This window comes from Tiliqua scincoides, chromosome 1 (assembly GCF_035046505.1).
Source record: "Tiliqua scincoides isolate rTilSci1 chromosome 1, rTilSci1.hap2, whole genome shotgun sequence".
Lineage (NCBI taxonomy): Eukaryota > Metazoa > Chordata > Lepidosauria > Squamata > Scincidae > Tiliqua > Tiliqua scincoides.
Genome location: NC_089821.1, coordinates 33,337,794 through 34,491,226, shown reverse-complemented (window position 1 = coordinate 34,491,226; position 1,153,433 = coordinate 33,337,794). Strand labels below are relative to the sequence as shown.

General features: G+C 42.8%; 9 protein-coding genes and 1 pseudogene across 23 annotated transcripts in view; 5 read left to right on the top strand and 5 right to left on the bottom strand.

Moving 5' to 3' along the window:
• Positions 1-7,940: 7,940 nt before the first annotated feature.
• On the bottom strand, positions 7,941-19,798 carry FGF3 (fibroblast growth factor 3). The gene is made up of 3 exons (XM_066619104.1): positions 19,522-19,798; positions 13,736-13,839; positions 7,941-8,273 (listed from the first exon to the last, which is right to left on the bottom strand). Exons 1-3 carry the CDS (start codon positions 19,796-19,798, stop codon positions 7,941-7,943), a joined length of 714 nt encoding a protein of 237 aa, XP_066475201.1.
• Positions 19,799-200,752: 180,954 nt separating this feature from the next.
• On the top strand, positions 200,753-285,832 carry ANO1 (anoctamin 1). Of its 6 annotated transcripts, XM_066625188.1 has the most exons (27): positions 200,753-200,875; positions 207,735-208,061; positions 218,296-218,394; positions 223,567-223,718; positions 225,962-226,016; positions 232,767-232,818; positions 237,938-238,006; positions 238,492-238,547; positions 240,639-240,680; positions 242,956-243,020; positions 244,151-244,285; positions 248,518-248,678; positions 253,463-253,545; positions 256,347-256,358; positions 257,680-257,751; positions 261,650-261,727; positions 264,090-264,164; positions 265,949-266,150; positions 267,703-267,814; positions 268,674-268,731; positions 268,835-268,935; positions 270,263-270,408; positions 272,466-272,618; positions 274,504-274,556; positions 278,130-278,314; positions 283,793-283,898; positions 285,572-285,832. In XM_066625188.1, exons 1-27 carry the CDS (start codon positions 200,768-200,770, stop codon positions 285,830-285,832), a joined length of 3,018 nt encoding a protein of 1,005 aa, XP_066481285.1. In that variant the 5' UTR covers positions 200,753-200,767. The 6 variants fall into 6 exon arrangements, with proteins under 6 accessions (XP_066481285.1, XP_066481251.1, XP_066481260.1 ...); XM_066625154.1 differs by lacking the exon at positions 237,938-238,006 and having other exon boundaries at positions 200,768-200,875; XM_066625163.1 differs by lacking the exon at positions 261,650-261,727 and having other exon boundaries at positions 200,768-200,875.
• A 24,795-nt stretch (positions 285,833-310,627) lies between these two features.
• FADD (Fas associated via death domain) lies at positions 310,628-316,666 on the top strand. 4 transcript variants are annotated; one of them, XM_066638540.1, is made up of 4 exons: positions 310,628-310,646; positions 311,040-311,348; positions 314,171-314,604; positions 316,385-316,666. In XM_066638540.1, exons 2-3 carry the CDS (start codon positions 311,051-311,053, stop codon positions 314,452-314,454), a joined length of 582 nt encoding a protein of 193 aa, XP_066494637.1. In that variant the 5' UTR covers positions 310,628-310,646; positions 311,040-311,050; the 3' UTR covers positions 314,455-314,604; positions 316,385-316,666. The 4 variants fall into 4 exon arrangements, with proteins under 4 accessions (XP_066494637.1, XP_066494647.1, XP_066494615.1 ...); XM_066638550.1 differs by lacking the exon at positions 310,628-310,646 and adding an exon at positions 310,746-310,860 and having other exon boundaries at positions 314,171-314,478; XM_066638518.1 differs by lacking the exon at positions 310,628-310,646 and adding an exon at positions 310,746-310,860.
• A 34,972-nt stretch (positions 316,667-351,638) lies between these two features.
• On the top strand, positions 351,639-423,774 carry PPFIA1 (PTPRF interacting protein alpha 1). Of its 5 annotated transcripts, XM_066636580.1 has the most exons (29): positions 351,639-353,107; positions 354,722-354,985; positions 372,790-372,891; positions 375,602-375,766; positions 378,589-378,663; positions 380,258-380,359; positions 380,798-381,019; positions 382,520-382,666; positions 384,531-384,665; positions 385,818-385,901; positions 388,071-388,202; positions 388,573-388,635; positions 391,265-391,344; positions 391,475-391,622; positions 392,479-392,702; positions 395,321-395,555; positions 398,024-398,175; positions 399,001-399,173; positions 400,357-400,450; positions 408,660-408,741; positions 408,862-409,062; positions 410,388-410,450; positions 411,956-412,131; positions 412,308-412,405; positions 414,879-415,054; positions 415,938-416,006; positions 417,799-417,964; positions 421,195-421,265; positions 422,473-423,774. In XM_066636580.1, the coding sequence occupies exons 2-28, from the start codon at positions 354,722-354,724 to the stop codon at positions 421,251-421,253; spliced, it is 3,687 nt and encodes a 1,228-aa protein (XP_066492677.1). In that variant the 5' UTR covers positions 351,639-353,107; the 3' UTR covers positions 421,254-421,265; positions 422,473-423,774. The 5 variants fall into 5 exon arrangements, with proteins under 5 accessions (XP_066492677.1, XP_066492693.1, XP_066492684.1 ...); XM_066636596.1 differs by lacking the exon at positions 410,388-410,450; XM_066636587.1 differs by lacking the exon at positions 421,195-421,265.
• A 7,454-nt stretch (positions 423,775-431,228) lies between these two features.
• CTTN (cortactin) lies at positions 431,229-466,629 on the top strand. The gene is made up of 16 exons (XM_066636567.1): positions 431,229-431,546; positions 435,654-435,737; positions 436,773-436,846; positions 439,629-439,758; positions 445,162-445,272; positions 445,862-445,916; positions 448,757-448,867; positions 449,810-449,920; positions 453,871-453,981; positions 457,418-457,473; positions 458,322-458,391; positions 458,878-459,023; positions 460,961-461,050; positions 462,421-462,598; positions 463,504-463,572; positions 464,834-466,629. Exons 2-16 carry the CDS (start codon positions 435,654-435,656, stop codon positions 464,968-464,970), a joined length of 1,533 nt encoding a protein of 510 aa, XP_066492664.1. The 5' UTR covers positions 431,229-431,546; the 3' UTR covers positions 464,971-466,629.
• Positions 466,630-477,323: 10,694 nt separating this feature from the next.
• Positions 477,324-911,652, bottom strand: SHANK2 (SH3 and multiple ankyrin repeat domains 2). Of its 2 annotated transcripts, XM_066632040.1 has the most exons (23): positions 911,449-911,652; positions 902,578-902,781; positions 897,565-897,636; positions 894,174-894,282; positions 893,823-893,974; positions 892,471-892,638; positions 875,428-875,544; positions 863,629-863,706; positions 842,925-842,991; positions 789,160-789,469; positions 781,788-781,957; positions 771,149-771,262; positions 709,828-709,903; positions 680,352-680,434; positions 678,653-678,777; positions 552,605-552,740; positions 548,832-548,912; positions 548,479-548,487; positions 544,044-544,064; positions 520,531-520,661; positions 510,633-510,768; positions 506,347-508,765; positions 477,324-477,897 (listed from the first exon to the last, which is right to left on the bottom strand). In XM_066632040.1, the coding sequence occupies exons 1-23, from the start codon at positions 911,650-911,652 to the stop codon at positions 477,324-477,326; spliced, it is 5,556 nt and encodes a 1,851-aa protein (XP_066488137.1). The 2 variants fall into 2 exon arrangements, with proteins under 2 accessions (XP_066488137.1, XP_066488146.1); XM_066632049.1 differs by lacking the exons at positions 842,925-842,991; positions 863,629-863,706; positions 875,428-875,544; ... (4 more) ...; positions 902,578-902,781; positions 911,449-911,652 and adding an exon at positions 795,518-795,554.
• Positions 911,653-1,000,561: 88,909 nt separating this feature from the next.
• Positions 1,000,562-1,000,681, top strand: LOC136637156 (5S ribosomal RNA; annotated as a pseudogene).
• Positions 1,000,682-1,037,917: 37,236 nt separating this feature from the next.
• LOC136659295 (actin, alpha skeletal muscle B) lies at positions 1,037,918-1,070,209 on the bottom strand. The gene is made up of 9 exons (XM_066636433.1): positions 1,070,101-1,070,209; positions 1,062,946-1,063,093; positions 1,060,183-1,060,311; positions 1,054,191-1,054,301; positions 1,050,432-1,050,516; positions 1,046,854-1,047,015; positions 1,044,330-1,044,521; positions 1,043,385-1,043,566; positions 1,037,918-1,040,034 (listed from the first exon to the last, which is right to left on the bottom strand). The coding sequence occupies exons 2-9, from the start codon at positions 1,063,072-1,063,074 to the stop codon at positions 1,039,891-1,039,893; spliced, it is 1,134 nt and encodes a 377-aa protein (XP_066492530.1). The 5' UTR covers positions 1,063,075-1,063,093; positions 1,070,101-1,070,209; the 3' UTR covers positions 1,037,918-1,039,890.
• A 7,231-nt stretch (positions 1,070,210-1,077,440) lies between these two features.
• Positions 1,077,441-1,146,830, bottom strand: GOLGB1 (golgin B1). Of its 2 annotated transcripts, none has more exons than XM_066636394.1 (29): positions 1,146,649-1,146,830; positions 1,140,784-1,140,841; positions 1,139,576-1,139,719; positions 1,138,955-1,139,101; positions 1,136,116-1,136,235; positions 1,134,690-1,134,857; positions 1,134,237-1,134,422; positions 1,133,533-1,133,655; positions 1,130,934-1,131,047; positions 1,128,395-1,128,716; positions 1,126,282-1,126,391; positions 1,125,984-1,126,101; positions 1,124,603-1,124,694; positions 1,123,305-1,123,455; positions 1,118,164-1,118,273; positions 1,117,762-1,117,885; positions 1,116,056-1,116,186; positions 1,112,639-1,112,748; positions 1,112,145-1,112,313; positions 1,109,835-1,109,939; positions 1,098,542-1,109,446; positions 1,098,180-1,098,331; positions 1,090,924-1,091,074; positions 1,089,646-1,089,798; positions 1,085,267-1,085,431; positions 1,082,256-1,082,353; positions 1,081,898-1,082,032; positions 1,080,062-1,080,176; positions 1,077,441-1,079,153 (listed from the first exon to the last, which is right to left on the bottom strand). In XM_066636394.1, the coding sequence occupies exons 2-29, from the start codon at positions 1,140,826-1,140,828 to the stop codon at positions 1,078,995-1,078,997; spliced, it is 14,622 nt and encodes a 4,873-aa protein (XP_066492491.1). In that variant the 5' UTR covers positions 1,140,829-1,140,841; positions 1,146,649-1,146,830; the 3' UTR covers positions 1,077,441-1,078,994. The 2 variants fall into 2 exon arrangements, with proteins under 2 accessions (XP_066492491.1, XP_066492485.1); XM_066636388.1 differs by lacking the exon at positions 1,146,649-1,146,830 and adding an exon at positions 1,146,399-1,146,481.
• Positions 1,146,831-1,150,753: 3,923 nt separating this feature from the next.
• LOC136643771 (guanylyl cyclase-activating protein 2-like) overlaps positions 1,150,754-1,153,433 on the bottom strand; it is an 8,390-nt gene continuing 5,710 nt past the window's right edge. The window contains exon 5 of the mRNA XM_066619090.1: positions 1,150,754-1,150,929. Within this exon, the coding sequence (XP_066475187.1) occupies positions 1,150,754-1,150,929 (176 nt within the window). The remainder of the gene's footprint in view (positions 1,150,930-1,153,433) is intronic.

Below are 1,153,433 nucleotides of genomic sequence, written 5' to 3'. Positions count from 1 at the left end.
ATAACCTGAATACAAATAACCTGGTGTGTCACTCTACAAGAGCGTATTAGGGGGACAGGACAAAACATCCCATCTGCCTCACTGCATAATTTAAACACTTAGTAGTATTTAAATCCTACCATGAGAGGCTGTTTACATGCTTACTGCCGCCAATTTATGCAGTGGCAGTGTGCATGGGTGGATGCATACACATGCTCCTTACTAAACAATTTGGCAGGTCATTTGATATTATATCTGAATTAGCCCATAGTCAGAATAAAGTTTGTGAGGATGTGGCCATAGAATTCCTGCAGCCTGGCATTCCACAGTATGCATGACTTAACCTGTTCTATGTAAGAATTACGGTCTCTGTTTTTGGTTACGTTTCCTGTTTGGACCATTAAAAAAATTTGGTGGACCATTTGGACCAATTTGGACCATTAAAAAAAAACTTTCAGACTTCAAATTGCTTTGCTAAATGACCTGGAAATACCATACCATGTGGAAGTGCCCCCTATTTCTAGGGGTTTGCAAGCATCACTATGAATTTTCAACCTTTGAGATAGAAACCCTAATTCTCATTTATCATCTTCAGGGAATTAAACTGGGAGTTAGGATGCTCTTTTATGTTTCATTTTAGTTGTACTGCAACAGACATGAGAGTCTGTAGGGTAAATGATTTCCCAAGATGCCCGGGCATTTCCCAATATCTACGTGAGTAAAATATTCTGGTAAAGAAGTGTAATAATGAAATCTAACTACTTGCAATCAAGCACTTATGAACCTAATGGACCTTGTAAAGCCAATTAACTTGCCTCCTTGCTTCATTGGTGTTAAATATATTATACATATTGTATAATACATTATACATATTATACAAATATATTATATTATACATACATATACATAAATATATTATACATATTGAAAGACTTCTGTACTGAGCTATAATCCAGAAAGCTTAGCCTCCACAAGGAATCAAATTTAGGGCCCAATCTTGAACTGAGCCAGTGCTGGCGCTGAGCTCCTGCACCAGCTCTGGGTGGTCACAAACATGCCGTAAGGCACACCCATGACACCCTGCACTGAGCCCAGCACCAGCTGGACGCTGCCTGGTCACCGCTTGGAGCTAGGTAAGGGCTCTGGGCAGTGGGGAGGGCTTTGGGATGGGGTGAGGCATTTCAGGGCAGGAGGAGGGCAGGGCAGGTGGAAGAACCAGTGCAGGAGGGGGTGGGCTCAGCAGAGCCCTACTCTGCCAGATCCTGAACTCCGTATCGTTCCAGAAGGTTCAACACAGAGTCTCTAAAGTCTGCGCAGACAAAATAGCTGGTGCAGATTTGAGAAGTTGCAAGCCCCCAGGCTTGAGGCTTTCTTCAAGGGAAGGGGATGAAAGTCCCCTTCCCCAGAGGAGACCTTCAACCGTCTCAGTGGTGCTGCTGGATGCAGCAGTAGCCATTTTGGCACCACTGCACCCAGCGGAGCACCACCTTCAGGACTGGGCTGTTAGCTGCTTATGAAATTTGATGAGTGATAAGCAAATTTTGATGATAGTGGCAGTTGAATTTCTGGTTTCAATGGATATTTAACCAGTGGTATCCTCCTGTGCCTTTGCTCAATATTTCAAGATACTGGTACATGCATTATGACAAGAAAAGTAGAGGTGGAGTTCAGTATGGAGAACATGGTGCATCAACATGTGCATTCTTAGATATGTAGAGTGGTCTATGCTTCAGGAGAAGTTAGTGATCTCTGAGTATTCAGTCCCTCATGTACAATAAACCATATATGCATGTTCCAGGTCTTTCATGTTGTACATGAGCATCACACCAGTCACACCATTGTACTAATGAACGCCTGCCCCTTTGCAGCATGTGCCCCACTGTAAACAATGAAGGGTACAAATAAATCCCTCTTTTTTTTCCTGCTTTGTCCTGCTAGAGAATTTCAGCATATTTACTAAAGTGCATGTGTTCATTAAATGTTCCCAGTCATTGCCTGAGTCCCAGCTCATCTGCATGTGTTAGAAGGGCACCCAGTTTCAATACCATCATGTCTTGGGGGGGGGGGGGTCCTTTCCAGTTGGTAAGTCCTATAGATGTGACCTGAGTTTTCTACTGAAGGGCAACTCATTATTCTACCCAGCGGCCAATTCTATGAAAGCCTCAGCATTTCTTCAAATTTATCCTGGAGGGTTGGCAACACTGATTTTGCTCAGCTTTTCACATTTAAATGGACAGTGACATATCAGTCCCAGTGACTTAGGGGCATGATTCATTGGGGGGGGGGGGGTGCCCTGTGCAAGCCCCATTGAAAATAATGGAACCAATACAAGACAATGCTATACTTTTGTGCAGTTCCCATTCATTGTAATGCGCAGGAAACTTTCCCAGTAGACTGTGTGTTTTATCTATTTGGCATTATTGGTATAGGTGGGTTTTCTTTTTTGGCCTAAACTCTGAAGAGAAACCTTTCACGGAGCACCTCTCTGGGAGTTTTTTCCATAGCCACTTTCAGTTTGTTTTCACATCAAGTAGATGTTCAGGATGAGCCCCCTGATGAAGGTTGGAGCATGGATATGTGCACAGTATTGTTGTCTACACTTTGGCTTGCTCAGCAGTCTAGTATTTAGTTCCATCTGCTATATACTGTATTGATGGGGATGGGACCATGGGAGAAGAATTGTGATCAGAGTCTAAATAGCCACATCCCACCCCTGAAGAAAGTCTTTGACTTGTTGACATGCCCTCAACATTTCAGGAAGGCTTCTTTGTTTCTACTTGGCAGTCATTGAGGCATCTGAACTATTGCAAGCCTAAAATGGGATGAAGTTTTCTTTTGCCGTCTATATTTGGAGGTGGCTTGAGAATGCTAACCAGGAGGGGATGGTTACCATCAACTGTTCTTTAATTATAGCTTCACCTTCCCAAATCCTTCAGATCTCCCAAAAGGAAACAGGAGACATTTGAACTTGAGCTTTGCAGAAATCTTCAAAGGCCTATTTAAAATAGCTTTTCTTTCTTTCAAAGGGGAAAAAGTCTTAAGCATCCAATAAGTATTTCTATATAGAAAGGATTTTACAAGTAGGAAATGCAAAGAAAAGAGAAGAAAGGAAGAGGAAATAGATGGGTAGAATTGAAAACATAAAATTGCATTCTATTTGAAGCCAATTCCGTTTTGTTGTGGTCACATTTCTTGGAAAAGCACTTTATAGGGTTGCTTGTCTCTCAAAACCAGCCATCAAAGAATTCAGGTAGCTATCAGGTTCTTTTATTTACCCATCTACTGACAAGCTATGACAATATGACTGATGAGATGTATAAAAATATATATGTGACAAAGGAACAAAATCAGTATTGATTTTTAGTCCTGTGTTTCCTCCGCTTTCTGATATGGTTGTCAGGACACTACAGTGGCCCGAATAGTGCAAAACCTGACTATTTTGCTTCCTGCTTATGACAATCATGTGGCATACACACCCTGCTACAGCAGAGTTCCATGATAATGCTCCTCTGATAACATCTGGGCACGGCTTAAGGTAATGGCAGCCAGTCCTAATTTTGGTCCCAGTCCTATCCACTTTTCCCGTGCCGGTGCTGCTGTGCCAGTGGGTTAAACACTGCTTCCTGCTAATTACCCCTGTTAATTGGGTAAGAGGCACTTTTTCAAGTGAGTGCTCCTTTTTTTAGCAGGGGGAGAGTAACTGGCCCTCCTCACCCCAGCAGTGTCTGTTCTAGTGGCTGTCTGCTGGTATTCATTTGCATCTTTTTAGATTGTGAGCCCTTTTGGGACAGGGAGCCATTTAGTTATTTGATTTTTCTCTGTAAACCGCTTTGTGAACTTTGAGTTGAAAAGCAGTATATCAATACTGTTGTTGTTGTTGTTGTTGTTGTTGCTGTTGTTGTTGTTGTTGTTGTTAATAATAATAATAATAATAATAATAATAATAATAATAATAATAATAATAATAATAATAATAATAATAATAATTCCTGTGTTGGGGAGGCAGTCACAGAGGCCTCCTCAAGGTATGGGAACATTCTCGGGGCTGCATTGCAACTGCACCAGTGCTGGAAAGTTGGATAGGATTGGGCTCTTAGATATTGAGAGCTCTGGTTGCCAAAGCTGGGGAACTTGAGCAAGACCCAAGTACAACATGCTGAAGAAATGGCTGATTTGACCAGGCAAGGACAGGAACCTGCAATCCTAGCATTGATGAGAGCCCCAGCCAATCCAGAGGCTTCAAACTGTCTCCCAGCTATAGGCTAATGCTGCAAACCCCATTTATCATCCTCACCTGAAGGGACTCTGAGTCCTGAGCACATTCAGACTCATGCAGTTCAGTAGGCTACGTACCAGCCGAGGACCAGGGGTTCCTGGCTCAAGTCTTAGAGACCTTAACAGGTGAAAAAAAGGAATTTCTACTAGGAATATCTTCCTTCTAAAAGGAAGCTTCTCACCTCAAAGCATCCCTGTTGTTGTCCACAAACTTACGAGTACATATAGCCACATATTTTATTACAATGGTTTATATAATAGAATAATTATAGATGAACACTTAACATATACGTACATTGTCTGACTTCCTGGGTTAATGATTAAGGATCAAATCACATGTTACACTAAATATATAATGAGGCCCGGTGGATTGTATAAAAAAGTGGCAGGGGGCTGCCCAATCAGAGCTAGCCTTAGGACCTGCGGGGCCCAATTGGAAACACTTTTGCAGGCCCCCCCCCCTAATAATTTTTTTAGCTCTTAGATTGAATAGAGCCAGACCAAGAAACAAAAATCTCTTACTTCTATGGATAGGACTCCTGTACCTTTAACAGTTGTGCAGAATAAGCACCTGGGAGGTCAACCAAAGGGAGGAGGGAGCACACGCTTAGCCAGCAGCACTGCCTGACTCTCCTCCATTGCTGACCCTGCTCCAGAGCGAAACAGGGGAAGAGGATGGTGCCAGGATCTGCGAGGGTGGGGAAAGAGAAAGGCACCTATGCTGCCTGCATGGCACCAATTTTGGGCCAACTGGAAGCAGCAGTGAGCAGGGTTGCTTTCAAGGTGATCCAATTTTAGGCTGATTGGAAGCAGCAGTGGGTAGAAGAACATTGCGGGGGGGGGGCAGTTGTGCAAAATCTCACCAATTGCCTAAAAGCCGGACTTGTGCCCAATGCAGTGCAATGGGGAGGAGGGCTTCAAGACATCTCCCCACTCATTTGCTTCCAATCACACCCCAAACACCAATATTGTACAGAGAAAGAAAGCATGCACTGAAAACCAATGGAAACGTCTTTTTTCTTTTGAAAATAGTGCATGGGGAAGGGCATGATTGTAAGTGGAAATGAAGTGGGAGGTTAAGATCCTACAGTATCCCATTCCCCCCACCCCACCCCAGCCATTATTTCTTTGAAAACGTCACCAGGTCATGTCACTTGTTTAGTACAATGTGTGATTTGACCATAAGAGATCTTTTATTAGAAGGACTTATTTTTCTTTTCAAAATAATAGACCATAGGCTGAGTCTATCCACCGGAAAGGCTATAAATATATTAAAGAGAATGACTTATACTAAAGTAGCCTCAACTTCTAACTCTACCAAAATTCCTGCTGCTGCAATTGTACAGTCAGAATTCTTATAAGAATCAATAGGATAATTGGTTAAGCCCATTCAGTGGGATGGGGCATTTGTCCTGAGCTAGTTCATGAAACTCCTGTATAGCCACCAGTGTAGTCCATAAATATAGAGAAACACAGAGCTGATTTTCTGACTCCCAGATCCTCTCTACAATATTAGTGAGACTTTCAAGAACTAAATACATGGGAGGGTGAGGATAAGCTGCAAGTGGAAAGGAATGATTGTGAGCAGAGAGATAGCAGCCAAGGGACAAATAGAGCATTCCCTCGTGCTTCTCCAATCCTCCCAAATTTGTCCTTAAAACTTTGTGTTGGATCTCTGTTGCATGCTTTTATTTGTAATGTGAAATAAGCTCCTCAGTCTCAAACCTGTTTATTCCAATAGTTGTTTTTCCCCCTTTTTCCCCAGACATGATGTCCTCGAGGAGATCAGTAGTCTCGTCAGTCATTAGCTGGGAGAGGTTTGCATATACCAGGGATGGCCAAACCGTGGCCCACGAGCCAAATGCAGCTATTTGACATATTATGTATGGGTCTTGGAAATTAAAATAAAAGTAAATAAGAAATTTTTAAGTTTTATAGTAATTTTCCAGGTATAAACTGAAAGTCCACTGTTTAAAAGATAAGTTTAATGTAAACGGAGAGTAAATATATATTTTCTTCTTAAATACAGTATTGTGGCTCTCACACATTTCTCTTGCCGATCTCAAACCTCTGAAGTTTACCGTTACATGGCTGTTAAGGATGTTTGGCTACCCTTGACATGTACAATCAACTTTAAGCATTTTTCTTTCAGTAGATGCACTGTTATGAGAAGTCACAATGGTTCTAAGCTTCATTACAGTCTCATCCCCATAATGAACTGAATGAACAAATGGGGTAATTTAACTCCAAGTATTTTAGATAGAATCCATTCAAAAGTAGAACACTCAAGTTTCGGTTGATCTATGTTCCCAACTAATCACTGCGCTTCCAAGAAATTGATTTATATTAACTCTGGTGGCTGCTGTTGCTGAATCCTCAGTCTGGGATTTCCTGGTCTGACAGAGGAGTTGTCTCAATCAATTTATCTAAGCAGCTCCATTTGAAAGGTACTTTAAACTGAGCAAACAGATAGCCGCCCAAACAGCAAGTTTCAACACACTGCGATTTCATCAATATCAATTCCCCCACATAGTTATGTAAACCCTGGAAAAACTCCCTGTCCCCTCATGAGTAGCAAGGCAACACTAAAGATAGCAGAATGCTGAACAGTTTGTTGGCCATACCAAACTGTCAGTAGCCTCATCACCACATATGTATCAGCTCTATTCATTCATCAGCAACCCCATCATGGGACCCATAACAACACATTGCAATACAACAAAGTCTAGCATGCCATTTGTTTGGAAAGCTGAGGCCAAAGTTCTCCAGGGATGAGGGTAGGGTGCCCTATAGCTCAACATTCAGCATTAATTGCCTGGGGGCTAAACCATAAGATTTCAGTCTACCACTGACTTATCACTAGAACATTCCTGATATACCCAATTCCCAGTACATTTACAAATGTTACACTGTGTGTGAGCCCCTGAGCCTGCATGCACACAAACAAGAATGCACACAAACAAAAACCTTATTATGAAGAGTGTTCTCTGTGCTTCATTAACCTTTGTAGGAATTCATGAAATGAGAAAAAAAATATATTGTCAAGTGTAGATCAAGCAGAACGAATTTTAAAAAAGAATAATCCTAGCAGCATACATCTCTCCTGCAACAAATAAATTGTGCATGTACGTTAACATTTCATGTTCATACATTGAAGAATAGTAGTATACGATAACCGATTCACACGAGTCATTAAAATAAAAGGAAAAATAATTTAAATGTATGTTGACAAAACAAATAGGTTCTTAAATGTCTCCAATTGGTTTTAACTTGGAAGAAGGGAGTTAAAAAAGATGATGGAGACATAATGATTAATGTCTGAAAGCTGGGGGTAACTAATGCTTAAAATACTCTTAGAATATTGAACGAGAAACACAGATTGAAGACACTGATAAAGAACAAACCAAGCCAAACAAAGTACTGCCTCAATCTAATTTACATGTGAACATGCCTCAATTTATTTTTCCATAGGTTCTTAACAATTGGTTATATTTCTAAAACATCTATTAGCAAGTATGTTTGGTGGGATACCCAGTAAAATCCACAGTCACACTCTCATACACACAGACAGCATATTATTCATTTCGGAGTCCATATGGATCACATGACCATATTTGTCAATAGCACTCTGAATACGGATTCATCTTCAGCACTTCATCCTATCTGCCTCACTCACAAAGCAGCCACTAGTGTCCTCTCCTCCTCCTCTGGTTCTTAGTTGCGGGCTTTAGCAGGCTTTCTCGGAACTTAGCATTTGTATGGAACAGTCGGACCATATCATGATCTTTGTTATCCAGCACCCTAGGTAAAAAGAGAGAGGATTTCTGGGTCCTGCGGGTTTTAAAGCTCCTTCTGGGTCGGCCTTTCCCGTTGATGGAGACGTACCAGAGTCTCTCAACACTCGCTTTGCGTTTACTGCTAGCCCCACTGGGCACAGTTCGATACAAGCGGGAAGCATAAGTGTTGTAGCCCAGCTCATGGATCCTTTCCACAAACTCACACTCTGCATTGTAGGTTTCCTGTAAAGTAATAGCAGTAACAATCAATTCTGGGGTCCAGTAGAAAAACAAGCAATTGTTAGAGAGGTCTGATACGGAGGGACTTTCAGCAACAAAACTTCATTTACAGTGTTAAAATGCAGCCTGCTGCCTCCCAGGATGAGCATCTTGTTAAGGGGAAGACCCCCCTTGCCCCCCACCACTGATCAGAAAATGGAGGAGTTGTCAAGAGCTCACTTCACCTGCCTGAAAAAGTTCTCCTCCAATTGCCAATTATCCAGGGACTGGAGAACTGGAAAGCTACTCTAGAGCAGGGGTGTCAAATATAAGACCCGTGGGCTGGATAAGGTCTGTGGAAACTCTTTATTTGGCCCATGTGATAATTGGGCTCTCCCAGCACTGCCATCAGCTACTCTTAGCTGCTGAGCTGTGAAATGATGGCTTGGCAGAAGCGGCCTGCTAGAGCAGGCCAAAGGCCCATCTAGTCCAGTTTCCTATATCTCACATGCCCCAGGAAGCACACAAGACAACAGACACAACCTGCATCCTGGTGTCCTCCCCTGCATCTGGCAATCAGAGGCAGCCTGCCTCTAAAATCAGTCTAAAATTGCACATACCTACTATGGGCACAGTCCTAACCCCTTATGTCAGTGCTTTCCAGTACTGGCATAGCAGTGCCAATGGGACGTGTGCTGCATCCTACAGTTGGGTGTCACTCATGGAGGCCTCCTCAGAGTAAGGGAATGTTTGTTCCCTTACCTCAGAGCTGCTTTGCCCTTAAGTCAGTGCTGGAAAGCACTGACATAAGAGGTTAGGGTTGCGCCCTATGACTTGTAACCTGTAATGAACTTTTGCTCCAGAAATTTGTCCAATCCCCTCTCAAATGCATCCAGGCAAGATGCCATCACTGCTTCCTGTGGTAAAGAGTTCCACAAACTAATTACAAGATGGGTAAAGAAACATTTTCTTCCTAAGTCTGTCCTAAGTCTCCCAACACTCAACTTCTGTGGATGTCCCCTGGTTCTGGTGTTTTATTTGAGAGGGAAAAGAGCATCTCTCTATCCACTCTGTCCATTCCCTGCATGATTTTGTATGTCTCAATTATGTCCCCCATCAGGCGCCTCTTTTCTAGACTGAAGAAGCCCAAAGTGGCACTACTGGCAAGCGTTGTGAGAAGCAAGATGTGGCAAGGGGGATTTTTAGCAATCAACCACTGGTCTGACTGACAATCACCTTCCATTAAAAATTGTGATTTTCTTTTCGGAGAAATTTTTTTTTGATGCCACCTTTGGGCATCTGCTGCTGATGGGGAACTAGGTCCTTCAACTCAGTTTTGTCTGAACCTCTGTTTCAGAAATACATAGCCAAGAAAACTAGGAAATTCCTTTGCTAAAATAACAAATATTTCAATTGAGTGTCACAGCTGCAAATTCTGTGCCAGACACACACCGTGCCCTTGTGCAATATCCTTACATGCGTTGCTTTGAACATGGAACCAAACCAACAGCCACCATTGATCCAAGCAAGGTCAGCGTTTATCTTCTCTGCGCTGTTCTCTGACAGCATTCTAAAGAAGTGTGAAATCATTGAATGAGGCAAATCTGAGTAAATCTGGGCCAAGAACATGCAGACAGTTTGTCTGAATATGAGACCTTTGGTCTCTGAGGGCACAAATTATCCTCTGTTCCAGATTGTCAATAATAATACTATTGATTTATATAATATCACACCTAGCAAAAGCAAAAAGCACACCTGTCACAAAGCAGATAATTTAGTAATTTGTGCACTGATCTCTTACATTCTGGGGTTCAAGTGTGGAGTTAATGAGTACTGTGTGCCTGTTTCAAAGAATCTGGGAGCCATTCATGAAAGTAAAATGAAGGCAAAGAACCTTTGACTATAAGGGAGTGTTTAATTCTATGAAGAAGACAAGTTTTAGAAATCAGCATTGGATTTGCCTCATATGATCACACTATGTAACCACTACATTATTGCTTAAATGTTTAATGTTTATACATTGACTTCAGAGGTCACGTAGGTGCTGCTGTGTCTCAACTGACAGCCCAATCCTATCCAATTTTCCAGTGCCAGTGCAGCTGTGCCAATGGGGCTTGCACTACATCCTGTGGTGAGGAGGTAGTCACAGAGGCCTCCTCAAGGTATGGGCACATTTGTTCCCTTACTTCGGGGCTGCATTGCGGCTGCACCAGTGCTGGAGAGTTGGATAGGATTGGGCCCCCAGTTATTTTGCATAGATTCATCATCGTCGGTGGCGTCACAACCTCCAGATGCTTGGACTGGGATTTTGGATACTCACTAGTTCAAACTCTACCCAAGAGTTTCAGAACTTGTGAGATGTCACTGTATAATGTTTGGTTATTATTCTATAATTAATATTTTATTAAGCAGTAATAATAATATCATTGCATCATCTGTTCTGCAGCTCTTCACACTTTTTCTCCTGATGCTCACAAATCTGATTTTTCAACAACTGGGAATAGGACGGCTTCTTTCTTATCATGGCATGATTTAAAAAGGCTATAGGGAACTCTTCACCAGCCCAGCAGAGGGAGTAAATAGGCCTTTCCCCCCACTTTGATGATTATGGCCCCAGTTGGGGCTCGGTTTTGCATATTTATGTGTTTATGAAAATGATATATATATCCCATCTTTCTTATGAACAATGAATACATTTTTATGATGGAATTGAAATAATAGTAGTAGTTTCACTCAAGCAAACAAGTGGCTATGATAAATGAGCATACCGCCTTATGTAAAGATAAACATGTGCCTCTTAAACTTAGAATGAAGACTACATGTAAGGAATGGTGGGCGTTATGATCATCATAAGAACATAAGAACAGCCCCACTGGATCAGGCCATAGGCCCATCTAGTCCAGCTTCCTGTATCTCACAGCGGCCCACCAAATGCCCCAGGGAGCACACCAGATAACAAGAGACCTCATCCTGGTGCCCTCCCCTGCATCTGGCATTCTGACATAACCCATTTCTAAAATCAGGAGGTTGCGCATACACATCATGGCTTGTACCTCGTAATGGATTTTTCCATCGAAGGCACCTGGCACCTTTCTCCCTCCCCCTCCCCGTTTACTTTTTTGCCAGGTTAAAACATTAGTAATTATCTGCTACCACCAAGGCCTGCCCTCTCCCAGCCTTCCACCTCCCCATCATGCCTGCTTTACAAGCAACAAGGTCTTTGCTGAGACAACCAGACCAGGCAAGTTAAAGATCAAATAAGAGGGAAGTTTTATTGAAACCAGCATAGTAGGCAAAAGAGAAGGAGGTAATTACAAACAGGTATATCTGAAAAGACCTGGTCAATGGAGAACCTGGCCACAGTTTTTACAATATAATGGCAATTAGGTAAACATAAAATAAAATACAAGGTGGCCCTTTTGGGAGTGCTGTTGCACAAGAGGCAGCATCACTCCCAGTTCATCATTAGAGCTGCCTATACCTGATGAAGCAGGCAAGCCAGTGACAGAGGTGGGGAGGGAGGGGATGAAACTGGGCAGGGAGTCGGGCATAATGGGGTGGGGAGGCTGCAGGAGGGAGTGGATCCAGCAGCAATGGTGTGCGCCAAATCATATCCCCTTTTCTGCAGCCTCCCCACTCCCTTTCTCTCCTTGGACCTGCACCACTGATTTCACTCGTGCTATTATTTTGCAAAGCTCAGAATTCAACATAAGAACATAAGAACAGCCCCACTGGATCAGGCCATAGGCCCATCTAGTCCAGCTTTCTGTATCTCACAGCGGCCCACCAAATGCCCCAGGGAGCACACCAGATAACAAGAGACCTCATCCTGGTGCCCTCCCTTGCATCTGGCATTCTGACTTAACCCATTTCTAAAATCAGCAGGTTGCGCATACACATCATGGCTTGTACCCCATAATGGATTTTTCCTCCAGAAACTTGTCCAATCCCCTTTTAAAGGCATCTAGGCTAGACGCCAGCACCACATCCTGTGGCAAGGAGTTCCACAGACCGACCACACGCTGAGTAAAGAAATATTTTCCTTTGTCTGTCCTAACCCTCCCAACACTCAATTTTAGTGGATGTCCCCTGGTTCTGGTATTATGTGAGAGTGTAAAGAGCATCTCCCTATCCACTCTGTCCATTCCCTGCATAATTTTGTATGTCTCAATCATGTCCCCCCTCAGGCGTCTCTTTTCTAGACTGAAGAGGCCCAAACGCCGTAGCCTTTCCTCATAAGGAAGGTGCCCCAGCCCCGTAATCATCTTCCCACTCGGAAGTCAAAGCAGAATGCAGACTTGGATCCTTCTCCAACCACATAGCCCTCCCCCCTTTCTAGTGTCCCATCTTCCTTCCTATTCGGGGCAAAGTAACAAACCTCTCTCCCACCGGCCCTGCCCAGCAGCTCTGTATCCTGTGTTTTCAGCTCTATATTTTCAATGGTGGCTGAACTAGGTGCTACATAACCCACCTGAAATTGGCTCGTGACCCACCTAGTGGGTCCCAACCCACAGTTTGTGAAATGCTGAATTAAATAATATGTCCTGTGGTATTCCAGGTACGAGGTATATTAAAGTTCCCTTTTCAAACTTCTTTTTTCCCCTGTGCAATACCTGCCTTGTATCCTCAGAACTGTACAGAAGGGGATATGGGATGGATTATAGTATCATACATAACATGAAGCCAGATCAAAGTATTAAAAGTATAATCTCTGAATGGTGGAAAGAAGTTTGGTTTGATTTACACATTCTTTCAGTCTGTTAGCAGCTTTTGCTGCTGCACTTCAAGTGTTAGATCCCAGCTTAAATTACTTTACACCCGCTGAGAGCCCATTCATTACCTTGTGTCCTATTGCCATTCCATTTCCCCCAAGAGTTTTTTTTTCCTTTTGAAAAAGCTTTGTGATTATACTGTGAATTGTAGACCTCCTTCCCACTTTAAACTTACTCACCTGAATAATAGCCCAATCCAATGCATGTTTAATCAGAAGTAAGTTCCATTAGAGTCAATGGGGCTTGCTCCCAAAAAGTGTGTATAGGATTGGACTGAAAGTAAGAATGTACTGCACACTTCCTTGGGAGTAAGCCCCATTGGACACAATAGGACTGAGTAGACAAGCATAGGCTTGTGCTGTACAACTTATATCTCAGCATGTTCAAATGTCTGAAATGAAAATGCTAATCAGTCTAATCTCTTTGTTTTTCAGTGTGCAAACTGAGTTGACAAACTGCACAGGTGAAAGGAAAACAAGTTTTCCACACACTTACCACCCTGTTTAATTTACAGGCCTGCAAGTATAGGCTGCTTAAACCCCCAAATGAAACCAAAGGCCACATTTTTGTTCTCAATCAGTGTTTGTACATGACTACCAGTATTTGTGCCCTTTGACTACAATGCTATCTAAATCCCCATTGAAAATGACTGGCACTCAAGTGGAGGATCCTTGCCATTGTTAAGATGCTTCTGCTACCTTAAATGGTACTTACCGAAGCATAAAGTCTGCCTCTTTTGTTCATGGCTAGGTATCTGCCTGAGAAGCAGCCTTTGATAGCAACAATCCCAACGTCCACTGCAGTTATCTCTAGAATACCTAAAACAGAACAGAAGGGTTTTCTTAGGTGAGAAATTATTTGTATACGATTCACAAATTTTTATCATCATCATCCACAAATTCCATAGCACTTTTGACATCTTGATTGAGACTGAACTGCTACAAGAAAGAAAAATCTGACATTGAACTAGAGGTGCACCTAATCCTATATGTCTATAAAAAGTTCAAATCCCCTTTAATGCCTTTCATAGGAACACAAGAGTGCTTGACTTATTGAAACAAACAACAAAGCTGCCCATTTTGGGACAATGCTCTTGCTAAGGTCTCCGGAGGGCCAAATGGAGTTAGATGAGGGGCTGCATTTTAGAGCTGTGTATGGAACCATGAAAAGAGTCTCTCATTTAGAACGTCAGAAGACTGTGGGGGGTGGGGAGACAGAAGACAATATGACGATCTAGCCAAAATTCAAAGAGATAAAATATTTCAGCCCATCAAAGGAAGTATCTCATAGCCCAGACAAGTGAAATACGAATCACAAGTACAGTACACATATATTCTAACTAAAGGGCATTTCATACATTACACAGTCACAAACCAAGGTGACTGGGTTTGCACATATATACCCAGAAGAGAGTTGTGGGCAATCCTCACTCTCTGTTTAGTACAGTTATCGGAAACAGATAAGACACATCCTTGTTTGTAAGGTTTATACAGTATTTCTTTTTTTAAAAAATCCTGCCTTTCTCCAAAAACAGATTCAAGGATGATAATGGCAATGATTGCAACAACACTAAAATAATAAAATGCCGCTGCATGTACACTTACAAAAGCCATGACCAAAGGGAAACCTATAGCACAACAAACCAATTTTTTAACAGAAAGAAACCAAAAAACCAGGAAGAAAATGTGATCAAAAGTGCCCAGGAAAATGTGGCTTATAGCATTTGCTGAAACACAGGTAGGAAGGGCAGCAATCTTCTCTCCCAAGGTAGGGAGCTGAGCTGCCATGGAAAAGAACTCCTTATGCATTACAACTAGTTGAGCTTCTGATGTCAGGGAAACATGCAAGACAGCCTTCCCAGATGATCTCAGGGGACTAGGAGATTCATATGGAGGAAGGAAGACTCATATGGAGGAGGTGGTCATCACATGATGCTTTCCTGCACAAAGTGGTGTACAGCAAATAAATAAATAAATAAATAAATAAATAAATAAATAAATAAATAAATCACAAAATTGAAAGTAGGTATATGTTTCCAAGCATCTGTTTGTCAAATTACAATGTTACAATTTTAGGTATTCCCTCTTTATAAATTTCTGAGATGTACACCTGAAAACATACGAAGAGGTCCAACTTATAAGATTAAACATGTGGAAGATGCCATCAGAAGAGATAATACAACACATGTATAGAGTGACCGTAAGCTTCCAGTTTTGACTCCAGCAGTTTAATATCTCATAATGATCTATACTGGGTTTTGTTTCCCACTTATTAAGAAATCCTTCGTGCATAAGGATAACTCATTTAGAGTTACCCTAAAAAGTACAGCAAGTATGATGGAGCAATTTTATGTCATCCATCCCTTTGAAATTTACTGATGGATGTTTTCATCATTTATGTACATCAGTTCCGTGTGCCATGGCACAATGGCGTCACCTGATGTGTTTAAGATGATAGAAAAGCTCCAACTGTGATATCTGATCAGCGATAGCAATTTCACACATGCAAGTAGCCACTAGATGTCACAGCCATTGAGTGACGTGAAGAACACTCATCTGTGAATCACGGAACATTTGAAGAAAGATGTGGACCTAACTCTTGAGGCTTTTACTCCCTACACCTCTATTGCAATTGGCAGCAAATGGCAAGATAAAAATAAAGTAAATGTGAAGATAAAATACATAGTCATGTGGCAAGATGGACTGCTTTAGATGCAGGCTACTCTGTGCCTTGAAACAGAAGATTCCCTTACAGTATGATTCTACAACTTCCCCGGTAGGTGCAGAAACTATACAGAATTATGGTACAGAGAAAGGGTTATACTATACAAACGATACAAAACTTGCACCGCTGGATTGGAAGGATACTTTAATTTATTAGAGATCTCCTTTATTTAGACCTACCCTGTGTCATTGCGACAGTAGACACTTCTGGAAAGATGCTTTCTCTTAAAACATCTTTAGAAACACGGCAGCCCAATCCTATCCAGGGCTTACCAGTGTACTGTAAGCCACAGACTACAGTGTGTCACGGGCATGCGCTTTAAGGCTGACCATGCAAATGGCTAGAAGCCCCTTGCACTTGACCAGACTCCCCCACTGGAGCTGATAGATCGATGGCAGGGGTTGTTCAGGGGAAGATCATGGGCAGTCTGGGGCAGGGAACAGACCAGGAAGGGCTAGGAGGGGGAGGATCTCAGCAGTGGAAGCAGCACACAGTGAGATTCTATTCCCCCTTTCCCCACCCTGAGCCACCCTGAATCTTCTTGCATGTATGCCAGCAAAATAGCTGATGTAGGTTCAAGGACCCCCACTGAAGGCCAGGTGGCCTATGGGAAGATAAGTAAGAAAGTTTTACGTTCCTCTCCTGGGCTGTCTATGTGCTATGAGCTGGTGGGGGATAGGATTGGACACTCAGCTACACCTTCATACAGTGACTATAAGTAGTTCAAATATGCATGTATGTCAATTGATCTCTCATGGTTTAGGCCACAGTTAAGCACTTCTGTTGATTTCATAGGAGACAGAAGAGTCCTAACTATAGCTCAGAGCATATTCTCATGGATTTCCCTCACTCATTGCTGTGCAGTTGTCTGTTTGAACAGCTTACACTGAAAAGTGTTGTGTTTGTGGTGAGGTTGCATAATACAGAGGTCTGACTAGGATAGGTGTGATACACAGTGATGTCACCCCCCCCCCAGGCTTCCGGATAGGTGTGACACACAGCGATGTCACACCCCCCCCCCCAGACTTCATGGTCATCAACTGAGGACTGTGCATGTGTGAAGTCAACCTAACTCCTGACATGCTCCAGAGAATAGTCTTCCTCTGATATGCAAACAGACCCAGGCTGCCAACAAGCCCTCTTTCCTTAAAGATTTACTCCTGTTTTCCCAGTCCATTCAGAAAAGGACAGGTGTCATTTCCCCTACCCTAAATACTCCCCAATCCCCAAACACAAATCAAACAAAGCTGATAGAGGGAGGAGAGGAAATGGAAAACCAAACAAACAGACTGAGATCAACAGACTGAAGTGTGAAAGTCATCTTGAAACGGTATTTACCAACCCTCTGAGTGGTTACAATCCTCTTTTTTCCCCATCCAGACTTAGTGCTGGAATCCAGTCTGGTGTATTCAGGCAGGGAAGAGGGACTTGAGTCCTAGGAAGCAAAAACTGTCACACCTACTGAGATTGATAAAGCAAGTGACAGTCACTTGTTTATCCTTCTCTTTTTGTGTAGGGCTGGTTCTTTTCCTGATGCTCCAATCCTAGGGATAAATAAGGCAGGACTAAGGGCCTTCAAAACTAAGGGATGTGGTTCTCCATTTCGGTCCAGAAATGATTTCTTGGAGCCTGGACAAAGGAGACAGGCTTACCACTGAGAGGAAGTCCGTTCCTTTGGGCTTAGTACTCCCCTTCTTTGGGGGGAGAGGCAAACCTGAAAAGACCCTTTGCTTTGAATTCTTGGCAGACTTCTTCTTTTGTCCCTTTTGCTTTCTGCTCAGACCCATGGAAGAATAGGCTGGAGTGATGGGGGGTAATTTTAGAAGCTGATTTCAAATCAGTCACTCATATCTCTGCTCAAATGGTCCAGAGGGAAATGAAAGAGAACCAGATCTCAGCCTCATTGATCTCTGATGCCACAGAGCCAGAGATTTTATAAGACTGACATCCTCCCCTCCCTGGGGGTTCTTTCCCACCATGTCCTCCTCAGTTTGTGCCCACAGAGTATTTAATGTGTAAAGAGAAAAGGAGAAAATAGGAAGTGGTCACCTGGGACCAGTAAAAGGCTACTGAGGCAAAACTGCCACAATTCTCAGACTACTTGGCCAGGTAGCCAGGTAGCCACCCTGGATAAACCAGAATTTCTCCTGCTCAGGCACATTTGGAGGATTAAACAGCATTGACCACAAGGTTATTTAGGAAGCAGGAAGGGTTATGCTTCTTCTAAAGTTCATTGGCTAAGTCTGCCTCCCTTGAAGCATGAGGTAGGGAGGGGCACTCGATTACTAAAAGTAGGAGCTCTGGAGGTCAAACTGCAAGCTCTCCACCAGCAAAACCTTCTAGTCACTCTGCATGATAATTATGATTATCTATTGGTTAGAAGAAGAACTATGCACACAATCAAAAGCACTATTACTATATTATACTACTAGTAGTAGCATAGCAGCAAAAATAATTACTGTATCTCAACTGCAGCAATATCCTTCTCAGTATCCCACTGCTTACAAACTTGGGGATCCCAAGTGTCCTTCTCTATGGATTGTCACTTGCCTTTCAAGGAGTTCCTGGTTTTTCCGCAAGCCTGAAGAATGACACTCTTTTTGCCTCGGATTGCATAAGACCAATGATGACACACCTGTTCTTCAGGGGAACTGGAGCATCTTCCGCACTGATATTCAGAAGGGGGTCACGGACATGAAATCAGGGACCTGTGGTAGGTGGGGAGGCAGATGAGGCAGAACCTCCCCACCAGAGTCCTTCCACATCTTGTGCAGGGTGGTGCGGGTGGGGAGGTAGGTGAGGCAGAGCCTCCCCACCGAGCCGCCACTGGTATGCAAACACTCAGAACCCACACGCTGTGTCACACACTTGGGGAGGCTCTGCCTCACCTGCCTCCACATGCACCACAGGTCCCTGCACAAGATGTCTCCAGCTTCCATGCTGTTTTTCCACAACTAGGTTTGGATATTTTTTCCCCCCCAGTATTGGTTCTTCCCATGTTAGAGCCCAATCCTCTACTTATCTACTCAGAAGTAAGTCCCATTATAGTCAATGGAGCTTACTCTGGAAAGTGTGGATAGGATTACAGCCTCAGGCCCCAATCCCATGCGCCTCTACTCAGAAGTAGCTCCTATTGTAGTTAACGGGGCTTACTCCCAGGACAGTGTGGCTAGGATTGCAGCCTCAGAGAGCTGAAATGGGTTCTGGGGTTCAGCTCTCAGGCACTCTGCATGGGCTGGAATCAGGGATGCCTGAGATCTTGCTGGGTGGGAGAAAGGGACCTGGCCGACCTTCCCACACTTGGGGGGGGGCCTGCGTGGTTTGGGCAGCAATGCTATCCACACTTACCTGGGAATAAGCGTCATTGTCTCTAATGGGACTTACTACTGAGTAGACATGCATAGGATTGGGCTCTAAGGCTGCCAACCTATCCACACTTACCTGGGAGTAAGCGCCACTGTCTCTAATGGGACTTACTACTGAGTAGACATGCATAGGATTGGGCTCAACTCTATCCACACTAACCTGGAAGTAAGCATCATTTACTCTGATGGGACTTACTTCTGAGTAGACATGCACAGGATTGGGCTCTAAGGCTGCCACCCTATCCACACTTACCTGGGAGTAAGCGCCACTGTCTCTAATGGGACTTACATCCGAGTAGACAAGCCTGGGCTTGGGCTCCCGCCTATGCACACCTACCTGGGAGTAAGCTCCACTGAGCGCAATGGGACTTACTTCCGAGTAGACAGGGGCTCTGGGCCAGCGGTACTCACTGAAGAGGCTGTTCTTGTCCAGGGTGCCGTTGACGCGGCCGCAGGCGTGGAGCTGCAGGTGGTACTTGGTGGCGCAGTAGAGCTTCCTGCGGCGGGGCGCGCCGCCCAGGTGCTCGTACAGCCCGCCGCGCCCGCCCGCGTCCCGCCGCCCGCGCGCCTCGCACACCTCCCCCGGCCGGGCGCAGGCGGAGGGTCCCCGGGGGGCGGCGGCGGGGGCCGGCAGGGCGCCCAGCAGCAGCAGCAGCAGCGGCAGGAGGAGCCCGGGCGCCGCCACCATCCTGCACGCCGCGCGCCGCGCTCAGCTCCGGGCGGGACCCATCGGCGCCTCCGCGCCCGGGGACGGCTGGTGGCTGCGGCGCTCGGGGGCTGCCCGGCCGGGCCCCCGCCTCCCTCGCCCTCCTCCGCCCTCCCTTTAATCTGCTGGCCGCGATCTCGAGCGGGGCTGCCGCCGCCAGCGGCTCTTCCTCGGCTCTCCGGCTGCAGGACGGGCTGCTGAGCGCATGGCGGGGCGAGAGGGAGGAGAAGGGAGGGAGGGGAGGGGGCGCGGGGGCCAGCAGCGCTCCCCCGGGGATCCGTCGGGGGGGGGCTCCCTGCAATCAGAAGCGGGTCTGCAACCCACCCAGTCAGAGACCACTCTTTGGTGGGACCTGCCCAGAGTACAGCCCGGCGGAAGATGCGCGGGCGAGAAGCGCATCGCCGCACCCCCCTCTCTCTCACACGCACACAGACACTCTCTGCCACACACACACACACATACTCTCTCACAGGCACTCTCTCGCTCTCTCTCTCTCACACACACACTGTCACACACAAACACTCTCTCATACACATACATTATTATTATTATGAACAGTATTTATATACCGCTTTTCAACTAAAAGTTCACAAAGCGGTTTATAGAGAAAAATCAAATAACTAAATGGCTCATAGACACACACACTGTCACACACAGAGACACACACTGTGTCACACACACACACACACACACACACACACACTGCCCTACACACAGACGCACTCGCTGTCTCTCATACAGAGCTCGCCTGGACAGTTCCCCGCCGCAGCCCGATCAGCGGCGCCTCTGAGCAGGAGATGCTCGCAGAGGTTCCGCCGCGGGCTGCCCTTCCCGTCCCCGCATCCCTGTGCGGGACCAGTTCGGTCGGCCGAGGCCGAGGAGAGCTTCTCCAGAGGCGCGGAAGGAAACCTCAGGACGGGGACTGGGCGCTCGTCTGGCTGCGGAGGAGGAAAACCTCCATCGCCACCCAAGCCCCGAGATCTCCCGGGCGGGCAGCCCTCGGGGGTCTCCACTCCTCCTGCGCCTCCAGTGCTGAAAGAACAGCACGGAGGGCGAGCTCCACTCAGCCTGCGTCCCTGTCCGCACTTACCTGCAAGTAAGCTCCATTGACTAGAATGGGACTTACTCCTGAGTAGGCGTGCATAGCATTGGGCGCTCAGTCGCCGTGGCAGCAAAAGCATCGCTGGCACCAACGCGATCGGCTTCAGCTGAGCTGCTCTTCTCAGTGACCGCCAGACGCAGCCAGCAGGTGCGCGATGCTGTCAGGACCAGACCGGCACACCCGCCCGCGCATCGCAGAACTGAGGCAGCAATCCTACCCGCACTTACGTGGCAGCAAGCTCCATTGACTCTAATGGGGCTTACTTCTGGGTAGGCAGGCATATTATTGGGCTCTAGGGCTACAAGCCCACCCACACTTTCCTGGGAGGAAGCTCCACTGACTCTAATGGGGCTTACTTCTGAGTAGACAGGCATAGGTTTGGGCTCTGACTCTTTTGCTAACGTGGCGTCTTTTTTAAGCATCTTGCGAGGACTTGGAGAGCTGGAGAAGGAAAGCCCGGCAGGGGTTCGGCGGTGGAATAAGGCTACAATCCTGGCCACACTTTCCCAGGAGTAAGCCCCATTGACTCTAATGAGACTTACTTCTGAGTAGACATGCCGAGGCCGGGACTGTCCATTCCCAAGCCCCCCTGCGCGTGAGATGTTCCGCAGTCCCAACAGTGGGAGGAACGGAAATGTCGATCCCTTCTGAATGCGTGTGGCTTCCTCCAGAGTAAGAAGGCAGAGGGCGGGCTGCAGGAATAGATAGACCCAGATGATGAGCGAGGGGGGGGGCAGAGGTGTTTCCAATGAAGCCCGAAGGAGCTGAAATGTTTTCATCCCCAGGGGACCTTTCAAGAGTTAGAAGGGAAGTTGGGAAGCCCCAAAAGACCCCCGGGAAATCTCCGTCCTGATGGGACCGGGGCGAGGGAACCATCTAGCTGCCTGCGAGTCAGACTCCGGGAGTCCAGTGGGGGAGTGCCCCTCCAGGCCGTGCGCGTCGGGGGCGGCCGCCCAGGAACTGGCTGTTCCCTCCAGCAGGGGACTGAGAACCCAAGCCTATCCACGCTCTCCCGGGAGTAAAGCCCAACTGACTCTAACGGGACTCACTTCTGAGTAGACATGCTTAGGATGGGGCTCTGAGAGCCCAAGCCTAGGAATGTCTACTCAGAAGTAAGACCCATTAGAATCAAAGGAGCTTACTCCCAGGTAAGTGTGGATCGAACTGTAGCCTCCGCAGCCCTCGGAGGCCTCCAGTCACCTAATCGCCCGGAATGTAAAAGGTAATATTCCGAGCTCCGCCCACCTCGCAGCCCAGGCCTGCCTCCTTTTCCCACGCCTCAGGCGGGCAGCTTATCTATCTATCTATCTATCTATCTATCTACAGCATGTATATACCGCTTTTCAACAAAAAGTTCAGAAAGCGGTTGGTTTATTTATTACTATTTCTACTACATCTTCTATTATTATTGTTGTTGTTGTTACTATTATTACAGCTTGTGAGCCCTTTTGATTATTTTATTTTCTCTGTAAACCGCTTTGTGAACTTTCGCTGAAGAACGGTATATAAATACTGTTAATAATAATTAATAAAATTATTATTATTATTATTATTATTATTATTATTATTATTATTATTATTATTATGGGAACGCCTTTTATTTATTGGGTGAGTGATCTTGCCCGCGTTTTAGCCGCTTATTCTCTTTGTTTGTTTGTTTGTTTGTTTGTTTGTCAGGTTCCCCTTGATTTTCAACGGGCCAAGGAAGCCCTGAGGTCGGCGGGGCTTCCCTCCGGGTGGAAGGTGACATCCCAGCTCAAGGGACTCGGCCCTCCCGCCCCTTCTGCCTGTCCCCCTGCCTTTCCTCGAGGGGTTGGACACTGAGCATAAATGAAAGAGACCTGGCAGCGGAGCGCAACGGCGTGGGGGAGGCAGTTGGCAAGAGAGTGCTTGGAAAGAGGCCCCCAAAATGCGCTCCAAGTGCGCGTCAGCATCAGCCACCCTTCCTTCCTCCACCCGCATCTGAACGTCTGAAACTTGGGTGCCTGGGGGTGGCTGCCAGGGACATGCGTGTCATCAGCAGCGTGCGCTCGACAAGGAGGGCTGATCACTTCCCTGCATAACCCCTCATCAACCTACCTCAGGCTACAGTCCCATCCACACTTTCCTGGGAGTAAGCCCCATTGACTATAATGGGACTTATTTCCGAGTAGACTCGCATAGGATTAGGATTCAGTTCTGAGTCCGGCCTTCAGCGCCTTACAAGGCAACCCACCACCAGCTCAGTGGGTGGAGGAGGGACACGTGGGGGGCTCGGACTGCCTCCGCTGGCTTCCATCCTGTTGGTATTGTGCTCATCAAGGTGCTTCATTCTCAGCAACATCGCCCGCACCAGTCCCTCCGTCCAGCGGTACGAAAGCCCCGTGGTGGAGCGAGGCATGGAGAAGACTCTCTCTCTCTCTCTCTCTCTCTCTCTCTCTCTCTCTCTGGCCCCCACGCAACATCCAAGCGGTGCGAACTGGTTTTGCGTGGCCCGCTACGGATTTGCCTGAAGGCGCCCTGGCCCCCCCTCAGACAGGAGAGCTCTGCAAGCCACCGCAAGCAAGCCCACTCTTGGACATTGGTGGCCACCTTTGAAACACCCACACAGGCTAGACCCCTTTGAAGTGGTCGAATTCGAACCCAGGCTGGGGCGTCAGATGTGGTCGGGCGATGCTTGCTGGAGATCTTTTTCAGGATGCCCCCCAGCTCTCTCTGTGCCCCCCCCCAAGTACTAATCAGAGAGCAATTGGGAGTCTGTGACTTCAGGAGGAGGAGGAAGAGGCTGTAGGCAGGCGGAAGGAGAAGGACCCACTATGATCTTTCCATTGCGCACAAACGTGTCAGTTTCAGGAACAGCCTTGGGGAGAGATTTCCTGCAGCCACCAGGGCGGTTTTTGACCTGGAGAGCCCTTCCCGCTTCTTTTGGGAAAATCTGGTACCCTGAGCCTAAAGATGTTGCAAAGTTCCCCCCCCCCTTCCAGTGGGTTTCCACGGAAATCCGTGCACAGGATTCAGGCTCTCCAGCTCCAAAGCTTTTCACTCGGGAAATTGATTCGAGCCCAACTGATGCTAACAGGGCATACAGCCCAAGGAAGCTCCCGGTCCCCCAGATCCCCCAAGGCTGCAGTACTGCTATGCCAAGATCCACAAGTGAGAAAGCCCCCCGTGACATTCAGGGGCATTGATAGTGCAAACCTATGCATGTCCTCTCAGAAATAAGTCCCATTGAATTCAGTGGAACTTGCTTTCTCCCAGGAGAGTGTGTGCAGGATAGGATTGCAGCCTGACTTCTGAGAGCCCAATCCTAGGCATGTCTACTCAGAAGTAGGTCCCATTATAGTCACTGGGACTTTCCCCCAGGAAAGCGTGGATAGGATTGTAGCCTGAGTCAGGATCGCGCCGCACAACTTCCACATAGCTGCGCAGCGTGTGCGACCAGTTCACGCCAACCGTGAACAGCTGAGGTTCCACTGACGTACAGTCTACACACAGTATGATCTTATGGGCAACGGGCAGCCCGCCCCGTTTTCGAGCTCAAGGGTGGGGTGGGAGGAAAGTGTTTCTGCTCCAGTGGCGTAGCTACAGGGGAGGCAAAGCACTAAGTTTGCAGGGAGCCTCACCGCAGCGCGCAAAGGGCCTATGCGTTTGCCCCCCCCCCCGGCCTGGAATGGACCCGGGGGCACGCTGCGGTGAGGCTCCCTGCAAAACTTAGTGCTTCCCCCCCCAGCTACGCCACTGCTCTGCCCATCGCGTGTTCACTTTCTTCCACACACACACACAACCCGGATTCAACCCGGGTCCGCCCTTCCCCGCCCGCGGTTCCCTCTCTCCGTCCCTCCGGGCGCGGCGCTCCCCACTTTTGAGCCGCACCGTCAGTGCTTTCCTAGGAGCGCGGGGAAGAAGCCTAAAGCCAGGAGGAGGAAGTAGCAATTTGTCCAGCCATAAATAGCAAAGCGGGGGGAGGGGGCGGAGCTGCTGGGCGAGAGGACAGGACCCTCCTCCATCCCTCCCTCCCTCCGGCAATTAAACCCCCATCACTGGTTGCAACATGGACCGTGGGAAGGCAGGCAAACAAGCAAGCAAGCAAGCAAGAGGGGCGAGGCGCGCTCCCCAGACAGCGCCCCCCGCCTGCGAGCGAGGGGTCATCTGCTGGCGCTGGAATTCGGGGAGGGGGGCCTGATTCCGCCCATCCCCCTCCTTTGTGGCTTCCCCCAGTGGGGCAGGTGGGCACCCCGGGAACCAGCTAATCTGGTGGAAATGGCTTTGCAGACCACACAGCCTGGCCCCGCTGGGCCTTCTTTGATGCACTTGTTAAGAAGGTTCATTCCAGTCCCTGGAAAGCCTCCTGCTTCCCCTTTCTCTTTGTCCTGCAGCAGGACCCTCCCCCGAAATGGAGTGGGGGGGGAGTACCCTAATAGTGCTCTCCTGGGCTGGCTTGCTCACAAGGAAGTCCCTGTGGGGCTTTCCTGTAGGTAGCTGTGCAACACAATCCTTAGCACCACACTCAGGCTGTCATTGAAGCCCACAGGTGATCCCTGTTGCGTATCTGCAACGTTGGCCAGAAATGGCTTAAATTCAGAGAAGGTTGCATAGGATTTTGGTTACAGTGCAATCTGATTTGTCTCTAGTCAGAGGTAAGCCTTACTGAGGTGAATGGGACTGACTTCCAGGTGAGTGTGTATAGCAGCCATTTTCAACTACTGTGCCATGGCACATTGGTGTGCTGCCAGTGGTACACAGGTGTGCCACAGGAACATAAGAAGAGCCCCACTGGATCAGGCCATAGGCCCATCTAGTCCAGCTTCCTGTATCTCACAGTGGCCCACCAAATGCCCCAGGGAGCACATAAGACAACAGACACAACCTGCAACCTGGTGCTCTCCCCTGCATTTGGTAATCAGAGGCAGCCTGCCTCTAAATCCAAGAACTTACCCACTATACTTACCCACTAATCTGTAATGAACTTTTCCTCCAGAAATTTGTCCAATCCCCTCTTAAAGGCATCCAGGCAAGATGCCATTACTACTTCTTGTGGCAAAGAGTTCCACAAACTAATTACACGCTGGGTAAAGGAATTTGGGCCTTACCAGTAATATGCATTTTATAGGACTGATGGCATCAGATCTACAGAACAGGAAGCGCATGTTACAGGTGTTTTAAAAGACACTGCTTCTAACACAACCCTCCATGCAGCAGTGATCTATGTAGCTGTTGATCTATGTAGCTCTCATAGCCTCCACCCACATCTTGCTGATCTAAAGCGAATGTTCTCAGTGCTTCTGTAATTTGACCCAGTTGATGAGGCTTTTATTTATTTTTACAGGAAAGGAAGGCACACATCATCCCAAGGAAGTGTACTGCAGGGTGCAAACTCCTTCCCATTAAAGTCTAGGAAAAATTTCAATCACATATCATAAACACACAAGGGTGCTGTTGTGCTAATATATAATACCATCAATTAAAAGAAAATGTACAGCTGGAACCTCTTAGACTTCCTGTGGAATGGAAACCTGCTAATTGTTACTGTTGCATTTGACCCTTCCACTGAGGTGCTGAGGTTGCATTGCTACATTATCCTCTCAAAAATCAGGGGAGACTAAAAACCAAGACCCACACAGATCACTGGAGGTCACACAGGGAGCTTCATGACCAAACAGGGTGTTGCATTCATGTCTTCTCAGTCCTGGCTCCCACCATTCCATTGCACCACACACTGGCTCTGTAAATGCTTAGGCAGCAACATCACCAAATCACAGCTTGTTATAACTGACTGTTTGTCACCAGATACAGACTGTATCCTGTCTGAATACTTATGGAATATGACAAAAAATTTTCTTCATTTCTTTTTAAACAACTTTTCTTTTTAAACAGTTATGTACTGTACGTACGGTATAGATCAGTGGTTGCCAAACAGTTTAGCAATGGGACCCACTTTTTAAGATGACACTCTATCAGGACCCACCTAGCTTCTCCCCCTCCAGAAATAATTTTTTTAAAAACATGCCGCTTCGTCCCCCACTCTGAGCTAGGGATAGCTCAGTGACAGACCCCCTGAGGCAGCTCAATGGCTGCCTCCTCTGGTGCTTTAGAGAGCTGATCTCCCTGCACAGGCTCCCTGCTTTTTTTCCTGGCTTTCTCTGAACAGAACTGAGGCAATTGTGCCTGCTGCCTCCCTAGCAATTGCTAATGCAATTGTTTTTCATTGGAAACCAATCATGATTGCAGTGAATCAGCTGCTAGCTGCCTTCCTGTGTATTGTTATATGTGGGTATGAGCTGCTTAACTCACTGGCTGTGCTGGAGTAGCATGAAAAGGCAAGGTCACCCCCCTTTTTTTAACTTGTTGGGTAAAGTGAGGCACTGCCTCCCCTAACTGCACGTCCCCAAGCTTGTAAGTTTTGCTATCCACCAAAAATCAGGTTGCGACCCACTGGTGGATACTGACCCATACTTTGGGAATCACTGGAATAGATATGTACAGTATATAGGTGAGCAATACTAAGGCATTTCTTATATGAATATACAAATGCTATTAGAATGAAAGAATTAAAGGAATTTGGGGGCGTGTAATGGAAGATCAGAAGATCATCAGGTGGCTGATGTGGTGTTGACAGTGATTCCATGTTTTGACAGCTGTTTGACAGCTCTGGGAAGGGCAGGGCTGGCTCCACAGGTGTAATCAATCAAGGCCAATGGAGACCTGGATGGACACCTGAGCTTCATTTGACCTTGATGGGACTTTGAATGGACATGAACTGAAGGGATGAGTCACCTGAGCCTATTTTGGACTTAACAAGGGGCTAACAAGCTAACAGCTGAGCTGCATTTTGGATAATGGGACATCCAAGGATAAAAGGCAGCTTCAGAAGGGACAGAGCTGCCTGACCCAGACCTTCGGTACTGAGACCTATGGGACACCCTGGAACTATGGGACAGACACACTGGGAGAAGGGGACTGCCAGGACCCTGCTGAAGGACTCTGACACAGAGGAAGGGACTCTACTGCAGTGGATTGCTATGGGAAGGATTGGACTGCGGAAGACTGGACTGTGCTTTGGAGCCTGGATTGGACTTGGACTGGAGGCTTCAGACCTTTACCCACTGAGTTAAGTGGAGTTTTGGGGAGGGAAAGCCTCTGGACAAGAAGGATTGCAGGGAATTGTAGCAATAAATCTGGTTAATTGCTATAGATAAGGAGTTCTGTGTTCATTCCTTTGTACACCACAGCTGTTGTTTCTAGAGATAAGGACATGTTGATTAGACAAAAAAGTGGGCATTGGGAGACGGAACATTTTTGGGACAGGACAAATTGGCAGGTTTGCAAGACAAGGCAGTATGAATTTTATATAATGATTAGAAGACACCATTGTATAACTGCTTAATACTGCTTGCGACTGTGTTGGATACTAAGCTTTAGCTTTTTGGTTGTATATTTCTATCTTTATGCTAAAACATTTTTTTAAAACAACCTAATGCCAGTAGCATCAACATGATAATACTAAGCATTTGTACAGCACATCGTATGCTTTATGTTGATGCTGTTCTTACACCTATGAAAAACAATGTTAATTTCTGATAAAAATACTTAACTACATAAACTCATGTAAGAAACTAGATCAGAAATTTTCAGTCTTTTTCATCTCGCAGCAGGCTGACAGGGTACTAAAATAGTCAAAGCACACCATCGGTTTTTGGACAATTGACAAGACACACCACGCTTACATCCCCCAATGGCCCTACTAATAAATGACCCTCCTCCAAACTCCCACAGTACACCTGCAGACCATTTGCAGCATACCAGTGTGCCACGGCACAGTGGTTGAAAATGGCTGAACTAGATATATGCACTGTAGTTATTCTGAAAATTTACACAGGGTTCAATTCAGTGCCCCAAAGATCCTAAGGAAGTTGCACTCCATTGTAACACCTCTTCCTCAAATGGAAACAACTCCCATTCATTGAGCACAAGATTAGGGTCCAATCCATGAGGCCTCATATCCATGTGGACTCATATCTATGCACTTTTAGATCATGTACTCAAATGCAGTCTTCGTGGGGTGTAGAAATACTGCCTTGGCTCCCATCTTGGAACCTCACTCCTGTCATTTGATTCTCAAGTCTCATGGATTTGAACGGGAGAGATGCAAACATACATTTAACTCATCTATTGAAATCAGTAAGGCTGAAAACTGCTTGACCCTGACTGGAGCAAGCCCAATGCATTTATTTAATGCATTTCAAGTATTTAGTACTTCATAAAACCATGCTAATTCTTATAATAACCTCTAAAGTGAACCATTTCCTCCCATATCACAGATGTCTGAAACAATATGGATTTTCAGTTAAATTTCTTTCTATCTCTTGGATCAGTTTCAGCCTCTGAGGATGCTTATAGGATCCTTGGAGCTCTACATTCCACCACCTGTTCACTTGATCCTTGCCCTTCCAGACCAGTTCCAGCCAGTATAGATGAAAGGAAAGCTCCACTGACTCTGCTCATTACTCTTGGGAATGCCTCCTTCCATTTAGCACTGGTAGGTCCATTCCTGAAGAAGCCATCTCTAAAGTCACCAGACTTGAATAACTGCCAGCTTATCTTCCATCTTCCATTTCTGATGGTAGAGTAACTCCAGGATCTTGGGAATAACACTGATTTTCTAGGTCAATTTCCATTTAGTTTGGGGTGTGGTACTGACACTGCTTTAGTTGCTCTGGTGGACAATTGACAGAGGAATAACCTTATTGATCCTTCTTGACCTTGCAATGGCTTTTGATTCCATTGATCACCACATCTGCCTGGACCATCTGGGGCACATGGCCATGGATAGTGTTGCAATACAATGGTCTGATTTTAACTGTCTTGTTGCTTTAAGGGGCATACTGGATGACTATTGTTCTACCCTATGGGAGTTAGCCTGGGGTACCGGAAGGTTCCATCTTGTTCCTAATGCTTTTAGACATCAATAGGCAACCACTGTGGGTGATGGTTTCTTCATTCTTCATTCTATTCATCATTATCAGTGGTTCTCACCCTCTTAGCACTGGGACCCACTTTTTAGAATGAGAATCTGTCTCATTCTCATCACTGGAAATGATTTCATGACCAGAAGTGACATTATGAAGCAGGAAAATTTTTTACCAATCCTAGACTGCATTCCTACCCATGCTTTCCCAGGAGTAAGTCCCATTTACTATCATCATTAAAAACCTATACAGCCTAGCCTATTAAAAGTACAGATCTGTAGCATTTCCCCAGTGCAGTCACATGCCATGGTAGCATCAAGTCTAACAGATTAAAAATAAATTATTGAAATGAATGGGGACCTACCTGAAATTAGCTCATGACCCACCTAGTGGGTCCTGACCCACAGTTTGAGAAACTCTGTGTTATATCATCAACAGGGGTGGGGTGTTAGATATTAGAAAAGGAGGATAGAACAAAACAGGCAGGTTTGAGAAATAGCTTAGGCACTGGTAGCACCCAGGATCTAAGCAAAAATACAAGCAGGCAATTACTTAAGAGCAAACTTAAAAGCAGAACAATTCCCTAATGCTTCTTAACTCACTGGTTTCTTGCTGTACTTATTCAAGGCAGCTTTTGACAGGCCATTGCACCACTCTTATCCCCAGGTAGGTGGGTGAAAACTGGGCAAAGCAGAAGTGCTTTCTCTGCAGAAGCCTAGTCAAAACACACTGAAACATCCTTGGTCATGACCTTATGAAACCTACAGTGCAATCCTATGCAGTTTTACTCAGAGGTAAGTCCCACTGTGTTCAGTAGGGTTTGCTTCCAGATAAGTGTGCATAGGACCGCACTGCTAGATCTGTCTGCTTGGCCACATGATCTTTCACAACAGAGTCTCAGAGAAGCCTCTTTCCTATTGAATATGCTGAAACTTTCCTTAAGAGGAATAGCTGGGGTAGAAAGGAACCAAAGGAAGTTCAGTCATTTTCCCATACTTAAACATGTATTGATGGAGGAAATCTGACATTTTGGAAAACAGTAACACAGCTGTGTCATCTATGTGGGCTGTTGTGAAAGCTGCTGTTCTGTCTTTTCTTTTCTTTTCTTTTTTTAAAAAGAGGTACATACCAGGATCTAACAGACCACAACAGAAACAGGAGGATGAAAGGGGAGGGTCAGTCTACTGTGCTCCCAAAACATGCTGGGCCCACAGCAGTGTGGAAATGTGAGGATTGTTGCAGGTCTGCACATGATGGCAAGTGGACAAGCAATGAGTAGCTGGCAGTCCAAAGAGCTCACCTGGAAGTGCCCCAGAAGTCCCTGTACCTCTGCTGTCATGACCCTGGCATTAGGGTTCCTCCTCCTTTGTTATCAATCAGCAACCTCTTATGACCCAGAGCACTATATCATCATCATCATCATCATCATTTTAAAGATACAACAACAATATACCACTTTTCAACAAAAGCTGTAATGCAGTTTGAGGAGGCGGAACTCCACCCATCCATATATGCCATTCCCTGCTCCTTAAGTCAGAGCTAAAGCAAAAGTTCCACTTTTGAAATGTGAACAGCAGGGAAGATATTCTGCCTCCAGGTATAACCAGAGAACTGGAGAAAACAATGTAGCAGGTGTTGACTGAAAATTTTCAGAACTTACCTTCAAAGAATTTTCAGAACTTATCTGTCAAAATTCACAACAAACACACTCAATGATCACAACTGTGCAAATATAGTGAAGAGTCAAAATTCTAGGTGAGTATAGCAACTCTTTATCATCCGTTCTTTGCGTCCAAGAGGCATTAGAAGTCTCAGGGCACAATACTATCCAATTTTTCAACACAGATGCAGCCATGCCAATGGGGCACATGCAGCATTCTGTGATGGAGGTGCAATCACAGAGGCATCTTCAAGGTAAGGGAATGCTTGTTCCTTTACATCAGGGCTCCATTACGGCTGCATCGGTGCTGGAAAACTGGATAGGATTGAGCCCTCAGTTTATCAGTGAGCTATATGAAAAAGTGATTTGTTCAAAATTATTCAGAGACAAAAGACTGATCTTGGATGGTTTCTCTTCCAGGTCTGGCATTCTATTAACCTGATCATCTCCTTTTGCGTGATGAGTGTTACAGCCATATAACACTAATACCAGGTGACATTTAGTCTGATCGACCAAATGTCTTCAAGTGAAATGATTTCCCAATTATTTGCTCGCACTTGATTCAAATCCAGTGCATTTCACAGCAATGATCTCTCAGAAGTTACAAGCAAGCTTGTGCAGAGGAGAGCTATACTTTTCCTCAACAATGACAACAAACCACACCCTGACGAAGAAGAATGAACCAAGCATGGAAAACACAGGCAGGCACACACATGCACAGAACCAAGCAGAACACCCAAGCTCACAGTCCTGTAGCCATGAATCTAACCCTGACTGGCATAAGCAACCCCACTGAAGAATGGGGCTATACTTGTGGTGAAGAATTACTTAAGGTCGCAAAGACTTGGAGAAGCAAACTTTTGCCGGAACAATAGCATTTTAATTACAGACAATCTCTGAACAGTGTGTACAAAGGAGGGTTTTTTTCCCCCCTTGGGGACAATAACAACTGTTATTAGCCTGTTCTTTTCCCCCCTTGGTCTGTGGTTTAAAAGGAGGCACCAACAATCCAAACCAAATAAAACTGACCTTTGAACCTTTTCTGCTGTACTTTTTCTCATGCCATGATTTCTTTAGTGTGTTAGTGATCTGAAGGCTCGTTCTGGGCTACAGCCACTTTCCCAGACATGACTGCCTTTCGTCCCCTGACAAATCACTGCTGAGCCCCTTTTGTCCTGCACCCCTTTGATCTCACCTGCCTGTCAGGAGAAAAAGAACTCCCGTACAGTCAGAATGCATTACAAACAAATTGGCAACCATTTCATTCCCATACACCATTTCAACAAAGATCAAGATAGAGATAGAGAATTTTTAACCCTTTCGTTGATCCCGAGCTCCAGGAAGCAATGCACATGTATGATAAGGCAGAAATATCTTATGGTGCAAAAAAGGAAAAAAAGAGGAGGGAAAATTAATTATTAATAAAAAATGCAGTCCAATAGGAAGTATGAAAAATATTTGGGGCTCATTGTGGAGGTGCTAGCTTAGTGGAAAATAAAGTCCTGCTAATTAGGTGACTGCTTGGGCATAAACCATGGAAACATAATAGGTATTCTCCAATGTGAATGAAATTAATCCCATTGTAAATAATCATTGGTGTATTTCATGTCCCAGTTGAAATCTTTCCAAGACCCAGCCTTGGTCATTGACACACTGTTTTCCCAGTTTCTCTGTCTTTTGGAGTGGGAAGGGGGCAACAAAAGAAAATGCCAGTAATTCTATTTACTGGGGGGACGACGACAAAAAACAATAATAGACTGAGATTTCTTTTCTAGTTGTAAATGGCTGCAAGTTTATTTGCAATGATGAAATGTATCCATTTCTAAACACTGGACAAGTTCTCAGCTGTGATCTTCAGCACATGCGTGGAAGACCTAGACTAAGTAAATGTGTTTAGGATCAGGGCATTAATCCTTTAATAGGTCTACTTTTTACACAACTAGTGAAACTAATGCTACTTATATGGTACCATAACACACCACTGAGCACTGAAATCAATCATAAAGCCATTAGTACAGGTGAGCTCTAATTGTTTACTATTTCCAGTTGTGAAGATCACCATCCAGTCTCTGAGAATGATTGAGACTGTGTCGACCTTATTTATGGCATGCCAGTGTGGTAGAGTTGCCAGAGTAGTGTTAGGTTTACATGCTCAGATCTTGAAGTCATGAAGCTCACAAGCTGATCTTGGGCTCAAGCTCTTTCTGTGCTATTAACCTACCTCACAGAGCTGTTGTGAAGGTAAAACAAACCCCATATATGCCACTTTAAATTATTTGAAGATGAGCATAAGATTCTGAGATCCTAGAGAAGGGTTTTCATTAGTAGTTTCTGCTAAGCAACATTGCTCTCCCAAAAACATGTTCACAGGCATTGAAGGATCTAGTTTACAAATGGCATTATAAATGGGAAAAATTATGGACCTGGATTGACTCTGCTCATGGTATCTTCTTCAATGAATGAACAGAGACTTCTGCGTGAGCAGAATGGGTCCTTGTGCAAGCACAGCTCTCCTTCCAATCACAAGAGGAGCTATCATGAGACAGCTGAAAATCTGGATCCAAGCCATGGCGTAGTAGCTGATTTGGAGATGTAAGTCTTTGTTTACAGACAGATCAGGTAATCCATAAAGCATTATTGTGCCAGATCTACAGGGGCAGTTGTATGCTGTCATGAGTACATTTGATTGATATATAAGCTTAGGTTTGACGTGGCATTATACTAGGGGTGATTTTACTGCTCTGTGAAAAACTAAATCCCACCTTAGGCATTAACACTTCCTAGTTCAAAACCGTTTTGTCAGTACATACCATATTTCGGTACATCACCCATGCAGTGCAATCTTAAGCATGTTTTCCTCAGAAGCCATTCCCACAGAGTTCCATGGGTCACCTTTCCTAGTAATTTCCCAGGACTGAACAGTTCCCATTATACCTCTGAATTGTAATTTCAGAAAACACTGGATTCAGAGAGGAAACTGGCAGAAATGTTCAGATTCATCACTTAACCTGGAATAATATCTGTCTACATTTTGATTTAATGCTTTGGGGACATGATGAAATATTTTTTTAATTAGATCTCTTATAAACTATTTTTTTAAATATTTATATTCTACTTATTCTGGTCATAGCAAGCCCTCAAGATAGCCCCCCATAAAACCTATAGGAACAAAACAAGAAACAAAAACAGAAGAAAAAAGCAAGATTTTAAACCACGCCTACAAAAGCCATTAAATGAAAATACATTGCAGTGCAATATTTTCTGTGCTATCCCACCTAATAATAATAATAATAATAATAATAATAATAATAATAATAATAATAGTACAGGTATTTATATACCACCTTTCATGGTCTTCAGATTTCTCCTCAGACTTTATTTCAAGGTGGTTTACACAGGCAGGCTTTACTAAATCCCTATAGGGATTTTTACAATTGACAAAGGTTCTGTCTTTCAAGAACTACAACATTTCAGATGGATCCTTTTATGATCTGGTATCGCATTCTGGCCTCCAGTTTCCTCCCACGCAAGCTGACAATCCTTCATATCTCACTTGAGGGGCGACCAAAGAGCAGATGGAAAAACTCAGCTCGGCTTGTCAGCTGCTTCAACGTCTCGCTGTTCACGGTGCCGGTGGCCTTGAACTGGCAACCTTCAACTGTTATCTTCAGGCAAACGGAGGCTCTACCCTCTAGACCAGACCTCCTGCCTGTTCAACACCCTGGCCCTTGAGATGTGGGGTGCCACAGGGTTCTGTTCTGTCCCCCATGCTATTTAACATCTACATGACCAGACCTACAAATGCATTGGATTAAACTGCACGTGATGCAAAATGTGTAACATGGAATGGTGGTTTTTGTTTGTTTTTTTAAATAGCAGAATCATGGAAGGGACAAGGGGATTTTGGACTTGTTTTGAATACGATTATGCTCCCCTCATGTGCTGCTTTATATAGAAAAATGTTTTCATTGGCTTTCAGTGGAAGTTTTGTTTTCATATGAAAAGTCATGTCTGTTGGCACAATCAAGATCAAAACTACAAGAGGGTCAAAGACTGAAAGCCCACTGCCTCTCCCTCCCATGGTTCTGCCACATTTAGGATGCAATCCTAACCCCTTATGTCAGTGCTTTCCAGCACTGGCATAGCGGTGCCAATGGGACGTGTGCTGCATCCTGCAGTTGGGTGTCACTCACAGAGGCCTCCTCAAAGTCAGGGAATGTTTGTTCCCTTCCCTCAGAGCTGCACTGCCCTTATGTCAGTGCTGGAAAGTACTGACATAAGGGATTAGGAATGCGCCCTTAGTGCTCGCCCAGTTGCCATATAAAGGAGTGAAAACAGAGCCCACATTTCATTTGGTCTAGTCTGATTCTTAGCAGAAGTCCTCCATTGTCTGATTATTTTGCCATCTACATGAATTACCTCAGTTGAGTGAGACCAATTATGAACAACCTGAGTGAAAGAATTTATTTCATTCCCATCCATATGAATTGTGACAGTCCAGCATCATTTTTTACTATTCTGAAACTTGTTGGAAAGTAGTATAAAAATGAAATAAATTCATAAAATCGAAAATATAAATAGCTGCATACCCTGATTTCAGGGGAGGGGCTTTAGCAGAGTGCTACAGAGCCTGCTTTGCATTCTGAAAGCCCCAGGTTCAATTTCTATCATCCCCAAACATGTATGGAAAAAATACCCTACTTGAATCTCTGAAGAGCCTGCCTCTGTTTTTGACTTTCCAGTATAAGTATGTATAGAGATTTATGAAGCTGTAAGAACATCAGATCATCCTGGGTTATTTTTACAGTAAAAGCAGGATATAAATCATCAAAATAAATGAATAAGCATTACATTTATTTACATCATAATTGTTCCTGAGAGCAGTAGTACAACCAGAAGGTTGAAACTACAGGAAAGTAGATTTAGGCTAGACATGAAGAAGATTTCTTAACTGTAAGAGGATTTTGGCATTAAAACAATCTGCCTCACAAAGCAGTGCCCTCTCATTCAGTCGCATAGCTGAGGTGGGACCAGGGGGTTACAGAGCCCCAGGTACCATGCCTGAGGGGGTGTCAAGCTGAGGGGCTCTCAAGAGTGCTTGGAGAGGTTGTGTGATGCTCTGAGTGGCCAACAGTTGTTGGTTTTTTTGCATTTTTTTTAAGAGAAAACAATTATGCACAGGAAATATATAAATAGTACTAGGCCAAACACAATACGTAAGAAGGATAGCACTCTTAAGGTCTCAACAGACACGTTGGGATGCGGCAGAAAGGGGAGATAGAACTGAGTGTCATCAGCATACTGGTGGTACCCCACTCCAAATCCCCAGATGACCTCTCCCAGTGGTTTCATGTAGATGTTAAATAGCATGGGGGACAGAACCGAACCCTGTGACACCCCACATCTCAAGGGCCAGGGTGTTGAACAGGTGTCCCCCAGCACCACCATCTGGGACCTATCTGCCAATTAGGAGCACAACACAGTGCCTCCAACCCTCAACTTGGCCAGTCACACCAGAAGGACACCATGGTTGATGCCGTCAAAAGCTGCTGAAAGGTCCAGCAGGACCAACAGGGACACACTGCTCCTGACCAGTGCCCAGCGTAGGTCATCCAGCAAGGCGACCAAGACTGTTTCTGTGCCAAAGCCCGGTCTGAAACCAGATTGAAAGGGATCCAAATAATCTGTTTCATTCAAGACCCTCTGAAGTTGAGATGCCACCACCTGCTCAATTAATTACCCCAATTAATTACCTTTCCCAGAAATGGGAGGTTAGAGACTGGCCAGTAATTATCTAGCACAGTGGGGTCTAACTAAAATTAACATTCTCTGGTTTCAAACAATGGTTAGGAAGATACATCATGTCCAAAACTTGTGATCTGTGACCACATTGGCTCTGCTCATTGAGATTGAACAGGGATCCATTTGTGCCCACAGAAAATAGTGATTGACATGTAGGATAAACTAATAAAACCCCACGGAAACTATTCACAATCGTGGAAGCCTACTGAGAATGTGTTCCCGTTCTTCTTAATGATCTAATAATTCTTCATAGCTTCAGTAAGTCAATGACCCTTTCCATAATGAGTTCCTCTGAATTACATCTCAAAACCTATCTAGATAAGGCAAGGCACTCAATGTACTGTTCCTATTCATTGTGGATGTTTGTGGAAGCATCTGTAGTTCTAAATTAACCCCTGCTAATTGGGTAAGAGGCACTTTTTCAAGTGGGTGCTCCTTTTTTTTTAGCAGGGGGAGAGTAACTGGCCCACCTCACCCCAGCGCTGTCTGTTCTAGTGGCTGTCTGCTGGTATTCATTTGCATTTTTTAAGATTGTGAGCCCTTTTGGGACAGGGAGCCATTTAGTTATTTGATTTTTCTCTGTAAACCGCTTTGTGAACTTTTAGTTGAAAAGCGGTATATAAATAATAATAATAATAATAAATTTTTCTTCCTATAATTTCAATTGCATTAACAATTAGCAGATATAGTTCTTCTAAAAATGAAGGGTATATTCAGATATTCAATGGAGCCCCCCCTTTTGGTACCCCACCCCAGCTGCCCTTGGTTTTACAGTGCACCCATTCTAGCCATTACTTACTACTTTGAATAAGCCATCACTTTCAACCATCATAGGAGCCAAATCTTCTCAATGTGTCTCATATTTGCATTTAACCACTCCTTTTCACCCTGGGTTCCAGCTTGCTAATTTGAGTTCCAGAGCAAAATGTATATATGGGAGGTGTGCATAATGGGTCTCCTATTGAAAGTGATGGCTTGTCACTGTGGTGCATGCACAGCCAAGGATGGGCTGGAAAGGGGAGAGAGAAAAGAGGACCCTATGAAGAGGACCCATAGAAATCCCCTGTCAATCACCTCCCACATGCACAGCTGCACCTGTGGTGGAGGCTGGGGGAAGGATTGTTCCTGAACTCTTTAATTTAGGCACATGAGTTGCGTGTTATGCTTCAGTGAATGAGACCCAAGAATCAGGATGGTAATGAAATTATTGACTGCAAATGAATGGTAATAAGAAGGAAGGAAATTTTTAGATTAGTAGTTTTCGTATCATTAGTATTTTGACATTTTGATGAAATATGATGTGATTTAGAAAATAATACACATACATTTTTCTAAATGCTAAAGTAAAGTGCAATTTAATGAAATAATATGCTTTCTTAAGAGTCCTGTTTCTCTTGAACAATATGAGACACAAATATGAACGGTTTGAATGCTTGCAGAAATTCTCATACCAAGCAGAAATAAAAAATGGGGATGTAGGTACTCCATATCAAAGAGTTAATTTGGACTGTTTTATCCAATAAGTTATTTTCACAATAAGATGTTTCAGTCGGGTGGTCCTTAAAATGCCTGTTGAAGGCTCTAATTAGTGATCATTTAAAGTACTTAACTAATGTTAACTCCACTACGAGAAGGATGCTCTTGAGACTGGCCCCTGTTCATTCCTTTTCATTTTGGAGCTTTGAAGATAATTGATTTTTGAAGACTGCAGCATTCCCTCACAAACCAGAGACTAATATGGCAGGGAACTAATCCTGAGTCAGCCATTTATGCAACTAATGGAGAAAAAACTAACTTTGTCTTTTCCCCTTTGATATAAACTAATGGAGTTTGAAGTCAATTAGTTACCCCAAATGCATATGAGTTTTAACGTCTACTTATGCTGATCATTTTAAGTATAAAAACATTAGGATTAAAAATGTAAAAAATAAAGATCCAACAAAAAGGATGTTAACAATAATGTTTCAGTGATGTTTCTGAATCAATAAAGTTACAGCCTCTGTTGAAACCCTAGTTTCCTCATTTGGTCCCATTAATATTGGTTTCCATAGTATTTTTGGTACACAGTGATTTTAAACTCATGCCTAATTTGCCTTCACAACAATCATTTGTTGTGATAGATTAGGCTGCGAGACAAGGATTTGTGCTCAAGTTACCACCTTGAGAGGTGAGCCAGATTACACAGGCCAACACACATTTTGCTTCCTTAAACGTTACACCAATTCCTGGGTATATTTGGGATGCTGATTCCAAAAATGGCGCCCGTTTTGCCCTATCACGTCTAGTTTTGGAGACACGGCATAGCCTCGTTAGTGAATGGTTCAAGCAGCTTCCTCATGAGGAAGCCTACACCATGGCTTCCTCATGAGGAAGCTGCTTGAACCATTCACTAATGAGGCTATACTATATCTCCAAAACTAGACAGGGCAAAACGGATGCCATTTTTGGAATCAGCAACCCAAATTCATATCAAACCACCACAAAGTTTGGGAAAAACTTTTCTGACCCTCAATTTTGTAGGCCTGTGTTATCACATACCCAAACACAGTATAACACACTGCACCACACTAAATGTTTTCAGTGTAGAAGATATAGATCAAGTATACAGTAAAAGCTATTAGGACACAACATATTTTGTGAAATAGTGCCGATGCAGTGGATCTAAAGCACATTCTAACAATGAAATCCTGTGCATGTATACTCAGAAGTAAGTCCAATTGTGTTCAATGAAACTTACTCCCCCATAAGTGTGCATAGGATTGCAGCCTAAGGACCCAATCCCCTTCCATTAACAATGATGCAGGTGCGCTGACATGCTGCATCCAATGGTGGGTGAGTGATCAGAAGGACAATCAGAAATAAGTAAAACATTTTCTAATTATCCCTATGCAGACTTCTTGGTGACTCTTCAGACCTATATAGCTGGTGTAGGTCCAAGGAGGGAAAAAGGACTGGGAGGTATCAAAAAGAGGGGACAGGATCCTGGCACATGCTAATGCCGCTGGGATTCACTCCTCCCCCTTCCCCACCCCCTGCTCTCTCTCTCCCTGCCCATAACACATCCTGTACCTAGAGTGGCAGAACTTCCAGGAGCCACTACTACACATGCTATTTCTCTGCTCATTGGCAGCAGTGGCGCAGAAGTGCATTATGATGGTCCAATGTTCACATCACTACTAAGAGCCTTTCACTGATAGAAAATGCGTTCCAGAAGCGCAAAGTCCAGATAGTATTGGGCAATAAGTGAACTAAAGGATAGGGCTATTCGGGGACAAACTTAGTGGTAAGGTATTGTCTAGGAGCAGCTTTGTCAAATGCATTTCTTCAGGTTATCATTTATTCCTTATTGCACTTTTTGTTCCTTAATTTTTCCTTTTTCCTGTTACCACTAATGTGCTGAGACATTCCCAGAAACTATTAACATATCTGCAGTGACTTTCAAAAACCCAAAATATATGCAAGAGCGAATCTGAAATACTTGGATGACTTTTAAAAGGATTGGATGAATTGATGGAGTCTATCAATATCTACAAGTCATGATGGCTATAGGTTAACTAACACCAGTTGCGGGGAAGCAATGGTGAGAGAGGGGTCTGCTTTCATTTCCAACTTGTGGATTTCTCAGGACATCTCGTTGGCTACAGTAGGAAATAGGATGCTGGACTAGATGGGCCGTTCGCCTGATCCGGCGAGACACTTTCTCACTTCTTCACAGTTCTGAATATTTCCCATTCTGTCACATTTAGGTGGGTGACCATTTGAACTTATGCAAATGAGGGTGAAAAAAGGTACAGGTTGAGTATCCCTTATCCAGAATCCTTGGGACTGGGAAGTGTTCCAGATTTGGGATTTTTCTGGATTTTGGAATATTTGCATAAATATGATGGGATATCTTAGGGTTGGGACACCACAGAGCAAAGAACAGAACTAGAGATATGTGGAATTAATACAAATATCTTATGAAGGCAAAGAAGCAAACTGCCACTGTCACTTGCAGTCCACAATGTGCTGTCCACCCCTGATGTGGGCATGACCCCCAGCTCACTGGCTTGCCCCTTCCTCTCACTGTCCAGAAGCCCCCAACCACATCAAGCCACCCACTCAGCTCCATGCTGCCTTCTGCACCACCTGATACCAGGGGTCACAGTACAGCCAGCTTCCTCAGCTGGGTAACACCCCAGCATGCCTTGTGCTATGCCAGCCAAAGTCCTGCTGGCACGCAAAATTGCGTAGGCGTGCAAAAAATTTCAGTGTTTCAGAGCATTTTGGAGGGGTAATCAACCTGTAATTTGAAGGGACTTTGTGGAAATGTACCTGTAAATGGCAGAAATAATGGAATTGTAAGATTTGTTTTCAATATTCATCCTGGACCATGAAAAATGTTATCATTACTTGGAAATGATGGAGATGAGAATGAAATTAGATCATTCACCAAGGACATTTGATTGGTCATGATATTTATTGGTAAATTCCAATGTTTGTCTCACATTCTATGAGGATGTTTCCCATAATGCACTTTCAAAAGAGAGTGTTTTTGTGAAGGAAAAGAATGATTTCCTACCAACATGCATGTACTATTCCTTTAGTTTTGTGATACTATCTCATAAATAACTTGAGCTATGCAAAATTGTGCATTTCACTGTTTAACCAAATCTGAACCCTGTATTGAAGTTAGCGTATCAGGCCCCTGGTGTTTTGCATGGTAAATTCAAAGATGAACGATGACATGATTCTTTGTCAGTCACAAACTGGACAGGTGTTTTGGAAATGGGGATCTCCTAGTATTAAGCTAGTGTCTCAAATTGCTCAGATCTTTACATGACTGACGTCTTGAGTTACAAACGGAAATGGCCTATTACAAAGTCATTTTCTACAGAGTGACCACAAAGTTAAAGAAAAGGTTAGCAGTAACTGAACAAAGTCAGTATTAAATAAAGAAGCTTGGGAGATTCATAAGGATTCACTTTGGGGTTTGCTGACTGCAGATAATTCCGTGCACAATTTCGGAAGACCCATTGTGACATTTCACAATCCAGTAATCAGGCTGAATGGGTTACCCCTAACTGCCTAGTGCAGACTATCCTATCTCTGTTCTCCAGTCAGCTAAAAAATGCTATTCTGTGCCAGCTCCCTTATATGACTGTGACCAACCCGTCCATACCTTGGAGCAAATCTTGTTTCCATTTCCTCATAGTGACACGCTTGAAACAAATGCTAAAGAGGCTAAAGACAGTTGAAGGTTTTCTTCAATTCATACAACTGTCAGCCAACTTATGTGTGGACTAAAAAGAGGGATACAAATTTAATAAGGTAAATAAGTATATTATTCTTTGACTCCATGATTGTATGAATTTCACAGCGTAATCCTATCCATGTCTATTTGAAAGTAAGTCCCACTGTATTCAATGAGACTTACTCCCAGAAAAGTATGGATAGGACTGCAGCCTTAGTCAATGGCCCTGGAATTTAAAATGCAAAATATTACATAATTACCAATTCCAGGATTTGAAGTGTCTTCAAGTATAGAACTCTCAGTGGACATCCTTTTCATGGAAGAGTTGGGGAACACAAACCAAGAAATCAGTCATGTCTCCCATTACCCATTCTTGGATGAGACTGGTGCCACAGGGGGTGCAAGTAGAACCTTGGTTGATTATGGGTTTCAGGGTATAGTCAAGGGCACATGACGCATCCGCTTTGCTGAAACAAAGCAGTCTGCTCAGGCTGCCTTGGAACCCCATGTATACCACTTGGCATAGTTGGTGCCAGGTTGCTGGGGGGTCTTGGGGCAAAAACCTGCACTGGGGGTTGGACACTGATGGCACCCCTGCTTGCCTGCCTGCCACTGGTACAGTGAATGCTCCTATTGTCACTGCCACTGAGGATTCAGAGGCTAGCCTGACCAGAAGGGCCCTCTTATGAGTGTGGGCCCTCCATCTGCCATGATTTAAGAATGGCAGGATATGAATGCAATGAATGAATGAATGAAATAATACATGACCTGGGTGACCAAGAAAATATCTGCCATCCTCTGGAACGGGCCCTGGATGTGGTATAATTTCCACGTTGCAATTAGGAAATTAGCCATTTTAAATGCTTAGAATGTTTAGGATATGGTTCCCAAAGAGACAAATTAGAGCATATCATTACAATCAGGGAACAGAAGCTGTGCAATACAATATGTCATTCTCCCTTGGCCTTAATTTAATGTGCCGTGATACAAGAGGGGGTGGTACGGGACAGAGATACAGAGGGAGGATATTATTTAAAAAAAAAATGCTCCATTCAGTATTCTGTTAACAGTGCAGATGGCCGGGATCTCAAAAAACCTCTCAAACCAGTCTGGGATTCACTTTGCAGATGAAGTTGTACTAAATGAAACAAAGGAACTTGAGCAAGAATGAGAGGTAAAACAGGAGGGAAGACAGCAGGTTAAACTCACCAGGGAAACCCTCACACCGAAATTAAATAGCACTCATGGGAAGGGATCCCTTCTTTCACCAGCTTTGCCTGAGACATTCGGAGCCATTAACAGACCTAATATACTGCATTACCTTTCCAGTCATTTGTTTTCTCTTTATTGTCATGCCTACTTAAAATATCAAAGCTGTGAGAGGCTCAATGAGATATTGAAAGCTGAGTAATGCAGGTTTTATGTGACAACCCCAAATCCCTCCCTCTGTCTTTTTAAGAGTCCTCTGCCAGTATCACGAGATGAAAAAGAAATCAAAAGTCCTTGGGTGGGACATCAATGACTGACAGGGTATGGCCAGATCAAAAAGAGGCCTATGTTAATAAATCAAAGAGTCCGAACAAAAGGCAGAACAGAAAAAGTATTTTGAATCATGTAACCTAGACATAACCTGTCACAACTTGGTGTTATTTAAGGCCCTCAGAATAATTTCTCATCCATTGTTTTGCTAGCACTGCAAAGCTGGTTTAGTTTTGTTTTTCAAATCTAAAATTCTTTTCTTGTCTTTTCTAAATTGGGAAATTTATATATTTTTCACTACTACAAGGATTAGCAAATTTATTTTATTTATTTGTGAATGTATATACTGTCCAGGTAACAATTCCAGCTGCCCGAGGCAGCTGGAAGACATAGGGGGTGCAATCCTATCCTGCTCTGGAACAGGCAAGTCAGGAGGCTTGCACTGTATCCAGCACAGGATAGTGGCCAGAAGCAGCTCAGCCAGAGGTAAGGGCAAACATTTCCCCTTACCTCTGGGTAAGGGCTGCTGGTCCCTACTGGTCTCGTAGCGCCACCTCTTGAGGTGGCACAAGTCAGAGGAGAGTGCAGCAGCTTGAAGCCGCTCAGTTCTCCCTGGGAATGGGGGGGGGGGGTTTGAGATCCGGTATAACTGCCAGATCTCAGCCCCACCTCCCTCTCCCAGCCCGCCCACCCCGGGGCCGCCCACCGCCTGCCCAGAAACGCCTCCCCCACCTACCTTTTGTGTTTTCATCAGCCCAGTCCAGCCAACACAAGCATCCAAGAGGAAGCTGGCATTTAGGCTTATGTTAGCCTCCACAGGCCAGCACTTCTCTGAGCACCAGCCTGGCTTTCTTTCGAAGAGGCTTACGCTGGCCCAAATATGGGTCAGAATTGCACCCATACATACATAATCCACAGCCCAAACCTATCTTTGGTCAGCCTATAGGGTACATGCTATGAGTCAGCCAGGGACCATGATGTGATGGAGAGATAAGTAAAATCATTTCACTTTAAATTTTTTTTAAAAGAATACTTACTTTACTTACTTTACCATGCCATGGTCGCCAACGGGCCCACTCAGATGGGCCTACAATTGGGTCCAAGGGGCTGTGTTGAGGCCAGGAAGGATAGGACATCAACAGCACTGCTGGCATTGATATCCTCCCTGTCCCTGCCCATGGCCCACCCCCCGCCACCAACTTGCAAGCACTGGTGAAATTGGGGTGCTCCAGTGGCACATGCAGTTGCCAGCTATTTGTGCGGGCAGTCTATTCCACATACCATCTCTGCAGCTGCCATGCCAATGGCCTGGGCCTTCAGTCATCAGAATGTGAATTCCATTAGCAGAAGGCTTGGATAAGACTGGCCCAGAAGTACAAACATACATAATAAAATCACATATGAAAAGCACAGCAGTAAAACAAATCTTTAAAAAAGCAGATAGGGTTGCAATCCTATGCGTATTTTCTTGAGAGTAAGCCCCATTGAAAACAGTGGGACTTACTTTTGAGTAGGCATGAATAGGCATGTGCTATAAAAACACAAGCAACAAATCGTAAAAGTTTAACAGCAGAAACAAGCAAAATCAGTAAAACCAAGGACTCTCTTGGTAATGAGTAAGTCTGAACCTGGAGAGTATGCATATTCCATGCAGCAGAAGATAAGGCAGCTGTACTTTCTCCCAGCCACTCTACCTTCTGAGAATGTTAGGAACACAAAAGCGTTGCTGGGTCAAATCAAAGTGTTAGTTCAGTGCCCTGTATTTCATGGTAGACATTACAACCAGATGCTCTGAGAACACCAGAAGCAGGAAATGTAGGCAAATCATCCCCTCCTGCTGGTGTAGCAGCAGCAAATAACCATCATAACTAGTAACAATTGATAGACTTCTCTCCCATTATTTTATCTAGTTCCCTTCTTTTACACCATCTAGGCCAGTGGTTCCCAAGTTTGTCCTTTGCAGGGATGGAGAGAAGGCAGCAGCACAATCCTCAGGATTGTTGAACAGTAAGTACGTAGTTTCCGATCACTATTTTTTAAAACTTTTCTAAGGCTTGGGGAGTGTCTGCGTGGTTCCCCATACTCCCCAGAGACTGGCATTCCCCAGGAGCAAGTGCTTCCCAGGCTGGTGGGTTGTGACCCACCAGTTTGGGAACCACTGATCTAGGTTGGTGGTCATCGCCACAGCTTGTAGCAATGAATTCTATACATTAATTGTGCACTGGCTGCCTCCTCTCTGCTATCAATCGCATTGTTATGTAATAGGGGTGAAAACTTGAATTGATAGATTAGGCAGTGAAAAACTTTAGGTGACAGATCAGTGGGAAGTCAGTAGCAGAGTGGTAAGCACATGCGATGCCTGCAGAGAGCGGAGGTCTTCATTCATTGTGACTCCAGTTTAAATAATCTCATGTAGTGATGCAAGAAAAGACCTCTGGAGATTCACTGCCAATCAGAGTAGACAATACTGGGCTAGATGGATGGGTTCTGTACAAGACAGCTGGATATGTTCATTTTTAATTGATGGGGTTGTGAGTTAAAGGCATTTATTATGGCAATTCATTTTTTAAGGTTATTTTGGCTCTGTATTTGGGGGTGAGAAAGCAAATGTTAAAATTTAATGTTTTTTTGATCTGCAAGTGGTAGCTTTTGTTTATTAAATTTTTATTTCATTAAATTATATTTTATGTTATTTGACATTTCCTTTGGTATCTCAAAACACCTACATGGAGATTTTGGCAATATGAAAATCTGTTTGATTTTAAATGGGTATCTCTGTACATTAAAAAAGAACAAACCATGTCCTCAAGCTTAAAATCAAAAGATTAATCAGAAGATTAAGCAACTAAAAATTATGTGATTGTTTGACAGTCTCAGTTAGCACAATATGCCTCTCCTTAACTGATATTGGCATGTTGTAATTTTTTTAATTTCTTCATGTGACTCTTCGCTGGGTGGTAGATGAAGTCCTTACAGTTATCACTATATTGGAAGAGATACACTTAACATTTGTTTAAATCACTAGTTCCCAACCTGTGGTCCATCCAGGGACTACAGGTGGTTCGCAAGACCCTGAGAAGTGGTCCATGAGGTCTCAGAAAAAAGAATCACCTTTGATCACTTCCAGTGTCTCACAGAGCAAGCAATGAGAGCAGAGAACAGACTGCCCACAGCCATAACCACTGAAGTGTCAGCTGTGGCTGTGGGCAGTCCATTCTCCATCTTCTCTGAAAATCTATGGGGGAGCACTTGGGGGATAGACCACCAGAGTGGGCAGAGACCATACCCCCCACAGCCACATGTGGTCCGCAACAATTCCAATTTTTGCTCCAGTGGTCTGCAGGTTTCTAAAGGTTGGGAACCACTGGTTGAAATGCTATCACCGCAGTTCAGCAAGGGTGATCCACATGTAACTTCAATGCATAAACTTGATGCAGATGAAGACCTAGAGCAGGGGTGCTCAAACTTTCAACTTTAGGGATGCTGGACCTTTAACAAGTGTATAGAAGAGAGAATTTCAGCAGGTATAGCTTGTCATCTGTGGGATGACAAGTTGCACCTGCTGCAATTCTCTCTTCTATACACTTGTTAAAGGTCCAGCATCCCTAAAGTTGAAAGTTTGAGCACCCCTGACCTAGAGCTTGTAACAATGATAACAGTCCAATCCTACTGAAATATTCCATCACCAGCGAGCCACAGGGCTCCTAGGAACACACTTTGAGAAACGCTGCTCTAAAGTGAGGTCCAATAATAACAGTTTCCTTTCCTTCCTCTTTCCTTGCCCGGTAAACATGTCAAGAACTGATTGTTGTTTTCTATCATTTTGCAGATGGCTGCAAGTGGAACAAGATCACATGTAGCATATAACATACATTTGGATTGCAGGGACAAGCAGAGCTGTAACGCACTGGGACAACCAGGGTAATGATGTCCCAATGCCACATGATGTCATCATGTCACTTCCAGGTTCTCCCCAGAGGACAGAGCACTCACTGAGGTGGCTTCATTTCCCTGTTCCTTCTACTGAGGAGGCTCCACAGAAGAAGGAAGGGTTTCCGTAAAGGAAATGTGCAAGGTCCCTTGAGGAGATAGGGTGTGGTGTCAACAGTGCCCCCTTGCTCTGGCAGGCAAGCATGGGGTTAACACAAGGGCCTTAGATTGCAATGAGTGTGCAGCACAGCTGCAGCCACTTGGAGGCAAAATGGCCCTCAGGGTTAAAAGCAGCACCTGCAGGAAGGAAAAGGATGTGGGTAGTAGAAGGAGGAAAGCTTGGAGGAAGGAAGGAATTAAACTGATGGATTAATGCACTGAGGAACTAAAGGACAGGCTGAAGGACTACTGGACCTGCTGACTGACCAATGGACTAACTGACTAGTGGACAAGAAGGGCAATGGACGTGTGAAGATTGCTGGAATGGAGACTGCTAGAACAGAGACTGCTGGAGACACTGGAGATTAGTGAGTGACTGCCACATCCAAGACCTGCTGAGGACCAAGGTGTTGCTGTAGTGGCTGGAGAAACTGCTGCCAGGAGAGGGGAGGAAGCAGGATCTCTGCAGATTGAACAGGTGAGCAACCCTGGTGGTGGGGTCCAGCAGTGCTGCAGTGCAGAACTAGGGCCACTGTTGTGGAATAATGGGAGGTCAATTAGCTTAAAGTGGGCATACATTCTCTTTGTGAAACTTGGATTAGGAATCTGGCAAAACAGTTGTAAAGCCACCTTTGCCTCCTCCATAACTAGGGTGGAGCTTGAGGGGCAGTCATGTACCCCCCTTGACAGGTGCCCTCTACACCTCTGGGAACAAGTCTGGCAAATCAGATTTTGGGGGCGTAATTATGCAGTTATGCAAATTTGCACTAAATGTGGACCAAAGCCTCCCTTATGTACCTAACCACTTACACCAGCTGACATCCTGCTCTGGATCTGCAATGGGGTAGGCAAACACACAAGATAGGACCTTTTCAGTGGTTTTTAGAGGCTATGGAATTCTCTGCCTCCAGAGATTTTATTGAGAAATTATCTACACATGCATTTGAGATGAGTGACTCCTGAAAACCATGATTCTTTGTCATTTGTACCCCCTTTGTAACTGATAAGTGCTATTGTTGCTTTATTCTTCTGCTGTTGTATTGCTGTATTGTATTTTGTTCTACTGGTCTATTAAATTTTTGTTAGGTTGATTTGGGAGTTTTGTATGCATATTATGTTAATTGATGTTCAGTTGCTTTGAATTTCCCATTTTGAGGATGGAATGACAGGATAGAAATACAGGTCCAGCCTTGTTATACACGGATATTTTATACACTGGTTTGACTCAGCACGAATGGCCCCTGCAAATTAGAAGGGATGTGCTGATCCCTGGAGAAGGGGAGAAAGGCATCCCTTTAAAATCAGTTTTAAAAAACCGAACCGTCCTTTAACAATAGCTTCCTTAATGAGAGAGAGAGAGGGCAGCTGGCTGACAATCCATCAATCCTTCCCTCTCTCCAGGCAACGCCTCCTTTCCCCCTGAGCATGTGAAAGAAAGGTGATTACTTTGCATTGGTGAAGGGAGGGGCTGAATGAAGTGCCTTTCTTTCTAAGTGCTTGGAGAACGACTGATTGATGGATTGTCTTCTTAATGACTCTTATCAAAAAAGGTCAGCAAGGCTGTTTTTCAATCACCAAAGCAAAGAAACTTTGTTTTTTAAATTGTTTTGCTGTAGTGCATTTTTTGAGTGCTTAGAACAGAACCCACACAGATAATGAGGCTCAACCAGTATGTTATTAATGAAGAAACCTGTATGCAGCTTAGTTCTATGAACTTGATGAGATGAAGGGGGGAAAAGTTTGTTGGCACATCTTCATCTCTGAGTACTTCATAGCCCAATCCTAGCCTTCCTCCCTCCCCCCGCCCCACTGATACTGCTGCGCTGAAAAAGGGAGGGTGGAGCAAGAGGCTTTAGAGGGGAAAGGGGATTTAAATCTCCTTTCCACTCCTTATGACTCCAGCCCCACAATGGGTCTCCTTGGACTTGCGCCAGCGAAATTGCTGGTGCAAGTCCAAGGAAAGGAGACTGGGAGGCTGCTGCCAGGGGGGGATTGGATTCGATGCATGACATCACCATCCCCTCCCCCTAGCCTCCTTGCTTTCATTGCCACCCTCCTCCACCCCTCCCACATCCCACTGTCTTACCTGCTTCAGTGGGTGGCTAGTGATTCCCTGACACATGCAGGAAGGCTCTGGCCCTGTCACCAGCACTCTGGTAGTGCTCACTGCTGGAGCATGCTTTACAACTGCTTTTCAGCACCAGCGGAATGCGCATTCCACCAGCGGGGCAGCAGAATAGGAGTGGGCAGTACCATTTGTTCTTTGACAAGGAACTTATACCTGTCGCCTTTATGCACAGAATACAGGTGAAGTCAATGTACAGGTGGGCAGATATATTTGGCTTCAAGCAATCTGTAGTTTCAGCTTGCTACTAAAAATAAGAATAACTTTGTTTACACCTCATAATCTGTATCAAGCGAACATCCAATGAACCCCTTCAACTTTTAGCTGTTAAATCAACTTTCATCTTGAGATATGAGGCCCAGCAGCCTAGTCTTCAAATAGCTGGTAATTTTTGTTTTGCCAGTTGCTTTAAAGAATGCAGTCTTTTGATGTGGGTATGTCTCTTGTTTACCAAAGGTTCTGAAAACCTTTACTAAATGAGCAGCATCAATAGGACTACATGGTACAATTACTCATACTTTGAAGCATATCCCTTGATGAAGTTCCTTTCATTGCTCCTGCCTAAGAAGAGCAATACATCTGTTGAATGGGCAGCCCAATCCTAATCTGCACTGTCAGGTGGCCTGCGCTGTATCCTCCACAGGTTAGGAGGTGGCTGGATGGCAACTCGGGGTAAGGGGATATTTACCCCTTACCCCAAGTAACACCCCAGCCAACCCTATGGGGCTACTCAGATCTGTGCCAGCAAGCCTCCATGTTGCTCTTGCAACCCAGAATGACTCCGACGGCAAGGGGGAGGGGCAGCTTACACAGCATGCTGAGGTATCCTACAAAACGTAGTGCTGTGCCCACCCCCCGGAACACTCCTAGCTGGTTGGCAACCTTCAGTCTCGAAAGACTATGGTATAAGCCTACAGCACCCAGTATTTTCAAGCAGTCTCCCATCCAAGTACTAACCAGGCCTGACCCTGCTTAGCTTCCAAGATCAGATGAGATTGGGCATGTGCAGGGTAACTCCTAGCTGGCCCTTGCACTTTCCAAGCCTCTTGCAGGCACCTGCAACCATGCTTCAGACCAATTTCACAAAGATATTATTATCCTCTTTTGCCAGCTGACTCCTTCACACTCCTTCATATAGGTAGGCCAGCAGCCTTCCACCCAGACAGCCGATCCTGCTTAGCGTTTTTCAGGCAGGGCACAACCTCCAGTCCTCACCTCCTGCCCATCACTCCATTGGACTGATTGTGGCCACATGTAGGTCTTCCATTTCCTTCCATGTAGACTTGTACCTTTTTTCAGCATGGTCTGACCTTCTACCATGACTGTTATAAAGATGTGGATCAGCTGCAGTAAATTATCAGCCTACATTGTAAAACTGGGGGATGACTGAGCAATGAGGTGATCATCTAAAACTTTACTGCATATTCAAATTCACTCCACCTTCATTCAGTGATATGAATATATTATATTCAGTGATATTCACCTTCATTCAGTGATATCCTCAGTTGAGATGGAAAGAGGCAAAGTGCAGTACACTGAATGAATTTCTGTTGCCACAGGAGCGCCATCTGGTGGTCACATTGTATCTCCACAGTAGCTGCACTTAATTGCTATAAGACTTAAAAGTTTGAGAACCACTACGTAAGGCACAAATTGCAGAGAATGTCCATGATGCGTTGATTCCCTTGCAGAAATGGAAAGTTGAAGCTTCCTTTTTTGTTTTTTTTAAAACAGAGTGATATGACTCTAAGGTATCTCTGCATCACCAAGGAAAACACTTTTGTGCCCAGAGTAACCTTGCAAACAAATCATTCTGGGTCTGAATTGCCACAGATGTGCTGACAGCACCAACCCAGGTTTCCATATTGGAAGGGTAAGTCAATAGCTCAGTGAAAGGCCACAGGATTTGCACATGGAGGGTCCCAGTTTCAGTCCTCAGCCAGGAAAGACTGCTAGACAGCTGCTGCAAGTGTAGACTAAGCTAGTGGTCTGGGAGCTTCATAGGAAGGACTGTATTGTGAAAAGGGTAATGTCTTCATTCTCTTTGCAGTAAGTAGTTGATTCCACAAAGCAGGAACAACCCACCCATGACATGGGGTGAAGAGCTTCAAGCAATGGGAGATGGCAAACTGATGAGAGGTGCATCACAGCTTCCCACTGTCATCCAGCCAGCTGCTTAATTCTGCAGTCTGATCCTCACTTTGCTTGCTGATAGAGTTGGGGCAGTGGCAACCCACCTTTTCCTTCTGTAAGCAATCACAACAGCAGTGCTGCAGAAAGAAGCAGGAGGGGACCTGCAGAATCAGTGATTCTGATCAGCTGGGCAGGAAAGGAGGAGGCGGCAGCAGAGGAAGAAGGATCAGGGGCATGAGCACTGATGTACATGTAAGAAAAGAAGTAGGGTAGAAAATCAAGGCAGCACTTCAGCTTGAGCCAAGCCTGCCACAAGGCATGGTGGTCCCTGAGACTCTGGTCTTACTAAACCTATAGTCACTAAAGTGACTTCAGTGTCATCCTTCAGATGCTTCAGATTACATCCATGTAGTGTCTGCTGCTTAGTTTGCTGCTGATTTTTGACTGATCAGGCAAACACAGAGAACCACCTCCTAGCCTACTAAAGCATAAACAGCTGAACCCTGCTGGCTGAACCCTGCAGAATCAACACTAATAATAATAAACTTACAACCCAATCCTGAAGGCACATTATGCCACCAGAACGAGTGTTTGGTGATGTAATGTGCTTTCTGGCTGTCATGGACTTGTGAGAGCAATATTGCTAGCCAAGGTTCAAGTTGACCCACCAGGGGTACATCTTGGAGGAAAGGAACAAATATTCCCTTCCCTTGAGGAGGACTCTGGAGGCCAATATTCCCCTGTGGGATGCAGCAAAAGTCAGACTGGCACCAATTCATTGTCTTGTGGGGAGCTAGGTAGGATTGGGTTGCCCATGTGGTAGAAGGCTGGTTTGATTCCAGGCAGCTGTTCCCCTGAGTTTTGAAACTTAGGGCACAGTTATATCAACAATATAGTGTAACTCCAAGGAAGCTCATAAGATGGGGTGTGTTTTGAATCATCAAATAGCATCACTTGTTCTAAAGAGTTTCAGTATGGATGATGTCAAATGGAATCTAATGAAGGGGGATCACTCAAGCTACCCTACTCTATTGGCATTAGCAAAGAGGCAACACTCCCTATACAAAACATCTCTGGAGAGTAGAGGCTGGAGAACTGGGAAGTCTACCAACTGGTTAATTGCATTACTCAAATCAATCATTTGTGCACCTCGAATCGAATTTGTGGCATGATTTAAAGGCATCATTGCTGTACACGGTGTTGTCATTCCTCGTTAGTTGTTAGTTCCTTGTTATTAATTCTAATTTGTATTGCTGCTCAACTGTCCAAGTTCAGAGAGAGAAGTGCAGGGCCCTTCTCTATTTTGTTGCTATGTAATGTGATATTAAACAACTTTGGAATATCTCCCGGTGTGCATACCTCCAGAAGGAGGGTAAAAATCCTTTCTGCTGCAGCTGCTGCCCATTAAATCATGAACCTGCTGCAGAAGGCTTCTACCAAACTGTGTCAGGATCCATAAGAATGCATCCATGTGATAACTAGAAAACCATCTTCCCAGGGAATGTGATCACTGCATAAGTGACTTCTGCTTCGCACCCCCAAAAGACATTAACTAAAAAGAGAAGAAGGAAAGTGAGCAAAGCAAAGAGATTTTCTTTCAGCTATTCATGATGCTTAGTTGTCTCATAAAGAGAAAGCTTAGCATAGATCTGAAATGTGCATTTAAAAAAATGACTGAAAACATCACAGCTTTAGCCATATTAATGCTACTTGATTAGAAGAATATAAATCAGTACTATAACTAGTGGGAGAAAGTTGGTAGGAACTTTGTTTTTACAAAAAGCAAGGAAATGTCCATCTGAATATTTTATTGTATAATCCCCTGTCCTTTATTTGGATTCACACACATATCAAAGCTGATCTTTGCTGAATGGAACTTCTCACTAAATGGAATATCTCACTAAACATTATAGAAGGATCTTAGACACAGGAAAAAACATTTCAGGAAAACGTAATGCTTATGTTAAGTACTATATGGAACCTCAGAAAATAGTGTGAATGTCTCAGTGACACTAAAGGGCTCTAATCTGGACACAAGTTAGGTGATTTCAAAAGCATCTCAGTGCTATGATATCTGAAACTTGTACTCTACCTCCAGAACATGTGGTTGAGAATTAGACAGTATGAATTTGTAATACAGAAAGAATATATTGACTACAGAGTTTATTGTCTTGGACTTTTTTGCCAAAGACAATATGCAACTGCTGTTTGATCCTTTCACGCAAGTGCTAAATCATTTGTGGTTAGGCTATTCTAATATAAAAATAATGCTAAAAAATAGTTGCTTTAACCACTAGGCACGTCAACCTGTTGAAGTGTTCTGTGCCACTCAAAAACTTCCACATTCTTTCATCAAACTAAACTGATCAAGATTAGCACATGCTTGTTACCTTACCTTGGGGGCTGCATTGTGACTAAGTGAGTGCTGGAAAGTTGGTTAGGATTGCGCCCTAAGTGTGCTGTGTATATTATGATCTACCTAGGCTGTTCCAATCTACCTGTTCAAATCTACCCAGGCTGTTAAAAGCCAACAAACCGTTCTTGAAAACTATGCTTAGAAAGCAACAGTACATAGAATTTTCATAGTAGGTGATGAAATTTTCATTCCTGCTGACCTTGAAACCAAATGAGAAATACAGCTCCTAACATTTAAGGAAAGTAAGGATTGAACCCAGCATTCATTGAAACATCTGCACAGTAGTCATGTCAATCACCTTGTTGGCTCTTTCATGATGCAAACAAAATGTTATCAACAAGGACTGTTTTCATGTAGATGAAAGAGACAGAACAAAGAAAGATCTTCCCTTCCCCAAAAAGCAGTTCACTGGAGAAGCCATGTCTTCTGTTTTCCTAACTGATCAGCAGATTCCATCCTTTTGTATTGACAGACCCTAAGCATTGCTCAGTCAGCCTATGCCTTGTCATCAGTCTTGTCTAACAAGATGCTTTACTCATTCAAACTGCATGGGAGAATGACAGTGTGACTCTGGCATAGCCAACAAACAAAAGAAGATCCCCCTTTTTCCAGACCCCCACTATCAGCCCTTTGGAGAAGGGGCATCAATTATGAAGTGGCAGATTCCTCATGTATCCTTGTTTGCTGTGACAATTGCCAACAATGAACAATGTAAGAGTCAATGGGATCTTTTATAGTGGTTTAGTTTCCTGCACTCATATAATGCTATACCATGTTGTCCCTTGTATTCCTTAGGACAGGTTCACATTGAACACTCTTCCTACACAGAGATATTCAAGCAAGTGTGCTTCTGTTTTGGCACATAATGTTGATATTTTTCTTTAAAATCTAATATTGTTTACAGTAAATTTAATACAGTAAACATTAATACAAACATCATATGGTAATTAAAGCAAGCTGGAGGGGTAAGAACCCAATCCTGTCCCCTGCCAGCCTGCAGTACACTTACCTTTACCTTCCCATAGGCTGCCTAGTCTCCAATGGGTTTCCTTAGGGCCCATGGAGGGGGGAGGGTACAAGGGGTATTTTACCCAGATCATCCATGTCTGTGTCTGCAATCTTATCCACACTTACCTGGGAGTAAGCCCCACTGACTATAATAAAACTTACTTCTGAGTAGAGATACATGAGATTGGGCTCTAAGGTTGCAATCCTGTGCACACTTTCCTGGAAGTAAGCCTCACTGGGCACAATGGGACTTACTTCTGAGAAGACATGCACAGGATCGTGCTGTATGTCCAGCTCCAGAACCACTACATCATCCTGGCTCCCAAACTGTACTTTTTAAATTGGTTTTTTTTTTCATTTTAAATTGCTTTGGGAGCCAATCTGAGCTCCAAAGCAAGGCATCAATATAAGAAATTAAAAAAAATACCCCATATCTCTCTTCTTTGAAGCTCCTGACAACCAAAAATAAAAACATGCTCAATCATCAACACTTGAAGCAATAATTGAGAGTTCAATCCTATGTACTCAGAAGTACATCCCATTATAGTGAATGGATCTTACTCCCAGGAAAGTATTGATAGAATTGCAGCCTAAAACAGTTCATTAAATGCAAGATGTGATCTGTCACTTCCATACATAGATTTCAAGTATGAGAATCAGTTACAGAGTTGAGAATATACTCCATAGAATGGCTTTCTAAGCCCCACTTTCTGCTTTGGACAGGTGGACATGGAGCAAAGACTGTCCAACACAGCTGAACCAGCACCAGAATAGGGTGAGGGAAGTTTGAGGCTACTAGAGGCATACCTGATCTCAAATCAGTATGCATTGTATTGTCTTTAGGGCAAGCAGACATGAGAGGAAAAGTGTTCTTTCTTTATGTCACTATTTCCAAAGACATCTATAAACTGCCAGGGTACAGATACAGTTTATTTATTTTGAAACCTGATTTAAATCAGGATGGGTTGCTACTGTGAATTGTTTCATCCCATTATTAAATCACATCAATAAACCTCAGATCAGTCTTTATAAGGACACCCTGGGGAGCAATTTCATGCAAAGTACAATAATGAAAGATGGGCCAGTTGGTGATAATATGTAGATATATTGGTTGGAAGTGCAGCCGATTTTTCCAAACCAAATATACTGAGCTTTCCTAATCAAGGAATGGGCATGTTCTACTCCTTTTACATGACATGAAATCAGTGTGCTAACATGTTAAACCCACTTTGGTCAGTCTCATGTACAAGTATTCAAAGAACTTAAATAAATTTAGGGTGAAGATCGACATCATATTCTTTAACATGTAACCACAACAGGTTCTTCACCCACACTTTGAACCTGGATTCTCAACTTGAGTACACGTATCCACTAAATGCTGTATCAACTATCTGTCCTTCCATTGTGCTTTAGGCAGATTGAAGTATATTTAATTAAATTGGCATGTATTTAGAGTATATTTAATAAATTGGCATGCACATGTTCATATGAATGTATATATATTCATCACCATATTCTTCCCTCTGCAAATATTTGCACATTTTTAAAAGTTACAGTGCTATTCCAGATAATAGGAAGGGAGGGGTATTGGAACTTTTATGGGTTCCATGGTTATGGCCAGTAGGAGCCAATCACAGCAGAGGTTTCCCTGAAAATGCTTACAGATGGTGGGCACAAATCCACATTAACCAGGGAAGGCGGATCAGAATTGGGTTTGAGATTCAATGTGCGTTGCTGCCACAAGGCCCGACACGGAGCTCAGGATCTGGTGGAACTAGGCTCCATCGGTCCTGCCCTCCTCTCATCCCACTCCCTCTCCCAGCACGCCTCCTCCCCACACTCCCCCCACCCTGTAACGCCTCCCCCATGCCTCCACCTGCCTCTCCGCCACCCGGCAGTTTGGGCGACCACGGAGCGGCAGAGCACTGACTTTCCACTGGTGCTAGCCCAGTGGCTGGTACTGGGCTGGTGCTAAGGGCTTGCAAATATGCTTTATGGCAAATTTGTGCCAGCACTGAGCTGGCACGCACTGTTTAGAATTCTCTGACAAGTGTCTCTCAGAGGTCTCTGACAAGACTATCCTTAAAGAATTGTTCAGGAATGCTAATCAGTGAGTTGACTGGTAAAAATATCCAAAATATTACCCAAGTCTGTAGCCCTGGTGTATGTGGAGTTTACTGTATGGAGCTCTGGCATTTTTAAAGAAGGGTTCTGATGCTATGTAGCTATCACTGTGTTCCAAATCTCTCACAATGATATCTAGCAACATTCACTGCTGAGTATAATGTCCTGTTTTATATAGCACCTGTCATCCTTTGGCACATGAAGTTCTTGACACCATTTCAATACATTGGATTTGACGACTCAAATGCAGCCTCCTCTGAGTGCCATTGCAAGTCAATGGTGCATGGAGTGATGCGTCTTAAATCCAAGCTGGGGAAAACAGAAAGGGCCCCCAAGGATCTCAATGGCTTTTGCCGAAACTGTACTTTTCTTTCAGAGAGCCTGTCACTGACATCATGGCAAAGAAAACATTTTGTCATGCACATCAGAGTTTCTTTTTGAAGGGGACCTGGAATCAGCCAAGAGGTCACAATCATTATGTCCACAGAAACATTATGTTGACAGAAATTTTAAGACAGTGCTCTCATCAATCAACCTGATAATGAGGTGGCAAGCTGCCACCTTACAGGAAAGCGACAAAGGCAATTACTTCAGGGGTTGTCAGTGAAAATGTCACAGAGCGTCCCCCAGGGGCATTTGGAAAAGGGTTTGTTTACAACAACACCTACCTTTTTGTGAAACATGAATACAAACCCTTTTATTGATCACCCAAGAAGTTGCATGGGCTTGCCATTTCCCTAAGACCATCCATTTCCTCACGTTTCTCACCGGCACTCTTTGAAGCATCCTAAACAGTAGATTCAGCATCATTCTCATTCTTTTATTGCCTATACAATGAGGCACAATAGAAATCCTTGCTTTATCCAATAAGCATCTCTCACACATACATAAAAAGAAGGAAACAACCAGAACATGATAATTTATGTTAGTTCAAATTCAACAGTTTTGAGCGTAACAGGCAAGATTGCATGGATGCCCACCTTGTGTTTTTGCTTCATTCTGGAAGGCACCACCGTGGAGGTGTCTCAAACCAGTACCAGCACCTTATTTTCAGCAGCCAGTCAGCTTAAGAAGAATCAGGTGACCTGGGGGAGCCAGCAAGGGACCTGCTGGTCTTATATAAGAGCTCTCCTAGGCTTGGCAAATTGAGCAAATTTGTTGTACAGTGTAGCCATACAGACTCACTCACTACTCCCTGCTCTTGTGACTAGTCTAGTACCTGACCACCAGTCTATCTTCAGCCACATTCTCTGCCTCTGGTCTTTTTTGGTCCTTGTTTGTCTGACCCAGAATCTTGCCTTTGTCCCATCTTGACCTTATCACACACACACACCCTGACCATTTTTTATCCTCACCTGCCTACACCAGAACCAGACCCCCAACCACAGCCAGTCTGGTTGGCAACCTTCAGTCTCGAAAGACTATGGTATAAGCCTACAGAACCCAGTATTCCCAGGCGGTCTCCCATCCAAGTACTAACCAGGCCTGAACCTGCTTAGCTTCCAAGATCAGACAAGATCAGGCACCTGCAGGGTAACAGTCTGGGAGTATGGCAAAGTCCTGATACAGGATGCAGACAGATTGCATCTTTTGTATTCATTACACAAGGTTATTCAGCCATTTTGGAGTAATATATGGGGAAAAAATGCTGATTTCAAATGCACTTGAGCAAAGGGTTGTACCAATCAAAAGACAGACACAATGGCAGAAAGGGGGTGGAGTCTAAAAGGTACTACGATAAAGTTTATTATTTATTGTGCCTCATGGACTCTTCTTTAGAGAATTTCCTGCTGCATTATAGGATCTTGTCTTTGAATCTTATAATGCACAGTTAAATGTTTTTAATCATGAGCCTCAAAATCATATTCAATGAAATAAAAAAAAATTAAGCTAGCACCTTTTGGACATTTTCTCCTCTCTAACATTTGAGAATTTTCAAATTCATCCCAGCAAAGCACCCTAAAACAAAGCTGTATCCACCACACACACACACACACACACACACACACACACACAAATAAACAAGAAGGCAAATTGCCACAAGGCCCTTGAACACCCACTCTCCACAGGACCATTAGCAAGACTGCCTCATGTTGATAAAAAGCTGGTCTCCCGCAGGCAACCACTTGTTTTCTAAACAAATTCCCTCCTATAATCTTCACTTTAGTTACACTTTTTTAAACTTCTCCATGACAAGCTGAACCTGCCAAAATTCTATCTACTACATAACTATCCTAAAAAGAAAAAGTCTGAGTAATCTGATTTACAGGCTGCTGATAGAGCCATAGTGTAGCCCAGGGCTTTTCAAACTGGGGGGTCGCGATGTCCCAGCCTGTGGGCCCTGGCCACTTTCACCTTAAGGGGCCAGGGCAGCCTGGAGGCAGGGAGGAGGCAGCGGGATCCCCAGGATTGCGCCGCTCAGGAGGCTGCAGGGGTTGGCTGCATGCACCTGAGCCTCCAGCAGCCTCCTCAGGGTGTGGGGAGCCCTGTGTGACCTTCTGCAGGGCTCCCTGCAGCTTTGAAAGTGAAGCAATTGCGCCCCACCTCTGCTAAAGCAATTCTTGCAGGGTGGGGGGAGGCAGCGGGGGTGGAGGGAAGGCAGCGGCACAATGCCCAGGATCAAGCCCAGGATCAAGCCGCTCAGGGGGGCTGCACAGGCTTGGATACATTTACCTGAGCCTCCTGCAGCCTCCCAGGGTGTGGGGAGCCCTGCATAGTTGTCCTCAGAGCTCCCTGATGCTTCAAAAGTGAAAGTGGAGTGATTGCGCTCCACTTCCAGTTTAGCGGAAGCAGAGTGCGATGGCTCCACTTTCACTTGTGAAGCTTTGGGGAGCCCTGCAGACAGCCACACAGGGCTCCCCACACCCCCGGGAGGCTGCAGGAGGCTCAGGTAAGTGTATCCTCCCTGCCTCCTGGCTGCCCCCGCCCCTTAAGGGGAAACAGGCAAGGGCCAACTGGCTGGGCAACGTGACGCCCCAGTCTGAAAAAACCCTGCTCTATGGGTCTCTTCAAGATAGATGTCAGCCACTTTGCTGGGAGGGGTGGATCTCAGTGGCAGCAGTGCACACTGAATCCTATCCCCAGTTCCCCATGCAGACATTCCCCCACCTCTCCTTGGGCTTACATCATGAGCTGCTGTAGGTCCAAGGAGACTCACTGATGGCCAAGTGGCCTAAGGAGACGCAGGGGTATGTGTGTGTGTTGGGATGAGAAAGCAGAGATAGGATCTGGCATGCATTGCTGCCTCTGAGATCCACCACTGAACTTCCCCCCTGCCTTCCTTACTCCCCACCTGATCATCCCCTGAACCATCTATAATCCACCCTCCTTGGCACCTTACCTGTTCCAGTGCAGGTTGGTTCCATCTCTGGCAAGCACATGGAGACTCCAGTCATTTGTGCCAGCAGCTCTAATGAGCTCAACAGTGGCACAATATTTACAGCAGCGCAGTGGCATTTAAGGCAACAGATTGTGAAATCCACTGACCAGAATGGGAGTGGTTCTGAGATTGGACTTAGACCCAGAAGATGCAGGTTCAAGTCCTTGCTCAGCCATGAAGATTCTTGGGTGACCACTAGCTCTCAGCCTAAACTACTTCACAGGGTTGTTGTGAGGACAAAAGGAAGGAAGGAACCATATACACCACCCTGCATTCCTTGGAGGAAGGGTGGTATAAAAATGTGATTGAGATTGATATTACATGAGTTTTAAAAGCATGTCTGGTGGCATCCCCTGCCCAAAAGACATCTCAAACAAATGTGCAATGAGTACCCTTAGAGGAACATAGTACAGAATCAGAAATTTTGCACCCAGTTCTTATGCTATTATTGGCAGAAGGTTTGAATACTAGGATTGGGTTCAGTGCTGCTGTCTTGCTAGAAATCAGTTTGTTGATGATGAACTGGCTAGTGGAGCAGATAGTATTCAGTACTCTAATCAACAGTTTCATAATTGTGCAAGGTTCCATTTAACAGAAACATCCAGACATTTTAAATGTCATTATGCTGAATGGTACCACCATTCATGGGGATTTGTATGGTGAATTTTCATTTATCTCTTATTTCTGCACAACCATTGTATTAAAAGGGAGAGGAGCCCATTTCTTCATTCTGACTGCTCATCCAATTATGTACTTTTCTCCTCCAGAAGGTCCACTGAAATTCATTTCAAAAGGACTTGCTGCACCAATGTTTCAGCCAGTGTACTTTGCCCATTACTGGAAAATTAGTGGAAATGAAGATTACTAGTCAAATCAGGGAATTAAGATCCAGATGTGAGTATCCTATATTCTGTACATCATTTCAGTTTTATTGCTCCTCAGGAAGAAGTCCACATTTGTGGCCACCAGCATTCATCTAAAGACTGTTGGTTATTTGCTTAAAAAACAACCAGATGTGCCTAAATGGTTAGTCACCACACAATCATATTGTTTCCTGTACTTTTGTGAACAATCTTCTATATTCAGTACATGCTAATATTTAGCTTCCATCCTCCCCCAGTCTTGGTTTCCCACTGCTTCTCTTTTACTCTCTTATACACAAATACTAACTATCAAGCACATGAAATTAGCACTGTTCCTGGCTTATGCTATAATACATTTCTATAGTTATTCAGTTCTTTCTACAAATTTGTCACTGCTGGTTCAAGATCCTTTTCTCTCTGTATTCCCCAAACATTCTAGCTCACCCTTCTGTAAGAGTTGCAAGAAATAACAAAAATATGTGTTGCATTTTGCTTTTTGTTTTTTTCTCTAAGTCAGAAAAAGACAGGTCAAGAAAGCGGTAGCTCTGTTGCTTGGAGAAGTTGGTGAAGTGGTAACAGATGATGAAAAGAAGGCAGAGCTGCTCATTTTTATTTCAAATCTGAATTCTCCCACAACAGAAAAGTGGCCCAATCTGACAACATATGCCCTAATAAAGAGGGTGGGCATCATGGCTCAAGATAGGTAAAAGGAACAGCAAGTTACTTGAAATGAATTGACATCTCCAGGATCAGGTGAGCTACATGTGGATGGAACTGAAGAAGCTTGCAGATGTGATCTCAGAACCCTAGAGATGAAGTGTCAAGAGGACCGGAGACAAGCAAGTGTTATTCCTGCCTTTAAAAATGGGGAAAGGAGGATCCAGGAAAGGAAACAGACCAGCTTGACTTCAATACCTGGAAAGATCTTGGAACAGATTACAGTTAGTTGTGTGCACTTGGAAAAAAATGGGATAGTGTCTAGAAGCTAGCATAGGTTTGTTAAAAGCAAGTTGTACCAGACTACTCTCCTGTTTGAGAGAGTGACTAGCAAACCATGGAAATGCCTTGGACATACCTGGATTTCAGCAAAGCACTTCACAAAGTCTCCCATGATTTCCTTGTTGTTAGAATGGAAAAATGAGGGCTAGACGGCTATTATTGATAGGTCAGTTCGAAACTGATTGAACAGCCATTCCCAGCAAGTGCAGTTGCACAAGTACAGGGTGCGGTATTTTTACTATAAATTTCTTAAGTAGTTCCGTTTTTCAGAACTACATAAGACCACATTTATTTTTCTGTGAAATAAAATAATTTTTAAAAGACACCCGAAGGCGGGGGTCGGCACTCTGCGATCTACTCATTTTGCCTCGCGATCTACTGGTAGATCGCGATCCACCTATTGAGCACCCCTGCCTTAGCAGCTCAGTTTTCCAATGAACAAATTTCCTGTGAACTTGATCATTATGTTCCATTGCTATTCTTCTAATAGTTGGAAACCTTCTAAGGGCCTTTGAAGTTTTCTGGAAGCCCTGTGTTTTGAATTGTCATGTGATGTATCGTTGCCATTTTTATCATGCGGATTGCTAATCCTCAATTACATATCATTGACTTCAGATACAGGTGCTGTTCTTGCAGTGTAGTTCCAATGGCAGTGTTACTGATGTGTTCGTCTTCACTTTGACATCAGGACAAGGGCAATCGTCTCTGATGGCTTGGGCCTTGTCACCAGCAGAACATGCATGTTCTGCTGGCAGCAACTGCTGGAAAAATGCTGTAAAGTGCTTTCTGGTAGTGTGCTGAGTAGCGCGCTGCCAGGACCCCAGTGAGAAGGCCAGAGTCTTTGTATGCATGTTGTCAGCTCTCCCACCATACACTGGAGCAGATAAACCAGCAGGAGAGGTGGGCAGCTACCTTATGAGGAAAGGCTACAACATTTGGGACTTTTCAGTCTAGAAAAGAGGTGCCTGAGGGGGGACATGATTGAGAAATACAAAATTATGCACAGGAAGGTTAGAGTGGATAGACAGATGCTCTTTTTCCTTTCACACAATACCAGAAGCAGGGGACATCCACTAAAATTTAGTGTTGGGAAAGTTAGGACAGACAAAAGAAAATATTTCTTTATTCAGTGTGTGGTTGGTCTGTGGAACTCATTGCCACAGGATGTGGTGATTACATCCTAGACATTGGGCCTTGGGGATTGGACAAATTTCTGGAGGAAAAATCCATCAGGAATTACAAGCCATGATGTGTATGTACAACCTTCTGATTTTAGAAATGGGTTATGTCAGAATGTCAGATGCAAGGGAAGGCACCAGGATGCAGGTCTCTTGCTATCTGGTGTGCTCCCTGGGGCATTTGGTGGGCCACTGTGAGATACAGGAAGCTGGACTAGATGGGCCTATGGCCTGATCCAGCGGGGCTGTTCTTATGGGAGTGGTGGGGATGACAGAAAAAGGGCAGGGAAGGGAAAAATCTGGGCAAGAAGAGGGCACAGGGAGGCTGCAGGAGAGGAGATCCAGTGGCAATGGCATGCTGTGTCCTATCCCCTAAGGCAGTTGCTTCCTGCCCCCTTTCCCTCCTTGGACTTGCACTAGTGAAATTGCCAGCACAGGACAGAAGAGACCCACTGCAGAGTAGAAGGTTTATGCAGGAGTAGGGGATTTTAAATCCCTTCCCCTGCTGAAGTTTCCCAATCCACCCCTCCCCTACTGGATACAGCATGGCCATTTTTGGCATGGCTGCACCAGCAGGGGGTGGAGAATGACAGGATTGGGCTGTTAATCTTTCTTATAGTTGTTAACATTTCATTGTTAGTTTTAGAAGAAAGTTGCCTATAAGATCACATATATAGAAGGACAGGATAAAAATTCACATAAAAAGATGAAATCAAAGAAAGTTGAAACGAATATGATTTAGGCCCAAATCCTAACCAACTTTCCAGCATTGGCACAGCTGTGCCAATGGGGTGTGCGCTGCACCCTGAAGTGGAGGGGCGGTTACCAAAACCTCCTCAAGGTATGGGAACATTGTGTTCCCTTACCTCAGAGCTGCTTTGTGGCTGCACCAGTGCTGGAAAGTTGGATAGGATTGGGCCCTTATTCTCTTAGTTCAGGGGTGGGCAAACCCTGGTCTGGGGGCCATTTGCAGCCCTCAGGGACCCCCCCATTCAGCTCTCAGGGAGCTCTCGGACTCCAATGAGCTTCTGGCCTGTTTGAGACTGTTGGAGTCTCAAACATTATTTTACCCCCCCCCCCCAATTGCCTCTGAACAACTTATGTCTCCATGTGTTTCTTGCTTGGCCTGTATATTTTCACTATGCAAGAGGCGTGTGGCAAACAGTTCATAGTTTTCATGTGGCTCCACATGCCTGTATTATAGTTCTCATGTGTACTATAAATAAGCTCAGTAAAATTCATTCATTCATATAAGTTCCATCTCTAATCTATTCATTTATCTAAATTTATATAAATTTGTTCAAGTTTGAAATGTAAATTAATTCTTTTTTCCACCGGCCCCCCACAGTGTCAGAGAAATGATGTGGTCCTCCTGCCAAAATGTTTGCCCACCCCTGTCCTGAAGGCTGAAATTGAACTCTGTTAAAATCAACTGGACTTCTATTTGTTGATTTCAGTGAGTGGTGCATTGCACCTTTCATTTTCTCATGGGAAAAGTCACACTTTGCTTGCTTTAAACATAATAAAGGACAACCAACACAAGAGATTTGATGTTTGTGAGTCTCACTTTGTTTTTGTTCAAGGCATACACATAATTTTTGAAACAGGCTGTCTTGTCGCCCAGAACACAAAAGTGGTCTTGCTAATTGCCACATCAAATGATCACTAAGGTCCCAGTGGAAACCTTCAAATGGCTGTGAAAAAATTCAGGCCATCAATAAATCCTGGGTAACTTATGGAGGGAAATTTCCCATCTCAGCTTAGGTTACTTGGGTGAGGGCTTATCACACAGGAAGGGTCTGGATGCAGATTAGTTCTGCCTCATTGCAGTTTTGTAATGCCAGCTTCATCCAAGGGCCCCAGCGACACCTTTATTGTGCATTTTTTTCCACGATAACCAAGAACATTGGACTGTCTAGGAAACAAAGGGAAAAGCAAAAGGGCTAGTGTGTTCCTAAAGTGTAACTTTTTTCCTTTCGGTCATGCACCAGTGACATGAGTGCCAGGTCTCAGCCTCTGAACTCACAGAGAGCCAGAAAAAAAAGCTATCAGCTTCGGCTGGTTCAAAGACCACTCCTTTGTGAGGGGAATACTAAAGTGGCATGGCCTATATACCTACCAAAGCATGCCAGGAGTCAAAAAGTCTTCATGACCTCCTTTGTAGTTATAGCTTTCACGTTTTCTTCCACATTTGCTGCCCAATTGCTACGGCCATGAATTTGTCTTTTGTCAGGAAGCCATATAAGTGCAGCTACCGTACATCCAATTTGGGTCACGACCTGCTGCATTCAGACTTTTCAGATACAAGGAGCAGATCTCTTATCAGTGCCATTTTGTGCTCCTGGCCACTTAGAAGCCAGAAAGATAGATATATTTGGCAGGCATTGCTAAGCTTTCGTTGTTCAGCGATGACCCATGGAACTGAGATCTGCCATTTGTAGGTAAGTGAGGCTGTTGTCATCTATTACTACAGCTTTCCGGGAAACTCAAACTGCTCATTTTAAGGGGGCCCTACTGTGACATCATTGTTCACAACTGTGGGACAGGCTTTTTGGGTTATTCCCATGGATGCATACCTACACTGTTATATCAGGATGTGTCATTCACACATCATGAGAGCCCGTGTGGTGTAGTGGTCAGAACTGTAGAGACCCAGTTTCCAGTCCCCACTCCACCATGAAACAAGAGTGACCTTGGACAATTCAATATCTCTCATCCTAACCTACCTTAGAGGTTTGTTGTGAGTATAAAATGAAGAGGAACAACCTTTGCTGCCCTGACCTCCTTTGAGGAAGGATGCGACAAAAACTTAACACTGCAAGTTGGATTCTTGCTAAATACGAGTCCTATTCTCACAACATGCATATTTGTTATCACACAGATGGAAGAGGAGGAGCCCACTAGCAAGTCCCACCCCCTGGTCTATACACATTGACTACCTGCATGGAGTCAGTACAACTTTATATGCATAGATGGGTTCCTTCTACAGATGGGTTCCCAATTGCAGGGAGAGTGCCTTACATGCAGCAGTTGGGCATGCATTGACTCCAAGCAGACATGCAAGTGAATGAACATAGATGGGCCCTGCTATGTATGTTCAGTTAAGCCTAGATATAAAACAAGTAACAGAATTACCCCAGTACAACTTGTGCAGATAACACAAAGTAGAGGTGTCTACTTGTTACATTTTTACCACATTCCAAGACAGAAGAGTTATTACACTTATGAATTTTTGAGGACAATGACTAATAGCCATCAAGAACATTACATTTCATGATTCATCCTGTCTATGACCCGAGTAGTCATCATGGATTGCACAAGTATGTTTGTCTACTCAAGAGTACTGGAACCCGGTTGGCTCCACAATGATTCAAATAGGTCAGGCCCAACAGACAAAAGAGTACATGAAACATTTTTTAAGGTGCAGTCCTACCCTGCACTGGAACAGGCAAGCCAAGAGGCTTGCACTGTATCCAGTGCAGGATAGGGGCCCAAGGTGGCTCAGCCAGAGGCAAGGGGAAACTTTTCACCTTACCTCCAGGTAAGGCGCCTTTGCCCCAATGGGTCTCCTCAAACATGCGCCATCTCCTGAGGTGGCACAAGTTAGAGGAGAGCGGAGTAGCTTCACACAGCTCCAAACTCCCTCGGAACGAGGGTTGGGATCCAGCATAAGTGTTGGATCCCAGCCCCGCCTCCTGCTCTGCCCACCCCTCCCCCCAGGCTACCCATCACCCAACCTCCCCACCCCACCCAGGAGCACCTCCTCTCTGCCTCCTCCCTGCCCATCCTGGAGCCTTGTGTCTGCCCAGCCAGGCCAACGCAAGGCTCGCTTGTGTCATTCTCCACAGGCCAGCACACCTCTGAGTGCCAGCCCTGAGGCGGCGTTATGGGGACATTTGCAACCCTCCTGGGCCACCACATGGTTGTCTCAGAACACTCAGAAGGTTAAACTCTAACACCTATGTCTTTACATTGCAAACCAACTAGTCACCATAGTCCCGTGCAGAGTACCATATCCAAAGAGCACCTTTCCCCTTATGCTGAGTCATTATTATTTGAGATTAAGGCATCTAATCTTCCTGATTAAAGCAATGGATTATGGAAGCTACCTCTGCACAGCTTTTGCAGCAGAATCATGAGGATACTCACTGAATGCTTGAAAAGATTTGGAAACAAAACTGTCTTGGGCACAACCTGATCCCCACCCAGATCTGTCCCCACTGCCACTTTACCTGCTCCAATGGCCAGTCTGCTGCCTGCTGCTGCCAGTGCAGGGCTTACCAGTACTACATCATTGGCAATGAGCCACACACCATTGCAGTGGCTACAAGAATGGTGGTGGCAGGTCTGTGGCAGGTGGCGGCAGGCTACACACTCTGTGCTGGCAGGTCGTGAGATCCACCTTCATACCACACAGAAAGAATTGGCAATCATCTGGCCTTGTGGATGTGCCAGTCCTAGTTCTTTGTAAATTAGTTGTGGGTTCATTAACAGCAGCTAAAATATTAGCCAAAAATGAGAACAGCTATTTATATCCTAGACATGCAGGCTGGTACTCTTCAGAATGGAATTCTCCTGTGTTGGTCAAAGATGCATATATGACTGGGTCCCTATTTAATTTAATGCAGAACCTGAACTTAATGCAGAACCTGCATTAAGTGAACCTGAACTTCTGCATTAAGTGTATGGGAGGGCACCAGGGTGCAGGTCTCTTGTTGTCTTGTGTGCTTCCTGAGGAATTTGGTGGGCCAGTGCAAGACACAGGAAGCTGGACCAGATGGGCCTATGGCCTAATCCAGTGGGGCTCTTCTTAGGGTCTTATGTAACTTCTCATGCGGGAGAGCCAGGGCTTGTGAATTAGAATAAGAGCTTCCTGAAGAGGTACCTGGAAACCTGAGCAATGAAATGTACTGTACACCAACAGAAATATATGAAGAAACTTTCTTTTGTAGACTTAATGGTGCAATTATTAATAACCAAAATGACATCAGGTATCCAGAACTAATTGTATTAAAGCAACATTGGCAACCAAGATCAGTCTTTGAGCTAACCGTGGAAATGGTGCATTCCAAGATGCCATTTAACCTCACAAGCTGTTCTTAGTTATTCTGAATAACTGTGGGCAATTTACACACGACCACTACAAACATTTTCTGTCAGAATATCCCCCTTGTGTAAATTATAATATACAGTACTTTAATCCTTCAAAGTGCTTTAATGCTAGCTAAGTAATAGAGGAAATAAGATGACCTATTTTAGGAAGACAAGAGGGCAACCTAGTACTTAGAGGAAATTCTTTGCTGATCAAAATGCTTTATTTAGCCATTTATTAGCTTTGTACAACCCGAATTAATGACTGAGCAGCAGAACCAGTCTGCACATATATGCAATCTGGTGGCAACAGCAGCAATTCAGAGTGATTAAAGGCAGGCAGTAACTCCCTGCTTAAATATACATGAGTATAAACAACAAGGCAGATGGGAATCATTTTGAGATCTGAAAGACAAGGTGCAATCTTGTGCCTTTTTCTCAGCCAGTCTCACAATGGACTGAAAGATGATCAGGGTGGTGGATGACCAGGTGTGGCAACACCCAATACACCACCTAGTGCCTCCTCTGGTCTGCCACCTCTACGCAATTTTAAAAAGCTGCTGTTTTCCATGCTCCTTGCACATCTAAGTTTCATCACTTACACATCACATCTGAGCAGGACTTCTGCTTTGATTTAAAGGGATCACACAAATAAAGGAGCTCCTTCATTTGCACAGTTCCCCGTAAAGCAAACTCAAAATCTTGTACTTCGGCATTTGAAGAAACTGCACCAGGAGCAAAGTAAGGAGGCAGGTGCTCCACTTTCTGCTTGCTTTAAGCAGCCAGAAAGCAGATCAGGGTGGGCTGCACCTACAGTAGGCTGGGGGGAGGTAATGGAGGCAGCAGGCTTGGGAAGAAGGATACGCTCTACAGTCTGCCACTGATACAACCCGCATCACTTTGCCTAATGGATGGGCCACCCCTTAATTTGACTGTGACTTCATAATAGCGAACAAAGCTGGTGAGGAAATCTCACATGGTGCAATTAGATCTAGAAACATCAGATGCTTGCAAAATGGACTTGCATTTAGACTTTCAGAAATTGCAACAACAAGCTTAGCTAATTAATTCGCCCCTGTCTAAATCTCACATCTGTTCTGAACCCAGCAGGTAGCCATAAGCAAGCAGCTCCCTCTCAGCTTTAGCTCCCCATTTGAAATAGGAGGATAGTGAGATTTAGGGCTCAGTCCTATCCAACCTTCCAGCGCTAATGAAACCATACTAATGGGGTGTGCACTGCCTACTGTGGTGGGTGAGCCAGTCATGGAGGAAACATTTGATCCCTTACCTTTGGGCTGCATTGGCACTGGAAAATTAGATGGGAATGGACCCTCATTTTCCTTACAGTGTTGTGGTGAGAAGTACATCAAGGGGGTCATGTTGTAGCTTGGGTGCTAGTTTGCCACTTCTCCCAGCCTGCCACTTCAAGTGACCCATGAACAGGGTTATCTGGCTGTCCACTGTTGGAAACAGAATGCTGGTTTAGGTTACCCTTGATCCAACAATGCAATTCTTGTCCTTACATTCTAGTCATTTTATCAAAGATTGCAGTATGCAAAGTGCTCAGTAATTCTTATCACCACTTGTTCTTGCAAGCACCTTTAGTGAGACTCAACAGTAGGATGTGGTGTTGTGCCAAAGATGTGGTAGTGGTAAAGGTGGGTTTTAAGAGGGGATTTAAAGGAAGTGAGTGAGGAAAAAATCCTGCAGGTGTTCTGTGGCATAGATCTAAGTATAAGGGGCAGTGAGGGAGAAGAGGTAGAAACATTTGAGGGGGTATAACCTGATGCAAACAAAAATAAAAATATTTTTATGATATTTCACAACTATGAATTCAGTGCATAAGCCTGTTTTCTGATAAATATTTTGCACTATTATTTTGAACCACCAAGCTCCACATTTTGCCTATTGATTGTTACATCAAGGCTGTCTTTATATAGGTGATCAACTTAATTAACACACTCCCATAGTTTTAACCACTTGACATATTCTCTTTTGGATGCCTCTGTTAGTGTTGTCCAATGCCTGATGGAAGTTTATCCAGCAGCATCCAATAAATTCAGCATTATCATTTAAAGCAGATCTTCTGGCACTTCAGATTTGATGCAGCTCAGAAAGCACACACAGTACCTACCCATTAGCAAACAACTCAATGTGTTAGGATGTAAGCAGATCAGGAGCAAATCTCTTGTAAGTCTGAGAACAGATATTAAGAAGAGTATGTCAAATGAGAATCAAAATGCAAAGGACTACAAAGAGCAGAGGCATTTTCTTTTGGGACAATGTGTCAATACAGGAATTGCCTGAACATTTAGGAAGGTAATGTCAGGGTGGGGCAGCTGTATACATTTAAATGGCAGTGAAATTCAGCTCCTTTTCATCTTCCACCTTATATGACTCCCTGAGAAATTATTCCACAGGACGCATGAGCACATACCTGCAAACAAATAGCAAGCATGTTGCATTTAATGGCAATAAAAGCAGAGTGGTCTTACCTGTGTGTGAACCAACCCACCCACTGTAGCAATGGAGCCAGTGAGAGAACACATGGGGCCATAAACCAATTTAAGTTACATGAGGTGATTCTTAGCTAATTATTTTATAGTTCACTGACATTCACCAAATGTGAGAACTGGAAACCTTATAGCCACAAGGTGCGACAAGAGAGCTGTAAACAACAAGTCTTTGATCAAGCAAATGGTGTCACAAGGCAATTCCACAGCAGCATCAAAATGACAAAGCATCACCAAGAGGCCACTGAAAAATATAAAATCAATTAACCTCACAAGCACTCATTCAAGTCAGTGTTCACTGAAAAGATATGTGAAAGAGTAGTTAGCCTCTTCCCAGGCACTATTCTTGTCTTCCTTTATCACATTTTTTTCTCCACCATATAGACACTGGTGGATGACAAATGTAAATCAAGAGCTGATCTAGTTCAATATTCTCTGCACAGTGACCTGGGGAGTTGCTTGTGGCTCAATGGCAGAACATGTGCTTTGTATGCAGAAGGTCCTCTCAGGTTCCGTCTCTGGCATCTCCAGGTAAGACTGGGAAAGTCGGAAACCTTGGAAAGCCAGTGCCTGTCTAGACTTAACCAAGCTAGATGGACCAAGTATAAGGCAGCTTTCTAGATAACTTCTGACTTGGTTTTATGACTTCAGTTTGTGTCCAAGTTCCAGCTGAGGCAACAAGACAAAATGTGGCTGCACATGTAAAACTGGAATCTGGGTGGATGCTGAAAACACTGTAACTGGTTCACCTCATCTGGATGAGGTATACTGTATACATAATCTTTTCACCACTGGACTCCATCTCTTTAGTGCTGGACTACATCTCAGTACCCATTTTTTCCCTATTGTTCAAGTGTTTGCAGCTTCGTGATATAATCAAGCCTTGCCCCAGTCATCTCCGATTTTTGGATATATATCCAACCACACAACTCTACTACCACCCACACACCTGGATCTCAATATTGAGTCTTCTTTCCAATATCTTTCTGGAAATATCTTCTTTCCATTGGGTTATTTTGATGGGCATCTCAGGGCTCAGTCTGAACCAACTTTCCATCACTGATGCAGCTACAATGTAGCCCCAAGATTAGGGGAAAAAAGTGTTCCCTTACCTTCAGGAAGCCTCTGTGACTGCCTCCTCACCCAAAGCAGGATGCCAGCACGCACCTCATTGGCACAGTTGTATCAGTTATGGAATTTGATAGGATTGAGCCCTCAGCTGTTTATAACATACTATTTAACAACCTATATATCCTGTAACCACAGGGGTATGCCCAATATGACATGCTTGAAGAGATTTATTAATGCCCTATTCAATATTTAGATGTTTGACACAAAGTTCTGTGTCCTCCCAAATATCCTTCCTTACTTGCTGCTTTCTTTCACTTGTATAGTGGTGCTAGAGACAGTCCAAGGCCTCCTGAAGCTTCAGACAGTGTTCCAAAAGCTGTCCCTCTTACTTGGTGCTATGCCAACCTTTGCTTCTTCCAGTCCCTGGATTGGAGAAGGAAGAGAGGGATGGAGTGGAATAGGAAGTGTGGAAAGGAGAATGGTGAGCTGAAATGTCTTCCACACCAGCCCACTTCTTTGCTGTTCTCCAAATTTCCTCTTCATTCTCTTCCTTTTCCAATCCAGGTGGAGGGAGGAGAAGCAGGAGCAGTGGACGCAAGTGGGCAGACAGAGGTAAGCAACTCCCTTCCAGCCTGCTGCCTGAAACAAGCACCCCAGTCAACATTATAGATGGTCCAGTCGTAGGTAACACTGATATAAGCTGATATCACTCTGTTTACTTTAGTGGCAGTGGCATAGCTAATGAGGGTGCAGGGGGAAAATACTCTGGGCAACAAGTTTTAGGGGGCAACAAGCTGAGCTTGACACTAGTGGCCAAAATTGTGGAAACCTTGGTATGTATGAATAATGCCATCTTGTTATATGTCATTGGAAAGATAATTTAATACAGAATGCAATGATAAAAAACTGCATTGGAATACCTGTATTGTGGTTCAAAAGTTGTGGTTAATTAACCAGAAAATAAAAACACAACTGACCTATGATTATTCTGAGAGTCAATGGGATGTTATTATGATAAAGCATGGAACTAACAAGGTGTTAATATGAGTCCGCTCTAGAAGTGATGTCCCAACCAGAAGTGATGTCATGCCCAGGCTCTTTTCATTTCATTTCATTAACCTTTATTAGACAAACAAATACAAATAAACAAACAAGAATGGCCTGCCCCTAATGAGGGGGTTCCCACTGACTCAGTCGGTAGAGCTGCCGCCTTGTGTGCCTGAAGATCTGAGGCTGCCAGTTCAAAACAACCGGAAGTACTCGAAAACTGATGACACGCTGATATACTGATGAGCTGACCCTTGGTGGCAGAGAGGAGTTGCCGTCAAGTGGAGCGTGGGAGGCGAAGGGCCAGAGAGAGGCCAGACCAGGAAGGAATCCAGCTGGAATGAGGAGTTCTATGAAAGACTAGAACTATTCAATTATAAAAATCCCTATGGGGGTTTAGAACAGCCTACCTATGTAAACCGCCTTGGATTAAAGTCTGAGGAGAAATCTGAGGACCAAAGAAAGGCGGTATATAAATACCTGTATAAATAAATAAATAAATAAATATAAATGATCTACAGCTATGCCACTGTTTAGTGGAGCTTCATTAATATATACCAGCAGAGACTGCGCTGTTCATTAGGACTGTTCAATAACCTGCATTCAGTTAAGCAATCCATTCATTGTTTGCATTTGCATATGAGTAATAATGTACAGGATATTGTATTTTTGTCAAAGAGTTGCAGGGAATGGTAGTGGCTGAAGAAATGATCATGGATTATTACATCAGTCTGTGAAGAACGGCATTGTCAGGCCATCTAAGCCTATCTATAACTTCCGGCTGCTGGACAATATATTGTATTCATTTCTCCCCCCCCCCCCCGCCCACATGCAGAACATTTTGTAATTACCCTGCAAGCTATTGGGAAAAATAGAAAACATTTACATTAATCACACACTTTCTGATATTGAGGTGCAGGCACTTATTTCTGCATCAGCAGAGGCTTTAGACCTACAGCTTATCTTTCTTTGATAGTATCTTTGGGCTGAGATTTCAGAAGTGATTGGGAAAACAGTTGGAAGACCAGATAGTCAGAAATCTGTAAAGGAAAATACACAGTGCCACCTTGTGCTGAAGATTGTATTTGAATGGGAAAACTCTTGGGCATTAATACAATACTGTACCTTCCTTAGCACCATGGACTTTTTACTGATGTTATATAGACATTGTTCTAATTGCAAAGGCACAGACAACTGCACAGTTGGAGCACAGAGAATGAAACTGCTAACTCAGCATCTGTTCAGGCACTGTACAGTATTGTGCATGTAGTAGGCTTAATTTACCACTGCTATTGCCTGAGACATCATTCCCCCACCCCCAACACCACACCTCGTGTTTCATCCGTACTTTTCTGCTTGCTACATACTGGCTTGGAGCCAGTAGCCCTGCAATCTCCAACATTGTTCTAGCTGACATTTTTCCCCTCAAGCTGGAATGCTCTACATTTTGTCCAAGTGGGCATGCTCAGAATTTGCATGTGCTCATACAGTGAACTGAAGCTGGTCCTATGCCAATTATTTAGCCTTAGTTGCCAATTGTCCAGGAGTCTCCAAGAACCAGTGTCAGTATACAGGAGACTACTGAAAGTAGCCTAGGAGAGTTTAGCAGGAGCTCCTTGGCTTAATGCCAGTACATTTGTTGGAGGGGTGGGGAGCTATCCAGGAATGGCTTAAATCAGTGTTGGCATCCCTACCTTCAAGCAGAGCCTTTGGCCTTGTTTAGATCACATGGGCGTGTTTTGCCCACCATGCATGGCATCAGGAGTCAGTCAGGTCAAGCACTGACTGAGGGGGCCCACTTCCATCAATGAACACACCTGACTGGGTTGACCTCTGAGCTTTCAGGTTTGGTGGCAGTGGTAGCACCCAATGCAGTGGCATAGCTAATGATTGTGTAGCCCAGTGCCAAGCTCAAAATGTTGCCCCGGAAGTGATGTCACAACCGGAAGTGATGTCATGCCCGGACTTTTTAAAAAGTGAAAATGGGGAAGAACCCACTTCCTCCCCCCAGCAGCTTGCCACCAACTTGCTCTGCTGCCTCCTCCCAGTCAGTGGCATAGCTAAGGCATCTATCTGCAACCTGGGGACAAAGAAGATTTGTAGCCCCCCCCCCAGACAAAATCAAATTAAGTAAATAAATAAAAATCTGCCCCTGATTGGTTTGAGACACTGTGCTGCTAAATATAAGAGGGGCACCACTTGAAAAAGTGCCTTTTTCCCCAGTTAGCAAGGGTAACTGTGTTATGATACATGGAAATGAGAGTCGACTCGTATTAAAACCTTATTGGTTTCTTACTGTAACATGATAACACGTCATTGCAAACTGTCGGTAATATTTCTGGTTACACTATTAATTGGAGCAAATCTGAAGTATTGCCTCTTGGAGACAGTATTTTGCAAGATATATTTAGTGTGTGGAATTTTAGGTGGTGTCCTGAGTTTATTAGGTATTTGGGAATTCTTATTCCCAGAGATATCAAGCAGATGATTAAACTGAATTTTGATACGCTGATACTTGATATCTCATTGGATCTTGATAAATGGGCATTCCTAAATCTGTCTCTATGGGGAAAAGGGAATACTTTAAAAATGAATATTATTCCTTGTATTATATATGTACTGTGTGCAATTTTCTTATATATACCACAAAGTTATTTTAATAAGTACTATACTTTGTTTAGGAAGTTTTTATGGGGTTCACCAAGGATTTCATTAAAACGGATGCAATTGTCTCATAAGGAGGGAAGGTTTGGCCTTCCCGACCTTAATCTGTACCATTTTGCATACTTGCTAACTTTCTGTAATAGATGGAATAATCAGCAGAGTGAGATACCATCATGGGTGGTGTTAGAAATGTCTGTATTAGCTCCATTGTGTAAATGGGTAGCATTGAGGTCTAATGCTAATTATCAACAAGTACCTGTGACAGTAATCTCAGCTAGGTATATTTGGAATATGATGCCACGGAAGTTTGAATTTGATCCCTGTTCCCACTGTAGATTAACATTAAGGATGAATCCAACTTTAGAGATTAATAGGGAATCTTTTTTATGGAGGTGCTGGACTGATAGGGCAATTTTTACATTAGATCAACTTATTGATCAGGATCAAGATTTTTTTTCATTTGATAGACTTTGTGAACAGTATCACCTTCCAAAGTCTGCTAGCTGGCAATATTTACAGTTGCAACATTTATTAGTTTCTAAATTTGGTCCCTCTGCATTATCTGCTCTACAAACCTCCCCATTTCTAGACGTACTTATGCAGTCTGTTGATATGAAGAAGCCAGTAATATTTGTTTATAAATATCTAATGTTGTGTACTAAGTCTGAAACACATTTACTTTGAATTAAATGGAACTCTGAATTGGAATGTCCAATCCTGGGTGAGCAATGGGCTGTGGCACTTAAGAATATACAGGCAATATCTAGAGATCTTAAATTACGCCTAATACAGCAAAAAATACTCTTTAGAATATATTGGCCACCACAGAGGCAACTTCTTAAAGGACTTAGTAAGGAACCTAGATGTTGGAGAAGTTTGAATTTGAATGCTACACTTACACATATGTTGTGGTCATGTCCTGTTATTGTAAGCTTTCAGGATGAATTATAAAGATAGTGCTACAGCAACCTTTAATTTTTACAGATATGTATGTAATTAATTATCTGGAGACTCACACCTGGACAACTGAAGTGCTCTCACGGTGCTCTGTGCTCTCACGGTAGCAAAAAGACTTATATTACTTCATTGGAAGGAGAGATGCCCACTTACATATGCCCAATGGACGAACGATATTTTACATTTATCAGTATTTGAGCAAATGGCCTATCGGCGTCAACTGCGTATGGATTTATTTGATGATATCTGGAGGCCATTCCTTGACATAATAACATAAGCCACATGAAGTGTTGATATGTAGATACTCTGGTCATGTATACGTATAAACATTTTTTCCCTTTTTTTTAAGCAATTCATAAGCACATATCAATGTTATATTCTCTTTTTTGTTCATTTTTGTTCTGTTTATGTAAAACAATAAAATTTAAGGAAAAAAAATGTCATTGCAACCTGTCAATAACATAATAATATGTCATTGGCTCTCAGAACAATCAGTCTCATAGGTCAGTTTTGAGTTAAAGAAATCCACTTTTTGTTCCATAAGGCAGTGGTGTTTTCATTTTCTGGTTAATTGGTCATAACCTTTGATAGAATACAGATATTCCACTGCAGTTTGTTTCATTGCATTCTACATTAAATTACCTTTCCAATGATATATGATGGTATTATTCATAAATACCAAGATTTTCACAATTTTGGTCACTAGTGTCAAGCTCAGCTTGTTGCCCCCCTAAAGCTTGATGCCTGGTGCAATTGCTACCCCTGCACCCCCTTAGCTACACCACTGAGCCAATGTGCTAACAGAGGGCAGGCAGAGGTGCTGTAGAGGGCCTAGTGCAGGGCTTTGCCCCAAGACCCCCAATGACCTAGTGCCAGATCTGTCCCAAGTTCTGTGCCTTTATAGAGTCTACACTTTTCTTTAAGACCTAAACCAAGTTGTTGTCTTGACATTGCATCCCTGTATAAACCTGGCATGTTTCTTCTTACTATACACAAGTTGCAGACTCTGCTATACTCATAATACAGATCTGACTAATCAGAATGCCATTCCTTTTACAGGAAATATACAGTAAACAAAACCAAGTTGCCCCAAGGAGTGGCTTCAGAACATATTTGCAAATCTTGGTGAGTACGTATTGCTACCATCATGGAACGTACCCCTATTGTACCTTTTGAGAGTGAGATCATCTGTTTGTCAGATCTTCTAGTAGTAATAACATCATAAAATGTTGATGAATACTTCTGCGAACCATGAACTGTCTGGTACAGTATCTAACAAGAAGCAATAAATAATCTGAGAACTACTCCATTAAATTGCTACATAACTGCTTCTGGATAAGAGAAAACTGAGGTGGAAAGAACGGGAAAGGGCTTGCCGTTAGGGCATTCAACAATTGGTCTGCCATACTGGTGTATTATTTATTTAAAATATTGATACCCAATTTCTGATGTGTGAGGTGGCTAAACCAAAACACCACAATAAAACAATCATGTGAGAGCAATTAAAAACAATGGCAATATTTCAAACAGACTACAAACAATGACAGACTGAAGAACAGCAGCAGTATTAAATTACACTCAGGAAGAAGAGTAACACTGAATGGGGTCACTGCAGATGCTCTTACTGGTTGGGCAGGTTTGTGTGGTAGCACACAGTCCTTCATGTATCTATCCAGTACTCCAGCAGTTCCCAAACTCTCAGGGAATTTGTAATTCCTTGCAGGGGAAGGGGGCAGCAATGCAATTGCCATGATTACGCCACTACCCGGGACAAAAGGGGGTTTGTAGACTCACTGGGGGGGGTTGCTGTGGTTCTCCAGAGGGTCCAGAGAGCCTGCAGCCCTCTCTGCTGAGGAGCCCCCTCACTCCTTCAAACTCTTCTAAACTGTGCTCCCAACCCACTTCTGGTTTTGTCGCGAAAATAACCTGCTGGTGAGGGCAAAACCTGGTGAAATCTGTGCTCTTAAGGGCCCAATCCTATTCAACTTTCCAGCGCTGATCCAGCTATGGCAACAGGGTGCATGCTGCATCATGTGGTGGGAGTATGGTCATCAAAGCCTCCTCAAGGTAAGCAAACGTTTGTTCCCTTACCTCAGGGCTACATTGAGCCTGCATCGGTGTTGCATAGTTGGATAGGACTGGGCCTCGAACACCACTTGATTGGCACTGTAAGAAGTTTCTGGCATCCAGTCTACATCAGCCTGTACATGGCAAACATAAACACCACCTGGTGCTCTCATGACTCTCTGGACCAGGGGCATAGAATATAAAGGGATAGAAATGCACATCACATGAGGAAGAGGATTTACTTACTGCAGGGGTGCCTCTCAATGCGACCCTCAGGGAGTCCCCAGTCTCCAATGAGCCTCTGGCCCTCTGGAGCTTCATTGGAGCCCACACTGGCCCGACACAACTGCTCTCAGAGTGAGGGCGACTGTTTGACCTCTCACGTTAGCTGTGGGATGAGGGCTCCCTCCACTGCTTGTTGTTTCACATCTGTGATGCAGTAGCAGCAGCAGCAGCAAAGGAAAGGTCAGCCTTGCTTTGTGCAAGGCCTTTTATAGACCCTGAGTTATTGCAAGACCATCATTCATTCATATAAGCATCTTTAACATATTCATTTATGTAAACTTACATAAATTTATTCAAATTTTAAATGTAAATTAATTCTTCCCCCCCCCGGCCCCCGACACAGTGTCAGAGAGACAATGTGGCCCTCCTGCCAAAAACTTTGGACACCCCTGATTTATTGCTTACAAAGCATAGCTGGGTACATGGATTTGGCAGGGCTTCATAATACTGGTTTGTGAGTCAGAGTCCTGGTTTCTATCTAACCAGTGTATATTCTCCCTCCACCCTCAACGTGTCAGGGTTTGTGTGAGTCAGGACCTACATGCAGTTGCATAACAAAGTCATCTCACGCCAAGGGCACAAAATTTCTAATACTCCCTGGACCTCAGAAGACCTTAAAAAGGCACTTCTGGTTTTCACTGGAAACTTTCTAAGCCTTTCTAAGACTTCAGGGAGGCCTTCTGAAGCCTTCTGAGGCTTGGGAAGTCCATGCAAGTCTTCCCGAGCCTCAAAAGGCCACTTTTTCTGCCTCAGGTCTGCCTTCGGGGGTGTGGGTTGGCACCCCCTCAAGTTGTGGTACCCAGTGCAATGTACCCCCCTACTCCTCATAGCTATGCCGCTGCTTCCATGCAAATACACAGAGACCCTCTTGGCACAATTTCATACACCTTTTCTTGAGGGGAAGAAATTGAGAAATGGCGCCTCCCCACAATCTATCACAGGGCCATAGAGGCCTTGGCTTGCTTATTCTCTGAATTGCATCCCTTACCTATTAGAAGAAGAAATAAAAGTCAAAGTAAAGAGCCACCATTTCCACGGGCACATGAAACCTCTTTAAGCTTGGACAACGCCTCCCCCTTGTCACAGTGGCCATTGACATACCAATGGCCGTATGGGATAGAGGAGAAAAGAAGAAAAAGTCAGTTAGGCATAAACCATAACAACAGTAACTCAGCTGGACATTGAATTATTGAATGAAATTTGGTACACACATCCATGGCGTAATTCCGCATTTCAGGTTTGAATATCAGCTCAAAGGATCCCTGCTTCCTTCCCATCCCTGCTTCCAAATGCAAGAAGAAAATGTAAAATGCACTGCAACATTCTCCCCAGAAAACTATGCAAGTTGGTCCAATTCTGAATTTCAAGGACAAATCCCAGTGTATCCACCACATCCGTTTTTGAGTGAGAAAGGAAAAGTCAACTTTTTCAGGTGGACAAAGAGTGAGCGGAGCCTCTCAAACACTGTTATTAGAGTTACACCATCAATCAAGACTCAAGTAGCTGCATTTCTGGTAAATACGTAAAGTTACTCATTAGACAGCATTTATAACGTTATTGGAAAGATAGCATGCTTTAAATCTTCAAAGCTTATAATGAGGAGCTAAATGGATTTCTAATGAGTAATAAATTCCAGTTTTACAATTCTATCAAAGTTAAGGTAAGAGTTATGAATACACAGAGGTTATGAAAGATCGGCCTAGGGTACTCCAGGTGAGGGGACCTAAAAAGATAGAAGCTGGTAAATGCAGAAGACTTGTTTGAAAATGAAAGTCAAGCTGTCACAGTCAGCTATAACAGAGAATCTCATACTGCCCATTCCCACATTTCCTGTACACTAAGAATAATCATATTCTTTCAGTCAAGCCGGAACCATTAGGGAGACACAAAAAGAAAACCACTAAGTGAAATGAACATAGGGAACAGTCTCTTTTATACACTCTGGGCAATCTTGTGACTACAGTGGTGTTGCTTCAATATACTTCTGTGCCTGAATGAACTATGACTATGAAACCAAGAATTCACTACCAGGGCATCACATATCCCACAATACATGTTGCTTCAGAGGCATCTGCCTGGCCATGCTGCAAACAGGATGCTGGACTAGATAACTCCTGCTAGTCAGTGGCATAGCTAATGATCGTGTAGCCTGGTGCCAAGCTCAGAATGATGTCCTAGAAATGACATCATGAAATGATGAAATGAATGAATGAAATGTCCCGGGCTTTTAAAAAAGTGAAAATGGGGGGAAATTCATTTCTTCCCCCTAGCAGCTTGCCATCCACTCTGCTGTCTCCTCCATGCCCCTCCCCCCCATATTAACACCTTTTTGGTTCCCTGCTGTATCGTAATACTACCTAATTGGCTTTTGGAACAATCGGTCTCATTGGTCAGTTCTGAGTCAAGGAAATCCAATTTTTATTACATAATGCAGGTGTGCTTTTATTTTCTGGTTACTTGGCTTTAACCTTTGATAGAATAGAGATATTCTGACACAGTTTCACTGCATTCTGCATTAAAGCTCACATCAAATGGTATATAACATGATGGCATTATTCAAAAAATACCAAGGTTTTCACAATCTTGGCCACTAGTGTCAAGCCCAGGTTATTGCTCCCCTAAAGCCTGTTGCCAGGTCCAATTGCTACGCCTGCACCCCCTTAGCTATGCCACCGCTGCTAGTTTGATCCAGCAAAGGTGTTCCTACATTCAGATTCCACAGAAGGAATAGAACTGTAGCCCAACAGCCAAATCCTATCCAGGATTGGATGCAGGGTGGAGTGAGTTTTGACAAAGAAGTGCCTCCTTCCACTGTCATAAAATGACTGCTGATGGCACTTGCAATGCTCCATCAGCTGGCATTTGGCACACACTTCTGCATGAGTGGCAGTGCTGCAGGCTCCGCCACCAGGCCCTGCTGGACCCACTGGACCACGTCAGGGGAGAGGTAGGAATGGGTGGGGACGGGAAGGGACTGGGTGGGGAGTGACAGATCTGGCTGCAATGGTGCTCAACAGATCCCATCTCCTCCTTTTCAAAGCTCTCTGTCCCTTCTCTATAGACTTGCCTCCCCGTTTTCTTTTGTCCCCACCATGGATGTTTCTGGCCAGTCAAAATAATGAAAGCCAGTCGGCATAGCACTGCCTGAATAGGCTTACAGTAGATATAAAGGATGTCATGTCTGCATCAGTGTCCCAACAGTGTAGCATCTGAATAGGATTGGGCAATTAGAGAAATACTTCCATTTCAAGTTTAAGTAACACTCAACCAGTTATATTTCTAGGACTAATATTTATTGATTTCAGTCTATTACTGGAAGTTTGGGATAATATTTTTCAAAAGCTTTCCTACATTTTGACTCAAAACAAGGTGTGCCTAAACAGAAAGTATCAAAAGCATTAAAACCAGAAGTTCCGTATTTAGTACTGACTTTCAACATAATCTAGGAGACTGTTGGTAGTCTTACCGTGCATTTTTGTATTACCTGTCTGTTTATAGTTTGCCCTTCCCAGAGGCCAAAACATTGAAAACATACTGGATGACCAATTCAGCAAAAGCATTGTGCATTTTGGTAAGGCTGCTTAAATTTTCAATTCATGTATTCTTGGGGGGGGGGGGAGGAACATTATTAATAACTAGTATGTGCACCCTATGGTCCAACTTTAATATATCCCTATCAAAATAATAAAAATCAGATGGGTAAAGGTAGCCATAGGCTGAATCACATATCGTGTTCTGCTTCAGAAGAAAATTAGTGCAGACTCCAGTTGAATCAGACAAAGGTTAAGAGATTCCACAGTTCAGTGAGCATCAGTATCTTTCATTTTAAAATACCAAAAGTGATTCATTATTTCATTATTCCTAACCTTTGCTCTAAAAATATACCTTCGGCCTAAAGGTTGAGAAGCAAAGAGATGCTAAATCCTCTTGCCTATTGACGCATTGATGCTACAAGGTAACTGACTTCAGCAAGACAAGTTGCCATAGGCTGAATATTAGATTTTGAATGTTGCGGCTGCATAAATGGATGTGTTACTTTTCCACACAGGTCAATGCTCAAGAAGTGTAATGTAGCTTACATTTAGTCATTGCTGAGGTCATAGCTTATATTCTGACCAGTAGGTGGTGTTTTGAGTCTGAAGTGGAATATACTTGTACAGTTGTACAAGTAAAGTTATATCAATGTAAAATAATATTGGTGTTACTAAGAAGGGGAAAATAAGTAAACTTCAGGGTGGGACAAGATAATGTATTTGATCTAATGCAGGAGCAAGATGCTGCATCTGAACAATTATATCTGAGGTCTTAAGTCCAATAAATCAATTTGAATACAAATTGGATATGTGTCACCTGTTAGCTACTCAAGCTGACATATGACCTACTCCTTTGGGCCATTGATGTCAGCGGTCTTTCATCTGCTGCTGTAAGTAGCCCATCCATGGTGCAGACATTGTGCTGTCATAATGCATGATGGAGTCACTGGCTGAATTGGCCAGAGGCCCCATGGACATGCCAGAACCGCCTGGACACCCTGCTAGTCACTTACAAATCATGCTCTGAGCAGGGACGTGCGGTGGGCGGGAAAGCAGGTGAGGCAGAGCTCTCCACTGGAGTCCTTTGAAAAGCGCCATTGCTGTGTGAAGCACCCAAGCACCCACAACCCATACACTCTGCATGTGGGTTATGGGTGCTTGGGTGCCTCACGCAGTGGTGGCGCTTTTCAAAGGACTCCGGTGGGGAAACTCTGCCTCACCTACCTCCCCACCCATCACACATCCTTGCTCAGTATCAGTCATGCACACTGGATTCTATCCCCCTTTCCCAGCCTGGACCTGCCCCCTTCATCTTCTTAAATTTACACCAGTGAAATGGCTCGTGTGGGTCCAAGGAGACCCACTGGCAATCAGGAAGCCTAGTGGGAAGTAAAGTATATTTTTTACTTACCTCTTGCTGGCCATCTGATTGCCGCCCCACTACTCTGTGTGCATTCTGTTGGCACAGCTGCTTGCTGTGAACTGGAGGGGGATTGCAGTGGGCTCTGAAATGTTCAAAATAGCTTCCATAGAGGTCAGCAATTAAAGTGTAGACAACAGAGCCTGAGTTTTCAAAGTATAAACTCAACCCCACTAAGGGCATGGTGACATGTCCCAAGCAATATATTTGCAGAAGCAGGAAATAAATGCCAAAAGTAGGGAAGAGGGTAAAGTGAGCACTTTGTGCAAACAAAATCTTGTCCCTCACAACAAGTATTACCAAATATTTTTCTTCTCAGAATTCTTATTGCAAGGACTCTACCCATGAACACTCCACACTCGAACACCCAACCGGAATCTCTATGTCACCACCCCTACAGAGGAAGTAAGCACAATGCACTTCATATAGGTAATTCCATGTTGCAATGCATTGATGCTGCATCTGTCTCATATCTCTTATAACCTTCAGGATTATCACATGTGTCTCTGTCAACTGTGTTGCCCTGTACCTGCCCTCACCCCCTGCTTGGTTCACCTGGTGGTAATTTTCTGGCCATGAGTGTTGGGGCTGAATGGATACCGTGATTGGCTCCTCGGACATAACACCAACGAAGAAATGACATGACAATGTGTTGATGTAACTCAGATGATGCATAGAAGTCACACCAATGACACATGGACATAAAACTAATGATGCACAGAAGTCACAGGATTACATGCTGATGTCAGGGTGCCTATCCATGAGTGATGGGCTGTGTCAGCATTTCCATGAATGCTGGAGATGTTACTGGGAAGGGCTGAGCTGGTGTAGCATTGCTTCGATGGGCTTAGGATATGACTGACATTGCACCAGCATCTATGCACATCAGCACGGTGTTTGAATAGGATTGTGCTGTTAATGACCCTTCCATATATGGTTGAACTAAAAAAATACATTAAGCATGCCACTGCCTCCTCCATGCTCATTTTTCTTTAGAAATGAAGCCATAGGGACAGGAAGCCAGATATAATAGAGGACAGAGTGCCTATACCTTTAACCATTGTATAGAAGAAGGAATTTTGCCAGGTGTGGCTTTTTAAACTCTTCCCTGTTGAGCTGCAACTGCAAAAATTCCCTCTTCTATACCATGGTTAAAGGTATAGTCACTCTCTCCTCCATTGTATCTGGTCATCCTGGATAGGGATCAGAAGCCATAGGGACTTCCAATCTAGACTGGGACTATTGTTCATGGGGGGGGAACCCTCCCCTCCATGCCATTTTCTGAAGATGGCTCCTCTGCCCCTGCTGTGCACATTTCTTTCTTTCTTTCCTTCCTTCCTTCTTATTTGCTCGGTAAGAAACGTCGGGCACAATCCTAACCAGGTCTACTCAGAAGCAAGTCCTATTTTTTCAATGGAGTTTACTCTTAGGAAAGTGTAGTTAGGATTGCAACCTTAGAAATGCAAATTTATTGTTCCTTAATGAGTAGGGTTGAAATATGGGTTATCCAGTCACAGTGTTATTGTTCAGTCCTGCCCACCTTCTGAACTTTGATGGAAGGTAGAAAAGTCACACTGCTAGCCTCCTACGCCTTTAATATGAATTTCAGATAGATAAATTGGTAGCAGCAAAAACAAAACCGAACAGAAGCTCGTCGGTTCTATAGGTATCAGTTCATCAGTTATAAATACCTAATCGCTGGGCTTTATCTATAATTTGCCTTTCACTACCAGTTACCATTTTAAAGCTTTACAAGAGCAATCATATGTATTACTGATAGTACAAGTGAATAACAAGCAGGTGCTGATTTACCAGGAATTCCATAAAGCTCTGCCATATTGACGTAGCTGTTTATTGGGATTATTAAGATCAATGAAACTGACGTACTCTTAAATGTTAAAACTGACCTCAGGGCAAATGTGATTTAAATATTATGACCCTCAATGCAGTCCATTACAGCATAACATCTGCACATGGATGGATAATCTCTATGGGACATAACAGAGCCCTGTTTCCAACCTCTTCCTGTGGTGTATGTACACAGGCATGCACAGGGCAGTTACCCTACTATGCCATTTAGAAGTATGTAAGGCCTATGCATGCTTCCCCATACACTCATCAAACTCTGATGAGTTTCCCCCCCTCTGCTTGGTCAAAGAAAACTAGCTCCAATCAAGTACCTCAACAGCTCAATTCAATAGGTCATTTACAACAGTGGAGCCAGCATTCCACTATGCATTTCCAGCGAACCATGTGCATTTCCAAAACTTGTTCTCCAAAAGAAATGTGTGATCCTAACTGCATTAATAATGATTACCAAAGATTCTTTTCTTTGCATTCTGTTACAAGCTGCAACCTAGTCAGAGTATAAGAAGTCCTGCATCTTACATGATAACGGCTGTTTCAACAACTGGTTGAGTGCAACGTCAATTGTTGTCGACAGCAGCAGTTGGGGGTCTTGCTAGCTATCTGGCCACAAGGGGATTCTACTATAATCTGTCATCACTCATTTAATGAACTTGAAACAAGAACAAAGCTCCTTCTTGATCATTGTTTGCTATCTTTGGAAGGAGAGACGTGAACCACAACTGTTCTAGAGCTGAGCACTATGTGCTGACAACAGAGTGTCGGCTCAGTTTGCGCACTCGCTGCCAGAGTCAAGTGGGACTTGCTATGCAAATGGGTAAGTGTGTTTCTCTTGCTCAGGCAAGGCAATGCCTTAAAAGCACACTAAAGCCTTTGAAAATCTTCAGTCACACATGCAATGAACATATAAAATAGCCTGTGCTCAGATATTCATTTGCCCACATGACCCCTCAATAAGACACTAGATAAGGCTTGGTTTAAAACTGGGACACATTTATTGAAACCAGTGCCAATCAAAGATCTTTGTACATCCTGAATTCAGTCCTATCTCCAAGCATCCCTTTCTGCTTGATGGTGGGCACCTACCTTGGAGGAAACAGGGGACTACCATCTAGCCACCCTTTTAGTGTTCCCACCCTGACTCAAAGCTGCAGGTTACTGCTGAGGTGAGGGAATAGGGAAGATATTTTCAGTTGTCTGTGAGGCCTCCCTGTGGGGGGAGGGGGGAGGGCCCACCCGGCCTTTCTGAGGGGGACCCCCTTGTGGAGGCCTCAGAACAGTTCACCAGAAGAAGGGGGGTTGTGTCACCTGGTACCCCCTCTTTGGGTTGGCAGCATTTGCCAGTCAGGAGCAGGGGCTGCTAGCAGCAGATCCTCCTGCCTGCTCTTCTGACTCCCAACTGCCTTGTCATCCCTGGCCTCCAGGTTTATGTAGGGCAGACCTCTCCCCTTTGGTCCCTCCCCTTCTTTCACAGGGATGGTACAAAAAGGGCCTGTCTCTGGGACTGCCCTCCCCTGGGATTACCACAACTCCTCCCCTTCCTCTCCGTTTCCGTCCCATCTCCTCTCACCTGGAGCTGCCAGGGTTGTTCCTGAGAGGGCTGGAAAGGCTGCTGCCTCTGCTCTGGTCTCTGCCTTTGGGGGTTGGGTTGGCCCTGCCCACCTGGGTCCTGTAGCTTGGCAGATGACATTGAGAGGTCCAGTTATGGGCCGATGTCATAGCCAGGTGCCCTGCCCGGCAAGGCAGGTTCTGGCTGGCTGGGCGAGGGAGTGCTCCCCTTTCCCCCCCCCCCCCCCGAGGCTGGGAGGGGTGGCTGCCCAGCTGCCGAATGGCCTGCATTCTGTCTCCCCCCTCTCTCCTCCAAGGCAGAGGGAGAAGCGGGGGGGGGGGGATTCAGTGTGCCATGTTCCTCTGCTGCGCTTTGCCACCTACAGGACTGCCCAGGCAGCCTATGGGGAGGTGGCCCCATGTTCCACTGGCATCCTCCCTGATCCTCTGGCCCAGAAGCCTTCCCCCTGGGTAAGTTGGGGGCTTGTGGGAGGAGGGGAACCCTGACACTGTCCATGCCTGAAAAACCTCCTCTGTGTTAGGTTGGCAGTCTTAGTAGCTGTGCTAGAACTCTGCCCTTTTCCCCAAATGCCCAGTGGCAGATATAACACCCAAGCCAGCCCATGAGAGTCCCCTAATGTGTGGAATTTCTCCACTCAGTCAGCACTCTGCCAGTTGGTCCAGATTGGGTGTGAGAAAGTCACACACTTATGGGTAGGAAGTGTGGTCTGGTGGTTGAACTGAAGGCTGCCCAAAGAATGCTAAGCAGGAGTGGTCCTGGTTGGATGGGAGACCAGGAAAAAAGGTGACAAAGCTGTCATGAGAGGACAGAGCCAGGAGGAGTCACTGTTGTGACCTGTGACTATGAGAGGGTGACAGACTTGCAAGTGATGCCATGGGAATGTTGAGAAGGCTAGAGAGTCAGCTTCAAAGAGAGAAAGAATTACTTACAGCTTGGCTGACCTGAAGCTGCTTCTTGATGACTAAAAATGTGTTTAGTATAGCCTTGAGTCTGTAAGACTCTCACAATGTGAGAGTCACAATTATAACAATTGTATAACAATTGTATAACAATAATAATAATAATAATAATAATAATAATAGTCTCTCACTGACTCTCACAACACATTGTGTTGTGAGAGTCAGTGAGAAAGATTATTATTATTATTATTATTATTATTATTATTATTATTATTATTTAAGTCCTGTACACTTGCTGCAATATGCACATATACCTCACAGCTATGCTGGATAGCACTATAGAAAAGCAGCAACCTTGTAGCTTTGTTTGCATTTATCTGTGACAGGGCGGGGGAGAGCTTTAGAGCAGACTGCCATTGCAACTCCATATCCTTCCTCCATTCTGGCATAGTGAAGATTTTCCTGCAGGAGCAACTAGATGGGCAATGAGTAAAGAATCTAAAATTCCATCTAGCAATGCACCGTTGTGCCTTCACACTCTTGTTTTGGGAACATACTGCCCAGTAGTGCAGCTCAGCAAGTACAAAGCAGAACTGCCACTGTAATTTTGGCAACAAAAATGGAAATCAAAAGATGTGCAACGTAATTGGGATAATCTCCATTCATGCCCACCCCACAGGTGTACGCATTTGATCCCTGTTGTGTTTATTCAGCATTGGGCAGAAACGGCTTAATAGAAGAGTAAATGTCATTTTTCTCAGTTGCAGATAAACCTTAAGAAGAAAGCTATCAGTTGTCCACAAAAGCCAAAGACTAAAAAGTGATCAGTGACAAAGGGCACAATCCTAACCAGGTCTACTCAGAAGTAAGTCCTATTTTGTTCAATGAGGCATACACTCAGGAAAGTGCAGTTAGGATTGCCACCAAATACATTTTTTGAAAACAGTGTAACATTACTTACTCTGTGTGTGTGTGTGTGTGTGTGTGTGTGTGTGTGTGTGTGTGTGTGTGTGTGTGTGTGTGTGTGTGTGTGTGTGTGTGTGTGTGAGAGAGAGAGAGAGAGAGAAACTTTACAGCTTTAAAGCATACAATCAAGATCTGCACTTTACAGAAAACATGAAACTGCTAGATGTGATTTTGATGAAATAAAAGATTTCAGTAATAACCACAATTTTTCATCTACATGTGTTAAAGCTGCCACCTTGTGTCAGAACAAAGGAAGTGGATGCTCTTAGTCTCTTGCTGTGTTCCTTTAAGAGTAACCTAACAAACAGATATTCTTTCTCTACCAAACCCTCCTGACCCTTCCCAAATCTATTTCAGGAGGGGACACTTGTCATTCTCACAGTAATCTCAAAATTAATATTTCCAAAAAACCCAAATTTTCAGCTGCAAACTCCAATTTAAGAAATCCAAGATCCCTTAAACTTCCTCAGGTGAGTTTATGCCCAGCATATTCAAATATGATATTTGTATTTTCCACATTTTGTTAAATGAACTTAGCCCAAAGAGCTAAATTCCAAAATGTTGACCCTGAAATTAACTGATAGCTTCCAACTTACAATTTTAACTGAGGATATTTCTTCTGCCCTTTCTTAATCATATCATGGTTTTTGCATTCATTAGTTAGTGCGGCATAGTGGTTAGAGTGTTTGACTAGGACCAAGAATGCCCGGGTTCAAATAGGTATTCATGACCCAATCCTTTTTGGTGCTTGCACCAACGTTGCACTGATGCTGCTTTGATGTCCACCATATCCTTTGCCTGCCCTGGCAAACATCACACTAATGGTGCACTGACACCAGCATCATAAGGGCCAACTGCAAAGCCTGCCTTGCAAAGCAACAGTGACACAGCCCTTTCCAGCATCCATGGAAATACTAATACAGCCTACCATCCATGGAGCAGTATCCTGATGGCAACACATCATCACCTAGACATCAGCACACCATCCATGTGACATCTGTGAGTCATCATTCTGATGTCCAAAGAGCCAATCACTGCATCCAATTAGCCCCAATTCTGACAGCCAGAGAAGAGACACCAAAGTGAACTGAGCAGGAGGTGGGGTAGGTGCAGGGCTGATGAGCAGCCCCTGCTCAGGGACATCCCCCCTGCCAGCCACTGGGAATGAATAATACAGCCACAGGCACCACTTCAACCATGGGAAATGGCCCCAAGTACAGCACATACACACACAACACAACACAAGGATGCCACTTCACCCCCACCTCCTACAGGTGGGTGTATGTCACCCAGGCCTGGCCCCAGAGATGTTGGTCTCCTCAGGAGCAAGGGTCTCCTTGGGAGTAAGCTGCAAATACTGCCCAGACCCAGTCCCCAGGCTCAGGGTCTCCCCTGGGGTATGGCCCAAGATCTTGCCAGATTTCAGGCTGGTCACGTGGCCAGAAGGGATGGGGCTAGCTGGGCCTGCTGCGGAGCTCATAAGGCTCAGGCAGCCAGAGGAAGAGGTAGCTCCTCCTTGCTGGGGAGAGATGGCCTGGCAAAGCAATTGTGACCCCATAGCCTTACGTCTGCCTGTCTCCAGCCCTGTGAGGGCCAAAAGGGCCCCCAGCTGTTGGCAACCTCCCACTTCCTCCAGGGGAAGTGCTACCAGGGGAAGACGGGCTTACAGACTTCAGGAGGCTGCTGGGACCCACCTGGTCCTCTCTAACTGGGGCTCCTCGGTGGGCCACCAGTCCCTCTTTCTGGATGGGACCCAGGGATCCTGAGTGCTGACCAGTCTCCTTGGCCCTCCAGCGGCAGCTGGCGAGCCCACCCAGGGGAACTCTGGCCCACCACACCAGCAGGTTGCATCAGGTGACACTGCCGGGGCCCACTGGAGGAGGGCACCTATGAGCTACCCACCTGAGCCAACAGGAAATGGATCCCACACTGGCTGCTGCTCCTGCCTTGTCAGCCTTGCACCCCCTGGCACAATTCATCCTAAGGACTGTGACAGATGGCCAAAGACTGGGCCTGTGGGCCTGTGGAGCAACAGGGCCCCAATGAATGAAAAGCACCCAACACAATTAAAACAACTCTTTAAACTACTTTTCCGCTCACCCTTCCATGCAGGGGTAATTCAACTGGCCATTCCGCCTATGCCGAGAGGGTCCCGCCCCCCTGCCACCCCATGGGATGGACATCATAGGGTGACATAAAGAGTGACATAAGCAGCAAAGGGGCAGAAGCAAAATGCTGCTACCCAGGGCTCAAGTCCCCTCATCCCGCCCATATAAACACATTCAAAGAATACCTTCTGATCAGAGCAGAGAAAGAGTACAGCAATAGCTTCCTGGGAAGAGGGCCACCATGTGGCACAAACACACAAACCTCTCCATGGCAAGGGTTCAAGTCCCCATGTAGTCATCTGCCATCTGGAAGGAACCTTTTTGCCAGGGGAAAGACAGGAATAAGGCACAAAAGGCACCCCAACAGCACTCAGGCAGAGCAGGGTGATGGCTCACTGCACAAAGGCACAGGCAAGGAGCAGGGTGAGATGGTTTTGAGCCCAGCCAAAGAATTGGCCCTCACCAGCAAGGCACTCACCATTTGCACAACTGGCCAGAAACACACATGGCAGAGATGAGAGAGGGACGTAGTCAGCAAAGCAGCTCGCTAACCATCCAGGCATAGCAGGAAAGAGGCAAAAAGCCCTCCATCTGGTTTTTAATCCCTTGCATCAGTGCAAACAGGCACACCTGGCTGTGAGGCTGTAGCACTTTGACCTATCAGAAGAAGCATAGCAGAGGCCAATCATTGGGCTGGCATGTGACACAGCACACCTACTGCAGCTGCTGTCCAGCTAGTTCCACCCACACACTCCCCATGCCCTTTGCTCAGTATGCCACCTGCTTGGCCCTTTGCCGTTGTCCACCATATACCATGGCAAGCAGAGAACAGGGGGCTCATGAACACTGAGTAGTGTCTCCCTCTTAGACCCCAAGAAGTCTTGGAGACAGGGTACTTCAGACTCTGAGTACACAGAAGCCTCTCCCCCCTGCAGAGTCCTACCCTGGGCCCAGATGAGGAAAGGAACAAACTAGGGTGGGTAGAAGGGATCTACTTTTCCTGTATGATCTGCATGATGTTTTCACTGGTGGGACAGTTGTCTATGGGTGTCACGGTGGAAGACAGAGAGAGCAACTGGAACTTGATAACAGCAGATAACTCCTCCCTTTGTGCACCAAGTGTCCTTTGACCATGGTTCAAAAAAACCATCACCAAAAAATTCCCCTTTGAGAGACCAGAGAGGTACAGTCCTATGCCACATGTCTTCTCAACTGAGCTGTAGACTCCCTGGCAGGGGCTTTAGTACTGGGTTGGGTGTGATGTGATTGGCTGTGCCAAATGTAATTTGTATCCTATTCTCTTTCCTAAGTGAAGGGGGTGTGTGTGGCAAGAGTAGCAATTTTCTGCTGTTTCCGCCTTACCCATTGCTCCTTATGGGGTTACTTGCACTAATGATCATTAACCAATGGCCAATACTCTCTTTGTCAAAACTAAGCTACCCGTTCCCCTCTTCCCACTTTAAGGATGAAAGTGAAGGCAATTTCCTGAAAGCTACAAATTCAGGCAGAGAGACAAGATCTTGTTTCGCTTATGAGTTAAATCTGCAGGACTGATCGACGACTCCCTTTCTAAAGGATGTCGGAAAGCAAATAGTGCTATAGTACGGAATTATTTCACATATTAAAGATTAATCACATTTCAATGCATTTACAATCGGTTTGTGAAATGAATGTGTTGGCAGAGGATCTCAGCGAGGGGATGCACACTCATGCGAACTGTGCACTATTAGGCCATTTCCAGTCAAGATGCCATTTCTGCCCTCACAAATGGATTCAAAATTGCATGCATTGCCTCGTGACAAACACCAGCAAAGCATTCAATGTATGTAATATACCCTACACAGCTATTTCAGTGCCAGTACTGGGGGAGGGAGGAAATAAGAATTCACTTTTTTACATTCCCTATCAGTTCTCGCTTCTGAGTGAAATGAAGTCATATTTCTGATGCAGTAATGTGCATTGTTAAATTATGGGCTCATCTTTTAATCCACTCTCACTACCATAAAAAATAAAGTACAGATCCACCAATATCTTATGCCTGAATCTAAATGTATTGATTGCAAGAGCAAATTAAAGTGTGTGTAGAGTCAAAAGTACATAAAACCTCAAAAACTAATAGTTTATTTGAGAGCTTTCTGGAAACGGTCACAACCTGGAGTTCTGTATTATTTAATGTTTCATTGAACAAATGTATAACATGACTGGGGTTCATTTCCTCTCCTTAAAGAAATACTTTAAGTGCCAGATGCCTCTGAGAGATGATAAATTACTTCCTAGATATCATCATAAAGGACATTGTTCTTCTGAGCTGTACTAGACTCTGCCACTAACCACACTTCCTACATACCGCTACAGTTCCACAAGATTTTCCACACTGGGTTTCATAAATTTGCAACGTATTTTACAATGCTCTTTTTGGTCTTCAGCACAATTTGCACAACCCAATCCTATGCTAGGTGCCAGGATAGCATGCATAGGGCCAGCAGAGGCTGCTTTATAGCAGTCACAAAGCAACTTCTGCCAGCACATGCTGCCAGGCCGCTGGCAGGTAGGGCTAAAGCGGCCTTCTGCATGCTGGTAGACAAAGATCCATGACAGCAGGTAAGGCCATGCTGGGGTGTAATGGGGAGGGGTGCATAGAACGAGGCAGTGATAGAGGTGGGGAGGAGGGTAGATCAGGCTTGGGAATGGGCAGGTTTGACATGCCAAATCCTGAACACTTTCTTGAGCCTGATCTGCCTTCCCAGGTCAACGCAGACTTGTGCCTGCTATAGAGCACACGCACACACAACTTCTGATAGTCTCTGGCATTCAATGAATGCCAAAGCACCCCATGGCATGCCACATGATTAAACTACCAAATAAGCAGGAGTCGTGGTTTGGAGGTTGAGCTGCGTGAAGTCTGTCCAAAGCTAAACAGGAGCACTGGAAGGGAGACCGGAAGTCAATGAGAAGCTGTCATGACCCTCGGTGAGAGAGAGGAGTCGCTGTTGTGTGCCATGGTGAGAGGGCAGAATGGAATGTTGGAAAGCTGAGAATATCACTGGCAAGAGTGATAAAAAGTGGAAGATCCCCTGCTGGCCTGATTTGTGTGGCTATCTGCAGAAGCTTGAGGCAGCTAAGAAACATGATTATACCTGAAGGGTGTCATCTTAATCTGGACACTGAAGGGTTCTATATATAGAACAATATTGTAAAGACCCTTATCGGGACTAGGGCAGCCTACTATGTAAACTACTTTGAGTAATATTTGAAGAGAAATCTGAGAATGGGTAAGATGGTATATAAATACAAAAATAAATTAATTAATAAACAATTAGACCAGCGGTTTTCAAACTCACCGGGAGTTTGGAAAACACTCTAAGTTCTTGCAGGGGTGGAAGGGAGGCAGCTCAGGGGGCTGCATGGGCTTGGCTGCACTTACCAGAGCCTCCTGCAGCCTCTTGGGGGTGCGGGAAACCCTGCACAACCTTCTGCAGGGCTCCCCAAAGCTTCAAAAATGAAAGTGGATCGATTGGGCTCCACTTCCAGTTTAGCGGAAGCGGGGTGCAATCGCTCCACTTTCACTTCTTCGGGGAGCCCTGCAGACAGTTGTGCAGGGCTCCCCTTACTCCTGGGAGATTGCAGGAGATCTGGTAAGTGCAGCCAAGCCCCTGCAGCCCCCTGAGCCTCAGTGCCTCTTTCCTGCCTCCTCGCTGTCCCCACCCCTTAAGGGGAAAGAGGCCAGGGCCCACAAACTGGGGCATCGCGACGCCCCAGTTTGAAAAGCCCTGAGTTAGACCAATGGTTCTCAAACTTTTTAGCAACAGGACACTTTTTAGAATGACAATCCGTCAGGACCCATTGTAAGTGATGTCATTAACCTGGAAGTGATGTCATGATCAGATCACATCATGAAGCAGAAAATTTTTAATACATACGACAAAATAAAATTAATTAAGAGCCCAATCCTATGCATGTCTACTCAGACATATGTCCCATTATAGTCAATGGGGCTTACTCTCATTGAAATGGATGAGGTCTCACCTGAAATTGGCTCGCAACCCATCTAGTGAGCTCTGACCCACAGTTTGAGAAGCACTGAAATAGGATCGAACTAGCTGCCAGTACTGGCTTGATTTTGCAGAGATATGGAGGGCTGCAGCAGCTGAATTTGTCAGTTTTTTAAAATGTCCTCTTTACCTAAGGACGCCTGAAGCATAACAGATCGTTACTGTTTTTTAAACCTGCTTGGTCATATGTATAATTTAGCCAGTGCAAGAGTCAGGCAGCAGACCTGCTTTCATTCAGTTCCATCTGCAGTTTCTGTAACTTTCAGCTTCATCCATGTCAGCAACATATATTCACTCAGAAGTAAGTCCCACGAAGCTCAGTGTGACTTATTCTAAATTAGCATGCACAGGATTGCGCTGTAGGTCATGATTTTCCCGCAGATTGCTAGGAGAAGCCATTTGTACATTCCTTTTTTTTTTAGAAAATAAGGAGTAAAAGTTTATTCCAACTTCTTCCACTAAGGGGCGTGTTTTAGTTTCCATAGATCTTTATCTCTAATGTTTGGGGCTGGGGAAGTTCCAGGCATTAAACCTGTCAACCTAATTGCTTTCCAAGACACTAAAACTATGCACAGGTAATAAAATCCATCTTTTAAAATAGATGGATTCTATATTGAACTTCATGTCTTAGATGGAATATACTTTGAATTAATAATTTTACACAATGCTGTAATAAGCGGTTTATTTTTAAATGCAACCCTGAGAATAAGCAGAGAACATCTCTGAAAAATGGGAGGCATGGACCAATGCTTCTCAGAAACACAAGCTGGGACAAATTTTCTAGCAGATTTTTTCCCCACAAAAATAAATAACCCAAAGTTGCTGGTTGTGATCTAGTTTTGTTCATTAAGGAACTTTAATCCCACTATGTCATCTGCACAATTTATCTTTTCTTTCCCATGATTATGGCTGCAATCCTATCCACACTTACCAGAGAGTAAGCTCCATTGGGTATAGTGGGGCTTACTTCGGAGTAGACATGCATAGGATTGGGCTCTATGTCATCTCAGACTTTGGTCAGCAGCAACACCAGAATAAGGGTCCAATCCTATACACTCACAGTACGGCACTGAGCTCCAGCGCAGGTGCTGGGTGTTGCAAATGTGCCATAAGGCATTCTGTGGCACCCAGAGAAGAGGGGCAACTGGCACTGAGCCTCGGTGCTGCCTGGAGAGCCAGCTGCTGCTCGCGTAGCATCAGGCGGTGGTAAGTTGTATTGAGGTGGGGGGGTTGGGAGTGGGCAAAACAGGGCAGGGGGAGGGTGGAGCGGGGGAAATAACTGGGGTGGGACAGGGGTGGAACCAGCGGAGCTTTGCTCCACCAGATGGAGCAGAGCTACGTCAGGCTGGAAGGCCCAACATGGATTTCCTGGCACCTGCTAGATACATCGATAGCTGCTTTGGGAAGCTCAGCATTGGGTTGTCTGTCATTTTAGGTAATGAGAGTAGCAAGGTAGCTCTACTGCAAGGCCAAATGAAGTGGTAGATTTGGGCTCCAGGAAGTGGTTTAATTTATTGTTATATTCCCACTGCCATTTGGATTTTGTTTTCATCTCAGTCACCAAAATGTCTTGGGTTAGCGTTGCATGGAAGGTAACGTGAAAATGACCAGTGATAGGATTTTGCTATACAGATGAGGAAAGTAACTGAGTTTATTTGTCCCATAGCATTTAAAAAGTCTGTATCCCACTCCTTTGCATCTCTTAAACCAAATATCAATATAAATATATCAACAAATACATTTTTTATCTTTCTATAACACCAGCCTTCAAAAGAAACCCCTTTATTTTAATTGCCAAGGACGTCTGAATGAATTTAAGATATTTTTGGGGTGCTGAATCCAGGAAGCTGCTTGAATCAGCATATAAAGTGGGTATGCGGTACCCCCAAAACTAGATCTAATTGAGCAAAACCAATGTCATTTTTGGATTCAGCACATCAAATAAACCCAAGATTAGGTCTAACTTTTAAGACCGCAAATGTATATAGGCTTGTGTAATTTATTGCAATACAGCAATAAAATAAATAATAACAAGCAATGCAATGTGCAGCACAATCCTAGCTTGTGCTGGAACAGGCAGACCAAGAGGCCTGAACTTTATCCAGTGCAAAATTGGGGCCAGAAGTGGCTCAGCTAGAGGTAAGGGGAAACTCTTCCCCTTACCCCAGGGTAAACCACCACAGCCCCCAATGGGTCTCCTCAGACTTGCGCCACCTCAGGAGGTGGTGTAAGTCCAAGGAGAGCAGAGCGGCTTCAAGCCGTTCCACACTGTTCGGGGAACAGGTTTGGGATGCAGCATAACAGCTGAGTGCCAGCATGCGTCCCTGCACCAGCCCAGTCAACTGCCAAGGAGGCGCAAACATGCTTTATGGCCTAACCCAAGGTTAGGATTGCTCCCATAATTTATTAATGTGTAGCTCATTTCCAGTTATACAATGCTGTAGTTTATTGGGTGTACCAATGCAGCCTTGAGGTAACAAGCCCCACTGGTATGGCTGCATCAGACTGGAACGTTGGATAGGATTGAGCCCTGTCACATTTTTAGCAGTGTTACGAGGGCTGAGGTGGTCTTGTGGTTTTATTGTTATTTCGGATACACAGGGTCTAAATCTCAACCACTTAGATCAGGGGTGTCCAATCTTTTTGGCTGGAGGGCCACATCATCTCTCTGACACTGTGTCAGGGGCCAGGAAAAAATGGAATAAATTTACATTTCAAATTTGAATAAAATTACATAAATGAATATATTAGAGATGGAACTTATATGGATGAATGAAGGCCTTGCAATAGCTCAAGGCCTATAAAAGACCTTGCACAAAGCAAGGCCAGCCTTTTCTTTGCTGCTGCTGTTGCATCAGATGTGAAACAGCAAGTAGTGGAGGGAACCCTTGTCTCACAGCTCACACAAGAAGTCAAACAGTTGGCCATCACGCTGAGAGTGGTTGCATCAGGCCAGCACAGGCTCCAGCAAGTCTCCGGTGGGCCAGAGGCTCACTGGAGACTGGGGGCTCCCTGAGAGCCAGATTGGGAGTCCTTGAGGGCCGCAAGTGGCCCCAGGGCCAGGGTTTGGGCACCCCTGACTTAGATAAAAATACTGTCCATGCAGACTGCTCTTAAAAGAAAAAGAAAAAAAGTATCATCTCATCCAAGTAAAAGTGAATATTTCTGAAAAAATAAAATCAGCCTATTTTTATTTGCATGCAAGTACATTTAAGTTCTGTTGATGATAGCAGAGATTTTTTCAACAGTCCAGCAAAAGTATTTATTAAATGAAAACAATGACATTTTGCCTGCTACTCTAGCCAAAAACTACAAGACACTGGTAACATTCCATAACCCTCAAGAAATCTGGGTGTTCTGCTTAATATGTTTCATTACTTTACTCCAGAAATATGATACAGTATTTAACAATATTTAGCATTCTAACTCAATGGTTTGTTGCTCTTCAAATAAAGACGTTATTTCTCCAAGCAAAAGTAGACATAAGCATACTTTAGCGGCTAGAGAATTCTGCATAGTGGCCTAGGCCACCCACAAAGAAATGAAGGATTTCATCTTTCATTCCTCTTCCTCTATAAAATTCAAGACAGGGCACAAAAATTTTAGAGTGAAATACTTGCAGGGACTACTCAGTGAGGTAGTAAACTTGTATCTGGTACCACAGATGGGGGAAGCTCACATATCTGAATGCTTCTTTCCCCTTCCACCCCAAAATTCCTTCATACACACAAAAAAAGCCGTCAGGAGAAAGTGTTGCTTCTCCCTAACATGCTAGTTTTCTGTGTGGAGGGATTTTGTTTTGTGTGGAAGATCATTCAGTTAAGTAAGCCCTGAACAGTAGTTCAAAGTGGTATAGTTTTACACAGATTTACAACTCAGTGAGAACAAGGCCACTAAATGAAACTTACTTCTGAGTAGACATAATACGTAAGATTGCACTGATATTATTTTTTTCCCACTAGTTAAAACCACAACAGTGGTGTTACACACTATGCTAGTGTATGAGGGGGGAAAAAAAACACTTTCAGTGCAACCCTATGCACCAGAAATAATAATCAGAAATAAGCCTCTCTGAGCACAATGGGAATTATTCCCATGCAAGTGTGTATATGATTGCAGCCTGAATTTGAAAAGCTACTCAAGTTTTAATCATTAAGCAACAGAGGCTGTTTCAGTGAAACAGTATTTTCACTCTCACTCTGTAGTCAGATATTACTTAGTAATGATCATCTATATTTACTCTGCAGGGTTCCTTCGATGGTAATACCTCCCTGTTCCCTTCAGGTGCCAAGATACAGAGATCTGTTACCAGTACAGCTTGTAAACTGCAGCACATATAAGGCAAATTGATTGTTGTGTGGCTACAATACATGACTAGGTGAGTGATGGCACATGGGCCCTTAATATCAAGCAGATCAATAATTTCATTTCACAACACCTTTTTCTTAATGCACTTCATTTAGTATCTCTTAAGCACATCATGTGGGTGGTCAGAACAGTTTGTTACCATAAAGCAACAGGGAAGGCAGCAATGGAACATCAATACAAAAGCAGAAATAGAATGGAATAAATAGATACTAAACCAAACTCATAGACAAACTGGGGAGGGGGGAAAAGGAGGCACAACAGCACTTTTTAAACTCTTGGAAGAAAAACACAGAACATATTTGCTAAACATATTTGCTAAAGTTGGCTGTCCCCAGTGGTGTTGCTAGGAGGATGTGGGGAGGGGTGCAGACCCCCACCAGTGATGCACTCAGGGGGTGGCGGTTACACCACCACAGGCTGAAACTGTGAAAATCTTGGTATTTTTCAATAATACCATCCTGTAACAAAAAGTGGAATTCTTTAACTCAGAACTGACCAATGAGATTTATTGTTCTGAGAGCCAATTAGGTGTTATTATGACACAGCAAGAAACCAATAAAATGATATTGTGATGCCCTAGTGATGCCACTTCATTTAGGGTGTGTCTATGATATTGTAATTTATTCTGTATGGTCTGGTACAGGAGGTGGTCATTCATGGAGGTAATGCAATGAGCTCTACCGGGTGACACAACCCCAGTGACACTTCTGGCTATCTCCATTTATTAACATGGTAGGATCACTGAATTATTACAATTATTATATTTTCACATAACGAGAATCGTGGCCTCAACTGAAAACTGGGCTTTGGTTAGAAAAATATCTTATCTACATCCCACAACAATAAAAAAGTTAGAATCTTTCTTGGCTTTGTAGAATAGGTTACGCCCCATCCCTAAACTGAAAGCTTGAGATCATAGAAAGATATGCGAAGACAACTTCATTGTTGAAAAACATTCGTTCTGGTGCCAAATACGTGCTAGTTTCTTATGCCAGTCAGTTTTTCCATGTCTATTTTAATGTCCCTATCTGTGGGACAAAAACTGTGAGTGAAGACTTTCCTTTGCCTACTGTTTATCCACTAGCCTGCAGCATTTGGTATCCTGCTGACCCAGCCTGGGGCATAGTCCATCTGACATGCCAGTGACAATGCAAGGATTGTCCTGCAAACAGCTGAAGAAATGCCATGAGAGCTATAGCAGGAACCAAGGAACAATCCTGGCCTATGCACAAGGAATGAGGCAGGCCTACATGTGAGGAGCAATAAGGGATTACTCATGGGACAGAAGATTCTTGTTCCCATCTCTTCTTGGTTTCTGGAGCAACTAGAAAGCAGGAAGGACAATCAGCAACACAGGAAGGGAGGTGATCGGAACATAGCTATATGTTGGGCGTATACAGGGCCATTAACATACTGATGAAATGGAAGGGGAAAGGCTAAGTGGAAGTGTCCTGATGTGGCTATGAAGGCTGGAGGAAGCTGCCTTGGAGAAACAGAGAGGAGGAGGAAGATCATTCAATCAATCCCTTTTCTACCTGAAGGCACTGAGAGAGGGGGAGGCCTCTCCAGGGGCTGCGACTGAGTGGTGCACGAAGTCCAGCACTTCATTGTTCGGGTCTTTTGGCTTAAGGGTCCCTGCCATTCTCGGTTGGCCAGTGAATAACAGCCCAGTCCTGAGCTTCTCAGCACCCACTGGAGCAGCGGGGCCAAAGCAGCTACCGCTATATCCAGTGGGCACCTGAAAGCAGTCGGAGGTCTCCTCAAGGGGTGGGGACTTTTGCCCCTTTTGCCAAGGGAAAGCCCCAAGCTCCACAATGGGACTTAGAATCATAGAGTTGGAAGGGACCTCAAAGGTCATCTAGTCCAACCCCCTGCCTGTAGCAGGAAATCCTCCTAGAGCACCTCTAGCAGGTGCTTGTCAAGCCTCTGCTTGAAGATTTCCAGTGAGGGAGAATCCACCACCTTCCTTGGCAATCTGTTCCACTGCTGAACCACCCTTCCCATCAGGAATTTTTTCCTGGTATCCAGTTGGAATCTCTTCTCTTGCAGCTGTTGGATCTAGTTCTACTTTCAGAAGCAGTTGAGAACAAATTTGTCCCATTTTCCATACGGCACCCCTTCAGGTATCTGAAGAGCGCTATCATATCCCCTCTCAGCTTTCTCTTCTCCAGGCTGAACATAGCAAGTTCCGTCAACCTTTCCTGGTAGGGCTTGTTCTCCAATCCTCTGAACATCCTCATTGCTCAGCTCTGAACCTGCTCCAGTATGGCTGCATCTTTCTTAAAGTGAGGTGCCCAGAATGGAACACAGTATTCCAGGTGAAGTCTAACCAATGCAGAGTAAAGCAGAACCATAACTTCTTGCAACTTGGAAGCTACCATTCTACTAATGCAGGCTAAAATTGCATTTGCCTTCTTTGCAGCCATATCACACTGCTGGCTCATGTTCATTTTGTGATCCACTGCAAGTCCAAGATCCCTCCCACATGTTGTGCCGCCAAGTCAGGTATCTCCCATTTTATACTGAATTATTTTGCCAGCCCAAACGTGAGACACTTGAGAGTTTAGGATATGAGGAAGCAGAGCTCTGCCATTCCCACCCTGCTCCCGCCCCTTCCAATCCTGGCCTCCAGAGGCCTTACCGCCACCTGGAAGTTGCACTTACCCCCAGCAGCAGCATGTCCTCTTCCTGCCAGCACATGGGCCCAGGGCCTGCATTCCTTTCTGACTGGGTGCCATAAACATGCTTTACGGCACACTTGCTGCACCCAGTACTGGTGCTAGTGTTCAGCACCAGGTGACTTTAGGATTGGGCCCTAAGAGAGCCACGGTAAACAAGGCAAGACTTCCTGCCACACCTTGTCTTGAATGGACTATACTGACAAAATGACTTATTGAGTCTTCTGTTTGGTCAACATGAACTATGTACAGGTGCCCTATAGCTTTGCAGAATCAGTTGTGCTAAATGCATTTATCAGAGACACAGCCCATCCAATGGTGGCAAATAAGGCCTTAGGAACACAAATAATTTGATAAGAAATGCAACTGAACCTAGAATAATAGATTTTCTTTGCAATATAACTACTTGGTATATGTTCAAAGGGTTGCACCTTTTTCTCAGGGCTGCGCTCTGGCCAGGAATCTATTTTGAGAGAGTTGAATAGCAAGCTTGGAGATTGCATAGTGTCATAACATTTTCTGAAGCTGGTCTTTATTACTTTCATTACACTAATGGCAAATTGGTAAGGTACCAAGATCAAGATCTGTGGTAAGGTACCACTTCAAGATCTGCAGTCAAAACTATTTTCCCAACGCATCAATTAAATTTGCACTTAAGTGAATTCCAACATGGCACTGAGCAAGATTCGCGTAATGGAGCCCTTGGTAATGCTCAACACTAATGAGGTATTTAGTTCTAGGTTACAAGCCATTATTATTTTGCTTTGAATTATCTGGTTAGGACAGTGACTTTGTACTGTGACCTGTTCTAGGATAGAAAAGTAGGCAATGCTCGTTATTAATAAGGAAAATGCTTGCTCATCGGTCAGTTTGGGTCCAATGTGGGCCCATCATCTAATTCCTGTCTGCTAATAATGTTGAAAAATACAAGCTACCATGTAAAGGATTTTTTTTTTCCTCTACAGAGAACAGGCAAAAGTTTGTCAAGACGTTTGCCCACATATTGCCAATAAAGACAAGTGGGTTGGAAGTGAGCCACAGTTTATTAATTAATTCACAAATCCTGTTGTGGAACCAAACTCCTGACACTTTTAGTACAGGTTCCTTAATCTGGGGAAGACGGCCAGCTGCTATTTCTCCTCATAAACATTTCTATCCTGGCTCCAAGCTGTACATCATCCTTAACAATCCTTAATTATCATCATGAACCCTGGTAGAAGATCAAGGAAGATCTGAATTTCACCACCACCCCAAGCCAAGCAGCCTATGAAGTTGACTTTACAATCCATGGACAAGGGATTTCCAGCTAGCTCCTCTGAGCCGAACAGACTCTGGAGATGAGTTCTGGACACTCATTTACAATCCCTCAGGATGCACCCCAATCCCCCACTGTTATTCCCAGCCAGTTTTGATGGACCTAGCTAAACGCCACACCCTCTCAGACAATCTGAAGTAGACAAAAAAAAAAAAATCCCACACCAACTGCTAATCTGGTGAAGAGCAAAACATTCTTACTTAGCCTCATAAAATAACCTGCTAATCTCAGACTGCCTTCCATATGGCCTTGTGCAAGGGGGAAAGGGCTAAAATGCCCACCTCTGCAAAGCCCTGGAAAATGGGCACAATATTTAGGATCTGGGTTTATGGCTGTGGCCTGTGGAAGTCTCTGGGCTTGGGCTCTGGTGATTGGCAGTACCTATGAGACGACTAAGAAAGCAGGGAGAGTTTATGGCAGCTTAGTCATGCTCCTGAAAATAGGAACCACTGTGGATTTCCCTTCTCTTACTCTTCCAGCCGATTAAATCTTGTGGTTTCTCTTATGCTTATTTTACCTCAGCGGTGGCAGAAGTTCAGAATAAAAATAGGATAAAGGTTTTAATCCAACTGGATTTCGCTCAGCGGACTGATGGCAACAATGTCCGACGATGGTACTACTTGCTTACGTGTTTGCTTGCATATGAAGATTATTCGTCAAACCTTCATAGAAATTCTTGTAGGAGAACAATTTATTTTGCACTTTCAGCACAATGCCCTCTTCACTTTTGTTTGGTCCCTATAAGAACATCTTTTTTCAGTCTGAAATTCTTTATTTGTAATGAAAGGGTGACTGAGGACTGACCATATTATTTGTGCTCCTGTACTGTTTATAGCAACGTAAGAATGACAGCTGATTTAGGAAGTAATCGCTGGCCGGTTCAACAAAGGACAGAACTGTGACATCAGCGGATATATGCGCATGGCTAAGAGAAAGTTGCTTACAGACTAGCTGAGGTACACCAAAAATCTGAAGGGGAACATTAAATGGCTTCTTTTTATGATGCATGATTCTATAATTAATGAAACTGAAAATTCATTTTATTACTTTGTGGGTTTACAGGTTGTTGCATTATGGTTCCTTATTCTTCTACAGATAATACATTGAGGACTAACAGTGCAATCCTATGCATGCCTACTCAGAAGAAAGTCCCATGTTCAATGGGGTTTACTCCCAGGAAAGTACTGAAGCCTTCTTGCCTCTACTAATGTGTTAGTTATAATTCAAACAGCAATTTTTTTTTGCTTGATATTTTAACAAGATGCAGAATTAATTCTGCCATTTACCTTAATGATTCCACTTTTAAGACAGAGAGACCTGCATGACTGTTTCCATTGGTATGGCTGCCAGTTGTTTAGGATTGGGCTGTCAGTTCCCACTCCCTCACAGGGGTTCTAGGGGCATATTTGTATGGGGAAACACTCCTCTGAGATGTCGTTGGGGGAAGTAGCTTGGGTGTGATTTTGAGTAGAAAAATAGCCAATGGTGACAGTGTTTAGGAGCCCTACCTGTTGCTGTTCTACTTAGCGCTGCAGGCTTCTGAGACTGCTTCTTCTATAAGAAACATGGTATTGGGGCTTTATTGCATGTCTTGGCATGTAACGTCTAGTTTGTCCCTAACTGGCAGGTCCCTGTGCAATCTTCCCAAAACATCAGTATATCTTCTTCAGCCCACAGTCCAGACACCTGCCTTTAGAAAACGGAACAATTGTTTCATCCTTCTTCAAGAGTTCTAAAGTGCTGTAAAAAACAGTGCAAATAACTCTGTTGCTATAATGCTTCAGTTAAAACAGAGAGTTGCTAGGATATTATCTTGGTCAGGAAGTAAAGCTTGCTACCACGAAGGAAAATTGACAGCCATTATGATACTTGTATACAAATAACACCCAGTTTCTGCAAAGAATTCCATCATGCTCCCATCCCACATGCTGCAGCTCTATAAACAGACTTCTCATTTTACTGAATTTATTGGAACTGAGTGCCAGTATGTTCAAGGTAAACAAAAGTACTATGTCACACATGGCATAACAAATTTGAGAAAGCGATTGCCATAAGATCTGGCAGTAGATATTAGCTGAACCTTTTTTAAAAGATTATTTAAATCTTTAGAGGATAAATCTCTCAGAAAAAAATCCAAAGTGCAACCTAGGCCTCCAGGTGTCACAAAAGTGCTGTAAGGCATTTCTGCACAATCGCAAGAGGAGGTAGGCTGGCTCACAGATGTGAGCCAAATTTGGTCTATGGAGGCCAAATCCAGCCCCACTGCACCAGCAGGCAGGTAAGAATGAGCCAGCCTGCTTTGGCTGGCACAGGGGTCTGGAAAGGGCGGGGGGAAGGGTGGATTGGGGGTGTTCTGGGGTGAGGAGAGGGGGGGCAGCGGGCAGGCCCATGGGCAGACCAAACCCAGGAGAGGTTGGAGCCAGGATCCAGCACTTTGGCTGGATCCTAATCCCCTTCTCAGGTGGCCAGGAGCCACCGCTTTAGGTGGTCCAAATCTGAGTAGCCCTATTAGGGCTGCTGCCATGTTACCCAGGGGTAGGGACATAGATTCCCCTTGCCCCAGGTTGCGCCACAGCGAATCCCAACCCTGTGCTGGATACAGCGCAGACCAGCCAGCCAGCCTGTTCCAGCACAGAATAGTATTGAGCTGCCTGTGGATGGACCACATCTCACCATGCAGAAGGTCCTAGGTTCAGTTTCCAAAGTCTTCCTTTAAAGAACAATGAGCAACAGATGCTGCAAAACTTCTCTATCTGGAGATGCCAGGGCTGGTCCAAGGCCTTCCAGTGCAGCAAATACTGCCTGCCTTGCCTGGAGATGTGCCAGCTTGTGCCTTCCCCTACTGGAAAATGAAGGGGGGAGGGGATGCTGTCCTTTCCTCCACACTTCCCCTTCATCTATGTCCTTCTCTTTTCCAATCCAGGGAGTGGGAAGAGGAGGAGGAGGAGGAGGAGGAGCAGTAGTGGTGGTAAGTGGGCAGGTGGAAGAGGGCATCCCTCCCCAACAATTGCCTCCCTGAGGCAACTGCCTCAGTCAGCTCCATGGGGGGGGGCAGCCCTGGTTGCTGCACTAGACTGGATGAATCACTGGTTTGCATAAGGCAGCAGTTTCATCTGGTTGTTAGTCATGATAGAAACAAAACTGTGGTGTGCAGAACACTACACCTCTGGTTACCACATGTTGGGGACAGATAATAGGGGACAACCATCTCTTTCATGGCTTGCGTGCTTGCTTCCCTAAATGATCTGACTGAGGGCCAAACTAAATGTGATGTCATTTGGCCCTGTGTACATTCTGTTCAGTAACAGCTATGGGTGGAGAGGATCCAAACATGGCACTGGGGGAAGAGATTTAAGTTTTCAGCCCTGGATAGGGCTCCCCCATGGCTAATTTGCCATGGGAAGGAAGTAGCCATAATAGGAGCCATTCCCCTGGGTTGAACGGCAGCCATCTGCATTAGGGTTATATTGGGGCCAAAGAGTTAAATCCCACCTCAGGTCATAGTCCCAATCTACACTGGGGCCCCTGTGGCTGCTACTTGACAATCTCAACCCCACAGGACCAAACAACTTGTTTAAAGTCACAACTAGTTTGATACCCCACCCCCACCCCCAGTTTTCAGACAGAGTATCTGGGCTAAGATGGAACTTTGGTCTAATTCCACATGGCAGTTCTTCTGTTCCTAGTTCAAACTTCTCCTGTCAACATCTTTTTGCTGGAAGTCTTCCCATAAGCCATTTGTCCTTTCTTTTCAGGAGGGATTGCAACCATAATTTCATCTATACTTAATATAATATATTGCCAGGGGAACCATGTGGCAAACAGCCAGCCAGCCAAAAGCAATGCAGTTGCTTCTGCCAACCCACCCAGGCGTGGAACATCAACCCATTCTGCTAATGCAAGCCACACTCACTTATTAAAATTCAATCTGTTTGTATTGAAGAGGGTACTTCTACATTTTTTAAATCATCATCAACTAATCCTGATACTTTTCTGCTTAAAGAGCAGACAGTGTGGAAAATGTTGTGTTTGTATTCACAGAGTAGGTCTCTCTTTACCATTAGCAAGAAGTGCGGTAAGGATGCATATGACCTGTTATTTGCCTTAGATAAAAAGTGGAATAGAATGATAATCTGATAAGACCACCATGTGAGAATACTTTACCTATGATTCTCAAGCAAAATTATTCTGCAACTAATGTACAACCAACAAGGACCAAGCTATTTGAGGCTGGCCAAATGCAGCTTCTTGCCATGGCAACTTCATGTAAATAAATAAAATAAGGTCTAGAAAAAGGAGGTTGAGTAATTTAAAATGGTTTTAACTTGGGACGTTCATTGAAACATTGAAAAAATGTTTCCTACATTGAAAAAATCTTCCTGGTCATCCATCACCGCTCCCTTGCATAAACTAGCACATCAGGAAGAAGATTAGCCTAAGATGTGTCTTTCTAATAAGCTGGTTTTCTAACCTCCCCCACCCCCCACCCCTCAAAATACAGGAATTTATTTAAACATGGTCCCAACAGAGATATAGAATTATAGTTCCAATAGACCTGGGTGATTATTTCAATGTCTACATGGGCTTTAACTTTTTGTACATATCATATAAGCCATAATTGCAAGTCAAGGGTTGAATCTGGTTTGTAAGGCAAGCACAAACCATGGTTTGCCAGTTTGGATGAAACAGCCAAATATGATTTGCCTAAAAACAGGAAAAGAGGGTGACCATCCCACAACACAAAGAAAAGAGAGATAAAGGAAGTGTTAAGAGGTGAAGGAAGCCCAAGGGGAATGTTCTGCAGTCTCTCTGGGAATCTCACATCAGACCTTGGGACCTGCTTACAAGGCTGGCAAGATCACCCCTCTCTGATTTGCAGTGTTGCCAGCTTCAAGTTGATGGTTTGCTGGGAGTGGGCCAAGACTCACATTGAGCATTCAAGGACACTGGTGGGGAGGTCAGTTGCTTTATTTCAGTCTTCCCAAAGCCATACTAAGCTCAGAGACAGTTGTCAACATCCCTCCTGAGTGATGCTTGTCCACATCTCTCAGAGCACCAGCCTTAGGAATGAAGATGGGGATTCTACTTGCCACTCCACAGCTGAACATTGGTTCCTGAGAGGCTAATGGAATTGTTTTTAATATATATACATACAGATACCAACAAGTTACACAGGACTGCATTTTGAAAAAGAGAGGCACTGGGGTCTCCAATCTGTCTGGTAGTCGTACACCTGGAGTGGTTAGAAGCTTGGCCCTTCCCAGATGTTTTGCTAGTGCCTTCCAGATCTGGTGTATCTTTCCTTGTGTCTAGCACATGTGTGTCTAGCACATCTGTCCAGCACATTTCTTCTCATTGTTATTTATCCAGTTCCAGGGCAGAACTATTGATTCAAGCCTGAGTGCATTCTGGAAGCAGGGCCAACAAGGGGGGGGGGGTACAAATTACCAGGCCCTGGGGGTCCAGATGAAGGTCTGGGCCCAACAATGTTGCATATATTTTTTGTCCTGTGTAAAGATTTTTAGCCAGTCTGCCCTTGCTGGGGAGCCTAAAAATTTTTTTCACCAGGACTCAAACCCACTCTCAGGGGCCCTGTCAGGAAGTGCTGTCCTTTAGCACCTGCTAACTGATCGAAGAGGCACCTCTTAAAGCAACTTCTCTTATATTTACCCAGGGAGAGTAACTCTCTCTGTTCTCCCCAGCACAATGTCTTTTCCACGGCTGTCTGCTGGTGTTTCTTCTGCATCTTTTTAGATTGTAAACCTTTTTGGGATAGGGGACCAATTGATCAAGGGCCCAATCCTATCCAACTTTCCAGCACCTGTGCCACCACAGTGCAGCCTGGAGGTAAGAGAACAAATGTTCCCTTAACTTGAGGAGACCTCTATGACTGCCTCCCCACCAACGGATGCAGTGTACATCCCACTGACACTGCTGCACCAATCCTAGAAAATTGGATAGGATTGGGCCCTTGGGGCACTTTGCAATGCAGTCTTGAGGGAAGGGAACAAATATTTCCATACCTTGAGGAGGCCTCTGTGATTGCCCCACCACCACAGGATGCAGCACACACCCCACTGGCACAGCTGCTCTGGCATTTGAAAATTGGATAGGATTGGGCCCTCAGTCTGCTATGTAAACAATTTTTTGAACTTCTTGATGAAAAGTGGGATGTATACATTTTTAAGAATAAGAATAAATAATGAGTAGGGTAACCAGGATTGGGGCAATTTTACTCAGCTTTTATATGTTTCATCTGGTATTCTGTGCACATAATATCTTTTCAATCAGTTTTCAAACTGATGTTACTCCTAGTGGTGTAGCATGCTAGAAACTGGTGAAATAAGCAAATATGAACCTGTTTCATAATATGAAATTGTGATCTATTATTAAACAGGTTCATATTATCCTTGGTGAGATTTGTCCAAATTTGGCATCCAAATACCATGACTATTTGATATATATCTCCTTAGTAACAATAGACATGGAAAAATGAAGTGGGTAGAATGAAACAGGTTTCCAAATGAATGGAATTGTTTGCCCCATAAAGAGTTTATGGGTAAGTCAATAGTTCTAATAGTTATTCATTGATATAGTGCTATCAACGTACATGGCACTTTATAACAAATTAGAGAAGGGTCTTGGGGCTTCAAATCTAGATGGCACAAGGGAAATAATGTCATGGGGAAGTCATACTGCAGGTTAGATATGAAGTTATATGAGGTTAAAGACCAGTTTTCTTCTTAGAAGACCTGGTTTTCTTCTAAGCCAGGGGTGCCCAAACCCCGGCCCTAGGGCCACTTGCAGCCCTTGAGGCCTCTCAATGCGGCCCTCAGGGAGCCCCCAGTCTCCAATGAGACTCTGGCCCTCTGGAGCTTTGTTGGAGCCCACACTGGCCCAATGCAACTGCTCTCAGAGTGAGGGCGACTGTTTGACCTCTCACGTTAGCTGTGGGATGAGGGCTCCCTCCACTGCTTGTTGTTTCACGTCTATGATGCAGTAGCAGCAGCAAAGGAAAGACCAGCCTTGTTTTGTGCAAGGCCTTTTATAGGCCTTGAGCTATTGCAATACCTTCATTCATTCATATAAGTTCATCTTTAATATATTCATTTATGTAAACTTATGCAAATTTATTCAAATTTTAAATGTAAATTAATTCTTTTTTCCCCCCCAGCCTCCGACACAGTGTCAGAGAGACAATGTGGCCCTCCTGCCAAAAACTTTGGACACCCCTGATATAAGCGATATCATTATGCTACTTTCAATGGGACAGTTGTTCTAAATTACATAGGTTTTTCCAGCTCTGAGAGTCTGGTCCAACAGGAAGCTGACGGAACATACCAAGATCCAGGTCTACAGAGCTTGCATCCTGAGTACACTTCTGTACTGCAGCGAGTCATGGACTCTTCGCTCACAACAGGAGAGGAAACTGAACGCTTTCCACATACGCTGCCTCCGATGCATCCTCGGCATCACCTGGCAGGACAAAGTTCCAAACAACACAGTCCTGGAATGAGCTGGAATCCCTAGCATGTATGCACTGCTGAAACAGAGATGCCTGCGTTGGCTCGGTCATGTTGTGAGAATGGATGAAGGCCGGATCCCAAAGGATCTCCTCTATGGAGAACTCGTGCAAGGAAAGTGCCCTACAGGTAGACCACAGCTGCGATACAAGGATATCTTCAAGAGGGATCTGAAGGCCTTAGGAGTGGACCTCAACAGTTGGGAAACCCTGGCCTCTGAGTGGCCCGCTTGGAGGCAGGCTGTGCAGCATGGCCTTTCCCAGTTTGAAGAGACACTTGGCCAACAGTCTGAGGCAAAGAGGCAAAGAAGGAAGGCCCATAGCCAGGGAGACAGTCCAGGGACAGACTGCACTTGCTCCTAGTGTGGAAGGGATTGTCACTCCCGAATTGGCCTTTTCAGCCACACTAGATGCTGTTCCAGAACCACCATTCAGAGCGCGATACCATAGTCTTTCGAGACTGAAGGTTGCCAACACAGTGTGAAATAACTCAAATTAAAAGAGTCCCTGTAAACCATTCATAATGACATGGATATGATTATTTATTTATTTATTCGATTTTTATTCTGCTTTTCTCCCCGCCCAAAGCGGCTAACAATCAGGTTAAAAATACAAAACAGCAGATAAAGATTAAAAATACAAAACAGTTAAAACAATTATCTTTTCCATTATTCTCTAAGGGAGCCAATATTTCACAAAGTATGACAAAGAAAGAAAGAAAGAAAGAAAGAAAGAAAGAAAGAAAGAAAGAAAGAAAGAAAGAAAGAAAGAAAGAAAGAAAGAAAGAAAGAAAGAATCTAAAATAGAATGCTCATTGATTCCAGCTAATTCACCAAAATAATAAGTTAAAGATGTGATTGCATCCTGCCCACCATTAGCATGATGTAGAGAGGGAGCAGAGAGAAGTTTCTCTCCCTCTCTCACAAAATTAAAACCAGGGATCATCTAATGAAACTGGTGGGCAGTTTAGAACAGACAAAAGGAGGTATTTCACCCTGAACATAGTTTGTGAAACTCTTTGCCACAAGATGTAGTGATGGCCACAGGCTTGGATGGCTTTAAAAAGGGATTGGACCATTTCATGGTGGACAGGCCTAATCATAATGCTTATGTACTGCCTCCAAGTTCAATGGCAGTATGCCTCTAAATACCAATTGCAGGAGAGTAATGGCTTCCTAGAAGCAGCTGGTGGACCATTATGGGGAAAAGGATGCTGAACTCCATGGATCTTTGGCTTCATCCAGTAAGGCTCTTCTTAGTAAGCATTCTGCAAGCAGATTGTCATGGAAGGAGGGGCTGGACTTCTAGCAAACACCCAAAGATCCAGGGCAGTGATGTCTAGTGCCAAGCACTCACTCCCTTCCTATCCCCCACTCTCCCAATCAGTTTGGATGTGCAGCTTGGCGGACAAGACCTGGTAGATATAGTCCATTGCCACCAGCCCAAGAAATTCAATTCCCAGAGGGTTTCCCTGGGCAAAACCCCTTCCCAATGATGCTATTTAGGGTTGTTAAAATGCCCTCACTCTGCCATTAATACCTGCAGAGCAGGGAGGCTGACAAACCCACTGATCCCAGAACATGGCAGAGGTTTTAAGCAAAAAGGTTTTATTAACAGATGAGCAAAAAACAGTGTAGGTAGAGATGGTCACTCCTTTCCCCCACCAATCTGCTGCCTGAGGTGACTGCTTCATTTGGCCGCATGGATGGGCCAGCCTTGCATACCATAGATTTGTAAAACTAGACTCACAGACATTTCCCAGATTCTTTGGAAGCCCTCCCCCCAGCAATATAGAAACAAAGGTGTTCCTGCTCATGAAGTTTGGTTTTTTACCTTGCCTGGGGCAGAAGTGAGATCTGCTCATAGAATATAATTGAGAACTTATTTGTCAGTAATTAGTATACATGTGACTGAGTAGCAGTTTCTTGCCTCACCCATCCCACCCCAAAGACAGGAGCTCAGGTCTGATTTAACAGTTTTAAAATTTGGCTCATTTTTTTCTTCATTTTTTAGCTTTTAGCCATTTGAAAATTGCCACTGCAATGCTAGTGTTGATGCAGTCCGTTATGTCTGTCTTGCAAGTTGGAGAGCCCGTGGGCTGAGTTTCTGAGAGGAAGTTTCTTTGGGATCCATTGCCTTCTCCACTGGATCATAAATTCATAGGATCATAATTTCTGTGAATTGTGTCATATAAAACCATGTAGCTTAAACAAAATGCCAGTCTTCAAAGTATGCAAACATTTTCTGAGACCCCAGGAAATTTCTAGCTCCCCTCCTTTTGTTTTCAGGTCCCCCTTTTTAACCCTGTGCCTTGGTACAATGTACTCCCTGCAACCCCCTCTTATGGGCCCTGGGAGATCAGGAAATGCACAATCCCAGGAAATTTTTGGGCTCCCTCTTTGGCTCCTGGTTCCCCTTTTTGATCCTGGGCCCAGGTACAATTTACCCACTTCACCGCCTTCTCATGGGCTCTGCCTGTGGCCAGGAGCAGCCAACCAGATCCCAACCAATTTTGCATCTTTGGAATGCGCATGTCCACTAGCTCACCTACCTGCCCACTTGTGGATACAGAGGGAGCAGGCAGGCAAGTGCAAGTGGGCATGCCACATCAATAAGGACAGCTATGTGACCCCCCTTGTGAATAAGGAGAAATTGATTGAGCCCTAACAGTACTCAAAATGCAGGTATGACTTTATTAGCACTTCACTCAATGTATTCCGCATGGAGGACTATGGCAATGTGCTTCTTAAGCATTCTTGCACAGCCACTTCACACATAAATACCAAATGGAATAGACTAAAACCAGCTTAACTTGCTTCTTGTTCATGAGTATAGCCCAGAGCTATTGCCATTCTTAGCACCCTTTTCAATAATGGTTGCGCTTTGTTTTTTTCTGCCGTGGGAATTAATTTCAACAAGCTATTGTACTTGAGCAGAACAAACATTCCCTTAAAATGATATCATGCATTATCCTGCAATGCCCATTAAGTTCTAGCTGAGATGCTGAAGGTGAGGGCAGAAGCACTGTGTACGTTATGTGTAGTTCTGTGACTAGAGACTTAACACAATCCAGCAATCAGAGCTGCAGTTCAAAGTGAAAGACCACCCGGGGTACCCATTCAGTGCCTGTTAGGAGCAGAGAGCTCAGGTTGATTCTGCTGTTTCTGACTGAAATGTGTTTTCATTTCCTGTGAAGACTTCATAGCTTCAGAGACCATTATTCGTTCCCTGAGAGGGAGAAGCAGGGCCACATTTGTTCTTCTCTTTCCTGTGGTGGCAATGGCTGTCAAGCTGCTCATCTTGCTTCCTTGAGAGGGAAAGTGTGGTGAACTTGAGCTGCAATCCTATACATACTTACCTGGGAATAAGACCCACTGAACCCAGTGCAGCTCACTTCTGAGTTGACGTGCATAGGATTGCGCTTGTAGAGAACCAGATGTCATCACTGAAGTAGCTCGGGGAGCCCACTTCTGGGCTTCAGGTAGGCAGCACCTGATGGTCCAGTTTCCTGAGAGAGAAAGGAAGGACGGCAAAGTTTTACTCTTCCTTTCCCTATAGTGGTCACAACTGTCAGACAACTGCCTTAACTTTCCAGGAGCGAAGAGAGTCGTGAATTCATGACCCAATCCAATGATGGCCTAATGCTGCTGGAACTAGCATTCTGATCTCTCCTGAGAGAGGTGTTCCCCTCCCATACAGCCCCTTTCTGCTGGGTTTCTGTAGCCTGGGATGGTGGAAGTGGATAAAAACTACCAATCCCCTTCCCCAATTCAGCTGCTCACCAAGTAAAGGGAACATGGAGGGCAGGAAAGGGTGTATGAGCACTAACCGCTAGACACTACTCCCCTCAGTCAGTCTGCCTTCTCCCAGATATGATCCCTGGCTTGATTCTTTAACATTCTCCCTATTTAGGGTTTGGCACTTAAAGAAGCAGAACTGCAATGAGCTCAGCAGTCATTGGTGGAGAGCAAGGGTGGTGTAGTGGTTTGGGAGGTGGACTCAAACCTGGAAGATCCAGGCTCAAATCCCCCCTCAGCCATGAAGCTTCCTGGGTGACCTTGGGCCAGTCACTTTCTCTCAGTCTCACCTACCTCACAGGGTTGTTGTAAGGACAAAGGGAGGGGAGCAGCTGTGTACACCACCCTGAGCTCTTTGGAGGAAGGACAGTATAAAAATGTGTAAAATAAAATAAAATAAGTAAATAAAATGGATTTTGAGTCTAGTCTCCCCTGCTACTTGAATTGATTGTTTTGTGTATTGAACCCTTTTTGCACATGAATCCTTTATTCCATCTGGACATCTGGTTGTGGTAATCATTAGAAAACACCATTTGAAAAGGAGGGTGCAATAATAATAATAATAATAATAATAATAATAATAATAATAACTTTATTTTTATCCCGCCTTTCTCCCCAAAGGGACTCAAGGCGGCTAACAACATATAAAAACATAATTTAAAAACAAATAAAAACATATTAACACATCATAAAAAACAGCAGTCAGAGTAAAAAATAGGTAAAAAGAGCATAGAGCAGCAGCAAGTCATAAAAGAATCAGGCCTGTAAAAAATATTAAAAGATGTTAAAAAGATGTTAAAAGGCCGAAAACTCAGAAGGCCTGTTTAAACAGAAGGGTCTTCAGGCCTCGCCGAAAGGTCTCAAGAGAGGGAGCCATTCTTAAGTCAGGGGGAAGGGAGTTCCATAGCGTTGGTGCCACTACTGAGAAGGCCCTATTTCTTGCAGCCACCCCACGTACCTCCCTAGGCGGCGGCACTTGTAAAAAGGCCTTCTCTGATGACCTAAGAGGACGAGTGCAAGTCTCTCTTTCTGATTTGGCTCCTTGGAGGAAGAGTGATATAAAAATGTGAAAAATAAAAAAAATATTTTATTTATATCCAGTTTTTAAATCTCAATACAGGATGCCCAATATGGCTAAAAATCACAATATCACACACAATAAGAAATATATAATACTCCTATTTGCACACTCAGCCAGAAGATAGGGATTATCTAGTCCAGAGAGACATGAGCACCTGCAAGACAAGATTCCATCTTTATTGTTCTTTATTGTTCATTTTAGCACAAAGAATGAGGTTGAACTGCACAGAAAATAAGAATAGTAAAAATGCAGTGACGCACCCATTTAAATGACATACCAGCTAATTGGAAAGACATGTTTATTTGTTCTTGACTTATTCTTCAGTCCACAAGCATACTGAACAGTTAGCAGAATTACTGATGCACAAGCATTTCATGCTAAATGCAGGGCTAGGCAAATAGAAAATTAATGTTTGGACTGGACTGAGAAAAATATGTTCAGATAGGCTCCTGTAAGCCAAAAAAAGAACTTGGCAATCATAAATAAAATGAATAAAATATATGGCGAAACAATATGAATTGTTCCATTTATCATCTCAGCCCTGAATCTAATCACCATTTAAAGACTTAATGTAATTATATGGAGCCCATAAGCAGTAAGACTAAACCAAGAAATCAGTTTAATAAACCAATTAAATTAAGAAACTGACATCTACAATTTCCCTTTCTCTTGAGTAAGAAGTCTTATGGGCAGCCCAATCCTAAATGTCACAGCAGCGGCGCATACAGTGGCACCAAAAGGGCTACCACTGCATCCAGCATCCTCATGGAGGCTAAGGTCTCCTTGGGGAAAGGGGATGTTCGTCCCCTTCCCAGGTCGCAGGACCTACAATGGGTTTCATTGAATCTGTGCCAGCTGTTTTGCCCAGTAAGGATAGGATTCGGCAGAGGCATCAGCCACCCTCCTCCTAGTCACTTTCCTCCTCCCGTCCTGCCCTCCTCTACCCTGAAAGCCTGTACAACTGCCTGGCAGTCTTATTCACCTCCAGGCAGCATCCGATGCTGGGCCCAGTGCCAAATGGAGCTAGCATGGTGCCGGCGCTCCCTCCTCCTGCAGTGCTGTAAGCGTGTTTTATGGCACATTTACAACACTTAGCACCAGTGCTGAAGGATATCACCTAATGTAAATAAAATGAAATTTGTAATTTAGATCTGAAAAATGGAAAAAAAAAAAAAATTACAATGGCAGCCATTTTGCATGTACTGCCACAACCAGGGAAAGGTGAGCAAAAATGGCAGAACAGGGTGTGGAAGGGGAGGAATGAGCATGTTCCTGGGCAAGTTGGAGGTGAGCCAATATGCTAACCGTTCTATCTCCCTTTCCACCACTGTTATACACCCTGGACGTATGCCTATTAAATAGCAAGTATAGATCTGAGGAGTCCCATGGTGGTGGTAGAAGTTTTTCCCAGGGTAAGTGAATAATAGTTCACTTGCCTTGAGAAGACCTTTCTAGCTTTCCCCTACCTGCAGATACAGCGCTTGCTCTATTGGTGTGGCTGCATCAGCGGAGAGGGGGATTTAGGTAGAACTGGGCTGTTAGATTCCCTTCTTTTTCTAGTGTTTGCAACTCCTTGCAACTCCTTGCAACATCACCAGCAATACCGATGGATTTATTTGTAAAAGGAACAGGCACATGAGTGAGGGCTCTATCATGTCTAGTTTGGTCCTCGTATTTCTCCTCTAAAACAAGTAGCCAAAGGGGAACATTATGTATATTATGGGGCACATTCTCAGTTCAAAATGTACAATGTAAAGGCCCAGCAATGCTCTCTCCCCATTAATTGAGCGTACAGCCATGAACATTCCCCAGAAATCTCTATAATATACAAGTGTTCCTCAGCAGAGAAAATCCCAACAGAGATTTTCTTTTCAAAAGAAAGAAAGAAGGGCCTGGGAGAAAAACGGAAATAGTAATTGTTCCCACGGGGCATCCAACTTATCCTAGAGTAACCCAACTTGGGAGAACAAATTATGCAATTTCAAGATGATCGGATGAATGTAATGCACGCAACAGATCACATTTGGTGAACTCATGCTGCATCAAACATAAGCAAGATCAGTTGTTGGGGAGACAACTTTTTGATATACAAATTTGGGGGTTACACAATTTGTTGGTATCGTTGGTACCACTGCTGGTAAGTTTGCCCAGGGACCTCCAATTTTACTTCAAAACAATATTGTTTTCAACCCTGTTCTAAATTTTGATACCCCTTTTACACAGGCAAAGTTGTGAAGAGCAATTTGGTTTCTGTAGCCTGAATCTGTGAAGGGATATATTCTCCCAAGGAGGTGGAAAAATAATCTCCCTGCAGTAGAAACATAAGCTCATGACTGCTAAAGGCATCAGCTGTGAGAGGAGATGGGGCCGAAACACTTTCTTTGTGAGTTTCCAGAGTAGCTGGTTTCTCATAAGCTACTTCCTGCCAGCCAAATAAAGCAACTCTGTAATGGCCCACTAGGAGAGGGGACTCCCCTTCAAACAGAAATCTATTTTGTAGGAATCGTTTCCTCCACAAATGCTGTCTAACTCTGTGGGAAAATGTTACCCTATGATGAATCCTTCTAAACTAGTTTAGCGTGATGTTTATCCTTAAATTATTTTTATTCCTGGAAACTCGACCAAGTGACATTATGTGCCAAGAACAAAACCCTGTAGGGGATTCTCAGAAACCACAGGCCCAGTAGCACTATTTATTATTACATTTATTCAAGTCTCTGTCTTACCTAAACACCTACCTGCCCTACTCTCCGCCCCCAGAACCTTTGCTATCATTAGATCTATTGAAAAACAATCTTTTTGGTATGGTTCTGGCTGAGAGGAGTGTTCCTTTAGCAACATCTAAACTTTGCATTGCTTCAAATAGCAATTGTGTGAATTTGATGGGTAGTATAATTATTACTGAAGAGGCCCTGCAATTATGATGATTTTGCAATTATGGTATGGTGATCTTGCTACTGTCATATGGCAAAATTTACAACATACGTTCAGTCACAAAGCCAGGTCAGGACTAGCGCTTGGTTGCAGATTCAGGCCCTTCACTGACCTGACGCAATGGGCAAAAAGCACAGAAGCCCTGCTCTACATACCCCTAATTCCACTATTGGCCCTCTAATGCTCTCCTTGTTTGCCCCAATTAACCACTGAAAGGTGGTCCACTCCTAATTGACCACATTAAAAGACTGCAACCCTCAGCTAAGGTTGGTACCCTGAATAATTATTATTATTAATTATTAACAGTATTTATATACCGCTTTTCAACTAAAAGTTCACAAAGCGGTTTACAGAGAAAAATCAAATAACTAAATGGTTCCCTGTCCCAAAAGGGCTCACAATCTAAAAAGATGCAAAAGAATACCAGCAGACAGCCACTAGAACAGACACTACTGGAGTGAGATGGGCCAGTTACTCTCCCCCTGCTAAAAAAAGGAGCACCCACTTGAAAAAGTGCCTCTTACCCAATTACTGACAGCTTTCACCACCTATTTATGGGTGAGTTTCCCAATAGCAAATGAGCAAATTGAAGCAGATTATGTTGATCAGCAGTTTAGAGGAGAGATTTTTAGTTTTCTGTGCAGTTGTAAGCATGTCATCTACTGCAGTATGCAAAATTCTGTGGATTGAGTTCTATATGTTAGCATGCAAAAGGCTGATTGTCCAATACAATTAATTCACTGTCCAACAGGAATTTAGTAATAGACTATAGCAGTAAAATCACTCCAGAACTTTGCAGGAGAGTTACTCAGACATTTTTTCCCTTCTTTTTTTGTGAATAAAAATAACAACAGAACAATGGCAGCAAAACAAAAGCAGAAATAAAAGGGGAAAGGGAGGGAAATACATACATAATGTGCATGATATACATACAGATTACAATATTTATCAATCAGCGATCTACAAAAAAAAGATTTTATTTAATTGTTTAATTTAATTTTAAGAATTTCTACGACAAATTTCTTCCACACATTCGGGGCACGCAAGGCAGCTTACAACATAAAAACACAAGTAGATAATTCAGAAGAATATAAATAACTACAAAGGTTGTTGTAGTACAAAATTAATAGAGCAAGTAACCTCTTCCCAAAAGGACTGTATCAAGAACGTGAGTTTAATGATGCTTCAGGTTCACCACGTAACCCATCACTAGGGGTATGCTACCTCAAAATTACACTTTTGCTAACATGGCTTCTGTTCTGCCCTATGCATCTGCTAGCATGACACGGAATGGAAGCATGGAAGCACAAATTTAACCCTTTGGTGGCTCAAAGTCAAGCTGTTCTGGGCCAACTATGAGCTCAGACATTTTGTTGTCATCAGGATACTTTTCAAAGAAAGAGACTTTCAAGTCTCCTGTTATGTGAATGTGTAGCATAATTGCTTCTAATGTGAGCTGGAGACACTTGCAATTGGAATGTGCATTGTGGTTGTTGGAGGCTTTAGAGTTGCATTCCAAACTGATCTGCCTTAAGCCTCAAGTGTGAAAAAAAGCTCTTGTGAATCATTTTGTTTTGTGTCTTGCCTTTTATTTAGAAAGACTTTCTATACCAGAAAAAAAAACCACTTCAAAGCAGTTCCCTGAAACTGCTTACAAAATACACTAACTCTACAATCCTACCTGCACAGCAAGTCCTCACTGGGCTGGGTCTCATGAGTGGCTCCTTTTATTTCATTAACACAGAGGTTTAAGCTTCTGTTTAAGTTGACTTTCTGGCATTTAACTCGAGACCGAGTTCAGTCCAGCCATCCCACACCCTGAGCAGGAACAAACAGTCCATTCTGTGTAGCACAGTGGCCTTCTGCTTGTCAACAACTGGGACCCACCTCAGCTTCCAACCTGCAACATGAGACCAACCTTGAAGAGCCTATGCACCCATTACCCTCCCCTCCTTTTTCACGTGTGCTATTTGGTAACTGCTCATACTGCACTGCTTCTGCTTTTCCCTGTCAAACAGAAGGCCCAGCCCACACTAAAGTCTTGGCTTCCTCATTGTCCCCTTTTCCTCCCCTGGCCATTTCTCAAAAATGGGTTGGGCTCCAAGCATGCTCAGCAAGCCTATTAACAGGGATGAACAACATAGTTCGTAAGACTTGGACTCAAGTTGTCAAACACACTTTTCCCAAACTCGTGCAGACTTGATGTACACGTGTTTTGAAACCAGGAGTGACTCGGGACTTGGGAGATTTCTTGGGAACAAGCGGAGACATGGAAACTCCCACACGCCTGCCACTTTTGTCCCCTCACTCATGCTTCCTGTTCCCTCCTGCCTTGCTGAGGAGGGATGCTCCTTTCTTCCTTGTATGTCTGTCTGTGCTCAGCGCTCCTTCTGAGGACAGAATCAGGAGTCATGATGTGAACGGGTGGGTGGGTTCTTCACTGGGGTTCATAAGGAACCAATCAGCACTTTCTGCACTCATTTGAAGAACAGCAGAGCTTTTGTTTACAGATGGAATAGGGACATCAGGGGAGTGTTAAATGAGAACTCACACACACATACACACACTGCCAGCAGCTCCGTTTTTTCTGTGGAGCCGCACCTGACTCATTTATCGAAAAGACTTTGACTCACGCCAGTCATCCCAGCTTGCTCTCTTACTTTTACCACTGTCTGCTTGCTCTTCCCTGATCATTTCCTAAAAGAAACAGGTTGGGTGGAATGTGCACCACCCAGCCTGTTTGAAGAAGTGGTTGGATGGGAATAAGCAAGCAATTGAGATAGAGGTAAGGGGGTGGGAGGATCACCCCAACTCTACCTTTGAGTCCTCCAGGCCTCAGCCTGGCAGCCAGGCAAGAGGAGTGAGAAAAATCACATAAGCAGAACTACTTTTATTTCTTGGCCTGATCTTCACTTGGGTTCCTAATGTATCCTTGAGATGTAAAGACGGAACAGAGAATACAGGCAGACACTGCCGAGACCCCACACTACATATTATTAACTGATCTTCCTGAACATGGAAAGCAACATAAAAACTTCTTTGCATCGCCAGACTTCTGACGATTTAGAATTTTTATCAAACAGTCATTGCCTTTACAAAGAACTGTAAACCTTCCTGACTCAGGACTACACACACATTTCAGTGTTTAGGTGTATACCCAAATGTCGTATGACCAAATCCTATCCCTGAATTTAAGATAGCGGGACTCTGTCCCACTGTTTTAAATTGGCTGCCCACAATACACCACCCATGACACATGCTGCTGATGGCCATTTCTGATCCACTATTGCAAAGCAACAGCCATGTCAGAGGCCTGTGGCCAGTGCAAGTCACCTTACTTGCAATGTCAGTGCAAGAAAGCCAGATTGAGTCTACATATGTGTAGATTTTATGCTCATAGGCTGTTTCAGACATCATGTTAAACTTGTAGCTGGTCAGTCAGCAATCATGAGAGAGTAGGATTCCACCTCCCCGTCTACATGCAGTCACATGAATATCTGAACAGCGCATGTACATTTGTTGGCTGCCACTTCTGCCCAGTGGACAGTGATTCACTGTTGTGGACTTGCCTCTGTATAATGCATGAATTGAGTCTTAGGGATGTTTCTTTAATGCACAAAACAATGGCTGAATATCCATTTACCCCTTATAAAATCTATCCTAAAATCTCTCTTAAATTTTCATTTAAGAAAAAGTTCAATTAAAAGAAAGTTGATAAATTCCGTGTGTGCATTGGCTGTTCTGCCATCCACTTTGAAATGCCTTTGGAGACATGCATCACATGTAAACATCACTTTTATTAACTACTTGAAGCTTCAGAGTTTTACAGGGTAAGAATCACACAAACTCTGTGTTTCTTTTTAATCTAAATAGAGGTTATGAACTTTTTCTCTAAACTGATTCTTTCAATATTTGGTTTCAAAAATCAGTAGCATCAGTCTGGTGTGAAAACCAGTGTGCAAATGTCTTATAATGTAATTAATAAATATTGCAAGAATAACAAAAGAAAGACTGGTTTTTCTCTGCTGTTTAGCTCGTAGTGTTTTTTTGACCAAATAAGGTAATCCAGTTTTACTCTGCTTATAATACAGCCATGAAATATGATGTTTCAAAGGGTGAGAGAAAACACATTTCATCTTTTCTTGCCCATTTCCAAGGTTCTCCCCCTTACATTTAAAAATCTGCTTATGGATTCTTCGGCAGATTTATAGAGATCCCCATATTTTTTCACTTTACAAAACACTTTAATAAAGATCCAAGTGAAAGAACAAAATATCAACAGAACAAGCATTTGTTCTCATTACTGAAAAGAAAGGCGAACTCTTTAAAAAGTTCAAAGTTCAAGGATACTTAAGGGAAACAAATTTGTGTCAGTGTGTCTTAACTTGTGCCAGAACCTAGGTTGCTGGGGGAGGGAAAAGAGAAGTGGCGGCTTTGTTGGGCCTTTGGTATGAGGTATTAGGTTTGTATGGCCCAAAGTCTCATGCAAGTCATTGTTGAGCCTGGGGACTGAAGGCTGACAGTAGGGAGTGCATTTAGACGTTTGCAGGACTTTGGAGAGGAGAATTCAGAGCTGTCCAGCAGGGGTGGCACTGATTGAGATTCCAACAAACCACCAAATTCCAGGTCCCAGCAGAACAATGGCTATAGTGCCATTGGTGCTGTCTGCTGTAAACCAAGATATAGAGGCAGGAGGGCAGTTGGAGCCATTCTTTCATCAGAAACCTTGGTCAGCTGAACTGGGGACTGAGGGGTTGAATGGGGTGTACATTCACAGGCATGTATTCACACAGAATATTCAGCAGCCAGACTGGGCAGTTTAGTACATTTTGCCTTTCTGGAGGGAATGGCCAATTTTCTTAAATGCAAACCCTATGACATAGTTTCAGCTTCAGTGGGAGACCATTAGTTTTTGGCAACTAACAGGAGGATTTCGCAGAAGGAACATTTTGATAAATGTTTCCCTGTTCATTGGGGAGCCAAAGCTGACTGTCTGAGTATAGCATATGTATCAGAATAGTGCTGTTGAACGTGCTGTTATGAAGAGCTCCTGCACTAGTGGGGTATCTGGATATTACCTAATGAGTTTGCCACTCATTTCTTGAACCTGCTTGATTCACGCATGATGAAATATTGTGGATGAGAGCCTCACTGGAGTCTTTATAACCATGGGAGACAAAGGAGCTGAAATTATTGTCTCAGGACAGTCTTGTTGAAGGGCAAAGGACTGATGGCAGTTCCCCATCCCCTGCTCTTAATTAGGCGAACAAGCATAAAGCAGCTCATTCAATTGGTGTTGTGAAGGGAAGCCCCTACTAATTGGGCTCCTGCACTTCTAATGTCTATGATATGATTTGACTGGGTTGCAGCCTACTTCTCAGTAGACCTTCTCAGTAGACCTGCTTAGTTCCTTCCCAATGAAATGTTCCAGAATTCAGTTTATTACCTAATCCATGGCCAAGAGGAAGGAGCTCTGGGGCAGCTACGGGACACTGAAGTCCTTTGCCCTAAATTTGGGTGCAGGATGCAGTGAAAATGAGGATGCAGGATGCAGTAAAAAGATTGTCAGAAGTGTCTTTGAGCAGATAGGGAAGAGTGCCAGCTCTGGCCAAGCTAGTAGTTCTGTAAGACTTACTTTTTATTCCACTAGGGATGATGCAGAAAATTTTACACAACTTTTACCCCCTGAAATGCATGGAGCATTGTTACATGATTCATTGTGCAAGATGTAGTTTGCTCCTTCGTGTGTAGCACCACAGAAAGGCTAGAGGGCAGGTGCTGATGTGCTACCAGCAGACCAAGACTATGACTGTAGTGCTATGACCCTAATTTTGAATTCTATGGGCTTTTCAGTCATGGGACTCAACTGCAAAGCGTTTAAACAGCTTGTTGGAACAAAGAAAAGCAAACATATAAAGACAGAATTTAAACAGTGTGTATCACAGAAGTGACAGGATGTGTCCACATTTATTGTCTTGGATTTAATAAGCTCAACAAAATGATATCTTTAGAAAGCAAGTTAGCTAACTCATGATCAAAAAGACCAACCCTTTGGAGATATATCACCAAACCTTTATGACAGTAAATACTCTTGGATTAGAGTCTTAAAGAATCTGAGCATTTTCAAGTGCCTGGCATACTCATGGGTCTGTCCATAGGATTATGTCAGGCATTGAGAATCACTACAATTAGGGTAACCAGAGTTAGAATGTGAGAAACCCACATTCAGAGACCCCATTAGCATACAACAACATCAGGGCAAGTTGTTTCCAGTGAGGACAACATAAGGACCCAGGCCTATCCATGCTGCATGCTGGTAGATCCTGAGGTCTGTGGTGGCATGAAGACCAGTCATAGTCTTGGTGTGGTCATGGTGGCAGTGGGGACAGATTGGGGGCAGATCAGAGCAGGGATTGGGCTGGGCCAGGGGTTGATCAAGGGCAGGACAAGGTGGCTATCAGCAGCAAAGATGTTTCTTGGATCTGGAACCCCTGTCCCAGACCTGACATGCCCCCTTTGCCCTGACAAGTCAATGCCAGCAAAGGAGCTGGCATAGATCTCAGCAGGGAGCCACAGAATGATCAGAGAAGTAAGTAAAATGTATCTTTACTTACTTCTTCCAACTGGCCTGGTCCCCAACCAGTCTGTGGGATGCAGCAGAGACTGTGGCAGTTACCCTGCACCCTGCAGGCCAGCCAAGAATAGGCTTGGGCCATTAGTTTGTGAATACTGGAACTTCACAGACAGGGCCAACTGCATGAGTTTTCACCATCCCAATCATAAGTGATAGTGAGTTAGTTATGAATTTCATTGACTGATCTTGGGCGTGCCACTTTTCTCTTAAAGGGTTATTGTGAGGATAAAATGAGACAATCCCATATATACTACTCTGAGCTCCTTCTAAGAAAGAAGAAGGGAAAAGTGCTGGGTAAGCAAACATTTGTTTACATTTTCCTACATTCATTATTTTTTTTCTGCTTCAAAGGGTATATAAATTCATCTGCAGCTCAGTGGAAGAATGAGAGTGGCTGAATGAAGGCAACACAGTATTAAACATATGAAAACCCATAATTGGGGAAAAAAAATCTCAAAACTTGCATAGTACAGTTCATTTTTGTCATGTTGTTGAGTCTTGATTTATTGTGAGCCACCCTGAATGTCTCACATTGAGACAGAAGGGTGGGATGCAAAATGATTTTGATAAATAAACCAACAAACAAACAAATAAAAATAACAGTGTATTTTCACACCCTGAAGCAAACAGTATCTTAAACCATGACTTGACAGCTTGTGCAAGTTATTTTAAAGGTGAAGTTACAAATGTCAGGAGGTGTCACTGATCATTTATGATTTAAGCTTCCTCAACAGCTACAAATACATGATCCTTTTAAAACTCTGAGCCACTCCTTAATTATCTTTGTCAACTCTTTTTTTTCATTTCTGGCATATTCTGGCATCAGAGAGGAGTACTTGGAGAGAGCAGAAAATTTCTGGAAAATGTACTATTCTCACTTGTTAACAGGTAAGCAAAGTGCTCCATTGTAGCCTCTTGTATGAATATATGTTTCTGAGTGGGGTTTTATAAAATTCCTATTTGATGGATGTATCCTGCATTCAAGAGTTTTCATTTAATATCCCTGTACAGTAGTATGCTGCTGCTCCAAAGTCAACTTTGGCAGCAATCCTAACCAACTTTCCAACACTGACATAAGGGCAATGCAACTCCAAGGTAAGGGATTAAACATTGCCTTACCTTGAGGAGGCCTCTATGACTGCCCCCCTACTGCAGGATGCAGCACATTCCCCACTGGAACAGCTATGCCAGTGCTGGAAAGTTGGTTAGGAATGCACCCTTCATTCCCTAAAATCACAGTTCATTTCCTAGTAAACCTATGTGTATGGTTTGGAGAACAATTTCTCCTTGAAGATGAAAGCTCCAGTTGATATCAATGGACTTTCCAGATGGAAACTGAATGAAGGATGTACATCTTAATGGTACCATAAAGATAAAAACTAAACTCCATGGACTGGAGAGTTCTTGGAGAGGGCTGGAGAGTTCTCATCTTTCAGATGAGAGTTAGGGCCCAATTCTAGCCAACTTTTCAATGCCAATGCAGCCATGCCAATGAGGCATGAGCTGTATCCTGAGGTGGGGGGGACAGTCACTGAGACCTCCTCAAGGTAAGGAAATGGTTGTTCCCTTACATCAGGGCTGCATTGCAGCTGCATCGGTGCTGGAACATAGGGTATGATTGGGCCCTTACTGGGTTGTAAACAGTTTATACAAACTTTCCTAATGCCTTGGTCAAAAGATGATTCTACTGTCTTATTTTCTTTTAATCCTGAAATTAAAACATGAAAATTAGTAGCAAAATGAATACGAAAATTATACAAATAGTAAATTCTCCAGCACTGCATCTTCAAAGCCAACATAGTGAGTTTCTCCTGTTAAGCACAAGGCCACTTACTTTTATAGGAACATTTGGATGAAACCCAGATTATTTTAGTAGAATTAATGAACACAATGTCAAAAATAGATTTAATGACCATGAGGCATTTTATTAAAGATTGGGGTTTTTCTAAGGTCTTCAGACTGTCATCTGGCTATCTTCCGGCTAAACAGGGGTGTGTGACAGGCACTCTTCTAATATTGGTTTAAATATAACTCTGAAATCAGGGTGACCATATTTCAAAAAGGGAAGACCTTCTGCTCCATTAAGAACCTGGAAGCAAGACAACATTCAGCAGCTGTAATTGTTTCTACCTTTGCAACACTATGTTAGAAGAAGCCGCATCTGGGGAACTTCTGTTTTCATCAGAGCTTTCAAGGGGTGGTGCTGATCCTTTGACTATAAGAAGCGCTGATGCCAGTCTTTGCTTTCAGAAGGCAATGCTAAAATGTGTTGGGGTGGGGACAGAGAGGAAATGAGCCTTCAACAGTGAAACCTACATTGTGAGCCCTCATTAGATGCTCTGTTTCACAAATGGAATATGTAATCCTACAAGATAAATAATTCCTTGATATACATTGCAATGCAGCTGGGAAGCCCAATCCTAACCTGCACCGATGCAGTGGAGACAGCACAGTCACACTGCATCCTATGCACAGATCAAGCTGGCTGGAGGTCTCCTTGAGGTAAGGGGATCTTTGTCTCTGTAAAGCCTGTTCAATGGGGCAATTTGGATCTGCACCCTGCTAAATAGCCAGCACTGGGTTTTCAGGCCCAGGACAGGGAATAGAATTCAGGGTGTGACAGTGCTGCCAATCCTGTTCCGTCCTGGTACAATCTGCCTTGACTCTTCCCTTCCCCACCCTTTAACACCCTTCCCCATCGTCACTCCCCCCCGCCCCTGTATTGCTCAGAGCAGCTCTTATCTGCTCCAGCACACATTTCCTCTAGACCTGGCACTAGTGGGATAGGACAGACCTTCCTTCTGGTGTTTCTAGGTACTAGGCTGTTGCAATGTGCTTACAGCAGCAACTGCTAGGCGCAACATGTTATGCGCAGCGGTCACTGCACCAGTACAATGCCGGAATAGGATTGTGCCAAAGCCAAAGCACAACGCCACTAAATTAGTAAGCCAAAGCAGCCACTAAATTAGCCACTTAGCAACTAAGAGCTAAGCTGTTGCAATGTGGTTTACAGCACATTTGTGACAGCCTAGGCCAACGCAGCAATCAATGCACTGGCACAACGCCAGAGTAGGATTGTGTCATAAATAAAGGAAAGCATTCTATGATGAGACAATCAGCAGCATAGCTTCATTTTTTTAGAGAAACAATAGGTAAACAAATAGGAATAAAAACTCAACTTCGTTTAAGGGAGCTGCAGAAAGGAAACCTATATCCCCATGAAAAAACCCGAAATAGTTTGGCGTGTTTGGGGGGGGGGGTGATGGTTAAGATTAATCAATTTTCTATAGTGCTGTTGAATATCATGCTTTGAATTGCTATAGCACCCTTGAATGTAATTCTTCTTGTCTTTGGCACTGTACATAAACATTTTAAATGCTAGTGATCTTTGGATATGACAACCTTCATATTGGAAGTTCTAATCCCCCTTCTAAATTTATGGTGTACTTAATTTCTGACAAAGCAAGAGTAAAAAGGACCTTTTAGTCTGTGGTACAATGGATTTAAGATGCAATCCTATACATATTTCCCCGGGAGTCAGCCCCACTGACTACAATGGGACTTGCTTCAGAGTAGACAGGCATAGGATCGCACTGTTAGACATTCTTTGACATAATATGGAGCTCCTGAGATGTACAAATTAACCCCCATTGTGTCCCATAGTTTATTACAAATATCCATTTAAAAAATTTGGCTGAAAACTTACTTGGTTAGAACTTTTTTAAAAAAATATAATTTATTCTTCTAGAGGAGAAAAGTCAGTCTTTGTTTTTTTATTTCTGGAAAACCAAGCAGTGGAAATGGACAACTATCTTGAGAATTTAATATGGAATCCTGTAGGAGAAACAGCTATGATAGCAGGATACAGCTGCAGAACAATGTGGCGAGTCCCATATGCAAAAACAGTTCCGAAACAAGCAACCGCAATCCGAATGCTGGTTATTTTCATTCATTAAAATACTGCACTTTTCAGAGAATCAACATCTATTATTGGCAACACTGGAAATAAAAAATGGATATCACAATCACTTATTTCTCAGGATGAAGCGAGAAGATTGCTATAGTTAGGGATATTGTTAGGAAAGCAGTGGCCTAAAGGCAGTTTCTTTCCTGGATAAAATAACAACCATGGGGGTACCCGGTGCAGATCAGGCCTGTGGTAGGGACTAAAGGTTAAAGCCCCCTCCCAACATACCATGGTGCCCATTTGGATTGTGCAATGTAGGGGAAGAAAAATCAAGCATGCCAGGACTAATCACATTATCAATGGAACATTGTTTGGCCTGAGAAAGAGATCTCACATGCATAACCACTTGAGTTGCATTTGAGTTTTGCTGTTGATGTGAATGTGTGAAAGACAAAAATACAGAGTGCTTGTCACTGGTTTTTAAATTGATTATTGGCCATACAAGAAGGTACAAAACAAGAATTATGTTTTATCCTTCCTCAATTTTGTGCGTCACCTTTGAACAGATGCATTCCATCTGACATGCATTCATTGTCCTCCAGTTTGTCATTTTTTCTATACAGCTATACATAAGGGAATCACATTTTTTACATGTTTCTGTTTTTATGTTTTCACACTCTGCAGTCTCCTATAGGGAAGTAATGTGTGTGCAAACTTTGTTACTGTTACTGTGGGTATTTCACAATCCCCTTTCTCCGGGCTCTGATGCAACTAGAAAGGCCTTCTCTAAATTCACCAGTTTCCTCTATTGTCTCACCAATGCTGCAAAATCTTCTTCCATCTTTATCTTTTCCCTACCTCCATTTTTGCTCCAAAAAGTAGAGAGGAAGTCTTTTTTTCCCTATACATCACTGCACATGGTAATTTCAGAAAAACTTATTCTAAAAAAGGAATGTAAGTGGCATCACTTCCTCATTGCTTTGTCAGTTTCCCTGCATGAGGGATGGATGAAGGGAATGAGAGTGGAGTGCACTAAGAAGATGTCTGTGAAACTTGCTCCCAGTCTAATTGCACAGTAGAATGGGCCAGCCTCCATGGTAGGCAGGTGGGGTAGTATCGCTCTCACACTGTCTAGAGGGGTGTGGCAAGATGTTGTTTAAACGTGGAAAAGTATGATTTGTGAATAGTGGTAGTGAAAATCAACTAAAGGAGGTGGAAGGCTTCTGCATGATATCTGAAGTGCTTTAAAATGCACTTCATGTGCCTGATTATTCAGCTGCAGCTATAGATTTAAGCCGTACTGCCTACCACCAGTAGCTTAGCTATGGGGGGGGCACACCACTAAGTTTTGCAGGGCACCTCAACTTGCCCTGTAAGCTGCCCCTTCCCCTCACCATTGGAGCCATTCACGGCAGCGAGAGCAAAACAGAGGTGCTTCCTGTAAAACTTCGTGCTGTGTCTGCCCCCCGCCCCCACACTACTGCCTACCGCTGACTGAGCTTAGTAAAGTCTGTGGATGAGCTGGCAATACTCACTTAAAAACACATAATTAATGAAAATAAATGCTTATGTGGGGTGTTGCCACTAATTGACTTTCACTTATGCAATATACCAGTGGTGATATATCACCACTTCAGTGATATCTCAGATTTTGTACTTAATTTGTGAATTGCAGTACAGTTGACAAACAGGTTGACCACCACTGGTATATATGCACACAGGAGTAAACACACACCCAGAGCAGGGTAGCACTGGAGAGGCTGGCCTTACTCTGTACTATTTATTTACTGTATTTTTATCCTGCCTAAGGGGATAACCACCTAACCACTGCTGCTGCCCAGGAGTAATACAAGCTGGTCTTGCCTGTGTCACATCTGCTGCAGGTGGGTCACCTGCACAATATATAATAAGTACAACCTAGCAAAAGCTGAATCATCCCTGTCCACATGAAGTTAATAGGAATTAAGTAGGCCTGTGACTCAGTCCCATCCCTTGCTTTCAAAGGGAGTCATAATGACTAACTCTTGCTGGACCACACCCAGGATGTGGTGAATTTGCTAAGGACAACTCATTCCATACATAGTCACTGCATTGCTTGCCATGAACTGATTCATGTATAACTGTGAATTCAGTGGCTCCGGTTTGTTCTACAGTTATGGCATTTGGTCCCATAGTTATCTATGTGGCTTAAACAACGGCAACCAAAACTGGATTATGGCCAGTATGTCTTGTCATACGTGCTTTTAAGGGTACACTTTTAAGTTTTACCACCCTTTCCCAGAGAAAAAGAACTATGGAGATAATCCTTCATAACAAGAAGGAACAGTTCGTCTTTAGGTTTATGGTGGCCAATTGACGATTACAGGGAAAACATTTAAAATAGCTGTAACTGAACAAACAAACGGCACACAAAGAACTGCATAATATATGGGTTTTCTATCTGTTCATACCAAATGAAAGGGTTGGTATTACACTGCCACTTTTGATGTTACTCTCACAATTACATTCAAAGATGTTTGAGGATCTCCAAAAGCTTTTCCTAATCTAAGGATTGGCTTTCTAGTGCCCCCTTGTGTCTAAAATCCTGCAATATAGTTAGCCTGTTGCTGTTCAATAATGCCCTAAGAACAGGCAATAAGCACAGAGCTTACAGTGCAACAGTATCTCTCTCTCTCTCTCTCACTCTCTCACACACACACACACACACACACACACACACACACACACACACTAAAGCTGAGATTTTAATGTTTTATTTTAATTGGTTTTCGATTGACATGTTAATGTTTTAATCTATATGTCAAACTTTCACATTTATTTGATAATTGATAATTGACAAAAAAAATAAGTTAAAAAAAAAGTCAAAATCCAGATTTTGGTGAAAATACCAATAGAAAAATGGAAGTCAATGTTTTGGAACAGGGAAGAGATGGGGTGGGAAGGAGGGCGGATCATGCCTGGGAAGGGAGTAGGTGTGGCGGTGGCAGCACCCACCAAATCCCCTTCCTGGGCGTGACTTGCCTTCACCAGTCAGCACAGACTTATATCAGCAATATCACTGGGAAGGTCTGAGTTGACCTATGGTGGCAGCAGAGGCTTACCCTAGGGAAAGGGAATGAATGTTCCTTTCCCCTGAGGAGGCCTCAGCATGCCAAAACTCCACAGAATACAGTGGATGATGCCATATCCTGCACCACCATGTGGGGCATGCTGCATCACTATGCGGGAAATTGCAGTGGATTAGGCTGTCTGGCTGCAGTCCTATACGCATTTACCTGGGAGCAATCCCATTCAACTCCATGGGAGTAACCCATTCAACTCCAGGCATGCAAATGATTTCACTATAAATAATCTCTGTCCAAGCCCTGCAGTGGTTGCAGGTACTTTTCCTCCTACTGTTGAGCTAGCAGTAACTTGGGAAACTTCAAGTTGGGAAAACAGCATGGAATGGGTCAAACACTCCCTCTCCCAGTTCAACCTCTCCAATCACATTTGTGGCTCCCTACACTCAGGCACAATTAACATAAAAACAAAAACCTCAGAAGAGTCCATCACGGACCTTCCACGGGTTGTGTAGTTTGAGCCTTGAATAAGGAAATGTGAAGATAAAGGGAAGCAGAGAGACTGGCTAGAAACGAAGACGCTCTAGGGCGCCCATCTCCTATCCTCCAGAGGAGACGGGATGGCGCCCTAGAGAGGCATCATGGTAGGAGTTGCAATGCTGCGTCTCTAGGGCACCCTCTCTCCTCCGGAGGAGGAGTGAAAATGGGCACTCTAGAGTGTCTGCGTGCCAGGAGTTGCAACTCCCGGTACGCTGCATCTCTAGTGCGCCGCTTTCCTCTCCTCCAGTAAAGGAGGAGTGCAGAGGCGGCAGCCCAGTCCTACACTGAGTCGCTGCTGGAGAGGCAGCTTCTTGCTGCCTCACCAGAGCACTCCTGGACACCCCTCCTCCAACTGGAGGAGGTTTTTTTTTTTTTTAAAGGCACAGAAGCCAGTGGAGCTGCCGGCTTCTTTCCGTTTAAAGAAAAAAGGCAAACGGGTGGGAGGGGGGCGAGGCTCGGGGAGGTGCCCCCAGAGGGTTGGTGCCCAGGGCATTTGCTCCGCTTGCCCCCCTCCACGTATGCCACTGCTGTAAACCAAGTTCTGGACCTACAGGTATCACTGTAATGTAGTACAATGTATTTTGGTCCTTCCTGCTCTTTATGAAACACCATAGTAGGCAACAATAAATAGCAGGCTTCTATCATATGTCACATCTGTTAAGAACAGTTGCAAAGTGCTAGATCAAGGTACTGTTTCCAATTCCATAATGTAAAAAAATGCAAGTGGAATATCCCAGGAATAATTTTGCAATACCTTGGTGCATCTTCTGTAATGTTTTGAAGGGCCAAACTGAGAAACGTATCCTCATTCTTAGTGCACAAAGAACCCCTTTGAGCTACTTGGACTGTGTGCATAGTTCTATGCAAGGAGAGAGGACAGCAAAATCCAGGCATAAAATATTTATCATGCCAGCCAGTAAATCAATGAAACACTAATAGCTATTCCAATATCCTTTCCTGAAATGCATATCGTGTATCAATTTCCTGCCAAGTGGCACTTCTTCAAGAATTATTTCTTGGGGGGCAGGGGTGTTAAATGCGCTTCCCATTTTTGTGGTCCATGATGCACTAGGTCACACTACCCCTTCATCCACCCTATAACTGGAGTAGGGGAGAAGAAGTATAAGGTCAGCATGGTGGCTACATGACAAGAAGAACAATGTTTGTGTGGGAGTGTTCTCATGCATCACACTGCCTCTTTATAAAAAATGGGGATTCTTATTTTTTTTGAAGAGATTGACTTGGAACTAAGGTGGCCTTCCTCTCACAGAAAGGCTATTTCGGACTTAATAGAAGAGAAGGCTGGAAATGGAATAGGTTTACCAACTATCAAAGAACTTGCAGAAGCGACCCTCTTCACTTATATCAAGCCATGGTGGAGTTAACACAACTGGCCAGGAAAGATGGGCAGCCCATCTCCAAACATTGGTTTTTAACTGCTGTGATGCAAACAGTAGTTTGCACCATAGCAACTAAAATGGCATCCTGTTTATGGCAAGTGGGACAGAGACATCTTTCATTGACTGCATATTCTTCTTGCTATAAGAAAATTGAGGCACATATTCGCTCCACAGGTCTTAACTTAGAACACAAAGCACTCCATGTGATCAATGTTGCCATGAATGACCCATTGCCTCTTCCTTCCTATCCTTAGAAATGCTGGCAGAGTAGTGTTAATGGATGCTGCTATGTTAATGGTTAGACAAATACTTAGGTGAATCCTATAGAATTGGTTTAGTGCAGTGGTGAAGACACCAAACTGCAACTCAAGACTTCCCCAGGTGAAAGATCACCACTGCCAATGAACTCACTAGATAGTCTTGAACAAACCATATCTTTTCAGTGTCAGCATCTCTGCTGCAATGTAGGGATAATACCTTACATTAGTGTCTCTCAAACCATTGGTGGGGACCCACTAGGTGGGTCGTGAGCCAGTTTCAGGTGGGTCACATTGCATCTAGCTCAGCTGCCATTGAAAAAACAGAACTGAAAATACAGAGTACAGAGCTGCTGGATAGGGCAGGCTCTTGGTGGGAGAGAAGCATAATGCTTTGCCCTGAATAGGTGGGAAGAGGGGATGCTGGAAAGAGGGGATGCTGTATGGTTGGAGAGGGATCCAGGCCTGCTTTCTGCTTTGACTTCTAAGCTGGAATGTTTAAATTCCAAGCTATGCAAAATAATAGCATGAGTGCACTGTGTAATGGGACCTTCAGCAGATCGCAGTTTAGGTTTGAAGCCTAAATTGATGATGTCACTTCTGGCCATGACATCACTTCCAGTTTAATGACGTTACTTCCAGTGGGTCATTCAGATTGTCATTCTAAAAAGTGGGTCTTGGTGCTAAAAAGTTTGAGAACCACTGCCTTACATAACTGTTGTGAGGTCGACAACAAATTAATAAGTGTTAAGCACTTGGCTCACTGGAGGTTGTATCCTAAGTTGTCCTTCCACTTGCATAAGGGAGCTTGCCCATGCAGAAGTGATAGCTCAAGAGTCTATGGAATGGAATTCTGACTTGTCTATTCCATTCCAAGAGTCTAGTCCAATGGAATTCTGACTTGTCCTTGCTCTTGTGTACACATTAAAGAGGCTGTCATGCATAAAACTGCTATGAAATGTTTTCTTCCTGCACAAAATAATGCAAAATGCATTGCTCCTCAGGATGCAACTTCCAGAAAGTGCTGTATAAATGCAAAGAGTTATTAGGATACCAGGCCTCCAGAGTTTAATCCTAAGAGCAGCTCATTCAACACTGTGATTTGGAGGATGAGGCTTTACAAGGAAGAGCCTGATTAGTCCAGAAGGATTGAAATAGATACATTGATAGTAAACTCTTTGGAGACAGACATGGATGACATTTCTGTGGGTCACCCTTAACTCACAGTATAGTATAGAACAAATTAACAAATTAAGGTTGCAGTATGAATCTTTGGAGAAGTAAGTTAGAAATACTGCAAATAAAAGTATTGCTTTTAGTGGTGCCAGCAAGTAATTCTCCATTGCTTTGTATATAGACTACTTGATTTCTGATGGTGGAAATATTACACTCTTTAGTAAACGGCACCATAAGAAAACTATGTTCAACAAAGATGTTATGAGGGCTTTCAGGATATGTCTGTCATAGGCAAACCTACTGTTAGGACTTCAGGCATTGGAGTTAAATTACAGCGCACGCACACACTCCTTATGTTTTATAGGAACTAAGCAACAATGTGGGGGACAGACATGTTGTAATAAGCAGGTGAAGGTGGGTGGAATGGAATGTAGGAGAGTGTCTCCACCTACCTGGGTATTAGCTGGTGCAGCTGGCTAATAGGATTTTCCCTGTAAAAGTTTTTTCCCCTGTAATTGAGAAGGGATCCTGGGAACATATGACTCAGTGGAGTCTTGAATCACTGTGTTTCCCATGTCTATTTCTGTTCTAGATTACTTTACCTTAGGCATGTCTCTGCACTGCCCCAAGTCATAATCTTCTTTTGGAGCTGTATCTAAACCACAAATGGTTGAGACTGATTATTACCTGTGCCTCACCCACAGGGAAAAAAGAAAATACTGCCTTTTATGATGTGCTAAATCCGTTCCCATTGCAATACACAAGAACATAAGAACAGCCCCACTGGATCAGGCCATAGGCCCATCTAGTCCAGCTTCCTGTATCTCACAGCAGCCCCACCAAATGCCCCAGGGAGCACACCAGATAACAAGAGGCCTGCTTGCTGGTGCCTTCCCTTGCATCTGACATAACCCATTTCTAAAATCAGGATGTTGCACATACACAACATGGCTTGTAACCCGTAATGGATTTTTCCTCCAGAAACTTGTCCAATCCCCTTTTAAAGGCATCCAGGCTAGATGCCGTCACCACATCCTGTGGCAAGGAGTTCCACAGACCAACCACACGCTGAGTAAAGAAATATTTTCTTTTGTCTGTTCTAACCCTCCCAACACTCAATTTTAGTGGATGTCCCCTGGTTCTGGTGTTATGTGAGAGTGTAAAGAGCATCTCTCTATCCACTTTATTGCATAATTTTGTATGCATTGCATAATTTCCCATGCATAATTTTGTATGTCTCAATCATGTCCTCCCCTCAGGCATCTCTTTTCTAGGCAATAGCCTTTCCTCATAAGGAAGGTGCCCCAGCCCAGCAATCAACTTAGTTGCCCTCTTTTGCACCTTTTCCATTTCCACTATAGCCTTTTTGAGATGCGGTGACCAGAACTGGACACAATACTCCAGGTGTGGCCTTACCATAAATTTGTACAATGGCATTATAATATTAGCCGTTTTGTTCTCAATACCTTTTCTAATGATCCCCAGCATAGAATTGGCCTTCTTTACTGTCGCCGCACATTGGGTCGACACTTTTATCGACTTGTCCACCACCACCCCAAGATCTCTCTCCTGATCTGTCACAGACAGCTCAGAACCCATTAGCCAAATGTGAAGTTTTGATTTTTTGCCCCAATGTGCATGACTTTACACTTACTGACATTGAAGCGCATCTGCCATTTTGCTGCCCATTCTGCCAGTTTGGAGAGATCCTTCTGGAGCTCCTCACAATCACTTCTGGTCTTCACCACTCAGAAAATCACATACTGTGATTAATTTCTCAGGACCCTTTCATGGATAATAATCAATGTCGCGTAACCAATGCATGCAGCAATTGCTGAAACTAGTTCATAGTTTCATAGTATGCGGGGGGGGGGGGGAAATTGTGCTGCACTTTGTGTTGTAGTGTACATGCTTACAAATCACACTTATAACTGACAAACTATAGCTATGGCTGTCATTTCGCCCCCAGTAGTTGCTATACCATAGAAATGAGCATATGGAAACCCAAAGACCGCAATCAGATCTAAATCTTGGTTTGTCTGTACCTTTGGAAACTCAAATCAAGGTTTGGGTTTCAACTATGGTTGGCACAAACTATAGACATCCAGAATTAAGCAAATGTGCAAAACCAGCTTAATGCATTGTGGGGGTTCCCCTCCTCCCACAAGTCCCCAACTTACCCAGGGAGAAGGCTTCTGGGCCAGAGGATCAGGGAGGAAGCCAGTGGAACATGGGGCCACCTCCTCATAGGCTGCCTGGGCACTCCTGTAGGTGGCAAAGCGCAGCAGAGGAACACGGCACACTGAACCCACCACTTCTCCCTCTGCCTTGGAGGAGGGAGTGGGGAGACAGGAGGCAGGCCATTCGGCTGCTGGGCAGTCGTCCCTCCCCCACCTCGGGGGGAAAAGGGAGCACTCCCTCGCCCAGCCAGCCAGGACCTGCCTTGCCGGGCAGGGCACCTGGCTATGATGTCGGGGGCCCACAAATGGACCTCCCGGCGTCATCTGCCGAGCTACAGGACCCAGGTGGGCAGGGCCAGCCCAACCCCCAAAGGCAGAGACCAGAGCAGAGGCAGCAGCCTTTCCAGCCCTCTCAGGAACAACCCTGGCAGCTCCAGGTGAGAGAAGGTGGGAGGGGAACAGAGAGAGTAAGGGGAGGAGTTGTGGTAATCCCAGGGGAGGGCAGTCCCAGAGACAGGCCCTTTTTGTACCATCCCTGTGAGGGAAGAGGAGGGACCAAAGAGGAGAGGTCTGCCCTACATAAACCTGGAGGCCAGGGATGACAAGGCAGTTGGGAGTCAGAAGAGCAGGCAGTAGGATCTGCTGCTATCAGCCCCTGCTCCTGACTGGCAAATGCTGCCAACCCAAAGAGGGGGAACCGGGTGACCCAACCCCCCTTCTTCTGTTGAAGTGTTCTGAGGCCTCCACAAGGGGGTCCCCCTCGGAAAGGCTGCGCGGGCCCTCCCCTTCCCCCACAGGGAGGCCTCACAGTATAATAGAGACAGCCACAATAATTGTCCTGAATGATTCCTTTTGACTTCATGTCATTGTCCATGAAGTGTCTGCTTCAAGAACAATGAATTTAGACCACAGTATTATGTGTTACTATATTCCAGAACTTCTAACAGATTGTTATAAGTGTTTCCTATTCTATCTAGCTGTTTGCCACTCATTTTAGTGGGGATGAATTGGTTAAGTTTTTTGACATATAAAACATATCTTTGAAATCCTAACTGCAGATGAAATGTTTCAAAGGCAGTTACAACACAATATTTTCATAAAGTCTATGTCAGAAAAGCAGAAAACAGGAAGTCAACTAGAATGAAATAACATCTGAAATAGACAAATGTTGAACATAAGAACATAAGAACAGCCCCACTGGATCAGGCCATAGGCCCATCTAGTCCAGCTTCCTGTATCTCACAGCGGCCCACCAAATGCCCCAGGGAGCACACCAGATAACAAGAGACCTCATCCTGGTGCCCTCCCCTGCATCTGGCATTCTGACATAACCCATTTCTAAAATCAGGAGGTTGCGCATACACATCATGGCTTGTACCCCATAATGGATTTTTCCTCCAGAAACTTGTCCAATCCCCTTTTAAAGGCATCTAGGCTAGATGCCAGCACCACATCCTGTGGCAAGGAGTTCCACAGACCGACCACACGCTGAGTAAAGAAATATTTTCTTTTGGCTGTCCTAACCCGCCCAACACTCAATTTTAGTGGATGTCCCCTGGTTCTGGTATTATGTGAGAGTGTAAAGAGCATCTCCCTATCCACTCTGTCCATCTCCTGCATAATTTTGTATGTCTCAATCATGTCCCCCCTCAAGCGTCTCTTTTCTAGGCTGAAGAGGCCCAAACACCGTAGCCTTTCCTCATAAGGAAGGTGCCCCAGCCCCGTAATCATCTTAGTCGCTCTCTTTTGCATCTTTTCCATTTCCACTATGTCTTTTTTGAGATGCGGCGACCAGAACTGGACACAATACTCCAGGTGTGGCCTTACCATAGATTTGTACAACGGCATTATAATACTAGCCGTTTTGTTCTCAATACCCTTCCTAATGATCCCCAGCATAGAATTGGCCTTCTTCACTGCCGCTGCACATTGGGTCGACACTTTCATCGACCTGTCCACCACCACCCCAAGATCTCTCTCCTGATCTGTCACAGACAGCTCAGAACCCATCAGCCTATATCTAAAGTTTTGATTTTTTGCCCCAATCTGCATGACTTTACACTTACTGACATTGAAGCGCATCTGCCATTTTGCTGCCCATTCTGCCAGTCTGGAGAGATCCTTCTGGAGCTCCTCACAATCACTTCTGGTCTTTACCACTCGGAAAAGTTTGGTGTCGTCTGCAAACTTAGCCACTTCACTGCTCAACCCTGTCTCCAGGTCGTTTATGAAGAGGTTGAAAAGCACCGGTCCCAGGACAGATCCTTGGGGCACACCACTTTTCACCTCTCTCCATTGTGAAAATTGCCCATTGACACCCACTCTCTGCTTCCTGGCCTCCAACCAGTTCTCAATCCACGAGAGGACCTGTCCTCTAATTCCCTGACTGTGGAGTTTTTTCAGTAACCTTTGGTGAGGGACCGTGTCAAACGCCTTCTGAAAGTCCAGATATATAATGTCCACGGGTTCTCCCGTATCCACATGCCTGTTGACCTGTTCAAAGAATTCTATAAGGTTGGTGAGGCAAGACTTACCCTTACAGAAGCCATGCTGACTCTCCCTCAGCAAGGCCTGTTCGTCTATGTGTTTTGAGAGCCTATCTTTGATGAGGCATTCCACCATCTTACCCGGTATGGATGTTAGGCTGACCGGCCTATAGTTTCCCGGGTCCCCCCTCTTTCCCTTTTTAAAAATAGGCGTGACATTTGCTATCCTCCAATCTTCTGGCACCATGGCCGTTTTGAGGGACAAGTTGCATACCTTAGTCAAGAGATCTGCAACTTCATTCTTCAATTCCTTAATAACCCTTGGGTGGATGCCATCAGGGCCCGGTGACTTATTGATCTTTAATTTATCAATGAGGTCTGAAACATCTTCTCTTTTAACCTCTATCTGACTTAACTCCTTGGTCAGGAGGGGCCGTTCGGGCAGCAGTATCTGCCCGAGGTCTTCTGCCGTGAAGACAGATGCAAAGAACTAATTTAATTTCTCTGCCATCTCTAAGTCTCCTTTTATCTCCCCTTTCCCTCCCTCACCATCCAGAGGGCCAACCGCTTCTCTGGCGGGTTTCCTGCTTCTAACATATTTGAAGAAGCTTTTATTATTCCCCTTAATGTTGCCGGCCATGTTGAAGATAATCACCATCATGATTGCTCTTCTATACTGCAATGCAGCACTCTTGTCTGTTTGAAGAGATTCTTTCTTCCCAAATACTCTGCAGATATTGTGTGTCAGTCCAGATCAGGATATACCTTTAACTTGCTTTTAGCCTTGTTTGTAGGTCTGGTATACATGGGACCTCCTTTGCTTCCATGTCTGTGAGCATAAAATGAAGTTAACTGTACCAAACGTAACATTCATAGACAATTAGCCCAATCCTATCCTGGGCTGGTCCAGAGCATGAAGCAATGCGGGCGCAGCCTCCACTACATGCTATGGGCCAGCCAAAGACTAGGCAGTGATTGAGAGGTAAGTAAAACAATGTTACTTTTTACATGCTTTACAGGTCGCATGGGCAGGAGCTCTGGTCTAGAGGGTAGAGCCTCCATTTGCCTGAAGATAACATGCACAAGGTCACCAGTTCGAGGCCTCCAGCACCATGCGACCTTGAAGCAACTAACAAGCTGAACTGAGTTATTCCATCTGCTCTGAGCATGGGAGGATGGAAGCCAGAATGTGAAACCAGATCAGAAAGAATCATCTTTCTGTGGTTGTGGTTCTTGAAAGATAGAACCTTCTTTCAATTGTAAAAATCCCTACGGGGATTTAAATAGCTTGCCTATGTAAACCGCTTTAAATAAAGTCTTGAATAAAGACCAAGAAAGGCGATATATAAATACCTGTATTATTATTATTATTATTATTATTATTATTATTATTGCATGCTGGTAGAACATGCATTCCACCATTGCAGGCCCCCATTAGAATTTGGCTGTCAGCTGTCAACCTATTGGGCTTACTTTACAGAAGGGTCAATGTCAGTTGAACATTAGGAGAAACTTCCTAATACTAAGGACATTTTGACAATGGAACCAACGACTGTGGATGGGCTGTCCTTCTCTGAAGGTCTTCAAGCAGAGGCTGGATAGTCATCTGTTGGGAATGGCTGGAATTCCTGCTACTAGAAGGGGTTGGACACCACAGACCCACTAGAACAGCCATTTTCAACCGCTGTGCCATGGCACATTGGTGTGCCACAAGTGGTCCACAGGTGTGCCACAGGAATTTGGGGAAGGTCATTTATTAGTAGGGCCAATGGGGATTGTAGGCCCCCACTGGCAGCACAGTGTGCCTTGTCAATTGTCAAAAACCTGATGGTGTGCCTTGACAATTTTAGTGCCTTGTCAGTGTGCCATGAGATGAAAAAGATTGAAAATCACTACCCTAGAAGGTGGTCTTGCTTAAAATACCCCCTCAAATGCTATGATTCAGTGATTCAGAACTCAGTGACATAGTGATTCTAGACTCTAGTTATAGTTGTAGTGAAGTTGTATTATCCTAAATAAAACAAGAACCATCCTCTAGAAATTGGATCCAGCCCGATATGACTACACACAGAGGTTGTTTCTTACTGTGCTAGAAAGTCTTCCATGATGTTTGCTTTACAGTTTTTCAGCACAAAAGAGTTTTTAGAGGCAACGTTTAGTCTTTTAAGATCATGTGAAAAGCCCTTCCTTCAGGATTATCATCTACTTCCATGGCTGTCCATCTGGCATGGATTTGGGCCAGAGAAAAGATCATTGTCTTTGGAACTAAGGTCACAACTTTGCATCAGCTCATATAAGAAAGAGTAAAAAGCAGCAAGGTTACGCTTTCATTTATCACAAATCTAGAACATCACATCCTGTACTGTGACTCGAATAAAGTAAATAATGGGTATTTTTCAAAGTTATCTAAATCCATATTTGCACAGTGAACCATAAAACTTACAATGACTTGAATAATGGGTATTAAAAATAAACCTACGCACATTTATTTTGCTGCTGGGTCTTTGAGGATTATATTTTGTTAAAAAGAATCCATATTTTGAAATGTGCTTGATTTATATATTTATATGAACTGTCTTTTATATGCCGGCATGTCAGCTATCAAATTCCTGTTGAAAAAGATTGTTTTAATACCGTGTTGAGCAAGACAGCTTAGCGAATCAAACCATTTAGATCAAGTGTAGTTAAAACCACTCAAGTTTTTTCTTTCAAAAGATAAAGAAAACAATGACATCAGGTACACTGACAGCAACTAGAAATTTATGCCATATCTTCCTAATGTGAATTCTAATAGTCTCAGCTCCATCACTCTAAGAAGGTCTCTATCTTTGGTCTGGTTTTCACTGACAGCCCAATCCTGAGCTGCCTGGAGCAGGGGCTGCCGCAATACCAAAATGGTTACTGCGGCATCCAATGCGCAACCAGGCAGCCCTCGGTGGCTCCTCAGGAGGACTTTCCTCCCCTTCCCCCAAGTAAGGAAAGTAGCCCCACAACTGGGCTTCTTGATTCTGTGGCAGCTCTTGAGCCAATGCAGAATCAATGAGTCCCATATCGGACCACCTGACCCAAAATCCAGTGGAGCCAATGGAGCTCAGAATCCAGTGGAGTCAAACTTCACTGGTCCTGCCCTCCTCCTGCACTGCTCCCTCCCCCTGCCACATCTCCCTCCCCCACCACACCTCCCTCCCCCCATCTTCCCCAGCCCTGGAACACCTCCTCCCCACCTCCCCCCCATACTCTCACTCACCTCTCCACCACCCAGTGGTCCGGGCTCCCAGCAGTGGAACTCAGGCCCAGCCCTGGAGCTGCCCAGTATAGGCTTGCGCTGGGCAAGCTCTGATGCTGGACTCGGTGGTAAGGGTTCACAAACATGCCTTACGGCATTTTAGCAACAGTGCGTGCCGATGGTAAGCTGGCGCATACTGTTCAGGATCAGACCCTAAAATGGTAAACTGGTGTATGTTTAGCACCACTTCAAAGTAAATGGTGAGGAGAACTAATGTGACTGAATGTTCCAAACAAGCAAAAAATAAGTAAATTCTGTACATAGAAACGAACATGTAAGGAGGAAGCTGGAGGAACCCTTTCTCATGACAGTTTTCTATTTGGAGGATGTGTGGGTGCATGTGTAACTATGACAACTACATAGGTGGGGCAAAGCACATGGGTCCTCCCTATCTAATAGACTGGGATGGGAACTTGGCACTGCAGTGATACTCAGGTCGATTCCCAAGTCTCTGCCTCCCGCAACTTGATTCATGCACAAATCTTAATTAGTGCCCTTTGCTGACTTGCCCCCTGAAATTCCCAAGTCATTTTGATTCAAGTCAGAGTCTTTTGGGTCAAGCACCCCAGGGTCAGGCATGCCAGGGCACAGATCAAAAGGGACTGGAAGGTGTCTGAGCTTGGCAAGGCAGGCGGGGGCGGGATGAACATCGGGTGGGAGCAGAACCCTCACATGAGAAGGGTCTTGTGGCAGCAGCTGGGAAGCTTACATTCTGAATACGATCCAGTCCTTTGCAGCTCTACTCAGAAGTAGTTCCATTGCCTGTCATTCAATGAGGCAACTTCTTTCTCCCGCATAACATTGGCTGGAGCCATGAGGAACTGCTTCCTGGCTTCCCCACCTCCCTTTTCCCCCTCCAATTAATCCTAAGAAAGGCAAGAATCCTCTTCTGCCCTCCCTCATCCAGAGGAAAGGAAAAAAAAAGACCACCTTTCCTTTGTCCAGTGATCATAGTTCCTTCAGAGATGGACAAGAGAGCCTGCTCCCACCTCCCTCCCCCCTCGCCCCGTTCAATGTAAAACATTAATCCTTCCCTGCCTCCTGGCTAGAACTTTCCTGCTGCTGCTCGCCTGGTCTGAATTATGGCCCCATGAGGTGTTTCACATGCCAAAAAAAAGTAAGCAAGCACTCGAGTCTTCACACGTGGGGACGTATTTCCGTGTCAGCGGCCTCAGGTTCAAGTCAGTGCCAGAGTCATCAACACAGTGTACACAAGTCAGCAAAAAGCATGTTGCTGTGACTTGGATTCAAGTCACCTGACTCAGAGCCCAATTCTGAGCTTCTGTGGCATGTGGCTGTGGTGGCACCAAAAATGGCTGCCGCCGCATCCTGCACTCGCACAGAAGACTTTCATCTTACCCTTCCCCGGGTAAAGGGAGTAGTCCCCTAATGGGGCTACTCAATACACCGCTGATGAAAAGGTCAGAGGTGAGGTAAGGGCCTTTGTGTCAGGCACCAAGCCTGACGTAAAGGCTCTGGATCCAGTGGAGTGTCGCTCCATCAGTCCCGCCTCCCTCCCTCCCCAATCTCTCCACCCGACATGCCTCCCCATACCCTCCCCCCACCTGGAATGCCTCCTCTCAGTCTCCTCCCAGCCTTCCCCCACCCCTGCTTTCCTCTCCGTGGTTCAGTGGTCCGTGTGACTGCTGAGCAGCAGAGGCCGGGTGCGCGGCAGTAAGCCGGCGTGTTGAGCCCAGGATTATTCCTCCTAACAGATAGTTCACCAGTGAAACAATTCCAGTTGGATAGAAAAGAAACCTGTGCTGGCCTCAGTCACAGGGTTGCAATATTTGCACACCCTCTCCAGCCACATACCTCTAGTTCCCATAGCCAATGGTTTCCATACCACTATATGTGTGATGGTAGCTTAAAGTTAAGCAAAATCCAGTTTAGGTAGACTGGCAATACCAGTTCAGTGCATACACCATGAAAGAACTAGGTTGCATACATACAATATACATATCAATTTCATTATATTTGACTTCAGTCCATATTAATATGCACACTTGATTAAAAAAAACACATTAAATTATGTCTGTTGAAAGACAATATTTAAAATATGCATAAAAATAATGTCCACAATAAATACACATTGAAAAAATAAATATAACAACTTATAGCGCTAAGAGCTAGGTTGGAGTCATTCATATCTCAGTGTGACCACTGAGTTTATTCCTCCTAGCACTTGAGTTTATTCCTCCTGGCATGTCATGTACATAATCACATGTCATGATTATGAAATGTACATAATCACAGTAAAGCTAACCATTATTCTGTAAATGGAGCCAGTATCATTGTCCCCATATTACTAATGATGGCAAAATGAGAGAAGAGGACTTTGCCTGAGGACAACTAATAATAAATGGCTTAGGGCCCAACCCTAACCAATATTCCAGTGCTGATGCAACCACAATGCAGACCCAAGGTAAGGGAATAGATGTTCCTTTTCCTTGAGGAGATCTCTGAGACTGCCCATCTACCACTGGATGCAGCGCATGCCCTACTGGCACAGATGTATTGGTGCTGGACAGTTGGAAAGGATTGGATCCTTCATTAACATTTGAAGTCAGAATTTTCCAGCTCATAGTTTTGATTCTTATTCATTGTACAGGGGGACTCCCTGTATCCATGGATCCTATATCCACAGTTTAGCTTATCTGCAGATCCGTGGATGTGGGGCCCCCGCGTCCTCCCACACATCCTCTGAAGGCAAGGGGAGCTTCAGTTACCTTTGGAGGCTCTTCTGAGCCCCACAGTGGCTGTGCACATCTATGCAGCGCACACCCCACCCCACCCAGCACTACTGTTTAGGCAAAAAAAATAAAAAAGCTACTTCCAGTTTTTTCTTAAAACCGGAAGTGATGTTTTTATGCCTTTAAAAGACATTATGAGGGCTGGGAAGCCATCAGTGGATACCAGGGCACACCTGTACTGCACTATCCCCCTTACCTATAGGAATCTATGCAGTCTATACAACTACAGAGTGTTGAAAGTAGTTACATCTGAATAAATGTTTCCATTCTAAATAGGAAGAGGGAAAAGAAGCCCAGTGACATAGCTTCCTATCTGACCTTGTCCAATAGTCCTGGGTTTCTCTTCTCAGTTCTGATAGGAAATGTCCACATATCTCACTTTTCTCAAATCTGCTGTTCAGAATTGCAATTACTTTTATTTTTTATACAGTGCCTAAAATGTCTCAACTGCAGTGCTGAACACACCAAGGAATAAGCTCCATTACTCCTGTGTAATCATGCATAGGATTGCTCTGCAAGTTGTGCACGGTGATTAAATAAAACATGGTCTGCCCATAGACTCACCATCTGATTATAGATCAGGCACATCAGGAAGTGATGTGAAGAAAACTGAAGAGGGAACAATGTGAGCTATGCTAGAGGCAAACGCAGTAATGGGAAAACTTCCTTATTCCAAGGAAGGATGAAGCAACTGATAAGTCCCCCCATATTTCTCACATAGCACCACCAGTTTTAATGGTACCTGATAGCCCTTTGTCGTCCTGTGATATAATCAGCTGATGCATTACCTAAAGAGACCTTGGGGTTCTCAAAGTTGGCAAACTAAAGCAGCAGCTTTAGGGGAAGCTCCATACCGAACATGGGTGGTGACTGCAAGTGTAGCCTCAGCAGTCAGATCTCACCCAAGACAGTGGAACAAATTGAGATCTTGGTGGTAACATCAAATGCTCTGGGGGACACTTTCAGGAAGACATTAAACAGAGAATCTTGGGATACCAGCAGCACTACCGACAACCTACTACCATGAAGAGAGATGTCTAAAAAGAAGGTGAGACTCTTGCTGCCAGAGCAATGTCAGGAATATCTGAACATGCGTTGAGTGACATTTTTCAGCTTTAGAATTTCTAGGAGTGGAAGGTGCCTGTGTGAACATGCACATAGCTGAAGAAGCAGGTTATAAGGTGGAAAATACTTCCAAAGGCCAACTTTATTCAGTGACATCCAAAAGAATCCAGGAACATCCTGGAAAATGTTGAGATTTGTAGATATTCTGTTGTGAAATGAAGGCGAGAGTAAAAACAACCAGACTTTAAAAAAAAAATACTGATGTGGTTAACTAGTGAAACTTACACATACATGCACGAATACCACACATTAAACAATATTAATATGCCAACTGGCATCTGTTTGCAGGATGTTTTGCAATGCCTCACAGTCATGTTCTTTCACTTCACTGTTCCATATTGTTCCAGTTTTTATTTCCCCTTTGTCTGCTTATGGATGATTATATCAAAAGCAATTTAGAAATTCTACATTTCTAAATTAAAATAATTAAAATAATGGGTTTTTTTAAAAAAATTGAAACATGCACTTCTAGTAGTTGAAAACATGGGATTAGATCAACAGATACATTAGAAGCAGGGACAACCAAACCAGTGCCATTGCCTGATGCCAAACACACACACACACACACACACACACACCCCATTCAAGAAAAGAAAAGCAGCTACTCACTTCAGCTCCTTTTCTCACAATCCTCTTGATAAAACAGGAAGTGCAAACTGAGAACTCCCAGTTTGCACCACACTTTCTGTTTTATTGACAGGGACAGCAAGGCAGGAGTCAGGTAAGGGCCCAATTCTATCCAGTTTTCCAGTGCTGGTGTAGTTGTGCCAGTGGGGTGTGCGCTGCATCCTGTGGTGGAGAGACAGTCACTGGGGGCCTCCTGAAGGTAAGGCAACACATGTTCCCATACCATGGGGCTGCATTGTGGCTACACCGTAGCTCAAAAGTTGGATAGGATTGAGCCCTTAGTTGTTGCTTCTCCTTCCTTGCATAGTTGCTTTAACTTTAAATGGACCACACAAGAAAGGAATGGGAGTAGGAGGTAGCAAACTAGCTCACAGCAGCCTGTGGTTTTTTGGCATGGGCACTGACAAACTAGTTCACTCTACTTGCTTCTTCCTCATGCAGCCCAATCACACATGGAAAGGGAGAGAATAGTGAAGTAGATTGTTTCTCTATTACTTTTAGTGAGAGCGAAAAGGATCACTGCAACTCTATGGCAGGCTGGAGGGAAGTGGTGGCAGACTCAGGGTAAAGGGAACCCTAAATCTGGCACTTCCTTGGCCACCTTCCCATTCACTACTGATGCAAACTGCATCAGGTCACCTCATGGTTAGACCAGTAACGAAAGACAATAATCTTTAGAGAAACTGGCTACAAAGCAGACTCCTGACAATATGACCACTGAAGGTTGAGATATTAACCATCTCTGCCTTGCTCCCTGGCATGGTACTGTGTTAACAAATCCTGTGTGTAAACACGTCTGACGTTCTGATTAGATCTTGAGTGAGAGCTTGAGACATAACAATAAGGCCTCCTGCAAAGTGGCTTAGGCTGCAATCCTAACCACACTTCCTGGGAGCAAGCCCCATTGAACTCAATAGGACTTACTTCTGAGTAGACCTGCATAGGATTGTGCCCTTAGTTGTTTCTGAAAACTGGGAAGGTTCACAGAATAGTCAGACTGGATAAATAATGATAGAGAAAGAGAGAGGGAAGACTTCAGTGAAAAGTGCAGAGGTCAGATTTAAAAACAATCAATAGCAATAAATAATCTATTTCTAAATGGCATTTCACTTTAGAGATACCAAGATGAACCTTGAAAACTTTCATCTCTAGAGCTTCTTAACAGCATCTCTTAATTATCTTCCACTCTAACAGTCCTCAGTGGCAGTACAGAAGCCTGATGTTGGCTCCTTTAGCACAGAGGATGTGGTTCAAAACCCCACCTCTTCTCTCTCCTGGGCTAGCAGCCTGTGGTTTCCAGTAGCTGCCTATTCTCCTGCAGCCTGCTGGCAACAGTATGTCAGTGACCTTTAAAGAGGAATTCTCCCTACACATGTCAGCTGCTGCTATCATTCAGGGGCATGCTGCTGAAATGCCCAAGGTCAGCCCCCCCCCCCCCTGCAAACTGCTTTGTTTAAGGTAGACTTGGGCTGAATTTATTATATTTATCTGTGGATGTCATTAGCCAAGTTTTATGAATACACAAGAAGGCGCCATCACTGAGTTTTTCCCCCCTCTTCTTTTAATGTTGCTGCAGCCAAGCTAGGATAGGGAGGGAGTCTCTGGCATCTTCAACAGAGCCTTGAATATTACATAGCCAGAAACCAGCACATTGCCATGGTGAGTAACAAAGCATTAAGAAAACCCTGTCTGACTTAGGATACATCTTTGAGATAGGTACCGATTCAGATGCCAAAGTGGTACAGTCAGTAGCTGGACTCATACCAAGTAGACCTGAATTCAAATCCCTGCTGTGCTCTCTAGACTGCTGGGCAATCTTGGCAATTCATTCTCAGTCTGATCCACATCACAGAGACATTCATGGCATAACAGACAGCAACAAGAAACAACTATGCAGGAAAAATATTATTTATTCCCAGTTGAAAGCATGCAGTCTGTTGGTGTGATTAGTTTGAAGTGGGTTTAAGCAGGACTAAGCATTAGGTTACTGGCCTACCAGCCATCAGTAATGAGGTGAGCCATCTAGCTACCTTTAAAAAAAAACAACTGGAAAGACTACACCCCCTGACAAAAATTATATTTCAAAAACACATCTGGAATAAAGGATCCTGCCCTTATTTGTACAGCCATGTCATTTAGTAGATGGGTTTTTCCCATCTATTTTGTATAGTTTTGTTTCATCTCGTTCATTGCACTGATTAAGTGCCATCCTGAACTTCTTGGAGGAAAGGTGGAATATAACTGTGATATATACCAATTTTCAGTGGCATATTGCTCACCTCAGGGTGACAAGAACACAGCTTTTGCAATAAGCCCCCAGTCTTCAATGAACCTCTGGCCCATCGGAAACTGTTGGAGCCTGTGCTGGCCCACAACTGCCAGTTGCAATCACCAGACGCAAGCTGCGGGCTGAGTTAGAGCAAGGCCTTTTATCATCTCCATGTGTTTTCTGCTTTTTCCTGGACATTATTTTAACACACACACACACACACACACACACACACACACACACCTTGCCTCTGAACAACTTATGTCTCCATCTGTGTCTGGCTTGATCTGTATGTTTTCACTGTGCAAGAGGTGTGTGGCAAACAGTTCATAATTCTCATGCAGTTCTACATGCCTGTATTATAGTTGTCATGTGTCTTATAAATAAGTTCAGTACAATTCATTCATTCATATGCTCTGTCTCTATTCATGTAAATTTATGCAAATTTATTCAAATTTGAAGTGTAAATTAATTCTTTTTTTAACCAGCCTCTGACAGTGTCAGAGGGATGATATAGCCCTTCTGCCAAAATGTTTGCCCATCCTTGCAGTAGCTGAATAATTGTGTCATCTTGTGCACACTCTCTAACAGCTACCTGTCTTCTCTTCCTGTTATTTTTCAGCTAAGTAAGCTATTCCTTAAAGGACCAAGTGCTAATCAATAAGACTGTACATGCATCTCATTGTATTATCTCTCAATTCTCTACACAAGACAATGATTTGAAGCAGAGGAGGTCTTCTTGCTCTTTAACAAGGTCTCCAGTTCAACAGGATTCCAAACTAGGTCTAGGAGGAGCAAAACAAGCCATGTGATTAGTAGTAGGGATTGTCAGGTTCTGGCTGTGAAAGGATAAGTCACAATTTGAAGTAATTGCATTGTATTATTTCAGATAACAGATACTGTATCTGCAAAGTATATACTAGCTATCCAGTGACAACTGGCAACATTGAAAAAACATGAGTTGTCATCCATGGGGATTTCATTTGCTATTTTCTATAGGACGCATGGTTGTGAGACAAAGACACATCTCCCTTGTTCTGTGGGGTTGTGATAACAGAATAAAAGACATAAGTCAAGGGAAGCACCATATCTATGCAAAAGCCTACAGAACACTCATCACATTTTTCAGCATCGTTATTAACCCCCCTGCAAAATGCTCCCCTGTTCATCACACATCCACCTCTATAAAAGTAAGATCTATGATAGCGCGCCAAAGCTTATCCAGCTTGCTCACTGAAACTTCACAAATCTGTCCAACCCCTCTGATACCAAAAGGATTGAATCTCCTCCAAATTGACAAGGTCCTTCCATAATTCCTAAACCAGATGCTTGACCATAGAACTTCTGGAAGTCTTTGAAAAATTATCATCTATGGCAGTGGTCACCAAACTTTTTGGCCAGAGGGCCACATCAAATATCTGGTGCTTTGTTGAGGAAAAAAAATTAAAATATATAATTTAAATAAATAAGAGATGAAACTTAGATGAGTGAATAAATGAATAAATGGGCTCATTCATTCAACTTGTCTGGCCCTCAGAACACCCTCCAGATGCAACCAGAGTACAGCTCTAGTCATGTTCAGTTGAATGGGCCAGAGGCTTCAGGGGATAAGAGGCTGGCCGCGGGTCAGATAGAGGCTTGGTATGGGCCACATCTGGCCCCCGGGCCAGAGTCTGGAGACCCCTGATCTATGGGGTTATACCAATGTTATCTGTGATAGTGAAGGAAGATATGAGAATATCTTCACATGGATTTTCTAAATCTGTGTCCCAGTTAAACCAAGAGGGATGCCAATTCACTACATTAAACTCACCTGAAAACACCCCCAGAAGCAGGCATACTTGGACACGTATGGAGCCTACAAAAACTACCTTGATCCCCATTTCCAAGTCCCTTGTAACAGCTAAAAATACAGATACATGGGCATGCATACCCACACTTCCCAAAAAGATAATATTTTAAGTTACATTACTGTCACATCAGAACAGCCTACAGGGTAGCTTAACATTCAAATGAAAGTCAGCATTTGCTCAGAAATCCTCTCCACTTCAACATATGGGTGCAGTAAAAAACAGTTACAGGTGCTACCTGACATGGGAGATGCAGGATACAGCATGGAAATTCTGAAGGGGATAAGGTGCATGTCCAATAGATATTGGCATTCACACCTCTACATGCATCATAGATCTTCAGCCCACACTTGAACCCAAACTGTTCAGTGTACCCACAACAAACACCGATGACTACAAGACCAATATAGTTTGTATAATATAGTTCAGTGTGATGCAATTGGAGGGGAAAAAACTGTTCCTGCAGTCCTGTACTCACTTTCCTGGGAGTGACACAATGGGACACAATGGGCATATTTAGGAGCACACAGTTTCCCAGCTTCTAGGTCATGCTGAAACAACCTCTGAAGATACTCCACTGTGTTCCGAGGCTCACCTAGCTTTGGCTCAGACAGTTGGGCCAGGGTCTGAGCCAAAGCCTCTGTCTTGAGTCGTGGAAGTGACTGGATCACATCAACACAACAGGAAAAATTTTATGCTATTTCTCTGTCCCCACAGGACTAGGAATAGAAGAGTCCTGGGAAAAGGCTCTCACAAGAGTTGGGAAATTCTCCAACATCTATTTGGACAGCAATTTTCAACCAGTGTGCTATTGGTCCACAGTATGAATGGTCCACAGTATGAATGGTCCACAGGCGTGCCACAGGTGTTTGGGAGAATATCATTAGGACATCAGAGCGCCTCTGGGCTGGTGCTGGGAGTGCCTGTCTCTTGTCACTGAATGAACATAAGATGAACATAAGAATATAAGAAGAGCCCCGCTGGATCAGGCCAAAGGCCCATCTAGTCCAGCTTCCTGTATCTCACAGTGGCCCACCAAATGCCCCAGGGAGCACACAAGACAACAGACACAACCTGCATCCTGTGCCCTCCCCTGCATCAGAGGCAGCCTACTTCTAAAATCAGGAGCTTGCACATACCTATCAGGACTTGTAAACCATGATACACTTTTCCTCCAGAAATTTGTTTGATCCCTTCTTAAAGGCACCTAGGCGAGATGGCGGCACCACTTCCTGTGGCAGGCAGTTCCACAGACTAATTCCACGCTGGGTAAAGAAATAGTTTCTTTTGTCTGCCCTAACTCTCCCAACACTCAGTTTTAGCAGATGTGCCCTGGTTCTGGTGGTACATGAGAGGGAAAAGAGCATCTGCCTACTCGCTGTATCCATCCCCTGCATCATACAGCCAGCTCCCAGACATTGGGAATGGGGGAGTTTCCAGGTTGGCCTGTCCTTGGCCCCACCATCTCCTTGCCAGCCCGGGATGGAAAGGCCACCTCGCCCTGCACTGATGGGCAGCCCCAGCCAGTTTGGTGTCACCACCCACATGCCAATGCCATAGCCTGAGTAACAACCAGCTGCCTAAGAGCCCAAGCCTGTGCCTGTCTACTCAGAAGTAAGTCCCAGGAGAGCCAATGGGGCTTACTCCCGGGAAAGTGTGGATAGGATCGGGCTGCTAGCCTGCAGTGCAAGAGGGCAAGACACAGCGGCGCACGCCCAGGCCAGTGTAGCGAACGAGAGGCGTAGTGACTGCGGTCGCTGGATGCTGGCTTGTGCACGCCCGGGATCTCCCTCCCTCCAGGCTTGAGCAAACACTCAGCAACGCTTTGCCAGAGCCAAGCCTGGCCACCACGTGGAGCAGGAGGAAGGGAGGCGACCCGGGGGCCGCTGCCACCTCCAGCTCCACTCCTGCAGCCAAAGCCAACTCTGCTCGCCGGGTGTCACGTGGAGAGCTGGCTGCTTCCCACCGCCTTTGGACTCCGCTGCAATAACCAGGGAGAGCCCGGCTGGAGATCAGAAGCGTTGCTATTTAAAGGTAGTTGGTTCCTCTCTCCGCCTCGCCCCTTGCCAGGGAGTTCCTCAAGCCCCGGGATCAGCGGCATCAGTTTCACATCTCCGGAGTGGTGGCACCCTGGACTGCCTGGCTCTGGGCACCAGCTGCGGGGCTCTCCTTCTCTTCCATGCAGCGGCTTCTGCTTCCAAGGTGGGGCGCTTCCTGACTTCCCCCACCACCACACCCACCCACCCACACTTCTTTTGCATGTTGAAGTCGGAATCCCTGGCATGATCTCCTGTGTGTGGAGCTGCCCTGACGTAGTAGCTGCTTGCTGCCCCACAGACGTGGCCGCAGCAGGAGTTGAATGAAACTTCCTTGGAGGAGAGAGAGGAAGGACACGATCCCTGCAAAACTTCTGCAGAGCATTGCTCTTTGAGTGCCACAGCTCAGCCTCCCAGATCTGGCGACGAGATGGATAAGGAGGGCATTGATCTTCACAGGATTCCCCGCGAGTCATGTAAGTGTTCTGTAGGAATGGGAAGGATGCATGGAGCTTGGGCTTTAAGGATGTCACTGGGGGAAAGCGACAGCCTGCTGGGTAATTAGTTCTTTCTGGGAAGACAGAGAGGCCACAATCCTGTCCAGACGTACCTGGGAGTAAGTCCCATTGACTATAATGGGACTTACTTCTGAGTAGACATGCATAGGATTGGGCTCAGATGCAGTTAATAAAGCCCCCCTCTCCTTCCACCAAACAGAAAGGATCCTCAGAATGACCACTATATAATAAGAAATGATTGCTCTGTTTTAATTACTATCTCTTAGCACAGCAAATCTTTAGCTCCCCCCCCTTTAAAATAAATGTAGGAATCTTACAGCATGAGCGTATGCATGTCTACTCTGAAGCAAGTCCCATTGTATTCAGTGGGCTTACTCCCAGGAAATTGTGTATAGGATTGCAGCCTTAATACAGCTATTTGTTTTTCACTTACCCAAGAATGATTTTGCAAAGCAGTCTTGTTTCAATTGCACTTTTGAACTTGGAAGAAACAAAATTTCCATAGGAAAGTGTATCTGTGCATGCATGGGCTTTTATGCATGTGGATAGGAGAACTACACAGAGATTAATGTTGAAATATGTATTGCACAAGTTGCAAACAGAAATTACAGCCAATGTTATGCACATAAGCAAAATAATCTATATTAGTGTTGTTGCAGTGTGCCCTTATCTCACAAATGATTACGGAGTTGCATTTTTGATGTTCAGGACATTTCTTAATGTTTAAGAGTTACATTCCAAGTTTCTCTGCAACTGTGCTCTTTTCATGTGTGTGCAACTTCATGGAGAACTGTAGAATACAGTAGATTGATATTGTGGTTCCATAATCTAGACAGGCAATTTGTGAAAGTAAATAGCACAACAATTCTGTTTTTTAAAAATAAGAATGGACATTACTTACATTTTAGTGAATTGGGCCAGTTCTTTGGCTAAGAAGTTGCTAGATAAAAGCAAAAGTCTTTAGGTAGCACAGAGTTTGGAAGTCACTCCAATTTCCCTAATGTGCCACTTTCTTTGTGCATTTACTGTACAAATTCTCATGAGTAGGGGACGTGACCAGGGTCCATTGAGTTGATTCCATTTACCTTCTGCTGTTATAGAACTAAGCTGTTAAACTTGAACATGCTGAAACGCATGATTGTCCAGCTGAACTGTATACAAATGAAGTAAATTTAGAATGGCACAGTTTATAAATTCCATGCTTTATAAGCAAGATGCCAAATGTGTCTGTTTACTTCTAAGAATAGCACGGGGAGCCCTTTTCTTGGACTCCCTTTTTTGCTTTGCCATGAAAAACTGCTATCATTAAGTTGCCCATTAAAACAACCAGATATTGAATTGGAGTTCAGCCCATATCTAAAAGTAACACTGTATGCTCATCAAATCTCTCACCAGCCAGAATGTCTCAGGCTGTAAAAAATAAATAATAATAATAAAGCAAGAGACACTTAGGAAAATTAGTCTGACATAAATCAGCTGGGCTTTGGACCAAAATTCTGCTGCTCTGCTGGATATTAAGTATTCTCTGCTATTTTACTGTGATCAATGTGACATGAGGGGTGCCAGTCAACCTCATTGCAAAATTGAACATGAAAGAGTGCTTTTAAATCAAGAGGGGAAAAAAATCCAGTGAAACACAGGAAGCTAAGGTGTCGTCCAAGGGCATTAATCAATATGAGGGCTCAGTGCATAAATGCACTAAGGATGGATCATTACTCATGAGGCATGATGAGAGCTATTTGTCAGTAGACAGATCTCGGCAACGAATAACTGAAAAACTATCTGGAAGAAAATACTTAAAAGAGCAGGCACTAGAATTAACATGCACCTGATGAATTTAGGGACTAGCGTCAATATACAGCTGCACATGTAGTTTTCATTTTTCCTCCTCCTGTAGTAAATGATATTTCTGCTTAGACATTCATGGATCCACAAGGAACCAGATTAATGAGGTCTGTGTCTGAAGGAGTGTGTTGTGGATGTCCTTCATGCTGATTTCAGTATCAGAATGGCTCAAATGTTCATTCCCTTTTGCTGCATTTCAACAATTTAGAGCTAGAACCACTCAAAGTACATTGTTGCTCTGCGGAACTCACTGCCATTGATTGTTATCTATGTTACATAATTGATAGTATACATATTAAAAGAACTAAAATCAGTCCTGCAGGATAGTTATATAGCACTGGCTATTATCGAAGTAGCAGTACATGTTTCCTCATTACTGGAATGTTTTTGAATCTGCTAGAGGTTCATGGTAAACTATAGAAAACAATCAGAATGTTGATTTATTTTATTTCTGGGCTACGGTTCTCTGAGTAGTCAGTGTTGAAGATTAGATGGACCTTTGCTCCAATTCTCTTTGTTCTTCCATTTTTAGGATTTGCTATTCATTACAGAGTAATTCTAAAGAATATTTTGTAGTTACCTTCCATTTTCCATCCAATTCCACTGATTCCAAGAGACTTACCTTCTGCTCCCCTTTAAGAGCCTTGATCAGGCTAACACCCAGGAGCTCCTTATGGAAGTTCTTTTGTGGAAGAAATTGGATCTAATTGAACAAGTAAGATTTTCAGTTCTTTTAAGGGGACAAAATCTTGCTTGTGAAATGCAGTCACTGTGTGCCCCTGAGGCACTGGAATTCTCTTTCATGAGTTTGTGGTTTCATTAAGAGAAAGGATAAACAAGATGACTGCTTGCCTGCTTGGTCATAATCCTTCAAACTCAAAGGCATGTTACCCTGCAAGGAAAGCATGACTGATATTTCCAGCACTAGTTTCTGTTGATTCCCCTTCTGATTACTAGCGTGGCTTCTGCACATGTTGGAGGGAGGGCAGAGTCAGCTTTGAGAAGAAAAGTAGCCTGAATCAACATGATACTGTCTCTCTAAGGCAGGGGTGTACAAACATTTTGGCAAGAGGGCCATATTATCTCTCTGACACTGTGTCAGGGGCCAGGAAAAAAGAATTAATTTACATTTTAAATTTGAATACATTTACATAAATGAATATATGAGAGACAGAATGAATGAATTTTACTGAGCTTATTTATAATACACCTGAGAACTATATTATATGTAAAACCACATGAGAACTACAAACTGTTTGCTACGTAAGAACATAAGAACAGCTCTGCTGGATCAGGCCATAGGCCCATCTAGTCCGGCTTCCTGTATCTCACAGCGGCCCACCAAATGCCCCAGGGAGCACACCAGATAACAAGAGACCTGTATCCTGGTGCCCTCCCTTGCATCTGACATAGCCCATTTCTAAAATCAGGAGGTTTCACACACCTCTTGCACAGTAAAAACATACAGACCAAGCCAGAAACATGGAGACATAAGTTGGTCAGAGGCGATGGGGGGGAGGTTAAAATAATGCCCATGGAAACACAGAAAACACATGGAGACATGAATTGATGTACTTGGGACAATTATGGATGTGCTTTCATCAGACATGCAGACCAAGCCAGAAAAGTGAAGGGGGGTATAAATAACCCCTGAACACACACCTCCAACATAGTCGTAGGCCAGTGCAGGCTCCAACAGTCTTCCATGGGCCAGAGGCTTAATGGAGACTGGGGGCTACCTATGGGCCGAATTGGAGGTCTCAGAGGGCCGCAAATGGCCCGTAGGCTGGGGTTTGCTCACTTCTTCCCTAAGAGAACTGCATTGTCAGATGATTGGTTTTCCCAACCAGCATTCATAAATTGTTGTGCCTAGGATTATGTATCCATTCTAAGTCTGGTTAAAAGACCTGCCAAGTTGAATGGGCCAGGGAGATGAGAGGCATAGCAAATTCCAGTCTTGATCACCACCTCTACAGGGACACACTGCTGAAGTAGAGATGCTGGCTTATAACAATGTCTGCAACCCTGTTAATAAACTGAGCTAAACTACCATCATGACGATGGGCAAGGTGTATGCAGAGGGACAGGATATTGATTGTACTTCCATGGGGTGCATCTTGGTGGATTCTAGGACATGTCAGGGCTGATAAGAAGGTGTTGCTTTCACCATAAAATCCCCAGGTGCAGTATTTTATTTTACTTTACTTTTTTACTTTTCTTTATATACAGTAAATCCTCATTATCTGGTAACTCCGATCCTGCATATTCATTTATCTGCTTTTATAAAAGTGTAGCCCATTTCACCACACATGTGGTCTCTTTGTGCCCATTCACAACCAGACTTTATTTACATCCTTTCAAGTGATGACAACCTAATAGAAATCTTTGCTAGGAACAGGGGCCTGACCTCGTGATTCAAATAAAATACAGTATCTGGGAGGAGGCATGCCATTTTAGGGCACCAACAACCCATCACTTTGGCAACCAGGAAGGGGCAGGAGTTCAGAGTGGTCAATGGAAGCCCAGCCCCTGAAGTTTGAAGTCTTCATCACCTAGCCTATAGAATGGCAAGAACCTCTCCCTTGATTATTTTGGGGGCAGCCAACATTGAGAGGTTCACAATATTACAGCGCCCCCCAGCACCATCACAGACAATTCAAGGTAAGATTCAAGTTCATAAGGTTCATTTATAGTGTAATCCTAGGTCTGTCTACTCAGAAGTGATTTCTATTTTATTCATTTGTGCTTATGCCCAGGAAAGTGTGCATAGGATTGCAGCCTTCATCTATAGTGAAGAGGGCCCACGGGAACCTAATGCCATTTTTCCCATAGGATCAATGATTCTGCAACCACCATCTCCATTATCATGGGGTTCTTTAGAAACGTAACCCCTATTGTTAATGAGGTTTGACTGTATATGTGCGTATATACGCGCAAACACACTTAGAAACACACACACACACACACACACACACACACACACACACACACACGGCTACATCGATGGGGGGAAGATAGGATTAGGCTTTCAGTAACGTTCACCTGCTAGATAAAAGGTTATCGGAAGGATAGAAGGATAGTAGTACTCTCACATTTTTTGTCTACGTTTACTTGAGGCCCAAACTTATTCAGCACTGGTGCAGCCACAATACTGTCCCAATTTAAGGGAACAAACATTCATAAGAACATAAGAAGAGCCCCGCTGGATCAGGCCATAGGCCCATCTAGTCCAGCTTCCTGTATCTTACAGTGGCCCACCAAATGCCCCAGGGAGCACACAAGACAACAGACACAACCTGCGTCCTGGTGCCCTCCCCTGCATCTGGCAATCAGAGGCAGCCTTTGTCTAAAACCAAGAGCTTGCACATACCTACTATGACTTGTAATTCCTTTACCTTGAGAGGGCCTCTGTGACTGTCCCCCCCCCCCCCATTGCAGGATACAGTGCATGCCCCATTGCTATGGCTGCATCTGCACTGGAAAGTTGGATAGGATTGGGACCTCTCTGACTCTCTCTTTCACACACACACGCACACACACTTCATTTTCATACTTCCATCTTTTGATAAGCGGGCTAAAGTTTGGGATGGGGAAAAATAGGTTTGATACATTTGGGAGTACAATATTGTTCACAGTTGTGAGTGGAAGGTTCCTTCAGGTCATGGTGAAATATGAATTTAAGGTCATGCAGTCCCTGAAGACTTCACATTCATTTCTTTCAGTTCTCTGTTTAATGGGTTCTTTCCTGAGTAAAAAATGATCCAGTTCTGAATTACAACTTCTAGGGTAAGCCCATAACTTTATCTTCTTTTTTTCCATTTCTGCACTTGGAAGCACAGTAGCTATTTCCATTGCAAATTAAGATGATGAAGGATCTCATGCTAATAATTAATCAATAGTGACAGGAGACTAATAACCACTTTGATTTAATTAGGCTTCCTCTCCTATCCCTGAAGCTGACAGTCACTCATTCACATCATTAACTTTATATATTAATTTGAAGAAAATCATCAATGCATTTATGGAGATGCATCATTTAACATTGTTCCTGTGAAGATCTGTCAGTACAGTAGTTTATTCTGCAGGATGTATTTTCCAAGCAAACTTTTCATGAGGTTGCTTGCAAGCAAGTTGGACCATCAGTAGAGCTGGGAAGCTGCTAGATGTTTGATTGCTTAGGGTTAAGGTAAAAAAAAAAAGTTATGCTAGGGTGTCAGAATTGGAAGCACTTTAGGAGTTTGGTGCAGATGAGGCACCTCAAAGGAAAGATGCTCAGGCACTCAGAAATTTTTAAAAAAAAAATGTCAACCCCTATCCTGCAAAAAGTTATGATCTGGATTCCAGTGTATGGAACTGGATGTGTTTGCCCAGTAGAAAGCTCTAATAAGTAGGAGAATTCACTTCCAAAAAGGGAGGGGAAAAATATACTTTCTGTTTTCAAATTCCTCTCTAGATCTTGGATATTTTGAGAAAAATAAGTGCTTTGGGACTTTGCTTGGACTGGGGGAAAATATGATTCATCCCCCCCCCCCCAAACTATACTATTCCCTTTTATTGGCCCTCAGAAAATGATCTTCAGGAAATAAACAAAAACAAAAACCGTGACCAAAGATTATGTTGGACTCTGTGGTTCAGTCCTCAGGACTTTGTATAACTGCTTGTTTCACAAAGAGCACTGGGGATTTTAAAGTACTGTACCAGTTCTCTAACTAGTGTGGTTCAAAAGATGAGAAACATCTAGCATTACTACAACCATGGTAATCTAGAGAGCCTTCCTTTTTGTGAATTGGTTTTATGAACAGTTTAATGCAGTGTACCTTCATATATTCCATGGGACTCATGGTGGACAGATCCCTACCCACACATCTGGGATCAGTGCTAAGAGCTCCTTGCCAGTGGTAGGGAAAATGAACCTTTCAGTGACTGGACATTGACTTTATGCCATCATGTCTCCTATTTGATCCCTGATTCGCTGGGATAACACAGGGTACATGACTTTACAATTAATAGACTAGTAGTCACTAGATTAGAATATAAAAAATACCTGACAATACATTTTCAGATTCATGATGATGGGTATTGGCTCTTTTTGATGGCCTCCATGTTGAGGTTGCAGTACTTCAATAATTCCTTTTTCCCTTTTCTTGATTACTCTCTGAATCAGAGAGTAATAACTGTCAGTAAATATGCTGCAGGATGATGTAGTAGATTATTCTGCAGTCCTTTTTGCTTTATGATTCTATTTGTCTTAATTTCCTAGGCAGTTCTTCTTATGTTGGCACCTTCAAACTGTACTCCAAAGAAGACCTCCTGCGTTAACAGGTCTGAGAAATTGTTGATGCCACTAGTGCTTGGGGGAAAAAAAGGAGTGATTAGGGTGGCTCTCTCATAACGAATGATAAACATGGCTCTTTTTGCTTGTGCTATAACAAGTGCCTTGTTCCCTAGCCTTTAATCACAAGAAGAGTGTCTTGAGTACCACTATGCAAATATTGCTGTACACATTAGTAATCATAAATGGGTAACCAAATGCGCAGTTCTTTTTTCTTTCTTCAGTAGTGCATCCTTTAGAGCCAGAGCTCTTCAGTAGTCAGGTTCAGGTTCAAAGAGAGATACAAGTTCTGCCTTGTCAGTGACCTTCTCCAAAGGAACTTTGCAATTATGACTGGGATGTGCTAAAAAAATCTTTCCTTCTGCCCAACAAGCGCAGGTTACCTCTAAATCACTTATGAGGGGAAGGAAGGTGTCTCTTACCTTCAGAACAAGAAGCAATGAGGAGCAGAGGGGAAATATTTGTGTCTCCCTACTCTGGTGACTTCCATATACTGTTGACTGGCTTCTGCACTAACCTAGAGCCTGGCAAAGCGAGTACATTTCTGTGCAGGTTCATCATACAAGTTCTACAATGTAGATGGCATGACCCAGCCTGGTTTCGGTTTACTGCCACCTGCAGCACAGATGGATGGAAACAATTAGGGAGTCAATTTGAGGTGGAATCTGTGGTGAATATGCATCATAATGGAGGCATATCTATCCTTCTTCAGAATCATAGTTTTGGTATGCTATTACCTATGAGGAGGCTCAGGCAAGTTTTGTGTTTTTTTCCCCCTGGGACTAAAAACCTCTCTTAACATTGCTTCCATCTGGGTAATCTCCTGCATGAAGTTCTGCACTGGTTTACTCAGGCTTCCTCTCTGATTGTATTCATGAAACATGGCAGCTCAGCTCTCACTGCTGCCTTCTTTCAGGAGTAGCTCTGTCTCATTTGTCACATCTCTTGGAAACAGTATGCTAGATAACTTGACTCTACACACAACTCTTCTTGCACACACATTAACTCATCCTTCTGCTGCTGGCATCCACACTAAACACGCTTATGATTTCCAAATAACGATTCTCTTTAAAAAAAAAAAAAAAGCATTATTTACTCGTATAACATGATATAAAATGTATGTAACTTGAAGTGATTGTTTCTGTTTATCACTTGTCCTGAGTCCAAAGAAAATTAAGGGCAAGCTAGACATGTGCACAAATACGTGCCCCAGATGTGCGCGTTCAACTAGAAGTGCCTCTTTTTCCTCAAAACAAAACAAAAGAGTTTGGGGGAGTGAATTGGGTCAGAATCAGGATACACAGAGAAAAAGATTCATTTTCTTCCCACATGTTTTCATGCTGAAAATCACCCCCCTGAAGTCTCTTAAGTCATGCTTAAATCTAGTTGAAATTGGCAGTCATTGAGTCCCTTTGAAAATTCAAAAAGTTATGGTGGATATCATACTAAGCAACCTTTAATGTTACGTAGTAGCAAAATGTCTGTACTGTGAGAAATGTGTGAAAAAGAAAGACTTTTAAAACTTCAAAGATCATGATTAGTGCACTTTCCTTCTCCCTGCAATCCATGGAATTCCAGTCATTGAAAGCTGGACCCCCCAGAGTCTAAGGCTGGGGGATAGTTTTTTCTTTCATGACAACACTGTCCCTGAATATGGTGTTTTGGTTTTCTCTGATAGGATGAATATGGGCAATTCAGCTTGATGGAAAAAATACAGGAGTGTTTTCAAGGACACCACTGGAGTGGAGGGTTAAGCCTGCTCTTCGCTTCAGTGGCCTCAGCCTTTAAAAATCAAGACTGCTCCTAATGGTACAATCCCACCATCCTCATCAGGATGGATAAGACCCATCCTGGATCCAGTTTCTTAGGCATACTAGAGTGTGATGAAATGTTCAGAGCTGGCTATTAGGTAGATAAATACTGAGAGGATCGCAGCCTTATTCATTAGTGAAAATTACTTTATTGCTTAATATAGCTGTTGGCACAGACTTTTGGGTCTGGCCAAAGTAGGCAAATGGTTCTCTGTACTTCAATGTGAGGCCAAAATTGTGTTGATTGATGACAAGCAAATAGTTCTATAAAGTCACATTTTCTCCCTGCTTCACGTTTGGGATGTTTAAGGCGTTTTTCATTCATGTAGCTCAGTTCACATGTGCCAAAAAGGAAGAAGTCACAGGAAGAAGTTACTACTACCATTGACAAGCATTTTTATATAAATATTTGGAGTTCATTCAAAAGGATTCAGTCACAGTGTTCTAAATAGGGAGGGTAGAAACATGCTCTTCCTGATTTATGAAAAATCGCCCTTGATTAGAGACGCAACTGCCAAATGTCTCTCAGTTAATTAGACAATCAAGAAGCATGGCAAACACAGCCAAGGCATGTTATCATCTGATCTTATCCATAGCTTACAGTAGTGGATCTCATGAATCACCACTATAAGCCCAGACCAATGACCCAAAAGCTGCACCATCACCATGTGCTTCAGGGCCATTGGTGCAAATGGCTAGAGGCCTCATATGCATGTCAGCGGTTCCCAGGCATCCAGCCAGAGCAGGCGGGGGGGCGGTAGTTCAGGGGAGTATCATGGGTGGTTTGGGCTGGGCTGTGCAGGAGGCAGGAAGGTGAGGATCTTGGTAGCAATGGTGCACGCTGAGATACTATCCCCCTTTCCTTACCTCAAACTGCCCCTTGAGTTCCCTTGGACTTATGCCAGAAAAATAGCTGGCATAGATCCAAGGAGACTCCTTGGTTGACTCCTTGGCCAGGTTGACTACAGGAAAGAAGTAAGAAAAAGTTTTACTTGCCTCTCCTGGGCTGGTAACTTCGCCCCTCCCATAGCTTGTAGCTCACGCTCCATCAGTGGCACAGCATGCTATGGGCAGGCAGGGGTATAGGCTCAAATCTCGGGCTTGTACTCTAGGCCCCTCCAATCAGATAAACTGTAATGAGAATAGATACATAAGTGTGTAGGCCCTGGTTCCCATTACAGGTTATACATGCAGTGGGCAAGGACCTTACCTGAATTCCATAGTACATGGATAAACTTCACTCAAAGGCCATGTCTGAACCAGTTTTGAACTCCAGGAGCACCTGAGTTTTCAAGGTCATTCTCTTGCTAAAATACATAAAGTGAAGTCATTTTTTTATTAATAGATTTGCCAATTGACTGAAATAATAGGCTACAATAATGGTATTGATTACAAAGCCAAGTCAATAAAAATGTCCATAAAATTGAAAAAAAAATAAAACAGATAAAAATATGTATAAAGTAAATCTCCTTAACCTCAAAATGGACCATAACAGAGACATTAAGTGCAGGGAGTTCTTTCTGAAAGATCGCCTGTAATAGTGCCACTGCTGGAGTCCAAAGCAGTTACTCCATTTTCATCCAATTACACATAACAATTTAACAGTGGGTACTCCTAAGATTGTAATGTCAATGCAGTGTGGCTAATAACCTTTAGCAAACATATCACACTATTGATGCAGAATAAAGGTATTTTATCTATGCTAAAAGCTATTTGTGCATCGGATTGAACACTAGGGATGGTGGGACATTTATATACCCATTGAATATGATAGTGTTTTTCAGAATGACCCACTGATGCTATTGGATTGTCTGGAGACATGATTTCTTGGCTGTTTTTGAAAGTTCTCCTTGTTGTGATAGACAGCTGAGGGATATTTTGTGTACAGACAAGGGATTATAGAAATGTAGACTATTTCTCCTAGAAGTATATACAGCATTGCTGTGTATCCTCTGACCTTGTGTGTCTTGCAAGATAAATAAGAATTATTTCTTTCCATCCACACATTCCTTCTGTGGGCTCTCCACAATGCAGACTCCTCAGGTTATCTGGTACGAATGGTATGTACTGTGTCTGTGCATTTTAATCTGTTAGGATCTCCTGTTCAGGAATCTGTTTCTTATGAAAGATTCATGATGTTGTTGTTGTTGTTGTTGTTTCTTTACAACCATAACATTGGCCATGGCCTTATAACTGGATTGCCATGTTTTCTAGTGATGCCTTTTGCAGGAGCATGAGTTATTTTCCTGAGCAGAGCACACTCTGTTAAAGATTAACTTGAAAAGTTGATCCATCCAAAAATTTTAAAAGGGCAGAAACAAGCTTTGTCTGTTCAGATATTTTTAGTGTACAACTAGCTCTATGTAGTAATGGATGTTTGCACATGATACATGCATAACCCAGCCCTTCTCCTTCCTTTTGGGAGAGTTCAGGGTCCTTTCTATGATGAGGAAAGCCAACAAGGAAGAATCCGCCATGGCCTTCTCCACTGGCTGTGCTTTTAAAGCTGAATATTGTGAATTGTTTTAACCAGTTGTGAGCTGCACTGAAAGCTTCTTCAAAGGTGCAAAGGCAACATACAAATGCTCTGGTAAATAAAATAAATAGTTGGAGGCAGTTTTAGGACATGAGTTTCTTCTCCACGTGCTTAAAAAAGTGCCCCAATTCCTTCAGAAACGAGGGAAGGGTTTGGGATGTGCACACATCCTCTGTTGCATGGGAATAGTTGGATGATAAGAACATTGTCTGAACCTACATGCTGTTTGGCTACTTGCTGTAGTGATATTTTTGTTTTCTGTATCCTAAATGTGTGCACTCCCCCACTTCCTTGAGCACTGAAAACTCCTAGGAGCAGTGGTACCCAGCTAAGGTTGTCCTTTGCATTGGAGAGCAATGAGGGCTTTTGTGGTAGCTGGGGGTATAAATGTTTGCTTTATTTACAAATTGAGCATAAGTAGAGAAAAAGAGGCACTCCTGCAAGGCAGTTGAGCTGCTACCCCCTATCGTACCATCGTACAAGAGAGGCTGTAAGTTCCTGTTAATAATAATAAATGCACCATCTGTGTAGTAGAAGATAACAGGTCTCCATCCTGAGGAGTTTACAATCTACAAATGTATGCAATGGGGGAGGTGCAAGGGTAAATGGAAGAAGAATATGTTATTATTTTACATACATGTATTTAGGATTAGTTGCCAAAGGTACCAGCCAGTCATTGTCCTCTTTTTACACCTGTTTCTTCCACTTGTCTCTTTAAAGTTAAACAGACACACACAGAGACACCCTGCTTGCCCTAGCTGCTTCCATGGGAGTGTCACTTGCTCAAGGCTTTGATGGATATCTTATGCAAATACACAGAGAGATTCCCAGCTATCTCATCCTGTCCATTAGCTCTCACCATCTGACCATTCTGGTCTATTGGCCAATATTCCTCCTACCAGAGGTGTGGTCAGCCAATACTGACAATACAGCCTATACAGGTGTAATACTGACTTGCTGGGGACTCAAAAATCGAAAGCATTTCCATTACCCGGAAATGATCCTGAAGCCAACCCATAAAAATGAAGAAATGCTTTGTAGAAACTTCCAAACTACCACAAACTAAATAATACTGTATATATCAACATTAAAGGTATGAATGAACCCTTCAAAGCCCGTTTGTGGAATACAGGTGCAGCCTATTTATCCTATTAAAAATTTATCCTGTTTTTAATCTTCGGATTTGTCCCATTTGTCCCTGAATGGGGTGGGGGTACTGAAAGTCACACACATATTTGCTTCCTTTGCCCTACACTGGCTTCTCGCTCAGTTTCCAGGCAGCCCAAAACACTGCAAAAAGACTCCGCCTTGTCCAGGCAGGGAATAGCCCTGGAAGAGGTTCCCCTTGCAAAGAAACAGTAACACTCCTGGAGCCCCTGAGCCAGCCAACGCTGAAGAGGGGAAGGGGGGCTGGAAAAACCTCTGTAACCAGAACACAAGGTGCAGCAAGGTGGAGTGCACTTGCTCGCGCACGCTCTCTCTCACTCACACACACACAAACACAGGGGCAGGTGTGGTAGCAACAGAGGGGATTGCTTTAAAAAAACCCAGGGAGTGTTTGCCGAAGTCCCCACCACCCACTGAGATGGTGCAGGCAATCACCAGACACAAGCAAGCCTTCCCAGCAAACAAAGCATGAGATTTAGGCTACAATCCTCTCCACAGTTTCCTGGGAGTAAGCCCCATTGACTATAATGGGCTTACTTCTGAGTAGAAATGCACAGGACTGGACTCTTAAAAGCTCAGCATCCCACCTGTGAAAGGGGAAGGAGGGGGAGGGGAGGGGATTGATAGCAGCTGCCTTAGTTTCCTTCCAGCCCAAGTGTTAGGCTGCAGTGTATTTGCGTAACTCTATGGAATTTAGCGTTTTTTGTTCATCACACCAAGTCATGGAACAGAACTAACACGGATAAATAGGCTCCACCTGTGTGTCTTGCAATTTGAATTCAGTGACAGACAGTTATAAAGCAAAAGAATAAATGTTCGACCATAATATTTAATCAAGTAGCATGTTAGGTAAATGTGAAATGCAAAAAAAAAAATAAAAAAAATGACTTCAGATTTCATATTAGCAGGCAAGCTGAACATCTAAGCAGTTTTCAAGGATTTTCTGCTGATGTTAGCACAGATGAAGATTTGCTACCATTATGGGTAATGATATTTGGCAAGTAGCCGGGCCTGTGCTTAAATGCATTTCACTATGAACATTGAGTCAAAGGCACTTCATTCAGAGATGACAGAAGCCAAAGGGTGTTTTTTTGTTGTTTTTTTAAATGGCTACACGATTGTATTGGATTTTTATTCTATGCTGTTCTGGCAAAATATCCTATTCCAAAATATATCATGCAGAAGAAGTTAGGATAGCATCATGGCTAGTGGAAGAATTTATGCATGTTGAAGCATGTGTGCGTAGAGCAACCAAAGCTTATACACAGATGAGTGTCCTTACTTCATGCTTACCCATTTTGCCTATTCTTCTGTTCTTCATATGATATGCAATACAAAGGAAGTTGGCAATCTCTGGGCACTTTCTTTTAACTTAAGGGGCACTTAACTCCTCCCACATGGAGGAGGTAAAAGGTAAAACAGACCTCTGTCTTCCATTTGTCTTCTATCAAACAAACCAGACTCCATTGCTTAAAGCTTACATTCCCCATTCTTCTGCCACTGCTTTATGCTGTTGCCAAATTGTTCTGGAACAGTGGCATAGACTACTGAAGGTACCTTTGGCAATCCTATTCAGACACCATGTTAATAGCACCCCAACTCTGTGTTCAGGAGGGTCATGGATGCATTCCTGAGTCCAGTGTGTCTGGCTTGCAGCAGCAGTTAACACTGCATGCTTGTAGTTGTGCCCGAGTATCATGCACAGGCAGCAAGTTCAGGTGAGATAGGAAAATATCAAATCCCAGGAACTTTCTGGGCCCTCTCCTTTGGCTCCTGGGCCCCCTTTCTGACCCTGGGCCCGGGTACCCCCTTTTACCCCCCTCTTCTAGGACCTGAGCTTAAGCCTGTTCACACAATGCCACACTGGCATAACCTTCCCAATAGGACTGACACAGCCATCCCCAGTAATGTTGTCAGGTTCCATGGAAATCCCAACGCATCAACCATAGACTGGTGTCCTGAATTGGTGTATCATCAGTGCAATAGTGGGGCACCATCTGTGTGACATTCAAGGAGCCAATAATTGCATCTACCCAGCCCCAGCTGATGATGATCAGAGTAGCACCACCAGGGTGAACCAGGGAGGAGAGAGTAGGCCAGTCGGCAGTCATTGCTGGGGGAATATCCCCCACCAGCCCCGAAGAATAAGCATCACAGCAACAGATACTACTCGTAACCATGAGGTGATGCTCCAGGAACACCACTCTCTCTCACATATTATGCAACATGATTTCACATGACCCCAGGAACTACTATGGCTTTAGAAGAGAAGGGGCAAAAGAATGGGGTTGCTAGGAAAGCTTGTACCCAAGGTTTGCTCCCACAAATACACCCACCCACCCTTGGAGCCCAAGGAGTCATGGCGAGAGGATGCTGCAGGCCCTGAATGCAAATAGGCCTCTCCCCTCACAGCTGCCCTCAGGACTGCTGAGGCAAGAAACAACTAGGGTGGGCAGAAGGGATTACTATCTGCTAACAAGGATACAACAAGTATTATCCAGTCAAGGATTATTAACTCTTTCACTGAAAGAGCAGCATCTGAAAAAGAAACACACAGGTAGGGTTGCCAACCATTTCCGCCCAGCAGGGCTGTTGTGTCAGTGCAAGTTATCCAACAGACAGCCAAGTAATGTGCCAGTGGAGCTTGGCTGCATGAATTGGTTCACTGTCTGCCAAGCAAAATCATCTAACTTGAGCAAGTGGCCTAGCAACCTTGCCTAGCAGCAGTTGCACTCAAACCAGTCGCTTCAGGCAGGCAGGCTGTAGGCTTCCCTTGGTACCTTTATACTTTACAATATCTTTGCCTGTGGAACAGCTGCCTTTGGGGAGAAAGGAGAAGCATAGGACTTGACAACAGCATCAGTCACACCTCTAAATTTAGATGCACGCTCTGTGTTTGTAAAGGCAGTGGCGGCCATCAGAGTGTACATGCAGTTGTGCCCTGTAGGGGGTGAGTTCCTGGTGTTTTGGAACATTACCTTTCCCAGGGGTGGGGGTGCAGTGGAAATCTGAGTGCGTCATTGTTCAGCCCCCTGTGGCAATTGTACTACAATGGTGAAAAAAGGGCAGTGGTGAAAAAGGGGGTTCAGATGAGTGATTGGTCAGCCACAGCAATGGTCAAATTCTTAGCGTTCACCGAAAGGGAGCAAACACTCTCTACTCTTTTAACAGTTGCAAAAGGAAGAATTTTAAAGTTTATAACAAAGACACAGTTGTTAATCATGATGGGTCAGAAAGTTGGAATAAACGATGACAGATATGCAACACTGTGTAGTGGGATGGTACTTCCTCCCCTTTTGCTTACCTGTATGGGGTTTACTTGCTCCTCTTTTGGGGTGGTGAGATAGAGATTCCAGTTGACATTTGTGTGTGGGTCAAAAGAGCTGCGATAGGAGTTCTATGGAATGGCTTACAAAGGTGGCTTACAAAATTACAAGAATAAAATTTACAATATAGAAAAACAATAAATAATTAATTAAAATTATTAAAGTCATGCACCCCCAAAGCTATTTGCTCCATTAGGGAAAACATACAGATGCCTGTGAGACAAATAGCAATTTGCTTCGAAGAGATTATTTAAATCTGAAAAATGCCATGAAGGTAAAACCTAACCTCCCTGCTCCCCTGAACCATGGTCCCAATCTAAATCAACCATCCCACCTGCTGTGGTTACTTTGATCTAAAAAAAAAACCCACCCTGCAGGAGATCTTGTTTCCCATGCCATGTCTAATTTAGCCCTTAGGTGATGTGAAGTAATACGAGAGTTCTATGATGTTTTGTCTGTAATGGATCATGCTAGTTGCCACTTGCTGCTACTGGGGCTAAGTAATATGTGTACATGTGTGAACAAACTATTTGGGTGTATCCGCACAGAAATGTCTTCTATACTTGTTTATATACTTTAGAGTCTGTGTTTCAAAAGATGTTTCCTGGAAAAGTGGGCACAATTTCATTTTAACAAAATTAATAACTTCATAGGCTATTTCTGTCTTTTGGGGGCAGGGAGAGGTCTATGGTCAAGGAGGCTGAAAGGAGACAATATACGAGTATTAACAGTTTGCACAATATTTGATTCTGATGTTTCTGGACTCGTATCAATTTGGTCCCAGTCTTACCAAGCAAATCAATATGTTACAGAAGCAGTTGGCCCTCTTGATGGTGAGGGAGAGAAAGGGGAGATAAAAGGAGACTTGGAGATGGCAGAGAAATTAAATGAGTTCTTTGCATCTGTCTTCACGGCAGAAGACCTCGGGCAGATACCGTTGCCCGAACGGCCCCTCCTGACCAAGGAGTCAGATAGAGGTTGAAAGAGAAGATGTTTCATACCTCATTGATATTGATAAAGATCAATAAGTCACCGGGACCTGATGGCATTAAGAAATTGAAGAATGAAGTTGCTGATTTCTTGACTAAAATATGCAACTTGTCCTTCAAAACGGCCATGGTGCCTGAAGATTGGAAGATAGCAAATGTCACACCGATCTTTAAAAAAGGAAAGAGGGGGGACCCGGGAAACTATAGGCTGGTCAGCCTAACATCTATACCGGGTAAGATGGTGGAATGCCTCATCAAAGATAGAATCTCAGAACACATAGACGAACAAGCTTTGCTGAGGGAGAATCAGCATGGCTTCTGTAAGGGTAAGTCTTGTCTCACAAACTTTATAGAATTCTTTGAAAAGGTCAACAGGCATGTGGATGAGGGAGAACCTGTAGACATTATATATCTGGACTTTCAGAAGGCGTTCAACACGGTCCCTCACCAAAGGCTACTAAAAAAACTCCACAGTCAGGGAATTAGAGGACAGGTCCTCTCATGGATTGAGAACTGGTTGTAGACCAGGAAACAGAGAGTGGGTGTCAATGGGCAATTTTCACAATGGAGAGAAGTGAAAAGCGGTGTACCCCAAGAATCTGTTCTGGGACCGGAGCTTTTCAACCTCTTCATAAATGACCTGGAGACAGGGTTGAGCAGTGAGGTTGCTAAGTTTGCAGACGACACCAAACTTTTCCAAGTGGTGAAGACCAGAAGAGATTGTGAGAAGCTCCAGAAGGATCTCTCCAGACTGGCAGAATGGGCAGCAAAATGGCAGATGCGCTTCAATGTCAGTAAGTGTAAAGTCATGCACATTGGGGCAAAAAATCAAAACTTTAGATTTAGGCTGATGGGTTCTGAGCTGTCTGACAGATCAGGAGAGAGATCTTCAGGTGGTGGTGGTGGACAGGTCGATGAAAGTGTCGACCCAATGTGCGGCGGCAGTGAAGAAGGCCAATTCTATGCTTGGGATCATTAGAAAAGGTATTGAGAACAAAACAGCTAATATTATAATGCCGTTGTACAAATCGATGGTAAGGCGACACCTGGAGTATTGTGTCCAGTTCTGGTCGCCACATCTCAAAAAGGACATAGTGGAAATGGAAAAGGTGCAAAAGAGAGCGACTAAGATGATTTCGGGGCTGGGGCACCTTCCTTATGAGGAAAGGCTACGGCGTTTGGGCCTCTTCAGCCTAGAAAAGAGACGCCTGAGGGGGGACATGATTGAGACATACAAAATTATGCAGGGGATGGACAGAGTGGATGCTCTTTACACTCTCACATAATACCAGAACCAGGGGACATCCACTAAAATTGAGTGTTGGGCGGGTTAGGACAGACAAAAGAAAATATTTCTTTACTCAGCATGTGGTCGGTCTGTGGAACTCCTTGCCACAGGATGTGGTGCTGGCGTCTAGCCTAGACGCCTTTAAAAGGGGATTGGACAAGTTTCTGGAAGAAAACATGGGTCAAAAGCAATGAGCGTATGTGCAACCTCCTGATTTTAGAAATGGGCTATGTCAGAATGCCAGATGCAAGGGAGGGCACCAGAATGAGGTCTCTGGTGTGCTCCCTGGGGCATTTGGTGGGAGCGCTGTGAGATACAGGAAGCTGGACTAGATGGGTCTATGGCCTGATCCAGTGGGGCTGTTCTTATGTTCTTATATGTGCTTTGCACATAGATGTCTGTGATATCACATAGATTTAAAACATTTACATCCTGCCTCTCACCTGCCTGAGGTGGTTTACAACAAAGATTTACAGCCCAACTCTGTGTAACTCCTTGGTGCCAACACGGCTTCTGCTGTATCCTGTGTGGAAGTTTTGGCATGTTAAGGTCTCTTCAGAGCAAGGAAAAATTTGTTCCCTTGCCTAGAGGTAAGCCCCAGCAGTTGCCGTGGTCAGCACAGACCTGTGCCAGCTCTATAGCTGTCACAAGTCCATGTTGATCCTTGAAGGTGGAATGGTCCTGAGAAGGAGGTTAGGATTTGATGGGTGCTGCTGCTGCCAAACCCGCCCTAGACCCAATCTATCCTCCTTCCCATGTCGTCACCTCCCTATTCCTTCCACCTTGCCTGCACACCGCCTTTTTCCCTTCTTCCCATCCACCTTGATCCACATTATCCCAAGTTCAGCAGCCCTACTTAGGTGCCTTTTCAGCCATTGCGCAGACTTGTTCAATCATGACAGGGAGGCGTTGTGGGTGAATAGGCTCCTGTGGAGATAAGCTGAAAATCCATTGCCGTCCAGTTTGTTAATTTCATGGGCAGAAGGGGGCTTCTTGGGTAAAGATTTAGGGGTTCCAAAGCTTCATCAGCTGTGTTGGGCCTGGGGAAGGAGGAATAGCCCCCCAGAATGCCTTGAGGCACCATAGCCAGTGCACAGCCCACTTGGTCTGCTGACTGCCTTGGCCTCATTTTACTAGGTATATGCTTTTAACAATAATAGTCAATGGGGCTAACTCCCAGGTAAGCATGGATAGGATTGCAGCCTTCGGGATGTTTGGGGAATTAAAAAAAAAAACAGATCAGCAACTGCTTGGGAAGGTTCTTTTTATTTTAAATAAATTTTTAAACATATACTTATTTTAATGTACTTTCTTAATCAATTAAATCTAATTAATTAATTAGATTTTGTCATATGGAATCTGTTAAAATTTTTCCTGCTTGATGATTTCCAGCCGCGACATCACTTCCAGTGGGTTCCAACGTTCTATAAACCGGGTCCCAGTGCTAAAAAGTTTGAGAACCACTGCTTTAAAGAGCTCAGGATGGCATACATTGATATACACTTGTTTTTTTATTTATCCTTTTAGTTTGAAAAAGTGTATCCTACCCTTCTCTGCAAAGATTCAGGATAGCTTACAATTTTAAAAAAACTAATTAAAATTTTTTTAAAAAACTAATGGTGCAATCCTATTGGGTATTTACAATGGCAGAAACAGGCAGTGAATGTAGCTGGAATAACAAGGTTAGTATGGTCCTCACAACAACCCTGTGAGGTGGGTTAGGTTGAGAAGATGACTGACCTAAGGTACCTAGTTAAGCTTGTGACTGAATGGGGATTTGAATCCTGGTCTAGCAAGCCTGAATCCATCATTCAAAGCACTACAGCATTCTGACCCTTAGGTTTGTAATTATTTTCTCCCTTGTATCTTCTTCAGGTGGTGTTGCTTGTTTTTACCCTTGCCGTCACCCCACAGTTGTCTCTAGTTTTGCTGACTTTTTCTTAGAAATGGTTTTTAAGACGTAACACTTTATTATAAAAGAAACAGAGCTGAAACACTGAGACAAGTGCAAGAAGAATATGCATGGTAATGTAAACAGGGGAGTGGAAGTTTGCAGTCTATCCGGAACATGAATAAAAGCTGGATCAGTTTCATATTTTTCAACACATCTGTTTCCCAACTTGGCTGTAATTAGTTCCTTTGAAAGGAAATTTGGGAAACTGGACTTTTAATAAAATGACAGTGATGAAAATAATATATTCCTTAATTTTATGTGTGTATGAGATATATATTATCTTGTGTATATGAGAAACATATTGTGATGAATATACAGGGATGATTTTAAATATTTCATTTTAAATCTGTGAAAATATCCAGACAAAACCTACAGATATGCACTCTGGGCATCTCTTGAGCCAGGAACTGGCAATAATATATTACTGGGTGGATCTGGAACTAGTTGTGGTCTGTCTGACTCACAGTGACTCTACCCTGTTGTAGAATTTCCCAGTCAAATCCTAAAATTATAATTCCACATACTGTATATGAAGCAGTTCCTCCTTGTTTGCCAGGATTTCAGATAGAGCTTTAATTTGTTCAGGCATGTTAAGGCTCTTGAGGTTTAGGATGTGTTTGTAACATGCATACCTCAGAGGACTGGGTGTGTGCATGTGCCGTGTGCATATTTACATATATGTACACATGTACCATATCTGGCAGTGGCCTAGTTAATGATTATGTAGCCTGGTGCCAAGCTCAAAATGATGCCCCGGAAATGATGTCACAACCAGAAGTGACATCAAACCCAGGCTTTTTAAAAAGTGAAAATTGGGGGGAACCCCCTCCTCCCCCCAGCAGCATACCACCCACTTGCTCCGCCACCTCCCCCTAGCCAGTGGCATAGCTAAGGCATCTATCTGCTACCTGGGGTCAAAAAAGATTTTTCAGTCCCCCCATGACAAAATCAAATTTAATTAAGTAAATAAATAAATAAATAAATAATGTGCCCCTTATTGGTTAGAGACAATGAGCAGGGGTGAAGAGGGGCTTTTATTCTCCCCCTGCTTAAATATGAGAGAAGCATCACTTGAAAAGTGCCTCTTTGTCCAGTTTGCAGAGGTAACTGTATTATGATGCATGGAAATGAGAGCTGACTCATATTAACACCTTATTGGTTCCATGTTGTATCATAATAACGTCTCATTGGCTCTCAGAACAAACAGTCTCATAGGACAGTTCTGAGATAAAGAAATCCACTTTTTGTTCCATAAGGCAGTTGTGTTTTCTTTTTCTGGTTAATTTGACATCATGTTTGATAGAATACAGATATTCAAATGCAGTTTGTTTCATTGCATTCTGCATTAAAATGCATTTTTAATTATATGTAACATGATGGTATTATTCGTACATACCAAGGTTTTCACAATTTTGGCCACTAGTGTCAAGCTCAGCTTGTTGCCGCCCTAAAGCTTGCTACCCCACTGCACCCACCTGCACCCCGCTAGCTATGCCACTGGTGGATAGCAGATGAAGATTGTGGAAAACCGAGTATTAGATAGTTTGACAATGTTTTAAACTAGTTGAAAGGAATGTTAGGATTATGCAAAATATTAATAGAAGGTGATAGTGAAAGCCTTGTTTTGTGATTAATTCCTGGATTTCTCAGAAGGTTCTTTCCACATTTGTAGATATACTGTAATTCAGTGGTACCACACCTTGCATGCAGAGCAGAGCAGAGGCATAATTTGGGCGGAACCTGAGGGGCATGGTCCCTGGGCGCTATGCCAGAGGAGGTGCATGACTACCCCAGGCTCTGCCCAATCACCTCTGGGCTCTCCCCAAAGGACAGGGTGCTGTTGGTTTCACTGGCTTCATGCATCCTGTTCTGTCTTCTGTGAAGGCTCCCAGACTTCACAGAAAAACGAAAGGGGCACACGAATGAGCCTGGAAGTGACATTATGACGTCACTGGCCTGGGCACTTGGGTAGTCTGTTATGGCCCTGATGCAGGAGGTTCTAGATTCAGTCCCTGAAGGGCTGGGAAGGACCTCTTTCTGAAACAGCCTGTAGATAATACAAAGTAAGATGGACCAATGGCCTGATTCAGCATTGGGCAACTTCCTCTGTTCCCAGGTGCAGGTGTATATGTTAATCAAAGTCTGGAGGTTCAGATCACATGTACAAACACTCCAATTAAAGAAAAAACTTCCCTTGCCTCTTCTACTTTCCATAGGGACCAACTGATTTCCTCACCCATCCTTCCCCAAAGATGACAGTTAGGGCTGCTACATGAGAAAGAAGGAATAAAAGAGATGACCAAATGCTTTAATAGGTTGCTTCCACCTTTTTCTTTTCTGCCCTTGATGCAGCGGCTAGCAATAGGGAAGTATTTTTAAAACCATTTCTGTATTGGTTCTCACGAATCCCTTTTGAACTGAAACAGATGTGGGTATACAGAGCTATCCACTCACCACAACTATTCCATTTATAACAACATTTTTTTCTTTATTTTAATGTAAGATTTTTTTTTAAAATCAATGTATGTTTTGGTACCCTGTTGCAGGAACTTTGTAACAGAATGCTCCCATGTGGAATTTCAAAGGTTCCCCTCCCAACTTCTTTCTCATTTGGCACAACTTCTGTTTAATTATAGTACTGAACAGCCTCATTTGCATAGTCTTCCCATGCCTGTTTATCCGACATGCTTTACTGATAGACTTGGGAGGGAAATTATTCTTCTTTCAGAGCATTAGATCACAGGGGCACTCCATATATTTCATTGGAAGGTTCAGAACAAACAATATTCATATACAGAATCAGGCTCCTTTTGAGAGGCCTGGGAGCTGATTGTTCATTTGAGGCCTTTCTTTCTTCTCATTGACCCCTGTTGCAATGCCAGATTTTTCTTCTCATTTGGGAAAAAAAACCCTAGATATGTATGTAATCTTCCCCCCCCCCCCAAAAAAAATCTGAATTTGATAACTGCATATAATATAGCAGTATGTTAACATTTCATATTTCCAACATTGACAAAAGAATACTGTAGGAGCCGCTTGCAAAGCAGAGCATTCCTTCTGCATTTTGAATCCTCTTTTCACTTTTAATCATCCTGCAAGCATCAACTACAAAGTTAAAGTCTGTAGCTGAGCCAGCCATACCTTGTACTAATCCTCTGGTGAGATCAAAAGGCAGTCTAGAAATATTTGCAATAATTAAATTCTATGCACTTGAATGATGACTCTCTTGGTCCACTCTCCAACCAGGTTATCAGCAAGCTGTTGATCTACTTGGGGGAAGGGGCAGATGCAGGGCTGGCATCAGCTGTTGGCCAAGTCAGGCACTGTTTGAGTGCTCATGCCCATCAGGGAACCCTCCTAACCAAGCAAACCCCTGAATCCTAGTAACAGTGGCAGTGCGCAGTGCTCTGTCAAGGAGCGGGCAGGGCTTGGGGGGAATAGCGGAAGGCTATTTTCCCCAGCGCCCTCAGCAACCTGGCACCAGGCCTGGGAGGTCGAAAGTTAGTGAACTGTAATGATGATTAAATTTGCAGGTCAAACAGCAGGACTTACCAGAGCAGTTCCTTTCATTGGTCAGTGTCCCAATAAATACGTAGAGCACAGGGCAGACCCATGGGTTTGAGGTTACATTTTCCCTGACCAGAGTTACTGCTTTGAGAGGAAATGAGCTGATCATTTCAGACACTGACACATAGTACTAGTACTCTTTATCATTCTTGATGTGATTCTCTCCATATATAAGTGCATAATTCATTGCAAAATAAGATGTGGGTAGGATCATTCCATTCCAGAGGCAATATACCTCTATTACAAGATATTAGGATATCAAACAGGTATAACTGTTGTTAGTGAGGTCCCCAGGGGTATCTGGCTGACAACTGTTGGAGACAGAATACTGGAAAAAGATGCACCTTTAGTCTGAGCCAGCATTCAGTCTGGCATGCAAGAATCGCTTCAAAAGATTAAGAACTTTGAAGATTCTTTCCTTGCACTATAAGACTTTAAATATGGATCCTGTACAAAGTTTTGGTTTATCCAGAGCAAAAAAACAATGTCTGTATTGGAAGTCTCTTTGATTTCTTAAGGAATTTTCTCTGTCTACATGTAAAACTGACTGATCTACAGTGTTACCTGTGGACTTTTTAAGAATAACTACTTTAGGCAAGTCAATCAAAATATAATATTTGGATGAAACAATCCATTTTTATTTGCAACTGCCATCCTCTGTTAACTTTGTTCATTGTGCAAAAGGAAGAAAAAAATGAGAGACCCAGTTTTAGTCTAAGACTTTCCTCTTTTATAATCCAGGTCAACAAAAGACTAATCTGGAGGAGCTCAAAATGAGGTGGTAAACCAATGTTCCTTCCTTCTGCAAATAAATCAATTCCCTGCACCAGTGCATGGGTTATAGACAAATATGAAAGGATGTATATGTTAAGGATAAGCAGACCTATCAACAGAGGGAAATCACTGACAGGTCTTAAGTATGTCCTATGTTCAAGTGATGTCTCTTTGCAGACAATTCTGTCATATTTGTTCCCTAATAACTTTTGACAAGAGGCAGGCCTTACTGCAGCCTTCTTGGTAGTTTATCTTAAAGGAGACTGTTTAAAGTTTTTTTAAATTCTTTTATGGTTACTTTATCATTTTTTTAAACAAAGAAAATCTTGAGTTTGGGAGGAGAGTTGCAGTTGGATAGCTCTGAAGAGAGTAGCTGGTTAGATCAGAGAAGTAAGCAAAAGACAAAGAGGACAGCTGGAATGTATCCATAGTGTTCAGTCTGACCTTAGAGAAAGTTACTGAAACTTCGCAGCTTATGTGGACATGCCTCCCACTGAAGCAAATAGGAGCACTGTGTACTCCATAATAGCAGGTTCTGAATCTACAATATACTCTGGAATGTGCATGATTCCCTTATACAGAGTACTCTTCCATGGAAGAAAATGAGTCATATGCTACTTAGAAAGGAAAAAGTAACACTTTTTCTTTGATCTTTCTACTAAACTTTCTTTCTCGACCACTGAGTTTATAGAACCAGAAGTCTCTTCAGCCTCCTTCCAAGACAAGCCTTTGCACTGCCCCCCAAGTTTACAGGCAATGGCAGCAGACGGTGGTCCCTCTGATCCTCTCCATCTGGAAATGGGGGGAATCTGAGATAGCCAACCAGAATCGTAGGCTTGAAGGGTTGGCCTGGTTAAGTGGACCCTCTGATGGGCATGGACTATCAGCCAGCACCCACTCTACCAACCTCTGATGCCAACCCTAGCTGTGTCCTGCAGTCTCACAGTGCAATCCTAGGACATTTTATTCAGAATTAAGAGCCTAATCCAGAGGTGTCAAACATAAGGCCCGGGGGCCGGATGCAGCCTACGGAAGCTTTTAATCCGGCCCTCAGGCTCTCAGCTGCTGAGCAGTGCTGAGGTGTTACTACTAAAAGGGTAGCCCCCTCGAAAATTGGGCTCTCTCATATCTTGAATTTGATAAAGATTTGCATGTTTTCTGTCGTTTGTAGTTAATGAATTCCTAAGTGAGAAAAAGTGCTTATTTTTGGTTATGAGTTGTTTAATGACATCACTTCCTGCCTAACAACATAACTTTCGGCCCTCAGCAGGCATCATGAATGCCATTCGGCCCTCGATATGAAACGAGTTTGACACCCCTATCCTCCAAAACCGGTGCAACTGCAATGCAGCCCCAAGACAAGGGAACAAATGTTCCCATACCTTGAGGAGGCCTCTGTGACTGCCTCCACATTATAGGATGCAGTGCATACTCCATTGGCATAACTGCATTGACACTGGAAAATTGGATATGTTTGGACCCTAAAGTCCCATTGATTTCAGCAGGAGTTACTTCCAAGCGTTTATAGGATTGCAATTTCTGTTTAGTAAAAACTGAAAATTATTAAGGCTGCAATTCTAAATGAATTAATTAGAACAATTAATGACAGAATTATTTAGTTGCAGTTTAAAATGGACCTAAATTAATCACTAGTTAAAATCTTTATTAGAAAAAAGGATTTGAAGAACCTGCACCTATGCAACAAAATCAAAAGAAGAGTTATTGTAAGTGTTAAAATAAAATCACCTTGGGAAGTGAAGAAGAAAGAAGATCTTAAGCATGAAGAATCAGTATTTGACAGAAAATTTTTAAAAAGGCCAAGGGAGATGGTAAATAATATCAAGACAAAAAGTAGGAGAAGATGAATTGCTTGACCTGTAAAAGAAAGAATGACAAGAAATAAAGGCAAGATGATGAGAAAAATGAACTCTATAAGTGGAACCTGGTATTAAAAAAAAGACAGGTCACCACAAGAATGAGCAGTGACCACAATCCTATCAAAAGATCATAATTGTTATACATTATTATTTTTAAAAAAAATAATCATGTTCCCTTTAAAGGAATGTTTTTGGAAAGAAAAAGATCAGGAACAATGGCAAGTCCATTAGACATAATGACATTCACAAAAAGTAGCTTCAGACTGAATAGAACAGACAAGTAGTTAAAATTAAACCGAAACACAAATTAAAAGCGCGGCAGAGAGTAACAGAACTGTCACCAGATAATAAAGGAAGCAGCCCAAGAATCAGACTAGGAAAGAAAAGCTATTCTCTCTGAACAGACTGAATGCTCCATCATCCTGAACGTTTGGAAGAAGTGGGTAAAATTATTGTCTTCTTAACACCAAGACATTCTCTCTCAGATGTAGGTCTGACCCAGAACCTCTTATTACTTGAGGCAGTGCACCAAATCCATCAGCCCCCTTCCTGGCAGCACACCAGATGCCATCACTGTTTCTTGTCCTCCCACTCTCTGAATTCAAAACAAAAGGTGGGAACAGAGTGGAATTTTGGAAGAGAGAGTAGTAGGCTAGAGTGTCTGTTGCAGTGAGCAAGCAGCTGAGATCGCACTGTATCTGTGGCCAAGGCCAGGCAACACACTCCCGGGAATGAAGACGACATACGGCAGATGTCCACCACCAGATGTCCTTTACTATGTACAATATATTTACAGATCCAAGCAGACTTGAAAGCAAACAGTTCTGATAATACACAAATCACGATCCTCACCGACGTAGCCTTCTGCACAAAATCCACTCTGCATCTCCCACAACGCAGCTTGCTTAGGCTGCAATATATACTGGTGTTAACCAATCAGGGCAAGCTACTGTCTGGTGATACGCTGAGTCACCATCGGGTGATACATGGGGTGATACACCAGGTGACAGTATCTGGTGACCTGGTCTTGCATCAGCCACTCCCATGATACTGTGCTTTGCTGTCAGGCCAAGACATCAGGGCCTTGTTCTATCCAGCCTGCAAATTCCCAGCAGGCCTGGGGCTGATACCACAACAGTGTCAGAGAACCACTTCCATTTTATTCTCCTTTTAAGGCCGCAAAGATCTTTTCATAGGCAAAGTAGGGGAAACAAGTGTTGCCTGAAAGGAGTAGCAAGGTTTCTGGCTCTGACAGAGTCCCTCTGGAAATAGTGGAAATGGAAAAGGTGCAAAAGAGAGCGACCAAGGGTGCAATTCTAACTCCTTATGTCAGTGCTTTCCAGCAATGCAGCTCCGAGGTAAGGGAACAAACATTCCCTTACTTTGAGGAGGCCTTCGTGAGTGACACCCAACTGCAGGATGCAGCACATGAGCCTTTGGCACCACTATTCCAGTGCTGGAAAGCACTGACATAAGGGGTTAGGATTGTGCCCTAAGATGATTACTGGGCTGGGCCACCTTCCTTATAAGGAAAGGCTATGGCGTTGGGCCTCTTCAGTCTAGAAAAGAGGCACCTGAGAGGGGACATGATTAAGACATACAAAATTATGCACGGGAAGGATAGAGTGGATAGAGAGATGCTCTTTACACTCTCATATAACACCAGATCCAGGGGACATCCACTAAAATTGAGTGTTGGGAGAGTTAGAACAGACAAAAGAAAATATTTCTTTACTCAGCGTGTGGTTGGTCTGTGGAACTCCTTGCCAAAGGATGCGGTGATGGCATCTGGCCTAAATGCCTTTAAAAGGGGATGGACAAATTTCTGGAGAAAAAATTCATTACGGGTTACAAGCCATGATGTGTATGTGCAACCTCCTGATTGTAGAAATGGGCTATGTCAGAATGCCAGTGCAAGAGAAGGCACCAGGATGCAGCTCTCTTGTTATCTGGTGTGCTCCCTGGGGCATTTGGTGGGCTGCTGTGAGATACAGGAAGCTAGACTAGATGAGCCTGTGGCCTGATCCAGTGGGGCTCTTCTTATGTTCTCTGGCAGCCTACAAAAACAGCCCCCCTCTCCAGAAGACAATATTGGGAGAGGGTTGTTCCACTTGACTTGGGGCCCAATCCTATCCAACTTTCTAGTGTTCATGCAGCCATGCCAACATGTGCTGCTTCTTGTTGTGGAGGGGCAGTAACAGAAGCCTCCTCAAGGGGAATATTTGTTTCCTTACCTAGAGGCTGCATCGCAGCTGCATCAGCACTGGAAAATTAGACAGGATTGGGCCCTTGGTTCTTTCAGATATTCAGGCTCAAGGAATACTCATGGTGTTCGGGAGATGGGGAAATGATGGATTCTGCCTAAGTAGCTTCAGGAAACATTGGTTCAACTCTTGGACCTGTCACAGATTTCCTGTATATTCTAGAGAGTCACTTAATTTTACTAAGCTTTGGTTTACAGTATGTGAACCAAAGGTTTAGAAGGATACTTCCTTACTTGCACTTTTTGTATGATTTATCTGTTTAAGAATATAATCCCTTAAGAGCAGGGTGTGCCACATGCTTAAGCTGTATAGTTAATCTTGCATATCTGTAGGCACTTCTAGACAAAGACGTGGACAAAAATTGCAAGCCTATGCTTGTCTATAAAAAGTCATCGTCACTGAGTTCTATGGAACTGATTTCCATATAACTGATGTTCTCAATGTGGGGCATCACGACGCCCCTGCCCAAGAGCTTCAGTCCCTGGCCCCTTAAGGGGCAGGGGAAGGCAGCAACGCGATCCCCAGGATTGTGTCACTAACAGGGGTGGAGGAGGTTATTTCTTACTCACAGGGGCCTGTTGCAAGGTTCAGGAGTTGTGGGGAGCCCTGCGCAGCCCTCCGCAGCCCTCCGCAGCACTCCCTGAGTCTTAGAATACTGAGAAAAAACTATTGCAAACCACTTCCAGTTTTGCAGTCGCAAACCAGAAGTGGTTTATGATAGGTTTTTCTCAGTATTCGAAGACTTGGGGAGCCCTGCAGAGGTATGTGGAGTGCTCCCCATAACTCCTGGACCTTGCAGCAGCCCTCTGTGAGTAAGAAAACCACCCTTCACCCTCATTAGCAACATGATCCTGGGCCTTAGAAGTTTTTAATCTAGATTGCACCACAATGGCCCAGCTCAATTGTTACATTCTGATCTTATCCTCTCTCGCTCTCTCTTTATCTCATCCTCTCTCCTTCATTCTCCTCTCTCACTTTCACTCTTCTCCCCTTGCACATCCAGCTTCAGAGAAGACATCCTTCTTCTTTTTTAACCCACCTTTTCCCATGAACTGGGAAACTGAGGTTTTAAGCACTCCCTACAAACCAAGTTTGCAAACTACAAACTTGGCTTCTGTAAGGGTAAGTCTTGCCTCACAAACCTTATAGAATTCTTTGAAAAGGTCAACAGGCATGTGGATGCGGGAGAACCCGTGGACATTATATATCTGGACTTTCAGAAGGCGTTTGACACGGTCCCTCACCAAAGGCTACTGAAAAAACTCCACAGTCAGGGAATTAGAGGACAGGTCCTCTCCTGGATTGAGAACTGGTTGGAGGCCAGGAAGCAGAGAGTGGGTGTCAATGGGCAATTTTCACAATGGAGAGAGGTGAAAAGCGGTGTGCCCCAAGGATCTGTCCTGGGACCGGTGCTTTTCAACCTCTTCATAAATGACCTGGAGACAGGATTGAGCAGTGAAGTGGCTAAGTTTGCAGATGACACCAAACTTTTCCGAGTGGTAAAGACCAGAAGTGCTTGTGAGGAGCTCCAGAAGGATCTCTCCAGACTGGCAGAATGGGCAGCAAAATGGCAGATGCGCTTCAATGTCAGTAAGTGTAAAGTCATGCACATTGGGGCAAAAAATCAAAACTTTAGATATAGGCTGATGGGTTCTGAGCTGTCTGTGACAGATCAGGAGAGAGATCTTGGGGTGGTGGTGGACAGGTCGATGAAAGTGTCGACCCAATGTGCGGCGGCAGTGAAGAAGGCCAATTCTATGCTTGGGATCATTAGGAAGGGTATTGAGAACAAAACGGTTAGTATTATAATGCCGTTGTACAAATCTATGGTAAGGCCACACCTGGAGTATTGTGTCCAGTTCTGGTCGCCGCATCTCAAAAAAGACATAGTGGAAATGGAAAAGGTGCAAAAGAGAGCAACTAAGATGATTACGGGGCTGGGGCACCTTCCTTATGAGGAAAGGCTACGGCGTTTGGGCCTCTTCAGCCTAGAAAAGAGACGCTTGAGGGGGGACATGATTGAGACATACAAAATTATGCAGGGGATGGACAGAGTGGATAGGGAGATGCTCTTTACACTCTCACATAATACCAGAACCAGGGGACATCCACTAAAATTGAGTGTTGGGCGGGTTAGGACAGACAAAAGAAAATATTTCTTTACTCAGCGCGTGGTCGGTCTGTGGAACTCCTTGCCACAGGATGTGGTGCTGGCGTCTAGCCTAGACGCCTTTAAAAGGGGATTGGATGAGTTTCTGGAGGAAAAATCCATTATGGGGTACAAGCCATGATGTGTATGCGCAACCTCCTGATTTTAGGAATGGGTTAAGTCAGAATGCCAGATGTAGGGGAGAGCACCAGGATGAGGTCTCTTGTTATCTGGTGTGCTCCCTGGGGCATTTGGTGGGCCGCTGTGAGATACAGGAAGCTGGACTAGATGGGCCTATGGCCTGATCCAGTGGGGCTGTTCTTATGTTCTTATGTTCTTATGTTCTTATGTTTTTGGTTCAGAAGTCTGGGAAATGGAGTGCACAAGTGACTGTTTCCTGGCCGTCATGGCAAACATTGGTTTATGAAACCAGACAATCTTCTACAAAGCTTAGGAGTGTGAGAGGAGGAGAGAACAGGAATGGGGAGGAGGAAACACTTGTTGCTTTTTCCCAATCCAAAAAAATCATGCTTTGTTAGACATTATGTAACATCTGAATCAAGGCACTGTTTCCTATTGCAATTGAAAAGTCTTCACACTCTGAATATGAATTGTTTTAATTAGATATGGGAATCATCTGGTCATCAATTTTGCTAGTGTGGTAAGAAAGCAGATATGAGTGCCTCTTTTTACTATGCACACAAAATGTATGACATAAGAGTACTCTCTCTCTCTCTCTCTCTCTCTCTCACACACACACACACACACACACACACACACACACACACACACACACACACCTCTTTCACACAAAACCTACTCATCACACATTACCTTTGGTGCATGACTTATTTTTGCACCCACTTTCCCGCCATCCAAATAGATTCAGTAAGTGGGTGAGTGTATGGACCATCCCTTAAATCCAATGCCCTTGAATTCAGTACAGGCAATTGATGTCCATAGAATAATGATGTAAAACTGCAAATGGAACCCATTAACAGGACATTAAGGATATCTGAAACAGAATACCATCAAACAGAGAAGGGGACTGTCATGTACCATGGTGTACTGCCATTGACTCATCTACAGACATTTCAATCATGATACTTTCAGAACAGCTGTTGCCCACCAGCACTGCTTACATTTTCAGAAGGAAGGGAGAGATGTAGGCCCCCTGATTGCACTGTATACCCAGTAATAGTGCTAATATCACACTAGCGAAAGCTAGGAGGCAAGTGTGCATAGGAAAAATAATTTCTTTAATTATGAATCCCCTCTAGCAAGTGTCAGTTTTCACTGTTAGTTCTACGGCAGCTCATTTCCAAAACCTCTGCAACTGAATCCTTTTTCTGGTCTGGTGTCAGCAAGGTTGTCAGAAAAATATATAACATCTATTGCCAGAAAAACATACCTATATACAGTCCATACTGTAATAATAAAGTCCAAATAGTAGAGGTGTAAGAAGAAATCACCTGTTATAGACCACCTTCAATGCCAGAACATAAACTATGGTATCATAGACAAAAAAAGGGTCAGGTCTGGTTAGTACTTGGATGGGAGACCACCTGGGAATACCAGGTGCTGTAGGCTTATACCATAGTCTTTCAAGACTGAAGACTGCCAACCAGCCACAGTATATGGTTTTCAGACTAACTCAGATTTTGAAACTTATCCATTCAAACATCAGATGAAAAAAGATGTTTAGGCATTAGTTTACCATAAAATGATGTTTAAATATTAAAAGTTTTCAAAATCTGTCATAAGAAAAATGGGTACTAAAAAAGCTATGATCCATATAGTAGTTGGGTAGTATCCTAAGGTTCCTTTCTATGAGGAAAGACTCCTTGTTCCGGAGGAGAACATGTCTTACTCAGGAGCAAAGAGTCCTTTCCTCATAGAAAGGAACCCTTAAGCTATAACCCATTGTCTGCACCAACCAGTACAAGGAGTGTAGAGACCCTCATTGTTCTAATGATACATCTTATATGTACATATGCTTAAATCTGTAAACAGAAAGAGGCATCATCGACAGTCAGTGAAAACATTTCCAAGGATTTTAGCAGACCCCGGGATACTTTGAATAACATGCTAAGCATTTGCCTTGAAGTGGTTAGTCTTATGAAATTGACATAAGTGGCAAGTCTTGATTTCATCTTAAACCATGTTCTATTCTAATGCCTGATTCTAGCCACACTTTCCTGGGAGTAAGCCCCACTGACTTTAATGAGACTTACTTCTGAGTAGACATGCATAGGATTGGACTGCAAGACATTCTTGAGGAGACTCTCTCTTTTTGTCCTGCAGGACAGATCTGTTTGCCAGAAAACTTCTACACACAAGTGCACGCCTCAGTGCATATTCACACCTACAAAGCAGCACTCATTGAATTGGTTGGAATTTAGATGCATCTTTTAATAAAAAGGGGGTGTGCAACTACATCCATTCATTGTAACTACCGGTAGTTAGCCATGACTACAGCGGATTTAGGTCCTGTTGACCACACGCTATCAAATTCAGCATAAATGTGAACTGGTAGGTAGTCCAACAATAATCGTATTCTGTTTCAAATAGCAAAATATGTCATCAACAATTAAAGCATTAGTTGAAGAAAGTTGAAACAAATTGATGCTCTTTAAGGAACCAGTAAATATTCCGCTAATAAAATAATCAGTCTGGATCTTTTTAACATGACCTGCTTTTAATGGTTATGACAGCAAATAAACAAAACTAGAAGTTGTGTTTTAGTGTAAAAGGGAATTCAAACATCCAAAAAAAATTACACGATTATGGAAGTTCTCAAACGAATTTTCTTGTGAACTTCATAAATCCCTGAAAACAACCACAGTATGAGCACACATTTCTATTCTGTAAATATAATGTTGCCTTTTCTTTTTTAAAAATATTGTGTATTTCCAGAGTGCTGGGAACAACTGAGTTTTCAGATCTGAACATAATCTGAACATTTAAATAATATTTTGTCCCGCAAAGTTTTTGAACAGAACGCTTATATTGAAAACAAATTCTGATTAGATAGGAAAAGCCAGCTCCAGCTATGCCCAAAGTGTGAGAAAAGTTTTCCTTAGTGGTCTGTCTTACATGCAGCAGACAGATTACATCATGTTTGTTTTATCTGTTAGAGAATACAAGGGCCTGTGTATTCGATCAGTCTGCCTCCCTTCTTTTGAATTCAGCATAAATGTCATGTGCATTCAAGATCTATTAAAATGAAGACTGCCTGCTGTTGCAGTATATTCGGACACATACTCTGCATGTGTAAGGTCCCAGGTTTAATCCTTGGCTTCTCACATTACAGCATCTCAGGTAGCAAAGCTGAGAAGGGGCCAGAGATTTGCTGCCAGAGTGCACCATACTGAACTAAATAAACCAATGGCCTGTCAGTATTCAGCAGCTCCTGAAATATTATATAAGTGTCAGGCCATCAAGGTGTGCCTTGAGACTCGGAGTCACATCAGGCATTTCGCTCTTGCAACTCATTCTGGGACAAGGTAGGCTTGAATGGAGTTAGGAAAACAGAACTTGGGTGGAGCCGGTCAGGAGAGCAGCCTGGTGCATTTGCCGGAGGGAGGATGTTTCTCTGTGGATCAAATGGAAGAATGGGAGGAAAGGAGTAGCAGTCTGGCTGGAGACTTGAGAATGGGAAAAGCAGCAGGATTGAAGACAGAGTAAGAAGGAGGAGTGGGAGCAGTTGGGCAGGCACTGGGAGAAACTGGGAAATGCACTGGGAAAGGCACCGGGAGTTGGAGAAACTGGGAAATGCAGGAAAATCAACAGTTGACAGCTTGTACTCAGCCATATGGAGAATTTCATATGCAGTTTCTAGGCTTAAGAACTGTTCTACCCCTGCTGTATAGTAATAAAACCAAGCAGTTGTTACACAGAAATTTGCTTCAATTGGTTTCAGTATTTTGGTATGAGTATTATGCTCCATTTTTTATTCAGTTTTTCTTGCTTGCTTAAAAGACACTAGCAGCATTGAAGTCCTGATAGTGTATCTCTGCTGTATTTGCTAACATAACAACCGACTCCTTTCCCGGAGGATCTGTGGCCTGGCTAAGCTTATATGCATAGCACTCCCCCCCCCCCAACTTAATATGCAAGATATATTTGCCTATGGTCAGTCTCTGGCTCTTTTGTTATTGTCAGATTTAGATGATAATTAAGGAGATAACATTTAAAACTTATCCTACAGCAACAGACGAAAGAGTTAGGTTCTGTACTGTGGGTCTGGAAAGAAATCTGTATGTTTCAGTCACCACTATGTACTTTTTGGTCCATTTGTTAAAGCAGCATGAGCTGATATCTGCATCAGCATGCATTTGTAATTAACCACCCAATTAAAATAAGTGAAGGCACAATCACCTGATATTTGGTGCTTATGTGTGCGTGCACCAGTAATGGTATAGGCATCTGCCAAGCCAGGCAAAATGTTGATAATTTTTTCTGACACATCAGACTTGAGGAATCTGATGCTGCAGTCCTAGTTCACATAGGACAGCCTTGCAAGGAAGCCTACAAAACTTACTAGACCTCAACAGTGTTTACTATCTTGCCTACCTGTGGCAAATCAACAGCCTAAAGCCGAATGGAGTCATCTCTTCTTCTCTGTCCCAACCTGGTCATTTGAACTTGGTTTGTACTCCCCACAGGTCACCAGGCAAATGGATCAAAGAAACCATTTTATGTTGACTTTCATGGATTCAATTCATATTAGCAACTTTAGGTGTTTCATATTCAAAAGAGCATCCCACTATAGGCATTACAAATTGACCTACTGTAGTAGTCATGCAGTTCCCAAGAATAAAATCTTGCTGTTGTATTCTCAGACCTTCCTCATATCTTCCACACAATAACGAATGGAACTCAAATACACTGAATCCCAAAAGAAGTGTCATAGTGTCAGTAGCGGTTTGACATAACCACAAGGGAGACAATTAATTATGCAGGATGACCTCTGATACCTTGCCAGCCTGTCTCAATTTAGCTCTTTTTTCTCAGAACCCATCTACTGATGACTTGTTGACTTTCACTGGGAATTGTATGTATGCCTACTTTGAACCACCACTACTAGTCTCATGCAACAGGGGGATTATAATAAAGAGAGGCTGCTTCAAAAAGCAGATGAAACTGCAACTGGTTGAGGTTGCAGGAACATGGGTGTGCAGGAACATGGGTGTGCAGTCCTTGAATAAATAGATTACAAGATAGGTAGATTAAAAGGTAGGTTAAAAGTATATAAGTAGATTATGAACTCCCATTATGACACCACTTTCTCAGCCTGAACGTGACTACCAATGCTGACTTTGTGCTACTCTTTAACTTACCCTTCATGGATAAAATTCAGAAGATATGATGTGTCAGGGAGGCATAGAGTTTCTGTACATTTTCATAATTTTCATTTCCCCCTCCTCTCACTGCTTTACTAACATGAAAGACAGTTTTTTGGAAGGCAAATATATTAATTGTGATCATTTCTTCCCTGGAATTGGAACCCTTAATGGTTGTTCTTGCTAAACACTCAAGAACCCGGAAATGCCCCTTCTTGTTTAATCATCGTGATACTAAGTTAATGTTATTGAATAACTGGATTTGTTTGGCAGTCATCCATTACTTGTGTTTTCATGGGAAAAAAAGGCATTTGAGAAGCAAGCTATGCATGCCTAATCTGAACTAGATCTTTTGAAACACCTCACTCATAAGAAATTTTATTCAGGGTTACTACCGCCTTCTCATTCTTCTCATAACAGTCAGGGCTGGACCATCAATGAAGCAACTTCTTGACTTTGGTAGTTTGCGGAAAAGTTTGGTAGATTTTCTGCCTAATCCTTTCTAAATGGCTTACTGGTGGAACATGCATTCCACTGACATGTCCTGTCGCAAAAGCACCGTAAAGAGCTTTGCGACAGCACAAAGAGCCTGAATGCTCGTGGGAAGGTCAGAGCCTTCCCATGCATGCTGGTGGCTGTTGGGCCACCCATCACAGCAAGTAAGTCCAATGAGGAACAGGAGAGGGTGGGGTTGGAATGGGGAGGAGATGGGGCAGGGTGGATAGAGCAGGCCCAGGAGGTGGGCGGGATCAGCACCACCAGCGCACGTTGTAGCCTAACTCCCTTCCCACGCCTGAGCCACCTGCACAGAACAACACAGACCTATGCCAGCAGTATTGTTTGAGTGGTCTGAGTTGACTCGTTGCAGCTGTGTGGCTTACCCCAGGGCAAGGGGACAAATGTCCACATACTTTGAGGAGACATCCAGCAGCCAAAAATCCGCTGTGGAAGTTGCACCAGAGCCGCTGCATCGCTGCTCACAGATTTAGTTAGGGTTGGCTATTTGATTCACAGATTCACATTCAATCTGCGTATGAAGTACAGGGCCCTCCTAGTCAGCCTTCTTCAGTGTGGGAGGCTGCCACATTTCTAGGCCTCAAACACGCCCACCTCTCTTTGGACATAAGCCAGCAAAATAGCTGGCGTAGGTTTGAGGAGATCCATTGATGGCCAAACTGCCTACGGAGAGGTAAGTATGATTTTTACTTACCTCTCCTAGGCTATCTGGTTATGCCTCCTCTCCCACCATAGCATGTAGTGTGCGCTCATGTCAGCACTGCTGCATGCTGTGAACAGACGGGATATGATTGGACCCTAAATACTGCAAATACACCATAAACCTCAAACAAATGGATTGTGCTACCCCCCCCCCCATTCTCATTGTTTAGGGAAGTGCTGCTGAACACCCCACCATACTCATAAGCATTGTAAGTAATAGAAGATTTTTTTTGTTCCAGGATCACCTGAACATATTAAAAGGTGACTTTGGAAAATCCACCCTGAGACAGATGGAATCTTGTATGGGCAATGCAGGGCCAGTCAGATGGACCACTGGTGTAGCTAGAGGGGGGGCGGTGCACTAAGTTTTGCAGGGAGCCTCCCTGCAGCTGCAAGCGGCTCCTCCCCCTCCCCTTGGGAGCCATTCCCCTCCCCCCACCCCCCTGCCCACATGGCTCCCAAGGGGAAAGGGGAGGAACCGCTAACCCTCTAGCTACGCCAGTGAGATGGACTACTGCTTTATGGGACATCAACTACCACTTATAATCTTTTTACCCAGAAATTGTCCTACTCTAATAACAAACTCAATACACAGGCCAACACACATTTTGCTTCCTTAAATGTTACACCATTTTCTGGGTATATTTGGGGTGCTGATTCCAAAAATGACATCCGTTTTGCCCTATCACGTCTAGTTTTGGAGACACGGCATAGCCTCTTTACTGAATGGTTCAAGCAGCTTCCTCATGAGGAAGCCGCTTGAACCATTCACTAATGAGGCTATACTGTATCTCCAAAACTAGACGTGATAGGGCAAAACGGATGCTGTTTTTGGAATCGTTACCCCAAATTCATATCAAACCACCATAAAGTTTGGGAAAAACTTTTCTGACCCTCAAATTTGTAGGCCTGTGTTATTGTAAAGGAGGCTGTTGTTTCACAAATGTGAATGCCTTGTTTTTTGTTTTTCTAAAATCTGAAATTGGGTTGAATACAGTGATCCAGATGGAGCACCAGTGGTTCTGTTCCCACCCTAGTTGTACCTCTGACATAATAGAAAGCAAAGAGAAGAAAAAGTGCAAAGGATAAGAAACTTTGCTGCAATGCTTTTCATACAATAGAATGCAAAACTCCCAGAGCTACCAATGTGGGTTCCAGCATCCTGTTGGTTGATAGAATGTTGATGAGAGGACTGTCGTGCTGTTCACCTAACTTTCTTGTGCAAAATTATCCATGTGGTCAACAAGTATAGGTTTATCATTATAAATATTCTCCATCTGAGGTACTATGAAACTCTGACATGTTTGCTGAAGACATCATCCCCCAAACACTATTAACGTACATGTGGTGGTCAACATTGTGAAAATGTTAATATGTTAAATATACTGGTTTTCCCAATGTAGCCAAAAATCAGTGTAATTCCAGACTGGTTCTTGTTTAACATATTTATGTTCAAATGGTGTTGAAAACTAGCTGGACTGATGCCATGCGCTTTTCCTCCTCCCATGCACTTTTCCCCCCTCCAAGGGGGGGGATACATTTCCAGTAGCAGCCACGTGAAAAATGAAATTAAAAATACCAGAATACATGACAAAGAGTGGAGATTAAAAGTAACATCTGACAGCTATGGATGAGGGAAGCTGCCTTCTGTGGTCCATATTGCTCTCTATAGTGTCTTCACTGACTGGTGGCAGTCAGGGTATCAGATGGGGTTTTTCCCAGCACTTCCTGGAGCTGCCAGAGATCAAAACTTGGACACTTTGCTATCTGAGGATGCGTCTTGTCATTGAGCGATGACTCAGAGAAGAAATTCTTAAAACAAATGTGTTTTCTAAGGATCAGTAGAAATAACTGCTCTAATTTTTGTAAGACTGTTTACAGCCTTCCATAAGCAATTATATAATCCACTAATTATACATAGTTTGGAATTTGGATTACATTAGCCCCAGTAAGTAGAGCCTAATATTAGATTCATTTGAAGTTGAGTGATCACTTCATATGTTACAAGCATGCATTGCTGACGTATTGTATTTACATTTAGCATCTTTTGTACTACAAAAAATAATGAGTGTTATGGTTCCCAGCTAATGATGTTTGTCCTGCCTAATGCCATACATTGCCAAGGCTACTGTGGGCTCAGGTGCACTGGCAGATGGGCAATTGTTTGAAGTCACACATTAAAATTGACTCAGCTAAACAGAGGTCCAGTCCTCCTCGTAATAACTTAACATAAATTTGGACTTCATAAATGTAATTAGTCAGAAATCTTTTAACAATTTTTTCTTTATTTTTATGACATAAAGTTTTCTTTTGTCTGAGTAATATTTTTGGCTTATAACTCTATAAAGCAGTGGTTCCCAAATGTTTTAGCATCAGGACCCACTTTTTAAAACAATACTCTATCAGGACCTATCTAGGTTTATCAGACTTTTTTTAAAAAGAAGATCTAGAAAGAAATAAAATTTCATTTATTTATTTGTTTGTATTGTTTATGATAATTAGAGAAAAGACCCTCAAACATTTCTCTCCCTAATTTTACACATGCTTGCAAACTTCAGAAGTTCAGCTCTTTGCAGAGCAATTAGCAGTTATCTTGCAAACTGCAGGAGCCGAATTCTTTGCAGGGTAATTAGCAGCTACAGTTTCCAATTCTGAATAGCCTCAGGGATTGAGGCATAAGAACATAAGAACATAAGAACAGCCCCACTGGATCAGGCCATAGGCCCATCTAGTCCAGCTTCCTGTATCTCACAGCGGCCCACCAAATGCCCCAGGGAGCACAACAGATAACAAGAGACCTCATTCTGGTGCCCTCCCTTGCATCTGGCATTCTGACATAACCCATTTCTAAAATCAGGAGGTTGCGCATACACATCATGGCTTGTACCCCATAATGGATTTTTCCTCCAGAAACTTGTCCAATCCCCTTTTAAAGGCGTCTAAGCTAGACGCCAGCACCACATCCTGTGGCAAGGAGTTCCACAGACCGACCACACGCTGAGTAAAGAAATATTTTCTTTTGTCTGTCCTAACCCTCCCAACACTCAATTTTAGTGGATGTCCCTTGGTTCTGGTATTATGTGAGAGCGTAAAGAGCATCTCCCTATTCACTCTGTCCATTCCCTGCATAATTTTGTATGTCTCAATCATGTTCCCCCTCAAGCGTCTCTTTTCTAGGCTGAAGAGGCCCAAACGCCGTAGCCTTTCCTCATAAGGAAGGTGCCCCAGCCCCGTAATCATCTTAGTCGCTCTCTTTTGCACCTTTTCCATTTCCACTATGTCTTTTTTGAGAAGCGGCGACCAGAACTGGACACAATACTCCAGGTGTGGTCTTACAATAGATTTGTACAATGGCATTATAATACTAGCCGTTTTGTTCTCAATACCCTTCCTAATGATCCCAAGCATAGAATTGGCCTTCTTCACTGCCGCCGCACATTGGGTCGACACTTTCATCAACCTGTCCACCACCACCCCAAGATCTCTCTCCTGATCTGTCACAGACAGCTCAGAACCCATCAGTCTATATCTAAAGTTTTGATTTTTTGCCCCAATGTGCATGACTTTACACTTACTGACATTGAAGCGCATCTGCCATTTTGCTGCCCATTCTGCCAGTCTGGAGAGATCCTTCTGGAGCTCCTCACAATCACTTCTGGTCTTTACCACTCGGAAAAGTTTGGTGTCGTCTGCAAACTTAGCCACTTCACTGCTCAACCCTGTCTCCAGGTCATTTATGAAGAGGTTGAAAATCACCGGTCCCAGCACAGATCCTTGGGGCACACCGCTTTTCACCTCTCTCCATTGTGAAAATTGCCCATTGACACCCACTCTCTGCTTCCTGGCCTCCAACCAGTTCTCAATCCACGAGAGGACCTGTCCTCTAATTCCCTGACTGTGGAGTTTTTTCAGTAGCCTTTGGTGAGGGACTGTGTCAAACGCCTTCTGAAAGTCCAGATATATAATGTCCACGGGTTCTCCCGCATCCACATGCCTGTTGACCTTTTCAAAGAATTCTATAAGGTTGGTGAGGCAAGACTTACCCTTACAGAAGCCATGCTGACTCTCCCTCAGCAAGGCCTGTTCATCTATGTGTTTTGAGATCCTATCTTTGATGAGGCATTCCACCATCTTACCCGATATGGATGTTAGGCTGACCGGCTTATAGTTTCCCGGGTCCCCCCTCTTTCCCTTTTTAAAAATAGGCGTGACATTTGCTATCCTCCAATCTTCTGGCACCATGGCTGTTTTGAGGGACAAGTTGCATACCTTAGTCAAGAGATCTGCAACTTCATTCTTCAATTCCTTAATAACCCTTGGGTGGATGCCATCAGGGCCCGGTGACTTATTGATCTTTAATTTATCAATGAGGTCTGAAACATCTTCTCTTTTAACCTCTATCTGACTTAACTCTTTGGTCAGGAGGGGCCGTTCGGGCAACGGTATCTGCCCGAGGTCTTCTGCCGTGAAGACAGATGCAAAGAACTCATTTAATTTCTCTGCCATCTCTAAGTCTCCTTTTATCTCCCCTTTCTCTCCCTCACCATCCAGAGGGCCAACCGCAATTAGTTATCTGATCTTTCTACCACCCATGGGAGACCCACCAAAAATCAGGTTGCATCCCCACCAGTAGGTCTCAACCCATAGTTTGGGAACTACTGTTATAAAACATTTTGCAGAAGTGCTGAGAGATGTAGATGTTTCCGTTTAACACGGATGGATGTTGGCAACCTTCAGTCTCAAAAGACTATGGTATCGCTCTCTGAATGGTGGTTCTAGAACAGTGTCTAGTGTGGCTGAAAAGGCCGATTCGGGAGTGACAGTCCCTTCCACACTGGGAGCAAGTACAGTCTGTCCCTGGTCTGTCTCCCTGGCTACGGGCCTTCCTTCTTTGCCTCTTTGCCTCAGTCTGTTGGCCAGTCTGTGTCTCTTCAAACTGGGAAAGGCCATGCTGCACAGCCTGCCTCAAAGCAGACCGCTCAGAGGCCAGGGTTTCCCACCTGTTGAGGTCCACTCCTAAGGCCTTCAGATCCCTCTTGCAGATGTCCTTGTATTGTAGCTGTGGTCTACCTGTAGAGCGCTTTCCCTGCACGAGTTCTCCATAGAGGAGATCCTTTGGGATCCGGCCATTAACATGAATATCAAATATATCCACATGTGATCACAGTGGTTTCTGCACCAAATCCACTGGTGTGACTTCTAAGCTGGAGTTAATATGGGGCTTCCAGGCAGCTTCACATACAGGTCCTAAGCAGAATGAAACATGATTAGCTTTACCAGTATAACTGTTACTGTGTACAATCATATCTTCCATAGTGCTGATTCTTCTAGTGCCGATTTTTTACACTACTCTTTGTCCAGGTGTGATTGGTAGCCATTCTAACAAATGAAAGCAGTCCAGTCTGGGTCAGTCATAATCCATTTCCTACCAATTAGATTGACAATGTCTCAAATAGCACTGTTTCACCAGTGGAGGACCTTCCCAGCCCTGCGCCCAAGGAAAAAGGTCCCAGCCCTGCACCAGCAATGGCGCCCTGCGGGCTGTCGTCGCCTCCCCCATGCTCAAATCCACACACCCCCACTCACCTGAGGCTCACGGAGCCTCATGCAACCTGAGCCCACATCAGGGAAGCCTCTCTGAGTTTCCGGGACGCTATAAACTGTGCTTCCGGAAAACTGGAAGCACAGTTTCCGACTCTGTCGGGAGCCTCAGAGAGGCTTCCGGGGGTCCTAGAGGCTCGTGCCTGAGACATTGGCCCCATAGACTTCAATGGTAGATTCGCAACTGTGTTTCACATACTTAAGTTAGAATAGGTGTGTCAAACATAAGGCCCATGGGCCAGATGCGGCCCCCAGAAGCAATTTCTCCAGCCCCCATTATAACTGGGCTCTCTCAGTGTGATAATTGGTCTCTCTCATATCTTGAAATTATGAACAAGATTTGCACATTTTATCTTCTGTCATTTGCAGCTAATGAGTTTAAATGTGAGAACAAAGTGCTTATTTCTGGCCATCATCTGCTTAATGATGTCGATGTCACTTCCGGCCCTCAGCAGGCACCATGAATGCTATTCGGCCCAGTATATGAAACAAATATGACATCCCTGAGCTAGTCTGTATCCCACATTCTAATCAAGGTACTGCTGTACTGTTACTGATTATAATGGAACACACTTCTGAGCAGGCAAGTCTAGGATTGGGCTCTTAGACTAGTCTTTTGGCAGAGTCAAGGCCACCTTGAGCTATCCTTTGAATGGGTACATATGTTTCTGTAACTCAACCAAGTGATCTCAACATGCCAAAGAATGTAATACAATTTAAAAACAAAACAAAATTAAAAAATAGGACTGTGTTACTTAGGACTGTGTAAGCAGTGATCCTTCTTGGTGTCTATGCTAATCCAACAGATTGTTGGATTTGCTTTGTCAGGTTTGGGAGAAAGAGAACTGCCCCTTCTTCACCAATAGATGGTCAGTGTTGACAGACTGTGAAAGATTGTCTCCTTTATGAAATGGTTATGTACTGTTTGTTTTTTTAAAGGTCTGAATGCTTTGTAGATGGATAGACAAGCATGCTATGTACTTTGTATGTCAGGTGTTTTTTTCTGTTCAGCGGTGTTTTTTAATGTTTTTGCCACAACTGTTTATTTCTGATATGGCCTATTTCTAAAGCAATTAATTAAACATTGCATTAACTCATGATGGAAATTCCCAGTGAAATTTGGAAGACTCCACCACCAGTGTGCATATCCTGAAATGTAATATCATTTGTGCAGTGTCAATTATCTAAAGCCAATGTCAGGAAGGAACATGGAAAAACCTCACATGTGCTCAGGGCAGAGCCAGGGCAGCAGAAGGCAAAACTACCACTGGATATACTTACAAAAGGGTGGGAAGAAAGACAAAAGGCTGGGGTAGATGCAGGATGGAACTGGATAGTGTCATGAGAAGATGTGATGAAGGTTTTAAAGCAACCTGTTCCTCTTTCCTTTAGACTCTGACGGTTTATTTCATGGGGTGGAGTTTCTGCCAGAAGATTTGAGAGACACTCCTAATGAAGCAACAATGAGATTGGATGAGAAGTACTCTTCGCTCCCTGCTGAAGAGAAGGGGATCCATATTATCAACATCAGAGCTATAGAAGACATTGGATATGTCCGCACAGAAAGCACAGTGAGTAGTCTTCTTTCCCTGTTGGTCGGCTATCTAGAACGTGTCTGTCCACAGTCCCTTTATTCGTTGTAGTCCAGCAGCTAAGGTTGTGCATCCCTTTGCGTGCTATACCTTCCCAAGACAGGGCTGTTTCTAATGTCACTCACTACAGCTTTGCACTAATGTCACCCACTACAGCTGTGCACTGTCTTTGGGGGACAAGGATGAGAAAGTTCCATTTTGATTAAGGGCATTTTGAAAGTGGTTATGTCCCCATCAGTCTGGATAGCAGACTTTTGACAGCTCTTTACAGTTCTGTGGGGAAGAATCTATGGATAATATGTTTTGCATTCATCTGCTTTAGAGAGAATGTCTAACTTCTGAACAACCTATGCTGCTTTTAGCAGATGTTCTGTGGAATTTTCAAGACAGTATTTAGTTGGATTAATTTATTAAAGCATTTATATCCTACCTTCTAACTAATGATACTCAAGGCACCTTTTCCCAAATATCATTTGAGAATAAAGTATTAATGATCTTTATTAATGATCATTAATAAAGTATTAATGACAGTCCTGGAACGTGCTGGAATCCCTAGCATGTATGCACTGCTGAAACAGAGACGCCTGCGTTGGCTTGGTCATGTCGTGAGAATGGATGATGGGCGGATCCCAAAGGAGTTCCTCTATGGAGAACTTGTGCAAGGACAGCGCCCTACAGGTAGACCACAGCTGCGATACAAGGTATCTGCAAGAGGGATCTGAAGGCCTTAGGGATGGACCTCAACAAGTGGGAAACCCTGGCCTCTGAGTGGCCCGCTTGGAGGCAGGCTGTGCAGCATGGCCTTTCCCAGTTTGAAGAGACACTTGCCCAACAGTCTGAGGCAAAGAGGCAAAGAAGGAAGTCTGAGGCAAAGAGGCAAAGAAGGAAGGCCCATAGCCAGGGAGACAGACCAGGGACAGACTGCACTTGCTCCCAGTGTGGAAGGGATTGTCACTCCCGGATTGGCCTTTTCAGCCACACTAGACGCTGTGCCAGAACCACCTTTCAGAGTGCAATACCATAGTCTTTCGAGACTGAAGGTTGCCAATACAATTAATGATATTATAACCAAAGTTAGACCATAAATATGTAGTTTAGGGTTCCATCTTCTTATGAGCAAAGGTTCTAGTCCAGTGTCTCTCAAACTGTGAATCAGGACCCACTAGGTGTCTCCCCATTCATTTCAATGTTTTATATTTAATATATTAGACTTGATGCTACCATGGTATGTGACTACATTTGAGGAAATGTTACAGATCTGAACTTTTCATTGGCTACTATGTATATGCTTTAAAAAATGATAATAAATGGGACTTACTCCTGGGTAAGTGTGGGTAGGATTGCAGCCTATGATTATTAAAAATTTTCCTGCTTGATGATGTCACTTTTGGTCATGACATCATTTCTGGTGGGTCCTGACAAGATTATCATTCTAAAAAGTGAGTGCCAGTGTTAAAAGTTTGAGAACCTCTGCTCTAGTCTATACCATTGACATCACATTCTGTGCCTTTAACAACAAGCAAAAGTAGAGGATTTCATTAGCACAGAGATGCTGTGATGGGAAAAAAAAGTTTTACCATTGATTTCTGCCTATTATTATTCACAAGATACCAGAAACCCCTATGTATAGGGTCCCAAATGTATGTTCAGTGCATATTATGTTAGCTAAGCACCCTGAGTTAGAAAGTTGGGAAAATAGGAATTCAGTCTTTGTTGTTGGAAAACCTAATCCAGCAGTTCTTTATTTGTTTAGTGATAATTTTCAATAGATGTTAAGGAGAATATGAGTTGTCTCTCAGGTGCAGGTTTTAAACTCAGGAGTTTAAATGAGAGATACTGTGTTCCCTTTCCATTCAAAATCACTTTCTTGCTTCTGATCTCCTGCATATACTCATTTATAAGTCAATCTCATGGATAAGTTGAGGGCAAGTTTTAAGCCAAAAATCATGGAATTTGCTATGACCCATGGATACGCAGGAATGGGTATGGGAATTTGCTATGACTTATGGATAAGTTGAGGTAAAACTTAGGGGTGCATGAAAGTCTTTGAATTGGTAAATAATTTTGGCTGCGATTCTAACCACACTTTCCTGAGAGTAAGCTCCATTGAACAGAATAGGACTTAGTTCCGAGTAGGTTAGGATTGTGCCCTTAGTCTGATTTTACTCGAGGCCAGATCCGGAAAAGCAATTTACCAGTGATTGTTCTGAAGCAGCAAAACATGGAGCTAGTCACCCAACAGAAAGCAAAGTGAAGGAGCTTGTGGGACATGTAGGCTTTGTGAGGGCAGCTGAACTTCTCACAAAGCTTACAACTTCCATAAGCACCATCACCTTGCTTCCTATTTGGAAAATAGCTCCACCAAACTCTTTTCCTGCTTCAGAACAAGGTGAAATAGCTCCACTTTTTCCTGTTTAGTCCATTCCTGCGCATCCCACTTGAAAACCCAGTCTCCACCCCGTCTCACCCAGCAGCTGTTCTTAGAAGCCAAGGAGGCCTTATCACATTGACCCGCGTTTAAGTCGACCCAGGTTTTCAGGCTCAAGGCATAATTTTTTTTTTTACTTATACACAATGTTAAAGTGTACAAGTAGGCTTATGTGGAAGGAGAAGGGTCTTTAAGGTATCCTGATCCTTTTAAAGCTTTAAAGTTATAACCAGCACTTTGAATTGTGCTGGGAAACAGACCAGATGCACTGTGTAGATAAGGAGAGACATGCTTTAGAAAACCAGCTCTGGTCAAAATTTTAGCCACAGTATTTTGAACCAGCTTGAAATTTCTGAATGAGTTTCGAAGGTAGCCACCCATAGAGCACATTGCAATAATCCAGTTTCAATCTGTGACCACAACCGGATCTGCTTTCTCCAGAAATAGGGCAGCTGATGCACCAGTCTAAGCTGGGCAAAAACACTCCTGGCACCAGCACTCCCATGAGTGAAGGTTGTAGATTGTAGTTCTTTGAAAGTGTGTCAGAGGGACATGTCAAAGAAGCTGAGCACAGACACAAAGCCTTTCCTTCACCTCATTAATTCAGACTGGATAATCTGTCCAAATCTTTGTCGGATCTGGACAATGGCACATTTGTTATCTATCCAAATTGCAGGTGTTGCTACTGAAGAGAGCAGCACGGAGCGAGCGTTGTGAAAGTGCACCATTTGAAAATATATCGATGAGTTGGGCCATATTACTAGTTGGAGCTTTGCTCTATTTATAGGCTGTGGAGTAATTGAATATGTAAAGAATGAATGCAGGGATGTTGGGAGCAGGGATCTGACTCAAACCAGTAGTCCTGTATTGCCTTCTCTGACTGGCAGTAACTCCCCAGGGTCTCAAGCAGGCTTGAGACATGCTCATATACACATTCTACCCAAGATGCAAGGACTGAATCTGGGACTTCATACATGCAAAACCTTTGCTCTTCCCAAAGGTGCAGCACCCTTGCCTCATTAGCAAAGGTTGCTGAAGGATTTTAATGAGAATTATACATTTCCCTGCACTCTGTCAGCCAATGAAGTGAGGCAAAGGCAGTGAGATACACTGAGTGATGACACCACATGATACATTGTTTGTATCAGATGTTGTATCAGATGTTGTGAGGGGAAAAGACACAGAACATTGACAGCTACATGTCTCTTATTAAGGCTAGTTTGGCCTTTAGTGTCGTTCTCATGCTTCTTTAGAAACTTGGCACCGTTTGCAAAGCTCAGCTAATTACGGCTCTCCAGATTATGAAAGCATTTAGTCACTTCAACTGAGGCTTGTACACTAGAATTTATTAAAAGCTCTTGAACAAAACACTTTGCAGATCAAGAGGCCATGACATATTTGAGAAATGGCACAAGAAGCATAAGATGTGTTTTTCTTCCCTAAGAAGAAAGCATCTGTTTTTGTACTACAGTCAAATTTATATAAAAGTGGTCTCTGGAGAGAGACCACACATGCAAACTTGGAAGCATTTATAACTTTCTTTCTTCTTACAGCCTAATAAAGGAATAATTCTGAGTACTTTGTTTAATTAAGAAAAAGTGGGTTTATATAGGAAGATTCTAGTTTGGAACATCAATAATTCTCTTAAACACCCAAACCGACCAAATCCTTCATGCATTTTTGTGCCTTGGTGCTGCTCTGGTGGTCTTAAGGTGTCAGGTACACATTGTATCTCTCTGGAAAACTCCTATGCTAGATGTGCTCATTTGGTTGAGCAAGGGGCATAACTCAGTGGTAGAGCACATGTTTATGCATGCAGAAGGTCCTGAGTTCAATTTCCAATGTCTCCAGGCAGAACTGGGAAAGATCCCAGTCCAAAACCATGAAGAATTGCTGCCAGTCAGCATAGACAAAACTGAGCTATTGGTATGTTCCCAGTGACCTGCTTTCTGATAGTTGCTGCAGAGGTTTAAATAACAGGCATCAATATTGTTGAACTAGAAATGTAAGTATATTCAGGGATGTTGAAAAGGGAAATTAATTTTGGGAGAATGAATTTGTGAAAGGAGGAATATGGTAGAAAATCAATATTTTTGGAAAAACATTTTGTGAAGGGGAAATTATTCGGAGGTATTGGGGAGAGAATTAATGTGTTACAGGGATAAAGAGTTGGGAAACAATTAAGTAGTAAGTTGGGAGAAATTAATAAATTAATCTGTAAAGAGAACATGCTTTCAGTAAGTGTTGGATAGACAGAAGTGATTGGCCATCATACTGATCAGGGTATTGAATGTATCTGGAACTCCTTTTCTCAGGTTTCCTAAGGGTGTGTTATAATTTGGGGAGCTGAGAATCAGGCAGAAGTTACTCTTGCTGTTTGCCTCTCTCTCCCCCCCACCCCCCGCCCCCACCAGAGAAGCTCTTTTTCCAAGGGAATCCTTGCAGGCGCAGAGCCTTCTGCGGAAATCTTTGGGGAAGCCTCTTCAGTGAAAGTATCTCCCCACGCAAGGCTCTATGTACCTGGCCCATCAGCAGTTGCTGTGAGCCTTAACAGCAAAACTTCCCCATCATGTGCTGCGGGTAGGATCAAATCCTCTGGAGGGCTGTGTGTGGCCCCCAGGCTGGGGTTTGGAGACCCCTGCCATAGATTGGACAAGGAACAAGGGAACAGAGAGGAAAACAAGGACTTACCTTCTTTTTCCAGCCCGGACAGTAGGAGGAGCAGAGGTTGGCATATCACCAGGTATGGAGAGGGCAGCATTTGACATTCCATCTTGTGTGCCAGGAGGTATTGAACCAATCCTGAATGTATTTGCACTGGTACCTTACCCCTGAGACTGCCTCAGTAGCGCAACTACTTCTGTCCTACTTGGCAGACATAAGGCCTTACCTTTAGTGGCATGAAAGCTGCTGCCTATTTGGTCCTTACACTTTCAAGGTACTAGAAGTTCAAGTCATATAGGAAGTCTTCGTTCTGTAAGTCCTTACTTTGGGATCATTGCTTCTCCCAAGAACTGGAGCAAAAGTGGCATAGCAAAGAGTTGTGCAGTGGACTCCTCTCCTGACCTCACTTTTCTATATTGCCAAATGGACAGGAAGGAGCTATGCTGCAGCATCTCCTGCTCCGCTAGTGGTACGAGCGGCCTACGTAATATGTGGTACGCTCCTGCTGGTACGCTCCTAGTTGTACGCTCCTACATAATATGTGGTACGCTCCTAGTGGTACGAGCAGCCTCGTAATATGGCCTACGGTTGGACACAGCAGCCTTTTCAAAAGTATTTCTCACACTCTTACACTATGCAAAGGGGATTTGGGTTAGGGATAGCCTCTATGTTTCACCTCAGCCATGGACAGAGCAGATTTGAACAGCAAGCAGACATCGCGTGAGCACATATTCCTGGTTCTTGGGGGGGGGGCTGAAATGGGAGGAATTCTTCTTCCCTTCCAATCTCAGTTTCTCCCTCTGCCCTAAATTACTTGAAACTGCAAGAGGGGGCAGCAGCTTCACAGTTTAAAGGACCAGAAGAAAATCATACCTCTGTCCAAATACAAATTTAGTCTATCCACGCAGCATTGATTTCAATGGACGTGCATCCAAATGAACCCTTGTATTTTAGAAATGTAGCATTCAAGTTATGTTTCTTTTTCACAACAGTGTTTTAATTGCAATATCCATATTTTTGCTACCACTAAGTTGCAAGGGAGAGGGGGGGCATTTGCAGAGCTGCACTTTCTTTTTAATCTTCCATGAGAAAAAGTCATGAACGAAGCAAAAACTGAACCTTGGTCCCTCCCTGGCTGCACTCCACTGGCCTTTTTGGCTGAGCTACATGACCAGCTGGCTCCTATCAGTCTCTGTTAAAAACTGATCTCTTTCTCAGATGATACAGAGACGTACAAATGTTTGAACATACTATTAATCTATTTGTCAGTCGTAAAACACAGATTCCTTTGGCAGAGCAGGTGATCTAGTCAAGTTTAAACCACAGAGAGCAGCAGAACCCACGCACTGATAAAATGGAACCCTGGAGATAAAATGTAGATCTGATCTACCCAAGCGTTTCTGAGGTTGAAATGTCAGGGTGTGGGTAACTTGAGATCTGGCAACATTGGACTGATTTCACAAAACCAGATCACTGTGCAAAAACTGAACTGATTTGTGCTGATCTCAAAATTATCTTTGCCATTGTCTTCCAGATGGTTGTTTTGGTTACTCCTGGACATTTTGGCTGATCAGAACTCCAAAGATTGACTTGCAGTGTTTTATTGCATAAATTCACACTCTTGTAAGATTGGCTATGGGATATTTCTGCTGGGTTTAAAAAGCAATATTGATTGCTAAACCATTTCCGTTTCTAACCTTCAAGTGAATGATACCTTCAAATGCTCTTTTTCTCTTTTCATTATAGTTATTAAATTCATTCTCGCAAGATCCAGATGCCAGCTGCAAGTATGGACTTTATTTTCGAGATGGGAAAAGGAAAGTGGATTATATCCTGGTTTACCACTACAAGAAGACCTCTTTCAGCCGAACACTCACCCGACGAATCCATTTCAATGACTTGGCGCCTCGAAGCATCAAACAAGATCAGCAGCTTCCTGGAAAAGGAGGACAAGTTAACATGGAAGATGGCGAACATCACATGGATTACCATGAAGATGACAAGAGATTCCGCAGAGAGGAGTATGAAAGCAATCTTATGCAAGCAGGCCTTGAGTTGGAAAGAGATGAGGATGTAATTACTCACTTCATTTTTTTTTTAATTACCTCTGCTAAAATGTGTTAGGAATAACTGGTAAGGTTCTGAAAGATTCCTATGAACTGTTCATAGGTTTCAGAGTGAATTGAACATATTGCTGAAGTCATACAACTGTGCTTAGATTAGTCAGTGGCGGACCTCTCATAGACTCCCATAGACTCGGTGGAGCAAATGTCCCATGCACAGAGCTTCAGGACCACACAGAAGCCTCTCCGAGGCTCCTGACGGGGTTGGAAACTGTGCTTCCGATTTACCGGAAGCACAGTTTAAAGCGTCGGGGAACCTCAGAGAGGTTTCCCTGACACGTTCTGGAGTCACGTGAGCTACCATACTCTCCAGATAAGTGAGGGGGGATGGATTTGCACGTAGGGGGGTGGCAGCATCCTGTGAAGGGAGTGCCATCTTGGACCTTTGCACCAGGGCATGGGGCTGAGGAGATCTGCCACTGAAATCAGTGTCACTCCCTATAGTCAGGAACCTTGCAAAAGTGGAACTTTGTCTGTGGACAACCCTGTGCTCATTTAGTTGTATGCATAAATGAGGGTTCAGCTGCATGGGAGTTGAACAGGTTGCATGTGTAACCCACAGGTTGATACAGCTTAAGCTAGAGCCACGTCACTGCTACCCTTACGTTTAGGTCAGTGTTGTATTAACAGTGTTGGATTAACAGTCACTTGTTCCCACTTCTTTTGCATAGTTATCCACAAACTGGGCACCAGAAGTCAGGCACCTGGAAGAGCTGAATGGAGCACACTGTTGATAAAGAGCCTTTCAGGGGGAGAATTCATAGATTCAAGAAACACAGAAAAAAAAACTCTGGAAGTTGCTAGTCAAAAGCAACAGCCCAGGGTTTTTAACTTAAGCGTGTTCTAGAACAGGGGTGTCCAAAGTTTTTGGCAGGAGGGCCACATCATCTCTCTGACACTGTGTTGGGGGCTGGGGAAAAAATTAATTTACATTTAAAATTTGAATAAATTTACATAAATGAATATATTAAAGATGAACTTATATGAATGAATGAAGGTCTTGCAATAGATCAAGATCAATAGGTCTTGCTTGTACAAAGCAAGGCTGGCCTTTCCTTCACTGCCACTGCTGCATCACAGATGTAAAACAGCAAGCAGTGGAGGGAGCCCTCATCCCACAGCTCACACAAACAGTCGCCCTCATGCTGAGATCAGTTGCGTTGGGCCAGTGTGGGCTCCAACAAATCTCCGGAGGGCCAATTGGAGACTGGGGCTCCCTGAGGGCTACATTGAGAGGCCTTGAGGGCCACAAGTGGCCCCAGGGCTGGGGTTTGGGCACCCCTGTTCTAGAAAGAAGGGCCATGGAATTGGGAAGTAGAAGCAGCTGATAAGTAGTGCACTGCTGTACTGTATGTATGCTGTAGTTCCAGAAAGTCACATATCTCTTGCCCACAGCCCTGTGGGATCTGGTGATGGGTCTGGGCGTGACAGCAGGGCAAAGGCATTATACTGGTAGTTATACATAGGGATATAAGGACCAAATCCTATTCAACTTTCCAACACTTGTGTAGCTGTGCCAATGGGGTTGCAGAGGCTTCCATAACTATCCTCCCATCACATGATGTGCTGGATCGTGTGGTGGGAGGATAGTCATGGAAGCCTCTGCAAGGCTGCACTGCAGCTGCACCAGTGCTGGTAAGTTGGATAGGACTGGGCCCTAAGTGAAGCAAGAAAGTTAGATGAAAGCTGTCCTGTTCAGAAAAATGCAGATTCCCTTTAAGTATTTTTTTGTAATTATGTAGATTTTTAAATATATTAAGGAGCTGTCTGAGAAATAAAAATATGAATGTTTTCAGGGCTTTAAGCAGGTAGGCTACAATATTTGGAACTCAATCAATATAAAATGTACGAAAGAAAGAACCATAATTTCAGGCTCTTCTTTAGGCTGCACAGAGTATCTTTATCTTTACAGGTGTCAGCCCTGCCACAGCAGTTGTTCTTCCCTAAGTTCCTCCCACGGCATGGCTATAACATTGACAGGTCCACAAACCTGTCTTTCTCATGAAATAGGTATCCTACCCAAGTAATGTTGCCAATTTCAGAGAGAAGTCTCATACAAGCAGTCCTGCTCACATGGTTGTGGGTTTTTAAACACTGCGGCAGTGTAAAAGGAGCCATTGAATCATTTCTATTGACAGGAATCTGTGTGACAGAGTAGTCAGATAGGTGGAGGATACGGTTTCGTTTACAGGGCACAGTTCCAAGACAAACGAGTGTAGAGATTCCCACGGAAGTGTCTCTTTTGACCTTGTCAGTGCTGTCTCCCAGGGGGATGTGTCCCTTTCTGCCAGTAGCCTCCTTACAAGGGTAATGATACAAGGGTGAAGTTGAGAAACAGAAAAGCAATAATCATATAGGAAAGCAAGGCCTGGGGTTTCACACAGAGATCCCTGTACTCTGCAATTGCACTAGAGTTCTTCATTGGGACCCACACATTTGCAAGCCTCTTCTGGAGAGCTGCAGATGTTAATGCATAATCTTGCCACATCTACTTCCTTTCCTCAGCTATAGGATAATAGGATATAGAAGGGACTTTTATGCCACCTAGTCCACTACCCCCCCCCTCCACTAGATGCAACATTTAGGGAGCCACAGGGCCTGCCCTCTACTAGGATCTTCTGACTTTCCTCTTGGTTTTTCATGTCTTCTTGCATATGTCTTCTGAAGTTAAATCAGCACTCAGGACCATTCACGGGGCCAAAATCAGCAGCATCATAACTCAGAATGCTTCCCAGTGCTGCCTCAGGTCCACCACCTCTGCACATTTTTTTAAAAGAACAGTTGCTTACTGTTCTCCTTATGCAGTCTTTGTTGCAAAAGTGCAAGACTTCCATGTACAATTTAAAGCAACCACGCTGATGAAGGGGCTCCTTGTTCAGGCAGCCCCTGTAAGTTGCACTTCCAAGTTTGAAGAAACCACATGAGAAGCAAGGTAGGGAAATGGGTGGTCTAATTTCCGCTTGCTTTTAGTGGGCGGAGAGCAGATCAATGTGGGCTGAATCCCTGGTAGGATGTAGGAAGGTGGTGGCAGCAGCAGACTTGAGGTGAAGGGCATCTCCAGTCCTCTGCTCTCTTGGCCCCCTGCAATCTACCACTGATGCAACCTGAATCACTTTGCCTAAGAAACTGATGATCATAGCAAATCGAACTCCTGTCTAGAATGTGACAAAAAAATCCCTGAGAGATTTAGAATCAAGTCCCCAATTCTACCAAGTTCAAAATAAGACTTATAAAAAATGAACACACCCCATGTACAGTTCCTTACAAACAATACGCATCAAACAGGTGGTGTTGATGGGCTGATGGGAAGAAAAAGGTTTTGCATCAACAGAAGTATAGTATCGAACTGATGTTCTGATCCCTGCATTTCCTATCCCTGGAGCAGGTCCAGAGGAAACAACTAGGATGGTAAAGGGGTTGGAGACCATACCCTATGAGAAAGGAGTGAAGGAGCTGGGCATGTTTAGTTTGGAGAAGAGATGGTTAATAGATGACATGATAGCCATCTACAAATCTTAGGAGCTATCATGTAGAAAATGGGGCAGATTTGTTCTCAATAGCTCCAGGATCTTGACAAATTGGTTTCAATTTCATTAAGGGAGATTTTGATTAAGCGTTTGGAAGAATTTCCTATCGCTAGGTTCTGTTCAGCAGTGGAAAACTCTGCATCGGAGGGTATCAGACACTCCATCATTGCAAGAGGTAAACAGAGGTTGGTTAGCCATCTGTTGGGGATTTTGTAGTAGTAAACTGCCTGTGGGCCCAATCCTATCCAACTTTTCAACACTGGTGCAACCGCAATGCAGCCCTGAGTTAAGAGAACAAATGTTCCCATACCTTGAGGAGGCTTCTGTGAACATCTCTCCACCATAAGATGCAGTTCACACCCCATCGGCATAGCTGCACTGGCACTGTAAAATTGGATAGGATTGGACCCTGAGTTGACAGGGGGTTTGAACTCAATGATCTTGTAGGCCCAACTCTTCCAATTCTATGATTCTGTAAATCCCTGCCTGTCCTACCCAGTAGAACAATCCCAATAATCTGTCCAGTAAATATTACCCTTTATACAGCCAATAGCCTGAATCTGAGAGGTAATACACTTCCCATTCCGCACATTTTTACATGCATAGATTTCACCTGAGCAGGCAATTTGTGCATAGAAGCAGGGCAATAAATTCAAAACAGAAACCTAAATATGGATTTTTGTTTTTAGAATTCACATTAAGGCTTTCCTCCACCTACACTCTGAAACAATATTCAAAAGTTCCATACACTTCTCATGCCACTGTTTTCAAGTACAAAAGGAATTTGAACTCTGTGTCAGAAAAGAAGTATTGATTTTAGCCTGTTTGTTGCTGGGAACCTTTTAGCAAGTGTTCCCAATTAAATGCTTGAATCCAAAATGTAATTATACTGTGATTAATGAGCAGTGGTACAGTATAGCTCTTTTCACCTGCCTAGCCAAAGCAAAGTTGTTCTATTAAAAGAGTGCCTGTGTCAAATAATAATAGGGATGTGTGTGAACTAATGCCAGCATGGTTAACAGAGGATGCCTCCTCACTCATACTAATTTTAAAAGGAGAAACTCGGTTTCAATTGACTGCTGCAGTCTATATGCACATTTTCCAGTAGAAGGGGAAAGGTTGACAATATGGAATCAGAGACAGAATATTGCTGGGGAAATTATGAAATCCGAGTTTCTGTTTCTTTAATAGTTTATAGAAAGAACCTTTAAGTATTTCAGTTTCTCTTACCTTAATCCTATATTAAAGGCACAAAAGTCTTATCCTGTGTTGAATCTGGCATGCCCGCTGTCATAGTGGATGGAGTACATTTATATGTGTCTTTAAAGGACTGGGAACTTGTATTCTAACTTTGCTGCCTAGGTGTAAAAACCATAGATTGTGGAAACAGGAAATAATCAACTTGCACTCTTCAGTATATTCTTACTGCTTGCATCCTGTAGAACAATTGTTCTCACACGTTTAGCACCGGGACCCATTTTTTAAAATGAAAATCTGTCAGGACCCACCGAAGTGATGTCATGACCAGAAGTGACATCATCAAGCAGGAAAATTTTTAACAATCCTGGGCTACAATCCTACCCACACTTAACCAGGAGGAAGTCCCATTGACTAACATTGTTAAAAGAATATACATAGTAGCTTGAAAAAAGTACAGGTCTGTAACATTTCCCCAAATGTAGTCACAAACCATGGTAGCATCAAGTGTAATAGGTGCAGCCTATTTTTCCACAGATTTTTTTATCTTTGAATTTGTCTCCATGCAAATGGAGTGGCGGAACTGAAAGTCACACACACCTTTGCCCTTGGCATCTCCCTCCTTTTCTAGGCAGCCCATAACATTGCAAAAAGGCTCAGGCAGGGAAATAGCCCTGGAGCCATGGAAGAGGCTCCCCTTTCTAAGGAACAGTAAGACTCCTGGAGCACCTGAGCCAACAAAGAGGCTGAAGAGGGGAAGGGGGGGGCAGCCAGAGCATATGCAGCAAGGTGGAGCTCGCCTGCTCTCACTCGCTCTCACTCGCTCTTGTGCTCTCGCTCTTACTCGTGCTCGCGTGCGTGCACGCACACACACACACACACAAAGGGGCAGCTGCAGTAGCAACAGAGGGGATCGCTACTGGGATCGCTACAGGGAGTATTTGCCCAATTCTCCCCCCAAGGTGCAGGCTCTTCTGCACAAACACAAGGATCCACAAAATTTCCTGGGAGCAAACAAAACAACACAAACAAAATGATCCACACTTTCCTGGGAGTAAGCCCCATTGACTACAGTGGGGCTTACTTCTGAGTAGGCAGGCATAGGACTGGACTCTTAAAAGGTCAGTACCCCACCTGTGAAAGAAGCTGGACAGAAGCGGGAGGGCTGAGTACAGAGGGGAGGGGATTGATAACACCTGCCTTAGTTTCCTTCCATCCAGAAGTGTCAGGCTGCAGCCTATTTGCGTAACTCTATGGGATTTAGCGCAACATGTTTTTTGTTAATCACACCGAGTCATGGAACTAATGTGGATAAATAGGCTCCACCTGTATATTAAAACAAAAAAATATTGATATGAATGGGAACCCACCTGAAATTGGCTTGCAACCCACAGTTCCCAACCCACAGTTTGAGAAACACTGCTGTAGAACTTTAGTTCAAGAGCTTCAAGGAACAGTAAAGATATCCTGCCATATTTGTCTTGAGACCAGATTGAGGTATACTTTTTGTCATTTGTTTTTCCATTAATTTTTAAAATAAATTTATGCATCTGCAATACAAAAATATCTTCAAACAGTTTAAAATAAATAAATTAAACAGCCCCTTGTGCATTTGCTTTAGCATAGGAAAAGTTGGATATAAATCTTTTAAATAAATAATAAAAAATAGTGAAAAGCAGTCATGTACATTGATATCAACATTGTGTTTTTGTTTCCACAAATTAATAAATGGAGAATAGCCCTGTAAAAATGTCTTAGAGCCCAATCCTATGCATGTCCACGCAGGAGTACATCCCATTATAGTCAATGGAGCTTACTCCTAGGTAAGCCCCATTGTGGACAGGATTGGGCTATTATAGGTCAGTGTTCCATCCCTAAATTTACTTTTTCACTTAGGGTCAAATCAGATGGTAAGTTGAAATGCATAAACATGGTCTGGTGTTTTGAGTTAACAACAACAACAGTAGCCTGGGCAGGTCTGGAAAAAGAAGCACAACCTTGCTGGGGGTATCCCTGATGTGGTGGTTCTCCCAATTACATACCCATGCTATTTAAAAAAGGGAAAATGCTTGGCCATGCTATTCATCTCATATACTATCTGCTTTGGACTTTAGTTTAGAGATTTGAACTGCATACCAAATGTTAGAAATCAATTCTTCATAGAGTTATTCTAATTCTTTGCAATAATCATTTTAGCCTGCAATGAACAGATTTGTAATTAATGGCTGGCTTACATTCTGCATAATAACACCAGACAGAAGACCAAACCAAATAACTTTTGAATCTATCTGAAGGGCACCTGTAATTTGTCATCCCTTTGATCTCTTTTATTATTTGCTACCACCATGTTTGAACTTGTGTGTAGCAAACCACCCATAGGTGCATATCTCCAACATTTACATTTATTTTTCCTATAAATATCATCTTTTGTTATGATAATCAATTACAATTATATCAATTGTACAAGGCAACTTTCTATGTTCCTATGCTATACAGGTATGTTTCCCGCACCACTTTTTAGCCAGGAACAGCTTCCTGATGGGGCAGTCCAAGTTGGGACTTTAGCACACCAGGATGGGCAGGTTCACTCTTGCATAGTATTCCTACCAGAAACCACCCCATTGAAGTGGTGATCTGCCCCTAAAGCAACAATTTCCTCCAATAATACAAAAATATAATTCTCAGAGTTTGACAATAATAAGTGTGCAAGGGTATTTCACCGTTCTCTTCATACAGGAAGTAGACTGCAGAACACAAACGTCTGTGCTGAAATAAATTGGTTACCCTGTTAGGGCTTCCAGACAAAAGCTTCCAAAGTTGTTTTCACAGCTAGTCTATAAGAGACACAGTACTGTGTTTCAGAATGGGCTTTTATTTATCGTTTTCAGAGAAAATCTATGTTCCCTTACCCTGGGGCTGCATTGCCACTGCACTGGTGCTGGCAAGTTAGATAGAATTGGGTCCTGAGTCTTACTGATCACAATGGGCTTACTTCCAAGTAAAATAAATAACACCAATTTTTAACACCTATTCGTATTGAAGATTGGCAGCTCTTTGTGTCCCTTGAATAATGTATTCTGAGTTAACAGGTGCACAGGACAGTGGGTTGAAAACAGACTTTTATGTTTGTGTAAACTGGTGGAGCAGTTACAGCAATAAAACAAAGGACTGAGAAGAGTCTTTCAACCTTAAGAGGTGGCGTTCTGGAAATCGTTGACTCATAAATACTTTGATAAAGTGTTCCTCAAAATGATTTTCAAATCACAGTAGAGCACCTGAATTAGACACTTGAATTAATTGATCAAATATTAAATCTAGCCTCCTGCAGGCCAAGACTGGGGATTCAATGAGAACTGAAGACCCTTGCTACTCTGTCTTGAGTTAAATAAACAGGATGCGTTTTACAAGCAGTACAAATGCAATAAAGAAGGGACAGTTGCAAAGTAAATGAATTATGAATTTGTAGCCAAATAATCTCTACCTGGTAAAAGTTGCTAAGGTTATCATTTTTTTTATGGTGGGACTCCTGTGTTTCAGCCACCAGAGGTGTAACTAGGGTGGGGTCTGATGGGCACCTGCCCCGGGCGCTATGTCAAGGGGGAGCATATGACTGCCCCTCTGGCTCCACCCTAGTTACGGAGGAGGTGCTGGTGGCTTCACACCCTTGTTCCTTCTTTGAAAGGGAGCCTCCACAGGAGAAGGAATGGGGGTGTGAAGCTGACATTGGGGGGTGCACCATCCTCTGGGGAGATACTGGAAGTGATGTCACAATATCACGAGATGTCACTGCTCGGGGTGCCAGCACAGTGCATTATATCTCTCTCAGCAACTGTTGAAAAGACAAAAAATTAGCAGAAAATGTTTTTTAAACAGATAGTGTTAGAAAAAGCTTCCACTGATAAAAGTTTTTTTGCCTGGTACTGGTGGATGTAACAGATCATCCGTTTTACAGAAGGAAAAGGGCATAGTTTTGTCTCATGATCACCTAAACATGAAAGATATCGGCTAATGCTTTAACCTGTGGCTCAATTATTTTGGACATGGATCCAAAGAGCGCCTTAGGCATCCCCAAGGGTTTGGGCATAGCCTGATAGAATTTTTGGACTTCTGCCTTTTCCGTGAGATATCTTCAAATAAATATTTATATGTATGAAGGAGAAGACCTTATAGCTGTGGTTCCCAAGCTGTGTACCATGGCATCCAGGGGTGCTATGACCCCTTCCTCCTGGCTGGCTAGGCTAAGGTTGCACAAAACCTTGCACAATCATGTGAGAATCTTGCAAGATCTTGCAAGACTGAAAAGCAGTTTGTGACATGACATGAAGATATCTTTCAAATACAGTTTTGGACAAATCACCAATATTAAATGGTTCCGTTTTAAAATTAAATAATACAGATTGTTTGGCAAACTGCTTTTCAGTCTTTCCTCAAGTTTGAAAAAGTTTGCAAAGAAGTTAGTGATATGGCCTGAGGATCAACCAGTCAACCAAAGATTCTACTGGATATACCCAAGCAGCTCTTTGGATCCAAGCTTAGGTCAGTAGGTCATGCTTAGGTCATGTGTGCTGCTCTTTCACTTTCATTGCTTTCTCTACATATCAAATAAATATTTATATTTATGGACAAGACCATAGGGCAGTAGTTTCCAATCTGTGCTCTATGGCACGCTCACAGGGGTGATGTGTGGCTTCTTCTTCCTGGCTCCTGGGTCAGAATCGCATTAAATCTCACACTATCATGCAAAGGATCTCCTCTATGGAGAACTCGTGCAAGGAAAGCGCCCTACGGGTAGACCACAGCTGCGATACAAGGACATCTGCAAGAGGGATCTGAAGGCCTTAGGAGTGGACCTCAACAAGTGGGAAACCCTGGCCTCTGAGCGGTCCGCTTGGAGGCAGGCTGTGCAGCATGGCCTTTCCCAATTTGAAGAGACACTTGGCCAACAGCCTGAGGCAAAGAGGCAAAGAAGGAAGGCCCATAGCCAGGGAGAATGACCAGGGTCGGACTGCACTTGTTCCCGTTGTGGAAGGGATTGTCACTCCCGAATTGGCCTTTTCAGCCACACTAGACGATGTTCCAAAACCACCTTTCAGAGCGCGATACCATAGTCTTTTGAGACTGAAGGTTGCCAACATGCAAGAACCATGCAAGATCTTGCACTGCTCTCACAAGAGCTTGTACTATTCTTGCAAGATCTTGCACAATGGCACAAAATTTTGTGTGATGACCCCGCCACAATAGGGTGCCATGGACAAAGGGCACCTCAGCAGTGGTAAGTTTAGAAACCACTGCCTTAGGATGCAATACTATACTCACTTTCCTGGGAGTAAGCCCCATTGAGCACAATGGAACTTACTTCTGAGTAGACATGCCTAGGGTTGGGCTGTTAAAATAGAACACATTTGTGATTTATGTCAGTTGATTGAACAGTTTCTTTTCCTTTTTCCTCTAATTTTTTAGACTAAAATCCATGGGCTTGGATTTGTCAAAATACATGCACCTTGGAATGTTTTGTGCCGTGAAGCAGAATTTATGAAACTGAAGATGCCCACAAAAAAGGTTAGTTCAACGTTGGTTTTAGATCTGTTTTTGCTTGTTTTATATGGTTGTTTCCAAGGATGCCCATGCATGAGTCAAAGGGCACTTCTTCTTGGACACGTTACCTCTCCACTATCTGTCATTTCTCCCTTCCACTGCAGCCTTTTCCCCATATGCTGCTTTGGAAAGTCTCCTGACCATCAATAGTGGATTTTCAGGAGGTGCACGCAGGGCTTCAGTTAGTAGAAGGTACTGGAAAACTCCACCACACTATTAGAGTTCAATTCACACTACTTTGGATACAACCCATTGTTATAGAAAGGTTTATGCTTTTAAAAGACATTAGGCATGCAACTTGATTCTCACAATCTCTTTGCTTTGCCCTTGTATAAAAGGAGCGGCATAATTAACTTAGTTGATACTTAGTTGATGCTTAGTTGATACTATTTGTAGTGTAATATATATGCAAAAGCTATGAATTGTATAAGCTGTTAATATGAATGCATGGCCTTGCACTGCCATGTGGAAAGAAGCAAACAGAAGTGGTGGTGTCATTTTGCAGTGGCCTTTATGTTCTGGTGGGAATGTGTGAATATGACTAGGGTGGTCGCTATGTTCTTCAGTCCCGTACTGCCTGTCACCACCTTTCCATCATGGCACTATTATAATTTCATATACACACTATTATAATTCCGTATACACAAGTGTTCTTTTTAAATGTATGTAGCTAGTCCCATATCCATGTGCAGCAGGAAAGGATTTGCAGGATCCAGTCCTAAATTCCCAGCACTTATTTGAGTTATCATTACAAAAGTGACAGTGTGTGCTCACCAGAGACCAAGATTTTATGATGAATTGGAAGCTTCTGAGAGCTGAATTCATACCTGTTCAGGGTAGAAAGCTGAGAAATGGATAAATATTTAATGGCATGCTAAGTGCAGGACCCAAACTCAGAAGGGAAATGGCTCTAATGGAACAAGAGACAGCCTGGGAGTGCAAAGCAATTTATTCCAAGTCAAACTAAAATTAAACTTTGGGTTTGAATTTTGTATTAGTGGATCCAGTCCCATTTATCATGTTCCTTATTTTAATTACATTTCCAACTTTTAAAATAACCCGCCCATTATGTTTAAGAATTATGAATTATGGGCATATAGATTATGAAAGAGATCTGATTTTGCACAGCATACTGAACTGAATTTGGACATTCCAGGTCCAAAAATAACCCGGATACATTAGTCTTTTTAACTAATTAAAGAGACTAACCAGGTAGTATGATACAAAGCAGAAAGTCCCAGGAGGCTGTAAACATGCTCGCTCTCTCTCTCTCTCTCTCTCTCTCTCTCTCCTCCTACCCCCATCTATCTCTATGGCATATGGCCTAGTTCCCCCAGTGTAAACGGCCAATAGGATTGGATCACTAGGTTCTTAGGAAAAAACTCTATGAGATTAGACTACGGGTGAGTTCAAATGACCAGATGAGCCATGGCTTGTTTGATTGTGATGTGGCCTGAGCCCATGTACCCCCCCCCTTCTTACCTTCTATGCTCCATTCTTCGCTTCTCTGTTCTGAGCTGTGACATCAACATATTTATTGTATTAAATGACATTTCTGCAGTTCATCTGAAGCTAGAGCTGTTCCTTAACAGTGGCTTGCAAACTATGATTATAACAGCGTTTGAAACCAGAGTTTGAAACTCTGGTTTCAAATGCTTGTTTAATCATGCTTGGTAACCGTAGTTAAAATATAATAGTCAGTTTGAACAGGCCACTGAGCTGTGCTTTGAGCAAACCACAACTGCAACAGCTGTGAGTGGAGAAGGTAAAGGGGACAAGGGAGTGCATAAGCTCATATTGCTTTTATAACCCACTGAATTGTGTTTTCTTTAGTCATCTGAACCCACCCTAATGGTCTCTGCAGGCCTGTGTTGCACATTATAAATCAAAGGTGTACATAGTGTGCACTTTTGATACAGTTTTAGCACTGAGTACACATGCAGCAAGGAGCTTTAACTGAGGCATCCGAGCATGTATACAGTACATAACCGTTATGTGATAACAGTGAAATGGATACATGTACCTGCTTCAAACAGGATGAAATAGCCTAATATTTGAACTATCTAAGGTGTTTTCTCAAAATATTACCTAATAGTTATTATTACCTATAGTCTCTCTTATAGTTCAGGCTTATGGTCTTTCTATGGCAGGAGAGATTCTGGTCTACAGTTGTAAAAAGCCCAACGACCATGTTAACATTATGCCACTCCAGTAGCATAGCTATGGAAGTGCACAGCACTAAGTTTTTCAGGGCACCTCAATGCGCCCATTCACCTCTCCTCCATCCTGTGGTCTGGGTGAGCGTCAGGCAGCATAATGCGAGCCCAGCACTGGAGTTGGCCCAGTGTGGGCTTGTGCTGGGCTAGCTCTGGTGCTGGGCCCACGGTATGCTCGCAAACGTGCCTTACAGCATGTTTGCAACACTGGTGGTAAGCTCATGCACGAAGCACAGGATAGAGTCCTTAGATGCAGGAACTGGTTATTTTTCTTCTTCTTTTCTACGCTGTTCTCTATTCTATTTTTTTCTTCTTCTTTTGTGGTGGGTCAGCCAATACAATATACAATACTCCATGTATGAATTCAGTACCATGCAATCTTTCTATCCCTTTCCTAATGACAATTCACAACCTTTGTTGGTTTCCTTTTCTTGATTGTTCAGGGAGTCTTCCACAGCATCTGCCCACTAGTTCACCACGCTTCAGAAATGTTGAGAACTACTAGAGTAATTTTCCTATATAACGTGCATTAGTTGTCCAAGATCTATGCTCCAGATGTAACTTTTTGAAGCAGCCCAGACTCATAGCATGCTGATATCTGCTGGCGGCTCCCACACAAGCACTTTGAGAGCATGTAGAATTATTGCCAATTTTGCAGCCATGGAACACAAAAAAGGGGAAGAGAAAGAGTTATCCTGTTCTAGCAGAAAAAACAATTCACCCCCAGGCATAATAAAATAAGGAATGACCAGGGAATGGCATGTAAGGGTAATTAAACAAAAACAGAAGAAGAGGTGATGCATATGGTGGATTCTGTTGTCAACAGAACCTTACCCATTTCTGTAATACCAATATTTCTAATCACATTCTGCTGTCGTTTGTGGGTCTGTTTCAGTATGATTGTTCTTGACAGTCAGAATGAAGAGAGGAACCTTCAGAAGTGTACTGAGGACGGTTTATTGGCCCAGTGTGTTTCACGTCTGTTATTCTGAGGTGATGTGGAAGCAGTAGCATAGCCAAGGAGGGGTGGCATGGTAATTACAACAGGTGCAGCAACACACTGTGTAAGTGGTCCTCCCACTCGCTGTCAGCCATTCGCCATCAGGGCAGGCGCCTGTACATTGCAGTCGCTGGCCGCAATGGCTCCGATGGTGAATGGGAGTGTTGCGACGACTGCTGTAGTTGCTGCCCCACCTCCCCAGCTATGCTACTGTATGGAAGATGGTTCTCTTTAGAGAGTCACAACAGTTGTCCTTGAGGAAGAGAAAACAGATTTAGCAATGAATTCAGTCAATGAAAAATTCTTTGGGCACCTTTGAGGCCTCTCCTTTCATTCGTGTGTTAGGTGAACTATCTTTCCCTTTTCCAGTGGGTCTGATAGTCGTGTTTTGCTTACAAACAGGGGTTGCTGCAGCTTTGTGCACTCTTGAGGTGCTCTCATGGAGGCTGCCAATAAGTGTGAAACAACTCTAAGTGTATGAACTTGCATTGGGGCCTCAACTCTATAAATTGTTGTAGTTGTTGTGGTCCAGCCACAAAGCTGGTTGAACCCCTCACCTTGGGCAGGCTGCAGGAGATGCCAAACTGACACAGTATGTCCTTCTGAGCAGGGCCCATGAGAGGGGGATAAAGGGGAAAATTTGTACCTGGGCCCAGAGTCAAAAGGGGGGCCCAGGAACCAAAGGAAGAAACCCAGAAATTTCCAGGTATCTTATATTTTCCAATCTCACCCAAACTTGCTGCCCACATGGGATGCTGGGGTTGTGGGCATACAGTGGTGGATGCTGCCGCAAGCCACATGCGCTGGGCCAAGGAATGCATACATGACAACACAGTGTCAAATCTGGGAGGAAACTACAGTGTCAAATCTGGGAAGCCTGCTACAGTAGCTCTTTGACTTGTGGATTCTCTTACCATGAAGTAGTGTCTCTACAGGACTACAGCTGCTGCAGAAGTAAGTTTTGGTGCACACAGGACACTTTCCGTTCTAGTGTGAGCCTAAATAAAATGATGCTAATTTCCTGCAATGGTTTTCCATATTTAAAAGATTTTAGAGAGAAACTTAAAAGTGTGTTTGGTTTTCTGTATTACTGTATCTAGCTACCGACACAGTGCAGGTGTGTAAACTCGGTAACCTAGGCTCCAAAGACTTTTCCAGCTGTCACTTCCCTCCACTGCTCGCAGCAGTGGGCTGAGGGCTCGTCTTTTGGCAGGAGCCCAAAAGAACTTTGTAACCCCTGATAAAATTCCTCTCAGAGGCCCTGCTTCTGAGCACACAAGAGGAGAATCAGGGGAGGGGGGTCCTCCTGCACCAGCTCTGTCTCTGGTGTCTGTAAAGTATGGACAAAATGCTAGGAACACATATGTTCTTCTCCCAGGATTCTCCCACTTAACAAGAAACAACGTCAGAGAGTGAACAGATGGTAAAGTGCATGCTGGTGGGGAAGGGTGTGTGTACGCACACCAAGAGTACTACTGCAGCACTAATTTGGAGGGGTACTGGAATTTGGGGTGGGTTCAAGCAGCAGCTGAGCTTGAGCCACCCTTGTCAACCAGCTCCATCAGTTTTTCACAACAGAATTCTAGAAACCTGCTTATGAATATATGAAGCTGGCTTACACAGACCAATTGGCCCACCTCATTCAATAGCAGCTATTGTGACTGGCAGGAGTTCTTCAAGGTTTCAGGCAAGGGTCTGCCCTACTACCTGAGAGTCTGGGTGTACTAGTGATTGGATCTGGAACATTCAGCATACAGTATACGTGTTCTACCACTGAGCGACAATCTCTCCCTAAGTTTCATTGTCTCCAAACAGTTGTTTAAAAGATTCCTTTGTAGTTTGTTTTGTTCTTGAAGCCTCAGTGTGTTTTGTAAGCGACTTGGAAGAAAATAAATATTTCTTGTGTTTTTTGATCCTCAGGTATACCAAATTCATCAACCACATGGCCTTTTGAAAAAAATTAATTCCGTAGTTCAAAAAATCACTGAGCCCATCCAACCCAAAGTGGCGGAACATAAACATCAGACAGTGAAACGCCTCTCTTACCCCTTCTCCAGGGAGAAACAACACTTGTAAGTCAGAGTTCATCATCTATATTTTAATGTCTTTTTCAGCAGAATTGGCCTCTGCGAATACCACTTGAGTTAAATCATGAGAATATTAATAGAAATATGTAGGCCAGTGTTTTGATGCAACAGGCACTTAAATTACCATTTTCCCAAACAAACAGGATCTTGTCTGGCTTGATGTAGAGGTTTGTCCAGTGAGCTTCCCGAAATGAATTAAACAAAGAGATATTTAAACCTCCCCAAAGTTAACAAAAACAAAATATAGATAGTTCACATCACAGCCGCTCGTCTCAGATCTAACAACCATTGACTTGCATGTCAGTTCACAAGGAAAAAGAGTCCCTAGCAAGTTAAAGAACAAGCCCCAGTGACCTGCACTTATCAACACACTCTGTGGGGGCTGTCTGATTTACTACGTGACTATGTACTACGTGATTGCAACTTAAAAATGTGTCACAGTTATTCTGACCACAGAGAGAGTCAGTTCATCTGCGGTCATCAGCAATAGGAGGAACCAAGAGGTCATACATTCCTACAGCTTTTCAGAACTCTTCACCAAGTAACTGGAAGCTGCAGATGGCGTATTTATCATATGATAAATAGTCATGCAGAATTACCCCCAAATGGTGCTAAAAAGGACGTATTGAAAAAAAGCTTTCCAGCACTGGTGCAACAGCAATGCAGCCCGAGGTAACAACTATTCACTTGCATGTCAGTTCACAAGGAAAAAGAGTCCCATACTTTGAGGAGGCCTCTGTGACTGCCTGCCCAACACAGGAAGCAGTGCATACCCCATAGGCACAGTAGCACCAGCACTAGAAGATTGGATAATAATAATAATAACAACAGTGTTTATATACCGCTTTTCAACTAAATGTTCACAAAGCGGTTTACAGAGAAAAATCAAATAACTAAATGGCTCCCTGTCCCAAAAGGGCTCACAATCTAAAAGATGCAAAAAGAATACCAGCAGAACTGGTACCCGTGTCTTCTTGGAGCAGCCATTTTCAACCACTGTGCTGTGGCACATTGGTGTGCCGCAAATGGTCCCCAGGTGTGCCCTGGGAATTTGGGAGAGGGTTATTTATTAGTAGGGCCATTGGGGGATGTGAGCTCCCCATTGGCAGCACAGTGTGCCTTGTCAGTTTTCAACAAAACTGGTGTTGTGCCTTGACCATTGCCAGTGTGCTATGAGATGAAAAAGGTTGAAAATCTCAGCCTTAGAGTCTCTTTGTGACTGTTTGCCTTCATTCTAACTCTCATTAGTGGGTGCACTGGTTTTAATTATTATGTAGAAAGATTAATATTGCTTTTTAATTTTTTTTTTAAAAAAGTTATCAAAGCAGTTTCTAAAGCAGAAAGAGTAAAAAAAACAAGTCCATGTCCCACAAGGGCTAATGATCTTTAAAAAGATGCAAATAGGGCAACAGCAAACAACCACTAGCAAGAGAGTTCTGCTGCGGTGAACAAAACTAGTCACTGTCCCCAGTAGCGTAGCTAGAGGAGGTGCAAAGCGGTATGTTTTGCAGGGAGCCTCACCGCAGAATGCAAGTGGCCCTTTGGAGCCATTCGGGGTGGGAGAATGCCCCCGTTTTGCTCTGCCCACCCGGAATGGTTCTGAAGGGGGGGAGGGGCCGCTTGCATGCTGCGGTGAGGCTTCTTGCAAACTTTAGTGCTTTGCACCCCCTCTAGCGACACCACTGACTGTCTTGTCTCATTCCCTTGCTGAATATAGAACTGTAGAATCTGAACTACAACTTTAAAAGATGCTCCTTTGCTGAGTTAGCAGGGGATGACTGTTGCAATTCACACTTATAACAGAGTAGAAATTATGCCTTTTATTTTATAGAGATACATGTGTACCGTACCAATTTTCTATTATGAAAAAGCTTCCTCTTAGTACATTTTCTAGAAAGGAGTACATGAAGTCAACAGACAGTCACTCTTATATTGCAAGTGTGATCAACAATGAAGGATAGAATGAAAGCGCTTAATTCTCTCTCCCCCCCCCCCCCCTGAAACTCCTGAGAGATTGGATATTGATATTGGCTACAGAAACTGTTTTCAGACATCTAAAGAGAAATGACTACACCATTGTTAAGATTCAAGTGGGAGAGGAGACATAGACTTAGCACTCATTCTTAGCTCAGGGACATTCTGTAGAGTCCAGAAAATATGGCTACCTTGTCTGAAATACATGCTACTATCCATTGATTCATTGTTTTCATTTCTAATGTTTTCAACAGATTTGACTTGTCTGACAGAGAGTCATTTTTTGACAGCAAAACTAGAAGCACTATTGTGAGTATTACAAAATATATTAGGGGAATCATATAATAATAAATTATGATGAAGTTATTGCCCCCTAGTAACCTGGTATGCCTTTATAGTATTTTTCTCAGGACTAGACTATGTCAATAGATTTAAAGCCTTTTATTCATTATCATGTTAATACTATTCCAAGTAAAATGAGCCCTGTTCTGACATTTGCCTTCCATGGAGAACTAATATAGGAAGGACTCAGTGGGATCCTGCCAGCTAACTGTGCTTCCTTACCAACACAACAGCTATTCGTGCTCCCTTTTTCCATGTTCAGTGTTGCCTCAGCAGACAAATGCTTAACACAAGGATATGGGACTTGCTTAGCTGACGCTGTATTTGTGGGACTCAAGGGTAGATGGTGAAATTCATGCATTTACTCTCAACAGAGAGCAAAAATTTTAAACTAGGAACTGAATGTAAGAAATTTTAATCATGGACTTTCTCTCTCACACACACACACACACACGCGCGCACACATACTAAGTGCATGGGCCTGCACACACCCCCAGAGCACTGTGGGTGCCACTTTACTGTTATGTAATCCCACACCACTGAAGAATTTATGTGAATGGAGGGAAAGAAAGTGCTATTAGGGTGAGAAAGACACCACGTGATTGATTTTTCATATGGTTTCTTCAGTTTCACACACACTCCTCTCATTGATAAGACTTCTCCAAATCCTATGAGGGCTTACATCTGTTCCCTTGCACTTTACTAGGTGTGCCATCTGCATGTCAGAGACATGTCAGTGGCACACCAGTTAAGTAATCCTAAACCAAATTTCTGTCTTATGTTTAAACAGAGTATTTTGGTACATGACTTGTGGGAAAGAGATCTCCTTCCTCTAAGAAGCTCAGGGTGGTGAGCATGGTTCCTCCTCTTCTTTTTCCCCCTCACAGTAATCTTGTGAGGTAGATTAGGCTGAGAGAGTGGGGTAGCACATGGTCAACCAGTAAGCTTTATGTCTGAGCAAATACTTAAACCTGGGTCCTCCTGGTCTGAGGCCAATACTTTAGCCACTACACCACATTGTTTCTCCCTATATATTAAAGAGTGTTTTAGTATGTGACTTGTGAGAAAGAGGTGACATTTTCAGTGCTTCCTTCCCCCCCCACATGAATATCACGAATAAGCATATTTGCTCAAGAAACAAAAACAGCTATAGCAATTAGCCTGCCTCGCTGTTTAATTTACTCATTTTTCTCTAAAGTGATCGTGCAGTGTTCATTTTTAATCCCATTACAAACACTGACTTGTTCAACCTGTTTAGTCACTCCCTAATATTGTTTGTGGTCAGGAACATTCTTTTCTTTTTCTTCATGTGGCTTGATAAGAAGGGACAATTTCTACCAAGCAGACTGACAGTGAGAAAACACCTTACAAATTGCCAACATGACTTGGATTCCTTCATTTAAGTACTATGCTGTACTTAAGGACCTAAGGACTAAGGTCCTTAAGGTCAGAACTAAGGACCATGAACTAAGTCCTCCTACTTCTTATACCCTACTTCTTTTTTTCCTACTTCTTATACCCCATGATTGTGAAGTGGATGACATTTTATAGCAAACCCAGGTGTATAAGAAATGGTCTTTGCTTCCTTTTCTCAGCTGCATGAGCCATCCTGTTTTTCAGCTGCTTCACTGCAGCCTACTCTTGAGTAGGCGGTCAGAGTGGTCAAGAAGCTCTAGGCCACAAGGCTAGCTATCAGTCATGGCTGATTTGCACCCAGCCACAGTTTCTTCTTGTGTCAGCTGTTATAGAGCAAGGTAGCCTTGATAAAGGCTATCACACAACTTCTGCCTGTCTTCCAACCCTAATCTTCCCCAAATAATCATATACCCAAATATTATCACACAGCCTACTCATTCTTCCCACTTTTCTGCATTCTCACCATCTCACCTTCTATTTCCCTGAGTTTTAACAGTTTATATTCGTTTTTCACAATTGTATTGGCAACCTTCAGTCTCGAAAGACTATGGTATCGCGCTCTGAAAGGTGGTTCTGGCACAGCGTCTAGTGTGGCTGAAAAGGCCAATCCGGGAGTGACAATCCCTTCCACACCGGGAGCAAGTGCAGTCTGTCCCTGGTCTGTCTCCCTGGCTATGGGCCTTCCTTCTTTGCCTCTTAGCCTCAGACTGTTGGCAAAGTGTCTCTTCAAACTGGGAAAGGCCATGCTGCACAGCCTGCCTCCAAGCGGGCCGCTCAGAGGCCAGGGTTTCCCACTTGTTGAGGTCCATCCCTAAGGCCTTCAGATCCCTCTTGCAGATGTCCTTGTATCGCAGCTGTGGTCTACCTGTAGGGCGCTTTCCTTGCACGAGTTCTCCATAGAGGAGATCCTTTGGGATCCGGCCATCATCCATTCTCACGACATGACCAAGCCAACGCAGGCGTCTCTGTTTCAGCAGTGAATACATGCTAGGGATTCCAGCACGTTCCAGGACTGTGTTGTTTGGAACTTTGTCCTGCCAGGTGATGCCGAGGATGCGTCGGAGGCAGCGCATGTGGAAAGCGCTCAGTTTCCTCTCCTGTTGTGAGCGAAGAGTCCATGACTCGCTGCAGTACAGAAGTGTACTCAGGACGCACGCTCTGTAGACCTGGATCTTGGTATGTTCCGTCAGCTTCTTGTTGGACCAGACTCTCTTTGTGAGTCTGGAAAACGTGGTAGCTGCTTTACCGATGCGCTTGTTTAGCTCGGTATCGAGAGAAAGAGTGTCGGAGATCGTTGAGCCAAGGACTTCACAAAAGTATAATTTTCTTATACCGCCTTTCCCTTTTGGTGCCGCAAAGTGTTAAAATGAAAGCTGTTAGCACTCTTCAGATCCACTCTCTCCTGGCCTGCCCCCGTCTCCACCCAGAAACAAATGTTCTCTCCCCCCAAGGAGGCCTCCAGATGCTGGAACTCCCCCCACAGGATACAGGATATGTATGAACCACTTTGTACACTCAGAAAGTGTTCTATAATTTTTATTTTATTTTATGGAATTTATACCCCACCTTTTCCATGTCAAAGGCTTACAAAACTTTATTGTCAAGTACAGAGTATCACAAATAAAAACATCAGACAAGGCAGTAGAACACTAAATTTTTAACATTACATGGTGAAAAACAAATATCAAACAGAGCAAAGTTTACAGGGAAAAAGAAAAAAAGAACCCATTGAGCCAATGGGGAACAGATAAGTCCAGGGAGGTCATCAAGTCACAAAGTATGACAGAGGAGCAGAGGAAAATATCCAAATGCCAGACAAAACAGGTATGTTTTGAGCCCTCACTGCAAACCCGTGAGTAAGGGAGCAGTTTTCAGTTCCTTCGGGAGGGAATTCCACGGTTGTGGTGCCACCTCAGAGAAGTCTTGCCTCCAAGCTGCCACCCCTCTCACTTAGAATAAAAGCGGCACTTGTAGAAGAGCGCCTTCAGCAGACATGAGAGGGTGAGCTGGAATGTATGGAAAGAGTCGGTCTTTCAAGTAGCCTGGACCCAGGTTGTGGACAGCCTTAAAGGTTAAAACTAGCACCTTGAATGGGAACCAGAAGCAGTTGGGTAGTCAGTGTAGCTGCTGGAGCAGTGGTCTAGGCCAGTCATAATGTCTAGGCCCCATAATGGCTCTGGCCTCTGCATACTGCACTAATTGCAGTTTCCAAACTATTTTAGCAGGTAGCTCCACATAGAGCTCTTTGCAGTAGTGCAGTCTTGAAGTTACTAAAGCATGGGTTACTTTAGCTAGGTTCAAACAGCTCAAGCATGGTTTCAGTTGGCGCACCAGCTTAAGCTGGGTGAAAACACTTCTAGCACTTGCTAGAAGTTGTTGTTGTTGTTGTTGCTGCTGCTGCTATTATTATTATTATTATTATTATTATTATTATTATTATTATTATTATTATTATTATTATTATAGAGGACAGAAAATCATGAGAACCAAAGGAAGTACTACATGAACTCTGTAGCAAAATGTCTTGCCAATTTTTTAGACATGGTTCCAGTAATGCAAAAAAGGAAGCCACTTCCAAAACAAATTGTCAGTTGTTCATATCAAATTCTGTATAAAGTGCAATTTTTTCCCTCTGTAGAAACAGCTTCTCATGAAAAAATAAGCAATTCTCTCTAATTCCTGTCTTTACATAAAATTCAGATAAATATAAAGTATTTTCTAAAATTCAAATAGCTCACAAATAAATATCATGAAAATATTTATTCTTTACTCCACATATGGAATAAAAAAATTTAATATCCATAAAATATTTCTTACAGCATTCTTTTTCCAAATTTCAATATAAGACAATATTCTGTAGTACTTATTCAGCCAAAGCCTTTTTTTCCCATTGAAGGTTTATTTTTTGCAAGATAATGAAGTAAGAGAAGATAGCAAGTATCACTCTTTGTATTTCTTTCCATGACCTGAGAAAACAGCTGCAGTCTACTAATTATATGACTTCTATTTTTGACAACCCAAAATCCATCTAGAGACAAACAGAGCCACAATGCTAAAATTATACACGTTTACGTAAACCAAAAATGTTCAGCAAACCAAGAAAAAGGCATCAGACCCATTCAAAGTATATACCTAGCCTTGAAGATAATGTATATGCCACGTCGGGGCTCATTAGAGTTGAAAGAAAGCATACAGCTTTGGAATTTTTTAATTGGCTTGAACCTTCACTTCAGAAGGCAAAGAACCAAAAACATACGGAAGAATCGTGCATCTCAAAAGGTGATATGAAGGGCACTGTTGTTTCAAGTGATCTCTTATTATTCCTGACACTCCATTTATAAAGCAGGTACTTATACAGGGAAATGTTTATACTGGGTGCATTTGGCAACTAACTGCAGTTCCTACTTGCCTGATCCACTTCTTATGTTGAGCAAAAAGGGTTTGGAGGATTTGGAGGAAAGACTTCAATTTCACCTTTCCACTGCACAGAAATGTCAATGTAAAGAATTCATTTCCACTATACCATCATGAACTTTCCAGTGTCATTCCACTCTTCTTCTTGAATGTTAATGTGAAGATCATTAGCTTACAGTATTCAACTGGATGTATCTACACTTGCAAATTACGAGTGCGTGAATAATGATAATCGATCATAATAAGAGGGTGATAGCCCTATATTATTTTATAGTAACTTATTTATCTATTTAAATTTCCAGACTGCTCCTCTTCACGTTGCAGCAATTTAAAGATGAAAATCAATCAATTTAAAAGATTAAAACATTTTTAAAAAACCACAGTAAATTCTCCTCCTGAAGTCTAATCAAATAAGAAACAGGAAATTCTATAAAAGACTGACATCTGGCTGTCAACTCTGGTCTTTAAAAGCTTGACCAAAGAAAAATTATTTCACTTGATCTTCTAAAGATGTTACTAGAGAAGACTTGGCAAACTTCTTCTTCATATTATATTTTATTATATTATATTAATAATAATAGTTTTATAATAATAGTTTTATATTCCGCTTTTAAACAAAAAAGTTCACAAAGTGGTTTACAGAGAAAATCAATAACAAATGGCTCCTTGTCCCAAAAGGGCTCACAATCTAAAAAGATGCAAAAGAGCACCAGCAGACTGCCACTAGAAAAGACACTGCTGGGGTGAGGAGGGCCAGTTACGAGAGCCAGGGTGGTGTAGTGGTTTGGGAGGTGGACTTGGACCTGGATGATCCAGGTTCAAATCTCCCCTCAGCCACAAAGCTTCCTGGGTGACCTTGGGCCAGTCACTTTCTCTCAGCCTCACCTACCTCACAGGGTTGTTGTAAGGAGGGGAGGAGCAGCTGTGTAAACCGCCCTGAGCTCTATGGAGGAAGGGCGGTATAAAAATGTGAAAAATAAATAAAATAAATAAATTCTCCCTTTGCTAAATAAAAGAGGAGCACCCACTTGAAAAAGTGCCTCTCACCCAGTTAGCAAATCTCTTGCAGGATGAAATTATACAGTTCAGTTACCTCTTCCTGGTTCCAGTCAATACCATTTTGGATTATTGTGGCACCGAAGTAAATGACAGGCAACCCAATCCTAACCTGCACTTGATCAGGCAGGCTAGCTGGCCTACCCCATATCCAACACGGGCTTTGGGCTGGCTGCTGTGCAGCTTGGAGTAAGGGGAAATTCCTGTGTTGTGAAACAGCTGCCCCTATGGGGCTTCTCAGATCTACACCACTTAAAGAGTGTAAAGTATGTTCACCAGGGAGGGGGTTTAGGATTCATCCTCCTGGGCCTGGCCTACCTGCCACTCGCCCTCCCCCTCCCCAGAACACCTTTGTACCACCCTCCCCAACCCCCTGCGCTGGCCGCCTTCAAATGGTGCAACTTACTGACCAAAGTTCAAGAAATGGCATGGGGAGGTTGGTACGCATCCTTGCACTGGCCTTCTGACTCTTATGGAGGTGTCACTCCCAGGCTGGCTCAAGGACGACCCAGGATTGCGCCCCATTCAGATATCTTAACTCATGGAGTGTCATCTACACATTGGAGGGGGTATTCCTGGTATGTCATCGGCCTTAGTAAAATGGAGTAACAGAGTCAGTATTGGCATTCTAGATGTATTGTACAAAACTACTAATTTCTATGTCCTGAACATATTGAAAGTTCCTAATCTTCCACACTGGCTTTCAGTAGAGGATGATAGTAACTCTATAGTCGTGCTCAATAATTTAAATGCACCAGTGCTTTTATTTGGCATGTATATAGTGAACATCTTATTGCTCATTTCAATTATCTTAGGATCCTTTTTTTATAGGTTTATGAAGTGTTGAAAAGAACTACTTGTACCAAAGCTAAATACAGCATGGGTAAGAATGTTTTTTTGGGTTTAAGAATTGCATATTTTCCAAATTTCAAAAGGTTTTAGGGGGTTTTGCACCCTTCCCTACTGTAACTCACTAAGGGCCCAATCCTGTCCAATTTTCCAGTGCTGGTGCAGTTGTGCCAGTGGGATATGTGCTGCATCTTGTGGTGGAGGGGCAGTAACTGGGGCCTTCTTAAGACATGGGAACATGTGTTCCCTTATCATAGGGCTGCATTGAACTGGAAAGTTAGATAGGATTGGGCCCTTGATTCAGTGTGTTTTATGTGATATTTTAGCTTGGAGTGACTATGAGCTGTTGTAATGTGATTGTGTGGTCGGAGGATGAGTACTTGGAGACAGTCCTTATTTATTTCTCAGTTTGCAAAGGGATCAAATGATCAAATGGTATGACCAACAGTTTCATTAAAACTGTTGATCATCAGAGTTACTTGATCATCAGAGTATTCTATGTATGGATATATGCATGGGGCAGAGTCAGACTCCATTTCTAAGCAATTTCTGATGTCAATTGAATGTTGCTAACTATGATGCCATTGGACTGTTCGGTTTTTGGTATATATTTGTTCTGGGGCTCTATAAATGACTACCATCATACGCAAACTTCACCATAATTTAACATTCACACTTCATCCCTAGAGACAAATTGCAACCCTTATGCTTTAATTTCTCTAGTTATTTGGCAGGTTTGTAACACACATTGTACTGGCGGGATATAGTGTACATCTACAGATATATAGCTATCATTTTATTATAAACAGATGTCATATTACCCGAGATATCTGCATATGATTCTGCCATGTCTCAGAACAAGACACTCATTGTATAGCTGTCATTATGTTATTCTAATCAAAGCTGATTGTTGGTTTAGTTTTGTTTAAATGCTAACAAATCACTCATCAACAAGGGGTTAAATGCAAGCATGGGAAACTGGATCCTTGCTATGCATGCACAAATATTGGCACAAACAAAGACTGATTAACCATCCTTCAAATAACAGAAGATGGATTAAACTATGATTATGTATCAATCCCTAGCTTAAAGAGAGCCACATGATCAACATTTCCCATAGCACTGATATACATGGGGTGCTTGTGCCTACCTCTGTATTCCATTTACTTCCATAATTATATGGTCCCATTAATACAACATTAAGATATGCAATGGTGTGTAGCACTGTCTGCATTTTTAGTTGAAGGTGGCATCTCCTGTGCCTTTTAGGAAACAGAGGTCTTTCTGTAGGCAAATATTGTTCCTTAGTGGCCTGTTATTGAGTAGTTTATTATAGGAGATACACAGGTGCGTGTATTTTGATATACATATGTATGCATGGTGCTCAATACTATGCACACAGGAAACTAGATGTTTGCAATCTAGTTTGCAATGTTTGCAATGATTGACATGTTAATGACATGTGTCCAGTGATTGACATGTTAATGACATGTGCCAAGGTGACCTTGTTCACATGCCTGACCTTGATCTTCGTTTGTGGGCTTTGTATAAAAAGCTATGATGTTGTGTTTGATCCTATAACGCAGTGGTTCTCACACATTTAGCTCTGGGACCCACTTTTTAGAATGGGAATCTGTCAGGACCCACCGGAAGTGATGTCATTACCAGCAGTGACATAATTTAACGATCCTAGGCTGCAATCCAACCCACACTTATCCAGGTCCCATTTAGTATCATTGTTAAAAAAATATACATAGTAGCTTGTTAAAAGTACCGGTCTGGAATATTTCCCCAAATGCGGTCACAGGCCATGGTAGCATCAAGTATAATATATTAAAAATAAGATATTGAAATGAATGGGAACCCACCTGAATTGACTTGTGACCTACCTAGTGGGTCCGAACCCATACTTTGAGAAACACTGCTATAAATCTACCAGATTTTTTTTTTTTGCCATTGGATTTTGTTGAATTTACTATGTTAAGTACTGCATACAGCCTGGAGAATAGTTTGGAAAATCATGTTTTCCACTATCTTGAGAAAGCAAGAGTTGGGGTCCTCTATCATTGTCAACCATACTGTACTGTACTTCATAGCCTTTATTGTGCCATTATGGTCACAAGCTGATGTAACAGTCATGACTACATTATAACAGATGACCTGATTCCTTTCATTACTTCCACCAAATGTGGATTTGGGGGGGGGGATGGGTAGAGCTAGCTTAATAAAAAAAAATAGTGGTTGGGCATTGACTCCAATTGGTGTAACTTCCTAAATGCCATGAAGCACTTTGAAGTTTGAGGTCAATTAGGATAAATGGTAATAGAAATGACAGTAATTTTCAAAGGGTTGGTTTTGTTAATACTTACTGAACCAAACCGTCTTCACACATTTGTGCTGAGAGCATCCTCACTCCTTGGCACACTGGGATTTTTGTGCTTAAATCACATGGGGGTGATTCATCCAAACCATCTCTCTACATGCACTGTTAATTCCACATTTACAGCCCAATCCTGTGAATGTCTATTCAAATCAATGAGACCTTCACTCAGATACAAGAACATAGGATTTTGTGGTAGTATTAAAGTAGTATTAAGCACACACACACACAAACACACACACTGCAATTAAGCAAAAATGACCAGTGCTCTGGAATTACACAGGCTGTGCTTACAGCACAGTTGCCCTGCAAACATGTAGAGAGAGACTGGTGTTGTTTGATCTGGCCAAAGGAATCAGGTGCTTCTAAGATGCAGCTGTGCTTTGAACACTCCAGTATTCTAATAAAATACTTAGCTGTGAAATAGACTTCCAAGGTTTAAATTTTTGGCACTTGGAGTAGCTTTCATCTCTTATGAGGTTGAAGAAACCAAGACAAACCAAGAAACCTCATTACTAGGACACCTTCTGTTTAGGGGTGAGAACTTTTTCCGATGCCACCTGGAAGTCGGGGTAGTCTCTGGTCCATCCATTGTTGAGTTGATAAAAATGTCACCAGGTGAAGAAATCTGAATCACCCATTGATATTTGGCCAATCCTTTCTCATGGTATAAGTTTTCTGGTTTAGGCTGTAATTCTATGCACACTTTCCTGAGAGTAATCCCTATTGAAGACAATGGAATTCACTTCTGAGTAGACAACTGTTGGCTTGTACTCTCAGAGCATAATCCTAAATTGCACTTAAGGCGGTGCAAGTTCCTTGCGCCAGCTTCCGGGTTTTGTGAATATGGGAGTCAGGGAGGCTGGCGCAAGGACGTGCTCTACTCTCCATACTCCAGATCAAGGCCTGGTGGAGGTAAGTTCACACTAGTGGAGGGCTGCCAGCACAGGAGTTTGGGGAGGGCGTTTCCTGGGCATTCCAAGGCAGGGGGAGGACTAGCTGTGGGTGGGCTGGTGGGTGGGCTGGGACCAAGAGGGGGGTAGGACCAGTACTTAGGTTGGATCCTAACCTCTCTCCTGAGCAGCCTGGTCTAACACCCGGCTGCTCGGATCTGTGCCAGCGATTTAGTTGGCACAGATCCAAGTAGCCCCATTGTGGTGGCTGGGGCAATACTTGGAGTAAGGGGAAAAATATCCCCTTGCCTCCAGTTGTGTCACAGTCACCTCCAACCTTGCACTGGATACAGCGAAGGCCTGCCTGCCTGCCTGTTCCAGCACAGGTTAGGATTGGGATGCCCATCTCTGAATGGTTAACAGAATGTTTAGTGATGTGATTGCTTTCTGTAGGCAATGTGAGGGGAAAAGCCATGGTGCAAATAAGTAATGATGGGCACAATCCTAATGAGGTCTACTCAGAAGTCAGTCCCATTTTGTTCAATGGGGCTTACTCTCAGGAAAGTGTGGTTAGGGTTGCAGCCGATGTTTAACAATTAAACAGTGTTAGCATTTCCCCCCATTATTTCATGATCCAAACATGAATTAAACACTTTAATTAAGAATTAAACACTTTTAGTAACTATTGAGATGGTTTTTAACATTTTATACACTCAGGCCTTTATTGGCTGTCTAGGACCATAAATATAGCAATGTAGAGCCAGCAGTGCTGTGGCAATAAAACTGATTATAGGATTTTTTTTTTCTTTTGACCAGGTAGTACCTACACTTTATCTATTTTCAGGCTTCAGCAAGCACTATAAACAAATATTGACAGAAAACATTCTTGGCCAAAGAAATTAACTAAGGTTACTTTTTCACTGTTGATAATAAAGGAGCTCTAGAGTGTGTGTATTTTTGTGATCTCTTTTTGTGATCATAGCTGCACAACCACTAATATTCACATTTTCATGACAATTACAATCATCATGCTTTGAATCTTTCAAGTAAATATGTTTATTTCAGAGGGCTAATCTGCCAGTTTCCTGAGAGGTTACTTTTAGATATAAGCTTTTCTGTTGAGAATGAATGCTCAGAATGTCTTACAGAAGATTCAGTAGCAATGGGATGGCATCATAGCATGCAACGAAATAGCAGCTATTGCCAGAGCAACATGCAGCAAATAACTATCATAGACTGTGGCTATAGATATTCTAGCTCTCAAAAAAATATCAGGAAAAATTGGATTATGAGTGCATTTTTAATGAAGTTGGGGGGAAATTAAAAAGATTTATCCCACCAAAGAATACGCTGTTCCATCGCTTATAGTTTATGTTTTGGTATACCTATCCAGTACTTTATCATCATATAGATATCAGCATTAGGTTTTTCAAATTGCTTTTTCAATATTGGTTTTTCTGACTGGATCCAAACCAACCTTAAAGATAGGGTATCAGAATCATCAAGTGTGCTTTCTTAGGTAACACAACCCTTTCAAAATCTGTCAGGTATCCCTATATTTGGAAGTAGCTATATTAATGCCAGCAGCTGTAATGAAAAGTACATCAAGAAATTAAATACTGCACAGCCTCCTTGCAAGAGCCTGTCACTAAGCAGTCACTGGAATTCTGTGGCAAGCTAAGATTTCTAAGTGCATTCTTCACCCATTGCAAAATCTCATCTATACTTACGACACCTCCCATTATGTACTGTCATTCTAACTCCAAAATTAAAGATAACTCACCAGGAGAAATAGCACAAGTTCACAGTTCCCACCATCACACAAGCATTGTAACGGCTTCAGGCTCAATCATATAACTAATAGACACATGTGTAAACAGGGAAAGGAGAGGGAAGAAAGAAGGAAACTACCCTTTTAAATAAAAGACGAAAATGTGATGATAAATATGGTAAGTATGATGCCAAGGTTTTTTCCAAAGGCTTTCCAAACAGCTTCTCTAATCAAGCTTAAATCTGATTTTAAAACTCTGGGTCTGCACGCGCATATTCCCCCAAATTGCAAGTCCCAGCTGAACTCTCTTTTTCTTACAACCCCACCTATTGCTCCTTTTCCAAATCTGCAGGCTTGCTTTTCAACTCCAACTTTGAAGCTTCCGAGAATGTAACATATTGTAATGCCTAATTTATAATCTCCAGCTCTTGTCTCTGAAATATATGACTTCCTCTGATTCTCCAGAACTTTCTGTTTCTTAAAACGAATCACATTTAATAACCTCTGTTGTCAAAGATGTGGTGGCAAATGAGATGAGACAAGATTCTTTATCTAACAAAATTACTGGTGATTCGAGAGGGAAATTCCAAAACTGGAAAGTGGGTTTGCTTGAGAGAATTCAAGCTTGGAAGCATAAAAAGATCTTCTCTGTTGTTCTTCCAGGGATCACCAGTCTGCTTGCCAATGGCGTTTACAGTGCTGCATATCCCTTGCATGATGTAAGTGGTCTTGGAATATTATGTTTCTACAAGCAGATACCAAGAATCCTTAACGTGTTAGATATTAATGACACTATCCTAAACATCTTCTGTAGAGCCCAGTTTCCTGCTCTACTTTTATATTACATTTTAGAACTTTCTTGGGGAATGCGTCTGCCAACTTTTTACTAGTGCTGTAACACAGAAAATAACTTCCTTTAGTTTGAAATAAAATTGAGTTGTAAAAGTGACTCAGCAAATGAACAACACAGCAAATAACCATGCTTTTTGACCTTCTGCTACCAAGGACACTGAGAAGTTGTGATACATATTTATATTTGGGCACCCAGTAACTAGTTTCCTGATCTAAATCTCTTTGACATCCTCCTGACAAATGCAGTGCATGCCCATGATTGTGTGGTCAGTTTCTGTTGGAGAGATGAATTATGTATGTATTCTAACTGTTTATAGCCCGAAACATATATTAAACATACATTAAATCATAAGAACATAAGAACAACCCCACTGGATCAGGACATAGGCCCATCTAGTCCAGCTTCCTGTATCTCACAGCGGCCCACCAAATGCCCAGGGAGCACACCAGATAACAAGAGACCTGTGTGCTGGTGTCCTCCCTTGTATTGGCGTTCTGACATAGCCCATTTCTAAAATCAGGAGGTTGCACATACACATCACGGCTTGTAACCCATAATGGATTTTTCCTCCAGAAATTTGTCCAATCCCCTTTTAAAGGCATCCAGGCCAGATGCCATCACCACATCCTGTGGCAAGGAGTTCCACAGACTGACCACACGCTGAGTAAAGAAATATTTTCTTTTGTCTGTCCTAACCCTCCCAACACTCAATTTTAGTGGATGTCCCCTGGTTCTGGTGTTATGTGAGAGTGTAAAGAACATCTCTATCCACTTTATCCTTCCCATGCATAATTTTGTATGTCTCAATCATGTCCCCCCTCGGGCGTCTCTTTTCTAGGCTGAAGAGGCCCAAATGCTGTAGCCTTTCCTCATAAGGAAGGTGCCCCAGCCCAGTAATCATCTTGGTCACTCTCTTTTGCACCTTTTCCATTTCCACTATGTCCTTTTTGAGATGTAGCAACCAGAACTGGACACAATACTCCAGGTGTGGCCTTACCACCATCTGACTTGCACAGCACTTATTACGTATAGTCAATTACTCAAAAACTTAGAATATAATTCTTTTGTCATCTCTGGGTGCTTAATAATGACAGGCATATCTTTCACATCAATGTGATCTGTTTACTCAGTGATATGCTTAATCAGTCATTTACACCTGTGGTTTTCAAACTTTGTTTGAAACCCGCAGTAAGTCCTTGTGGGGTGGGGAGGCAGCGGGGGCAGGGGGAAGGCAGTGACACGATCCCCAGGATTGCACCGCTCTGAAGGGCTACAGGGACTGGGATGCACTCACCAATCCCTGCAGCAGCCTGTCAGGGGTGCGCAGAGCTCTGTGCGAGCGCCTGCAGGGCTCCCCAGCTGGATAGAAATGAAAGTGGAGCGATCGCATTCCACTTCTGTTTTTGCAAAAGTGGAGCGCAATTGCTCCACTTTCACTTTTTGCAGGCTGGGGAGCCCTGAAGGCTGTTGCAGGAACTGGTGAGTGCATCCCAGTCCCTGCAACCCTCCTGAGCGTCACTTCCTCCTCCCTGCCTCCCCCCTGCCCCTTAAGGGGAAAGAGGCCAGGGACTCCCCAGTCTGAAAACCACTGATTTACACTAAGATTCAATACATTCCAAGATGCTCTTATCTCATGCCTCAGCAGAAATATTAGGATTGCTGTAAAACATTTCGGGGTGAACTGGATCTCTGTTCTTCAAGTAGTTCCCTTAGTTATCTAAGTTAGTTAGTTATCTAAGTTATCTTAGTTATCTGTGCACTCTACAGAACCAGATTTATCCCATCTCACTATAATCTGAGATATTGGTTGCTGTTTTGGAATTAGAGAATTACTTTATCTAGACTGTTTTTCTGACTTTGTTGCATTGCTATGTATGGAAGAAATGCATCCTATGCAGAATGCATGGCAGTTTTAGATAGGACATCTTGGATAACACCAGTTTTCCTTTGTTTAAAGGGTGACTATGATGGTGAACACGTTGAGCCCAATGATAGAAAAGTAAGTAGATTTACTCCCATACTTTACTCCCAAATACGTACTCCCAAATTTCCCAAAGGAAAATTAAAGTCTGGAATTGTTCTGCTGTACAAGTATTGCTTCCAAGTACTGCTTCCAAAGAGTAAGCCCACATTAGGTTTACTATGCTTGATGCAACATATACAATTTCAGTTACAATTACTATTGTATTCACAATACAAGTCATATTTTAAGAACAAAAGTAATGTTTCTTGCATTCTCAGTTCACCTGCATAGACTAGTAGTACTAATTTTTCAGAAGAAACCATTATAACAAGGAATAAACAGTGAGGGGGAGAAAGCTTGTGCAATTTGTTTTCTAAATAATCCTTTTGAAAAGGGCAGCATTTCCTAGTTTACTGCTGGGTCTCTGCTGCCTAAGGCTCCAGTCCTACATACACTTTCCTCAGAGTAAGTCTCACTGAGCACAATGGGATTTACTTCTGAGTTGATATGCATAGGATTGGGCTGTGAGTATGCTGGGCCCAATCCAGATTTCTGAGGCCATTTAGTTTATACCGGAAACTCTGACCACACAGCCTCCCCAATTCACTTCAGTGAATCCCTGAGAGTCAAATGATGCATTACTTTTAAGAATGTGCTTACTTCTGAGTTGGCATTCACAGAGTGGTGTTATAAGAACACCACAAAATCTGGATCATATTGCTTGGGGACTCCACAGCATGTTTAATCCATGTTGTGTTTCCACAGTAAATAATGAGAGCTTAATTATTTGTAGCATTGAGTGTTAGAAGCAGTTGCACCTGCTTTTTAACAAACACTCTTTGTTGTTGTCGCCTTTGTGATATTTTGCCCATATCCCAAGGCTAAAGAGTTAAATCTGATTTTAGCCACAGTGGTGTAAATCCAGAAGAACTCTGTGACCTTAAACAGCCACTTTGGAGTTCATGTTCAGTGTACTTTGACTTAAGAACCAAGGGCTAAAACATGCCGTTACTCCATGTTCTAAATTAAAGTCTGGAATTGTTCTGCTGTACAAGCATTGCATCCAAGTACTGCATCCAAGGAGTAAGCTCACATTAAGTTTATTATGCTTGATGCAACTTATATACAATTTCAGTTACAATTACTATTGTATTCACAATACATTTTAAGAACAAAAGTAATGTTTCTTGCATTCTCAGTTCACCTGCATAGATACAGAGGACAGTCACTAAGCAAATGTAGGGGAGGAATATCTCTCCCATTCAGCAAGATTTCCACAATCTGATTTGGGGCTCTATTTTTGTTGACACCTCATTGAAGCAGCTGTTTGTCATTCTGCATTGCAAAATAAATCCTTAAATTATAAACCCTAAAGCAGATAGGACTTTAGGAGCAACTGGATTTTTATCTGTCCTTGGAAATGTGAAGAATTTGGTTACTTCAGAAGTTGAATTTCAGTACTGTGATTATTATACTTGGCAAGTAATGTTGGATTTCATAACAGTGAGAACAGTCAGGAGTCTTACCTCCTCTTGCAACTTGAAAGTTTGTGCCTGCACCTTCCATTGTCATAGCATTGATGCAGAATGTGCAACACACATTCATCTGCAAGTTTGCACCCATGGAGATCGGTTTTGCACTAGCTGCATGTCATGTTCAAACTGTGACAGTGGAAAGTGCGGGCACAGGCACAAACAGATCTGTTCTCTCCCATTATTACACTGGACAAAAAGAAACACATCTTAAAAGGGGGGGAAAAAGTTGTCTTGTTTTGCCAACTGAATTTTATTTGGTTTAATTTTATGAGTTTATCCTAATGGTGGTCTGTATTTTATCTGGCTCCCATCCTGATTTAAAAAAAAAAATCAAGAAAGATCATTTTGTTCTTTCTGCTTCGAAGTTCAGTGTGCATCTTGATATAAAGGCATAATATTAGTTCAGTGACTGGAAACCACTTCCTACTGGCTCACCCGCACTAATAACTCAATGAATGCTCACCCTCCAAATCTATTAAGAGCCTTTCTAGTATATGCCTTGCTACAAATCATAGCATCAAGGCCTCACTTGCTTCCCAGCCCCATCCTTTTATGTCTATGTATTAGTCCTCCTGTAGAATTAATAACAAGAAGCTGTCAGTGAGCCAAACCTACAGGCCTGTTCAATACTTAATGCAAATTATATGTATTGGTGGTGGATTAAGGAACATAAAACCACAAGATGGTGACACCAGAGGACAGCGTGAACTCTGCAGTTGAGTAGCAGGAACTGCTTACTTGCATTTCTTCCTGTCCTTTTAAACCTCTCTTTGCAGCTCCTGTGTGACGAGTGGGCAAGCTATGGAGTCTTTTATAAGTACCAGCCAATTGACCTAGTGAGGTAAGCTTCTTGTCTTTCAGCTTAAAAACATAAGAGCCCTGCTGTATCCAGCCAAAAGCCCATCTACTCCATCTTCATATATATGACAGTGGTCCACCAGATGCCTCAGGAAGCACGTAAGACAACAAGATACTTGCATCCTGTTGCCACTCCCTTGTACCTGGGCTTCTGAGGTAGCCTATTTCTTAAACCAGGAGGTTGCACATGCCCATCAGGGACTATAAACTCTGATGGACTTTTCTTCTAGAAATCTGCCCGATCCCTCTTAAAGGCATCTAGGCCGGATGCTATCACAACATCCTGTGGCAAGGGGTTCCACAGACTAATTACTTGCTTTTGTCTGTTCTAACTCTCCCAACACTCAGTTTTAGTAGATGTCCCCTGGTTTTGGTGTTGTGTGAGAGGGAGAAGAACATTCCTCTATGTCAGAGCTTGTAAGTCTTGAAGCTCCATTCAATCCATTTTTAGTGATTTTTGTGACACTGCAGTGTTGAGAAACCTTGAATGTGCCTTTCTCTTGCTGGCCTCTGTTCCCTGCACCCCACCTATTTAAGCAGCACTACATTATTTCCAAAAATCAGTAATTGCAGCTGGATGAATGACAGTATCCCATTAGCACTTCCCTTTGACTTATTGAAAGCTTCACTGCAGAAAATCAGCACGAAATGGTATATTTCTCTCTCAACTCCCACATCATTCTTTCAGTTTTTGGCCAGACACTCTCAGCATACCACACTGTTCCATTTATTGCCTGCTTTGAAACAAAATGTGGTAAGATGCTGACCCCTAGCTTATCTGAGCTTCTTTTATTGCTCTTGCCATACAGTAAGAGAAAGGCAAGGAACAGGCATATGAGTAGATCTCCACTTGACCATCCTACAGCTATCAAGATAGCTATGGAAACAGAAAGACAACCTACTTGGAAAACCAGAATAGGGGACTTACTGGGCGCCTCCAGTCCTGGATGAGTTCCAAGCAGCCTGCAGAAAAGATTCTTCCAAGGGGGAAATGCCTTCCAGCCTAATTTTCCCCTTTGAAGTCAAACCCTTTGCAATTCATAAATTTAGATGTGATGCATTTTGTGAGACAGGAAACATTACATCATGTTTTCCCCCTTCAATGTGTTTCAGAAAGTATTTTGGAGAGAAGATTGGTCTGTATTTTGCCTGGCTGGGAGTTTATACACAAATGCTTATTCCAGCTTCTGTTGTGGGGATTATCGTGTTCCTGTATGGTTGTGCAACAGTGAATGAGAATATTCCAAGGTAATCATACATATTGCCCAGGACCAGCATTGCTGCCCCCTTCCATGTGTCCACCAAGTTCTCAAGAGAGACTGCCAGCTTCATGTATGGCTAGTGACCCCCATTACGGGATCATCTAGACCAGGGGTGTCCAAAGTTTTTGGCAGGAGGGCCACATTGTCTCTCTGACACTGTGTCGGGGGCCGGAAGAATTAATTTACATTTAAGATTTGAACAAACTTACATAAGTTTACATAAATGAATATATTGAAGAGGAACTTCAATATATATATTAGAGATGAACTTATATGAATGAATGAAGGTCTTGCAATAGCTCAAGGCCTATAAAAGACCTTGCACAAAGCAAGGCCATCCTTTCCTTCAGTGCTGCTGCTGTATCACAGATGTGAAACAGCAAGCAACAACAGCAAGAAACAGAAGTGCATGTGGCCTCTGGGACACCAAGTGCCTCTGGGAACAAAGTGCCAGGTAAGGCACCGCGAGGTTGAGGGCTCTGTCTCCACAGCCAGGGAAGGAGACAGTAGGGAGAGGAGGAAAATGGGAGCAAGAAGAGGTGGATAGAGGCCAGGGAGGGGCAGAATTGTGACAGTGCCGGTGCCAATATCCTATCCTCTTTCCTGACCTGAATCCGCCTTCCCAGGTCCACTGGGATTTGTGCCAGTCCTTTAGCTAATACAAGTCCAAGTAAACCCAGCAGGTCAGCTGGGGCTTATCCCAGGACAAGGGAACACATGTTTGCTTACCTCAAGGAGGCCTTCATAGCTCAAAATTCCTCTGTGGGATGCAGCAGATGCCCTGTTGATGCAGCTGCAACTCCCTAACACGGGGAGTTAAATAGGATTGGGCTGTAAGTCAGGGTGATGCTCATTTCTGATTCAATATAGTTCAATATACGAGTAGATACAGTTCCTGCTTTGCCATTCTCCAAGAATAAGAGATGAAAAGTTGGTAAGGTGATACCATTTATTGACTCTACTTAATGATGGATCTGTGTGATTTGAAGTCTATCAATCATAATTTTGGATATTCTAACACCAATGGGTGTTCCAGAAAAACATATCAACTTACTTGTTTTATATCTTTCAAGAGTCATAGTTCACTGTCGCAGCTTTTTAAAGCTTTCAGTTGTCTAATTGAAAATAAATCAATACAGGCTATAGGAAGTAGTAGGATGTTAGTAATATATATATTAGTTAAATTGCAGTCATAGTTTATAGGGGGTATCTGCTTTTACTCACATATTTGTTTTCTTTTGGTATTTGACTGAAGGAATTTCTGGAGAACATCAACATGAACTCCTAAATATATTTTGAAAAGGTGATGCCTGTGAATTTGCATGGCATCTTGGAGGAAGAGGAGGAGGAGGAGAAGCCTTTTATTAGTCTAACAGCCCTATTCTTCCCCTCCTTGCAGATTTAGGCGCTCCAAAAAAGCTTCTGTATCTTGCGGGAGGGGGGGTGGCGGACCAAATCAGACTGCTAGAGAGAGGTGAGGGAAAATATTTTCCCTTACCTCTGGGCAAGCCTCCTGCTCACCAATGCATCTTCTTGGACCTGCACCAGTTCAAGACCTGGCAGAAGTCTGAGGAGAGAAGGATCATGTTAGGAGGTAAGGAGGGGGATAGCATACTGGCATAGGTCACATGTGCCAGCACACACCTACCTCCATCACATTCTTCCCTCCCCCATTATGCCCTCCCCCATAGCTACCTTACCTGGTACAATGGGGTCTTTTGGTGGAATTGTGGCACTGCTGCCTTGCAAATTGACCACTTGCTGCTCTCTCCATCAGCAGCCATTTTACGACAGCATAAGTGTCTTTTGCACTCATAAGAGGCTTCATGTGACAGCTCAATCCAACATAAGTTTGGGATGCAAATGTACTACCACACTGAGCTAGTTTTCCGTTAGCATCAGCCCCAAATGTCATTTCTGAGCAATTCTTTACCAGATTGACCAGAATGAGGAATTGAACTGAGGTGGTAGAATTCTGTTATTTACCATTTCATGCTACATGTGAGGGGTTTGTATATTTAAATGCTCCCCCACGTAAAAGGTTACCTGCATGTATAACACAAGATTAAACCTCCCTGACTATATCTTTTAATTGAATGGTGCTTTTTATGTTGGGGATCATTCATAAATACGACTTGGTACCTAGAGACAGAAGTGATGCAGTCCAAAATTCTGCCTGCCCCTCATTTTGTATAATGTATAGATCAGCTATCAGTTTATCATCCAGAACTACCTGACATTTGGCATGTATCTGACTGTATTATATTCTTAATATGTTTGTATTTGTTTATAAAATGTACACAGTAATCCTTCCCATAATACTGCTTCCATGTGCAGCTATCCCAATTTTTATTTATTCCCAATAAACCTTTCTCCTTTGTTTTGATTAAAGTATATCTGCCTAGTTCTTATCCTAAAGCAGGGGTGCTCAATAGGTGGATCGCGATCTACCGGTAGATCGCGAGGCAAAATGAGTAGATCGCGGAGTGCCAACCCCCCCTTCAGGTGCCTCTGGGAGGAAACGCCGGGAGTAAGGCCCATTGTACTCAATGGGGCTTACTCCCAGGTAAGTGTGGCTAGGATTGCAGCCTCACAGCCTAATCCTAGGCATGTCTACTCAGGAGTAAGTCCTGTTATACTCAATGGGGCTCAAGGTACACCAACATACATTGTACACATAAATGTTATATGTTATGATGGCGCGAACATTGTAAAAAAAACTCTGGTAGATCTCCGGGCCTTGCTGGGTTTCAAAGTAGCTCTCGAGCCAAAAAAGTGTGAGCACCCCTGTCCTAAAGTGTAATCAGCCTCCCATTTCCATAGCCTCATTCAGTCATTGCACTACCCAGAGATTACTTGAGTGTGTTGTGGGATTGTATGAGAATGTGTGGTGAGAGAGGGAGAGAAGCAAAGCAAGGACATCCACCAAACCATTCCCCCCTCATCTCCCTCTAGGGCAGGGGTCAGGGAACTTTTTTACCTCTTACCCCCCCAAAAAATTTATAAACGCAGACGTTACCCCCTTGATTTGCATACAACAGAATCCCCCATACAGAGGTGTAGCTGCCCCAGTATAGGTAGCCAGTAGCCAAGTGATGCCTCAGTATAGGTAGTCAGTAGCCAGATGACCCCCCAGTATAGGTAGTCAGTAGCCAGATGACCCCCCAGTATAGGTAGTTAGTAGCCCGGTGATCCCCCAGTATAGGTAGTCAGTAGCCAGATGACCCCCCAGTATAGGTAGTTAGTAGCCCGGTGATCCCCCCAGTATAGGTAGCCCAACGATGCCCCCAATAAAAATAAATAAACAATACTCACCTTACCTCGATCCCACGTCGGTCGGCGCGGCTTTTCTTCTTCCTCCCGCTCTGTCCGCTCGGCGGGAGACACTGACGGCCCGGCGCTGTGTGATGACATCATCACTACAGCGCCGGGCAGCTCCAGTCTCCCGCACAGAGCGGAGAGAGCGGGCGGCTGCGATACACGCAGGCTGTGGATACAGCCTGAGTGTATCGCCTGCTCCCTTCCGCTCACCGCATCTGAAGGTGAGCGGAAGGGAGCAGGGCAGCGGGCGGTGTGCACACAGCGCACCAGCCCGCTGCCGGCCCCCTGGAGCGGGTGGAGAGCGGGTGCGCTGACTCCCTCCGCTACCTCCTCATTACCCCCAGATTTTCACTTTTACCCCATTTGGGGTAATTTACCCCTGTTCCCCGACCACTGCTCTAGGGGAAGCTCGGCAAAAAGGCTTTCCAACAGACTCTGATAGCTGGTTGGATAACTTGCACCATGGCTCATTTGCTGGTGGCAGCGAAAGTATGCTGGACACATATATGACAGAGCATGTTGTATGTGTGCTGACATGATCTTTGGATGGGGAGAAGCACAGATTCATGGAGGTGAATGTGGCCCTTCTCAGTGCTATCCTGGAGATTCCCATAGCCCCTTTCCCCTATATATCTCCTCTGTATATCTGTTCATCATGTCTCATGGGGCATGAGGGTAACGGTATGACAGTCCAATCAACTGAGTATGAATTACATGTAAGTTAACAGGTTGGTTAACAGGCAAAACTGTTAACCGGTTTTGTTAACAGTAAGTTAACCAGTTGCCTGTTAACAGTAAGTTAACAGTAAGTTGACAAGCAACACAAGGCAAAACCAGTCTTGACCAAAGGAGTGGACTTACCTTCCTTTTTTTTCATTTACTACTGCTTTCCCTCAGCATGGAGATGTGCAACCAGAGAAACAATATCACCATGTGCCCCTTATGTGACAAAACATGCAGCTATTGGAAACTAAGTTCTGCTTGTGCAACAGCTCGGGCAAGCCATCTGTTTGATAACCCAGCAACGGTCTTCTTCTCTGTCTTCATGGCTCTGTGGGGTAAGAAAATCCTTATGACTTTGCCATCGGTTTTGGTTGGCTTAGGAATTTAAATTTGCTTACATACAGAAGGAAACAAGCAGAAGTATCAATCAGTGTTCTTACAATTCAACAGTTAATTATCTGTAGTCCTTTCCCCCTCCCCTTTCCCATAAAACTGTCATACTCATATTTATGTTCTGAACTGAAGGTTAAAATACAGAAAGCTGCTTGGGTGAATTTAAAATGAAGCATTTGTCATAAAACTGCTGCATGGCATGTATAGATAGCATTAAGGGGACTGCATAGCTTGCCAACAAAATCTATTTGCAGACTTGGCTCTCAAATTAGACCATTGGAGAAGAGATTTATTGGTGGTATTTTTTTTTTCTTTTTTAGAAAATGGTCTAACTTCTGAGAACAAAGCAAGGTTGAATAATGTCTGAGTTTAAGTGCATTAGCATTATCAGTATGCTGCTGTTTATACCTCTGAAGGTGTCCTTTTATTTTTGAGGGGCATTCCATGTTTGCAAAGCCCCTTCTGAGACGCAGATAATGAGATGCTGCAGTAGTTGGCAGTCATATTGAAAGTAAACCGCTTTGTGAACTTTTCGCTAATCCAAGAACTTTACTTATTTCTGGAAAAAAAATCCCATGAACACCACAGATTCTTCCTAGAATCTGGCTTACAATCACACATTTGATTCTGAAATGGCAAAGAATGCATGTCTGAACATAAGGAAGTAAAAAAGCCAGTTGGAATCAGGCCAAGTGCCATCTAGTCCAACATTTATCCAGAGTGACCCACCAGGTGCTTCTGCAAAGTTTATAAGCTAGAGAGAAAGGCATACCTCCCTTCCACCATTGCTTCCTTGCAATGGTATTCAGATGCATACTGCCAAGCTTGAAGCATCATGACCAGTAGCCATGGCTAGATTTTGCCCTCCGTGGTTTTGTCCAATCCCATTTTAAAGCCATTCATGTGGTCATCACCTTTTTTTGCAACAAATTCCACAAATTATACAGTGTGTGAAGAAGTACCTCCTTTTGTCTATTTAAATCTCTCACTAATCGGTTTCATTCCATGGTGCCCTAGCTCCAGTATTGTTAAAGAGGGAGAAAAATTTATCTTTCCCCACACAATGCATAATTCTATAAGACTCAGTCCAATACACATTTTCCTACAAGTAAGCTCTATTGAATCCAGTGGGATTTACATCTGAGTTGATATGCATAGAATTGACTGTAAGTCTTGCTTCACATTACATTTTTTCCAAGCTAAGAATCCCAAACGCTATAGCCTTTCTTCATAAGAATGTTCCCTAATCATGTTGGTTGCCCCCTTTGATACTTTTTTCAACTCTGAAGTTGGTTCAATATCTAATGGATCAATTGGATCAGAGGCCCATTTTATATGACATTTTTTTTCAACACATGTGGATGAAGGTGTAAGTGAAAGCTATGTAAGCCTCTCTTTACACAGATATGTACGTACATTTGGAAAGAACGACTCCCTACAATTTTCCTTTCCTCGGGAATGATGTCAGGCCAAAGCAGTGAACTATAATTTCAGAAAAGGAACTGCAGTCCATTCCAAGGAAAGTGACTCATGCCTGCATGCCTCCTGGGCAGGAAACCATGTGTTGGGACTAGTATTTGGCTGTCTGTGAGGCTCAGAGATGGAGACTGAGGCTTTTCATGAGTGAGTCTTCCAAGGAGTCTGTCCCAAGCACAGCAGATTAGAATTTTTTAAAACCTGCAAACAGTACTGTACTTTTCTAAGGGGTACTGTTGTATTCAAATGTGTGTACACCACAAAATAATTGATTTTCACATAAAATGATGTACATGGGCACATCTCGTATTTCCCTACAGGATTGTGCTTTTAATGCCAAGTCACACCACATATGCTGTGACTTGGCATTAATATAAATCGGCAAGACTTACACTCCTTCCTTTTCCTCCTCATCTCAGTGACAGTGGAGAATAATATCTCAATATATTCCATTGTCCTGGAGTTCTGTTTTTTGTTCTACTTTTAGGAGCTTTGTGTTAAGTTGATGCTTGTCAAGCTCCATGCTTCCCTGCCTTTTCAAAATATATCTTTGTGCTCATACGTATATATGCACTGCAGTACTTTATTTATTATTATTATTATTATTATTATTATTATTATTATTATTATTATTATTATTTTCTAATAATAGAAAATACCCTTGTTTCTAGCCTAAAAAGGGAGCTAAATACCTGTGTGTGTAACTTCATTTCCCAGTATTTTAGCCACGTCCTTCAGGCACACAGCAGACATTGTAAGCTTGTACAATGGGAAGTAGGATTTCAGGTAATGTACAAGAATAAACTATCAAGCCCAGCAGCCGACAGACAAGCTGTCATTTAGCCTCGTAGGCATGAACTCACCCTCCCTGTCATCATACGCTTCCTCTCTGATATCCGAGACAAAAATGTCAGAGCTCAGGAAGTAGACTTTATCGTGGTCAATTCAGATCCCCAGAGCCAAACACACCACTTCATACACATGTTATTCTACACCTCCTTTTCTCCAGTCACTCCTGGCAGGCTGAGATTTCTTTCCTGTGTTTTGCTCACTGCTGCCAGGGGTCTATACCCTTGGCATGCTTCTGCAGCCTTTGGTCCACAGTGGTTTTTTGCATTTCTCAGAGATCCTCCACTCAGGGTTGGCCAAGACACCTGCACACCTCAGGTGGTATGACCAATGCTGCTCCCCCCCTTACCTGGCAATGCACCAGCTCCTCCCCTTCCCTGGGTTGGAAAAGGAAGGGGGGACAGAGCGGAAGACAAAGTATGGAGAAGAGTTGTGGACTATAGTGTTGAAAATGCTTTTCCATTGGGGGAGGAGGAGCAGTGGAGGCAAGTGGATGGATGGAGTGGGTTCCTCCCAGCAATCTACTGCCTAAGGTAACTGCTTCAGTTAGCCCCATGGATGGACTTGCCCTGGTTCTATTAGCTGCAAGGATCCACCTGGGCCCTCATCTTAGATGTATTTTGGTACATGGCATGTCTGCACTTGGGATAGTGATATACAGTATGTCCTTTATACTTTTATGAACTGATAGTATACATTGGATTTCTAGTTGCAGTAAATAATGTTTCCTTCTTCCTTATATAGGCACACTCCATTCAGTAACCTATACTACTATTTCAAGGATTATTTTATATAATTATGATTTCAGTTTTCAAGCAGTATTCAAAATGTACACACAGGAGATATAGATCATGTTCAACAGGACAGAATGAAACATGTATAGAAGTGATTAATGCTAAAAACAGTTGGCAAATTCCCATTGTTGCTCCATAATTACATGGAGACCTTGTCTAGTTCCTCCCATTTTGTCTCCAAGGGTTTACCAAAAGCAGCTTGTTGATCACATCTGTTAGCAGTCCCTACTGATGAATTCTCATGGGGATCAGGCTTTCTCAGTGTGCTTGCTTCTTTTACAATTATTTATTTACTGTGTAGTGCTGGGCCATTCCCAGAATTTAGCTGTACTGTAGATCACCAAAATCTCTCACAACCTCCATGGCAGACAGACCAATGTTGCACAAGCTGTGTCTGTTGCAGCTTGAGAGTTGTCACTGTGGTCTTCCTTTTATAGCTATTTCCTACTGAAAATGAAATCATAACTGTTTGGGGGGTTTCAGTCCAATTACCAGGGTCACAGTACAATCCTATACAGGACTGGGCTGTGGGAGGTGGGGGGGGGGGAAGAAGAAATTTATGACAATGGAAGAGGCTCCACTGTCATTAAATGTAAGTGCTTAGGCAGTAGACTCCCTTGCTCTTTCTTCTCCTAAAGACTTGTGCCATCCCACCAGTATTCTGGCAGCACACAATTTGGCACACTGCCAGAATGTGTTTTATGATTGCTGTAACTCTTGTTCTGCCAGTGTAAAAACCCAATAGGATTGGGTTGTCAGTGGCCTGAGAGGTCACTGAGTGGGGGAGTTTCAAAATTACAGGGATCTGAATCTGGGTTTCCCATATTCAAGTCCAGCACACAGTGGGTATAGATGGTGGCTAAAGAGTTTGAATCTGGGTCTCTCACATCCAAGCCCATTGTTCTTTATTGGCTCCCTGGCTCATTGATTGAGTTTCCTGGCAACATCTTCTTGTCCCAGGCTAAACTTTGCAGATATGGAAAGTGTGAGTGGTACCCATATGTCGATGAAGACCCAGGTACACCCAGTTACACTCAGTAGAGAATTGCAGGTGAATCAGGGTTCCTAGGCACATGTATGTGAGTATTTAATCAGAAAACTTTTATTGAAAGCATTAAAACTATTGTTTGAAGATGCAAGTAATCTATAACAACTTTAAAAAGTTAAATATTTCCCTTTTCTAATTAGCTGGGAAGTGTTTTTTAAATGAACTTTTAAGGTGTGCAAGGGTCCTGATGCCTGTCTTGTATTTGAACTGGCCTGCAATACAATTGTTTAATATTTCTTTAGCGCCAACAGTATTGTAGGTATTGTGGGCTGTTCCACACTGGAACACAGGACATTGTCTGATATTATCTGTGTGGACTACCCAGAGGCTGTTAACATTTAAGACACAGCTGTTTTGCAGCCCATTCTGGAGGTGTCATCATCAGGTTTTCTGCACACAGTGCCATAGTCCTCCCTGAATCGTTTGGGTTTGCCTGGCAAGGTAGAAAACAGTGTGGCATATAACCTAGGTCCATTTGAAAACCATAGCAAAATATGAGGTGGGATTGCCTTGATCTTCTAAGTTTTTGGTAAGTTGTAGTTTTATCTTTATGACCCAGCTGCCACATTCATGGAACATTGGAAGAGAAAACAGATGCGCCTGAACTACAGATGGGACCTGACTGGGTTTGAAGAGGAGGAAGTAAGTCCATTTTGTCATATGAGATTGCAATAGTCGTTACATCTGTTGAATAACCTTTTATTTCCGATTGTTGACCCACTGGAAAGGAAAATAGTGCTATGTCTAAGTTTGGGAAGGGTGTGTTAGTAGCACGTCTTGTTACCATGGAAGCATAATGTCAGCACTGCAAAACAAAGGCCATGCCTAGTAGCGTGGGCATTAAAACATATATAGCTCATAGATGATTCCCTTGATACTGAAAACACATCAAGTGAGCCACACTCATGAACAGGGGTGGGGAAACATGCAAGTAAGAACAGTGCCATTTGTTCTGTTTGAGGGCAATACTACCATGGATGCAAAGTTGGCAAGAATATGAAATATACTTGCTGTGTGAGACAAGAATGAAAAATAAATATGTCACCAAAATAGGTACAAAATACTAGAGAGTGTTCATACAGTAATGAAATATAAAAAGGAACAAGATTATCATTTTGAAAGAATAATATTTTTCCTTTTATACATTTCAATTTTTTCCATTCTTTTTGAGAGCTAAAATTCCCATGAGAAATTGTGAATCAAATCCTTTGAGTGTGTGTCTTTTTTTTTTTTACAATCAACATTAGAATTTCAAAAGAATTACAAAAAAATTAGAATTTATTTAAAAAGGCTCAGCCCCAATACTGCTTCAAAATTTGAATGAGGAGAATGTCAGGCCACCATTTAATTTGCATGGTGAACTCTGGTGTACATACATACATAAGACCTTTATTGGCATAGAAACTCTGGTGTATAAAATCACTCATGGACTAGAAATTAGAATTGCCTTGAGGGAGTTCAAGTCTTACTCAGAAAATTAAAACTGCCCTAAGGGAAACAATTAAGCAACCCAAACAACCATCCAGCCTTCTTCTGGGCCTGACTGCAATCTCCAGCAGATGCTTTTCTTTAAAAAACATATATTGAAGGACGTATGTAACTTATATTATGCTTGTGCTTATTAACTTATGCTTTTCTTTCAAAAACATATATTGAAGGACGTATGTAAGGTAGTATTTTCCTAGACATGATTAGTCTGTGTACAGCATACTGAGATAGAGAACATTTCCCCTTTAAAAAAAATGCAAATACCTGCAACTCTATCTCCTCTACAAAAATTGCTCCCTGTTATTCTCCTGACCTTAATTTCATTTAGGCTGTGCATCTACCTCTTCAGCATTAGAATACATACCCACCCTCTTATTTTAGCAATGTTGGGGAAGAGACAATCCCCCTGCAGCATGGATGTCTTTCCAACCATTATGAAGGGTTGTACCATATACTTCTGGTATGTTACAGCTAATGTTTAGGACCAAAGAATCCGTTACATTGAATGTGCATGTGGGCTTTTTTGTTTTGATTCTTTTCTTACAAATACTGCTGGTGGGGGCACCTGAAATGGGACAAAACTGCAGCTGAGGGTAGAAGGATTTTAAAAGTTTGCCCCACCCTGGCTCCAATCTTCCTCACACCCCCACATGCTGTTTCAGTAAGAACGAAAGCTTCCTTTGACTTTTTCGTCCAATGCCGTAGAGTAGACCAATGAACAGTATTGTAGTCAAGTAATCATGTGACTTTCAGTTGCTTGAGAGCCCAATCCTATGCCTGTCTACTCAGAAGTAAGTGCCATTATAGTTAATGGAGCTTACTCCTAGGTAAGTGAGGATAGGATTGCTGCCTAATTGTTTCAACTTGCGTATGAACAAAACAATAGCTCTGCAATGGAAGATCAACTTTGTGTTTAGATGATGTCCTTGTGTGTTATCTGAAAAGATGAAGAATGCCACTTTTGAGAATGTATTTGCCATCTGCAGGTTTATGGGTTTTCTTTTTAATTGCTGCCATATGAATATGGATACTTTACTATTCAATCAAGCTTTCTTAAATTGATTCACCTAACTGATTCATTGATTAAACATTGCAGCCCTCATATTTCCTTCTTCACTCACTCACTACCCCATTACCTGCAAAGGCTTGAGTGGCATTAATGACTAAGATCCTGATCCTGCTTGCTCACACACTTGCCCCTGTGCTAATATAAGGCACATACCTAGGACTGAGGCTTCCTCTATTGGATAACATTAGGAGGATGTTTTTATGCATGCCATAAAACAACTGTTCTTTTATTTTTGGTACCTTGTCATTGACTTACATGAAAGTGAAAAGGATTAACTGTATCCTTCTGGTGGCAAATACCTTTCAGGGTTACGTTCAGTGTTCTCTGTAATGATAACAGCCTGTGACCTGAGATAACTGCTGTTAATAGAGTGCATTTTATTTTTCACTTAACACGCTCCACTCCAGTTAAATCAGCCCAGTGAGCAAAACACTTGAGCACACGCTTAAATCCTACTGAAGACTGGAAGCAGGTAAATAGCGAGGGGCAAAATTCCCAGGAATTTATCTGGTGCAAGTCCCATTAATATGATTGACTGAAGCACAACCGTACAACTGGTTTGTTTTTTTTAATTTGAGTGAAGGTTGTACTAGAGAGAATCACACTCAACATGCTTAATTACGCCTTCAGGACTGTGGAATCAAACATTTAAACACCTGTGTTACTCTGGATGTTGATATAATAAGATGTCTCCTACCATGTTATCAGGACATTTCAATATCAATTCAAAGGAAAACAATTTTCACAAAGATACAATATGCATTTTCTAGTTCTTTCATCTGCATCCGCATAAATAAAATCAATTGTATCCATTGTGCAATTTTGCAACAGTGAAGTAATTTTAATTTTTATGTTTTTTTGTGTTTTTTTTTATGGTATCCTGAAGGAGGCAGTCAAGGTTTGGTATTTTTTTTTGTAATTTATCTACCTTTTTATCTGTCTGTTGGTGAAAGATGCTTTTTTATCTCACCTCATTCTTTTTTCCTAGCATCTGATTCCCTTTAGAGCTTCCACTGCAATGATTGTTTCTTCCTTTATATATCCCTGTGATGGGACTTTTTCATATCCATTCCCATCTCCATCCAATGCATTTTTGAAGGTACTTTCTGAATCTTTTGACTGTCTCATTCCTTCAGTTTCTGAGTATTTTCCACCTATTTTTCTAGTGTGATTTGCTCCTCTGAAACACACCCCTTTAGCAAAACTGTTCTGGTTATATTATAACAGGAGTCTCTTAGGAATTAGATATTTAAACTCAGCACAGTGTATTATTTTATACAGGATATAATAATTATATCCTGTCCCTAAGCCACAGGTTCCCAAGATTGTGTTCCACTTTCCAAATTGTGTGCATTCCATTTTAACTTCAGCATATATCAGAGGTGGCCAGTCTTTCAACTTTAGAGCTCCTGAACTTTTAACAATTGTGTAGAGGAGGGAATTTCAGCACATGCAGCTTGTCATGTGACAAACTGCACCTGCTGAAATTCCCTCTTCTACACAATCGTTAAAGGTCCAGGAGTCCTGAAGTTGAAAGGTTGGCCGCTCCTGGCATAAATGGATAGCCTCTGCAATGATAGCCAACATTTCAGCTTAAGTTGACTGCAGATCAGCACATTCTGGAACCGGAAACTATTAGGATACAATCCTATACGCATTTTCCTGGGAATAAGCCCCATGTAATTTAATGGACCTTACTTCTCAGTAGACATGCATATGATTCAACTGCTAGTTCCTAGAAAAAACTGTTGCAGGGTTGTCACTGTGGTCTCGTTTCCTTCTCGCCCCCATTAGAATGATGCAACTGCTTTGCCACGCTAAAGACAGGAGCAGCCTCCAGCATGGCTGTGCCAACAGCAGCTACTGTATTGGCAACCACCCTAGGATAAGATCTTAGAACCAATGTAAAATTATTATTTGCACCAATATGCCAGATTGACTTTAGGCCTTTTGCTACTGTGGAATGAATACCAGTAGAAAAGCCATGGCATTTTTGCAACAATGAAAGAATTTTAAATTAATTCAGAGCATAAAATTGATTCTTGTACATGTACATTTTCAGTCCTGTGCATATTTACTAGTGAGTAAGCACATCATCTGCAAGTAAGCACCATTGAAGACAATGGGACTTATTTCTGCATGCAGATGCATAGGATTGCAGTGTTAAACCTGTGGACGATAGGTTTCAAGCCTCACTTGTATATATGACTTATTTACAGGATCACCCAAGGGCTGAATATGAAGCTAAAGTATTAAAAAAATCTCTGCGGAAAGAATACAAAAATAAAGAGGTAAGCTGAAAATGAATTTTAAAGACTTACATAATTAACATTTTCCCATCCCATTTATAACAATTGCTATATAATAACTAGTTCCTGCCTACTCCCGTTCCTTAATCTCATGCACAATGAAATAATAAGTAAAAGGGGAAAGGGACACACCCAGAAATAAAAGAGAGGAAGGATAAGAGAGGAAAGCAGGATTGGAAGGGAGAAGGAAGGGGAAGAATCTCAGTACAACATTCTCTACCAGAGGAGCAAATTGGTGACGTACTGGGAGGTGGGGTCAGCAGGTGCAAGTGCTCCCGGGCAGCATGGCTGGGGCAGTGCTACCGCCCCCCAGCAGTGCTGCTCTGAGTGCTGCCAGCACCCATTGTCTCCCCTTCTGGAGACATTCTGAGGGCTGTAGAGGCCGCACGCAACTTCCCCGACCTTCAGAAGGGAAAAACCGAAAGTGCTGTTTTAAGGCCTTCCGGAGACTTTAGAAGGCCTTCTGAGGGCCTTAAAACATCACTCCCAGTTTTTCAGAAGTGTTAGAAGGTCAGGGTCCTTCCAGCTTTGCCCCAGGGTAGCACAGTAGCCAGGACCACCACTGGAGCAAACAGATTCCTTTATGATAATGTAGTTGCGAGCTTATCACAAATGTGCTAATAGTGCAAGCTTATATAGGTATACTCAGAAGCTTATATAGGTCTAATCAGAAGTAAGTCCCATTGAGTTCAACGGAATTTATTCCCTGGCAAGTTCGATAAGATTGATGCCTAAGTGAATTATTTTGAATTTCAAGTTATTCATTAGAATACATACACCCCTATAATCTGCCTGTGTTTATACATGATCAAGTCACACAGCAATAGAGTCTAAATCAGGCTTTCCCAAACTTTTGACAGAATCATAGAAAGCAAAGTTGGAAGCAACCTTCAAAATCATCAAATCCAACCCTCTACCAGAGCAGGCTGTCTATCAGGAATTACAACATTCCTGATAGGTGGCCACTCAGTCTCTGCCTAAAGACCCCCAACAATGGAAAGTCTACCACCTTCTGAAACCAGCTATCTCATAACCAGACAGTTTGTACCATCGTGAAATTCTTCCTAATATTTAATTGAAATCTCCTTTAATTTAATTCAAACCCATTTATCCTGCTTCTACCCTCCAGAGCAACTGAAAACAAATTTGCTCCATCTTCCATATGACAGCACCAGATATTTAGTTATCATGTTTTCTTCTCATGAAGAAAACATCTTCTTCAGACAAAACATACCCATTTCCTTCAGCCTGTCTTCATATGCCATGGTCTCCAACCCTGTCACCATCTTAGTTTTCCTTTTCTGGGCCCGTTCCTGTTTGTCAGTATCCCTCTTAAACTGTGATGGCCAGAACTGGATACAGTATTTCAAAGGGGTCTGACTAAGGCAGAATATAGCGGTACCATTAGTTCTCTCACAGCCCAATCCTGAACTGCCTGGCCTGTGGGGTTGCCACAGTGCCAAAATGGCTGCCGCGGCAACCTAAACATGCCGAGCAGCTGCCAGCAGCTTCTCGGGGGAAGGGGACATTCTGGGTAAGGGAAGTCGCCCCACAATGGGGCTATTTGATTCTGTGGCAGCTCTTAAGCTGACACAGAATCAAGGAGTCCTGTGTCAATCCAACTAACTGATTGGATCCAATTCTGGTTGCATCATGAATACTAGTGAGTTATCTACTTGAGAGGTCAATTAGCTGAGCAGAGAACATCATACTTTTATGTTGCTTTCACAAGTTAGAGACTGCATTAATTTTTTTTAACTACTTCTTCCTACTTGGAATTAATGTGAAACCCATGCATAGATCATTGCTTAGTTACATTTACAGGCATATTGACCTGTCAAGCATGCTCTGCACATGACTTTCATGTGCTTTTACAAAATTGCCTTCCATGTAGGAATGTTGTAGTTTGTACTTGTTCAAAGCAATTGTGTTTCCTGAATGAAGTGTATGGCTGTTTGTGCAACAGATAGCTAGTAGAGAATGGTAACATTAAGGCAGATGCTGCCAAGTCATAGATGTGAAGAACATTCAGGGTATGTACACATCTTGGATACGCTATGCTTGGGATGTCCTTGTGGCTGTGAAATCAGCTGCAATTGAACAGGTAAGTAGGTCTGTTAATAGATTATCTTTCCTGGAACATTTGTGAGTTTTTACAAGATGCATACTCTAGCTGCTAGGGCATCATGAGCTATATAGATCTTGCACATTTCATGGTCTTGTTTTTCATGATTTTCTACATTCCTGAGAGACTAAAGCGTAGTAGAACTTAGGAGTACATCAACAGGCAAATTCAAGAACACCAGACCATTGTAAATTATGTCTATGTCAATAAATAGTTCAGCTCTTACTCAGTAAATATGCAGGCTGAAGCAGAAAAAAGTCAAAACAAAAATACAAACAAAATTAAACAAAAAGTGCATATTTCTAGCAAGGTTGAGTCTTGGTATACAGGTGGAACTTGGTGGAAGGGATTCTGAACCAGAGCGGCATATTGCAGTGATGCTGTGTGACATCAATTTTTTTAAGTACTGGATCCCAAAAGAAAATAATTCCTGACATTGTACATGTTCATTATTGTTGAATATCTTAAAACATATGATAATGGTTTTAAATGTCTGTTGCTGTACACTGACATATTTTAAATAAGTAGACCTGTAGATAAACCAAAGAGGTAAGCATATTGAAAGAAGGACTCACAAAACTGTGCTAAACCTACTGTCCAGTCCTGTCCCTCCCCTACCAGCATAACAAGTATTGTGCTGGTGGAAACTGCTTTATATTAGTTGCAAAACAACCTCCACCACACATGCTATAGGTAAAGGAACAATCATTCCATTACCCAGGGTAAGCCTCTATGGTGCAGAAGGGTCTACTTGGATCTGTGCTAGCAAAATCATTGGTGCAGGTCTGTATGGAGCCACACTGTGGGATCGGGTCCAGAACAGGGCTTAATATTCAGCAGCTGCCAGTGCCATCAAACCCACTCCCTTCCTGGACCCAATCTGCCCATCCCCTGCCCCTGTTCTGCCCTCCCCCAACCCATCCCATCTACTTCACCACCTTTCTTCTGTCAGCAGCTTTTTCTGGCTGTTCTGAAGTGCACAGGAAGACTTTCCTGCTGGCACTCCAGCAGCGTGCAAATTTGTACACTGCCAGAGCATCTTTTACTGCTGGTACTGGCTGCTTCATGGCAGTCAGCACCAGCAGAAGGCATGTTACACTACTGCCGCCCTATTAGGATTGTGCCATTGGTTTGCCTTTTTCACAGCTGATACAATGCATCCCAAACTGGTGTTTCCACTGTACTGTCCATCATGACTTGCCTCCCACACATGCAGTGTGTCTCTCCTAAGTAGTCATATATCTAATTTGCCATTTCCTTGCCAGTTCTTCCCAACAGATGGTTCTGGATTTCCTCACTGTCTTTTTTGAATTTCATGATCCTGAATTATTTACTACCGCACTGCTCATCCCTGGCACTACATCATTTCTGATTTAATTTAAATAACTCCAATCCCAACACTGACCTTGTGGACTTTACTGCTTATTTCCCTCTCATAGGAGGAAGATCAGACTTGTTTACATATTGACAAAAATTAGAATAGCACAATCCCCAGTTTTTTATAACCCTTTGTACTGTTGTTGTTGTTTTTGCTGATAATTTTCCTGTGATTTTATTTTATATTTTCTTCCTTGTAGTAATAACTTCATATCAGAAGACATAGCCCATAAGAAGTAACAGACAGGTTTTCTTTATTTTTGAGCTGTAGTGTATCCATATTTTGCTGAGGGTGTTGATTTTATTTGCCTATATGAGTCGATGCTTTGTAACCACCATATTGCATGATCATTTTCTGTTTCCTTCAAATGCCATCAGAAGGGCCACCAATTGCCAGAAGAGGCAGCCAACAAATGGCGACAGAGAGTTAAGAGAGTCATGGCTGGGGTGAAATTGGTACATTTCATTCAAATTTGTGGAAACTTTCTCAACTATGAATAACTATAGAAAACACATGTTTTTTTTCCAGTCTTTGTTTATTGTCTTCACATATACGTCTTCCCCATCCCCCCCCCAGCTTTTCTTCAGCACTCTTACCAAGACTGGTTTTTGACTGTGTTTGGAATGGCACTGCATGGTTAATCCTTATCTGTTGATTGCGTGGCACTTATGCAATGGTGCATGTGCCATATGCTTGATGGAGATGCCTGCCAGTTTTTTTTCAGACAACATGCATGAGATATGCATGTAAAATTGAGTGCTCCTTGTCCTTACACTGGGTGGCCTCCTGTAACTCTATGTAATATTAACATGTACATTACTCTATTAATAAATCATTTTCCATCTTTGGGCCCTAGATGTAAAATCTCAGTGGCATTGCATTGAAATAAGACTGTTGTCACTCAAAGAACTGTGAAAATAAATATTTGATCATATTTTAGTTGCTCGCTGCCTTAACCTGGAGATGCTGCCTTTAAAGGTTCTATGTCACCAGGAGATGTAGCAGCTCTTATACACCCTCTTCTCCTTCTCCACCAATCCAAAAGAACATAAGAACATAAGAACAGCCCCACTGGATCAGGCCATAGGCCCATCTAGTCCAGCTTCCTGTATCTCACAGCGGCCCACCAAATGCCCCAGGGAGCACACCAGATAACAAGAGACCTCATCCCGGTGCTCTCCCCTGCATCTGGCATTCTGACATAACCCATTTCTAAAATCAGGAGGTTGCACATACACATCATGGCTTGTACCCCATAATGGATTTTTCGTCCAGAAACTTGTCCAATCCCCTTTTACAGGCATCTAGGCTAGACGCCAGCACCACATCCTGTGGCAAGGAGTTCATCTTCTCATCTTCTTCTCAATCCATCTTCTCATCCCCTTTCCTTGCCTGATGTAGGGGACAACTAAACTCCTGCTCACTACAGAGAAAGAGGATGAATGAAGAGAAGCAGTAGAGGAATAGGGTGGGATGCAGTGCTTGTATCTTGTCCTTTTGCACTGAAACTTTTAAAGAAACAAGATACGTAGCATCTCCAGGCTGAGACCTGTCAACTGTAACAGGAATTTGGCAGGGCTGGATTGAAAGGCATGGGAGACCAGTAGCGTAGCTAGAGGGGGACAAAACAGTAAGTACGGCAGGTGCCACAATGCACCATGTAAGCAGCCCCTCCCACTCACTGTCGGAGCCATCCCGGGCAGTGACGGTAATGCGCAGACATTTGCTCAACCAAACAGTGTCCCTGGCATTGCCACTGCTACCCAGAATACCTCTGACCGTGAATGGGAAGGGCCGCTTTCATGGCGAGTTGTGGCACCTGCACTACTTAGCATTTTGCCCCCTCTACACTACTGCGGGGGGGGGCACCATGTGCAAGTACAACCTGAAGTTCCACATCATTAGCCATGTTTTCTTCTGTACTGTCATCCAAAAATGCAGACCCATCCACACATACGCAACATCTATCATGTCTGTCCAGTCCATGTTGTCCTGCCCTTGAAAGCTTCTGCAGTAAAGAGAGAATACTGCTCCTCATGGACTACCAGATTCCATGATTTTCCTAAACCCGGGAAAGCAACTGCTGTTCCTCTGCCTTGAAATGAACGAGAAGATAGTGCAAAGAGCATTGTGGGCACACTCTACATTAGGAGTGTAAATACATTAGTGACTATTTATTCTCACTGACATGCGTTTGTTCCCACAAGTGAAAAGCATATGCAAATCAACCAGCGCAGATGTGCACTGGTAACCCTGACCGGTCCCACTGAAAGCCAGACTACATGTTACCTTAATGGTGTGGTCCCTTCCAACCCACATCACCTCTCCATGAATCCTGGTAAGGCTTTGTTAAAGCAACAGGCCACTGTGTTGCAGGAACAACTTAATACTTTTTTAAAAGTGCAATTGCATTTTTAATGGAATTTAAACTGTATTTTTAAAAACCCTACAGTATTTTAAACTAGATAGAAATAAAATATGCCCACATAATACCTGTAATTTTTTAAAAAGATGCTTGGTATCTATGACTGATAGAAAACTAGCTAAATTGGGAAATGAATCTAGTGATTTACTGCCCCCTTTCTATAACTGCAGTTCCACTGATGTCACAGAACTGACCTCACGTGTTTTTTTTTAATATTGACCTCTTTTCAAAAAATGTCCTTCTGTTCCTGTATCTTTGCACTACTATCAGATTATGTGTTTGGTTGTTTTTCCACGCATAAGACTTTGGATGACAAACGCAATGTAAAAGAATGCATAGCTGCTGAGTGCACCTTAATTAAACTGTGGGACGGTTGTGTTTTCTTTCATTAGACTGAAAAAGAAAAACTGACATGGAAAGATCGCTTTCCTGCATACTTCACCAATTTAGTGAGCATTATTTTCATGGTAAGCCTGATATACAAAATATTTCAGATTCACTGTAATGCCAGATTTTTCATGTGGTGAGGAAACTTCCACAAGGTGCTAATCTGGTTACTTGTGCTATTATCAAATTCATATTGCTTGTGATGTTAATTAAAAATAAAAAACTGGGGTACAAACTCTGGACAACTTAAGGTATACAGTATATAAAAAGGTCAGAGAAAGCTTGGATCTTTCCCATTAACTTGTATCCCTGCAATAGTCCTCCCTGACGGATGTTAAAAGATTGTAGCCAGATTAGACATCTGATAATAAGATAAGATCTCAGATAAGAGCCAGATTAGACATGATGTTAGTGACATGATGTCATTTTGCCCTTTTTTCAGGTAATGCAAATAGCAGCAGAGGGTGGGGGACAATCTGACTACAGCAGGCACAGCGTATCTCCTCCATGCCATGGCCCTGATCTAGATCTCAGCTCCAGATCCAGCTGCTATTTATTTACATGTTAAAAGCAAACTTTTAGGACCAGACAACTGAATTAATTTCACATCTAGAGTCTAGATATCTTTTCCTAGACTTCCCCTCTTTGTTTTGCCAAAGTCACATCTGGGGGGAGTTGAAGCAAAGTTTTCCGACACTGCTATGAAATATCATCAGCTTTATCTACTTCTTAATCATACTCAGTGGAACAGCATATGCTTGTAATCTTTATTCATAGCTGACCATGTGACCAGGCTATGGGCATAGTCCATCGCCATCAGGTCCCTGGCAATCCAAAATTCCTCAATAGTTATACTGCCTCTTATTTCTGTGTTGATTTAATCTCCTTACACCAATGATTCAACTGCATTCAGAAGAGGCCTAGACGATGGTATCCGTTAAAAGCAAAAAGCGTTTTTAATCTAGTTCTAGTTCATCCTAGCTGGTGGTCTTCATGCTTTGGGAGTATGTGGAGCCACCAATGGGCTTGCAGCTGGACAGTTCAGGCACAGGTACATGAACTGGTGCCTCCTTGTCCAGTGGTAATAGCTTTTTTTAAAAAGACTGCTGCGATTATACAATCTTTAGCAGCAACATAAACCAGCTCCCACACGCACAGCACATGAATTAGACTGGTTCTGCTGCTAGGATAGTGTTTCTCAATATTTGTCCCCTGCTGTACTACTTTGCATGGTCCATCTATTGGAAGTAGCACCAAAAGTAACTGGCGATGATATCATCACCAGTTACTTCCAGATTGGGAGGCCAGACACAACACCACAAGCACTGGTAAGAGGTTCATGACAGGCGGAAAGCTTTTTGGAGTATTCGAAAAACACGTGCCAGAGCTTTGCCCACTGAGCCAAACTTCCTATTGTGCTTGTCATATTGCATTGCTGGTCTCACTACCAGGTGGTGGAGGTCTGGGGGTCCCATGAATACCACCAGGCACCGGCTCAAGTACTGCCAGATACCAGCTCAAGTTCCACCAGTGGTACATGTACCTCTGGTTGAGAAACACTATGCTAAGGTAATTTGTTCTGATGCACATTCTTACAGACTAAGGGTCCAATCCTATCCAATTTTCCAGTGCTGGCGTAGTTGTGCCAGTGGCATGTGCACTGCATCCTGTGGTGGAGGGGCAGTCACTGGGACCTTCTCAAGGTATGGGAACATGTGTTCCCTTAGCATGAGGTTGCATTGTGGCTGCACCGGAGTTGGAAAGTTGGATAGGATTGAGCCCTAAATCTGGCCATCTTTAAAATTATTATCCAATTATTGCTAATTTTATAGCAAGTAAATACTCTTTTCTTTTTGATTTCCAGATTGGGCTGACATTTGCTATTGTTTTTGGGGTCATCATTTACCGAATCTCCACTGCAGCAGCTTTAGCCATTAGTTCATCTCCAGCTGGCCGGTCTAATATTAGAGTAACTGTCACTGCAACTGCAGTGATTATTAATCTGGTGGTGATAATAATCTTGGATGAAGTGTATGGCTGCATAGCCAGGTGGCTGACCGAAATTGGTAGGTACAAATCCTTAAGTTATTTGAGTTAAAGCTGTGGTTTCATTAAGCTAGCTGTCCAAAGAGCTTAATTGTCTATGCCAGGGGTGTCCAAAGTTTTTGGCAGGAGGGCCACATTGTCTCTCAGACACTGTGTCAGGGGCCGGGGGAAAAAAGAATTAATTTAAATTTAAAATTTGAATAAATTTACATAAGTTTACATAAATGACTATATTAGAGATGAACTTATATGAATGAATGAAGGTCTTGCAATAGCTCAAGGCCTATAAAAGGCCTTGCACAAAGCAAGGCTGGCCTGTCCTTTGCTGCCGCTACTGCATCACAGACGTGAAACAACAAGCAGTGGAGGGAGCCCTCACTCACAGCTCATGCAGGAGGTCAAACAGTCTCCCTCAAGCTGAGAGCAGTTGCATCGGGCCAGTGTGGGCTCCAACAAATCTCCGGAGGGCCAGAGGCTCATTGGAGTCTGGGGGCTCCCTGAGGGCCGCATTGAGAGGCCTCGAGGGCCGCAAGTGGCCCCAGGGCCGGGGTTTGGGCACCCCTGGTCTATGCTATGCATAGAAATCTGTGGCTAGCCAATAATATAAAGAAATATTAAAAGAACATTTGGCATTACTGCATGAACATGCTTAACAACTAACATTGGTTTAATTACAAATGAAGAAATAGGATTAGATTAATCAAATGCCTCATCCGTTATTTTGAAGGACCCAAACATTTTTAAAAGTTGAACAACATAATTCATCTTTGTTTTCAGTCGTCGCTTATTTCATAAGCAAAATAAATTAAGAACTGAAAAATAGAGGTGGCCAGATATTGCTGAGCATGATCTTCTTTTGGCATCATCTGACTAGTTTATCTGAAATGCTGTTCTTGTGATCTGCCTGGAATGCAGTCTTTGGACTAAACAGCATGTTATGTTAAGCACATAATTGGCTTTGTGTGCCTGGTTTTTGTTTCCTAAATCGAAGCTGGAGGAGGGAGTCGAATCATGACCTGCATTGCTGCATGGGGGAGAGAGACGATGGCATGGGAGAGAGGTCCTGATCTGGCATGCTCCCCTCCCCCCCCCCACCTTTGTGGCTGCTGTTTGTCCTAGGATGGAAATTGCCAAAGACCTTCGCTAACACTAGTGGAGCATGGAAGGCATCAGGATTTGACTTGCAAATGTAAATAGAACAGACACTGAAAATAAATAGGGGAAAAAATAGGAAAAGGAAACAGGAGCAGAAATAAGCACATCAGTATGCTACATATTTAATGTGTGTCATGATTTTATATAGAGAGAGTATCTGATTTTTCAGTGTTATATCTACAGTATATTAATTTTTTTATGAGTGCGTTGGAACTTGTTGCTCCTTGTTCATATTTTCCTCTGAGATTTTGTGAGGACATCTTTTTTATCTTGGAAATAAATATACCCATTTTCAAAGACATAACTAAATTTATCTTGGAGGAAGTCTTCCAAAATTTTAAGCCACACAAGACAAAAATATACAGTTATTTGAATGCTTCTTTCAAGTACCACTTACATTAATCTTATTTACACCAGAGGTTCCAAAAACAGACAAGAGTTTTGAAGAACGTCTGATCTTCAAAGCCTTCCTTCTGAAATTTGTCAACGCCTACACCCCCATTTTCTATGTTGCCTTCTTCAAGGGCCGGTGAGTTGCACAAAACATTAACTAAGAGCTTAGTGATTTATTCATGCTTACCCTGCACCTTTTTCACATACAGTAGCTTTCCAAGAGTAATTATCACATGGCTGTTTCTGTTAGCAGGGTATGCACAGTATATTGTTAACTTTGTTTCCATGAGAAGTTCATATGCTGAAAACACTCTTTGATAGTTTACCTCATATATTTGTGTGGCTATAAAATTTGATTGATTGATTGATTATAGAGGAATAAGGATGAATAGTTGCTTCCTCATTTCCAAACCTTTAGTATTTGTCTCTAACTCTTTGAAATATACCATTGTTTAAAGGTCTAGAAACCCTTTAAAGGGGGGGAGGGTGAGAATTTCAAGGTTCAGCTAAAAACCAGTGGCCTACAAATGCAGCACTTCTCTGACCTTGTATTCACAAATTATATTTCCCTCAGCTACTTTATGTTATTTATTATCATTATTTTTATTTCTGTTTTATGTTATTTGTGTCAAACTAGATGTTATTTTAAGCATGCACTTTTTTAAAAATGTTATAGCTACCAGATTACATTAACTCTATCCTTCCACTAAAGTCCCTATCCAGTCGCTTCTCCTCATGGCTGCTTTTTTCCAGGGAAAAAGAAGCTCTCACTGGAACAAATGGGAGCTTTGTTTCCTTTGCAAAGAGCAGCTGCAAGAGTCCTTCAATCCAGATGTGTATCCGGGTAGACATTCTATCTAGCCAGATGTGTATCTAGGTAGTTTTTGAGTGCATGGGAACGATCACAGGAACAGTATGAATGCTTGCAACATTCTTTACATGTACTACAGAATGTGCAGGATACAACTCTAATCATTGTTTCCAAATTGTCCTAGATTTGTTGGACGCCCTGGAGATTATGTCTATATTTTTCATTCTTTACGGATGGAAGAGGTAACCACCGTTTGGTTTATTCCTTATTTAGAGGGCAACTCTAAAAATTCAGGCAAATAATTTGGAAGAAATACTGAGCTAATTTTTGCCCCCTCTCTTTTAGTGTGCTCCTGGTGGCTGCCTAATGGAACTGTGTATACAGCTCAGCATTATTATGTTGGGCAAACAGCTGATTCAGAACAATCTTTTTGAGATTGGGATCCCGTAAGTAGCAGAAGAATTAGAATATATTGAATATCTTCTCTAAAATGCTCACCTATTCTATCTATCTCTAACTTGTCCATTTTCAATTAAGCATTCAAGATGGCTAACGGCATATAAAAACACGATTAAATATTTAAAAGTAGAATTGAAATGATTAACAGTAAAACAGTAAAAAATTACTGGCAGCACGTTAAAGAACATATAACCCGCAACACTAAAATCACAATAGCAGTCATTATATATAAGTCATAACTCAAGCAGCATGAAAATCACAGTGGCAGTCAAATATCATCAAGTTGTTGATAATAAAGGCCAGCCTGTCCATGAAGCTGATGGAGACGGTTGCCTCAAGTAGTGGATTAAAAGGGTGCCCACTGCTCTCATTCACCCACCTTTGTCACTCTTTGTTCCACATCCTGGATTTGAAAAGGAAGAAGGAAACACAGTGGAAGAGGAAGTGTGGAGAGAAGAAAAGAGTGATAGGTAAGCATAAGAAATATTGGAGTCCACTACTCCCCATTCTTCCACACTTCCCAAGCACTGGTGGGAAGGGCAGAGACATTCTGTGTGCATTACCAGACTGCTGGCCACCCATTGGAGCAGGGGAGAGTGGAATGGGAAGGCAGCAGGGCATGGGATGGGCGGATCAAGACTGGGAAGTAGGCAGGTTTGGCGGCAGTGGTACACGCCAAATCCTGACTCCCTCCTTGAGCCAAATCCACCTGCATAAATCAACTCGGACTTGTTCCAGCTATTGAACTGGAACAGGTTCAAATTGACCTATAGCAGCTGCTGGGGTTTTCCCCAGGGCAAGGAAACAAATGGTTCCTTACACTGAGGCCTCCAGAGGCCAAACTCCCTCACAGGATTCAGCAGTAGCTGTGTTGGTGCTACTGCCTTGCCATGCAGGAAGTTAGGATTGGGCCCTAAGACTGCACTCCTGTACACACTGACCTGAGAAAAAGCCCCATTGAACACAGTGTAATTTACCATAGGTTAAACATGTGTAGGATTACGCTGTGAGGCTGCAATCCTAAACACACTTACTTGGAAGTAAATTTCATGGAGTGCAGTGGGTCTTACTTCTGAGTAGGCATGCCTAGGACTCTTCTGTCAGGGACATTTTGGATTCTGATTATGGTACCAGTGCACCAGATCTTAAAATCAGTGAATGCTTGCATACACTTTCAAGTGTTTTGTCTTTACACACGTGGTCTCTTACAAATCTTTGTGAAATATAATAGCAGATAGTGGATGTTTTCTAACCCTTAAATTCTTTTGTGAGGCTAGTAACAGATTGAAAAGTGATTTTCCATGTTCCTCCTAGAAAAATGAAAAAGTTAATAAGATACCTGAGACTGAAACGACAACGCCCTGTGGACCACGAGGAGCACATGAAGAAAAAGCAACGCTATGAGGTAGACTATAATCTGGAGCCTTTTGCTGGCCTTACTCCAGAATACATGGAAATGAGTGAGTATTTCAAGCATTCAAACTAGGGCTCTAAGCTTAAAATGATTTACAAGCAATCCTGCACATTTTCTCAGACACAAGTCCTACTATGTACAGTGGAGCTTCTTCCTAGGTAAGTGTTTATAGGATTACAATCTTAATAACTAATTATGCAGTGAGGACTAATATCAATTGTTGAAGAAAAATGTCAAACAATCCTATTCTCCCCCCCCCCCCCCAACACGCTGATGCAGCCACACTGAAAAGGTATGTGCTGTATCCAGCGGCGGGGGAAAGATCAGGAGGCTTTGGAGGGGAAAAGGGAATGATATCCCTCCATAAGCCTTCAGTGGATCTCCTCAGATCTGTCAGCTCTTAAGCCTCCAAATGGAGGGGATAGGATCCAGCACATGTCATTGCTGCCAGATCCATCCCCTTCCGCCACCTTCCCACCACCATTCCTTCTCCTCCTGTCCAGTTTCACCCCCTCCCTGCTCACCCACCTCCTTTGTTGCCTTACCTGGTCTGGCAGGCACAGCAAGATCCAGTAGTTAAGTTGCAGAGCTGCTACCTCTTGCAGCAGTATGCGGACAATGGCCAATAAGCATTTCACGATAGCAGAACTCACTTCCGCTGTTGTAACGGGCTCTGCAGAACAGCCCAATCCTGGATAGGAGACATCCTGGAAAGGATTGGGCTGTGAGAGTTGAAGCCATGCTTATTTATTTTTTAAACCGGTTTTGGCTATGTTGTGTTACTGAAGGAAAAATTAAAGCACAGGCTCTTCCTTCTAACAATGAACCGAAGTTCTTTTTTTTTTTTATTAAATAACAGGTTATCTCACAGACCTTTCAGCATTTCTAAATGGCACCTTTACTGAGATTTTGGTAATATGCAAACATTTTAAAATTAGATTTATTAATAGATTGATTGGTTTAAAAGCAGCTGATGACAAGGTGACTAAAAATATTTACTTACGTCTACTTTAAATAATAAAAATGTATTTGGGAACGTAGTGTGCTGTGGATCATCTGAAACTATGTTTATTTTTCTTTGTGTATGTAGCATTTCACTGGATGGCTGACTTAATTTTGGAATGGGTTTGCAGGTGCTCCTTACAGATTTGCCTAGTCATGGCAGGTGCTGTGCAGAACCATCCCTCACGCTGTATATTTGTGATTACAGCAGGAAATAATGCTGCAGTGTACTTCAAGACAGTACTAAATTGCTGGTTAATAAGTTACCCCAGTAACCATGCTTTCATATACCTAGAACTCAAATGCAGCTGTTGTTGCTTAAATAAGGAGCTTGTCATGTGTCTTAGTGCTATTACAAGGAAAGTCCCCATGTCCACACCATACTAGCTGGTTTCTATTGTCCTTGCTGTGAAGATTTTTCCAAACATGGCAATTCCTGTGGATCATAAGAACTGTCTGCACTGGTTTGGAGAAAGTGACCATCTCATCCAGCACTCTGCCTCCAACTATAGCCAGCCAGATGCTTGTTGGGAAGGTCCCAAGCAGAACATGATGGAATTAGCTGTACCCATCATTGGGAGACGTTTCACTTGCATATTATGCAAAAATTATTTTCATGCTGTCAATATGGCATGTGACCTTGACAGAGAGGAAGGATGGAGAGTAGCTGAACACAAACAAGCATCTTGGGAGATATAAAGGTAAATCAGAAGATCATTCTCAAGCAAGGATTAACTAGACCTTTCCCTAATTATACTGATCATCCTATAAAAAATCTTTAAAGTAAAAGTAAAGAAGTAAAAAAAGCTTTGTCGCTTGCTCTGATACTCTTTCTTCATGCATGATACACTCTTGATTTACATGGGAAGAATATATGTTGTACTGCCCTACTCCCATACAGTCTTCTAATGTATAAAGCAGTTGGCACATTTAGATGTTACAGCCAATGCATCAATGATAATGCTTTTAGTACTTAGTTTTGGTTGTTCATGGTAGCGGGTGTTCCATACACCAAAAGAATAAAAAAATAAAAATAAAAAAGTTCTATGGAAAGCAGCGTAATATGCAAAGCAACTGTTTCTGTTTTTGTTTTATTTTCAGTCATCCAATTTGGGTTTGTAACCCTCTTTGTTGCATCCTTTCCACTGGCTCCCTTGTTTGCGCTGCTGAACAACATCATTGAAATTCGTCTGGATGCAAAGAAGTTTGTTACTGAACTTAGGAGGCCGGTTGCCGTTAGAGCAAAAGATATAGGTCAGAAAAATAAACACATTACTGTAAAAAGACAAAACGAAGATATTATTGAGCTGTGATGTTTTTATAATGTACCACAGCATTTATTTTTCAGTTATACGGAGCACTGCTACAGGCTGAAATTAGTAGTTGTTAGGAAAACATCTCTGATTTGTGAAATCTAAAAATGCATAGAAACTAATGAAATAGTAAAATATCCTGCAGAAAGCCCCTAGATTGTCTAAGAAAGAATTATTTCCTTAATGTATTTCAGTCCCATTCACATTCAGTGTTAATTGCTTTCTTTATAGCCCAATCCTACCCAAATTAGTTGCTGGTCATCTAAAAAATTAGTTCATTTTTTAGAGTGAAAAAAATGGAGATGGAACCTAGTTGACTGATTATGCAGCCAGTGTGTGGACAAAGTTGGTGCAATGCAGTGGTGAGAATGCTGGGCTTGAATAAGGGAATCCAATATTTCAGGTTCTACTCAGTGAACTGCATGGCCTTCAGCAAGCCACTGTCTCTCAGTCTAAGAGAACCAACACAATGGTGCACTGGGTTCTGGGGCAAGGACAGGCCTATCTCCCATAGCATGCAGGCACCTTCTATAGCTTATTGGGCAGGAGATGGTAGCAGCTCCCATCGTGCAGGCTAGAACCAAAGAGGAGTTTGTACCACGGCTGTTAAGGCCTTGAGTGGCTTTGGCAGCTGCTTCAGCAGTGACATCCTCTCATTCCAGCCCATGGAGATGAGAGGATGAAGAGGAGCTACAACGGCCACTGCTACTGAGGCATTCGGCAGCTTTGGCAGCAATTCCTCCCCTTCCCACCAGCCATTGGGCTTTTCCCTGGAGGTTCCTGAGACTAATGCAGCAGCTCCTCCTTCTCCTGCCCTCCTCATTAGCCTCTGGGAGCATCTCCTGTTGGCCCCACATTGATTTAGGGTCTCTAGGGAATGCTCCCATTTGTAGATGGTGGGTATCTAGCAGTGGGTGGTGGGTATCTAGCAGTGGGTGGTGGATATCATAGATGGTGGGTATCTAGCAGTGAAGATTAAGGCACTGTGAAGCAGTGAAGATTAAGGCACTGTGGGTCTGTTGGCCAACTCAATTCACTGCAGCCATCACAAAGTGGTCAGCTAGGTCCTGGTATGCCAGTTTAGCTTTTAAACCAGAGGTTCCCAAACTTTACCTGTAAGTAAGTGTGCAAGGGGGAGGGACAGCAGCACTTCGGCAATTATGCCACCACCAAGAAGGCAAGGGATTTTTACAAATACCAAGAGGTCACTATGACTCTCCAGAGGGTGCAGGAAGTCTGCAGCCCTCTCTGTGTGCCTCTCCATGCTTCAGAGCAGCTCCCTGCATCAATCATGATGCACTTCCAGTTTTAATTGCAAAATCGGAAGTGGGTCATGATCACTGCAGGAAGTCATTTTGAGGCCTGGAGAGGCCTGCAGAGGCCTGCAGAGAGGGCCACGGACCCCCTGCGCCCTCCAGAGGGCCACAGCGATCTCCAGGTATGTATAAAAACCCCTTGTTTTCTCAGCAGTGGTACAATCCTGGAGGTGCCATTGCCATGGCATTGCCACACCCCTTATGAGGGCAGCAATTTGGGAACCTCTGTTTTAGACTCATGCCTATCCTGGTCGACTCATGACTCCAGCCCTTCAGCCCAATGTTCCCAGGTTCGCTGGGTGACTAAAATGCCTTTCTGAGCACCAAGAGGAAAGTCTGGAAACAAATATCCCTATGTTTCACAGATAAAGACCTCCAACCCAAACTAGTCTATCTTAATTTAAGCCTCTGGAAACATGGTTAAGAGAGGCTTTTGGCTCTACTGTGTAGAGCTTATAGGTTATCAGTGGTTACGACTGCAATCTAAAGTCTTTATTGTCTTTCACACAGGAATATGGTATAATATCCTCAGAGGTGTGGGAAAACTTGCCGTGATAATAAATGTAAGTAATCCTTTGCAAATACTAATTGACCATAATGGTTTCCAGACGTTGTCTATTCTGTTTCTCAAAATGTTATATTGGAGGCAGCTAGAGTGGTACAGTGGCTGGGGTAATGTGTTCTATAAAACCTTCCAACAAAAGTGGTAAAAATATCTTAGGCATGTAATGTTTATAGAAAGCCACATGGACCAGTGAATCAGACCCTTTGATCTTGATGCATTTTATTGCCTTGTTAAAAGGTATGGCTTTATGTGACACAGCTATTGTTTGTTGAAAGAGTTAGTTTGTCTTCAGTTATTTGTAGCATTTTAGAAGTACATTCAAACAATCTGTCAGGACTTCAGAGAATTCAGCTGAGATTTATCGCTGAAGTAAAGACCCATAAAGGTTTTGCTAGTTCTTTGCTCCCAGTGGCACACTAGTAATGTTTTCATTTGCATCTTTTTAGATTGTGAACCCTTTTGGGACAGGGAGCCATTTAGTTATTTGATTTTTCTCTGTAAACCGCTTTGTGAACTTTTAGTTGAAAAGCGGTATATAAATACTGTTGATTGATTGTTGATTTTGGTAAGTGCAGAGATATTATAAATAGGATAGTACCATCTAAATTGAAGGGGTCACCAAGGAACAATTTCATAACTTGTTAGTGAAATTGTCCATCAGGATGGTGGGATTGTGTTCAGAAATGTAGCCATAAAGATGGACTGAAGTTGAAGTGAGTGCCACCTTCAGCTTGCCTTCTCAGGTGGCTTAGCACCATCTTTGGTTCCTCTTCCTTACACCTTGGTTCCTTGGAACCTTTGCTCTGTCCACTGGATAATTTGCACCCTTGCCACCTTTCCCTTTTCCTTCAGTTTATTCAGGAGTAGTCCATCCCAACATAGATTAGATATGGTTGAGTCCTTGTATGCCCCAAACACTGCTTTGCAATGTCCCGCAAAGTTACTCAGTTTGTGCTTCCAGGCATTACCTATGCTGTTTGTTTGCTGTACACCCACATTCATTTCTGATTTTCTGCTTTCAGGTGTGTTAAGCATGGCATTCTTTCTCTTTCCTCAATGTAGTGTGTGTTCATTGTTAGGCATGCAGATAGGTCTCAAAATAGGAGTGGGAACTGGTATAGTAGTGCTGATGTCACAAAGAAACTAATTCACCTAATTCACAAAAGGAACTAATTCACCAAAGCATGGAAAAACAGTAATACACATCATGCCTTGTTGTCCATGGGGGTTCCATTCCTGGAACTCCCACAGATAATGAAGTCCACCTGTCAGGCATGCCAGACCTTCCAAATGTGACCAGAGCTGGTCAGGTCCAGAGGGTGTCCTGAGGACCAGGAAGGCTGCATGCAACCTCCCCAACCCTCAGAATGCCTTCTAAAGGCATTTTAATGCTACTTCTGGTTTTGAGGGGAACCAGAAGTGACATTTTATGCCTTTAAAAGGCATTCTGAGGGCCAGGGAGTCCACAAAGGGCTTCCCTGACCCTCAGAATGCCTTTTAAAGGCATAAAAATGTCACTTCCTGTTTTCCCTCGAATACCAGTAGCAGTGTTAAAATGCCATTAGAAGGTATTCTGAGGGCTGGCCTGCCATGGCTTCTCTGGCCTTCAGAACACCCTCCAGATGCAACCAGAGCATAGCTCTGGTTGTGTTCAGAGGGCAACAGGTCTGGCTAATCTGTGGGTTTGGACCCTGCAGTTAGATAAAACCATGGGTTCCAAATCCTCAGATAAACAGTCTAGACTATACTCCTCTATAGTCGGGGTCTCCAAACTATGGTACAAGAGCCACTTCTGGCCCACCATATCAACATGTCCACCATGGGGCTGGATTTTGCTTTGCTGCCTTGCCTTTCATCCCAGCTGAGCAGGCACCGCCTTGCACCTTCCAAGCTCCAAATTACCAGACTTGGGCTGATTGCATTAAAAGGGAGGTGGGCGGAACTTGCATAACCATAGGAACAATGGAAACGGAGAAAAGATTAGCAGCTCTCAGATCCACTGTGTGGTTTCTCAGTAAGCACTACATAATCAATGGGAGAAGACAGGCACTAAGAGGCTGGCAAAGGGAATCTCAGAAAGATTGTGCCCATAGAGATAAAAAGCAAGAGTTTCTACCTGTTCTGATATTCTAATCCTTCATCTGAATCTGGCCTTCATATGGCCAAGAGTGATGGAAGTGCATAGGACTCTATGTAAGAACTGAAAGCACAGACAAGGTTCAAAGCTATCTTTCATGCCATGCGTGGAAATAGCCATTTCCGCAGATTGAGGAAATTGAGGTGGTGGTTTCTGCCACCCATTTCTGCCCAGCCCACAGGTGTACATATTTGATCTCTGTTGCATATGTGCAGCATTGGGCAGAAATAGCTTAAGTAAAATTCATTCATTTAAATTTTATTCATTCTTTTATAAAAATAGATTTGTTTCGGCCTGCAAAAATGTGAAAAATATACAGTGTGGCCCTTGTAATGAAAAGTTTGGAAACACCTGCTCTATAAGTCTTAAGGAGAAGGGTCATTTGATGGGATGTCTCCGAGGTAGGCAGTCATAGCTTTCCCAAACATATAATATTAAGCTGCCCTTCTTCACAGTTAGAGAACTGTGAGAGGAGCACTTCAGTTCACATCAGGAAGTCTTTTTTATAGAAAATGTACTTCCTTTCCAAAGCATAAAACATATTGGCAAAATGTGGAACCTTTGAGTCTTCATGAAATAAGTTTCTTTCTTGCCAGCAGAATCAAACAGTAACTCAGTAACTCAAATCAATCAGCAACTTTTGCTACATGAAGTATCTCATATCTTTTGCCATATAATCAAGCATGGCTTACAAAATGCTGTGTCAGTTTGAGGTGTCACAAAGTAGTCTGATTGGGGCTGTCTAAGGGCCCAATCCCATCCAAATTTCCAGCACCGGTGCAGCCACAATGCAGCCCCAAGATAAGGGAACAAATGTTCCTATCCTTTGAGCAGGCCTCTGTGACTGTCTCCCCACCACAGGATGCAGTGCACACCCATGGGCATGGTTGCATCGGCACTGGAAAAGTGGATAGGATTGGGCCCTAAGACTGTGTTCTGAATTGTTGCTGTTTCCAAGCAACAATAAGTGCACAAGCAACAATAAGTGCAAAGTGGTTCCAATGACTCAGTTGACCTGACGGCAAAAGTGCAGGAGGGGATCCTTGACAGCCAATCATCCTGAATGCATCCTGGGTGGCAAAATATAGATGTGGACTAAACCCCAGAGCCAGATAAAGAGCAACATAGCAAATTCTGCACTTTTCTTGAAAGCAGTACTGTGATTAGGAAAGGAACATCAGGGTTTCCTGAAGGGCCTCTTTGTCTGTCTGCACCTTGTCATCTAACCTGCTCATTCCCAATTTCCTGCACTTCTAGAAGCTGAATTTCAATGGTGTGAGGAGTGTCACTGGCCCGCTAATCCAACAATATGGCCTGAACCAACCCTATGCATATTAATAAGCACTACTGGGGGAGGGGGATACCTAGTTGAGCCTGGTTATGTAACCAAGCAGTGCCTGAATATTGCGCTCATTCTTTACTCTTATGGCTTAGGCATTTGTGATCTCATTCACATCTGACTTCATTCCACGCCTCGTGTACCTGTATATGTACAGTGAGAGTGGCACCATGCATGGCTTCGTGAACCATACACTATCCTATTTTAATGTCAGCGATTTTCAAGAAGGAACAGCTCCAAATGAAGCTATGGAGCTTGGCTACCCAGTTCAAATATGCAGGTACATAATGTTATTTCTTTCAAATAGTTTTTCCTGAGGCCATTCAGTGGGATCTTGAGTCATTCATGTTCATGTGTCTAGGTTGTATGTACTCCAACAGGTCTTTACTGTAACCACCCTCCATTCATATATGATATATTCCTTCTCCCATCTGCACCTCCAGCATCCATTTTCTCTTCTCCTAATTGGCAGAACCTGTGCCACAGCAAGAGCATGAAACCTCAGCTCTGTTTTTGGAAAGGGAACCTCCTTCCCCTGCCGTTAATCTCAAAACTTGAAAGTGCTTAGCTTCAAATCATCTCTAGCTCCCAAAAAAGCTCCTCATCCTAAAATCCCATCTGAGATATCCAAAAGGAATCTCAGTATTAATTAACTTACTCCCAATGTGCACCCCCTCAAGGAACAATAATAATATATCCCTGCAATGCCTCACTTCACTGTCAAGTACATAGAGCTGATGGCACCCGTGGTCAAGCCAAGCATTATAGCAGACCAAGGCAATACAGGTCCCATAGACGTTCCTGTAATATCCTCCTAACCTGGAAAGCCTCACAAGGATGAACAAATACACTCACCCCCCAACTTTTGCTTAAAACGTTATTGCTGCCACTTTCCTTATTGTTCATCTACAGCCTTGGGCAGCCCAATCCTCCCTGGCGCCTGGAGAAACAGCAGCGCTAAAATGGCAACCACTGTATCCCACAGGTGCTGGGAAGCTGCTGGAGGTCTCCTCAGGGGAAGGGGACTTTCATCATTTTCTCTTGAAGAAAGCCCCAGGCCCTGAAATGGGGCTTTTCATACCTGTGCCAACTGTTTTGGTGGTGCAGATTTGAGCTCTTCCGTGTCAAACTTTTCAGCCTGACATGAAGGATAGGATCCAGCAAAGCAAGACTCCACTGGTCTCAGCCCCTTCCCAGACAAATTCCTCCCTCCACCCCACCCTTCCTTGCCCTGGAATGCTTTGCCCACCCCAAAAACCCAGAGCTCTTACCTTGCTCCAGGCACCATCCCTCTAATGGTAGCCCAGCGCTGATTGGCACTGGCCTGGCAGCGGTGCTCCTTCCTCCGAGAGTGCCTTAAACATGCTTTATGGCACATTTATGACACCCAAGTGCTGGAGTTGGAGTTAAGCACTGGTGCTGTGGCCCATTAGGATTGGGCCCTAAGACCTATAATTCAGAGCTAACAGCTCTGAATTCCACTGTACAATCCAGCATCAACCCCTATAATAAAAACACCTAGAAAGTCTTCTAGTATGTGGTATGAGTGGTCATGGTCAGTTGTTCAAAAGTACTGAGCAGACCAGTCAATATCAGCATTCCAAGTTTCCCCAAGACCTGAAGTATTTATAGATTGCTGTTGGGGCCCCTCCCAGATGCCCTGACCCCCAACTTACCCTGAAGCAGGCACCCCATGCCCAGGGTGGGGAGGCTTCCCTGCCCTTGAAGGGGACAAAGAAGGTTGGCTCACCCCAACCAGCCAGAGGGGGCTGGCAGGGCAAACAAGGAACACGGAAGGAAACAAGCCAGGAACAGGAAAGGCCTTTTCTGCCCCACCTGGAGGAAGGGGAGGGGGTGGGCTTGCTCCATAAAACAGGGAGGCCAGGGATGAGAGGCAGTCAGTGTGAAGCAGGGAGTTGTGAGGTAAACAGAGCCTGCTCCTAGGCCAGGTTTGGCAGCTCTGCTAGGGAGGAGGACAAGGGTGCTGGAACCCCTTCCTCCTTCAGCCAATCTGAGGCCTCCCTGGGGGTGGAACAAGTCTACTCCAGGCCCCTCCAGGGCAGGGACCCTACAATCTCCTTTCACGGTCTGATAAAAAGAAAGGAACTTGATGATCTAAACCCATGACAAAACTGTGCTACCTCATTAGTGCCCCAGCCAGGATTATATCTAGTCATAAATATAACAATTAGCTTCACATATACCAGAACAAACTCGTTAACTAACCTCATAACCTTGTTTATTTAGGGGTTTCCTTGCTTGCCACCAGTTAGACTGCCCTTCATATGCCTCCCTATTAAGAGAGAGCAGCTATTAGCTTTCTGCCCAAAGGCAAGTCTGTCCTAAAACATTATGACCAGCCACAGTACTGGCTTCTCCTGGCAAGGAAAGATCCAGAGAGGCTCGCATCCATAATATCTCCTCATGTTTGTCAAGCAGGTCTGAGAAATTAGATATAAGCTCCATGAATAATATTCAGTGACTTCTCTGTGCAGGAGCTCTCCATAAATGTACCTGAAACCATATCCTCAGGCAGACATATTACAGGTAGCCCGATAATCCAGCTGCACTTTACTGTTAGCCTTTGAACCATTCCAGGTATTTAGACTCAACCCCAACCATACCTTTAGGCCTAGGTTCAGTAAAAAAAGCAGGAACTACTCCTCCTAATGCCTGATGTTTTAGTATCTGAAACAGTGAGTATCTCAGCAGAGTCAACATCTCTGTATACATGTTACATTATTGAAACTGGTAACCATCCCAACTCAGAAAGTGAAGTATACCAGCTTGCCTGGCTAGCTGCTACATATCCTGCTATTTTCATTTTAGCACCCCTTCTTCCCTGCTTTTCTTGGCACCACACAGCTGACCAAGGCTGCTTCAGAAAAAAAGGAGCTAGACTGCAACCCACCAAGTGTCATCTGCAACTCCAGCTTTTCAATACTTTGGCTTTCAGCAGACAGCACTGATGGCTCTGCAACCAAAGTTGCTCCACATTTTTGATAGAATTCCAGGCACTGCAATCCAAGCTGCTAGAATCATGTGCTCTAAAGCCTCCAGTTTGCCCTTCAATGCCTACACAGGCTAAACAAAGGCTTTCATCCTGCCAGCCTCTATATTCCTCAGTAAAATCAACACCACAGGCAAAAGTGGATCAACAAGGACATAAAAATACATTGTCTTATTGGAAGTGACCATGGTATGCATAGGCTACCATTCCAGTTCCAACAGTATGTGACCAGATGCTTTGGAAAAGGCAGGAGACCTCGGCCCATATTTAGTTCTCAGAAACTGACTGCCAAAGGAACACGACCCCTTAACCTGGGGTTTCCAGGAAGCAATCCAAGTAGCCATTTACTGACTCACCCTGCATCTAACTCATCTCAGAAGCCATCTAAGTTGGTGGCATCATCACATCCCATAACAGTAATAAATTTCATAAGGTTGCAATATGCTATGTGAAAAAGTTATTCCTTGTCTCTTCTGCACCTACTTTCCATCCATTTCATTGGATGAACCTGAGTTTTATGAAAGGGAGAACAATATTTTTCTATCCATTGTCTCTACTGCCATCATAACATAAAAACCTCTATAATGCCCCCTCTCTGTCATCTTTTGTCTAAACCAGGGATGGCTAACCTTTCAACCTTATAGCTCCTGGACCTTTAACAACTGTGTATGTGAGGAAATTTCAGAAGGTACAGCCTAGTTGTCCTCAATTTGCTGAAATTCTCTTTTCTATACAATTGTTAAAGGTCCAGGAGCCCTAAAGTTGAATGGTTAGCCACCTCTGGTCTAAACTCAGCAGTCCCAAATGCAATCTGGACATCTCTCACTAGGCTGTTTAAGAGACAATTGCTATTTTAAAACAATCTGTGGCAACTGGTGCTCTCTCCAAAAGTGCAGTAATACTTCAGCATCATCACCTAATCTGCACAGCTCTGCTCACTCACGATTTCCCCTGGCTAAGGGTGGATTTTTAAATTATCTTAAATCACGCTTATACTTATTTAAATGATCCTGAAAAACATCCCTCCTGTGCCAGCCATTATGATCGTGGGTCAAGCAGTGTAAGAGATAGTTTATGAAGTTAGAACAGGGTATTTAAAGGAGGGGTTTGAGTAACTTAGGCTGCAATCCTAAACACACTTTCCTGAGAGTAAGCCCGATTGAACAAAATAGGACTTACTTCTGAGTAGACCTGGCCAGGATTGTGCCCTTAGGTAGGTAAAAGGATAAATGCATACATGTGGGGATAGCCCCAAAAGACAGGCACAACTCCGTAGGTACATCCTCTTCACATAAAAGTATATACAGGAGTAGCTGAAGGTCTTTGGATGTGATGCATCAAATTCTGCCCCCACACCCCCTGCTGGGATATTCTTCCCCTTTGCCTTCCTCCACTCAAGCACACCATCTCTTTTCCTGCCCACAGGATACTCTTACCCAGCTGGTCACAGCCTAGGTCATTTAGGCCAAGTGCAGTCCTAAGGTCAAAAGGCCACAGAGAGGTTAGGACTACCCCAGCAAAACCACCATTCCTGCTTTCAAAGGGTCCAGCTCATGCAGCCAGTCCCACCTTTCATGCAGCACTGCTCCTCCTGCATTGTCTTCCTGGCTCCACTAGTATTAAGGAATGGAACCTATATAGGCTCCATGCCTGCCTTTTGTTTCAAAGCTTACAAAACCACAGAGCCCAGCCTTAGGTGGCATGAGACTTCAGAAAATGGAGGCCCAGAGTCTTGCAAGGCCCAAAACATCCACCTAAGCTTTTCTGTCCCTCTCAGAAACTTCCCCCATTCCCCACAGTTCTAGCTGTAGCTAAAGCCCAGTTATTATCTGTTACTACCACTTCATGTCCAGCCTACATTTAGAGTGGATGCAGATCCAAATACAGTGGAGATCCATACACACATTCAACTTGTGCAATTTCAGCTATATATGCTTGGCAAACAGTGTGGGCAATTCCACCTGCCATTCCAACTCAGTAAGCATATACCCCAGAGTGAGCATGAATTGAGAGACATGAGTATGCTGAACCCTCTGTCAGCTGCATACCTTTCATAGCATGATCCTAGCTTTTAAAGATGCAGTATATATTGGTTGTACAGCATGGCCCCTGAGCCAATTTGAAGGGATTTTCAGGGATAATTTTGACTATACGTGCTGACTTTAGAACTTAACTGCCATGTAAGCTGCAACCACTATATCTGAACAGATATACTTTCTTCTGAAAGTTTAGCCCTCACACATATCCAATTTTAAAGATGATGCTTTGTATTTTGTGGCATGAGTCCGTTGCTGTTTTGAATTAGGAGACTCTTCATGGACAATGCCTTTTTATTCAAGACTGCTCACATAAACACACACATACTCTCTCTCTCTCTCTCTCTCTCTCTCTCTCTCTCTCTCTCTCTCTTACAAGGTTTACAGAGAGACCACCAGGTGAGTGGAGCAAGGACCCAATCAAATAGCAAGACAATATGGTTAACATATTGACAATGATTACAACAAACCAGCTGCCTAGCTATTGTCAGACTCTGTTTTCTCAGAAAGAAAACCATTCAAAACTATTTTTTTTTTCAAATTACATCTAACCATAGACCACAGAAGGCTTTCAGTTGTGCAAAACTGTCTGTTCCATGTTTACAGAGCTGTATAATAAAAGGATATGTTTTTACAATGTTGATATAGTGCTTGATGTATATGACATCATAAACTGCAACTGGAATCTCAATAACATTTTGGTTTTTTGTAGATACAAAGATTACCGAGAGCCTCCATGGTCTGAAAATAAATATGAAATTGCAAAGGATTTCTGGGCTGTGCTAGCAGCAAGATTAGCATTTGTAATAGTGTTCCAGGTAAAGTATGACCTGGATTCATTAATTCAGCCATCTATAACATAGGATAATCACAAACTTGGATTCACAAAAACTGAGTGGCTTATCAAGGGCTAGTGTAAAATAGTAGCTAACAGCCAGAGCTGTGAAAAGCAAAATTCCCATTCCAATCTTGTCTCTGCCATGAGCCCAATAAGTGGCCATAGTAGGAACAAGTAGACTTTGCAAGAGACAGTGTGTTGGTACTACTATGTCAGCCCAAACCTACGCATGCTGCCCAGTGGTGGCACACCTCCTGCACAAGCACTGACTGTTATAAAGCAGTCAGCACAAATCACAAAACACGCTGTGACAGCTTACGAGTTGGTGCACTTCTGGCAGTGCCATGGGAAGGCCTGTACCTTCCCACCCACTCCAGCACTTCTCCCACCGCTCACCAACGAAGCTAAGCCAGTGGGAGAGATGGATGGGAGGGTTGACAGGAGGGTGGAACAGGGGCAGGGATGGGGAAAACAGGAAAGGGAGGGGGAGAAATGGAGCAGGGAGGGCAGGGGTAGGAGATGGACAGATCAGACTCAATGACACTGATGCCACCAATATCCTATCCCCCCTTCCAGGACCTTTTCCCTTGGCACGGGTCCATGCAGACCAGTGCCAACTATTTAGCTAGTGCAAGTCCTGGTAGACCCCACACACCCCCACACATACCATGGAGGCTTACTCTCAGGCAAGGGAACAAATGTTCCTCTACCCAGAGGAGACCTCCTGGATTGCCCCACCACCACCATAGGAATCAGCAGTTGCCATTTTGGCACCACTGCATTGGCGGGGGGATGGATAGGATTGGGCAGTGAGTCATTCATCTTTCACCCCAGTGATAACATCTGGCACAGAACACATATGCTGTGCATCTCCTTGGCCCACCACCAACAGCTGATTATGTGAGATTGGGGCAGGGATATGCAAGTGCAAAGATGTCACATCATATCTTGTCTTTTTTAATGTCTTATACTAGTTGTTATTAGGAAGAAGAGACAAAAAGATATGGAGTAGCATCAGCTACATGTTATACACCTAGGCAGCTTACCATCTTTCATCAAACGCATCAAGCATTTGTCTAAAACATGCTGCAGTGGGCATCAGTACAAGCACCGTCACCAGTGGGAAGGCTCTGGCCTTCCTGCTGGCACAGGTAGGACTTGCACTTTCACAAAGCACTCTATGGTGCTTTTGTGATGGCATACACCAGCAGAAACTAGAACACCTGCACAAGCAGCAGTTAGGACTGGGGCAGAAATCAGTGTTGCAGTTGTGCGCAGGCATTAGTGAATTTCATCCAAGAGTAGCTGGTTTTGCAAGAAGCTCTTGAAAATCCATATGCATATTTTGCAGAGATGCAACTGGAACACAAATTGCATATAACTGTGATAGAAAACTTTCAAAAAGCTTCTTACATATCAGTCCAAATCTTGGAAGCAATTCCCACTTATTTTAATATTTTTAGGGGCAGAAATATAGGATACAATCTAGTCAAGATTAAGGACTTTTCAATCTTACTAATTTAGATGCTTAGCACACAAGCACACGCTTGACCTCAGTTGAAATCAACAGAATTTAAAATGCTTAACTTTTGTGGGATCGTGACCTTAATTTTGATTTTGCTAATATTTTTCCAAACATTCTTATTTTTTCAGAACTTGGTCATGTTTATGAGTGACTTTGTGGACTGGATTATCCCAGACATTCCCAAGGACATTAGTCAGCAAATTCATAAGGAGAAGGTTCTGATGGTAGAGGTCTTCATGAAAGAAGAGCAGGGAAAGCTACAGCTGCTTGAAACCTGGAGGGACAAAGACAAAAAGAAAGGTGAAAATTGTAACAACCACAGCCCAAGGTCATCAATGAGCCATAGAGGGAGTGTGTCCTCCTGTCACTCATGCCATGTGGAAGTGTAGAAGAGAAAGCTGGTTTACACTGGGGCATTCCATTCATTCACAAGCCATTACTTAAATGATAGGACTTGATTCTTTAATAACCTGGTGCATGTTTAAGCATACGCAACCGTTTTGCTTATGAGAGATAATGTTCTTACAAAAACGGAGGACCATATTCTGTTTCTGACAAGATTTTTTTTTGCACAAGAAAGTAATGCAGGGATTTTTATTTTTTACATATATACACTTCATGATTAGCTTATAACAATCACTGTTTTTATTTTTAAAAAGCAGGTAGAGTTCTGTAGACTGTTCTCTGGTAATTTTATATTAGCTTATTTATTGAGAAATGACAGAAAGTGCACATCAAGTTACAAGTATTTTAATAATTCGGCTCCCTTTTCCTGAGAAGCTGTATGGGAGCCTGACATATGCAAAACCAAATAAACAGTGTACTCTAAAGTGCTTCCTTGCAAGGTTGCAGCAGAAAAACCCTAGGCTTAAATCTGCTGACTTTTTGCAGGCAGAAATCCTGCTACATTTCCTTACCTATATATGCAGAATTATCTGTTTTCTCTTAAGTAAAAACAGTGGCAACACTGGTATTCTCTCTCACTTGGGGCTCTCACCTTGACAGAATTGGTTACTTCAGCTGCACTTTACTCACTCTACGAGCAAAATAATCAGAGAACAGAATCTGTTACCTGTGTCATACTCCGTTACCCAGCACTTGAGCTATTCACTTGAATAACTTTCATTTCTTCTAACATAAAGAGATGAAGGATTTGTGGAAGGGCATTGTTTTAGCCATGTAGAGTCCCCAGTGCACATTCCAGAGGGGGTCCAGAGGACAAGGAAGAGCTATTAGTAACAGCACAATTTCCCCAAGCATTGAGGGACCTTCTGAAAAGTGCCCTGAATAGAAGAGCACACATAGAGCTACTTGCAACTTTGCACTGCCCACCACAAACCTAGAAACCTTACTGCTGAAGGAATACACTGAATAAATTCATTCCTTTGGCAGATATGCTCACCTGTCATTCCGGTCAATAGAGCCAGAGATTCCATGGTTTAGAATATCTCGTGCTTCCAAATTCCACTGAATTCATTAACCCAAATATCATAGCTCATGACATTCTTCAGTCTGGCCATTATGGCCCAGCAGCGTTTATCACAGTGTTGTTTGCCACTCTACAATAGGAAGGGGTTGAGAGCACTCTCTTGTACTTTTCCCCATCAAAAATGATCAAAGGATTAGAGCACCTTCCCTAGAAGCATTTGGGACTTTTACCTTTAGGAAAAAGACAAGTTAATGGGGGAACATGACAAAGGTGTTTCCCATGTTGTATGATATGGAAACAGTGGGTAGGTAGCAAGAGACTCTTCTCCCTCTATTGTCACACGAGAATTCAGGGGTCACCAAATGAAATTAATAAGCAGTGGGTACAGAAAGACAAAAGGAAGTACTGTTTGAAATAACGTACAATGAACTTAGGGAACACTACCACAAGACATAGTGATGGCTACTAGCTTGGATGGAAGATTAAAAGGGTCTGATAGCAAAATGGAGGGAACACCTGTTGATAGCTACTAGCCATGAGAATTATTAAGTGGACCCTCCAGATTCAGAAGCAGTAAACCTCTGAATACCAAGTGGTGGGGACATGAAAAAGAAAAAGGCCCTTGCCTTCCCAATGGAATTTGGCTGACCACTGCTGAAATTGGGGTGTTGGACTAGATGGGCTCTTGATCCAGCAATCTATGTTCGAAATAATCAGTTCCCCGTTCATCTTTTGAGGGCAACTTGAAGAATCTTTGCAAAGAAGAAAAGTAAGAGTTAGCTTCTGACAGCTGGGATCCCTGGTCTTTTAAAACTTTATTTTGTTAAATCTTTGTTTCTAATTCAGTGTTTATCAAACTAAAAATGATAACTTGAAGTGATTCAGTGCAATTAAAAACTATAGCAATTGCCTTCAAAAGAAGTTATCACCCATAGGTGCCTAGAGGGCTTCTGAATCAAAAAGGGGCCTGTTGTGGTTTCAAATTGATACTGGCTTTGCATTTATTTTTCTCTTCAAATTAGCTTGAACTCAAAGCCTTACATTGGCATTCAGCCACACTAGACGCTGTGCCAGAACTACCTTTCAGAGCGCGATACCATAGTCTTTCGAGACTGAAGGTTGCCAATACATTGGCATTAAGCCTGCTTTGGAGATTTAGACAACGCACTGAGAAAAATAGAGTGTCTTCGGTACTCCCTGTTAGCTCAAAAGGCAAGAGGAGGAGAGAAGGGAAGGGTATGGAGAAGGAGTTGTGATGAATGGGAAAAAGGAGGGGGTGGGATGATGCAGGAAGGAGAGGGCATGGCAGGCTGAGGTGGAGGGAGGGAGACATTTACTAGATGTGGTTGGCAGTAGTACCCCACTGTGAATGCATTAGAAATTCTGGTATTGGGGTTTCCCTGAAAAGGGTTGGATCTTTGAGGATTTTTTACCAGGCATAAAATCAAGATCAACCTCAGGGTTTTGGTGGGAAGAAGGGCTAGTTTAGTCCCTAGTACTGAACTACTCATTGAACCAGGTATTTCCACCGATTCTATGGAAAAGTTTGTCCTGCTGAAATGTTCAAGTTTCTGGTCTAGTCTAATAAATTGTAGTTTATTAGATTCTATACCTTTTTGACATATAGGCTACATTACCCTCAATAACCCCTCCCCCAGTCCTTTCTACAGATTTCATATTCAAGAATAATTGAATCCCACATTTTTCTCCATTCCAGCAGGTTTCTGCTATGCTCATGATATCTATGTTCTATTTTAGCACCACCCACTCCAATGCCTTAGTGGCATGAAGTACTTCTAGCATTCACAAATATTGCATCCTTCTCCAAATGTTCTTTTTATGTGTATTTCTCCTATGACCCTTGAAAGTACCATGCAGAAAGTAGGAAGTTCAGTTTGTACATGTAAGGCTACCCTAAGGTGCACTGTGGTGGCACATCGGCCACCCTACCCAAACTTTCCTGAGAGTAAGCCCCTTTGAACAAAATAGGACGTACTTCTGAGTAGACCTGGTTAGGATCATGCCCGTAATTGCTGACATTTGGCAGCATCAATGTCCAGGACAACCAGAGATCAATCCCTGGCTCAGAAAACTTACATAAAGCCAATTTTCACTTTATACTGTACTTGGTCTTTGGTATGGATGTCCAAGTACAAAATGGGCATGCCTTTCATCAAATCTGAAGGTCGAACAACATAAGGCATGCCTGTTTAGAATACAGTACCTGGAAACAGCAATTGGAAAAGGACCAGGTCAAGATTTAGACATGCTTGTCCTTCAGACTTAATGACAATAATACCTAGCATCTAAATAGCACTTTCAAGTGTCCTGAGTGCTTTGCTTTCATTAGTTTGTAAAATCTGATGAGAAATGAGTATCATTTGTAATCAGGTATTTGTGCCCAAGTACAAAATGTCAAGGGACAATTGACCCTCAGGAGTGTCTGGCAATAGCAACCATGTACCACGTGCTTCATAGCAGGCTAAAGAGCTAACAGCAGTACAGTACATTTCTAGTTCCTGGATTGTGGAAGGAAAGAACTGAGAAAATCAACTTAGGATTTGCTAAATGACTGCCATGAGCTGTCCCTTGCTATTTCTAAACACTTGGCTGCCAATAGCACTGGTGACATAGACTTGGGCCCAAATCCTAACCAACTTTTAGCACTGGCATAGCTGTTGTAGTGGGGCATGTGCTGCATCCTGCAGTTGGGTGGTACTCACAGAGGCCTCCTCAAAAAAAGGCAATGTTTGTTTCCTTACCTCAGAGCTGCATAGCCCTTATGTTGGTGCTGGAAAGTGGGTTAGGATTGTGCCCATGGGCAGCGAAAGCATATGGCAGTTATTACTTCCACTGCCCAGGATGTGGATTTCAGTTGAAAAGTTCTAGACCTAGCACTCCTAGTCTACTGTCAGCCCTGATGCTTAAGGCAGGAACAGCTAAGTGCTGCACAGAAGTGGTGTGGCAGTCAGAAAACGTTGTGATGCAGGTGGATATATAGGTGCAAATAGAATCAAGACAGCAAGCCCGAGAAAATATTCTTCTTTGCACATGTACGGAAACGTCTAGTCTTTATAAAATGGTGTTTGGAATGTATTCAAATCCAGTCCATCAGAGGCCAAGCTAGTAATATTAGTCCTCTGAGAAGACTCTGAGTTTTGAGACATGCACAGCAACAAGTCTTTTTTTAAAAGTGTGTGCTTGCCCTTTTGTGTGTTCCTGACAGTGTACCAGACCCAACTTACCTACACAATCTATGCAGCGGTAGCCTGGACGAGAGCCTGTTACTGTAGTCAATGCAAATCTCATATATGGTATACTTTTTAGTTTAAAGTCTGCCTGCTTATGGACTGCAGCACATAATATCATACACTGAATTTTTTATATGCTGTATAGGTTACAGATAAAATGTAACACAGAATGAAGAGAAATGTCATTTCATTCACAACCTGCCACGTCTGCAAGATTTTGCAAGCTAACCTACTGTATGGTTTGTTACAAAACCAAAAATGTCCAAGACTGTTAGATTTAAATAAAAATCACTGGTTGCAAAATCATTAAATGGAAAAACAAACTCACCACGTACTTTGCTAATATTTATTGGTTTTAATATGACATATGCAATGAATTCAATTTTCTTAACTTAATTTTTGTCCCAAAAACTCTTATGTAGAAGAGGCTTTGTTACCCAAAAATTATCCAAATGTATTTAAAATACCAATCTAACCAAAGATTGTCCTTAATAAAGAGCTTGGGATTTTTTTTTATATTTTTATAACTGCTTCCTATATTTTGAATTGCAGGAATGTCACTTTAAATAATCACAACTATTTTATTGTAATTTTAGTCAGCCTTGACTGGTTTTCCTGACATGGAATTCACAGAAGCCAATAAGGATATTCCTATTTGACCGGATTCAGCAATTAGATTGAGCCTTAGACAGTGGTAGGAGCCTTCTGCATCTGGTACATAGCTTCTGAGCATGTAGGTTGGCTATGGACCCAGCTCCAATCTACATGCAAGAACTTGGACGCAAATATGCAGCACAGGATGGGGCCCTTTCACAGGCACAGTATAGTGTGGATAAAGGTCCACATTCTCATCTCTCGGTATTGATAGGGCTGTATGTTCATGCCATATTTATTATTGTTGTTAAGAATACTTATATACCACTTTTCAGCAAAAAGTAGTTAACAAAGCGGTTTACATAGCAAAAGAAATCAATAAATGGTTCCCTGTCCCCAATGGGTTTACAGCCTAAAATGAGATGCAGCATAGACACTAGCAACAGCCACTGGGAAAGACAGCATGCTGGGGTAAAAAGGGGCAGTTGCTCTCCCCTAATATAAGAGGGCACCACTTTAAAAGGTATTTCTTTCCTCAGCAGGAATACTACTAGCCATTTTTCAAAGCATTTTAGTAGCTTCACACACAACGCCTGAACAGGGGCCAAAGTGTTTTGGGTTAGACTAGAAAGCCTACTGCAGAGATCACCAGAACTAACCTGTCCTTCTCAGCCTTTAAGCTGCAATAAGTTTTTAATGTAAATAAGTTACCACCTAAATTGTCACTTAGATTTTAGATTCTGCTAGTACTGGCCAAATACGTCTTTGAACCTGAGATCTTGATATATAGCAGCATGCATGAAACTTCTCACCAAAAAGATTGCTGGAGCCATCATCTTTGGTAGTGGTTGACCCTGATGGGTTTGGAGGGGGTGGTTGGGAATCAGTTATATAAGTCTTTAACAAGTGGTCAGTGCTTTTATGGTGTGTAAAGAAGTCAATAATTTTAGCACTAGGCTCACTTTGGAATTCACATGCCTTTCCCCTTAACTCTAGTTCAGGTTGATCCTGCTCTTCTCGTTTTCAGTAGAAGCCAAATTTCCACAGCATTGATTGGCTGGCCTTTGTGTCAGTCATCAAGCCCTTCCTTGAGCATAACTGTGCACAGAGCTGATTTATTGGTCCATATATGAAACATGCAGCTGGCTCCCCCACTTTCTCAGGCTAATTTTTAAAGTATAATAAATGATTAAAAAAATTAAGTGCTGAACAAGCAATAAAGTGCTTGAACAAGTTCAAGATCATAAACATGCAGGGCACTTGAAACAAATACAAAGCCCACAGCCTTCCTATTACTTGTTGTTCAGGGGTGACAAGAATGGCACTGAAGGTCATATTGGACCATACATGAATAAATGCTGGAAATAGCTTTGGTGGGCAAGCTTCATTGTAAAAATGGTACAGGGAGAAATGGTTCTCTCTTCCCTTCCCCATGTCAAGGTGCCGATCTAGATTTCTCCTTTCTGAAATAAAATGTGGTGTTTTGTTTTTTTAAAAAAAAAGCAGGGCTCCTATCACACACCTTCATTGTAAAGTGTAGTTTGTCACTCAGTCTAGAAGTTTTACATGTGCCTTCTATGGAACAAAGGCAGGGGGAAGTAGAAGTCCGTCCATCCCGTCCCCCCCCCCCCCCCACAGCAGAATCATCTGTATCCGGGGCTGTTTGCAGGTATGTGTGCATGCAACCATACTGTTGATCACACTATCTGTTCAAAGTGCAAGAGCTGGGTGCATTTTCCACCACCCACAACAAAAGCAGGACCACATTCAGAAGGGTGGCCCATACAAAGAAGCTTTCCATGTACAGATTATGCTTGTTGAATTGGGGTGACTTTGACAGAGACAGGGAGATAGTAATAGAGAAGGAAGAGAGTAATGGCATCACGTATTCATAAGCAGATCGTCATTCCTTTGTGACTCACATCTTACTTTTATTTTTTAATCTCTAGCTAGTTAACATTAGTAGAAAATGCATCCCAAGCTCTTATACCCCAGTTATTTTAACTACAACACAGGACTGAATGTACACATCCATAGAAAATGTATAGTACATTTCATGCTTTTTCAACTTGCGATTATAAAGTGGGTTGATGGCCCAAGGGAAATAAAGAAATTGTAAGGACATCTTGAAATGTTGTTGGCCGAATACTGACATTCCTGTAAATATTTAGACAATATAGTTACAAATGCTCGTTATTTTCTGAGATCATTAAATAATAACAAATGCTTATGCTTGTTTTATAGTTTCTTTTGTACCACACTTTTTAAAAACATGGGTTTTGTATATAATACTGTATTCCTACCTAGAAAATGGTATAATGCTCCTTTTCATTGAATCTTTCTTTTAAAAAAAAAACAAGAAAAGTAAATGCATATAAATCTGTGTTAGTTTTTTGTTGAATATTTATTTGTATAACTAATTCCCTACTATTCACCCTTTTGGACATATCCCACCCTACATCATTTATGGATGTTCCAGAAAAAGAACAGTGTATAAGCCAATCAGTGTCAATACATATTGGTCAGTGAAAAGTGACATTTTTATATTTCAGTTTGGGTTTGCTTTGGAAATAATGCTGCATGAAGGTATTCCAACATGGGGCAGTTTCTCTCTTGCCCACTGAAAAAGCATTGGTTATCAGCAGAAAGGAGAAGGAGAATTTCTGCAATTGTGTGTTCAAAGATCTGCATGTATGCTAAAGTCTGGGAGGACAGACTTCAGACTTGTGGGAACTAGAATGCAATCCTTACCTGCAGATGGGCCAGTACAAGTCCTTTGTGCATGCCCAGGAGTGTCATAAATGTGGCAGAAAGCATGCTTGTGCCTCCTTATGAGATTGTGCGCCAGCCTCCCTGCACTGGATTTCACCTGGGCAGGGGTAAGTTCATGCTGGCCTAGGGAGGCTGGCATGGGGAGGTGGGTGGAGAGGGAGGTGGGAGGATGGAACAAGGGCATTTTGGGGTGAGAGGAGGGTGGGTCAGTGGGAGGACCGAGTCTGGGAGGAGATGGGACCAGCCTTGGCAACTTAGGCCGGATCCTAACCCCCTTCCCAGCCATCCAGGTGTTACACCAGGCTACTCAGATTTGTGCCAGCAATTTCACTGGCACAGATCCAAGTAGCCCCATAGGGGTGGCTGGCATGCGACATGAAGTAACAAGAAAAATAACCCCTTGCTCCAAATTACGCTCCAGCCAGCCCCCTGTGATGGATACAGTGTAGGCCACTCAGCCTGCCTCTTTCAGCACAAGTTAGGATTGGGCTACTATGTTGTTTTCCACTAGGATGCTGAGGTTTACTAACTGGATCCAGTTGCAAAATGGTAGCCAGAGGTGAAGCCAGATGCTAAATGACGATTTAGAGGGTGGAACCCATTATCACTTGCATGTCATAGGCCACACACTGGGATGACCTGCTGCAGTGTTTGGCAGAGGCGGCCCTTGTGCTAATGCTTCCCTCTTCCCCCCAGATCTGCCTCTACCTCAGGGTCAAAACCAGTACTTTATGATGTCACCATAAAGGCAAAAGACAGGCAGAGAAAGAGAGACCATCTTTGAAAGCCTCTCTTACAGTTGCTTAGGGAACACCTAGAAGCTGATGCTGTAGTATGTTGATCAGGAGGCTCAGGGCAAGACTTTGAACAAATTCAAGCAACTGTTACCCTGCACATGCCCGATCTCATCTGATCTCGGAAGCTAAGCAAAGTCAGGCCTGGTTAGTACTTGGATGGGAGACCGCATGGGAATACCAGGGTGCTGTAGGCTTATACCATAGTCTTTCGAGACTGAAGGTTGCCAACCATTCATTCAACCAACAACAGGCAAATGAAACAAACTATTTTTATAAAGGGAAGACAATAATACATGGAGGATTTTTTTTTTTTTTACTAAAGCTTGCAAAATGGCTTGGACTCCGAAAGTGCCCAAATACAGTTCTTAGCAATTATATAGCAGTATAAGAGGTGATTATAGGCAACCATTTAAAATGCAATGATTCCTTTATGCATCTGGCTCACCAAGTCCCAGCTGTACTTCCTCTGGGCATCAGTTTTCTGGATTCCACTACACTCCCCTGAAAGCAAGTGGCTCTCACCACATTCAGATAGTTTCAGAGAATCAGATGAGAACACACACAAGCATCCTTGGACTTGACATTAAGTAATTAATCTTGGTCAAGTGAGATCATGGCTCTGTTCAATTGGATGTCTCACAATGACACGGGCATCCCTGGCTGCCTTCTGACTGCCTCAGGTGTGCCAAGTGGACCGACTTATGCAGGAGGTGAGCTGGATAGGATCCATAGTTTTGCTGTTGCCAGCTGAAGAAGATGAGCAATCCACTACATAACCTTTCTATGTGATCATGGAGCTTTTTTCTATGAGATGAGCATAGAATTCACGCTATAGGAGCAGTATAATTGATTTTATTAAACTATGTAGCTAGGTATAATTTATTAAAGAGAAACAGTTAAGGGCACAATCCTGTGCTGGAACAGGCAGGCCGACTGGTTTGCACTGTATCCAGTGCAGGTATGGTGTGACCCGGGGCACAACTCAGAGTAAGGGGATTTTAGTGCGCTTACCCTGAGCAACGCCACAGGAAGCCCTATGGGGCTACTTGGATCTGCACCAGCGATTTCACGGGCACAAATCCAAGCAGCCTGAGTAATGTCACTTGGGCCGGGGACGGGAGTTGGATCTGGCCTGAGCCACTGCAACTGAGCCACTGGCCCGATCCTCCTCCTGGGCTGCCCTCCCCCAGGTGAGATGCCCCCTCCCCCTTCTGTTCCTCCCTTCCTCTGCCTCCCTCCACCTTGCCCCAGGTGGCACAAACTCACCCAGTTCCAGCACCGCTCTGGCTCCACTGGGCCAGCACATATCCAGGTGCTGGCGTAAGCGTTTGTGGGATTAGCATCACTAAGGGGTGCAGACAGGTGACATGCATGGGGGAGTGAAACCACTACTGGCCAAATTTTTTTAAAATCTTGGTATTCTTGAATAATACCATCCTGTTATATATCATTCGATGTGTGATTTCACGCAAAATGCAATGGAATAAACCTCATTGAAATACAGGTCCAACCTTGTTATATACTGACTTTTTATACAAAGATTTGACTCAACACGAATGGCTACTGCAAATGAAAAGGAATGTGCTGATCCCTGGAGAAGAGGGTAAATGCATCCCTTTAAAATCACAGTTTGAAAAAAAAAATGCTTTTCTTACTGTTGTAGAGAAACAGTCATGCAAGCGATTACAGGTATAAACTAATTATCCATGGATTTTTCTATCTCAATGCATTGAGAAGGTCCCTTTAAATTAAAGGAAAACAGTTGTTTAACAGTAGTCTCATTAATGCAGAGGGCAGCTGGCTGACAATCCATCAATCATTCTCCTCCCTGAGCACATGAAAGAAAGATAATCACTTTGCATTGATGAAGGGAAGGTTGCTGGCTCTGAGTGAAGCCTTTCTAAGTGCCTAGAGAGAGATTGACTGATGGATTGTCTGTCTAATGACTCTGTCTTACATCACAAGGGCAAGCATGACTGTTTTAAATCGCCTAGCAAAGGGACATTGTTTTCATGTGATTTTTGCCATCCACTTTCTGGGAACTTAACCCTCATGAATAATGAGACTCAACCTATATCTCTATTCTATCAAAAGTTATAGTAAAAAAACCAGCAGGGGTGGAAAAATGGTGCATCACCACATCCACCACCTGGGACATTGCCCCACCCACTGCATAAGAGGAGGGTCATCATGGGGGTGACCCTCTGGCCTCCTGCACTGGTTGATGCAAGCCCTAGTGCCACCACTGGTTTGTGGATCCCAGTGCACTTCATCAGACGCATCAAGTGAAATCCTCACATGGACAAATGCATTAGGATGAAGATAACTAGTCTGCCCTTTTATCTGCACCACTTTTCCATTATGAACATGTTTGCATATGTGACACTCTGTTCATGTGGCAGTGAACCAACATTATCTCTTTTGATTGGCAGAGGATTCCTTCATATCTCACACACAGTAGAATCTGTGTGGAAACCCATGAGTGGAAGGCAGAACAGGATATCTCTTATCTGTGCACAACAAATTCCACAGTGGGTTGCACATACAGAATTTTGTTCTGCCTCAGTGCGATAACCATGTGCAGAAAAAGGAGCATTAGATCAGGCCAGTCTGATCATTAACCTTTACTGGTCTTATTAGTAAAGACTTCAATTGCTATAGCATTCAAAGCTCCTTTGTACAGAATACAGGTGATGAATAACACAACAAACCACACCAACACCTTTGCACCATTTCATGATATAGCCAAGACAAACAGCCCACTGTGGGTGAGTTTCCAAAGAATCAAATAAAGCACAGATTAGCTGCCGGCTGTGCTGTTAGAAGACCGATGACAAAGTGGTAGAAAGTGTTGGTCTGATAGGAGGTTTCAGTTCATATTTCCTTTGCAAGTGGAGGCATGTTTTATGTTTTACTGTTGTGCCTTCCAGAAACATGTTTTGAAGGAGGATTCAGGTCATAAAGGATTACTCAAGAAAGTCAATTGAAATCAATTCCACCTGAAAAGAATGTGTTAAAAAATGAGATCTGCAACACTTGCAGCTGTGGTGTTTGGAGTAGAACAGTTAGCCAGAGGCATCACTAGGGTTTACGTCACTTGGTGCGAGAGTTCATCGTGTCACCCCCATGATGGAACTCCCCCCATACAGAATCACAATATCATATGCACAACCTAAATGCAGTGGCATCCCTAGGATTGGTGTCACCACCATTAACTTTATTCATTTATTTATTTAAATATATAATAGTACAGGTCACCCAACAAATCAGTAACCCACAAAAAATCAGCAGCCAACTTGATGACACACAAGAGAATGAGAGTTCTCATATTAGTTCTGATACATGGAAATGAGAGAAGACTCATACTAATATCTTATTGGCTCCCTGCTGTGTCATAATAACACCTCATTGTTTTTCAGAACAATGAGTTTTGACTTTTGAGTCATTGATCAGTTTTGAGTTATAGAAATCTACTTTTTGTTACGTAAGGCAGTTGTGTTTTCCTTTTCCAGTTATTTGGCCTTAACTTTTGATAGAATACACATATATCTATGCAGCTGGTTTCATTGTATTCTGCATTAAATTACTCACTGAATGATATATAACATGATGGCATTATTCAAAAATACCAAGATTTCACAATTTTGGCCAATAGTGGTGTCGTCACCCAGTGCACCCCCCACACCTGCTAATTATGTCACTGCAATTAGCAACAGCAAGCTTGTTTTCATCTTCTTCGTAGGGACGTCCACAGTGCAAGCCACAGTTAAAGGGTACTTCCTGCAGGGCTATTAAACTCTGTGCAAGAACTGTAATGTGAAAACCAGACAATCTGAGTGCAAACTCAAAACGGATCTTGCGAAATGAAAAGGATGAGGTCTGCTGGTTTCTGTGTAACAACCATCATGCCAAGGGGTGGACCTGAATGTGGGAGAAGGTTCAGGCTGGAAACATCTAGCCGGAATATTTGACTTGTCATATATTGTTGCATCATGGGCCAAGCCACATTGTGGGAAAGGCGCTGACTCCTGTTTGTGGATTTGACACAGAAGTCACTCACACCCTTCTCTGTTGGTCCTGTCTGACTAACCCTATTTGATTTCCATAGCACTGTGTTTCTAAGATACGGTACTGCAAATAGCTGGCAGTCTTAAATTGCTGAAAGATTGGGGGGGGGGGAAATCTCAACACACAGCAATGCCTCAATCTTTAACCCTTCAGTGTGGCATGATATACTAGCATGTTCCTTTTAACATTTATGCCCCACAATTATTCAGCCCAAGGAGCTCCCTCAGCAGCTCATAGCCCTGAAAAGGGAAACCACAATATCAAACCACTGCAGACAGTTGAAAGTTGCCACAATCTTGCTGGCTGTTGCATGATACGTGTCCCAGCTCCACTGCAATAAATGGCAAAACTCATGTGTCCTTTAAGTGTCAGGAACTTGTCCCATAAACACAGATTGGAATCCTCCAGTTGAAGGAAGTGGGGGAGCACTGGACTATTTTTAGATGCACTTCCTTCAAATATGCGTCTTTGCCATGAAGTTTCCAAAGAAAACCTCTCCTTGCCCTTTGTGCTTGAAAACAATTTATATTATTTTATGTCTGCTTACAAATTCACATGCAGCCTTGTCATTCTTGTTCAATTATTTCCGCATAAAATCATCTTGATTGACTGCCAATGTGAGCAAAAACTCTGCAAGTATGAATAATTCTTTTTTAATTAATTTTGTTGAAACAACACTGGGAGAAGAATTTTGTGGGAACTTTTTCAAACGCCTAAAGACTGCTGCTGGAATATTCTAATCTTTCTGCTGGGCGGTTTGATTCACAGAGTGTAGCTTAGCAGGGCTGGCTATGCTGGGGGAGGCAGTCCGCCCCTGGTAACAGGTATAACAGGACCCTCCCCTTCCCCCACCAGCTGTCCCCTCAAGAAGAGAGGGGACAGGTCGCACCATGAGCAGGTTCTGCCAGGGAGAGGAGAAGAAGGTGGAGGCACCCACTAGGAAATGAACAGGGAGAGAAAGACAAGACATGTGGCAAGAGAGAGGTGAGGTAACCACAGGGTACAGAAATCCTGGCCAGCAAGCCCAATCGGTCTCCAACTATATGTGGACACAACCCCCCTTCTGACCAGCAGCTGTAGAAGGTGAGGAAGGTGGAGGGAGGGCAATGCAGCAAGGCACAGGCAACAGATGGGTGCCTCACAAGGCCAAAGCACTGAAAACCAGACCCCGGGGGGGGGGGGTTGGCACTGGATGAATGGGAATGTGATCACCCCAGCCTTCCATGGGTGCCACTTTCTAGATTGGCTTCACTCACAACCAAACCGCAGCTGAAAGGGGGGGGGAATGCAACTGAATGAGTCAGCAGCCATGTGGGGAGGAGGCCACCAGCCTCAGGATCCCTGGGGCCTTGCCAAGCCCGCAGCTACCCCCCAACAACCCAGTCCCAATGGCCTGCTCTTAGTCCTGGGCTCCACATGCAGCTCCTTTTCATCCAAGTCTGCTAGGCTTCAGGTCCACCGCAACTTGTCCTTTGCACCCAGAAACATACATCTTAGCAACTGGGATGCTGAGAGAGAGAGAGAGAGAGAGAGAGAGACTGTGTCAACATTTTTGTCATTTAGAGGAGGGGGATAACACCTACCCCAGTTGTCAAATGCACTAGCTATGCCACTGTTCACAGATGCTCTGATATGTCTGTTTGCTTGAAAAGAGGGTTCTGAAATTAAAGAATATAGGTTAAGTGAGTAAGTGGGCCTGCCAGGCTGAGAGGGGAAGATTAGGCATGGGAAATGCTTGCACCTTTTCCCATGCCTAATCTTGCACCTTTTCCCTTGTAGATGCAGAGCTAGAATATAGCACTAGGTGTTTTCTTTGGGGTGGGGGTCCTTTCCAATTCATGATCTCAAATAAATGGAGTGCTAGCCTGTGCATGCTTATTCAGAAGTCAGGCACTACTGGGACTTACTCCCAGGTAAATTTGCATAGGTGTGTAGTGTTAACATGAATGACATAATGTCCCTCAGGTAGCATTTGGGAAAGACATTGGCCTTGATATTAACATATGACTCTAGGCAATTTTCTCAATTGCTTCCTGCTGAGCCAGATGCAAATGGCTAAGGTCCATTGAAAAAAGTTTGAAAGGCAGCACCTGAGCATGTCTGCTGATGACATCATTGCTCCCATTGTAGAAGAAGTCCTGAAGTTCCACACCTTCTCAGAGACACCCATGCTGATGCACGTCATAGCTGCTCAAAGCAGTGCTCAGAACACAGACTGCATGCTGCTTACTTGTGGATCTGACTATGTTGTTTGGGACTGCTTGAAAAACATAAAATCATTTCCACTTTTTAAAAAGGATAAGATTCAGTGCGAAAAAGGATTGGCACTCTAATTCATAATTTCTGAAGCAGCATGAGTAACTAGCCTAGTCACTTCCTGCTGCTTGTTGACAGCATAAAAGACAATACATTCCTTATGAATCAGCAGAGCAACTCCCTGCCCAACAGAACTCCAACAAAGCACAGTCTTTCCCCTTTCCTGTCAAGGAGAGGTGTTGACTCAAGATAAAGGAGATAAGGCTCTTCAGGTACTTACCTGTATTAGGATTTCATCTGTATAATTTTTGAAACCACATGCAGATGATTCACATAAAGACCGATTGTAAACATCTCTTGAAAGATGCAGGGTGCAGTCCTAACCAACTTTCCAGCACCGAGGTAAGCGCAATGCAACTGCGAGATAAAGGAAAAAAATTGCCTTACCTTAAGGAGGCCTCCATGACTGCCCCCCAACTGCAGGAACCAGCATATGCCCCACTGGCACAGCTATGCCAGTGCTAGAAAGTTAGTTAGGATTGTACCTGCAATTGCTGTTGTTGCTTAGTGCAATGGTTCCCAAACATTTTAGCACCAGGACCCACTTTAAAAAATGATACTGTATCAGGACCCACCTTAGCTGTATGAGCCTAAAAAATAATTCACTTTACCAGCTGCTCAAAGCTTCTGTTTTAGCCTTCTTCTTTTTTTTTTATGATGGGGGGGTACCTTGGAGTGTTTTTTGAGCTCCACGTTCATTAGATTGGGACCATTGACGTGGCTTTTTGTTCTCCTTCACCTCCCTTGGATAAGAGCTGAGGCATATTTGCCTACTTGAGAGTAAACGCAAATGTGTGGCTCTGTCTTACTTTCCATAGGGCTTAATACATTTTCTTTGTCTGCTATCAGCTTGTCAGTTTCAGGACCCACCAATAAGCAGGTCGCGACCCACTGGTGGGTCCTGACCCACAGTTTGGGAAACACTGGCTTAGTGGGATAGACAAGGCAAGAAGCAAACAACATTCTCAGGCATCATCAAATGAACTCACAAACCAATTCTATCCTCCCCCCCACCAATGCAGTGGCACCAAAATGGCTACCACTGCAGCCTATGCGGGAGGGCATGTTGTGGATGTCTTCTCTGGGTAAAGGAATGATTGTTCTCCTACCTGGGGGTAAGCCTTTTTGATGTGGGGGGGATCTACTCTGACCTGCATTAGCTAAATAGCTGGCACAGGTCTGCATACACCCGTGCTGCAGGATCAGGTCCAGGGAGGGGGTTAAGATTGGGCAACCACCATTGCTACCTAACTGCCCCCTTCCTGGACCCAATCCACCCATCCTCTGCTCCCTCCCCACCCAGTCTTGCTCACTCCCTGTCCCTGTTCTGCCCCCACACCCTCCTGCCTCTCCTACTGAAGTACCTGCTCCAGTGAGTAGCGAGAGGTATAACAACATGGGCAGGAATTCTCGGGCCTTCCTGCCAGCACTCCCAACAGCGCACTGAGTAGCATACTATTAGAGTGCCTTTTACACCTGGCACTGAATGTTTTATGGAAGTCAGCACCAGTGGAAGAGGAGTCATCGGAAGGTGAGTGTAGGATTGGGCTTGAGTGTAGAATTGCAATATGCATACTTAGTACTTCATGCATACTAAGTACTAAATTAATTACCACATTAAATCAGGAATTGCTTGTGTCTATATTTTGGGGGGTATATTCTTGGTTGGTGGTCTTGGGTAGGATCAGAACTGTATTTTCTTGCATTACCTGTCTCTGAGATGGGTGGTCAGGCTCTTTGCTAAAAATTTCTGGTCAAGAAAAAATAATCAAATGAGAAATATAACACTGATGTGTGAATCTCTCCCTTTTTCACACTTTGGCCCTAATGGGAAGTCCCTGTTCATGTGTATCATGCTGCAAGTTGGGATTAGTCAACATCTACAGCCATGCCAACATGACCTCTGTAATCTTCTCATCCACTGGAAAGCTTTAACCTAATACAGGGGTGCCCAAACCCCGGCCCTGTGGCCACATGCGGCCCTCGAGGCTTCCCAATGTGGCCCTCAGGGAGCCCCCAGTCTCCAATGAGCCTCTGGCCCTCCAGAAATTTGTTGGAGCCCGCACTGGCACGACGCAACTGCTCTCCACGTGAGGGCGACTGTTTGACCTCTCACCTGAGCTGTGGGACGAGGGCTCCCTCCACTGCTTGCTGTTTCATGTCTGTGATGCAGCAGAGGCAGCAAAGGAAAGGCCAGCCTTGCTTTGTGCAAGGCCTTTTATAGGCCTTGAGCTATTGCAAGACCTTCATTCATTCATATAAGTTCATCTTTAATACAGTCATTTATGTAAACTTACGCAAATTTATTCAAATTTTAAATGTAAATTAATTCCTTTTTTTCCCCGGCCCCCGACACAATGTCAGAGAGATGATGTGGCCTTCCAGCCAAAAACTTTGGACACCCCTGACCTAATATGTGCACTAATAGCAACAACATTGATGATAGCAACAACTTTCCCTTCGTAGAACAATGGGCCAGGAAAAAAAAACCACTGAGTTTTGGTTGCATTTATCCATTGGTGAAGTCCACCCACCTGACCATGGCTGGGAGTCTGAGCTAGAGTTTCCTATCATTGGATTACCCAATGGGAATATAGAATCTTGATCCCCCAAAACTCCATTAAAAAGGACAGTTGGATTGAGAGAGCATGCATTTTGTTCCAATTTTGTTCCTGCTGGTAGCAACATATCTTATGTCAGTGTGCCATGCCTGTCAAAGTGACCCTCTGAAGTACCATAGGGTCAGGTGGATGAATTGTAAACCTTGCTCCTTCCTCCATGTTACTGCATGGTGGGCCATAACAACCTCACCAGATAACCACAATCACAAAAATTCAGTGTCAGGGAAAAAAGATATGTTCCAAACAAGTGGAACAAATACTGTACTGTACAGGTGAATGTTAATTGTATGTTGATTAAAATGTATCAAAAGAAATAGCAAGACAGAAGCAAGGCTACATAGTCCCTCTTTTCCACCACCCTTTTGCTCTTGATTTCATTGTGTTTCTTTCTTCTTCTTTTTTTAATCTGTAAGGAAGGAAAGTTACAGAACCATTCATAAAATGTAATTTCACCCATAGGCCACCTCCATTGGTGCCAACGGGAGCTGCCTTCCTTGGGCAAATAGCATACGTGGGAGGGAGGGTTGAATCCGATCAGGGCTGCAGTGTGACCAAAATGTTGAAGCCCCACTACCCCATGCCACCATTCTGATAAAGATCCCACCCTCCTCCGCTGTTATTGACTAAAGAGAACTTAAGGCCATCAGGTCCAACAATGCATTGTCCCATGTAGTTTGGCCCGCAAAGCCATTTCATAATATTAGGCTGCAATCCTGTACAGTGGTGATCCGTTTACAATGTTCCGTTTACAATCCGTTTACACTTTACTTTACAGTGGTGATCCGTTCCAGAGACACCATTGTATTGTGAAATTATTGTAATGTGAACTCAATAGGGCATTGTTTTAGGGCAATTTGTTCCAAAACCTTGCAAGTTGGAGTTTCCACCACAGAACTAAGCTATTTTCCTCTCTAAAAGGTTATTTTAAAAAATGCCTACTGAGCACTTTAGGTGTCATGGTTATCAGTTCACACAATGTTGTAATTATAAAACATGAATTATAAGGCTGTATCCTTTTCGCAATACACACAGCCATGATACTTAAAACACCAGCTGAGACACAACCTAGAAGGGTTGCATTTGCATACCTTTTACATACAGTCACTATGTTAAAAACACTGCTGTTGACTGAGCTGCTACCAAATGCTTGCATTCAAATAGCTGATTGGCTTACCTATCTCCAACAAGGTCCTGTTGATGGCAGTCATAAGCTCATTGTAAAGGGAATAATTGATTGCAGTGGTTCTCAAATATTTTAGCACTGTGACCCACTTTTTAGAATGGCAATCTGTTGGGACCCACTAAAAGTGATGTATTTGACCTGGAAGTGACATCATGACTGGAAATGACATCATCAAGTAAGAAAATTTTTAACACCCCCATGTGATTGTAAAGTGAACCCATTGTAAACTGAGGGTCTACTGTATACTCTTACCTGGGCATAAGCGGGCACAGTGGGACTTACCTCTGAGTAGACTCGTCTAGGAGTTCACTGTAACTTTGTTTTAAGACTGATTATCCACATACAATTCTTATACATCTCATCTTGTGTGGAAGTGTTTCCCACTTTACTGTGTAAAGTGTCCCTCAGAAGCAAGGAGACAAGAGTTTGCTAGGTTTCTTGCTATTACTATTCTGGAGACAGACATATACTATATTTTCTGTAGTTTCTAACTCTTTGAGTGCCCTCTGTTGGCTTTCAGTAGATATTGTTTTATGGACATCAGGCATTATTTTATTACGAAACAGGATCACTTACGATATCCTTCCTTAAATTCAGTCTGTTTTCTAAAGAGATGCTAAGAATGTTTAAAAAAAAAAAACCCACACTCATCCAGTGAGGGTGATAAGGGAGCAGAGGCAGCCTTGAATAGCTTCACGCCCTGTTGCTTTAGGAAGCCAAAGGGTGCTGTATATGAAGCACAGCCATTTTCATTTTAACCATAATAATCCTGATAAATATTTGTTTTATTCATTTGACAGATTTTTTACCCCGCCTTTGCACCGTGTAGGTCTTCAAGACAGCCTACAAACCTACTGAAATCAAACAAATAGGAGCAGGCACAGACTTCCATGATTGGTTTTCCAACCTACAGCAAACTGGCAGATCCCCTCCGTTCACTTGCTAGACTAGAGGAGCATGCTGGCTTGATGGCAATTGAGGGGGGTGGCCTCCTCCCTCTCTGACAGAGGTCCATGGCAATTCTGACTGTCTCTCCAGATTCTGAAGAGCAACAGAGTGCAACTGCCCACACCTGCAACTGCCCACACCTCCCCCAGTCACTCTCCCCAATCACCTGCCACTGGAGAGCAATCTAGAAGGGGCATGGCAGTGACCGAAGTGGCCACCACTAGCATCCCTTGGCCTCTTCAACGGCCTGGAGAGTTCTCAAGACAGGGAAGGCACAGCTGAAGACCCTGCCAGCTCTCAAACATCATGCGCTTCAACCATGCCTGCTGCCATCATCCCTCCTCCTTCCAGATTGTTAGGAAGCTTTTTAAACCCTTCCATGTTGAGCTACAGCAGTCAAAATTCCCTCTTCTATCCAGGTACAGGCACTTTGTATCTGGTAACCCTCTCTCTAGGGCCTGAAGGAAGCATAGTGGTTACCCCATCCTGAGACCTTATAAATGGCCAGGCAGGTGACCAGAGGAGGCACCCTCCATCACCTCCCCCAACCTGCTGCCTGAGGCTTCTACCCTGCCTCCTGGGCAGGCTGCGTGCCAATCAGCTGTTGCTCAGTGGCAAAGGGAGGAGCAAGGGACTCCATCTGAGCCCCAGGTTCCACCTCCCTGCTGAACACCAGCTGCTAACTTGCTGACCAGGGTTTGAGGCATAAGAGCTGTGGATTGGGGGAGGAGCCTTGTGTGCTGCATCAGTTTGTGCATGCAGGTCCTCATCCAAACAAGGACATGCACATCAATACCTTCACCCACACTTGTGCGGTTCCTAGCCAGATTGTGGTGCCCACATCCCGTTTTCTGTAGAATAAACCAGAACAGCAGCTACTTTGTGACAAAAGATAGTAAGACTGTTTATAAAAATGTATATAAACAAACAATACAGGAATATCTGAATCCATTCTGGCAACATAACACTGGGCATGATCCAGCCGGATGAAGCACTTTCGTGTTCCATTGATTTCATGCTTAAATATCACCCTTTGAAATCAACGGGTCTTAAAGGTGTTGAACTATAGCCGGATTGTGCCCAGTCTTGTCATTTGTAATAATTTTGAAGTGTCACATGTATGCTATGTATAGCATTCACCTAGTGTTTTTCCACAGCCACAGACAAAACCAATTTGAAGAGCCAGTAAAAAAAATTTTTAAGTCTCAATGTGAAATGTGTATTAACCCATTTTTGCCCAAGTGTGTACACATTTGGTCCCTGTTGTGTATATGCAACAATAGGCAGAAATGGCTTAAGTTGATCTTTCCCATGAAAGGATTTTAGCCATATTTACATTGAAAAGCAAGGGAAGAACCAATGTGATGTAATGGTTGGACTGGGACTGAGGAGACTTGAGTTCTAATCCTTGCTTGAGGCTCATTGAACCTATGTTCTTACGTACACATCCATAGGAGTAAGCAGTGGAGTAGCTAGGTCATTTGACACCTGGGGCCCATAAATTTTTGTCACCCCATGTGACATGTTTAATTATTTAATTATTAATTAATTAATTATAAATTAATTATTTTGATTATTCATTCATTCACATTTTTATACCATCCTTCCTCTAAGCAGCTCAGGGTGGTGTACATGGTTCCTCCCCTTATTTTGTCCTCACAACAACCCTGTGAGGTAAGTGAGACTGAGAGACAGTAATAGTCATGACATGAAATTAATCATAATAATGGCCAGAAAATAAATGCAGTGAATATTTCCCCACAAGCAATGGATGAAATTCTGCATCAAATGGTATATAAGATGATGGTATTATTCCTAAAAACCAGGATTTCCAGAATTTTGGTCACTAGGGTGTCATTCTTCACCCCACCCCCATCCCCAGATGTCTCATTGGCCTGTTTTGAGTTAAGGCAGTGGTTCTCAAACTTTTAACACTGGGACCCACTTTTTAAAATGACAATCTGTCTGGGACCCACCGGAAGTGATGTCATGGCTGGAAGTGACATCATCAAGCAAATTAAAATAAATAATTATAAATAATTAAATTAAAGAAAAACAAATAATTAAATAAGGGAAAGCCAGCCCTGTTCCACCAAGTGAATTTTCTCTGTGGCCTGCCTGCAAGAACATCTCCCCCCCCCCCCCAAAAAAAAAAAAATATCAGTGAGATTTTCAGCCCTCCCCAGTGCCCAGTTCAGTGTGAATTCTTATACTTCAAACATATCACTATCAGGACCCACCTGGCCTTGCAAGTCTAGAAACATATAAAATGGACCTTACCAGCTGAAGCCTGTTTTATTCTTGGGGGGGGGGGCTGCCTTCTGGAGCATTCGCTGAGCTCCACTTTCATCATATTGGGACCATGAAGCCAGCCTTGCATTCCCCTTTGCCTGACTTGACCAGGAGCTGAGGCACGTTTATGTACTCATGAGTAAATGTTGCCATGTGGCTTACTTTTGCTTTCCATAGCGCTCAATACATTTGTCTGCTTGGGGGGGAGGGACTTTGTTCTTTGGTGTTTTGGGGAGGCTGCTTTCATTGGATAGGAATCATTCTGGTGTCGTTGAATTCCTATCAGCCTACTCTTTCCGATGGACTAAAGCAGAGGTTTTCAGACTGGGGCACCCCAGCCTGAAGGCCCTGGTCTCTTTTCCCTTAAGGGGCGGGGGCAGCGAGGAGTCATAAGAACATAAGAACAGCCCCACTGGATCAGGCCATAGGCCCATCCAGTCCAGCTTCCTGTATCTCACAGCGGCCCACCAAATGCCCCAGGGAGCACACCAGATAACAAGAAGACCTGCAAGGCATTCTGGGAATTGTAGTTAAGAACATAAGAACAGCCCCACTGGATCAGGCCATAGGCCCATCCAGTCCAGCTTCCTGTATCTCACAGCCGCCCACCAAATGCCCCAGGGAGCACACCAGATAACAAAAGACCTCATCCTGGTGCCCTCCCTTGCATCTGGCATTCTGACATAACCCATTTCTAAAATCAGGAAGTTGCACACGCACATCATGGCTTGTACCCCATAATGGATTTTTCCTCCAGAAACTTGTCCAATCCCCTTTTAAAGGCGTCTAGGCTAGACGCCAGCACCACATCCTGTGGCAAGGAATTCCACAGACCAACCACATGCTGAGTAAAGAAATATTTTCTTTTGTCTGTTCTAACCCGCCCAACACTCAATTTTAGTGGATGTCCCCTGGTTCTGGTGTTATGTGAGAGTGTAAAGAGCATCTCCCTATTCACTCTGTCCATTCCCTGCATAATTTTGTATGTCTCAATCATGTCCCCCCTGAGGCTTCTCTTTTCTAGGCTGAAGAGGCCCAAACGCCATAGCCCTTCCTCATAAGGAAGGTGCCCCAGCCCCGTAATCATCTTAGTCGCTCTCTTTTGCACCTTTTCCATTTCCACTATGTCTTTTTTGAGACACAACTGGACAGAACTGGACACAATACTCCAGGTGTGGCCTTACCATAGATTTGTACAACGGTATTATAATATTAGCTGCTTTGTTCTCAATACCTTTCCTAATGATCCCAAGCATAGAATTGGCCTTCTTCACTGCAGCCGCACATTGGGTCAACACTTTCATCGACCTGTCCACCACCACCCCAAGATCTCTCTCCTGATCTGTCACAGACGGCTCAGAACCCATCAGCCTATATCTAAAGTTTTGATTTTTTGCCCCAATGTGTATGACCTTACACTTACTGACATTGAAGCGCATCTGCCATTTTGCTGCCCGTTCTGCCAGTCTGGAGAGATCCTTCTGGAGCTCCTCACAATCACTTCTGGTCTTCACCACTCGGAAAAGTTTGGTGTCGTCTGCAAACTTTACCACCTCACTGCTCAGGGAGTCAGGGAGGAGGCAGTGTCACAATCCCCAGGATCACACCACTCAGGGGACTGCAGGGGCTTGGCTGCACTTTCCAGAGCCTCCTTCAGCCTCCTGGTGGTGTGGGGAGCCTTGCACGACCTTCTGCAGGGCTCCCCAAGCTTTAGAAGTGAAAGTGGGACGATCACACCCCACCTCCGCAAAATCAGAAGTGGAGTGTGATCGTTCTACCTTCACTTCTAACGGGGCTGCAGGGACTGGGGTGCACTCACCAGTCCCTGCAACAGCCTTCCCTGGGTGCGGGGAGCCCTGCACGAAGGTCTGCAGGGCTCCCCAGGTCAGCAGAAGTGAAAGTGGAGCGATCCGGTTTTGCGAAATTGGAGCACAATTGCTCCACTTTCACTTCTGCTGACTTGGGGAGCCCTGCAGAGGCTCTCGTAGGCTCCCCACACCCAGGGAAGACTGCTGCAGGGACTGATGAGTGCACCACAGCCCCTGCAGTCCCCCTGAGTGGCACAATCCTGGGGGTTGCATTGCTGCCTTCCCCCCACCCCACTGCCTCCCCCCACCCCCGCAAGGACTTACTGAGGGTTTCAAACTCCAGGACAGTTTGAAAACTGCAGGACTAAGGCAAGTTCAGCTACTCGCGAGTAAATGTGTGATATGGCTCGGTTTCATTTTCCAAAGGGCTCCATGAATTTTGTTTTGTTTCCGGTTTTTTAGCCATAACTTTTGATGGAAAGGAGATATTTCACTCCGGTTTTTTCATTGCATTTTGCTGGAAATTCCACATCCATATGTGGAAATATATAGCATGATGCGGTTATTCATAACCTCCACAATGTTAGTGATGCAGGCGCATTTGTGGTGTCAGCCCCCACCCAAGGCTGGTACCTGGGGCGGACCGCCCTCCTCCACCCCTCTCTAGCTATGCCACTGGGAGTAAGTCCCATTGAACTCAGTGGGTTTACTTGTGATTAGTGTTGTGTACAGGGTACGATTGAGCGGTAACATTGGATCAGTCACCCTTCTCAGCCTTGCAATTTTGTTTCAAAGATAAAAAGATGAGGATCCCTTTAAGAATTCCTTAATGGAAGTGCATTATGTACACAAGCAGAATTATTATTTCCATTGGCCTTTCTATGCAGTTTAAGAATTACTGTCCGTCTTTGTCAATATGGATTGACAATGCTGGGTATTGCTGGGAAACGCTGTGTAATACCGCCATCTGGTGGCCACAGAGCGCTCTGCACCTCTCTCTCTCTTCCCCCCTACCTTTCATGTGATTTCCTGCAAGAGACGACTCAAGCGAATGGGAGGGGCGGCTTGACGTTCCTGTTTCTCTGCGCACACCCCCCGGGAAAAAGTCAACTTTAAAGCAGGAAGTAAGTACAGAGGTTTTTTAACAGAACATCTTTCCTACAGCCAGACTTTCTAATCAACTTTTAGCCTCATGCAAAAAGTTACTTGGAGTTTGTCTGAAATAGTTTAGAAAGTTTTGTTTTTAAAAGTTTGGAACTTTTGTTTGCAACAAACGTACTCTGAAGATACTCTGACACTAAGAAGATACTCTGTGACAAAGGAAGTGAAGTCTTTAGTGTAAGGATCAGTGGTCCCACCCAAAGAGGATCATCTTGGAGTTTAATACAGTTTTGCCAGAAGTTTGTTTTTTTTTTTAATTTGGCAAAATTTGCATGTTTTAGAGTTGTTTTTTCTTTAAGGATCACTGTAAAAAAGTTCCTCCCACCTTGTAATCCCTCCCGCCTTCTTCTTTCTAGGTTTGTCAACAATGAACCCATTTTTGGAGCTGCTGCATTCATTTTCCAGAAGCCTCTCTGAAGAAGAGCTTGGTGATCTCAAATTTCTGTGCCAGGACAAAATTGGGAAGAAAAAGCTCCAGGCTGTGAAGAGCGGCAATGATCTCTTCTCCCTTCTGCTGGAACAGGAAGAGATTGCACTGGACAATGTGGAGTTCTTAAGGTACATGTTCAAGACCCTGAAAAGAGAAGATCTGCTAACTCATCTGGCACAGTTTGCCGAGGGTGCAGAAGTTGATCCAGTCCATGGTCTGGATGTCCAAGAAAAACGTAGGTTGAGCAGTCTTGTTTTTGTCTGGAGTTCTGTCCTGTGCAGCAGAGGAATGTTTATTGCTGCAGTAGTTGCCCTTAGTTTAAAGTAACGTAATTCTTGGGAATTTAGGGAATGGTAGGACGTTCATAAGATCTGTTAAATCCACAAATTTGTACTGGAAGTGGGCTCTGCATCCCACTCACTGATTGAACTTGACGTAGATTAGAGGTCTTTTCTGTGCCATGACTCATAATGAGACTGGGACCCACCGTCAATCCTTCCCCTTCCCAGGACCCAAGCCACCCACCCCTTACCCCATTTTCCCTTACGTCTTCTATCTTCACAACAACCCTGTAATATAGCACCCGAAGCAGGGCTGGTCTTAGGAGCTGCGAGGCAAGACAGAGAGAAGAGGCTGTGTAGGATTATATCAAGAATTCAGTATTGATGAAGCAGTCCCGTTATTGGATTGGATCCCAGCCCTCTCTTGCACAGGCTTTGAAAGGTTGCTGCAGCCAACCTCATGAGACTGAGACAACTCAAAGATCCCATTGGGGAATCAACATCAACCTCCCACAGGTTGAAGAACACTGATATAGATCAAGCAACTGTTAAAGACATAGGAGGAAGAGCTGGTTAAAAGTTGGCAGTCCTAGCAGCTTAACCAAGAAGATGAATAACTTTTTACTGGCTTGGGTTATGTCTATGAATGGGGTCTATGTGGTCTTTTTATCACAACTTACTCACTTTTCCTCTAAAGCAGGGATGTCCAAACATTTTGGCAGGAGGGCCACATCATCTCTCTGACACTGTGTTGGAGGCTAGGAAAATAATTAATTTACATTTACAATTTGAATATATTAGAGATGGAACTTATATGAATGAATGAAGGTCTTGCAATAGCTCAAGGCCTATAAAAGGCCTTACACAAAGCAAGGCCAGCCTTTCCTTCACTGCCAGTGCTGCATCACAGCATGAAACAGCAAGTAGTGGAGCGAGCCCTCGTCCCACAGCTCAGGTGAGAGGTTGAACAGTCATCCTCACACTGAGAGCAGTTGCGTCAGGCCAGCATGGGCTTCAGCAAGTCACCAGAGGGCCAGAGGCTCATTGGAGACAGGGGCTTCCCGCAGGCCAGATTGGGAGCTTCTGAGGGCCACAAGTGGCCCCCGGGCCAGGGTTTGGGCACCCCTGCTCTAAAGGTACACCTGTATCTGTTGAAAGGTCTAAGAATCTTGCCAAGATGAAGGGAGCAACTGTCAGCCCAATCCTGAGCTACCCGGGGCACAGGAATGCAGCAGGGCCAAAAATAGCTGCCACCACATCCTGTGCGCTCTGGGTAGCTGCCAGCAGCTCCTCAGGAGAAGAGGAGTTCGTCCCCTTCCTCTGGGTAAAGTGAGTAGCCCCATAGTGGGGCTACTTGATTCTCCACCGACCCAAAGGTCTGCGGAGAATCAAGAGCCTCCATGTCAGGCGGTGAGCCCGACATGGAGGCTCTGGATCTGGTGGAGTTTTGCTCCACCGGTCCTCCCTCCCTCCCTCCCTGCCCTCTCCCCAAACTCTGCCCATCTCCCTCCTCCCTGGAACGCCTCCTCCCTGCCTCCCCCCACACTCCCAGTTACCTCTCCGCTGCTCGGCAATCTGTGTGACTGCTGAGTGGTTGAGCTCCGGTGGCCACCTGGCGCTAGCCAATGCTGGGCTAGCACCAGTGCTTGCCCAGCAGTGGAGTCCACAAACATGCCGCTGGCACACCTTCTCTCCAACAAGCTACTCAAGGCAGTGGTTAGCACTGGGACCCATTTTTAGAATGACAATCTTTTGGGACCCACTGGAAGTGATGTCATAGCTGAAAGTGACATCATCAAGCAGCAAAATGTTAACACAAAATCAAATTAAGTAAATTAAAAATTTACCCTAAGTATAAATCTTCTTAAAATAAAGAAGAAGCCTCCTTACCCGCCCAAGCTGTGGATGATCTGTTTTTAAAAATTCTTCAAACATGCCAAAGGCCGCAATCCTATCCACACTTACCTGGAAGTAATCCCCATTGGCTATCATTGTGAAAAGCATATACATGGTAGCCTGCTAAAAATACAGATCTGTAACATTCCGCCAGATGCAGTCTTGTACCGTGGTAGCATCAAGTCTGATGTATTAAAACTAGAATACACATTGAAATGAATGGGGATCCAACTGAAATTGGCTTGTGGCCCACCAAGTGGGTTCTAACCCACAGTTTGAGAAATGCTAACCTACAGAATTGCTAGAAAGAGAGATCAAGACAGAAGGAATCCATTCAGTCTGTCCCACCCCTCTTACCCAGCTTACTTCTGTCGCTTCCTCCTTTTGAACTATTTAAATAGGAGGGAAGGATAGCAGTTGATAGGGGATGAAGATAGTCTACTGACGGCAGGTTGCCATCTCATAAGATTGGTTAACTTCTGATTTTGTAGACCCAGGGATTCCTTCTCACTTCAGTATTAAGAACGGGGGTTTTGTGGTGGAGGGCATCAGACAAAGTGAGAGTAACCACTAACAGCCCAATTCTATCCAACTTTCTAGCAGAGATGCAGCTGTGCCAATAGGGCATGGACTGTTTTCTACAGTGGGGGGGGGGGCTGTCACAGAGGCCTCCTCAAGGTAAGGGAATGTTTGTACCTTTACCTTGGGGCTGCATTGTGGCTGCACCAGCACTGGAAAATTGGTTAGCATTGGGCTGTAAGTAATTTGGAGAATGACAAGCGGGTGGGGTGGGCACCCAGAGCATCCTCTGGAATAGGGCAGTAAGTTAATGGCCTGCTGTGAAAAAGTGATTTGACACAGACTATGATTTCCTTTTCAGGGAAGCTGGACGTTGCTTTTGAAATCATATGTGAACACGTTGGGAAAAACTGGAAAACGCTGATTCGAAAACTTGGAATTTCAGATACCAAAATAGATAGAATTGTAGCCGCCAATCCAAACAACTTGGAAGAACAATTGAGGAAATCGCTTCTAGAGTGGCAGAAATCAAAAGCGAAGGAAGCTAAAGCTGATGACTTAATAAAAGCCCTTCGGGCCTGTAAAATGAACCTGGTGGCAGACTATGTTGAAGATGGTTTGATGTTGGAATCTAAAGCTCAATAAAGTTATTGAAGAGAAACAAGTAAGGTAATATTGAATCTAAAATGTGCATAAATGAAAGATTCAGCCTGATGCAGGCAACACTGGGACTTTCAGCAGTGACAGACACTCAATTCGCTTAAAACACTTAGTTTTACATCACCATCTGTGAAGGTAACTTTTTTATGTGCACTTGTGTATAAATTTGCTTACATAATTTGGATTCAGTGGAATTAAAGCTGCTTGAGTGATTTGTAGGTCTGTGCTTTGCTCTGTAACCAACAAACAGCCCAATCCCGAAATGCCTGTGGCGTGCGGCTGCAGCGGCGCTAAGAACGGCTGCCGCTGCATCCTGCGCGCCTCAGCCTGCCACGGGCAGCGCCTCAGAAGAAGGGGACTTTTGTCCCTTTCTCCTGAGTAAGGAAAGCAGCCCCACAATGGGGCTACTCATGACCAAAAGGTTGGTGGTAAGGTATAGCTGTTCGTGTAGGGCGCTGAGCCCTACAAGAACAGACAGGATCCAGTGAAGTGGAGCTCCAACAGACCCGCCTCTTGGCCTCTCTGCTCCCTCCCCCCAGCATGCCTCCCATCCGCCCTCTCTCTGCCGCCCACCTCCCCGTCATGCCTTTTCCCCACCCTCTCTCCACCCTCTGCCAGCCTCCCCCCTCCCCCTCCCTGGAACACCTCCTCCTCACCCCCCCTCCCCGCCCTCACTTACCATGCCCTCACTTACCAGTCTTTAGACCGCCAAGCCGTGGAGGTTGTGTGCTGCCTGGCACTAGCTCACCACCGGCCAGTGCCAGCCAGCGCTGGATTAGCACGGGCGGTAGGACTTGCAGACGTGCCTTATGGCACGTTTGCGACAGTGCGCAGCAGCGTAAAGCCACTGTGCCAAGCTCAGGATTGGGCTCAAAAGCTGGAAGCTGAGGTATGTAGTGCAGTGGCAAATTGGCTATGCCCTTAAGGGAAAAATACAACTTCATTGTTCATAGTTCTGTTAAAAGTAAATCTGAATGCAAATCATCTATGCTATGAAGGACAAGTGTAATGAGAATGAGCTTGGTACTTCAGAAATCCCAACTAAAACAGGTGAAAAAGACTATGTTTTACAAAAAGTAGTAAGTAAAATATGAAAGGTATCTCTAATTGAGGAAACCCTGATCACTCACTAACATTTTGCCCACATCCAGTGTTACGTACTAGTTTGGGAATTTTGATACCACCTTCTGTGAAGGTTAATGTCAGTGATTATGGAACCTGAACATTTTGATGTTCATAAAACTGTGAATGACTAAACAAGCAACTGTCCAAAACAGTATCAGTGATAAGTACAAAAATATCAGTTAATTTAAAAAGAAAAAATTCTCTTAGCTGCATTCTGTCATATGATTTAAACATTTTTGTCTTGAAATATATCTCAGGGGTACTTTTGAAAATCATCATTTTTGTAAGGATTTTTATAACTTTGGTATTTTTTAAAGTGTTTAGCTGGTCACAAGTTTGCTAGTAGTTTCAGATCTAAGAAGTAGAGAAAGCCCCAAACTGTCATGATCACAATTTTAGGCTTGAAATTAATGTGAACAATACAGACCTAATGATCACTTCATGCATAAATATCTGAGGGCGCAATCCTAATCCACTTTCCAGCACAAACATAAGGGCAATGCAGCTACGAGGTAAGGAAGTAAACATTCCCTTACTTTGAGGAAGACTCCATGAGTGCCACCCAACTGCAGTATGCAGCATATGCCCCATTGCCATTGCTATGCCAGTGCTGGAATGTTGGTTAGGATTTGGGCCTGAAAGACTTTATATCGGATTCTTTGCCATTATCAAATATCTCTATTGGGTTGGCTCCAGATGTGCCTAGTGCAAGCCAAAAGGCTTTTCTATTTCCATGATTGTGTGTGTCACATTCTGACAATTTCTGCTGATTTCCCTTCTTCCACTGCAGCCTTCTGCATTCCCAACTCTTGAGAACAGATTTTTCAGGGTCTTCAGTGTGGAGTATGGAAAAGGGAAGCTCCATTCTACAAGTGGAATTCCAATTGGATCTATCCCATAGTCTATAAAAAAAAAAAAACACCCACATTTTGGAAACAGTTTGTACTGTACATATTTCTGCAATATGGGGTAATAATATGGAAATACATTACCATACACATGAAGTACATTTAACACTTTTATGCACACTTTTAACACTTTTCACGCTAAATCTAACTTTGCTGGTGAAACTGGTACATCTAATTAAAACAACTAAACTTTGTTCTGGAAAATGTGGTTGTGCTTTGTTCCTGCTTGTTGCTTTCTACAAGTTTTATTTTGTGTTTATTTGCTATATTTAGATACTGCCTTTTGTCAGTTCACTCTAGGGCTGCAATCCTATACTTTCTTGCCTGGGAGTAAGCCCCACTGAACTCAGTGAATGGACACATCTAGGATTGTGCTGTAGGTAATTTATGGTCCTAAATAATGGTTTTCAATTTAACAGACACAATACAGAAATGAAAAGGGAAAGAGGGAAATGCAGGTACTAACCCTGAGATAATATTTCATAAATCTTACAAAATGACTCGGTGCACAAATGGCAGCCTAAGCCAATGGAGAGCTCACTCTCACACCAGTCTAATTGAAATGGTTGCTGATATCTATCAGGGTTCTATCAGGGGAGTTGCATGCCATGTGTAGTCCATGGAGCTGTGTTCATACTGGGGAAACCTCAGCCAAATCACCCTTTAAGCAACATTTGCTCAGGCATAGTTGAGAAGAGCTACATGTCACATCAGTGATGGCAAGTAAAATTTTACAGTTGCACTGCCTGAGTCAAAATGAGATGTCTACACCAGTGGTTCTCAAACTGGTGGGTCACGACCCACCAGTTCATGTAATGTAACATTTGCGAACTTCACTGCCGGGCTCCCGCCCGTGCTAGCCCAGCTCTGTGCCCTACACGAGTGCCTTTACCTTACTCAGCAGTAAAGTGAGTAGCCCCATTGCGGGGCTGCTTACCTTACTCAGGGGAAGGGATGAAAGTCTCTTTCTCCGACACGTCTCCCGCGGTAGCCCAGGAGGCACAGGATCTGTCGGCAGCCCTTCTCAGCGCTGCTGAGCCTGGACGCTCTGAGCAGCTCAGGATCGGGCTGTCAGTGGTTGCTCCCTCTCTGGCAAACTCCTTCTTATGCTAGATTCACTGTGCTTCCATCCTCTTCTTCCCTTAGGAAGCACTGAAGGACCAATTTGTTGATTTGAAGCCTTCCCTGATCTTGTTGCATTATGTTAATTTTCTGCATTGCTCTATAGTGTTTACATCTTTTAATGTTTTATCTAGGTCTTTGTATCTTTCAGTTATGCTGTTAGCCACCTCAGGTCCTACAGGACAAAGACAGGATACAAATCTTTTAAAATAAGTAGATAATATATACAGTTGGCCCACATCTTACATGAGTGTTGCGTTTCAACACGTTTCAACACACTAATTTGAGTACTTAGGAAGATTCTAAAACATAAACTCCTTGTACTATGAATGAAACTACTTTAAATATGAAACTACAATGGAAGCACTTGCTCTGGGCCATCAGTTCTACCCGACAAACTGCCAGAGGGAGAGTGAAAGTTTAATATAGGTGGCAGAAGAGAGACTATCCCCCTTCCCCCAAGAGGATGAGCCCCTTGAACTAGAGGCACTTGGTGTGTGTCCAGGCTCTCCATGTGCCTGGGCTATAGAATAAATTCTCTAAGGGCCCAATCCTATCCCACTATCCAGCACTGATGTCTACATCAGTGCTGGATGTCTGGTGTGAGACTGGTGTGAGAGTGATGCCTATGGGACATGTGCTGTGTTCTGTGGTGGAGGAGAGTCAAGGAGGCCTCCTCAAGATAAGGGAATGTTTGTTTCATTACCTTAGGGCTGCACTGCAGCTGCATTGACACTGGAAATGGGCCCTAAATGTATTTATTATATCTCACCATTCCACACATTTAAGGAGTTTAACAGTAGATAACAAAAAAATAAAATTTCAGCAATCAAACAGTTTAAAACGCTACTACAGTATGATTACTTAAAAGCCAATAATAAGTCTTCACTGCCTGTATAAATGAGAGAGGCAACAGATCTAAGCATACTTTTCTTGGGAGGCTACTTCACAATTTGGGTGCCACAACTGAGAAGGCCCAGACTCCCGTGCCTGCCTGTCACTTCTGATCATAGGAGAACATGGAGAAACATTTAAGTAGAATAATGGAGTTCTTGGGCAAGCTCACAGAGATGAGTATATATGTCTGTCATTCCCAGGAAGATGTTTTGCCCACTTTTTTCTCTCAGGACTTCTGTGCCCTTAATAGTAAAATGACAGGAGGAAATTCAGCAGATGAAACTTCTCCCTTTCTTATGCTGGAAAAAAAGTTTAACTGAATGCCTGCTTGTCATGTAGGTGGTGAAGACAAAGGAGTCCTGGCAGACAAAAATTAGCAATCTTAATAGTAGGGAGGGAAAGGACTTTGAAAACAAATCAAGGCCAACTCTTTGATCTCCAACAAAAAAGGAATGACTCATCCAGTATCTCTCACAGATGCTTATCTAGCTTGTTTTAGAAACTCTCTATAAAAGGCGTTGCACAGCACACAGCACCTTGAAATTGTTTGTTGCCACTGTTTCTATAGCTCACGCATTCAGATTGTGCTTTATGTTATATACTGTAGCAGGGCTTGGAGAACAGCATTGCTTCACTCAGCCTGCCGCCTTCCTTTCGATGCTTTGGGTTTTTGTAAACTGGTCTCAAAACACTGTTTTTATTATTCGGAAGGGTGTCCTTCCATGGCTTATTTTAATCAAAAATAGAATTTTTTGAAATAGTATAGATCAGAGTTTTGCATACATCGTGTCCTGTCCCAGGAAAAAGCTATACTGAATTATTATTATTATTATTATTATTATACACAGTTGTTGTAGTCATAGTAGTAGTATTAAAATAGAGCTTCTGATTTTTAAGTTCCCTTGCTGTAGCATCAGTGGTACAATTTTAAACACCATATCACACAACTGGAAAATTGATATTTCTGTACCATACATAATTCAATTTCTAATGCTCAGTAATGTCATGATCCTGAGAATATAACCCCTGAATATAACTCCTGAAAAAACTCCACAGTCAGGGAATTAGAGGACAGGTCCTCTCATGGATTGAGAACTTATTGAAGACCAGGAAACAGAGAGTGGGTGTCAATGGGCAAGTTTCACAATGGAGAGAAGTGAAAAGCGGTGTGCCCCAAGGATCTGTGCTGGGACCGGTGCTTTTCAACCTCTTCATAAATGACCTGGAGACAGGGGTGAGCTGTGAGGTGGCTAAGTTTGCAGACAACACCAAACTTTTCCGAGTGGTGAAAACCAGAAGTGATTGTGAGGAGCTCCAGAAGGATCTCTCCAGACTGGCAGAATGGGCAGCAAAATGGCAGATGCGCTTCAATGTCAGTAAGTGTAAGGTCATGCACAGTGGGGCAAAAAATCAAAACTTTAGATATAGGCTGATGGGTTCTGAGCTGTCTGTGACAGATCAGGAGAGAGATCTTGGGGTGGTGGTGGACAGGTCGATGAAAGTGTCGACCCAATGTGCGGCGGCAGTGAAGAAGGCCAATTCTATGCTTGGGATCATTAGGAAAGGTATTGAGAACAAAACGGCTAATATTATAATGCCGTTGTACAAATCTATGGTGAGGCCACACCTGGAATATTGTGTCCAGTTCTGTCCAGTTGTGTCTCAAAAAAGACATAGTGGAAATGGACAAGGTGCAAAAGAGAGCGACTAAGATGATTACGGGCTGGGGCACCTTCCTTATGAGGAAAGGCTACGGCATTTGGGTCTCTTCAGCCTAGAAAAGAGAAGCCTCAGGGGGGACATGATTGAGACATACAAAATTATGCAGGGGATGGACAGAGTGGATAGGGAGATGCTCTTTACACTCTCACATAACACCAGAACCAGGGGACATCCACTAAAATTGAGTGTTGGGAGAGTTAGAACAGACAAAAGATAACATTTCTTTACTCAGCGTGTGGTTGGTCTGTGGGACTCCTTGCCACAGGATGTGGTGATGGTGTCTAGCCTGGATGCCTTTAAAAGGGGATTGGACAAGTTTCTGGAGGAAAAATCCATTATGGGGTACAAGCCATGATGTGTATGCACAACCTCCTGATTGTAGAAATGGGCTATGTCAGAATGCCAGATGCAAGGGAGAGCACCAGGATCAGGTCTCTCGTTATCTGGTGTGCTCCCTGGGGCATTTGGTGGGCTGCTGTGAGATACAGGAAGCTGGACTAGATGGGCCTATGGCCTGATCCAGTGGGCTGTTCTTATGATACCCTTGGGAGAGGGTGTGACAGCACTAGTGACCAAAAACACTAAAATCATAATTTGGAAGAATAATGCTATCATGTTATATATCAATCAATGTGTAATTTCATGCAGAATGTGTTCTATCTTTGTTCTATCAAAAGGTACAGCCAAAAAACCAGTGGGGGCGGAGTGATGGCACATCACCACGCCCACCACCTGGAGTATTGCCCCGCCCACTGCATGGGGGTGACGCGCTGCCATCCCACACCGGGTGACACAAACCCTAGTGACGCCACTGATGTGAATGCTAACGGAGATGCATCCCTGCAAAGCATGGGGCTAAACAACATGTGTTGTATGCCATACAACAGTGTTTCTCAAACTGTGGGTCAGGACCCACTAGGTGGGTCACAAGCCGATTTCAGGTGAGTTCCCATTCATTTCAATATTTTATTTTTAGTGTCTCAGACTTTATGCTCCCATGGTATGTAAATACATTTGGGAAAATATTATAGATCTGTACTTTTAATAGGCTACTATGTATATGCTTTTAACAATGACAGTAAATGAGACTTACTCCTGGGAAAGTGTGGGTAGGACTGCAGCCTAGGATTGTTAAAAATGTTCCTGGTTGATGATGTCACTTCCCGTCATGACATCACTTCCGGTGGGTCCCGACAGATTCTCATTCTAAAAAGTAGGTCCCGGTGCTAAATGTGTGAGAACCACTGTGTATACCTTCAGGCTGTTTGCAAAGCTGTTGCAAACATTGTTAATTACACAGGATTACACAGGATCATTCTTGGCTGCGATAACACATCTTCATATAAACACTTTAATCAGCAACAGGGAGTCTGGATCAGAGTTGCAGGCATCATCTGTTCAAAGACAAAATCAAATTCCACGTAATTTACACATTATTAATTTTTTTTTTTTAAATAACTAAAGTTGAGGCCCAGATTGCAGTCTGATTATTTTCTGCACTCTTTCCTGCCAAAACACAGGCAGACAAGCAGGAACATTTAGGGGAAGTTTGGAAAACATCCAGTGTTATGAAAACTTTTTTTTACATAGAAACATTGGATAGCGCCTTATACTGAGTCAGGCCCAGTGGCATAGCTAGAGGGTGTGCAAAGCACTAAGTTTTCAGGGAGCCTCACCACAACATGCAAGTGCCCCCCTTCGGAGCCAGGTGAATGCCTCCATTTTGCTCCCACTGCCTGGAATGGCTCTAAGGTGCGAGGGAGGGGCCGCTTGCATGCTGCAGTGAGGCTCCTGAAAAACTTAGTGCTTTGCACCCCACCAAGCTATGCCACAAATCAGGCCACTGGTTCACTACAGACAGTACTGCCTTGGTTGCATGTCTCCCTGCCCTGTCTGGAGGCGCTTGGCATGGAACATGGAACATGCTGCATGCGCACCATGTGCTCTCAACTGAACTATGGCTTCTCCCCAATCACTGGTGTGATGCACTTGAACTTGAGGGCCAAATTAAATTTTATACTAATCATGGAATATACCCTTATGGTTATATAAATAGCAAATGGATTTTTTGTTTCTGCACTGTCCAATGAACACTCGAGACAACAGATATGGGAGAAAGGGCCACTTTATTGCACATAAACAAGAGGAGCAAAGGCTGAGACCTGCAGCATCCGAGGCAGCGAAAGCACCTGTGGTGCGGGAGGGACCTCTGGGCGGTACCAGAAACCTCTGCCCCCAGGCGGGCATGCACCCGACTCCGAGCCACGCCACGCTGCTGGGACAGCGCATCTCATCCACGTCTATCCCTTAAGGGGAAGGCAGCCAGACCGCAGACTGCACCACCTCGAGCCGCTGAGCCTCTGAGGTGTGCCCCGCGGTCCCGGCCAGGGCCCCGTCTACGTCCTCGTGCCGCCAAGCCCCTGAGGACTGAAATAGGGTTCTGCCCTGCCTATGCCGCCTGAAGGTGCATGCCAAAGTCCCATTCACGCCTCCTAACCCGCACCACCTGCCACAAGGAGGGGTCAGCCTAGCGCTTGACCCCCCCGCTCCCAAACAGGGGCAGAAGCGACTTAAGGCCGTCCTGCAGGTCCTTAAGAAAGATGTCTGCGCCTCCCTCCGACAAATGAACACCATCGCCCCTATACATGCCAGGTAGCGAGAACACAATCGCAGGATGCATGACCACCCTGCCACCAGCGCGAGACACCAAGTTGCCAATGCTCCTGGTAACTTTGCTGCGCATCCTCTCAACCTTAGCGCAGCAGAAAGCCCCCCACCACACACAACGCTGCAAGAAATCCGACCAAACCAAGGTGGTCTCCGGCAGCCAACTCATAAGGGTGTTGATGTCCTTGCGAGCTCTGCTCATCAGAGCCAGACCAGACATCCTGCACAGGTCATTTTCGCCCAGGTGGAGCACCAAAATGTCCAGTGGGGGGTTCACATTCAGGAACTCCATCAACGCGGGCAGCAGCTGGCCCCATCTCATGCCCCTCTTGGCTAGCCAAGCCACCTGCACTGCCGGGCTGAGGCCCAGATTCGATCCAAGGGGAGTAGCAGCCGCCCTCTTGCGGGCCCAAAAGATAATGGAGTGGCCGGAGATTAACATGTGTATCGGGCTACCATTGCGTCCTGCAAGATGAAAAACAGAGATGTTATTGCAAGGCATCCCCTGTTACGCTGCTCCCCCCACAGATGGGGTATTCCCAGCCTCTATACGCATCATTTGCGCACGTAGCGCCTGTAGGTTGACGAACGCCAACGACCTATCCTTTGTATGTCCTCCCCTGACAGCCCTAACGCAGCCGCTGCAGAGGCTGCCCCAATGCGGAGGGAGTGCAAGCCAAACTCCCTAGGCTGCAGTCCCAAAACCCCCAATGCTCGTGAGAAAATTGCCCAAAACTGGAACAGTGTGAGAGGAGAGCCATTCCCATGCTGGAACAGCGCCCCTGAGTGCTCCCCCAAGAGTGCAAAATACTCCCTCATCGCCACAACTGGGCACAATGGCATTCCTACCACCTCCTTCAGAGTCACCGAGCAACCAATGCCCCTGTGGTCTGTCTTAGACTGTCTGAGGACAATTGAGACTCCTCCGGGCACCCAGGTAAGGTCCGCCCTCCATAGGGCCTGCGCCGATTGATCAGTCTTGTTTTTTGCCAGGAACTCGCTGAGGCGAAAAGCGCCAAAGAAGGCTGTCAGCAACGCAGCCCTGAAAAGTAGAACTTCGCCTAGTGACGCACAGAGGGTCGCGAAGGTCCCCACTATACCCTTGAGCAACTCTGGTGTGATAGGGCACCTGTGGTCCCGGACAGGGGGTGCTTTCCTGGCAAAGCCTTCTAACATCCTCTGCACTCTGAAGTCTTGAGTGAAATCGGGGTAGCCCCCCGCTTTTGAAACGAAGTCTATGGCGGACATGAAGCCCGGGAGGGAGCTAACCGCCCTCCCAGACCGCTGCAGGTGGAGAAGGAAGAGTAGCAGGTGCTCAACCGGTGCCGGCCGGGCAAGCCAGATGCCAGTCTAAACTCAGCGAACTCCGTTACCTTCCTTGAGTAGCCCCTCTGCGTGCTGGGCGCCAGTGAGGCGCATATGCCCTCGTTTACCTCTGTAAGCCAAGGTCCCAGAGCCAAGAAGGCATGTGGTCGGGGATGGTGCTGCCCCAGGGGCGAGTTCCCGAAAACGGTCCTCCTGAAATCGAGACAAAGCATCCACGATGCAATTCTCAACCCCTGGAACGTGCTGAGCTACGAAAAGAGCATTGATGCGTAGGCATTGCAAGACGAAATGCCGCACAAGCCTCATGACCCTAGGGGATTTGGATGACATCAAGTTCACTACTGCCACCACTGCCTGGTTGTCACACCAGAAACGCACCATGGTGTTCTGGAACTCACCAGCCCAAATGTGCACCGCTACCACTATCGGGAAAAGCTCCAGGAAAGTAAGGTCAGCCGTGAGGCCGGCCTGCACCCAGCCCTGCGGCCACGGTGCAGTACACCATCGACCATGGAAAAAGATGCTGAAACCCAAACCTCCCGTTGCGTCTGAATACACCTGCAAGTCGGCTTTGAGCAGCTGCTCAGAACGCCAAAAGGAAACCCCGCTGAATTCCTCCAGGAAACGAAGCCAGACCACCATGTCTTCCTGCATGGCCGCTGTGACCCACACCCTGTGGTGTGGCGAGCGCAACCCCGCCATGGCCTCGCACAATCTACGCAGGAAAGCCCTCCCTGGCGCGACCACCCTGCAAGCAAAATTCAGGTGCCCTACCAGTGCCTGCAATTCCCGCAGCGTAATCTTCTTTGCCTGTATCACAGCCTGCAATCGGGACACTAGCGCTGTCAGCTTGTCGCTCGGTAGCCTGCTTGCCACCGCCACCGAGTCAAGCTCAATGCCCAAAAAGGTCATGCGGGAAGAGGGGCCCTCTGTCTAGTCCTGAGCCAGCGGGACCCCTAAATCGCGTGCCAGTGCCTCAAAAGTGGTGAGCAATCTCTGGCACTGACCTGTGCCAGCTGGACCCATAAAAATAAAGTCATCGAGATAATGTGCGGTAGTTCGCGCTCCGCACCGCTTCCGTAGGGCCCACTCCAGCATTGTACTAAAGCGCTCGAAAGTGGCACAACTCAGCGAACACCCCATTGGGAGTGACCGATCCAGATAGAATTGGCCCTGGAAGGCAAAGCCCAGCAAGCAAAAATCTGCAAAATTCCCACGGTGCCCACGTGCACAAAGAGGAAGAGGGCTGGGTCCCGTCCCCTTTTAAGGGTCCAATGTGGCCTGCCAACCCAACCCCCTTTCACCTCCCCCATTGGGGAGGGACTGGACCCTCGTGTCCTGGCCAGGCAAAACAAACTCCAACCACCTCCTTAAAGAGGGGCGATCGGGATTTTCCTTTTTAAAAACAAGGGTTGCAACTGGGAGCAAAACAGCAGCAGGGGTAAAGTTCTAAAGCCCCCCAACCACCCTGCAGTGATTTTACTCTGCTTTCTGCGCCCCCTCCACTATTTCATTTTTTATTAAAACAGCACACTGGGCTCCATATGGTAAGGTTTTAAGTTTTGTGAAACTGGTTATCAATAATGGGCAAGTTAGAGCCTCTTGCATGAACAGCAACACCATTTGAAGAGTCTACTAAGTCAAGAACAGGAGCTGAAGCAGCTGCTTACACACAGTAATGCTATTTTTTCAGCTTCAGAAGAAATAACTTCAGAGACCCCAGCACAATACGGAGCAGCAGCAAAACAGGGTGATTTAGCAGCTGTACTTTGACACTAGCTGACACAGGACCATAAAATAGATATCCACAATCATGTAATGCAGGTGACTTTTTAAATTACATTGTTTTTCTTTGTGGCATGGAATAATGAAGCATGTTTTCAAAGTAGCAGACAAAGCCCAATATCAACCTGTTCAGAGGCTTAGTGAGGGCAGTATGCTAGGCAGTAGGCCACCATCTTGTCATGGGTCTCTTGCCTGCAGCAAGAGCCATTCAGTTATTGAATACTTATGCTGGAATTATGTATAGTAGTGTTTCTCAAACTGTGGGTCGGGGCCCACAGCCAATCTCAAACTGTGGGTCACGAGCCAATTTCAGGTGGGTCCCCATTCATTACAATATTTTATTTTTAATATATTAGACTCAATGCTACCATGGTATGAGACTTCCGTTTGGGGAAATGTTACAGACCTGTACTTTTAACAAGCTACCTATGTATACTCTTTTAACAATGATAATAAATGGGACTTACTCTTGGGGAAGGGTGGGTAGGATTGCAGCCTAGGATTGTAAAAATTTTTCCTGCTTGAAGATGTCACTTCTGGTCATGACATCACTTCCACTGGGTCCTGACAGATTCTCATTCTAAAAGGTAGCTCCTGATGCTAAATGTGTGGGAACCACTGATGTATAGAGTTTGGGGCTTTATTTTGTTCTTTTGCAAAGTTGCTCTTGAGGACAGGCAGCCTATTTAAGAACTTGAATTTGCTGCAGCAACAGCCTTGAAGGACCAGAACCATTTTTAGTTCATCTTTAGATTGGTTTGGGAAGGCATTGGATTAGGACCCTGTCCTGGGCTGTGAAATATGGTACTGGCTACTGAGCAGGAAGGAGAGAAAGGCCAAATCCTATGCTCCCCCTAGGAAGAATACAAGAAACGGACTTATATGGAGTCAGTCTGCTGATCTATCCAGTTCAAATGTCTGACTGAGCAATCCTCCAGAGTTCTGGACAGAAGTCTTTTCCATCCCTACCTGGAACTGGCCAGGGATTCAACCTGGGACCTTCTGTATGCCGCTCCACCACAGAACCACACTCCCATGCAAGCTGCCCAGTATGCAAGAACAAACAAAAGCGCCAGAGAGCTCTTTTCTTCACTTTTAACTTGCCCCACACTGAAATACAGGTTGAGTCTTATTTGTGAGGGTTCCATTCCCAGAACTCATATGGACGGCAAAAATTATGTTAAAGCAAATCCATTAAAAAAAACAATTTCCTTTTGCTCAGTGATTTAAAAAAAATCTTCTTTGTAATGCATCAAGCAATCAGTCTCTCTCTAGGCACTTAGAAAGGCTTCACTCCAAGGTAGCAATCCCACCCTTCAACAGGAGCCACAGAGATGGGGAGGAGAAGAATGGATAATCACTGCCATTTAGCATTCTTTCAGGTGGTCAGGGAGAAGGGAGGGGTTGCGTGCCTTGGAGTGAAGCTGTTCTAATGGATTGTCAGCTGGCTGCCCTCTTGCCTTAGCAAGGCTTTGTTAAAGGATTTTTTTCTCATCACACTGAGATAAAACTGCAGGTGAAAAATCCATGAATAATTAGGTTATACCTGTGTATCAAAAGGAGTAGATATATTCTGATAAGAAAAGCACAGAATGCAAATGTTTTGGATCATCAAGATTTTATCGGACAACTTTCATAATGTATCTCCCCATGTTGAAGTCATGGCTGGCTTTTTTTGGCACAATTCCCTAGTACTCATAGTTCAGCAAACTGACAGACCAAGACAGAAACCAGGTCTAGGACAATATTTTCAAATACTCTGGAAAAATAAGTGGTCGATCCACATCCTTTCCTCAAGAACTGGCAGCCAACAGGATGGGGAAAGGGATACCATAGTCTTCTGGATTGCTCTGAATGGAGGAGGGGTGGTGGAACTCTGCCCACTAATTCAAGCAAAGTGCATACTGATGGTTTCAGGTAGGAGTTTGCATTTCTCTAAGGTGGTCTTTTCTCACCATTTGAGAGTCAAATATGTAAATAGACCTATATAGGCATATTGAAGAGTGTACTGTACATAACATAAGAACATAAGAACAGCCCCACTGGATCAGGCCATAGGCCCATCTAGTCCAGCTTCCTGTATCTCACAGCGGCCCACCAAATGCCCCAGGGAGCACACCAGATAACAAGAGACCTCATCCTGGTGCCCTCCCCTACATCTGGCATTCTGACTTAACCCATTCCTAAAATCAGGAGGTTGCGCATACACATCATGGCTTGTACCCCATAATGGATTTTTCCTCCAGAAACTTGTCCAATCCCCTTTTAAAGGCGTCTAGGCTAGACGCCAGCACCACATCCTGTGGCAAGTAGTTCCACAGACCGACCACACGCTGAGTAAAGAAATATTTTCTTTTGTCTGTCCTAACCCGCCCAACACTCAATTTTAGTGGATGTCCCCTGGTTCTGGTATTATGTGAGAGTGTAAAGAGCATCTCCCTATCCACTCTGTCCATTCCCTGCATAATTTTTTATGTCTCAATCATGTCCCCCCTCAAGCGTCTCTTTTCTAGGCTGAAGAGGCCCAAACGCCGTAGCCTTTCCTCATAAGGAAGGTGCCCCAGCCCCGTAATCATCTTAGTCGCTCTCTTTTGCACCTTTTCCATTTCCACTATGTCTTTTTTGAGATGCGGTGACCAGAACTGGACACAATACTCCAGGTGTGGCCTTACCATCGATTTGTACAACGGCATTATAATACTAGCCGTTTTGTTCTCAATACCCTTCCTAATGATCCCAAGCATAGAATTGGCCTTCTTCACTGCCGCCGCACATTGGGTCGACACTTTCATCGACCTGTCCACCACCACCCCAAGATCTCTCTCCTGATCTGTCACAGACAGCTCAGAACCCACCAGCCTATATCTAAAGTTTTGATTTTTTGCCCCAATGTGCATGACTTCACACTTACTGACATTGAAGCGCATCTGCCATTTTGCTGCCCATTCTGCCAGTCTGGAGAGATCCTTCTGGAGCAACTCACAATCACTTCTGGTCTTTACCACTCGGAAAAGTTTAGTGTCATCTGCAAACTTAGCCACTTCACTGCTCAACCCTGTCTCCAGGTCATTTATGAAGAGGTTGAAAAGCACCGGTCCCAGGACAGATCCTTGGGGCACACCGCTTTTCACCTCTCTCCATTGTGAAAATTGCCCATTGACACCCACTCTCTGCTTCCTGGCCTCCAACCAGTTCTCAATCCATGAGAGGACCTGTCCTCTAATTCCCTGACTGTGGAGTTTTTTCAGTAGCCTTTGGTGAGGGACCGTGTCAAACGCCTTCTGAAAGTCCAGATATATAATGTCCACGGGTTCTTCCGCATCCACATGCCTGTTGACCTTTTCAAAGAATTCTATAAGGTTGGTGAGGCAAGACTTACCCTTACAGAAGCCATGCTGACTCTCCCTCAGCAAGGCCTGTTCGTCTATGTGTTTTGAGATCCTATCTTTGATGAGGCATTCTACCATCTTACCCGGTATGGATGTTAGGCTGACCGGCCTATAGTTTCCCGGGTCCCCCCTCTTTCCCTTTTTAAAAATAGGCATGACATTTGCTATCCTCCAATCTTCTGGCACCGTGGCCGTTTTGAGGGACAAGTTGCATACCTTAGTCAAGAGATCTGCAACTTCATTCTTCAATTCCTTAATAACCCTTGGGTGGATGCCATCAGGGCCTGGTGACTTATTGATCTTTAATTTATCAATGAGGTCTGAAACATCTTCTCTTTTAACCTCTATCTGACTTAACTCCTCGGTTAGGAGGGGCCGTTCGGGCAGCGTTATCTGCCCGAGGTCTTCTGCCGTGAAGACAGATGCAAAGAACTCATTTAATTTCTCTGCCATCTCTAAGTCTCCTTTTATCTCCCCTTTCCCTCCCTCACCATCCAGAGGGCCAACCGCTTCTCTGGCGGGTTTCCTGCTTCTAACATATTTGAAGAAGCTTTTATTATTCCCCTTAATGTTGCTGGCCATGCGTTCCTCATAGTCTCTCTTGGCCTCCCGTATCACCTTCTTACATTTCTTTTGCCACAGTTTATGTTCCTTTTTATTCTCCTCATTAGGGCAAGACTTCCATTTATGGAAGGAAGCTTCCTTGCCCTTCACAGCCTCTCTAACTTGGCTGGTTAGCCATGCGGGCACCCTCCTGGATTTAGTGGAACCCTTCTTTCTTTGCGGTATACACCTCTGCTGGGCCTCTATTACTGTTGTTTTAAGCAGCCTCCATGCACTCTGGAGAGATTGGACTCTTTTTACCCTCCCTTTCAACCTCCTTCTAACCAGCCTCCTCATAAGGTAGGTTCCTTATAAAGTCTACTGGGAGAACAGCACCTGAATATTCACTGTTACTAATTTAATTGGGAACAGTCCATTCCCAATGGTTCAATGGACAAGAGGCCAGTGATTCTCAATGTTTGTCCTCCGCCATACCACATTACATAGTCCACCTATTCAAAGTACCACCGGAAGTAACCGGTGATAACATAATTGCCAGTTACTTCTGGATTGAAAAGCCAGATGTGATGCAACAAACACCAGTAAGAGGCTCAGGGTGAACGGAAGGGATTTACTGAGTGCAGAAAATAATGTTTTGGAGCCTCCTACCACACTTTCATTGGGTCATGTTCCTTATCTCAGTGCTGGGCGGCAAGTGTCCAGGGGTTCCATGAGTACCACCAGACACTACCTCAAGTACTACTGGTGGTACCCATACCACTGGTTGAGAAACACTGCAATGAGTCATAAAGTTGTTCTCATTTGCTTCGCCTACTGCTGGAATTAAAAAAGCCTTCGGTAGAATGCAGGGCAGGGCACACCTAGCAATCAGGCTGGTGGCTCTGACACCTGGCTGAGGATCAGAGTCACAAGTACAATACAGCTACTTGCTTTATTTGCTGTTCATAACTATGAGTCCAACTACGCTGGTCAAAACACCTGTTTTCAGAACAAGGATATCTTGTCTCTAGGGAAATATTAACCAAAACAATAGCAATCAAAACAATAGCAGTTGAAACAAGCTCCTCCTTTTTTCCTCTCCTTCCCAGGAAATTAGATTGGAAAATCAGACTGGCAGGGGTGAACACAACCATATTCTGTGTATCATATTATTGGTGCCTGAGAAATTCACATTTTCAGTTTAAAATGAATTAATAGTAAAGTGACTCTAGTGAACAACCCACCTGCAGTATTTTGAATGCTATTTTCTTACTTTCCAAAGCCTTGTGATACAGTAGCTACGGTAGCAAGTCATATTTTGATTCAGGAATTAAAATACTCAATTCTAAAATCACATTCTAACACCAAAATCTGAATTTCAAATACTAAAATTCACCAGGATATCACCTTTTGTTTCACATCTATTTGGACATAAATGTTACATAAATGGAAAGCTAATGGCTTCATAACCACTTATGTCTGTCAATTACAAGGCATCATAAAATTATAAGCTATAGTTATACAATAGTTTTATTGCAAGTTACCAATAACCACCTGTATTGGAAGAAGAAAGTGATTCTTTTAGGATTCAGAAGCAATAAGCACATCAAAGGATAAAGCAAAAGCTTTTTATTGATAACACATTAGGAGTATTAAAGATCTCAAGAAAGCGAACAGGACAGAAAAGGTTGAAAGGAGCATGTGGATACAACTAACTCCTCATCATACTATAGTCGTCCATGATATGCCACTACATCAGGGATATCCAAACTTTTCAGTACAAGGGCCACATTGTATGTTTTACACATTTTCATGGGTTGATAAAAAAATCAGATTTATAAAATAATGAATGAAATTTAAGAGAATGAATGTTCTATTTGGATCTTTTTTGTAATCAGCATGATATGATTCAGAACAAAAAGATAAATGTGACAATTAGAAAGAAACAAGGGCCGTGCTTAAACTGAAAAATATATAATGAGTAAAAATGTCAAACATTAGTAAATACTCTGACAAAAAAAACCAAGTTGCTGCGGGCCAGATAAAATCACGTGAAGGGCCAGATGCGGCCCCTGGGCTGTAGCTTGGAGACTTCTGCACTACATCTTCTCCCTGCCCTGAAAGCATAGGCTTACACGTCCTCTTTAGTGGAGTATCAATATTTCTTTTTTACTCCGATTGTTTCCTTCCTGGCCATATGCAAGAGTGCTGTTGTCCATCTGCTCTTATCTGCAAAATGACATTATTTTGTGGCAGAATAAATGTGATTAAGTTCAGAGAGGACCTTGATCCGGAGTACAGTGATATTAGTAATACAACAGCAGTTTGGTCTCCACGGGAGTTTCTCAGATCTCATGCCTCTCCTTAAGGATACTGAAATACTACTTGTAGAATACAAGTTTCTACTCTCTCTCTTATTATCTCCAGACCATGCATTCTCTGACAACAGTTGGATTTTATGTACCTATTATATAAGAAAACATATAGAAAGTTAGAAGCATATGTTTTCAATAAGAAAACAAAGATATAAGATGAACTATCATCCCGCCTTTAAAATTTGAAAATACGATTGCCCTTTGCTTTTCAAGTGGTTATATAAACTAAGCAACATAGAAGTTCTACAAGTGGATACATTTTAAAATTATTTTTAGGGACTAGGTAAATGCCGGATGCTGTTGTATGGAAACAGGCCAAGTTTCCAGTGGCACTAAAAATGCAAATTTCCATTCAAACCATTAAAAAAAATAAACTCACATCCTGCAGAGTTAAATGAAATGTTGCATCCCACATGGGGTCTGCCCAAAGCCCCTCCTTGTGACAGCATTCCATACAGGGGACAAACTAAAGCACTTTACCCTGTGTTTCACTCCAATCACATGCAGATTTCCATGCCTGTATCATCACTGATGGAGATATATGTAATGCAAACGCTGCACACAATTGGGAAAACGAATACTGTAAAAACTTTTGAGGTTATGTCTGTTGAATGACAGTAAACCTGAGAAAGGGCTGTTAACAGTTAAAAAAATAAATAAATTTAAGGGATTTTTATACCACCTTTCTCAAGACTCAGGCGGTTGACTTTGGCAGGCTGCTCACAAATCCATTTTTTAAATTTTTACAATTATTGTTCTATATTCAATCCCTAAAACCCTCAATTTCTCCAGATGCCTCCCTTTCAATGTGTGGTCATCATCTAGCTGTACTCTTACACTTTCCAAGCCTTCACAGGCAGCCGCAGTTCACATCTTGGCCAGTTCTCAAGTCAGATTTTATCTGTCTCTTTTCAGTTGACTTTACCACATTCCACACACTTCACATTCCTCAGTGAGCTCCACCAGCAACTACCGGTCTCCCATCCAAGACTGATCCCATTTAGCAACTTCAGGCAGGGCAACAGCTCAACCTCCAGACCACACCTAGGCAATACAGCCAGTGCAGATTCGAGTAGTGGGCCTGTGCCTTTACTTGGATGAAGGTGACAAATGTCCCCTTCCCTCACGGATATCTCTGGCAGCCTCCATGGTTCACCTGGATGCAGCGGTAGCCCTTTTGACACTGCTGCACTGGGCGCACCAGAGCAATTAGGATTGAGCTGCCCATCCTTGTGGCTCCCCACCCTTGCCTGACACTCCTAGTTTAGGACTGTAGCCTTAGGGCACAACCCTAACCCACTTTCTAGCACTGCTGTAGGCTTATACCATAGTCTTTCGAGACTGAAAGTTGCCAACCAACCAACCAGCAGAGCTGTGCTAGTGGGATGTGTGCCGCATCCTGCAGTTGGGTGTCATTCATGGAGGCCTCCTCAAAGGAAGGGAATGTTTGTTCCCTTACCTCAGAGCTGCATTGCCCTTATGTCAGTACTGGAAGTGGGTTAGGATTGCAGCCTTAGGCATATAGATTTATGTCCCAAATCACTTCCTTATTTATAACATTTTATAATCTCATCCTGCAGTTCCAAAGCTCCCAGAGTATTTATGCTTTTAAAAAATATCTTAAAAGCACAAAGTGCACAAAGAATGTGTTCTGCCTAACCACCTCTGCTGCTCACTGGAAAAACATTGTGTAAACATTCCTTTGTATACACAGAGCTGCTTCTGCATGTGAAAGACCATGTGCATCTGACTCAACCAGTTACCAGAAAAAATCAAGGGAGTATGCATGTGTGAATCACCCCTAGGCAGTATGTAGCAGTTGTGGTAAGAATGTTGGAATCTTTTGCTTTCTGCCAGCTCCCAGTCTATGGCCAGCAGGCTGTGTACTTGCTCTGCCATGTGCAGGGTTTGGTTTTTGGCACACCACTACTTATGCTTGAAAAGCAGTATTTGCAATGGCATTCCAAAAAAATGTAAGCCTCTGTACAGTGATTTATGCACATGGTCAAGTGCTGGGATCAAGTACACACAGGAACTTCCTCTGGCAACCTCCTGTGAGTAGGCTTGCTGCATTTCTGCTTTGCAGAAGTCGTATTTCCTTTGTCTCTTTTATCCTTTTTTCAGAGTCCCTATATAGAGCTCTCATTCTCTTCCCCTGCTGACTGAATTGTTTTGGTAATTTCAGTTGCTGCCTTTGCAGGTTCTAACCTGGCTGTAACTTTTTAAACAACACAGATTTCTGCTTGGGGCAACTCTGAAAGAAATCAAACTGTTCCTTTCACACAGATGTCATTCATATTCATCCTTCAAGTCAGATTCAGACATACTGCCATCCTTTTTTGACACAATCCCTAAGGGAAAGTACAGATTTAAAGGCACTGACTGCCAACAACTTAGCTCATCCAAAAAAGAATTGCTATTGATAAGTGCAAAACAATAAAATACAAAGAAGGAATGAACAATGTAATGAGACAAATCATTCTGGGCACGTAATTTCGTTTCAAACCATAGAGACCTGAGTCATAGATCACTTACAAGCAAGTCATTATTACTTTGGCAAATCAGATCATTTTCACTGGGATACTTTCACTCTTACTATGTCACAGAGATCACAGGAAAGTTGCTTAGCGGTTGTGCACTCTGAGAATGACAGGTCAACAGCTCACAAAAAGGAGCTTTTGTATCCTTCATTTTATGTGAAATTGATTCTGATTGGTTTATTTTCTTAGATATTTAGCCAATGGACCTTGCTATGCTAATGATTACTGCCTACTGACATGGTGTGTGGTTGCACGTGACTGCTTTGTAGCTAAAAATATATCTTATAAACCGCACATAAAGTACAACCTGTATACAAGTGCAATCTCTTAATGAACTTACATAGCAGAAATGAGAACTAATACAAAGCACCAGAAAAATCATTTATAAAGCCAGAAGATAGTACTGATACCCTTCTTTATTCTTTGTAATACCAAAAAAGCCCATGTTTTTCTTATCTTTCCCCAAAACGGAGGACATAACTAATATTTGCTGCAGATGTTATGAGCACTACAAAGCCCGAAGTACGCATTATTATTTATTAATTTATACCCCGCCTTTTTGCCTGTGCCCCTATGATGATCTGAGTATCTCCATAAAACTTCTTCTATTTTCATGGATACTGTCCTTACACACATTTCTAAGACAGGCAACAATTCCACAGTCGGCATTTATAATCCTCTGCTGCTTGAAAACTGGCATCCCAGTCCAGTTGAGCTGTTATAGTTATGGCATTTTCTGCCTCGCAAAGTGGATAAGCCAGGCACCAATTTCTGCCCATTCATCCAACCATCCCAGTAACTTACTCAGTAAGCATGAAAGTGGTGCCAATATAGTCAGATTGTAGCACTGCCACAGTTTGATAACTTGACCCCATGGCATCTTGCCTAAGCAACTGACTTCTGTTTTCTTACAGAAAGTGGGGTGGGGAGGGGAGCTATTGTTGCTTTTTAGTCCCAAGAGCCTTTGATGAAACATAAAATCTGTTTTGCCCCTACACAATCTACTCTGAACTGCAAAGCACTTCCTGCACTTAGTTTTAAAACTGTTATGAACTACAGACCTTGTTTTGCTTCACATTCAGACTGAAGAAGAATCCTGGAGAACTTGCTAAATGTTGTCTGACATTTTACAGCCAAATACAGTATATTATTTTAAATATGTCATTTGGCCCTGCATTGTGTGTTTTTTTTACAATGCAGGGGCAATCAGGACCATGGTGTGTGTGGTGGGAGGCTATAACACGTTCCCTCCCCACTGAGGTCCTAATCTAGGTTTTTGTTCTGACCCACTCCAGTACCTGCCTTTTCCCATTAGTGCCAATGAGAGCTTTCTTTTGGGAGGAAATAGACGTGGGGCAAGGGAAGAATTTGAATAGAGGCTGTGGTGGAAAAAAGGATTAAATGTTCTCCCCTTCCTGTATATTGCTGTTCCAGTCCTGATAGCACACAACTGCAATTGATATTTAAATGGAAAAATGCAGGGCCAGACTACACACAGAGTGTCATAATATACACCCAAACTATTTATACCACGTTTTCTAACTGAAACAAGATCAATAAAATACACAAAAGCACATATGTGAAGTGAAGTATCGTTAGCATGCCATCACAACATTAATATATTAAAAATATGCAGGTAGACTTATGAACTGGACCCCTGCACAGCCTCTCTGAAACATTGATTGGCTTCAGCTCAGCACAAATACAATGTTAGTTAGTTCACGTTGGAGTGGGCAGGAAAGACTATACTGCACAGATTTATCAAAAGTGTGGAGACAAAAGATTATACTGGTCTGTGAGAGTGCAAGATACAGCCTAATCCTAACCAACATTCCGGAGACAAGGCAGCTGTGCCAGTAGGGTGCGGGCTGTGTTCTGTGGTATTGGGGCAGTCACAGAGGACTCCTCAAGGTAAGGGAAAGTTTGTTCCCTTAGGGATGCATCAGTGTTGAAATTTGGTTAGGATTGGGCTATGAGTCAAGTGCAAGATGATAATGATGCAGGATCATAAAACTGTCTCACATATTAGACAAGAACTATTTTTACCATGTCATGGCCAAATTTAGACATTCTTAAATACAAAGAATGCTTTGCACTTCACAAATGCTGTACCTTGGGGCGGGGAGTGGCAACAGAAAGCCAACTGGCAAGAACAAGATGCAATCACCGATCTACCACCTGAAAACAAAATATTGCAGTAATTTTGGTCATTCCTATTCCAGCTCAGCACATCACAGCAATCCATTAGTTACATAAAATATTTACGCCAAATCTTTCCCTTCCCCTAAAAGAAGCATCCAAGATGACTTTTGGAAGAAAAGAAATTTAAGAGCAATATTTTTAAAACAAGGTAGCAAAAAAAAACGAAGAAAAAAACAGTACAACCAAGGGAACATAATGGGTGCAATCCTAACGAACTTTCCAGCACTGACTTAGCCGCACTGCAGCCCCCAAGGTAAGGTAAGGTAACAAACATGTCCTTAACTTGAGGAGGCCCCCATGACTATCTCCCCACTGTAGGATGCAATGCACACCACACTGGTACAGTTATGCCAGTGCTGGAAAGTTGGTTAGAATTTTGCCCAATATGGCACCCAAAAAACAAATAGAAACAAAAATGATACTTTAAAAATTAATGCTAGAAGACAAGGTTTCAACTGCTGCTGGAATGCAGCCAAAGAGGGAGTCCAGATGATTTGGAGTCGTGGGTGGTTCCACTGTCACGTCCTGCCATTTTCTTCCTACCAGCCATTTTCCTGGAGGCTCGTTACACCAGGCCTGCATCAGAAGACAGCAGCCACCAGAACTGAGATGGGGCGAGGACTGTTACCATCTCATCCTTGCTGCTGATTAGAGCTGCTGTGCAAGAAAGAAGAGGCAGCAACTAGGGGCCGCTTTGCCATCTGTGGCCATAAAGGGGAGGGGAAAAATGGGTGGTTCTTTTGTTTTAATTTCACAAAAACTGCTTTGGGTGGCTTCATCTTGATGGTGTACAAATAAACCAAATCAAAAAATATAGGGTGCAACTAGGGAAAATCCAGAAATTCTCTCAGCTGCATTAAAGGCTAGCTGCACACTTCCTTTTGGCATTGGTACATATTCTTCCTCATTAGATAATATGCATTCACTTAAAATTTTTCTTTGCTAAATTTCATTCTAGTTTTCAGTTCATTTTTCAGTTATCAAAATGTTTTAACCTCTTCCCTCTATAACATTTGCAGTTTCTCTTTGTTTTGTTCCATTGTCTTCTCCATATCTTTATTCAAAGCATTAGTAAAAATGTTGAATAGCATGGAACCAGGACAAGAATGCTAATTGATGCTTCCCTAGATTTTCACAGATGTCTAGTCATTTACAGGTAATGCACCCCAATCCAAAAGCCCCACACATGTGCAGAAGTTCTGATCCACACACATATTTTCCATATAGTCAAAGACGTTCCCAGTTACTTCAATAGTGGGCCAGTACCATGTGCAGATTCCCAATGCACATGCAAAGCGACCATTGATACAAGGTTAACTAATATAAGCCATCTGTGAAAGAACTTTGTGTGAGCAATGCAGTATACACAGGACTCAGTCGTTCCAGAACACTGTAGGTTTCCAATCAGCTGGTCACACTTTAAACCGGCAATGCCTACCATTGTAAGAATCACGTGGAACGGTGACAAAAATCACTTCTTTATATACTTTGGTAATCATGTGCCCTGCTATTTCTTCTGGTTTTCAGGATATCCGACAGCTCCTTCTTCATCCATCTGGTTTTCTTATGAGCCCTAGTTATCTTTCCTTTGCATCAACACCCTGAAGTTGTGGGTCTGATAAAATCTCTTTTTAGAACAACTGTTGGTTTAGACACGTTTTCCCTTCTTAGATTTTTTTTTTTATCCATAACAATCCCTCCAAATCCCTAGCTGAAATCTGCTGTTGAAAACAACAAAATCCTGTTTTTGTTCTGCTGCCTTTAACCCTTTTAAAACTTTGGTAGTGCAGTCATATTGCACACCAATTCTTCCTGATTCATAGCCTCAAAACCAAAACAACTGAGCCCCTTTTTTTCCTCCAAGTTTCTGATGCAAAACATTGTCTTTTTATGGACATTAACAGCTTAATTTCTAGGCATTCTGACCCCAATTCAGCAAGGCTATTTACACATATTTTTAAAAAATGCACGCATAGATTTACCTGTTCAGGACTCTGGCACACGTCTACTACTACTTCTATTAAAATAGCACCATCACTACGTGCTCTGTGTTTTACAAGGTGCAATAGGACTGGTTGCTGCCTCAAGGTGCTTACAATCCATATTTCAATACAGAGAAGACAACAGTTGAAGGGGAAGGTGGGTTAGATGGTGGAATAATTTCTGTTTACATAGTTACATGCACTTAAGTACAATTGCAGTAGGGTTACAGCAGGGTCTAAGGCAGCCATTTTCAACCACTGTGCCGTGGCACATTGGTGTGCCATGAATGGTCCCTAGGTGTGCCACGGGAGTTTGGTAGAAGGTTATTTATTAATAGGACCATTGGGGATATGAGTCCCCCACCAATAGCAAGGTATGCCTTATCAATTGTCCAAAAACTGATGGTGTGCCTTGACAATTTTAGTAGCTTGTCAGTGTGCCATGAGACAAAAAAGGTTGCAAATCACTGGTCTAAGGACTAGGAAGCTTTGCCAAATACAGTACTTAATAAAAAGGTGGATTTTGAAGAGAGATTTGACATGAGTAAGAAAACTGGTAACACAAGTATTTTAGGAAATGGTCCCAGGCACTTCGTAAGTAATGACCTTAATTTTACTGTTTTGTGAGACTAGTGGGCACTCTTCTACCTCACTGTCAGATGCTCCTGCATAATGTTATCTACTCTCTTGCCCTTCAAAGAGTGGTGGATGTCTGAACACATAGATGGCAATGATGTTGCTCTGTGTCCCATTGTCACCTCTTTCAGAAGAGACTGGGTAAACAAGCATAGATTTCAACACTGTCCAGTGCGATCCAAGGGCATGACACATCCAACACTCCCCTGCAGCTATGCATTACCAGGAACATCAGCAGAGTTGGCAAACTGTTCTCCTGGCAAGCTCATCCTCTGTTACTGATCTGCAGCCTGAGAAAACTCCTGGGTTCCTGGGAACACCTTTTGAAAAATCACTGATTGATCCATTTCTCCTGAAAGAGCAACTATTAAACATGTCTCATCATCACCATGAGCTTTTTATCTCCCTAATGTTAACATGGATACCTACCACAAATGTGTCACTCAGAATATTGCTTGCTGTTCTTTTTCAAACCAGCTCTCTACTCAACATACGTGGGAGTATTTTAGGTCATGGCAGCTATTGCACTATTACTTCAGTCTAACAATTTTCCCCCCATGTCTTAGGCTTTCCAAATAGTTTTACTTGCTTCCCACTGCCTGTTCTTTGTAAAGGTATTTAAAGATTATTGGCAATGCTCTTCACCCAGGTGCTGAGGATTTGGCCAGAGCTGTTCTGTTTTTAAATACTGCAATTTTCCTTTGACTTTTAAAGGTGCAAGAAAATGCAGAGAATGAATGCATGTGGAAGACTTGCTAAACTAATCTTTCTTTCCTGTTGCTATGACCACATCATCCTTCCCCACAAATGGAAAAATACCTGATGGTATAAAGTAAGTGCCAGACTGCTGCACATAAACACAGAGCTATTGGACAATCCAAACTTATGCAGAGTTTGTGTTCCTATGGAGGCATAATTATGAACTACAGTCTGTAATGGCCTTTACAGTGAGTGTTTCAGAACATTGGCTCTCAAACTTTTTAGAGGCCCAAGCAGTGGTCTCCAAACTGGAGACTGCTGTGCAGAGAAAAAGCTTTCCCTATTCTGAGCAGTGTTTATTGTTCCACCGTACTGCCACTTCTTTTTTCACCCAATCTGGGCATAGGAATGCCTGGTTGCGTTAGTTGCATAGGAATGCAATAGTTGTGTCTATTGCCCATCATTCCAGCAGGCTTTGTGCCAGGATTTTGGGGCAGATGCACCTGCCCAGAGCGTCCCTATGTCCAGATCAGGTGAAACAAGAAGTGGCAGTGTGGCAGAATGGTAAGCACTGTTCATGGAGTGGAGAGCTTTTGCTAAACACCAGATCTGGCCTGTGGGCCATGGTTTGTCAAGCCCTGCCATAGAGGCTGCTGCCAATTTATAAGTAAGTAAGTAAATAAATGCCAAGGGGTGTGGCTATAATGGTGATTGGGCAGCAGTGCTCCCCCCCCAGTAGCAGTGGCATATTGCCTAATCTGCCCTGTTAGTTTAACGATCCAACAAAAACTAGGGCATGACCCACTGGTGGGTCTTGGACTTCAGGGGCAGATTCAGTGTTGGGGGGGCATGAGTATTACCTTAACTGAAATGACTTGTAATTATCTTGTAAAACAAGATAAAATATTAATCATGAGTTTAAATTTGGAATTGGAACTTACATGATATAAATATAATCCTAAGCAATAATTATATTAAACAATTTATATAATCCTTATGAGACCCACCCTTTGCAGCTACATGGCCTGGGCTGTGTGGGCCTAGAAAGACTCTAGAGCCCAGGTCAACCAGGCAGATTGAACTGGGCTCCAGGTGGAAGTACGCTGCAGGGCCAGGACTCTAGAGCTCAGATCTACCTGCTGGGTGCACCTGAGCTCCCACCTGGTCTTTGAGCATCAATTAGACATGATCGCACTGTCGACGCCCCACCCAGTGGGTGTTCCCCTGGTACCCGACTTCACTCCTCATCCCAGTGGACAACCTTCCTTGCTAGTGTAACAGTTGGGGGGCATACATCCATGACCCCACCTTGGGTCCATCCCTGCTGGACCCACAGTTTGAGAACCACTGTTTTAGATACTTTGGCTTCCAGTTTCCTCTCTTGTCTCACACTCCTTGTTCCCTCACCTCAGAAGTTCACCTATTGTATGCCCCTTTGTCTTCTCTCTCCTTCTGCTATGCTGCTTCTTATGCACAGGACAATCCTACTCTATTTATTGACCCATTTCCCATCCTTCAAGTCACTCCTTAAAACCCAATTCCTTAACAAAGCCAACCACCCTAGCCTCTGCCTAGCTGCTTTCTCCCTATTTTCTTACTGGCCAACCCACTGCCATTACGCATTGCTAGTCTATAGTTTCTGTACGTCATTCTGGGATTCTTGCTCCAGTTTCAACATATAAATATCCTCTGATTCTGAAATCAAAGAAGATCCAACAATGTTTCTGGAGGAAAAATGTAAAATTTTAAGGCAAATAAGTTAGAAGGCATTAAACCCCAAAGCAACAAACCGCTTAAGTTGGAGTACTTACACTTACATAAGAACATAAGAACAGCCCCACTGGATCAGGCCATAGGCCCATCTAGTCCAGCTTCCTGTATCTCACAGCAGCCCACCAAATGCCCCAGGGAGCACACCAGATAACAAGAGACCTCATCCTGGTGCTCTCCCTTGCATCTGGCATTCTGACATAACCCATTTCTAAAATCAGGAGGTTGCGCATACACATCATGGCTTATACCCCATAATGGATTTTTCCTCCAGAAACTTTTCCAATCCCCTTTTAAAGGAGTCTAGGCTAGACACCATCACCACATCCTGTGGCAAGGAGTTCCACAGACCGACCACACACTGAGTAAAGAACCACACGCTGAGTAAAGCTGCAACCACACTTGCAGCCCAATCCTATGTATAGTTACTCAGAAGTACCGCAGCTACTCACCTATAAGGGGTATCTGCTAATTGGGTAAGAGGCACTTTTTCAAGTGGGTGCTCCTTTTTTTTTTTAGCAGGGGGAGAGTAACTAGCCCACCTCACCCCAGCACTGTCTGTTCTAGTGGCTGTCTGCTGGTATTCCTTGGCATCTTTTTAGATTGTGAGCCCTTTTGGGACAGGGAGTCATTTAGTTATTTGATTTTTCTCTGTAAACCGCTTTGTGAACTTTTAGTTGAAAAGCGGTATATAAATACTGTTAACAACAACAAGTCAATCTCACAGATAAGACGAGGGCAGGTTCTGAGCCCAAAACCATGGAATTTGCTATGACCCTCAAATAAGTCAGAGGTTTAACTTAGGGAGGTGTCTGACTATAATTTTGTCTGATTTTACCTGAGGCCAGATCCTGAAAAATGTCCAGTAATTGTTATCTAAGAACTGTACCATCTAATTAAAAAGTAAAAGATCATAAAATACATTTGTATTCAGTAGCTTTTTAAATTCTGGTCTCCACAACCTTTTTGTAAACACTATCAGAGTATTAAGTGCACTGTAAACCACTGAACTGTACACTGAGTGCAGAGGTAGAACCATTAAGGTAACCAAATCTTTCTTTAAAGTGCCTGATATTTTTAGAGTCTCTGACTTAACATAACATAACATTTAACACAACACTTTAAGAGCTGTTTGATGTGCTGGCTTCTTCACATTCTTCAAAGTCTGACTCGTTCTCTTCAGAATGTCCACATAACTGCTGGAACTGTTCTTCAGTGACATTATCCGCATAAATGTCCTCTATGTCACCATCAATTGAATCAGTATCAGATGCTGATTCATCTGTGCCTTCATAGATGGCATCATCTTCTGTGCCATCCATAGCATTACTGATTCCACATTTCAGGAATGCCTTCTTTACCATTTCTGGTGGAACTGCAGCCCATGCATCCTCTACCCATTTAACAACCAGATCAATGTCTGGTTTCAACAAGTTCCCTCCTTTGGTTAACTTGGCTTGACCAGAGCATAACCATTCCCTCCACATAGTGCGCATTCGGTCCTTAAATGGCTTGTTCAGACAGACATCCAGTGGCTTTAGAACTGATGTGAGGCCGCCTGGAATAACTGCTAATGTAGTGGCCATTCTTTTTGCTTCTTTCTTTATGTCCTCTGTTTTATGTGCACAGAACTGATCCCACACCAGTAGTGACGGGCATTTTCTTAGACCCGCACCTGGTCACCTACCCCGCACATCACGCAGCCACCATTTAGTCCCCTCTTCATCCATCCAGCCTTTAGGGTGGACACGTACAATTACTCCAGCTGGAATTTTTAAGTTCTTTGGCATAGTTTCCTTTTGAAAATTATCACTGGACGCAGCTTTGTGCCATCTGCCAGACAAGACAGGACAACAGTGAAGTGGGTTTTTTCATGACTGGTCATTTTCACAAGTACAGTCTTCTCACCAACACTTGTAACAGTTCTGTTACCAGGCAGATCAAAAGTCATTGGGGTTTCATCCATATTGCCAATGTTAGCTGCATCAAAGGCATTCTTTTGTCTCTGATTTATAATGAATTGGTGGAATGATGTCACCTTGTCATCCAGTTCTTTAGGCAGCTTCTGTGAGATCTTTGTCCGCTGGTGAAGGCAAAGTCCATATCGGTTCATGAACCGGGTGCATCAGCCAACAGATGCTACAAATTGTGCAATGCCTTTGGTCCCCGAATGTTTTTCGTCTTTGGCCAACTGAAGTGCCCATATCCAAATGCTGGAGCAAGTCACTATATAGCCATTTTGCCTGCATTTCATGACCCAGTCATTCAGATCCTTCTCCATGGCAGGAAAAAGTGAAGATGCAAAATGCATAGCTTTCTTAGACTGTGGCATTGCTTGCAGTTCAGTCTCTTTTTTTCTCTAGTCTTGAACAAGTTTTTCAGTTACGCCAAACTGCCTTGCAGCCACAGAATTATTGCTTTCCTTGGCATGTTTAATAACTTTTAGTTTGAAAGATGCCCTGTAAGAATCTCTCCTTTGGATACTAGAATTCATTTTTAGGACTGGAGTGGACAAAGTTGAACTGGTCTGGAGATGTCTAGTCACTAGGGACCTGGTTGCTCTGCTGGTCAGAACAGCTCCCAACTGGCCTCCTGTATCCTCTCTGCACAAGTTGCCAGAAAAATTCATTTCTCCCACGATGATGTTAGGAGTAAATCACTACAGTGAGAGGAGAGTGAGAGAAATGCTACTTGTGAGGAAGAGATGCAGCTTGCCCTTTCACACTAAGAACAAACACATGGAAGTGGGGGGGGGGAACAGATCTCTATACATACCAGAACAAAAACAGGGAGAAGGTGTGGGGAAGGGAAGATCTCTATATAGACATCACAGCAAGACCAGTGCAAAAGCCCTTGGAGCCTAATCCTATGTATGTCTACTCAGAAGTAAGTCCCATTATAGTCAATGGGGCTTACGCCCAGGAAAGTGTGGATAGGACTGTGGCCCAATGCCCCTCCTCTGAAAGGCAAAGGCTAAGCAGGGAGGGTCAATTTGGGGAGCTGCAGGCAACTGTGGCAAGGAAAAGGGACTTCAGCCAGCCCATTCTTAGGCTGGTAGCCTCAGCAGACTCGCTGGCTTCGTACCTGCTTGCCTGCCCCTGGCTCCCTCTCACTCCACCCAGACCTCCTCCAGGCTTTTCTGGTTGTCCAGTCAGCAGGCAGGGTAGACAAGGGACTTGATACCCAATCCTAGGTGTGTCTACTCAGAAGTAAGCCCCATAGTAGTCAACAGGGCTTACTCCTAGGTAAAGGAAGATTGGGTTGCAGCCTTCCTCTTGCTCACAGCAGGAGATGCAAAGCTGCTGCTCCTTTTTTTCCAACCCATGCCTCGAGAGCCAGACCCCTTTAACATCTGAAGCGTGAAGCAGGGCTGTGTTCTTGCACCAACCTCTTTTGGGATTTTCTTTGCTGTTCTGCTGAAGCATGCCTTTGGAACTACAACAGAAGGCATCTATCTCCAGACCAGATCAGATGGAAAGCTCTTCAACATCTCCAGACTGAGAGCAAAGTCCAGCTGAAATGTCTACATGACTTCCTCTTTGCCGACAATGCAGCTGTCACTACCCACTCTGCCAAAGATCTCCAGCAGCTCATGGATCGTTTTAGCAAGAGCTGCCAAGATTTTGGACTGACAATCAGCCTGAAAAAAAACACAGGTCATGGTTCAGGATGTGGACTCACCTCCCTGCATTACAATCTCTGCACACGAACTGGAGGTTGTCCATGACTTTGTGTACCTTGGCTCAACGATCTCCGACACTCTTTCTCTCGATACCGAGCTAAACAAACGCATCGGTAAAGCAGCTACCACATTTTCCAGACTCACAAAGAGAGTCTGGTCCAATAAGAAGCTGACGGAACATACCAAGATCCAGGTCTACAGAGCTTGCGTCTTGAGTACACTTCTGTAATGCAGCGAGTCATGGACTCTTTGCTCACAACAGGAGAGGAAACTGAACGCTTTCCACATGCGCTGCCTCCGACGCATTCTCGGCATCACCTGGCAGGACAAAGTTCCAAACAACACAGTCCTGGAACGAGCTGGAATCCCTAGCATGTATTCACTGCTGAAACAGAGACGCCTGCGTTGGCTCAGTCATGTCGTGAGAATGGATGATGGCTGGATCCCAAAGGATCTCCTCTATGGAGAACTCGTGCAAGGAAAGCGCCCTACAGGTAGACCACAGCTGCGATACAAGGACATCTGCAAGAGGGATCTGAAGGCCTTAGGAGTGGACCTCAACAGGTGGGAAACCCTGGCCTCTGAGCGGCCCACTTGGAGGCAGGCTGTGCAGCATGGCCTTTCCCAGTTTGAAGAGACACTTGGCCAACAGTCTGAGGTTAAGAGGCAAAGAAGGAAGGCCCATAGCCAGGGAGACAGACCAGGGACAGACTGCACTTGCTCCCGGTGTGGAAGGGATTGTCACTCCCAAATTGGCCTTTTCAGCCACACTAGACGCTGTTCCAGAACCACCTTTCAGAGCGTGATACCATAGTCTTTTGAGATTGAAGGTTGCCAACAACCAACAGTACACTGGCGTACAACTCCACCTCATGCCAACCCACATATGGCAAGAGGTGAAGGATCATGCCCAGCAGTACATCACCACACCCCCTCAGCTATGCCACTGTTGGCAAGGCAGTAGTGCACTGGAGTCTGACTCCACCTCATGCCGCCACCACATCCCCGGCAGCGCATCACTATGGTCACCACACCAGAAAACCGGTTTGGTGCCAGCTTTGTGGCTTCATCTTCTTTGCCCCCTCAGGAGGGCTGGGGGAACAGTCCCAAACACCCCCCCCCGAGCCCCCTCTGTGAGCCCCGGAGGGGAGCAGGCCCAGAAGGGACAGCTGTTCTGCTTTCAAGCGCGCTCTCGTAACAACTGACCAGGCGGCGCTGGGGCAGGGGCGTGCACACAGGTACCCGCCCAGTCTTGAACCTGCGGCTCCTGGGAGGAGCGGAGACTGGCTCAGGTTGTCCCTGCCGCGGTGCATTATGGGCCGCGCACAGTGGTGGGCTGGAGCTGCGGTGGATGCCGGGAAGGCACGGGAGGCGGCGACAGGATTCGGAGCCTACCATAGTCTTTTGAGACTGAAGGTTGCCAACAACAGCCTCAAAGCAGCTAGCAGCTGCTTCTCCCACGCCATGGGGCTACTCCCTGCCTCCTCTGGCCCCAAGCCTCAGCATAGCAGTTGAAAACTGCTCCTATAGAAACAAATGAGCCTGCTTTAGCAAGAAGGAAATTCTTCAGAGTTGAAAGGCTCTGCCCTCTGATTGACCCGGAGATAAGGCGAAGTGAGAATTGGAGCTTGATTGCTTGGCAAAAATTTCAGGGTAGGTCCCATTGGGGGTTTACTGCCAAGTAAGGGCCCAATCCTATGCATATATAACATACTCTAAGTAGACATGCAGAGGATTGGGCCCTTACTTGGCAGTAAACCCCCAATGGGACTTCTGAGTAACCAACTATGCATAAGTAAGTCCTATTTTGCATAAGTAAGTCTTCTTACTCCCATAAGAATATAGGCTCCACTGGATCAGACCAAAGGGCCATCTAGTTTGCCTTCCTGTATCTCACAGTGGCCCACCAGATGCCTCAGGGAATACATGAGACCTGCATCCTGGTGCCCTCCCTTGCATCTGGCATTCTGAGGTAGTCTGCTTCTAAAACCAGAAGGTTGCACATACCCATCACAGCTTGTATCCTGTGATGGACCTTTCCTCCCAGAAATCTGCCCAATCCCCTTTTAAAGGCATTTAGGCCAGATACCATCACCACATCCTGTGGCAAGAAGTTCCACAGACCCAGAAAAGTGCGTATAGGATTGCAGCCTAAGTGTAGCGTAATACTCATAACAATCCACCTTCCTTTTTCTTTAAAATAACTGCTTCTTCCAAGTCACAGGAGAAGGGCTGGAATAATTGTCAGGATGTGTTCCTGAACGCCTTTCAGAGATGGGGGGAACACAGTGGGAGTTATTTCTGAGCATAGAGTCACACTAGTAAACAAAACTTTAAAAACAATGACTGCTAAACAAAACCATGGAATTGCTTTAAGTAACTTGGAAAGAAAGGAGCTGGGACAACTGAAGGTTGCTCATTTAGTAACTGATTAACCCTCCCACCCCCATCCTGCTCTGTACCCTTCACAGAAATGTTAATCCCCTAGGACTCAGTGCTCAGAAGAAACTGCAGCCAGGGAGGGCTGGAGACTCGCAGGAGGCCTAGTATTGTTGGCAGCAGTGGTGCAGCTAATGAAAGTGTAGCCTTGTGCTGAGTGTGAATTAACGATGCCCTGGAAGTGATTGTTCTGCCAAATCCCAATTCAAGCTCTGCCTGGAGAATTATGCCCACATTTAGCTTATTATTATAATATTATTATTATTAACAGTATTTATATACCACTTTTCAACTAAAAGTTCACGAAGCGGCTTACAGAGAAAAATCAAATAATTAAATGGCTCGTCCCAAAAGGGCTCACAATCTAAAAAGATGCAAATGCCCCAGCAGACAGCCACTAAAACAGACAGTGCTGGGGTGAGATGGACCAGTTACTCTCCCCCTGCTAAAAAAAGGAGCACCCACTTGAAAAAGTGCCTCTTACCCAATTAGCAGGGGTTAATTAGCACCCCTTTTTTTACCCAAGAATGACCCTGGTTCTGCCCTGCACTCCTTCTGGATCCCACCTCCAGGGTAGCTTGCCTGTTCAACCTGCAGAGGTCCTCCTTCCTACCAGTAGCCTCCCACCACTACAGCAGCCCCTTGGTCCTCAGCAGGTCTTGGGCACAGCAGCCGCACACCAAACTCCAGTGTTTCCAGCAGTTTCCAAAGTCCATTCACCCATCAATTCCTCAGTCCACATCTCCCCTTCCTCAAGCTTTCCTCCTTCTGCTGCCCACAAACCCTTCCTGCCTCTGGTGCTCCTTATATCCCTGAGGACCCTATTGCCTTCAAGTGGCTGCAGCTGTGCAGCACACTCTGCTGGATGCCCAGGCCTTACCCTTAAAGGGGCCACTGCTGACACCACACCCTACCTCCTTGCCAGATCTACCGAGATTCCAATACAGTGATGTCACACCCAGACTTTTTTAAAAGTGAAAAATGGGGCAAGGTCATAGCTATGGCGCCTATCTGCTACCTGGGATCAAAGAAGATGTAGTCCCTCCCCCTCCACAACAAAATCAAATTAAGTAAATAAAAAGTTTTCTGATTAATTGGTCATAAATTCTGATACAATGCAGATATTCTAATGCGGTTTGTTTCAGTGCATTCAGAATTAAATTACCTTTCCAAGAAAATATCACATGATGGTACTAGGCATACATACCAAAGTTTTCACAATGAAAATGTTTTCTGGTAATTGGCCATAACTTTTGATAGAATAAACATATTCTATATTCGTACAGTTTGTTTCATTGCATTCGGCAGCAGCATATCTAGCTATTTGTGATTGGGGCAAATACCCCAGGCACTGAGTCTGTGTGCCAAGCCTCATTGAGGCTCCCAATGTAGTCAGAAACTGTGCTTTCGATCTTCTGGGAGTATAGTTGAAGTCCGCAGGGAAGCCTGAGAACACTTCCCTGGTCAGTCCTGGAGTTGCACAAGGCTCCATTTCACTGCGGTGAGTGGAGGGGCAGCTTCATGCACAGGTGGAGTGGCATCTCGCGGAGGGGCAGCATTGCAGACCTTTGCCCCGGACATGAGGCTGGGTGAGTCTGCCACTGGCATTCTGCATTAAATTACCTTTCCAATGAAATATAACACAATGGTATTATTCGTACATACCAGAGTTTTCACGATTTTGGCCACTAGTGTCAAGCTCAGTTGGTTGCCCCCCCAAAGCTTGTTGTCTGGTGCAGTTGCACCCCCTTAGCTATGCCACTATTGGCAGGGAGTAGTACAATGGAAATCCCAAACAAGGTTGGTGCAAGAACATAGCCCTGCTTCACGCCGCTTCGGATGTCAAAGGGGTCTGATGTGGAGCCATCGAAGACAACAGTGCCCTTCAGCAGCTCATGGATCGTTTTAGCAAGGCCTGCCAAGATTTTGGACTGACAATCAGCCTGAAGAAAACACAGGTCATGGTTCAGGATGTGGACTTCCCTCCCTGCATTACAATCTCTGCACATGAACTGGAGGTTGTCCATGACTTTGTGTACCTTGGCTCAACGATCTCCGACACTCTTTCTCTCGATACCGAGCTAAACAAACGCATCGGTAAAGCAGCTACCACATTTTCCAGACTCACAAAGAGAGTCTGGTCCAATAAGAAGCTGACGGAACATACCAAGATCCAGGTCTACAGAGCTTGCGTCTTGAGTACACTTCTGTACTGCAGCGAGTCATGGACTCTTTGCTCACAACAGGAGAGGAAACTGAACGCTTTCCACATACGCTGCCTCCGACGCATTCTCAGCATCACCTGGCAGGACAAAGTTCCAAACAACACAGTCCTGGAACGTGCTGGAATCCCTAGCATGTATGCACTGCTGAAACAGAGACGCCTATGTTGGCTCAGTCATGTCGTGAGAATGGATGATGGCTGGATCCCAAAGGATCTCCTCTATGGAGAATTCGTGCAAGGAAAGCGCCCTACAGGTAGACCACAGCTGCGATACAAGGACATCTGCAAGAGGGATCTGAAGGCCTTAGGAGTGGACCTCAACAGGTGGGAAACCCTGGCCTCTGAGCGGCCCACTTGGAGGCAGGCTGTGCAGCATGGCCTTTCCCAGTTTGAAGAGACACTTGGCCAACAGTCTGAGGCAAAGAGGCAAAGAAGGAAGGCCCATAGCCAGGGAGACAGACCAGGGACAGACTGCACTTGCTCCCGGTGTGGAAGGGATTGTCACTCCCAAATTGGCCTTTTCAGCCACACTAGACGCTGTTCCAGAACCACCTTTCAGAGCGTGATACCATAGTCTTTCGAGACTGAAGGTTGCCAACAACCAACAGTACACTGGCGTACAACTCCACCTCATGCCAACCCACATATGGCAAGAGGTGACGGATCATGCCCAGCAGTACATCACCACACCCCCTCAGCTATGCCACTGTTGGCAAGGCAGTAGTGCGCTGGAGTCTGACTCCACCTCATGCCGCCACCACATCCCCGGCAGCGCATCACTATGGTCACCACACCAGAAAACCGGTTTGGTGCCAGCTTTGTGGCTTCATCTTCTTTGCCCCCTCAGGAGGGCTGGGGGAACAGTCCCAAACACCCCCCCCCCCCCGAGCCCCCTCTGTGAGCCCCGGAGGGGAGCAGGCCCAGAAGGGACAGCTGTTCTGCTTTCAAGCGCGCTCTCCTGCCAACTGACCAGGCGGCGCTGGGGCAGGGGCGCGCACGCAGGTACCCGCCCAGTCTCGAACCTGCGGCTCCTGGGAGGAGCGGAGACTGGCTCAGGTTGTCCCTGCCGCGGTGCATTATGGGCCGCGCACAGTGGTGGGCTGGAGCTGCGGTGGATGCCGGGAAGGCACGGGAGGCGGCGACGGGATTCGGAGCGGCGTCGGAGGCTGCGCGCCGGGCTGACGCGACGGCTAGACTCGCTCCGCGTCCCCCCAGCACCACGACCGGGCCCGGCCGCTGCCGCCAGAGGGGGAGTGCCCGCCGACCCGAGGAGGCGGAGCGAACGGGGCTGAACCGGGCAGGCTGAGCCTGCGGGAGAAGCGGGCAGTGGAGCTCGCCCTCGCCGAGGCCTCCGCTGAGGGAGCTCCGCGTCTTCTTCCGAGAAGAGGAAGCTCCAGGCGCCCACCTGCGGCTCCCACCCCGCAGGCTGCTCGGCCCTTCCCCTCCTGCGCCCTCAGCACCAGGGAGGCGGCTGGGGGTGCGGCGTCGTTGGACCCCTTCGGTGTGTGGAGGAGGGAGAGGGGACGGCGGGCACCGCCTCTGTCGCCCCCTGAAGCCTCCCCCCCTCAGCCTCCCCTCCCCGCCTTAGCAGGGGTTGTCAATGCGCCAGAGGAGACCCAGGAAGCTGAAGGAAGGGGACTCGGCGCTGCCCACCAGGAAGAGGAAAAAGAGCAGTGTCCCCCTCAAAGAAGGTCCATAGCCTCAGCTTCTCCCCCAGCAGGAAGAAACAGCAGTGCCCCCTTCTCTGCTGGAAGCGCTGCCTCAACCTGTAGCCAGGAGGAGGTGAAAGAGCAGTGCCCCCCTTCTGGAAGAAGATCCACAGCCACAACTTCTCCCCAGGAGGGGGAAAGAAGAGCAGCGCCCCCCTTCTGAAAGAAGGTCCATTACCTCAGCATCTCTCCAGGAGGGGGTCAAAGAGCTGCCCCCCTTCTCTTCTGGAAGGAGATCCACAGCCTCAACTTTAACGCAGACTGAGACAAAAGAGCAGTGCCCCTCTTCTCTTCTGGAAGAACATCCATAACCTCAACTTTCCCCCAGGAGCAGGTAAAAGAGCAGTGCCCCCCTTCTGGAAGAAGATCCACGTCCTCAACTTTTACCCAGGTGGAGGAAAAACAGCAGTGCATCCCAGTTCTTCTGAAAGAAGATCCACAACCTTTTCCCCATCTTTGCTTTTTCTAAAAGAAATGTAATAGTGCTGTTGTTGTTGACTGGCCTAGAAGCAGTAAACATGGTTGATCTTCCTTTTGTTTGTTTGTTTTGCACATGCTTATCCCAATCTGGCTATTAAAAGAACTGTGGACCAGGCGAGAAAGAGAGCTGAAGTCTGGTTGGTTGGTTTGTTTATCCATTTTTCTACGCTGGAGACTAGTTGCTTCTCCTCTTGGACCATCTCCATTTCTCAGCAAGCTTATTTATCTCCTCCTGTGTGTGTCTCACTCAATTCGGGGGATTATTTAATGAATGGATACAGTAGTCCACATGGATGGCTGCCTCTGTGCTGTTTGAAAAGTGTTTGGAAATTATCATGCAGCGTTTCTGAAAAGAGCTGATATCTCTGGGAAAACTTTTAGCCTGTGGCAAAAGTCATTTTGTTTAATCAAACAAGGTAAATGAAAACTGGTGGATTATAAAAAGATTTTGGTTTGTAGCTACAAAATACAAAAGTTTAATGGGGAAAAAGTAACTTCCATTCTGAGTCTGTTGGGTAAATCCTGATGCTGCCTCTATGTTTAAAATTAAGTATTAAGTTCATTTTCATTATAATCATAAACATATGAATAGAGGAATTGATCCCATTATACAACCCTTGAAAAAATTGCTTACTTATGTTTAACTTGAATCATTATGAACTTCTAAAGACAAGTAACGACTAGAATTATTTAATTGGGCTGGTTTTTAATAGAAAATTTTATAGTTTGTTTAGGGGAACTGTCCATTTTTTCAGGGTATTAAATGTGTTTGTAATGCTGTACTAAAACTTACAAATCCATATTCACCTTACTTCAGTTTAGTGAATGAGCTTTTGTCATAACCTGTAAGTAAAAGTAGTTTGTCCTAGGATCTAAGGTTTCAGTGGCTTTTTCTCACCACTTTCTGGAGTATTAACAGTATTTAAATACTGCTTTTCAACAAAAAGTTCACAAAGCAGCTTATAGAAAAAAATCAAATGACTAATCCCTGCCCCTTATGGGCTCACAATCTAAAAAGATGCAAAAGAACACCAGCAGACAGCCACTAGAAAAGGCAACTGCTGGGGTGAAGAGGGCCAGTTACTCTCCCTCTGCTAAATAAAAGAGGAGCACCCACTTGAAAAAGTGCCTCTTACGCAGTGAGCAGAATGGGGTGGCATCCTGGGATGTGTTGCAGTACTGTGATGCTTTTGATATCCTGCTCTTTTATGAGTACAGTATTTTTTTTTTACCCTGTACTTCCAGAATCCTCTTGTAATAATTGGCTGCATCTAGTGGCAAAAATGCCCTAGTGTTAATTTTGTTGTAGAAGGCTTGTGTGGCTAACTGGATGTAGGGTATAATAACTAATTTGCTTCCATGCTGATAGAGTACAGTTTTAAGAGTGTGAGGATGCCTTTTTCTTCCAAATATAGTAACAAACCCTGCTGCTGCTGTTATGTTATTAGCTTATATGCTTCCTGTTAACAGGACTCTGTTTTTAGTACTTTTGAGTCTAGCACCACATGTAGCATCACATCTGTGTACTTTGAGTTAACAAATTTCATTGTCTGCCCTGTGGTTCTATACTCACAATTACTAATGCAGATTTCAGTTCCTTGTCTGACTCATAAACAAGTGGAAAGGATAGAAAAAAGGCATCCTACTCTCTTAATAACTTTCATTGTAACCATGGCAGTTTAGTTAAAGTGTGTTAAAAAGTAACGAATCCATGTTAAGTGATCTTGAGTAGAAGATCCTAGAGGCAATTGGCTTTTTGAGTGTTAAAGAAGAAAATCTCTCGCTATGCTACAAGTGTGCAGTTTTGAAAGAAACTAAAATCTTAAGTAGGTGAGAGGTGCCACAAACTCTTCTTTGGTTTAAAGTTAGATTTAAGTTGTAAAGGCACTGATTACCCTCTAATACTAAAGGTGCACATTCAGATAAACTGCTGAAGATTTGGGGAACTGCTTTGCAATTTTCCTTTGCTTGTATTTGTATTCTTTGTCTTTTTAATGATATAAGTAAAAAGTCTTAAACTTCATTTCAAGATGATGTGTGAGGTGATGCCAACCATAAGTGAGGCAGAGATTCCCTCAGGGGGAAGTGGAAGCCATGGTTCTGGCTCCCCCCTACAGTCGGATGCTGATTCCCATTTTGAGCAACTAATGGTATCCATGCTGGAAGAACGAGATCGACTCCTGGACACACTACGAGAGACTCAAGAGACACTAGCATTAACCCAGGGAAAACTGCATGAAGTTGGCCATGAAAGGGATTCTCTACAACGACAGCTAAATACTGCACTTCCTCAGGTATGCTTTATTTAAACAGGCATTACAGTATTTTCTCACAATGATCTTTTGTTCATTTTCTTCAGAAATGTAGAGGAAATTAAATAATTGAGAGAACTTGTATGATATTTAATCTACACTGACTTCTTTTTTGCTTGGTGAAATCTTCTAGGGAATATGAAGCAAAATGTTTATAATTAGTGACAAAATATAGAAGGTTACTTCATGTAATGCTGTTATTACACCCTAAACCAATGGTTCACAAACTTTTAGCACTGGGACCCACTTGTTAGAATGAGAATCTGTCAGGACCCACCAGAAGTGGTGTCATGACCAGAAGTGACATCATCAAGCAGGAAAATTTTTAATAATTCTAGGCTGCAATCCTACCCACATGTACCCAGGAGTAAGCCCCATTGACTATCATTGTTGAAAGCGTAAACAGAGTAGCCTGTTAAAAGTGGAGATCTGCGGCATTTCCCCAAATGCAGTCACATAGCATAGTAGCATCAAGTTTAATATATTAAAAATAAAATATTGAAATGAATGGGGATCAACCTGAAATTGGTTTCCAACCCACAGTTTGAGAAACACTGCCCTAAACCAAGACATCTCAGACCTTTACACAATTAGCTTTTTAGCACAGTTAGCAATAGCATTAGGTAGATGTTTAATCTTTCTCTTGAAGTGATAACTAACTGTAGTGGATAACATGATTTAAAGCCTGTAGAAACATTCATATACGTTCATCCTTTTAGTTACAATGAAGTACTGTACAGGTCCAACCTTGTTATGCATGGATTTTTTATACACAGATTTGACTCAACACAAATGGCCACTGCAAATGAGAAGGAATGTGCTGATTGTTGCTGAAGGGAAAAAATGCCTCTCTTTAAAATCACTGTTTAAAAAAAACAAACTGCTTTTCTTAGTGTTGTAGAGAGACAGTCATGCAAGCGATCATTCCATTCTTCAGCTGAGCCAGGCATAGGCAGGGGGTCCTTTGCATTTCTGTTTGCTTACTGCCTCTTTACAAAAGTAGGATAAGCTATTTTTAAACCACAATTGTAAAGGGATGCACTTTTAATTTTTTTAAACTGCTTCATTTAACACTTTATGATATTAGCAGGGAGTCCCAGAATCAAACCCCTACGGATGTCAAGGCACGACCTTATTCCATTAGGAGCAATGAAGGGGCAAGAAACCTGGAAGTAGCTCTTTGAATCTATTTTTCCACCTTTTTTTAAATAATAATCCACTGATTTTTTTTTTATTAATTATCCACTGATTTTTTTTAATCCACTAGGGGTTTTGGAATGGAACCCCAGCAGATAATGAGGGAAGTACTGTATTGTAAAAATGGACAAAATGGATGTGCCATTAAAGATGGAAGAAGTTTATTCACACAATTTAATAATTTCAAAAATTGAGTTAAGTATGTAAAGAATCTGATCATCAAAGCCATATCAGTAGGAACTGCAGTTTAAGAAAACCTTTCAATAAAAGAGTAAGGTTACAGTCCTATACTGTACACACTTCTCTGGGAGTGAGTTCCTTTGAATTCAGTGATATTTCTTAGTACATGAGCATAGGATAGCACTAGGAATGTAACTCCACTGTTGGCAGGATGGGGAGGGCATAGGAAACTGACATAATTAGACCAGGATTCTCCAAACCCCAGCCCACAGGTTGGATCCAAGGTTTGGAAAAAGCCCTCACCCCCATGAGCGGCACTTATCATTCCACCATGTCGTTGCTTCTTTCCCCCTTGATCGCTGCACGGGGATGTTCCAGGCAGTCATGTCTGCCTGGACATCCCGCTGGGACGCTGGGCAATATATGTGACTGACCAAAGTGTCCCTGTGCAGCAACTGAGGGGGAAAAGAGCAGCGCCATGGTGGAATGGTAAGCGCAAGTTGGGTTGGAGAGGGCTTTTCCTGGATGTAGCAGTCTCCAGTTTGGAGACCGCTGAATTAGACTGAAAGCTTGACCAAAATCTTTTGGTCAAATTAAGTCAGTATTGTCTATACTGGTCGGCAGTCTCCGTGATTTCAGACAGGATTCTTTCCCAACTCTGCCTGGGAATGCTGGGATTCAGTCTTAGACCTTCTGCATGCAAAGCATGTGCATTACCACTGAGCTACAGACCTTTCTAGCAGGACAGAAACGGCAGAGGTAGCAGTTATAGTGATTGGAATGATGGCATATACATTTTTATAAATAAATAAAATACTGCTCCTCTGTTTCCTTATGAACCTAGTAATGTACAAAGAGCCCTGACAATCAAACCAAAGGTCTCCAGCAAGTCCAGTATCCTACTTCCCACCGTGGCCAATCAGATGTCTTTGGAAACCCATAAACAAGACATGAGGGCGGCAATAGCACTACTGTCCTGGTGTTGCTCTCCAGCATTTAATATTAAAGACGTATTGCCTCAGGACCTGAAGGTAGTATATAGCCATAGAGAAGCATTCACAGTTTCCCTTCCTCCAGACAAAGAACTTTTTCTGGAGCAGGGGTGTCCAAAGTTTTTGGCAGGAGGGCCACATCGTCTCTCTGTGACTGTGTCAGGGGCTGGGGGAAAAAAGAATTAATTTACATTTAAAATTTGAATAAATTTGCATAAGTTTACATAAATGAATATATTAAAGATGAACTGGTATGAATGAATGAAGTTCTTGCAATGGCTCAAGGCCTATAAAAGGCCTTGCACAAAGCAAGGCTGGCCTCTCCTTTGCTGCTGCTACTGCATCACAGACATGAAACAACAAGCAGCCATACCCCTAATTCATTGGTTCCCAAACTCTGCCTTGCTGTCTGAGGGCATTGCAGCAAACTCACAGCTTCCATCCTTTGGCTTTGCATACCCTTCCTCCTCACTTCCTGATTTTAATGACAGTTTCCCTTATTTTGAGTAAAGCCCAAGTCTACTCATTGGGGCTTCTCGAGTCTGCGCCAGCTATTTCACCAGCTTCTGAGGTGACACAGTTGATAGGGTTACCACCTGTTTGCAACATCCAGCGCCGAGAGCAGCACAGGATTGGGCTATTAGTTGTTTTTCAGCAAAATAGTATGTCCAACTAATGCTAGATTATAGATCTATAATGTGTTCTATCTTAATTGCTTCGTTATCAATTGCTTTTGAAATGCGGTGCTATGGTTAACTGTTTCGATCTCCTGTGCTGCCTCATCGTTGGGTCTCTTCAGAATAGTTGCTTTTGCTTAAGTACAGGATGTCTCAATAAAACATACACACACTTTACTGTCAAACTTATGCTACAATTAATACTGTATACTGTACTACTATATCACGCATATTGCATATCGTGTACACAGAAGCAGTTGCTTAATCCAGTTAATTAATTAATTAGTTAATGAGTTAGAACAAGTACTTGAAATGTTCCTCATTAGTGTGTATATACCACTGACATTTGCAGACATCCACCAATGTGTGTGCTGGGATGGTCCACACATCTCTTCAAATGTTTCCCTTAGATCAGGGTTTCTCAACCTGTGAGTTGCGACCCACTTGGTGGATCACGACCTGATTGTTAGTGGGTTGTGAAACTTTGCCTGATAAGCTGATAGCTGAGAAGGCAAACGCATGGAGCCCTATGGAAAGTGAAACTCAGCCATATCGCATGTTTACCTGTGAGTAAGTGAACTTGCCTTAGTCCATTGGAAAGAGTAGGAGGAAAGGAATCTAGCGACATCAGAATGGTCCTGTTTTGATGAATGCAGCTCCCAAAAACACGTGAGAAGGAAGTCCCTCCTCCTGAGCTGACGAATGTATTGAGCCCTATGGAAAGTGAAACTAAGCTACACATTCACGTTTACTCACAAGTAAGCAAACATGCCTTGGCTTGTGATCAGGTCAGGCAAAGACAAGTGCAAGACCACTGGAATGGTCCTGATGAAAGTGGAGCTCATCAAATGCTCCAGAAGGCAGCCCCTCCACCATAAAAAGAATAAAACAGAAGCTTGAGCCTGATAAGGTGAATTTTTTTTTTAGACCTGTAAAGCTAGGTGGGTCCTTATAGTGATACGGTTTAAATATAAGAACTTAAATTGACTGTGCACTGGGTAGGGCTGAAAATCTTACTGAATTTTTTGCGGGGGATGGGTGGGTGGTGGTGGTGTTGCAGGCAGGCTACAGAGAAAATTCACTTGGTGGAACAGGGCTGGCTTCCCCTTATTTACTAGTTTTAGTTTAATTATTTTAATTTGTTTGATGTCACCTCCGGCCATGACTTCACTTCCGGTGGGTCCCAGACAGATTGTCATTCAAAGTGGGTCCTGGTGCTAAAAGGTTGAGAACCACTGCCTTAGATGTTCAATTGTTGCTAGTTTTCTACAGTGAACTCCTTAAAATGTCTTTATGTTTTTTGACACCCTGTAGTGACATGTGTCATGAACTTTAGTAGAATACAGAGTCTGTGGAGAAAAGCTTCTAATATATTTGGTAGTGGGCTTAAAGGAGAATACCGCGTTCATTAGCTTTGTTTTGAATTGTTTTAGAAGTGGAGCTTAAGGTTATCTTTAGTAACATTTTCATTTTTAAAAAGGAGAGCCTCTCAAAAAGGGACATTTTCAGTTTAACCTCACCTTGAGCTGTGTTTCGATGTAAAGCTGAGAGAGTGAATTTTAATGACACAAGCAAGCCATAAAAGCCATGCTGCTGTCATGTACTTCAGGGCCCTGGGCACAAACTGCCAGAGGTCCTGTGTGTGTGCCTCTGGCTCACTTAGGCTGCAATGGAGCAGGTAAGGTGGTGGTGATGGAGGATCAGGGCAGGGAGCAGTCCAGACCAGAGAAGGTTTGGAGATGGGAGTATATCCGAGGCAGCAGCGCACACCAAGATCCTGACCCAACTTGCCAACTCAGTAGCTGGTGTAGGTCCAAGGAAACCCAGTGGTTGTCTAGCAGCTTATGGGAAGGCAAGTAAAAATGAGTTATTTGCCCCTCTCAGGTGGTCTGGTTCTCCCCCCCCCCCAATATCATGCAGCATGTGCTCTGTCACAATTGTGCGTCCCACAGGCTGGTGGGAGATTGGATTGGGTTATCTGTTAATTCTGTGTGAGAAAAATGTTAAGAAAAATCCAAAAAAGGAAAGAACACTGAAGAGAAACTCAACAACTTTTGTACACTCTGAATTACATGCATCAAAGCAAATACAAGTTGTGGCGGACAATACATTCTCATTTCATTTTTCATTTTCGGTTTCACTGATATCTTGTCTTGGAAATTATACCTTGCTACAATGGATTTTGAAAAGATGAGAAATTAATTTGAGAAAAGTTGGAGACTGCAATACTGCAGGGCTGCTCATAATTACGTGCACTTAAGTTGTCCTCAAGATGAGTCCAACTTGCAGTTAATGAAATGCACAAATAGCTTTTCTAGATTGTAGACTTGCATCTTAAACCCTGGCTGATGGGTTTTGAGTTTGTAGTACTTGACTGAAGCATGAGGGCCTGAATTATCTGGTTGTGGCTTGTGATACTTCTGCCTGCACTTCCTGCACTGTGCTTCTGCTTATTGGATTGAAGAGGAGGCAAAATACGGAAGTGGGGAGCTTATACTGTATATGCACTCTAGTGCATGCTTGCGTAGCACTGTTCTGAAGTATTACATCTATAACTATATTCAATACTCAAAGAGTAGTATATTCAATTAACATCAATGGGATTTAATTAATGTAGAGCAGGGGTGTCCAAATTTTTTGGCAGGAGGGCCACATCATCACTCTGACACTGTGTTGGGGGCCGGGGAAAGAAAAAAATTAATAGCTCAAGGCCTATAAAAGGCCTTGCACAAAGGCCTTTGCTGCTGCATCACAGATGTGAAACAGCAAGCAGTGGAGGGAGTCCTCGTCCCATAGCTCACATGAGAGGTTGAACACTTGCCCTCACACTGAGAGCAATTGTGTTGCGCCAGTGTGGACTCTAGCAAGTCTCTGGGGGCCAGAGGCTCATTGGAGACTAGGGGGCTCCCTGTGGGCTGGATTGGGAGTCCCCGAGGGCCACAAGTGGCCCCTGGGCCAGGGTTTGGGCACCCCTGATGTACAGCACTGAAGAGTAATGTGTTAATCTTGAGTGATACAGCAAAGTGAGTCCAAGCCCCAGGTGACCCAGAAGGGTGACAAATCTTAGGGGTTTCTAATATAACCTTTTATATAACTGGAGACTTTTGGGGAAATGCATTTGTGTTAGTTTTACTTTTTGTATGTTGGCCTTTGCGATAACATTTGGTGCATGTGGAATTGTCACATGTTCTGATTAGACAAACTTTCTCTTGCCTTCTGACTATAGCTAAAGTTCAGGTCAGTTCTTATTGTTTAGTAGGTAGTATAGAAACTTCATTTGTGTTCTGCATGACCTCAGCATTTTTACTGTGAATGTAGTCAAAATGTTGACAAAATGATCTGGTTTTTGGCTTGATCCAGATCCTAAATGTACTTCAGAGACCAGGCTATAAGAAGAACATTAAGATCTGTCAGGACTCTGCTACTGAAAAGGCTACATCTCCAGTTGCCACTTTCTTAACTCCCAAAACTGGAGGCATTTGGAACAGGGCCTCTAAAGATGATCTTAACTGTTGTTTTTTTTAATGCTTGAAGGAAGACAAGAGTTCAAATACTTTTTGTGAATATTTATTGCCCATTTCTTACTGACTTTTCTTATATTGAAAGCAACCTGAATAAAAACGTTGACTGGTGAATCAACGTCACCTGTATTTAATTTTAATTTGGAGCATGGCCACACTCAGTATGCTGCCTAATTATAATAGTTGCTGTTAATCAGGTGTTGGTTTGTTTAATACCTGGGGGGGGGGGGAAGTGACACTTGAAGGATACCTGAGGCAACTTATTTAATTTTGGTGCTCAGCTGAGCTATATAATCGAGCTTTTACCTACTTTCATGATCACAAATATAAACTAATGTCTGTGTGCAGTATGAAAAAGCTTGAACAAGAAAAGAGAATTTTTGCTGGTAACTGAAACACTTAAAACTATCCATGTGCTATTGAAATTAAATAGTACAAATCTAATGAGTATTTTGGGAAAAAAATGTTAGAGAAATAGATTAGACATTTTGGGTGTTTCTATTGATTTTTGGTCACTACATGAAATCTGTAGCCTAAAATAGCTAAGGGAGTGGTTCCACAGCTTTATCTTCCAACACTAAATAGATTTTATTAATCTATAACACATGTACAAGCTGACTGTGCTTACAAATGAGTAACAGCTAAATAATTATGTGTGACCTCCTAGATGTACAATGACTAAAATATCTTTTGGAATTGGTGTTGGTTTAATTTGAAGAGGCACATAAAGAGTTCCACACATTTTATAGTCTTGCAGTTGGAGAATCACAGGATGAGTAAAGACGAAGATTAAGTTGTTATAGAACAAGTTGAAATAACTGTTATGTGGCTAATTATAGTGGTTTAGTTTGTGACAAATAGTGTGAACTCTGTCGAGAAGAATGCTACAGTTTTTAAAGGGTTTCATGCTGGTCTAATGACATAAAATGGCATTGCTGCATTTCTATCCAAAAGCAAATAATCTTTATTATGCCATAAAGCCAAACAGTGTAAACTGTCAGACCTAAAATAGTCAATATTTTTGTCAAGCGATTTTTCAGACTGGATTTTGAATTTCTCATTTTACATTTTGCCTTAGTATAGTATATTAGTAACCTGAGTAAAGAAGGAATAATTAAACTATTGGAATAAGCTAAATTTAGGCATTTGTTCTGGCTTAACTTCTGTGGCATGAGCCCATTAAATGTTTGTGTCTCCTCCTCACCCACAAGCTCTTCTGTGGGGGAAACACACCTCATACCCTCCAGACATGAACAAGGGAGTGTCCAGAAATATCTTCAGTGGAGCCTGTAGCTTACCTTACAAGCTATAGGCATGTTAAAGGTGTCCTGTGATATTTTGCTGCACAAAATAAGGTAGCTATACCCATTTTAAAAATCAATCTTTAACTTTGTTGTGCATGAAAACATAAGAACAGCCCCACTGGATCAGGCCATAGGCCTATCCAGTCCAGCTTCCTGTATCTCACAGCAGCCCACCAAATGCCCCAGGGAGCACCCCAGATAACAAGAGACCTCATCCTGGTGCCCTCCCTTGCATCTGGCATTCTGACATAGCCCATTTCTAAAATCAGGAGGTTGCACATACGCATTATGGCTTGTAACCCGTAATGGATTTTTCCTCCGGAGTTTGTCTAATCCACTTTTAAAGGCATTCAGGCCAGATGCCATCATCACATCCTGTGGCAATGAGTTCCACAGACCAACCACATGCTGAGTAAAGTAATATTTTCTCTTGTCTGTCCTAACTCTCCCAACACTCAATTTTAGTGGATGTCCCCGGTTCTGGTGTTCTATGAGAGTGTAAAGAGCATCTCTCTATCCACTCTATCTTTCCCATGCATAATGTTGTATGTCTCAATGTTGCATGTCCTGAAATGTCTCAGGACATTTTCTCTTTTCTAGGCTTTTCTTCCCCCCCCCCTTTTCTAGGCTGAAGAGGCCCGAACGCCATAGCCTTTCCTCATAAGGAAGGTGCCCCAGCCCAGTTGCTCTCTTTTGCACCTTTTCCATTTCCACTATGTCTTTTTTGAGATGTGGCGACCAGAACTGGACACAATACTCCAGTTGTGGCCTTACCGTTGATTTGTACAACGGCATTATAATATTAGCTTTTTTGTTCTCAATACCTTTTCTAATGATCCCAAGCATAGAATTGGCCTTCTTCACTGCTGCCGCACATTGGGTCGACACTTTCATCAAGCTGTTCACCACCACCCCAAGATCTCCTGATCTGTCACAGACAACTCAGAACCCATTAGTCTATAGATCTACCGTATTTATCGGCGTATAACACGCACAGGCGTATAACACGCATCTTCATTTTAAGAGGGAAATTTCAGGAAAAAAATAAGGGTAGCTCAGAACTTTTTTTTATTAATATTATTACCACATATAAGGTAAATAATGTAAAAGGACAGTAAAAGCAACTGTTTTAACAAAAGAAACTTGGATATTTTGTTTTTACAAAAGTTTACTCAGAAATCACTATCTGGGAAACCAAGAAACTCTTCATCTTCACTGCTATCTTCAAAATCGCAATGAACACTGCTGCTTTCACTGCTACTATCTTCATAAATCAGCTCATCTTCTTCACCATCCAAAGCATTACTTATGCCACCTCACCTCAATCCCTCCCCCTCCCCTCCCCAAAGAAAGGGTCTCCACTTACCATATTCATCAGCTGCCAGCGGCTGTGATAATATGCGGCGGGCGCAGCGCTGACATCACGTCACGACGCTGTGCCGCCGCTAGGCACTATTGGGAACGGGATCCCTTAAAGAGACATCGCCGTATAACACGCATACATCATTTGCCCCCTATTTTCAGGGGGAAAAAGTGCGTGTTATACGCCGATAAATACGGTAATTATAATTAGTCTATAGGTTGATCACATATTAGCCTATATGTGAGGCTATATAGCCTCACATATGTGGTAAGTTTTGATTTTTTGCCCCAATGTGTATGACTTTACATTTACTTACATTGAAATGCATCTGCCATATTGCTGCCCATTCTGCCAGTTTGGAGAGATCCTTCTGGAGCTGCTCACAATCACTTCTGGTCTTCACCACTTGGAAAAGTTTGGTGTTGTCTGCAAACTTAGCTGCCTCACTGCTCAACCCTGTCTCCAGGTCATTTATGAAGAGGTTGAAGAGCACTGGTCCCAGGACAGATCCTTGGGGCACACCGCTTTACTGAAGGCAGCATGGGTGAAGCTCTTTTCTACATGTCTCTGATTTCTCTAATTATGTGCAGTTATTGAGGTGTGTTTTCAAAGTTTCTGTGATGTCATTTTCAACCAGCTTCAAAGAACTGGATAACATGTCTTCCTTTGCTCAAAGTAAGAGCATTTTTAGAGAAGCTTGAGTTCCTCTCATGGTTTGTGAGTACATGCAAATATTTTTGAGAATAGAACAGTAATTCCTTCTTTGCTTGGGATTCCAGCATGCCATGAAAGGCCAGTTTGTGTACTGTAAGATCCTAAGCCTTAAGTACCCAACCACAGAGAGGGTCTTCTGGTGCATCTCTTCATGATTAACTGCTCCAGTCATTCTTTGCTGCTATCAGCCTTTACTAGAATCAGGCAATCCTGCCAGTTTCTGAGCATCAGGTGTGTTTGAATTATTCAGTCACTCCTAAGGTATTGATGGAGCATAATTGCTTGCGCTTGGAGGAGGCTGACCATTGAGTTTCCAAATTAATTGCTGCTCTGGGCATTGGGAGTTTCCAGAATAGTGACCCATGGCAGAAATAGATGTTAGCTGAGTTCCACTGACTGTAATTCTTTTTTTTACATACTTTAAAAGTAACATCTTGGTGATGCAAAAAGGAAGTATCTCCCCAATTTTAATTGTGAAAAAAATTGAACCTTGATATTAACAGTTTGAGAAACCCTGGAGTAGATAATGGGAATGGGGGAGTGTTTAAATATTAAACTTCAAATGAATAGGGCATTCCGAAAGCTGCTTCTCATCGAGAGTTGTGTTTTGCTGACAAGTAGGTTGGATGTAGGGCAGGTTCTGAACCAAATAGACCAGTGTTTCTCAAACTGTGGGTCGGGACCCACTAGCTGGGTCGCAAGCCAATTTGAGGTGGGTCCCCATTCATTTTAATGTTTTATTTTTAATATATTAGACTTGATGCTCCCATGGGATGTTACTGCATTTGGGGACCTGTACTTTTAACAAGCTACTATGTACATATATTCTTTTAACAGGTAGTAAATAGGATATACTCCTGGGTAGGTGTGGGTAGGATTGCAGCCTAGGATTGTTAAAAACTTTCCTGCTTGATGATGTCACTTCTGGTCATGACGTCACTTCCAGTGGGTCCTGACAGATTCTAATTCTAAAAAGTAGGTCCCAGTGCTAAATGTGTGAAAACCACTGAAATAGACATTAAACCAGCATGAAAGATTAGTAAAATGTTGTTGTTTATGGAACTGGATACTGACTCTGTGTGTGTGTGTGTGCGTGCGTGCGTGCGCGTGCACACACACACGTGAGACCTTCTGATTTAAAAGCATGCACAAAACCTCGAGCTGTTGCCCTTCCCCCAAAGGATTACAATGAATTCATTTGTGTGCCAGGTAGTAATATAACTTTGCCACCTTGTTAGTTCAAACCTTCAGCCTATATCTACAGTTTGCAAACTTGTTGTTTGCAATTACTGTTGTTGCAGTAATTTTAATACCAGTCTGTGGACCAGATTGGGGGTATATGAGGGCCACAAATGACCCACAGGCCAGGGTTTGCCCACCCCTGTTCTAGACATACAAGATAACTTAGGGGTGGTGGGAGAGGGATTTTTTTGTGAGGACAAATAGAGGTTTGGCTAGTAAGTCAAGCCAGTATTTGTCGACGCCTGGTTAAACTGCACCCAATCTTAACACTGCATGACTCCTACTTTTTCCTAGATCCTGACACAGCAACAGGGAGAAGTCATTTTTAATTCAGCTTCCCCAAATATTGATAATTTGTATAAAATTGATAGCTGTTCCCTTGACTAGAAATATTTTGAAATTGCATAATTCAAACTGTATGACTTCAGTTCCTTGTAGTAACATTGTAGATCTGGTTCTGTTCAACTGAAGCAATGACAACTTCTGTTCATTGCATCATTCATTCATTCATTGTAAATTAATAAAATATTAGAATTGTTTCTGCACTCTACTTATGCCCTTAGTTTATGGAAAGCAGACTTCATTTAGCATGGTTTACTGTTTTAATTTAGTGTTAGTACCAGGACCCTTGTTTAGGTCTGTGCCTCTCTTAAACAGATGCTTCATTTCCTCCTCTTGACTTCTGCAGTTTGGCATCGCTTATAGTAGGTATTGCTTAAAATACATAGAAGAAAAAGGGTTGGAGAGACCTAGAGTAGAAGCATTAAGCATTTAAATATCACAAGGTGGTAACCTTGTAGTTAGCAAGTCCTAGCTTTGCAGAATGCTCAAAACTTTAATTCCAGAAGTACTGGTTATTATTATTTAATTGAACTGTGTTTACTTGACATGCTGCAGAAAGCAAGATCTTGGTTCTTGCCCAGAGAAGTTTATAGTTTAGCAGTATTTGTTTCAAAAGAACACAGTCTTTGATATGCATAGACTTACTGTGCCTCCAGTGTGATGTGTCTATGAAATGCAGAATGGTAATTAAATCTGAATAAATTGTTTCTTAAGCAATTGGCACAAGGGGATGGGAGAGGAAACGAAGAGCTAGTGGTACATGCCAACTCAGACCATTTGATTCCGAAGCTGCTAGCTAGAAGTGAGTTGAAGTTAACATTCTTAACTACTTCAAAGTTTTCATTAAAAACTAGGTTGTTGGTGTGTGTGTCTGTGGTTTTTTTAAACTGAAAACTTGTTGAACGAGAAGTACTGAATTTTTCCTTTAATTAAAAAAGTATCTTCTGCTTTGCAGTGTTGCATTAAGAAGAGAGGTGACTTAGTGAAAGACTCCCCCCTTCCTCTTCCCACCAGACACAAAGCTAGTACAGACTTACGAATTCTGTTGCCAACCAAAACACTATAGGAGAGTGAATATTCCTATTGTGAAATCCTGCCAATTTTTTTCCCACTGTCCCTGGGACTACTGGACTTCACTTACTGAAGCTATTAAGGAAAAATCTTAATGAGAAATTCAGAACTGTTGGTGCTGAAAAGTCAAACTTAGTCCACTACAGTATGCAAGTAATACTTGCTTCTAGTATATATCTATATGGAAAAATGCAGTTGTCAGGCAGTTTGTGCTCTTTCTTATATATACAACAACTGGAGGATTTGTGAAGACACTAGTAGATATCAAAGAGATCAAGAGGTCTTTTGCATTCTCTTTCCCTACCCCATAACAGTAGCTTTAGAAGTACTTGTGTAACACCCTAATGAATGGGGCAAGCCCTGCATGTTGTAATTCAGCAGTTCTCAGACATTTTGGTCTCAGAAGCCTTAACATTTCTGGCAGTGAGCACTGCCAGCGCATGCATGGAGGGCAGAGTGCTGAGCCCAATGCCAAATACTGTCAAAGAGCCAGAACTAGAGGGGAATAAGGAGGAAGAGCTACGTACAGCAGAGGTGGGAGGCATGAACAAGCAAACCGAGCAGGGGTGGATAGCAATCTCTTATGGTGTGCTTGTGGAGCCTCTGAAAGGGTCTTGGAGAGCCCCAGGGCTCCTAGGAATGCACGCTTTGAGAAATGCTGTCGTAAGTCGCTTAGAGACATTTACATATACACCAATGTACATAAATGTCTCTAATTTAGGACAGCATTTCTCAACGTATATTCCTAGGAGTCCTGGGGCTCCCTGAGACCCCTTCAGATCTTATAACTGCCATAAACCAACTGAATCTGTTCTATTTACAGAGCAGTCATAGGTACTTCCTCAGTATCCCACTTCCTGTTTACCTTTAATAAGCATCTGTATACTTGTTCTCTCAGTGCTTATTACAGTACAGTGTTGGGTTTGTCTTAATTTATATTTGCCTATTCTTCCCCTGGTACTTCCCTGTCTTTAATAGGGTTTATTACTTTTGTATAGATGCAGTCTGGTAGAGAATACATTGCTTGGGCTGGGCCTTTGGGATAGTGTGTTGGCCAGGGACTGTTTGCTTGGGGCATTTAGATATGAGATATACAAGATCAGCATGCAAGTTAGTTGGCTGGAAATATTGACTGCCTATTATTTGATTTTAACCAAATATGCCATGAAGTCAATATTACTACTATGTTGGTAGCATGTTACCTTTTATTTCATTATACTGTCATTTGCCCCCAGCACTGGAGCAATGGATGAAAGCCTTCCCCACTCAGACCAGCTCCTTGTACTGTCCATTAATTAGTTGCTTTAGGTCTCTGTGGTTATATTTTGTTTTAGTTGTTTAATTGTACTATTCTTGATGTTTATAGTTATTCCACTTTATATGTTGTTCCTATTTTGGCATTTTATTACTGTTTTCTTTCTGTATACCAGGGGTCCCACAGGTCATGCAAGAGGTCAAACAGTTGCCCTCATGCTGAAAGCAGTTGCGTCGGGCCAACACAGGCTCCAGCAAGTCTCCAGAGGGCCAGAGGCTCATTGGAGACTGGAGGCTCCCTGTGGGCCGGATTGGGAGTCCCAGAGGGCTGCAAGTGGCCCCCGGGCCAGGGTTTGGGCACTCCTGTTGTACACCAACTTGAGTGCTCTGTTTATTTGGAGGGAAAGTCAGGATAGTAATTTTTTAATTATTTAATTAGACTGTGGGTTTCACTTAGAGCTGCTGTCCCCATTCTGTATATCATAAACATCTTTGAAACTCCACTATCCTTGTCAAAGCAGTTTATCCAGGATGGTGGGGGGTTGAAACTGCTTTCACAGTTTTTTTGGAAAAGACATAATAATTTTGGTATAAGTAGGAAAGTTGAAAACAAGCAGTCTTGAGTCATACATTGAATTTGAACTTATTGGAATTTGATCATGTGTAACACTTCCATTTTTCTCAACCAGCGTTAAGCAATTGACATAGATCAGGGAACTGCTGACAGTTTTCTTATGGAATATAAATCAGTCTCTCTCTCTCTCTTTTGCTTCTAAAAGTTGTTAAGCATTGCATTGGCATTGATAATCATGGTTAATGTTAATAAGATTCCCTCTTAACCAGAATATAAAACTCTTAACCAGACTATAATTCAAATTCTGGTTCTGAGGACTTTCTGCTTAGCATTGATACAGTTAAGTGCTAATGTAACTGTTAACTGTGCTGAAGGTCTGGAGTAATTCATGTATCAAAAGGGAGAAGGTAAGGGTAAGTGAGCTTGTGTTCTGCTCATAGTTGCTTAACCATAGCTATACTCTGACTTATAAAACTTATTTGTATTTGAATTAGTTCAAGAATATTTAAAAGTATGTTACTTGTAAGGGTAAGTTTTAATTTTGAAGAGTGTGATGAAAATCTTTATCCTATTGAGTATGCCAGAAAGAATTTCTGGGTGTACTGTTTCAGTCATCAGCTTTGGATTTTCCTTGTTAAGGGTTGTATACTTTTCAATACTGTATTGTTGCCTTTCAAACACTATAGAAGTGAAGAATTTGGAGCATAAATAATGTGGTAATGTGAAGTATGTTCACATGAACAGTACTGTAGAAATTAATAGGCATGCTGCATAGGATTCATTTATACAGAAGTGCTTTTTTATTCAAGCAAGTAACCCATATCCCTGTGTTCTCAGGATAGATCGGAGATGTCAGCATTTTTGTCATTAAAGATAGACAGATGTTTGTTTAAAGAACAATACATGAAGCATCTGTAAATAGTAGACTGACACATGGTTCTGCTCTTTGCATCTGGTGTGAATCCAAGAAGTGCTCTTAGACAGATGACTGTCTCCAGTATAGCGTCAGAAGGCGATGGGAAGCTCGCATAAACTCATTAATCTAGTAGTGCTATAATTTTTCAGTAACATATACCAAATTTTGTATTAGAAAAACATTGTGTCCCAGAGCTTTTAGTTGGTTAGCACCATTGAAGCTTTAGTAATTTTAAAATTATTTTTCTACAGTAATAAGAATGATACATGTTAAAACTGATTTGATTGATCAATTTCTGTATCTGTGTAATATCTTTGTGTGAATTTATCACAGATCATACTATCTCGTTTTAATTTTTTTCTTTTATGCTTGACTTCTTGGAGTTAGGTATCATTCTTTCTTGTATTGACTTTTGGTCCCTCATCAAAATTAATTACTTAATGAACTTTTAAAACATGGCAAGTTTTGAAGTTTTAAATAAATCTTAAAATTTTTAAAATCTTAAGATATTGTATTTTGCCTTAGGAAATAAATACCGAGCATCAGACAAACCTCAATAGATAAAAGATTAGAGCAGGTTGGTTTCTCTCACTGTATGCAATTGTACAATTATGCAATTAGCCCCTAGAGATTAATATTTCATATCTTTCTGAGAACCAAATAAAGCAGCCATTTTCAACCACTGTGCCGTGGCACATTGGTGTGCTGTGAGTGGTTCACAGGTGTGCCACAGGAATTTGGGGGAAGGTCATTTATTAGTAGGGCCAATGGGGAATGTGAGCACCCCACTGACAGCATGGGGTGCCTTGTCAATTGTCAAAAACCTGATGGTGTGCCTTGACAATTTTAGTGCCTTGTCAGTGTGCCACGAGATTAAAAAGGTTGAAAATCGCTGAAATAAAGCTTTAAATTTCACATCTATACTCATAGTTCATGGGTTTAGTTATATTGACTTAGTATTTTAATCCTATTGTTACACTTCTGTATACTTCTGATTACTATTCCTCAGTATTAAGGGGTTTCTCAAAAAATTGGTCTTAGAAACTAACATTCTGTATTAAAATAGTGCCACTTAAATTTTAGTATTCTGCTGTTATATTCTTTCTTATTTATATTAACACTTCTAAATGCTTCTAAGAAAATAAAAGAAATGTGGATATATATTCCGTTGTTTTCTGCTTATAACATGTATTTAATTTGGTAATGATAAACACGTGCATCTGACTCTTCTTTAGAAACTATTTCCAATCTTTGGCAGTATTCTTACATTTCTTTTTAGCCTCAGTGCTGTGCTGGTTGTACTGAACATTCTGATGTAGTTCCATCAATGGGAAAGTTGAAATAAAGGAATGAACAGTCTGTGCAGCCCAAGCTCAGTTTGTTTTGGTGGCTTGTGCCTTCAGCAGTGACAACTGCTTTGAAAAAAAGCATTATCAGTAAAAATCTCCAATTCATATGTACAGTTGGCCCACATCTTATGCGATAGTTGTGTTATAAGGTCAGCGCATAAAACTAAAATCGTATCCTTGAAGCTCCTTTAAAACCAGCAAGTGTGTACTGTACTGGCTTTTTAAGAACTAAAAGCACAGTACAAGAATGTAGGAAATGAGGGAACAGCGGTTCATTCTCTTTTTTTTCCCCAGGATCACCCCAGGGCATAAGCAGATTAAATGGGCGGGTGAAATTGCGTACACTGTTACTTTTCTCTTTTTTGTTTTTGTTTTTGAGAGAGACCAAGCACATATACTAGAATTTGCACAAGTCTGTTGCACATAGGATGCAGGGTGACTCTATAAACATGCAGTTTTGTAGGTGCAGCAGTATCCTGAATATTTGGGACGGGAGAGAAAGAATAGGAACTGATTCTTTGGCATAAACCAGGGCATGATTTTCAGTGGAAAAGCAGCTCTTAAAGATTTTTTACCTTTCACTTTCTTCTTCCCCAGCAGGGGTTACAGTCCTGTCTTTCTGTCTGGAATCTGAATGGGGGGGGGGGGACAAACTACCTTCTTCCTACCTGCAATGTCTCTACTAGAAATTGTGCCTGCTTTACAGCAGAGAGTCTGCAACTGTACTTTGCAGACAGGTAGTGGAAGTAGATGTTATACATCTCCCCCAAGATGTAATGGTATTGCGATGTGTATTTGGGAGGGCTATTACTTAGACCAGTATGAGTAGCCTCAAAGTGTGAAAAGTCAGCTTGCTGAATGTTGTGGGACAGTAGGGCAAAGGTGTTAGCTATCATAGTCATTGCTATTTCCAGTATTTATGCTCTTTTTATATAACTAACCATCATGGAGATTGCAAGGGTGATGAGAGGACTGCCTGACATCATATAGTTTCCCTTTCTTAAACTTAAGATTAATCTGTGACCTGATGTGCAATACATATGTTTGGATGAATTTACAATGAATGTTTTCTTGTTGTTTTGAATTCTAGGAGTTTGCAGCACTTACTAAAGAGCTTAATGTATGCAGAGAACAACTCCTTGAAAGGGAAGAAGAAATCGCTGAACTGAAAGCCGAAAGAAACAATACAAGGGTTAGTTAAATTATCTGGTATAATGTATGTAAGGAACAGATTTAAGAACAAATGGAGTCTTGCATGTAGTTCTTGCAATATGGGGAAAATGTACTGAACAGGACCCTTAGTTTTATTTTAATATCTGAATAGATTGCTTCTTTGTGATGTGTACTATGAATGTTCAAGGTTTGAATGAATGATTACATGTTAACAATGTACTACTTAAAAAACACAGCACCAAAATCAAATAAATTACTAGATCAAACTAATAATGCAGCAGGAATAATATGTCACTATGTGTAAACTTTGATTAAAATAAAAATTGATGACAATCACCAGCGTAATAGGTAGCATCCTGACTACTGCTTCTGGTGCTGCCAGGACTGCTTCAGCTATCAGACACTTCCAGTGGCAGATGTGCTAGTTGAGATGCAAGACTGGTAGGTCTTCACCTGGATCGAGCAGTTAACTCATTTGCTTATTTATTACAGTATTTATATATTGCCTTTCTCATAGACACAAGGCAGTTTGCAGAAGCAGGCTGACCATAAACTTCCTTTTTTCGGCATTGGGTTTTTACAAATGTTCCATGAAAATAACTCATAATATACAAGCCTCTCCCTGCATATGTGAGTGATTTCACTTATCAGTGGTTTTCAAATATCCCTCCAATCTGGCTCATACCTCTCCATTTGCAAAAGTTTTGTAAACAGAATTTTTTTGGAAAAGGAAGTAGACAGCTAAATGCTAGACGTAGCTGCTAGAGGAGTAAACAGTGCAAACACAAACATGGAGCAGAACCTAGCATTCTTGCTGTCTGTGTGCTTCCTCTGCTATCCTAGTGATGCAACAATAGCCGAAATGCTCAGAGACACTATGTCGGTTCAATTAGAATACCAAATGATGACTTGGCCGATTTCAGGCTTGTATGCACCATCCTCATAGTTTTGAATATGATTTTTCCATTCTGGTTTAGAGACAGACTATCAACCAAGAAGTCAAGGAAACAATTGGAATGCACATGTAAGTCCATAGATAGCCAAACCAGTGTTTGGCATTACATGTTACTAGACCCACTGTGGCTATATACTCAGGAGTTGCAACGGATTGTTGCTTCTAAGTATATGCATGCTGCATGTTTGGGATGCATGTCTTCCCTTGAAACCTATGTTTTCTTCACTGAGAACATGAATGTATATGCAACAGTGTCACAAATTTGATCCCTACAGTTCAAAGTTGTGTTTTTTTTCTTAATGTTGAACTTGGCTCTTGCGCAACACCTCAGTGATAAATTGTCTCCAGGTATGACTGTTTGCCAGCATTTCCCATTCTAAGCTTGATTTGAGATATAATTGGATAAATGAGCTCTCTTGCTGAATTCTGGGGATTCCCAAAACCAGAAACAAGTAGGCCTTGGGTATCTATTTGGCTTACTTATTCCTAAAGATATAATTTTAGGAATCTGCTTCACTTTATACTTGATAGTTTGTGTTTGTAATTGAGTACTTGCCTTTGGGCTTTGCTAGTTAGACAGGACTGCCCAGTTCTTTTTCAGTAGGATAATCAGAAAATTTTTAGAGCATTGTATTTTTTCAATCCAATTTCAACTCCTTAAATATCTGGGAAGTATATTTTTTTAAACAACACTTCATAAAACCAAGTAAAATATTTTACTATTTCTGAAAATCTTAGAAGTTTTCTACTTTGGTCTTGTCATCATCCCACCCTGTCCTGAATGTGGATGGGCATATGCCTGTTGTTTCGGAAATAGGGCAACTCCAATATCAGGTGGTGGTTTCAGCATACCCAGGCAACTCCTTAGGCATGTCGAAGTTTATTGACTTGTAAATTTAAAATGTTTTTAAAATGCCTAAAACCAGCACATCAAGGATCCACCCTATATTAAAGTGTTAGCTGGAGGTGGGGAAAGGACAGGAAAATTATGGGAGAGGAATTGGCTTGCTTCAGCATTTTGAGGGTAAAAATCTCACCTACACTATGAAGGAATGTTCAGGGGAGAGGGAAGAAAAGGAACTCCTTTGCATTTTCCAGACTCCCCACTGTAGCCCTTGTTCTGCGTAGGTCCTCACTTGTTAGTTTTTAAATAAAACAAACAAAGCCTATTGAGGACTGAATATGCCCAGTGGCCTCTAGGAGCCAAGGAATATTGACTATTAGTTGGGTGAGCAAAGAAGAAAAACTTGGTGGGAGGGAATTGACCTGCTTGAGACCACAATAGTAAAGCAGACTGCTACTCGCTCCCTTCTGAAGCATCCAATCTCCTCTGTAATGGTTTGCTTTGTCATTTTTGAAAAAAGTAAATCTACACTAAAACTGTCTTTGTATTTTCTTTGCTTAACAAAAATGTCTGAGAAAACCAAGGTTGCAATCCTATACACCCTTTCCTGAGAGTAAGACCCATGGAATACAATGGAATTTAATTCTGAGCAGGCTTGTACAGTCTAGAATTTTGTCATGTTGGCATGACTTATAAGTTGAATGTGCAACATTCAGTGTGTCTCACCTTTTAAGGCCAGCAGTACTTCAACAGACCAGTTTTAAGATCAGCAAAATTATATAAGGAATCTGTAAGATAAATGTTCATACTTAGTTCATCATTGCTGCTGTGCTTTGGATACATTGTTACTAGAAAAAAAAAATTTCTATCCAGATGTTCAAAATGGGTTTCAGCATCTTGTTCTTCACTTACATTTCATTTGTTTTTCAGCTGCTGTTAGAACATTTGGAATGTCTGGTCTCCCGACATGAGAGATCTCTTAGAATGACTGTAGTAAAGAGACAAGCTCAGTCTCCAGCAGGAGTTTCTAGTGAAGTTGAAGTTCTCAAAGCACTAAAGTCCCTATTTGAACATCATAAAGCCCTTGATGAGAAGGTAATGGAAGGTGGCTGCCCAAGTACTGAATGCACAACATATTTGTGAAATGTTTATTAAATGGTTATGAGGAGACTTTTAAAGAGCTTTCATGTAAAAATCAGTTATCCCTAATGACCCTCACTTGAATCATTCACGCAAGTGGGGAAATAGCTGGAGAGCACAGGTTACTCCTGTGCCTGTGATTGATTTCCAGTTTTCTCTTCCACATTCCAGTCTATTGCTGAGGGTAGCTTGAACCTCAAACATTTTTTTCCCCATGGGACTCAAGTGACTGCACTGGGGAGGCAGTTAGAGGAAACATCCCTTGTGCGATTTTTGTCCTACCTGCACAAGTTTGGGTTTAACCCATCCAGTTACAGGCGTTTTCTTTATATGCAAATTTGCTTGTCTGCAAGGGGCAGAATTGCCATCTACCTCTCCTTATTCATGGCTCTGTTTTTGTTATCCATGAATACTGTGCCGGTGCTCGGGGGGGGGGGGGCGGCGGCGGCTTGGCCCAGCTATGAGCAGGCAGGTGGGGGTCAGAGAGGTTGTGGGAGGAGGAGGATAAGAGACAGTGGCCTCCTCATGAGCAGAAGGCAACGCCAACGCGGTGCAGCGGGCGAGGAAGAGATGCTTTTGCAGTATATGGCCAACAGGAGAGGGGGTTGCAGTAGTCACACCCAGCCAACTGTACTTGTTTTTTAGAAAGTTGTCTGGATCTGGTCAATTTTCCACATAAAATAGGCATTGGTATTGGCTTATGGAGAATCGAACATATTTGTGTCCACTTCCAGTTTTGCCCCACCGTCTTGGGCACCTACTTGGTGATTCCAGCTGAACTTCAGAACCCTGGCAATGATGAGAGGCCAATAAGAGGTCTTTGGAAGGCTGCCTGTAGGCTGCTCTGGGCTGGGGCAAATCCAGGGAATGTGCCAAGAATCAGGTGGGGGAGGAGGATAGTGAAGCAACACCCTCCCCACTGCTGAAGGCCTTATTGTTTGGCCTTGTTGTTTGACCAGCATCTTTCAATGCATCGAGGGATATCCATCACAGAGGAAGCATTAGATTTTGGAGATGTTGATGAGCACTCGTTGTCACCCAGTCCCATAGACTTCAAGTTAAGATTCAGGTTCATAATATTCATAGAGTATATGGTGAAGAGGATTCCCTGGAACCTAACCTCATGTTTCCCATAGGCTCAGTGATTCAGTATCCACTAATTCAGTATCCACTAGATTTTTCAGGAACCTAACCCTCGTGGATAACAAGAACTGACTGTTTAACCCAATTTTCTGTCAGAAAGAGACCAATATAGCAGGGGTGCAAAATCTGACTTGAGTTCAAGCATTTCTTGAGGATCTAAATGAAGGAGAACAAGCTCAAACTTAATCTAGAGAGGATGGAGGTGCTGTTGGTTGGAACTCTACCAACCTGGGAATGTGTACTCTGCCTGAAAGAGCTCAGTTTTGCAGTCTGGGGATGATTTTTTGATCCGAAACTCCTGTTGGAAGCCCAAATAACAACAACTTGAAGTGCCTTTTACCAACTTATCTGGTTTGTCAATTGTGACAATTCCTAGATATTCTGTCCAAGCCACAGTTATTCATATTCTGATAATCTCCAGTTTGTGTCACAGTTTTACATATTATGTGAATTGCTTTTGAAAAGTGTTGAGAAGCTTTAACTGATATGGTTTGACTGATAACCCCTGCTAATTGGGTAAGAGGCACTTTTTCAAGTGGGTGCTCCTTTTTTTAGCAAGGGGAGAGTAACGGGTCCATCTCACCCCAGCAGTGTCTGTTCTAGTGGCTGTCTGCTGGTATTCATTTGCATCTTTTTAGATTGTGGACAGGGACAGGGAGCCATGTCCTTTTTGGGACAGGGAGCCATTTAGTTATTTGATTTTTCTCTGTAAACCACTTTGTGAACTTTTAGTTGAAAAGCGGTATATAAATACTGTTAATAATAATAATAATAATAATAATAATAATAATAATAATAATAATAATAATAAGGTAACTTGGTTTTTAGCCAGGGTTACTTGTTGGGGGCACATCACCCCAACATCATGTGAGCTGCATTAGGTATCTTTGTGCTTCTAGGCCCAAGATACTATTTCTTCCTCTAAAGCTCTAAATGGCTTGGAACCTGGGTACCTTAAGGACTGCCTTTCTCTGTGTATACCCCCTTGCACACTCTGTTCTTCATCTGAGTGCCATTGCCTGATGAAGCAAGGTCAGTGTCTTCTAGGAGCAGAGTTTTCTCTGTGGTGGCCCTGACACCTGGAACTCTTTGCTTGGATGCTCTTCAGGGAGATAAATCAGGGTAGAGATTTAGTAAATAAAATAAACTCTTTTCCAATGGAAAACTAGTTAATTCCACCCTGATCTCCTTTTGAAGACCTAGCTTTCTCACAGGGTTTTTGGGTCAGAGTAACACTGCTGCTGAATGTTTGAGTCTATTTTTGAAATTACTATTTTATTGTGATGTGGTGCATGTGGCATGGTATTCAATGGTCAGTAGATTCTATTTCATTGTAAATCAATTGTTGTCAATCCAAGTTTTTGTGGTGACAGTTTTTGCTATGGTATTGTATTTGTCTGTTTAGTGCAGGCAAATGCTATAGAAACTTAAAATGTGTATTCATTTCTTATTGTAACTTGGTCTTGCATTAAGTCACTTGTTTGATTAGTTCTTACATTATGGGGAAAATGTATTGCTGCTTTTAGGAATGAATAGGTAACTTTTTCCTCTGTCAGTCAAAGCCTCTGTATGCTTTAGCTTCACTACTACTAGCAGAATTGCTTAATGTTTATCCTTTGGCTCTGTCTTTTTAGGTAAGGGAACGATTACGAGTAGCACTTGAAAGATGTAGCCTGTTAGAAGAAGAACTAGGTACTACTCACAAGGAGGTAAGTCATGGTTTTTCAATTAGAAAGCCAAACTTACTAAGTCTATAAGGCTTGCCTTTCAAGATTAGCTTTGTAAGAGGTACAAGGGTGGGGCAGGACAAGCTTTGGGAACCTGGCACATCCATGGAATCTCCTGTGTCTCTCTTGATTCAGCCCCATAACTCTATGTTCTGACTCAAATGTTTCTGTAGCAACAGGATTGCTGCTAAAAAGTACTTCAGCAGGTTTAAGAGCCCAATCCTGAACTCTTAGTTGCTGGTCCACCACTGGCACTGAGTGTCACAAACATGCCATAAGGCCCACTTGCAGCCCTCAGCGCTGGTCCAGCACCAATGCTATCTCCGCATCCCTTTCTCCTGAGAAGGTACCAGCGGCTGCCATGTTGCGCGTAGGATGCTGCAGCAGCCATTTTGGCACCATGGTAGTCCCGGTGCAACAAGCAGCTCAGGACTGTGCTGTAAGGCTTGCCCAGCAGTTGCCTTTTCTGTGGCTGTCTGCTGGTGCTCTTTTGCAACTTTTTAGATTGTGAGCCCTCTTGGGACAGGGAGCCATTAGATATTTGATTTTTCTCTGTAAACCGCTTTGTGAACTTTCTGTTGAAAAGCGGTATATAAATACTGTTAATAATAATATTAATAATAATAAAGCTCCTTGCAGTTGTGGTGATAATGGAAATCAAATTCCCATGGTGGTGCATATGGCTGCCCTTTCTAAATGGAAGTGCTTTTTAGTAGTAAATATGGTTTTGTGAAAATCTTTCATTTGGCTCCAATAACCAATTGACTCAGCCATGTTCAGTTTTTAAGTAGATGGCAATTACAGATCTCAAGTGTCATTTCTTCTTAAAAGAAGAATTTTCTTGTCCCATGGTGCAATATGCCTCAGGATTGTTTCTTGATAATTATCCCCTGCAGCAGTGGTTCTCAAACTGGCGGCTCATGACCCACCAGTTTGTGTAAAGGTTCCCATGTCCCTTTAAGGGTCGGGGGAAGTGGAGAGGCAGGGAAGCAATGACCAGGATTGCGTCCTTATGAGGGAGTGGAAGGGGGGTGCTTTCACTTACTTTATGTAGGTAGGGCTGCAGAAGGTGTGGGGAACCTTGCACAGCCCTCCGCGGCACTCCCTGAGGCTTGGAATTGTCAGTAACAGTGGACACAAAGCACTTCCATTTTGCAGGATAAACGTTGCACCCACTTTTAGTGAACATTCCAAGCCTCGGAGCCCTGCGGAGGGCTGCGCAGGGCTCCCCGCACTTCCTGCAGCCTGCTGCAGCCCTACCTACATAAAGTGAAAGCGCCCCCCTTCACCCCCCTTAGCGATGCGATCCTGGGTATCGCAAAGACTTACTGAGGGAGCAAAGTTCCCTCAAAGTTTGAGAAACACTGCCCTACAGATTATGGGAATTAGAACTAATTCTTCTTTAAAAATGGAGGGCAATAGGATTTCAGACAGACTGCTTTTGCCTAATCATGCATGCAGTTGTCTCAGCTTTGGAAATACTGCTGCTGTAAATCATTGAAATGTTGTGAAAGACTCAAAGAGCCTATTTCAAAGTGAATATCAGTTGATTCAATATGTTAATTTCATATTTCAGTTAATGATTTTGAAAGAACAGAACAATCAGAAAAGAACTCAAGCTGATGGGATGCCTGATATTAATCATGATCAGGAGAACACACCTAGCACTAATGGGAAGGTAAGTAAATATTCATTCAGCTTCTCCCCTCTCACTGCAGTGAGAAAGTAATGACTGAAAGAAACTATATTCCACACTTATTTGGTTATACAGTATACCTGATCATTTGGTCAACACCCCTGTTCTTTTCAGCTGCTGGTCAGGTTTTAGGGGAGACACAATTTTCAAATAAAATTAGTACAGCCTGATTTATTGGTTATTGTCTCCTGATTGGGAGTGGGGGGGGGGGAGGACACATTTGTAGGTGAAAGACAAACTCTGCATTGAAACTTCTCTTCCTGGAAATTAGTACATCAACAGGCTTGTTCATTGTGACCTTTGTCCTATATTTTAATTATGCTACTTTGACAAATTATGACAATATATAATCAAATATCTTATTATATTGACATGCTAAAGGATAAAACAAAAATTGACTTTCTTCCTTCCTCTAAACAGAGATCTTCCAATGGCTCTCTAAGTCATGATGAAGACCTTGCTAAAGTAATAGAACTTCAAGATATCATAGAGAAGCAAACTAAGGAGCAGTCCCAAATGAAAGAACGTATCACTACCCTTTCTAATAGAGTAGCAGAACTAGAAGAAGATCTTGACACTGCTAGAAAAGATTTAATAAAATCTGAAGAAATGAATACAAAGTTGCAAAGAGATGTACGAGAGGTGAGAAACACAGTTTTTCATAATCTTGAATTCTGCATTTTTGTTGCTATGATACTTTGATAAGCTCCCCAAGTTGCAAAATTTATATAGCTGACTTTGCTCCATATGATTAAAATTAGTAATACTTGGGGAAGGCTTTGAAGACTGGGAATATTAGTATGCTTGGAACATATATCACTAGTTTTTAAAGAAGCAGAAAACGTCTGATGTTTCCAAAGTCTTGTTAAATCTAGATCCATTAAATCAAGGATTCACTGTAAGATGATTACTAATGAATTCTGAAATATAGAAGTTCTGTTACTCTTCCTGTTGAGTGCTGAGAGATGTATATAAAATCTCCACAGTTCAAGTATGTGCTGGGAAAACTGAATGATTGAATATGTAACTTAATATTGGTAAAAAGATTAACAGAACTATGGTACTTGGGTCTCCACAAGGGATTTCACTAACCCAGTGAAATACAGGGGGCCCTCCATATCTGTGGTTTTACTTATCTGTAGATTGCGTCTGCGGGCCCCCCATGCATGCCCCCTCCCCTCGCCTGTGGAGGGTCTTCTTAGTCTAGCAGAGGCTGCACATGTCCAACTTCAGCCTCTGCCAGCTTCTGAATGACGATTACAGGCTGAAGAACACTGCTTCCTGTTTTCGGCTGAAAATTGAAAGGCATTAGGAGGCTTCCTCAGCCCTCCTAATGCCTTTTTAAAGGCATAAAAACGTCACTTATGGTTTCCAGCTGAAAACGGGAAGTAGCGTTTTCGCTACTCCGCTGTTCTACCACTCGCTATTCTGAATCTGACAGAGGTTACAGGTGGATGCGTGTGGCCTCTGCTGGGCACAGAAAAACCTCCAGAGGCGAGGGTATGGGACACGCACGGGCGGCCCTGCAGATCCAATACCCGCGAACCTGATTGACTGAAAATGAGAAGTAGCATTTTTGGGCCTGTAATCATAATTGTGAGCCTGGTAGAAGACGCCAGCAGATGTTTGCAGCCTCTGCCAAACTCAGAAGACCCTTCAGAGGCTAGGAGAGCTGAACTTCCCTCTCCTCCGGTGGGTGGGGAGACATTCCTTCATATCTGTGGTTTCACTTAACCATGGGGGGAGGGGATTCCGAATGGAACCTCCACTGATATGGGGCACACCTGCATTGTGTGTGTGTGTGTGTGTGTGTTTTTCAAATAGGCAACCACCATGTCATTTTTGAAACTCCTCTCAATATCAGAAACAGTTTTCCCCATATATGAAATTTATGCAGGTCTTAATGTTGAATTCACTGAGATCAGTAAAAAATTGTTGTATAATGGACAATGTGCATCCTACCAAGATGCACAAAACAAAAGGTTCACAAATAGATCCAGTGATTTTTCTGATTACAGTTTTCATGCCCTATTCTCAAGACTGCTTATGCAGTCTTTTATGCGTGTAATTGGAGAGAGAATTTTTAAAATTTAGGAACAATGTATTCCCTTTATCTCCTGACAAGTAATTTTCTTAACGTAGGCCATGGCTCAAAAGGAAGATATGGAAGAGCGAATCACAACCCTTGAAAAACGCTACCTCGCTGCACAGCGTGAAGCTACATCTGTGCATGACCTCAATGATAAACTTGAAAATGAAATTGCTAATAAAGATTCTCTGCACCGACAGGTAGTAACTATTTAACAAAGACAAGATTTTTCTCAACTTACAGTAGCCTCTCATAATTTAAGTGAATTTGACATAGAGAAATAACTTTGCAGTGTTGTGTGTAGCATGTTAATCTGTCTTTCAGAAATTTAAATTGTTCCTGTCCTAGCAGTATGCATTATGATTAACATTAACATAAAAGGAATATTTTTTATGGAAATTGTCTTCTGGTTTTTATCATAATTAAATGGGTTTGGCAACAATTTTATTATTATTGTAGATTTACAGTTCAAATTCAAATGTTCTATTATTCTCTTACAAATGTAATGTGAATTAACATTAGCTGACCCATATATTTGAGTAAGGATTTTTTTTGGTCCAGTGGGCAATCTGATCTTCCGCCAGGCCTGTATGCTGCCCATGCAACAACCATCAGAAATGTACCATAAGGCACATTGCGATGGCTTGGCAGTGAGCAGCACCAGCGGAGAGGCCAGCACCAGTTGATGCTGGGCCTCTTCACTGGCTAGGCGAGAAGGAGGAAAACTGGGTGGTAAGTATCCCACTGAGCAGTGGGAAGGCATTTTGGGATAGGAGGAGGGTGGGCCAGAGAGCAGCTTAGGCCTGGGAGGGGGATGGTGGCAGAGACTGCCACCAAATCCTATGCCCGCTCCCCAGCCTTGGAGCCAACACAGGTCTCCTTGGTTCTGCGCCAGCTAAATAGCTGGCACAGCTCCAAGTAGACTCATTCTGGCTGCCCAGTCTCTGTACTGGGTAAGGGAACCGATGTTCACTTACTCCAAGGAGATGTCTGGCTAATGCTCTGGCACAGCAGGATGCAATGGTAACTCTTTCAGTGTCGCTGTACCATGCAGTGCCAGGGAAACATAGACTTGAGCCCTTCGTTTCTCTAGAATGGGGTAAAGGCTAGAGAAAGGGCATTGCATCTGATAGGATTAATGCAGTTAGGATGCTCAAGTTTACTTCCTGAAGTGATAATAAAGGTATCTTCTATGGTTTACAGAATATGCTAGAAGTTCAAGTTGCTGCTGAACAGTTTTAGTTCAGAGGCTGTGGTTAATTCAGAGACTATGGTTGAATCACTGAAATTGCATATGATGAGTTATATGCTGTAACTCAATAGGACCCTTGGTCTAGTCCTCTAGAACATAAACTTTAAAGATATTGCTTTAATTTTAAAATTATTACCTAATCTGGGATAGTATTATATTTGGATACTTTTGGGCAAGTTATTGATTCCTGGAAGGATAGTCTTCTGCATTTCAAATAGACCTATACTCTTGGAGCATGTTTGTAAGTTACTCATTGAAGTAGTCAAATAATGTGAGGCAACTACTGTGATCTTTTTGAAGCTCAGACGTGTACGCCCTATAATTTTAGTTATTTCATTGCATACGTACACATTTTACTATATAAAGAAGATGGATCCCTTCCTGCAAGGGATCACAGTCTAGAAAAATACACAGGGGAAACAACAGAAAGAGAAGAGGGAACCTGAGGAGGGATAAACAAATATGCAATTACTTCTTGTACATGTATTTAGGCTTAGTTGCTGCTATAGTTGATGCAATACACACAGTCATTATTGTGGTCACACAGTGTCTCCCTGCACAAGGGAAGGGAAAAAATCTGTTGAAATTATCATCCCGAATATATACCAGTATTTAGCTTGTGAGATAAAGGAAGCTGGACTAGATGGGCCTGTGGCCTGATCTAGTGGGGCTCTTCTTACGTTATTTTGCTCACTGGCTATAAGCAAGTTTGTTTACCACACACTTCGGAAAATGATCAAAGCTGCTTACATCATTCAAAATGTATAATACTAACACAACAATAAACAAATGTACTGTCTTCTGGCCTCTAGAGTGAAGATAAGAACAGGCAGTTGCAAGAACGACTGGAACTAGCTGAACAAAAATTGCAGCAGACTCTGAGAAAAGCTGAGACTCTGCCAGAAGTGGAGGCTGAACTGGCTCAGAGAGTTGCTGCACTTACGAAGGTAGGACTAAGATGTGTAGTGATGAAAAAAAATATTCTTCTCTTCAGCAGAAACCGTTGACTCTTTTGACTTCAGTTGCAATCCATTCACCACTTACCTGAGAATAAGCCCCATTAAATACAGTGAGGCTAACTTTTGAATAAGCATGCATGGGATTAAACTGCATGTCATTTAGTTCTTTTCTGTACCTTCAATTTATCATGATTAACAACTCTTCTGACAGTAACACATTCAGTTTTTTGTTTTGTTTTGTTTTGTCAGTTGCTTGAACTGCTCATGTGTAAACTTCATGCTATATTATGAAGTCATCCTCCTGTTCTAGAGGAGTAAACCACATCCTGAAATAATTTTTCTCTGGTGGGCTCTCCATGGTGAGTTCAGTCAGTCTTCCTAGGATGGGTAGCTCCTCTTCCCAGGCAGGCAGGTCAAAGAAAAGTTTCCTGTGAAGTGGAGCTCCCCCTAGCTTCTCCAGATTGACCTCACCTGGCAACTGAGCAGATTATTTTGCTTGGTGCTCTGGGCAGCCTTTCTGCCCAGTGCCTATTTTTTTTTTACCCTATGGGGTCCTTCCTTTCTGGGCTCTTTGCCCCTTTTAGGAAGCACCTGTCTCCCCTCTTGTGTGCTTTGCAGCACTGCCTCCCTGCGACCTCTTGGGTTCCCTGGTGTCTTCGCCCCGCTGGATCAGGTCACAGCGGAGTCTAACATTTGGCCTTCTGGAAAAAACTGTGGCTAAAGATGCTAAAGTGTTGCAACATACTACCAAGTTAGGAAGGCAGAATTTACACAAAGGACACTTTTCCTTATTTCTGCTTGCTGATACTGTCTTTTATAAAGTAGTAGAATGGAGGACAGTATGGAAAAATATACCAAACAACGTGAATTGATGTGACGTGAATTTTGCCATAAGAAGAGTGTTCAAAGTCTTTTTGCAATGTTCAGTTGCTATCAGTCACCAATGCAAATTATCATAAGATTAGGTGATTAATTGCTCATTTGATACATGAGTCCATTCAGTTCAGTTTTGGCAATAAATGCAGTCTGTGAAAGAAAATACCAGGCTGCAGAAAAGCATAGTATATTTGTGTGCTAAACATTTTTCATGGTACATTCTCAGATTTCTTTAAAATTATCAGTATGTTTTTAAAATGGCAGGCTGAAGAAAGACATGGTAACATTGAGGAACGATTGAGGCAAATGGAAGCACAGCTAGAGGAGAAAAATCAGGAATTGCTACGGGTATGTAAATTATTGATGACCTATATATAACTTTTCTCCTCTCCTCAAATTTTGTAATGCAATTTGGGGTTGGCAGTGGAAACTATAGCTCTGTTTTTTCATATGAATTTAGTGGCTAACTTTTATTGAAAAACTTACACAAAACACTTTTATGTTACTGTCTGTAAAAAGAGAGATGTTGGTTGAGGAAGTTTAGAACAAAAGCAGTAGATTGGACCTAAAACATGAAAAATATAATCCAGAGCACGCTCTGAGCTGGTGCAGGACTCCAGTGTTGGCTTCTTGGTGTCACAAACACACCATAAGGCATGTTTGCACTGACTAGGGAAGATGAATCCAGCCCCTGTGCCATCCAAACAGGGTAAGTTTGCGTCAGCCAGGGCAGGCTGCTCAAAGGGTGAGAGTATGGCAGGAAGGCGGAACCGAGGTGAGGAGGGGGCGTTTTTGGGTGGGAGGTAGGAAAAACGGGAGGGATCAGGCCCGGGAGGAAGGTAGGATTAGCAGCAGCAGGGCATGCAGAAACCTAAGCCTCACTCCTGGGCCCGGCATCCTTACATGGGCTGCTTTGATTTGTGCCAGCAAAATTGCTGGCACACATCCGAGTAGCCCCATAGAGGTGGTTGGAGCTCAACATGGCATAAGTACCTGCTCCTAACCTGCGCTGAATATAGTGCAGGCCACTTGGCCTGCTTATTCTACTGCAGGTTAGGCTTTGCCTGTAAATACCTAATTGGAATGTGATGTTGCATTTGCTTTCTACTTTTATATACTGTCCTTCCTGTAGGGAGCTCAGGGCAGGACAGAGAATCTGTCTTCAAAAGAATCCTGTGTATTGGTTAGGTTAAGCCAGAGGTTTTCAGACCGCGGCGTTGCGATGCCCCAACCTGAAGTCCCTAGCCTCTACCCCTTTAAGGGACAGGAGCAGCGAGGAGGCAGGGGGGAGGCAGTGATGTGATCCCCAGGATCATGTTGCTCAGGGGGCTGGAGCAACTGGGGTGCACTCACCATTCCCTGCAACAGCCTTCCCTGGGTATGGGGAGCCCTATGAGAGCGTCTGCAGGGCTCCCCAGCCTGCAGAAAGTGAAAGTAGAGCGATTGTACTCCACCTCCGCAAAACCGGAAGTGGAGCGTGATCACTCCACTTTCACTTCTAACAGGGCTGCAGGGACTGGGATGCAGTCACCAGTCCCTGCAGCAGCTGTCCTGGGGTGCGGGGAGCCCTGCGCAAACGTCTGCAGGGCTGCCCAGGTCATCAGAAGTTAAAGTGGAGCGCTTGTGTACCACTTCTGGTTTTGCGGAGGTGGAACGTGATCACTTTCACTTCTGCTGACCTGGGAAGCCCTGCAGATGCTCGTGCAGGGCTCCGCGCACCCCAGGACGGCTGCTGCAGGGACTGGTGAGTGCACCCCAGTTCCTGCAGCCCCCCTGAGTGAAGCGATCCTGGGCCCCACCCCCACAAGGACTTAATGCATGTTTCAAACTCCCGGAGAGTTCGAAAACCGCAGGGTTAGGTTGAGAGATAGAGATTGGTCCAGTGAGTCATCCAGTGAGCTTAATGAGTGAGTAACAACTTGAACCTGGATAGTCTTGCTCCAAAACTATCACTATACCTCACTGGCTCTCAGTGAAATAACCTGTGGAATCTGTTGAAATGACCAGTTGTTAAAACTCCCAGAGGTGGTGGCAGTGGAATGCACAAAATGGAGGAGAACAGTACAGTACTGAGATGTTAAATTATGTTTTAATCTTTTTTTTTAATATGTTGTAAGCCGCCCTGGGTCCCTTTGGGGAGAAGGGCAGGATAAAAATAGTTTATCATCATCATCATCTACTGTACTGTTGTACCAAGCGTGATGGGGGGGGGGGTCCCTTGCCACAGCAGAATGTTATGCTGTTCTCTTTTATCCTCAATTTCAGGTATCTGTAGTGGGTTCTGGAATGAAACCCACTGCGGATTAGGGGCATGCCCTAACTGCACAGTAGCCTTAGAAACTTTACTGTTTCTGTAAGTGAGAGAAAAAGTTCATGGCTTTGTGTTTCCCTGGCAGAGGAAGGGCATTCCATACTATCTGGGTATTCCCTCATGCCAGCACGAGGTAGGGTGTGTGTGTGTGTGTATGGTAAAATTGTTAATTTAATTCTGTTGTTTCTTGCAATGCTCCCATGTAGGCTCGGCAAAGAGAGAAAATGAATGAAGAGCATAATAGACGCTTATCTGATACTGTCGACAAACTTTTGTCTGAGTCCAACGAGAGGCTTCAGCTTCATCTTAAAGAAAGAATGGCTGCCCTGGAAGATAAAGTAATTGTGAAAGTTAAGATTGTTGCTTGAAGTGCACTAGCTGATTTAGCAATATGCCCTTTATTAGTGGTGGTGTTTGTTTTTAATGGACATTTATCCATCCATTTATGGTGCAACAGAAGGGCAACATAAATAACAAGAGATATGTGTGCTCTAGAAATGCTAAAATCTCTTTATGGTTGGCAACGAAACTTGTTCAGGGAATATTTTTGAAACTTTAATAGAAATGTGAGGGGGTGAGCAAAGAGTTTGTGTATCTTAACTAGAACAAATACATAAACAGAGCAAACAATGTGGTGATGTTTCTGAATTTTTAAAATGTTACAATTTGAAAATCTGCAATCTTAATTGAGCTTGTATTTTATTCCAGAATGCTCTGGTTCGTGAAGTTGAAAAAGCTAAGAAACAAGTTGATGAACTTCAAAATGAAAAGGTATTGAAAGGAAAAAAGTATCATTTTAAAAGCATACATACCGTATTTGCCGGCGTATAAGACGAATGGGCGTATAAGACGACACCCCAACATTTCCACTCAAAATATAGAGTTTGTTATATACTCGCCGTATAAGACTACCCCCTCTTCCGCACACCTTCCACACACCAAATAAAAGGTAAAACAGCACATCAGCAGATAAACCTCTATCGAGACCAGAAAGTGCTGCACCTGAACGCCAGTCAAACAGCGGACCAGGCACATCACCGCCTTCACGAGCCATGAGCATCCGCCTGCCGAACGTGGGAATAGAGATGGTGCCACTTCGGGGGAAGGTCTTACGAGCCCCGCCCTGCCCCGAGCGAGCAGAGAGGAAGAGACTCACGCGCCGCGCAGGGTCCCCTTCTTGCAGGCGGTGCCAGGCGGCTGTCCAGCCTCGGCGGTAGGCAGCGGCTCCTTGCGCTCCTGGCTCCGCCGGGCGCCAGGGCTGTTGCGGTGCCTGCGCGGGTACTCGGCCTTCCGCCGGCGGGAGGCGGTGACCGCGGCAGTGCGTTCTAAATCTTTCCATGCTCACTCCTTCTATACTCTAAATCATGCGGCCCAGCTGCTTCTTCCCAATCCCCTGGTCCCAAATACGTGCTTGCAACTTGCAAGGGCAAATGGGTTTGGAATATCTCGGAAGGGAAATCTTCAGGGGAGGGGGAAGTGATTTGGATTAGTGAAGAAGAGGTAGGTATAGAGTTGATCACCTTCTTCCTTGTCACTGTTCTTCACATTACCCCTCCCAAACTTTAACAGGTTGGGGGGAGAGGGGAGGCCATTGGGGTGAGTTACACCCATTTGCCGGTAATGTCTGGTTTATAGCTTTCCGTTTATAAAATCATTTACCACAGTGATGCTATACAAGGGTTTAGATCTTAGAAAAAATCAATGCATGATAAATTCCTCATAACATTCTTCCACTGATATTCTTCCAGCATCTTTAAAGAGGAACTTTCCTTCTCTAGAATAGAAATCATTGAGATGTCAGTTCTGCTGTCTGGGAAGACTCCTGTTTGCTGCTTAATATTTCTCCCCAGCCCACAGGTGTATACATTTGATCCCTGTTGCGTATGTACAACGAAGGGCAAAAAATGGCTTGAGACTGAGCCTTTTCCAGTTGACAGGATTCTGTTTCAAGAAAGTGTTTTTAGAAAGTGATTTTAAAAATGGGCTATGTCAGAAGGCCAGATGCAAGGGAGGGCACCAGGATGCCCTCGGAGAACTCGGCTGCCGCCAGACTCCTCCCCTTACTCGGCAGCGGCTGCGAAAGGAGGCAGGGGACGCTGGCGGCCGCTGGGAGGCGGAGTCCGCTCCACCTCCCTGGCCTGCTGCTCCGGCGGTGGCGGCGGCTCTTCCTCCTGGGTCTCCGGCTGCTCAGACGCCCCCGGCATCAGAGCAGCAGGCGGGGGAGACCCAGCAGCGGCTCTCCTCCAGCGCCTGACAGCAGCGCTGCGCTCACCCCGCCTCTGCGCAGCAGATTCCCTCCTCCCGTCGCGTGGGTCCAGCGCCAATGAGGTGGGCAGGCGGGCATCGGGAAGCTACTATGGGCACCGGGCGAGCATCGGATGGCCACTATGGGCAGCTATGTCTATCCCAACTGAAGTGCACTCGGCGTATAAGACAGCCCCCCCACTTGGAGGCATGTTTTTCAGGGCAAAAAAGTCATCTTATACGCCAGCAAATACAGTAGCTAAAATTTAAAAGCAATAATAAATACATGTTTAATGTATTGCTTTTTACATTAAACATTTACAAAATGTTTAAATGTTTGAATGTTTTTACATTAAACATTTACAAAATGTAAAAATATTTTACATTTTTAAAAACATTGCTTTTTAAATAATTGTTTACCTCTGAAAATTAATACAACCAAAACGAACAGCAGATCATGAGATCCAGTATAGCTTACAAATTAAAAAAATTAAGATTAATTTGATTACAGTAACATCAAAGTATGCAGTTAAGTGTGCAGCTTATCACAGCATCTTTTAAAGACCTTTTTATTTAAGGAGTCTTTTATGCTGACACCTCCTTATTTAAGGAGTCTTTTATGCTGATACCAGAGGGCATGGCGTTTTGTGAATGTATTTTAATTTGGGATCCAGGCCTTTATTGTGTTTTATTGTTTTTAATGTCTTTTCATTGGATAGACAGGTGGGATATAAATCTTTAAAATAAAATAAAATAAATCTGTTAAGTGAGCCTTATAGCCTCCTTATTGACAGGGCTCCTTCTGTGGTGACACTCTGCCCGTTTTCCTTCTCAGAAGGACCTAGTTAGAATAGAGATATTCTTCTTCCTTCCACATCAAACACTCCTGAGGAAGGAGGCAGAATGTATCTATTCTTGGAGAGCCCTCTAAAGAAGGAAGGGCAGGGCAGCACCACAGAAGGAGCCCTGGCAGGTCACTGAGGAAGCAGAGAGTGCCCTGTTGAAGGGCAGCTTACCTTGTGAAAGTTTTGAGTACCTAACAACTTCACACTCATCATGCATGCTGGATAACAAAACTGTATAAGCAAATATGTGAACTTGCTTTTGAAAAGGGTTTTAATGCTAAAATGAATTATTTGTGTTTTTTTCTTTGTAGGATCAGCTAGTATTAAACATTGAAACAATGAGATCTGAGAATGAACAGATGAGAATGAGGGGCCCATCTCTTCATCATAGGTATGAGTATACTTCTGTGCTAAGTTATTGAAGTCCTGCTCGATGAATGATTCTTTGCCTGAATCTGGATTATGTATATGTTTGAGACCATGTCTCTTAATACTAAAAACAGCATCTGCTTTTGTTTCAGTCGATCACACTTGGGTAATGTACCAGATTTTAGATATCCCCTGGCACCCTCAGCCATAGCAGATAGTCAGATGGATTCTTATAGCACCTCTGTGTTACGGCGCCCACAAAAGGGACGTTTGGCAGCTCTGCGGGATGAACCTTCAAAGGTAGGAGGGCATTAAACATTTTTACTCCTAGCATGGCATGCCTTGAAACTTTTTGTTTTGTTGTAAAGCTACAAAAAGGTTATGCTTCTATATTATACCAACCCCGGGGGGAGGAAGACCTACAGATGGGTCCCTGTATCTGTGGGGGTTCTGTTCCAGAACTCCCTCACTCTGCTGTTATTTGAAATTGTGGGTACAGGTAAATGCCTCTCCCACCCTGCAGAGCGAGGAGAACTCTGCTCCCCTCACCTCCAGAGGGTCCTCTGAGCCCAGCAGAGGACACTGGGCTCAGAGTGAGCCCTACAGTTAAAAAGCACAACTTCTGGTTTCTCTGTGAAGATGTCCGTGGCCTCTGCTGAGCTCAGAGGACCTTCCGGAGGTGAGGGGAGCAGAGCTCCCCTTGACTCTGGGGGAGGCTCATGCGGGAGGCCCTGAAAACCAGACCTGTGGATAAGTGAATCCACGGATACAGGATCTGCAATACAAGAGACTCCCTGTATAGGTGCTGAAGCTGCATGGAATTCTCTGGGTGTGAATATATGCAATCAACCTGTGGTTTTTATATAGGAGCAGAAATCTAGATATTTATTGAATAAATGGTAGATATGTATGCAATGGTGTAAAATTTGTTCTGATTTTATTGCATGTATTGATGGATACCCAATAGCATGTAAATGAGGTCTCTCTCTCTTACTCTGTGTGTGTGTGTGTGTGTGTGTGTGTGTGTGTGTGTGTGTAAAATTTTTCCATGTGTATATGTGTGTATACAAATATCCATATGTGTATATATATGTGTGTATATAGCTAAAGCTTGTGAAAAGAAACTGACAAAAGTGGAATTATTTATGTTAAACAGGTTCAGACCCTTAATGAACAAGACTGGGAGCGTGCACAGCAAGCAAGTGTGTTGGCAAATGTTGCACAAGCCTTTGAGAGTGATGTTGATATCTCTGATGGTGAAGATGACAGAGAAACTATATTCAGTTCAGTTGATCTGTTGTCACCTAGTGGTCAGGCAGATGCTCAGACCTTAGCAATGATGCTTCAGGAGCAGTTAGATGCCATCAACAAAGAAATTAGGTATAACTTTTATTTTTATACTAAAAATTATTATATTGTTGAGCTTCATTTCTTAGTTCATAGAAATTATGGCATGCCTTTCTTTACTTTAGACAGCAGGTTTATTGTGTGTATGTGAGAATTGTACTTTGTTTGCCAGAGTTCCTGAAAACATATTCAGTTCCAATAGATTCTGTTTGTCTTAGGGCGCAATCCTAACCCCTTATGTCAGTGCTTTCCAGCACTGACATAAGGGCAATGCAGCCCTGAGGTAAGGGAACAAACATTCCCTTACTTTGAGGAGACCTCCATGAGTGACACCCAACTGCAGAATGCAGCACATGTCCCATTGGCACTGCTATGCCAGTGCTGGAAAGCACTAACATAAGGGGTTAGGATTGCGCCCTTAATTATATGGCTGCTTCTGTGTATGCCAGTATTCAGTTATTCAGTATTAAATCATTAGGTTTTTTAAGGGCCGCACACTTAGCCCAGTGGATGTTCAACTGCTTTTTCTTCAAAAAGTATGTCAGTTCCAGACATATGTAATAGAATGTGAAACACTTAGAGCAGGGGTGTCAAACATAAGGCCCTGGGGCTGGATGTGGCCCACGGAAGCTTTTTATCTGGCCCTCAGGCTCTCAGCTGCTGAGCAGTGCTGAGGTGTTACTGCTTAAAGGGCAGCCCCCATGAAAATTGGGCTCTCCCATATCTTGAAATATGATAAAGATTTGCGTGTTTTCTCTTCTGCCAATTGTAATGAATTCCTAAGTGAGAAAAAGTGCTTATTTTTTGTTATGTTTAATGACATTACTTCCTGCCTGATGACATCATGAGCCTATCGAGGGACTTCTGGCCCTCAGCAGGCATCATGAATGCCATTCAGCCCTCAGTATGAAATGAGTTGGACACCCCTGACTTAGAGCAATGTGCAAAAACCCTCATCACTTAAAAAGAAATTCCTGTGTATCAAAAACAACAGCTACAGATGTGATATGCATATTGCTGGAGCTTCTCTTGGAGTACAGTGCCTTCAGAGGCTTCACACAAAGTCAGGCCTCACTTGGCTACGGGGATGCCAGTCCGCATCCCTGTCACTAAGTGATGCACGACTGTATTACAATGGGTTGCAATTTGCCATAGCTTTCTTTTTAAGATCCGAGAAGGCGCATACTTGAAAACACTTTAACAGTAATGTCATTGTAGTTGATGATGATGATGTAACCTTTATTGGCATATACATATTGGCACATACATATACATCAAAACAATATGCAAATAAAATTCAAAATTTATATAAGATCAGGAGATGGTTCCATAATCCATAAATGCATGGCGCACACACGAAAAATCCAATAGTCAATAGTGCCCCCATTAGCTGATCTCATACAGGGCTAAGCTTCCAGTCTCATTTCTCTCGTACTTATGACTGTGGCGACAAAGCAAGAGATGTTGATAAGTTTTTCCCTCCTCTACTGACAGACGTGCTTGTAGCACATCTGCCTCTGCCCATCCCTGGAAGCGCGCTAGGATGGGCATAAAATGTTTCTGATGCTGGGTCTTATGCAAGGGACAGAACAAAAGGCTGTTCAACTGACTCCACATGGTTCAGATCACAAGGACAGAGCCTTGTGGAAAGAAGTATCCCTTTAAACCAGCCCCATAGAAGGGCTGAAGGAAGGGCATAACATCTTGCCAACATGAAGGCTCTTAACTGCGGATTATACAGCTGGGATAAATAAAATGGCATCCTGCCTAACTGAATGGGTACATGAAAGTGCAATGGGGAGCAGGAGGTGTTAGCCAAACTCTTTAGCTCTTGACATTCAGTGTCCATGATTCTCTCCTTGACAGCTCTAAATGCTGCGTCATTGTCCTTAATGAATAGTAATTGATTGTTTGTTGGGTGTTTGCTGGAATGTCCATGTAACTTTGATATTGATACCTAAAACACCTAGACCCATTTTAATTTGGGCAAATATAGGGCTTTCACATACAGCAAGGATCAATTTCTTTGAAACTAAATTGCTATTTTCCGCTCTTGTCTAAATCTAGTGACATTTTGCAAGGCATGGAATAATTTTACAATCAATTATCCTCTCCTAAAATTCTTACCTCTCTATTCTTTTTCATTCCTCTTGCACTGCCAAACAGCCCTACAGAGGATCCTTAAATTAATCTAGCAATCCCAACTGTAAATCCAGGATCATTCACAAACTGGTTAGAACAAGTGGATAACTTTTAGGGTTTAGTCCTCACAAAAGGTCTTGGTTTGTTCTAAACCAGTAAAAAAGTAGAATACAAAGGGAGGACAGTTGCAAAGTGGTGGGTGGGATCAGTTATAAGCCCAGGGTCTGGGACTGTGATGTTAAATCATGGTTTAGCATGGTGTCCAAAACAGGCTGATGTGTTTGCAAAATATATATTTCAGCTACTTTTCTCAATGGATTTCTGTTCTGTCTGTTTTTTTATTGTTTTCTTTTAACTTGCTGCATACTCCAGGCTGCTATACAGTTGGCTACATAGATCCTAATAGATGAATTAAAACATTGCATACAATTGTTTATCAACTTTATTCCTGACTTTGGTCACTTTTTGGTGGCTGATATGCTTAAATTGATTGCATCTTAATTCTTTAGACTGATACAAGAAGAAAAAGAAAACACTGAGCAGCGAGCCGAGGAAATTGAAAACCGTGTTGGTAGTGGGAGTTTAGACAACCTTGGGCACTTTCGGTCAGTGAACACTCTTCCTCCTCCCTTTCCTGGTGGCTCCCTTTCTGGCTCTTCTCCACCTGGTAGTGGCCGCTCCACACCACGACGAATCCCGCATAGTCCTGCTCGGGAGGTGGACAGGCTAGGCATCATGACACTAGTAAGTATCTCTGTTTTTATTCACCCTTACTTCATCATGGAAGAAACCTCCCCTTGCTTCCGGAGGGGGAGCTCCCCTTGCCTCCGGAGGAAGCATGCACAGGGGACTGCGGATAAGTGGATCCATGGATATGGGGCCTCCCCATAATCCACTTCTTTTCACATTCTATCAGTAACCCATTTACAGTATACTTCAATTGATTTTGCATACTGTTGCATAATCACTCATATCTAGTTTTTCAAATTTAAAGGCCATGTTCTGTAGAAAGCCAATCAGATTATTGTTTGATTATGCACAGTGTATCCAATGTTATTACTTACCTCAGATTTAAAAAATCAAGCAACTTCTTCTGTTTAGTCATACATCCACAGAAGAACCAAAAATAATCATTACTTCTTACAATTTCAGACATAATTTAAATACCACAGTATTTTATGTAGCTGTTGCATAACAAAGGAAGCTTCAAACAATCCTTTGTTACTAAGAGGCAGCATGTCCAGCTATATTAGAAAAACTATTTGATAAATTATTTACATAAAAAAGCATTTTTGTGTCAAAAATCTCAGTGTTTTGCATCTGCCCCAGTGCCATGAGGCGCTCAACAAAATTAGACTTTTAGTGTTATAAATAATTTTCTAAATGTAAAAAATATATAAAGAGAGATTGAATTCACATCAGAAATCCAAATATATGATGATGATGATCTTAAGGCATCAAACATGCATAAAGAGAATCAACACTCTAGAGCAGGGGTGCCAAAACTCCTGCGACTTGCGGCCCTTGAGGACTCCCAGTCTGTCCCTCAGGGAGCCCTCCAATGAGCCTCTAGCCCTCTGGAAATTTGCTAGAGCCCACACTGGCCTGGTGCAACCACTCTCAGTGTGACAGCCAACTGTTCAACCTCTTGTGTGAGCTGTGGGACGAGGCTCCCTCCACTGCTTGCTGTTTCACATCTGTGATGCGGCAGCAAAGGAAAGGCTGGCCTTGCTTTGTACAAGGCCTTTTATAGGCCTTCAGACATTGCAAGACCTTCATTCATTCATATAAGTTTCATCTCTAATATATTCGTTTATGTAAATTTATTCAAATTTGAAATGTAAATTATTTTTTCCCAGCCCCCAACACAGTGTCAGAGAGATGATGTGGCCCTCCTGCCAAAAAGTTTGGATACCCCTGCTCTAGATCATTGTTTCTCAAAGTGTGCTCCTAGGTACCCCAAGGCTTCCTGAGAACCCCTTCAGGGACTCCACGAGCACACCATAAGTTGCTGCTATCTGTCTCTTGCCCAGTTTGTGCCAGAGCTCCTGGGCAAACCCAAGATTCTGCATGCACTGGTAGGGTTCTCCAAGATTCGTTGTAGGAATAAAAAGAGTTCCAGATACTGAAAGTTTGAGAGCTGCTGTTCTAGAGTAATTTCTTAACTTATGGTTAAGGAATTTCTTACATTTCTGCCTCTGTTCTCATTTCTGGCCTCCAAAGTTGGTTACCATTTAAGTAGTGATACAAAGCAGAAAGTTGCCAGTGAAGCATTTGGTCTTGCCCACGTTTTGAGGATGGAAATATGTTCCATTATTAAACAATGGTTTCATTGGCAGGTTGACTGGAACGCTTTTATTGATTTCTTTCAAAGAAAAGAGTATGACTTCCATAATCTCCTCCTTGTGTTAATGCTTTCTAGCCATCAATAGATCTGCTTTATCTTAATTTCTCTTCTTTGCATGCATCTGTCAGCCTAGTGATTTAAGGAAACATCGTAGAAAGGTAAATCTTTGCATTGGGTCTTGTACAGTAAAACTGCATCTTTAATTTATAATCTATATATGACTTTTTGGTCAGCATGACAAAAAGGATTGGTGTACTGGTATGCAGAACTGTTTTTGTCCAGATCGGGCCTCAGTACCCACAAGGTCCATTCTTTGGTCCATTCTTGGACCCCCCACAGATACCAAAAACTGCTGATACTGAAATCCACTCTTTTGACCCTTTAAAGCCTACGAAGGTGACAGTCACCTCCAGAGGGCTTTCTGAAGCCTGCAGAGGCCACACGTGTCTGCCTGTGAGATTCAAAATGACCTAAAAGGCCGAAAAACACAACTTTCAGTTTCCACAGGGGAAATTGGAAGAGATGTTTTTAATGCCTAATAAGGCATTGCAAACTGCTTCTTAAACCAGTTTATCTTTATGAAGCTGATTAAAAAGTATATTCCTGCTTTTGTGTACAGGTGATGTTGGAGAAATCCCTGAAGTTGTCACTAATGTATCTTCAGCTAATTAGTGATATATTCAACATTGGAGTGCCTATACATTTATTATATTTGAGTGTAAAAAGAGAAAAAAATCATCTAAGAATGGTGAATGTCAGTGAATGCTGTAAAGCTAAATAATTTATATTGAAGTTCCTGCATGCTTGATGGTATACCTCATGCGTTTGTCAAATTCTAAAGTTTACAGCCTTTTTCAATTCTTAGTCTCCAGTTTCTCGAGAAGATGTTAAAGATGACAAGACAACAATAAAATGTGAGACTTCACCACCCTCTTCACCTCGGACTTTGCACTTGGACAGAGCCTATAAAGGAGCCTTACATACAGTGAGCCATGAAGATATACGGGATCTCAGAAAGTAAACAAACTTTTATAAAAATTGTTAAGCTAAAGACCTTCATTGAAAGTTTGTCTTGTTTAAAATTAATATGTGAAATTGCATCCAAAGAGGTAGATTCCCTATTTCCAGTGGTTCCTTGTCATTTTTCTTACTTATGAATAGCATTGAGCCTCTCCTGTCCTGTGACTCTGTGTGTTATCCAACATGCTTGTCTAATAGGTTCTCCTTTCCTTTACCCATTACATCCTCATACCTTTTGCTTCCCTCCAGTTCTTTTTCAATCTTGTTCCCACTTTCGTCAGCCATCTTGCCCCATTCATCTTAATTGAACTGTCTCCTGAGTAAACATGCTTAGGATTTTGCTATCTTTCAAATTTCTAAACCACCTGATAGTTCAAAAATATTTTAAGGAGGCTTGCAGTGGTTAAAACAGTACAACAAATCAACAAAATATCAAATGCAATCATTATTATAAGCAATAGCCAATAACACAGTTTAATCCATAACTGCATTTATACCAGCTTAAAAGGTTTTTGTGCAGCTGATTGTAGTCAGTAAGCATAAAACACAGTTTGCTAAAGGAAACAAGTGTAATTCAATACCTTGAATGGGGTGGTAGTGATTTAGTACCTTTTAAAAGTTGTATGTTCTTTGTCTAAAAAACTTATGTGTTTAATATTATATATTAATATTATATATAATATTGTCAGTATTCAACTGACAGTCTGTTCAGCTTTCCTTTGAACCACATCTCCCAAAAATGTACTGTAGCCTGCAAATGAAGTGTGTAACTTAAATGATGCATGTTTTGTGAAGATTTAAAAAGTCTCTTCTATTCTATAGTTCCACAGGTTCACAAGATGGGCAAGTAAGCAATCCCAGCAGCAGTAATAGTAGCCAAGATTCCCTTCACAAAGCCCCTAAAAAGAAAGGAATCAAGTCCTCAATTGGGCGCCTGTTTGGTAAAAAAGAAAAGGGTCGACCTGGACAAATCAGCAAAGAGAGCTTGGGACAAGGTCAGTGAATAATTGTCTGCCAGAGCAGAAGATTTAATAATTGTTAAGTAGTAGCAAGGAGTGGCAAAGTAGCAAAGCAAAGAGAGATGGTTAGCTCCAATTTTTGTGGTTTGCAGATTACACCTGCTTCAACCTGCCTCACTGCCCCAAGTATTTAGGTAACATGGACATGACAAAAAAATAGGCTCCTGGAGGCATGCCTACAGGTTTTCTGTTCTGCTTCTAACAAATTGACCAAAGCCATGAATCACAAGCTACTACTAACCTAATAGTCAATCATGTGTTTGTCAAATTGATGGTTAATTCTGACCATCTATAAATATGGGTTTGGTATAACTGGTTATATGTCCATTCTGTCAACACAGTTGGACTTTCCCTCTGCATCATTCTTGCTCCTTGAACCCTTGTATTGAGGAGATCCTCTAGAATAGGATTGCATGGGAGATTGTAGCAAGAAGGAGGAATCAGTGAAATTCCCCACTACCTCTTTGTGTGAATAGTAGCTCCTTATGTTTGTGAAAGAGCAAATTACTAAAATCTATGACTTGAATCCCAATAAGTTGGGGGTATGTTCTTTTTCCCTCACTTCAAATATTTATTTTTTTTTATTTACTGTATCTTTACCCCACCCTTCTCTCCAAGGGTAACTTCAAATGTGAAAAGCTGTGTGTTTTGCTATGAAATCAACTTTATATTTTTCATTACTTCAAGCTCCTTTCCCATTTTCATTTCAGCCATGCACTTTCTAAAAAAAGTAGAGAGTGTTTTGTAACAATTTTTTAGTCTCTGGAGATTTCAAGACTTTTGACATGTGTATATCTAGATAGATGTGTATGTCTAAAGTTTGTTATTGTTGTTTGGCTGTACGTAGCTTTGAGGTCCCCAAGCAATTTAGGGCATCTGCACACTATGACAACTGCAAGGAATGACGGTTATGCCAGTATTTCCTAAATTGTAATGTGAAGAGGTGCCCTGTCTACTGAAATGCCTGTTTAGTTACTTTTGGCAAATGAGAGTTTACAGAAGTGAGTATAATGTATGTATGAAATCTTACTATTGTACATCAAATGAAACAAATATGCCCAAACTGTTGGAGATAAACAGAAATGGCCTAAAATATTATTTACTGTCACTTTGTTACATTTCAACAAGTAACATATAACAACTTTTTGAATCCTGGCAGTTAATGTAATGGAAGCAGACACATCAACTCAGGATGGCTTAGGACTTGGAAAACTGGGAGGACAAGCAGAAAAAAATAGAAAACTACAAAAAAAGTAAGCCTTAAAGTTTTTTCTCAACTCTGATCTTTAAACATTGTCTTTTAAGACAATTATAAATTATCTTAAAAGTAAATTGAAATGCAGTATTACTACCAATAAAATGTGTACGCATGCCACCATTTTTATAGGTCACATTACTTTAGAGAAGTTAGCATTCTTTGATTCAATTTAGTATCCTTATTACTGAACCTTTGGGAATAGATGGTAGTGTGAATGGCTTTCCAGTTCTAAGTGCCTTTGCTGGAGCCCCACCTGTAATTCCAATGTAACTGTTGTTGCAATTCTTCCATAATTTGATTTTTGTCTTGAACGAAATAGTAGTTAGTATTCCATTCCTAAATTTTTATATGCAAGGGTCGTCTTGTAGAAACCTCAGCTCATGCAGAATGTAGTTTTCCATGGCCCCAGGGAGAGAGCAAATTGTACTCCTTCTGCAAGGGTTCCTGTGTGAAATTCAAGGAGCTACTTTTAACCTTTAAACTAAGGCCTAAATGGCCCAATTCTAGAATATTTGAACACCTTCATCCATATGAACGTTCTTCCAAAAAATTATGCTGGAGTGATGAGACTCCTGCAAATTCTATTAACAAGAGATCTGAATGCATTATTCATTGTGAATTGCTGTCTTAGTAGCCCATCTTCATAAAATTTGTTCCAAGGAAACTCAACGCATTCTTTAAAAGACCAGTAAAAATATTTTTTTGTTCTGCCAAGCCTTTTAAACTTTCATTAACTTTTAACATTTTATTTATGTATTTTTGGAGGTCTGTACCTTCTTTTCCTTCAAACATAAACTCAAAGCAGCTAACAATAAAATAAACTTACTCTTAAAAAAATTAACCAACAATTCTGTAAAGTGATAAATAGCACAAAACTCTACTGTACAGCAAGTCCTCATTTAAAGTTGTTTTTTTATGCAGTTGGTGAGGAAAACAAAGATTGATTCCTTGCTGCAAACATTATCTGTGTGGAATATGCACATTCTCCCCGTGTCTGCATAGGCTTTCTCCAGCCCAGAAAGCACACATTTATTTCAATATTGTATTTTGGGATTTTTTTAGGTGCTTGGTGATGGTTTTTGTAACCAGAAGTATGCTGTACGAATGTAGCTCTTATTTATATATCAATTAGCTTTCAGTAAAATTGGTTTTGTTAAGTCATTTCACTTAAAGTTGCCATTTCCAAGAACCTATCAACAACTTTAAGTGAAGACTTGCTGTACTTGTTTTATTTTGTCTCATGTTTGTTTTCTTGGTTTTATTTATTGATATTGTTTTGTTTTACTTTTATGCTGCTTTGGAAACTGCAAACTTGGCAAGCAGCCTTTAAATTGAAGTAAAAATTTTTTTGCTGGTTCAGCAAATTCTTAAATCTAAATGAGTAACTAGCTAAGAAAAAAAACTTCAGTAGCCAAATAAGATCAAGTATTCAGTGGATCAGTCACCTTGTGACCTCAAGATTTATCTAGGTTTTCACCAACCGGTTTTTTATTGACTGTGTAGTGTCTGTGAAAAATGATGATGTAATGGTTTGAAAGCTAAACCTAAACACACAAACTTCTGTTTAAAGGCTAGAGTATTTGCTACATTCAGCCTAGTTGAATGAACAGAAATGAGATGTGATCTGTTGTAAATATAACTATCTGTAATGATCTGCAAATGCTGGTTGTGGGTCTGGTTTGAAGAACATCTCCTTTTGAAGTTTTCCATTCTTTAGTAAATAAAACTGCTAATTTACTAGTGTGCATGCTAGTAAATGTCAGTCTGACATCTTGAATGGCATAAGCCAGTGCTTCCCAAGCTTATCTGGCTTGTGACACTCTCAGAACCCAGAGGGAAGTGGTAATGATGCAAAATGCTTCATTTGGTAATGTCACCATCACTTCTGGGTTTGGAGGGCATCACATGCCTCAATAGCAGTAAGAGGGTTAGGGCGACCAGGCTGGCTTTTCCCAGTGTGTGGTTTTAGCATGCTGCAGGTCTGCCCACTATGCTGAGCCTCTTGCCATTGTTTGGAGGCTCATGCTACAGCCTCCCTGCTGGGTAGCAGGATGGCCCACAATGCACACTTTGGGAACCACTGGCATAAGCTGGGGGCTATGATTGAATTTTATTGGTTTTTTTGTACTGCTTTAAAAAATACTTGCTGAAAATAGTTTTTGGTGTAATAGTTCTCAACTGCTAGCACAAGAGTTAAAACTTTAAACTTTATACTGTGTCTATGAAATACTAGCATTTGCTTTGGATACTAAGAAATGGGAATGGTGTTCTCCTCATGGAATGGACTTCCCTGTTCTCTTCCCAACTGTAGCCCCAAACATTTCCTGAAAACCAGTCCTGATGTGTGGATAATCTTTTGGAATCCGTGTTTTCATGAAATCTCAACACCTTAACTTCTGTACTTGCCCGTTGTTAATGTAACTTTTTGGAATTTTGGATTGCAATTTGTGAAAAGCTTCCTGGCATTTGATATTTTTGCATATGTTGTGTGCTGGTGTTAAGGCACTCGTTTGCACTTATATATGGTTATATGCTCTGTGCTTCTAAAGAAGCCTTGTTTGTGTGAGTGGATAGAGAAGCTTCTTGTCAAACTTCCCTTCAGCAACAGATATTCAGAAGGCTGAAGTAGGAAGAGGAGATCAGGAAAAATTTGCTGCTTCTCCCCTGGTGCACACAGGGGTTCTTGCACAAATAGAAGGGCCACATTAGGATACAACTGAATGTGAAGTCATAATACTAAGGCTTTCTTGGCTGGTATTCCTGACATTGAAATTAACCAAGTTCAAGTGTGATAATGAGTGACAGTGGGCAATAGTTATTGCACTTAGATTCATAGAGAAGCCATAGAGATTTATAAATTTTGGAAGAACATGTTTATTCAACTTGTTATTTAGAGAGGAGACCTTGAGTGTAAATTACTTTTAAGAACATAAGAACAGCCCCACTGGATCAGGCCATAGGCCCATCTAGTCCAACTTCCTGTATCTCACAGCAGCCCACCAAATGCCCCAGGGACTCTTGGTTACCAGCACTCAAAAATACAAGTATCTGGGACTTCAAGAACTGGGGTAGAACAATAGGTACTTGGAATTTTAAGCTCAGATTACTGGAATAGTTTGAAGAGCTACTTGCTGTAACTTTGTTCTTTGAGAATGCCTACCAAGTAGTAGGCGGAACATTAGGTGGGAACAGCTTTATTCAGCCATGATCTATCAGCCCAAACATTGTTAATTTCAATGTCACAAATAAAGTCAGTTACAGCAAGGATCTGTTCTAGGCATGGGTAGTCCATAGAAAACTCTGAACCTGGAATGAGGCTTGTATGTGCTGCCCTTCCTTCCTCTTACCATGAAGTGGTAGGAGCAGATGAATTGGGTTAAAGAGTGGTTATTTGACTGCAGTATCTTTCTGACAACCCAATTGATCTTTCAAACAATATGCCATGTTGTTGAGAGACCACAAAGCCACTATGTTCAAATAAATATGGTGCAGCTCAGTACATTATTTCTGTACCTTTTAATAGAGGTAAATTCAAGCCCAAGACTTCTGCTGGACTGAGATTTTACTCTTAGAACATGGGTGTCAAATTCATTTCACACAGTAGGCAGAATAGTGTTCATCATACCTGTTGAGGGCTGGAAGTGAAATCAATAAGTAGGAAGTGACTTCATTAAGAAGGTGATGCACAAACATAAACACTTTGCTCTCATCTAGAAACTAATTAGCTGTAAGTGATAGAAGAAAAAATACAAATTTTGATCAGTTGATAAGTCAGCAACTTGATGATGCCTCAAAGAAGGCAAATGCTACTTTGTGGTTCATTACATCCAAAAACTTCCAGTAAGGCTAGTGAAATATATTGGAAGTGCTCTTACTAATGCATGTGTCTGAAGATGATCCTTTAACTTTTTAAATTCAGCCCTTTAATCTGTACTTTTAAATGGAGGTATGGCCACACCTTTTTTTATTTATTTTTTAAAAGTTGTAATGGTAAGAGTGGCTATTAGTTATGTTTGACACCCCTATTGTAGCATATGGCTGACGTGCCCAGTGAACTGGAAGACAGTAGGGAAAGGAACTTAGAAAGGAGGAAAGGGGTGGATCATCTCCTCCACCTGTCCTTCCTCCTCCAATAGGGGTAAGTCAGTGTTGAAAAAGTTCAGAAGGCCATCCCTAGGACTGCAATCAATAAAGAGCCATACTCATGATTGCACTGCAAGTGGTGGTGATATTCCATCACACATCACCACACATAGTCCATCCCACACCTCTCCCTTTAACTGCTGCATGGTTCCTTACACTGATGCCTCTGTCTATGAGAAAGTCTTCCCAGCTGCCAAGTTCCTTTAAATCTCAAGTCACCTTCTTGCAGCTCTGACTGGTTGTCTGAACCACTGTCTGCATTTCTCCTTCTTTCTACTGCTCATTTGTCTGCTGCTTCTGTTCCTGCGGCGCTCCAATTCCCTCACAGCCTCCCACTAACCTCAGCAGTCTTGTTTCTTGTGCTTATTCTACCTGTCACTCTCACTCCTCCTTCCACCTCCTCGGGTGATTCTGCCTCTCCCTTCGGCTCTGCTTAGCCTTCAGTTCTCTGCTACAGAAGGCTGATGAAACCTAACCCCAGTGCTCCCTTGTGCTTGCCTCATAGGCTGTTTTGGTGAGGGGGAAGGTGTCCACTCCCCTTTTTTCATGATAGGGCTTGTCCCCTGAGATGTGTTCATGCCTGCCAGTTAGAGAGCTTCTGTGGGTCCACAGGCCTTATGAGGTGTCTTAGAACATGCCACCAGAACAGACTGAAAGCTTTGTTTAAAAAAATAAAAATCTAATGCAGGCTTACTAAATGTCCCCTGTCTTATAGAATCTGTCTCAATCGCTTATCATAGCCTTTTCGTTGAACTTGCCTGAAAGTTTTCAGTGCCTCTTCCTATCTTGCATATGCTCAGTTTTAGTTATCCAACTGCACTTTGCTTGTTTAGGTTTTCCTGGTGCTAATAACCCATTTATTCCTCAAACCTTTGCCTCCATTTTAAATATTTCCTTTTTAAAAAAAGGCTAGAATTGAAGAAATAAAATGAAAATCAATATTGATGATCTAGCAAAGGTTTTACTAAGGACAAAACCATTTTTGAATTTCTATAGTTAAAATGCCTGCCTGCCTCACTCCTATATCCTTACTTCCAACACTCCATTTTTTCAGTTTGGGGATGATCAATTTCATTTTGTGCTACATGTAGAGAACTAGATGCATTCTTCATCTTACTGGCCTGTTTAAAAGTCCCGTCTGTATTTTCTTTATCAGTTGTGCTGTGTCTTAGGTGTGTTTTGTTCTTTTTCTTATTCTAAATGCTAATTTTTTTAAATATTGGTTTTACATTTTATTTCCTTTTCATATGCGTTTTTCCCTTTTTTAAATTTTCCATTTGGTGTGTGATAGTGCAAAATCAGGGTAAGTTGATTTTAATTTATTTAGACTGTGGATGTATGATGTGTTGGTAAAGTACCTTTTTGTTTAAAAGTAGACTTGAATTAAGCATCAGTTACTAAATTGATCAAATACTTTTTCTTGTTAGTAAGTTTGGTTTGTAAAGAACACTCTGCCGAAACACTTTCAATAAAAGCATGTTAGCATCTTCACAGATTAGTTTTTTTTAAGTGTGTCAATGTCTTGTCAAGCATCACGTTTTAAATTTTTCATAACATGCACCTTCTACATGTCCCAGGTTGCAGTCCTCTACATACATAATTGTGATTAAGTTTCATCAGAGAGGCTGGCTACTGAGGACACATGCATAGGATTTGAGCTGACAATTCAGCTTTCCAACATTTTATTTGAACTGCTTCAAGTTGGTTTTTGAAGCTATATTGCAGCACTACATTTTTGTTGAGGTAGTCTTGCCAACTTGCAAAAGAGGAATAAACAAGCCTTTGTCAGCATTTATATTTATTTGTACTTTATAGTAAATTACTATTTGTTTTGTGTTAGTTTATACTTCAAAGTGATAATAGCTGTGTTCCTCAGTTGTTCTGCTTCCTAGCACTCTGAAAATTACATTTTCTTCTTCACAATCTCTATACAGGAGGGCCTCAATATCCGTGGGGACCCGTTCTTGAACCACCTGCAGATACAGAAAACTGTGGATAAGCAAATTTGCTGTTTTCAGCCCTTTATGCCTTCTGAAGGGGACCAGAGCAGTCCTGTCTGGAGGGCTTTCTGGAGCCCAGAGAGATAGCGCACATCTGCCCGCTGCCTCTGCAGGCTTCAGAATGGCCCGTAGAAGCGAAAAGATGCCACTTCCGGTTTCTTTGGGGAAACCAGAAATGACTTTTTATGCTTTTTAAGGCATTCTGATGCTCAGGGAAGCTCCAATCCCTTTGGAGGGTCCGGGGGGCCCCACATTGAACCAGATCTGCAGATACAGGATCTATGAATACGGAGACCCCATCTGGACTTAGTTTGTGATTTGTTATAATGTATTTTCGGTTGTATGTTCTGACTGCCCTCCAAAATACAGTAGAAAATATCAGTGGTTCCTCTTAGTGGTTCCTCTGAAGCCACCTTAGGGTTTATAACTACTTAAACGCTAAACCTCAACTGCTTTTTTTAAAAGCTTTAGCATAGATTACCTTTTTTTCCCTACTGCTCTAATCCTTTTTGGATGGAATTCATACGTACATGAATACTTTAGAGCAGTGCTTTTCAAACTGTGTTCTAGTGCTTTTTCAAGTTGTTATCAGGAGTTCTCAGTCAGAAGATCAGTAACGGTGAACAAATTTATCCTAAAAGACAGCTTTCCCACCACTACTCTGTCCTGTAATGTTCAGTCCCTGGAAAGTGATACAAGTGCTCTGGGGCATTGGTCTTCAACTGGATTGCAGGCCAACCTGGTGGACCTTTCCAAGGGCATAACCCCTGCTTTCTTTGGATGACTTTGACTATTCTTTTTAGACAGAAGAAAAAAGAGAGTAAAGTAGAAAGATTGGGGGAGTGGAGCATGAAGAGAAATAAGGAGAGTTTGAGAAAGATGCAGAAACATAAGGGCAAACATAACATCAAAACGATAAGCAATTCCATTGTATCAGGTTGAAGATAAAGATGGGTCCTGAGTCTGAAAACATTGAAGAATGCTGTCAAATCATGAAGAAGTATCCTAGAGACCATTTCCCGAATTCTCTTGAATGACAAGAGTAGCATGGAAGAGGAGCAGGGACTCCTAAGTATAGAAATTAGTGTGAAGAGAGTTCCCTTTAACATTTGAAATTGCTATAGAGGGCAGAGCAAGTCACTTGAATTGTACTGGTTCTAGTCTTTTCTTAGCTGCCTGCACAGAAAATAAAATCTGAACACCGTAATGAAGCCTTACAAAAACTGCACAATTGACCCATGAAGGAATTTATATGCCAATATGACTTGGTGGTGTGGTAATGGTGTGTTAATACTGTAGAATAGCAATGTGGAAATTATTGGGCAAAAAATAGTAAGCCACTTTGCCTAGTAATCTTTGCCTAGTAATACACTACTTTGAGTAGTGTATTAATGAAAAATGAACAATGTAGGGAATCGCCTGGAAAAGTTTGGTTAAAAAGGTGCACCTTGTTGGGATTCCATATATGATTATGTTTTTCCTTTTGATTTTTTTGATATCACTGTATGGGTTGGATAAAGTGTAGCTAAGCTTTTAATTAGTTGATGTAGTTAAAGTGTTTAACTGACGCTTGTCCTTAATTTGATCCTTTACCAGCAACTAAGTTCATTGACCAAAATTAATATGTCAAAATAGTTGGACAGTACAGGAAATTATTATGAACCTATCAAATCATTCGTACATAAATGTTTCTTGTATTTTATTCTGACCTACTAATGTTTCTCAGTAGTTAGCAAGCACAGGTTCTCAAACTCCCTTTATCCATCCAAACCTTTTCGTCTTGGAAGTATGCGTTTCTACCATACCTGTACAGAATAAATATTTTAGGCTGAGACCATGCACAGTGTGGTGGATTCTGCTTCCAAGAAGAGTGCTAATCATTATACCAACATTGGTTCTCATACTACTGACCTCATGCAGTGTGTGTGTGTGGTGACTTTGGTCTGTGTTGTGCTGTGATTGTGAGAAATAGTTAAACGAAGGAAAAACTGCTGGAGTCCAGCAGTGATGCAAATATGTGGAAGTAATTGCCTCATTGTAGTATGTTTTGTTGTATTTTAGGCATGAACTACTTGAAGAAGCCCGGAGGCAAGGCCTACCTTTTGCTCAGTGGGATGGGCCCACTGTGGTTGTCTGGTTAGAGGTAAGAAGTCTTCCACTGTGTATGTGTTTAGGATAGTATTTTTTGTTACAGTGTTTAACCTGATGCAAAATTCCTTCCCACCGGATAGTCTGCAGATAATGCTGTTTTTCTTCTTGTCAGTTATGGGTTGGAATGCCAGCCTGGTACGTAGCTGCTTGCCGTGCCAATGTGAAAAGTGGTGCTATTATGTCAGCCTTATCTGATACTGAAATCCAGCGTGAAATTGGAATTAGTAATCCTCTACATAGATTAAAGCTGAGACTTGCCATTCAGGAGATCATGTCATTGACAAGTCCGTCTGCTCCTCCTACATCAAGAACGGTAAGTAAAATTGGAAAATACCATTGTCTTTTGATTGAAGAAATTTCTACCTTGATGTGCAGGTCTTCATCGAAGACCAAATATTCAAAGAGAAAAAAAAAAACCAGAATACCTGAGTTGCATTTTATTGACTTCACTGTGTAGTACATTTATACAAAAATTATATTCCAGCTGTAGCCATGTGCAGCTGACAGTGGCCCCAAATGGGAATGTATCCCCACCTGTGCAAAGAGTCAAATCCATCCAGTTCAGTCAGGCCCAAGTGAATACCAAAGTGCAGACGTGTATCCATCAGCTATGTAGGTTTAGTTTAGCAAAGGTTTAGTTTAGCATTAGTTTAGCAAAGGAGGATTATCATGATTGCTTCATGTGATTATTTCAGTGTATTTGTAAACTGGTTTGAAAAGATATTGGTGACATTTGCTCTTTTAGGATCCAGGATGCTTGCTTGCACAGAACCACAATGGCAATTTGTGCTCTCAGGGTATAGTCAGATATTTATGCATGAACTTAAATTTGATTATAGTTTGATAAATAATTCCTCAAAAGCCCCCCCCCCCACTGACTCATAGAGTTGGTGGTTTGATGTTGCATATGCAAACCTTGGGCTTGCCCCTTCATTGTTCTTCTCATGTGTTCTGTTTAGTTCTTACCTGGTTGGCAGCAAATCATAGTTCAGCATTATGTTGCAGTTGGCAAACCATGATCTGTGCCCTCCATACCAGGATTGCAAATCCTCATTTAAAGCTGGCTTGCAATTCTGGCACATTTAACTATACGTTGCTTGGTTAAGATGTAATGGCAAACTGAGGCTTGGTGCCACCTTGGAAGTAATTAATCTGAGATATTGGGAGTTGTGGTGGAAGAACATGACTCATTTCTGTAGCACTTAACAGTGGTTTGACATTACATGTGAACTAACCACGGTTGAAAACTGAAATGTAAACCAGCATCTTTCTGATCCGAATAATATATGCATTGTGAAAAACTTAAAAGCGAGTTAAGTACCCCCCCCCCCATCTTATTTGAATTTGTGCAGGATAAATAGTTCATTGATGGTCTTGCTTTAAGCAATATACTTTTTAAAAATATTGTTTAAACGTTGTATGGTTTGGTACAAATTCAAATTATTTTTGGAAGACATATATGTTTTCCAGTGGGTATGCAATTTACCACAATCTTGTACTTAACAGTCTCGAAACCATTGCTTTTGCCCATGCCTGCTCCTTATATGTACCTGTTGCTTATATATTCTGCAACCTTTCCTCTTTGTTACTGCTTTCCTTTCATTGGATGTGATTGGTTCACTTATGGGGTCATAATAGACCACAGGAAATATCTGGGTAACACATGAAGAAATGGAAAATCTTGCATCTACGCCTCAAACGGTTAGTTGTAGCACTGAAGCTTCTGTTTTTACAGTGCTTTTCCCACTTCTTGAGTGCTTGAATCATGTATCTTTTAAGTTTCTGAAATGAGTAGAAGTATTAGTGGTAACCTAATCTCTTGTGGTTATGACTGACTTTAATTACTAATCCTCTAAAATTTATAAATTATGCTGTGAATTGTTTTTCCACTAAAGTGAAAGTGGCAGGGGAAGGGGACAGAGATTTGGTGCATAGCATAGATTTCTGAACTGTATGGAAAAATAGCACTTAATTTTTGGCATCTGCTTTCAGTGGAGGAAAGGCAGGGTAGAAATCTTTTAAATAAATAAATAAATTTTTTCAGCCAAAAGCTTCTGCTTATGTGGAAAAATGAAACAATGTATGGTGGTTCAATTTCCATAAAGGTATTAAAAATAGAAAGTGATTATATGCATAACTTTGAGTGCATGATGCTTGCATTTTTAAATTATTAGCATATTGCTGTTTTGTCTTTGCCGTGTGGCCACAATACTGAGCAGTCATTTTATGCACAGAAAGGTCTGCATTCAGTGTACAGCTGTGAGGGATGTGCAGAAGATTTACACAATTTATGCAGCTCTAAAAGATTTTTTCCCCCAAATTCAGCGCTTACACATTTGCACAGTTCTTCTATTCAGTTATATACTTTTGTGCACTGGATTGTGGCCATAACCTTGAGTTTGCTTGCATTACTAAACTTATAAATACTAATACGTTTGTGTTCTTTTGCTTTTCTAATTACGTAACATCAGGAAGATGAGGAAGGAAGCTGGGCTCAGGTTGGAGACTTTTCTTTTAAATCTCTGCATAAAATACCCAAGTTCTTAGTAAGCCATACCACCTAACTTTTTATATAAATATTTGAGGGAAATTAATGAGTAAAATGTTACTCACAAATATCTCCTCACCCTAGATAAAATTTTAAAATATTTGGCATAAAAGTTGACTTTATACTTTATGAAGAAGTTGGCGACTTTCTGTCAAACTGGTGTGCTGAAAAGATGTGAATTTCGTGGAAAAACCAAGAAACTCATAACTAAAAAGTAAACTATGTGCTATTAATTCTGATTTTTTTTCTCCTAATTTCAATTTCTGGCTAACACATTTAGGTTCAGATATTCAACTAAAATCTTTCTAACAGCAGCCACTTCCCATTTTTATGTGACAGCTATTGTACAAAAGTGTTCTACTGTTGAATGCTATGGTAAATGCATGATGTGTGAAAGGAAATGAATTTTCACTGGGGAATCATTGTCAGTCACAACTCCCTAGCATGGTGTCTGACTGCTTGAATATATTCATCTCCCTTTCATGTGTCTCATGTTTACATGTCAACATGTATGCCAGCTCCTGTAAAGTGCAAAGTAGCTTTAAGATTTTAAAACTTGCTTTTTTTAGTTGTTAGTCCCTCATACCCAATAAGACATAGATATGTTTAAAAGTTCTTCCTTTTAAAATGCACTTTATTTCCCCCTCCTTTTAAATAGACATTGGCCTATGGTGATATGAACCATGAGTGGATTGGCAATGAGTGGCTTCCCAGTTTGGGGCTCCCACAGTATCGTAGTTATTTTATGGAATGTCTTGTTGATGCTAGAATGCTGGACCACTTAACTAAAAAAGATCTTCGTGGGCAACTTAAAATGGTTGACAGTTTTCACAGGTAAGTAAACTTAGAGCACAATCCTATGTTTGTCTACTCGGAAGTAAGTCCCATTGCCTTCAATGGGACTATTCCCAAAAAGTGTGCATAGGATTGCAGCCTTAAAGACAGACATTATTTACAAGTTTTTCAGTTGTATTTTCTAATGGTTCTTTTTTTTTTTAAACTGGTAACAGAAATAGCTTCCAGTGTGGCATTATGTGTCTGCGGAGATTGAATTATGACCGAAAAGAACTGGAAAGAAAAAGAGAAGAAAGTCAGAATGAGGTTAAAGGTAGCCATTTACTTTCCTGGTTTGGGCTGTATTATTAGCAGTATATGAAATCATAACGTGTAAGACTGTAATATGGCCACATATTAAGTATTTTCTTCTGTCTGCAATATCTACAAAATTGTGTGTTAAGGTAAAGGTGTATATCAGTGTGACATTTTTACAGTGCCCAGTTTTTTTTTCTTCAAAACACCTAGTACAACTTTGGGATTAGGTTCTGCATTTAATAAGCCTGTGACTGCAACTTAGGGTCATGAATTCTCTACTTTACTGTCTAAGAAACCCACATTAAACAAGTCTTCAGTTTTTTTTCTAGGAAGCCCCTGAACTGTGAACAAAACAAACTGTTGCTTGTGTTTGTCTTCCTGCATGTACCATTGTATGACTGGCCATATTTGATATCAGTGAAAAATATCAACCTTAATTCAATAAAGAACTAGGAGGAACCAATCAGATCTTGTTGACCTTCATAAAAATAGAGAGCTGTGAGTGTTCTAAATGTTAATATTTTTAATGAGGTAAGAACATCACAGTACTAAATACAGTCTTAGGATCCAGTGAGCTTAATGCAGTATTTCACATGAGCACCAAGGTATGCGCTCCCCTACCTTTGAAACGTTTCAGAAGCTGTTCCTAATGGCCAGAGAACCTTTGGCAGTGTTCCCAGTAAGCTGTGTGGTCACACAGCGGAACTCCATGCAGCCTGAAGCTGAGCTGAACCAAAAGTTGGAATGACCTACAATGTCATTGTCGAATGCTGGATGCTGTTGCGCAGCAACTGAAGGGGTCCGTGTCAATATGGGAGTGTAGCCCTCTAGAGTAATTCATTACAGTGTAAATGGCTACAGCCAGGAAGGGAAAACTTTGTTGAGGAATAGAGCAGTTTTCACCTGTGCTTAGAAATCTATGACTTCCAAGTCTTGCCTTTTGAATACCAACTTCTTATACTTAGTATGGTAAGTTTCCATGTGTGCTATATGGGCCCCAGTTCACATGCATCACAAAAGGTATACCCGTATGTGCAGATTCACTTATCTGCAGTTCAGGTTCATGGCCCCCTCCAAGCGCCCCCTTCATTCCCCTCGCCTCCAGAGATCCTCTGAGCCAGCCTTACAGGCAAAAAAAGATAACTTACAGTTTCCTCAGGAAACGAAGTAATGCTTTTAATGCCTTATAAGGCATTAGGAAGCCTGGGGAAACCTTTCGTGGAAACTCAAAAAAAACCAGAAGTTGCATTTTTGCTTGTAAGGCCCAGTCTGCACCTGGCAGAGGCCATGGACAGATGTGGCCTCTGCTGGACTCAGAGGACCCTCCGGAGGCGGGTCTGGATGAGGGGGAAGCATTTGCCTGTATTTGTGGTTTCACAAAACCAGAGAGGGGGATTCCACAACGGAACACCTACAGATATGGGTGCATACCTGTATATTATAAATGTTCTTGCCTCATGACATAGTACATGTTAGCAAATTTTAGCAATGTTTGCAAAAATATAATATTAAATTTGTTACCAATACTGGAAAAACATTTTAATATGTTTTTTTAAATGTGCCAGTACCAAATGTATACTTGACCTCATCTCTAGGATTTTTCAGTCACTTGGTGCAGTGCAAGATTATGCTCAGTTCTTTATTTGATGTTAAAGTGCAAGTTCAGTGACTCTATACATACAGGTCCAGCCTATTTATACACAGATTTTTTATACACGGATCTGACCCAACACGAAAGGCCCCCTACAAATGAGAAGGAATGTGCTGATCCCTGGAGAGGGGAGAAAATGCACCCCTTTAAAATCAGTTTAAAAAACTGAACAGTCCTTTAACAACAGCCTCCTTAATGAGAGAGAGAGAGAGAGAGAAAGAGAGAGAGGGGGCAGCTGGCTGACAATCCATCAATTCTTCTCTCCCCAGTGGACCCCTCCCTTCCCCCTAAGCACAAAGAAAGGTGATCCCTTTGCATTGGTGAAGGGAGGGGCTGGGTGTAAGCTCTCAGCTCTTTGTAAGCTCTTGGAGGAGGACTGATTGATGAATTGTCCTGTTAATGACTCTTATCTTGCATCACAAAGGTCAGCAAGGCTGTTTTTAAATCAAAGGAGCAAAGAAACTTTGTTTTTTAAATTGATTTGCTATAGTCCATTTTTTGCCATCCACATGAGTACTTGGAATGGAACCCACTCAAATAATTAGTCTCAACCTGTAGTACTCTAATTCTTAACTTTGATATTTTAATACAGTTCAGTTATGTGATTACACCAAAAGAAACTGTTCGGTTCTAGTGCATCTAGGTTTGGATCCTACCTTGACACTCCATGGACAGAGCTCCTACAGAAGAATTAGCTCACAGAAGGGATCTTTACATGAGCACAACGTTCTTTCTGTGAACAGAAGGAGCTTTGTTCACAAAGCTGTAAGTTAGGATCCAACCTTTTGTCAATTACGTTGTGACTTTTTTGTAAATATTTTTTTTTCTTTCTGTGTAGATGTTCTCGTCTGGAGCAATGACAGAATGATTCACTGGGTGGTATCAATTGGTCTTAAAGAATATGCAAATAACCTTATAGAGAGTGGAGTTCATGGTGCACTTGTGGCCTTAGATGAAACTTTTGATCACAATGCATTAGCCCTTTCCTTGCAAATACCCACTCAGAATACACAGGTAATTTCCCAGAGCAATTGATTTGATTTTTTTTTCTTAGTCACAGGAATAATCAAATTTGGTATCAAATTTGAAGGCAGTGAATAAGATTTTACAATTGACTTTTAATATTGAAAAATCATTTTGGTGTTGGACTTCCCACACCTCAGAAAAACTCATTTTCTAAAGGCCCAATCCTGTCTGGATGCTGTGCCAACAGCACATGGATGCCGGCACAACATCTGTCCTAAACTCAGCAGCAAAGGGCAGGGAGGAGGGGGAACAGTGGAGTCGCTGGCCTCCAGTGCAGCCTGTCCACCAGCGACCATGACACCACTTGAATGCCATCACCAACTGCTGTGTCTGTGCCACATTGGACAAGTGACCAAGCAACACTGCACAGACATAGCTACAGTTGAACGGTACATGGGCAATGGTTGTCCCAGCAACCAAGTGGTGAAGCAAAGCTGCCCACCCGTTGGTAGAGGGACTTTTGTGTCAGTAGGGCTCTTGTTGCACAGGTGTACATGGTGCTATCCTTGAGATTGGATAGGGCCTTAAGGCATCTTATGATTTGAAACAACCTATTTAGACTGATTTTCCCTTATTAAAACTTGATTTTTTAAAAATACATTAGAACTGCATTTAATCTGAAAGTATCCAGTCACACACAAAAAATTCTGAAACTATGCTGTTTCTAGCTTGGTACAGTTTTGTGCCAGATTACAAAAATGGTAGTGTGGAGTCTTTAAATAATGTTCAGAACACAAAGCAGGTACAATAATGCCTATTGTGTCACATACATGTTTGACCATGGTTAAACGTATATTTTATACACTGAATTTTCAAACTGTAGTCCAAATGTTTTAAAAATTTTGAGTGCTGACAGTTCTGTTTAATTTAGGCTCGTGCTGTATTGGAGAGGGAATTCAACAATCTTCTTGTTATGGGCACAGACAGGAGGTTTGATGAAGTGAGTATTGGTTTGTTTTTAATTTTATAGGGCAGACCCCATTTCTTGCCAGGGTATTAAACAATATTTGTATGGGCAGCCAATATAAATGGTATCCTGCAGTGTGTCTTGAACTATGGTGGGTTTAACATACCTCCACACACATACTAGGAAATAATGGGCTTCCTAGACAACTGAGCAGCCAGTCTTTCATCACTCTACTGTCTCAGCACCTCAGATTAATAGCTGTCCCTAGCTGACACACTGAAATCAAAGATATTTTTACTGTTTGTTTAATATTCCTTTATCTTGAGCTTTAAGAAAAGAAGTATGTACTCTTTTTTTTCATAATTACAGTGGGTCTTCCGTATCTGTGCGGATTTGAGCATCCGCAAATTCTGAGTCCATGGCTTGGAGGGGCCTCCCAGATACAACCAGAAGCCACTTCTGGTTTGCTCCAGTGGCTTCCAGTCACGTCCAGGAGATGTTCTGAGGCCCTCCCAGATGTGGAAATCACCGATGAGAACCAGAAGTGGTTTCTGGTCATGTCTGGGAGACCTTTAGGAAACTGGGAGGCTGGCCGACCTTTGGAGGGCCAGTCACGGCCTTTAAGTGAGTTATCGCAGTGCCGTACTGCCACCACTACCCCCTGGATTCCAGTATTTGCATATTTCAGTATATGCAGGCGGTCCCGGAATGAATACCCTGCGAATACTAGAGGGGGTCACTGTACTTTATCAACACTTAGATATCTCCAATAATCTTTCATTACTCCTAATATGATTCGGTATGACATAGGATTTTTGAACTGCTCCTTATTCTTGGAACTTGTCAGTTTTTCAGTATCAGTTGGTATTTGCCATGCCATGCTGGCCAACGATTTTAACAAATTTTATAAATGGAGCTAATTTTCTCTCATGTGTTGGATGAGCGTAAAAAATGTTGCAGCGATAATAATAAATAATTTACTAGATTGCTATTTCCCTTTTAGGCCTACATCCAGATACTGGTGGGCATTGTATGCAGTAACATTTATTTTCCCTATGAACCTAAAACTATGAACTTTGCTCTTTTGGAACTTCTTTGTGCACACATAGTATTCAGTGCTGAATATTTTTGTATAGCAGTTGTGTGGCTGCTGAAAGCTTATTTTATTGCATGATGGGCTAGCATAAGCTCTGAAACCAACTTCCAGAGAGCCCAATATTTCATCTGTTTAAAGTTAGGAAGCTTATTCTCTTTAGAGACTGTGAAATCCCTCAGTATCCACAGGGGTTCTGTTCCCGGGAACCACCATGGATACCAAAATCTGCAGATGTTGGAATCAGCCCTTTTGAGGGCCAAAAAGCACAGTTTTAGGCCAAAAATCAGAAGTTATGCTTTTCAGCCCTTTGAAGACTTTATAGAGGGCCTCCAGACCCAACCAGGGCACAGTTCCAGTCAGGTTTGAAGTGCTACAGGTGGCCCACCCCACAGGTTCAGAACACCTGGATATTCAGATCCATGGGTACCAAACCTGCTGATACCGAAGTCCACCTTTAGATTTATTTTAGAAGGAGGTAACATGATATCAGACCTTCAAAAAATCTTGAGATGCATAGATAGGTATAGATGTGGGTGCAGGTTTTCATCAATAAAAGAACCAGCAGCCTGCATAGTTGCAAGAGTATCTGAAAATCTGTATCAGACTGTGGTGTTCCTAGTCATCTTCAACGTTCTGGTCATTTTTTATTTTTATATTTTAAAGTACATTGTTGCTGGGGGGGGATAAGCTTAGCATGCTGAATCTTTCTTATACTTAATCAATTGATAGGATGATGACAAAAGCTTTAGACGAGCACCTTCATGGAGAAAGAAGTTTAGACCAAAGGACATAAGAGGTTTAGCTGCTGGATCAGCAGAGACTCTTCCTGCAAATTTCAGAGTTACCACCTCAATGTCTTCACCTTCTATGCAGCCAAAGAAGATGCAAATTGATGGTAAAATATGAATTGGTTATTAAAGCATGATGGTCAGTTATGCCTGAGGTTGTAAGTGAATTGAGTAGCCAAAGGTGATGCTTTATTTGTGAAAAAGCATGCCTTGTGCATGACATGGTAATATCTTGGTTTTCTCAATGAATGATGGCAGTGTTCTGCAACATTAAAAACTGCCATTCTTTGGACTCAGATAAATTAGGCCATACAGGGTTGTCTTCAAATATGTTAGAAGCAGGAAACCCGCCAGAGAAGCGGTTGGCCCTCTGGATGGTGAGGGAGGGAAAGGGGAGATAAAAGGAGACTTAGAGATGGCAGAGAAATTAAATGAGTTCTTTGCATCTGTCTTCAAGGCAGAAGACCTCGGGCAGATACCGCTGCCCGAACGGCCCCTCCTGACCGAGGAGTTAAGTCAGATAGAGGTTAAAAGAGAAGATGTTTCAGACCTCATTGATAAATTAAAGATCAATAAGTCACCGGGCCCTGATGGCATACACCCAAGGGTTATTAAGGAATTGAAGAATGAAGTTGCAGATCTCTTGACTAAGGTATGCAACTTGTCCCTCAAAACGGCCACAGTGCCAGAAGATTGGAGGATAGCAAATGTCACGCCTATTTTTAAAAAGGGAAAGAGGGGGGACCCGGGAAACTATAGGCCGGTCAGCCTAACATCCATACCGGGTAAGATGGTGGAATGCCTCATCAAAGATAGGATCTCAAAACACATAGACGAACAGGCCTTGCTGAGGGAGAGTCAGCATGGCTTCTGTAAGGGTAAGTCTTGCCTCACAAACCTTATAGAATTCTTTGAAAAGGTCAACAGGCATGTGGATGCGGGAGAACCCGTGGACATTATATATCTGGACTTTCAGAAGGCGTTTGACACAGTCCCTCACCAAAGGCTACTGAAAAAACTCCACAGTCAGGGAATTAGAGGACAGGTCCTCTCGTGGATTGAGAACTGGTTGGAGGCCAGGAAGCAGAGAGTGGGTGTCAATGGGCAATTTTCACAATGGAGAGAGGTGAAAAGCGGTGTGCCCCAAGGATCTGTCCTGGGACCGGTGCTTTTCAACCTCTTCATAAATGACCTGGAGACAGGGTTGAGCAGTGAAGTGGCTAAGTTTGCAGACGACACCAAACTTTTCCGAGTGGTAAAGACCAGAAGTGATTGTGAGGAGCTCCAGAAGGATCTCTCCAGACTGGCAGAATGGGCAGCAAAATGGCAGATGCGCTTCAATGTCAGTAAGTGTAAAGTCATGCACATTGGGGCAAAAAATCAAAACTTTAGATATAGGCTGATGGGTTCTGAGCTGTCTGTGACAGATCAGGAGAGAGATCTTGGGGTGGTGGTGGACAGGTCGATGAAAGTGTCGACCCAATGTGCGGCAGCAGTGAAGAAGGCCAATTCTATGCTTGGGATCATTAGGAAGGGTATTGAGAACAAAACGGTTAGTATTATAATGCCGTTGTACAAATCGATGGTAAGGCCACACCTGGAGTATTGTGTCCAGTTCTGGTCGCCGCATCTCAAAAAAGACATAGTGGAAATGGAAAAGGTGCAAAAGAGAGCGACTAAGATGATTACGGGGCTGGGGCACCTTCCTTATGAGGAAAGGCTACGGCGTTTGGGCCTCTTCAGCCTAGAAAAGAGACGCTTGAGGGGGGACATGATTGAGACATACAAAATTATGCAGGGGATGGACAGAGTGGATAGGGAGATGCTCTTTACACTCTCACATAATACCAGAACCAGGGGACATCCACTAAAATTGAGTGTTGGGCGGGTTAGGACAGACAAAAGAAAATATTTCTTTACTCAGCGCGTGGTCGGTCTGTGGAACTCCTTGCCACAGGATGTGGTGCTGGCGTCTAGCCTAGACGCCTTTAAAAGGGGATTGGACGAGTTTCTGGAGGAAAAATCCATTATGGGGTACAAGCCATGATGTGTATGCGCAACCTCCTGATTTTAGGAATGGGTTAAGTCAGAATGCCAGATGTAGGGGAGAGCACCAGGATGAGGTCTCTTGTTATCTGGTGTGCTCCCTGGGGCATTTGGTGGGCCGCTGTGAGATACAGGAAGCTGGACTAGATGGGCCTATGGCCTGATCCAGTGGGGCTGTTCTTATGTTCTTATGTTCTTATGTTCTTCAGATGATCGTTTTAAAATGCTTACAATTGTAGCACAGTTGTACATAATCCATACAGTATAGTTGTACATAACTTTGTAAGCTTGTATACAAAGCTCCTCCAACGTCCTTTGAAATGGACAGATTATTCAACAGGAGTAATTGGGTAGATTCGGCCGTCTTTGTTGTGCAGATCTAAATTACTTCATCCAACTATCTCGTTAATGCTTTTTCTATTGTCCCCCTCCACCCTTCCTTGGTTCCTTTTCTTTGAAGCACACTCATATTTTAAACTTCATCTTTTAAAAATTCTGATCTTAATTTTTGATCTCCTTTTATCTCCTTAACTAAATTTGTTAAATGCTTGTTTTAAATCTGTTGACTTCTTGTCCTCCAGCTCTCTTCATGATAATCTGCATTTGTGTTTTGTGAATTCCAGCTATCTATGAAACTGTTCTTACCATAGCTGCTTGGTATCTCCTGATCAACCAAGGAGAGGCTTAAGGCTTCTTTTATTATCAGTTGATCTATAAAATGAGGAATTGCCACTTTTCCTCGCACCTTGTAACTCCTCTTAATTCTCCCTTCATTTTGGTTCGGTCTTGGCTGTACATGGGCCATGTCAGCTAGGGATATGGACAGGAACTAGTACAGCGTTGTCTTGTCCAGGATCATAGTGATAAGAAGCACATGATTGCAAATCTCAGAGTAGGAAACCTGCCATGTGCACACTTGCTTTGAGAACCCTATTGCTAGTACAGAGCTCATGGATTCAGGGTCTCAGGCACCTCACTGAGTGCTGTTCTGGAACTACAGCTAATGGATGAAATTTTGTTTTATTTTGGAAGATTGCAAACTATGTGCTGCTATAAGTAATAGGGGGATCCAGTCCACTAAATTGAATGTTGCCTCCAATATGTTCAAGGTCACATTACCTTGATATAAAGTAATTCCTAAAGTGTTCTGAAATTGGAAGTAGTTTGTAACTTTATATTCGGTACAGCTAACCTTTTGTAACATTATTGTGTGTACTGTAACTGCACTGATATGTGATTCTAATACTAACTGCATGCTGTATTCTGCATGTCTTCCTGACTGTTAAAATAGGCAATGTATCAGCAACACAAAGATTGGATTCTGCTACAGTAAGGACTTATTCATGTTAAAGCCTTTCATTGGTAAGTAAGAGTGATGCCCTCATGAGATACACTGATTTCAAGTTATTGCGTGGAAGAGAGATGCAGCATGTGTGTTGGAACCTGGCCAACTTAAAAATTATCAAGATAGCCCAATAAGAGATGAGACCTAGAAGCACTGAAGACCATGTGGAAATTGGGATTTAGGTGTAAAGAAGGGGGAAACGTACAACTTGTTCCACTCTGAAGGTGTGCCTGAGTTAAGACAAACAAGTTATCTGGAGAAACAGATAAGTGAAGAGGGATGATTTATTGACCACTCTTCAGTTACTGAGGCTTGAGGAAAGTATTGAATGGAATTAAGAAAGACAGATATGTCCGTTTCCAAGCTTTTATGGAGTTGCTACACATTTCATTCTCTGGTAGTGATGTTTGTATTATCAAGTCTGAACCAAGTTTTCAACACCATTTAGTTCTGCATGTATATGCAAGACAAAAGAGGGAAACAATCTTCTTATTGTTACTATATACAAGTTACATATAACTTGCCCAGTATCTATACATATATGTACACCTGTATGTTTGTTCTTCTAGTTAAGGGAAGGAACAAAAAGCTATACAGGACTTTGCACCATATCCTTTGAAATTCTTTTCCGTCCTTAAGGGTTGAAAACTTGGTTTTCTTGAAGAAAAAGGGATTGTGTTAATTGAATCAATCTCTATTCATAGTATGAGTTTTCAGATGGGTCTGTATTAAGTATATCCCACACGTGCATGCAATGTATACCATGGTGCTAATTCACACAGTTCAAATCACTTTGATAGAACATGTTCCAGAGGATGCATTTGTATGCAGATGTAACATTTGATAATCCTCTTGTGCACCAGATTTGTGATTATGCAGAAGGTCTGCTGAAGGAAGAAACTCTGCAGCTAGTTGTGTGCACCTATCTGTGCAGGGCCAGGACTGGGGGAAATGCTGAGCTTATCAATGCTGTAAGACTTCTGAGTAAAGTCCTTCACACCATAGATTAGCTGCTGAGAGGAGTGAAAGAGTCTGAATTGTCTGGTGCCCCTCTCCCCTCCCTTTGTTTGTTGGCTTTGAGAAGCGTTCACTGACCAGTCTTGATTGAAGCTGTAAAAATGAGCACTGCATCTGTCCTGCTTGCTGTTCCCTGGATCAGGGCCCTAATGTGTTGCTTCTTAGATTTTGCTTCTGACACTAATACAATTTTATTTTGCTTTCCAGTTTATCCCCACTATTTCTACAGATGATATGAAACATTTTGAACTCAGACCATATTTTGGAATCAAGTGAAATCTTTGATCTGTTAATACTTGTTAAATCTACGCTTTGAAATATTTTATTACAGAGTTTTTAACTAGATGAATTTGTGAGTACTATAGAGAAAGTATTTTAGAATTGTTTCTTATATTTATGTAAGCATATGTGAGTCTCATTACTTAACATTCTGTTAGTATTCAGTCTATAAATTGAATTATTGCAGATTTGTTAACTTTAGTCTTTTCAACTGAATGTACTGTAATGCTTGTATGTATATGCCCCTATAAGCAATATAGGGTTTTTGTAAATTATGCAGTTATTGTAATTATCAACAATGGTTTTTAATAATAAAAGTGAAGGTGAGAAGGATTTTACTATCTTTGTAAAGATATCATGACACCAAGCAGTATATATATTTTGCCATTTGGAAAATGCTAGCTAGCTCTAAAAATTTAAATTCAGTTTTTGTCGGAGAAGCAAATGTTTATTAATAAAGCAGGCATGGTACCTGAATTTATTTCCGTTCATACCTGTTCCTTTTCCACATAGCTTATTGTTTTGGTGTGGATTATTTAATTTTTTTTGTTCAGTCTAACTTGCTTTACATGAAACTCTAAATGTGGGAATCATAAGGACACTATAAAAAGTGTATGAGACCCGGTGAGCTCATTTGTAACTACTTCTCTTGGCTGTATTTGTACAGTTTGTGTTCATTGACTGAGCATAAAAGCCATAAGTGGAAATATTTTCTTAAGCAGTAGCTCCTAATAGTATGCAACAGACAACAAGAAATTTTCTCCTGTTTGTGCGTCTGTCTGCAGAACGTTGTTGATGCAATTCTTATAAGCGGACCAATCATGCACTGCAGTCTCGTGACAAAGATGCCGATGGCAAAATATGCTGAAGCATGTAGTAGTGCAACTGTTAAAAAGGCCTTACTTTTCTTACGTCATCTTTTTGCATATATTTATGAACTTAAATTCTGGACAAACTTTTATTTGTTAATAGTTTTAGCTATTGCAGACGGTTAAGTTGAAAATGCATCATTTGTTTTTAAAACAGCAAATTAAGAAGCCAGCAAGGAATTAAGTTCAGATCATGGTGCATTATTTATTATGCAATAATATATACAGCATGTCTTTCTGTTTTGGTTTTTGACTCTTTTTAATTGTACAATTGAAATTCATTGTTACTGTTCTGTTTTTTCTATTAACCTGTTGTGTGTTCTTCTGATTATGTAACAAATTATGTACAGTCTAAGTACTTTTTGAACTATTTTTATCACAGTATTATTTATTGCTTTCTTTCAATAAAGTACTGAAGCATTTTTCCACTGCCAGTAAAATACTGTTATCTTGTGAGGGTTTGTGACGAGTTTTAAAGAGATTTCAGTAATTAAGGCTGCAGTCCTATACACACTTCCTTGACAGTATGTCCTATTAAACTCAGTGAGTAGACATGCATAGGATTGCAGTGTAAAACGAATCACTGATTGCTCATGAAGCATCCATTCATGCTTTTCTTTTTCTAAACTACTGTGATAAACCAGGTGCCATGCAACCTTCAGGATGTTTAGGTGTAGCACAAAATTGGCTAGCTGCATCCTTACAACTTGAGTTTACATTGGTTTAGAAATGTAGCCCATGCAGTTGCACAGAATTTACTTTGTACTATGCATTGAAGATTACAGCTTGTGCCTTTGAAATTTCAAGTCCATTTGAAAATCAGGTTCATATCTTTTGTTAACAATTCCAAGAGTATTGGAAAACTAGCAAGCTACTCAGCTGGGCAGTATCCTTCTAAATAAGGAGTGTTAAGCATAAGGCCTATGGACTGGATGTGGCCCATGGAAGCTCTTTATCTGGCCCTTGGGCTCTTCTAGTACCACCATCAGCTTCTCTCAGCTGCTGAGCTATGCTGAGGTGTAGCTGCTGAAAGCACAGCCTGCATGATAATTGGGCTCTCCCATACATTGAAAATACCAGTATGATCAAGATTTGTGTATTTTCTTTCATTTGCAGCTGAGTACCTAAGTGAGAAAAAAGTGTATATTTCTAGTCATGATGTGCTTTAAAGACATCACTTCTGGAACTCAGCAGGCATCATGAATGCTATTCAGCCTACTATCTGAAATAGGTTTGACAGCTCTAATCTAAATGGTGGAAGTAGCAGACTAACTGCAACCAGTTTATTTCACTCTTGTGACTGCTAGTCCTGAACGTAAGTGCTAGTGATCCTAGCTACCAGTTCTTTTCTTTTCCTCAGATTTAAGGCTCTTCTTCATCCCTTGAAAATGTAAATAAGAGAGGTGAAAGAGAGAAACTGCTACAGTTTAAAATATATTGAAGATATTTTTATTGAGAGGTAGATTAACCTAGCAAAGAACCTGATAATGTGATATGCAAAAAGGGGCAGAGTCTCCCTGGGCCTCCTAATGCCTTATAAGGCATAAAAAATATCACTTCTTCCAGTTTCTCTGTGAAACTGGAAGTCACATTTTTTTTTAACCTACAGAGCTTAGTCTGAGCTCAGCAGAGGGACTTAGCCACTGCTGAGCTCAGAGACCCCTCCAGAGGTGAGGCGAGTGGAGCAGAGCTCACCTCAGGGGGCAGTTGCCCCCTAGAACCACAGGGATGGGCATTTGCCTATATGCACAGTTTCAGCTATCCCATGGGGGATCCAGAACAGAACGCCCCTTAGATAAGGGCATGCCTATGTTTAACACCTGTTTAAAGTCTTCATAAGAAGAGCCTTGCTGGATCAGGCCAATGACCATCTAGTCCAGCTTCCTGTATCCCACAGTGGCCTACCAGATGCCTCTGGGATCACCTGAGACAATAAGGTACCTGTATCCTGTTGTCCCTCCCTTGCATTTTGCATTCAGAGTTAGGCTACCTCTAAAACCTTGCATCATTGTGGCTTGTGATGGACTTTTCCTCCATAAATCTGTCCAGTCCCCTTTTAAAGGCATCTAGGCTAAATGCCATCATGACATTCTGTGGCAAGGAGTTCCACAGATTAATTACACTCTGGATAAAGAAATGTTTCATTGGTTCTGACTCTCCCACTAGTCATAAGAACATAAGAACAGCCTCACTGGATCAGGCCGTAGGCCCATCTAGTCCAGCTTCCTGTATCTCACAGCAGCCCACCGAATGCCCTACGGAGCACGCCAGATAACGAGACCTGCAGCCTAGTGCCCTCCCAGGGCTGTCAATTTTAGGGCTGTCCCCTGGTTCTGGTGTTGTGCAAGAGAAAAAAAAACTTCATCTGTTCATCCCATGTATAATTTATATGTCTTAGTCATCCCCCCTTTCTGGACTGAAAGAGCCCCAAACATTGTAGTCAGCTGGCATTCAAAAATGTTCCAGAAATAACAGTCTTGTACAATTTGTAGAATGTGACCATATCCAGATATGATTTTGTACAGGCATCCATAAAGTGGCTTCTTGGGTTTTAGAATAGCTACTACTGCACTCAGCTCATGCCATAATAAAACAGTCTGAATTCTTAAGTGAGTGCTTTCTATTCGTCAGAGTGGCATTTCAAACCTCAACTCACTCAGCAATCCAACCTTGTCCATTGATGGTCACTGGACTTAAAGCAGGTGTAGCTTAGCTGTGTCTGACTGCCATTGGTAGTAAGAACAATTGAACTCTGATTCAGTGAATTGAACATGCATGGCAGACTGTACAACTGAAATCTTACATCTAAAGTGCAAAATGCAAATTGATTTAAATGGAATTTAAGCATGGTACTGGGCTTTAGGATTGCAACTTAACTGTCACTCTCTCAAGAAGAAATTAGCTCATGTAGGAGACATGAAATGGCCACCAATTGCATCTGATCAAGACTCAAAACATGGCAAGTGAAACCAGAGCACATCAGTAAATAGGTTTCTCAGCACCCTTTCAGAATCACCTCGCTTTCTTGTTTGACATGTCTATCTGCCTTCCATTTCTTTTATTCCTAGGGTTACTGACTACTGCATTTTGTAGAAAGATCTTTTCCCACCCCAGCATCACTTTGGTGCACATTATTCCACGATTCAAATACAAAAGAGGCTATTTGAAAGACAGATGGTTTAATGAAGGAAACAAGTGCTGGTCAACAGGATTTCAAGTGCAATGGGCAAATGATATGGAGGAAGCGTAGATACATGCTTGTAATATTTATAGAAAACTCTATATTTCTTTGACCTAAGTAGTCCCCATCAGTACAGCACTTCCTAAAAAAATCACCTAGGTTTAGCTCCTGCATACATAACTGTAGTGGAAATAAAAATTCAGGACTCTTCATTGCCTATTGTTGGGTCATTCCTTTGATCAGCCTATCTCATCCTGTCAGGCAGGTGAGCAATCAGTGTCTGGGTTACCAAAGCCAAGTTGTATTAATAGGATTTCATTCTATACATTTCCTGACACCTGGATGGGGACCAGGTTTGCATGTTAATTAACTTTTGGGGAGGTGGTTTTAGAGGAAGCCACATGGGTTTGTGATATCAAAGGCCTGTAACTATTTGCAGCTTGTTAGCATGAAAGGTAAAGGTGAGATCACAACTCCATTCACTAGAACGAGCCACAATTTGGCTCCTCCCCTCCCAGAAGTGCTTGCAGTCATCTTTTCACTTTGTAATTATGCAACTTCATTATGCAACAACACGAAAGAATTAGTGCTTGCATTTGCTTATTTTACTCTTCCCACCCCATTTCTTTTTACCTTTTCCATCATACCTCTTAAATCGTAAACCATTCTTTTAAATTATTTAAACTGTAAATTGTTCTGAGTACTTTGAAAGAGAATCTGATGAAACTCCTTAAGTTGAGCATTCCACAATTTTGGTGCCACCCTGAGAAGACCATCTCCTGTACTTGCCCATTTGTTCAGGTATAATTGTGCAATGGAGAGCAGGACCTCTGAGGCTAACTTTGAGACTTTTGACAGGTTTCTATGGAACGAAACAATTCTTGGGGGTAATCTGGTTTAGGTCTTGAAAGCAACATTTAAAATTAGCATAGAAATAAACAGTAACCTACGTAGATGACAAAAGGTCAGAATTATGTATTCTGACAACACTTCAGGCCCCAGAAACACACTGAGCCAGTTCAGACAAAATTTGCCCTGTTTGATCAGCTACACACCTTTAATAACATGCACATTCGCAGTGTACTCACCTTCTGGCCCTTGCTTTCCTCAGTTTCCTTAGAAATCTCCCTAATTGCAGGAGGAAGGTTAATCTAAACTGTCTCCCTATACATGCAGTTGTTGTTTTTTTTAAACTAATGGGAGGGCTCAGGCCATATGAATATCACAAGTGCACAGGTTGCTAAATGCGTGGGGTTGGTTGGATGGAGTACATGTCATCTGAACAGGCAACTGTATTTTGGACCAATGATATTTCTGAACCAGTTTTAAAGGCAGCCCACAGAGAACATAGTAGCAACTTTGCCTGGAAGTGACTAGGTCATGGAGGACTGAAGCCAGATCCCTTTTCTCTACAAACTTGCAGACCTCTTGAAGTTGGTAAATGGTCTCATTCCTGGCTACCACTGTTACCTGCACATCCATACGTAAAGCAAATAAAGACAGGCCCTTTGGAACAAATATTTCTTCTCCTAACTGAAAAATTGGCATTTGGTGGATTCCTGCCTTACTGTAAACAGGCATTTGGTCTTGCTCTCTGATGGATTGTGCATTCTGTTATTCTGAAATTGATCAGCCAACTGTTGTAACCTATCAGTTGTTAGTATAGTATCTTAGCTTTCTGTTATTGTCTTAAAATCCTGACATGTTTTGTTCTGTTTCTCCAATAAAGTTGTTTCCTTCTTTGTTAAGTACAGTATTTGTGAATTTGCACTAGTATTATTTTAGATTATTAGATTATTTTAGATTAATAGCAGCAACTGTTACCCTGCAGATGCCTGATCTTGTCGATCTCAGAAGCTAAGCAGGGTCAGGCCTGGTTAGTACTTGGATGGGAGACCACCTGGGAATACCGGGTGCTGTAGGCTTATACCATAGTCTTTCGAAACTGAAGGTTGCCAACCAATCAATATTTTAGATTGCTGGTTTGCCTTAAACTGCTTGTTAGTTAAGATATTTACTGTACTTCTCATAGAAGTAGGTCAAGAAACCAGACAACTAGATGCTGAATGAGCAAGGCTCCAATCCGATATATGCTTCCCTGGCAAAAAATCCAATTGGATTTAATGGGTCTTCTGCTTTGACATGTAGAGCTGTAAATGCTTGAAAAAATTTCATCAGGTCCAAGTTCTCTAGTCTACTTGCCCAGATGTTATTACTCGCCTGGTAACCAATTCATACTTGGCCACTTCACATCTCCCTTTAAGGGTTAACCCATTTCTGCCCAGCCCACAGGTGTACACATTTGATCCCTGTTGCATATTTGCAGTGTTGGGCAGAAATGGCTTAAACATGACCCCAGGAAGTGACCTTGAATGGCAGAAGAATAGCTGCTTCCTTAGTACAGTTCCTGGTGAAGTGACAGGTAGTAAATGATCGCTGGGGGTCTAGGTCAGATGTGAAACATATGATGTGCAAGAGTAACTGCACCATGCCAGAACAAGCAGGTAGAGACTCCCTGAAGTCTACCTGTTGCTAGGGCTCAGTGATGCTGATTTAGCTGACATGGACCTCATTCCGAGCTACATGAAGAGTGTCTCAGTTTCCAAGGGGTATCTTGGGGCCAATGTGTAAGATACATGGGGGGATACTTCCTTTTTTTTGCAATTACAACTTTCCACTGGTTTCATGGTACACATCAAGGCTGCCACATGGGCAAGTGCAACAGCAAGTGGGAAGCTCGAGAAGGTCCTAAATGGGTGTGTGCACAACCGGTGTGCCTAGTTTCACTTAATCATATACATAGGGATGCACAATTTCAGAATAAGCTTGCTAAATTTTACTTAAAATTATTACCTAACCTTACAGAGTAATTGTTAACAATGCAATGACATTCCTGGAGGGGAGGCAAAAAGCCACGTTTTTCAGGTGCTTGAATGCCAGTGCATCCCTTCCTTTCAGAGTCCCAGAGGGGAAAGGGCTGCTTTACACCAGCATTCAGAAGACTGAAAAATTAGCATTTTGCTCCCCCTCCAGGAATGCCAGTGTAACAATGTAATATGGAAAACACACACAAAATACTACATATTAGAGAAGACAAGAAATGTCAGGGGCTGTGTAATGGACAAATGTTATATTATTCCCATGTTGATTTTTAAAAAACCCATTTATTTGCAAATATATTTCCACACTTTTAAGCTTAAAGGAAGTTAATAGCTTTTGTTTTGTTTTTATCATATAGCCCAAGGATGCCAAACTTGTTTCACACAGAGGGCCAAAGTTAGCATTCCTGGCGCTTGCTGAGGGCCAGAAGTGATGTCATTAAGCAGGTGATGGTCAAAAATAAGCATCTTGTTCTCACACATAAATTCACTAGCTGCAAATGACAGAAGAGAAAATGTGCAAATCTTGTTCATAATTTTAAGATATGGGAGAGACCGATTATCATACTGGAAGACCCCAATTATAACAGAAGCCAGATAAATTGCTTCTGGGGGCCACATCCAGCCCATGCGCCTTATGTTTGACACTCCTGACACAGCCATTATATCATATGCATTGCAAATTGTATTCAATGTTTTCACAGACACCAACGCAATCCAGTTCTTTAAAAGATTTCTCTAGGAGGTTTACACACAGGCTTGCGGTGCTAGTGAAGAATTAATTTATTCTCTTTTATTCTTTATGAAGGGTATTAATTGAAACTGAAGGCTGGCACTTTTTAATGATTTTTCATTTTTGTGATCCTGGGGGTGTTTTAATTGTATAGATTTTATTTTCTGCCTTCAGTCCCCTTTGATGTGGAAGAAAGGTGGGATAAAAATAGGATAGACAGTATTTTTAAAGACCCAATCCTATCCAACTTTCCAGGGCCAATGCATCCACAATGCAGCCCCCAGGTAAGGAAGCAAATGTTTCTTACCTGGAAGAGGCCTCCGTGACTGCCCCACCACCACTGCAGGATGCAGCGCATGCCCCATTGGCAGTGCTGCATCAGCACTGGAAAGTTGGATAGGAGTGGGCCCTTCGTGAGTATTTTTAAGGGCCCAATCCTATCCAACTTTCCAGTGCTGATGCAACCCTGAAGAAAGGGACCAAACATTCCTTTACCCTGAGAAGGCCTCTTGTGTCCCACATGCAGCACCTGCCCCACTGGCACAGCTGCATCAGTGGTGGAAAGCTGGAGAGGTCTGGGCCCTCAGTGCGCCATCCTAGGCCTGTCTACTCAGAAGTAAGTCCCATTACAGTCAATGGAGCTTCTTCCCAGGAAAGTGTAGCTAGGATTGGGCGCTGCCTGAGCCCCAGAGCCTGCCCCTGGCAGGTTGGGAAGAGGAAGCAGCACCCCGAGGAGCCTTTCACCCCGGGGTTCCCTGCGCAGCCCAAGCCCTGGCTCCCTGTGGCGCGTTTGTGCGCACGCCTGGACAGCGCGATGCACCGCGGGCCAGCCCCAACCGAGGCGCAGGCGAACGCCCCCACCCCCGGGGAAGCGGGGGGTTCCCTTTGCGAGGGGCCGGGGAGGGGAGGAGGGCGAGCGCGGCTGCCGCGGGCAGGGCAGTGCAGGGGGCGCGCCGAGTGCCCAGTGCCAGCCAGCCAGCCAGCCTCTCCCAGCCCGTGACGCGCCGTGATGCAAGGCAGGAAACGGGATCTTGGGAGAGGCGGAAATTGCAGCAGCGACGGAGCGAGGAAGCCCCGCAGCCGGAGAAGGAGCAGCGCTGCGGCTGCAGAAGGGACGCGGCAGGAAACAAAGTCCCCCCGGGCGGCTGGTCCCTTGGCAGGAGGGCGCGCAGGCTCCTGGCTGCCCCTGCGAGCGGAGCGGAGCAGAGCCACCAGGCAGGGCAGGGCAGGTCGCCCCGGGGTCCCCCTGGTCCCAGGGAGGCAGGACTGGGGTCTCATCCAGGAAGGGCTGCCTGCCCCCCCTGGGAATCTAGCCTCACTCCAGGCTTCAGCAACCCAAGGTAGGGCCGCATCCTGAGCGTGTTGGGGGGGGGGTGGTCACCCTTCTTGATCCTGAGCAAGTCAATGGGGTGGAAGGAAGCGGAGTGGCTGCCACATCGCGCCCGCTGGCTGCCTGCCTCCCTCCCCTGGCTCGATTGCCTTTTGTTCTCTAGCCGCGAGGCAGCTGATCAAAGGGGGTTGAGCCCTTGGCTCTTGTTTGCCTGGGACACGCGACCAGGAAGGCTGGCTGGGTGCGCACGCCTAGGCTCCCTCCTTGCTCACCCTGCGTGCTTGTTTTGCCCCCCCCGCCCGCCGTTCTCTCCGCGTGGGTCGGGTTGCCCCCTCCACAGAGCCTGGGGGTTGAAAGACTGGTGGAAGCCCTGACCTGCACACACTCACGCCTTTCTTCCTTGTCCTGCCAGTTCCTGGGTGGAGTGGAGAGGCTGATGTTCACTAGTGATTGTGAATGCAGGCAGCGGGGGAAGGGCTGCTGTTTAATCCGAGAGTGGAATAGTTTCTTCATGTGCCTGCTCAGCTTTGGCCTCTAGCAAAGAGTGGCTCACAAAATCCATCAGGAGGGGAATTGGACAGCCTAATGGTTTAAAAACTGGTCCCCAGAGGTGATGAGGACTGTTGTCTCCTACACCTTAAAAGCTAAAAAGATTCTTGTTCAAGTTGCTGTCAGAAGAATCCTCAAGTCTTTTTGTGATGTGACCAACTCCTGTTTCTTAACCATCAATTGAATATACATTATGAGTGAATAGATGAGGATTTTACTATAAGTTGAGGAGATGCCTTGTTACTGCAGAACACACCTTGCTGGCATCTCTAAGTCTGCATGCTAAGTAAAATCACAACGTGCAGGCCAACATTTTATGGATAGCAGTCATTCAAATGTTTGTGAAACTGAATATTTTTTTAAAAAAGCATTGCTGATCATGGACATTGTCAGAGTTGGTGTCAGCATATGACTAGCTAATATATTGCTTGCATGAATGCAGATTCAGGTGGGACCTCAATATCCACTGATTTGATTTACCACGGATACTAAGGTTGCCTTGTAATGCCTTGTATTTAAATGCCTTGTAACAAGGGAAAAAAGCACCAAAATTCCATTTCCTACCTTCGCGCTGTTAAATAATTATAATTTCATACCATTGGATTCCATTATTCACCCCATTTAGTGGCTGAATGTGGTATAGTGTGTGTCCAACATTTTCTGGGGCAACAATGGAGAGCAAGAAACCTGGAAGTAGGAAGTGATTTTTCCACTGATTTGTAATCCACTGATTTTTTAATCCACTGGGGAGTACCAGAATGGAACAATTCATTGTTCGGAAATGAATTGTAATGCTGCGGTATTTCATTGCCTGTGATTCAGTCGGGCACATCAAATCTTACTCATGGGTTACTGCTATGGACAGAAGTTTGATTCATCCAGATTGAAATCTCCATAGCATGGGACTCTCCAATGCTTCCAATTCTATACAAGATAAGAGATTGCTCATAGTTGAAATAAAACTAGTGAAGGAAAGTGTTTATTTCTGATGGGGTTATTGTTGCATATAGTACAATATATACTGGGTGTGCCAAATGATTTCACTGCTGGGTATGGACGCATCCAAAATGTATTTGAACATACTCTTCCATGCCCCATATGACCATGTAGGATTCACTTCCCTCGTAGCATCTTTTTGTGTATATTCATAATTGCTCACCACTACCATTCTCCACTTTCCAGGTTTCCTTTCAGCTGCTTCTCTTTGTTTGCTTATGGACCATTCATTGTCACTGACCTTCACATGGTTTCTTATTAACATGTATAGTTGATTCCTAGCCTGATGCAAGTATAAATGCTGATTGCCAAACAATGGTTCAGTGATCAGGGGGACTCTCTAGAAACTCCACACTCTTGCTGGTATTTCCACCCCACCCTCTTGTCACTTTTAGAGGCAAGATGTTCAGTATTATGTCTGCACTTTTTCTAAGTGTGTTTGGTGCCAAACCTCAGCTCAAAACTATGGTCAGAAATAAATTGCAATTCAAGCCAATCATACTTGCCAACAGCATAACACCAGCTATGGTTATCTCCAAAACTGAAAGGGATGTGAAGCAGAGGAAGGAAGAGGCAGAGCACACAAGTCATGGTTTGACATATGGTCACCATTACATAATTACTCAGGAGTAGCATGTTCATTCTCTCCTAATTGCCATCAACCAGAGTCCTGTTCAGTTGTTTTGCAATTGTCAATGGGGTATCCAGGTACAGAGTCAATGAGAGAGTGCTCCTGACTTCCTACCCTTGTACTGACATGCTCTGAAGTGAAAAATGCTGTCCCTGAAGAGAGATCCCCCTCATGATAAAGAATGCTGGGGATCTCTGGTTGCTTGTACCCGGACTCCTCATACTTGGGTACTGTGTTCACTGTTGTTGAACACCTGAACAGGGACTTAGATTTCTTAATAGCCCCTGTCCTCAACTTTATTCACAGAAATTCAGTAGAAGAAGCATTTTCTGGTTTGGAGAGAAAGTTATAGGAAGAGCTTTATCTGCTTTATTTTTTTACACGTGAGGCCATTTGTCAAAGCATAGGATCAGAGGTGGTGGTTATAACAATAAAAAATTATTATTATTAGGTTCGTAGCCATGAAATTCCTGTACATTATGGGGTGTTCCAACCCCAAATATGTTAGGGACAGCATAGTTGGCAACCTTCAGTCTCGAAAGACTATGGTATCGCGCTCTGAAAGGTGGTTCTGGAACAGCGTCTAGTGTGGCTGAAAAGGGACAGCAATATTGCAGGAATGTGCATGTGCCAACCCTAAATATCCCTGGAGATGCCATTCTGGTGGAAGAGATGGATTTAGTCTCTCTGTCTTCCGTTCATGGGATCAGTCCTTTGTTTCATTGGAGAGCAGGATTTTTGCACAAAGACAGTAACTTTTCCTCCTGTCGTACAAACATGTAGGTCTGAGTGCATATGTGGTGCATGGCTAATGTGAAACATATGGTCTGGGTTGACATCCTGTACCACTTTTCCAATTCTCGCTGTGTAAAATACACTCTGCACACCACATACGGTCCTCTTTTTCTTGAGGGGAGTCTAGATGAAATTGAAAACACTCTGTTGCTGAATCAGGAGGATAAAGTAGCCAGAATCTCGGGTTGTTCTCTCTTTTTTTCCAGAAATTGCTGTTTGAGTGAATGACTCATGGATTCGGCATGGATAATGTTCCTCTCCAGCCTAGTTGAAAGAAATCAGCCAGAACAGCACACTGAATAGGAAATGTAAAGCTGCTGTGCAACTAACTGTGCCCAGTGGAAAATAAGAGAGGTTATAGTCTGGAATGGAAAAACCAGGATCTCTTCAGAGCTAGACTGGAGTATAGAAAGAAAGAATGAGAAGCTGAAATGTGGTGTGTTTGGGGTGGTGAAGGGAATGTGGGCATCCTGTTAAAGCTTTATGGAGCTGGGTGGCTTTCAGATTGTTGGGAGGCAAAGAATTGTACCAGATGGTCCACATGTCTTTAATTAATGTTGTGATAGCTTATATCTCCAGCAAAAGCCCATCTAGATAAATGAAGGGAAAATATATGCAATCCCTTTTTAATGCCCAGTTTCTACCATAATCATTGTTTCTACTAATATTAATCTTGTTTTCTGTAAATGTGTGATGGTAAGTTTGCTAAGCAGTCCAGCCTAGGAAGTATCCTTTCTGAACAGACCTCTCTTTCTGTGGCTCACAATGTGTTTTGAATGAATGAATGAAGCAAACGTATGTTGACTCTTGCCAGAAAGAGCTTCCTCCTTTTCTTTGAAATGATTCCAGTGACTATTTCTAGCTGTTGAATAAGAGCAAGAGAATAAAAAAGCCATGGAGATGACAAATTAGCTGAGAATTCAACTTGCAGACATTTGAAATAGGTTAAAACCCAGAAGTGCTGCTATTCTTAACAGAACTGAAAACTGGTGAAACCAATGACAATGCTGTCTTTGGGTGGGAAGACACAGGACTGAATTTAATTTTTTCCCCCTAGCATACTAATACATTTCTTGTAGATCTTGGTTCTGGGGTGGTGGTGATGCTCAGTTGAGATTCTGTCTAATGCAATGTTTAATATTTCAGATGTGGAAAGCAACTGCAGGCCATGCCATCACTGTTGACCAGGATGATGGTGCAGATGACTGGGAGACGGATCCAGACTTTGTGGTATGATTCACAATCTGTGTTTAAGTATTAACATTGGCACAAATAAGTATTTTTGAATTTATTCTTCTATATTTCCCCCACCTTTGACAAAGCTGCTAGGCTTTTAAAAAACAAAATACAGAAACACAATCAAAAAGTTCAATAAAACTACACAAGAATTAGCTAGTAAAACAGACAGTAAAAGCCCCCAAGGGCAGCAGCAATCAGAACAGCATCAGTTTAAAGAGGCCTTCTCCACTTGCCCATTGCCCACTGGCAGAATAAATGCAAACTTCCTTAAAGGCTGCGGGGTGGGTAGGTTGTGGGTAGGTTGGTTAAAGGCTGTGGCAGGAGGCTTTGAGATCTGGGAACCACCACAGCAGAAGCTCTCTCCCGCATGCTCACCAAATGAGCTTAAACAGATAATGGCATATGGCGTGGAGTATATTAATTAATTAATTAACAGTATTTATATACCGCTTTTCAACTAAAAGTTCACAAAGCGGTTTACAGAGAAAAATCAAATAACGAATGGCTCCCTGTCCCAAAAGGGCTCACAATCTAAAAGATGCAAAAAGAACACCAGCAGACAGCCACTAGAAAAGACAGTGCTGGGGTGAGGCGGGCCAATTACTCTCCCCCTGCTAAAAAGAGGAGCACCCACTTGAAAAAGTGCCTCTTACCCAATTAGCAGGGGTTAATATGAAAAATGGTTTTGACCTGAAGAGTTAAAATTGGAGCAAGAAATTTAGGGCATGCCTAGCCAATGTTTGTGGGGCGATGCGTGTGCATGCACATGTCAGTAATTCCTCTTTGGATTTTGTAAAAGAGAGAATTTTTTTTTAATGGAAAGACTTGCCTGAAGGGTGATATGTGAATATGAAATTTCCTAAGCTCAATGGTGACAAGAGGAAAGGGGTTGATGTGTGCAAAGGTAATGGAAACAAGAGACTCCTCTATTTGAGTGAGGACCTTTAAAACCTCTTTCATTTCTGAGGTGTTTGGTTCACTTGTTACTGCTGTTTCATGTTTCATATTTCTCCATTCCCTTTACAGAATGATGTGAGTGAAAAAGAACAGCGCTGGGGTGCTAAAACGGTTCAAGGATCTGGTCATCAAGAACATATCAAGTAAACTACTTCTTTTGGATTGTGTTGAAACTGTGATTCCATTGGTCCATAGTGGTAGATCTTAGCACATTATCAATTCTCTAGATTAACAATTTACATTAGAAGAGCCCTGCTGGATCAGGCCAAAGGCCCATCTAGTCCAGCTTTCTGTATCTCATGGTGGCCCACCAGATGCCTGAGAGCACACAAGACAACAAGAGACTTGCATCCTGGTGTCCTCCCTTGCATCCGGCATTCTGAGGTAGCCCACTTCTAAAACTAGAAGGTTGCATATACCCATCATGGTTTGTAACCTCCAGTGAATTTTAGAAATCTGTCCAGTCACTTTTTAAAGGCATCTCAGCCAGACACTATCATCACATCCTGTGGCAAGCAGTTCCACAGACCCTGGGGAAAGAAATATTTTCTTTTGTTTGTTCTAACTCTCCCAACATTTGATTTTAGTGCATGCCCCCTGGTTCTGGTGTTGTGTGAGAGGGAAAAGAACACTGCTCTGTCCATCCTCTGCAAAATTTTATACGTCTCAATCATGTGTGTCCCCCAGGCGCCTTTTTTCTAGAGAGTTTAGAAAAATTGTCCATATGGAACGGGCCTAATCTCTTAGCTCAGGTTTGACTGTTAGAATCCTTGATTGTGTGGGGAATCTAATTAGTCTTAACTGCAGGTGCTTCGTATTGACACATCCATTCACTCTGGATAAAGTAGTAGAGGGGAAGAGCATGATCCTGTAGCTCCCCCCAGATTTGTTAGTCACAGTTAACAGAATAGCTTCACTGCATGTGTGCCAGCCAACTCAGTGTCATCCCTAATTGATAGTGATAGGAAGGTAAAGCTATTACCATCTTCATATCCTCGGTCCTTTCATCTTGGTACTGTAAGTGTTAGCTATTCATAGTTCTGTAATAGGAGTTTACCAGGTCTGAGATTGGGCCTAGACTGCTCAGCAAGATAGCAGGCCCAAAGTGTGTTCATGTATTTAATTTAGCTAAATTTTGATCACACAGATGTGTGGGACTCTCTCATACTGAGCCAGATCATTTGTTCATCTTGTCTGTTTTATAGGCTGCCCATTGATAAGTATATCCTGAGCTGTTTGTTCCCATTAAAGAAGCAAATAATATAAATCAGGAAAAGGCACAAGAAAGCAACCACAATCAGTAAAACAGCAGAGTAATAGTATGTCCAGAATAATCTCCTCAGACTGGAGATAGTTCTATTACTGGTTGATGGCCCGAATCCAACCAAAAAGGTTGTTGTCTTCAAGAGGAGCTCTATGTAGAGAGCATTGCTAGAATGAAATATCAGGGCTAGGAAGACATTCCAAATAATTGCTAGGAGAGAATACTGAAAACATGTTGTTTTGCAGAATGTGTTTAACAGTTGAGAAACTGGTTCTCCTGCTGCACTCTGTTTAGTTGCAGTCATGCTTCAAAACATTGTTTGAAAACTTTTGTGACAGTTAACCTACTGTGAACAGCATCGTAAAGCACTTTTAGAAAAATGTACCGCTTCTAGTCTTTCACAACCATTCCAGAAAAAGAACCCTCCATAGAATAGTGCAATGTCGAATACTGGGAGAAAAACAAAGCAAGCATTATTGTTTGCTGAAAGCAGAGTAGGAGGAATGAAATCATGGGCTTGTTGTGATAATTTAGCTTCCTGTGGACCAATGTGAGGTGGCTGTAAAGAGGACCAATTCAGTCCTTGGATTTACTAGGGCTGGGGTCCTTGGAAGAGGAAAGTGGTAACCTTTGGCCTATAGAAGTCACTAGTCTGGCCACATCAGGAATACCGTGCCTCATTTTAGTAACCCCTGCTCAAGAAGGATGAATTAAAGATGGGAACAAAGGCAAAAAGGAGCAGCTGAGAAGGGTGCAACAAAACAGGGGCAGGTAATCTCAAGTGGGCTCAGGATAGAATGAGTTACATTTTATGAATGAAAGCATATGATCTCATTTCAGTTGGATTCAACGAAAAGACTCCTCTCTCTGTTCCACTGCCTAATGTTCCCTCTCCCATTTCCCACTACATCTGGGTGATCGCAAACTGTTCTAATCATCCAACATCCTGTTCGTGGTTAAGAAAAGAACCCAGTTAAACTTCCCTTGTGGTTACAACCTTTCCTTAACCCTACCAGAGCTGCTAATACACTTTTATGAGGCACAGATGTTTCACATGGGGAGGGCAGAAGATGTAGTGTGTAGCAGTGCCAGTAGTGGCTGCTCCCCTAGAGTCTGGTTCCATTGCTACCACAATGATGCCCTTCCACAATAGGTCTTGTGGTTGAGTTGTTCGTGCTGTATGAATATTACTCTTCTTTACTGGAGGCAAATTATATGTAAGCAGCAAAAAAAAAAATGTGCAAATGAAGCATATCACATATTTCCCTGCAAAAGGTGGCATCCAGACTGCTGGTGGAAAAATCTCCTTCTGTGAGTGGAAGGAAAGTTTCATGCTCCCACCCAATGAGTCTGTGCAGGAGTGGAAAGCTCTTCTGTTCACAGAAGATTCTCCTGTGGATGACATTTTGTTGTGCCAAAGGTCTGAATGCCACTCATATAGTCTGTTAGAATCTGGAATTGTTGGTTGCCCATTTCCGTTCTTTCCTTTCCAGCACCAAAGGGAAAATAATTGCGAAAAATTTTAGTAGTTCTGATCTCCTTTTTCTAATCATAATTAAAAAAAACCGTAAGGATAAAAACGGCACAATCAGCAAGAGCTAGATTAGTTGTACGATGTTGTTAATACATTTTGCCCACTCCTTTTGGTTTGTCTTCAAAAGCATTCACCAACTGAGAGAAAATGTATCCCAAGAGCATAAGTCACTGAAGGAGAAAGAACTTCAGACTGGACCAAAAGCTTCCCATGGCTATGGTGGGAAGTTTGGTGTGGAACAAGACCGCATGGACAAAGTAAGTGCAGAAGAGTCTGAATGATTGAAACTGAATGCCTGATTGATGTGGGCTTGATTTGTTAAGTACTTAGGATTTCTATCAGTCTTTCTTAGATCTTGCCACCTGTACAAATTAGCTGTCTCTGTTGTTGTCACCAGTTGTCCTTTGCTTTCTTTTTATGGAGCCATTGAGGTAGTGGGTCAGCTTGTTCAACTTAACTCAGCTTTCTGTCCAGCTCTCATTTTTGTCCTGTAGTGTTAGAGCAGTGATGGTAGCTTGTCTTGTGTTGTTTGTTCTTTCTTATCCAGGGAAATTTTAAGAACACTTGCTCAATCAAGAAAACCCCTTACTGGAAACTTTGTGTTGTACTTGTGCTTCATGTGTGCTGGACTTCCTGAGATATGTTAGTGTTGTAGTTCTATGGAAATATGCAGCAACTTTCTTGTTCCCTTGTTAAAGGAACAAAGGAACAATGAGTTTTGAAAAAGAATTTCTCCCTCCATAACAATCTCTTAGATAGGCTCTTATTATATATACTGTGTTTCAGATAATTGTGTTCATCAGTATAATGACAGTCATGCAGTTTTCTTTGTTAATCTCTTGGATTCATCATGGATATAATGAATCTATAGTTCACCATGTTTAAGGCTCATTAAGATCAGAGAAGGAGAATTTAAGCATGTTCTTTAGTCTCTCATTGGGATCAATGGAACATAAACATACTTAACTTTGCCTGGATCCTGTGCCACATTTATTTCTAGTTGTTTTTATACACAAAGATCAGCAACTAAATAAAGCCAACAAAGTCCGCGCCCTAATGTTACATTTGATGAAAGGTAAGAGCACTAGAATGTGTACCTGTAGGATATGTTAGTATGTTACTAGATACTGTAAGTAAATGAGTGTTCTATAGTATGTCTTCCTACTATTAGCAAAACTGAGAAATTCTACAAATTTTATTGCATTTTAAAACTTTAAAGTGCTTGTAAATTTGAGAAGCATTTTAAGATGGCTTTTGGGCAGGCTAAGCTTCTGGTTAGGATTCTGACACAATGTGGATATGCATTAGTAGTGCTACAGGATTCCATGTCAGTGGATCTTGATTCAGAACTGGGATTTCTCATAGGACTGGGGATCCTCCTGAGTTTTGCCCTTTGGGGCTGCATGGCTCCCCTCCTTAAGCGTGGCTAGCATCTGTCTTCAGGGTTGGACTTTTGAACTGTATAGCTTTCTTGTGGATTTTCTTAAATCCTACAAGATTCCTTGAATTTCTGGGCAAGTGCACTAGCAATGTTTGTGGTCAGTGCAGTCATTCCATGCAACTCAGAGCTCTGGTTGTGTATGTATGTAAGGGCTGAATTAGACACAGCTCCCCACCCCACAAAATATCTCTAGTTTTAACTCCCTCTCTCCACTCTGTCGCATCTAGTAGAAATGTCCATGTTGTGATGTCGTCATGTTCTATGTTTCTTTGCTTTTGCTATACATAATTAACTGCTACTAGTGCAGGCAGGGAACCTGCAGGAAAATATAGAATGCTACAAAATTAGTGAATTCTTCTAGATCAGGGGTATCAAATTCATTTCATATAGTGGGCCGTACAGCATTAGTGGTGCCTGTTGAGAGCCAGATGTGACATCATTAAGAAAGTCATTGCCTTACACTCCACAGTTGAGATTATGACCCCAAGATGTCTCATTAAAGACATGCTTGTCTTTTCTTTGAGAAATGATTAGTGAAGTGGTACCTCTGTAGAAGCAGCACTGCTAAAAGGGAGGCCTGCATTCTAATTGGACTCTTTCAGCAGCAACTCCCTCTCTCACCCCTCCTGGACTGTCCCTTCCCCTGTATTGTTCAGGCGAACATTCAGCCTGTGAACCTTACGTTTGATACCCCTGTACTAGATGGTTGTGGCTGGGCAACAAGGAGCCAAATACACTGTTGCTTGTTTGTATTGGTCACACATTTGAAATAGTGATAGTTTGACCCCTTCCTTAATCCAATTTCATATCTACATAATAAGTCTGCATAGGGGGCTGTTTCATGGGCATTGTCAGTTCCTAGGAACTGTTGTCTTTGCTCTTTGCCATAACTTGTGGAAAACAGAAGACTTAAGGATTAGAAGAGCCCTAGGTGATGGGGCGGGGGAGAGAGAGAACCCTACTTAAAAAAACAAGTCTGAGTTTAGATTCAGTTGAGGGGAATCTTGTAGGTTTTCTAGTCCAGTGCATTGTTTGATACAGGAAATTCAAAACTGCATCATCCCCCTAAAGCAGGGCATTTCAAACTGGGGCGTTGCAATACCCCAGCCTGTGGGCTCTGGCCTCTGCCCCCTTAAGGGGTGGGGGCAGCCTGGAGGCAGGGAGGAGGCAGCGGTGCGATCCCCAGGATCGTGCCGCTTAGGGGGCTGCAGGGGCTTGGGTGCACTTACCCAAGCCTCCTGCAGCCTCCACAGGGTGCGGGGAGCCTGGTGCGAACCTTTGGCAGGGCTCCCCACAGCAGTGAAAGTGAAAGCGGAGCGATCGTGCTCCATTTCCGCTTTAGTGGAGGCGGGGCACAATCACCTTTCACCAGCCCCTGCTGCCCCCCCCCCACAAGCACTTACAGCGGCTCAAACTCTCCTTGAGAATTTGAAAACCACTGCCCTAAAGTCATAGTTCCCTTGATCCAATTCTACTTTCCACTTCATCCAATGGGGCTGAGCTAGACAGCTTGGCTTTTTTGAGATTTAAGTTCAAAAATGAAGGCATGACAAAGATAAACCCTTAGTCCTTAGTTAGTCACTCTGTTGGTAATGAGGAAGGTTAGGTTTTTAGCATTAAGTGGGGATGAGGAGATGAGGACAGGAAATAATAATGGCAGGAAACCAGTTCCCAGTTTCGCCAGGGGACATGTTGCTTTCCTGTCTTTTTGTATGTTCACTTCTACTCTGTTGTGATTGTGGTTGAAAATGAAATTTGTGCAGGCTACAAAACACAGCTTTAGTTTTACATTGACATGCTGCAGTTGTCCTCTGATTCTGGTTCAACCTTGCCATGGAGCAAGCTGAAATGGTTGCATGGTTGCATTCACTTAGAGGAGCAGCGAACAGACAAGCTCCCATCCGCCCTCTCCAACCTGCCACTCTGCTGAGGTCTCCGTCTTCTTTCAAATTGGTGCCAGTAAGCCAGAAGAGTGCAGCTGTGGCAGCTTCCTTCACCATCCAGCACTGCTGGAAGAAATCTTGGTGGTGGTGGGGAAAAAAGCTGCCACAGCTTCATGTTGCTTTTCCCTGCCTATGTGGTGGTTTATGAAACATCAGGTAGGCAGTCAGAGGTGTCATGGGATCTGCTCCCTTTCCTTTTTCCCTGCTTCCCTGCGGTGTGGAGCTTCTGTACTCTGCGCCACTTCTGTTTAATGACTAGGAGCTATGGGTGTCAATTCCCAGCATTCACTGCTCCCATTCACTTCAAACAGAAGCAATGCAGAGCAGGGAGGCTCCACACAGCGTTCTTCATAATTAAAGGCAAAGGGTGTGCCCACTTGTTTGCCCACCCATTCTCCCCCTCGTCTGTTAGGGTGCATACACACATGTCAGTGCACGCCAGGGGCAGCATTTGGGGAGGTTCAGGCTGTGTGGGGCATGCACCACCCCTTCTCTGATTCTTAACAATTCATGGTGGACATCTGTGTTAGCAGATTTGAGTTGCTGAGGCAACTATGCAGGATTTGCAGTTGGTGAAGAATTCCCCGAATACATACAGCAAACATAAGATTTGAGGAAGTAGCTAGTTTGGACATTGAGACCATCTCAGCTGATAAAAATAGGAGGTGATTTTCCTAGTATATTACTTTCTTTTTCATCTGATCTAAAGAATGACTTAAATGGGTCAGAGACAAAGTAATATCATTCCAAGTTTAGCGCAAAAAGCAGAAATCGTTAAAAATGTTTTGCTTCTATTTCAGTCTCCTACTCTTCCTCCCTGTTTTCATACTAGAAAGCATACTAGGAAAATCACATGACAGAAAAAGTTAAACCCGGAAATTGTAAAACCAGGCATTAGAAAAGCTTGTCGCTGATAAGGGTTGGTATGTGTTTATATGGTGTCTTTAGCCATACTTAAACAAAAGAGTGCATGCCAAATGTGGGGAAGTTGTTAAAGCTTGATAGAGGCTTTGGGAAAGGAAGAGCAGCTGGTGGTTTCCTGCAGGCTGAACACAACACACACTGAAGGCACAATTGTTACTTGTATGCATTTACAACTGAAAGATGCTTGTCAGTAAGATAAACGACCCACAGTTAGGGTAGCTAACTTTACTATTTTGAAATAGTGTACATTTTGACCTCTGAGTTTACTGTGAGTTAAGGGATAGTTAAGGGATAATCTTTTCTCTTTGACCTTCCTGAATCTCTAGACTATGTGCAGTGTTGTAATGAATAGCTTGACTTACTTTGCATCAGAAGGAGTGAGCTAGTTTGGATCTCAGAATGAAGAGCCCTAAAAGCTGAAGGGCAGTTATTCAAAGAAATTGGTACCTTCCAGTCAGGGCCTTCCTTGTGTTCATGCTGCTGGTTACACCTTTAAGCTTTGACTTGAACAATACATTTATTACTGAATGAATGAAAAAGTCTGGAAGTTTGCAATGCTTACATGACATCCCCAAGTGGAAGAGTTCAGCAGTTCATGTACAAGGAAGCAAATTTTAAGCTGGTCTTTGGCTCATGTAGCTGAACTACAAAAAGGTAGCTGAGGTTGAACCTTCAGTATAGATCAGCAGTAGTTTTGGTGGTTCTAAAGACTCCTAAGAGTAGTTTGGTTCTGCTCTCAGCCAGCTTATTTTGAGGTGGTTCTGTTGTTTCTTTGGGTACCGCAGAAAACTTGTAGATTTCACAGGGAGGGCCCAGGTGCTGTGTTTGTTCACCTTTATACATATTGAGGAATAGGTTGAGTTCAACAGTACTTCTATTTTTTCCCCTCTAGTTAGTAACCAACACATTTTTATTAATATGTCCAGTCACGCATTCTTATGTTAGTCATTTAAGGCACATTAATAACTTAAAAGATAAAAAAGAACCTGCTGTTTTCCATTCTACAAAGGCAATGCTGCTTGGTTGCCTGGAGGCAGTTGTCCATGGCCCCGGGTGAATGGTGATCTGCCAGCTTGGCTCTTTCCTGATTCTTGCTCTTTCCAGCTCTTTCCTGATTCTTGCAACAATCTTCTACAGTTAGCATAGAGATTCTGCTTGTTTTCTACTCCTCTTTCCTTTTTATTTATATTCATTTATAGGTAGGGCTTTCTCCTGATTTAAAGCAATCTTAGTTGATTATGAGTTTGATTTTAAATCTGCATATATTTTAGTTTGTTGGTTTAATCTCACTGTATCCTCAATATAATCCAAATCAGAATATGTATAATGTCTTTTTGTGTTGTATCTTTCAGTCGGCGGTTGGACATGAGTATCAGTCTAAACTTTCTAAGCACTGTTCCCAAGTGGACTCGGTTAAAGGTTTTGGGGGAAAGTTTGGTGTGCAGGTGGATCGGGTTGACCAGGTAAGCCTCCTTGCACTTCTAGAGTTGTTTTCAGTAGTTTTCTCTTGTATTTATTTCAAACAGTCGACAGGATGATTGCTGAAAATCTGATTACTGTGCTTAAATATATTTTTTCCAATCAGTCTCTTTACTTCTATTTCTTGTATTTATACTCTTTTGCAAATAAAGATAAGTATATGCAGGCCTGATGTGAAAGAGAGGCTTTGAAAAGCCCCACAGACTGTATATAGTTTGATTAAAGAAAAGCATAGAAATGTGAACGTCATTCAGAGGTTTGGAATAGTTGTGGCATATTGCAAAACTGAGCCAAGATGTTGAGCCTAGCTGAGTAGACATTCTTGAAACCTGGGGGAGGGGATGGACTTCAATGCAAAGTGACTGGCTGCGAGTTTCTCATGCACTATATGTTCGGACAACAATTGAGAGATAATGACTGACAGAGACATCTTAGGTGAAGTCTGTAACATAGTGTGATGCGGCAAATCAGTAGCTCCCATTTCAACCAGTTGGGATTCTTGTTTTATTTAGAAATACTCTCCTTTAATCATATTAGCTTCACTCAAACCAGCTGTATTTTTTTCCCTTGCAGTCTGCTGTGGGATTTGAATACCAAGGAAAAACAGAGAAACATGCTTCTCAGAAAGGTAAAATAGTTGGTGGAATGTGTGTTGGTTTCCATCCCACCCTTGCACAAGAAATGCTACACTCCAATGTTCCTTACCATGAAGATTTATGAGGTAGGACTGTTCGATTTGTCATTCTGTACAGCGGCTAGCAACTGATATAGTTTACCTTTCTACTAATAAACCCTAGCTAGTTTATTTCAGGGTGGTAAATACACAACCCTCATCTTGGGAGTGTTTTGTTCAGAGGACCTCCCCCCATAATTTTTAGAGGACCCAGCTCTAAATTTAACAAACGACCCAGCTATTGCACTCCCCATTAGACTTGTTGCCCCTTAAACTACTGTGTTGCATTCCATGCCAATTCCTTTCCATCCTCTGCTGTCTTTTGTGAGTAAACTGGCTTCCACCCACCTGCAACTTGAGTAGTCAATCGTAGGCAGTGATCCTTATCAGCTGTATGACTGTGCAACTCAAAACTAAGCTCTGCACAGCTTGGAGTTTGATTTTCATAGGAGTCTGGTGAGTATGTATGACGTCATCACCAAACACCCAGAGGCACCACTGTGTAGACACAGAAGGGGTCTGTGCGGTGGCACGATCCCCTTACAGGGAACACTGGTCTTGGGCGTTCAGCCCTAAGTTGCTCTAAGGGTGAGCTCCCACATGAAATATATAGTATCAGATTTACTAGTTTAAGGATGGAGGCAGGCAGACAAAGACTTCAGTGGTGGCTCAAGATTCCTCAAGGCCCAGAACTCAGTTCTTGGGTTCAAGATTAAATTGCATGCATAGGCACACACAGACCCATAAACAGAGCAAGAGAATTCACGAATGGGGCATTTTCTTTTTTGAATGCTTCAGAACAACTGCATCGATGGTATCAATACAGGATAAACAGTTACCTTTTTTGTGTTTTTTGTCCTTAATCAAAATGTTTTGGTATGTGTGCCTAATCCATGGTTCCATACAACCACGTTTGTTGCAATAAGCTGTAAAACTAGTGAGTTGCCTGGAGACAAAGATGCTCCTACAGAATAATCACTTGTGGTCTGGAAGGGAGGAGAAGAATTATTTGCTTCCCCAGTACCCCTGCAGTAACTGATGATCAAAATTCATAAGACTACTAGCTTTGGATATGTGCTTAGTTAGAGCTCGATCCTGAGCTCGGGACTCCGGCTTTGTGCCGGAGCACACTGTTGCAAACGTACTATAAGGCACGCCTGCGAGGCTTACCACTGGGCCAGCACCTGTGCTAGCCCAGCGCTAGCTGAGCCGTGGACCGCCAAGCCGTGGCACAGTAAACAGGGGTGGGGAGGAGGCATGCCAGGGAAGGGAGCGAGGAGGCAGTAAGCGGGTCCAGTGGAGCTCCGCTTCCCCAGATTCGCCCTACACGAATGCCTTTACTTTACGGTAAAGTGAGTAGCCCCATTGCAGGGCTACTTCCCTTACCTGGGAGAAAGGGATGAAAGTCCCCTTCTCCTGAGTTGCTGCCCACGGCAGGCTGAGGTGCACAGGATGCGGCGGGAGCAGTTCTTGGCGCCGCTGCAGCCGTGTGCCCTGGACAGCTCAGGATTGGGCTGTCGGGCAACACAGATTGCTGTGCCATCTTGGGAAGATCCTTCCAAATGGAGCCAAGGTGGGGAGTATATGGCAAGGATAAGATGCCATAGTTTGTGTGTACTAATTGTGCAATAATATAATGCTAGTAGCTTTGGTCCACGCTCCAGAGAGCTTTGGTAAATCCCAGGGCTTTATGTGCCCGGCAGAACTTCTGGCTGTATCGTATACCACATTTGAGAGTTCTCCCAGTTTCAAGAGTGGCTTGTTGTGTGACTGCTATTTACATGTCAGAAGTCCTGCTGGATATTTAGAATTGGCTGAACTTCTCAACACCAAATTGGGAAGGAATAGCCATTTGTGCCTTGCATAGAGTGGTAGTCGGGCTCTTTGCAACATAATGCTCAGAGCTCTCTGCTTTAACATGTAGTCACGTGAGCACTTTCACAAGGCAATGTCACATGGTAGTTAATTAATGCACAGACATTTTGGAGATGCATCTGTGAATAAGGCCCACAAAACAGGGAGGTGCAGCAGCTCAGTGACACAGCACATGTTTCCATTGTAGAAGGTCCCAGGTATCTCCCAGTAAGGCTGGGAAAGACCCCTGTCTTAACTGTGAAGAAGTGCTGCCCAGTCAGTGCAGATCATACCAAAGCAGATGGACCTAAAGTCTAACTCTGTGTATGGCAAGCTTACATATTTGTTTAAATTCAGGATTTTAATAATATAATATTATTTTCACAAGCATATTGAGGAAATGTACTCTCTATGTAACATTTCCAACCAGCCCCATAGGCCTTTTAAAGCAATGTATAGGTTCCAAATGTTGCATCAGAAATGACCTAAGAAAAGACCTTTTGGCTTGTGCTTGTGTGCATGGAAATGACTGTTGAGGCCCATGGTAGCCATGAGCAAAAACTGTGTGAGAGGATCTTGAGCTACATTGATCACTGAATGAAGCTTGCTAGAAGAACTTGGTTCCAGGCACAGCTTCTTTCTCTCCTGCAAGAATGTTCCTGTAGCCATATAATGCCATATAATGCCAACTATCTATCCTGTAACCACTCTTTCGTATATAATATTATAAGAAAGGATGGCAAAGAGCATCTTTCCATTTCATGTTTGTTTAATGCAGAGATCATAATTGAAGGTAGTGATGGAGTATAAAATCATGGAATGGTACGTATGGCTTGAGCCTGAATACAGAAGTATAATCATGTGGGCCGTACATTGAAGGAAAAGCTATGTATCAAGACAGTCTGACCCAAATTTAATCTTGCTTCGCTTTCTGTTCCCAGACTATTCAAGTGGATTTGGTGGTAAATATGGAGTTCAGGCTGACAGAGTAGACAAGAGTGCAGTTGGATTTGATTACCAAGGGAAAACAGAGAAGCATGAATCACAGAAAGGTTAGTTGCAATCATTGCCTTGTGTCTGTTTTGATTTGGTACCTTGTGCTACAGAAGTACATTTGTAAACATTCTCTTTTTTTTTTTTCTTGCCAAATTTTTGCAGAGGCTTGTCTCTTCATATGCCTCAAACTCATTGACTGGTTTGCCTCATTGTAGAAGTGATGTTCATTGTGTAACTAGGCCAGAGAGCTAGGATCTTTGCATTTAGTCTTGCTCTACTGTACAGGTGAAATGTGCCACTTGGTGGGTGTTTCAAGAGGTATGGCCTTCTGCTTAACCATAATGGGACACACTAGAAAGTTGCCTGAGCCACATGACAAGTTGCACACCTCTGTCCTAGATATGTCCTAGTCACCATGAATACTTTCTTGTCTCCAGTGTAGGACTGAGTACATCACAGTTAAGCAGCATGAAGTGGGTTGTAGGGTCATGTGCTCCCTTCCCTCTAGAATTCCTCATGCCCTTCCTCCACTGTCCTTATCCACAGTTTAGTATTACACTGGCGGCAGAGTTAAGGCCAACCTGAGTTCCCATTTAAGTAGGATTTGAAACCAGCTTGAAGCCAAATTGTAAAAGAACGTGCTTTAACGTGCTTTAAGTAGGCAGTGGGAGATTGCACTCTAGAAGAGCACGAGTGGGCAGAGAGAGTCTGGGAACCGTCAGCCTGCTCCTAAGAACTTATTGATGGTCCTGTGTTATCATTTGATGACTCACAGCTGAAATGTGCAAATACTTCTGTTGCATTTGAGAGGATACTGCATGATATGAAAGATCAGTCTGGAGTGGTTGACCTGTGAAGGCTCTTTCACACAGTATCACTTGAAGTTTTGGTTAGTGAAGAATATGCATGACTTCTAGTCCAGGAACTAAAGACAAAACTAGTCTAGTGTCTAACTTTGTACTAGTATGAATTATTTGTTTTTATGCTTCCATCCTCAGATTATTCCAAAGGTTTTGGTGGTAAATATGGTGTTGACAAGGACAAAGTGGACAAGAGTGCTGTTGGCTTTGAGTATCAAGGCAAAACTGAAAAACATGAATCACAGAAAGGTTCTTATTTTTATTTTAATTCAGTGGCATTCTGTGTGAGTGACCTTCTTTAAACAGTTCCTGTTAGAGTACTCCGATATTCTTGCATAAATTGAGGCCTTTGACTTTTAGAAACATAATTGTTTTTTGAAAAATTTCCTTTCCTTTCAAAATGTCTGCTCTGTCTTTTCTCCTCAAAGCATGTGCATAAGGTCACCAATGAATTTGCTTACTGAGGGTGTTTTGAAGTATAGGTTTTGACTCTGCACACCATACAGGGTCCTTCATTCTCTGCACATACTTCAGGCTGACATTTTATTTCTTGGGTCCAGTAGAATATATTTACTCTACTGGATGATGCAACTGCTAACTGCCGCTGTTGCAAAGGCTAGTAGCCTTTCAGAACAATCCCATGCATGTCTGCACAGAAATAAGTTCCGTTATGTTCAGTGGAGCTTACTCCTGGGAAGGGGGGAAAAGACTTTTAGCCATTGTCTTCTAGTATGAACACCTGTCTGTGACATACTTGCAATGCATTGAAGAAATTTCATTTAAGACACTGAATCTAGATTCTGGTGGCTGCTTCTAGTATTGCCATACGGGGAACCGATGATGCAGCTTTGCATGTGGGTCGACTGAATTCAACCACAGCATTGCAAAAACACACTCAAAAATCTTCCCCCAGTCCAGGAAAGGATTTGCAATGGTATAGTTGGAATTGGCCAAACCACATGGGGAGCTGAATTGTGTGCGATGCAGCACCTGTGTGCCTGGCATTGGGCCCTTGTGTGGATTTGGCCTCGGAAACACTGCTACGATCTTTGCAGCCTGCTCCTGAGGGCTCTGTGAAGTTGAGCGTTCGGGTCGAGCTCGCAAAATTAAAAATCAATCTTAAGCATGTTAAGTCAAATAAACCTTATTGAGTTCATTGAGAGTTACTCCTTAATAAACATGTTTAGGACTGTAGCCTTAATGCACTAATATTTTCCTGCCTTTCTTCTACTAACCTACCCAGTGAGTAGTTATTAATATTTATACAGTGAATCCTTGTTTTAATGAACTGATGGGGGGAGGGGTCTCCATTAATGCTGAAAGTCTGTTAAATCTGAATGCCGATCTGATTGTTTTATAATATATATTGTATCAATAGAAACACGACAGTAAACAGTAAATACCATCTGATAACAAATCAAACGTTGTAAAACAGTACATACAGGTATAACCTAATCATCCACGGATTTTTCACCTGTGGTTTTATCGCAACGTGATGAGAAGAGCCCTTTAAATTAAAGGAAAAAAGTCGTTTTAACAATAGCCTCGTTAATGCAAGAGAGGGCAGCCGGCTGACAGTCCATCAATCATTCTCTCTCCAGGCACTTAGAACAGCTTCACTCCAAGGCAAATGATCCCTCCCTTCCCGCTGAGCATGTGAAAGAAGGTTAAATGGCAGTGATTATCACTTCCTCCATTCTTTCCCCCCACACTGTGGCTCCTGGTGAAGGGAGGAATTGCTGCTTTGGAGTGAAGCCTTTCTAAGTGCCTGGAGAGAGACTGATTATCTGCTTGATGCATTTTTTTAAAATGGATTTGCTTTAGCGCTATTTTTGCTGTCCACGTGAGTTCTGGGAATGGAACCCTTGCAAATAATGAGACTCAACCTGTATTTTAAAGTAATATCACCTACCTGTTATAGCAGAGTTAATTATGCTCTGATTGGGATGACATAGAACAGTTTTTATTATGAGTCTAAAGAATATCCCCACTTGCATCTTTCTGTCCAGCTTTTGGAATAGTCAGAATCGCTGACCTCAAAGCCCTCAGCATCAAAATCAGGATCAGCCTCATACAAAAGTTTCTTCCAGTCATTAGTCAAAGTTTATATTTTTTCCTGTTTTTTAGCAAAGTGGAAGATCATGGGCCTCAAGTAGTAATTTCTAAGGTTCTGTGAGTTCACTGTTATCAGTCTCTTTATCTCCTACATCCTCCAACTATCACCTCCATCACAACTATCTCTGAATTTCTTTTGATAGAATCTCTTCGAAGTGAGAATGATCCCCTGATCATAGACTGGATAAGGAAATAATTCTGCTGTCAGCACTGCACAACTTACCTATTCCTGGATGTGCAGAAACATTATCTAAAACTAGGATAGCTGTAATATTATCTGCAGCCTCTTTGGGACCTTTATTTGGTGCCTGTGTATTTCAGTGCCTGTTGCTAAATATTTTCTTCTGTGAAATCACACTTTCTTAGTGGTATAATAAATCCCTGGAAGCTCTCATGCTTTCCTATGAGGTTTGTGATTGGCATGATTTACCAAGCGCGACAGGTTTCAGTCGATGTCCCCCATCTGCTTTGGCACAGGACAATGACATGATTTTTTCCTTACTTACCTTGCAGTCTTCATGTTTGTAGGCCTGCATGTTTTCAGGGAGCAGCTGCCAAAATAAGCCTCTCTCATCAGTACTGTAAATCTGAGATGAAATCATTCTTTCTTGTGAGTTCATTTTAAGTTTTTTTTTTTTTTTATGGCTCTGTTGCCTATTTTGGGGCACTGAAAGCTTCACCAAATGTTGTCCTTTTCACTGTGCCACACCCATTACAGAAATGCCAAAGCCACCTATTGCCAGCTTTAACGTTGATTTTTATGTGCTTCTCTAGCGTATCCTCAGTGGAGCAAGTTCAACCCCGTGCATGTTTACACAGCATGAGTGTTGCCACAAAACCACTTACACAAAGCATGTTCAAAGTTTTAACTGTGTACTACTTCCATATACTTCCTACTACAAAGGGGCCCCTATGTCTGCAGATTCACTTATCAACAGATGCAGGGTCCCCCTGCACCCTCCAGAGCTCCCCTCACCTCTGGAGGCTCTTCTGAGCCCCACAGAGACTGTGCACATTCACCTGCAGCCTCTGCGGGTCTCAGAATGGCTGTTTCAGCCCAAAAAGTCACTTCGGTATTTTCACGCCCCAGAAAAATTGGAAGTGACATTTTTATGCCTTTAAATGCCTCCTAATGCCTTTTTAAAGGCATAAAATGGCACTTCTGGTTTTCCCTGGGCATGCCTGTACTAACCTATGAAGCACTTGCACTGATGTAAACTGGTTAAGCTTTTCCCTGCTGCTATGAATGTCAGGCACAGTTTGTTTCATAATCCCACATTCTTCTTGCATGTAGGCAACTGAAACACCAGTTTTCAACTTCCTAATTAACTCAAGCTTTTGTTTAATGCTCAAATTTATTATTTACTTTTTTCACCATCATTTTTAGAGGTTGCTACATGAACATAGCCTCTCAGTTACACATCACAGCTTATCAGTGCTTGCACAAAACACCATGTAGAACCAGACATAAAGCAATAACATTTTCAATGACTGGACAGCCATCTGCATCGGTGGACAGTGTCCAGTATTGTCAGCAACAGAGTGGATGTTTGGCCCTGGTGGAAATCCTCAAATTGTTCCAAAGTCTGTTAAATTGAGGTTCATTAAATAGACGGTTCACTGTATACTACTTTCCAAGAAAAGTTCTTAGGGCAGTTTGCATAGCAAAGTAATGAGAAAATGGCTCTCTATCCCAAACAGCCTTACAATGTTTCAAAATGTAATTCCAGCTCTTCGTCCTTTTGATAATGGTCTGATAACCTCTGCGACAATAACACAGACCTATACACATTTTATTGTCTTACAAGGTAGTCCTATTCCTGGGTATATTTGGGGTGCTGCTTCCAAAAATGACATCGGTTTTGCCCCATCATGTCTAGTTTTGGATATACGGCATAGCCTCATTAATGAATGGTTGAAGCAGCTTCCTCATTAGGAAGCCTATGTCATGGCTTCCTCACAAGGAAGCTGCTTGGACCATTCACTAATGAGGCTATGCTACATCTCCAAAACTAGCAAAAAAAATTTATCCCTCAATTTTGCTGGCTTATGTGCTGTAACGGTTTACAATTCTGTGTACACAGATTACACAAAAGGCTTTGGTGGAAAGTTTGGTGTACAGACGGACAGGCAGGACAAGTGTGCGCTTGGCTGGGATCACCAGGAAAAAATACAGCTGCATGAATCTCAAAAAGGTATTTGAAGCACTTATCCAACACCAAGGATGGATGAGTAAAGCACACTGAGGTGCAATGGGTGGTGGTGGTTGTGTCCCATGCTGTGGGTTGTTTCAGTTTTAGAAGCAAGGCATTTACACCCCATGTTTATCTGCATTTTGGAGGGATTAGTCAAAATTACAGCATCCATAAAAGAATGACTGTGGTGAAATAAAATGTTAGCAGAGAATTGTTTAGATTTAAAGTACTTCTGCTTGTGCATAGGGTGTACAAGTGGTATGCTGTTTGCCCCAGCTGCACCTGCCTTGCCTTGCCTTATGGATGATCTCTCAACATTCTGGAGTGGTTTTTAGCAGCATTGCAGTTCAGGGGGACAGACTGGGTAACTTGGGAAGATCTCTTCTTGACCAGCCCTACAGAAACAAATATGAGAATGATGGCTAATCCAAATTTCCTCGCCACATGCATGTTTTAAAAATACAAGACTGTACAGGCCTTCTGAGAATTAGAGTGGGTGGGATGAAATTAGTGGAAGTGCTCTTTAGAACATCTGCAGCTATTCTTAGTAGCCTTCAACAGGGTGCCTATGTCTGTTGCTCAGTTCTTTTCCCTGTCTGTTGCATAAATAATAGCCATTGGTAACTGGTCAAAGAATGAGATCACTCTCCAGTCCTTTTTTGCCTGGAGATACCTACTCACAACCATTCTAGCACAATGCTTCCCAAAGTGAATTGATGACACATTTAGTGCATGATAGGTTGCGGAGAATCGGTTGTCGCAACCATTTTGTCGTGACCTGAGCTGCAGCGAGGAACAAGCCAATTCATATATGGAAAAAATATTTGTGAATGAGCAGCTTTTGCAATGCTGCAATTTGCAGCAGACACATTTAATGTGTGCTGCAAATCATCATTGAATCATGGTAATATAAACAGAAACTGAATGGACGCTGGAACTCCCAACACGTTCGTTATGTCTGTTCTTCGTAGTTACTTGATCTAATGTCAATATGTGTATAATGTGTGCTCTGAGACATAGTCTTTATGTGGAGACCTCTGAGAGGGAATTGGCTTTGACTTCTGTGAGTATGAAAGTAGTTTCTGAGCCATACTACCTATTCCAAAATAAACATTACATAGAATTGTATTGATTCAGGCCACTGAGTGATGAGACAAGAGAATTTGCATATCTGAGTCTAATGACCTAGGACTCTTTAGATCTGCTGCTAAAGAGCTTGTCTTTTGGTTCCTGTGTGCTGAATCTAAATATGTTCCTCTGTTTTTGTTTTTTTCTCCCTTGTCTCCTCTTGGTTTCTCTTCCTTATTACATACCATGGATTTCTCAGACTATAAAAGTGGTTTCGGAGGGAAATTCGGTGTTCAAACAGAGAGGCAGGACCCATCTGCGGTGGGGTTTGACTACAAGGAGAAACTAGCGAAGCACGAGTCACAACAAGGCAGAGTTTCCCATTGTAACTCTCATCCAGTGCAGCCACTTCTAACACAGGCTGAAGTTGCTCACTTTGAGAGGCTTGCATGTGTCACAGGAAAGCCAAGGCCAAATTTTTCCCACTGAAATCCAGGCCATGCAGATTTCTAGCTGTCGCCTTCTAATTGAGCTTGAATGAGTTAAGCAAGTTGCAGCCACCCTTTCTGGCAAGTGCACCGTAAACCAGCAGTAAGGTAGTGTCAGTAGGGTGCGCTATACAGTGTGTCTAGAACACGCCCATTCCTTGGTATGGTGTTGCCTGTAGCCCACTTAACTTGACTTTTTGCCATAGACAGGCCAATGCGTTCCCCTGCCACGCTCAGGAATGCCACTTGAGGCATCTATGAACATAGCGATTGTGGTGTCAGATTCTTCAGTTTTTAACAAGGAACTACAATTCTAGGTGTATTTGGATTTGTATTCCACTTTTTTTGGTTGTAGCAACTTTTACAATGTTATTCTTTCAATGTGCTTTTGATTTTGTTAGCTGTCTTGGGCTTGTTTTAACAAAACAAAAAAAAGGTGGAATACAAATCCAAACACACCTAGAATTGTAGTTCCTTGTTAAAAACTGAAGAATCTGACACCTTAACCGCTATGTTCATCTTTCTGCCTGATCTTCCTCAAGAGTGAGGCCTGTTCTTTGCTGAACTTGATGGTTTCTCTTTTGGCACTGGCTACAGCAACAGGAGAATTGGGGGAGATCAGTCTTTTCTGCTTGCCCTCTCAGGTGACCCTGCTGCACTACTCTGCTTCTCTGCACAGGCTGTAATGACCTGGTAAATGTTGCCTCTGCCTTCCAGATGGCTGATGTCTTTGATGCATGGTACTAGCAGTCCTTAATTCTATGACTGATGGGCCAGGCTGGTCTTTTTGTGGCAATGTTCTTCCTGGAAGGAACTTCCCAATAACCTGAATTCCTTTTATTGTCAACACACATTGATTGACTGTGCTTTGAAATGGAATTATGAGAGTCTCTTTTAAATGCAGTTGTTGAACCAGCATAAGAGCAACATTATGAGATGCTTGCTCACCAGCTTCTGCCTCTGACCTTACACAAGTCTCCAGTCAGGCTGCTTTAAAAAAAAATAATCATGTGTTGTCTTCCACGATGTATAAAAAAAAATCAGGTTAGAACTGCAACATAAAATTAGCATAGTCATATGCATTTTCTGATGGAAAGTATATTCTGATCTGGCATCTTGAAAGCATTACAAAAAAGACAAAGAACGGTTTCATGCAATTAGTTTGTCAAAATCAAAACATTTGAAATGTAGCTTAGAAGATGGTGCAGTTTTTTTTCTGGCACAAATAGATGAGCTGTCTCCCCCCCACCCCCAAGAATCTCCTTCTTGCAAGTAACCATGAAACAAAACAAATAAAACATGCAAAAACATTTAGATTTATTTTAACCCCATGAATTCTGCTATAGTCTGTGTCTTTGTAGCAATTTGTCTGTCCAGTGTTCAGTTGTAGTTAGTAATCACTACAAATGAAAAATATAGTCAGTGTTTCTGTGTCTTTATGGCATTTAATGTACTTATTATTAAAATGTTAAATTCTCAAAGTGGCACTTGGTAACCTGAAATTTTAAGCCTCTTGAGAGTATAAAATGTCCTCCTTTGCAAACCTCACGTAGAGTAATTCAAGGCTGTGCTATAGAAGTGGTGTGTCCTAGGTCTGGTGGGAATGGGTGATCACCTTTTCTTTTGCTTGGTTCCTACCAACAGCCATCTATTTAATTTCAGCCAATGAATGTGGAAGCATGACTCTGATCCACTCTATCTTGCACATATCTGCTGATATTTCTTCTGAAGCATTCAGTTATTTGCATCCAGTTATTTTGCCCTTTTCTTTTGGCTGCAGTCACTGGGGAGACAGTGCATGTAGTACCCTTTTGTCTATATTAAAAGCTCAAAGGAGAACACACAAAAAATCAACAATGAACATTTTATCCTATTTTTAGACTACTCGAAAGGATTTGGTGGAAAATACGGTGTACAGAAAGATCGGATGGATAAGGTATGATTGCCTGCTTCTGGGTTAATAACAGTGCAACCCTATGTATGTTTAATTGGAACTAAGCCCCACAGTGTTCAGTAGGACTTACTAGAACAGGGGTGCCCAAACCCTGGCCCGGGGGCCACTTGTGGCCCTCAGGGGCTCCCAATCTGGCCCTTGGGGAGCCCCCAGTCTCCAATGAGCCTCTGGCCCTATGGAGACTTGCTGGAGCCCATGCTGGCCCAACTCAACTGCTCTCAGCATGAGGACGACTGTTCAACCTCTCACCTGAGCTGTGGGATGAGGGCCTCCTCCACTACTTGCTGTTTCACGTCTGTGATGCTTCAGTGGCAGCGAAGGAAAGGCTAGCCTTGCTTTATGCAATGTTTGGACACCTCTGTACTAGAAGGAGAGAACAAATAATAGCCATGTGATTCATGGATATGTGAAAGAAGTTACACGAGATAAAATTCAGCAGTGGTGGATATAGGAACAAAATGATTCATGGTCTGTAGCCATGGGATGGCATTTTGTCCTTTGTGAGTGTGTGTGGTGAAGACCCCTCTTCCTTTTGCAGAATTAAAGCTACTGTACTCTCTCTTGGGAGGAGAACTTAATCACTTTTGCGTTGTCTTGTGTGTGTTTTGATGTGTGAAAGCACAGGGTGAGAACAATTTGAACTGTTGGCTTGGTGGAAATTTGCCCTTGAGTTTCATTATACATATATCATATAAATTGGCATTTGTGAACATCCATCCTATGCATGGAAAACGTACATAAGGAAGAAAATGGTTGTGCTTCTTGTCCAATTAAACACTAGTTTTTAGCTCTTTATGCTAACCTGATCTTCATTTGTCTCTTATTGATAGAATGCATCAAGTTTTGAAGATATTGAGAAATTGTCCTCAACGTACCAGAAGACCAAGCCAGTGGAAGCTGGTGAGATTGCATTTTGAATTTAAGAATCTTTCTCTTCTAGTGCTTCTTGACGGTTCACCTTTCCTTGGGACCTTGAAGGTCACCAGGCACTCATGATGCCTACATAAACATCCTGAGAACATATAAAGCAGGTTATTCTTGCAGTAATGAAGCCAAAGCAAGGCAGATAATCTAGTTTAAGTGATTTGTGACTTGTGCTCACAGAGGTAGATGGCCTTTACTACATTTGAATGTATCTGTTTACCCTTAACCACATTTCTGGAACTGTTCTTATATTCCTAATTTTAAGTCTAATTAAATTTGAACTTTCAGTCAGTTGTAGTAATGGTAGCATCTGTTCTGAGTTGTAAAGTGAGTTGTGCTCTTTAGTGCATTATGTTACTAGGACCTTATAAGTGTAAAAAGTTATGTGTATTAGTTTCAGTCGGGTATCATAGAGACTTGTTTGTAAGAAAATTCCCTGAAATGAATGCCTCAATTTTATAGCAAACACCAAAACAAGCAACATCAGAGCTAACTTTGAAAACCTAGCTAAAGAAAAGGAACAAGAAGATAGAAAGAGGGCAGAAGCTGAAAAAGCCCAAAGGCTGGCCCAGGAGAGACGAGAACAAGAAGAAGCCAGGCAGAAAGAAGTAAGTAAAATGCACTTTCTTTTGTCCCCCACCCCTCCCCACCAGCCCCTTTGGTTCAACTTGGTTCTTGTGGGTAGGCAGCTGAGCTTGAATGAAATGTTTAGAATTTGTCTCTTATTTAGGTGGTAAATCTCTAAGACTGAAAATTTAGGGGGGAGAGCTATCTCTCCATGTGTGTGGGTGTATATTAAGTATGACATGACATAGGAGTGCGATTGGAACTCGGTATCTCTCTTGCCCCCACCCCAGCTGCTTTTTGGAAAAGGTAGTGTGGATCAAAGCCTGGTGGTGGTGGGATAACCTTTATCCTCTCATCATAGCCCCAGTCCAAATCATATTACATACTCCCCCCCCCCCCCATAAAATTGCTGTGGCTGTAGAGCGAAAACCTTCCAATGAGCAGAAGAATTGTATCTATACATTTGTTTTTTCATCTTCACAGCTAATAGCAATTTCGGGATGGTTGGGTCATTTAAGTCAGAGAACTGGCACATGGCAAAGGGCTAAATGTCCTTCCCCCTTGCACTGTCTCGAATCCTAAGGGGGAGGGGCTTTGAAAAAAGAACCATGCTGTGAGTCCCAATTACAGTACTTTCATGTAGTATCTAATTTGGTGGTGAGATAGCAATATTTCTTGCAATTGCAGCAATACACACAGTTGACACTGCTCATAATAATGCTTAGCACCAGTGGCATAGCTGGGGGGAGTACATTGCTCCAGGTACCACACCTTGAGGGGGGTCTCTTAGAGGCTGGGAAAGGTAAGCCTGCAGAAGAGGCAGGGAGGAAGCAAAACTGGGTGGGGAGAGGGTGTAACAGGAGATGGGGAGGCTGCGGGAGGGGGTGGATCCAGTGGTGATGGCTTACACTGCATTTCCCCCACCCCGTTCCTCTCCTCAGATTTGCGCTAGTGAAATTGCTTAGGGCAGGTCCGAGGAGAACCACTGTGGAGCAGGAGTTCTTCAGAGGGGTAGGGGGATATAAATTCCCTTTTCCTCCTGATCTACTTCCCTCCCCTGCTTGATACAGCACACCCATTTCTGGTACTGCTGCACCAGCCAGGGCAGAGGGGAAAAGGGTAGAACTGGACTGTTAGCATTGCAGACCTCAGCCCTGGAACTCTAGTTCTATAGCATGTCTTGGCTTGTTTGTGAGTTAAGAAGATAGAGGAAAATGTTGAGGCTTGTTTCCCGCTAGTGCCTACTATATTTTAACACCCTGCCCCCTGCTGCAGGAAAGCAATGCCTTATTTTAGGACTTGTCAGGACTTCTGTGTATTGTGACTTGCAATCAAAATAATGCACCATTCAGAAATGATTGTGTGGAAAAATGCATAAATCACCACTGACCTAGTGCTATTGAAAGAGAAAGGAGGGTGGAGGATGACTTGCATTCCATGAGCATGTACTAAAACAGAATCTTTTGGCCTGGCTAGAATTAAACAGAATTCCAAGAAACCGCTGAAGACATCCTTGAGTTTTGTAGACACCAATAAATCCAAGAGATTCCAAGGAAGAAGTAACACACAAGGCAGCACAACAGCTCTGGGAGGTGCTGTTCCACTGGGCGGGGCATTGGGATTGACCGCTGTGGGGCAGCTGGAAGAACATGCTGCTGCGTTAACACAAGTTGCCCCTGGGAAGTCAGTGTGGCTCTGCAGGCCCTTGCATAGGTTGTTTGATACAGTGGCTGTTGCTGGACAAACTCCGCAGGGAGGATTGAAGAGCTCCATTAACCAGCCCTCCGCTTTGGTTGTCTTCGATTTCCATTTGGTTAGTTTACAAGCACCCGATTAGGCAGCAGAAAGCTATTTTTTCCTCACTTCTTCGATAAAGGTGTTGTGTATTGGTGCCTGTGGCAAACTGCCTCTTGTTTGTGTCACTGCTCCTTTTCTCACTGTAATGCACGTTGCTGCTGCTTTTGTGTTTTTGCTAAAGGAGCAAGCGAAAGCCAAGAGACAGACTCCTCCTCCATCTCCCACTCCACAGCCAGTGGAAGAGAAGCTGCCTTCAAGTCCTCTCTATGTGGTTAGTTTTAACAAAAGAACTGCTCTCCTCTGTGTCGTAAGCAATTGGTCCTAATATAACTATGTATAATGGAAGTGTTTCTTTGTGGCTTGATAGCTCCTAAATCAATGCTTCCAAGTTTTTCTCTCATTCACATACTGAGATACCATAAGTGCATAACAGATTTATTGTTTAATCAGGCACATGATGTATAAGATTGAACTAAGAGGTCACCACAGTAATATAATAGGCACCATCAAATTGGTACATAACGTGGGGAGATTATAGTAAGCAACTCCTCTGTCTGCACAGACCTTTTCCTTTATGCAAGGAGCCCTTGCATGAGCAGAGCACTTCTGTTCAGGGTGGAGGCTTTTGTTTGCAGTGGCAGCTTCAGGTGACATGATTGAGGGGGGACATGATTGAGACATACAAAATTATGCAGGGGATGGACAGAGTGGATAGGGAGATGCTCTTTACACTCTCACATAACACCAGAACCAGGGGACATCCACTAAAATTGAGTGTTGGGAGGGTTAGGACAGACAAAAGAAAATATTTCTTTACTCAGCATGTGGTAGGTCTGTGGAACTCCTTACCACAAGATGTGGTGGTGGCATCTGGCCTGGACGCCTTTAAATGGGCATTGGACAAGTTTCTGGAGGAAAAATCCATTATGGGTTACAAGCCTGATTTTAGAAATGGACTATGTCAGAATGCCAGATGCAAGGGAGGGCACCAGGATGCAGGTCTCTTGTTATCTGGTGTGCTCCCTGGGGCATTTGGTGGGCTGCTGTGAGATACAGGAAGCTGGACTAGATGGGCCTATGGCTTGATCCAGTGGGGCTGTTCTTATGTTCTTATGACAGCAGAAGCGCTAGTAGTACATTCTGGGTATGGGTGGCACCACTGTCCTCATAAATCCCACTTCTGCAGAGGCAGCTGTTGCAGGGTTTAGGATTTCTCACAAAAATCAAAGGAATTTATTTGGAGGAATTTGCCTGTATCTCGGGGCCAAAGTTGATGTAATCACATTGACGGGCCTTATATGTTGGTGGTTTGGGTGTGTGTTTGTGCATGCCTGTGTTTGACTTTTTAGTTAAATAGGTTCAGGCATACCAGTTCATTCACTTGCCTTTCATTGCTTTGCTCTTTCAACCATTTCCAATTACACTCTGAACATTCAACAAGTTTTAATTGTTTTATAATTAAATTTTATAAAATTTATATAAAATTTTATAATCATTGGGATGTGAACTGTATCTTAAAGATGAGATGAATTCTCCACTTCAGGAACAGCAGTATCCAATTACAGACGGCTTAAGTTTTCACACTCTCTCTGAGATCCCAGCTCTGTGTGTTCCTGTTATGACTGCCTTTTCTTCCTTTAGGATGCTGTTTCCTTTGAGCCTGACTACAAGAGTTCAAATAATTATTCAACTGTACATGAGCCAGAAACCAACAAAGTTGAAGAATCTGACTACCAAGAAGCTATCAGTCAGAGGGAGCCAGAATATGAATCTGAGACTGTTTATGAAGTGGCCGGGGCAGGAAACCAGTATCAAGCAGGTTTGGCAGGCTTGGTTCTGACTAGGAGTCTTTCTGTTTCTAGCTTTGGACAATGGTATATCCTTGTGCAGCAGTTCCCAAACTGTGGGTTGTGACCCACAAGTGGGTCACAACCTGATTTCTGGTGGGTCACAGGTCTGCCAAGGCCAGGACGCTGAATAGTAAAATGCTGGATAACCTGGAAGTTGTTTCTTGGTCATACATGTCCCCCCTCCATCATTGCCCATGTTGCACAATTTGGTAAACGCAGTGTGACACAGCCAATGACACAGGAGTGTTTGTGTGTGTGTGTGATCCAGAAGTGACTTCCAAGCCAGCCAATACCTTACTCTGTGGCACCCTAGGCCTTGGCAGGCGCAGATCTGCCACGCAGAACAAAGTGGGTCACCAAGGTAAGGAGTTTGGGAACCCCTGTCCTAGTGGTTTAAGGTACTTAGGCTAGAAACACTGAGCAAATGTCAGGGAGCTGATATTGTGAATGGAGGGCTCTATTTTTCTTTGAAAGCTAAGCAAGTCTGTGATGGTTCAGTAGTGGATTGGAGCCTTGCCTGGTATAGCTCCGTCTGCTGCCTTCTAAGTTCCTTTTTGAGCTAGGGCAGGATACATAAGGAACAAATATTCTGGGGCAGTGCTGTCTGCAAAAGGGAATTTCCTACTTGCTTGACTAATGAAACTGATGTGTTAGTGGTTGTCTCTATGGTAAATGGCCTCTTCAGATATTTCAGGCTACCTCTTTATGCAGTGAAGATGGAACAGCTGTAATTGGCAATTATAAACTGTGTTGCTGAACCATCAGTGATGCAGCTGATTATGGAGGGGACTTTATTTTATGTGTTAAGGAATTCATGTATCCATCTCTTGTGGCATGTGCACTAGTAGTGCATTCTTTTTTCTTTCTCTTTTAGATGAAAATACTTATGATTATGAAAATGACCTTGGTATTACAGCTATAGCCCTCTACGATTATCAAGCTGGTAGGTGGTACATTTCCTGACTCCTGCAGTTCTGCTTGCTTGTTTGCATAAACTGCAGTCTGTTGAACTGCCACAATCCTGAATGTGCATAACTGCACAAAGCAGAGCATATCCAAAGCTTTCTTTCTGCAGTTCTCACACTTTGGAAGCACTTTGGTACTGATGTTGAACTGAGTATCAATTGTTATTTTTTTCTTCAGTCTAGTCCTTAAGGCTGCCTTAAAAGTGCATAGACAATGCTTGGTAAAATCTCAGAGTGGCTTCTGTGCCACTGGTGCTTGAGGCTACTTAGAGCCCAGCCCTGAGCTCCGGCACTCTGTAAGGCACGTCTGCTATGTTTATCACCGAGCCAGCACCCCAGCTAGCCTAGTGCTGACCAGCGCCAGGCGGGTGCCTGCCCTCTGCTGCTCGGTGGTCTCATGGACCACCGAGCAGTGGCATGGTAAGTGGGGCAGGGGGTGGGTGGGGAAGAGGCGTTCTGGGTAGGGGGAGGCCTGGAGAGGGCAGAGAGAGGATGGGCGGGAGGTGTGACGGGGGAGGGAGCAGGGAGGCAGGGGGTGGGTCCGGTGGAGCTCAGCACCACCAGATCCTGACCGTTTGTGTAGGGCTCGGCGCCCTGCATGAACGCCTTTACTACCAACATTTTGGTCAGCGGTAAAGTGAGTAGCCCCATTGCGGCGCTGCTTTCCTTACCCAGGGAAAGGGGACGAAAGTCGCCTTCTCCGAGGCACCACCTGCAACAGGATGTGGCAGCACCTGTTCTCGTCGTTGCTGCAGCCCCGTGCCCCAGGCAGCTCAGGATTGGGCTGCCCGAATCCAATACAGCATTGGGGATTGGCAGTTCCCATGTGAGTGTCAGGTATGCCCATTCAGTATGCCTGGCACTTTACCCGAAAACACTCTTTGGTGATGCTCAGATCTGGCACACACATGCTAGCAAGTCTTCTTGCCAATAAATCTTGCATATCTCCCAGACTCTTTGTGCACCATCTTGGTACACAAACAACATTTCTTATAGAATATCTATTGTTGCATGTAGGAGATTCAGAAGTATAATCTCTTTGGTTCAATTGAGCTTGGGTTGGACTCCCATTCCTTGGGTATAATTCATTTCTTCCCTTTTCTGCAGCTATTAATAGGGATGTTCTGGTTGAGTGCATGTCATTGGCTCACTGGATTACATAATCATGTAATATTCATTCACTGAACACTTGATTGATGATAGACACTAACCTGGGAATTCCATCTGCTCCCTCCACAGCTGGTGATGACGAAATTTCCTTTGATCCTGATGACATCATCACAAACATTGAGATGATCGATGATGGCTGGTGGAGGGGTGTGTGCAAAGGCAGATACGGGCTGTTCCCAGCTAATTATGTTGAGCTGAGGCAATAGAAAATAACATCTACCGCTGATGCCTTAATACCATGATTGTTCTTCTGATTGAATTACACTACAAATCATGTTCCCTCATTTCTTTTTTTTGGGAGGGTGGAAGGGACTATACATATTCCTTTTATATTTAAAATACTTTGCTGATGCTTTTACAAAAGTTTATCGCTCAGAAATCGCTAATATATTGTAGCTCATGTTTCCCCGTGACAGCCTGTTTTCCTAGGTTTTTAATGCATTTTTGAAAGGGGGCATTTCCATTTTCTTTGCCAAATTGGTAATGATCAAGAAAATGGTCAAGGAGGTTTAGCTCTTTCTGACAATAATGCATGTTTCATTTATATCTGTTCATGCACCAGATTACCAAATAATTAGATCCAGCTGTTTCTGAACTGAACATTTGTCAGTTTTCCAGATCTCCACTGTGCAAGTTGTATCCCCATGTACATATAAGAACCACCACCAGTGTGGGAATGATGAAAGGAAGACCTGAGAGTTGCAGTCAAAGGCAGTTACTCAATAGGAAACTTTTACCCTGATAATAGGAAAGATCCAGTGTTGATAAGCTTTTTCAGTTTCTGGAGAACCAGTGGGAAGCTCTCTTCTGCAGTTTCCATGCACTGCAGTGGGGTTGTACTGGTGAACTACCCACAGGATTTTACCATAAGAGTTTACTACTTCTAAAGGAGGCCTCCAATATTTTCAAATAGGCTCAGCTTGTGTCACTTTCTCACTTGTACCAAGAACATTGCATGGTTTTGGCCTTGGAGACCTGCTTGGACACTCCACTGGTTGATGCCCTGGGTTGGGACCGATGGTCTTCTTAAGTAGCCGTATTCTGGCATTCAGACCTGTATTGTTGCTTACAGATCATAGTACTTTTGTCTTGAAGATTGATGGGCAATAGAGGGTGTGTTTACATATCTCATGTTCTCTACAGATATTGGTTTGAATGATATGGGTCGGGGGAAGAAGGCCTACTCTCCAGTAAATCTGTTATGCAACCATATAACAGTCCATGAGTAGTTTAAACCCTTGGAGATAATCTCTACTGCTAAACTATGGGCAGAAACTCTTTTCTATATTCAGCTGAAACTGCCAGTAACACTTTGACTAAATAGTAGAAGTGTGCCTGCCTTTTGCCAAATGTTAAGCTGAGGTTCTTGCCACTATTTAAATGGAATAAGTAAAAAAAATGGTTAATTATTACTTTTACTCATATAAGCATCCCCACCAATGACAGTCCATACAAGTGATGAGTGTGCGTCCTGTCCATTTCTATTTGAAATTTCAGGGAAGAGTGACCAAGCTAAAAAAGGACTCTAACAACTAGACCCAGTGGAATATAAAAAATATTTGCATAAAGTGGCAGTGTACAGTGTATCTATAGGAAGATGGTCTCTGGGAAACGGCGCGGGGGAGTATCAAGAGGGGGATGGAAGTGACTGGTTGGGACAATCACTAAGAACAATGCTTTTACCGTGTGTTCTCTCTCCCACAGGTCCTATCTGTCTCTCACTTTAATAGTATTACATTGGGTTGGGCTGAATTTTATATGCAGTTTATCTTATTCAGTTTTGCATAGGACACCTCATAGGATACATGATTCCTTTTTTTGTAAATTAAATATTCAAATAAACTTTTGGAACCATTTGCAGAGGATATTCATGTGTGGTTTTTTGTGTGTGTTTTTTTAAACTACACAGAGGTATAAAGCAAGGCCCTGGACAAAAATTTCCTTGTGCACTCGTCTGAACCCCTCTGTGGGAAATACATAAGAAATTTTCAACCAGTGTGCCATGAATTTTCTACAGGAGTGCCATGGGAGTATGGGGGAGGGTCATCTATTAGTAGAACCATTGGTGGTATGTAACCCCCCCCCCCATCAGCAGCATAGTAAAGCAGACCTGTGATTAAATTTGTGTTGTGGGAGTGCACTGATCAGTTGATACATGACAGGTGTTTGTCCTGTATTTTGAAAACATGATGGTACACTTCTGATATGGTTGGTGGCGGCGGTGACAGAGCATAAACCTGCACTTAGTGTTTTTCTCCTTCTCTTTGCCACAGTTTCAGTGAGATAGTAAGTTCTGTTTTTTCTAAGGCTGGAGCTACACCTTCTAAATTAACAGTCGTCCTTCTAGGCCTTGGCTGCTGTTGTATCTCTGCCCCACTGCAGCATTGGATGGGGCAGAGAGAAGACATAGAAGGAAGCAGAGCAAGTTCTTAATGCTTCCTGGTCTGCTGCATTTTTCTCTATTTATTAATTTACTAAATTTCTACCCCGTTTTATCTCCCTGAAGGGCATTCAAAGTGTCTTACAATATAAAATCACAGTACAAAACAATAATTAGGGTTCAAGTTGTATGTCTGTTACAGTAACAGACATTCCCCGTCTTTGGGGCCACAGTGTTCTTGGGGCCAAAGAAGTCGGTTGCAGCACAAATAAGAGAGTCTTTGGGCACTTCTTGAAAAGCACGCAATAGATTTGTTAGGTTTTAAAAACACAATTGTTGAGTGTGTTTTGGAAGATAAGCGACCTTATTATAGGATTCTCATGTATTGCATACATATTCAGAAGAATTGCACAAGAATGAAAAATGGAGGGAGAGTGTGTGCACCCCCTCACTTCAGCATTGATAGCAATCAAAATGAAAATTTCCTGAGCAATTCATTACTTTCTGTGTAATTGTAAAATCTTCCCTTTTACTACTTCAGTTCTTCTGACACATCTGCTAACTTAGTCTTTCTGCTACTTGAAAGGGTTTAACCCTTTGTGTTTCAACCACCTATGCTGTAATACTCTGCATTGGGGTTGCCTATTCAAATTTTTTTTCTCCCAGGACTTCAGCCAATCTTAAACCATTTCTATGTTGCATTTTACAAAGCTCTTCTTTAATCTGCTACTTTTATTTTTAGCTTGCACAGATGGCAAGCTTAAAGAGGATGGTGAAGAATGTTCTTGTATCCAATTTATTTTATATAAAGCTGGAGGCTAAGCAAGACTGCTACATTTTTCATTTGAGGGGGGCTGTTTCCTACTATGTTTAATGGACTATTCAAGAATGGAAATAAATTTGACTCCATTTGAAAATAAGAACACATTCATAACAATGAATGCTTGGGAGAGGGCCCATAGTTCACCTGTAGTTCTGAGATCACCCAACTTACAGGCTGTATCACATCTGTCAATACGTTCTTTCCTCCTCACTGTATCTTCCGTCTACCCCCAACAACAGAAATGTTTGGGTTTTGCAGTGAAACCCCAGAAGGGACTAATCAGGCCAGGTGGCTTATACATGTTTCCATGGCAAACTGTTTCATCAATTGCTGTCTCAGTGAAAAGTAATAATTACATCTTGCTGCAGCACATTTCTTTCAAAGCCATTTTGTTAGTTCTTTTCTCCTTTTAGACAAATGTAATAAACACATTAAATAAAGGGGATTGTTCATCTAAAAGCTGTTAAATGAGAAATGTAAGCTGGACTCTGGGAAGGCAACAGAAGCCTACAGCTGGTACATCTGAAATGCCTGTGCCTGTATTATCAACCAGAAATGTTGGGCAACCTGATCCTGCACCAGGGCAGTGCCAGTGACCTGTGCACAATGCTGGCAACAAGCCATGAGGCAGTGGCCAGGAGAAGAGCGACGCAGGTGGAGTGGCCAGCGCCAGTTGATGCTGGGCCTCTGCACTGGTGAGAGGACCAGAAGGAACATGTACCATTAAGTTCACCGTGGGTGGCAGGGAAGCAGTTGGGGGCAGGAGGAAGAGGGGGCAAAACTGGGTGGGCAAGGGCATCCTGGAGCCAGTTCAGACTGGGGGGGTAGGGATGACTACAGAGGCTACCGCAGAATCCTATCCTCCCCTCCCAGGTCTTGAAGCCTGACATGGGTCTCCTTGGCTCTGTGCCAGCTAAATAGCTGGCACAGCTCTAAGCAAACTCATCAGGGCTGCTGGGGCTCTACACAGGGTAGGGGAACCAAAGTTCTACCTGCGGAGAGCTCCAACCGCTTCCCCAGCCCTGCAGGCTACAGCATTGGCTGTTTCAGTTTCACTGTACTGCAGCCCAGGATAGGTTTGGGCTCTCACTTTCCTGCTGTGATCTAGACTTATTCAAAAAACAGTGCTAGCAAGTGATTAGTAGTTTTTAGTGAGCTTTCTAACTAGGTGGGCAAATAAGTATATACGACAGCATTGCTGAATTGTTTTTTCCCCTCAAATTAAGCCATTGCAATTTACCTTAGAAATGGAGATATTCATAGCCTACTAGAAAAGTGGCTTCTCAATGGGCTGTTTCAAGTTAAGATATATATTAATATGACAGATTCCTGATATTGAAACTGAGTTAAGTTTTCAGGTCAGATATTAATGCATTTAGGAACAGGATGATTGAAGGGAAATGCTGGCAGTGTATGTTTGCTACAGTGGATTTCTGTCCATTTGGTAAATGAGAGCAAGATAAAAAATAGTCCATAAGGCATCTAGACATATTGAAATGCTTGGCTTAGAAGTTCCTGGAAAGTACCCGATGCTGCCGCTGCCTAGTTTTCTCTCATTTCTGAAGACTGCAGCATAACCAATTCTAAACTGCAGTTGCCAAGCATTTTGTCCAAAGTTTCACTGGTGGGTTGCTACTTGGATGGGCTCTACTAGGGCTCGGTTTTCTGTGTTGACATATTAAAAAAGGTAAGATCATGGCACCAGACCACTTTTGCAGATTGTAGCCCTAGCACTTGCCTTAATTTCAGTATTGCCACAGGTATCATTATATGGGGATAGTTTCACCCTGACATCAGCAGTGTTGCATATATAAGTGCATTCCTGATATAATGTGCATTCCTAAGTGCTGCACTGAAATTTAATAGGACTTAAATTTTTGGATGGACTAGGGTCTGGGTTTTTGTCTCAAATTATACACTGCATTGTTGCATCAATATTTTAAAGTTCCTCTATTCAAGGAGAAAATACTCTTTCCTAGTCTATAGCATTCACTGCCTAATACATAGGAATGTGTTTTCTAGTAATGTGTTTCAGTATAGCAAATCTCTTCATGGGTAATCAACCAGGTGATGTTTGAATTCTCAAGTTGAAGAACATAAGAACAGCCCCACTGGCTCAGGCCATAGGCCCATCTAGTCCAGCTTCCTGTATCTCACAGCGGCCCCAGGGAGCACACCTGATAACAAGAGACCTGCATCCTGGTGCCCTCCCTTGCATCTGACATAGCCCATTTCTAAAATCAGGAGGTTGCACATACACATCATGGCTTGTAACCCGTAATGGATTTTTCCTCATCCTGTGGCAAGGAGTTCCACAGACCGACCACACACTGAGTAAAGAAATATTTTCTTTTGTCTGTCCTAACCCTCCCAACACTCAATTTTAGTGGATGTCCCCTGGTTCTGGTGTTATGTGAGAGTGTAAAGAGCATGTCTCTATCCACTTTATCCTTCCCATACATAATTTTGTATGTCTCAATCATGTCCCCCCTCAGGCGTCTTTTCTAGGCTGGAGAGGCCCAAACACCGTAGCCTTTCCTTATAAGAAAGGTGCCCAAGCCCAGCAATCAGTTGCTCTCTTTTGCACCTTTTCCATTTCCACTATATCCTTTTTGAGATGTGGCGACCGGAACTGGACGCAATACTCCAGGTGTGGCCTTACCATAGATTTGTACAATGGCATTATAATATTAGCTGTTTTTTTCTCAATACCTTTTCTAATGATCCCAAGCATAGAATTGTCCTTCTTTACTGCCACCGCACATTGGGTCGACACTTTTGTCCACCACCACCACCCCAAGATCTCTCTCCTGATCTGTCACAGACAGCTCAGAACCCATTAGCCTGTATATGAAGTTTTGATTTTTTGCCCCAAATGTGCATGACTTTACACTTACTTACATTGAAACACACCTGCCACTTTGCTGCCCATTCTGATAGTTTGGAGAGATCTTTCTAGACCGTTCCTTCAGGCTTAGAAGGGAGAACAATCTTGTCAAACCATAAACACAACACTCCAAAAACAGGTTGAATCCCTGACACTGACTGAGTAGTCAATGGGACTTAGGTTGCAATCCTAACCTCACTTTCCTGGGCGTAAGTCCCATTGAACTCAATAGAACTTACTTCTAAGTAGACCTGGTTAGGATTGTGCCCAAAGTCACTTAACTTGTCAATGCAAACATCTCTTTAGACTTAATACTCTATTTAAAACAAATTTATTACTGAATGATGCTTTAATACAAATTAAACTGAGTTCTCCAGCACATGCCACTAGGAGTCAGCATAACTATCTGCTAATGTTCTGTAATTTGACACGTAATAGTATACATTGTTGCATTATGGCAGTCATCTTAAATTATACCATTATACTCTGAACAGCATATGTATAACACATGAGTTATTGGGAAACAACTGAAACACACTTTTATTTGAATTTCTTTTATTTCACTTCAGTGACTCATCAAGTCACAGTACTGAAAAAGGACTGCAAAATAATATTTTGATCTTTCCAATACTGAGCAATCTTGATCTCCTGTTTTAACTGTGCACTGATGGACTTCTTCATTCAGAAAACAAGGCACTGTAACTACAATACATTGATGTTGAATGGTCCTTTTCATTAATAAGTACATCATTTTGTTACAACAAGATTTTGATAGGTCAGATTCAAAGCATCCAAGGAACACTTTCTTCATCTTGTATTTACTGTGCTCCATTTAGACATTTCAGTATACAACTTACTGGTCTATGCCAGCACTGTTCTTGAATGCTCTCACTCTTGACGCAGTCTTTGAGATTTCCCATTAGAGTAACAAAGGTCACCCACCAATACAGTGCATTTAAACATATCTTTGTTAAAGCTTCTTCATTCAGGAAACTGAGTAGGTTACTACTACAAATCCTACCAAGTACTAGCAGTTCAATTTGGTGGGAGTCCACCTTAAAAAATAAAATATCCTTTTACTGTATGCCGGTATGGCTAACTATATATAGAAAGAAATGTATGTCGCTTGGTGGTTATAAAACCCAAATAAACATTTGGAAAACAAAGCTACTGGATCTCTTTAATATTAAATTGTAGAAAGTATCACAAAACTGCACATGGAAGAAAAAGAAACCTCCAAACAAATCAAAACCTGTCCAATATGAAACACAAATCTGAAAGCTGCTGTTAAGGCATTTTCTTCCAAAATTATTTCGTATGGGAACCATTAAAGAGGGGAAAAACAAGAATCTGAAGAAACAAAATGAAAATAAATATTTTTTCCTTGAAAAAGAAACCCTTCCATGAGCATTCATGAACCTTAGTTGCAGAAGCTTAGTAATCAGAAGTGTAGCTCTGATAAAGGCATTGCCTTTACACTACATCTAGAAAGGTTTCTTTCTCCTCAAACCCCTGCTGGATATAGTCCCATATGTGTAAAAGATTACTGCACAAGGGGAGGGAGACAGCCCATCATCCAGCTCCATGAGGGTGTATTGTGCTCCTGTTCTGTCAAGCAGACAGTAAACATGGTCCGCTTGAGCAGCTTTCATCCAAAGGGGTAAGCATACCCTTTCTACAAAAATGATCAGTACTGTAATCCAGCTGTGTTCGAGGAGGGAATCCTGAATGGCAGCCTGCTGATGTGCCCAAAGAGCTCTCAGTCACAGCCCTTGTTTCTCCTCTGCAGTGTGCATTCATCTACAGCAGCATCTTAGCAGTTCACCAGACTAATAATGGCTGGAAATGCCAACACTCATTCAGGAAACTCCAAATAGGGAAGCCCTCATGGTCAGAAAAATGCTGAGGCAGCCTTCAAAGCATGAAAACAAATCAACCCAACAAAGTAAATGTTTTATCTTGTGTTTTTACAACACACCTCGAATTTCACTTGCAATATGAATATGAAATTCAGTACAAGGCCCAAATTTCAATATACTGTACTGTACTTTAACCCTGAATCCAGTAGTCAGATGTTACCTGATAGGAACTAAACTATCCAGGCAAGTGCAGTTACACTGCTACATCAACATTAAACAGCAAGTTTGGCAACTCTTTTCAAAAACAAACGATGCAGACTGATTTTACTGTTTGCAATCAGAACCACAACCTTAGTGCAATATTATATTTATTTCTTACAGTAATTTTGGTTGCCATACAAGAGTAGTAAGGATTAGGGAAAGTGCAAGTTACAGGAGCTTGATTTTTTTTTAATCAATTTGAAATAAGAGGAATTAAAGCACAAAAATTACAGCAACATAGATAACGTGAACACAAGTTTGTTACACAAACCATAGCGAGAAACATTACTATCTAGAAAAGAAAAGAAAAATGTAATGGGAAAATTATCAGTATTAGAGGCTCATACACAGAGTCATTGCCAGATCAACTGGGTAATGCTTGTTCGTAGAGGAACTCAGAAAATCACTTTTATTAACTTAAGTACCACAAATAGTCAGCTTTTGTGATATGTAAATTCTGTAAATCAACAGTCACATATAGTCATTTTATAATATATGAATTAAAACTTAAATGCTCCCAGACATCCGGGAAAGGAGTCTGTGCAGTTATACACAATTTACATTTTGTGTGATTTTGGTATTGTATACACAAATATTACAGAAACTAGGCATGTAAATGCAGTTTATTTAAATTACAGTATATAAACAAAAGTTGTTCCTAAAACCTGGAATATCACAGCAAGATTATCTCTAACACCTTATTTTGCACCATCATAGTAGCAGGAGTTTAAAAGGGCCATTCCAGCCCCCAACATTTTCAAAAATGTGGGGAGGCAACGCTGTAACTGTTACTATTGCTTTCTGTGATAAAACCATCAACAGCGCTAACACTAGTTCATCTTGGCAATGGTGTATTTTATTGATAAAAGCAGTTCCTTGCAGGTCCCGTTACTCTTTAGCTCATAAGACACAATGTAAAAATAAACTATTTCATTAGCTCTTTGATGTTTAAATCTCTGTTCTACTAATTATACTGTACCTATTATTTAAGTGCCTGAAAAAGATACATATGCAAGAGAGACCCCTTTCAAGAAAGGGATTACCATCACCTGTAACTTGTGTACATCATCATCATTTATTAAACAGTTAAAAGTTATGATTAACAGCAGCTTAAAAGTAATTCTCCATATTTTCTTTTCCTGCCATTTTTCCTAATGTATTTCCTGGCACATATCTGAGGCAACACAAACTGCATTCAAAGAAACAAAAAGGAGCATGGCGTTCGTGGTTTATTTACTGAATTCTGCAAAATCACCAAATGGAAGACAAGGATGGCTGAATTTTTTTTTTTTTTACAAAATATTTGATGGCTTTTTGTAGCCACTGAATATTTGAATGTCGTCCTCTACATAAAAATCCATGTAATAATGGAAATTTCAGTTCTTTCGCATTTAAACTAGATTTTAATTACAAGGTTACTTGAAACTTTCAAATGCAAATAGAAACCTGTGAAGGGTACATAACAGATGTTAAGTCAAAAGACCAGTTTTTGCAGAAAGGCCAGGGGGAGGGGTAGAGAAGAGAGAGACATGAATATTAGTTTTTCATAATTAACCACTGCATTGTTAATTGTAACCATGTTTGAAGAAACACTCGTCTTCTGAAGAATTCTAGCAAAGATAGAAAATATAACACAGCTCTGCTGGTTCAGATGCATCCAAATGAGGTTGATTTAAAAAGGTCAAGACTTAATAATTATTCCACAGAAATAGTAGTAAACCACAAAAGTTTTATTTTTTTTCTTAAATTTCTAGCATTGAAGTGGCACAAAGGCTGCCCAGTAGACCAGCCACTTATTTCTTAAAATATTGTGCTTATAAACTATCTGTACAACTATTTAAACTTGCAGTAAAGAAAGATACTGAAATTGCTAAACTTCAGGTACTAATTTCTAGGGCTGTTGCAGACCTAATTAGACACTTGGTTGTGAGAAAATAAAATTATAATTAGAGATAGGCTGGAACACATTAAGGAAAGAATTCAGATGTCTTCCAAAAGCGTGAGGCCTCTTGAAATTTAAGGGCTTGAGCAACCACACAAGTTAATGTCTAGAATGGACTAAATTCTTCAGAAAGCTGGGACTATAAAACTCCTATTGTGAATTCATTATGGTAGAAGAGAGGGTAAGCTGAGATAATATTGTTAATCTTCATGAATGTCACCCAATCAACAAATGAATGTATGGTTGACACAAGACTACCATTCCATGGATATACTCCATTTTGCACATAAGCTCATTTTAACTCTACCATTTTTGAGCCTACACAGGTCTTGAGGAAGAGTGGATTCTGCTGAAATGCTACCCTAATCCATGTCTGCAATTAAGAAATCATTCAAAGACAGTTTATATTAAAAGAATAATAATCTTCAAACTCAAATTGAAGCTTCTCACTTCCGTTTTTGGAACCGACTTCTCAGAACACATACTATATCCTCTTTTACATTGCCATTTTATATTTCTTTGAAACTGCAAGCAAACATTTTTAAACAATTCTCTTCCTTGTACATGTACATTCAAAGACCAAGGCCAAGATTCAAAGATACGGTTCAAAGATACGGCTTTGCTATGTTTAGCAGCTAGTTTTTTCATGAAGGTAAAAACAGACTACATCCAAAGATCCACTTTCACATGGAGAAGCCCCCAGCGCATGGTTAAAGGTGCACACTTCAATCAATGAATGAAAATACATTTCTCTAAATGGACACTTCTGAACGGGGACAGATGGCCTTTTGCATAATTAGTGGGCCTACAGCTCACTCCTGTATGTGAGGATGCCTGAATGGGGGCAATATTAAAAACTTTCACCATTTCAAAATCTGAAATTTTTCAAGGCAGCTCTCTGCTTCATCTGTCCATTGCCCTAGTTTTCAGAGCCATTAAAGACAGAAAAATAGAAGGAAACAGATTGGATAGGGTTTCACTAATTTGAAAAATCTGACAATAATAATCACATTAAACAATTCATCCAAGATCCAAACCCAGTACAAAAACTGGTCTTCAGGTGCAATTCTCTCCAGGTTTGTTAAGTGCAGGGAGAGGGAAAACAGGAGCACATCATCTAGCCATGCCCTTCATGCTGAAACTCCCATTATAATGCCCCCCATCCCTACCAAGGCACCCCCACTTTCAGCATTTGACTGTAAAAGGCAATGCTGAATGCAAGGATGATTCTTCCCCCATTTTTTGGCAAAGCCTTTACAGACAAGTAAGTGCCAAATGTGCAGAGGTATCTTGGTGCAGAAGGTGTGGGTAGGTGGCACATTTCCAGGTGCCCCGCTCATGCCTTCAGGCATAATGCGCACATAGAGCTAAAGAAATTTTGAGGAAGAGATGTGGACTATGGGAGTCGACTCACCAATTAATTGTGAACCAGATGTCTCAACACTGAAATCTTTCAAAAATATTTAAAAATATCAATTCCTTGTCTTATGCAGATGGTATAGGTAAAATTGACAATGTTTCTAAATGTTCTACTGCATCACATATGAAAGAAAACATGCATGAAAGCTGACAGCTTGGAAAGGCACTGAACGTAAATGGAGAAAATGAAGAACTCAGAATGAACATAGTTACACTGTGTGCAGAAAATGGGTTTCATTATTGACAAGCCAAGAAATATAATAACCAGATTAAAAAGAGGCTCCCTAATGAGTGTTTGGAATCTTTGCTCTGAGAACTCTACGACTGTGAAGATGTTTAATTAAAAGCAAAAAAAAATGACATTAAAAATGTGAACATTTGTATGAAACACTGATTTACATGACAGGAAATCAGAGTAGAAAACTTAGAGAGTTTATCTAGCAGGAGCAGTGGCAGTGAGTGCCATGGGTATGTGTGGTGATGTGTTGGAGGAAGGAGGGATTACAAAAGGAGTCGGGCATAGTGTGAAAAGAGAAACACCCATGGTTTTTAAACCAAACAAAAACTGCACATTGTTTCAGCATAAGGGCATTTCTGAAAGGCAGAAAACCAATTCAGGGATACAAAGGTATGACCATTGTCTCTCCCTGCCCTTCCCCCACCCTGAAAATAGTAAATAGGGATTTTATAAGCAATTTCAGTTTGACCAGGACTTATTTTGAAGTTAGCAATTTTTTCCTCTTCCCTTATTCTCTCCCCCACTTCCTTCTTTCCTTCTGAAATCTGCGTTTCCACTAATGGAATTTACTTGGGGTTGCTCTTGGGGGCTGGACTTGCCGCCTATAGTGCTGAGTATGTGGAACTACAGGGACTACTAACAGATGCTTTAATTTGGCGGTACCCTTGGGGAGCCAAGGCATTTGGGGTGTTTCAGTACCAGCCCATCTCTATTTATAAACAAAGGTTTGTGAGGCAAGAGCAGCCATTCTTATCTGTCCAATAGCTGTTTCAAGGCTCTTTCTATGTTCATTCTGTGACCAACTCTTGTCACTCCAAGGTCTATCAAGTCTTCCTTCTGAAGGTTTGGTAAGTGAGTGCCATCTATTTCATTATCCATAAAGGTCTCTTTATGTTCACCTAAGTTTAAACTTTCCAACCAATCTGCAACATCTGGTTTAGTCCATAGGTGGACAGGCTTAGAAGCAAAAGGCTTATTTGAGATTGGCTGTTGCAGTATTGAGGGAGAAGGAGACCTGCTGCGCCCTGTGTTCAAAGCAAAGAGGTCCCCAGAAGGAGGCTGGCTGGGTAGGCTAAAAACATCGGAAAGGGTTGGAGAAGGAGATGCAGCTAGAGCAGCAGCAGTCAGAGGAGTAGGCATGATGTCTTTACTTATCTCTGTTGGTGAAACTACCGGGCTTGGAGCATGCCTTGCTCCTGATGTCCTACTATCATAGTCTGGGGATCTGCTTTGCAGTGTGATTGGTTGGCTAGTTCCAGGTCGGACAGTAAAAGTGATGGTTGAACTTCGAGTACCTGAGACAGTGCTCATGACTTCTGTGCTCCTGAAAACAAAAAGGAACAGAAAATATTCAGACTGAGCAGGTATTAATAATCTTATTGCCAATTCATGGTGCAGAAATATGACACACTTATGAAAACCAAACTAGTAGGAAAATGATAAGCAACAATTTAAAATATTTTAATAATCAGAGGCAATCTACCACACACGATTATAATTTTCCTTACTAGCATCTGGTCACTAGATGATGCTTGCTTAAATAAAAAAGTCTTACAATGCCTACAGAAGATGCTCTAGCTTGGTGAGACTCAGAAAGAAGAGAGTTCCAAAAGTGGATGCTTACCACCGTGGATGCTTTACCTCGGTCCTTCCATCAGTGTGTTCACGTTCAGCCCAACTATGGCCAGTCAAGAAGATATGCTTGGCTCCACCCACCCCTTTTGATGAAAATGTGAGGTGTGCCATTTTGGTGCTTTGGAAAAATCAGTGTTGTGTTATAAAAATCTAGACTGAGGTGCAAGAGCTACAAAGTGAGGTATTTGATGTGTAGACGCTCCTCCCAATACTACTATATCACAAATTACTTTTGAAAGTCCTTTCAATCCTTGCCAAACAGTTTGACACGAAACCCAAGCCCAACACATTTGAATGCACAGATTTAGTAATGCAGTTCTTTGGATTCTGGTCATGGGCTATATATTTAAATGCATATTGCAAGAATGGTTACTCCAGAACAGCTTTAAACAGTGGTATACTTGGATACTGCCCTGCCCGGGGCACATACCCAGGAGTGCCACCCCCTCACCTGGAGGTGCCATGCCCCATGCCCACTGCCTCTCCCCAGACATTCTGAGAACCACGGAGGCCGCACTTGGAGGCTGAAAAGGCCTCCGGTAGATTGAAAATTGTCACTTCTGGTTTTCAACCAAAAATTGTAAATGATGATTTTTGGCTCCGAGAAGGCTTTCTGAGGGTCAGGAAGTCTCCGCACAGCTTTTCTGGACCTCAGAACACCTCTGGTGGTGGTACTCAGATTGACGCACTGACAAGTGTCATAGGAGGGAGCTGCCTGGGGGAAGTGGATGGCAGCGCAGCACCAACCCCCTAGGCCTGGCACCTAGGATATTTGCACCCCTTTCCCTCTCAGGTATACCACTGAGATTAAGGCTATGCCAACCTGTACCACCCAAAAATAAACATGCGAAAAGGAAGAATTCTTTCAGGTGGAATTGTTGACTATACATTACTGTTTTAAGGAGGAAACCAGACATCATAATTGCACCAATAACATATTAGGATAAGGGTCACGCCAGGTAGAGTGATTTAAAGTGCAGCATGGGTGGGTAAAGAGTGTTCTGAATCTTTGACCCCAAACCACTTCTCCCTAACTGTTACCTCTAAGCCTTGGTGTCAGCATAGTCTTTCTGCATTTGCCCTATACCTCTCCCAAGACCCATTATTCCCCTGGCAATTTTTCTCATTCATAAAATGACAATTTAAGCATTTTTATGCAGAACAAGCAGTACAAGCATTCACAAAAATATGCACTCTAAGCATGTTCTGAAGAGTCATTAGTGGAATACTAAGCTTCTTAGTTCCCTGTTCCTAGAGAAAAATCGGGATCTTTCAGAACACACTCTGAAGCAACACACTACTGTAGTCAGAATGAGCTGCTGAATGCCCCTGAGTAAGTACAGAAACATGTGAATATGTGCATGGGGCTAGTGGGACCCTTGACACTGACTGCAATTGAAATGGAAAAACCCACTACTTAAAATCAAATATTTTAAGCAGCTGTACTTTTTAGTTATCTCCCTTACTGGAGTGCATTATTAGGTTTTAAACTGTCCATTAGACATTGCTTCTACTTGAACAAAGAGAACAGCTTTGAGCAAGGAAATGACCAAAACTAAAGCCACCGATAATAAAAATTCACATCAATACAAACTCATGCTATTTTCTATAGAAAGTAATTTCTCATGGAAGCACATGATGATGTAGAATGGCTTTATTCCATCAACTGTGACAGCACGCCTTGGATGGCATGCCACTGAAAAGACCATGGAGACTAGTTTTCTAGTAACGCATTATTGTTACTGACATAATGTCATATGTAACAATATATTGCACATCCAAATCCACAGTAATACTACTTGTTGTATTAGAAGCTGTGTAGCTGTGTAGCTGCATGGGCAAGAGAAAGGCTCAGAGTTTTGAAGCTTCCACTGCAGTGGTTCCAAACACGGAAACAGATGCAAAATTTAAAGAGTAGCCTGCCTTTTCTGCTGTAAAAATTTCTGCAGGAAAAATATCCTACCACCAGCAGCATTTGAGGTTCCCACCACATGTCTAAAAAGTTGCTTTTGGATTTTAGCTGTGATTGTTCTATTACAATCACTGGACAAAGGTTACTGATGTGCGATTGTAAAGGATGTGGAAATTTATCCATGAACATTATCTAGCAAAATAATAGCATTAAATGACATCCAGACAGCAGCTGCGCATTATGTTTAAATGAGAGGCAATTACAGATTTAAAAAATTCTTCAGAAATAATAAAATACAAAAATGACGTGCTTAAAAAATCGATTGCAAGCAGTGGGGAGTATAAGATTCTCGTCTAGGCTGAGAGGGAGGAGCCAACAGTGAACGAACAGACATGTCTCCAGGGGCTCCTGTGAGACAGTTTGTTTCCCCCCAAAAACTGCAGATCTGAAAAGGATCTGAATGATCTTGTCAGGAGAGACAAGATTAGCTATGGTGCAAGATACCTGGGAGATTGAAAGCCCAACCCACGGGGGGGGGGCTTTCTTCTCAGGAGAAATCTAACCATTAGAGGCAGCAATGGGGGAGGTGCAGTGATCTGCAATTAAGCTGCTGGCTCTGTGCTGAGATACCATATGAAAGAGAAAAGCGTGAAGCGTGAAGTTCAAGCTGGAAATTTAGATAAGTAAGTGTTAATATTGTCCCCGGTTCTGATTGACTGATTTGACTAAAAGCCCTGGATATATTGGAGGTGTTAATGAGAGACTTTTTAAGGATTTTAGAAGTGCTCTTTCTATTTGTAGTGGAATAAATCGGTGGTGGACTATAAATACAATAACAATTTGGTTGTGGATTAAAATTCAGAATTATCTTTGGACATAATTCTTATTACATCTGGGAAAGTTTTGTCTTCTCTGTACCAGAATATTAGAAACTGTAAAATTGTGGTTTTTTTTCCATCCTATTTCTCTCTTCACTAACCACAATGGAATGTGAGATACAAGAGGAATTTGTGGAATGTGAGGTTAGCAGAACCATATTGAAATGGTGGAAGTAAGGAGAATAATACACTGTGGACACGTAGTGGATTAGAGGGTAATTGCAAGATGGAAGCAGTTTCAGAAATTTGGATACAAAAAGTGTTGATAAACAGGGAGAGATTGCTTGCAATGGGATGACAGCGGCTGAGTTGGTATTTGCAGATTCAAGTTGGTTTGGAGACTCTCTCCCAACAGATAGATGTGCGCAAGGATCAATTGGGAGATGTGAAGAAACAAGCAGAAGATGGACAAGGGTGTAAGAAAGTGGAAAGGGTGATGGTGAGGGACAGAACCACCATCAGAAGAGCGGACATGGCAAGAAATTTACAGGATGAAGAGGAGGTGCTGATGGAGATCAAGATAGATAAGATGGACAGAGCAACATGGACGCACAAAATACAAAATTTGTTGGTACAAAAAGGAGAAAATACATCCCAGTTAACTGGAAGAATGAACACGTTTTATACAAGAAAGTGTGGATCTATTAGACTCTGTTATAGAAATAAACTACTAAAGATATTACAGGAGAAAAAATGGAAAGTAAGAAAGAAAAAGAAACCTGAGGGTTAACCTGAGGGTTAAAGAAAACTAGAGGATTTACTTAGTTAATAACAGTGGCTCAAACTTATCTAAAAAAAGGAAATTAAAAAAAATGAAATTGATAAATATGAATTAGAATGTATTAAAAAAAATAATACTTGGAAATAAATGTGTGGAAGAACTGTTTTATATGTGGCTATTGAACCAAAGGGGAAAAAATGTAATCAGATTGGAGAATGGTAAAGAAAATATTATATGAGATAGTTGGTTTCATCACAGTTTGGAAATCAGATTATTTTTATTTAATTTGTATTATTGGCAACCTTCAGTCTCGAAAGACTATGGTATCAGCTCTGAAAGGTGGTTCTGGCACAGCGTCTAGTGTGGCTGAAAAGGCCAATCCGGGAGTGACAATCCCTTCCACACCGGGACCAAGTGCAGTCTGTCCCTGGTCTGTCTCCTGGCTATGGGCCTTCCTTCTTTGCCTCTTTGCCTCAGACTGTTGGCAAAGTGTCTCTTCAAACTGGGAAAGGCCATGCTGCACAGCCTGCCTCCAAGTGGGCCGCTCAGAGGCCAGGGTTTCCCAACTGTTGAGGTCCACTCCTAAGGCCTTCAGATCCCTCTTGCAGATGTCCTTGTATCGCAGCTGTGGTCTACCTGTAGGGCGCTTTCCTTGCACAAGTTCTCCATAGAGGAGATCCTTTGGGATCCGGCCATCATCCATTCTCACGACGTGACCGAGCCAACGCAGGCGTCTCTGTTTCAGCAGTGAATACATGCTAGGGATTCCAGCACGTTCCAGGACTGTGTTGTTTGGAACTTCGTCCTGCCAGGTGATGCCGAGGATGTGTCGGAGGCAGCGCATGTGGAAAGCGCTCAGTTTCCTCTCCTGTTGTGAGCGAAGAGTCCATGACTCGCTGCAGTACAGAAGTGTACTCAGGACGCAAGCTCTGTAGACCTGAATCTTGGTATATCCTGTCAGCTTCTTGTTGGACCAGACTCTCTTTGTGAGTCTGGAAAACATGGTAGCTGCTTTACCGATGCGCTTGTTTAGCTCGGTATTGAGAGAAAGAGTGTCGGAGATCGTTGGGCCAAGGTACACAAAGTCATGGACAACCTCCAGTTCATGCGCAGAGATTGTAATGCAGGGAGGTGAGTCCACATCCTGAACCATGACCTGTGTTTTCTTCAGGCTGATTGTCAGTCCAAAATCTTGGCAGGCCTTGCTAAAACGATCCATGAGCTGCTGGAGATCTTTGGCAGAGTGGGTAGTGACAGCTGCATCGTCGGCAAAGAGGAAGTCACGCAGACATTTCAGCTGGACTTTGGACTTTGCTCTCAGTCTGGAGAGGTTGAAGAGCTTTCCGTCTGATCTGGTCCGGAGATAGATGCCTTTTGTTGCAGTTCCAAAGGCCTGCTTCAGCAGGACAGCGAAGAAAATCCCAAACAAGGTTGGCGCAAGAACACAGCCCTGCTTCACTCCGCTTCGGATGTCAAAAGGGTCTGATGTGGAGCCATCGAAGACAACAGTGCCCTTCATGTCCTTGTGGAAAGACCTGATGATGCTGAGGAGCCTGGGTGGACATCCAATCTTGGGAAGAATCTTGAAGAGGCCATCTCTGCTGACCAGGTCGAAAGCCTTTGTGAGATCTATGAAAGCTATAAAGAGTGGCTGTCGTTGTTCCCTGCATTTCTCCTGCAGTTGTCTAAGGGAGAATACCATATCAGTGGTGGACCTGTTGGCTCAGAATCCACACTGCGATTCTGGATAGACGCTCTCTGCAAGTACCTGGAGCCTCTTTAGTGCAACTCGGGCAAACAGCTTTCCTACAACGCTAAGGAGAGAGATGCCGCGGTAGTTGTTGCAGTCACCCCTGTCACCTTTGTTCTTGTACAGAGTGATGATGTTTGCATCCCTCATGTCTTGAGGTACTCCACCTTCTCTCCAGCAGAGACAGAGGATTTCATGCAGCTCAGTGACGATGATCTCTTTGCAGCATTTTAGGACTTCAGCAGGGATGCTGTCTTTTCCAGGTGCCTTGCCAAAGGCAAGGGAGTCCAGGGCCATGTGAAGTTCTTCTAGGGTTGGTTCACTGTCAAGCTCTTCCAGCACAGGCAGGCACTCAATGTTGTTCAGTGTTTCTTCGGTGACTACATTTTCTCTGGAATATAGCTCAGAGTAGTGCTGCACCCAGCGTTCCATCTGCTGCGCCCGATCCTGGATGACCTCGCCTGTGGCAGACTTCAGAGGGGCAATTTTCCTCTGTGTGGGACCTAGGGCCTGCTTGATACCGTCATACATCCCCTTGATGTTGCCCGTGTCAGCTGCTATCTGTATCTCGGAACAGAGCTGGAGCCAGTAGTCATTAGCACATCTCCTGGCAGTCTGTTGGACTTTGCTGTGAGCAGTTTGGGGGACCTGCAGGTTGCGCTCACTGGGACTGGCCTTGTATGCTGCTTGAGCTCTCCTCTTTTCCTCAATGACTGGTGTCAACTCCTCAGAGTGGGCTTCAAACCAGTCTGCCGCCTTGTTGGTCTTCTTGCCGAATATGGACAAGGCGGTGTTGTAAACGGTATTCTTGAAATGTTCCCATCTGTTGGATGCGTTTGCGTTGGCTGGGCCTGGAAGAGATTCCTCAAGCGCTTGTAAAAATTCCTCCACTTTTCTCTGATCCCGGATCTTGCTGGTATCAATGCGAGGTCTTCCTTCCTTTTTTGTGTGATACAGTCGCTTTGTTCGCAGTTTCACTCTGCTGCACACCAGGGAGTGGTCAGTGTCACAGGCCACTGCGTGATATCTTGATAACATGATATGTTATCTATCATAACATGATAGATAGTTATCAACATGATAACTGCGTGTGATCTTGATGCTGGGAAGGCTGGAGCGTCTGGTGAGGATCAGGTCGAGCTGGTGCCAGTGCTTTGATCTTGGATGTCTCCAAGAGACTCTATGTTGGGGCTTTGTGTTGAAGAACGTGTTGCTGACACAGAGACCGTGATGACAGCAAAACTCTAGCAGGCGTTGGCCATTTTCGTTCATCCTCCCAGTGCCAAACTGACCTAAGCAAGTGGGCCGTGAACTGTTATCAGCACCAACTCTAGCATTGAAATCACCGAGGATGAACAATGGCTCTTTTACAGGGATTTTCTTGACAGTGGTGGCCAGGTCATCATAGAATTTGTCTTTGGCTTCTGCTGGAGACGACAGAGTCGGTGCATAAGCACTGATGAGAGTGACAGGTCCTGCTGATGACTGGAGCTGCAGGGACAAAATTCTTTCACTTCCCACAGTAGGTGGGATGATGGATTTCAGCAGGGTATTTCTGACTGCAAAGCTAACGCCATGTTCCCTGGTTTCGTTTGGTGGTTTTCCCTGCCAGAAAAATGAGAAATTTCTCTCCTTGACAGATCCGGAATCTGGCAGCCTAGTCTCTTGAAGGGCGAAGATGTCCATCTGCAGTCTGCTCAGCTCCATGTCGATGACAGCTGTTTTGCGTGCGTCGTCTATTTCTTGCAGGTCATCAGAGAAGCCAGGTGTCATTGTCCTAACGTTCCAGGTGCCCAGCTTTAGGGCAGAAGTTTTCTGTTTTCTGTTGCATGGTGCAGAGTTGTCGATCCGCTTGTCGGTTTTCACCCTAAACCCCACGCACCGCATGAGGTTAACGGACCGTGGCGAGGCAACACCTTACTGGCTGGGCACTGCCCAGCTTAAGGCGGGCGGTAGCTGCCCAATGAGATGCAATGATCTCTCCCACCATCGGAAGCAGCCCCTGGCGTCATGCTCTACGCCAATCAAGCAAAGACTTATAACCGGTAAACTGCTGCTTCCCGTGTTGTGCCGAAGCTGTATGGCGAAGTTGGAGTGTCCTCTCCAGTGCGCGAAGCCTAGGTAAAGAAGGTATGGAGGATAGGCTGTTACCCATGCAGCAAATCCCCCCTCTCCACGTCGCTGGAATGGTCCAATGGAAAGGCAGAAGCCAATACGGTTGGTTCCAGCGGCGTCGCAGGAGTTGCCAGAACGTGACTGTGTTCAGCCATGAACTGCTTCAGGGACTCCGGCTCCTGATTTTGCCTTGAGGTTGACTCCTGAAGCCTTTTCCACAACTGGATGTAGCCACAAGGCAGTGGAGGTTTGAGGTCAGAGTTTCCTTCTCTTAGATGAGCTGCTTTCCTAGGCTGACGAGTCTATATATATACCCGATATATATATATACCCGGTATATATATATATATAATCAATCACAAGAGATTGTTGATTTTGTTATATTCTGATAGATTATTTTGTTTTAATATTAATGAGTAATTGAAGTTAGTTTATGTCTGTTAGTGAATATTTAGAAAATACAGTATAGGGTATTAGGAAGAACTTATCGTATATGATATAAATAAAAGGATAACTCAATAAGAGGTAGAAGTAAATGAATAAACAGATTAGGAGGTTTAGTATGATTAATTAGTAATGGTATATGGTATTTAGCACTCTTAAATGTATGTTATATGTTTGTATGTCTGTGTATGTTCTATTAAAAAAAATTTAATAAATATTTAATTAAAAAAAAGATTCTCTTCTAGGTTGATCAAATTAATCTATGTTCAGAACTGTGAGCATAAAGAAACCATTACAATAATGAATGTTAACAAGTTCTGACTGTAGCCCTTTGAGTAAATTGTCAATAAGAGGTTATTAAGTTTGATAAAATGCTTTTCACCCATATTTTCTTTTCTACTAGGGCAGTTTACATTGCCAGGAGCTAATTCACCTGCGATTTCACAGCACAGAAACAGGTCTGACTTGTTCTCAGTAAAGTTTGTTCTATTAAGAATCAGTATCCAGCAGTATTTTGTTGCAAGTATTCACTTTTTGTAACTACTCTGACTGCAATACACGTTATGCTGTCTTATTTCACAATATATAATCAATGTGGCACATCACTGAATTTTGTCAGTAAAAAGCAGTGTGTGTGGCTTGTGAAGGTGGATTCTGACTAAGTTATACTGAACCATTTTAATAGGATTTAAATACATGGCTACATTCTCTGCCACCTTGGCACCAGCAAGTAACCAACCAGCGGAGGTTTCTCAAGTGGTTCATGACCTGCTCCATTCAGCCCCTTCCGCAAATGAGTTGGAGTGCTCGACTGCCCACTGAGACAAGTTTGCAAGGCACTTTGCAGTTAAAATCACTCACATCCACTGCGACTTGGACCCTGGTTTAACAGTTCCAGAAGTTGTCCCTACGGTATCTGTTAAGTCCACCATTATGGATTCTTTTCACTGTATGCAACTTCAGGATGTGAATGGGGCTGGGATCTTCTTGGGCTGGCTGATCGAGGGTGCAATCCTAACCAACTTTCCAGCACTAGCATAGCTGTACCAGTGGGGCATATGCTGCATCCTGCAGTTGGGGGGCAGTCACAGAGGCCTCCTCATGGTAAGGCAATGTTTGGTCCCTAACCTCAGCGATGGAAAATTGGTTAGGATTGTGCCCTGAATTCATCTTTGCAGGAGGGAGTGATGTCTAGCATCCTGAAGACTGCAATTGTGTGCCCTTCCTGAAAAAACATCCCTGGATTCCACAAATCTAAACAATTATCAACCAGTCTCTAACCTTCCTTTCTTGGGTAAAGTGATACTAAAGGAAACATATTATTTGGATCCCTTTCAGTTTGATTTCAGGTGGGGCTTTCGGATAAAGGCAGCCCTGTTGGATGGTTGCCCTGTTGGATGATCTTCACTGGGGACTAGATGGGGGAGTGCATCCCTGCTGATCCTGTTGGACCACTCAGAGGCTTTCAATATAATTGATCAAGGTATCTTTCTGGGTCAGGTGGCTGAGCTGGGGTTTGGGAATGCCGATCTGTCTAGGACCCACCAGAAGTGACGACATGAACCTGAAAGTGATGGCATCGCTGGAAGTGACATCATCAAGCAGGAAGTACCATCATTGTGACCCACAGTTTGAGAAACACTGCAATAGACTATTGCAGTGGTTTTCAAACTCTTGTGGAGAGTTTGAGCCACTGTAAGTGCTTGCGGGGACAGGGGGGAAGCAGCAGGGTGGGGGGGGAAGGATCGCACCGCTCGGGGGCTGCAAGGGCTTGGGTGCACTTACCCAAGCCTCCTGTAGCCTCCCCAGGGTGTGGGGAACCTGGCACTACCTTCTGCAGGGCTCCCAGCAGCTGTGAAAGTAAAAGCGGAGTGATTGCGCCCTGCCTCTGCTAAAGTGGAAGTGGAGCACGATCACTCCGCTTTCGCTTTCACAGATGTGGGGAGCACTGCAGAATGTTGTGCTTGGCTCCCTGCACCCCAGGGAGGCTGCAGGAGGCTTGGGTAAGTGCACACAAGCCCCTGAGCGGCGCGATCCTGAGGATTGCACCGCTGCCTCTTCTCTGCCACCAGGCTGCCCCCGCCCCTTAAGGGGGCAGAGGCCAGGGCCCACAGGCTGGGGTGTCGTGACGCCCCAGTCTGAAGAGCCCTGGACTATTGTGAAGCCTTCTGAAAACACCTTCTGCATGTGGAAGGCCATTTTGAATCCAATTCATTGAATACAGTTCGGCTTACGGTAAACATGGAAAGGATTCAACTGTTAGGCTAACAGAGTAAAACTGCATACCTGTTAAGCTGAAAAAAAAAACACCTAACATTTCCTGCTCAGAAAGATTTTAGTCTAAGGGTGAAACCTACTGAAAGATTCTCCTGCATAAGCTCCATTGAAATAAATGGGAAAGAGCATGGCAGTTTGTACTCTAAAAGTCAAACTGGTAGGTCTGCAGAGGGGTTTGCCTGACAAGCAGAGTGAGAGCAAGGAAGGAGTCACTGAGAACAGAAAGCATTGAAAGGAAAAAGCTGTGGTGGCTCACACAGTTCTGCTTTAATAAATTGATTTGGCAAGGTGGTAGCATACTGGATAGAGAGGCAGAGTGTTTTCAGGCATAGAGCATAATTTAAGGCAAGCTAGGGTAGGCCTCTATTTTGTCATGGCTGAAAAGTTCTGTAATCCTTCACGGTGAATTAATGCATTCATCGACCTTGACAGAGTGAAGTACAAGTACAAGCTTGTATCTGAGACACTGAAATGTTTCAGTGCTTGGAGTTTGCGCATATATCACATTTATACAATTTTTTAGCATCAAGTTCTGTGAATAATGGAACTGCTATCTCATCCCAAGCCTCATCAACCAGCGTAAGCCTTCTTCTATGTAAGACAGTGGCGTCACTAGGATTCAAGTCACCTGGTGTGGGAGGCCTGCACGTCACCCCATGTAGTGGGCGGGGCAACGCCTCAGGTGGGCGTGGTGATGTACTATTGCCCCACCCCCACCAGTTTTTTGGCTGTACCTTTTGTTATAACACAGATATTTCAATGTGGTTTGTTTCATTGCATTCTGCATGAAATTACGCATTGATTGATATATAACATGATGGTCTTATTCCTGCAAACTCTGATTTTAGTGATTTTGAAAACTTGTAGAGTCTCTCACTCACACACCCAGTGTCAACTTACAAACACCTTATTGCAGCAGTTCTCAAACTTTTAGCACTGGGACCCACTTTTTAGAATGACAATCTGTCCAGGACCCATTGGAAGTGATATCATGGCCAGAAGTGATATCATCAAGCAAATTAAATAATTATAAATAATTAAATTAAAATAAAATAATTAAATAAGGGGGAGCCACTCCTGTTCCACCAAGTGAATCTACTTTGAAGTAAGTCCTATTGCAGTCAATGGGGCTTAAGATCAGGAAAGTGTGGGTAGGATTGCAGCCTGTGAGCCCAATCCTATGCATGTCTACACTGAAGTAAGTCCCACAGTGGTCAATGGAGCTTACTCTGTAGTCTGCCTACAATAACAACTCCCCCCCAAAAGAATCAGTGAGACTTCCAGCCTCCCCAGTGCCCAGTTTAAAGTTCTTCTATTTCAAGCACATCAAGATAAAGACCCACCTGGCTTTGCAAGTGCAAAATAGAAAACATTCCCCTTACCAGCTCAAGCATCTTTGTTTGTCCTTTTTAGTGGGGGGGAAGGCTGCACTCCAGCTCCATCGGAACCATTCTGGTGTCCTCACATTCTTCTTTGCCTGGCCTGGCCACCAGCCAAGGCACGCCTGCCTACTCCCGAGTAAACACGATACGAGGCTACTTCACTTTCCATAGGGCTCCATAGACTCGCAGCTGGGACGGGGGACCTCCTTCTCTGTGTTTTTGGGGGCTGCATCCATTGGATCAGGACCATTCTGACCTCTTTGGAGTACTCTCAGCCTGCCTTGACTAAGACAAGTCTGCCTACTTGCGAGTAAACGTGACCATGTGGCTTCGTTACCGGCTCAGACTCGCAGCTGGGAGGGGGGAGCTTCTTGGGTGTTTTTGGGGGGCCTCATTCATTGGATCGGGACCATTCTGGTGTTGGATATCTCTCAGCCTGCCCATTCCGACAGACTATGGCAAGTATGCCTACTCATGAGTAAACGCTCACTTTCACTTTCCATAGGGCTCCATTTTTTCCTTCCGGTTTTTTGGCCATAACTTTTTAACGAAAGGAGCAATTTCAATTCTGTTTTTTTCACTGCACTCTGCTGGCAATTCCACATTCAACGCTCTATGGTATTACACGGTAGCTCCTAATGTCGCGAAGTTAGCATGTCCTCCCCCAGGGCATGTCACCCCCCGCACGTCACCCGGTGTGGCTCACGCACCCCGCACCCCTTAGCAATGCCAGTGATGTAAGACATAAGCCTAGGGTGTATCAACAAGCACAACAACATATTATGTGGATACTGCAACAACATTATACTGGTGCCTAATTACAGGTGTGTAGGTCCTAGTAATTATTTACAGATGTGTAGGCTCAGGAAAAAAGAAAAAAAATGAAAATCCCAATTTTTTCCCAAAGAATTGGAGAGAAAAAATGGAAGGAAACAATGCAGAAAAATGTTAGATGACAATTTTGCCATTGTTTCTTTCCCGAGTTTTAAATTTCTAGGCCTAGTGAATGGCTGTTTAGATTTAGGGCATGGATTCCCAAACTCTGGCCTGCGGGTCAGATTTGGTGTACTATGATAATAATCTTGGGCACAGCATGGCAGTGGCAAAGCCTTACTGCTCTGCTCCACATTCTCCTATCTTAGTGCCTGATCTCTACAGCAACTCGTGTCAGATAGCATTTTTGCTCTACACCACCTCAGAAGGCTCTGTGCCACAATTTCTGGGGGAGCAGCTGCCTGATACAAGAAATTGGGCACAGAAGAAGGAGGATGGAGTGTAGGATGGTAAGGTTTTACCACCGCTATGCCCAAGTTTATTATTGTGACATACCGTGGGATAGAGTTTGGAGACTCCTGATACCAAACCAGTTAAATTTATTTACTCAACTTATATCCCGCCTTTCTCCTTGAAGGGCACCCAACGTGGCTCACAACACATTAAAAATACATAAATACAACATATTAAAAGCAAGCCAAGTAGCAAGCAGTAGCAATAAAAATCATCAGTCATAAAACATTAAATCATTACTGTAGACACTCTCCTATAAGTTGATTTCACAGATAAGTCAAGGGCAGGTTTTGAGCCCCAAATCATGGAATTTTCTATGACCCTCGGATAAGTTGGGGGTTAAACTTAGGGGGCTCTGACTATAATTTTGTCTGATGTTACCCGAGGCCAGATCCTGAAAAATAACCTTCCAGTAATTGTTACCTAAAAAGTGTATGGTTTCTAATTTATTAAAAATACAATAAAAGATCATAAGATGCATTTTTGTTCATTAACTTTTAAAATTCTGATCTTCACAACATTTGTGTAAACACTGTCAGAATAAGTGTTGTGCCTGTAAACAACATACTAGTAGAACCATTAGTCAAATCCTTCTTTAAGGTGCCTGGTGTGTTAAGCCAGAAGCTCTGCATATAACATGCAACATAAAACATGCAGTTGGGAATGTGCAGTTCAGTTCACAGCAGGGAGACAAGCAACAAGGACTGAGCTGTGCATAGTTGCAACCCTCTTTACTCAAAAGCAGACCCATTGCTTTCCATGGGTGATACTCTTAAGTACTGGTGCACTGCAGTCTGGGACCTTGTTTCAGATGGAAAGGAGGATCCCATCCTGGGGTTTTAAAACCAGACCCCTAAACTTGTACGTGTGTGTGTGTGTGTGTGTGTGTTTGTGTGTGTGTGTGTGTGTGTGTGTGAGAAATTCTTTGCAAATGACTTGCCAGGAATGTTCAGAGGCAGCAGCAAAAGAAGAAAAGGAGGCATTTCCCTTCTTCTCCAAACTGGAAGGGAGAGAAAGGGGCTTCTGGGAATTGTGGGTAAGCTTTGTGGGAGTATGTGCTGCATTCCACAGCAGCAGCTCATACAGACTACAGTTCCCAGAAGCGCCTTCACTTCTCTTCCTGTCTGGAGAAGAGGCTGCCTCTGAATACCGTAATTACTCGTAAAAATTCTCCTTTTTCTCCACCTGCTTCCTGCCTCTCAGCCCATTTCCAGGCCCCCTGCCACTTCACCAGACAGCTGCTGAGCCTCCATAAGCTTCCCAGAAGACTCTGCTCCACCCACTGCATTGACCCGAGTATAAGTCGACACATTATCTCAGGCTCCATTTTTAGGCATAATTTTTTTGACCTATAGGCGAGTATAAGCGGTGATAAAGAATTAGCAAGCATCAGCCTGCAACCAGAGAACATACCCTAAACATCTGGTTCTGAAGGCTTTTTGAAATAAGAAGGTCTTCAGGCCTCACCGGAAATCTTCCAACAAAGGAGAAAGTGGAAGGAATTCCACAGAACAGGCACTGCTACCAAGAAGGCCCTATTTCTGGCCACCAGCCCCCTAACCTCTCTCAATTGCAGCACATCCAAAAGGGCCCTCTCAGATGACCAAAGAGAGTGCTGATCTCAGAGACCAAAGAGAACTGCTGATTTACAGCTACCACATGTGCTGTCACATTCTACACTAGCTGCAACTTCCGGACCATCTTCAAGAGCAGCCCCATGTGGAGTATGTTACAGTAGCCTAATCTTGATGTCACCATGGCATGGACCACAATGGTCAGATCTGACTGAGGCAATTATGGCTGCAGCTGGCCCATCAGCTGAAGATGGACAAATGCACCCCTGGCCATAGCCAACACCTTGGCAACCAAGAGCAGCTATGAATCCAGGAGAACCTCAAGTTGCAGTTCTATTCTTTCAGGGGCAGTGCAACCCCATTCAGAGCAGGGAGTTACTCCAGTACCCGCATTGTAGATTTCTGAACCAGGAGGACCTCTGTCTAAAACTGGTTTTAGTTTCAGTTTATTAGCCCTCATCCAGATCCCAGCCACCTCTGGTCAGCACTCCAGGACCATGACCACTACCCTGGTATCTGGAGGAAAAGAGAGACAAGAGTTGATCATCATCAGCATACTGATGGTACCAAATCCCCAGATTACCTCTCCAAGTGGCTTCAAGTAGATGTTAAATAACATGCGGACAGTATTGAAACTGTGCAGCACCCCATACCCCAAGGGCCAAGGTGCTGAGGAGGCCCTGAAATTAGCTCTAGCCTGTGTCTGGTTAGACCTGTCACAAGGCTTCCACAACAGTCACTCAAGATGTCTATCCTTCTGCTTCATCATTGACAGCTCCCCAGCAAACCAAGAAACTTCTTTGAGTCAGCAAGATGGCAGATGTTGCTCAAGAGCAATCTCATCCACAGACCTGGGCATCTCCCTATTCCAGAGATCAACCAAGGCCTCAGATGATCTGCTGGCCTTGGCAGCAGGAAAATCGCCCAGAGCATTCGGGAAATCATTATGAACTTTGGGGACAGACCATATAATATGGCAGTGCTTCCCAAACTCCTACAAGGGAGTTGGGAGCACTGTAAGTGTGTGCAGGGCAGGGGCTATGGCAGCAACGTGATCCCCAGGATTGCACTGCTGCCGTAGATGGGAGGGTTTTTTTGTTTAAACTTACTAGCAACCAGCGCCAGAGTCCTGGGGGGTCTGGGAAGCCCCAGGGTTCCCCACACATCCAAACACATAAAAATAAGGGCAATTCTGGTTTCAAGACAAAAACAGGAAGTGCCCATTTTTTTCTTTTTTTAGATGTTTGGAAGCATGGAGAGTCCTGCTGAAGATTCCCTGGACCCCTTGGACTCTGGTGCTGGCTGTTGTTAAATACAAATCTCCCCTCCCATCTCCGGCAGCAGTACAATCCTAGGGATCATGTTGCTGCCTTCCCCTTCCCCTTCCCTTCCCTTAAGGGGCAGGGACAAGTGCTTTTCTGGCTGGTGGGTTGCAACCCACCAGTTTAGGAACCACTGCAATATGGCTTTCCATCTCTGCAAGTAAAGAGTCCACAACAAGCCTAAACCTTACCAGGAAGTGATCTGTCCATGACAATAGAGTGATCTTAATCTCCTCCATATCCAGATCACCTTCCATTTGTCTGGCCAAAAACACCAGGCAGCATGTGTCCTGCCTCATGAGTTGAGGCTGAGATCTTCTGAGACAGGCCCATGGTTGTCATGGCAGCCATGAAGTCCTGAACTGCACCTACCTCTGGGACCTCAACATTACTGGGGCCTCAGTCCCCCAGTACCAACAGGCTATGGGACTCCAATGCAACATCCAAAATCAACCCAGTCAGCTCAGGTAGAGAGACTATGGGGTAGCAAGGTCGACAGTATACCAACAGAATCCCAATCCTGTCCTGACCTTCCTAGCATACAGACACTCAAACCCAGTGGATTGCTGGACAGGGCTCCTGATAAGGGAGAGGGATACCTGATAGATCATTGCAACTCCCTCTCTTGCTCCCTGAAGTTTTGGCTGCTACAATACCTGGATCCTTGGTAGGCAAAGCTGGGACACTCCTCCCACCTCATCCAACAAGGCTTCCTTAATACATGCCAGATCAGCATCCTCATCCAGGATTAGTTTTATTATTCACTGATCTGGCATTCATGAGCAGCAGTTTCAGACCCAGGGAACTACTACTTCTGACGGGCGGACTTCCCTCAAATGAGGAGGCTGGTTAGAAGGAGGTTGAAAGGGAGGGTAAAAAGAGTCCAGTCTCTCCAGAGTGCATGGAGGCTGCTTAAAACAACAGTAATAGAGGCCCAGCAGAGGTGTATACCGCAAAGAAAGAAGGGTTCCACTAAATCCAGGAGAGTGCCCGCATGGCTAACCAGCCAAGTTAGAGAGGCTGTGAAGGGCAAGGAAGCTTCCTTCCGTAAATGGAAGTCTTGCCCTAATGAAGAGAATAAAAAGGAACATAAACTGTGGCAAAAGAAATGTAAGAAGGTGATAGGGGAGGCCAAGCGAGACTATGAGGAACGCATGGCCAGCAACATTAAGGGGAATAATAAAAGCTTCTTCAAATATGTTAGAAGCAGGAAACCCGCCAGAGAAGCGGTTGGCCCTCTGGATGGTGAGGGAGGGAAAGGGGAGATAAAAGGAGACTTAGAGATGGCAGAGAAATTAAATGAGTTCTTTGCATCTGTCTTCACGGCAGAAGACCTCGGGCAGATACCGCTGCCCGAACGGCCCCTCCTAACCAAGGAGTTAAGTCAGATAGAGGTTAAAAGAGAAGATGTTTCAGACCTCATTGATAAATTAAAGATCAATAAGTCACCGGGCCCTGATGGCATACACCCAAGGGTTATTAAGGAATTGAAGAATGAAGTTGCAGATCTCTTGACTAAGGTATGCAACTTGTCCCTCAAAACGGCCACGGTGCCAGAAGATTGGAGGATAGCAAATGTCACGCCTATTTTTAAAAAGGGAAAGAGGGGGGACCCGGGAAACTATAGGCCGGTCAGCCTAACATCCATACCGGGTAAGATGGTGGAATGCCTCATCAAAGATAGGATCTCAAAACACATAGACGAACAGGCCTTGCTGAGGGAGAGTCAGCATGGCTTCTGTAAGGGTAAGTCTTGCCTCACAAACCTTATAGAATTCTTTGAAAAGGTCAACAGGCATGTGGATGCGGGAGAACCCGTGGACATTATATATCTGGACTTTCAGAAGGCGTTTGACACGGTCCCTCACCAAAGGCTACTGAAAAAACTCCAGTCAGGGAATTAGAGGACAGGTCCTCTCGTGGATTGAGAACTGGTTGGAGGCCAGGAAGCAGAGAGTGGGTGTCAATGGGCAATTTTCACAATGGAGAGAGGTGAAAAGCGGTGTGCCCCAAGGATCTGTTCTGGGACCGGTGCTTTTCAACCTCTTCATAAATGACCTGGAGACAGGGTTGAGCAGTGAAGTGGCTAAGTTTGCAGACGACACCAAACTTTTCCGAGTGGTAAAGACCAGAAGTGATTGTGAGGAGCTCCAGAAGGATCTCTCCAGACTGGCAGAATGGGCAGCAAAATGGCAGATGCGCTTCAATGTCAGTAAGTGCAAAGTCATGCACATTGGGGCAAAAAATCAAAACTTTAGATATAGGCTGATGGGTTCTGAGCTGTCTGTGACAGATCAGGAGAGAGATCTTGGGGTGGTGGTGGACAGGTCGATGAAAGTGTCGACCCAATGTGCGGTGGCAGTGAAGAAGGCCAATTCTATGCTTGGGATCATTAGGAAGGGTATTGAGAACAAAACGGTTAGTATTATAATGCCGTTGTACAAATCGATGGTAAGGCCACACCTGGAGTATTGTGTCCAGTTCTGGTCGCCGCATCTCAAAAAAGACATAGTGGAAATGGAAAAGGTGCAAAAGAGAGCGACTAAGATGATTACGGGGCTGGGGCACCTTCCTTATGAGGAAAGGCTACGGCGTTTGGGCCTCTTCAGCCTAGAAAAGAGACGCTTGAGGGGGGACATGATTGAGACATACAAAATTATGCAGGGGATGGACAGAGTGGATAGGGAGATGCTCTTTACACTCTCACATAATACCAGAACCAGGGGACATCCACTAAAATTGAGTGTTGGGCGGGTTAGGACAGACAAAAGAAAATATTTCTTTACTCAGCGTGTGGTCGGTCTGTGGAACTCCTTGCCACAGGATGTGGTGCTGGCGTCTAGCCTAGACGCCTTTAAAAGGGGATTGGACGGGTTTCTGGAGGAAAAATCCATTATGGGGTACAAGCCATGATGTGTATGTGCAACCTCCTGATTTTAGGAATGGATTAAGTCAGAATGCCAGATGTAGGGGAGAGCACCAGGATGAGGTCTCTTGTTATCTGCTGTGTTCCCTGGGGCATTTGGTGGGCCGCTGTGAGATACAGGAAGCTGGACTAGATGGGCCTATGGCCTGATCCAGTGGGGCTGTTCTTATGTTCTTATGTTCTTATGAGCAGCAGTTTCAGACCCAGGGAACTACTACCAAGGCCACCCACCAGTCATCAGAGAGCTGGTGGAAAGGCTGGAAAGAGAGACCGTCTATGATGGACAATCCTTTCCGTGGAACGGCCTGCCACCCATACTGCCATATCTTCCACGGCCTGTTGCTCTATTGATAGTGGCATCCTTCCCTTTCCCTGAGCTCCTCAATGAAGATAAACATATCTGTTACATGCAAGGCCCATCATCTGCAGAATTTATACTTTTAATAATTGATCTGAAGATGTGATTTGTGACAAACTAAATAGAGATCTAAGACTGAACAAAAGTTGGTAATTTCCAGATAGAGGTTTTTTTTAATGGCAAACAGAAATCATTGCATCTCACCATTCCTCCAAGGAGCTCACAGTGTCATTGAGACCCAAATCCTAATCAACTTTCCTGTACTGGCATAGCTGTTGCAGTGGGGCAAGTGCTGCAACCTGCAGTTGGATGGCAGTCACAGAGGCCTCTTCAAGATAACGGAATGTTTGTTCCCTTACCTCAGAACTGCATTGCCTTTATCCCAGTGCTGGAAAGTTGGTTAGGATTGTGACCTGAGATTCACACCCATGAATCCAACTACTTAACTGAACAGGTTTGAACCTGATTACCTTAATCAAGTGTGATGCTCTAGTCACTACACCTCCTTTTCTAGAAATTATTGATCTAGGTGGATATCAAAGGCACAAATTAGTAGAAGAAATTCTGCTAGTAAAAATGCCCCTTTTAGGTGCACCTAAGTCTGTCAGTAGATATAAAAGATAAGGAGTTGTTCCCATTGTGTGACTTTGGTTTTTTTTTCTCATGATGCCTACCGCTATGCATTACATGACATGCTGCCATCACACTGTTCATCTTTTTGCTTGCACCTCTTATCACTGACTGTTGGATATTTAGAAGCATACAGTGTGATGATGGTATGCCATGGTTCAGAGAGAAACAGAGCAGCAGGCAGCTCCAAGTCTCTTATAAAGTCTGGCCCCTACCTAAAGTCCCATTAAAATCAACAGAAATGAAAACACAGGAAGCCAAACAACTGCCTGATTAGTTCAATCAGTATATGAAATTTAGCTCCCATATTCCCCTGCTTCTTGGTTCTTATAGATCGACTTCAGTTTATAGGGTCACATTACTGTATGCAGTGAGAGCATACAGAATGTTTCCTCTATGAACATTTTGATAGACTGTTTCCTCTATGAAACAGTTAAAAAATAGTTGCAGACCTGTCAGAGCCTAGACTGCACACCAAGCAACCAATGACACCCCTAGTTCTCAGCCCTCTAACCTTCCTTGACAGACCCACCCCCTTCCAGCTGATAGCACACAGGATCTGCTGTTCTGAAACCTCATTTAAGTCTTAAATTCTACTTGATTCTTCAATTCCTTCTACCCTTCTCCACTCATAAGGCCCAATTCTAACCAACATTCCAGTGCCAATACAGCCCTGAGGTAAAGGAACAAATGATCCTTACTTTGAGGAGTTATCCTTGAGCACTCCCCCACTACAGGATGCAGCACATGCCCCATTGACAAGGCTGCAGCAGCGCTGGAAAGTTGCATAGGATTGGGCCCATTGTTGTCTCCAATTGTGTAACTCTGTATTTCTTTTGTCAATCTGCCTTTTGACTAGACTCCCCAAAAGTCCTTCCACAGCCCCCTCCCCCAGTCCTTAAGTATAGGTGGAGCCTCCATATATGCTGATTATTCATCTGCAGATCTGGCTCAACGCGGGTCCACCATGGACCCATGTGGAGCCAGACCTGGCCCCACCTGAGCCGTCTGGAGGCGACCATTGCCTCTGGGGGCTTCAAAATGGTCTTTTTGGCCAAAAAAAGTTACTTCTCATTTCCTGAGGGAAACCAGAAGTGACATTTTTATGCCATATAAGGCATTCTGAGGCCCAGAGAAGCCCTCTAGGGCAGCTCCAGTCATCTCCAGAGGGCTCAAGGTAGAGATGAAATTCAGCATCCATGAGGGGTTGGAGAACAGATTCCCCTGTGGATACTGAGGCCCCACCTCTACTATGTGATTTTTTCACAACCCCTTCTTTTCTCAGTGTCTTGTCTCCTCTGTGAATAGCATGGATTCTGACAGCACAGTTTCCTGGACAGTTTGAAAAGTTGATGAGTTGCAGCATGTTCACATCCCCTCAAATCAATGCTGGGCTTCATCACCACAAGCGTAATAAACTATAGCCTGAAAGCCTGCAGCAAAAACACTGTTTGGTTAGTTCTTGGCCTTGTATCTTACATTATTATCAGATTATGGAGTTACAGTTGAGAGAATTCCCTCTGGCAAGGTGTAGACTCCAGATCTAGCCATCTCTTTCTTTAGCCATTCTGTATCTTGCTTAGCCTCCGGGGCACTCCTGTCCTTCCAGAACATACAGTCCCTTCTGGTCTTAGACTCTATTAAGTTTCTTCACAGTCTCTGGTTTCATTAACTCCCCCTTCCCAAAATTTCCAGTCTGCCCTTTTGTTAAAGCTTCAGTTTCCACTCTTCAAGTTCCTCTTTCTCAGTTATTTGCTTGTTTTGTAACCTTCATTCAGCCTTCTTCTTCTGGCATCTTTATATCTCAGAATTTCTCCATAACACATAACTTAATTCATTGCATTTCAACGTAACCCTCTTCTATTACAGAGGTGCCTCGCAAGACGAAATTAATTTGTTCCATGAGTCGTTTCGTATTGCAAAATTTTCGTCTTGCAAATCACGATTTAAAACAAAACAAAACAAAAAAAAGCAAAAAATTTGTCTTGCGAAGCACGGCCATAGAAAAATTTGTCTTGCGAGTCACCAAAAAAATCACAAAACGCTTTCGTCTTGCGAGTTTTTCGTTGCGCGAGGCATTCGTCTTGCGAGGCATCACTGTATTTGCCTCACTGTAATGCAAATAAATTGACAAAACAGAATGAGTGACAGCCAAATCCTAACCTACCCTGGAGCAGGCAGGCCGGCAGATTTGTGCCACGTCCAAGGCAGGATTGAGGCTGAAAGCAGCTCAGCCAGGACAAGGGGAAACACTTCCCCTTACCTCAGGTAAAGCGGCAGCAACCCCAATGGTGTTACTCGAATCTGCGCTAACTCAAGAGGTAGAGCAAATTCGAGCAGCCTGGGATTGTTCCGGGCTACCTGGGAATGGGGTTAGGATCTGACATAACTGCTGGATCCTGACCCCGTCTCCCACTCCCTGCCTGCCTGCCCACCTGTCCCCAGTAATGCCCACCACCCACCTTCTCCCACCCCAGAACACCTTCCTCTCACCTCCCCCCCGCCCTCCCGATGGTCCCCCAGAACCTTGCGCTGGCCAAGCTTGGCCAGTGCATTTTTACCCGGGCCAGAGCTCACGTTGGCACAGACTTGCCCCGGAGTGCTGCACCTAAATTCCCCCAGAGTGGCACGTAAGTGCTTGACGGCACTTTTGCAACACTCCTGGACCGGTACAAGTGACTTGCGTCAGCCCAAGGGTACTTTAGAGTTGGACCTTGAGACACTTTCAAATTACAGTGCTAGAGCTTCTGAAAGATTGTGTGAGGATCTAACACCAGAGAGATTGCATGAAGAGTTTAATACCCTTCCCTCATAGAATCTGGACTGCAAACTTCTTAGGTTATTGAACCATTATATGACATCATGCTAGGTCAGCCAATCTATTTCAGAGGCTTTATTACCAGAAGCACAATATGATGTAGATTAAGCACTTAATTGTGTCACTAATTTCAACAGAGTTTAAGCATGCCTAACTTTTATTGAATTTCAGTTTCCCAATATTGGAATGTAAATGCTTCTAAAATACATTTCTATTAATACCTACAGGGAATAAGACTACAAGAGTGTTATTGAAATTCATTAAATAAAGCATCTATCTAAAGTTGAAGCTAGATTCACCTTTTAAAATTAGCTTTTTAAAAACAGCTACCAGTTCTGGATTAGGAGAATTCCAAATGAAAAAAAAAGAAATGGGATACAATGAGTGGGTTAAAAAAAGGAACAACATGGAATATTCTTTGTCTTATTGTCACTTACTTCATAGTACTTCAGCATGACCCTCTTCTGTTAACAGCAGTCATGAGAGCAAATAAAATGACAAAATGGAATGACTAAGACACTTTAAAATTACAAAGCAAAAGCATCTGCTAAATTGGCTGACAAACAGTTAACAAGATGAAGTGACAGTTATGGACACAATAGAAAGTTCAACTTAAAAACACCCCTATAGTTTTTGGATTGTTTATGAAATTCTACACCAATGAAGTTCAAAACCAGAATATTCAAAATATTCCAATGCATACTATCTTCTGGATTTACCTTTCACTTACCTGACTGTGGCAAAGCTGCAGTGACACCAAGGCATTTATAATTCCATACATTGGTGAAAGATAATGAAACATGTTACATAACATACACAACCCCTTCGTGTAATTGAGAATGTATAAATATAGGAAGGAATCCCTAGAACATGCTTAAGGGAGCCAGAACAGAATCTACCCTGAATGAGAGACTGACTGAGCAACATTTCGTGTTGCAACACTGTAAGCATTGTCACTGTTAAGCCTCATTAGCTCCATTGTTAGCTTAGTAACAGCATTCTGGATCAGAATGAAGAAATAAACCCTCAAGACAAATTGGTTCTGGTTCTTTCCTAAACAGTTTAGTGGTCTTTTTCTCTCTCTTCTCATTGTCACTTCCTTTATTCTATTGATACTGTCATTTCCGTATTAACTGGATCCTAGATCATTATGTTGCCAGGCAACTGTTTCAACAGCAGATTTAACACTAATCTATTTACCTGTTTATCTGTGAGTGGGATAGGATTTGGGGGGGGGGGCAGGGGGCTGCTCAGAGAACTGCTTCCTACTAATCAGTGGCAAGCTTTTTTCCCCTAATTCTCAGAATTTGCCTAGAAAGTCAACAAAAAATTATGTGGTGATGAGGATACTAGACTTCTTTAAGGGGTTTGTTCAAAAGAGATACAGGCTGGAACTTTATAAAACAAAAGAACAGGACAGAACACTTGCTCAGTAACTGTTTTTATGTTTCCCATTTATGGATTATATTCATCAATGGAATGAATGTACTGTACAGTACAGTACTCTCCTGGCAGTAAATCCATTTCACTAATCATTTTGGCTCTGGTGGACATGAAGCATAATCTGAACAAACATGAAAAAATTAACATCACTCATTACTTCCACTGTCATCATACTGGATTAGACTGGAGCAATAAACCTTTGAAACAAATGGATGGTGGTTTTCAATGAGCTCTATATCAAAGTGATACTAATTGTATTTTTTAGCCAGGATATTCTTGACAATTACGCAGATGGTGGAGAGTGGAACACGTTTTCAAAATAAACCCTTAATCCTTTCTCTTTTAATTTGTATGTTTTAGCAATGTCACATTTCATATGCACCTTTTAATTAAGGTAGATAACAAATGGATGTGATGGCATTGTGTATTGGCACTCTAGAACAAATTCACAGCAATAGAACTACTATAAAATACCTTAGCAATTAAATTCAGTTTATAGTTGTTGCTTCCACTGCTAGATGAACAGAGACGTTTAAAAATCTGATGAACACGAATAAATGACCTGAATTTTGTATAAAATTTCAATATTAAAAATTGTGAATCTACAGAAACACACAGTATACATTAGGTTACAGACAACAAATAGGAACCATGAGAAGTACTCTGCAAAAGGATAATGTATATACAATAAACCTCACTCTAAAGCACAGTTAGGACTGTTTTATCTAAAGCCACAAATATCAGGACAAGTGCAGTGCCAACTCTATATGGGATTATTGCAAACAACAGACACTATTCTCAAATGATGCTAACACATACACGCAAACACAAAGCAGTCTACTCTCATCTTTAGCATAAGCAGAAAGATAGTCAATGCTTTACTCCTTAAGCACCCACCAAGCACTTTGTTGTGGATATGGTTTTCTGATGATCACATGGATTTTCCCCTACCTTGTGCCCTAAAACCAGGTTAGACACAGCAATTCAATTGTGCACTTATTTGGATGTGCAGAATGGCTTACTCTATTGAAATGAATGGGACCCACCAAGATGAGGAATTCCACATTTAGGCATCTGTATACATAGATGTCTGGAATAATAGGGGAATATCTAACACAGACTGACAAGGGTGCTTGCTGCTTTCTAGATTAACAGAAAAGGCAGTTCAATACTTTGGATATCACAATTCAACATCAGACAAAAAGAAAGAAAAAAATGACAGAAACAGAACACTTGTAGACAAATACAGCATTGGTTAAAGAGTGATTTTAAGAAAATGTAGGGAGGAAATAAGTAAAATATAGAAAGAAGGAATGTTTGTTCTGTCAACATAAGTATTCTTTAAGGAATGTGGTATTAAACGTTAGTATTTTTATTTTATGAAAATAAAGGATGACAGTTCTCTGACTTTTTAAACTGTTATATAAAACAGGAAACTTTTTTTCCCATGAGCACCTTTTCTTACCCTTGTATGAGAAGCTGCACCAATTAACATTCCACCTTCCACATAACTACAGTATTCAGAAGGACTGCTATTGTTTGCCTCTGGCCACTGTAGGAAAAGCTAAAGGACAGACTTCATTGCTACTCTTCTCCAATGAAATCAACATAAGAACATAAGAACAGCCCCACTGGATCTGGCAGGAGGTCTGGTCTAGAGGGTAGAACCTCTGTCTGCCTGAAGATAACATCCACAAGGTCGCCAGTTCTAGGCCACTGGCACCGTGCGACCTTGAAGCAGCTGACAAGCTGAAGCCGAGCTATTTCATCTGCTCTGAGCGCGGGAGGATGGAGGCCAGAATGTGAAGCCAGATTGGAATGAAACACCTGAATGTAGTGGTTCTTGAAAGAAAGAACCTTCTTTCAAATTGTAAAAATCCCTATTTAATAAGGGATTTAAATAAAAGCCTGCCTATGTAAACCGCCTTGAATAAAGTCTTGAATAAAGACCAAGAAAGGCAGTATATAAATACCTGTTATTATTATTATTATTATTTATTATTATTATTAGGCCATAGGCCCATCTAGTCCAGCTTCCTGTATCTCACAGCGGCCCACCAAATGCCCCAGGGAGCACACCAGATAACAAGAGACTTGCATCCTGGTGCCCTCCCTTGCATCTGACATAGCCCTGACATCTGATATAGCCCTGACATCTGACAAAATCAGGAGGTTGCACATACACATCATGGCTTGTAACCTGTAATAGATTTTTCCTCCAGAAATTGGTCCAATCCCCTTTTAAAGGCATCTAGGCCAGATGCCATCACCACATCCTGTGGTAAGGAGATCCACAGACCTACCACAAGCTGAGTAAATAAATATTTTCTTTTGTCTGTCCGAACTCTCCCAACACTCAATTTTCGCGGATGTCCCCTGGTTCTGGTGTTATGTGAGACTGTAAAGAGCATTTCTCTATCCACTCTATCCTTCCCGTGCATAATTTTGTGTCTCAAACCACATATTGAATAATATGTTGCTCTCTTGTCTTGGAGTACCCCAAAATGGATAGACTTAAACAAAAAGCATCCTGTGGCCAATCTGCGCATCACCTGGTTTTTAAGTACTGAAGTCCATGAAATAAAAATGTAAAGATGCAATACTTCAAACAAGATAATTGTAGGAAAAGTTTTCTATAAGATAAATGACATGAAGCAAAATGTTGAAGCAAAATGCAGCAGCATCTAACCAACCCCTAAAATGAGTCATGTTTGCTTTTTTTGATTGAACGTAACAGTATAGACCAGGGGTGCCCAAACCCTAGCCCTGAGGTCACTTGTGGCCCTCAAGGCCTCTCAATGTGGCCGTCAGGGAGCCCCCAGTCTCCAATGAGCCTCTGGTCCTCCAGAGATTAGTTGGAGCCCGCACTGGCCCGCTGCAACTGCTCTCAGTGTGAGGGCGACTGTTTGACCTCTTGAGTGAGCTGTGGGATGAGGGCTTCCTCGACTGCTTGCTGTTTCGCATCTATGATGCAGTAGCAGCAGCAAAGGAAAGGTCAGCCTTGCTTTGTGCAAGGCCTTTTATAGGCCTTGAGCTAATGCAAGACCTTCATTCATTCATATAAGTTCATCTCTGATATATACATTTATGTAAACTTATGTAAATTTATTCAAATTTTAACTGTAAATTAATTATTTTTTTCCCTGGCCCCCGACACAGTGTCAGAAAGATGATGTGGTCCTCCCGCCGAAAGATTTGGACACCCCTGGTATAGACAAAGCTCACGTGAGCCCTACTTGTCTGCAGTGTTCCCAATAACCTGCTTGACCAAACTCTGCATAGCAAGGAGATTCGCAAAACCAAAAATTCAGTGATAACATATGACAGCTTACAAGGAATACAGCTGGTTTGTTTTCCAGTTTATTTTGTTTTCTGAATTTTTTTTCTCTCCCTTCAGTGCGCTCCTTGCTTTACCTCTCTTATCATTATCTATCTTTCCCTTTACATTCTGCCTCTTCTGTTCCAGTTTTCCTTATCTTCTAGAAACAAAGACAACAAGAAACCTGCATGGTGTTGCCACACCCTTGCACCTGGCATTCTGAGGTAGCCTACTTCTAAAACCAGGAGGTTGCGTATACCCATCATGGCTCGTAACCTGTGATGGACTTTTCCTTCATAAATCTGCCAATTCTCTTTTAAGGCATCCAGGCCAGACACTATCACCACATCTTGCGGCAAGAAGTTTCACAGATTAATCACAGGCTAGGTAAGAAATATTTTCTTTTGTCTGTTCTAACTCTCCCTACACTCAATTTTAGTGGATGTGTCCTGGTTCTGGTGTGTGAGAGGGGAAAAAAATCTCTCTATCCATTCTATCCATTGCCTGCATAATTTTGTACATCTCAAAAATGTCTCCCCTCAGGCACCTTTTTTTCTAGACCGAAGAGTCCCAAATGTTGTAGCTTTTCCTCATGTGGGAAATGCCCCAGTCCAGAAATCATTTTGGTCACTCTCTTCTGCAACCTTTCCCAGTTCTATTATGTCCTTTTTGAGATGTGGTTACCAGAACTGTATGCAATACTCCAGATGTGGCCTTACCATTGATTTGTAAAATGGCATTACAATATTGGCTGTTTTATTCTCAATCCACTTTTTAATTATCCTGATCATGGAATATCACCTTCTCAACAGCTGCTGCACACTGGCTCCACTTTCATCAAGCTGTCCATTATTATTATACATTTTTATAGAAATTTAATTGGTACTAAAAGCAAGCAACATACTCAAGATTTCATAAAAGCAAAGAAAATTAAAACTTACAAGCAGTGTAGACATGAAGCAAATATATCAGTTGCATTTACCTTGTAGTAAGACTTGCAGATTTTGTTCCCGTAGGCGACTCCAATCCTTCCCCTGGCTTTGAGGATTTCTCTCTGTTCATTTGCTGTAGTATTGAGTTCAATTCACTAATAACATTAGCCTTCGGGCCTGAGAGAACTGGGCTTTTAACTTCAGTTACATCACCCCATAATTTAGAGGTCCTTTGCTGTACAACTTTAGCCATATTAAGCTGTGCACTGATAGGGGGTGGGGGTGGAGCAGGTGGAGGAATAACAAAACTATCTACAGCTTCTTCAATTAGCGCATCCTTGTAAAGTGCATTGCTTTTGTTGATTATGGGCTTCATTTTTGGCTTCGGAGGTACTGGGGGTTTGTCCACCAGAAATGTTTGCCCATCTGCATAGACTGTACAAGTATCCAGGTTCTCACCACCTTCAGAGGACAAGGTAGAGATGCTGGATACAGTTGAGATAGTGCTGGTTGTCTCTAGATGATGGTCACTACTGCTTCGACTGTCCACTTCTTCAATCCCAGAGTCAGTGACATTTTCAAAATTTTCAGGGGGTGGTAAAAATGAGGCAGGCAAACAGTTTGAAAGACCCACTGGTTTCTTACTGTCTCCATCTATTGAATTTGAGGGTTGAATGGGGTTAAATGAAGCAGATGGAGTTCCATTTTTTCTCTGTTTGAGCAAGTCTGTTAGCGCAGAACCTGGAACGGAACGGTCGTCAGGGATATCAAAACTGTTCGCAAATTCTAAAGGTGGTGGTAATGGCTCAGTAAAGATGAAATCATCATCAAGATCAACAGATGCTAAAGGGGGTGGAGGAATACGGAATGGCAAAATGATAGGATCATCTACAGAGCCAACTGCTACAATAGTTTTGCAGGGAGATGCAGGTGGCTCGAGCAGACCAGCGTCATCTAGTCCACTTTCTGCTGTTTCTGTGCTTTCCTGCGTCTCTGGTGGAGTCTTTTCAGGATTCACATCCATCATAACTCCTTCTTCCTCATTTTCAGGGATATCATTGGATTGTGCTGTGTCTACTGTATGAACCATGAGCAAGCCAGCTGACTTCTGTTGTGAGGTATCCACAATATTTATCAGCATGTTCTTCTTTTCTTCAGGCCTCCTCTCTTTCACCATATCCGTCTCATATTTGTTCTCTGTCTCCTGCCTTCTTAGGGGACCACGCGTATTTTGCCTATTAAGCGTAGCTGCAATTGGAAATGTTGTTTCAATATTGGACCTCAACTTTGTATCTATATAGAGAGGTTTATTAAGGTCTGCTTTGCCAGATTCAACTTTCCCTGGAATTTGCTGGGTTTGCTCTTTCATGGCTCTATCTCTGGCAGAAAGGGCAAGGGCTAAAGGTGAATTTGGATCCAGTAACTTCCCCGTGAGTGGATGAACATAATTATCCAAACTGGACATACCAGCATTCTGGGTTGCCAATGCGTTGCTTTCTGATCCCACTGTTGTTTGGGCTAATGAGTTTGGTGCCCTTCCATCATTTGGTTTGCTCAATTCACTGCTGTTAAAAATGTTTTCAGGCTCTCTAGGTGCTGGGATGGGAGATGGTGATACAAGGTTCCTAAAGTTGTCTTCATTATTGAATATTCCTTCATCACTAACCTTAGACTGTCTCATACGTGGTGTTGGAGGTGTCAGCCCGACATCCTCATCTCCTAAATCTGTAGAAAGAAATGCTGGAGAATTGCGCCTGGCTTCTAATCGTTTCTCCCTGTCCCTCACTGCCCCAGCAATAGCTGCTGCAAAGGGACTACTGACCGTCAAATTATCTTCAGGTCGAAGCTGTCCTGGTTGTTCTGAAGACTGTGGGTCAATTTCCATGCTGCTTCCTTGGCTACTTTTTCCACTACTGCTGGTCGATGGCTCTTTAACAATGATAGTTGGAATTGGAATAGAACAGGTTTTTTCTGGACTATCCTCAACATTAGATTGTTTCACTAGCATTCCCTTCCGTCTTGCTGGCTTGGCTGGGACATACATTGCTTTGCTTGCTATTTTTCCAACTTCAGAGTATGGGTTTTCTGGCATCTGACCCCTCTTGTTTCTGAAGCTTGCCTGAGTTGTGGCATTTCTGCTATATAAGTCCTCAGAATCTAGAGAATAACGATCCAGCTCTCTTCGGTAATATATCCCTTTGTCCCTTATCACGGTCCCCATATTTTCAGATCTACCTGAAACAGCTATCTTTGAACCTGAATTCTGATTAAATGCAGGCTTAATTGTTCCATATATTCTAGGCATTGGAGATTTGGGAGAGTTGTAAAGAGAAGGAGATGGTGGTGGTGGTGATGGAGGTAAAGACTGTGGTGGAGGAGGGATATCTTCAGAGGTGTCTGGCATGGAAAGACTTCTAGTAAATTTTAGCATGGGAGGAGCCAAGAATTGCCGTTCTTCTTCTGTTATCCCTTAAAAAAAAATCACAAACTATAATTTTTAAGTTACCCTTGAAGCATCCATTATCGCCAAAGATATAGTATACAAGTTACAACAAATACTGTGCATTGTATGGGTTTTAGACTACTGTATGTCTGCACTGGAGTCCCTGTTCTGCAGATCTTAAATCCATAGTTTTGGCCTGTGTCTCACTGTCCCTATGCTGCTCTTTAAACGTAAGCAGCTTATAAACATAAGAAACTTTGTAGACAGATTAAGTTTTACTGTATGAGGTATTAACAACACTTAACATTTGCACAGTGCATTCCAAGTAAGTTTCACATGCACTATCACGATGTTGTTCTCACAACAACCCTGTGAAGGTATATATTATTCTCCCACATTGGAGCTGGGAATGTTGAGCCTCGGAAGGAGTGGTCTGTCCAAGGCCACTCCTAGAGAGTTCTTAACAGAAGTACGATTTGAAATGAAGAAGCTCTGATTAACTGTTTGGTCTCTTGCAGTGCAATCATAGGCATGTCTACTCAGAAGTAATCCAAACGGAGTTCAATAAGACTTATTCCCATCTAAGTGTGCGGAGGTCTGCAGCCTTACTCACTCATTACACCAACTCAGTGGCACAGAATTTTATACTAGAAACTGAGAAGTGGTGCTCTAATCAGAACAGGGCATGGAATCAGGTGTGGTTATCATCAATGACATATTGTCTGGCATGCTATTCCAGATACTATCTATGTATGGAGGTTATCTCTGGGACGATTTTTATAGCTGGTTTGCTGATTTGCACTCACTATACAACAGAAGTAAAAAGGAACTGCTTAGCAATGGATAGACTGTCATTCTACATATATTCAGACAAATTTCATTTTTTTAATCTGATACTCTTAATTACTTTCATGCAGGAAATGGAAAGAAAGGGTGGGGGAATCTGTTCCCAAGGAATAGGGAATTCTTTCCCATGGAAGAAGAGAGAGCAAGGAAAGTTTTTGTTTCTCAGCTTTAGTTCTCAAGTTGTACCCAAATCTAATGGCAAGATTTTAATAAATGCTTGTTTTCAGATCCTGCCTTTGTTTTCCTGGCAAAACTAGCACACACATCATTGAGGAATAAAAAAAAGGCACCAGATTCTGACAAGATCAAAACAATAGTTTTCTTTTAAAAAAAAAAAAGAGTTTTCTTTAAGTAAAATACTAAATGTTGCTAAAGGGGGAGGAAAAGAGGTGGGGAGGCTACAGAAGGAGGTGGATCCAGTGACAATGGTGCACTCTAGACCCTAACGCCTCCAACAGCAGTCTCGCTGCCCCCTTTCTCTCCTTTGACTTGCAACAGCAAAATAACCGGCACAGGTCTGAAGAGACCCATTGTGGGGTGGAAGACTTACAGAAGGGAAAGGAGATTTAAATTCCCTTTCCCCTCTGAAGCCTTCTGCTCTACCCCCCACTGGATAAACCATGTGCCTTGTCGGTATGGTTACACCGGGGGGGGGGGGCAGGTAGAAAAATGATAGAATTGGGCTGTTGGATGTCTTTAAATGTCAAATATTAAACCAATTGGGTTTGGTTTTAAACAGTCTTGATAAGGATACTCTGTTGCTTGCTACATTGTCAATTGTTTATTTTGCATTTTAAATGAATTTCTGTACACAGTTCACCTTATCGGATTTACTGATCTGATGTACTGAAGCAACAAACTAAAATATTTCAAAAAAGATGAATTTCAATTCAAAAATTCAGTAACATTTACAAACAGTTTTTATGTAATGGCAATTTGTTACACTCAATTTTTCAAGGCTGAATCCTGAATAAATGCATTTAAAGCAAACTGGGCTGAACATATTATAAGCAACAGTTAAACATAAAAGCAGCATCTACCTGATACACAGGGACAGTGTAATATTTTTACCTATTGATTTTTGTCTTCTCACTGTACCTCGTGGTACACCCAGAAATGGGCCTTGAGAACTCCCAGGTACTGTAGGGGGCATCACAGCAATCCCTTGTCTATCATACATAGACTATAAAAGGAAAGCAAATAATTATGTCCAAAAAAATGAAATGTAAACAATGTAAAATTCTATTTCATTCTCTCATATAGCTCTGGTTTAAGGATTTGTGAAACCACCTGATTGCTCCCACATCACTCCAGCAAAACATGTATTTCTGCCCATGTGATTAGCCTAAGCACATTGTCCGTATATACGGTGCTGGGGAGTTACCATCTTGTTGACATCTGTTTCACTGGGGCAAATGTCACAAGTATGGTTTGTATCCATGTAATTCGCATTAGCCACATGGCTCGAATCTATACATTTCATTAAGGAGCACAGAAATTGCAGAAAATACGCAACCACCACAATGCTCAAGGTTATACATAAACCAGATATTATTTACTATTTACTTGAAACATTATGGAAAAACATACATGCTATATGCTAGAACCTCTTTTAACTAACAGTAGGAGACATCCAAAATATTTGATAAGTCACATTTCTGGTTTCCCAGAAATGCCACTTTAATATTTCATATTCAGAGATAATGACATAAGGAATATCTGATGAGTAAAAGTACCCGTGAACTTTGGCTACACACAGTTTTATGTCAGATAATGTAGCCTGCTATAAATATATTTAGAAAAACTTTTTATTTACACCTGTATCTAAAAAGCAAAAAAGAAAGCAATTTACTACCGTATATATGAAACATGTTTTAGAAAACAAACTTGCATACCTATAACTGTTATTTGTTGAAAGTAGTTCCTACACAGCCTTTCACAAATAGACGGATGGAAGGACATCCTTTGAGAGTTTCTGGGACACTCTTTTCCACTTATCAGCAGCGTTCAATGGCAAAAGGTAGGGGGCAAGGGTCTCTTTTAGTTCAGAGCCTCCAAATGGACTGGAGGACCTGAAAATGTATATGGGCAGTCTACTCTTGAACAACAATATTTTTATTTACAGACTTCTACCCTGCTTTCTCTCCCTGCTGGGCATTCAAAGCAGCAAGAAAGTCAGTCTTCTCTTCTTCAAATTGTGTCACACACTAATGGATGTTAAAAGCCCAATCCTATGGTTCCCTCCTACTGATGCAGCTACACCAAAATGGTCACCGCTGCATCCTGCAAGGGGGGACAGTCACAGAGGACTTCTTTGGGTGAGGGGACAGTTGTTCCCTTCCCTGGGGATAAGACTCCATAGCGCTCAGGGTGTACTCAGATATGCAATAGCGAAATTGCTGGCACATGTCCATGAGGACCAAAGGCTATGGGATCAGGTCCGAGAAGGAGGCTAGGATTTGGTGGCTGTTGCCATCACCAGACGCACACCCTGATCCACTCATCCCCTGCCTTATTCTGCCTTACTCTGCTCTGTCCCAACTCCCCCACCAACTTACCTGCCTCAACAGGTCCAGGGGGCTCCGCCAGTGTGCATGGGAAGCCTCCAGCCTTCCCGCTGGTGCTCTGGAGGTTCACAATTCCAAACACTGTTGGAGTCCCTTTCACAGCTGCCATAAGGCAGTTAGTGCTGATGAAACACTTGTTTCGCCAGCACTAAAGCCCAATAGGACTGGGTTATTAAGGAGTCTAGCATGTATTCAAGTAAGGATGGAGGGCATGACCACAAAAGTAGAAAAGAAGATATCATTCCAAGCCCTGCCTTCATATCTAAGATATATGTCATATTAGTATTTTGTACACCTTCTCTGGATACCTGGCAGTAGGAATAGGGGGTATAGCCCTTATATGCCCATTTGGGGTATATGCCCATTTGCCATAAAGTGGTGCCCAGGGCCACAGAGAACTAAGCAGGAGCAGATCTATAGCTCAGGTTTTGTATGGTTGAATCCAACCTTCATGAGCACAACATTAAAAAAAAAAAAAGATGCAGAATTATATTGTTTTCCCTTCCTATACCCTTTACATACATGATATTGTGGTAAAAGACAGTGGAAAGGAATTCTGGTCATATCCACAAATGACTGGTCCTAGACTATACCCAGTGCTGAATCAGTGTACTATAAGACTATGGAAGCTACCAAAGGGACTATGGAAGCTATAAAGGAAGGAAAGAAAGGCCTTTCCTCATGCTAACATTATATTCCAGATGATTGCCTGTAAACAGATATATGCCCCACCTGATGTCTCCTAGCAAAGACCCTGTTTTGCCAGATTCCTGGTCCAAGTTTCACTTAGAGAACCTATGCCCACTTTAAGCTAATTAGCTTCCCTGTGTTCCCCAACAATGGCCCAAGTTCTGCACTGCAGGACCCCACCATCAGCGTAGCTCACCTGTTCAACCTGCAGTGGAAGGAAGGTTCTCCTTCCTCCCCTCTCCTGCCAGCAGCTTCTCCAGCCACTACAGCAACAACTTGGTCCTCAGCAGGTTTTTGGAGATTGGTGTGTGGCTGCCACTCCCATGTCTCCAGCAGTCTCTGTTCCAGCAATCCTCAGAAGTCTATTTGCCCATCTGTCCATTAGTCAGTCCATCGGTCATTCAGCAAGGCCAGTAGTCCATCAGCCAGTCCATTAATCCATCAATTTAGTTCTCCAAGCTCCTTACTTCTGCTCTCTCAATCTCTCCAAACTTCTTCCACACCCACCAAACTCTCCCTTGTTCAGGTGCTGCTTTTATCCCTTACTGACTTGGTTGCCTCTAGCAGCTGCAGCTGTGCAGCATACTCACTGCTGGTTAGAGCCCTGGGGGCCCTATGTTTGCCTGCCAGAGCAAGGGGCCCCTGTTGACAGCACACCCTATCTCCTCAAGGAATCTTGTGCATTTCCATTACAGACTCAGATCCTTCTAAATAGCCCAGTTCTACTTAAACACCCGCACAGTGATGCAGCAGTCTTGGCACGGTCTCCACTGAATTCCACAGGGAAGTTTTGGCTGCTGGAGGTATTTGTCCTCTTGCCCTGGGGAAAGCCAGCAGCTGCTATGGGTGAACTTGGACCTGTGCCAGTTCAATTACAGGCACAAGTCCACATTGCTCAGGGAAGGTGGATCAGTCTGGAGAAGAGGGTTTGGATTCAGTAGTGCTGTTGAACTAACTCCCCATGCATGCCCAATCTGCACATCCACCACTCATTATCTCCCCATTCTGCCCACTCCCTGCCCTGGGTTTACCTGCTCTGATAAATTTCCCAACATTCACCGGAAGCTCCAGCCTTCGTGCTGGTGCACTAGCAGCTTGTGCCACCACAAAGCACTTTATATGTGCTTTGTGGCAGAATGCTCCAGTGCAGTGTTTCTCAAACTGTGGGTCGGGACCCACTAAAAGGGTTGCAAGCCAATTTCAGGTGGGTCCCCATTCATTTCAATATTTTATTTTTAATATATTAGACTAAATGCTACTATGTATGTGACTGCATCTGGGGAAAATGTTACAGCTCTGTATTTTTAACAGGCTACTATGTATATTCTTTTAACAATGATAGTCAATGGGACTTACTCCTGGGTAAGTGTGGGTAGGATTGCAGCCTAGGATTGTTAAAAATTTTCCTGCTTGATGATGTTACTTCCAATCATGACATCACTTCTTGTGGCTCCTAACAGATTCTCATTCTAAAAAAGTGGGTCCCAGTGCTAAACATCTGAGAACCTCTGCTCCAGTGGAATGCATTTTCCACAGGCGCTATTTTGGATAGGACTGGGCCGCTTGTCCGTTCAGAAGCATACAGGATAAATCATGCTGAATAAGTAGGGTGACCATATAATTTATCTTCTGAACCAGGAGACTTTTGATAGTGCCATGTTCTAGCATGCTGTGTCACTGAACCTACTCTAGCAAATTGTTTTCATAGCCTCCAACATCAGGAAGTGCATGTGCATGAGAGAGAGAGAGAGAGAGAGAGAGAGAGAGAGAGAGAGAGAGAGAGAGAGAGAGGAATGGATGATGGATGGATGGATGGATGGATGGATGGATGGACGGACATGTTAGGCATCTGAAAAAGAAATCTTTTCCTAGAAACTTTACTCATTGTCTGCTTCAGTTACAAATTTTGAAGTGATTTGAAAAGGCCTAACACCTCATCTTATTTAAGACAATTTCATTTCAAAATGAGTGTCTCAGGCTGTTCTCTCACTTTAGCACCATTCATGTTCCAAAATGCTAAGGTCCTGTGTGGCTATATCCAATACTAATATTCTCTGTCAAGTAGTGTCCCTCTAAGCCAGTGGTTCTCAAACTTTGCACTGGTATTCACTTTTCAGAATGACAATGTGTCCGGGACCCACCAGAAGTAATGTCATTAATCTGGAAATGATGTCATGGTTGAAAGTGACATCATCAACAGGAGGTGCTTTCCTGAAAATGCAGCAAGCAATTAAATTGCACCATTTTCCCTAGATTGGTGGACTGTAAATAATTTTAATTATAAATATTAAAGTAAAACAATCAAATAAGGGAAAATGACATGGGGAAGCCTGCCCTGTTCAGCCAAGTGAATTCACTCTGTAGCCTGCTTGAAATAACCTCAAACCCTCCCCCCCCCCAAAAAAAAGATCAATACATTTTTCAGCCCTACTCAGTGCCCAGCTTAATTTAAGTTCCTATATTTAAACCAGTTCAGTGTGATTAGGGACAAAATCAGTTTTACACTGAGATTCAAAGCTTCCCTCTTAACACTTATTAAAACCCCAGAGGGAGGAGAAGAGGAAATGAGGCTCCACTGGGGGGGGGGAGAGTCTGGAAAAAACAGCAACACTTTCCAATAAAGCAGTGTTTCCCAAACCACTGGAACCCATTTTTTTAAATGGCAAACTATTAGGACCCACCTAGCTTTGAAAGACTAAAAAAGGAAAAAAAATTACTTTACCAGCTGCAGCCTTTTTATGGTGCGGGGGATGCCTTCTGGAGTATTTGTTAAGTTCCACATTCGTCAAATCAGGACCATTCTGATGGTCTTGCATTTTCCTTCCCGATCTTTCAATGTGAGCCAAGGCACTGTTGCTTACTCATGAGTAAACACGAATGTGTAGCTTAGTTTCACTTCCATAGAGCCCAACACATTTGTCAGCTTGAAGGGAAGGACTTCCTTCTCAGGGTGTTTTGGGGGGGCTGTGTTTATTGGATTGGGTCTTTTCTGATGGCACTGGATTCCTCTTCTGCCCTTTGCAATGGACCAAGGTACATTCATCTACTCACAAGTAAACATGCGGTGTGACTCAGTTTCACTTTCCATAGGGGTCCATGCATTTTTCTTTTCTATTATCAGCTTGTCAGTTTCAGTTTCGCAACACACCAACAATCAGGTTGCAACCCACAGTTTGAGAAAACTGCTCTAAGCTGCATGGCTGCGCAGCTTGAAATAGAACGCTGCACAGCTTCTGTCAAAGCAATCCAGACCGGTGGCATAGCTAGCGAGGGGTGGGGGGTGGTCCACCTCAGGTACCAGCCTTGGGGGGGGTGACACCACAAATTACCTAACTTTGTTAACATTGCAGAGGTTACTAGGAACCCCATCATGCTATATACCGTTGGATGCGGAATTTCCAGCTGAATGCAATGCAAAAAACCAGAGGAAATTATCACCTTTACATCAAAAGTTATAACCAAAAAACCAAAAACAAAAATTGCATAGAGCCCTATGGAAAGTGAAACTGAGCCATATTGCACGTTTACTCGCAAGTAGGCGAACATGCCTTAATCCATTCGGCAGGGCAAGTTGAGATGAATTCAACAACACCAGAATGGTTCCTATCCAATGAAAGCTACCCCCAAAAAACACCCAAGAAGGAAGTTGCTCCCTCCAAGCAGGCAAATGTATTGAGCCCTATGGAAAGCGAAAGAAAGTCACATGGTTGCTTTTACTCGTGAGTAAGCAAACGTGCCTTGGCTGCTGGTCAAGTCAGGCAAAGGGGAACAAGGCTGGCTACATGGTCCCAATCTGATGAAAGTGGAACTCAACAACTGCTCCAGAACGCAGCACCCCCCCACCCAAGAATAAAACAGAGGCTTGAGCTGGTAAGGTGGGCACTGGGGAGGGCTGAAAATCTCACTGATTTTTTGTGGGGGAGGGGTATTATTGCAGGCAGGCTACAGAGAAAATTCACTTGGTGAAACAGGTGAATTAACAATTCACCTAATTAAATTAATTCACCCAATTAAATTAATTAATAATTAATTTAAATTAATTAATTCACCTAATTAATAATTCATCTAAATTAATAATTAATTAATTAATAATTAAATAATTATTAATTTAATTAATTTAATTTAATTAAAATAAGTAAATTATTTAAATAATTAATTTATTAAATTAATTAAAAATTAAATAATTCATCTAAATTAATAATTCACCTAATTAATTAATAATAATAATAATAATAATAATAATAATAATAATAATAATAATAATAAGGTATTTATATATTGCCTTTCTGGTCATTGGATTACTCCTTTGACTTTATTCAAGGTGGTTTACATAGGCAGGCATTCTAAATCCCTCAAGGGAATTTTTACAATCATAGAGGTTCTCTCTTTCAAGAACCAACAACATTTCAGAATGGATCTTCCTGGTTTGGTCTCACTTCTGGCCTCCAGTTCTCCCAGGCAGGCTGACAAGCAGCTCCATCTCTCACATGGAGGGCAGCCAAGACGCTCGCACCAAGAGCAGGTGGAATCACTCAGCTGGGCTTGTCAGCTGCTTCAAGGTCTCGCCATTCTCAGCCATTCAGGGAGCTGCCAGCGTCCTCGAACTGGCAACCTTCTGATGTTATCTTCCGGCTAGTAAGCATGGTGGTGGCCATCTTTTCTAGTTCTGAGCTTACTTGGAGAAATTCTAGCATGCCTTGCACACTAGAATCTTTTTTTAAAAAAAAAAAACAACGACCCAAGAGTGCTGGAAACTCAAACAAAAAACAGCTTTCTAGCGCTAGAAGCTAAAAAAAAGAATGCATCTACTGTTGCGTCATTCCAGAGGAGGGGCACTTCATTCTGAATGCCTTCCTGATATGGAGAAAGCTGCACAACATAATGTAGCTTTCCCTTTTGCCAAATCCAAATGTATGTTATTTGCAATTGAGCTCAAATGGGGAAGAATAATTTAGGAGTTTTAAGTATAGATATGAAACTTTTTTCCTAAAATCGTCTTTGAATCTGTCTGCGTCTGCATGCATGTATGAAATTTGCATGTAATATGTGATTAGCCCCATGATTAAAATTTTAAAACATATGCATGGTAAAGATAGCACACACATGCAATAAAAACACCTCTAAATTCCTCCAGAAACACTGCTAAATGCAGCAGATCAACTGTTTCCCATCTGTTAAAAAGATAATTGGAAAAGCTACACAGAGCTATGTGCATGTCAGAACCATGTGCACAGTTAGAGATGTCTGAAATTTTCACTGCAGAGGCACACACTGCTGAATTTGCAAGTGCATTTCAGCTTAAAATGCAACTTGCCTCTTCAGAAGCTAAGCAGCCTTGGGGAAAACATCTTTCATTGCTAAACAAAGTCTTCCACTTTGTTCAGCAGGATCATGACCTAAGACAAGGTCAGAAGTTTTTCATATTAATGATAGCTCTGCAGCTGTCTTTCAGTCCAGAAGCTAGATAATTTTCTCCTCAGAGAAAAAAAAAGAAGCCTTCAAACAACTTAACTCACAACTTTGCAACATCTACTCCTCACCTCAGAAAAGAATGCAGTATATTTGGCAAAGGCATGGAAAAGATACAAAATGGTTTGAGGAATTTAAAAAAGCACTTTTAAACAGCTGAGACTTTTATATTGTATTTTTATTGTTGTGCACTGCTTTGAGCACAGGAAAAGTGGTGTAAAATTTTAAAAAACAATTTTTAAAAACAATTAAACATCTGCTACCAGTATAAAAAAAACACACCACAGTATTAAAAGCTGTTTAATAGGGTCTAATGCAGCGGTTTCCAAACGGTCGTGTAGAGTTTGGGCTGCTGTTAAGTGTGTGTGGAGGGGTGGGAATGGCAGTGAAGCGATAGCCGTGATTGGGCCAACACTGGGGACAAAGGGGTTTTTTTTTTACCTACCTTTTGCAGCGCTAGCCTTCTGGACAGTGTGGGGAGCCCATGGACCCCTCTGCAGGGCTCTGCAGACCTCTCTGCAGGGTTTCCCAGGCCTCAGCAAAGTTAAAAAATGCTACTGTGACTCACTTCTGGTTTTGTGATTGCCAGGATCATGCCACTGCCACCCCCCACCCCTTAAAGGGGCAATGACAGAGCTTCCCTGGCTGGGACATTGCTAAGCCCCAGTTTGGGAACCTCTGGTCTACAGGATACAATTTTCACTATCATTTTCCAGTGTAAACTGTGATTGGGATGCTGCCTTAGAACAATACCCACTTGGGAAAGCACAACTTACACAGTGACGTGACCACTCATTGCACAAGCTTACTGAAAAAGAGAAAGTTAAAGACCAACTAGGAACTCAATGCCAAAATCAAGTAAGGCAATCAGAATTTCATGGTGATTTGCTGGGCCTGCCCTCATGCTGGAGGTATTCACAATGCCAAGTAATAGTTACTTTTCCCTACTGACCATCACCAACCAGAATGTGCACAAATACAACAGGTGACCCTCAGCCCAGGCAGATTCTGCCTCAGTGGGAAATATCAAGTGAAGCCTGATACACTATTGGTAAGAGGCAAAAAATTCTACACTTCAGTCTTTGCTAAAAGCCTCCTAAATAATGTTATATTTGAAATGTGAGGCACATAGGAAACTTGTTCCCCCATCCTCAGGAGCCAAGGGGAGCTCCATGCCCCTTGCTTCCGGAGGATCGCAGCAGGGTCAGACTGAACCCGACAGTTTAAAAAATGCCACTTCTGGTTTTATTGCTTTATAAGGCATTAAAAACACCACTTCTGGTTTCATGGAGAAATTGAAAATTGCTTTTTTGTTCAAACTGTTGGGCTCAGAAGACCCTCTGGAGGCAACATGCAGGGGACCTGCAGACCCGATCCACAAATATGGGATACATGGATACAGGGGCTCCCTTGTATTCTCATTGTAATTCATAAGTAAGTACAGTGGTGCCTCGCAAGACGAAATTAATTCATTCCGCAAGTCGTTTCGTATTGCGAAAATTTCGTCTTGCGAAGCGCGGTTTCCCATAGGAATGCATTTAAATTTAATTAATGCGTTCCTATGGGCAAAAAAAGTCAGAACAAAGTCAAATTTGGTTTACAAAGTGTTTATTAAGTGCACTTTAAAGGCATACATACTGTACAGAGGATTTCAAAAATTTCAAGCACAAAACTTCAACTTTTTAATTTTAAAAATTCGTCTTGCGAAGCACGGCCATAGAAAAATTCGTCTTGCGAAGCACAGCCATAGAAAATTTGTCTTGCGAGTCACCAGAAAAAATCGCAAAAACGCTTTCATCTTGCGAGTTTTTCGGTGTGCGAGGCATTTGTCTTGCGAGGCACCACTGTATTTGATGGTCATTTCAAAATAAAGTTTACTTCAGAAGTCAAACACCTAGAATTGTTTGAATACTATTGCTATGGATTAAATTCCAGCATACTATACAACAAATAACATTCTACAAGCAATTAAAGCCCACTTCACCATATTTATGCTAATGTAACTCCCACTTATTTCAGTAGGACTTAGTTGGAAGTATGAATCAAATAGTAGGATTAATTCTTGCGGGAAGTTTGTGGAATGAAATCCCAGGCACAGATCAGAATGACTCAGGATAAGACAGAGAAAGCAAGCTTGTTGGCTTATTCTTTGTTATTAGGGAGCTGCTAATATCCATATTCTATCACAACTCTAAGCATACAGTATAAGCATCACTCACATTCATATCAGAAGCTGACGGAAAGCATCTACTAGAAGGTCGCTGTTTAATTGTTGCCACTCTTGAGTCAACAGCTGCATTGTCTTGAATTCTTGATGGCTTTGAAACTGGTACAATTTCATCCACCTTATCTGTAACATAGAAGTAAGATAAGGATTTGCTAAAGTAAATCTAATTTGCCCCAATATTGAAAATCTAAATGTTGCAATGTTAAATAAAGAGTTTTACTTTAGAAAAGATGCAAAGTAAAAGGGGATCTTGGCATTTTAACAAGGCAATGCCTGAGCATCCTTAAGTCGTGCAAGCCGAGCACTTTTATTACTGCTGCGTAACATGCATGCTTTAGTTTTAAGCCTGCATGCATTTAATGTTTACTTAGTGTGACTCGAAAAACAATCCTCTTCTTCAAACCTTCAAAATCTGAAGGGAAAATATCTATATAGAAACGGAAAGAAAACCTTTAGAAATAGTACATCTGCAGAGCACTGTTCCACACAGCAGTCACTAGAATTTTAGTGATATTTTAAGACAATCTGTATTTTTAAGTGCTCTTTATGCTATTTGTAATCTACCCCTGATGTCAGGCTATTAGGCAAAACCAACTATCATTGCTAAAATAGCATCTTTTTAGTATCTTAAAAACAGATAAGAGTTTCATGAATTATTTTCTTATTTATATCTAAATACTAACTGTATAATGTTAAGCCTAAGCATCATTCAAATCTTCATTAGAACTTTCCTGTAAGTCTGGTGATTTTCAAAGTGCTAACAGCAAACAATTTTCTTTCAGTCTGGACTACAATTTTCCTCCATTGCCTGTGATGAAATGGTCATGGGGGCTCCCACCATGGGCTCAGATTGTGTCATGATGTTCAACAAATCTTCAGAGTGAGTATTGGGAGATGACTGCCAAATTGTAAAATGAGTTCATGGTGGAAGTCATGCTACAGTCACAGACAAAAGATAGGAAGACTCTTCCAGCTGGAGAAGAGGTAGCAACCCATTGTAGATGAAGTGATGGTGAGAATCAGCCCTCAGCTTTAAACGTACAATAGAAGCCAGTTAACAAAAATGTTATCTGCTTCCCTAGCAGGTAAAAAGAATTTGGATCCATTATGTGCAATGTGGGACACACCTAATTACAACCACAAACCAAAGTAGATGCAACTGACATATGTCATGTGTGTGTTTTAAGACGCAACAAGGATTGCAAATCAAGTGAGACTGTAACTATGTTATAGCATTAACTGTATATAGCATTTTGCGCATTACTGCTATTAATGAATTGATGCTGAAACCAAGGAACAAGGATTGCAAATCAAGTGAGACTGTAACTATGTTATAGCATTAACTGTATTTGGCATTTTGCGCATTACTGCTATTAATGAAGTCTTTTATTCTTTCCTTGCCACACTGTCAGTATCAAGTTTTAGACCAGGCGATCAGACTAACTATATGTACTAATGCAGATGTTTGGTTTTTAAAAAAATCTAGAATATCATAATTAAATTAAACAAAACATTCTCCCTAACCATAAGGCTCAGGATACACTGCATACAAGCATACACTGATATATGCATACATAAAAGTTGTATAATATTGGAAACAACTCCATAGCCTGCCAGTATCCTTTTTTCCTCGTCTTCGACAACTGGAGCCTTAAAGACATCATCTATTTCGGCTAATTTTCTTAGAATTAAGTACAGAATACCTGCAATGCAAATTGCTTTAGGAAGAAAGAAAAACTAGTTCATTAATTACCAACTAAATACAGCCACCCAATTTTCTACAGGCAATTCCATCCATCCAGGGGGCTGGAATTAGATATTTGTTCTCAGTTCCTCACTGTTGAAGAGCATATTCAGCCCCTAAGAGTGTGGTTTGGAATGGGACATGGGTAAAGGGAAATGGTTTTTAAAGTAGCACATTGAGGTAAATGTAGAGATGCATCCCAAGTCAGAGCCACATGTGTCCTGCAATGTGCACAAGGAGCCTGTGTATGTGGTTTTCCAAATCCACTTCAATGTATGGGGCATGTATACATGCACCTCTTTTTACCCCCCAGAGATGCCCCCATCAATAAAGTGAAAAGGGAAGCTTCTGTGACTGGGTGGATCCTGTGAGTGCATTAGAGCCCTTGTTCCCACAAGGAATCGCTGGATCAGGGCAATGGTGTTTAAGAAGAGGAACCACAGTTAGCTTCTCGGGATGAAAAGGTAACTGTCCTGGAAAAGAAGATTCTTGGTTCTTGGAAAGGCTTGAGATAACCTGCTGGCATCATGGAAATGAACAATGCAATGGACTGGCTCACTAGCAAACATTAGTACCTGCTTCCTATATTCTATATATTTTTTGCTTGCTTGCTTTTAGAACTATTGAAAAAAATGAGATAAAAATATACTCAATTTAGCAGTAATCCAAACTGTGTCTTCAAGCTGTGACTGAATCCTTCTGATATGCAGCAAAAGATAAACCCCACTCATTTCATCTTTGACATTTGGGTATGCTGGTGTATCTACCGCCAAAGAACATCAAGAGAGGTTTCATATTAAGCCTTTCCACCCCTATAAATGATCCCACAAAAACCTTTGGGAATCAGCTTGGAAAGATTTTAAAACATGGAAGTATTTGTTACTCTGTCTCCAAATAATGTAAAATTCCACATTAAAAAACTCATTACTTTTATAACTTAACAGATACACATAACCATATGCCTAGCCAGACAATGAGGACAACAGGTTAAGAATGAAGAGGTTTTGACAAAACACTTGAAAAAACACGGACATATTCACTTTCAGAGTGAAAAAAAAATGCATACCTCCAACTACTGATCTTGCAAGATAGTACTGGAAGTCTGATCTGATTACAATATCAGTTTGTGAGTATTTTCTAACAAAATCTGATACTGCCACCTCGTCAGTTTGTGGGAAACTCTATCTTTTGTTGATCTTATAGCTTTAATGTTCTCAGCTCCTTATTCCTCTTTGCTCTATAACTTCTCCCATTTCAATGATAGATACAATGACCTCTTTCAGTTGTGGATGAAGATCGCTGAAACAAGTTGTAATGGGGACAGGGAAATGGGGTACCATGTAGTACTGCAAAGAATGAAGGGGCACATCAATTGAGTAGAAATTGCAACGGCAGTCTGCTAGTATTGCCATATGACCATATGCTTGCAACTTTGTGCTGCTTTTTATCAGCATACAGAACTAATACAATGGGATGTGTTAAATCCCAATAGATTTTATGTATTAAATTTAGAGGGGGGAAAATCAAGTATTTCCAACAGAAGTTCTACTCTGTTTGAAGTAGCTGAAGAATTATTAAAACATTGCTATCACATTTTGATCGGTCCTGCAATATGTGCCAATGTTTTAGTATGTCCCCTGCTCCCCGTTCCGCCACACTTTTAGAGTGATAATGCAAACAAATACATTTTCATTACATTGCAGAGCTAGGCTGAAACAGTCACCTGACTTTTTGCCGAATCCATGCCTTTCCTTTTTCAAACACACAAAAAACTAAGAGGAAAAGAACTATACAGTATAGGGCTAATTTTCAATGAGAAGTGTAACTTATTTCTGCATAGAAGTTTGAAACCTATATTAGAACCTTAACAAAGGTTGCCAAACTGGATTTGTTGGTCAGGTTTGCTAGTTGACATCCTCCCCGCCTTTAATACTATGTTATTTTGTAAGAAAGTGTATTCTTGCAGCAGTGAGAATGACTCTTACATGCTTCAGTTTGAACTGTATTTATTTATAAAAAAGTGTCTATGTAACATGTTAAACAAACAAACAAAAAATAAAACAGGCACAGATGGGGCGCACAGTGGGATGCAGGTGTGAAAAGTTCACCCCTTACAAAGAGGGTGTATTTGAGAATATGTTCAAGACAGCACACCCAATGAAACATTCTTAATTAGAGTTTTTTTTCTGTTGTCTCAGGACAAATATTTGAACCACAAATTGCGCCTGCAAAGTGCCTGCATCGGGGTTAGCCCACACCAGCTGCATGTCATCATTAGCCCAATCATTTAGCAAAAAGCAGCCACAAGCAAATCTTTCACTAAGGAGCACATTATGGCTGGTTTGTACTGCAGCAAAATGCTTCCGGTTCCCATTTTTGATCGCTTTCAATCTCAAAGAACAAAGAGGGAGGGATGAGAGGGAAGAGACAGTTCACAGTTTAGATAGACCCACAAACTTAGAATTAGGTATGGATTTGACAAATATGCTCTTCTGATTCTTTAGAACTGTTTACAAGTGGGACCAGAAAGTCACGCAAGAGTTGCGCTGTATTTGCCACAGTGGTAGCAACCATTGCACAGCTGGCTGATGAAAACAGAATCTTTAAACCACAATCAGGGATACCACCCATGAAAGCCAGCCTGTAGTCTCCACATGCACAAAGATGTTTTTGAGTTCCACTGTGTTAAACATCTCACAGAGAGGCAGAACCAACATTAAAAATTTTTTTTCAGCCTACGGTATATTGCTTATCTGCCTGTTGTGCTATATTCACCCTGGTTCCATGCAGACCACTCTAGCATCAGTAAATGAGGTGGCCTAAAGGAAGAGGAAGACGGTCCTCCACTATCCAAACACACATCATCTGTGATGCAAAGCTGTTTTTCAGACATTGTGGCACAGTACCCAACAGCATGTCATGACTCTTAAATTCTGAGGAGGTCTGGCTACAAGGAAGGTGATAAATATCTGTGATATGACTAGGGATGTTTTCTCCAATAAATAATATTTATTGCAGGTAGTTATCCATATACAGAAAACACATTGCTATTTTCCTAAATCTCCAAACTCTCTCACTTGACAGTTATGTTACCCTCTAAGCCATCAGTTTGACTAAAGAAGAGCTTTTGAAAGTGTAGTTCATGTGCCTAGATAGGTCTGTTGGCACATTATTGTACACATCACAAAGGCAGCAATATAGTCCTGGCATGTTGCATCTTACGCAACCCAGCCAAGATATGTCGATTATTTCCACACAATGGGCTATAGATTTATCTGGTCAGACCCACACAGGATAAGAATAATCATGATCGAAAAAGGCACTAACAGGCTAACCCCAACACCTCAGGCCAGCATGCCAGAAACACCAGGCAAAGACTGATCGAACACAATTTCTGAGGCAAATATTGCCCAGACCCACATACTTACCAAGAAGTCCAGAATGCTTGCTCAGAGGAAATGGGGGGTGGGGTGGGGGGAAGGATAATGGAAAAAGAAAACTCAAAAAACAACTGCGTCCAGAAATGATTTGTATTTGTAAGAAAAGCAATGAATGTCTGGCACAGTGTAAAAAAATGCTCTCATGAAGCTAAAGTGAAGGAACAGAAGCAAATGTTCTTCAAATACCAGCAGCACACATTGTTAACAATGCAAATATAAACTACAAAATGTTAAGACTAATCTAGTCAGCCAGAATACAATGTTAGCCAAATGTAGAAATGGTCAAGTTCTGCCACTCATGGCCTTATGGCTAAGAATTAAAAGGACAGGCACATTTAAAAAAAAACCCTTAAAAATCCTATCACTAGTGTGATAATCATTTCTTCTTCCCACCCCCCTTTGCCTGACGCATGGGCATGGGCAATGAGGCCCTCTCCGTTATGGCTCTCTGCATTCGGCCACTGCGACGAGGCACTGTGGCTTGTGGCGTTTCTTGAGAGTCATTAATCCCTTCACCCCCTGGTAAGTATCCAGTGGGCATTGCCACTGCATCCTCACCAGTCCACGTTGAGGCACTGGTTAACTCAACATGAGGGGTGGCTCTTTGGGAGATACGCGTTTCAAGGACCTGTGTCCTTGGCTGTTTCAGGAAAGCTAAAATCTCAGACAGGTAGTTATGGATGGCTCTTGTGGAAGTAGCCACAATGCCTAGCTGCAATTCCATCCGGCCCATGGACTGTGACATGAGACCCATGGACTGTGCATGCTCCCTCTTGATATTTTCCAGCAGCTGCACAATCCTACTGTTGGTTTCCATCAATAATCTTTCCCCCTCTGTCAGCTGAGTCTGCCCTCTCCAACCCCGATCCCTAGGGATAGGCTGAACACCATGGTGCTCTTCGTTCATGTCATCATTTCCCTCCACAGGAGAGTCACTTTCATACTGGGGAGTCCTACTGAGTGATTGATCCCCAGGAGATTGTATGTCCATTGTACATTGTGGAGTCCGCTCTGGTGTTGGAAATCCCTCAAAATCTTCCCCAACATTGCTGTGGGTTTCAGATGAAGATAATGGCCATGGCCAACTCTCTGTAGTTCTGGCTGGTGAATCTTCATCAGATGCTGGCAATGAGGATTCTTGTTCTTCTGCTGGTGTGGATGGTGAACTTCCTCTCTGGTGCCTGGGTTGTCCCGAAGATCCAGGAACCTCCCCATCTTGCTCCCCAGTGACATCTGGCAATCAAATAGAGGAGCAACAACCACTGTATCTGAGGCCAGGAAGATGGAGGAATCTACATACATTGGACAACACACAGAAAGAAGCCAGTTGGGAAACCAGAGTGTTTGTGTTTGGGCAAATAGTAGGGCACACTAAAATTTAGAGCCTGAAAAGGGCAGGTGGCAGATGGTTATTAATCACTTTAGCACAATGCACACTGTCCTGCACCCAGAACACACACAACTGTGCTGGATCCCAAGGCATAACTTTCAAAACACCTTATTGTGATTGTGACAGTAAATGTCTGTGAACCTATCGAAAAGCTCACCTATGCATTGTAGTGATGTCACAGTCAGAAATCTCTGTGATGAACTTGGGGTCAATTGTCCAAGCGACCTGAGCTTCCTGGGGAATCAGATGTGCTCCACCACTGGCTTGTGTAGCAGCCCTTGAAGCACTGCTTGCTATCTTCTCTTTTGTCCGGCGTTTCATCTCACCCCTAAACCCCTTCCAGAATTATTGCCACAAATCTGTGACAGTCAATCAAATGCATCCTGTGAACAATGTCTCTTAGGTTTTTCATTATCTTTATACATTTACTGTATTTTCTTTCTAAATTGAAGATAGTTTCTACAGGAGAGCATTGTTCACCAGGATGCAGTTTTTGTTTGAAGGTAAATCTTTGCCTTCAGTTTCCCCCTGCTGACTCCTTGCCTGAGTACAATTAAGGAAAACATAGAACATGTGCTTCTCTATGTACAATGTATTTTACAAAGAAAGGTTAAGTATTAAGGGCATTTATCCATGTGTACCATTTAAATCCACATCTACACTCAAGCAAATGCAAACCCGAACACTTGAAAATGATTATATATTGCATGCACTTTCTAATTAGACTGTCATGTTCTGCACTTCTATGTATTATGTAGGCTAGTGAAGAATGAGAAAATGTTCTATGTAAAAAAACAAAGCCTTCTGCCTCTGGGAAAATTTAACCATTGATATTTATCTGATACGTCCACTAGAATGATCATAATAATCACTGCCTTGAGATATTACATTTTCTGCTCAAGCAAGGGAAAAGTGCATGAGCAGTAATTATTCTTATTCAGATGACTGTTTCAACAACAGTAACTACTACTGATCATCCCTGGTGAACTGGATGCTCTGTGTGGTTGGTGCTAAGACATTTGCACCTACTTTGCAGACTCTCAAATGATATTTGCATTTTGTCAGGTGCAACTCCTGCTCATTGACACACACCACATGCTGCTCTTCTGGACTTCATTTGGAGTTGTGTATTTGTGTGAAGGGCATGGGTGTATGCATATGTCAGATTATAAAATGACTTCTCTTTTACTGATTATTTCTTGAGATTGTCTGACATATTTTAGGCTGAAGAGGGGGAGGTTTGGGGTGCTTCCCAAAATGTCTATCTCACCATCCAGTTCTGACCTAGACATTTGTGCATCTAAAAGGACTTTGTGCATTTCATAAATCAATATAACTAAAGATTTAATCTCAATAATAATGATGCTGTGAGCATGGATTACTTTTCTATCTAGTAATTAAAGTATTCACGTTCAAAGTATTCACGTTCTGTTCGTATTGGGATAGACTGTCCAGTTGCATGTTTATGGAAAGTGAAAATGAAACTGTATAAAATGTATGAATTCCTTATGAAAATGGATGTGGGGATCTTCCACTGAATGGACATTTTGAAAGGGTCTTCATGAGATAATTTCAATGTAATATCTGCTGCTTTTATATTTTTATTCCCACCTTTGGTTCACTAGCACAATGAGAGCTGTGACCAGCGATTCTGATATCACTGAGATAAGGACCATGAAATTCATTCTACATAATTCTCTGCTAGGGCACACATATTGAACTGTAATATATTTTAACACAAAGGACAAATACCAATTTCAAAAACCTGATCCACTTCCTAGAGCAAGAATGGCCAACTGATGGCCCATGAGCAAGATGTGGCTTATGGAGTCATTTTTTTTACACCCCTCTCCACTCCAGCCTACTAAATTGCAATCAGAGTGTTGTAACATTTTATTCACAAAGAAAAAATTGTTTTCAAAAGTGTTGTTTAAGAGAGAGGCTTTCTACATTGTTATATTAGATCTCTCTCTGGGTTTTGATGCAGTATTCCAGTACATGTGAACCATAACTATGCTCCAGCACTTGTGAACCATAACTATGAAATACTTTCAGATAGAATGTGCTCAATTATTATGAAGTCCGACTACCTATGACAGAGTCAGACTGGAAAAACATGTACAGTACTGTACTTCTGGTCCCCAGAAAAGCATCTGGACAACAGAGTGGCCACTCACGGTAAAGAAGTTGGCCATACCTGTTCCAGAGGAGGAAATTTATTATCTATGTCATTGGTTACATGAAGTCAGACATTGCCCCATATTTTAAAATTCCCTTTTACTGATATGAGCAGTAAACACAGAACCAATATGTAGATGGGAAATAGTACAAGCAAAAAATAGGTTAAAAGAATAAAATCTGCCTTTCCTGAAAAATGGATTTGTGAATATTGATGAGTAAAAGTTATACTATACTTTGTGTAATTTGTATATTTTTTAGAAATCATTTGTTATTTATGTTTATGGGTCACTTGCCAATTTGCACCTGTATCTGATTGCACAAAATTTAAAATACTATTCTGAAACTTCATGTTTTCTGTAATTTCTTCCTATGTCAAAACTTTTTCCCTCCAAATCAGGGAAATTATACAGTGTCGGTGGCCAATCACACAAATAATAAATAGTTTGTGAACAATCAATGAACTGAAAAGCATTTTTGACACCATTGTTGAATACTTATGAATCATGAATACGTTCAATGATGTTCGGATGAATTTCTTAAACTGGTCATTAACAAATGGGCTAATATTAACATTAAAAAAAAAGTTCAACCACCTCCAATGACAAGATTTGCAGCCTTTATTTAATATTAACGTGAGGCACAGGGAATAAAAATAATATTGCAGGCATGACCTTAAGCAGATTTCCATTCATTCAAAGTAGTGTGATTGTAGCAACTTGGGATAATGATGGACATCAGTGTGTTGAGTGCATCAGGCTCTGCTTGAGAGATTCTTTTCTTGTTGTCTACAAGCTGACCTGATAATATTCAAGGTTGGTCCTTGTTAAGATGATGGCACCAGCTGCTATGTTGGTGGTGTGGAAGAAGTGCATTTGATAGAATGGAGGCAATGGAAATTTGGTGTATCTAGAAACTGCATAGCTCAACAGCAGTACTGAATGATTAAGGGCACAATCCTAACGAACTTTCTAGCACTGAGGTAAGGGCAATTCAGCTCCAAAGTAAGAGAACAAACATTCCCTTACCTTGAGTTCTCTGTGATTGCCACCCAACTGCAGAATGCAGCGAATGCCCCATTGGCACAACTGTGTCAGTGCAGGAAAGTTTGTTAAGATTTGGGCCTAAATGACTTGCTCTTCTGGGAAGTAGGATCAGAATAAAATCTCTTGGGTTCAATGCCTCAATGTTATGTTCTTGGCAATGGGCTACTTCTTCACCAGTAGCATAAACCATAATATACTAAAGGGTCACAAATGTAAAAGAAATATATTTTATGTTGATTGACCTAAATGTTTTTCTTCTTCAAATTTTGTCTCACTGCAGAGGGCACAAATATTGAGTTGTGACCAAACTCAGTGGGGTTTCTAAAGAGAATAAGAAGCAACTGCTCATGCCTGGTACAGAAATAACACTGCTGATCATTTAACCATGATGGATACATGCATTTCTTCCACTCCCCTCTTTTACCATTTCAATTTTACTCATGGTTTAGCATTACATCTTCACTGATGTTAATTATGGTTAGTACCAAACAGCTCGTCTTATGAAACCATAGTTTTATAGCTTCAAACCTAGTTTCAAATTCTAGTTAATACCAAGTAGAATTGGTTTTTAGTGGTATTGCAGATTATTATTGCTATTAAAATTAGTTGCCTTTCTACAAGCAACATGTATTCAAGATGAAGAACATTTTTCAGTGTTCTTCAATTACTTCTGCACAATTGTACAATTACATTGTACAGTAATTTTTACAAAAAAATCTCTAAAAAGTACTAAACATTAGAAACAAGATCAACTCAGATGCAACACTCAAAACGCAAACTCAACACTTAAACTTGCTGGAGGCAGGGAGCAGGTAGCTGGAATGCCCATGACCTACTCTCAATCTTTAAGGGCACAATCCTAACCCACTTTCCAGCACCAATATAAGGGCAATGCAGCTCTGAAGTAAGAGAATAAATATTCCCTTACTTTGAGAAGGCCTCAATGATTACCACCCAACTGCAGGATGCAGCACACACCCTATTGGCACAGCTATGCCAGTGCTGGAAAGATGGTTAGGATTTGGGCCTAAGTCATTGTTGAGAGATCAGCAGCATTACATCTGCACTGGATTTGAGCTTCCCATTATGCAATTATTACTTCCACCCATCTAATCACTATATTTTCCAACAGGTGCTACCTCAGCACTCTGTTTCTAGATATACAATTCGTTTTAATGTACATGTATTTGTGCTTTTCTAAACTATGGATTTATCAATACTATCTGATTTCAACTTGTTCTAACATGTCTGTCAGACTTCTCAATTACAAAGATATTTTTTATATTTGGGGCAGGTTGCTGGAGGCTCTGGAGCAAAGTCCTGCATTAAGTCTCACAAGCTGATCGGTTTGCAGGTGATGGGTAGTGTTAGTTCCTCTCACCCTCCCCACTGGCCAATGGGGAGAAAAATAGGTGGCAACTGACTGCTACTGGGAGGATTGGGGGCTAGCACCACTTGGTGGACCTTTCGACAGTGCCTGACCTGGCCAACCCTGACATTACCCTGGAGAGCTATAGCAAGAATCTAGTATTTAGGATCCACTGTTCTTTTTGTCTTTCAACTCTTAGGATTTTTTCAAGGGGGAGGGGGAGGAGGTTACTTAAAACAAAACATTCAGACCATGCATTTAGTGTGTTCTGATGAGGTTATTTTATTTGGAAACCAAGCAGACAGGTAAAGTGATATATGCAAAGTGGCAGCGTTAGAGTTCTCACAGTCCCTCTCCTCTCTATGATCAGATGCATCCTTTGTTTCTGAGATGAAGTAAAATGACCTGGACACACTGTTTTGACATGTTCTCGCGCATGATGCACCTCATGCCTTTTCTGATATAGTAGTTTGCATCAAAAGTTGCAATGTCTTCTGACGACCAGAATATCAGCCTTGACATCTCTTTTGTGCTTGTGTTCAATAGTCGTAGATTGCCATATCCCTGCCCTGATAAGTAAGTTGTCTGTTCTGGACAAGATGTCTGTCAAATGTTGCCAGAAGACAGGACTATACCAGCTCCATAGATGTGTGGGTAGAATCATGGCGTTGGAGTACTGCTGGCTCCTTGCATCACGAAAATTTGCATCACACCCACATAGAGTGTCCAGTTTGGCAGTAAATGCAGGACACAATTTACAGTTTTATTTTTGTTTTGAAAAACCACAGAGAACAGCAAAGACTTGAGTAAAAAGGACAGCAAGAAGCTGTTGAAATTGTGAGTCCTCAGTAAAAAGCACACACTACACTGCACTGCACACTTCATAATAGAGACTTTAAGCTACAAGAAAAATACTTAATTAGATTCACTGGGAAAATCTGATTCTTATGCCCATGTTGAAAATCTTACCTGCCTCTTGTATTGGCAGTTGATCCCTCACCCAAGATGCGCTGCTCTCAGAGAGTTGCTTCTTTTGATCCCACCAGATCTTTCACCTCCGCTATTGGATCATTTTCTTTTCCTTCTAAATTCTTCCATTCCCCAACCCCACGTGAACAGCAGGACTGTAGCAGTAAGGTCATAATCTTCTTACTGCCAGATATATGAAGAATTCTTTGCATATAATGAATATAGCCAGACTCAACAGCCACAGAAGCTTACATAGGGAGCTCCTTGAAGCCTTGCTCCTTTCAGTTAGGCCCATGTTTGCAAACTGCCCGTTCTTGTCAGTAACCTGTTCAGGCTGTGTTAGATAGGATGAACATTTCTAAATACCTAAGATAGATACAGACACTGTGCCGAGAACATAAGTCACACAAAACTGTGTGCAATATCCATTGCACCTTCATGCTGTGGCTTCACATATTACCACATTCAGAAATGAACCATATTCAATATTTTGCCTGTGCATTTTTCATTTATTATTCCCCCAGTGCACTTAATGTACTGCACAAGATCAGAGACAATTCACACACTTTTTTTCTTTTGTATGGTGATGATTTGCAAATAATACAGGATGAGATCCATATAAAAGTGAAACTTGTGAAAGAATCTAGCACATATTAGTTCCTCCATGAACCCAAACACACACACTAACAATCTGATCTTTGAAGATTGCTGAACCCATGCAGGCCAGAAAGTCCTTCAAAACATTAAATTTTTTAATAAATGATATTGTACAGTAATGCAAAAATCAATGTGCTGTAGGAAAATGGTAGTATGGATCAGCACCCAGGTTCTAGATCTCCTGTCTCATGTCAGTGTAAGACAGCAAAATCCAGAATAGATGCAAATTTCCTATTAGCATAAGGCTACAATCTTATATACATTTTCCTTGCAGTAAGCTCCACTGAATACAATGGAGCTTAGTTCTGAGTAGACATGCCTAGGATTGCGCTGTTAATTCAAGTGTTGATCACCTGAGTAACAGTCAGTTAGCCCATGTTAATCTACTATGCTTGAATGATAAATTGAATAACTTAAAGTAAAATCCTGCAATTAAAACCTGAATTATGCCACTTGCAAATTCTGTGCATATTTAGTTATCTTTGGTCTTTTAAAACACTTTGCCATCGTTTTCCTTTCAATTCTAACTGCAAAGCAGTGTATGAGAATATCTATATCACTTCATCTGAGATGAAATGAGCCATATCTCAACAGTTGAGTGGAGGGAGTAGGAAGAAGAAGGGCTGGGGTGCATGTTGAAGAAACACGGGCTCCACTCCAACAAAAGTTAAGCATTTTTAAGAGCCTCTAATTTCAACTACAGAGACTAAAGCATATGCTTTACTCTTTCATTGAAAGCAACGTAACTGAAATAAGTTAATTCTGGCAGGTTATGCAAAAATTGACACTTCTATGATTGCTTAATGATGATTTTGATATTTCTCATGTAGGAATGGCAAACCAAAGATCTTTCACAGTATTGAAATGACTTCCCTGTTAATAACAAAAAGGTACTAACCACAATTTGGTTTCAGAACTGGGCCGGCACCCCAAATAGTGCATGTAGCAGGTTGCATTCTGAAGTGCATTCCTTGAATGCAAGCTCCCTCCAAGAATGGAACACGTAGCAGATTACAGTCAGACGTGCATTTCTGGAATGCAAGCTCTCTCCAGGAAAGGAACATTGTGCTAGCACAAAGAGTCCTTGCACAAGTGGACAAGTGCACAAGCTCTTTCTGTTCCTGAAAGGAGCTTGCATTTAGAGAGCGTGCTTCTGTTCACATTTAGGTACTCTGGGTGCAACTAAATAGTTTGGTGTAATAGTTTGCGTGCGTGCGAACTCGTGAGCACAGTAGGGGGGCAAAGAAGTGCTGTGAGGATGCCCAAAAAACTTCCTGGTGCCTGTATTGAAGCTACCATGCAGTTCTTTGGATATAAACTCAAACATATTACATTTAAATAAAGGGAACAGTTTGTGACATCAGGCATCCATTTTAATGTTCCCAAATATATACAAAAAGGATAACTTGTAGTCACATGTTGATATTGTTATATGCTTTGTTATCTACCTAAAATATTAGCACAAACTATTTGAAGTAGCATTTTTGCTGTCCAACATAATTCCAAAGGTAAACTAGATAAGCTGTTTGTATTCACAACTTGTTTGTTGTACAGTAATTGATAAAGTATTCACAACTTTATTTTAAATCCCAATCAGATGTGAAAACACCGCAAACTAACATAAAACCTGATATTTGACATATACATATGCTGGCTCTTAAACAGAAGACTTATTGCAAGCTATAGTTTGGAAAAAAAATCACAAAATTAAAATAAAATCACATTAATACTGGACATATAATCTTGAGTACTTGGATTTCAGTCAAGATCTAGCTTACATAAGGCAAAAGCAGCACATCCAAATTACGGTTATACCTCCACTTCCTGAGGGGATAACCATAAAATACTAAGATCCCAATCCTGAGCTTCCCAATGCTGTGCTCACAGCGGTGGTGCTGGATGTAGCAAAAGTGCTGTAAGGCACTTTCCCAGTGGCGGGAGACACCCAGCACCGGTGGAGAGGCCAGTGCCATGGAAGGACGCAGGTGAAGAGCTCCCGGCGGTAATATGTATACCTTTCCTTTCTCACTGACACTCACAACACATTGTGAGAGTCTTACAGACTCAAGGCAGTTCACATAGGGAGGCTATACTAAACTCATCCTTATTTCAAATCAGTTTTTGTTCTACGAACACTTGCAGAATCCTTCACTTCCAGATGAAACCCTTCATGGATTGTGAAGTATCACCATCAAGCGTCAGGGGAGGCTCTTTGGGGTAGGGGGAGAACAGGGGAGGGCAGGGAGGGGTGGAACTGGATGGGGGAGGGCAGGCTGGCAGATCAGGCCAGGGATAGCGACAGAAGCTGCTGCCAAATCCTGTGCCCCCTCCAGACCCATGGAGCCTGATACAGGCCTCCTTGATTCTGCACCAACTCAGGAGCTTGATGGCAATACTTCACAAACCATGAAAGGTTCCATCTGGAAGTGCTTGCCCTTTGCAGTTGTGCAACCCCACCCATATAATGGCTGGAATTGATACTGGAACTCATCAGCTCAGATTAGTTAAGGAACAAATAGGAGTCTGGCTGATTCTCTACAAACATTGTTCCAGGTTTGGTTACTCAATGTGAGAAACATCACTTGATAGACAGTACTTCTTGATCATCTGCCCATCATCTGGTCCTTCTGACCCTTGTCCATCAGGTCCAGCTCTCAACCCAGCTGGGCTTATACATTTCCACTACCAAAAGTCCCTTTGACAATCTGACCCTTCCCAGTTGCAGTCTGCCTTGCTGCAAAGCCTGATACTGACTTGGACTTATCACAGACCACTAAGAACATCAGCAACAGCAGGAACAACAGAATGCTGGGAAGAGATATTAACATAATTCACTTTTGCATATCTCTTAGCTGACTCTCCACCAAAAGATGTCCCAGGAGCTGCATTTCATGGGAACCTCACCTCTGACAGAAAGTTATAGCCATAATTCCTGATACAAAGATAATATCTGCTGGGTTTGCCACATACACCTAAAAGGGAACCCACCACCAGAGAACTGGGGAGAGGTTTTAAACATATTATGTAGCCTCTCTTTTAGCTACCCCATCATCATAGCTTTGCTTTGGATTGTATAACCTGCCTGTGATTTAGATATGAAGGTAGGATACACATATTTTAAATAAATGTTATATTGATTTGTCAAGGGGATGAAATAAATCAAGTGTTTCCTCCTAGGTGGATTATGAAACAGGCTGTTAATCAAGTTTACCCATCATATACAAGAGCAGGTAGATGTTTGTGGCCTATTTGGCTAATTGACTGTACAGGTGCCCCCCCCCCCGTATCGGAACCTCCTGGGGATACCTGAATCCTTGAATTCGAGGAAATGCCTACCTTCATCCTTAGCGAGGGCTCTGCTCCCCTTGCCTCAGGAGTGTCCTCTGAGAGTCCATTAGGAAGCCTGGGGAAGCCCCTGGGTCCTGGGTTCCATAATGCCTTCTAAGGCATTAAAAATGTCACTTCTGGTTATGGAAAAACCGGAAGCGATTTTTTTTGCCTCTAAGGCTCAGTCAGAGCCTGGCAGACTTCTGTGGGCACTGTTGAGCTCAAAGGATCCTCTGTAGGTGAGGGGAACAGAGCTCCCCTTGCCCACAGAGGGGATACATGGTGGGGGTGCGCGTAGGGCAGGGGCCAAGGTTCCAATACGTGGATAAGTGAATTCATGGATACAGGCTCCCCCTGTATATTCCTTTTCTCAATGCCAAAAAAGAATGCAATAGAAGTCTTAATCTTGGAATTGCAGGTGTAAATTGCAGATTCTTTCTGTATGTGAAGATTATAACATGCTTAATCTAGACCAGTGGTTTTCAACTTTTAGGAACCCACAGACCACCGAGGCAAAGTTTGGAATTATCGTGGACCACATCCAATCCTCCCTTCTCCATGCATAGAAAAGTACAATTAAATCTGTAATAATTAGAGAATATTTATTGGAGATTTACTACATTAATTATTTATAGAGAAGATTTGTGTGGTGCTGCTTTTGTTATCGGCAGTCTGTTCTCCACCTTCTCTGGTGGTCCGTGGGGCAACGCTCACTCAATGAGACACTAGAAGTGATCAAAGGCAGTCTTTTTCTTTTTCCTGAGACCTTACGGACCACTTCTCAGGGTCTCAGAGACCACAGGTTGGGATCCGGTGATCTACACTGAATCCAGGCCTTAGTCCTAAGAAACACAGGTTCATAGATACTTTATTATTAAAAAGAATGCACAGGGAAATAAGCTTGTGTCATCAAATTCAGATATACATCAAACCATAGTTATGCTTTACTATGGTTTGGTGCAATTCTAAAATGACAAACCATGGTTTGTGACCAAACAGCAACCAGTACCGAATACGGTTTGAACTGAAGTTGCATGACAGTTTGGAAAGACGTGTGAATTAAATATCCAGCACTATGAAAGTGTGGTGTCAGTATCCTCACTACTTTCCTGGAAGGGGAGAGATCTATGTCAAAGGGGTTGGGGATTAATAACTTGTTTCCTATTTGACTTGGAACAATACACAGAATCAGGAACTTAAACTGACCTAATTGGGGGGGGGGTAATTTACACAGTTCACTGGGGGAGGATATATAGGTAGATACACTTCCCAATCCCAATAGTATGGTGTCCAAATGTCCAGGGTCTGAATTAGTTTGTTTTGCTGCATGTGGTTCTACTCATGAATGTGGTTGCACTGCTTTTCATACAGAGTCTCAGCATGGGACTGGGGTTGAAATTGGTAAGGGGGAAAATGGACTCCTCTTCTGAAAAAGATGTCCTCATCCCTTTTTGGGGCAATTAATCAAGTGAGCTGCAGGGATGACCTAAACCTGTCAGGAGGTTGTTGCCCTATGCCTTGGTGCTCTTACCTCCTGTGCCTTCCACCCCCTTTTTCTTTCCTCTACCCCTGCTTGGAATGTCCCTCTTCCCAGCCTTCCTCCCTTCTTGTCACTTCCTTATTAGTTTGGCTCTAATCTCACTGTCCATCTTTCTCCATGTACTCTATTTCCTTTCACCTTGGCTACAACCCTCCTCTTCTTTTCTCCTCAGTTCTCTGCTCTCTGTTCAAATAATCCCACCACCCTTGGGTCTACCCTCCACCCCCAGACTGCCATAAATTGGGCTGTAGCTGGCATTTTGGGGAAACCTGATGCTCAGTGATGACATCATCACTGAGCATGTGATCAAGCAGCCATGACCGGTGTGGCTTGGGAGGCAGTCATAGCTCACAACAAGGCAGCAACTGTATTTTTTAAGAGAACTGGAAAGAACTCCATGTATTCCTTTGTGCACCTTAAACTCTTCTGTTGTACAAGATAATCAATTACTTATATAAAGACTAATACTAAATGCTAATATTGAAATATTATTTATGTAACAATCTGAATACCTATAAATATCATCATAACATTATTTAACAGAACTGTATATTAAAAATGATCTTGCAAATATCTGTGCTTCAGGAACCTAGTTTTACCCCAATGCATGAAATGTCAACTTTACATATAACTAAAATATATTATTATACACACTGACAAGATATTCTTTGGGACATGATGAATACATACAAAGTTGCAATTTTTAAAGACTAATACATAAATGTCTTTGCTAAGACTTATAATAGTACCAAAGCCCCTTGAGGGATTTTACACATTCCTTCGCTTAAAATTCATACTAGTCATATCGAGAGGTAGTACACCTGCTTTTCTGCTGGTCAAACTTAACACTGCCTGCAGTTGGGAATGATTTGCTACTATGGCTTATTCTAAACTGCAATGGAGAGTTTAAGAGCATGATGTCTGAAAATTCCAAACTAACTTTCTGCCACTGATCTTGCGCTAAATATGAACTAAAGGAAATTTCACATCAAATTAGTCAATTACATTTTTTTTAAATTCAAGGATAATAATAATATTGCTATGATGTTATCTAACACAAGTTATACTTTCCCCCATCATGATTCCCAGGATAGATTTTTTTTAAAAAACTGTGGTGTGACTACATCAGATGTGACCATTTAATGGCATTCTTATATCATAAGAGATGCTTTGCACTGCAGAAGGTATGGTTAAGCACAATATTTCTGTTTCAGGTGAAACAAATTAAAGAAATTTTTTTCCATCATGAGAACAGGATGGATTTTGAAAAATCAAAACCATAAGTGGCAACTGAACATGCCGCATTTGAGACTTGGTTCAAAAGAGATGGTCTGTTTTCCAAGCAGCATAAGTAATTTGTCATTGCAAACCGCAGTATTTGAACTGACGTAGCACTAAGTAAGGCAAATAAAAACAAACGACAAGGTGCCTGGATATGTTTATTATAAACTTTTCATCAAAAGTGAATGTGGAATTACTAACAACTGGAAAACAAGAAGAAATGGCAAGGAAGTGAGCTTTGTTTTGTTTTGGGGAAGAAAATGAGGACCACCTCCCTGGTACCTGAAAGAGAAAAGGATATTAAAAGCTTTGAAAAAGCATTTCACAGGCAATCCTTCCATTCTGAGCATATTCACAATATGGTAACATGTTATTGTTACTACTTTTTGAGTCAATAATTTGAAGAATTCTTGCTCAAAAATTTTGTACATGATGACCACAAACATACAATTATCTTAAACACTCACGATTCTATTGCTCTATTTTCTCTTGAAATGCTTCCTCACTTGGATGGTAAAATCACCTTCAGTTATTTTCTGTAGTAAAAAAAGACACTAAGTACTTTGTATGAAGAATGCATGACTAGTTATAATTATAAGGCAATTTTGCTCATGATAGCAGCAATGATACCATCATGAAAGCTTTCAAAAGCCCATATGCGTTGACTACCACTGACATTTTCAAAAGCTCTATTGATTTTCACCACCCAATTCTGAAGATGGGTTAAACATGACAAAGGTACTCAGTACCTGAACCTAATATCTTTTAGAGGTATGATGAAACTGAGAATTTCCAGAATGCACTCAATGTACATTCAGCTGACAATTTAAAGCCTTTATATATTTAAAACCCCTCTTAGGGTTATTTGACAGATAACAGTCTTAATGGTGTGGGGGGGAGGGGTTCTTCAGTTATCTGCAAGAGGACAGAATAGTGGTCTACTTAGAACTTTAATAAGCATGTGAAATTCTAATAGTCATACTGAATATGTATAGCAAAGCTGACACTATAAACTGAACTATAAAATCATCATTTGATGTCACCAATTAACACTTACTTAAATATCCTTCAGTGTTCATGTTAATTCAGCTTCAGGAACATGTATTCATATCTTCGATTTTCTGATGGCTTGAAGACTTCCAAAATCTCTTCTGATGTTATCCACAGATTTGAAAGTGTGAACTTTCTACAACTGGTGCAGTACCGGTTTTGCTAGTTTTCTGTTGTGAACACTCCAAGATTGATTCCATGGAGTTGGAATACACACAAATAATGGCACTGTGCAGCCTTTTCAAACATGATGTCACATTAGTCCAAATCAAGTTTTGAATTTGAGTATTGGATACATTTTTCTTGGATACAACTATTGGATACAATTCTTATTGTTTCATAGGTAACTACTTGATACTATTTCTCTGAATACTATGAATAGAACTGTGTGAAAGTATCATTTCCTTCCAATGCCACTAAATTATGCTTTTCTTCCAACGGGTACTATCAGGCATTAGGGGAATGGTATCTCTTATAGTAAGAAACTGTACCATGACCTAACCTGATATTTCTAAATTTGATCATGGAGCCATAATCACCCTTTTGGGTCTAATAAGTTTATTCTAAAAATCAAGATCAACAAAAATAGAGAAAGGCTTAAAAATTCACTCAAATTAAAAAAAACAACAACCCCTTTCTATCTTAAGATTTCATTTTATGAATGTGTAGATAGGATGGTTGGGGTGTGCTTATGTGAATTTTTAAATGAATCAACCTTCTGGAACTCTTACAGTTAAATTCTTGTCACATTAGTATAATTATTAATAAAATAATTGCACTACCAATTGTTCAGTTTTTTGAACTCACTGGTGCCTGGTTGGGCATTACCTGACATAGAACACACAACCTGACATAGAACTGAATTTATTATTCTTTCCAGTGGAAGCACCCTAGCTACACATACATTTCTTCAAGCCTGCATATTGGGTCTGTCCACTGAAACAGACGTTCCTAAAGGTTGAAGGACGTAATAAAAGTACAGGCCTACTAAGCCTATAAGTAATCTCTAGATCTGGTCAAAGACATATAGGCGTGATTCAGGGAAAGTATAGTGATATGCAATTTATTCCTCTTCAGTTTTTTAAGATACACAACATACACAAATGTTCGACCTGAACTACAAAAAAATGCCTCCCTTTTGATCTTTTAGTTATGTTTGCTCCTTTTTCAGATACTGTTTTCAGCACTGCTCTGAAGTACACGACCTAGCTACTTCACTTAGTTGTGGCCATTATAAAGGATTGCTGCAAAATAGATGAATTTAATAGGTAACACACAGCCATGTATCAATCAAGTATTCATGTTTTTAAGATATTGCCAGATTGTTTCTAGGCTAACTGTGCATTAAAAAAATAATAATGGTCTATTTCTAAGTTAGGTAAAGAGGAAAAAGGGAGAAATATCAATGTTAATAGTCTTATTATGTATGACAGATTATTTTGTAATACTGCAAGTTACAGAGGAAAAGTTTAAGTAATGCAAAACACAGTGTTTTGATTCTAATCTTTCAAAGATTTCTAGCTATTAAGGATAGAACTAGACCATAGCCCTGATCCAGTGATTCCAGTGTGCATACAGGGCTCTGATTCTTACACAAAATTCTGTGCAAGAGGCAGCTCTCTTATTCACTTCAGTGACACAGAAAGTTCCACATTAATGAGGAAGGAGGAAATGCAGGAGCATTGACATATACATGCCATTGAATTGAATAAGATGGCACCTGCCAACACAGAAGTCTATGCAGAACACAACAGAGCATTGTGTAAAGACAATTCTATATGTGTGAAGTTTGCTTCACATATTACTGGAGGCAAACATGTTTTAAGGTAAGTGTACATGTGGCAGGAACAAATTCCTGGCACCCGAGCATGCATAACGATGGGAAAGGTATCTTTCAAAACATATTAACTTCCCTCTGATGTTATGCATAAAGACTGAACACATATGGACCAAAACTGTAACAAGCAAAGTGGCCCTGGGTTTCCATGCTAAAATCATCCCAGCTTTGAGAGCTGCATCAAGGGCTTTTACACTTCCTTCACCAAAACAAGCAAACAAAAGCACAATATAGTTATTAGAAAACTCATCTATACTAAAAAGTCTTCAGGTCACTGATCCTCATAAACTTGTTAAGAGGTTTAACTCTTAAACTGGTTTCTGCAGAACATTTTCTGAGCGATAAGACTCTGAGAAAAAGCTGTAGCTGTTATACTGGAATTATTGGCCACGGTTAATAAGATGAACAAAAGAAAGAGGAAGAGAGCTGCAAAAAGATTAAAATGTCAAACTAAAACAAAATTAAGAAAACGTATTTCAGCCAGCTTACATATGGGAATAACAATTAAGACTTTGCACAACACTGTACTTTTTACTTGCTCTTTGTTCTAGATTTTGTTTACCTCTATGACATTAAGGATTAGTGCTGTGCAGTGCAATCACATATGCCCAAAAAATCAAGCTCCCTGCCTTGGAAGAAAGCAGGTGACATACAAAGGGTGTGGTAGAAAAGGGATGCAGCTAAATATATGCAACCACTGTATACATATATTTATTTATATTTCATATTATTACAAAATGTCAACAATCCCCATCTGTCCTTTCATTTCGTAATCAGTTGTTTCAAGTTGTGCAATAAGCTCAGTAGGCATTGCAGCAGAGGTGGGTCTCAAGGAGATAAAGGAGAGGAGAATTGTGACCTTATGGATCAGATCAGGGAGGGTATTCCATGCATACGGGACAGTGTGGAAGATGCTACGTTAAACCTGAAATTATGCAGAGCAGCAGTTCTCCAGGTAAAGATTATAGGTGTGTGTGAGGTGCCTATTTTGAGACAGAGGCAGTGTGGTTCTGTGAATAACAACTGGCCGTTGAGAAGGCAAGTGAAATAAGTGATGCAGGACTACACCAAACTCCTGTTACTTGCCACTGTCGCTCACAGGGCTGCTTCACACATGACATTGTCCTGTACAGCAGGAACCTGTTCCTTTAGGGAAAAAAATGTGTACACCCTGCATAACACTGAGTGTGAAAATGCTGCAAGTCTCTCTTTTGCCTTAATTACACATGTTTTGAAGCTGCAGCAGAAGGTTCCAAATACATGTAACCACAGCAAACCAGACACACAACATGATCTGGGTGAACACGTTTGTTTCCCTACAAGGAGACTCTTGTATAAGAAAAAGGCCATGTACAAAATAGCCATAAGTGGTAGCCAGTTAGCACAGTAACCTTGAGGAAATGATTGGGAACGACTGGGAAAGGATCTTAGACAGAAAAAGGAAAAGGAAGTGGGGATGAAGGAGGGAAGACAAAAGGAATGACAAAAGGTCATTTACTTCAAACGTGCGTTTCTAAGAAAAGTATTAATTTTATGTGTTTGCAATTCATTATCTATATAGCTAACTTACTATTTTATGATTGATGAACTAGACCATTTAAAACTGTATTTCTCCTTTAACAGGAAAAAGTATAGAAAAAACAAAATTAAAACAGGCAACAAAATGCTTCCCCTTACCCTTCTTCTTCCGTACTGAAGCTTGGAAATAGAAAGGGAATGCATGATCAATCAATTCGGTAGAGAAGGACCTTTTAAAACGTTATGCCCATGCTTAGATCAGGAGAACTAACACTGAGCAGACTCCACACTGTGCCGGTCCTTTTTCAAATATTAGTATTTCGGTATAGTTTAACGTTTACACTCAAATTAGGAAGTCAGGTTTGTACTTCATCTTAGAATCATTTGGCTAATCCAAAAAGCAAGATCTAGTCTCAAAAGTTCAACACCAGCGCTGAGATTTTAAAAACTATAGATCAATTCTCAAATTTTTGAAGGAGGTGGAATGATCCCTTTTTAGACCATTAGTTCCTGATAGTCTTTCTGCAGACTCTAAACCATACAGACATTCATGAGATGTTAAGGAATGGAAAAGAACCATTTAATATCACAATAGAGACTTGACCAAGCATCCAAAGAATGGCAAAAATAGTTCCCTTAACTCAGGGGAGTATATATTAGTTGGTTGGGTTTTTGTTGTTGTTTATTTCAATACCAGTCCACCCCACCCCACCCCACCCCACCCCAACTAAATTGGAAATTGATTTTGAAACAGAAGGGAGTTTCAAAAGCAATTTGTGACTGAGCATGGTGGGGTGGGGGAATCAGTTGTTCTCAGAAAAAGAGTCAAGAATTCCACTGGAGTAGCACAAGCTCCTTGAATCTCAATCATGATCATTCAAATAGTGGAGCTTCGAGCCAGGCAACCACATTTATTAGACTCATATATGAAGAGATAGCAAAGAAAAGAAAAAAAGGAGGAAGCTACAGATAGCGAGAAGAGGCATTCTAGAAATACACAATGGACACTATACAGCAAAATAGTATTTCCCATTTACTTTCTTATAATAGTAAACACACAATAAAATGCAAAAAATTGAGGTTAGAAAATAAAATCTTTATATAAGAAATCTATATAGTTCACAGATTTATTTAAGATATCAATGATGAAATGAACTTGATAAACTTTGGTTAAGAGAGATGCTGTCATAGCTATCCAAGAGAATGGAAAATACAAAAGAACTAAGGAGATATATTTTATTGGATCAATGTCTGTTGATAAGAGTATTCAGGCTTTATGGGATTACAGAGAATTCATTATTAGACAGAACAAAGTGATCTTGGTTTCCTGAGCTATCACAACCATCTACAACTCCCTGCTGGTTAATGTGTATTGTATTGCATTTAATGTGCTAAATATTTTGCTTATCCAAAACATATCCCACTGTACTTACACATAAGTGGATGTGATAACCATGCATAGCTCTGAACTCTTAGAAGCCTCATGCACAGAATCGGCCACACAAATCCTCGTACCTGAGCAGCTCTACAGTTTGTGGCACTGTTCTGAAATGAACTGTTCTCATGACTACAAAGTAATTATCCACTTCATATTCTTGAAAAGTGTGAAAGCTTGCATACTCTTACCACCAGAAGATGGCCTACTAAAAGCACCATCTCACCTTTTGTGTAATTCTTGCAGCCTAATCCTATGCATGCTTACTCAGGCACATGTACAATTAAGTTCAATGGCACATACTCCCAAGTAAGCGTGCATAGGACAAGGCAGCAATAATATACTTGGCAGCTCTGGCATGCATGCAGAGGCACTGCATGCATCATGCAGCTGTTTTCCCTGTATGATCAGGGATGCCTCCTTCACATCATCAGGAAAATTCCTTGTTTGCAAGGAGTAAACAATTTAAGTGAATGGGGCAGTCCCTTTTCACACTCCCAGTGCACATTCATGGAACCTGGATCATGGCAAGAGTGGACATCCAAAAGCTGTTATACAATATTTCCTCATGCCAAATTGCCTGTTGCTAAAGGGACACCCCCACTTATATAATGATCAAATTTTCTTTATGGCCCAGTCCTATCAGGTTTCTTGTATGCTTATTGATGTCTTTCAGGGCTACCATTCTCCAAAACAAAATGCAGAAAATCTCCAACCACTAGTCTTAAATGTCTATGAACTTTTGTTATTAGTAAGTAAGCCTTTGAGGGAGAAGTGAAAGGGCAGCGACATGATCCCCAGGATCACCTTATGAAGGGGGGGCAAGGGGTGCTTTTATTTACTGTGGGCTTAGGCAAGCAGCAGGAAGTGTGGGGAGTCCTGTGCAGACCTCCACAGGGCTCCCCGAGGCTTGGAATGTTGACAAAGGTTGTGATGCAAAACCGGAAGTGGTTTGTGTGCTCCGTTTCTCAACATTTGAAGCCTTGGGGAGCCCTCTGGAGAACTGCACGGGGCTCCCCGCACCTCCTGCTGCTTGCCCAAGCTCACAGGAAGTAAAAGCACCCCCTTCACTCTCTTAGCGAGGTGATCCTGGGGGTTGCGTCGCTGCCTCCCCCCTTCCCCTGCTCCTTAAAGGGACAGGGGAAGCTTTACACAAACTGGTGGGTCATGAACTACTGCTTTAAAGACATCAAAATGTTTAGTAACAGATTTCCCTTGCATTGCAGCCTTTATAGATATTAGCATGAGCTATTTTGAGATTTAGGAAATAGTTTACCAGGCCTATAACTGGGAAGATCAGACACTTCCAACATACTGGCAATTTTTTTTCAACTATAAAACTAAACATTCTTTAATGCTTGATATGAATCATCACAGCCACACTGTTTTTAATTTTAAAGATGAAACAGAATCAGTATTACTTCGGGATACCATGATTTGCCTTGGAAATGAAATGAGTTAAGGAAGGCTCCAGTATGGGTATGGGAAAATTAGTCTTTAAAAAAACTCTTCAGTAAGATGCTACCACTAAAAAGGTTCAGTAGCTATGTGAGAAGTCAAGCACTACATATTTGGATACTGAGTAAGGGCCTAGTCCTATCCAACTTTCCTGCACTGATGCAGTCACGATGCAGCCCTAAGATAAGAAAACAAATGTTCCCATACCTTGAGGATGCAGCACATGCCCTATTGTCATGGCTGTATTAGTGCTGGAAAGTTGGATAGGATTGTGCCCTTAGATTAATATTCCTCTGCCCAGGTGTAGCTTCTACCTAACTTATAGAAGTTAAGTTCCAACAAAACTTCTGACAGAAGAAAAATTCCCAATCTCAGACACTGTTTTAAAATGCATCACAAAAATTCATTGTCAATTAAAAGAACATTCACTCGATCGCTTCCTATTTTTCCATGACGGAGGCAAAGGGGATTTATCATTACATAAGACCTTGTTATAGAGGACTATTTCACAATATTCTCAACGTACCTAGATCTTTGAGGTTGGCAGAATTTATTGGGGGGGGGGGAAGGAAATATATTTCAAAAAATATAAACTGTTTTATTGTGGGATTTAAAACAAGAAATGGCACAAATAAAACGTATAATTCTGAGGGAACCATTGGTAATTCACTGTCAATATATACCCAAATCTAAACAACACAGGTTATATGCAAAATAAGTCTCACATTTGAGGAAACCTCTGCAACTTTTCAAATATTTTTCCTTTATTTGAATACAAAGTTTTAATAACTAGAAACATTGTTTACTTTCTGCAGACTAATCTAAACAATCTCTAACCTACTGGAATGGTTAGAAACCAGCGTTATTAAATCTCTGTAAGTTCACAATAAGAGAGAAGATATTTCACAATTAAAGGATTAATCTAATTAGTTGGCCAGTAACTGATAATGAGACCCTGAATAAACTATCAGGTATTAAGACAATGACTTTTTAAATGCTATCCAGACATCTGGGTACTGAAACTGGTTACCATGCAACAATTATTTTCAAATATCAAAAAGTGGGAACAGCCCAAAGTTTTTTTTCGCATCATATCAGAAATGTTTCAATTCAAATATTGTACCAAGAGTCTCTGAAGACTCTGCAGAGACAGAATTAAAAGCAGGCAAACTGAAGAACATTTCTGTTCATGCAAATCCCTCAAAAGGTTTAGTTATAAATCAGTGTATACATAGCCTTTGAAATAAAGGATCCTGATCTGGAAACAGAATGAAATTAGAAGGCTCTGTGCCAACTGCTGCATTTCAATGTCTGGAAGTATCCGCCCGCCTTACAGATTATCCTGCTAGAGTACTTAGGGAGAGGGTGAAGGGTCCCTGAAATGAGCCCAGGTCTTGATTCTCTTTCTCCCAGTTTAGCAGATAATTGGGACCATCAGAGTTGAAAAGACTAATTTATTCTTAGAGCTCCTGCACCATATGCACACAGCCTATGCACCAACTGAGGTGCTGGATGTGGGTTTTCCCTTCAGCAGTACACCTCTGAACTGTGGTAGAGCAGATCTGGGAGCAGAAACCAGTACCTACACATGGTCTGCTTTTCCTGGATTGGGGGCAAGGGACTCTAAGGAGCAGTAGTTGCCTTGCAGGTACAAAGCTTTAATTCTTGTCAGCTTTTAAATAATGAGGGCTAGCAGCTTACCTTTATCCACTAATGAGAGGCCACAGAAATTTAAAATAAAACAATATTAGATAAACTGTTTTATAAAAAAATTAAAACAAGCTAATAAACTATGCTATAGCTTTTAATTGACATGTAAAGTAATGATGCACATAAATTATAAACACATTCTCTCGCAGAGCTGAAAACACAAAAATAAAAACTAAATCATTCATGCTCAACATGCACACTTGGAAATCTCCAGAAATGCAACATTCCCATATAATTTTTTCAGTATCACATTCTTACAGGGTGCAGTTCACTTTCAAACATTTTAACACTGTCTTTACATCTCCATTATTTCAGCATGCTCATTAAAAAAAACACTTTCTTACCAAGCTCTTCAAGCTCTGAGGTCATTGACTTAGACCGCAAGGTCAGTGCAGTGGTTGGAGCCCGTTTTGGAGGTGGAGGGGCTTTGCATTAAACAGAAGGACATATATCATAAGTAAATGCACTCCTCTGAGACACCATGTGCTCAAATATGCATGATTTAGATTCAACCCAAAGATTCATTACTCATAAAAGGTAAGTGTACTTGTTTCATCAATGGTTTGACTTCTGGAAACCTGTATTAACTACATTCAGTAGTTTCTATGAACAGGAAAAGGAAAACATCACAGTATTTCCTTGGTATGTATTGTATTTTAGGAAATTTTCATGCTCTGTGTAGCCAGCTACTTTATCTTATTTATGGAAGCATATGAAATACTGACAAAGTCTGTAAGCTCTATATTTCTAGGTCACATGTGGAATCTCACTGCAATGTATTCGACAAAAAAACTCGATGTGAAATTATCTGACAAGTAGGTTTCACCAGGGATCATGGTAGGACACAAATACTGAGCAATAGAATTGCAGACAATGGTTCGGATGTGATGGGAAGCCATGAGTTTCTGTTATAAAAGCAATCCTTTGAGAGCAATGTTCTTTTCCTTTGCAGACAAGGAGAGTGAAAGCATTTGGTCAGTTAAGAAGAAACCATAATTCTGTATCATGGATGAACTCAGGAAACAGCCATTTGTTAATTAACTAGAGTTATGGTCAGATGTTACTTTAAAGTCTGCCCATGTAAATTGCCTTGAATAAAGTCAAAGGAGCAATCCAATGACCAGAAATGCAGTAAATAAATACCAGTATTATCTGTATTTTAAAAGCATCTATTGACCCTATAGAGCAGGGGTGTCATGTCAAACATAAGGCTCGGGGGCCGGATGCGGCCCCTGGAAGCTTTTAATCCGGCCCTCAGGCTCTCAGCTGCTGAGGTGTTACAGCTGAAATGGCAGCCCACATGAAAATTGGGCTTTCTCAAATGTTGAAATATGATCAAGATTTGCATATTTTCTCTTCTGACATTTGCAGTTAATGAGTTTCTATATGAGAACAGGGTCTAATTTCTGGATATTAGCTGCTTAATGATGTCACTTTCTGCTTAATGACATCACTTCCGGCTCTCAGCTGGAGCCCTGAATGCTAATGTTGGCCCTCTGTATGAAACGAGTTTGACACCCTGCTATAGAGTGTGGGTGTTTCTGCAAATAGCACATACAGTAGTATGTACTAAAGCCTACTTTCCCTTCCAATCCTATTCACACACCCTTACATTTGCTATTTACAAAAAAGAAGGAAAACCACAGGTTCAGCTGACATTTTCAATCTAGTTTGATCCTTACAAGAAGCAAAGATATGAATCTCTCATTAGGAAGTGGTATCCTAATTTGTTTCAATTCTACTTAAACTGCAATATGTCAAATTTGCATGTATTGGTATTTGTTTTTAAAGTCAAAGAATGATAGAGTTGGAAGGAATCTTAGAGGTCATCTAGTCCAGCTCCTGTGAAGGCAACTACCAAGAAGCAGAAGCAAAAGTGGAAGTGGTCAGGCTCTTTCTCTCATATGTGGATAGACTGAAAACCCACAGCTGTATGAGGCTTATTCTTTTGTGGGAAACCATGGCTTCCTGTAAATTCTGAACCAGACCACAAACCATCCTATAATGTTACCTACAAAACATTAATCTGAAAAGCTATAGACCAGGGGTGCTCAAACTTTCAACTTTAGGGATCCTGGACCTTTAAAATTGTGTAGGAGAGATAATTTCAGCAGGTGCAGCTTGTCATCTGTGGGATGACAAGTTGCACCTACTGAAATTCTCTCTTCTATACACTTGTTAAAGGTCCAGCATCCCTAAAGTTGAAAGTTTGAGCACCCCTGCTATAGACTTTTCACTGTCTTCATATTGCAAATCTGAACTCAAGATAAAATAAAAGGACAATAATCCAAACCATGTTTCATATTATATCTACCTAGCTATCGTATCAAACAGTGTAGCCTTCAAAACAAAGTATGTGACATTCTGTCTATACTGAACACTGCCACATAAAAAATAACCATTCGGCATCAGATATACCTATACCTAAGTGATTTTCAGTGTCTGTGAAAATCTCTGCAGTAAGCCATTCTAGAAGACATAACATACTGATTTCCTGCTTCACTGCCAAAATAATTTCTCATGTAATCATGACTATTTTTGTTATTGCAATGTACATATATGAAGCTGTTTGGAAAGGGAAATATGCATGGCTTACCGAGTCATACAAAGTCCATACACACAGTCTAATTGCACAATGGGGCAAGCTGACTTCTGCCTTAGTGATCACAGAAGAAAGTACAAGACAACAACTCTGTGAAGACATGTTTGTAACTATGTACACACAAAATACATGTACTGATGTACCATCGTCTGCAAGAAATCATCAACTAATAAGTCACTAACCAAGATGGGATTGCTAAACAGGCTACAGCTACCTGGCCTCCAAATTTCCTCATCAGCGCTTTGTCAAAGTTTCATAACAAAGACATCCATTAGCAACTGAGAGATCAGAATTATAAAGACCTGAGAAAAGCAAGTGAAAGAACAGATAGAAACTTTTCAAATACTTGTAATATGCACTGGAGTGTTCCATTTTTAGAGCCATTGTTTCCACAGCTGTCCAATAAAGATAGCAAACTAGAGAGACTCTTGCAGCACACTGGTTAAACAGGGAGCAGCTTCGGGTCGTGAGAAAAACCAGTTTTTCTTCATTAATATTTCATACTATTCTCTCTTATTATACACATTGGATTGGACAGAAAGGTTCATTTCATCCAACAGTAGCAGAAGTCCTTCCATCAGACAAAGAGAACTTTTTGGTCCAATCCACTGAAGTAGAATTTTCTAAAAACGCAGAACACCCATTGGATCAAAATTTTGCTTACGTTGAGGGTACTTCATACTTTATAAAGGTATACTCATGACTTAAAAAAACATGGAAAATAGGGTTTTGAGCAAACTGATCGACAACATGAAAATACAATAATAAAGATTATAAAAGGAAGGGTATACAATATGTCTATTTCACAGCAGGGGTAAAGAAAGTTAGTTGGGTGAAAGACACATGATGCTAGTATGTATCTAAAACAAGGCTTGGATTAAAAATATATGCTCTGAGGAAGCAATGTGGGAAGTGGTTTAATTTTAATGGGAAAACAGCCATTATTTTTATATGTTGCTAAGATTATTATATCAATGTAGACACAAACATGCTTGGAAATGTTTGGCTAGAAGTTGTTGAACAGACTACTGTACTGAAAAAGGCAGGTGAGAAATAAGCTTCATACATAAAGGCACTATCTCTTCTTGACACTCCCACACCAAGAATAATAGGAACTGCCTTCCTGTGGGGTAATCTCATGCTGTGGAAGGGTACATATGACTATTCCATCCATATGGGATGAACCAACAGAATGGATCTCTTACACCCCACTGGCACTCCACAGGATGCAGAATACTAATCAACTAGTTTCCTGGAACCTATACATTCTGATTATTCCCACATAATGGGAAGCAGCACTGGGGGGCTATCTGAACAGGATCTTTCAATTATATCTGAATTTGCAAATTAATCATTTTCTTCAGTAAACAGAAAATTATAACGATTATTAGGCAGCAGAATGATGCACAGATTGTACAGCATGAATTTAAACGATGCTAAATAATTTCTCACTTAAATTGCTCTCTTTGTCTCTGGAGAAGCAGGAAAAGCAATACAACAATAAAGGGACTGTACCTTTCTTTCTTGCGGTGTCATCTGGATCAAGATTCCTGGTTACTGTGACAACTTTAAGAACTAAGTGGTTGCCTCCTTGCCGAATCATAGTCACGACCTGCCTGTGGCCAACTTTTACTACATTTTCGTTATTAACCTGCAAGGAAAACAAAACGACAAGGTTAAACTAAAACGTGCAAAAGAATTAATTTAAAAATAGAAATCTATCTGCAAGCATGAAATTGTTTAGTTAGCATTAAGTCATGAGAAAATCTTAAAGTATCAGCTACTTTTGACTGATTCCATGAAACTGGAATATAGTAGTTTATTTTATTCTTTATCAATATTTAACACCAATACTTTTTCAGTTGTTGGAAAGATTTCACATTCTTTTCACTGACGCAATGCCAAACAGTCACAGACCTTTTAAAAGGGTTTGGAGGCTTTATTTCTACAATAGTAAGTGAATTACAAGCCAATTGATTCAGTTTGGATACAAATGTTTCCCATCCTGTTTCTCAAAGAACCACACCTAGAAAATCACATAAAATAATGTGAAATAAACAAGTTACCCATGTGACACTGTATGTCACTTCCACCTCCTTATTGGGCCTATTATGACGGTTTGGTGCATGGTCCCAGCTCTAATTAGGCAGTCATTCTGCCCTGCCCATCCCAAAATAATCCTGGCCCACAACTTTGGTTATACAAGATCCTGGAATTTCCCTTTGGGAAAGTTATGATCTACATGTTCTGCCAATCATTATCTCTTTAGGTCACTTTGACATAATGACCCTCCTATCCTGTTTTTGAGGGGAACAACAGTCATTCTCTTGGCTCCAATTTCAGTTATTTTTCTCAACTAGAGAAGAGAAGTTAACCCTTTAAAATCTCCATCAATGTCAAATAATGACACTTATTTGACAGTATTCAATGCATACAATTATTTGCTTTTCTTTCTCAATCGTAAATGGGGTGAGAAGAGAGAAGATAGACAGATAGAGAGAAGACAGATAGATAGAGAAGAGAGAAGAGAGTGAAATAAAAGGTGTTTATGTAAAAGTTCAGCTTCTGTAAAGAATTAGGACATTAATTAGTCCATCAATATTATGCTAACTTCTTATCCTTTGCTTTATGGTTTATACTCAGATTTATTTTCCCTGCAAGAATCCAGTGTAATTAAAATAAGAACCCATATCCTAACAGAGTCTGCACACTGATTTTCATGGAACTTTTGTTCATATTCTTTATATCCCTGAATTGTTTGCAAATCATGTAAACCATGGGTCTCCAAACCCTGGCCTGGGGGCCAGATGCAGCCTGCGGCCAGCCTCAATCTGGCCCGCGGTCAGTCTCTTGTCCCCTGAAAGCCTCTGGTCCACTTGGCCAAACATGACTGGAACTGTGCTCTGGTTGCATCTGGAGGGTGTTCTAAGGGCCAGAGAGTTTGAATGAATGAGCCCATTAATTCATTTATTCACTCATCTAAGTTCCATCTCTAATTTATTTATATAAATTTTATATTTAAATTTTTTTTCCAGTCCTCAGCACCGTGCCAGATTTTTGATGCGGCCCTCTGGCCGAATTGTTTTGGAGACCCCTAATGTAAACAATCCATGCAAGTAATGTCTAGCCCCATGGAAGTCAATTGCTTGAGTAGTTTTGTAAACATGTCAGGAAGCCAAACCTGGTTCCTCTGTGTGCATAAATAAGGCTTAAAAAATGTGTGGAAATTAACTACTTCCATGCTAATACGTTCAAAAATTTTGAACACAGGTACCTATCATAAGGTATAGCTTGCTAAAGGCACTTTAGAAAATACTGCATAAAACAACCCCTCAGGACTGATAACTGATGGCACTGTTCATTACTTGCTTCAGTGCAAAAGTTTCCTTTAAGCATATCCTGGGTCTTTAATCAGTTCATTATCCTTCTTAATTTTCTAGACACTTATGGACTTCCTGACCTCACAATAAAATAACATATCTACACATAATGCATTTTTAATATTTGATATGATTAAAAATTAGTTGTTAGGAAACACTTCCTAAAGTTTTATTTTTTAGGGAAAAAATGCAATTGTACAACAGCCCAACAGACTATTAATCAAGTATATGCACCCTTCACTATAAGACATGACAAATGGGTTAGGCAGTGCACCATCTGTTGGCATCATTACATGTAATGATGTTATTTAACATTTAGCGTAGGAACAAATTGATACAAGGGACTTCTACTTTTTTTCCTCAAATACCTGAGAAAATCTGTCCATTATTAAACATGAAAAATGACTGTATTAAAAAATGATAGATTTCATGATGGATATAACAATTAGCAATTGTCCTGAATCTTGTATTTTAGGGAATTCAGAATGGTAAACTTTGGAATTAGTTCCTCCAACCTACACTGTGGTGTAGTGGTCAGAGTATAGCATTGGAACAGGTTCAAGTCTCTTACTGAATGACCTTGGACCAGTCTCTCTCTCAGGCTATCCCACAAGATTGCTCTGAGGATAAAAGGTGGGTGAGATGTAATGTATACTGATCTAATTGCCTTGGAGAAACTTATCTGTGCAGTGAAAGGTGGATATTATAGGAAAGCCTTGTGACAGCAAAGCTGTTCTTATTAAGACATCCATTTTCACCATGAAGCTGGAGAAGTTTTCAGTTCCTCCTACTTCAATGTAATGGATGATGGCAACTTGTACCCATTCGGTGGAGTCCCATCAGAGGAAGTGGAACTCGGTGAAAATGGGGGGGGGAGGTGAACGCTTGTACTTGGATCTGTGGGACCTGTCCTCGCCCCTTGTGGAGTTCCCATAATTTGACACCACCCTCAGGTTCACAAGCCCTTCAGCCCAGGCCTGCACTAAATTTTGTGCTTCCCAGGACACTGGCAAGGCAGCCTGCACCTGAGGAACAGTGCCCTGGTAAAGAAACAGCTGCCCTGGGGCACCCCAAAATCCTCCTCAGGCCATCTTCCAGCTGAACCAGCACTTTCCCATGATGCCAAGGAGAAAGGGAACTTGCCGCTGCATTCAGGAAATCAGAGAATTCAGGCATGGTGACTGTCATGTCCCTAGAAGCCTCAAGGAAACCATGATTCTTACAGTGACACCCTTAAGGCACACCTCAGCAATACTGTGGAGAGAAGGCGAAGCTTGGGAGCATGAGATAGGCTGGGTGTGCAAGTTCTTTTAAGCCTGCCAGGCCCCCAATGTGCTGAAGCATGGAGTGTGGGCTGACAGAAGCCAGTTTGAGGCACAAAGGCGTAAAACTGTCCCAGTCAGGAATTGGCTCATTGGTTAAAGCCAACTGGGTTGGCAGCCTTATTATTCCTTAGGACTGCTGTTGCCCACACCTGATGGAACAGGCTGAAAACAAGTGGCAGACCTCTCCAGCCCCGCACCCCAGGGCAAAGGTTTGCGATCGTGCCCCCCTATGGGCTGCTGCCGCCCCCAGCATGGAAATGCCCCCCCCACTCACCTGAGGCTCACAGAGCCTCGCGCAACCCATACCTGCATTGAGGAAACTCCCTGAGGTTTCCCTAACACTATAAATTGTGCCTCCAGGAAACCAGAAGCACAGTTTCTGACCCCGTCAGGAGCCTCAGAGGGGCTTCTGTGGCGTCCTAGAGGCTCGTGCCTGGGGCATTAGCCCCATCTAACCTAATGGGAGATCCGCCACTGCTGAAAACCCCCCATCAGCTGGGAGTATGAGGAGTGGAATATGCCCAGTTATGAGCTTAAGAGTCCTCTAACTGCCACCACAGCCTTTGAAGTAAAAATTCCCTCCCTCCCTCTTAGCACTTAATTAGGGGCATGGGGGGAGAACAGAAGGAGGACTTTCTTCAGTCAAAAAGATGAAAAAGAATTACTTTAAACTAGTACTCACTTCCTGAGCAGAAGAGAGCAATACAACCTGTGATGGTTTAGCCAGCTAGGCAGGGTTGATCTGGGTGTTGTGAAAATCTTTGTTTCACCAAAAGTTTGGGGACACTGGGAGATAACAAAGGCAGCAAGTAACTATAGACACCATACCTAATATATAGATGCAAACATTTACTGAAGTACATAAACACAGAAATGGATAAGTATGGAACTTTGAGGAGAGCTCTCAAAAGATAAGTTCTAGCCAAATCACAGAATAAACTCTCCCTTCTCTGGTCACTCAAATAAGCATTTTACACCTAATCCCTCAGAGATGCCAGGCCGACTCATCGTTAGTAGAAAGCTCTTCTTCCTTCAGATGACTTCTGTTGCCAACAGCCTATCTTCTTGCTGTGCTCTCTCTGACTGCCCCAACTGACTGGCTCTCACTGAGGGAGAAGGCTCCTTCTATAGAGGTTGGACCTCTGCACATGGCCCTCTACTTTTTGGAAATGATCTCCAAACTGGAGATAAAAGGCAGATATCATCATGCTATTATGCTTGTGTTTATTTTGAAGTTTATTAACTGTTACTGAGTGGTTGCTTCCCAAAGCAGTTGTAATAAGTGGATAACGTGTCCACATTTAAAATTTTAAGTGAAATGTGATCACTACCACAGAACAGACCATTGCATAGGCCCTGAAGTATTCCAGCAAATTTGTCCAGAGTTTTCTGTCATCAGTGTTCCAGCTGCATCCTGGCTGTTTCATTGCCCTTAACTCTCTGAAAATACCAGGGAGAAGCATGGGAGAAAGGTACCTTGGCGCTATCATGTCAGCTGCACAAATCAATTTGGTATTCCAGATACTGACTAGGGTTTCAATAGAACAGTCAGAGTCTATTAAAAACTAATAGTTTATCAACCTTTGGAGACAGATAAACATAACTATTGCATCCCCTGTGCAGGGACCACTTACCTGATAGTTATCTGTCTCTAACAAAGTAGTTGGTGGTGGTGGTGGATGAACTCCTCCTGACTTTATTTATTACTCACTAGGTTGGTCTTAGCTTCCTCTGAGGAACTACGAGTGTCAACCCACTGGCTTGTCAAATCAAAACCCCACATCGGCTTACCAAATCAAAACAGGAGCACTCTCTGCTGCCTCCACTTTTTCCTTGACTGTCTGCAGGCAAGGAGTATACTGAGAACTGGTGCAAGCAAATTCCACCTGCTCTGAAGAAGTACCTGGGTGGTCAAGAAGGAGACTGCAGAGGTGTTGGGATATACACAAAAAGAAAAAAATAGGTGGTAGAAAATTTTGGTTGACACTGCATGCATCTCTTTGGTTTGGGCCTGAGAATTCTTGGATAGTATTTGCTAAGAATTCTCTAAGACATCCCAAAACATTCAAGCCCAAGGAACCTTCTTTTCCGCTGTTTCTGTCCTAACCTCTCCACCAGGGATGGTGTGACTAGAAACACCACCCAATATCACTCTCCCAGGTTTGCTGCTGCCACCTCTGTCATAGGATGCAGGGAAAAAGCCCCTTAGCATGCTGAATTGTACAGCTTTCTCAAACCAGCGAGAACTTCTAGTTTTGTTTAAAAGTCCTGCACAAGTAAAGGAAGTTCAGGGCTTTTTTGTTTGAAATAGTTGTAAGTCCTGCACTCCCTGGTTTAGGAAAACTGTGCAATGCAGCATAAGGAAGCTGATCAATGCAATATATGCCTGACTTAAATGAGACCTTAAAGCAGTGATTTTCAACCTTTTGAGTATTGTGTCCAGTTCTGGTCGCCACATCTCAAAAAAGACATAGTGGAAATGGAAAAGGTGCAAAAGAGAGCGACTAAGATGATTACTGGGCTGGGGCACCTTCCTTATGAGGGAAGGCGCTTGGGCCTCTTCAGCCTAGAAAAGAGGCGCCTGAGGGGGGACATGATTGAGACATACAAAATTATGCAGGGGATGGACAGAGTGGATAGAGAGATGCTCTTTACACTCTCACATAACACCAGAACCAGGGGACATCCACTAAAATTGAGTGTTGGGAGAGTTAGAACAGACAAAAGAAAATATTTCTTTATTCAGCGTGTGATTGGTCTGTGGAACTCCTTGCCACAGGATGTGGTGATGGCGTCTGGCCTGGATGCCTTAAAAAGGGGATTGGACAAGTTTCTAGAGGAAAAATCCATTATGGGTTACAAGCCATGACGTGCATGTGCAACCTCCTGATTTTAGAAATGGGCTATGTCAGAATACCAGATGCAAGGGAGAGCACCAAGATGTGGGTCTCTTGTGTGCTCCCTGAGGCATTTGGTGGGCCGCTGTGAGATACAGGAAGCTGGACTAGATGGGCCTATGGCCTGATCCAGTGGGGCTGTTCTTATGTTCTTTTTCATCTCATAGCACACTGACAAGGCACTAAAATTATCAAGGCACACCATCTGGTTTTTGACAATTCACAAGACATACCAAGCTGTTAGTGGGGGGCTTACATCCCCCATTGGCCGTACTAATAAATGACCTTCCCTCATATTCCTGTGACACACCTGTGGGCCAATCATGGCACACCAGTGTGCCATGGCACAGTGGTTGAAAATGGCTGCCTTATAGCCTCTGATTTTTATGAAAACGTTTTATTTCAGTGGGTTAGGAGAAAATTTTACCTCAGAAATAGGGGTTAAATTTACAAATACACCTCATAAAAAAAAGACAAAAGGGGTAAACACACCAGAAAGAATTATAGCAGGAAAGGAGACTGTCAGTGGACCTGAGTGAGAACTTTCAGCCATTATAGCAGGACTCTAAAGACTGGCCCCCCTCTCCTGTGTGAATGGAGATAACCATTCTGCAGGAGAGCCTAGTTTTTGTGCAGCTGTGCTGTGGCCAGCTGCTTCTGAATTCTGTCAAAGAGGGGTTCCCCAGTCAAGAATACCCCCCAAAAGGAGCAACCTCCAAATGAATTGTAGGTAATCTCTTCTTTTCCCTTTGATCCAGGGAAGCCCTCAGCTGCAAGCTGTCAACAGCAACCCGGTTTAAGTTTCCTGGTGCTTTCCCAAGCAGGAAAGTTCAACCTGCCATGTTGACTCCCCCACATTGTGACATTTATTTTATTTTGCAGTACTTACCTGATAGTATTCATTTACAGGTCTTTGATATGTCAACAAAAAATAAATGTCACATTTATTTTTTGTTGACATATCAAAGACCTGTAAATGAATACTATCAGGTAAGTACTGCAACATTCCACACATTCACCTTTCTTATGTATCAGCTGCTTCCTCATGCACAAGACTGATGAAGGCAATTGCCATAGTTTAATATAAATTACAGGTGCAGCCTATTTATCTGCTGATTCGTCTCAACGGGAATGGGGTGGGGTACTGAATGTCACACACACCTTTGCCTCCTTTGCCCTACACTGGCATCTCAATCTGTTTCCAGATAGCCCAAAACACTGCAAAAATGCTCCGCCTTGCCCAAGCAGGGAATAGCCCTGGAAGAGGTTCCCCTTGCAAAGGAACAGTAACATTCCTGGAGCCCCTGAGCCAGCCAAGGCTGAAGAGAAGGGGGGGGGCAAGAACCTCTGTAGCCAGAACACCTGCAGCAAGGTGGAGGTGCATCTCTCTCACTCACTCACAGGGGCAGGTGCCATAGCAACAGAGGGGATTGCTTTAAAGAACCCAGGGAGTATTTGCCAAATTCCACCCCCCCCCCCCATGGTGCAGGCTATCACCAAGCAAAGCATGTGATTTACAGCCCAATCCTCTCCACACTTTCCTGGGAGTAAGCCCCATTGACTGAAATGGGGCTTACTTCTGAGTAGAAGCACATAGGGCTGAACTCTTAAAAGATCAGCATCCCACCTGTGAAAGCTGGCAAGGGGGGGAGAGGAGAGGGGATTACTTTAAAAAACCCAGGGAGTGTTTGCAGAATTCCCCCCTCCCCAGATGATGCAGGCTCTTGGGAAGCCCTGGCTTCCCAAGCAAGCTCACCATTCCAACTGTGAAAGAAGTTGGAACAGGAGGGCTGAGTACAGGAGGGGAGGGAATTGAGAACAGCTGCCTTAGTTTCCTTCCAACCGGAAGTGTCAGGCTGCAGCCTATTTGCTCAATGGACTCTGACTCTATGGACTCAGCACAATGTGTTTTTTTGTTAATCACGCCGAGTTACAGAACAGAACTAACGTAGATAAATAGGCTCTACCTGTACTTTTAAATTTATATTGTGCATTTGTCCATTCCTTTAACAATAGTCCTGGCAGCAGGATTAAAATGTCAGCTGGGAGATTAAATTCAGCTGCTTTCATGATGCTCTACACAAAGTACAGCACATAGTGGTTTTCTGTCCTGACTCTTGTGTTTGTCCTCAGGCTTTAAGGTCAAAATGCTGGGAAGAGCAAGAGGAGTGCAAGAAGAGAAGCATCGCAGACACACAAGCATAAGTCAATCTCACAGGTAAGTAGTGAATAGTTTCTATGACCCTCAGATAAGTCAGGGGTCGAACTGCAGGGGGTGCCTGACTATAATTCTGGGACTCTCCACAGATACAAAAAACCACAGGTCCTTAGGTCCCTATATTAAAATGGCATAGTACTGTGTTTAGCAGGCTCTAAGACCCAGCAGTTGCCTGCCTGCTATGCTGGCTGGTAGCAAAGCATCTCCTTGCAGGAGAGAGCTGTTGAGAGAAGCAAAGCATGGCCAGCCAGAGTGTGAAACTGTGCAGAGTGAACTTTGCAGGCATCCAGCAGGAAGGAAGAAAGGAGGGAAGAATTTTTTTTTTTATCTGCAGTTGTACTGTGTACAAGGCAGGCTGTAAGATCCAGTGGTAGCCTTCCTGCCCGACTGAGTGATGTGCTGGCTAGCTAGTTGAGAAGCTTCTCCCTGCAGGAAGGAGCTATTGGGAGAGGTAAAGCATGGCTAGCTGGAGTGTGAAATTGCCCGTGGTGAGCTGGTTCCTGCTGCTCCTCTGGGCTTCTCTTGGCTGCCAGGACACCCCTGAACTGCCCTGACCCCTAAGTGACCTGCAGATAGGGTGAAGAGATGATCTACAATGGATCCTGAGGGCAAGATGGGCCACTGTAGGCACTTGTGCTGGCTGCTCTGACTCTGAAGTAGTTGCAAACATGCTTTATGGCACATTTGCAACACTAGTGGGCCAGTGCAAGGGACTTGCACCAGCAAATCTCGCCCTCAGGATTGTACTCTTACATACACTAGGAATTCCATCAGGGATCTACAAAATGTTTCTTAGTTTGACTCTGAGTGTACATAAACCCTGCACATTTTCTCATTTTCCTCTTCCCTATTTCCTATTTGTATCATGTCTTTCTAGCCAATTGCAAAGGAACTTCCTTTTAATTCTTGTGGTGCTAAATGCAATTTTAAGAAACAACATAATTCAAATGTATTTAAAGAAAGGCAGCACCAACATTTTCCCTTTGTAATTGCAACCACCTGGCAGCATGTACTTCCACAAAATCATAGCAAAACACATTCTGCCTTATTGCACCGACAATCTAAACAGAGAAAACCATATGTGACAGATTTAAGGAAAGGGGATTATGAAAGAAAATGGAAGTTAGGAATTTTTAAGAAGAATTCAGAACAAGGAAGAAATAGCAATGGAGCAGAAAAATATGAAGATCTTAATGAAAAAAGGTATCTTTATGAATACCACTGTCAGAAAAAAAAGCATCAGTGAATAATGGAGTGGATCTGTCAGAGTGGGAAGATATAAAACTGCTTATGCAGGAGGTTTCACAGTTTAAACAACGAAGTCCAACCCCGCCCCCCAAGCCCCTGTCTAGGATACCCATCAAATATTAAAAAATTCTTCTAGTTTACCAGTATACAACTAGTTTTCCAAAATTAGTCTATGCTGAGGAAAGATCTAGAAGCACAGGCCTATAGAACTCAGGAGGAGAAGGGTTTCCTCAACTACGTTGGCCAATTGAGTTTCATGGAAGGAGGCTGATCTAGCTGGCTAGAGCAGATGATGTGAGTGAGACTTTAAATGCTATTATGACTTCCTCCAGTGCCCGTCAAGTGAGAGGCAGGGCAGGAAGCTGCAATTAGGTACAGAACAGATATATTTAGAAAACTAGCATAGACAGACATTTGGAAAATGGCATTAAGCAAGGAGAATCATTACAGTTGGAGGGTGTGACAATGTGAGTGTGGGGATATCTTCCAGGCAAGATGGGGAGTTTGATGCATTAATGTATTAATCAACCCACACACAAAGCAGCTGCTATTACAGCTACATTTTCTTTTCTCCCCCTCACCAACAAGATTAGCTGTAAATGACTCCCCTTCTGAGTACAGCTACCGAATTTACACTGGTATGTAGAGGTGGCAACATAATTGCTATAACAGGAAATGCTATCGCCTTCATAGAAAATGATTCTAATTGATATCCTGTTGCTACTGATATGGATTTTCTTGACAAAGCCAGGAGGAATTCAGAGAGGTTTTGCTCTGATACAGGGAATTTTGAAAAGGGCTGAAAGGAGAAAGTTTCCAACATATAACATATTAAAGAACAATAGGTTCATGAAATGAGTTTGCTCACAAAAGCAGCTTCCTTTCACAATGGTGGCAATGGTACACACTGGCCATGAGGAAAGCCTGCGTAAGAATTGTTGGAATTTAGATGCAATGCTACCTGCAGGACTCTGCACTATAATATCCAGTCACCTGAGACCTCTTCACCTGCCTGGTCTTCTATGGCTCTTGCAGGACGTATGGTCCTTAAGCCATTTCTCCCCAATCTTGCATATATGCAACAGGGACCAAATGTGTACACCTGTAGGCTGGGCAAAAATGGGTTAATACTATTTCCATCCCTTCTTCTCACATTCTTTTCCTTCCATACTATCTGAGATGCAGAACGTATTCTGCTAGGGCTCTATGCCCATCGGGCCATCCTCACCAAACATCCACACAAAGGGAACAGTCCCTAAGATTCTCTGTTCTAAAGTAGCAGGGCCTCTGATCACAGTCAGAAGACACATGTATACAACTATGATCGGTGAGTAAAGTATTTCTTATGAAACTTGCACATTTAAAAAAAATTAACCAATTAATTTAAAATGAACAGGGCTTCTAATCTCCCAAACTACTAGCAACTCACATATGCCCATTAACTGAACAGTCAGCTGGAAATCTGTACCAGTGCAGGTCTTGTCCTTCTGAATTCATCCTACTGTTTCATGACATAAAGCTTCAGAACAGTAATCAATGTTAAGAATCAACCAGCGCAATCCTAACCTACTCTGAATCAGGCAGGCTGGCAGAGCTACGCTGCACCCAAGGCAGGATTGGGGCTGAAAGCACCTCAGCCCGGGGCCAGGGGAATTGCTTCGCCTTACCCTGAGTAAAGCAGCAGCAGTCCCAATGGGGCTACTCGAATCTGTGCTAGCTCAAGAGGCAGCACAAATCCGAGCAGCCCAGGACTGCCCCAGGCCTTCCAAGAACGGGGTTAGGATCCAGCATAACCTCCGGATTCTGGCCCCACCTCCCACCCCCTGCCCTCCTGCCCCTGGGAACTCCTACCCTTCCCCTGCCCTGAAACGCCTCAGCAGACACAATTCACCCTCTCCCTAGGGTTCATGTTGGCATGGGAAGGCCAGCATGCTTATGTGCACTGGCCTATCTCCCCAATGAGTGACACAACAGTGCTTTACGGCACTTTTGCAACACTCCTGGGCCAGCCCAAAGGTGCGTTAGGATTGCGACAAACATTTCTCACCACTTTAGGCAGAACATACATCTCAGAATCAGAGGTTTTACAACACAAAGGAAAGTTTGAATTTTCTGTAATGAGTTTCAGATGATGTTTCAATCATCATGGGTTCCAGGGAAGAACAGTCTTTACTTCTTGGAAGTACTAACTCTTAGCTGATTGACAGGGGCCATGAATAAGAACATTACAGGCTTTCCCCCCAACTCCTGAATTGAGTACAAAGCCTGGAAGAAAACCCCTATCCATTACAAGAAAAAATTATAAATTTATATAATATTTTATACATATAATATTATAGTATTAATATAATATAAGTGCATACTATATGCATATAGTATATACATATTCTAAGTATAAGTGCACTAAGAGATACACAACTGTAAGGACAATGAAGACAAATGGAGGAAAATTCCACTGGATTCAACTAAGTCTGATGCTGACAAGTTCAGACATCCAAAGAATAAGAAACCAGAGATCCATGAATCACCTGTGGATATCAAGGGCCCACTGCACATATCATACATCAAACAGTAATAATGAAGCTAATAATGGATCTGGGCATACAGAGACACCAACAACAGTGGAAATTTCAGAGAAAAATTCTGCTGCAAAACATCCAAGTTTCAACATTTTCACCATAAGTGATACTAGGCGTTTCCTTTCTAAACACCCTCTCCAGTATAAAGGGGAGGAGTCTTTTAGAAATGTAACAGTTTGTGGGGACTCAAGTACCATTTGTGAACTAGTTTAAGAGCAGTCTTCTTAATTAACTATCAGGTCAATTTAAAAGGCCTTTTAGTCACAGTGCATTCCATTTAGAAGCCAGAATAACATCTAGGTCTTTTCCTCATACTGCTTTGACAACACCTACAGAACCATACGCAAGGGAAAACATGTTGCGTAACTTTGAGGCTATGCCCTTAAATAAGCAAGGTGACACAGCTATCAGAGACTCAAACATAAAAATAGACACAGTGCTTGTTCTCTGGTACCTGGAAGAGAAGTAAATTGAGCAGCTTGCCAAAACCGAAAGCAGTCTGTATTTAGTGGTTCAAGCTTAACTTTCATTTGAAGCCCTATTAGAGGGCGTTATGCACAGATTAGCTAAACTAAACAAATTGCACTTATCCCAGACTTTACAATATTTCTTTTCTCTGGGTTCTCAAAAAGAACAAATAGGTAAGAAATGGAATAAGTGGCAAAACCAATGGCTTGTGACACCATTCACTGCTAGTAAGGCTTCTAAGAAGGCCTCCTGGAAGCCTTAGAAAGGCACTTTCACAAGTGAAAACCAGAAATGCCTTTCAGAGGCACGCATGGCCTCCTTGGGCCCCAAAAGGTCTCTTATTAGCCTTAGAAAGGCACTTACGGTTTTTGAAAACTGTAAGTGCCTTTTGAAGGCCTCCAGGGTGACACTCTCCTGACTCTTCTGATACTCCCTCAAGGTGTGGTACCTGGTACAATCTACCCCCCCAGCCCTGCCTTAGCTATGCCACTGTGTCAGCTCCATCTGGACCATTAGTCATTACAATTTTGTCAATTCTAGACTTGTCCACTGTCTTGTGCATGCAACTTGCCAGCATTTTAGTGTTTTTACACCCCATTCATAATAATGCTGCCCCAGGTAACCAAAAATCTATCAAGTTTACAAATCAACTATCTCCAGCTCTGTATGTTTTTCTATCAGGAGTCTATAAACCCTTTTTGCTGCCAGTCTTTTTGTGTTTGACTTCCAGTTAGTTCTTCCAGTCAATGTTTTGGATCTCGGAAGAAAGTTTTTTAATGGCAGAAAATTCACCAGTAGGTTTGCCTTGAATAGCTGTTTAGCTTTTCACAGCAGATTACATTTAAAGGCACAGAAGCATCAGAGCTGAGGTCAAAATAAGATTTACTGGTAAGCTCCTCTATAATTGCTGCCACAGTGTCTTATCTGTTGATAAGGATTTGATGTAATCTCTGAATAGGAGTGTGGGGTCTGTCTTTATTCCATTGTAGCTCAGTAAGCACAGTCCACATGATCAGAAATTGTAATACAACCAATATGAGAGCTTATGATAGAAGAGTTTAAGGTACAGGAGATTAGAATGTAGTCATTTCTAGGGCATGTTTGAAAATTTTTAGGGGGGGGGGGAAGAAAAATCTCTCATTCCAGAGTTTTCCTCTCCAACTGTCTATTAGCTGAAGTTTCTTTAAAACAGCGTTGACACATGGACTAGATGGTGCTTCTATTGCCTCCCCAACTCAAATTCAATATCTGACCCACAATTCAAAGTCTTAACCCAACAGAAATTTCCCAGATCCAAATGGAATAAGCCACTGAAACCCTTCTTGAACAAAAGCCTGTGTCCTGTGCTAGGGACATATAAAAAGCCCATAGTTACTTGCTTTCCATTCAACTTTACTTTGACAAATATGTACTTCACTCTGTTATCTTTTAGGATTTCTGGGGCCAATAATTCAATTTTTTTAGACAAGATGATTGCTGTACCTCTGGACTCTGAAGACTATAGGACCATAAAATGAAGTATGGATAGTTGAAAAACCTTATATTGGCTCTCTTGTGGTGTTAGCCACAAGATATTTGTGGTATTAGCCATTAGATATTTCTGATTTTCTCTGTAAACTGCTTTGTGAACTTTTTGTTGAAAAGCGGTATATAAATGTTGTTGTTGTTGTGTCTCTTGAAGAAATGTAAAACCAGGGTGGTTGTGCCTTATTTTAACAACAACTCTACGTCATTTGATTACTGTGCCCAAATGCTTAGCATTCAGATTATACAGTGAAGTACAGTTATACAGTGACATAGACAGGTGATAAGTGTTGAGGTAGCACTGCTAGGTTTGATCCCACCATTAAGTGAAACTGACCTGCAAGGAAGATACTCAGTTTTCTCCTACTTCAAACCATTAAAGGGAAGCAAAACAATGAAAAGGAATACCAAATTGAAAACCAGAGGGAGATGCAAACATCTCAGTCATAGTCAGGCAAGTTAGAGAGGCTGTGAAGGGCAAGGAAGCTTCCTTCCGTAAATGGAAGTCTTGCCCTAATGAGGAGAATACAAAGGAACATAAACTGTGGCAAAAGAAATGTAAGAAGGTGATACTGGAGGCCAAGCGAGACTATGAGGAACGCATGGCCAGCAACGTTAAGGGGAATAATAAAAGCTTCTTCAAATATGTTAGAAGCAGGAAACCCGCCAGAGAAGCGGTTGGCCCTCTGGATAGTGAGGGAGGGAAAGGGGAGATAAAAGGAGACTTAGAGATGGCAGAGAAATTAAATGAGTTATTTGCATCTGTTTTCACGGCAGAAGACCTCGGGCAGATACCGCTGCCCGAACGGCCCCTCCTGACCGAGGAGTTAAGTCAGATAGAGGTTAAAAGAGAAGATGTTTCAGACCTCATTGATAAATTAAAGATCAATAAGTCACCGGGCCCTGATGGCATCCACCCAAGGGTTATTAAGGAATTGAAGAATGAAGTTGCAGATCTCTTGACTAAGGTATGCAACTTGTCCCTCAAAACGGCCATGGTGCCAGAAGATTGGAGGATAGCAAATGTCACACCTATTTTTAAAAAGGGAAAGAGGGGGGACCCGGGAAACTATAGGCCAGTCAGCCTAACATCCATACCGGGTAAGATGGTGGAATGCCTCATCAAAGATAGGATCTCAAAACACATAGACGAACAGGCCTTGCTGAGGGAGAGTCAGCATGGCTTCTGTAAGGGTAAGTCTTGCCTCACCAACCTTATAGAATTCTTTGAAAAGGTCAACAGGCATGTGGATGCGGGAGAACCCGTGGACATTATATATCTGGACTTTCAGAAGGCGTTTGACACGGTCCCTCACCAAAGGCTACTGAAAAAACTCCACAGTCAGGGAATTAGAGGACAGGTCCTCTCGTGGATTGAGAACTGGTTGGAGGCCAGGAAGCAGAGAGTGGGTGTCAATGGGCAATTTTCACAATGGAGAGAGGTGAAAAGTGGTGTGCCCCAAGGATCTGTCCTGGGACCGGTGCTTTTCAACCTCTTCATAAATGACCTGGAGACAGGGTTGAGCAGTGAAGTGGCTAAGTTTGCAGACGACACCAAACTTTTCCGAGTGGTAAAGACCAGAAGTGATTGTGAGGAGCTCCAGAAGGATCTCTCCAGACTGGCAGAATGGGCAGCAAAATGGCAGATGCGCTTCAATGTCAGTAAGTGTAAAGTCATGCACATTGGCGCAAAAAATCAAAACTTTAGATATAGGCTGATGGGTTCTGAGCTGTCTGTGACAGATCAGGAGAGAGATCTTGGGGTGGTGGTGGACAGGTTGATGAAAGTGTGGACCCAATGTGCGGCGGCAGTGAAGAAGGCCAATTCTATGCTTGGGATCATTAGGAAGGGCATTGAGAACAAAACGGCTAGTATTATAATGCAGTTGTACAAATCTATGGTAAGGCCACACTTGGAGTATTGTGTCCAGTTCTGGTTGCCGCATCTCAAAAAAGACATAGTGGAAATGGAAAAGGTGCAAAAGAGAGCGACTAAGATAATTACGGGGCTGGGGCACCTTCCTTATGAGGAAAGGCTACGGCGTTTGGGCCTCTTCAGCCTAGAAAAGAGACGCTTGAGGGGGAACATGATTGAGACATACAAAATTATGCAGGGAATGAACGGAGTGGATAGGGAGATGCTCTTTACACTCTCACATAATACCAGAACCAGGGGACATCCACTAAAATTGAGTGTTGGGCGGGTTAGGACAGACAAAAGAAAATATTTCTTTACTCAACGTGTGGTCGGTCTGTGGAACTCCTTGCCACAGGATGTGGTGCTGGCGTCTAGCCTAGTCGCCTTTAAAAGGGGATTGGACAAGTTTCTGGAGGAAAAATCCATTATGGGGTACAAGCCATGATGTGTATGCGCAACCCCGATTTTAGAAATGGGCTATGTCAGAATGCAGAATGCAAGGGAGGGCACCAGGATGAGGTCTCTTGTTATCTGGTGTGCTCCCTGGGGCATTTGGTGGGCCGCTGTGAGATACAGGAAGCTGGACTAGATGGGCCTATGGCCTGATCCAGTGGGGCTGTTCTTATGTTCTTATAGACTTACAAGAGCCACTTGTAGCAACAGACAATTTTAAGAGAGTAAATAACTGGAAATTCCCACCTCACCCCCCCCGCCCAATAAACAAAGTAAAGGTGCCCAACCAGATATGATAATAGTTATGATATGTAACTCAGGTAGAGTCAGCAGGACATCTGCATAATAGTTGGCCAATTAATAAAAAAGTGTCAAAAATGAGGAGTTGTAGATTCAGACAATTAATGACAAATAAAAATGACTAGCACTCTTATTCCAACTGATACAAAGATCATGACCGGTTGAAACAAATCTGCTAATAAGAATAGAACAGCATCTTCTCATGGATGAAATGTCAGCCTAGACACATATTTAGAAGGCTTTGCAGTTTTCATATTTTTCTTTTTGCATATGATATGCTGCAATGTTGAGTCTTCCATTCCGTTGAGCTTGTGGCGGTTTCTGTCTCACTGACCTCTTTATTTTTCTCACCCTGTGACATGGCTGGGAGCTCAAAGCTGAGAGCACTGCTTCTTTCCTCCAGGTGGCAGTCTTGGTCTCTTCATCTTTCTGGACAATTTATTTGAAAGGGAATCCCCAATGGTAAGTCATCCCTGCTTTCTGCAGTTTCCCCTTAAATGGCTATTAAGTGTCCAAAATCTTAATGCTTCTGAGCACAGACCTTGCAGGATCAAAACAGGGGCTTTTATATAAATGAGGATATATACCAAAGCCTATGTCAATTGCTGTTTCACTTTAAAGCCAGAAAAACATACTTAAGGGGCAATAATGCCCTTTAGCGGACAAGAGAGAAGGGGTCTCAGAACAAGAGGTCAATGGGTATACGCAATATCATCAGCTTCCAACTGAAAATTTGGGAAGAGTTTGCTAAACCACCCTACTAGAATCCAAGTCAATTCCTCCCTTTACCTCCTGCTCAGGGACCCCACGCAGGGCAGGTCTTAGGAGCAGCAGGGTCCAATTAGAAACATTTTTCTTCAGGGTCCCAAATATTTTATATTAAAATGGGTGCTTTAAAAGTAAGTTATTGGACAAAATCCATACTCAGCCATGAAACTTCCTGGGTGACTTTGGGCAATCACTATCTCTCAGCCTCACCTACCTCACAGGGCTGTCGTGAGGAGAAAAGGAGGGGAGGAACTATGTACATGATCCTGAGCTCCTTGGAGGAAGGGTGCTACAAAGATGTAAAATCTAAATAAATAAATCTAAGTACGTTTTAATATAAAATTGCATACATGTAGATTACCCTTGAAAAGTAAATAATAAAATAATTTAATTTTAATTTAATTTAAAAGTAAATAATAAAATAATAAAATAATAATAAAATAGACTGGAAGTTTCTAGTGAGAGGACGTTTACATTATGAAGCACTCACTGCCATGTCTTTATAAAAATATAAAATCAAAACATCATCGAACACTCAAGTCTCATTCAGCAGGAGTTAAGCATATTTCCATTTCCATATTTCCAAAGCTCACCTGTATTTTAGAATAATTTGGAAAAGAATTGAAACAAGTAAAAATTCTAGATATAAACACATTAAATCTGCAGCTATAACTTTCTCACCATGAAGCCTGACTGCAGAGAGGAAAAAAATTAAACCTAACTTAAAAGAACAACCAAAACACATCTCCTGGCTGGAAATATTTTTTCTTGCCATTTGCTTTTTAAGAACATTTCCTGTTTCTCAAGCTGGCAGAAAATTGCTTACAAATAAATAAAAGTGATTCAGAAGGAGTCTCCCAACTGCACACAGGCAGTCACACCTTATTCTCTCCCCCCCCCCGTATCATTGAAGCTGAGGGAAGGCCCCCAAACCTTTTGAACCTCAGAAGACTACAAGCACACACACGCCTGAAGAGAGTGCATGGGTGGGGTGAAGAAGCTGTTAAGTCAGAGAGACCCCCCCAAAGAGGCTTGATCTCAATGAAGAAACCGTAATTGGGGGGGGGGGGACATTCATGTATCTATCTTAGTTCCCTGAGGCTTAAAAATGTACCATTTTTCTAGTACTAGAGTTTACACACGCACTCGCACACACTTTAACTAGTAAAATGCCAACAACATTAAGCTACCCATTTTCATTTTATACATTTTTTTTAATTGGCCAAAACATTAACACAAGTGGCCTGTACATACCTGGACAAGTTCACAATCCCATCTTGTTATCAGTGTTATGAAATAGTTGTTCATTATATCTGTGTCTGGTTTTCATGCAAGTCATAATAAAACTAAGGCTGCGATCCTATGCACAGTTTCCTGAGACAATGGGACTTACTTCTGAGTAGATCCACAGAATTCATTTAATTTACAAATGTATACTTTGCTTTATCTTACCCAGGGGCATTGAAAGTAGCTTCCAAATACACTAAAAAAGTAAGCATTATAATTTTTTAAATATAAATATTAAACTCCTAAAATCCAATGAAAAAGCAGCAAAAATCCAGTGAAATAAAAAACCAGAAAAAACCAGCAGCAGACAATTTTAAAAATGCACCACAAAACTAACCAGCATAAAAAACCCTGAGCCCCAAATACCCTGCCCCCAAGCCATATAGAGCTTTATGGGTCAAAACCAGCACTTTGATTTGTGCCCGGAAATGAATGGGTAGCCGCTGGAGCAGCAGCCTGAAAGTTGAACCACTTAACTGCAGCAAGCACACAGGCCATCACATTCTGAAGTTTCTGAACCATCTTCAAGGGCAGCCCAGGTACAGCGTGTTACAATAGTCCAGTGGTATTCAAACTGGGCGTCGTGATGCCCCAACCTGAGGGCCCTGGCCTTTGCCCCCTTAAGGGGTGGGGGCAGGAGGCAAGGCAGGATTCCGTTGCTAACGGGGCTGCAGGGACTGGAATGTATGGGGTGCGGGGAGCCCTGCGCAAGTATCTGCAGGGCTCCCCAGCCTTCAGAAAGTAAAGTGGAGCAATCGCACCCAGGGATCGCATCGCTGCCTTCCTCCCACCCCTGCTGCCTCCCTCCCCTCCCCTGCAAGTATTTACTGTGGCTTTCTGACTCCCAAGAGTTTGAGAACCACAGCAAAAGTCTAGTCTTGATGTCACTCTGGCATGGATCACCATGGCTAGGTCTGCACGATCCAAGTACAGCCACTGCTGGTGCATCAACCAAAGCTGAGAAAAGGCTCCCCTGGCTAGCTGCCACCTGGGAACCTAGAAGCAGCTGCAAATCCAGGCAAAAAACCCAAACTGTGAACCTGTTCATTCAGAGGGAGTGCAACCCCATTCAGAGCACGACAATACTCTAGTACCTGCATCGTGGATTTCTGAACCAGGAGAACCTCTGTCTTCTCCAGATTTAATCTCATGTTGTTAGCCCTCACCCAGTTCCCAGCCTTCTCCAGGCAGCACTCTAAGGTAGTGATTTTCAACTTTTTTCATCTCATGGGACACTGGCAAGGCACTATGCTGTCAATGGGGGGCTCACACCCCCCAATAGCCCTATTGATAAATGACCCTCTTTCAAATTCCCATGACACACCTGCAAACCATTTGTGAAACACCAGTGTGCCACAGCACAGTGGTTGAAAATGGCTGCTCTAAGGCCTCAACAGCCACCTTGGAATGTGCTGGAAAGGCAAGACATCAGGGTGACATACAAGTCATCAGCACCAAACCCCGAATGACCTCTCCCAGCGGTTTCATGTAGATGCTAAATAGCATGGGGGACAAAACCGAACCCTGTGGCACCCCACCCCACACTCAAGGGCCAGGGTGTCGAACAGGCATCCCCCAGCACCACCATCTGGAACCTATCCACCAAGTAAGAGTGGAACCACTGCAATTCAGTGCCTCCAGCCCCCCAACTCAGTCAGTCAGGACACCATTGTTGATGGTGTTGAAAACAGCTGAGAGGTCAGCTAGGATGAGGTTAGGATTGTGCTCTAAGATGAATTTAATAGGCAATGGTTATGCTAATATCTGATATGCTTGATCCTACAGATCTGCCTGTAGTGGTACAACTAGTGACTTGTATAGCTAAGGTAGAAAAAAATCTTTTTTTGGGGGGGGGGCGTATTTGGTTGAGAAATACGCTTGAGTTGAGAAAAAAAAACCTTTGAAAAAAATTACAAAATATTAATTTATTCTGTGTAATTATATCAGCTATTTATTAATTTTATTAAGGATTACATCTAGTAGAAATAGTAATCACATATGATATGATAGTAATCACATATATGATTACTGCAGCACAATGAATGTATACCAAATATTGGGTGTAGGAGAATACTGATTTTTGCATCTTATCAATTTGTTCTCACTGCCATCTTTGTTTCTTAAGTAGACACTCCATTCAGGCAAGACAAGAACATATGCTGTGACTTGTTCCTGAGTGTCTTCAGGGACAGGCAGCCTCAATAAGCATTTGCTTTTCAAGGTCGGTCTTTGAGAAAAGGGCCTGCATGTACAATGGGAGTTTAGCAGGAAAACTTATCCATGTATGCTTTGTTCTTAACTGATAAATCCAACTCTCTTTCTGGCTGTTCTTACAGCTGTCTCTTATTTTGTTTTCACTTTTCCCAATATAGCCACTATCCTGGTAGCCAAGCCATGTCCTGCATTATCATTTTAACTGATTTATGACTTCTCTTGCCATTGCCTCTTTGCAAGGTCATGTATATGTTTCTTGTACCCATTTTATGTCTCTGACTGGTCCTGCCCCTCAAACCCTAAATATATAAAAGTCATGCATTCTGTATTTGTGGATGTCAGACTTCCCACCTGCAGGGGAAGTCTTGTACAGAGGGCTCTTAATGAACAGATCAATTTTCTTTCCTCAAGCCTGTTTAATTTTCTCCAACAGGTGTCAAATTCCATATTCCAAAGACTGGGCAAATTATGGGAATATCCAAAGATGGTAAGTATCACCAGCTATGTGTGTGTTCATAGAAAATGATGAAGGGTTGGAACCAGACTTTGGTTTGGATCCATAGATAGGCTTGGGCACACCCAGTGAAATCTTCAACTTCTTCCTTTGACTGACTGATCTCCATATCAAATCAAACTGCTTGTCAAACATTTCTAGAGGTTTAAAAAGCAGTCTGTGCTGTGCTGTGTTGTGGTACGGTACGTTATGGTGATTTTTCACTGAAAAGGATTATGTCCAAAATTCCACTGGGCATGCCAAATGTCTTGAACGTGCCGCAGCACATCTTTGGATCCACGTTAAAGAGCAGATATTTATAAAACAAATAGAATCCATCCTGTATAAATTATTAATTCAGAAAGTGATAATGCATTTTGAAATAGATTCAGTATTTTCTTTTATAATGAACCTTTCATTTTGGACCACACACAATATATTTCAAAATTTAAAATGCAACACTTAATAGGCAAACAGATGCAAGGGAAAATTTATACTACACAGTACTTTCAGAGTTCAAGTAAGTTGTTTCTTGAAACACTAAGTTCCTTAACTAGTTTGCAAACTAGTGCTATAAAAAGTCTGAAGCTCGAGATATGATTGAGGATCCTTTCTAGGTTATTTTCTGTCTCGGATGTCTGTGTTCTTGGAACACAAGTACAAAAGTAACTGACAATCACATCATTACACAATGTCAACAGCTGGATGTGAGCATGGTGTGCCTGTCTGCTTCTCCCATTGGTCAAATCTATCACTTATGTTGAAATATGCAGGATACAAAGACATGAGTCCATGTCCATTATTCATCTTTATTGCTTTCCTGTATTTCTATTTTGCGAACAGGAAAAATTAAAGTTGAAAACTGTGAGACTCACAATTTGCAGTAGTCAATCATGTCTCTGGATAATCTGAGTCCAATTCCTCTGAGCTACGAAAAGGGTGATATATCCAACAGCACTGCTATGAAATATAGTGCTGTATGTATAGTATCAGGTGGATGTGAAGAGAACCTAAAATGCCATTTATGAATTCCCTTGTCTAATGAACTGCCTTCTAATTTTACATTGTACTGCATGACAGCAAGGTAAAGAAAGCAGTTAATTGTCTCATATATTGTGAACAATGCTATAACATGCACATAACATTTGAAACTATGTGAGCTACTCAGGCAAGATATTAAATCCTATGGCAGGAAAAAAGTGAAACATCAATTGCAACAGATGGCTCCATCCCATAGGAATTTAGCTTATAACATGCTTGAATAAATTGCTGGAACAAGAAGTCTAGGGAAGCCTATGAAGAGAAAAGCAAAACATTGCAACTAAACCACCACATGCTCTGGTTTCCAACTGTGCAACTTATTAATAGTGATTTCTAAATACTGGCCAATAATGTGCACATTTAAGAGTGCATTTTCACAACCAAACAAACATATAAACATCAACTGCAATTACCTCTTTGTGGACATGCCTACCCAAAAGGCCAAACTTCTTATTTTATTTGGAATACGAGTCACAACATTGTTGCATTATAGAAATTGGCAGTGGCAGTTAAAACATTCATTTTTGGAGAAAGTGGACATCCCTGTCTCGTTCCTTTTTCAATTTTTATCTCCTCTGAAAGCTCTCCATTTATTCTAATTCTAGCAGTTTGATTCTTATATATGGCTTTAATCATAGCAATAAACAGAGTTCCTGCATACATTATTTCAAATTCTAAAAACATCAAATTCCAGTTCACATTATCAAATGCTTTTTGAAAATCTATAAAAAACATCGCCATTTGCTTATCAGGGTGCATTTCATAATATTATAAAAAGTTCAATATCTTTCTCATATTATTTCTAATTTGTCTTCTTGGTAAGAACCCTGCTTGGTCTTGATGAATAATGTTTATCAAAACTCTTTTTAATCTTGAAGCTAATATTGTTGCAAAAATTTTATAATCCACATTAAGTAGTGAAATTGGTCTATAATTTTGAATCTCTTCTGTATAACTGTAATAATTGATTCCTTCCAAGTATCAGGGATTTTATCCTTTTGCTGTTTTTCTTCTATCAATTTTTAAAATGGTGACATCAACTCTTCTTCAAAACATTTATAAAATTCATCTGGTAATCCATCGCTACCTAGAGGTTTCTGATTATTTTTGTTTAGCAATTGCTTCTGAAAACTCACTACTGATATCGGTTGATTTAAACTTTCTTTTTGTTGCTGCAACATCTTTAATTCATTATTTTTTTTAATAAATAAATCCTTTGCATAATGCTTGAGATCCCTTCTTCAATATATAATTTTTCATAAAATTTTTTAGCAATATCAATCATATCTTTTACATTCATAGTCTTTTTTCCATTTTAGTTCTTTAATGTGTCTATATAGAATTTCATTTTCTCTCTCTAATTTATAAGCCAGTCATTTTCCAGTTTTATTGGTATTTTTAAAAAAATTGTGTCTAGCAAAAATAAGTTTCTTTGCTAGTTCTTCTGTCACTAAAATGTTCAATTTATGTTGTGCCTCTCTCATTCTCTGTTTTATTTCCAGTGCTGTAGGGTTTTGCTTTGTCAATAATTCTTGTCATTTCAATTCTTTCTCTAATTCTACATATCTTTTCTCTTTCTTTTCTTTTTCTTGCATCTTCTCTTATTGCCAGTCCTCTAAAAACAGCTTTACTAGCATCCCAGATTGTGGTCATTGGTCTATCAGGTGTAATATTAGCTCTAAAATAATGTTCTAGAATAGAATGTTCTATTAATGTAAAAAGAGTTTTTCTTTCAAACTCTTTTTAAATTTTTCATTTTTAAAACTGTTAATATTAAATCTCCATTGAGATGGCTTTTGAAGAGTTTCAAATTTGCTCATTACTGGGTTGTAATCTGATAGTATCTTTGGTTATATTTCCACTTCTACCAGATTTTTAGTCCATACTTGTGGTATCCAAAGAGCATCAATCCTTGACCATGTCTGGTATCTATTTGAATAAAAAGTATAGTCTTTAGTTTCTGGATATCTTGTTCTCCATAGATCTATCAATTGTAATTCTGCTAATTGTAAAAATGCTTTAGGAATTTGTGGTCTCCTTTTTTCTTCTTTTACTTGTGTTGATATAGAATCCATTTGTCTGTCAAAAACTGAATTAAAGTCTCCAAAAATACAACACTGTTCATATTCTCTAATTCTTGTGTCTTTGTATAGTTTTACAAAAAATTCTTGCTGATTTTCATTTGGTGCATAAATATTCACAATTAAGACTCTTGCATTTTCTTTTTGTACTTCCATCATCAATATTCTTCCATCTTGTGATGCATATATTAGTTTTGGTCTCAATCTTTCTTTTACATCTGTGGCCACATCCCTTTTTTAAAAAAATCTGAGGCTATAAATACTTCTCCTAATTTTTTATTCACAAGCAGTGCTTTATTCATATTTTTGATGTGTGTTTCTTGTATACAAGTTATATCCACATTTAACTTTTGCAATTGAAGGAAAACTTTCTTTCGTTTTTGAGGTGAATTAAGCCATTTATGTTGACAGAGTAGATACTCCATCCTCCCTTAACCATCATGTTTCTTTTTACTATTCACCGTCTCTTTTTGTTGTCATCTTGTTGCTATCGGTGAATGCCTCCTTGCCCCTCTAGTTTCTTCCTTCTCAGATTCCTCAGTTGTCTCTGAATCATCTGATTTCTTTTCTTCCAGCTCCATTTCTACACTTTCTAGTTCTTTTCTTCTCAGTTCTTCTTCCTCATTTTCATTTCTTGTCTCACCTTTCATCACTGTACTCAAAAAATTTTCTGCTTTCATTGTTGAATTTATATTATATCTCTGTGACTGGAACTGAAAAAACATACCTTCCAGGAGAAGCCATCTATATATTATTTGCTTTCCTCTTAAAAAATTTTGCTAGCTCTTCATATTCTTTTCTCTTCTTTCTCGCTCTCCATGGTATTTGCTCTATATGGTATTTGCTTTCCTCTTAAAAATTCTGCTAGCTCTTCATATTCTTTTCTCTTCTTTCTCATTCTCCATGGGACATGTCTCAGAATTTTCACTTTACTACCCTCCACCATCCATTCCTTTTCCTGTGAGATCTTCAATATTTTATCTCTGTAAAAAGTTCTGATGAATTTCACATGGATTTCTCTTGGTAGTTCATGTTTTCTTAGATAAAAAGTGCTTACTCTTCTCACTGAGTCCAGATCCATGAGTACCTCCTCTGTTGGCGTGTCGATCCACTCTGATATTAAATCACCAATCAGACATCGTGTATCTTCCCCTTTCTGTTCTGGTACATTTTGTATTCCACCACTCAAGCTGCACACTCCATCTGAATTTCCATTAAAGTTGCCTCTCCATCATATTGGTTTTGTTCTATCGCCAGTATTCTAGATTGATCTTTTGTTGCCTTTTTTTCTAATTTCCTAATCTTTTGTGTATTTTCATCTGCTTGGCCTTTAACAGCTTTCAGTTGCACACTAAGTTCATTTAGTTGAACTAGCTAGTCATCCAGACTAGCTCGAACCGCCAGAAATTGATTTGTGTGCTGCTGTCCCATCGCCACTAATTCCACTTTCTCCATTACTATTTATAGTGATTATGGAAATACTTTTGAATCAAGTGAGAAAGACAGAAGCGATTAAAGGATTAAAAATAAGAGGTGAAGAATTTAAAATCCAGGCATTTGTGGATGACCTTTTGGCGATTATAGAAGAACCATTAGAATCTGCCAAAAATTTGTTAGATGTGTTGCGAGAATATACTGAAGTGACAAGACTGAAAATAAATGTCAAGAAAATGAAAATCTTAACATAGAATATGCAAATAAAGAAAATACAGGAATTAGTGGAATTAACAAATTTCAAAGAAGAAAAAAATTAAATATTTAGGGATTCAATTAATGAAGAAAACAAGTGAAAGATAATTATTTGAAATTGATTGAAGAAATAAAAAGAATCTAATACAAGAGTGTTGGATTTACGATACCACTGAAAACAGAGTTATTTTTGCTTAATATTACCTTAGATATTGTAGATAAAGAAAATGATGTGTATGCTAGATACTGGAAAGATATTAAAATTCCAACGAAAGATGAATTAATAGAGAAAATAATGAATGTGGCGGAAATGGATAGACTTACAGAGATTTTGGATCAACAGCGCAAACCAACACAGAGCAATGGAGACCATTTTATGCTTGGTTGAAAATGAAGTTGTAGATGTATAAGATAGGGCATTTAGATGAATATATTGTATACATGATATATTATACAAGATATGATATGATAAAGGGTATTAAGAGGCGAAACTACGCGTAGAAGAAGAACAAGATTAAAAGATATGTATTGATATATGATTGCCTGCACCCTCCAACGGTGTGTTTTTGTGGGTTTTTTTGTGTTGTGTATTGAGTTTGTGTGTGTTGTGTGTGTTTATTTGTTATTGTTTTGGAAAAAAATTAAAAATTAATAAAACATTCATTTTTAAAAGTGGTTTTTTAAAGGTAATTTGGATGCACAATGTTTGACAAGAATAAACTTGGAAAAAGTGTAAGAAAAATACTTAAGGGCATATAATGAAAAAATTTGCACAAGATATGGAAGCCTCGTTAACAAAACAAAATCCATTCATTCAAGCAGCAATGTCACGGGTTGATCCTCAGTCCTGACAAGTAATTTGCTGGCTGCATAGTAACAGGCCTGAAGCCTTGGCCATACCAGAGCAGCACAGCATCCTGGGAGCCTCATCCTGATGCAATAGCTGGTGACATGCATCAGGTGACTTCATGTGAGTGTGTGTATGGGTGTGGCAGCAACTGCACAGTCAGCATGACTGTGCAGTATTTCCAACGCTCTGATTGGATGCAGGAAGTATAAACGTCCAGCAGAGGCAAGCAAGCGTGTGGGAGAAGCAGAGCATTGTGAGCTGGAGGCTACGTTAGTGGGAACAGTGGATCGTGTACCGTTTGTACTATTTGGACTCTGTAAATATCTGTACATAGTAAAGGAGGAGTGTGGTGGAGAACTTCTGCCTTTGAGTCTTCTTTCTCGCCGAGGGTGATAGTGCTTGGCCTTGAGGCACAGAAACGATAACTGCTGTGCAGCTTCCTGCGTGCCAAGCCGTTGGCGGAGCTCCAGTAGCAGAGCGGAGCTGGTCCGGAGCGGCCTGGGCACAACGCAGCTCGCAACAGGTTATGGGCCCAGTGCACAGCTGTTTGATTTGAGTTTGCTGTGCCAAGCGCTGCCCTAGCCTAAACACCCCGGTGAATCTGCTGAGCGACGTTTGTCTCGAAGACCTGTGTACAGTACTGCATGATGGCAGCAGGCCAAGGCTATCCACTGACAAAGCTCAATGAGCACAATTACAGGGGCTGGGCTGTGAAAATGAGAGCGTTACTCGTGAAACAGTCGCTGTGGCACGTTGTTTGGACTGCGCAGCTGAATGAAAGCCCTGAATTGACGGTTGCAAATGAGCAAGCCCTGGCTACGATAATTTTGCGTCTGGAGGACTCACAGCTACTCCATGTACGAGGCACTGAGTCAGCACACCAGTGCTGGAAAGCACTCAGTGAGGTGTATGAGTCTGACTGGGCCGTGTCGAAGGTCAGCCTGACAAGACGGCTGTACCATAAACGTTTGGAACCTGGCACCAGCATTAATGAGCATCTCCGTGCCATGAGGCAGCTTTTCGTGGATCTGGAAGAACATGGGATCCAGATACCGAACTGCAGCAAGTATTTATAATTCTTTCCTCCCTCGATGAATCGTATGATACGATGGCAACAACCTTGGAAGCCCTCCCGGAGTGGCAGCTAACACTTTCCTACCTGACTGGCAGGCTGGTGGAGGAAGAGCAAAAAAGAGCTGATAACCGACGGGAGCGTGGGCTGACTGCCAAGGACTCTCCAGCGCGGGAGGCTGTCCCAAGCAAAGCAGCAGTCCAGGGATGTGAAGAAAGCCCTGGAGTATTTGTTGTGCGGCGTTGCTATGCCTGCGGATCCACACAGCACCTGCGACGTGAGTGTCCCTCCCTGAACGATCGTGGTGCAGGGAGGAGAGATACCAGGCAGAGGAGGGGCTTCAAGAGCTCCAACGTGTCCGTCATTCAACTGGTGGAGCAGGAGAGCGAGCACGAGTGGCTGCTAGACAGCGGGGCCAGCCAGCATGTGGCCTACGAGAAAGGACTGTTTACATTCCTGAAGCCAACTACGAAAGCTGCAGTGAACTTAGCGAACGGACTCAACTCCCCAGTTCAAGGGGAGGCACAGTTTCAGTGCCGGAATTTAACGGGTCTGTAAGTAATGTCTTGTATGTACCTTAGCTCAAGCATAATTTATTGAGTGTCGCTGTTCTGAACAGAGAGGGATACTGTGTGACGTTTGACAAAGGGAAATGTGTGATTATGAGAGGTGATGAGATCTGTGCTCAAGGCACAGAAAGAGGTGGTCTCTACGTGCTTAATAGTACACCATTTGAAAGTGCCACAAACCTCTGCAAGAATGAGGCGGATCATGACCGTTGTTGTCACGTTTGGCACAGGAGACTAGGGCATCCATCCTATGCTGTTCTTGAAAGAACAGTGCAGAACGCCTGTGGCATAAAATTGGAGGAATGCCAAAAGTATTTAGATTGCCAGACCTGCAAAAGGGTAAAATCAAAGGCGTGCCCTGTCAATACTAAGAGTGAGAAAAAAACAGAGCATTCCAATTGGTCTCAGCCGACCTGATTGGCCCACTAGATACATCCGTGGGGGGTGCAAAATATGCGCTGGTCTTGATAGACCATTATTCGAGATTTGGCTTCTGTTTTCCACTCAGGAACAAATCTGACACCTGTCAGCGCATACGTGAGTGGGTAAACTTTGTAGAACGAAAGTATGCTCAAAAGGTTGGGGAATTGCAAACCGACCGAGGCACTGAATTCACGTGCACAGAACTGCAGAATTGGTTGAAAGCAAAAGGCATACGCCAAAGGCTGACGAATAGGGGAGTGCCTGCAGAAAATGGGATGGTGGAAAGGCGGAATGGGTTATTACAAACAAAGATGCGTGCACTGTTATCAGACGCAAATTTGGGGAGACGTTATTGGGCTGAAGCCATGCAAACTGCAAATTATCTGTTGAACCGTTTATGAACCTCAGCCATTAACATGACTCCGTACGAAGTATTGTACGGGAGACCCCCATCTCTCAAGCACATACACACCTTTGGTGTGTCAGCCTGGGTCAAAGGATTAAAACTGACGTTTTTGGGCTATGAATCTGGGGCCAAAGCGTACAGATTCTGTGATAAGCAAAATAAGCTGACAATCTCCCGCTCAGCCACATTTAATGAGTCCGAAGGGTGGAGCAGGCTCTCAGCCAGAGAGCAAGAGCAAAGCACAGTGATTTTGCCTGAAGCGCCGGCCGGCAGTCTGTCAAAACAAACTGATACAAAACTGAAACTGAAATACAAATGCCAAAAATGTGTTTGTGTCAGTTAAAAAACAATGAAAAAAGCAAAGGGTGAAAAAAACAGAGAAACCTAAATGGGGTATACATCAATTACTATTTACGCTGTTCTGAATAACTCTTTCAGATGTTGATCTTTGTTTAGTGATAAGAACAGTCCCTAATTGGAAACTACAATAAGACTTGTATTGGACCTTTAATTTATTGCTTTTCTAGAAGGGCAATTTGTTGGACTCTTAACAGCAGGATAATCTCATAAGTATCACTTAAAGCACAAATGTAAATGGAATGGTAGCACTATCAGAGGTCACTGAATTACATTATGTTTTGAAATGTTCAATTATGGAAGCATTTTTATTTTTATTTTCCTGATAGCATTAAACTCCTAGCATACACTTAGCATCTCTTGTCATCAACATACCTGTGACATGGCTATTTGCATTAAAAGTGTAGAATGCTCAAGAGTTCACAGAAGGCACTTGCACAAGTTTTTGCTCAAGTTACTGCTTAAAATTTCTTGTTCTCTAAAAGACAATGTTAATGAACAGTAACATTTTGGTTGACAGAATATTTATCAACTGTACTCCTTGAGCTAGTTCTAAGAAAGTCTTGACATTTCTAAAAATGGATTGTCAAACTTTTGGACAAGATAATGTAAAATGTTTCACATACTCATTCACTCTTTTCTTTCTTATTTTTCTATAAGGAGTTTTCATCCTTAAGTAGGAGTAGTAAATATATCAAAACAAAGCCACCCTCTTCACACCACTTCTACTTTTCCCTTCCCAAGTGTAAAGGCCACAACCCCTCACCTTTTATAAGACGGTCAATGTAGAAGCAAAAATTAAGCTAAAAGACCATATTACCCTCAAGCAGCCATGCTTGAAAGAGGAATATGCCAATATGCTGTGCCAGGAAGTGTCCATACCCATTACGTACATATCAAAACAATAAAATGTCTTACAGCCCAATCTTACACTTACTGCATGGCCTCAGGTCTTCGTTTTTGCTGCTTTACAGTGGTCAGTTCCAGTCACAAAAGGTGTTCTAGTAGTGTGCTAGCCAGCATTCTGCCAGGAGCACTGGCATGAAGGCCTGTGTCTTCCTATCTCCGTGTCTCCCACCAACAGCTGATGGACAGTAGGTGAGGTGGGAGGGGAGGTCACATGAGGGCAAAAAAGGGTAGGGAGGAGGCAAAATGGAACAGGCGTGAATGGATTGGACCCAGGAGGGGGGCAGTCACATCTGATATCCTAACCTCCTTTCCTGGGCCCAATCCTGTGGCATGGGTCAATGCAGACCTGCACCAGCAATTTAGCTGTCACAGGTCCAAGCAGATTCCCCTGAGCTGTGGAGGTTTGTTTACCCCTGGGTAAGGGAATGATTATTCCCTTACATGGAGGCCTCCTGGACTGCCTCCCCCCACTGTAGGATGCAGTGGTCACCATTTTGGCTATGCTGCATCCATTTGCTGCAGCTATTTTGGCTATGATGGGACAGGGTAGTAGATAGGATTGGGCTGTTGATTTGAGAAAGAGATGACCTGAGTCCTTGTCTCACTTTCTAACTGAACTTGCCTAAACAGGAAAAAAGATCAAATAAATACTAAGGTTTCAGGGTTAATTTATTGTTAGGTAATTTAAGGCTTCAATTAAACCTTTTTAAAGGTTTAAAAAAGTTTCACAAACCAGAAACATTGGCCTTAAGTGTATTCATTTTAAAATGTCGCTGGGAGGTACAGTAGCATTTATTAACGTTTTCTTTGAAGGTCAGCAGTATGCTGCTTTTAAAGTGAACTGTTTTTACATAATTTAGTTGCCCAATACTTAAATCTCTCTCTATAAAATACATTTTTTCACTTAGGGTTTCCGTTTTTTTTAAAAAAAAAAAAATAGAACTGTGCTGAAATATTCATTAAGGGAATATCTGTCTCCTGAACCATAAGAACAATTCTGCATTTCATGTACAGATTGTATTCCATTATTGGCATAGGAGAAATATACTGTTTTCTGTTGAAATTTACAGTGACAGCATGACTCCAAGAAGCAAAGTAAAAAACAAAATAAAACCTCAGTTGGCTCAGTACGTATAACATATAAAGACAAAGCAGCAAAAGCTTGCCAAAGCAAACATGTATCTTATCATTTTATGCAATATGTCATGTCCTAAGTTGAAGCTAACACCACCACAAAAATGTTACTCAGATCCCTACCTATTTGTTATATTAAAAATATAGTCAATCAATAATGTAGAATTTTAAAATGTTCAAAACCACATCTGTTTGTAGCATCACTTTATGTGGCATCTTTCTCTTCAAATACTCTCTTCACAAGTCATGTCAGCCAAAAATATTTCCAGAATATTGTTAATTACCCAGAATGAGTCCTTGTGGATAATGTAGGCTATACAATTCATATATTCTCAAAACCCCTATATGACCTGTGTAAGTTTATGATAAAAACAGGGCTCATACTTCATCTTCAGGTCTATTTGAGGAACTTTAGGGTACTTACAGGCCAAAAAAAAAGGACCAAAATAGGGACCTCATAAAAACTATGGGAACAACAAAAACATCAATCAAAATAATGGTTAAAAAAACCCCACCCTACCGCTAAGCCAGTTAAGGTCAAGTAAAAAAACTTTTAAAAAATTCTTTTCAATGCATATTAACTCTTTAAGTTCAATTTTTAGATTGTTTTAACTTTAACTCAACTTTTAATAATTTTAGCTATATTTGAGTGCTGCCAATAGCATTAAAAAGGTTAGTGGTTTATCTCCTCCAAAAAAAGCCTTCTGTGGATCCTACTGTGTTAGATTATTATCAGCCGGTCTCGAACCTCCCATTTCTGTGCAAAGTGGTCAGGTGGATGGTGGATCTCAGCTCCAGAGGGTTCTGGATGAGGCTGATTATCTGGATCCCTTTCACTCTGGCTTCAGGACAGAGACAGCCTTGGTCACCTTGCTGGATGACCTACACCAGGGGTGCTCACACTTTTTTTGGCTCGAGAGCTACTTTGAAACCCAGCAAGACCAGGCACCCAACTCCAGAGTCCCAGATGACCACTTCTGGGGTTTCATGTAGGTATTAAATAACATAGGGAACAGTACAGAACACTGTGACACCCCACACCCCAAGTGCCAACATGCCAAACAGGAGTCCCCCAGTACCACCATCTGGGATCTGTTGGCCAAGGAGTGGAACAATTGCAAAACAATGCCCCCCAATCTCCATCTCGGCCAAATGTCCCAGAAGGACATCATGATGGTGTTGGAAGCCGATGAAAGGTCAAAGTGGAAGGTTGATGAAAGGTCAAAGTAGAAGGTCGAAATGGACCAGCAAGGATGCACTCCCACTGTCCAGCCCTTAGTGTAGGTCAGGGGTGCTCAATACGTCGATCGTGATCGACTGGTCAATCGCGAGGCAAAATGAGTCGATCGCAGGCTTCTTTCCCGTCCACGCTCCCTGGGAGTGACGCATCCCTGGGAGTGAGCTCCTGTCCACGCATCCATGGGATCCATGGGAGCTCCTGTCCACAAATCCAGTCCTCCCACTAATAAGGAGACCTTGGATATGGGAGAATGCTATATTTAGTAGCCCCCCCCCAAACCCATTACAAGTATCTTTGTTTACTGCAGTAGCGCTCACAGAGTGGGTGCTTCTTGCTTAATCATCTTTAACTGAAGAACTCAAGCCTGCATGCTACAGAGACAAACAGAAACTGCCCTGCTTTGTGTTAGTTGCTCTCTGGCGTGCAGGTTGGATACCTGCACATTTAGTTCTTCAATTAAAGAAGAAGCACCTATGCTGTGAGCGGTATGGCAGTAAACAAAGGTACTTGTAATGGGCAAATAGGAGGGTGCAGAGGGTCCCCCCCAATCCATGTATCCATGAATAAGTGAAACAGCAGATACTGGATCCATGGATGTTGGATCAGAATGTACTAAGTTTTCAGAAAGTAATTTAGAAAACAGGCTCTTACCAACTAAGTACACCAGGCACATGAAATGTTTAGAACCCTAAACAAAAAAAAGATGAAGGGAAAAAAGTACAAACCCCCTATTTGTGTAGAGAATAATCTATGAAATATATCTGTATAATTTCATGTTCACCTATTTAGCAGATATACATTGTAGTTGGAAATAACATTACAAAAAATTTAAAAGAGAAAGAACTGATTCAGATGATCACTTTTTTAATACTGCACAGTGACTTTTAGAGGAACCACAAAAAGCAGTGCTTCTCAAAGTGTGGCCCCATGGATCAGTGCCGGACCATGAGTCATTGGCTGCTGAGTCTAGAACAATTGTGATATTGGCCCTTGGTCGAAATCCAAAACTATTTACTGTCTGACTTAAAAAAACAAAAACAGAAAACCTGCATGCTCTTGAGCTTGGTTACATTTTTATTACAAGCAGAAGCAGTTTTGGTCCAATTGCTTGACATCTCTGAACTTTCTATAGGTTCTGCCCAATACTGTTACAACTTAGGTATAAGGTAAGATGTTTTGTGCCTTTGGCTCTTTGCCAGACCGCTTATGGGGGAACAAGTACAAAAAACTCAAAGGAAATATTTTTAAAAGGTAAAAGTATCTGCTGAAGATTAAAAAGCACTACAAAAACTCTGTGTCCTATCCAAAAGACATGTTCAATCTGGGATACTGGGGAGTGCCTACCTTCTCCCCTGTTGGTAAAGTCAGAAGATTGACCCTGTCTCCCAGTGAAGAGATCTCCCACTATTATATAAAGTAAAGCCTGTCTCTGGAAAAGTAAGAGAGATTTTTTTTTGTCTTACCCTTGGGTTAATTATTTACCACAATTTTTTTTTGTCTTACCCTTGGGTAAATTATTTAGAATTTAACTAGGCAAGATTATGAATTTTGTTTGACATAGCTGAAGTCCATCTCGAGGCTTGCAGGAGATTTAGAAAGTCCTACGGCAAGGACTTAAATTGTGCTATGACAGCTACCCAAAAAAGCTCACTGAATCTTGCATCATTTCTACGGAGTACCGCACTTACAGGATTAAAGACCTCCAAACCATTACAGCTGTCGCATAATTCACAATTATATATGTAATTCCTTTTGCCTTCCCTCAGCTGCAAGCATTTATACCACACATCACCTCAAAGGGTTCCCCAGGAGAAGTAAGGGGCTGCACTGAGAAAGTGGGGTGCATACAAGCCCTGGTGGACTTGCAGAGGTATCTTCCATTCATGTCCAGAAATCATTGTATTTAAGCACTGTATAAGAACTAGGTTTCTATTAAGGGCAAGTTTAGTTGAAATTGTTTTTTCTGAGATGCTGAATTCCCTTTCTGAAGTTAAAAACGTATTGAACAACGATAATTCAAAATGCAATTTATATGCACATAATAATAATAATTGGGTCAGATTTTATTGCTTTCAATTATGTTTTTATTATTTTGAACTGCCTAGAGAATACAGGGAGGCAGGTTATGAATGCTGTAAACAAGCTCACTGTATTACATTCAACATACAGTACAGCCATGCATTCTAACATGAAAAATATAGTGCTAAAAACATGTTAGCTGGAGGGTTTCCAACTCTCCAAGGCACTGCATCAGTGCTGTGCCGCCTCCACTTTTCTCTCTGTCCTATGGCAGCTCCCAGTCAGGATGATGCCTGCCCCAGCTGGATGAACACGATCAAGTATGTAGCTGACTGAAAGGATTTGCCAGATTTATTTATTAGGATATTTATACAGTATATCACCTTTCTCAATAGACTCCAGGTGGTTTACATAGGCAGGCTGAACATAAATCTATTTTTCAATTAGATTTTTACAAGTATTATTCCATGAGACAATCTCCTTTGAGATGAGATGAGAACCTTTCTCCAGGTGTTTCCATTCGTAGTGCAGACACCATCCTAGCTGCTGGCTGTTACACTTTCTAAGCTCTTGCAGGTAAAGTTCTTGCAGGTTTCAGGTTGGCTTCTGCAAACAAACTTAGGATCCTTGGCTTCTGAAGGATATTATCTATGCAGACACAGAGCGGCCTCAGTCTCCCATCCAAGTAAGCAATCCTGCTTAGCTTTTTCAGGCAAGGTGACAGCTCAACCTCCAGACCACACCTTCTGCAGTTTGGTAGGTTCTGGCCTACTCAGGAGTATCAGGAAGCTAAACTCTTTCAAACATCTTTCTGAATACACACAGGACTTTATCCAGTTTGAAGACGTCAAGTACTGTTATCTGGTTATCTCAGTTCTCTTGCGATGAGGACCACACGCTGTTGCACTAGGCAAGATATTAAAATTATCTTTTCACATATGGTGACTCTTGAGGCAGGGCTGTGGGCTAGCAAAAGTTTCTCTTTCCTGATTCATTCCATACCTGTTGCAGCACAAACCTACCAAGCCTATTCTGAGAAGAATCAAACTGCCAGTCTTCCACTCCTTTCTGTGCTATCAATAAGTATTATCACTAGGCTTTGACAGACTAATGCTCACCTACTTTGCAATTAGCTGAGAAACTGCTGTTTAATCAGTTGCCAAAGTTCCACTAGAAAGGACTTAACTGCATTGCAGTCACACTATACATCTAGTGACCTCAGATATCATAGGGCTACATTTTTCTACTGCTGGAGTTTCAGAGACAATAATAAGCTGTAACTAGTTTTTTTTTTTAATACAGTAATGCAAAAAAAAAAAAAAAAAGTTTAGCAAAGGACTATCTGGAAAGCCAGTTCAAGACATAAGTATAGTTGTGACCTAATCATTGACCCTGTTTTAAAAAAATGTTTAGTTTGGTTTTGTTCATCACTTGAAGTATGCACTTGTGAAGATAGCCTGTAATGAAGAATCAGTGAAACCACAGGCAAAGGTTATTATTCTACCTATATAGAAAATGAGAATCTAAGAAGAGCCTGATGGATCTGCCTTAAAGGCCCTTTTCATCCTGCATACTGTTGCCCATAGTGGCCCACTAGTTGCTTCTGGGGAGCTCACAGATAGGAGATACAGGCAATATCTCTCTCGTTTCTCCCCTGAAACTGGGATTCAGAGCCATACTGTCTCTGAAAGTGAATCCTAAACCTTAGGGCTTATTTCCATCACGTCAGAAATTTAATCATCAATTGTAATGGGTGGATCAAAGAAGGTTGCCTAGTTTCATCACATTATTCTCCACTGTTCTTTTTGGAGGGGAAGGGGAGCATCCAAGCAATCATTTTTTAAAAGCACCTTTTCTGTTGTTTTGAAAATTGCTATGTCTCTTTTTATGTCCCATAATACCCTGTTATTTGGTGTTCTTGGAACATTAACAGAATGGGGTCTGTTATAAAAAGGAGACTATTAACCATAATTAAAAGGGAGAATACTGCAGCATTTTTTTAAAGACAGGAAACTCATCTAAACTCCAAAGCCTGTATTTCCTTGAAATATCCTTATTTTGGAGAGTAATCCTTTACTCTAGGTCAGTGGTTCTCAAACTTTCTGGGAGATTTATGCCCGGGATAAGTCTTTGCGGGGGCAGGGGCAGCAAAGCGATCCCCAGGATTGCGCCCCTGCGGGGGGAGGGGGTGCTATTTTTTCTAACAAAACATATGTGCTCCCAGGGTCCATGGGGTGTGGAGAGTCCCACGGAGTGCTTTCGGGGGTCCCTGCAGCTTCTAAATAGTGAAAGTTGCAAGCGGGATTAAACCAGAAGTGGAATTTTCTGTTTCGTCGCACTTGCAACTTTCACTGTTCAGAAGCCACGGGGAGATCTGCAAGCGCTCCATGGGACTCCCCACACCCCCTGGACCTTGGGAGACATAATATTTTGTTAAAAAATAGTACCCCCTCCTCCCAAGGGGTGCAATCCTGGGGATCGCTTTGCTGCTTTCCCCCTGCTCCTGCCCCTTAAAGGGAACAAGGCATTGAGAACCACTGCTCTAGGTAAATCAAAAACATGGGGAGTTGCTGCAGTGTTAGCCCAAACTTTTAATTTTGATTTTTTAAATCAATGACGTTTCAACAGAAGAGTGCCAAACTGTAAAAAATATGTTAGATTGAGATGCCCCAACTCATATTAAATACTTAAATCTATACATCCCCCTCTCCCAAAAAGTTCAAAATTGTAGAGACTAATTTATAAACCACATTGGGAATTACACTAAATGAAATATTAAATGGTGGAAATATCTTCCTCTGATATGGATGGATAGTATTGTGGTGCTTAAAATTATGATCTTGCCAGAATTAAACTTTCTGTTCCAAACTCACCAAATTTAACCTTCTGAACAAATCTTTTCAAACTGGCACATCTTACATTTCTACACATACTGGAGAAACCTCTAGATCAGTGGTTCTCAAACTTTTTAGCACCAGGACTCATTGTTCAGAATGACAATCTGTCATGACCCACCAGAAGTGATGTCATTAACCTGGAAGTGATTGTCATGGCCAGAAAAGACATCATCAAGGGGGAAATTTAACACCCCCGTATGTCAAAATAAAATCAATCAGGTAAGTAATTAAAAGTTTACAATAAGTATAAGTTTAAACATTTATTTAAAATAAAGAACTCTCCTAACCCTCCCAAACAGTTGCTGATCTGTTTAAAAACAAATTCCCCAAACATCCCAAAGGCTGTAGTCCTATCCATGCTTACCCAGGAGTAAGCCCTATTGAATATCATTGTTACAAGCATATACATATTACCCTGTTAAAACTACAGGTCTGTAACATTTCCCCAAATGTAGTCACAAACATGGTAGCATCAAATCTAATATATTAAAATAAAATACACATTAAAATGAATGGGGACCCACCTGAAATTGGCTCACCCACTACACGTGCCCCAACCCACAGTTTGAGAAACACTGCTTTAGATCAAATGCATCTATACCTAGGGTTCCCAACCAGTGGTCCGCAGTGCCCTCCCAGGTGGTCCGTGACCTCTCTGGTGAAAAAGGAAAAAAAATGCCCTTCCAGGAAGAAAAGCCTCTGCAGCGCCAGCAGCCAATCAGACCAGCTCAGAGCCAATCACAGCATAGCCTTTCTCCGTCTCCTGCCTTGCCCCTCCACCTCCCTTCCCTCCTTGTCTGTGTAGTAGTAACTTTATTGTCATTGTGCTACAGCACAACGAAATTTATGCACCTTTGAGATACAAGCATAAATATATACTACAATTCCAACAATCACACTCTACATACTCACCCACTCATTCTATACAACATGCATCATAATATAAAACAGTATAACAGACCATAATGCCCAGAAGCATGGTAACAACTATATTGCCTTATTCAATGTAATTATGGCTGTGGGATAAAAACTGTTCAGGAATCGTGTGGTGCTATTCTAATAGTTCTGTATCGTCTACCCCAGGGGTGCCCAAACCCCGGCCCTGGGGCCACTTGCGGCCCTCGAGGCCTCTCAATGCGGCCCTCAAGGAGCCCCCAGTCTCCAATGAGCCTCTGGCCCTCCGGAGATTTGTTGGAGCCCACACTGGCCCGGCATAGCGTGAGGGCGACTGTTGACCTCTTGCATGAGCTGTGGGATGAGGGCTTCCTCCACTGCTTGTTGTTTCACGTCTGTGATGCAGTAGCAACAGCAAAGGAAAGGCCAGTCTTGCTTTGCGCAAGGCCTTTTATAGGCCTTGAGCTATTGCAAGACCTTCATTCATTCATATAAGTTCCACCTCAAGTATATTAATTTATGTAAATTTATATAAATTTATTCAAATTTTAAATGTAAATTAATTCTTTTTTCCCCCGGCCCCCAACACAATGTCAGAGAGACGATGTGGCCCTCCTGCCAAAAACTTTGGACACCCCTGGTCTACCCGAAGGCAACAGTTCAAAGAACTTATGAGGTGGATGGCAGGGGTCTCTCAAAATACTATGTTACTTCTGCAGACAGCGAGATGTATAGATGTTCTCCAAAGCTGGTAGATGAAGGTTGATGATGTGCTGCGCGATCTTAATAATTCTCTGCAGACCTTTTTTGTCCCCTGCAGAGCAATTTCTGTACCACACCAAGATATCATAGGTTAGGACACTCTCAATGGTGCAACAATAGTAAGACATAAGCAGCTGCTGTGACAAATTTAACCTCCCAAGCTTCCTCAGAAAATATAACTGCTTTTGTGCCTTTTTTATCAACATGCTGGTGTGAGTCCATGAGAGGTCCTCTGTGATGTAAATACCTAGGAATCTGAAACTAGCAACCCTCTCCACCTCCTCACCATTTATGTATAAATGTGTGTGTACATCCCTTTTTCCGGAAGTCAATTATAAGTTCTTTAGTTTTTTTGATGTTAAGTGAGAGATTATTTTCTTTGCACCACAATAACAACTCCTGTACCTCCTTCCTATAAGCAGACTCATCATTCCCGCTAACAAGCCCCACCACTGTAGTATTGTCTGCAAATTTTATAATTTCATTGGTGTTATGTGATGGGGTACAATCGTGTGTATACAGGGAATAGAGGAAGGGGCTCAGCACACAGTCTTGGGGAGCTCCTGTATTTAATATCAGAGTAGAAGAATGATAAGACCCCATCCTAATTGACTGTGGTCTATTTGTCAAAAAGTCCTTTATTCACAGACAAATGTCTTGCTGTATGCCCAAACTTGTCATTTTAAAAAACAGCCTGCTGGGTAGAATGGTGTTAAAAGCAGAACTATAATCCACAAATAACAGCTGTACATATGTACCCCGTTGTTCCAAATGACGCAGGACTGTATGTAAAACAATAGAGATGGCATCATCAGTTGACCTATTACTCCTGTATGCAAATTGACAAGGATCCAAGGTGGGTAGAAGACCAGACTTAATATGTTTCAACACCAGCCTCTCAAAACACTTCATAATTACCAAAGTTAGAGCCACAGGGCAATAATCATTGAGAGAAGCAACTACTGTCTGCTTAGGAACTGGCACTATAACAGATGTCTTCAAGCAAGTAGGAACAGAGCACTGTGGCAGAGATAAATTGAAAATATTTGTAAAAACTTCAGTCAGCTCTGCAGTGCAGTCTTTAAGGACCCATCCCGGAATTCCATCTGGGCCAGCTACTTTCCGGACGTTAATATTCTGTAAACCCGTCTCACATCATCAGGCTACAGGACAAGTGACTGACCATCAGTGGCTGCATCTGGAATGTTGGTGGCTGCTATCTCCTCAAACCGGCCAAAAAACTGATTAAGCTGCTCTGCCATGGAATCACTACTGCTGGGCAGACTATTTTTATAATTCTGCCTGGTAAGTTGTCGCAGGCCCTGCCATACCCGGCGGGTATCCGAACTGTCAAAATGCTGCTCAATCCTCCGCCTGTACATGGCCTTTGCATCCCTGATGCCTTTTTTAAAGTTCGCTCTGGCCTCACTGTACTGTAGTGTGTTTCCAGAAAGGAAAGCAGCATTCCAGGTTCTTATCAAAAGGCGCACATCTCTGGTGATCCAGGGCTTATTATTAGGAAACACCCATATTTGTCTGGTGGTAGTGACAGTGTCCATGCAGCTTTTGATATAGAACAGTACAGTCAAGGTATAGATGTCGATATTGTCCTCCACAAGTAATGTCCAATCAGTATGCCTGAAGCAATCCCGAAGTTGCTCCAATGCATCTTCCAGCCACTGTTGTATTTCTCTGACAACAGGCCTAATTCTATTGACAAGAGGTCTGGATGATGGTATCAAAAACAGAGATATATGGTCAGATTGTCCCAGATGGGCCAAAGGTATAGTCCTATACCTGTTCACAATATTACTATACACAAGATCTAAGGTATTTTGCCCTCTAGTGCCCTCTAGTGGGACATTGTACGTGTTGATTGAACTTAGGGAGGACAGTCTTTAAATTGACTGAAGTCACCTGCAATTACATACACTCCATCTGGGTGGGCCCGTTGTTGTTTACTAATAGCAGTTAGCAGATAGTTCATAGCTAGAACAGTATTTGCAGCAGGGGGCATATAAAGTGCAGTAATTATAACCACAGTAAACTCACGAAACAGATAGAAGGGACGGCATTTAACAGCCATATACTCTAGGTCAGGGGAACAATGCGTATCCATTATTGTGGCGTTTGTGCTCCAGTTGTTACTTATGTAAACACAAAGCCCCCCTCCTTTGCTCTTTCCTGAGTCTGCAGTCCTATCTGCTTGATGTACTAGGTGACCTAGTAGTGCCCAGTGAGTGCCCAGACAAGCGAAAAAGTGAAGCGCAGGCGCCTTTGTAAGGTGCGTGCTTTTGTGCAGCCTCCTGGTTCAGCTGCATGCAGAAGAGAGGTGCCCTGCCACCGCTGCCTCCAGCCTGCTGCCTCCATTCCTTGACCCTGTGCCTTCAGGTGAGCCCTGGCAGCCTGGTTCTCAAGAGTCAAATCATGACTGCAGCCAGGCCGAGAAGTCTCTTGGGTTGGCAGGCGGGTGGCCACTGCCAGAGGAGGAGGTGGGGGGGCCTGAAGACGGGAGGAATAGGAGTAATAAGGAGGAGGAACAGGCTCCCAAAGGCATCGCTGGCTGGCTGGCTGGCTGGCTGGCTGGGGGGGGGTTTCCCTGGGAGTGGGTTTCTCTGGATGTGATTTCCCTGGGAGTCAGGACTCCAGCTGGCCAGGGAACACAGAGGAGGGGAGTTGGAGGCAGTGTGGCAGCAGGAGAGGGGAGAAACAGTATGCTCAACCCCCAGCCCTAGTACCCCCTCTCCAGTTGGCAGGATTGGGCCCCTTGGATGTGCTCTTCTAACACCCAGGGGTGGAGCAAAGGAACCAGGCAACCGGGTTTTTGCACCCCTTTTGGAGAGGGAAACAGGCAGCACCTCTGCTGTCTTACTGCAAGCTGCCCACCTGGGGAGAAGCAATCCCAGAAGTTGCACAACAGGCACCACCGTAGCCAAGTACAGCAGGTGTAACTCCTGACTCTTCCTCCTCAGAGAGCAGCAGCAGCTTTGTCCATGGGGAGCCCTCCCCCGCCCCACACTTAGCCAGTTCCCTATCTCCTCAGATTGCAATCCTATGCATGCTTACCTTGGAGTAAGCCCCATTGACTATAATGGGACTTACTTCTGAGTAGACATGCCTAGAATGGGGCTGTTAGTCACACTGTGGCTGTGATTAACTTCTCCAGAAATTTCTCCAATCCCCTTTTAAAGGCATCTAGTCTAGACACCATCATCACATCCTGGAGTAAGGAGTTCCACAGACTAATGGCAGAGTAGGCAGCTGTTGTTTTGTGGCTGTAGCCTACCTATAGGCTTGCTCACACTCTCTTAGCTACAACCAAAGTAGTCCACAGCTAGAGCATGACAGCAATTAGAACAGGAAGTGAAGAGAGGTTTTTTCCCCCTAAAGACCTTGCAGTGCACACCAAAGGGACTTTTCTTCTTGAGACATGCAGCAGCCATTCTAAGATGTCTCTCTGAGCTGGTGCTTCCTTCACATGTCTCTTCTCCTTCAGGACCCACCTGCCTAAATTGTGTTGAACACTTTCCTAAGGACTCTGGGCTCACAAGTGGGGAGGGGAGCAGAGCCAGGGCTGTGTAACAAAAGGAACTGTGGAAGGATGTGCGTGCTTTTTGTTGGCTCATTTAACTACCTTGCATGACTTGTCTATAATCCCCTTGTGCTTACCCTCTCCCTTTTTGCGGTGTTTTTCCACACTTAAAAGAGGCAAGGGCTGTGCGTAATGTGATCTGGTGTGGGGGAAAAGAGACTGGATTGAATTGGGTGGGTATGAAAACCTCTGAGTTGGGGGGAAATTATCATGTGTTCCATGTATTCCATGTAAACCCAAGACTTTCACAGCTAGTGAAGCAAATGCAAGCACAACACATTAATTATTAAATAATCTTCTTATGTATTACAAATTTAATTGTATTTTTTGTGTGCGAGGATGGGGGGGTAGCATGTGGTCCCCACCGTCTCAAAATTTTGCCTTAGTAGTCCCTGACCTCCTAAAGGTTGGGAACCACTGATCTATACTATATAATACTACACATGAAGGAGGGTTTGGGATACCTAATTTCAACACTTAACTTTGCAGCCTTTCAATTAAAGCAATTTGTTCTTTTAGTGCTAGAAAGTGGACCAAGCTGGGTTACCATGGAAACAGTAAGCATCCCCACAAAAACACTTGCTGCTTTGCTCTTTGATTACCATTGCATCTTTTTACCAATTCTTTCCTAACTATAACATTTTCAGCTTGCATTGGATGGAAAAGGAAATTAATACCCCCCCTCCCTTTTTTTTTTTACTCATAGTCCCCTTTGTGCTGCATCTTCTATTTTTTGATGCAGACAAAATTCTTTGTGAAGTCTGGAAGTCTAAAGGGTTTATATCATTTTCAGGATATATTCCTAAATAAGTTGCCCTTAACCAATATCCAGATTAGTGATAAAGTAAGAGAGGTTTGCATGAACTGATTTAAGGTTTTCCAGATCACGCATTTTACATCACAGGTGGAAATAAGAAATCGTAACACCAAGCCACTTCCTGCATTCAAACAATTGACTGACAATTGTCTTCCATGATTAGGGATTTGACATGTCGGATTTATTGTTTATTATTGCTTTCTTCTTTTCGTGGTTTGGCCTTAGGTTTGAAAGTGGTATCAGAAAAAAGACTTGGGAAAAGAGATTAGGGAGAGCATATGTTAAAAGAGAACTTTAAAATCTGTTTTGGCACAGATTCATTAAGCCTGGCTCAAATTAACCCACTGGTAGTATTTCTGTCCTTGGAAGCTACATTTTATTCACAGAACACGCACCACTTTGTTGGAGAGGTTGTAACATATATACAGGATGACCTGATGTCATAACTGCAGAAGAGGACAAGGCACCCAAAAAAAATGTAGAACATGACAAAGTAAAAGCTAAAACCCCTCATATATTGATTTTATGTGGTCAATTTAAACACTATATTACTTATTACTAAATTTAAAACTATATAAAATATAATTAATTACAATAAGGCTATGCACTGCTTGCAAGGACCCCCTTACAGGGAAAGAAAGCCATTTAAGTTCTTTTCCAGGACATTAGGCTAAAAAAGAGGGCATGTCCTGGAAAAAGGGGACATCTGGTCACCCTGCATATATAGTTCTTACAACCATATGTGATGGTTGTGTGAGAAGAATGCTTCCTACTGGGGGAAAAATATTTGCAAGCAAGCAAATTTTCAATAAAAGAAACATACCAGATGGATGCCACCGACTATATCCCACCCCAAGAAACTCCAAAAGCCAGTGTGAACAGAAATGCTTTTCAGCCTCTCCAGAAACTCCACCAAAGGGCCAGATCTTAAATTTTCCAGTAAAAGTGAACAAAACCCTGTTCCTTGCCTCTGCTTCTTTACCTTCTGCAGGGATGAAGCTCTCAACAGGGCCCTCTCCCATGACTGAAGAGAGCAGGTAGGATTACATGGTAGTAGAATTCAAGCCTGTTTATTGTAAAAAGATTTACTGTTGTTTTTGTTGGTAGCAGTAAGATTGGAAATTGCACTGTACTGGAAATCATATTCTATTACAGCCATTGACAGCTGGTACAGCTAGTATATTGTTCGGCATAATGATATACGGGGGGAGCCCTGTATTTGCTGATCCTGTAGCTGACGATTTACATATTTGCAAATTGGGTCCATGCGCACCCCCACAGGAGAGCTCTGCTCTCCTCTTTCCTGGAGGGTCTAAAATCACTACGGGTTTTATAAAAAAACCAAAAGTGACCTTTTCTTCCTCTGAGCCTGGCAGGGTCTGCAGACAGACATCCACAACCTCTGCTGGACTCAGGTGAGGAAGCAGAGCAGATACCGGGGCACGCCTGTACATTCTGCAGCCACAGTGCCGCATTACAAATTTTCTGAGAATATTCACTGGACACCATTCTTATGTGCAATCTGCCTCATGCATTGCCTGTTCTTATTCCTTAGACTATCTGGGTACTCTGTTGTTGTGTTATTTTACTATATCATTGTTCAAAAAAAATCCAATAGTAATAATTTTTTTTAAATTATGCAAGTACCAAATAAATACATCAGCCAAACATTTTGTGGAAAAAAAGCAAAAATCAATATTTACACACCACAGATGGCTACAACTGTCACCATTAATCACACTCCAACATTCAAGAAAATTTTACAATACTTATGTCCTATATAGCTTGTTTTCCTGCTTTTCAATCTCTCTTCCCTTGTCCCAAGTGGACACTTTCTTCAGGGCACTGAACTGACAGCATGCAAACTAAATAGACTTCAACAGCAATACAGCAACAGCATGGTTCCATGTTGGAAGATAACTCATAATAGTAGGCTGGAGTGGGGGCATGTCTGCATTCAGAGTTTTGAGATGCTACTCTCTAGCAAACTCACCACAGATTATTTCTCATAGTCATTTTCCTGCATTATCAATATTACCAGCCACCCTTCCTCAAAGTAGCTCAGGGCAGTATTATTATTATTAACAGTATTTATATACTGCTTTTCAACCAAAAGTTCACAAAGTGGTTTACAGAGAAAAATCAAGTAACTAGTATATATATAAGTATATATAGGTTACCCCTTTTATTCCAACGACCATCCTTTGAGGTAGATTATATTGAGAGAGAGTGACTGACCTAAGGTCACCAACTGAGCTTCATGGTTTAACAGGAATCTGAACCCAGGTCTCTCTAGTTCTAGCATAATACTGTAGTCCAGAGGTTCCCAAACTGGGGCATTGTGACACCCCGGCCAGGGAACTTCCATTCCTGTTCCCTTAAAGGGCAGGGTGACAGCAGCAGCATTATCACCATGATCATGCAACTGCCAGGAACAAAAATGCTGTTTTTTTTTAAACTTAGCAGGTGGTTGCTAAGGCTCTCTGGAGGGTCTGGAGAGCCCACGACCCACTCTGCAGGCTTCCCCTGGTTCCAAACTGCTGTAAACTGTAAACAGTAAAAAAAGTCCAGTTTTGCAATGAAGTGGACTCAGTGGGAAGATAAGTGGGCTTATATGCAGGTTCGGCACCTGCGGATTTGACCCAACACAGGTGCCGACCCATGCTGGAATGCCTCACATGACCTCCTGAACACAACCATGTGCCTCAGAAGGCCTGCTGGAGCCTTCCAACAGGCACTTTCAGTTTTCAGGGCCCAGGATTCCATTATCTGTGGATATCGATATCTGCAGGGGGGCCAGAAACAGATCCCTTGCAGATACCAAGGACCAGCTGTACACCATTGCACATTTCAATGGTTTCAGCACTGGTCAATGGTAGATTTAGAAGAATACTCTACTCTGCAAAGTATTGTTCTATGATCCATCAACTGTACTAATAAAGGACTATTATTTTATAAAATATGGGAACTACCACCCTAATGTCACTGGGAGAGATCAAATTTAACAGCCCATCTTATACAAAGTTAGTTAAACTTAAACCACATGCCAACGTGCAATAGTGCTGGGATGGGCAGATTAAACTATGAGAAAAATTCCTCAGCATGCATGAAAGGGATGTCCATTTTCCTGTTCAGCCTGGAGGAGGGTATTTTCCCCCTTGGCCTGGATGAAAGAGAAAGCACATTTCTTCCCTTCTGAGATGCAAAGCTGCACTTGCCTGCTACAACCAATGGAAGAAACAAGCAGCGAATGTAGACTTGAGCCTCCTGCTCTCTTGACCAGCTGCTGCAGGCTAGCTCCTTTGAAGTGATTGTAACAGCCACTTCAAAGGCATTGTCCCACAGAAATATCCGGCAGGTAAGTAAGGGTCAGGTCCAGGTGGAAAGAAAGTTGCTCTCCTAGCCCTGAACCTCTAGTACGGGGAGGATTACAAGGAAAAAAAATCTATTTTGTTAATGAATCTGTCATTTAAAAGCTCACTCATTTAATTGTTAAAATCAAACAAGTTCAGTTTGTTACCCATTTTTTACTATTTCACTTCTTTTCACAGGTTCATTCTGAATTAGATCTGAATAAAGGAGACCATCCCCTTTGAAGGAAAAGTGCATACAGTATCATTTTCCTGGAGAGGCTGCCAAGACCTGAAGTCAAGTTGAGCCGCAGTGGATAAAAGGTATCCCAATGACACTTCAAGAGCCCCACATCGCCCCCACAACAGACAACTTCCTATTGCTCTACGGTAAGTTTTAGAATATCTTGGGGCACGGAGAAGAAGAGGCAGTTGGATCAGAATAAACAAGCCATCATCTGTCTAGTTTGCAAGCAATCAAGACTGCCCCAACTCTGCTTATAAGAAATTGATCAACTTCTTGCAATATTTCTTGAGATTTGTTTTGGGTATGGTAGTGAAAAATCCTTGATTTTTGCTCTTTCGGACCCTTCTAGGTCCCCCCGCCTGAGCCTTCTGATATGCCTCACCATCCTAAAAAGGCTGCTGAGTCATCCTGATCCATTATCCTCAGATATTGCCCTTCTGAGCATTTTCATCTTTCATTTTCAGTAATGATGAAAGTTGAATCAGCTCACTGAACCATGAAGTCCACTAGATGTACAAGAACAGAAGATTTAGAAACCCAGGAGACACCCACCTATCACCAACCTCCCCCCCAAACAAAGTATGGTTAATGGTCGCTAGCTATATAAAGGGAGGGTCACACACCTTTGTAGCATTTTGCCCCGAACCACTGTGAAGCAAGTGCCATTTCATAAAAGGCTTACCTACTCCCTCATGGCTGCATGGGGGAGTGTAAGGACCAGGTACTCCCAGAACAGCATAAGTAATTACAGGTACTAAATCCCAGCTGCAATAAAGCAACAACATCAGACTCTGCTTTGGGTAGTCACAAAGCAGCTTTATCCCCCCTTTTCACATTTGCGATATAGGGACAATAACAATGGACTAATTTTAGAGTTGTTGGTAGCTACACTCATGCCCTCTCTCTCTGTCCCAGATCACCCCCAAACCTCTACTAAGGGTTGGCTTTAATTTTTGGAGGATTTCCAGGGAGTGATCTTGATTTACTTTTCTGCAATATGAAGTACATTTTGTACTGAATTATGTTGTGCAGTCTGTTTCTGAAGCATTTGGCCTTCAAAGATTATGATATTTGTTCTTAAAAGCCCCCAGCTATGCAAGTCATCTGAACATTCTGATGTATTTACTGTAGGACGAAAGTGTCATCTCAGTGTCAGGCGACAAAGCAGACACTGCTTTTATGGCATTAGTTATCTGCATGTAGTTGCTTCAGAAACTACACTTTCAGAAACTACAGAAACTTACAGCCCAATCCTATCCACACTTTCCTGGGAGTAAGCCCCATTGACTCTAATGAGACTTACTTCTGAGTAGACATGCATAGAATTGGGCTGTTAATCACATATGATTCCCCATAGAACTCAAAGGCAACTGTACTGTAATTTTAAAACTATCCCAGAGTGCTCTCCAAACAAATACCGGACTTATAATAATCCTGTATCCTGGGTCCCTTTTAGGGAAAAGGGCAGGATATAAATAAAGTTTATTATTATTATTATTGATACCAAGTAATCCAGCAGTGGAAAAACTGAAGGTAAGTTTTGGGGGGATGAAACAGCTGAGAACATGGGAGGAATTTAAAAATAATATTGCATTCTTTTAGAAATGTAGAAAGATTATTCAGCTCACCAGACAGATTCTCCATAATAAGTATTTAGGTCAAATGGTCTTGGTTTCAGGACAGAAAGAATTTTCAGGCACTATTATTATTATTATTATTATTATTATTATTAACAGTATTTATATACCGCTTTTCAACTGAAAGTTCACAAAGCGGTTTACAGAGAAAAATCAAATAACTAAATGGCTCCCTGTCCCAAAAGGGCTCACAATCTAAAAAGATGCAAATGAATACCAGCAGACAGTCACTAGTAACAGACAGTGCTGGGGTGAGGTGGGCCAGTTACTCTCCCCCTGCTAAAAAAAGGAGCACCCACTTGAAAAAGTGCCTCTTACCCAATTAGCAGGGGTTCCTACCAATATAAAGGTAGAACACTGAAAAACCTGGTTCCTTAAACTATATAGCCACTCTTGTGACACTATAATATCCCTGAAATCTTGCTAAATTTTTACTTTTAAGGTTTGCCCACAGGAAAGATATTTTTTAAGGTACAGAATTTCTATTTCCATGTGGTGTGGGTTAATTCTTTAGGAGTCAAGTCAAAAGAGCTGCCATATGGTGCCTTCCAAAGGATCTATGGCAACATGACAAGGTACAGGATGAGAGACAGACTCTTAAACAGATGGGTTATAGTTCATGAAGATCTCCGCAAAGACCATATGCATTTAAAATACCACTTGAAATATAGAGGAAGCTACTACAGCAATGTAGGTATTTTGATTTACTGGAAAATAGATCTTTAAAACTAATTTCTAGAAGCGGCCACAAGAAGTGCCACAGACCTAACAAGATCTTGATTGTATTGATGCTGGTTCACTCCAGAATCATTGAAACTTTATGGTCACATTTTAGCACATTTCCTTTTTTTTTTTTTTTTTTTTTAAAACAAGGCTGACCCTGAAACCTTTTCTGACATGTCAAGACATATATTTATATGTAGTGTACCCCCTGCAATAACTGCCCTCGTGTCCTTTGTCTCTCATTAACCCTTCTGGTGCCAAGAACAAATACAGAGTCAACATGGAGAACCTTTGAAAATTTGGCTGTAGTTCAAAGTTCCTGCAAGAAGCATAGTTTTAACATGTGAGTAGGGATTGGAACCCAAGTAATTGCCCCTTAATGCACAATCTGTCACAAGTAGTAAGCTGAATCCCAGGAACAAAATGGCTAATATTATAATGCCATTGGACAAATAGATGGTAAGGCCACACCTGGAGTATTGTGTCCAGTTCTGGTTGCCACATCTCAAAAAAGACATAGTGGAAATGGAAAAGGTGCAAAAGAGAGCGACTAAGATGATTACTGGGCTGGGGCACCTTTCTTCTGAGGAAAGGCTACAGCGTTTGGGCCTCTTCAGCCTAGAAAAGAGGTGCCTGAGGGGGGACATGATTGAGACACACAAAATTATGCAGGGGATGGACAGAGTGGATAGAGAGATGCTCTTTACACTCTCACATACCACCAGAACCAGGGGACATCCACTAAAATGGAGTGTTGAGAGAGTTAGAACAGACAAAAGAAAATATTTCTTAACTCAGCGTATGGTCAGTCTTTGGAACTCCTCGCCGCAGGATGTGGTGACGGTATCAGGCCTGGATGCCTTTAAAAGGGGATTGGACAAGTTTCTGGAGGAAAAATCCATTATGGGTTACAAGCCATGACGTGCATGTGCAACCTCCTGATTTTAGAAATGGGCTATGTCAGAATACCAGATGCAAGGGAGGGCACCAAGATGTGGGTCTCTTGTGTGCTCCCTGAGGCATTTGGTGGGCCGCTGTGAGATACAGGAAGCTGGACTAGATGGGCCTATGGCCTGATCCAGTGGGGTTGTTCTTATGTTCTTATGTAAAAGACAGAGAATTTGAATTGGAAAGAAGCTCCAAGCTACAGATTACATAGCAAAAGCAGCAATGAACAGTAAACCTCAACTTCAAGCTGATTTAACCCACTATGCAGTGTTCATCATAAGTGAATATAATACAACGCACTAAAAAAGGAACAATGAAATTAATTGACTTTTTGCTTCTGGAGGCAAACAGATTAATTATTAAGATTAATAAATATTTAAAGGGCAGATGTTTAGGTTTGGCTTCTACATTGCCTAAATGAATTCTGAAAAGAGAAAATAAAGATTATTTCAGTTAAAATCTGCAGCATACAAATGACAGCATGACAGAGAACATGTGTGGGAGAAACTACTGAGGTCTCTTTGTTTGGGATCAACTGGGTACCTGCAGCACTATAATATGTAGAAACCCAGAACTGCAGAATTAAGACACTGCAGCAAAAGCTAAATTAAAATATATGCATTTATATTTTAATTTACCGAATAAAGTAACTGAAGGAAATTTAGTTTTCACTTACTAACAGAGTTGAGAGAGAAACCAAGAAAGAATAGGATTTTAGTGATAGCAGTATTTTTAAAAGAATAAACACCAAACAATTTGTTAAGATGCATAATTATTTTTCATTTTTTACTAAGGCATTGTTTTTGTTCAGGGCCATATATAGGGTGTCTCATACATTTGGTATGGTTATCACAACAGTTACATCCGTTGAATAGAATGCACTTTTAAAAATGGAAGTCTAATTTATAATCTCATCTATTTTATTGTAAGGAATATTTTAACTAACCATTATACACCCACACATTTTCCACTGCCTTTTGCGTTCATAATTCATTTTCTTCTTAGCATATTATTCAGAGGATCCCTGGGTGAGGCTGGGCTGAGAAGCTTTGTTTTATTAGGGGCAGTTAGTTCCTAACTGCTTTCCAAATCCCTCTGCTGATGCCTATAGTTCAGTGGTTCTCACACATTTAGCACTGGGACCCATTTTTTAGCATGAGAATCTGTCAGGACCCACTGGAAGTGATGTCATGACTGGAAGTGACATCATGAAGCAGGAAAATTTTTAACAACCCTGGGCTACAATTCTACCCACACTTACCCAGGAGTAAGTTCCATTTACTATCATTGTTAAAAGAATATACATAGTAGCTTGTTAAAAGTACAGGTCTGTAACATTTCCCCAAATGCAGTCATATACCATGGGAGCATCAAGTCTAATATATTAAAAATAAAATATTGAAATGAATGGGGACCCACCTAGTAGTTCCCGATCCACAGTTTGTGAAACACTGCTGTAGTTTATCTGCAATCATTATTGGTTTAAACAGCGTGTGTGTGTGTCTGTATAACTCTTTGAATGATGTTTTATATGGGACCATTCTGTCCCATCTGTTTGAAAGGACCATTCTGTCCCATCTGCGCGGACCTGGCCACAGTAATCCATGCCCTAGTAACATCTAGATTAGATTATTGCAATGCGCTCTACGTGGGGCTGCCTTTGAAGACGGTCTGGAAATTACAATTAGTACAGAACGCAGCTGCTTGTGTGGTGGCTGGAGCACGTCGGTTTGGCACGTCGAGCCATTGCTTCGGCGGCTACACTGGCTGCCGGTTCTGTTCCGGGCCCAATTCAAGGTGCTAGTTTTGACTTTTAAAGCCCTTTACAGCTCGGGGCCAGGGTATTTGAGGGACTGCCTCCTTCCTTACAATCCTACCCAGGCTCTTAGATCATCTGGGGGGGGCCCTTTTGACTGTGCCGCCACCAAGAGATGTGAGAGGGGTGGAGGCCAGGAAGAGGGCCTTCTTAGTGGTGGCCCCCGAACTTTGGAATACCCTCCCCTTGGAATTGAGAACTGCTCCCTCTTTGTTAACATTTCGGCGTGGACAGAAGACCTTTTTATTTCAAAAAGCTTTTAATTGTTGACAGGCTGGCTGGCTTTCTTGCTTTTTTATATGAGAATCCAGGGGTTTTGCTTTTAGATTTTTAATTATTTGTAAATTGTTTTAATTATTGTTTTTAATGTTGTATTTTTAAATGTTGTAAGCCGCCTTGTGTGCCCTTTGGGCATAAAGGCGGGATATAAATAAAATAAAATAAATAAATAAATAAGGTCTGATCCATTGGTAGGATCCTAGAACACCTGAAAAAATGTATTTGGATAGGTTTGGTAACATACCAGAGTGTTCCTGTTTCATAAGGAACTACTGAACTATATTAACAATGCTTCTCATTAACTCCAGCAATTTTCACAAGATCTAGACACTCCATACAGATACAGGGAAGACAATACACACAAACATTCTCAAGCTTGATCTATGTTTTTCTCCCTCATATTAACAAGTTTGCAGCCCAGGTCAGGTCCCCCAGATCTCCATGTTCTATCACTGCATATTTCATGAAGAACGATGTGGGGGAGGGGGTTAGTAGCAGCTGATAGCTCATTTTTGGAGACAGTCAAATTAGAGGAATGATCTAGAGGAAAAGCCTGTTTAACCTGGACTAGTTCAATAGTGAAGTCCCAAAAGTATCTGAGATATGTGGTCCCTGCACCTAAGATGCTTCTCAATACAGGTGCCCCCTGGTATCTATGGATTCAGTATCTACAGATCCAGTTATATGTAAACTTATTTTTTATTCTTATCGGCAGCACCAATAATAGTCTTATTTTTACAGGTTGTTATAAGCACAACGCTTATAGACAGACAAGCAGGCAGGAAGCCTGCACAATAGAAGGGACAAGTCAGAGAATGTTAACAGGAAGCAGATTCCTGCGTATCCATGGTTTCCATATCTGCATAAGCCCCTGGAACACATCCTCCACTGTTTTTTTTTGGGGGGGTGCCTGTACATCATTTGGGAGCATGGAGTAAAACTGTTAATCTAGAACAGGGGTGTCCAAACATTTTGGCAGGAGGGCCACATCATCTCTCTGACACTGTGTTGGGGGCCAGGAAAAAAAAAGAATTAATTTACACTTAAAATCTGAATAAATTTGCATAAATGAATTTATTAGAGATGGAACTTATATGAATGAATGAAGGTCTTGCAGTAGCTCAAGGCCTATAAAAGGCCTTGCACAAAGCAAGGCTGACCTTTCCTTCACTGCTGCTGCCACATCCTAAATATGAAACAGCAAGCAGTGGTGGAAGCCCTCGTTCCACAGCTCACGCAAGCGGTCAAACAGTCGCCCTCATGCTGAGAGCAGTTGTATCAGGCCAGCATGGGCTCCAGCAAGTCTCTGGAGGGCCAGAAGCTCATTGGAGACTGGGTGCTCCCTGCGGGCTGCATTGGGAGCCCCCAAGGGCCGCAAGTGGCCCCAGGGCTGGGGTTTGGGCACCCCTGATCTAGAAGGACAAAAATGTTACTTGGAAACTGCACAAAGAGGAACTATAGGAAGTAGTATACAGAATAGTACATATGCTAAAGTTCATGAGAATTGTAAAGTTTGCAGGTAGGGCAAAAATAGTCTTGAGACAGCCTAATGGTAAGGTTTGTTGAACTCTTGAGATGCACAGCAGGAAAGTTTGAAAGACAAAGATCTTTTAATGAAAGTTACAAGACTGTGGGCAGTAGCAGATCAATCATAATGCCACAGGAACTGTAATACAGTAGTTTATCAATACTGATACTTTGCAGCTTCTTGCTAGTAATTTTTCCCCCCTGCCTTTTTCTCTTGAGAGGAAAGCTAAGCACTTCAGAATATTAGAGTCAAACAATAATATGATACTGTACAACACTGTTGAACATCATTGTAGAAATAAATTAAATGGGAATGTTGGCCCCCATACTGATCCGGGGGAATTGGGGCACAGTGGAAGCTACTTCCCAGCAAAAGTTTCTGCAAAGATCGGGCATGAAAACAGGAGGCTGTGGTGCAGATCACTAAGGCTTTACCACCGCTGTGCCGCGCCCAATATCATTATGCAGGTGCATCATGAGGCTGGGGTTTGGAGGCCCATGCTCTAAGTAAAAGAAGACCCGAAGTGCCCACTTTTTGCTACTTTTAAAGTCAATGTCAACGATTGTTTATTGTATTAGCTAATAGCCATCACAATAAGATAAAACGTATAAATCCAAGTATACATCAAGATACAAACAATGATAAAATGATAAAATGAGGTCAAAATCAAGCACAAAAAGCACCTACACTCATCATATTAAGGAATCTCCTTTACAATCTACTGCTATTTCCCCCAGGTAGTTGGCACGAATAGTTCTGGCAGCTTTGGAAAAGAGCGCCACACTATAGGTGACCAATGGTCACAATAGGAAAGTAACCAATAGCCAAAACAGGCTCCAAAAATCTTACCCTAGGATTTTGATAAAGCTGAAAATGAAGCAGGTAATGTACAATATCTTCAATCTGTCCTGCTCCACAAATACATAACCTCAAATGCCTGGGAATGGACATATATCTGCCATCTAGAACTGCCATTGGCATAGTTTGAAAACGCAGTTCAGTGAATGCCTTTCTCCAAGAGGCAAAGGTAAGTGAATATAAATATTGCACTCTTGAGTGACTTGGTTTCAGGAAACAGTACAACTGGGAAAAATTTGAAGATCTTACTATATCTAAGTCCTGATCATTATCCAGTTTAAACATCCATTCCCTCAGCATTTGTTTTATTTCAGAAAAGACAAAGATGTCAGTAGAAAGAGCTTTAGATTTTAGGAGCATTTGCACCAGAGTGGCCCAACCTCCTCTTCTCCACTGCTCGGCCAAACAGAGTTTAGGAAGACGATTTTCTGGCATATCCAGGACTCTCTTGTAATAAGAAATTATAGCTATGGCAGCCCTGGCCTTTATAGATACCATACCTGTCTCCATTCTAAGAAAAGCTGCCGGGGTAGATGATGGAACAGCCAAAATATGCCTCAAAAATTTATTCTGAGCAACTTCAGGAATATGTATGTTCTGCTTTATACCCCAGATCTCTATACCATATAACATTTGGGAAATTACTCTCCCCAAAAAAACCTTTGAAGCTGGAATTACCAAGTTGCCTCATCTAGAATGGAAAAATTTTAATAAGGCATAACCTGATTTTTGCTCTAATGTTTTAACGTTCTGAAATTGGAATTTCCAGCTATTTCTTTCGTCAAAGAATACACCCAAATACTTAAAGGCAGGGACTTGTTCAATCTTGCGATCACCTAAAGTCCAACTAAATTTTGGTGAATGCTTGCCAAAAACCACTATTTTGGATTTGGCGTAATTCACCTTCAATTGCTCCGAATCACTGAAATCTTGCAGCTTATTTAGGATTCTCTTAAGCCCTTTCCTTTTCAAGGATAATAAAACAATGTCGTCCGTATAAATAAGGGTTGCAATCTTATGATTTCCAATTGATGGAGGGAAATGATCTGCATGAGTTAGAACATTTACAATATTGTTAATATAAAGGTTGAAAAGAAGTGGGGCCAACAAACACCCTTGTCTGACACCTTTGGTAGAACAAATTTCCTTCGTCAGTCTTCCATCTGCACTTATCCTTACCCTCAAGGTGGTATTAGTATATAATTCCTGAATTAAAAGCAGCAACCTCCTATCAATATTAGTCCCAGCAAGCTTATCCCATAGACCAGGGGTGCCCAAACCCCGGTCCTGGGGCCACTTGCGGCCCTCAAGGCCCCTCAATGTGGCCCTCAGGGAGCCCCAAGTCTCCAATGAGCCTCTGGCCCTCTGGAGATTTGTTGGAGCCCACACTGGCCCAAAACAACTGCTTCCAGCGTGAGGGTGACTGTTTGATCTCTCGCGTGAGCTGTGGGATGAGGGTTTCATCCCTTCAGACTGTTTCACGTCTGTGATGCAGTAGCAGCAGCAAAGGAAAGGCCAGCCTTGCTTTGTGCAAGGCCTTTTATAGGCCTTGAGCTATTGCAAGACCTTCATTCATTCATATAAGTTCATCTTTAATGTATTCATTTACATAAACTTATGTAAATTTATTCAAATTTTAAATTTAAATTAATTCTTCCCCCTCCCCCGGCCCCTGACACAGTGTCAGAGAGACGATGTGGCCCTCCTGCCAAAAACTTTGGACACCCCTGCCATAGACGATCCCTCGGGACTGTATCAAATGCAGAAGAAAAGTCTATAAATGCTGCAAAAAGCCATTTAAATGGCCTGCTTGTATATTTACAGATTAAATGGTGAAGGACAAAGATTTGGTCCACCGTACTATGGCCATTCCTAAACCCAGCTTGTTCTTGATGTAAAATATCGTTTTCCTCCACCCACTTAACCAACTTCAGAAGGAGGTAACAACAGTAAATCTTAGAAATGATATCCAGTAAACTAATTGGGTGATAATTCTGGGGGTTGGAATTATCCCCTTTTTTATAAACTGGAAAAATAATACTCTGCCTCCAGCCTTCTGGGAAAAATCCTGTAGCATTAATGTAAGTAAATAATTTGGCAAGGAAAGGGGCCCACCATTCAATATTTGTCTTATACACCTCAGGAGGAATCATGTCCTCTCCAGGTGCTTTTCCTGCTGCTAAAGCATCTATAAGTTCACCAACTTCCTGTTCCGTGACTGGGGGCCATTCCGATGTTAATGCCAAAAGCGACTAACTATTGCTAACATTATTTTGCCTGGCATTGGCGTCACTATCAAATATGTTACTAAAATAGGAACACCATGTACCGGCAGCAATACAGTCATTCATTTTACAGCTAAGACCCGGATTGGGAGGTGAAATTAAAGACCAAAACTTTTTTTCATTCTTTTCCATGACAGTTTTCCTCAGTTCCTTCCACTGAGCTGACATGTATGCACTCTTTTTTTTGTTTCAGAAGTTCCTTATATGTTGAACGACACTGGGTCAAAGCAACTAAATCTGAGGCTAGCCGAGTTTGTCTTGACTTCCTCATCAATCGAGTCAGATGTTTTTAGGCCAATCTACATTCCTTATCAAACCAGCTACTCCGGTAAAGGGCAGAACCAGGTGCCCGTGACTTCTGAACTAATAAAGGCCTTAACTTTGAAATAATACAGTTAAGGCCTTCAATAGGATCCATATCAACTTTAACTACGTCCTTATGCAAAACCACAAAATTAGGACTGTTTAATAATTTCCTGATTGATAAATCAATAGTGGGGGACCATTTCAATAGTTTCCCCACAACAATAGTCCTCTCAACCCAATCAGTAGAAACAGAAGGCAGCTGAGGGATTTCTGTAGATATAGAGAGACACACTGGTAAATGATCACTATCAGGATGATCTAAGACGTCATAGTTCAACTTAAAAGATAATAACCTAGTGGAACAAAAAATATAATCAATGACACTTGCTGCCCTACTGTTTTTTAAGAAAGTGAAATAACCCTTTGTATTATCCAAAAAACTGCCATGAAGGCAAGTTAACTGAAAAGATGACATTAACTCAACTAACCTTCTACCTTGTGTATTAGCCACCTTATCTAAGGAGGAGTGATCAGATGAAAAAACTTCATTATGATCAAATAACTTTCTACTAATACCCGAACCCACTCTAGAATTAAAATCACCACATAAAATTATAGTGGCATTCGGGTGTTGAGATTCACAATAATATATAACCTCCTCCAGTTCTTCCCAGAAGGAGGTAACGCTCCCAATATTATTAGGTGGACAATATACATTGAGGCAAACCAATGCATTTAACTCAAAACCCCAATTGCCTATCAACAAAACAGATAAAATACAGTTGCTTTTGGACTGATAAATAACTTCTGCCACCACATCCAATTTGACAGAAACCACAATAGCTAGGCCTCGTCTCGCTCTTCCTTTTACATGCAACTTAAGGGCAGGAAGCAAAAAAGAACTGTACCCTTGCAACAATATGGGAACAGCATCAAGCGACCAGGTCTCCTGCAGACAAAGAAGATGAAAAGATGAAAGAAATTTCAAAAAATCCTGATCATAAGTCTTATTCTGCCAACCTGCAATATTCCAGGACAAAACAGAGAGTCATTGCAGGTCAGACTCCACCTCTACCAAGGGATTAGATGGAGATAGAATAGGCTGTGATGAAGATTCCCGATCGACTTGCAGCATCATTTCGACGGGATTCCTATTGGAAGTTGACTTCAGCAAGACCTTTTGTGTTACCTCTTTCATCACAGCAGGGAATAAGGTTCCAGCCAAGTTGACTGATGGACTACATGATGTAATTTGTTTATGAGTTGTTGGGAACGCAATTAGTGAGAGTCTGTAACAAAAAAGGTTTCTGGAATGTGACCTACAAAACTCTGTCCTTAGCAATGGGGGTTGAGTAAAAATACTGTTGGACTGCAGGTTGGACTCACCCAGCTCTAACTCCATATCCATAAGAACAGAACGAACAGCAGCATCAGACTCCAAAGGGCTCTTGGGGAGGGAAGCTGAATCAAGATCCATTTTTCTTCCCAATTCCAACTCCATCCCAGGAACTGCCTGACTGGTGGAAAGTTTTTTGAGTAGGTTTGTTAATCTGGCCTGTAAATAAACTGAATCCTCCTTACCCAAAGACTGCCCAGTCGATTTCTCAACTGGTGGAGACTGAAGATCAGCCGGAGAATAATAATCATTAGTCCTAGACCTTACATTAACAGTCTGTCTTCCCTTATTTATACAAAGGGGCCGAATGTGCAAGTTTTGAAACATTCTATGTACTAAAATTTGAAATCTATTCTTCAGGCTCTCAGTAGCTTGCAAAAGCAGCCCTGGAATCCATCTAGTTTTAAACGTTAGAGATAATCTCTTATATCCACTACAAGAGGGCAAAAAATGATAGCTTGTTAATTCCAAGGGATGAATGGATACCTTCAGCAGTTGAGATATAGCTCTGATTATCATCCGCTTACTCCTCCACCAAGCAGAGTCTGATACAGGAATAGAAAGCAAAACGCAGTTTTGCTGTAAAATCAGCTTCACTTTATCTTCCTCAGCTTCTGAAGAGGGAATTAAACACATTACTCCTGGTATTTCTTCATTTCCAACCCTGTGAGATCTTTTATTAGAGACAGCCAAAATCTGGGTTAGAGAGCCAATTGATGTTTCAATCGAATTCAAACGACCAAGAATATACAAGAGGGTGTGACTGGATATCAAACATGCCTCACTTAGTTGTTGGGTAAGTTGTACCATTTGTAATTGTAAGCATTTTTTATCTCTAGCCGGAGGGTTTGTTCTTATTTTCTTCCTCTTATATATAGGCAAAGACTGTTTGATTTTCCGGGGAGGAGGGCTACCCGACACCACAGGACTATCATTAGCTATACACACCGAGGCCTTCAAAGGGATATGCGTACCAGCAAGAGGAGATGGTAGAAATTTTTCAATCCTCAATTGCTTCGACCTTTTATAGAACACCCTCCTCCGACTTGATAGGACTTTTCCGAAATCTCTTCTTACCTCTTTGTGGGACGGCACTCCCAGTGAGCAAAGACATAATGAACAATCCAGGACGCAAAACAGCTCTGTTTACCCAGTTAACAATCCACAACCATCCAGGCTTAAAAAAACAACAACATATAAAAAGCTCTCAGCTATAAAAAATATAAAAGGTGGATCCAGTATCAAAACAGCTGATATGGGGGGGGGAAAGGCCCCACATTAGTAAACAACAGCTAAAATCACATAGAGCTCTTTAGAGAAGGCTGCACCTGGTCGGCCATCTTATCAGCTACTTTTAAATGTTTGGAGGTGTCAGGAGCCCTGTGGAGGGCTCCAAGGGCTCCACGGACCTCTGAGGACTCTGGCACTGGCTGCAGGTAAGTTAAAAAACCCTCCCGTCCCCAGTAGCAGCACAATCCTGGGAATCGTGTAACTGCCTTCCCCCTTCCCCTACCCCTATGAGGCCAGATACATGGCTTCTCAAGCTGGGGCATCATGACTCAGCTATAGAGGCATATCAGCTTTCTGAATAGAGGCTGCTTTTTCTTCTTCATCAGAAATCTCTTTTATTCCATCTCAGCCAACACACACAGAGTCCCTCCTCCTTCTACTGGTCAGGAATGACTTGGTTGCACAGGTTTCATTTAATCACTAATTACTATTCACTGCTAGACTGCATCATTGTCATCACAGTCTTCTACTCCTGTGGAAGGGTTGATCTACACATTCAGAAAAATAATTTGGTATAGCAGTTTTTGCACTGTACTACTTTGTGTGGGCGCACATGTGGGTATGGTTTTAAATGCTCCCCCATATAAAATGCTGCCCCATCTAAAACTAAGTTTTAAAAAAGGTTAAATCAGATAGACAAGAAAATCTTCCATCAACACTGCAAAATATATTAGTATGTCAATTTGAATGCAAGCTTAGAACCTGCACAATAGTATGCTCTCCTTCCTATTAGTAAAAATTAGAAATTTGCTACAAGTCTTCTGCATTATGCCAGCATTCGTTGATTGAATCTGACAAGAGCCATGTGAAAACTGAATACGAAGGGAATCTAAAGAGACAGTCAAATGATCCGCTCAAGATGCCACAATATTAAGTTGGGAACGAAATCAGTTTTACAACTGCGTACTTCACTAATTCCATGCTGGCATTCTTTTAATTAGATCATGTCATATGGGAGACTGCCAAACAAAGAAAAAAAATGATGCCAAGCATTGGCAGTATCATAATTTAATTCTTGGTTTGACAAAAATAAAAAGGGTTCTTTTCTTGCTGTTGTTAAGCAAGTAAAGTGGCTAGCATGGAATAGAGGACAGAGCACAGGGTTTGGATGAAAGACACTCAGCGATGGCCTTAGGGCCCAAACTTTGTAGCCTTAGGGCCCAAACAAAAACCCTTGACTTCCGACGGGTGGACTTCCCTCAAATGAGGAGGCTGGTTAGAAGGAGGTTGAAAGGGAGGGTAAAAAGAGTCCAATCTCTCCAGAGTGCATGGAGGCTGCTTAAAACAACAGTAATAGAGGCCCAGCAGAGGTGTATACCACAAAGAAAGAAGGGTTCCACTAAATCCAGGAGGGTGCCCGCATGGCTAACCAGCCAAGTTAGAGAGGCTGTGAAGGGCAAGGAAGCTTCCTTCCGTAAATGGAAGTCTTGCCCTAATGAGAAGAATAAAAAGGAACATAAACTGTGGCAAAAGAAATGTAAGCAGGTGATATGGGAGGCCAAGCGAGACTATGAGGAACGCATGGCCAGCAACATTAAGGGGAATAATAAAAGCTTCTTCAAATATGTTAGAAGCAGGAAACCCACCAGAGAAGCGGTTGGCCCTCTGGATGGTGAGGGAGGGAAAGGGGAGATAAAAGGAGACTTAGAGATGGCAGAGAAATTAAATGAGTTCTTTGCATCTGTCTTCAAGGCAGAAGACCTCGGGCAGATACTGCTGCCCGAACGGCCCCTCCTGACCGAGGAGTTAAGTCAGGTAGAGGTTAAAAGAGAAGATGTTTCAGACCTCATTGATAAATTAAAGATCAATAAGTCACCGGGCCCTGATGGCATCCACCCAAGAGTTATTAAGGAATTGAAGAATGAAGTTGCAGATCTCTTGACTAAGATATGCAACTTGTCCCTCAAAACAACCACGGTGCCAGAAGATTGGAGGATAACAATTGTTTCAGGAAAGGCAACTCCTGCTGCACTAACTTTCTAGAGTAGTGGTTCCCAAATTTCTCCTCAGAAACCTACGAGAAAAGCCAGTGCCCGCCTCAGGGGGCAGGTACCAGGAGCCTCGTAGACACCTCTGCAGGATTCCCCAAGCCTCAGAATGACTAAATAATCAAAACCCACTTATGATTTTTGATCACGAAAATTTTAATCATTTGCTATTTTTAGTCATTCTAAGCTTTGGGAGCCCTGTGGAGGCATCCACAGGGCTCCCTGCACCTGCAGGATCCAGCACTGGCTTAGGTAAGTACAAAAACCCCTTCTGTTTCCAGCAGAGGTGTGATCCTGGGAATTGCGTTGTTGCCAGCCCTGCCCCCACCCTGTGCCAACTCTTAAGGGGTAGAGACAAGCGCTACCCTGGCTGGTGGGTTCAGACCCACCAGTTTGGGAACCACTGTTCTAGAGTTCTTTGAGAATGTCAGTAGGCATGTGGAAAGGACAATCCAACTGAAACAGCACATTTGGACTTTCAAAGGGCTTTTGGCCCTCTTCAAATGCCCTGTACTGATGGGGTCTAAGCTGTTGTTGATCAGTCAGGAAAAAGATCTTCAAGTCATAGTGGATAACTTCATGAAAATGTGGACCCAAGCAAGTGGGTGGGTGGGTGGGTGGGTGGGTCTGTCTGTCTGTCTGTCTGTCTGTCTATCTATCTATCTATCTATCTATCTATCTATCTATCTATCTATCTATCTATATAAAGCCAAATTCTATGCTAAAATTCATTAGGAAAAAGATCAAGAATAAGACTGCAAATATATTATTTCACTAACATAAATCTATGGCATGGCCACATTTGGAATACTGTGTTCAATTCTAGCTGCCACACCTCAAGAAAGATACTGTAGAGTTGGATAAGGTCCAAAAGATGACAACCAAAATTATTAGAGGAAAAAACACCTTCAACAAAATTATGCATGATATGGAGACAGTGAACAAAGAGAAGTTCTTCTCCCTCTCTCACAATACTAGAACCAGGGGTCCCCCAAAGAAAGTGATTGGCAGGAGGTTTATATATTGGGTCAGAAACTTATGGACTTCAGTCCAGTCCAGTTCAGTTCTGGTCACCACATCTCAAAAAGGATATAAAGTAGAGCCTCTTTAATTTGACCACCCAAGGGACTGGAGCAAATTGGTCAACATAGGGAGGTGATCAACATACGGGGGGAAAGGCATTTAAATATTATCATGTTTAGCTCCAAGGACATTATCATGTTTATTATCATGTTTAGCTCCAAGGACAACAAATACAAGGCCAAGTTATTATTTAGATTGGATTTTTAAAAAGTTTTATTGCAAATATCAATGAGAATTGATCCTCTTGTGATGCTTGCTATTTATATCATCTATATCTATATCAAGAGACAGAGAATAAACAGCCCACAATCAGTGTTTTAAAAAACCCTGAAAATTCATAAGCTTAAATTGTAAGTTAAAGAAACATACTTGGGTTCATAGCAGACACGCAAACCAATGCTATCCCTTGCCAGCCCATAGCATGTAGCATGTTACATAGCCCCAACAGCTAAAAACAAAACAAAACAAACACTTTTTTACTTAGGCTGCCTGGCCTCCACTGGGTCTCCTCAGATTCACTAAATGCCAGAGGGTGTTTGATACGGTCCTTCACTAAAAGCTGTTGAGAAAACTCCACAGTCAGGGAATAAGAGGACAGGTCCTCTCATGAATTGGGAACTGGTTGAGGACCAGGAAACAGAGAATGGGTGTCAATGGGCAATCGACAAAAAAAGTGGAGGGAGGTGGAATGGAGTGCCTCAAGGATCTGTCCTGGGACTGGTGCTTTTCAACATCTTCATAAACGACCTGGAAACAGGGATAAGCAGGGAGGTGGTCAAGTTTGTGGATGACACTAAACTTTTCTGATTGGTGAAGACCAGAAAGGATTGTGAAGTGCACCAGAAGGATCTCTCCAAACTGGGAGAATAGGCAGCAAAATAGCAGTTGTGTTTCAATATAAGCGTAAAGTAATGTACTGGTGATGGGAACCAAAGTGAAAGGACAGTGGCTTCACTATGCACAAGCAACCTCATGTCCCTCACAACTTGGTACATGTCCAGGTACAGTCAGCAGCCAGCACAGGTCTGTCAGCTATGTGCAGTGTGCCCACCTATAAAAACGCTTTCACACACGCGCTAGCAGGTGTAGGGGAGGGATTGTCGCGTAGCTTCTTGCTTTTCCAAGATGGGACAAACCAGACAATGGGACAAATACAGGCCCACAGTATCTTGTTCAGTTGGCAACTTACGGAGGGTAAATTAATACTCTGTGCAATGGTCAAAGTGGTCAAGATACAACTTATGGAGATGCTCGATATAGAGAGGTTGGTCTCCTATAGTGTATACGCAGTGTATGTCCATACTGTTAAAATTAGGTCAACTTAAGGAGGAGGTCATTATAGAGAAGTGGTCAACTTTGAAGTTTCTACTGTAGTGGAAACAGGGAGATTTGTATTTACTGTGAATCCCCCTTCTCAGTGGTCTCCATGTCCGGATTAGTCCTAACAAGCGGGTAGCGCCTCCCTCTCAGGTAGGCAGGCCAGAGTCTTTTGTTCTTCCTGAGGGGAGGGGCTGCCTGGAATCCCCAGATTGTCCAAGCTTGAAGAGCCCCGCCCCTGATGCCAGGTGTCTCGTGTCCCTCCGGATGCACTGTAGTGGCAGTCGTCTGATGTCACGTGCTGCGTTGCGTGTTAGCTCGGGAGAGGAGTGCAGAATGGGCCCAGGTGGCGCGAGGCCTTACCCTAATTCTATTGCTATGCTGTGCTGTACTGCGCCCCCTGACCTTATGGTAATATATATCTGCTCTTCCTCTGTTTCTTTTCTCTCTCTTTCTTTTTTTTGTTATGGCTGCAAGGGCGGGAGGACTAATCCGGACATGGAGACCACTGAGAAGGGGGATTCACGGTAAGTACAAATCTCCCCGTTCTCCAGTGGGATCTCCATGTCTGTCTTAGTCCTAACAAGTGGGATGTGCCCAAGCAGCGCTCCTCAAGGGTGGGAGCTGCCATAAGCCTATAGTGGCACACTCTGGAGGACGCGCCTTGCGAAGGCTGCATCCCCAGAGGCGAAGGCGTCGATCTTGTAGTGCTTGATGAAGGTGTTAGGTGAGCTCCAGGTAGCTGCCCTGCACACTGCCTCCAGGGAGGGGTGAGCCCTGAATGCAGCTGAGGTGGCAGCCCCCCTAAGGAAGTGGGCCACTATGCCCCTAGGGGGATCCTTTCCGGATGCCCTGTAGGCCTCGGCTATGGCCTCTCTAACCCCTCTAGAAATGGTGGAGGGAGACACCTTACTGCCTTGCTCACTGGGTCGGAATGAAACGAACAATGCCTCTGAATGCCGGTGGACTGAGGTCCTGGAGAGATAAAAGCTCACTGCCCGACGCACATCGAGGGCAGGTCATTCCCACTCTCTGGGATGAGAAGGGTTGGGGCAGAAGGTGGGTAGCACCACCTCTGCAAGCGGTGAAACAGGGAGTTTGCCTTGGGTAGGAAGACAGAGTCGGTGCAGAGGACAATCCTGTCCTCCTGGATCTGGCAGAGTTCCTTGGCTATGGAGAGGGCTGCCAGCTAGGACACCCATCTGGCGGAAGTTACGCCCACCAAGAAGGCGGTCTTCTGAGATAGTAGCTTTAGTGAGCACATCACCATTGGTTCAAAAGGAGGCTTCGTCAATGCCCTCATCACGTGTCAGGTCCCACGTTGGAGCCCTGGTCACAGGGGCCGGGTTGAGGAGAGGGTTAGAGAAGACTGTCGGGGACCCCCACTTGGTCTTGGTCTTCATGTCTTCAGGGCGCTCGGCCTGCAGGTCTAGCACCTGGACCATCCCTGAGATCAGTTTGTTGAACTGTTCAGTGTAGAAGAGGTGGGACTTGTGGGTCTCGACCTTGTTCTCCGATATCTTCCCTTCCTCCACAGATAAGGCATGGGAGCTGCCCTCGCCCTGGTCCTGATCCTGGAGGTGGGTGTGTTCAGGGGTGGCACTGCGCATGGAGGGCGTCCAGTGCCTCTTAGGGGGGTTGGGGGTCCTCCTCATCTGCCTCCTCTGGGTGGGAGCTGGGAGCCCCATTGGGTACTCTAGGGTGGCCCCCGGTGGCTGCTGGTGGGCCTCCATGGCAGCGGATACGCTGGATGGCCCTTGAGAGCTCCCCCCAGTCTAAGGCACTGAGACCCACTGGGGGGCACTTTGGGGCCTCATTTGGGGTGGCCATGGGTAAAGGGGCGGTTTCTGCCAGTTTGCGAGGCTCACCGCTCCTCCAGGGTTCAATCCGGACTCAGTCTGGCGCATGGCCAAGATGGCGCCACGCACATGGTCCTGAGCTGCGCTGACGCCACCAGCCTGCCTCTGTCGCCCCTGCCGCACAGGGGGGGCAAGTCTTTGTGCTCTTCGGTGCACTAATCCGAGATGGCGCCCGCCGCGTGGCGGTCAGAAGGAAGAGAGGGGGAAGCTTCGCACCCCCGCAGCAGTTGGAGGGAAAGCTGCTCCGGCGGCTGGCAGTGGCCGGAGCGGGGGGGGGCAAGTGGCTGGAGGCGCTAGGGCGCTCCGCTGTCGGCGCGGCAGCAGCTGTATGTGTGGGCTGACCAGGAGCGCTCTGCTTGTTAAGTGGCTGCAGCCGCTGGGGGGAGAGAGAGAGAGAGAGGGCTGCCCAGGGTCCTGTAAGGGCAGCCCTGAGCGCTCCCGTCGGTCCTGCAGCGCCCACAGAAGAAGGGCTGCCCTAGGGTCAGGTGAGGGCAGCCCTGGAGCCCAGGCTGCTTGGTGCGCGGGGGTGGCCCCAGCAAGCTGGGCTCAGGTGCAGAAGAGCACCAAATTTAAATCTAGATGTGGCTGCTCTGCTCTAAAGCAGGCAGCCACGTGGGAGTCTCAATGCAGGCAGTAGCCTGCTGTGGGAACAGGTGAGGCAAGAAACAGCAGGCAAGATAGTCTGCTGAAACTGGGAGAGGAGGGGAAAAATTAAGAAAAGGTCCTTCCCTGAGTTCTCCAGTGGGGGGTTCAGCAGAGCTGAACCGACTCCGTCCTGCTTGGCCGAAAGGCTAGGCCAGTCTGGGGACTCCAGGCAGCCCCTCCCCTCAGGAGGAACAAAAGACTCTGGTCTGTCTACCTGAGAGGGAGGAGCTACCCACTTGTTAGGACTAAGACGGACATGGAGATCCCACTGGAGAATGGAAAAGGTGTAAAAGAAAGCGACTAAAATGATTACTGGACTGGGGCACCTCCCTTATGACAAAAGGCTAAAGTGTTTGGGGCTCTTCAGTATAGAAAAGAGGTGCCCGAGGGGAGACAAGATTCAGACATACAAAATTATGCAGGGGATGGGTAGAGTGGATAGAGAGATGCTCTTTTCCCTCAACACCAGAACCAGGGGACTTCCACTAAAATTGATTGTTGGGAGAGTTGGGATAGACAAAAAAGTATTTCTTTACCCAGAGTGTAATTAGTCTGTGGAACTCCTTACAACAGGAAGTGGTGATGGCATCTCATCTAGATGCCTTTAAGACGGGATTAGACAACCCATCATGAGTTACAAGTCATGATAGGTATGTGCAATTTCCTGATTTTAGAAGTGGGTTACCTCAGAATGCCAGATGCAGGGGAGGGCACCAAGACGCAGACTGAACCACTTGGTGGGCCACTGTGAGATACAGGAAGTTGGACTAGATGGGCCTTTGGCCTGATTAAGCGGGGCTCTTCTTATGTTCTTATTAGCTACATTGGTACTTTTGTGCAAACACTTGGTGCAGGCACAATGGCACTGTTTTGGTGTTGGAAAGAGTGAGTAGGAAAGAGATGTTGGGCTGGCAGTGGAATAAGCAAATGGAAAACACTGTCCTTCTGTCTTCAGGTAAAAGGAAAATAAGTATTAAAGCTTCATCCACATAATAAGGCCTGGACTGTAACCAGGAGGGGAGAGAACAACAGGAGAAACAGCTGTTGTGACACTGGTGATGGAGAAATGTCGAGAAGACGTTTGGTGACAGGTCATTTTGAACTGGGCTTGAGGATTCAGCTACAATCTTCTCAAAGGTCCAATGTACCAGACACATTTAATCAGTTTCATGCTTTCTTGTTATGGCAGTTAAGTAAGAAAGCCTGAGGACTTTAGTTCTCAAAGGGAAGGATTACTTCTGAAAACAAAAACCTCTCTCAGGCCTTGCAATATAGTCCCTAGGGTTCCCTAGGAGAAGACATAATAGTTAAACCAATTAATCTACACCACACATTTTCCACCTATTTTAAAAACAAATTCCGTGTGCAGCAAATCTAGGCTATTCAGAGAGGTTTGCACAGGACTGCAGCCTGAGTTAGCAGCACAGACTGAGGCTATCTGCACATAAAGTATCAAATCTGAGTAAAAAGAGCTAGAACGTGATTGGAAGTCGCCTTCTTCTACAAGTGCATTTAAGGAGAGATTTAGACCTATGTAGAAATGGTTCATAATTCTCCAGAGAAACATGGTGAGGGGAAGGAACAAGATGCCTGCTCTCCTTTGCATTTGGTCATCACATGAATTGAGAGTCTACTTCAAGACCCACTGCAACAAGACCCAAAGCAGCACACAAAACTTTGAGACTTCTTGTTTTGGCAACAGGAGCAGCTCTTGAATTATGCTGTCTCAGTTAACTGCTTAGTCGATTTCTTTGATGCTGACAGTTCCAAAAGTTGCAATGGAAATTCAGCTGGCTCATCTGATGCTTGGACTTTATACAGTGTTAAGAACATAAAAAGAGTCCCGCTGGATCAGGCCAAAAGCCCATCTAGTCTAGCTTCCTGTATCTCACAGTGGCCCACCAGATGTATCAGAGAGCACACAAGACGAGACCTGCATCCTGGTGCCCTCCCTTGCACCTAGCATTCTGAGATACTGCCATTACACCATGCATTTGTGCTGCATGTTTAGGGCTGCTCTCCCTTTGGATGGTCTCCTGGTTTGGTAGGGAGGGGGGTCTGTTAGACTAAACGAACATTCTTGTGGCAGCACCTTTCTGTGTTTACAGTGAACACCCAAGAGTCAAACTTCAGAAAAGAGAACATTACAGCATCATATCTGGAAAGCATGAGTGCAAATATTGAGGGCAATGATAAGAAGAGGCAGACAGTGAAAATGGAGATTACTAAGCAAGTAGGTGAGAAAATGCCAGGCTGCACATGCTTTTGGGATAAGTCAGTCATCTGCAGGAACCATTTTAACTGACAAAGAACAATTATAAAGCTTGTGAAAGGTTGTCTGTTTTTGCAATCAACGATTAGGAAAAGTGCTCAAGGAGATGGGAAAAACTACTGAGTGTGGGGCTGGAAGACCAGAATCAGTCAGATGCCTATTAGCCTTATGCTAATCTAAGAGAAGGCACTGAATCTTTTTGAGGATTGAAAGGCTAAATATGGTGAAAGTGTTTTTGATGAGACATTTACAGCAGTTGTGGTTGTTGTAATAGGTTCAAGAATTGTGCAAAGCTGCATAATATTAAAGTGAATGGTGAGGCTGCCAGCGCTGACACAGCAGCCACTATGGTCTTTTCTATGACCTGATCAGAAATAATCAAGAAGGGTAGTAACCAGCTACAACAGGTGTTTACTGCTGATGAGACAGGATTATTCTGGAAAAAAGGGCCAGACGGAGCTTACATTGCCAAAGAGAAGAGTACACCAGGTTTTAAGGCTTCCAACGACACTTGGTAGAAATGTCAGAGGCTGCAGGCTGAAACCGTTTTTAGTTTAACAGGCTGAAAACTCAATTGCCCTCAAGAACACTGTTTTCTGTTGTATAGAACAGGGGTGTCAAAGATAAGGCCCGTGTGCCGCATCCGGCCCACAGAGCCATTTTGGGCAGCCCCCCAGCTTTGGGGAAGTTCTGGGGCTGCCCCATCCATGCTCGCTCCAACCGTGAGCGGAGCTCTGTGGCCGGAGGGACTCTGACCATCTTTGAAGATTGGTTTTTCTATCTCTTTGTGCCAGTGGTGGACTGATACTGCCAACAGAACAACCTGCCCTTCAACATCCTGCTGGTACTTGACAATGCCCTGATCACCCAGTTTTCCTTGATGACTTCCTTGATGAATGAGAAAAAGGACATTCATATGATAATTGCCATGTACAGTTAATGTCTGACTCAATATTCTTGTCTTTGTAACTTAGACTGTAAATATTCTGTGACAATGTAAGCTTGTCTAACCCCCACGCGGCAAACTGAATTCTGGCTCCCCTTTCCGGAACAAAAAGCATCTGTGTTTATAGGCTTCCAGCCAAAAGAATCATCTGGCCTTAAGAGAGAAAACTCTGGTTCACATATTAACTTCTACCTACTGAAAAAGGGTATGAAATAATATTCATTTAGTTGACAGCAACTAAATACTCTGATAAAAAAAAAAAAAGCTAATACCTTTTTCCTTCCTGTGAGGGAAAAACCAAACAATACATGAATTTAGAAAGTCAACATGAATGCTCTATGCCACTTTGCAACCTTAAATGAATCAAAAAGTTAAGAAAAAAATAGTATCATCCTTTGCCTTTTTTCTGTATGAACAAAATACGATGTATGATCATCACCACTTACTGGGGAAGTTCAAAAACATTAAAAAAATACTATCTACACTTTTATTTCCATAAAAAAGATATGCAGCCTATTTATCCGCAGATTTTTTATCTGCGGATTTGTCTCAACGAGAACAGAGATTCTCTGTTCTCTAGCTACAGAGATTTTTTGGGCCCCCCTTCCCCTCTTCAGCATCTTTGCTGGCTCAGGGCTCCAGGAGTGTTACTGTTCCTTTGCAAGGGGAACCTCTTCCAGGTCTCCAGAGCTATTTCCCTGCGTGGGTGAGGCAGAGCCTTTTTGCAATGTTTTGGGCTGCCTGGAAATGGAGTGAAATGCTATCGCAGGGCAAAGAAGGCAAAGGTGTGTGTGGCTTTCGGTTCCCCCACCACATTCTCGTTGAGATAAATCCGCAGTTTAAAAATCTGTGGATAAATCTGTGCACCTGTACCTTGGGAAATCAGTTAAAAATTCAGTACTTTTCTTTTAGTGGGGGCAAGTCACATGTTCACAACAAATAATGAACATGCATCTGTGAATCAGCCCTAACTACTTGATTATTTAAGATTAGTCGTCGAAATGCTATGTAATGTTTATAGTGGCAACATTTACTGAAAGCAATCTAACCATGAAAATATAGTATTGTATCTCCTATGTTAAGCAATTTATTAAGGGCTTCCATTAATTTGCTGCACTCTCTTTCAAAACATACAAAGCATATAAAATTGGATTTAAAGGAGGGGGAAGAGTAATGCTGTTGCTATAGCTATAATTTCTGCAGTCTGCAACCACCTCCACTCCCGATCCTCCTACTCCTTCAAATGCTAGTATTCTGAAACTCCTGTTCTTTAGAAAAAGCCACACATAGAATGCCACCTGCACAAATGATTATGCATGTTCAAAGTACTTGGACTGAAAGGGATAAATCCTTCATTCCTTAATTAAAAGAAATTTGCCATCTATCTAGACCAGGGGTGTCCAAAGTTTTTGGCAGGAGGGCCACATCAGCTCTCTGACACTGTGTCGGGGGCCGGGGAAAAAAAAGAATTAATTTACATTTAAAATTTGAATAAATTTACATAAATTTACATAAATGAATTTATTAAAGATGAACTTATATGAATGAATGAAGGTCTTGCAATAGCTCAATGCCTATAAAAGGCCTTGTACAAAGCAAGGCTGGCCTTTCCTTTGCTGCCACTGCTGCATCACAGATGTGAAAGAGCAAGCCGTGAATGGAGCTCTCATCACACAGCTCACATGAGAGGTCAAACAGTCGCCCTCACGCTGAGAGAAGTTGCGTTGGGCCAGTGCAGGCTTCAACAAGTCTCTGGAGGGCCAGAGGCTCATTGGAGACTGGGGGCTCCCTGAGGGCCGCATTGAGAGGCCTCGAGGGCCGCAAGTGGGCCCCGGGCCGGGGTTTGGGCACCCCTGATCTAGACCCTCATATTTAATTATTAGTTCTGCTAAGAAATCTTTCAGAATAAATTGGCCCAATTTATATTTGTTAAAAATATCCCATGTCATCAACACAAATGTATAGTGAGATTTTAAGTAAATATTTAAAATGAAACAGAACATTAAATGAAATGAGGCAGAACATTAAATAAATAAAAATATTATTGATAAAGCATCTCTAAAACCAGGTGTGGTACAGAGATTGTGTTAAACAGAACAAGCCCAGTCCACAAGATTACAGTTTGAGAACTGGCTTTAATAAAATATAAACAGAGCCAGCAACTGGACAGCAACCTTCTTACCCCCATCAATTTCTATTTAATTTCTCAGTAACTGAAAATATCTTCGTGATACTAACTAATGACAATTTGTCTCTTTTTTCTTACTTTACATTTAAAATAAACAAATCCAGTACACAAATACTAAAACTATAGTCCTCATATACAACTCTAGGATATATATGCAATTTCCATAACGCCTTAAGAGCTGTTCAACTAGAGTGAAAGTGGGAGGGGGGCAGTGTGGCCAGTTGGCATGGGCCTACAGTTTTGAGGGGGCCTACTCCAAGAGAGTTAAGGGGCATCCTTTAGCACTAAATATTAAAAATTGAAAGATTAATAGAGATAAAATGTAAACAAATAAATGCAGATAACAGAAACCAACTCTGTGATAAATAGAAGTGACAATTCATGGAAAACAAGGGGGTACAGAAAAATTTTGACGAGATGTTTGGTGTTGAAAATTTGCATGTTTCTGCCTTTGTTTATGAATGGTAATGTTGGATGCCTGAAAGGTCCTTAGTGTGTAGAGATTCCCATGGTATTAAGGTGAGTTTAATACTGGTTAATGGCTTGTTGAAATATTTAGTAGACAACCCAAGACAACAATACTCTAATTCAGTGGTTCCCAAATTGGTAGGTTGCAACCCACCACCCTGGGAAGCACTAGCCAATGCCCCTTTAAGGGGTATGGAGGGGGGAATGGCAAGGGAGGGAGGTTTTCTACTTACTTGCAGCCAGTAGCTGAATTTGCACTAAGTTTTCTGGAAACTATCGCAAGGTTTAAGAGGGAGATATTTAAGCATTTTTGGGCTAGTATTTTGGTAATATAATTTACTTCTGAATTAATCTTTATATTTTTGACATTGTGTTTGTCTTTTGGTTTCTTGGGTCGTATAGTTCTAAGAATAAATTATTTAATTTCTTGTAAGTGGACGTTATTTTGTGTCAAATGAGCGGCTCTTCAGTTGTTGCAATTCTTTTATTGTGTTCAATTACTTCTAAGTATACCGTACACCATATGCACATGTACATACCCATACATTAACCATATGTACAGGTGGGCCTCCATATCCACAGATCTTGGGGGGGCTTCCCCGGGTGTCCCAGTGGAAATAAGCATTGAAAATGTTACTTCTGGTTTCTCCGTGAAACTGGAAGTTACATTATTTGAGCTGCTGAGTTCAGACTGAGTGCAGCAGAGGCCGGGACGGATGTTCTCAGCCACTGCTGGGCTCAGAAGTGCCTCTGGAGGCAAGGGAGAGCAGAGCTTCCCTTGCCTCCGGGGCGGGGAGGCCCCCAGACTGTGGGGATGGGCAGTTGACCACATCCGCAGTTTCAGTTACCCACAGGGAGTGTTATTTCTGGAACAGAACCCCCACGGATATGGGGGCATGCCTGTATACAGTATTGATTACAAATGTACTTGAAAAGTACACGTTGAAATGGGGCATACATTTCCCATCTGGCCTGGGCCTATATCTAGCTCTACATGGCGCTGCATACACTAATGGTCTTTCACTTATGTCTCCTTGCTGTTCCAGGTAAGACAAGATTTGATACTCTTTTTAGGCTTACTTTTGCATTGTGTGGTCTCAGCCAATGAGTGATCACACTTTGAACATGATTGTATCACAATGCCACAAAGCCAGATAAGCCTACATTATGATGTCACTGTTGCCCTCATACTAAATGATGATTCTTTGATTTTTTTATACATACACATAAATCTGTATGTATCTGTATCTGTATAAACAATTCAGATGAACACCTGCATTTTAGGGCAGTGATCCTCAACATTTGACCCTGCTGTACCACTTTGCATCAGCCACCTATTGAGGTACCACCAGAAGTAACTGGCAATGTCGTCATCACCAGTCACTTCCGGACTGGGATGGTTGTTGATAACCTTCAGTCTTGAAAGACTATGGTATCGCGCTCTGAATGGTGGTTCTGGAACAGCGTCTAGTGTGGCTGAAAAGGCCAATTCGGGAGTGACAATCCCTTCCACACTGAGAACAGATGTAGTCTGTCCCAGCTTTGTCTCCCTGGCCTCTTTGCCTCAGTCTGCTGGGCAAGTGTCTCTTCAAACTGGGAAAGGCCATGCTGCACAGCCTGCCTCCAAGCAGAATGCTCAGAAGCCAAGATTTCCCATCTGTTGTGGTCCATTCCTAAGGCCTTTGGGATCTGGCCATCGTCCATTCTCACAACATGACCGAGCCAGCGCAGGCATATCTGTTTCAGTAGTGTGTACATACTAGGGATTCCAGCTCGTTCCAGTACTGTGTAGCATGGGACTTTGTCCTGCCAGGTGATGCCGAGGATGCTCTGAGGCAGCGCATGTGGAAAGTGTTCAGCTTCCTCTCCTGTCATGCCTGAAGAGTCCAAGACTCGCTGCAGTACAGAAGTGTGCTCAAGACGCAAGCTCTGTAGACCTAGATCTTGGTATGTCCCGTCAACTTCTTGTTGGACCATATTCTCTTTGTAAGTCTGGAAAACGTGGTAGCTGCTTTGTCAATACATTTGTTTAGCTCAATATCGAACAAAAGAGTGTCTGAGATTGTTGAGCCAGGATATACAAATCATGGACAACCTCCAGTTCATGTGCAGAAATTGCAATGCGGAGGGGGGGGGTGGATCCACATCATTGGATTTTCCTACTCATTCTCAGTTATGATTACATATCAAGGAGTAAGAATCAGGCACTTGTGTCCTTTAGTATCAGCATCTTACATTTGCCGCTCCTGATCAAACTTTAATTTAACTTAGGCTGCAATCTTATGAACACATCCCTGAACGTAAGCTCCAGTACTTACTTCTGAGTTGATATGAATAGGATTCCACTGCTGCTATTTGAGGGCCCCATCCTATCCCACTTTCCAGCCCTGGTACAATCGCAATGCAGCCACGATGTAAGGGAACAAATGTTCCTTGACCTTGAGGATGCGTCTGTGACTGCCTCCCCACCACAGGATGCAGTGCGTGCCCCATTGGCATGGCTGCATTGGCACTAGAAAATTGGATAGGATTGGGCCCTATTGGATAGGATTGTTTTCTTAAGGCTGATCGTCAGTCCAAAATCTTGGCAGGCCTTGCTAAAACGATCCATGAGCTGCTGGAGATCTTTGGCAGAGTGGGTAGTGACAGCTGCATCATGGGCAAAGAGGAAGTCACGCAGACATTTCTGCTGGACTTTGTACTTTGGAGAGGTTGAAGAGCTTTCCGTCTAATCTGGTCTGGAGATAGATGCCTTCTGTTGCAGTTCCAAAGGCATGCTTCAGCAGAACAGCGAAGAAAATCCCAAACAAGGTTGGTGCAAGAACACAGCCCTGCTTCACGCTGCTTTGGATGTCAAAGGGGTCTGATGTGGAGCCATCGAAGACAACAGTGCCCTTCATGTCCTTGTGGAAGGATCTGATGATGCTGAGGAGCCTGGGTGGATATCCAATCTTGGGGAGAATCTTGAAGAGGCCATCCCTGCTGACGAGGTAGAAGGCCTTCTCAGAAGGCGAGATCTATGAAGGCTATAAAGAGTGGCTGTCATTGTTCCCTGCATTTCTCCTGCAGTTGTCTAAGGGAGAATACCATATCAGTATTGGACCTGTTGGCTCGGAATCCGCACTGTGATTCTGGATAAACGCTCTCTGCAAGTACCTGGAGCCTCTTTAGTGCAACTCGGGCAAACAACTTTCCTACAACACTAAAGAGAGAGATGCCAGTCACCAACACTAAGGAGAGAGATGCCAGATGCCAGTCACTTGTTGCAGTCACCCCTGTCGCCTTTGTTCTTGTACAGCGTGATGATGTTTGCATCCCTCATGTCTTGAGGTACTCCACCTTCTCTCCAGCAGAGAGGATTTCATGCAGCTCAGTGACGATGATCTCTTTGCAGCACTTTAGGACTTCAGCAGGGATGCTGAAGATTTTGAAGACTGCCAAGATTTTGGACTGATGATCAGCCTGAAGAAAACACAGGTCTGGGACTGGGAGGCCAAATACAATGTGACAAACACCAATAAGAGACACAGGGCAGAAGGGAAGTCTATTGAGCATGTGAAAATGCACGCTGGAGTTCTGCCTGCTAAGCCAAGTCTCATACTGCTGCTTATTGCATTGCATTAGTATCCCCTGCCAGGTGGCAGGGGCCAGGGATCTGCAAGTACTACCGAACACCACCTCAAGTACCAACGGTGGTACAAGTACCACTAGTTGAAACACTTAGAGTAATGTAGCATGGATAGATGGTATCTGGATCCAGAACTGCACTCCCAAATATTTAAGTATACTCCCACCTAATATATGACTAATATATGTCAAATTGTTGGATTACTGCTGGCCATGAAAACCTACAAACATATACACTCCCAACTATTTATGTCCCAACTATTTAAGTACACACAACTGGATCCTGAGAGGGACTGCAGGTATTGTTGCCTTTGCAACAAAGCTGTCTACTTTCTTATGACCAATGCACAATACCTTGCAACAGTTTTGCATTGCCCAGGTATCCCCGCCACAAAGATGCGTGACACAAAAGACTTGGTTGAAACAGGGCCATGATTTATTCAATTACAAAGCTGCGCAGCAATTGGTGTAATGCAATGGGTCCTGGCTATACTCCACCCCCCTTTAGTACAGGCACCTAACTAGGAGGAGACAGTTCCTTTCTGAGCCCTCCCTTGGGCGAACCACTTTGGCTCAGAACCTGAGCTCACCAAAGGCTCCCCCAGGGTCTTCATTACCAACCCCTGGAAATGGGGGTCAAGGCAGCTGAATAGTTCTGCCCACCCTGAGCTGGGGAACCACAAAGGTGAGCATCTGTATTGGAATCACAGAAGATCTGGTAAGGAGGTAGATGTGGTGTCAGCAGTGGCCCCTTTAAGGGTAAGGCCTGGGCATCCAGCAGAGTGTGCTGCACAGCTGCAGCCACTTGAAGGCAATAGGGCCCTCAGGGATATAAGAGCACCTGAGGCAGGAAGGGTTTGTGGGTTGTAGAAGGAGTGCAGGTTGGGGAGGAGGCTGACTCTGACTGACTACCTGGAATCTGACTTTGTACTGTGACTGGGCTTATTGGCTCTGGACTCTGATTTGGCAACTCTCATTGATTGGACTTGTTTACTTGGAATCTGTGGACTGGAACTGGACTCTGACTTTTGCTTGCTGCACTGGTGAGTTCCATAACGGAAACTAATCAGACTTAAGTGGGCACAAGGCCCAGTGGGGAGGAGCTGTGGCAAGACAGCATCCCAATTCCATTCTGCTGCTGCGGAGGAACAAAGAGGCCTGGGGAAGCCTGGGTGTTAGCTTTAAACAGTGCACCCAACGATTGCCCTCTCCCACAATCAATAGCTGTGCAGAACATCATACAGATGGGGGAACCGGGCAATTCTCCCTCCGCCTGCATCTGCAGCTGGAGGGTTTTTTTCAGAGAATGTGAAAAATCACTGGGCATGTTGAGCGTGAGAGTACATATTTGCAAAATGCATCCATTTCAGATGCAGCACTCATAGTAACAATGAGGTTTTCTCAATTTTCTGCAATTACTGTTTTTTCCCCCACATAAAATATTAGCACAACAAGCATTTATGAATAGTGACTAATTGCACACAGACATTGCAATCATTAAACACTTAAGGCATGCCAATAGACTGTGAGTGCCTAGTCACAAACTTAGGGAGTAAGCCACAGGATTCTGCTGTGCTGATGCAACACAGTTACCCTTCCCACAATACCAGGAGAAAGTACAGGCATGTGTTGCTTAATGACTTTCTGCTTAATGATGGCATATATGTTAATGGTCAAGCACAACAAAGAGGCTCTTAATGAGGCACTAAATTGGGCTGAATGTTAGCTTAAATGTTGTGTCATTATTAAGTGACACATTGTCACTTAACTGAATGTTCGCTTAACTACTTAATTGCACAACAACAGGGATCAGAGAACGTATCCCCATCATTACCTGTGACTATCTGGCAAAATCTGGTATCCAGAATCCAACAACATATCCTAGCTTATTCTGCCAGCTCTAGACATTCTTCCAGACTCAGTCATAGTAAGAATGGGAGCTTCCTGCTGGGTGATGTAGTTTCCTGGATTCCAGTTATGCAAGAAGCTCAGTTCTGGTAGCGGGTGGAGTTGGTGATAATGGCAGGGAATAGTAGTGTAAATGCAACAGAATTTGAGGATTAAATGGTCTCAAGGCTCATGATGCTGTTACACCACTAAGGGTACAATCCTAACCAGGTCTACTCAGAAGTAAGTCCTATTGTGTTCAATGGGACTTACTCCCAGGAAAGTGAGGTTAGGATTGCAGCCTAAAGCTAAGCAGAACTGTTCCCTATCTAGACCCCAATCTATACCTATAACCCAATCTGAGTTCTTAAAGAACAGTGGGGTATGACTGTAACCATTCCACAGTAGTGATTATTTGCTCCACTGAACTCACCTAGAAGAGGATTGAGGCAATAATTTTTATTGATTTCAATAAGGCTTGTGCAACTTTACCTCTTCAGGTTTGTGCATCTCCTGTTTTCATGGAAGAATCAAGTTACAGTGTAATGCTATTTCTACTGCATTAAACCACTTAATGACAACTGTTTTGCATAGATAAAAAATTACTGTCATAAAATGAGCAGGATTCAGGTTCATTCTTGAATGGAGTTCTGTTGCCTATAAGTATGCAGTTCTATTTGCTTATGAGAATATGGTCCACAGCTGTTTGGTCAAATTCCCGTTCGAAGCTTGACTTCCTGTCAGTCCACCAGTCAGCCAGTTCTCTCTCCTTCGTCCAATCTTTTCTCCTTCTGCTACCCATAAAAACTCTCACCCCACCAGGTGCTGCTTTTATTCCTGAGGGACTTGTTGCCTCTAAGTGGCTGCACCTTTGCAGCACACTCACTACAATCTAAGGCCCTTGTTTTAACCCCATGCTTCCCAGACCTGTCAGAGCAAGGGGCCTGTCTCCTTGAGGAATTGTTTCCACTACAACAGCTTGCCTAACTAAGGGCACAATCCTAACCAGGTATACTCAGAAGTAAGTCCTCTTTTGTTCAGTGGGGCTTACTCTCAGGAAAGTGTGGTTAGGATTGCAGTCTGAGAATACATGAACCTCCCAAGCAGTTTTACAGAGACACAAAAATGAGGGCTATTACATTTAAGAAGGGTCTTAACTTTCACATCTTTGTATTAAGAGCTACAGACCATATTTAGCAAAACATCACACTATGTGACAAAAACAATCCCATGGTACTACTAATCATAACTCAAATGGCTTGAAGAAAATTACCCAACCCCAGTCACTTGTAATGATCTGTTTTGCTCTATTTAGAATGCATTCAAAAGGAATCAATGCCCATTTTTAGACTGATGACCCACTATAACAATTTAATTTTACTGCTGTAGTCTATCCAATGTTATTGTAAAGGAAAAAAAATTGTGCATGGTTCTGATGAACTTCATGTGCAGTGACTAGAGGAGTAGCCAGAAGCTTGTTCTGATCTAGTGAAGTGAGTATCATTATTGAAGATAACCAGTTATTTTTATTTCATGTTCATTATGTTTCCCATTTTGTTCACATCTGCGAAACAGGAGATGGCATCAGATCTTATAATACAACCCTCCTAAAGTGCTTTCCACAATTTAATACATACTGTACAGTACTTCAAATTATCACATATTAGCGCTTAATATTTTAGAAAACACAGCTGCCAAATCACCAAGTGAAAAAGTTACAACTGTAAGAACTGAAAACTACTCACAATTTTGGAACAGAAAACAAACTATTTCAGTTTGAAACAGACACAAGCAACAGGCTTATACAGTTTACAGCACCCATGTATCAGCACCAAAATGGAACTAACAATAAACTGTAAGCACTGGTGCCATGTTACTGTAGTAAATGTGGGCTTGTCCGCTCCCCAGAGGCATAGATTTCTATTGCTCTTCTACCACAATCTGCCCAGGCTATACTTCTGAATGTAACAAAACAAGAAGAGACAGGGTGTAACAAATTATCCTAAGCACATTTGAAACCTGGGTGTGTGATGGCTGTTCTCTCTACAGGTAGAAAATATATAGCTAGGTGTAAAAAGATAAAGGCTAATCTTGACCTGGAAGGGGTCTTATTAAACATGTGTTTTAAGGAAAAATATGGATGAAGACGTTCAGGGAGAGCATCTGAATAAGGTGGCCCAGGGCTCAGTGGGGGAGGGCCAGGATCCGGCACTTAGGAGTAGTGCCACAGGCTTCGCAAAATGGCTTCTGCTGCTCTTTCTGCATGCCTGGCCCAGACTAAATCTCAGAATGGTTACATTTTAGTTCTGATGTCACCAATATTACACTGAACAGTCAGCATTTCAGAATTAGACAAATCTAATCTGAAATGATTCTCTAATCTGATTTGATTCTCATTTTACATTTTTATATACAAGATTATTTTGCTATACAGAACTGATGCAGGAAACATGCTGAGTGAAGAGGGCTTTATGTGGTGAGAGTCAATATTTACCACACACCAGGCTGTGTTAGGAAGGGGGCTCTGAAGTTGCTCTGGGAATTCATTACATGGCCTTTAATATTCCAGCCATGGATAGGAAGGTCTCTGTGACACCAATGGAACTGGGCCAATATGCTGAAGAGTCAAGAGACTTGAAATGATCAAATCTAGTTTTCTTATTTTCAAGCACAGGGATGCTTCTGGAGCTAGCAAAAGTGATGGTATTTCTAGCTAGATGCATTTACAGTGTTAATTTGTTTTGTTTGTTCTTTTCACAGCAAGCTAACCAGTGAAAACGTCACAGGTTTAGCAACTCTTTGGCGGTTTATATTCTTTATACTTAAATAGCTACCCAGCTCACCCTGCTGGGCATTATTAGTTACCTTATCCAGTTTGGTCAAACTGTTGTGTCCATAGAGAAGGCACTTTCCATTAACCTGCTTCCTGTACTTTTTCTACCCCTACTCCCTCATTTTGTTTAATTCCTTTTTCTTTAGCGTTTTTAATAAACTAGTCACCATTTGCCTCTGTGCCTAGTTCATGTTCATGGATGTCTTGTCGGATCACTCATGGACACTACTGTGATGGGTTTTTAACTAAGAACCCCCAGGGTTCTGTGCTCTTCAGGGTGGGGTGGGGGTTCCCAAACAATTTCCCTCTACCTGGTCTTTTTATTCTAGGAAGGTGGCAGCAGAGAGAACTAGCAATCCCATCCCCCCTTTCTTATTCTATGACTGAATATTTTCAGGGCTTTTGATGCGGAAGTTTGTGAGAATTCCAGTGTACATTGTACACCTAAACCATCTCAGAAAGCTAGCAAGGCAAGATGTCTACTTGAAAAAGCTACTCAATTTTTTCTCTCAGCAGAAAGTGTTCTCTAATGACAAATCTAGTGTTATCAATTTACTTGGGTCAGAAGTTAGTTCAACAGAACTGCAATTGCTACGCCAGCCATTTTCAACCACTGTGCCATGGCACACTAACGTGCTGTGAATGGTCCCCAGGTGTGCCACAGTAATTTGGGAAAGGATCATTTATTAATAGGGCCATTGAGGATGTGAGCCCCCCATTGCCAGCATAGTGTGCCTTGTCAATTTTCAAAAAACTGATGGCATGCCTTGACTATTTTAGTATCTTGCCAGTGTGCCCTGGGATGAAAAAGGCTGAAAATCCCTGTCCTACGTCCTTGACCAGTTTTAAAAGATATTTGATAAATTAGTCATTTTCCAATCTCTAACGGGAACTGATCTTTGTGACTAGTTAATATTTCAGATCCACATTTTAGTTCCTTAGGTGTTCTCAGGAGAACATTATCCATTTCTGAAAAGGTTTCTTTCCCACCCCCCACCCCCAGTTGCCAATTATAAAACTTCACCTTTATCACATGTTCTTCACATGGGTCTTTAGATACCCATCCTGTTAGGATTATTTAAAGGACTTCTCTCAATATTTTCCTCAGCAAAAGAAGAAAAAGAGAGGGAGTCCATGCAGCATCTCTATTATTAGGTCATAAGAACAAGCCCTATGAAGAAAGATTGAGGAAACTTTGTATGCTTAGCCTGGAGAAGGCTGACAGAAGGGTGCCTGTCAGATGGAAGAAGTAACAAATTTGTTCTCAACTGCCTCTGAGCACAGAACAAAATCAAATGAGTACGCACTGCAAGAGAGTATATTCCAGTTGAATATCAAGAAGAAATTCTTGATGTTAAGGGCAGTTCAGCAATGGAACAGATTGCCAAGGGAAGTGGTGGACTCTCCCTCACAGGAGATCTTCGAGCAGAGGCTTGACAAGCTTGACTTGCTGGAAATGCTCTAGGAGGATTTCCTGCTACAGGTAGGGAGTTGGACTAGATGACTTTGTTGATCCCTTACAACTTAGGATTCTATGAAATATTTTTGATACAATTGTTCTTTTTTAATGCAATTTTTTCATTTCCTGGATAATTATATAATTAGTAGGGATGTAATCTTTAACTGATTCAGGGCCCAATCCTATCCAATTTTCTAGTGCCAATGCAGCCATGCCAATGGGGCACGCACTGCATCCTGTGGTGGGGAGGCAGTCACAGACGCATCCTCAAGGTCAAGGAACATTTGTTCCCTTACATCGTGGCTGCATTGCGATTGTACCAGGGCTGGAAAGTGGGATAGGATGGGGCCCTCAAATAGCAGCAGTGGAATCCTATTCATATCAACTCAGAAGTAAGTACTGGAGCTTACGTTCAGGGATGTGTTCATAAGATTGCAGCCTAAGTTAAATTAAAGTTTGATCAGGAGCGGCAAATGTAAGATGCTGATACTAAAGGACACAAGTGCCTGATTCTTACTCCTTGATATGTAATCATAACTGAGAATGAGTAGGAAAATCCAATGATGTGGATCCACCCCCCCCCCTCCGCATTGCAATTTCTGCACATGAACTGGAGGTTGTCCATGATTTGTATATCCTGGCTCAACAATCTCAGACACCCTTTTGTTCGATATTGAGCTAAACAAATGTATTGACAAAGCAGCTACCACGTTTTCCAGACTTACAAAGAGAATATGGTCCAACAAGAAGTTGACGGGACATACCAAGATCTAGGTCTACAGAGCTTGCGTCTTGAGCACACTTCTGTACTGCAGCGAGTCTTGGACTCTTCAGGCATGACAGGAGAGGAAGCTGAACGCTTTCCACATGCGCTGCCTCTGACACATCCTCGGCATTACCTGGTAGGACAAAGTCCCAAGCTACACAGTACTGGAACGAGCTGGAATCCCTAGTACGTACACAATACTGAAACAGATATGCCTGCGCTGGCTCGGTCATGTCGTGAGAATGGACGATGGCCAGATCCCAAAGGATCTCCTTTATGGAGAACTATTGCAGGGAAAGCACCGCACAGGCAGACCACATCTGCGATATAAGGATATCTGCAAGAGGGATCTAAAGGCCTTAGGAATGGACCACAACGGATGGGAAACCTTGGCTTCTGAGCATTCTGCTTGGAGGCAGGCTGTGCAGCATGGCCTTTCCCAGTTTGAAGAGACACTTGCCCAGCAGACTGAGGCAAAGAGGCCAGGGAGACAAAGCTGGGACAGACTACATCTGTTCTCAGTGTGGAAGGGATTGTCCTTCCCGAACTGGCCTTTTCAGCCACTCTAGACGCTGTTTTAGAACTACCATTCAGAGTGCAATACCATAGTCTTCGAGACTGAAGGATGCCAACAGCAACTACAATTTTACATTAATGGTGCGATGTAAACCAAAAAGAAGTAATCATCAATAGAACAAAGTAGTCATGACTAAAAGAAGTCCCATTAATTTCAATCTGTCCTAGACATGGCTAAGTTTTTTCGACTACAATCATTTATTTAGCTAATTTGTAAACTACTTTTTGTTGAAAAACAGTATATAAATATTCTTAACAACAACAATAGTAATATGTACAAGAAGTAAAACATTCCTGCACACTATTTACGAATGTATAATTACAATCTCATTTCTTTCATTCTTAAATTAACTGGGAAGTAATAGAGCGGTGAGATCTTTTAGTTCACATAAGATCAGAGATATTCCATACAGAGAGAACGTTAACACTCTACTGTTACTACCAAGTTATGGTAAAGGTTTAATGCTCCACAGGCATTAGAATTACTCAGCAGTTAATAGCAATGTATTTGTCACCATGTGCCACCTCCTCAACAATCTAGGATGAGTAACAGACATCCATTTTATTTACACTCCGAATACCAGGTGGTTTTTAAGACAATGGAAGTGGACAGGTAACTACATTTTGAGATTCCTATGATTAAAGCATATGGAAGAAGACTATAAATAACATAAGTTGATCAAACAAGATTTGAAAATTCACAGCAAATGAAATGAAAACAAATTTTTAAAAATGAACAAATCTGCACTTGTTGTACAAAATTCATATGAAGAATCAGTTCAATCATGATCATACCAATTATGAACTGATTATACCTAATCATACTGCATTAAGAGGGACAAATCTATCTGCAGTTTAACTATTCTTGTTCATTGGTATTATCTTCCCAAAGGCTTATATTTTCATTATGCAGGAAAAGTGACCTTATAAAAGTGTAATCAGAAATGGTTCATTAACAAGAATCAAACTGCTTCATGATCATCTTCGAAACCATTTGAAGAGGTGTGCCTTGTACATCCTCCTCCTGCCCCTTTCCTAAATGGAGGCTTCTAGCACAATTATAGCAGGGAAAGAGCAGGAAAGAAAGAGGTTCTTCTGAGCACCTATTTCAGGTTGCAAGCCAACTCAGATAAAAATTCTCAAGTTATAGATGCTATTTCATTTTTCTTTTTAAAGAAACAATAGAGGCTTTCCTTATCCTATAACCCGTATCTTCTCAGTCAAAGGAAAAGTACCATGTTGTTATATACAGGTGGGAACTCATTATCCACTGACTTGATTCACCACTGATACTGGGGCCCATCTTTAAATATCTTGTAACAAGAAAAAAAGGCACCAAAATCCATTTTCCCACCTTCACACTGTTAAACTGCACTGGTTGCAAGCTTCTTAAGGTTAAAGATAGTCTTAAAGAGCCACTTCTGGGTTTCTTGCACCTCCATTGTCGCTGCAAAATGCATCGGTATAAACTCTATACTACATTCAGCCAATGGATGGGGTGAATAATGGTATCTAATGGAATAATTTAATTCACTAGATTCCATTATTCACCTCATCTAGTGGCTGAATGAGGTATAGCATCTATACCAATGCATTCTGGAGCAACAACGGAGGTGCAAGAAATCTGGAAGTGATTTCTCCATTGATTTGGTATCCACTGATTTTTTTAAATCTTCTGGGGGTTTTGGATAATAAGGTACAACTAGTATTAGCTACAGCAAATTGAACAGTGCAATCCTAGGCATGTCTACTGAGAAGTAAGCCCCACTGAATTTAATGAAATTCTTCCAGGTAAGTGTGTATAGGACTGCAGTCTTACAGTTCAATCCTGAGCTGCCCAGCGTGCAGAGCTTCAGTGGTGCCGAAAATGGCTGGTGCTGCATCCAGCACACCCCAGGCAGCCACCACTGCTTCCTCAGGAGAAGGGGACTTTTGTTCCCTTCCCCTGGGTAAGGCAAGTAGCCCTGCAATGGGGCTACTCAATTCTACAACAACCCAAGGGTCAGTATAGAATTTAGAACCTCAGGGTGAGGTGGGCAACCCAACACGGAGGCTCAGGAGCCAGTGGAGCATACTGTATGAGTGTTTGTGCCCTGGAGCAGGGTTGGGCCGGGTTGCAGCACACCTCAGAGAAAGGGGAATTCATACTCCTTACTCCATGTTGCATGGCAGCTGCCCCTATGGGAATACTCGAATCTATGCCACCTAAATAGGCGGCACAGTTATGAGTGGCCTGGTGTAAGGGCAGGCCGCTTGGGAGGAGGGTTAGGATCCAGCCTAAATGCTGGATTCTGGCACCATTTTCCTCCTGGGCCTGGTCCGCCAATGGGTCCACCTGCCACCTCCCCTCTCCCCACCCCAAACGCCCCAGTTCTGCCTCCCAAACAAAACAAAACATGACCTTAAAATATGTATACTCCACCTTTCTCCTCAAACATCAAATACAATAATATTTAAGAAATATTGCTGCAAATAATGAATATGCAGAGAGGCCATCAGATCTTCTGATTAAAGGGCACACGGAGTGTTCTATCAACTGACCAAATAGATTAATATCTACAAGACAATTAGTCATATATGTGTCATTCTATTTAATGCAGAGAGCCTGTTTTCAAGACATCTTAGATGTAATCTGCGAGTTCAGTAGCTAGCATTAAAAGCTACAACAGCTGTCCTGATCTTCCCCCTTCTCTGCAGTCTTACATCTCAGCTAGTGACACAGTGCAAATGCTCGTTGCTAGGAGACTGTTGCTCTGAGTTACTAAACTAGCAACGCAAAATAGCGCTGCTAGCAATATTTGTTATAGTCCATCATGCTCACATTTTGCTTGTTGTCCAGCCACTCTTATTTTCTCACACATAATGCAAGTTCATAACCACACACAACCAGAAAAGATTGTGAAAAGCTTGAAAATAATCTCTCTCAACTATGCGAATGGACAATCAAATTGCAAATATGACTCAATTTCAAGAAATTGTAATGCACATTAGGTTCTCACATGTTGGTGGCAAACCAGGAAAGAGATCATGGGGTCATGATGGACAGTTTCATGAAAATGTCAACCTGGTGTGTGACAGTGATGAAGGAAAATTCCACACTAGGAAATTCCATGTCATCAGGAAACAGATCAAACTGTGGTGAAGCCATATTTGGTAAACTATGAGCAGTTCTGATTGTCAGACCTCAAAAAAAGTAATTTTAGAGCTGGAAAAGGGCCCAAAAAAGGCAATCAGAATGATCAGAAGTTTAAAGTAACTTCCATAAGAGGAAAGGCTACATACAGTATTTGGGGTTTTTTAGTTTCAAAAAAGGCAATTAGGAAAAACATGACTGACAGCTCAATCTTGTGCATGTCTACTCAGAAGTAAGCCCTATTGAGTTTAATGGGACTTACTCCTACACTATTGTGAATAGGATTGCATCCTGAGACTTATAAAATTATGCATGGTGTGAGAGTGTGGATAGAGGGAATATCCACACTCCCATAATATCCTCCCACAGTATTAAAACAATGTAAGGAATTGGTGGGAGATTTACAAAGGACAAAAAGAGGTACTATATATAGGTACTATCAGGGCTTTTTTTCTAATGGAACGCGGGGGACGGAGTTCCGGCACCTTTTTGCAGGGGCCCCTCCCCTTCGGAGGCATTCCAGGAGGGGGAGGAGCAAAACAGAGGCATTCGCTGGGTGCGTGCTGGGGGGGGCAGGGTGGGCGGGCGCACGCCTGGCCCCTGCCTGACCACACAATGACCCCCTCCTGCCCCCATCTCCAAGCTCTCGCCTGAGCCCAGCCCGCCTCCCCTCCCCCCGCGCTCTGCTTCCCCGCACAGCTTCCAAGCCGGTGGAGGGCGTGGGGGACATGCGCCGACACCAAGGAGGACAGCCAGCCAGGAAGACGGGCTGCGGAACCCACGGAACGCCCAGGTACTGGCTTGGCAGAGGAGGAGGGGAAGGAAGCTGGCTGGTGCAGCCCCCGTGCCAATCTGCAGCATGAGCCTAGGCGTGTCTACTCATTAGTAAGTCTCATTGTGCTCAATGCGACTTGCTCCTGGGAAAGGGTGCATAGCCTTGCAGCCTGAGAGCCCAAGCCTATGCATGTCTACTCAGAAGTAAGTTCCATTGTGTTCAATGGGGCTTACTCCCGGGAAAGTGTCATAGCCTTGCAGCCTGAGTAGACAAGGCAGAGGAAGGGCTCTGAGGCTGCAGTCCTCTCCACACTTTCCTGGGAGGAAGCCCCACTGCCTCTAGTGGGACTGACTTCTGAGGAAACAGGCACAGGAGGGGCTCTGAGGCTGCAGTCCTGTCCACACTTTCCTGGGAAGAAGCCCCACTGCCTCTAAAGGGACTGACTTCTGAGGAGACAGCCATAGGCTTTGGCTCTGAGGCTGCCATCCTATCCACAGTAAGCCCCATTCACTAAAGTGGACTTCTGAGTAGACATACCTAGGATTGGGCTCTTAATCCTGGCAGAGATATATATCTGCACCCGTTTTCACATGCTAAGGGCGGGTGAAAAGGGATTCTACGTGTGTACAACATGCTGTCCAGCCTTGCCAGAAATCCTCCTCATCCTTCCCCCACAAGCATGCCCTCCGCCAGCCAGCATTTGCAGCTCCTCTCCAGCAATGCACAGCACTGCTCAGGGCAGCAGAAAACATACAATTGCATGCCAAGCGCCTTCCCAAAGACACAGAGTATTCTGATACCTGAATTAAACCATATTGAATCACTTGTTTGCAAACGTAGCTGTTTCTATGTGCACCTAAGGACCCCTCTCGTGTAAGAATTCCTTTTTTGTTCTTACTCCCACAGTTGCTTAGAGTAATTTTACTACATGGAACTCATGTAAGCCATTTTTCGGAATCCATTCACTGCTTCCTGTCCTCGAAGTAGTGCCACACTACATACTACACGCTACAAGTGCACCTGTACAGTATTTTTCCCCATGAGTAGAAACAGTAGCTAGGGGGAAGGGAATGTGGAGATTGACAGCCCAATCCTATGCATGTCTACTCAGAAGTAAGTTCATATTTAGGGGGAAGCACATAAAAAATATTTTATTTCTCCAATAAAAAATTGTTAATAAATAAATAAATAAATAAATAAATAAAAGATTAACAAGTTGTGAGTTCCTGCACTTTTTTTTTTTTTTTACACAAAGAAAGCACTGGGTACTATAGTATATATAGTACTATATATAGTATAAAAAGAGGTTCATATAGCATATAGTCAGTCTGAGATTGGTTGCCACAAGGTGTGGTGATGGCAATTAGTTTGGATGGCTTTAAAGGGGGACTGGACAAGTTCATGGAGGACAGGACAATCAATGGGTATGCACCACCTCCAGATTCTTGGCAGTTTGCCTCTGAATTCCAGTTGCAGATAAGCAATGGCAGGAAAGGGGCTTGCCTTTTTGTGGGCTTCCCAGGCACAGCTGGAGGGTCACTGTGAGAAACATGATGCTGGACTACATGGGCTCTTGGCCTGATACAGAAGGGCTTTACTTATGTATTTACTGATGACAAATTTTAAAAGCCTTTTGAATATGAAATATGAATATTTTGAACTCATGATATGAATTAGATGGAAATAAGCCTCCTACAGTTTGCTGCAAGTTGTAAAAAAAGAATCATTGACCAACAATGCTAATTATATTTGACACTCTCAACATTAAATTCAAAAGATAGTTCTGATTCTCTAACACTACATATGTGTGTGGTGTATACACAACACATACACAGAGCAATTTGGACAGATGTAAAGACCCACATATTTCCATCAATCCCACCATATCCAGTTTCAAATTAAATGTATTACTTCCAGCTATGGCTGTCATTCCTGGAGATTTTACATGCACAGTCCCATGACATGCATGTCAAAGTCAGCCCTGAAGAACACCGAAATATCACTGAAAACCTGACTTTGCAGATTGAAACTGGAGAAGGGATGCACAAAGCAGATCAAACAAATTGTTTCAATCACACAGAAGTTTTTGAAGGGAAAAAAGGTATTTACTGAGAATTTTTTATACCAGGTATTCACATTTGAAAACATTCCCACAACTCATTCAATGATTTTCTAAAAACCTTACAGGCATCAACTTCCCTCCTTAAATAATCAGTGTGTGTGGGGGGGAGGGGGGGACATGTGATGGAAAAGATGTATTAAAGGTAGCTCAAATGTGACAGCTTTAAATATCTGGACTGTGAAATAATGTTTCACAATGGCTGTTTGCTGTTGATTACTCCTTGGTGATTATGATTTTATGTTGCAAAGCATTTTGCAAATCATCTTGAAAGGTGGTATATAAATTCTCTAAAAGTATAAATCACCCTGAAAAAGTATGATCACTCATTTCAAGTAATTTGCACAAACCTTTTGGGAGGGGGGGTTGAAGAGATGAACAAACATGAACATCAATATCATTTTTGTTTTTAACATTTGCATCCTGCCATTATTTAGCATGGGTTAGAGGGGCAATGCAATTTTATTCTTGCAGCATCCTGTTATGATTGGTAAGGAGGGAGAGACAGAGCATCTCCAGTGTTAGCCAACTGTGTTGGTCCTGTGTTATTCAACTGATAGTGCAATCCAACACATATCTACTCAAATGTCAGTTCCATTGTATTCAAAGGGACTTAATCCCAGGAAAGTGTGAATAAAAGTTACAGCCTAAACTACACTCTGAGTGAGGACCTGAATGGAAATCCCCTTAGTCCAAATGCAATAGTTCATCTGTTCATCACACCAGTTCTCAAAAGGTAGAAAAAATGGTTTTAAAAATTTAGTATATTTCAAACAAACTTGTTAAAGGAAAACAAACTTGAAAGAAAGAAGAGAAAGAGAGACAAGTATCAGCACAAAACGTGTTGGATGTATGATAGAAAAGTGGCATACAGCAAAATGAGATCATATAAGGTGATGCCTGATTTTAAAACATCAAGCAAAAAAGTGACTGAATCTATCTTTGAAAATTATCTCTTAAGGACTTCATTTTAAGGCAGTTGTGAGTGCAAGCAGAAACACACATACTGTATCCATATTTTGACAAAATAATGAAATCATTTATTATGGTTGACACAGAGATGTTTGTGGAAATTTATATTTTTAAAGTGGAGCATATAGAATTGACAACTAACAATAAGTTTATCATGGCATGGTCACTGAAAAAGGCAGTTCACTTGTCTTTTTGTCTTGGAAACCAGGTAACAGTGCAAGTATATTCATCCAGTCAATTAAAGAAGCAACTGGAATAGTTTGGAGGATAGGATTCTTAAAGTATAGAGAGACGGCAACTTAGAGCACAATCCAGACATCGCATTGCGCCACAAAGGCCTCCTGCACCAGCTCCTGAGTGTTGCAAACTTGCTGTAAGGCATGTTTGCAATGACTCGGGAGTTGGCTAGGTTGGTGTGGAGGTCTGCACCTGCCAGGGAGGACCAGATTCAGACTCTAAGCAAGTTTGATGAGGTATGTTTGAGCTGGACAGTGCAGGGGGTGGGAGAGGTAGGAAGCCGTTACAGGGGCGGGGAGAAGGAGGTTGTAACTGGAGATGGATTTTGTCAGGAGGGGGCAGGATTGGCCATGATGGTGCAGGCTGCATCTTAACCCCCATCCCTGACCTACGCAGCCCCACACGGGCTATATAGCTGGTGAAGATCCGAGTAGCCCTGTAGGGCAAGCTGGGGCTTGACAGGGGTAAGGGGGAAAAAATCCTGGGTGACCTCCAAGGTGACATCCAAAAATATCCAAGGTGACCTCCAGTCTGCACCTAACCTGTACTGGATACAGAGCAGGCCACTGAGGCCTGCCTTTTCTAGTGCAGGTTAGGATTGAGCTGCACGAAAATAGAATAATCCAAATGCATGCTACTTGAAATGTGTACTGATCTAGATTTTTTAAAATCTTTTTTATAAATGGGGTGGGGGATAGAAAGGGACAGAACATGAATACCATAGGGAAACTGTAATGGGTTAATGGAACATTAACACTATGCTCCCACCATGGTTCTAATCTAGATTGCACTACATACAACCGACATGCTATCACACTTTCCTATTTACATTAGGAAAAAAGTGTCATTTGACTTCTTTATCGTTTCATTTTAAATTTAAAAAATTTTAAAAACCTATTTACCTTGATATAACTAGGGAGTCCACTAGGGAGTCCACCAAGATAGACATATTGAAAGAAAACGCTGAGAGTTTGAAACAGTAGCTCAGATTTCTACAAGTGGCAATGCTAGTTTTATATTTTCCAAGTTAAACAAGGCCCAGCTGCACTTCCATAGTGTAATGAAGACTCCAAAAGAAACAAGCAGGTGAACCCACTTTTAAACTCATTCAAGTTCTGACAAAGCTTGGGAAGTGTATTTGCCTAAAACAAAGCATCCAGGTGCCAGATGATTATTTGGCCAGATGATATCTTCTCAAATAGCAATGAATAGTTATTGATTGCTGAAATATCAGTGTAGTCCAATTATATAATGGTGTAACACCAGCTGACAGCAGTTCTGTAATAGATATACTTGAGAGCCTGTGCTTTTTCACACTGTAATGTTCGTTTAAAAAGTACACTGGTGCCATAAGAAAAAATCTAACAAACTTGGGCAGTGAGGATTTGGTTCAATGTTAACAGCTCTAGAAAGGGAAACTGATGAACCCTGCCATCTCCCCCCTCCCCTCGATCCCCATTTGAAAGTACAGGTTGAGACTCATTATTTGCGTGGGTTCCAATCCAAGCACTCATGTGGATGGCAAAAAACGCCATCAAATCAATCAAAAAATGCCAGCAAATCAATTTTAAAAACACAGTTTCTTTGCTCTGGTGATTGCAAAACAGCCTTGCTGACCTTTGCAATGTAAGAAGAGTCATTAAGAAGACAATCCATCGATCAGTCCTCCTCCAAGCAGGTGCTTTACTCAGCCCCTCCCTTCACCAATGCAAAGTGATCAACTTTCTTTCACGGGTCGTCTGGAGAGAGAAGGATTGGTGGATTGTAAGCCAGCTGTCCTCTCTCTCGCTCATTAAGGAGGTTATTGTTAAAGGACTGTTCAGTTTTTTAAACTGATTTTAAAGGGGTGCATTTTCCCCCTTCTCCAGGGATCAGCACATTCCTTCTCATTTGCAGGGGCCATTTGTGTTGAGTCAAATCCGTGTATAAAAAAATCCTTGTATAAATAGGCTGGACCTGTAGCATGAAATACAGTCTCCACCTAATTTAAGAAGGCAGAGAACTGGGGCACACTTGGCCAGAAATACATGCAAGACAGCCCCTTTTGGTTGATTGGGACCCCTGTAGAAGGAGCCAGTAAACAGGACAGGAATCAAATGTCATATTGTCCAATGAGAACTCAACAGTATTGTATTTGTATTTGAAATGTATTTGATTGACAGAAAATGAAATTTAGATTAAAGAAACTCTGCTTACAAGCATGACTATGCAGTGAGTAGTAACCAAGCAAGTTCTAGAAAATCCCTTGTTAGAAATTGTTGTTGTTAGTGGTTGGGGGGGGGGGAGAGAATTGTGAACATGATTGTCTGGGCTGGAAACTCTTTAATTACTTCTCCCTCAGTGCAAAGAGATAAATTTTCTCCTGAGGCTCCTTTGAGTCCCATCATTCTGAGATTCTATGATAAATGACTTCTATGATTATCAAATGTCTGTCACTTTACCTTTTAATCACTTGAAGCCATCTAATATAATATGCACTACTCCATCAGTGTACTGTCTCTTAAATATTTCCTTTACAATAAATGGCATTCATATTAATGGGTCTCAGCAACAAAATTGATTCACAGTATGACTGCAGAGAGTGCCTTGCTCTCCAGCTTTTTCTTTAATGGGGTAAAGTCTAAAGGCTATTGTAGCATTTCAATGAATATTGATACTTTGCACTTCATTGTATATAACTTTGTGCAAAATGACAATTACAGATACATTCTCGTTTACTGCAGTACTTCCAGGTGCCTGAATTTATTATTATTAACAGTATTATTATTAACAGTATTTATATACCGCTTTTCAACTAAAAGTTCACAAAGCGGTTTACAGAGAAAAATCAAATAACTCATGGCTCCCTGTCCCAAAAGGGCTCACAATCTAAAAAGATGCCAAGGAATACCAGCAGACAGCCACTAGAACAGACAGTGCTGGGGTGAGTTTTAATTGTTCCAGCAATACACAGTAGGCATATGGTGCCAAACAGCTCAATTTTGCCTCTCTGCTGTTCCTCTGGCATGGAGAGCCATGGAAATTTGATTAAACCAGAGTCAAACCTTGGTCAAAGATGGAAACTAGCAGGAATAATAGAAATAAAAGTAACCTTCTCGCCTCTAACACAAACAGCCATATTTGCTTGATTCCTGAAATCTTATTATTCATTGCTTATCTCAAAGACTGAATGATGCGTTTTGCCAAACCCAAGGCAAGTGCCTGAGATGCTGGCCTTAAATTGGTCATTTCCACCAGAGAGCTACTGCTCCTCATCCTAACCCAAGAGAAGCTCTCCTGGAAGGCTCTGGAAACCTATCTCAACAACCAAAACACAGTATCATTACCAATCTGGACTAAGTACTAGCCATTTCAGTAAAGAAATCCTTCTGTTCTCCTTTGTGCATAAAAATATAACTGGGGTCCTTAGCTTTGCCAACTAGCACTTTGACCCTCAAATCCACTTCAGTAAGATCAATGTGCACTCACTGTGTCCCAAAACCTCCAGGTGCACATCAATTTCCCTCACTTGGTCTACCCCAAATGCCTGCCTGGGCCAGAGTCCAAGTGGCCATCGTCAGATCTATCTGTGACCTGCCACTGAGCCTCCCTGGGAATCTGACCTACTGTTCCTAGTTTTTTCTCCAGCCATCTAGAAGCCACAGTCTGATGTTCCCTGAAGTCCGAAGTGTAGAATAAGCCCAGGTGTACTGCTTCTTTTATTCTATCTTCCCTTTTGGTGACTTTGCATTGACTATATGGCTCATTTCTCATGAATTCTTCATCTTTTCCCTCTCCTATGCAATTTTGCTAAGTCAGGCAGAAGCCTGAAGACCTATCTCCAACCTTCCTTGGATTCACTCTGCCTTGACCAATCCAGCAATAACTCGGATCCCTTGGAAAGGCACCTCTTTCTCTGGCTATAAGCCCCTCTTGCATAGTCCTGTCAAGAAGACTGAACAACAGAGAAGAACTTCCCTGCTATGACTTAAGTAACTGGCTTGGCTCCAAGAAGCCTGTTGTGTTAACTCTTACCTCCTTCTCCCCCATACCAGCTCTCCCTAAAGTTGCACTCTACCTTTCTCTTTCTCTGTTTCTCTCCTGCTCATTGTTGACTGTTTTTTCCTCTAGAAGTCCTTGAAATCCCAGGAAAACCAGTGCTCTGTATACATGCTGTGGCACAGGAGCACCATCCTCTTGCCCAGTTCCCCCACAGAAACTGCAACTCTCTTTTGTTATTCGGAATGGTACCAGGATTCTACTCAATTTCAGTGGTTCTCATTTTTCCCTCATTCCCCAATATTGTAAATAGTGTATTCCAGCAGTTCCCAAAGCCTCCGGGAGTTTGGGAACTGGGGTAAGTCATTATGGGGTAGGGGCGAAGGCAGCAACACAATCGCCAGATTGCACCACTGCTGAGGACAAGGGGGCTTTTTTCAACTTACCATTAGCAGCGCCAACCTCTTGGGTGGGGTGAGCGGGCAGCCTACGGATGCCTCTGCAGGTCTCCCCAAGGCTGGGAATAACTAAAAATAGCAATCACGATCCACTTCCAGATTGTAATAGATAGCAGGAAGGGGGATCTTCATTTTGATAATTTCAATTTGGTCGCCTGATTAAATACATTTTAGTCAACTGTTTAATCTATGGGCAGCCCAATTTTATCCAACACTGGTCCAGAGGGGCTGCCAGGCCCATGCTGTATCCAATGTTGGATCTGAGTAGGTGGGAGGTCTCCTCAGGGTAAAGGAACATTTGCCCTTGTGTTGCTCGGGAGGGTCTAATCAAGTCACATGACCTCTTCCACAAAGAGGGCTCTCATTTCCCAGTTCGGCCTTGCCTCACTGGTGAGAGGTCGCAAGTCACTTTGCTCCCTCATTTTGACGGACTTTTTCACTCTTCTTTTTTCACTGAGGTAAACTGTTTTTCTACTTTCCTCCTCCTCCCCCCTTGAGTGGGGTCAGTCCTTTAAGGCACTGGAAGGAAAATGTGGTGAAGCTCCCTCAGGGGCCTGCTTCAGCGGCGGGAGCTTAAATGTTTTCATGAGGCACTTTTGTGCAAGGAGCTTCTTGGCTCCCCCGCATTATTTTTCCCCGAGTCTGTCAAGCAGCAAAGGCAGTGACGGTCCAGAGGATTCACGGTGCCCACTGCCTCGTTCTCCAAGTGCCGTTGCAACCTGAAGGGGTCCCAAAACTTCATGCCTCACAGCTGTTGTGGCAGAAGTGTAGGAGCTGACAGGCCTCCTCTGCCCACGCTTCGAGCTCTGCTCATTGGGGGCAAGGCAGGCACCTTCTATAAATAGAGCGCCCGTCCTTCCCAGTGCTCCCAAGCTTCAGTAATTGACCTCAGGCCTCTGATATCGGTTTACATCAGGCGACAATGCCCAACTTTGTGATCCTTTTCAAGGCATCAGCAGTCGGGTGCAGAAGCATGGATTATCTAAACACTGAATGGCCCATTCTATATGCCTTCTTCTCCCCTTTTCCACTTTTCCCTCTGGTTCTCAAAGCCTTGTCTACTACATGCACAAGTCATTCTAGTAGCACAGAGGTGGCCGAGGGGACTCTGGTTCCCAGATTTCCTCAAGTTATCCATCAGAGATCCTTGGAAATTTCCTCTCCATCAAGATCTCCTCCCCCGGGGGACCCTCTTTTACCCTCAACCTATGCAGTTCCACCTGACTGTGTGGCATTTGACAGGGTAGCCCTAGCTCATCTTGGCTGCTCTTGATTCCTGCCTTAATGGCATCTAGACACCATTCCACTTACAAGAGTTATGATATCTGGAAAATATTTAGACACTGGTACCTCTACATGGCTTTTTCACCATCCAATCCCAGTGTGCCCACAGTCTTGGACTTCTTATAAGATGGCTTGGACAAGGGCCTGAAGACTAACACCACAGACAGGCTACAGCCTTTCAGGGTATCTTAGGAATGGATCTATTGAGTAGCCTATCAGGGTTCCATAGGAGCAGGTCTAGGAACTAAAATATTTCATCTCCCCATATTAACCACACGTTAAGAGATTCCTGAGAGGCAATAACTCTCCTGAATCCTCCTCCTGTCAAGAGAATTCCTACTGGGACTTTAACAGGGTTTTGCAGGTTCTCACTGCCCCATGTTGCAAACCCCTGGCCAAAACTCCTATAAGAAAAATCATTTCAAAGTTTCCTTTCTGGTCAAAATCACTTCTGCTCTCAGAGTTTCAGAATTGGCTGCCCTACCCGTGCTTCCTGACCTTTGTGTGTTCCATAAAGAAAAGGTAGTGCTATGTACTGACCACACTTATTCCCAAAGTAAACTTGTTATCTCATAGAGTGCAGGAAATCAGTCTTCCCTTCTTTTGCAACAACCCAACCCATCCACAAGAGAAAATCTGGCACAGGTTGGATGTGAGAAGAGCACTCCATTTTTATATCTAACATACCAAGCTGCTTCATAAGTCTGAAGCTCTGTTCACTGACTTTCAGGGAAGCTCCACAGGAAAGAAAGTCTTCTCCATTTTAGCAAACTGGATAGCGGAATGCATAATAAAGTGCTATACAGAGCATCGGAGGTCTCTCCTCCGGAGGGTGAACACAACCTCTCAGAGGTGCGGTTACCTCAGGTGAGGCCACCTTTGTGAGGTGTGTTGCAAAGCAGCGACGTGGACTTATCTCCACAACTTCACCAAACGTTATCAAATTGATACTGCTGCTTCTTCAGATGCCTCCTTGAGAGAAGGATTCTCAAAAAGGGTCCTTAATCCCTAAGTGAACGTCCCTATCTCCCACCCAGAAGGGGAACTGCTCTTGAACATCCCATACTAAGGAATGCACCCTTCCTCCACTGGAGAAAAGACGAATTCCTTACCTGGGAAGTCTTGTTCTCTGTGGAGGAAGGGTGCATTCCACCCATCTCCTAAAACTGGGGACGTTCTCTTTCCTTGGGATTAAGGAGAAAGTAAAGTCAAAAACCTTTATTGGCATAAATAATAAAACCAGGGTGTTAAACAGAAAAATGTCCATATGCATTAATTAGACTCAACTTCTTGGGTCAATTCTTGTATAAATGCAATAAAGGTACTTTGCCATGTTAGTTGTTAAAATCTCATTCCTGCTGGTTAGTAACTGGACGGGAGATAGTAGGGTACTTCCTCTACTCCCCTCTCTTATTCTATGCATCATTTAACTTGACTCAAGGCTCTTCCTAGTTTCTACTTCTGACTGTGCCTGGAGATTTATTTTCCTATCAGGAATTACTGTGGATTGGTTCTTAAGCTCGACATACCATCTGGGAAATGAAAGCCCTCTGTGTGGAGGAGGTCATGTGACTTGATTAGACCCTGCCTAGCAACACAAGGGCAAACCCATACTAAGGAATTCACCCTTTCTCCACAGAGAACAAGACTTCCTAGGTAAGGAATTCATCTTTTCTCTTACTCCATGTAGCACCACAGCCTACTCAATGGGGCTACTCGGATCTGCACCAGCTATATAGCTGTGTATGCTTTTCAGGCCCGGGACAGGGGTTAGGACTGTTTTGCCATGCCTGACCCCTCCCTGGCCTGAACCATCCCCTCCTTACCCGGAAACACCCCACCTCCAGAATACTCACTCACCACCTGCCCTGCTGACAGCCCAACCCTTACTTGCTCCAATGGTCAAGTGAGATGTGGTGCCTGCAGGATGATGTAGGCCTTCCCCCTGTCGCTGTTTACTCTCTGGGTGTCTGAAAGAACTTTACACCTAGTCCCAGTGCTGCAGCTAAAGCACCAGCATTTCCTAATCACAGGATTGGTCTGTAAGACTGCAAAATCTGTGAAAAAGCACAGTGCTGATGAAAACACACCATATACTTGTTTTTAGATGATGTACATGTGTCACGACCAACATCAATTTAGAAGAGGTATTCCTTGACCTCTCTTATGCAAAAATGTTTTAAGGAGGTATTTGCCACCTGCAGTTTTTTAATATATTAAAACAGTTCTTAAAATTTGCTGATCAGACCACCCTATGGTAATTAAATATATGTAAAATGAATCAGAGTGATCAATCAACTAACATAGCAGTACCAATTATAATTCATACATGCAGTAGCAGGCCCTGTGGTTCCATTCTAAAACAGTAAAGTATCTGGAGAGCCACATCATGCAGCTAGCCTACAGTGCACAACAGCTACTATTAAATGATATAACTATATCCTAGTCTCCACTGCTTCCAAACGTCTACGCTCAGGTCCAATATTACTACTAGGTCATGTGAGTTAATAAACTCAGTTGGAAAGAAGAGCATGTCATCATATTTAACAAATTTATATCTCCCCTTCCCCTCTTAAGAGAGGCATGCAAGGCAACCACCAATAAAAAAGAGATAATACTAATCATTTAAAATAGAAGTTATAAAATATGCCATAAAACAAGTCAAAAAGGAATGAGTAGCAGGAAACAGCTCAGATTGGAAGGGATCATGAAAAGGATCACAGAATAGACAGGTATTCAAGTACCACTGGAAAACAAGAATAGAAAGGACCAGCTCGGGAGGGAGAAGTACAAAAAGTTGGTACTTCAGGACATATATGTCAGTGCATTCAAAAGTCATCAGTGACAACTGTCCATATGAAACATTCATATTACTACAAACAGGTTGCAGCATTTAACTTCAGGAAAATTACAACAGAAGGCTCAAGCTGTTATTAAGTTCTAAATTGACAGGGATACGGCAGAGAATAAAAGGCCCACTAGACCTTTGAAAAATCTAGAAGATGGGCTATAAGAACAGCTGCTTGTTGCTAATTGGGTGATAATATGCTGACAGAGTGGCTAAATGGATGTTAACTGATGCGGTATGTACACCGTTGTATTTCAAGAGACAAGTAAATACATTTGTAATTAGAGCATTCAGGGAATAATGGGATGTGACTAGGGCTAACAACAAAAGCATCACAGAATCTTGTGGTACCTTAAAGACTAATACACTGATTTTGGTATAAGCTTTCATAGACTAAAGTCCACTTCATCAGATCCAGGGATATCCTCAGTTGGCAGGGATGCACAGTATACATGATTTACAGTGAAAAATGTAAATAGATCCAATCAACCATGCAATGCAGGAGACATTGTTTGTGATAATTCTATGTAAAACTTAAATGTATATAAATATCAGCACAATTATAGTGTATATCTTATATACTATTTAAACTTTACATAATATTGTTTGACACTTATTTCTTGCATTTCATGGTCATTTGGCCCCAATGACCATGTTTATATTTTGTCTATCTAACTGTGTACAAATGCCAACTGTGGGTAACATTTCAAACATACGCTGAAGTGGACTATAGTCCACAACAGATTACGCTAAAATAAATGTATCAGTCTTCAAGATGTCACAAGACACACATTATTTTTGCTGCAACAAACTTATATGGCTATCCTTCTGGAAGTGGCTAGAAGTAAGAAGTGCTAGAAGTGGCTCTAGCACTCAGCCACATGGTCATTCAAGTAAGCTTAGGAGGTGAGGGACAGAATGATCAGTGTGATCTGTTCACACTCTACCCAAATGGAAAGGTAGAAGACCAGGTTGTGTTCAGTCCAGGACCTCTAAAGGTAGAATGCAAGGCAAAAATAGGTGTAGTAAAAAATCTGCAGGAGCTCTGACTGCCCACATTCAGATACCTTGTAGCTTTCACTACTCAACTAAAATGAAGACAGCTCTAAATGCATAATAGATTGATAGAAAGGGAATGACCTTGGTTTCTGATCCTAATCATCATTGGTGACAAAGACCTGGTCTCACTCAGACACAGCATTACAGCAAATTTTGACTTCTCTTTTTGAAATTGTAGAACTGGAACAAATTCAAAGCCAATTTCATCTCACTCCTCTTACAGCAGAGATGTCAATGCATATCTACACCATCATCATTATACCCGGAAGAGGTGGGATCAAACAAGGAACAAAAACGGCAGACACACCAACAGATAAGGAGTAGAACAATCAAGATGGCTTAAATGAATGAGCTAAGGGGACCATACAGCCTAAGGCTGGATATCACTCTGTCCTATGTTAAAATTCTATAATCTAAATTTTACAATTAAATAGAGCATAACCTGTATGCTCATTATATATTATGTAGCCTCATTATTAGCGTGGGTTCTGTTCCAAGCACTCACATGGATGGCAAAAAAAAAAAAACACTATAGCAAATCAATTCAAAAAACAAAGTTTCTTTGCTCCTGTGATTTAAAAACAGCCTTGCTGACCTTTGTGATGTTAAGATAGAGTCATTAAGACAATCCAACAATCAGACTCTCTCAAAGTGCTTAGAAAGGCTTTACTGGACCCCTCCCTTCTCCAATGCAAAGTATCTTTCAGGGAGAAGGGAGGGGTCGCCTGGAGAGATTGATGGATTGTCAGCCAGTTGCCCCCTATCATTAACAAGGCTATTGTTAAAGGACTGTTCAGTTTTTAAACTGATTTTAAAGGGGTGCATTTTTCCCCTTCTCCAGGGATGAGCACATTCCTTCTCATTTGCAGGGGCCATTTGTGTTGAGTCAAATCTGTGTATAAAAAATCCGTGTATAAATAGGCTGGACCTGTATGCTGCAAACCCCATCCCCAAACGATATACCCAACCCTCTCAATACTCTTTTCTCTCATTACAGGAACCCCTGAGGCTCTTCAGCAACAATAGTAGGCAAGGTCCAAGATGGCAGAGCAGCATTTCAGCATATACCGCACCAAAGTCCAACACAGAGGAAGTGGATTGTTGCTTCCAGCAAATGATGCTGGCTACATACATGCTTTTGTGCTTTGACAGCACTGCCCTAACTCTCCGAGACTGAGGATTGCATCCAGCTCCCAAATGTTACATGCATGGACCATTTTGTTCTTCCCCATTGGACACATCTCTCTCTGATTCATGCAGTGTATAGTACAGTATGCAGGTGCACAGCACTGAAGTCCTGTCTAAAGGCAAGAACCGTATGGCAACATAAAGACAACATTTCTAGCATATCATTATTATTATATCTAGCAGGTCTATACTAGCAGGTAACAGAAATTTCATTTCAAATATGACACGATGCAGCAAAATTCTGTTTATAATTTGAATGGTGTACATTTCACTATTGATGAATGCATGAAAAATATTAGATTTGGGCACTACAGTGCAATTTAAATTGAATTTGAAAGTAACCAAATATCCTTTGATTTCAACATCCACTTTGAAAGTCACGCATTTGACTCAGACAAACAAATTATACCAAAATACTTCAAACGCACATTTTTTTTCCCAATACTACTTCAATTCACCTTTTTGATCTCCTTGCTGCTGCTGCTTTGAGGAAACAGTTTTTCTTTCTTTCTTTGCCCTCACTTGTCATTGATAAAATCACTTACGTCACTACAGCCAATAGGATTCAGTAAAAGTGTGAGCAAATGAGGGTAAAAAGACCTAAAAAGAAAATAGTGTGAGAATAGCAGAAGACCAAAAAAAGACTGGCAAGAGTGCTGGAAGCACAAGAGGCTTTTTGACACAATATCTATGCGGGGCAGCCAGTATCCACAGATCCTGTATTCACCATTTCAATTACCCATGGATGTAGGGGCCCCCTGCCCATCTTCTGGAGGTAAGGGGAGCTGTGTTCCCCTCACTTCTGGAGGCTCTTCTGAGCCCTGCAGAGGTTGCGTGCATCTGCCTGCAGCCTCTGCAGGGCTCAGAATGGCCAATTAGGCCAATAAACGTAACTTATCTCACCTCTGGAGGGTCCAGGCCATGGGGGTGGCACAGCTCACTTCACCTCCATGGCACAGGGGGTGTCCCCAGGTATCCACAATTTCACGTATCCATGGGGATTAGAACCCCCCACGGATATGGGGTTCTGGAATAGAACCCCCCGCAGATATCAGGGCACGGCTATAGTTGTGACTACTTACTTTCAAGGTTGGGGTAGAGCTTCTAGGTATATGACAATGAGATCAGTAATTAAATACTCAAGCGCTAAGTCAAAAAGACCCATGAAACTAATTCCCAGAGCCCCAGAACCTTAGATTTGTTTTGTTAGAATAGCAGGCTCTCCATGCCTCTTGACAAACTGTGGAGAGATTAAAAATCAGTTTATGATGTGGGAGGAGAGTTAACAGTTGAGAGGGGAAAACTCAGATTCCACAGGACGACCACAAGCCACTTTCATGAATTTAAATCACTCTTTAGCCCAGACAAGGCACATACCACAACGGGTACTTTTATTTATCTAAAATATTTTTATCCAACTTTTCCTCTCCCAGAGGGAAACACTCCATTTTGCAGGTAGAGTTTATAATGGATCAGTTTATTTTGGTTTCACACACACTTGCATGTGTTATACAGGTTGAGTCTCATTATTCTGGATTCCCTTCCCAGAACTCAGGTGGATGGCAAAAAACACACTAAAGCAAATCAATTTAAAAAATAAAGTCCCTTTGCTCTGGTGATTTAAAAATAGCCTTGCTGACCATTGTGATGTTAAGACAAAGTCATTAGGCAGATAATCCATCAATCAATTTCTCTCCAGTTGAGTCAAGGACCCCTCCCTTTACCCAGAGCAAAATGATATTTCTTTCATGTGGTTGGGGGGAAGGGAGGGGTTGCTTTGCCTTGGAGAGAGAATCAGCTGGCTGCCTTCTCTCACATTAACAAGGCTATTGTTAAACTACTGTTTTCCTTTAATTTAAAGGGCCCTTCTCATCAAGTTGAGATTGAAAAAATCTGTGGAATTCGTGGATAATTAGATTATATCTGCATGATTCTCTCTACAATAGTAAAAAAAGCAGTTTTTAAAACTGTGATTTTAAAGGGATGCATTTCTCCCCTTCTCCAGGATAAGCACATTCCTTCTCATTTGCAGTGGCCATTCATGTCGAGTCAAATCTGTGTATAAAAAAATTCATTTATAACAAGGCTGCACCTGTATAGATAGTCATTTACATTTTTCACTGGCCAAAATAAATGTGCAAGCTTTGACATTCAGCCATTTTTTATTTTCATTCATGCTCTGGTCCCTAACCAGATGAAAGTGCAAGTTAATACTTTATCTGGAGACTCCTTATTCTAGTTGCTTATCCAGAATTAAAAGCCATTCCTTACATGGACACAGAATTGTTCAAGAAGGCATTTTCTCACTATATCATTGCAATGAGTTTGCGGTACATTTGGCAATTGCCAAGATCTTCAAAGTTGGCACAGTTTTGCTTCTAAACATTCAACACTATATCTTTTTGATAAACACTGGGCAAAACCACAGAGACATTAAAAGGCCATCACAAGCAACAGCAGAATATTGTCCCCAAAATTCATCTTCTAGCAGTTGACATATGTAAAGCTCAACGCAAGTATTCTATTTACTTTCAGTACACTGACTGGACAACTACTGTACATATCAGTTATCTAACTGATATACATTACCATGCCTAAATACGTTTGGAATATTTCATGTACTATCACTGCTCCTATCCCTGCTCCCTTGCATCTGGTATTCAGAGGAATACTTCTTCTGAACTCGGAGACAACACACAGCCATCATGACAAGAAGCCACCCATTCTCTGTGAATTTGTCTAACCTGCTTTGGGAGTCATCCAAGCTAGTAACCATCAACACATCTTATGGCAATGATTTCCACAGACTAATGCATTCTGTGAAGTACCACCTTCCTTTGTCTATCTTAAATTTCACACCAATGAATTTCACTGCATGATACCTGGTTCTAGTATTGTGAAAGAACCCGTCTCTCTCTCTACATCGCATAATTTGATTGAAGTTTATAACATCCCTTTTAAATCACCCTTTTATCCCCAAGCTAAGACAGCCCCAACATTGTAACTTTTCCTTGCAAGGAAGGTGCTCCAGCCCTTTGATCACACTGGATCACTCTTTTAAGTGTTTTCTATTTCTGCAATATCTTTTTTAATGCATGACAACCAGAACTGCACACAGTACTCCAAATATGGTCAAACTACAGATTTATAAAGAAGCAATATAGTCTTAGAGCAGCCATTTTCAACCATTGTGCCATGGAACACTGGTGTGCTGCAAGTGGTCCAGAGGTGTGCCACAGGAATTTGGGGGAAGGTCATTTATTAATAGGGCCAATGGGAGATGTGAGCCCCCACTGGCAGCATGGTGTGCCTTGTCAATTGTCAAAAACCTGGTGGTTTGCCTTGACCATTTCAGTGCCTTGTCAGTGTGCCATGAGATGAAAAAGGTTGAAAATAACTGTGTTAGACTCTTGCTTCCTTTCATAAACCCCAGCATGGAATTTAAATTCTTCACAGCTGCTGCACACTGGGCTGACATTTTCATGGAGTCCTATTCATTACCTGATCCTATCCTCCAAAACTCCAAGATCCCTTTCCTGGTTTGTCACCAAAGCCTTAGACCAGTGCTTCCCAAACCTATCTGACTCATAATGCTCTTTGCACAGCAGACACAGTGCTTGAGACCCAAAGTGAGTGGCAATAACACGAAACACATCACACAGATGACATCACCGCCACTCATTTCTGGGTTCAGTAACCAGAAGCAAGCCTACAAACAGCAGTAAGAGGGTGGGCAGGAGGGCCTTTCTAAGTGTGCAAAACTGTGCACAGCAGCTCTGCCCACCATGCCAGCCTCCTACCATTGTTTGCAGGCTTATGTCACGGTCTTACTGCTGGGTGGCTGGAATCCTCCAATGTCCCAGTGAGTGCCATGCGAAGCCCCAGGGTGTCGCAATGCACACTTTGGGAAGCTATGCCTTAGACCCAATCAATGCATATAAAAGTTGGAACTTTCTGCCGCAACGTGTATCACTATGTTGACACTGAAACACATTTGCTATTCAGTTACCCATTCACCCAGTCAGGAAAAATCTTTTTGGAGTACTTCACAACCTGCTTTGGTTTTTACCACCCTGAATAGTTTGGTGAACTCTGCAAACCTGACCACTTCACCATTTGCCTCCAACTCCAGATCATTTATGAACAAATTAAAAAGTGCCAGTCCCAAGTCAGACCCTTGATGATTGCCCATGTTATCCGACTCACTGCTTCTGTTCTTTAATGGCTGCTAAGTTAGGTTAACTTGAGCCTTTGGCTGTGGCCTTTGTCAAAAAACATTTTGAACGTCAAAATATACCGTATCAACTGGATTATCACTATCCACATATCTGCTGACACTCTAATAACTCTATAAGGTTAGTGAGGCAGGACTTATTTTGCAGAAACCATGCTGATTCTCTTTCAGTGAGGCTCATTCTTCTATTTGCTTGATAATGTTATTCTGAATTATGCTTTTCACCAGTTTACCCAAAACAGATGCTAAGCTTACTGGCCTATAGTTTCCCAATTCCTACTGGATCCTTTTTAAAATAGCCATGTTATATTGGCTACTTTCAGTGGTACAGAGGCTGATTTAAATGACAAGTGATATATTTTTATGAGATTGGCACCAATTTTACATTTAGGTTCCCTTAGAACTCCTTGGTGAACGCCTGGAAAAAAAGGAAAAATTCGGGGAAAAAACTGTTTTTTTTCCATTTTTGCCCTGAAGTCATTTTTTTCTGAAAAATTGGAAAAATTGAAAAAAGAAAAAAACCAAGAAAAACATTGATTATGGAATGTTTTATTTTAATATGATAAATAAAATATTTTAAGACAAGGTGTTCAAATATTTTCCAACTAATTTCTAAAAAATATGTAAGGTATCAGATTATGCTAATTTCTGTGCACCGAGGACAAGCAAGTCCTAGGTTACAAACTGAACTCTCCAATGCAAGAACAAGATGCATTTCTTCCTTTAGGAGGTGCTGCCATTGTCACAAGAAAAGAAAAGGTTTCAGTTTTGTTTTTGCATGAGGGTGGGTATGCTGGGTTCTGTTCTGTCCTCTTCACTAGGCTTCAAAGCATTGGAAGAAAATACAGAGCAACAAGAAGGACCTGAAATTATATACTTAATTTAAAAGGTAAGAGTTTACATTTATCCGATTCCAGAAAACTGAATCATTTAGCTACATTAGTTTATCTCTATAACCTTTGTGTAAATAATTTAATTACTATTAATCTGGTTCTTTACTTCCCTTACCCACAACCATAGATTAGTGTCTTCTTGCAAACTAGCCATTAAATTATTTTTCTTTCCTACTCCCCTCAGGAAAATTGTGAGACCAACATCTAGCATATGGAGGCATTTTCACATTTCAAGTACTTCTGAGAAGAAAAATGTGATTTGCAAATACTGTCAGATGAAATATGCATTTCCAAATGTTACCAGGATGACAAAACACATTCTTGTATGTTACAAGTGTCCTGCAGATATTAAAAATTCCTTCATGGATCTAAGTGAAGAGGACTACAATGATAAAAATGCACATAGTTTCTCAACGTTCAAGAAGTCCTCTTTCTACTCCATCTGTAACATCAGCAGCAACACAAAGTGTTGTTGTCCCATCAGCAGCATCTTCAAGTAAACAGATACTGAAGTCAGCTGCATCCAAAAATTATTCAATAACTTAATTTGCAGACAAGAGGACACCTGAAGATCAGAAAAAAATTGAACAAGCTCTTGCAAGAGCAATATATTATTCTGGAACACCATTTTCAATAACTGAAAATATATACTGGCAGGAAGCTTTGAAATTACTAAGACCATCATTCCATTTGCCCAGCAGACATTCTTTGAGCAAGCCTCTTTTGGGTTGGAATATGAACGTGTAATGGAATCTGTGCAAGGAAAAATTAATGAAGCACTGTGTCTTGCACTACTTACAGATGGATGGACAAATGTGACAGCAGAAGAAATTATATATTTTGTTATAACACCTCAACCAGTTTTTTTTTTTACAAAAGCATTAAAACAGGAGAGAACAGACATACTGCAGAGTATATCAGCTGTAAAATATGTAAAGTCCTATAGAAAATTGGGAGTGGTAAAGTACAGTATTTGCTTTGCTGACTGACAATGCCAGCAGTATGAAAGCAGCATGGGAGATCATAATGGATAAGTACCCAGATATTACTGCAATATGATGTGCATCTCATGGGCTCAACTTGCTTCTTAATGATATTATGAAACTGGACATCCTTCAAATGATCTATAGACGAGCAAAAGAAGTTATAAAACATGTAAAAGGTACTCATATTGTAGCTGCAGTTTTCAAGAAGAAGCAAGTAGAAAAAAATGCAAAGAATAAAATAGTGACACTGAAGCTCTATAGTAAAACTTGGTGGGCTGGAGTGGTGATCTCCTTTGAAAGTTTACTAAAAAGCAAAGAAGCTCTTCAAGAAACAGTAATAGTTGAAGATCTTAAAGTACCCAGGAGTGTGAGAAACACTGTTCTTGATCAGGATGTCTTCTGGGTTCAGCTGCAAAATTCCCTAAAGATTCTAAAGCCAACTGCTGCAGCAATCACTGCATCTGAATCAGATAGTGCACTTTTGTCAGAAATTCCTTATCTAACGACCAAGATAAAAACACTGTTTTTGAAAATCTCAGTATATCTCCACTTAAAAGTATAGAAGAAAGTAAAGTGAAAGATTTTATTTTTAAAAGGGAAGAATTTTGTTGCCATCCAATTCATGCTGCTGCAAATCTGCTGGATCCAAGATTAAAAGGTGGAAACAGAAGTGATGATAGCACTGTTACTGCATTTGACTGGATTACAAAACAAGCATCACATTTAGGACTTGATGTTGGGAAGGTACTTTCAAATGTTGTAGAATATAGAACATCTTCAGGGATTTGGTCCAGGAATGCAATCTGAGATTCTGCCAAACATATTCCTCCTGCAACATGGTGGCAAGGTCTTTGCACAACACAGCCTCTGACTACTCCTGCTTCTCGCCTTCTTCAGATTCCTCTGTCTTCTGCAGCATGTGAAAGAATCTGGTCTATGTTTGGAACAGTGACACTAAATCAAGAAATAAACTGACATGAGAAAGGGTAGAGAACTTGTTTCAATCTGGGCAAACCTTCAGTTTTTAGAAGTCCATAATAACTGTGATCTTGGTATGTTCTGTCAGCTTCTTGCTGGACCAGACTCTCTTTGTGAGTCTGGAAAACGTGGTAGCTGCTTTACCGATGCGTTTGTTTAGCTCAGTATCAAGAGAAAGAGTGTCGGAGATAGTTGAGCCAAGGTACACAAAGTCATGGACAACCTCCAGTTCATGCGCAGAGATTGTAATGCAGGGAGGTGAGTCCACATCCTGAACCATGACCTGTGTTTTCTTTAGGCTGATCGTCAGTCCAAAATCTTGGCAGGCCTTGCTAAAACGATCCATGAGCTCGTATGGTATGACACAACATACCAAGATCCAGGTCTACAGAGCTTGCGTCCTGAGTACACTTCTGTACTGCAGCGAGTCATGGACTCTTCGCTCACAACAGGAGAGGAAACTGAACGCTTTCCACATGCGCTGCCTCCGGCGCATTCTCGGCATCATCTGGCAAGACAAAGTTCCTAACAACACAGTCCTGGAACGTGCTGGAATCCCTAGCATGTATGCACTGCTGAAACAGAGACGCCTGCGTTGGCTCGGTCATGTCGTGAAAATGGATGATGGCCGGATCCCAAAGGATCTCCTCTATGGAGAACTCGTGCAAGGAAAGCGCCCTACAGGTAGACTACAGCTGCGATACAAGGACATCTGCAAGAGGGATCTGAAGGCCTTAGGAGTGGACCTCAACAAGTGGGAAACTGTGGCCTCTGAGCAGCCTGCTTGGAGGCAGGCTGTGCAGCATGGCCTTTCCCAGTTTGAAGAAACACTTTGCCAACAGTCTGAGGCAAAGAGGCAAAGAAGGAAGGCCCATAGCCAGGGAGACAGACCAGGGACAGACTGCACTTGCTCCCGGCGTGGAAGAGATTGTCACTCCCGGATTGGCCTTTTCAGCCATACTAGACGCTGTGCCAGAACCACCTTTCAGAGCGCAATACCATAGTCTTTCGAGACTGAAGGTTGCCAATACTAAATATCTATGATAATGACAGACACAACAGAGTAGCTACAGAAGCAGAGACTGAAACTGATACTGATAATTACAGTTCAGAAAATGATTCTGATTAAATTTCATGCCCATTCAGTGAAACTTAGTCCCACTCCCTTCTATACACTTCCGCCCTTTTTCAATTCTTTTTATGAGAATGGGTTTTTTATTTTTATTTAATACTGTGGAAATATACTGTGAAATATGTGAATATATACTGTGAATATACTGTGAAATATGAATTGTTACTTCTGGATTTTTAAAAATAGTTTTGTGGAGGTTTTTTGTCTGTTCCACATAAACTAGTAAACAATTCAGGAGATTGTTGCTCCATTTGTTACAATTACAAATAAATAATATTAAAAAAGTAAATTCTGCTTGTAATAATTGTTTGGATACACTATATTTTTAAAATGCTGGTTGTGATAATTTTATGCCAAGTCAAATTGTCCATATTCATATTTTATGTTCCTAAAGTAAAAGAATGACTTTCAATCTGGAAAAGAAAAAAGAAGTGCTAATGTAGCATTTTTTTCAATTTTTTCACCCCAGCCTGTGCTGGCCCAATGCGCGAGCTCCGCATCTTGCTTTCCCTCACTGCCGCTGAGCTCAGTGGCAGTGAAGGAAACGCAAGCCCAGCAGGCGCGCAGGGCCTTTTATAGTGGGAAGGTAACGTGAGACTTGCAGGTCTCGCATTACTTCCCACTATAAAAGGTCCTGCGCGTGCACCAGGTCTGTCTTTCCGTGCCTGGCCCATGGGCAGAATGCTTGTGGAGCCAGAGGGGGAAGACTAGGAAACAGGAGAGCGCAGGAAAGAGAGATCCCGCCAGCCAGCCCACACACAAGCGCAAGCAAGCGGGCAACATGCCGTCTAGAGATCGCAAGCGAGCGAGGGAGGGAGAGAAGGAGGAAGGAAGTGAGGGAGGAAGGCAGCAGCACATGCCACCCTAGCGAGGTGGTTAGGTGGACAGGCAGGCAGCTGGGTGAGCAGGCAGGCAGTCGAGCGAGTGGTCAGGCAGCAGCACATGCCGCCCTCCTGAGCGATCGAGGTGGGCAGGCAGCCGAGTGGGTGAGCGGACAGGCAGGAGCACGTGCCACCCAAGCAAAGGAGGGAAGGAAGGAGGGCGAGGGGGCAGGCGAGTGGGTGGGTGTATCTGTGTGAAAGTCTGGAAGATCCCCCCCCCGTTTCAGTGTGTGAATGGGATTATAAACTGGTTTGAATTCATTCATTCATTTTCAGTCTAATATATTCATTTATGTAAATTTATTCAAATTTGAAATGTAAATTAAATCCTTTTTCCCCCCTGGCCCTGAAACAGTATCAGAGAGATGATGTGGCCCTTCTGCCAAAAACTTTGAGCACCCCTGACCTTGCGCATTCTCCTCTTGAGTGTAATCAATAATCCAATTACCATGTTCTGGATATCAATACAAGAGTTAAGTCTGCAAGCGAGAAGAATAAGACCCTGGGATTCTTTCTGGGCAGGGTCAGGTGATGACCTCCATAGTGTCAGATTGCTGCTAACAGACATTTCACTGGCCTTTTAAAATGTCCTCGAATTGTAAGTTATATGCAACAGTTCTGCTCTACTGCTTGTAGTGATTTTACTATTAGGGGTGTTTAATGATTTTCTCTTTTTTGTTGGTTGTTCTAATTTGTAAACTGCCTAAAGCATTTTTGAAGAAAAAACATAGGCAGTCAAGAAATCTTAAAACATTTTATACATGCTGATAAGTTATGATTGCTACTGTTAACAGGTAATTTTTTTTCCCCAGATTATAACAACTTACAACTTGCACTGTTATACCCAGGCCAAACAGTTCACTTGTACCACCAGTAGTATCCTATACTTATCTTACTGTACACTCTCAACTCTACATAGGTGTTAAAAACTTCGCAAAGAAAACAAGTACAGTAGGTCCCCACTTTAGAATGGGCTCACAATGTGATCAAGTCACTTTATGACAGACTCTCCACGATAAAACAAAGTTCACTTTACTAGCTGTTTGCTGTATAATGGGCTTATGATTGCCTCCAGTATACTCTCATGGTGATAGATAAGCCAATCAACACCTGTGTTTGGTAGCATCTCAGCCAATAAGCAGTGTGATGAACATTAATTTTACAGTAAACCACCAGCAGCCGGGGGCAGGGGGAATACAGTGTAGGTATATGTGTGACCCTATGATTGTGGTGCACCATAAGGCAGGCTCCAAGTTGAGTGCGTCTCTAAAGAACATCTGAAATGGATTGTCATTTGTCTTGGTGAGCCAACAAGTATGCTCTCTAGGAATAGATCAGTACAGGCTACATTGCCAGTCTCTCTTTCAATGCAAGGAAACCTTGCTTCTAAAAATGAAGCAGCCAATGTAGAATGTAGAATATCCATTTAAGGTGGATATTAACATGCAAGCCCCTGGACATCTATCATTGGAAATATGACTGACAATGTAGAAACAGAAGCTGCTGCTGTTTTGCATAGCAACACTCATTCTCCTGTCTTTTCAATTGCTTTTTTATCATTTCTGGAAAGATCTTGGGAAGGCCATGCATATAAAATATCACCAGCTTGTAGAAGAGCCTACAATTACACTACTATAGATTTATTTTGTTCCACCCTTTTCTTGACTAGCCGTGTCATTTTGCAACAAGCAAAACCTGGAATCTTACAAGATGAGGTGGGAGTGACAAGGCAAGTCATACTGGAGTCAAAAGAGACAAGTCATAGGGTTACAGAAGAGATTAGATTATATGCTTATAATGAGAACAGGCGAAAATGATTGAAGAAATAATCCAATGACACAATTGCCCGATAGCCAAACTAAACCTTGAGAACAGTATTTTCCAGGGTTGAGTCAGTGACTTGGACTCAAGTCGCAAAAATGCATGATTTTGGGTGACTTGGCAACTTGTGAGTTGCACACGTGGCAGACTCTGAAAAAGACTAAAGTCACGGTCCCCCTGACTCAGCACTTGTCCCCACACATGCTGACTTGAGTCTGCCTATATCTGGGTGTGCTTGCTTACTGTTTTTGCATGAAAAATATTGTGGGGCCAGCATTCTGATGGGGCGAGCAGCAGGAAAGTTCCAGCTGGGAAGCAGTAAAGGGTTAATGTGAGCAGGGGGGAGGCAGGACTGGGCTCTCTTTTCCCGTCTCTGATAGGAAGGAACAGATGATCATTGGACAAAAGATGAGCATTCTCATATTTTCATTGGCTGAGGGAGGGCAGGAGGAGGAGCCCAAGAGGGTTCTTGCCTTACGATTGGCTAGGAAGGGAAGGGAGACACAAAAGGCAGTTCATAGCAATCACGCTTTCCACCATGGCTGGTGGGGAGTGGGAAGCCTCACTGAATGACCAGCTGTAGTGGGACCACTTCTGAGTAGGGCTGCAGTGATTGGATCATCCTGGTAAAACTTCCAGCTGCTGCATGTGACCCTCCTCCCTCTTGTTGCTCTGTCCCCACTCTCTCATACTCCCTTCCCACCCTTTCCAACATCAGGGGAGTGTTCAAAGAAAACTCCGACACACCTGCATCCATCAGCAGCAGCCCCATTTTCTCCACATTGGGTTTTTTTAAAGGAGGGGTGACTTGACTCAAGTCTTTTAGAGTCACTAAAGGGTGACTTGGAAACTCAGACAGTACTCCCATTAGGACTCTTCTTCGAGATGAGTCATGGGGGTCAGTGAATCCACAATTCAACTCGAGTCAAGCCCTGCTGGATTTTCCCATCACTGGTATTTTCTATGAGTTGCGACATTATTAGTACCCTATTAAATTCTAGTTTGTCTAATATAACAATATTGTACAGAGAGAGAAATGGAATTATTGAAGAAGCAGTAATGTAAGTTTTTCAACACTTCACTTAACATCAGAGGACAAACAAAATCATATATTAGTATGATACTACTGAAGTAACTGTACTTAGCTATAATCTGAATTTGATTAAAGCATTTTTCATGTGTTTTGTCACCTGGGTAATGAACAAAGGCAGAAAATAAACCTTTAAATTGAAACACACTAGTGTAAAATAGCCAGATGAACTCAAAAAATAAGCAAGCAAATTTATTTTCAATTAGAAAAAACTCTACCAAGATCAAAAGTAACTACACAGCACTGCAAAGTATACAAGTAATGTAAAGTATACAAGTACACATGCTATTTAAGAATTTGAGCTCCCATTTAGAAGATCAGACAGTCACCATGGAAGCAGCAAGAACCTTTAAAATTTAACTATCACCTAAAGCTCAAATAATTTACAATTTTTTCTATGAAGCATCCAATCACGAAAGGGCTGTTTCCAATTTAACAGAAAGGATACTGCAGGAGAAAAGTGACCCCAGATCCAGAGAAGTTATTTGTGCAAACTTTTACACAAGAATTTGCTGAAGTTCTTCCCAAGACCTTTATATGGTCATTAACTAGAGCCTACTTGCTAGAACCTGTAACTTCCTTATTCACCATGTTCCTCATGCCTCATGCTCACAGTACATGGGGTACCATCTTTCCTAGATGGTCTTTTCTTGCACCGTTCATGTCACAGCACCAAAACATTTTCTCCTTCCAAGTTCAGTGCAAATTGGTTTGTATCAAAATCAGTGTTTTTATAGTGGGAAAACTTTTTTTTAAAAAAAAAGCAATAATACATATATTGAAAAACAGGCAAAAGTTATCATTTGTAATGCACATTACTAATAAGTCTAACAAAAGTGACCATAATGTTTCGGTTAACTATTTTCTGCATAGACTGTAAGGTGTCTCAAAAGGTATTAGAAACATGGAATTCCCTTCGGTAGGTATTAGAAACATTTGAGTCCCTTCGGGGAGAAAGGCGGGGTAAAAATAAAATTATTATTATTATTAATTCAACAAAAGTGAGTTTTCCGTCCTCAATTGTTCAGTAGCTGTAGTGCCTGCTACACAGAATAGACACTCAAAATGCATACAAAACAACAAGCTTTCCTGGAGTAAATAATGCAATACATATAGCATGATTTGTTCACTCTCTTTCCTGGCAAACATAAGTACATAAATTTCAAATACCAGGATTGATCCTCTGTGAGATAACAGCACTCTGTAAAAATCTCCCCATTGAAATGGGGTATCTATGTTCAAGAGCCTTCAGAATATCAGACAGTAGCCATGTAATTGTGGTCCACCACTCTCTATATGACATACACAATATGGAACACATGCATGTAAATATTCATTGAGGTGTGGCTTTATGACACCTATGCATGTTTTGCTTAAGGCATGAGTCATTTACACATCATGCGTTTGCTATATGAAACACATTACATGTTCTAGCAAGCAGTTTACCCACTGTAGATACAACTGTTATATGAAGCACAGAGTGGCCCTGAGAAATGGCATGACCATGAAAAAGAAGCATTGCTTTGCAGGGCAGAAACGAGGAGGCACAAGCTAAAGAGTCTGCTATTTTCTCTTTTCTCTGTTTCCATAGGTTAATAGGATGAGTTCTATAAACTCTTATCTGCTCCAGGACAAAACAGGTGAGGTGCAGGGGAGAACAGGAAATAACAACAGCGGTAACTTTACTCAAGGGTTTTACTACCTTGCCAAATTCATCCTGAGAATTCATCCAACAGAACATCCAGAGGTAAAAGCCTTATAAATGCTCTGAGATGCACCATATCCACGAGATGGTGAAATCTATGTTTGTTTTTTACTAATTTGTATGCCCTGACTATATCATACATGTATAACTAAGAACATGCTGATACAAAGGCACGAAACATATTTCTATGCTGCAAGTTATAAAATCTCAGCAGCTGAAAGTTAACCTTTTTTTTCAAAAGATTTAAAAAAAAACATTCAACAATCTGGCATGAAAAAATAAAATTATCAAATAGTTTACTTTTCTTTAACAAAAATGCCATACTAGCCATATGCCTGAAGCAAATGGTTATGCAGCAAGCACGTAATATTGTAAACGTCTGAATCATTGAAGATTTTCTATCACTTGGAAACGAGATAAGGCCAAATATACCCAATATTATTACAATTAGGTCTGATAATAACAAAAAGTACATGTAAACCTTACTAACTACTTGTATTGCGACATATATTTTTTCTGGAATGCCACATGAAAAGCTCAATCCTATCCCCTGCCACCAGTGCTGATGCAGCTGCACCAAAAAGGTGTACACTGCATCTTATGGTGGCTGCGACCTGAAGGCACATGGGGTGACCTGAAGGCATTCCGCGTAAGCCATGGAGCTGGCTATGGGTCTGCTTGGACACATGCCGCCTATTTTGGTGACATATGTTTGAGGAGGGAAAAGGGGCGAGGAGGTTTTACAAGAGGGAATAAATTTTGGCATGCGCCATTACTGTGGTATCGACCCCTCTCCACCTCCTCCCTGTCCCTGTTTTCCCCTTCCCTCCCCAGAAGCACCCGTCTGTCCCACTCTCATCTCCGTCCTTCCAACAGCCTGCCCCCATTGCCAACTCACTTCCAAGGATAAGCATCATAAAATTATATATTTATTATAAAATATCAGTTATTGCCCAGGGACTAGCAAGTCATCACAGGCATCAGAATCAAAGAGAGAGAAAAAGAGGGAGAGGTGATCCAAAAAGATTGGTCAGCTCAACATCTGTTCCAGATAAGATGATGGAAAGCCTAATCAAGGATAAAATGTTGAAACATATAGAAGAATAAACTTTACTGAGGGAAAATTGGTATGGCATCTCTGTAATGATAAGTCTTACCTAACAAATCCTTTGGAATTCTTTGAAAAGGTCAACAGGCATGCTGATGTGGGTGAACTGATCAATATTATATCTGGATTTTCAGAAGGCGTTTCACACAGTACCTCACCAAAGGCTCCTGAGAAAACTCCATAGTCAGGGAATTAAGAAGCCAGGTCCTCTTAAGCTTTAGGAACTGATTGAAGCACAGGAAACAGGGTGAAAATAGGCAATTTTCACAATGGAGAAAGGTGAAACTAGTGTGCCTCTAGGATCAGTCTTGGAATGAGACTTTTCAATTTATTGATAAATGACTTGGAGTTGGGGATAAGCAGTGAGGTAGCCAAATTTTTCTGGGTGATGGTCCAGAATGGATTGGGAAGAGCTCCAGAAGGATCTCTCTTAACTGGGAGAATGGGTGGCAAAATCACAGATGTGCTTCAAAGTAAGTTAAGTGTAAAGTGATTCACATTGGGGCAAGAAATCATAATTTCAGATACAGGTCCAATCTTGTTATACACTGATTTTTTATACATGGATTTGACTCAACACTAATGGCCACTGCAAATGAGAAGGAACGTGCGGGAGAAAAATGCATCCCTTTAAAATCCCAGTTTAAAAAAACTGCTTTTTTTTTACTGTTGTAGAGAGACAGTCATACAAGTGATTACAGGTACAACCTAATTATCCACAGATTTTTCTATCTCAAGGCTATGAGATGGGTCCTTGAAATTAAACAGTTGTTTAACAGAAGCCTTGTTAATCCAAGAGAGGGCAGCCAGCTGACAATTCATCAATTGTTCTCATTCCAGGTGCTTAGAAAGGCTTCACTCCTTCCCTCCAGCAACCCCTCCCTTCCCCCCCAGCACATGAAAGAAAGATAATCACTTTGATCTGGGTGAAGGGAGAGGTCTCTGGCTTGAAGCCTTTCTAAGTGCCTGGAGAGACTAACTGATGGATTGTCTGTGTAATGACTCTTGTCTTACATCACAAAAGAACAGCAAGGTTGTTTTTAAACCTCCTAGCAGAGGGACATTGTTTTTTAAATGGATTAGCTTTAATGCGATTTTTGCCATCCATGTAAGTTCTGGGAACAGAACCCTCAGGAATAATGAGACTCTACCTGTATATGCCAATGGGTTCTGAGCTGTATGTGACCGAACAGGAGAAAGATCTTGGGGTGCTAGTGAATTGCTCGATGAAAGTGTCAATCCAGTGTGTAGCAGCTGTGAAGAAGGCCAAATTCATGCTTGGGATCTTTAAAAAAGGAACTGGGAATAAAATGGTCAATATTATTATTATGCCATTGTACAAATTGATGGTAAGGCCACATCTGAAGTATTATGTTCAGTTCTGGTCGACACATCTCAAAAAGGATAAAGTGGAACTGGAAAAACTGCAGAAGAGAGAGATCAAAATGATTAGTGGCCTGGAGCACCTCCCTTATGAGGAAAGGCTACAATGTTCAGGACTCTTCAATCTCAAAAGAAGGCACCTGAGTGAGTGAGAGACAATACTGAGACATATACAATTATGTATGAGATAACAGTGGATAGTTATTTTCCCTCTCAGTGTCAGACCCAGGGGACATCCACTAAAATTGATGGGCAGGAGAGTTGGAATAGGCAAACGGAAATACTTCTTTACTCAGCAAGTAATTAATCTGTGGAACTCCTTACCACAGGAAGTGGTGACTGCATCTGACCTAAATGCTTTAAAAGGGGATTTGGGCAGAATTATGGAGGTAAAGTCCATGACAGGTTACAAGCATGGAATATAGACATTGACAAGCATGTCTATACGCAACTTCCAGGTTTTAGAGATAGCCTATTTCTTGGTGCCAGATGCAAGGGAGAAGGAACACGATATAGCTATCTTGTTGCATGTACCCCAAGGCATCTGGTGGGTCACTGTGATATAGAGGAAGTTGGATTAAACGGGTGCTCGGTTTATCCAGCAAGGCTCTTCTTATGTAGCTGCTCCCTCCATTAGCCTTCTAGGCTAAACACTTTCTTTTTCGATCTGACCTTCCCTTTTTAGTTAGCTGCTTTTAGGTCTTGTGGTTGTATTCTATATTCTGTCTTAATGGTTTCAATTGTACTATTCTTTAATATTATTTTACTGTTAGTGCGTTTTGTATTTCATTCTTATTTTGTATTTTATTTTCCCCCCTCTATATTGTACACTGCCTTGAATGCTCCATTTATCTGAAGGAAAAGGTTGAATATAAATCATTTAAATAAATAAAATAAACTTTTTAAAGAAGTTAATCCCACTTTGTTCAACAAGACTTGCTTTCAAATAAAAATATGTCAGATGGCATCCTTAGCCTTAAGTGTCCTTGTTTACTATCATTGCATGTTAACACAGAAAGCCAAGCAGTTATAACTGAGAGTCTAAACAGCTATAACTTCACAGGCAATGGCATCACAATGTGGGTGCAGCTAGCACCGGCTGCACCAGATGTCACCCTCAGGACACCCTCACTGCCTGAGCCTCTGGAGTTCTTCGGCCCTCTTCAGGCTCAGCTGCCCTGTACTCTCATGAAGATCGTGCTTTCACTGCTTGCTGGTGAAAACACAAAGTGACTGGGTCTGGAGAGGACCTAAAATAACTGAATGCAAGTGGTCTGGATGCGGGTTTACTGCACTAAAAGCAATGCGATGGCTTAGAACAGGGGTGTCCAAACTTTTTGGCAGGAGGGCCACAACATCTCTTTGACACTGTGTTGGGGGCCGGAAAAAAAAAGAATTTATATTTCAAATTTAAATAAATTTACATAAATTACTATATTAGAGATGGAACTTATATGAATGAAGGCCAGCCTTTTCTTTGCTGCTGCATCATAGACGTGAAACAGCAAGCAGAGAAGGGAGCCTTTGTCCTACAGCTCATGCAAGAGGTTGAACAGTTGGCCGCCGCACTGAGAGCAGTTGCATCAGGCCAGCAAAGGCTCCAGCAAGTCTCCAGAGGGCCAGAGGCTCACTGGAGATTGGGGGCTCCCCACGGGTCGGATTGGGAGTTGCTGAGGGCCGCAAGTAGCCCCAGGGCCGGGGTTTGGGCACCTCTGGCTTAGAAAGTTGGGGAACAGGTGATTACATCACCCACGAACTTCCAGAATGCCAAGCTCATGCAAGTAAGCACTGCACTGGATGACATGCACCCTGAGTACACCTCTATTCACAGGGCAAAAGGCACCTGGACTGCATGATCAGGTTTTGGATTACGTTCCTGATTATGATCAGGTTTGGATTACGTTTGATCTCTCTCTTCTGCAGTTTTTCCAGTTCCACTTTATCCTTTTTGAGATGTGTCGACCAGAACTGAAACGTTAAAACAGTTTTGGATAACTGTTTAAAGGCCAACCAAGTTAGTATACAAGCATGCCCAGAAAATAAGTGAATTTTAAACATGCAAACTTGATTTAAATTAATGTCTTCAACAGTCTTTTTTCTTGGTGATTAAAACCAACCCATCACTTTGTTTCTGAACTGTTTTGCATCCCTGCATAAATGGCTTATTAGTGGCAAAATACCTCTGCAGCTGTTTATCTAGAACTATTCAAAATCCTCCATGCCTTTCTCAGTACTGTCAATTTCTAATGAGTCATGTTACCTTTTGCTGACACATCAGTCCTGAATATTCTTTGCCAAATTCTACCTGTATACCTTCTAGTAACACTGGAGAAACATCACTGCTGTGCTGGAGAAACATCACTGCAGAAACAACAGTACAGTGTTACACTTTGTAACACTGGTCAGCATCCAAAAGAAATGAGGAACAAATTCCAAGAACCCATGCAGGTAGGAGGGGCTTTGGACTTATGCTTCTTAAACATTCATGCAACAGAGCAAATTATTTTTTAAAATTCGGGTATTTTCAAAGCCTGTTATGATATAGCCCAAGGATCCACTGCTTGAAGAAGAAAAACAAAAAAAATCAAACGGGCCATGAAAAATCCTCAGGTAGCAATCTGTGGAACTTCTTGCTGCAGAATGTGGTGATGGTACCTGGCCTAGAAATCTTTAAAAGGGGATTGGACAGATTCATGGAGGAAAAGTCCATCACAGGTTATAAGACAGGATGACTATATTCGACCTTTACAGCCTCTCTAACTTGGCTCGTTAGCCATGTGGGCACCCTCCTGGATTTAGTGGAACCCTTCTTTCTTTGTGGTATACACCTCTGCTGGGCTTCTATTACTGTTGTTTTAAGCAGCCTCCATGCACTCTGGAGAGAATGGACTCTTTTTACTTTCCCTTTCAACCTCCTTCTAACCAGCCTCCTCATTTGAGGGAAGTTGAACCTCCTCTAACCAGCTTTTCGGAAGTCAAGGGTTTTTGTGAGAGATTTGCCCGGTATTCTTTCCCGACGTGCACATCGAAACGGATCGCAGCATGATCACTGTTCCCCAATGGCTCCGTAACATTGACATCTCTAACCAGGTCCTGCGTACTGCACAATATTAAATCCAGAGTCACCTGTCCTCTGGTGGGCTCCAAGACTAGCTGCTCTAAGGCACAGTCATTTAGCACGTCAAGGAATCCGGTCTCCTTTTCGTGACCAGAACACAAATTGACCCAGTCAATATGAGGATAATTGAAGTCCCCCATGATTACAACCCTGACCCTCCTTGTCACCTCCCTGATCTGTTTCCTTCCGATTTCAAGGTCCCCTTCCGATTTCTGGTCTGGAGGACGATAGTACGCCCCCAGTATTACATTGCCCCACGGGCCTGGTAATTTAACTCACAGAGATTCTACGGTGGAGTCAGACCCACCTTCAATCTCTACTTTGCTGGATTCTATCCCTTCCTTAACAAACAGGTGGTGGACAGGTCGATGAAAGTGTCGACTCAATGTGTGGCGGCAATAAAGAAGGCCAATTCTATGCTTGGTATCATTAGAAAAGGTATTGAGAACAAAATGGCTAATATTATTATAATGCTGTTGCACAAATCGATGGTAAGGCCACACCTGGAGTATTGTGTCCAGTTCTTGTTGCCGCATCTCAAAAAAGACATAGTGGAAATGGAAAAGGTGTAAAAGAGAGCAACTAAGATGATTTCGGGGCTGGGGCACCTTCCTTATGAGGAAAGGCTATGGCGTTTGGGCCTCTTCAGCCTAGAAAAGAGGCGCCTCAGGGGGGGCATGATTGAGACATACAAAATTATGCAGGGGATGGACAGAGTGGATAGAGAGATGCTCTTTACACTCTCACACAACACCAGAACCAGGGGACATCCACTAAAATTGAGTGTTGGGAGAGTTAGGACAGACAAAAGAAAATATTTCTTTACTCAGCGTGTGGTCGGTCTGTGGAACTCCTTGCCACAGGATGTGGTGATGGCATCTGGTCTGGATGCCTTTAAAAGGGGATTGGACAAGTTTCTGGAGGAAAAATCCATTATGAGTTACAAGCCATGAGGTGCAGGTACAACCTCCTGACTTTAGAAATGGGCTATGTCAGAATGCCAGATGCAAGGGAGGGCACAAGGATGAGGTCTCTTGTTATCTAATGTGCTCCCTGGGGCATTTGGTGGGCCACTGTGAGATACAGAAAGCTGGACTAGATGGGCCTATGGCCTGATCCAGTGGGGCTGTTCTTATGACCTTCAGAGAGGTAGCCTATTTCTGAATGCCAGATGTAAAGGAGTGGCAACAGGATACAGGTATCTTGTTGTCTTATGTACTCCCAAAGGAATCTGGTGGGCCACTGAGATAGAGGAAGCAGGACTAGATGGGATCTTGGCCTGATGCAGCAAGGCTCCTCTTGTTCCAGCAAGGCTTGATCCAGCAAGGAACACAACCACTGTGATAGCTATCATATATTTTTCCTGTCATACTGACCAATACTATTCCCCACCATTGGTGCCAAATGAGCTGCGCTGATGGAGCACATGCTGCATCCATTGGTAGGGGAGGCAGGTGGACAGCCAGCAGGAGGTAGATTTTATGTAGAGAAATCTTTTAAAAATCTTTCTACCTGGTAGGCTGCCCTACCTATGTGTCTCCTCAGAGCTTTGCTGGCCATTTTGCATTCTGTCATTCAGAGATCCACCCTCTCCCTGACATCCCCCAATGTGCCCCACCCTCCCCTGCCCAGTCCACAACATGCCTCTGCTACCAATTTACCAGTAATGACAAAGTCTTCAGGAGCCACTGCTGCCCATTTGCAGAAGTGTTTGGGAAGTGCAAACTGCACCACTGTAAAGGGCCTTGCACAGCCAGAACATTAGTTCCAGCACAATTGGGACCAAAAGCAAGTATTTATTGGTAAAGGAAGACTGAGATTCAAAGGCTTTCACCTTGAAAAAAAATCCCTAAGGCCTACATTTAAATTTTTAAATCCCACGCTATGTCCATCCCCACAAGAACGCCTCTAAATATAACGATACTAATTAACGTAAGTAACTATCAAGCAGAAACACCAAAAGCATTTACTCAGAGATTAAGTATTCATAAAGAAAGTTATATCAGTGGTTCCCAAACTTCTACTCAGAAGATTGGAACCCTGTAATTATTTGTGGGGACGGACGGACGCACTGCACCACAGCGACCAAGGGCCTTTGTAATGTATCCGGGGGGTAGTGCTGACCATCCAGAGGCTGAGTGGGGCTCGCAGCCCACTCTGCCCCCCCCAGCTCCAAACAGCTCGTATTTCTAATTGCGACCCACTTCCAGTTTGCAATCATAAGATACGAACTGTTGGGTGCAGTGGGGAGGCACGCACAGGGGGTTGCGAATCCCCTTCCCCGCACTCTCCAGATGGCCAGGGCTACTCCCAGGTATGTTACCAAGCCCCTTGAACATGATGCTGTCGTGATCGCAGCAGTGCCATTGCTGCCATCATTGCTGTGTCACTCCCCTTAAGGGGGAATGACCTGCTTTTGATTTTTCTGGTAGGTCACAACCCACCTATTTGGGAACCACAGCATTATATTATTACAGATACCTATTTCTCTTCCTTCTAAAAAACTCAAAGGTGAAGAGCATACTAGATTAAAACAACAATGGTCAAACAATCAGGTAAAGGTTATTCAGAAACATCGAAGTTAAGATACAACGAAATTCAAACATTCTGTCACAGAGGTCTGCTTATCTACCGATGAAAGACAATGACTAGGATGTTCTAATCCAACCATCACAGAAGTTGCATATATGTCTATGCAGCTTGAGAAAAAAACTACCTTACATTTTTATGTCATATGTCCCAAAACTACTTTTGTCCACCAGTCTGAAATGTATATCTAAGGGGAAAAGAGCAAATCATTCATGCAGCAAGGAGTACCACAATTTCTTAGGAGAGGAACAAAATGAATACCAAAATATTATCCACATTGCATGAACAATTCTATAGAGCTCAGATATATGCTACAAGCCCAATGCGAAAACCACAATATCAGTGTATTGATCTACGATGATCTCTTTGAAACTGAAGACAGCACCATTTAAACCATAATTCATTTCATATAAGAATTTTTCTACTAGAAATAACCATCAATTTCTTCTTCAAACTAATATGTGAAAGGAAGGCTAGAAATCAAAACAAACTAGCCCGCTCGAATCAGACATCACAAAAATCCAGTCCCACTGTTTAGTGAAACGCTGGTATACACTTTGTCACTATTCCCCAATACCCTAATCACTGCACTGATGCACTGGACTAGCAGCAAACAACCATCTAGGATGCATGAACCTAGGAACATCTAGGAACCATCTAGACTAAAATGAATGCATGAAAAGCTATCGTGAAGAAAGGCATGCTGGTAGAGCAAAGAAATAACTCCATCTCTATGGTGACAAGAGATTCTGTTATCTCTGTGGAAAGGAAGATGTCACCAAATGCCACCTGCTGCTTCATATATGATGAATCAGGTCAGCAGCCATAAATCATATTTTTAAAAATGTTATATTATAGTATTAAACATCCATTCAATAATCCTCAAAATTAAAATATTCAGAAAAACCCACAACAAGCAGAATTTAGCTTAACAACCCTTCACACAGAAGTTTCTTACAAGTAACAATGTGGTGTCTGGAACTGCAAACATCTATGTTCATACAATTTCTGGCAAACAATTAAAATAATAAGTTATGAAAGAGTAATCAGGAGTTGCATTCAACTGCAGAATCCAATTCTCCATCAGTAGTTAAGTGCATCAGTTTTAAGCCTTCAGAGGAACTTCTGCAATATACAGTAATGTTTTCGAGAACAGAAACCATCAGGAGATCCATCACACAGAATTAACCTACCTCAATCAAAAAGTCTCCAGTTCTCAAGCCAGCTTGCCATGCTACTCCACCTTCATCCACTGATTCCAGGTACTGCAAAGCAGGAAAGGCTGGAGTTGGGGTGAATTCTTCAATAGGTGTATCAGCTTTGGGAAGAAGAAATGTCATTTTTTTAAATAAAATGAAGCAGCCTTGAACATAAGATTTATTATTTCATGAATTTATTATTTCACACAATTATTTATGCAAGGCCAGAAATACAATGAGACTTTCCTGCCATAATGCTTAGCTTCTTATTCTTTGTTTTGAGGAGGGGGCAGGGGGTTTGCATATGAATGATTACATGGGACTAAGATTTGGTCAATAAATAAATGGAGCTCAGTATTTTAATTGCTACATAAAACAAACAGCAACCAATTTAGTAGAACTGAGTCGAGATCATGTTTAGGTGGGTACATGGAAAAACTGGGCATCTGAAATGTTTGGTCTCTCTAGAGGCTAGTCAGCTATAACTGGCATTCAGCGTAAGTATATAAAAGCTATTCTTGTGCAATGTATGATCTGACATATGTATAAATGCTATTTTTATACAATGTATGATTTGACATATGTACACTAATAGAGACATGCTTTGGTAAGGCATCAAAACCTTTTACAATAAATTATACATTAAAAAATTGAATATAGATGTGCAGTCATAAAGAGCACTTGGATACTCCACCTGAAGAGCTCAGGTTCTTATGAAATTAACATGCATAGTGAGAGAATAACCTCTGTTTGCTGCATAGATAGCTCAGCGCCAGCTGATCGACACAGTGATGAAGTCACTGGGTTTCCAGCAGACCCCACCAAATGTGCATTTAGCCAGGAGGGTTAAATCAGAATCTGTTATATAGCTAGGGAAGCCCAATTGGTGTTTGCCATTCTAGAGAGGAATGATAAAAATGGTATCTCCATAGGAAGGGTGTGGAGGCTCCTCCATGAGCACATATGGGCTAGCCTTTCTTTGAAGCCAGGCAACGTGAGGGAGAGCCCATCTAGCAAATGAGGGGAGCATGGCAGAAGGAACCAGGACAAACCACTACTTTAAAAAAATGAAATAAAAAAGAAATAAAAAGCAGAGTACTAAATAGATGTCCTTTATTCTTTAGCAAAAGCTTGCAAATTAGAATTAGGCATAAGACGGCTTTGCAGATTGTAACACATGAAGGCAGGCAGTCCTCAAAGAGAGCACACATTAAAAGGCCATTCAACATACATGCAGCTTCTGAAGATATAAAAATGCTCAGACTTTCATACTAAAACTGCAGTAGTTTCACCTTGAACAGGTTACAACCCTATCTCACAGAACAGAACAACATGTCTCTTATCTCAGCATTTAACACTACAAATGAAGCAATTTTGTTAATTTTTTTTTACCCAGGATGCTAACAGTTTGGATAAAGTGAACAGGAATACATAGCTAACAACTAGGCAACTTTCCCCTCAAAATTATCCTATTGATCTGCTCTCTATATTTTTTAATATTTAAAAAATGTACACAGATCCTTCAAAACTGTTCAAGAAAACCAGTAAAATCCATGCCAGTACCACTGCACAGAGAGAACACTGTTGTCTAGCAACCTAATGCAAAAGGAGTAATTTGTTTATTTTCAGAAATGCATGCCATTTTCTACATAGGCACTCACCCAACCAGAAAGTCACAGAAAAATCCACATACCTTTGGCCCCTCTGAGCACAAACCCAAATCCTTCATTGTCTTTTTTCTGCAGGACCACTGCCTTTTCTTCTATAATGCAGTCACTGTAGAGAGAATTCCGAGGATAGCGACCATTATTACATCCCTTCATCACCACTGTAGTAGCTGCTCCTCCAGTGTGCAGGTTCATCATTATCACAGCCAGTTAATCAAATAATATTGCAGTAACCAGACATGGGAAAAATATAACAGCAAACAAGAGAAGGAGGAAAGAGACAAAGACAAGGCTTAATGGCAAGGGAGAACATGACAGTGCAACTTAATGGAAGGAATAATGCAGAGAAAGCAGAGGAAGAAACCATGCATGGTGGTGGCTGAACAAACGTGTGATCATGTCATCTGTGTGCTAGCTAGGAGTCTAAGAGAAAAAGAAAGTGAACTGAACGACAGTAGCATTAATAAACTCCTCAATCTTGGATGTACCAGATGCATCTTCTAGTGAAGCCAAAATGAAACCAACCAGAAGAAAAATGAGGCAGCATTTTAAAATCTAAAGATAAAATTGGTTTGCTGTAATAAGTGGCTAAAAGGCACAAATATTTCCAGAAGCTATGCCTTGCATCAAAAGCCCTTTTTCAATCCTATTGAATGTTGCATGCTGCAAGAATCCCACAGGATCATCTGACAGCCTACAATGCTAACAGCGTGCAGCTGCCTTGGCGTCATCAGGCACAAATTTTCACAGCATCAAGAATCTGCATAATTTAAATAGTAACAAGGCATGTATGTTCATGAGCACCTTTTTCCCCATACAAAAAAACTGTGCCTTTCTGAAAGCCAGCACAATGAAATGCTAATGAGAAGCGTGCTCTAAAAAGACAGGCACTGCATTCTTTAAAAAGAAAAAGAGGCTGTTCCTTAAAAATTATCTGTTAATGCCTTTTGCATAGGTGGCTGGTTTGCTTCCCCCCCTCCCCCAAAACCAGGTATTCCAAAATAATAGGTTTCAATTTACATTTCTATGCCAAATTGCAAAGCTTCAAGATATTTCAAAGGATTGCTTTAAATTATTTTAATCAAATAAATCAGATTAAAATTCTGGTAATTCTTTAGAGGTCAATATAGCCTTAAGAACTATTGGTGCACAGCTCTCAGGTGCAAACTATATATTAAGAGACGTTCCCTTTAAATTATGGTGGTGCAGCAGCATAAAATCATTGCTTTGGTGATGGTGGAAAACATGTAATGTTCGGGTCTACCTCCATTCACATACACTGATCATGGAGGCTGAAAACCTCCCCTTCCCCATTTACACACACTTAATTAGACTGCAATTCTATGCATATTTCCCTGAGAATAAGTCCATTTGGACACAACAGTAAACATACATAGGATTAGGATACACATGATGTGCCCACCCTATAACTAAGGCTATTATTAGCTAGGCACAAGATTTTCTAAATTCACAATTCAAAATGGGAAAGAAATAATGATTATTTCCTTCAACATTGTACCAATATACTGCTGGCCACCCAAAATAGCCAGCACCCTTTGGCAGAAATCCAGAGAGAATCTGGCAGTTATGATGAAGCTCTCTTTGGAAGAGAATCAAGGCAAGTTGCCAACTGGTCCTCTGCCTGGCGAAAGGACCAGGCTTTCTTTCCTCTTGTTCCCAGGTGATGTCACTGAAATTTAAGCACATGTGGACTAGGTGCAGGTAACAGGCCAAGAGTGAAATCTGAAACCCTACTGGATTCAGAACAGAATCTACTGCACAGTTTGTCAGTATGATCTATATTGCAGTTGGAGGAGGCAAAGAAGAGAAAGAGAATGAGAATGGGGAAGGAAAGTAGTTTGGAAAGAGGACAGATTTAGACTCTCTTTGCCTCTTTCATCCTACCCATCCTAACAGCAGAAACAGATTCATCTGAAGGTACAGCATAGCATTTCCAAGGGATGGGACCATCACAGCTTCTCTCTCTAGTCTTCTCCACATACCTGGAAAACTATCTCTTCCAATCCTTGTTGTCTGCAGGGGTGGGCAAACTTTCAACTTAAGGGATCCTGGACCTTTAAAAATTGCATAGGAGTGAGAATTTCAGCAGGTACAACTTGTCATCTTGACAATTCCCTCTGCTATGCAATTGTTAAAGGTCCAGGATCCCTAAAGTTGAAAGTTTGCCCACCCCTGCCCTAGAGCACTGACTTCCCTTAGCTCAGTGGTTTTCAGACTGGAGCATCGAGACACCCCAGCCTGAGGGCCCTGGCCTCTTTCCCCTTAAGGGGCAGGGAGGGGGGTAGCTTTTTTGAAAGTCTGGAATCTCTTGATTGGTTAGAAGCTCCTCACTCTCATTTGTCTTTAAAAAGGAAATGGAGAGATTTATGAAGGAAATGTTCATCACAGGTTACAAGCCATAATGACTATACGCAACCTCCAGGTTTTAGAGATAAGCTATCCCTGAATGCTAGAAGCAAGGGAATGGCAACAGAATACAGGTATTTTAAAGCCTTGAGTGCTCCCGGAGGCATCTGGTGGGCCACTGTGAGGTACAGGAAGCCTTTGGCCTGATCTAGCAGCTTTCTTTTTATGTTCTTAGGTTTTTTCTCCAAAGTTCCTCTTAGAAATATAAGACCCTTCGCAGGGCATGTTTAGTTGCCTCCCTTCGCCAGACCCAGCAGGGTAGGTAGCCATGCTGCTGGATGGTGTTTCAGCTTTCTGCAATGTCAGAAGGTATACTCCCAAGTGAGAGTCACCTGGGTAAGGAGCTTAGCTTTCTTTTTTCTGTTTTTGTTTCTGTATAATTCTATATCACTACAGGTCCAGCTTATTTATACATGGGTTTGACTCAATGGCCCCTGAAAATGAGAGAGAATGTGCTGATCCCTGGAGAAGGGGAAAAATGCATCCCTTTAAAATCAGTTTAATGAACAGTCCTTTAACTACAGCCTCCTTAATGAGAGAGAGAGGGCAGCAGGCTATCAATCCTTCTCTCTCCTTTGGACCCCTCCCTCCCCGCAGCACGTGAAAGAAAGCAATCATTTTGCATTGGTGGGGCTGAGTGAAGTGCTGATGGACTGTCTTCTTAATGACTCTTACCTTAGAGTCAAACGGTCAGCAAGGCTGTTTTCAATCACTGGAGCAAAGAAACTTTGTTTTTTAAACTGATTTGCTATACTTTTTATCCAAGCGAGTGCTCAGAATGGAACACACACAAATAATTAGTCTCAACCTGTATTACAAAAGTCTTACTGTCATCCTTTGTCTTCTTAAATCTTTACAGCAGAATGTGATTCTTGATGGGGAATTCCTGATTCAAATAAAGCCAATGTTGACCACAAGGGGGAGGGGGGGCCTAGGAGAGGGGAGTAAAGGGGGTAATTTGTACCAGGGCCCAGGGTCAAAATGCAGGCCCAGAAGCCTAAGGAAGGGGGCCCAGAAATTTCTTGGGATCTGACATTTTCTTATCTACTCAGACTTGTTGCCCACAGGGGATGCTGGAGACACTACCATGACTGGGAATGCTGGGTATACTAATGCAAAATGGGTGGGTAGACCTAGGCTCCAAAGACTTTTCCAGCTGTCTCTACCCTCCCCTTACCCTGCTTTGCCCCTATTCTGCTCACCCATCACCACCCTCCCCCATTGTTTCACCTCTCCCCCTTTGCAAAGGGGCCCAAAAGAAACTTTGTACCCCCTGATAAAATTCCTTTCACAGGCTGAGGGGGGGGGAGGGGAGTTGTTGTTGTGAGGCTTGAGTGCTTCTCAAAGTAGCTGGGATGCCTACAGGCCCTTTTGTCATTCCTGGGTTTAAGGACTGGCAGTAATGGGATTCTGGCAGCCCTACCTTTGGGTTAAGATGGTTTTTGGTCTCTTCAAAGCAAACCCATGACTGACCATGGGTTGGTAATCATCTTACCATGATTGGTAAGATTTTGGTCTCTCTTGCTACAGGACAGTTGAGTTGGTTGTAACAAAATTTTATGACTCCCTTTTGCAGTTGCAGAGACCTCATGGGGATTAATTGGCATTGGGGAAGCTCTTTTCCTCCGATTCAAATATATCCGACCCTATCCTGTCAACTATCTACACCCTGGACAGCAGCGTGTAGCTTAGGGTTGGAGGTATATGTGCTTCATAGCACAGACTTCCAATCAGGATACCATAAATTGTTAGGGGCTCCCCCTACTCCATTTTCAATTTTCTAACCCACACATTGATATTCTTCATCTACTGGAGGAAAGGGAGCATGTTTAGCACTCAGACTATTTCCTTCTCTCAAAATATTTTCAAACTAATGTATTTCTACATACCTGAGGAATTCCCTCAAGCACACAGAAAGCACTATCTTATTTTTTGGGAATGTTTCACTTACATTCATAGAGCCTTGGTGATGATGTGCACTATGTCAGAGGGAACAAGTGGGGACCCCAACGAAACAGTACAGTGTGCATCTCCAAACCCCAATAAGACGGCTTTTGTTCAGGCTTCAGCCAGTCTGCAACAGAAGACCTGAAGTGCTTGGAGTGGGGGGTGAAAAATAGCAGAAAGGTTTCAGAAGTGGGGCTGGGAATGGAAGAGGATAGTTTTTTGTCTCCACATTCATGAATCCAGGATTACTTTCCAGTTAAAGATTCTTTAATTGTATGTAGCATGGGGAGGGGGGGGCTCTCGAAAATGGCTAAAGGGAAAAAAGATTTCCTTCCTTCCTGGAAATCTCTACATATAGCAAGAGAAAGAAACCCAGAGACAAGACACTCCCTCTCAACCTTAGATCCCCAGGTACAATACGAGTACAATAATGACACAAATCCCCCTAGCTCTAATCCCCTGTTCTATAATACTACACACAGTCAGCAAGCAGACACTTCCCACTCACATCCATTTCCCTTTTCCCCCCTTCTTCAACTGACATCTTTGATGTTGCACAGGACCTGGAGCCACTGAGGAGATCCATGGTGGGCTGCCATTTCAAAACAATCTCTCTTAATTTATAAAATGAATATAAATTCTGCATACTTGAGAATACCCCAAGTATACAGAGATCACTACCTTATATCTGGATGTTAAAACCAAGTGTGGTGTTAAAGTGGGATTACAATGGTGCTTTTTCAGCTCAGTAACAGGCCTGCAGTATCCGTACATTACATTCTGCAAAGCAATTCACATCAATTACCCGGTTGTAATTACTACTACACTACAACAATTCTGTAAGATAGGTAAATATTAGTGTCTCCATATTGTAGTTGGCAAGCTGAGACTGGGAGACAGTTCACGGCAGACAGGGACATGAACAAGGAAATCTCAATTCACAGTTCAGTCTCTTAAAACCAGCTTCCACAAATGGCCCCAGGTTCAGTCTCTCAAAAGGAACTAGTTATCTATAAGACCTAAGAAAACCAAAATCAGTCCTACTTTACAGTGACCTTTGTTTCGATAGCTGCAGAAAACACTCAGCATTCTAGTCTAATGATAACTTTACGAGCAATAGTTGAAGGAGAAGAACACAGAAGGGAGCAAAACTTCCAAAAATGGGTCCTCCTTCCCTCCCTCTGAAGAATCCCTTTCCTTTCTTCTGTCCCTTGAATAAAATACAAGGCCACTCTGAACAGATGTACCCAGCTGTTAAAACAGGGAGAAAGTCTCCCTTGGGAGACAAGCAGGAATGGTCTCATACAGAGAAATGCAATACCATGTTCTCACAGCTCAATTAAGCAACACAGAGAGAGAGAGAGAGAGAGAGAGAAAATGCATGAAAGAAAATCAACACACAATAGGTCACTTATGGGCCCCCAGAAAAAAAACAACACCTGTGGTTTTAATGTTAACACATTTCACCAAGTTATTTTGAAATTAATCAGGCAGAACTATTATACAGAATTCAAGGTATTTACAATTTATCATTTCATAAATTGCAGACAGGGGTGAGGAGTGTTGTTTAAAATATTTAGCCAGAGAATTACCAGGTTTAAGCTAGGAACAATTTTGAGATGTAGTATGAAAATGCTGCCCCCAAAGGTTCTCATGTAGATTAAATATTTTTTTTAAGTATATTTTCAAACACATACACCAGTCAACCCATAAAAGCTATTTAATTGTATGATAAGTCATCTTGTTGGGGAAGCAAAAACATTACAGTCCTGTCATGAATAAGTCCATGTTAGGCCTAAGTTGGCATGAGAAGCCTGAACCAAACTAATAAAGCGTAACTGAGAAGTTGCTAGCAGTTCCCAGCTGCAGGAATGTGGGTAAATAAACAAAGAGGAAGGAATGTGTTGTCTCTCCTTTGATGGCCAGGAAGGACAGATAACAAGAATTACAAACAATTGGAGTGCTTGGCACCTCTGCAGACAGAGAGTCTCCTTAGCAAGAGTGATTGAGTGCAGCTGTGGATCTTCAGTTGGGAGGGGTAAGAACTATGAGGGGTTAGCAACCAGGCCAACTTCAAGAAGGTTCTGTTCATCAAGAGTTCTGATTGGACAGTCTAATAATTATGAAGGGGGGTTGTTGATGGTAGGGTGTGTGTAGGAGTCTCCAGCAGAGTGAAAAACAAACGGCAGCACAACAGAAACTCGAGGCTGATGTCCAAGGCAATCTCTCAGAAGGCAAAGAAGCACTTGACACGAGAGTTAGGTTCCATCACCAAGATATATTATATACAAGGATATTTACAGCAACACTGGTCAGTCATACAGCAACACACATTACGGCATCCTGATTCCTATTTCCCCAGCTCACGCTCACACTCACCCTCACCCACCGTTGAGTGTTTGTCTGCGGCCTTGTTATATGCACAAGGCACACCCACAATCAGCTGCACAGAATCAGCAATCAGGAACAGCTGCTCCCTGTTACTTGCAACAAACAGACTATTCACCACAGCGTTTGTTGCATTTCCTCCTGTGCACAGGACCTGAGTGATTTCCTGGGTTCAGACCTCAACACCCCTCCAAATCATTCTGGTCCTGTCCCATCTTTTATACTCAACTGGTAATAGAGTTTTTCATGTTTCATTACAGACAATGGTTTTGTCAATACATCTGCCAGCTGTGCCTCCATAGGGCAATAGTTTAATACAATTAAACGGTTTCGTATTGCCTCTCTTACGTTAGCATGTCTCAGCTCTATATGTTTAGTTCTGTTTTTAATTCTATCTGAATTGGCCATGGCGATACAGGTTTCGTTGTCTTCCAGAATTTGGATTGGTACATTCATGTTAAGCCCTAGATCTATCAACAACTGTTTGTACCATATTACCTCGGTACAAGCTAAGGATAGACTACCATATTCTGCTTCTGATGAGGATAGCGCAACGTAAGTCTGCTTTACGCAACGCCAGCCAATCAGAGCACCTGCAAACAATATAGCTAGTCCAGAAATAGACTTTCTTGTATCTGGACAATTGCCCCAGTCTGCATCAGCATATATAATTAGTTCTTCTGGACCTTGTGGATGAAGAACTAGCCCATGATGTAGAGTACCCTTCAGATATCTTAGCAATCTTTTTAGTGCTTGGAAATGTTGCTGTGTAGGAGCAGATACAAACCTGCTCAGTATATTAATAGCACAAGCAACATCAGGTCTAGTCCACTGAGAAAGATACTGCACGCTGCCCACTACTGATTGATACATTTCCCGATCACAAGGTGGACTTTCTGCACTTGCAGTTTGCATGAAATTAGGGACCATAGGTGTTTTGCAACCTTTGCACTCATCCATGTTGCACCTCTCTAACAACTCTACTATTTTCTGTGCCTGGTACAATTTGTACCCTCCTGGAGTGGGTATTACATTCACTCCGAGATATTTACTAATGGGACCAAGGGTTCTTAGAGTGAGGTGTTTCCTTAACTCTATTAATACCTCCTCAATTCTCTGTTGAGTCTTAGCCAAAACAATAAGATCATCCACAAACACAGTCACAAGTATCTGGTTCTCTCCATTATCTTTTATATACAGACGTGGGTCCACCTTAGATGCTGTGAACCCAATGTCTTTTAGACAGGAATCTAAACAGACATTCCACTGGTGGGGGCTTTGCCTTAGCCCATATATGGCTTTATGTAGACATAATACCTGCCCTTCTTGAAGGCTTTGAAATCCTTCAGGCTCTTGCATATACAACATTATCCCCTCCTCCAATGGGGCGTGTAAAAATGCCGTTTCTATATCTACATGCATGGTTTTCCAGCCACGCCTGGCAGCATAAACCAAAATGGTTCTAAAGGTTTCGGCTCGGACAGTGGGTGAGAATATCTCATCATAGTCCTGAGCTGTCTAGCTAAATCCCTTCGCCACCAACCTTGCCTTATAGACCGGTGCTCCTCCAGTCTGGCTCTGTTTTAGTTTAAAGACCCAGCGAGTGCCAATTGCTTTCTTGCCCTGGGGAAGAGTTGCAGCTGAAAATACAGCATGCTTTCTCATAGATTCCATTTCAGCCTTCATGGCCTCCTCCCAGCACATCCTCTCAGTTTTAGGGAGCTTCTTAACTTGGGAGTAATCCCGGGGTTCCAGCCCTACAGTTTGACACATTGAAATTGACTCGGGCACATAACGATCAGGGGGTTTTGTCACTCGTGTGGTTCTGCGTAAGACAGGTGAAACAGGACCTTGTGTAGTTATTTCAGTTTCCTGCCTACTTTCAATTTTGGGTTCACGTAGTCCCTCTTCTCTCCTACTCTGTTGTACCTGTTGCCTAGGTGACACCCCTCTAGGCGATTGAGAAGCATTCTCCTTTTCATCAATCCCAGTTGCGAGAGGTATAAACACAGAGGGAGTTTGTTCTACTGAAGTCCACTTAGGGTTATAAAATTTCACAGACCTGGAGATTATTAACTTGCCTGATTTGGTCATCAACCTATATCCCTTACTTCCTGGTTCATAACCTAGCAGGATAACAGGCTGAGCTCTGGGAGCTCGCTTTCTGCTCCTTCTCTGCACCAGTACTTCTCCACATGTACCAAATGGGTATTAATGTTTTAAAGAGGGAGGTTCCCCATGTAACATTTGATAGGGAGTCATTCCAACTACAGAGGAGTAGGTGCGATTAAAGACATAGCAGGCACATTTTGCAGCCTCCGCCCAATAGCCATAAGGAAGTTGGCTATCTGTTAGAATAGCGCGTATCTTGGTCTGCAACGTTCTGCCATATCTTTCCGCAACACCATTCTCCTGAGGACAATTAGGATTTGATAAACGATGGTGCACACCTTTTCTCTCTAGCCAAGTCATAAAAGGTTCGTTCAGATATTCAGTGCCACGATCTGTTTGCAGACTAATTAGCTTGTGGCCAAACCTGCATTCTGCATAAGCCGCCCATCTTTTAAACGTAGAAAACACCTGTGTCTTAGACTTCAGTGGAAAACAGAACATATATTTTGAATATCTGTCAAGCACAAGAAGTAGGAACCTGGCACCACCAATAGATTTATCCATGGGTCCAATTAGATCTGAGTCAACAAGCTTACTTGTTGACAACCCACTTGTAAACTGAGTGGGTTTACTAGCTACCCACTCACTCCTATTTGCCACAGAAGCTGCTGTTATATTAACCTTTTTACAGACAGCACAATCTAGGAACTCTTTACAAGGGGTTAAATTCAAGCCCTTTGAATGCTTTACCGTTTGCAAAACAGCCTTAAAGCTTGGATGCCCTAAGGACCTATGCAAGACATGGATGCAACCATGATGCTTAGGGTGGATAGCATGTGTAACATGTGCCTCAGCCCTAGGCTGGACAACAAACAGGCCATCTTTTTCAATTCCCACCATACATACTTTCCCTTGTTTGGACACCGTGCAACGCTTCCCAGCAAAAACAACATGATAGCCCTTTTTGCACAACGCTGATACACTGAGCAAACTGTGTTGTAAATTCGGAGCATATAGGACTCCCTCCAAAGGTTCACACAGTTCTGGCAAGCGAACCACCCCACATCCTTCCACAGGAGAGGACAGCCCATCTGCCAATACCACGTAAGACCTATCAGGTGATCCTAAAGTGGAAAAAACACTCTTAGAATTTGCTACATGCTCAGTTGCACCACTGTCCAATATCCATACAATGGAGGTTGACTCCTTTTCAGTTGCATGAACCAGAGAAAGCTCTGGTCTATGTCTGCTGGTTGGCCCTTGCTTTCGAGGCTTCCTGGAGCCCCTCCTCGCAGGGCAGGCCCTTTGTAAATGATCCTCCGTGCCACAGGAAAAACACTTTCTCACATAGTGCAGTACAGGCACGGGGGAGGATACATCCATACCGCAGGTTGCACCTGCAGAAACAGGGGCAGACGTAGTCCTTCCTCTGGAGCTGTTTTCCAGACGTCGCTCTTGCTCCTGCTGCAGCCGGCCAGTGATGTAAGCAAGAGTCAATTGAGCCTCTGGTAAACATTCCAAAGCAGTGACCAAATGGTCAAAGGTCTGATCCAGAGAGGACAACACAATATAGGCTTTCTGCACCTCTGGAAAAATCACATTTTGCTCCTGCAACCTCAGGAACAAGTTCTTCATATAGAGCATATGCTCTGTAACACTGGTTCCTGACCGCATCTGAGCACGATACAACTGCCATGTGAGAGTAATCTTTGAGGCCACAGTTGTTTGCACATGAATCTGCCTCAAGGACTCCCAACACACAGCTGCAGAGGTGATTCCACAAACATGCACAATCTGACTCTCTCCACACACAACACAATGGTAGCCAGCGCACGTTCCACCAACCTCCTTTCAGCAGCATCCGGTTGGGGTGGGGGGTACTCCACCACAGTCCATAGCCCCTCCTTACGTAGGAACATTTCCACATGGGTAGCCCAGGTGAGGTAATTTGTCTCTTGGAGCTTTACAATAGGAAAGCCGGTCAAAGCCATCTCGGTGCCAGCAGCCTGCATTCCGTCTTACAGCAACAGCAGATAAGACCCACACTTCCAGGCAGCAAACAAAAACAGGAACGACCTTGGAAACATCAACAGCATGGGCCCATAACCAGTTGTGGGTTAGGGTGTGTGTAGGAGTCTCCGGCAGAGCGAAAAACAAACGGCAGCACAACAGAAACTCGAGGCTGATGTCCAAGGCAATCTCTCAGAAGGCAAAGAAGCACTTGACAGGAGAGTTAGGTTCCATCACCAAGATATATTATATACAAGGATATTTACAGCAACACTGGTCAGTCATACAGCAACACACATTACGGCATCCTGATTCCTATTTCCCCAGCTCACACTCACCCTCACCCACCGTTGAGTGTTTGTCTGCGGCCTTGTTATATGCACAAGGCACACCCACAATCAGCTGTACAGAGTCAGCAATCAGGAACAGCTGCTCCCTGTTACTTGCAACAAACAGACTATTCACCACAGCGTTTGTTGCATTTCCTCCTGTGCACAGGACCTGAGTGATTTCCTGGGTTCAGACCTTAAGTTAGGAGTTCCCTCTTGGACAGAGAGTCTTGGGTGTGACGATCTGCAAGTGTGTAAGCTCCATTGTCCATCATGGGCACCTGGCCCCATAGGTAGCCCTGGAGCTAAGAGATCTACAAGAGTAACTGACCCAGGTGAGAGATAGGTATTAACAGAGATAGCCAGCTAGCTTTATTATTTTATTGCTGATATGTTTCCTAGATGTTTATGCCTCTAGCATTTGCTGCCTTATTGTAGAGTGTGTAAACTTATGTACTTAATAAACTATCTTTTACTAAGTTGTTTCATTGTCTGTTGGGAACAAAGGTTCAGAATCCGTTCAGCAAGCTACCAAGTACTTGTTGAGGTCTAGTAACCTGAGGACTGAGGCTTTAATTGGAGAAAGAGCTCAGTGCCTGCAAGGGATAGCATTAAGCCTAGAGGGTCTCAGTGTCCCTGGACTGAGGCACTGGCACGTACAGGGTGGAGGCAGTACTACCGGGCAAGGGGCCTTGAGGGTTTTAAGGTTCAAAAAACCAAGAACCCTAAGTCTCCAAATCCCCCTTTGTTTATGACAAGTCCATTATCTTCTTCCTAAATATTGGAAAATTAGGATACGCTGTGTGGCTAATCATTAGAGAGATCTTAAGTATGAATTTTTAGCATTATCATCTCCATAACAGAAAGATACATTTGGACTATAATCCTACACAGTTCATGTAGGAAACAGCAAAGAGAAGGTTGCAGATGACAAGCTCCTAAGGCGATTCCTAGAGTAAATATTATAACATGAAGAACTGTATCTGCCACCACGGGGTTGGGAGGGGATGTCTATTTATAGCCTTCCTCCCTATTGCAACGAACACAGGAATGAGTGGATGATCCTAGTAATTAACAACTTCAAGATTAATATAGACCCTGTGTTTGATTGCTTGCATTTCCCTGGGCATTGATCATTCAGGCTGTGCAATCTGCTGCTATAAAATGTAGCACTGAAATAATTCAGGAAGGAAATGATAATTATTTGTTGAACACCAATTGTGCACCAATTTGGCCCTGCACTGAAAACAAAACACCACCCCACACACACAGTCTCTAGTCCTAAACAAACCAGAACATCACAGTTCTCAAACTGGTTGTATAGAAACTTCAGATACTTCACTATGATTTGAAAGCTTGGAGGAGTTTCAGGCTGTAGTCTAAGGATGCTTTCAGACATCATTGACAGCACTCATGGCAACCTGGGTCCAGCTGACCTGAGCTGCTGCCAGCATAGCATCATGGGATGAGATGGTGAAAAACCTCATACTGTGTCAGCGTATTCCTTTTTATAGGCTGCAGCTGACCTGGAAACAAGCTTGGTCAGCTGGAGCTGATAGGAAAAAAAAGCGGCTGACATAATAAAGGAGCATGATGTTTATATTCACCCCTCTTCTCCCCTATTCTGTGTTGACAACAGCACCACTGAATTGGATCGGTGTTGCCCCAGATACTTTGAAGGATATCTGAAACAATTCTGAACACACTGAATAAAGTACGAGTAATGGCATTGCAATACTGAGAATTATTTAGCTAGTATTATGAACACATTATCTTCATCTAAAACATGATAATGGAAGAATGAGGAAAGCATACCTTCCATCATGTACTTTTCTTTCAAAATGTATCTTGGAAGTCTATTTAAAATGCAATCACTCCAGTCAAAGACTGGAGGTAGTTATTTTATAGCAACCACTGAATGAATGCCTTTAGCAGCTTTTTAGAGACAACTGGTGAAAAATTTCAGTTTTGCATCTGTGAAAGGGAAAAGCAGTGTTTCACTTTCCTAACTTAAAAAAAAATGCTATAATGGGCTTAAAGCAGAATGAATTTATTTAATGAATTTTTATTCCGCCTTTCCTTCACCAAGTGAATGACCAAGGTGGCTAACAATATTCATAAACACAATACATATAATCACATAAAATATTTCACAGTAAAATCCATAGCATAAAACCTCACACATATCAGCAAGAAAACAGAGGGGGGAAAACATCTATTTTTCTATTAAAAATAAAACAGGCATAACACACCACAAAATCATGAAACATATAAACAGTGACCATAAAACAGTATCATGAAAATTAAGAGGTGTCAAAATATTATAGCAGCAGGAAGACATTAGAGCCAGGGGCATTAAACAACAAAATACTTCACCACCCACCCTAAATGCTCCAAAGCCAACCTAAACCGAACCATTTTTGATCCTCATCAGAACACATCAAGGAAAGGTACAGTTCTCAAACCTGCTTGGTTTTCAGGATTGGTGAACTGGCACTACAGATCCTAACTGAAATGGCAATCAGTGTTTACAGAATAGTATGTAATTAAACAATTTTATCAAAGCATGATTTTAAAATGAAATACCATGAACAAGATAAAATTACCAGGGAGTGTTCAAGAAAAGCATACAAGGATTCCATTCATGTTCCATGGTAACAAAGTTGATAATCACCAGTTGCACACATACTGTAAGAATTAGAGTAATACTAATGCACTAATAAGTAGTCTTCTATGTAACTTACACATATATTAAGGAAAACTTGCATATGATCAGTACAGTCGTCATTATTGCAGAAATCAAGGTTTCTCTCTCTCTCTCTCTCTCTCTCTCTCACACACACACACACACACACACAGCTAGTAAGTTTCATGGAGACAGCTTTCATTTCATTGAGCTAACATTGTTCCATTAACATCTGAAAATTCTGTTATGCAATTTATGTGATGTGATGGATGACCAGAGATAATGGTAATTAAGGCTGACAGTCTGGAAGCAAGCTGTTCCTGACCAAGCAGGAAGTTGAACTGGGAAACAGGCAGGCAAACAGTTAAATGGGTAGCACAGCCACTTCATCTGTGCCTAAGCATCAGCTTGCCCAGGCTGAAAAGTCAGATTCAGAGGGTTGTATTGTAGAAGATGTAGATGTTCCTGCATGGGAACTTGCTTCTTTCCAACAGCAGCTCTCCCTTTGAAAATCCACTCCCAAGAGATGGGGACCAGTAAGAAGAGAAGCAGCATGGAGAGGGTGAGGAAAATCCCTCTCTTCCTGCACAGATGGAAGGACCTTCCATTTGCTCAAGTCTAGGCTATGCTACAAGCTGGAAACTTTACAGAACTTGGAGGAATCCTACTGGGTCCCTTGAATCACCTTATCTCTTTTGAGCTCCTGGGTGATACATCACTCTAGTGATGTAGTAAAGGTGCGGAAGGCAGCAGGGAGTACCACCAGCAGCTCCCTCTTCTGACAAGCTACTCTACTTGAGCAGAGAATAAAGTCCCTGGATCCTACTGCCACAGTCCTTGGTTCAACCCAGCAATAAAAAAAAAAAATCATGTTTCTCTAGGATGTTCTGCATATAAACCATATGCTTTGCCCCTGAGTCACTGACTCTTCCTCTTACTTATGAAACTCAGCCTTTTCAGGATAACATTCCAAAGCACCAATCAGTGGAGGATTTTGGTATACTGTATCTTAATTTTGGCTATAGGAAAAATTTTGTAAATCAAATTATTTTGGATTACCTGAGCTCATCAGGTAAGAAAGCCTAAGAACAGAATGATTTCTAAGTTGGTCTTTTTTCCAGAAAGAAAAAGAGAATCTAGCAACCATTATCCACACTTCTATAACCTGTAGAATGTACCACTGCAATGTACTCTATATAGGTGTGTGTAATATCGCCAAAGAGTATTTGGAAGCTATAGGTGATACAGAGTGCATTAGTCAACATCTGTAGTCATGCAGGTCAGAAGGTCTAGAGATGAGACCTTCCCTGCTATTTTTGAAGATATTTTCATGCTGTTGAAAACTGACAATGTATACCTGTCACATTTATCTGCCAAAGTGGATATCCAATTTTTGCAAGGACAGGATTATCCTAGTTCCAAATTGTATATTTGTTCAGATTCTAGCTTTAGTTTGCATTTTTCCTTTAAATTGCCATGTAAACCACTTTGCAGACTTCTTTGTTGAAAAGTGATATATAAATATTCTTAATGATAATAATTTTCCATTAATTTAAAGACATGAAGATTTATTTCCTGAAAGAAGCACATCTTCATATCCTCCCCCCCCCCCATTATTTTTTAATTCTGTTTCAGATGAAGGGAGAAGTACTATAATTGCACATGGCTTCCACTCAGAACCCTGACAGAGACAGTCCACATTCATAGCTCTGAACAACTGGTTAGTACTCATCACAGGTTCTTGTTTTTGTTTTGTTTTTAAACACCTGACCAGCTGTTTGCTCAAGAGGTCACCATTCACACAACAGACCAGGCTTAACTGCATAGCAAGACACTATTTTTTTGTACAGATCTATCAAAACTGTTTGGAAATCCATCGCTATCCTCAGGATACCTATTTTGCAGCTGCAGATATGCTATTTTTGCTCCCAAAATAGAAAGTTATGGATATTTATGGCATCCTTAATCAAATCATGTCAGATCTGTTGCATTAGCTTCCAGGTGTAATTTAAGGTCCTATGCTGATGTTCTAAATGGCTCTGTAGAGTCTACTGCAGCTGTTTCCTAGTGCTTAGTTAACAAAACAAACAAGAAAAGGATGCAGGACTAGAGGCTGGTGAGCCTATGATGGGGAGCCCTGAAAACCAAGGAACCACCATGTGCCCAGGCTCAGGCTTTTCCAGAGAAAGTCTGACTAGAAACAATACACTAGAACAAAAATATTGTGTTGGTAGCCCATGAGTGGGTGTCATCAGCACACTGGCAACACTTCATTCCAAAACTTTGTACCATCTTACCTGAAGCCTGTAACAGTTAATAATAATAATAATAATAATAATAATAATAATAATAATAATAATAATAACAACAACAGTATTTATATACCGCTTTTCAACTAAATGTTCATAAAGCGGTTTACAAAGAAAAATCAAATAACTAAATGGCTCCCTGTCCCAAAAGGGCTCACAATCTAAAAAGATGCAAAAAGAATACCAGCAGACAGCCACTAAAACAGACAGTGCTGGGGTGAGGTGGGCCAGTTACTCTCCCCTTGCTAAAAAAAGGAGCACCCACTTGAAAAAGTGCCTCTTACCCAATTAGCAGTTATCAAATAACTTACAGACTAATCCTAATGATAGTCCTGCACTGCGATCCAGCAGGGCTGGTGCAGTCTCCGCTGCATCAAGAGCAGGAATAGAGGCTGGAGAAGTGATTGTGAGGAGCTCCAGAAGGATCTCTCCAGACTGGCAGAATGGGCAGCAAAATGGCAGATGCGCTTCAATGTCAGTAAGTGTAAAGTCATGCACATTGGGGCAAAAAATCAAAAAATCAAAACTTTAGATATAGGCTGATGGGTTCTGAGCTGCCTGTGACAGATCAGGAGAGAGATCTTGGGGTGGTGGTGGACAGGTCGATGAAAGTGTCGACCCAATGTGCGGCGGCAGTGAAGAAGGCCAATTCTATGCTTGGGATCATTAGGAAGGGTATTGAGAACAAAACAGCTAGTATTATAATGCCGTTGTACAAATCTATGGTAAGGCCAAACCTGAGGTATTGTGTCCAGTTCTGGTCGCCGCATCTCAAAAAAGACATAGTGGAAATGGAAAAGGTGCAAAAGAGAGCGACTAAGATGATTACGGGGCTGGGGCACCTTCCTTATGAGGAAAGGCTACAGCATTTGGGCCTCTTCAGCCTAGAAAAGAGTCGCCTGAGGGGGGACATGATTGAGACATACAAAATTATGCAGGGGATGGACAGAGTGGATAGGGAGATGCTCTTTACACTCTCACATAATACCAGAACCAGGGGACATCCACTAAAATTGAGTGTTGGGTGGGTTAGGACAGACAAAAGAAAATATTTCTTTACTCAGCGTGTGGTCGGTCTGTGGAACTCCTTGCCACAGGATGTGGTGCTGGCGTCTAGCCTAGACGCCTTTAAAAGGGGATTGGACAAGTTTCTGGAGGAAAAATCCATTATGGGGTACAAGCCATGATGTGTATGCGCAACCTCCTGATTTTAGAAATGGGTTATGTCAGAATGCCAGATGCAAGGGAGGGCACCAGGATGAGGTCTCTTGTTATCTGGTGTGCTCCCTGGGGCATTTGGTGGGCCGCTGTGAGATACAGGAAGCTGGACTAGATGGGCCTATGGCCTGATCCAGTGGGGCTGTTCTTATGTTCTTATGATCCTTGGGGGGAAGGGGACATTTGTCCCATTGCCCTAGGTAAAGCTCCAGCAGCTCCTATGGGGCTACTCTCTGTGCCAGCTATATCACTGGTGCAAATCCAGGCTGCCCCATGTTAGGTTTTCAGGACCAGGAGGGAAGATAGGATGCCGCACTCCAGTCCACTCCTGGACTGAACTGGCCCCATTCTGCCCTCCCCTGACCCCATAATGCCTCTCCTTGCCCCCATTCCGCCCTCTCCCTGCCCAGCAGAGAGCCTACCTGCTCCGGTGGGTGCAGGCCTCCAAGTGGCAGCTGCTGCATTGTGACAGCGTGATGGCACTAGCTGTCACAGGATTGGGAAGTTCGAAGATCAAAATGCTCAACCCATTATACCCCACACAACAGATACCATGGTGCTCAACAGGTATTGCTAGAACAACAGACAAGCCATGCCAACTAGATGATTCAAATGAAGCAAACTCCTGTGGTTCAGAATGGCAACCACTGTTTTATTCAAAGATTTATGAGCCACTTTGAGACCCACAATCCTCAAAGTTGCAAAGGTACAGCTTGTGGGTATGCTTGGGGTCTCTTTCCGGAAGAATAGTTCCTCTGTCCTTCAAGTTGAGGGCTGAAGGGTCTTTGCACCGCTTCAGCTTGTGTGCAGCCATTCTGAGAGAAAGGAGATCTAGCCATAAGGACTCCTGGCTTTGGTCACATCCCAGTTATTTGATTGCAAATAACTTGGCCATCACTTAGCCAGATGTGGGGCTGCCTTTGAAACTGCAATTGGGGTATCTCAGGTGAAATACATTACTTCCATTTTGCTCAATCTCCATTAGCTTCTCCTTTGTTTCTGGATGCAATGCAGAGTCAGCCTGATGGAGTGGATGACTAACCTGACATGGCAAAGTATGGCCTTCTTCTTAGCCTATGGACTGGAGGCTTCTTGCCATCAGTCCAGCCTCTGAAACCACACTACTGACCTGGGTTGTGCTTTCTTGGCGCTACATACCCATGTACACAATTATATTTCTCTGGACACATTAAAAAAATAAAAAGGCACGTCAGGCAACAGTTCTGTTACAATTTTGACATTAAGTCATACTGGACATAATCAGCTACTCCTCAGCAAAAAGTGACACAGTAGACTGCAGAGAATTCCTTGTTTACTTTAGGCCAGTATTTCTCAAACTGTGGGTCAGGACTCACTAGGTGGGTTGCAAGTCAATTTCAGGTGGGTCCCCATTCATGTCAACATTTTATTTTTAATATATTAGGCTTGATGCTACCATGGTATGTGCCTGCATTTGGGGAAATGTTACACATCTGTGCTTTTAACAGGCTATTATGTATATGGTTTTAACAATGATAGCAAATGGGGCTTAGTCCTCGGAAAATGTGGGTTGAATTGTAGCTTAGGATTGTTAAAATTCTTCCTGGTTGATGTCACTTCCTGTCATGACATCACTTCCAGTGGGTCCTGACAGATTCTCAGTCTAAAAATTGGGTCCTGATGATGAAAGTTTGAGAACCACTGCATTAGCTACCCTGAGTAAAAGCAAGAACATACTGAACTCCTTGAAAGTAGGCACGTAAATATTTTTTAAAAGATATCAAAGGTGTGAGACATGTAATTGGCATATTCTGTGACCAACTTTCAGTGGTTCTCAAACTTTTAACACAGTGACCCACTTTTTAGAATGAGAATCTGTCAGGACCCACCAGAAGTGATGTCATGACCAAAAGCGACATCATTAAGCAGGAAAAGTTTTAACAATCCTAGGCTACAATCCACCCACACTTACCCAGGAGTAAATCCCGTTGACTATCATTGTTACAAGCTTAGACATAGTAGCCTGTTAAGAGTACTGATCCTGTAACATTTTCCCAAATGCAGTCACATCCCATGGGAGCATCAAATCTAATATATTAAAAATAAAATATTGAAATGAATGGGGACCCACCTGAAATTGGCTCATGACCCATCTAGTGGGTCCTGACCAACAGTCTGAGAAAAACTGATCTAATTTATACTAATAATTACAGAGACATAATGTAGTTAAATTTACCACATTAGTACATGGAAATAGTCCTGGAACCCAATGTTCCAACATAGCCCATAAAAATGAACTGGTAATCTTTTTTTTCTGAATAGGCCTATTCCAGAGATAAAAGAAACTGATTATAATTGATTTGATACTATCTCACTAAATATAAGGAAAAGCAAGATTGTGAAAATCTATAGATAAGTACCAAAATTCAAAAGACACAGATAATTTGAAAAGCAGATACACTATTACACTTGGGCTCAGTCATATTTAGATAATACTTCTCTCCAATACATACATATATCTTTATTACTGCAGTGTCACTCTGAAAGAAATCAGATGCTATTTTATAAAAATGCAGTAATAAGTAATTCCAAAAGGTTGGTTTCAGCAAGTGTTGCAGGCTTCATGTATGCATTCCTGATGAGTTATTTTGTCTACCATCTGCAGGCCAAACACTACCAATTAATAAAATTGCATGAACAAAATACTTAGATTGCTAGTACAGCCTAAACTCTCAGGGGGGGGGGGGGAAGAGATACAAAAGCAGCTGTCGAATCACAAGAATAAAGATTGCTTGTCATGAAAAACTACAAAACATAATAGAAATAGATGTAGTAAATGCACACGGTATTTTGATCACTGCTCTTGAAAAGCAATGCAACTTTCTATATGAAAGCATGCAAAAGCCAGTGCTCCTTTTCCCTACCCCCACCCCAATTTTATACAGAAAAAGCAGCTCAGACACTGAGAGGCATGGGGCATAAATAACACTTAATCTCAAGTCCCAGCAGTAGACCCAATGTGCATGGGTTATCAAGCATTGGAAAGGGAAAAAACCCATAAAAATCTTCTACCTTGGTTCCACAGATCAAACATGGAGGAATATAAAACTGTTTCCAGATGCTACTTTGTCAGTTTAAACGATGTATACTCTGTCTTTTCATCCTTCTAGGAACTTTATGTGGCTTATATAATATGAACCACTAATAAATAAAACAAATCAGTTAAGATTAATAAATACAATAAAAGGAGCTGTCTGCCACTCTAATTAAAAAGCAACATGAAATAAAAAGGTCTTCAAACTCCTGTAGAAGGCCAGAAGGAAGGGGGCAGTCCTGAGTTCAAGGAGGAGAGAATTCCAGAGGCCAGAAACCACAAACAATGACCTGTCTCAGGTTGCTTCCAGACACACATCAAAAAGCAATAGCATTTGCAGCAGGACCACCAGCTATGATTCACATGAGCAGCAATAATCCTTCATGTATCTGGGCCTTCAACCACTTTCAGTATGATAGGTCATCACTACCACTTTGAATTGTGCTTGGAAATGCACAGGCAGCCAGTGAAGATGAATTAACAGGGATGTGACATACATCTTTGTTCGCATAAGGAGCTGAATTTTCTGGGCAGTCTTAAGGAGCAGCCCCACATACAGTGTGCACATACATACAATTGTTGTTGGCAACCTTCAGTCTCGAAAGACTATGGTATCGCGCTCTGGATGGTGGTTCTGGCACAGCATCTCGTGTGGCTGAAAAGGCCGATTCGGGAGTGACAATCCCTTCCACACTGGGAGCAAGTGTAGTGTGTCCCTGGTCTGTCTCCCTGGCTGTGGGCCTTCCTTCTTTGCCTCTTTGCCTCAGACTGTTGGCCAAGTGTCTCTTCAAACTGGGAAAGGCCATGCTGCACAGCCTGCCTCCAAGCGGGCTGCTCAGAGGCCAGGGTTTCCCACTTGTTGAGGTCCACTCCTAAGGCCTTCAGATCCCTCTTGCAGATGTCCTTGTATAGCAGCTGTGATCTACCTGTAGGGCGCTTTCCTTGCAGGAGTTCTCCATAGAGGAGATCCTTTGGGATCCGGCCATCATCCATTCTCACGACATGACCGAGCCAACGCAGGCGTCTCTGTTTCAGCAGTGCATACATGCTAGGGATTCCAGCTCGTTCCAGGACTGTGTTGTTTGGAACTTTGTCCTGCCAGGTGATGCTGAGGATGCGTCGGAGGCAGCACATGTGGAAAGTGTTCAGTTTCCTCTTCTGTTGTGAGCGAAGAGTCCATGACTCGCTGCAGTACAGAAGTGTACTCAGGACGCAAGCTCTGTAGACCTGGATCTTGGTATGTTCCGTCAACTTCTTGTTGGACCAGACTCTCTTTGTGAGTCTGAAAAATGTGGTAGCTGCTTTACCGATGCGTTTGTTTAGCTCGGTATCGAGAGAAAGAGTGTCAGAGAGTGTTGAACCAAGGTACATAAAGTCATAGACAACCTCCAGTTCATGCGCAGATATTGTAATGCAGGGAGGTGAGTCCACATCCTGAACCATGATCTGTGTTTTCTTAAGGCTGATCGTCAGTCCAAAATCTTGGCAGGCCTTGCTAAAACGATCCATGAGCTGCTGGAGATCTTTGGCAGAGTGGGTAGTGACAGCTGCATCGTCGGCAAAGAGGAAGTCACGCAGACATTTCAGCTGAACTTTGGACTTTGCTGTCAGTCTGGAGAGGTTAAAGAGCTTTCCGTCTGATCTGGTCCAGAGATAGATGCCTTCTGTTGCAGTTCCAAAGGCATGCTTCAGCAGGACAGCGAACATACAATAATCACATACATACACATACAATAATCCAATCTAGATATTACCAGGGCATGGGTAATCATAGCCAGGAGCATTCAACCCAGGAAAGAATGCAGTTGGTAAATCAGCCCAAGCTGGTTAAGGTATTCCTATCCTAGCTGCCACCAACTCCTGACAAGCCAGGGTCAAGGCTGAATCCAGAAGCACCCCCAAATTATGGACCTTCTCCTTCAAAGAAAGTGCTACTCTGTTAAGAACAAGCTGACATTGAATTTCAGAGGCATGGAAATTCCATTAGTATTTGAGATGTAAAACAGGTGTCCATTCAAATTTGTATAATTAAACTCAATGGATCAATTAAGGGTGTGTGTGTGTGTGATTACACAGCCTTGGACTCCGAAAGTATAGACTTTCTGCCTGATGGGTCCATGGCCTCTTGTCATCAGTGCTGGAAATAAACATTACTGGTCAAGCCCTTTGCTCTTCAGGCAGGCAGCTAACATCAAGTAGACATGTTTAGGTGTGTGCCTCCTGCCCATCTGATTCAAAGGAAATTTAAAAATATTGAACACCACCCTGAAAAACTCCACCAGACAATTCTGTACAGACAAAATTGTGACAGAGAAGTAAAATTTATTTGCTGCCATCATCATGACAGAGAGGTTCCTAAAACAAACTCTGCTCCATATTCGTTGCTAGTCTTCCACTACACTCTGTCTAGCCCCCTGCCCTGCTGCTTCATCGCCCATAGCATTCCAGAGAAACTACAGAGCAGATGTGGCTCCACATGAAGGTGAACAGAAGGAACATGCATTCTGAGAAGATTACCAATTGGTAGAATGGATACAAATATGTTACTGAACATTGTTATCCACATTGTTTTCTAAAAATGCTTGAAACAAGAGTGCCTTGAAAGTGCTCAGTAACTCCCTCCTCCCATTAGTAGAAAAAAACACTCACAATTGACACTACTTTTATCTACCACTTTCCAATTACAGTGAGCATTAACTCATCAAATAATGTTTACACAAGTTTTTTTTTTTGGTAATTACATACAGAACACCACAAGCTGACTCCATGAGGTATTTCAGTGTGGGTTTTCTGGTTAGAGATACTTTTTACCTACACTGAAATGTACTGTTTCAGAAAACCTACACTGAAATGTACTGTTGAGTACACACAGATTTTTCCTCTCTTTCCTTTTTTTCTTTTTAAAGATTGTCAAAAAGCCATAGATCCCTTAGATTTTTAACTTTTCCCTTCTGAGGTTAGGTTTCATATATGGTTTCATTGTTTTTTACTGTTCTGATTCTGTCTTTGTCATATCAGCATAAGACTGCACATAACAGGAACACTGTTTTTTTAAAAATCACTCTTTATATTCATCCATGTGGTTGTGTATACTGCCACACCTCTGTGAGAGCAATCTATTGTAAATCAGACCATGCAGGTGAGGAACTGACAACTCAATCTCTGTAGTGACAGTATCTTGAAGAAAAGAAACCATGTGCACTAAAACATACAGCCCAGTTTATATAAAACTTTTCTACATGATGTCATGTACCTACATAGGGCGCAATCCTAACCCCTTATGTCAGTGTTGGAAAGCACTGACATAAGGGCAATGCAGCTCTGAGGTAAGGCAACAAACATTCCCTTACTTTGAGGAGGGCTCTGTGAGTAACACCCAACTGCAGGATGCAGCACGTCTCATTGGCACCGCTATGCCAGTGCTGGAAAGCACTGACATAAGGGGTTAGGATTGCACCCATAGATGAATTACTTGGATGACTCCAAGAGAATCACCTATAAGTTTCTGGGTAATTAATCTACTGCCCATAGATTCTCAATTTCAGAGTTCTCCATTCTTCCCTGGCCTTAACATTCCAATTTACACTTAACTGACTAACAGCCCAACCCTACCTAAATCTCCAGACAGTGATGCAGCAGCACAAGTGCAGGCTACACTGCATCCAACAGGGGATTTTTGGCTACTGGAAGTCTCCTTGGGATAAGGGAACATTTGTTAGGGACCCCCTTCCCTGTCTCTGTACTTGACTTATCTGCCCTAGCAGGCTTCCCAAAGACCACTGGTTCCAGAAGGAAGGCTCCAGCCTCCCCGCTGGCATGCCTGGGCTGTCACAAAGTATTTTACAGAGGTTTTGTGACAGCACACAGCAGCAAAATACGCAATCCACCAGCATTGGCCCTCAACAGGATTGGGCCATAAGATTTATTAATAGTGTGTATATTTACAAGGAATGGTTGTTTGGAAAATTATCATTCAGGCTGGTTAACAAAACAGGGAGTGGAAACCAGAGGTTCAGTTCCATAAGTGACACATAAATAAGATGAGAATCCATTCAACTATCTATTTCATACAGTCTCAATAATGAGCAGGGGAAATAATTTTTAGGGAGACCCTGGTTTGTGTATTTGTTGTTTGAAGAGGTAAATTTCCTGGCTGAAAGCAGACACCAAAGGCTGAAGAAATAAGGCTATTCAGACATAAGAAATCAGGCTCACCTCCCTCTTCCCCTCACATGCTGATATAAGAAATTTCCAGTTTGTAGCAAATACTAGTTTGCCTTTGTCCAAACCATGAGCCTCTGGCACATTCTCACAATGTCAAACCATGGTTTGGTGTTATGTCTGAATAGTCTCAATAGAACATATTTATGGCTAGAAAATGTACAATTAGGCACAAAGACTGCCTGGTGCAATACGTCACTTCTGAAACTGATTATATTCACTGGAAATTGAAAAAAACACTTCTCGGTCACTTCTGGGATAGTTTTCACAGCAAAATAAACTTTCAAAAAATATATTTTAATAGCATGCTCTTCATTTTGCAGTCCAATACATTTTTTCTGTTCTCATGTAATTACCTTCTAAGTGCTTCAGGCTTATTTTTTTATAATTAAGATGTTTGCTTTAGAAGCCCAAGCAATTAAAAAATATTTTCATTTGTTTTCTGCATGTTTCTATTGCTAGAGGAATGGGTTTGGGCAGATCTCTAGTGCACTGCCACTAAAGCACAAAGGCCCAGAACAAACATGCAAAAACCCATATGGAAATCAGCACCTTACGCATGCATACATACTACAAGTTTGGATGCAAAACTCATGCGTGTTTCCTTTTCTATTAGATTTTCCCCACAGAATAAGCCAAATACCTTTCTCACTTTTTAGTCTATGAGTTTGAAATCTTCCACATGGATTTGAACAGCTGGTTGGAAAACTCACATGGTTGTCTCTGATGCTTGTGAGTTTTGAGTGAGACCATTGGTTCCTCTGATTCAGTACTGTACTCTGAATTCAGAGTACTCTGATTCAGTACAATCCCAGCTGGCAACAGCTCTCCACAATTTCAGGTAGAAATATTTCTCTGCCCTACCTGGAGATACCATGAATTGAAACCCAGAGCTTCTGCAGGCAAAGCAGGTACTCTCCTACTGAGCTACAGCCCTTCCTTCTACAAGATATATTAACATTTCCTCTTTTTAGGCAACTGCTATCAGCCAGAGGGTTCCTTCATGTGCAGGACAAGGCCTTGTGGTTGCTCAGTGGTTCTTTTTATTTTTCTTGTAACATTCCTGCTATTCTCCCCTCTTCCCCCCCCCCCACATAAAAAAGTGCCAAAACTATCAACTGATTTAAAAATTCCTCCAGAAGCTCCATTTTAGAAACAGTACAAACATTTTCTCTCTGAGGAAAATGAAAATAAAAAGCCCCACTGGGATTATGAAGTTCTATGAATTGTAATCCACATCTCTTTTTCGACATTAAGAAGTACCACAAACATGGCAATTGGTGTGGGAATAAGCTGGCTGAAATCCAGACACTGCACATTTGTTCAGCATGACATTTCTATTATGGCTGTATCTTTATAGAGCAGTTATGCTTCCTGGAAACAGTGAACATGACAATATAGAGAGTTTGGAGAAAAACAGAAGCAATATAGTAGGTTCAATATTGCCTTCCAATACATTGCTAACAGTTTCAGGTAACAGCAATTTATAACTACTTCCCAGGGATTCACTACTGTATAGGGATAAAAGTGAAGCATAAACCTAGCATTTTCTTACAAGAATTCAGGCTGCTGCAAACAGTGCATTAGGCAGAGCTGCCTGTTTGACATCTTCCTTAATTCCACCATTCTATAATAACAATTTAAAAAGATGATAACTGAATTGGACACACTAAATAAAGTGTCTGTATTAATATCCATTTTGAATTTGCTCTTTTTCAGCGGAAAAAAAGTGTATTTTTTAAATCCCTCTTTTTCAATTTGATAACTCTTCTTTAAACACTCTTAATTCCTCTTGTGCTAGATCCATTTATTTCAGGATTCCATAGATGTCTGTTCCTACTCATTGATACTGTTTGCTATTTCTGCTCACTGATACTTAAATATCCATACTTGCTAAACCAGGAGTACCCAATTAGACTGCAACCTCTTACTAAGAAATATAAGTTACAGGAAACCCTATTCGTCAAGAAGGGAGCAGACAGGGAAGGGCACTAGAGAAGCTGGGACAGAGAAACTGTTTGGACAGAGTTTAAAATGGTAGAATATTCTAAGGGTCACCATAGCAGGGCACTTCGGTACATTTAATTGTACAGAACTCAGACACTGGCTCCAAGTAAGGAAAAAAAAAACCCCACCCATCCCCAGTAGCAGCGTGGTCCTGAGGACTCTGTTGCCACCTTCCCTTAATTATGTGCCACTGTCACATAATACCAGAACCAGGGGACATCCACTAAAATTGAGTGTTGGGCGGGTTAGGACAGACAAAAGAAAATATTTCTTTACTCAGCGTGTGGTCGGTCTGTGGAACTCCTTGCCACAGGATGTGGTGCTGGCGTCTAGCCTAGACGCCTTTAAAAGGGGATTGGACAAGTTTCTGGAGGAAAAATCCATTATGGGGTACAAGCCATGATGTGTATGCGCAACCTCCTGATTTTAGAAATGGGTTATGTCAGAATGCCAGATGCAAGGGAGGGCACCAGGATGAGGTCTCTTGTTATCTGGTGTGCTCCCTGGAGCATTTGGTGGGCCGCTGTGAGATACAGGAAGCTGGACTAGATGGGCCTATGGCCTGATCCAGTGGGGCTGTTCTTATGTTCTTATGTTCCTTGCCCCTTAAGGGGCCTGAGGCAGGGCTTCTCAGGCTGGGGCATTGCAATGCCCCAGTTTTAGTACCTCTGGCTTAAAGCATCTTACTCCTTTCAACTTTGCCTATACTTTCTGCATTCCTGAGCGCTTTTACCTCACCCAAGAACTTTCCACCTCCCTTATAATTTGTTCTATGCAAAACTGTATGCAGTGATATGAAGAAATGCACTGTTCATTTAGAAACATTAAGTTCTGCATTATTCACAATTCCTTTCCATGGTCCACAACATTTTGTTTTATCACCCACCACAAAAGAGAAGAAAAAACAGTCATCTGATAGCTTTGGGGATTGTCTCCACAATGACTTCCTCTGTGTGGCGGAAACCAATTCAAAGTGCTTCCCAGGTGTACACATTAGAGGTTCCCAAACTCTTCCGAGGGAGTTGGGAACCTTGTAAGTAGTGGTGGGGCCAGCGTTGCAGGCACCCAGGGACATTTTAATGCTGCTGAAGCCTCCAAGAGGATTCTGGAGGCTCAAAGCCACCGCTGTGAGTTTCTGTGTGGCTGCCCTGAGCTCCAAATACTGATTGAAACTCACTTTTAGTTAGCGAAATAGCCCATTTCTGGTTCCCTTTGTGGGTTGCAAGTTTGGGAATTGCTGGTATGCATAGTTGCTGTTATTTTTTTTCTAGCATACATGACCTTAATCTTAACAGAGAATTGCTTCTGCCACTTTGTTTTCCATAAAACAAATGTGGAAAAGTTGCTTTTGAAAAAGTACAATGACTACAAATACCTTCACAGCCCACCTGCTTTTGTCAACAAGTACCATGTGTACAGTTTGTTACAAAGGAATACACACATAATAATAATAATAATAATAATAATAATAATAATAATAATAATAATACACTTCTAACTTCAACTGAGTTGCAGCTTATCACAACACCACCATTAACTTTAACTCTTTTTACATAAATACATGTATAAATTGCCCAAGTTGCAGAATCTGAATCAATCTCACTGTAACGCAATTGATGCAACCCTAAAATACACATGGGAAGCGGTAGGGACAAACTAGTGAGGATCTTTAGACAGAGACTGATGGAAGCCAGCAAAAGCAAACAAAGCAGGTTCCATAGAGAGTGGGCAATTTCAACTGGCACTAGGATGCAAGTTACAGACAGTAGAGGGAAAGGTATTCACTGAAGAAGGAAACGGGGGGCAGAAACTATAAACTGGAAGCAGTTTTCTGACCAACATGAGAAAGTGTGTGCACTACTGTGGGTTTGCATTTCTGCCCTTTTCATAAAATCCCTGAAGAGCTACTTATTTTAAAACCCCAAGCTTAAGAGACAATACAACACACATCATTGCTTGAAACAACAGCCTGGTACAGAGGTGCCCAAACCCTGGCCCTGGGGCCACTTGCGGCCCTCAAGGATTCCCAATCTGGCACGTGGGGAGCCCCCAGTCTCCACTGAGCCTCTGGCCCTCTAGAGACTTGCTGGAGCCTGTGCTGGCCTGACACAACTGCTCTCAGCGCGGTGGCCAACTGTTCAACCTCTCATGTGAACTGTGGGACGAGGGCTCCCTTCTCTGCTTGCTGTTCCACGTCTGTGATGCAGCAGCGGCAGCAAAGGAAAGGCCAGGCTTGCTTTGTGCAAGGCCTTTTATAGGCCTTGACCTATTGCAAGTCCTTCATTCATTCATATAACTTCCATCTCTAATATATTCATTAATATAAATTTATTCAAATTTGAAATGTAAATTAATTCTTTTTTTTTTCCCGGCCCCCAACACAGTGTCAGAGAGATGATGTGGCCCTCCTGCCAAAAAGTCTGGACACCCCTGGCCTGGTACATCCTAAATACTCAGCCATTAAAGGCCCGGTGAAGTAAGAGAAATGGAAGGAGAAGGCTGCTTTCATCCAAACAAGAAAGACTGGATCTCATACTGGGATCTTCCTTTGCTCTTTGGAAAGGTTTTTGGCTGCCTCCTGTTCTAAAATAACGTACAAAGAAACAGAAGTAGGAAGGCAATGCCTTTACAGATAGGCTTAAACTAAGGTGAAGTTGAGGGTACTCATAACTTTTTCGGTTTTGAATGCTAAACCTCTACTTGGCAAAGCAACAGTATTAAGTGTGAAAAAAATCTATAACCATAACTTTACTAAATTAAAGAAAAGCATCTTACCTTGTAGCATCAAAGCTGTCATATGATCCCACAGTATAGTGTCTGAACAACTTCTTTGTTCTATCTGCTCGAGTTTCTGTTCAAAATGAAGACAGAATATGTTTAATAATAACAACTGTTTTTAGGAAAATGTCAGTGTGCTCTTTTTAAAAAATACTTTATTCTGTTTTATGGAAATCAGTGCACTTGTTCTAATATTTAACCATTTTAATTTGGGTTGATAAAAACCAAGTATATTATTGTATAATAATAATAATTAGTTATACAGTGGACCCTCCTTTTCTGTGGGTTCCAACACCCATGGATTTGACCTAACACAGGTGCCGACTCACACTGGAGGACCTCACATGATCTTCCAGACACAACCAGAAGTGTCTCAGAAAGTCTCCCAGAGCCTTCTGAAAGGCACTTCCAGTTTTTTGGATCTCACGGATTCAATTATCCATGGAAACTGGGATCTGTTGGAACGGATCCTCTGTATACCATTTTTCAACAAAAAATTTCACAAAGCTGTTTACAGCCAAAATCAAATAATTAAATGGTACCCTGTTCCACAAGGGCTCACAACATAAAAGATGCAGAAGAAAACCAGCAAATAGCCACTACAAAAGACACTGCCCTGGAGTGAAGAGGGACAGTTACTCTTGTTGTACTAAATATAAGAGGACTAGGGATAACAGTTCTACCCAAGTGGGCAATAAGAAATATCAAACAATACGTAAACATACAGTGGATGATTCATGTCCTATAGTTTCAGTTTTCAGCAGATACAAGGTTTGGGTTTTATGTTAAAATCAGAGCACAATGTACCACCTCATGCATGACAGTCACCAAAAATACATCAAAGCATAAATCACTGATGAGGAAAACACAAAGAAAACGAGTTTATCTGTGAAAGGTATTTGAGATATTAACATGAACCACTGATGTTAATGTTACATTTCAAATGTAATTTGAGCTCCAAAGTTGTATTACTCTCCTCTTCCACTATGTGATTCTAGTTTAAAGCTACCCAGACATTGTATCATAGTGGAGAGTGGGCAAAACTGTCTGCAAACAAAGATCTCTTACACCCACCTATGACCTGCCATTCACCAAATTATGTTGCAGTAAGTCATTCTTCAGACAACTGAGCATTATTTAAGCACATTAAAATAATAAGAAAAAAGGACTAAAAAATAGTTAATGTTTAGATGACAACTTTAATTTCCCCAAAGAACATTCAGATCTCATCCAACCCAATGTTCCCCTCCACTCACATATTTCTCCAGTGCCTCTGGGTAAGGATTTCTAAAGTACTTCTGCCAAGTAATTGCCCCACATATACACAAACTCTCGGTTTACAAGACCACCACGCTATAATTTTACAGAACACAAATGAACCCAGCTTTGCAAATACTTATAATTACTACATTTGAAGGCAGATAGAATAAGAACATTAGGTTGCAAAAGCTTAAGACTCTTCATTCTGTTTTTAACTCACTGACTTGTTTCTCCATTTTTCTGACCCCCCTGCTATGGAGATTGGTCAGTTATGTTCCAGCATCAGTGCCTTACAACTTTAGCCAGAAAAAAAGGCACATACAGTATTTCAAAGTCTTGGTAAGCATGCCATCAGTTCCATCCTTCCTAACCGATTTGGTCTCTTTGAGTATATTGAAAATACATGATCATACCCAGAAAACCTGAAGATAACACTACCTAACAGAGCAAGTATGCCCATAAACATCATTTATATAAGGAATCATTCCTAGGACCATTCCTAGGCTTTGCAAATCTTTCAAAGCTGGGTATACTGATTTTAGCCTTTCAGAGCTATAAGCTACAGATGAGAAAATTCCCATCATGGAATAACACTAAACAAAACAAGCGGCTTAGTTATTGTTAAAGATTGAAAAAGTACAAAATATTTATTTGGCTATTTCCCACTAAGAAACTAAACATATATTTCATACATAGAAATATGAGACAGTGCTCTATTCAAGGTATCACCAAAATTCAACCAGCATAGAAAACAAAACTGGTAAATTCACAACTGCATTTTCTCTGATGCAATGGTTGATTCTGATATTTATGATCATTTTGTTATATGCAGAACTTTTAAAAATTCGGCATCAAATGTTTAAACTGAATATTAAAGCTTTGCAAAAATTAACTGGTTTAACTAAAACAGGTGTTCCAACTCTTAGAAGGTACAGGATAGGGAAAAAAGTCAATTTCCTAAATCATTTGAATAGTTTTTTATCCCAGTTTTTTTTTATTTTTAAAAACGTCAAGCTTTTGTTTTTAATCTCAGAAGGGCAAAACAGGACTTACATGAAAGTGAATGAGGATAGCCTACTGCAAATGCAACAATGCCAATTTTTAAACCATAGCTAAGAGATTGGGAATTTGTCCCATTGGCAAATGCAAGTTCTTCTCCAGCTTGGAACAAGACTGTGTGCACGCACAGCTGGGCTTATACATAGGCTCATGTGCTAAAAGTATGTTTCATAAAGGAAGACCCTTGAATTGTACAGCAAAGCCAATAAAAGATGTTCTTCTGCTTTCTGCCTACATCCTGGACTTTAATCACAGCTTGGGTAGAGTTATGCAACAAACCCCAAAGATAAGATTTTTAAGGCACTAGGGAAGCTGTCCAGTCCCAAGCTTGCCTGGTGAAGCTCCTTCACCTAAATGGGCCTAGGCGTCACTAGAGTTGATATCACCTGGTGTGAGAAATCATGGTGTCAACCCAGAGACCTCTTCCCATACCAGACCATACAGAATCCTTAGTAATGTTTTTTGTACTATGTTACTAATAAATTGCAATTCCCGTATATCACTGAATGTAATGGCATCAGTACTGACAAACTAGCAAAATTTACACCTTTATATAACAATATCATAGACACACTTAGAATCAAGCTGTACATGGATTTCATGGCTGCCATGACAACCAAGGGCCTGTCCCAGAAGATCTTGGCCCCAACACATACTGCAGGACACGTGCTGGACCTGGTGTTTACAGCTGGGCACGGGGTAGTGATCTGGATGTAGAGGAGATCAAGATCACTCCGTTGTCATGGACAGATCACTTCCTGGTAAGGTGTAGGCTTGTTGCGACTTCCTACCTCCGCAGAGGTGGGAGACGGTTTTCTATGGTCTGGAGGCTAATGGATCCAGAAGGTTTCCTGAGGGCTCTGGGGGATTTCCCCACTGGCAAGACTGGCGTCTCATCTGAGGCCCTGGTTGACCTCTGGAATGGGGAAATGACCAGGGCAGTGGATGAGATTGCTCCAGAGCGACCTCTGCCATGGCGCAGACTTGGAGCGGCTCCTTGGTTCACCGAGGAGCTGTGAATGATGAAGCGGCAGGGCAGACATCTAGAGTGACGGTGGCAGAAAACTTGGGATGAATCTGATCGGACATGGAGTAGAGTTCATTACAGAGCCTATTCCATGGTGGTGGTAGCAGCGAAGAGTTTGTTCTTCTCTGCTACCATCGCGTCTGCTGACAACCGTCCAGCAGAGCTGTTCCATGTGGTGCGGGGCCTCCTCCATCAGGCCCCTCCAGTAGACCAGGAGGAACACACGGTCAGCTGCTGTGACATGTTTGCACAACATCATATTCGTCACAACTTGGATGCCACATTGACAATGTCTGAAGATGTCCCCTTGGCAACTGCTTGTCCAGTGTTGTGGGATTCTTTTCAGCTTGTACAGCCTGAGGATGTGGACAGACTCCTTTGGAGTGTGAGGCCATCTGCCTGCCTGCCTGCCTGCCTGCCTGACCCTTGCCCAGCTTGGATGATAAGGGCTGCCCAGGGTGGACTGGCTGAGTGGACAGGGAGGGTGGTCAACTCTTCCTTGATGGAAGGGACATTGCCATGTGCTTTGAAACAGGCGGTGGTTCGCCCCCTCCTGAAGAGGCCCTCCCTGGATTCCACTGTGTTGGACAACTACCGGCCAGTCTCCAACATCCCGTTTCTGGGCAAGATAATTGAGCGGGTAGTGGCATCTCAACTCCAGAGGGTCTTGGATGAAGTGGATTATCTGGATCCTTTTCAATCTGGTTTCAGGCTGGACTTTGGGACGGAAACTGCCTTGGTCACCTTGGTGGATGACCTACGCTGGGGACTGGACAGGGGGAGTGCGTCCCTGTTGGTCCTGCCGGACCTCTCAGCGGCTTTTGATACCATCGACCATGGTATCCTTCTGGGCCGATTGGTCGAGTTGGGAGTTGGAGGCACTGTTTTGCGGTGGTTCCGCTCCTACTTGGAGGATCGGCCCAGATGATGGTGCTGGGGGATGCCTGTTTGACACCCTGGCCCTTGAGGTGCGGGATGCTACAGGGTTCAATTCTGTCCCCCATGCTATTTAACATCTACATGAAACCGCTGGGAGAGGTCATCTGGGGGTTTGGAGTGGGGTGCCATCAATATGCCGATGACACCCAGCTCTATCTTTCTTTTCCTACAGACTCCAGGGTGGCGGTTGAGGGCCTGGAGCGCTGCCTGGAGGCAGTGAGGATCTGGATGGGGGCCAACAAGCTGAAATTAAATCCGGATAAGACAGAGGCTCTCCTGGTTCGGAAATCCTCGATGCAGGTGCTGGATTATCAGCTTGTGCTGAATGGGGTTGCACTTCCCCTGAAGGAGCAGGTCCGCAGCTTGGGGGTCCACCCAGACTCGCAGCTGCTCCTGGATTCCCAGGTGGCGGCTGTGGCTAGGGGGGCCTTTGCTCAGCTTTGGCTGGTGCGCCAGCTGCGGCCATACTTGGATCGTGCAGACCTGGCCACGGTGATCCATGCGACGGTGACATTGAGGTTAGATTATTGTAATGCGCTCTATGTGGGGCTGCCCTTGAAGACGGTTCGGAAACTGCAACTAGTGCAGAATGCAGCGGCCCGTGTAGTTACTGAAGGTAGGCGGTTTGACTCTGTCAGTCCACTTCTCCAGCAGCTGCATTGGCTGCCCATTCGTTTCCGGGCCCAATTCAAGGTGCTGGTTTTGACCTTTAAAGCCCTATACTACTCTGGGCCAGGGTATCTTAGAGATCGTCTACTCCCGTACAATCGGGCTCATCCACTTAGGTCATCAGAGAAGGCCTTTTTACAAGTGCTGCCGCCTAGGGAGGTATGTGGGGCGGCGGCAAGAAATAGGGCCTTCTCAGTAGTGGGACCAACGCTATGGAATTCCCTTCCCCTTGACTTAAGAATAGCTCCCTCTCTTGAGACTTTTCGGCAAGGCCTGAAGACCCTTCTGTTTAGATAGGTCTTCTGAGTTCTCGGCCTTTTTAACATCTTTTCAACACCTTTTAATATTTTTTAAATACTTTGTAACAGGCCTGATTCTTTTACGATTTGCTGCTCTGTGCTCTTTTTATCTGATTACTTTTTATCTGACTACTGTTTTTATGATATGTGTTATATGCTTTTATCTGTTTTTTAAATTTATGTTTTTAATCTGTTTTAACCTGTTGTAAGCCGCCTTGAGTCCCTTCAGGGAGAAAGGCGGGGTAAAAATTATTATTATTATTATTATTATTATTATTATTATTATTATCATCATCATCTAGTAAGAGGGTGCACGCCCATCTTTCACTTTCTTCTGACTTCTTCTGAAATAAATGGTGTCCTCAATATTTTTATTTCACATATCTATTACCTAATGCAGTGGTTCCCAAGCCCCAGGGAGCCACAGAATTCTCCTCCCTATACAACAGTCAAGTCAAGTCAATTATTAATACAGTCAAAGACCAGCATAAACAAAATGTAACATTGCCTATACAACAAAATTTAAAAATTTTTAACAGTTAAATGCTCATCATACTAAAAACAGAAAAGATGACCATCAGAATTTTTTCTCATAACTAATGATACCCTTGCAGGTTTTGCAGGTGGCTGCCAAGAAACTAGCACTCCCTCTTGTGAAATGCGGGTTAGCTCCCTTAAGAAGTTCCTTGGCTTCCTCCTCATCGGGCAGGCCTGAAAATTTCTTAGTCAGGGGAGTAATAAACATAGCACGTATCCTGTGATAAAATGAGCAGTGGAAGAAAACGTGTTCAATTGTTTCCACCTTGCCTGAGCCACAGGAACAAATCCTTTCAGGGATAGGGATCTTTCTGTAGCAACCCTCAACATATGCTGAGGGGAGAGCTCTCCATCTAGCTAAAAAGAAAGCTCTCCTATGTCCTGGAAGCTCAAGAAGCGAGAGATAGGTGGCTGGTGCAGGTATCTATCTAATGTCCTCCACGGCTAAGAAATCTGGAGTTCTATTAATATCCTCTTGCCGCTCGTGTCCAACAACCTCTGCTTTATGGTTGCTCTTGCTTGATTCAAATCCATAGCCAGTACAACCTCTGGAGAGAATCCTAGGTGTCTCAGCTTTGTGTAAACTGCCTTGAGCCAGGTCGATTGAAAGTTGTCACATAGAATTAAAGATGTTAAACCCTGGGGATTAAAGTTTAAATTGAGCCAGAGGTACGCTATACAATATATAGCATTGTAGCCCTAATAGCAAGCTGCGGCCAACAACCCAGTAGATCAAAGAAGCCACCAGTCAAAAAAGTTTTGGAATCTCTGATTGCTTTGAGAAAGCAATAGCTCCCATATTTAATCTATTATATGCTTTTAATCATTGATTTTAAACACTGATTTACAAACTCAGTGTTTTACCATTTTCTACGACTGGTCCATTTTTGCACCAGTGGTAAAAATGTAGTTATTTTGGTGTCACCCCTCCTGGGGGTGTCATCCAGTGTGTTCCACCCCTCCCTCAACCCCCTAGTGATGTCCCTATCAGCCAAAGCCTAGGGAGAACACTTTCATATATATATTCCCAGGGCAGACACCAAATTGCTGGTGACTTTGGGAAAAAACCCGTCTATAGGCCCGTCATGTTTACTGACCAGTGAACTAGAGGCCCTGCAATGACACAGGAGTCTCTGGGTGATACTACCATTTATAGTGATGGCACCAGTATCTTGGCTGACTTGCAACTCCACCATCACCAATATTGGGGTGATTGGGGGTAGGCCAGGTCAGGTGGAGCCTTGGATTGGTATAGGCCATCAGCCAATGCCCAATCTGGTTAAACTCTGATGCTGCACTCTCTAAGCCAGTGGTTCTCACACATTTAGCACCAAGGCCCACTTTATAGAATGAAAATCTGTCAGGACCCACCGGAAGTGAAGTCATGACTGGAAGTGACATCATGAAGCAGGAAAATTTTTAACAATCCTAGGCTGCAATCCTATCCACACTTACCCAGGAGTAGGTCTCATTGACTATCATTGTTAAAAGAATATACATAGTAGCTTGTTAAAAGTACAGGTTAAAAGTACATGTTTCGAATGCATGAGCTTAGAGTTCTATTATCGTACTCAGTGTGGGTGGAAGGCAAGGCAAAAATACAGTAAGAGACAACACTGTTCAGCCTCATAGTGTGTAATAAGCAAGCATTCCACAGTGTGTTAATTTTACTCTTTGTTCAGTTCATTTGCAGGACACAGATTCCTTGGCCAGGGGGCAGAATCAAAATTGGGCAATACCATAAAACCTTCACATTCATCTGAATGTCTTTTACTCAACAAATATCAGGAAGAGGCAACCTTCCTATTTTCCTCAACAAAAAAAAGGTGTAAGGAGAAAAGGATACCTCAAAAATTGTTATGCTGAGATACTCTGAATAAAAAATAAAATACCTGCCAACACTAGATACAGCCTGGAAGAGGGCAAAAACTTGAACAGTTCACAGGCTTAAAAAAAATTAAACCAGCAAACGTCTCACAGCAAGTATCCATATCTGCTCATGTGAACTTACTCAGTTTCTCCCCTAGTTTCCTTCTCCCTCTCCTCCACCTTTTCTAAACAGCATGGAAACAGGGGGACAAATGGTAGTATTCTTGGGGGGGGGGGAGCACTATGTTTGCAGAGTGTCTCAACGTGCCCCATAAGCTGCCTCTCTCCTTTACCGGCAGAGCCATTCTGAGCAGTAAAAGCAACACAGTGGAGATATCTGTGTTGCTTTTGCCACCAGGAATGGCTCTGCCAGCAAGGGGGGCAGGGAGCCAGTGGCATATCATGGGGGAGCAATAGGGACAGTTGCCCCAGGCACAAAATTCTTAGGGGTGCAAAATTTCAAGCCTTGTCTCCTGGCTTCCAGCATCATGCAAACAGCCGAAGCAACATTTCTACAATAGCAGCTGACTGTCCCGTCCAGCAGGGGGAGCTGAAGAGGGGGAAATGCTCCCAGCAGCAGGCAATGCAGGGGGAAGGCATGGCCAGAGTGCAGAGCAAGCAAAACCAGCAGATGCCTGTTCCCTCCCTTGTGGCTGCTGCTGCTCTTGCCCTGGCTCTTTCTGCCAGTCAAGAAACAACCTGATTCAGCTCAGCCCTCCTCCAGCCTATGAATTAGCAGAGGTGGGGGAATAGAATTGAAGATAGTGGAAACAGGGCAGGGCAGAGAAGGGGGAGGAAATGAAGCTCCTGGTAGCTCCCAAGGCATAAGAGAAGGGACCTGAGTAAGAAATAGCAAAGGGAGGGGGAAGGATTGAAGGCACTGGGTGCAGAGCATTCTCTCAAGAGCTCCAAGTTGAGCATTCTTGATTTTAATAAATTAGCTTTCTGGTGACTGAGCTTTCATGGGTGCTGCTTTAAATGAGATATAACTCTCAACCAAGCATGTGTAGGACTGCAGCACTAAAGTATTTTGAATTGCTGAGAGTAGTGAGAGGCTCTCTTTTTCTCCCTTAGGATGTAAGGGTGTTATTCACACTCTCTCTTGCATACACAAACAGGCAATTGGCACATCATTCTCCTCACTTGCCACTTCTTCCATCATGTAGACTCATTCCTCCCTCCATTCTAAAATCTCATCATTACTTAACACCTTCCTTCTCATCCCTCCTCTCACTCATCCCCACTTTCCAAAGGTTATAATACTTTGCCTTGCATTCTCTCTCCACCCCCCTGCCCCCTCGGTTGAATCCTAAACCTTGTTTCCATTGTTCCTTCTCATTGCCCCTACTAAAATTTGACCCCCCCCCACTTCTAAACATGTTTTCCTTCTTTCCAGAAACTACATACACTTCCCTCTTCAATTTTGATTTGAAGTTTGATCTCAGCTTGTTGTGAATTTCTTTAATTGCCATATAATATTTAATTAAATTATTAAGATCAAATTAAATTAATTTAATTGTATTGCTTAATTGTAATGAAATTACATTGCTGCAAACTAGTCTGTGATGCTTTGTCCATTTCGAACTCAAGGAAGGAGAAATATCAAGGGCAGATATGTTCTGAGAAAAACATAGGTTGCAATTCTAAGCATGTTTATTCAGAAGTAAATTCCAATGAGATAAGGCAGTGGTTTTCAAACTGGGGTATCGCAACACCCCAGCCTGAAGGCCCTGGCCTCTGCCCCCTTAAGGGGTGGGAGCAGGGGGGAGGCAGCGACACAATCCCCTGGATCGAAACAATCCCCAGGATCCTGTCACTAACAGGGCTGCAGGGACTGGGAGACATACACCAGTCCTTGCAGCAGCCTGTCGGGGGTGTGGGGAGCCCTGCGCGACCTGCAGGGCTCCCCGAAGCTTTAGAAGTGAAAGTGGAGTGATTGCACCACACCTCCGCAAAACCGGAAGTGGAGCGCAATAGCTCCGCTTTCACTTTTGAAGCATTGGGGAGCCCCGCAGAAGGTCGCACAGGGCTCCCCACACCACCTGGGAGGCTGCAGTAGGCTCTGGTAATCGCAGCCAAGCCCCTGCAGCCCCCTGAGTGGCGCAATCCTGGGGATCGCTCTGCTGCCTCCCCCCCGCTGTCTCCCCCCCACCCGCAAGAACTTAGAGTTGTTTCCAAACTCCCACAGAGTTTGAAAACTGCTGGGTTAGGGGGTGCAATACTTGTCTTGCCTCAGGCATTGGCAACCCACACTAGGCCACTGTGGGGGGCAGTTTACAGGGTGGATTGAGGCACCCTGCAAAACGTAGCACTTCCGCTCCCCCTGGGGATGCTACAGGGGACCCAACCTCCAGAGTGACTGGGAGTTTTCATTTCAGGTTTTGTGAGCAGTAGAAGTGCAAGAAATCTGCAAGAAATCAATAAAGTACAACCACATTTCAAATGAGTGCTGGATTTGGATTACAAAAGAGACTGAAGGTAGGAATGAACAGCAGCTGAAGGTGCTCCTTCATTTGCATCTCTTTAAATAAAACCTGAAGTACCACACTGCCTGGTTTGCAAAAACCATGCAACTGAGCACGGTAAGGAAAAGGAACAACACAGCTCTTATCTCCAATAGGCATGCAGAAGGTGTGGCAGACCTGGAATGAAGAGCACCTCAAATCTGCCCATCCCTTGCCTGACCACCATCTGCCACTAATGCAAGCTGCATCAGCTGCTTCCTGGTTGGGTTGGATGTGGACTGAAGAGGGCATTTCACTAGTTACTTTTGCTACAGCCTTCGGGTTTTGTTATTTTGTGGGTGTGCGTTTTTATTTTGTTCTGTAAACCAGTGGTACTCAAACTTTTCTGGTCAGTGGCTCCCTTGACCCCCATGGCTGTTGGCCATGACTCCCCATCATGTTCCTGAGGGCTGGAAGTGACATCATTAGACAGGAAGTGGCCAGAAATATTAACTATATTAATAATTATATTGATCATATCATTAATTAAATGCAGATCTTAAAAATATATTATTAATACACAGCAATATACATGCTTTATAAATGATCAGCTGCTGATCACTGTTGGAGACAGGATGCTGGAGTAGGTAGATTTTGTCTGGTAAAGGAAGACTCTTTTTTAACTTTGTAAGCATACCAATAGAATTGTTTTATCAAATGAACTTTGTGAACACCCAGTCTGACCAACATTACACGCACACACCCCTGTGGACCCCAATCCTAGTCATTTCTCCCATTCCCCTTGGATAGGATTGAACCTTTTATTAATTTAATGAAATTAATTTTTTTCCAGCAGCTGGTGGGGAAAACAAAAATAGACCATGAAAATACATCAGAGCTGATAAGGGTTTGGTTAGGAAGCTAATTTGTCTCCTATACTAGGAGATGCACAGCTCAAGCCTATGCATGTCTGCTCAGAAGTAAGTCCCATTAGAGTCAATGGGGCTTACTCCCAGGAAAGTGTGGATAGGATTGGGCTGGCAATCACTTCATCAATGGCTGATAAGTATTCCGTTCAAATAGCAAGATTCATCACTTTAAAAATACAGCAACTTTACAGCAACTCTTCAGTCAAACAACAAGATTAATATATCACTTTAAAAACAGAACCCTTTTTCTGCTACTGGCCAAGTAAAGTATGTGCTTCTCTCTCCCCTCCCCCTTTGCCAACTGCATGGAAGCAACTTTAAGAGTCCTGATGACTGGTAAAATAGGAAGCGTTTTATTTGGGGGGGGGAAGCGGGAAGGTTGGAGATCAAAAGGGGAGAGTGGAAGAGGGAGGGGGTTGAAAAGAGAGATTTCACTTTGATGAGAACCTATCCCAGGCTGGGAACTAGGAACCAACCAGAAAAGGATCAGCGAGGATTAAGGACTGCAAGCAGAGCATGCTCGGAAGAGGGCGGGGTGGCAGCAGCCACTCTTGCAGCTGAGCACTCCCGTTTCTTCTGCTTTAAAAAAAAGCGCGGACTGGCTCGTATTCTGCCCAGGGGTGTGAATGTATTGCTGTGAGAGGACAACTCCCCTTTGAGTTCCTGGCGCCACCCTGAAGAGCCGTGCCTCACAATTTGAATAACACTGCTGTAAACTGAAAATCCAGATTGACAGTACTTCCAGAACATTACCTGGACCAGGTAGTCAGGGTGCAAATTCCACTTTGACCATCCCGAGGCTTAGGGATAAACTACACATTTTGTTAACACACATATTTGGCTTAATATGTAGATAGTTAAGGACTTTTTGGATGCTATGGGAGGCAAATTAGGATCAGTACCATCGTGTTTTGGGAATGAGTTTAACCTTTTCCTTTCATGCTGCAGTCCTCCAAAAAATGCTCCCCTGAAACTGATTAGCCCTCAGAAGAAAGCTCCTATTGGCCACTGTCACACCTTTCTGCCAAGGGACCAAACACCTTAAGGGTCTTGCCAGCCCCAACCCAATCCTGAGTTCTGCGCACCAGCTTACCGACAGCATGCACTGACACAAATGTGCTGTAAGGTACATTTGCGGGGCTTAGTGCTGGCCCAGCACGAGCTCAGAAGCTCAGCAGCAGGACACCAAAGGCAGACTGATCAATTTTCAGGTGTTTCCCAAAAACTCTCTAGGTCCCTTGAGGCAATTTACTACTTCCTAGTCAAGAGAACATATGTACTTCAGTATAGCCTTAAAAGATCATTTATTTAAAACAAGAAGTAAAATATTCAATCCAAAAGGTATTGAGAACAAAACGGCTAATATTATAATGCCGTTGCACAAATTGATGGTAAGGCCACACCTGGAATATTGTGTCCAGTTCTTGTCGCCACATCTCAAAAAAGACATAGTGGAAATGGAAAAGGTGCAAAAGAGAGCAACTAAGATGATTACGGGGCCGGGGCACCTTCCTTATGAGGAAAGGCTACGGCGTTTGGGCCTCTTCAGCCTAGAAAAGAGGTGCCTGAGGGGGGACATGATTGAGACATACAAAATTATGCAGGGGATGGACAGAGTGGATAGAGAGATGCTCTTTACACTCTCACACAACACCAGAACCAGGGGACATCCACTAAAATTGAGTGTTGGGCGAGTTAGGACAGACAAAAGAAAATATTTCTTTACTCAACGTGTGGTCGGTCTGTGGAACTCCTTGCCACAGGATGTGGTGATGGCATCTGGTCTGGATGCCTTTAAAAGGGGATTGGACAAGTTTCTGGAGGAAAAATCCATTATGGGGTACAAGCCATGATGTGCAGGTACAACCTCCTGACTTTAGAAATGGGCTATGTCAGAATGCCTGATGCAAGGGAGGGCACAAGGATGAGGTCTCTTGTTATCTACAGGTGCTGCCTGCTGACTTGCTGCAGCTGTGAATGAGGTGGGTGGGGCAGTATAAGGCAGGGAGTGCGTGTGAAACATGGTGGGGGGAGGTGGGAGAGAAGGCTGACTGGGCAGGAGTGGAGGTGCTCCTTACAGACTTCAAACTGGGAGGCAAGAGTAAGTACAGGCAGCAAAGCGCTTTCTTCCACTTGGGAAGGAGGGAGCCCAGCCTGCTGGGGGGGGTGTCCAAATGCCATAGCCTGCATTCCTCCATCTTGCTTGGGGGGAACAGGGGTGGCATCTGCATGTTGGGTGTGTGTGTGAGCAGCCCCCATCTACTTTGGGGTGAGTTGTAATCTTGCTGGGTGTGGCTGCAATCCTTTCCACACTTTCCTGGGAGTAAGCCCAATTGACTCAAATGGGACTTACTTCTGAGTAGACCTACATAGGCTTGGGGTCTGTGTCAGCTTAACCAAGGATCTTCACCTTCTCTTTCCTCCCCCTTCAAAAAGCCACTCTTGATGGTTTTGTCTCCAAAAATTGATTAAAAAACAAAAATACCCATTCCTTTTCAGCCATCCCCCCCTTTTCCTCCTGCCTCCTTTTGGGGGGGGGTGTACTTCCCATGTTGGCTGCTATTGTAAGACAAAAGGCACAATGCTAGCTATGTCTACTCAGAAGTAAGTCCTATTGTGTTCAATGGGACTTACTCCTAGGAAAGTGAGGTTAGGATTGCAGCCAAACAGTCTCTGGGTCTCAGTTTGCAATTAGCAGATGCACACAAAACAAAGTCTTCCCCTCCCCCAGCAAATTCATCACTTCCCCCTCTCCCTTTCCAAAACCCTCCAGATGTGCTGCTAACAAACTCAGGGCATAATCCTAACCAGGTCTACTCAGAAGTAAGTCCTATTTTGTTCAATGGGGCTTACTCTCAGGTAAGTGTGGTTAGGATTGCAGCCTCAGAGTGCTGGCAGCTGTTTTGTTTCTAGTGTATAATTATAACATCTTCATCCCCATTTTGGGGGTAACTGAGGTGAGGTGTTGTAATGGGGAGCCACGGGCCAGAAAAGTTTGAGAACCACTGTTCTCAGCCAAGGTCTAAACTGATGACCTCTTCAACAGCCTGCTTCACTGCTCTTCAAGCACTAGCTCTGACTTAAGTCCTGACTTCTTTTGATACCCAGAAATACCTCCCTCAGAGGATTTTTACCCAATTTCAATGCACGACTAAACTTGCATTGGTCAATAATCTAAAACAGTGGTCTCCAATGTAAGTGTAACAATAAAGTACTCCCTATCCCAAGCACCCTTTACCCACGCTGCCACTTCTTTTTTCACCCAAACTGGGCATAGGGACACTCTGGGCAGTCCTGTCTATTGTCCATCATCCAGGTAGGCTTTGCGCCAGGATTTCTGGGCATATGCGACTGCCCAGAGCAAAACTATGACCAGATTGGGTGAAAAACCAAGTAGCAGCATGACAGAATGGTAAATGCTGCTCTACAAGGGGAGGGCTTTCACCAAACACTGGATCTGGCCCCCAGGCTGTAGTCTGGCAAGCCCTGATCTAACAAATATATACTTTAGGTCTGTAAATTAATTCAATTTACAATTAATCCCACCTGGGGAAGTTCTGCTTTTTGGCTGGTAGGCTCTAGCCTGTACCCTGCTCGAACTAAGCAGTTACCACATCGCTCACTGTGAAAAGTTCATCCTAACACAGGGTTACCCCAGTATCCGTGGGGGTTCCATTTCAGGAACCCCCGTGCGGTTAACTGAAATCACAGATATCGACAAATGCTCCCCACCCAGTCTAGAGGCAAGGAGAGTGCTGTTCCCCTCTCCTTTGGAGGATTCTCTGAGCCCAGCATAGGCCAAGGACATCCGTCAGACTGAGCCTCAAAATAAAAAACAACTGAAAGTTCGTAAAACCAGAAGTGACATTCTAATCCCTTATACCACAAGTGACATTTTGTTTAGAGGCTCAGACAGAGCCTCTGCTGGGCTTAGAGGAGACAAGCCCCCCCCCCAGGCATGTGTTGGGGGGGGCCACAGATCCAATCAAGGAATAAGTGAATTTGCAAATAAGGATCCCTATATACAGGGCCCCTCTGTATACTAATGACTAAATTTGAATGTCAGCCTAAGTATGTCTTGAATACTGCTCTTAAAAGAAAACTCACAAAGACAAAAGAATACTATCTCCTGCTGTCTATTAGAGAAGATATACACTCCTCATTAAAAGGCAACTGAATCTATTTCTTTAGAAAAGTAACAGCCACAATTTTACAGAAATGTGCCCTTCAATTTTACAGAAATGTGCCCTTCAATTTTACAGAAATGTGCCCTTCAATTTAAGTTTCTATTCTCCTAATTTAAACTTTTGTCAATCCTAAACTAGAAAGATCCAATGAGCAAGTCCCATGTTAACATTTTGCAATAAATATTCTAAGTACAGCAATTGACGTCTGATCCAAAAGGGTCACATGAAATTTATCGAATTCATTGAGACAATGTATTTATGAAAAAAGGGATTTTTGGGATTTCTGTTCCCTTCTTTGCTTTTCTCTTTTGCGCAGCCATTTGCTAGTCACCAAGGAAACTACTGTGGGCAGATCTTGGGATATATTGTCAGAGCACTGCCAGAGTTATGAGTAAAGTTTAACAGAAAACCTATACCATGAAAAAGAATTCTGCAAGTAGGATTTCTCAGTAATACAAGAAATGCCTTAAACATACTGAGAAATCAGCTCCTATTTTTCATTTAAATTTGTATTTTGTCCACAATAGAATCCAACATTTTATGAAACTTCTTAGTTTAATAAGGAAACAAATTAAAGGCCACTTATCTCCTAACATATCTGAAAGAACACAGACATGCCCCCATATCTGCAGGGGTTCTGTTCCAGACCTCCCGTGGATACTTGAATCCATGGATACAAGGGGACACCTACCTCCAGCCTCTGGAGGCAAGGGAAGCACTGCTCCCCTTGCCTTTGGAGGATCCTCTGCGCCTAGCAGAGGCCACAGACATCTGTTCGTGGCCTCTGCTGGGATCAGATTGAGCCCTAGAGGCAAAAAATGTCACATCGTTTTTTTTGTAAAACCGGAAGTGAATGTCTTATAAGACATTAGGAGGCCTGGGGAAGCCCTAAAGGTGCATATGTGTAAGATTATTGACATTTTGCAGGCTTTCATTCACACTATCAGGGGCTATTATTCCTATCTTCAAAAATGAAAGCTGACATTTGAGTAGCAAAAAAGTTCTTGTCCAGGGCTATTTTATGATATATGAACAAATGGCTACTGTCAAGCTGTGATCTACCTCAAAATTCTCAAGATCAAGAGTTTCCCTGATACCAGTACATAATCCACTAAACCATTTCTTATACTCAGGATATGCATTGTTAACAACCAGATGGATCCCATTTAATAATAACAATAATAATAATACAGGTATTTATATACCGCCTTTCTTGGTCGTGAAATTTCTCCTCAGACTTTATTCAAGGCGGTTTACATAGGCAGGCTATTTAAAGTTTTACAATTGAAAGAAGGTTCTGTCTTTCAAGAACCACAATATTTCAGATGTTTCTTTCTGATCTGGTTTCACATTCTGGCTGCCATCTTCCCACGCTCAGAGCAGATGGAATAACTCGGCTCAGCTTGTCAGCTGCTTCAAGGTCGCATGGTGTGGGTGGCCTTGAACTGGCGACCTGCGGATGTTATCTTCAGGCAAATGGAGGCTCTACCCTCTAGACCAGACCTCCTGCCCTTAAAATTTGATTTGATTTTAAAGTTTATCAGAATCAACTGCTAACTGATATGAACATTTGGAAACTGATGTGCCAGTATCTTTCTTGGAAATGTTAAAAAAAGTTTAAGTATCTCCAAATAATGAAAAGTTACTAATATGTGTTGAATATGCCCTAGCAAATCAAATTTTAGCAGATTCTTTCTTATTGCAAAAACTACAAAAGATCTATATACACACACAGCAGCCTGACACCACCATATTCAATTCAAGTTCTTGACTCCAAATTTACAGTCATCTAATCAAGAACCATCAATGTATAAGGAATCTAATGAGAAAGAAGTATATGGATTGAGAGAAAACAATTTAGATAGTCATGAATCCTATATTAAATCAGAATGTATGTTACAATCCAATCTGTTCACATTGTATATCCCCCCTCTGGGACTTGAAATAACAGGTACATCAGTCCTTGAGTTTCTGTTACAGCTTCCCTTATGGCAGAGACACTTTATAAAAGTTGAAGTGTTGGCTTTGAAGTATGGGATAAGCACAAGAATAAATAGGCTCCAACTACAACATCTGCTGATGATATTCATGGACGGTCCTGGCTCACCAGGAGGAGGTGGCAGCTGCGTTTTTTTGTGCTTGCGTGGGCTGGTGGTGAGGAAAAGGGAATGATTTGCATCTCTTAGTCTGGTGGAGGGTATGATTCAGGCATCTCCCAGCCAACCAGCAAAGGCTGGAGATGTACAGATGTGGAGAAAGAGGCAGCAGTGACTTCCCTCTCCTGGTCCACACCTACCGTACTTTTCGCTACATAAGACGCACTTCCCCCCCCCAAAAAAAAGTGGGGGGGGAAGTGTGTGTGTCTTATGGAGCGAATACTGCAAAAAAAAAAAAAAAAAAACTCCGCCCCAGCCCTGGCCTTGCCCCCTTGCTTTGCTCTGCTTCCCTGGGCAGTCAGAGGCTACTCAGAAGTAAGTCTCAGAGTCACTGGGGCTCACTCCCAGGAAAGTGTGGGTGGGGTGGCAGTCTCACTGCACAAGCCCTCGTGTCTACTCAGAAGTAAGTCTCAGTGGGGCTCACTCCCAGGAAAGCGTGGGTGGGGTGGCAGTCTCGCTGCCCAATCCTGTGCATGCCTACTCTGAAGTAAGTCCCATTAGAGTCAGGGGGGCTTACTCCCAGGAAAGCCTCTCTCTCCCCCCCCAAGCCTGGAGCATCACAACCTCTCTTTCCCCCCCACCCCAAGCCTGGAGCATCACAACTTCTCTGCAACACAAACACTTTCCCCCTTCTCTTACACACACAGATGCTTTGCCCCACACACACACACTCACACAGCAGGGGAGGGGTGCTTTCACTCACCTCATCCAGCATCTGAATGTAAGCCCCCCCCCATCACAAAGAAAAAACTGTCTCCTTGGTCAGAATGCCAGTGTTTGCTTATTGCACAAGCCCCAGGTAAGGCTTGGTTCTCACCATAAATACAGAGGTTTGTTGTGTCTTGAGAATTCAAGTTGTGGTTGGACTTTCCACTTGTTCATTTGTATTGGAATCACGGAAGAACTGGCGAGGAGGTAGATGTGGTGTCAGCAGTGGCCCCTTTAAGGGTAAGGCCTGGGCATTCAGCAGAGTGTGCTGCACAGCTGCAGCCACTTGAAGGCAATAGGGCCCTCAGGGATATAAGGAGTATCTGAGGCAGAAAGGGTTTGTGGGTTTTGAAGGAGTGCAGGTTGGAGGTAGAAGAGGAGACTGACTGGGTTTATTGAATTTGGAATCTGACTGTGGATTGTGACTGGACTTGGATACCCTGATGGATTTGACTGACCTTGGACTGTAATTTGGCTTATTGGTTCTGGACTCTGATTTGGCAACTCTGATTGATGGGACTGATTTACTTGGCATCTGTGGACTGGAACTGGACTCACTTTTGCTTGCTGCACTGGTGAGTTGCACAAGGGGGTCTGATCAGCCTTAAGCGGGCACAAGGCCCAGTGAATTGGGATTTGGCAGAACATCATTGTAGCAGAAAGATAATGTGATCCCCTATTTGTGTGCACCTGCTTCTGTGAGCTTCATAAATTCTGACTCTAGCAATGATGAGTTCTTGGGGGTTCCAGAAAACTAGAGTACTCAAACCTTTAAGTCTCTCCATCTGTTAATGACAATGATAATGGTTCTTAATGCCACTGTTGACTGCTGTTCACTTTACATGGTTCAAATGTTGTTCTGTTATAGTTTATTAAATATTTTATTACACTATTTGGTTCAGAATATTTTTTTCCTGTTTTCCGCCTCTAAAAACTAGGTGGGTCTTATGGTCTGGTGCGTCTTATGGAACGAAAAATACGGTATATTAGAGGGATGGGTTCCAGGTGCCCATCAACATTCTCACAGCCTGCTCACCCTCCATCTCTCCTTCCTAAGCTAAGCCTCAACATGCATCAATAAGCTTTTGTTGTGGACGAAATCAGATGCACTTTAATGGATCTTGACAGTTTTCAAATATGGAAACAGGAGAGATTATCATCGTAAAGATGGGTAAGCCTTCCCCCCATCTTTATGAAATGCTATGGTGGCTTCAACCAGATCTGCCTGATTCTGTGGCTCTAGATTGATTAGGGCAGAATCCAGTTGGCCACACCACCTGTTTGACCATCATATGGGTTCAGGATACATATGGGGAGGATCAACCCCAAAGCTTCAAGTGGCACAGTTTCCAAGGCTCCAGATGCATTATCTGACCAGGATACACACATACACGGACACACACACATTATCAAATTATTATTATTTGATTAGTCAGGATCCATTTTAAGTTCAAGGCAATGCCAGAAAACAAAGGTGCATCTACCACTGCATTTTTGAAGTATGAAAAGTTTTAGAAAATGTTTACTCTAGTACAATAGATGATCAAAGATTGCCACGACAATAAATGACAAAGATGAATCATCAACATTTTAACTTGTTAACAAAATGTATTGAATTTTCTAACATTTGTAATAAGACTTCTATTTTGTTGGCATATAAGAGCTTTAACAAACAGACCTTCTTAAAAAATGAACATTACCAGAGTCAAAATCTCATAGGGGAGAGTTAAGGTGTCATCATCCCCAAAGAAACCCAACCTTACCTGCTTTCTACACATGTAAATACTGTACTTTCATGCAGGAAAAGCTAATACTTCCAACCTATTCTTGAATATGGTTCCATCCAACATTTATAAAAATTGTGTCCTGTAAGAATTTCTGTAAAAGGGCAAGGAAAGGAACTCCCTTTAGATCTATTCTGACCTATATTTTTCTTCACTAACTTAGATTGTGAAGCATTACACTGTCTATGTTTTCGTATAGTTTTGATACAAATAAAAGCACAATTACTAGATTTTTTTGGTTCTGTTTTGAAATTTGCTCAATTCAAGAAAGCAGTTTTCTACAAACAAGTTTCTAATCAAATTCATATAGCTGTTATGTCCATGGTGACTATAGTCATCTATAGTCCCATGTTATTTATCTAAACTTCTAAAAGACTTGTCATCTCAAAAAATTAAAAATTGTGTGGTGTGCATGTCTCTTATTTTCAGTACATTCAACTGTACCTGAGCATGGCACATAACTAGTATTATATACAACAGGATAATGCCATCTATTGGCTATTACAGTGAATGAAATGTGGAGATGATTCAAGGTTAACTCCCATAATTAATTTGCCTCTTTCATAACATGACTGTTCTATGCAGCAGGCTTGCACTTTTAGTAAGCAATTAATTTGTGCTGGCAATATCCTGTTATCTCCAGTACAAATGCATTACGAACGGAATATTTTTAATTGCTTCCCGGGGGGGGGGGGGGGGGAACAGAATGGGATGGGACATCTATGTCTTATTCGAAAGCATTTTGAAAAAAGTAAATTATAGGGGCCTGGCCTAGAGAAGGGCTGTCATTAAGCAGAAATACAACAGAGAATTAATTTATAGTTCCAAGAGAGTAGGGATTTAATTTTTAGAATCGAATCTAAGATCACATCACTTAACTCCTCATTGCTTAATCTGGAGTAACTGCTACTGTCCAAAGAGATACTAAGAATTTTTAAAATGTGTTAGAATCTTAATTTTCCCCTCTAAGCTAACTGGTAAAAAATCTATTCACTTTCATTGTAATTCATTAATTACTGTTTAAGTATAACCAATTCCTATGAGTAATACTGAAAGTAGAGTTAAGACATAAGAACATAAGAACAGCCCCACTGGATCAGGCCATAGGCCCATCTAATCCAGCTTCCTATATCTCACAGTGGCCCACCAAATGCCCCAGGGAGCACCCCAGATAACAAGAGACCTGCATCCTGGTGCCCTCCCTTGCATCTGACATAGCCCATTTCTAAAACCAGGAGGTTGCACATATACATCATGGCTTGTAACCCATAATGGATTTTTCCTCCAGAAACTTGTCCAAACTCCTTTTAAAGGCATCTAGGCCAGATGCCATCACCACATCCTGTGGCAAGACATTGTATTTAATATTTCTAGAGCCCCAAACACCATACAGAGAACCTGCAAGTCAGACCAAGTACACCAGCAGTTCTAAGCATGTTCTGAGGCTTTTTCCTTCCCACTCTCTAAGCACTAACTTCCGCTTCACATACTTTTCACTCCTTCAGTTTTCAAAATGGTATGTGGTACAAAATGTACAGCTAGTATTTGGGGGAAGAGAAAGAAAATCCTCCTGTTCATGTACATTCAGGAACAAACCTTAACATATATTGGAATCCCAAGTAGTATTAAAAAAATACTAATTTTAAACACAAAATTCTCTATATTTATAGAACTGTAAAAGACAAATCTATATAGAAAAATAAAAATATAACCCCTGCTAAAGTGGCACCCTCATATTTAGCAAGGGGGAGAGCAACTGTGCCTCTTCAGAGCTGCATAGTGTATTTCTCAATGGTTATTGGTGGTGGTGTCTCTTCTGCATCTCTTTTTTGACTGTGAGTCCTTTGCAGACAGGGGACCATGTATTGATTTATTTTGCCATGTAGACAGCTTTGTGAACTACTCTTGTTGAAAAGCTGTATATAAATATTTTAACCACTAACAACATACCACTTAAATGGAGAAGTTAGTTTGGCACTTGCCCCAAAACTGCATTTCTCCTTTAAAACCTGTCCAAATAACTCTGCAGGGTTGTCTGTAGCCAGCTTCAAAAGGAACAGCCAACATTCCTTTATAGCTCCTCAACAAATTATATATGCAGTTCCTTCCACTCAAATTTACTGTGTTTAAGTACAATTATACACTGCAATAAATGAACGGATTTCCAAGATTATGGAAGTGTGTATGTTACTGCAATGCCAAGAGTTTATTTATAAAGGGATTTTTAGTTTCCAGTCTGTAGCTGAGATACTGCCATGCCTTCAGCTTTATAGAAAGGTGTCACATTCCAAAAACTGGTGTAAAATGAGAAAAAAAGTATTTACTGTTTTAAAGTTTTATCAAACACAGCCACCCTAAAAAACAGTGATCCTTTATAAAAACAGAGTACCATACATTGAAGCTAAACCAGCCAAAAGGATGCCTAGAATAACTCTTTGAAAATGTGACATAACTGTTCAGAAGAGGGCAATCTAGTTCGTTTAACTGGCAGATCCAGTACAAATGAGATAAACCAAAAATGAAAAACATGAGTTGACTAGTGTGTGCTAGAAAACTATAATCTCACTCAAAATAATTAGTGATCATATTAATCACAGGAAATTTTAGGGTTTCTTTCCCAAGTTATGTGATCTTCTATAGTTTTCAGCATAAAACATTAAATTACTCCAAAATTCTGAATTTTCTTAATCAGAATGTGCCTTCACACTTGAGAAGTTCACATATTTTTCCACTTTATATTCTATATATTTATTTTATAATGGTGACTGCTATACAAAAAAATTTAGAAAATTATAACTTGTAAGTAAACCCCATGGAAGTCAACATGAGTCATCTCTAAACAAACACTGTTGGGATGGGTCTGCACTATATAGCACATATGCAGAAGAATGATTCCTCACCCTGACATTGTTACATGGTCATTTTCAGAGCACCTCTTCACATTTAGTCAATGGTACTTGTACTGATACACACGTGCACAAACACAGAAAATTACACTTTTCAGTTACACAATACCTCCAAAATGTACTTTCTTCTTGAATCTTGAATTTTCTGTCATGATTTCTAACCTAGATGTAACCATCTCAGTTGCGTTTGTGGTGTGGTTGCATCCCCATCAATATATAAAACATAGTTCCTGATTTTTCAAGTTAACTGAATGGAGTTTCCCAGCCCTATTGTGAAAGCTGCAATTCTTGCGAACAAAAGCCAGCTCTTTTGAAGAGGAGGGAAAAAGCCTTCAAACTTTTAAATCCATAATGATGCTGAATGTGACAAGAACTTTCAGGGATCAAAATATTAGCAAAAACCAAGAAACCAGTGATTTTTATACAAGTTGTAGGCTCAGCAAGATAGTCCATATCATTCCAGTTTCACAATGTACCATCAGATTTTCCCTCCTCTTGCAGCAAAGGTTTCCATGGAAATGCATCACTCACTAATCTAAATAAGTGCGGGTGAAGGACGCCTGAAAACCTAGAGCAATTACGCATGCCATTAGAGAGGAAAAAAGAATGATTCAGCCCAGCTGTACTGTGTTACTAATAGGATCGTCTCTACATTTTGGTTGTTCCACGCCAAACAAAATCTGCTCTAGCAGCTTTGAAAACCCACTCTGCTTGCCCTGTCTCTAACACGCCCATAATAAAAATAACCTTGATGAGTGCATGCTAGGAGTTAAAGCACTTCAGATGCAAATCCTCTCTCCTCCCACAAATGCCAAATATGCTTGTTTTGCCATGGTTTTAACACTGTATGCTAATTTCCTCCTCTGAAATACAAGGTTAGTTTCAATCCACTAGTACTATAAGAAAAGAGGCGTGTGCTTCTTTGATCTACCTTAAAAGTGCCTTTAACCTGAAATACCTCAATTTAAATATACAAATCTAAGTTACGAAGGTTGTATTTTCTAGCTAGCCAACAAAATATTAGAGTGACTGAATTATTCCACAGGTATAAAACAAAGGTTACAGTCATAAGATGATTGCTACAGGTCATAAGAGTGCACTCACTAGCAGAAAAGCAGGTACATTCACTTTAACCTATTTCTGACTAGCCCACAGGAGTACACATTTAATCCCTGTTGTGTATATGCAATATTGGGCAAAAATGACTTAAGAGCACAAAGGGTTGTATCTGAAGTACTACAAACAAAAGGAAACTTGCAGAAGGGAATTTCATCCCCACAACACCCTCCAGTCTCATGAAAAGCCTGCCCCAAGGCTCCGGGGACATCTGGAAAGGGGTGGATTGGCACAAGCAGTTTTAAAACTAATCAATTTCAAAAATTTTCCTGTGATCCAGAAACATACTGTATCTGCATTTTAGTTGTCACAAAAAGAGCACACCCTTTACATGTGGATAAACCAGCCAGTGCATTATCAACCTGTGTTGATACAAGTTCAAGTTTATTAGGTTGATCAGCACATAAGCCATACACCTATTTACCTAAAATCTTAAAACCAGAGTTTAAAACCAAATAGAAACAGAATTTGGCTATATCCACAACACACTCTTTGCAAAGACTACTTAACAGTAATTTCAGTCTTAAAGAGTCCGAAAACAGAGAAAATTTATGTATCCATTTCTTTAAGAATCGATCTCTCCCTGCTGCATATTTTGGGCATTGGAAAAAGATATGCACCGGGGTGTCTAATTTGGTTAAGGGACAATCCCAATAATGCTGCTCAGGAGGAATCCTTTGAAAAGACCCTTCATTTGTGCCGTTGCTAAAGCATTGCATCGTGCAATCATATAAGCACATCTCAACTTGGGAACCGTCAGTGACTGTAGGCCCAGCTCACATAATTTCATATTAACGTTGTTATTCCATTTTACCCAGCAGCATTCTTGTGCTGCTAGTTTTGTGCAAATAGGAAGATTTTCAGCAATTATAAGTCTGTATTTAAAACCGATAATAGCTTTCCAAATCAAGGTTGAAATCTTTGGAAGTCCCAATTCCAATCCTATAACTTCAGAGGCTATGCATGGGGGTAGGGCTAAAAGCTTCCAAAAAAAGACTTTCTGGAGTTCTATTGGTCCCAAAAACCAGATCGGTGAGCCATATAACATACGTGGCAATACCATTGCTTTATATGCCTTTAGGAGTGCTGGCACATACTGTCCTCCTCTGATGTAAAAAAATTTTCTCAATGCTAGTAGCGTCAATTCAATTTTCCCCTTAAGATACTGTATATGTTTGGATCATGCAAGGTTAGATTGGAACACTACTCCAAGATAGCGAAATTCATTAACCTGCTGCAACTTATATGGGTCAATTTTCCATCTTTCATTGGTCCTTCTTATTGATTTTGTAAAAACCATTATTTTAGATTTATCCTCACTTATTTCTAATAGTTCTTCACTACAGTAAGCAATAAATGCTTTAATGGCACGTTTAAGACTAATCTGATTTCTGGACAATAGAATGAGATCATCAGCGTATAATAAGGCAGGAACTAGTTTGTTATCTAGGCATGGTGCATGTATATCTAAATCAAGTAATTTAGAAACAAAGTCATTGAGACAGAGATTAAATAAATGCGGCGCAAGAACACATCCCTGCCTAACCCCTCTATCAACAGATATGGGGCAAGAAATAGCTCCATCTTCGTTTAGTTTAACATATAAGGAATTTCCAGTATATAAATTCATTATTAATTTTAACAATCTTTTAGGTATAGATGGAGAATTCAATTTATTGCAGAGTCTTGCGTGAGACACTGAGTCAAAGGCAGCTCTTAGATCTATAAGATCTATAAATGCTGCATATAAGGTGCCAGGAACATTTAATGCATATTTACTTATCAGTCATGCCAAAGTAAAGCAATGATCGATACAAGAGTAGCCTCTCCTGAACCCCGCTTGCTCGTCTCCTAGTATCTTCTCCTGTTCTATCCAATCAAGCAGTTTCTCTTGCAATAGAGATGCATACATCTTGCCAATCACTGTTAAAAGGATATTATCAACCTGAGAGCTAGACATTTCTGAGACATTTCTAAGACAGTCTCTCTGAGCCTCTGTCCCTTGCGAAGTGGCCCCAGAATCCTCAAACTACTCTTTAAAGTCACCAAAGTCCAAAAGTAGTTTGGAATTAGGTGCAAGAGCAGATTAGAGTAAAATTACTACTGCTGCACATGCAGTATTTGTCTTCTAATCTACTTTAAAAATACCCACACATCTAATCCCAGACTGATTTTTAAATTCAGAGGAATTCTAGAGGGCACGCTTTGAGTCTTGAAAAAATACCAGATACATATGCACATACTCCTGTGGACTCAGTCTAGAGAGCTAAAATTAAATTCTACATATTCTCATGCTGTGTTCTTCCCCAATGGCACACATCTACTAGCCATAATTTCCACATTGTTTAATTAAATGTGCTTAGGATTCATCCTCCACCTCCCTCAAATATTTAGCACCTTCCCCCCCCCCTTGAATCACTCTTTTCTTCTGAATAATTATGACATTGCAATGTTAGCCAGATTTGGCCAGATCTGAGGGCAAACAAAGATATTTCAAGGAAAATGCTTCACGAATAGGTACTGTCCTCACTCTGAATCAACATTATTTGTTTTCAGAGATGCCATGTTGCCAAATCCAATTTCTTCAAAATTGCTCTTTTTCAGTAACGTCAGCAAATAATAGTGAGTAAAAGCAGACACTGAGGCTGTTGTAAATCAAGTCTGTGAACAAGCATTTTAAAAAGGTTTTATTTTTTTCCCCCAAGAGTTATCTGAAAGCTCCTATTTTGTGCTCCGATCACATTCTGTGGCTCTTCTGAGAGCCAGGGAGGCCATACACAGCCACCCCAACTCTCTAGAGGCCTTCTGAGGCTTCCTGAAGGCTGAAAATCGTGCACGGCCTCCCTGGGCCTAAGAAGGCCGAAAGTCAGCACTTAGGTTTTTGGCTAAAACCGTAAGTGCTGATTTTTGGCCTTGTGGAGGCCTCAGAGGGCCTTCTGAGGGTACCCGTGGCTGCGCATGGCCTCACTGCCCTAAGAAGGATCTTCAAATGCAACCAGAACTCTGCTCTGTCATGACCGGAGGATAACAGGCAGATCCGCTGGTTCTGGACCCATGTTGGGGCAAAATGGTGGGTCCCAAATCCACAGATGAGACCCCACCAGTAACAGATATCAGGGAACAATTAGGCAGGAAATAATCCTATCCCCCTTTCTAGGCCTGCTTCCCCGTCACGAGGCTGCTTGGAGTTGTGCCAGTGATTTTGCTGGCGCAGGCCCATGCAGCCCCATAGCGGCTACTGGGGCTTACCCTGTGGGAAATGGACAAATGTCCCCTTATCTCACCAAACCTCTAGTAGCCTCTCTTCCCATGATGGATACAGCAGAGACTGCTCTGGTGCCGCTGCTTCACAGCACTGGAAGTTAGGTAGGATTGAACTGCCCATAATAATCTCTGGGCTTATCAGGGATGGGAAAACCTAGAGTGGCTTGACTCAAGTCACTGAATCACTACCCCCTGCGACTTGACTCGAAAACAAGTAATAATGGGGGCACTTTCTGAGTAACAGATTCACCCTTTAGTGACTAATGGACTCAAGTGCCCCCCCCCCTTTAAAAAGCCCAGCATGAGAAAAATGGGGCTGCTGCTGGGCTTTGTGTGTGTGTCGGAATCTCTTTGAACACTCCCCTGCCACCCATCTGTAAACAGGGCAGGACGGGGTGGGAGAGAGTGCAAGAGAGCCAGGACAGGGAGTCTGACTAGAGCTAGTCATTCAATGAGGATCCTGCTCTCCCTCAGCCAATGAAAATATCAGAATGACCATCCTTTGTCCAATAATAATTTGTTCCTTCCTTCCTATCAGAGACAGGAAAAGACTGCCCAGTTCCGCCTCCCCCCATTCATTGCAAACATTAACCCTTTCTAGCCTCCCAGTTGGAACTTTCCTGCTGTTCAACCCTTCAGAATTATGGCCCCACAAGGTTTTTCATGCTGCAAAAACAGTAAACAAGCATATCCAGACACAGGCAGACTCGAGTCTGCATGCATGGGGACAAGTACCAGGTCAGGGGGGTCCTTTTTCAGAGTCTCCCATTTGTGTGACTCACAAGTCACTGAGTCAGCAAAAATCACGCATTTTCACAACTTGAGTCTGAGTCACTGATTCAAGTTCCCAACCTTGGGGCTTATAAAGAGAGAAAGCTGCCTGTAACCTTCAGCTAGGCAGTAAGGCAATTTAGTTATATACTTCTACACGCCTATAGCTTCTGAAGCAGCTTACAAAACACACCATGAAATACTATTATTATTACAATATACCCTCACAAACAATACTAGCAATCAGTCACCATAGCAACAGTTAACACACTAGATAAACCAAGAGCAAAAGCCAGAAAACAAAATCAATTTCATCTAATTAAAACCTAAGCAGCAGTTTTCCCAGCCCCAGAAAAGAAGTCTCTTCCATCTGCCCGAAAAGCAAGTCTCCCTGGGTAGACTGCTGCTTAGAGAGGATGTGACTACCAATGATCTATGGTTATGAGCTATGGCTTCTTTATCACAGTTCAAAAAGAAGGGCAGCTGACTGAGGCAGGCCTTCCTGGAAGATCTCGACACACATGGGAGAAGTATCCCAAGTTGCTTGAAAAATCCAAGGCCTGGCCAGTATAGGGCTGTAAAAGATTAAGGGTCAAATCCTACCCAACTTTCCAGTCCTGATGTAGCCGTGCCAATAGGGCGTGAGCTGCATCCTGGAAGGGTAGTTATGTAGACCTCCACAAGGTAAGGGAACATTTGTTTCCTTGCCTAGTGGCTGCATTGCAGCTGTACCAGTGCTGGAAAGTTGGATAGGATTGGTCCCTAAATCTGGTACTGTGTCAGATTATTACCCTCAAAGAGAGAGAGAGAGAGAGAGAGAGAGATTCTAAACTTGCAGTGAAAGGGAGTGGGGAGCAATGCTTAACAATGCATCATCAGAATGCAGAAAGCATCACCAGATTGTTGCAGCAATGTACACGACATGCATTCCCTGGTCTCATACTATGGCCATATCATTGTGGTTCTCTTTGCATGCTCGGCCTGCAAAGACTGCTAGAAGGGGAAACCATTTCACAAAAATAAACTTCTTTCAGCTTAACTTTAATAAAATCTACTACTTTGATTTTGAGAATGTGCTGCCACTTCCCCATGTGGAACGGGATCACATAGGAGGACTGGCTGTTCACTTGTCTAGAGGCACCATGTGGCAAGATCTTACGCAGTCACCTGTCACGAGATCTAAATTTAATTGAGCTGCAGTAATAAATTCAATTGGAGTTCAGAGGGCTGAATAGTCAGCCCTTGATTATATTTTAGTCAGCCCTTGATTATATTGAAAAAAAGATAAAACATGCTATGTGGCATAAACCGATTTCTTTCAAAATACAGGGCAGATGCATTTGCACTGTGATCGGGATAATACTATTTGTGACATTTCATAATTTTAGAATTGCATCAAGTGGTGAATGTCAAGGGTTAGTAGCAGTCGTATATGAGGACATCATGACTGCCTGAAGCAAAAGAAGCAACTCATGGTAGATTGTCTTTGAGAAGCTGACATTATATGCACTGTACAAATATACAGATCAAAATTACTTACACTGACATTTTTCTATAAATATTTTAAATCATTTTTAATAACATTAGTATAAAACAGCATTGTGAATTATGCAACACAAATATGAGAACATAAATGTGTGGCCCTGGGGACCCTTCTGGAAGCCAAAAGGCAGGATATAATACCTAGATAAATGAGGGGGAAAAATTTCTGTGAAACTAACAAGGTGCCATACTGAACCTGCAGTACAAGAATTCAAACAACAAACAACTGAGGTAGTCCTCTCAATAGTTCTACAACCAAGAATGAATCCCAAGCATAAAGTTAGCATTTGAGGTTATTTTTAGATATTTGGGGTTCTAGAGACTTCTGTACCCTTCAAAGGCTAAACAGTAACAAGCAGGATACATGCCTGCTGCTTAATGACTGAAATCCATTCTAAGAGACTGTCAAGCAAACAGGCTGGCAGAGAAAAGGGAGGAAATCTGTAGGCATGCACACTGCAGAAAGCCTCTCTTAATAAAAGTTGAGGTTGATAACTATCCATTTGGGGTAAAGGGGCAAAGCACACATCTCTAAATTAACCATGAAGTTCCCAACAGGTTGCCTCTCCAGTGGTCAACTAGATGCTGCACGTAAATGAATGAAACTAAGTCCAAACATATTATTTTCAAATGGAACATTGCTTTAGGAGAGAAGGAATTTATAGGAGAAAAGTAGGTAGGAAAGAGGCATTGGTTTTCTACTACAAATTACTCCCTAGTAGGAAAAATATGACTTGGTTCAGATTCAATGCTAAACTATAGTATAACACTGCCTAAGAGAGCCACAGGCTCCTTCCTTCCTAAGTACAAAAAGGTTGTGCTGCGAATGATGCTTCTGTGTGTTAATGATAACAAGTAATTTAACCTCTACTGTGAACTGAATTTTACTTAATGCTTCTCCCAATATTAGAGTGTAAATAATATTTTGAAAGACTGTTTAGGCAGATCAAAATATCTGGGCTATAGCTTATTCAAAAAACCACAGTTGAAAATAGTATACCTCCAAGTTTAAATCCACTTTTACAACATCATTTTGGCTGATAAAATCTTATTTACTGCATAAAGAAAGCATAGTTGCCACATCAGCAGTAAACCCATTGTTTCTCTTTTCAGTTTGTGTTTCCTAATAAGATCATAGTTTAGAAGTGAGAGCTAGAGAGCTCAGGATTGGGCTCTAAATCAGACCTTCATCTTCTTCCCAAATCTCATTGGGAAACACCTTTCCCACTGGCTGCACTGGCTACACCCTCTTGTCATATCTCACCCATTGTGCAAAGGAAGTGTCTACAAGTAGTTCATGGGTAGAGCAAGTATATTGCTATCACCCCAGAGTAATAAGCCAGGTGATGATGAAAGAGAAAGAGTGCACACACCATGGGATTTAAAGTATTTCTCATTTCTTTTGCTATGTACTGCCTTATCCCCTGGGGGCTGGGGATAAGAATAGGCCCTCAGTTTGGCTGTACTTGCTGTAAGTGGCGACTAAATAGCCACCGGGTAGATGGGACTTGTTAGCCTGGGAAGGCAGCTCATTTGAGAGAAGGAAAACTCTGATCCCAAACCTCCACTGCCTTGTGGCTACATCCAGTTATGGAAAAGGCTTCAGGAGTCAACCTCAAGGCAAAATCCGGAGCCGAAGTCCCTGAGGCAGTTTATGGCTGAACACAGTCACATTCTGGCAACTCCTGCGATGCCGCTGGAACCAACCGTATTGGCCTCTGCCTTTCCATTGGACCATTTCAGCGACGTGGAGAGGGGGGATTTGCTGCATGGGAAACCGCCTATCCTCCATAACTACTTTACCCAGCTTTCGCGCATTGGAGAGGACACTGTTCCAGAACCACCATTCAGAGCACAATACCATAGTCTTCCGAGACTGAAGGATGCCAACAAAGTACTGCCTTGAACTGCTTCTGCTGAAAAGTGATATATAAATATTCTTAAAAACAACCTATCCCACACTCATTCTTCTTTCCCCTTCTTCCTACACTCATGCCACTTGCTGATGATGCAGCATGTGATTTAACTCCTATCCTTTCAGCTAAGCCGGGGTCTCCAAACGTTTTGGCCAGAGGGCTGCAACAAATACCTGGCATGGTGTCAAAGGCTGGAAAAATAACTAATTTTTAAATATAAAATTTAAATAAATATATTTGAGACAGAGCTTAGATAAGTGAATAAATGAATGAACAAACTCAAGTTTCCAGGATTTCTCCAAGCACCAACATATACCACAGAAACAAACACTCAAATGGACTCCCATTCCCCCACCCACAAGTGGCTTACTTACATGTACAGGAGTAAGTACCAGCACATCACAGCACATCACAGGAAACAGCCAGAGTGTGTTCTGAGGGCTGGGGAGGCCTCCCTGACTCTCAGAAACCCTCTGATTACATTCAGTGAAGTAGGCCAGAGGCTTTCCATGAGCCGGATAGAGGCTCACCGCAGGTCACATGTAGCCCCTTGGCCAGGGTTTGAAGACCTCTGAGCTAAGCCAAAGGAACCAAAGCTCTTTTACTACAGCTGCCAGGCCCTTCAGAAGTTCTACATTTCTCTAACTTGGACAGAACTCCACTAGAGCCTTGGTGTCAGTTTCCAGTTGCTCTGTTAATTGTGTCTCTGGTAATTCAATCCCACCCCCCACCCCCAACAGTGTTAATCTGTTGGAGCACATGTAAGGAGTAGTATTGTGACAGTAAATGTGTTAGTCTTTAAAATACAACAAGACTCTTTGACTTCTGAATGTGCGTGACAGGACAAAAAAAAAAGACATAAGTTTGCAGGTTCAACTGCTTCCTTCATGTACTCTGGCTCCCATGGCAACCACAGCCACTCTTACTATTTTGCTGATGTGTAAAACCATGATCTGACATCTTAGGCACAATTCCATGCTTTTCATGCATACTTATGTAGGAGTAAACCCCTCTAAACACGGGGGGGGGGGAGCTCACTTCCAAGTAGACATTCATAGGATTTGCCCTGCTCTTGTGGAAGTAGAAAAAAAAATTCCAAAATTGCCAAGTGGACATCTTCTCTTACAAACCAATTATTTCTATTTAAGCAAGCAAGCAAGCAAACTTCAATCAAACTTGAAGCTTTGCTAAGCCCAGGATTGGCTGCTGTCAGCCACAGAAAGTCCTACAGCTACATACTTTGGTAAGCTACATTTTATATATGATATGGTGAAATTAGGGAAGTGAAAGAAAAACCCTCAAGTACGCTTTGTAAGGCTGTGATCAATTGACAAAGCTATAGATACTGTATAAACGGGTCCATTGCTAAACTGTACATGAGGATAGAAGACAGGCTCCTTTTACTCCTATTAAGCTGTATTATCTGCTACTTAACGGTTTTCCTGGGCATCCCAATCCTATGGTCTGGCAGCAGCATGAGGAACAGGGGTACTGAAATGGCTGCCACTGTATGCTGCGGAGCCAGACCAGCTGCCAAAGCCTCCTTGAGGTAAGGAAACAAATGTCTCCATTGGTGGCAGTGGGTCTCCTCAGACCTGTTCCCATTATTTGATGGCTGCAGAACCAATGAGGCCCATGTCAAGCGGAGTGGTTCGGGAGGAAGCACTGTATTTGGCACCTCTGACAGACTCTGCTGCCATCCCCGTCCCCCCTCAGCCCGATTCTTCCTCTAGCCCTCCCTCCCTCCGCCCAGTTCTGGCGGGGACACTTACTGCCCAGTGCTCCTCAGAGGCATCTTCCAGACGCTGAGGCCCAGCAGCGACTGGCGCTAGCCTCCCCACTGGCGATGAAGTGCCTTACAGCACTTGCATAATGGCAGTTGCCAGGGCAGTGTGCCAGCTGCCAACTTTGCCCTGGCTTAGGATTGGGGCCTTAATTTCTTAACCCATTTGTTAATGAAGTACATTTTGTCACCAGTACAATATGGCTTGTGAGTCCTGCAACAAATTGGTGCTATGGCTCCTTGAGGCAAATTTCCAATTGTCCTCCCTTTCCTCTCCTCAGTATCTTCTCTCTCTCTCTCTCTCATCTGGTTTATCAGCTTTGGCTGCCTTCTGTTCTCTAACTGCAGCTGTGTTGTGCTGGACTGGGTGGTGGGTGGATTGGGTGGGACCATCAGTCAGGCATTTGGCCAGGCAGCAGACAAGCGAATAGCCATGCTGTAACTCTTCCTTTCCTGCTTGGTAGCAGTGACATCATAAGGGTAGCATTTTCTCTTCAAAAGAGAAAGCAAAGGGGAGCAAGGTGAGTTGGGGTGAGGGAGACAGGTGCAAAGAATGCAGGGACGGGGAAATGAGTAAGCAAACATTTAGTTTGCATGTAAAATTTTACCAGACCTTTTGGAAAGGAAGAACACCTTGAAGTGTGACTACTTGCATTCTAATGTTAGTTGAACATATGTTTTCATTAGAAAACTGGTTTATACAGTTAATTGTAACCATCTTACTTCATTTCTTTCCTATTCCATGACCATTATTAGATTTGGAATCTTTTTTTCAAATCTGCTTTTCTCCATCTCTTCCTTATGGTAAAGTGCACAAAGCTGCAACACTTCTGTGTGGTTGAATGCATGCTTTGACATTGACCTTGGGCTCAATTTTCATGATAACTTACCCCTACTGTGTACATAACTGTCCATGAGATGATCACATACAACAGTAAGTATTTCTTCTGTAATTTTATGCCATTCTTTGGAATGTGTTACTTCGCTCAGTTTTGGTAGGAAAAAAGTCCAGTGTATGTTTAAAAGTTTGGTGTGTTGCCATTAGAATTGCAGGATCTCCTCATCAAAGAGAGCAGAGCAGTGGTTCTCACACATTTAGCACCGGGATTCACTTTTAAGAATGAGAATCTGTCAGGACCCACCAGAAGTGATGATATGACGAAGTGAAATCATCAAGCAGAAAAAATTTTAAGAATCCTAGTCTGCAATCCTATCTACACTTACCCAGGAGTAAGTCCCATTTACTATCATTGTTAAAAGCAATGTTGAATAGCCTGTGGAAAGTACAGATGTGTAACATTTCCTCAAATACAGTTGCATACCATGATAACATCAAGTCTATTTAAAAAAATGAAATGAATGGGGACCCACCTGAAATTGGTTCGCAGCCCACAATTTGAGCAACACTACCCTAGAGAATTGCTGCAGGTCAGTGCAGACAATGGTAACTAGATGGACTAGTAGAATGAGTAGAAATAAGGTGCTTCCCATGTTTTACTGAAAAGTCAGTCTCACTGTGTCCAGAAAGACTTGCTCCAAGGAGTGCAGCAAAAATTTCATTTTCCTCTACTACCTCCTACTAAAATGACAACTCTTAAATCCTTATTAAAAATAAAACTCCATTATTCTTCATTAAAAAGACACTAAAACCAAAACATGTTTGTTGCCTACATTACACAACAGCATTACAAACCAAGTTAACTTCAATTGCAACCCATTTCTGCCCAGCCCAAAGGTGTGCACATTTGATCCCTGTTGCATATATGGCAGAAATGGCTGTTGAGCAGAAATGGCTCAAAAAGAAAAAGAACTAGTATGTAAAATTCTTCATCTAAGTGAGCCTTTGCTTGAACACATACAGTTTCAGCACAATTCATGAAGGGAGGTCAGCAGATAATCTATAAAAAGAGAAAAATTAACCCCTGCTAATTGGGTAAGAGGCACTTTTTCAAGTGGGTGCTCCTTTTTTTAGCAGGGGGAGAGTAACTGGCCCATCTCAACCCAGCACTGTCTGTTCTAGTGGCTGCCTGCTGGTATTCTTTGGCATCTTTTTAGATTGTGAGCCCTTTTGGGACAGGGAGCCATTTAGTTATTTGATTTTTCTCTGTAAACCGCTTTGTGAACTTTTAGTTGAAAAGCGGTATATAAATACTGTTAATAATAAAAATCTATAAAATCTATAATCTATTGTTGTAGTAGTTGGCAACCTTCAGTTTCGAAAGACTATGGTATCACGCTCTGAATGATGGTTTTGGAACAGCGTCTAGTGTGGCTGAAAAGGCCGATTCGGGAGTGACAATCCCTTCCACACTGGGAGCAAGTGCAGTCTGTCCCTGCTCTGTCTCCCTGGCTATGGGCCTTCCTTCTTTGCCTCTTTGCCTCAGTCTGTTGGCCAAGTGTCTCTTCAAACTGGGAAAGGCCATGCTGCACAGCCTGTCTCCAAGCGGCCGCTCAGAGGCCAGGGTTTCCCACCTGTTGAGGTCCACTCCTAAGGCCTTCTATTGTTGTAAATACACAACAATTATGGAATTCCCCCCCCCCCCATGGGATTGGAAACAGAGAAGCTGCTATTACATGAAACTCATGATTCTCTTCAGAGCTTTAACAACTTACATGATAATGAACTGGACATAATCCTAGACAGTAAACTAAGGGTAATTTTAAGAAGATTTTTCCAGTGAATGACCATTTTGTCTCATCCGGTGGAAAAATCCCCAAAGAGTCATGCTGCTAAAAACAGTTGGGACACACATGGGTTATATTTTTCTTCTCCATGAGGACATAAGAGCAAGCACTAATTCATGACACTGTTAATTATATAAGGAAATCCTTTAAATCCCATGAGGACCACAAAATTCAAAGCAGCTGCTCCTCAGCATATGGCCCATTATGGTTACCATCATAAAAAGTCTCCTTAACTGGAATAATGGAGAAATATAAAATGAATGATTGCCACTCTTCATTAAGCACACTCAAAACTAAGCCCCATTGAGTTCAATGGGACTTACCTGGGAGTTTATAGGCCTGCAGCCTAACTCAGCTTGTATTCCATGACTTTAGCTTCTCCACCTAGAATTAGGTGGCTCGTGAAGAACATTATTTACAGTATTTAAGATCAAGGATATAATGGTTTACTTTTAGCTTTGTTACAAAAAATGGGGGGACGGGACAGACCATTTAGTGTTTGAGAGGCAACTCTGCATTTCTAAAAGCTAACCTATTAATAAACTTTTAATGCCCAAGCACAAATTTTAAGCCTTGTATTGCAAACCACGTGAGCTAACAGTGCAGGCATCAGCTTGCATCTATGGAGAAGAACTCCACAGAATATACTGCCTGTGCAAAGCTGCATTGTGTCCCACAGCAGCCTACTGATTTTTCCCTGCCACCTCTATCCCCAAGCATACCAACAGGCATTTTGCTAGTATTATATAAATGTAGAATCAGATGTAAAGCTGTAGTGAACTGCATTCAATGCACATTTGAGTACTCTTCTAAACCAGAGCTCTCCTTACCCCAACGTGCAGGCTGGATCCAGCACACAGCCAGATCCATCCCCTGGGAGAATGGTGCTTACTATTCCACAAGAGTGCCACTGTTCCATGCCACCTATCTCCCCAAAACTGCATCCCAGTCAGACCCTTCCAGGTTCCGTTGCCCAGCAGCCATTGCACCCAAATTTCCAGCCATAAGATCATAAGAACAGCCTCACTGGATCAGGCCATAGGCCCATCTAGTCCAGCTTCCTGTATCTCACAGCGGCCCACCAAATGCCCCAGGGAGCACACCAGATAACAAGAGACCTCATCCTGGTGCCCTCCCTTGCATCTGGCATTCTGACATAACCCATTTCTAAAATCAGGAGGTTGCACATACACTTCATGGCTTGTACCCCATAATGGATTTTTCCTCCAGAAACTTGTCCAATCCCCTTTTAAAGGCGTCTAGGCTAGACGCCAGCACCACATCCTGTGGCAAGGAGTTCCACAGACCGACCACACGCTGAGTAAAGAAATATTTTCTTTTGTCTGTCCTAACCCGCCCAACACTCAATTTTAGTGGATGTCCCCTGGTTCTGGTGTTATGTGAGAGTGTAAAGAGCATCTCCCTATCCACTCTGTCCATCCCCTGCATAATTTTGTATGTCTCAATCATGTCCCCCCTCAGGCGTCTCTTTTCTAGGCTGAAGCGGCCCAAACGCCGTAACCTTTCCTCATAAGGAAGGTGCCCCAGCCCCGTAATCATCTTAGTTGCTCTCTTTTGCACCTTTTCCATTTCCACTATGTCTTTTTTGAGATGCGGCGACCAGAACTGGACACAATACTCCAAGTGTGGCCTTACCACAGATTTGTACAACGGCATTATAATACTAGCCATTTTGTTCTCAATACCCTTCCTAATGATCCCAAGCATAGAATTGGCCTTCTTCACTGCCGCCGCACATTGGGTCGACACTTTCATCGACCTGTCCACCACCACCCCAAGATCTCTCTCCTGATCTGTCACAGACAGCTCAGAACCCATCAGCCTATATCTAAAGTTTTGATTTTTTGCCCCAATGTGCATGACTTTACACTTACTGACATTGAAGCGCATCTGCCATTTTGCTGCCCATTCTGCCAGTCTGGAGAGATCCTTCTGGAGCTCCTCACAATCACTTCTGGTCACCACTTGGAAAAGTTTGGTGTCGTCTGCAAACTTAGCCACCTCACTGCTCAACCCTGTCTCCAGGTCATTTATGAAGAGGTTGAAAAGCACCGGTCCCAGGACAGATCCTTGGGGCACACCGCTTTTCACCTCTCTCCATTGTGAAAAATGCCCATTGACACACACTCTCTGCTTCCTGGCCTCCAACCAGTTCTCAATCCATGAGAGGACCTGTCCTCTAATTCCCTGTCTGTGGAGTTTTTTCAGTAGCCTTTGGTGAGGGACCGTGTCAAACGCCTTCTGAAAGTCCAGATATATAATGTCCAAGGGTTCTCCCGCATCCACATGCCTGTTGACCTTTTCAAAGAATTCTATAAGGTTTGTGAGGCAAGACTTACCCTTACAGAAGCCATGCTGACTCTCCCTCAGCAAGGCCTGTTCATCTATGTGTTCTGAGATCCTATCTTTGATGAGGCATTCCACCATCTTACCCGGTATGGATGTTAGGCTGACCGGCCTATAGTTTCTCGGGTCCCCCCTCTTTCCCTTTTTAAAAATAGGCGTGACATTTGCTATCCTCCAATCTTCTGGCACCGTGGCCGTTTTGAGGGACAAGTTGCATACCTTAGTCAAGAGATCTGCAACTTCATTCTTCAATTCCTTAATAACTCTTGGGTGGATACCATCAGGGCCCGGTGACTTATTGATCTTTAATTTATCAATGAGGTCTGAAACATCTTTTCTTTTAACCTCTATCTGACTTAACTCCTCGGTCAGGAGGGGCCGTTCAGGCAGCTGGCTAGATGCAGCTGGCTGGAGCGCAGATGCAGCCAAAGGCAGATGCAGCTGGCTGGAGCACAGTTTCAGAGAGATTGGTAGCATGGAACTGCAGCTCCCCTTCATGCTGTTTGCACTAAGAAGCCTTTCCCGGCACACAGCAGTGTCCAGTTTGGAGACCATCTTCAGTGGCAGCTCTACAGATGTCAAGTGTTAGTGCTAGAGGCATGAATTATAACAACCTTTGTACAAAAAGAGTACCTGAAAAAGCAGGGGAGATCAAACCTAATCCATGTCAGACATCTGCACCCTACTCCAGTAATCAGGAAGACTGCCCATTCTTTAGATTAGTGGTTCCCGAAGTCCTACTTGAACTTTGGAACCACAGTAAGTTTTTGGAGGGCGGGGGGATGGCAGCAATGCAATCCACAAGATTGCACTGCTGCAGGAGAAAGAAGGGGTGTTTGAACTCACTAAAGTGAGTGCCAGCCTCTGGGGGGTGCAGGGAGCCCCACGAAAGCCTCTGCAGGGCTAACGAAGCGTTTGATTAACTACAAATAGCGATCGGAAACCACTTCTGGTTTCACAATCGTGAAGCAGTTTCCGATTGCTATTTTTGAGATAGCTAGATCTCATTCACCACAGGATGCAATATCTGTTGCAATTTATTTCATCCTGTACAGACCTCCCATGAACTGTTGTTTCCATACATCCTGTACTGGCTACCTAAAATATAGATTGGGGTATGAAGATAACACACAGTTTGATGGTGATGACTAGCAGGGTAAATTCTAAGTGCTACATTTAGGGCAGGACAGGAACATTCACCCTGAGAAGCACAGGTGTCGCTAGGGGTATGTGTGGGACACCCTGAGTGACACCTATTGAGCGGTTGACACTGTGGGAAATGCATAGCTTGCAAGAACAAGAAGTAGCTCAGAACAGCTGATGATGGCCAAAGCCAAGCAACGATGACAACCTACCCTGAGGGATGTCACTGTTGCTTGGCCTCAGCCATCTTCACACTGATGAAGCAAGTAGAAGCAACTTGGCCAGATCAGGCAGACTTGGAGCAGCCCCTTCAGCCACTCCGAGCTTGGCTGCGTCGCTTCTTCACTCCACTACAAGTTCTGCAGTGCCCTGCAAGACAGAAGTAATTGGCAGTGATGTCATCATGTCACTGCCAATTACTTCTATGTCTGCACAGCATTTCCATGGCAAAAACAGCCTAGTCATATCAGATGTGCTAACATTTCTTAACCATGGCTGCCTAAAAGAACCAAAACTGGCAACAAGGAACAACTTATGTGCATGATGGGCAAAACGTTGCAGATTTAATACTATCTACCACACTGAACTTCTGAAAGTCATACACATCAACCTACCAACAGGGTACTCATGAATAGATTAATGGACAGTTTTGTGAACTAGTTCAGCTGTCTGACCAAGGATTAACCATGTCTGACTGCTTCATCACCAACAGAAGCAAAAGCAAGCAGACATTTTTGCTATTAACAAGTAATGTTCCAACTATGATAATAGTGTTTCACCCCCCCCCAAGATCTCTAGTACCAAGACCACCCAATTTAATACCAGAACAGAAGATCAGACATTTTCTGACGTATCTGGTTTTGGTGCTGAGATTAGCAATAACTGGTGTTCATATTTTGCAGGGAACAGCAACAATCCCCCTTCACAGTGCCCAGTGCCAGTATCTGGCACTCTGCTTTTTCTTTCTAGATTCTGAGCTCTTTTGGGATAGGGAGCCTTTTATTTGCTTGATTTTCTTCATAAGTCACTTTGTGATCTTTTATGTTGAAAAGCAATGTGTGTATGTATTATAAAATAATAAGTGTCATGTGCAGCAAGTTTCTTCTTCAAGCTTATAAAAATACCACACACACACTCTCTCTCTCTCTCTCTCTCTCTCTCTCTCTCTCTCTCTCTCTCTCCAGAGTTTGGTCCAGGACAGGAAAAATACACGTGGACTAAGCACAACTGCTCTAAAATGAACTGCTCTAAAAATTGACTAAGTGCAACCAATCTGCTCTAAAAATCCTTCATGCATCTTTGTTCATAGTTATGTTGCTTTTGTCATGGGAGAGCCTTAATCTGCTAAAAGGGAGACTGAAGTTCAAGATCTTCCCAGCACTGGGGGAAGCTGCAAAGATAGGTTACCCTTGGATACCCATGGATCCGCGCCCCAGGGTACCTGCCTGTTGATATTTATAGTTATGCAGCTGATGACCTAGTTGACCTTTCAAATGAAGAGGTGACCCAAGCCATTCAAAGAATTGTTCCTACATGCCTTCTGCAGTGGTTTCAGTACCCTGGCAACATCCAGTTCTAATGACTGGGTTTGTCATTGTAGTGACTGGCCTTTAAAAGGTTTCTTGTCTAATCAGACCAGAAAGAAAACAGTTCTGTACAACCAGCAATTATCCACAAGTTGCCCTTCTCAGTGTTAGTAACCTAAATCCCTGTTCCCAAAACATATTGTGTGCGTCATAGCAGAGAAACTGATGAAGCTATTTGTTCCCCCTAGTTCAATCACACTTACAAATTCAAATACCTTGAAATTAGGACATAATTGCTTTGCTCTGTTTAGCTTTGCTCCATTTCCACATACCAAGGCTCTTTTGCCACTAAAAAGGCAAGCATAAAACACAGTTTTGATCAGCACAGAATCTACTCAGTGTCTAAACACCTGGGAACATTATCCCTTTACATAATGAAATGCATGTTGCAAAACCAACACAAAAATCCAACGAATTCTGTTCAGTCGTTCTTATGCAATGACTAAATACTCTGCATGTAAGTATTACAGCATATAATACTCTGTGGAGTAAGGTGAAATACTTGCTACCAGAATTTGTTACATAGAATTTGTTACAAACTGACAGCCCAATCCTAACCAACATTCCAGCATCAAAGCAGCCACAATGCAGCCCTGAGGTAATGTTGCAAGGCTGAAGAAAGCAACTCAGAACAACTTGGTACTCAAGGGTGAAGGTTCACAGACTTTTATTTGAACTGTATACAATTGGCCCATGGGACTCAAGTCACAAAGCATGGAGTCCCATCTGAAAGTTGGTCCTTAACCTTTATACCTCTCACAGCCCTTTGTCCTCAATTCTAGACTTCTCATTCACTGAAGATTTGACATCATAGATGGGACTAACTCTTAATAGGCTAGAGATAACCTTAGAGACACCTCACAGATGAGTTTCAAGTTACAGGTTTCCAAAAAAGGTCAAACTAAACAATTAAACATATTGAATTACAAAGTTTTCAAGAACCAGCAGGGGATGCTATAATATCATTTTATCCAGTACTGACCCTTACTCGCATCCATCAATTTAATTAGGGACTTCCTTGACAGGTCTCCCTACCATCCTCATTAGAGAGATGACACAATGTACTTCGACTGGTACCGTTTTCTCTCTCTCTGCATGCCTTTCTCCTATGCTAATGTCAACATAGAAACACCTGTGAAGCCTTCCTGCAATGTTAAAGCTTTTGTCTGTTCTTAAGACTTTTCTGAAATCAAGCAGCAAAGGTTGCTTAAAACTTACTTCTAATGACTACTATGTCCCCATATATGTCCCCATATATGTTGGTTACACTTTAGGGCAAAGACTATTTTACCTATATGTGTCTTTTCCTTTGAAAGCATCGAAGAATAACAATTTAAAACTATAAACAAACACAGGCAGGCTGTCCTTGCTAAGACTGCCAAGTTGGGGTCTATCTGCTCGTTACCTACCAATTTTATCTATTCGCATTCCAAGGTGTTTACGCCTAAGCAACTCTGTGAGAATACAATTTTTCCTTTAAATGAAGTCAAATTGTATTGGCAACCTTCAGTCTCAAAAGACTATGGTATCGCGCTCTGAAAGGTGGTTCTGGCACAGCATCTAGTGCGGCTGAAAAGGCCAATCTGGGAGTGACAATCCCTTCCACACTGGGAGCAAGTGCAGTCTGTCCCTGGTCTGTCTCCCTGGCTATGGGCCTTCCTTCTTTGCCTCTTTGCCTCAGACTGTTGGCCAAGTGTCTCTTCAAACTGGGAAAGGCCATGCTGCACAGCCTGCCTCCAAGCGGGCCGCTCAGAGGCCAGGGTTTCCCACTTGTTGAGGTCCATCCCTAAGGCCTTCAGATCCCTCTTGCAGATGTCCTTGTATCGCAGCTGTGGTCTACCTGTAGGGCGCTTTCCTTGCACGAGTTCTCCAGAGAGGAGATCCTTTGGGATCCGGCCATCATACCAAGATCCAGGTCTACAGAGCTTGCGTCCTGAGTACACTTCTGTACTGCAGCGAGTCATGGACTCTTCGCTCACAACAGGAGAGGAAACTGAGCGCTTTCCACATGCGCTGCCTCCGACGCATCCTCGGCATCACCTGGCAGGACAAAGTTCCAAACAACACAGTCCTGGAACGTGCTGGAATCCCTAGCATGTATTCACTGCTGAAACAGAGACGCCTGTGTTGGCTCGGTCATGTCGTGAGAATGAATGAAGTCAAACAGCCTCTCCTATTCTGTGTTTTTCTATACTTTTGCAGTGTGGCTTTTGCTTTTACTCACATGCTGTGTCACCCTGGTCATCCTGCCTGCCACCTTCTATCAGTAAGGGACCAAACGTTCCCTTACCTTGAGGAGACCTCCGTGACTTTCCTTTCAATGCAACTGATTGAACACAGATCAATTAAAGCAGGATTTTTAATGACCTGCTTTATTAATTTAGCACCACAGACTGAAGATGTTATCCAAATATTTCTTCACAATTAGTAAACAGACACAACTGGACACAGAAGAACGAAGTATAGCTGAAAGGAAACAGCAAAAAACTGAGCAAGGAAGCATAGAAATGCAGAATATTATTGGGCATGCCTAGCACCTCCTAGAAGTTTCTCCTTCCACCTATCAAGAGCTGATTTTCAGGGAGTGCAAGGGGTTGGAAAAGGAAGACAGACTGCCAAGAAGTGTATCCCTTCCCCTCTTGCGTGAGCGCAACACAACCCTTAGGAAACCAGCATACCAAATACAGGTGAATGTCGCTTAGTGATGTTCTGACCAACACCTGCATATGTGACGGCTGTCACTGGTCCCTGTTCCCCCTCCAAGCCTCCGAAGCCGAGGGGAGTGCAGCTCCCCTTACCTTTGGAGGCATCACTTAATGTCAAGTCTCACTTGACAATGGTAGTACCAGTTCGCATCCCTGTCAGTAAGCGACGCCCAACGGTATTCCTAGACTAAATTCACAAAGATGAGTAATTTATCAGTTCCCAGACTGTTTGCGAAGAGTGGGCCTTAATAAAGATTAGCAAACAGAACCGACATTTCCCATTTCTCTGTACCATCCTCACTTCCACCCATTCTAACATCTGCCTTTGGACAACAACGTCTGTACAATGGTAGACCCTTGTAAAGCAGCATTAGAACAGCAGCTATAAAATGAATAAACAAAAATGTAAATATTTGCAAAATTCAAAGCACTGATAATCCTCAAAAGCAGATTCTAAAGCATACTCTTAGTTTTTACACTAAGGGTCAAATCACTTGTTATCCTAAGTGTGTAATGTGGCTTAGAGTCCAATCCTGTGGGCTAGAACTGCTGGCACTAGGTGCTATAAATGTGCCATCAAGCACGTTTACGGCACCCTTAGAGTAAGGCACACTGATGCCAAGCCAGCGCCAGTGGACGCTGGGCCCAGAGCTTGGAGGAGCATGCCACGCAGCTGCTGGTGATAAGTAAGACTGCCAGGTGGCAGTGTGGCCTTTCAGGGTGGGACAAGAGGCGTGCAGAGGGAGGAACTGATCCAGGAGAGAGTTGGACCAGTGGGAGTCTATCCTTTGTGTCAGGTTGAAAAGCCCAATCTAGAGCTCCTCCAGTCCGAGCCAGCAAAATAGTAAGCACAGACTCAAAGATTCCAATTGCAGAGCACGTACCCTTAGGGGAAAGGGGCAGACATCCTCTTCCCCCAAGGAGACTTCCAGAGGGCCACTGGATATAGCAGTAGCCCTTTTGGTACCGCTGCACCTGGCGACACATCTGTGCTTAAGATTGAGCTGTTAGTATTTCTCAGAAAAATGGGGGGGGGGGGGGAAGGGAACCACACAAGGGAATGGAACTGCAGCAGGAACAGAGAGAGGCTTCAGGATTTTTATCCCACCAAGGTTTCCGAGCTCCCTCCCCTGTACTATTTTAAAGGGGGGGAAAAAACACTGTGCCTTAACAGAGGTGAACAGGTATATTTCCAAAGGGAATTGTTCCTGCACCCTGGGCTAGTAGCAGAAAGGGTGCTAGATCTGTCAGGTCACTACCTGCAAATCTCACCAAATGAACAGTCCATTTAGGGTTTTAAAGGTTAAAACACCATGTTTAATAGAGCCTAGAAGCGAACTGAAATCCCGAGAAGTGCTGCAATCTTAACATAGTTCTCATCAAGGTGTAAACCTGAGTCCATAGTGTACCACAGGGGTGTCCAAAGTTTTTGGCAGGAGAGCCACATTGTCTCTCCGACACTGTGCCGGGGGGGAGGAAGAATTAATTTACATTTAAAATTTGAATAAATTTACATAAGTTTACATAAATGAATATATTAAAGATGAACTTATATGAATGAATGAAGGTCTTGCAATAGCTCAAGGCCTATAAAAGGCCTTGCAGAAAGCAAGGCTGGCCTTTCCTTTGCTGCCGCTACTGCATCACAGATGTGAAACAACAAGCACTGGGGGAAGCCCTCAACCCACAGCTCACGCAAGAGCTCAAACAGTCGCCCTCATGCTAAGAGCAGTTGCGTTGGGCCAGTGTGGGCTCCAACAAATTTCCAGAGGCTCATTGGAGACTGGGGGCTCCCTGAGGGCTGTATTGAGAGGCCTCGAGGGCTGCAAGTGGCCCCAGGGCCGGGGTTTGGGCACCCCTGGTGTACCACTTCAGACTGCAGGTGGGAGACTTGCATGTTTTAATGCTCCTTCATAAAAAAAAACAGCTACATCAAAGAGAAGGTTTATAGGCTTGTCTTTTCCCCATCAGTGCTAGTTTTCCTATGCTCTGTGTGTGGGTGGGTGAGCCCTCACTTGCACAGAATGATACAGGTCAGGCACAGGTATATCGCTTTAGTGAGACTTAAGCTACTTTCTAGATATTCCCACCGCCTCTAAAAAAACTCAGACTATGATACATTATTTGCTAGAGACTGCAAAATCATGAGCACACCACAATTTTCACAGCTGCTTCTGCTTCTGCTTCCCTAGACATCCAACTGCTGTTCAGTGATTATAGGAATGCTTTTCCCTACCCTTGGTGGTCAATTTTTACTTTAGAAGAATTACTACCTCCGTCTGATGAAAACACTTCAGATAAGCTGTCATTGCTCTTATGGGCACATGAAAAATGCTAAGACTGTTTAAAGGAAGCTCCCTACTGTTGATTTTCTTCTTTTTGTATATAAACAATGCCACCTAGTGATCATCTACAAAATGGAACTGTTAGAAAAAAATATTTAGAATTACAGTTGGTATACATCTGATGAAGCAGATTACTGCAGGGATGGGAAAATTCAGTGAGGCTTTACTCCAGTTGAGTCTGGAGTCACCCCCCCCCCAGTGCCTCGACTCAAAGAAGAATCGTAACGGGGGCACTTTCTGAGATGCCGAGTCACCCTTTAGTGATTCTAAAAGACTTGAGTCGAGTCCCCCCTTTAAAAAGCCCGCTGCAAATAAAAACAGAGCTGCTACTAGGCTGTGTGTGTGTGTGTGGGGGGGTTCTCTTTAACTACTCCCCTGCTGCCCCCCCATCTGAAAACAGGGTGGGAGGGGATAGAAGGGACTGTGTGAGAGCACGGACAGAAGATGCAAAAGGAAGGTGGGTCACGTGCAGCAGCTCCAAGACTTACCATGATGACCTGATCCTTTGCAGCCCTGCTCAGAAGTAGTCCCACTGTAGCCAGTCATTCAATGAGGCTTCCCCCTCCCCACCAGCCACATGGTGCAAAGCGTGATCGCTATGAATTCCCTCCACCCTTACCTGCCTCCCCCCCTCCCTGGGCTTCTCAAGCCAATCGTAAGCAAGAACCCCCTTGGCTCTTCCTCCTGTCCTTCCTCAGTCAATGAAAATATCAGAATGCTCATCCTTTGTCCAATGATCATCTGTTCATTCCTTCCTAACAGAGGCAGGAAAAAAGATCCCAGTCCCGCCTTTCCCCATTTATCACAAGAGTCTTTCCCTTTCCAGACTCACCCAGTCAGAATACTGGCCCCATGAGGTTTTTCACACTGTAAAAACGGTAAGCAAGCACACCCATAATCTTTCAGAGTCCTTTTTTCAGAGTCTTTCAGGCATGCGACTCACAGATCAACAAGTCACCCAAAATCATGCATTTTCATGACTTGAGTTTGAGTCACCAAACATTTTGGAAATAGCTCCCATATAGTGTATCAGATTGTTGAGGAATAACATACTTGTGGGAAACTTGAATGGGACTTAAGCAGGGAACAACAGGTGGCGCTGATAAATGCTTGAAAGCAAGAAGAGAAGGAAATCTGTCAAGACAATAAGATAGGATGGAGTGAACATGCCCTAATGTTACAAGACTGCAAACGCTTAGGCTTTCCCCCTTTTCCCAAGTCAACAACATACTTACAGGTAATGAAGCAACTATGGCTTCTCTAGTCTGGTTTTCCTTTGGCCTTGTCTTCAGAACCTTCTCCTGCATCTACAGCAATAATGACGACTCCAAGAGCACAATCCTATGCACATTTACTCAGAATTAATTCCTAGTGTGCTCAATGGGGCTTTCTCCCAGAAAACTGTGCCAAGGACTGTCACAAAGGTAACTACATGGCATGTGGGAAGGGGAAGTGACAGAACTGGAGGGGAAACGGACACAGTGATCTTATTTCTGGTTTCAGCAGTAGCTTTAAAGATAAAAGGTAATCTCTAGATCAGCTATTTTCAACCACTGTGCTGTGGCACACTGGTGTGCCACGAATGGTCTGCAGGGGTACCATGGGAGTTTGTGGGAGGGTAGTTTATTAGTAGGGACATTGGTGGATGTGAGCCCCCTACCAACAGCATGGTGTACCTTGTCAGTTGTCAAAAAACTGATGGTGTGCCTCGACAATTTTAGTACCTTGTCAGTGTGCTGTGAGACAAAAAAGATTGAAAATCACTGCTCTCGATTGCAACCTATCAATTTTAACTTGCTCCTCTTTCTGATAGAATAGAGAAGGGCATAGATCAGATATACAGTAGTCTGGTCGGTCTGTCTAGAACTTCATAGTAAAAGCATTTTTAAAAAAACTGATATATGAAGGATCAAACTACAGTTACATTGGAGAGCCAAGATGGAATCTTCTGGTTATTATTGCGGGTGTCTTTTTAAAAAAGAGACTACCAAAATGCAGCTCCATGGAGGCATATTATTTATTTGTGGCAGCAATGTTGTACAATAGAAAGTTTAACCCTTTCCTCCTGTACCTTTTTCTTAATACTTATATTGGTCTCCATGAAAACAATATTTGCATACTTTCCATTGTTGCATTGGAGTGATTATATACTTGTAAGTTTGCTTTTGGGCTGCTTATACATGCAGAGAAGAAACAGTCCGCTGAGCCACTATTTTTGACACTTTATTGTACAAAACTGTCCCTTTTATGTAGCAAACCAAAGTTCTCAACACTATCTATTCTTAATTATTTCCAATTTAGTGCAAGAGGCTGGAAATCATCCTAACAAACACTTATGTCCTGCTTGTCATCTAGTCCACAATTTAAAGTTTAATCACTTACCCATAATGTCCAAATTTACCCATAATGCCTTGATTAGGGAAGCTGCAATTCTAGATCTAAAGGTCTAATCACAATGCTTTCCTAAAAGGAAGCTATTGGTTCTACCTTGCCAGGATTGAGCCAGATGGTTGTTTTGCAGCAGCAATAAGCCAGACACGCTGGCTGCACAGGCTACTGGAGATAAATTGCCTCTTCTTTGCATTAAGAGCCTCTTTGTTGTGTAAACAAACATTCTGCTGCAGATTATGGGAGACTTGACTGTATCATTGTGAGCCTTTTTGTTGTGCTTTGACCACCATTGTATATGCGGTGCATCTTAAGTAGACTGTTGTTAAGTGATGCACGCCTGTATAGGATTCCTTTCTCCTCAGTGAAGTTAAAAACTGTGACCCACCCAGATAGCAATCAAGAACAAGTGTGGGGTTCAATATCCCTTATTCACAAGGCTTGCTAGTAAATTACAGAGAAGGAGATCTGTGAAGAAGTTCCTCTCTCCCAAAGATAAATTCTTAACTGCTCCTCTTCTTGCCTACAAGTCTGCTTGTATTTGAAGACAAGGAGGAAGAAAAGGAAAAAACAAATCTCCCTTGATGTCAAGGATGATTGCCTCTGGGAACAAGCCAAACCCTCAGGTTAAAACTTTCAAATGTAAGCATGTATAACAAGACTAAACATACTATCAAGCTAAAAAACTGTGTTTAATTCACAGGAGTCCCATAGAATATTTAACTCTGATCACTGTAATACAGTACAGCTTGAGAAGATATAAAACTGCATCCTCTTCAAAAAGAAAGATTACAGGACAAACTAGATGCTACTTTAGTCACATAATTGGCCTCTGGGTATTCCCTTTCTATGAAAAGGTACAGGAATCCCAATATGGATCAGGCTGCAAGTGGACTTTAACTCTCCCATTGCCCTAATCCAAATTCCATACATTTACGGGGGGGGGGGGGGGGGCTTATTTAAATTTTTCTCTTCTTATGGATGCAAAGACTACATTGACTCAAAACCCAATCAAGAATTCAGTTCAGTGTAGGTACTGCATTGAGCCGCAATTCCATGTACATTTCATTTAGAACAAACCCACTAAAATCAGCAAGAGACTGAATTTGTTCTGCAAATAGAGAATGACAAAAGGACTTAAGTTCAATTCAAAACATATACCTACATACCTCATAAGAAGAGCAACAAAGCCTCCCCCAGAAGCAGCAAATGGAGGAGGAATGGACAAAATAATTGGAAATAAGATGAAGGCAAGTCACAGCTATCTCATATCCTAACTCAGCAGTGGATTTAAAGGTACAGGGAGATTCCTTTGATTGGAGCTTGGCAACTCAACAGTTCTACTTGAAATATATTTCTTAAGTCCCACTAAATTCAACAGGCCTTCCTAGCAATGATTTTTATTTACATAGTGCCATTGAGGGACAGTGATTTTACAGAGTCAAAGTACTACAAACTTGATTGGGCTATGGTTAACTCATGTCATTATGTTTGCTGTTTAGCTTATATATCATGCAGAATTACAAACAGGTACTAGTACTATGTCCTAAAATGTTACTACTTTCTTTGCACCTTCAGTTCATTATTTTCTCCTGCAGTTGTTCAGAATGAACAGCCTCAGAAGTAAAATAACTCACTCCATTACAATATTAAGGGTTTTTTTTAAATACTTAAAAGTTTGAAGACAAATGTTTGACCTACTTTAGTAACAAATCTCCTATGAACCCTTCTTTCCTCCAGTAGCAACTATGAACACTTATACAGTATATTAACACAACTCTCTCCAAACACAAGTGACTTAAATTTTTCCTTGTGGGCAAGGCAAGATTTAGGAAACCAAACAAAATGCAAATATTTACCTGTCTGAAGCATTTTTTAAACAAATCAATATCAGCCACTTGTAGATGAAGCTTCAACCCCTCCTTAAAACATTACCCATAAGAACTCTACCTGTAGTAAACGAAAACACATAAAAACACTGGGAAAAGTTACGGTAATTACTTGGCCCCAATCCTGCAGGTGAGTATGGTATATACACATCTTTGCAAGGAGATAATAGAGCTACCACCTTTTATGCTGACAAAACCTGTGCTCTTAGTAGTTGCATGACTGAATTTCAACATGTGCAGCCTTAGAGAAAACTGCACATATTGAACTTCTGCCTTTTATACATCTGTTAAAGGCATACACTATGTGGGGAGGGAGAGTGCAAACAACACCAGCTGTCAGAGCTTAATTCTCATTGTGTCCCCTTTCTCTAGAGTTTCTCTCAGATTCTATATACTTTGTCATCTGTTTTTATCACATATTCTGAAATCCACCACAGTGAAGGCCTACCATTTATTTCTATTCCTTCCAAATGTAAAAGGTGAGGGAGAGGCTTGCATGAGAATTGCTTTTAGAGAATAAAACCGTTCTTGTAGCTTAACTTCAAATTAGACTAGGGCTTCAATCCTATACATATTTTCCTGGGAGAAAGTCCCATTGAACACATTACTTCCATGTAGACATGCATAATAGGTTTGTGCTGCAGGACATACAATATTCAGATGAGCTAATGATCTTGCCTGTAGCATAATGGTGAGCATTTCAAATTAACATCTAGTTTGTAATTTTTATTTAAAAGTGATGCAGAATATTGTTTAAAAAAACAACCAATCAGGCATTTCAGCAACTTGTAAGCAATATCATAACAGCCTAATTTTTGTAAGATTAGCTCACGCGTGCGCGCGCGCTCGCTCTCTCTCTCTCTCTCTCTCTCTCTCTCTCTCTCTCTCTCTCTCATACACACACACACACACACTCACAGAGAGAGAGAGAGAGAGAGAGAGAGAGATCCTTTACCTACCGGGAATTGCCACTGTATCTTGGTCACAAGTGAACAGCTAACATTTCATAATGTCCTCTTCATATTTATATTCTCTTTCCTGATTTTCATCTATACTTAATGCCTAAGATGCTATATTATAATATGTCCATCCACCTAACTAGCCCCATGATGTCTTCTCAGACAGGCAGCAATTCTCCAAAGGTTCTAATCTAAGGGCCAAATCCTATCCAACTTTCCAATGCTGATGCAGCCATGCCATGTACGTTGCATCTTGCTGGGGAGGCGGGGCGGGTGCAGTCATAGAGGCCTCTTCAAGGTAAGGGAATGTTTGTTCCCTTATTTTGGGGCTGCATTGAGGCTGTATCGGTGTTGGAAAGGATTGGGCCCTAAGACCCTGTTAATCTGCATCACCTTTTGAACAGTTGACTCCAGCAACAGAATCTTGGCTCTGCTGAAAGCAAGGCATATGCTGTACCATGGAGCCATATTTCTTTTCTGGAACCAAAACTTTAGTGCTGATGCTTCAAAGATTTCTGCTGGGACTAGCATGAGAATAAATAAGTGTAGGCATTCAAAGGTTTTCTTTTCTTCCTTGTTTAAGATACCGGTTCCAGCACCTTGCACCCCACATTCTTCCCCCTCCCAGATGCTCCCATCTCTTTGCCCTCCCAACTCCCCCATTCCCCTCACAGAAGCTCTTTATCCTCCCTTTCATCTCACTGTTTCCCCCACACTTCCCATTGACAGCCAGCTCACAGACTGAGCGAGTGGGCCCTCTTGGCAAAGGGTCACCGACAGTGTTATCAATGACTGTTGTTGAGTAGTTTGGATTTTGTTGATCATAAGCTTAATGTTTTTGCTGCATAGGTTGTTTTTAAGGTTTTTATTTTCTTTCCGTGTTTTGACAGACTTCATGCCTACTTGGAGGCTGCAAGTAGTTAACCATTTTAGCCTTGGTTAATCAGTCAATCAATTAAAATTTGCACAAATTTGCATTACATGCTGCAAAAAACCTATACTGTATTTCTTAAGAAAACAAATATACCTTCTGGATCTGGTTATTTGGAATATGGTCCACTGATTTCACTGGGATTTAGTCCCAAGGAAATGTGCAGAATTGCAGCCTTACAGCATGCTTAGGAGTACACTTGTGATGTGTTAACTGGATTGCAGATTGTTCCTTTTACTTGCTGAGCAGACTCCTTCAAGTGAGGTGAGGACTAGCAATGGTACTGCCACATGACAGAGCTCTGCCTCCAAGCCTTTGTGCTGTTTTTCTTCATGCCCTGCTGCCTCCAGGAAGTGTAGGAAAGGAAATGGCAGGGGTGCCAATTAAAAGGGGGAGAGAGAAAAATTTGCACAAACTGCACTTTTTTAGTTATTTGCAAGGTCCTTTATAAATGAATGGATAACATTCACTAGTTTATGAAGAAAAAAGTGAAAAGGGACATTGAGTTGGGGCCAAAACATACCTAACCCACTTGTGACCCTGGTGTTGGGGACATGTTTTGTGCTCTCCTTAAATGTCTTCCTGATTGATACCACAGATTGATATTACAATGGGAGCCACAGACTCATATGAAAGAAACATGCAGGATGAAATTAAGAAGAGGTGAAGAATCTGCCTTCCACTCTGGACATCTGGAGATACACTGATGGAAAGTTTTGCCCCTCTTGAATTTATAGCAGTAGTTCCCAAACTGGTGAGTCGCAACCCACCAGCTAGGGAAGCACCTCTCCCTGTCCCTTGAAGGGGCAGGGAGGGGTGAAAGGCACCAACACAATCCCTAGGATTGTGCTGCTGCCAGAGACAGGAGGGGTTTTTTCACTTACTTGCAGCCAGCACTTCAGTCCTAGGAGCCCCCTGCCTGCCAAACTGTAAAAAAAAGGGAAAAAGGGCACTTCCAGTTTTCATGACAAAACCAGAAGTGCCCTTTTATAATTTTCCTCCCTGCAATCCCTGCAGCACTCCCCAGGACTGCAGCACTTGCTGCAGGTAAGTGTAAACACCCCCTTCTGTCCCCCTGCAGCAGTCTGACCCTGGGAATCATGTTGTTGCCTTGACCTTCTCCCAACCACTTAAAGGGGTATTGGTCAGTGCTTCTCAGGCTGGTGGGTTGTGACCAGTTTGGGAACCATTGCTTTAAAGCACAACATGTCTGTGAGGTGCTGGGCAATGAACACCCTATTTGTAGCAAAGCTATAAACTGAGTAGACCGGAATCATTGCCACACTAGATACTTGTGGAAAACTCATGCTGCATAAGATTTACCACTCTTTAAAAAGGGAAAGAGGGGGGACCTGAGAAACTATAGGCTGGTCAGCCTAACGTCTATACCGAGTAAGATGGTGGAATGCCTCATCAAAGATAGAATCTCAAAACACATAGACGAACAGGCCTTGCTGAGGGAGAATCAGCATGGCTTCTGTAAGGGTAAGTCTTGCCTCACAAACCTTTTATAATTCTTTGAAAAGGTCAACAGGCATGTGGAAGCAGGAGAACTCGTGGACATTATATATCTGGACTTTCAGAAGGCGTTCAACTCGGTCCCTCACCAAAGGCTACTGAAAAAACTCCACAGTCAGGGAATTAGACTATCTTGGGGTGGTGGTGGACAGGTCAATGAAAGTGTCGACTCAATGTGCGGCAGCAGTAAAGAAGGTCAATTCTATGCTTGGGATCATTAGAAAAGGTATTGAGAACAAAACGGCTAATATTATAATGCCATTGTACAAATCGATGGTAAGGCCACACCTGGAGTATTGTGTCCAGTTCCGATCACCACATCTCTAAAAGGATATAGTTGAAATGGAAAAGGTGCAAAAGAGAGCGACTAAGATGATTATGGGGCTGGGGCACCTTCCTTTTGAGGAAAGGCTATGGTGTTTGGGCCTCTTCAGCCTAGAAAAGAGGCACCTGAGGGGGGACATGATTGAGACATACAAAATTATGCAGGGGATGGACAGAGTGGATAGAGAGATGCTCTTTACACTCTCACATAACACCAGAACCAGGGGACATCCACTAAAATTGAGTGTTGGGAGAGTTAGGACAGACAATGAAAATATTTCTTTACACAGCATGTAATTAGTCTGTGGAACTCCTTGCCGCAGGATGTGGTGATGGCATCTGGCCTGGATGCCTTTAAAAGGGGATTGGAAAAGTTTCTGGAGGAAAAATCCATTATGGGTTACAAGCCATGATGTGTATGTGCAACCTCCTGATTTTAAAAATGGGCTATGTCAGATGCTAGGGAGGGCACCAGGATGCAGGTCTCTTGTTATCAGGTGTGCTCCCTGGGGCATTTGGTAGACCGCTGTGAGATACAGGAAGCTGGACTAGATGGGCCTATGGCCTGATCCAGTGGGGCTGTTCTTATGTTCTTACCTTTCAAGCAAAACTATATGAATAATAAAGTAGGTCAAAAGAATTTCATTTTTTTCTTTCAAAATAACTTCTCAAAATATCTCAGAAGGTTTTACACATCTAAATTAACCTTTTGCGTAGCATAATATAGAACACAGAAATATGATTTTTAAAAGTCAGCAGTCTGAGTTTTTGTTTTCTCTAACATATAGCTAATTCCATCACCACTGGAGAGAAGACAGAAAGATGGCTGGAGTGAGAGCTGATACATTTAAATGGTCCTTGTGGTTACACAGCACTTTATTTTTCTTATTGGAGTGAATATAATGACACATAAAATATGTACAGTACAGGTCCAACCTTGTTATACATCGATTTGACTCAAGAGGAATGGCCACTGCAAATGAGAAGGAATGTGCTGATCCCTGGAGAAGGGGAAAAATGCAGCCCTCTAAAATCACAGTTAAAAAAACTGCTTACATAAGAACATAAGAACGTAAGAACAGCTCCACTGGATCAGGCCATAGGCCCATCTAGTCCAGCTTTCTGTATCTCACAGCGGCCCACCAAATGCCCCAGGGAGCGCACCAGATAACAAGAGACTTCATCCTGGTGCTCTCCCTTGCATCTGGCATTCTGACATAACCCATTTCTAAAATCAGCAGGTTGCACATACACATCATGGCTTGTACCCCGTAATGGATTTTTCCTCCAGAAACTTGTCCAATCCCCTTTTAAAGGCGTCCAGGCTAGACGCCATCACCACATCCTGTGGCAAGGAATTCCACAGACCGACCACACGCTGAGAAAAGAAATATTTTCTTTTGTCTGTTCTAACTCTCCCAACACTCAATTTTAGTGGATGTCCCCTGGTTCTGGTGTTATGTGAGAGTGTAAAGAGCATCTCCCTATCCACTCTGTCCATCCCCTGCATAATTTTGTCTGTCTCAATCATGTCCCTCCTCAGTCGTCTCTTTTCTAGGCTGAAGAGGCGCGAATGCCGTAGCCTTTCCTCGTAAGGAAGGTGCCCCAGCCCAGTAATCATCTTAGTCGCTCTCTTTTACACCTTTTCCATTTCCACTATGCCTTTTTTGAGATGCAGCGACCAGAACTGGACACAATACTTCAGGTGTGGCCTTACCATCAATTTGTACAACGGCATTATAATATTAGCCGCTTTGTTCTCAATACCCTTCCTAATGATCCCAAGCATAGAATTGGCCTTCTTCACTGCCGCCGCACATTGGGTCGACACTTTCATCGACCTGTCCACCACCACCCCAAGTTCTCTCTCCTGATCTGTTACAGACAGCTCAGAACCCATCAGCCTATATCTAAAGTTTTGATTTTTTGCCCCAATGTGCATGACTTTACACTTACTGACATTGAAGCGCATCTGCCATTTTGCTGCCTATTCTGCCAGTCTGGACAGATCCTTCTGGAGCTCCTCACAATCACTTCTGGTCTTCACCACTCAGAAAAGTTTGGTATCGTCTGCAAACTTAGCCACCTCACTGCTCAACCCTGTCTCCAGGTCATTTATGAAGAGGTTGAAAAGCACCAGTCCCAGGACAGATCCTTGGGGCAAACCGCTTTTCACCTCTCTCCATTGTGAAAATTGCCCATTGACACACACTCTCTGTTTCCTGGCCTCCAACCAGTTCTTAATCCATGAGAGGACCTGTCCTCTAATTCCCTGACTGTGGAGTTTTTTTCAGTAGCCTTTGGTGAGGGACTGTGTCGAACGCCTTCTGAAAGTCCAGATATATAATGTCCACGGGTTCTCCCACATCCACATGCCTGTTGACCTTTTCAAAGAATTCTATAAGGTTCGTGAGGCAAGACTTACCCTTACAGAAGCCATGCTGATTCTCCCTCAGCAAGGCCTGTTCATCTATGTGTTTTGAGATCCTATCTTTGATGAGACATTCCACCATCATACCCTTTTTACTTTTTGCTGTTGTAGAGAGATAATCATACAAGTGATTACAGGTATAACCTAATTATCCACAGATTTTTCATTGGGGGGAAGCAATGAGAAATACCCTTTAAATTAAAGGAAAACAGTCATTTAACAATAGCCAGGTTAATGCAAGAGAGGGCAGCCTGCTGACAATCCATCAATCATTCTCTCTCCAGGCACAAGGCTAACCCCTACCTTCCCCCTGAGCAGGTGAAAGAAGGCTAAATGGCCGTAGTTATCACCCATTCTTTTCCCCTTGCTGGGGCTTCTGAAGGGAGAGATTGCTTCTTCCTAGTGAAGCCTAAGTGCCTGTAGAGAGACTGATTGCCACTGTGTGCAGTTCAAAAGGTCAGCAAGGCTGTTTTTAAATCACTGGAGCAAAGGGACTTTGTTTTTTAAATGGATTTGCTTTAGTGCATTTGTTGCTATCCGCATAAGTTCTGGGCAGGGCCTAGGAGAGGGGGTAAAGGGGGTAATTTGTCCCAGGGTCAAAGGGTCAAAAAGGGGGCCCAGGAGCTAAAGGAGGGGGCCCAAAAAGTTTCTGGGATTTTACAATTTCCTATCTACCAGACTTGTTGCCTGCATGGGATGCTGGGGACACTACCATGAGTGTGCAGCTGCAGCTACTGGCAAGCCATATATGCTGGGCTTGAGGAATGCATATATGACACTCCTTAACACAATGTCAAATCTGGGAGGAAACTGGCCTGCTACAGTAGCTCTTTGGCTTGTGGATCTGCTTACCATGAAGGAGTGTATAGGAGCTCAGAGACACAGCTGCAAGACTACAGCTGCTGTAGAAGAAGATTTTGGTATGCACAGGACACTTTCTGTTCTAGTTCGAGCCTAAATATGAAGGCTAATTTTCTGCATGATTTACTATATTTAAAAGGTTTTAGAGAGACTTAGGAGTGTTTTTGGTTTTCCATTATTACTGTATCTAACTGCTGATGCCATATGGGTGAGAAGACATGGGCTCCAAACCCTTTTCCAGCTGTCTTCATCCTCCCCCCATTCTGCTTGCCCGTCACCACCCTCCCCCACTCTGTTTCACCCCTCTCCCTTTGCAAAGAGGCCCAAAAGGAACTTTGTACTCCCTGATAGAATTCCTCTCAGAGGCCCTGGTTCTGGGAACAGAATAATGAATAATGAGAATAATGAGACTCAACCTGTACTATTCAGACACACCACTAGGACTGGAGCTTATCCTGTCATCTGTTTCTAGAGTGGCTCAGATAATAGAAAGGCTAATGTGGTATACTGCATGGAATGGTGTCACACTTACCATCACCACCCATCTGGTGCACCAGCCAGTACCCTTGACTACCTACATACATTCACAGAGGATCTAATAAGCACCATTCAACTTTGGAAGAGCTGTCTTGTGCAGAAATGCAACAGACAGCGGGGGGGGCGCATGCTTTCTGTCTACCATTTTGATCCTTCAAATATCGTTTGAATTGGCCCTATGACAACTCCATTTCTTGGAAGACAGAGGAGGATTTTGACTCTAACAAGGCTTGTCAATAATAGCGTATTTCCACCCTGAGTTGCATTTGTAAGGTCCAGTTCTCAATGAGGTGGTAAACCTGTGAATGGGCTTTTCTATACTTGGAGCCTCACATCTTCCTCCATATGGAAAATTCCCTTATGTATAAAACTGGATGTCTGTGATAAGACTAGAATACTTCTCTTTGACATTTAGCTTTCATGATGGAAGGCTTGGTGTGTGTGTGTATCTGAGAATTCAAACAAAGGGCAGCCCAGTCCTGCACTCCCAGAGCCCAGGGCTGCAGCGGCACTGAAAATGGCTGCCACTGCATCCTGCGCATGTCGCGGGCAGTGCCAGCAGCTCCTCGGGAGAAGGGGACTTTTGTCTCCTTCCCCCAGGTAAGTCGAGTAGCCCTGCAATGGGGCTACTCAACTTTACATCGACCCAAGGGTCAGCATAGAATTTTGAGCCTCCGTGTCAGGCTGGCAGCACAAAAAGGAGGGTCAAGATCGGGAGGAGCAAAGCTCAACTGGTCCCGCCTCCATCCTGCCCCGCTCCCTCCCCCTGGCACACCTCTTCCCTGCTCTCTCTCCCCACCCTCTGCCCGCCTCTCTTCAATCACCCTGAAACGCCTCCTTCCCACCTCCCCCCATGCCCCCACCTACCTCTTAGCTGCCCTGCCAGGGCTGGGCTAGGACCAGCAAAGCACTGGCACTAGGGCCCACAAACATACCTTATGTTATATTTTTATTCTAACAAGGCCCTAGCATTCAGGCCAGCTAGGAACCATCCAAAGTGTCAGTTACACGTCAGCTCTTAGAGAAGGGAGGAATTCTGTATGCATGTTTGTCAGAGGAGCAAAGCTGCAACCTGTCAGCTGAGTAATATCCTCTGCAATCTAAGGGACAAGCCTTCTGATTTCCATCAACTGTCTGGGACATAAATGTTGTTGTAAAGTAATGGAAGTAATGAAGTAACAAACATTTGGGAAAATGAATAAGGAGAATGAGAATATGGTAATCCATTCCTCTTGATCACTGTTATGTTGCGTAAACTAAGGAGCGGAGCAGCAAAACCTAATTTGTCTATACTACAGTGTTGCCAGCTTGGGTTCTATAAACGTTTTACAAACGTTATACTCTCATGAACACTATAAATCTTAAGATCACTATGGCCTGAAGATGAATGACATGTGGGCATTTAGCTAAATTCCAACTTCAGACAAGATTCCCAAAGGAGTGTCAGGGTCATGTCACAGGAAATGAGCACGATAAAGATAACCAGACAACAAGAGAAAGATGCACTTGGAGGAACATTTAACTCCAGGATTTTATTTATTACCTCTTCATACTACACCCTGTACTTTCTTGATTGCACAATAATAACGGAACTCCCATATATTTAGTTAGAAAGAAAGTCATAAAAAAAATCATTTGCGCTTCATTTACAGAATAATCTAGGACAGTGGTTCCCAAACTGTGGGCCGGGACCTGATTTTTGGTGGGTTGCAAAAATGATAGGGCAGATTAGGCTTTGTGCATAAGGGGTTAAAGAAGCTGCTACTTGGGGGGAGCACTGCTGCCAAATCATCATTATAGCCACACCCCTTGGCATTTATAAATCAGGCAGCAGCCTAATGGCTGCTCCAGAAGGCAGTTCCCATCCATCCCCCCCATAGTAAAAAGGATAACAGCAGAGGCTTGAGAAACTGGGAAAGTGAAACACTTTTTTAAAAGGCTCATAAACCTAGGTACGTCCTGAGACAGTGCATTTTAAAAAGTGGGTCCCCATGCTAAAAAGTTTGAGAACCACTGATCTAAGAGAGTAAGGGCCCAATCCTATCCAATTTTCCAGTGCTGGTGCAGCTGTGCCAGTGGGCATGCACTGCATCCTGTGGTGGGGAGGCAGTCACAGGAGCGTCCTCAAGGTAAAGGAACATTTGTTCCCTTACCTTGGGGCTGCATTGCAGTTGCACTGATGCTGGAAAGTTGGATAGGTTTGGGCTCTAAATTGCTATGCTAAAGAAATGCTGAATTCTGCAATGTTATTTGGAACACTCAGAGTATGTTTTTTCCAAACAGTGTGGAAGTTTTGATACACTGCAAAGACCATAGCATGAATTCTCAGAATTTATGCATGTTTTTGACACTTCTCAGCTGACATCCCTTTAATCGTTCAGGTAAATAAGATTTAATCACTAGTCCCTTCACCATTCCTCTTCATTTATTTTCCAGATTCCTTTGGCATATTTAGTCCAAGGTAATTCAGAGTGATTACTTGTAAACTTATTACTGTACTTGACATTGCATTTCCTTCCAACATAGATGAAAAACAGTTCAGTGTGTGAATTCAATCTTAGGTTCTTTCTAAATCATATTTTATTTTTGCCTCTATTACCACTTATGCCAAGATTCAGTTAGATCACTAGAAGAATAAAGCGTAAATTCTAATATATCCTCCAACAAACTACTTCTTTTTAACACTGGAAGAAATAACCAAAACCAAACATCAAATTAAAAGCATGTGAAATATTTGAAAGCAGAGATATTAATCAATCTCAATCACAGTTGCTGAACTCTTGTGACATGATTGGAAGGGATATGATAATATATCATAAAACAATAATAGCCAAGCTACCTCTACCACACCAATCATCAATGTTCTATAAATTTATATGACATGCCAAATTTATATACAGCACAATCCTATGCGTGTCTACTCAGAAGTAAGTCCAACTGTATTCAATGGGCTTACTCCCAGAAAAGTGTGCAAAGGACTGGAGCCTGAGCCACCATCATTATACAGGACACAATCCAACCAGTGAAGCACTTTAAATCTTGTTTATCCAAAGAGAAGAGTAATACAGATGAGCATCTCCTCTCAGCTGAAATTCATGGGACTTAAAAATGCATTTCTTAGGCTAGACTGTGTCAATTGTATCTAACTCTTTACGTAAGGCAAAAAACAACTCTGAAAAGAAAATATATATATTCCAACTTTACACCACTTGCTATTTAAAATAGCAAGTTAAAAGATTAACCTTCAACTTTTTAACATTTAGCAGCTTACATATCCTGCTAGAAAATAAAGTATCATTAAAAAACAAAACAAAGTTGCAGCCATCCTTTTTCTAAAGGTCAGAGTTCAACAAATTTCAAAAATATCCCAGTTGGATAATGGCCAATAAACTCTTATCTTCAGTTAAGTGTGAAATAATGTAGTTTTTAATTGAGAAAATGATAGATGATATATTCTTCGTATTACTGAACTGCAGTGTCTTACCTGGTTTGCTTTCATTTGGTTTACACTGAACTTCCTCAACACATTCTGCAGGAAACCATCCAACATGTCCTCGGGTGCTGCCTTCCCAGAATCCACCCTCTCCAATGCTCAAAACTAAGCATAAAATAGGAAGATGACGTTAGATTTTTATTATTATTTAGGTTTCTCTGATACACAAACTTAAACAGTAATGTTACCAATATAGTAAGACCACAATCAAAAAGCAATTTGCACATCCATATTAACGCTGCCTTTCATTGCTTATGTTGGAAAAAAGATTTAAGATAATAATGTTGCTCTTCCCACTTCTCTGAGTTGGGTAAGTTTTGGCATAGTGTTGACCAGACTTTGACTTGCTTTCAGTAAACAAACGAAAATAAAATCTGGACAAAAGTCTTCTTGGTTCAGAAATCAATGATTAGGCATTGCACTATTAATCTGCTCTGAACAGGGTTTCACTCCCTCTACAGGTTCACAGCTTGGGGGTCCTCCTGGATTTATCACACCTTCTGGATCTCCAGGTGGCTGTTGTGGCGAGGGGGCCTTTTCCCAACTAAGGCTGATGTGCCAGCTGAACTATACGAATTGGACCTAAACTCAGTGGTTCTTGCCTGGGTGACCTCAAGGCTCGATTGCTATATTGCACTTTATCTACTCAGAGACCTGAGTGGTGCCTGGGGATCAGCAGTTTGACTCCAATGAACTGCTGTTCCAGCAGCTGCACTGGCTGTTGGTTCATTTTCAAGCACATTTCAAGGCACTGCATTGACCTTTAAAGCAAACAAGTTGAGACCAAGATATCTACAGGACAACCTTCTGCCATATCAACCAACTTGCCCTCTAAGGTCATTGGAGGGAGTTCTGATATGCAATAAGTGCCTCTCCTGCCTAAGGCGAGTTTTATGGCCACAAGGGGCAGGACTTTCTCTTTAGTGGCAAATCACCTTTAGAACGCCTTCCCTCTTGCATTAATATCACTGCACTTGTCGAACTTCTGGTGGGGAAATAAACCAAAAATGACCAAAATGATTACTGGGATGGGGCACCTCTCTTATGAGTAAAGATTACAGTGTTTGGGACTCTTCAGTCTAGAAAAAAGGTACCTGAGGGGGGACATGATTGAGACATACAAAATTATGCAGGGGATGGGTGGGGGGGGGGTATTCTTTTCCCTCTCACACCACACCAGAATGAAGGGACATCCACTAAAATTGAGTGTTGGGAGAGTTAGGACAGATAAAAGAAAATATTTCATGTAATTAGTCTGTGGAACTGCTTGCCACAGGATGTGGTGATGGCATCTGGCTTGGATGCCTTTAAAAGGGCATGGGACAAATTTCTGAATGAAAAGTCCAACACGGGTTACAAGCCATAATGGGTGTGTGCAACCTTCTGATTTTAGAACTGGGCTACCTCAGAATACCAGATGCAAGAGAGGGCACCTGGATGTAGGTCTCTTCTTGACTTGCATGCTCCTTGAGGCATCTGGTGGGCCACTGTGAGATACAGGGACTAGATGGGCCTTTGGCCTGATCCAGCAGGGCTCTTCTTACGTTGGGACTGAAGACATTCCTCTTTCATTTGGCATTCTCAACCCCTCCCCAACTTTTTATGCTTATTTAAGCACATTTAATATTGTATACTGGTTTGATGTTTTATTGCCATCTGCTGCTGTCTTTTATGGTTTTTACTGAGCGGCAGTTTTATGGCTTCTATTATTATCTCTTCTCCTGCTGCTGTTAGTTATTGTGTTTGTTTTACAGTATTTTATTGTATATTTGTGCACTATATTTATTTTATTGTTAACTGTGTTGAGTACACCATTTTGTGAGAGGAAAGGTGGAACACAAATGTTTTAAATTAATAGAAAAACTTACAGGATCAATCACTGAAACCTGAAATAGGCTCTGATCACTGAATTTATCTGTGATAACTGCTTTCTTTACAATATACAAGTCAAGCACCAGATGGAAGTGGATTGCAGAATGCTCCTTACATGCAACAACAGATTACTTCCGTTCTCCACAAAGGCATTTGTGCACGCTAAATATGCCTCAGCTCTTCACTCAGACCCCTAGCAGTCCATTCCATTCTTCTTGTCTGCCTCAAAGCCCAATCCTATCCAGCAGCTGCACTGGCGCAGTGCACTTTACAGTGGTTGCAAAATGCAATGCATGATAGACTTGCCTGGCAACTGCCACAAATGGTCACTAGTGGCAGCTAGGCAACAGCTGCCTCCATGGGAGTCCCTGTGTTTCTTTCTCTCAGTCTCCTCTTTAAGCAAAAGGGAATTTCTCTGCATTACGCCGTCTTGTTATCCAGCCTACGATCCTAATGTTCCAATAAGGGCAGTGTAATAATTCCCCTAAACAAAACAGCCCTTTTGGTAACACCGGCACCAGGTAAGCTGGCAGGTGGAAAAGGATGAGGACTGGGGAAGGTATAGGGGTGGGTTGAAGGTGGAAATGAGGCTGTTATTAGCAACAGAAACCTCTGCCAATATTCTATTCCCCTTCCTGGCCTTGATCCATCTACCCAGTTCAACTCAGGCTTGTGCCAGCAAAGACATGGCACAGGTACAAATAGACACATTGGAGCAGTGGAGGCTTACCCTGCGGCAAGGGAACAAATGTTCCATTACCTGAAGGAGACCTCCAGGACTCTCCTTCCTCCTCAGGATGCTGCATGCACTCCAGTGGTGCAGCTACATTGGCAGGGAGGGATTTCGATAAGATTTTAATCTCATTCAAACAAATTTTCATCTGTTATCACTCAGAATCTGCTAGCAACACTGCTTATTTGCCTGCCTATGTAAACCGCCTTGAATAAAGTCTAAGGAGAAATCTGAGGACCAAGAAAGGCGGAATAGAAATACCTGTATTATTATTATTATTTTATTTTTTATCTGGCACACTCTCACAACTGCATTTGGGGTGAATCACTTTTGATTGTTCCCCCCCCCCCTAATTTCCAGTGAGAGCTCTCATTATAGAAGTGTTCTGGACAATTAACAATTGTCATCTCTTTTCTCAAAATTTAAGCACACTAGCTGGGTGTTGTCTCAGGGCCTCGCTTATTCACAACATCAAGTTCATAACCTTAAGATAATCAACTGTACACAGACGCTACAGAATCTCTTTGCATGTTTAGTTTCAAGCATCTGCATAGCAAAATCTGATTAGTCCTTTATTACACTTGGCATTTTTACAGAACACAGATGTAGGGTCTGTCATCTCATGCACAGTCTCATATCCATACCTGACTGCAGTATTGCAAAGAAATGGAAATGTAGTACATGGTAATTGTACCATTGATCATGCTAATTGCCACAGTGCTGACCATGTACTGCCTGGTTCATGTTCTGTTTCCCCATGTGAGTGTGTGCTTGATTATGAAGAAGGAGAATTAGCTATATGAATTGGCTCACAATGCCTTACCAATCCAATTTAAACAATCCCTTCCCACTGGCTTTTAATGCATGTAATTCAGAAGTACAGTATAGAACAGTATATGATAAAGGGGTAGCACGGAGAAATTACAGATAGCCTATAGCATTGAAAAGAAAACTCTACAGTAGTATAAGAGAGAGTTTGCAAGTGGATTCTGAGCAGGCTTACAATGTAAGCATTTCTCTAAAAGGATAAAGGATCCCCTTTATGTACTTCAGATATTTTTTTCAATGCTGAAAATATAGCTCCATTTTAATAAGAAAAAAAAACTGACTGATGATGATGGAGTCCAGAAAAGGAGTTAATGCACAGTAGCCATGGAAGACACTTCAGTGAGACTTTAGTAAAGCTTCTTCAAAGTATGCTGTGTGAATTGTGACCTATGAATGCTGAGCCTGTGATAAACTGGGTCACAAGCTTTATTACTTACAGATTTAATACTACTACAAGAAAATAGAGTACTTAATGGTTAATGCCAGAGACATGGAATCTAGGTCAGATGGTGTGAATGTAATGGCCTTGGTTGATAAAAGATTTTAACATATCCCACAGAAAGCATAGACAGTTGGAGTGGGCCTTTAAACACTCAGCTAATTTTCACAGCAGAAGAAAATGACAACGGGGAGTGCACAATCTTTTAAAAAGAGTAAGGGCTCTGAGTCTGCATAGGTGTTAAATCTGAATTTGATCCTATGACTTTGCAAATACTGTAGCTGCGAGCTGCAGAACAATGAAGAAAAAAAAACTTGCAATTGCCAAGGAATTAAACATAAGATGAATTAAACTTAAAAGGTCGCAAAGTTAAGGGACATTTCAGTCTCCTATCACTTCCCTTCCCCTCCCAGACATGCTGCACTGAATACAGGACTCCCCTACCTCCTACACCTGCATCTCTCTCTCTCTCTCTCACCCACTCACACCTTGTGAACAGAGAGCTATGACCAAAAAGAACTATGATGTACCTTGAATATATAGACTTTTCACATATTATTTCATTTGTATATTTCAAATGTATTAAAATGCCTTGGGGGTCTCCTTGGTGGCAAAAGGGAGGAATAAAAATTTGTAGATAGATAAATTCCGGAACGCTCTGATTCAAGAAAATAAAATCCTTCGATAATGATAAAATTCTTTAGCATTTTAGTGTTTACAATTTCTTAACTTATAATGCACACTCCAATTTTGTGATTAGAGCATATTATTGTTCCAATTTAACTCTAATTTGAATGGAGTTACATTCAAAGAGTGAGGAGCCATGCAGTTGCCACTTAAATTCATATCACTGTAAGTAGATAGGGTGGCAGTTGCCCATAGTCTCCAACCACATAATTAAGTCCAGAATTGCAAAAGTTTTACAGGCACTTGGAAATTCAGAAAATGAAAGGCTGATAACAGAGATGGGCAAAGCCTGCCCAGCTTACTTTGAAATAGGTTTGTTCTTTTCCATTTTTTAAAAAGGATAATTCCTGAGGGATACTCAGATGCTTTTTCTAAGAGTTTTTTGAAAGCCTGGAAACACTATACCCATTAAGAATCAAGAGGAGGAAAACCTGGGTGCAGGGATACCTCTGTATATCTAGCTTCTTTGCAACACTACCATTCTCCTGTTTTCCCAAACCTTATCTTCTAGCCAATGCAATTGGGGGTGGGGTGCGCATGGAGGAAAAGATTACATTAGACCAACAATTTTCAATCTTGACAAGGTACTAAAATTTTCAGGGCACACCATCAGTTTTGTTTTTTTTTAATTGGCAAAGCGCACTGTGCTGCCAGCATGGGGGCTCACATCCCCAAAAGCCCTACCAATAAATATCCTCCCCCAAACTCCTAAGGCAAAACCTACGGACCATTTGTGGCACTCCAAGGTGCCATGGATCACTGGCTGAAAACTGCTGCATTAAACAATAAAAATTTACCAGTTGTTAGCTTCCAACACATAGGTCCATGGGTAGAGATGTTCTTAAACATTTTTATTTTTTCATAGATTTTGTTTATTCTCAAGGAGAAAAAGTGCAGAAAGTGGTGTTATGTGTTTTTATTCTGAAGACATTTTTATAAATTATAATTAAAATTGCTTTTAAAGTATAGTAGGTAGGTGATGGGTGGTATAGTGTCAGCAGATGCAGCCGTAATAATTACCTATGCACCCCCTCAGTTCAGCCATTCATTCATTGCAGACCTCCCCACCTCCCAAAAAATGAGAAGTGCAGAAAACAGTGTTATGTTTATTTAATTATCACTGAAAAATTGCACCTCTATCCATGGGAACTGTAGCTTTCCTGGAGGCCCAGGTCCACTGGGGTTTTTCTGCTGGCAAGGCTTTATGATTTCATGAAGGCCCAAGGAGTAGCCTTGGGAGAAAGGAAATGGGTCAGCGCATTTCAGAATGGGCTGAGCTTACTTGTGAGTCTAGCACAAATCCAAAGAGATTTTGGTTCAGATTAAAAATAAAGCAACACACACACACACGTTCTGAAACTCAGAAACATCACCATTTGTAAAGAATAAATGTTACCACATACCTGAAGGTTGTATATGACAACCATGCCAAGCCGTTACAGATCCTATAGTTAACATTAATGCAGTTCTGTATGCTTTATTTATCTGAACAATTGTATACCACCTTTTCACCTCTTAAGAGATTGCTCACATTTGGTTAAAAACACAATTTACATAGCCCAGCTTTAAAAGCATAGCAGATGGAGTAGGGCATGGTGGATTCTGCCTTGCTAGCTTTCCTCCTCTTCCTCAGATGCCATTAGCATTTCTCGTGGAGGGGGACAACATAGTTCAGCCTAGACCAGTGGTTCCCAACCCTTAGGAGCCTGCAGACCACTGAGGCAAAAATTGGAATCATCATGGACCATATGCGGCTGTGGGTGGTCTGGTGTCCACCCTCTCTGGTGGTCGATCTCCCAAGCAATCACCCATGGGCTATCAAAGAGAACAGATAATGGACCACCCATAGCTGACACTTGAGTGGCTGTGACTTCAGGCAGTCCGTTCTCTGCCCTCTCTGGTGATCCGTGGGAGATTTCTTGCTTGGTGAGACACAAGAAGTTATCAAAGGCAATTCTTCCCCTGAAGCCTTCTCAGGGTCTCATGGACCACAGCTTGGGAACTAGTGGCCTAGACAGAACAACAGATGGAAGACGGGATGGTGGCTTTTCTTCTCTGCAAAGGTAATTCCTTGCTTAATCCTGGTGACCTAAATCTACTTTATTTAATGTGAAGGGGGAGTAATCTCACAAAACAGTCCTATAAAAATATTAAAATTATTTTAATGTGGTATCTAACAACCCAGTTAAGAAGCTCAGTGTGGCTTAGATTTGCTGTGAAAGTTCCCAGTTGACAGTCCTACGATAAACAGTATGCTCAATATATAACCAGTATATATAGAGACAAGACTATGCAATAGAAAGTCTATGAAGCTCAAGATGCTGAATTGGCTAAAACAAGGGGAAATGCTAGACCTTTTTCCATCTAGATCAAGGATATTACTGCGAGAAAATAAATAAATAAATAAATAAATAAATAAATAAATAAATAAATACACACACACACACACACACACACACACACACACACACACACACTTTATTTATTTTATATAAATAAATATATATAAAGTTTATTTTTATAAGTAAGCTGTGGTTTCCTTTCTATCATGAGTGGCAGACACAAATGATGTCAGTGTGCATGACTAATGGATAAAAAGTAAAAGATATTTTTAGCTAGATTACATGATATTCTATTAATACAATAGTTTTTAAATCTTCACCTGAACTTGACCCACTTTCAGCTTTCTACTCCCTGTACGTTTGATATATCACTTCATGCATGCCCTAGCAATAGCTTATGAAGAAAAGCAACCAACAGGGTACATGATACTAAACTAAGTAATATACTGATAAATCTGATTTATGATAAATCTGATAAAATGTTATTATAAATGGTAAATACCAGATATTTCTCTCTTCTAATTGAATGTGGTCTCTACATGCCAGTTACAAAGGTGGACAAGAAGCAGGGAGTAGAAAAAATAGCAGAAAATGTCTTGGCAATATCCCATTTGATCACCCACAGCTGTTACTTCTCTTGTAGTGGAGTACTGGTACACCATGAACAGACTAATGACATGTAAACCCAGTGCTAGGGTGTTCCCCAGTAAACTCTGGGGAATACCCTAAACCCACTCTAAGAAAAACAGGAGGATACAATTGCATATGATGAAAATAAGAACACAGTAGCTACAAGAAAATGCAGTTCATTTATGAAGCCCACATGGCAAGAATCTACATCACTATATATTAGTATCGGTGATTATAAGGACATAAAAGCACAAAGTAAAACCAGGGAAAGTGCTGAAGAAGAGCAACAACACCATCCAAAGGGCAGCATTTACACAAACATCCAAAAGTGAAGGACTAAAGAGTTCACAGAGAAGACACTATAGACTTGGGAAGAGAATGAGCAATACAGACCCCATGACTGGACACTAGGCACAGCACTGCTAACCAACAGCCCAATTCTATGCTGCCTGGCACACAGGGCTGCAGTGGCATCGAAAAAGACTACCGCTGCATCCTGAGTGTTAACTGAGCAGTGCCGGTGGCTACTCAGGAGAAGGGGACTTTCGTCCCCTTCCCCCGGGTAAGGTGAGTAGCCCTGCAATGGGGCTACTCAATTCTATGGCGACCTAAGGGCTAAAGGCCTGACACAGAGACTCAGGATCCAGTGGAGTAAAGCTCCCTCCCAAGCCACTCACTCCCCTGGCATGCCTCCTCCCCACCCTCTCCCTGCTTTCCCCCAGCTCCAGAACTCCTTCTCCCCCCAAGCCCCCACCTACCTCTCCACTGCCCAGCGATCCACACGACCACCGAGTGGCGGAGCACTGGTGCTAGGACCTCACAAATGTGCTTTACGGCATGTTTGCGACAGGGCGCACTAGCGGTAAGCCGGTGCACACTGCTTAGGATTGGCCCCAAACCACCATCTCTCAACTATTCTGCTTTGTGAAAAAAGAATTCAGCAAGCAGCTGAAAGAACAGCAATCAGAGACAGGGTTCCAAGATGGTTCCATTGAGAAGTGCATACAACCTCTTTTGAACCATTTTGGTTCCAGAAAGACAAACCTTCTTACTAACAATCTGGGGATCAGACCAGGTGAGCAGACATCAAAGGGAATCAGAATGAAGTCTGTAGAATGTGGAAAAGAGCACTTAATCAAATGGGGTCACTTGCGCTCACATATACCCTAATCAGGTCTTATTTACAGAATTTGCCTACTTCAGCAGCAAACAGATACTGCTACTATCATGCACCCCTTTCTTTTCAAGTATTCACCCTTACACAGCATTCACAGAAGCTTCTTCTGGAATTGTGCAGGACATAAAAATAGCCCTATAGCTACAGTAGCAGAGCTTGAAGTAAGCAACATTAGCTGATCTGTGTATTGTTCCTCAAATAGGACAACCCCTTGCATTGCTATAGCAGCCTGAGCTAATGTAGCTGTTTCTGTTCCCATGGTAGTTGAGAACACAGGAATACTGCATTAGTGTGCTGTCCATAGCACACCAATTTGTCAGAACACATAGTGAGATTTGCTTCTAACACAGTGTGGTGCTATTTTGAGCAACCTGTTCCAATGACATGACACAGAGAGGGCCAACATCTCTCCTACAACAAAATGCATACCTCATGGTATGTATCTATTATGTATATGTTCTTGTCTGCTGAAACCAGCAGGAGTCATGGACAGCAAAAACCTGTTTTCCAGTAATAATCATGAAAAGATATACAAGCGTCCTGTGCATCTGGTATCCACAGATCCAGTTATTGGCAGTTTCCTGTGTCTCCCATGACCATTACCTTCATTTATCTCTATTACATTCATGTTGAGCAATAACGTATCTTGCTTTAACCAAATGCTGTAAGCAAAAAGCTTATAACAAGACAAGCAGGCAGGCGGGCTGCAGGCTTGAAGGGAGACGAAGAGTGAGGATTAACTTTCTGCTTCTTGTTAACAATAGCTCTCAGTCTCCATACTAGCTTGCAGGTCACCTGCCTGCCTGTCTTGCTATACGCTTTCTGCTTACAGTGTTTGGTTAAGGTAAGACACGCTATTGCTTCACGTGAATTAATGGGAGTCAGGAACATATCCCCTACAGCAGTGGTTCTCACACATTCAGCACCGAGACCCACATTTTAGAATGAGAATCTGTCAGGACCCACCGGAAGTGAAGTCATGACCGGAAGTGACATCATCAAGCAAGAAAATTTGTAACAATTCTAGGCAGCAATCCTACCCACACTTACCTAGGAGTAAGACCTATTTACTATCATTGTTAAAAGAATATACAGAGTAGCTTATTAAAAGTACAGGTCTGTAACATTTCCCAAATGCAGGTATGACCATGATATAGGCAGACCTGTTGAAGTGCAGGCTTTGGAGGGGGGCTCGGACAGCAGCTAGATTAGAACTAGGGGAAGGTAAACATGCACCCAGGGAAGTGGGTGTTGGAAGCAGGAAGGGTAGTGTTCAAACATCCCAGAATTGTCCATTCCTAGCTCACACTGTACAAGGATAATGCTGTTCACCTGTCTGAGTCAGTTAATGCCATTTTCTTGACAGATTTGTGCTGGACCTAGAGTACCTTGTTCAGTGGAACAGCGCTCAGCTCTAAGGTAGCCACCCACCCATGTGGCAAGATAGTGCAGAACAGGGAGGTGGATTAAGTACCTGCCCTTTGGCCAGGAACACTCGCGGGGGGGGGGGATCAGAACTGGTCTCCAGAATACTGGTCTCCAAACTTATTCCTGTGACTTTGTCCTTTCACTTATTTTAAACTGCCCCTTTACGTATAAATTAGAAGCACTGCATACTTACAGTTGCTTATTGTTTATTATTTTAAAGCATGCTTCATAGTGCTAAGTTAACATGTTTCCATGCATCGCAAATTGGCACAGTTATATTAATCTTATCAGATAAAGTTCAAATAGCTCTGAAGGGCATCAAGTTAATTACTCAAATGTACATGGCCTGAACTGAATCCCAGTTATACTAATGTTTGCCTAGCTGAACCAGAACTGGAACTAAACCAACAAATTTATATGTTCCGCTCCCAACTTCAACTAGGTATGAATGAATGAATGAACGAATGAGGGACACTTGAAGCAAGAAGACTAACCTTTTACCCTGTCTCCTTTATGCAAGTGAATCTCCCCTTCTCCTTGAGGCTGATATGGCTTCACGACAATAAACAGTCTTCCAGGTACAGCGCTGTAAAGTTTGCGTTTTGGACCCTGATAATCCAAGGCAGGTATAATATCCTTGTTGGCACTGGGGTTATAACTGGCACTGGAGGAAGAGGGAGAGAAAAGTGAAGCGGTGTTAGCTTACCTTTCGAACCAGGCATTGTTTGTTTTTTACCTGATCAAATGGAGTCATACCAACTACTGCTGATTAAGTGCCACCTGTCTGCAAGTCTAGTCAATCCTCTTTAACCTTCAAATACATTTCTAAGTGGAAAAGTTCAGTTAATAATAATAATTTTTTTTCACTGAAAAAACACTGAAAATTTTTTTTCACTGAAGGCAGTAACTGGCTCCAGATTTCCAATCCATTAGTTATATAGAATGACACACACATGGTACAATTAAGATGCATGTACAGTAGCAAACAGTTAAGCCTGTGTTTAAAGTATTGTGGGAAGCAAAGCTGAATGCCCAGACTGAGATAAACATTAATTAACATTCCTATTTTCCAGAAATTTATTATTTGAAGAATTTATATCCCGCCTTTCTCCCACACTCAAGGGGATTCAAGGCAGCTTACAACATAACCAGTATTAATAGATTAAAACAATACTAAAAACATTTAAGCATTAACCAGAAAATGTATCTATGGTTTTCTGGAACTAACAACCCAATCCTATCAAGGGTTTGGCCAGAGCATGCAGTGGTGCTGATGCTGTATGCTTTGTGCCAGCCAGGGGCCATGCAGCAGCACCGAGATGAGTAAAGAACTTTTATACTTACCTACCCCACCACACTATGATCCCCAGTCAGACTACTTGGATCCACATCAGTTCTTTTGCTGGCATAAATCCCAGTAGGTCCAAGGGGGTATGTTGGGCCTAGGCCAGGGGCATAGGATATTAGCAACTTTGCTGCCACGCTGCCCCACTCTCAACTTGACTCTGGCCTGGTTCAATCCCTGTCCAGATTGTCCCCCAGATCACCCCCTCCACTAACCTACCTGCTCCAGTAGAGGCTCCATACTCCGTTGGAATGCAGATAAGGCCACCAGCCATTTGCACTGACAGCCCTGGCCTGCGTGCTATTGCAGCTGTGACAGCAGCCCAGGCTTTGTGCTACAGAGCTCAAGTTCTTCAGCATGAGGCCCAGATATGATTGGGCCATAAGTATGTCACTTGTCATAGTGGCAGCCACAATTCTTACCAACTACGGTAATTATTAGCAGAGTCACAGAACCTGAACTTCTTAGGGTTACTATATCCAATATAACTTTTATGAAGAAAATGTGTTTTCCATTATAATGTGAGAAACTAACCACACCAGGAATGTACATTTTAAAAAAAATCATTCCTTAATTTTATAGTTTCCATTCTATTTATCTGCACTGCTGGGAAACTTTATTTCCAGATTTTTTTTTAATAAGTTTGTGAATCCCAGTAGGCAAAGGCCTAATGTCTATTTTCAATTACATACCAGAAAGCAGCAGGTGTCAGTATTTGGAATATGCTGATTACATAGCCTAACAGCCGCAATTTATGTGCAGTCATTATACCGTTCATCTAGAGACTGAACAAATCTAGTACAACATTTGGACCCATCTTCCTGATAAATTATCACAGTTTATTTACTGTAATTATAACTTGCACAGGAGGGGACTTTAAAAAGTGTTTGCATAAATTCAATATGCAACTCCTAGAGAATTCCAAAAAGCATTCGGTGCCTTTGCTTGGGTGGGGGCGGGGGCTTTTTGAACATTCTAACCATAAATATTATTATGCACAAAATTGCTCTGATGTTTTTCAGCAAAGGAGTATGTCTGGAACACATTTGACTACATTTGCAGGTGTTAATAGAAATTTCAAAAAAAAATCAAAAGACTCAAGGACTGCAGAAAAGAGGCTGATAATTAAAAAAGGAAATAATTAATCAAAGTGCTATGGACCAGAATGAAAGGGCAAACACACACAGAAACAGAGGACTGAAATAATTGATTAGAGCAGGGGTGCCCAAACCCCGGCCCAGGGGCCATTTGCAGTCCTCAGGGGCTCCCAATCCGGCCCGCAGGGAGCCTCCAGTCTCCAATGAGTCTCTGGCGTCTGGAAACTTGCTGGAGCCCACACTGGCCTGACGCAACTGCTCTCAGCATGAGAGCGATTGTTTTGACCTCTTGTGTGAGCTGTGGGACGAGAGCTCCCTCCACTGTTTGCTGTTCCACAACTGCGATGCAGCATTGGCAGTGAAGGAAATGCCATCCTTGCTTTGTGCAAGGCCTTTTATAGGCCTTGAGCTATTGAAAGACCTTCACTAATTCATATAAGTTCCATCTCTAATATACTCATTTAAGTAAATTTGAAATGTAAATTAATTCTTTTTTTCCCAGCCCCGACACGGTGTCAGAGAGATGATGTGCCCTCCTGCCAAAAAGTCTGGACATCCCTGGATTACAGCAGAGCATTGATGATGATATGCTTAGGAATAATTAGGCAGTGAACTGAATGCGGGGTCCTGGGTACTACCCCTGCAGTAAAAAAGATCATACAATGGAGATAATAAGCCACATGGCATGGCTGCCTGAATAGGAACTGTAATAGTTGTTTTTGTCACATTTACATAGATGTAATTTTGCAGACCTGTCACCACTGGCATGCACTTTATTAATAAGCATTTTGTTCAAAAGGCTCTATGTCCTGAATGACTTTAAATATAAAGTAAGAATGAACTATTAACTGGCTGCAGCAAGCCAGGGCTGTTCAAACTGGGGCATCGTGACACCCCAGCCTGTGGGCCCTGGACTCTGTCCTTTAAGGGGCGGGGGCAGCCTGGAGGCAGGGAGAGGCAGCAGCACGATCCCCAGGATCGCACCACTCAGGGGGCTTCAGGAGCTTGGGTGCACTTACCCAAGCCTCCTGCAGCCTCCCCGGAGTGCGGGGAGCCTGGTGCAACCTTTGGTAGGGCTCCCCGCAGCAGTGAAAGTAAAAGAGGAGCAATCACACCCCGCCTCCGCTAAAGCGCGATTGTTCCGCTTTTACTTTCACTGCTGCGGGAGCCCTGCCAAAGGTCGCACAGGGCTCCCCACACTCCGGGGAGGCTGCAGGAGACTTGAGTAAGTACACCCAAGCTCCTGCAGCTCCCTGAGTGGCACGATCTTAGGGATTGTGCCGCTGCCTTCCACCCGCCCCCGCTGCCTCCCCCCCGCCCCTGCAAACACTTCCAGTGGCTCAAACTCTCCCTGAGAGTTTGAAAACCACTGGTGTAGGCTCTTCTTAATTGGGATAGGCTCTCCTACGTTTCATTCCCCATATGTGACTTCGGATTAAGCCACACATAATTCTCTTGCTTTGCCCATACACCCCCAATAACCATGCAAGACAAATCCTTGGGAGAAATGGGCCACTTTTTCTGCAGAAAGTTACAGAGAGAAAAAACTTGCAGCAAGCCCAGAGCCATCACTATAGGCGCTGCTGCCCAGAACAGTGATGTCACAACATCACAACATTGTGAAATCACTTATGGGTTAAGCTTCTGAGAAGGAGGCACTGGAGGTGATAGCAGCCCTATAATCCAGCTGTTCAATGAGAACCTTCGAAAGAGAAGGAACATGGGCAGTGGCTGGACCATGGAGCCACCGAAACATGAGGAGGAAGAGGTCCAATGATCAAGCCACCCCTGTTCCTTCTAGTAGTTCCCCCCTTCAAGTGGCACCCAGGACACCTGCCTACAAGTGCTTAGATATGCCTCTGAGAAGGTAAAATACTGAGGCCCCAATGTTAACCAGTGCACGTCAGCTTATGGCTGATGTGCACTGTCGCAAACGTGCCGTAAGACATGTCTGCGAGGCACTAGCGCCGATGCAGCACTGGTGCTAGCTCAGCTCTGGCCAGCACTGGGCTAGTGCCAGTGGATCACCAGTGCTCCGGCACTCAGCAGTCGCATGGACTGTTGAGCGGTGGAGAGTTAGGTAGGGGCATGGAGGGAGGCGGGGAGGAGGCATTCTGAGGTGGAGCGATGAAGGTGAGGGAAGGAAGAGGACAGGAAGGGGAGGGAATGGGGCAGGAGAGAGTCGGTGGAGCTTTGCTACTGGCCTGACATGGAGGCTCTTGATTCTATGGCGACCCAACTCCCTTTCCCCTAAAGCAGGGGTCTCCAAACCCAGGCCCGGGGGCCAAATGCGGCCCGTGGAGAGCTTCTGTCCGGTCCACGACCAGCCTCTGATCCCCTGAGAGCCTCTGGCCCAGTTGACCAAACACAACCAGAGTTGTGCTTGTGGGGTAGGGAAATGGGGGTCCATTTAAGTGTGTGTGCTTTATTTCTTGGGCTGTGTTGCTGCTTGGAGAAATCCTGGACATTTGAGCCCATTCATTCATTCATTTCAGTCATTCATCTAAGTTCCATCTCTAATGTATTTATTTAAATTTTATATTTAATTTTGTTTTCTGGCCCTTGACACCGTGCCAGATATTTGATGTGGCCCTTTGGCCGAAAGGTTTAGAGAGCCCTACCCTAAAGAGCCGTTGGCACTGCCCAGATAGCGCTTAGGTTGCCGTAGCAGCTGTTTTCGGCACCATGGCAGCCCCACGTGCCAGGTAGCTCAGGATTGGGATGCCCGCCTTCTTCTCCTTTAAATGCAGGGAGACAGCTTGGGAGACAGCAGTTGATTGTCTATTCCCCAGGATGGGCATTCCCACCTGGACTCAAAGCTGCATCCCATCCCCAGACAATTTGTGCTTCTTGACACCAACCCCATGTGGTCGAGGCAGCTTAACCACACAAGCTGTCGCCACTGCTCCCAACCCAACAATTCTGATTTATTAACATCTTTTCACATTCCCAGATGTGGCATATTTACACAGGCTCTACCCTATTACAATATGACAGTGATATCACATATTACAATATGACAGTGGTTCTCAAACTTTTAGCACTGGAACCCACTTTTTAGAATAAGAATCCATCAGGACCCACCGGAAGTGATGTCATGACTGCAAGTGACATCATCAACAGGAAGAGTTTTAACAATCCTAGGCTGAAACCCTATTCACACTTACCCAGGAGTAAGTTCCATTTACTATCACTGTTAAAAGCATATACAGAGTAGCCTGTTAAACGTACAGATGTGTAACATTTCCCCAAATGTAGTCACATACCAAGGTAGTATCAAGTCTAACATATTTTAAATAAAATATTGAAATGAATGGGGACCCAACTGAAATTGGTTCGCAACCCACCTAGTGGGTTGTGACCCACAGTTTGAGAAACACTGCAATATGATATATTTTCTCAACTGTGGGAATCTTGGCTTTCCCTTTCGTCTAACTGATATCTAAAATGGCCAAGAAGGTATACAGTATTCCAACCACATACAACAGTAGGTATGCAAGTTACCACCTCACCCCACCCCTATATATTTATAAGGCTAAGTGTAGGTGTGACATTATGTGTTGGCAGCACCAACTGCCTTGTGAAGTAGAAGTTGAAAAGAAGAAGGAAAAGCAAGCAAGGTGAAGTTTACTTGCTTGCATTATCACCTCCATCTGCTAGTACCTTTTAAGCTCAATTGTGCCCCTCCTCACCAGAGGAGGAGAGGAATGCTCCCACTTTTATTTTTGTTTTCTACTAATATGTACAAAATTTACTAATATGTAAACTGCCTTGAACACCTCCCAATAGAGAAAGGAGAAATAAGTATCTTGAACAACAAACTGCCTTAACAGCTATTCCTCAGAAAGCCATTCCCAACTTGAAGAACAACTCTTGGTGTGGTGTCTTGGGACCCAATCCTATCCTTCTCTCACCTCCACTAGTGCAGCCATGCCAAAAACAGGAGCACTGTATCCAGACAGGCAAGCAGATCAGGATGCTTGGGAGGGGAAAGAAGATTTAAATCCCTTTACACCTTCATAAGCCTCCTGCTCCACAATGGGTCTCCTCGCACCTGTGCCAGACTGGTGCAAGTCTGAGGCAAGAAAGGGAGAAGGGAGGCTGCCCACAGAGGGGATAGGAGCTGATGTGCACCATCACCATCAGATCCATCCCTACCTCAGCCTCCCTGCCCCATTGTTCCACCCAGTTTTGCCCCTCTTCACTCCTTTAAAAAACACTTGAGAAAACTCAGAAAAGCTTTACAGCCCAATCCTGAGCTGCCCGGAGCGCCCAGGCTTGGCGTCACCGAAAAGGACTGCTGCCAAATCCTGTGCCTCCCGCACTACTGCGGGAGGCACCTTGGGAGAAGGGAATGTTTGTTCCTTCCCCTGAGTAAGGTAAGCAGCCTCGCAATGGGCTATTCACTTTACCATGAGTAAAGGCGCTCATGTAGGGCGTGCAGCCCTACACAAGCGTCCTGGATCCTGAGGAGCTCAGGTCCACGGATCCTCCTCCCCCCTCCCCGGAATGCCTCCCCCACACCCCTGTCCACACCCGCGCCTCCCGTTCCACAGCCCGATGGTCCAGGAGACTGCCAAGCCGTGGAACTTGGGCCACCGCCTAGCGCTAGCCCAGCAGCAGCGAGCGCTAGGCTAGCACCAGCAGGAGCCCAGCAGTGAGCCCTGCAAATGTGCCATAACTGTGGCTAGCGGCACAGAGCTGTGCCGCCGACCACAGGATTGGGCTCTAAAAAAATGGCATTTGAGGTGAGTTGATTGCATCCATTACTGGAATCACATAGCACTGAAAACATGCCATGTTTATGTAACTACATGATATCCCTAGTTACATCCCCAGACTTTGGGAAATGGAACCATAATCAGTTCACCTGATTTCTAAGAGCCACACTAGTGGCTTGAAAGGCAATCCTAAAAAACCGAATGTCAGCTGTCATGTATGACACTAAACAGGGGGCTGTGAATGGATTGGACCAGGCTGCAAAGGAAAAATAAATATAGCTTTTGCTAGGAGGAATAATATGGCGAGGTTTCAAAGCATCAAAATGTCATGGAGCTATTCAGAGACTGATAGTCAATCCTATGCATGTCTACTCAGAAGTACATCCCATTATAGTTAGTATAGCTTATTCCAAGGTAATTGCGGATATGATTGCAGCCTGAACATCTCCACATCCTTCTTCTCACCCTGGAATCTTCCCCAACAGCCAACGAACAACTGCCTTTACCCTTCTTCTATTTATTTATTTATTTATATTTGCCTTTTAAAGGGAGGTATTGAGGTGAGGTGAGAGAAGGGGAAGGGGAAGGAGACAAGAGATGAGATTTATTTTAATTCACACTTGTATTTGTAACCAGCATTTTTAAAACCTCAACACAAACTAAATGTACAAAACCAGAGAAATGCTGACAAAAGCATTTTCACCTGATGTGCCGGTGCTGTTGCTGGCGCTTTGCATCCTCTCCTAACCTATTTAATGATGGTGAGCGACTACGAGAGGACGACGTGTAGCTCCCCACAGTTTTCACAGTTCCATTAGGATTATTCTGCATCTGTTGGAGTAAGTGAGGCGAAAGGCTACGGTGTGAAGAAGCTAAAGAGGAGGCTGACCAATCAGGAAGGTTGACGTTCAGATTGTTATCGCTATTGGACCGAAGCAAGACACGAGGTGCTGTCAAGGTGCTCGGGGGCCTCCGTCTTCTATTTGAGTATGTAGGAGCCTCTCTGAATGGCACTGGATGAAAAGGGAAGAGGAAAACAAAATGATACTCTGATTAAAAAATATCTAATTTATCAGCCCACAAAAAAGATTTACTAAAATATACTGCCCTTTTTCATTCTTAATATGTGAAAGAGAGAGAAATTCTGCCTTGGCTGATTGTCTAATCAAGATGAGCACTAGAATTATATTTCAACTGCAATTAACATTAAAGATAATTTTCATATGAATACACTTAAAAAAAAAAAAAGATTAATAAGCGATAAAGTTTCACATTACTGGAAACCTGAGCAATTTTCATTTTTATATCTATATATGATCTTACTGTAAGATTCCAGAACTGAAGATTGACATTCACCCATGAATGCTGACAGGATGCTGATGGCTGGCATTCCCAAGTGTCAAAAATGTGTCCAATAAATGTGGACAATCTTCCCAAAACATATACTGAGTATTTTTAGTATGATAAAAGCAGACCATTTTTGCATGTTAAAACTAAAAACTTTCTCCCTTTTTTCTACCTTCTTCTAACACAACTTTAAAGATTTGTACTTCCCTAAACATGTAGCAGTCGTAGGAAAATGCTTTCTTCCAGAATGGTGACTCCACATGGGACCACAACATTTAGAAATTGTTATACTCCACTGCTTCACCTGAATCACAGAATCTCTCTATGCAGGGCTGCATCAGATACTGACCAGGTCAGGCACTGGCAGAGCACCTCCACCTATCAGAGATCTACCTGGTCAGAATGATCTTCAGTACTGACAGCAGTAAATTCCAATGTGCAATCATGGAGTGAAAGGGAGCCATGGTAGGCCCAGAATATAACATTGCTCCAGAGCTCCCTGAGGCCTGGCCCTGGCACTGCCAGCAACAGCCATGTAATCTGAGAGAATGTTGTGTTACTTGTAATTATTTTTCCTGAACTGTTTTATTTTTCTTGGTAATATGTACACGTATGTAAACATGGTTTGGACAAACTCCGGAAGTTAGTGGTAGACAGGTGGGCCTGTCGTGCTGTGGTCCATAGGGTCATGAAGAGTCGGACATTACTTAACAACTGAACAACAACAATGTAATGATGGACTATACACCTTTGATGCCTAGCAGTATCACGCAAGCCAAATCTGCGGGCCCTTGCCAACTCATGAGCATTGCATTCTGGACTATCATTGGACAATTACTGCTATTAAAAGGAGGGGTGAAAGGCTGTCCAAGCATTGGGGATAAAGGCATTTGCCGACATCCCTCAGCACCCAATGCAGGGGGCTGCTTGTACCACAGTTCTGCCTTGAGTGACTGGAGAGAGTTCTGATGCATATAGCATAAATTAGAGCTGTACCAGTTCAAAGTGCTTCTGCAAAAGAGTGTCCTGCATTTGTGCTGTTTCACCTGATCTTATTACCTGAACCTGCAAGGCATTATGTAAGTGCAGCACCTCAAAGAACTTTAGGTTAGAAGCCTTCATGTCAATTACCAGTAAATATAATTAATTGACTGCCAAGGAAAATCCCCATTTCCCGTATCCAGAGATTATAAAAACTTTTGAAGCTGCAAGTCTAACAATTATGTTGTTTGTCCACTCGTGTCACTACTGTAACCCCGTCTCCCATTTCCTATTCTGAGGATGCCTCAAGGAAAAACTCCCACTAACCAAAATCCTGTTCCACATGGGCTTTGCTGTGCTCTGTGTAGAAAGGCTGGTCACTCTAAAGAAGCAAGTGTTGGGTACCCATGTCTGGAGACAGAGAAGGGTAAAACTATCCCATTTTCATACTTTACTAGTAATTGGACTAGAAAGCACAGCTTTCTATCTGCTATGGAAGCACTTTAACAATTTTACTACTTTCACTAGCAAAAGAACCAATAAGATATGTAAGAGCATAACAAGAGTGCTGCTGGATCAGGGCAAAGGCCTGTCTCCTCTACCCTCCTATTTCCCAGCCAACCAGTTGTCTCTGGGAGGCCCACAAGCAGTTGCCCACAAGCGCCATGTTGCTGAGGGCCCTGGGCAGGGCTGGCCCATCCATTAGACCAACTGAAGCAGTAGCTTCACACAGCAGATTGGTATAGCGCACCCAGGTCTGTCCAGCTACTTGCTCCCGCTGTTCCTTTTCCTCCTTCCACTCCCTGGATCAGGAAAGGAAGAGGGGACAGAGAGAAAGAGGAAATGTGGATGGAAGGAATGTGCTGAGCAAGAATATTGGAGAATGGAAGGAGCAGAGGATGGAAGATCATCGGGTAAGGGGGGGCATCTGGCATGCTGCCTCACGTGTTGGTATCTCTTGAACAAGCCCTAGTCCTGGGATAATGCCTTGCGAACTGGGCAAAGAGGTGCTTTAAAAAGCGGTGCTTCTCTTTACATTGAGCAGGGCTACTGAGCAAGCATATTATGCTTAGTATAAAGTATAAAGCCTATAGTATAAAGCAAGTGTATACTTTATATAGTATAATAAAGCAAGTGTGTACTTGCTTTCTATTGAGCAAGTATTCACCACAGCATGCTTTCTTTTCCAGAGGCTGTTTGCTAGTTTTTCTTCTGCAACATTTTAGACAGTGAGGAAAGTATGTATGTATTTGTTTATTTATTTATTTAGCTAGATAAACCAGTTTGTGAACTGCAATACATAAATATTCTTAATAACAGTTAACCCCCCCTCACTGACTAATCCTGAACCCTCCCAGAGCCAGCGCTGGGCCCTTGCACCAGCGCTGGGTAATGTAAAGGTGATGCAAAGCATGTTTACAGCACTGGGAGAGTAGGGAGCACTGGTGCTGGGCCTGCGCCAGTCAGGTGCCAGGCTCAGCACCAGCAGGAGGAGGATATATCACCGCTAGGGGTAAGTGAAACTACTGGGCAGCAGTGCAGCCTCTGGGGGGAGAACAGAACAAGGGTGGGGCGGGGAACAGTGTTGGGAGTGGGGTAGGACCAACGGAGCTCTGCTCCGCCACATCCTGAACTCCGTATCAGGCTGAAAAGCTCAACACAGGGTCTTTCAAGTATGTGCTCGCAAAATAGCTGGCACAGACTTGAGATGCCCAATTGCAGGGCTTGAGGCTTTCCCCAAGGAGACTTCCAGTGGCTTCCTGGTGCCTGCTGGATACAGCAGTAGCTATCTGGCATCACTGCTCCAGCGGGCACTGGGAAGCTTAGGATCTCTGAGGGCACTCTGGCAGCTAACACTGCGATAAGTAGAGATGCCTGGGGTCAGAGCAGCCAAGTGGGTCCTCTGAGAACTGTGGCCCCTCAGCTTGTACCCAATCTGTTCAAACCCTGATGTTACTGCTGACAGAAAGTTTGGTACCTGTTCCTGCCCTCACATTCCCACAAAACAATAAGGTCTAGGCCAGCGATTTTCAACCATTGTGCCATAGCACACTGATGCGCTGTGGCTGGTCCACAGATGTGCTGCAGGACTTTGGGGAGGGACTAGGGCAATTGGGGAATTTGAGCCCTCTACCAGCAGCACATGCCTTGTCAATGGTAAAAAAAAATGTATTGACAATTTTAGCACCTTGTCAGTGTGCCATGAGATGAAAAAGACTGAAAATCGCTGCTCTAGACAAAAAGAAGCCTTGCACAACCCCAAATTAGATATCTGGTGGGATAGACATGTGAAGAAGATACCTGAAGTCCATGTGAACTATTTCTCCATGCTACTCTCCATCAGTCAACATAGTGAGAGGTTTCCGAATAAAGCCTGTGGCTGCTATTGCCTGTTGGGCCTCAAGAGTAGAAGTGGCTAGTTGCTGTGACAAGTGTCACCAGAAAAAGTTTTTTCAAAGCATAAATCTGATACATGGGGCACCAAAACAATGCCTCCTCAAGTAACTGTAGTGAGTACATAAACTGTGGTGATTCTCCTCTCCTAACATAGCTGACATTTGTGCATATGCTAAACCTAATCTGAATGCAGAAACTTGTTTGTGTATGTGGTCTGCTGTTATTGAACAGGGGAAAGTAGGTGCAATTCATATCCCAATGAAATCAATGTCAACATTCTAATTAACTCAATAGATCTAAAAGATGTTCACTAGCTGGAACAGAACTACTGAAATAAAATGCAGAACATAAATTTTTCCTATTTCAGAATGACTGCAGCTAGTTACATACTACCTTAAGCCAACACACAAATATATTACAGTGATGAAGAAAGTGACAAACGCTAAAGAAGAAGAGAAGATAAAGGAAGTGAAAAACAATCATTATGTTGACTTCAATTCTACATTATTATTATTATTATTATTATTATTATTATTATTATTATTATTATTATTAACAGTATTTATCTGTTAATTATCTGTTAACAAGATCTGTTAAATCTGTTAAAAAGATTTAACAAGATTAAATGTTTTAACCATTTAATAAATCAAGAGGAATCATATAAAAGCAAAGTTATATTTGTAACTTGGTTGATATATTTGCATAATCATATTCATGTATAAATTTATAGGCCTAGTAAGCCAAAAAATAGGTACAAATGTGAACAAAAAAAATGTGTTTCCAAATTCCTAATGTAAGGGCCCAAATGATGATTATTAAGAAAAAAACATACATTTTCACGCTGCATGTTTGTGTACTTTATATTTTAAAGTACCATTCCATGTACTTTTTAACTGATAACGTTTTTGATCCATCATGTGATTTATCCATTCTACACTGTATATTTCATGAAAGATCGTATGAGGTATACTACCCTTTTGAACATACTGCTTTAATAATTACAAAGAAGAGAGGATGTAGATAAATTGTTCATCAACAAATACAGCATGCTGATAAATAAAAATGTAGTAGAGAAGAGCATAAGCTACATTCATATAGATTTGCTTGGCAAAATTAAGATCTGACAAAATTGTGTTCAACAGTTTCAGGGGAAGGCCCGCATAATGTATGGATTCATATTACTGTTGACATTTTAAAATCTGTGTGATAGAACCCTCATCCTCTGAAGGTTAATTCTGCCTTACATGAAGTTTCCACTGATGTACTGGACCTCAAAAAATTTAACTCACAATACTTATATTTAATATGATTCAGTCCCACTGAAGAAACTCAGCTTCATTACAAAGCAAACAAACAAGACCAAAATGGCTTTAAACCAAGTGCACCAATTTAACTTGACTGTAGATTGTACATGTGACCTCCACGTAAACACTCCCAAATTTCAGGATTACCAGAACCTAGTCAAAGTAATTTCTATATATTTTATAAAATCTTATATCCCCTTTCCTCGCCATATGGCACATGTAAACAGCTTTTAATTATTCTTACTGGTTGAAATTTCATTTGACATTCACAAAGTGTGGCTTCAAAGACTCTATTAAAGCACCATTACTTTTTTCAATGGAAAGTGCCAATGGTACGCAGATTATATGGGAAATTGGTGACACAGACGAGCATCTTCCCCTGCACAACTGCTTTCTCGCTTATCTCCCATGTCAGTTTGAATACTGCAAAATGGGTAGACACTTCCTATTTGCTTCCTACATGTACTATTTATTTTATGTTCACAGTATAACTGTAGCACAAAATTATTTAACGTGCATGCTTGCAGTTCTACTGAATTAATTTTCCTTTTCCCATGCAATTATTTTCCAAAATTAACTACACCTACAAATGCTGTTCAGCTGAAGAGATGTAAGAAGAATTAGCAGCATGCCTCTAAGAAATTATCACTCCTTGTGAATTAAATAATAGTTTCCCACAATCGACTGGGATATTTTTTGTCAAACTGAATGCATATGAAACAAACATTCATGAGCACTCAGTAATAAAACAACCTGAGAAAAATCCTTATGCTTACTCAAATACATCTATTAGAAAACAACAGAGCTTTTTTTGTAAACGGAATGAGGCGTCTGTAAGATAAGCTAAAATGAATAAGTCATAAGCAAGCTCTTATTAATAAGTTGACTGAAAGGACAGCCTTACATAAAGGAATTCTGGAAAAGATAAGCAAGAAACTTAGTATAATTATAGAGTAACTAAGCAGATCATATTAAGCATGCAGAAGGAAATAGCAGTTTTCAAGCATCAAGTGCTTTGCGCTCAGTGCTTACCTTCTTTCTTTGTTAAGGCATTTAACAAAGACTTCATTTTCCCTTTCACTTTAGCAGCAATCCCCTCATTACATAACCTTTTCTGAGATGAAAAAGGAATAAAAGCTACCCAGTTTCTATGTGTTTTAACTGACGGCACCCTGACATAAGCAGCAGGTTTCTGGGCACTGTATAACTACAAGCATAGCTGGGCATGCAGTACCCAGCGTTCCAGTGACAAAGCCCACCCCACATTCTGTCTGTCAGCTGGGAGCCAACTGTGCATAGACTGGAGCTGCTCAAAAAATCTTGCTATCTTTCATAGTATTAGTCATGTGAACACCCTCAGCACAGTCTTTCAGACGTTCTCCTTCTTTTGTAATTGAGACATTTATGAGTAAGTACAGGGATGACTGAAACAGGGAGAAGGAGCGCAGGCTGAGTGGGGTCAAAATTAACATTTGGAGGGGGAGGGGGAGCCTGTCATTCATCTCCTCCTGGAAGCGTTTCACAGGCTGCGTTTAGGAAAGAGGTGGAAGCCAGGGACCTGATGAAGTTTCATCTCAGCATTCAGGCTCCCCCCTCCCCCATTTATTTTTAAAACTTATTTGCTGGTTTCTAGCAATGCTTACTCAACTTAGGTTGCAATACTTATTTGGAAGAAAGTCCCATTGAACTCAATGGTAATTACTTCTGAGTAGACATGCATAGGCTTGCACTGTCAAAGAGTCAGCCTCAGCTGATATGTAATTAAGTATTTCCAAGTTTCATATTATTCTTAAATTAAATGTTTCAACAAATTTGACAATTCAGACTTTATAAAGTACGATCATTTTTTATTCCCTTTCTACCTCTAAGGAAATTTTAGTCTACTAAATTACAGACTTTTCCCCAAATGAACATACCATTTCACACAGTTAATAAAACCATAAATTTTCAGAAAGCTACTATAGCTTTTCAGAAGCTTCATTTGAGGGGGATTTCTATGGGTGGCTTTAGATGTATATACCGGAGAGAGAGGGAGAGGGAGAGAGAGAGAGAGAGAGAGAGAGAGAGAATATTACCCTTAAACTGAAAGGGAAGTGTTTTGTGTTTTTTTGCTGGATAGCACATTCAAAAGAGCATGTTGTATTTTGCCATTCACAAAACTGAGGCCCAATTTTATAACAGAACCATGAATATTTCAGCAGTACCATGTACAAAATGACATTTGTGATCTGATAAAAACAACAGCCCTAAATGTGAATAATAAATCATTTACAAACTCTGTTGACAGCAACTGTTGCCCTGCGAATGCCCAATCTTGTCTGATCTTGCAAGCTAAGCAGGGTCAGGCCTGGTTAATACTTGGATGGGAGACCGCTTGGGAATACTGGGTGCTGTAGGCTTATACCATAGTCTTTCGAGACTGAAGGTTGCCAACCACTTCTGCTCTGTTGCAGAAATATCTGTTTGTGTTGGCAAGTTGTTTACAGTTAACGTCTGAGGGCACAATTCTAACCAACTTTCCAGCACTGAGGTAAAGGCAATGTAGCTCTAAGGTAAGAGAAAAAACATTCCCTTACCTTGAGGAGGCCTCCATGAATGCCATTCAACTGCCAGACACAGCACACGTCCCATTGGCACAGCTATTCCAGTGCTGGAAATTTGATTAGAATTTGGGTCTGAGTTTCTTACAGTGGAATCCTAACCAATGCCGATTCAGCTAGGCCACAACATAGGTTAGGAGGCAGCTGAAGGTTACTTCAGAGTAAGGGTGACCTTATCTTACCCTGGGTAAAGTCCCAACCAACCCTCTGTGGCTTCTTGGTTCCATGCTGGCTATTTAGCTGGTGTAAATCCAAGAAGCCCAGCATAAAGCCAGTTTGGCAAGAGGGAAGTTAGGATAGAGTGGTGGTCTGCTTCGCCAATCCCGCCCTCTCCCATGCCCAATCTACCTCCCGTTTCTCCCTCCTCCCACCCAAATGCCTAGTGCCTTAAAAACGCCCTCCCACCCCGTGCCAGTTGGAGCAGGGAGCGGATCTGGCACTGGTAGGCTGACACACTGCCTGTTCTTGAGTAGGTGCAAATGTGCATGGGAATCATTGACAGTACAATCCTAAACATGTCTACTCAAAGTAGTTCCTACTGTGTTTAGTAGAGCTTGCTTGCTAGTAAGTGCATGTAGGACGACAGCCTTACTACACAGTTTCAAAACTGCGTGCTTATAAGCAAAAGCGGCTCTTTTTTCATTAAAACAAACAAAACTACTGTTGGGGCCTGGCACAGATTGTGGCATGTGGGGAAGTTAACTCTTTCCCCTCAAACCAGTTTCCTGCCCAAAATTGCCCGCTAAAGCTTCTATTTGCCTCTTTACAGCAAATATTTGGAGTTGGGGAGAAAAAGGTTAACCTTTCCTTCCCACAAGCCAAGATTCCAAATGGAATTGGGCCCTTCATGTCTTTTGATTGAAGAAGAGGCACTTCTTTTAAGTATTCCTCATAAGCACGTGCGGCTTGACCCTTACAGCTTGATCCTATGCGGGCCTAACGTTCCAGTGGCATAAAGTTCTTTATGGCTGTGGCAAAATGCAACATGCTGTATTGCAGAACTGGACCATCGCCACAAGTCATGAGCAGCTATGACTCTATACCAGCAGAGTCTCCACATCCCCTAGCTTGTCTCAGTAAACAAACATAGGGTTGCATTGTTAGTCTTGCAAGTCAGGATCTACAATTTCCACGTCTGTTCTCAATATTTTGTCTGGGTTAAACCAATCATCAATCTCATGTAACCATTTTGGTTGCTTGATAGCCTGACAAGGGCAGAATATTTTCTTAAGTGCTGCTACTTTTTCTAACTAGGATAGGGATAAAGCTGGCCAATACTTTAACGGCGCAATCCTACCCCCCCCCAGGAGTTGGCACAAGTCCTTTGTGCCAGCTCTCAGCCACCTTGAACGTGCCATAAAGCACATTCGCAATGACTCAGGAGCAAGAAAGACCAGTGGACAGATGTGTACTGACCATGGAGCCGGCCCCGTGCCCGGAGGAGGTAGGTTTGTGCTGGTCTGGGCACAGTGGCACAAGGCGTGTGAGAAAGTGGAGGGAGGGAGGAATGCAGGCGGGGAAGGGGGGTTTCAGGGCAGGGGCGGCCAGGGGGCGGATCAGGCATAGGAGGGGATACAGCTGGCCATGGTGGCACAGGTGGCATCCCAATCCCAATCTGTTGAGGTCTGAACCCAGGAAATCACTCAGGTCCTGTGCACAGGAGGGAATGTAACAAACGCTGTGGTGAACAGTCTGTTTGTAGCAAGTAACAGGGAGCAGCTGTTCCTGATTGCTGACTCTGTGCAGCTGATTGTGGGTGTGCCTTGTGCATATACCAAGGCCGCAGACACACACTCCTCGGTGAGTGAGGGGGTGAGTGAGGGTGAGCGTGTAGGGTGGTGAGTGTTAAGGAATAGGAATCAGGATGCCGTATATGTGTGTTGCTGTATGACTGACCAGTGTTGCTGTAAATATCCTTGTATATAATATATCTTGGTGATGGAACCTAACTCTCGTGTCAAGTGCCTCTTTGCCTTCTGAGAGATTGCCTTGGACATCAGCCTCGAGTTTCTGTTGTGCTGCCGTTTGATTTTGCTCTGCTGGAGACTCCTACACTCCACCCCAAACCTCCCTCAACACAATCCCTGGCCCAAGCGGCATTACTCAGGCCACTCAGATTTGTGGCCACGAAATTATAGGTACAGATTCAAGTAGCCCCATAGGGCTGCCTGTGGCATTGTTCGGGGTAAGGGGACTAAAATCCCCTTACTCCAAGTTGTGCCCCAGGCCACATCAAACAGCCTGCCTGTTCCAGCGCTGGTTAGGATTGTGCCCTAAATGACATTCAACTTCCTGTTTTTAGATGGTTTTCCTATGCTTGATTGGACAAATCGTCCACCATCAGGAGAACACCCAGAGATCTCACTGGAGAAGTCTATGACAAAACTGATGTTAACTCACCTAACTTCTCTAGTACTGGCTGATAGGGTGCAACCCTATACACAATTACCTGGAACTAAATCCCATTGAACTTGGTGGAAGTTACTTCTAAGAAGACATGCAGAGGATTGCACTGTAATGGCCCAACCCTATCTACATTTCTAGAGCTGATGCAGCTGTGCCTTCCAGGCCTGCTCTGCCAACACTGGATCAATGCAGACATGCACCAGCTATATAGACTCATTGCGGCTGATGGAGCCTACCCCAGTGAAAAAGTTCCCCTTACCTCAAAGAGGCCTCCAGTAGCAGAAATTCTCTCATGGGATGCAGCATAGTCCACACCAGCACTGCTGCATCACCATGCAGGACTTTATCCTGGTTTGGGCTGTTAAACACATTGACAATATCCTTTGCTATTTTGACTAAGTCAACACCATGCTGGATTGGAGTGGGGGTTTGAAATGAACATCTTTATCTTCATATGGGCCAAAATCCTTACTACAGTGTTTCTCAAACTAGGTTTTTTTTTCTTTTGTTTTCACATTATGTCTTTGCTCTTCCAGTTTTCATTTAAATAATTATTCTTCCCTGAACTTCCATTCCAATCCGTATTTTATCTCTCTGTTAATGCTTCTCTTTCAATGTTTTTTCTCCTTCCTTTAGGTTTATTCTGTCTTATTTGTGGTATCTCTTCCCATGCAGGCACCATTCTATGTTCATCCTCATTATTTGTTCAGGTATTAAAAAGAAGGCCTTTAGATATTTCCTCAAGTTCAGTGCTTAGAGTTTATTCTGTGTCACTTCCTTGCATGCCATATTGTTTTACTCTTATGTGTGAGCCTGGTTGGCAAATAACAGGACAAAGCATCTGCGCTTCAAAATGTTGGTAGAGTCAATTTGATTTCAAAGAGGAGCAATGCTCTGATAATTGTAAACGGCAGGCAGTACTGTAAAGGAAAACTGTTAAAAGCCAGCAGGGAGATGTAACCAGCTAATAACACCTACAGTGCTTCTGTCTGCAGGTTTACTCCAAAGTAAATCCCACTTGTTCAATGCTGGTTAGGGACCAATTCTAAAGGCCCATAGTACTGGCACTGAGCTCAATGCCAGGTGTTGTAAACGTGCTGTAACGCGCCATAGAGGAAGGTGCGCCAACACTCAGCCCAGCACCAAGCAGAGGAAACCTGGAGATAAGTAGCACCACCAGCCAAGAAAGTGCAGACATTTGGGGTGGAGGGGAAGCATTCTGGGACAAGAGGAGGGTGCGGCAGGGGGAGGAACCGGTCTGGGAGAGGGATGGGACCAGCAGAGGCATTCTCCACTAGATCCTAACCTCCATGTTGGGTTGAAAGCCCGACACAGAGGTTCTCAAGTTTGCACCAGCAAAATAGCCAGTGCAGACATGAGAAGTCCCATTGCAGGGCTTGCATCCTTACTTGGGGGAAGGGGACAAAAGATCCCTTCCCCTAGGAGACCTACATAGCTTCCCCACACCTACAGGCAGTTGCCATTTTGGCATCACTGTTCCTCCAGGTGCCGGAAACCATAGGATTGGGCTGCCCGTCCCTAGTGCGTGTAGAATTGCATTTTAAACTCGAATCATCTATGAAGAAAGAGATACAATTACATTTCAGATTTTTTTAAAGACAATGATAATTTACATTTATATTACAAGATCACTTCATCCTATGTCTTGTCTTGTGTCTTCTATAGTTAAGTAATTTATTCTATTGTAAAAGATTGGAATTCTTTTAAAGTACGATGACTAAAATGGCCCCTGTACTGAGGTCAGCTTCTGCTTGAGGAGTTGTTGGAGAGTTATTGTGATATATAAAAAGATGCATCAGAAACAACTTTTCTTCAAGGGTGAGTTCTGAATAAGAAGATGCAACTGACAGAGAAATCACAGACAGCATTTGGTATGGCTAGCAGAAGAAAGGAGCCAAACTTTTCCAAATGCCGGAATCTATGCTCAATGAAAACAAAGCATGTGCATATAAGGTATAATGGATAAATTATATTTGGAGGGATACATTTCAATTCACAACTACATTTTTAATCCAGACTATTAGAAACAGAGCTGATGTTTTCTGTTATACTGGAAGAGCCAGCTCACAGGTAAGGCTAGGCAGTGTTATCAGATAGAAAGGTAACATCTATACCATTCTATACCTTTGTATGGAAGAGGGAATCTTGGCAGGTGCAGCTTTTTAAACTCTTCAATGTTAAGCTGCACCTGCCAAAATTCCCTCTTCTATACAATGATGAAAGGTATAGGCACTCTGTCCCCTTTCTATCTGATAACCCTAAGGCTAGGTGAAGCAGCCTCTTTGACAGATTACTATCATTAATTAATAATAACATGCATATATAGCTTTTTAACCAGAAGTCATTCACATTGTTTGGTATAATAGTATAATAAACAATAAATAAATGGAATGCAACAACAGATGCTCCACATGTACCCCATACCTATCCATCACTTCCAGTAACTGCTCATCCAGCCAGCTGCCTGCAACCTCTTCTCCTCGATGGCTGGCCAGTCAATAAGCCATTCATCCAGCACCTTCACTGATAGGTTGGCTAATCAACCACCCTCCTAACTTCATAGCCCAGGAGTCCCCTACTACTGAGAGTAAGAGGAGTGTGTGGAGAAGGAAGTAGAGTGGTGGCCTTTCCTGGGAGATACTTTGTGCCACCACTCTACTTTCTCCTCCAAATACTTCCTCTTCCAAAGGAAGAAGAGTAGAAGAAGTACCTGCCACCACTAGGCACCCATAAAAGATAAGGTGTATGTGTGATTGGGCCTCGAATGGGGGGCGGAACAGTGACAACGCTCTGCTTCAGGTGTGGGCTTGGTCTTGTAGAATCTACTAGAGCAAAGTTTTTCACACTGGGATCCACTTTTTAGAATGACCATCTGTTGGGATCCACCGGAAGTGATGACATTAATCTGGAAGTGATGTCATGGCTGGAAGTGACATCATCAAGCAGGAAGATTTAACACCCCCTATACTATCAAATTAATTAAGGGCGCAATCCTAACTGTGCCCTGGGCCGGCACAAGTCCCTTGCACTGGCCTGGGAAGGTTGCAAAGCACATTTGCGCCTTAGTATGAGTGAGCTGCGCCAGCACATGGAGGTGCACTGGACCATGGAGGCCAGATCCAGACTCCACGGTAGTGGCAGCAGGTGAGTATGCGTTGGTCAAACTCGACTGATGCAGAGGTCAGGGAGGCGAGGGGATGAGGTGGGAGGGAGGCGTTTCATGGCAGGGGAGGGCGGGTGGTGGGCGTTCCTGGGGATGGGCAAGCGGGGAATGGGAGATGGATCCTAGCCCCGTTCTCCGGGCAGCGCAGAGTGGGTCCAGGTTGCTCCATTCTGCTTGGCTCTGTGCCACCTCCTGAGGTGGTACAGATCCAAGCAGACCCATTGGGACCGCTGCGGCTCTCCCCGGGGTAAGGGGAAAAATTTTCCATTGCCCCTGACGAAGCCACATACAGCCCCAAACTTGCGCTGGATACAGTGTGGGTCCGCTGGCCTTCCTGTTCCAGCTCAAGTTAGGATTGCGCTGTAAGTAAATTAAAAGTTTACAATAAGTATACATGTAAAAAAAATTTAAAATAAAGAACCCTCCTAACCCTCCCAAGCTGTTGCTGATCTGTTAAAAAAAAATTACCCAAACATTCCAAAGGCTGCAGTCCTATCCACACTTACCAGAAGTAAGCCCATTGACTATCATTGCTAAAAGCATACACATAGTAGCCTGAAAAAGTACAGATCTGTAACATTTCCCCAAATGCAGTCACAGACCATGGAAGCATCAAGTCTAATATATTAAAAAATAAAATACACATTGAAATGAATGGGGACCCACATGAAATTGCATTGTGACCCACCTAAGGATCCCAACAGACAGTTTGAGAAACACTGTACTAGAGATTTAACATCACCACTGCAGCCACAGCTCTGAAAGATTTAAAAAAAAATATGCACAGAGTCCACACGAAGATTGTTTCACATCTTGTCCACAGTTTTTAGCAGCATGGGCAAATATGTGTCCTGGAAGATAATGCTGCCACCACTACCATCAAGTTGAAATGAAGCATCCTGCTCCTACTTATGACTACCAGGATGTTCTCTCACCCCCTTTCGAAGGAGCCTTCTCAGGGTTTGGCTCATCCTCTTCCCTCCAGGTTAATTTGGGAATGTTTGATCAACTTATGAAATTCAGCTGCCCCCCTTGACCCTGGGGGAAAAGTCTCTCCCAACCAAGCAATACAATGTCCTTGGTGCTATGGACGTGCAAGAGAGCTATGGCATCTGAGAGACCATAACTCAGGAAGAGCAATAGGTGGGTGGGGATTCAAAGTGTTTTCCAATGGTTTTGGCTTCAGGCCTCCAGTTTTATAGATCACTTGTTTAGTAGAAATTTACTTCCTTTGTAGGTTCCACTCAAGAGAAGGAAAGCTCAAACAACATTAAAACTAGATTTTGTTTCCCCTTTTCTTCCAGAAACACTTAAAAAAAATAAGATTAAACCATCAAACATATCAGTATCTTCTCTTCTTGGAAAATAAAAAAGAGAAACAAAACCTGAGTTGCTGGCCTTTTTTGTTTCTTAAAATAAGAGCATTTTGAACTGTATTAGTAGGCTGCATTTTTCCTTTGCAAAAATAACTGTTAATGAATCATACTTGTATAAATAACAGAAGATTAAAAAAAGAATCTCACAGCAGTATTGTGGGGTTATCTTTGTACAAATATGTAGGTGTGGTATCATGTTGTAATGTTCTGTATGGTCAGCCCCATTGAAAAAGAAGACGGAGGAATTAAAGATATGCTAGGCTACATGAATAATTGTACTGAAATTAGAAATACTATGCCTATTTATAGTAGACGGAAGTGTAATTTACATTTTAGTAAAGTATACGCCTTTTTTTCTTCATTTGTCTACTTTCCATTTTGGTATGCAAAACAATGAAAAGTAAAGGCGCTTATGCAAACCTAGCAGTGGCGTAGCTAGGTCATTTGACACCAGGGGCCCCAAATTTTTTGTTATCCCCCTCCCATATGACAAAATTAATTTGTCAGTGGGTAAGAGCACCCACCAGGATGGGAGCAAAATTGGGTACCAGTTGGAATGGGAGCCCAGATCTCCCCGCATGGAAGAAGTGGCTCCAGAGGGCGGAATAGGAACCAAGATTTACCCAGCAGGTTAGACCCGAACACAGTGCACTGTTGTGATAAAGGGAACATTATAAATGCCATTAGATCAAAACGTTAGCATAATTTTATTTTCTTTCTAACATAAAATAATTCTTTTTCAGGATTCATGAGGTCATCCATAAAAGGACTATTCATGTATGAAGAAAAGTATATAATATTGGAAAAATAATTATATCAAAAGTGAAGTCAAATAAAATTCAACTTATTGACAAGAACCTTCTTTATAATAAGAATAACTATAAATATATTTAACTGCAATATGCTGCCAATTTAGGATGGTATTTATTAATTGCACCTTCTCATGGCTCTAGTGAGATCAAGCCGTAAGTTAGGCAAATAATGTTTACTACAACCCATGGATAAATTGTGTACATATGATCATGGCAGTAATAAATGCTTACAGCCTAATCCTAACTAAATCCCCATGCGGCAATGCAGCAGCACCGGCATCCTTTGGGGAATTTTGGTTGCTGGAGGCCTCCTTGGGGCAAGGGGACATTTGTTCCCTTGCCCCGGGGTAAGCGCCAACAGCTGCAGTGGGTCAACTCGGACCTGCACCAGCGATATTGCTGGCACAAGTCCACGTTGATGCGTGCAGGCAGATCAGGCTCCCTCCATTGCCACAAAGTGCTTTATGGTGCTTTTGCAGCAACCTCTGCCAGCAGAATGAATGTTCCCAGTGGTTATGAATATTCCTCCTTCCAGAGAATGTTACTTCACCAGTAATAGCAACGTGGCAAGTTGGCTGGCAACTTAGAGACTGTATGAACAACTTCATACAATTGCAATCCTACCCTGCGCTGGAACAGGTAAGCCAAGAGGCTTGCGCTGTATCCAGTGCAGGATTGGGTACCAAAGTGGCTCAGTCAGAGGTAAGGGAAAACTTTTCCCTTTACTTCCAGGTAAGGTATCCTGGCCCCAATGCGCCACCTCCTGAGATGGCACAAGTTCAAGGAGTACAGAGTAGCTTGAAGCCATTCCAAACTCCCTGGAAACAGGGGTTCGGATCCAGCATAACTGCTGGATCCCTGCCCGCCTTCTGCTCCCCACTAAACTGCCCGCAGGGTCACCCACCACCCTCCCTCATCCCAGAACACCTCCCTTCCACCTTCTCCCCGCCCACCCCAGAGTCTTGTGTCAGTCAAGTTCAGCTGACGCAAGACTCGGTGCCTCCGTTGGCGTGGAGGCTGCCAGCCTCCACAGGCCAGTGTACCTCCACACGCCGGCCTTGCTGACTCATGAGGAGGTGCAAACATGCCTTACAGCATGTTTGTGACCCTCCTGACCCAAGGCACTTGCGCCAGCCCAAGGGCCAGTCAGGATTGCACCCTTAGAGAACGTTTAAGTCACAGAAGATTATTTCTGTGGCGTGGGCATTTGCTTCATGGATTCATCAGATGTGGTTCATACACACTGTTGCCTCCCTGATTCTTTTCCTTTCTGATCTCTGAGATTAAGGAGTTGATGAGGAGGAATGACTAATACTATCAATGATGCATAGTAATTGTGTAGACCAAGGGAGTAAAACATAAGGTTAACAGACCAAATGCGTCCCCTGGAAGCAATTTATCTGGTCCCCGTTATAACTGAGCTCTCCCAGCTTGATAATTGGGTTCTCTCACATCTTGAAAATATGAACAAGATTTGTACATGTTCTCTTCTGTCATTTTCAGCTGAGTTTCTGTGTGAGAACAAAGTGCTTATTTCTGGTCATCATCTGCGTAATGATGTCACTTCCAGTCCTCAAAAAGGCAGCATGAATGCTAACTTCAGCCATCTGTATGAAATCCCTGGTGTAGACCATTGTTTCCTCCAAGTGTGTTCCTTGGAGCCCCGAAAGTGTGCTCAAAATGTGCTCCTAGCAGCTTCAAGGACTTCACATGCACAGCACAAGTGGCTGCCATCTGCGCCTGCCGGTTTGTCCATTCATCCCTCCTGCCTCCCTGTTGAGGCTTTCCTTCCTCATTTCCCTCCTATTTCAGCTCTTCACTAATATTCAGCATTAAGCTCTGCACTGAGCCAGTCCAAGTATGTTCCAGTGCTTTGGCAGGACTCCACAAGACTCCTTTTAGGACTGTAAAGGGCTCTGGAGACCAAAACATTTCAGAACAGCTTGTGTTCCCACGTGTGTTGTAGTTGTTTAGGCTGTGGGTGTTAATGATCATCGTATTTTGCAGGCACAACAGTGCACTGAGGACAAGGACAGAATCACAGTTATGCTGCCATTGTCCTGCTTTGCCTACTACCTGCCTCCCCATGTGACATGTACAAGGTTTTGCCTTGTGCTTTCACCAGCCACAATGGTGGAATGTCTCGGGATTTTTGTAGTACCAGTGCAAAACCACACCTATCTGTCACACTGCCTTCTCTGGTGATTCTAATGCCTTAGCCTAGCAGGCTCACACAGTGACCCACTGGACAGAGCTACTAGGAGCGACAGGATTTTGCATTAAACCTCAGATATTTTGTTTGCACCATTCACAAAAAATTGATGTGAGGCATGCCAAATTGCTTAAGGAGCTGTTATTGCCTAGGTTTGAGTTGAATATTTACCAACTAATATTTTCAGGGCACACACTGTGCTTTTAAGGGGACTGAAAAAGTTCACCCTCCCCCCCCCCAAACCCCCTTTACTTCAAAGCTGTTTGCAATCTGGACTGCTGCTGCCTTTGTGCCATACCCCACCCCTCTAATTTCAACTTCATGAAGAGACCTAAGTCTGTCAGAGACCACATAGCAACTATGATGACCTTACTGAGGGGCAAATATAGTGATATTATTGAACAAAAGGCACTGAGACTAACCTGTTGATTGGTATGCACTTTGAATTTTCTAAGATGCAAAATCAAACATTTAGCAGTGTTTCTCAATGTTTGTCCTCCACTGTACCACTTCACATGGTCCACTTATTTGAAGTACCACCAGAAGTAACCAGAAATTATTTATTTTTTTATTTTTCAATTTTTATACTGCCCTTCCTCCAAAGAGGCTCAGGGCGATGTACACAGTTGTTCCCCTCCTTTTGTCCTCACAACAATCCTGTGAGGTAGGTGAAGCTGAGAGAAAGTGACTGGCCCAAGGTCACCCAGGAAGCTTCATGGCTGAGGGGGGATTTGAACCTGGATCTTCCAGGTCTAAGTCCACCTCCCAAACCACTACACCACCCTGGCTTTCATCATTGTCAGTTTAAATTATCATTGCCAGAAAAATTACATCATTGCCAGTTACTTCAGGGTTGAGGAGCCAGGGGTGATATGACAAACACCAGTAAAAGGCTCAGGGTGGACTGGAGGGCTTTCTTGAGAGTGGCAAAGCATGCTTTGGAGCATCCTACCACTGTTTGTTGTGTCACGTTCCTGGTCTCACTGCCAGGTGGCGGGTGTCCCACATGTACCACCAGACACCACTTCAAGCAGCACTGGTGAGAAACCACTGGTTTAGCACCATTGTGAAAGGTCCACTTGTCAGGACCCACTTGTGTCTGGATCGAAAGTGACGAGAAATTCTTCCAACAGAAGCAGGGCAAAATAAATATTAGGGCCCTAGGGCATGAATACTTCTAAGATGCAACCAGATGACACCATGCCTGAGGAAGCTGCGATATCAAAGGACTCAGCCATACACAATGAGAGAGCCCTCCCCCACCACTCTGGGATCTCCGAAGCCAAGAAGATGATAGGCCGAATTGAAGCCCAGAACTAGCTATGTAGCATCTGTCTGGCACTGTAAGACTTTTCTTCTTTCAGCCTTAATCAGGAGGGGGAAAGCAAGTACTACTGCATGTTATGGATCAAGACTGGGCATACTGAGACATTCCTTGAACTTTTTAACAGATTCTAGCAGATTATGAGTTGAAGGGATTGGCCTTCTAAACTGGAAAGTAATCCTAAGATTAATAAATTTGTGAGTCAGATAAAACATCTGGGTAAAAAACTAGAAAAATACAGAGGTTTGCTTTGTTATATAAAAGTTTTGATACATACTGAGGAAATGTGACTGGAAAGTAATCTGCCAAAAGTCAACCTTTAAAGAATTTTATATAGCTCTGAACTGTGATTAGGGTTATGAACTTGGATGGAAAGCAGATAAACACTTTTAATTTTCATATGAGTTACTTACGGCCCAATCCTATCCCTCAGGAATACCACCAGAACATGTGTGGCAAATGCAACATGCCAAATCATGCAGGCGGGCGCTGCTGAAAGCAGTGAGTGGCTGGGTCTCCATAAGCGGCTGGGTCTCTGAGTGGCCAGCAACAGACTGAAGATGCCCACCACAGCAAGTAAGATTGCATACGGGGTAGGAGGGAGGCAGGAAAGGGGTAGAACAGGGCAGGAGTGGGCGGAAAAGGGAGCGACGAGGCGGGAGAAGGTGCCCACTGAATCCTAACCCCTTAGGCTCGATCTGCCTTCATGGGCCCACACAGATTTCAACCAGCAATATTGCTGCCACACATCAGAACTGACTCTTGGGAACAGCAGTTGCTTATCTAAGGAAAGAAAACAAATGTCCTTTTATCTCAAGGCCAAATCTGAAGGCCAAAACCCCCCAAAAGATCCAGCAGACAGCATGTTAGCACCACTGCATCACCGCACAGGGAGTTAGGCAGGATTGGGCTGTCAGGCTGCAATGCTAAACACACAATCCTGGGAGAAAGATCCATTGAACAAAGTGGGATTTATTTCTGTGGAAACAGGCATAGGACTGCACTGCTAATCATTCACTGAAAGGTTGTCCCTGTTCAGACATGGACATTTCAAGAACAAAATTAGAAACACAAAAATTAAGCTTAACAGATGACAGGGAGATATGAGATCCAATGCATAGGACTTTGCTGCATCTGTCATTGACTGCATCAGATGTTTTGGAAACATCAGCATGGCTATAGAATTGAATATTTGAGGCAAAAACACATATCAAGGACTGAGTTGTTGACATCTCTTAACTGTTCTCTACACTGCAGTGTATTTCGGGCAACTTTAAAACAGGGACATTTTATATTACTACTAAAAGCTACACCCTCCACTCTAATTCAGTCTGACATCAGGTGAGAAAATTTATCATGGATAGCCTCAGGCCTTGAGAACCATCATAGTAGGGCTGTAATATGCACAGAACTAAAAACACACAACTGGTATACTGAAGATGGACTGAAGTGGCATGCAAAGAACGCATGCAAAGTAAGGCAGCAAAACCTTCCAGATAACACACAATATATATGCTACTTTACATACAATCATTCCAAAATAAATGCAATGTTCAAAATAATAGTCAACATAATAAAAAGATCAGCAGCATAAACAAAATATAAAGCACAACCAGCACCAGAACCAAACAACCATCAGGGACAAGAAAATCACTCAACATAAAAAACCTACTGGAACCAGACAAACTTTACTATCTTCCTGAATGTTAGCAAAGAAGCAACTAGATGGACTTCCAGAAAGAGAGAGTTCCAGATTCTGGGTGCTGCAAGCAAAGAACACCCTGTCCCATGTATCCACTGGTCATATATCATATAGCACAGAGTAGAACTTTCTTGGAAGATCTCAATTGGTGGGCAGAAACATGTGGGAGCACGTAGGTCATCGGTTGTATCAAGGGAACTCCTAACTAAAAGATTTCCATCTGGATTAAGCTTCTGGCCAGTGGGTCCCCACCACAACCACCAGATCAGGTAAGAAACTAGTGGGGGTGGGGGTAAGTGGGGAGGGAGCAGACTGGGGCTAAACTGGGTGGGAAGGGGGACGAATTGGAGTGGGGAGATGGGAGAGGGTTGATCTGGCAGCAGTGGCACATGCTGAATCCTTACTGAAGCTGCCTGTCTCTTTTAACTGCACAGACATACACCACCAAAAGTGGTGGCGTATGTCTGAAGAGCCCCACAGATGCTCCCAGGGCTTACAAGGAGGAAAGCATAAATGTTTATATTTATCTCCCTTTTGCCCTTGGGTTGCTACCCCCCCACCCCCCGTGAATGCAGCATGCACCTTTGAGATGTAGCTGCATCCGCATGGAAGTTGAGGACAGGGTTGGACCCTAAGGGTTGCCAGTTTTTAGCTTACAGTTCCTGCCAATCACCTCATCAGTGGGGCAGAAAGAGTAGGTCAGGCCCATACACTTTGTGACCACATTTATGACCGAATTTATGACCAAAGCCAAATGCAGTCTGCCTGCCTCTTATTATACCTGACCTGACTCAATAAAGCTTAGGATTTTCCTGCCTGCCTTGACTGCAAAAACAGAAAGGTTGACAAGCAACCAACCACAATACTAGAACAGTGTTCCCATTGATGGATCACAAGCCGTACAGGGCTATAGTAGGGTATCAAAAAGTTTAGAATGGTCAGAGGATAATCCTTAGTCACATACAATTTTAATAATTTTATAAATAGTAGGAAAATAGGGCATTAGTTTATATGTGCTTTATTAACCTAGACAGCTATTTCAATTTCATGTACAGTAGGACCTTGGTAACCGCAAAAGGTCTGTTCCTAGATCTCCCACAGATAACGGAATCCGGTTGCTGGTTCATGGCTATAGATAGCAGCCATCAGTGGACCTCTGGACACAACCGGAAACGCCTTCTGGTCACATCCGAAGGTGTTTTGAGGACCGTGGAGAATCACCACACACTCTCACATTTTATTTAAAAAATGAGAATAGCGAATGTGAAAATGAACATGAAAGCAGAACTGATTTAAATTAATGTGGAATGCAATTCAGCCTTTGTAAAAATGTCAACAAACTCTGCCAATGATACATTGCGCGCACACTGTAGAGAGAGCACTTAAAATATGAAAAATTTTCTCTTATTTTCTTCCCACAAAAGAACTGGTCGCAAGCTTGCATGGACTACTCTTATTGTATACTGTATACAGTCAGCCTCTTCCTACTTTCATGTACAACTGCAACGATTGCATTTACTTAGCTTTTGTTGAAAGAATAAAAATTGGGAACAATGTTTGTTTCAATGATGATGCACTCTGATGCATGCACTGTGTAATGTCAGAGAGCATCACATGGCATGTCCTAGCTTAACCTCCTATAAAAAAGGATACAACTCAGCAACTGCCTGCTTTGGAGCTTGTGCATTGCATTCCTTAAACTCTTGACCCTCCCCCCCCCCCCAGACATCTAAGATAATACTTGGCAGAATGAGATTTATTTTAAGTCTCATAGCCCAATACTATCCCTCTACCATTGACGATGAAGCTGTGCTGATGGGGCACATGCTACATCCAATGGTGTAGGGCTGATCAAGAGGCCATCCAGAGGTATCTCTGGATAGGCCTCCTGGTCACCTATGAATCTCCTTGGACCCATGTCAGCTATGTAGCTGGTATTACATCTGTGGAAAGGGTGGGCTGAAAAACAGTGGTTAGGACCCAGTGTGCAAGTTTCCCATCATGATCCATCCCCTCCAGCCCACTTCCTGCCCCTGCAATTTCCCCTCCCTACCCCAGAACACCCTCAAACCTCACCTTCACTGTCCACATAGCTAAATTACCAATGTCACCGCTGGGAGCCACTGACACATATGTTAAACTTCTGACCATTTGTGGCATAGGCCCAGAAGTGCACAATGGCATCCCAGCTTTTGTGTCTCTGCAAAGGGCCTTGCACAGCCAGAATTAATCTAGCCCAAGGCCCAGAAAGGATTGGGTCATGAATTGACCCAACTCATGATGCAACACAGTTGCCTTCCTTCACTGCAGTTCTTCAGTTGATTGGATACATTTTCTGTCTTGAGCTGCACTGAGAATGGGAGAAGGGGATTTCCACAATTATTTTTCAATGTGAAAATATCTTTGAAGCACCTCTGAAGCTCTTGCTTTTACTTTCAGCAAGTTAAATATGTATTCAATTATTCCTCAAATCCACATAGGCACAAGGATTTCAGCGCCATCAAGTGGATTGAAGGTTTGGCTAATTCTCACAAACACCCTGGAAGAAGAAACTGTTGATGCCCCCAACTCACTCTTAGCTTTTTGTCATTCTGTATAATTGAATAAGTCAACTTCTTTCCTGTGTATTCGTGAACAGCTCTATCTGGTAAAGATAAAACAAGTTTTGATACCCATGAGGTTTTAAAATTTCTCATTAGAAGAACTGTCATGACAGTTTCTGACAAGAACAGAAATTCTCCCCAAACTAATCAGTTCTCAAAGTGATCAGTGCACTGTAATAAAAATACAATATGATACAACTATAGACTTTCATGACAAAGCCTGTAGCAAGAATACAAAACGTTCCACAAATTAAAACCTGACAACCCATAATCCAAGCTACTTCATGAAACAGATGAATAAACCATATTTCAAGTATCTGGGGGGAGGGGAGAAATCATAACATAAGAGCCCACAGGATTGGATTAAGGACCAGGGGTGACAAACCCATTTCATATAGTGGGTGGAACAGCATTCATGGGGCCTGCTGAGAACTGGAAGTGACATCACTAAGCAGGAAGAGAAGTCATTAAGCAGATGATGGCCAGAAATAAGTACTTTTTTCTCATACAGGAATGCAGTCAGGATTTGTGTTACTAGGATAGTCGTTTATAAGAGGCCCAGGCCACGATGGAAGATTCGCTTCTTGGGTTGTGCAAAGCAGTTGCTTCTTTGTGCACCCCCCTCTTGCTGAGCTGCTCTGGTTGAACTGAGTTTCAGGGCAGCTGATCACTCCCCCCTCCTCCCTACAAGTGCCTGCTTTCAGCTCAGCCTAGTTTCTGGGCAGCCAATCATGAGGAGGAAGAGGAGGAGAAGGTAGCACTTTCAGCTCAGCTGATCATGAGCAGCAGGACACAGTGGCGCTTTCAGCTCAGCCATGTTTCAGGGCAGCCAACTGCTGCTATTCAGAAGTATTTGGTGGTGATGTGATGACATCATCATGACATCACCAATTACTTCTGGGCCATGGGGGTGACACCAGGACTCACCACTCCGGGCAGCCTAACAGGTTTCCCATCTGTTGAGGTTCATTCTTAAGGCTTTCAGATCCCTCTTGCAGATATCCTTGTAGCGCAGCTGTGGTCTACCCGTAGGGCCTTTCCCTGCATAATTTCTCCATAGAGGAGATCTTTTGGGATCCGACCATCACCCATTCTCACGACATGACCAAGCCAACGCAAGCGTCTCTGTTTCAGCACTGTATACACGCTGGGGATTTCAGCTCGTTCCAGGACAGTGTTGTTTGGAACTTTGTCCTACCAGGTGATACCAAGGATGCGTCGGAGGCAGCGCATGTGGAAAGCGTTCAGTTTCCTCTCCTGTTGGGAGCGAAGAGTCCATAACTCACTACAGTACAGAAGTGTACTCAAGACACAAGCTCTGTAGACCTGGATCTTGGTATGCTCCGTCAGCTTCTTGTTGGACCAGACTCTCTTTGTGAGTCTGGAAAATGTGATAGCTACTTTACCGATGCATTTGTTTAGCTTGGTATCCAGAGAAAGAGTGTTGGAGATTGTTGAGCCAAGGTACACAAAGTCATGGACAACCTCCAGCTCATGCACAGAGATTGCAATGCAGGGAGGTGAGTCCACATCCTGAACCATGACCTGTGTTTTCTTCAGGCTGATTGTCAGTCCAAAGTCTTGGCAGGCCTTGCTAAAACAGTTCATGAGCTGCTGAAGATCTTTGGCAAAGTGGGCCAAATGCATCAGGATATGCATCAGACATCAGGATATGGCAGAGCAAAGCTCCACCTATTACACCCCCCTCCTGCCCCGGTTGCTCCCCCGCTCCGCCTTCCTCCCGCCCTCGTTCCCCCCCCTCCGAGGACACAGTGCTGCCTGGCAGTTGCACCGGTGGTGCATCCTCTTCCTGCAGGCACTGGGCACAGCGCCTGACTAACACAGGCCCAGCTACAGCACTCCTTACTCACTGGGTGCTGTAAACATGTTTTACGGCACATTTAAGGTACCCAGCACTGCTGAGTTTAGGATTGGGCCCTAAAGCCACCTATGCTAGTGGCCTTCACTGCACCTTGTGGCAATGAACTTCACAGATTAATTATGCAGTGTGTCTCGACTGCTTTCCTAAAGACCCCTAGAATGTAATTTGCCTTCTTCACAACTGCTGCACACTGGATCAACATTTTCACTGAGCTATTGAGGTTTAAGGGGCTGAAAATTGTGGATTCGGTATCTGCCAGAGAGCCCAAGAATGGATCCCTGCAGATACTGAGACCCCACCTGTAATCCATCTTTCCTCCAAGAAGCACACAGTGGCATACCTAGGGGTTTCCCCTTTTTTATTCTCACACAAATCATGGTGAAATTGCAAACATTGGTGGTTCGTGGTTATCAGAAGTCTGAAGCTAATTATTTAGATCTGAGGCAATAACTGGGAGGGAAGAAACTTGCACCATTAGCTTCACCCACATAATTTACTATCACAGAGTTTGATAAAGCTGAAGGTGAGGAACTCCTGTACAATGTGGTAACTCAAGGGCTCAAAGCATGAGAATTTTCTAAGCAGAGCTATCATTTCACAGCTTAATTACATACCAATTACATACATACATACTTGACTTAAAGCAATAACAAAAATAAAAGAATAACTGTACATCACAGTTATCAGAAATATTCTTTCAACTAATTATTACATTGGTTGCATTAATTTAGTTTTCCACCTACTCAAAGGAACACATATGGCATGTATATGCTCTTAGGTATACTGCATTACTAATGGAATAGAACAATTTGCTATTTATACAGTTCCAAGGCTTGAGCCGTAAGAGTTCCATTACAGACTAGTATTCATGCAGATGGATCAAAATGCAGGAATGTAATTCTCATTCTATTTCATTTCAGTATTAGTAACTCTTATGGCGCAATCCTATCCCACACTAGCAGGCAGGATTCAGAGCCACCAGTGCAACAGCCACCATATCCTGCTTGCTGGCAGGGGACCAGGCTGGCTATGAGAGGTAAGTAAAGAAAATTTTTACTTACCTTTCCAGCCACTGCCTAATTTGCTATGGGGCTCCTCAGATCTATGCCACCTCTTTTGCTGGCCTAGATCTGCTGCACCGCAGGGTGCATATCTTGGCCAGGCTGAGGGTTTCAGAAATGGCGGGAGCCACTGTGATCTGACCCATCCCTATCCCCAGTCCACTCCACTTCCAGGCCCTCAGCCAGCAGAACATCACTGGTGGCTGGTCTGCACAGCACTGCTGGCGGGGCATGGCCTTCCAAGCCTTACACTGGCGACAATGCTCCACAGACCAGCAGAAGGCCTCCCGTGCTGACAGACCTCAAGATACACCAGTGCACCATCAGTATTGGGTTCGGCCATTAAAATAGTTTATGAGCCCCACCCCCGCCTTATGAATCCTAGCTCATATTGTTGAGTGCTAGAAAATACTGTCAATTATAATGAATAGTACACAGGCAACCCCGTATCAGTGGATCTATATCCAATGATTCACTTATCCGTAGACTGGGTCCATGGAGCCCCCACATACGCACCCTTCAGGGGCGAGGGTAGCTCTTTTCCCCTTGGCTCTGGAGTGTGGGGGGAAGGTGTTTGCCTGTATCTGTGGCTTTAGTTTAACTGTGGGGGGCTTCTAGAACGGAGCTCCCATGGATATGTACAGGTATGCCCTGTACATATCTCTGATCTGGACTGTATAATGTATAGTGCACTGTAAGGTCCCTTCCCTGGAGGAGCCTGGAGCAGGCTTGTTCTACCTCCAGTGAGGCCTCAGATAGGCTAAAGGGGGGAGGGGGTTCCAGCAACCTTGTCCTCCCTAGCAGAGCTACCAAACCTGGCCTAGGAGCAGGAGCTGTTTACCTCACAGCTCCCTGCTTCACACTGACTGCCTCTCATCCCTGGCCTCCCTGTTTTATGGAGCAAGCCCACCCCCTTTGGCCCCTCCCCTTCCTCCAGGTGGGGCAGAAAAGGCCTTTCCTGTTCCTGGCTTGTTTCCGGCAATGTTCCTTGTTTGCCCTGCCAGCTCCCTCTGGCTGGTTGGGGTGAGCCAACCTGCTTTGCCCCCTTCAAGGGCAGAGAAGCCTCCTCACCCTGGGCATGGGGTGCCTGCTCCAGGGTAAGTCGGGTGTCAGGGCATCTGGGAGGGGCCCCAATATGCACCTTAATATATGGAAGAGCGTTATATGTAATCTGTTTTTTTTCAGTCTCTCAATTGTATTTATTACATTTATCAAAAAGATTTCTATTCTGCCTCTCCCCTTGTAGGAGAAACTTGATTGATTTCTCCTATCCTTGGAGGATTTAAGGTCATGACAGGACGAGGTCAGCAGGAAGGGGACAATCCTAACTGAGTCATCTCTTTAGTTTATCAATCTGGACCAAAAAGAAAAAATGAATGAAATTACCACATGAATCATCTTATTTACATGCATAGCTGATTTAGTTAGTTGAATCAAATCTGCATACATAGCTGAGTCAGAAGGTGCACTGGACTGGTAAGGAGCCACTAATGACCAGAGTACCTCAGCTGAACTACTGACTCTGGGCCTGACAAAGTGAATCAGTGATTTCAAATGCAAACTGCTTATGACTGAAAAGGGTCCCTGGTGGCACTCGGGCACATCTTCCCTTTTGCCATCACAGGTTTTTGCCCATCTTTGGCCTCCCACTTCATCACTGTAGAGGTTGTCTGGTCATGGCAGTGCAGCAGGCTGATGACAATATATGAAAGGCCAGGAAAGGGCAATGAGTCATAGCAGCAAGAAAGGACTACTGGGGAAGGGGGAGGAGATCTCTTCAAGGGGTCTCTTATTTGGGCATTTCAAAAACCTGAAGTTGGCTCTAAAGCAAGTACAGTATATTATCAGGCCAATTCTATACCAGCCGAGTGCCACAAAGCAGCCTCCACCAGTGCACGTAGCCAAACCGGTGGCAGAGAGGTATGCACTGGTGGATAGCAGAAGACCTGCTGCAACAGGTTAGGTCACACAAGGGGTGGAGCAGGGCAGGAGGAGAGTAGAGTGGTCAGAACAGGCTGGTGATGGGGTCAGGGAGGAGAGTGGATCAGGCCCAGAAGGGGGTGGGTTCGGCTGTGGCACAAACCAAATCTTGACCCCTTTCCCAGGGCCTGATCTGCCTACCTGGGTCAATGCAAACTTGTACCACTTATAGAGTTGGTGCAGGTCCAGGTTGACCCAATGGGCCCATAGGGCAAGGGAACAAATTTTCCCATATGCCAAGGAGGCCTCCCAAGGCTGAAACTCCCCCACAGAATTCAGCTGGAGCCCGCGCCAGTGCCACTGCATTGCCGCGCAGGGGATTACAATGGATTGGGCTGTGTGACTAATTGTTTGGGAACAATAGGAAACCCCCAACTTAACTACAAAGTTAAACAAATCCCTTAATAAACAATGTGCTGGCTCCTTCTCTCATTGTATGAAATGGCCCCATAACCAGCAGATTTGGTTCTCCGGTACTTTACTCAGCATATTTGACTGCTGCATGACCACTGTCTGCATGATAAGCATGTTAACTATAGACAACCCTATTTTCAAACAGGGTTCCTAGGTGTTTGTTACACAAGTGTTTATGATGAATGATTGCATAAAAAGCATTTAACAACAAACTGTATGTATGTCACCCATTGCTGAGATGTTTGCTGCAATGAAAGATCAGGATGCCTGTGTACAAATAGCAACTGTCTTTACTTAGCAACTAACCATCTTGCCAGTTTGTGAGCAATATCAACAACAAATCATTTTTTTACTTTGGTACTGAAGCTATTAGTAGAAAAAAGTCATAACTAGTTTTAAAAAAAAGAAATTTAAGCAGTGAACAATAAAGGTTACATAGTTAGATATTCTAGGGCAGTGGTTCTCAAACTCTGAGAGAGCTTTAATCCCTCAATAAGTCTTTGCGGGGGAGGGGCTAGGGCAGTGACACAATCCCCAGAATTGTGTTGCTAAGGGTGGGTGAGGGAGTTTATTTCCACTTACTTTTAAGTAGGTGGGGCTGCAGCAGGCTGCAGAAGATACAGGGAGCCCTGCACAGCGCTCCCTGAGGGTTGGAATATTCAGTAAAACCGGGTGCAAAGCACCTCCTGCAAAATGGAAGTGCTTTGCACCTGCTTTTACTGAAGATTCAAAGCTTTGAGGAGTGCTGGGAAGGGCTGTGCAGGGCTCTCTGCACCTCCTGCAGCCTGCTGTGGCCCTACCTACTTAAATGTGAAAGGTCCCCCCCTCCTCCCATAGGGATGCAATCCTGGAGATCGCTTCCCTGGCTCTTCTGCTCTCCCGCCCCTTAAACAGATGGGAGAATCTTTACACAAACTGGTGGGTCATGACCCACCAGTTTGAGAACCACTGTTCTAGGGAAACTCAAATTTCAGTTATAATTATACATGCTTTTGGAAATTAAGGGTTCAGTCCTATCCTGTCTGCTCCCCTGCTACTCTAAAAAGCAGCACGCTATATCCAGTGGGGGGGGGGGAGCCTGAAGGCATATAGGAGTTAAGTATAAAACATTTATACAGTGGTACCTCGCATAATGAATGCCTCGCGCATCGAAAAACTCGCAGAACGAAAGCGTTTTGCAAAGTTTGGTAACTCGCACAACAAATTTTTATGACCCTTGCTTCGCAAGACGAATTTTTTTTGTTTTGTTTTGGTTTGTTTTAAGGGGAGGAACTTCATATCAGTTTATGATCCCGTCCACCCTAGTAAGGGGAGCATCTTCATGTCAGTTTATGATCCCGTCCACCCTAGTAAGGGGAGCATCTTCATGTAAGTCCCATTGTGCTTGCTCCCAGGAAAGTGTGCACAGGATTACAGCCTTCAAGCTCCCCACTCAGCATCCCCCCGTTTTTGAAATCCTCAGTACAGTATGTATGCCTATAAAGAGCACTTAATAAACACTTTGTAAACCAAATTTGACTTTGTTCTGACTTTTCTTGCCCATAGGAACGCATTAATTAAATTTCAATGCATTCCTATGGGAAAACGCGCTTTGCAAAACAAAAAACTCGCATAACGAAAGGACTCGCGGAACGAATTAATTTCGTTATGCGAGGCACCACTGTATTTACTTCCCAGTAAGCTCTGGAGTTGATTATGGGTTGGATTATGGGTATGGATTATGGGCCACCACTTTTGGTGACATATGTCCAAGAAGACCAAAGGGGTGGGAAGCTTCAAGAAAGAGGATGTAGGATCTGGCGTGTGCCACTGCTGCCAGATCCACCCGCTCCTGTCTCCTCCCTGCCCCAGTTTCTCCATCCTCCCCATCCAGTTTCAACCCCCCTCACAACCCCCTGTTCATCTTCTCCCCACCTACCTTTTGTCCCCACTGTTTACTTATTAGGTCCAGTAGGCATGGCAGGGTCCAGTAGTAGAGCTTTGGCGCTGCCTTTTGAGGCAGCACTAGCAGAATGGCTGCTGATGGAGCACTACAAGCACCTTCTGCGGCCAATTTACAACAGCTGAAGTTGCTTCTACTGTCATAATGCGCTCCAGAGCAGTGGTTCTCACCCTTTTCAGCCCAGGACCCACTTCTGAGAATGACAACCTGTCTGGGACGCATCAGAAGTGATGTCATCAACCTGGAAGTGATGTCATGGCCGGAAGTAACATCATCAAACAGGAAGTGACATTACTGTGGTGCCAGAGCTGAAGTGATGTCATCAGGCAGGAAATGACATCACTGTTCTTACCTAAGAACTCAAACTGTAAATAGCAAGAGAAAATATTCCAGCTCAGAAGTTGAGGATTTGGCAGTAGTGGGAAGGAAAAGGAACAGGGAAAGAGGGAAAGAAGTGGAAGAAATACAAAGGTTCAGCCATGGTGAAAGACCATGGCAGAGCTGTAGTTCTCTGAAGACTGAACCAGAAATACAAGCAAGGAGTGTGGGCTTTGAAATCACTCAGCTGCCAGGACAACCACCACCATTCTGATCATCAGTAAGGCACCCCATTTCATAAATTACCCTGAAGATTCCAAATGCTTCTCTGTCACACACACTGACTTTACTTTCAGTCAATTTCACATGCAACCCCAAAGATCACCAAAATCATGGAGCTGGAAGGGAAGTAAGAGGTCATCTAGTCCAACCCCCTGTCTGTAGCTTCTCAGACATATGCTCAGTGCTTACTTTCAGCCAATTTGACATACAACCCTTTAGATCACTAAAATCAAGGAATGACCTAAAAGGCGACCCACCAGAAATTGGCCCACAGTTTGAGAACTTCTGCTCCAGAGGATTAGGCTGTAAGTGACTAAAAATGGGCAAATGACTATCAAAGAATGGCTATCAAATGTCACAGTGGGACTTCAGTATCTGTGGGTGATTGATTTCCAGACTCCCTGTGGATACTGAAACCCATGGATAAGTGAATTAATGGGACGGTCCAATATGACCTCCAGATGCAATCAGAGGTGTTTTGACGAAAACCAGATGTAGCTGCTGATTGGAGGTAAGGGATGTATACGGCAGCCACGGAGGGGGCTGTGAGCCTCCAGGACCCTGCAGAAGACCAGCGCTGCCCTCAGGTGAGAAACAAACCCCTTGGTAGTGGTGCCGCAATCACTAAGGCACCATCTCTGTAATTGGAGCAGGCCACTCCCCTTAAGGGAGAATGTCTTACTTCTGATTCCCCTGGTGGGTTGTGACTCACCACTTCGGGAACTGCTGTCATAGAGTGCATGGTGAAGAAGGTTTGCCGAAACCTAACCCAATTTTTCCCATAGGCTCAATGATTCAGTATCCATTAATTCGGTTTCCATTAGGTTTTCCAGGAACCTAACCCTTGTGGATAACAAGAACTGACTGTTTATAATAAGCTAATAGAAATTGCACTTCATCCCATATCTTGTCACTGAGTATCGTGGACCAGTATACTCTTGGATTATCCCTTCGTTATCAGGGCTTTTTTTGTTGTTTTAAACCTGAGCCTACAGTTTCCAGAGGAAGCATAGGAAACATGTAAAAACGAGTAAGTGAACTAGTGCAAAGTACAAATGGAAAAGAAATAAAACATTATTTCATGTACAGACATCCTTAATATCTGCAGGGCATATGCCCCCCTTCGCATTAATACCAGAAACCATGGATAAACCGTGGCCCCCCTGCAGCCTCTCCACCCATTGCCTTCCATTTATCTTATTTACACTCACACAAAGCAATCAGTATCTTGCTTTTTGCAGGATACTATAAGCATGAAGCTTATAGACAGACAAGCAGGCAGAGAGCCTGCATGCTACAGGAGATAGCTCAGTAAATGTTAACAGGAAGCAGGAAGCTTATCCTGTAAAATCCTGACCTGCAAAAGCACGATACTGATTACTTCACGCAAGTGTAAACAAAATAAATTAAGGTAATGGGTGCAGAGTACCATGGATAACCAGATCCATGGATACCAGAAGACACCTGTATATATTACACCATAGGTAAACATAGTGCTTTACACTTTCATTGGCAAAAAAAATAGGAAATCCTCTATCCCCAAAATTTTTAGTGGGGAAGACAACAGAGGAAGTAGAAGGTGAGAAAAGGATAGCAATGGCTGAATGTGGTAAATGCAGTGCCGTATACTTGAGCTTGGACATAGCTGAAAATGATAAGAATGATGATAAAGAAATTAAACCAAAGACTTCAAAACAAAGATAAGAGCTGAGGAGATATCTGAAGAAAGAGAGACAAGGGGCATAAGAATATAACATATGAATATAAGAAAAATCTGCTGGATCAGGTCAAAGGCTCACCTATCCAGTAAACCTTGACTTCTACAGTGAAGGCAACCCCCCCAGTTGCCTCTAGTAATCCACAAGCAGGATAGGAAGGCATAACCCATTCTCAGTACTGAGAACCCATTTCCTCACTATTTCCCCATTTCCTCGCATAACCCATTTCCTCGCTACTGGTATTCAGAGGCACAAAAACATTAACAAGGAATGAAGATATCTGTGTAGGCATTGCGTAGCAGAGATATCACACAGTCTTGGTACTGAAGATCAAAGCTATATTGAGAGAATCTAAAAAAGGGAATTTCAAACATTACAACAGAAAATGTATTTAGCTTCACTAGCAAGTTGTAACATATTCCTGGAATTTGTTAACACCATTTAGCTAACCAGCTAAAACCAGCTGCATCAATTGAGAATACGTGTTATGTTTTCTGCCTTTTCAATATCAGATCTCCCACACAGTGCAACTTAGAAGCACTAGCATTTCAGGAAGGAGAGTGAGCAAAGAAAACCTGATCTGAAAAAGTTGGAACCCTCTGGTCCTATAGTATTTAATAGCAGTCCTGCAATTTACTAAGTAATAATAATCTGAGCAAAAGTTGGTGCAGGCAGAGAGAGATGTATACAGCCCGATCCTATTCCTTGGTTCTATGCCAGCAAAATAGCTGGTGCAGGACTGAGGAGAGCCATAGGGGAAGCTGAGGTTTTCACCTGCGCAAGGAAACAAAAGTTCGCTTATCCAGAGGAGAACTCTGCAACTGCACCCTATCATAGGATGCAGTATGCACTTCATTAGCGTGCCTGTATTGGCAGAGGGGAGTTAGATAGAACTGGGCTGTTAGTGCTGGGAGCAGATGTCCAATTTGACTCTCTGGTCATAAAGGACAAATTGAACTGCCATAACATATGCAGAACTGCCAGCACAAGCCCAGAGGAAAAAAATATTAAGATGTTTGAGATATAGCGCATTTCAAGTTCTCCAAATTTTCTGCATGCGTTGGGTTACAAATCATGACAACAGCCTAATAGAATTGGCCAGAATTATTATCCCAAACAAAGGACATAGTGGGCTGAGTTTGAGATTTCAGTGGTTTGTATAAGATCAATGAACTAGGTCTGAACTAGGAACGTGATGGCTCACAGCTCACATACTTACCCACCATGTTACACCAGCTCAGTAAAAAAATAGTATAAGAACATAAGAACATAAGAACAGCCCCACTGGATCAGGCCATAGGCCCATCTAGTCCAGCTTCCTGTATCTCACAGCAGCCCACCAAGTGCCCCAGGGAGCACACCAGATAACAAGAGACCTCATCCTGGTGCCCTCCCTTGCATCTGGCATTCTGACATAACCCATTTCTAAAATCAGGAGGTTGTGCATACACATCATGGCTTGTACCCCATAATGGATTTTTCCTCCAGAAACTTGTCCAATCCCCTTTTAAAGGCATCTAGGCTAGACGCCAGCACCACATCCTGTGGCAAGGAGTTCCACAGACCGACCACACGCTGAGTAAAGAAATATAAATGTGCCTGGTATAATTCCTTGTCTGAAATTACCTTATTTCTCAGTTATAAGTAAAAAATTTATGCCTAGAAATTGAGACTGAAACCCTGGGTTAACTTATACCCAGGTCAATACAGTAAATACAGCAGAAGCCTCTGGAACATCTGGAAAGCTTCTGGGAAGCTTAGCAGCTGTCTGGTGAGGTGGGGGTGGAACTGGGTTGAGAAGCAGGACACGGGGTGGAGGAAAAAGGAGAATTTTTACTAGTAATCACAGAATTCAGAGGCAGTCCTTTTAGCTTCTTCTCCAGACTGGAAGAGAAGTGAAGGCAGTTATGAGAATTGTAATCTGTATGAGGGTTGCTGCTATGGAAGTGCAGCAGTTACACCTCACAAAGTTTCCTCACACCTCCCATAAGCACCTTCATCTCCCTTCATTTTGTTTTTTTTTATGCTGCTTCAGAACAGTTTCTGGCAAGTCATTTTCAAAGAATTTCACACCTCCCTCAGTTTAGGGGTCTGGCTTTTAAAACACCAGGATGCAATCCTCTTTCCCATCTGAAACAAAATCCCAGGCTACCATTCAGTGCTCCATTACTTAAGAATAACACCCATGAAATGCAATTAATCTACTTCTGAGTAAATAGGGTTGCAACTATGTGTAGCTGCGCTTGCTCATTCCTTGTTGCTTGTCTCTCTGCTGTGAATTGAATTGAACACTGCCAGTTATGTGTTTTAAGTTGTATGTTATACGTTGAGCATCTGGCTTAACACACCAGGCACCTTAAAGGACTTGATTAATTGTTCTACTGGTAGGTTGCTTACAGTGCACTTACTCTGATAGTGTTTACAAAAAGGTTGTAAAGACCAGAATTTAAAAGTTAATGAATAAAAATGTATCTTACGATCTTTTACAATTTTTTTTTAATAAATTAGAGACTGTACAGTTCTTACGTAACAATTACTGGTAGGTTATTTTTCAGGATCAGGCCTCGGGTAAAATCAGACAAAACTATAGTCAGGCACCACCCTAAGTTTAACCCCTGACTGATCTGAGGGTCATAGAAAATTCCATGAGTGCTGGCTCAAGATCTCCCCTCCACTTATCTGTGAGATTGACTTATAGATGGGTGTCTAAGGTAAACGAAGCTTTGTCTCGCTAGTACTTAGATAGAAGATGGAGACTTACAGATGCTGCTCTGAAGCTCTGTTGAAGAAAGGTGGGATAGAATGCAATAAAAAATATATTAACAGCAACACTATCCCTGAGAAATCTCACCAAAAAGGCTGCAAACAGATCTCACCCAATACTAACTAAAACAGCACAGAATATTGCAAAACCTGTGGGGGAGGGAAGCACAGTAGAATCGCTCTTAAATTATCTAAACCTAAAAGGTGGTGGTCACCACAAGCATGCAGGATAGCATTCCAAACAAGGAGTTATTGCCATAGCAACTGCTGCATTGCATAACACAGGAGTAGTGCTCTGAGAGACTCTATTCAACATGACAGATTTTGTTTTAAATGACTTGTATTGCTGTCTTACACTTTTGGTTTAATAATTAGAAGCTTGGAGAGTTGGCATGAGAACTTTGCAAAAGGGAAACATCATGGGTACATGAATGTGATTCTGTCTCCATGTCTCCTATGAAAAAGTTGTGGAATAACGAAGGTGGCAAAAAGGGTGGCAGATCAGCTGTCATTTCAGGCAATGAATGAACTTGGACCATCCTGGTAAATAAGAATTGTGCAGCACAATCCTAAGCTGCCCTGGAGCAGGCAAGCCAGCGGGCCTGAGCAGCATCCAAAGCAGGATTGGGGCTGAGAGCGGCTCAGCCCAGGGCAAGGGGAATCACTTCCTTTACCCTGGGTAAAGCCACAGCAGCCCCAATGGGGTTACTCAGATCTGGACCACATCAAGAGTTGGCACAAATCCAAGCAGCCCAGGAATGGAGTTAGGATCTGGCATAACAGCCAGATCCTGGCCACACTTCCCACTACCTGCCTGCCCCTGGGAACGCCCACTGCCAGCCCTCCCCTGCCCCAAGATGCCTCCCTCCTGCCTCCTCCCCACCTCCTCCCCACCCTCCCCAGACCCCTGCTTCAGCTGAGCTGGGACCCATGTTGGCTCCGGGAGGCCGGCGCAAGTCCATGACCTGGCCTAACCCAACTTATGTTGCCATGAAAGTGCTTTACGGCACAGAAGTGTCTACATAAAACAATCATCACAAAGAATGTTACCATGTAAGTATAAGGACAACTTAGAACGCTGTCCAAAGATGAAACACCAGAAAATAAAATGTACTAGAACAATGATTTCTTCATCTCATGGCACACTGACTAGGCACTAAAGTAACCTGCCAGTGGGGTGCTCACATCCCCCATTGGTCCTACTAATGAATGACCTTCCCCCAAGTTCCTGTGGCACACCTGTGGATCACTTGTGGCGTACCAATGTGCCATGGCACAGTGGTTGAAAATGGCTGGACTAGAATAAGAATAGGATTGCTGCCTTTGTATTAATTACATTTTATTCCAAAATATGCTATTTAAATTTGATTCCATGGCGTCTGCTTGAAATGTATTGAGATGCTGTATACTTATTTATTTTACAATCCAAAGTAGATTTCACAGTATTATCAACCATAATTTTAAATCCAATTAAGACACAAATTACAACAATAATAAAAGCCAGCAACCATAAATACAGGATTCCCATGAAAATCTGGTAAAACAGAAAGTTCTATCTACTACATGAAACATTGCAAACTAAATAGGGATATTTTTTTTTAAACAGAGGACTGGGGTTCTGTCAATTTCTTCTCAGCAGATTATACAACTTTATAGGGATTGGACTTGTGCCCAGGAGGACATTGGTAGCTGGGGTTGCCAACCCTCCAGGATTAGCCTGGAGTTCCCATGAGTTTCAATGGCATAGTAAGTAGCCTGATAGGATTGGCCCCTGTGACTGTAAGCAGAGAAACAGAAGGTGCCCAGATCAGCTGGCACCCCTTTCACTCCTTTGGTAACCTGCTTCAGGGCTGAGAGATGCCTATGACAAAGGGCAATCACAGATAGAGGAAAGGCTTGGGGTGGGGGAGCTTTAAATCCATCCTTAGTGGCAGCAAATCAGGGTCAGGCTAGAACAGTGATGGTGCATTTTTTGATCTTGGCGTGTCAGCAATTCGGAAAATGCCTACCTTGACTCTGCTGCCGAAATGAAGAGAAACAATTCTTTACACTGCTTCTTTCTGAAGTGAACAGGAGCAGCAGGCACTGAGAAGCACATGCTGCTCCTGTTCATTTCAAAGAGAAGTCCCACAAGAGGCTGGCTGCGCATGGTAGCTCCCGTAAGTCGGTAGACAGGTGGGCACCCTCCCCCCCCCCGTGACTAAGGAGGGGAAACAGAGGCATCTCCACCTCCCTTTCCCTATACTTACCAGAGCATCATGTATAGCTAGTTTCCCTTCTCCATGCTGCTTCTCTTTGCTCAGTGGGACTGAGCAAAGGGGAAGAAGAGGTGGGAAGCCTCTGGCGAGTCAGCAGCAGCGACACAGCACTGACTGCCAGGTCTGGCTACCATGTATGCCTTAGGGCACAATCCTAACCAGGTCTTCTCAGAAGTAAGTCCTATTTTGTTCAGTGGGGCTTACTCTCAGGAAAGTGTGGCTAAGATTGCAGCCTTAGCTTCTCCTTTGAGAAATCAAGGAATCATGACGTACAGGGTGTGTTTCTGTCTCTCCATCGAAACAAGAAATAATACCCATATGATTTGTTGTTTCAGCAAATAATCACATTTCACTAACCAGGGATCACATCAGAAGTTGGACAGCTCAGGCACCAGCTGAGTGCCCTGGCCTATCAGGGACCCATCTAGCTCAATCTTCAAACCCTCAGTATTGATGGCTGTGGTAGCTCCCAACATTCTCTTGAGGTGGGGGACTAGTGGGGAGTGCCATGACGAGGCCAGCACAGGGCTTTGCTCCTGGTCCTTCAGCAACCTGGCACTGACACCTCTTCCAGTTTGCAGCAAAAAGTGACAGAGGACTGAGCCATCTATGTGACTGAGGGTGCAATCCAAACCTTTAGATAGCCCAAACCCTGGGAGGGTCACAAATGTGCTGTAAAGCATGTTTGTGCCTCCTTGAGGGGAAGCCAGGCTGGTGCTCCGAGAAGCACCGGCCTGTGGAGGCTGACAGACGCCTCTGCACCGGCTTCCCCTCAGCCATTTGTGTCAGCCCGCCTGCGCTGACACAAGTGGAAAAGGTAGGGGTGGGGAGGAGGAGGAAGGGAGGCGTTCCTGGGTGGGGGAGGGAGGGCAATGGGCAGCCCTGGGGCGGGTGGGAGAGGAGAGGGAGGCGGGGCTGGGATCTGGGGCATTTGGTGGGCCGCTGTGAGATACAGGAAGCTGGACTAGATGGGCCTATGGCCTGATCCAGTGGGGCTGTTCTTATGTTCTTATGGCAGTTATGCCAGATCCCAACCCTGGTTCCCGGGGAGAACGGAGCAGCTTCAAGCTGCTCCGCTCTCCTTGAACTTGTGGCACCTCAGGAGGTGGCGCAAGTCTGAGGAGACCCATTGTGGCCGGCAGCCTTTACCCAGGGGTAAGGGGGAAACTGGATTCATGCTAGCACAGGAGCTAGAAGGGCTCTCTCTCTCTCTCTCTCTCTCTCTCTCTCTCTCTCTCTCTCTCTCTCTCTCTCTGCGTGTTTGCCAATGTTCAGTGAGTCAGCATTTGACCCAGAAGCATTCATTGGTTCACATTTACTCTACAAGATGCCTAATGCTGCCGTGGAAATGTTCAGTAAAAATTCCAAACCAGCAATTAGAGTTGGTAGATTCATACTTTGGTAGATCCAAACCCCTCCATCTTGTCCTCATGTGACATGATTTTAGGAGGCTTTGTGTGCAAGTGGTGCCCTGAAGACTGATGGGCAAAAATCCTAGACATCATTGAAAAAAATACTCTGAATGTATGCTCTCTTAACACCCAGGGTAGTAAAAAAAAAAAAAATCTAGATAATACAGCTTACATTGTTGTTATTCATAACCTACTTCTGTCTCTCCAGATTCAGTCCCCTTCACCTCACTGCAAATCTGTCCCCATAAACCAACCTCCTTTCTTGTGCGAAGTCCATTCTTCTCAGAAACAAAGGCCAGGAGAGGTACTCATTATTTCATATGAAGTTATAACTCTCACTTTTGTAATAAATCATTACAGAGAATAATTAAAACTTCAGAACAGCACAAAGCCCCAAACAAAATGCCCTCAGATAGCTGCACTTTAGAAGTTCCTTTGTTCCTAATCCTGCGCTCTCGAAGTCAGCAGACCATCACAAAGCATAAAAATAACTGGTGCCTCAAGAAGCAGAACCTTACTGCCTTGCCACCTTAAATTCCACTACGGGACTTGATGGGCCTTTAAAAAGAAGTTGGTTCTCAGAGCCAGAAACCTGAACAATTCAATGTGACCAACAGATTCTTTTAAAAATTACAATCAAAGATTTTTTGCTTAAGTCATTTCTGCCCAATGCAGAAATGCATTTATCCCGTTGCATAAATGTATATAGGCCTCAGGGATCAAATGTGTACACCTGTGGGCTAGGTGGAAATGGGATAAACACTTCCCAGTAAAATGACAATTAAAACAATTTACAATTGAAAATGATTTTGTGTTCCCCAGAAACCTGTAAAGCATTCCACACTCACTTAGGGCCAAAACATACACTATATTGAATGTGTGTGCTGACTCATTTTTGTCTCCCATCTATTCTAAAAATACTGTGAAGGGAACTCAAAATGGGGCACAACCACAGGAGGGGGTAGGGGCTGTTTTAGCACCTTGTTCTCATTGTGATTCTGACTCTTATAGCATGTTCCCAGGGCCATTTTAATTGCAAAAAAACACAGAGGGATACATGAGCAGAGTCCAAAACATAGCAGGGCAAAGTTCTAAAGCCCTCCTAGTCCCCCCCCCCCGCCCACTACACTTTTGTCCCATTTTGGGCACCACTGGTGCTATTCTTAGCAAAAGTAGAAGAAAAGGCCAGCGTATGCATTCAATGTAACATGTGCTTTACCCTTATAGACTACTGAACAGTGAACATCAGTGTGAAAACTTGTCTGGTAACCAATATGAAATTAATTTATGCGGGGATGGGAAAACCCAGCACAGCTTGACTTGAGTCGAGTCATCAAGTTACCATCCTCACTTCCTCTTCTTCTTCTTCTTTCTGAAACCTTTATTGGCATATTGATCCCCACTTCTCAACTCAAAAACAAGTCATAACAGGAGCACTTTCCGAGTCGCCGAGTCACCCTTTATTGACTCTAAAGGACTTGAGTCGAATTTCCCCCTCCTTTAAAAAGCCTGCAGCGGCTCCACAGAAAAAACGGGGCTGCAGGCACTGAACGGGGCTGCCGGGGGTGCATGCGTGCGTGTGGGGGGGAGTTCACTTTAAACACTCCCCTGATGTCCCCACCCATCTGTAAAGACGGCAGGAGGGGTGGGAGGGATGGAAGCAGCAAGAGGGAGGAGGGTTACGTGCAGCAGCTGCAAGGCTTACCAGGATGACCTGATCTTTGGCAGCTCTAATCAGAAGTAGTTCCACTGCTGCCAGTCATTCAATGACCGGCCTTCGCCTTCTAAGTAACAACAGAGCTCAGATTACAGTAGCTAGCCATGCAGTGGAAAGTGTGATTGATGCTATGAAACTCCCCCCTTTCTTCTCTTCCCCAGGCTTCTGCAGCCAATCGTAAGGCAAGAACACCCTTGACTACTCCTTCTGCCCTGCCTCAGCCAAAGAAAATATGAGAATGCCCATCCTTTGTCCAATGATAATCAGTTTCTTCCTTCCTATCAGAGATGGCAAAAAGCCTTCTCCTGCGTGTCCCCTCCCCCAACTCGGCTGGAAAGGAATCATAACCCCTTTCCTACCTTCCAGTGGGAACTTTCCTACTTGTCACCCCATCAGAATGCTGGTCCCACAAGGATTTTCATGTCACGATAACAGTAAGCAAGCACACCCAGACATAGGCAGACTCAAGTCAGCACACTTGGTGATGAGTGCCCTCAGGGGGCCCTGACTCAAGTCTTTTTCAGAGTCAGACTCACAAGTCATCAAATCAACTAAAATCACGCATTTTCGTGACTCAAGTCCAAATCACTGACTTGAGTTCCCAACCCTGAATTTATGACTTTAATACACATCAATCTCACTTATGATTTTCTACATATTTCTGCCTTCTCTTCTGGTTGTTGCTGACAACAACAACAACAACATAGCAATATCTATGTAAATGGAACTTTACAACAAATGAAACACCAGAGGCTCACAATCTAGAAAGAGACACAAAGGAAACAAAGGGGGGAGGGGAGTGACAGCAGGATAAATGAAAAATATGCACTTATTACATGTATGTATATTTAAGCTAAGTTGCAGTAAGTTAAAAGGACTAGAGAGTTGTGCCAAATGCTTAATGGAAAAGGTGGCTTTAGAGAAGGGATTTGAAGGAAATAAGAGAAGAGGAATCACATATTCCTCTAATCACAGGAATCATACTGTGTTTATATTTTTTTTACATAAAAATAATTTAAAAAATTTTTTTTAAATATACAGAATAAGCTTCTTCTATCCTACAAGATGACATTTATGGCCCAGTCCTATGGGGGCAGCCAGCAGCAGAATGTGTTTTACATTGCCAGAGGCTGTCGTAAAATGCCTGTAAAGCATACTCCGGAAGTGCGCCAAGTAGCACACTGCTGGAGTGATGTCAGGAAAGCCAGAGCCTTGCTGCTTGCTCCAGCAGATTCCTGACATTTGTAAGATGGTGGGGAAAGTGGGAGGGGGCAGGGTGAGGGTGGAATGGAGGTGGGGAGGGGTGAAACTGGGCAGGGAGGGGTGTAATGGGGCAGGGAGGCTGCGAGAGGGGTGGATCTCGTGGCAACGGCGTAACTGGATCCCATCTCCCTTTTCTGCAGCCCCCTGCCCCTTTCTCTCCTCTGACTTGCACTAGCAAAATGCTGATACAGGAGTAAGGGAACTTAAATCCCCTTCCCCTGCTAAAGCCTCCTGATCTAGCCCCCCACCCCACGCTGGATACAGCACACCCATTTTTAGCATGGCTGCACTAGCAGGAGGGAGAATAGGAATGGGCTGTTAAACAATTTTATTTTTTTAAGTGATTTCTATCCCACCTTCCCCTCATAATAATTGGAGCTTCATGCAGCTATTGGTTAAAACAGAGAAAATAGTAGCTTATATACGTATTCTACTTTTCTTTCCAAAAAATCAATTCTGAGACATGGAAAAAAATGTTCGAAGCGTTCTCTGTACTTCCTGCTTTCTCTCACTTGCCCACAATAGCCTGTGAGTTCCAGCATTTCTTCACACTTTTGTGTACAGATACACACGTCATCCCCTTCCTCCAAAAGTCTTCTGTGTCTTTGTTTTTCTTTACTGCAGCCCATATTATTATTGCTGTTAGGGCTGCACTGAATGTTCACTCACAGAATTCCTCAGAGCAAAAAGTGGCTGGTTCATTGGGGATAAACTGTCATTGGGGGTAAACTGTCCACCTTACTTGCTACTTGTGGATACTATTCCCTACCTGCTTGAACCTATTTCTTTCCCTGAGCTGCAGCTTCAGCACCATTTTATCCTATCATTAATGCAATGTACACATATATAAACAAAAAATGATTTGACAGTCAGAAAAATTACGCTTCTGAAAATCCTTGTCTAATATTGTTCAAAGTTTTAGGGCAGCGGTGCTCTAAGCTAAAGAGTCTGTTGCCTGACGGATAATATAATGACCAAATATGCAATCAACCAGTTTGACCACATCCTGACTTACCACCTATATAAAAGATGTAACAAAGAAAAATGTCTAGAGATAAACAGAAATGGGAAACAGCAGAGAAAGAGAAGGATAAGAAGGCAGAGAAGGAGAAAAAGTGGCTCAAGGAGTGAAGTCAGGCAATCAGAATACAGCAGAAGACCCAGACTTGGGCCCACCTAAAATTTCAAGCTTCAAAACAATTGAACTGAAGGGATGGCTGGTAGAAAGCACTCTGCAAGAAGTCACCTTCACCTAACAAACAAATCAGAATTTGAAATTATAATATTTCAAGGTTAAAAATCAACAGAGCAAGATCTAGGCTTCAGAGATTATCTAAGGGCCAAACTACCAACCATGACAACAGATGCATTTGTTTAAACACAGCACTGACTGAATCATATAGAAAAGAGGTCATAGGGGATCCAATTTTAATAGCAAAAGGGAAGCCTAGGTGAGGGAAACCAAAGCAGCTCCTGTGATTTGCTTCCATACATCTCGAGTGCATTTCTCTAAGCCAGTAAAACTTCTAATATCAGAATCCCAGCTGAGAAAAACTTACCTGGAGAGACAGTCTACAGGGAGGCAAACAAACTGGGGATGGAGAGAGATTCCTCATCCCTGCATCCCCTTTGCTTTTAAAATTGGACCTAACCCTTCACTCTCTGTGAGATTTGGGCACTTCCATGTTTAAAAACATAGAAGTGCCACATTACATCAAATCTTATCCTAACTCTAGACCTCCCCACAACTCTAGACAGATAGGAAAGGATCACCTACTATCTGATCAGGCCTACTGAAATAGAGCATTAAAAATGACAACTATGGAGCCTGCAGAGCCCACAGCTATATCTAAAGGCTCAGCATGTAGAAAGAGACTATTTTAAGTCTTACAAGTCTTGACAGTTATTTTTATTGTTGTATTCCACTTTGAGCATTGGAAAAGCGATATAGACATCGTTTAAATAAATAAGTTCGAATGTGTTCAGCTTAGTTAATTTAGAGTGCAATCCAGAGTTGCTCTTGGACCAGCGCAAGTCCCTTGCACTGGCCCAGGAGGGTCGCAAATGTGCTGTAAAGCATGTTTGTGCCTCTTCTAGAGTCGGCTGGGCCGGAGCAAGGATGTGTGCTGGCCCTCGGAGGTTAAATCCAGCTTCTGCACCAACTCAGGGATGGAGCCTTCTGTCAGCCAAGATCAGTCAATGGTCCTGGGGGTGGGTGGGTGGGGAGCAGGAGGCAGGGCTGGGACCCAGCTCTTATGCCAGATCTTAGTCCATGTTCCCAAGCAGCGTGGAGTGGCTTCAAGCCACTCTTCTGTCCTCGAACTTATGCCACCTCTGGAGATGGCGCAAGTCCGAGGAGAACCATTGTGGCTGCAGTGGCTTACCCGGGGGTAAGGAGAAGTTTCCCCTTGCCTCTGGCTGAGCCAATTCTGGCCCCTATCTTGCACTGGATACAGTGCAGGCCTCCTGGTCTGTCTGCTCCAGCGCAAGATAGGATTGCGCTGTTAGTGGCAGAATTGGGGCCAGAAAGAACCAAGTTCAAACAACTGCTCACTACACAATGTTAGCCGCTCTTCACCCAATCTATCTCCCAGGGTTCTTGTGAGGTTAAAATGAGGACACCATGTGTAAAGGAGTACCCTGGAGAAATGGCAGGATGAAAATCTAATTTGTAAATAAAAACTAAATTAGACAGAACTAGGAGGCTGCTAGTTGTGTGATCCATAATACAGAGAAACGTCTGGACCTTTCTCAAATTCTTTAGTCTAATGCACAAAACAGAAACAAATATCTAATCTTCACACACATTTCATCATATCAAATGAGTTACTGTATCCTTGAATTTTACCTTGATTAATAACTGTGATAACTTGATTTGTTCTATTAGTGAAATGTACAATAACTTAGCTATTGAGTTAATATTTTCCAACTGATATTTATTTTCGGCAGGCATGACTGACCTCAAAATAGAACTTGCAATTACAGAGTCACAGATGACCAAATAGGTGATCTTTTTAGATGCATAACATGGTATACTTAAAATGTAAACCATGATGAGTCCAATGCCAGTTTTATTCTGGCTATTATTAGAATCAACTTGTCCCACGTCATGAGAAATTCACTGTGGCACATTAAGATTGCTCATAACTGAAATGGTGAATGAACATGGCTTCAATACATGTTTGCACTGTTGCTAGCCTTTTAGTTTTATTAAGTGAGACGAGATAAAAATGGAGTGATTCACAACAAGCTACTGACTGTGCAAAGGCTTTATATCCCTTTTTATTCAATGTCCCTTTAGTGTTTGTGGCTTTTATTGGTTTAAACCTGTTTTTACACACACACCTCTGCAGGAAGCTGCAAAAACCTTACAACAAACACTTCTTTTAAAAACCTATAAATAAAATGAATAGAATTAAACCAGATGGCAGTTAATTTAAATTCTTGTTCAGTAACCAACAATGTTGACCTCAATCACTCCTCAGTTTGAGAATAAGTGATAGAAAAGCAAATGGGACATAAACAGCACTGTTACCTCTGCCTTCCAAATATAAACAAAATGCATTTTTCATCACAAGCAGTATGTCTACTGCCCTGATTTTTGGAAAACTAATACACTTTTCTTTATTCCAAAGCAAAGGCAACATACGAAAAACAGACAAGATACAGAATAAGCTCAGTACATCAGTAGCCATTTGGCATTCACAAAAAAATAAAATAACAAAAAAATATGTTTGAAAACACCCACAAACCATCACATATACACATCTCTGCATAATTATAGAGGAATACAAGAACTCTGACTTGAAGCCTAGCAACAGTATCCAAGTATTAGTTAGTCTGCTAATCAACTACCAAAACTCACACACCACCACCTCAATGTGTTTCATATTTAAAAATAAAAAACCCTCTTGTTTCTATCTTCAGAGCTGCTGGAGGAGAAGGTATATGATAAAACAAACCTTGTTCACTTGAGGAGGAACAACCCATGTCATTTAATCCATCTGATAATGCATCTCATCACAAACAGCCAAGGCAAAATAAAATAAAAAGGTTTAAAAATAGGATGTCCAAGTCAACGGCTCCTCGGTTTGCAACATATTTAATATGTGCATAGCTGTATCTAAAGAGACCTTCAAGACTCCTATATATATTATTGCTGGTTTTTTGTCTCTCCATCCTATACAAGCCATAGGAAGAGCTGTAAAGCAAATGCTTTCTAAACCTTCTGCACTCATTTACTTGCAGACAGCTGTAGACTGGATGAAAACAATCAGGGATTAACTTTTCTATTCATCACAGCTTTTGGTTGGCAACCTTCAGTCTCGAAAGACTATGGTATACAGCACCCGGTATTCCCAGGAAGTCTCCCATCCAAGTACTAACCAGGCCTGACCCTGCTTAGCTTTTAATCCATTACTTTCGCTTCAGTTTTCAATACAAATAAATAAACAGATAAAAAAATAGAATGCTACAACTAATTACAGAAAGACGGGAGAAGGAATAGCAGGTTGATAAATGAGATTTCGCTGCTGGACAATTCATTAAAAGATTTGCACTGCTCAAAGATGCAACACTGTTGTCAAGACATGAATAAAATGGAGCCATGTAGGCAGAAAGATACAAAATCTTTCAAGATCTCAGTAATAATGTACAGCACCTAGTTTTTAAAAGAAGGTGCACTGATACATCAGTAAGGTTTATAAAAACCCATTATTAGGGATGTGGGATTAGAAGAATTTAAGGGGACAGGTTGCATTTAGTGTGATGATTTTTTTTAAGCGCCTTGACTGAAAGAAGTATGTCACAGGATGTTTAATTCACTGTTTAAATGTTTGTAAAATTTTTTTAGAAAAACTTGCAACCCTTTTGCAAAACAATTAACTTTCAAATACAATTTTCAGTTTTAATTCTTTTTTTTACTCTGAATCATATCCCACAATGAAAGATTTGGACTTCTTATATGAAGCTCAAACACACACACTTGATACAGTTGTATCAGATATCAGTCTTATATTATTTGGATTCCTTAAAAAGGGCTATTTCATAGTACTATAACCCATAAACAGCTGCTATGGGGTGTAGCATGTGCTCTGTCAATTCAAAGTTCAGACTAAAGGCTTATGTAGATGTTATTTGTCCCTAAGGATTTTTCTTGGGAAGAGATCAGAAGCAGGCCTCAGGATCACATGCTCCCTGTAAGTGACTTTAATCTCCTAGACCTAGACCAGTGTTATTCAAACTGTGAGGTGTGACTCATTAGGGAGGTGCCATGAACTGAAAGGGGAGGCTCGGGATGACCTCTCGCAGCAATGCAGTCACACCCCTGGGCAGAATACAAGCCTGTCTTCTGCCTGTAGTCTGTGCTTTTTTTTAAAGCAGAAGAAACAGGAGTTGCTCAGCCGCGAGAGTGGCTGCCGCCGCCCCCGCCCTCTTCTCCCTCCACTCTGAGGATGCCACCTTCTGTGTTTGCTGCATGTTGTTTCCAAAGCAATTTGACTCCAACCCCCATCTGGCAAGTACAGACCATGCTCAGCTTGCAGTCCTTAACCCTTGCTGATCCTTGTCTGGTTGGTTCCTAGTTCCCAGCCTGGGATCGCTTCTCATCAAAGTGAAATCTCTCTTTTCAACCCCCTCCCTCTTCCACTCCCCCCCTTTGATCTCCAAACCTTCCCGCTTTCCTCCCCCTCCCCTTAAAGTTGCTTCCATGTAGTTGGCAAAAGGGGAGAGACAAGCACACACTTTACTTGGCCAGGAGCAGAAAAGGGTACTGTTTTTAAAGTGATTTATTAATCTTGTTGTTTGACTGAAGAGGAAAGGCTGTATTTTTAAAGTGATGAATCTTGCTATTTGAAGGGAATACTCATCAGCCATTGATGAAGTGATTGCCAGCCCAATCCTATCCACACTTTCCTGGGAGTAAGCTCCATTGACTCTAATGGGACTTACTTCTGAATAGACATGCATAGGCTTGAGCTGTACATCTCCTAGTATAGCAGACTAATCAGCTTCCTAACCAAACCCTTATCAGCTCTGATATATTTTCATGGTCTATTTTTGTTTTCCCCACCAGCTGCTGGAAAAATTTAATTTAATTTAATTAATAAAGGGTTCAATCCTATCTAAGGAGAATGGGAGAAATGACTAGTTGGATTGCGGTCCACAGGGGTGTGTGTGTGTGTGTGCAATGTTGGTCAGACTGGTTGTTCACAAAGTTCATTTGATAAAACAATTCTATTGGTATGCTTACAAAGTTTAAAAGAATGAGTCCTCCTGCACCAGACAAAATCTACCTACTCCAGTAACCTGTCTCCAACAGTGATCAGCAGCTGATCATTTATAAAGCATGCATTTTGCTGTGTATTAATAATATATTTTTAAGATCTGCATTTAATTAATGATATGATTAATATAATTAATATTAATATCGTTAATAATTCTGGCCACTTCCTGTTTAATGATGTCACTTCCAACCCTCAGGAACATGAGGCAACATGTCATGGTCAACAGCCACGGGGGTCAAGGGAGCCACTGGCCGGGAAAGTTTGAGTACCATAGACCTAGACAGACAGGGTACATTCAGGCTAAGGCTATGACAGAGAGAGAGAGAGAGAGAGCCCAATCCTAAACTAGCCTGCCAAAATGGCTATCACTGTATCCTAAGGGCGCTGCAACAGCCACCAGAGTCACTTCGGGGATATTCGTCTCTCTCCCCCAGGCAGATGCCACTATGGGTCTCCTCCAGTTGCACCAGCTATTTTGCCAGCGCAGACTGGAGGAGCGCCATGTCTGGCTTTTCAGCCCAACATGGAGCATTGGATCCAGCGGAGCAGGGCAGCCCTGCTCCACCAGTCCCACCTTCCTACTGACCCGATTCCTCCCCCTGCTCTCTCCCCACTACAGAGCAACTCTCCCCCTACCCTGACAAAACTTACTGCTGCCCAGAGCTCTTCCCATGCTCCAGGCAGCATCCATCTGGCACTGGACTCAGTGCCAACTGGTACAGGGCTGGCACTCCCTACACGGAGGGTGGCGAAAACATGCTTTATGGCACATTTACAACACTGGGTGCCAGTGATATATTCATACCGCTGGTGCTAATGAACTCAGAATTGGGCTCTAAATGACAGTGCTGTACAACAGTTGGTCTTGGAACTAACCTCAATGGAGGCAAAGCTAGACTTACAGCACAGTGCTACGCAGGTTCATTCTGAAGTAAATTTCATTCAAGCAGGGGATTGGACTAGATTGCCTTAAAGGCCGCCTCCAACTCTATGATTCTATGAAAGGTCAATGCAACTCAACTCCAGGGCCCACAGCAGCACGGGGAGGCTGGCACCTGTCTGTGCACTGGCCTAACTCAATTCCAAGTGGCGCAAAAGTGGTTTACGGCACTTTTGCGAAACTCTTGGGCTGGCCCAAGTATGGGTCTGGATTGTGCCCTCAATTATACAAAAGGGAAACACTCTATGAAAGAGAGCACCAAAATATAGGAATTCCTAACTGTTAACACTGAAGAATTATTCTGTATTTCACTATTAGTGTAAATAGTACTGTTACTGATTATATTAATCTACTGGCATTTTCATTTCTTCACTTACATAACTGAAAGATAAAAACTCTCAAAAACCCTATCCTATCCTCCCTACCTCTCTACCACAGCCACACCAAAAATGAGTGCACAGTTTCCAAGGGAGAGTGGGTGGATTGGCAGGCTTCAGAGATGAAAGGGGATTTTAATCCCCTTACATCTCTGTAAGCCTCCCAATTCACAATGGGTCTCCTTGGATCTGCACCAGCAAAAGCGATGGCGCAAATCTGAGGAGAGAAAAAGGAAGGGAGGCTGATGAAAAGGGGGACAGGATCTGGATCCACCCTCTCCGGCAGCTTAGCCATCCCTTTCACACCCCCTCCCCACTTTGTTACACCTCCTCACAATCCCCACCACTGCTATACCTGATCCAGCAGGTGGTTGGCAATCCGCTGGTGGACTGGGAGTTCTGTCACCTTGCACTCCCAAAATAGCTGCTGATGGCATGCTCTATGCACTGTTGCCAACCATTTTGCAACAGTGGAAGTATCATCCGCTGTTGCAAAGGGCTTCACACACCGGCTTAATCCTCAATAGGATTGGGTTATAAGAGAATAAATTAAAGGTAGGAAAAAGCTATTCACAGATTGCACCACAGTTGTACCAAAGCAGTATATAAATGTTCTTAACAATAACAATAATGTTTATTTCCCTTATTTATTTTATTTATTTATTTAAAAGATTTTTATCCTGCCTTTCCTCTGCCAGAAATCATCATCATCATCTATGGATGTACAAGTAAAAAATGGACATACAACATGTCTTCAATATATCACTGAATGGAACACATAATCTGAAGTTCATTACTTAAGTTTATAAATTACATCAGGACCATCATATGAAGTGTTTCTAGCCGACATAAACTAAGCTAAGCTCTATGAATCATTTATTAAAAGCAGGTATCCCGTAGAGTTTTAATGTACATTTAATTCTAAATTAATCTCAGTGCACTCAGCATTTGCAGAGGTCCTCAAAAACAGAAAATGTGTTTGAAACATGGTGACTGATTAGAACCTCAATGAACTATTAAATAGACACTCATTTTCACGCAGGGAAACACTGGCTTGTAATAATGTAAGTGTGGTTTATTTATTTTTCAAAAAAACATACATTCCCCTGCCACTTATCCAAACGCCCAATTTAAATAAAAATAAAACGTAATCCTAAAATTACAAAACTCCCTTTAAAACCAGCATCAGCAGATACACACAACGTAATCCTATCTTGTGCTGGAACAGGCAGGCCAGGAGGCCTGCGCTGTATTCAGCACATGATAGGGCGCCAAAGTGGCTCAGTCGGAGGGAAGGGGAAACTCATGGAAAATGGTACACTACCGCAGACTGTATTTTACTACTACTACTACTACTACTACTACTACTACCATCATCATCATCATCATCATCATCATCATCTTAATTTCTACCCCACCTTTATCCCCAGAGGGACTCTCTTTATTTTGGTTGTAAAGGGAGTGCCATGGAGAGAAGTTGCTCCCTTAGATATGCTGACCCCAAATTTCTCTCATTCAAAGTCAAAGGTCTCCACAGTTCTTATGCTGTAAAGTTTGTCTGCACATGCCTTATCTCATCTGATCTCGGAAGCTAAGCAGGGTCAGGCCTGGTTAGTACTTGGATGGGAGGGAGACCACCCGGGAATGCCGGGTGCTGTAGGCTTATACCATAGTCTTTCGACTGAAGGTTGCCAACCATTTGTTGGTACCTGTGGAAGGCTCATTTAACTGCGCTTTCAGCATGTACTTGAACTGAAAGTTGTTTTAGCCTTTCATTTTTGATGGCATGTTGTAGCATCCTGTATTTGTTTGCTGTGTTTCTGCATTCATTTTAAATGGCATATTGCAGTGGTTCTCAAACTTTTAGCATCAGGATCCAATCTGTCAAGACCCACTGGAAGTGATGTCATGACCTGAAGTGACATCATCAAGCAGGAAAAATTTTTTACGATCCTAGGCTGGAATCCTACTCACACTTACCCAGGAGTAAGTCTCATTGACTATCATTGTTAAAAGCATATACATAGTAGCCTGTTAAAAGTACAGATCTGTAACATTTCCCCAAATGCAGTCACATACCATGGTAGCATCAAGCCTAATATATTTAAAATAAAATATTGAAATGAATGGGGACCCACCTGAAATTGATTCGCAACCCACCTAATGGGTCCTGACCCACAGTTTGAGAAACACTGGATATTTTATTATGTCTTACGATATGTTAACCATCTTAGGGCGCAATCGTATCCAATTTTCAAGTGCAGGTTGAGCTGAGCCAATGGGTCATGCACTGCATCTTGTGGTGGGCCAGCAGTCACAGCATCCCCCTTAAGGTATGGGAACATTTGTTCCCTTACCTTGGGGCTGCATTGCGGCTGCACCAGTGCTGGAAAATTGGACAGGTTGGGCCCTTAGAGGGTCACCTTTTATGACTGGAAGGTAGACTACAAATATTTATCTAAATCAGCGGTTTTCAAACTCTCCGGTTTTTAAGCTACAAAAGTGAAAGTGGAGCGATCGTGTTCCACTTCCAGTTTAGCAGAAGTGGAGCGTGATTGCTCCACTTTCCCTGCTAAAGCATTGGAGAGCCCTGCAGAGGGTCGAACAGAGCTTCCCACACCCCCGGGAGGCTGCAGGAGGCTCTGGTAAGTGCACCTAAGCCCCTGCAGCCCCCGAGCGGCACGATCCTGGGGATTGCGCCGCTGCCTCCTCCTTACCTCCTCACTGCCCCCACCCCTTAAGGGGGCAGAGGCCAGGGCCCACAGGCTGGGGTGTTGCGACACCCCAGTTTGAAAAGCCCTGATCCAAATAAATAGCTCCTTATATTTTTATTTGTTTTGTTATGTACCTCTATCCCTTAAAATAAGCTTGAGAGAAACAATTAACTTCTTTCCCTTGTTGTTTCATGTATTGCAAAATGGAAACAAAACTCTGCACAATGTCAAAATCAGCTATGTTAGTGGTTCTCAAACTTCCTGGGAGATTTACTCCCGGGGTAAGTCTTTGCGGGGATGGGGAAGCTATTTTTAAACTAAACATACATGCTATCAGAGTCCAGGGGGCGTGGGGAGCCCCATGGAGCGCTTGCAGAGCTCCCTGCGGCTTCTAAATAGTGAAAGTTGCAAATGTAACGAAACCGGAAATTCCACTTCCGGTTTAGTCACACTTGCAACTTTCACTATTTAGAAGCCGCGGGGAGCCCTGCAAGCGCTCCATGGGGCTCCCACACCCCCAAACCCTGAGAGCAACTATGTTTAGTTTAAAAATAGCCCCCCTTCCCCGCAGGGCATGATCCTGGGGATCCTTTCACTGCTTTCCCCCCACCCCGCCCTGTAAAGGAAACAGGGCATCATTATACAACCTGGTGGAACATGACCCACCAGTTTGAGTACCACTGAGCTACATTATACATGGGGATGCCTCAGGCTGCAATCCTAACCACACTTTCCTGAAAGTAAGCCCCATTTAACAAAATTGGACTTACTTCTAAGTAGACCTGGTTAGGATTGTGCCCTCTGCTACATACAAGGCCCTTAATTTAAATGTAATCACTTTTATTCCACATTAGATACAAATCCTGTTTAACATGCTAGACAATATCTTACATACCGATATCGGTTTCCTTGTGATTCTTGATATATTCAGCAAGTTCAAAATTTCCAGCAATAATTGCTACCTGAGAGATGAAAGAACAATATGCAGTTAATATTTCATTGTTAACTCATTTTTCATGTAAGTTATACATGCTTCTATTTCTAGAGCTGGCGTCAGTCAGACATTTCCTCCAGCTCACACAATTGCGTGACCGCACCTTTCCAGTGGCCCAGTTCTATGAGCCTTTTACAACAGCAGAATGAGCACAAAAGGCTCTATGACACCATGGAGATTATGCTCCTGCTGGGCCATATGAGGCCTGTGCTGATCTCCACCACTATAGACCTCAAACAGCACCAGGATAAGTAGACTGGGGCAGGCTGTGGTTTGTGGCTGGAGAAGGGATAGCAGGAGGTGTAACAGGGAAGAGAGGGGGAGGATCAAGGAGCATGTTGAGGGTAGAAGGGAGGTGATCCAGCAGCAGTAACTTTCACTGGATCCTAACCCATTTGCCAACTCAACAGGCCTCTTCATTTTCCTTGGACTTAAGCCAGTGAAATGGGTGGCATAGGTCCAAGGAGACCCATAGCCAACTGGGCAGCCTACCAGGAGGTAAATAAAAATAACTTTTTACTCACCTCCAGCAGGTTGTTTGACCTCCCCCACCCCAGCATGCAGCATGCACTCCATTGGCATGGCTGCATGCTATAAAGTGGTGGGGGTAGGATAGGGATGTGAATATCTTACATGCTGCCTATAAAACAGGCAGTTTGAATTACCGTGAATATGAATTTTAAAAACAGAGGATTCAGATGGGGCAGCCTAGCATTCATAGAAATGCAGGCATGCATTGCTTAATGACCTTCTGCTTAATGACATATATGACAAGGATCAAAGCACAACAAAGAGGATCTTAATGAGGTAATCAGGTCTCCCATAGCCTGCAGCAGAGTGTCTTTTAACACAACATACAGGCCCTTAACACAAAGAAGAGGCAATCTATCTTCAGTAGCCTCTGCAGACAGCTAGTGTCTGGCAGGGAGTGTCTGTTTACACAACAGGCACTAGATTAGGCTGAGTGTTTGCTTAATGTCATAATCACATAACAATGGGGACTGGAGAATGTATCCCCGTTCTTAAGTGGCACCTGTAGTGTTTCTATAGTGGCCACAGAACCAGCAGAAACAGATTTGACAGCAACACCTCCAAATACCGATTCCATCTATTTGCAACAATATTATTCTCCTATCAGTATGAAAAACAAGTATATGCTGCAGATGTAGTATGTAATGAAATCATAATGTGCATGAACAAGATAGGTGAAAATTCACTGGAAAAGCTGAAGTCAGGAAGACTTTGCTCCACTTTGAGCTTAACATCTATGTGGTCCAAAAGGTTTTATGTCAGTTTTTAATTTATAGATAAAAAATGGCTAGTACAGCAAAACCAAAGGTCTACACAAAACTCAAGAGAGGACATTTAAACTTCAGTGCAAATATAGTATGACTAGAGCAGTGTTTCTCAAACTGTGGGTCAGGACCCACTAGGTGGATTGCGAGCCAATTTCAGGTGGGTTCCCATTCATTTCAATATTTTATTTTTAATATATTAGATTGGTACGTGTCTGCATTTGGGGAAATGTTACAGATCTGTACTTTTAACAGGCTATTCTGTATATGCTTTTAACAATGATAGTAAATAGGATTTATTCCTGGGAAAGTGTGGGTAGGAGTGCAGCCTGGGATTATTAAAAATTTTCCTACTCAATGATGTCACTTCCGATCATGACATCATTTCCGGTGAGTCCTGACAGATTCTCATTCTAAAAAGTGGGTCCTGGTGCTAAGTGTGTGAGAACTACTGGACTAGAGGTTAATATTCTAATGCAGTGTGACTCAACCAGTGGTACAGGCACCACCAGTGGTACTTGAGGTGGTGTGTGATGGCACTCATGGGACCCCTGGAACCTGCTGCCCAGCAGCGAAACCAGGAACACGACACCACAAACAGCGGTAGGAGGCTCCAAAGCATCCTTTTCTGCGCTCGAATAAGCCCTTCTATTCACCCTGAGCCTCTTACTGGTGTTTGTCATGTTGCATTTGGCCTCCCAACCCAGAAGTAAATGGCAGTGATGCCATTGTCAGTTACTTCCGATAGTACTTCAAATTGGTGGACCATGTGAAGTGGTATGGCAGAGGATGAATGTTGAGAAACACTGTTCTAAAGAGTTGCTTTAAGTGTGTCCAGATGTTTGGGCATCCCCATGGGCATTTTTAAAAACATTTTTACCCTTAAATAACAGCTCCACCATATTACAAACTGCTGTTGGAAATCCTCTCCGTTTCAAAAGTGATTTGCCACATGATATGAAAGACTGATGTTCAAGAAACACAAAGTCACTCAGCGTGCACGGAACCAAGTGAATAATTCTTAGGATCCCAGCAGCTGACGAAAAGGACCAAGTTTGCATTGCCAGTTTGACACAGACGTCTTACATGAACACCAAAAAATAATCTGAAGATTTTCCCAATTATAAAGGTGGTATAATAGTACTCAACAAGCTTATGTGGCAGGGGATTGACTGAAGAAGTTGCTCGCTACAGTTTTTGCTGAATTCTGAAGCATACAGTTGAGATCAATCAGGAATTTCTGATTCGATAGAAATGTCTTTAATACAGTAGTTTGTATACATGCAAGTCTCAGAAAACCACCACTTGGGACTGATATAAACTAATCATAAATTTGGTTAATAATGATTATAGCAAAAACCAATGACAGGACAGCATACTGAATTCAATCACAAGGTGAAATTCTACATAGGTCTAAGAATGAACATACTGTAATTGTAGATGTCATTAAACAATGATACAGTAAGATCAAAGATTGTATGAATTACCCTACATGAGAAAGAACCATCTGGACTCTTTTCTCATTCAGGTAGCAGTTACATGTACATACAAGGAATACAACCCCTTCCCACCAAAGGGTTTTTAATCTACTTATGGACAGTGGCACAATCGTAATCTTAACAAAAAAACTGTGTTGTTTTTAAACAAAAACCAAATGGAACACCTGTTAATTATTTTATGACAAGAATTTACAAAAACTGGCCACGAAGTATCTTAGGCATTCTCCCTTCTTCCTCACACATGAGGGAATGCCTCTTTTAGGATGCTGCCTGCCACAATGTATGCATCTATCATCTACAAGCAATCCAGAAGTAGTTTTAATTAGTAGTTTAATTAGTAGTAGTTTGTAAAGATTTTTAATTGAATTGTTCACTTTTATGAATGTTGTGAGCTGCTTCATTTTATTTTATTTCTTTATTTATAGCATGTGCACTCCACCATCCAGAGGCTTCCAGAGTAGCTTACATAAAATCAATGTATGAAAATCATTTTCCTGCTTTAGGCCTTCTGGCCAAGATGAGAGATACAAATTAGCAAGTGATACTGATAAAGCTAAAACTTTTTTAAATGGCCAAGTAGTATATTTCAATGTGTTTTAGAAATTTTGCTCACCTTAATGCAGTCACACACCACAGGCTGGTGTATTTTTAGATTTTTAGAATATGCTTATCTGTTTCAACTGTTGTTTGGGAATGTTTCTCTCTTCTCTTCCTGCTTCTCTTGTTGATCCTTTCCCAATCCTTCTTAGTGATTATTTCCCTTCCATCACCATTTTGGTGGCGGAATTTCTAGCGCCAGTTTCTATGGCAAAGGCCAGAAGTTGATAGCTGATAAAGCTGTATCTCTTTGCCTTGTTATATTTGTTATTGTCATTGGACTTTTTGTATGCCAATAAAGGTTTACCAAAGTAAGTAAAAAGTAAGTAGAATATGCTTATCTGGTTCAACTGTTGTTTGGGAATGTAGACTGTGCCTCTTCATGGCTAATCTGCTTCCTCTCTAAGGCTTCTTCAATTAACTCTTAATTGCTTTGTCATTTTATCCTCTGGGACAAACATAAGCAAGATATATGACAAAACAAAACCTGTCAGCCAGGTACTACACAAGACTAAGATTCTCCATTTTTTTTTCATATGTAGCATGCCCTACAGTACCATGTAGATAATGTGCCAATGGGCATTACACACTGCGCTAAGATATAGCAAAAAGTATTTGGCCCTACCTATTCCAACAGAAATAGGATTTCAATTTTCCTCTTTTATGATTGTTTTATATATCTAGTGGAGCTAACTAAAAAGGATTCCATTCCACCAATGCATTCATTAATCTCAATATTATAAGTAGCCAATCAGTGTAAGTATATCTAAACCTGGCCTTCAGCCATGAACGTACCATAATTTTAAAGCAGTAGTTCATGAATTTTTGTGAGCTGCAAGCCATCTGTAGAAATGGAGCTGTGCTAAACAAACATCTGTTTTAATTCAGGCTGTTTTTGGCAGGCTGCATTCACACAAGTTCATGTAATGTGACATTCATTGAAAGCTGGGGCAGAGGCCCTTCATCACCTCATACTAATCCAATGACAATCATGTATTTAAGGAACACAGTGTCTCATTCGTAACACAAGGTGAGTGACAGTGAAGAGGATTTGTTGTGAAGCACTAAATCTCAGCCCAAAGAATGGTAATTGTAATTTCTAAACCCAAAGAGAGACATTTTTGTTAAGACTGCTCAAACATCAAAATGGAAAGGTGGTAACCATTCCCTTTTGATCTCAACATAAGATAATTTCTGAAAAATAATCATCAATTTCAGTTTGTTTTATTGGAGTTTGCCTGCAATCTAGTATCAAGATGCAATGGCAAAAAGATTTTAAACATTCACTCTTTATAGGAAAAAAATGACGAATTATGAAGTGCATCATACATCCATGCACCAGCCTCCAGAGGCTGAATTTGGCCTCCAAGCGCCAGCACCCGGTAACTTTGTGCTGGCCTGCCTCATCTGGCGCAGGGCTCTGGAGAGGGTGGGGGGGTTGTCTGGGGGCTTCAGGAGAGAGCGGGCAGCAGGCAGACCCCTGAGCGGACCAGGAGGGGGGTGGAGCCAGGATCTGGATCTAGTGCCGGGCTGCTCGAATCTGTGCCATCTCTTTAAGTGGTGGAGATCCGAGTGGCCCATTTGGCCAGCTGCCGCATTACTAGGGGTAAGGGGGATTGATTCCCCTTGCTCTGGGTTGTGCTGCAGCCAGCCCCAAACCCTGTGTTTGATACAGTACAGGTCAGCCAGCCTGCCTGTTCCAATGCAGGTTAGGACTGGGCTGTAAATACTGGAATTAATTTTATAATACTAGGAGCACATAGTCAAACAATTGGTAGTTTAGTCTTCCTTGGTTTTCATATTTCTTCCATCTCCCATTTTTCAGCCCACTGTCTATTTTGTCCAACTTTCTCCAGCCACTCTGTCTCTTGATCACCTGTCCTAGCATTCCCATCTCCCTAGGAACCTCTCTGCATACGTGTTGTTGGCAACCTTCAGTCTTGAAAGACTATGGTATCGCGCTCTGAATGGTGGTTCTGGAACAGCGTCTAGTGTGGCTAAAAAGGCCAATTTGGGAGTGACAATCCCTTCCACACTGGGAGCAAGTGCAGTCTGTCCCTGGTCTGTCTCCCTGGCTTTGGGCCTTCCTTCTTTGCCTCTTTGCCTCAGACTGTTGGCCAAGTGTCTCTTCAAACTGGGAAAGGCCATGCTGCACAGCCTGCCTCCAAGCAGGATGCTCAGAGGCCAGGGTTTCCCACTTGTTGAGGTCTACTCCTAAGGCCTTCAGATCCCTCTTGCAGATGTCCTTGTATAGCAGCTGTGGTCTACCTGTAGGGTGCTTTCCTTGCACGAGTTCTCCATAGAGGAGATCTTTTGGGATCCGGCCACCACCCATTCTCACGACATGACCGAGCCAACGCAGGCGTACATACAGAATCTCATAAACTTAAGCACTGTGAGGTTTCCTCAGAGCCTCATTTTTGCCATTCTCCTCATTCCTCCTGGTTCTGTACTAATCTTTACACTAATGGGCAATACAGTATCATATAAGTTTATGAAAAGCAGTTCTTTCTTTGTGGCATGGGACACAGACTAAGCATATTGTTGTACTGTATGGCATAAGAAAATCTAAAACTTGTTAAGACACAGCTGTATGCAATTGTACAGTGCCTAGCACAATGAACTCAATGCTCTTGGTGGATGATTATAATAACACAGTAAAATGCCACAAGTCCTAAGAGACATCGGTTCTCAGATCTCTTTTCAAAAGAATGATTTCAAGGAAACAAATTGTGTATTGTCTGGTGATAATTCAAAGTACTTTCTGTTCTCAATTGCTGTAACCAATACAGAAAGCAAGCCAAAGTAAAATAAAACCAGCTAGTGGTACAGTCTCTCCAAACTTCAGATCATGTTTAACATGTTTGATTAGTAAACAAGGAACATGATCTGTGGCTCAGTTCTGTTCAAAATATATTCTTTTATAACATCCAATAATTATTTTTGTATTTAGCATTTTTCCACATTATAGATCTGGAAAACATGCAAATAACATAGTTTTATTAAATAATAATAAATAAATAAACCCCTACTAAGTGGGTAAAGGGGCACTTCTTAAAATTGGTGCTTCTTGTATATTTAGCAGGGAAGCACAACTGTCCCTATTCTCCCCAGCAGAGAAGAATTTCTGGCCTATACTCCACAATCCCTAACTCCCCTCCCTCTTTTCCTAGACCAGAGGTGCCCAAACCCCGGCCCGGGGGCCACTTGCGGCCCTCAGGGGCTCCCAATCCGGCCTGCAGGGTGCCCCGTGTCTCCAATGAGCCTCTGGCCCTCCAGAGACTTGCTGGAGCCTGTGCCAGCCCCACACAACTGCTCTGTTCAACCTCTCACCTGAGGGCTCCCTCCACTACTTGCTGTTTCATGTCTGTGATGCAGCAGTGGCAGTGAAGGAAAGGCTGACTTTGCTTTGTGCAAGGCCTTTTATAGGCCTTGAGCTACTTCAAGACCTTCATTCATATAAGTTCCATCTCTAATAAATTCATTTATGTAAATTTATTCAAATGTGAAATGTTAATTATTTTTTCCTGGCCCCCGACACAGTGTCAGAGAGATGATGTGGCCCTCCTGCCAAAATGTTTGGACACCCTGCCCTAGACACATGGGCAGCCCAATCCTATGCCCAGAGGAACAGCAGAGTCTAAATGCCTGTCATTGCATCCTATAGGAATGGGGCAGCCACCAGAGTCTCCTCAGGGCAAGAGAATGTTCCCTTACCTGGGCAATGCCTCTGAGGCCTCAGTGGGTGTCCTCAGAGCTGAGCCAGCTATTTTGCTGGAGCAGAACCGAGGAGGCCCCATATACAGCTCCGCAGGCCAAGAGGAGCCATAGGATTTGGCAGCAAAATCTGCCACCATCTCCACGCCCCTCCTGGACCTAATCCTCCCTCCACCGCCTTTCCCCCGCCCACTTTCCACTCCAGAAAGCCTCTCCTCTCCACTTACTGCTGGTTGGTTGTCCGCAGTATCATCTCAGTGCACAGATCTCAGAGCCAGTGCCGTGTTGTCAGCACCAGTGCAGAAGTGCCTCATGGCACTTTACAACAGAAGTCTCCTGGACAGCACAGCGGCTGTCAGTGCTGCCCAGGCATAGGACCAGGTGTTTAGGTTAAAAGCAGGAACAAAATGTTAACAGGAAGCAAACGTTCACTCTCCCTTCTAGCCTACCTCCTTGCTTGTCTGTTAAAACAAGTGATATACAATAATTGTAAGAGGCTATATGTCTGCTTGTTTGGTTAAAGCAAGTGACATTTTGCGCAGCTGTAATAAACATAAACAAAGGTAATGAGCGTGGGGGGCGCAAGGAACCACAGATAAGCAAATTTACGGATACTAGATCTGTGAATACCAGGGACTGCCTGAATATTCAAACACAGATATTCCCATAATCAACATGATAGGGGGATTGCCTTTAAAAAACAAAACAAAAAAGAACAAAAACGATGTTAATATATTAAGACAAAAAAGAAATGAAATGGCCATTTGTCTACCATTTAAAAAAAAACAACTTTCCAGTGAGTTTCCACTAAACTCCTTAATTTGTGGAAGAGGTTCAGACTACTGAACAGATCTGTAAGGACAGAAGGTGTGTTATCTTAAAGCTTTTTTTGAAATTATATCCCAAAATTTGGATCTATTTCAATCTGATTTCTGACCCAGTTTATGGACAGAAACCACCATGTTCACCCTGATGGATTTTCTATGACAGAAAAGGGATCTGAGGAGTGTGTTTCTCTGAGCTTCTCAGAGGCTTTTAATACTATTGACTATTAATACTTTTAATACCATTGACTACAGTATCCTTCCATCCATATGTTATCCATCACATAGCTGGTGACCAGGTTTCCCTTCCATCAGATTTGTGACATTCCTGACAGAGTGTCTGGGATCACCAATAGACCAGGTGAATGTGAATAAAATTAAGTACAATCCAGACAAAACAGAACTGATAATGATAGGGGACTAACTGCTAGGGAAATTCCTATCTGGGTGATCTCTCTTCCATAATAAACAGGTTCTCAATCTAAAAGAACCTCTGGACCCAGTATTGCTCTTGAATTCTCAAGCAGAGGTTGTAGCTTAGAGTAATTTTTACCAGCATTGACAGGTTCACCAGATGCATTCACTGCTAAAATACAGAGTCCTGGCTACTGACATTCATGCTTTGGTCATTTCCATATTAGATTATTCTAATGAGTTCAATGGAGAGGGTTTGCTCTTCAGTACACTATTGCCTGACACCTGATGTTTGCAAGCTGCTGTGATTATATTACTTTTATTGTGACACAACTAAACTGATCTACCAGTGTGTTTCTGGATATCAAATATATTTTTGATATATAAAGTCCCAACAAGTTTGACTCCTGATTAACGGACATCCCAATCCTATCCGGGATTAGACTGTCATGCGCAACCATTTATGACGCGGAACAGAGTTCTGCTATCTTAAAATGGCTGCCAATCAAGCACACTGCATTCTGTTGACAGGTATTTTGGGTGCACTGCCACAAGAGACAGCAGTGCATCTGGACAATGGTGGATCTCCCTGGATCAATAGAGCAGGTGAGGCTGCAGCAGGCAGTACAGGATGGGGAAGCTGCAGGGAAGCTGCAGCAATAACAGCTTCCCTGCCCTCTTTCTCTCCTCAGTCCCGTACTAGCTGAAGAGCTGGTGTAGGTCCGAGAAGACCCATTGTGGAGTGGAAGTCTTATGGAGTGATAAAGGGGGTTTAAATTCCCTTTCCACTTTGAAGCCACCTGATTCTGCCGCACTGGATAAAGAACACACCTTCTGGGGGGAAAAGACTGGGCTATTAATGAGTGTCTACTTCAGCATGCTCTCTCTCTGAGTTTTGAGATAAGCCAACAATGCCCAACACACTAGGAGCAAGGTCTTTTTTGTGATAGCTCCAGAGCTTTGAAACCTCCTCTCTCGCACTACATAGAAGAGCCCATCCTGAGGATTCTTCCTACACCAACACTCCCCCTCCTGTAAATTGGGGTCATATTGATACATGAAGAAGTTTGAACTGCTGCTACTTGGGCCAGAGTTACTGATGTTACTGCATGTTAACTCCTTGGATTCTTACAAAATGTATGCCACATATATCTCCTTTCAAAATCTGATTACATATAGTCCTGGGAAATCATAAGAAGAAAAAGTCACCAAAGTTAAACCTATAGTAAGTAAACCCATTGTAACCAGAAGTAACAACAGCAAGCAGATACAAGCAAATTTAGTTGAAACAGCATTTGCATTGAGATAACCTGTGATTAGGGGGTTGATCTGAAGTTGTGCAAGCTGCCTTTCTTTTGAGCAGGGGTGGGCAAACCCCAGCTCGTGGGCCATTTGTGGCCCTTGGGAACCCCCAATTCAGCCCACAGGGAGCCCTCAGTCTCCAATGAGCCTCTGGCCCATTAGAGATCGTTGGAGCCTATGCTAGCCCACAAATGCTTGTGTCTCCATGTGTTTCTGGCTTGGTCAGGCTTGGTCTGTATGTTTTCACTGTCCAAGAGGTGTGTGGCAAACAGTTCATAGTTCTCATGTGGTTCTACATGCCTGTATTATATTTCTCATGTGAATTATATATTACCTCAGTAAAATTCATTTATTCATATAAGTTCTGTCTCTAATGTACCCATGTATTAAATTTATGTAAATGTATTCATATTTGAAATATAAATTAATTCTTTTTTCCCAGGTCCTCAACAGTGTCAGGGAGATGATGTGGCCCGTCTGCCAGAATGTTTGCCCACCCCTGCTTTAGAATGTTTGGGTTCTGTAGCAACTTAGTGGGACCAATGGGAAGCAGTGCTAACCAGGGCTAGGGACAATAAGCCCATGCCTGGCAACGAAGGTGGTGCCTGGCGGAGTAGGAAGTTGTGCAATTGCTTTCAGCATCCAAATTGGTAGCAAGGGGGTTTGGCAGGAAGGAGGTACAAAGAAAGAGGAAGAGAAAATTGGGGGAAGGAGGAAGGTGGAGCAGCACAAAATGGAGGAGAGAGGAAGAAACAGATGAAGTAGGTGGGGATGACAGGGGAGCTGAATGCATATGGCAAGAGAGGAAGAGATATTTTTCCTTGGTGTACATTTATCTGCACACCTGGAAGGAAGGTATACAGGAATAAAAGGAAGAAAAAGAAATAAAAGAATCATCCTGCACCAGGTGCCACACTGAACACATGGAGGCACTTACACTCCCAGCTGTACTGTACTCTCAGCTATAAAGAGACAGACACAGTACCCAGACCCATGTTGAGACCAGCACTAGCAGTCCAAAGTGGCTTCCACTTTAGATCACATAAACTTTTTACCATTTTATTTTTGATCTTGATCTGTATGTTTTATTGCATGTAAAATTTCTAGACTGCATAACCACACAATTTAGAACTGGTTGATGTTTGAAGCTATTACAATATAATGCTAAACATATCTAACATTTGTTCAATGCTGCAAGCAACTATTTCACTGTCTAATAGTGCGATCCTATGCACATCTACTCAGAAGGAAGCCACATTGAATGGGACTAACTTCCACATAAATGTGTATAGGATGCAGTCTAAGGCTGCAATCCTAGCCACACTTTCCTGAGAGTAAGCCCTATTGTACAAAATAGGACTTACTTCTGAGTAGACCAGGTTAGATTGTGCCCTAAGAAATATTCATTGGCATAAAACAGGTAGACTCGCACTGTACTTGTATTTTAAAACTGCAATTTGAGACTACAGTTTGTGACAAAGTAAAAACCCTGTAGTTGTAAAATATTTTATAACAAAATTAAAGATTCATTATATTTCCTGTCATAATATATTTGAATTTTAATTACATATTTTCAGGAAGACATACAAAGACTTCCTGAAAAGCAACCAAGTATATTTCTTTTTTACTGTTCTATAGTTGCTATATTTATAAGTACTGAAAAGTTTTTCCATAGTTGTAAAAACAACATTCAATTGTTTTATCATTTTAAAATATATTTGTACACAAATTTTAATTATGTAGTGTAATTGAAATAATGTTTGTATTCTAGTTCAGAATATTAGACCTAGCAGGTTCGTTTTCTTTCTTTCTTTCTTTCTTTCTTTCTTTCTTTCTTTCTTTCTTTCAACAAAAGCATTTCATTGTGGCTGTTAAATAACAGGGCTAATGAACACTACTCAGCAATTTCAGCTCTAAACCACTAGCTCCTCTGAGCAAAATTTGCTTCTCAACCAATCAAATTAAATCACTAAGAAAAATTATGCACATTAATAATAGTTAACTTTGATGTGTGTATAACTAGCTTAAAATGCAGATACCATTCAGCAGAATGATAAATATTAGCAATTTATTTATCTTATAAACTATTAGAAGCATATTTTGCACAATCAATCTCTCCCCCAAACATATTATATCTTCCCTTTCTGCTGTGCAGTCTTGGCTCTCTACTCTGAACTACTGTTTTCATGGTGAGCATTTACCTTATGGATGCTTTTGATAGGTTATCTGGATGACTGTACTTTCATCTTCCATCCTTGGTGATACTGAGCACACTAGCGTAATCTTCCTCTTACTGGAATACGGTTTGTTCCTAACAGTGAAAATTTCTTTTCATGATGATATAGTTCCAAAATTTAACAACACATGCAGTATATTGTGCACAGAAATTCTCCTAGCAACTCCAGCTTAGAATGTAACATTTTCTTTATTCCAGAAATGATTCATGGTGCCATCTGTAGTCAGATATTGACAGGCATTAGTCTTAGAATAGCTTTTATACATTTGTTCAACAACTAGTTTTAGCATCTGCAAATATAAATCATGGGTCGAATCCAACATTTATTTATTAAACTATTTTGCATTTGCTAAACATTATAACATTACTTATTCAAAGGCCTGCCTTTGTCAATATGCAATTTTGATGATAAATATGTACTTATTATTTGAATTTCAGCAGTGTACAAAGGCATTTCTTCCTCAGACACTTCTTGTAACTTGGCTTGATGGCAAAGAAGGAAGTTGTGAGGTAGGATAGAATGGAATCATCCCAGCCTACCACTTTACAAGAAGCCATAAAGGAGGTACTCACAGTGGAGTTGGTGAGTGCATAGCCATTTATGACAGTGGAACAGGGCAGCAATTTTGGGAGCACTGCCACAAGAGGAAGCAGCACTCCCTGACCATTGGCAAACCTCCAGAGCAGGTAAGGCAGTGGTGCGAGGGAGCAAAACTAGATGACGTGGTAGGAGGAATGGAGTGGAGATTGGGCAGGAGAGGCGTGCCGGGGGAGGGAACAGGGCAGGAGGGAGGCGGGACCAGTGGAGCAAAGCTGTCCGCCTGACGAAGAGGCTCTGAATTGTAGGCCAACCCTTGGGTCTTTATAGAATTGAGTACCCCCATTGTGGGGTTACTCGCTTTACCAAAGGTAAGGGGACAAAAGTCCCCTTCTCCTGAGGAGGCGGTGGCAGCTATCTGGGGCAGCCATTTTTGGCACTGCTGCAGCCCTGTGCACTGGGCAGCTGAGGACTGGGCTATTATACAGCATGGTCTCTTACTATTGGGTTGTAATTGTCCTAGATTCTGAATGCAATTGGGACCAAACTGCGCAATGGATCTGATTATTGATCACTGAATAGGAGGGGTCCATTTTTCCAAACTATTTTTGAGTCTGGGTAGAAATGGGCCAGATTCAAAACAGGCTACCAAATATCCAAAATGTTCCAGACCTTCCTGGAGCAAATAGGCCATTTTTGTGTGCCCAGTGGCTTCTACACCTTGAGCTCTGCATCTTGAGCTCCTCTTGGTGGACTGGACTTTCTCAGTCAATACTTACAGAAGTTAACTTTCAGAAATTAAAACAATAAATGAATCCTGTATCCGCAGAGGTTTGGTTCTGGGACTCCACGTGAATACTAAAAAACACGGATGTTCCACAGAGAAAATGGTGTAAAATTGCGTAAATTCTGTAAATGAGATGCAAGTGCTGGTGAGAGATCTGTAAAAGGGCAGGAGGCTACAGCAGGGTATGTGGAATTTTTTGCAGGGAATGTGGAATTTTTAAAAAAATACATTTTCTATCCGCTGCTAGTTAAATTTTTGAATCAGGACCGCAGATATGGCAAGTCCACTGTATAATATTTATTTCCCCAAACTTATGTTAGATAAATGTATTGAGTAGGCATTCAGTTACCAAACATTCATCTTAAGTTCTGCTACTTTATAAAAATTGTAGTTAATCTATTTCCTTAAAATGCATATGAAACCCTAATGTCTGCTTAATTAATTAAATATGAGAAGCACAAGGTTGCATTTCTGTGCCTTTTGCCACCCAGAAAAGCATTCACAGGAAAATGCATTCTGAAATCCCTTATGGCTGGATTTTAATAATTAAAATGTGAAAGAAGGAGCAAATGCTGTAATGTATGTACATTTAAACACAGTCTTTTTCATCAAGAAATCTCATTCAGACTAAAAAGAACTATCAAGACTAGTTAAGGCATAATCCCTATTACTACTTACGTGACCAAATAACAATTTTAAAGGAAGGTTAATTGAAACTCAATAATGCCTGGTTGCAACACAAGATGAAATACAAAAGAAACAGACAACTAATAAGAAAATTCATTTGAATCTCAATCTTTCTTTTCTCCCCTCCTCCCCCCCCCCATTTTGTGTAAAGTGTTTTAAAATAAAGAATAATAAAATTCAGTTTTACTCAGCTTGGTTCAGAAAAAAAAATATATATATATATATATATCAGAATTTCCTTTCACTGTGAATACAACAAGTACACAGTGAGACTGTCAAGGCAATTATATGGAGTGAGTAAATCCAAACTGATTTACAGTCCAATCCAAACCTGCATATGGCCTACGCTGTATCCAGTGCAGGTTAGGAAGTGGCTGGAGGTCTCCTCGGGATAAGGGGATATTTTCTCCCTTACCTCCAAGTAACACTCCAGCTAGCCCTATGGGGCTACTCGGATCTCCACCAGGTATACAGCTGGCAGAAGTCTGACTAGTGTACTGACCAGTGTACTGTCAGGAGGGGGGTTAGCATATGGCAGCCTCCACCAATCCCACCTCTTCCTCGGCCCAATCCACTCTGTTCCACACTCCCCTGCCTTGAAATGCCCCTACTTGCCTCTGCCCCAGGCCCTTACCTCTGCCAGTTGCTGGGTCTCTAAATACAGCATTGGCAGGATGGCGCAGGCCTTCCCACTGGTGCAGCTTACTTCCGTGGTATCACAAACATGCTTTATGGCACATTTGCAACAACTGCGGCCAACACAGCAGCTGCTGCACTGGCTGAAGGCACCAATAGGACTGTGCTCTTAGGCACTTGATGAAGCAGCATTGTTGGGAACCCAGTTCACATTTATCACATTACTGCCAAGCGGCTGAAAAAACATTAGAGCAACTTGTGTTCAAAGTAAAACCGCTAATGAGTGTTTTCCAACATGCCAAAAACGGCCCAGGTCCACTCTGTCTATATATATCCCCATAACTTTATCTCACTATGTGAAAGGCTGGAAATATTCTGGACACATGTACAAAACAAAATGAGGCGCTAGTGCCTACAGCATCTATCAGGGTACTCTACCAGCTCAGTGCAGGAGTAATACAGTAGAACCTCTTTAAGTTGATCTTTTAGATCAACCTCTTTAAGTTGATCTAAAAGATTGTACCCAACTCTCAGGAATGTGATGACAGGCACAATCCTAACCAGGTCTACTCAGAAGTAAGTCCTATTTTGTTCAATGGGACTTACTCTCAGGAAAGTGTGGTTAGGATTGCAGCAGTTCTTTTTCCCTCAGTTCTACTTGTATAACTTGGCCCTTAGATTTGGTGCTAAAACAACTAGCCGCATTTGACATCTGGGGATGTAGCTAGGCAGAACAAGATCAGTAATAAAAATTGTTTTAATCTTTTACCTAGATTGTTCTAGAAATTTTGCATTACCCGGAAGCAGCTTTGAGTTTCTATCAAATATTTCAAATACGTGTTTCTGAACTTAATTCTCGTTATGCTCTTTTTTCTCTTACAAAAATTAGGGAAAGTATAGTATATATCATTTCGCTTCATAAATTCCCTAATAGTGGTAAGACACCAAAAATGAGCAAGTAGACAATGTACAGATAATTCTATAATAGTACACCATGAAGTCTAGTCCAATGCATTTTTAATAAGAATTAAATCCCACTAAATTCAAGGGGTGTTATGTTCAGGTAAACATGCATAAGATCAAATCTGTAAATTTTTGAAAAGCTATACAGCCCTTCTTATCCAGTTTTCCCATTCATGGACTTGACTAACTGTAGATAGCCACCACAGACAAGAAGAGCCCAGCAGATCCTTTAAATAAAGAAGTGACTCTTTAAATCACAGTTTAAAAACCACTTTTCTTACCATTGTAGAAAAACAGGAAGGCAGTCTCTGGCAATTAGAATGGCTATTTCTCTCCCTTGGCTACCCCAGAATGCAACGTGGAAGCGTTTAATTACTTCTGTGTTACATTCTCCAACCCACCAGGGCCAAGGACAGGGAGGTGCCACTTGCCTCAGTGCGACCCAGAAATAGCCATTCTAATCACTGCAGACTGCTGCTCCAGTGCCTGCTGCTCTACAACGGTAAGAAAAGCTGTTTTTAAACTGCAGTTTAAAGGGATGCTATATTATCTGTGGTTTTCAGCATCCGCAGGGGTTCTGGGAATGGAACCCCACAGGTGCCTAGGACCAACCTGTAGCCTGTGTGCTGCCTTCAAAATAATTGTATTACACAAAACCTAAAAATACACAGAACTAGAACTTGTATACATTAGGGAAAAAGGATTTGGAACAGGAAAAAGAAATAAAGGACACAGAAAAAACCTGGCTATGGGAACATTCTCCTTGAGAGACAATAGCTGGTACAAACAAATTTTAACATCCAATTTTTCTGTTCAAAAACAGAGAACTACTGTGTGTATCTGACTTTGAAACAAAACGTTGCAGAAGTTCAAATTCATCCACCAAACCACCACCTGCATAGACTTTTGATTCACATCAGCATGCAGGCATTTTGTACGTGTGCTGTATATGCACTTCCCCTGACAATGAACAGGGTAGCCCTTATGCACCCAGGAACTCATTGCTTCCATGTATCTATAGGTCTGCTGGGTTTTATTAGATTAGGGATGCAAACTTGAAGTAATAGATTAATCAGGTATGACTGATTAATCAGTGACTGCAAATTGTATAAGCTACAGCTACTAGTTAAGGGCATTTTGATTTATTTTTGACACTATGCTGGTTGTGGTGAGCTATTGCAATATGAAATTCCAGATGATATGTGACGATGAGTGGTAGCTTTGGTTTATAAATTGTAAGCAATTTCACACATCCTTAAATATTTCAGAAAAGACACCTAAGGTGATGTTTTGGTAAATTACTAAAATGTAATTGATTAATCAATTAAAAGATAGATCATTAACCAACTAAAATTATTTACAGCTCAGTTCTAACTTGCGCTGGAACAGGCAGGCCAATGGGCCTGCACTGTATCCAGCATATGTTTGGGGCTGACTGCAGGCCTGCTCAATACTTCCCCTTACCCCAGGAAACACTGCAGAAGTCCCAATGGGCTTCTATCTACCTAAATCGGTGGCACGTATCCAAGTAGTCTGGAGGGTAGTCCACGGGCTGCCAGGGAACAGGACTAGAATTCGTCATAAGTGCCAGATCCTGGCCACACCTCCTGCTCCCCACCCAAAGTCCTGCCCACCACCTGCCCTCCCCCCACCCCAAAACACCTCCTTCCTGCCCTCTCCACACCTCCCCCAGATTCCCGTGCCAGCTGGGAACGGCCAGCACAAACTCACCCTTCCCAGAGCCCGCGTCTGCGTCAGCCCAGAGCCGTGCATCAGCACGGGGAGGCCACCACGTGTCCCTGCACTGGCCTCCCTGACTTGAATGGAAGCGCAAACATGCTTTACGACACATTTGCAACCCTGCTGGGCCAGTGCAAGAAACTTGTGCCAGCCCAAGGGCACCTTAGGATTGTGCCCTCAATTATCAACCAGCAATGGATGTAGCTATTAAAGCCACAGAGATTAAAGTGAGAGAGCAAAATTGTGTTAGGTATTATCCAAAAACCAGAAAGAAACTTACTCCTATGGTTACAGACTCTTTCTTGAACTACCTGAAATTGAGCTTCTCCAAATTTCTATGATCATCACCTTTTTTACAGTCTGTCATCTCCCCTTATGGTTGGAAGCAATCTCAGTGCCCTTCCATTTACAGTCCGTGGAAGAGAAAAACCACTGTCATCATCTCATCAAAGAAAGTGGAAGCCTTTTATCTATGGCACTTTTCTTCAGTTACAAGAATAGCTCTCTTTTCCATTTGTAGCTAGACAAGGCAAAGTGATATGCACACACACAAGGAAAAACCAAACAAATTTCCAGACAGCATTTTTATTCCCCTTTTACTTTTCAAAAGGGTATTTTAAATTAGAGGTTTGATACAAATTAAATGCAGTATTTTTAAACAGCTAATGAATGCGGGCACTTGATATATTACATAACGTTCACTATTATCATGTACTGATTATAGGAGTATGATTTTAGTATGCGAGTTCAATTAACTCAAGAGGATCTCATGTAATTTTGTAATAGTATCAACTGCATTTTCTGAACACGGGAATCAGTAAAATAAAACAGGCGGCAATGAACTGAGGAAAACAGGCATAATATGTGTCAGGGACCCCCCAACCGAAACAGGGCCCTGACTTACCTCAAGGGGGTACTCCTGGAAGGGCAAGCTGTCTAGCTGGTCTGAAGGAGAGCCGCCAAGCCTCCGTGGGGGAAGGCTGCCACTATCAAACATGGCTCTGCAAAACCCCGACAGGGACGAAAGGGGAGCAACCCCAAGTAGAGAGGGAGAGCAGAGCAATGGGGACAGGGGCTTGGATGGAGGTGCAAGAGGCACCGGGCAAACCCTCACTTGAGGGGCAAGCTGAGAGGTATGGGGAAGGAGGAATAAGGATGCTGGCCACAGAGCCGGGGGGTAGTAAATGCGGTAGTAGGCAGGTAGGACAGGACAAGACTAAAAGTTTAAACTAGTATTCCATTTACTAATATGCTTCAGCTTTGAAGATAGGTGGGCAGAGCATTTGAGAAACATGTGGGGCCCTTTTTTATATTATAGGTTTGTGTTGCTTAGTGATATTCTGACCAATGATAGACCATACATATGATGCTCTGTCATTAGATTACTGTACAGTAAAATAAAAACTCCTTACCTTTGGGTTGGTGGTGCCAGAATGCCTTACTGGGAGGCCTCAGAGACCCTTTTTCCAGGTTGTGCTGGGCGCACAACCCACTCTATTGGCTTCCACGAAACTCAGAATGGCTCACAGAAGCCTCTGTTAACTACAGGTGAGCCGGCAATATCTGTGGGGGTTCCATTCTAGGAAACCCTGCAGGTACCGAAACCATGGGCCTCCAGACCTTCTAATCCTCCAGAGGTGACAGGAGCTGGGCTTTAGTCACCTCCGGAGAGTGTTCTGATAGCCGGGGAGGCTGTGCACTGCCTCACAAATTAATGTTAAATTTAAATGCAAATTTAAAACCCACATTAACTACAATATATCCTTAAAATGTTGAACCCCAGATACCATCCCCTCTTTTAATAGCCTTCCCACTCCCTTTGTGTCTTGGGACTTGCACCACCTAAAGAGCTGGTGCAGATCAAAAGAGGTTCTTTGGTAAAATGGGCACTTATGGGGAAATAAGGGAAAATATTTTCCTTTATCTCTTCCAAGCCTCCTGAATCTCCCCCTCTCCACAGGATGTAACAGTAGCCCTTCAGGAATGGCTGCATGGGTAAGGGGAAAGGATAGAATTGGGTTCTGTGTGGCTTAGCCAACTTACAATGATCTCAGAGTCATTTCACACACTATGCAAAATTAGGTGATAGACTGAGGTGTTAGAACTCTGGATAGTACTACTTAACAAGGAGGTATTTAAGGAGGTGGCAGAAGAATTCTGAAATCCTCTTTCCCACAAGAAAACTAATTTTATGACATAAAGGGAACAATCCTAACCAGGTCTACTCAGAAGTAAGTCCTATTGTGTTCAATGGGACTTACTCCCAGGAAAGTGCACACAAAGAGATTTAATACAGCCTTCTCCATGATGTATTAGTTATTACGTGGCAGGAGCTTTTCATGTGGGAGTACATGCATCTCCCCATATCCATGGGGGGGTTCCTGTTTTGCTCCCCTCCACGAATACAGAAATTGCAGATATTGGGAAACCCTGTATAAAGCATTGTACATCGTGTATCCCCATGCCCATTACCTTCGTTTCTCTTTATTTTATTTTATTTTCTTGCTTAGCACAGGGTCTTGCGTAATAAAGAAACATGACATGTAGGCAGGGAGATGGCATGCTAGAGGGAGGAGACTAACCGAACATTAAAAGGAAGCAGGACAGTTCCTGCTTCCTTTAATGTTCTGGCTCTGACTCTCTAGTGTGCAGGCTGCCTTCCTGCATGTTGCGTTCCTGTGTAAAGTAAGAAACTCTTCCTGTATTAAGCAAGAAAATAAAAGAAAGAACTGTAAAGAATAATGATAGTAATGGGTGGGAACAGGGACCCCGCAGAGAACCATGGATAAGTGAAACCATGCATTCAGGATCCATGGATACAAGGGGACATCTGTACAATCACAAATACAACCCACAACCTACAATCTTGTTGGACAGTCCCTAATTAAACAACTTCAGTTTCATACCATGTCGTGTAATGAGCAAAAAGGCTAACCCGCATCCCAAGATTGTTGTGAATGCAAAATAAAATAACCACATATAAGCTATCCTGAGCAACCTGAATGAAGAATTAGGTACAAATGTGACATATAAATCAAATACTTAACAGTCAACAGTCAACAAAACCTTTATTAGGCATAAACATTTGATAGGTGAAGACTGTACAGAAATTGTAGAGAGAGTATAAACCTAAGTAGTACCCAAATATATGTATATATGTGCACCTACGTGTACACACAGAAATGAACGTACATTACATTTTACATACAAACATGAATTATTAAAAGACAGAAAACAATCAGTTACTCTGCAAAATACTTAACTTGCAGTAATGTTATTATTGCATACATACTTTTATTTCCCCTTGCAGAGGCTGCATACTCTGTTTTGACATACACACGTGAACATTTCATGCTTAATTTATTTTTACCTGAAATGGAGATTGACTGTTATAGTTCTTCAATTCTTTGTTGGCTCCTCGCATCAACAGAACTCTTGCACAGCTGTCCTGCACATGGAATAAATAATGTTACAACCTAAAAGCTAAACTACATGTGAAGCTTAAACACATGAAAGTTTTCCTGTGATTTTTTTTTCTTTTTTACTTTAAGCAACTGCAGGCAACTGAAAGGAGCTCATAGATTTTTTCCCTGCGGAGCAAAATGCAGCCTGGGGATGATCTTATTGTTTAAAAAATACCCTACAAGAAGAGTTAAACATTCATCTTCCTCCCCACAGAAGCTTATTACTTTATATAGCTTCCTACTGTGACTTGGGTTTTTTTTTTTTAAAAGCACCAGACAAAATGTGATTGTAGGTTGCTTGGAATTTGACCCAAAGAAAAGACAATCAGTCTCCATTCTTCTTCCCTGGGCTGATCCTGAGGACAGGCCTTGGACCTAAGTCCACAAAGGGAAGAGAGCCCTGCTCAGAAAGGAAGACAGTATATACCTATCTCACAATTTGACTATTTCCAATCATGTATGAACAAATGTAATGTGACTCAAGCAATCATGGAAATCCATAGCAGCTGCCACAGATAGTCACAACAGCTGGCAAAAGATGCGGCCACAGTCAGAAGTACTGTTATAGACTAAAGGCCCAATCCTATCCAAAGTTACAGCACTCATGCAGCCTTGCTAAAGGAGTGTACACTTCAACCTGCAGTGGGTGGGCAGTCACAGAGGCCTTCTTAAGGTAAGGGAACATTTGTAAATAGTAATTCAGGGTAACATCCAGGCTTATCCTTCCTCTGAAGCAAAGACTCTTCTGCCAGAGCTAGACAACTCTGGCTACTATCCACAGTTCAGAAACAACCCAAATCATACAATATCACAAATTAGCATTCATTATCTCCATTGCAATTTATGAACCATAGAAGCAAGAAATAAATGAATTCGGATCAAATTCAGACCATATGCTATTTTGCGGAACTCACTACTGCAGTAAATATCTAATCCACTTTGTTGAAAATTATTACTGCTTAGGACTCTGACAATGTTTCTACAATTTCATCATATTGTGCATTGCACTTGCTTTTTACATGACAATATTCAGTACTGAACTTCCTTGTGCTATCTTTAATGTTCACTGTACAAGGCAGGCCACAATTCTAAATAGGAACTGTTGATGTTAGATATGTTTTCATTAGACTTGCTGTGCATTTTCCATGTTTTGTCATACAGGCCAGCCATTTTCAACCACTGTGCCGTGGCACACTGGTGTGCCTCGAATGGTCTGTAGGTGTGCCCTGGGAGTTTGGGGGAGGGTCATGTCATTTATTAGTGGGGTCATTGGGGGATATGAGCCCACCATCAACAGCATGGTGTGCCTCATCAATTGTTAAAAAATTGATGGTGTGCCTTGACAATGTTAGCACTTTGACAATGTGCCATGAGATGGAAAAGGTTGAAAATCACTAATATAGACACTAGGGGCCTAATACATGATTATTCATAAATTTATTTATTATTAACAGTAGATTACACGCAATCATATGCACTGACTTATTATTTATAGTGCCAAAAATGTGCATTTTTGCACATTTACAATAGGTTCCTGACTCAAGGGAGTAACAGAAATGAAAGAGGAACGGTGCCAGAGAAGATGGGGAATAATATGTGATTACTGTACTGCATGTATACATATTTAGGCCTTGTTGCAATAAGGAACTAAGAGGTAGTACAAGAAGCCTAGAACTCCCACTCTAATCACCTAAGGCAGGGGTATCCAAACTTTTTGACCAGAGGGCCGCATCAAATATCTGGCACAGTGTAGAGGGCCAGAAAAAAAAATTAAATGTAAAATTTATATAAATAAATTAGAGATGGAACTTAGATGAGTGAATAAATGAATGAATGGGCTCTTTCATTCAACCTCTCTGGCCCTTAGAACACCTTCCAGATGCAACCAGAGCACAGCTCTAATAATGTTCAGCCAAGTGGGCCAGAGGCTTTCAGGGGACAAGAGGCTGGCCGCGGGCCAGACAGAGGCTCACCGTGGGCCACATCTGGCCTGTGGGCCAGATTTTGGAGACCCCTAACCTAAGGGATGCCACCTCTCCTTCAAATACTACTTCAAAACTCATTTTTTCTGTGAAGCCTCTTGCACTATCTCCTGCAGCAATTCTGCTCCCTTGTAAACCTCCAGCACCAGAATGGGTCTACTTGGACCTGAGCCAGTGATATTGCTGGCAGAGTTCCAAGTGGACCCAGGAAGTTGGACCCAGGAAGTAGATAGGTGGAGAGATAGGATATTGGTAATGCCACTGCTGCCAAAACCCCTTTCTTCCAGATATTGTTCCATTCCCATTCTGTCCACCTCCTGCCCCCCATGCTGACCTCCCAGTGCTGGGGGAAGCAATGGATCTGCTGGCATGTACAGGTAGCCCAGCCCAGGTAGTCCAGCTGCTCCCATCAGTGGTCACATTTGAATGCAATAAAGTGCTGGAAGCGCAGTCTAGGATTGGGCTATAAACCTGATTACACAAATGGAAACTTGGAAGGGAAATTCTCAATTAGAAAATGTAACATAGTGGTTTGTTGTGATATGTTAGTATGCTGGCCCAGAACGATTAGGTTTTAACAGATCAATTTTTTCAACTTTAAATATATTAAATGCTTTTTACAGAGAGATTTAAAAAATCTTTACTGTCTAAAATTTTAATTCTAAAAATAACAGTCTTTGGCTCAGGCCAATCAACTATGACAGAAAATTATGGTCCAATTTTTGATACAAGTCATTTATAAATCCAATGCATGTTCTTAAAGCAAAGCTGGTAGAATCGCGTGCACACCACCTTTATTTTGTAATCATGCTCTGTTTAGTGCCAACCTTAGGCAATTTCAGTGTGGGGTTTTCCTGCCCTCTGGTAGGGGGATCCTCCCTTGTTGTACTGATGGTTCTGCCTTGCTGGGTCTCAGGATCATCTCTCTTGGCTGAGAATACCTCTGTTATGCTGCCCAGCCTGGAGAGCCTTCCCTATCGTCTCATTTCAGGTTCGGGAGGGGGTTATCCAGCTCAGAACCCACCTCCCTAGTGTTCTTGTTGTTCCAGCAACCAGGGAGCCTGCCTTGGGAAAGGTGTAAGTAGCAGCAAGAACGATGGCCCATCTAGTGTCTGTAGTATGAACTGTAGAGTAGGTAACCAGTTTGTTAGCAGTGCACTACTTTGTTGTTCAGGTGAACCCAGCATGGTGTTCAATGGCCATACACAAAGATTGCAGACTCTACAATAGGGTCTGGTGGGCGCAAGGCTGGGTGTGGCAACTCTGCTCCTGAACATTCAAATAATTCTTTCCAAATGATCTCAACCTCATTTGATTGAGGTGTCAGTCCAATGCCAATGATCAACACTTCATGAAATATTTGCTCCTGTATTATTTTTATAGTCCATCTGTACCATATGAAGTGCTAATCCACAATCTCAGCAATGCAGACTTTTTAACCTTTTAATAAAAGATACCTAAACTGGGGTATTTCTTTGTATCCACTATAACTATATTAAAGTGTAGTCCTGGATTCAAAAGCAGTATTATCACAGCACAACACAGAAGCCACCTTAACACTGAATGATTCAAATTAGCATCTTAAATTAGTTCAGCCTCTAAAAGCTGATTGGGAGCCCAATCCTGAGATCTGTGCGTTGTCTTTCTGCTGGCACACATTGTCGCAAATGAGCTGTAAGGCATGTTTGCAGGGTTTAGCACTAGCCCAGCACCAGTGGAAAGCCCGGGGGGGGGGGGTGGCAGAGAAGTAGGTGGGGCGAGAAGGAGGTGGGGAAGAGGTGTTCCAGGGTGGGGAGAGGGCAGGGAGAAGATGCGGCTGGGGAGGGAGGAGGGTGGGACTGGTGGAGCTCAGCTCCACTGGATCCTGAGCTCCGTGTTGGACCACACAGCCCAGCATGGAACTCTTTGATTCTCCAGCAGCTTCAGAGCTGCTGCAGAATAGAGTAGCGCCTTTGGGCTCCCCTTCCCCCAAGGAGCCGGCAGCAGCTGCCCGGTTGCGCTTAGGATGCCATGACAGCCATTTTTGGTACCACAGCAGCCCCACACTCCAGGCACCTCAGGATTGGGCTATGGATCAGCAACCCAGAAGATAAACCCCCTCCTCAAAGAATGTTGGGAAAAGTCTAATTTCACCCAGGTTCAGGCAAGGGATGGATTCAGATACATATGTTTTAGAGCCAGCTTGGCATAGTACTACCAATGTAGAGCCAGACAGATACATTATAAGTATTTTTAGTTTTAGGGCACAATCCTAACCAACTTTCCAGCACTGGCATAGCTATTCCAGTGGGGCATGTGCTGCATCCTGAAGTCAGGGGGCAGTCATGGAGGCTTCCTCAAGGTAAGGCAATGTCTGTTCCCTTACCTTTGAGTTGCATTGCCCTTATGTCAGCGCTGGAAAGTTGGTTAGGATTGCAGCCTTACAGCCCAATCCTAACCAACTTTTCAGCACCGATGCAGCAGTGCCAATGGGGTGTGCACTGAGTTGGTGGTGGGGCAGTCATGAATGCCTCCTCAAGGTAAGGGAACATTTGTTCCCTTACCTTGAGGCTGCACAGTGACTGCATCAGCACTGGAAAGTTGGTTAGGATTGGGCTGTGACAGCCCAATCCTATGCATGTCTACTCAGAAGTAAGTCCCATTAGAATCAGTGGGGCTTACTCCCAGGAAAATGTGGATACGATTGGGCTGTGAGTTGGTTAAAAGGTTTCCTAAATGCTGACATGTTAAATGACTGTGCTTTAGAGCAGCTAGTCATGGAGGCCACCAGAAGACAGATGACTCTGGATTTAATATTGTGCGGTACTCAGAACCTGGTTAGAGATGTCAATGTTACTGAGCCACTGAGGAACAGTGATCATGCTGCAATCCGTTTCGAAACGCACGTTGGGAGAAGAATACCGGGCAAATCTCTCACAAAAACCCTTGACTTCTGACGAGCGGACTTCCCTCAAATGAGGAGGCTGGTTAGAAGGAGGTTGAAAGGGAAGGTAAAAAGAGTCCAATCTCTCCAGAGTGCATGGAGGCTGCTTAAAACAACAGTAATAGAGGCCCAGTGGAAGTGTATACCACAAAGGAAGAAGGGCTCCACTAAGTTCAGGAGGGTGCCCGCAAGGCTAATGAGTTCAAGTTAGAGAGGCTGTAAAGGGCAAGGAAGCTTCCTTCCGTAAATGGAAGTCTTGCCCTAATGTGGAGAATAAAAAGGAACATAAACGGTGGCAAAAGAAATGTAAGAAGGTGATATGGGAGGCCAAAAGAGACTATGAGGAACGCATGGCCAGCAAAATTAAGTCAACGCATGGCCATTGACTCTACTGGGGCTGACTTCTGAGTAGACAGGGAGAGGAGCCGCTCTCAAGGTGCACTCCTGTCCACACCTCCCTGGGAGGAAGCCCCAGGGAGGAAGCCCCGTTGACTCTACTGGGGCTGATTTCTGAGTAGACAGGGAGAGGAGCCACTCTCAAGCTGCACTCCTGTCCACACTTCCCTGGGAGGAAGCCCCGTTCACTCTACTGGGGCTGACTTCTGAGTAGACAGTGAGCGGAGCCGCTCTCAAGCTGCACTCCTGTCCACACTTCCCTGGGAGGAAGCCCCGTTGGCTCTACTGCGACTGACTTCTGAGGAGACAGGCAGAGGATGTCCCCTGGTTCTGGTGTTATGTGAGAGTGTAAACAGCATCTCTGTATCCACACTGTCCATCCCCTGCATAATTTTGTATGTCTCAATCATGTCCCCCCTCAGGCGCCTCTTTTCTAGGCTGAAGAGGCCCAAACGCCGTAGCCTTTCCCCATAAGGAAGGTGCCCCAGCACCTACAAGGGACCTACAAGAAGGGGCTACATTATAAAAATGGGACCTATAAGAGGGGAGCGTGTTATAAAAGTTGCATATACAAGAGGGGAGTGCATTATAAATTGGGACATACAAGGGGGAGTAATAACTATAAATCTCTTTATTGTATTGAAAAATACTAGTCATTAGATTTTGTATTTCATTGTACCTCTTTTACATTACTGTGGAAAAGACACAAAGATGACTATTTACTGTTGGTCAGGATTTTCTGTTAGGGAGGGCACCAGCCCAAGTCTTGCCTATAGCACCAAATTGGCTAGGGCAGGCCCTGGGAAAATAAATTAGTATTTAATTTAAATGTCTTTTATTTTAGCTCTTTCGTTTTTTATATGTAATTCTAAATTTAAGATTATGGTGATCTTGTAACATTAAAATATGTTACATATTGTTTTCTCTGTAGCAGTTCATTCATTTCAAAAATGCAACACACTATAGTTTTTTTATACATAGCATAAAGGTAAAAAAAACTGTATATGCAGTGTTATCTTCATTTTAGATATCAAAAGGGTTTTGTGGCTCCCGAGGTTTTCTTTTCTCCGGAAAACGGGTCCAAATGGCTCTTTGAATGTTTAAGGTTGCCGACCCCTGACATAGACGAACAAGCCTTGCTGAGGGAGAATCAGCATGGCTTTTGGAAGGGTATGTTTTGGCTCACAAACATTTTACAATTCTTTGAAAAGGTAAACAGGCATGTGGATACGGGAGAACCTGTAGACATTATATATCTGGACTTTCAGAAGGCGTTCAACACAGTCCCTCACCAAAGGCTACTGAAAAAACTCCACAGTCAGGGAATTAGAGGGCAGGTCCTTTCATGGATTGAGACCTGGTTGAAGACCAGGAAACAGAGAGTGGGTGTCAATGGGCAATTTTCACAATGGAGAGAGGTGAAAAGCGGTGTGCCCCAAGGATCTGGCTTGGGACCAGTGTTTTTCAACCTCTTCATAAATGACCTGGAGACAGGGGTGAGCAGTGAGGTGGCTAAGTTTGCAGATGAAACCAAACTTTTCCGAGTGGTGAAGACCAGAAGTGATTGTGAGCAGCTCCAGAAGGATCTCTCTAAACTGGCAGAATGGGCAGCAAAATGGCAGATGCGTTTCAACGTAAGTGTAAAGTCATGCACATTGGGGCAAAAAATCAAAACTTCACATATAGGCTGATGGGTTCTGAGCTGTCTGTGACAGATCAGGAGAGAGATCTTGGGGTGGTGGTGGACAGGTCGATGAAAGTGTCAACCCAATGTGCGGCGGCAGTGAAGAAGGCCAGTTCTATGCTTGGGATCATTAGGAAGGGTATTGAGAACAAAACGGCTAATATTATAATGCCGTTGTACAAATTTATGGCAAGACCACACCTGGAGTATTGTGTCCAGTTCTGTCCAGTTGTGTCTCAAAAAAGACATAGTGGAAATGGAAAAGGTGCAAAAGAGAGCGACTAAGATGATTACGGGGCTGGGGCACCTTCCTTACGAGGGAAGGCTACGGCATTTGGGTCTCTTCAGCCTAGAAAAGAGATGCCTCAGGGGGGACATGATTGAGACATACAAAATTATGCAGGGGATGGACAGAGTGGATAGAGAGATGCTCTTTACACTCTCACAAAACACCAGAACCAGGGGACATCCACTAAAATTGAGTGATGGGAGAGTTAGAACAGACAAAAGAAAATATTTCTTTACTCAGCGTGTGGTTGGTCTGTGGGACTCCTTGGCACAGGATGTGGTGATGGCGTCTGGCCTGGAAGCCTTTAAAAGGGGATTGGACAAGTTTCTGGAGGAAAAATCCATTACGGGTTACAAGCCATGGTGTGTATGTGCAACCTCCTGATTTTAGAAATGGGCTATATCAGATGTAAGGGAGGGCACCAGGATGCAGGTCTCTTGTTATCTGGTGTGCTCCTTAGGGCATTTGGTTGGCCGCTGTGAGATACAGGAAGCTGGACTAGATGGGCCTATGGCCTGATCCAGTGGGGCTGTTCTCATGTTCTTATGTTAAATTTCTCAAGAAACAGTACATGCTCCACATGATTGTTCTTAATCAGTTTCTTTTAAAAAAACAAATAACAATTTTAACACATATACCTTAGCCTTTTGAAAAAGCATACTGGCACAAAGTATTCCAAATTCCAAACTTTTCCAAAATTCAGAGATATTTTAGATATGCCAAGGAAAGAAAAGATATCTGCTTTGACAGGGTTTTTACAATTGAGACAGTAATTAATTAAGAAGCAGATGCTTTAACAGATGTTACACAAGGTATAAGAGGCCTCATTACTTGTGTATTTCAAATGCAAGGCAGCAATAGATGCACAATGCCTATAATGTGGAAGTGTTATAAAACAATCAAGCACTAAAATAAGCTAAAGCCTTGTTTGTCATAGGTTTAGGAATATCAGACTAATTTCATTTAACAAATCCAATAAAGAGAGCCTGATCTGACACAGGGAAGAATTTATCTTTCAGATGGCACACCAAATGATCACAGATTTGTACCAGCTAGAAAAATCTATGTGATTTTAAGTGATTACATGGGACACTTCATTTACAAAATATATGTTCCATATAAACAAACTGCTAAACTGGGGGCCGCTTCCTACGTTCTTCAAGCCAGCTAGCAGAAATCTCTGTCTCCTTTCTAAAACCGTGCACCAGGTGATAATGAGCAGCCAATGACTGCCATTTCCGCCCATGTCCGACTGCTGTTCTTCAGTCTTAATTAGGTTATTTCTCACCAAATGAAGCCATATGACTATTTCTCAGTGCCTGCAAGACTGTCACTCCTCCTGTCTGTTTATCCTGCCTGCCCGCCTCCAGTGCCTGCTTGTTCATTAGCCTAATCAGCCCAGCCCTGCCTAGCCATATTCTGCCTCACCCACTGGCTGCTATTCTGATTTTTAACACTTGACATGCCAGCATAATTGACTAGCAGTCCAAAATTGCTGCCGCCCCACCCTACATGCTCAGGCAGCCACCAGCAGCTCCTTGGGGGAAGGGGACTTTCGTCTCTTTCCCCTGGGTAAATATGTAGCCCCACAATGGGGCTACTCAATTCACCGCCAACCAAAATGTCAACACAGAGATCCACCAGTCCCACCTCCCTCCCCACAGCACGCCTACTCCCTGCCCTCTCCCTGCCCTCTGCCTGCTTCCCCCCTCCCTGGAACGCTGCCTCTCCCCAAGCCTCCACTTACCTCTCAGTTGCTCAGCAGTCCGTGCAACCACCGAGCGGCAGAGCTCTGGCACCTGCCCGGCGCTAGCCCAGTGCCCAGCTGACGCTGGGCTACCACCGGCACATGTCCAGTGCTAGGGCCCACAAATGTGCCTTATGGCACATTTGCGACAGTGCATGCCAGCAGTAAGCCGGCGCATCAAGCTTGGGACTGGGCTCTCGTTCTTGCTCCATTCATCCTCTGCTGGGTTTTACCAAGGCCCATGGATGATTCAAGCATCTATTCGCTGCAAATAAGCTCCACAGAGACCAAAGAGACTTACTTTCAAGTAGATGTGTTTAGTGTGTGAAGATGTGTCATAGGGATCAGAAAGTAATATAGATTTCTCGGGTTGCAGCTGTCTCTTTCCGAGAGAAGTGAAAAAATCCTGCTGTGAGGTAAAGCTTGGGGAGGCCTGATCACCTTCCTTGATCCTTCCCTCCTGTGAGCTAGACTACTTAGGCCTGTGTCTGCCTTTTTGTTTCTGACAATCTCAAGGAAAGAGGAACATAAAAATTATTAAGAACCTACTTCCTTTGATTTGTGTGATTCATTCATTTGTATTCTACTTCTAATAATTGATCACGGCTTTTCCATCTTCTTCACTCTTTATTCTGCCTCCCACATAAAACAGTGCTTGGTATCTATCTTTTAATTCAAAGTCAAATAATTTACCAGGCTGTCTCTTTATCAAACAGCTCCAGTCATCCTCCAATAAACATCAGGCAAAAAATTTCTGTTGCATTAAGCAAGAAAGCAGATAATAGAACAGTATGAATGGGTAGCTTCCTGAAGCTCTAGCAACAAGCCCTCCAGAACTTCTGAAATATACTTCAAATGTACTTTATAGCATCATGGAAAGCACATATTTATCTTTAAATAGCACAGAGTCTTATTCAGTACATTGAATAAACTTTTGAAATGTAGTTTTCACATTGCACATAAACAAAATGGAAAGGTCTCCCAACAATATATGACAGTTATTACATTCATTGCCGAACTAACATTAGGCAATGAAACATATTCGTTCATCTGTGAATTTATTGCTCAAGACTGGTTTGAAAAACATACGTGGATTACTACAGAAGGGCCCCGTATCCACAATTCCGCAGTTTCATGTATCCGTACTTACATGACCCCTGCTTACAGGCAGACCCCCCCTCTACTCACCTCTACCCTCCAGAGAGGCTTCTGAGCCCCACTGACACTTTGGATGTCCACCAGTAGCCTCCTTAGAATGGCCATTTTTGGTTGAAAACCAAAAGTGACGTTTTAATGCCCATTAAAAGGTACTAGGAGGGTCAGGGAAACAGGCAGACATCCATGGCCTCGGCAGGGCTCAAGCCCCTCCAGACGTGAGGGGAACCAGGCTCCCCTTGTCTCTGGAGGGTCCAGGCTGCGGGGATAGGTATTCACCTGTATCCACGGTTTTAGATATCCGCGGGGGAGGTTCTGGGGAGGGTTCCATGAATAAGGGGGCACACCTGTATATGTGCTATTAGATATCCTCAAAAAGTATATTCCAAGTATACTGAAGGAAAACTAGAGAATAGCAGAAGAGAAGGCTGAGACAAATTCCTCATATTCTGGTTTGTGGTAGAATCCCTCCCAACCACAGTGGCAGTTTGTATTGATGATTGGGACAGATCATGCTTGATCCATTCTGCTTGCTTAGAGCTGATGCCACCACTCAAGGCAACAATGCACAGGACAGTCTCAGCAAGTAAATATAATTTTATTCAAGCACATAATGGTACTGTAGTTGCCTTCCAGCAGAATGGTTCCTAGTTGCTTCACTGGAGCTTTCTTTGCTTCAGACAGGTTGATATACATGGCTCTGCTCTCTCTTCCAGGTGCTTTTCTTTCCATAAAGCTATATATACAACAACAACATCCCCTTTCTCTACCTCCTTCCCAAGCCAGAATTGAAGATCTGTGCTCCCCAGTGGCTTCTCTTCAGGTTTGCTATACCTTAATCTCCAGTGGTGTCCTGGGACTGGTTATTTCATCCTAGCTTTCAAATGCAAGTAAGAAGCTTAAGCCCTTCCAAGCCAGTGCCACTGCTCCCCCCACCACCACCCCTGCATGTGTTCTCAAACTTTTTAAAGGCCCAATTCCAAGAACTGTGATAAATCTTCCTCTTTCTGCTGTCCTGAAAGCCATGCCTCCTTCAGCCAGTATGCTGTCCACCTGAGGACTCCCAATCTTGATACTATTTTTCAACCTAGCCTAGTTCACAGTGTTTTATGAAGATAAAATGGATGAGTGTGAACAGTGGTGTCACTAGGGTTGGTGTCACCCAGTGCAGCCCCTGGACCCACTGTGCATAGACACCCTTCAAGGTGAAGAAAGACCATTCCTTGGTGATGAGCCTTAGGGACTTAGGGTGCAATAAACCCTCTGAAGTCATTTTGGTGTCACGCCCCCATGGTGTCAATCAGTGCGGTCCATGTCCTCTGCACTCCTTTAATGACACCACTCAGTATGAATGATCTATATTGCCCTGAGATCCTTGGCAGAATAATTAATTAATATGGAGGAATGATAAAATTTGATCATAATACATATGTTTGACTGTTCAAAAAACACTCTAGAAATAATTTCTGTTACTTAATACATTCTAATGAAAGGTATATACTACCAACAGTGATACTGTAGCAACTAACCTGGTTGTAAAGTGCACAGATATGCAATGCTGTGTTTCCAGACGCGTTTTGTGCTCCCATATCTGCTCCATAAAACAGGAAATGTTCTAAATGCTGGACATGCCCATATCGACAAGCCTATAAAGATAAAACATTTGCATTTCAATTACAACATCTACACTTCATGTCAAGTATCTCAATGACATTCTTCTTCACAATGTATTCTGATGCATTGAGTACTCTGAGTAAAATGTACACAACGTCTTTGAACAGTGAGATGTGTATTATTACTATACATACTGTGCAACTCTGTACTGAAATGGTTATCTTGCTTTGATTTTTTTAATTGCACATCACATAATACATGCTCTTCACAAATAAAATATGAAGGACAATTGAGAGCAAGGATGGTATAGTGGTTCTGGAGTTGGACTTAGACCAGGAAGAGCCAAGTTCAAATCCCTGCTCAGCCAAGAGCCTTCCTGGGTGACCTTGGGCCTGTCACTATCTCTTAGTTTCTCTACCTCATAGGGGACACACTTTTTCCAGCTGATGTTTTATTGATGACTTTGTTATTTTTATCTTTTTTGGTTCAGTGTCCTCTCCCCCCTTTTTCTGTTTTGATATTACATGTTAATCAATCTTTTTATATCGATTACAGGTGGGGCTTCAGTATCTGCAAGGAATTCGTTCTCACCCCACAGATACAGAAAACTGCAGATAAAAAACTGGCTATTTCAGCACCTTTAAACCCTTCCGAAGGCAACTGGATCAGAGCTCTGGTGACCTCTAGAAGGCTTTCTGAAGCCCACAGAGGCTGTGCGTGCCCACCTGCAGCTTCTGCTGGTTTCAGAATGTTTCCTAGAGGCAAAAAATTTGCAACTTTCTGGCTTCCCCGGCCCTCAGAACACCTTTAAAAGGCCTAGAAACATTGCTTCTGGTCTTCGTCTGAAAACTGGAAGACACATTTTTTGCCTCTGGGTGGCATTCTGAAGCCTGCAGAGACAATGGACGGAAGTGGGTGGCCCCTCTGGAAGGCTTCTGAAAGGCTTTTGGAGCACAGCTCCAGTTGTCTTCAGGGGGTTCAGGTTGAGCCAAGTCTGGCTCAGTGCAGTCCAGGGAATGGAAAATCCGCAGCTAAGTAGGCTCAGCCTGTATCTTGTTGAAGGCCTCACTGATAGTGAGGAAAGGTGGATGGATGGAAAGGTGAGGTATAAATGGATGGAAAGGTGAGGTATAAATGTTTTAAATAAATAAATAAAAACTATCCGTCAACTGTTTTATGTGTTGCAGGAAGGCTGCAACACAATAACTGCTGAATTAAAAGGAGAACACCACTACATACAAACAATAGAAACAGTACAATGACTTGCAGTTTTTGACACTGCAACTTTGGGTATATACTAGTCGTTTTAACTTTTCTCCATCATCAGAGAAGTCATCAAAGAAAGAGAACCTTCTTTTTGTTTTTCTCTCTCTTCTCCAAATTAATTCTTGAAACATTAACACTTAATGGCAGAAGGAAATCTAGAATTGTATCATAAAAGCTTCTGTTGTTAAATCTTCTTGAGTGGTTCTCAATCTTTTCAGCACTGGGACGCACTTTTTAGGATGATAATCAGTCGAGACCCAACAGAAGTGATATCATGGACAGAAGTGACATCATCAAGTAGGAAAATTTTTAACATCCTCCCATACGATAAAATCAAATCAATCAAGTAAGTAAATTAAAGGTTTACAATAAGTATAAGTTTAAAAATGTATTTAAAACAAAGAACCCACCTAACCCTCTCAAGCAGTTGCTGATCTATTTTTTTAAAAAAATCCCCAAATATCCCAAAGGCTGCAATCTTATTCACACTTACCCAGAAGTAAGCCCTGTTGACTATAATAGTTAAAAGATCAAGAAACCTTTATTGCCATAATTAAACTATCATTGTTAAAAACATGTTAGTGCATAATAGCCTGTCAAAAGTACAGATCTGTAACATTTCCCAAAATGCAGTCACATACCATTGTAGCATCAAATCTATTAAAAATAAAATACACATTGAAATGACTGGGGACTCACCTGAACTTGACTCGCAACCCACCTAGTGGGTCCCAATCCACAGTTTGAGAAATTCTGTTCTACCAGTATAAGTGAAACTGAGGCTGAAATCCTTTATTACCGCTTTGTGAACTTTTAGTTGAAAAGCGGTATATAAATACTGTTAATAATAATAATAATTACCTAAGTAAGCCTCAGTGAACTCAGTGGGGTTTACTTCTGAGCATACATGCAAAGTAAGATATGTATTTAAGTTTTAAAATACAGAAGCATTGATTCACCTGAAAAGCTATGATTACAGATGGCATTATAGTAAATTGCAGTACAATCCTAAATATGTCTTCTCAGTAGGACTGGCTCCCAGTTAAGTATGTATATGATTGCAACTTTAATGTGAAAAAGCATTTTACTTCCATTTCAATGTACTTCAGAGTAAAGCACCAAAGCCACCAGATGGCACCAACAGTCATATTTCCAAATCAAACTCTGAAAGTGGATCACTGTACTACAGCTAAAGTTATTATATTGTTTTGGTTTGCCTTAAAATATGATTTCCTGCTCCATAACAAAACACAAACAATGAGGATGTACACAAAAATAAGTCTTATTAATATAATAATAATAATAATAATAATAATAATAATAATAATAATAATAATAATAATAATAATAATAACAACAACTTTATTTTTATCCTGCCTTTCTCCCCAAAGGGACTCAAGGCGGCTTACAACATATAAAAACATAATTTAAAAACAAATAAAAACATATTAACACATCATAAAAAACAGCAGTCAGAGTAAAAAATAGGTAAAAAGAGCATAGAGCAGCAGCAAGTCATAAAAGAATCAGGCCTGTAAAAAATATTAAAAGATGTTAAAAAGATGTTAAAAGGCCGAGAACTCAGAAGGCCTGTTTAAACAGAAGGGTCTTCAGGCCTCGCCGAAAGGTCTCAAGAGAGGGAGCCATTCTTAAGTCAGGGGAAAGGGAGTTCCATAGCGTTGGTGCCACTACTGAGAAGGCCCTATTTCTTGCAGCTGCCCCACGTACCTCCCTAGGCGGCGGCACTTGTAAAAAGGCCTTCTCTGATTACCTAAGAGGACGAGCTGGATTTTGCAGAAGAATATGCAGAAGAATAATGGACGCAACAAAGTCAAATGATGTATTCAACAAAGTCAAAATAATCATAATCACCAGAAGGCTTGTGGCACTTTGAAGAGTACAAAGCTGTTGGCACAAGCTGTTGTGGACTAGAGTGCACTTCATCAGATGAATCGTGCATCTTTGTTTATCTCTTTGTATCCTACACTTTTGCCACTTGGGCCCAAGGCAGCTAACAACAAAAGTAAAATAAAACAATCATATAAATTAAATTCAAAACACAACAAGAACTGTCTGAGTCCACAATGGCTGGTACCCTTCCAACCTGGACAATAACAATGCATGGACCAAACCCAATGAGCAAATTAGGCCTACTCACAAGAAGAAAACCAGGTCTAAATGCGAGAGGCAAGTTTTCCAGTTCCTGCCCCTCCCTGGTCAGCTAAAGAACAGAAAAGAGCTATTAACACAAGACGGGTGGTACCTGAGTAAAGCTAGGAGGAGAGAAGTATGATAGACAGATCGTAAGTGTGCCAATGACAAGAGAGAAGGCACTGGCTAGCTGAAAGCTTCTTGGCGCACCCAATGAATGGAGACTCCATGAACCTTCTGTGAACTTTGCAAAGGCTGACAAGGAGGATTCAAGCCCCTTCCCTCTTAGAGAATTTGAAAGGGAAGAGACCTCTCCAGGGACTCTGACCAATTTGGGGGGGGGGGTGTGTGCAAGAAGTCTCAGTTTGGCTTCTGACCCTTTATTGACAGGGAGCAGAGTTAGGCTTTCCAGAAAGGGGCCTGAAATGGTTGCAAGAGTGCAAAATCAGAGGGATACTGAAGTGATGAGGCCCCAGCCCATACGCCTGCCACCCACTCAAGCCTGCCACTCCAGTGGACTCTTCAATCCTCTTCTGGTTTGCTGAGAGTAAGTCAGAAGAGGGTTGTGGCAGCGGCAGCAGCTCCCTTCTTGCTCCAGGACTGTGGCTACCACAGCTCCAGTTTACCTATTCCTGCGCACCTGGTATGTATGAAACATCAAGTGGGCAGGAACAGGCAATCTGGAACCTGACCCCTACTCTTCTCCCCATCCCCTTTACTTTCTGGGAGCTCAGCAGTTCCCTCTTCTGGCTGCATCTGTTGCAAACGAAGGGAAGCAGTGCAGGCTGGGAACCTACTCACAAGACCTAGGAACTTAGCCTGTGCCACTCTTCTACATTCACAACAGGGGTAGCATGAAGAAGGGAGGCTGCAAGCTGAGCTCTTGGTTTGTTAAGGAAAGGGGGCCTCTCTTCCTGCTCCGTACCAATGGGGGTACACTCGCTTGCAGACTATGGCCTGGGGATTATCATGGGGAAGACCTTGTCCCACAGGCATGCTAACTGAGCCTCAGTAGGTGCTGATACCCAGGACAGAGGCTCCCTAGGAGATCTTAATGGTGGGTAGAATCATGCGGCAGCAAGCAATCCTTAAGTTAGCGAATGCTAGTCTGCTTAAAAAAAACACAAAAAGAAACACATTTTTCTGGTAGTTGTTAACCTATCCACTTAAAACTTGCTTGGTTTGGAGAACAGTCATACTATTATTTGCACACTACTTTTAATTTTTTAAAATGATTAACTACACTTCTATCTCTAGAAAGAAAACAGGAATATTCTGAATTTCCGCTACAGTACCTTCAAACTTGCTGTAAAAGTGATGTTGGCAACCTTCAGTCTCAAAAGACTATGTTATTGTGCTCTGAATGGTGGTTCTGGCACAGCATCTAGTGTGGCTGAAAAAGCCAATTCGGGAGTGACAATCCCGTCCACAGTGGGAGCAAGTGTAGTGTGTCCCTGGTCTGTCTCCCTGGCTATAGGCCTTCCTTCTTTGGCACTTTGCCTCAGTCTGTTGGCAAAGTGTCTCTTCAAACTGGGAAAGGCCATGCTGCATAGCCTGCCTCCAAGCAGAACGCTCAGAGGCCAAGGTTTCCCATCTGTTGAGGTTCATTCCTAAGGCTTTCAGATCCCTCTTGCAGATATCCTTGTAGTGCAGCTGAGGTCTATCCGTAGGGCGCTTTCCCTGCACAAGTTCTCCATAGAGGAGGTCCTTTGGGATCTGACCATCACCCATTCTCACGACATGACCAAGCCAAAGCAGGCATCTCTGTTTCAGCACTGTATACACGCTGGGAATTCCAGCTCGTTCCAGGACTGTGTTGTTTGGAACTTTGTCCTGCCAGGTGATACTGAGGATGCGTTGGAGGCAGCGCATGTGGAAAGCGTTCAGCTTCTTCTCCTGTTGTGAGCGAAGAGTCCATGACTCACTGCAGTACAGAAGTGTACTCAAGACGCAAGCTCTGAAGACCTGGATCTTGGTATGTTCCATCAGCTTCTTGTTGGACCAGACTCTATGAGTCTGGAAAATGTGGTAGCTGCTTTACCGATGCGTTTGTTTAGCTCGGTATCCAGAGAAAGAGTGTTGGAGATCGTTGAGCCAAGGTACACAAAGTCATGGACAATCTCCAGCTCATGTGCAGAGATTGCAATGCAGGGAGGTGAGTCCACATCCTGAACCATGACCTGTGTTTTCTTCAGGCTGATCCTCAGTCCAAAATCTTGGCAGGCCTTGCTAAAACAGTTTATGAGCTGCTGGAGATCTTCGGCAGAGTGGGTAGTGACAGCTGCATCGTCGGCAAAGAGGAAGTCACGCAGACATTTCAGCTGGACTTTGGACTCTGCTCTCAGTCTGGAGAGGTTGAAGAGCTTTCCGTCTGATCTGGTCCAGAGATAGATGCCTTCTGTTGCAGTTCCAAAGTCCTGCTTCAGCAGGACAACGAAGAAAATCCCTAACAAGGTCGGCGCGAGAACACAGCCCTGCTTCACTCCACTTCGGGTGTCAAAGGGGTCTGATGTGGAACCATCAAAGACTACAGTGCCCTTCATGTCCTCGTGGAAAGATCTGATGATGCTGAGGAGCCTGGGTGGACATCCAATCTTGGGGAGAATCTTGAAGAGGCCATCCCTGCTGACCAGGTCAAAAGCCTTCGTGAGATCTATGAAGGCTATAAAGAGTGGCTGTCGTCATTCTCTGGATTTCTCTTGCAGCTGTCTAAGGAAGAATACCATATCGGTGGTGGACCTGTTGGCTCGGAATCCGCACTGCGCTTCTGGGTAGACGCTCTCTGCAAGTACCTGGATCCTCTTCAGTGCAACTTGGGCAAACAGCTTTCCTACAATGCTAAGGAGAGAGATGCCGCGGTAGTTATTGCAGTCACCCCATCACCTTTGTTCTTGTACAGCGTGACAATGTTTGCATCCCTCATGTCCTATGGTACTCCACCTTCTCTCCAGCAGAGGCAGAGGATTTCATGCAGCTCAGTGGCGATGCTCTCTTTGCAGCACTTTAGGACTTCAGCAGGGATGCTGTCTTTCCCAGGTGCCTTGCCAGAGGCGAGGGAGTTCAGGGCCATGTGAAGTTCTGCTAGGTTCACTGTCAACCGGGTAGATGAGCAACCGGGTTCACTGTCAACCGGGTAGATGAGGCTCGTCAGCCTGAGAAGGCAGCTCATCTAAGAGAAGGAAACTCTGACCTCAAACCTCCACTGCCTTGTGGCTACATCTAGTTATGGAAAAGGTTTCAGGAGTCAACCTCGAGGCAAAATCAGGAGCCAGAGTCCCTGAGACAGATCGCGGTTGAACACAGTCACACTCTGGCAACTCCTGCGACGCTGCTGGAATCAACCATATTGGCTTCTGCCTTTCCATTGGACCATTTCAGTGACGTGGAGAGGGGGGATTTGCTGCATGGGTAACAGTCTATCCTCCATACCCACTTTACCCAGGCCTCGCGCACTGGAGAGGACACTCCAACTTCGCCATATGGCGTTGGCACAACACGGGAAGCAGTAGTTTACTAGTTATAAGTCTTCGCTCGATTGGCGTAGAGTGTGATGCCAGGGGCTGCTTCCGACAGTGGGAGAGATCATTGCATCTCATTGGGCAGCTACCGCCCGCCTTAAGCTGGGCAGTCCCCAGCCAGTAAGGTGCTGCCTCACCACGGTCCGTTAACCTCATGGGGTGCGTGGGGTTTAGGGTGAAAACCAACAACTCTGCACCAGGCAACAGAAAACAGAAAACTCCTGCCCTAAAGCTGGGCACCGGGAATGTTTAGACAATGACACCTGGCTTCTCTGACGACCTGCAAGAAATAGCACGCAAAACAGCTGTCATCGACATGGAGCTGAACAGACTGCAGATGGACATCGTCGCCCTTCAAGAGACAAGGCTGCCGGATTCAGGATCTGTCAAGGAGAGAAATTTCTCATTTTTCTGGCAGGGAAAACCACTAAACGAGACCAGGGAACATGGTGTTGGCTTTGCGGTCAGAAATACCCTGCTGAAATCCATCATCCCACCTTCTGCAGGAAGTGAATTTTGTCCCTGCAGCTCCACTCATCAGCAGGACTTGTCACTCTCATCAGTGCATATGCACCGACTCTGTCGTCACCAGCAGAAGCCAAAGACAAATTCTATGATGATCTTGCCACCACTATCAAGAAACTCACCGAGAAAGAGCCACCCTTGGCGACTTCAATGCTAGAGTTGGTGCTGATCACAGTTCGTGGCCCACTTGCTTAGGCCAGTTCAGCACTGGGAGGATGAACGAAAATGGCCAACGCCTGCTAGAGCTTTGCTGTCATCACGGTCTCTGCGTCAGCAACACCTTCTTCAACACAAAGCCCCAACATAGAGTCTCTTGGAGACACCCAAGGTCAAAGCACTGGCACCAGCTTGATCTGATTCTCACCAGACGCTCCAGCCTTCCCAGCATCAAGATCACACGCAGTTATCAGGGTGCTGTCTGCGAAACTGACCACTCCCTGGTGTGCAGCAGAGTGAAACTACTAACTAAGCGACTGTATCACACAAAAAGGAAGGAAGACCTCGCATTGATACCAGCAAGACCAGGATCAGAGAAAAGTGGAGGAATTTGCACGAGCGCTTGAGGAATCTCTTCCAGGCCCAGCCAATGCAGATGCATCCAACAGATGGGAACATTTCAAAAATGCCGTTTACAACACTGCCTTGTCCATATTCGGCAAGAAGACCAACAAGACGGCAGACTGGTTTGAAGCCCACTCTGAGGAGTTGACACCAGTCATTGAGGAAAAGAGGAGAGCTCTAGCAGCATACAAAGCCTGTCCTACTGAGCGCAACCTGCAGGTCTTCCGAGCTGCTCGCAGCAAAGTCCAACAGACTGCCAGGAGATGTGCTAATGACTACTGGCTCCAACTCTGTTCCCAGATACAGATAGCAGCTGACATGGGCAACATCAAGGGGATGTATGACGGTATCAAGCTGGCCCTAGGTCCAACACAGAAGAAAACTGCCCCTCTGAAGTCTGCCACATGCGAGGTCATCCAGAACCTGGTGCAGCAGATGGGACACTGGGTACAGCACTACTCTGAGCTATATTCCCAAGAAAATGCAGTAACCGAGGAAGCACTGAACAACATTGAGTGCCTGCCTGTGTTGGAGGAGCTTGACAGTGACAGCTTGACAGTGCTGTAAAACTACAAATTCAATAAGTGGGAATCAAGATTTTCTACAAATGCCTGAATGAGTCTCATTGTATCCTAGCTTTCTTTAGGTAAACCAAAGATAGTAATCTTCCTGTCTCTATGTGAAATTCTGAATATTTATCCGTAAACAATGGTTTTAGTAAAATGCCTAGAAACCAAGATGTGCCTGATGACTTCTTCACTGTGCCAAGATATTTCACACCTTCAGCAATTATAAAAACAAGTGGGATTGCTTTACACTGTCCTGAATGATGACTTTGTTCTTATTGAACCTGTACTACTCAATCAGCCTACATTCTTGATGTAAAGCAATCTGATTTGGCTCCAATTACAACCACAAAAGATTGCTTTTAAATTCCTTTGACAGTTCCCAGTGCAAACAAAAGCAGCACAGTGCAGACCGAGCCTTCTGAATAGAACGTTAGAAATAAATGTAACAGGTTCAATAAATGTAATGCTCTATGAAGAAGAAGAAAACCAAAATGCAAAGCTAACTCAGACACCCTGCTGCTCCAAGCAAAAACATAGCCAAAGGCCTAATTATAGATACAGTTTCATATTCTACATCAGAAAGAGTGCTGCTACAGCTCAGTCTCTAGAGGGCGACACCTTTGATGCTCTGCAGTTGCCAGCACACTGGAGCAATGCCATCAGGCAGTTCCTCCAGTTCCTCCACCTGCCCTGGTATGCCTCCTTCCCACCCAAACAGACCTTACCACTGCCCAGTGCTCTTCCCTTGCTCCAGGCACCATCTATATGGCACTGGGCTGGTGCTGGTGCTCCCTGCGTGAAGGCTGCCATAAACATGCTTTATGGCAAGCTTATGACACCCAGCACCAGCACTGGAGCTCAGCACTGGCACTGAGGGCCTTTTAGGATTGGGCTCTGAATCGCCCCTGCTCAGCAAGAAGAAAAAGTAGTGGTCTTTTGGCAGGATGTCCCCTTCACCACCAGAACAACAAAAAAAGAAGGGCAGCAAGCCTGGGAACCCCTGCAATGACAGCAACATCATCTCTTCTCCTCCAGTTTCATTGCCACAATCATTCAAAGTGGCAGCAGCACTGGAGGGGGGAGGCCCCCTTATTCCACTCCACCCTTCCCATCCATTCCTTCTTACCTACCACCTCCTTCATTTCTCCATCTTTTCTCCAACATTCTGTGTTTTCAAACAGTGCAGCAGAAAAGGGGAATCCAGGCAAAGCACTGCCCCACATCCAAAAAAAGGAGAAAAAAACCTCCTTTTCTGCAAGTGGGATGGTGCTTTGCTTGACTCCTTTCTCTGGCTGTTCTGCTGCTATATTTAAAAAAAGGCAGTAGAGCAAAGATCACAGACAATATTTGGGCAGCAAGGTGAGACAGTATTGGAAGGTGCTACCTATGTCCATCTGTTGCTTGAGGTAGCCCACCTCACCTTGCCTCATCTCTAGGTCAGCCCTAGGTGGGAAAGGCTACTATCCGAAATCCAAGAGAGCCACTAACAGTGACAATACTGAAGGAGCTGAACCAATAGTTGCTTCGGTATTATGCAACTTCATGTTTTCATATGTGACATGGTAGTGGACAGGCAATGAGATTTTAGAATGTTAAACCAGACTTAAACAGAATAAGGGAATATTGTGGATGGGTTTAAAACTGAGTTTTACCCCATGGGAAAGAAGTATTTTTCAACCACTGTGCCATGGCACATTGGTGTGTGGTGAAAGGTTTCCAGGTGTGCCACAGGAATTTGGGACAGGGTCACTTATTAGTAGGGCCATTGGAGGATGTGAGCCCCCCTTTGGCAGCACAGTGTGCTTATCGATCATCAAAAACTGATGGTGTGCCTTGCCATTTTAGTGCCTTGCCAGTGTGCTGTGAGATGAAAAAGGTTGAAATCACTGACTGGAGGATAAAATGAAAATCCTTCCTGGTTAAAAGTACAACCTATATCTCCACTCCACACCATGTGCTTTTCCAAAGGATATCACTACAAGATAAATGAGTCAAATGGTTTTACTTTTATTTCTTTTCCTTGAGTTACAATACAAAAATCCTTTTCTCTCTCATTTACAAAGGCATACAACACTGTTGGGGGAGGCAAACAAGCTTTTTTCCTACTAGCATATGTACAGCAATCATGTCTGCTGTATCAAGTGCAGAGCTGCCCTAAAGGCCAAATTACGCATTACTAACACACCTCCTTTATTGACCTTCATCTCATGTGCATCTAACACAGTTTAGCTCCAAGATTACCAATAAATTATAAATCCGACAAACAGAACAAGCCATAGTTTACTTTCTCCTTATGAAAATACAGCATCAATTTTTTTCAACAGCAAACTCAGGTAGTCGTGCTGATCAGTTACATTTTTAAATTAAAAGAAAAAGAATTGTTTTTAAAAGTCCAAAATGGTTCAGTGAGCTTCCAGGGTCCTTGGAATGTTAAGGGCTCTTGAGCTAGATTGTCAGTTAGCGTTAAGAAAGAAAGAAGAGAAAACAGGTCAGGAGAAGGAGAGGGAGGGAACTGTTCAAACAGCTTGTAGTAAGAATCTGGGGGTGGGAGAGATGCATGCTGTGAAATTAAATTGCTTCCTTTCTAAACAAGGGTCTTTCGGGAAGAAAGAGGTCATCTTTTTTCCTTTCTCACTCTCCAGAACTCCACCAAAACTCCTGCTACATAGCAATAAAACGATCAGACTTGTGATGGACAGTGATCCTGATGCCTATCCTTGGAACCTGAACACAAATTCATGTTTGCAAGTATGACATCATTCTTTCCAACAGCAAACTCAGATGGTTATATAGCACAGAGGGAGAAAGGCTCAAGAAAGGAGTTAAGAAAATGATGTCCATTTCCTCTTTACATATCCTGAAACCCAACCCATCTTGTGAGACATGAACACCACAATAAGGCTGCTATTTCAGGCTCACCAGAGCACTGACCAGGAATGCTACTCTTTTTTCTTTTATTTTTTTCTTTTACATTTTTTGTGAAAAGAAAAAAAATACACTTAAGAATACAATACAAATACAAACAAAACAAACAATTACAAACAGGAAAAGGGGGTATAAAGATATTTAAGCAAATAATAGTATTGTGTACTTTACATGCTATACGTATACATCTAGAAAAGGCTTCCAAATATCCAAAAATATATCCGTTTGTAGTTGTCTGTGAGCCATTCACTCAAAAATCAATAAAGCCAAAAGGTCCGCAATCTACTGACTAATAGCACTTATCCTTCCTATTTTTCAATATCAGTCTTTTAGCTATTTGGCCTTTAGGGCAGAGACAGTCCATTTCCGCTGTCCCACTATGAATTTCCACGATATTGGCAAATAATTCAAAAGGACATAGGTATCAGCAAAACAGCAGTGATTGTTGTAGTACAATATTAACAGTTAATAATTTCTTCTCCTCAAAAACGTATTTCTTAACATGATCAAAGCATATGTGTAAGAGAGGCATCCAAGATATTACAACGCCAGCATTTAGATCCTTTACTATAAAGATGCTACAGTGTCCAACAAACCCTACAATAATTATTTAAAACCATTTTCCATTCATTATACAAGATAGGAAGATTGAGCTCTGTATCCCATTTTAGTCCGAGTAGTTGAGTGTCATATTTGTTAAGTGGCATCAGATATTTATAAACAAATATTGCAGGCTTCTTTTTTTCCTATTGACTCTAGGACTGTGGTTCCCAAAGTCCAAGTAGTCCCTTCAGGGGCCAGGGATGAGTGCTTCCCTGGCTGGTGGGTTGTGACCCACCAGTTTGGGAACCACAAATTTAGGAGTATTTCTAAGAGGGGATTGGACAAATTTCTGGAGGAAAAGTTCATTACAGGTTACAAGTCATAGTAGGTATGGATAGGCTTGCATAGTAGGTGCAAGCTCTTGGTTTTAGAGGCAGGCTGCCTCTGATTGCCAGATGCAGGGGAGGGCACCAGGATGCAGGTTGTGTCTGTTGTCTTGTGTGCTCCCTGGGGCATTTTGTGGGCCACTGTGAGATACAGGAAGCTGTTGTCATGCTGTTGTCATGCTCAGTGCTGAGAACAGGCAGGAAAAAGGCTAGGGTACACTTATTTTTTGCTTCCTCTTTGCCAAGCACTGAACCTCACAGCAAATTCCAAATACTGCAGAAAATTCTCCTCTTGTCAGGGTGGGCAGCAGTGCGTTGGACAGAGGCCCACTCGCCTCACCTACTTCTGCCCACTTCAGATTGCACCTGTCTGGCATCCTGCGCTCAGTATGATTTCAGAGAGCTCTCCCCCAGGCCTCATTGCTGCCACTTCTTGAAGAAATAGTGGGCCTCACAGCTAATTCCTTCAATGTATCAGAGAGATTGGGCCTGCTCAGCAAGGACCCACCTTCAATTCTTGCTCTGGCCCCCACGGGGCTATACCTGCCTGGCATTGTCCGCCTCAGTTTGTGGGATGTTTGAGTTCCCCAGGCCTCACCACTACCACTCCTGTGATGCAGTTGGCCTGCAGGCTGGATCATCTAGCTATCTGTGGACTGGGTAGCAGCACCCTTGCCCTTTAACCTTGTCATCCTGCCATCCAGCTGCTTGCTTTGGTGCAGCATGAGGATGCCCATCCTCTTCATGCAGTCGTGCGAGCATGCTCCTGGCTGCTGTGGTGACTAAGCCCTAGCTAACAAGAGGAGGAGGGGGAGAAAGAAGAGGATGAAGAGGAGACAAGAAAAGGTAGAAAAAAAACTGAGCTAGGAACTCAGAGAAACTTGCGTTCCTGGAGAGGCAGGGCCGGTCTGGGGGCAGGATGCCTCCCACACTGTGGAAACTGCATCTTAAATATTGGCCCTGCTTCCTGGTAGAGGGAGTGGCATTCCTGGATCCCTTCATCTACGAGAGAACTGTAGACGAATTACCTTTTCTGAAACCAGGGAACACTAATGCATACATCTTGAGTGCTCATTTAGAGAGACATACAAATCTCCTGGTCTATTAGCATTTCAAACACTAAAACCAAGTATTAACACACTCAAAGTTACGAATGTTACAGAGTTAAGCAAACTTCAGTGCTGCCTAATAAGCATCGAGCTATCCCACTGGGTAGCTCAAGAGGGCACCAAAAGCACTGAGATGAAGTAAGGCTAAGGTCCAGAATGCTTTATCATTCTAATCAGGTAAAGCAGATATTTCCACCTGCTAAATATTGAAGCTACTCAATTGAAACAGTGAAAGGAGATCCATTTAGAATAGGAGCACATGACTTGTAAAGCTTCACTTCCTGTCACCACACTTGTAGAAAAAGAAAGAAAGCACTACTCAAATTCAAGGACTAGTTAAAATGAACCAAAGGATCATCTTTCACTGTAGCTCAGAGAATGAAAGCAGCATCTAGTATGCAGGAATTGTATGTCATTCCATTATTTTTAACATGTCATTCCATTACATATATATTCCATATATTCCATTACAGTATATCTCAGGGTGACCAGATGTCCTCTTTTTCTAGAACATGTTCTCTTTTTTAGCCTCAAATTCTGGAAAAGAACTTAAATGCCTGCTTTTTCCCTGTGTGCAGGCCCCAGCAGTCAGGGCATAACTTCCTTGTAATTAATAAATTATATGTAATAAATTACATGTTAGTTTAAAATTTAATAATATGTAGTACAGGGCACAATCCTAACCAACTTTCCAGCACTGGCATAGCTGTGCCAGTGGGGCATGTGCTGCATCTTGCAGTTGGGGGACATGGAGGCCTCCTCAAGGTAGGGCAATGTTTGGTCCCTTATCTTGGAGTCACATTGCCCTTATGTCAGTGCCAGAAAATTTAAATTGATCACATGAAATCAATATACAAGCGTTTTTAGCTTTTATTTTGTCATGTCCTACATTTTTCTTGGATGTCCTACATTTTGGGGTGTTTTGTCTCTCTTTTGCGGTTATACTATCTGGTCACCCTGAATATACCCACACTGTTTTACTCAGGTAAAATGGGTCATTTTCCCAGAATGAAGATTTAGGACACAATCCAGACCCTCACTTCAGCTGATGCAAGTCCCTTGTACCAGCCTGGGAGTGTCACAAAAGTGCCACAAAGAACTCTTGTGCCACAGTTCTGGGAGACAGGCCCCAGGGAGAGGGTGAGTTGTGTCAGCCAAGCTCAGCCAATACAGGGGTCGGGTGGGGAGGACAGGGAGGAGGCGGGAGGGAGGCATTTTGGGGTAGGGGAGGGAGTGCGGGACTGTGGGCAGGTGGAAGCAGGAGGCAGGGTTAGAATTCAGTCCAGGACAGTCCCAGGCTGCTTTGATTTGCACCACCTCATCAGATTTGAGTAGACCCATTAGAGCTGCTGCAGTGCAACACAGGGTAAGAGGAAATGCCTGCTGACCTGCCTGTTTCCAGCACAAGTTAGGATTGGGCTGTTACTGTCATAAAATTACACCAGCTATTTGAGAAAAGAAAAGGCTTTTATATAAGGGCTGCACCAAATACTCTCTTAATTTCAAGATTCACTTTCAGAGCAGAACAATTGCAATTGGGGAAATTACTGAAAATCACCTCACTCAACATTTGTATTGTTTCAACACTGTTTTACGCCCTTGTGGTCCCCTGGATACTGTTGCTTCTTTTGGACACCATTATTCTTCCTGTTCTTTACCCTAGCTACAATTACTAAATACAGCCACTAAATTAGTTTGGCTGTTGGCAATTCCCAAGGTTTTTTGGGCCCAAGTCTATTCAATTTTCCAGTGTTGATGCAGCCGTGCCAATGGGATATGCACTACACAGAGGCTTCCTCAAGGCTGCAGCCATAGAGCCTGCATTGCGGCTGCATTGGTGCTGGAAAGTTGGATAGGATTGGGACTTTGTTACATGTGTTTGTGACACAATTACACCAACAAAACCATGCAGTTCATCACAGCTAATAAGATTAACTGGTAGTGTGGGCAAATGAAGCCAAACACCGGAAGTTAAAGAAAGATTATGCATGGGAAGGATAGAGTGGATAGAGAGATGCTCTTTTCACTCTCACACAACACCAGAACAAGGGGACATCCACTAAAATTGGGTGTTGGGAGAGTTAGGACAGACAAAAAGAAAATATTTCTTTACTCAGTGTGTAGTTGGTCTGTGGAACTCCTTGCCATAGGATATGGTAATGGCATCGGGCCTAGGTGCATTTAAAAAGGGATTGGACAAATTTCTGGAGGAAAAATCCATCACAGGTTACAAGCCATGATGTGTATGTGCAGCCTCCTGATTTTAGAAATGGGCTATGTCAGAATGCCAAATGCAGGGGAGGCATCAGGATGTAGGTTTCTTGTTGTCTTGTGTGCTCTCTGGGGCATTTGGTGGGCCACTGTGAGATACAGAAAGCTGGACTAGATGGGCCTTTGGCCTGATCAAGTGGGGCTGTTCCTATGCTCTTAAAAGGAAAATGGCATAGGGAAAAATGTTGTGAAACAACACAAGTGGATTAATAATGAGTGCAAAGATTTGCCCCCAAATAGGAAACATTTCACACTTATAAAAACAATCTAAGTAGTTTCGGTTTCCCCCCAACTGAAACAGCTTTTTGCTACAGAGGGATGGCAGCACAAAACTAAAATAGTGAACATGCACTAAAAGAGTAAGTTGTTGGCAGACCTGTGAAAATCTCGCCTATATTTTTGTCAATAAAAATTGCAGAAGTCTGTACTATTTCAAATTGCAGTATGTTATATTGACAATTCCCCTGGGGGCTGGGGATAAGAATAGGCCCTCAGTTTGGCTGTACTTGTTGTAAGAGGCGACTAAACAGTCACCGGGTAGATGGGACTCGTTAGCATGGGAAGGCAGCTCATCTGAGAGAAGGAAAACTCTGATCCCAAACCTCCACTGCCTTGTGGCTACATTCAGTTATGGAAAAGGCTTCAGGAGTCAACCTCGAGGCAAATTCCGGAGCTGGAGTCCCTGAGGCAGTTCATGGCTGAACACAGTCATGTTCTGGCAACTCCTGCGACGCCGCTGGAACCAACCGTATTGGCCTCTGCCTTTCAATTGAACCATTTCAGCGATATGGAGAGGGGGGATTTGCTGCATGGGTAACAGCCTGTCCTCCATACCTACTTTACCCAGGCTTTGCGCACTGGAGAGGATACTCTGTTCCAGAACCACCATTCAGAGCGCGATACCATAGTCTTCCGAGCATTTAGAATGCCAACATGAATATTGACAATAATATGGCATTCCTACTAAGATCAACTTTCATAGTCTCTTTTACAAATACACAAATGTAACATTTTCAGTAGAACAAATGCTCCAAGTCTTCATTCAAAATAATACTGTAACTTATAATTTGTACATTGACAGAGAAAAATCTCTTGTGCACTTCTCTTATGGTAACAAAAAATCATCTTTCCTACCTGGTGAACTTCTTGCCATCCATTCTCATCTCTGCAGCCAACGGTAGCATGTTCATGAAGTAACAACTCACAACAATAAGGATCCCCTCCAACTACAGCAGTGTGATACAGTGGTGTCAGCCCACAGCTATCTTTGTAGTTTGGAGACGCTCCAAGCTCTAAGAGGGTCTGTAAGTAATATGTTTTGAATACTATTAGAGCATGGCAGCTAATAATGGACACGTTAATAATGTACAGCCTTAATATGCACATTAAGGTTGCCGTCTTCTACGTATCTATTTTACATGAAGTCTCTCTTAACACAGTAGCCATACTTCTCACTAAATATGCAAAGGACTAAGCTATAAAGCTACTTATGTTGTACTGAAATAAAGAGGACTTACTTCCAAGTAAACATATTAAGTATTAAGGGCCCAATCCTAAGGAGTGTGCTTGTGTGACAAAATCCCACTGATTTTGTTGGAGTTTATTTCCACACTTGCAATGTGGTATCTTAACAGCTCAGTCCTGAGCTGCCTGGCGCACGGCACTGCAGAGGCGCCAAAAAGGCACATTTGCAGGCCCTAGCGCTGGTGGATCCTGAGCCTCCATGTTGGGCGAACAGTGCTGCTGCGGCCCCGTGCACTGGACAGCTCAGGATTGGGCTGTAAGATACCACGTTGCAAGTGTAAGCATATTTGTTTGGAAATAAGCGCCAACATAATCAGTGGGACATATTTCCAAATGAATATGTTTAAGCAAGGAAAGGGAGGGTTCATCCATTTGTTGTTCATTCATTACAAAGTGACACTTAGAATTTGGTGAATTTCACAGGACAATAGGAAGAGTTCATACCAATGTTCAATGGCAGAGTAGTAACATACTTTTATGGATTCTGATCATTTGATATTCTATTCCATATTCTGTGACTTTATTACAAGATGCCTTTGTACAATATGTCAGATTTAAAACTTCAACAAATTAAGGAAGTGGGGAAAAAAATTCATAAGCACTAAATCAAAATGGACAAAAGAACAGAATACATTGTTTAAGGTTAAAAAAAATGGTAACCCAATGAAATTCACTGTCAAAAGTCTAACATATGACTGTTGTACTTTTTCCATTTCCTCAGACAAATATTACATTGTCTAACAGTAAACAAGGTAAAGTTTCACTGCCCTTTTTTTTCCCCTCTTCACTAAAAGAGACTCTTTGTTGAGAGCAAATCCTGGAAGTCAAAAACCAAAGATAGAACATTTGAGCAAATGCAGATTAAAAGATCCATTAAGATTGTTGATAATTAACTCAGAGCATTTTCCTTCATACACTGCTCTATATAAAACAACACACAATATGCCTCTGAAAGAACTTACCTTCAGGGTCACCTGGTTCTTGGCCCTAGCTGCTTTGTGTAATGCTGTCATCCCATCTTTGGCTCGGAAATCTAAATGAGCTCCTCCATTTTTTAGAGCTTTGATAACTTCAACACTATTGCCAAGTTGAACTGCCAACGTTAGTGGGGTTTCTAAAATCAACCAAAATTAAAAGAAGAATTAAACCATTCCAGGATTCATATTTTAACTGATGACTATATTACATAGCTCCAACTCTAGGCATATTATTATCAGTTTAACTCGCTTCATGCATTAGGCATCCCTTGTTTGCAATTCACGTGTGTAATTAAAAATGTGCGTATTACTTGCCATCCTTTATTTCTTGCATACCTCCACTTTCTAAGTCATGATAGTTAGGATCAAGTCCTCGGTCCAGCATCTTTGTGATTTTTTCAACTGACAGGTGGTGAACATGGTCCATGCATTTTCTCAAATTAGCCTGAAACAGAGTATCATGCACAACACATTAATACATATTAATAAAAAGCATACATTTCAGTTATGGGCAAAATTATCTGCTGATGTCTCTCAAGAAGAATGTGCCTACATTGCAGAACAGAGCACACTTAACACACAATGAGACAGTGGTAGATAGCTTACATCCCAATTCTAACTTGTGCTGAAACAGGCAGGCCAGCAGGCCTGTGAGGTATCCAGCACAAATTTTGGGCTTTCTGAGGCTCAGCACAAGGCAAAAGGAAACTTTCTCCCTTACTCTGGGGAGAGCCGCAGCAGTCCCAATGGGATCTGCGCCACCTAAATCGGTGGCACAAATCCAAGCAGCTCGGGACTGCCCTGGTCCACCTGGGAATGGGGTCAGGATCAGTATACTTGCCAGCTCCTCTCTCCTACCTCCTCCCTGCCCTCCCCCCCCCACACACACCAGATCCCTGTGCTGGCCAAACTTACTGGGCCCAGGGCTTGTGTCGGCACAGGGAGGCCAGCGCATAGACATGAGCTGGTTTATCTCCCCTACTTGTGTTGGTCCAAAGGCGCTACAGGACTGCACCCTTACCTCCTAAGGGCGCAATCCTAACCCCTTACGTCAGTGCTTTCCAGCACTGACTTAAGGGCAATGCAGCTCTGAGGTTAGGGAATAAACATTCCCTGACTTTGATGAGGCCTCCGTGAGTGACACCCAACTGCAGGATGCAGCACACGTCCCATTGGCATTGTTATGCCAGTGCTGGAAAGTACTGACATAACATGCCTGATCTTGTCTGATCTTGGAAGCTAAGCAGGGTCAGGCCTGGTTAGTACTTGGATGGGAGACCGCCTGGGAATACCAGGGTGCTGTAGGCTTGTACCATAGTCTTTCGAGACTGAAGGTTGCCAACCAAGGGGTTAAGATTACGCCCTAAGTTATCTATCAGCTATGTACATTTGGACTGCATGTTTCAAATCACTTTTAACAGGAATGTATGACATATATTGTATTTAAATGTCTTTAGTGCATACATGTCAATTAGCTGTGCCAGGTGCTCTGCAAGAAGGCACACAATCTCATTGTTTCACCACATGTTCAGTATACCCTCTTTTGCAAACATGTGCAGAGGCCTAAAGTTTCTCTAGAAGAAACAATGCCATTTTGCACCAAGATCAGTTCTTTACAGTGCATTCTATGGTGGCATACTCAAAAGTAAATCCCATTGTTTTCAATGGAATTTACTCATAGAAAAGTGCATATAGGTTTACTGCCCTTGTATAATTAGGTATAGGGCACTAGTTCCCAAACTTTTTAGAGGCCCTAGAGGAAACTGCCTGATTTATAAATGCCAAGGGGTGTGGCTGTAATGGTGATGGGGCAGCAGTACTCCCCCCCAAATAGCAACTTGTTTAACCCTTGATGCACATAGCCTAATCTGACCTGTCAGTTTTGTGATCCAATAAAAATGAGGTCACGATCCACTGGTGGATGCTGACCCACTGTTTGGGAACTGCTGGTATAGGGTATAAGTCTGAAAGGATGGCAGAATATATCTTGGAGGAACTATTTTCATGCAAGTGCATTATCTGAGAATCATGAATATGCAACATACCTGACAAACTCATAAAAATAAGTCTTTGGAACATTAGTACTTTTTTTTAACCCATTTATTTAAAAAAAAAGAGATCACTCTATAGCTTTCTTTGAAATTCCTCCAGACTATATACATGTTTGCACAACTGTTTTTACTTGTGTGGCACAAAGAGAAGGACAATTTAGGCTGCAATCCTAAGCAAACCTCCAGGGTAAGTCCCACTGAACTCAATGGGACTTCTGAGCAGATGTGCACAGGATTGCACTGGTAATCAGACAGACTCAGTATGTGCATAAATGAAAATTCTACCTATATTGCAAGCATGGAGACATTTAAGCGTGTTCTGAGATTCTTGATTCCTTCAGAATCCTTGGGATAAAGTAGGTTCTGAAATTAACTGAGGGTGCAATCCAAATTGTGCTTTGGGCCGGTGCAAGTGACTTGTGCCGGTCCAGGAGGGTTGCAAAGGTGCTATAAGGCATGTTTGCACCTCCTCAAGAGTCTGCTGGGCTGACACAGGGACACACACTGGCCCACAGAGGCTGAATTAAGCCTCTGCAATAAGTTCAAAGGCGAGGCTTGTGTTGGCTAAGCTTGGCCGATGCAAGGGTCTTGGGAGGAAGGGGAGGAGGTGGGAGGGAGGCATTCTGGGGCAGAGGGAGGGCGGGTAAAGGGGGATCCCGGTGGCAGGTGGGCGGATCCAGGTATGCCAGATCCTAGCTCCCATTCCCAAGTGGCGCGAAGTGGCTCTCCTTGGACTTATGCCATCTCAGGAGGTGGCGCAAATCCAAGGAGACCCATTGGGGCTTCGGAGACTTACATAGGGGTAAGGTGAAGAGTTTCCCCTTACCTCCAGGTGAGCCACTTTGGGCCTCTATCTTGCGCTGCACACAGCGCAGGCCTCCCGGCCTGATTGTTCCAGCACAAGATAGGATTGCGCTGCACAGGCCCAACCCTATCCAACTTTCCAGCACTGATGCAGTCTCAAAGCAGCCCCAAGTTCCCTTACCTGGTTACCTTACCCCACCTCAGGATGCCAGATGCCATATAACCCACCGTTCCCTTACCCAGGTTGCAGCGCGTTCACACACCCTGCAGCGCAGGATCCATCACATGCCCCACTGTCATGGCTGCATCAGTGCTGGAAAGTTGGATAGGACTGGGCCTTAATTATGGCAGTAGGTTAAAAAGCAGCTATTACAACCTTACAAAGAATACCTGTTCAGACAATGGTTCCCATTTAGGATTATATCCAGAAAGAGTCCAGGATTCTAGTTTAGAAAATTCTTTTTTCTTCACAGGGTCAAGAAGATCCCACATTCAAATAAATGTAGGACCTGTGGCTTGATTATCCACTTTTCCTGTGATTACAAGAGAGAAGGAAGGCCTAGAAAGTTCATGTGACCTTAAAGTCTTTTCTTGATCTCCTCCCAGACACAATCCCAGAAGGAAAATATTAACTGGTCATGCTCTGTGCCCAAAGTTTTGAAAATTCTTACAATATTAATTACGCTGGCATCTTTATCTCTTTGACAAGGTCAATTACATAAATGAAAACATGTGCATGAGATCACATTTCATTAACACTCAGGTTGGAATCTGCATTATATTTTCTTTAGAACATTATTAAAATCAAATGTCAATGTTTGAATGGTACATTTTCTGCTATTCTCTATTCTAATATATTAAATGGACATTACCTTGGAATGGATCTTGGCTATCTGCTTTTCATCAAGATTATATTGTCTGTATACCCTTTTCTTGTACCGAAACTGAGAAGACAACAGAATTCCAATGTTACTCTTCATGGCAGAAACAGTTTGAAAAAAAACTTAATTATGGTGGCCATTCTTAAAAGTAGAGGGTAAATGAATAATAAAGTACCTTGAGAGTCAGTTCACACAATCACTAATAAAACAGGACAGCCAGCAGTGTTTACGGCTTAAATTCACTCATCACACAAAATGATGATTTGTACTAACCATTTTTTAGAACCCAAACCATGATTTGAGATTCCTGCAGTTTGTGTGCAACATGGGCCATATAGCTGTAACACCCTAGATCAGTGGTTCTCAAACTGGCGGGTCACAACCCACCAGTTTCTGTAAAGCTTCCGCCATCCCTTTAAGGGGCTGGGGAAGAGAGGAAGGGGTGGGGGGTGCTTTTACTTACTGTGGGCAGAAGCAAGGAGCAGGAGGTGCAGGGGGTCCCACACAGAACTCCGCGGGGCTCCCTGAGCATTAGAATGTTGAGAAAAAGCAGGCGCAAACCACTTCCAATTGCTGTTTCTCAACATTCTAACACTCAGGGAGCCCCGTGGAGGGCAGCGTAGGGCTTCCTGCACTTCCTGCTGCTTGCTTCTGCCCACAGTAAGTAAAAGCACCCCACGCCTTCCTTAGTGACACGATCCTGGGAATTGTGTCACTGCCCTCGCCCCTCCCCTCAAAGACTTACTTAGGGAGTAACGCTCCCTAAAATTTTGAGAACCACTGCCCTTACAAAGGTATGGCAGCTGCTGCCACATTAGGTAGTCCTTTTCAAATAGATACCTGTTTTCTTGTTCATTAATAAGAAATCAATGTATGGACACAAAGAATTAACCAATTTCTGTCCTTAAAGAAATACAGGCGTGCACCTGTCTCCACGTCTCCATTCTGGAACCCCATCCCCTGCAGATAGCCAAATCAACAAATACAAGGATGTATTTCTTCTCATATCTACACCTCCCTCTTTTCCTAGAGGACTTCCCCAAGCCTCCTAATGCCATATAATGCATTAAAAACATCACTTCTGGTTTTATCATAAAACTGGAAGTCGTTTTTTTTTTTTCCCCAGTCATGTTGAGGCCCTCAGCGGCTGCAGGAAGTCATGCACAGCCTTCGTGGGGCTCAGAAGACCTTCTGGAGGCAAGGGGGGCCCCAACTCCCCACACCTCCAGAGGGGGCGCGGATCCAATCTGTGTTTAAGTGAAACCGTGGACACAGGATCTGTGGATATGGGAGGCCCCCTGTACAGTTGACACTTCCAACACAGATGAATGAAATTTTAGTTTCCAGGTTCTTCTTCTTTCTCCTCTTTTTTATTAATTTTTTCATTCTGCATTCACTGAGTAGAAATATTCTTTAAGTATACCTGCATAAGTTCTCTGAAGTGTGACACAACAACTTCAAATTTCAGATGCAATTATGGTAAACAGTTTGGTTTCTATGTTTTTGCCCAATTCTTATTTTAGAAATAACTTTACTTTTTAATATAATTCCTCATTTAAATTCTACTGCAGTTTCTGCTCATGCTCTCAATAGGCTACAATTTCTCCAAAACTTGTAATTACGCATTGTGACCAAGACAAAAATAGATTTCTGTTTACTAGATCGAATTCAAAAACTGCAATGTATTGATGAGAAAGAACACTGCTATAAATGGTAGTTGAGCAATTAATTCATTCTTTTAAAAACATATACTTGAGTGCTGAGGGGAGAGGAAAGGAACATTATGGATGAAATTTTTTGCATTTTAAAAAACAGTTGTCTTGCTGTCCTAATCCCTTCTTTTCACCCTTTCTCACCAGATCACTGCTGTGAGAGTGGAGTAAAAAAACTCAATCCAGGTGCTCATTCCTAATCCCCAACAGATTTATTTAACAGACATCTACCACTTATCTCAAGGCTGATGAGGGTGACAGTAGAGAGGGAAACCCAACCCTCTGGAGTTAAGCCCAAGCATCTACACCTGCCAAGTTAAGAACATAACATAAGAACATAAGAACAGCCCCACTGGATCAGGCCATAGGCCCATCTAGTCCAGCTTCCTGTATCTCACAGCGGCCCACCAAATGCCCCAGGGAGCACACCAGATAACAAGAGACCTCATCCTGGTGCTCTCCCTTACATCTGGCATTCTGACTTAACCCATTCCTAAAATCAGGAGGTTGCGCATACACATCATGGCTTGTACCCCATAATGGATTTTTCCTCCAGAAACTCATCCAATCCCCTTTTAAAGGCGTCTAGGCTAGATGCCAGCACCACATCCTGTGGCAAGGAATTCCACAGACCGACCACGCGCTGAGTAAAGAAATATTTTGAGCACTACAACTGAAAAAAACTTATTACTATCAGTAATACCTCAAATCAGTGATACCACAAATCCTCTAAAATGGTAACAACTGAGAATGCAGAAGTCTTTCTTTCTGAAACACCTGTTTGGAGGAGAATAGAGATCTTAGGGCAATTGTGTTGAGGAATTTTGCTAGAGTTCACAATTCAGTATCTAGCATTTACTAGATACTGAACTATGGTTTCCTTGTGGACCAATCCTATCCTCTTATCCCCTCCACCACCACCAGCAATTCAGCAGCTTCAAGGAGGCTTATGCTATATCCTGTGGGGTGGGGTTCCATGATGTGATGGGGTAGGGAACTAAGGCAAGATTTTACTTACCCTACTCCACCATACCATGGTCTCCAGTGGGTGTCCTCTGAGCTGTGCCAGCACAAATTCAAGGAGACAAAGGGAGCATGCTGGCTTCTACTGGAGGGGATAGCATCCAGGTACCACTCCCTCCTGCCTCCATAATGCCCCAGCCCTCCCCCGTTTCACTCCAGTCCATTCTCCCCCAATCCTGTTCCCCCCTTCCCACTAACCTACTTGAGCCAGTGGGTTTTCCTCACCCAGAAACCGCATGTGGGGCTACTCCAATTGTGTTCCAGAAGCACGCGGCTTCATGTGCTGCTAGAGTGCTTTTTGTGCCTGCCATAAGGCAGGCACTGCTGCCAGAAAGCTAGTTCCATGGCAGTGGTGCCCAATAGAATTGGGCTGCTGGTCTCTCTATTCCTTTGGCCTAAGCACTTATTCCTGCAGCACAGGTTGAAATCACGAAAAAGTTATGAGCTAGCGGTGTGTTAAACACAGTATGACATACAACTAATGCACTGTCCTAGAAGTTGTAAGCATTCCTTCTTACTTTTCTCCCTATACAGTGCCCAAAGTTCAGTTCCCTCTCTCCCACTGAATGCTTATAGTTGTAATCTCAAAGAATTCGACAAAGTCCAAATACACCATGGGAGACAATTGTGAAGTACACCAATTCTGATCGCAACATCTTTGCTAGCTAAAACTCAAAATATTGCAGAACTACAAAAAGGAAAACTAAAAAAGAAGGTGGCTTCAAGTGGGTGAGACCTTGAAAAAACAATATGAATCAGAAGGGTGCAGTCCCTAGAAGTCACTTGGATTTCCAATTAACTACAGCAAGAACTGTCTGCAACCTGAAGTACATCATATGACAGGAAGGAATTGAGATCAGGCTCAACTCCAAAATATTAATAGCTTTTTCACTTGTTGGGCCGGTTTCAGTGACACACATTCTAGTTCACTGAATGGCCTTGGGCAAATTAGGATCTTTCACCCTGACTCATCCCCACTGTAAAACTGGAGTATTTTGACCCTTTTTTTCTCTTTGCAAGATGGATGGTAGAGTGCAATCAGTTAATGATTGCAAAGTATTTGTCTACTGGGAAAAAATGTACAAAAGAAGTGTAGCATTATTACACTGGTTTTCAAATTCTACTGGGGGGGATGGTCCTTGAATCCAGCATTCTTCAAAGACAGGATCAGTAATGGTGAATAATCTGGCCAGATACAGGGGAATGCTAAGTTAGTTTTAGAGTGAAACTAAAACTCTAATGGAACAGTGAGACCCAAAACTGAGCATGAACCCTCCAATGTGCCTTGGGGATACTGAAATCCATGAACGCCCATGAATGAAATACTGTACTGTACTGAAGGGGCTCTGTTCACATGCTGTCACTCTACCAACAGGCTTTCCCTATCTATCTGAAGGTGTTCAAGGCAGCTGACAGAAACAATTAAAAACAATAAAAAATTAAAAGGTAACTTAATATAAAAACAAAACAATTTTGGAATTGTAGGAATTTTGGAATTGTATTTTCCAAAATATTGGAATTTTGGAAGTGGAGCTAGGGGGGCAAAATGTGGCATGCTCCACAACACACTATATAAGAACATATCATAAGAACATAAGAACAGCCCCACTGGGTCAAGCCATAGGCCCATCTAGTCCAGCTGCCTGCATCTCACAGCGGCCCCACCAAATGCCCCAGGGAGCACACCTGATAACAAGAGTTCTGCATCCTGGTGCCCTTCCTTGCATCTAGGAGGCATCTGGGCACTGCGTAAGTGCCCCTCCCCTTCAGTGTCAGAGCGATTCAGGGCAACAATGGTACTTTGCCATCGCTGCTCTGAATGGCTCTGATGCCAAGGGGGAGGAGCACTTATGCAGCATGTTGCAGCGTGTTATGTAATTTCCACTCTACCCCTGTCTAGCTCCGCTTCTGAAAACAATCATACAAAATCATATAAAAGAGGAAAACAGCTGATGAGTCAGAGGAGAAAGAAAAAGGCAACAAACAAAATCATGGAAGGTAGAATGAAAATTAAGTTCTCAGATGTTACCAGAACATATGTACAGAGGGGGCCAATCTAAAATCAGGAGTAAGTTCCACATAGGGAATGTCAGCACTCAGAAAGCCTGACTCCATGTTACCATTAACTGAACATACAATAATGGTGGCAGGCACAGTAAATGATAAAATTGTAAATTTTTCTAAGTCGTTGTAAATAATACAACTGTAAATATTATGACTACTGTTAATGGTATCCATATTTTTCCTGAAAGACTGTTCATTGACTTACCTCTAAGGATGGAACGCCCTTATTTACAGGTTGAGGATATTCCATAAGAAGTCGTTCTTCATCCAAAAATTTCCCATCTCTACCATTGTTTGCAGGTTGGAACAAGCCATAATTGAGAACATCTTTCAAACTTTGATTCAACGTGCAAAGAATTCGTTGTTTTGCTACCCACACTGAAGCTTCAGGATTAAATTTTATACATTTCTGCAAAACACCACAAAAGAAGAAAACAATAAGACAATTGGAAGAGAAAGTTATAAAATAATTCATATGAATAATATCATTTCTTGTGTATCAGATGAGTACTTACTGCCCAATTCTTCCATGAGAAACACTGGTGTAAAGGAACCTCCACCAGCACAATGGCAGCTTTGCTGGTGGAAGATAGCTTCCACTAATGGACATAAACTTAACACCACCACAATGGGACCAAAACATTGCACTGTTGCAAGCCAAGCAGAGGCCAGGTATCGACGGAATCCCAGCAGTACAGAAGGCGGAACAAGGATGTGTCATAGGTATCATGGGAATGCCATAGGAGGGGCACCACAGGCAAACAAGCATCAAATCTTATCCTCTCTCCACATGTTGAAACGCTTCATCTAAAAATAGCTATGCCAGCAAAAGACCAGGTATATACAGGCATGCCCCGGTATCTGTGGAAGTTCCGTTCCATAACACACCATGGGTAGCTGAATCCGTGGATACTGGGATACCTCCACCCCATGTCCACCCCCGGCTTCTGTGGGTCTCAGAATTAAGGCAAAAGAAAAAGTCACCAAGTTTTCCATAAAACCAGATGTGACGTTTTTATGCATTAAAAGGTATTAGGAGGGCCGGGGATGCCCTCCCTTATCCATAGTTACTTCTGCTAACATGAGGCTTCCTGCACACCCCCTCCACGGGACCCTGGCAGCAAGTCAGTTAAGTTGAACACAGCTCCCCCTTCCCCAAAGCAGCATGATCCTGGAGATCATGGCGCTGCTTTCCCCCTGCCCCTTAAAGAGAAAGGGACAGTCACAACCCACCAGTTTGAGAACCACTGATTTAAATCATTCTTAGACAAGTATAAATTAGCCATTAACTTGGAATGGCCTCTGGTAAGATATAGGGCAAATTAAGAATGGCATTACCCTGCTAGGGATACTTCTGGTGAAATTCTAGATTTCTATATATATCCTAATGAAAACCTTTAGTGCATGCTAGTTGTGCCCTTTAAACTTGGAGAAGCAGCTAAAATAGCCCTGTGCTGTTTTTCCAAGGCAAGCAGTGGATTGGGTGCAATGTGAAGATTTAAGTAACAGCAGTACAGGTCCCACCTTGTTATACAAGAATTTTTTATACACTAATTTGACTCAACACAAATGACCACTGCAAATGTGAAGTAATGTGCTGATCCCTGGAAAAGGGGGAAAAATTCATCCCTTTAAAATCACAGTTTAAAAAAACTGCTTTTCTTACTGCTGTAGAAAGATAGTCACACAAGTGATCATTCCATTCTTCAGCTGAGCCAGGCAAAGGCAGGGGGTCCTTTGCATTTTTAATTGCTGACTGACTCTCTACAACAGTAAGAAAATCTGTTTTTAAACCACAGTTGTAAAGGGACACACTTTTTAATTTTTTTAAACTGCTTTCATTTAACACATTTTATTGTATCCGAGAATCAAACCCCCGAAGATGTTGAAGCACGATCTTATTCCATTAGGAGCAACAGAGTTGCAAGAAACCTGGATCTTTAAATGTATTTTTCCACTGTTTTTTAATCTACTGATTTTTTTTTATACACTTGGAGTTCCGGAATGGAACCCCAATGTATAATGAGGGACAACCTGTATCTACAATTTCAAAAATAAGCACAAGGGAGCTTAAATATGTTTGAAGTAATCTGTATTTTAAAGAATAGTAGAAGTCTATAGCTGGATAAACAGAGCTGTGAGCAGAAACACAACTCATGCAGTGACTGAGAACGAGAAAGCCCACATGATCCTATCAGTGCACTGGGGTCACCATCAGCCTCCCTCCTTCAGGTTTCCCTGCATCCAGAAATGATGTAACTGGGGACAGGATCCACTGAGCTGTGATGACTCATCTGTGAAATTCTCCTCCCAGGAAGGTTTATCAGGTGCATATGTTATTGTTCTTTAAGCACAAGACAAAGATCTTTTTATTCTCCTAGGCCTTTTAGAAAAAATGATATATTGCTGTTTTACAGCCCTATCCTGAGCTGCCTGAAGCATGGGGCTCCTGCTCCAAGAGTGGGCCACAGCACAACGCGCCCCAGGCAGCCACTGCAGCCGTCACGTCCTCGGGAGAAGGGAACTTTTGTCCTGCAATAGGGCTACTTAACTCTGCGCATGCTATAGAGCGGGCACAGAGTAACAGAGTTTTGTGTTGTCAAGTTCCACCAGTCTTGACCCCTCCATCCCCACTCCCTCCCCCACCACACCTCCTCTCCATCCTCTCCCTGCCTCCCCCTGCCATTGAACACCTCCTCCCGCCTAACCGCAAACCCCCACTGACCTCTCTGCCACCAGGCAGTCTGGCCGACTGCCAAGCAGCGGACAGCCAGCCTCCCGCTGGCACAGCACAGGCTCACATTGGGCTAGCTCCAGCACTGGACTGGCTTTAAGCTCGGTGAATGTGCCTTATGGCACCTTTGCAACAGTGTGTGCTGGCAGTAAGCCAGTGTTCAGAGTTTAGGACTGGACTCTTAAATCTGCTGTACCTAAATGTTACTGATTTGCCATATTTTTTTTGTTCTTTTTTTAAGACAGGAGGATTGGCGGAAGTGATGTTTCCAGCATGCTACTAGCATGCTTCCAGTGCAATTAGTTTTAAAACAACAAAATGGCATCTCCTCATTGAAATTAATTGCACGGAGGTCACCATATTGTTTCCACACACTCCGTACAATATGGGGGGCCGCCATGATTTTGACAGTTTCTTGCATTCTTTAGATAGGAAAACAGGCATATGCATGGCGATGGCCATCTTTTCTAGCTCCAGGCTAGCTTGGTGAAATTCCAGCAGGGCTAGCACGCTGGCACCTAAAAAAGAATGTGACCTGAGCATGCTAGAAACTAAAAAAAATAAAACAAACAAAAAAACCCCAGTTCTCTAGCACATCTAGGGCAAGAAGCTAAAAAAAGAACACCGCCTATTATTATTTTATGCCTCTGCAATTTTTAAACAGCCCATCTTCTAGACAGAAATGCAGCACAATCCTATCTATGTTTACTCAGAAGTAAGTCTCACTGTACTCAATGGGGCTTATTTCCTGGTAAGTGTGCACAGGACTGCAACCTCAGATGGGCATACAACTTACAGAATGGCTCCACTTCAACATGTGGTAGAGACTTTTTTGGATTTGATTTTCTTCCTGTCATGCTTCCACGTAACATGTTGAAGTGGAACTAAGGATCCTAAACCACAGGAGTTTATTTTCAACCCTCCTTATGATGGATTTTCACCTTGGCATACATACTGAACAACCTCTATTCGCCTCATGGTAGACAGCCCATTTAATGTTAGGTGATATATGAATATGTTTGCTGGCAGCCATAACTCTTCTATGGAATAGCTACTGTATGCTTAAATTAACACCCTGAGCCAAAGAAAGGATTTGTTTTATTCAATGAATGAACTATCTCTAGTGTCTGTTGGCCAAAAGGAGAGTAAGGCAATGTCACTCACTATCCAAGGAGGAAGAGCCAAGGTCAGTAATGTTTCACTGAAGTATCATGAGCATGTTGGACACTAATATTCCAAAGAGGAATAAAAATGGTTGTGTGAAAGCTACAGTCTTGAAGAACAGCTGTAGCATTCCTTTTTATCAGATACTTTGAGATATCATTACTGTAATGTAATATTAGAATTAACATTATTTCAAAGCTTAAGAATAAAGTATAAAGAATAAAGGATAAAGTGGATAGAGAGATGCTCTTTACGCTCTCACATAACACCAGAACCAGGGGACATCCACTAAAATTGAGTGTTGGGAGGGTTAGGACAGACAAAAGAAAATATTTCTTTACTCAGTGTGTGATCAGTCTTTGGAACTCCTTGCTGCAGGATGTGGTGACGGTATCTGGCCTGGATGCCTTTAAAAGGGGATTAGACAAGTTTCTGGAGGAAAAATCCATTATGGGTTACAAGCCACGGTGTGTATGTGCAACCTCCTGATTTTAGAAATGGGCTATGTCAGAATGCCAGATGCAAGGGAGGGCACCAGGATGCAGGTCTTCTGTTATCTGTTGTGACCCTGGGCATTTGGTGGGCTGCTGTGAGATACAGGAAGCTGGACTAGATGGGCCTATGGCCTGATCCAGTGGGGCTGTTCATATGTTAAGAAGGTGCAGTTGCTCAAATACATTATTTTCTACTTTCATTCTCCATCATGCTTGTAGGCATTTCAAGAACACTTCAACACTCTTACACAGGTTGAAAGAAACAGGATGTCATTTCCATTAAAGTCAAAATAAGATGTGGCAGGTGCTTCATAACAAACTATACCCTGAGAGAAAAAACACCAAAGTGCTCTACTTTCGACTCTTCTTTTTTCCCTATACTCTGTTTATTGGTAAGTGGGATACAATGTTCAAACAAATCAATAATAGGAAGAGCAGGCCTCACTCAGAGAATGATGAGAATGAATCAACATGATAGGGTTTAAAAAGCTGCAACTGCCAAAATTTCCTCTGCCTATACAATGGTTAAAAGTACAGGTACTCTGTCTTCCTTTGTATCTGGTCACCCTGAGCCTGGCTATCCCAGGTTGCCTAAAATGTCTTTACAATATTCTGTTAACAGTTGAGGTATGGATCTGAGAAACAGCTGGCAAATGAGCATGCTTTCAGCCAGAAAGAGGAGCAGTGTGGGCATCATCTGCACCACTAATGAGGGGGTGCCAAACTTGTTTCATACAGTGGGCCAAACAGCATTCATGGCATTCTGGCTGAGGGCTGGAAATGATGTCATTGAGCAGGTGACGATCAGAAATAAGCATGTTTTTCTCACTTAGGAACTCACTGGCTGCAATGACAGCAGAGAAAATATGCAAATACTGATATTTACAAAATATGGCCCAATTTTCACACAGCCTGCCCTTCCACCAGCTCCAGTTCTGCCAGGTGTCACAGCAGCTGAGAGGTGCTCTGTAAAGTTGAAGCAGAAGCAGTGCTGCTGAAAGGGCAGGCTGTGTTATAATTAGGTTGTGTTATGATTGTGTTATATAACTCCCAGCACTTTGGCAGCACCTCCCTTTCTCAGCTCTCTTGGTCTGGCCTCTTCCTCCAAACAATTCCTTGCCTCCTGAGGCCTCCTTCCATCTCTCCTTCCCAGTGCCTGGGCAGAAGCAGCACAGCTGAAAAGATGTGCTGGGAAAGCCCAATTGTCATGCAGTCTGCACTTTCAGCAGTGACGCCTCAGCACCAATCTTTCAGCAGTGCCACTTCTGCCAATGGTCACGTCACTGCTCTGCAGCTGAGAGCAGCAGATGGTGGTGCTGGGAGAACCCAATTATAACAGGTGCCAGATAGAGTGCTTCCAGGGACCATATCTGGTTTGTGGACCTCGTGTTTGACACCGCTGTTCAAGGGGATTGGTTTCTCTTGTAGAGAGACAGCTGCTAACTGCTGATTGCCTTCCTCTCACCCTCTTTCTAAGTACACCCCCATTATACAGATAAGCAGGGCAGGGACAACATACCAGATGGTACTTCTCTACATATAGCAGCAATTGAATAATACGTTCCATGTTTCAAGCAAAAACCTCAATCATCCCCTTTATTCCTGGGACAGACACTGTCCTCTCAGGGTAAAACCACAGGTGGCAACCACATCAGTTTATTCACATGCCTGCCTCATTCATGTAGAAGGTGGGGATCTGATTTTTTACATCTAAAGGGCCATGAAAGAGGAGAGCTGAATAGTCCCTGTTCTCTCACCTTACTTTCTCAAACTCCATCATCCCAACACTTTTCTTCCAACTTGGGGGGGGGGGAACTTGAAGCATTTGAAGAAGCACTGAAGAAACATTGAAAGGAATTAAAGGGGGAGGATTAAGCTCCCCTAATCTAAGCAGCTTTTGATATAAAAAAAAATCAGACCCCACCTGACCATTCAGTGCTTTATATGTGAACTGGGCATGCAGTGTTGTAACTCAACCTACATCAGATTTCAGACATGACTTAGGTTACCTCCCAGACCCAGGAAGATAATTTTAATCAAAAAGAAAATGCATTTGCACGTAATGCAATTCTAGCAATGAAACATTTATATAACTGGACACATTACAAAAAATGTTAACATCTACCATACATTTGTAAAATGTAAATATAGGCAACAGGAAAGCTTCCAGGGAATTAATCATGAATTGGGACAGCTCAGAATTCCAGGTAAGGACAATAATTAACTTTTGGCAAATGCTCAAGGCTAAGTTTATTAATGTGACTGTTAGACGTTTGAATTGTGTGTTTATTTTGTAATCCTCAATACTAACGGTACGATCCAGCTGAAGTTAAACACTATCACATCCCCTTTAGTTCAACGAGAGGAATAAGCACATGCTTACATCTCTGCCACTGAAATCAATGGGACTCAAAAGTGCTCAACTTTGGCTGCATCATGCCCTAAATTTCTTCACTTTCATTTCATCTAATGGGTGATACACAGTTGTGCCTCAGCATCCATAGGGGTTCTGTTCCTGGAACTCCCACAGATGCTGAAACCAGCAGATAATGAAATCCATGGGTCAGGGCACACCAGAACTCCAGCAGTAACCATAGCTGCACTCTGGTCTCATCCAGAGGGCATTCTGAGGGCCAGGGAGGCAGCGGGTTTGAATGTCACTTTCAGTTTTTTGGGAAAAACCAGAAGTGACGTTCTAAAGCTTGGAAAGCCTTCTGAGGGGATGCCAGCCTCAGAACATCAGACGCACCCAAGTCCAGCTCCAGTCACATTTGGAGAGTGCAGGTTAGGCCTCAGCATGGATTGGGGAACCTGCATTGAGTCAAATCTGCAGATGCAAAATCCATGGATGATGAGGTCTGACCTGTACAGCCCAATGTTTTAGAGGAAAAACACATATTTTTAGTTTCAGTTAATTCTTATTCTGTTCCAATGCCTAAAGCATAATGAACAAAGAGTATGATCCCAACCTTTGGTTGGGGTGGTGCAAGTCTCTAGTGCTGACCCAGGATTGTCGCAAATGTGCCATAAGGCACATCTGCGATGACATGGGAGTTGGCAAGTCCGTGCCCAGATGTGTGCTGGCGAACAGAGGACAGATCCAGTCTCCTCAGTGAGGCACAAGGGTAAGTTTCCGCCTGGTCTTGGGAGGCTGGTGCAGGGTCTGGAGAGGGCACTTGGGGGCATTTCGGGGTGGGCGGGCTGTGATTGGGCGAGGCCTGGGAGGAGAGTGGGATTGTCCCTCAGCACTTAGGCCATAACCTAAGCCCTGTCCCAAGCAGCTTGGTCTAATACTAGGCTGCTCAAATCTCCACCAGCGATTTAGCTGGTGTAGAGCCAAGTAGCCCCATTTCAGTGGCTGGGGAAGTGCTCGGAGTAAGAGGGAAAATATCCCCTTGACGCAAGTTAAGCCACAGCCACCTCTGACCCTTTGCTGGATATCACAGGCCAGCCGGTCTACCTGTTCCAGTGCAGGTTAGGATTGGTCTTAAAGTATTTATTTAACAGTCAGCACTCATTCTGCTTTTATTAAGAACTTTAAAAATAGTTCAGAATCTATACCTCAAACCCTTTCAAAGATCTTGAAACCATTTATTCCAGATCAGAGGGAACAAGGCAGAAGAAAGTGGAGTATGTATGTATGTATGTGTAAATAAATAAATAAATAAATAAATAAAACAATCCAGAAAAGTTGAAGGAAAATTCTGTTCTTGTTAAATATGAAAGTGTAATGACTTTCAGCCTACTACTTATTGAAAGTACCATACACAAAAGTTCGTATGCAGGACACTTTAAGGCAGACAACTTGGGACCCAACCTCATCCAATTTTCCAGCACTGATGCAGCCGTGCCAATGGGACACACACAGCATCCTGTGGTGGGAGGTCAGTCATGGAGGCCTCCTCCAAGCAAGGGACTACATTGGTGCTGGAAAGTTGGATAGTCTTGGGCCCTGACAGTGCAATCCTAACTTGCACTGGAACAGGCAGGCCTGCACTGTATCCAGCACAAGTTTGGGGCCAACTGTGGCTCAGCCAGGGGCAAGGGGAAATTTTTCCCCTTACCCAAGGAAGAGCCACAGCAGTCCCAATGGGTCTACTTGGAGCTACGCCACCTGATGAGGTGGCACAGATCTGAGCAGAACGGAGCAGCCTGCAAGCCACTTCACGCTGCCCTGGAATGGGGGCTAGGATCCAGCATAACTGCCAGGTTCTGGCCCCACTTCCCGCTCCCTGCCTGCCTGCCCATGGGTCTGCCCACCCTCCCCCACCCCAAAACACCTCCCTCCCGCCTCTTCTTCACTCTCTACCTGCCCTCCCGACCTCTGCACCAGTCGAACTTGGCTGGTGCAGTCTTACCGTTCCTTGCCGCCGTGGAGACTAGAGTTGGCCTCCATGGACCAGCACACCTCTGTGCGCCAGCACAGCTTTACGGCACGTTTGCAACCCTCCTGGGCCAGTGCAAGCAACTTCCACTGGCCTAACGGGTGCTTAGGATTGCACTCTGAGTCTCTCCAAAATTATTCCACACTCTTTAGTTTAAATTTATGATTCTACAACATCTTCAAAAGGTGTCCAAAATGCTTTCATCAATTATGCATTCCGATGAAACTCTGGTACATTTTAAATGAATGTTTAATCCATAGAATGGGCATGCTTAATAAGGTCTGTAATGCAGTTCTTACTGTTTGCTGTAAATCAGGTATTATAATCCGGATCACTAATGTGTTGCTTTGGGTGTCTTCCATCCTGCTACTTGGTTTCTCTGCTGTAGCCCTGATAGTATCATAAATAGTTTCTTCTTTGGAGCTGTCTGATTCAGATACTGCTGAATAATCCGAAAAACTCTGCGCCATCTCATCTTCACTTGATGTTGGACTGCGAGGCATGTTCAGTACCTTTCACTGCATTTGGCTAAAAAACAAAGGACAAGGCAAAAATAAATTATACGGGGAACATTTTTAAATTAGTTAATAATAATGGGAGAGTGGAGAATCACCTGTGAGTTTTTTAAAAAATCTCTTTTCCTTTATATATTTCAATTAATTTTCTTAAACTACACAAGTATCACTGAGATACCAAAAACATTAACACTTTAAGGGTGCAATCCAAACCCATGCTGGAGCAGGCAAGCCAGGAGGCTTGCGCTGCATCCAATGCGGGTTTCTGGCCAGCAGCAGCTCAGCCAGAGGCAAGGGGAAACTCTTCCCCTTACCCCTGGGTAAGGGCTGCTGGCCGCAATTGGTCTCCTTGGACCTGCGCCACCTCTGGAGGTGGTGCAAGTCCGAGGAGAGCGGAGCAGCTTGAAGCCGCTCCATTCTCCCCGGGGATGGGGCTTGCGATCCGGCATAACTGCAGGGTCCCAGCCCTGCCCCCAGCTCCCCGTGCGTCCACCCCCGGGGCTGCCCATCGCCCACCCTCCCCCTGCCCAGAAATGCCCCCTCCCACCTCCTCCTCGCCCCCCCATGCCTACCTTTACTGCTTGTGTCAGCGCAGGCACGCCGACACAAGCGGCAACAAGGAAGTCGCCACAGAGGCTTCTTCTGGCCTCCACATGTCGGCACATCTACATGCGCTGACACGGCTACCTCCCATGGAGGCGCAAATGTGCTTTATTATGAACTTTATTAACCTTATTTTTACCCCGCCTTTCTCACATTTGCAACCCTCCTATGCCGGCCCAAGGGACTTGGGCTGGCATAAGGCACCTTTTGGGTTGCACCCAAAGTATAGGAAAGATGGTATATAAATCTTTTAAGCGAATAAATTAATGAATAAAATAGATCAGAACATGGGATACAGTAAAGAATTGTCCTTTCTGTATCATTTATAAATCATCAACAAAATATGACATACAAATAGCGTTAACAGCTACTTTTTGGTTGATAGTGCTGTTGATTAGTTCTGGGAATAAAAGACACAGGAAAAAAATATTTTTCAAACACAGTAGTACCCAAAAGCAGATGTAATGTCCAGGTGTATTTTATCCTGGTATGTTTAATAGGAATAGTTGTGGCTGGCCTGATGACTTCCAAGGTCCATTCTGAGTGTAACATTCTATGGTTCTATGAACATGTAATAGCAGGGTAAGGTTTTTTATCTTTGTCTTTCATAAAGAGCTAGCTATGAAAGTCCACATTTTCTGTGTAATGACTGTTAAGGCAAGTAGCGCAAAAGTATACCAACTATTCAAATACCATGTCAACCTGGATAAATTCATATGGTTAATTAATAGTTAACAAACCTTCCAAGAACTTGAGTAGACCTGTGGATACAGAGGAGATTTTGATCTACAAGTTCTAAGTTTGTGAGCGCAATCCTAAGCACTCGTTGGGCCGACACAAGTCCCGTGCGCCAGCCTAGGAGGGTCACAAATGTACCATAAAGCATGTTTGCGTCTCCATGGGAGTGAGGTGCACTGGCTCATGGAGACCAAATTCAGCCTCTGCGGCAGTAAGCAAAGGTAAGTCCACACCAGCCAAGCATAGGAGTCTGGGGGGCAGGCAGAGGGAGGGGAAGAGGCAGCAGGAAGGTGTTTCAGGGCAGAGGAAGGCAGGTGGTGGGCGGGTTCATGGGTGGGCGGGTGGTGAGTGGGAGGCCGGGCCTGGACCTGGCAGTTATGCCGGATCCTAGCCCCCATTCCTGGGCAGCAGGGAGCAGCTCCTGGCTGCTCTGTTCTGCCTACAACCTTATGTGCATTCATTTTGAAAGACTGCACAGACCCATATCTGCGTGTGGGGTTTATAAAGACATACATTTTTGGCCCAATCTTAACAAGGCCTTAGTATGCTGGAACTAGTGTTCAGACAGCAGAAGCTCCTCCACATGCAGCAGGGCTTCCATCACAAGCAGCAAATGCAGTGGTATAACAGCAAAGTTCGTCCACATCCCCTGGTGCCAGTAATTCAGCACAGGTGCCAGGGAGGGGTTGAGCGGAACAAGGCAGGGGGAGGAATGGGGAGGAGATCAGGACAGGGAAGATGGCAGATTAAGGTGAGGAAGGGGGTGGTATCGGAGGCAGCAGGACCAACAAAGTTCTATCCCCCTTCGAGGCCTTGATCAGCCTTCCCAGATTGGCTCCAACAGCTAAATTACTGGTGCAGGTCCAAGTAGAAGAGCAATTTTCAACCAGTATGCCACAAATGGTCCACAGGTGCACTGCAGCAGTTTGGGGGAGGGTCATTTATTTATTTCATTTATTTATTGGTAGGGCCATTGGGGGATCTGAGACCCCATCAGCAGTGCAATGTGCCTTGTCAATTGTCAAAAAACTGATGGTGTGTCTTGACAATTTTAGTACCTTGTCAGTGTAACGTGAAATGAACAGGGCTGAAAATCACTGGAGTAGACACATGCAGGCAGCATAGGCTGCCTGCAGTAAGGTAAGAGAACAAATGTTCCCTTACCCAGATCAGACCTCCAGAACTGCACCCCTCCCACAGAATGCACCACAAGCTTCAGTGGCATGGCTGCATTGATAGGAGGATATTCAATATGGTTCGGCTGTTTGAATACTATACAGAGTATTCTGGACGAGGTCTGGTCTAGAGGGTTGAGCCTCCGTTTGCCTGAAGATAACATCCGAAGGTTGCCAGTTCGAGGCCACCATGAATGGCGAGACCTTGAAGCAGCTGACAAGCCCAGCTGAGTTATTCCACCTGCTCTTGGAGAGATGAAGGAGCTGCTTGTCAGCCTGCGTGGGAGGAATCTGGAGGCCAGAAAGTGATAACAGACCATAAAAGATCCATCTGAAATGTTGTGCGGTTCTTGAGAGATTCAATTGTAAAAATCCCTACGGGGATTTAGAACAGCCTGCCTTTGCGGTTGCCTTGAATTAAAGTCCAAGGAGAAATCTGACGACCAAGAAAGGCGGTATATAAATGCCTGTATTATTAATATTATTATTATTCTAAATAAATGTGCATATGTCAGGACAGAGATTGATGCCATGATCCCCCCACTCACATTTATTAAACACTGCAAGGGGCTAATACCTCAGACTCTATTCCCAATCTCTAAAATGTAAATTATATGTACAACTAACTTTACACAGTTTTTATGAGTACAGACAAATTAAACAGTATAAAATCAAATACAGTATAAAATTAAATATTGTTTGCCAATATTCTAAAAGGATCTTACCCATGATAATAGTTTTACATGTTCAAGCAAGCAAATTGCAAATTCAATTATCAACGTTGTAAGCATGTACTATAGATACAGAAGTTTCTTAATGACATTGGGATAGCCCTATTATTCTTTCAGATATGTTAACCCATATTTAATACTGAATGTTAAAATATTGCTTTGAAATACTATATTTGAAAAGAAGCCAATTTACAATTGATTTTTTTTTTAGAACAATCCTGAAGGGAGTATTTTATTTTTTCATGCTTCATTGAGCTGCAGATTAATGCAACTCTCTGAAGCAGTGGTTCTCACACATTTATCACTGTGACCCACTTTTTAGAATGAGAATTTGTCAGGACCCACCAGAAGTGATGTCATGACAGGAAGTGACATCATCAAGCAGGAACATTTTTCACAATCCTAGGCTGCAATCCTACCCACACTTACCCAGGAGTAAGTCCCATTTACTATCATTGTTAAAAGAACATATATAGTAGCTTGTTATAAGTACAGGTCTGTAACATTTCCCCAAATCCAGTCACATACCATGGTAGCATCGAGTTTAATATATTAAAAATAAAATGTTGAAATGAATGGTGACCCACTTGAAATTGGCTCACAACCCACCTAGTGGGTCCCGACCCACTATTTGAGAAACACTGCTCTGAAGTATCTTAAGCCAAAAGAAAGCATAAACAATTCATTGGCTCATCTCTTCTTCCATAGATACCAAGTGTCATGAATACAACACTTTGTTGGTTGGTCTGTACTGTTTAAAACATATCTTAAGAAGGTGGGGGAGGGATTTTAAATATTATGGTTTTCTCCCTTCATAAACAGTAGCCTGAGAGGGTAGTTCAACAGAACAGACAGTGAAGTACTGGGTAAATTACATTTGCACAGCATACAAAAGCAGAGATGAGCTATGTAATATTCTGCAGTTTTATTGCAATGATCCAGATTAAACTGCTCATTTTTTCCCAGATACAATGAAAATATGGAGCAATAGGCCCCTAAGAAACTATGCAGTAATTTCCTATATCCATAGCACTGGCTCTTCAGTTCCAAATGCTAGAAAACAGCATCCTTTTCACCTGCAACCCTGATCTTCTCACATGGGAGGAGGTTTTTTTGGATACAAAGCATAGTAGCGATGACTAGTGAACACAAAACCAGCTGGGCTATAGAGAAACTCTGTCATTTGATCAGCCTGAACTGGAGATAAAGGGTATTTAATAAATTATTTAAAAGAAAGACAAGTAGAAATCTTGTTTCCACTGTTTCTCAAACTGTGGGTTGGGACCCACTAGGTGGGTCATGAGCCAATTTCAGGTGGGACCCCATCCATTTCAATATTTTATTTTTATTATATTAGACTTGATGCCAACATGGTATGTGACTGCATTTGGTGAGATCTGTATTTTTAACAGGCTACAATGAATATGCTTTTAACAATGACAGTCGATGGGGCTTACTCCTGGGTAAGTGTCAATAGGAATGCAGCCTAGGATTGTTAAAAATTTTCCCTGCTTGATGATGTCACTTCTGGCCATGACATCACTTCCAGTGGGTCCTGACAGAGTATCATTCTAAAAAGTGGGATTTAAAAGTTTGAGAACCGCTGCACTAGTCTATTTAGTCTGTATGCATCCTCTAGCAAAGTCTATAGATACCCAGATATAATAAATGCCAATCAAAGAAGTCTGCATTGAGACCTTCTGAATTCATTGCTCTGCTGCTCATGTCTATCTATGTATAGTTATGTAGGAGAACAGCACTAGCAACTAGGCAGGACTTTGAAGAGCAGGCCCAGAATTCCAGAACTGCCAGATCAAACCAGCAGTACTAAACAAACCATGATTCATTACGAAACAGATCACAATAGGTAGATAAACATAAAAGCAAAACAAATAGGAAAAAGCTAAGTAAACTCACCTTTCACTGAACAGAATACGCTTTGAAAAGTAGGCATGAATAGAGGTGTTTGTTTATGGTGAATAAGACAGGGTTACAGTAAATCTTACTGAATACAATGGGATTACTTTTGAGTAAGGTAAATTACACCATTTTAAAACGTGTAGGCTTGAAACTTATGTTTGCAATTGAATGTGCAGGTCTACAGGGATAGAATTGTTCCTGGTCATTTTCCAATATCAGCATTTCAGCACTTCTTCATAAGATGGCTAGAAGACTTCAGGACAAATGTTTCTTCCCCTTAAAGGGGAAATAAAGGGACAAATATCCCCTTTAAGGAGAACTGATGCACAGATGGCCATGGGCTCTGACCTCACATCTTTTCTCTGCTGCAATTTAAAATTATGATTTTTTTAAACTTTTTTTTAGTGTTCCAAACAATTTGATATTGGCAACATTTTTTTCTGATAAATGACTTACTATTCTGCCTTACTATTTTGATGTAAAATGCTTTCTAGTCTCCTTAATCATATTAGGTGAAATATTCTTCCTTTACTAAAGCTTCTCCCCCCCCTCCCTGTGCATGAATGCTTGCCTTCGTTACCTAGGAAAAGTACATTATTTTTCTTGTCTGTGCTCTTAACTTCTGCCTATACTGAGGCACGCAAATATCAAAAAGACTTTAATGTACGGGAAGGGAAAGGCCACAGGGGAAGAAAGTAGCCTTTCTAATACAAAGGGACAAAAAGCTTACAGAAGTTCAAGTTCAGCCTAGCTCTTCAGTGAGAGAGTAGTACAGAGGCTTATTAATTTGTTATTTGTGCCATCAACTTTGTTTTATTCTTTTGCCAAGAGGAAAGCATTTATAATAAACCCAATACACAGGTAAATAAACTTTATTAGTGATAACTGTTAGACAAGGCTAGAAAGATGAAACCAAGGCACTGAGGAAAATTACTCTTTAAAAACAAAGAACACACACCACAATACCCATTGGCAAGCTCTTATTTTAGGTAGGAGTCTTCTTTCTAGGCCAGAAACAATAAATCGTCCACTCAAATAAAGAAATAACAATATTTAGCATTTTTGTAGTGCAGGGGTGCTCAAACTTTCAACTTTAGGGACCCTGGACCTTTAAAATTGTGTAGGAGAGATAATTTCAGCAGGTGCAGCTTGTCATCTGTGGGATGACAAGTTGCACCTGCTGAAATCCTCTCTTCTATACACTTGTTAAAGGTCCAGCATCCCTAAAGTTGAAAGTTTGAGCACCCCTGTTGTAGTGCTATCAAATGTTTGAATTGATTCCCATGTATTATCTTGATGCAATCATTTCAACAACCCTGTAAGGGAGGTAAGTAGTATTACCCCCATATTGCTGAGGAGCAGAAGGTGAGAGGGAGTGGCTTGCCTAAGGCCATTTATTAACTTCATCATAGGGGGTAAAAAACATTTTGTCCCAAAAGACAAAGGAAAGAAACAGTAATTGCCCAATCCTATCCTCTCATTCAACATAGAATGCAAACGTATCAAAACAGACTGCACTGCGTGCTATGATGGGGAGTGGTGATCAGGAGGCTTGGGAGAGGCAAGGGAAAATATTTTCCTGTTCCCCTAAGTACCTCAGTTGCCAATGGGTCTTCTCTGATCTGCACCAGATACAAAGCTGCTGCAAGTCCAAGGAGACAAAGGAGGCATACTGGAAGGCTCCAGAGAGATAATGTCCTGGCACAAGCCACTTGTGCCAGGATACACTCCCACCTGCCTCTGACACATATCCTTACCCCCCACATGATCCCATTCCACCCACTTTGCCAATATTGGCAGATCCTCTCCTGGCTGCTGCTACATGCAGGGTGCTCCTTGGCATATGCAGTGGCCACCTAGAAGCACACAGCTACACATGCTTCCGTAGCAGTGTCTGAGAAGCTATAAAATGCATTTCATCACCAGAACTAGTTCCAGCAATTGAGTCAAAGTATAGGATTGGGCTGTAAATCACATAGGGCACAATTCTAACCAGTTCTACTCAGAAGTAAGTCCTATTGTGTTCAATGGGACTTACTCCCAGGAAAGTGAGGTGAAGATTGCAGCCTTTCTTAGACTTCCACCTCCCAAGCATGCACGACTCATGATTGAAAAGGGAGAGTGTGTTGGACAACAAGATTCCCAACCAATGCAGCTAAATGCATGAATTAGGTGCACACCCAGCTACAAATCTCCACTGGTAGGGTGGAGCATAAATGTCACAATGAACTTCAGAGATATAAGACAGCATTAATGGCACGTCACTTCAACTGAGGTAATATGAATTCACAAAAATTCTTTAACAGCTCAAAAAAGATCTTAATTGATGCACTCAGAAATGCAGTTTCCTGACACCACTACGATGCTGTTAGCACTGAGTTAGTGCACTCTGAGGAGTCCGTACACCATTCTGTATTGACCTCTCTTTTCCACTGCACACAGACAGGAAGGGAAAGGGATAATGAAATCCATTTTGTGAGTCATCTCCACCAGACCATAGCTATTCCTATGATTTACTTTTCTCAATCTCTAACTCACTGCTAGTGGGAGTAAAGGACACAGTGAAAGTCCTCCTCAAAGTCAATATAAAGTTGAAGAAATAAAATCCCAACTGACATTTTTAATGCAAGCATATTTTCACAAAAGAAAAAAAGAAAAAAACAGAATATTGTGCCTGTATTTTATAAAAAGCCCATTCAACACTGGAGTACACTATTTTTCATTCACATTAAAAAAAAAAAAAAAGTCCTCATTCCAAGACACTAAAGACCTCTGGAATGTACAAAAGCCCATCACAGTGTCTAGGTAAGGACTTGGGTAGTCCAATCCTCACTGAATTCCCCAGTGCAGATACAGTGGTGCCAGTATGGCTTGTGCTGTATTCGGGGGGGGGGGGAGGAATTATGCATGCTGGGGGTCTCTTCATAGTAAGGGGACATTTACCCCTTGCCCCAAGGAAAGCGCCAGCAGCCACAATAGAGAACTCAAACCTGTGCCTGCTGAATCGCTGGAGCAAGTCCATGTTGCCCTGTGTTGGCTGATAAGATACAGCATGCACTGCTGCCATCAATTCAAGTACACAATGCCCTGATATGATGCAGCATGCGCCGCTGCTGCCTATCCCTCCCCCTTCTGGGCCTGATCCAACCACCCTCACCCTCATTGCTGCCTCTCCCCACCCTGTTACACCCCCTTCCTGCCCCCTCCCCTGCACTGTTTGGCACATGCTACTTCCTGCACTGGCACCTTCAAGACAGCGCAAGAGTTCCAACAAGCGCTACTAACTGACGTGCTACCAGAACGTGCTTTATGGCACATTTGCAATAGCCTGTACCAGCAGAGTGGTGAAATGAATGGAACGTACTGAGCAGACATGCATAGGGTCATGCTAGTAAATCTGAGGAGAGATTAACATAGTACAGGAATTGAGTAGAGATGAGAGACAACATATACACTGCATACTTTCTACATGTGATTGATTTGTTGGTTTTCTATTTCTCAGTGCATTAATTGTTTGCCCATTTTAACACAGGATTCTACAACTGTAGCTTTGTAAAATTTACACTGAATGGCAAAGTAGGTTTTGCCACGGTGCCATGGCAGCTAAGGACAACAGTAAGATTTACAATCCATCTCAGACATTGCTCTGTCCAGCTACTGCTTCTGATTATGAAGCAGCCTGGTGGCGTTCTCATTTGCCGCTGTCTGCCTTTCCCATTTGTGGGCTCCATAAATGTCAGGAATGTGAATCGACAGGGAAGAGAGAAAGCCTTCTGGAATGAGAAGGCAAGACAACTTCTCACCCTCATGAGTAAAAGCCCAATAGAATTAAAAGTCAATATATTCTGAAGTTCTAAACTCTATTGCTGATGTTTAAGGACTATTAAAGTCACACAGAGAACAACTTCAAATTGTTACACTTCATGTTTATCTCACCACAGTACAGCTCACCACAGTCAGCCTAAGATATTTCTGCTGCCTCCAGTAAAGGATAAGACAGGACTTCGCCTCACACACAGTCCACATACAAAACCAACACTGTAAAATTGTAAGTGGTCATGTTGATCCATTAAGAATTCAAAGGAGGGAAAGGGAAAGGCAACCAAACAGGGAGATACTGAGTGCTTTAGAACTCTTCCTCAGGCACATGTAATTACAATATAGTAATGAATTACAAATCTTTGCATGGTGTGGAGAAATTTTTCTCTCAACACTGGAACTAGGGGTCATCTGATGTAGGAAGATCCAGGGGAGCTCAGCCTCAGAATGAGTGTAGGTTAGTGAGGGAGGTGAAGAAAAACAACAAGGGGAACAAAAATTCCATGTAGGAAAAAAAAGTTGTGAATCCGCTACATGGAGGAGATGGTGAAATTCAAATGGCTGATGAACTAGTTTAATACTAGGTTAATCTAGTATTTAGATCTTGTGTAAAAGGGATGTTCAGATGCAAATATAAGAACCAGGAAGGTGCCCTTCAAGGGGGACCAGGACATACTCCTACATGTTCCTAATCATACCTCAGGACTGGCTTGGACAGTATTGTCTGAACTGACCCATAATTTTATTTTCTTCCACCTTTTAACTCATTTTACTCACAAAGTGATGATTATACGAAATCATTAACATAATGATTTTTTTTATCTGCTGCTGTTGGTCTTGTTTTTATTATTATTATTAAAAATATTTATATTGCTTTCAAACAAAACAAGTTCACAAAGTGGTTTATAAAGAAAAATCGACTAAATGATCTGTACTATTCATATTTTTGTTATTGTTTTAAAAATTGATTGTTAGTTGCCTTGAGCAAGAAAGTAGAGTATAAATTCACCAAAAAATAAAGAGTGTTAATTAAAGTTGCTGAATGTACATGATACTTTACATGATCCACGTACATGATGCACGTACGTGATGCACGTACGCTTTACTTGTGCAAATTTAATTACAATACATGGGCTCAGTAAAAAAAAAAAAAAAGTTTAAATAGGACATATGATTGTACCTGCCATTCTGCTTACTAAATACATTCTGAAGAGTGAGCCTGAGATCAGAGAATGAAGCTGCTGTTTCTTCAGTCCATCTCAGTTCCTGCCTACCTCTCTTAGGGCACAATCCTAACCAGGTCTACTCAGTAGTAAGTCCTATTTTGTTTAATGGGTCTTACTCTCAGGAAAGTGTGGTTAGGATTGCAGCCTTAAGTTTTAAATAAATAGTATGTATTTTTCAGATGTAAAGGTTTTTAAGGTAATTTTGAGTTCCATGAACCCCCACTATCTGCAGGGGTTTCATTCTAGAAACCCCGTGGATAACAAATTTTTTAGGTGCTGGCGGAAGCAGGGTTGCAGTGCTGCAATAACTTACCTGGAGGTCATGCCAGGTCCTCTGAAGGTCATGCCAGGCCTGCAGCCCACTCCATAGGCCCAACGTCTCTGAAGTACTCCTGGACACAACTGGAAGTGACTTCCGGTTTGCGTCTGTGGTTTCTGGTTGCATCAGGGAGGTTTTCTGAGATGCAAGGAGGCCCATGGAGTAGACTTCAGGCCTCCTTCACCAGAACACCTCCCAGAAATGAGCAGAAGTCACAAATGAGAACCGAAAGCCACTTCTGGTCTTGCCCTGAAGTGCAGCGAGGCATCCATGGATGGTGGAATCAGTGGATACTGAGCCCATGGATAAGGAGGATCCACTGCATATGTGATTTTAGCTTAATGCACTGACTCTGGAATGTAACCCTCATGTAAGATGCTGGTCAACTTTACAGCACAAAACCAGCACTGGGACATCGGTCCACCATACAATTCATGTCAACTGAGCACTCTTGATTTCAACACTGAGGAGTCTTGAATTGGCATCCTTCAGTCTCGGAAGACTATGGTATCACGCTCTGAATGGTGGTTCTGGAACAGAGTGTCCTCTCTAGTGCGCGAAGCCTGGGTAAAGTAGATATGGAGGATAGACTGTTTCCCATGCAGCAAATCCCCCCTCTCCACGTCGCTAAAATGGTCCAATGAAAAGGCAGAGGCCAATACGGTTGGTTCCAGCGGCGTCGCAGGAGTTGCCAGAACGTGACTGTGTTCAGCCTTGAACTGCCTCAGGGATTCCAGCTCTGGATTTTGCCTCACAATTGACTCCTGAAGCCTTTTCCATAACTGGATGTAGCCACAAGGCAGTGGAGGTTTGGGATCAGTTTTCCTTCTCTCAGATGAGCTGCCTTCCCAGGCTAATGAGTCCCATCTACCCGGTGGCTGTTTAGTCGCCTCTTGCGACAAGTACAGCCAAACTGAGGGCCTATTCTTAACCCCAGCCCCCAGGGGACTTGAATATGTCTTTTATTTCCTCACTGATTTTCTTGACAAGAGTGAAAATGCTCTTAGAGAAAACAGTAAGTGAAAAGGTTAAAAATTTCCATAGCTATTCTTAGTTAAATACAAAAACTGCTAAAATAATCAATGTATAGTGTGTGCAAATATAATTTCTGAATAATCAGTAAGGAAGGCAAATATATTCATAAATTTCATTTTCTTGCAGGCAGAAAAATCATGCACATGTTAAGAAATAAATATTAGATGAAACGTTAAAAGCTCAAAAAGGCTTGCTCCAATATGCATAAGGACTAGGTCACCACAATGTTTCCAGAAGTCACTACAGAGTTTTCACTCTTTTTTCCCCTTTGTTTTAACATAATTAATTTCAATTACCCAATTAATGAATTCCAAGGACATGCTAAAAATAACATCTGCAGAAACCCTACAGCAAACAGTGTTCTGCACAGTTTGGCCACAATTAAAACTGCATCCTATGTGAAAATGAGACAGAGCTGTCCAAATTCTGCTCCCCTGCCGCAGCTTTCTTCTGGGGCAGAAAGTCTTTAAGAAAGAAATAGTGCCAAGATTTACAAATCTTGGGCTACTGAACGGTCCTTAAGGCGCCATTGGGCTCAGTGAGATAACTATAGGCATCTTCACACACTTTTTTTTAAGGGGAAGGAAAGAGGAAGGGAAGAAATAACAATAAGAGTGTACACCTAAAATATAAACTATAAAATGTGTATGGGACAAAAAGGTGTATACAAATATGTATACAGGAGGGGCCTCCATATCCACGGACTCATTTATCCATGGATCAGGTCCTGGCCCCTCCAGTGCATTCATCTCCTTCTGAAGGTGAACAGAGCTCTACTCCCCTGCTTCCGGAGGGACCTCGACCTCTGCCATCAGTCCCCGGCCTCTGCTAAGCTCAAACTGAACTCAGAGGCTCAAAAAAGCAACTTCTGGTTTCACAGAGAAACCAGAAGTGGCATTTTTAATGGCTTATAAGCCCTGGAGGGCCTCCCTGGGTCTCCCAATGCCTTATATGGCATTAAAAACGTCACTTCCGGTTTCTACAAGAAACTGGAAGTTGTGTGTTTTTTTTCCACCTCTGAGCTCAGTCAAGCTTGGCAGAGGCTGGGGAAAAATGACAGAGGTTGAGGCTCCTCAGGAGGCAGAGCTCCCCTTGCCTCCAGAGGAAGGGGCAGCTCCCTGGGAACCAGGGAATGGGCATTTGCCCATATCCATGGTTTCAGGTATCTGCAGGGGGTTCCAGAACTGAACCCCCACAGATAAGGAAGCACACCTGTAGGTCTCTAAACTTTTTGGCCAAAAGGCCACATCAAATAGCAGGTACAGTGTCGAGGGCCGGAAAAAAAATTAAATAATACAATTTAAAGAAATACATTAGAGATGGAACTTAGATGAATTAATAAATGAATTGGCTGAAATAATAATAATAATAATAATAATAATAATAATAATAATAATAATAATAATAATAATAATACAGGTATTTATATACCGCCTTTCTTGGTCTTTATTCAAGACTTTATTCAAGGCGGTTTACATAGGCAGACTATTTAAATCCCCGGCGGGATTTTTACAATTGAAAGAAGGTTCTATCTTTCAAGAACCACAACATCCAGATGTTTCTTTCTGATCTGGTTTCACATTTCTCCAAGCACCAACACAGTCCAAGAAATAAAGCACACACTTAAATGGCCCCCATTCCCCCACCCCAGAAGCACAACTCCAGTTATGTTTCATCAACTGGGCCAGAGGCTCTCTGGGGATCAGAGGCTGGCCACGGGCCGCATCTGGCCCCTGGGCTGGAGTTTGGAGACCCCTGCAATATACCATTAAAAAGCTAAACTTGACAGCAGCTCCCAAATGAACATACACTCTATGACAAATTCAAGTTTGTTGCCATGTAATGTGTAATGCATCCCTTAAGAGTCAGTAATTTTAAGACTGGGCACTTCACCCCCAATCTGGTAGCTTCTTGCATATGCAGAAATTCTTGCAAGAGCAAGATTTCCCCACTTACTTCAATATCAGGGACAGCTTCATGTGACAGCTCTTAAAGCAAAACAAGGGAAATTTCCTTGTGTGGAAGCTGGAACTATCAGGGACCTTTGAATAATTTGTGGTGCCACATATACCTCTAACCCTGAGGTATTCAATCTGTGCGTCCTGGCTCCCTAGGGAGGAGTGGCTAGCTGCCAGCAGCGTCGTGAGTCATCTCCAGGAGAGAGGTGGCCATGGCTGCAGGACCTAGTAGTAGTAGTAGTAGAGTAGCTGTGCTGCGCTGCTCTGCACCTGTCAACTCCCTACTTGCTGCTTTTCTTTGGTGGGTGGGGCAGTGTGAAATATGGTGGGGGGAGGCAGCTTGGGGAGAGAGGTGGCCATAGCTGTGCTGTGCTGCTCTGCTCAGCTGCACGTGCTGCCTCCTGGCTTGCTGCTTTTCCTCAGCTGAGAATGAGGTGGGTGGGGCATTGTGAGGTGGGGAAACATGGTGGGGGGAGGTGGCAGAGAAGGCTGGCTGGGCAGTGGCAGAGGTGCTGCATCTCATCAGCACAGAGCGTGCTCCTCACAGGCTTCAAACTGGGAGGTAAGAGTAAGTCCTCTGCTTGGGAAGGAGGGAGCCCAGCGGGGGGGGGGGGTTTCCAAATGCCCCAGCCTGCATTCCTTTGGGGGGGGGAATAGGGGTGGCATCTGCATGTTGGGATGTATGTGTGTGAGCATGCCCCCATCTACTTTGGGGTGAGTTGTAATCTTGCTCTGTGTGGTTGCAATCCTTTCCACACTTTCCTGGGAGTAAGCCCTATTGACTCAAACAGCCTAGGTAGGTCTACTCAGTAGTAAGTCCTGTTTGCATCAATGGGGCTTACTCCCAGGAAAGTGTGGAAAGGATTGCAACCACACAGAGCAAGATTACAACTCACCCCAAAGTGAGGTCTGTGTCAGCTTAACCAACGATCCTCACCTTTCTCTTTTTCTTCCCCCTTCAAAAAAGAGAAAAAAGTCACTCTTGATGACTTTGTCTCCAACAAGTGATTAAAAAATTAAAATACCCATTCCTTTTCAGCCTTCCTGCTTTTTCCGGGGGTACTTCCCATGTTGTTGTTATTATTATTATTAACAGTATTTATATATGCTTTTCAACAAAAAGTTCCCAAAGTGGTTTGCAGAAAAAAATCAATTAAGTAATGGCTTCCTGTCCCAAAAAGGCTCACAATCTAAAAAGATGCAACACCAGCAGACAGCCACTAGAAAAGACACTGCTGGGGTGAGGTGGGCCAGTTACTCTCCCCCTGCTAAATAAAAAAGGAGCACCCACTTGAAAAAGTGCCTCTTACCAGTTAGCAGGGATTAACTGTTGTTGGCTGCTAAATGTTGGCTGCTATTATAAGACAAAAGGCACAATCCTAGCTAGGTCTACTCAGAAGTAAGTTCTATTGTGTTCAATGGGACTTACTCCCAGGAAAGTGAGGTTAGGATTGCAGCCAACCAGTCTCTGGGTCTCAGTTTGCATCAGTTTACAATTAGCAGATACACACAAAACAGTCTTCCCCTCCCCCAGCAAATTCATCACTTCCCCCCTCCATTTCCAAAACCCTCCAGGTGTGCTGCTAACAAACTCAGGGCACAATCCTAACCAGGTCTACTCCAAAGTAAGTCCTATTTTGTTCAATGGGGCTTACTCTCAGGTAAGTGTGGTTAGGATTGCAGCCTCAGAGTGCTGGCAGCAGTTTTTTTTGTTTCTTCATCCCCATTTTGGGGGTAACTGAGGTGAGGTGATGTAATGGGGAGCAGTGGCCAATGGCCACAAGGATCAGGGGAGCTGCAGGCTGGAAAAGTTCGAGAACCACTGCCCTAACCCCTAAAAACACACATTTGACAAGATTTTGGCTTCTCATCTTCAGCAATTCAAGAAAGTGTTAGCTCAGTTGACAAACTCATAAGAAAAATCTTTGGTGTAGCAGAACACACACACACAATTTCCATTAATTTACTCTTAACAGATGCTGAAGAATAAAATGTCTTTCTGGATCAGCTCACTTTACTGAATGGTATGCTTCTGAGTACAGCAACCCAGATGGCTCCATTTTGTTTTTCTGCACCTTTGTGAGCAATAATTTACATACAATTTCTGCTACAGGGTAATTCCCCCCCCCCTTTTCCCTCACAGCAATAATTAATATTTTGTAAATTATGTGCTACATCTGGCTTTAATTCCTTAGAGAATTTAGATAGTACCAAATTCTGCCCTAATGTGCTATTCTTAATAACATATGGTCAACAGTAAAACAGCAAGAGCTGGCCTTCTTTTAGTTATTTAGGACCCAATCCAGTATGGGCATGGGGGTAGGCATTCCAGGGCGGGGAGGGCAAGGGAAAGTGTGGCAGTGGAGGAGCAGGGTAGAAAGGGTGGAGTTGGCAGCAGGCTCTGCCACATATCCTAAACCCCCTCCAGGTCCGAGAGACCCAACATGGGTCTCCTCAAATCTGCACCTGCTCGATAGCGGGCGTAGATTCAAGGAGACCTACTGCGGCCACCTGGGGTTTACATGGGGTAAGGGAGCCCCAGTAGTGCTTCCCAGCCCCTTGGAATACAGTGGTAGACATTTTGGTGCTGCTGCAGCCCTGGGCACTGGGAAGCTCAGGATTGGGCTACTTTCTTATTTTAAACACTTACATACCACCTTACCCCATTCTCAAGGCAGTTTTCTTAGAATTGCAACAAAACAATACAAAACTGAAGTACAATAAAATAGTAAACAATAAAAGAACTAGAGCTGTGGTTTCCAAACTCTGTGCTGTGCCCCCCCCCCAGATGCTGCAGGAAACTCACAGGGGTGCTGTGGGGTATTTTAAATTTTTTAAGTACTTAGAAGTGGCGCAAAAGGGTCTGTAGGAGCTAGAGAAGTGACACGTCTCCTCTGAAATTAGAGGAGACATGTGCTGCTTCCTGCCGCCCTGGGGGCCACTCTCTCCCCCCCCCCAGCAGAGCCTGGGCTGCTTCCTTAGTTCCCCCCTCTTTTTCAAAGGAGGATTGGAGGAGATAGCCATATGACAGTAATTGCAGTGACAATGATGTCACTACCATTATTTCCAGGTCAGGGGTGGCAGGGCAGCAAAGGCATAGGTGGACCTGGGCACGGGAAAGCCCAGGACTGCCTCTGGAATTCACCGCCCTATACAGTGTATAGGATTGTAGCCCTAATGGGGAACCATAGCCAATGGCCAGGTAGGTCAAGGGAGCCACCAATCAAAAAATATTGGGAACCACTGTCTTTAAGCAGTGATCCCCACATCAAGTCACCCTCCAGAAGCCACATGAGACAGGTGGGCCTAGCAGTTCTTTCATAAGGCAAGAACCTGACCTCCTTTGGGAAACAAGAGACCTCAGAGACTCAGGGCTGAGGCACGGTGACCCTTGACCCTAGACTGTAAAGTCACTGGATAGCCCAGTATAAGTATAAGCAAAGAAAGAATCATTTTAAAAGTCTGACTAAAGCATGGAAACACACAGAATGGTAAAGAGCTGCTTGATTTTATTAAAAGCAATAAGGCTAATCTGACTAAAGATGCTTGAGCCTCAGAATGGGGTTGCTTGATTTTAGAAAAGTCTTAAGAAAAGACAAAGAAGCTTTAGTTTTGCAGAGAGGCTTCACGGGTGTTTAATGTTTGGATTAACACAGAAGAAAGGTAAGATAAGAGGACTGTATCAAGACGCACTAACGAGATGGACGTGAAGTCCTGCCAAGAAACGGGTCTGAAGATCTGCCAAATGTTGGTCTTCACACCTGTCTTTGAGCATTGTGTCATCTCTTTTAATGAGGGTAGTCTAAACCTTGTCAAAACAATTTTTAACTGAATTGATGGATCTGAAAAAGGGTCAACAATGGGTCAACACTGGATAGATGATGTTATAGCACACTCTACTAGTTTTTGAAAACTTTGTAATTCAATATGTTTAATTGTTTAATTTTACCTTTTATGGGAACTGTAACCTGAAACAAGCCTATCAGGTATCTCTAAAGTTATCTATACCCTATTAAGCATCAGTCCCATCTATGATGTCAAACTTCAGCCAATGGGAAGTTCAGATTTCCAAACAAAAGACCCAGAACGGTATAAAGGGTTCAGTTAATATTGAGAAATTGCTCTCAGTGCTTTGGACATGAGTCCCTTGAGATGCCCATTGCTTGCAATGAAATAAAGTCTGCACTTTCACTCCTGAGTACCGAGATGTCTTGAGTTGCATTCTTTCTACCCTGCAACAGGGCAATTGTTGCAAGGCCCTTCTCTTAAATGCTGATGATTTTCTCTAACATAATGAGGATAAATAGAGCTGGGTCCTTTGTTTGTATAGCTGCCTGCATTTTAAAATTGTAACTCCTCCTTAGCCCAAGAAACATAGCAAGCTAATAATTCAATAGATTTCCAAAATATAACTGGGAGCGTGCAATTCAACTCACAGTGGAGTGACAAGCAACAAGGAATGACTGTGAGCAAGTGCAGCTACACATAGTTGCAACCCGATTTACTCAGAAACAAACGCATCGGTAAAGCAGCTACCACGTTTTCCAGACTCACAAAGAGAGTCTGGTCCAACAAGAAGCTGACAGAACATACCAAGATCCAGGTCTACAGAGCTTGCGTCCTGAGTACACTTCTGTACTGCAGCGAGTCATGGACTCTTCGCTCACAACAGGAGAGGAAACTGAATGCTTTCCACATGCGCTGCCTCAGACGCATTCTCGGCATCACCTGGCAGGACAAAGTTCCTAACAACACAGTCCTGGAATGTGCTAGAATCCCTAGCATGTATGCACTGCTGAAACAGAGACGCTTGCATTGGCTCGGTCATGTCGTGAGAATGGATGATGGCCGGATCCCAAAGGATCTCCTCTATGGAGAACTCGTGCAAGGAAAGCGCCCTACAGGTAGACCACAGCTGCGATACAAGGACATCTGCAAGAGGGATCTGAAGGCCTTAGGAGTGGGCCTCAACAAGTGGGAAACCCTGCCTCCAAGCGGGCCGCTTGGAGGCAGGCTGTGCAGCATGGCCTTTCCCAGTTTGAAGAGACACTTGGCCAACAGTCTGAGGCGAAGAGGCAAAGAAGGAAGGCCCATAGCCAGGGAGACAGACCAGGGACAGACTGCACTTGCTCCCGGTGTGGAAGGGATTGTCACTCCCGAATTGGCCTTTTCAGTCACACTAGATGATGTTCCAAAACCACCTTTCAGAGCGGGATACCATAGTCTCTCGAGACTGAAGGTTGCCAACAACAAACAGACCCATTGCATGGGTATTATTCTTAAGTAATGGTGCATTGAAATGTAGCCCTGAACTTTGTTTTTGATGGAAATGAGGATTACATCCTGGTGTTTTAAAAACCAGACCTCTGCCAAACATTTGCAAAATGGAAGGAGGGTGGGTGCAGAAGGGTCAGGTGTGATCCTGCCAAAGAGAATGAGGCTTGCTTGACTTAAATGGAAGTGTTGAGCCCTGGATTACTTCTTTCTCAGGAGCAGTGAAAAGGTTAACTTTGGCTGCAGCTTGCCTTGAGCCTGGTTGCCTGAAAGCTAATTGCCCTGTCATTACCTCTGCTGCTGAAATGTGCCTGAACAGCCCTGACCCGAGTGACCTTGCAGATAAGGTGAGGAGATGATTTAAGCTTGATTTACTGGCAGAAATTTCTCACTTTATAGGCAAGTGTCTATGGTAATTATTGCTATTTGACCAGTATATACTACTGCAGTAATATACTGCAGGGGTTCTCAAACTGATGGGTTGCCTTCCACCAGTCCAGGAATCCCTGCCTCTGTCCCCTTTGGGACTGCTGGGTTGCGACTGCAAAACTGTAAGAGAGTCACACAATTGCATTTCTAATACTTTTTTAATGTTTTGAAGTGTGGGGAGCTCTGCAGAGGGTTCCGCAGGGCTCCCCACACCTTCCAGAGGCTGCTGCAAACAGGGGTAAGTACAAAAAAACCCTCTGTGGCCATCCAATTGTGTCATCTCCATCTCCCAGCCCCTGCAAAGATTTACCAGAGTTCTCAAATTATATTGTATTAAATATATTGCATTAGGAGTTTTCTGTCATGTACAGGATCCTGCACATCATCACATTAGGGAGGCCTGATTTCATTTCAGAAATTAGGCAGCAGTTCTTAATATTTATGGAATGATGCACTTAGAATAATTCACTTAATACATCCAAAATGTTGTCAGTCTATTTTTAATGAATACAGATGGCTCATTTGAATTATGCTGGAAAATTCACTCTACAGAAAATTCAAAACATTCTGGTAAACACTGACAAGATCAGGTATTTTGTCAATGCTGTCTGATTGATGCCATTTTACCTTATTTTTACTTTAAAATAAAGTAATGGTAGAAAGCTTGCTATGGCAGGTTTGATGCTGGAATGTCTTAAAAAATATATAATTTTGCACCCTGTGTTCATTCTGTACTTTTTAAAAATTTAACTCAAACAGAAATGGAGTGACATTGTTTAGCCAGTCCCTTTATTGCCATCCAGGTTTCACAATGCTCTCTAGCCACATCTTGTTCACAGTCCATTTCTCTCTCCTCTTCTACTCTAACCGGTTCTGATTACATATTTCATTCTGTGACATAAATTTATTCACCACAGTTCTGAAGAATATGTGGAAAGTATAGACATATATTCTAGATAAAGAATATATAACTATTTCTATATGTTTTTCAACCACTACAGAAAGTTGTTCAGTTGTTTTTTGTTTTTGTTTTTGCACTGAATAAATAAACAGCATCACATAAATAAATGTTTCAACTTAAGTACAGATCTCTGGAACCCAGTCTATAGTCAGACACCCCCTTAAGTTTAACCCCTCAATTTATCTGAGGGACATAGAAATTCCATGATTTTTGGCTCAAAACCTGCCCTCAACTTATCTGTGATATTGACTAATACTTGGGTATCTGCAATATTAAAAAAGAGCGAGAGCCTTCAACAGTTATTTGCTTTCAGAGTATTATTTATCCTGGCAATCCCTCCCTGCTTGGTGCACCCTGGCAGAATTGGGATTGGGTAGGTTGTAGTGATTGACAGCTTGCACCTTGAGCTACCTCCAGTGTTTCCTATAAAAAAACTAGGCAGCAGGTAAGTTTGCTGCTGTTCCTTACCTTTGCTGCATGGGGGTAGCTCCAGAGCTTTGCTGTGCAACTCATTGTCATCACCAAGCACTGGAGTACCACAAAGGAAGCTGTGCAGGATTCTGATTCTAACTATACAACTGAGCAGCCGCACAACTTAGAGAGAACAATGACTGCCACACCATGATTGGTAGGTCATGTTGGGGTTTCCATGGACACTGAAGGCCCAATCCTGAGCTCAGCCACCAGTGATTGAGTGAGCCACCTGAGCTCAGCGCTGAGCCCTAGTGCTGGGTGCTGTAAACATGTCATAAAGCATTTTTATAACACCCGGCAAGTAAGGAGCACTGGTGCTGGCCCGCACCAGTCAGACACCAGGCCCAGTGCCAGCAGGAACAGGACACGCTGCCATCAGGGGTGAGTGCAACTGCTGGACGGTGGTGCAGCCTCTGGGGGTTGGGGAAAGACAGAATGATGGCAGGATGAGGGAGGAGGGATCTGCTCTGTGGGATCCCAAATTCAGTGTCAGGCCAGAAGGCCCAACAGAGAGTCTCTCAACTCTGCACTGGCAAAATAATTGGTGCAAACTTGAGAAGTTCATTTTGGGACAGTTTTGTCCCCTTCCTCTGAAGAGTATTCCAGCTGCTTTCCAGCGCCTGCTGGATACAGCAGTAGCCACTTTGGCACCACTATGCCAGCAGTCACTGGGAAGCTCAGGATCGGGCTGCCCCAGTGTTAGTTTGAGGACTGTACCACCATTGAGTTAGTTTCCTGGGCTCTTGTTTCCTCCATACCCTTTGTGATGGTCAGGTTTAGAATGCAGCTCAGATGCCGCTTGGACTGATGTAGCAGCAACATTGGAACTATGTGTGCATAACATTGTAATATAAGAAATATATATTAAAGTAATATACTAAATTGTGAACCTCAGTTTTGCATTAGCATGTAATAGTTAACCATTCTCCTTCACTGTTCACAGACTTTGTAATTTAAGGGTCTCACTTCACCGAGTGGTTACAACCACGAACAATGCAGCGGTGCTGAATTCTACCATGTAGATTGCAAAATGAGTTATGTGACTAGTGGTTAGAGAGGATTAGAAACTAAATATGAATTAACTGTGTAAAATTTCTTTCCAAGCAGGCAAAAGTACTGAACATAAGAAAAGAGAAGCAGAAATATCAACTTGTTCAGCTTTTAACTGGAGTAGTTTGTGCCTAAGAAATAAGCAGATTTGTAGGAGATTCAGGGACTAATCCTATCCAACCTTCCAGCACCGTTGCAGCCACAATGCAGCTCCGAGGTAAGGGAACAAACTTTCCCTTACATTGAGGAGGCCTCTGTGACTGTTCCCCCACCAAGGATGCGGCACTTCAGCACGGGAAAATCCGATAGGATTGGGCGTCAGAGGTCAAAGTGTTCAGAATACAATATATACAAGGCTTCGTTTAAGCCAGCTCTTCCCAATGCACAGAGATAGGCCATTACAGCTAATGAACACATTTAGGAACCATTAAGAAAGAAAATTAGATGAGCCAGGTTGATCCAAGCTTTTTTCAGAAAACGCCACTTTTAAAACCAGAAACTTTCAGAATGTGAATGTAAGTCGGTTTGATCAAAGTGTGCAGATTTGATTACAGAGAGAATTATCAGAATAATATTGATGATTGACAAAACCTCCATTTTTTACCCACATTCTTTAGTTCTTGCATTCAGACAGACAGACAGACAGACAGACAGACAACACTTGCTGTTGTTAGTATGCAAATTATAAACAATAATTGCTTTGTTAATGCTAGGGATCCATTCCTGAGAAGCCAAGCAGCTGCCACTGCATCCCTGGCAGGGGGACATTTAGAGCCCAATCCTATGCATGTCTACTCAGAAGTAAGTCCTATTAGAGTCAATGGGGCTTACTCCCAGGAAAGTGTGGATAGGATTGGGCTGTTAGTCTCTGCTTGAAAACGTCTAATGAGGGCCACTGCTATACAGGGCAGACAGTACCAGAACTTGCCAAGAGATTACAGTTAGGACATTCTTTCGAACATTTAGTCTTAGGGTGCAAACCTGACCCAGGATTGGGCCAGTGCAAGTGTCCCTTGTGCCGGCCCAGGAGGGACAAAAACATGCCATAAGGCATGTTTGCGCCTCCTTGAGAGAAAGTGCCGGCCTGTGGAGGCTGACATAAGCCTCAGCACTGGCTTTCATTCTGAGGTATGCGTTGGCCCGCCTGGTAGATGGGGGGAGGTAGCAAAGGTAGGTGGGGGGAGGCAGGGAGAAGGTGGGAGGGAAGTGTTCCTGGTTGGGGGAAGGACAGGCGGTGGGCGGCCCTGGGGCGGACGGGCAGGGAGCAGGTGGCGGGGCTGGGATGCAAGGTGCAAGTCAGAGAAGACCCATAGGGCCAGCAGCCCTTACCCAGAGGTAAGAGGAAACGTTTCCCCTTGCTTCTGGCTGAGCTGCTTGTGGTCACTATCCTACGCTGGATACAGTGCAAGCCTCTTCTCCAGGCCTTCTTAAAATGTGGTTCCCAGAACTAGATGCAGAATTTCAAATGAAGCCTGCAGGGAGGGTATTAGTTTATATGTGCTCAGGACTGCATAGTACTCTCTAGAGTCCTTGTCCCTACCTTATATTTCTTAAGGGAAAAAATTCACCTTACAAGCCCAATCCTGGGCTTGGCACACTAGCTCACCGCTGGCACACACTGTTACAAACGTGCCTTAAGGCACATTTGCAGACCCTACCGCTGGGCAAGCACCGGTGGTAACCCAGCGCTGGACGGTGCCAGATTACCGCCAGTCGGGCACCCAACCTCTGCCGCTCAGAGCACCGAGCAGCAACCCCACATAAGCGAGGACATGGGAAGAGGCAGGGAGGAGGCGTTCTGGAAATGGGGGAGGCGAGCATCAGGGAGGCAGGGAGAGGGCGGGGGCATGCCGGGGGAGGGAGCGGGGAGGGAGGAAGGCGGGAACAGTGGAGCTTTGCTCCACCGGGCTCACCTCCCAACACGAAGGCATTTGATTCAACGCCGACCTTTGGGTTGGTGGTAAATATAGTAGCCCCACTGTGGGGCTACTGCGCTTAGCCAGGGGAAGGAGACAAAAGTCCCCTTCTCCCGTGGTGCCACCCACAGCTGGCTTGGATGCGCAGGCAGCCATTTTCGGCGGCGCCACAGCCGCGTGCCCCAGGCAGATCAGAATTGGGCTGGTAGCCATTTCACTATCATTCCGAACCATCATTTATATCCCCTCAATAAGGAGATCCCTTGCATTGCATTAGCTGTTTTTGCAGCTGCATTACACTGCTGGCTCTCACACAAACAGAAATCTCTAAATATACAACCAACATGATTCATTAAGAACTCAATCCTAACTAACTTTCCAGTGTCAGTGCAGCAGTGCCAATAGGGCAAAACTGCATTCAGGGGGTGGGGGAGTAACAAAGGCCTCCTCAAAGTAAGGGAACATTGGTTCCCTTGGAGCTGCATCGGCACTAGCAGTGGCATAGCTAATGATCACGTAGCCCAGTGCCAAGCTCAAAATGTTGCCCCGGAAGTGATGTCACAACCGGAAGTGATGTCACGTCCAGGTTTCTCTTTAAAAAGAGAAAATTGGGAGGAACCCACCTCCTCCCCCCAGCAGCTCACCACCCACTTGCTCTGCTGCCTCCCCCCAGTCAGTGGCATAGCTAAGGCATCTATCTGCTACCTGGGGTCAAAGAAGATTTTGTAGCTCCCCCTCCGTGACAAAATCAGATATAATTATGTAAATAAAAAGTTATTGGTTCTATGCTATATCATCATAACATCTCATTGGCTATCAGAACAACGAGTCTCATAGGTCAGTTTGGAGTTAAGCAAATGCACTTTTTGTTCCATAAAAGCAGTTGTATTTTCATTTTCTTGTTAACTGGCCATAACCTTTGATAGAATACAGATATTCCAATGCTGTTTATTTCATTGCATTCTGCATTAAATTACCTTTCCAATGATATATAACATGATGGTATTATTCATACATACTAAGATTTTCACAACTTTGGTCACTAGTGTCAAGCTCAGCTTGTTGCCCCCCTAAAGTTTGATGCCCCGCAACCGCTACCGCCTGCACCCCCTTCGCTACACCACTGGGCACTAGAAAGTTGGATAGGATTGGTCCTTAAAATTGATTTTAGAAATGCCTTCACATTACAGAAAAAGTGTCTTTCTATGCAGAAGTACCAGAGTACCACGTAAGTATCCAGAGCCGCATATGACAATGTTAGAGTTAAAATGACTAAAAATTCCCACATGAACCAAACAAAAACACACACATGGTTATGTGTTCATAAGCTTCTAAACTACACTTCTATACACAATTTCCCGAGAGCAAGCCCTACTGAAAACAATGGAGCTTACATCTAGTAGACATGTATAGATTGTAAGTCAGTGAAAGGGGACAACTGGAAGAAAATATGATTTGTATTTCAAGATCCTGTTGATATAAACAAAATGAATATACTATATTCAATGATCTTGAAATGCGGTAAATTGTACAAAATATATCAAATGATGGAAAGAAGTAGAGGTCAACCAAAAACTAAATACACACACCTACGCACCCAGAACAAGAAAAGCAAAGAACACTTCAGCACTGTAAGCCTCTAAACAATGTTAATGGGTGGAAAGGAATGGAAATAGAGTTATTCCATATCCAAGGTTTCCATATCCGCAGGGAGGGGGCCTAGAATGGATCCCCTGTGGATATAGGGGAATGCCTGTATTTTACTTTCTCCTATAGAAGTGAATCACTGCCACTTTAAAAAGCAGAATGTAATAGGCTGCACTTGGGGACACTGAATCACATGGAGCAGAACTAAAACTTCCCCATGACCAGATACTCATAAGCCCAGCATCAGAGGCGAGAGCACATATTTTGGTGTCTAGTCACTTCTATGGCAATAAACAAAGTGTCAGGTGTGTGTATCCTACTGAAAAGGACACCGAACATCGGAAACATAGCATGATCAACAAATGAAAACACAATTATATGCAATGCTAATTGACAGGACCTCAAAGGTAGCGTTCTCAGAAGTGCTACCTATTCCATGCACAGGGACAGCTAGGCAGGCGGAGATCAGGGGTCTCAATGCGTGGATGAGACGGTGGTGTAGGGAGGAGGGGTTTAGATTCGTTAGGCAATGGGGAACATTTTGGAACAAGCGGGGCCTGTACAAGAGGGACGGGCTTCACTTTAACCAGAATGGAACCAGACTGCTGGTGCATAACATTAAAAAGGTGGCAGAGCAGCTTTTAAACTGATCCCTGGGGGAAAGCTGACAAGAACCGAGGGGCATCCTGTTCAGGACTCCTCATCCCTATGGGACCAGGATCTGGAGGTTAGAGAACAACAAGGTAAAGGCAGAGTAGGAGAAGAAATTGGGAATGGTTGCGTGATGGGATGTGATAGACGGTTTGGCACAGTGAGAGGATGCAGAGACAAAGGCGCTAATAAGCAGCCCATCCTGGGGCATTCCATGTACAAATGCTTTTATGCAAATGCCCGAAGTCTCCAAGCAAAGATGAGAGAACTGAAAGGGCAAGTCACAAGTTTCTTTTCCTACTTCTGTTGTTATGTGGCAAATGGGCTTCACACATCTCACCACTTCCTACCCGTAAAGCATCCCAAATACATACATGAGCACCAAGATCATGTATGAGCAAAACACATGATCAGCAGCTCCATGTTATATATCCATGGTTTAGTGTTATGGAAATAACCCTCTACAAGCCATTGGCTCACGCATTTCCTTCTTTTTTCTCTCACACACACTTCTCAAGAAGAAAAGATATTAAGGTTTCCATTTTCACTTGACAACAAATCACAATTCTGAGTTACATGCAAACTCAAGGAACTTTGGTTTGTTCTAACTATAGTTAATCTAGGATCCTGGTTTGTTGCAGCAAGCCACAGTTCCTTAGGTTTGTTCATAATGCAAAACTGTGGTTTATTCTACAACGAAAGTGGAAACATCAAAACTACACAAACGTGAGAGACAGCTGAAGCACATATTGTTTAAAGATGCTCATTCACACAGTAACATATAGCATTACATCTGAACCAGATCACTGTGTACCAACACTACAAAATCCAAGAAAATTCTTATCAGTAGGAATTGTTGCCTTAAGATAACAAAAGATAACAAAATACGTATAATACCTATAGAACAGGTAGTTTAGCCCTCTTGGTTTAAACTTAACACATATCTCTTCCTGATTCTTCTGCATATTTAACAGCTCAAAAAGTGACATTCTCTTATGAATAATATAAAGACAAAGAAATTACAAGACTTCACAGAACAGATTCCATGTTGCGCCCTGACAACCAGAATTCCTATTCATCGGTGCTGAGATTCCCCTTCTTCTCTCACATTACATTGATCATAGTTACACTATGTCATACCAGTAAACCACTTGTGTCAGCTGTCAAAGGGAAAAGAGAGCTGGAAAATGTACCAGCTCTTAGAGGGAACACAGATGCAACATTTTCAGGATGGTGGGACTAGCTCATTCACAACATTCTGAATCTGTACTTTTCCTCTTTGTCTGAGAGAAAACACAAATGTAAGATATTTCAAGAGAGACAGCTTCAAAAGCTCTCTCACAATTTTCAATGCAAATGTAGTCTTCCCTCTACTGAGATCTTGCCTGGATGCCTTTAAGAGGGGATTGGACAAATTTCTGGAGGAAAAGTTCATTACAGGCTGCAAGTCATAGTAGGTTAGTCATAGTGCAGGCTCTTGGTTTTAGAGGCAGGCTGCCTCTGATTGCCAGATGCAGGGGAAGGCACACAGGGATGCAGATTGTGTCTGTTGTCTTGTGTGCTCCCTGAGGCATCTGGTGGGCCACTAGATGGGCCTTTGGCCTGAACCAGTGTGGCTCTTCTTATGTTCTTATGATATGGAAGACTGCACTGAGGTTCTGTTTGAAAGAGGAAAACCTGTGGAGAAAGCCGTGATATTGTCAGTATGCCTCCCTGCAACCTCCAAACCAGATTTGTACTGGTTTTTAAAATGCCTGTGGTTTATTTAAACAAGATGAAAGATAAATATATACGTCAATCAAACATGTGATACTTAAAAAAAATTGTGAATAGACAGACAGCCCCCCAATCCACAAAGAGAAAGGCAAGGTTTATGGTTGAACCAGCACTCAATTTTCTGATACATCACAGAAATTGCCAAGCAGGCAATCACACGACAAGTGAAGAACTGCCTGCGACTGTTCTTAAAATATAACATCTGTCTGGTCTTTGTATTTGATGCTGAAGTGTTCAGTGTTTAGCAACAAATTGCCAGTTGCTATAGTGTCCTCTTTCATGACTGGGCCACCACAGTTTTCAAAATGAGGTGACAATCCCCTATTTGTAAGCCCCTTTGTGTGAAAACTACATATATCAAATACCATCAAATACAAATGGTCAATTTTCATGTAGCTGAAACAGTGCATACTTTCAAGCAACTGGCTACACAAAATCACTGAAACAACAGAGCTCATGTAAATTATGGTACTCAAGATATTTGCGTCTTGGATGATTTGTGTCCTGGTCAAATGCGTCCCAGCCATTGGCATCCCTGGAAATTCACGTCTGTTTTTCAATTTTTTTTTATCCCATTTATTTGCATTCTACTATAACTGGGCAACAAACCCCATGTTATAAATCCTAACATAGCCTATATAGCCTCTTATCCCAACCCTAACCCTGCCTTTGCATTTCAGAAATAAAAAAGTACATGTAACATAAATATACATATAACAGGACACAACTGTTCAGGATGCAAAAAGAACAGATGCAAATGTCCAATACCAGGATGCACCTAATCAGGCATTTCAACCACTGGCGGGTTTCACAACTCTTGTTTCACAGTATGCTGAATATGACAATTTTTTCCTTTCCAAGCCACATTGTTTCCACGCAGAAGTAGTAGGAAGTGGTGTTTTTGTTTTTTTCTTAAATGGGCCAAATAACTGGCTGGAGTCAAGTCCCAGTCCACACCCCTCTGCCACAGTTCAACCTTGTTTCATGGGCCAACAACTTTAAAAATGTTCAGCCCACATTACGCGTTTCACGTAATATGCAGTTGCTGCAACTTATGGCGCCATAATGGTGGAATGGGTTCAGTGAAAATAATGTGTGCATAAACGATAAAAAGAAGTCCAAGATCACTGGCAACTTCTCAAACAGCACCCTCCAGTAAATGCGCCTTGGCAGCAATCCAAAACACACTGATATCTCCCATTACAATGGCACAACTTTATTATTATTATTATTATTATTATTATTATTATTATTATTATTATTATTCCCCTGGGGGCTGGGGATAAGAATAGGCCCTCAGTTTGGCTGTACTTGTCGTAAGAGGCGACTAAACAGCCACCGGGTAGATGGGACTCGTCAGCCTGGGAAGGCAGCTCATCTGAGAGAAGGAAAACTCTGATCCCAAACCTCCACTGCCTTGTGGCTACATCCAGTTATGGAAAAGGCTTCAGGAGTCAACCTCGAGGCAAAATCTGGAGCCGGAGTCCCTGAGGCAGTTCATGGCTGAACACAGTCACGTTCTGGCAACTCCTGCGACGCCGCTGGAACCAACCGTATTGGCCTCTGCCTTTCCATTGGACCATTTCAGCGACGTGGAGAGGGGGGATTTGCTGCATGGGTAACAGCCTATCCTCCATACCTACTTTACCCAGGCTTCGCGCACTGGAGAGGACACTCTGTTCCAGAACCACCATTCAGAGCGTGACACCATAGTCTTCCAAGACTGAAGGATGCCAACATCTCTCTCTCATTATTATTATTATTATTATTATTATTATTATTATTATTATTATTATTATTATTATTATACTTTATTTTTACCCCGTCTTTCTCCCTGAAGGAACTCAAGGCAGCTTACAAACAAGGTTAAAACAAGTTATAATTTAAAAGCAGATAAAAAACATAATATATCATAAAAACAGTAGTCAGATAAAAACTAATCAGGTAAGAGCATAGGGCAGCAAATTAGAAAAGGATCAGGCCTGTGAGCAGATGTTAAAAAATGTTAAGAGATGTTAAAAAGGTGTTAAAAAGGCCAGGAACTCAGAAGGCTTGTCTAAACAGAAGGGTCTTCAGGCCTCACCGGACAGTTACAAGAGAGGGAGCCGTTCTTAAGTCAAGGGGAAGGGAATTCCACAGCGTTGGTGCTACTACTAAGAAGGCCCTATTTCTTGCCGCTGCCCCACGTACCTCCCTAGGCTGTGGCACTTGTAAAAAGGCCTTCTCTGATGACCTACAAGGACGAGCCGGATTGTACGGGATTGTACTTAAAAAATAAGTCTTCACACATCTACTCTGACATAACATGAGAAAAACATTGGAAAGCCATGATTGGCCACGCATATTGTCTACATGGTTGGGAGTATATGCATTGGCCTAGTCTTTTCAAATATAAAGAAAAAGCCTAGTCTAAAACATGGCTAATAGCTGGCTATTAACCAGTAATTATCTAACAAATTGGCTAGCCAGTAGCTGTAACAGTATGTTCTCCATAAGCCTCAATCGGGAAGCCCAATCCTATGGGGGCCACCGCATCACAGTACAGCAGCCCTGAAATGGCCACCACTGTATTCCATGGGGCCAAGGAGGCAGCCAGAGGTCTCCTCAGGGTAAGGGAATCAATGTTCCCTTACCCAGTGTTCCATTGGTCTACCTGGGTCTAAATAGCTGGCACAGGACCAAGGAGACCCATGTAGGGCTCCAAGGCCTGGCAGGGGGAATAGGAATAGACAGCAACTTCTGCTGCCATCCCCATGAACCACCACCCCCAGGCCGCCCTCCCCCATCCAGTTTTACCCCCTCCCTGCCTTCCCTCCAACCTTCTCCCACCTTGGAATGCCTCCCTGTAGCTTGGTGGAGCCAACAGGCACTGCTGGGTCCCACTGGCACAGTGCTTTACAGCATGTTTGCAACAGCCATTACAATGGCACACACAGGAGACCGGAGCAGTCCAGCAATAGGATATGGCTGTAAATCTAGTTTCACATTATTTACTAGAGCTCATTATCTACACACCTTAATCTATCCTAATTTTTTAAGCAGAAGAAAATGCTACATCAGACACAGATTTATGTACAAGTAAGTAGAAAGTACTAGGGATATTAATATTTAGATTCTCTCTCTGTTTCTCTCTCTCTCTCTCTCTTTCCAAGTATGCTACTGGTTTTTCATCAGTTTTATAAAGGGGGAAATTATCTTTGGCCAAATTATAAGAAAATAGGCAGCTCACACATGTGCAGTTTTACATAATACACTTTGGATAACAATGCAGGAATAAAATATAACTCCTTGATCAGCAGAAAGTAAACAGAGAGCCTTTAGGGGGGGAAAAACAAAACACTTCTTTGGAAGCACAGAATTCCTCATTTCCATGGTAAAGGCATGTGAAAGCCAAAGCATACATAGGCTCCTTTGAAACCATTTAAAGGGCAAGGTGTTACTAAGACAACAAAAGAACAGGGAGAGGACCCCAAGACAGCAAAAGGAAACATGAGTAACGTGAGTGATAGACAAATGGCATATTGCATATGCAATATGCAGACAAATGGCATATTGTTCCAAAATTATGTTGTGTTATATAATATTTCCGGGTCAGAGATGTCTTCAATAAATATTTATACAACTGCTAGACAAAATGAAATCTTTCCACCATATGAAAAACTTGTAAAGTCTTAATACTGCCTTTGAGTATTTGAAACAGGTTAACTTTTTTATTAGAGAATGTTTCAATTTTACAAGCAGAAAAACAACTGGGTAGAGAATACAAGATCTACTACAAGAGGTGACAGTTCCTTGTTCAAACCCAATTCTAAGGATAGATTCTTAGGCTGCAATCCAGAGGAGGACTTGAGACTTGCACTGGCCCAGGAGGGTTGGAAATGTTACATAAAGCATGTTTGCGTCTCCTCAGGAGTAAGCCATGCTGGTGCACAGAGGTGCGCCAGAACACAGAGGCTGAATCTAGCCTCTGTGGAGGCTTGTGCACGGAGCCTTGCACCAGCCCGGCTGGGCCGACGCAAGGCTCTGGGGTGAGCGGGGAGGCAGGGAGGAGGCATTCCTGGGCGGGGGAGGGCAGGCAGTGGGGGCCAAGTAGGTGAGGAGCGGGAGACGGGAGGAGAGGCTGGGATCTGGCAGTTATACCGGTTCTCAACCCCTGTTCCTGGGGAGATTAGAGTGTTTTCAAGCAGCTCCGTTCTCCTTAGACCTGTGCCACCTCAGGAGGTGGTGCAAGTCCAAGCAGACCCATTGGGGCAAGGCTGGGACCCGGCTTATTGGGACCCGGCTGAGCTGTAAAGTTTCCCCTTACCTCTGACTGAGCCACTTTGGGCCCCTATCTCATGCTGGATACAGCGCAAACCTCTTGGCTTGCCTGTTCCAGCGCAGGGTAGGATAGTGCCCTTAATTGTATAAATTAGAACTGCTCTGTTGACATTAGTAGACTGATGCTGATTGATCAAGGGTGAAGATTTGACCATCCAGGTTTAATAAGTGGCTATAAAAGTGTCCTCTTGCTTTTTGTCCTGTTTCCATTTTTTCAGAAGTGACTGGCAATGTTCATGAGGATATCAAGAATTATGCCAGTTTCAGGCCATGTAAACTCAACTGTAAGAAAGTAGATCAAGGAAACATAAAAGTTTATAATAAGCTAAATCCTCTGAGTTTATCTTTTCAGATATTTGGTGAAAACCTTTAGCACTAGAGCAGCGTTTCTCAAACTGTGGGTCAGGACCTGATTTCTCGTGGGTCTCGCAGAGCCTCCACTGAAAACACAAGTGATAGAAACATCAGATAACTAACTGTCTCAAGCCCTGAGGCTATTCAAAAATCAGATAGCTGCTAACTGCTCTGCAAGGAGTTGAGCTCTTGCAGTTTGCAAGCTTGTGTAAATTAGGGCACAATTCTAACCAGGTCTACTCAGAAGCAAGTCCTATTTTGTTCAATGGGGCCTACTTTCAGGAAAGTGTGGTTAGGATTGCAGCCTTAGGGACATAAATGTTTGATGTCTTTTTTCTGATGTGTTTTTTTTTTCCCAAGTTCCTCAGTGACAGGTGGTAGGGACAGGTGAGTGCTGGGTCACATAATTAAACCCCCGAGAGGCTATTTATTAGGGCTGCCTCATTACAAGAAATGGATTGTGTTTTTGTAAATAAATAACAAAGGGTACAATCCTACCAACTTTCCAGCACTGACAAAAGGGCAATGCATCTCTGAGGTAAGGGAACAATCAATCCCTTACCTTGAGGAGGCCCCTGTGACTGCCACCCAACTGCACGATGCAGCAGGTGCCTCACTGGCACAGCTGTGTCAGTGCTGGAAAGTTGGTTAGGATTTGGGCCAAATTCCTTCTAGGTTACCTTTTTAAAAGTCTCATAAAGCTAGGTGGGTCCTGATAAAGTGTCATTTTAAAAAGTGGGTCCCAGTCTTAAAAGTTTGAGAACCACTGCAATAGAGTAAACATTTAGCAGATGTCTAGGAGATGTTGTTTCTTATGGTTCACCAAGAAATTGAAAAATAACATTTTTGCAATCAAATCTTATTTGCACAGACAAGGAGAGCTCCAAATGTAGAGAAGTAGAACCAGGATCAGCAAGCCATACAGCAATAATTTGCCATCTGGTCAAGTCCCACAATCTAACAGCTGCCAATGATTGCTATGGACTGGAAAGCTAACAACCCCAAATGCCTCTTCATAGAGGTTCCTTCCAGTTTCATTAAAAATTCCCTATGTTGTGAGTCTGAACTACATTTATTCTCAAGAATCTTTGTCAAAACTGACAGATTATGAATCTTGTTTAAATACTGAGTATTTCTATGGTATCTTTTGGGGTTTCAGTTCATAAATGCTGGCCAAGTTTGCTTATTAAATTCAGGGTTGTACAAAAGCTGCACAAATGTCATCCGGGTTACTGTAGATGCTTCCACTGATCACATACTGGAAAGAATAGTAATTGACTCATCTTTCTTCAGCAAGAGACCAGGTAGATTAAGGTACCGTAAATTAAAACAAGAATGTAGGTCAATATTTATTGTTTTTATTAAACCATAATTTATATTTAAAAAGTAATTAAGGTCAATATTCCACGTGCAGTAGGAAGCATTTGAAAAGCACCAAAGCTACAAGTTGATTTCGGATGAATGAATTAATTGCAGCGTTCTAGGTTAGATTTCCCTAAATATGGCTTCAGTAAATTGTGATATTAAAAAACACATTCAAGTCACTGCTGTACTTGTTCTAATCAGTCTGTTGTATAACTGAGGGCACGATCTTAGCCAGCCTCCACACTGGCACAGCGCAGCACACTGCACCCATGCTAGCTGTCACAAAAGTGCCATCAAGCATTTTGCAATGGTATATTAGTTACCAGCATAGGCAGGAAGGCACACTCTGGCCTGTGTGCACCAGCAGAAGGAGCAGTGTGCACCAGACAAAGTAAGTTCCCGACAGGCAGTGCAAGGGTGGAGGGAAGGAGAGGAGGGGACTTAATTGGGCAGGGAAGGCGACAATGGGGGTGGAGTAGGCAAATTGGGCCCGGGAGGCTGGGCAAGATCAGAGGCACCAGCATGCGCTGTATCCTATTCCCTCCCTGAGCCTCATCTGCTGTCCATGCAGACTTGCACCAGCTACAGAGCTCATGCAGGTCCGAGTAGACCCATTGTGCAGGCTAGGACTCCTGGAGCAAGGGAACAAATACCTCCATAGTTAGGCTGTGATTGTGTTTCTGCCTACTAAATTTCCTGTGGCAAGGCGTGCCAACACCATTGCATTGGCACGGGAGAATTTGCACTGTTCAGGCAATGATTGTGTTTTTCTGCTCAAAATATAACATAACATTCCATTTCTTTTTAGTTGCTCCATAGTTTAGGGCAGGTCTGCAATGAACAACAATTGTAAATGTGTCAGTAGTAAGATTTATAGAAGTTTACAGATAATTGCAGCAAAGGTGTAAATATGCAGAGCTGAAATCAAAATTAAACTTTTACACAGTGAGCAAGACAGTAAGGTAAAGAACTACTGTACTATATAGCTTATACTGGCTACAGGAGGCATTGGAACTGAAGGTACACTATCTTGCGAATGTCTCCATGCCTAACTATGACATAAAAGTGTTTGCACATTCATGAGAATCCAGTTCATTAATTTTATTCAGATAATTCTGGACTTGGCTCACTCAGTGAGAGTGGGTGAAACATGGCAGAGCATTTTCATAGTCAATTAACCAGTCAAACATAAATTTGAAAAACTTTTAGTTACAAAGTTCAGTCATATGAAGACCTAAAGATGTTAAGGAAGTTAAAGATCTTAAAGGATCTTAGGATCTTAAAGGAAGATGTCTTTAAAAGTCAGTAAATCTGAACAATTTTCACAGAAGAAGCTAGCTATCAACAACCACTTTCAGTTACCAGATTAGCCTCTATATTCTCGTATAAAGCTGTACTTCTTTCATAACAAGCAAATGCCTCTGTAATCAACACTTGGCCAAATATTAACTCAAGTTCTTCACATTTCTGTAATCACTAGTTACATTTTACATGAGAGTTTGGGACTAGGCTGTAGTACAGAGATGTGCGTGTGTATTTCTTTTTATTTGATGAATACTTTGTATTCTTCTAAAAAAGGAAAAACCAGAAAATCTTCTCTACAAAACTTTGCATTATGCAACTCTCACGAAAACTATTTGGGCGAGACAAAAGACACAATTTCCACAAAACTGCCATATTTATTCTCACTGACAACTTATAGTGTGAGGAAAATTTGTAGAATAATACAAAGAAGAAAAAGATTAAGTAAAAAAATGGGGAACAGGGGAATTGAAAGTTGCAGAAAGGTAGGTAACTGAATAGCCATGAAGACAGTAAATTACAGCCTAATCCTATGGGCCATTTAAACTACTGGAACAAGCATTCTGGTGGCAAAGAGAGATTTACACCTATCACAAACACAACAGTCCAGCTAGTGTGGTCTGGCCACTACCGTAAGACACAAGCACACAGATCCTTCCGATTGCAGACAGTGAATAACCACCACTGCTAGTAAGATCATGCAGGGATCAAGAAGAAGGTGGGAAGAGAGTTGAATGGGGCAGGGGCGGGGAGGAAAATGGATCAGGTCTGGAAAGGGGGTAGGTCTGGAGGTAGCAGCAGCTGCCATATTAATTCCCTCCCCAGGCCTGATCCGCCTTCACCAGTCAACATGGATATATGCCAATTACACTGCTCATGCTGGTCTAAGTTGACTCATGGCAGGAGCAGAGACTTACCTCAAGGAAAGGGGAAAAATGATCCTTTCCCCTGGGGAAGCCTCAAAATGCCAAGAGTTCCTTACAGGCCACAGAAGGCACCACATTGTTGCCACTGCATTGCCACACAGCGAGTTAGGTAGAATTGGGCTGCCCATCAAGTCCCCAGGACTTAATATTTACTATCAACATTCCTTCTTTGAAGTGACCAAGAGTTTTTAAAAAAATTTTCCCACTTGATTGAGATTGGGGATATCAACTCTCTCATTGAAGTGAGCTTTCTGAGTCAAGCATTATGATAGTTCCCCCCCCCCCAATATCCCCATGCATTAGATTTTAATTAAAAGTTATCTGTTGGGATCAAACTTCAAGAGCAGAGTTGGGCATCACCATCTTGCATGATGGACACATGACAAAGTTATCAGACCTCACCACTGTTCATGACTGCTTCAAAGGGGAAGAGGGATTCTTTCTTCAGCAGCTGCACACAGCTGGATTAGGACAATCAGAAGCAGGAGCACTGTGCCTGCCTGCCCACACACGCTAGTCTCCGTTAGGAGGGGGGAAGGGAAAGAGGAGAAGATGACCAGGAAAGAATGAAAGCAATCCTTTAATCTGGGTTTTCCATGCAGTCACAGACCTCAATATTTTTACCATGGGCACTTGTGTCCATGAACAGAGACACTGTCTATCCCTGTTCAAGAGGGTATTGTTTCAATAGTTGGCCTGCCTCCAATATGATTTTCCATAAAGGCAGACCTGAAACTGCCCATGGAAACTGCCCATGCCATCTGTTTTCATTTGGGCTAGGCCTACAAATAGCCCATGCCAAATGCCGAACTTCTAAAATTTGAAGTAAACCTATCTACTCAATGCCAGTGCTCAGAAATTAAATGTACAGAAGTTACTTATTAATGGTTTTGCTTTTATTTCTGTATCCAAGAATTATATGCTTGACTAAATATTTATAAAATAGTTATTTGAAACTATATCAATGGTCTTCAACCTTTTTCATGCCACAACCGCCATACATAAATAAATGAGACTAGGGACCCCACTGTAGATCCAGCTCCCCTCCTAGGACTCTGTTCGCTCATTCCCATCCTGTTGTCGCCTACTCCTTACTCCTGTAAAACCCACCCAGCACAGTTTGCTGTAACAAAATATTCTTATTAAACAGAACAGAAGAAGTTACCGTGAAGCCTGGCACTACTGAATTCTATTTTAACACAATTGCTAAGAAGTTGAGCAGGACTGGGACACAATCACTTGGTACCTGAAGGGGTGCACCAGATGCCTCCACCTTTACCTGGCGGTGCTCTAGTCCAGTGGTCTTCAATTTTTTTCACAAGTTACCACAACCAAGGTTTCACAAACCCAGTGGGGTCCCAACCAAGAACAATGAACTACGAGTATATTATACAACTGTTTCAGACTAGATTTCCAAACTCCTCTTCTATGTAAGAGGAAGTCCTGTGTATCTGGTCCAGGTCAGATTAAGGCTAAAAATGTCAGGAGTACAGTTGCTTCAAGCAATGTAGCTTTGACAGTCTTCAGAGAAATAGAGGACATGAACATTTGAAAAAATGTTAGTGCACATTTCCCTTCTATGGTGTTCACAACAGTGGTTCTAAATAACCTAGCTATCGGCCTGAATATCCATTTCAGTTCATGATGCATTTTAACAGCTACCTTAGTAGCCTTCCTAGCCCTGGTTAAAAATTAAACATGACACAAGTAAATAATGTCACTGGCTGAGATCCAAGGAGCTTCTATAGGATTCTGGACATGCCCAGTGAGAATTTTAACTTGGTTGTTTTGAAGGAGGGCAGGAGGTCTGGTCTAGAGGGTAGAGCCTCCGTCTGCCTGAAGATAACATCCACAAGGTCGCCAGTTCGAGGCCACTGGCACCGTGCGACCTTGAAGCAGCTGACAAGCTGAAGCCGAGCTATTCCATCTGCTCTGAGCGTGGGAGGATGGAGGCCAGAATGTGAAGCCAGATCGGAATAAAACACCTTGAATGTAGTCGTTCTTGAAAGAAAGAACCTTCCTTGAAATTGTAAAAATCCCTATTTAATAGGGATTTAATAAAGCCTGCCTATGTAAACTGCCTTGAATAAAGTCTTGAATAAAGACCAAGAAAGGCGGTATATAAATACCTCTTATTATTATTATTATTATTGAAGAACATATGGCCATGCATAGCACAAACTGCATTTTAAACTTTGCTTGGCTTCAAAAGTTGTTTGGCATGGGAGGTATACTATTTTAAAAATTGACATTCAAACTCTCCAGAACTAGTAACACAGTTTTCTAAATATAATTTAAACATGAAAACATGTTTTAATTATATATTACTATATTATTATTATTCATATTAATTTTTATATATTAACAATGTAGTAGAATTGCCAGAGGCTATAGTTTCCTAGAGCATGAAATTAAAGGGCTTCTGAAAAGTAATTGCAGCTTTTCATTGTTAAAAAGCCACTTCTAATATCTTTTGTCAGAATAGATAGTTTGTAAAAGCACTTTATAATGGCTTTCCATTGTGTGGTCTCACAAACACATAAATGAGCTTAAAAGAAAAGTCTTCACAAATGCTAGTTAACAAAACCTATGGGTGTGACAAAGTCTGAGCATTTCAAAGGAAAGACCAAAGTTATGACCTTCTATAACCTTAAAAAATGTTGGAAATTTGTCCACTCAAATGCATGTTCACTCACTGTACTCAGTGCAGAGCAACATGTCTAAGTCATTTTTATTAACATTTCATGATTTATCTTAATATTTATATGGTGTTAACCCAATCATGCCATTATTAACATTAGCATACACCTAAAAATGTAACACATTAATGAGGCAAATAGGAGCCTCCAAATCCATGAGAATACACGGGAGCCTCCATATCCACGGATCCAGTATCCGTAGATTGACAGCCCAATCCTATCCACACTTTCTTGGGAGTAAGCCCCATTTACTCTGATGGGACTTACTTCTGAGTAGACATGCATAGGTTTGGGTTGTCAATTATCCACATATTGGGTCCACGGGGCACCTGCACATCCCCTCTGGAGGCAATTGGAGCAGAGCTTCCCTCACCTCTGGAGAGTACTCCGAGCCCAGCAAAAGATGCAGATATCTGTCCTTGGCCTCTGCCAGGCTTAGACTGATCCCTAGAGCTAAAAAAAAAAGTCACTTCTGGTTTCTCTGTGAAACTGGAATTGACATTTTTAAACCATTTCTGCCCAACATTGCATATATGCAACACTGGGCCAGGCAAAAATGGATTAATAAGGCATTGGGAGACCCAGGAAACCCCCAGAGGAACAAAGGAACAAATGTTCCCTTACCCCATGTTGAGCCCTGGCAGCCGCAGTGGGTCTCCTCGGAGCTGTGCCAGTTCTTGAGCCCATGGAGGGGAGGCCAAATAGGCCCATGCAGGGCTTTGTGGCTCGGGAAGGGGCAAAGGATTCGGCAGCAGACTGACACCATCTCTGGCTTTCCCAGGCCAAATCCTCTCTCCAACTCATCCATTTCACAGCAATTCCAATTTCTCTCTCAATGGTCCCGGCTCCTAAAGGTTGGGAACCAGTGATCAAGCCCCACAATGTCTAATGCAACTGCAAGCAGCTCTCCACTTTCTCAGGCCAATATTCTTCTCAGGCTCCATTTTTCTCAGGTTCTTTTTAACTGGAGATGGCAGGGATGAAAGCATGATCTGTACCACTAAACTAAACCATCTCAACAAAAGGGTAGTACTTGTAAGTCTCTGCGGGAAAGCCAGCATCACAGCAGGGGCTTGTCTGGGAATTGGAGTACCTAAAGTGAGAATCATGCAACCAGTTCAACAAGCTTCCACATAGCACATATAGGAAAACCTACCCAATTTCCCTTGCCCATAAAGCTATATGCCCAGTTTCTTGTAGATTCACAGAAATATTTTTCTATATTGTAAACTTCTCTTTAATTCTACAGAAAGGTGAGATGCCTTTCTTTAAAAGATACACATTAGCTATTCAATCAGGAACTCAGAATTGCAAAAACAAGGGCTTGCTTCAGAAGAAAGACAAAATCCATATTACCACCACAGTTATGTCTAGGCAATGTTTTTCCAAGTAGGTTTGCACCACATGACATTCATCATAAATATAAACTGGGATTTCTGCATGTTATCAATACACCTTCCTAACTCATGGACATACAACTGTGAGCCTAGTAAGTTCCATGTTGCAGCTAAGAATGTTCTGAAGTCGCCAGCTGATTGGTTCACCATGCCCTAGACTAGACTCCTAAGCCAAGAGCTTTATTTGAGCCTGGAAGCAGCTCCAGAATCAGGTTTTCCTATCAGGTCTGAATATCAGAACACTGTATATGAAATATTAATAAAGGGAAAAGTCTTTTGAGCATGTTCAGAGTGCTGTTCTCTCAACAACACCTTAAATCAGTGGTTCTCAAACTTTTAGCACTAGGACACACTTTTTAGAATGACAATCTGTCGGGACCCACCAGAAGTGACGTCATTAGCCTGATGTCATGGCAGGAAGTGACATCATCCATTTAGACTTCAAACCTAAGCCACGATCAGCCAAATGTCCCATTACATAACACGCTCGTGCCGGTACTTTGTATAGCTCAGAATTAGGGCATAATTTTCAGGCAAGCTTCAGCTCCAGCTTCTCTCTTTTTATAAATTGAGTGCCAGCTAAGATTTACTCATTTTACCATGGGGAGACCAGTAATTTGATCTCATGCTAAGCCATCAGAACACATTTGGGTTTAATGCCAATGAACTCCACCCATATCTAGGCACATGAAAAAGGTTGTGTCTTTTCAGTCAAAAAGTCATTCCCACAAAATGACTTGAAATGAAAAAGCATGTCATTTTTGGATAAATCCTACTGACTAGAAACTGACCAGAATCAAAATAAGCAGTGAAGGTTTCACTGCACCATCTTAATGTTTGGCAGAAAAAAGAGAAAACTGGCACAAAACAAAGAGAAAAAGCAAAATCCTGAATAAAGGAAAAGTATTTTGTAAGGCATGTGCCTGTTTTTAAAGAGGGGAAAATAATCCTTTAGCAACTTTTAACACTGGTGGTCTAGATGTGTGATCACAGATATCAAAAACCAGGAGAGTCAGAGAGAAACACTTCTCTTACCCCACACCAACCAAATGTTTTTTTAATGGCAGGGGAAAACACAAATGATCACACTACAGCAGCCATTTTCAGCCACTGTGCCATGGTGTGCCGTGAGTGGTCCATAGGTGTGCCACAGGAATTTGGGGGAAGATCATTTATTAGTAGGGCCAATGGGGGATGTCAACCCCACTGGCAGCATCGCGTGCTTTGTCAATTGTCAAAAACTTGATGGTATACCTTGACAATTTTAGTGCCTTGTCAGTGTGCCGTGAGATGAAAAAGATTGAAAATTGCTGCACTGTAGGTTTGTTAGGGAACTTTTCTGAACACAATCATAAGCATTAGTTACTGCCGATCTATGAAAGGTTGGTGGGCAGACAAGTGTACTATTATGTCTGGCACTTTCGCAACGACCCCACAAAACAAGACAAAAGAAGAAGAAACCGAAATCAATTGGTGAAATTGAAGCCAGGAACACGAGAGGGAAAGATCATGTTAGTGGAGCTTGCGTAATGCATTTGTCCCTGCTTTGAAATCCATTTCTCCTGTCAAGTGAAGAAATGCACCTCTATTCCACCTGCCATCCACCAGTTTCCCTTTTCCAAAAAAAAGCCCATCGGACATGTAGAAACCTTACCTGCAGCATATCTCTAACAGGTAAATCCTCATAATATCAGTTCCTAGCAGAGCTGGCACCAGGGAAAGGAAAGATATGCATGAAAAGCAAACTTTTCAGGAAGTGCTGTGAATTCTAGCAGCAAACACAGAACAATGAACCTGAATCCGCCAGCCTAGAGGCTCCTCTCTCCCCTGCCCATTACACTGCTCACGAAGTGATATAGTGGACTAGGAAAAGGACTGAGGGAAATGTGCAGTTCTTTTCAAAGGAATCATTCATAGATAATGGAGAATTATCTGCTTTTAGAGAAGAAGCAGAAAAGTGGAGAAAGGAAACAACAGCAATGGAAGAAAGAAAAGATGAAAAATATGTGAAAACAAAAATGTACCAAGTGTATAAACCAAATAGGTGCCAATAGAACTGAAATATATTTAAAGTGAACCTGAGCAGCTTGCTTGTTTTAAGTATGCTGTAAACAAGATGTGAGCAGGCAGGCACGACCCACCTGCGCAAAATCCACATACCCAGCAGTTTTTAAACCCAGGTCCTCAGTCACTGCACATGCACTATGAGCGCACTCTTCTCAAGGAATCTTGCCCACCTCCAACACAGAGAAATCGGGCTGAGTATACATGTGGCATAATCAAGTGAGAATGCAGTGGTTGGACAAACTGTACCACTTCAAACTACAGATGGAGAGGTGTCAATTCTGACTGCTCCCTCAGTTAGAAAAACAAACACAAAACACCCTGCAAGCAGAAAATTAGAGCATCAAAGACATAGGTTCTAGTGCAATTAGACTGCTCTGGTGGAGTTTCGATCTACCAGATCCAAAGCATCCCCATCAGGCTCACCACCCGACACTGAGACTTTTACCTCCCATTGCAGGGCTACTCTCTTTAGCCGGGGGAAGGGGACAAAAGTCCCCTTCTCCCAAGGGGCCACCCACGGCTGCCTTGGGTGCGCAGGACATGGCAGCAGTCATTTTCTTTGCCGCCGCAGCCACACATCCGGGACAGCTCAGGATTGAGCTCTTAGTTCTAACTTATTAGCACAGGGACCTGAAATTAGATTACTGTATATTCAACAATTCACATAACTGCTTCCTTATAAAAACAAATATATGCTCACAAACAGGAGCAAAGAAAGAGACAAGCTTCTTGTCTTTTTACTCCTCATTCTACCCCTCAGTGGCGGCAGCAGAATAAGCAGAATAAACACTTTACTTGCTCTTCAGTAGCTCATAAACACATTTTTATGCAGAGTCCAGCTGATACATGTTGGGGAATCTCGAGGCAAAAATACAATCACACTGTAGCCTAGATAGCATTTTGGAACTTACTTTTGGGCCAAATTTTCAAAGGCCAAATTCTAGAAAGAAGGACAATAGTCATAAATCAAGTCATGGGAACCCAATGGCCAAGATTCCTTTCAAAAATGACAGGCACCAAGCCTGAAACCTTCCTGAAAGCCACACTCTTCTGCTCTGAAAGCTCTTAACTTCAATTTCAGATATGCAATGGTCTCTGTGTTGGATGAAAATCATTTTGTACACACCCAGACACACTTACTTCCTTACCATGGCTTTTTGTTTCAGAAATTAGCTCTGGCATTAGAGTCTATAAAATTTAATCTCAGATTCCTTCTTTTATCATTATTCTTTACTGGGAAGATCTCTTGCATCTCTGATCCTTATGATCCTACTTCCATCAGACTGATATGATCCATAAGATGGAATCTGGGATCTGGCAAAATGGAGAATAAAAAACATAAGACGGGAACAAGTAGAAATCAAAAGGCGGCTTGAGGTTCCCCATGCCTATAATGTTTCATCATATAAATATCTGTCCAGTATTTTATTACACATTAACCAGGGCATGACATTTTTTGTTTACTTCTTTGTAGGGAAAACCTGTTGCAATACCAGGATACACTGAGCGGAATGTTTTTCTCTCTCATAACCTAACAAGGTCAAACTGGATAAAGATATCCTGAATATAAGAAAAGCAAAAGTTGAAATGGGTAAGGTTTACAGGAAAACTAACTAGAACAAATAATCATTTTTTAAAAAAGCAAATTTTTATGTTGTAGTATTTCTAACCATGTAAAAATATGGGAATTATAGTGAATCAAACATCCAGTATTTGTACATAATGTATTATCAGAAACAGCCGTATGCTATTTTAACACTGGAAAAACATACATCCCTCTGCAGAAAAGCCCAAGCCTCCTTTTGGGCTTTAATAACACAGGCCAACACACATTTTGCTTCCTTAAACATTACACCAATTCCTGGGTATATTTGGGGTGCCAATTCCAAAAATGGCATCCATTTTGCCCTGTCACATCTAGTTTTAGAGACATGGCATAGCCTCTTTAGTGAATGGTTCAAGCAGCTTCCTCATGAGGAAGCCTACACCATGGCTTTCTCATGAGGAACCTGCTTGAACCATTCACTAATGAGGCTATACTATATCTCCAAAACTAGATGTGATAGGGCAAAACGGATGCCATTTTTGGAATCAGCACCCCAAATTCACATCAAACCACCATAAAGTTTGGGGAAAACTTTTCTGACCCTCAATTTTGTAGGCCTGTGTAATATGCATAATACAGGAAAGACAACTTGTGCTTCCTATATTTGCATGAATCAGATGTCATGTTGAAACAATACATGTATAGAATGAACACAAATGGAGGGAGGAGTGGTGTCACACTTACTGACCCCACCCTCCCCACTGGTGTTCCTGGAGGAGGGGGCAAAAGTTTTTCAGGCAACTGAACTCTAGTGTAAATCAACCCCACTCCCTTGCCCTTAGAGCCAGTTATGGCTGCGAAGGTATGCTTTCACAGCTGCAACTGACACTAAAGGCAAGGGGAACAGGCTACTTTATACCAGCATTCAGGCACCTGAAGAACTTAGCATTTTGTCCGCCCCCTCCAGGAACACCAGTGCCCTCCCCTATATTCATCTGGAGGTCCATGGCTATGGCTCATTAACACATAACTTCTGCAAAGCCCTTGTGTGCAGAATGCCTGGATAGATACTAGCACAAGATCTATTCAGACCTCCAGGTAGATGCATACACTTCAGTGGTGTAGTCAGCAAATGCAATTACTCTCCACATATGCACACTATACAGATATCTAGCCCCTTAGATCATATCAAAACCATACATACAACATGCCATTATCATACATGTAAAATACATTCCAGCTCCATGAGGCCATGAAGCAAACCTTCTACTCAGCTGCAGGTCTGTCTACTGACAGCTGCTGCAGACCTTTCAAGGCACACCAGTGTATCACAGTATAATGGTTGAAAATCGTTGCTTTATAATATACACTGAAGAAAGAGTTAAAAGCAGGCTTCATCAAGTGATGACCCACTAAGTCTATGAGCCCAAACCCATGTAATGTGCCCAGTCAGTCCCATGAAGGCAAAAAGCCTCCTCCCCCCTCCAATGGCTTATTAACCCTTATGTTGGCTGGCATACTTGACTAGAGGGCTACATTCAACTTTGTAAGTGGTATAAGGCTGAAATACAATCAAAAAGCATAGGTATCTTTTTAAAAAGGAATGCATATTCTACTCCTGAACAATCTATTCATTAACTTTTCTAGAAGTGAGCCCACTCTTCACCTTCCCAGAATGCTTGTGTTCAGAAGGTGTGGCTGCCTGCACTGTAGGAAGATGCAAGAAGAATTCTGAGATATCCCCCTACAATTTCACTGAATTTCACTGAATGTCATCCTTCAGAGTGTCAGTATGTGTGAACATACAGTAGTTCAGCACATCTGTGCTGAAACAGAAATAAACACTATAGAAGTAAGACATACTTTCCTCAGTATCCACTTTGGAGGTACAGAGTCTCCTTGGAAAGGGGAGAAATGTAACATATCTCTATAACATTAAGGGTCCAATTTCCAAATTTCCAGCACTGATGCAGCTGTGCCAGTGGGGTGTGCACTGCATCCTATGGTGGGGGCAGTCATGGATGCCTCCTCAAGATAAGGGATTGTTTGTTCCCTTACCTCGGGGCTGTGCTGTGGCTGCTTTGGTGCTGTAAGTTTGGATAGAAAAATAGTAAGGGACCTAGCATTATTACACTGTTTTTAAGCCATTTCTGCCTAACACTGCATGCACGCAACAAGGACCAAATGTGTACACCTGTGGGCCAGGTAAAAATGGATTAAAGAAATATGTTAAAACAGAAGTTTCCAAACTGTGAGTCACGGGTTGGACTCTCCCACTCACCCTAGATCTTGAATGGCTCCATTCTGGAAGACGAACAACATACCGGGAGCCTCCAGGTGACTCCTCCATGTCATGCCAGGCTGCAGACCCACTCTATTTGCCTCCACAGCCTCTGAATGACCTGCAGAAGCCTCCAAAAGTCACTTCCGGTTTTCGGAAAGCCACCCAGTTGCTTCTGAAAACAGAAGTGACTTCCGGATGATTCTGTGGGTCAGTCTGATGCCCTTGGAGACCAATAGAGTGGGTCTGCATCCTGGTGCTACTCAGAGGAGCCCCCCAGAGGCTCCCTTAGGCTTTCTCCGGGCACCACTAGGAGCGTCAGGAGTCACCGCAAAAGATAAGGTGGGTTGTGGCACCAAAAAGTTTGGGGACCGCTGTGTTAAAACATTATCATCTTGTCTTTTAGTTTTTTCTCAGTTTAAACAGTACAAGAGTGAAAAGGTTTTGTGATTTTAAAGTGCATTTGTTGAAACTGAAGTAACTGTTTTTATGGGTGCGCCAAGATATCAATCAACTTAATTCACACATTAGTCCGTGAAACAGGGCCTCATATTTTAGCTAATGGCAACATTTTGGGTTAGAGATATGAAGGCTCACAATGATTATACAGGCCTACAAAATTGAGGGTCAGAAAAGTTTTTCCAAAACTTTATGGCAGTTTGATACGAATTTGGGGAGCTGATTCCAAAAATGGCATCTGTTTTGCCCTATCACATCTAGTTTTGGAGATATAGTATAGCCTCATTAGTGAATGGTTCAAGCAGCTTCGTCATGGTGTAGTCTTGAACCATTCACTAAAGAGGCTATGCTGGGTCTCCAAAACTAGACGTGATACGGCAAAACGGATGTCATTTTTGAAATCAGCACCCCAAATATACCCAGGAATTGGTGTAACATTTAAGGAAGCAAAACGTGTGTTAGCCTGTTATTGATAAGATTTCTAGTGATGAGAAATAGGCAATAGCCTTGCAATTCTCCCTACCTCTTCAAAGCAGTTGCCACATTTTCAACCATACCCCTGAATTTCCCAGTAGTGAGAACTCTACAATTGTGCCAGGAAGGGCAGAGGAGACTCTACACATTAATCTCCCACTACAAAATCTGTTGGTTGAGTCAGGACATTCAAATACAGAGCAAAGACAGACAAGCGCTTGACCCTCAAGAAACAAACAATCCTCAGTTGGCAGAGGAGAAATCCTCTGTCTGGAGAATGTAAGAATTATAAAATTGTGCCTGAGACTTTCTTTAATAACTTTGTATTAATACACAGTTTGCAAACACTTTTACTGAAACAGTAGTTTAACAGCATGTCCTTTTACATGCTACTTCCAAGTAATCTCCAGGCTCAATTTATGGTCTCATATTTCTCTCAGTTTTGTCAAAGTTGTCACCGCATTTTAAGCCATACCCAAAATTTGTCAATTGTGAGAATTCTAAAATTGTGCCTGAACAGAGAAAGAACTCCATCAGCCTTCTATAAAATCTTCACTAGGCAATCAGGACATTCAAATCAGTCCTAAGATAGTCAAGTGCCTGAGGCTGATATTGTAACAAACAGTACTCAGTTATCTTCCTGTTTGGCATTGTTAGCTTCTTTACAGTGCAATTCCATGCATGTCTACTCAGAAGCGAAGCACATTTAATTAAATAGAAATTACTCCTAGGTAAGTGTGTACAGGAGTAGTCCACCATCTTCATATACAATTTGCAAAACCTTGCTTGTACTAAAACTTTAGCTGAAAGTTGTCTTTTTACACACCGTTTCCACTAACAGAGACAAAGACTCACTATGATTCTTGGCAAGCTCTTAGTCCCTGAAGATGAAAAACAGGTTATTGCCTAGCATAGCTTTCACCTTCTCAAAGCTATCACTATATTTTCAACCACATGCCAGAATGTACCAATAGCTAGAATTCTACAATTGTGCTGGGGGTGGGAAGGCTATATCAGTCTCCTGTGAATTCCTCATCAGTAAGGCATTCAATTTTAATCCTGTGATAATCAAGTACCTCTTCTTGTTCTAGTAATATACACAGTTCCATTATCTCCTCCAGTTGGGCAGGGGCAGCTTTAGACAATTTCATCTAAGTACTCAGTTTGCAATATTTACATTTACTGAACCAGTTTTTGAAAGTTTTCTTTATGCATACCATTTCCACTGAAGGGCTCATTATGATTTTTGGCAAAATTTGGGTCCCTACAGATGGAAAAGAAGCAATGGTCATGCATATTCCTCAGTTTCTCCCTGTAAATGGGCCAACTGTGTTCACATCCAGAATGCATGCATATGAGATTTGTGCCTATAGCAGCTTCTGCTTTCTCAATGTCAAGAATATTTGTGCATGCTTTAGTGCCACATTACTGAAACAATGGGATCCTGATCCACACATGGCATACCAAGCACAGGATGAACACCACACTATTGTCTCCTGAGCTATTCAGTACTGAGGCAACCATCTTCAGCTGTGTTTAGGAAAAGTCAGTGCTTGCTTACTCTTGTATGTCACTGACCTTCACAAGTGCACTTGTGCATTGTAACTGCAGAATTGTCCATTTCGCCTTCACATGCTCCAGTTCCTGAGCCTTCTGCAATGATACCCGCTTCAATGCAAACATGAAGGACAGCATCCTGGAATCACTGTCCAAGGCATTGGACACCCTCAAGGCATTCGAAACCATGTAAAAGATACCCAGCCAAAATACTTTCTTTGTCCTTCTGGATAATTTACAGTGCTTTGGCAGACACATTTTGAACTATGATCACACCAGGTGCCTGAAAAACTTAGTGTTTTGCTCCCCCCTCTGGGAACGGTAGTGCATACTCTGCTAAAGATCTGGATACAATCCCAATGTTGTCAACTCAATAGCCAGGTCATTTAACCCTATGAAAACAACTTGCATTTATCAATATGAAAGGGCACTAACAACATCACATAAATTAGTTGAGATGTTAAGATTAACTTTCTATTAAGATTAACTTTTGTTTTTAAGTTCATACTGAGCGCTCAGAAAATTGATTTAATGTAGGGTTCAATAAAGTAAAGAAACTGTAGTAATGATGCCAAAAAAGCTTAGAAGTATGCACCATTTCACTTTTTTTCCATCTATAGAAAGGAAGAGCTTGCAAAAACTTCGTGAGGTTTTGTCCCCCTCAGTGGAAATGGTGTGTAAAAGACAGCTTTCAGCTAAAGCTTCAGTAAAAGCGAACTCGCAAATTGTATATTAAAATGAAGTAGAATTAAAATGAAGTGCAAGCCTATGCATGTCTACTCAGAAGTAATTTCCATTGTGTTCCATGGGGCTTACTCACTAGTAACTGTGTTTAGGCTTGTAAGTGGCCTCAGGTTATAATCCGACCTGAGAGAAAGCTCTGCTGAACTCATAGCCTTGGGTTATAATCACTGTTTCTTACTGGAGGAAGTGCGGGTACTTGCTTATTTTCACTCTGAATCTGAATGTCCTGACTTATAACCAATACATTTTGTTGGAGATCATTATAGGGTATGCCTGCAAATGTGATGACAGCTCCAAGAAGGCTGAGAGATATACAAGGCTGTTTTCCATCTCTAGGGTCCCAGAGCTTACTGAAAATCACTCTGGGCCTTGATTCTTTTTCTAAACCCCAATCAGATATTTCAGTATATAGGTAGATTAGCCCTTACCTGGACATTTGAAATTTGGACTATTCTGAAATCCAGATATTTTTGTCCAAGACATTAAAAAAAACACCATTTTCTGTAGTGAACACTAGATGGTCTTGTGCAGTGCATGTACAGTGCAGGTATATTGGCAACCTTCAGTCTCGAAAGACTATGGTATCGCGCTCTGAAAGGTGGTTCTGGCACAGCGTCTAGTGTGGCTGAAAAGGCCAATCCGGGAGTGACAATCCCTTCCACACCAGGAGCAAGTGCAGTCTGTCCCTGGTCTGTCTCCCTGGCTATGGGCCTTCCTTCTTTGCCTCTTAGCCTCAGACTGTTGGCAAAGTGTCTCTTCAAACTGGGAAAGGCCATGCTGCACAGCCTGCCTCCAAGCGGGCCGCTCAGAGGCCAGGGTTTCCCACTTGTTGAGGTCCATCCCTAAGGCCTTCAGATCCCTCTTGCAGATGTCCTTGTATCGCAGCTGTGGTCTACCTGTAGGGCGCTTTCCTTGCACGAGTTCTCCATAGAGGAGATCCTTTGGGATCCGGCCATCATCCATTCTCACGACATGACCAAGCCAACGCAGGCGTCTCTGTTTCAGCAGTGAATACATGCTAGGGATTCCAGCACGTTCCAGGACTGTGTTGTTTGGAACTTTGTCCTGCCAGGTGATGCCGAGGATGCGTCGGAGGCAGCGCATGTGGAAAGCGCTCAGTTTCCTCTCCTGTTGTGGGCGAAGAGTCCATGACTCGCTGCAGTACAGAAGTGTACTCAGGACGCAAGCTCTGTAGACCTGGATCTTGGTATGTTCCGTCAGCTTCTTGTTGGACCAGACTCTCTTTGTGAGTCTGGAAAACGTGGTAGCTGCTTTACCGATGCGCCTGTTTAGCTCGGCATCGAGAGAATGAGTGTTGGAGATCGTTGAGCCAAGGTACACAAAGTCATGGACAACCTCCAGTTCATGCTCAGAGATTGTAATGCAGGGAGGTGAGTCCACATCCTGAACCATGACCTGTGTTTTCTTCAGGCTGATTGTCAGTCCAAAATCTTGGCAGGCCTTGCTAAAACGATCCATGAGCTGCTGGAGATCTTTGGCAGAGTGGGTAGTGACAGCTGCATCGTCGGCAAAGAGGAAGTCACGCAGACATTTCAGCTGGACTTTGGATTTTGCTCTCAGTCTGGAGAGGTTGAAGAGCTTTCCGTCTGATCTGGTCCGGAGATAGATGCCTTCTGTTGCAGTTCCAAAGGCCTGCTTCAGCAGGACAGCGAAGAAAATCCCAAACAAGGTTGGTGCAAGAACACAGCCCTGCTTCACTCCGCTTCGGATGTCAAAAGGGTCTGATGTGGAGCCATCGAAGACAACAGTGCCCTTCATGTCCTTGTGGAAGGATCTGATGATGCTGAGGAGCCTGGGTGGACATCCAATCTTGGGGAGAATCTTGAAGAGGCCGTCTCTGCTGACCAGGTCGAAAGCCTTTGTGAGATCTATGAAGGCTATAAAGAGTGGCTGTCGTTGTTCCCTGCATTTCTCCTGCAGTTGTCTAAGGGAGAATACCATATCAGTGGTGGACCTGTTGGCTCGGAATCCACACTGCGATTCTGGATAGACGCTCTCTGCAAGTACCTGGAGCCTCTTTAGTACAACTCGGGCAAACAGCTTTCCTACAACGCTAAGGAGAGAGATGCCGCGGTAGTTGTTGCAGTCATCCCCTGTCACCTTTGTTCTTGTACAGCGTGATGATGTTTGCATCCCTCATGTCTTGAGGTACTCCACCTTCTCTCCAGCAGAGACAGAGGATTTCATGCAGCTCAGTGACGATGATCTCTTTGCAGCATTTTAGGACTTCAGCAGGGATGCTGTCTTTTCCAGGTGCCTTGCCAAAGGCAAGGGAGTCCAGGGCCACGTGAAGTTCTTCTAGGGTTGGTTCACTGTCAAGCTCTTCCAGCACAGGCAGGCACTCAATGTTGTTCAGTGCTTCTTCGGTGACTACATTTTCTCTGGAATATAGCTCAGAGTAGTGCTGCACCCAGCGTTCCATCTGCTGCGCCCGATCCTGGATGACCTCGCCTGTGGCAGACTTCAGAGGGGCAATTTTCTTCTGTGTTGGACCTAGGGCCTGCTTGATACCATCATACATCCCCTTGATGTTGCCCGTGTCAGCTGCTATCTGTATCTCGGAACAGAGCTGGAGCCAGTAGTCGTTAGCACATCTCCTGGCAGTCTGTTGGACTTTGCTGCGAGCAGTTCGGAGGACCTGCAGGTTGCGCTCACTGGGACAGACCTTGTATGCTGCTTGAGCTCTCCTCTTTTCCTCAATGACTGGTGTCAACTCCTCAGAGTGGGCTTCAAACCAGTCTGCCGCCTTGTTGGTCTTCTTGCCGAATATGGACAAGGCGGTGTTGTAAACGGTATTCTTGAAATGTTCCCATCTGTTGGATGCATTTGCGTCGGCCGGGCCTGGAAGAGATTCCTCAAGCGCTTGTGCAAATTCCTCCACTTTTCTCTGATCCCGGGTCTTGCTGGTATCAATGCGAGGTCTTCCTTCCTTTTTCGTGTGATACAGTGCAGGTACAGGCTGTAAATTCTATTCTCTGCTCTGTGGTGTGTACCTGTACAGACTTTGTCAGGGATGGGAACTTGACTCAGGTGACTCGAGTCTGAGTTGCAAAAACACGTTTTTGCTGACTCATTTACACTCGAATCACCTGTGCAGATGACTCCGGCACTTACTCAAGTCTGAGGCCACTGACTGGTCACTCGGTCCCCACGCATGCAGACGTGCGTCTGTCTGTGTCTGGGTGTGCTTGCTTGCTTTTTTTGCAGCATGAAAAACCTCATGGGGCCATCATTCAGACCGGGTGAGCAGCAAGGACATTCCAGCCAGGAAGCAGGGAAGGGTTAATGTTTGCTTTTGCATCGAGCCGGGGGGGGGGCCGCAGGGTGGTAGAGGTCTCTCTTGTCCATCTCTGAAGGAACCAATGATCATTGGACAAAGAATGGGAGGTCTGATTTTTGTCTTTGGAGGAGGTATGGCAGGAGAAGAAGCCCATGGGGGTTCTTGCCTTAGGATTGACAGGAGGGAGTTCTTGCCTTAGGGGGTTCTTGCCTTAGGATTAGCAGGAGGGGGAATAAAGAGGCAGGGAAACCCGGAGGAGGTGGTTCCTAGGAATCACACTTTCCAACACTGTGGCTCCTGTGGGCTCCATTGTAACTTGGGAGAAGAAAGACTCATTGAAAAACTCATTTCTCTGTAAACCGCTTTGGGAATCGATGGTAAGGCCACACCTGGCGCACTGCATCCAGTTCTGGTCACCACATCTCAAAAAGGACATAGTGGAAATGGAAAAGGTGCAAAAGAGAGCGACTAAGATGATTACTGGGCTTGGGCACCTTCCTTATGAGGAAAGGCTATGGTGTTTGGGCCTCTTCAGTCTAGAAAAGAGTCGCCTGAGGGGGGACATGATTGAGGCATACAAAATTATGCATGGGAAGGATAAAGTGGATAGAGAGATGCTCTTTACACTCTCACATAACACCAGAACCAGGGGACATCCACGAAAATTGAGTGTTGGGAAGGTTAGGACAGACAAAAGAAAATATTTCTTTACTCAGCGTGTGGTCGGTCTGTGAAACTCCTTGCCATAGGATGTGGTGACGGCATCTGGCCTGGATGCCTTTAAAAGGGAATTGGACAAGTTTCTGGAGGAAAAATTCATTACAGGTTGCAAGCCATGATGTGTATGTGCAACCTCCTGATTTTAGAAATGGGCTATGTCAGAATGCCAATGCAAGGGAGGGCACCAGGATGCAGGTCTCTTGTTATCTGGTGTACTCCCTGGGGCATTTGGTGGACCGCTGTGAGATACAGGAAGCTGGACTAGATGGACCTATGGCCTGATCCAGTGGGGCTGTTCTTATGTTCTTATAACATAATGGTTTATGTTATAAGAACCATTTATAAAAATGGTTTATAAATACTGTTGTTAATAATAATAATAATAATAATAATAATAATAATAATAATAATAATAATAATAATAATAATAATAATAATAATAAACCAGATGCAGTGGGACTACTTTTGAGTACAGCTGTAAAGAATTGGGTCATACTAGTAAGTCTCCCAGCTGTTGCACAAAACGCTCCTCCGTCTTGCTGCTTCTGTCCCCACTCTCATGCAGTCTGTCCCACCCCCTCCCGCCTTGTTTACAGATGGGATGGGGACAACAGGGGAGTGTTTAAAGATAACTCCAGCACACACATACACACCATAAACAGCTCCGTTTCTTTTCATGGAGCCACAACTGGCTTTTTCAAGGGAAAGACTCATGACTCGAGCCTTTTTGAATTGCCAAAACGTCAAAAGAAGTCTGCCTGTTAGGATTCATTTCTGGTCGGGCAGAGACTCATGACTTGACTCGAGTCAAGCCATGCTGGACTTGCCCGTTTCTGGACACTGTCGAAAAATATCAGAGGCCAGCCAACACCTATATGCATAATAGTGAAAAGAGCAAGATGAAGCATTTCTCATATTTATGCAATTATTCAAAAGTCCAGTCAGATCTGAAATCCAGGCACCTTCCTGTCCCAAGCAGTCTGGATAAGGGATCCTCAACATGTAGTATGAGTTCCACTCACGGAATGTTTTCCACTTTTCAGTGCACACATATTGAGGGTTCAGTTTGCATATTCTATTGAGAAGACTTTGTAGGCAAACAGATCACAGTTTAAACTTGGTCAGTGGATTCCTTTGAAGTGAACTACATAGTCTGAAGGCATTTTCTTTGTTATAAGAAGGAGCCAACATATTCAGTAACCTTTAAAATTGTCATTTCCACCAAACGGTCTGTTTTTTGTTCAGGAAGAGCAAGCCGTCCTTAGTAAGATGAGTGCACCGTTGCTACATTTACAAGGCACTGAGGCATACTGACTCGAAGTCTCAACCCAGTTGATTAAAATATGAGTTTAGCTAATGGTTAATAAGGATGAGAGCAGCATTAATAAATGCAATTAATGAAGTCTTGTGATCTGAAAATATAAGGGAGTTTTTCTGCTCACATTACTGCCTCTGGGCAGGTAGTGAAGCAGAAGCAGCATTTGAAAGACTGTGCAGAATTACAACTTGAGAACCAGCATAATGTAGTTAAGAGTATCAGGCTGCAATTCTATACCTTGGAGTAAGTCCCATTTAATTCAATGGAACTTACTTCTGAGTAGATATGCACAGGATTGGGCTTTCAGTTTAGGAACAGGGACACCTGGATCCATTGTCCTCAGTCATCTATGAAGTTCACTGGGTGGGCTTGGGCCAGTTACTTCCACTCTACCTCATAAAGTTGTTATGAGAATAAAAGGGAAGGGAAAGGGAACCTCATACACTTCCCTGAGCTTCTTGTAGAAAAGAAACTACCTGTACTATAATTTTCTCTTGTCCCCATTTCATACTAGGCATAGTTGAAGAATGGAGACAAGAACCCACATGTTCACAGTGCTCCAGTTTTCTATATCAACCCTTGGAGTCCCTGTTGGGAAGCTGAGAACTCAACATCCTTTGATAGAAAATACCAACGTTTCCTCAAGTATGTGATATGATGAGGCAACAGAACCTACATTCACTGTGCAATTTGAGAATTAAATATTTACCTGCATTTTGACAGTTCAAGTCAAAAAAAATTTCATGTAAATGTGCTGGGGTTGTATGCTTTCCTTCAGTCCTCATGTATATCCTGTTACTTCTAAAGCAGTGGCCTTCAACCTTTGTCATGCCACAACCCCAATAAATAAATAAATAAATAAATAAATAAATAAATAAATAAATAGGGCAGAAGTTCTCAAATTGGGGTGTCACAACGTTCCAGTCTGAGGTCCTCAGCCTGTGCCACTTTAAGGGGCGGGGAGGGGGGAATGCAGCGATGAGATCCCCAGGATCGTGCCGCTGTTGGGGGAGGGCAGGGGCTTTCTTTCACTTACACATCACAGCAGCAGGCTCCTGGTGGTGCAGGGAACACCGTGGAAGTCTCCGCAGGGCTCCCCACACCCCCAGGTATCTGCAGTTGTGATATGGAAGTGAAAGAAAGCCCCTGCCCCCCCTAACAGCAGCATGATCTTGGAGATTGCAGTGCTCCATTCCCCCCTCACCTGAAAGTACTTACCTCAGGAGTTTTACTCCTAAGAAGTTTGAGAATCCCTAAAGTAGAGTATAAGGCTGGGGACCAACTGTTGATCTGCCCCTTCCTGGGACCCTATGCTCCTACTCCTGCCCCCATCACTGCCCACTCTCTGCCCCTGTTATACCCTCCCAGCACTGTTCACCAAATATTCTTATTAGAGGGAATAAGAATGCTTATTAGAGCAGAAAAAGTACATGAATTGCTAAGAACCTGAGCAGGCCTGGGGCACAATCTCCTGGAACCTGAAGGGACAGACCAGATGCCTCCGCCTTTACCTGGTGGTGCTTTAGTCCAGTGGTCTTCAACCTTTTTCAGTCTCATAAATTGCTGTAACCTGACAACTGAAGCTTTGCGACCAATGGAGCTTGGCCCCATTGGGATCCTGACTCCAAGGTTGAAGAACACAGTTCTAAAGCAAATACGTTATCACAGAACTATTACACAATGTTTATGCCTTAAGAATCAAGACAAAGCACCCAACTTTATCTTGTTAACATTTCAGCACTGCTTTAAGAACCACATTCTGTCTGGCAGAGTACCTCACTTTTCTGTGTGACAGAGAGCAGTTCAAACTGTTGAACTTCAACAGGTGTAGATTTCGCCAGCATAACCTTTTAATTTGCACCTGTTGAATTTCTGCATGCCAGCCAGCAGTTAAATTGCAAGAGTACTGCCACAAAACAAGGTATGAACCATATTAGAAGTTCCCATCAGCCCTCTCTTCTGTGCTTGCCACCTTCTGATGGGAGGTTTTGAGCCTTGAACAAGGTTATACCCTTTTATACAGGGTATAACAGGCATAAACTCAACAAACGCAGCTTCCCCATCTCAACAGCCTTATGGCTGTGGTTGCAGTTTTCAAACTCTCAGGGAGTTGGAAACCCGCAGTAAGTCTTTGCAGGGGCGGGGGGGAGGCAGCAGGGTCAGGGGGAAGGCAGCAACACGATCCCCAGGATCGCATTGCTCAGGGGGCTGCAGGGACTGGGGTGCACCCTGCAGCAGCCGTCCCTGTGTCGCTCCACTCTCCCTTTCCCTGACCTGGGGTGCCCTGCAGGTGCTCACGCAGGGCTCCCCACACACAGGGACGGCTGCTGCAGGGACTGGAGGATGCACCCCAGTCCCTGAGGCCCATCAGAAGGGAAAGCGGAGTGATCGTGCTCCGCTTCCGGTTTTGCGGAGCGGGGCGCAATTGCTCCGCTTTCACTTATCCTGACCTGGGGAGTCCTGCTGAAGGTTGCGCAGGGCTCCCCACACCCCCGGGAGGCTGCAGGAGGCTTGGGCAGGTGCACCCAAGCCCCTGCAGCCCCTCTGCGCGGTGCTATCCGCCTTCCCCCTGTCTCCTGGCTGCCCCGCTCCTTAAGGGGGCAGAAGCCAGGACCCACAGGCTGGGGCGTCGCGACGCCCCAAATACCACTGGGCTATGGGAAGGGGTAACTCAGTGCTTCCCATGTCAAACTTTTCACTTGTTCAACTGCACACAGCTAAAAAGAAATGTCACAAATCTCCAAAAGGTGCCATCTGGTGTTGAATTTTGCCAGTGTACTAACTATATACTTCCGATTTGTTGTTCTCTGTCACTGAATCTTACTTTCAGAAGACACTGAATTCTTTGTCCCCAAATCATTGGCAATTCAGAAGACAACTTGTAGGAACAAACAAGGGATGAGATTTTCCTCTTATTAATTTTTCGGTCTTCCACAACAGGTGAGGAAATAAGTGCTCATATATTTATAGGTCATAACACACACAGTTCAATGAAACGTGTTGTGCCATTTTCTTTTGAGTACACCTTAAAACATAAACTGCTTTACCACTGCCATTGTTCTTTGTGGGGAGGGCTCTAAGATCTACCTTCACTGGCTAAGGGCCCAATTCTATCCAATTTTCCAGTGCCGGTGCAGCCGTGCCAATGTACATGACAAAATATTTTTTGCACAAACCATGGATTGACATCCTCTAGACAACAATTGCACCTTGATCCTAAAATTCTAAACACAATTGTTTGCAACTTGAAATTGATGAGACTTATTTGCACCAAGTAAATGTTTTGAAGTTTGGTTCTATTAATGGTTACTGGGGAGTAAATCCTATGGATTTCATTTTCGATTACACACTCCCACAAAAAGTAATTAAAATTGCAATCCTATACACATTTTCCAGTTGTTTGAACTTAGAAGATTTACTTTCAAATACACATGCCTAGGACTGCACTGTACATAAGCACAAAATCGCAATTTACAGCTGAGGTGCCTCTTACTTCCAATAGCTACAAAACAAGTTCTTTTCCTGTCTTTCGAGTGTTGATTCCTTCATTCATACAGCCAAGACACCTCGCCACAGAATTCAAAAAGAAGAGGGGAATTAATTTTACAGTTTGATCCTATGCCAGTGGTTTTCAAACTGTGGGCTGGGACCCACTGGTGGGTCAGGACTTGATTTTTGGCGGGCCCCATAGCAGCTGCACAGAGCCTCCAATGAAAATACTTCAGGTGATGGAAGGATCAGATAACTAATTGCCTCAAGCCCTGAGGCTTTTCCAAAATCAGAATTGCCCTGCAAAGAGCTCCTGCAGTTTGAAAGCATGCGTAAATACAGTGGGATGTTGGAGCATCTTTTTTCAAGTTATTACTACATGCAAATAAATAAAAATATTATTCTAGATTTTTTTAATGTCTTGTAAACTTAGGTGGGTCCCAATCGAGCAGCAATTTTCAAGCTTTTTGTCTCACGGAACACTGAGAAAGCACTACAAGCACATCAGTGTTTTGGCCATTCACAAGGCACACCATGCTGCTGTTGGGGCCCCAATTCCCCAACTGCCTTCGTAATAAATGACCCCCCCCAAAACTCCTACGGCACACCTGCGGGCCATCCGTGGCACACCCCTGGCACCGCGGTCGAAAATCGCTGTGATAGAGTATCATTTTAAAAAGTGGGTCCCAGTGCCGAAAAGTTTGGGAACCAGTGTCAGATGCCTGATTTAAGGGCGTTCGATTCAGTTCAATGAGGCTGACTCGCAAGTAACAGGCCAATCTTATCCACGCTTCCCTGGGAGTAAGCCCCACTGACTCTAATGGGACTTACTTCTGAGTAGACATGCGTAGGCTTGGGCTGTCAGTGCGCCCAGAACTACTACAGCCTTCAAAGTTTACCCAGGAAACTACAAAGTGGGGGGGAGGGGCAGATGAGTGGATTGAGGATTGGGGCGACCCCAGGGACGAGCCAGACGGTGGGGACGCCCCAAGCACAGCCCCGCGGCGTGGTCTGCTGGCCCCCCTCCGAGCGGGGAGCCCGGGCAGCGCCGCCTTCCTCTTACCTCTGCCGGCCGCCCCTCCGCTGGCTCGCCCCTAGCCCAGCCTCAGCGCGGAAGGGTTGGCTCTCCGGCCGCCTCGCCCGCAGCCTCTGTAATCCGTCATGGTGCTGCGCGAGCCCGCCCGAGCCGGACGGGGCAGCCGCCACCGCGCCTCGCCACCGACTGGGGCTGCCTGAGCCGCAGCAGGAGCGCCAGCCGGCCAGCGCGCAAACTCGCCAGCGCCGCGCTCCCCTGCGCACGAGACAATGTGACAAGAGTGCCCGGCTCCTGCCTCCGCCTGCCCCGCCCCGGGGGAGAGAGCTCTCTTCACGCCTCACTGCCGGCCAGCCAGTCAGCCGCTCACTCCCGGGAGGAGAGCCAGGCGCGCGCTGGGGCCGGGCAGCGAGCGCCTGCGTGTCCTGGGGGGACAGTGGCAAGGGCTTTCTGTGGCTGTCGTGCACATATGCAGCTCACGCTCAGAAAGCGCAGCCGAGGAGAAGCAGCCCCTCCCCCCATTCAGGTGGGGCAGGGTGTCTCATCAGGGACAGCCACAGGCCTTGGGCCAGAGCCCTTTCCCCACCCCCCTGGGGATGGAGGCTTCACCATACAAAGTAAGAGCAAAGGGTGCTTCTCCCCTCCGCCAAAAAAAACATTTACTTTTGTATTGCATTCATAGGTTTGTCCTGCGCTGATGTGTGTGAAATGGGAAAAAACGGAATTAACGGGAATATCACAGAATCATACAGTTGGGAGGGACCTAAAAGGTCATAAGAACATAGGAGCATAAGAAGAGCCCCTCTGGATCCAGCTTCCTCTACCTCAAAGGCCTCGGAGCACAAGAGACAAGAAGAGACCTGCATCCTGGTGCCCTCCCTTGCATCTAGTCAAACCCCCCTGCCTTAGGCAGGAAATCCTCCTCCAGTCCGAGGTGTCAAACATAAGGCCCAGGAAGCTTTTTATCCAGCCCTCAGACTCTCAGCTGCTGAGCAGTGCTGAGGTGTTACTGCTGCAAGGGCAGCCCACATTAATATTGGGCCGTCCCATATCTTGAAATATGATCAAGATTTGTGTATTTTCTCTTCTGTCATTTGCAGTGAATAAGCTCCTCAGTGAGAAAAAGTGCTTATTTTCGGCTATGACCTGTTTAATTACATCACTTCCTGCCTAATGACATCACTTTCGGCCCTCAGCAGGCATCATGAATGGTATTCAGCCCTCAGTATGAAACAAGTTTGGCACCCCTGTCTTAGAGCATCTCCAACAGGTGCTTGTAGAGCCTCTGCTTGAATATCTCCAGTGAGGGAGAGTCCACCACCAATCTCAGCAATCTGTTCCACTGCCGAACCGCTCTGACTATCAGGAATTTTTTCCTGATGTGCAGTCGAAATCTCCTCTATTGCAGTTTGTTCTAGTTGGTTCTAGTTCTGCTTTCAGAGACTGTTGAGAACAAATTATTCCCTTCTTCCATATGACACCCTTTAGGTATTGAAGAGAGCTATCATATCCCCTCCCAGCCTTCTCTTCTCCAGGCTGAACATGCCAAGTTCCCTCAAGCTTTCCTCATAGGGCTTGTTCTCCAACCCCCTGATCATCCTCATCCTCATTGCTCTCCTCTGTAGCTACTCCAATTTGGCTGCATCTTTCTTAAAGTGGGGTGCCCAGAATTGGACACAATACACCAGGTGAGGACTAACCAGTGCAGAGTAAAGTGGAACCACAACTTCTCATGACTTGGAAGCTTGAAAGTTCTGTTAATGCAGGCTAAATGCTGGCCGACTTTTGGCTTCTGCCAAGCTGCAGAAAACCTCCAAGTACAGTGGCTTGCTGGAAGCCAAGAGTTGGCTGGGAAGCTACTTTGTCTGCTATTTTTGTCTTCCCCTCCATTACAGGTTTCAGCCATCTCTGGATGGCTGAAAGTGAACTCTCTTACCTCCACCACAACTGCAGGGGACATTCACCTTGTCAGTAGTAGATGGAGCTGAGACGCTGTCAGTAAGAATCCTCTGTGACCCCATATCTACCCAAGATAGCCTCTTTTAGTTCATCATAATCCCCTATGTCTCATGCAAGCAGACTCCCCCAGACCAAACAGGCAGGGCCCATGAGGTGGGAGCCAAAATTCAAGTCTAATGAGCCCTAGGCAACAGCGTGTCTTCTGCAGTGCTCTCAAAAGTGACCACTGGGGGACCCCCTAGCAGCCAACCCTTCACACAGTGGTGTAGCTAAGGGGGTGTAGGGGATAGCAGTCACACTGGGCAACAAGCTTTGGGGGGGCAACAAGCTGAGTTTGACACTAGTGGCCAAAATTGTGAAAATCTTGGTATGTCCGAATAATACCATCATGTTATATATCACTGGAAAGGTAATTTAATGCAGAATGCAATGAAACAAACCCCATTGGAATATCTGTACTCTACCAAAAGTTATGGCCAATTAACCAGAAAACAAAAATGCAACTGCCTTAAGGAACAAAATGTGAATTTCTTTAACTCAAAACTGACCCATGAGACTGATTGTTCCGAGAGCCAATGAGATGTGTTATGATACGGCATGGAACCAATAAGGTGTTAATATGAGTCAGCTCTCATTTCCATGTATCAGAATACAGTTACACCTAATAACTTGTAAAGAGGCTCTTTTTCAAGTGGTGCCCCCCTTATATTTAGCAGGGAGAGAATAACTTTCCCTCTTCACCCCAGCACAGTGTCTCTTACCAATAAGGGGCACACTTTTCTTTTATTTACTTAATTAAATTTGATTTTGTCATGGGAGGGCTACAATATCTTCTTTGATCCCAGGTAGCAGACAGATGCCTTAGCTATGCCACTGACTGCGGGGAGGTGGCAGATCAATTGGGTGGTGAGCTGCTGGGAGGAGGAGGCAGGTTTCCCCCCAATATGCATTTTTTAAAAAGCCTGGGCATGATGTCACTTCCAGTTGTGACATCACTTCTGGGGCATCATTTTGTGCTCTTCACAGAGCTACAGATTCATTAGCTATGCCACTGCCTTCACACACCCTATGTAAAAGAGTGTCCTGGCATTTCTGCTGTTGCCGAAGGATGTCTTGCCCTTCCTCTCCTTGGTTGCCTCAAGAAGCGTGGCGGCCAAGTTAGAAATTGAAATTAAGGAACAAATATATGTAATGTATTGATTATATGTGAACATATGCTTCGGTCATGTTCTATAATAACTGGATTCTGGGGTGATGTAATGAACGTTATAAATATTGTTCTACAACAATCCTTGATATTTAGCAACACATACGTTATTCTTAATTATCTACCTGTAACTTGGAGATTGTCCACGGGTCAACAGAAATGACTCTCTGCACCCTTACAATGGCTTAAAGAATGAAATTGCAAAATTGGAAGGAGAAAAGCCCACCTACCATGTTGCAATGCATGGGTGGATTATTGAACATCAATTTTTGAGTGAATGACATACATAAGAACATAAGAACAGCCCCACTGGATCAGGCCATAGGCCCATCTAGTCCAGTTTCCTGTATCTCACAGAGGCCCACCAAATGCCCCAGGGAGCACACCAGATAACAAGAGACCTCATCCTGGTGCCCTCCCTTGCATCTGGCATTCTGACATAGCCCATTTCTAAAATCAGGAGGTTGCACATACACATCATAGCTTGTAACCCATAATGGATTTTTCCTCCAGAAATTTGTCCAATTCCCTTTTAAAGGCGTCCAGGCCAGACACCATCACCACATCCTATGACAAGGAGTTCCACAGACCAACCACATGCTGGTTGGTGGTTTACAATTACATACAATTACAATTACATATATATGAGTTTATTTGGAGTAAATTTCTCAAAAACACATTTTTAAGTTTGTGAAGTGTGCAATTTAAATAACGTTTATGCTTGGTAGTCCATGTATTCGTTTTTTTGTTAAACTCACTATATGCAAGTCCTTAGCTGTGCACTTATTAATAGCTTTTTACCATCATCTATTTGTGCCACAGTTTTGGTTTTGTACACATTTTCTTTGACAATATGACTATCTGGCTTGAGGCTTTGGTGAAGCAAAGACTAAGACATAAGGATATTGATTGGAACTTTCAAGAGCACTCAATACTTGATGAGTGGGTTCATGGAGAAAGACTGCTCTAATAGAAGCTCACCTTTCCAGACCAGAACCACCACACGCTGGGGGCGGGGGGGGGGGGGGTGAAGCACAAAGATATTGCATGATTGAGGTCTGCTAGACCTCCCTATTGTGAACCTTGCCACATATCTACCAACCCATTTCTTGCATTTCTTCACATGTCCATTAATAGTTAGCAGTTACACTGGAATCCTGTTACCACAAATGGAATCATTTTAGATGAATTCAGGAATGTTTATTAATAAGTAACATGATAGTAAACAGATGGAAAAATAAGCCCTTGTTTGTTTCACAAAAGCCATCTCTTTATATTTGAACTACAAGTTACTTCAGCCTCTCACTGTTCACTCACAAATGCACAGCATCTCTGTTTTTTATATATTTATATATTTATTTATGCAGCCTCCTTGGATACTTCATATCTCAAATGGGTTCTTTTAAGAAGACTCCTCCACCACCCTTTTGACTGTCCAAAAGCTCTTTCTACCTTGCTCCAAACAAGTGTGCAGCCTCTTATGTAGAGCACAGCATCTGTCAGGCAATCCATAATGACCTTGCAAAGGTCCTGTATGTGGGGAGGGTCAACAAAAGCCACTTCAATCCAGCAGCACCACCCTCCCACCATAGCACTCACTGTATACTGCCCTGAGAACAGCAATCTGTCAAGCATGCCTGCACACATGCACCCAATATGTACATGTTCTGTGCCCCGGGGGGCTCTGGGAATTGTTTTCCCAAAAACAATTCATACAAAATCAATACATGTTGAGCAAACAATGAAGCTTCACTTCACTTTCTTTCCTTTGCTCATGTCCTCCATTGAAAACATCCTCATTTTTGTTGCACTCCCCAAAACTCAAAGTCGGAAAAGAACAGATGCACTCACCTAGCCTCCTTTGGGTATAAATGAACTGTGCTTTGCAGCATGCTAATTTATGTTAGATGGTGCACCCTTGGGTTCTCCTCCCTTCTAATGTTGTTCAGGGAGACCTTCAATCATTAAACTTTAAATGAATGAAGCGGGGAGCCAAATTTTTAGACAGATGTCCCCATCAGGGGTTCTCATCCACTTTACTGGTTAAAGAACATAACTTACCAATAAGGGAGAACTCTGCTCTATTAAATTTGGACTGGCCAATCACATAATATGTCCAAGGCTGACACATCTACTTTTACTGGATACGCTATGATTAAGTCAGGCAGTAGTAATAATGTGTCACCCTTAACAGTTAGTTACTGGGGAGAACATTATTTATTTATTTATTTTTCACATTTTTATACTGCCCTTCCTCTGGTGAAGGATGATTGACAGCACCTGAGGAGGATTTAGCACAGCTTTTTCAATGAATAAATGCCTGGATAGGAATGAACATGTGGTTGCAAATTGCATATGGGTTGAAACTCATAGATGTACTCAGAGATGTAATTGCCCACAAAAGATTGTTCATCTGGTATGGGCCTTAGTAAGTTCACTTGCTAAAAAAAGAAGCCCACCAAGCTTAAGTAAAGCAACCAATGCCATTCAATGAATCCCTAACTGCAAAGGGATAGAGACATTCAGGTTCATGACATTGTAATCCCTGTCACTCTGTTTCCTATTCTAGAGCTATAAGCTGTGAGCCATAATACCCAAGTGGAACCTTGTATACTGAGAAGAGAGGTGCTATTACATCACAGTCCTGGATGATGGAGACAAACAACAGGGGATGGCCACCAATTCATGCTCTGCTTGTGAATTTCTGGGGTTACTTCTGCTGGAAAAATTATGTAGCCAAGTTAGATTCCTGATCTGATTATTAAGCAGTACTTCAGTCCTTAGGGGGGTACCTGAAGGTAAATAGGGGTATAAATTGTAGCATTTCCCTCACGTTTCCAGTCAGATATATTTGTCTCACCAGACAGGAAAAAATTAGATCAATTGTAATAGCGATAACGTCTTAGCATCATTTCTGAAGTCCAGTCCAATTTTTTGATTTTCATCTCCTGATATATCCCTGTCTTTAAACTTCACTCTACTTCCAACTCTAGAGTACGAGAATCTCTTGTTGCACTCTTTTAAGAGTCTCTTGCTCTCTTACAGCCCAATCCTATGCATGTCTACTCAGAAGTAAGTCCCATTAGAGTCAATGGGGCTTACTCCCAGGAAAGTGTGGATAGGATTGCACTGTAAATAAGAAGCTCTGCCCATTCTACCATGCTTCCCTTTTCCCTGGAGCGCCCTTGTGAACTACAGAATACCACTCCTTCCTCTTCCTTATGTTTACTCCTCAAAATTCTCCTTTTCTATGAAGTTGTTCTTTCCCACCGCTTCCTAATTTTCATTCTCAACCACAACATTGCTTATATGTAACCACGTTCTTTCTTTGTTATCCTTGTTTCTCTCCTAAACCAGTAAAATTTTCAACCACTGCAGTACGCTGGTGTGTACGCTGGTGTGTCGCGTGTGTACGTGTGTACGCTGGTGTGTCGCGGATAGTCTGCAGGTGTGCCATGGGAGTTTGGGGGAGAATCATTTGTTAGTAGGGCCACTGGGGGATGCAAGCCCCTTCTGTCAGTGTGGTGTGCCTTGTCAATTGTCATGAAACTGATAGTGTGCCTTGATAATTTTAGTACCTTGTCTATGTTCTGTGAGATGAAAAGGGTTCAAAATAGCTGTTCTAAACTCTCTGAGGCAGATGCTTCTCTCTTTTGCTTATGGAAAATAGCAAAACATCATGTACATGTAAAGTATCATGTGTACTGATATAAAATAACAATAATTATTACTAATAAATGTAACAATGCCATGATAAAATTAACCATTGGTAAATAATCAAGAATAGATAGAAGCATTAAATGCATTGACAAGCATTCAGACCATTTCCAGATACACTAGTTACAAGTCATTAGGCTATTGCACAGCTTTTCTGCTCTTGCTGTTAGTTGTCACTTTCTGTTGCCTACTGTAAGTGAAAAGGTGGTCTGAAAGTTTATCCAAAAATTACAAGCAGAAAATAGGAGTGGAATACATTTTTGAATGGACGGGCTTTTTAAATTCCAGCTAAAGTGGTTCACCCAGGCTCTTTAAATTTTTAAAGCATCTGAACATTTCTTTTCTTCCAGTTGACAAGAAGAAACTGACTAGCTAAATCCTGTTTCATAACTCTAGGGATACCACTGAAAATAGGACAGCATGGTTCATGAAGAGGGGTTCCTTGTATTCCATTCTCAACAAACGCCTTGAAAGCTGTGAAAAAGAACAAAAAATCCCAGTAAGTTTTTTTTTTTTTTTTTTTTACTAGAAGAAGCCATTCCAGTAAGAATGAAGAAAATTCAGAAAAGGTCATACTTTCATGAGTTGATTAAAATACATACATTATAATGCTTTGAATGAAGTTACACACACCAAAGGTTATATCTTCTATTAGTAGCAAATAAGAAGAACCTATGCCAGTTTATCTCAGGTGAGGATCTCCTTTAGTATTTCTAAGTACTAGGACATCAGTTTCAAGTTCTTTTGACCACGTTGAGCAGTGGGTCAAGAGGAAGCAGTGAACTGACAATGAGTATCTCACCCACCACATCTGTCCGCTGCCTGACTCTGACCCCCAGTCCACCCAACCACTTCATTCAACTCTCTGATAGTCTTATTCAATGGTTCTCAGACTGTGGGTATGTGGCCCACCAGTGGGTCACGACCCAATTTTTTGTGGTTCTTGAAACTGATAGGATAGATGAGGCTATGTGCATCAAAGGTTAAACAACCTGCTACTTGTGGGGGGGAGGGCAGAGCAAAATCACTATTATAGCCAGAGAGGCTTGAGCAGCTGGAAAGTGAAACTTTTAAGTGGGTCCCGATGCTAAATTGTTTAAGAACCACTGCTCTTATTTATTTAGTACATTTATCTTTCCCCCATGATGCAGGTGCTCAAGCTAGCCAACAAAAACAGAAAAAACAAATCATCATAAAACCATATAATAAAAATTAGGCACTAAAACAACATAACATGAAATCCTCCCAACACATAAAATTGATCAGCACAATAAAAGCGACAACTCAAAAACAGCAGCCAGGGTCCACTGTAGAAGCATCAGACAATTCAGATAAAAGCATAAAACACAAATCAACACATAGTAAGTGTACTATCCCCTACTAAGTGGGCGAAGAGTCACTTTTTCAAGTGGTGCTCATCCTATATTTACAAGGGGGAGAGTAACTGTTTCCACCACAGTTTCTTTTCTAGTGGCTGTTTGCTGGTGTTTCTTCTGTGTCTTTTAGATTGTGAGTCCTTTAGTGACATGGAACCATTTAGTTATTTGATTTTTCTCTGTAAAATGTTTTGTGAACTTTTTGTTGAAAATCGGTATATAAATATTTTTAGAGCTTGATCCTATCGGAGGGCTCTGCTGTGGTGCAGCTGCAATGTTGGCACTGGATGTTGTAAAAGCACTGTAAAACGTTTTTCAGCACCAGCAAGTAAGTAGTGCTGGCGGGGAGGTCTGCCCTGTCCCATGGTGCTGCATCCTGCCTGACAGCCACTAAGGCATATATGTCTTGTGCTAGGCGGCAGAGGGGTAGGGGTAGTGTGGTGGGAGGGCATTCCGGAAGCAAGCAGATGGTGTTTCTGGACCGGGGGGCAGAACAGGGGTGGAGAATTGGGCGCAAGATGGGGCAGGGATGGCAGCAGGCCTCCATCGCATCCTAACCCGGTCGCAGGCCTGCCAGCATTACACTGGACTACTTGGTTATGCACTAGCTAAATAGCTGGCAGACATCCAAATAGCCCCATGTAGGGCCCAATCCTATCCAATTTTCCAGCACCGGTGCAGCTGCAATGCAGCCCCAAGGTAAGGGAACAAATGTTCCCATACCTTAAGGGGGTCTCTGTGTTGCCCCACCACAAGATGCAGTGCATGACCCATTGGCCCATCTGCACCGGTACTTGAAAATTGGATAGGATTGGGCCCTAAACAGGCTGGGGCACTACACAGGGTAAGGAAACAAATGCTCTCTTACTTTAAGGAGACCTCCTGCCTGCTGTAATGTAATGCTGGATACAGCATTGGATAGGACTGGGCTGCCCATCATCATCGCACAGAGTGACTATTGCCACAATGAAGTTGCCGCTATGCTCCACTGGAACTTGTGCAAGAAATGTGGAATAACATCAGTAATGAAATGATGGGAGCACATGCCTGAAAAGATGTTAGAAAATGAGCAGGTCAAAATCTTGTGGGACTTCAAAATGCAGGATCACAATACGTCGGGTATAACTGTGGTTGAGAAGAAACAAGTGATGCTTATTGATGTGACTGTTCCAGGAGATAATTGAATCGAGGGGAAAAAATAGGAAAAGATCACAAAATGCAAAGATCTGGAAACTGAAATACAGTGCCTTTGGGGAAAGAAAACAACCACCACCCCTATTGTCATTGGTGCACTAGGCCTTTATGAAATACCTGGACAATATAGGCATTGACAGGATAACCACTGAACAACTTCAACAAGCTGCATTACTAAGAGCTTTGAACATTATACAGCAATATCTCATCAGTTCTTAAACTCTTGGGTAGAATTTGAACTGATGAGCACCCAAAAATCCCAGTCCAAACTTCTGGTGGACTATGACATCACTGATAATAATAATAATAATAGAACAGCAAACAATTAGCGATACAGGAAATACAGTTAAAACAGCAATAGATAGCAGTAAAAGAAAAAAAAACCCCTGTAAAGGTGGCAATATACAGTGGTAAAAAAAGGCAAGCGATAGCCACCCAGTCAAAACATATGCCCACCTAAACTACAAAACAAATGCCAACCAAAATTTTAAAAAAGTTTTTAGTCCTCACCAGAACACCTCAAAGGAGGGAGTTGCTTGTAAATCACTGTGGGGAGGGAGTTCCACTATTGTGGTTGCCGCAGCAGAAAAGATCCTATTTCTCACTGCCACCCCTCCACTTCGGTTTGGGTGGTACATGCAGAAGGGCCCTCTCCAAAGATCTCCGTGGGTAAGGTGGAATATATGGAAGAAGGCCATCCCTTGGATGTTTTGATCCCAAGCCATAATGGGCTTTAAGGTCAGAAGCAGAACCTTGAAATGGGCCCAGAAATAAATGGGCAGCCAGTACAGCAACTAGAGCAGTGGTCTGACAGAGTCAGAGTGCCAACCCCCGGTAACCGCATGGACCAGGGCATTTTGCACTAATTGTGCATTTTCACCCCATGTCAAATGCATTACAGAAATGCTGAGAGGAATTGAGGAAAGAAATGCTGAGAGGAAATGCAGGAAGAGGATTGAGTCAGTGGTAGTCCACCTCTTCCTCTAGCATCTTTGCTGAGAGCAACAGTTGTAGCAGAGCTACAAGGGGTAGTAGAAGCGTCGTCCTATTCTTATCTCTCAATTCCATGAGTGATTAGAACAGGAGAACTTGGTTCTTCCCCCTTCTCCTTTTTTGCCCACACAGCAAATTCCTGATCATTTCGTCCCTCTCCTTGCCTGCTGAGGTGCTTCCCTAAGCAACTGGGCAGGTGAGGAGGAGACAGTGGTGATGGTGGCAGCTCTTCTGCAAACAGAAGAGGTACAGAGCAGGAAGGTTGCATGGCACAGTATTTTTAAGTAAAGGGAAGGGGTGCATGCTCCAAATTGCTTGTCCTTGTCTGCTTAGTAGGCTGGGAAAGTGGTTTGAAGTCATGGCATCTTGTTTTCTTTTCTCCCCTTCTTCTTTGGCAGCCCCTGCTCTGATCCTCTTTTGACTTGCTCCCCACAAGAGCAGTGATTTTCAACCTTTTTCATCTCATGGCACACTGACAAGGAACTGAAATGGTGAAGGCACACCACCAAGTTTTTGACAATTAACAAGGCACACCATGCTGCCAGTGGGGGCTCACATCTCCCATTGGCCCTATTAATAAATGATCTTCCCCCAAATTCCTGTGGTACACCTGTGGATCACTTGCGGCACACCAGTGTGCCACGGCACAGTGGTTGAAAATGGCTGAATAAGAGGATCAGAGCACCCACTGCAGCAACAGGCTGGAGAAGGTGGAGGATAGACCTCCAAGGGTGCTGCTCTACATGACCATCTCAAGTCACCTCATGGTTGAGTCACTCCTTGGTAGCAGACTACATGTGTATTAAATTTGTTAAGGGGAGCACAAGTGCAGATATAGTGGACCTCCACCATCTCAAGCAGCAGATCCACTGAGGCTGCTCCTGCCTTCATGCTCTATTCTTCTATGATTGTGTAGGTCAGGGGTGGAAAAAAATTTGGAGGAGGGCCACTTCATCTCTCTGACACTGTGTTGGGGGCCAGGGGGGGGAATGAAATTTACATTTCAAATTTGAATAAATTTAGATAAATGAATATATTAAAGACAGAACTTACATGAATGAATGAATTTTACTGAGCTTATTTATCATACACTTTAAAACTATAATACAGGCATGTAGAACCACATGAGAACTATGAACTGTTTGCCACACACCTCTTGCACAGTGAAAACATACAGATGAAGCCAGAAACACATGGAAAAGTAAGTTGCTCAGAGACAAAATGGGGGGGGAGGGTTAAAATAATGCCCAGGGAAAAGCATAAAACACATGGAGACTATAAAAGGCCTTGCTCTAAGTCCACCCATAGCTTTTGTCCGGTGGTCGCGAACGGTAGTCATGGTCCAGCTCGGGCTCCAACAGTCCTTGACTGGCCTGAGCTCATTGGAGACTGGGGTCTCCATGCAGGCCAGATTGGGGGACACTGAGGGCTACAAATGACCTCCCGGCCAGGGTTTGCCCACCCCTGGTGTAGATGGTAATACACTGTTAATATGGAAATGGTGATGTGAATACATACACACAGTGGTATGCAAAAAGTCAAATAAAAGCATGCATTCATTTTGCAAGATATCTGGCTGAGGCCAAATACAGGATGCCACCTCTGCCTTTCAGACTTTAAGGTATTGGTACCTGATCCTGATGATGGTCATGATGCTAACAGTAATGCCACTGTTGATTATCATTATTAGTTTCACAGTTATTATTTTAGCATAGTGAAATAATGCTTGACAGTTTCTTTTACCATCAAACAATTCAATTACATAACTCGCCTTCTAGATAATTAACTACTAACATCTTATTCAGATGAAATATAATTTGCAACTGCTTCTGGATCCAGGTTTTGTTTCGCAAATATACTTTTCAAAAGTGTTTAACAATACTGTCCATCAGCGATTCAGCAATTCCCAAACTCTCCAGAAGTTCAGAAGCTGAAGTATTTCCTTGCAGGGGAGGGAGGAATGCAGTGACACAATCCCCAAGATCATGCCACTGCTGGGGGTGATGGGCTTTGTGTAACTCCCCAGCAGCAGCCTCCTGAAGGTGTGGGGAGCCCTGTGGAAGCTCCCCAAGCCTTTAAAAATTAAAGATGAAGAAAAATGAAACTGGAAGTGAGTCACCATCTTTATTTCTCTTATCTGTACATTATAAATGAGAAGTTGCTTTTCTCTTCTTAGAGCCCAGTCCTGAGCTTGGCACTCCAGCTCACTGCCAGCGCGCACTGTTGCAAATGTGCCGTAAGATACGTTTGCGGTCCCTATGGCAGGTGCTAGCCTAGCTCTGGCTAGTGCTGGGTTAGTGCCAGGGGAGTGCTGGAGCTCTGTCGCTAGGTGGTCGCACAGACCGGCAAGCAGCAGAGAGGTCGGTGGAGGCTTGAGGAGAGGCGGGGAGGAGGCATTCCAGGGAGGGGGGAAGCGGAGGTAGGGCAGGGAGAGGGTGGGGAGGAGGCATGCCAGGGGAAGGGAGTGGGGCTTGAGGGAGGTGGGACCAGTGGAGCTTCACTCCACTGGATCCAGAGCCTCCATGTCAGGCTCACCGCTGACACGGTGATTCTACAGCGACCTTTGGGTCGCCATAGAATTGAGTAGCTCCATTGTGGGGTTACACACTTTACACAGGGGAAGGGGACAAAAGTTGTGGGGACAGACCAGTTGTGTTCTAGTCTCATCTCTTCGTACTACTACTTTCCTTTTCTCATAGCTTTATTTTCTGTTTTCAGACATATTTTTATTAAACGTAAGAGCCTATTCCTATGCACATCTACATAGCAGTAAATCCCATTATAGTCAATGGGGCTTAGTCCCAGCAAAATGTGGATAAGATTGCAGTCTCATTCACCAGAATTCATCAGAAGATAAGCCTCCTGACAGATAATTCTTGAAACCTCATTATGTCTTTTCAGATAACCTGCAACAGTCCGTGTAGGGTATACCACTACAACAGAATTAGGTACTTGGATGCATGCATCTGACAAAGCCTCTTTCTGAATGTGTCTTTTATATTAGTGTTAACAGCTGTGCCTGAAGCTTTCATGAACTTAGATCCATTCTCAGACTATTGGTATGTGGATCTATCTTTGACAGATTTTTTTGAAAATGCAGTTATATAGCTTAATTTTAACTATTTTTGTTAAAAATTTTGTTAAAATTTTAACTAATTTTAATTTTTTTACATAGATGCTACCTATATAATATTTTTATTATTGTTTTAGAATTTGTTACTGTTTTCATGCAGTATATATAAGGTACCTTAGTGATTTTATAAAGCTGGGTATAAATCTTGTAAATAAACACATATATCCAATTCTGATTTTGTTACTACAGATGTAAAGATCAGTCCTATTTATGTTGACTCCGTAGTAAATCCTATTGAGTTAAATAGGGTTTACTACCAAATAAGCGTGCCTAAGTCTGCAGTTTACAAATCCAAAAGGACATTAAAAAATTATAATCTATGACTCCCTGAAAAGATTAATGCAATTACCTGCAGATTCCATAAAGACCTTTATGGTACTGTGGTTGTTAGGAAAAACATGGAAAATAATAATTACTGATATAAATCTATGCTGAGATGAAGCAAAAACAGGTCTTTTTAAAAAAAGCCTTGCTACAGTGGTAGCTTTGTCACTGCAGTAAGTGCCCTCTGTTTCCACAACTCTGCAGCCAGGAATTTTTGCAGACAAGGAAATTGCAGTGGGTGGGTGGGTTGAACAACTAACAGCCCAATCCTGAGCTTCTTGGTGCCTGCCAGAGCAGCAGCACCAAAGCGGCTACTGCTGTATCCAGCAGGCACCAGGAAGCAGCCGTAGGTTCCGGAGAAAGCCCCAAGCTCTGCAATGCGGCTTCTCAAGTCTGCACAGGCTATTTTGCCGGCACAGACCTGAGCAACTCCATGTCAAGCCGAAAGGCCCAACATGGAGTTCTGGATCCGGCAGAGCAGAGCTCATCCTCAAGTTGCTGCTGAATCAGGGGACAGTTGTGGCTAAATTTGTTAAAGTTAATATACCAGATACTGTTTAATCTAATCATTAAACAGTTATTAGGTGGTTTCAACAGCAAGACCTTTTATGCGTTCAAAATTATTCCAAATCCCTTGAAAATACAAAGCTATTACTACATATTGCTGTGCTTTCTTTTCAGGACACAGCTGATCAGCTCCTGTAGGCTTTCCTTCACCTAACTCAGGCAGCAGATGTTCTCCCTTTCCTGCCAATGGGGAACTTGACTGGCTGCTTTTTCTGATATGGTTTTACGTATGAAAGCTGATTGCTAAAAATCTAAACTAGCTGCGTGTTAACCCTTTACTAGTGCTGGCAATGCCCCCAGAGCAAAAAGAAACAAATGAGATTACTCCAGAGTTCCAGCTGTACAAAACTAATTACATAATTCAGAGGCAAAACATTTCATATCTAAAGCTGTAAGGCTACTGTTCTTGGCCAGGCAGCAGAAATATTTTGATTCCTCGGCCACGTGGCATGGCATGTAGGTACGCCTGGCCAATCAGAATGGTCCATCATTTCCTATTGACTTCTGATCCACCCTCAAGGCTATATAAAGAGACAGGGCTCCATGTGTCCAACAGTGTTTCCCCAGCATGCCCTCTGTTCCTCTGTAATCTGCTTGTTGCCGTCATGTTCTGATTCCTTTGCTATGGGCAAAGTTCATAGCGGATAAAACTGGGAAAGAATTTACCCTGTTCAACTGAACAGGCCAGAGTTTTTGCTTTCCAGTGTTTTACACTGTGTTGTGCTATCTTTGATTGTATTTGTTTCTCACATGTATGTAGGGATTACTGAAAGGGGACAGCAGAGGTAGTCTGAAATTGTGTGTGTTGCCTCCAGAAGCCATAGTGAACACTATCGTTGTGACCTTCTGTAACCCCACCAATTGTTACTCAGTTTCCTTCTTCTGACTTGCTTCAACCCCTGCTGTGGGGAAATTTAACTATATCTACAGAAGTCTCTGTCTCCACCTTCTTCTCTGGTCCAGAACTGAAACAGCAGCGACTTTGCAACTTGTTTTCATATGCTTCCTTTCCACTTCAAATTGTTGTGGAAGCTCAGTGGCATAGCTAAGGAGGTGCAGGGGGTAGCAGTTGCACTGGGCATCAAGATTTAGGGGGGCAACAAGCTGAGCTTGACACTAGTGACCAAAATTGTGAAAATCTTGGTATGTATGAATAATACCATCATGTTATATATCATTGGAAAGGTAATTTAACGCAGAATGCAATGAAACAAACCCCATTGGAATATGGGATATCTGTATTCTATCAAAAGTTATGGCCAATTAACCAGAAAATGAAAACACAACTGCCTTCTGGAACAAAAAGTGGATTTGCTTAACTCCAAACTGACCTATGAGACTGATTGTTCTGAGTGCCAATGAGATGTTATTATGATACAGCATGGAACCAATAACTTTTTATTTATTTACGTAATTAAATTTGATTTTGTCATTCAGGGGGGATTACAAAATCTTCTTTGACCCCAGGTAGCAGATATATGCCTTAGCTATGCCACTGACTGGGGGGTAGCAGCAGAGGACGTGGGTTGTGAGCTGCTGGGTGGAGGAGGTGGGTTCCTCCCAGTTTTCACTTTTTAAAAAGCCTGGGTGTGATGTCACTTCCGGTTGTGACATCACTTCCGGGGCAACATTTTGAACTTGGTACTGGGCTACACAATCATTAGCTATGCCAGTGTTTCTCAAACTGTGGGTCAGGACCCACTAGGTGGGTCACAAGCCAATTTCTGGTGGGTCCCAATTCATTTCAATATTTTATTTTTAATATATTAGACTTGATGCTACCATAGCACGTGACTGCAAATGTTACAGACCTATACTTTTAGCAATTATGCATATACTTTTAAAAATGATAATGAACAGGACTTACTCCTGGGTAAGTGTAGGTAGGATTGCAACCTAGGATTGTTAAAAATTTCCCTGCTCGAGGATGTCACTTACGGTCATGACATCACTTCTGGTGGGTCCTGGCAAGATTCTTTTTCTAAAAAGCAGGTCCCAATGCTAAATGTGTGAGAACCACTGAGCTACACCACTGTGGAAGCTGAGAGACCGTTCTTGGTAAAGCAAATTGATTGCTAATGATGGGAGATAAGCAACATTCCCTCAATATGATGTAATGGTTATGAGACACAGTAATTTTTTTTTTCCTGAATGTGCATGCAACCTGCATGAGTAGAGTTTTAGAATAGAGCTCTGAAGAGCTGTGTGTGTGAATGAAAAGTGGTTTGCAGTCTGAATTTGGAAAAGAAAAAAAAAACAGTTTAACTGGAGTTCTCTAGAAACAGAGAGGTAATTTTGGGGAGGATACAAGTACAACAGCTACTTGCTGGGAACTTCACACAGAATCAGACACGTTGCCTGCCATAGGAGGCAGGCAACATATCCAATATTAGTGAATATACTGCTTATAAATTGGTACACAAAACAAGCATTACAAAGACACCAGGAGTCTTCAGTATCTTCTCATCCAAGGGAAACTAACAACCCAAACAAATTTTCCCCCACCCTGCCAATATAGCAGCACTGAAATGGCTACTGCTGCATCCTGAGGGGGACCAGTTGTAGAGGTCTCCTATGTGTAAGGGAACAATTGTTCCCTTACCTGGAGGTAAGACTCTGTTATGCAGGGAAGGGTCAGACCTGCACTAGGGAAATCGCTAGAATTGGATCCAGGAAGAAGGTTAGGATTGGAGGCCACCGCTGGAACAAATTCACTCTTCCATGCCCCACTGCCACCTTATTCTGCCCTCTCGTGCCCATGTTCCACCTTCCCTTCACCCCAACCTGCTTCCCCCACCACCTTACCTCTATCAGTGAATGTTTCTGATTGTTCCAGAGTGTGTGGGAAGACTCTGGCTTTCCCGCTGGTACTACAGCAGCATGTGAGTTTGTGCACTGCCAGAATACTTTTTATGGCTGGTACTGAATGTTTTACGGCAGCCAGCACCAGCAGGATGCGTGCTCCGCTGCTGCCTGATCCAAGGAGGATTGGACTCTAAATTCTGTAATATTGCCCTTGAAACTTCTTGCTGCTAAGAATTAGGGAGTAATTCTCAGCAGCACATCAAACAATTTGATTGCTGCAACCCAGGTATAGCCATAATTCTAGATTATGTATGGAGATTTTCGTGACTGTGTTCTGTGTTGTGAAGTCAGTGTCAGCGCCCCCCTAGGTAAAGAGCTGCCTCAGGTGGTAGATTTGGGGCACCATTAAAGAGCAGCAAAATGTTAGTTATAAAATGTAATATTATATGTTTATTATTGGAGGAGAACCATTTGAATTTGTTCTCTCCTATCCTGGCCTAATCACAAATTCTGCTATTCGTTACAAGTTGAACGAGTGTGGTATTTTATTTTGATATTCTGTTTCCCAAGGCTGTCAAGTTCATATTACCATCAAAACTGACTGTTACATCTTCTGGAATTTTATTTGGCAAGTATCATATAAGAAAATCTTTTAAGAAACTTTAAGCAATTTCTCTCAGTTTTTTTTCACTCTTAAATACATTAAATCTGCATGTATAAACTCAAATGCAAGAAGTACAGAAAACAGTAAAGAATAATCTCATAAGTGTGTAATTTTGGAACATTTTTCTAGAAGGTAATGCTGTTACTGAAAAAGGAATCTTCTTTCTTCATCCTCTGAGGTAAAAACACAAATAAAAACATAGACATCTTGTGAACAGGTTTGCAAACAGTTTGTCACACTGAAAATTATAATCAATGTGACATGAACATTCTCCTTCAGTTTATTATTGAACCATAATTCAACCAAAGGGAGTTCATTCAGGCGAATGATAAAACCCAAATCGGCTGTTCACTTTCTATAATTTACCCGTGAGGTTTGCATGCAGTTTTCCTTTTAAGGAGAAATGTCAAAGTACCACCTTTCAAAAGCTCTGTTTGTATAAACCTCTTCCTCTTTCAGTGAAACACTATTCTGTTTAGAAACATGAGCTTCTGAGCTTCACAGGTAACTAGGATATAGTTTTCACAAGCAACTTACTTCTAGTTTCACTGTGGGCATTTTTGTATTACTGTAATCAAAGAAAACAAATTTTGATTAAAATATCAATGGAAATATAGCTATATGTAATATAGGTAGTGTTCAAGTTACAGGAAGAAAGCTAGGGGAGCCCTTCAATGAAGGCTCCACCCCCTCCCCAGCTCGAGCCAAATAAGTGCCCAATCCTATCCAATTTTCTAGCACCTGTGCAACTGCAATGCAATCCCAAGGTAAGGTAACAAATGTTCCCATACCTTAAGAGGGCCTCTGTGACTACCTCCTCTCCATAGGATACAGTGCATGCCCCACTGGCATGGCTGCACCAGCACTGGAAAATTGGATAGGATTGGACCCTATCTTTCCCCAACAGCCTTCAAAAACAGTAGCTGATTGTCACAAAAGGTTAGGAGGCTAGATTCTCTCTGTCCCTCCTATAATTCCACCAGTTTTTCCCAGTTGAAACTAGTACTGTATTACAAAAGCCACAAATATGCCATTAGTATGCCTCGTAGTGCGCTAGCAGCGAATTGCCCCACCCCCAGTATCAATTTGGGGCTGAGGTTGCAGCCTGTTTGGCTCTCTTGCCTGGGGGGAGGCAGCAATGGAGCTCTCCTCAGCGCGCATGTGCCGAGGAGAGCTCAGACCATTCCCAGCCAGCAATCCCGCTTGCTCACCCTCTACCTAGTCTGAGAGTAGCTGGCTGCTCAGTGATGGCCAGGTAGGAATTTTTTGCTGCCATTCTATTTGGCCGTTGGATGGTAGTTTTTTAGCCTCCCCCAGACTGCCATGGAGGGTGGCGTCGGGATTTCATTTAAAGTTCAGGTGGTGTATGTTTAGTTAATTAGTCACTTGGCATCAGGCGTGTGGGGTGGGGTAGGCAGAGCTATATATCTTGGTGTCCAATCTGAGGCAGCAAGGTCAGAGGCGTAAGCCAGAACCGCTCCAATGATGCCTGACTGGCTCGAGGAGGCTGGCTGGCAAGCCCCAATGATTGAACTGGCAAGTCCTGGCAGGGTTCACCCTGCAGGCCTAGCAGTTTTGCTGCCTTGACCTTCAGGGATGGTGAAGAAAGGTGGGCTCAGCAACTTGTTGAGTAATGATCTGGAGTCAGATGGATGCCCTACGACGGGGTCTCCAAACTCTGGCCCAGGGGCCAGATGCGGCCCGCAGCAAGCCTCTTTCCGGCTTGCGGCCAACCTCTTGTCCCCTGAAAGCCTCTGGCCCACTCAACTGAACATGACCAGAACTGTGCTCTGATTGTGTCTGGAGGCTGTTCTGAGGGCCAGAGAGGTTGAATGAATGAGCCCATTCATTCATTTATTCATTCATCTAAGTTCCATCTCTAATTTATTTATTTAAATTTTTTTTCCGGCCCTCCACACCACACCAGATATTTGATGCGGCCCTCTGTCCAAAAAGTTTGGAGACCCCTGCTCTACGACATTGGGGCACATAGAAAGCCAGGATCGTTTCCCCCACTTAGTACCCTGCATGCAGTAGGGGTTTTTTAGGGTTGCCCTAGTTAGCCCTGCTGCTGAGTTTTGAGCTAAAAATCAATAAAAGTGGCCCATTTAAATCCAAACCTCAGTCTCATTTCATTATTTGGTGGTTGCCAGGGTAAACAGTACTGAAGCAGCAGCCTGATGTGCAGGGCTGGCCCAAGACTTTCTGAGGCAGCATGCCAAATACTGCCTCTCTTTTTTTCTGTAATGTGCTAGCTTCTGCTCCTTCCACTCTCCAGTGTCTTAGCTAGGAACTCTCTTTCCCTCCATATTTCCTTTCCCTCTCTGTCCCTTCTCCAATCCAGGGAGTAGAAGGAGAAGGAAGAGCAGTGGAGGCAAGAAGGTGGACAAAGAAGAGCACTCCCCACTAATCTGCTACCTGCTCTGACAGCTGCAGTTGGCCCCCTGGATGGGCTTGCCCTGCCCATGCGACATCTTCTTTTCCTATCTCTCATGATGTTGAATCATTTTTTTTGAACTGATAGCATCATGCTATGAGCTTCTATGTTCCTAAGCCTCTTTGTTTGTTATTATTTCTGTCGGCAAGAAACCTGCTGAATAGTGGCACCATGGTACTTGTTTCACGGTATCACACGTTACTGGGAAAGAGAGGAGGAAGAATTTGGAGCTTTCTGCTTACTTACTTACTTACTGCTTTCTGCAGTAGCCATATGGGTCCCATAACACCTAGTTCCAGCCTCCAAGGCAGTAAAACACAAAACTTTCAGACCCCACTGGTATAGAGATCCTATACAAATATCAGCTCAGCAGTTCTTAGAGCATGTCAGGGTTGGAGGACAAATTAATAAGTAAATAGCTACAGTATTTTGCACTTATATGCTTCATGTTTGGTGAGCACAGGAAAGTGAAGCAAGTAACTTTCAGTCTTGAAAATAAAAGCTATTCTTTATAATTTCCAATACAGTTTGTTTGTTGACACTTGCAAATTTTGCAACCTTCACCGTAACCTTCATTTACTTTTATATACGTTACCTGCCATTTCCTTTATTCCAGATGACATGGAGTTGCTGAACAAGGAGAGAGAGAGAGAGAGAGAGAGAGAGAGAGAGAGAGAGAGAGAGAGAGAGAAAATAGTTATTCATTCTGATCCTACTTACATAGTAGGAGATTACTGCAATTAAGTATTTTTATGCATCATTACAAATAAAAGCAAATACAGGGCAGAAGCGGAATGTTGAGCAACTTCCTCGGTATATGGAAGCCATGTTTGCAAACAAGGTAGTCCAAGTTGATGCAATCCAGCTCTATTAAAATCACTTGTTGTTAAAGTGAGCATGGATTTCACCCACAAGGCACAAGCCAGCATCTCTCCAGAGTTCATGCTAAATGTTCCATTATGTACGTAACACTTTTTTTTTTTCACTGACACTCCTATGCTTTCTAGCAGGGGATCAAGTTTGTAAGCACAAGAATGAAAAAGGGTGTGTGTAGCACAATTTCCTTTTATTATGAACTCTCGGTTACAGTAAAAACAAAACCATGCACTGTAGGAATGAAATAAAACTCCCAGTGCAACCCTCATCATGTCTACTCAGAAGTAATACTCAGTATACTGCATCAGTGCTGGAAAGTTGAATAGCATTGGGCCCCTAGATAAGTAAGACGATAGCGTATAAGCTGCAGCTCATTTCTTGAGTATCACCACTAAGAGCTCAATTGACTAAAACTTCCTTTTAAATGTTTGAAGCTATTTGCTCATTTTTCTGTGAAATGAACAGCAGAAATGTTATTTCATATCTAGTAGTCATTATTTTAACAACTTAGATTCTAGCAATAAAATATGGGGGATAATCTTGTAAGTTTCAGATAGTAGTTGAGCTCCATTTGCAGTTCCAGAAAAAAAATGTATTTTCCCTCTGACGCTGATAATACTAAACTGTACATCAGGTCTATTAAATAGTAAAATCAACTATCCATCTTCAAAGGCGTGCATACAATCAACCTTCTAGTTTAACAATGTCAGAGTGGACAGAGGTGCAGGGACTCCAGCTGCCTCCTCAGTAAGTGCTGCTCCCTCCGTCACTCCATGAAGGACAACAAGCCTGAAGCTGCTGCAGGATCTGAGGAGAGGAAGAGCACATAGGACAGGATGCCACTGGGTCCACAGGCTCCCCCCCCAGGCATGCTCACTGTGGCATTGGTTGCCAGAGACCCACAGTGACTGCTCCATGCACCTGTACTGGCTACTGCAGCTGTCCACGGGCAGCACAGTTGGCCATGAGGGTACTGGCAGCCACACTGGCTGAGGGCTGGTTTTGCCCCCCCCCCACTGCCACAGCCCAATCACTGCCTAGGTTAAGAACATAAGAACAGCCCCACTGGATCAGGCCATAGGCCCATCTAGTCCAGCTTCCTGTATTTCTCAGCGGCCCACCAAATGCCCCAGGGAGCACACCAGATAACAAGAGACCTCATCCTGGTGCCCTCCCTTGCATCTGGCATTCTGACATAGCCCATTTCTAAAATCAGGAGGTTGTGCATACACATCATGGCTTGTACCCCGTAATGGATTTTTCCTCCAGAAACTTGCCCAATCCCCTTTTAAAGGCGTCCAGGCCAGATGCCATCACCACATCCTGTGGCAAGGAGTTCCACAGACCAACCACACGTTGAGTAAAGAAATATTTTCTCTTGTCTGTCCTAACCCTCCCAACACTCAATTTTAGTGGATGTCCCCTGGTTCTGGAGTTGTAGCTACCTTGTGGGGAAGGTACATACGAAAGGTGGTCAGCTGTAAGTAGAAAGTTTCTGGAGGCTCTGGGCAGGTTGTGAGGGCTGTTTATGCTATGCAACAACACCAGGAGGACATTGTGGTGGCTTTGATAGTGGCCTGGTGAGAAAGCATAGTAGTACCAGGAGATTGTGAATGTGGCCACCATGCTGGGGGAGTAGAACTGTTGTTTGGGCATGCTGGCTGGGGTGCCAGATCAAGATGTGGTGTTGTGTGCCAGCCATGGGCATGAGTGCCTTGCCAATGGGCTGGTGTCTGCACCTCCAGGCACATGGCCATGGAGCTGGTCTATAGGACCCCCCCCATTTCTTTCCTTGCCCCTCTCCCATCCCTCCTGCCCACCCCACCCCTCCCCTATTTCCTCCCATGAATCCCATGTGCAGTCTCACTGTGGCATGGAGTGGCAACACATCCCCAAGCTGCCTTGGCAATGTGCTGGCATGTGCCAGGGCATGGTGTGTGCTGGGGTGCCAATACAATGTGTGCCCCCTGAGGTTGTTGGCAAACTGACCTGCAGCATGTGGTTGATGCACAGGATGCATTGTGGGTGGGACTGTGTGGCCTGGGTGGGCAATGCAGTGTCTGGCAGGTACCTGTAGTGGCATGTGTGGATGCTGTTCTTGCCACTTGCCTGTGGGCACAGCAGCCACTGGCCTTGGTGGCTGCACATCTTCCGTGATCTTTTCAGCCATATATTTGGCTGTCAGCAGAATTAACTCTGTGATTAACTCTGTCTGTCAGACCTGTCTCCAGACTGGATTAAGTGAATGATGCTAATCCCTGCTGGTAAAACTGACAAACCAGAGACTAACAAGATAAATACGAGTCAGTTCAAAACTGTGACTGTGGCACAAATGCACAGGGTAGTTGCTATCTCATGCAATTTCTTCCCTGTGTGATTTTATTAGCATAATGTAATTATGGTTAGTTTATAATTAAGAATAATTTGGTTTTTTTCCTGAAACAAGCCCAATCCTGCTAGATTGCTGCTGAGAATAAAATAGAAGGAAACATAGAAAAAGGTTTGAAATTAAAAACAAAGAAACACTTTACAGTTCACAATAAGTGAACTGTAAGAGCCATTAGTTATTTGATTTTTTTTTCTGTAAACCGTTTTGGGAACTTTTTGTTGAAAATCGGTATATAAATACTGTTGTTGTTATTATTATTATTATAACATGGGCTGTACAGGTCCTAAATTTTGGGATGGGGAATCCTAGAATTAGAATCTTAGAACTATTCCATTTTCATGGGTGAGACTTTCATGACATGGTGGAGGTCTGCATGCTTGGAGGACCAAGAGGGGAGAGGCAGAGAGAAGATAGGAAGAAATCAAGCTTAGAGTCAGACCACTACAGGTCAAAGAGGAACAAAGTAAAGGTCTGGGGCAGATAGCCTTGGGTAGCCCAATCCTAAAGGCAACCCAATCCTAAAGGCAGTATCTGCCAAAACAGATACTGCTGCATCCAGTGGCACCACCAAGGCTGCCACTTTTGTCCCCTTCCCTAGGGGAAGCCCCATGCCCCGCAATGGGGCTTCTCAAGTCTGTGCTGGCTATTTTGCTTGTGCAGACTTGAGAGAATCTGCGTCAGGCTTTCTGACCTGATACAAAGTTCAGGATTCAGTGGAGCTCTGCTCCCCCTCCCACCCCAGTTCTTCCCCCCACCAACACCTCTGCCCTGTTCTGTTCATTCCCCACCTGTCCACGCACCAAAACTACTTATCGCTGGGCAGCGCTGCTGGGGCACCAGCTTGCCCTTCATGCAGTGCTGAGGCTCAGCACCGATTGGAGCTGGCTCAGTGCCAGCGGCCCCTCCTCTCCGGATGCCATAGATGTGCCTTACAACAAGTTTGCAACACCCTGCATCGGTGCTGGAGCTCAGTACCGGTTGTGAGAGTGTTTAGGATTGGGCCCTTACTCCTCTGGACGTTCCATTACAACCTGGTGTCCTGTAGGCAGCATTACACCTATTTCCCAACAAGGGTCACTTCTACTTGTATTCGCACCCACATTTTCCTGTGCTATGCATGCTTCTCTGAACTTCTTGGAGGATGGGTAGATTACAAGCATGATATTTAAGTAAAAATAAAAGGCTTTCACATATCTATTGCAGCTTTGAAAATGTGGTTTAATTCATGTAATTGATATTTTAAAACAGTCATAATTAACTATATCTCATGGTGAAATTAATGTCAATGAACTTTTTAATGCCTCACCCCAGGTACACTGTGCACTCATGAAAGACAAGCAAATCAGTAAAGCAATACTGTCTGTTTGAATGGTTTAATTCAAAAAACATACAAAAGCACTTTCTAACTCATGCAGATTTTACAGCTTTACTATATTAATACAATTGCAAAGTACAAAGAATACAATTTGCCAAGACAAATCAGAGTATTCAAGCACCAGGTTGAGTACCCTGTAATTACAGCTAATATTATTTATTGCATTTGGATAATAGAAAAAAGTGAAAGGCTAAGCAAGGAAGAGTATAATCGCCTCAGGGCCCAATCCTAACCAACTTTCCAGCACCAATGCAGCCCCAAGGTAAAGGAACAAACATTCCCTTAACTTGTGGAGGCCTCTGTGACTGTTCCATCACCACCACAGGATGCAGTGCACACCACACTGGCATGGTTTCATCAATGCTGGAAAGTTAAATAGCCTTGATGTTTATAGCAATTTTATATTGGCATATATTTTATATGGGCAGGAGGTCTGGTCTAGAAGGTAGAGCCTCCGTTAGCCTGAGGATAACATTGGAAGGTCGCCAGTTCGAGGCCACCGGCAGCTCCGTGAATGGTGAGGCCTTGAAGCAGCTGACAAGCTGAACTGAGTTATTCCATCTGCTCTTTGCTGTGAGCGAAGAAGCATCTTGGCTGCCCTTCAAGTGAGAGATGAAGGAGCTGCTTGTCAGCCAGCATGGGAGGCAACTGGGGGCCAGAAGTGATACCAGACCATGAAAGATCCATCTGAAATGTTGTGCGGTTCTTGAAAGGTAGAACATTTCTGTTATTGTAAAAATCCCCTCAGGGGTTTAGAGATAGCCTGCCTATGTGAACCACCTTGAATAAAGTCAGAGGAGTAAGCCGATGACCGGAAAGGCGGTATTATTACTATTACTATTATTACTACTACTACTACTACTACTACTACTACTACTACTACTACTACTATTATTATTATTATTATTATTATTATTATTATTATTATTATTATATTAGTAGTGTCAGCATTCATGTCCAGTTAATACCAGCAACTATAATAGATGTACAATAATCTACTGACAGCAATGGTAAAATTCTTTTTGATTTGAATGGAGCCAGAATAGGCCCAGAACTAGATGCTAAGTTGTTTGCTGTGCCTGTAAAATAGCCAAGCAATTAAATATAACTATGGAGAAAAGTATATTTTCGCTTTATATATATTGAAATATAATTGGTAAGGTGATGCAGTTGCATGCTGGTACATTTTTGAACACCCCCTTTAGCCCTGCTCATAAGAAAAGCTACTTCCACTTATTTACCTAACAGTAGCTTACCATAGGGAGCATACAACCATATGGGAAGCCAATAATCTGCATTCTCTGTTTACACTTCACAATTCTCTTCTTTCCTGGTTTTTGCTTACTGCAGATGTGTGGTTCTCTTCACTGTATGGGCAGATACTTTAGAGCAGCTCCCCATGAGGTTGAAAGTAAACTGCAGTTAGATTAATATTGAAAGAGGCGCTAATGAAAGGGGGCAAGAGCTTTGTAGCTCTTTTAGAAAAGAGAAATATTCTTTCTATTCTTCCTAGAAATAAGAATTTTCCTAATAAGGAATATTCACATGCCTAATAAGAACCGGAGTAAGAATATTCCTATTCTTGAAGCTTAATTTAGATAAAATAGAGGTCAGTAGATTGCTGGTCAGTAGAACTGTTCATTTAGATTTGGGTGTACAAATCTAAACCTTTTATTCAGTACAAGATTGCACTTCCCTTGAAAGACAAGCTTCACTGTTTGAGGTTGCTTCTGGATCCAGTTTTGCTCCTTTTAGTATTCTTGAGCTATTTCTGGTCTATGTTGCATATATGCAACAGGGATCAAATGTATACACCTGTGGGCTGGGCAGAGATGGGTTAAAATCAATATTAGGCATATGTAAATTTCCACTGGGAGAGGGAATAGGAAGGTACCATATAGTCATTTCACTTCAACAGGAATTATGAACATCTTTAGCATCAGACCTTTCCTGACCACATTTACTTTCTTGTCTGTTCCAGTGTGCCCATCTGGGATCCAGTACAGCACTCAGCGGCTGCTTTAAAACAGCCCCCAGTTCATTCTGGCCTATTTAATCTGAGCATTTTCAAATGTTTTCTCTATGCCTTAGCCGTGCCATCTTATAAATTATTTGAACATCTTTTAAAGCCGTTTTGTCCAAATGTGGCAGATCACCACTTAACTCAAATATGATCTAACCAATTAACTGCATTTAATGGGAGTGGCAGCATGACTTGATTTTTTTTTTTAAGTGACAAGCTGTAGAAATGCCTTGGCTTTATCTTTGACTCCTCTCTCCCTCTCCTTTATTCTCCATATTCAATGTGTCACCAAATCATGTCACTTCTCCCTTTACAATATGGTAAGAATATAACCTTTCTCCTCTCCCCTCAAAGCAAAACTTTAGTTCACACCCAAGTCATTTCTCAGGTTGACTACTGCAACCTCCTCACTGATTGGCCTCCTCACAGTGCATTGGCCTATTTTGGTCCTCTCACCTGCATCCATCATTCTGCTGCCCAAATCACTTTCCTTTCTCACTGCTCCCCTCCTTAAAGTTCTTCACCGGCTTCCTGTCTGCTCCTGGATCTTACACAAGTTCCTATTCCTTCTAGTCAAAGCCCTCCACATCCTTGCCCCCCTACTTCTGAGCGCTCATAGTCCATTACACTCCTGTCCATGACCTTTGCTCCTCCAGTTCCACCACCTTGAACCATCTGAAAGTCTCCTGTTCTGTCACACAACTCCAACCTTTTCCCCTATTATTATTATTATTATTATTATTATACAAGTATTTATATACCGCCTTTCTTTGGTCATCAGATTTCTCCTCAGACTTTAATCCAAGGCGGTTTACATAGGCAGGCTGTTCTAAACCCCCGTAGGGATTTTTACAATTGAATAGTTCTAGTCTTTCATAGAACTCCTCCTTCCAGCTGGATTCCTTCCCAGTCTGGTCTCTCTCTGGCCGTTCGCTTCCCACGCTCCACTTGACGGCAACTCCTCTCTGCCACTGAGGGTCAGCTCATCAGTATATCAGCATGTCGTCAGTTCTTGGGTATTTCCGGTTGTTTCGAACTGGCAGCCTCAGACCTTCAGGCATACAAGGCGACAGCTCTACCAACTGAGCCAGACCTCCTCCCCTAGTCATGTTGACTTGTGCAGTTCAACCAAACCCACATATTTTCAGTTCCAGTGAACACCTAGCGAGGAACTGAGACCTGAAACATGCATCACATCCAGAGGTGCCAAAAACTAGTCATGCTGACTGCAGTATCCAACGTATCCAGTATCATTTCAAGTTAACTTGAATGTGTGATCAACCACCTGAAGAAACAACCTTTTCAAGATTCTCTTCAAGATTCTCCCCAAGATTGGATGTCCACCCAGGCTCCTCAGCATCATCAGATCTTTCCACAAGGACATGAAGGGCACTGTTGTCTTCGATGGCTCCACATCAGACCCTTTTGACATCCGAAGCGGAGTGAAGCAGGGCTGTGTTCTTGCACCAACCTTGTTTGGGATTTTCTTCGCTGTCCTGCTGAAGCAGGCCTTTGGAACTGCAACAGAAGGCATCTATCTCCGGACCAGATCAGACGGAAAGCTCTTCAACCTCTCCAGACTGAGAGCAAAATCCAAAGTCCAGCTGAAATGTCTGCGTGACTTCCTCTTTGCCGACGATGCAGCTGTCACTACCCACTCTGCCAAAGATCTCCAGCAGCTCATGGATCGTTTTAGCAAGGCCTGCCAAGATTTTGGACTGACAATCAGCCTGAAGAAAACACAGGTCATGGTTCAGGATGTGGACTCACCTCCCTGCATTACAATCTCTGAGCATGAACTGGAGGTTGTCCATGACTTTGTGTACCTTGGCTCAACGATCTCCAACACACATTCTCTCGATACCGAGCTAAACAAGCGCATCGGTAAAGCAGCTACCACGTTTTCCAGACTCACAAAGAGAGTCTGGTCCAACAAGAAGCTGACGGAACATACCAAGATCCAGGTCTACAGAGCTTGCGTCCTGAGTACACTTCTGTACTGCAGCGAGTCATGGACTCTTCGCTCACAACAGGAGAGGAAACTGAACGCTTTCCACATGCGCTGCCTCCGACGCATCCTCGGCATCACCTGGCAGGACAAAGTTCCAAACAACACAGTCCTGGAACGTGCTGGAATCCCTAGCATGTATTCACTGCTGAAACAGAGACGCCTGCGTTGGCTTGGTCATGTCTTGAGAATGGATGATGGCCGGATCCCAAAGGATCTCCTCTATGGAGAACTCGTGCAAGGAAAGCGCCCTACAGGTAGACCACAGCTGCGATACAAGGACATCTGCAAGAGGGATCTGAAGGCCTTAGGGATGGACCTCAACAAGTGGGAAACCCTGGCCTCTGAGCGGCCCGCTTGGAGGCAGGCTGTGCAGCATGGCCTTTCCCAGTTTGAAGAGACACTTTGCCAACAGTCTGAGGCTAAGAGGCAAAGAAGGAAGGCCCATAGCCAGGGAGACAGACCAGGGACAGACTGCACTTGCTCCCGGTGTGGAAGGGATTGTCACTCCCGGATTGGCCTTTTCAGCCACACTAGACGCTGTGCCAGAACCACCTTTCAGAGCGCGATACCATAGTCTTTCGAGACTGAAGGTTGCCAATACAATAAGTAACCATGTGAATGACAGCTATGGATGTTTTGACTCGGTTACCTGAAACGGTAAGGATTTTTGCTATTAACACCTGTAAATCTGGGCTGTACTGCCTCAGACAGTAGGTGGGGCTTCCATGACTGAATGCTTCATCACACCAAAAATGCCTTATCATAGACATCTAATTGTGAAGGGGTCTTTTGAGAATACAGCAACTGTTACCCTGCACATGCCTGATCTTGTCTGATCTTGGAAACTAAGCAGGGTCAGGCCTGGTTAGTACTTAGATGGGAGACCGCTTGGGAATACCTGGTGCTGTAGGCTTATACCATAGTCTTTCGAGACTGAAGGTTGCCAACCATCTTTTGAGAATGGAGCAGCATTGTTAATCTCTACCTGCAGTCTGAAATGACAGAGGTTTATCATCTCAGTAAAAAGTGGCTTGAGATGGCCTTCATGGTGGATTTTATGCAGCAGCTAAATAGTTTTTGCACTATGACTGGTATGCTAAAGATGTAGCTGAAGTTGCTCTATTTCTCTTGTCCTCATTTCTCAAAATATCTAGACAGCAGTACCATGTGCTAGATTTGTCCCACATTGTAACTTACCACCCTGCAATTACCATAACTGTACATACTTGGTTGATAACGTGAGCATGTCTACCAAAGTGGTAACTTTCAGAAGTGTACGCTTGTTAGTATGCTGAACAAAAAACAAGAGTCTTGTAACATGTTAAAGGTTAACACATTATTTCAGCATGATTGTCTGAGTTTGGCACAGATGTGCTGACACTTGTGCTGGCATGGGGGGGCGCTCACACATGTGCTGGTCAGGGTGGTGGCTGAATTTGACACTGACTTGGGTGCCAGATGGGTTTTTGCTGCCACCCTAGCAAAAACTGTTGTGAACATTTGCATCTAATGAAGTGGATTGTACTCCATGAAAACTTATACTAAAATAATTTGTTAATTTTAAAGAAATTCTTATTATTAATAATATTTGTATACCAATTTTCAACATGAGCTAGTTCTCAAAGCTGTTCACATGGCTAGCTAAATGAATGAAAGAATGGCTCCCTGTCCCCAAAGGGCTAAATAAAGAGTCAGAAGATGCTCAGGAACTACTGGAAAATATGCCATGCTGGGGTAAAAAAACAGACTTGCTCTCTTCCTGCTAAACATAAGAGGAAACCACTTTGAAAGGTGCCTCTGTGCTCAGTTACTGGTTAGTTCGAAAATGGTACTGCTTGGGGTAGTTCCACCCAAACTTGATAACCTGAACGTTAGACAGTGACATGATGATGTCATAATGTCACATGTCAGTTCTGGGTTGCTGAGCTTACACTGCTGGAGGGAGAAGAACCCCATGCAGGTTGGGTGCAGGCAGGAGAAGATGGATGCACCATTAGGTGCAGGTGCATGTGTGGGTGTGTGTCTGCTCCAGCTGTGGCAAACGCTGCTGGCTCTGCTATCCACTGCTCTTTGGTGACAACCAAGCTTCCTGCCAGCTGAGCTACAGTATGTCTGGGACTAGCACAGCCAAGGCACAAGTGACACAGGTACCCCCATAGTGCCCTCTTATGGCTGGTACCTGGAGCAGACCACACCCTCCCCCTCCCGCATTACTATGCCACTGTAGTTAGATACTACAAGCCTTTACCAAAGTGACCCCACAGGTTTGCTGTGATATAACCAAACTTGGACATTTGGTTTGATTCACTCTTTCTTTCTATATGTAACATAAGCTTCATATTAGGCACATAGAAGCCAGCCAGAAGTTGAACAGAAGTTCATGTGACATGCACTTCAATTTCCAGGATGGCTGCAAGAACTTTGCAACAGATAACATCCCTGTATGTCACTTTATATTAATTACGCTTATGACTTTGCATGCACTATGGTTAGCCAACATGATTGTATTGTATTGTAAATTATCTTGTATAGTATTTTCTGTTTAGTTCTCCCTTTGCAATTGTACAGAGAAAGCAACATGAAGGATCAGACGTGGCACAACCTGGAACACTGCCTGATGCTGCCTCGGGTCCACTGCTGCCATTTCTGTACTACTTAAAAAAAAAAACTGTGTTCTTCATGCAGCGTTTTTCAAATGTTCAAGTGAAGGCCTTCCAATTCTTTTTTAGAGACTGCATGACTGAAGGTGCTTCTTCATTCACAGGGTCCCTGTAAATGATACTGGAAGTCTAGAACTTCCACATTTAAAGAAACTGTGCAAAGAGCATGAAAAAAAGATGATAGAAAGAAGATGATGGAAAGCAGATCAATGCAGCTCGTGAATGCCATGGACTGGATGGACTAGTGGTGGTCACCGACTTGAGATAAAGGTCACCTCAAATCCACCGCCCTCTTGCCACTGCAATCTGCTGCTGATGTAACCTGCATTACCTAGCCTCATGGATAGGCCACCCCTAAGGATGCAAGGCCACTTCACACAAGCAAGTTGTGGGTGGAGTGATGTAGAAAGGGAAGACCATGCTAAAGGTATGACTATATCTCTTCTTTTCTCCCCCCCCCCACTTCCACTACTAGTAATTAGAGATGCCGAGGCCTGGACTTGGGATTTTCTGCATATAACACTTGGGACCCCACTCCTGATACCAGATTTCTCCTAGCTATTGTTGTTTTGAAATTCTCAGAAAATTCCAGTATAAAGATTGGGCAGCTCAAAGACATTTTACAATGCCTGATTGACACTCACTTGGACCATGGCCTTTAGCACTTGATCATCACCTTCAAGAGCCTTTCACCTATTTCCATAAATGCTTTCTCAAGCTCTTTCTCTTTTAACAAACCTTCAAAATAGAAGCCAATTATGTGCTGAAGACTTGTATGTCTTGTAGCCCCAAGGGGCTTCTTATAACAAGATTGTGAAGGAAGCTTATTAAAGGCTCCAAAGGGAATGGCTGACAAATCTTTAAAATGATCTCTTCCACATACTGTTTCTGGTACAATTGAGGAAGACTTGTAAATAGATTCTGTATCACACTTGAGATGCCTAACCATGGCTCCATGAGAACTATGGAGCACAGGTATATATTAATGTAATTATGTTCTCAAGTGCTTACTACAAAGGTTAGCAGTAGAGGGCATTTCAATATCGTCCAGACTTACTGCAGAATAGAAACCCCAGTGGCAGAGTGTGACAGTCACAGTGACAGAGCATGCTAATACGATAACATGAGATTTGGACTCCTGAGAGATTTCGATTATTAGGAGCAAATGTGGAGGAGTAAAGGGAGAGTTTAAGCCCACAAAAATGTACTTTTGCCCCACACCATCTTACTAAACTAATAAAATGAAACTTCATTTAACTTTACCAGAAAGAATCCAATGTATAAAAGGGTAGCAACTTAGGAAGAGTGGGCACAACACTCTCAAATCCAACTTTTTTACATTTGGAATGCCTAACAAGGCCAACACAGTCACATTTGACTTCAGAAGAGAAAATTTTTCAAAAATGAGAGAGCTTGTTGATGAGGAGAGCCTGCAAGCCATCTTCTACAGAGAGAGAGAGAGAGAGAGAGAGAGAGAGAGAGAGAGAGAGAGAATAGCCCAACTAAGACTGACATCACAATCTTATGCATGTCTACTCAGAAGTAAGTCCCATTGTATTCAATGAGGTTTACTCCCAGGAAAGAGTTATAGGCTTAGAACCTGAGGCCCTTATTTGGGTTCCCCCATCATTGAAAGGTAGGTGGGCAAGTAATTTTTTTTCACATTTTTGTACAGCCTTTTCTCCAAGGAGTTCAGGGTGGTGTATATGGTTCCTTCTCGCCTTCTGTCCTCACAACTCTGAAGTAGATTAGGCTGAGCAATATTGACTGGTGACCAGCTAATGCATAAAGTCCTTTCCAGTATCCAACTTTAGAACTTCCTCAGAAAAATGTGTCTGCTGCCATTGCGATTGCCATTTAGATACCATGCAAAACCATCCTATTTCTCAAGCTTTCATTAACAGCAATGGCTGCTATGCCTTCGTTGGTCTGCTGCTTTAAATGCATGCTGCTATTCAATTTCTATCATTGCTTGAATCTGCTTATTGTTTTATTTTTGTTTATTGTTGCTTTGTTTATAAATAGTGATGAATTTGAGGAGGAGTGAAGGGGTAAAACAAAGCTCCCAGATTCTTTCCCTAGCCTCCAGGCTAAGCCCATCTCCTTTCCCTTTTATCCAAGTTCCAGTTCTCTCTGTCTTTTGTGCGTTCAAAAAAGCAATAACTATGTCCCAAACTCTGCCAAATAAAAACAAGTCAAGGCAAATAAAGTATGCAGATTACATATATTTATGCATATATTACACATATATTTATGCATTACATATATTCATGTTTGTTCAAACTGCACAATTTATTCCATGTCCCAAAATTGGGTTTTATGTGTGTAGAATCTATAGAATTATTTTGGTATTTTTACCATTCTTTTTACCACAATGTCATATAAATTGTTAGCTCATCAGTGATGAAGCTAAATGTTGAAGCTGAATGTTGAAGCTTTAACATGAGATAACAATATTTTGAAATAATTAATTCATATCAGCCCATTACTGTATTTAATCTGACTGATGCAGCCCAGCATTTCAGAAGCATTCAGATTTTAAGTGTCAGTTGTGCACAGCGTTTGCCGAAGAGAGCAAGCCCAGCTGCTGCTTTCTGTGAATTTAGCTTTGGGAAAATCATGTCCCAATTTCACTCAGCATTTTGGGGCAGGTAGCATAGGCCAATTAATCACATTGGTTCTCTCAAACATTCTCACCTTCTTTTGTCTTTGAGCTCAGTGATATGTAAAACTAGGTCATAATCATACCTGGAGAAGTCTGTGCCTCCTATTATATCCTTAAACAGCTGTTTTATTAATAAAAAAATAAGTGAAATGAATCAAATGGGTTGAAAGGTTAAGAGCTTCTCTGCAGTGACAAACTGCCACCCCAGTACAAAAAATGCACTCCATTCATGGCAACAAGCTTTACAATAAGATCATAAGAACATAAGAACATAAGAACAGCCCCACTGGATCAGGCCATAGGCCCATCTAGTCCAGCTTCCTGTATCTCACAGCGGCCCACCAAATGCCCAGGGAGCACACCAGATAACAAGAGACCTCATCCTGGTGCCCTCCCCTACATCTGGCATTCTGACTTAACCCATTCCTAAAATCAGGAGGTTGCGCATACTCATCATGGCTTGTACCCCATAATGGATTTTTCCTCCAGAAACTCGTCCAATCCCCTTTTAAAGGCGTCTAGGCTAGACGCCAGCACCGCATCCTGTGGCAAGGAGTTCCACAGACCGACCACACGCTGAGTAAAGAAATATTTTCTTTTGTCTGTCCTAACCCACCCAACACTCAATTTTAGTGGATGTCCCCTGGTTCTAGACCACCTGAACAAGATGGTGGTTCTAGACCACCATCAAGCTAGACCACCTGAACAGAAGTAAACTGCAGAGTTAAAGCTGTTATCATGCAATGTGATATAATAACCCATGTGCATCTGCATATACATTTCACTTTGAAGCCTGTGCAAAAGTTTATGCTTTCATTAGCAAACAGTGGCTTGCATCCAAAGAACAGGGAATAGAGTTCCACTGTGCATCAAGGTTTTCCTCCAACCTTTTTCTCACTGCAGTTCCTCATGCCTCCCAAAAAACAGCTCACAAGTTTTAGAGGGACTCTCAGAACAACACATATCTAAGCATTTGCAGTGAGGTTTAAGCATTTGCAGGTGAGATAAGAAATTGGACAGCACATACAGGTAACCAACTTTACACTGACAACTCACATATAAATGCAACACTCTGGGCAAGTCCAGCCCAAGTTGAATTGATGCTTCAAGTGGTACCCTAATTTTCAGGGGGTTGTCTCCATTTTGTTGTTGTTGTTTGTGCTCATGTAGGCATTCTACTTCTACTTCACATTCTACTTCTGCCTTCTCCTCCTCCTTGCCTGGCCATTCAAAGCAGACTGGGCAATGCTGCACCCTTACAGCGTCTTCATTACATTTATCTCTGCCTCCTGCTGGTTCCTCTCTTGCTGTTTCTGGAAGAACACAAGCTGGGTGGAGCACACAGGGAACAGAATTCTCTTCCCATTATGCTTTGCCCAACCTGCATAGTTCAAGATGAACTATGAACAGCCAGGCAGCAAGCAGTGGTGGAGGTAAGAGGAGTACAAAGCTCACTTCTTATCCACTCAAGTAAAGAGATGGGGAGGCAGTCCAATTGTGTTCTAATTGATGACCTAGAACAGGGGTGTCCAAAGTTTTTGGCAGCAGGGCCACATCATCTCTCTGACACTGTGTTGGGTGCTGTGTTGGTGTTGTGTTCTTAGAAAAAGAATTCATTTACATTTAAAATTTGAATAAATTTACATAAATTTACATAAATGAATATATTAAAGATGAACTTATATGAATGAATGAAGGTCTTGCAATAGCTCAAGACCTACAAAAGGCCTTTCACAAAGCAAGGCCAGCCTTTCCTTTGCTGCTGCTACTGGATCACAGACGTGAAACAACAAGCAGTGGAGGGAGCCCTCATCCCACAGCTCACGCGAGAGGTCAAACAGTCACCCTCATGCTGATAGCAGTTGCGCTGGGCCAGTGCAGGCTCCAGCAAGTCTCTGGAGGGCCAGAGGCTCATTGGAAACTGGGGACTCCCTGAGGGCCGCATTGAGAGTCCTTGAGGGCCACAAGTGGCCCCAGGGCCGGGGTTTGGGCACCCCAACCTAGAAATTCGGCATTTAGCAGATAATTGCCATGGTCTTCCTGCTGCTTTTTTGCAGTGGTGCTGCTATGACTGGTAACTGAAGGAAGAGCTGAGTTGACATTGCTGCTGTGATCTGGCTGAGTGGGCAGCAGGCTGGAGGGGGATATCGGAACTGAGCAGACCCATTCAAGCAGTGGAGGTTTACCCTGGGCAAGGGAACAAATGCTCCCTTACCTAGAGAAGCTCCCTTACCTACCTCTAGGACAGCCCCCACCTCTGAAGGATGCAGTTCCAGTGACATGGCTGAATTGGCCTGGGGTGGGGGGGTTAGAAGATTGGGCCGTGAATTGTTGTAAGCCTGACAAAGCAGGCTTCAAAAGCTTCCCATATTACACTAAAAATCACTCTCACTATAAAAATGTTCAAACCCATTCCATCCTTTGGCTCTTTTTCTAAGTGCAACTATCAAGCATTCTTCCTTGCTGCATAAGAAAATTAACAGTTCCTTTTTCTAGTCTTTATTGAAAACAAATCAGAGACTTTATGATAATTTTCCCATCCCATATGAATGGGGAAAAATCCATGATGGGTTACAAGCCATGATGTGTATGTGCAACCTCCTGATTTTAGAAATGGGCTATGTCAGAATGCCAGTGCAAGAGAAGGCACCAGGATGCAGGTCTCTTGTTATCTGGTGTGCTCCCTGGAGCATTTGGTGGGCTGCTGTGAGATACAGGAAGCTGGACTAGATGAGCCTATGGCCTGATCCAGCAGGGCTGTTCTTATGTTCTTAGTTAGCTAGGGTCAGGACTCTGACAGGATGATCTGAGGCGAATTAGGTCAAAGATCACAAGAAACAAATAAGGGGAGAATGCAAACTCTGACTGTGGATGAAAAGTAGAGAAAAGGTGTGGTTGCCCAGTTCAGAAGCAGATTTCCCTTGGGAAGAAATGAAGAATACTGAATTTCTGCCCAACATTGCATATATGCAACAGGGACCCAAATGTGTACACCTATGGGCTGGGCAAAATATATATATATATATCGGGAAGGGCTATGATTCAGTGGGTAGAGCATGTGCTTCAATGCAGAAAGTCTCACACGATGCATCTGGCCACATAACTAGACCTTCTACTGTGCACAGTACTTCCTTCATTTCTTTAGATGCAGGATATTGCACACTGTTATTAAATCAATGTTCATTTATTTGATCTATTAATCTTGAATCACTCACAATACATTCACCCACTAGAAGGTACAGTAGTCATAACTGAGAAACAGAAGGATAAATGTATAATGGATTATCAATTATAGGAACAATAGAATCCCAACTTATTGAAATCTAGGGAAATATTTTAATAAACCAAGGTACCCAAAAATAGAGCAGAAGAACCTTTAAAAATAAATAATTCTGGTGAGCCTTTAAAAAGTACAATTAAAAGTGACTTTAGTTTCAGCAAATAGAGAAAAGTAAAGGTTTAGTATATCATTGGGAGAATTCTGTGTTCACAAATTACTTTGTGTATTCCATTATTTTGTATGTTTTGTAGTTTTCTGCAAAAAAAAAAAACCCATAACAAAACACTGCTTTTTAACTGCAAGACTGAGTATCATGTTATGTATCCACTGAAAACAAATGAGGTGAAGGAAAGGCAAGAAAGAAGAAATGGCACATCAGGATTGACAGTTCCCTTGATTAAGTATTCACGGTACAGGACAAAGGTTGAATAAAAAGACAAAGAATGCTGTGTTAAAAATAGCCAATATCTAGTGGAGTGTTGTTTGCAGTAAGCAATGTATTAGCAGGGAATAAAATGCATAAACATTAGAAGACAAGAAATTAATAATGGGATTAGCTAGCATAGTTAATTCATTAACTGGCATCTGTTTTCTTAATAATGAAGATTAAGAACTCTGTGTAAATGCTTAATATCATTATATGTGAAGGAAAGAGCTTAAACGCTTCTACATCAGGGCACACAAACCGTCAAAAGAGCTGCTGCACAGACAACACTAAGAATTGGATGAAGAGGGAAGGAGATCAATATGTGGTATTATGGCCAAGTCCTTGATAAAGCAGCACCTCATAGGTTTTTCACAGACTTTTTGTTTTTCTGTCTGTATTTGTTCTAGACACAGTTTTGTTTTAGTTGCACCTTTTGCCAAATACATTTGGTGGTTAAAGCAAAGGTGTTTTTTTTTTGCAGAGACAAAAAGGGCCAAGAAAATCTGTATTTCTGCTACCAACTTGGAAAAAAGAGCCAGTACACATAATAGTGGCTGACAGGACTTGTCAACTTGCAGATGCTGCTTCAAAATTGGACAAAATCCCCTGAAACGAAATAAGCAGCTCAAGTAGCTTCTTCATGTAACCATCTGTCCCAAGCCCTTGAAGCGTAAGGATGCTCACATGCAGCTACCTACTTCTAGAAAAGAAGGATCTGATGGCCTAATCATAGCAGCTGCTCTGCTGTGGCAACAGAGCACATCAAGATCCTAAAATACAGGTCTAAAGTTCCATTTTCAAGGGCAAAATGGAGCTGACCTCAGGCCCAAACTATACATTATATGGAAGTTCTTTTTCCTGTCTCAAGAAGAATCCTAGAGAGAGAAGCTGGATCAGGGTCACAGCACAGCACAGTTTTGGTGCCCATACATTTTCCCCTCTGCTGCTAATTGTCAAGGAATTGGCATGGCAGCAAAGGGTTAGACCATCTCCTGTCCCCCACACCATGGACCTGATCCAAAAAGTAATCCCCAAAGCTGCTTTTTGAGAGAGTAAAGACTGTGAGGAGTTTGTACAATCACAGAGTCTTTTGTACTACCAGTATTGCCCTCTGTTGCTGTGATATAGCCATGCCACGTAAAGGCAACAGACAGAATTCTGGTAAAAGGGAATAGGTTTTTTTAGGTCTTGAGAACTCTGAAACCTTCTTTGGTGAATTATATGTGGCTCCAACGTTGTACTGACAGATCCTATTTAGTTATTTATTACATTCATAAAATAACCAGCACTTTCTCTTAAAATCTCCCAGAGCTGGTTACATGAATTTTACCTTCCTCACAAGTTACAATATGTGGATTGGTTTTTTTTTCTTCCTTTTTTATCCCACAGTCAATCCAGAAAAATGAACAAGGTCAACAAATGTAGCTGGAAGTAAGAAGAATTCTCAAATCTTTCTGCAAGGGCTCCACAGCAAAACATGCATTTCTATACATGTTTTCAGGAATAAATCCTTTGGGGTTAAACTGGGCTCAGTCCCAAGCATCTATTGAAGCATCCATTGGAGCAAGTGAGATATTTTTCTATAATGTAGCAGCAAAGGGCTTAGAAAATAGAATCTTAAAGTGTGGAAACTAAAGAAGATAGATAATTTTACCTAGAGGGATTCACACTTTAACATATTGGTTGAGTTTTAATGGAGTAAGACAACAGTCACGAAAATCACTCGAATGGATGCACTTTAAAATCCTGAGAGTGCTGAGTTATACTGCATAATTAAAAGCTATGGACTGGATCTTCTTAAAAGACACATGTGTTTAATTTCAGCAGTGGCCAGTTAATATTTAACTGACCTCAGTTTGCAGTTTGGAACATGTCTCTATTAAAACATGCTGATCTGCACAAAAAAAATACTAATTTTTGCAAAAAAAATAAATAAATTTTGTGTGTGTGTGACAATGCGTGAAAAAGCCCAGCTTGGACATGTATTTTGCCCCAATCCAGAGAGCCATCAGTACAGCAACAGGCTCTCCTTTCATGGTCAAGAGACCACACACCAATCCAGGGCAGTAATGTATAGTGGTTAACATGCTCATTGCCTTTCTGCTCCCTCCTTTCTCTTCCCTGTTTGGACGTGCTACTTACTGGGAAAAAGCTGTGGTAGATTGAATATGCTGCCACCAGCTCAGGAGACCAGGTTGACCAGAGCGGCTCCCTAGCAGGAACCCCTTTGCTTGAACAATACTGATCCACAGGGGTCTCTATCAAAATCAGTCTCACAGTAGCACCTGTGGAACGAACAGACACGACAATGTCACTTAAAAAGGGACAATTCACTGGGTCCCTTTTAGGAAGAAGGGCGGGATATAAATAAAGTTTATTATTATTATTATTATTATTTAATTTCCCAGAACCATACAGACTCAGAGTAATATAAATTTATCAAAAATCTAATAAAGGAGAAAATGATAACAAGATCAAATGAACAAGAAAAAAGTAAGAATAATTGAATGATGAAAAAAGGTTTTTTCTCACTGCAATAATACCAAATCGCCTGCAGACATAACTGAAGAACTGCAGAATCTAGCGGGGTATTGCAATAAACAATGTATCAGCAGAGAATAAAATTCAAAAACGTTAAAAGACAAGGCATTAGAAGGTATGTGTTGTTACTCAGGATGGCTGCCTGTGAGGTTCAATTTATTTTATACAAAAGGAGTAAAGGTGACAGCTGAAAATGAGACAAAGCCCAAAACAACACAAAGGCTAATGATTATAAGAACATAAGAACTGTCCCACTGGATCAGGCCATAGGCCCATCTAGTCCAGTTTCCTGTAACTCACAGCGGCCCACCAAATGCCCCAGGGAGCACACCAGATAAGAGACCTGCATCCTGGTGCCCTCCCTTGCATTGGCATTCTGACATAGCCCATTTCTAAAGTCAGGAGGTTTCACATACGCATCATGGCTTGTAACCCATAATGGATTTTTCCTCCAGAAACTTGTCCAATTCCCTTTTAAAGGCATCCAGGCCAGATGCCGTCACCGCATCCTGTGGCAAGGAGTTCCACAGACCAACCACACACTGAGTAAAGAAATATTTCCTTTTGTCTGCCCTAACTCTCCCAACACTCAATTTTCGTGGATGTCCCCTGGTTCTGGTGTTATGTGAGAGTGTAAAGAGCATCTCTCCATCCACTTTATCTTTCCTATGCATAATTTTGTATGTCTCAGTCATGTCCCCCCTCAGGCGTCTCTTTTCTAGGCTGAAGAGGCCCAAACGCCGTAGCCTTTCCTCATAAGGAAGGTGCCCCAGCCCAGTAATCATCTTAGTCGCTCTCTTTTACACCTTTTCCATTTCCACTATGTCCTTTTTGAGATGCGGCGACCAGAACTGGACACAATACTCCAGGTGTGACCTTACCATCGATTTGTACAACGGCATTATAATATTAGCCGTTTTCTTCTCAATACCTTTTCTAATGATCCCAAGCATAGAATTGGCCTTCTTTACTGCTGCTGCACGTTGGGTCGACACTTTCATGAACCTGTCCACCACCACCCCAAGATCTCTCTCCTGATCTGTCACAGACAGCTCAGAACATATGTGGTTTAGATTTTTTGCCCCAATGTGCATGACTTTACACTTACTTATATTGAAACAAATCTGCCATTTTGCTGCCCATTCTGCCAGTTTGGAGAGATCCTTCTGGAGCTGCTCACAATCACTTCTGGTCTTCACCACTCAGAAAAGTTTGGTGTCGTCTGCAAACTTAGCCACCTCACTGCTCATCCCTGTCTCCAGGTCATTTATGAAGAGGTTGAAAAGCACTGGTTCCAGGACAGATCCTTGGGGCACACTGCTTTTCACCTCTCTCCATTGTAAAAATTGCCCATTCACACCCACTCTCTGTTTCCTGGTCTTCAACCAGTTCTCAATCCAGGAGAGGACCTGCCCTCTAATTCCCTGACTGTGGAGTTTTTTTCAGTAGCCTTTGGTGAGGAACCATGTCAAACGCCTTCTGAAAGTCCAGATATATAATGTCCATGGGTTCTCCCACATCCACATTCTTTGACCTTGTCAAAGAATTCTAAAAGTTTAGTGAGGCAAAACTTACCCTTCCAGAAGCCATGCTGATTCTCCCTCAGCAAGGCTTGTTCGTCTATGTGTTTTGAGATTCTATCTTTGATGAGGCATTCCACCATTTTACCCAGTATAGATGTTAGGCTGACTGGCCTATAGTTTCCCCAGTCCCCCCTCCTTCCCTTTTTAAAGATCGGTGTGACATTTGCTATCCTCCAATCCTCTGGCACTGTGGCCGTTTGTGGCCGTTGTGCATATTTTAGTCAAGAGATCAGCAACTTCATCCTTCAATTCCTTAATAACTCTTGGGTGGATGCCATCAGGGCCCATTGACTTATTGATCTTTAACTTATCAATGAGGTCTGAAACATCTTCTCTTTTAACTTCTATCTGACTTAATTCCTTGGTCAGGAGGGGCCATTTGGGCAGCGGTATCTGTTCGAGGTCTTCTGCCGTGATCCAAATAACTCATTTAATTTCTCTGCCATTTCTAAGCCTCCTTTTATCTCCCTTTTCCCTCCCTCACCATCCAGAGGGCCAACCGCTTCCCTGGCGAGATTCCTGCTTCTAACATATTTGAAGAAGCTTTTATTATTCCCCTTAATGTTGCTGGCCATGCGTTCCTCATAGTCTCGCTTGGCCTCCCGTATCACCTTCTTACATTTCTTTTGCCACAGTTCCTTTTTATTCTCCTCATTAGGGCAAGCCTTCCATTTACGGAAGGAAGCTTCCTTGCTCTTTATGGCCTCTCTCTAACTTGACTCGTTAGCCATGCGGACACCCTCCTGGACTTAGTCAAAAACTTCCTTTGTGGTATACACTTCTGCTGGGCCTCTATTACTGTTGTTTTAAGCAGCCTCCATGCACTCTGGAGAGATTGGACTCTTTTTACCTTCCCTTTCAACCTCCTTCTAACCAACCTCCTCATTTGAGGGACGTTCGCTAGTTGGAAGTCAAGGGTTTTTGCGAAAGATTTGCGCGGTATTCTACCCCTGATGTGCATGTTGAAACGGATCACAGCATGATCACTGTTCCCCAAAGGCTCAGTAACACTGACATCTCTAACCAGGTCCTGAGTACTGCACAATATTAAATCCAGAGTCACCTGTCCTCTGGTGGGCTCCATGACTAGCTGCTCTAAGGCACAGTCATTTAATATGTCAAGAAATCTGGTCTCCTTTTCGTGACCAGAACACAAATTGACCTAGTCTATATGAAGGTAATTGAAGTCCAACCTTGTCCCTCCTTGTCACCTCCCTGATCTGTTTCCTCATTTCAAGATCCCCTTCCGGTTTCTGGTCTGGAGGACGATAGTACGCCCCCAGTATTACATTGCTCCTCAGGCCTGGTAATTTAACCCACAGAGATTTTATGGTGGATTCGGACCCGCCTTCAATCTCTACTTTGCTGGATTCTATCCCTTCCTTAATGTAAATGGCCACTCCACTTCCAACATGCCCCTCCCTGTTCCTCCTGTAGAGTTTATAGCCTGGGATTGCGGTATCCCACTGATTTTCCGCATTCCACCAGGTTTCCGTTATGCCCACTATGTCAGTGTCACCAGAATTCCAGTTCTCCCATCTTCGCTCAGGGACTTTGGGCATTTGCATAAAAGCATTTGTAAATGGAATGCCCCAGGATGGGCTGCTTATTAGCTCCATTATCCCTGCATCCTCTCATTGTGCCAAACCATCTATCACATCCCATCATGCTACCATTCCCAATTTCTTCTCCTACTCTGTCTTTACCTTGTTGTTCTCTAACCTCCCCATCCTTGTCCCATAGGGATGAGGAGTCTTGAACTGGATGCCCCTTGGCTCCTGTCAGCTTTCCCCCAGGGATCAGTTTAAAAGCTGCTCTGCCACCCTTTTAATGTTATGTGCCAGCAGTCTGATTCCATTCTGGTTCAAGTGAAGCCCGTCCCTCTTGTACAGGCCCCACTTGTCCCAAAACATTCCCCAGTGCCTAACAAATCTAAACCTCTTCTCCCTACACCACCATTTCAACCACACATTGAGACACCTGATCTCCGCCTGCCTCGCTGGCCCTGCACGTGGAACAGGTAGCACTTCCGAGAACACTACCTTTGAGGTCCTGGCTTTCAGCTTCCTACCTAATAGCCTAAATTTGGCCTCCAGGACCTCCCGGCTACACTTGCCCACGTCGTTGGTGCCGACATGCACCACAACCACTACCTCCTCCCCAGCACTATTTACCAGCCTGTCTAGATGAGAAGTGATGTCCACAACCTTTGCACCAGGCAGGCAAGTCGCCATGCAGTCCTCACATCTGTCGCAAACCCCCCTCTCTATGTTTCTAATAATCGAATCCCCCATTACAAGAAGCCCCAACCCCCCTCCCGCTGAGGAGTATCCTGAGTGCGTTAGGATACGGGCCCGTCCCCTGGAGAAGGGGTTCCCCCTAGGGGATTGTTTCCCTCCTCTCCAGGATGACGTCCTCCAGCCCCGAGACTTCCCACCCGGGCAGCTGAGGAGCTGCACGCCTGAGGGTGGGACGAAGCCTGATCGTCCCCAGAAGTCTTCCCATGGTCCTTCTCTGCCTGCCTCTGCTTCTCCAGGTCAGCCACCAAGGCTTCAAGGGAGAGGACATGTTCCCTGAGTCCCTGGAGCTCCTTGCAGCAAGGACACACCCATGGCTTATGCCCCAGAGGCATATAGTCATACACGTGGCACTCAATGCAAATGATTCTTATTAATAATAGTTTAATATTAATAATGATAATGATTCTTATTAATAATAGTTCCTTATCTGATTCTACCTGATCTTACCAGGATGATGTAACCACCAACTCTTCCTGTTCATCTTCCCTGTGAGTGGATGGTGGGCTCCCCTCTCAATGGCTGGAGGAAGAAGGGAGTAAGTATCTGGCTAGGAATGCTCTTTGTTTTCCACCTGGAATGTTGTGATCACTCTGATTGGAGGAACGCCAGCTGCCTGGTCACTCACCCCATCTCCTTAAAACTGACTGAGCCAGTTTTGCTGGTCTCAGCTGCTTTCTAATCTGCATTTCTTCTTCAATCAAGCTGTCTGTAAGTCACATCTCAGCTTTGAATGGTACTGAATGGGGTATTGACTTTTAAGCTCACACCCACATAAGAAAATAGACAAAATATACCCAGAAATACACATAAAATATAGACATTAAAGTCCATTCTCTGAAGAGCGGTTGGCGAAGTCTGTGTAGACACCACCTTCACTTTCCTGATAATAATAATACATTCAGTATCAGACAAGGCACTTTCTGTGTGAATACCATTAGAGTCATCTGGATCAGAGTCCATACTTTTTGTATGAGAAGCAAAATACTCTGACTCTTTTTCCACTTACTTGTTTTTTCCCAAGAAGTTCTGGGTCAATTTTTGCATGCCTAATTCAGTGTTGAGTTTGCAGTTAGGTGCTCATGTCATGTCATTACTAACTGATGCAAGATAATCTGCAGTTTATGTTTTATTAATTCTCCAAAGACTTAACAATGGTCTGGCTAAGGAAAAGAGAGATTGAAACTTCACTGTAAAATAAAAAATGTGAACAATTCTTGGAGAGATGTAGCTTTCTATATAGAAGATTGCTAGCATAGTTGAGGGGGAGTCACTGGGGTCACAAGACCCTGGGTGACCCTTGCCGCAATCACCAGGGTACTGCCCCCTCGCTCGCCCCCACCTCCTCCAAACATTATCAGACCTGTGCTCCAATTGCATCCGGAGGGTGATCGTTTTAAGGCTGAAAATGATGTCTTAAGGCCTTAGGAGGCTTCACAAATAAACAAATCCTGTTCCTTTAGAATTGTTTGAAGAAAGGATGAAGTGAAAAAAAGTTTTGTGTACCTTAGCGCTGGCAAGCTGGGGGGCTACAAGGCAATCCATGGTGCTTTTGGAAGCAATTTCTGGGTTGGGCCAAAACCCCCTCCTTCGCCCTGTGTCTCCTAAGAATGCATCACGGAAGCATCTGAGTCTCTTCTGTGATGCATTTTTAGGCAACATGGAGCTAAGGGAGGGGCCTCAGTGTGACTCAGAAATTGCTTCCTGGAGCACTGTAGACTGCCCTGAGCTCTCCAGCTTGCTGGCACTAAGGTAAACAAAGGTTATTGTTGTTTTTTAGCTTCCCCCCTCCCCAACATTTTTAAATGAACAGGGTTTAAAAACAAAAAACAAAAATCCATTATTTGAGTTAGTTTTGCATCTGCAGGGTATTTCAGAACAGCTCCCCTGCAGATTACAAGGATCTACCTGTAGCCATGTTTACACTATACCTGGAGCCAAATTAACTTCGCTGGGTTCTCTTGATTGCTTTGGTTCTGAGACTGCATTGATGCTTTTTGCCCCAACCTTGGATGTGCCTGGGAATGTCCTAACCCAAACAATGTGCCTTTGCAGAAAACCTACTGAGTTTTGTTTCCTGAGTCAACATCCTAGCCCTGCCCAGCACCCAAAAATAGTTCTGATTAGGCTCTGGAAAACCCATCTCTGCCCCCACACAAGCCTGAGAATACTGTATCAAGAGCCATGGCTGGCCCAAGGGCAGATTATGCCTGAGGTGCAAAAAATTTGCCACTTCTTCCTGTTGCCATTGCTACCTTGTTCACCCCCCATCCTCTTACTTGCAAGCAGGGAGTAGTACCATTGCTGAAAAATCCACACAGAAGTTAGAAGTTCACTTCCCTACCAACCTTCCTTGCATGGTCTCTTTGAATAAAACAGAAAGTGTGAGACATGCTGGAAATGATCCCAGTGCATTTTGCACTTCCTGTTTTATTTAAAGGGATCACACAAGGAATGTGGTCCAGAATGTCCTGCATTTTCTGTTTTATTTACAATGACTGTGCCAGGAAGGACAGAGGGGGTAGGACGCTGGATCACCGCCTTGCTGCTTGCTGCCTGGATCTGCTTCCTGCTTGCTGATAGTGAGCAGCAAGTGGCTCTGTCCATGGCAGGCTGGAGGAAGGTGGTAGCAGCAGATGCAACACAATGTGAGCCACACTGTTTGAGCTGGCTTTGCCAAGAGCCGTCATGGGCTAAGCACTGCCCCTTCAGGAAATCTGCCCCTCCAAACTCACACCTATTCATATATGACCCTGTCGCACCTATATACATCACTTCAGAATTCCCTTTCATTGCCACTCTGGCTTGTTTCCTAGACTCCTCTCCTAGACTCCCACTGGAGCTTACCTGCAGTTTCTCCCCCTCTCACCATTGGATGCTCCATTGGAAGGCAGGGATTTCACCACCTGGCAGCATATCAGCCTTATGAGAAAGTAGACACTACCACCTCCGTTCCCCAGCAACCTGTAGGGTTTGCTCCCAGTGGCCCTAAAAAGCTCCTACAATAGCAATTTTAAACCTTTTTCATCTTATGGCACATGGACAAGGCACTAGAATCATCAAGGCACACCATCAGTTTTTTGACAATTAACAAGGCACACCATACTGCCAGTGGGGGCGGGGGTCACATCCCCTAAAGCAGGGGTGCTCACACTTTTTCGGCTCGAGAGCTACTTTGAAACCCAGCAAGGCCCGGAGATCTACCAGAGTTTTTTTTACAATGTTCGCGCCATCATAACATATAACAGTTATGTGTACAATGTATGTTGGTGTACCTTGAGCCCCACTGAGTATAACAGGACTTACTCCTGAGTAGACATGCCTAGGATTAGGCTGTGAGGCTGCAATCCTAGCCACACTTACCTGGGAGTAAGCCCCATTGAGTACAATGGGCCTTACTCCCGGCGTTTCCTCCCAGAGGCACCTGAAGGTGGGGGTCAGCACTCCGCGATCTACTCATTTTGCCTTGCGATCTACCGGTAGATCTTGATCCACCTATTGAGCACCGCTGCCCGAAAGGGTCTACTAATAAATGACTCTTTCCTAAACTCCCACAGCACACCTTGCAGACCATTCATGGCACACCAATGTGCCACAGCACATTGGTGGAAAATCACTGCCCTAGGACAACCCTACTGGCTGCTACAGGAGCCATAGCAATGTAAGATTCCACTGTGAAAGTCTCAAATCACATTACAGCTCCAGATTTCTTTATTCTGTGCGACTCAAACATAGTGTGAAGAAAATCTAGGGTTATTGTATGACTTGAGATTTTCAAAGTGGAATCTTAGGCTGCTGGTATTCCTGAAACAACCAATGGATTAGTGGGGGTCCTCAATAGAGGGGGCTGCCCCACATATGCATGAACAAACCATTTCTCTGATGCTACCAATGGAAAGAGGGAAGGATGAAGCATTTCAGCTCTTTCTCAATCTTCCAACCTATGCTTCATGGAATAAGAAATGTGACATCTGAATGCAGCCACAGAGCAATGGCAGCTCCATGCCTTTCAACATTTTGTTCTGTTCTTTGTTTTCTAAAACCTTGGAGCATGCTGACTAGTATTGGCAACCTTCAGTCTCGAAAGACTATGGTATCGCGCTCTGAAAGGTGGTTCTGGCACAGCGTCTAGTGTGGCTGAAAAGGCCAATCCGGGAGTGACAATCCCTTCCACACCGGGAGCAAGTGCAGTCTGTCCCTGGTCTGTCTCCCTGGCTAGGGGCCTTCCTTCTTTGCCTCTTAGCCTCAGACTGTTGGCAAAGTGTCTCTTCAAACTGGGAAAGGCCATGCTGCACAGCCTGCCTCCAAGCGGGCCGCTCAGAGGCCAGGGTTTCCCACTTGTTGAGGTCCATCCCTAAGGCCTTCAGATCCCTCTTGCAGATGTCCTTGTATCGCAGCTGTGGTCTACCTGTAGGGCGCTTTCCTTGCACGAGTTCTCCATAGAGGAGATCCTTTGGGATCCGGCCATCATCCATTCTCACGACATGACCAAGCCAACGCAGGCGTCTCTGTTTGAGCAGTGAATACATGCTAGGGATTCCAGCACGTTCCAGGACTGTGTTGTTTGGAACTTTGTCCTGCCAGGTGATGCCGAGGATGCGTCGGAGGCAGCGCATGTGGAAAGCGCTCAGTTTCCTCTCCTGTTGTGAGCGAAGAGTCCATGACTCGCTGCAGTACAGAAGTGTACTCAGGACGCAAGCTCTGTAGACCTGGATCTTGGTTTGTTCCGTCAGCTTCTTGTTGGACCAGACTCTCTTTGTGAGTCTGGAAAACGTGGTAGCTGCTTTACCGATGCGCTTGTTTAGCTCGGTATCGAGAGAAAGAGTGTCGGAGATCGTTGAGCCAAGGTACACAAAGTCATGGACAACCTCCAGTTCATGCTCAGAAATTGTAATGCAGGGAGGTGAGTCCACATCCTGAACCATGACCTGTGTTTTCTTCAGGCTGATTGTCAGGCACATCATCTCTCTGACACTGTGTTGGGGGCTAGGGAAAAAAAGAATTAATTTACATTTCAAATTTGAATAAATTTACATACATTAATATATTAGAGATGGAACTTTGGGGGCTTCCCGCGGGCCGCATTAGGAGTCCCTGAGGGCCGCAAGTGGCCCCCGGGCCGGGGTTTGGGCACCCCTGGTTTAGATAAAGGTGTGAAATAACAAAAGACCTGTAGCAAACCATCAAATAAGAATGAGACTGCTGTCATGCCAGTTAGTAAGAATGATAGATTAAGGTAGGCAAACCAGAGCAGGACACTTTAATTCCTGCGTCTAAATAGAGAGCCAGTGATTAGTAACAGGCTCCCTAGAACCAAATGCAGTATGAAATACATAGGATGTTTCCAAATATTTTTAATCGATATAAGTCAGAGTAAAAGCTTGATTGCTGATGTTATTGAAAGTTAGATTATAGAAATGCACAGAAATAATTATTAAAAGATGCTCAAGCCTTGTACTTCAGAATTGCAGCTCTAAGCAAAAGCAATTAAATTAGACCATTAAGGCTGCTTCCAGCCATAAATTAAGAAAGTCTAACAGAGACTCTACAGTTCTGTATATCTCTGTAAGACTTCAAAGTAACAGATGCTGACTAGTATAGCTTCTTTAAGGAGTAAGTTCCATTTGGGAGGGCACTACTATGGAGAAGGCAATGAACCAGGTTGCCTCCTGCTAAACTTCAGGTGACAGAAGCACCGTCATGTTGCTTGCCTGAAGAAGTGAGGTAAGGAACATATAGAAAGAGGCTTTGTTTTAGATGTTTACATCCAGAACCAGACCACAGATTAATAAAATTTGAGTTGGGTGTAGAAATTAGAGCCGCTTACTTGTAAATATGCCTATATATAACATTTTCATCATTTAATAATTTAAACCATTTTCATCATTTAATAATGAGAGGCAGGGTGGTGTAGTGGTTTGGGAGGTGGACTTAGACCTGGAAGATCCAGTTTCGAATCCCCCCTCAGCCATGAAGCTTCCTGGGTTACCTTGGGACAGTCACTTTCTCTCCGCCTCCCCTACTTCACAGGGATGATCAATGGACTGTACCCTAACTTGTGCTTTCACAACAGAAGGCACCTTTGTTTGCTCAAGAGAAGGGTGATTTTGGCTACTTCCTGGTGCAGCCTCTCATGTCACAAGCCATCCCTCCCTGGAGAGACCCCCAACCCTCAGGAGCCAATGTGGGGGAAGGGGTACAGAAGGCTGCTGAAGGAAGGGGGCTCAACAAAATCCCCACCCATGGGTGTGGGCGTGTCTTCCATTCACAGAAAATTGATGCAATCAAATGTTTGTCAGTGTGTATCACCATACACAAAGGGGTGTGTGTGTGTGTAGCTATGTATATGTAACTCTGACATGATTCATATATCCTAGAAATGTGATTTGTTTGAAGTGAGTATGGGAATACACCTGTATTGGAAATTTACAGTTTGCTCCAGTTTTTGACCTCACATGGGTTTCATTTTCTCTGATTTAGCCTAGCTTTCTGTCCAGGATCTTTAACACCACCAGTAGATCCCCAGATATCCTGGTCACCATCCCTGCTGTAGTCATCAGGACTTCTGGCACTTCAGATGCCACCATCACTGCCCACACTGGCACTAAAGCTGTGGATTCTGAGGGCACTGTTGCACACCTCATGCAACACCTCAGGGCACGATTCCCCCCCCCCATTTAGAGAAAGGAGTAGTGCAGGAGGCATACTGGAACCAAGGGTTGTGCAAGAAGTCCTTTCCTTTTAGAAAGTGCTTGAGGCAGGTTTCTCTGTTGCCTTGGCAAGAGAGACATCTGATATGGGGACAGGGAATGGGGAGGGTCCCAGAGCCAGGGCAGTCTGTGCCTGTGATGTGAGGGAGGGAGGACACAGGATTTGAGGGTTCTCCATATGTCTCTGGAAAAGGAGGCAGAGCTCTGAAAGCTGAGTCCAAGGAAAGGAGGAAGATGTGAGTGCAGTAGTCCTGCTCCCTTCTCCCCACACCTGAATGAATCACAAAAAGGAGAGAGGGAGGGAGAGAGCAACCACCCTTCCAGGATCAGTGGACTATTCTCCTGGACTTCAGGTAAGAAGGAGGTGCTACAGAGCAAGTGTTGGGGAAGGGCAGGCTCTATACTCCTGATCGGTTTTTCCAAATCTGAAGAGAATTACAATGTTCAGATATTGAATAGGCTCATGAAAATCCCCAACAGAACTTGAAGTACACTCATGTACCAGTCCTGACTATTCTAAATGCCCTGCTTCACATACCTGAATTCACTTCCTACAGCTGTGCTGCATGCCCCTTGTAATTGTTGCCATCTAAGTTTGCTGCACCTGTAGAAACTGGTCCCCTGATGTATAATAGATTCTTACAAGTGAGGCATGTAACCTGGATCAAGTCTAGATTGGTAGGGCACAGGCTGAAAACTCTTAACTTTCTGAAACTTGAAATAGAGAGGACAGGATACACTCCAAAATGCAAGTACCCTACCATAAACCCAGGAAGTCACATTTTAAAAACCTGTCTTTACCTGGGATCCAAACTTCAAGCACTGTCAGATTTCATGGCTCTTCATTGCATGCGTTGACCAACCCATCACATAAAACTGCTGAAGCTGATAACTGGCCTTGCCTTATATCACTTGGTCTATCTACTTTCTGGCAATCAACACTGCAAATAACCACAGTGCTGTCAAATATTATTAGTACTTTTCAAAATTTTCTGAAGTAATTAAAATATTTAAGTGGCATATTTGGCAGCTTCTCAGATAAACTCAAGCAATTTAGGCAATTAACATATTCTGGCATACGTAGAATAAGCATGCTAAATTAAAATTGCAGTATGAATGAGCAGTAAATAAGTTTGCAGTGGCTGTTTGAAACTTGTCTTCTCTGCAAGGATGGGACAAGGAGGCACAGAAAATTCAAGAAGCAAGAAAATGATTGTTAAAGGTTTGTGTGCAAGCCTGTTGTTAACAGTAATGTACCTGGGGGGACAATGGGGGTAAATGCCCTAGGCACCAGGCTTGGGGGGCAGTGCCGCAACCCACTCCCCTCTGCCACAAGCTTTTTTGCACGGTCTGGAACTGCACCAACTGCTGGTAAGTTGGTGCTGGGGGTGGGCAGTGCATGGGAAGAATAGAGAAGAAAGGGGGAGAAATGGGGCAAAGCAGGGCCTAGGAGAGGGGGGTAAAGGGGGTAATTTGTCCCTGGGCCAAGGGTCAGAAAGGGGGATGAGGAGCCCAAGGAGGGGGCCCAGAAATTTCCTGGGATCTGACACTTCCCAATATCACCCAGTCTCACTGCCCACAAGGGATGCTGGGGACAAATACTGTGGGCACTTGCCGGTGACTACTGTCACAAGCCATGCATACGAAGCCCAGGAATGCATACATTCCTTAACAGTGTCACATCTCGGAGGAAACTGACCTGCTACAGTAGTTCTTTGGCTTGTGAATCTGCTAACCATGAAGGAGTGTATAGGAGCTCAGCCACCTAGCTGTGGGACTACAGCTGCTGCAGAAGTAAGTCTTCGTACACGCAGGACACTTTCCATTCTAGTGTGAGCTTAAATACAATGATACTAATCTCCTGCAATGATTTTCTATATTTGAAAGATTTTAGAGAGACTTAGGAGTGTGTTTGGTTTTCCGTATTACTATATCTAGTTGCCAACATTGCGCAGGCAGGTAGACCTGAGCTCTGCATTGGGAAGACTGGTAGCCCTGGGCTCGAAAGACTATTCCGGCTGTTGCCACTTTCCCCCTGCCTGTTTTGCCCCCATTCTGCCCACCCAACTGCCACCCCCACTTTGTTTCACCCCCTCCCTTTTTGGGAAGGGGCCCAAAAGAAACTTTGTAGTAGTAGTAGTAGTAGTAGTAATAATAATAATAATAATAATAATAATAATAAATAACAACAACTAGGTATTTATATACCACCTTTCTGGTCATCAGATTACTCCTCTGATTTTATTCAAGGCGGTTTACATAAGCAGGCATTTCTAAAACCCGCAAGGGGATTTTTACAGTCATAAAGGTTCTCTCAAGAACCAACAACATTTCAGAATGGATCTTCCTGGTTTGGTCTCACTTCTGGCCTCCAGTTCTCCCATGCAGGCTGACAAGCAGCTCCATCTCTCACATGCAGGGCAGCCAAGATGCTTCTTGCTCACACCAAGAGCAGGTGGAATCACTCAGCTGGGCTTGTCAGCTGCTTCAAGGTCTCGCCATTCTCAGCCACTCAGGGAGCTGCCAGCATCCTCAAACTGGCGACCTTCTGATGTTATCTTCCAGCTAACGGAGGCTCTACCCTCTAGACCAGACCTCCTGCCCTGTACCCCCTGATAAAATTCCTCTCAGAGGTCCTGGGGCAGAGACCAAGGTGGGGAGGGGTGTGTCAAGGCCAGGAAGGGGGCAGTATCATCAGTGGCAACTCTGCCAATATCCTATACCCCTTCCCATCCTCAATCCACCTATCTAGGTCTATTTGGACTTGTGTCACCAAAATAACTGGTGCATTCCCAAGTAGACCCAGCAGATCAATGAAGGCTTACCCTGGGACAAGGAAACGAATATCCCCTTACCTCAAGGAGGCCTTCACAGCTCAAAACTCCCCAAAGGGATGCAGCACATGCCATATTGGTGCAGCTGCCTTGGCTTGGGGGGGGGGGGTTTGCACTGGATTGGGTAATTAGGGGATGTGGGTATTTTATTCATTTTAAATTGTATTGTAATCTATAATATGAATTTTATATTTATTTAAATTTTTAACATTTATACTGCTAGCCACTGTCAAGGATAAGAGATAAATACATTTTCCTACTTCCAGTCATGAAGTAGTGTACAGTCTAACCTAAATCCATTTTGGTTTCTGGCTGGCATTTCTGAGAGTTAGGCAGGACTTTGCTCTGGAAGGTCAGGCTGAACACTTAGAAAAGGTCACACTAATTAAGAGCCATTAAGGGGAAGGAAAGCTATAGGGCTGTGGTGCATCTGTGCATCTCCTTCCCTCTAAGGCAGTGATACTCAAACTTTTCCGGCCAGTGGCTCCCTTGACCCCTGTGGCTGTTGGCCATGACTCCCCATCATGTTCCTGAGGGCTGGAAGTGACATCATTAAATAGGAAGTGGTCAGAAATATTAACTATATTAAATTCTGCCCAGGGGTGTGACTGTATCGCTGTGAGAGGACATCCCGCGCCTTCCCTTTGAGTTCCTGGCACCTCCCTAAAGAGCCGCGCTGCACAGTTTGAATGACACTGCTCTAAGGCAGCAATTTTCAACCACTGTGCCACAGCACATTGATATGATGTGAATGCTCCGCAGGTGTGCAGCAGGAATTTGGGGAAGGGTCATTCATTAGTAGGACCATTGAGGGTGTGAGCCCTCTGCTGGCAGTGTGGTGTGCCTTGTCAATTGTCCAAAAATTGATGGTGTGCAGTGAAATTTTAACACCTTGTCAGTGTGCCATGAGATGAAAATAGCTGAAAATGGCTGCTTTAAGGTCTTACAAATTTGAGTGTCCCGTGCTCATCAATTTTCACTGCAGACACATGGCCAACTGCATAGTAAATTTAGTTGCAGCTGCTCGGGGGCCAGGCCACCTCAACATTCTCTTCAGATTCCTATACCAAGGAACATCTCCCATCACAACCTGAGCTTGAGGCAACACTCACTTTGCCATGCTGTTAGCCTCTCAGCAGTTTCTCTGTTTGGGGAGCAATCAAGCTTTTGTGTGCTTCAGGAAGTCCTGAAGAGCTAATCCTAGGATTTGGGGAACCTTCAAGAACAGTGTGTGTGTGGTTGTTTGCAATTGGAGAGGTGATGCAAGCAGCCCTTTGCAATGTGTTTGGCATTCTACAAATATGTTCCTATGTTGGAGCACCAATCTAAAGCTTTACCTCTCTGGCGGGAAGGAGAAAGTGCCTGTGTGCTGCCCTTAAGAACATCAGAAGAACCTTACTGGCCTATGCCAAGAGCTTATATAGGCCAGTATTCTGTTTCCCACAGTGGTTCATCTCTTGGAACCCAACAAGCAAGAGATGAAGACAGACTTCCCATACACTTTTGCCACTGGTGCAATGGTAACTGGAAGCACATAGCCATCATGTCTAGGGGCCATTGATAGATTTGCCCTCCATTAATTTGTCTAATCCCCTTTTTAAACCACCTAAGATACTGGCTATCACCACATCCAGTGACAATGAATTTCACATATTGTGTATTGAGGGAAAGAAAAAGTATTTCCTTTTGTCCTTCTCTTCCTGTCTACAATAATTTTTACCCAGACTTTCTACAGACACCTTTAAACGCAATTAAACGTGCAAGGCACTGAAAATGACACTCACAATTGTCTCACTTCAAGCAGGACATTCCAGCCCTGCCACCTGATAGGGATGAATGGGAAAAGAATGTACACTTCTACCAAAGAGTAGAAGACAGTAAAATAAAATCCAGTCAGACAAAGCTGCAAATGAAATGTCTGCATTAAATCTTAAATCAGCATTCCTTTGGCATAGCAATTTACCTGATTTAGTGAATGAATTAGGACTCAGCTGAATGATAAAGTGCCTCTTCAGAATTATTTGTGCTGGAAAAACCAATACAGCATTTAAACACTGCATTAGTAAAACTAACCAAACTCGAAATAGGAGAGATTCGCATTCCTTGCATAGCAATAAATCTTTCCTGGTAGTCTAGCATGAAGCAACTTCTTATTCTATGTAGGTGGGAGAAATCCAAGGTGCTCAAGGAGCAATATGTGGGCTCAATAAGCAGACTGATTGGGAACTCTGAAGACTGGATTTCAGGGGCTCTGTAGTACCAGTCATGATCTCCATGGCTACACATCAAAGGAGTATAAAAGTACCTATCTGTAGTACATGAAAAATGTTACATATGGAAGACAAGGGAAGCATCGTAGCAGGAATGTGTCTAGACATTCCATCAGCCACCCTTCTTTCCCGGTTGTTTCTGCCTGCATATTGGAGCTTTCATGTTGGGAGCTGGGAGCTGAAGTTGGAGGGAAGGCATTTCCAGTGCCTCCTGGAAGAGCCAGTTGCCATGAGAGCACCATTATGTGCACTAAACATGCACTTAGCATCGCGCTTGGAGTTGCATATTTATTTTGGTTTTCACCTTTGTCTCTCTTTATTTATTTGCTTGTCATCCCGAAGAGGCTCTAATTCCATCTACCATTTTTGACTGAGCCTGCACATTGAACTGAGGCTTATTCAAAGAAATCCATTTAGAAGATATTTTAGTACATTTACCTTTCTTTCCTCTGCAAGCAGCAGATTACACTTCACGCTTTGCGTTAGTCAAAAACTACAAATACATATTAAGATGTCATAGCCTCCAGAAGAGGTCATAGCACATAGAAAACACAACAACGTTATTGTTTGAATCTCATTAGTGTTTAGCAATCTTTGTTTACTCTCCAGTGTCTAAGCCCATTGAGAGAAATTGTTATCTAGCTGCTGACCAATTAAATTAATCATTTAACTAATTAAGGGGTTACATTTAAATGATCACTAACTGATCATAAATATGAGCTACTGGGAATCTATTGTTTTTCCTGAGTGTCTTAGATTCGCCAACTAAGGTTTTTTTCTTTGCCTTTTTTCCATAATACTGGCTGTAAAATAATTTCCTGAGAGTCTGTTACTTAACAGCCCAATCTTAAATGTTGTCTTTGGCAGCCCAGATTATCGCAAATGTGCTGTAAGGCATGTTTAGAGCTACTCTAGAGCTAGCTGGGCTGGTGCGGAGACCCACACCAGCTCAGCAGCACCAGATTAGTTTCCATTTAGCACAGGTAAGTTTGCACCAGGCGGCACAGGGGGAGAGGGTGCAGGAGGGCATATTGGAGGTGGGGAGGGGACGTTTGGGGGCAGAGAGAGGGCAGAATAGGAAGAGTTGGGCCCAAGAAGGGTTGTGATCTGTGGTGGTAGTCCCCACTGTATCCTAATCCCCCTCCTGTCTAGCCCAGCATTACACTGGGGCTTCCCTGTTTTGTGCCAGCTAACAGCCCAATCCTGTGCTTGGCAGCACGGCTCTGTGCCGCTGAGCACTGTTGCAAATGTTCCGTGAGGCATGTTTGCCAGCCTCACTGCCAGGATCCCGCTGGCACTAGCCCAGCGCCAGCCGGTGCTGGGCTAGCACAGGGCAGTCACCCACCTTCCCCAGCTCGGCGGTCTCCCGGACCGCCAAGCTACGGCACAGTAGGCGGGGCAGGGGCAGGAAGGAGGCATTCTGGGGAGGGGGAGGCCAGCAGGGGGTGGAGAGAGGGCGAGGGAGGTGTGCCAGGGGCAGGCTGGAGGTGTGCCGGGGGGGGAGGAAGGCTGGTCCATGGAGCTCCGCTCCACACTGCAGGATCAAAGGCACTTTGTGTAGGGCAAGGAGCCCTACACGAGTGCCTTTACCTTACTGCCGAGCTTTTGGTCGGCGGTAAAGTGGGGAGCCCCATTGCGGGGCTGCTTACCTTACTCGGGGGAAGGGGATGAAAGTCCCCTGAAGCGCCTCCTGCGGTAGCCCGGGAGGCGCAGGATCTGGCGGTAGGCCTTCTCGGTGCCACCGAGCCTGGGTGCCCCAGGCAGCTCAGGATTGGGCTGTAAACTGGTGCAGATCTGAGAAGCCCCATAGGGACGCTTGGGGTTTTTCTTGGGGTACAGGGAAATATATCCCCTTGCCCCAAGGTGACCTCCAGCCATCTCCCAAGCTGCTTAGGATACAGCGCAGGCCAAGTGGCCTGGCTGTGACAGTGCAGGTTAGGATTGTGCTGTAGGATTTCTCAACTAGGGTTTTAAAAAACATTTTTCTTGTATAATGTTGGCCATAATTTAACTGACCTCTCTTATTATCTCTGTTACCAGGACTGGTAACACTCCACATCCCTCTTTCCTTTCCTGCTTACCAGGCTGTCTTACCTGGGCTATCTTACCTGTGACCCAACCTGTGTCTTTGTGTAGGTAACTGTAAACACCCTGCTTTGCACATGAGTGTTGTTGAAGCACACTTTGTTACTCATTCTAGTTCCTCCCTTGGCAGAAGGGTTCTTTTCAACTAATGAACAGTGTTCCACTTAAGCTGCGTAGTTCAAAACCAAGCTCCACGCACCTGGAAGTCATTGCTAAGTGTCTAGAGACATGTACAGCTATAGAAGAGTTCCTTGCAGTGGAGCGAGTGACTGAGATCTTCAGGAGCTCAAACTCTTGCCATGGAGATAAATGTGTCTCTTTTACACATTTACACAAATGTGTCTCTCTCTTCTGAGAGAGCTATCTTTCTACTCTTGTTCTGCCATGCTCAAAAAGCTATTACTTGGATGTGCGTGCGTGTGTGGCTTTAGTAAGTTAAATTTTAACACAGTAACATATTATAGCTTTAGTAACTTACATTTTCCATTTCAATTGGATTGCTTTAGGATTCTGTTTTAATTTTGACATAATTCATATCTTGCATTTTGGTTGGCTTGACAAGATTTTATTTATGTTAGCTGACAATTTAAATCTTACACTTTAGTTTGATTTGTAATATCCTGTTTAGGTTTGTAAACTTTCAGTTTTGTAAAATGAAGGGGGGAAAAGTTACATACCAGATAGGGTTCACAATGCACAGAATATGCTTCCTATCGTATATGTACACAAAATCCCCATACACAAAGCGCAATCCGAACCTCAGATCCATCAATGCAGAGGTCCTGCACGGGCCAAGGGTGTCACAAACATGCCATAAAACATGATGCAACACACAGAAATTAGGCAGTGCATTCCGGGCCCTGCTGATGCTGTATCCAGATCGGATGCCAGTGGAGGTAAGTGAAGCACAGGGCAGTAGAGGGGTGGCAGGAGGATGGAACAGAGGCGAGCAGGAAGTTTCTGGGTGGGGGAGGTGGAATGGGAGTGGATCATGCTCAGGAAGGATCAGTGGAACAGGCCTCCACTGTATCCTATCCTCCGCGGCCTGAACAGCCTACACAGGGCTGCTCGGATTTGCAGATTTGCTCAATGAGCAGGCTGAGGTGTTACTCAGGGTAAGGGGAAAAATATTCCCTTACCCAAGGAGACATCCAGATTGCTCCTAAGCTGCACTGGCTACAGCAGAGGTCATGCCGCTCCACTGCACTAAGCCTTCTTACAGAGACTGCTTACAGAAGATATAGGGAATGGAAAAGGATTGCTCTGCTCATATAAACCTTCCCCAAAAAACTCTTTATTTGCATGTTAATATACAAAATATTCACTGTTTCAGCTGTCTGATTTGTAAAACTGCTATATTTTCACAATATTTCAGTATGACACAAGAACCTACAAAACACTGTTCCAGTGCTTATTCATAGATATTTTCCACAGTTCAACTAGTGTTTTATTTTTTAACCCTGGACATAAATCAGGAAGGCTGCATGGCAGCTTATGGGAGATCTTTGAACAAAAAGTGAGTTCAGCCAAGGTTGTCTCTGTTTTAATAGAAATGGCCCCTTCTCAGCTCTTAATAGAGCACCCTATGGTTACTTTCTGTGGAGGGGGAGCTGATCCAGGTTGGCCATTGTGGGAAACAGAATGTCAGACGAGATGAGTCTTTGGTCTCATTCAGCAGGGGTTTTCTTCTTATATTTTTCTCAGGAAGAGAAATCTGAATGCATGAGGTTATTCGTAGCCTTTTCATATGATTAAAAAAAAGTTTTTCAGCAGCATTCTTGACACAAGATGATTGAATCCTGTGCAACAAACTATTAACAGCTGCACATTTATAGCACTGAAAACTGATTAGCTAGAAAGGCCCTCAGTGTCTCCTAAGCTTTATTGCTTGCCATTTCCCCCATAGCTAATTTCTACAAGGAGTTTTAAAATTTCATGGGTACATTTTAAAAGAATATTGTTTGAACTGATTTCCTCCCCATGAAAAGCTTGTTCTTTAGTCTGCTTGTTTCCCTTAGTATGGGTGGTTGTCTTGGAAACAGGGCTCCTGTTCTCCGCTGCATCAAAATGCTGATAATGAAAGAAATCCTTTTGCATCTCTGGGTCATGTCATGCTAATTCTGCACTCACTCTGTGTGTGAGCCAGACTGCAGATTTAGGATATGATGTGCAATTAAAAGTGCTATTTACAGGAGTGCCAGGAAAGGAAATAAAATAAAGCTGTCATGGGGGGGCATTCCTCCTAGCTTACAACTGTGCCTGGCAGAGGAATGTAGGCCATCTGTGTGCACAAATATTGCATCCCACAGCCGGCTAACATGGAAGCTGCAGGGTAACATATACCTGGATTCCAATGGACAACAGTTCCGACTAATAATATTGCCACACAGATTGCCCAAAGGCATTTAAGCTGTTAGTGGAACGAGGGCAGGATTCACAGCAAAATTCAGCTGCCTTCTCTTGGATATATTCAAGTTTAAATTACTAAAGAAAAAAGAATTATGTTTTAAGAGCATCTTGCTGGGGTTATTTTGGGACACTCAAGGAAAGAACTTCACAGCATTAGTAATTAACTTATAGAATTCACTGCAATGTTTCGATAAAGGGTTTCGATAAAGGGTTAAACAAATCCTGTACGTGACTATGCATCAATGGCTATTAGCAAAGGCAGTTAAGTGAAATTTCCATATTCAGAAACAGTACACAGAAGCTCCCCTTCTTAAGAGCAGGTTAGGGCTTTGTAAGTTGTTTTGTTCTTAAGTCCAACATCGCTATCATTGGTACCAAGCATATTATGACATATGAAAATAAAAACCTGTACCTATGCTATATATTATACCACACCTATGCTACAATACTGTTTATTATGTGGCTCACCTTGAAAAGCAGGCTAACAGGGCTTGCTGGAATAAGATGGGGAATGCTGGGAATGGGCATGAACACCTCCAGTGTACATATGGCCAGTATGTTTGTATCTTAAAAGTTCTTAAATTGACTCTTCTTAAGTTTGGGGAGCTTCTGTACTTCTGAATAACAGTTGCTGGTGACAAACACTAGGGGACAGCTGATGCCTTTGAGCTCTGCAGAAGCACTTGATTGGCCACTGTTTGAAACTTTTCAACTTGTGCTTCTATACCTTTCTTGTAAAGTAAGACTATAAAAAGAATTCTAACAACTTTGTGTTGTTTTTGTTGTTGTTGTAAGTCACCTTGGGTGCCCCAATGTGTGGTAGAAAGGCAGGGTAGTAAAACTTTAAATAAATAATCATATAGGATTTCAGACAAGGAGGGGAAATTGCCCTCTCTGTCCGAAATGGAGCACCTGAGTTTGTCACCTCTACACTCCATGTCTGTCTTCAAAGCATGTAGGAAAGCATCAAAAAAATTGAAGTCTTGACTTAGGGTCCCATTGACCAAGTTTGCAATCCTGTAAATACGATCTGCTTGAACAGGTTTCTATAAAGAAGCAAGGACTGGCTCAGGTGTCACACAGAACCATGGTCTAAATCATACAGGTGGAGCCTATTTATGCGCATGAGTTCTGTTCTGTGACCCAGAATTAAGAAAAAATGCTAAATGGGGGCTAAATTGTGCTAAATTTCATAGAGTTATGCAAATATGCTGCAGCCTGACACTTGGGGATGGAAGGAAACTAAGGCAGAGGTTCTCAATCAACTCCCCCTGCCGCCTGCCCCGCTCTATACTCAGCCCTCCCTGTTGCCAGCTGTCATACTTCTTTCACATGTGGGATGCTGAGCTTTTAAGAATCTGGTCCTATGCATTTTTACTCAGAAGTAAGCCCCATTGTAGTCAATGGGGCTTACTCCCAGGAAAGTGTGGATCAGATTGTAACCTGAGAGCTCAGTCCTATGCCTGCCTACTCAGAAGTAAGTCCCATTCTAGTCAATGGGGCTTACTCCCAGGAAAGTGTGGATTGGATTGCAGCCTAAATCTCATGCTTTGCTTGCTTGCTTGCTGGGCTGTTTTGTTTGCGTAGACTGGAGCATGGAGAGCCTGCACCATCTCAGTCTGAAGGGGGGGGCGAATTCAGCAAACACTCCCTGGGTTTTTTTAAGCAATCCCCTCTGTTACTACCACCCCTGCCCCTGTGTGTGTGTGTGTGTGTGTGTGTGTGAGAGAGAGAGAGAGAGAGAGAGAGAGAGAGTGCTCCACCTTGCTGCACATGTTCTGGCTACAGAGGTTTTCTGCCCCTCCCTTCTCCTCTTCAGCCTGGCTCAGGGGCTCCAAGAGTGTTACTTTTCCTTTGCAAGTGGAACCTCTTCCATGGCTCCAGGGTTATTTTTCTGCCTGTGCCAGGCAGAGCCTTTTTGCAGTCACTGTTTGCAGCAATGTTTCTAAAACCCATTTTATGACAGCAGAACTACGATCCAATGAAAGCCAGTCCAGCCCTAGTTAGGCTTGGGCTGTAGTAAACATGCAATGGTGTGTAAAGGAGGAAAACACCAACACAGGGCAAAGAAGGCAAAGGTGTGTTCGACTTTCAGTTCCCCCACCCCATTCGCATTGAGACAAATCTGCAGGTAAAAAATCTGTGGATAAATAGGTTGCACCTGTACTTTCAAACAACATTCATGAGCCTTCACCACATGCTCTTTATATCTGACAGGAGGATGTTTTAAAAAAACTGGCCCTGGTTTGAACAAACTGGTTTCCTGTGATGTCTGAATTCAGTAATCCTGGTGCTGCACTTACTGAAGGTAACGGCACCTAAATTCTGGGGAAAGCAGACATCAAGAGGCAGCTAGGTTGGGCACTGGCTGAGGATCCATGCCTGTCAGAGGGCCCACCCATGTGGACAAATCTCTGAATACTTAATATCAGTGGCAGGAGAAGTGCCCAATATGCCATCAGGAGTGGGCAGGGTGCCATGAGGGGCCAGTACCAAGGCATCACTCTAGGGCCCCTAGCAGTCAAGTGCAGTTTCTGCGGGATTCCCCCTTCCAGGCAGCCTCTCACATCCACCACCCCCCATTTCTGTGTGTCCCCAATCCTCAAGAGTGGCTTTTCAGGGGCTTGGGGGGATGCAGTGGGAAGGAGGGAGTGAGGAGAATCCTTTGCATTAGGTTTGTTCTACTAGTGCAATTTAGGATCAATTTGTATTTTAACAATTGAAATAAAATTTATATTAAAAAAAACAACAAACAAACAAACAATAGGTTGTTGTATGTGGTGCAAAATCAGACTCTAGGGCTGAAATCCTACATGCACTTTCCTGAGAGTCAGCCCCATCGAACACAATGGGACACACTTCTGAGTAGACACCTTTAGAACAAAATGGAGTGGAGGAGCTTGGCAGAGCCATCACTGCTGATCCCCACCCTCTGCCTGTCCACACCATGCCCCTTAAAGACCTGATACCTGCCCTGTTCCACCCACACACCCAGCTGGCCTTCCGTTTGGTGGTGGTGGGGAGCTGGATCCAGCGGCAAGCCTCCGTTGCTGCCACTGTTTGCAGCAGTGTTTCTAAAACCCATTTTATGACAGCAGAACCACGATCCAATGTCATGAAAGCCAGCCCAGCCCTAGTTAGGCTTGGGCTGTAGTAAACATGCAATAGTGTGTAAAGGATGAACAAGACAAAAGTAAAAGAGTTTGGACAAGAAAAGGTTTGTCAGATCAGAGCTCCTCGGTTTTCTTTTTCTTTCCTTCTCTTCCCTGTTCTCAGCATTCACTTAATTCCCATTTCAAAACATTTATCAGGCTTTTAATGCTGAACAGGATTCCATGTTTGGATTTATTTAGAAATATATTCAGAATATAATCCAAGTGCCTTCCACAGTGAAAGTGAAATCAGCTGCATGATGCAGATTCATATTCTGAGCATAAAGAATTCAAACCTCAGCCCCAGCTGGCATGATGAATATAGATGCTAAACAAGAACTTCTGAATACAGAATGTTGTTTTGCCAGAAAGAAAAGGAAGCATTTCAGATGCGTACATAGTTATTGCCGTTTTTTTTCATTGATGCTGCCCTTCAAGGATGCCAGTGTCTAAAAACAGCTTCCTAAAAACAATGAATACAGTATGTGGGTAATTTTCTTTAACAATATTTTCAAAGGTTTATTTGCTCCATGGAGAATTGTCTGTCTCAGACTGAATCTGAGGTGGTGTCTTTGAAAAAGTATTCCCAAATCTTAAGCCAATGGATAATGTTTATACTACTTTTAGGATGGAATTTAACCACTACACTCTTGAGTAGGGGTGTCAAATATAAGGCGTGCAGATACACATACATGGTCTGGATACAGACCATGGAGGCTATTGATCACATCATGGAACAGACCATGGAAGCTATTTAGCCCACATGATAATTGGGCTCTCCCAGTGTCCCCTTTCAGAAGCACCAGTTCTGCTGAGGTTCTGGGAGGGGGAGATGGACTGAGGCCTCAGAAGGAAAAGAACAATATGGGAGAAGGAGCAGACGGAGAAGGGTAAACGAGGGAATCCCTGACAAGGTGCTGGGACAGCTCAATTATGAGGAGGGCTTCCCCAGCCCTCATGCCTTTTAAGGGCATAAAAGTGTCACTTTCGGTTTTTCTGAAAAAAAACTAGAAGCGACTTTTTCACCAACTATAGTCATTCTGGGTCCGGCAAAGCCATGGTGTGAAGGGAGGCATCCCCCGTATCTGCAGATTCATTGAGCCCCACAGATATGGGGCCACACCTGTACATATTGTCTCTGAAAAGTTTTGTTTTCAGTATGTCTAATAGGTATGTCTCTTCATTAGTTTATGTAGTTATGGAAAAGAGAATTTTAATATGATCATCCAGGCTGTTTACTTGATTTTTCCTTGCTTTGAGAGTAAAAATATGACAAGGAAGTTCACTTCTGAATTCTAGTTAACACAATTTTTAAGGTTATTTTTTATTGACAAGTTCCAAATATTACAGATGGAATGGACAAAAAATAGCTCCCTTTGTCTTATTTCAAAAATGTAATTTTATTTTGATGGTGTCATTTTCTTCTGCTGATTGTTTCTGGGATTGCCACTTGAACCAAATATTTTCAGCACGCCTATTCTGAGACCCAGACTATTTAAATGAAAGCATGTCAAATTTTGCACTAACGTGTGTGGCCTCCAAGGCAGCCTTTGTAAGGAAGCAGCAGATTTCAGAAGGACCATTTTCCCAGGGCTGACTCATCTCTGATACTGGGCAGCCCAAGCCTATGTATGTCTACTCAGAAGTAAATTCCATTACAGTCAATGGGACTTACTCCCAGGTGATTGTGGATAGGATTGCTGCCTTGGTGAAGCAACCACTTTGAGCAGAGAGGTGGCAAACTAATGGGGGTGCCCTATACCCAGGCCTACCCATTGCCTTCCCCTTCCCAGCAGGGAAAAGATGCTGGCCTGTTTTCCCTGCTCCATCATCTTCTCATTGGCTGTCCTTGAAGAGTGGGTATGAGGAGGAGGGGAGTGGCCTAGTTCTTCCAGTGCAGTGGTTGCTTCACCAGCACACTAAGACATTAGGATTGTGCCATAATTGAATTAATTACTCAATAAGAACAGCATACAGGCATTCTCCATTTAATGGTTTGTCCCACTGCACAAAGGTATCTGGATTTGTTGGTCTTGCAAATGGTTGTTCTCCCCTACCCTCACAATTTTGAAACCCTACTATTTCATACTATCTTCTCCCCCATGTTCACAGTTTGTTTTTTTTACTTTAGAAGTCACATCCAGTGCTGGTGTGTATGCTTCTTCAAAAATATATATAAGAAGCTATTCCTCATGCAGACCTAGACTAGCACCTAGCATAATCCCCACTCCTTACAGTTTGTGCTGTTGAGGATTCTGCTAGCAGAAAGTGTAAATGAATGGAAGCACTATTTCTCCAGTAGAAGACCTCCTATCTGGAATGAAAGGACCACAGAGAGAATTCAACAAATAGCAGACATTTTTGCTGCAAAGAGGACCAGTCCATTGATGAGGCCATCTAAGGTGGTTATTTTGATGGAGGGGGGAGCTCATCTTCATTTGCTGCTCCTCTTCCTCCCACTTCCTAGATTAGAAAAGGAACAGAAGGAGGTAGTTAGGGAGAGGAGCACCCCTCTTCCTTTTCCGATATAGGGAGTGGGACGTGCAGAAGTTGCTACATCACCAGGTACGGGGGGCCAGCATTTGGCACCCCACCTCAGGTACTGGGTGGTTTTGGGTTGGCCTTGACTGCCAACTAAACTTCTTGAGCAACCACCTTTAGGGCCCTATCCAACTTTCCAGCACCGATGCAGCCACAATGCAGCCTGGAGTAAGGGAACAAATATTCTCTTACCTTAAGCAGGTCTCCAGAAAGGCCCCAGCACCGAACAACACAGCATGTGCTCTGTTGGCATGGCTGCATCAGCCCTGGAAAGTTGGATAGGATTAGACCCTTAGGTTTGTTTTCGGAAGAGCTGGAGATAATATTAGCCAAGAGCCCAAAGAGAAGACCTGCAGCAATCACTCTCAGTGCATTTTCTTTTATGCACTCAGAAATAAGAACATTCTTATTTAGTTTGTGTAGCTCTCCCTATATATAGATTATACAGTTACAAACATACTGCAAAGTTTCCGAGTTTCTTTGGTATCTAGGTCATGAGCCATAGACTATTATTTCTTTGTAGATCACGTCAGTTCCATTAACCTGCTGAGTTTGGTTACATTACTAAAATCTCAGAACATTTTAGTTTGCTACAGTTTCATCATAAAATGTGATTCTCATATGGCTTATTGTTAACACTCCTTTTAAGTTTACCTGAGCGATTTTCACTAATGAATTAAAATAGACTGCTCTGGTTGCTTATTCATATCTATTTAATAGATAAACCAGCTGCTATGCAATTAATGCAAGTCACATTAACATTACATGGTTAATTACACATTCATTAAAAGACCCAATAATGAGAGTATATTTCAAAGCATTATTATTTATTTAGCAAACACTACTTTTATCTTAAAAAGGCAGTGGTAGAAGGTAATGAAAAGCCACTTAGGCTGCAATCCTATGCACAGCCCACTAAACATAGTAGGGCTTACTTCTGAGTAAACTTGCATAGAATTGCACTGTTAATTACTCAGAGCACTAATGTACAGGGAGAGGTAAAATAAGGGTAAAAAAAGATATGTGCCTAAATGCACAATATGGTCCAATGAGGGGGGTAAGTTTTGTATTATTTATAGCAAGATGCATGTGTGAACATGGAACTTAAATCTTCCAGTGGCTTTCAATGGAACAATTTTTTAAAACTAAAAAAAAAACACATAGGAAACAACAACCAGGATCAAAACCATGGAAGGGCAACCTCTCTGATTTCATCCCCATCCACTTGCCTTGAAATTCCATGAGTTCACTACACAGACACACCAATTGCCCCTATTGACCCCAGCATACCAGCATAGCATCTTGTCTAGTGGCTGGCATTTCTTCTGCCTCTCTCTAGAATGTGAACCCTTTGAGAACCGTTGATTTATTGATTTTGCTGTATAAACCATTTTCTGAATTTGTGTGTGTGTGTGTGTGTGTGTGTACACAGTAGTATATAAATAACATTCCTAACAATGCTAATAAATTTATTAACATGCAGTACCCTCCTCCTGCCCCCCCCCCCAAATCAGGCTATTTTGTGCCTTTAGGTGCATGTCTAGTATGGCCCTAAACAGAACATTAATGATGGCATCTTGGTCTGATATCCTAGTTTGTGAACAATCTGTGATTTGCACAAACCACAGTTCTCTGTGTTGAGACAAAATAGGAAACCATAATTTCTTGCAGATCAAAAATGGAAGATTTTTTTTTCTCCTCATGCACAAAGAAGAGAGGAAGGAGAAGGAGCACATTCATACAAACTTATTTCTGTCCATTCTCCCAATAAGAAACAATGGTGTGTCATCACATCTGAACTGGGCTAGCTAGCATGTATGACTTATTTCAGATGTAGCTGCTTTGGTTTTCCCCTTTGCTATTGAGCAGGGGTGCCCAAACCCTGGCCCGGGGGCCACTTGTGACCCTCAGGGACTCCCAGTCCGGCCCAAGGAGAATCCCCGGTCTCCAATGAGCCTCTGACTCTCTCAATGAGACTTACTGGAGCCCACGCTGGCCTGACACAACTGCTCTCAGTGTGAGGGCAACTGTTTGACCTCTCATGTGAACTGTGGGACAAGGGATCCTTCCACTGCTTGCTGTTTCACGTCTCTGATGCAGCAGTGGTAGCAAAGGAAAGGCCGGTCTTACCTTGTTCAAGGCCTTTTATAGGTCTTGAGCTGTTGCATTCATTCATATAAGTTCTTATCATATAAGAACTTATTCATTCATATAAGTTCCATCTCTGATGGATTCATTATTGTAAATTTATTCAAATTTGAAATGCAAATTAATTTTCTTATTCCCGGCCCCCAGCACAGTGTCAGAGAGATGATGTGGCCCTCCTGCCAAAAAGTTTGGACATCCCTGCTATGGAGAATGAAGCATTCTGTCAGGTTGCCAGACAGCACTAGGCAGCTTCCTATAGGCACATTAGTAAAAGTGGAAAAGTAGTCCTTGAAGAGCTAGTGAATTGTACAGTTACTATGAATTTTTGATGATCATTTTAGTGCAAAATATGAGGCTTACTGGAGGCATTTCGAAATGACAAATATCTGTTCAATCAACACAAACATTTATGGTGTTTTAAATATAAGCAGTGGGGGCAAGCTTGAAGTGTGCACTTTCCTTAAGGACATTTGGTGCAGAAATGCCACAAAGCATTGCTGAGACTAAATCATAAGCATCCTCAAAAGCATTTGCGATGGACAATGGAGGGACCAGCTTCCTCATATTCATCTTTACTAATCCACATTTGCTGGAACGTTGATAAAGAAGCCAATATGGAGCCCCCAATCCAGACAGAATATTTACGTTCTGGTGGTGCAATCATCTAGATGAAGGGGAAATGTAACACAAAGAAAGGAACAGATAAATGAGGTTGTGCTAGCTCTTGTTTCAGTCATACTAGAAATATTTCAGTCATACTAGGAACCTTTGTTTGACCCCATTTTACTTTCAGTCTGGAAAATGCAATATGCCCACTCTCCATAGCTGGCAGTCTGTAAGGTCAGACAGTTATTAGCAAATCATGTCAATAACTCAGTGAAATAATAGCATTAACGCTGGTCTCTTGGTTCATGACATAGTTGCTAGTGATTCTCTAGCTCCTTGAGGCTCCGTGTAAAGGGCTCCATTGACCGGTGGTGTCACTGGGGAGGTGCAGGGCGTGCGGGCCGCACCAGATGATGTGCACAGGAGGAGGGTGACACCACTACTGGCCAAAGTTGTTATACTCTTAATAATTTTGAATAATACCTTCAAGTTAGATATCATTCAATGTGGAATTTCATGCAGAATGCAATGAAACAAACCATGTTGAAATATCTCTATTTTATCAAATGTTATAGCAAAAAAAAAAAAAAAAACACCCAGAAAAGGAAAACTCAACTGCCTTATGTAACAAAAAGTTGATTTTCTTAACTCAAAACTGACCAATGAGATTGATTTTTCTGCGAGCCAATGAAGTGTTATTATGACACAGCAGGGAACCAATAAGGTGTTAGTATGAGTCACCTTCATTTCCATGTATCAGAGTTAATACTGACACTCTTATTCAGTTGTGTGAGTGTCATCAAGTTGGCCACTGGTTTCTTTGTGGGTTACTGATTTGTTGGGTAACCTGTACTGTTATATATTTAAATAAATAAAATAAAGTTAATGGCAGTTACACCAACCCTATTCATGCCACTGCATTTAGGTTGAGCATATGATATTGTAATTTATTCTGTATGATCTAGTAGTACAAGAGGAAGTCCATTAGGGAGTGACGCAGTGAGCTCTTGCATTGGGTGACCAAGCCCTAGTGACACCTCTGGAGCTGTTTACCAAGTGTTGCACTGTTTGTGTACAGGTGTGTGCCCCTTCTGGCCAGCGACAGGTTGCATATGTGACAGCCACCACTGGTCAGGAGGTCGCACCCCCCCGAGCTTCTGAAGCTGAGGGGGGCTCTACTCCCCTCACCTCTGGAGGCTTTTTTGAGCCTCCCAGAGGCAGCACACGTCTGTACACTGCCTCTGCAAAGCTCAGAATGCCCCAATTGCATGAGAGACATGATTTCCATTTTCCTGGAGGAAACCAGAAGTCATGTCTCTCTTGCAATTTGGGCATTCTAAGCCTCGTAGAGGCAGTGTGCGGACACATGCTGCCTCTGGGAGGCTCAGAAAAGCCTCCGGAGGTGAGGGAAGCAGAGCTTCCCTATGCTTTTGAAGGCTCTGCATAGCGTCAAGCCCCACTTGACAACAGGGATGCTGGTTCACATCCCTGTCATTAAGCAGCGCACGACTGTATTTTATTTCTTCCTCCTCATTTTAAAAGAAATAAGATGTTCAGTAAGTGTTACACTTTTTGTGTATTTGTTCCTATTCATTTTTACAGAAATAAATACATAAGTACATACATTTAGGCTGTACATATGATATTCTCTTTAAAGGTACCATTATAATGATGTGGGGACAGGGCAATAATGCATCACCATGCGCATCACCTGAGGCATTGCCCCGCCCACTGCATGGGGGGAGGTCCATCATGGGAGTGACGCACTGGCCTCCCACACTGCATGATGCCTCTGCCAGATACCAAAAAGTTTGAGAATTGCTGCTCTACTTTATTACATATTTACATTTATTTATGGAAGTTGACGGTTTAATTGAATGTAATGATTTTTATTTTTAATTATTTAAATATAAATTTAATGATTGACCAATTGGTTGATTAGATTAGATTTAGATTTGTAGGTCACTCCATTTTCCACGTTTCAGGAAAAGTAAAAATAAATAATAATTTAAAGAAAGGCATTCATGTAAAATAAATTTAATGCTCAAATTACTTTAATACTAAATTCAATGCTAGCTTTAGAGAAACATCCTTTCACTTCCATGAGCTTAGCTTTGGTCAACATATGTCTTTTTCAATAGGCAGTTGCAAGGTGGTAGTGCAATTTGGACCAAGGCATGGGGGGGGGAGCTCTAGCCATTTCCCCCAGCCCCATAGACCAAATTCAAAACACACACACCCCGAAGTTGCTATTAGTTATAGACGAGGAAAAAACCTTAGCAACACAAAAATGCCCTCAAATTTTCCATTTGTATGTACAGTGGGCCCTCCAAATCCACGGGTTTGGCACCTGATTTGACCCAACATTGGTTCCAAGCCTGCATCCTGGAGATTTTCACGTCTGGGCAACCTCTCCACACCTCAGAAGGCCTCCCAGATACTGGAGAGACACTTCCAGTTTGCCAATATACCGAAAGTACATCTCCAAAGTGTCTGGGAGGTGTTCTGAGGTGCAGGAAGGCTGCAAGTGGCCTCCCCTCATCTCAGAAGGCCTCCTGGCAAACCAGAAGCATGCGGGAGGCCTTCTGAGGTTTGGGGAGGTTACATGCAGCCTCCATATGCCATAGAAGGCGTCCAGGACACTTTGGAGAGGCACATCCTCTTGTTAGCATCCCCCCCAGTGGATTTAATTACACAGGCCAACACACATTATGCTTCCTTAAATGTTACACCAATTCCTGGGTATATTTGGGGTGCCGATTACAAAAATGGCATCCGTTTTGCTCTATCACATCTAAGTTTTGGATATATAGTATAACCTCTTTAGTGAATGGTTCAAGCAGCTTCTTCATGAGGAAGCCTACACCATGGCTTCCTCATGAGGGAGCTGCTTGAACCATTCACTAATGAGGCTATACTATATCTCCCAAACTAGACGTGATCGGGCAAAATGGATGCCATTTTTTTAAATCGGCACCCCAAATTCATATCAAACCACCATAAAGTTTGGGGAAAAAATTTCTGACCCCAATTTTGTAGGCCTGTGTTATCAGAGGAATTTGGTATCCATGGGTGGTCCAGGAACAAATCCTCCACAGATACTGAGGGAGCACTGTAATAGTAGCTTGGAGGGCACACTATGAAGCTTTTTTCCTTCCAGAAATAGTGCATGAGGGAGGGAGTGCTATCCCAATGAGAACCACTGCGAGGGCAAAGTTAAACCCCTCTGTGCCCCCCCCCCGTACCATGGTTTTGCTTCACCCATGCAATGAGTGAAGAAAAGTATAACATGAACAGAAGCAGTCAAAACATGTTAATGTGTGCTTTGGCCCTGAGTAGTACGCCTTTCAAGTATGTATGACTTACCTTTTCACAGTTGCTTAAATAATTATCCAATGTAACAATTACCTTAATCTTCATAGTACTTGGAGCCAAAGCTGTAATTTCCTTCTGCATTCGGTCACCAATGCCAGGGTACATGGTGGTTCCTCCAGAGAGCACATTATTAGCATAAAGATCTTTACGAATATCAATATCACATTTCATAATGCTATTGTATGTTGTCTCATGGATACCAGCAGACTCCATTCCTGAAATGAAATTACAGGAATTCATTGAAGAACTGTTTTTCAGGAAGCCACTTTAGTGGAAATGAACACAAGTTGATTTCAGTACTTTTGCCTGGAATGATCCAATTGTTCCCCAAAAGTTCAACTTGCAAAACAGTCTATTGTTATAAACTGAGATACAAATCCAAGCACACCACCTGTCTTATGTCTTTCATGATCTCTAAGATGGACTTTCTTATGCCATCCATGCATCTAATCGCCATGAAGAGAAAGTTCAAATTCAGTGGCTGATTTCCAGCTATAGAATTCACTGTGGAGACTAATTCCAAACCCTGAATCTCTTCCAGAAACACTGTGTGGACTTGCTGACACTGGTGCAAGCCTGAGTTGATCCATGCAGGTGGATCAGATGTGGGAAAGGGTTTAGGATTTGGTGTGTGCCACTAGTGTTGAACCTACCTCTCCTCTGGGCCTGATCCACCCACCACCCTGTTCCGCCCTCCTCCCACCCTGTTCCAAACTCCATCAGCCTCACCTGCTCTGGCAGAGCTCTGTCACTCAGCCAGCACATGACATGCTGGTTCCCTGTGCTGCCACAAAGCAATGTAAGATAAAAAATGTGGCCAGTATATAATACAGTATATAAATATTCATCATTGTCACCATAAGATGGTATCATAATTTGTTTCTAAAGGAAAAATTGTACAATTAGATGTAACAGTTAAAAAAAATGTTTGCACCTATTTGATTCAACTAAACCATGTATACAGAAGCCCAGACACACCTATGAATGACGGCTGGAAGAGAGTTTCAGGACATCGAAACCGTTCATTGCCAATAGTGATAACTTGACCATCAGGCAGTTCATAGCTCTTCTCCAGAGAAGATGAGGAAGCAGCAGTAGCCATTTCATTCTCAAAGTCCAGAGCCACATAGCAGAGCTTCTCCTTAATGTCTCGCACAATCTCTCGTTCCGCTACAAACATCAGGAGTGAAGGGTTAGTCTTCTAGCTCAGGTATTTATGTATTTATGTCTCTCCTGTTCGTCCTTCATTCAACCTCAAAACATCCCCAGCTCTGATCGGAATGGAAGAAGTTCCCCACTATCTCACTCCTACCTTTCCGTTTGCCAACTCCTGCCATATAATTAGAACAACCAAATCCCCAAGAAAGCATAGAACTCACCCAATGCTGCCTTGTCCTATCATGAGCTTATCTAGCTGCTGGAAGGTGGGCAGAGACCTGTCTGATATACATGGTCCCTAGGAGATTGACAGGGGCCTGGAAAGGAGAAAAGGCCTATGCTCAAGGATATCTTTCTTTCCTCATCCCTTGTCAACTGCGTTGCTGTTGCTCTTCAGGGATTTTCGATGACTCTGGTGCCGATTCTTCCTCCTGCCTTATTCCCCTCCCCCGGGTCAATCACACTTGCCCTGCAGGGACGTGGGGAGCAATCAACCCTGAAACAGGGAATGAGGAAGCAGCAGAGTGGTGCACTTGGCTGCATGAATTTTCTTCACTGCTGGCTACATAAAAAAAAAGTCCTGGGGTACTTCAGGTGGACTTTGTGAACCGTCAGGAGCTGGTGGGCCCATAGCCAGAGCCCAGAGCAACCAATCTCTAAAGCCAGCCCTGACTAGAATCAATGGAGTCAGGACAGAATGTTACTAGGAAGTGTCCCCTATCCCACGTTTCCCAGGTACTTAAGCATCCTGTGATCTCAGAGCCTTCCCCAGGCTAGTGGTCCCTTTTACAACTTCTGATCTGAAAACTTCAAGCTAGCAACTTTCCATTAATACCTGAAATTGGAGCTCTCAGGAATTTGATAATGCACTTGATTTTACACTGGCAGCTGCAATCAGCTGTGCAATTACCGTTATGTAGTGCAATCATGTATCTCTATTGCAGAATTCAAGACTCCTCAGTTTGACAGTGCTCATGTTAGTTTCTGCCATAAATTCTTCCCTCTTCTAAGTACTCCACTCTTTCAATCTCCCCCTTGGCCTCTTTCCTTACTGTTATAAGGTGATAGGAGTCTCAAACCAGAAACTCTGACATCAGGGTTCATGTGCCTTATTCTCTGCACCACTGAGACAGCCTGGAAGGAGAGGAACTGGCCAACTTGAATGGAACCTTGCTGTTGCACAGTGCCCTGGAGGTAAACTATAGCTAACTACCCTAGGAGAAGTCAGGTGACCTGGAGAGCCAGTGAAATTTCTGTTCACCCTAAATAAGAACTTCTCTAGAACTTCTCAGTTCCAGGTTATGGTCTAACAGAGGACCTGAAGTGCCTCGTCTTGCCTCTGGACTGACTGCTCCATACTTGACCTCAGTCTGGCCATGATTGTGCTTTCTGCCTCTGACCCTTTGATCTCTTTGACTGTGCTAGAACCTGATCCTCAGCTTGTCCTTGACCACACCATCTGCCTCAGGCCCTTCAAAACAGCATTTGCCAACTCTGGAACCTGACCACTGCCCTGTTGTCCTATGCTAGTTACCAGGGATGGGAAAGTTCAGCGGGGCTTGACTTGAGTCAAGTCTAGAGTCATCGCCCCCTGCAACTCGACTCGAAAAAGAGTCATGATGGGGGCACTTTCCAAGTCAGCCTTTAGTAACTCTAAAGGACTCAAGTCAAGTCACCCCTCCCTTTAAAAAGCCAGTGGAAAAAATGGAGCTGCTGCTGGGGTGTGTATGTGTGAGTTCTCTTTAACTACTCCCCTGCTGTCCCCTTCCATCTGTAAACAGGGCAGGAGGGACTGGGAGAGAGTTGGGACAGAAGCGGCAAGAGGGAGGAAGGTCACAAGTAGCTCGAGTGTTTTTCAGAGTCTTCCATGTGTTTGATTCACAATTCAATCAGTCACCCAAAATAACACATTTTATAACAAATTTTCGCGACTTGAGTTCAAGGCGCTGACTCAAGTTCCCAACCCTGCTGGTTACTTTGGATCATACTGAGCTGTGACAACTGCCTACTCCAACTTTCTTGATGCCATTGGTTGAATTGCTCTGATGTCATAGCTGAACCTGTGCCAACTAGAACTGGGGAAGTGCCTGCTAAAGGGGACAGAGGAGACCTTAGAACTGGAATGTTTAAATGCACAATCAACACTTGCTGACATCAAAGCACCTATTCTGTGTGTGGATTCCAGAAGTTGTTGAATGATATCTTTGCTGGTGCAGCTCAACTGTGCAGTTCGGAAGCGTTACAGTGCGAAGGAATCGATAACGTTTGACACTTGTGTATCTGATGCAATATGGCAGAACGTTAAAAAAAGAAACAGATGAGCTGTAAGAAAGATGCTGATTACCAGTAGTAACAAAAGAATATCCTCTCTCAGTAAGGATTTTCATAAGATAGTCAGTGAGATCTCTGCCAGCCAGATCCAGTCTCATTATAGCATGTGGCAAGGCATAACCTTCATAGATAGGTACATTATGCGTGACACCATCCCCGGAGTCCAGAACTATCCCTAGGAGAGAACAAGAAATGAAAAGTTTCAGCATTCTTCCTTGGGTAACCCTCACCCTGTCCCACCCTTCTAATCTATCCATCTGCTAAATTAAACACTTTGTCAACAACAGGGCTTGAAAGGAGAGACTGCAAATGACAACTGCTATTGTCTCCATTCTAAGCAGAACTCTCCTCCCTGCAAGGGGGAAATTGTTAGCCTATACAAAGAAGCGACTGCCTGCCGGCAGAGGCATGAAAGAGTCAGAAATTGCACGGTATTGTTCTCTCTGAACAGATGCTAATGATAATGATCTTAAATTTCTATAGCTGTACATCCAATGGATCCCAAACTATTTGCAAAGAATCCCAAATGCTGATGTACAAACATAGGGATTTGCTATCAAAATTCAGACTCTTTTATGGGGCAAAACATAGCAGCTATTCACCTGGTGGCATATACATTTATATGTAGACCATATGGGCTCCTCCCATAGGGCATCCAAGGACACCAGGGTGGGGTGGGGGGCACTGCAACTCAAGTCATTCTAACCAGTGTTAACTTTAATCAATGTTATGATTCACAGCAAGATAAACACACACTACAGCTGGCAAAAACCCCTTGGGATGCAATTTTTTTTCCTGGCCCGGCCAGTTGGCAACCATAACTCCCTTGTGTGTTGCTGTTGTGCTAGCAGCCCCCAGCATTATGCAGTTTTCCAGCAAAAGACCAGGCTGTTAAGTGTTGCCAGTTGACCAGGAGCAAAAAAACAAGCCAACACTTTTTTGGTTCTGGGTCAATTGCTAGAATTTTTCTAAATAAATTGGGAATGTTTCTAGGTCCAAGTCAGGATCATCATTTTCATTTCATGCATATGTTTGAACTGTTGTGTTCTGTCCAAGTTCAGCATTTCATGTTCTGCTGCAAAAAAACTGCAGAGTGCATTTGTGCAGCTTTGTCTGCAACAGTCACCTCTTCCCCCCACCCAGCTTGGTTAAATCCATTAGAGGGTAGCAGAGTAGGATGTGGGGCATGGCCACTCCCCCATCCCACACCCCAGACTGATGCAGGACAGGCACCAGAAGCATCAAGTAACAGGGCCAATGCCAGAACAAGCGTTAGTGGGCCTGCTGCATGTGAGGTCTAGGGTTTCAACCGTAGCCTCTACTCTTCCTCTCTGCCTACATCTCATTCTTTCTATCCCTGCTTCACATCCTCTTTGTCTTCTGTTTCTTCCTTGTACTTAGTATCCCACCTCCTCCTTCCTTGCATCCTTCCATTTCCCCAACTCCTCATCTTCATTGTGTGCACTGTGGGTGCAAAGTCAGTGAGTCAACATTTCACATAGCCTTGTTTCTCCTTAGCACATAAATTGATCTATCATTCAGAGTTTATTAATCCCTTTCCATGCACATGTATGCACTACTGCCTGACACATTTCCATCTAACCTTTTTTTGAAATTCATTCTCCTTGCTAAACAGTGGGTCATTTTAAATTTGATTAGAAAAGATACGTTTGTTAAATGCATTTACATATGCTTGAAATTATTCCTTCCTTAGAGTGATATTCCCTGGTGTACAAGGGTCTTCTTCTCTGTCCCATAAGAAGTACCTTGCTCACAGTTTATAATTCTACACCTTCTTTCTTATGGGGGAGGGGAATAGCCTTTTTAACATCTTTTAATTTTTTACAGGCCTGTTTCTTTTATGACTTGCTGCTCTTTGCTCTTTTTACCTTTTTACTACTTTTTGTCTGACTACTGTTTTTATGATATGTGTTAATAGGCTTTTATCTGTTTTTAAATTATGTTTTTAATCTGTTTTAACCTGTTGTAAGCCGCCTTGAGTCCTTTCAGGGACAAAGGCAGGGTAAAAATAAAGTTATTAAAGTTATTATTATTAGCCCTGCAGAACAGCAGCTCGGATAGTCTGTGAATCCTGTCACAGGCAGATATTTGGTGGAGGATAGATAGCTCCAAACGTCTCTGATGTGCAGTAGTCTTTGAAAGTTGAAGGGGGGGGGGCGATTAATTCATAAAAATGCCCAACTGCACAGGCCAGTCCAAGAGCTCCTGCCACATGAGGCAACATTCCAAGTGCTTTCCCTGCCTTCCCCAATGATGTGCTTTCTCTACTCCTCTCACTCGCCAATGTCCTAGCTTGGCACTCTCCTCCCCTCAATATTTTTTCTTCCTTTTCCTCTCAGTCCCCCTCTTCCTTTTCCAATTCTGGCAGTGGAAGGAGAAGGTGAAGTACTGGAGGCAAGTAGGTGGACAGAGATGGTCACCCTCTACCAAGAGAGGCAACCACTTCAGTTGGCCTCATGGTTGGGCTGGCCCTGTCCCTACATGAAAACAATGTGACAGAGTCTCCTCAGAACATCCAGAACACTTCAAGATGTGCTCTTGTCAAACCAGCCAGTTGTTTTTCCACTACAGTTACATATGGAATTGCACATGTGGAACCTCTCGTTTTTTAAATTTTGATCTGTTATATCTAGGCACGGTCCACTGAAAATTAAAAGATAGTTGCGTTAGCAGTAGCCCACACCTATAGCCATCACGCTACTGCACTGCTGTTCTCAAAACAGTTTTTTCTGCATAAATAAGGGCTCGATAGCTGAAGGCCCACAGCTGAAGGCCTAGCGCTTGGCCCTCCACCAGTGCTGAGTGTCGCAAACATGCCATAAAGTACGCCTGTGACACTCAGTGCCAGGTCAGTACTGGCACCGGCTCAGCCCCAGTCTGTGCTGAGCCAGTGCTGGCTGGAGGCCTGCTGCACACTGCTCAGAGCACAGGACAGCGGAGAAGTAAGTGAGAGTAAGTGAGACCAAGGGGGGATATCCCAGGGAGGAGGGAGGGTGGGGGAAGGCAGGAAGGAAGGAGGGTGGGACCAGTGGGATCTGCAGGATCCAGAACCGCATGTCTCCTCCTGGCCGCATGTCTCCTCCTGGCCCGATATGGGGCCTCTCAACTCTGTGCCGGCTAAAAAGCCAGCACAGACTTGAATAACCAGATTGTGGGGCCTGCTCCCTTACTTGGGGGAAGGGGGTGAATGTCCCCTTGAGTTGCTGCCAGTGCTGCCTGGCACACTCAGGATGCAGCGGTCACCATTTTGGCATCACTACTCCTTTGGGTGCCAGTCAGCTCAGAATTGGGCTGTACATGTGACAGTTTTTAAAAAGAGAAAATACAGGTGAACAGCCAATGAATGGTGATGCCATGTGAACCCCTTGTAAAGAGAGAGTGAACAAAAATTGACAATCCACATCTGGAAGTGCTCCTGGAGTTTGTTTGTTTTTCTTTATCAAAGCCAGGGGGAAAAAAACAGTGCCCAATGTACTCAACCTCAATGTGCATACACGATAAGGCTGAGTGATGTATTTCATAAGCACACTGACAAGAAATGATAAATACTGTACTCAAATCGAAACTCACCAGTAGTTCGGCCAGATGCATATAAAGAGAGGACTGCCTGAATGGCCACATACATTGCCGGTACATTGAATGTTTCAAACATGATCTATAGAGAGGAAAGGAAGGGTCTTAGGATCTCCATGCAGAAGGTCACAAAAACTCTAATGCTGAAGTACTTTTATTATCCAGTTGTAAATTATAATCTATTTCTCCAACGTTCTGTTCCAATTGTACACAGTGCACATGATTTCCAAAATCAATCATCCTTTGCCTTTGCTGTAATTAGGTAAAGTGAGCCAAATCGATTCATTCTAGAATGGAGCTGATCAAGAAGGTGGGCACACAAGAGCCCTGAATCCAATTTCCTAGTTCCACAAATATTTAATGTAGAAAGTGTCATATCAAGTCTTGCCTCTGAGCTACATGATCACTGCGAACACTTTTGTTTCTATTCAACTATGGCAAAAGCTTTTATCTTCTGTGGAATCTGGCAATCCTAACTGGAATCCCTTGGGATTTTTACATTGTGCACTGGCTTTCTTGAGGTTTCTTGAGGTTTTTCCTGACCCGGGTTTTTCCGCAGAAGTTACCACTGAGTAAACCTAGCTGAAATCAACATCTTCCCAACAAAAGTCTGAGATGCAAATTACCCCTGTCCAGCTAATCCTTAGTTTAGGAAACTGCCTAGAGAAGGTGGCACATAGTATAAGGTTGGATTCAAAAGTCCCCTTCCCCATTGGTCTTCCACTCCCAGAAGGACCAATTTATACCTCATGTTAGAGTGTTACACAAGGAAAGTTATATTAATTCCAAGATACACTTCTGCTTGTACAAAAGCTTTCAAAAGAACTTGCCCAAAACACTTAGTGGAAGAATATAGTGATAAGCACCGTTCTACAAACACTTCCATAAGAGGTTGTACGAAAGTTCTTACAGTGCTACAGCAGTCAAGTTCTATAGTGGTTCTTATGTATCAAGTGTGCTGCAAGGGGTTGTGCAAGAGAGAGTCTGAGATCTGTTATGGAATCCACCTTTCAATAGCAGTGACTGAATTATTGAGCAAGCAGCTGCAGAACAGTGCTAGTGGCTATTTTCCTGACTCACGTGGTCCTTTGAATTCAACCTATTGTCTCTAGCAATGCCTTTTCCTTTACAAGGCCTGTTGAAATCAACAAAGGATGTACCTTTTGAAGTTGCCTAGAACTAGGCTCCGTACCAATAGTATTTAATAGACTGGTATCCAAATATATCCTACCAGTAATATCTCCATGGAAGACATTACAGTAATTTTCAACTAAGATTCCATGATCCAAATGAGATTGTGTACCAATTTGCTTATTGTTAGAGGTGTACTTATTACCAGAAGATCCTATTTTTGGGGGAAAGAGGTAGTTATTAAGCATACCTCTTACCAATGAATGTTGGTGAACAACTAGTTGGGCTTCAACAACCACATAGAGCTAGCTGTTAGATGATATAGATAGAATTCTTCACTTATGACAGAATACCACTTTGCAAACAGCTTAGTCTTCTCTTGGAAGGGGGATGCAGTGACCTTTCTGAACAAATATCAATATGAGAGAAATCACAGTAGGTGACAGAGCAGGGAGCTGGAGCACCTTCTCTAAAGGGAGGGGCTAAAGTGAGATTTTTTCTTTCTTTAATAAAGACAATGAAACTGAGGAGGGAGGTCATGCAAATATGTTCTACAATGATTAAGGACATGGATGCAGCAGACTCAGAGAAATTAAACATGCAAATTAATAGCATTTTCACAGTGCATTCAGATAATAGATTTTGATTTTGTAAAATGCAGAATTCTAGACTTGCTGCCTAAGGGGCCCATCCTATCCAACTTTCCAGCACCTACGCAGCCCTAAGTTAACGTTTTTTTCTTGAGGAGGCCATCATGACTGCCCATCCTGCCCCCCTGCAGGATGCAGAGCACGCCCCACTAGAATGGCTGCATCAGCACTAGAAAGTTGGATCTGATTCGGCCCTAAAAGCATATAAAAACTATGAAACTTATGTATTTTTCTTCTAGCTTTTATATCAGTTTCTATGACAGCTCCTTTACTCAGATCTACAGCCTCTTCCGTGTTACTTCACAGTAACTCAAAAATGAACAGTTCAACAGTATATGTACTGTATCCCTCGAAGCAAAGGTGGATGACTAGCATTTCATTATCTTTCCATTGTCAAAGAGCAAAGAGAGTTATGAGGAGTCATTTGTTGCGAAACTGTGAAATTGCTCTTTGGCAGAAGTCATACAGCCATTCAAACACAGTGGAGTAAGACATCTCTGCTTCTCAACCACGATGAGATACTTTCACAGGTGAACGGGTAAATTTTCATAAGAACATGCTCTTAGGTTTTCCATTTCCAAGCTGCTCCTTGGTTTCTAGTATCCATTTGCACTTCTTCCTTTTTGAGGACCTCAGAATGGAGAGGAAAACATCTCTTCAAATAAAGATGTAGTTTACAAGTAAAGCACATTGAAAACCCACTGGCAACCAAACTCTCTACATGCCAGTTAGTTATGTAGATCAGTGTTTCTCAAACTGTGGGACGGGAGTCGGAACCCACTAGGTGGATCGCAAGCCAATTTCAGGTGGGTCCCCACTAATTTCAATATTTTATTTCTGATATATTAGACTGGGATGTGGGGAAATGTTACAGATCTGTACTTCTCACAGGCTACTATGTATATGCTTATAACAATGATAGTAAATGGGACTTACTCCTGGGTACGTGTGGGTAGCATTACAGATTAGGATTGTTAAAAATTGTCCTGCTTGATGATGTCAGTTCCAGTCATGACATCACTTTTGGGGGGTCCTGACATAAGAAGTACATTTAGAATTCTCATTCTAAAAAGTGGGTCCCAATGCTAAAAGTTTGAGGGTTACTGATGTAGATGAATTGCATCAACAGTTCAGTTGCTCCAGAATACGTCAGTGCTTGAGTATGCCCCAAAACACCCAATGTTTTGAGATGATCAAGTAAAACTAAGGCTGCAACAAGAGTAAGTTCCATAAAAATCAATGGAACTTACTTCCGAGTAGACATGTGCTGTAAGCTGTAGGCAACACAAACCAAAAATTCATGAGACAGAACCAAGATTGCCTAAAATGCACATATGGGCACAACCTAACCAGGTCTACTCAGAAGTAAGTCCTATTTTGTTCAATGGGGTTTACTCTCAGGAAAGTGTGGTTAGGATTGCAGTCTATGACTATAAATTATCACCTAGTAAGTGGCTAGTTGCTGAGTCAGCCCCCCATTTTAAAAACACAGAGTCACCCCGCCTCAAGATTAGGTGGCTGTTTTCTGTCCCCTCCTAGAAAAAAGTTAATATATATACAGTTCATATATGGTAACTAAATGCTAGTTAGTATGCTATGTCATTCAGAGCTCATGATTTGTCCTATGGATTGTATAGCGCTTCGGTCCTGACAAAAAACAGATCAAGAACCATGATTTGGGTAGGGCCAGGTCTAACCTAAGGGGTCCTCTACTGGTGAGATGGGGCTTTCCCATGCCCTCCTTCATACTACAGACCTCAGTCACCTCTCAAGAACAATGTGAAATGTGGCCATGGGGAGCCTACCAATGGAGGGGGAAATTGGTAGCAATTGCCCGTCCCTTTGCACAAGTTGGAGTGTTCCTCTGGATCAGACCTGGGGAGAATATTATCAATATTTCAAAACGTTGAGTAGGAGACGCAATTGCGCATCAGAGCGCAATTTTGAAAAAGAAACAAACACAACAAATAATTACCTGAGTCATTTTTTCCCGGTTAGCCTTGGGGTTTAAAGGTGCTTCAGTAAGGAGCACAGGGTGCTCTTCTGGGGCAACACGAAGCTCATTGTAGAACGAATGATGCCAAATCTGAAAAGGGACAGATTATTTAAAGCCAGGCATTCGGGCAGTGCTAAAGGCAAGGATTGTGCTGGCATCTTGAAACAACGTGTCAATCTTAAATAAATAAGGAAAAATAATTGAAAACCTATGAATGAATGAATGAATGAATGAAATGAAAAACCTATGTAGTTATTGTTCGCTCTGAGAGAGAAGATTCCTTTGGTGCTAATAGCAAGTTTCCCTTCAGGTGCTATTTGCAACTTCAGAGGCAGAGCATTCATTGAGACCCCAGCACCACAGGAAAAGGCGTAGTACTCCCTTCCTGCCGACTTCAATCCCAGTCCTGAATGCAGCCCTATCAGCTGCTGCTTAAGTAGAAAGCAAACCAAAACACAGGGCCAAACTACAAATTAAATGTAATATATGTCTTTAGGCTCCAGCAAAAAGTGATCTGATATCAAGGCTTTTATCTGAACCCAGTTGGACTTGCTCAGGACTAATTGCTTGTGTAAAGGAAGACATCGACTACTGATTAAAAGGCTGATTAAAGCTTCAAGAGGTGCACACACTATGGTTATCACATGATAGTACCACCTCAGTCATTTGAGGAGTTGTGTGCTTGAAAGCATTTGGACAATTAGAAGAGTGGGGAGGGGACTAGGTTTGAAGCTCCTTCCTAATGTGCTAGTTGTCCACTTGCTGGGAAAGTAGGGGGCACTTTCAAAGAAGCAGTCTCCCCTTTGTACTGCGAGGCGGTACATGCCCTTGAGAAGGCTATACCACACACCTACCAGCCTGTTTGTATCAGCTGTTCATTCTGTGAGTGTTTCAACTTAAATGCCTTCATCGAAAAATGTTCATGTCCAAACCTTTGGGAGTGTATAAGTATGAAAATCTGACATTAACCAAATGCATTACTTACCGCATCGAATAGTTTCACTTTTCATGGTGCAAAACCTTTAATGACTGACAAGGTCCCATTTCAACTGTAATTTGTTTGATTTGATTAACACTAAAGAGAGCTCCGTTCTGTTTTCCCCAGGCCAAATGCTTAAAATCAAAATGTAAGGAGGAGCTGTGATAATGATTTCCTGTCCATATTCGGTTGAAGAGAAGTGAGCGTTAGACATTTATGAAGACATCAGAAGAAGACAATGCCCCATTCTTGTGCTCCCCCCTCCACTCACATTAAATGTTCAGTAGCTGTGAATGCATTAACACTTATATGTTGCTCTAAGTGGCTGTTTCCTGAAAGTGGAGCAGCCCAGATTTGAATATTGTGAATTGAAGCATACGAGCCAGAGAATGCTTCATTTCATTCCCCATGTGCCCTGTTTCCCACAGCTCACTGAGAATGTGCATGAGCCTTATGGCAAAACAAACAGGAGCAGAAACACTGCAGTACACATGGCCACAACCACCCTGTGTATGTGTGCAGTTGCCCGCTGTACTTTTTTCAAGTTTATGATCTGTTCCTTCAACGATGTTACATCCCCATAATATCATTACTTATTTGCCTCTTCTTTGGTTTGGAAATGTGTTTTGTCAGTGCCCAAGAATAATTCAAAGCTGGTAAGGGGGAATATTCTGCTGGGGAGGATGGCAGAAGAAAAGCAGGACAGCATTTGTGGAGGATAAGAACATAAGAACAGCCCCGCTGGATCAGGCCATAGGCCCATCTAGTCCAGCTTCCTGTATCTCACAGTGGCCCACCAAATGCTCCAGGAAGCACACCAGATAACAAGAGACCTGCATCCTGGTGCCCTCCCTTGCATCTGACATAGCCCATTTCTAAAATCAGGAGGTTGCACATACACATCATGGCTTGTAACCTGTAATGGATTTTTCCTCCAGAAACTTGTCTAATCCCCTTTTAAAGGCATCCAGGCCAGATGCTGTCACCACATCCTGTGGCAAGGAGTTCCACAGACCAACCGCACGCTGAGTAAATAAATATTTTCTTTTGTCTGTCCTAACCCTCCCAACACTCAATTTTAGTGGATGTCCCCTGGTTCTGGTGTTATGTGAGAGTGTAAAGAGCAGCTCTCTATCCACTTTATCCTTCCCATGCATAATTTTGTATGTCTCAATCATGTCCCCCCTCAGGCGTCTCTTTTTTAGGCTGAAGAGGCCCAAATGCCGTAGCCTTTCCTCATAAGGAAGGTGCCCCAGCCCAGTAATCAACTTAGTCGCTCGCTTTTGCACCTTTTCCATTTCCACTATGTCCTTTTTGAGATGTGGCGACCAGAACTGGACACAATACTCCAGGTGTGGCCTTACCATCGATTTGTACAATGGACCATCGGTATCTCTTCACTCTGATCTCAAGAGAGGGAATGCAGCTGCTGCACCTCTTGTCCTGTTCCACCCCCAACCCCTTTGCCCATCCTTCTCCTCTTACATTTTCTGCTGCAAGCAGGACGTTGGTCCCAAGTGTGGATCCAGATGGGAGTGTGCACTATATATTTGTCAGTGTTGACTATGCTGCCAAGACGGGGAATTTTTTCACTTTCCTCTTCTGTCCATCCAACTATTATTCTCTCCTAGACCCCTCACAATCCACTTTGGCTAAATCCTTTTTCATCCCGTTCAGAAGTATTAGTCCTCCTCACCTTCCTACAAAAATAAAGCTTAAGTGCCTATAACTGCACTTTCTTCCCATTACTCTGGCCTTGGTCTTTCCTTCCTGCCCTGTCAAAGTTTCAGTTGTAAGCTCTTTGCGGGGAGGAAGCAGTTTTCTTGCTTTTATTGTTCTAAAGCAGCGGTCACCAAACTTGTGACCGCCACGCACTGAAAATGCAGTCCCCATTTGGACCCCAGCTTATCATTCCAGACCTGCGCGGCTCATCTGTTGGGCGGATCTGGGCCCCGGGATGCTCTGGGCAGTTGCATATGCTTCCCAACATCCCAGAAGGCTGTGCAATAGGACATCCAGACAGATGCAACTGCCCAGAGCATCCCAGGGCCCAGATCTATCCAACAGATAACCTGTGCGGGGCTGAAACAGTAAACTCTACTCATGGAGTGGAAGGCATTCTCCAAACCCCAGATCCAGCCCCTGGGCTGGGGTTTGGAGGAGCCTGCTCTAAAGTTATGTACAGCAAGACTGATCTGGTGCTACATTAATTAGTTGGACCTTGGAAGAAACTAGCTACATACAAATAGTGAGCGACACATAGCCAGCAGAAAGGGAGAAGGTGCAATACTGATGAGAGTGGAGGGGCAAGGAAAGTTAAGAACATTACTAGGAAATGTATGAGAAGAATTGTGCCCCAAAGTTGTAAAATTTCTTTTGTAAAAATTTTTTGTAAAATTTCTTTGACAATGGGTAACCCCCTCAAGAACCTTCTATGGGTGTTGTTATGACTGAAATTTTGGAGAGAGGATGGTTTAAAATTGCAATGGGCATATCACAAACACATAACGGGAACAGAGATAAAGAAAAGTATGTTAGTGAGACATGGAGAAACAAGCTCGTTTCTTCCCCAAACAAGTTCCCTTTCTCATCCTGAAAAAACTCCACAGTCAGGGAATTAGAGGGCAGGTCCTCTCCTGGATTGAGACCTGGTTGAAGACCAGGAAACAGAGTGGGTGTCAGTGGGTAATTTTCACAATGGAGAGAGGTGAAAAGCAGTGTGCCCCAAGGATCTGTCCTGGAACCAGTGCTTTTCAACCTCTTCATAAATGACCTGGAGACAGGGGTGAGCAGTGAGGTGGCAAAGTTTGCAGATGACACCAAACTTTTCCGAATGGTGAAGACCAGTTGTGATTGTGAGGAGCAGAAAGATCTCTCCAAACTGGCAGAATGGGCAGCAAAATGGCAGATGTGTTTCAATGTAACTGTAAAGTCATTGGGGCACACTGGGGCAAAAAATCAAAACTTCTGAGACAGATCAGGAGAGAGATCTTGGGGTGCTGGTGGACAGGTCGATGAAAGTGTCGACCCAATGTGTGGCGGCAGTGAAGAAGGCCAATTCTATGCTTGGGATCATTAGATAAGGTATTGAGAACAAAATAGCTAATATTATAATGACTTTGTACAAATTGATGGTAAGGCCACACCTGGAGTATTGTGTCCAGTTCTGGTCGCCGCATCTCAAAAAGGATATGGTGGAGATGGGAAAGGTGTGAAAGAGAGGAACCAAAATGACTACTGGACGGGGGAACCTTCCCTATGAGGAAAGGCTACAGTGTTTGGGTCTCTTCAGTCTAGAAAAGAGGCGCCTGAGGGGGGACATGACTGAGACATACAAAATCATGCAGGAGGTGGACAGAGTGGATAGAGAGACGCTCTTTTCCCTCTTGCATAACACCAGAACCAGGGGACATCAACAAAAGTTGAGTTTTGGGAGAGTTAGGACAGACAGAAGAAAATACTTATTTATCCAGTCTGTAATTAGTTTGTGGAACTCTTTGCCACAAGAAATAGTGATGGCATCTTGCCTGGATGTCTTTAAGAGGGGATTGGACAAATTTCTGGAGGAAAAATTCATTACGGGTTACAAGTCATAGTAGTCTGTGCAAGCTCTTGGTTTTAGAGGCAAGCTGCCTCTGATTGCCAGATGCAGGGGAGGGCAACGGAATGCAGGTTGTGTCTGTTGTCTTGTGTGCTGTTGTCTGTTGTCTTGTGTGCTCTTGGTGGGCCACTGTGAGATACAGGAAGCTGGACTAGATGGGCCTTTGACTTGATCTAATGAGGCTCTTCTCATGTTCTTATGAACTCTGGACTGACACATTCAGGACTCACCTAGTGGGACAGTCAGGGTCCCAAGTGAGCTACCTGAAGAAAGGACCCCAGAGGCTGCCTATGTGTGCAGAAATCTAATATGTGTTAGATCACAGAAAGCAGAATTTTTAGGAATAATGAGAGAGAATTACTGCCATTCAGTGAGAAACACAAGGCCTGCATTTCCCAAGTTAATACAACATGAAACACAGTAAGAGAAGCACAGGGAAATGCTATACTTCCATCTAGAGGATGAAGAGGGTAGCTTTTTTCTGTCTGCAGACAACTCAAACAAAAGCTGACACTCTTCATCCTCGGGACAGTTTTTTTAAGCGTATATGTCCCTTTGCAAAACACGGAGATCTTCACACTGGTTCCTGTGAATAGCTTTTGGATGGTCATAGATGCTGTGAAGATTGCTGATAACAGACCACAGATGGAGTGAGGTGTCAAACAGCAAAGCCCCAGGTAGTGAGGATTGAACTGTATTTTGTATTGGCATAGTGTTGGGTATACAGTTTATGACCATTTGGGCTGACTTTTTTTATTATTATTATATTGCTTCATCTGTTGTGAGCTGTCTTGCAGATGACAATGTGATACATACATTTTAAAAAATGAGTTGATCTATATTTGCACTAGGACTGTTTATAAATTTAATGGTTTTCATCTAAATTTGGAAATGAGATCTTTTGGTAGACTCGGTGATGGAAGGGTAACATCCATGGCTTTATCTTACTTTGGGCTGCTAGCCTGTGTTGGTAAGTAGAGGCAGCATGGCTTATCTCCGGTGAGCCACCTGGGATCGAATTAAGCCCTAAGCACAGGTGAAGGGACAGAGTGGGCGGATTCCAGGACAATCACAGACGGAAGGACCGGAAACACAGCTGCATGAATGGGGGAAGCCTTGTGACTTTTCCCCATGCAGATAGCACCCCATCAATAAGGTACTGATTGGGTGGGAAAGTCCCATGCAGCCTCATCCATGTGGTCATGTTATGTTCCCATATAGTGTGGGATCACACCATTTGGAAGCAGCTCTGATAACCCTCAGATGTGCATGAAAAGGCCATTGCCTCCATTGCTTGGGCCTTGGTGCCTCACTGTCACAAGCATTACCGACCCTTTTCAAAGCAACAAGTTATCACAAATAATTCAAATGTCGACTGATCAACAACTCACCTTTTCCATGTCATCCCAGTTAGTGATAATCCCATGCTCAATGGGGTATTTCAATGTCAGAATTCCTCTTTTACTCTGTGCTTCATCTCCAACATAGCTGTCTTTTTGGCCCATCCCTACCATAACACCCTGGAAAATGAAGTTATAAAAAGAAAAACATCTGCTGCAATATCACGTGGCTGTCCACAAATGTTTACCAATGTTTCCATTGTCATTGCTGCGGTAAAATAATAACTATAATTCAGGACTAAGGAGAGAAGTAATCTTTAGAAATTGTTCCAATCTGTGTCTCTCTGATGGTTTCAAATGATAAATTTCATTATTTTACAAAGTTCCTATTTTGATGAAACAAACGTTGAATGAAGGAGCAAGAAAGTGCTCATCCAATAGCATTAACAAGCAGCTGTTGTCCACCTATTTCAGGGGTTATATCAGAAGGAACATTTTTGAAAATGAAGGTCATCTTAAATCTGTTATCCATGGGATTTTGTTTGGCACCAGGAATACAAATACCACAAGCAAATGATTCAGTCAAAGTGGAGCATTTTCAACTTCCATAGACTTCAGTGGGAGAAAATTAAGTTCTAACTCTCCCATTAAAATCAATGACTAAGTGTCATTGATGCTCAATATGCTCAGTTGTGACTGGATTCTACCCCATATTTGAACTGTTTCTTAAACAAAACAAATTTGTATTCCAACTTTGGCTTACTATTGATTCAATCCTATCTAATTTATCATGTGGATATGCAGCTGCGAATAGCTCAGTTGCATCCAATGGGGTGTTTGGGCTGCTGGAGGTCTTCTAGGGGTAAGGGGACATTTGTCCCCTTGCCCTGGGTAAGCCCCAGCAGCTCCCATGGATCAACTCGGACCTGCACTAGTTCAATTTCTGGTACAAGTTTGTTTTGACCTGGGAAGGCAGATCAGGCCTGGGAAGGGGGGGGTTGGGATTTGGCATGTGCCACTGCCGCCAATTCCACCCCCTTCCTGGGCTGAGCTGCCCTCCTTATCACCCCATCACTGCCCTGTGAATCTGCTATTGGGAAGAAACAAATTTAATGAGCAGCGGTGGTTGTTTCCTTAGGACTGCTATAATTAGTCTGTTAAGAGACATCGGGCGCAATCCTAACCCCTTATGTCAGTGCTTTCCAGCACTGACATAAGGGCAAAGCAGCTCTGAGGTAAAGGAACAAACATTCTCTTACTTTGAGGAGGCCTCTGTGAGTGACACCCAACTGCAGGATGCAGCACATGTCCCATTGGCACCTCTATGCCAGTGCTGGAAAGCACTGACATAAGGGGTTAGGATTGTGCCCTACCATCTTATCTTTACTAGGATACTTATTAAATTTCTTGATAAGCTAGAGCCCTACTTAACAAATATAGTCACAATTCTAATAATTAATAGGCCTCACTACAAATAAAGAAACTAAATATGATCAAACAAACATGTTTTGGACGTATTAACATCCAAATTATTTTTATGCTGTAACAAAACTGGTGTATGTATTTTAATTAGAGTATACACATGGAATTAAATGTCAGGAGTGTAAAGAATGCTCAGAACTGCCTTTCTGAATTAGACCAAAGATCTATCTACTCCAGTATTCTGTTTTCCTCCCTCTGTGTCCAACCAGATGTTTCTGGAAGCTCATGAGCAGACTATGGATATGAAATCTTATTCCTTCAAATTCCCAACACTAATGGAAAAGAACATGAGGGATAGATGATGGACCATTGGTTACGATGGAGTGTATAGGTAAGGGCGCAATCCTGACCTGGGACTGGGCCAGCGCGAATCCCTTGGGCCGACCCGGGAGGCTTGCAAATGTGCTGTAAGGCATGTTTGTACCTTCTCGAGAGGAAGCCTGGCTGGCGCTCTGAGAAGCACTGGCCTGCAGAGGCTAACATAAGCCTCCGTGCTAGCTTCCTCTCTGAAGCTTGCGTTGGCCCAGCTGAGGCGGGGGAGGTGGAGGGAGGCATTCCTGGGCAGGGGGAGGGCAGGCAGTGGGTGGCCCCGGGGGCAGGCAGGAAGTGGGAGGCGGGGCTGGGATCCAGCAGTTATGCCATATCTCAACCCCTGTTCCCAGGGAGAATGGAGCTTCAAGCCACTCCGCTCCTCAAGGGGTGGTGCAAGTCCAAGGAGACCCATAGGGGCCAGCAGCCCTTACCCAGAGGTAAGGGGAGGAAAAACTAAGCTGCTTATGGCCACGATCAATGCAGCCTCCTGGCTTGCCTGTTCCAGCACAGGATAGGATTGCACTTTAAGTCTTTTATAATGTGCTCTCTTGCAAAATAATTCTATGTAGTGTAGTATTGGCAATACTGCCTTAAAGAGGACTACTTCTGGTGATTAATGAAATAAGAATCCTATACTCATCCATCTCTGCTTTCCTTACATGACTGCTAATGAATGAAATGAGCCTGTAATTAAGGAGGAGAGCTTCTGATTAATTAATGGGACCTGGACTTGCCTCAGTTTCATCTTCAGATGAGTCAAAGGGTAAATAAGTAGCACAGTCGTTATCTTTGGTATACTTTGGTAAAGTGATAGAGTTCAGAGTTCACTGCAAGCACACAGTGACCAGATCCAAGACAATGAACACAGGAGAATGCCTTCACCACCTTGAAGTTCTTTGCATGTGCCAATTCTAATGTATTTCAAAAGTGGTTTGCATACAGTGTGGGGCTTCTAATGTGTACATAGAATTAGGTATGCTGTCTTCATCATGGCCATATAACATTATTATGAAAACCAACCTGGTGCCGAGGTCGCCCAACAATGGATGGAAAAACAGCTCGGGGAGCATCATCTCCCGCAAATCCAGCTTTGCAAAGCCCAGAGCCATTATCACAGACAAGAGCCGTGGTCTCATCATCATCACACATGGCTCCTCACAGATCTAGGCTGTGGAAAGAACAATTTCAGACTTAGGAAAATTTAGTGAAGGTGTAGAACTAGATGACTTTGGATTTCTTTTACTGTGAAATATAACTAAGAAAAACAAGCATTTGAATACATAGTAAGGCTTTTGGCAAATATATTCACAGAATCAATTAGATTAAGGGTGTAATCCTGAGGTGCCCTTGGACCGGCAACTTGCACCGGCCCAGGAGGGTCACTAATGTGCCATAAAGCACGTTTGCACCTCCTCTAGAGTTTGCTGGACTGGCGCACAGACACATACCAGCCCGCAGAGGTTGAATCCAGCCTCTGCACAGACTTGCAGAGGGAGCCTTGTGTTGGCTGAGCTTGTCCAATGCCAGGCTCTGGGGTGGGCGGGAAGGAGGCAGGGAGGAGGTGGGAGGGAGGTGTTCTGGGGCAAGGGGAGGGCAGGCAGTGGGCAGTCCTGGGAGCAGATGGGCAGGGAGCGGGAGGCGGGGCTGGGATCCAGCTGTAATGCCAGATCCTAGCCCCTATTCCCGACAGCACTCTCCTCAGCCCTATGCCATCACCTGAGGTGGTATAAGTCTTAGAAGATCCATTGGGCCTGCAGTGGCTTACCCAGGTGTATATTGGCAACCTTCAGTCTCGAAAGACTATGGTATCGCGCTCTGAAAGGTGGTTCTGGTACAGCGTCTAGTGTGGCTGAAAAGGCCAATCCGGGAGTGACAATCTCTTCCACACCGGGAGCAAGTGCAGTCTGTCCCTGCTCTGTCTCCCTGGCTATGGGCCTTCCTTCTTTGCCTCTTAGCCTCAGACTGTTGGCAAAGTGTCTCTTCAAACTGGGAAAGGCCATGCTGCACAGCCTGCCTCCAAGCGGGCCGCTCAGAGGCCAGGGTTTCCCACTTGTTGAGGTCCATTCCTAAGGCCTTCAGATCCCTCTTGCAGATGTCCTTGTATCGCAGCTGTGGTCTACCTGTAGGGCGCTTTCCTTGCACGAGTTCTCCATAGAGGAGATCCTTTGGGATCCGGCCATCATCCATTCTCACGACATGACCAAGCCAACGCAGGCGTCTCTGTTTCAGCAGTGAATACATGCTAGGGATTCCAGCACATTCCAGGACTGTGTTGTTTGGAACCCAGGTGTAAGGGAAAGAGTTTCCCCTTACCTGTGGCAGAGCCACTTCGGGGCCCACTCTTGAGCTGGATACAACACAGGTTTCCTGGCCTGCCTGTTCCAGTGCAAGATAGGATTGTGCTCTAAAAGAACACCCTTATGATATAAGCCAACAGACTCTATGAAGTAATGATGTCCAATATAAGTAAGTAAATAAATAAAATAAATAAAATGTTGAGCCATCTGTGGGACAGCTTGAATTTGGCTTTGTTCCACCTTTGTCTAAAACAGTGATTTTTGACCACTGTGACACAGCACATTGGTGTGCCATGAATGATCTGCAAGGTGTGCCACAGGAATTTCGAAAAGGGTAATTAATAGGGCAATTGTGGGATGTGAGCCCCCCCACCGACAGTGTGGTGAGCCTTGTCAATTATCCAGAAACGGATGGTGTGCCTTGACAATTTTAGCACCTTCTCAGTGTGCCGTAAGATGAAAAAAGCTGAAAATTGCTAGTCTAAGAGATGAGATGTTCAAAATACTACAGCCCTCATCAGATTTTCCAAAACTAAGCTAGTTAGTGGTAGATGGGGGGCCTGGTGTGCTGTGGTCCATGGGGTCACAAAGGGTCGAACATGACTTAATGACTCAACAACATGCATTTCTTGGCAGAGATTAATATTGACTCCAGGGAGAAAATATTTCAGGATGGCAATCACAGGGAGATCTCATTGTCACTGTAGACAAATGCTGATCAAAAGGAAGACAGTGAAAGGGCTTTGTGAGCACAGCACCACAGCCCAATCTTATTCTTCCCCTCCCCCACTGCAGCCACAACAAACTGGTGAACACTGCATTCCATGGTGGGCAGGGTGGGGGGTGGGCCAGGATTTAAAATCCCCTTTCCCTGGTGAAGCCTCCTGACTGCCAGGGATCTGCTGGAGCACACTGGATGGCTTAGACTTTTCCGAGAAAGCTCCAGCAGTCTGCTACTCAGCGCACTGCCAGAGTGCTCTTTACAGACACTTTACTACTGTCTCTGGCAACATAATGCACATTCCACCACTGGCCATCCCCCATAGGGTTGGGCTGTAAATCTCCCACAATCCCTCATTCTCGTCCTAGAAATTAAATCAATTCTACCCGACACTGAACATTATAGTGTACTCTGGTAAAGAGGTGCTCGTCTGTCTGTTTGTTAGTTATAACAGGGAAAACACCACCACGCGGTGCAGTTCAATAAGATACTTTGAATGAAGTCACAAAGTGACTGCAAAATCTCTTTCTGCCTTCTGTTATAGGGCAGTTGCATTTCAGCAGTTCCTGATTGTTTTGCTCTTTGTAATAAAAAGGTAGCTATGGGTAGTTACAAATTTAGAGGCAGAGGTGGAAGGGTCTGAACTCATTAAAGTCAAAACGCTCCCTGTCCATATATATATCTCCATATATCTTGTGCCATGCAGGTGGAAAACCCACTTGCTTATGTACTGTCATTTTGCCCGTTAAGAAAATACTTTGCCCTCCCCTTCACTGGTGCTCCAAATCAAATCTGCAGCCTTTCATGTCTGCTACATAACATCTAGTTTCGCCAAGAGACACACTATTGATCCATCATACCCTGCATGGTTTATTCTGATTAGAGGTAAACCAGGTTAAAGGTTGAAAAGACAAATGGTACCCTGGTCTTTATACATGCAAAGTATGGGCCCTGTCACTAAGTAAAAACCCTTCCCTTCAGAAAAACAATAAGCAAAACTTTAGTGTAATTCTCCTTGGGTTACCAAGAAGTAACCAACACACCTTGGTGAGTCTTATCTACATTCACCAGATTTAATTATATTCTTGAAATAATGGAAGAAGCTCTTTGTCCAAATAGGTAGTACTGAGGTGGCACTTGGAGAACATTTTAAAGTACTAAAATTGAGACTATACAGTACATTGTTCCAAAGTGACATTTAACTAACCATCCACTCCCCAAGATATCTCTATTACCATTAGGGATGCTGTAAACCATCTTAGCAAGCCAGGTTTAAAAATAGGCCCTCTCTGGAAAGCTTTAGGAAAGTGTTGGTTAATGGCTTGAAATGGCAGCTGCTCCTGCCAAGTGCTCACTTACCAAGAAATAGTCTATATTTGTGAACTGTGAATTCCTTATCAAAAGGTCTGTTCTGGGAAGTGCAATGAGATATTTCTGGCTCATTAGCCAAAAACAACTTGCACATGTGACTTTTGTTTGGGATGCTTAACATTCAGTTTTCCAGGCGAGGTGATCCCCTCCACTTACGCAGGGACAGAGTATAGAAAAGATTACCGTGGACTCTGTGGCAAGCCTTCCTCCCTAGAAACATCCAGCAGGTGCTTTTAATGCTACAGTCTTCTATACCTACTTTCCTGAGAGTATGCCCACTGAACACAATGGGACTTATCCCTGATACAGGATTGCTCTGTAATTCCCTTATATACCCAAGCCTATACTGTTTCAGTGTTCTTGTTCAGAACTGGGTGGGAAAATACAGTACTGGTAAATATCATAAGAATATATTCCTCCACCACACAACACACATACTGTCAATAATTACATCACTGCTATATCATCTCATATCAATTCAAATACATTTTTCAGTGAAGGCAGTTCAGGTATCATCTCAGGAACAGCAAGTGATTGAAATTCATGTGTGAATCAACTTTCACAGTACAGGTCTCTTCTGAGCAAAGGTAGCATATCTTATTTCAGTGGTAGGGCATTCTGAGAATGTGCAAGTAAACATTTAATTCTGGTGTGCTTAATTCTAGAAACTATAATTTTCACATGTCTTTCTGCACAAATAAATGAGAAATATGAATAGTTGCTGTCAATATTGTTCACCATTATACAAAATGTAATTAATTGCCCTGAATCATAGAGAGCTGAACAAGAGAGCTGTCTTACTGGATCACCCCCAAAAAGTCCATCTAGGCCAGCATTCTGTTTCCAGTGAAAGTGAGAGTATATATACTGTTAGGACTTTACTTAGGTTCTTATAGCTTTCAGAGTACAACACACTTCAAATTCTCCTTTCCCCAATATAAAGTTGCCACCAAATTTCTCATAAAGTGGATTTTTAAAGGCAGATTTGGAAATTCTTAGTCAAGCAAAATATCCATGAAATTTGGAGGAAAACAAAAATGGGCTTAACCCATTAGACTGGCAACATTTGTTGGAGGGGCAGTAGTGCATATCTTTCATCTCTATGTATGGAAATAGAGTAGTGGAAATGGAAATGGAAATGGAAGTAGTGCATATCTTTCCATCTCTATGCATGGAAGTAGTGCATATCTTTCATCTCTATGACTTCCTCTTTGCCGACGATGCAGCTGTCACTACCCACTCTGCCAAAGATCTCCAGCAGCTCATGGATCGTTTTAGCAAGGCCTGCCAAGATTTTGGACTGACAATCAGCCTGAAGAAAACACAGGTCATGGTTCAGGATGTGGACTCACCTCCCTGCATTACAATCTCTGAGCATGAACTGGAGGTTGTCCATGACTTTGTGTACCTTGGCTCAACGATCTCCGACACTCATTCTCTTGATACCGAGCTAAACAAGCGCATCGGTAAAGCAGCTACCACGTTTTCCAGACTCACAAAGAGAGTCTGGTCCAACAAGAAGCTGACGGAACATACCAAGATCCAGGTCTACAGAGCTTGCGTCCTGAGTACACTTCTGTACTGCAGCGAGTCATGGACTCTTCGCTCACAACAGGAGAGGAAACTGAGCGCTTTCCACATGCGCTGCCTCCGACGCATCCTCGGCATCACCTGGCAGGACAGAGTTCCAAACAACACAGTCCTGGAACGTGCTGGAATCCCTAGCATGTATTCACTGCGGAAACAGAGACGCCTGCGTTGGCTTGGTCATGTCGTGAGAATGGATGATGGCCGGATCCCAAAGGATCTCCTCTATGGAGAACTCGTGCAAGGAAAGCGCCCTACAGGTAGACCACAGCTGCGATACAAGGACATCTGCAAGAGGGATCTGAAGGCCTTAGGGATGGACCTCAACAAGTGGGAAACCCTGGCCTCTGAGCGGCCCGCTTGGAGGCAGGCTGTGCAGCATGGCCTTTCCCAGTTTGAAGAGACACTTTGCCAACAGTCTGAGGCTAAGAGGCAAAGAAGGAAGGCCCATAGCCAGGGAGACAGACCAGGGACAGACTGCACTTGCTCCCGGTGTGGAAGGGATTGTCACTCCCGGATTGGCGTTTTCAGCCACACTAGACGCTGTGCCAGAACCACCTTTCAGAGCGCGATACCATAGTCTTTCGAGACTGAAGGTTTCCAATACAATGCATGGAAAAAGTAGTTTGGTGTTGGCTGCTACGGTAGCAACAGCAGTAAGAACAAAACATTTTTGGTTGGGATTCATATCCATTACATGGGATTAAAGTTCACTGAAATGTGTTTAGGATTAGAAAGCTAAACTATCACACACATACGAATTTCTACTAAAGTCCACTCCTATATTTCAAAGCAGGTAGAACTCAATTCCTCTCCAAGGATGCAATTCTCAGCACAATTACATGAGGCAAGTTCCACTGAAATCAAATATTCTGCTTCTGCTAATGGATTTTCTTTTTGCAAGTAAATGCATATTGTAAATGCATAGCGTTCAAGATAGTGGCAATTCCAAATTTCAAACAGTACTTCTGCACCTTTTAGTAGATGACCTTTTGATTTAATGCATGAAAATGTGAACATTAAAAAATTATGACAGTAAAAATCTGACTTCTATTACATACAAATAGAGCATTGTAAATCAATTTTTAAACTAGTTTAATTCAGTTATAGCACTGAATTATAGAGAGGATATGCTTCAGAGGAGTTGCCATTTAAAAAAAGAAACCCAGGCTGTGTCCATTATTTTACAGCCAATGTAAGGATAAATATGTGATTCAACACTGGTACCTGGTATTTGTTCTCTCTCATTAATTGCTCATTTAGGATGCAACCCATCCATTCCCATCTCATACACGTTCACTGTTGCTTAGGAAATAAATCCCATAGAGCTCGTTCAGAATTGGAATGGCTTTAGCTTCCACATTACAATATGCGACTGAACACAAATATACTTCTTGTACACCTTTCTGCTTCATAAACACCCCCTAAAAAGAAACTTGCATTTCCACCTGATGGAGTGGTTGCAAAAAGAAGCTCCACCTATGTGTGTGTGGTACATCAACTCTATGGGAAGATGTGCAAGTTCCCTTTTTGGATGTTCTTGAGAATGTGGAAAAATGAGTGCACAAGTCCATATGGTTTTTGCCTTATGTTAGTATGCAAAGTCACCGCCAGTCTAGCTTTGCATGCCAAAAATTAGTGAGACTGGGATATGCACACATATCCCACCCCCTAAATACAGGAGTGTTTAGCACCCCCTATAAGCACCCCCTAAATAAAGGAGTGCAGTGCTTAGTTCTCATAACGATTCTAGAGGGATATTTCTGGTACTAGCCTAAGAGTAACAAAAGTACAATGTGTAACACACTACTAAAACAGTTGGGAAGGGACTCTTATTCCTACATAAGTGTGAACTCTTGAAACCAAGATATTGATATTCAAATTCCACTGGACATCAATGAGAATTTCAATTCAATGTGTTTGGAACTGCAATGGTAGACCCACACTAAGTTTCCCAATTGGATAGTGGCAATTAGCATAGGTGCACTGTAAGTAGGTCTGACAAATCACCAAGTGATACCAGACCATCCAAATCAAATCATCACTGAATACACTGCTTGTTCCAGTTAGATGTCTCGAATAACTAGAAAAGTCATTATCTACATCTTTAGCGATATTCTGGTAAAGTCTATTTAGTTTTCATGAAATTATCTCATTTCATCAAATATAAAGTTGAAAAGTTGTCAGGGTAATACTTACCCCAAACACCTGGAGATGGTGAAAATTTGCAATAGCTCCTTTGGAACAAATGAAATGATCTCCCCTTCTATTTCATTTATATCAGCTTGTGGAATGGAGTTCGCAGAATACCTGAGGTCTACCATGCCATTTTTGGAAACATTTTTTTCAGCTGGTGCTTATCAGAGCAACAGCTTACAGGCTGGATAAATTAGGGCAGAATTTCTGACACCCTGGAACACTTTCTCACTCTAAGGCAGGGGTGGGCAAACATTCAACTTTAGGGATCCTGGACCTTTAACCTTTGTGTAGGAGGAGGAATTTCTGCAGGTATAGCTTGTCATCAGTGAGATGACAAGCTGCATCTGCTGAAATTTCCTCTTCTATACAATTTGAAAGTTTGCCTACCCCTGCTTTAAGGCTACATCCTACACACAATTTCCTGGGAGTAAGCCCAACTGAACACAGTGGGATTTACTTCTGAGTAGATATACATCAGCTTGTGCTGTAAGTTGTTCAGATGGCTCCCTCACTGGTGGTGCAGGGGAAGCAATATCTTTTTTTCTCTTTCTCCAACTTAGTAAATCGAGGACATTACTAGAATTACTGCTAGAACCAGAACATATGTATGTATTTCATTACTACCTAGTTAACTATAAATAGCTCCGTTCATACTGAAGAAGTTGTGGTTCCAGAAGGATATGTTACCATGTACAGTACTGGTGTATGATCTGTATATGTTGTTATCAGGTTTTTGTAATAGGAGACAGAAAATAACCCCTTATCTTGAGACAAGCTGACTCCATGTCTCAAAATGGGGGCTGATTCAGCACCTAGTCACCTACTAGGTGATAAATTATGGTCATATCTGCACTTCAGGTGACCTTAGTTCTATCTCACAGATTTTTGGTTTGTATTGCCTCCAGCACAAGCCTATACATGTCTATTCTGAAGTAAGTTCCATTGATTTTTATGGAACTTACTCCTGTTGCATCCTTAGTTTTACCTGATCATCTCAAAACATTGGGTGTTTTGGGGCATATTCAAGCACTAACATATTCTGGAGCAACTGAACTGTCGATGCATTCTTCTACATCAGTGATCCTCATACTTTTAGCGTCGGGACCCACTTTTGAGTTCTGATGCATAGGTGTCAAAAAGGTGTCACTGTCAATTTGGTTAGAAGATGCTTGACTTCAACTGCAATCCTGTGAGGTGCTTCTGTAAAGAAAAACTGTCAGACACCAGTTTGATAGTCTATTTTGCAAATACTATAAGATGAACAAATTGTCCTTTCCAGGTGCAAAATTTAGATGTCAAGGGCTCAAGAGATCACCAGTGAGAATATCTTGTCCAAAACTGGTGGTCAGCCTCCTCTTTCTAACTCTTGTTCACAGATGCTGCCCCCATCCTCCCAAGTTTTTGATGTTCCATACTCCCTTTTCTGTCACTGCTATTATTTGAGTTGTTGTTAGTGGCTTTTTGAGACTCCTGCTTACAGAAGAGTTCAGAGAGTTGTGTTCTTCCACATCTGAAAACTTCAGTCAAATTTGTCTCATCTTGTGGTGGAAGACTGCAATCTAGTAGTGAAGACTATCCATTTCAGAGGAACATAAGAACAGCCCCACTGGATCAGGCCATAGGCCCATCTAGTCCAGCTTCCTGTATCTCACAGTGGCCCACCAAATGCCCCAGGGAGCACACCAGATAACAAGAGACCTGCATCCTGGTGCCCTCCCTTGCACCTGGCATTCTGACATAGCCCATTTCTAAAATCAGGAGGTTGCACATACACATCATGGCTTGTAACCCATACTGGATTTTTCCTCCAGAAACTCGTCCAATTCCCTTTTAAAGGCGTCTAGGCTAGACGCCAGCACCATATCCTGTGGCAAGGAGTTCCACAGACCGACCACACGCTGAGTAAAGAAATATTTTCTTTTGTCTGTCCTAACTCTCCCAACACTCAGTTTGAGTGGATGTCCCCTGGTTCTGGTGTTATGTGAGAGTGTAAAGAGTATCTCTCTATCCACTTTATCCTTCCCATGCATAATTAAGGAAGAAAAGGGATTCACTAATAAGTACCAAAACTACCTATTTTGTTCATAAGAAAAGAGGAATCCAGAACCCCACTTGAATACACTTGTTTGTCACAGGTTAGTATACAAATGCATCTAGAGGCTTCTGCATGTACATCCAAATTTTTCTGAAATCTAAGGGGCTGCATTGTAATATTTCCAAGCTAGCTACTACTAAAATTCTGGACTTTAAAAGCAGGAAAAGATTTGGCATGAATGCTATTTAAAAGGAAACTGCTACTCATGAATGCACTATATTCTCTCACCCAAGTTATTTTACTCTATTCAGTAACGGAAAACACTTGCAGATGAAGACTTCAAAGCGAGCAGTGAACGTGGATGTTCTCTGCTTTGTATCCAACAACTTAATGGTATACTAGTTCAATCATCAACAGCTTCTGTCAGACTTCAGCAGTCAACTCATTTCATTTTCTGACAAATGTTCTAACAACCAGCTCTCTAGCTGTCACATCCCTTTAGACGTTAATCACTTCCTATTTTAACAATCATCATGTGCTCTTTTTTTTCTCTTAGGTTCACTTTTCAAGGTGTCAACTTGTCATGTGCAGGCCAAACACACTGAGAAGGTAAGCTACTTGTGCATACCTCCTTCTTAGTGCCAACTTTTAAAAATGTGATTATTCTAAATTTTTAATCTTTGAACCACTGCCATTGTTTTCGGTAATGAATGCCTTTAAAAGTATATTTTCAAGAAAACAATGAATTTTGGTGATTTTAAAATAGTACTTGGAACGCCCCCTTGTTTTAAACACCATTTCACTGTGATCACTATGTATATCAATATGAAAGTTCCAAGTTGCATTTAGTTAATGTTATCATAATGTTTCTCCATTCTGCAAAGCTCTAATTCCAGCACTACAACACAACAAAATGAGTTCTCCTGTGGGGGTAAAAGAATACTTAAAGTTCTTAGGATGGTGAAGCCTGAAAAAAATATTTTGCTGGCATATGTCCAAGGGCAAATAAGGGCAAACTATTGGGGCGAATTGGGGGGCACGGGAAAAGATTTTGGATGCACTGGCATTAACCAGGTTTTATCCCCTCTTTCCTAAGCTGCCCTATCTCTTTTATCCCAAGGGCGTCCCAATAAAAGGGATAGAGCAGCTTAGGAAAGAGGAATAAGACCTGGTTAATTCCAGTGCAACCAAAATCTTTCCCCCTGCCCCACAATTCACTCCAATAGTCCCCCACCCCCCATGATATGCCTCTGCCAACTTACCAGTGCCAATGAAGTCTTCTGGAGCTGCTCCTTCAAGCATCATGCCACTGCCCATGACTTTTGCACCACCAGAAAGTGCCCTGCACTGACAGAATGCGAGTTCTGGTAGTGCAGGGTGTCAGAGGATTGGGCCCTGAGTTACATTTGCTTGTATTGAATTAAACGTGTGCAATTTTCAGAACATTTGTGTGAATTGAATGTTTTCATTGGTTAGGGTAGGGGAAATCCCCAACTATTTATATATTTTGGAATGTCCAAAAACTAGAAGGGCCTTTTCTATGGCCCGTAGTAACTCCATTCCATTTGCTGTTCTCTGGGGCAGATTTAATGGTAAAAGAAATGTAAGCAAAAGAAATGTGGCAAAAGAAATGTAAGAAGGTGATATGGGAGGCCAAGCGAGACTATGAGGAACGCATGGCCAGCAACATTAAGGGGAATAATAAAAGCTTCTTCAAATATGTTAGAAGCAGGAAACCCGCCAGAGAAGCGGTTGGCCCTCTGGGTGGTGAGGGAGGGAAAGGGGAGATAAAAGGAGACTTAGAGATGGCAGAGAAATTAAATGAGTTCTTTGCATCTGTCTTCACGGCAGAAGACCTCGGGCAGATACCGCTGCCCGAACGGCCCCTCCTGACCGAGGAGTTAAGTCAGATAGAGGTTAAAAGAAAAGATGTTTCAGACCTCATTGATAAATTAAAGATCAATAAGTCACCGGGCCCTGATGGCATCCACCCAAGGGTTATTAAGGAATTGAAGAATGAAGTTGCAGATCTCTTGACTAAGGTATGCAACTTGTCCCTCAAAACGACCACGGTGCCAGAAGATTGGAGGATAGCAAATGTCACGCCTATTTTTAAAAAGGGAAAGAGGGGGGACCCGGGAAACTATAGGCCGGTCAGCCTAACATCCATACCGGGTAAGATGGTGGAATGCCTCATCAAAGATAGGATCTCAAAACACATAGACGAACAGGCCTTGCTGAGGGAGAGTCAGCATGGCTTCTGTAAGGGTAAGTCTTGCCTCACGAACCTTATAGAATTCTTTGAAAAGGTCAACAGGCATGTGGATGCGGGAGAACCAGTGGACATATATATCTGGACTTTCAGAAGGCGTTTGACACGGTCCCTCACCAAAGGCTACTGAAAAAACTCCACAATCAGGGAATTAGAGGACAGGTCCTCTCGTGGATTGAGAACTGGTTGGAGGCCAGGAAGCAGAGAGTGGGTGTCAATGGGCAATTTTCACAATGGAGAGAGGTGAAAAGTGGTGTGCCCCAAGGATCTGTCCTGGGACCGGTGCTTTTCAACCTCTTCATAAATGACCTGGAGACAGGGGTGAGCAGTGAAGTGGCTAAGTTTGCAGACGACACCAAACTTTTCCGAGTGGTAAAGACCAGAAGTGATTGTGAGGAGCTCCAGAAGGATCTCTCCAGACTGGCAGAATGGGCAGCAAAATGGCAGATGTGCTTCAATGTCAGTAAGTGTAAAGTCATGCACATTGGGGCAAAAAATCAAAACTTTAGATATAGTCTGATGGGTTCTGAGCTGTCTGTGACAGATCAGGAGAGAGATCTTGGGGTGGTGGTGGACAGGTCGATGAAAGTGTCGACCCAATGTGCGGCGGCAGTGAAGAAGGCCAATTCTATGCTTGGGATCATTAGGAAGGGTATTGAGAACAAAATGGCTAGTATTATAATGCCGTTGTACAAATCGATGGTAAGGCCACACCTGGAGTATTGTGTCCAGTTCTGGTCGCCGCATCTCAAAAAAGACATAGTGGAAATGGAAAAGGTGCAAAAAAGAGCGACTAAGATGATTATGGGGCTGGGGCACCTTCCTTATGAGGAAAGGCTACGGCGTTTGGGCCTCTTCAGCCTAGAAAAGAGACGCTTGAGGGGGGACATGATTGAGACATACAAAATTATGCAGGGAATGGACAGAGTGGATAGGGAGATGCTCTTTACACTCTCACATAATACCAGAACCAGGGGACATCCACTCAAATTGAGTGTTGGGCGGGTTAGGACAGACAAAAGAAAATATTTCTTTACTCAGCGTGTGGTCGGTCTGTGGAACTCCTTGCCACAGGATGTGGTGCTGGCGTCTAGCCTAGACGCCTTTAAAAGGGGATTGGACGAGTTTCTGGAGGAAAAATCCATTATGGGGTACAAGCCATGATGTGTATGCGCAACCTCCTGATTTTAGAAATGGGTTAAGTCAGAATGCCAGATGTAGGGGAGGGCACCAGGATGAGGTCTCTTGTTATCTGGTGTGCTCCCTGGGGCATTTGGTGGGCCACTGTGAGATACAGGAAGCTGGACTAGATGGGCCTATGGCCTGATCCAGTGGGGCTGTTCTTATGTTCTTATGCTGTTCTCTGGGGCAGATTTAATGGTACTCCTCTTCATGAAAGAAGTTGTCCATGTTCTCAGCGTGTTGTAGAAACGTTAGCCCATCTTCTTTTCCATTGCCCGCTTCATTATGAGGCCAGGAGGAAATGTCCAGCTCTCCAACCCTATCTCAATTTTTCCTTGGAGGATTCTGTAATATTGCAAGCCTTATTAGCTTCCACTGACCCTAACACCATTTTTCAGATAGCCACATTTATCTCGCAAATTGTGGCATCTAATTTGAAGCGTGCCCCCATTTCTTTGAAGTCTCTGAATTCTGGGAGTTAATTGCAAGTTGGTATGTTATAAGTAAACGAACTCGTATGAAAGTGTTTAATGATTTCTTAACTGTATGCCAATAAAGGTACTGAAACTGAACTGAACGTTTTCATTTTGTTTTGTTGGCTCACAGAAAGGCCTCAATTCAAAATTCATGTCATTTCAGCTCACACTTTTCAGAATGCAAGGCAGGTTTTCCTCAACTGACATTTGGTAAAAAAACCCAGAAAAACCTGAGCTCTTTCTTTGTTAATTAGATCAGGAAGGGTAGTGTCAACCTCCGCCCTCAAGTCAGAGCAGCTAGCAAGGGGTGGCCTGGCACTGCAAGGTTTTTATTTGTTCTGATAATGAAGAGAAAAGCCTTTCCTAATAATTCCACTATCATTGGATTGGTCTGTTTATTCTTGTTTTTGTTCTGAAATATTCAGTTGGAATAAATACTAGAGTAGTAAATGATCCTCAGCTACCTATTTGGCTTCTGAAACCAGTTTAATCTGTATTTCTGTCATGTGCAATTACACAATGTCTAAACAAAGTACAGTGACTGAGAAAGGGGCTCATATTTTAGCATTATTTTATTGAATTATTTTGCAAGCCACCTTGAGGGCCCCTAAGCAAGGTGGAAAGGCAGGATATAAACAAACAAATAAATGCTCTGATGTTTCCCCAACCCCTGGTTTGATTCAGCAATGCTGCATTATATTCTGCGCATGCAGCACACTCAGTAGGTGTACTGAACCTATGCACAAACCATAATACACTTTATTTCAACCTGGCAGTTCGCATGTATTGATAAGAGATGAAAAATAATAAAAATAATTTGAGTATTACTGATACCAGCAGTATTAAGTAAAGCAGACTGTGGTCTTCGGTCAGTTACCAAAGAATCCTCCCATTTACAAAGTTAATAGGAAGACGCATGTTTCTCTCAGCTGCATAGACAGTGATCAGAGATAAGATTCCCATACCGATGTAGTAATGAGCAAAAAGTGGACACCTTCAAAAAAACAGAAGACTCTTGTCCATCTCATCTGATAATTTTTGTCATTTTTCATGATTGGCTATCATGATTAGCTGGCAGGCCTTTATATCAACTTCTTCGTACTCAAGCATTGGTATTCAACATCATGTTGGAATATGGGTGCAACATCACCTGCAGAACTCTGGAGGAAGTGCGATGTCCACTTGCCCAAGACCCCCTTGCCTGCCCTGCAGTGTGTGCAGGAGGTGTGTCTTGTGAGGAACTTCCTCTCACATGTTCCTGCTCTCTCTTTCCCTGACCACCAAAGGAGAGGCATCCATGTTGCTGAGCTCTGACCTCAATGGCAGGTAGATAGATAGATACTTTATTAACGGTCATCCAACCAGCTACTCACAAAACAGCACAACAAAATACACAAAATTAAAACCAACATCCCTTTACACATATATAAAATCATAAAATCATCGATTTATACTCTCAATTTTCTTTCTTATCAACTGTGCAGCATGGCAGAAATGGGCCACCGAGCGATATATCAGAATTTACATCAGATAGCAGAAAAGCAAGCTGCTCCTCCACCTGCATCCCCGTTACAGCGCCAAAAATCAGGGAAATATATTTAGATCGCAAATCATCATAATTTGGACATTGCAGAATAATGTGGGTAGTTGTCTCCACCACATTATAATGGCAGGGGCACAGTCTCTCTGGATAAGGACGCCTTGCATAACGTCCCAAAAGAACTGCTGATAAGAGTGCATTACACCTGGCTTTAGTAAAAGCAATCCTGAATTTTGGAATAACGATATTATAAAAATATCTGGCAGGAAAAAGCATAAGAGCTTGATCCCCAAGAAAAACATATGCAGAAAGTCTGGCTCTCGCAGATCTCATTTCAAGATCCACCAACCTCTGACGCAAAATTTCTTTTGCGTTTCCCTGGCTCATCATCGTTAAAGACTCAGGGGAAAGATTGCAAAAATTAAAGTAGTCCAGGCACCTCTTTTCCCAGGAGCCTACAAAGGGATCCAAAAAGATCAAATGAGTAAAGTTATCCTGTCTTGAGAGAATCTTCAAGAAATAATGCAAGGCATTTAGCCACATCGACAAATGGCATGTAGCCATTACTGGAGCGCCAACTTCCTTACTGCCACACAAAGAGAGGGTTCTCGATAGGGTTCTCTGTTCCTTAAGTGACAGAAGCCTCTGATACTTCAGAAGATGTGTCTGTTTTAAGAAATTAAAAGTAAAGTGCCTTTTTGAGCAGCCTCTGCTCCTGTGTGTGTTCACAGAGAGCAGTAAACTAGCTGGATTGGAATTTACCATAGAAAAAGGGGTCTTCTGCTGACTGCTCTGCTTGCTAGAACCAACCCCCTTTTCCAACACAATACTCACACAAAACAGAAGAATTTGCTTCAGTTCTTAAAATTTTATTTAAAGTTGAGAAACACATAATGATTCCAGCTTCCCCCCCCATATTGCACTCTGTGTACTTCTTGTTATAATCAAGAAGCTAAGAAATCCAATAGTTGAAAACAAGTTTTTTTTCTCCAAATGTATAGTTCAACTCTGTTAAAATAAAATTTATATAGAAAAGATAACATTTACAACCCATTCAGCAGTATTCAATCATTATTTATCCCCAAAGAATATTAAACAACCCAATTGCAGCAGCTTCTTAGTAGTGTGTTTTGATAAGATATCTTTTTCTTTAGCAAATATACTATTCTGTTGTTAAACAGCAACTCATATCAACTTTGGAGCAACTGTGATGTACATGTTATTTTCAAACCTCTTCTTAAGGTAGAAGTTGAAAAGTTGTGTGTTATACTAAGAATATATACAACCGTGTCCAGTGCATAGCATAACAGCTGCTTGTGAAAAGTCCAGTATCTCAAATTGGCACACTTATTTAGAAGGAAAATAATTCACCCAGCAAGTTCAGTGTATTTATAAGATGCCTGTTAGGCAGAAGAAAACAAGAAGATGCAGGATCACCAAATAACTGAGAAAAAGATAGCGAGATTTTGCCCTGGAGGTCAGCAACTTGGAGCAGTATAGGCTTCGTCCCCGAATCCATCTCCGAAAGGAAAGGGCTCCTCCTTTCACCTGTTCAGAAAAGAAGTGTAGGGGCCTATAAAAAAACTTGAATAGAACCATCACATATACTTTCTAGCTGGACTCTCAAAAACAAGTTACATTTTTACTATTTTATCAAGGTGATTTCCCTAAATACCATAACATTTAAGAACATTTACTATGCAACTTCAATATCACATTGATACTGAATGTAGCCACCTAGAATGTAGAGTCATCACTTTCTGCATTCAGATGACTTTCTTATACTGGTGTTTGGAGGATTGTGAACAAGTGCTGTGCTTACATGCTCCTTTCCCTCACTGCCCTCCTCATATCACCAGTAGGGCTTAATTCATTACTTCCTGTTTCAATCATACCATACTTTGCCATTGAACTGCCAAAAACAGGAATTTTACTTACTGGGTGAATTCCTGTTCCTGGTAGAGGAAGTGCATTTCTAACATACACCATGATTCACTCAGGAATCTCTTTCTATTCTTTGTCCAAAGTCCTGTAATTAAAGCCCTGCTCTGGAAGCAGAATTTTGGTATTTTTTCCTCACTGAAGTTGTCCACATTGGCAGGGGAAACTCAGTCCAGCTGATAGTCCAACTCTCATGCTTTCTCTTTTCTTCCTTCATTTAACTATGCCTATCCAAACAGAGCTATTTACCAATATTCTTTCATCCACAACCACTTAAAACTTCTGTGTAACTTATCTTACAACACTGCATTTTCCTTCTATTTATATTTCTTTATAACAGCCTTTTGTAAACCTCTGTCTCAAGATTACTGTTACGCTAATTAAAGTCACTTTGAGGTAGTTCGCTCTGTTATCAAGGTTATATAATCCGAAAATAGCCATACACTGCATCTCAGCCTCTCTAGTTATAAATTTCCACTGTTTTGTTCAATTACTGTTAAGATTTAAAGACTTACCTTTCGTACTATAATATGTTCACTAGAGTTGATGATCAGAGCCTCTCTTTCCTCATCAGACTCCATCTGAACAGTATAATCTCTAGGTGTGGTTCTATAACTACTCATTTCAAGCCTAGAAATAATGAAAAAAGCAAAAGGATTATCCGGTTTCCCAAGTTTCCAATTAATTTACTTATTTATGTAGATTTTTCTTTAGATTCTAGTTCTGGAAAGGGCAAGTTGTCTGATCTCCAGATGAACCAAAGTTTCCTCAACTATGTCAGATTCTGCATTCTTCAGCATATAATTAAAATTATATCAAAATTCCTTTAAGTTTATGTTATGCTAAAGCAGTGGTTCCTAAGGTGGTGGGTTGCAACCCACTACAGGAACTGGAAGCAGGGCATTCCCCCTTAAGTGGAGTGGCTTTGTTCCGATGGCAGTGATGTTGCTACCAAGGGGCTTGTTTTGTACCTGAGCTGGCCTCTTGCAGGCTTCTGGAGGCTTGCAGCTCCCTCCAGTGTCCTCCATGGCTGTATCAACAATCCTTATCTCTGATCAGCAGCTACTTCCGTTTTCGTTTTCCTGCGACAACTGCTGCCACAGAGGACATCAGAGGGGGCTCTGAGCTCCAGGAGTCTGCAAGAGGCCAGCTCTGCCCCTCAGGTACAAAACACTTGGTTATGACAGAGCTGTAATCACTGCAGCGCCATTGCTGCCCCCTCCCTGCCCATGCCAACACTTGCCTGGTTCCCAACTTCCCTGTAGGATTTTGGGAACCACTGTGCTCGAGTACCAATCTCACCATCTGATCCTATGCCGACTCTTGCTGATGGGACAGGCACACGCATGGTTGCAAACATGCTATAAAGCACACTGCAGCACCACAGGAGTCAATGCTGTTGATGACAAGGTTTCCACTGGCATTGGCGTTGCGTCTGCTGATGGGGGTAAGTAAACCACTGGGTAGCGGGGTGGGCGTTTTTGGGCAGGGGGAGGGCCAGGAAGGTGGTAGTTCAGGCTCAGGAGAGGGATTGGGGCAGTGGAGGAAGCCGCTGCTGCATCCTAATCCCTGTCCTAAGCGTGACCACCCTATAAGGGGCTACTCAAATCTGTACCAGTGATTCAGGGGCCAACACAGGGTAAGGGAACCAATGTTTCCTTACCCTAAGGTAATCTCCAGTTGCCTCCCTGGCCCCAAAGGATAAAGCAGTGGCCATTTTGCTATGGTAGCCCCGATAGGACTGGGCTGTCAATTAGGAATACAAAATCTGGGCCGGCCTTGTCTTTAAAAAAAATGATATGGGAATAAACCAAGATGTGGCATTACTAAGTTATATGGAAATGAAGCGTAATTAGTTAGGGAGATTGTATTACTTTCATCAATGCAGTCAGCACAGAATATTAGGCGTGGATAGATTGGTAAGGATTGGATAGACCAGTATTTTTGAAAAGGATATAGGAATGCATTATTCTCAGAAAAACGACCTATACAGTACTATGTCTTGGTTACCCAGCATTTTAAACTAATTATTTTAGAGAACAATAAAAACGCAAGTAAAAATGTAGGATATTCATCCAGGATCCCAATGGTTTTCAATTTGTGTTCCAGCAAACCATGGGACTCCTTAGAAATTTATCAGGGATTCTTCAAAAAACCTTCAAAGACAGGTTTCCCTGAAAGATATCTTGCTACAAGTGTCCTTACACTTCAAAAAAGTAGACCTATTAGTCTGGTGGAACAAACACAACAAGAGTCTTGTAAATAAAGTTGTTCCAATGATATAAGTGTTTGCCTGCTGAGACACAAGGAACTTCTATATTAGCCTGAAAGATCTTTATGCATGTTGCTACCTTTTCACTTGTTCGTTGCAGAGCCCCAGGGCCTCTTCTGCAGCTTGTCGTCTATTCCTCTCCTCCAAGAGTGTTTCCATTAGTTGAGATACAGTCTGTTGCACTGAATCATGCTGCAGCTCCATCTCTGCAAGCCTAGAGCAAAACCAGATTCTAAATAATTTAAGTAAAGCAAAACTGGCCAGCATCCATTGCTTTCTCCATAAATTTACTCCTATTAGAGTGCTGCCCTGGAAATGACTAAAATTAGGAATAATAATGTCAGATAGGTTGTTGAAATTTCCCTAAATGAAGTGTATTACAATTTATGTCACAGTCAACAAAAACATTTTAAAGAAGTAGCATAAATAACCCTGACCTTTTCCTGAGTTCACTGAGTTCCATATTGTCTATTTCAACAGCAGCAGCAGTTCTCTCTTGGGGAGCTCCTGGGGGAACTTCTCCTTGAGTTTCACCCTATGTACAGAAAAGGCTTAACCATTTAAAAGGAAATGGCAACATCAAAGATTTGCTCTTCTAAAAAAGTTAACACATTTCAGCATAAGTTAATATTTTATGTAAATTCTGCCACTGAACCTATTATGTTGAATCCAAAATAAATTAATAGACTAACCAGAGAGGAAAGATAGCTACAATTATCACAATGTGTGAAGACATTGTGATATCTTCACACAGGTGAAGACAGGTGGACACAGCACATTTATACAAAAAGGATGGAACGGAAGTGATTCATCCCTGACCCCTTCCCTATCTCACCTTTCTTTTGTGAATTACCTCTGCCTGCCTCCAACATGTTTAAGTGTTTCATTAAAACTCATGCTTGTTCTGATTAAAGTTAAAGAGGTTCCAGTTTAACCAGCATTTGCTCACCACCTGAAATCATGGTTAACCAGAACCTGATGAGTCTTAACTATATCAACATAATGATTAACTATAGTAAAGACAGGCACGGGGAATTGTCAGAGGTATGACATCTTCTTCCACCTGTTTTTACCATAGCAGAATATCATTAAGGTATCATTAAGGTATCATTAATTGTAACAAAATATATTTTGCAAAGGTATCATTAATTGCATCAAATATATTTCTACTGCTAAATTAGAAAGCTTGGGGCCCAGTCCAACTCCAGGCCAGCACTGGTCTCCTACATGCTGCCTGGGAGACACCTGTCACAAAAGTGTCTTAAGGTACTTTGCAGCAGGGAGTCCTGGGAGCTAGCAGTGGTCAGTATCCTGCTGAGTGGCAGGGAAGCATTCTGGGATAGGTGAGGTTGCATGGGATGAAACTGGGTGCGGAAAAGGGGGGACAGGCCTAGGAGGGGGGTGAGGAAGGCGAGGGAGAAGGCTGCCGCAGGATCCTATACCCCTCCGGCACCTGAAAGCCCTTCATGCACCAGTAATTGAGCAGATCTGAGTAGACCCATAGAAGCTGCCAGGGTTTGACATGGGGTAAGGGAACAAATGTTCCCTTACCTTGAGGAGGCTTCTGGATGTCTTCCTGGCCCAGAGGATACAGCAGCAGCCATTTTGGCACCACTGAACTGCAGCCTAGATAAGATTGAGCTGCCCATAACAAAAGCAATTTGGATACCTGCGCCACTCAGTTTGTCCTCAGAACACTGAAATAAAGCAGTGTTCCTGGACCTAATGTCCTATGCCCTGCCTGGCTCCCAGTACTAATAAGTCTAAAGCAGGAATCTCCAAACTATGGCCCAAGGACCACATCTGGCCCACCACAAGATTTTATCCAGCCCTCAGCAACTTAATTTTTTTTCCCCCAACCTGTGCAACTGTCTGCCACACTCCTTTCTATATACCAGAGATGTGTCAGCCTGGCTAACTCTCATTTTCAGTAACCTGGGCCATATGCTTTAAGACCCTCAAACCATAACTATTCAATGTTAACCTCAATCCTGCTGATAAAACAAATCAGGCTGACTTTTCAACAATGCCATAAAACAATTACAGTGAGGAAACAAGAGTCATTTTTGCAAATAATAACTGAGTTTTGCAACAGTTTTCTACAAGGACAGAGACAGTACGCCATGCGTCGCTCAGCTCTGACCCAGACAAGGCTGGGTTTTTTGGGAGCACGAAAATGCATAAAATATATGATGTGGCTCTCCTACTGAAAAGTCTGGACACCCCTGGTGTGAAAGAAAGAAAACTCCTTGAGGCACTGTTTGCTATCATCTCAGCTTGTATTCCTTCAGTGCCCATTCTTAGACTGAACTAGAAATTCCAATCATCTGTGCGTGAGAGGCAGTTCCTTCCCCTTCTCTTTGATCTTGAATAAAGAGTCCCAGCTCCTCCACAGAAGCCTGTGCTGCTGCCATGGTTGGACATCTCCCCACATCAAGTAGAGACACATCTAAAAGATAGGCTGCATTGGCAGCACTTTCCTCATGAACGTTTGGGCAGCAGTGAGATTTATTATCAATAATGTTACTACTGGGTGTGTGATGACAATACTATTACACTTTTGTTATTTAGCTGGGAAGTGACTTAGGATGAAGGTGATTTGCATGAGCTGCACTCTTTGAGGCCTTGTCAAGTGCTGTGGATGCATGGCAGTGAAGCTGAAAGAGCAAGTAGACAACAGGATTCTCACTCAGTCTCTCCCCCATCAAGACTATTCAAGTAGTGGGAATGTTCTTGACCCCTCTGCTGCACACATACTGATAGTACCTGCATTGAACCTGTTCTCCATTGCAAAGGCAGTAAACATCTACCAAGTGGGATCCCGCAGGTCTTCAGAGATTGATTCAAACTTGACCCTATGCTTTAGACCAGTGGTACTCAAACTTTGAGGGAGCTTTACTCCCTCAGTAAGTCTTTGTGCAGGAGGGGCTAGGGCAGCAATGCAATCCCCAGGATCACACTGCTAAGGGGTGGCGAGGGGGGTGCTTGTGACTTACTTTTAGAAGGAAGGGCTGCAGCAGACTGAAGGAGGTGCGGGGAGCCCTGCGCAGCCCTGCACAGTGCTCCCCGAGGCTTGGAACGTTTGCTAAAAGCGGGCACAAAGCACATCCTGCAAAACAGAAGTGCTTTGCACCCACTTTCAGTGAAAGTTCTAAGCCTCGGGGAGCACTGTGCAGGGCTGCGCAGGGCTCCCCGCACCTCCTGCAGCCTGCTGCAGCCCTACCTTCTAAAAGTAAGTCACAAGCACCCCCCTCACCACCCCAACCAGAGCGATCCTGGGGATCGCTTCCCTACCTCTCCCCTTCCCCTGCCCCTTAAAGGGACAGGGGAACCTTTACACAAACTGGTGGATTGCGACCCACCAGTTTAAGAACGACTGCCTTAGTCAATGCCCCATGTAGACTACCCCATAGTGCGAATTAACAACAAAAATCTCTGTGCTTCTTACCTGAGCAGTACCTTGAACAGAAGCAACTTGCATTTGATGTTCCCTTTCAAGCCGCAAGTAACGATTCTGCAGGTCAGTATAACGGAATTGATTATCCTGCAGAGTCTGGGACACAGTTTTCAGCTGGGCAGTCAACAGAGCATTTTCTTCTACTGATTGCATTACCTGCAATAATTTGGAATACTTAAAACACTGCCAAGCAACTGATTTCTCCAAGGCAATTATGCATCTCACCTCTCACAATATTGTGTATACCGAAGGAGTTCAATGAAGTTCATTTTCTATTCAATGAAAACCAATGTCTTCTTCCCAAACTAAATTATGTAAATAAAATAAATATGAACATGCACCTTCCTATATATTGTTTACAATGCCTCCAAAATACAAGAGACAAGCCAAAAACTCCTTCAAGGCAAAACACAGGGCTAGCCAGCCTCCCTACTTTTCTCTGGCTTTCACATACTCACACACAAAAACCACTTTTGAAAACTGATAGTTTAAAAAACATTTTGCCCTATTGAATAGAGAGAGAAAGAGATGGCAAGGGAATGAAAAGTTATTTCACTGAGCAGGGATGTAGTTGAGGAGTAGTGTGAACAGCACCTGAACTTCTCCTAAGCCTGGGGTCGGCAACCTGTGTTTTCAGAGCCGCATGTGGCTCTTTCAGTCCTCTGATGCGGCTCCCCAGTGGGGGCTGGAAGTGGGGCGCCCTTCCCCTTGGCCTCCGCCCAGCCAGCGATGTGCTGCGGGTGGCTGCTGGTGAATGCGGGCGCCACTCCTCCCTGCAAAGCTGCAGCTCCTTCCCTGCAAAGCGCCCCCCCCCACGCACAGCAGCTCCTTCCTCGGCAGGCAGGCAGGGGCAGCTGCGCTCTCCTGGACCTGCTCTACCCGCCCCACTGCGAGCAGGTGCGGGGGGGCAGCCGGGCACCTCTTCCCTGCGCTCTTCCTTCCTTCGCCCTGCAGCGGGCAGGGGGCTGAACAGAAGAGGCGAGGCTGGTCGGGGAAGCGCGGGAGACGCAGCGCTGCTGAGGCAATGGGCAAGAAGGAGCGAGGTGAGCTGCATTCCTGTCCACACTTCCCTGGGAGGAAGCCCCGGTCCCTCTACTGGGGCTGACTTCGAGTAGACAGGCAGAGGAGTCTGTCCACACTTCCCTGGGAGGAAGCCCCGGTCCCTCTACTGGGGCTGACTTTGAGTAGACAGGCAGAGGAGCCTGTCCACACTTCCCTGGGAGGAAGCCCCGGTCCCTCTACTGGGGCTGACTTCTGAGTAGACAGGCAGAGGAGCCTGTCCACACTTCCCTGGGAGGAAGCCCCGGTCCCTCTACTGGGGCTGACTTCTGAGTAGACAGGCAGAGGAGCCTGTCCACACTTCCCTGGGAGGAAGCCCCGGTCCCTCTACTGGGGCTGACTTCGAGTAGACAGGCAGAGGAGTCTGTCCACACTTCCCTGGGAGGAAGCCCCGGTCCCTCTACTGGGGCTGACTTCTGAGTAGACAGGCAGAGGAGCCTGTCCACACTTCCCTGGGAGGAAGCCCCGGTCCCTCTACTGGGGCTGACTTCTGAGTAGACAGGCAGAGGAGCCTGTCCACACTTCCCTGGGAGGAAGCCCTGGTCCCTCTACTGGGGCTGACTTCTGAGTAGAAAGGAAGAGGAGCCTGTCCACACTTCCCTGGGAGGAAGCCCCGGTCCCTCTTCTGGGACTGACTTCTTAGGAGACAGGTAGAGGATGTCCCCTGTTTTTGGTGTTATGTGAGATTGTAAACAGCATCTCCCTATCCACTCTGTCCACCCCCTGCATAATTTTGTATGTCTCAATCATGTTCCCCCTCAGGCGCCTCTTTTCTAGGCTGAAGAGGCCCAAACGCCGTAGCCTTTCCTCATAAGGAAGGTGCCCCAGCACCTACAAGGGAGCTACAAGAAGGTGCTACATTATAAAAATGCGACCTGTAAGAGGGGAGCGCATTATAAAAGTTGCATATACAAGAGGGGAGTGCATTATAAATTGGGACATACAAGGGGGAGTAATAACTATAAATCTCTTTATTGTACTAATAAATGAAAAATACTAGTCATTAGATTTTGTATTTCATTGTACCTCTTTTACATTACTGTGGAAAAGACACAAAGATGACTATTTACTGTTGGTCAGGATTTTCTGCTAGGGAGGGCACCAGCCCAAGTCTTGCCAATAGCACCAAATTGGCTAGGGCAGGCCCTGGGAAAATAAATTAGTATTTAATTTAAATGTATTTTATTTTAGCTCTTTCGTTTTTTATATGTAATTCTAAATTTAAGATTATGGTGATCATGTAACATTAAAATATGTTAATATTGTTTTCTCTGTAGCAGTTCATTCATTTCAAAAATTCAACACACTATAGTTTTTTTATACATAGCATAAAGGTAAAAAAAAACTATATATGCAGTGTTATCTTCATTTTAGATGTCAAAAGGGTTTTGTGGCTCCTGAGGTTTTCTTTTCTCCAGAAAACAGGTCCAAATGGCACTCCTGACTTGCCGGGGTAGCCCCCGTCACAGATATCATTATCTGTGGAATTAGGTATCCATGGGGAGTCTGCAATGGATCCCCCACGGATACCAAGTGAATACACACAGTGTATACACACAGAATACGCACAGTGAATACAATTTCATAAGAACATAAGAACAGCCACACTGGATCAGGCCATAGGCTCATCCAGTCCAGCTTCCTGTATCTCACAGCGGCCCACCAAATGCCCCAGGGAGCCTTCCAACACTCAATTTTAGTGGATGTCCCCTGGTTCTGGTGTTATGTGAGAGTGTAAAGAGCATCTCTCTATCCACTTTATCCTTCCCATGCATAATTTTGTATGTCTCAATCATGTCCCCCCTCAGGCGTCTCTTTTCTAGGCTGAAGAGGCCCAAACGCCGTAGCCTTTCCTCATAAGGAAGGTGCCCCAGCCTAGCAATCATCTTAGTCAATCTCTTTTGCACCTTTTCCATTTCCACTATGTCCTTTATGAGATGTGGCGACCAGAACTTGATACCATACTGCAGGTGTGGCCTTACCATCGATTTGTACAACGGCATTATAATATTAGCCGTTTTGTTCTCAATACCTTTTCTAAATGATCCCAAGCATAGAATTGGCCATCTTTACGGCCACCGCACATTGGGTCGACACTTTCATTGACCTGTCCACCACCACCCCAAGATCTCTCTCCTGATCCGTCACAGACAGCTCAGAACCCATTAGCCTATATGTGAAGTTTTGATTTTTTGCCCCAATGCGCCCCAATGACAGGGCAGGAGGTCTGGTCTATAGGGTAGAGCCTCCGTTTTCCTGAAGATAACATCCACAGGTCGCCAGTTCGAGACCACCTGCACCGTGAATGGCGAGACCTTGAAGCAGCTGACAAGCCCAGCTGAGTTATTCCACCTGCTCTTTGGTGTGAGCAAAAAGCGTCTTGGCTGCCCTCCATGTGAGAGATGAAGGAGCTGCTTGTCAGCTTGTGTGGGAGGAAACTGGAGGCCAGAATGTGATACCAGATCAGAAAGATCCAACTGAAATGTTGTGGTTCTTGAAAGATAGAACCTTTCTTCAATTGTAAAAATCCCTATGGGGATTTAGAACAGCCTGCCTATGTAAACCGCCTTGAATAAAGTCTGAGGAGAAATCTGACGACCAAGAAAGGCGGTATATAAATACCTGTAGTATTATTATTATTATTATTATTATTATTACTACTACTACTACTACTACTACTCTTACTTACATTGAAACGCATCTGCCATTTTGCTGCCCATTCTGCCAGTTTGGAGAGATCCTTTGGGAGCTCCTCACAATCACGTCTGGTCTTCACCACTCAGAAAAGTTTGGTGTCGTCTGCAAACTTAGCCACCTCACTGCTCACCCCTGTCTCCAGGTCATTTATGAAGAGGTTGAAGAGCACCAGTCCCAGGACAGATCCTTGGGGCACACTGCTTTTCACCTCTCTCCATTGTGAAAATTGCCCATTGACACCCACTCTGTTTCCTGGTCTTCAACCAGGTCTCAATCCAGGAGAGGACCTGCCCTCTAATTCCCCAACTGTGGAGTTTTTTCAGTAGCCTTTGGTTTCACCACAATCCTACATTGCACTTAATATACTGGTCTCAAAAATCCACTTCAAAGAGACATTTGCATTACTAATGTACCCAATTTAGAGGGTGACAAAACCATCAAACTATATGAATGCATGGCTCTCCCTCACTGATTCCTATAAGGACAAATAGGCAATGTATAGGTGTACTTCCCATTCACTCAGACATTCAAAAGTAAGGTTAATAATAAAAATCCAGATGCTGATATGAACTGCACAATGTTTATCCAGCAGTTTTTAACATCTTTTGCTTTACCTTAGAATTTATTTGTTGGAATCGCAGCTCCCTCTGGTGCATCTCCCAAAGGCAGTGCTGAAGTTCGTTCTGAAGCTTGCTCCTCTCAGCAAGCAAACGATTCACTTGCTCAGGGACGTCTGTGCTTCCCACAAGAGCAACAGTTTCTAACCCCTTAGAAATAACAGAAAAAGATACAGGAATTAGCAATGTTACAAGGGTTTTCATACTGTCACCGCAACACTATTTTAAAAACAATTTCTTTTGAAACATTTTGGCTAAATTTGCATCACAGGGTGTGATCTGGAATCACATTGTAAAGGGCGCCTGTTTTGTTGTGCCACATTCATATCCTACCCTTTCACGAAGGAGTTCAGTGTCATACTTCTGGCTCACAATTTTTTACTGAGTCAGATCTTTCTAATGTTATGAAAAGGCCAGTTCTTACTCTCAGTCATCAGATTGGAGAGTAATCTTGCTTCAATTTTAATTGGGAACCAGATTATAATTCATAAGAACATAAGAAGAGCCCCACTGGATCAGGCCAAAGGCCCATCTAGTCCAGCTTCCTATATCTCACAGTGGCCCACCAAATGCTTCAGAAAGCACAAGACATCAGACACAACCTGTGCCCTGGTGCCCTCCCCTGCATCTGGGAATCAGAGGCAGCCTGCCTCTAAAACCAAGAGCTTGCACATACCTACTATGACTTGTAACCCATAATGAACTTTTCCTCCAGAAATTCCCTCTTAAAGGCATCTAGGCAAGATGCCATCACTACTTCCTGTGGCAAAGAGAATTACACGCTGGGTAAAGAAATATTTTCTTCTGTCTGTCCCAACACTCAACTTTCTAATACCACTATGCATTTTAATGCTTCTTTCACAAGATCAAAACATCTCATTTTTTCCCACTGAGAAACAGATGGCAAACATCAAAAAATATAGATGAGAAATGTTTGTGTATTTCAAAAATGAAGAGTACTAAATCTATTTGAAAAGTCACTTGGGCTTTGTGTCACTAGCAAAGCCACATGGGTATAAATCCAACCTTTAACCTTTAGTTATTTGATTTTTGAATTATTTGATTTTTCTCTGTAAACTGCTTTGTGAACTTCTGTTGAAAAGCGGTATATAAATACTGTTAATAATAATAATGACCCATATCTGCCCACATGTCCTACAGACAGCCCCTATGTTAGGTGTGTACTGTCACAGTTTTAATATGATATACAGAATGTTATACATTCTGGAAATGTTAAAACTGAACCTGACCAGATCCTGGAACGGGCTGCCTTACCCGAGTTGGGGAACTGCTAGTCTCAGGTGCCCGAGATACCTTTTCATGATGCACTCTCTGTAATTCTTCAATCTGCCCTTTTTCTGCAATCGTTGTCTGGAATTGATTCTGGAAAGCTTGAGATTCTGCTAGCAGAAGATTTTTTTCCATTCTGGATGAATAATGAAACTGAATTAAACACACTTGTTGGTTAACACTCAGATTCTAAACTGGTTTTAAATTGTGAGGCTGAAAACATGTCTGAAGAACCCTCACTTGGAATAAGTGCAGTTTTTCTAAATTATTATTATACAATAATGTTAGGGGCAACTCCAAGATAGATTATATCAATGATACTGTAATACTTAGTTATGTTTAAAATGATCTCATGGAACATGAAGGGCATTAGAGATAATCATAAATGTCAAAAAGTACTTTCCAGGCTTGGGGAAATGAAACCAGGAATTGTGTCACTTCAAGAGACACATCTTTTGCCTGGAGAGGAAAACCTCTTGACTCACAAATGGGTGGGTGAGGCTTATCTTGCAGATGACTCTACAAGCTCAAGAGGTGTGGCTATTTTGATTTATTGATGTGTTACACTTCAAGTCTCACAGGTCATAGCCAATGCAGAGGGTAGATATATAATCTTAGTGGTCAAGTGGCAAGGTATAATATTTACTATTATCTATATACATATGGATTTAACCAAGATAATCCACAGGTGTATCATAAGTGTTTTAGTCACCTGGTCAATAGATTATCATTATCTGATCTCTGCTAGTGATTACAATGAAGTTTCAGATCCTTATCTAGACCACTCCTCCCCTTCTAGAATAAATACTAAAGTTAGGTCAACACTTAATATATATATTGAAGATTTAGGTCTGACTGACCTATGGCGTGCATTGCATCCTTTATAGAGAATGTTTATACATTTATACATATGTTTCCCTGATCCACCATACCTGTTCTAGCATAGATTATTTTTTGGTATCTAAGTCCTTTTTATCTAAGCCGATATTGACCTTGCTTTTTTTTCCAGATCACTCTCCACTTTCGATATCCTCCATCATTTCGAGTGAAACTAAGGTATTTAAACAATGGCGTTTAGATATATCCTCCTTAAATGATGGAAGCTTCAAACATATGATCAATGAAACTAAAGAATTTTTTGAATTTAATGAAGTGTTTCATCACAAGTTTATTTGTGGGAGGCATATAAGATAACATTGAGGGGTAAAATTATTTCTTACGCTTCCTATAAGAAAAAATTAAAGGTAATGCGAGAGGAGACATTAAAAAGCAAACTGCAATATCTAATTTGCCAGTTGGCTACACTGCCTTCACCTGATGCTCAATTACAAAAAGTGAAAATTGAATTGGAAGAGATTATTTCTGAGAAGGTGAAACATGCAAAGATTTGTTTACATCAGACGTATTGGGAGAGTGGTGAGAGATCTGGTAAGATTTTATCTCATCGACTAAAACAGTAAGGTCTTAATAAACATATTCCTATTATAAAGGATGAGAATGGTAATCTTTGCATTAATTCTAAAGGAATAAATGAACAATTCTTCAAATTTTATTCTAACTTATATGGATGAGACAGGGAACCTTCGAATGAGGATACAGAATCTTTTTTTCTAGATGTGCCTGGATTAAGTGTGGACCAACAACAAGTCCTGGCTGAACCAATTAAGTTGGAGGAAAATAAGTGTGATTTTCAAGTTGTCATTAGGAAAAACGCCAGGGCCTGACAGATTCCCCATGGAATGGTACAGGATGTTCTTTGATGTTTTAGTCCCACAGTTATTTTTATTTTACAATGAGATTTTTGCATCAGGTATATTACCCCCTTCTATCGCAGAAGCCTATATTACACTAATTCCAAAACCAGATAAAGATTACACTGATTGTGCTAATTATCATCCTATATCATTAATGAATGTGGACGCTAAAATTTTATCTATGGTGCTTGCTAGTAGACTGCAGCAAATTATTAAAACACTTGTACATCCTGATCAGGTTGGATTTATACATGGTTGACAAGGGGTTGATAACCTAAGATTAGTAGTAGATTCGATTACTTTGGAATTTAAAAAAACCCATCAGTCTGCTATTATCTCATTGGACGCTGAGAAGGCCTTAGACCGGGTTCAACGGCAATTTATTCTATCTAGTCTCACAAAATTTGGAATACCTCAAGAGTTTTTGCAATAGGTTCAAGATTTTATACTCTCGGCCCACATCACAAATAATAACAAATGGCTGCATATCCCCCAAAATATATTTGGGTAAAGGAACCAGGCAGGTTATCTCTCCTCTAATCTTTGATCTCTGTTTAGAGCCTCTTGCTTGTGCAATTAGGCAAAACTCTAGGATTCAAGGAGTTAAATATAATAATAGTGAATTTAAGATTATTATGCATGCTGATGATATATTGTAATTTACTGAAGACCCCCTTGTGTCTATACCCGAATTACTGAAATTCATTAACATTTTTGGTAATATTTCTGGCTATACTATTAATTGGAGCAAATCCAAAGTATTGCCTCTTGGGGACAGTATTTTGCAAGATATATTTAGTGTATGGAATTTAGGTGGTGTCCTGAGTTTATTAGGTATTTGGGAATTCTTTTTCCCAGAGACATCAAGTTGAGATCAAGCAGATGATTAAACTGAATCCTGATAAGCTGATACTTGATAGCTCATTGGATCTTGAGAAATGGGCATCCCTAAATCTGTCTCTATGGGGAAAAGTGAATACATTAAAAATGAATATTATTCCTCGTATTATATATGTACTATGTGCAATTTTTTTATATATACCACAAAGCTATTTTAATAAGTTTTATACTTTGATTAGGAAGTTTTTATGGGGCTCTGCAACACCAAAGATTTAATTAAAACAGATACAATTGTCATTCAAGGAGGAAGGGTTTGGACTTCCCGACCTTAATCTGTAACATTTTGCATACTTGCTAACTTTTTGCAATAGATGGGACAACCAGCACAGTGAGATACCATCATGGGTGGTGTTACAAATGTCTGTGTTAGCTCCATTGTTTAAAAGGGTAGTACTGGGGTCTAAACATGTTAATAATCGACAAGTGCCCGAGACAGTAATCTCAACTAGATATATTTGGAATATGATGGGACGGAAGTTTGAATTTGATCCCTATTCCCATTGTAGATTAACGTTATGGATGAATTCAACTTTAAAAATTAAGAGCCCAATCCTGAGGTCCGCGGCATGGCTCTGCACCATGGTCCTCAGTCACAAACGTGCCATAAGGCATGTTTGCAGGGCTTACCGCCGGGCTCCTGCTGGAGCTAGCCCAGCTCCGGCCGGTGCTGGGCTAGTGCAGTCGCCCGGGTTCCACAGCTCCAGGGTCCCCTGGACCACTGGGCTGCGGAACAGGAGGTGGGGGTGTGGCTTGGGCGTTCCGGGGAGGGGGGAGGCCGGCAGGGGGCGTGGCCGGGGTAGGCGGGAGGCGTGTTGGGGGGAGCGAGTGAGGCAGAGTTGAGCTCCACAGGATCCAAGGCACTCGAGCAGGGTTGCGTGCCCTACACGAGCGCCTTTATTTCAGTGCTGACCTTTTGGTTGCTGCTAAAGTGAATAGCCCCATTGCAGGGCTGCTTCCCTCACTAGGGCGAAGGGGATGAACATCCCTTTCTCCCAAGGAGCCTCACATGGTAGCGTAGGAGGCGCAGGATCTGGCGGCAGCCCTCCACGGAGCCGCCAAACCTGGGTGCTGTGGGCAGCTCAGGATTGGGCTGTAATATGGAATCTATTTTTATGGAGGAGCTGGACTGATAGGGCAATTTTTACATTAGATCAACTTATTGATCAGGATCAGGAATTTTTCTCATTTGATAGACTTAGTGAACAGTATGACCTTCCAAAGTCCACTAGCTGGCAATATTTACAATTGCAAAACTTATTAGTTTCTAAATTTGGTTCCTCTGCACTATCTACTTCACAAACTCCCCGACTTCTAGACGTACTCATGCAGTCCGTTGATATGAAGAAGCCAGTAATATTTGTTTATAAATATTTAATGTCATGTACTAAGTTTGATACACATTTATTTCGAACTAAATGGAATTCTGAATTGGAATGTTCTATCCTGGATGAGCAATGGAATGTGGCACTTAAGAATATACACAGAATATCTAGAGATCTTAGATTACGCCTAATACAGCAAAAAAATACTCTAGAATATATTGGACACCACAGAGGCTATACCTTAAAGGATTTAGTAATGAATCTAGATGTTGGCGATGCTCAAGTTTGAATGCAACACTTACACATATGCTGTGGTCATGTCCTGTTATCGTAGTCTTTTGGGATGAAATAATTAATATTATAAGGATTGTGCTACAGCAACCTTTAATTTTTATGGATATTTATGTAATTCTCAATTATCCACCTGTTATTTGGAGACTTACACCTGGACAACTGAAATGGACACTCTGTGCCCTCACAGTAGCAAAAACACTTATATTACTTCATTGGAAGGAAGGATGCCCACCTACATATGCCCAATGGATGGACGATATTTTGCACTTAATCAGTATTTGAGCGAATGGTATATCGGCGTCAATTGCGCATGGATATATTTGAAGATATCTGGAGGTCATTCCTTGACATAACATAAGCCGCATAAAGTGTTGTGTTGATATGCAGATGCTTTGGTCATGTATATGCAAATACATTTTTTTCCTTTTTTTTGTATGTAACCACAGAGCCCTGTGGTCTGTGGCACGCCTCCATGCCATTGACCACAGTCGCAAACGTGTCAGCCGGTGCTGGGCTAGCGCGGGGCAGTCGCCTAAGTTCTGCAGCTTGGTGGTCTCCTGGAACGGGAGGTGGGGGTGTGGAGGAAGCATTCTGGGGAGGGGGGAGTCTGGCGGGGAGGAGGCGTGCTGAGAGGCAAATGGGAGGCGTGCTGGAGGGTGGGCGGGAGGAGGATCTGTGGAGCTGAGCTCTGCAGGATCCAGGGCGCTTGTGGAGGGCTGCGCGCCCTACACGGGTACCTTTCCTGGTAAAGTGAGTAGCCCCATTGCGGGGCTGCTTACCTTACTCAAGGGAAGGGGACGAACATCCCCTTCTCCCGAGGAGCCTCCCGCAGTAGTGCAGGAGGCGCAGGATTCAGCGGAAGCCCTTTTTGGTGCCGCCGAGCCTGGGTGCTTCAGGCAGCTCAGGATTGGGCTGCCCTATGCATGTATCTATGTAGTGCTCTTTTTTTGGTTTTGTTTATGCAATAAAAAATTTAAAAAAATTAAGAACTGAATAACCCTCACATACAGCTTATGTTTCCCTTTCTTCCTCAGTTATCTGAAAGAGGAATAAAGTGAAAGCTTCTGCTTTAGACTAAAAACAGAGTTCAACATTAAGTTTGAACTTGAGACACTTGTTCTAACCAATAGTTAAAATAAGCCACAATAGCTTGTTTTAAAGAACTAGAATTAGAAGATACATTATGATATCATATTATGATCTTATGATAATATATCGCTTCCCAAATTTTTGCGCACTGGGATCCACTTTTAAAAATGAAAATCTATCATGACCCACATAGCTTTACTAGACAAAAAAAGAGATCTAGGACAGAATAATATTTTTATTCATTAATAATGTATTAATTATTATTAATAATAATTAGGGTCCTGTGCTCCTGAGGCTGCTAGTGATCTTACATACACTGTGTGTGTAGGCATTTGCTAGACATTCCCTTGAAATGGAGTTCAAGCACTGTTCCCCCAAACATTTACACTATAGTCATTTCAAGGTACCCAGAAGGCTGAACTGGAAAACAAGATGTGCAGTTGGGGACTTACAGGCCAGACAAAAAGCTGAAACTGGGTTCACACATGATCTATGGCTTGCCAATTACTAGAGAAAATCGGAAAATGTGACATTTTAATTTGGGAGTATGAAGATGACCTCATAGCACAGGTTAGCATTCCAGCCACAAGAGCAGTTTCTCCATCAAGATTTCTTGCTGCTGCCATTGTCTTCCGCAAATTGGGCAAGGGTGCCTGCAAAGTTTTTTTCTTAATATTTCAGAAACTTTTCAAGATATATTAAGATATAATGTATAAGTTGCCCAACATGCATAATGGAAACTGTGGTTTAATCAAAGTGGAAATCTTCACTTTACAGAGGAGAAGAGAGGGAAGTGTGAAAGACTGAGACCTGCTGCAGCTTATTTCGCATCATGTCTGAACTGGGTCATTTAGTACTGGTTTTAGTACTAAACTGGTTTTAGTACTGTTTCATACACAATGAAACAAAATGCATATCATTTGGAATCAGGGTTGCAGAGATATTAACAAAGTTAAATCTTTTTGTTTTCTTACATAAGGTTTTGGAAAGCTGAATCCTATACAAGTTTGGGCTGGTGCAAGGGATGTTTTATGACAGCAGAACAGTGGTCCACTGTTGTAAAATGGCTGCCAGTGGTGTTCACAGTGCACTGCTAGAGGCCATTTTGTAAGCACCACTGCAAGAGGCTGCAACGCTGAACATCCACTGCCAATGTCCCTAGTAGAGCCAGTAACACAGTGGAGGGGCTGGGGGAAGGCTAGGGATGACTAAAACGGGGCAGAGATGGGGCAGAGAAAAGGGTGGATTGAGGTCAGGAAGGGAGGCAGTATCAGCAGCAGTGGTGCTGCCAATATCCTATACCCCTTCCTGGCCTCAATTCGCCTCTCTGGGTCCATCGGGACATGCACCCGCTATATAATCTGGCACAAGTCCAAATACAACCAGAGGAGCTGCAAGGGTTTACCCTGGGGAAAGGGAAGAAATATTTACCTCAAGGAGGCCTTTAAAATTCCCCTGAAGGATGCAGCCCATGGAGAGTAAAGTAGGACTCCATCGCTGTGCAGAGAGTTAAGTAGGACTGGGTTGTTAATACAGGAGTACATTTCAATTTTCTGTAAACTGGAGAAGTATTTATACCAAACATAACTGAAGGTGTCAAATAGGAATAGAATGATCTCTCTCTTTAATGTTTGTTTCTTATGCACCATTAACAATACAATTGTGGTGATAAAGCTCCACCCTCTTGGGCTATTCTCAGGTTCCTGATCTTTTCAGTGTGGCATTTTCAGGATACAATATTTCAATACAGATCAAACACCCATGTGGTAGATGCAGATTACTGACAAATAAATTTATTTATCACAAAATCATGCTCCCTGCCTACACACAAAAAGGGAACATGCATAACACATTTTATAGCCTATACTTAAATGTATTTTACCGTAATTCAGCTAGTTCATTCTGGTAGGAGGCTCTCTCTTTTTCAGTTTCTTCTTGGAAAGCTTTCGTTTGGTGTAAGGCTCTCTCAAGGTCATCCACTTTGGCATTCAGTTTTGATATCTCAGCAGTTGCAACATTAGCTCCTTCTTTAAGCTACAGAAGAGAAATGTTAAGAAAACAAGATAGGGCTCACTAAGTCTAAAGAACTGTTGTTCACATAATTTTCTGTAAATAGGTACAGACATATTTGAAATCTGATTTATCAACCTGAAGATTCAAATGTATTAAAGTCCCCCGGGGAAAAATAAAGAGATCAAAGCTTTATTTTTCCATTAATATTGTAGGACACCTAATGGAACTTACCAGTCTCTCCCTTTCCATTTGAAGAGCCTCCAAATTATGCTTAAGAGAACTAATCTCATTGAAGTAGCCAGAGGACATGGAAATTAGACCAGTGCCCTCTTTAGCTTCATTAACTACTCTCTGCTTGCCGAGTTCCTGCAGAAGTCTGTCTCTGTCATTCTGAAGACTAGCCATAGCTTTGGAAAAGGCATCTATCTGCTGAGCATAATTCTCACACACAGATGAAAGCCTGTTGATTTCAAGGCCTCGGGTATTTAACACATTACATAGATTTTCAAGTTCATCCGTAAGTTGATCAAGAGTGACTTTGCTTTCAGCTTCTAGTAAAGTCTCGTTCAAAAGGGAATTTTTTTTGAACACACTGAAAACACTTGATTTGAAATCACCAAGCTCAGTTTCAAGTTTCTCTGTTCTTCTTTTTTCAGACCCAAGATCAGAAGTATATTTGCTTTGAAGGGCCTTCAAATTCTCAATTAATCGATCTCTATCACCTTGCAGAGCAGTCATCGCTTTTCCAAAAGATTCAATTTGAGATCTTAATTCCTTATTCTGCAACTGGACTTCTAGCAGCTTCTTTTCTGTTGATTCAGCAATTTCATTCTTCAGTAAATCAGCATCATGCTCTAGAGTTGAAACTGTGTTTTGGTATTTGTCTTCTGCACCTTTTGTATTTTTGCTGATCTCTTGCTGGAATTTTGGTAATCTTTTTTCTGATTTTTCTTCAAATTGCTGTTGGATAGCAAGTCCTTTCTTCTGATTGAATCCATCACTTTCCAGATTTGGAAATTTCTCTTTGGATTCTGAAGCTAACCTCTCTTTATTTAGGGATGTGATTAAAATTTCCAAGTCATTCGCTTTTGATGTTAACTTTTTATTTTCTAGTCTTAGAGATTCTATGATTTCTTCCTGTACTTCCACATTCAGCTGCATTTCATTCAGTTTTTTCTGAAGCTCAAGTTTTTCCTGGTCAAGATTCTTAATGTTTTCCAACTTCTGTGTAAGCAATTCTTTCAACTGATGATCTTTCAGAGATAAAACTTGGTTCAGATCTTCCCTGTATTTTATGAGTTGTGCAGTCAGCAGTGCATTTTCAGAATGAAGATCATCTATCTGATTCAGGAGCTTCCTTAATTCCTGTTTTAGCTTTCTGTTTTCATTCGCACTGTCTCCTAGAAGGTTTTCTTTTTCGCATAAAACTGCTCTGTGCTCACGTTCTATATTTTTATGTTTAGAAAGCACAGAATCTCTGTCATTCTGAAGTGAGGACATTGACTTTTTCAAGGCATCTATTTCACTGGCTAGCTCAGCCCTGTCTTGAACCGCTTTGTCTGCTTTTGCCTGAAGATTTTTTAGTTCATTCTGCATTTCCATACAAGTTTCATCAGAATGCTCTTTGGCTATCTGCAGAGTCTTTAACTGCTGGCAGTACTGAGCGATCTGCTGTCTATGCTGAAGTTGTATTTGAGCGAGATACCCAGAAATTTCTGTGTCTTTTGATGAAAGCAGAAGAGAAATTTCTGAATCTTTCTGATTCAGCATAACTTTCATTTGTTCAGAAATGGCAGTTTGTTTTTCTAGCTCAGCTTGGATTTCATTTTTTTCCAACAAAAGCTGTTGTATTTCATGTTCTCTTTTTGTCAAATTAATTTTCAGAGCTTCCATTTCTTTTTCTACAATAGTGTTATTTTTTATGAGGTGGTTAAGATAATTTTTTTCTTTAATCAGTGCCCGTAAAGAATCTTCTTTGGACTGCAAAGCGTTTACTAGTTCATGTTGCCTGTTCTGAAGAGTGACATTTTCTGCTTTTATTCTGGAAAGCTCATTGAAATGGTCCACGTCTACAGGAGCCTGAGCATTCTTAGGTTCCTCCAACACAGAATTTTTGTCCTCTAATTCTTGAATGCAACTCATTTTTGCCTTCATTTCATTTTGTAAGGAAATTATTGTATTATTACTGGCATCTATCTGACGCTGTTTGCTTTCGATTGCCTCTTTGAACTGCGTTTCCCAGGTTTTCATTTCAGCAATGACCCTGTCTCTGTCATTTTGAAGAGAAGACATGCACTTAGCAAAAGCTGCTAGTCTGGCTAAGGCATCATTCAGTTCAACCTGGAGGTTCTTATTCTGAGTGTCCCTGACAGCGATTTCTTCTTGCAACTGACGGTGTTCACCAAGTAGTCTTTCTTTCTCTCTTTGAAGAGTGCTGTACTTTTCTTCTAAGTTTAGCCATTCTTTCTGGTAAGATGTTTTTAGTTGCTGAAGAGCAAACTCGAGTTGCTTCTCATATTCCTTCTTTTGATTTAATATTTGGCTTTCTTTTTTCCCAAGTTCTTTTTTATTATTCAGGTTCTCCGTTGCCAGCCGCTCTATTTCACCCTTAGATTCATCCACTAACATTTTTTGGTAAGACAGTTGTTCAGTTAGCTTTTGTGTGTCTTCATTTGACTTGGAAAGCTTTTCTGCTGTGTTGTTTAAATCTTTCTCAAATTTTTCACTTTTTGACTGTGACAGTTTGACAGACTTTTCCAAATCCAAAATCATCTCTTGGTATTTAATTGAATCTTTTTGTAACTGGTTTATCTCCCGTTGTTTTTCTTTTAAAAGTTCTTGCAATTCTTTTGTTTTGTTCTTTGTCCCATTATTGTCTCTCTGAGCAGATTTCACTTTTTCTTCAAATACTCTGACCAGGTGCAGTTGCTGTTCTTCTTTCTCTCTAATCACATCACATTTTTCTGCTTTCAAATCTTCCAGCTGCTGCATAAGCAAGTTGCTCTGTATCTGTGTAGCTTTCAGTTTGTCTGCTGTTTGATCCAATTTTTTGACATGATTGAGCAACTCTGTCTCCAAAAATTCTTTCTCATTTTTCACTTTATAGGATGTTTCTTGAACATTTTCTAATTCTTCCTGTAACAGACATTTGTCATCTTCCAGTATCTCAATTCTCTCACCAAGACTTAGTATTTCTCCATTAAGACTTTTACATTCATTTTCTAACTTTGATAAAGAGCTTCTTTCCAGACAGAGAGATTCTTCAGCATCCTTTAACTTTGCTGACATCACTTCGTTCTCTTGCTTCAAGATCAACATACTCGTCTCCTTTTCTGAGATCCCTTCATTTAACAAAAGAATTTGCTGTAATAATGATTCTCTCTCATTGAGAGTATCACTGATCTTAGATTCAGACTGTACATCAAATTTGTCCGATTTCAATTTTGTCTGGAGATCCCTCAGAGCAGATTTTATTAGGCTAAAATCCTTACAAAGGGTCTCATTTTCTTTCTGAGTTTTATCGAGGGTCTGTTTAAAGGTGTCAGAAATTTCTTTTAACTGCTGATTTTCCACTGTTAGCTGCCTGTTCTCAAGAGCAGATTCATCAACATTTTTTTGGTATTCTTCCAAACACAATTTGTGTTCAGATGCCTGCCTTTCTGCTTCAATCTGCAGTTCACCTATTTCCTTCTCTTTACACTGAACTAACTGTTTTAATTGGGCGCTGGTGTGCATACTTTCATCTGTAGCTTTCTGAAGCAGCTTCTCAAGTTCCTGTTTCTCAGAGTCTCTCTCATTTGCTCTACGAAGAGCTTCTTGCTTTTCTTTTCTAGTGACATCAATAATCTGCCTCATTTCTGCTATTTTACTACTAATATTCTCATAAGCCTGCAGCAGGGACTCATACTCTTGTTTTAATTCACTGTGTTTAGCTTTCCAACCTGTCAATTCAACTGTCTGAGAATCTTTTAAGGAATTCAACTGGAAAGAAAACGCTTCCTTCTCCTGGACAATAGTTTCCATAGTAGATTTCAGACTTTCACATGCAGCAGTTAGATTTTCATTCTCAATAAACAATCTAGCATTTTCTGTTGCTAGAGTCTCCTTGTCCTTATGCAATGTAGCATTCAAGTCTTTCTCTCTGCTCAACTCAGATACCAGCAATCCAAGGGAATGAGTCTTATCAATCAATTCTTTCTTTTCCAACATTAGCAAGTCCATTTGATCTTTAAGAATTTTGTTTTCTTTCAAAACTTCTTTACGAGATATTAAAGCAGCCTGGAGCTTTCTTTGGAGACCGTCCCTGTTTTTTTCTTTGGTAGCATGCGTCTGCTCTTGCAGTTTATAGGTAGCTGCATTTATGCTTTTTCCCATCTGTTCCTGAATAGTTTCTGCTGGTGGCTGATCTTGAGAAACTGCTCTCTCTGTACAAGCAATTCCTTCTGAATGGATGGCATTTGGTGACTCACTAGAGATGTCTTTGTTTTGAACTCTGTCCTGCAGCGCATTATCTGAATCCACTGTTTCTGTGTCCCTGTTACCTTCTTCTCTACCTTTCATATACACTGCCATATTTTTGCTCACATTAGAAGCTGGTAAAATGTTCTCATGCAGCAAGTTTAATTCCATCAACAGTTTCTGGTTTTCTTCCCTGGCATGTCTTAGCTCATCTTTCATATTTAGTAATTCTGAATTGGATTTATCCAGGTTGCTGATAAACTCCTCTCTTTCTTGCTTCATTTTTTCAAACACCGTTTTAAAATGATTAGCTTCTTCTTGACTTTCCTGTAAACTCTGCTGTAACTGTGAAACTTCTTTCATTATTTCTTTTCCATGATCAAACTTGCCCTTGAGATCTTTGACAGAATGATGTAAATATCTGATCTCTTCATTCTTCTCTGCAATTTGTGTGTTGGCTTGTTGAATATCATGCTTCAAATTCTCAACTTCGTGAAGACTGATCACATGATCTTCTTCCCTTTTTTTAAGAATATCTTTTTCATTATTCACACTTTCAATCACAATTTTCATGTCTACCAGTTCCTTTTCATATATTTCCAACTGCTGCTGAAGCTGGCCTATCTCAATCAACATTTTGTCTTTGTCTTGCTTGTACTGATGCTCCAAGTCTTCAACAGTGATCTTCAGTTTTACATTCTCTTGTACTTTCCTATTATGTTCAAGGGACATCTCTCTCAGTTCTTCCCTCAACTTTTCTTTTTCTTCCATAAGGCTTGCACAGTCACTGCGAAGTTTCTCCATCATAGCCTTTTCTGCATTAACCATCTTTTCTGATTCTTCTACCATAACACAAGCCTTTATGTTGAGCTCCTCTGATTCCACTGTTTTTTGCTTAGCATTTTCACTTGCTGCATGAATATCAACATTTTTCTGCTGAGAATATAAAATCAACAGATTAGAATCAAATTCTTCACACTTTCTCTGATGAATCTCCTGAAGTGCTTCATGCTCCTTTTTTAGGAGCTCAAAGTCTTTACTTTGTTGATCAAAATTTTCTAGAAGCTTAGCATATTCTTCCATTTCTTTCTGAATTTTTTTAGCACTTCCTTTACGGGCAACAAGCAATGCCTGAAGTTTCCTCTGCAGAACTTCCTTCTCTCTCTGCAATTTATTTACTTGATTAATCTCATTAGAGAGATGCACAGTGTCACTACAACATCCTTCAGTATTTAATGTAGCATCAGCCCCATTCATTTCCCTGATTGTTTCTTCTTTCTTTGCTATTTCAGTTTTGAGATTTTCTATAGTTAAGAGATGCTGGGAAAGCTCCACTTGGTATGCTTGTTCTTTCTCAGTCAGCATGAACTGCATTTTTGCAAGAAGAGAATCCTTCTCCTCCACAGACATTAAATTCTTATCAGCTAGGCGCTTCTGTTCAGCAACAGTATCTTTGACCTCCACAATATTATTCTGCAGCTGTTCCAGATATGATCCCTTTGTGGATAGCGTTTCACACATGTCACTTATCTTAGTATCTTTCTCTAATAATTGTTCCTTCAGACTTTCAATTTGGGATTCAAAATCTTTGTTTTGGGTTTCAGCACATTTAATCTGCTTTGCTAATTCCTCAATTTGCTCCAGTAAACCTTCTGCTTTTTTACGCTCTCTTTCTATATCTTCCTGACCACTCTTCTCAAGTTCCCCAATCTTCTGTATCAAGTCCTTCCTTATTATTAAAGCTGCCTGAAGTTTCTTTTTCAGAGTCTCTTTTTCTTGGCTTAATTTTTCCAGATTGCTATTTAACTGCTTCTTTTCACTCAGCAAACTACCGATTGTAACTTCTCCCTTGGTCAATGCAATTTGACTGAGTTCAAGTTCTTTCTTACATTCTTCAAGCTCCTTTGATAATGTACTTGCCTCTTCTGTTGCGCTATTTTGAACAGCTTCCAACTGCTGCAGTTTGCTCACAAGTAGATTTTTCTCTTCAGAAAATTTCACCATTTCATTAGACATGGATTCCATGACCTGAGTAACTGAGCAATCTTTCTCTTTTAACTGCTGGCTTAGAGAAGAAATCAAATCTTTCTGTTGGCTGGTTTGGGAAGTTAAGTTCTCTACCATCTGGTTTTTGTGCTCCACTTCGGCTACAAGTGCTGCTACTTTTTGACATTCAGCATCCAGCATCTTGCAACTGTTTTCAAGTTCTTTCTCTGAATTGTTTATCTTTTCCTGGAGAAAAGCAACCTGTTCTTTCATGCCTGTGAGAGCAATTTCCCTCTCTTCACAAACAGACTTCTGCTTACTTAATGCCTCCTTTGCAACGCTCAGTTCGCCTGATAAACACTCAATCTCAGATCGGTAAGTATCTTTGGCCTTCTCAAAGTCATTCTGCATCAGTTCTTTTTCTTCCCTTAGGGACTGCATACTTTCCAGCTGATTATTCAAGCAATGCAATTCTTTCTCTCTCTCTGAAAGAGTCTGTTGCAGCTCCCTAGTTTCAGCTTCTCTGCTGAGAATGCTAGCTATCAGAGTAGAGAATTTTTTCAATACAGTCTTACTGTCAGTTACTTGCTGACCACCATCACTATCTTGGATGAAATACATACTGTTTGATAATGCAGAGAAATGTTCAGACAGCTCTTTTTTAATAAAGTCTTGTTCTTGCTGCAAATACTGAATCTGAGCATCTTTTGATTTCATTTCCCTTTCTAAATTGCTCAGCTGCCCAAGATTAAGTGCATTTTTCTGAGTTTCCCTATCAAGGTCTGTCACCCGCCTGTTTTCTGACTCAAGGAGACTTTGTTCTAGCCTTTCAACCTTAAGCTTTAATTCACCAACTTCTTCACCCTTCACACTAACCTGCGTCTGCAACTGCTCTTTCTCATTCTTCAGCTGCAAAATGATGGCCTCTAGCTGCATTCGTGATTCATTCTCACCGGCTTCTAATTTGTCACAAATTTCTTGTAACTCTTTTGATTTCTGCTCTGACAGGCTCTGATATTTAGCCAGCTCCTTGTTTTCTAAACTCAGCTTATCAGTGTTCTCCTGCAAAAGAGTGTTCTCCTTATATAAAGAATCCACCTGTTGTTGCAATTTTTCTATTGAAAGAGTGTGTTTCAGACATTCTTGAGAGGTTCTAGAATTTACAATGCTGAGCTCAGACTTCAAGAGTTCAATACATTTAGACTGCTCAGTGCATTTTTCCTGTACAACCTGCAGAGATTCATCTCTCTGTTGCATAGTCTGCTTCCACACATTAACATCTTCCAACGCTTTCTGATGTTCCGATTTTGCAGATTCCAGTTCAACTGTCAAAGAGTCAATTGTCTTCTGGTTAATGGCGATGCTTTCATCCTTCTCCTGCAGAAGTTTTTTTGAGGTAGCTGCACTTTTCTCAAGTTCTTCTCTAAGCAACTCAATTTCATTAGTAAGAGCATGAGCATTGTTTTCTGACAGTTGCATGCTTTCATCTTTCTGATCTAAAGAATTCAGTAATCCAGCAATAAACTCTTCTTTTTTGCTCAGAGTAGCACTGAGCTCATTTCTTTGTTCATACTGAGCAGCAAATTTATCTTGCAAAGATAAGAAAGCACTTTCTTTTTCCTGTGCTTGCTCTTTTAACTTTTGGATTTCTTGGGTCAGTTCATTAATTTGACTATGAAGCTGAGAAACTAGTTGTATTTTTTCTTCATTTAGTTTTAGTTCCTTTCTTAGTTCCTTCACCAGACTGGTATTATCCATAAGAGAAATTCCTTTTTCTGTTAGTATCTGGCTAACATCATTTATTAATTTCTTCTGATCACTTATCTCCTTTTTAAGATTCAAATTCATTTCTTCTACATCTGTAGCTTGTTTTTTCAAACTCTCACATTCACTCTCTTTGTTCTGAAGTTCAGTCTTCAACTGACTATTAAGCAATGAAGTACCCTTCAGGGCCGACTCCTTCTCAGAAACAGTAGCTTTTAATTGTTCTGTTTCAGAGGTCAATGACTCTACCTGTTTATGCTGTGTACAAGAAGCCTCCAAAAAGCGTGCTTGCAAATTAACACACTCCTCCTCTTTTTGTCTTAAAGAGCAATCTTTCTCTGTCATCAACTTATTTAATTCTTCTGTCTTTTCTATCATATTTTTAAGCTGACATTGAAGGTCAGACATTATTTCCATATTCTCAGACAGTTGAACTCTAAGCAATTCAGATTCCTCAGACTTATCTTTAAGCAACTTTAGCTCTTGGGCTTGCTTTTTCAATTCATTTTCTTTTCCTTGCATTTCCTCCCTAAGCTTACCAGCTTCAGATTCTACAGCTTGTACCTGGTTTTGCAAATCTGAAATCATTTTCAAATACTGCTTTTCACCTCCTTCTTTGTTTTCATTCATCTGCTTAATCAAAGATTCCTTCTGAGAAAGGAGCGCCTCTTTATCCTGAATACTACTTTTTAATGTTTTTGTTTCAGTGACTAGGGCATCAATTTGGTCTGTCAAAGTTAAAATATTATGACCTTGCAGAGACAACTGTGTGTTTAAAGAAGCCATTTCCTCACATTTTTTCATTAACGCAGCATTGACTGTTTCAATGTCTGCTTTCAATTTTTTATTTTCCAAGTTCAACATATGAGCTTCATGTTTCACAGACACAATTTCACTCTGATGCTGTGTTAATTGATGCTGAAGAACATCACATTCACTAGACTTTGCACTGCAAATAGCCAAAGTATTGTCCTTTTCACATTTCAAAAAGTCCATTTCTTTGCTTAATTGGGTTAGCTGATCACTTAATGCAGCACACTCTTCTGTTTTCTTGGAAATCTGTCCGTGAAGATCCTTAAGCTCTCGCTGCCGAGACTGTAGAGCAGAGTCTTTTTCTTCAACCTGCTGAGATAGCTGTATGCCACCACTCTGAAGCCTTTCCACTTCTTTCTCTAACAAGGTTATTTGACTTTGCTTTTCTTCTACTTGCTTAAGCAAGTCATTGTAATGCATACTACTTTCTTCTAGAGATTTGCTTTTCAGTTGAAGCTCTGTTTCTGTATCTTGGACTTGTTTCTCTAATGCCAATAGTTTTTCTTCTCCCTGGCCAAGCTGCTGGACCATTTTATTATACTCTGACACTTTCTGACTTAGCATTACTTCTTTCTCCACCTCCCTTTCTTTAGCAAACTTCAGCTGAGTGCTCAATGATTGTATTTCTTCATGTAATTGTTTTGTCATCTCCTTGCTTTTGGAGAGCTGATCAGCTAACGCATCACACTTGTTTTCTTTCTCCAACAGTTGCGCTGTGAATGAATTTTCTTTCTGTTTTACAAGACTTGACAGTTCTTCAACCTTGTTTCTTAAAGTCTCTTTACCGTGGTTGACCTCAGAAAGCATTTTCTCATATTCCACAGCACTGGCAGACATCTTATGCTCCATCTCTGTTACAGACTGAGTACGCTTCAACAGGTCACACTCTTTTACATCAAGTAATTTGGACAAACTCTCATTCTCACTGATTAGCTGTTGCTTTTCCCTCTCCATTGTATGGACTTCATTTCTAAGAACTTCTTTAGCTTTATGCTGAACTGCAAAATCTCTTTCTTTCTGTTCAAGAGCAGTCTGCAGCTGCTTGTTAGTTAGGGAGTCAGTTTGTCTTTCTGTTTCCATCTTATTAATTATTTCATGTTTTTCATGTAGCTTATTATTAAGTTCTTTCAACTGTACTTCTTTGGAATTTAGTTCTCCAACTAAGCTAAGCTTTTCCTTTTCACTTTGCTGCTCCACAATTTTAATCTTGTCTTTTAATGAATTTATGATCTCTGTTTTTTCTTGTGAAGATTTTTTGGCAATGTCTAGAAGTTCAGTATACTCAGCAAGCTGTCTGGATAAATTAGCTAATTCTTCATCTTTTTTAGCTTTTTCTAAAATCAGCTGATTGTATAAATCTTTCACTGATTTCAGTTCATTGACAAAACTTTGTTCTTTGTTTTCTCTCTCTTTCAGCAGAGTATTCAATTTCTCTTTTGCAGAAATATGTTCATCAAGCTGAGATTTGAGGAGTTCCATTTCCTCCTTATATTTCTTCTCTGTTTCTTGCAACTTTTCAGTTGATTTACTTATCTGCTCTTTAAGCAACTTAATTTGCGACTCGCATTCTGTGAGCTTGCTGTTGTACGTAACATCACGAGATTTGATTTCAGAGTTAAGATCTTTAATTGTTTTGCTGGTCTCTTTGATTTGCCTAACCAGTTCTTCATTTTCTTTGATTTTAGCGTCATTCTTCATTTTTGTGTTTGCCAGCTCCAATTCTATTGTACTTAACTGTTCAGAAAGTACTGAAATCTTTGCGCTTGCATCTTTCACATCTGCTGTCTGAACATCTTTCAGCAACTGAGCTTCCCTCTCAGCCTTGGATAGTGCTTCTTCTATCTCTCGTATTTCATCCTCCTTGCACTTGTTCTGGTGTTTCAAAATATTTATCTGTTCAGAATACTCGGTCATACTGGAATCAAGAGCAGAAATTTCTTTGTCCTTCTCAACTAAAACTTCTCTGAGGCTGTCAATTTCTCTTTCACGTCTCTGAAGGTCTTGAATGAGTTGAGACCTCTCTTCTAAGTGGCTTGTGTTCAACCTGTCAAGTTCTTCGTTTGTCTGTTCAAGATCCAGTCGCATTAACTCTATGGCAGCATCCTGCTTCAAGGTCTAAACAAAAAAAAAATGAAACACTTATGAGTGCCTAAAGCAAAGCATACACTCAACAAAACTAAGGCTCGAATCCAAAAAGTTGCTTAAACTTACCCAAGGGCCTTGGTGCCAGCCCAAGGGAATTTTTATTCCCAACTTTTGTCCTATGGACACCTGACCCCCCTGCTGTATTACTTATTGCTTTTGAAAACTCATTTCAGTGTTGAAAGTGAGAGCTACTGTTCAAGAAAAGCAAGTCTCTACGTTCATGGGATTTATGGCCTGGTTGATATATACAGTAATGAACAAAGAGATATTTTATTGTTCATGTATAATATATATGTGCAAATAGTCAATTATATGTCAAGCCACACACAAAAATTTTCACTCACAATCATGTGCTTACCTTGTCTTTAAAGACAGCAACTTTCTCTGTCAGATCACAGATAACTGCTTTCTGTTCTGCACACTCCGCTTCATATGCCTGGCACTTCTTCAAAGCATCTTCCAGCTAGGTTCAAAAAATCTTCATTGATTTATGCTGCTATGACAAAAGGACAAAGCGCCCCTAATAAAACTATACAGATCTTTATAAGGTATACAATGGTTTTATTATCAATAATGGCTTGCTTAAACCATCCTAAAGTGATCCAACATAATACAGTATATTCCATCTCTCCTTATTATTGCAAACACAGGTCCCGAGTGCTGATCGGCCTGTAACCAAAACAGAACCATCCATTAAGAAAATGAGGTTTCTGAATATTTACTGAACTTCACTGGTTTTCAAAAGTTAGGAACTTACAAAAAACAAATCTCTTAAAAGGTGCAATGAAGTCCTAAAACACTTTGGGCACAATCCTATCTGGTGCTGGAACAGGCAAGCTAAGAGGCTTGCTCTGTATCCAGCACAGGATAGGGCCCAAAGTGGCTCAGCCAGAGGTATGGAGAAACTTTTCCCCTTACCTCCGGATAAGGCACCCTGACCCCTATGGGTCTCCTCAGACTTGCGCCACCTCCTGAGGTGGCACAAGTCCGAGGAGAGCGGAGCAGCTTCAAGCTACTCTGAACTCCCCGGGAACGGGGTTGGGATCCAGCATAAGTGCTGGATCCTAGCCCCACCTCCCGCTTCCCACAAGCTCACCCCGGTGCCGTCCACCACCCACTGTCTTGTGTCTTGTGTCGGCTGAGCTCAGCCGGTGCCTCCGTCAGTGCAGAGGCTTGTGCCAGCCTCCGTAGGCCTGTGTGCCTCAGTGCACCAGCCTTGCTGACTCACAAGGAGGTGCAAACATGCCTTACAGCCTTACATGCCTTACAGCATGTTTGCGACCCTCCTGGGCCGACACAAGGGACTTGTGCCGGCCCAAGTACTTTTCTGGATTGCGCCCTTTGTTTCCTAGGGAATCTACAGATTGAAGAGAGAAAGAGAGCCCATATTCCTAGAAAAGCTTTGAGGTGTTTGTAACAGTGGTTTCCTGCTCTAAAATGTTTCTAAAAAACAAAACTGCAAGGGAACAAAAAAAAAACCCAAACCAAAAATTCACTGCGGAAGACTGTGCATGACTGAATTCCTCTCTTCCATTACCCTGTTGTTTTTTTTCTGCCTCCCAAACATAGCAGGCTAAAGAGAGCAAGTCTTCTTTCCAAGATAAGTTTTATTTCTCTCCTGACAGACATACCCCTTTAAACTGTCACATTGTAAAAAGTGAAGAGAGACAAAAAAGAGAAAAATCTGCACAAAAGGGAAGAGATTTCACCACTATGTAAAGCAGCATTCTGGCACCCAGAATGCCATTTTTCAATACCATCTTAGTTTGAGAAGCATCAAGAAAAAGGAGAAACAGAAGAGGGACAGAGGGAACAGAAAACAAATTCTTTTCTTGCCTTTGAACTCCCCACCCCCAACATAAGCTACCAAACACACATTCAAGATGCTCCTGATGCGCCAGTCCTTTTTGTTTCCCTCCTTCTTGATGCTACCTCCCCACTAAGTAGGATAATTATTGGCTGCTAAACCCTTAAAGGAAAAAAAGAGGTAACAGCAGCAGCTAGCATTCATGTATACCCACTATAAAAATTCTCCAAGAACAGCCTCATGCACCAAAAGGAAACAGCCAGCAGGAGCCTAATAAACCAGACAGGGGAAAAGAAAAGTAGAAAAGGGGAGGGGGAGAGGGGTCAGAAAAACAAATGGAGAGAAAAAAATTATGGCAAACATTTAAACAAACGTACAAGATAAAGGAAAGAATGGTGAGATACAGAGTGGAAGAGTGGAAAAATAGTGGCAATTGGCAAATAAAAAATTAAAGGTGGAAGGGGCATCTCTGTCAGGGGAAGAATAAAACTTATCTTGGAAAGAAAGTGGCAAGAAAAGCACAAAAATGAAAAGCAGGGTGAAAATTTTGAAAAACAAAGAAAGAAAAATACAAAACATGGGAGAGAGAATGTAAAGGAAGTTGGAGCATAAATTGAAAAGCAGACAGTTTTAGTGAACTAGGAAGTCCTATTAATAAAAACACACTTTAAGACCACTTGTTTCACTACGGTTGTTTTACAGCAACATTTGGCTGTGAGCTGCAGCTTGTGTTACTATTAAGTGGAAAACTGTGATCACTAATGAAAATAACATTATTATTTTACATTACTATTTATAAAGGGCTGAATATTTACCAAAAGCATAGTTCTACATGCTGACCCGAAACATATTACAACTCACTTTTTGTTCAGTTTGCAAAAGTTTTTCACTAAGTTCCTTGTTTAGAAGGTCTTTTTCTTGAAGTGCATTTCTCAGGTCTTCTATTCGCTCTAGCCTTTCTTTTGTACTTGAAAGCTTTTGCTCCTTTTCCCCAAGCAAAGTTTCAAGCAAACCATTTCTTTCATTCAACCTGCCAATAAAAAAAGTTAGATTTAAGCTTATCAAATATATTATGGTAAAAATTGTTCACAAACATAGCAAACTTTCTGAAAAAAGTGATTTATAAGTATGTCCGTGTATCCAGAAGTGAATTCATCTTTCCATAAATATACCTCAGTATGAAACAATCTTCTATGAATCACTGATTAAGTTTATCTTAATCTAATCTTTAAAAACATAAAGGATTTTCCCCTTCAATTAGCTGTTACACATCTAAAAGTCAAAAGATACTAAAAGCATGTATAGTAATATTTCATCTGGATGAAGTTTTTTTTCACATAAATGTTGCATTTTACCCTTTAAGTTGTTCATTCAAACTGGACACAAAAACTTGGTGTTTTTCTGCATCACGTGCTTGTTGGTTGCGAAGCTGTGTGAGTTGGGACTGTAAGCGGTCATTTTCATTCTGCAAGGAAATGTCATAAATGACTTATTACCATTGTCATAACAACAGAGTTATCTTCAACTATGTAAATTAGAATGTGTTAATGGTTCAAGAAACACTACCAAGGATAATTTTTCCTAGCACAAATAGCTGAGGATTCCTCTTTTAGAGATTTCCGCCATAGTGATCTTATCATGAGATGAACAAATTGATGAAAAATTGTATCAGCTACATATAGAAACACCATGCACACACATTGTGTAGGAGTAGCTTACTTCTCACATGGAAATGGCTAAAACAGGAATTTATTTGATCAATACAATTTAAATGTGGAAACAACTAATTCAGATTAAATTTCAGCATCGTAATTAGTTTTTCGATGTACTTGTCAAAAATCAAGCAATGATTAGTAGTGAGCTGTGAAATAAATTGTAGAATGTAATGCCAAAGGCAAGGAAGCAAGCTCCACTGACACAGTAGCTATACAGTACTGTATACATATGTCAGCCCACCCAGCTTCACAGCACTAGTGCACAAGGATGAACAGCAAACCAAACAGCAACCATTAAGAAGAAAAAAGTTCACACAAATCCAAACTTTATCATCAAATGCTAGGTAGTTAGACAACGTAGCAAATATCACTTCTAAGAAAAATAAGCTATCACTTTGGAAGGGACAGGACACACCTGTAAAGCCCTCAATAGCCGCCCTTCTTCATCTACACCAAATGCAACCTGTATCGAAAGTCTTCATTATAATTCAAATATACATTGACATATATCTGTATGCTGTTGTTGAGAAGACTTTTGTAAATGACTCATCATTACACACATGCATTTTTAGTATGTTAAGGAAACCATTAATCACACGCTTACACTAATATTCAGAATTAAACTGTTCACATGCAGCTTAGAGACACACATATTTGTATGTTTTGCTTGTCTTAAGAAATGTGAAAATTTGTGGATATGAATTTGGGCACTAATAATTGTATTTATTCCACATCTGCATACCCTAGAGTTTGATCTGTGTGATAGCATTGCCTCCCGAGTTCTCTGCATTCCCTTCTGTGAACAGTACACACAGCTCTTCAGTCTCTGTGCTGGCAGTACAGCTATTAGAATATTCATTAGCATGACTGGACATCACAGTGGCTCAGCCAATAGCTAGAGAGAGCTCATTTTAATTTCGGGCAGTAAGTGCTCTGGCAACTAATAGCTATGGAAGAACAAAAAGAATACAAGAGCCCTGCTGGACCAGTCCAAGCTAGCCCAGCATCTTTTTTTCCAACAACTGCCAACATATGCTTCTGGATAGCTCTCTCCTGCTGCTGCTCTCCTACAATTGGCATTCAGAAGAATACTGTCTCTAAACCTGGAAGTAGCACGAACCCATCATGACTACTAGATAGTGATAGACCTGCCATCCATGAATTTGTCAAATCCATTCAAAGTAGTGGCAATCAATATTGTTGGAACAAATTCTATAAACTGTGTGGTATGTTTTGTTACTCCTAAATATCATGCCAATTGGTTTCACTGGATGATGCCTAGTTATTCATTTGCCACTCTGTATTCCTCTTGGCTTTCTGCTCGGTAAAGCCGGAACTCAGAGCTAATGCAGGCTCCGTCCTCCAGTATTTTGGTGGACAGACCTGGCAGTGTCTCATGCAAGGAAAAGGTGGCTGCCGAGACGTGCCTAACAGAAGCAAGTTTATTCCATAGAAACAGAAGTAACTAGGGTCTTTGAAAAGAAAGCTCTCCTCCTTCGCCCTGACTAATCAAAGGGAGGAAGGTTGGAGGAGACTAAAAAGAAAAAAATTAAAGTAAAAACAGTTGCATGCTAAGAGCTTCGCAACTAACAACCTACACTACAGCAAGGTAGGGCAGAATTGGGGAAGAAATCAGCCCTCACTCAGATGGAACCAACGTTTCTAATGGCTCTAACTGACCCTACCTGACAGCTGGCATCAGAAGCCTTTCCCAATCAGTAACGAATGCCCCTTCCTATATCAGGGAACTTCTCTCTATTTTTGTACCATGCTTAACGTTAAAAACATGTTCCCCCCGACACCTTTATTGCTAAACTAAAAAGCTCCAAATGGCATCGCTTTTCCTCATAAGGAAGATGGCCCAACCCCTTGATCATTCCAGCAGTCACTAAGTTAAGTGCTGCTGACTGGAAGTATTCTTAACTGCTACTGCCACCTTAGGACTCTCAGGTGGCATATCTCTCACAAAGGCAAGCAGTATCACAAATATATCTCACATAGGCAAGCAATAGTCACTAAGCCGCCTTGGATGCCCTTCGGGGAGAAAGGATGAGTATAAATCAAATAAATAAATAAATAAAGGTGGAGTATAAATCAAATAAATAAAAATAATAATAACCCTTACTTTCTTGACCACTGAATAAGAAAAGATGGTAGCATGAAAGAAGCATGTTAAGCTTTTTTGTCTAGCACACTATAAGAATTCTGATTTTCTTTAACATGATTTTATACATTATTTTAAACAAACTTGTTTCAAAGTGTAATAATGTTTCAATGTCAGACTCATAACAAATAGTTGGTCATTTAAATGGCAACAGCACTAAAGGCTCAATCCTGACCCGGGAATGCGCAGGTGCAAGTCCCTTGCGTCGGTCTAGGAGGGTCACAAATGTGCTGTAAAGAACATTTGCACCTCCTCTAGAGTTGGCTGGGCCAGTGCATGGACACACAAAGGCCCATGGAAGCTGCATCCAGCCTCCGCACCGACTTGGGAAAGGAGCCTTGCATCGGCCAAGCTAGGTTGACGCTAAGCTCTGGGGTGGGTGGGGAGGAGGCATTCCGGGATGGGGGGAAGGCGATCCCGGTGGTGGGTGGGGAGTGGGAGGCGGGGCTGGGACCCGGCAGTTATGCCGGATCCTGGCAGATCCTGAACCCCATTCCCGAGCAGCACGGAGCAGCTTCAAGTTGCTCTGCTCTCCTTGCATATGTCACCTCTGGAAGTGGCGCAAGTTCGATGAGACCCAATTGTGGTTGCAGTGGCTTATTTGGGGGTAAGGCGAAGAGTTTCCCCTTACCTCTAGTTGACCATTTTGGTGCCCTATCGTTCACTGGATACAACGCAGGCCTCCTGGTTATTTGGTTTATCTTTCGGTAACCAAAATGACTTTGGGTATGGATCCAATCAAATAACATATTGTAAAGTTTGTGCTTTTCGTTTATAAAAGTTCAAAAGTTGCTACTTTTGCATATCTCCTATTACAAAAAAAAACCCTAATAATAACTACTATCTAATATTTTAATTCCCTTCCCCATGTTACCTCCTGTTCTGCCACATACCTGTAAAGCTTCCATTCTACCTTGGAGCTGCAGTCTATCTTCCAGGTCCCGGCAACGTTCTTCTAAGAAGAGAATTTGTTCTTGCAACTGATTTCTCTCCAGTTCCAACTCTTCCACGACCGTCCTTAAACCTATTTAATTCAAAATGAGTATTTTCATTAGGGCTAGTACCCAATTAAAGAAATCCTAGATAATAACATGACACTTAAATCAATTTACTGATTAAATTTGCATAAACGTCCATAAACTAACAATAGTTCTAACAAACTATTCCACTTTTATATGACATGTCAAACCTCTCTTAATCATTATTATGGAACAGAAGGAAAAATCTGTAGGATTAGCTATTTTTTTCCTAAGCAAGAATTAAAAAAATTTTTTTTTGCTGTCTGATTAATCAGGAGAACTTTTTTAATCAATTAAAAATCTTTTAATTCATTAATCTGACTAAGTAATCAGAGAAACAATTTTTAATTGTCCAATGGGAGCAATCCTAACTTGCATTGGAGCAGGCAGGTCAGAGGGCCTGTGCTGCTTCCAGTGCAAGTGTGGGGCCAGAATCGGTGCAACCTGAGGCAAGAGGAAAATCCAGTGCAGGGAGGTCAACCCAACTTCTTGTGCAGGCCTCCCTGCCTCCTGAGTCGACACAAATACTTGTGCCAGCCTAATCCAGGGGTTATATTGCACCAAACATTATATATTTCACATAGACTTATTTTCAGAAGTATTCTATTCTGTTTTAAAAGTTCCACTGGAGAAAAGGCAGGATAAAGGCAGGAAACATAATAAATGTTTTCATTTTTTTATTCCTTATTTTAATAATGCACCAGACCCAACAGTCTAAAAAATAAATATGTCCGTAACACATAGTCCCATAACCTCAAAGTTATCCTCAGTGATTGAATTAGGGCTCACTGATAAATCACTACAACCTGATTTTGCATCTCACCATTTTAGAAACTGAAGGAGAGGCCCTTCTAAGTACATGAAATTGACCTTAATTTTGTTCCATTTCCAAAACAGTGCTTGCCTTGATAATGTACCTGTAAAAACAAGTGCTCTATTTCCAATTCTCTATTTCTAGATTCATAGATTGTTTTCCCATTTCAAAATTTGAGGTTTCAATAGCATGCTGATAAAGAATAAATATGGAAATTTGCTCAATGATATACTTTTCTCTGAAACATGCCTACTTTTAATGTAGTTCACAATGTAACTTTAGTACTCAGACAAAACAGCATTAATGCATTTCTGAGCTTGCCAATTTCATTAGGAACAGCTACACATCTAAAATGTGTAATTTTTACTAAATGCAATAATTGTCCTTGAGATTTCACTGCATCTATAAATAAATGTAGCATAATCAGAATACAGAACTGGAATACAATGGTTGGATGCGGAACAAAAAATTGGAGGTAATTTCACAAGAATGATAAGACTAATAAAAAAATCTTACCATGAATGACAATAACCGTTATTCAGAAGTCCAAGGTGTTAAATCACGACTGAGTTCTAGTTTTGAACCAAAACTAGACAGTTCATCCAGCACGCACATGCTTCAAAATGAAACCAAAAGGCAAGCCAAAAAAAATTCAACACAGATACCAACACAACACAACACGGTTTGTTAGTTGAATTTGAAAAACAAAAATAAGACAAAACAGATGCTGTGCATGCTTTAATAAACTGCCTAGTGGTTGCCACACCTGTACTAGGGGAAGTGTACTCTGGCCACCAACCTCCCATGTTCTCTCCTTCAGCAGAATCAGTGCTGTCCAAGGTGACATTCAACTCTTCATAGCAAGGTTTTCTATCGAAGCCATAATCTTCCTATATGTGAAAAATTCATCACACATAAAATACTCATTACAGCACCTAAGGACAACAACTTGTTATTTTTGAAATTCTCCTGGCTTAGACAAATGAAAATAAATCTTCAACATAACCAGGACCAACATAACCATAACCAGAATTTAGTCACAGCTAAATTCAATTCAATCCCTTCCCAGCCCCACATTAACACCTCACATTTACCTACAGTACTATATGGACAGTTTTGCTGCTTATGACACCAATTAAAATGTGAATTCTTAATGCAACCTACATACCTGGTGTATCCTGCTGGACTGGGTGTTCTTCCTTCTTTCCGGCTGCATCCTGCCAATCCCTTGACCTGTGGTCAGTTCCTCCTCCAGCTCCTGCTGCCCTGAGACTACGGCTGGATCAGAGCAGCCAGGAAAGAACCAGTCATCCTCAATCAGTTTTGTGCCACAAGAAAGCAATCACACATCAGACAAACACATTGCACAGTCACAAAAGGGATCAGTTGATACAGACAGAGGTTTATGAAGGATTGGCAGGGACAGAAGTTATAGATGCATTCTGTATCATCATCCACCTTGTGATTTCCCCCTCTACACAGCAAATATATTATGCTAGAAGGTCATGTAAAGTTTCTCTCTCTCATGCAACATTTTTCAAATAAAAAATAATTTGTATATAGATACTGACAAAGAGGGCAGCCACTTAAACAAATAAGCCTAAATTCAGTTTTCTATGCTCAAACACATACGATATGGATGATATACACCATGTCAGGTGATATGTATATAATAATATACACTATTACATTATACATTATTTCTCTATGCGTATACTTTTATGAAAATAAAACAACCTTGCTGGTATTTTTTAATATTAAAGTGAGCTGCTGTTATTGGTAATAGGAGAAAGTCACAAGCCTTTATTACAGGCTTGATGCAAACTGGCACCAAGCCATATCATGAAGTAATATAGACTCATTCATCAATAACACAGTAATTTCAGAACACATGTATAGTAGTTTAAATTTAAACAGTCATTGTGAGACATGATTGTTTTAAATTTTAAAAGGACATTCCCATCTGTTTTGTGATCAATAAAGCATGTACACGTGACAGATGTTTTATGTAAAGCAGACAAAATCAGCAGGAAGAAATGACGGCAAAGTTGGCTCCATACTTTATTCACTGTTAAAGTAGTAATTAAGTTGCAACTGTTCACCTTTGACAAGTTAACATTCTTTAATTCAAAAAAAAATTGATAAGTCATTTGAGGTTAAAAAAAATTGTGTCCCATTTGAAATTTCATTAACTACTCTAGAATTCAGATAAGAATGGATCAGGTCCATCTACCATATATTTGCAAGCGGGTTTTTTTAAGTCCCACAAAGGCTCTTAATAGAGACGGAATATGTGGTTGAAGGCATCATGTGTGTGAAGGAAAACTCTGCTCTCATTGTGTTGTGTAACCTTCCCTGCCCCCACACACATACCATGATTACAATCTTTTGTCTTCATGGGCAAAAGCAGTGTCTGAAGTAAGAATCTTCCCATGATTAGGAATTCTGAGTGCTCAGCATCCATAATCACAGGAAAGATATCTCCCCAAGGAGTACAGCATTTGTTCAGTGGCAGGGCTTCAGAGTGTGATGGCAGGGCTTGCTCTGCACAGATGCTCAGTGACCATGGTCCATGGACCATGGACCATGTCCAAGGTTACAGAACATCTGCATAGGGCTAGAGAAATGGGCTCATCCAGGATATATATTATAGCTTCCTGCTGGCACAAAGTTTGTGGTAAATCTGTTTTGTTGCGGCACAATATATGAAAAGATTCACAGTTACAATAGTTTTTTAGGGATTGTAAGACACTGTCTACCAAAGCAAACATTTCTCAATTAAAATACAAAATTGATTCTCAGCTACTTCAGAGAATGGAGCTAGAAAGTAATGTTTCCTGAAGGATTCCAATAACTAACTTGTATCCACATTTTAAATATGTTTTAATGGTTAGTTCTAGAAATTATCAGCCTGAACCATTTGTACATACAAGAGCTCCCACATATGCAAACTTGAATGGCATGGCAATTTCCCCCCCATTTATTTTACTATGTAAACAGCTTTGTGAAATTTTTTGCTAAAAAACAGCATATAATCATTTTTTACAAAGAAAGTACAGCTTAGGACTGAGATGAATGGAACACACAATATTATGGCATATGTCAAACAGTGTCCTGCTGTTACAAACACCGTCTATGATCCAGTATAAGTTAAGCACTTTGAGTTCCATTCATTTCAATGGAAAAATAAAGTTAGGCTTGAGACATGAAGTTGTTAAAAGAGCTGAAAGTGATTTGAGATGCCTGATACACATGTGTGTATGTGCATACCAATGCACACATACATACATTTCTTTAGTCTCACACTCACTTCTGGTTAAACAGATTCTGCAAGCTTAGGAAATAATACAAAAACATGCCAAAGTTGTCTACGAGAAGCAACAGTGGCATGAGTGTACATACCAAAAGCAGCAATCTTTCAAAACACACTGAACTCTTTGGAAAAACCCTTTGAGTTTCTAAGCTTACATCTTTGCCACCGAAATTAATTGGTCTTAAAAGTGTTTTAAGTAATGTCCTAAGTTCACCATCAGACCCATAATATATAGGTCTTATATAGGACCCTATACAAAGTCTTATTCTCAGAGCCTTGCAGAGGAATCCATACCAATTAATTTCATTACAGGGTTATGTCTTAAAATGACATTCTCAGAAAATAACCTAATAAATAATATCACTGATGCACTTATGATCTGAATGTTCTCTTGAAATATTATACTTGATATTTAATAAAACTTCTGATCCCCAAATGATAGTTTGCATCTTTAATAACTCCACTTTTTTATTTGAAAAAAGTTCCAAAGAAAACAGAGTATAACCTAATTTTTAACACTAAAAGTATAACTTATTACAAACTGTACAGTTGCTAGATAAATATGGAGTCAGCTATTAGTATTTTAAAAAAGAAAAAAATGATTAAGCTAACACAAATGAAGAAACTGGTATTGCAAAGGGAAAGAAAATAGAGTTAAAAATCAGCATTTGTTACATATTCTACTAAAAAAAGCCCCACATAGCACCAACAGCTGTCATAATATACTATTGGGGATTTCCCTCAGGCGAGTTTATAGAAGAAAATCAGCAACAGTACATTATAGGCTGTTGTGGCTGCAGAATCCTGCATGCACAAAACTGATGGGAAACTATGTTCTCAGTGGCTGACCAAATCGCAGTGGAGGTTAGGAGTGGAGGGGGAAGGGACGCCAAGTGCTCATCACGTTTAACCGCAAAGGGGGGGAAAAACAAACAGAAATGTCATGCTTAACCCAAGGAAATAAAATGCAAAATTAAGTATTGACTGGACACACAGGAAGTTCAGCATTTGATCATATTAATGCATAAAGGCTTAAAAATAACAGACTCAAAATTCAAGCTCTCTTATGGCCCAATCCAAGGTAAATCCCTAAGTCGAGATGCAGCCATGCTGACATGGGTTATGCTGCATCCTGCAGGCCATTTTTGGCTTCCTTCTACCCTAGGCCCGAGGTAAACTGCAGCAACCGCAACAGGTTAACTCAAACCTGTGCCAGCTATATTGCAAATCTGCTTTGAATTATGAAGGCGGATCAGGCCAAGGTTCAACCACTTATCCTGACCACCCAGGTCTGATCCACTCACCACCCACCTCATTCCACCCTCCCCCTGCCCCATTTAAGTCCCTCTCCACTCTTTCCAGCCCCTACACTGGACTTACCTGCTCTGGTGGGCCTCCAGATGATTGCTTGCACCAGCAGGAAGGCTCCAGCCTCCCACCAGTGTGCCTGGACCACATGCTGTCGCAAAGTACTTTACAGCACTTTTGTACTGTACTGTACAGCAAAGTACTTTACAGCACTATCTGCACATGCAAAAAGACATGCATTCCACTGGCGCAGGCCCTTGTTAGAACTGGGCCATTAGCTGGCTTTTGAACATAACAGTCTGAATGCAGATGAGTTATGGTCAGTGTCCAATACATAATATTTGTGTATTCTGAAGAACTGGATATGAAGTCCAATAGATAAGGACCTATGATGCAAGGCCCACTCATTACGAACATAAATTGTATCTCTTTGGAAATGTCAGATCTATTTGATGAACATAAAGAAAAATGCAAAAAAAAATAACTAATAGTGCTTAGGGAATGGACAAGGAAAGAATTTCAGAAATATGGCAAACATATGTCTCCATCGGAGGATGTGTTTGCAGTATTCCTAAGGATAACAATATCAGCCCTTGCTTAAATTTTTCATGAGGAGCCATATTAAATTATTTGATATTTAAACGACAAATGCAGAGATGATGCAAGATATCACTTGCTAAAATTGACAGTGGAAATGCTGCTCAGTTCATTTTAAACCTGTAAATCTGCCTGGTTTAGACAGGAGCAAACAAGAAGCTCCAGAATTTATGTGAAATTTTGCTCTGCCAATATCAACATTTGCCCATTGTTGCAGCTCTTCTAAACATCATTTCAGTTTTAATAAATATGTGCAATCAAAGCAGCATTCCACAATGCTCACATTTTAGGGTAATGTTCTCTCCTTTGCAACTTAGCTGTCAACATTAAGGCTTTAACAGAATTTGAAATAATTATCCTAATCATAATTATTTAATAAATAATAGTGTGTCTGATTATTAAAATCCATGAAAGTTGTGGAAATTCACAGGACATTCCAAGGCGTATTTCCTAAAGCCAGAAGACTACATGATTAGATGCTATGGTCCCTGTGGAAGTGCTTCATGCAGCACCAACACAGTACAGCTATCCCACCCAATGGACTTATTCAGAGTTCAGCTAGAGGAGAGAGGGATCCTTCACACTAGATTGTAAGGAAGACTTAGGACCCAATCCTAGCCAATTTTCCAGTGCTGGTGCAGCCATGCCAATGGGGCATGCACTGCATCCTGTGGTGGGGAGGTACTCACAGAGGGCTCCTCAAGATATGGGAACATTTGTTCCTTTACCTCAGGGCTGCATTGAGGCTACACCAAAGCTGTAAAGTTGGGTAAGATTGGGTTCTAGGATGGCTCTGGATTTCTTGCACCTAACATTAATAGGGGGATGTGATGGCACTGACAGAATGGCTCTGCTCTACTTACTATCATTCAGAAGACATGTTAGCAATAGATACAGGCACAACTGGAGCTAAATCTAATTCTAAGGATCAGGTTATCCAATAAATCAGACAACAGTAACAGCTAGCTATTGATAAATGTCCATATGTATGAAATAACTGTAAAAATGAGTCATTGAGGATAGACATTTTGCCTTGAATTATCAATTTGTTTCCAACATTGCCTAATATCACCTCACATAGATAAACTCACCTTCTCTCTCCTCTTCAATTTGTGCCATTCTGAGTGCTATAGCAGATTTCTCCTCTTTTATCTGATCGTGTACATCCTCAGATTCAGTTACAATTTCTTGCCATTCCAAAAATTGACTTTGCAGTTCATCCACGCTGCCCGATTCACTAGCCTGTAGCCCATTAAGTTGGGTCATGGAAATAATATAATCAATTTAACAAAGCTTTTTATGAGTGGAAAAACCTGACAAACAGCAACTCCATCCAAATTAAGTTGTCTTATACAAAGGCAGGCTGCAATCCTACGCAATTACTTGGGAAATGATCTCACAGAACTCAATGAGATCTACTTCCATGAAAACATCCATAGCATTGCAATGCAATGCTAGCAGAGAAGCAATTTAAGTTTCAGACAAGTGAAAAATAACAGCTTTGGATGGGTTCCAACTCTGCTACGCAGGCCTTTGTAATGATTACTGTCTGTCTCAAACTCCACAATTGTAATCAATCAGTTTCCTCTTCTGCAACATATTTGAAAAAAAAGCCTAAAACTGCCACTTACACACTTACCTGGGAGTAAGTATCACTGAATTCAATGGGACTTACTTGTGAATATATATGCTTAGAATTGCACTGAAAGTGGTTTTAACATAAATGGAATAGGAGAGAGATAAGGGAACAATCATGTTTTGCAAGACCTCAATTTCACTTACAAACAGTCAGTGAATGCAAATTGATTTGTTGAAAACAGGTTTTTTTCTGGTGCAGAAGCTAAATAGCACTAGGCTGAATAAATATGAAGTTAACATAAATGTAGAGTCTGAAGAATAGCATAATTCCTCACCAAATATTCAGCACTGCAAACATTAAATCAGGGGTGTCAAACTTGTTCCATATAGCAGGCCAAATAGCCTGATGAGGCCATGCTATAGCCATGATGCCTGATGATGGCTGGAAGTGATATCATTAAGCAGGTGATGACCAAGAATAAGCACTTTTTCACTCAGAAATAAATTAACTGCAAATGACAGAAGACAAATGTGCAAATCTTGATCATATTTTCAAGATACAAGAGACCTAAATTTTCACGTGGGCTACCTTTTCACTAGTGACACCTCAGCACAGCTCAGCACCTGAGAGCAGCTGGTGGTGGTGCTAGGAGACCCTGAAGGACAGATAAAGCACTTCAGTGGGCCAGCAGGCCTTATGTTTGACACCCCTGTGTTAAATGGCTTTCCATTTTCTCCATATGCTGCTAAGTCATTCTACTTCTAATAATGAATGTGTAGCTAAATTCAGTTGACAACAACAGCAGCACACCTGCGAAGCTGCCCTCTTCGTAACTTGTTCAAGGTCAGCTTGCAATTTTCGTTGCTGTTCTTCATAGACTTCCAGTTTAGCCAGCAATTCTTCTGTAAAGGCAATTATCTCTATTACTTAGGAGTACCAACAGTTTACCAGAAAATATTCAGGTGACAAAATATAAGTTCACTGATCACAAAAATATTCAAATATTCAGTGAAAAAATTTTCAGCAGACAATGCAAACAACACTAGAAAAATAACCACACAGATTTATCAATTTCTCAAGAAATATTCTTTGCATGATCCATGCATAACTGATTGCCTCCCTGATTCAGGGGCCCCAGGAAGTGTCTGAATATGCACAGCTAGGATTTTAATCTTTTGCTGAGTAAACTGCAGTTCGCACTGCACCAAAAGCTATTTTTTAAAAAACATGAGCAAGTTTAAACATCAGTTTTATGTGTGCTCTCTGTTTGGGTTTTTCTGGATTATCTCTTATCTTTAAAATTTTAGAAAAAAAGACAGAGCAAGAGATTGAGACGAGGGTGTTAATCCAACTATATACACTTGAAAGTAAAACTCAGGAAAATAAATGGAACTTGACATCCATGTAATCATAGCTTTGATCATATTGCAAGAAAAAATACTAAAGTATTATATGAAATTGAATAAGGAAGTTTAATACAAGTGTATACTTGATGAGGTAAACTTCACAGTAAGACACTGTTCTATTTGCCAATTTTTCTAACTACGAATTTCTAACTACGTAAATTGTACCAGGCCACTGTCAGTTTATTTTAACTTTAAGGGAAAAACATTTAAAAGTAATTGTTTTAATGAACTGGATCTAGTTCAGGCCCTGCAGCAGCACCTAACACAAGCTCTGCAATGACCATAGTTGCATGGTGAAATGTAGTGCCCATCACAATGGAAAGCCTAAAGTCTTTTCCACCACCCCCATCAACTAGTGAAAGGGAGAGGCTCACATTAAGTAGATCAGTGAGAAATGAACTTCAGCGCCTGATGCTGCAATCCTACGCATGTCTACTTGCTTGTATTTAGTCCCCTTGTATTTAGTGGGCTTATTCCCAGGAAACTGCATAGCCTCAACCTCCCATTTTGGATTCTGCCTCATCACTAACATCTCACTCAATACATATACCACACTGAAAGATGCTTAAATTCAATTCCACGTATCTTATGGATGCTTACTTAGTTATTGGTAGTGCTACCTCATTGATGCTTGCAGCTTTTTATTAGGTGGAGAAATGAACAACAGCTAAATTGAAACCCTGAACATCCTTTCCCTCATTATCTTAGGACACAAAATGTTGGACACAAAATGTCCAATGTTGGACACAAAATGTTAATAACAAAGAAAGATTATTGCTTTTTACCATTTTGAGTCTTAAGTTCAGAAAATGTTTGTAGTGTAAACTGTAGGTCTTCTTTGTCTCGTTCCAATTCCGAAATCTTGTTATATAAGGCAGTTACATCATTACTCTTTGAGGTAACCTACAAAACAAAGAAAGAATCATGACAGGGTCTTTAAACCTGACCTCTCACCATTATAAGACAATTAGAGGCACCAAGAGTCCTAGGGGTAACCTCTCTGCAGGGAGTTGATTTTGGAGAAGCTCTTCCTCACCCTAGTGGGGATTCACAAATACAGGTTAATTGTAAAGTACTACATACATTTTTTAATTCATCTTCAAGCTGCTTGATTCTGGATTTGGACCAGGCTTTCATCTTAAGGAACTTAGCTTCAGATTTGCTGGCTTCTTCTGTTTTCAGTTTTGCTTGAGCTTAAAACAAACAAGCATTTGTGTCACATTCAAAAGCATACAGAATTATTGTAAAAGTACTGTTTTATAAAAAGTGTTTCAGGTTTAGCCTGGTCTGTTTACATACCAATAAAATGAGTTTAAAAGGTAAATTATTATGGCCTGTGCAGTTATGACTTTTTAGAATTACTGTTTCACACATGGCCCAAATTGAGTTGGTAACATACACAGCGGGGTGTAGAGATGAGCCTCAAGATTGCACACCTTCTCTAATCTATGAGAACCAGGGGCCAAGCATGACAACAAAATCCTTGAAGAATAAGGGTGTGAATACACAATTCACCTTCATACTCCACCTGCCCCTCACACTGGTTACTATATCATGAGCTATAAAAATCTCACTGTTTCTCTTTAAGAAAAATTAATTACAGTGGCAATAATGTCACTGAGACATCTCAAGGCAAGATCAAGCGTGAATTCAAAAGTATTAAGCAAGCATGGAATTAAGTGTGTCACAAATATAAATTGGTCCATTTTACACGCTACATTAACACCACACGTATCATAAATTAAAAATGGAAAAACCATCTTTTTTTGTGGAAGACATGGACTAAGAACAATCTTCACTTTGGATCAATTATTCTGTCAAGATCAGGAGTTTTTTTTTCATTCTGTAGACTGAAGGTTAATTTACCATTAACAGATGAATAGCATGAATAGCACACTTTATAATTACACTTGTTTGTGTCTTAACTGTTCAATCCTATCTGGACCAGGCATTGTCAGTATTGCTCTTGCACTGATTCCCCTTAAAGCAGTCAGCACCAGTCATAAGGGGAGGTGGGAGGGCTGGGGGAGAGCAAAACAACTTGGTAACAGGGAAGGGCAGCAACAGAAGATGGGCAGATCAGGTCCAGGAAGGGGGTGGGTTTGGTGGCAGTAGCTGCTGCTGAATCCTATCCCCCTTAAGGTACCTGATCCCATGGCGCAGGTCCATGTGAAACTCCGCCAATTACTTAGCTAGTGCAGGTCTGAGTAGACCTCCTGTGCTGCAGAGGCTTGCCCCTAGGTAAAGGAATGATTGTTCCCCTACCCAGAAGAGACCTCCACATTTGCTCTCCCTTGCAGGATGCAATGGTAGCTATTTGGGGGTGGGAGAGAATAAGATTGGGTTCTAAATCTAATGTCAGCTTCTGAATCTCCTACACTTTTAGAAATACTTACTGAATCAAAAACGAATCCTACAATATTTATTTATAAATATTTGATGTCACTTAATAAATATGATATTCAAAGCTTTAGAGATATGGAATACAGAGTAGGATTGCTCTAACATATATAATAAAAGGAAAATGTCTTCAGTTATTATAGCAGCAATGTCTATTGATCTTAAACTATGATTAACAAAAATTATTTTTAGAGTTTATTGGACACTACAACAGCTTTAAAGTAAGGGGGTGACCAAAGAATTCAATTGCTGGCACTGTAATTTGTTTGAAGCATCATTAAGGCACTTGATGTGGTCTTGTATAGCGATACCATTCTTTTGGGAAATGGTTATTAGCTGCATTAAGTTTGTATTACAGCCAACATTGATAGACATTTGCGTTCTTTTGAATTATGTGCCTATTTCATGGAAGTTAACTGCAGGACAGTAGAAACTGACTCTTTGTGCCTTTGCTAAAAGGCTTATACTGAAACACAGGAAGGATAAGAACCACCGCCATTATTCAGTGGATTGAGGACATTTTAACTTTATCAACATTTGAACGTCTGGTTAATAGAGGACAACTACATATGAGCATATTTTTAGACACTTGGAAGCCTCCCTTAGAGATTTATGCACAGACTGCTTATTAATAAGTTTTGTAATATTTCTGTATTTTATTCTTTCCCCCCATCTTCCTTTTTTTGTGTGGTGCTTGCTTTGTTTTTCTTTATTGTCTTGTCTATCCTTAATAAAGGAGAAGAAAAAAAAATATTAAACAAGTATTTGTAAGTAGTACTGTCATTTAACAGGATACCTTCTAGCTGTTCCCATTTTTGCTTAATTACAGCATCCATGTCAACAGCTTGCTCCAAATTACTTTGTCCAATGCCACTTAATTTAGTCACTTGTTCCTGAAGCTGAATCAAGGTTTGGTCTTTTTCTTGCAGCTCAGTTTCATGCTTCTCTTGGATTGCCTGAATATCAGCATTATGTTTCTCTTTGACCCTTTTCATTTCTTTCTCATGTTTCTCCATCATGTCCCTCAGTTGGGCTCGCATTACATGCTTTTCAGCATCCAGTTTGGACTGGAGGTTATCTTTCTCAGACTGAAGATGTTTCAGGTGTTCATTGACTTCCTGGATTAAACAATGATATTCAGACATTAACTCCTGGAAAATGCTTCCCTTACAAATGCATACAGACATACAAGTTTTTGAGACATCACACAGACCCTTGGTTTAACCCTGATTTGGCACCAGTCCCTAGGCTCAGACTTAAATGCTTTCTTTTTCACTTGAGGGAAGGAAGACATCGACTTCTAACCTGGTTTAAAACAAGCCAGGATTTGCCATACTATCTGAACCTGACAAATCCTGGATTGCCATGAGCCAAGTTCAAAATGTCAAGAAACACAGTTGGGATTAAAACATGGTTCCACATGATGTCTGAGCCAAGGTGTCATTAACCATACTCAACTCTTATAACTCAATAGTACCAAAAAGCTCTCCCACTGATCTGAAGTTCTATACTTGGAGGTTAAGAGTTGCACTGAGGCCAAACTGGTCATGCTATTGAATGCATTGTTGTCATCAGGTTTAGTTTTAACAAATTTAGGCCCAAATCCTAATCAAGTTTCCAGCACTGGCATAGCTGTGTCAATGGGATGTGTGCGGCATCCTGCAGGTGGGTGGCACTCACAGAGGCATCCTGAAAGTAAGGGAAAGTTTATTCCCTTACCTCAGAGCTGCGTTGCCCTTACCTCAGTGCTGGAAAGTGAGTTAAGATTGCGCCCTTAGTTTCGCTCTAACTTCACTCTAAATTAGCAGCTGTGTCAGGCAGAAGTACACTCTAACATTTCACCTACTTTGGTTCTTTGGGGCGCTACCAAGATTTATATAGGTAAGCATTCAATTCAAAATCATGATGTCAGCTGGGGACATAAATCTCCAAAAAGTGAAGTCCAAGTTCCACTGCAGCAGGTCCCATTTCTGAAATAACTGGAGACACCTAAATAACTGCAGACACCTGCAAGAATAACTGGAGACCTAAAGAAGATCCTTCTTCTTGCATGTGAAGAAAGGATCTTCTGTGATCTGGGGCTAGTCCCCTTCATTCCTTCCTTCAAAACCTTCTGATGTACAAAGTTGATTAACACTTTCCCCTTCATGTTTCAGAAACTTCAAGGCATGTACAATGCAACACATCTTTGTGCAAATCCAGAAAGGATCCCTTACAGACTCTACAGTGCATTTCTGTGTTTTTTCAAAGAAAGCTGCAAATCATTTTGCTGCTGCACTATAGGGGATGCATTGTTCTGTTCAGCTTGGATCATTTTCAGAGGCCCAATAAACAAACAACCCACCTCATTTTTAGTGCTCACACAGCACTAGCTAGTGATACAATATACTGATCCTAAGTAATAGACAAATCGGTGTCTATGCTGCCTAAGGATATAACATGATTGCTATTGTTACTTTTAAATTAAAACATACAAGTGCCCTACCACACTGTAGAGATGGGGAAACATAAGATTCAATAGTAATAAAGGAAATATGAAAAAGGTCAGGAAATAGCAAGGCACTCAGAAGAGATAACGAAATGAGTTATTGCAAGGGACAGAGATTTTCCACCCATTTTAAAGGGATATAAAGGCAATATAGCAGAAAGAGCCACTAAACATTTTTGTGAAATCATTATAGATTTATATTTTAAAAAAAACAAACATGTTGGGGTGAATTATGAGCTTTGATAAGGAAACAAGAGAATGTACTGGTGGATGCTGTATTCTGTAAAAGCCTAGTAAGAACAGCAACAGTTTGGCACGCACATAAGGCTATCAGGGCCCAATCCAAACCTCTCCCAACACCAGCGCTGAGCTCCAGTGCTGGTGCTGGGTGTTGTAAAACACATTTTATGGCACTGGGAGAGCAAGGAGCGCTGGCACTGAGCCCAGTGCCAAGAGGCCAATGACGGGGAAGCACAGAAGTAAGACACACTGCCACATAGTGGTGCTGAGTTTCTGGGTGGGAGGGAGAGATGTTCTAGGGTGGGGGAAGGAACCAGGGCAGGAGGGGGTGGGACCAGCAGAGCCCCACTCCACCGGATCCTATCCTCCATGTCAGGTTGAAAAACGCAACATGAAGCTCCTCCAGTCTGCACCAGCAAAACAGCCAGCTGGAGGAGACCCACTGTGGCCCCTGTGACCTTAGCTGGGGGAAGGGGATGAAAGTCTCTCCCCCTCCCCCCCGAGGAGGCCTCTGGCAGCCCTGGCAGGGCCACTGCATACAGCAGTTGCTATTTTGGTGCCGCAGCTTTGGGATTTGGCTGTTAGTTATCAGGACTTTATTTCTTACTTTTAGCTGCTGGTCTTTGCCATCCAATTCTTGTTGCAACATGACAATCACTTGTGTTCTTCCTAGCATGACTTCTTCCTTCTCATGTAGTTTCTGTTTCAAGGCTTTCAGTAACTGTGGAGAATGAAAGATTTTCCATGTTATGGAATGAAAGATGACACATGTCTCTCCGAAACTGAAGACTTCCCTTACCCTCCCATCCTTTTCCAACCACTTCATAAAATTAAATACTACCCTTATAGTATTGTTATAGTATAACAATAGTATAGTATAGTATTGTTATAGTATAGGACTTGTTAGCGGGAATGATGAGTGCTTATAGGAAGGAGGTACAGTTGTTGTTATTGCGGTGCAAAGAAAATAATCTCTCACTTAACATCAAAAAAACTAAAGAACTTATAATTGACTTCCGGAAAAAGAGGGATGTACACACACCATTATACATAAATGGTGAGGAGGTGGAGAGGGTTGCTAGTTTCAAATTCCTAGGCATTTACATCACAGAGGACTTCTCATGGACTATTAACACCAGCATGTTGATAAAAAAGGCACAAAAGCGGTTATATTTTCTAAGGAAGCTTGGGAGGTTAAATTTGTCACAGCAGCTGCTTGTGTCTTACTATTGTTGCACCATTGAGAGTGTCCTAACCTATGATATCTTGGTGTGGTATGGAAATTGCTCTGCAGGGGACAAAAAAGCTCTGCAGCGAATTATTAAGATTGCGCAGCACATCATCAACCAATCTACCAGCTTTGGAGGACATCTATACATCTCGCTGTCTGTAGAAGTCACATAGTATTCTGAGAGACCCCTTTCATCTGGCTCATAAGTTCTTTGAACTGTTGCCTTCGGGTAGACGATACAAAACTATTAGAGCACGCACCACACGATTCCTGAACAGTTTTTATCCCACAGCCATAATTACGTTGAATAAGGTGATATAGTTGTTACCATGCTCCTGGGCATTATGGTCTGTTATACTGTTTTTATATTATGATGCACGTTGTATAGAATGTGTGGGTGAGTGTGTAGAGTGTGATTGTTGGAATTGTAGTATATATTTATGCTTATCTCAAAGGTGCATAAATTTCATTGTGCTGTAGCACAATGACAATAAAGTTACTTCTACTACTACTACTACTACTACTACTACTACTACTACTACTACAGCATGTAAAGAACAATTCCATCTCCCAGGAAGTAAGGTCAGCACTATCCTTGCTACAGTTTTCAGCACCAGCCAAGGACTTTTTTGTTTTGTTCTGCTTTTGCCTTATGATGACACACTGAATTATTGTTCCTGTTCTTATACCCTCACAGCTGCTTCTGTCACTGCTACTGCTCTTGAATTTTATTCTGATTTTAGTTTTTTTGTATCTTATTCATTGTAGCAAGGCATCCTGATGGGAGGGGGAAGTGCAGAATATTATTTTTTAAAACAAAAAACCATATGAACACAGTTAAACAACTTAGGGCCCAATCCTATCCAATTTTCCAGTGCAGCTGTACCAATGGGGCATGCACTGCATCTTGTGGTGGGGCAGCAGACACAGAGGCCTCCTTAAGGTATGGGAACATTTGTTCCCTTACCATGGGGCTGCATTGTGGCTGCACCGGCGCTGGAAAGTTGGATAGGATTGGGCCCTCACCCAGCTAAACAAACATGAAAATCAGCCATTCTTCAGGGTCTCAGAAGTGAGGAACCCTCAAGTCCTTAGGCTGCAAAAAGTCCACTCCCTTTTCCCACCTAGCATTCTATAATTCTCTCTGGACCCTTACTAAGGTTGCCCAATCTTGCTACCATTCCTAATCCAGCTCCAACTTTTGGAAAAGAAACAATCTGGAAAGGACTTTTCTCTTGGTACCCACAGAAAGCAGAGTATAGGAGCACTTGGCAATTATGGAAGGAACATTAGAATATGTAAGAAGGTGTGCCTGTGCAGAATTCACCCAGTATGAAGTATGACTTCAGGTTAGAAACCATGGCTGCAAAGAGAGGGCAGGGAATGCAAAAAAATAGGCAAACATGCTAATTTCATGAGCCACAAAAGAAAAATGTGGATCACTCACTCATTCCAGTCTGGCAAAAAAAGTTCTTCCATAATTCTTGGTAGAACTGGAGTGATATATATGTATGAAAGACTTCAAGAGTGTATAACTATTTTGGGGAGCCCACTGACTAGTGGCAGTGATAATCGAATTAAGGTGGCAGTGGAGCAACAACAACAGGTTTCAACAGGTGGGAAACCCTGGCCTCTGAGCGGCCCACTTGGAGGCAGACTGTGCAGCATGGCCTTTCCCAGTTTGAAGAGACACTTGGCCAACAGTCTGAGGCAAAGAGGCAAAGAAGGAAGGCCCATAGCCAGGGAGACAGACCAGGGACAGACTGCACTTGCTCCCGGTGTGGAAGGGATTGTCACTCCCGGATTGGCCTTTTCAGCCACATTAGACGCTGTGCCAGAACCACCATCCAGTGCGCGATACCATAGTCTTCCGAGACTGAAGGTTGCCAACAGGAGCAACAAACAGCATATTGCCGGTTTCAACTGGGGTTGTTAGGAAGCCAGGATCTCATATACTATAGAACGTTTCCCATACCTGTTCTAGATCAGCACTAGCATCAGATTTGGCAGCCAATTTAAAGAGTTCTTGCTCATGTTTCTGGGCCTGTCCCATCAGCTCTTTTTCCTTTTCCTGGATAATATTCTGGAACATGCAGATCTAAAAATAAAAGAAGAAATTCTATAGAATTGTTCCATACATAACAATACTGTTAATGGCTGAATTCTAACTGTACCAAAAAGTAGCCAGAAAAACACCAGTAGAAGCTCAGCAATATTGGCTGGAAACAAATTGGTATTGAGTCTGGAGAGCTCCACAATACAAGTCTATTTTAAGAATGCTAATCATACATGAAAGTGTTCTTTAAAAGTGTCTTCCATTTAAAAGCGAGAAAAACAAGGTGGGTAGCAAACCACTAGAACCATAATCAAAGGTTGATTTGCTTTATCAAAGGTTGATCACCGATTTATAGGAATGTTATTTACTGATTTATAGGAATGAGATACTGGGAATTTCAATGCAATAATTAGTGGATGAATACATGTGTTTGCTGAAAAAATGTTTTTATATGTTATTATTGATTGTTACATATACTGTATTGATTACAAAAATATCTGTCAACGTTATAAATGATTTGATGCTTTGATGACAATATAAAGTAAATAACTCCAAGACGACTTGATGAAAGACAAGGACTACCTTGAGGAAAGTCAATCTTTTTTGCTATAACATCAACTTACATTCTGTGTATACATGGCTTCTCTCTCCTGGAAATGCTCCTTTTCTTTGCTCTGAAGGCTTTTAAGAGTTTCAATTTGTTCCTGAAGAAGGCTACATCTTTCTTCACTGTCTTCAACTTTCTTGGTAAGGTTCTGTACTAGGATTTGCATACTCTGCAATGAAGTCTCCCTCACAGAAAGCTGATTCTTTAAAGTTCATGAAAGGACAGTTACAAGACCAGCATGAGAATCACAGGGTTAGGATTAATAGTAAGCACACATCAATATTTATCAGGCTTACAGAGGTCAAGAGTAACAGAGGTAATACCAGCAACAATTACAGGCTTGTGCTTTTGTGCACATTGCTCAGCTTATTGAGGAAATTGCCATGTCTACAGATAAACACTCCCTTAGGTGATAGGAATTACAGCATTTGTGTATACAGTATGTCCAGAACTGACAGCTGAAGTATACCTTCAATTCGCTGTTATGGGCCAGTACTTCTTTGGCATCAGTGTTTGATCCACAGGCTAGTTGTAGATCAATTATGTAGGCTTCTTTTTCAGCTAGTTTTTTTTGCTTCTCGGCAAGCATCGCATCCATTTCAGCTCCCCGCTGATGTGCAGCATCCAGTTCAGCAATCTGGAAACAAAACCACACCCTTCATAAAAAAGTATTTTACTACCACCTTATTTATTGTTTTCTTGCTAGGTACCTATTGCATTGAAAACTTTCATTTATCACCTCTCACTGCCTCCCATCCTCAAAACTCAGCATCGTTTTTTTTCTTTTCAAGTTCTTCTTCCTTCCATCGAGCTAAAATGTTGAGAGCCTTTAAGTGATAGCTTGGTCGACCAAGATGAGTGATACTTGTTTCTACAATTTCTGTGAGGTATTTGAGTCTCATTAACAAGATCAGCATCTATTAATAATACTTTGGAAGGTTGAATAACTGTCAGTTCACTGGAAATGACATTGTTGTGTCCTCAGTACTGAGCTTGCTAATAAATTTACATGCTGGTTACACTTTGATAAAAATGATCCTGGTATTGAAGGTCTCAGAAACTCATCTCTTCCCTGAAATTTCAATAGTATCCACATTTTAGGAGTTGTTTTTTTTTTTAATACTCTATAGCCAATAACAATATTCACAACTAAGGACTTCTCTCAGAATAGTTTAAAGCCTCACACACTAATGCTCCAATCCTATGCATACTTTCTTGGGAGAGCAAATTACTTCCAAGAATATATCATTAGGATTCATATGTAAACACCAACTGCCATTTGCTTGGGCAACTGCAGAGTAAATGTTTTTTGTTTTTTTTTTAGTTCTTCAGACATCTGCCACACTTGAACAAAAATTTATTTAAAAGGTTTCTTTTGCGGAGATACAAGTTCTGAAATATCAATGTAACTTCAATATTCAAGAAAAGTCACTCACTCCCAGGACAACTGTTCTTTCCTCTCCCATTAGGGACTTGCTCAAGATACTTAACCACATAGTTTAAAATAAATACCAAAAACAAAAAACAGAGAAGAAAAAGCAGCAGCATAAAACAGCATATAAAAATAGATAAAACAACAATGCAAGCAAAAACACAACAGCATCAAAAATTAAGGAGGGAAAGCTAATTCAAAATAAAAAGGTTCGCAAACAGCAATGAACTTCAATAGTGAAGATGCTGGCTTCACCTCCTGAGGGAGCAAGTTCAAGTACCACCACCAAGAAAGCCCTTTAGCAGATATCATTCTACTGACCTCTTCTGCTAATAACATCTCAACTCTCCACTCCATTACCAACCAATTTAAAAGGATATGGACAAGCTTCAAAAAGAAGGTTGCTCAACTTCCAGAAGCCAAGATAAAAAAAAAGTCATTACATGGTTATGCTAAATTATACCTTTTTTTGTAGCTCTTCATTTCTTTGGGCATTTTGAGTTTCTAATTCTTCGACTTTCTTTCTAAGAACCAATATTTTTCCACGGCTTGCAGCAGCATTATCCTGATCACCATTACTGACCTAAAAATGGAACCCCCAAAATTTAGCCTCAAATAGAACATATGGAGAAGGTTTATGCTATATCACAAACGATAGTATAGGATAGTATGGGTAGGAGGTCAGGCTCAGTTGGTAGAGCTGCCGCCTGCCAGTTCGAAACAACCGGAAGTACCCCAGAACTGACGACATGCTGATATACTGATGAGCTGACCCTCGGTGGCAGAGAGGAGTTGCCGTCAAGTGGAGTGTGGGAGGCGAAGGGCCAGAGAGAGGCCAGACCGGGAAGGAATGCAGCTGGAATGAGGAGTTCTATGAAAGACTAGAACTATTCAATTGTAAAAATCCCTACGGGGGTTTAGAACAGCCTGCCTATGTAAACCGCCTTGGATTAAAGTCTGAGGAGAAATCTAACGACCAAAGAAAGGTGGTATATAAATACCTGTGTAAATAAATAAATATAGGATAGCTAATTTTTTCAGTCATTAAGAAAACTATGCATGTCCTAGAATTCCTTTCAGAACTTTTTTTAAATTTAGCCAACAGGACAACAAAATAAATAAGTTGCACTCTATTAAACAATTCAGAATAGCTATTGTTTTGGTCTGGAAATATTTGAAAGGATAAGAAATGGAAAACTCCTTTAAAATCCAGAACAAATTCACTTGTTTCTCTTTGAGTAATACTGGTATAATCTACAGAAGTAAAGAGAAGATTTTTAAAAGTTTTTTTCACGTGCTCTGAAGAAATTTTTACTGTAATTTTAATAAAAACACTGAGTATATTAAAAATATTTGTAAGGCTTTCCAAAATATTTATTGCAATCCAAACAAAGGCACACAACACAGAACAGAACCCCAGGCACAGCAAATTTTGTTGCTTACTTTTTCAATGCAACAATGACAGATCTCTGCTCAAATTAAGAAGCAACTCACTTTTTCATCATCAGTAATTGCTACTGCAAAAGCAAAGCACTTCATGGGGGCATGGCATCCTCCTACTCAAACACACATATAGTATGCATAATTTCTCTTTAGATCAAAACTTTTAACCATTTGTGCAACAATGACACCGAAATCTACCCCTCCATCTCAGAACTTTGTCCTTCCATCCAGTCCTGCATCATTAACTCACCATACAACATTCTTGCTTGAATATTTCATCTTTGTCACAAACTCAATAAGTCCAAGTGCAAAACTTCCCACCCCCCACTTCCTCATCTCCTTGTACTCTCTTCTTCTTCCATTAGCAATATCATCATTCACCCTGCTGAGCATGCTCAAAGTCTTGGTTTTATCTCTGACTTCTTTTTTTCCTTCACAGCCTGTTACAAAATCTGTTCGCTTTTCCCTCTACACAGCATCACAAAAAAAAAGGTCCTTTTCTTTTCTCTGCAAAAACAATAGTTCATGATGTGATAATTTCTCATTTTTACTACTGCAGCTTTTCCTCTCTGGTCGTCCATTGGGGCACCTCAATCCCCTCACTTCATTTTAGCATTCTGCTGCCAAAATCTTAGACCATTCTTGTCACTCTGATCACACATTGCACTCCCTCCTTAAATCCCTGCATTGGCACCCTGCCTGCTCCCAGTTTCAGCACAAGTTCCAGATCCTTAAAGCCCTCCTTAGCCTCACCCCTCATCACCTGCTTACACATGCCTATGAATGTTTTTGCTTTGGCCAATAGTGTACTGGGGGGAGTGCTAATTTTTTCAGAGTGCCTCTACAAGCCCTGTAATCTGCCCATCCCACAAAGCCATTCATGGCAGCAAGAGTAGTATGGATGCATCTCTTCCACGTTGCTTTTGCTGCCCAGAATGGCTACAACAGTGAGGAGGAGGAACAGCATACTGGGTGCATTGAGGTACTCTGCAAACCTTAGCATTTTGCCCCCCCCCCCGGGAATGCTACTGTCTTGGGCTTCACCACTTTCAAATGTTCTTATGCTCCCTCAAATGGTTCTATCTTTTCTTCATTGCTCCCTTTATGCCTGGAACTGCTTCCCTAAACACCTGAAGGATCCTTTGCTTCTTCAAAATCCTCCCCAAACCTGACCTTTTCAATTAAGCCTTTAATAACACCCACTAGTCCTTCTTCTTTACTACCAGTATATGTGCATGAAGTGATCACATATTCTTCCTCATTTTCCCTAGCCCCATTCTCCTTCCTTTTTGCTATTGTCTCTTTTGTGACTACAGTTGATGTTGCTTAGTAACATTCTGAACAGTGATGGGTCACATATGTAATGGTCTGTCACTGATCACTGTTTCCCCCCCCCCCCCAAGCCTCCAAAGCCAAGGTGAGCTGTGCTCCCCTTACCTCTGGAGGCTTTTCTGAGCCCTGGAGAAGTAGCTTGCATCCACACGCTGTCTCTGTGAGGCTGAAATGGTCAGAAAAAAAATGATCCTCAGGAAACTGGAAGTAATTTCTTTTGCCTCCAGGGGCTCCCCAGGCCTCAGAATGCCTTATAAGGCGAAAAAGTCACTTCCCAAAATGCAGGCTCAGAAAATCCTCAAGAGGTGAGGGGAGCAATCCCCCAGCTTTGGAGGCTTAGAACAGGTAACGTCAATTAATGTCAGCGTCACTTGATGCACACGTATATTTTAAGTGATGTCACCTGTATTTTAGATTGTGAACCCCTCAGGGCAGGGAGCACTTGTTGTTGTCCCCATATTAATGGCAATCAATCAATCAATATGAACACCTTGAAGTCTACCTGAGTTTTTAAGGATAAAACTCACTCTCTTTTGTTCAGGTTTTCCCTCCTGGTTTCCAGCTCCTGATAATTGCTTCTTAAGTTCCTCTAATTGTGAAGTTAATGATGTCACTTTGGCTTTGTTTTGCAGCTTTAATTTGGAAAGCCTGGCTTCAAAAGCTTCTTTTTCTTCCTACAGATGATCAAGAATGTTTTTTAGCCAAATTCAATCTGCACATACACATTATTTACAATGATTAAAGATAACTCAAATCTTAAATACATGAAACTCACAAATACAAGGCAATTTTTTTAAAATTAAAAGAACTACAGTTTCACGACAGCTGGCCTTAATACCGATATGGATTTGCCTGTTATAGTTACCAATTTGGAATGGATAAATTTAACCCTGCATTTTTCAGCAGTGTCTGATTCTACTTTGGAAACATTTTCATTTTGAGTGACAACCATATCTGGCAAGTTTTAGAATCTTAAACTAAATTAGAATGAAGGTGCACCTGTTAATTACAGTTGTCGTGGAGACCTGAGGCAAGAAATAATAATGTAAAGCCAATATTTGGGTGAAGCTATCCCAAATTCCTAGGACAGCTGAGAAATTCATTTTCATCAGTAGATTAGACACAATCTTGATGAATACACACAATACCTTTAAGCGTTGCTCTTTGTTGCGCAACTCATTATCCTTTTCCTTGACAAGTTCCTTGAGTTGTGCTACCAGCTGTTCAGTTCGGGCCAGCTGTTCAGTCAAATCGGCCACTGACATGCTTGCTGCTTGGGAAGTCTCATGAACCTAAAGACAGCAGAATTAATTTGTCAACAACCAAACTGATGAAAACAAGACAGTATTTATTTATCCTGTTTATCCTCTGCTTTTCTCCCAAAGGGGCACCCAAAAGCAGCTTACAAAATACAGAACAATTTAGTGAACAGTTAAATAACATAAATACACATAAAATTCATATGTATTCCACATATATTTGAAACATAACATCACTGATGTTTCACTATAACAAGAGCTGCAGGATAATCTCTCTCATATTCTTTTATGTAAGTGCTCCAACACAGCAATTTTCCAAAGAAAGAGTGATACACACATCAAAATCTCTTGCCAGTGAGGCCTTCCCCATTCACTTACATATAGACTCCTTTGTGTATTTGTAGAGCTGCTTACTCTACAGAAGTGAGAAATAACCTGAAAAAAATTAAGCCATTGCCCTACCTAAAGTCTATGCTTTAAAATGGAAGTTAAATATTTTGTACAGTTTTTCAACTTAATGCAGTTCACCAGAATTCAAGCTACAGCTGGCATTAAAGAAGTTACACCTAATACTATGTGGTTTCTGGCTCTTATACAACAAAGCATACAATTTTAGGGCTAGCCACTCTTTACTTTCAGAAAGCTGAACTACTGATGATCAGCTATTTGGATCCAGCTTCCTGCAACAAATCCCAAGCAGCTGTCTGGCAGGATTCCAGCTTTCTTTCAAGGACTATGCATGTGCTCCCCCAAGCTACTGTATCAAGTGTGCAGCATTTATTAACCCACACTGTTACCATTCAGCTAGGGAAACATGCAAGGAAGCTTGCTTCTACACACAATAGCTCCTAAGATAACTGACTGTTATTTGTTTTTAAATTAAAAAATAAAAGCTAAAACAGATCAATGCAATTTGTTTTGATGCTAAATATAAAATGTACTAGTAAGTAAAATGATATCACTAGAAACCATTGAGCTGTCATAGTTTCTAGAATAAACCGCAAAACTGTACATTGTAAAATGATGCACTGTGCTGTGATTTCTGTTTGAATATTGTAAATTTTAATTCACATCAGCATTTTTCAAATACTACTTACTGCAGTTTGGGGAGCTGAATTATCTCCACTACCCCATTTCCACATAGTTTGATGATGGCTGTAAAAGAGTAAAAGGAAATTAGTTCACATTAATAATCACTTCCACTTATCATTTATCTGAGGCATATTTAAGCCACATTTTTGGCCAAAAGCATATTCAAAGCAGTGCATAAAAAGATAATAAAACTACATAAAATAAAATAATAATTTAAAAACTCATAAAACATAATAACCGTAAAACCCTGATAAAAGCTAAAGCCAGAAAAACTAAGTAGCATGCACAGTCAGCCAGAAGGAAAAGTTTTAATAAAAAAAAATGTACCACTCAAGATGACAATAATAAGGGAGCCAATCAGATCTCCCAAAGAAGTATGCTCCATAAAGCAAGTAGCACGACCAACCTCAAAAAAGTCTTTTGAACTGTTCCTAGAAGGAATCAGCACAATCAAAAGGTCTTCAAACACAGGTATGCAGGGTACACTGGCAGTCTAAACAAGATGTTACTAAAGAACAGATAACCTGATCTGAGAGGAAGAGACGTAGCTAGTTCATTAATGTGAACTGAAAAAAGCAGTTGCTGCTGCTGCTACCACCTGAGAATCAAGTAGTGAGACAGGATCAAGTACCTCCTGCTTCAGGTACTTGAAGCGTACCCAGTAATCATAACCCAGTAATCCCTGGGGAGCTGCGGAAACCAGCCAAGGGAGCAGCAGAACCCTTGCAAAATACGTAAATACAATGTATAGGATTGTAGCCCTAATGGGGAGCTGTGACCAGTGGCCCAGTAGGTCAAAGGAGGCACCAGTCAAAAAAGTTTGGGAACCACGGCCATAAAGCACTAGATGGCCTAGAAGTTGCCGATGCTTGTGTAAAGGATCACAATAGCCCACGCATGCTGGATAAAGTTAGATTCGTGCAGAGTAGTGTGGAGGCAGAATGGGGCAGGGGGAGGGCAGATTGGGCCTGAGAGGCGGTAGGACCAGCAGCAGCTATGCCCACCATAACCTATACCCCTTCCCGAGCCCAGTCCACTTAAACGGATCCACTCAGAATTGTGCCAGGTATTTAGCTTGCGCAGGTCTGAGTACATGCATTGCGCAGGCTGGGGCTTACCCTGGGGTAAGGGGAAAAATGTTCCCTTACCTCAAGATCTCCAGCATTCCTTTCCCCACAGGATGCAATGCAGCCTGAGCTGACCCCAATGAATCAGTATGGGGAAGGGGCAGTTGGAGAAGACTGTGCTGTCAAAGTAGTGAAGAACTGACTAATAGAAGGTAGTGGTTAACCCCTCCCAAATGGCTGCTTTCCTCCTAGCCCCTCAGCTGCCTTTTTACCTCCTATGATTCTAGACATATTTGTTATGTTGCAGGGAAAGGACTGGAAGAGAAGGGCACTTGCCTCCCACACATCAGTTTGGTGCTGACTGTGCTCAACTGACAGACTGATTTAGCAAAAATTAGTAGAATCTATTGTGAAATGTTTAACAATCCCAAGTAAAAAATAATAATTTTTTTTAACTCTCAGGTGCATACAGACCTCACTGAGAGTGGTGAAACTGCTGAAAAACTGCACTCACCTCAATCTGGTCACACAAAAGTTCTTCAGTGCACAACTGAATGCACAAAAACAGATTCTGATAGTTTCCAGAAGGACCTGGCAACATATATTGGTTGGCTGGCGCTTGTAACATCATGAGAATACCACTTCTCCCCACCTTGTCAGAATAGTTTTTAAAGGGTTAAAATTGGTGACAACCAATAAGGCAGCACACACAGTATATGCAAGGCACCTCACAGCAAGAGGAGCAACAAGGAAATCAGGGTTGAATGTGAAGACGTCCATATGTTTGATGAGTACAGACAGATGGAAGCAGAGCTCACTCCACAGCAGGAAAAAAAACTCACACAGACGACTGCTTGTCTGTTTGCATGTACATATCTTCATACCCAGAGTCTAAATGCAATTACTGTACATGGAATTAAGTCCCATTGCTTTCAGTAGGGCTTACATTCTCACAGTCCTTAATCCAGTGAGGGCCATTACACGTGTACATAGATTTACATGAACACAACAAGGCTTTTAACTTCCTTTTTAAACAGCAGCTTTCCCATGTTACATGAAATGTTGCTTCCAACAATTTCAGAGGCAGCTTTTTATGCAACATTAAGAAGCTTTTATTAAAAACAGAGTTAAAACCCTCATAGTTAGGTTACCAGACACAAAGTGGTACAGAGTGCCTATACCTTTAACCATTGTATAGAAAAAGGAATTTTGGCAGGTACAGCTTTTTAATGTTGTACCTGCCACCTTTCATGTTGAGCTCCACCTGCCAAAATTCCCTCTTCTATACAATGGTAAAAAGTACAAGCACTCTGTCCCACTTTGTGTCTGGAAACCCTACCCATAATTAGCACAGCTAGTTCCATGCCCAGCTTTAGCTAACAGCCAACATGTCTTCCACAGGAAAACAGTGTCTAGTGAGGCACTTGTGTATATTTTACAAGATGAGTTAGGAATGATAATAATAAAAGTGAGTTTTCAGGATGGGCAACTGTTACAAAACAAACTTGGCAGCAAAGCAGAAACTCTTTACCAATCCAGTGTTTCTGGAGTTCTTTGGAGAAAAACCATCAAATGGAACAGGAGTTGCATGCCAAAGGTGTTGGGGTAGGCAAGTACTTCTTTAAATACTGCACTGCAATCACTAATATTCCATGATATCTACTTTCATAATAAAAGCTTTAATTTGTTTTAAAAACCTGCAAGTAGCATGATTAATCATTAGACTATTGTTTACAGTGCTTGTGCCACTGGCTATATGGGTACTGGAGCAGCTTGAAGGCATACATCATGTACTTGATTGAACCACATATTAACCCATTTCTGCCCAGCCCACAGGTACATTTGATCCCTGTTGCATATATGCAACATCAGGCAGAAATGGCTTAAGTTAGGTGCAGGTTACCTTTCTTCATCCACAGTAAATAATACCCTAATTACTCAGTCTAGCATGCGCAATATTACCAAAAAAAGCCAGGAATTATCAAATACTGGCAATTCTATGGCAGCCTATAAAATAAAAGTTGCTTATTCCAATGCTTCTGGCAGCTGGTAGGTTACCATAGTGTTATTTTCCTGCCTTCTCCTATCATTAATGCTCTATCTATACCCTTTTCTAGTCTTCAAATAATCAAAATGTTGATCCATACAACCAAGTTATGCTAAAGTACTGGAATTTTGACTGAGCTATTGACCCCAATGGGGACCAAAATTGCTTAAAATCCATCAAATGGCTGTGTGAGGAATTTAGTTTTTCTCTTCCACTGTTTTCCTGCCCAGTTCCAAGAAGAATTGGAATTCTATTTGCCCTCCCAAAGACAGAGTACATTTTATTATTTGCAGTTTGGCCTTGATAGAGTAAAAAAAAAAATGCTTAACTACAACTCCTTTTCTACTCACATTGAAACAGAGTACATAATTCATTTTATGAAAAACCTCTTAAGAGGCCACAGTCATAACATCAGAAGGTAGCCAGTTCGAGGACACCGGCAGCTCCCTGAACAGCTGAGAATGGTGAAACTTTGAAGCAGCTGACAAGCTGAGCTGAGTGATTCCACCTGCTCTTGGTGTGTGCAAGAAGCCTCTTGGCTGCCCTCCATGTGAGAGATGGAGCTGCTTGTCAGCCTGCGTGGGAAAACTGGAGGCCAGAAGTGAGACCAAACCAGGAAGATCCATTCTGAAATGTTGTTGGTTCTTGAGAGAGAGAACCTCTATGATTGTAAAAATTCCCTTGAGGGATTTAGAAATGCCTGCCTAAGTAAACCGCCTTGAATAAAGTCAGAGAAGTAATCCGATGACCAGAAAGGCGGTATATAAATACCTAGTTGTTATTATTATTATTATAACAGTAACTCCTATACATATAAACACTTGAATATTATGTGGGTCTAGAACAGAATTTGTCACACAGCTACTCACCCTCATCAGGCATCATCCTTTGCCTTGACCTGTCTCCAGCCTTCACCTTGTCTTAAAGGCTAATTTGGCCAACATGTTATGTACCAGGAGGTGCCTAGCTCTACAGCACTTCTTCCTAGCTGCTTTCTAGCTTTCTCCCAACAAAGAATGCCCATCTCTGTGTGTACAAACTCAAAACACTTTGTCTCTTTCCTTTTTTCCTCCCCTTGAAACAACAAGAAAGGTAACAGTGCTGATTAAAACTAGTAGCAGTAGTAGGGTTACCAGATACAAAGTGGGACATAGTGCCTATACCTTTAACCATTGTACAGAATAGTGTTTCTCAAGCACTGCACAGGTACTACCAGTGGTACTTGAGGTGGTATCTGGTACTCACAGGACCCCTGGAAACTTGCTGCCCAGAAGCAAGACCAGGAACACAAAGTAACAAACAGAGGTAGGAGGCTCCAAAGCATGCTTTTCTGCACTTGAAAAGTCCTTCCATCCATCCTCTCTTACTAGTATTTGTCGTGTTGCATCTGGGCTCCCAACCCAGAAGTAACTGGTAATGGTATCGTCAGTTACTTCTGGTAGTACTTTGAGTAGGTAGACTGTGTAAAGTGGTACAGTAGAGGACATATGTTGAGAAACACTGGTACAGAAGCAGGACTGTTGACAGGTGCAGTTTTTTAAACCCTTCCATGCTGAGCTGCGTCCGCCAGCATTCCTTCTTCTATGGTTAAAGGTAGAGGCACTCTACCCCCCCTTTGTATCTGGTCACCCTAAACAGAAGGTGTTAGAGAAGGGAAGTTGTAATAACTCTGATAAGCAAACCTAAGCAAGCTTACTGGGAGAGTAAACCATACTGAATTCAGTACCACTTACTCCTGAGTAAACAGACTTAGGGGGCTCACACAGGAAGCCTATCTCACTCATGAGTCTGACATAAAATGGATTGGGAGGCAGAGCTGGCTTGGCTCCAACTTTTTGAGTCACAGCTGGGCTTGTGACTCTATCCTATGGAGGTTTGCTCAGCAGTAAGCTCCACCCTACTTCCTGGTAAACATGCTGGAGATGGGACTAGACTCCTGGACAGACCTCTCTGCCCTGCCCCCCTCTTTGGTTTTGGGTATGGAAGAAAATGTTTAGCTTTTGCAAGCTCTTCCAGGCAGAGACCTGCCTTCTCTTCCATTGCCAGGAGTCACGCACATTCATGGCACTACTATACAATAATCCTATCCACGCTTACCTGGGAGTAAGTCCTACTAACTATGATGGGACACACTTCTGAGAAGACATGCATAGGATTGGGCTGTAAGGCTGCAAATCTATACAACGTTTCCTGGGAGTAAGCTCCACTGACTATAATGGGCCTTACTTCTGAGTAGACATGCACAGGATTGGGCTGTAAGGCTGCAAACCTATGCACACTTACCTGGGAGTAAGCTCCAATGACTATAATGGGACTTACTTTTGAGTAGACACATATAGCATTGGGCTGTAAGGCTGCAGTTCTACCCACATTTTCCTGGGAGTAAGTTCTATCGTCTATAAGGGGACTTCCTTCTGAGTAGACACGCATAGGATTGAACTGTTAAGACTGCAAACCTATGCACCCTTTCCTGGGAGTAAGCTCCACTGACTATAACGGGACTTACTTCTGAGTAGACATGCCTAGGACTGGGTTCTGGGCATACTAGTGGGTTAGCGTCCCATAGTTCGGACGGAGCCTATTTCAAGGGATTCCCAGCAAGGGGAGCCTCTGACGCCTTCGGGAGCAGCAGAGGGCTCCGGACAGGCAGAGGCCGACTCGGCCCCTTTAAGGGGCGGGGCTAAACCAGGACACTTCCGGTTGGCACGCAGAAGGACCCTCTTAAGGGAGGCGGGGGAGAATGAGGCCGCACTCACCTGAGGGAAAAGGGGGGGCAACTGGATCGCTCGCTGGCCCTTTGGGGAGGGAGGGGCAAAGGGGTGGGGCTTATGTGTGGAGGCCGGTCTTCACAGGCCGCGTCGCCGGCTCCTCCTCGGCCCGCTCCAGGCAGCCCATAAGCCAGCCGGTCTCGTCATCCCGTCATCAGCAACGCGGCACCCTGGCCGTGGCGGCGGCGGCGGCTCGCGCGAGCCTCCTTCACGTCAGAGCGTGCGCGCTCCACAGCCAATGGGAGAAGAGCTCGCGCGCTGACTGACACCGAGCAGGCCCCGCCCCTCTCCCCTCCTCCCTGCCTAGAAACCCAACGTCACCTCCCACCTGCTGCGCGAGCGGTCCCTGGTGGCCATAAGAGGTAACTGCAGGCCGAGGGAATGTGTGGCATGACGTCATCTAGTCCAGCTGGTCCAGTATCCTGCATCCCTCAGTGGTCCAGGTGATGCTTCAGCGCACAGACCACAAGGGACCTGCATCCTGGCGCCCTCCCTTGCGTCTGGGCTTCTGAGCAGGGGGGTTCATTGGGTAGGGAGGCAGGTGAGGCAGAGCCTCCCCAATGGAGTCCTTCGGAAAGCGCCACCACCATGTGAGGCGCGTTAGCGCATGGGTCATGAGTGCTTGTGCGCCTCACACGGTGGCGGCGCTTTCTGAAGGACTCTGGCAGGGAAGCTCTGCCTCACCTGCCTTCCCACTCACCGTATCCCCCTGCTTCTGAGGTGGCCTACTTCCAAAACTAGGAGGTGGCACATACCCACCATGGCCTGTGATGAACTTTTCCTCCCAGAAATCTGCCCAATCCCCCTTTTAAGGGCATCCAGGCCAGACGTCATCACCACATCTTGTGGTAAGGAGTTCCACAGACTAAGAACATAAGAAGAGCCCCAATGGATCAGGCCAAAGGCCCATCTGGCCCAGCTTCCTGCATCTCACAGTGGCCCACCAGATGCCTCAGGGAGCACACAAGGAACTACATCGTGGTGCTCTCCCCTCCTCTGGTAGCCTGAAATCAGGAGGTTGCACAAACCCATCATGGCTTGTAACATATGATGGATTTTTCTTCTAGGAATAGGTCCAATACTTTGAAAGGCATCTAGGCCAGACGTCACCACTTTGTGGCAAGGGGTTCCACAGACTAATTAAGAACATAAGAACGGCCCCACTGGATCAGGCCAAAGGCCCATCTGGCTCAGCTTCCTGCATCTCACAGTGGCCCACCAGATGTCTCAGGGAGCACACAACGCAACAAGAGACCTGCATCCTGGTACCATCCCTTGCATTTGGCATTCTGAGGTAGCCTGCTTCTGAAATCAGGAGGTTGCACAAACGCATCACAGCTTGTAACCTGGGATGAATTTTTCTTCTAGGAATCTGTCTTTCTTAAAGGTATCCAGACCAGACACCATCTCCACATCCTGTGGCAAGGAGTTCCACAGACTAGTTACACACTGGGTAAAGTGTTGTACAAGCATGGCTTGTAACCTTGTGTTTGCCATGCAACAAAATGTAGTATGGATTTTGGGGTGTGTGTGTGTGTAAGCTTTTTGTGTCTGGCTTTGGAATTTGAGATGAGGGAGACCCTCTCTGTAAAATGCTAGATTACCAAGAGGGAAAGAGTACTGATATTGCCCCATAACTTGTGATACACTCTCTTGAGAGTTCTGATCTTTGATTCAGAAAATTGTAGTGCTTTTGTTCGACCCTTAGATTCCCATCTCTCCAATTCAGGCCTATTCTGATTAAGACCATGTTTCAGATTTGTATCTAAATAATGTGACCCACTCACCACTACCACTACCACCCCCAGCCCTTTTGGCTAAACTGAAATTGTCACCATCACAATTTGATAAAAACAAAATACATTAGCAAGCTGCCTTGGGCCATATCTTATGCATTTCTTTTTTCAGAACTTCCACAAGAGGTCGTCTCAGACTACTAAAAATAACCCTCAGTGGGTAGGCCAGAAAAAACACATGATTCTAAATTCTAAGTTTGAAAGTGTTCTGTGCTAAAGAACATTTGTACAGAAGGCAAAGATACATTTACAATTCCTGTTCATCACATGAGCTTCTTTAGTCTTTCCAAAGATACTAATGTAACACAATCTACTAATACATATTTTTCTCAACCAGACTGAGACTAAGGAGGAAATGGGACAGTTTAATTTCTAAAAAAGATAGTTGCTGAGTTCAGACTCTTGCTGGAATCATACCATGTCTTGAATTTCTTCCTTCCTTCTTTGATATGTGAATGTTGACTGGTGATACCCAGAGAAATTCATGTGCTCCATGTCTAAATCCTACTACTGAAAGCACTGGTGAATTTTGTGTACAATTTAGGAGAAGGCAGCTGGTAGCTGCTTCTTAAAATAGCCTAGCTCCGTTCTGAATAAACAGGCTGCCCCACATGCAGTGCTGAGTATGCTCACTTAAAAAGAAGCCCCCGTTAGTTCCATTAGATTGACTCCCTCCTAAATGTGTTGAGACTTGCAGTCCCTTTTTGGTGGCTGGGATAGTGTTAGCGGTACAAACTGACTGTTGTGAGGCACTATGTCATTAGATGGGAAAAACAAAACTGAGTTCTACTTTTTCCTCAGCATGGTGTCCAGACTCTGTTAACTGTGTCAGCATGGAGACTAATTAGAGCCTTTGCAGGCTTCCAAAGCTGGGCAAGATAATCAGGAAAACGCAGATAAAAACACAAGGAGCCCCAGAAAGCTTAGATGCTGCAATCCCAGCCTGCACACCACTGCTACAGCATTAGATAAAGGAGAGATCTAGGCCAGAAAGATTCCAGCCTGCAAGGAATAAGGGTGAGTCCAAGCACTTGCAAGCTTGGCCCTGTTCTGCCTGGGGCCAGGTTTGTAGAATGCCACCCCCCAAGTGTCACCACCACCACCTTGTTGCATCTGGGGGAGGCCTTCGGAGGGCTGGATGAGGACTGTCCAAGCCAACTGCTAGTATTTTGCATATGGTCACCCCAACCTAAGCTTGTTTCCAGACAGCAGCCCTGGCAGAATTTGATGTTTATTTATTTTTCCATTTTTATGCTGGCTTTCACATATGCCCTAAAGCAGTTCACAATAAAATCAATACAATAAGAACAGTTAAAACTAATAAAGCCAACATTAAAACAAAGAACAGTGAAAAGAAAAAAATAAAGAACAGCGAAGTTAAAGAATAGCAAAGTTCACAGAGGTACTACATTTCACAATAATCTGGACTCTAAAGCCCAGCAGAATCACTACATTTTAACCAGATATTTAAAAGGAAGGAAGGGTCAGCTCACGCCGACCAGGAGAGAAATTCCATGGCCTGGATGCACCCACAGAAAGGCACTGTTCTGCATGTATGCTAACTGAGCTTTGTGGGGCATCAGCACAAACTACTTAGAGCACCTCCTGAAGGTTTTAATAGGCAGATGGAATGTCATGGTTGCAGCATACAGTGCAACTTCACCTGCATAGGATTGGGCTGTTGCAATCTTAAGAGGTGTGCTTTAAGACTGGCAACTTTAACAAAAAGCCATGCCAGGGAGGGGTGTAGATCCAGTTCAGGACTAGAGTTCCCTGTAAAATGTGGAGCTGCACACCTCTGAGCAAGCTCTGTGCAGCACAAAGTTTAGCAACTCAGAAGTGTGGCAATGATGTAATCAGTGAACTGAGCTTCTGGAGATGTTTTTGCAATGTAGTTGAGTATCAGCGTGAACCCCTTAGGAAATATAGCTCAATTTGCAAATATAGGACGGTGGCGTACAGGAAGGAGAAGGTCATTTCCTCCTGCATCATTTTCCCACCAACCCCGCCCTCCAAAGCTGCTATTCACCCCCAAAGTGACTGTTATATAGTATATCACAAAAAAGGTTTGTGATAATCAAATTACTTTTGATTAAACCTGGGAAATGTTCTACAATGTTCTATGTAGGGCTAACATTTTTAGCTACCTTTCAGTTCTCTGCTAAATAATTCTGAACAGTATAAATAAAAAGCTGGCAACTCTTTCATCAATACCATGTAGTCCAACAAAAAGTGACACTGTGTCCTGTGGACCAAACTACCACCCTGGTAAAACAATTTGCATTCAGTGGACAGTGCTAGTGTTGAGATGATAATGTATCATTTTTCTTTAGTGTTTTGCCCTTTATATCAGTTTTTCTTCTTTTCTGCTGTTCAAGAATCCACTTTGTGGGATTTATGTCTAGGTGTAGTGTTTTCCTTACCCAGCCATCTCTTTGCAAACCATCAACAAACTCTTTCAGTGAAAGCTTTCCTAGAAGAATAAAGAAAACTGATAGCAAAGCTGAAACCTGGTTATAGCTGCAGTCCTCAAACCATGTGTCCCAGAGAAGGATGATGATTAAAAATATAGCATTATCTGTATTCCTGTCCTAAGGGATCACATTCTTCAGTCACAATCAGTCAGTGGTTTTGAATTAGAGCAATGTTTCTCAACACTTGTCCACCATTGTACCACTTCACATGGTCCACCTGTTCAAAGTACCACCAGAAGTAACTGGTGAGGACAACATCACCAGCTACTTCTGGGTTGGGAAGCCAAATGCAGTGTGACAAACACCAGTAGGAGGTGGACGGAAGGGCTTTTTCGAGCAAGGAAAAGCATGCTTTGGAGCTCTGTCCAACAAACTGGGTCTTGGTTGTGTCGCATTCCTGGCCTCGGTGCTGGACAGCGGGGGTCCCGTGAGTACCACCAGACACCACCTCAAGTACCACTGGTGGCCCTTACCATTGATTGAGAAAGACTGCTTTAGAGCAAGGATTGCAAACAGAAGCCAAGTGCTTAGCAGGACATTTAGGAATCCCAGGGCACATTGCAGCATCCTTGATACATTCCATACAGAGGTCCTGCGCTCAGGGTAGGCGCCAGTGCCTTTAGTGAGGTAGAAGTGGTGATTTATGTCCACTGCATGGTGGTCAATTTCTTGTAAAGAAACAGTTTTGTTGGTAAACAGAATCTCAGGTTAAAATTTTGCTGTGAGAAAATGGATACTTTGTATAAGCCTTAATACGTACAGCCTGTGCTGAGAGAGAGAAAGAGAGAATCCAGAGTTTTGTATGTCACAGAAGTTTGCACCAACCACTCAAAGGTGTCAGAATTGTGATTTTACTATCTTGTTCAGGTGTTCTTAATCTTTTTACAATTACAGATCAACTACCAATGGTTTGCTCAATATGTTCCCTTCACCAGACTGTTACAATCACCATCATCACTAGTACATCAGCATCTGGTACAATTAGGTATTGACTTCAAAAGATGTCAATACCTTGGTTTTCTTTTACATATGGATAGCTAGGAACAGGATGCCTCAATCCATATTGATAATGGTGATAGTTAATAGTCTAATTAACAATCTTTAATAGTTCAGAGATTGGTAGCCCAATCCTATGCACATCTCCTCAGAAGTAAGTCTCATTAGAATCAATGAGGCTTACTCCCAGGAAAGTGTGGATAGGATTGGGCTGTAAGTCCCATATCCTCATCATTTGGTTCCAATACCCCCAAGAAGTATGGATACCCCTGGTTAAGAATCCCTGATCTAGATGGTCTAGAAGGCATAGTAAACCTATGGTTTTGATTGACCAACAGGTGGTCACTTTCACTTGGTTATTAAAATTTGAAGCGTTTTGATTGTCATTTAACTATAGACCAATGATGAGTGGTTTTGAGAGACTCTGTCACAGAAGTTGAGAAGATCAAAATAAAATGGGCAACAGGGCCTCAGGCCATTGGTATCAAGACTTGTGGGGAAAAATCTCTGAAAGAAGCTTCCAAAGTCCTGAATCTACTTGGTGTGAAGTCAGCCAGGGTGAAGTCAGCCTTCCAGTGTGTGAGTGTGACTGGTATGGAGATAAAGCAGTTAAATTAATTAGCAGTTTAAATTGGCCATCTAATTTACTTAGGGAATTTCACTAGCCTCGGAGTCTAGTTATTCTTGAAAGCTGGCATTGGAGTAATTTTATAGGCAGCAGAAGATCTAAACAAATAATAAACCTATGTATTAATTTTATAAATAAATCTTGTTTTGTTGGTTCTGTTTAATACTGAATTATTTGATTGCTCTCATATTCCTTATTTGATTACCAGGGAAAAGGTTTTTAGGGTGTGATGGCAAGTCATAGAACCCACAGTGGGGAAGAAAGAGAAGAGGTTATTGTAGGAGTCTTACAGCCCAATCCTAAAGTCAGCAGCTCCACTGGGTGCAGCGGCACCAACGCAGCTATCGCTGCATCCAGTGGCACAGCTGAGGCCACTGGAGGTCTCCTCGGGGAAAGGAGACTTTAGTTCCTTCCCTTGGGAAAGCCCCAAACCCCACAATGGGGCTTTTCAAGTCTGTGCCAGTTATTTTGCCGGCACAGAGTTGAGAGACTCCGTGTTGGGCCTTATGGCCTGACACAGAGTTCAGAATCCAACAGATCAGAGCTCTGCTGGTCCCATCTCCCTCCCATCCCAGTTCTGCCTTCGCCTCACCCTCCACCCACCCCTGAACACCTCCACCCGTGAGGTCCTCACTACTGCCCGCAGCTGTTACCTAGCTCTGGGCAGCGACCAGCCAGTGCTGGGCTCTGCATAGACTCCACTCAAGGTGTCATGGAATGCCTTATGGGATGTTTGTGACACCCGGTGCTAGCGCTGGCCCAGTTTAGGATTGGGCCCTTATTGACCTCTTCCGAAAGCTGTAAAAGTGAACAACAGAACAACTGTCAATCATTCTAGAACCAAGCTTATTGTCTTTGGTAGAAAGCAAGCCTTACATT

Excerpts from the sequence above, each read along its gene's own strand:
- FGF3 (XM_066619104.1), bottom strand. The coding sequence starts at position 19,798 with ATGGTGGCGGCGCCCGGGCTCCTCCTGCCGCTGCTGCTGCTGCTGCTG. Across the intron at positions 13,840-19,521 it reads GGACAAGAACAGCCTCTTCA|GTATTCTAGAGATAACTGCA; the intron begins GTGAGTACCGCT and ends GTTCTGTTTTAG. Across the intron at positions 8,274-13,735 it reads GAGGCAGACTTTATGCTTCG|GAAACCTACAATGCAGAGTG; the intron begins GTAAGTACCATT and ends ATTACTTTACAG.
- ANO1 (XM_066625188.1), top strand. The coding sequence starts at position 200,768 with ATGAGATTGGATGAGAAGTACTCTTCGCTCCCTGCTGAAGAGAAGGGG. Across the intron at positions 232,819-237,937 it reads CAAAGCTAAATACAGCATGG|GGAAAGGAGAGGGAAGAAAG; the intron begins GTAAGAATGTTT and ends ATGTGTAAACAG. Across the intron at positions 274,557-278,129 it reads AACTTGCCGTGATAATAAAT|GCATTTGTGATCTCATTCAC; the intron begins GTAAGTAATCCT and ends CTTATGGCTTAG.
- FADD (XM_066638540.1), top strand. The coding sequence starts at position 311,051 with ATGAACCCATTTTTGGAGCTGCTGCATTCATTTTCCAGAAGCCTCTCT. Across the intron at positions 311,349-314,170 it reads TCTGGATGTCCAAGAAAAAC|GGAAGCTGGACGTTGCTTTT; the intron begins GTAGGTTGAGCA and ends TTTCCTTTTCAG.
- PPFIA1 (XM_066636580.1), top strand. The coding sequence starts at position 354,722 with ATGATGTGTGAGGTGATGCCAACCATAAGTGAGGCAGAGATTCCCTCA. Across the intron at positions 354,986-372,789 it reads TAAATACTGCACTTCCTCAG|GAGTTTGCAGCACTTACTAA; the intron begins GTATGCTTTATT and ends TTTGAATTCTAG. Across the intron at positions 416,007-417,798 it reads CAGACAGGAGGTTTGATGAA|GATGATGACAAAAGCTTTAG; the intron begins GTGAGTATTGGT and ends ATCAATTGATAG.
- CTTN (XM_066636567.1), top strand. The coding sequence starts at position 435,654 with ATGTGGAAAGCAACTGCAGGCCATGCCATCACTGTTGACCAGGATGAT. Across the intron at positions 439,759-445,161 it reads AACAAGACCGCATGGACAAA|TCGGCGGTTGGACATGAGTA; the intron begins GTAAGTGCAGAA and ends TGTATCTTTCAG. Across the intron at positions 462,599-463,503 it reads AGGAAACCAGTATCAAGCAG|ATGAAAATACTTATGATTAT; the intron begins GTTTGGCAGGCT and ends TTTCTCTTTTAG.
- SHANK2 (XM_066632040.1), bottom strand. The coding sequence starts at position 911,652 with ATGCCTCGCAGTCCAACATCAAGTGAAGATGAGATGGCGCAGAGTTTT. Across the intron at positions 892,639-893,822 it reads AGAACCAGGTGACCCTGAAG|ACCCTCTTAGAGCTTGGAGC; the intron begins GTAAGTTCTTTC and ends TATTACTTACAG. Across the intron at positions 842,992-863,628 it reads ACAGTCAATCTCCATTTCAG|GTAGCAATTATTGCTGGAAA; the intron begins GTAAAAATAAAT and ends TTCATCTCTCAG.
- LOC136659295 (XM_066636433.1), bottom strand. The coding sequence starts at position 1,063,074 with ATGTGTGATGATGATGAGACCACGGCTCTTGTCTGTGATAATGGCTCT. Across the intron at positions 1,054,302-1,060,182 it reads ACTGGGATGACATGGAAAAG|ATTTGGCATCATTCGTTCTA; the intron begins GTGAGTTGTTGA and ends GTCCCTTTTCAG. Across the intron at positions 1,043,567-1,044,329 it reads CTTCCAGCCGTCATTCATAG|GAATGGAGTCTGCTGGTATC; the intron begins GTGTGTCTGGGC and ends ATTTCATTTCAG.
- GOLGB1 (XM_066636388.1), bottom strand. Across the intron at positions 1,091,075-1,098,179 it reads AATGAACTAGCTGAATTACG|AATGGAAAAAAATCTTCTGC; the intron begins GTAAAATACATT and ends TTATTCATCCAG. Across the intron at positions 1,082,033-1,082,255 it reads CTCAGTGAACTCAGGAAAAG|GCTTGCAGAGATGGAGCTGC; the intron begins GTCAGGGTTATT and ends GTTTTGCTCTAG.